This window comes from Marmota monax, unplaced genomic scaffold (genome assembly GCF_021218885.2).
Source record: "Marmota monax isolate L192 unplaced genomic scaffold, Marmota_monax_Labrador192_F-V1.1 WCK01_AAM20220418_F8-fsc00002, whole genome shotgun sequence".
Lineage (NCBI taxonomy): Eukaryota > Metazoa > Chordata > Mammalia > Rodentia > Sciuridae > Marmota > Marmota monax.
This window is the reverse complement of record NW_026693571.1, coordinates 42,092,993-43,246,425: the sequence shown is the minus strand read 5'-3', so window position 1 is coordinate 43,246,425 and position 1,153,433 is coordinate 42,092,993. Positions and strand designations below refer to the sequence as shown.

The following is a 1,153,433-nucleotide window of genomic DNA, read 5'->3' as shown; positions in this document are numbered from 1 at the left end:
CCCGATTAAGGCGTGCTTCCGAACATGCTGAATAATGTTTCTGAAGCACAGTTCTCAGTCTCACGTTGCTTTAGGTGTCCATTTCAAAAAAAGACAGATTCAGCTTGGGATAAAATTTCTTCATGAGCAGGCAGATGAATGCAGGAAACAGGAACTAGGACACACCCAATTCCAAAATATCCACACCCAAAGATCCAGCTGATAGAGAGACTGGTATTTTTATCTCTTCTTTTACAAGTCATTGTCTGATTCCTTTGCCCTAAGTTACATAACACCTGTCTTTAAAGAACCCAAACAACCAAAAAGTTCAGATAACTGGGTTTCTCCCCTGCATTTTTCCTCAGTAAAATATAGACAAAACAAGTAAAGGAATACATGTCACAGACTCAATTTTTGTTTCTGCACTGTTGTTGTTTTCCTGCTTTTAAAGTGGGTCATAAGGTCACATGCCTTGAACTAATTACCTACATCTTACACACCTGTGATGCTCAATTACAGCATGTAAGTTCCATCATGATTACATTGAGGCTGTTGGTGCCAGGAACCATCAAAGGAAGAACAAATTAATTTTAATGTTAGTGTGTTATATTTTATCTCAAAATGTCTTAAATAAGAGATCCATGTAACTCTCAACAAAGCATACTATTTTCTTAACCTGGAGATAGAAAGATAGATGATAAATAGATGATAGGTAAATAAAGAGAGGTGGGGCGACAGAAATGGGAAAGTAGTGTAGATTCAGAAATACATTAACACACACAACAGTTTAGATGCACACTTTAGAAAAAAGTTAAGGGCCCTGGTTGACCTCAGGCCAGGGTTCTCAAGAAGACTTTGTTGGATCTTGTATCAGTCACTTGTATGTAAATGAGATGCTGTGAGATACAGTATATGGAGACCCCAACTAGAAAGTACACTAAACTCTTTTTAGTCATTAAACTGACCTAGATACGGCATGGTTTTCCACTAAGGCTAGACCACACTATCTGCCATCAAGATGGATGTTATAGAACAGAACATGGGGAGTTCACAGCAGTATTACCTGGGCCCCATCAGGGAGACCCTAGATGCCCATGATGTTCGCACAGACTTGAGAAGCAGCACTTCTAATATTGATCATTTATTTAATGTCCATGTTTGGAAAATCTTAGGAAAAAAAAAAAGACTCCTAAGAGCTTATCTGATCTCATGGAAAGTCAGAGGTCAGACATGGGGTTTCTTGGGCCGCTCAGCTTTTCCCAGTTTTCTCTACCCCACATTGAGAGCTTTTTTTTTCCCCTTCCTATGCAGAGTCTCTCCAGGAAGTGGTACCTAAAGGCACCACTGAGTCACCTAGGTGTCCTGTGGTTTGACTCACTGATGCTTTAAATTTTGATTTAAAGAAACTGCCTTAAAGCACTCATGTCTTTTTCTCACCACTGACAAATGGCAAAGTTTTCACATACTGAAAGCAATGTTTTTAAGTGAGAAATATAAGAATCAATTTGTCCATCATTCCATTATTCTACTCAAACATTTAATAATTAAGGGACAGGCCAGAATACTTAAGCTAATTGCTTAAAAGGTTTTTTTTTTTTTAACTTAATTTGAAGAATTGACAAGCTGCCAACATCTAAGAAAAAATTATTTTAGGTATTTAGCTGGAAATTATCACAGTTTGAATAGATGATTTATTCAAAAAGAAATTTAAATTTCTTTATAGCAGTTTTGGTCTTATAGAACTTTATATTTTAAAATAACTTAGTATAACTTCCTCACTTGCCAGGAAACAAAACTTCTAAAAACTAGTGAAAAGAAGGGTCATGTTCAAGTTCCCACAATGAGATATATGGCAACACCAGAATTAGAAGAACACGAGTCCTCAGACTTTTGAAAGAGAGCCATCTTAATCCACAATACAGCAGTAATTCATGATAATGTGAGCCCTCTGGAATTCACACTGGATGCAGAAAACCTGGGGGCAATTTAGAAGAAATGAGAAGGGACAAAAGGGTGAAATGGCATCTTTCCTCAGGATCCCTGCAGTGGTTAAAAGAGAATATTCTGAAGACCTAGCTACCTCCCTAAATCAAGAATAACCAAGCCCTGGTGGCAACTAAGGAAGCTTGGGAAACAGGCCCCTACAACCCCATGGCTCCCACACTCAGTGCCTAAAAACTAAAAATCCAGAGCTTAACGGGTCAGGACAGAGACAAGATCAAAATGAATCACAACTCATGCCAGGCTTAAATAGTTGCAATTATTTCTTAAGTTTGTTTGAGTGTTACTGTCTTGTATCCAACTAATAATAGCAATTATATGGGCTTATGTTTGATATGCAAATGTATATTTATCTTCCCAGGGTCCTCTATTGTAAAGAAATTAAGGAATTGCAAGAAAGAAATACAGTATGCTCCATTTTACTAGTCCTAACTTCTGATTTTCCTTAGATTCTTACCTAATGTATTTTTAGTCTTGTTAGAAAATCACATCCTTCTATCGGGAGAAACTGACCATCGCTGCCTTGGGTTATGAGCTATTTCTGACATTGCCGATCTGCAGTTCTACAGAGTACTTTCATGGGGGCAGAGGGCAACTGAGTGAGTCATGGAGACTCTCGGAGGAAAGCAGAGCTCTTTGTCTGAATAAGGAAAAGTTAGGTTGCTCATTAGGTTTGGGGAATATCAGTTATTGCTCTCCTTGGAAGCGTTTCTCAGAACGAAAAGACAGCCTTTTAGGGAGGTTCAACAGGAGACCAAGTGGTAACTGAAGCGGGGCTGCACTTTGTGTGAGATGTACAAAGCTCAGGTTTCTTGATTACTAGTGGGTACTTACTAAACACAGCTCTGAAATTAGACAAGCCATACTGACACCATAATGCAGTTGTGAGCATTCAATGTCATAATACATGACTGTTGCAGCCTATTACGTGTATGGATGACCTCCTTCATAACAAATAGTTTCCTTCCCTGGTGACCCCTTCTTCCCACTTGCCTTCATTAAGGGAATCAAAGATCTGGTTATATTTTTGGAGAGAAAATTTGTACCATGAATGGGCTGCACTGGAGCCATGTGGACTTTGGAAAAATGGGGCCCAAACTGTGGCTTAGAACTTAAGCGAGGGAGCCCAAGTCTATGCAACACCAAGGCCACTCCTTGCAAATGGTCTGGTCTAGGGTTAGTCATTGGCAGTATCAGTTTCAACCCACACCTTCTAAATCTGAATCTCTGGAGGAGGAGCCCAGGAATCTGTCCCTCCAGCACCTTTCCGGGTGATTTTTCTTTTGCACACTTAAGTTGGAGAAGGACTCCTTTAGAGACAGTGTTACTAGAAAATCCACATGGGCAGGAAGACAAACTTCTGATCAGATGTTCATGGGATCAAGTCAAAGACGTTTTAAAGAAAGGTAGAAAAGGCAACAGGTAGGAGGAGCCTTTGGGGGGAAATCTTCAGGAATCGTGGAACAATTATAAATTTTACGAATGCTTTCATTCAGGTAGCAGACATGAATCCACATGCTGCTCATTAATCTTCTAACTAGAAATGAGCCACTGGGTTTGTTACAAATTGGCTGGGGAGTCTGATTCTCAAGACAAGAGGGGATCAGCAGCAAAAGCCTTAAATAAAAAGAGCCTGGGTGCTTATTTTTGGTGACAGCAAATTAAAAGGGAGATGGAAGGATAGCACGTTACTCGGCAGCCGGTCCTGGGAGGAAAAGAACCCAGGGATAGAAACAGTCCAAATCCCTAGGGCTTTAGGAAAAGGCAGGGGGAAAAAAATAAGAAAAACTAGACACGGGACTGAAATCCAGGGGTTGAGACATGACCCGTCAGGCACACACTGGCAGGAGGCCCAGCAGTGAGCCTCCTTCTTAGGAACCAAGGATCTGCCTGTTTTCACGTCCCTGCAACATACTGAATTATGTGTTAACAAGTAATTGCAGCATCCACAAAGATCAGGGGCCCAGGACACTTAGGAAATGCAATTGCACATGTAAATATTTACCTAGATACTTCCTTGGGATTGACAGACCCGTTTCATCTTATTGGCAAACTCCATGATTTTAGCGAGCTGCTGTACTTTATTAGAAATATGTAGGGAAAAACATAATTTGAAACAAATGGGAAATGTATTAGACATGTCCAGTGGTTAGAGTTTATCCCACCCATGCCTCTGAAACTGGAGGGGTTTCAGTCCAGACTTTAATCGGGAGTGCCTGGTTCTCAAGTGGCATGCCCATGTAGGAGAATTGAACATTCTCACGCTCCAGCAGGCTTCTATTCAAAGTTGGGGCTGCTTGATCTCATTCCCAGGTAGAAACCCTTTCCCGGTTATGGATCTGACATAAGCGTCAGTCAGAAGTCCATGGAGCATTCTGAGTAGACTTACCTTCCAGGTAATCTTATCCCTAGATGGATCGTGCCTCCTTTGCTTTATTTCCTTTGCCTTCACCTTGCTCTCGTAGCCAGCCCACTCTTTGGGTTTTATCATGGGCCTACCATGTGACCACCAAAGAGCAAGGCACTGCGGTTCACACACCTCCTTAAAGGGGCCAACAGTCCATTTCCTGCAGGACCAGATCCTGAGCCCCCTTCCCAGGCGACCAGAAGAACATGAGTTCTGACATGATGATAAATCAAAACCTCAATAGAAAGGTTGTCAGATAAAGCCAGGGCAATCTCCTGGAAGGCGGAAAAACATTTTAAAAAAGAAAAGATGAAAGATATTAGGAAAAAGACAAAAAAAATGGAAGACCAGTTCTAAGAATTTAATATCTAAATACCAAAGTTGGGCCTGGGAATATAGCTCAGTGGGTAGAGGGCTTGCTTCACATGCACAAGGCCCTGGGTTTGATCCCCAGCACCACAAAAATTAAATAAATAAATAACAAGCTTTATGAAAAAGAGGACAAAAGATATAAAGGAATGGAATCATCAGTTTAAAAATTCAAGAGACTTTCCTAGAACTGAAGAACAGGAGTTTGTATGTCAAGATGTGCGGGAGGAAAACTAGGGCCACACCCAGACACATCACTGAGAAATTACAAAACCCTGGTGACCAAGGGAAGAGCAAACAGTTCCAGAAAGGGGGTTGGGGAGGCATATGCAGAGGAATCAGAAAATAAAATAGCTTTGAAAGACACAAAGCATCTGAAAACTAGAAATTAATTGAGTAATGCCTTCAAAATGTGGAAGGAAATTCATTTCCAAACTAAATCTCTTTTTTTCTGTTTTTTTTGTTGTTGTTGTTGTTGTTGTTATTTCTTTTCTTTCTTTTCTTTTTTTTTTTTCTTTTGGTATCAGAGATCGAACCCAGGGGCACTTAACCAATGAGCCACATACCCAGTCCTTTTTTAAATTTTATTTTGAGATAGGGTCTTGCTAAATTACTTAAAGCCTCACTAAGTTGCTGATACTGTCTTTGAACTCACAGTCCTCCTGCCTCAGCCTCCAGAGCCGCTGGGATTACCAGTGTGCAGCTAAACTCTATTCTTTATAAATTACCCAGTCTCAGGTATTCTGTGACAGCAACAGGAAATAATCTAATATACCTACTTTTCTACTGATCTAATCAAAATCACAATGTAATCATATTAGAAGGTCAGGGAAATAGAAAGAAGGTATGTGAGTTATGTGGACACACATGCGTGTGTGTGTGTGTGAGTGTGTGTGTGTGTGTGTGTGTGTGAGAGAGAGAGAGAGAGAGAGAGAGAGAGAGAGAGAGAGAGTTGTGAAGAAAGGGGAAGAAAGAAGGTTAAAATCCTCATTTTCCAATGTGAGAAGTTAATAGAAAAGGTCTAAAACTGGAGGGGGGAAATAAAGAAATAAAAATCAAGAAATAAAAATATTCAGAAATTTGGAAGAAAATACAAGGACAATAAGTAATTGCTTCTAGACAAAGGGAAGTTGGAAGTTGCAGGCAGGAAGCAACAAGGAAATACTGATTTTGTTACTAATTTTTAAGTCTTTTTGGTTTTTACATTTATGGACATATATAATATTAATTAAAATATAGAAGAGACTGAGCCCCCACCACCACCACCAAGATAGGAATGCAATGGGAAAGTAGCTAAGATGCAGTATCTGAAGTTGGATGAGCTTAATTCACATCCTGGATTTGCCTCTAATTTTGTGACCTTGAGCATGTAACCCTCTCAAAACCTCAGATCCTTCAATTTCAAATGAGGGTAAAAATATTTAATAGAGTGTTGCCATGAGGTTTAAGTGGTAGAGAACTAGGAGGGGATCAGCAATACTAAGCACATGGTAAGCACACTTCCTTTCATTCACAAATATTTATAGTGCTTATACATATCAGGCAGAGTTACAGACACTAGGCATATATTAGTGATAGGAAGTAACCTCACCTTCATGGAACTTACCAGAATTAATAAGGAGGGACAGATAAGAAACAACAAATAGAAGGTTAAGTAAATAACACAGTACTATTAAAAGTGACAAGTGACCCATGCTATAGAATAGAAAAGAACAGGGGCATTGAATTGTTGGGAAGGAGAAGGGAGTTGATCCAGAAAGGCCTTATAGTGGGGTTGGGTTTCCCTCAGGGGTAGAGCACTTGACCAGCATGTTCAAGACCAGAGGTTTGATCCCCAGCAAGAGAAGGTGGCATTTGAGTAAAGACTTGAAGAAGATAATTGTATTTGGAAAGAGCATTTGTAGGCATGAGAACAGGCAATCCATGAGCTCTAAGGAAGGAGGGTACATGGAGTGTTTAAGAGGAGCCCAGAAGCCAACGTGGATGGGGCAAAGTGGGGGGAAAAGAGCAGGAAAAGAAGTCAAAGGGAAAACAAAGGACCAGATCATCATGAAGAGCCGTGGTGGCATGAAGGGGACCTGAATTTTACACAGAGCAATTCAAGGAATACTACAGGGTCTTCAGATGATATGATTTAACCCATAAAGAGATCACCTTAGCTACTGTGTTAGGCAGGCAAGAGAGGAAGCTGGAGACCAGAACCGCACAAGGTGCCTGCAGCGTTCCTATAAGGAGATTGATGGCTCAGATCGTCAGAGCTGGAGGTAAGGGATTGGAGGGTCCACATTTCTGAATATTATCTCTTATTATCATTTACCCAAGTTAGGAAATAAGTTCATAGCAGCATATTCTTGCTTTCCATTCTTTTACTGGGTAAAGGAAAAACTTTCATGGAAAATCTAAATTGAAATACAGTATTACTTCGTCCTTCTCTGGGTTATAAAATCTACAAGGGTTGCATATCCTCTCAATCATAAAATGTCTGCAACTGTACAGTTCTAACATTTACAGACAGTGGAAAAAGCCGGCATTTGTACACATTATATTATATCCATTGATCTTTGCACACTATCTTGTACAGTCAGTATTACTTAGGGATTGCTTTAGGTAGAGATTTATTTGTTCATTGAACATCGTAAATGAGGCATGAACCCTACTCTCAGATCATCTAACCATGCACTGAGGCAAAGCAGGTGAGCACCAAGAATTAAGCACACATAAAAAGTGATCACTGCCCCAAAACTGTTTCAGCTGCTCTAGGGAATTCAGAGGAGAGTAGCTGTTCTTCTCAGCCTAGAAAAGGGACAGGAAGTGGTGCACCACAGGCTCCATGAGAAGGTGACATCCACAGGACAGTTTGAATTTGGATATGTTAGCATAATCTTGGAGGTGGAAATGCAAAACGTCTTGGAAGCAGAACAATTCATGGATATAAGAGAAGCAATGTTTTAAGGTTAGCTGAAGCATATGGCATGAAAAGAGGAATAAACTGAGAAACAGAAGAGGTTAGTAAGAACAAAACTGAATTTGGTGTCAACATACCTTATATCCAAACAGAGATATGATAACTTGTGGTATAAAGGTGTATTAAGAATTGTAATGCAAAAAAGAGAGCTCATGTACAATGGCATAATTTGGTGTGAACATACTTTATATACAGAGTTAACAAAAAATTGTGCTGTGAATGGATAATTATGAATGTAATGCATCCCACTATTGTCATTTATGTAAGAAAGAAAGAAATAAAAAAAATACAATAAAATAAAGATCCATCAAAAAAAAAAAAGAACAAAACCTTAGAAAGTCTTCACATGGTCAGAGAGAGGACACCAGATAAAGCTGATAACAAGAAAAGAGAAGAACATTCACCATGCAGTGAGCCACAGCCTGGACCACTAGTTTGGCTATGCATTTCCCAAATATCAAATTCACTCTCCAAGATTAGAACAGAGGCAGGCACTTTCAGTTAGTGTTAAAACTCTCAGCCAAAAAATTGATTTCCCATTAAAATATTTCTTCTTAGGATTTCTTTACCTTTGTAAACTTATTTCTCTACATTGCTTTGCATTCTTTTGAAAGTCAAGAAGGAAATTATAACAATTCTTCTTTCCTCAGCTCTTGCATAGAAATACGTAGTAGCTTTCCAAGCTCCAGGAAGACAACACCATCAACTGATCTAATGACCAGGCTTGTGCTTTGTGTCTGTTTTTATTGCAAATTCCTGGGGACAGAACATGACCAAACCAAAATAAAGAAACTTTTTTCAAATGCAGCACTTGGTGACATGGGCCTTAGCCAGACTTTGCATCACAGTAAATGCGCCCTCTGTAATTTGGTTCAGTGATTTTGTTGTCCTCCACAAATCTCTTGCATGCCCTAATAAGAAAAAAATGTAGCACCCACTCAGCAGCATCTGAAGTTTTCTGTAACCCGAATTATCTGGAACCATCTCCACTTTACGATGGCATTTCTGAGTCTACCAGGACATTCTACAAAATGCAATCATGATTTCTGCCAAAGCCAACACCAGCTGACATTGACTGAGAGCATACTCTGTCCCTGGCATATGCGATCACAGGTCATCCTATAACAACTGTGAGGTAGGTGCAATCACTTGATCCACTTACAGATGAGAAAACAAAGGCCCAAAGAAGTTACATAACTCGCCACAGATTGCAGACCTAGAAAGCAAGTGACTGAAGAAACAGCATTTCTCTCTTCCTTCTTAACCCACAGGGCACAGTCCCTGCCAGCAGCTGTCAACTAATTCTTCCCTTCTCCATCAGGTGCTCTTCTGGTGCTTTGTGTCTGTTTTTATTGCAGACACAATAAAAATAATTTTTTAAGATAATTTTTTTAAAGTCTTCAGTCTCTTTTCAGGAGGGAATCTAGATTTTGTGTTCCAACTTAGTCTACTTACCAAATCATCTCATCCTCTAGTAGCTTTTAGACTCTTTCCATTTAAGTCAAAAGTCCTGACTTAACCTCGCCCTGCACCACCATTATTCAGTTATCTAATCAGAACTTTCACTATTTTATTTTGAGAGTTTTTTTTTCCCAAGTGAATTTCGTTATTTCAAATGTCAGATTAACTTGTCAGTATCTGAGCCCTTCTGGAGACTTCAAAATCACGGTTCATCAAGACCACGCTGGAACCCAACAGCCCAGTCCAGAAGAAAAATGAGAATTAAAATGTCATTGCCGGAATGAGAAAGAAAAATAAGACTGTTCTCCAGCTGCATATACATCTGTGTATTTCTTTGGACATTGACTTTGAAATGCTAAAACACTCCCACATGGGAAAAGATTCATATTTTGTTGTTTATGCATCTGACTACACTAACATATGATTGCAAATGTCTGGGGAACCTGGTGGACAAAGCCAGGCTAATTCAATCAATATGTTCAAAGGCCTTCTATAGTTTTTATAGAAATTTACAAAAGAAGGTATATCGCCCTTATGCACGAATAAATTAGAGTAATTTTAATTGAATCATTTATCTATACGAGTTTGGTTCAAATTATCCATAGTCTACTATACATGTACACAGTGTTTTTAAAACATTGCATTTAACTGTTTTTATTGAAAAAAGGAACTAAAGACCATTAAGCTCGATTTATGTTTCTCTAAATTATCTTCCAAATTCTGTCACTGTATATCCATGCTTACATTTTTGGGACACTGTATCACGATGCAATGTCTCTGTTTTTGCATTCTTTCTCTTCATTTTATTGTGCCTTTGTACCTAAAGGCCCCCCTCCTTGCCCTGCTTGTGTCATGGAATAGTTATGTGGTGTTCCTTCATGATGCATTTGTTCTTTGCCTTTTTATTTATCTATTTATTTTTGCATTCGAAGTTGTATCGTATTTTAAACTGAGCTATTTTTAATATTGTAATATAGTTTGCATTTTCTTCCTTAGAGATACTTTTCAGAGCACTAGCTTCGACCACATTTTAGCATTCTTTCAACCCTTTGTCTAACCAAAATTTAATCAACATCAAAACACATATCAAAACACATGTGCGTGCACACACACACACACACACTCACACACACACGCCCCACAAGCATTAGCCCAGGAGAAACCTAACCTAACTTTCCCCACCCCTTTTCCCCCAGGACTCCTTAGAGCCTGATCACAACCTCACTGCCATGGGTAAATTTTCAGAACTGTGATCACATGTAAACACAGAATAGTGTTCAAGAGTTTGGGGTTTGGTTGGGGGTTTTTGTTTGCTTTGGTTTTGTTTGGCTTAGTTTGGTTTTCAGTATTTTGGCTTTTTTAATGCTTTGCCCACCTACTCTCCAAAGGACTGTATCAATCTACAAAGCTGGCAGCTCTAACTGTGCCAAAAGACCACTGCTATTGTGTTGTACTGCAATCACTGAGTTATTGTCTTTAAACAGGTACAACATAGTAATCTAAATGCTATTTTTGAACTCAAACCCTCAGTTTTAAGCAAAGCCACGCATTTTGTCACAGACTGATTTCTCACTTTTCTTGTGAACATACATCCTCGTCTTCATATTGAATTGGCTCTTAGCTCTGTGCTCTAATATCTATAGCTTTTTATATTATTTTGTATTATACTTTTCTTATACATAGTACATGTCTTTTTATAACAAATATTATCTATTATTTTGTCATTCTGTTGCTTTCTTTGAAATTGTATCCTATTATTATTTTACAGAACCTTTTTAACTTTATGTATTTATAAAGTTCCTTATCTGAGACCCAGACCCAGGAATGCAGGCGGGACCCGGGAGAGCTGACATTGCCAACTGACTTCCTGTGTGGCAGTTCTCAGATCTGATCCCTGGGCAAGGCCAAAGAGACCATCTGGACAGCCCCACACAGAGCCCATGATGGAGAGTCTCAAAGAAACTTTGCCCTGAGATGAACTGAGCCAGAGAGTCAGCTGATCAGGAGGCAAAATCAGAAGTGCCAGGGTGAACCTGAGAACTCAGGGACGGATCAAACTGAAGGAAGTCTGGGTCACTAGTACTGTCACTGGTTCTTACCTCCATGGAGCTATTCTGTGATTTGTAGAAAAAAAAGACTTGGAGTAGGTCAGAAAAAGGCAGCAGACCATATTAGAACCTTCCATCCTATCTCTGACGAGAGCCTCATTTTCTTCTATAGTTGGGAATTTATTTTCCAATTAATAGTTTTTTATCTTATATGAAAAGGTAGGAAAAAGAACTTACAGAGGAATCACACAATGTAATAATGTCAAATAGAATTAGAAAATTAGACCAAGGATAAATGTAAATAGAGTGGAATGTCAAGATCAGGTAAAAGAAGAGGGAGTTGGAAGAACTGTCTGCTGTTCTTCCTGGGCTTAGCACATTTTTTTTTTATAACTCTGAAATTTCTTATTGCAACATGGTATACATTTCTCTCTAATTCAGTACATTTCTGTACGAATTGTCAATCAGTTGTCCCTGCAATATTTAGTTTTCCCTGGAATGTCCCTGCCATTCTCTGTCGTTACAGTGTTTCTTATCCGTCATTTTCCATTCTCTTCAAGTGATATTTGAATACTTCTGAAATCTCAGTGCAATTATGTTTTTGCCTTTGAATCGAATGACAAACAGTATTTTCATAGTGTCCTTTGATTTTTTTTAAGAGAGAGAGAGAGAACAGAGAGAGAGAATTTTTTTTTTAATATTTATTTTTTAGTTTTCGGCGGACACAACAGCTGAGGATCGAACCCGGGCCGCACGCATGCCAGGCGAGTGTGCTAACATTTGAGCCACATCCCCAGCCCCAAAGTGTCCTTTGATTTTTAAGGCAGTTTAGATTTACAAAAAAATCCCACTCCTCAATTTATACCCAAAGGACCAAAAATCAGCACACTACAGTGACTCAGCCACATCAATGTTTATAGCAGCTCAATTCACAATAGATAAACTGTAGAACTAACCTAGGTGCCCTTCAATGGATGAATGGATAAAGAAAATGTGGTACATATACACAATGGAATATTACACAGTCTTAAAGAAGAATGAAATTATAGCACTTACAGGTAAATGGATGGAGTTGGAGAATATCATGCTAAGTGAAATAAGCCAATCCCCCCAAAACCAAAGGCAAATGTTTTCTCTGATATGCAGATGCTGATCCATAATGAGGGTGGGAGGTACTAGGGAAGAACGGAGGAACTTTGGATTGGGCAGAGGGGAATGAAGGGAAGGGGTGTTGGGGGAGTGGGAAGGATGGTGGAATGAGACAGAAATTATTATCCTCTGTACATATATGATTGCATGAACGGTGTGACTCTGCATCATGTACAGCCAGAGAAATGAGAAGTTGTGCTCCATTCGTGTACAATGAGTTGAAATGCATTCTGCTGTCATGTAGAACTAATTAGAACAAATAAAAAAATTTTAATGGTGCAGAGTTCCCATAAAACTCATACCTTATTTCCCCATTATTAAAATATTACATTTCATTTCTTATAATTAACAAGCCAGTATTGACCCATGATCATTAATCAAAGTCTATACTGTATTCTGATTTCCTTAGTCTTTACCTAATGTCCTCTTTCTGTTCCAGCATCCAATTCAGGACTCAGAATATACTGAAATCATCATGTTTTCTCAGGTCCCTCTTGACTATGACAGTTTCTAAGACTTACTTTGCTTGACAGTTTTGGAAAGAATTGGCCAGGTAGTTTATAGAATGCCCCACCAACAGATCGAGCTGCATCCTCCCCAACTCCCAAGTTAACTTATCTGGAAATAGGGTCTTTGGGCAAGTGATAAAGGTTAAATGAGGACCCTAAATTTATAGTGCTGTTGTCCACATAACAAGAGAAAAAGACACCTGAGCGCTCTCTCCAGCAGGTGAGGACACAGTGAGAAGGCCACCTACAATCAAGGAAGACAACACTCACTGGAGCCCCTGGGTCATGGGCTTTCTGCTTCCAGAACTATGAGAAAACATATTTCTATTGTCTAAGCCACACCGTCTAGGGCACTTTGTTATGGAAGTCCAAGCTGCCTAATTTATCATTCATTGGGGGTTTGTCTGATTTCTTTTTCTATTAATTAGACTGGGGCATGGGGGAAGAATACCACAGTAATCAAAAGCCATTTTTATCACACATCAAGAGTACATATCGTCAACATGAAATATCATTGTTGATGTTGACCTTCAACATGGGTGAAGCAGTGTTTGTCGAGTTTCTCCATGGTAAAGTGATCAGCCTCTCCCTCCCCTGCTTTCCATATTACACTTTGGGGAGGAACTCACCATGCACAGCCTACACTTAAAAAAAGGGAGAATTAGACTCCCTCTCTTTGAGGGCAGAGTATCTGCATAAATTATTTGGAATTCTCCTACACAAGAGACCTGTCTCTTCTCCTTCAATCTGAAAGCATGAACTCACAGAAATCCATTTTATAATTTGGGTTACAACCCCAATACTACCTTATTTATTGTATTACTCAAATCATTCCAGATTTGTCATCAAGAGCTTTTTCATTGATTCTTTTCACATATCCCCATTGCTATAGGTTGTGCTTATTTGATTGATTTGAGCATTTCCTTACTTTCTGGAACTACAAGATGCTGTAGATTTATCTCATAGATCTCCTTCTTCAATTCTAGAATTCTCCTGATGTCTCTGGCTTTCCTAAGAACTCTTTCTCAAATTGAGTCTGGCTTAGAGCTCACTCTGCACTGTTATTTTTCTGGATCCCTGAGATGAGGCAGATGTGTGGGAAAGGAAAAGTGGTTCCATAACCTTATAATTAAATCAATCTTAGCAGGCCACTGTGTTTAAACTCAAATGTTCACTAGCTTTTTAAAAAAATCTTTTTCCTTTCTTTATGTGAGAATGGCTAAAGGAACCTTTTTCTTCTAAGTAAGTAAAAGTACATCTTTTCCCCTGGAATGCGGGCCTTGTGATGGGGGATGCTACGGGACATTTCCAGTGTTTTCTCTTCTCCTCCCCCAGCCAGAGCCACAGGGGACTTCTCTTGGCTCTTCAATGTCAGAACCAGAGAGGTCTCCTAGAGGTAACACCCATGTGGCTTCAGGACTTTCTCAGTGATCATTCAGCAATTGTTAGAGTTGTTCCAGAAGCAACCTCAGCTATGACTCCGGATTCACCTCTCTTTCAAGGTTTGGGTGTGGCACTTGCACTGTGACTTGTTTTCTAATGGGTCAAAGAAAAGCCATTGATTTTCGGTTTGTTCTGCCTTTTTGTTATTTGTTTGTTTTAAGACTGTGATGCACATCTGCAAGCCTCTTTATAGGTACAAACTGAAATGACATGAAGTTTTAACAATTGTCACTTTGTAAAATATGTTAAAATCATATGGAGCAAATCAAGCAATGCTGTCTCCTTTTAAAGCATTCTTTTGCAAATTTGCTCACAATTTTTCCACATTAACTTTAATTAGTATTAAATTATTTTTTATGTTAACCAAAAAAGTTGGTATTTTCACCCTTTTTAGTTAGTTCATTAGGAAGAGTGTTTTTCTTTATGACTTTCTTTTTTTAAATTTATTTTTTACTTTTAGGTGGACACAATACTTCTATTGTACATTTACGTGGTGCAGAGGATCGAACCCAGTGCCTCGTGCATGCTAGGCAAGCGCTCTACCACTGAGCCACGACCCCAGCCCCTTTATAACTTTCTTTATGATAGAACTTACCATCTTTCCCTAGCCTATAACCCAAAAGGGCTGTGGGGGCTTAAGAGCCAGATCCTTACTATTTTTCTTCAGAGAAAAATAAAGAGAAAGAAAGAAAGGGAGGGAAAGAGAAAGAGAGAGAGAAAGATGAAGGAAGGAAGGATACTGCTTATAATTACCACAGGGTTTTAGCTAGATGTCATCCCAAATTTTCAATTTATGACAGGAACCCCAGAATCAAAAAAGGAAATTGCTGGGAACTCAATTTAAAAGGCAAGGAAAGTCTGAGGTGAGCTGAGAGTGGGCACAAGGAGGTAGAACCGTGGGCCACCTGAGCCACCTGAGCCACCTGATCTTGAAACCATCAATTTAGACTCTCATGGTTTTGCCTCATTGTGGCTTACAGATTTCTTTGGATCAATCTCTTAGGTTCCAAGATTAATTACCACATACTGAGTATTTTCATCTTCACATAAGAAAATTAGTAATCGCTAAATAGTAATTTATGTGCCATATTTTAAAGACTTTATCATATTTCCCAAATATTTACTAAATTCATTGATTAGTTCTAAGAGCATTAGTTTCTTTCATGGATTATTCAACTTTTCTAATTTTATATGTGCATTTTGAATAAGAATGCTATTCCTAAAATATTTTCATCCATATTTTTACCCTGATTCTGTTTTCATCTCAAATAGCTACTGACAACATCTCAAGTTTGATGTTCAATCGCAGTAGTAATTAGGCATGTCCTCATTTTACTCTTGGTTGAAAGAAACAATTTTAGTTACTCTAAAGTGACTGTGATGTTTCTCCATTTTGTGTGGATACTATTAAAAATCATTTTGTATACTTTCTTAGTTTAATAAGGAAAGGATAAAAATTTTATCAAATATCTTCCTGGAATAATTGAGCTAATTTCATGGACTTTTATTTTCTTTCTTGTTAACCTAATGTATTGTACTTTTGTGACCCAGAAGCATCCCTGTTTGATTAGAGCATATTATTCAGCTATTGTATAGCTTTTTATTGTATCTTAAATATTTCTTAAGTGTCCTTTTACTTTCTTTTATAATTTGATAATATTTTCACATTTGACCTCAAAACTAGATTTCATCTTATTAAATGATTCGGGTAACATATTTTACAAAAGTGTATTTTCAAAATAACATATTTTTGGAAATTATAGAATTTTAGTTATATAAATATTCAAGAACAATTTTAAATTGCATAATAGCCTTTTCTATTTCTTCCTCTCTTAATAATCAATTTATGTTCCTTAATACTTGGGTGTATTTATATCAATCTTATCATTTATCACTTAACTTGATCACCAAACTTATTAATATAACCTGGGAATAAAAATTATTTAAAATTCATTTTGTTATCAATGATCATTTGCATACCAACATTTACTCTCTTATTAATTAGAACAAGTTTTTAAATAAATCATGGCAGGGAACTGGGGTTGTAGCTTAGTGGTAAAGCACTTGTCTAACATGTGAGGCATAAGTTGAATCTCCAGCATCCTCTCCAAAAGATAAAATAAAATAAAATAAATAATGTTAGTGGTTTACTTACTTTACTCACTATTTTGAAGAAGAAAGTTATTTTTTTATTATTTTTACATTTTATTTACCTCTGTTAGTTTTATTTCAGCATCTTTTTTAATTACTTGGAATTCTTATAGAAGATTATATTTTAAGGAGAGCTTTTGCAATTTGTACAGAAAGAAAGCCAAATTGACATCTAAAATGCTTAGTAAAACTCGACCTTTATTCCTGTTAAGAGTCAAAAAGTCCATCATATAAAAAAAATGGAATTTACCAAGGGTGGAGCTAAGATATCCCACAAACCAATAAGGAGTTATCCTACCAGATATTCTAGCATGCGCCTATTTGTCTTTCTGATTCTGGAACATACGACTCTCAACAAAGAAGGAGGAGGAGGAGGAAAAACACTTTCACCTGTTCAGGGGTATGTAAAAAATTTTACCAGGGGTGATTGTGTTGACTTTCCCATATTCATGGTTTCAAAAGGTTTTAATAAGAACCAATTACTAGATTGACGGGCAGTACTGACTCCTGTCAGTCTACAACAACCCCACTGAAGCAAGGATCCCCCTCAGATCCTTGGTTCCAGGTATGACTCACCCCACTCAAGCTCAGCCAAACCTTACTTTAAAGAAGTTCTTTTCTTCAAGGTGCTTTCAAATTCTAATGAGATCTCCAGCTGTCTATTGCAAAATACCTGTGGTCCTTCACACACTTTCATCATTGGCTTGTAAACAACTCTACTTTTATCTTTAAACAGCCTCCATGTGTTTCAAAGTTTATTTCTTTAAAAAAAAAAGTTTTGTTTGGGTACAATTCTGGAGGGGTTTGTATTTTTATTTAAAAGCCAATAAGCTTTGGCTTTGAGGAATTTCTTTTAGTACCTGAAGACATCTTTGGGTTATGTGTTTTTGTTGATTATAGAGTTGACAGATCCTGTCAAAAAAGAAGTAACAAGTTGTCAGCCTGACTAATATTTGTCCTTAAGGCCTGAGGCTAGTCCCAGAATTGTATGTGAAACTTCTTCTACCTGTGTGCTGTTAAAGATATGAACAGAGAAAAACAATCGAAACCTCACACAATGTAACATCGTGTACATAACAGCATGCTGAGCGCTTTCCATTTTTCATTGTCTTCCTCTTCATTGCCGTAAGGCAGGGGAGGCTTTATGTTGCTGTTTTTGTTTTAGAGTAAAATTCTGGGCATGAAGCCACAGCCACACAACTTGGAAAGAACAATAACAGGAAGTATTGCTTTGCAATAAATGCCTGGCTGCAAAAACAGCCAGCTCCACACAAGGCTAGAAGATCCTGAAAGACAGGAGCCAAGCCTTGTTCATCTTTGAATTCCTCTCCCTGAGGACTGACAGTGAGTGGATCTCCACCCCTGTCAACCAGAACCGGCTTCCACTAGTCCAAACAGTGCTTCTACAAATTAGAAAAAGGCAGCTCTTCCTTACGTGAACGTTTTCATTCTCAGTTATAACAGTTGCAACAAATATAAAGTCATTCATTCTTCATAAAATCACAAATCAAACTCTTGAACATTACATAATACAAAATGCAAAAGTGTCAGCAATTAAGGGCATCAGCTAGTTTGTCATAACTCACAAAACAATAATCTCAACAAGATAACATGCTTCCATGGCAAATAAATGTATCATAGGAATGGCAATACTTACAGATGCTCAATTTACAATGAGTCTACATCCTGATAAACCCATGGTAAATTGAAAATAGCACAGATTGAAAATGCATTTCATACACCTGATTTGCACAACATCCTCACTTGGCAGCACAGCATGCTGTACAGTTCTACCTTGAGATTACATGGCTGACCTGGAGCTGCAGAGAATCACCACTGCCCAGCATCACTAAAGTATCATACAGCTTATCGCTAACCCAGGGAAAGATCAAAATTTAAAATTTGAAGTGTGGTTCTACTGAATGCGTATTTCTTTCATACCACCTTCAAGTCAAAAATTGTAAGTTGCACAGTAATAAGTCAGGGATCATTTGTATGTGAACTCAATCTCATTCTATTGAAATGATCACTGGGTTATACGATTATTTCTTATGATCCTGGAGATCTTAAGTTATGTTTAATTATTTTTCAGTTCAAGAAACCATGCTCTACGGTGGGGTCGGGCTCCAAATTCCTCAATAGGACACCCATAGCACAAAAGTTAATAACTAGAATCAACAAATGGGACTTACTCAAACTAAAAAGTTTTTTCTCAGCAAAAGAAACAATAAGAGAGGTAAATAGGGAGCCTACATCCTGGGAACAAATCTTTACTCCTCACACTTCAGATAGAGCCCAAATATCCAGAGTATACAAAGAACTCAAAAAATTAGACAATAAGAGAACAAACAACCCAATCAACAAATGGGCCAAGGACCTGAACAGACACTTCTCAGAAGAGGACATACAGTCAATCAACAAGTACATGAAAAAATGCTCACCATCTCTAGCAGTCAGAGAAATGCAAATCAAAACCACCCTAAGATACCATCTCACTCGTAAGATTGGCAGCCATTAGGAAGTCAAACAACAACAAGTGCTGGCGAGGATGTGGGGAAAAGGGTACACTTGTACATTGCTGGTGGGACTGCAAATTGGTGCAGCCAATTTGGAAAGCAGTATGGAGATTTCTTGGAAAGCTGGGAATGGAGCCACCATTTGACCCAGCTATTCCCCTTCTTGGTCTATTCCCTAAAGACCTAAAAAGAGCATGCTACAGGGACACTGCTACATCGATGTTCATAGCAGCACAATTCACAATAGCAAGACTGTGGAACCAACCTAGATGCCCTTCAATAGACGAATGGATAAAAAAAATGTGGCATTTATACACAATGGAGTATTACTCTGCATTAAAAAATGACAAAATCATAGAATTTGCAGGGAAATGGATGGCATTAGAGCAGATTATGCTAAGTGAAGCTAGCCAATCCCTAAAAAACAAATGCCAAATGTCTTCTTTGATATAAGGAGAGTAACTAAGAACAGAGTAGGGACGAAGAGCAGGAGAAGAAGATTAACATTAAACAGGGATGAGAGGTGGGAGGGAAAGGGAGAGAGAAGGGAAATTGCATGGAAATGGAAGGAGACCCTCAGGGTTATACAAAAGTACATACAAGAGGAAGTGAGGGGAAAGGGAAAAATAATACAAGGGGGAGAAATGAATGACAGTAGAGGGGGTAGAGAGAGAAGAGAGGAGGGGAGAGGGGGAGGGGGGATAGTAGAGGATAGGAAAGGCAGCAGAACACAACAGACACTAGTATGGCAATATGTAAATCAATGGATGTGTAACTGATGTGATTCTGCAATCTGTATATGGGGTAAAAATGGGAGTTAATAACCCACTTGAATCAAAGTGTGAAATATGATATATCAAGAAACATGTAATGTTTTGAAAAACCAACAATAAAAAATTAAAAAAAAAAGAAACCATGCTCCATTGGAAGCCGATATTGTTAAAATTGAACATCAACAAGAGTCAGGTAAGTATTTAGAATTATATGCAGTGTATTGCCCAATTCCAGTTAGAACTTTTATGTAACTGCAATTATTCTTTTCCACCATTTTTCAAAGTATATATGTCATCTACAACAGTTGTCAGCTAATAATGACTCCCAAGCTGAGTCTTACCCTCAACCTGTTTTTGTCAACCAACAAGTTTTGAATCACTTTTACATTTTTTTTAACTTTATTTTTTTATATATATATGTGGTACTGAGGATCGAACCCAGGGACTTGAACATGCGAAGCGAGCACTCTACAGCTGAGCCATATCCCCAGCCCCAAACACTTTTACATTTTAATTGGTTAGAAAAATATTGAATTAATGCCACATAACACATGAAAATTATATGAAATTCAAATATCCATAAATAATTTTTATTAGAGTACAGACACACTCATTTGCTTATGTCCTTTCTACATCTACTTCTACACTACAGCAGAAGAATTTAGTGTTTACAATAGACACCATGCAGCCCACAAAGCTCAAAAATACTTACTCTCTGAACTCAGAGAAAACATTTGCCAACAAATAAACTAGAACTCCCAAAAGGCCATAATAATCTTTTAATATTTAAAACATTAAAAAATAATGATAGTATCATATCAAGCATTAATAGCAATAATTACATTATTATATATTATTATGTTGTTGTTATCTAGATATTATTGTATTAATAGTACACGCTACTATGCTTTATAGATCCATATCATTAATGTTGCCATATATTTGGGTAGCTTTAAGCCACTCAATTCTGAAAAGTGCATAGCATTTTTAATTTAGCTTTTAGTGATATAATCAATTTCCCAATCACATTTAACAAAGATTTTTTATTTTATATTTAGTAAATGTGTTTTAAATCCAATTCAATGTTTAGGCAAAGTCAAAATGTAGTTGATTTGTTCTTAAAATAAAATTAAAATTTACTAGTATCAGGACTGGGATTTTAGCTCAGTGGTGGCGCACTTCCCTGGCACATGTGAGGCACTGGGTTTGATCCTCAGCACCACATAAAAAAATAAATAAAGGTATTGTGATATATATATATATATATATACATATAAATATACATGTGTATATATATATGTGTGTGTGTGTATGTATGTATGTGTGTATGTATGTATGTGTGTATGAATTTCTAATTTTTCTAGAAATTCTGACTGATGAGTTGACATTAGGGGGTAGATAAATTTGCTTCCATTCCATTGGTGGCATAAGTATACTACATTCTGTTGAAAAATTCAACTCTGAAATCCTTTCCCCTTGTCTTCTGTCATTCTCCCTAGTCTTCCCTCCCAAATTTAGTTAGCTGGCCAAAGTTTTTCTTTAATTTTATTTGCTAACAATTTCCCATTTTTCTTCTGACACTGGTAATGGAAAGTTTCTCTTCAACATCTGAGAGGATATAGATCTTTTTCAAACATTTGTGACATTCTTAAATATCATACAACAAATTTGAAGTAGTTAGATTGTGTAACCTTTCCCTAGTAAAAGCAACAAAAACAGAAAAATAATGCTGTAGTAAATGTAACAACTTGTTACATGACAATCTCTCATTTTTACCTACGTAAAACATACTATTTGGATTACTAATGGAAATCCAATCATTACCTGGTAATTTGTGTCATAATGTAAGAATCTGTAGATTAACTGATAATATAACAGTACAATTCTAGTTCAGGCAATAAACTGCAGTTAAGCCAGCATACGAAAACCTGTAGGTGATTTTAAAAAAAAAAGATATTTAGCAAGATCAATAACCAGGCATTATTTGATCAACATATTTTTATTACTATTATTATTAATCTCATTCCTTTTTTGTGTGGTAAAGAGAATGATGCATATTTTTTTTCTGGGGCATTAAGACACTACTCTTCCATCTGCTGGGAATTTGTCACACTGTGTTGATTTTGGCAGAGCAAAATTCCTTATTGTCAAAAGCCAGAAAATGGTCATAACAAATATGCAGTTTGTTCTTTTTTGGAGTCAACAGTTGAAATAATTCTTTTAATTTCAATATAAAAGATGGTTTGTTTGTTCTTTTTTCTTCTAGACCTTTTATTGTTTAATATTGACAAATTTGTAATTCATACTCATCTATACAAAAGAGTTAGGATCTGAGTTTTTATTTGTCAAATTTATTTTAGCCTTCCAAAATTTATTTTAAAAGGTTGGCCTTTTTATTGTTCATTGACACAATAATTGAACATATTATAAGTAATAAAATAGAAAACACCATCAAAAGCCTATCAATCAAGAAAAGTCCAGGACCAGACAGATTCTCAGCCAAGTTCTTCAAGACTTTCAAAGAAGAATTAACACCAATATTCTTCAAAGTATTCCAAGAAATTCAAAAGGAGGGAACCCTTGCAAACTCACTCTATGAGGCTAATATCACTGTGATACCAAAACCAGACAAAGACACATCAAAGAAAGAAAACTTCAGACCAATATTGCTGATGAACATAGATGCAAAAATTCTCAATAAAATTCTGGAAAGTCACATGCAAAAAAAAAAAAAAACATATAAAAAAGATAGTGCATCATGATCAATAGGGTTCATTCCGGGGATACAAGGTTGTTTTAACATATGGAAATCAATAAACATAATTCATCACATCAAGAGACTTAAAACCAAAAATCATATGATCATCACAATAGATGAAATAAAAGCATTTGACAAAATACAGCACTCCTTCATGTTTAAGACACTTGAAAAACTAGGGATAGTATAAACATATTTCAACATTGTAAAAGCTATCTATGCCTAACACCAACATAATTCTAAGTGGAGAAAAATTAAAAGCATTCCCTCTAAAAACTGGAACAAGACAAAGATGTCCTCTTTCATTACTTCTATTCAACATTGTCCTTGAAACTCTAGCCAGAGTAATTAGACAGAAGAAAGAAATTAAAGGTATATGAGTAGGAAAAGAAGAATTCAAATTATCACCATTTGTCAATGACATGATTCTATATTTAGAAGATCCAGAAAATTCTACCAGAAAACTTCTAAAACTCATAAATGAATTCAGCAAAGTAGTAAGATATAAAATCAACACTCATAAATCAAACATGTTTCTATACATCAGTGATGGATATACTGAAAAAGAAATTAGGAAAACCAACCCATTCACAATAGCTTCAAAAAAAAAATACTTGGGAATCAATCTAACAAAAAAGGTGAAAGACCTCTATGATGAAAACTACAAAACACTAGAAAAAATGAAGAAGACCTTAGAAGATGGAAAGACCTCCCATGCTCCTGGATAGGCAGAATTAAAAACATTATACAGATTTAATGCAATTCCTATTAAAATCCTAATGATATTCTTTATAGAATTAGAAAAAAAAATCATGAAATTCACTTGGAAAAATAAGAGATCCAGAATAGCCAAAGCAATCTTCAGCAAGAAGAGTGAAGCAGGAGGCATCACAATACCAGACCTTAAACTATACTACAGAGCCGCAGTAACAAAAATGCATTGGTATTGGCACCAAGACAAACATGTAGACCAATGGTACAGAATAGATGACACAGAGAAAAAATTCACATAAATGCAGTTATCTCATACTAGACAAAGGAATCAAAAACACTGACTGGAGAAAAGAGAGCCTATTCAACAAATGATGCTGGGAAAATTGGAAAGCCAAATTAACAAAAAGAAATCAAACCCCTACCTCTAACCCTGCACAAAACTCAACTCAAAGTGGATCAAAGACTGAGACACTAGAAGAGAGACTCTCCACCTAACAGAAGAAAAAATAGGCCCAAATCTTCACCATATCGGCTTAGGATTCGATTTCCTTAACAAGACTCTTAAAGCATAAGAAATAAAATCAAGAATCAATAAACAGGATGGATTCAAACTAGAAAGATTTTTCACAGCAAAGGAAACAGTCAATAACATGAAGAGAGAGCCTACATATTGGGAGAAAATCTTTACCACATGCACTCAGGTACAGCATTAATCTCCAGGATACATAAAGAACTCAAAAAACTTCACACCAAAAAATCCTAAGTAACCCAATCAATAAATGAGCAAAGAAACCGAACAGACACTTTCCAGAAGAAGAAATATAACTGATCGACAAATATATTAAAAATGTTCAACATCTCTAGCAACTATAGAAATGTAAATCAGATTTCATCTCACCCCAGTCAGAATGGCAATTATCAAGAATACAACCAACAACAAATGTTGGTGAGAATGTGAGGAAAAAGGTACACTCATACATTGTTGGTGGGAATACAAATTGGTGCAACCTTTATGGAAAGCAGATGGAGATTCCTCAGAAAACTTGGAATGCAATCACTATTTGACCCAGCTATCCCACTCCTTGGTTCATACCCAAAGGACTTAAAATCAGCCTACTACAGTGATACAGCCACATCCATGTTTATGGCAGCTCAATTCACAATAGTTAAACTATGGAACCAACCTATGTGCCTTTCAACAGATGAATGGATAAAGAAAATGTGAGATACATATAGATAGATAGATAGATATGATGAAATATTAGTCAGCCTTAAAGAAGAATCAAATTATGGCATTTGCTGGTAAGTGGATGGAGCTGGAGAATATCATGCTAAGCAAAATAAGGCAATCCCAAAACACCAAGGCTTGAATGTTTTCCCTGATATGCACTTGTTGATTCATAATAAGGATGGGGGGGTGGACTAGAGAAGAATAGAGTTACTTTAGATTAGGTACTGAGGAGTGAAGGGAGGGGAGGGGTTATGGGAAATAGAGTAGAATGAATCAGACATTATTACCTTATGTACATACATAACTATACAGCCAGTATAATTCTATGTCATTTACAACCAGAAGAGTGAGCATTTATGCTCCATTTATGTATGATGTATCAAAGGGCATTCTACTGTCATGCATAACTAATTACAAGAAGTAAAAAAAATAATTGTACATAGTTATGGGGTACAGAATGATAATTTAATACATTATACAATGGGTTTTGATCAAATCAGGGTAATTTTCATTGCCTCATATATTTATTATTTATTTTGTTGGAAAATTTGAACTCTTCTAGTTCTTTAAAAAATGCATAATAATTTTTTTGAGAGAGAGAGATTTTTTAATATTTATTTTTCAGTTTTCGGTGGACACAACATCTTTTATTTTATTTTTATATGGTGCTGAGGATCGAACCCAGTGCCCCGCGCATGTCAGGCAAGTGCGTTACCGCTTAAGCCACATCCCCAGCCCAATACATAATCAATTATTGGGAATTATCATAACCCCTCTTCCACAAAATACTAGAACTTGTTCCTCCTCCTTTACTAAATTTCAACACTCACTGTCCTGTCTCCCTCCACCCCTTTGCGGCCTTCCCTTCCTAGCCTCTGATGGACAATACTTTACTAAAGTCAACTTTTTTAGCTTCTAAGTTTAAAGGAGAATTTGAAGAATCTGTATATCTGTGCCTAGTTGATATCACCAACATAATGTCTTCCGGGCTAAAGGAGCCAAAAGGCTTCACACGCAGGCCCAAGAGTGATCTCTGAGGAATCTAAGCTGACCCTAAGGGTATATAAAAACAAAGTCAGTTCTGACAAACTTGGTCTTAACCACCTGGAGGAGAGTATGACCAAAGCACAGTCATGCATGGATATTTAAAGGGAATGACAATGTGGCATTTTTTTTTAATGTAACTTAAGATGTACACTGTGTCAGCCCTACCAAAAATAAGTGGAGCTGGAGGCTATAAAGGAAGGGTTCTTGTGGGGGAGTGCCTAATAATAACTATCACAAACGTCTCTAGAGTCACAAGGTTGTCCTCAGTCTCTTGGAGTCTGATCTCATAGGCCTACGATCTTCCTAACTTCCTGGGTAGATAAACTCCGTCTGTTTTTCACTGATAACAATTATGAGTGACCATCTTCACAGTTTTCAGAGACTGACTGAAATACTAATTGGGTTTGTGCTAATTGTTTACCAAAAAAGTCATGCTGTACTATCTTGTTTAGTGTCATCTTAATACAATCCCTGCCCCCTGTGTGCCTTGTCCAGTCACCTGCCATCTGCCACTGTAGACCTCGGGACTGCTCTGATGCTGAACGCCCTTAACTGTCCACACCCCACCTGATAGAGAACAAAGACTTTGGATTACTTCCCCCACTACCTCACCCTTTCTCAGCAGGAAGCAGCTTGGAGATGTCATTGTCCATTTTTCCATAGAATAGAATGTAGGAATTGACAGTGGAGAAACGTCACAGTGTCCACTTTATGCTTTGAATATAGCCCTTGCTGCTCTGCCTCTGCAATTTATTTTTTATTTATTTTTTTAAAGGGTTTATTTATTTCTGCTATCAAAGAACAGAATTATGACAGTGTAATTTAACAATCCTAATTGGCTTCATTTTTAATTTTAAAGTCAGGTAACACTTCATTCCATAAAACAGAATCAGTTTTCCTATGAGCCAAGCACTCATCAAAAATGATTTAATGAGTTAACATCAGATTATTTATTTTTCTTACACAAAATAAGGACAAGGGAACTCCACTATTTCGCCAGTTGAGAATGGCTGTTCTCCCTCCAATCCAGATTTCTCTTGGAGGACCAGATGTGTCAGCTTGGTTTGATTAACTCCATGTTGCCCCCCTTGCCCCCCGTGGAATATTGTCTCTGTTGAAAAACTGGCTTCACAAAGAAGGTGGCAGCAGGAAAATTTCAGAATCCAAACCTTAAAAATAAGTCTTGGGCAGTGTGGGGTTATTTTCTGTCTCTGGGGGGGATCATCCGGTGTCCGAGGCCTGGGGACAGAGGCAAAGTCTCCAGCCACCCATCTAGGAAATGTGACTCTCAGTAGCGTCTGGTGTCCTGACCTGTGCTTGCCCAGGATGATGGTGGGTAAGGAGCAGCAGGTCACAGGGGCCCCCTGACCCTCTGGGAGACAGAGCTCTCCCTGGGCAGACCCCGGGACTGAGGGTCAGTGGCCAGGGGAGAATCAATGACTGTCCCCTCCTGTGGTCCCTGAGGTCCTGGGGCAGGGATGCAGGAGGCAGCCAGTGTCACAAGACGTCCCTGTCCCCAGCCAGGCGGGGCACCTGGCTAAGCGAGGAGAAAAAAGGTGTCCCTCCTCAGGGCCTGGCCCCTGCGCCTGGTCTCACTTCCTCCCCGGCTCCTGGAAGGGGAGGAAGTGACATCCAGGGGAAGGCCGGGAAGTGAGGCCACCGACACATTCAAGTTCAGGGTGCGACAGCTCAGTCTGCCCCCCAACAGGCCCCATACTCTGCTCCCCTTCATGGGCCACGTCCCTTCTGAGAGTCACGCCCTGCCATTTATAGGCACAAGGACCCAGAAATTCCAGAGACACGTCCATATTTAGGCCCTGGGATCCGGAAGGGCCTCAAGTGTCCATGTTTAGGCCCCCGGATTTGGAAGTTCCAAAGGTGCACGTCCATGTTTAGGTGCCCGGATCCGAAAGTTCCTCAGGCACACATCCATGTTTAGGCCGTAGCATCCGGAAGTGCCTCAGGTGTCCATGTTTAGGCCCCCAGATCCGGAAGTTCCTCAGGCGTCCATATTTAGGCCCACGAATCCAGAGGTTCCTCAGGTGCATGTCCATGTTTAGGCCCCTGGATCCGGAAGTTCCTTGGGTGCATGTCCATGTTTAAGCTCCCGGATCCAGAAGTGCCTCAGGCATCCATGTTTAGGCCGTAGCATTTGGAAGTTCCTCAGGCACACGTCCATGTTTAGGTCCCCAGATCCAGAAGTTACTCAGTTGCACGTCCATGTTTAGGCTCTAGGATCCAGAAGTTCCTTTGGTGCACATCCATGTTGAGACTCTAGGATCCCGAAGTTCCTCAGGTGTCCATGTTTAGGCCCCCGGATCCGGAAGTGCCTCAGGCATCCATGTTTAGACTGTAGCATCTGGAAGTTCCTTTGGTGCTCATCCATGTTGAGACTCTAGGATCTGGAAGTTCCTCAGGCCTTAATGTTTAGGCCCCCAGGTCCGGAAGTTCCTCAGGTGCATGCCCATGTTTAGGCTCTAGGATCAGGAAGTTCCTCAGTCCTCGATGTTTAGGCCGTAGCATCCGAAAGTTCCTCAGGTGCATGTCCATGTTTAAGCCCCAGGATCCGGAAGTTCCTCCAGTGCACATCCATGTTTAAGCCCCCAGGTCCAGAAGTTCCTCAGGCATCCATGTTTAGGCTCTAGGATCCATAAACACCTCAGGTATCCATATTTAGGCCCCGGATCCTGCAATTTATTTTTTAAATGGACATGTTTCTTTCTCTTCCTCTCTCCCTGCTCCTCCCTAATCTCTCCCCCTCCCTAATCTCAGGAGAAACAAGATTACCTTTTTTCCCCATCCTGCGAAGAGTTAGGAAGGAAGTAATTCAGACTTGGGGGTGGCACCAGAAAATCCCAGAAATGACTGTATCCCAAATTAACAAGTGAATTGCTTCTCTGGACAGAATACGTGGAATGTAGCCTTTGAGTCACCTCTTTAAAAGCCCCCAGTTACCCCCATGGGCAGAATCACAGCCTCTGTGACAAAAGTCCCCTGTGTTTCTCCTTGGCTAGCAAAGCATTAAAACTTCTTTTTCCTCTTTCTAAACAAACAAGCATAATGTCTTTCAGCTCCAGGATATCTGTAAGCAAAGACAACCCCATTTAAAATGGCACCCTTGTGCAGTACACAGCTTGAATAATGTGCCCAGCAGCTATTTATAAGAGGAAACCTGGAAATATGAGTTAGTCTCTCCAGTGCTTATCACTGGAACGGGTCAACCAATATTTTTTTAATGAGTGGCACCTGGCACCTAGGTTGAGTTTAACTTCTATTCTTTCATTTCCATCCCCATTCTCCTTCCCATTTTTTCTTTTTCATTATAAAATCTCTTTTAAATGATAAGACATAGAATTTGGAGCCTCAATCTCTCCTAATCTAACTGGAATCATGATTGAAAGATAAAAATTGTTTGGAGCAAGAAGTATTTTATGCCTCCCAACAAAATGACTATCTAAAGCCCAAAAGGAAGAGTAACTTAAAAATATGAAGATTGAGTAGATGTAATAAACCTATACCAGGACCCCTATACAAGTAGCAAGAGTGCATCTACTAGGTATCTAAGAAGTGAAGGATTGAATGTGAGACAATCACAGTTCATTAGAAGAAAGTAAAGAGATAATTAAATGTCTATACAGAATCAATGAAACACATCAAAAACTTATTAAATACAAGTAAAGCTCAGCACTGGGCATTTATCCTGGTGGGAGAGATAAGCAATATATGGATTAAATCTATGCTAGATTGCTTATCAGAGTTGTGGATGTAACAGGGCTTTACTTGTTGCTTCGATTATATCCCTTGTTGCTTTGAAACTTAATGTTTTTTTTTTTCTTTTTCCCAACCTTCTCCTCTCTGATTCTTTTCCCTGATCTTCTCCTTCCTGATCTCTCCTCCCTAATCTCATTTTCTCTGAATCACCTCCTTAAAAACTTCCTCTTCCTGCTGATGGGCAGAATCACAGCCTTTGGGGCATGAGTCCTCTGTGTTTCTCCTTTGCTAGCAAAGCAATAAATCTTCTTTTTCCTTTTTCTCAAAGCCATGTCTTCATTATTGGATTGGCATCAGGGACAAGGACCAAGCTTTCAGCAACATGGAGAGAAGCTAATGAGATATTACTACCTGTGTGAATCAGCTGATCTATGGAGGGGGCTCCACCAACCTCTGTCCTTCCTCCCAAACACTGTGTCCTTCCCCAGACAGTCTAGTCTAAAGGCAGGAGAATCCCTCAAAGTAGAAATAGTGCCTGTAAACAGGGAATATGCTACGAGAGGAAAAAAGGAGAAAGAAATAATGGATTAGGAGAGGGTGGAATTTTCATTAATTGATTGACTAAATGTGAAACTAATGCTAAAGTGAACAAGTGTCCCCAAACAATCATCCTATGGGAACTTGTACTCTATTGAAAGAGCACATTGGGAGATGACAAAGGGATGGCAGGCTGGCGCCAGGAGGGCCATGCCATGACATTTTCACTATCCTCCAGGCCAAAGCCAAGAGTTGCCCCTTTTATGTTGCCTGCTACTTATCAGCCTAATAGATTGGATTATCATTCAGTTAAATTGCCACAGTCCTCTCCCCTTCTGGGCAAGAATATGTGTTCCTACCCCACTTACATGGGGCCTGGGCGGGGCCCTTCCTTTGACCAATGGAAGGTAGGCAGATGAGACACCAAAGCTGGTTTCAGCTGAGGATTCCATAGCTAGGTTGAGATTCTGCCAGGACTTTTGAACCATGTGCTTCTCCATAAGCTTAGTGTTCTCTCAGTAGCTCCGAGTCCCAGAAGAAGAGGAGACAGTAAGTACACCTAAATCAAACCAGGGCCTGGAGCTGAGCCCAGACAACACATAACCAGAGGTGATTCACAGCCAACCCCGCCTAACCAGCAAGAAGGAAAGATTTATTACCACAAGTCACTGACATCAGTGGTTGGTTTGTTTCACAGCATTATTGCAACTAAAAGCTACTCAAAACAATCTGAAGAAATTAATGAGACTCCTCCCCAACCTCTCTCCCCCCTTGTATCTGGGATACTCATCTAAATTTTATGATGGATAATGAAAACACTTGTACTTAGTAGTAAAATACCAGAATGAATTGAAAGACAAGAAAACAAAATTTGATGCTTTGATGGAGAACATGGTAATAAATAAGCCCTAGATTTAGAGAAGCGTCATGTTCAAGAGCAAGCTCCACCAAACTATGAGGGTGGGAAGGAATCTGAGCTGCTCACTTACATCTTTAGCTTGAAGAGTCATTGGAAAGTTCAAACAGGATATTAAATGGAAAAATGCTTTGGTATTTATTCACCCAAGAAGTATTGATTGCGTCAGATGGGATACACAGATGTGAATGATACAGATGTTGTCTCTGCCCTCATGAGGCTTACGGTCTTCAGGCAGGTATTCATTGAGCGGCTTTTGTGTGCCAGGCATGGGAGTAAACCATGAGCAACTTCAGCTACTGCTCTTGCTGTGCAGGTACTTAAGAGTATAGAAGAGAAAAGGCAAATACAAAATAGACAAGCCACCCAAATGTAAAACGATGAGAAAAGGCACTGGAAAGGACAGCAGTGCCTTCTACCATTACAGGGATTTCATTTTAACAGAGAAATCACTTGAACATCATCCCATCCCAGAAGACATTAGCAAGAGATGCGATTAAGGGCACAGAGCGGATGGGAAACTTTCCAGCAGGAAAACAAATACAAAGGGAGGGAGCAGGGTCTATTTTACCAATGGGAAGGGCTTGTGTTCCCCACAAGGCACGCTTCAGAGGGGAGGCTTTCGGAGGTAATGAGGTCATGAGGGTGGGGTCTCAGGAAGGAATTAATGGCCTTATAGGAAGAGACAAGACCCCCTGCCACGTGAGAAAACCAGGACAAATTTTCTTACAAGAATTCAACTGTGCTGGCACCTTGATCTTGAACTTCCTAGAATTGTGGGAAATCCATGTCTGTTGTTCAAGCTGCCAGATACAGCCACCTGAGCTGACTGAGAAAGAAAGACAGAAATCCAACAACAGTGAACTGAAAAGGGAGGGAAGCACAGAGAAGGATGAGGCTGCGGGGTGTAGGGACCCTGACCTGTGGGCCATTGGAAGGAGTCTCCCACTACCTCAGCAGCAGAGGGACTCCACAGCAGATGGACATGGTGGTGATGGGTGGTCAAATAATAGGCCTTTGGTAAAGATTAGAAGGCTGCGTTCATTGCAAGATGTGACTAGGATATTCTGAGGCAAGAGTGAGAGAAAAGAAAGAAAAGTCTGGAGGTATTCAAATAAGAGGCAGTAATATTCTGAGCTAGGGTAGTGGTGATGGTGGAGAGTGTGAGGCATGAGATGGAAGGATTTTTATGACCGTTTGAACATGGAGAATATGAAAGACATAAACAACCAACATGACAGGATTGGTGGCTTGCAAGCCTGGGTGCAGGCTGGTGCTCAGCACCAGACAGGATTCTTCACTGTTATTTCTAAGTACTAGACTTCTTATCCATTGGGATATTGAGGTAAGAATTCCACATCTTTTTCTCTGGCCTCTTTCAAGATTTCTCTTTATTATGTGAAAATGCTTCTGCCCACTAGACACACCCATCACTGTTCTCATACACACGGAAGACTCTGGGAGACACATGGCAACAGAGCTACAATAACTATCGTCTGGTTTGGGCTCCTCTTATTCTGACTCATTTCTCTTAGGGCCACAATCTCAGATAGTTGCTCATTAAACAAGATTAACATACAGAACTGCTGTAATCTTTTGAAATGAAGGAAGTGGATCATCATATGTGTCTGAGAAAATTAACCCCAGGGCCAAAGGGAAAATTGTTTCCAGATTCTTCTGCATCACTTCTAGTTGGATTCTTTAAAATAAGTGGTTTATGTAATTCTTCTGAAAACTGTATGTAACTATCTTTACTACCTTTATATACCAAGTTTAGAAATAATAAAACTAACTACTAGAAAAGCCTTGACTAGTTTGTACTGAGAAGATTGGAAAATTCACCCTAGTGAGAAGTTAGATATACCTAAGACCCATCATTCAAAATGTGAAATATTTTTTAAAAGAGACAGAAACAGAAAGATGTTATTTTAAGATGAGAAGAAAAGACCAAAAAAAGAAAACTATCATTCCCTTCTGAAAGCCTCAAAGCTTAATCAGTTATGTTATTAATTAATTAAATTGTTTACAGAATAATAGTGACAGCCATCCTTTCTTAAGTGGTTTTTATTTACCAGGAACTATGTGAATACAATCTAGCTGAAGCTCACTGGATCCTTCTGGTAGGTTTGATCAACATTTTACAACTTCTTTGTTTATTTTTATGTGTCGAATTTACTCGGTTAAAGGATGCCCTGATGACTGGTAAAAAGTTTTTTTTTTTAATGTGTAATTTTTTAAAGTATTTCCAAATGAGATTAGTGACTGAGTAAAGAAAAATAAGAAGAACCACCTTTGCCAATGAAGGCAAGGTCAATCAATCTATTGAGGGCCCTCATAGAACACAAGGTAGAGGAAGGGCAAATTCTCTCATCTTCAACTGGGACATCTGTCTGCTCCTCACTTTGAACACTGGAATTCCTGGTTTGGGGGCTTTGGGGCTTTGGGACTTTGAACAAGCACATCTCCAGTTCTGAGTCCTTTGGATGTGGACTGGAAGTTTCCCCATCAGCTGTCCTGGTCCTCAGGCCGTCAGACTCAGAGTGAATTGTAGCAGTGGCTCTCTTGGTTTTCCAGGATGCAGAAAGCAGATCACCGGACTTCCATAATAAATCTGTGTGTGTGTGTGTGTGTGTGTGCGCACGCGCACACGCACGTGTTGGGGAGACACTGAACCAGTAGTGCCGCAGTCTGGCTGGGCACAATCAGGAGCCACTTGTCAAAAGAAACTAACTTTATTTTTAGAACCACACACGCCAAACAAAACAGCCTCTCAGGAAAAACCCTCAGAGCCTCAACAGCCACCACCGGCTTTCCACAAGCCTCTCTCTCCCACACAAGCTTCTCTCCCCCTCCCACAATCCTCCTGCTCTTGAGGCCGATTGGCTGGGTCATGTGGGCGGAGCCAAAAAAGTCCCCCAATGAGCAGCTCCGTGGTCTGAAAGGGCAGGGAAACAGCCCAATGAGCATCACCGCAGAGGAGCCAATCAGCTAGATGTTGCTGGGGCCGCTGTGAGCCAATCATCAGCAGGCAGCTGGAAGTTTGCTGGCAGCTGGAAGTTTGCTGGGGCCCCTTCGGCTGTGGCTCTCAACATCTCCCCCTCTCTGTTTAAACAACAAGCACGTGGCTTAGGGACCGTGCCTGCCTTAGGTTGTCCAATAGTACATATGGTCCTTAGGTTGGTACCATTGCAATTGGATCTTACCCGTCACTGACTACCGGTCCAGTATACAGCCACACCTGTGGAGAGGTCTTTGTACCAGCGGGGGGGGGGGTGAGGTTCTTTGCCTCACCTCTGTTGGCCCCCAAATTTTAGCTGGACGATCATGACAAGCAGAAGGGAGGAAGATACACCAAGCCAATTGACGGCTCCTTTTGGAAAAATTGTACCACCAATGACATCATCAGCAAAAATACCCCAACACTACCACAAGTCGCTGCACCAACAGATAGTTCACAATGCATACAGGTGAGCTCACAATGTGTCCAAGCAAGTTCTGCAAGCAGTTCAGTGATGGCTATTGTAGAAGCTGTAGATTGGTTTTATCTTTGACTTCACCAGCACTGGGATGAAGATAGGAATTCTGGCACATTGTGGCTCCTCCCACAATCCTCCTGCTCTTGAGGCCAATTGGCTGGGTCACGTGGGCGGAGCCAAAAAAGTCCCCCAATGAGCAGCTCCGTGGTCTGAAAGGGCAGGGAAACAGCCCAATGAGCATCACCGCAGAGGAGCCAATCAGCTAGATGTTGCTGGGGCCGCTGTGAGCCAATCATCAGCCGGCAGCTGGAAGTTTCCTGGCATACATGCATGCCGGGAAAACTCTGATTGACCAATGTCAAATGGGGGCTCCTTAGCAAGTGTGGGTAACTTACCTGAGGTCTCAGAGACTGCAAGTCCTAAGCACCTGCCACCATCCCATGCTGTCTCGCCATAAGGAGCCCACCCCAAGGTCTCACATGGAACTTGTTCTTCGTACAGCTGACTCTGTTGGGTCGTCGTTCAGAGAGCTCTGAACCCAAAACTTCATAAAGCCATCCTTCAAAAGAAGTAATGTTGGAGAAGGAAGTGTTTTTGTTTCATTAAAAAGAAACATCAAAATGTCTTTACATTTTGCACCAGAGTTAGCTGAGAAAACACATCAAAATCCTTGAAACTTAAGACTGAGATAGAATGGAGAAAAGTTGCTTTAGGCAAACTGTTGTCTCTTACAATAAATAGGTCCCGAGGAAATGAGCGAAGAATTAGATGGCCAAGTAAAAGGGTATTAGAAAAAGGCTATTTTTATTGTTTCATAGTATGACACACAACTTTTTACTAAACCTTAGAGTCCCTAGATTTTTCATGGATAGTCAGGAAGGGAAAAAAAAAAGAGGTGAGTGTTCAACCACTTTGAGAAAAACAAAATGACTTTCCATCACATTCAAGTCACAAATTGCTCTCTAAGCTTTGGAGAAGAAAAAAAAACCAATTATATAAACTATATAAAAATGAGGTGATTTTATTGTCCCATGATCCACCCAGGCTTGTGATAGTTAACTGAATACAGGACTCTGTAGACCCATCCTGCTCCTCCCCCATCCTTCTCTTAGGGAGAACCTGCTCTCTCCAGGCATGCCCACACTGGAACGCCCTGGGCTGTTGTCCATATTTCATTCGCCTCAAAAGTTTAATAGCAACTCCATCACAAGAATATGAATCACACAATGAAGTTACAGATTCTCCAACTTTCTTAAGCAAGACGTGCTAAGCTCTCTGTTACACTTGGCCCACACACACTCTGGCAGAGAGTGCCCCCAAAGATCAGTGGAGCCAAAGAACAGCCCTCCCTTTCCCTTGTGGGGATAGAGGAACTCTTAAATTACTTCTATTCTTTGCTTTTTTTATTCTCAGGTGTTGTCTACCTGAAGCATAAATAATTTTTTAATCAATTTAATGAGAAAAAATTAATTCAATTGATTTTTAACTAAGTATAAAAAAACAATTGAGTAGATTTTTTACTTTACAACTGTATATGTTGATATCATGTTGACCAATACAAAATGGACAGTATACATCCTAAATAAAATAAAACATAGCCTCTAAGACCTTATGTGATTCAGCCACACCTTTCCTTGGCCTTGTCCCCTGACACTTCTTTTTATGGTCACTCTCTCCACCTTCTTTCTATTCTTCAAGTGAAAGGAGCTCCCTGTTAGAGTTCCTGCAATTTGCGACTCCCTCTGCCTAGAATGTTCTTTGCCCACCTAGATGCAGGATTTGCTTCAACCTGTCACTCATGACTCAGCAGATCTATCACCTCCTCAGAGATGCTTTCCCAGATGGTTCTTCTAAGTAACATCCTCCCTCAGTGACAACCGAGTCCCTTGCTCACGGAAGTTGTATTTTCTTCATATCACTTTCCACTCACTGAAAGTGTTTCGTTCATTTGTTTGATTGGTTGTTTTTGGTCATATAACTGTCCCCGTTAAGGGAAGGGACCCTGTCCACTTTACTCACCAACATATCTCCAGCGAACTGAACATTAGCTTACAATGCAATTGATAAGAAATATTTGCTGTATGAATGAATGAACAAAATGAATCAACATGTGAATGAATGAAAGTCGTAGTAAAGCCACTCATGCCACATACAGCCAGGGGTTAGGACAAGTCAACAGTTTTCTATAGCAGAGGAGGAAAACTGTAGAAACAAGGCCCCATCCTTGATGTTTATCCTTTAATTTTCAGCCAAACTCTAACCAGAGAAAAGGTGACTGTGAGCAAATTCTTTTTATTGTGCCAAAGATGATATTCCTGAATATTTGCCAACAAGTAGAAATCTCTAATATAGTACCTACATATTATGAACTCTCTTGCTTCACATTTAAAGGACCTTCTCCATAAATAAGTCAAAGCTATTTGTGTAGTTCACCAGGCATAAAATTTGGATGTATGAAGTTCACATTCTTTGGTTCTACCTAATCTTGATTAATTTCTGTAAATTTCCCATTTTTATTCTCTCTCTCTCTTTCTCTCTCTTTCCCAAATATAATGACTGTGTTTGAAAATGTCTCTTTACCTACAGTGGCTGCATATTTTTTTAATCTATGAAGGCAAAAATAATTACATTTTATTAAGTACTACATATAGAAATTCCAAAAAGCATGCCACCTTATTTATAGCTGATTATCATTTTTGTTGAAAATCAGTACCACTCAAATTGTCATATACATTTACATAATACATTTCACTACTTTATGAAGAGAAAATTTAAATATTTACCATTTATCTAAAATGTCTGCTCACATACATAAAAAATAATCATCTCAAAGTTAAATTTTCCCTTTAAAGTTAGAATTCAGACATTCAGGATTTATTGACCAACATTAAAACAGTAATAAGAATACTAACGTAAATGAAAGAGAAACAATGTCAGTCTTTTTAAATATCTTCACACTTAGACAAACTTGACAAATTGTCTTGGGAAAAATTAGGCAGTGCATAGATTTAAAGTTCATTATATCACGGGCAAAGAATTAAATAGTTTGATTACCTAGAATTTCTCCTACACAGAATGGATTTGCCCAGCTTTAACATTCTTCATGTCCCCACTTATAGATAATGCCATTACCTGCCTGAAAACTAATGTCCAGATAAAATGAGATAATTTTGGTGACTCAAATTGCTCTTCCAAAACCATTATTAAATTTTGGCAGAAAAAAGCCTAACTATACTGACTGGCCTTCTCCACCTATCCTCTAATGTACATGGCTGGAGTTTTGTTGCTTTACTTTTTCTATTGAAAAAAAAAAATGATACTGTGACCCTTCCCATCACCCTTGAGGGCCTATGTGCCAATTTTTCCTCAGAGGTCAACTAGCACACAGACATTTTAATACTGGGTCAGTGATTGTCATATTAGCCTAATGACATATCAAATGCAGCTTAGTTCTGGCGGGACTGAGACTTCCACCAATGTATCCAAGCCATTACAATGGCACGTCTTCTTTTACATAAGCTACACTGCAGTTTAGTTAGATTCCCCCAAAGGCCTGTGTATTAAAGGCTTGATCCCCAGGGTGATGCTATTGGTAGATGTTGGAAACTTTAAGGTAGATCCCAGCAGGAGGTCCTTAGGTCACTGGGAAATGTGCCCTCAAAAGGGATGGCTGGTCCTGTTACCTTCCTCTCACTCTCTCTGCTTCTCAGCCATGAAGTGAGCTGTTCTGCTCATGGACTGGAACCTCTGCCAAAAGAAACCTTTCCTCTTTATAAGTTATTTTCGGGACATTTGTTATAATGACTGACAGCAACCAACACAGACTAAAACAAGATCTCAGTTGATACATATTTGTCTTCAAATTTACATAAAGGAAGACACTAAAAAGGAAACCTGAGAACTCTTGATCTGGTCTAGGCTAGGGAGAGGTGTTTGGTTTTTTTTGGTTTTGTTTTGTTGTTGTTGTTTGTTTGTTTGTTTGTTGAGTTTTGTTTTAGTTTGGTTTGATTTGGGTTTTGGTTTTTTGGTGCTGGGACTCAAACCGAGGACTTGCGTATACTAAGCACATGCTTTACCACTGATTTATGTTCCAGCCCTTCTACTGATTTATTTTTAATGGATATACAACATGGTAAAAGTTATAAATTTTAACATTATCCATTGATGAATTTTTATGTACACTTATTACCTAGTAACCATCTAAATGGAGATATAGAACATTCTCACAAATCTTCAATGTTTCCTCAGGTATCTTTCAAGTTGATTCCCTCCCCTACCCAAAATAGAAACTGCTATTTTTTTGTTTTTTAATTGAGAAATAATTGTATTAAATTATGTATGCATATATGTATGTGCATATTTATTTATTTATAGGATACATTGTAGAAAGATTAAGTTACCTCATCTACTTATTTTTTGGCAATGAAGATGTTTAAAGTTTACTATTTTAGCAATTTGAAATAAAAAATATATTATGGTTAACTATGGTCATTATGCTACACAATAAATCACTAGAATTCATTCTTAGGTCTAATGGATACTTTGCAGCCTTTGGCCAACATCTCCTCTCTCCCTAGCCTCACTCCAACTCCTGGTAACTACCATCCAGTTCTCTGCTTCTGTGAGCTCAACTTTTTAGATTCTACATGTAAATAAAACCATGCAACATTTGTCTATCTATAAGCTAGGAAGAATCTTTAAGATATTAATTCCTATCATTGACTATCCTCTAACAAAAATAATAGAAAACTTCTGTGAAAGTAAAATACATGTTCATGGGTAATTTCAATTTTGATTAACTTGACAATGATGTCTTAATGGAAATAAATTAACAGAACGTATTTCAAGTAACTAAATTTTTGCCAATATAACTTTCTCTTTATTAATGTCAGGACTCAGAATTTCCTATAGGTTTACCTTGCTAAAGAAGGAAAGAACATTTAATTTTAAAAGGGCTGCACACTGCTATGCAATAAATAATACTATAGTGTGAAGTTTTTACTTTACTGTGCATATATATGTGTAAATATGTATATGTGTACATGCATATGTATTTTTAAGGGAGAACCCAGAATCCAAATTAAAAGATAAAGATATTCAAAACTTTTCATTACTATATGAACACTTGCTCTTGGGAATTTAGCCAGTCTCTTTTAATATAGTGTTCACAGAAGAGCAACTGACAGCTGTTCCTCCTCGAAATCAGTCCAACCTCATGAGCAGCCATCAGACACACCCACAAATTTAGACCACCATTCGCAGTGGTGTGGTGTTAAATGGCACACTGTACTGAGAGGCACAGATACCAGTGTGAGTCTCTGGGGATTTAGAAAGTAACTAATAACTTATTTGTTGTTGTTCTGCCTTGAATTCAAGCCAACAGATCAATAGGACAAGAACTTCTGCACACTGGCTATATTTTCCTGTGTTAGAGACTTCTCCTAGATATAGAAGAACATGTGTGTGTTTAGCTTCTTTATATATATTCAACTCAGCCTGATGACTGGCCACCTTATGAATATATATATATATATATATATATATATATATATATATATATATACACACACACACACACACACATATATATATATATATTTATATGTCTATGTTTAATATAAAAATCTATCCCTCCTTTCAGGTAAGCACTTTGCTAAGTCTTAGGGGTTTTTACTAAACTATCAGGATGGTTAGAATGGGAAGTTGTACATCATGTGACCTCTATATTTTCACTGAAGTTAAGAATTCAGCCATTCGACTCTACTGAGTCTTTGCTATTTTGAATTATTTACACAATAATGAACAACCTATTCAGGGCCTTTTGCTTACAGGGTTTATAAAAAATAATACTAAAAGAAAAGCATTATGCTTTCTCCCAACTATGTTTTCATTGTAAGGGTGTTGCCTCATATCTTTGAGATTGCTTTTGGTTGAAAATTGTCGATTAGAATGCAGCTGTTTGCCAAAAAGAAGATGGAAATATGTAAAACTCTCCAAAGAAGGAGACTCCCTACAGTGGGTGTTCATAAGGTGCCCAGTCGTCAGGCTGAGTTGACTATCAGTAATTAGTTGGACTGAATGACTCTTAAAATCCCATTCAACTATTCGTGAAATTCTGTAACTACTTTTTTAAACCGAGTAGGCAAAATTGAAGTAGACAGCATGGAATTCCAATTATTCCAATTGAAAGAAACAAAATATTAGCAACTCATCGCACATTCTGTCCTCTTTCTTTTCCTCATTTATACTCTTACACTGGTCACTTTTCCACCCATTAACTCATTTATTTAGATAACAAAATGTTTAGCACTGTGCTAAACCACAAAGAAATCTTCAAGTGAGCAGTTTGTCTGAGGAAAGGCCCATTTCCTGGTCTTCAAAATTTAGCTCTTTATGATAACCTAGGGGGAAAGTCTACATTTAGATTTATTTACTAAAGAATTTGTGAAGTAAGGGGTTTGCTCCATGAAGGGAGTTTCACTGCCATCCTTCAGAGAACAAGCTAACTAAATGTTTTGCTTTTAGTTTTGTTTTATTTTACTTTAATATCATTAAATATGACACACGTAAGTGCAAAAGACAAACATTTGCAACTTGGCATTATTTGAATTATCTATACACCCACCATATAGGTCAAAAACTACCATTTCCAAACAGTAAAGACAAAAGAGTGATGTATTTCCTGGATGGGACTAAAAGGGACAGGGTGAGATGTCATCATGCTCATTAGAACACTGCATAATTTATAACTCATGAATTAAGTTCCAGGCAAATTCTTATCAAGTCACTATGTACTTTCTTTTTGACCTAGTACTTTCCATTCCTAAATTTTCATCTAAGATTTTTTAAAAAAAGCACATTTCTACAAAAGGAACCGTACAAGAATATTCATAACAGTTTTGTTTATAATAATCAAAATTTAGACAGAATCCAAATGTCCATCAACAAGTAAATGAACAAGCAACTTGTGTTACATTAATACAATGGAATATTACTTAGCAATAGAAGTTATGAAATACTTAAACGCAAAATTATATGAATTATTATTTTTTTATTTTAAAAATTTTATTTATTTTCATATAACAAAACTAAAAAAACTTTAAAAATTAGGTATTATATATGACAGCAAAATGTATTTTGATTCATTATTCCAGCACAACTTTACATTTCTCTGGTTGTACAAGAGGTAGCGTCATGTCATATGTGCAGTCATAGAAGTACCTGGGGTAATGATGTCCATCTCACAGAATGCCTTTTTTTAAAAAATTTATTTTTATGTGGTGCTAAGGATCAAACACAGTGCCTTACATGTGCTAGGCAAGCACTCTGCCACTAAGCCACAACCCCAGCTCTGGCCTGGGCTTATTTTTGTGGCGGGAGGTAGACAGACACGGAATGCCTGAGGGACAGGCTCAGAATTGGTGTATTGTTACTTGGCCTTATTCTGTTGCTCAGACTCTTCAGACCTCTCCCTGTTGCCAGCCTAGACTATAGGGGGGAGGGAAACAGACCCCATCTCTTGAGGAGAAGAACTTCAAAATCATATGCAGAGGGGTGTGGATATAGGAAGTATGTGCGTTTTGCTATAACGGGACATGGTGAGTCCTTTTTGTCCATACTCTGGAGATAGGTTGGGATGGTCTCCTAGCCCACATCCTCTGGCTTCAGGTTTCATTTTTCCAAAGAGGGCTTTGATGTTTTTCAGATAATTGTCATTGGCTCTGAAGGTCTCAGTGAAGGGAGAGATCTGAAGAGTCTGGGTACATGAGCCACCTGCTCTGCTCAGTCTCCCAGGTTTGCTTTTCACTTCAGTGCAGTGGTCCAAGGACTACCCTTGTAGCAAATTATAATAGGGGTCAACTAGAGTCTGGTGGTTTGGAATCATCTGCTGTTTTAGCGCCAGTTGTTTAGCTTGTGAAACTAACTCTGCTTCCAGGTGATATCAATGACGCTGGCAAAATTATATGAATTAATCTCAAAAACATTATATGCATAAAAGAAGTCACATACAAAAGAGTACACATATTGATTCTATTTGTAGATTTCATTTCTATAACTAGTAACACTATTCTTTGTTAATCAAAATCCAACCAATTGTTTGAGTGGGGAACAAGGAAACTGTCTGGTAATGGAAATTCCACATCTTGATTTGGATGGTTACATTTATTGAAATTCAATGAATGGTATATCTAATAATCTGTGCATTCTATTATATGCAAATTTTAATTCAATATATCAAAATTTTTTAAAAAGGGGGCGTCATGGAAATAAGTTTGATTTTGATTTTTAAAATAAAAATCACAGTTTCAAACCCTCCTCCTCCCAGCCCTGCTTTCTGTCTCTATGGAGTTACCCACTTGGGACATTTCATATAAATGGAATCATAAGTGATGTTTTGCATCTGACTTCTTTCATTTGCCATAATGTTTTCAACTTTGCAGCCCATATTGGTACTCAACTCCATTTTATGGCTGAATGATATTCCATTGTAGATAAACTCATTTTAAATCATTTATGTCATAATTTGCTTACCTTTTCAACCCTAATGCACACTTGAACTCATCCCACCTTTCAGCTCTTGTGAATTGCTGCTGTGAACTTTCACGTGTGAGTGTCTGAGTCCCCGTTTTCCATTTTTTTGCATATGTACCTGGGAGTGGAATTGTAGAATCAAATGGTAAGTAACTCTGTCTAATGTTTCAAAAAGCCATGAGACTGTTGTCCACAGGAACTGAGCTACTTTATATTCCAACCAGCAATTGATAAAGGCTCCAATTTCTCTACATCATTGTCACCATTGTCTCTTTTCCATTTTTGTTGTTTTTATGTGTCTTAGTGAGTGTGATGTTTCATTGTGAATTTTCCATTGTTTTTACGTAAAACTTGAATACAAAGAAATCCATCGACTAATTTCTTTAACAAACAATTTTTGCTGATATCTTGGTAAAGGATTCCTCCAATCCCATGTCACATGCTGTTTTGTAACAGAAGCAACAACAAATAACAGTCAAACTATAGCACTGATTATCTCCCTTCCCTTCCCTTCATTCCCCTTTTGTCTAATACAATGAACTTCTGTTCCCCCAATGCTTATTGTGTGTTAGCATCCACATATCAGAGAGAACATTCAATCTTTGGTTTTTTGGGATTAGCTTATTTCACTTAGCATGATAGTCTCCAGTTACATCCATTTACCAGCAAATGCTATCATTTCATTCTTCGTTATGGCTGAGTAATATTCCATTGTGTATATATACCACATTTTCTTTATCTATTTATCTGTTGAAGGGAAAGGCACCTAGTTTGTTTCCATATCTTGGCTATTGTGATTTGGGCAGCTATAAACATCAATGTGACCATATCACTGTAGTATGCTAATTTTAAAAATATTTTTTAGTTGTCAATGGACCTTCATTTAATTTGTTTATATGCAGTGCTGAGAATCGAATCCAGTGCTTCACACATGCTAGACAGGTACTCCACCACTGAGCCACAACTCCAGCCCCTAGTATGCCAATTTTAAGTCCTTTGGGTATATGCCCAGGAGTGGGATAAGTGGTGGTTCCATTCCAAGTTTTCTGAGGAATCTCCATACTGCTTTCCAGAGTGGTTATACCAATTTGCAGTCCCATCAACAATGTATGAATATGCCTTTTTCATCACCAACGCATATTGTTACTTGTATTCTTGATGATTGCCATTCTAACTGGAGTGAGATTAAATCTCAGTATAGTTTTAATTTCCATATCTCTAATTGCTAGAGATATTGAACATTTTTTCTTATATTTGTTGACTGATCGAATTTCTTCTTCTGTGAGGTGTCTGTTCGGTTCCTTTGCCAATTTATTGATTGGGTGTTTTTTTTTCTTGTTTTATTTTGTTGTGGTGTTAAGTTTTTTTCAGTTCTTTAAACATTCTGGAGATTAATGCTGTACCTGAGGTGCAGGTGGTAAAGATTTTCTCCCATCCTGTAAGCTCTTTCTTCACATTCTTGATGGTTTCCCTTGCTGTGAAGAAGCTTTTTAGTTTGATACCATCCCATTTATTAATTCTTGATTTTACTTCTTGTGCTTTAGGAGTCTTGTTGAGGAATTCAATTCGTAAGCTGACATGATGCAGAGTTGGGCCCATTTTTTCTTCTAGTAGGCACAGGGTCTCTGGTCTAAAAGCATTAAGATCTTAACTGCTTTGTCCAAGGTCTATAATACTGAAATCAGGATTTGAATCCATACTGTCTGGCTCTGGAGTCATTTTTCTTCTTTGGTTGCCAGAATATACTCCAAAGTGCCTGAAGCCTGTAGGCTTTACAGATATAAGACTGGTTAATATAGCTCAATCATAATCCAGAAGTTCAAATTTAGGCACCAGGGCTATAATTTAAAATAGGAATGTGTGATTGGACTTTTCACTCTGTTTTTTAAAGATTGTTAAGTTTTGTCTGTCCTTGAATGTGCTTCTACACTCAGAAACGTGTCACACTGTTCGCCCCAGCTGGACCCATGAGAGAAGAACTGATACCCCAGTCTCCCAAGTAACTGCTGCTCCCTTGGAGACCAGTAGGGGGCACCATTCTACCCACTGTCCTGTAAGGGTGTGGCTTTGACTCTAAGCACATGACTCCCCTGTGGTCAGGGGCAAAATCTGACTAGGATGGTAAGAAGCCATCACCTCTAGTTTTCCTCTTCATACTGCTTCATAGCTGGAAGCAGCTACGGAATTTGTTAAAAAGAACCAACCTCTCCCCCTACCTCTGGAACCTGAAACTGGGACCCTAAATCAAACTGGTTCAGTGTCGACTACTGTGAAGAACCACCCTTCCATTGCCCTCATGGCATACTTTAGGGTCTTGCATAAAAAGAATATTCCTTTTAAGTGCCTCCCTAATGCTCAAAACGCAGCCATCCACCTTCAACTGGTAAAGAAAGGCCAGGTTTTTAAAAAGAAAATTAGTTAATAACAAAAATCACAAAGTCCAGCTAAAGACGTGGGCAAGAAAACACCACAAAATAACCAAAGAATGACTCAGATGGTTATTTAATGTCCTCGAATCCCCCAGAGGGTCCAGAGAGCCCTGCAACCTCTGCCCTCTTCATGCCTCTCATTCCAGCCTGGGATGACCAGTATCCAGGCTGTGTTCCTGGTGCGTGGCCATCCTATCTGACAAAAGACATCAGGCCAGCTGTTTAGGACAACCACTATCCCAAAAAGAAGGAAACTCACATCCCATGAAGAACTACTGTGTACTATGCATTACAGACCTAAGAGGCAGCAACTGGTGGCAGGAGGTCAACTTCACCTCTTGGCTTCAGGCAAGTTACTTAAGCGCCTGACCTCACTTTGCTCATCTGTACAATATAATCACCCATATCTCATGAAGCTTGTGGTGAAGACTGTCTTACATAACACTAGCCCAGGGCTTTGCACAGAATCTAGAAAAGCCTATTTACTCAGTATTAAGCTATTAAAGACATTACTGACATTATTATTTTTCCATTATCTCATATTCAAAAAAAAGCCCAGAATGGAACGAACTCCCTAAGCCCTGTCAGACCTAAATCAGCACTTCCCAGGTTAGTCCCAACAGATGCTTCAGGGTGTAAGTCACTCATTTTACCCGGAAGTGTCCCTGATACCAGGAAGCATCAGGGTTGACACCAAGATTCAACAAATTGCTCTTAACCTTATTTCTATGGTTACCAAAAAACACATCCTGGTGGTTCTTTCCAAAAAGGTTTGTGCAAACATGATTCAATCCTGAATGTAAACTTGTGCCACTCACTGGAATAAAAAGTACCATTTTAATTGGAGCCACAGGTCAGGGGATGGGTGGCCCTAAAATAACACCCCAACTCATTCCTGTAATAACTGACCCCCTTCTGCTGCACGGCTACCGAAAGCATGAAAATGTATCTTTAACATGTCTCATCAATGATGGGTCAGTTGAAAATTTTTGCCTATTTTAAGATCAAATTGGAATTGGCCTTTTATGGTCATTCCAAAGCAGACAGATAATATCTGCAATTTTTTGCTTCTTTGCATCTATGGAATTGCTACTTCCCGAGAGCAGGTGGCCTGAAGCAAACTGTGCCAGCTGTTTCCAGAATAATCCATGTTTGTACATTTACTCCCAACAGACACTCCCAAAAATCCATCAGGAACTAAACAAAAACAGGCACATGCAAAAAAAGAAAAAAAAAAAAAACACCAGGTCTGTGACGCATACAGCTGTGCCCACAGTCATCTGGATTTTTGTCTTCCTTTTCACTCATTAAATGGACAAATTTACCCCTTGTCTTATTTGGCCTTCTGAATGTTTTCTGAAGAATCCACGTGGTTATTCTGCCAGCTTGATGGAAACTCCCTCCTCCTGTCCTGGTGACATCTTGCTCCCCAGGTCCTCTTGGCATCTTGCCGGCTTTCCTTCTCTGTCTTGTCAGGGGCTCATCTTGGCCAGCGCACCCCACTTATATTGTGGGTGTTCCCTGAGATGCCCACTTCCACACTCTTCTCTCACTCCATGGTACAGACAACCACGTGGCACATAACGTACAACCAAGGGAAACTGAAACTAACTAGTGCATCCCAGAGCATTCGGAAAGTTAAATCTGCATTTACATGCCTCAAATAAAACAACCTAAGGTAAAGCCTCCAGGACATACCCTGTTTGCAAGAAGGCAAGGAAATGGGCATGTCAGACACAGCCAGTGGGAAGGTTCATGAGTTTCCCGAAAGCAATCTAACAATGATGATAAGTCTCCAAAATGTTCATATTTTGATGCAATAATTCTATTTCTACATAAGAATTAGGAATATATAGTAATAATCATTACAAATTTTGCTCAATTAAAGATACAATTGAAGTAGCTAAAAGTGAAAAGGATTCTAAACAGTTCAATTAACTATGGTATTCATACATTTAAAAATCTTCAAGATATGTTCTTACAGGAAAAAGTTGAAAATAAATAGCATATAAAGTCCAACCTCAATTCTTAATATAGGTATTTATGTTTCAATAGACATATAGAGAGAGAAAAAATAAGAGGGGGGAATGGGGAAAAGTCACACTTGGTGTTAACAGGGTTATTTCTTAGTTAAGAAATATGGATAAATCAGGTGCTGTGGCGCATGCCTCTAATCCCAGTGGCTGCGGAGACTGAGGCAAGAGGATTGCGAGTTCAAAGCCAGCCTCAGAAAAAGTGAGGAGCTAAGCAACACAGTGAGACCCTGTCTCTAAATAAAATACAAAATAGGGCTGGGGATGTGGCTCAGTGGTTGAGTGCCCCTGAGTTCAAACCCCAGTAACCCCACCCCCAAAGAAAAGAAATATGGGCAAGTTGTATTGATTCTTTGGGGTTTTTTTAATATTTTCATATTTCATTGAGACAGCACTAATTATTTTTGTAACGAGGAGAAATAAACTTCAAGAGGAGAGAGGCCTTATTAATAAAGATGGTACAATGACATCCTCCTAGAATACTGACTCGCAACTCCTAGAAGATTCAGGCACAGGGACTATTTGAAAGAGTGCATGTTTCAGATGGAGACGAATTTGTTTAAACAGACTTTAAATCACGTTTGAAGCCACGCTGGGGACAAATACCCACGTGTCAATGACTCACTTATCATAATTGTACATAGGTCAGAGACAAACACCTGGCTGACTCCTGAATTTGTTGAGAGATAACAGCTTTCTCAAATGCTGCAAGATCTGGAGAGCCAAGGTGGAAACATTGCTTTTGGAATTCAAGTAGCATGGTTTACCTTGAATGAACCCTTGACTGATGGGCTGGCCAGAGTTATGGCAAGGGCTCCACATCCTGGAAACTTGGGGTTTTTTAATCTGTGAAATAAGGGTAAATTTGACTTCACACAACGAGGACTATAGCCGATTCTTTTCACAGATTTTATATTTGTGAATTTGCCTACTTGCTAAAATGTATTTGTAACTCCCAAATCAATACTCCCTGTACTTTTTAGGATCATTTGTAAGTATGCATGTATCAGGGAAGATTTTGAGGCCCCCACCTACATACCCCTGAGATTGAATAAGGTTTTTTAAATATTTTCAAATTTTATAAAAACAGCATGGATTGCTCTGACTCGCTTCAGCTCTCATTTTGTAAATAAGTGTTCATATGAATTGCTTAGTGCCACATGTTTTCACATTTTTGTATTCTCTGTTGGTGTTTTCTGTGTAAATGGCCCCCAGGCTGGTGCTAAAGCACTGTCTTGTGTCCCTGAATGCAAGAAGGCTGTGATGTACCTTATGGAAAGCACGTACATCAGTTAATCTCCATTTGGGCATGAGGTATAGCACTGTTGGCCATGAGTTCCACAGAAGTCAATCAATAACACCTGTTAAACAAGGTATCCTGAAAGAGAAACACACAAACAGCAAGGGTTATCTATTAATCAAATGATAAAAATATTGTGACCAGAGGCTCACAGGAAACCAATCCTGTATTTCCTGTAGGAGCAATGTTCACTATTGAATAATTTACTGTTCTTGGCAACTAAGACATAACTACATGAATAATGAGAAGTAATTATATATATATAACTTATGCATGCTTCCACAAACGTCACATTAAATGCCAACATGCATTAAATGTAATCCTGTACCTCAAATCAAGCTAAATGTGTAATAAATGCCTATTGAATAAACTGAATGTTGCCTGAAGTTGAAATAGGGTGTGTCATAATATACCTGTTTTTAACCCAATATTAAGTTGCATTTTCTGAAAAGCCCAAAGCATGATGACCATACAGGTCTCCTATGCCAGCACTACGTTTGCTTACAGTAGCTGTTATAACCCCTATTTCTTTCAGAACAAACTGCTCTTCAACAATCAAACATTCATATAATGGAAAATATCTAAAACAGCTTCAAAGTATGTTTTGGATGAAAAGTACTTATTCTCTTTAAAAAGAGTTTTCCATCTTTTAAAAAAGAAAAAGACATTTAACTTCTTTCCATAGTCCATCATCCTCCTGCAAGGGGGACACAATTACAACTGAATTCATTAGTGGAGATACATCGATTCTACAATATTCAACACCAGAATTTCTAAAAAAGAAGCCAAGAAAGAAATTGTTGAAAAACGTAGGGATACACCATAACCTCAAGTAACTATGAGAAAACACCAGACAAATTCAAATTGAGGAACATTCTACAAAATACCAATACTCTTGAAAAAGTTTCAAGGTCACACAAGACAAGGAAAGAAAAGGGAACCGTCACAGATTTGAAAAGATGAAGGAAAAATGAACCAAATGCAATGTGAAAATCTGGTTTGAATCCTAAAGCACAAAAAGAATATTGGTGTTGAACTGAAGAAACTCAAACTAGATATTTTTCATCTTGCTGATTGCGTCTTGGTTACAACCAATGTTAGCATTGCCAGATGCTGGAAGGAGACTTCAGGGGAATTCTTTGTACTATATGTACAATTCTTCCCTAAAGTCTAAAATTAAATTTTAACAAAAAAGTTTTGGAAAAGAGATCAAGAGAGAGTAGAAAGTAGTAAGAGAGAAGGCAGGACTCATTCTATAGGCAAAATATAAATATTGAAGTGGGTGAACAACAGCTACTTTGCATGGCTGGACTAATTCCTTGCAGCACACAGAGGCTCATCATTTTCTGAAAGAACTGACAGGAAATAGTTCTTTAACAGGACCATATGGGTGGCCACTCTCCCCAAAGACTTTAAATTCCTGCCTCCTGGAAGATTTCTCAGAACACCTTGAGCGCTGGCCACATTCTCTCTTCCACCAGTCAAGGTCAAATTATCTATATAAAGGAATGATCCAGAGGGTCCATTTGAAAAACTAATTTACCTGAAAACAGACTAAGGTACTATTTGTGGCCTGATAGTGTTTTCTTTGGGCATGAACTCTATGTCTGAGGAACAAGATCTTCAAATGCCCTTCTGGGAAAACAGGTCCTAAACTCCCAATATTCAGTCATTATATAGACTTAATAATTCTAATTTATTGTCATTGCAGGCTATAATTTCTCCCCAAGTTCTTCTGAAGGGACTTTGCTACTTAAAATCTTATTTTTGTATGATTACTAGAAATCACAATGGGCATGATCTGAACAGAGGACAGGGAGCTACTTATTTCCTTCCTGAAAAGCTGGAATTTGCTAACCTGAAATATTGAGAACAAATTTAAATAAATTGGGAATAAATTTCTTTTTCCATAAATTCCTTGAGCCATCCCTTCCTGAGCCCTTATGGATAACTGACTGTCCACTGTGCATCTTGATGAATTTGGAACAATTCGTATGTATCTATATCTGTCCAGGACATATGAGGACTCCTTGCTATATACTAAGGTTAGTCTATCAGATTGATGTAAGAATCCAAAGTACTAGCCTCAGAATATTACTGACTCATACTTTCTAAGCCCATAAAAATTCCAGAGCCCAAAATTTATGTTCTACTTTAAAAACATGTCCTAATCCTGAGACAGACAGAGGCCTAAATGACCCAAGAGAGATGGCAATGATGGTGATATATTACAGAGGCTAGTGCCACGGTAATAGTAAGAAAGAAATACTAACATTTACTGAGATATTATTGTGTTCCAGGCACTGCATTAAGCACTGGTGTGTATTAACTCTTATAATCCATTCTATAACCTTCTGCAGTGAATATGACCATTGTCCATCATTTCAATGATGAAGGAACTAACACTTTGTGAAGTTGTATAACTTTCTAGACATCACAGGGCTAAAAAAAATGTAAAAAAAAAAAAATTCACTGACCCAGAGCCTATACACTTAACAATACATTGCACTAGAAACTATATAATTTGATAAACTACAGGGTTCTCTGTCACCCCAATTCCCTCACCAATATGGCGGCACATCTATGAAGTGGTTTCAGGCAGAATGAAGTCCCCCAAAATCATTCTGGTTCTCTTTCACTCCCTTCCTGTCTTCCTCAGGACATTGTTTGTTCTGACCTTCAGCCCCTGCAGACTCTTGAGACCTAGCCCAGGCTGAACTGTCCCTCGTGAAGTAGTCCTCACAGTCCTAGATGCTTGGGTTCACCCAGGACCTTCTTGTTCAGCGTTCAAATGTGACTGACCTCTCCCTGGTCTTCCTAGTAAGCTCTGACATCAGCCGGCCTGACCAACAGAAATTATCTCTTTCCTACCCAGTTATCCAAAGAGGGGTCATCAGTGCTTTTGAATGACTGACATGGATGCTGGAGAGACAGGGTCTGTTCCTTTTGTTCTTGAACACCAAGCTGAAAGGATGCTTATGGCCACCTAGGGAATGTTGCCGTGGAAAGAATCTAAGAATCAAACCAAGGAATAACAAGCAGCACTGAGAAACAGAGGCAGAGACCAAGAGCTGACGAGATTGTCTGAAGCCCTGGATCCAGCTACTTCTGAAACTAGACCTGCCACTTGAAGTTCCCAGTTAAGGAAATCAAAATATTCCTTTGTCTAATTGGTTTATATGGGATTCTTGATCATTTACAGTTCTAACCAATACATTGGACATTACAATGTCCTTGATAGCCAGTATTTCCTTCTTACTTTTTAAAATCTAATTTTTGAGCTTTGTAATGTTTTGAACAACTAATAATAAAAAAATCAAAAATAAAAAATAAAAATAAAGAAGATGACAAAAAAAATTTTAAAAAATAAAATAAATAAAATCTAATTTAAATAATTTCAATGTTGAATAAGTTGGAAGAGTATAAATTAGTACTGTTCTCTTAAAAAAGTGTGTGTGTGTGTGCACGTGCATGTTTGTGCTGTATACAACCCATTGCTTTTCATATGGAAGTAGTAGGAGATATAGAAGATATATAAAAATTAAGAGTATGTTGGGTAAATTAAAATAATGACCTAAAAGGCCTAGATAGTGTTAGCCACAGACATATCTACTAATATGACAAATAAACCCCAGCTCAGTTAAATGAGATGCATATCAAAAAAACACATTTAATTTCCAAAACTCTGTGTATACGTTATTTGCAAATTTGTGTCTCCCATTTTGACCTCTCTTCTGAACCCCAGACTTCTTTATCCATCTGCCCATTGAACATCTCCTTTCTGTAAACAGGCTTCAGATATCCAAAAGAGAACTCTAGATTCCTTCAAACCCCAGAACTGTTCAGAGTTTTCTTTTTCAATAATAGTCTTTGATTTACCCAATTTCTGAGAGGCAGAACTTGAATTACTTTCTAAGTTGCTCTCTGTGTATTCTTTGTTCTTTTATCTCATTTCTAGTTGGTCAGCAAATCTTGTTGGTTCTGCTACAGAATGTATCCTGAACCCAGCTATTTCTCTTTGCTTCTGCTGCTACAACCTGATCCAGGCCCACAACACCTCTCAGCTGGGTCACTACAATGGCCTCTTAACTGGGATTCCTGCTGCGACTCACAGCCCCTTACAGCCAATTGTTCATACAATAGCCAGAAATACATCATTTTAAATATAAATCTGATCTGTCACGCCTCTGCTCAGAAGTCTCCATGGCTTCCCATCACACTCAGAATAAAGGTCAAAGTTCTTACCAGCTTGAGCTGGCCTCTCACCAACCCTGCGGCCATCTTTTGTTACTGCCTCCCTCCCTTTCTCTGCTTCAACTGCACCAACCTCTCTCTGCTTTTCCAACAGGCAGGCACTCTCTCAGGGCATGTGAGCATGTTCTCCCGAAGGTTCATGTGCTGTAATCCTGGTCCCATATATAATGATATTGAGAATTGGTGGCCCATGAAGATGTAGAGTGTGAAGGAAGGCCATCAGCTCATGGAAGCACCCGCCTTGGAAGGGGTTAGTGTAGTTCTTACAAGACTGGGTGGGTTATTCTAAGAGTGGGTTGTTACAAAGCAAGTCTAGCCCATGAACTTCTTGAGTGTGGTATCTCTAGCCTCTTGACTAATGCCAGAGATAAAGTAAGTGCATGCTAAGTCTCTGTTGATTGATGAATGAAGAAATCAACATATAAGGCAGGAAGGAAGTTAATAAATCACACATATATGTATATATGTATGGTGGGGATATATTCTAATCAAAAAGAAAACTATTTCATTCCCAAGGGGGAAAAATGGGCACACCCAATGCCCCGATTTTGCTTTTAAATATCATTTTCCAATAAAAGCAACTAGAGATTCATGGATAAATGAGAGGTTTTAGACCTGGGATCCCCAAAATTATAAGATGAGCCTGGATAATCTTGTAAGATCAGAAAGTCAGGAAATACTAAAAAAAGGGGGGGGGGATTCAAAGAGAATCAAGAAACATGTGCCAAGCTACAAGAGTTCCCAGTGACCAAGCTAGAAGAATCTGGCCAACTAAACTATTGGCATTATGTTAGATGAGAATCCAAAGTCCAAAATAAGAATGCATGATTCCATGCTGGAACAAATAAACGGGTGACTATATAAATAAATGGAGGAAAAGAGACAAATATTGTATACAGAAAAATTCCAAATAACATATAGAGATATTCTTCCTGTTGTAGGCTGAATTGTGCCCACTCAAAATACACTTGTCAAAGCTATAACACCAAGTACCTCAGAATGTGGCTGTACTTGTGGAAAGAGCATTTAAAGGGATGATTAAGTCAAAATGGGGCCATTAGGATGGACTTGACTATATCCTTATAAGGAAATTAGGACACAGAGACAGACCAGAGTGTGCATGACAAGGGGAGAGCCCTCAGAGGAACTAACCCTGCTAAATACCTTGATCTTGTAATTTCAGCCTTCAGAACTGTGAGGGAAAAAAAATGTTATTTAAGCAACCCAGTCTGTTGTATTTTGCTATGGCAGCCCTAGGAAAAAACTAGCAAATTTCTATTTTCAAAGATGGAGCTTAATCTCTGCACTTAGTCTTGTATAGGGGCTGAATTTAGTGAAACTATATTTCAAATGACAGAGTATAAAAAGTGAAAAATAATGACTTTAGGTTAGAGAAACCTGGCAAACACTACCAGAACAAAGTGACCGAGGTTACCACCACCAGTGAGAAGTCATGTTGACAACATGTGGCCTCTGACGCAATGTGACTGTAGGGACCGACCCTTCAGCCCTGTCATATTCTTCCCAGTCACCCAGAGTTCCAGGTTAAACGTGAGAAAATAGCCAATAAGCCCAAAGAAATATTCCACAAACTATCTGACCAGAATGCTTCCAAACTGTGGATGCCATGAAAAATAGGCTAAAATCACACACCACAGGAGACTAAGGAAACATGAAGACTAAATGCAATCTGGGATCCTAGATTGGATTCTGAAACAGAGAAATGACATCTGTGGGGGAAAAAAAAATAGTGACATCTGAACAGAGCCTGAGGTGCAGTGAAGAGTAACCTACCAATGGTTCTTAGCTGTGACAAATGTACTGTAGTAACATAAAATGTTGTGCAGGATATAAAGGAACTTTTCATATTAGCTTTGCAAATTTTGATACATCTAAAATTATTCCAAAATAAGAATTCACATTTTTTGAGAAATGAACAAAGACAATGACTAGGCAATTCACTAAAGAAACATTTATGGAGTTTGGGAGATGTTTGTTAAAGGTTGTTTACTTACGATTGGCCAAGAGGAGTAAGTCCAAGAGACCTAGAGGACAGCACGGTGACTATAGTTAATGAGATATATTGCATTCTTGAAAAATGCTGAAAAAGCAGATGTTAAATGATCTCACCAAAGAAATGGCAACTATGTAAAGTTATGCATTAGTTATTAGCTAAATGTAACCATTTTACAATGTATACTCCAAAATACTATGTTGTACACAATGAATGCATACAATTTTTACGTCAACATAAAAATTATCTTTTAAAAAAAAAAGATAACTGAATATGGTAAAAAATCTATAAAATTGCCTGGTATGATGGTACACACATGTAATCCCAGTAACATGGGAGGATGAGGCAAGAGGATCACCAAGTTCAAGGCCAGCCTCAGCAATTTAGCAAGGCCCTAAGCAACTTTGCAAAACCCTATCTTGAAATAAAAAATTTTAAAAAGGGCTGGTGACATGGCTCAGTGATCAAGCACCCCTGGGTTCAATCCCTGGTACCAAAAAAAAAAAATCCATACAATTACATACAAAGACATGAGCAATCAAAGAAATAGAAATTATAACAAAGATTTATCATTGTTCACCCATCAGAGTGATAATTTTCAAAAGTGATAATACCTAATGCTTTTGTAAAGGTGTGGAAAACATAATTTGACAATTACCAACAGATACAATAGATGATACAATGCCTGTACTGACAGAATAAAACATTTTTTATTCCTACCAATAGAAATCTATTGTTGATAAGAGAAGATACTAAGAATTTACTTTCATGGAGTTTCACCAGAGGCCAGACACTATTCTTAGTATTAATGTTTTACATATTTTATTTCATTTCGGTTTCAAACTCTATGAACAGACTATAAATTATTTTCATTACTATTATTCCAAATTATTCTCATTCCTCACTTATTACAAATTAGGAAAAGGAGTGCAAGGTAGGAAAGTAACTTGCTCGAGATGATGTTGCTAATAAGTGGCAAGGTTGAGATGCCAATCTAGGGAGCCTGACCTCCAAGGTCATGCTCCTAACCAAAACACCTGTCTGTTGTTCTGGGGATTGAACCAAGGGGTGCTTAACCACTGGGCAATAGGATTATGAGTGACTGGTATTTTCTGCATATTTTCCTTCAGTGTCGGAATTGCTTGCAGTGAAAGTTTACAACTATTTAAAAAATAAAAATGCAACACTACAATATTTTTTAAATAGTGAAATAAATTTTAAGGCGTTGGGAGCACAGCTCAGTGATGAGCATGTTAAGCACGATGCAAGCCCTGGGTTCCATCCCCAGAAGTATAATGAATTAAATAAGATTTAAAACTCACAGAACATGTTCATAGAACGTTAGGTCAGATTCACTCCACCAGTCTTCCCTTTTTCTTGTCCTCCTCCTTCCCCTCAATTCCCTTCCTCAACTCCACTGATCTCTCTTCTATTTTCATGAAATTCCTTCACACACTTTATTTTTTCTTATAGCTTGACTATTGTGAATTGTGCTGCTATAAATATTGACATGGCTGCATCCCTATAGTATGCTGATTTTAGCTCATTTTGGATAGATATCAAGAAGTGGGATAGGTGGGTCAAATGATGGTTCCATTCCTGTTTTTTTGAGGAATCTCCATACTACTTTCTATAGTGATTGTAATATATAAATATACTACAGTGAATCTCACCTCCATATATATTCACAAGGCACTAACTTAAAAAAAAACTATAAGTAAATAGAAGAAGGTCAGAAGAGGAAAAAGAGCAGTGGGAGGGAAGACAGGAGGGCAAGGGAAGGACTGGAGACCGACTAGAGCAAACACTATTCCATTCTTGCATATTTATGTCAAGATGAACCCTAAGAGTATATATGACTAAAGTGAGCTAATCAAAAAAAAGAAGAAAAATACTCATTTTTTTTCACATGTGCTAATAGCACCTTAGTCCAAGAGCGACTGTGGAAACTCTTGAGTCCTTACAACTGACATGCATGTAATGGCATTTTTAAAAGGCACCAATATTGTAAACGAAGGGAAGCAGGGCACAGGGGCAGGAGGAAACACTGGGGACTGAAGGGGAGCTAACTATATCCCATGCATATATGATTACGTCAAAACAAACCCCAATATTACATATAGCTATAATGCACTAAAAACATTTTGAAAAAGGCAAAAGTAAGATTCACAGAATAAATACAAAGTTTCACATGTCCAGGTAAAGATGTACAAATCAAAACAATTGATTAAAATAATTAGTGGTTATGATGGCTAGTTAATTTTCTCATCAAATGGACATCTTTTAAATGTTAATTCTTGGTGCTTGCTAGGATTCTGGAAAATACATATTTTCAGTTACTGCTACTGGTGGCATGATTGACACAACCTCTCTGGAATTGAATTTAGCAATATGCATCAAGAAAAAAATCATACCATATAAGACAGTAAGTAGCAAGGAAGTACTATTTATGTTAACAAATGGAGAAATACACCCAAAGTTTAACAGAACATGTTGAGTTACTACAACACCCTTATAATAGAAAAAGAAAGCAGCCACTAAAAATTATGTTCTCAGAAAATGTTTCATAATACGCAATTTCCATGTTCCTTTATTTCTTTTTTTATTTGTTCTAAGTAGTTACACATGAAAGTAGGATGCATTTTGACATATCATACATAAATGGAGCATAACTTCTCATTGGTCTCATTGTACATGATGCAGAGCTACACAGGTCATGCAATCATAGATGCACATAGGGTAATAATGTCCAATTCATTCTATCATTCCTGCCCCCTGCCCCCTCCCCTCTCTTTACTCCCCTCAGTCTAGTCCAAATTACCTCTATTCTTCACCCCACCTCTTATTGTGAATTAGTATCTACATATCAGAGAAAACATTCAGTCTTTGGTTCTTTGGGATTGACTTATTTTGCTTAGCATAATATTCTCAGTTCCATTTATTTACCAGAAAATGTCATAATTAATGCTTCATTAAGACTGAGATATATTCCACAGTGTATATATATACCACATTTTCTTTATCCATTCATCTGTTGAAGGGCTCCTAGGTTGGTTTCATAGTTTAGCTATTGTGAATTGAGCTGCTATAAACATTAATGCGGCTGCATCACTTAGTATGCTGATTTTAAGTCCTTTGGGTATAAACCTAAGAGTGGGATGATGGTAGTGGTAGTGGTTCCATTCCAAGTTTTCTTAGGTGTTTTTATTTTTCCCCATAATACTGGGGATTGAACCCAAAGGTGCTTAACCACTGAGACACATCCCCAGCCCATTTTTATATTTTTTATTTAGAGAGAGGGCCTCACTGAGTTGCTTAGGGCCTCACTAAGTTGCTGAGGCTGGCTTTGAACTCATGATCCTCCTGCCTCAGCCTCCAGGGCCACTGAGATTACAGGTGTGTACCACCACACCCGGATATGTTCCTTTATTTCTTGTACTATTTAAAAAGCACAATATAATATGCAAAAGAACATACAATCACATGTGATTAGGTATGTGTATTTGTAAATGTATCCCCCTCAAACCTGAAATTAAACATACAAAAATTTAAACCTTATCTCTAAGTAGTGACATTTCAGACAACTTCACTTTTCTGCCAAATAGTTTTAAGAACCTGAAACAAACCCAGGCATACACTGGGTCCCCAGTCAGAACACGGAGCTCTGGTTTCCTCAGCGTGTAGATTATCTTGGAATTGAAGTTATTAACACTAACAGTTGGGACCAAATCTCCTCCCCCAAAAATCGTAATATCACACCTTGTATGTAAATTCAGTAATCAAAATCTTATATTCCGCATACTTCTAAATTACTAGGGCCACTTCCTACGAGGAACAGAGGAGGCTTCCGGTCCTTTCTGTGAGAGCTGGACCTCCTGAGGTTAAGCATTGCTATCTCCTCTCTGCAGATAAGTGAACAAGCCAGGTTTCCAATCTATCAGACTGTGCATCCCAGGCTAAATTCAACCTGTGATCTATGAATATGAGGAATTCCATCTTCTTTCCATCTAGTCCGTGGTGAGACCATGGTGAGGAAGGTACTGTACTAGTGTTTGCATATAATTTGTACTTAAATAACACTGTGGATGAATCCATGGATCTGATTGCTCTTCTTAATTTTAATCAGAATTAAATAAATCTAGACTTTCTATGCAAAATATTATTTCTTCATTTATAATCCTACTTTGTTACCACAAAGTAACTTACAAAGACGCATGAAATATAACAAAATAATATGAATCTGAAGTCAGTCAGAAAGAAAAGTCAACCCAATGGAAGAGACCCCAAATCCTGCTGGAATGGAGACGGACACAAAATCACAGGCCGTGACATCCTTCCATGCAATAGCTGTTCTTTCTTTCATGAAGTTTTACAGGCTTTAGAGTTATTCCACTCAAGTTCTAAGTCAATATGATCTATTGCTTATTGCCTGGTTATTTCCTGAAAAGTCAGGATGGCTTTGCTTCAAGTTGCTTTACATGCACCCACCAAAAGGTCAGGAAAGTCAAGTAGTTCAGAATCAATTTTAGAAGCTAATAAATGTGTGGTTGCAAGTTGAGTCCTAGTAGACCATTTCTAGTATCAATTATATCTTGTAATTTTCACAGTCCAAATCATTATAAAATGGCATTATATATGGTAGTTACTATATATATATATATATATATATATATATATATATGCACATATATGCGTGTGTGTCAGTAAACGTTGTACTTAATACTATCAGCAAGATACTATTGATTTGCTCCGTAATAAATAGAAAATCCATGCAGACGTTTTTGTGTACTTTGCAGAACTATTTTATCAATAAACTACATCACAGAAGGCATCACACAGCACAACTGGATGCTTATTCAGGAACAGTGATTTTTAGTTTAAAGAAACCCCTCAAATTCAAACATGCTTCCCCCTCTTCCCATGAAAATGAGAATAAAAACATCAGAAGTTTTTGATCGAGCATAACATTCTGAGAAACCAAAAACATGACAGGGAAATTGTAAGACTTCTCCTTAAAGTTCAGGCCAGAACGAGTGTTGAAGAGCCCTGAGCATGTAGGGAGGACTCATGGTGAAATCACACAGGTCAGTGGGAAGAAATCCTGCTTCTCTGTGCACTAAGATTGTTTGTGTGAATGTTCTGTATCCGCAATCTCAGGCTTTAATAAGCACAACTGAGTAACTTGACAAAATGCAGATCCTGATTCAGCACATCTACAGGGACCCTGCAATTCTAAACATGCAAGAAGTTTAAAGATGATGGTGATGGTGCTGGTCCAAAGACCTCACAAGTGGTAAAAACCAGATTAGATAGATGATACATACAAATGTATAGACATATACATTTATATTATCTATATCTACATATAACTCATTACTTGACCTGGGTGAAAATCAACTGGAAGTTGATGTTTGGCATCTCAGCTGGCTTTGTGCTGTGCCATACAGTAACTTCTAGCCTTGTGTGACCATTTACATTTAAAAGTTAAAATTAAATAAAACTTAAAATTCAGTTCCTCAGTTGCATTAGCCACATTCTAAGGGCTCAGTAACCACATGTGGCCAGTGGCTACCATATTGGACAAAAGGGGAGAGCATTTCCATTATTCTCTTGAACAGTGCTGAACTGGAGAGGGGTTGGTTATCAAACAAACACTAAAGAATATAAGATTTATTTCACTTCGAAACAAATATAAAAGTGAAATCTTGAACTGTCCTCTGTAAAATTCCAGCCATCTTTCTTCAGAAGAAAAAAAAAAAAACACAAAGAAAGGTCAGGACAACATGAGCGCCATTAATAAAAGAAGCTTACATTCTTTCTTCCCAGCAAAGAGCAGCACAGCTCAACCTCAAAAGGAACGTGACATTAATGGGCCAAAGAGAAAGATGGGCAACAGAGATCCTTGAAGCTAAGCAAAACAGGCCCTCTGCTCGGCCTGCTCCACGCATAGCCCCTGCATCCCCCTCTCCTCTCACCAGTCAGACTCTTGACCTCATGGGAAACCAACACCAGCAAGAAAAAAAGTACCAGTAACGTGGAGCACACTTAATGTCCAGCTCTCTCAGGAATGCCCAAGCAACAGCAAACAGCAAAGAAAAACCAAGGAGATGTATTAATCAGGGTTCTCCAGAGAAACAGAACCCACATAATGTATGTCCTGGGAGGGGGATATTGAAGACATTGACTCACGTGATTTGGGGCTGTGAAGTCTGGATCTGCAGGATGGACCAGGGGGCTGGAGACCCTGGGAAGCATTGGTGTTATGGTCTTGATGAAGGCAGCCTGGAGGCAGAACTCCTTCATCCTCAGGGGACCTCAGTCTTCTCAGGCTTTCAACTGATTGGACAAGGCCGGCCATGTTTTAGAGGGTGGTCTGCTCGACTCACAGTCAAATGATCAAGTGTTAAGCACATCTAAAAGACACATTCACAGCAACACCTAGAAGATGTTTGACCAAACTACTGAATGCCAAGAGGTTGAGCTGAGTGAATGCAAATAGCATCACAGGGTGATAGAGGCTACTAGTTGAGCCCCTTTATTGCACTTTCTTCAAATTTCAGGAGTGACACTAGTAGAGACTGTAAAAATGGCAATGGTGGTAACAATGGCAGACTTAGCTGCAGTGGCTTCCTGTCATTGTTTGTTGACAATTGTGAAGTCCCCGTGAGTTTTCAGAATGGTTGGGCATCTGACATCAACACTGATAATTGCTTTCAAACAAGGGGTTGGTGGAGAACATGGCCTCTCTTTCCCCAAAACTGCCCCCTTCAGCCTTCCCAAGGCTGAAAACTTAAATTGCACTTTACTGATTATATGACCCCTTGAGAAATTTGGAAAATAAAAGAGATGTTTGTTAACTACTTTGAGCATCTCAAAAGCCAAGCACAGCTGGTGTAAGTGTTGGGGGAAGGTGTCATTAAAAGAGCTTTTTAGGCTTCTAAACTAAACTTGAATTTCCTGTGGCTTTGATAGATAGAAAGAGAAGAGAATTTTCTGACCTTCCAGAAGAATAATTCTTTCAAAACATGTCCTTTATAGTTTATAAGACAGATGTTTTTCCCAACTTTATTGAGGGATAACTGAGTAGAGATTGTATATATTTAAGGTTTACAATGTAATGTTTTGATACTCACGCACATTGTGAAATGATTGTCACAATCTTAACTGACATATTCATTACCTCACATAGTTACCGTGTGTGTGTGTGTGTGTGTGTGTGTATCAAGACCACCTAACATATATTCTCAAGGTACAAACTTTCAGTGATGATATAATTTGGAGAAATCTCATGTACAGCATGATCACTGTACATGATCACTGTTCTGTAATTAGTGGTACTTTATTGTATACTTGCAGTTTGCTGAAAGAGATGGTTATACTTTTGCCTAAAAATTTCCTTCTGCCTTAACTTTCCTAACTCTGCATTCATAACAGATGAACATATAGCCCAGAGTGGTACCATCTGAGCAAGAAGAATTGGGTTATTAATCCTTCCTGTCCACAATGATATTAAATGTTCAGTAGCAATGATCTTGGTTGATTTCCTTCCTTAGCTTATTTCAAAGTTTTGCCACTGCTATCTAACTTGCAAACCCGCTGCAGCTCTTCCCCGTTAGCTCAGCTGGTCCTTGGAGTATGTTTTCTAAGCTTCTTGCCTGAGACTCAGCCCTTCTTGTAATGTAAGCCACATTCTCTGTATCTGTTCTCTGTATCTGATATCTTGTTCCACAAGATATCATTAAACTCCATGATCACCAGTTATTCTTAGCTCTTGACAAAAAGATAAAAGTGGAGTTATTTAAGCCCATAAAAGTACTGGCTCATTTTCCCTCTTGATGCCGACTTCAAAAGACTCTAAAGACCAACTCCCATCATAATCCAATATCATATGAAACATAAGAATTGTATATTATTAAAATGACTTAGTTCCAGTAGTTGATATAAATTTAGAGAATGAAACTAGTAAATTCATTCAAATAGAAAAAAAAACTAGAAATAAACATCCCCCATCTACAAGTTGGCCACTATCCACATTTCCCATTCTAGACTTTCCCTGCTACCCTTGGGTACCATCTTCCAACACATCTTCTCAGGTTTGTCTTTCCCCTTGAGCTAATCCTACCCATTCTCATTTACAGTCTCATCAAAAGTCCTATCAAGGGGCTGGGGTTGTGGCTCAGTGGCAAAGCGCTTGCCTAGCATGTGTGAGGCATTGGGTTCAACCCTTACCACCACATAAAAATAAATAAAGGCATTCTGTCTGTCTACAACTATAAAAAGAATTTTTTAAGTCCTATCAGCTAGCACTCAAACCGCATATGTCCCCAAAGCATTTCTAGAGCTAATCACTTAGAATTAATCTCTCTTCCTCTGTACTTTCAGAACACATTGTCTTTATCAGAATTTGTCTTTATCACATCTCAGGGTGGGGTTACTTATATATCTTTCTCATTATTTGTGAATTCGTACTAAAATATTTACTGTGTTGTTTTTCTTTCTCTCCCACCCAGAACATATCACATGCCAAAATAAATATTAGAAATGGGATAGGATGGAAAGAAATGGAAATAGCTCCAACGAGAGGCAGCTTCACAGGTCCAAGTTAAGCTTGTGACCCAGCTCCTCTGAAGAGAGAGAGAGTCTCTACAGTGTAACACAATATCTCAAACCCATGGGACTCCCAAAGCAGGCGAGAAAATGTCCTTAGAGAAATGAAATAAAGAAATAGAAAAGGACATGAGATCCAGTCAAGTGAAACTATAACGAGAACTCAGAATTGCCTCCACTATCTTATTCCTGAAAGAAAAATCCACTCTCTCTGCTACTATAGTTGCCCTTGGTGACTACCCCCAACTACAGCTGATTAATAAAAGTAAGTCATGTTTAAGCCTCCTCCATTTACATTACCACATCCCATTCTTAGATACATTAATAGACAGAGTCAATTTTGTTTCACTTGTTTTAAAGAGGAAGAAAGTCTTAGAGATCAAATAGTTTCCTCAAAGTCACATGCCACAGTTATAATTATAATCCAGATCTTTATTGACCCATTTCAGAATTGGAGGTGCTGGCTACACTCCCCCGCCCTTAAAGGACTGAGATTTCCATCTCTTGACTACCCCAACACCTCATGGGTTAGGGAGGCAAAGGCAGCAAGACATCCCAAATGTGGAAGAAGGGAAGTGCAGGTGAGGCAAGGAATCAACGACCGGGAGAGAGGGTGAGCCCTGGGTACTGGATTCACTGTGATCTGCAAATACAGATTTCTGTAGAAGCATAGAATCTTTCCTTCTAGAGGCAGAAATGTTGCTTGTTTAAGACACACACCTCAAAGATAATCAGGAACTAAAATTAGCCAAGTCAAGAGAGGGAAAGGATTCCATGCCGCAAACAGAGATGGGCTCCTGGAACCCAGCCAGGGGTCAATGCTCCAATGAGGGTAGAGAGGGGGGATGAATTTCTCAGGAAGAAAGAAAGGGTTGGGGTCTTTGACTTCTCAAAATATGTAACCTCAAGACATTTGGCTTTGAGAAAAAGTAATGTCTCATGACTAAAATCCAGGATGTCTAGTCATAAACAGCAATCCCTGTCTGTGGACATGGCTTTCAGGCTAGTACACTTAATTCAATGTTGTGACATTTTAGGGAAATTACCACAAAAATACTATGGCTATGTGGCAATCATAGGCTGGGTAGGAATGACGTTCCAAAACATATGGCAAGGTTATTCATAAGAACATTTTGAATAAAATTACTTCAGCTGTTTTATGTCTCCTCTGGTTCCCTACAAATTTTAGGACTCGTTTTTCTATTTTGTAAACAGAATAATTATTGATGGGGATTGTGGCGAATCTGTAGATCAATTTGGGTAGTATGGACTTTTAACAATATTAATTCTTCCAACCAATGATCATGGAACATCTTTCATGTGTTTGTGGAATCTTTAATTCCTTTGATCAATGTTTTGTAGTTTTCAATATGCATGTTTTTCATCTCCTTGGTTACATTTATTCCTAAGCATTTTGTATACTATCATAAATGTAATTCTTAAAACTTTTTAGCTAGATGTTATTTATAAAAATGCCATAGATTTTTGTATGTTGATTTTATATCCAACAACTTTACTGAATTCATTCATTAGTTCTAAGAGTTGATTAGAGAGTTTCCGTGTTTTTCTACATACAGAATCATATCATCTGCAAACAGGGACAATTTTAATTCTTTCTGACTTGTATTTCTTTTTCTTGTCTGATTGCTCTTTACAGTACTTCCAGTACTATGTGGAACAGATGTGGAGACCCTGGGCATCCTTAATGGAGTGGATGAGAGTGCACACCAGCCCTCAAAGTAAAGCCTTTCAGGTTCTCCCCATTGATTATGATGCTAGCTATAGGTTTTTCATGAATGGTCTGTATATAATTATAGTACAAATAAAAACATGTATGTATGTACTTTTCCTTAAGAGCACAGGTAAAGACCTAAGATCTAAAGCAGGTTGTGAACTTTGAGTTCACCAGGCTAAACTGTGTAATTTATCTAAAGAGATAATTTGTTGAGTAGAATAAGTGATTAGTTTGCTATGATATTTACCTCCAGGCTGGTCGGAAAAGACAGATGAGGGAAATTATGTAAAGGGGCACCTTGTCCTCACTCACCCCTATCCTGCTACCCTCAGATGTTAACCATCAGAAAGTGAAGCAAAAAAGAGTTGGGCCCTTTGATTCTGAAGAAAGCCATTTGGAAGGTCAGAGGCCAAGGATAATTAAGGGAACCTAATAGAAAAACCACTATCTCCTTTCTGATAAAAGGTAGGAAATTAAAGACTTAGTTACTGATATATAAAGCATGTGCACACGTGTCTTAAGGTAAAGTTAAATGAAGTCCCAAATTAGTGCCTGACAAGTAGAACTTAGAAGTAAGTTTTTTGACTCTAAAAACAAAAACAAAAACAAAAGTGAATTGTATTTTATCTAGAGAGTAAATCCATTTTTATCTATTTCTTACTTCTACTTGCATACTTAAAGAGAAAGAATTTGATATAGTTTGCTGTTAATGTCAGGTATAAAATAATAGTGTTGAAATGGAAATTAAAACCAGAAAAGAAGAAAGAAACAAATATTCTGACCACAAAGCATAATACGGTTACTGTCACTGAGCTCCACGTTTGGCCTCAAGCTTCTTGGCAGCTAAGACCAAAGGAAAACAGTGAGTTATATAACGCCAATGGAAAAAAAAAAAAATACAGATGCTTCCAGGGAGAAAATCTTTGTTTCTGGTAGTAACTTCCAAAAAGCATTCATCACCGGATTAAACAATAATTGATAACAGTCGAGGTCCTGTGGAAGGAGTTGCTTGCATTTGGATTTCTTAATGATTGCAAATATTTTATCTTGACAAATTTACTGTTCAACCCTTATGTAAGAGAGGTTAATATGTATGCTGGTGATGCTACCATTGTGCAGTTGCAGAAAAACATAAGGAACATGGACAAAGTGTGACAGTATTACTGAAGTGTATTCATAAGCAAATATTACTTTTATTTATTTTTTTCTTCTGCAGTGCTGAGGATTGAACCCAAGACCTTAAGCATGCTAGAACTAGGCAAGTGCTCTACCATTGAGCTACATGCCCCACCCAAACATTACCATTTTAAACAAAGATAGATGCCAGTCCATGGTGGCATCCAATAGAACTGGTTTTCATTTTCAGATCCATTAATGGGTATACAGAACTGTCACCAAGTGTTCAAAAAGAACAATGGTGTCAATGGGATTTTAAGGTACTTCTCATATTTTACTATAGTTCAAAGCTTTTGGGAGGGCCAGGGGCTTGTTTCCATTTTAATGTCAGAAGTAAAGGATGGGTTTATTCTTCTTCTGTGAAATGATAGAGAAAAGTGCGCCTGCCCAGTGTGACACTGGCACATGGGAGGAGGCCATGGGAAAGGTTAGGAGAGGAAGATAGAGGCTTATGCCAAGGGCAAACAGGGATGCAGGTATCTGTGAAAGGAGGCCACCAGATGCTGAGGAAGGACTCAGGAAAAAACATGAGCAGACTTTCAGGGGAAAGGTGCATTTGAGGAAGAAATGATTGATTTTGCTAAAAATTCTGCTTAAATGTTGAACTCAAGAACAAATAGAAGGCCATGTGTGGTGGTGCATGCCTGTAATCTCAGTGACTCAAGGAGGCTGAAGCAGGAGGATCTCAAGCTAGAGGCCAGCCTCAGTAATTTTTATGTGTCTCCCTAAGATACTTAGACAGACCTGTCTCAAAATAAGAAATAAAAAGTTCTGGGGACGTGGCTCAATGATAAAGTGCCTTTGGATTCAATTCCTAATACCAAAAAAAAAAAAAAAAGGACAAATAGAAAACAACTACTTATTGAGAAACTACAGGAATTCTAGAAACCCAAGGGGTCAACTAGGGTTGAAGAAAAGATGCACAATTCTGGAATATATATATATATATATATATATATATATATATATATATATATATATATATATATAGTGAGAACAGAAGCAATGCTATCCTCTGAAGGGTTTAAGGACTTGTGACTATTGCTGCCACAGCCAAATGAACTGTATAGGAAAAGGATCCTATAGTTGATTTGGTACCAAAATAGAGAAAACCAAGAAAGACAAAAGCAGCCACTTACATAGCAAAACACAGTACTGGATGTCACTCACTTGAGTGTGAGCCCCTTTTCACCAACCCCTGGTTCTGTGACAGGGGACAAGCCACAAAACTTGCAGACTCAGATCTTCACTCATAAGATAACAGAATTACAAGGAGAATTAAATGGAATGATGTGAACAATATCTAACATGGTGCCATCCGCAAGAAAGATTATTGGCACATTTAGAAAGCACTGGAGGAAGGAGAGAGATGAGAAGAAAAGGAAGGAGAGAGGAAGGGAGAGAAGGAGGATAAGTAAAGGGTCCACACACAGAAACCACTACCTTCTTTCTGATAAAGGGTAAGAAATCAAAGACAAAGTTACAGGGTAGGTGCTCAGAGCGCATGTTCACCTGTGTGTGCTTTCATGCAAATTAAATGAAGATCTAAAGGAAGGAAGGGAGGGAGAAAAAGAGGAAAGAAGGAAGGAAGGACAGAAGGAAGAAAGAAGGGAAAGAAATGCCTTTTGGGGAGCCTGAAAAGAACCACAGAGTCTAATGAGCTAGAGGAGAGAGCCCAGGACCATTGGAAGTCTTCGACTCAAAGTGCCCCTTCAAGATTATTGAATTCAACTCCAATTTTGCAGATGGTGAAACTGCAGCTCAAGTGGTACAAGCTCAAGGTCATTCTGCAAGTTGTCAATAGGTCTTTTCTCTGGACAAAGCTTATGCTCACTTTAGAAAAGAAAATTAATGTCAAACAAGGTTGTTTGTCTGACATTAATTTATTTATGACTATAGAGGATGAGCCTTAGCTGGGCTGGCCTAAATTTCCCAAAACTTATCACCTGACTTTCTTACTTGTTTGGGGCCTAGTCATTTAAAGACTTCCTCCTACATTTAATGGATAGTGTTTCATATTCTAGTTAAATTCAAAGAATCTATTGAATACTTGATTCATTATTAGACTGCCAAGACTGGGCATGTAGTTTGGGGGAGTAAATAATTATTACCTCTTTGTTACTTTAACCACTGCCTCTAAAGACAGTTTAGCCCAGACATGTCAATTAGTACCAGAATCATTAGTTCTTAGCAGCCATGGATTCTTGATACCTTTTCCCTGATTAGAGCCAAATCCTAGCAGCTGCAATCACAGAAATCCTTTTCTATGCCCTGTAAACTGATTGATATTTTTTTAATTGTAACTGGAAAGAATTTCTCAAAGAAAAGATTTATTTTTTCCCCTTGAGGAAATTATGTGTTCCCGCCAATGAGGCATATTGTTGAATGTGTTTATTTGTAGAGTGTAAGAACATGTTTCATTTCTTTCTTTCATTATCACAAAGTCCAAAACACTAAAAATAATACTTAGAATTGGATTTTGGTTGTGTTTATTTTTTTCATCAGCATATGCAACTACATCTACTCAGGTCATCTTAGGAAAATGTCAGAGTACTCTGTTCTACTTTATAAGCTGATTTCTCAACTTTTCATTTAGTGACCACTGTCAGTCTCACTTAAATCCACAAACACTACGTAGGTGTTTTTAGGCCTTTTGAATCATCTTTAAGTGCCAGACATATAAGAAGTTTGACATCTAAATAAGGACATAATACTCAAATGGTTTAAAAGATAATTACAAGAAAAGACATCATTCTGCCTTCCTTAATGAATAGATTACTAGATGCGTAATTTAGTTAACAAGTGCTGAGCTAAGAAGGCTATAAGATCGTCAGGGAAGACGTACAGCTTCATTGTCATCATCGCCATTACCACATTATGCTTAACATGTGTAAAGAGCTTATCATGTGCTATAATTAAGTTTATAGCATTTATATAATTTAACTTTCACAACAACCTACAAGATAGGTAATATTCTCCTAATTATCAGATGAGGATATTGAAACTCAGAAAGGTTAAATTAACTTGTCCAGGGTCACACAGAAAGTAACAGATTTGAATCCAGACATCTGGCTTCAGAGTATGGACCTAAAGGAGATCCCCAAAAGGAGTAAGATTTGAGCCAGGCAGGGTGGCACATGCCAGTAATCCCAGCAATTCAGGAGGCTTAGGAAGGAGGATCGCAAGTTTGAGGCCAGCCTTAGAAATTTAGCAAGACCCTGTCTCAGAATAAAAATCAGAAAGGAATGGGGATGTAACTTAGTGGTAAAGCACACCTGGGTTCAATTATCATGGAAAAAAATAAGATTTGATTTATGTTTCCAAGGCTGGAAAAGATTCTACCAACTGGTGGGGAAGGGTATAAGCAAAAGCAAACTGGTGAGATAAACCACAGTTCGCCTGGAGTGGGGAAATAGAGATTGAAAGATTGGATGGTTTATCTTATTAGTAACCACCATGATAAAAAAAAAAAAATGTCCACTGAAACTTGTAACAAGAACTAGATAATCAAAGTGACATTTGAGAAGATTAATCTGGCAATAAGATGGATTCAAATGGCTTGGAGAACTAGTTTGCAGACTTTGGTGATAAGGCAAATTTGCAAACATAAAGCCTTGAACAAGTGATTTGGGGAAGGAAGAGGTAAATGAGAAAGAGTACAAAAATAAGCATCATATCTCAGCCATTGAGTTCTAGCCCACAGTCAATAGATCTTGATCCTGACTACACATTAGAATAAACTATGAAGCATTTAAATTTCACATGTGACAAGCGTGATCTAGGATCTCTAGGAGAAGTTCATGAGTGCATATGCTTAAAAACCCCCATGAGTCTTTCGACTGTAAAATGAGGGTTAAAAATTACTGACCCAGGACAAGATGATCTGTAGAGCTACCGCTCAAACTCTGGAAAAAGAAAATAGAATAATCAGAAGTGAAAGTCAGATTGCAGAACAGAGCAGAGTTCTTGGAAGAAATAACCCCAACAAACATGTGGAGGTGTCAGGGACACAAAATAGCAGAAATGGGTTGCCAAGACAAGACTGGCATATTAGACCCCCCAAAAATCTTGAGAAATAGAGGAGACGTTATGGTTTAGAGCAGAAATTCTGCAAGTGTGATCCCCAGACCAGTAGGTTAGCATCAGCTGAAAACAAAATTCCTGAATTGCACCTGACCTGCTGAACGCAAAACTCTTGGTGATGGGCCCAGAGATGTGGTGTTGACATGTCTCCAGCCTGGAGGTAACACATACTTAAATTTGAGAACCACTGGTCTAGAATTGCTAGCAAGCACAGGGGAGGATTAAGAGGAGGATATCTGGACCTGAAATTGTTTCCAGGATCCCATCAGAATCTTATTACTTCACCACACCCTGTACCACAAAGGAAGTTTCATCCGACACTAAAGAAATGATATTATCCAGATAGTACTTTCTGACAGCAAAACAGCAAAATTAGAAATCAACAAGAAGTCTATAAAAGAAAAAAGGAAAAAAGGAGAAGCTGGGCATGGCTGTTATGTGCCTGTAATTCACCTATACAGGAGGCCAAGGTAGGAGGATAGCAAGTTGGAGGCCGACCTCAGCAACTTAGTGATGCTCCTTCTTACATAAGTAAAATTAGAAACTTAAAAAAAAAAAAAAGTTTTAAATAATTTATGGTGCAGATAAAAATCATATTGGAAATTATATAATACTTATAACTGAATGCTGACAAAAACCTACATATCAGTTCTGCATGACATAGATAAAATAATACTTAACTAGGCATTTAATGTCATAATTAAAAACTAAGAAAATTCAGAGGTGAAATATATCATTTTCTAAATTTATTAAAATCAACTCAAGGAGAAATACTGAACTTGAATTGACTTATAAGCATCATATCAACAGTTCTGAAGGAGTGATCACAGACAGGAAACAGTATTACTTGGGAATGTGTTAAAAAATGAAAATTTTCAGGCCCCACCCATTCCTACTAAATCAGAAACTTGGAGTCGGGGACTCAGCAATCTTTTAGCAAGTCTTCCAGGAAATTCTGTTATAGTTAAAACTACAAACTTTCATGAAGTTAGTGATGCTTTGTACATTGAAAGATATTGTTCATTTCAATATAATGAAGATACTGAAATCATTGCAGTTTTATTTCTTTTAAATCTCTGGTTAATAACAGATCTTGCTTAGAATCATTATGTGTGTTTGGGTTTTCACAGGTGAAGTTAGTGATGGTTGTGGTATTGTGTATTGCCTAAACTATTTTGCCCCCACTTACTTTTGAAGAAGAGTATAAAAATCTGTGTGTCCTACAGTCTGCACTTCAGAATGGCAGCCCAGTACCTCTAACTGGCCTGTATCCAGCTTTGATTTCACGGATTTGGATCATCTGGATGATACCTCTAGAATATTGTCATGTTTGCCTTAATGACATTCTCAAATAACCCATGGCCAGAACACCTGAAAGACAAATATTTGGGGTTTATACCATTTTTGTGCCTGCTTGCTTTAAATAGAATTTACACATTTCCACTTTGCCCTAAGACTTGCTGGCAATGAGGTGCTGACGAAATGCCATCTTGACCCCTCTTGGTGGCTACCATTATCTGCCCAAAGGAATCTAACGGTCACAACATGACCAAATCAGTCGGGACCAGTTCACATTAAGTAGATTCAAGAGAGAATGAAAAAGAGAAATTGAACACAGTGAATATAGACAATTCTTTTAAGAATTTTTGTGAAGGTGACCGCAGGCATAGAGCTATAGTTGGAAGGGAAAGTGAAGTGAAGGAACACAATTGCATTATTTCCAAATAGTCAATTAAAAAAAGAAACCCTTCCATCTCTATTCTTTTTAAAAACAAAATATTCTCCCAATATATTGAAAGCATCACCCCCCAAAAAAATGTTCAAAAAAAGTGTTGTTTTAACTTAACTCACATGTTAACCAGTTATATTCTACATTTAAATGTGCACCATCTATCATCCAAAGAAATTTGATAAATTTAGGAAGCATATTTAAATTTTTTTTTAAAGAGAGAGGGAGAGAGGGAGAGAGAATTTTTTTTTAATATTTATTTTTTAGTTATCGGCGGACACAACATCTTTGTATGTGGTGCTGAGGATCGAACCCGGGCCACACGCATGCCAGGCGAGTGCGCTACCGCTTGAGCCACATCCCCAGCCCACATATTTAAATTTTAAGAATCACTTTTTAAGCATCTAGAGTTTTAGCCACTGGAAAACAGGACAGAGTCTTGGGCTTTCCAGTGAGGGTGTTATTCTGTTCCACTTTTTTTGGAATGCCATTCCCCTCAAAGCACCACAAACAAACTTTCAACACTTTTTGTTCTTTGGAGTATTCTGTTTCCATAACTTCAGGTCAAGGGAAGCTTGGGAAAGGAATTTTTTTTCTTTTTCTTTTTTTTTTTTTTTTTTTTTGTTTAATGAATCTTTTTCTTTTTCCAAAAGCTTAATCCCGATCCATTAGAATGCTTAATTTTCTTCTACAAAAAAATATACCCCACGGTTATTTTCCCTGGCAAATTAGCCAGGCACAAATAAATTCTGAGTTTTCATGGTCTGACTTCAATTTTTTTTTCTTTTACAATTCCCTGCCTGGCAGAATTCTTAAATTGAAAACTGACTCACATAGACTGCCCAGTTAAGCATTCTAATTGAAAGAACTGACTGTTCAGGTGACACTAGGTTGTCGTAAAGAACAAGGTGAAGTTCCAAACATTTAATCTAGAGAAGAGGATCACCCAGCCAGAATAAAAATTAAGTATTCTCAGATGGGGCACATTCTAAACATGTCTAGCCCACTATCCAGATGTTTTTATGAAAACATCTCCAAATTGGTTCCTTTTGGGAAGCATAATTTTGAAGCACTAATGAAAACAAACCTTTACTTTTCATCAGATCTAATAAATTGTTCCATTTTATTAAACAAAACACTTATTCTGCATTTGTCTTTTTCTCACATTTAAAGTCTCCTTTATAATAAATATTTGGATTCAAGGAATCATGTCTAAGAGAATCAGAGATTCTTGAGATTTTTAAAATATAATTTTTGAAAATCATCATTGGTAAGGGATGAGAATGTTTAATACAAACCTTTTACCTCCCTTCAGTTTCTTAAAGGACCTGAACATTCAGTTCTCTCATCTGATTGTCACAAGAATCCTCTGAGAAAGGCAATCATTGCTATTTTTCAGATAAGAAAACTGAAGTTCCAAAATGTTAAAGAACTTGCTCAAGATCACACAGCTAGTAAGTGCCAGTGGCAATATCTGAGGTATGGACTCCAAATTCCAAGCCCCATGGTCCTTTTATAACATCACTTAATGTCCCATTTAGGGATCTAAGCCGAAGACAGTAGGTTCCTCAGGCTATCCCTGTTTCTGAGGGCTTACAAATCAATCCTTTGTTAGTTTACCTAGGGATTGCATTCCAGACTGGCCTTCCAAATAGGCTACCAAAGTCCATGCTTCTGACATAATATGGAGTCTAACGATTTAGAAATGATGCAAAGAAATATCTCTAGCCAATACTGCATTCAAAGTACATATCAAACAACAAAAAACAATCTCTAATTACTAACTCATCAACAGTAGAAGAAAAAGCTTATGTAGCTTATGTTTGATAGAAAAGAGATCAAGCCCTAGTGTAATAAAGCAACAGCAATGACCGCTACTTTACCAGAGCTCAGAATGCTTTCAGGTCAAGGTGACAGATGAGACACATATGCTTGCATCTCATTCCTTCCCAAATCCCATAGGAAGATATGAAAAAGGTCTTTTTGAAGAAAAAAATCCCTAACAGCACTGGAAACAAGGAAAAGTATAATCAGTAGACAAGAAATTTTAAGGAAATAAAAAGCAGATGGGATCAGACCGATAGAAAAGCCAAACCAGAGAAAACTTCCAGACACAATTGGTGTGGGAAAGCTATCTCCCCAAAAGTCACTCTCTCTAAGGACTCCATCAGAGAGAAACTGCAGGCTCTGGAGCCACAAATAGGAGAAGCAGAAAAAACTATGAGATCATCGCGATCATAAATTAAGAAATACCTGCAGAATGGCTGAAGCGGCTGCATCTCTTCTCTGCATGACTGTGGATATCTTTTGGCTGAAGTAGTTCCTCCAGAGGACCTAACTAGGCAGAATTCCTAAAAGAGGCCACAAAAGAGAAGCACAGCAAGGTATTATTTCATTCTAGACATCTACAATGGACACACATACTCACAAAAGGGAGCAGACTGACCGCTCAAGATACCACTTGACAATTACAAGATCTAATAAAAGAATTTCCAGGGGCCCAGGAATATATTAACACAGTGGTAGAGCTTTTGCCTAGGATGCATGTGGCCCTGGGTTCCATCGCCAGCACCAAAGGGACAAAGAGTTTCCTGAAGGATTAAGATATCAGACAAGTATACCAGAATAATGGCATTACTAAAAATCAGCAATAATAATCCACCAAATGTAATAAAAGATCATATTTAATAACAATAATGAAAGCTTTTTATATACATGTATTTAAGAATGATCAAACAAGAAAGAAGAAACTGCATAAAACTCTTCTGTAAAACTGTGAATAAATACCAAAATACATTATTCCTTTGTGTCCAGACAGATTCCATTGGTTGAGATATCGATTTTTGCTAAGGTGATACTCAATGAAATTCTTAAGAAAATCCAAGGTATTTTCAGTGGAACTTGAAAAAGTGATTCTAAAATTTACTTGTAATAATAAATATGACAAAACAAGAGCCTAACAATTGATAATTGTTAATAAGAAGAAGAATGATGATGTCAATACCAAAGTGAAATATAAAGGCATGCTAATTAAAACATGAAATCCATATTTAAAATAAGATTCACTAGGGAGGATGCGTGGGAGCAGGAAAGATGGTAGGATGAAATGGACATCATTACCCTAGGTGCATGCACATATGGTACAACACTACATCATGTACAACCAGAGAAATGTAAAGTTGTGCTGCAATCGTGTATAATGAATCAAAATTCATTCTGCTGTCATATATACCTAATTAAAATAAATTAATTAATTTTAAAAAATACAGATTCACAGATACAGATATAGACAGAGACTTATATGTAGATAAACACACATACACACACACACACACACACAACTCCAGAATGTGTTCTATGACCACAAAGGTGAAGGACATACATGAACCAAGGAAATAGTGGATCTTCCTAATCCTTGCATCCCCATGGCATTGGGATCAGCTGATCTTAAGGGGCCACTAGAAGCTGGAGGTGGATGAGCTCATGCAATTCAAGAACACTTTAAGTGTCCTGTGGAATATTCATACAGACTAAATGGATGTAATCTCTGATAACATGATGTATACATTAAACACTAATAAAGCACTTATGGATTTTTGTTTTGTTTTGTTTTGTTTTTTTTAAATAATGGGACACAGTTAGCTCTTTCCTTTAGGCACCCGTGAATTTTGACCTAGTATTAATATCTGAGAAAATTCTTGCACTATGAACTTGTAGACCAGGATTTCTCATCTAGATGCTATGGAAATTTGGGGGGCACCTGATTCTTAGTTGTGGAGGATGATCCTGTGCATTGTATGATATTTAGCAATATCCCTGGCCTGACTTTTATCAGTAAATCAGATCATGTTTCTCCCTTCTTCAAAGCCTTCCAATGACTTCCCATCAATTTAACAGTAAATCCAAATTCTTTACTGTGCTATGGTTGCCTAAAGAATCTACCACACAGATCTTTAGCCTCTAATGTGAGTAGAACTGTCCTCCCACTTCAGAGTTGTGGCAAACAAAAATGTCCCTGGTCATTGTCAGATGTTCTGTCCTGTGACAAATTGCCTCCAGTTGAGAACCACAGCTGTGAACAACAGAAAAAGAAGAGCACCCAACAGTGTCCTTGGATGGCCTCTTGCCAATATTGCTAACGACCATCTCAGATGGACCCTCTATGTTGAGAAGCACTGCGAGGTCTTACTTCATTCTAGACATCTACAGTGGACACACATACTCACAAAAGGGAGCAATGTGGCCTTTTCACATTATCTCCTCGTCAAAAGATTTCCCACTCTCTGAAAGTCTAGGACTGGAGATTATTATTTTACCCTCTTTTCTCAAACCTCTATCAGATCAGCCCCAATCCTCACTTTGATCTAGTGGTTTTACTTCTTACTTCAATTTGAATCTGAAAATATTTTCCTCTTTGTTCTACCAGCATTTATGTGTCAGCGCCTCTACATTTGAGCTTTCCTCCTGTTCAATGAACCATCTCACCCTGTTCTTAGGTAAGGTCAGCTCATCCACTTATGCTCTGAAGCCCTTTTCCAGAAGGCTACTCAAAGATTAGCTCCTGCAATAGGAGCCCCTTCTTCTGCATATCCAACTTCCCTTCTACTCTGAATCATTCTCACAGAAATAGAAACATGCTAACACTACTGCCTTCTCTGCTCCCTTTATCACAATTTCCTCCAAACAACTGTCTCTGCTCTCTGTCTGTACTTGCTCACCGCCTGTTCTCCATCCATCTGCCTTTTCTCCTACTGTTCTGATAAACCCACCCTTGTCATGATCATCGAGACCTACATCTTGCCTAATCCAAAAGTCAGTCTGTTTAGAGTCCTCATCAATTTCTCCGCAGCACGTCGTGACATAGTTGATCGCTTCTTTCTTAAAACACTTTCCTCCCGTTTTCTCTGGGACACCACAACTTCCAGTTCTTCCACATCAGTTAGCTACTGTTTTGCCCTCTTTCTGTTCCTCACCTGTAAGAGTTAGTTCCCAAGGGTCTGCCCTCAGTTTTGTCTCTCTTCTCTACTACATCTCTACCCTGGAAATTTCTCCAGTGTTCATTCACTCACACATCCAGATAGCTCCATAAATACCCAGTATCTACTGGGTATTTCAAACCTAGCATACATACAACCGAGTCCCTGATTTAACCCCAGCCTCCCCGACTGCTATCTCAGCGAATGAGAAAAGATAGTATCATTCAATTGCTCAATCCCAACACTCCAACGTCATACTTAACTCTTCACTACCAGCATTCAATCCATTGGCAGACTCTTAGCTCTGTCTCCAAAATCTTCCAGAACCTTACTCCATCTCCTAATTTCTGTAGCAACTACTCTAGTCAAAAGTCTTTACCTTTCAACTTAGATTCATGTGATATCCTGCTATACCCCAAAAGTCTGTTATTCGTGGAGGAGTTGGAGTGACATTTTTGTAAGTAAATCAGACCACCTTTCTCCCTTATTCAAAACCTTCCAATGACTTCCTTCAATTGACAATACATACAAATTCTCAGCCATGCTGTGCCTGCCATGGAACACACACACACAGATCTCCAGTCACAGAGCGCATAATTGATTGAAAGTCCTTGCTTCTACACTCTGAAATTCATCACTGTTTTGCATTAGGACACCTTTCCTACCAGTTGTCCCCAGCCAGTGACTGACAATAAAGAAGACTCACTCCTGGGAAACACAAGACTCCTCTGATGGCCATCTTGGGCTCAAGGACTCGTCAATGACCTTGATGAACCCTCCTTCTACCACACAGCAGTCTAGGACACTTCCAGCCACATTTCCTCCTTCTCTTCTTTGCCCAAGGTCAATTTGCATCATAGTATCACAGTCTCAGGCCTCTCCCAACCTGCACTGGACCCTCCTCATTTTCTCCCACCCAGGTATCCACTGAATAAAACCCTTCCATGTTTAATCCCATTTTTACATTTGATTCTTGGAGAATTCAGACCCACACCCAGTCTGCATTGCTCTTTATGACCTGGTTCCTCTCTGCTTCACTTCTCTCTCCTTTATAAATAGTGCTCTGTCCGCTATAGTAACAAAAATGGTATGGTACTGGCACCAAAATAGACATGTAGACCAATGGTACAGAATAGAAGAAACAGAGACAAATCCACCTAAATACAGTTATTTCAGACAAAGGCACTAAAAACATACATTGGCGAAAAGACAGCCTCTTCAACAAATGGTGCTGGGAAAACTGGAAAATGTGCAGCAAAATGAAATTAAACTCCTATCTCTCACCATGCACAAAACTCAACTCAAAATGAATCAAGAGCGTAGGATTAGACCACAGACCCTGCATCTAATAAAAGAAAAAGTAGGCCCAAATCTTCATCATGTCATATTAGGTCCTAACTTCCTTAATAAGACTCCTTCAGAGTAAGAAATAAAATCAAGAATCAATAAATGGGATTGATTCAAAGTACAAAGCTTCTTCTTAGCAAAAGAAACAATCACTGAGGTGAAGAGAGAGCCTACAAAATGGGAGCAAATTTTTACCATACACACATCAGATAAGGCACTAATCTTTAGGATATATAAAGAACTCAAAAATCTCAACACCAAAAAAAAAAACCCAATTAACAAATGGGCTAAGTAACTGAACAGACACTTCTCAGAAGAAGATATACAATCTATCCACAAATGTATGAAAATCTCTAGCAATAGAGAAATGTAAGTCAAAACTAGTCTAAGATTTCATCTCATGCCAGTCAAAATGGCAGTTATTAAGAATATAAGCAACAGTAAGTGTTGTCGAGGATGTGGGGAAAAATGCACACTTATACATTACTGGTGGGATTGCAAATTGATGAAACCACTCTGGAAAGAAGTATGGAGATTCCTTAGAAAACTTGGAATGGAACCACCATTTGACCCAGCTATTCCACTCCTCCATCTATACCCAAAGGACTTAAAATAAGCATACTACAGTGACAAAGCCACATCAATGTTTATAGCAACTCAATTCACAATGGCTAAACTGTGGAACCAATCTAGATGCCCTTAATTTCATATATAGATAAAGAAACTGTGAGATATATATATATATAACTATTACCCAGTATTAAGAGAATAAAATTATGGCATATGCAGGTAAATGGATGGAGTTGGAGAATATCATGCTAAGTGAAATAAGCCAATCCCCCCAAAACCAAAGGCAAATGTTCTCTCTGATAAGTGGATGCTGATTCATAAAGAGGGAGGGGAATGGGAAGGATGGAGAAACTTTGAATTTGACAGAGAGGAGTGAGGGGAGGGAAGGGGGTATAGGAGTAGCAACTATGGTGGGGTGAGACAGGCATCATTATCCTAGGTACATGTATGATCGCACTAATGGTGTGACTCTACACTGTGTACCACCAGAGAAATGAAAAGTTGTGCTCCATTTGTGTACAATGAATTTAAATGCATTTTGCTGTCATGCATAAATAATGAGAACAAATTTTTTAAAAATACTTCTCTATCAGTGCTTCCTGCATTTGTCCCTTGAACATGTTGAATGGTGTTGCTGGGTTTCTTTGCACCAATTCTTCTCCTAGAATGCTCTATCCCAGATCTTTGAATAGTTTACATCCTCTTTTATTCAGACATCTGCTCAAATGTCACAACTACAAAGGAACATGTCTAGATACCTCTTTTAAATTCATCCCCTTTCCATAAAAACCTTTATTGCTCTGATTTACATTTCCAACTAAAATCATATTATGTATATATTCTGAGTTGTCAATCGTCTATCTCCCCCACTAGAATATAAGCTCCATCAGGGCAGATCTGTTGATCAGGATTGTTACCTCACTGTCTAGAACACAGTAGAAGTTCAATAAAATAAAATTAATTTTCCAAAATTTCTGATCTAGATCCTATATTCATGTGATGATAATTAATATGCACATTAATTTTATAGGCTTAAGTATACATACTTCAAATAAGTACATGTTGAAGTACTCCCATTGAATCACTACTGTGATGATACTCCATTTTAAGATTCTGGTCCTATAGCCTAACAATGATATTTATAGATTATCTATAGATTATCCATGAAGAATGAGTAGTTCTGACAGTTCATGTTTGTGAATGAAGTGTCTAGAGCTCCAGCATCTTTTAAGGATGACAAGCTTTCATCCATCTGTATAAGCAACTCCATTAGTAACTTTTAATAAATCGAAGATATTAGAAAAGATGAATATAAAGCTTTTTGGCTTGGTCCTTTATTTTAAAGCATATTACCAGTAAAAAAAAATCTGAAAGCATCTTTCTCAGGATTTTTAAATTAGACTCTATGTTAGTTGACTTTTTATCACTGTGACCAAAATATCTGACAAGAACAACTTGAGGTAGGAAAAGTTTATTTCAGACTCACAGTTTCAGTCCATGGTCAGTTGATTCCACTGCTCTGGGCCCATGGTGAAGAGAATATCATGGTAGAAAATGTGGTAGAGGAATGCTGCTCAGAAGGAAGCAAAAAGAAAGAGTGAGGAGGCAGGGGAAAGATAATGTCTAAGAACACACCCCCAGTGATCTACCTCCTTCAACCATGCCCCAGCTGCCTGCAGTGAACACGTAGTGGTCCATTCAAACTACTAATCCATCAAATGGATTAATCCACTGATGATGTTATAGCTTTCATAATCTAATAATTTTGCCTCTGAACATTGCTACATGAGCTAACACATGAGCTCTTTGGGAAACATTTTTAGAACCAAACCATAATGAGCTCCTACTGTACCAATTTTAGAATAGCTTTAAGGTAAGTGGGAGTCTCTAAGAAGATATATGACCCTCAAATTAAACATTGTCCCTTTGGGAAAAATAGAATTTCCTCATAATGACTCACTTTATGATGCAGTTTCTAAAGAAATTCCAGTAAGAAAATGAGCTTTGCCTATACCTGCCCAACTGTCTTACAGGAATATTGTGAATTTTTTAAAATGGCTAGAAATATAATTGTTAAGAACTGAATTAGCTAAATATAAACTATTCAGAAAAAAATCCAGTTCATACTCTGGAAATATTGCATTCTAAAGTAGATAGCATGGTGGCTATATGTGTCCCCCTCTTTTAGCTTTTAAATTTTGTGGGACCAGAGATTATGTCTGCTGTATTCTTTTCTATTATAGAACCCAAATAAGAGGGAAAAACTAAATATAATTAAAGCAACATTTAAGTAATCTAGAAGACAGAGAATGAATGCATATGAGTCCCTTACAGTGAGAGGTATATATGGATTCTAGTGGCCAAGTCTGGAAAGAGCCCACTAGTGAGGTGAGTCATAGTTTGTGATTAAAGAATGAGTATGCTTCTGAAAAGGAATTGGGTGGGTATCCTGCTCAGAGATAGTGGCAGGTGTGAAGGCTTGACTTGGCAGCAAGAGAGGGTGAAAGTTGTCATATACATTGTCTGACTAAATTCAAAAGGCTCCACAAAGAACCTTACTTACAACAAATAATAAATATACACCATTGGGTTTCAATTTGCAATGGTGATGGAGAAATAATACAATGAGAACTTTTTGTTTAGTGAAGTTCAGGGTAGAAGAAAGTGAATATCCTTGCAGAATTCTCAGATGGGAGGGCAGATGTTAAGCTGCTATGGTCTCAATGTTTGTGTGCCCCCCAAATTCATATGTTGACCCTCCTAATCCTCAAGGTTATAGTGGTAGAAAGTGGGGTGTGTAGGAAGAGTTGAGAGGGCAGGTCTCTTGTTAATAGGATTAGTGCCATTACAAGGAAGCTCCTTCTAACTTCTATAGTGAGAAGTCACCCTCTATGAAACAGGAAACAGGAAATAAGCCTTTCCCAGAGATTACTTATGCTGGTGCCTCGGTCATGATTTCACAGCCTCTAGATCTACAAGAAATAAATGTCTGTTGTATATAAGCCATCCAACTTATGGTATTTTGTTACAGCAGCCTGAATGGACTAAGACACAGCAAATAACACAATGCTTCTGTAATTGCCAAACTGACTCTAAATAAAGATAGAAATGGGATAGAACTTCCCTGAGAACCTTGAGTTAGTTCTTATGTGACATTAAGGATAAAAATAAATAAATTTTCCAGGAAAACACTAACACAGCCAGAACATCTCCAAGGAAGAAAGTAGGTCAGGGTGCAAAATAAAAGAGTTTAAATTTTATCAAAAACGATTTGTAAAACTTAGTATCTCCAAGGCATGATTTTATTAAAATCTCACATAGACAGAAATCACAAACTATAGCCTGAGTAAATTTTACCTGCAATGATTAACACCAACACAGTGAATGTCTGGCGTGATGTGTGATGATACATAACCACATCCTCCAGACCCACCTACATCAGCGTTTCCTCTCATTCAACCACGGAATGCTTTAGAATTGTTGATGAGACTCTAGCCTAGTAGATATGATGCACACCTGATGGAAAGCAGAAAGCAAAAGCATGAGCACTTCAAGCAAACACCAAAATTGAATACATACATTTGAGAAGAAATAAATATTTAATTCAATTGCAAATAAAGTAGGAGAATGTTCTTATATTTTAGAAATGCAGGAAATGAAATATATAGGGATATATGTCATGATATTTTTACTTTCAATTAACTTTAAAAGATTTCTATAAAAATATATACATTTATAAAAATATATGTGTATATATTATATACACATATATGTGCACACATTTACCAAGCACACAAAACAAACTGTGATCATTTTTTTTAATTATTTGAACCCAAATGATTTGCCCAAGATAGCAAATTAGCACAAAACTATAGAGTCTTAACTGTAATCATGTGTGGTAAATACATCTGCAAAATGCCATTTAAGTCATAGAGTGCAAATGTAGATGTTGTCATGGGCTAAATCATGTCCCAATAATTCATGTGTTGAAGTCCTAACCCCCACTACCTCAAAATGTGACTATATTTGGATGGGCAATCTTTTTATTTTTATTTTTTATTGTTTAGCTATTCACAATACCTTTATTTTGTTTATTTATTTTTATGTGGTGCTGAGGATCGAACTCAAGGCCTCATGTATGTTAGGCGAGCGCTCTACCGCCGAGCCACAACCCCAGCCCCTAAAATGTGACTATATTTGAAGATAGGTTTTAAAAGGTAAAATGAGGCTTTATGAGGGCCTATCCAATGTGATTGATGTCCTTATAAGAAGATGGGATCAGGACATAGACACTTGCAGAACACAGATAGGTGTACTCACAGAGAAAAGACCATGTGAGGACACAGAAAAATAGCCATCTATAAGCCACTGAGGGGCCTCAGAAGAAACCAAACTTGTTGGTACCCAGATCTTGGACTTGTAGCCTACAAACTGTGAAAAATAAGTTTCTTTTGTTTCAGCCACCCAGTATGTGGTATTTTGTTATGGCAGCTCTAGCAAACTCATACAGATGTCTTCCCAAATATATTCAAGTCAGAAGCCTGTAAGCAAAAGCTAATCTCTCCATCATCCTTCAGCAGCATCATCTCTAAGTTTTTCCACTGGGGGATAAAAAGAAGTACTTAGAGGAATATTACTCAGCATTAAAAGAGAACAAAATCATGGCATTTGCAGTAAATGGAGGGAGTTGGAGAATGTTACCCTAAGTGAAGTGAGCAATCCCAAAAAACCAAAGGCCGAATGTTTTCTTTGATATGAGGATGCTGACTCATATGGGGATGCGGGGGGAGTGGGGAGCATGGGAGGAATGGAGGAACTTTAGATAGGGCAAAGGAGAAGGAGGGAAAGGGAGGGGGCATGGGGGTAGGAACGATGGTGGAATGAAATGAACATCGTTACCCTAAGTACATGTATGTAGATAGAATGGTGTAATCTACTTTGTGTTCAGCCAGAAACTTGAAAAATTGTACTGTATATGTGTAACATGAATTGAATTGCATTCTGCTGTCATATATAACAAATTAGAATAAATAAATAATTTAATTTTAAAAAAAAAGAAAAGAAGGCCTTGGAAGAATAACTGTTATCTTGGAAGATGGCTGAGTTGTTGAATGTAATAATGAGGAGACCACTTTGAAACTCTGGTTCTGTCATCTTAGAAGACGTTTCCACAGACCTGCATAATATACGCTGCATTAAACGCTTAAATTTAATCAATAAATATATATTAAGAACTAAAAGTCTTGGCAAGATATGGTGGTGCACACCAGCATCTAGGAAGACTGAGGAAGAAGGATCACCAGTTTGGGGTCATTCTGGCCAACTTAGAAAGAACCTATCTCAAAATAAAATATAAAAAGGACTGGAGATATAGAGCAGCCCTGGATTCAATCCCCAGTGCCACCAAAAAAAAAAAAAAAAAAAAAAAGAACCTAACTACTCTTTTTTTAACTCAAAATTCAGGTAAGCCTCTGAAAGTAGAATAGTGATTACTAGATATTGAGAAGGGCGAAGAGGGAGGAAGGGTGGGAAAGGGAGGCTGGAATTGATCAGTGCATGCTATATGCATGTGTAGAAATATCATTAATATATACAATTAATATGTGTTAATTAAAAATAATTCAGATATGATAATGGAAACCATATTTGGATTTTAAAAACATTAATTAGAAATTAGAAAAGGGCTTTGCCTCAAATACTTACAACATTTTTGTATTGCTTTCTTGTTCACTATTGTTATTTCCCAACAAATTCCTTTTCCAAAAGTTACCAAGAAGCCTTGGAAAGAGTAAAACACATGCTAATTGTAGATGGTGTTAATTTTTCTTCTACAAATGACAAATATAAATTTAGCAAAAAGATTTACACTCACTGGTAAGCAATGTTGCTGCGTGTCTCTTTGCACTGTTTCTAATTATGAAGGTATTTCGAATGTGTGTAAAACAGGAGAGTTTGCCTAAAGGCTAAGTTTGACATTCTTAGAACAATGTCTCCCTCACTGGCCATCTCCGTGACCTGGTCTCACTCTTCACTACCTTTGACCTCTCTTGACCACCCGTTTATTCCTGAAACTCTCTTTGTTTCACAGACACTACCCCTTTCTGATTCTTTCCCAGATGCTTTTTTTTTGACAAGCTTCTAATTGTTACTTATCCTAACTGAAAGTTTTATACAAGCCTTACCCTGGTTTCTTTGCCTTTTCTTCTTCACATTCTGCCTCCAGATGCAATGCATCTCATTCCTAACTTCATTTACTAATTACTGTACTCTCATAGTTCCAAAATTGAAGCCCTTACCTAGATCCAGGTCTATAGCCCCACATGCCCTCCCATATCAGCCATCTCCATTTGAATGTTTCCAAACTGTTTCAAAATTCAGTTCATCGCCCCATAAAATCATTTGGCCCTCCAAACCTGGCTTTCTTTCCAACCACCCTAATGGGTTCGCCATTAATCTTTACCCAGCCACGTTTTTTAATATATTATCTATGATGTCTTTTATGCTATTACAGCAAAGTACACGTCATTGCAACAGATACGGATGATCCACAAAGCCAAAACTATGTACTAACCCGCCTTTTACAGAAAATGTTCCCTGACTCCTTGTCTAACAGATAGCTCTATCCCAACAATTTTAAGTAGTTCACATACCTCTTCCCCCTCCATTAGACTCCAGGTTTCTTGAAAATGGGGTAATGTCTTACTCTTTTTTTTATTTTAATTAGTATTCAGAGCAAACTTCTGGTATACAGTATTTATTCAATAGATAAGCTGAACTATTTCACCCTCTAAGAAATTTTAGAATCCTCTTTTGATTCTTTCTACTTTATTCCCCAGATCTAATCTTTCCCACCACTACCACCAATACCAAATTCTTAGATCATTTGCAAAAATGATTGCACTTGTTGGTTAGTCCCTTCCAGTACTGACCCTGAACTTGACATGTGACTTGCTTTGGCCAATGGGATAATGGCAAATATCATGCAAGCAGACACTTGAGAACATGGATACTGAGGTTTGCCCTCTCTGGCTGCACTGGGTTACCTCTCTTGCACTGAAACAACCCAAGCATATAAACCATAGTAACCCTGCCGGATGATGACATACACATGGCTCAGTCACTCCCTTACTCCAGCCAAAAGCCAAATAGGTGAGCAAAGCCACTACAGGCTAGTGGACTACAGACACATGAGGAAATCCACTCCATAAATGAGCCTAGCCATGACTAGCGTAAAACCTCCAAACCAGCCCAAACCACTGACCCACAAATCAGGCTTCAGAATCATCACCATCATTTTAGGCCAATTTGTTGCTGTGGTGCACGTGGCGGTTGTCACACAGCATCAGCTAGCCTCAACGCTGGTCTTCTTCATTGTGAATGTCTTTGGAATTTATGCCTTAAACCTTGCACCCAAACCTCCAAAGCAGCATCTGTCACCACTTTTATCCCACCCTCACACTCCTTGTGTGACAACATCAACTTATCTTCTGGCCTCTGGTTTCCATTCAGATGTATAAAACCCTTCTGCCAAATTAATCTTCCTAAAACTTTTCTTTCACTCTATACTGATCAATGATAAATAAGGACAGTCCACTTCTGAAAACCCACTTTATGTCCTAAAGACCTATTTTTCTATCCAAAGTATACAATTTTATCTTAAAGCCATTGTAAGATAAGCTCCACAAGAAGTGAGTCATAGATTGATGAAGAATAAAAAAGCCTGTAGTTAATGTAATCTTACACCTCCTCTTACATATGAGGAACAAGCTCATGAAGGCCAAGTAACTTGTCCAAGATCACATACCCACATAACAGTGAGAGTGAAATAGAATGCAGATTCCCAAATTTCCAGTCAACTTCTCTATCAGATGTAAAATGCTATATAAACTTAACATCTAGTTTTTGATTAAATGGATTTATGCATTGGAAGGCCATATCCTCTATGAGTCTAAAAGATGCAGCCACCAGACTGTGTTTATCTGGAGCAGGGACTATTTACAATGAGTGCTTCTCACCCTTTACCCAACAAATTTCATCCTCAGTCTCACCTCCAAATCCCATCAGCTGTCACCTTACATTTAGAGCTTGCCATTTCTAAAGAGAATCAATCATTTTTTCCTTTGAAGATACTTACTTCCACTTGTAGCTATCAAATCTAGAGACTAACCTTCACATTACCACAGTAAGAATGTACAGTGAGGGCTGGGGCTGTAGCTTAGTGGTAGAGCTCTTGCCCAGCATGCACAAAGCTTTGAGTTCAATCCTCAGCACAAAAAAGGAAGGAAGAAGGAAGGAAGGAAGGAAGGAAGGAAGGGAGAGAAGGAGGAAAGAAGGGAAGGAAGGGAGGCAGGGAGGGAAGGAGGAAGGAAGGAAGGAAAGAAGGAATAAAGGAACGAAGGAGGGAAGAGAGAGATGGGTTCATTACAGCCCTGTCTATGAAAGTTAAAACACTGCAAAGAACATTAACATCTATGGGAACTGACTAAATAAATTATGGTACATCCATACTACAAAATACTTTTTCATAGGATACCTTTGACATGAAAAAAATTACTAAGATATGCAGTTACATAGAAAAGCAAATCACATACTATTTTATATAAGGTATAGTATGAGCTATTTATGTAAAATAAACAAAAAAGTATGTGTATGTATATTTGTGTGTGTGTGTGTGTGTGTGTGTTTATAAGTTACTGGAAGAAGGATTGGGAGAATAAACACTGACTGATTAAAATGATAGCCTCTAAGAGAGGGTATAGAATATAGTAGAATGTGGTTAAAGGACTCTTTCATCCTCAACACATTCTGTATATTTTGAAGTTTTTAAGTGGCAATATCTATATATTTCTGTATTGTTTAAATGACAACATACTCATGCATTATTTATGGAATATTTTTGGTGAGACAAGAATTCACTACCAAAACCACCACAACAGTTACTCCAAAGAAAGTTCAAAGAATAAATCAAAAACCTCTTTGGGATTTTCTCAGTGAGGGATATCGATCTCCAAACTATCCCATTAATATTGGGTCCTCTCTATTGGGTGTCATATGGTACCATATGTATAACTATAGTACATGGGTCAAACCCAGCCTATCACCTGTTTTTGTAAGTATAGTGTTATTAAAATAGCAGCCCCACCACGGGCTCACATGTTGTCTATTGCTGCTTCTGAGCTTCAAGGGCAAGGGCAGGGGTTGCAACAGAAACCATATGGACCTCAAAGCCCAAACTATTTCATATCTGGCTTTTTACAAAAAAAAAAAAAAAAAAAAAAAAAAGTTTGCAATCCCTGCCCCAGAACAATGACAAGGACAAATGTAGTAGTCTCTAGGAAGCTCAGACTCATAACTGACCTCACTCTGGACCTCAATCTAATCAATTTAACTGCCACAGACATTATCCACAACAGCCAAACACATGCCAAGGAGTTGGATTTTCTTTTTTTTTTTTTCTTTATTGCCTAGAGACCATTCCCTTCACTTTAATTTTTTAAGTGTCAACGTGATTTTTTAAAATATAGAGTGTTTTAGTTGGATCCCATTTTCTTTATGTCTAGACAAAACCTCTTATCTCTTCTATTAATTGAAATGGAGCAATTAATTTTATAATAAATTCTCTCTGTCAGCCACAGATACTACGTGCTGTTTTATTTACATAGGAGAAGAATGTAGACTGTCTGTAGATGTTGAAGTAGCTTGTTGCTTAAAGATTTACTGCTCTTGTGAGAGTAAGATTTGGAAGTCTCAGAGGAGCTTTGAATTACTGTACTGTTATGGTTTGGATATGAAGCGTCCCCCAAAATATCCTGTGTTCACATAGGAGTGTTTGGAGGTGATATGATTATATTATAAAGTTGTAACCTGGTCAGTGGATTAATCCATTTGATGGATCAGTAATTTGAAAGGACTCCTGTTGGAGTGATAGTTGTAAGGTGGCTGGAAGAAGTAGGTCATAGAGGTGTGCCTTTCGAGTTTATATTTTATCCCTGGCACCTCCCTCTCTCTGCCTCCTGGATGCCTTGAGCTGAGCAACCTTCCTCCACCAGGCCCTTCCACCATGATGTTCTACCTCATCTCAGACTCAGAGCAATGATGCCAGCTGACCATGGACTGAACCTCTGAAACTATGAACCCAAAATAAGCTTTTCCTCCTTTAAGTTGTTCTTATGAGGTATTTTTGTCACAGCAATGAAAAGCTGACTGATACATAGATATTTTTATAAAATGGAAGAAAATAAAATTGGCACTCTTTTGGTTAACATAGAATAAACCAGTGGAATTAATAATGAATTTCCCAGAAGCATGATGAAAGATAGTAAATAGGCAGCAATACATACTATGAGAAAAGAGAGCTGATGATAAGTGCAGTGGAGAAGTCAATTAAATGTGACACTATGAAAAATTTACTGTGAACAGAGACACTCCAAAACAATCACTTTCCATAGTGTTTTGGTAATAGACTATTAAGGTACTTACCAAGACCTGGCCGATCTAAATTATTAGGCAACCATTGCCACCACTGGAAACTAAAGCCATTTATACTCTATCCCCTTATAAAACAAGGATGTTGGTATAGGTGATTTCTAAAGCTCATTCTAGCTCAAAAACACAATGCCTACTTCTTGAGTACTTAGTAAGTATCTTCATCCATTTGTGCTGCTATAACAAAATGAAACTTGAGATAGGATAATTTATTTAAAAAAAAATGTTTCTCACAGATCTGGATGCTGGGAAAACCAAGACCAAGGCACTTGGTATTGTGTGAGGGCTGCTCTTTGCTTCCCCCTGACAGCATCCTCCTGAGGGGGGGAACTCTGTGTCTTCACAAAGGACAGAAAGGATTAAAGGGGTACTGGCCAAACTCTTTTTTGTAAGAATACAAATCTATTCACAGGGGCCATCATGACTTATTCACTTCCCAAAAGGCCCATCTTTAACACAACCACAATGGGGATGAAGTTTCAACAAGAATTTTGGAGGCGACAAATTCAAAATATTGCACAAATTTATAGCCTCAGGCAGTTCAGTTAGCCTTGCTAAGCTTAGTTTTCTTTTTTGTAAGATGGGGATCATAACAATACTTACTCATCTACAAAGCTATTGTGAAAATCACATGAGATAACACACACAAAGCACTCAGCACTATGTTTGTATGCAGTAAATGTGATGATAATGTTTATTATTATTATTTATATTATTCATCATGTCACTCTAATTGTTAATATTTAGCAGCTCTGCAAATTAAGAAAAGGCCCTTGAACCATCAGCCAAAGAAATTTAGTCATATCAAAAAAACACTTCTATTAAGTGTTCAAAAGAAAATTCAATAAACCCACATCCATGTAAGCGATCATAAATGCTGAATTTAAAAAAAGTGAATTTGAAAAAAGATGCAAAATTGTTGTCTAAGTTGTCATAACAAAATACCTCCGACTAGGCAGTTTAAACAATAGAAATTCATTTTCTCATAGTCCTAGAGGCTGAAAATCCAAGATTAGGGTGTCAGCATGGTCAGGTTCTCCTTCTTGCTCAGATGCCCACTTTCTTACTGTAGGATGAGAGAAAACTAGTTTTCTGGTGTCTTTTCTTGTAAGAGATCTAATACCATCATGTGGAACCTGCTCTCATGATCTCATCTAGCCCTAATTATCTCCCAAAGGCCCTGCCCCCAGAAAGCCTCACACTGGGAGTTAGGAGTTTAATGTATGAGTTTTGGAAGAACACAAATATTCACTCCATAAATTTCTTCTCTGGCCCCTTTAGAATTCATGTTCTTCCCACAGCCAAATACATTTAGTACATCCCAACAGTCCCCCAAAGTCTTTATTCTAGAATCAATTCTAAAAGGTCCATAGTCACTTAAATAACCTTAGATATCTAAATCAGGTATGAATGAGGTACATTTCACCCTGAGGTAAGATCCCTCTCCAGCTGTGAACCTGTGAAACCATGCAAATTATGTGCTTTCAAAAGACCATGGTGGAGGCTGGGTTGTAGCTCAGTGGTAGAGTGTTTGCCTTGGGAACGTGAGATACCAGGTTTGATCCACATAAATAAATGAGATAAAGGTATTGTGTCCACCTACAACTAAGAATTTTTTTTTCTTTTTTTGTAGTGCTGGGGATTGAACCCAGGGCCTAATGCATCCGAGGCAAGCACTCTACCAATTGAGCTATATCCCCAGCCCCTAAGAATATATTTTTTTAAATTATTTAAGAAAAAAAAGATAATGGTGAAGTGGGCTGGGGCTGTAGCTCAGCAGTACAGCACTTGCCTGTCATGTATGAGGCACTGGGTTCGATTTTGAGCACCGCATATAAATAAATAAATAAATAAATAAATAAAATAAAGGTCCATCAACAACTAAAAATATATTTTTAAAAAAAGACAATGGTGAACAGGCATAGGAGACATTCTCATTCCAAAGCAGGGACCATGGAAGGAAGAAAGAGGTGAGGGGTCCCGAGAAAATCCAAAACCTAGCAAGGAACTTTCCCTTAAGCCAGGAGACTATCCTTTTTGGTTGGATGCTCAGCCCTCCCAGTCTGCTGGGGTGCAGTGTCACCTTGCAGCTCTGTGGGTGACCCCGCCTTTGGGGCAATGGGAGGTGTCATCAGGCCCTGCTGAAATCCAGAGGCAATCCCAACCTCTGGAACTGAGAAGTAAACAGGCTTGCCCCTGGGGCCTCTGCTGAGCAGGCAGCTCTGATGAATGATCTCTGCCTCACCTCTGGGGTCAGTCTTTTCTTTCCTTGAAGTTTGCAGCTGAATAGCTCTAGGGCCCTTCCCATTTCTCCTTTGGGAATGGGAATATCAATCCCAAATCTGTCCAACACTGCATTTCTTTATACATTTTGCCATTTTTTAAAAACTCACAGTTTTGCTTGTGGTTTGGTAATGAAAGGTAAATTATACCTCCCCCCAGAGAGAATCCCTAAAATATAAGACATCCTTCTGTATAACCGAAAATAATAATGATTTCTTAATAGCATCTAATACCTAGTCCAAATCCAAAAAGTCCCCAGTCATGAGGGGGGGGGGGGGACTGCCAACAACAAAAATAACGAACTGTGTAGGTGATTTATCCAAATCAGGACCCAGTCCAGGACAACACAATTGTCCTATTCCTGTTCTGGTGTTGTTTCCTTTAAATCTTTTTTAATCTAGAAAAACAAATCCCCTTTCTGTTTACTGACAGAAGAGAAGGACTAATTGTCCAGTTACATGTCACACCTCTGGGCTTTGCCTCTTTGCTTCTCCTGTTATTTGTTTAACTTGCCCTTCTGTTCTTTCTCTGGGCTGGAAACTGGAATGTATATAGCTGAAGGCTTGACTATATTCAAGTTAAACCTTTCTGGAAACATCTCTAGATACATGGAACATATCATCAGAAGATGCTTAATATCTGTTTACCCCATCATTGGTGATGCTAAGACTTGATTGAGTCTCTGCCCTCCAATGGAACTACCAACAATTCACAAAACATTGGGCTACATGATTCATTAAATATATTTTGATGGGACAACTTGATGCCATACAACACTGTTGCAGTGAGAAGCCACTTTAGAACCTTCAGGAGTTCATCTAAAGACTAACATTTTAGAATAGAGTTAATCCTGGAAAAACAGGGGTTTAAAGACAAACTGTGCAGCCTAGAAATATTGAAAAAAATTATGAAAAGTTACCTGAATGAGTTTTATATGTTATAAATAAATAAATACGTATAGATTATAGTGTGTTATATCATTTACTACTATACAATATACACAAACATAAAAGGTTAATATTTATAAAAACACAGACCATTTGCAGGTGTGAGAAATGCAAACAAATATAAAGATGCAGCACTAAATCATAATTGCATACAATTAACTGTAGCAATTCTGTACTACTTCAATAATTCTGAGCTACCTCCAGTTGTTGTCGTAACAACCTCGAGTGTTGCTAGTGTCTACTTAAAACGCATGAGACATGGACCATCTTCCAAGAGCAGTTTCTCTCCCCAGGAAACTTTGTGTAGTATAACAAGTGTGCTCACACATTTCTCACCACATATAATACACACATCATATAAAATATGTGCTGTTTCTATTATCGGTAAGATATTATTATGGTCCAGAGCAGGTATTCATAGATAAGTTGTGGGGAATCAGAAGTTAAATGGAGTTGGATGGGAAGAAAGTGCAGAGCATGGAACTCAGAAAGCCCAGAGCTGCCCACTGCTGCCTAGTGACCTACACACCTGCACCACGGACAGCAATACAGAGAGCAGTGGCCCAAGTGGCCTCTTGCTGGTCTGGTGGCATTGGCTGGTTGGGACAAGAAGGTCATTGCAAGGAAGGTATTGAGAACAATAAAATGGCTCAATGTAAGAAGCATACATGGTTCAACCATCCACAGGAATGACATGAAACAGCCACAAATAGAATAACCCCAGGAAGGACCTGTACAGTAGAAATAAAGGGGGAGATTGTAGAGTTTGATGTTGCTGAAGAAGAAAAGGCTATGGAGGCAACAGATGTTAGAGAACCTGGTGGAGATCCAGCCCAAGGCATTAAACGTGAAGCAGACTACAACCATTACAGACACTACCCTGGTGATCCTCAGCGCAATTACCAGCAGAGTTGCCAGAATAGCGAGAGTAAGGAAAGAAGGAGAGATGGCCAGTCCAACAACACCAGCCCTACCAGAGGCACGGGTTCCCACCTTACTCCTTCCAAAGACCCCATGGGCGCCGACCTCAGTATTAGACCCCTCCTATGCAGGGAAAAGTGATGGAGAATGTCAACAACCAGAATGCAGGACCACCACATAGACCAGGGAGATGGAATGTTTTCAGGGTTATAGCTGTTTTCCACAGGAGGGCCATCCTCACTACCAACAGCCCAGAGAGGACAGCAATGAGGAAAATCCATACTGCTTAACTCTGATTATGCTACAGATGCCAGAGAAGGGAAAGAGGAGAAGCAACTGGTGCACCATCTGAGATCTCCTTCACTCTGAGGATGAGCAGGATGGAGCCGCTTAAACATCAGCTCACCATCTCCACCATCATCCAGTCATGCAACAAGAGGAAATGAATATGAAATCCCTGCAATACTCTGGAGCAGACTTTAAAATGCTTTTTCTGCCCATTGATCAGATTCTTAGAATCCTGTGCATTGTCCAGGCACCATGTGCTTTTTATTATTGTTATCTAAAGACATTCCTTTCTGGTAATAAAAAATGTGAGGTTTTTCTAAGCTTAGTTTTTCTCAATATGCCTTTAATTTTTTTTAATTGTTTCATGTCTGCTCAAGTTGAGATTTTTAAGAACTTCATTTTTAATTTTTAATAAAATTTAGAACTTGACTTTTTCAAAGAACAGTCAACAAACCATAAGCACCTGTTAATAAAGGACTTAAATAACTTTTTTAGAAGGTCAGACCTGAATTTTCTATTGTGGGTCAGGGAGCGGGGTCAGAGTCCCTAACCCTCAAGTTGCTCAATGATTATGAGTATTTCCTCTTAAAAACAAATCACCTATAGGGAGTTTCAATTAAAAACTCACCTTCAACTCACAGGGCTTGTCTTTTCATCTTTACAGCAGTTATGTTTGCTGCCAATAGTCTTGGTCACTTCACTGGCCAGAGAGAAGGCTGCGATGGCAGTTTCAGGTCTCATGTCTCTGATGTCCATTTCTCTAGTTCTCCACCTTGCCTCTCACAACCCACTTACCAGCCTTCCTTCATGTTTGCAGTTCTTCTCTGAATCCTTCCTGTTTTCTTTCCCCCAGGGAGCTCAAAACTGCCTGCAATATTCTCAGCAAATGGCACAAGACTCAGGACTTTCATTGTATTTCAAATTGGAGGATATTTGGAGTTAGCAATTATGAAATGGATTTGCAAATTTGAATCAAGAAACTTAAATTTAGAAGAACATTTGCCCCAAGGACATGTGAAAAATTGGTTTTTAAGTGCTATCTTGAGTACTTCTTAATCTACAGCAATTATTGTTCATGAAATCAATATGACAGGATGCTGAGAGAAGTCATGGTAAATACCATTACACTAATGCTCCGCTTAATGAGCTGTTGAGCCAGAGTCAAGTGGGATCAAGAAAGTTTCCCTGAAACCAGAAAAACTGCAAATTCCAACCCACCTTCCAGGGAAAAGAAGTAACCTTTGGAAGTCAAGTTGAAAAACTTAGTCTTTGGAAATACTTAGCAGGGAATATAGAAGTTGGGCAAGCATATTAAGTCTTAGCTATGGGGAAAGGGGTTATTGGAGGTGAAGTCAACTTAGCCAAAAATTGGTTTGGGTCCACTGAAGTCATTTTCCCAAAAGTGAAGCAAAAAAGATGAGATAAATTTCCAACAACTAAGGAATATTCATGCTGTTCTCATCTAGAATAAACCAACCCCAATCTCTACAAAGGCAGGCAGGCCAATGCTAGTCAGTCACATAAACACATCTTTTCTATTTAAAAATTTTTCTTAAAAGAGGCAGTAAACTCATTTTATGAGCTTAGAAGACAGATTAACAGGTAACAAGGAGGCAAATGTTCCTGATGCTAGGAAGAATTTTTTTTATTATGGGAGTACATGAATAATATAAATTTGTCATTTGAGTCATTTTTAAGTATACAGTTTATTGGTGTTAAGGATATTCATTCCCGTTGTTGTATAGCCCTTACCGCCATCACATTCCAGAATTTTTTCATTATCCCAAACTGAAACTCTTAAACACATTAAGCGATTAAGTCCCCATTCTCCAAGCCCCTGGTAATCACTACCAACCTTTTGTCTTTACGAATTTGACAAACTAGTTCTTTCACATAAGCATAATCATAGTATTAAATAAAAATTACAGAAGGCTATTGTTTTGAATTAAGCTCTTGAACAGACCAGGCCAAAAGCAAAATGGAGTCACTGTGCTAAAATTTCAGATCACCAAGCCAAAACTTAACTGCTTATAGAAAAATGTCACTGTCATGATAATGAAGTCCTCCCTGCTTTAACTCTCTCCGACATACAAAAAATAGATAACCTGAAGTAACTTGACTCCATCTGTTATTTTCACATTGTTTTGTCTCCTGTCTTCAACTTATAAAGAAAATAACTTTGAAATGGCCAACCCACTTTTTGTTCTTTCATTTCAGCTTTCTTCAACCTTTCTCTGTCTACACAACCAAGCTCTTCCGCTCAGCCCATGAGAAGACATATTCTGTTTTGTGGAATAAAATGTTGCCTGATTCTAGAATCAAAAATAAAGCCAATTAAATAAATTGTTGTGTTTTTATCCTTTAGCAATATAATATATGTCCTTGAGTCTGGCTCATTTCACTTAGCATATGTCTTTGAATCTCCTGTTGTAATATCTATCAGAGTATTATTCTTTTTTAAGGCTGTATAATCTTTCACTGGCTGTGTGTACCACATTTTGTTTATCCATTTATTCTTCAATAGACATTTGAGGTGTTTCCACCTTTTGGTTACAGAGAATAATGCCATCATGAACATGAGTGTACAAATATCGGTTCATATCCCTGCTTTCAATTATTCTTTTAATTATTATATAACCAGAGTGATTTTATGTTTAATTTTTTGAGGACTACCATATTATCTTCCCCGGCTGCTGCATCGCCTACATTCCTGCCAGCCATAGACAAGAGTTCCAGTTTCTCAGCATCCTTGCTAATACAAGTTATTTTCTGGTTTTGTTTTGTTCAGACAATAACACTCCCAATGGATGTGAAGGAAGAATTTTTAATAACTCATCTTTTACCACCCTGGGGATCAAAGAGATAGAGGCTAGGGATGTACTCTGACAAAGACTAGCTAGACCAACAAGTTCACTTACATAGGTGTACACTGTCCAAGTGCGTCTGGTCACCGAGCAAGGAAAGGCTGAAATCCAGCATATGTCACATCCCAAGCTGGGCACGGCCTCTTCTGGGAGAAGGCAGTCACTTTTTCTTCCTGGAAAAGATTGTCAGCTTGCCAAGCCATGTGCCCAAAACGTCAACCCTTCTTTTAATATAAACTAAGGCATTTTAAAAAGCTATTTGTTATTCTGGCTGGTTAACCCACCCTCACACAGAAGCTATAGATACTCTAGATTAGTGCACAGGGTGATATGTAATCCAACAGAACTAGATGACTAGAAGAAACCCTTTCAATGGTGGTTTTCTGTGGGTCTCTTTGATGGTTTTACAAAATGATCCCTAAATTTTTCAACATTCCTTGAATTGGCAGGCAGGTTCTTTAAGACCTCACTTTGAGTCTGGGATCAATGACTGCTTGACTCATAAAATTGATCAAAAGTGCCATTCTACCAGTTTCTGGGCCCAGATCTCAAGAGATTGTCAGTTTCCACTTCCTGTCTCTTTGGACACTTGGAAACTCGTCACCACACTTGGAGAAAAACTAACCCTCAACACAGAGCAAGTGAAGTGCATCCCCCAGTCCTAGTGACATGGAGCAAAACTGATGAGTTCCAGACAAGCCCTGCCGAGAGCAGATGAGAGCAAAGTAAGTGACTGACATTGTTTTAAGCCACTGTGTTTAACGGTGGGTGACTGGTGACTTGTTCAACTGCAATAACCAGAGCAGTCTGTGAGGTGCGTCCAGAGTGCCCCAGCCTCATAGTTCCACACTCCGCGGAAACCAGCTGTCCACCGAGGGACCCCAAGTCAGGCTTCCCTGAAGAGCCCACAATGGCCTTTGCCGCTCATCTTCTCTTCCACCCTTTCCACCCCCAATCTGGGGTAAAGACACTGAGCCCCACCCTCTATAGGATCTGCATCCTCATCCTTTGGAGTGAGAATTTCACCCAGTCACTGACTCTCCTGGGCTAGAGGTATGCAGTCTTAGGGTGCTGGCTTCAAGGGACAAAATACAAGCAGTCTTTACTGGATCTAGTAACCTGCCTTCCAGTTGAGCTTCTTAACTTCCTCTGCACTAAAGAAGGAGCCCACAAGCAAAGTGGAGTTGCTCCATCCCAGATCAAAGCGCCTGCACTCACTGACCAAGGGGCCGAGTTTCTCGCCAGGCCTTTCATTATTCCGGGCTTGTCTGTTAAACCCTCCCCGGGCTCCTCCACCCACCCCCAGCTTCACTTCAGGAAGGAAATAGTTAAAAGTCTCCTGCCCTTCGGGGCCGGGAAGGGGGCGGCAGCTCCGTGCAGTTTAGTGAGGGCTGGAGGACGCTCTTGCGGTCCCGCAGTGGAGAAGGGCTGGGAGCTTTGCGAGAAGGGGAGGACAGGCTGGAGGCGTGTTCCTTCCTTCGGAGTTTTCTTTTTCCTGCGAGTCCTTGCGCGCGCTTACAGTCATCCCTCTGGTCTGTTCTGGTGATCGTGGAGAGGAGGCAGGGAGGCTTCATCCTTCCCACCGGCTCATCGCCAGAGGCTGGAGGCTCGGCGAGAACTCCCCAGAGAAGCCCTGCCCCACCGGATAAGTTTTCCGCAGCCAAGACAGCCCTGCAGCTGGGGCCGCCGGCGCGCCGCAGCCCGGGACACCGGCCACCCTCCGCGCCATCCACCCTCGCGGGCTCCGGCTTCCTCTGGCCCAGGCGCTGCGCGAACCCTGCAGCGGCGCCCGCCGAGCTCCACGGTCGGTGCTAGGCTTTCCTTCTGGGGATCGAGGCTGGGGCGGGGACGTGGAGACGGTTGGGTCGCTCAGTGGGGAGGAGCGGGGAGCGTACTGGCCTGTCCACCTGGCAGCTTGAGGCTGGCACCCACCTGCCTGAGACGCCTGGTGAAACGGGCTCCCTCCTGGGAGGGGTGCGCTGAGTGAACGTTTGGAGTTTGGAGAACTGATCTAAAGCACTTTGCCTCTCCAGAAGAGATTTGGATTCTTGGTAAAAGGAAACCAAATGGTTCTCCCTGGGTGTCCCCCTTTCCGCCAGCGTGCCGCAACTTTGCACACATGCCCTGGTCGCTTGCTCCAAAGCATACTTGTTACCTCACTTCTGGTTCTCCCCACACAGCCTGAGAGTAGCCAAGGGCACCCGTGCAAGACACTGTTGTCTTTTGAGAAAACCCCCAGTGCAGCTTTGGAAACCTGCCTGTCCCAGGTCTGAGAGTTTTGTTCTGTGTTGTCCTTTAAAGGCCACTTGTTGCCTTTCACATGCAGAAAACAAGGACTGTTTTTAGATAATCAGCCTCTGTTTACACCATCCTAATGACTTTCCCCTGATAGAGCTGGAAACATTAAAGCCAGGCAATGTGGCTAATTTCTTACCCAGAGAGCAAAACCACAGAAAATTTCTCAAAAGTTCCCAGTTAATTTTTGTCCCTACTTGTCCTTGTTCATGATTCCTCACCACCACCTCTTCTGTTTTAAGTGTCAGCAAATTGAGAAACACCTTGGCAATCCTGTCATGTAAATTGCCTGCTCTAAACTTGTGCCATTTTGGTAAGGTTGGAATTTCCAAATTACTACTTATACAGGTGAACTTTGATCCTGAGAGTCCGATAGGTTAAATGGTTAAAGTGTAATCATGAGAATTCAGTCTTTTTCCTTAATAATATCCTGTGCACTCCAGAAAACTCTTCAACCCAAAATAGGAAGAATGCTGAATCTATTGACCATGTCCTTTAGGTTTGAAACTAAGATACTTAATAGAGCTGTGACTGATGATTATGGCTGATGATTCAAAGCCCAGCTTCTCTCAGATACATGAAAGTAAGCTCCAGACCCATCCTTGGAATAGCATGCATTTGAAAGGATTCTTTCATTTGGTTTGGCATTTTTTACTGAATGACAATATGGTATCCACATGCCTTTGACAAATGTTCCTTAACTCTGCAGCTTAATGTGTGTGGAGAGTTGACAGAAATGTCATCAGAAATTATTTCTAGGGTAGTGTCATTGTTGGAAGGAAGGAAGATGGTTTTAATGATAAGAACCCCCAGCCTTGACCTTGTTAACTCGTGCCATAATCAGCTGACCAATCAAACTGGTGCGTTAATGTTCAAAGCACTAGAGGGACTTTGATGAGTGGCAAGATGCCTGTGATAGCCAGGTCAGCTCATGAAACATCTTCCTTGCTGACTCTACTGGGGAGGAGCCATTCCATTTCTGGAAAAGGCCTTTGTCTTTCATTTCTATGAAAACTATTACTGAATATTCCATTCCAATTGGAAAACTGAGAGACTAGTCACTAGGCAGCACAAGATGTTAAAGAACTTCTTTACACTACTCTCCATGATCCAAAGAGGAGGAGGGCTATAAGCTTTGTTCTTAGGATCCTGCTTTCCACTTCAGGATGGAAGTGGTGGCATTTGTAGATTACTGATATTTGGTCAGATACTCCAAACTATAAGAAGCAGGAAAAAAAATGCAAACTAATTAAACACACTACACCCTGGTAAAAAACTGGCAGGTACACAGAATATCCCTAGTTTTGAAAAAAATGGTATTTTTTATCATCTACTCAAAGTAAGTTAAGTCTATAAACAAATTGGGAGATATTATAGCCATTTGCCACTTCTTGGTTGACATAGTCACTTCACTTCTTTAAGAGTGTCTCTCAAGTAAAATGAGACATTGCTTCTACCTATCACAGTTGTAAAGCTCAAGTCCGATAATAGGTACACATATAGTTAGTACATGTATCTATTTTAGATTCCTGGGGGAAAGCAAAGTATTCAATGCTTGCAATTTAGTGTTAACCCTTCTCTACTACTTGACTCTATCTTATTTTATAGCTACGGTGACTAGGTGTCTAAACATAAGCTTTGTGATTTCTTGTGATAACTGTCGAAATTCCTAAAAGTGGCCATGAGCAATCTTGAACAATCTCTCGAAAAGGAACAAGTTTTAAAAATTACATTAGAACCTGAGTGTGTATGTCATAGATGCACACACACACCATGAGATAAACGAGGTTATGGCTTTCATTTAAAGATTAATAAAAGCCCAAAGAACAGGAAATTTACAAAATATTGAAAAGAGAGGGGCCATTTTTATTACTTTTGATTGATAATTCTGGCACCACCAACTTCCGTTGTTTTCCCAAGGATTAACAGAGAAAGCGCAACTAGCTGGGTAAAGAGGAATCAGTTGCTCTTTGCAAGGGGGCAAGAGGTCTTTTGAAATGTCTAAGCACCCCTAGTCTGTTGCTTCATCTACACACAGGAGACTTCCTTTAAACACTCTAGATACAAATGAAGCATGAGAATGAGAGACAGGATGGTCTAGTGGTTAATCTACCTTAGAAATGTTGCCTTGGCACCACTACCTATGACCAGAGGCTTGTCTTCCAAGCCTCCATTTCCCCGTCTGCCTGATGGAATGTACATCTGCTTCACAGGACCATAGTAGGGATTCAGTGACATTGCACATACGATGTATTCGGCACAGTGACTGACACATAATACACATAGGAGGTCTTAAAGAGCATAGGGACAGATATCCCTTAGAAAATCCAACAGCCTGACCAGCCTGCAAAACTCCTATTGCTCTCATTGACAAATATCGTGATGATAATTTCTAATGTATGAAATAACAAAAACCTCCTGTTAGGAGATGAAGATTTTACACATCAGTCTAGGTTTTCAAAATAAATATTCTGTCATTCTCAATTACATAATTTTTTAAATTGAAACTAAGATTGTTAAACATATTGGTGGTGGTAACCAGAGTTCTGGTTTTAAATCCAACATTTTTTAATATCTTAGAAGGCTACCACATTCTGTTCTGTGTTCATTATTTACCATGTGCAAAATGGGACACATTTTGGAATACTAGATTTTTAATTACAGAATTTGATAGTTTTATTTTATGCTACATCTATAATAGATGTATAAGGCGTTTTCACTTTCAGTTTTACACAAAATTGTGTATCTCGATTCTAGAAGGTTTTTGTAAGTCATATTTTCATTAATCTGGGTGGGGAAAAATATAACTACCACTTGAAGGGAAATAGTCATATCCTCACTCATATCATGAGTTAGTTATAAGTATAGCTTAGCTATGTGAAGAAATGAGATGCAGTTGGGGGTGGGAGAGGGAGAAATCTTGCCCTGTGAGGTTTTTGGTCTTTTCTAGTTTTGTTCTGCTCTGAGGCAACCTGACATAGATTTATCTTATCTAATTACCAAATATTCTGCATTTTAATTAAAGCAGTAAATAATCATTAATTACCATCATTTTGACAGCTGGATTTTGTCATAAGAATAATTTTTCTCCATTCTTTTTTCAGGTGAAAAAAAATAGAGTTGTAAAAGCGATACACTAAGACTATTCTTCAAATTTGCATCAAGATGGAAATGTTTTGCCTCAGAGCATCCTTTTGGCTGGCACTGGCCAGATGTGTAATCAGTGACAATCCTGAGAGATACAGCACAAATCTAAGCAATCCTGTGGATGACTTTACCACTTTCGGGGGGACAGAGGTCAACTCCCTGGTGACTACCCATCGACCCACAAATTTGGCCCTCCCCAGCAACGGTTCAATGCACAACTATTGCCCACAGCAGACTAAAATTACTTCAGCTTTCAAATACATTAACACTGTGATATCTTGTACTATTTTCATCGTGGGAATGGTGGGGAATGCAACTCTGCTCAGGATCATTTACCAGAACAAGTGTATGAGGAATGGCCCCAACGCACTGATAGCTAGCCTTGCCCTTGGAGACCTTATCTATGTGGTCATTGATCTCCCTATCAATGTGTTTAAGGTAAGAAGTAACTACAAATGTATTTGCAGGTTTGAATGTATGCTCTAATTCCACAGTAAGAGTGTCTGGCCTTTGGAATTTTGCTCTGTGTTTTTACTGAAAGTTATTTCCGCTATTTTAAAACTCGGTGACATTTTAAGATTTAATTATTTGCTAGATGTTATACTTATTTTCTAATTTAAGCATTAAATTAGAAAACAGTATCTCAGGGATGACTCTTCAAAATCATGGTGTTTCATGAACTGAATTCTCATGCTAGTGCTGGGCTAAATTATCAGTTGGACATTTTTTGAGAAGATCACTGGATTTTTATGAGATTAAGAGTCCTCAAAGTACTTAAAATAAATATATCTTCAGTTTCAATTACATTCTTTAATGCAATGCTGTTCAGAATCTAGATATCTATAGTACAGCTTGAAATGAAAAGCACCTATTTTTTTTTGGACTGGATTGATGATTGAAGCAAGAGGTCATGGTGGCTCTTCTCAGTTATCTGGGTGACTTGGAGATAAAGTGGTTCATGTGATAGCAGGCCAGGACTGACCTTGTTGAGCAGTTTTACTAACTAAAACCATTTGAAATAGGCCTCATTTTTTTTCAGTGTGCATTTATTGAGTGCCTACTGTGTTCCCACCCCTGATTTAATGATAAATAAGAAAAGTTAGTGCTTTGGTGGGAGAAGAAGATAAGTATCCACGTATGGCTGGGATCAATTTACTTTAGAGACTATTTAGCACCAAAGCAAACTAATACCAAAAGAAATTAGATTTTCCATATTTGGTATAGTAGTTGTGAGGCAAAAATTGTTATAAGGATGCAAATATACCAAAATTTAAATGAAATTGCATGATGTTTGCCACATTTGATGAAATATCTTTATTCTAGACATAGGGAAATAATTTTCCTCAGCTTTTTTTTTATTCCCCTCTTCTTTCTCTTTTTCCTTTTCCTTCTTTGGGCTATTCATAGAAACAAATTACTCTAGGTAGTAATGTTATGAAATATTCCTTTAAATGACAAGAAGTTTTGTCAACTGAATTCCAAGTAGAAGAGCAGTCTGCCGATTTCCAATAGATGCACTTAAATTCTGCTGAAATTATACTAGTCCATGAGAAAACTCAATAAAGATGAAAATAACTAAAATTTTTTATCATTATGAATAAACACCTTTCAAATTTGTACCATACACTTGCTTGCAAAATTGGAGAACGAATAGTCAAAAATAAAAAACACATACCATATTTTTCCACAGAATAGCATGAATACATGTGCTTTCTATTTGAACTTTAAACAGGATTTTGGAACTTAACTATGATGCAAACTTGAAAATGCATAATTGACTTAAAATGTTCAGCATATGTTACAGAAGTTTTATTTTTTCTTTTTAAAAGTTTTTAATTTTTCATTTATGAGATATCATGGGTACTCAACCCTGGACTTTCTCAGGACATCTCTCTTTAATGATAGATTTGAAAATGTTGACAAGACTATTAGTTGAAAATGGATGCTTCAGTCACAGTGTGGAATTTTTAAACATTGATAATTGCTACTTATGCACTAATCAATTAACCTAACTTTTTTTTTGAAAAGAATAATTAACCATCTCTGAATTAATAACTCCCTGCGACTCTTGACTCTGAAGCACACTGTGTAGATGTGACCATGTGCACATCAGTTTCTTGGCAAATCAATATCTGCAAATGCTGGGGGGAAAACCTGCTTATCTTTGGGGAGCTATTGCCAATTACCAGGCTAAAACTTATTTCTATTCCCTAGCAACATTTGAAGTCAGGTTTTCTGGAATATTTCAAATTTGATGAAAATCCAAATAAAACTTTAATGTTCATATAGCAATGGGTAAAAATTCACACATCTTTATTTGAACATAAGGTTCTTCCCTCTTGGGAATTCAATACTTAATGTAACTTATTCTAGTTCTAAATAATGTGAACAGTTTGACGATGGTATTTTTACATCACAGGAGTACACTTGTGTAATTCTTATTTTTCTAAAACTCAAGGAATATGAATCATCTAAACAACATTGATTTTAGAGAGTAAACCTTGTAGATTAAAAAAATACTCTTTAGTCATCTTGATTTTCTTCCAGAGGATAAAAGGAAAGTATTGAAGTGAGCTAAAAGAGCGCCAGTATTTAGAGATTATCTCTACATCTTTCTGTTATCCTCTTCCCTTGTTTGTGAGACCATAACATGTTGCTATTGCCCTGACTTCTGCCTAAGATGGTTAAGACACATCTTTCCAGGAAATGTGAGGTCAAGCCTCCATTTCTCTTCTGCACAGCTGCCCCCTGCCATTAAGATTCAATGCTTTGGGGTCTATCACATATCAGGCCTTTGAATTCCTCCAACCCTGTCAAGTTCACTACCTCTGTGTTACAGGAAAAGTAGCAGCTGTCCATCCTGCTTTACCATCGAAGTTAGGTACCTACGAAAATAATGCACATACTTGGAGAAAATTCTACTGACAGAATAGATGCATGAGTCTTTTTTTTATCTTTCCCACTATTAAAAGAATTAAGTTAAAAGAATAATAAAGATGAGTTTCCACAGACATATTGTTGTGTTTAACATCACATCAGTTCTGTACTCAGTACTAAAGTGTCTCCAGACAGAACGCTGCATTGAGTCATATCAGAGTCAGAGTTGGAAGTAACATGAAGATTGTGTCTCAGAGCAGGCTAGAATAGCTGAGTCAGCTTTAGTCATGTTACAAGACAAAGGACATGGGGTGATAAACTTTCTTTTCTTTTTTTTTTTAATAAAGAAAAGAGATTCATTTAGCTCACAGTTTTGGAGGTTGGAAGTCCAAGATCGGGCTGCCACATCTGTTCTGCTTCTGAAGAGCCTCCCCAACTCCCTCTGTGTATCAACATGTGGGGAAATGTGAAGGGACACATGCAGAAGGGGCCCGGCAAGTGGGGTGGCCCAACATTGTAACAATCCACTCTCTCAGGACTTCCCAAGAGCACAAATGCTTCCCACAAGAAAAACATTCATTCCTCATAAAAGCATAAGCTCTTCCATAGACCCTACCTGTTTTCTTTTTAATTTGTTGTTTTTAGATATAGAGGACAGTAGAGTGTATTCTGACATATTATACACACATGGAGTACAACTTACTCTAATTAGATCCCATTTTGTGGATGTACATGATGTGGAGTTTCACTGGTCATGTATTCATGTATGAAGATAGGAAAGTGATGTTCGATTCATTCTACTGTCTTTCCCAGTCCCATCCCCCCTCCCTTCCCTTCCTTCCCTGTTGTCTAATCCAATGAACTTCTTCTTCCATCCTCCCTGCTTGTTGGTGTGTTAGCTTTCACGTATCAGAGAGAACATTCAGCCTTTGGGATAAACTGTTCTTTATATTAACAGTGTATTCCCTTTCTCTCGCTTAGATAGAGATTGTCCTGAAACTGCTCCATAGATCAGTGGGATGGAATTTATAACTGAAAAGCAGTTCAGCAAGAACCCGATGCTGGGCTGTTTCTGATTGGTGATTAGCCCCTGCAGCCAGGGCTTGGTGGCTCTGGATGGTCTGTGGGTCACTCCACACCTGAATTTCCAGAAGTTTCTTCATTGGTTTCCATATCTTCAGAGTTACTTCCCCCAACCTCTCCTGAACTCTGCTCTACTTAGTCAATTGCCATTGCTTCCTCAGAAACGCCCAGGTCCTCTCACTGCACCCCCACTGCCCCCTATGCTGAGCAGTCAAGGCCCCCCACGCTCCAGCCAGGCTTTCCCCACTTCAACTCCCAGTGTGCATGCTCAGCTCCTGTTGGAATGCCATCACCACCCATTGGAACATTCCTTCCCTAGATAACATTCTCAGAGGTTACATGTGCTCACAGATTACAGCTGCAAGGCATGTCAGACCTTACATTGAGAAAAGAGTTAGGTCTGCCGGCTACATATGTGGCATCAAGAAGAAATAAACAGTAATGAAGACAACTCCTCTGGCCCCTGCTTGCACACACACACACACACAACCGGCTCACACACACAACCTGGTTACAAAAGAAAACATCTGAGAAAATAAGCTGTAAAGCAGAAGGAACCAAAGAAAGCAAATGATGCCAGTTGTGTTCTTAATTTTCAAACAAAGGCCTTGCAAAGTGGTAATGCTGATGAAAAAGCTATCACTATGTTGATCAAAGGGTGACTCTAATTGTTAGTTGTTCAAAAGAACAGATAATATCACTAATTGCAAAAGAAGACAACAACAGCAGGGAGAGAGGAAAGGAGCCAGCCGACTCTCAAACACCCACACCTACAGCCCAAAAGGGAGATGGCTTCCATTTGTCAGGAAATCAGATTGTCTGATATCCTAAAATCTCAAGAAATGCCAAACCGTGGCCAAGTACATTAATCTATACATGAAATGTTTGCATTTTTAGAAAGGCAAAATAAATTAAAATATTGTCTCTGTATTAGGAGGTCAGAAATAATACCCAATTAATAAAGGCAATATTGATTAGAAATACAGAATGTAGGGGCTGGGGTTGTGGCTCAGTGGTAGAGCACTTGCCTAGCACATATGAGGCACTGGGTTCGATTCTCAGCACCACATATTAAAAAAATAAAAATAAAGGTCCATCGACAACTAAAAAAAAGAAAAAGAAAAGAAAGACAGAATTCTTGTCCGTAAGGAGATGAGTCATAATTTGTAAGAGAGTAGAAGCCCTAAAAGTGAGGTTTGTGTGTGGCCAAGGCCATGCAATTTCAGGATAACAGCTCACTCCCATGTTTCTACAGAAATTCCCATAAACCACTCTACCTTGTCTCCTAAGCAAGAACAAGAATGGGAGAAAATTGGAGATAAACAGGGTTAAAAGGATGAGAATGATAGGCCTGGGAAGGATCATGAAGCTGGGGCGATGACTTATCAGAGGAACTTCTGGTATGTTGTAGACGGTGGTGTAGGTAAGCCATGTCTCCACTTAACATGGACTGCAAAGCAGATCTGTGGGACCCACGGGGGCAGCATCCAGGAACACTCTCTATGGATTACTAATTCTGTTCCATTCTAAGCAACCATCTCTTATTGAGGACAACAATAAAAAAAGAAAAAACAATTGCAATTTCTGTATGAAATTACTAGGAATGTTTTGCAATGAAAAGACTCCCAATGTGTTTCTCTGGCAGAGGATCTAAGCAATGTGGAAGCCAAGAGGCCTTCCCGCAGAGCCAGTTTTCTCAATAATGACACAGCCTTTGACATCTTATGCCACGGAAATCCATCTTTAGGGGCATCCGTATAAAGTTGTTTCTGGACACATCAAATCCCTAAGGCAATTTGTGTCTCGGAAATCAATTGCCATGTCTTAGAGACTGGATAGCTCAAACATAGACGTTTAATAATGCTTGTTGTTGTGATTTAATTTGATCAGGGCCTTTATTATAAAATTTCTAATCAGTGTTCTCTAAGAGCTTCTAAATAGCATAACGATGATGATGATGATGATGATGATGATGATGATGATCACAACACTTGGGTCAAAGGGTTTCACTTAAGAGACGAGGCAGAAGGTACTACCTGTGGTCTGCATGTACAATTTTCCAAGTTAATCAAATTGCCCACCAGATTGCACATGTCATAAGTATATTTTACTGAATCATCGAGCAATGAAAACCAGATCCTTCTCATGCACTCCAGTTGTAGGGGTAGGATCATAAAATTAGCTATAAAGCAGCATTCCCTAGATTCTAAGAGAGAAAACGTGTCCCTTGGTTGAGATCCCTGTCCCTTGCTGGTGCACTGTATTCCTGATAGACGTTTTCCCATCAGGTAATGTTGACTCTGCCTCCTCTCCAGCCCTGTCTCTCCATGCTCTTCCTCGACTTCTCTCTCCCCCAGCTAACCTGAACTGTCTGAGGATATCAGGATGAGCCTTCCATCTCAATCACTTTCCTCTGTAGCCCCTGTTTATTGCACTTGATCCTTTGGATCTCCGTTGAAGCATCTCTGTCTGGGAAGTATCCATGATCCACCCTGGGTTACTGCCTCCCCCTTAAAGCTCCCACGACACCTCTCTTAACCCTGGGATAGAAACGGACGCTGCTCTGTTGCTCTTGCCAACTGCTCTGCTTGTCTGCAAGGTCCCTGAGGCAGGCAGCCATCATTCCCGTTTATCATTGTACCTCCTGTGCCCAGCTTAAAAAATGGTTGATGACAAGGAAAAAAAGAAAGCACACTGTAGTCACCTCTCTTAGAATGCTTTTTCTTCCCATTTCAGTTCCAGACCTAAAAGCAGACTTGCTTATTAAATTTATTGAATTCCTACTTTTTTTCCCATTATAAATCAGAATGTCTTGGGGTTTATTAATCTGAGAAACTTATAAGAAACAGAGCAGCACATAGCAGCAGGATGACTTTCCCCTTCCCTTTGTCCCTGGAGAACAGGAGTTCTTTTCCTAGGGTTCAGGCCTTGTGCTTTCAACTGATTTCCTCTCTCCTTGGGGATGCAAACATAACCAGTCGAAGAGTCTCTTTCCAAGATTTCTGTGCAATAGTAATTCTTTAAGCTTAGTCCTAATTGTGGTTTCAATTGATATAGTGAAACTACAAGTGACCTGAAATATAATGAACATGCATAACACAAAAGACTTTATTTGCACTTTAGGGAATAGAAGATAGGTTGATCTCTGTGGCATTGCTAAGACCTAGCTAGGCACACTGCAAAAATCCATTCTGCTAACTAGCTTATTTAAGAATAAATGTTCATATAAAATGACAGAGTGATAAATTTATTAGCCAATTTTCTGTTTGTTATGAGGAAGTTGCTGTCTGGAAAGACTTCAGAACCCTATCCAGCTGTACCTCCCCTTCTGACTTTTCGTTTCCTGTGTCTGGGAACCTCGTTGCTTTCTCTCATGGTCATGTGAAGTAATTATTCTCATGTGAGGCTACTCGGCTACCCTCAGCATTTGGCTCACAGCACAGCTATTCCCGTTTAATGGGATGGGGGATGGAAACCCTCCGTAGCTGCAAGATTGTTCCCAGAGCACAGGAGAGAGAGATGGGTCCAGGTCCTGTTCTTATCAGTAAAGCATCCAGATGTGAACAGATTGATAGCCAGTGATTCCTCCATCAAAGAGTTCAGCTCACTAGAGGAGTTCACCATATTCCAAATTTAAAGTGGTTTTAAAATGCAGAAAAGTTCAAGGTTTGAGAAAAGAATTTTCACATGATCCACATTATGTGTGTATGTGGTGTGTGTGTGTGTGTGTGTTTGCAGGTGTATGTGTGTAGATGTGTGTGTGTGTGTGTGTGTAAATGTTATGATTCCAGCATTTTGATCAATGAAAACAGATGTTCTGGCTATTTTATTCCAAAGTATTTCTACAGTATAATCTTATGAGTTGCTTAATTATTATATAAAGTGTAAACAGTTGAAAGAGATTGTGCAAACTAAGACGAATGAAGAAATCCAATGTAGTGTCTGAAGTTGATATTGCGACTGGAGTGGTTAAAGATGGAATGTTCTAAGAAATTCCATCAAAATAAGTCTCACGTATTGCCAGAAATTCTACTACTGCTTTCTGGGTCTGCTGCATTCTCTTGGGAGTTAGAATTATTACTTTCTATAGCTTCGATTTTATTTTTAGCTAGGTCTAGCTGTTGGGAAAACTGATTTAAGCTAAACATTAATGGTTGAGGTTAAAGTTAATGGCAAAACTGAACATGTAATTCGGTGTTCATTTTTGATGGGCTTATGTTTACATTTGAACATCAAAAATAATATGAACCCACATGCTCTGAAGTGTTCACTTAAATTTGGAAGATTTGAGGCAACAAATGTTCTTAGACTCACAAACCCAAAATCAAATATGCCCTCAGAAAACCTTACTATTATTTGCACAAATATCTGTGCAAATTTAGATGTCTCTTTGACATTCTAACTTTTCAAGCTACTTACTTGGAAACTAATACCAATACTGGAAGCAAGTGAAATTATAGTTCTTATGATACTGGCCCTAAGCCTGGAATTTCTATTATTTTAAATCAAATTTATATGAGAAGGCAGTGGAGATGGCAAATAATTAGTCATCTGGTTACTCAGTCACATTAGATTTTTCCTTACATTTTCTTCATTTATTCTTACAATAAATACCTGGGAAAATAACAGATAAACACCCTCCCCCTCACAGAGCTTACATTCTACTAGAACAGAAAGATAAAAAGGAAGATAAATGAGTAACTAAATACACAGTGTGTGAGGTAAGTGCTAAGGAGAAAAGTGGAGTGGAAATGACAATAGAGAAGGGAGACATTAGCCTTTCATTGTTAAATAACATTATAGAAAGTCTCAAAACAAAGTGACAGCTAAACTTAAAAGGTGACAATTATAAATGTTAAGATAATGGAGCAAACCATGCCACCTATCTAAGGTGAGAGCATTCTAGTTAGAGAAAACAGCAAGTACAAAGGCCCTGAGGCAGGAGTGTGCCTAGAGAGTTGAAGGAACAGCAAAATGAGGCCACAGGGATGTGAGGGTAGGGCAAGAGTCGGGGCGAGGCACATCACATGGAGCCTCCTATCAGGGTCACTATATAATTTACTATCCAAACCAGGACTCTTTTTGAGACAGAAAGAGATACTGTAAATAATAACATCTGGGAAACAGGCATAAACTGAGACTATCCTGAATAAAACAGGAAAAATTATCACCCTATCTCTATGTCTAGGTATCTTTAAAATCTTGATTTTTTTTTCTCTGAATGAAATAGAAATTTGATGAGGGGAGGTTGTGTAAAAATGAGTGACATGATTTGATAAGAACATTCTAGCTATTACACAGAGAAGCATTTCCCAAACTAATAAAGGAAAAATGTGCACCTTAAAAAATGATTTGTCTAGCAATATTTAAAATGAGAATAACATTATCTGAAACTTAGTGTTTACCCTAAGCCAGGTGAACCCAAGTGATCCTGTTGCATGCATTTTTAAATGAAGAAACAGAGTGCTTAAGTCATTTTCTCAAGGTCACATAGTGTGCAGAAAGAGCATGTGGATCCAGTCTGATGGCAGAGGCTGTGCCATTAACTCAAGTTACTGTACTGTTTCTCTTCCAGAGGCCTCAAAAGACAAACTTTTCCAAATGTCTCCTAGCACAAAAATATGTTTTTGAAGACTATTTAAAGATGAAAAACCTTGCCTTTTCCCTTCTCCACTAAATCCAACAGCTGTGTGTGTGTGTGTGTGTGTGTGTGTGTGCGCGCGCGCGCTCGCGCACATGCACGCATGTGCTATGTAGGGGATCAAACCTGGGACTTCACAATGCTAGGGAAGTGCTCCACCAGAAATCTACACCCCAGCCACCTCCCACCCCCAAGTGCGTCTTTAGTTCCTTATTTAGAAAAGAAGTCACATATTCTAATGTACTATGTGTATAATGCAGAGACTTCTCTCCAAAATAGCATCTAGGCTCTGTCTTCACATTGCCTGAGAACATCTGGTAAACAGGATTGTCTTACCCTATACTTGTTGTCATTAGTGAGATCAAATGACAGAAGAGCCCAAAAATAAAATACAAATAAATAAACGGAGAAGAAAGGTTGGCTTCTCTGATGGACTGGCTGCCTGAACACATGGGCTCAGAGCAGTACTTTTTGCCAACTGATGTCTCGTTCATGTATCACTTCAGGCTGGGCAGTTTGTCTCTGGGCTTGATACAGAAAAATGAATGTCTGTGGCCAGGCCATAGTTTCAGTTGGGGTGGAAACATTAGGCTTTATTGATAAAGCTAAATGTTGCCTTTCTAGAACACCTTCTGAGGGGCTCATCAGATGCACAGGAATCTAAAAGAAAATTCAGAAGCATAATAGGCAACAGTTCAGGATGTGTCAAAACTGATCATGAAAAATAAGCCAGAAATCCTCCATTTAAAAATATCTTTTATTTTAAATTGATACATACTAATTGTACTTGTTTCTGAGGTACGGTGTGATGTTTCAATACACTCATATAATGTGTAATGATCAAATCCAGTTATCTATATCCATCACCATTTCTTTGTCTTGGAAACATTCAGAATCCTCTCTACTACTTCTTAAATATATAATTAAATGTTGTCAACAATTACCTACTGTGCCATCGAACAGTAGAAGTTATCCTTCCTATCGACGGTACCCTACATCACTTTCTCTTCTTCCTGCATCCCCCACCCCAGTCTCTAGTAACCACATCCTCCGCTCCGCTTCTAGATCAACATTTTTAGCCTCCACATATAAGAGACTGTTGGTGTTCATATTTCTGTGCCTGATTTATTTCACTTAAAATATTATCCTCCCAGGCTATCCACACTATCACAAATAACAGGCATGAAATCTTCAAGTTTTTTTCATATTTTATAAAATATGCCTTTTATAAAATAGTCCCATTAAATCTAATTAATAAAGAATTTGAATACTTATTCCTGACTTTAAAAGCATCACATAAAGAAAACAATATCAAAGGTGTTCAAATAGTCCAAATCATCACCCCTCAAAATATGAAAGTTAGGGCTGGGGTTGTAGCTCAGTGGTAGAACACTTGCCTAGCTCGTGTGAGGCACTGGGTTCAGTCCTCAGCAACACATGATAATAAATAAGTTAAATAAAGGTATTGTATCTATCGACAACTAAAAATAATTTTAAAATATGAAAAATAATGGATACATGTCTCTTTGCCAATTTTGAGGGTTGGGAATTGAACCCAGGAGCATACACCTCTGAGCTTCATCTCCAGCCAAGTACTAAATAGAACATTATGCCCCAGCCCACGTGAGTTTTTTATCAGATGAAGCAATATCTGTAACAAAAAGAATTTTTTGGTCACTGAAAACTTTTAGCTTGAGGGAAAACTTAAAGCTTAATCTCACAAAAATGTCTAGAATAGACCAGAACTTCTCATTTAAATGGTTGGCCGACCCCATTGCTCTGGACCCCAAGTGATGGCAGAGGGAAGGAGCATCTGGGAAAGAGAGAGTCGGGGATAAAATACATAACCCCAAGGCACACCCTCAGTGAACCGCCTCCTCCAGCCAGGCCACACCTGCCTGCAGTTACCACCCAGTAACCCACTTCAGTTATTAATCCATCAGATGGATCAATCTATTGATTAGGCTGTGGCTTTTATAATCTAATCAGTTCACCCCCTGCATTAACGCAGGAGGTTTCTGCGGGTGCACTTCATGTCCAAACCATACTACCCTAACTCCCAAGACACCCGCTTTACTGACTTCTAACAGCATGTTTTCTACTTTTGCATTTCATATACACGAAATCACACAATTGATATTATTTTGTCTGGCTTCTTTTAATCAACGTTCTGTTTGTGAGAGTCATCTCTATTGTCCTTGGTTGTAATTCATCCATTGACATGATTGTGTAGCATTTCAGAATATGAATGTGTCACTATCCATTCTTGTAGGAGAGCATTTAAATAATTTGAGTTTTGAACTATCTATGGATACTCTCGTATGCATCTCTTATGCACCTATATATGCATTTCTGTTTCATATAATGCTATATTCTAAATATCTACTGAGCATAATTATTTATCACAGACCATTTATAATTTGATTCATAATTTTGGAGAACTATTCCAGGTCATATTATAGAATTAGGAACTAGACAGATTTCTAGACAAAATTCTCTTCCAATTCTGAAAGTTTAAAGACCTGTGAGGCCTGTGTATGAACTTTGTCCGTTATAATTCTTCTTTTCCTTTCAAGAAAATTCAATATCTGTCTCCATGTGGATAATTACTAAATCAACTCACACATTGACTAAGCATCTAGAGAAAACACAAAGAAATCTAGGGGTAGGCATGCCTTAAAGTAACCCCGAGGATACAAACACATATTCAACAAAGTTAGCCTGAATACAAGAGGAAATTCATACTCAATTATTTTGTTGAGGTTTTTGAGACCACAAAAATGCTATTTTTAACGTGAAACAACTATAAACATTTTATTTAAAAATAGAAAAACTCTTATCTCTCCTTCTCCCAGAGTAATATACCCAGCTTAAAAAAAAATCGATCAAATCAATCTCAGAAGATACAGAAATAAAATCAGGTTTTAGCAGTTTCCATTACTGTTATAATAAATGGTTACTTATTTTATTACTTTAAGACTTACTATGAAACACAGATTAAGAAGCACTGATCAAAGATAATGTTCTAAGAGGCTTTCCAGATAATCACTCTGTTATTTTTGTGAAATGGCATGTCCTACTTTTGCTGGCTGTAAAACTAGTTGTAATCTGGTTAATACACTATATTAACTCAAGACTGGGAGAGTGAGAAAGAAGGGTTGGCGATAGAAACTTACCATCTTGTAAAATGTGAAGACAGATCTAAAAGAAACATCCCTCTTAACAAATTTGCAGAAAAAAATTTGCATCGCAGCATCCCCAAAAGGAAATTGTATCTATCAAAACCACTGGCCACCTGTCTTACAAGTCATTCAGAAATATTTGGACACTGGCTTTTCCAATATTATGACAGGAGTTTAAACTTAAGTGAGTATGGAAACTTTTCCTGATTTTTATTCTGAGGAAATACCTAAGCCACAAGGTAACATTTTCATTGGCTTTATGGAGTGATTTCATTTACCTCCAGCTACTGCATGCAGTTAGAAGGAGAAGGAAACCCAGAAGCAGCAGACCTACTCACCAGTGATTCTTCCAGGTCCCAATTTGCAATCACAGAGTGGTCACCACTTCTGCCCTCTCCTGTCTGATTCTCTGACTCGGGGGCTGGCCATCGATGGCCCAGAAGTCAAATCTGCTCCATTGCCTGTTTTTTCAAATAAGGATTTATTGGAACACAGCCATACCCATGGCTTACATATTTTCTATGGCAATTTTTGTGAGCAATTTCAACAGATGCCCTATATACCAACCAGCTGCAAATTCTGACTGACCATATACAGAAAAAAATATTGTCAACTCCTGTGACATCTCAGCAGCTTCTTGTCGAGGCCTTTCGTCCCTGCCTCTCATCTACCTCTGTTTTGTCCCATAGAGAGTCAAAGCTCAAGATCTGAACTTCAAAAGTTTGAATAAGGCCTCATAACCTTTGATATTTTTACGTGGTTCATGCTCCAACCTCAAAAATAGCTAGGCATGATTCTAAGATATCAAAATATGTTTTCTTTATTAAAATGGCTTATCACTAATCTTGAATAAATCATTTGCTCTCTCTATAATCTTCCTAATAAAAGATAAATGAAGGGCCCATCTCATGAAGTCCTACTAGGCCTGACACAAAGTAGGCCTAGTCCTAAAGTGATGACTCACATCAATTTCAACAAACAAAACCCATGATCTCTTTTTCTTCCCCATTTGTATTAGTGAACATCAGACCTTTGGCCTCAATGGAGGTATAAAAACCAGGTATCCTTGAAACCCATGGAAAAAAATCACCCATTTCCCCATCAAAATTGAACAAGTTGTGGATGCTTTAGCCAGGTGCTAAGAGGTGTCTATTACATCATCTTTCAAGTAATTAGGAGCAGCATTAAACCAGGTGGCCAGATTTTGGTGTAGCTGCTCTTGTTTCAGTTAAGAAGAAAAGGAAGAAAAAATAAAAAGGGAGAAGATTTATTTTAGGGAAATATCATACTAAAAAAAATGATTACTGTCTAAAGATCTTAAAAGATAAAGAAACTTAATGCACTTGAAATTTTTCAATTAAAAAATTGCTATACTTCATAGTTCTTTGGATGGACCAATTCCATGAAACTGTTGTAACAAAAAATAGTGAATTTTCTTCCCTCTGTGCTACAAAGGCCAGGGACTATTTCTTTCACAATGGAAGGAAGGCCATGTGACAAACAAAGGGAAAGGTGGAGGATAATACATACCCTGTGTCCTCCTTTTTTAATACTATGTGTATTAAAGGGAGGGAAAGTGGGAGCTACAGGGATGCAGGGGAGAAAGCAGAGCTGGGTGACCGAGCTCCATCCTGGGGACTCGCTGTGCCATTCAGCCAGCTCACAGAAGACAGCACCTGTGTATCTTAAGGAGGGAGCACAGATTCTCAGGCTCTGAGGAGTCGACGTCTACAGTTCCAACCATGTGAGAGGACACTGAAGAACCAGATCATTGACCTGTTGACGGTCTTATAGTGGCATTCATTCAAAATCGGCCTTGCTTGCAGGCTGGAGTTGCAGAAGCAACCTCTCAGTTGCTAGCTACATCAGAAGTCTCTTCTCCTGTGGTTTTAAATTCTTCACTTGTTTGCAGTAACCCTGATGAATGCTCATGAAGTGGTAAACATTTTGTTTCTTTGTGGAAATGGCCCAGAAGAGATACTAGAACTGAAGACGTCATAGAAAGTTATTTCCTAGCTAGAAATTTTGGATCCATGAATGAATGGAGAAGTGCCTTTGGGTTCAACGCTTGTCGTCTATCACTTTTTAGGTCCTGTGACCCTTGGTACATCTCCACATTCTGTTCAGATTTCCTATGTACCACTAAAAGGCATCCCTTTGCAGGGTCAGTTCCTAAACTAGCAATGGATACACTCTCACATTTGATGCCTTTGACATTCAACATATCAGAAAAGTCATATTTTTTTCTTTTTTGAATAGAGAATACAAACATTTACATAGAACAACAATCAAAAAAAAATTTTTTTAAAGTATAGATTGAAAAGGCTTCCTCCCCCACCAGTCCTTGACCACCCAATTTCCCAGCCCACCCTCCACAGGGAATCACCTTTATGAGATTTTTTCTGCATTTTTCCAATGTTTCTTCTTGTTAATATAAGAAAATCCAATATATATTCTTATTCTGTCCCTATTTCCTATACAATGTTCTGCATCTCACTTTTTAAATTTGTCAGTATGTTCCAGAAATGTTTGAATATCAAAATATAAAAAGCTAACTGTTTTTTATAGTTTCATAGCATCTTGATGTGGGAGAGTGTCATAACTTATATAATAAATTGTCCCAATCTTCTGTTTTTACAGACAATGCTACATTTATAAACATCATATGTCATATTTATGAGTATAGCTATATAAGAAATCCACACACACAGGATTTCTACATTAAAGGCTAAGCATATTTCTTTGATAAATATTGCCAGATTGCCCCCGCCCAAAACATTTGGTTGTATTACCGCCAGGACTGTACAAAAGTCCCTGCTTCCTCACCATCTAAACATATTTTAAGATTAGGTATTTTTCTTTCTTTTGAATTATCTTTAAGTATAAAATACCAGGGAAAGAATATTTTTCCACAATATTTTATATTTATATTTTCCCACACCAATGGAACAATGTTTGGGTCATTGAGTCAAATGCCCAATGATAGTTGAATGTGTCATTTACTTTTGCAGAAGTATACATTTTTACTCAAAATGAAGAAAATAATAATTTGAGAAAATATAATAGAAAATTAAATAGTCATTTCCTATTCTGAGACCATGACTGATGTACATTCTAAGTCAGTGAATTCTATACACTCAGTTGTTTCAGAATTCATTCACTGGAAAATTGACCAATACATGGATCATAGTCATTAGAATATTGATAATTAGAAAAATTATTTCCAAAGAATTTATGGAAACTTCTCCCTATGTATTATTATACATCACAAAATGCTCAAAATGGGATGAAATCATTTTCATCTCCAACTTGAAAAGTTCTTTTTGGTGTTATAGGTTGAAAGGAAGATGAGCCTATGCCTCAGAGCTGGAGGATTATGCTTCCTCCAAAAACTAAATTATCATGTATTGTAGCAAGTGAACGCCTTCAAGTTCATCAAGTTTTCTCTTTTTTCTTTCTTTTTTTTTCTTTTTCTTTTTTTTATATGATTCGTAATGAAAACCCCAGAAGCTAATGTCAAAACTCAGCCAGATCCTCCACCAGTCTATGAAATCAGGTAGTAGTTGAGGACTGAGATGGAAGCCCTGAATGACAACTTGTGGTGACAATGGAGGGTCACTGTCCCATGACAGCACATCCTGACATTGTTAGAAATATCTGGGATGATAGAATGGCAGGTATCATCTCGAAAATATGCATTTAGTCTAATAGCTGAAAACTACATTTTAAGAAATTGGCATGGCTGCTATTTTTCACTTTTTAGTGTGCAATTTCATTTGTGAATACCACTTGAAGTTGACATAAAAATTAAGTTTTATGGACTGTTCTTAAATTCATAAACTTAGTTTTTTGAAGAAAACAATTGCTTTCCAATAAGTAAAATAAGTCTTCTGAGATTTCTCTTTTGTTCATTTGGTCATTTTCACAGAGATGATTAGTACTCTGTAAGTTTTGAAAGAGGAGAAACACAGGTTGAAACTTTTAACTATGCTAGCTAACAAAATAAAATAATGAAAATATTAGAAAGATGCTTCCTATGATCCATGTGACCTTGGGCAAGTCATATAATATTTCCAACCCTTAGTGTTTCTCATGGTTACAAACTGAGGACTTCTGAGAAACAGGCAGTGTGAAGAATCAACTCCTGATTCTTGCTATCAAGTCAGAAAGATTTCAAACATGTTGCTCAAAGTAACAGGAATGAGTTTATTGAGGGATAGGGAAAGGGGACACTCTCAAGGGAGAGAGAGGATCCTGTCAGAGAGGAGAAGAACAGTGTGCCTCTCCTGCACTCAGGTTTTATTGGGGGTCCCAGAGAAGTTTCCAGAGAGTCCCACTCAGGCCCACCTCTTATCTTTAGACTGACAGCAGGGTGACATCAAATTTTCAAGTCCCTACTGTCATGGCAACTCTAGGATTCCTTGGCCTATGCCAACTGGTTCTAATTGGATTCTTAACCATAAATTCTTACAGATTTTATGGGTTAGCAAGAATGATCCTTATCTCTCTGAGTTTCAGGATCTGGTCCATAAAAAGGGCCCCAAAAGTCTCCCCCTTTAGGGTAACTTGGATTCCTCTTACGGATATTATTTTAGGCCTGTGTTTCTCCTGCAGATAATAGGTAGTTTGCTGAGGAATGTGACATAACCTGTCCACTTAAGCCAGGCAGGACTGCAAGTAAATTGCTTCTTGGAAAAGAAAGCATATGGATGTCAGTACAGTGAGCCCATTTTACACAATTATTCTCTTGACCTTGTATTCCCATCAAATTCGCATCTGTCTGTCCCCTAACATCATCCTTAAAATAAAAGCATATTGACCTAGGTCAACATTTCTTGTCTCAGGACCCCTCTGTACTCTCACCAATTATTAAGGACTCTAAAACTATTGTTTATGTGTGTTACATCTATTGATGTAACATCATATTACAAGTTAAAAATAAGAATTTGATAGAATATGCATGTATCAATCCACATGACAATAAAATAAAATCCATTAAATATCAGCATAAATATTTTAATAAAACCTTTTTATTTTCAAAACAAAATTCTAATAAGAAGATTAGCACACTGTCAATGACACTGCCTTGATTCACACTAGGCAGCAGCAGTTTCACTCTGTATTACTTTTGTGTTGTGTGCTTTGTTTTGTTTTATGGAGTCAGATCAGAATGATTGACAACATGTTTTTCTGTAACAGCTTAATTGAGGTGTAATCTACATACTATAAGTATACACACAGTAAGTCTGCAACTCAATGATTTACAGTAAATTTATAGTTATACACTCATCACCTACAATTCAATTTTAAAACACTTTAATTACCTAAAAGAAAGATTACTCATTTTGATTGTAGTTAATCCATATTCCAATGTTCAGTCCCCAGCAATAATGTATTTATACATTTAACTTTTCTGTACATTTCATAATAATAGAATCAACTTCTGCATGTTCTTCTGCATCTAATTTTGCTTACCATAATATTTTTAAGGTTCTTCCGTGTATCCATAGCTCACTTTTTATTGCTGCATAGTATTTCACTGTGTGAATATACTACATTTCATTTATCCTTTTACAATCCAATAAATATTTGGGTAATTTCTAGGATTTTTGTGGCTATTATGAATGATGGTACAATGAACATTTATGTACAAGTCTTATGTGAACATCTGTTTCAAGACTAGAAGTAAAACTAGGTTAAAATCTATTGTTTTTGACTAGTACAACCTAGATTTATTTTATTTCCAAATGATCAAAAATAAGACATAAAATAATATTAATTCTCAAACCTTTTTTAAGATTGAATGTTATATAACAGACCCTTGATCAGAAACTTAAAACAGCCAGTTAACTGATATTTTTCCTATGTTATATATATGGTCATTATTACATTTACAATGAAATGCATATTTCTTACTGGGAAAATACACTTCAGCTTTTTCTTTGAGAGTATTAAAATACTGATTGTACATTCAAAGCAAATAGTTCTTCGACTTCAATTGGTGGAACTCCACAATTTCTGAAATGCATAATTCTTTTGAGATAGGGAAAAAAAGACTAAAGCACTCAATGACGGAAAGAATAAAAAAGAAACTGAAGGCTGGACATGGTGGCACATGCCTATAATCTCAACAGCTCTGGAGGCTGAGGCAGGAGGATTGCAAGTTGGAGGCCAGCCTCAGCAATTTAGCAAAGCCCTAAGCAACTTAGCAAGACCCTGTCTCAAAATAAAAAATAAAGGGCTAGGGACATGGCTCGGTGGCAAAGAGCCTTTGGTTTTAATCCCTGGCACCAAAAATAATAAAAAACCAAAATTAGTCCTTAAAAATGGGGGAAAAGATAATGGTTAGGGGAGGTTAAAGATAGTTTCAGAGGAACCGGTCACAAACTGGAGTTCTGATATGCCAACAATCATACAGTTTAAGAGCTGTCAGAGTTTAGAGATGATCAGGTCCTAACCCATCATTGCTTAATTGACAAAGGAGGGAACCAAGGCTCTGAGGTTTTTGAGAGGGCTAGGACTGGAAGCCAGGTTTTCTAACTTCTCTTCCAATATGTCCCATCCTCCTGTGTTGATACTAAATGGAATTTTTGTGGGTTTTTATAGTCTCTATACCACATGTAGCATTTTTCTAGAAGACAGCCAGGCTTCTAAAACTTTAATGGGGTTCTTGTTAAAATTCACGTCATTTTTGCCTGCAATCTCATAACATCACCAGTAACTTGGACATCTTGAGTTTGTTTATTTCAACTTATGCCTCTGCTGTTACAAATCATAAAGTTTTATTCTCTGTGAGTTTATATTATTGAATATTCAAAACCACCTCCATATTCTTTACTATTCACCTGTCCACTACAGCATCAATTGATTTCTTTTTCCCCAAAACACACATGTGGTATCATTTTCTTTGTGCTGCATAAGTATCTTTAGGGGCTCTTTGTTTCCATTCACACACAGGATAATTGTGACCACATGACACACTTTACAATAAAGAACTAACTTGAATTCTTAAGAACTTATGCATTAAATCAATAAATATGCTGCATGTCCTCAAATATACATTTGGTTTTCCTTTTTCAACTTCATCAGTGAGTTTTGGAGGGTTACTTACTTAAATCTGCATGTGGGGAATCTCATTTGTTTTATTCTGCTTTGTTTTTTCCTATTGTTGTTTGTTGTTTATTGTTTGGTTTCTTTTAAATAAGCACAAATATGTCCTACCATAAAGGCTGGTGACTAAAATAAACTATATGATTTTTCCATTAAGTTTTAGGCCTTATTGTATGTCCTGATCAGAGAATTCAATTTTTTATAATTAGCTCTGCTTGCTCTTTATTGTTAAAAAAAAATGTAAGGCTTATCTCAAAACATATGTATGAAATCTTTTCCCCATTCAGGAAAAGCCCAGAATTCCTTCTTTCCAACACAAATCTTTCAGTTATGAACTAAACTTTTAAGAATTGACACATACGTTTGGCACTAATGTGTGTGATTTCATTAGTAAGGATGCCTAATTATTTTGCTTTAAAATTTAATTCTCTCCATTCAATGATCATTTGGTTTTATGCTTGCAAAATAAGTAGAAGTCATGAGTCTTCTGCTTCTAGATTTAGATCCTTACAGTGAATGGAGTTATTAAAAAGAGATATTTTGTTTGATTCCAGTCTTCAGGTTACTGAGACTCCCAGGGAGGAGAAGCCCAGGTCTTGGGTCTTGGGTGAACATTATTTCCTTTAAGAAAAAATCCTTTGTGACTCTGGAATTCTGACATTAAGAAATTTCTCTCTCTCTCTCTCTCTCTCTCTCTCTCTCTCTCTCTCTCTCTCTCTCTCTCTCCCCTTTTCCCCACCTACTTGTTATTTCAGACTCTAGAAAGCTAAGACTTCAGCAAAAACTGAAACACCAAATATTCAATAGTATAAGATGTGAGTTGCAAGAGGTAGCCACAATTCTGTTGTCCAGTATAACAGCAGAGGAGCAAGAAGCAGGTCCTTAGAATGCATCTCTTATAAGAATTAACATTTATGATTCTTCTATGGGCCAAGCCCCATCCTGAGTACTTTGTATGCATTAATTCATTTAATACTCACATCAGCCATATGGCAGAGGTACTCTCTTTATCTGCAATTTTCACTGAGAAATAATTAGCATGTCTAAATCATTCCAGGGACAAACAGCCAAGTTCCTGAGCCTGTTCTTGTCATCATTAGCCCACATCACCTTCTCCTTCTGTTAAATAATCCCAAAATATTGCTTAGAGCTTCCTCAGGAGCCTCTACTTCTGTGTATCTCTTAGGCAGTGGACCTCCTGAGAATGGGGTCTTCACCATTTGCTACAGTTTGGCTCTTACACATTCCCCAAAGGCCTGCGAGCTGCAGGCTTAGTCCCCGGTCTGTGGCATTATTGGGAGATGGTGGAACCTTTAAGGGAAGGGGCCTAGTGGGAGGAACGTAGGTAATTAGGGGCATACCCTTGAGAGGGATTGTGGTATCCTGGCCCCTCCTCTTCCTCTCCCTCTGCTTCCTGGCCACCATGATGTGAGCAACTTGCTCTCCCACAGGTGATGTGCTCCTTCTCCACAGCCCCAGAGGTAATGGGGCAAAAAGATCATGCACTGAACCTGTGAACCAAAATAAGCTTTTCCTCCTTATAATTTGATTTCCTCAAGTCTTTTGAAATAGTGGTGGAAAACTAACACATCATGTCAGAGGGAAATGGGGACCAAAAGTAGAGATTGGTAACCATAGGCCATCCATGCTTATGGCTCACATTTCTGGAACCTTTCTGTGCTAAGGCCTTTAGAGGGATTGTCTCTTCTGTTGCCCACAGTTATCCTTGGAAATAACTATCATAACTCATGGTTTTATAGAGGACACTGAGAAGCATAGAAGCACACCAAGCTCAGATGGCAGAGCTCAGATTCAATCAAATCCAAGGAACATAGCTTCAGGCCCATGCTCCTAACTGTTAGGCCAAGTCACTGGCTCTAATTAAAAGGAGGGCTTCTCCATTCCCTAAATTTTGGAGGGCACCCAGGGCCAGTCGGGAACACTTCTGGGGCTACTGCTGAGCTGTATTTGTCCTGCACTCCAAATTCTTGGCCTGTTCAAAATGCAAGAGTCTGACTATGTAGAAAGCTAAGGATAGTGTAGAAGCCACAGTTTTTATTACATTTGTATGGAACTTCTGTCTCAATCCTGAAGCAATTAAAGCATAATGGAAGAGAAAAAAAAAACATTCTCAGTCATGCAAAGTGATTCATTTTATAGTACCTGATTTGAAATTTGCAATAGCCAGAGAACATGTTCTTAGTAAATATTTGCCCTTGGCATCACAGAAACATGGTTTTGTTTACTACTGATTCAACTATGTCCCAACTTCTACATCCCAGCCCCTCGCCCAGAAAGAAGGAAAACACAGAAGCTCACTTCTTGAAGACCCATACCTGGGCAGTCATGTCCAATTCAAGTAACTCATTCATGTTGGAAGGAAAACAACATTTTATTATTAACTTTGAGGTTTTCTGCTTTTACAGACTGTATTCATATATCCCTGATGCCCATCTAGGATGGGAGGGGTGAGATGAAGGAGAAGAGGAGAACCTCAGCCTCAGCAGAGGGTGTAGAAAATTAACTCGAAGGAAAATTTTATTTGTAGTATTCCAAGATGCCATGACGAGAACAAAAATAATGCCCAAGTAATGAGATTAAGTAGCAAAGGATATTAACATCTGGAATAGATAAAGAGGGGTAAATTTGTTTATGTTAACCTTTTCTTTCATTAAGTCATACACAAATGGAACATTTATGATGATGAATTATAGCAGTTCAAAACAACTAACATTTGCATGATATATGGACAGTTTTCAGAATTTTTTCATTCGCTTGGTCCTGCTTGACAGATATGAGAACCAACCCCTCCTAGCTCATACAGAAACAGAGGCTGACAGTGGATAAGTGGCTTGTCCAAGGTCACAGAGCCACAGATACGCAGTTCACCTCGGTCTCTGGAGTTTACAACCTATCCTGGGTATAGAGAAAGAACAAGTAGTGTCAAGATGGTGAGGCCTGGGACATTAGAGTGCCTGATATTGGACTGTAACTTTATGTATGATGTCTTTAGAGACTGCTGGAGTGTGAGGGAAATGAATGCAAGCTACTATTAAAATTATTTCTTTAGTCAGGCCCAATGGCACACACCTATAATCCCAGCCACTCAGGAGGCTGAGGCAGGAGGATTGTGAGTTTAAAGCCAGCCTCAGCAACTAAGTGAGGACCATGTCTCTAAAAAAAAAAAAAAAAAAAAAAAAGGCTAAGGATGTGGCTCAGTGGTTAAATGCTTCTGGGTTCAATCCCCAGTACCAAAAGTAAATAAAATTTTGTCTTTCTTATGACCATATTGTAGACTTTTTCTGTTTGTCCTGTACTGCCTGGCTCTCAGCTGTCATTTTTGCTGATCATGGTGCCTCTGGAATAGTGATCCCCACTGCAAGGTTGTCGGACCAAAAGCATCAGCACCACCTGGGAACTTACTAGAAGCGCACATCTTCAGGCCTCATCCCAGACCCACCCAATCAGAAACTCTAGGGACGTGGCTGAGCAATCTGTGCTTGCGGGAGCCCTCCACGTGACTCTGCTGCTGCTTAGTCTTGAGAACCTCCCTGCTCAAGAGCATGACTAGAGAACTTGGCTGCATATTGGAATCACCTGGGCAGCTTTAGAAATTGCTGATGCTTGTGTTCCAAATATTTGTGACACAGATTTAATTTTAATTGGTCAAGAATGGGAAATTTCAGAAACAATGAACGTTTGGGGTTGAATGGTTAATTGTTGGGGAGCCTTCCTCTGTACTGCAAGATGTTTAGCAGTATCCCTAGCCTCTAACCCCCAGATGTCATAGTACTCCTCCTAATTGTAAGAAACAAAAGTGTATCAGGCATTTGCAAGTGTCTCTTGGGGTAAAATTACCATGGCTAATAAGCACTGGTCCAATGGTCATTTGTGAATCAGAATTATCAATTTATTTAACACCTACTGTGTGCAGGGTACTACATGACATCCTTGGAAAGACAAGTATGAAGGCTATATCTTTTATGGCAAAAATAAGCCATGACTACTCTAAGGTGCCAGAATAACCAATTTGACGAGACAGTTTGTCAGACAAGCTTTTTCTTTCATTAAATTGATAATAATGAAGTTAACTAGTTGGTTGCCATGGTCTAGACATGACCTCAAATAGTAACTTATGAATTCGTATCTTAATTGTTTTATCAATGAACTTTTTAAAATTGAAACTTTTTAATAGGTAGTAGTGCTTCCCATAAAATGACTCTAAGAAAAAGACATAATCAATGTTAAAAAGTACTATTTCCATATGTTCCCACTTGTTTTAAAAAATGCATATATTCTTATATGCATAGGAAGTTTTCTGAAAGAAAACACTTGGCAATTAACAGTGGTTACCATGGGGCAGTAAGTTTCAGGGCCTTAATAGAGAGATATACTTTCATGATATAAATTTTTATACAGCTTAATTTTTCCCACTTTAAATATTTTCCATGTTAAGTGTAGCAAATAATGGAAAGGATGCATTCCAGTAGTCTTAGAAGCTCCAAAATGCCTCTTCTAATTAAGAGAAAAATAGGTAAGCTACACTGTTTGCCTCCATGATGTCCACCCTTCTTTTATATTTGTGTTATTGTTGAAACAGAATAAACTGAAAAGAGACTTCAAATATAAGATTGCTCCAACACTGATTCTATGAAAGATATTAACAAACACATCTTACTTAAGATTGAATAGTCAAATGAGGTGTGTTAGTATTCCATTACTATAACAAAACAACTGAGATAACCAACTTAACATAAGGAAAAATTGCCAGGTGTGCTGACACATACCTGTAAGGAAGATTCACACATTCAAGGTAAGCCTGGGAAACTTCGAAAGACCCTGTCTCAAAATTTAAAAGTGAAAAGGGTTAAGGGTATAGCTCAGTGGTAGAGCACTCCTGGGTTTAATCCTCAGTAACCTACACACACACACACACACACACGGCAAGGTTTATTTTGACTCACAGTTTTGGAGGTTCTCCATGGTCATTGGCCCTGATGCTTTTGAGCCTGTAGCAAGGCAGCCCATTGTGGTGGGAATACATGGCAGAAGCAAACTGGTGACAGTGGACAAGCAAAGAGAAAGGAAAGAAGGCCCAGGGTCCCATTATTCCCTTCAAGGGCACACCCCCAGTGATCTAACTTCCTGCACTAGGCCCCCAGTCTTTGACAGGTTCCACCATCTCCCAGTACTGCCGTGGGCTGTTGGAGGAACACTGACAATCTAAACTGTAGCAGAGGGCCTTGTTGGGGAAACTGCACTTAACCAGAGAGGGACTCCCTGATGAAAAGGGCAGAGAGAGGAAAAAGTGTTGCTTATGGAGGGGCCTAATATTCTCCTGGAGGAATTGGATCAGTTACTGCCCTTGCAGAATGAAGGGGATCTAAGTTAGGTTAGTGTAGTATGATTTCACCTAAAAATTCCCTTCAGGGATTGATTTCATATGCTCTTTGTCTATAATTCCCAAGGAGAATCAACGCACTCCTGGGAAAATAAAAATAACCCTCCCACCACCACCACATCTGTTTCATCAAAGAAAGGCAATCCCACCATCTTTTTGCTGCTCTCTAGTTCCCTGATGTGTTTTAGTGACATTTCTTTATGCCTAACCCCAACCTAACTATTATTAAAAGTTAAAAGAAACATGAAAATGGAAGAAATTTAATTGAGGTTGGAAGAATATGGGAACAATCCATGTTCAGTTATGGTTTTTCCCAGCACTTGACACTTAGACCTTCACAGATTTCAGAGTCTCCCTTATTATGAAAGACACATCCTTTTTTCTCTCCCTCATTATTGGATGTGTAAATTGGGAAATTCATCCATGTGGATTTCACAATCCTCTTAGTCTCTGGGAGTGAGCCAACAGTACCATTTCAATTTTTCTAAAGAATACCCCATAACAATTCCTACACATTCTAATTACATTTCTGTGGTCTTCGGTGGAAAATTATAGTTCTGGGCCAAAATACTAAACTCTTATTCTGTTTTTAAAAATGTCATTTTTTTAAAAGTTTTCTTGACTTTATAGGAGTGATTCATCCCAGAAATTGGGATGCATTAATAGGCATTAATAACTAGTAATTAATAACATTAATTACTAGGCATTAATAACCAGCAGTCACCAGTGTTATAATTGTTTATTAACTTCATGAAAACCCTCAGAAGTTAAGGCAATGTTTCTATAAAGAGCCTGGTAGTTGTCCTTGGACAAAAGCTTATGTGGAAATTCTGAGAATATACCAATTGAGACCAGTTATAGTGAGATGAGGAAGAGACCAGAAGCAATTAACTGAAGGAGAAGTTTCTTTCAGAAAAATATTCAAAAGAAAGGGAAACCTTTTGGAAAATCAAAAAGGGGAACATCTCTGAAATTAAGGTATATGTGTTCTTAGCCATAATATCAGAATTATAGAAAGCCCTATGCTACTACGTCAAATGCTTAAGCTTGTGATTTTGTATCTGTGGGCTACTGGTTTTCCAACCTCTTTCAATGGGCTCGTGTTAATGACCACACTGACCATGAAACTAAACCTCACATAATCTTTCAGAAATGGTAGAACAGAAATTCAAGGTCAACTTTGCCAAAAAAAAGGGTTATTTGTCAAGTTAGTAGGATACTCTTTCTTACTCAATACAGTAAATTTAAATGCTGAGTCACTAAGGAAAAATCAGAAAGGAAATAAATACCATTTTTACCTTTGAAAAGTCATCCTATACACAATCAATCAACAAATACACGAAAAAAATGCTCACCATCTCTACCAATCAGAGAAATGCAAATTAAAACCACCCTAAGATACCATCTCACTCCAGTAAGATTGGCAGCCATTATGAAGTCAAACAACAACAAGTGCTGGCGAGGATGTGGGGAAAAGGGTACACTTGTACATTGCTGGTGGGACTGCAGATTGGTGCAGCCAATTTGGAAAGCAGTATGGAGATTTCTTGGAAAGCTGGGAATGGAGCCACCATTCGACCCAGCTATTCCCCTTCTCGGACTATTCCCCAAAGACCTAAAAAGAGCATACTGTAAGGATACAGCTGCATCAATGTTCATAGCAGCACAATTCACAATAGCTAGAATGTGGAACCAACCTAGATGCCCGTCAATAGATGAATGGATAAAAAAAAAATGTGGCATTTGTACACAATGGAATATTACTCAGCACTAAAAAATAAAAAATAATGGTATTTGCAGGGAAATGGATGGCATTAGAGCAGATTATGCTAAGTGAAGTTAGCCAATCCCTAAAAAACAAATTCCGAATGTCTTCTTTGATATAAGGAGGGCGACTCAAAACAGAGCAAGGAAGAAGAGCATGAGAAGAAGATCACCATTAAGCAGGGACGAAAGGTGGGAGGGAATGGGAGAGAGAAGGGGAATTGCATGGAAATGGAAGGAGACCCGAATTGTTATACAAAATTACATATAAGAGGATGTGAGGGGAAAGGGGAAAAAAAGAGAAATGAATTACAGTAGATAGGGTAGAGAGAGATGATGGGAGGGGAGGGGAGGGGAGGGGAGGGGGGATAGGAAGGGGATAGGAAAGGCAGCAGAATACAACAGACACTAGTATGGCAGTATGTATAAATGTGGATGTATAACCAATGTGATCCTGCAATCTGTACACGTGGTAAAAATGAGAATTCATACCCCACTTGAATCAAATGTATGAAATATGATATGTCAAGATCATTGTAATGTTTTGAGCAACCAATAAAAAAAAAAAGAAAAGTCATCCTACATTCAGCAGGGATGTCCCTCCTCCTTTCAGGTAACAGAAATTATTTAAGCCCATGTTCCTAGTATAATACCTAGCTAGATAAATATCAGCAAGTCACAGGGGACAGTTGGCTAGCTACTATGTTCCTGTTACCACAGCCACTAGAGAGTGGCACCCTTGCCTTGGGACCAAGATTTTAAATGGTCAACATGAAAGAGTAGATTTTCCTTTAAACAAATCACAGTGACCACACTTTCCTATAGGATAAGGAGAAATTGAATCCTAAATAGAAAGCCACTTGGATCAAATTTATGAAGCAGTCATCCCCTTAAGCACTGATGGGAAGTTAAGTTTTGGTCCTAACCAGCTGGCAAAGTCTCCACGTCCAAAGACACTTTATTTTCCCAGTATTTTTCCTAACTGGTCATTTTTGCTTTGGCTATTTGTCGGGAGATAATATCTTCCAATGTCACTGGTTGAAATTACTTGTTTTCCTCATGGCTTAATAAGGTTTCCTAAGAGACCTCTGCCTGCTTCTCAGTGAAGCTGTTACCCCAAACCCCCAAACTTTTGCCATTTCTTGAAAAATAGGCAGCATGACTCCTTCATCTGAGAGCAAAAGTTTTTCTCTTCTGTTATTACATTATATTATCTATAAGGTTATTATAGATGATTATAGGTAATTATAGATCATCTATAAGGTAATTATCTATAATACATATTTTATATAATATGTTGCACTTGAGTATATTATTTATTAAGTATGTTAATATATTTATATTTAATATATTTTAATAATTATGTGCTAACATATTATAGTCTATCTTTCCAGACCAGAAATTGTTAAGTTTTTAAAACACAAAAGAAAAAATAATGCTAGTGATACTCTATTGGAAAGTAAAATAAAGAATAAAATTTAGAAGTCGGTACATGTGATTAGAAATATAAGTGCCAGCTTTGCCACTTCTAACTCCCACATCTCTTTTCAGCTGCTGGCCGGGCGCTGGCCTTTTGACCACAATGACTTTGGTGTCTTTCTTTGCAAGCTGTTCCCCTTTTTGCAGAAGTCCTCAGTGGGAATCACCGTCCTCAATCTCTGCGCTCTCAGTGTCGACAGGTAACACGGTCTTTCCTTTTGTTCTTCAGTTGGGTTTAGAAAGGCATTTTTCTCGAAAAGAAAAGCCAAGAGAGTTGGTATCCAGAAGAGTTGTTTACTAGTTTCAAATAAATTAAAACGTTAACAACCTTTCCTCTGCTGTTTAGAATTGCTTCACACATTTGCTGGTTATTAGTCAGCTGTGGCTCAGGCAACATGTACTTGGAGCAATTTGCCAACAATATGTAGTTGACATCTTTAAGGCAACCACAACAGAAAAGAATCTATTATGGAATAAAGTTTGTGAAAAGGTGATTCCCTAGCACATGTAAATTCATTTTAAACTAATGATTTTATTACTATAAAAACAAACATACTATTCAGTTATATTTGTAAGGATTGATCGTTTGAACTAAGTGGTAAATATATAGTACTGTTATATCCTTCTTCATGCTCTTTTTGAATGCCTAAAATATCTCATAATTTAAAAAAGAAGATACCAATAGCAGTATCCTTTATCCAAATGAAAAATCCACCACGCATCTAAGTCTTTTTAGAATCCCTCACACATGGCCATAAAGAGTTCTTTAAAGATGCCTTCTGAATTCTGAGAACTTCCAGATGGTATTTACTTCACTTTCAAATTTTCACAGCAGGACTTATAAAATAATGAAGTTAGGAACTTCATAACACATTCCATAGAGCTCTTTTATACTTCAAATAATGTTATACAATGTATATAATGTCTTGTAAATAATTGGTTTATACATACAACTAGCCACATGTACAATTTAGAAGAGATTTCAATGTTTTCCAGCTCATATCCCTGACCAGCACTTTATCAGAGAACCTGAGTCCCCGGCACAATAGAAATAAAAGGCCACTCTTAAAAAACATTCAAGTGTTTACACAGATATTCTGCCATTCATCATTTATAATTAATTTTAGAATGAAAAATGCAGTTAAAGTGTAAAATTACTCATTCCATTGGTAGTTACAAACTTTGATATTCTATTCATAAATTTATGGCTATAATAGTTGAAGCAAAAATAAATAAAATGTTTAGTATTTTTAATGCATTTATTTGTTGTAATTAAAACACATCAAAAAATTCCATTGGTAGTTTTAAAATTCATTAGTACTATCCAGAAAAATAGTCCCACTGCAATAGTTAAAGATCAGAGAGAATTTCATTACCTATCAGTAAGAATTGCTGTGATTTGTGAGAAAACCCGAGATGTATATCAGGTTTTAAGGCTACTGCATTTAAAACACATATACCACAGGAGACCACAGTATAGTGACCACAGTATAGTGACCATTTCCCTAAAAGTACTGATGACCTGCATTTGATTCACTAATAAATTCTCACTTTGATGTTCCTATCCCCAGCATCCCAATATCATTTCTATTTTCACTCAAAGTACATAATTATCAAGTGTTGGTATTATAGTTGTGTGCAAAGATGCCTTCCAGAGTATTCTATTACCTAAAAATCAAAGGCTTTAAATTATATCCATTACATTGCTGGTACAAGTAAAATTTTCCTATATTTATCAAAGTGTATATTTAGAGATGTATTCTCATTACCATATCCAACTTAAATTTTTAATATAACTCTAAAAGCCATGTGGGGAAAAGGAATAAGAAAACTATCATGACATTTGGCAAAAAGAACCGTGTCTACACCTATGTTCTTCCTATATAATACCATTAAATATTATAAAGCTACAATATTTAAAACAATGTAGTATAGATGCAAATAGTACGAAAAACCAATGGGAAAGCCAGAAATAGGTGTTAGAGTACACAGGAATATAATACAGGCTCAAGTAACTTTGATTACAATGAAGACAGGATGGCTTATTTTACAAGTAGTGCTATTTAGCTATATGACCAAAAAAAAAGCATATCAAGTTTTACATGGTGCTTTCTATCAATAATAATATGTATAATAAATTTCATTTATTGAGTATTAAGTAGGAGGCCCTCCTTAAAAACTTAACAGATATTATTTGATTTAACTGTGATATGTGCTATCGTTTACAGAGAGGGAAGCTGGGGTCAAAAGAGGTTAACCAAGTCCACATGGATCGCAAGCCTTGATGCCAGTAATCAAATGCAGGCCATCTTCCTTCTCTCTCTTTTTTTATTTCTAGCATCAAGGAATGTGTGGTTTTATTATTTGTTTCACAAATGATCTCAGTTTACTTTTTGGTTACTTCTTATCCATGACCAGGGCAGCTGGTGTTCTCCACGCCTGCATTCTGCCAAGTGACCACTCAAACATGTAAAAATTCAAACCATAAAGCTGTAGAAGAAAATAAACTAATAATCTTTTGACCTCTGGAAAAGAAAAACCTCCTGAACTTAAACAAATGGTAGACATTCAGAAAAAAGTTTAAAAGAATGAATACAGCAATAAGCTGGGGAAAATATTCGTCACTCCCCCCCCACACACACACACACAGGCCCAGGCTGGCTCCTCAAACTTTTCTTCTGCTCCCTCTTTCTTCCTCAGGGAATCTCAGAGGATCTTCTTGCTAAACTTCAACCAGCCTCAGTGGAATCCCATCAGTATGAGGGAGGGGCAGGCTAGGTCACCCACACCTCCTGCTCTCCCCATGCCAGGCAGGAGGGAAAATGAGCTGTGTGTTCCATCACATCCATCCCTTGTGTACCAAATGAAATGTGAGTCATTCTTCATTAGGAAAAGGAAAATAATAGAATGCCAAAAATCTACCTCATTAAGACTTGGGGTCTGACTTTTAGATCAAGGAGTTGAACCACTTTAAAATTCCAGCCCCACAAAAATCAGTCTTAATCCAGGAGGTTTTTCCCTGGTAATAAACCCATCATTCTTTGCTCCCTACATCCATTTTTGACCCTTTTTTTTCATTTGGCATTGACTCTAAGCTTTGGGACCTGTATGTAGGCAATCTACTTGACATTTCTATTTCAAAAGCTTTCATGCTACAGAATGAATCATTCACACTTAACTCCTCAAGATAAGATACCATTTGTTTTGAGTCTTCATTTGGTTGCATGATAGTCTACTAAAAAAAGAAAATCTTTTCTTTTTTCTTAAAAGAGTCAAAAGAGGGAAATTGGAACCTGTTACCAAACAATTTGCTATTTGTGAAATTCCTGCTTTCATTGTCTGTCAAATTATGACCCAGGGAAAAAAGTTCCCATAATCTTATATGATATTTTTAAAATACAATAATTATTTCTCATCTTGAGTTGTTTGAGGGAAAATAATGAAACTATACATCAGAGTTCTATAGAATTTCTTTATTACTTCATTAATCACTCAATGATCAGAGAATGCTATAAGATCAAAGAAAAGTTTCAGTTTTCTCACTATCAGTTTTTAATCTGACTAAAATAAACAAGACAGAGAAAGTACATGATTTGAACCAGAATGGATGAGCTTTCCTTGTTCAACTATGAGCTTGTCTCAGTTTAACCTTTTTCTTAATTTCTCCTCAAATTTCTTTTTTAAATTTATCATTGATTTTACATCCTTAGTCTCTTTTGAAAATGATAAAGCAGAAATTTTAGAAAAATAATGAAGAAATTTAGGAACAAATTTTGACCCCTGCTAAGGCCATATACCTCTAAAATGAATGAACTTTTCCCCCAAATATATGAATAGCTGACCATTATTAAAAATGAAAAAACTAAAATGGATTTTTTGAATGCCATAAGTCACAAGGTTCATAGGTTGCTTTGAGTCCAAGAGGAGAGAGAAGAGGGAGCCGGAGTCAGGGAGGGGCTTCAATACTGTTCCTTGTGAAATTAACAGTCACGTTAAAGACGATGACAGAGTCAGACCATAAAAAGGCCTTAGTACAGATCCAACTTGAAGTTAAAAGATGTCTGGGGAAGGAGGCTGTAAAAAGATAAAACTCTTTTAACAACTATTCCAGAGTGAGGGGTAATTAGATACCTGGAAAAGCTGCAAAGTTCACTAATAAGGCAGCTTTGTTTTATATGCCTTCAGCTCCAAAGCTGGTGTCAGTCCTTCAGCTCATCATTTCAAATAATTCTCAAAGGATGATCCCAATTCAAGAAACACAAAGGTGATTTTCTGAAAAGCCTCATTTCTATTTAGATCTAGAGGTTTCTTATTCTCCCAGTGGTTCTGCTTTCTATTGCTGCATAACAAACGTGAAGACATGAAAGAACTGGCAGAGCCCCGAGAGAGGCACTCGGAACTGGACAAAGTCAAAGTCTGGCCAGGGTTACTTGGGATCACATTCTCTTTTGCCCATAGTTATTCCTTTTTTTAATTTTAATCCATTGCCAGGATCAGGCAAATGGTTAATTTGCTACCCCATATCTCTTTGATGACAAACTATCCCCAAACTTAGCAGTTCAAAACATTTTATCATATCTCACCATATTATGGGTCAGGAATTTGGGCAAGTCTTCTGCTCCTTGTCACTTCCACTGGGGTTGCTAGTGGATTTCAGCTGGCGCTGAGCTTGCCTCCTGGCACCTTGGCAGGGACAGCTGGAAGTCTGAAGTCGGCAGAATTCATCTCCCTCTCTAGAGTCTCAGTGCGTCTCAACACTTGGCTCCAGCAGGCTCAGGGCTCCAGTGCGAAAGCTGCCACTCCTTTCCGAGGCTAGGCCTGGAACTGGTAAGGTATCATTCTATCTGCTCAATTAAAGCAGTCGCAGGCCAGCCCTATTTTAGAATTTAACTGAAGCACACCTGTAAACCCAGGGGGCTCAGGAGGCTGATGCAGGAAGATTGAGAATTCAAAACCAGCCTTAGCGACTTATGGAGTCCCTAAGCAAATCAGCAAGACCCTCCCTATCTCTATATATATAAAAAAAAAAAATCCTGGGGATGTGGCTCAGTGGTTAAAGCACCCCTGGGTTCAATCCCTAGTACCAAAAAACAAAACAAAACAAAAACAAAAAACTTCAACTGAAGAAGTGTTAAAGCATTTTCAGCTTGTTTTTAATACAACACACCTGGTTTTTCTTTAAGATCCTTCTTGCTTATGAGATTCCTCAAAAGACAGGAATAAAACCACCATGTGACCCAGGTATACCACTCAGTGGTATTTACTCAAAAGAACTAAAATCAGCATATTACAGTGGTACAGGCACATCAATGTCTACAACGGCACAATTCACAATTTCAAATAATTGTTCAGTGGTCTCTAAGATATTCTCAAAGGATGATCCCAATTCAAGAAGCACAAAAGTGATTTTCTGAAAAACCTCCTAGCACCTTGGCAGGGACAGCTGGAAGTCTTTTTTTATGTAGCCAAGTTACAGAACCAGCCCATGTGCATATCAATAGACTAATGGGTAAAGAAATGTGGTCTATGTACACAATGGTGTTTTAACCAGTCATAAAGAAGAATGAAATTATGGCATTTGCTGATAAAAGGATGGAGCTGGAAAACATGATGCTAAATGAAATAAGCCAGACCGAAAAAGTCAAGGGTCAAATGTTTTCTCCCATATGCAGAAGTTAGACCAAAATACAGGGGGAAAGTGGGGTGGGATTCCATGAAAACAGAAGGGAGATCAGCAGAATAGAGTAAGGGGATAGAGGGGAAGGAAAAGGGATAGGAAAAGGAAGGGACGGTGAAATAAAAGTGACCAAATTATGCTATGTACATATACAAATAGACTGTAGTGAATTTCACCTTTATATATATTTATAAAGCACCAATTTAAAAATAAATAAATAAATAAATAAATAAATAAGGAGAAGGAAAACCAGTAGAGGAAAGGGAATGGGGAAAGGAGCAGGGGAGGGGAAGGGGAAGCGCTGGGCACTGAAGTGGAACAAATTATATTCCATGCATGTAGGGTTATTGTCACAATGAATCCTACTATTATGTATAACCACAATATTGTTAAAAACTCATCACATAGTTCAAGGTAAAAAATAATAATAATAATTCTTTCTGCTAGTGTTTTGGCTCTAAACTTTGTATGATGATCAAGTTTGTTAGGCACGATGGAAATGCCACTTTGGCAAAATTGAAAACAAACTAATAAAATCCAATGCAAGCAAGCATTCACTCACAGGCACTTGTTAGAAACATTTTGAAAGGTAGTTGAGCTCATTTTTCACACCCTTAATCCAGCAATTTCACTCAAAAAAAAAATTCACACAGGGAAATCACCCAGAGAAAAAATGTATATGTACACACATGTTTATAGGCATGTTATTCACAATCAAGAAATACTAGAGGGGCTGGGGTTGTGGCTCAGTGGTAGAGTGCTTGCCTAGCATGTGTGAGGCACGGTTCGATCCTCAGCACCACATACAAATAAATAAAAAATAAAGATCCATCAACAACAAAAAAGAAAAAAGAAAAAGAAATACTAGAAGTGATACAAACATATGAGAAAGATTTAAGTAAATTTTATCAATAATCTGTTCTGGGTAGACACTAATTTGAGAAGTGTTATGCCTAAAAATATGGGAGGATATTTTCCATGTAAATAAAGCTAAAAATAAAATTGTAGCTCATATTATTATAGTATATTTTCAAACTACATCTATGAGAATAGCAGTGGGCAAGGAATAAGAGGCAAATAAAAAGATTTTGTTGAAGTGGTATTTTTGAGTTTTAGTTTTATTTTATAATGTTTTAAATTTTTTTTCAATCATAATTTTTTTTAATTGTAATGACTATCTTAGACCATACCTCAAAGATTTAATAAAGAAGCATCAAATGCCTCTGGCCTTGAAAACATGTTTTTAAAAATCTATTTATTGACGTGCACAGTAACAAACATCTTTACATAAATAAAACATATAATTTATCCTTTCATTTTGGCATAGCACGTGACAGGGAACAAGGTGATGTAATGGGAAAAGACTCCCCTGGGAGCCAGCAGACCAGAGCCCTGGCACGGGCTCCCCTTGCTCACTGGGGACCAGGCAGAAGATGTGGCAACATGCCAGCCCTGCTGTTCCCCGTCCTCAGGATCCCATCTCAACACATAGGGAAGAAAGATCAGCACAAAGGTTCCCCCTTGTTTTTTAAGTTATTTTATTCAGAGTTTCTAAAAGTGTTAGCTTTTTACCTATTGCCTAATTCAGGTCTAACTTGGAAAATAAGAATATGTTTAGAATGTACAGTACTGCTGTTTTTGGACAAAAAAGCAAGAAAAGTGAATGGTAAGGAAGAAAACCATCATAACAACAAAAAGACACTCCATTCAGCTGATATTTTTCAGGCACCTATAGCTCTAGGCTTTGGGACCAAGCTATAGGATGCCTGCCCTCATGGAGTTTAGACTCTAAAGGGGACATTAGCATAGATAAAAAACAAAATCAATGGATAAACCATTTGGTTTGTCACGTAGTATTGAGTGCTATGGAGAAAAATAAATCAGGGTGAGCAGGACAGGGTAATTCTAGAAGAGGAGCTGGAGGTTTTAAGCAGGGTGTCCAGAGAAGGCATCCACAGAAAGATATAATTGAGTTGAAGACCTAAAGGAAGAGTAAAAGCAGCTCCCAAAAGGTACTCCCAAAAGATAGGAACTCACTGGGAAGGCTTTGAACAGAGTGTGCCCTCATCTAACTTAACAGACTCTTCCATTGCTGTGTCCAAGGTGAGCTGTAGCAAGTCAAAGCAGGTGTAGGGAGACTAGTTAGGAAACCATTGCAATAACCCAGGCAAAAAGACAAAAGGTGATGAGTCAAAAGATGATGAGAAGTGGGGTCCTTTGGATAGAACCTGAAGGAAGATTTTGCAAGGTTTGCAAAAGTATTTACAGAGGAGTGAAGACAAAAGCCGAGGATCTGGGCCTAAGGTGGTGAACACTGCAGAGAGGACAGGTTTGGGGGTAAGGTCTGGCTTGTATGTGTCTGAATGCCCATTAGGTTTCCTGGTGGAACTCTCAAGTTGTAGATTGGATATACAATTCTGGAGTTAGAGGTGGTTCCAGGCTAGAGTTATAAATTTGGGAATTATCAGCATATGAATTGTTTAAATAATACTAAAGCCGTGAGACTGGATGAGACCACCAAGAAACAGAGTGTAGACGGAGAAAAGGTCCAAGGACTAAGCTCTGGGAGAAATCCAATGCTAAGAATTTGGGGACAGGGCAGGCTCCAGCCAAAGAAATGAAAAAGAGTGGCCAGTACAGCCGAAGGAAAAGCAAGAGAATATGGTAGGAGCCAAGTGGAGCCAACTGAAGAAAGTATCTCATGGAGGAGTGATTCTTTCCAAAATGTCATTTTTATGGTATTTAGATCTACACTTGCACATTTTCTGTGAAAACTGAAGATGTGTGTGTGTGTGTGTATACACACACATATACATACACATATCAACTAAATTAAAGGCTGTTTGTAATCACACCTGGAAAGAAAAGTATATTTGTGTTTGTATATATTATGCCATTAGTTTCCAAATGGAAATCAGTTTGGGAAAACATAAGATTTCATATTTTCCACACCTTTCCCCATCTCCATCATCACAAATGATTGGTTCTACTTGTTCTTATGGTTGTATTCTCCTTATTTCATGAAGATATTTTTCAAGTTTAGTGTGATTACAAGTTGAAAATACGCTAATTCTCCATGATATGAGTTAATAAATAACCAGACTGACTATACATCATTTGGCAAAGTAGACACTAAATATTACTTCTATGTATATAAAAATGCTGAACTTACTTAGATTAAGCTTCAGGTCAGCTTTCTATCACTGTTACAAAATACCTGAGATAATCAACTTATAAAGAACAAAGGTTTATTTAGGCTCACAGTTTGAGAGGTTTCCATCCACTATTGATTGGCCCTTTGCTTTGGGGGCTCTTGGTGAGGCTTTGAACCATGGTGGGAGTAAGTGGCAGGGGGAAACCACTCACCTCATGGCAGCCAGGAAGCAAAGAGAAAAGGATTGGCATCCCACAATTCTCTTTAATGGCACCCCACCCCCACAGTGACCTAACATCCTCCCCCTAGGCCCCACCTCTTAAAGGTTCCACTACCTCTCAATAGCACCATAGGCTGGTGACCAATCCTTTAGCACAGGGACCTTTGTTATTCAAGCCGTAACAGTGTATACTATTCTGAGAACTCATGACATATTATAAAATGACAATGGTTTGTGAATATATTCATCATAAGAACATGTTGGCCACATTTACTTACTTAAACAACCTTCCCCAAACCATGGCTGAGAAATCTGGCTTTCTTAGTCTCTGAGGAGATAAGCTGTTTTATTTTAATCACCTAACTTAGCTTAGGGAAGGGGGGGGGGGATAGATGTAACTCAGTTGACAGCCTTACAGTACAGACATCCCGTCTCCACTCCCTTTAGTTTTTCCTAGACATGAGGCTGCCAGTTCAATAAGGCAATAAAGTAAAGTAAATACAACTACAAGGCAAAACAAACAGCAAGCATTATCTCGCTGGAAGTAACCATAAATTTTAAAGCGCAATCTTGGCTATATTGTCAAAGGATTTTCTTGGTCTGTTTGCATAGCTGTATTTTATTACATTCTGAACTAATCTGGACTTTTTCTGGAGATTTATATTGTATACCTATCTTATTTACCCTAAAATCCTTGGTACTACATTTCTCCAGCAAATTGAATTGTATCCAAATCTATAGGTTCTAATCTCTAAGCAGTTCTGATGAAGAGCTAGGCAGCACAATTCCTACCATGTGTTTTTAAAGACATACTGAGACACAAGTGATGGGGACTTCTCTGGGTGGATTTGGGTAGCACATACTGCCTTGGTTTTATTGCTTAATCTTCTAAGTTGCATGTCCTGCAAACCCACATGCACCTGACTCCAATGCCTTGGTCTGTTTTGCAGCCCCCTTCTGTCACTATCTAATGAAAACTGCAAAAAGAAAATGTTTCCTTTCCATTACAACAGCAGCAAAAATTTCAAGAATGAAGCCGCAAAAATACCATGCCACATCACACGTCTTTTCTTAATAATAAGTCTGAAAGCAGTTAGCATCAGACCATCATATCAGGTCAAGGAGCATAGAGTTTCTAAACCAGACTTTCTTTAGACTTAACATTTAAATGTGATTATTATCAGAAAACTATGAAGGTAAAAAAATAAAAAATTTCTTAGTACCAGAGAATTTTTTTGATTGAAATAATTGTTCGGTTACATTTATAGCCCATACTCTGTATGAACCTTTCTTTTCTGTTGGATTGTAAACCCAAAAGAATAGGAACAAAGATATTTTTAATTCACTTTTATGTACTCTAGCATAGAACTATAATGAGAGAGATTCAGTCATTCTTGGACATTTACTAGAAATACTGTTTACTAAGCCTGCCACCTGGTACAGTTATGATAACTGTGATCATATTTTGAGAGAAGAAGAGGAGAGAAACCACACATCTATGGTCACCATTTACTCAGGATATTTAAACCCACACCATGGATAAAGCTTCAAGTTTTCTTTCTTAATATATAAAGAGAAATAAGATATTACTAGAACAAGTACCATTGGCGGTCACTACCCTTTGCTTCATCAGTCCTTCCCTAGTTTAGAACACACAGCATGCCTATCTGTTCCTGCCACACTCAAACTCTCTGGATCTCCCTGGAACTCAGCTGTCCATCTCAGGCTCAGGCCTGGCCGGCAATTGGTTTCCCAACGGGTGGAACTGTTAATGGCCCTACTGGTTTTTCACATCAAGCCTCAGAAAAGTGCTAAAAAGACAATGGTGGGACACTGGCCAAAAGGAGGAGATTTCCAGCATTTAAGATTTATATTTAACTGAAAAAAAGTTTAAAGATCATAGTAAGTTGATTTTAGCACCCCTTCTTTCTTCCTTCCTTCTTTCATCCTCTTTTTCCCCTTTCCAGGTACAGAGCAGTTGCCTCCTGGAGTCGTGTTCAAGGAATTGGGATTCCCTTGATTACTGCCATTGAAATTGTCTCCATCTGGATCCTTTCCTTTATCCTGGCCATCCCCGAAGCCATAGGCTTTGTCATGGTGCCCTTTGAATACCGGGGTGAACAGCACAAAACCTGTATGCTCAATGCCACATCAAAGTTCATGGAGGTACTGATGGTTTTTACAATTGACTGAATTTGCTGAGTTTTAAAATTTACCAAAGCTTAAAAGGAGGTAACTGGGGACTGGGCGCTTTAAACTTCGCCCTCTTAAAACTTGTGGACATCGCCACAATGCAGGTGTGCCTTACTCTGTCAGTTCAGTCACACATCTTTCTGTCACAGGAAAAGAGATGCAAAACTAGAGTGTAGCTTCTTGAACAGAACAACTGTTTTGCTTCTCTCCCTTTCTCCCTCCTTCCCCACCACCTCATCTTGCATTGTAGTACCACCGCCAACACAATTCTATACCAAGTAACTGGGAATTCCAAAGCCCATTTACCAAGAAAGAGGGACCAGGTTACTTTTTTTTTGAAGAGTGGCTTTCTAACTCAAAGTAGGGAGTAATGCTTGCATATATTCATATTAATGTGAATTCTGTGTGATACACAAATATTATAAAACTGCAGAACTTTGTTTAATATTTTTTTTAGTTGTAGATGAACACAATATCTTTATTTTTATTTATTTATTTTTATGTGGTGCTGAGGATCAAACCCAGGGTCTCACTCATGCAAGGCAAGCATTCTACCACTGGGCTATATCCCCAATCCAAACTACAGAACTTTTTTTGTTTAATAAACTCGGTTTTTCTTCAATACACCTGGCCACAGTAATATTTCTCTGAAAACCTTAAGCACATGACTATGTAATTTAAAATGCATTTTTCCTTTGCAAAACTAGTTACATGTGGACTAAGGAGAACCAAAAGGATAACTATTTCTCTTAAATCAGCATAATTTAGTGCTTTGATGTAAGCTCCACGTAGCTCAGATTCCACATTTAATCGTTTACAGACATTTCAAGGTATGCCTTCCTAAGCTGGAAAATTCACAAAATCTGAAGTTTTTCAGTTGATCAGTTATCTTGTTTGGAAATTCTTCTTTTGATATTAAAAGTGCTCAGGAAAACTGCCAAACTGGCAATCTTAAAATTGAAGTCTTTTGTTTATCCGCCGACCCTTTTTTTAAAACTCAGGTCAGTTTTCACAATGAAAATCAAGACATAGGAGGTTATCAGAATTTGGCAGTGCGGACAAGGGATCTAGATATTCCAGACAAAAGCAAGAGAGGAAAGAGGCTCAGTATAAGAAGGTGTTAACTAATCCCTAGAGCTGGTCAAAATGAGGTGTTACTTCATAAAGACTGGAGTCTCCTTATATAAGCCATCATGCAAAGAGAAGCCACCGTGCAGGCAGGGGTGGCCTCGAGGGGTTGCGGTGAAAGGGTATGAGTTGAGCTGATGGTATCCTGGAGTTCATTTCAAGTCTTGGGTCTTGTTCTTTTTTCCTAATTTTATTTCCCCTCTTTTCCTCACTCTTTCCTCCTCAGTTTTGCTGTATCCTTGACTGATCTGAGGCCCTCTCCAATCCCTTGCTTATGACATCATTTTAAAAGAAATGGACTGTGCCATGGAGGGAGGAAGGGGAGCCAACCCTCTCAGAGCTCAGCTTCCAGACCCTTTGCAACTGCAGACCTTGGGTCATGCCCAGCCAGCCAGCAATGCGCCAGGAAGAAGGGGCTACTAACAAAGGGGTGGGGCTCAAAGGAGTGTTGCACTTCAAAACAAAAAGAGAGTCCTTCTAATTTTTTTTTTAACTTTAGGACTAAATCCTTCTCTAATGTGATATGTATGTGTATATATATATATATATATATATATATATATATATATATATATATATATATGTATGAAAATCTTCATATAAGCAGATTTGGGTAAATTAACTCCTTTGGGAATTTGTACTTGACCAGGGGTCTGGGCTTGGATGGAAAAGAAATTGTGCTTGTTTTCACTAACTTCTAACTGAAAGTTACCATTTGCTTCAATTACGAATGTGGGCAACAAACTGCAATGGTATTTCAGAGTGCCATGACTTTTTCACTGATGGAAATAGCAGACAATGTCACACTGTATCACACCTGTATACTCTTAAAATATTGTTTATGCTCAATACTGCTTCAGCATTCCGATAGTTATTAGAGTCGCCAGTAGGTATGTTATTTAATTTGTTGATAAAAAATGTATGTTGTATCAGAACTTTATTTTTAATGCGTTTATAGACATCTTGCCATATAACTGGCAATATACGATATTGTATTCGTATATATTTTACTTTAAACATATGAATGTTGTTCTCAGCTAAGCACTGTGGCACACATCTATAATTCCGGTGACTTGGTTGGTCAAAGCAGGAAGAATCCAAGTCTGAGATCAGCCTGGGCAACTTAGAAAGACCCTATCTCAAAAGTAAAATATAAAACAGGCTGGGGATATAGCTCAGTGGTAAAGTGCTTGCCTAGCATGTGTGAAGCACTGGGTTTGATTCTCAGCACTGCATATAAATAAATAATTTTTTTAAATAAACATCTATTGACAATTAAAACATATATATATATATATATATATATATATATATTTTTTTTTTTTTTAAATAGTCTGGGGATGTAGCTCAGTGGTAGAACACCCCTGGGTTCAATCCCCCCCATACCAGAGAAAGAGAGAGAATATTGTTCTACAAAGGGACTACAGTGCTCATCAGACTTCCAAAGGAGTCTGTGGCATAGAAATAGTTAAGAACCCCTGCCTGAACTTTTTGTCTTCAGGAACCATTTTTAGATTATTTTAATAGACATACTGTAAATGTAACCCACTGGGCCCCTTTCTATATTCAGAAACCATCCAGTGGTTCACAGAGCAGCATGATTATTTTTTACTGTGGGAACTGAAATATTACAGGAGGCTGCATTTATCCTTAGTAAATAAACAATCTGAAGCAACATTGTAAGGAAGGAAAAAGCGTTTCTTTCCAAGTTTGTGATGAATTTAGAATAAAAATGTGGATATCACTTTCCAACTTTCCTTTTTATGAAGTACTAAGTTTGCTCCTTTAAAAAGACATAAAGCTGAATACTCTACGGGTTCACAGATCCTTGCCCACAGGGAGCGCTTGCTAAGTAGGCCTTGGGCTAAGCTATGCTGCCTCAATAGTTTCCAGGTGGCCAGTATTAAAAGAGGGAGTGAGAGGGTGGTTATTGATGGCTCAAACCATCTGGCGTTGGGGTCACATAGCTGGCATACCAAGCAAAGCTCCACAGATAAGCCACGCAGAACCTTCCCTGCTTCCAAACAAGAGACACGCATTAAGTGCACTTTAACCACAATAATTAAAAATCAACCAGGCACTAGCAAAATTTGAGGCTTATCAATAAATAAAGATAAACATGTCTTGAACCATGTTTTATATACCTTGGAAGGGAATTCTTTTTATGGATTAGGGTTCTTTCATTGTGTCACTGAAACTTACAAAAAAGATCCCTGTCAGGATAGTTTTTTTAATACGTAGTTTCTTTGTGTGCTAGAGTCAAGACAGGATAATTTTTGGAGTTTCAAAGTTAATTGAGTTTTGAACACCACAGCCAAGCCCTTTACTACAGGTGGGATCATGAATATACAAATACATCTCCAAGGGCAGATTCTGAAGCTACAGAGGTCCTGCCCTGTTAACCTAATCACTATGTCCCTCCTTTTCTCTCCCTTCTCTTCACTACACAGTTCTACCAAGATGTGAAGGACTGGTGGCTCTTCGGGTTCTATTTCTGCATGCCCTTGGTGTGCACTGCAATCTTCTATACCCTCATGACCTGTGAGATGTTAAACAGAAGGAATGGCAGCTTGAGAATCGCCCTCAGTGAACATCTTAAACAGGTAAATCCACTGAGATCTCAGAAACCTGGGCAAGACAGTGTTGTCCTTCAAATCAGCAGACCTACACTTCGTAACAGCATTTCAGTTGATGTCACATTGACTATATGACAATGGTTCTGTAAGATTCTAGTGGTACTGAAAAATTCTGATTGCCCAGTATCTTCACTGTACCTTGTCTATGCTTAGCTATGTTTAGATGCACAAACACTGTTGTGTTACAATCGCCCGCAGCACTCAGTACAATAACATGCTGTTCAGGTGTGGCCTAGGAGCAACAGGCTGAACCATATAGCTCAGGTGTTCAGAGGGCTGTACCATCTAGGTTTGTGTAGGTACACAGTGACAAAATTTCCTAACTATTCTTTTCCTAGGGTATATCACTGTCCTTAAGTGATGCATAGCCACACAGTATATAGCAGATTTAGACTGATTTCCTAAAAATAAAAAATACTGTCTTGTAACTATTTTCTTTATAGTTCTAGAATTAGGGATTTCTCTTGTGACAGGGGAGCCTGCCTGTGAAACAGATGGCTCCAGAGGCTGGGCCCAAAGAAAAACTATTCATTTATAATGCCAAAAGAGTATTGAGCAAGCGTATATGCATGTCTATACACCAAATTGGGCTTGAAACTATGCCAGGGCAGAAAGGAGTGTGTGACTTTCTCCCCTTGCAGGATTTACAGTCTAGTTGTACAAATAAAACACAAACATGAAACAATCAGAAACAGGATGATAAAACAGAGTCAATGTAGCCTGTACACTAGCTGTGGTAATCAGCTTTTCATCACGGTGACCAAAATGTGCCACAAAAATAACTTACAGGAGGGAAAGTTTATTTGGTCTCATGGTTCCAGATGTTTAGTCTACGGTGTGCTGAGTCCATTACTCTGAACCAAGGTGAGGCAGAGCATCATGGTGGAAGGGTGTGGAGGAAGAGCCTTGTTCCACTCATGATGTGAAGAAAGCAGAGAAAGGGTAAGGAGGGGTCATGAGGCACACCCCCAGTGAGCCACCTCCTCCAGCCACACCCTACCTGCCTACACTTACCACCTGGTTAGTCCATTCCCACTAAGATGGACTGATTAGGTTACAACTTTCACAATCCAAACACTTCATTTCCAGACATTTCTGCATTAACAGGAATTTCTGGGTCCAAACCACATATCCAAACCATAACACTAGGAAATAAGAGGGGATTGACATAGAATCATAGAGAAAGTGTTCATGAATGAACAAGAGTGAGCCTGGCCTTGGAGAATAAATGGGATTTGATAGGGAAGCAGAGGACAGAGGGCATTTCAGTTAGAAAAAAACAAGAGTTCTTCTAGAACGTGAATGGGCACAATGCATTTGGAGAGTAGGAAAAAAGAAACGAATTTCATTAAAGCAACATCTAAAGTAAGACTCATGAAAGGAAATAGCATTAAATTCATAAAACAAATTCTCTAAATTTTGGAGGTCCCAAATTTCTAGAAGAAATTCAAATATGCCAATAGGGAGTTAATGTTGGTACCTCCTGAGTAGCAAATAGATAGATAACTTTGGGCTTTAGAAGACAAAACATGATTCTAATAACCTTCATCAAATTGCTTAACCACTCTAAGGTTCTATTTTCTCATAAGATGTATAAAATAATACATTATGATGATAACCTAAGACATATAAGTTGCCTAATAATAAGGCATATAAGTCGCCTAGTTCCTAGTAGGTACTCAGCACATGTTAATTTATATTAATTCAAAAAGTAAAATCAGGACTGCAGGTCAGTTTTCAGTCACAATAGACACATATGTAAGAACATCCAACCATGCCAAAACAATGTGAGTTATTGATGGAGTCTCCAAATCTCTCCCACATAATTATCATACACAAACATCTTTCCTCATCACAGCACTTTTTCAACTACTGTGATTTTCCTGAGCTTCAATTCCTCATCTATAAATTAAGCATAATGACATATAAATAAATGTTATTATGAGGATCAAAGGACTTGATGGGCATGCATGTACTTTGTAAAATCTAACGTGTCAAACAAATGGTAGCTATTACCTTTTATTGAAGTTTGGCAGTATGATCACATTAAGAAAATTTAGTATGACTTTGTCAATACTCAAGCATAATGTGCCCAAATGAATGGCTGCAGATCATTCCTAACCTATGTTTTTTCTGAGCCTGAGCATAATGTTTCAAAGCATAAATGTTTCAAATTCTGCAGATGTGAATATATTAAGCAACTATTAAGTCTCATCCCTTCGAGGGAAGCAGTTAATTAGAATGGATTTATGAAAAACAGTGTTTTTAAATGATAGTTTTTGCATTAACATCATTATTGTCTATTTCAGCTTTGAGTTGTACTTACTTCAGAAATAAATAATAATAATATGTCGTTCACAGTTACATAGCATTTTGATTCCTCCAAGCACAGATAGGTAGGATACATATTAACCTTGTTAAATTGATAGTTAAGAGATCTGCTCACCCAAACTGAGATTAGAACCCAAGATCTGGTACTCACTCAAAGCTGGAACAGGTTTTCATAGCAATAAAGCAAGGCTGGCTACAAGTCCTTCAGGTGAACTATGGGAAAGCTAGCCTGGAGTAGGAAGCCTTGCCAGTCTTTGACTAATAGTCTAAGGCTCTTCCTTGTTTCTTGCTTGGTTGTCCCAAATTTTCTCTTCATTATAAAGGTGTAATCAGTTAGCGGTTGTGTTTGGATGCTGGTAACAGAATACCCAAAATAAGAGTGAGCTGATCAAGTCAAGGTTTATCTTTCTCCCACTGCAAAAAGTGCAGATGCCAGTGGTTCAGGGGTCAAGGAGCTCAGAGGCCAGGTGCCTGCTGTTTTGCCAATCTCTCCTTCAGCCTTGGAAGACGGCGTGGCCACTCTACTTTTGTGTCTGATGTCGGGGCAGCAAGAAGGGGAAGGACACACAATGCATGCGTATGTGTGTCCCAGAGAAGGCTCCCCCTACTTTTAAGTAGCTTTTCCAGGAACCCACACATATTGTCTACTTAAGCTAATTGGTCATAATTGTGTTATGTGGCCAAGTAGTTGAGGAGGCAAGACTCCCTTGCTGCCATAACAAAATCAAGGATTTATATCACAGGAAGGAAGATAGGAGCATGGATGGTGGTTAAGGGAATATCAAACTGTCAATATTACCTTTTAATATCCTGTTTGATGGCACACTCAGGAAAGGTGACATTCCCCCAATACCTTCCCTTTCCATTTTTCTAGATGCCCCATCTTTCTGTGTACACAAAATGACCCTTTAAAAAGCCCCCCCATTTCTGGAGATTGGAATGCTTTATTTGTTGCCTCGATCATGCCCCCTGATGCCATATCCCAGCTAGTCAAATAACTATGAAAGATTAAAGAGTTCTCAGTCCTTTGGACTACAAGGACGATTTGTGACAACTGCCACAGATCTTTTCAAATGGCTCAACTGATGGTGTGTGTTTACTGACGCTTTCCCAGACTTAATGTTATAAGCTTTGTGTTGAAGCAGTATTCATTTCCCAACTCCTGTTTTCAGTCAGTTTTATTTTGACATTAATTGAAGCCAGTTACAGACAAGCTGCATTTTATGTCCCTGGTTAGACTTCTAAATGCATGCAGTATAATACTCAAGCATAATGTGCCCAAATGAATGGCTGCAGATCATTCCTAACCTATGTTTTTTCTGAGCCTGAGCAGACTCCAAAGGCATGTAAACCTGCAATAGAAATCAGTCCAGGGTCAGTATGTTCCAGTTTTTATAATTATGACTGCTGATAACACTTTGCCTTCATCCTTCTGTTTGCAATATATCTTTGGAAACTACATGCTGTTAATAAAAGAACTTAAAAAAATCAATGCTAGCTTTCTTCAAGATGAGGAAAAGAAGAAAACTTGTTGCTGTTGCTTTTTCTGCTATTTTCCTACCATATTTTGTTTCCCAAGTGTCTTTGTAGATTTTCCCATTCATTTCCATGCCATGCTCTGTCACCTTGCCTGCCATGCCATCAATGCTCGTCAGTTACCTGATATTGAGCTAATAGCTCACGTTTCCCCATGCACTCACCCCCATCCACCTAAGCACCTGCGTACACACTGATGTGCTCACCTGCTGAGTCAGCCACAGTGTTGGCTCACCTCTGTCTTGTAACCTCTGACCTGGCTCAAATGACAAAGCCACCCTCCTTCCTGGCAACTGCCCCAAAACATCCTTGGCAACATCTTGATGTTGCATTCCAAATCTTAAGAGACCAAGGTCCTGCGAGGGTCTGTTCTCTCAACTCTTCTCTGTGCTGTTCCACCCCTGAAGTCTTTTCCTTCCTTGTGTAGTTCTTTCATCTAGAATAAAGATGCAAATGTAACGTATTTTATTTTCTTACTTTCCTTTAGCGTCGAGAAGTGGCGAAAACTGTTTTCTGCTTGGTTGTAATTTTTGCTCTTTGCTGGTTCCCTCTTCATTTAAGCCGTATTTTGAAGAAAACTGTGTATGATGAGATGGACAAGAACCGATGTGAATTACTTAGGTATGATTCCATGTACCCATTCCACGTACCCATTTAGAAATTGGAGTTTCTCTGCTTTGCACATTTATAAAATTTTTACATCCTCTTTACATTCTGATTAGCCCTAAAAATTAAAACTGCAAACTGAATTATTATTTTTTTAGCTGACATAACCCATAACTGATCCCAAAATTTGTGCAAGCCATGTCTGTAATCTTGCCACACCCCTCCTGAGGCTGTGCATAAGGGTTTGAGCCAACCAAGGGGATGATCTATCTGCAAATGTCCTGCAGATCTGAAACTGCCACTTAAACTAAGCACTTTTAAAAAATTCTAATTGCCCAGAGGACATGCTTCAAGGCAAGAAAAAATGCTTATCCTAGGATAAATTCTACTTAGCAGATTTTGAAACAATATGTTCTAATTATTCTACACTATTTTCTTTTGCTCTAGCTTCTTGCTGCTCATGGATTACATCGGTATTAACTTGGCAACCATGAACTCATGTATAAACCCAATAGCTCTATATTTTGTGAGCAAGAAATTTAAAAATTGTTTCCAGGTAAGACTGTTTTGCAAGAACTTCTTAAAGACAACTGAATGAGTGTATTAAGTAACTAACAGACACAGCCAATTCCAATTTTCATACTACTTTGATCAGCTACACTCCTTTTCAGTAGGGAAGTGAAAAATCACTTTTTATTACCTAGAAAGAGGGTCAGATTGTGGGCATAACAGAAAAGCACTATCTATTCTGACAACAACATAATCAGAAGTTAAAACTAAAAGGACTAACATAATTACATGTCAGTTTAGTACCATATTTTAAAAAGAAATACTCAAACCAGGCACAGGGCACACACCTGTAATCCCAGCAACTCTGGAGGCTGAGGCAAAAGGATTGCAAGTTCAAAGCCAGCCTCAGAAAATTAGTGAGGCTCTAAGCAACGTAGCGAGACTCAAAATAAAAAATAAAAAGGGCTGGGGATGAGGCTCTGTTTTTAAGCACCCCTGGGTTCAATTCTCAGTACCAAAAAAAGAAAAAGAAAGATGAGGAGGAAGAGGAGGAGGAGAAATAAATGCTCAAATATGAACACATAGAATATACAAAATCAGTTCATTTTTTTTACTTTAGACTTTAATCAAACTCTTGACAAAATATAAGCTCTGCTATTAAGAAAGCTTTCACTAAATGCTATTTAACAGTGAATATAGTAATGACTTTTTAAAGTACAGTAAATGTTTATTGCTCTGGAAACCTGTACTACTATAACTTCATTTAAAATCAGTTTCCTTCTGTTTTTCAAACTTCCTTCTAGCTAAGCCAGAAGCTCCAAGCATGTTTTATTGATGTGTCACTTTTTCAGATTCTAAAATGATTTTAGTACAGTTCTAGTCCTGATGGGATTTTCTTATCTTTGACCAGGATTTTTAACTTTAGCTACTGTGCATATTAGGCAGAGTAGCATGAAGCTCAAGGTACAATTAATTATCTAATCTGAGTTCAGTTGGTGCCCCTACTGCTTCCTCAATTTTCCTGTCTGTAAAGTTGGATGATCACAGTATCCATCTCATAAGTAAGGTTTAATGAGTTAATATATGTAAACCTCTTGAAACAAAAATGCTCAGTATGAGATGACTATTAGAGTTGAGAGAGGAAGCACAGAAACTTCCCCTATAGAACTTGCAATCTAAAAGGAGACAGACATATTAACCAAAGAATCATACAAATGGGTGAAACTTGGTATGGAAGTTGTAGCTGCCATATTTTTTGAGGTCCCCTTGAAAATGCTTACAAGATACAAAATGCTCTGCCTAAAATGGATTAACTAACTCACAGGTCATAACTAATACATTTTATAAGCTGAAGTTTATATCACGTGCTAATTAATTTACATATTAATTAGAGGGGAAGAGAAAATTCAATTTTTTTCAGAAATTCAACACACTTTTTTAATGGATCTTCCTAAAAAGGCAGCATACCTAAGGGAAAGATTTCAATCTAGAGTCCTGAGTTATAATTCAATTTCTTCTTCTTCTTCTTATCCTCTCTGGCCTCACTGTTCTTATTCATAAAATGGGGGAAGTAACACCTACCACCTAGGGCTGTAGTGAAGATCACATGGGGTACCCGATGTTGAGGGCCACTTGGGGTGCACCTGAAGCCCATTTCTAACCTTCTCATCCATGCCTTACTCCCTGGCCTCTGCCTGGAGATGCTCCCTTTGGCCAACACTGCCTTCCCTTCCTCTTGCACCTGTGAGTAGAATTGAAACAAGTGGAAGGAGACCCTCAGGGTGATACAAAAGTACATACAAGAGGAAGTGAGGGGAAAGGGGAAAATAATACAAGGGAGAGAAACGAATGTCAGTAGAGGGGGCAGAGAGAGAAGAGGGGAGGGGAGGGGAGGGGAGGGGAGGGGGGATAGTAGAGGATAGGAAAGGCAGCAGAACACAACAGACACTAGTATGGCAATATGTAAATCAATGGATGTGTAACCGATGTGATTCTGCAATCTGTATATGGGGTAAAAATGGGAGCTCATAACCCACTTGAATCAAAGTGTGAAATATGATATATCAAGAACTATGTAATGTTTTGAACAACCAACAATAAAAAAAAATTAAAAAAAAATCCAAAAAACAAAAAAAATAAAAGAAAGAAACAAGCAGCAAGAGATCCCTTTCTCTCCCGGGGGACAGTTTAACTTCTGCCTCAAGATGACAGGCCTCATACTCAGACCACTGTCCATGCTCCCTGTCCTCCAACATGCACACACATGGACCCCACGTGTTGGTGGACCCCAAAGCCTCTGTGTTAGGCTGGTAACGGGTGGGTGGGTTCGTGTTATTCACAGTCTGTTCCTTCTCCCAGTCATGCCTCTGTTGCTGCTGTCACCAGTCCAAAAGCCTGATGACCTCAGTCCCCATGAACGGAACAAGCATCCAGTGGAAGAACCATGACCAGAACAACCACAACACAGAGAGGAGCAGCCACAAGGACAGCATTAACTAACCATCTGCAAGACATTAATCGATTCTCCTTGAAATCCTATTGGAGAAAAAAGTTCACGCAGTAACTGTGTCTCCAGGAGTCTCTTCTCTGATCCTTCTTCCTCCACTCAGGCCCTCCTCTGGATAAAAGTGCTCTCCATATGTTTTCCAAAGCAGTGGAAGGTGGATTCATTTATATCCACCAAGCCCATAAATCTCACTTCTTTAATTTATCTAATGTACGTATTCCATACATTATTTCGACACTAAAAAGTGATGGGAATTGGAGGAGAATGGAGACTATTACGTGAACCTGAAGGATATTTGCTACTTTGCATGAAATTAGGGATTTTCAAGTACATAACTAGATTTTCTATTTTTTTAAGTGATTTTTTTTCTTCCAAATAGCATGGGTTTAAGTCACCTCTTTTAAAAAATGTCATTCAGTGCCAGTATTTCTTAACTGTGTGGTAGCCTAGAAATGATTGAGCCTATTAACATACATTTTGTTAAAATAAAAAAAAAGAAAAGGAAAGAAAGAAAAGAAAAGAGCAATATTCAGGCGAGCGATTACATTAATGTTTCTCACTGTTTTATTTTTTTAAAACATGAGTTCTAAAGCTGCAACAAATACAGGCATACAAACCACAGACTGGTAACCACATATAGTAGTCTAACAGCTGCTATTCAAAGAATGTTTAAGAGCTTGTATTTTCTTTTTTAATAGTGTTTTATTACAGAAGACCTTGAACATATTTTTATGTTAATTTCAAAAATAATGCTGGGATCCAATAGTTCTGTTTTTCACAAACCCAAATGTCCTTTTAGTGTAAGTTTTTTAAAATGTTAAAATCATGTTCCAAAATTTAAATGACTCATTAAACTAAGTCTGAGACTTTCAGTGCAATGTTTAGATGTCTAAAGCATAGCTAGGAGAAAATGATTCAATATTTTTAGAAGATTTGGAAATTTTCTTTGAGGTTTTGGTAACAGTAACATACATGGGTGTGTATCTATATCTGTATCCATGTATATAGACACACATATCACCTTATATTCTCTTAATTTCTCCTAAAATGTTAGCTGGCCATAAGACTTTTTTTGGTTATTCTTTTCTCCAGTTAGGAAAAATAATTTCCAAGTGTCCAGGCAAGTGTACCATGTCAGTGAAATACAGTGACTGCTACCATGGACTTTTGATTCTTCTTTGGGTGACCAGAAGGAACCCAAATCCCCACCTCATCCCTACTCCCTAGTGGTCACCATTTCAAAGGGCCCACAATGACTTTTTCTGGGCATTTTCCCAAATGTTTACAGACTGTGAGTACAGCAAAAAAGAAAAAAAGAAAAAAAAAACTTTTACTATGTGTGTATATGTACATATATATATAAACAATTGTAAGTTTCTTTTAGTTGATTTTTGTGATTGTCTCTATAGAGTGTGTGTGCGTGTGTATGTGTATGAGTGTGAGATGTGCATGAGTGTGGTGGTACATATGGATTTAATCTAATCTAATCATCATGCCCCATGGCTGTGTCAAAGCACATACTCTAATGGAATCTAGGTGATAGTTCATCATGACAACCCTCCTTCATCAGTTGCCATATATAAGTACCTCCTGTGTTCACAAATCTTGTGACCATATTACCATTGCAAATGGAATAGGGGAGGCAGCATGAGAGGGAATGAGCCATAGGTTAAAAATATAGGGTTTTAGTTGGTTGGTTTGTCAAAGAAGTATTTGGGGTGACGTTGTTTCATGAGCTAAAGCAAAAGTCATTACACTTTAAAGTTTTAGATTGTTCTAATTCTCAACTCAATGTGGTGATGAGTTTGAAAAACATCAAACTTCATCAGATAGATTTCTGGTGACAAATTAGCTAAGCTAATTTTTGGATCATATTTTAGCACAATTATAAGTAAAATATGTCAGGTTCCAATTGCTGGAATTGCAGGGCTAAGAAATACTCCTCCATTATGTGTTAGTGGTCTAATTCCATTATCCTGCTGGTACATAATATGCAGTGATAAAAGCCTTTAATATAAATCATAGGCTTTGTTTTGTTTAGGCAATTGTCCTTTTTTTAGATGCTTTGTTTGTTATATATAAAATTCATTTTATAAATTCAGAAAGTTATAGATTTCTGAATAACTACACAGGCTTCAATGTACATTTTGTTTATTGTCTGGTAAATAACTGTGGTTTACTAGTAGAACATTTCCAATTTTTACCTTTACCACATCTTTCCAACAAGTAAACTTTGTAGAAATGAGCCAGAAGCTAGGGCCCTAAGTTGGCAGTGACCCATAAGTATAAAATAAAAGTTTACAGAAGTTTTTCAGTGTCTCTTCATTTGACATTGTTCTTCATAGAGAATGTTTGATACATAATACCTGTTGCAAGCCTCTCCTTAATAATAACCAGGCAAGCTATTTTACTTTCAAACATAACTTCCTGTTTTCTCAATCAATCTACTTTGTTATACTGAACATTCAACTCTCCTATTCATTCCTTTATTCATCTTTCCAGTGAACTTTACTGAGCATCTGCTATGCGACATGCATTCTTCTAGATCTTAGGGATATAACGGTGAACTAAACAGGCCAAGTCCCTGATCTCATGCAGCTTATATTCCAGAGGAAGGAGCTGGACAATAAAAATTACAGTCCATAAATAATGTTATGAGGAGGATACCTGGAGGAAGACACTCACATAACCAACTGCTTATTTGACATCTCTCATGAGATGGCAAATAGACCATATTTACAAATGGAGCTTTTGTTATGTTTCAACATAATATTCCTCTGTTCAGTTACATACAGCTCCATCCTTTGAATTATTCAAGACAAAAACTTCAAGTGGCACATGCTTGTAATCCCAGCCACTCAAGAGGCTGAGGCAGGAGGATTGCAAGTTCAAAACCAGCCTCAGCAACTTAGTGAGGCTCTAAGCAACTCAGTGAGACCCTGTCTCTAATGAAATATAAAAAAGGGCTGATGATGTAACTCAGTGGTTAAGCACCCCTGGGTTCAATCCCTGGTATCAAAAAAAAAAAAAGACAAAAACTTTGAGGTCATTTATCATCCCTTTCTCTCACACCTTACACCCAACATCTCAAAAAATCCTGAGATCCACATCTTCAGAATATTCCCAGGACTGTTCCACTTCTCTGTATTTCTGTCTCCTAGATCTGCACATCATCTTCTTTTGCCAGAATAAATGCAGTAGTTTCCTGTCACACCTCCTCGCTTCCAGTCTTGTCAATGGCCAATCTCCAATCTCCAGTTAGCCTTTCTGTCTCCCTCTCTCCCTCTTTCTTTCCATCTCTCCCTTTCTCCCTTCTCTTCCTCTCCCCTAAGTGATTAAGGTTAAACTACCCTAAATAGCATCCCACTGTGGCATGGCTGGACATTCTGGAAGTTTGAACCTGGGAGCTGCTGACCCCTGATTGAGGCATTTATAATCTAGATTTTAAAAAAAGAGCACGTAAATCTCCAGGTCCAGTTTTCCTTGATGCATTCCCATGGCTTGAGTAAGCAAACCAATACATTGACCTTTCTTCATTTGCTAGTTAAATTTGGTTTTCTGTTACTTTCAAGAGACACATTCTAATACCATCTCACCTAAATTATCTCAATTCATCTTTTTTATTGTTGTGTTTTTTGGAGGGAGCAGTTTTAAATTGATGGAGAAACTGATCCCAACTGCAGAGAGTTTCCATTGTCCTCCTTCCTCCCCTCTCCACTCATAATTCCCCGTTATTTTTATTTGTTTTACCTTTTTATGCAGTGCAGGATCGAACCCAGTGCCTCACGCGTGCTAGGCCAGAGCTCTGCCACTGAGCTACAGTCCCAGAACTCTCCCCCTGTTATTTACATCTTCTATTAGTGTGGTGTGTTTATTACAGTGGATGAATCAATATTGATGTGATACTATTACTGAAGTCCATAGTTTATAGTCAGCTTCACCTTTTGTGCTCTGCATTCTGTAGGTTTTGACAGTGTATAATGACAGGTGTCTGCCATTATGGTTTTGTTTGGGAGGGTTCCACTGATCCAAACATTCCCTCTCCTTTCTCTACCCCTCTTGATTGAAATGTTCACTTAACACAGACAGAGTGAATACCCACCATATTACATTTTGTTAATTGCCAGGAACGTGAAATAAGATGTACAAATAAATGCAATGAAGTGCTCACTGGTGACTCAGGAGACGTCAGCAAGGCAGATGGTAAAGGCACAGAGAAAAGAACGGCAAGAATTCTGGTGAACATCAGTGAACAAAGTGTGAGGCCTTATTATCTACAACTCCTGTTTTGTATAAATATTATATCGCTGCTAGGGGAATGGCATAATAATAAACAACATGGTATTTTGTCTACATTGTGAGGTTTATTTAAGTCAGTAAATGTTATTTTCCATTCAAAAATAAACCTACCCAGTGGCTGCGGGTGTAGCTTTATGGCCGAGCACTTGCCTAGCACATGAGATCCTAGATTCAATTCCCAGCACCATAAATAAATAAATAACCAAAACTTGCCCATAAATTTAAAATTATTAGTAGAATGAAATAAGTTGGAGATTAAATTCAGGAATAGGCAAAAAAAAAAGTGTGTAAATTTGACTAATCTATTGCTTCTATGATTTTAACAGTATTGCTAGTTAAATTAGTATAACTAGCATGATAACCACATATATATGGAGTGAATGACAGCCACTCTTCCCAAACCCCTGTAGGCCTGTGATTGAGTCTGCTGTTCCCTTTTGTTTGTGAAATAATCTAGCACAGTGCTGTCTTTATTGATTTTTACTCCATACTTCCAACAAGCAAAGTTAAATGGGAGCACAAATCTACTATATACAGTTGGTCGTTTCTAAAACTCCAGTAGGGTCTTCATGCTGAAAACTCCCAGTGGCTTTAAAAATAATCCTCCATTTGTAAACCTTCTGTCACACTTTCCTCTAAGTAGAACGAAGACAGTCCAGTGTCTATATTTGGTCACCACTGGTACTCTTTGACTTTTGTGTGTGTGTGTTTCTGAAACTGAAAGGAGTGAGGCTTCAGTTCCTGGAATCAAGAAATAATGGAGAATTGAAGATAACTGCAAAGCTGATCTCCCCAGCAAGCTTTCTGGTTTTTTCAGTTCTGATTTGGTGAAGCCAGAACTCCTAATACCTCTGGTTTCCTCAGCTTTTAGCATCAATCGTATTCAGTAGAATCTGTCAACTGCGTCTTCCTGGGAGGTAATAAATTAGGAACAGCAATGCCAACTCCAAATATAAACAGAAGAGTCATGGAATCTTCCTAGGGGAATATAGAGAATTCCACAAATTTTTCCTTTTTGCTTCTAAACCACAGTCCTCTTATCTAATTGATCTACATGGAACTGATCATTGTTTATTTGAATTTGATTCTGGGGAGGGAACTACAATGGTATATTTGGTGTTGTGTAATGACATTTGTCCCAGATGGCAGTCATAGCTTCGCCGAGTGGAGTCACATTGTCAGCCACGTCACAGGCACCTCAAGGGCACAGTCCTGACTCATTCCATTTACACACATTTTTTCCAGAATACAGCCATTTCTCCATGAACTATAACTATTTCTCTCCAAGTACGACTATTAGGATTAACTTCGGTAAAGTTCTTAGGCTTTTATAATACCCTAAAATGGCAAAACCTACTAAATGTGAGCAGGCGAAGGGAATGTGTTCTCTTTTAGGCTTTGGAGGCAGATACGTGTACCTAATGAAAAACTGATCTTCTAGGGCCATTTTTTTCTCTGTTATGAAAACTAGTGGAGGTAGGTCCATGTTGAAGTATGGAATTCCGCTGACCAACTCAGGCCTAGCAGAGTCAGCCTCTGGAGCTGGTGAGGGTAGAAGTGAGGGTCTTCCTACCCCTTCCTTTATTTACCTTTGAAGAAAGTGTCCATATATCCTGCTACTCCTTATTTCTGTTCCATTTTGACATTTTTAGCTTGGCTAATTCCTCAGTTTTTATTTTCTTTAAAAATAATCCTCCTCACATTATAAAAAGAATATATAAAATATATGTATAATATATTTAAAGCTCTTATAGAATAATAATGAATGGATGATCCATGAATGTAAGAGGGGAAAAATCCTAAATTTAGGAATATATGGTCAACCTTTTGTATGCAAAGAGGAAGGGTTCCAGGATCCTCTCAAACACCAAATCCACAGGTACTCAATCTCTTATCTAAAATGTCATAGTATGTTATCTACACACCTCCCTTTATACTTTAATCATCTCCAGATTACTTCTAATACCTAATATGATGTAGTTGCTATATAAATACATAGTCACTATGCTGTATTATTTAGGAATAATAAGAAAAAAGTCTATAGATGTTCAGCATAAATATAAATTTTTTCAAATATTTTCAATCCATGGTTAGTTGAATCTGAGGAACGTGTGGATGTAGAGAGCCTACCAGATGACAGATTGATGGATGGATAGATAGATACTCTTATGTTTAACTGACTAGTCCTTTGCTACCATAAATAAGACTATACTGTACCTCTCTGTATAAGTTCCTATGGGAACATTTGTGATTTCTCTAGGACATCTAAGGAGGAGTAGGACAGCTGTTGGATCACAGGGTTTGTACATAATTAATATTGCTAGGTACTGGGAGGCTGTCTCCAGAATAACCACCTAGTCCTGGCTTGGTCCATTATTAAAGATTTCAGTGGCACTGGGTGCTTTGCAGTCACTCCACCTTACCCTGCAACTGTCGCCCTGGAGGTACACAGAGTGACTCCTTGTACCAGCTCTCTTCACTCACCTGCAGCTGCACCTACTTGCACCTATAGATTTCAGTGCCTGCCCCTGGACACTGGAGCCCCTAGCCTGTTTGGAGGAGTGCCTGGGAATTTTGCATCCTCCTCCACTCCCACTGCAACCTGTAGTAGATGACTTGATGGGGTGGGAGTGCAGGTACCCAGCTGTTTTGCCTTGAAGGAGGGTAAGCACCAAGACCCCAGGAGATCAGGCTGTCTGGCACATCGCCTGAGATCTCACCTCGGTTTCTTCTCTTTTCCCAGCCTGCTTCTTCTACTCTCTTACTGGTTCCTTCTGGGAACTGTGCCTTAACAAACCACTCACACTCCAATCCTTGGCTCAAGGTCAGCTTCTGGAAGACACTGGCCAAGGATAGATAGCACACAACTCTGTATTTCACTACTGAACATAAATGACTAATTCCTTACACTGATCATGTTAGATTTGTTAGCTTACTAAATTGAGATTTATATTTGAAACCACTCTTTTAATTTCTTTATCTGGGACAACATAAAATGGGGTCTCTCTCCTAACTGGCAATCCAAACTTCCTCACCCTCAGCTTCAGTCCCAGCTGCTGTCCAATAATCATGTTGACCCCTCCTGAACTTCATTTCAGACTGGAATATGGTGGTTGGAGCTTTTTAGTGTATCCAAACATTCCTCAATCAGGAATCAAATGCAGTCACCCATAAGAGAACATACCCCCGCCTGAATAACTGCCAAAGGAAGGTCTGGGTCATTTATGAAGCTGGAAACCAATAAAAGAAGTAACAAGGTCAGCTGGAGGGCAAAGGGTGGGGGGGTGCAGGCAGCAAGCCCAGGCCACGCCCCTGGGGAGTTTGACAGCAGAGCACCTGGGAAGTCCATTGGCAGCCTGAGGAAAGAGCGGGGCTCAAAGGAAAGATTTTCTTCAAGAGAAAAATAACTTCATCTTTTCTAAAACAGAGAAATTGGGGCCAGTGAAAGGAAAAGACTATGTGTGCACGAAACAAAGAAAATTGATGGCTCAAGGTCCCAAAATAGGTAAGCGGAAAGGAAACAGCAGTCTTGGCAAGAGTCTTCTTTGGTCACTATCTGCAGGGCCTGTTTCTTCAAGGCAGTGATATCCTCTGAATCCCATATCTCCTGCCTATATTTTAGGTTTAAGGACAAGAACACAGCCTGTTTGTCCTACAGGTAGAAGAGTGGCATTTAAAACTAGCACTTGGCAAGGGCTTCCTGGAAAGATAATCAATCGAGAATACTTGTGTGTTCACTTCACCTTGGCCAGCTCCTGGCTGGGGGACTCAGGGGAAGACCAACCTACAGCTGCAGTCTGAAGGGATCTCCCTCACTCACAGGTTGTCTCTGGTACCAGTGGGAACATATCTGTGCATCTTCTTCTATAGAGAATATATGGTGCAGTGCTGATCAGATAATGTGTGTGTGTGTGTGTGTGTGATTTTTATGACAGAATATTCAACTTTCCTCAATGTAACAGCTGGTTATACAAAAATATCCCAGATAAATCAAAACTGTTTCAATACATATGTGCGTTTTCTTATAGAACCAACCAGGGAAAATGGTTGGCTCTAAAAGAAAACGCAAACATGTATTGAAAGTAAATTTCCAATAAGCTGAAAATACACACCATCTTCATGACTATGCTTAAAGCCTTTATTTTACAGACATCTCCCAATCTCGCAGCAGTTACACATTACAGACCCTTTCTCCATGTCGCAAATCCATCAGAGAGGGTGGCTGGGCAAGAGGAAGCCCTGATGCAGTCTGATGTACTTATCTCACCTTCCTATGTATGTCCATGGAGAATCTATAAAACAGAAGAGCATTTTCTAACTACCCTCTCCAAGTGCTAGATTTACAAATATTCTTGGGCCCAATATTAAGTAGGGAAAAAGGATCCTCAAAGTAACTATTTCTCTACATTGTAGCTCTATTTCTCATATTTTGTATCATTTGCAGATATCCAACAATTGCATTGAACATTACAAAATCCCTTGGGCTTGGCTAGGTGGCACAGACACCCACTTTTGCAATCAACGTGGCATCCCATGATCTTTTTCAACAAAGCCATAGAAGGGTCATGGGAACTTACTGGTCTATTGAACCATGAATTGGTTGAGGCAAAATGATGGCGTAACTTCTGACCAAGCTTGGGATCACTCATCACTCCACCAGGTTGTCTTCATACTCCAGGGAATATTCTGTGGTTATGCTTACGTCCTCTCATCCAGGAACTGCGCCCCATGATATGCAATTTTACAAACTCTAACATCTGTTGATTACACAGTATACAACAAACAAAATGTTGTCATTTGGATTTCAGCTCAAATGTCTCCTTCTCAGAGGGACCTTATCCGACCATACAATCTAAATTAGTCATCCTGTCTTTCTATCCTATTGCTCTGTTTTAGCTCTCTGCCTAGCACATATTGCTAAAGGATGTTCTTCTTCCTCACTCCATATTTGGTTTGTCTATTATTCATCTCTTCACTAGACAAAAGACTTGGTCTAGTTTGTTTAATATACTACCTACAGTGTTTAGAAATTCCATAAGGCTACCTTTAATTCAGACTGAATATCCCTTTTCCAAAATGCTTGGGACAATAAGTGTTTTGAATTTGAACATTTTTTCAGATTTGGGGATATTTGCCTAGACTTTACCAGTTAAGTTTCTCTAATCCAAAGATCTGAAATCCTAAATGCTTCAAAAACCAGATTAAATATTCAGCCTGTATAGGATAATCTGAGAGGATCTCTCTGGGAGGGGATTTTTTTAGTGACACCTATATAATGAAATTAAGTGACAGTATGGCATTTCAATTATTATACTGGCCTTCCTGTTAATATGATACTGTTCTTGTGAACAAAGAGCTTTATGGAAAAGTGACCAGGAAAAGTATGAACCTGGCCCAAAATTTCAAAAAACAAAATAAGAACTAGACCTATGGGTGGGTTTGAAAGAATTAGTGTGAGAAATCATTCTAAATGACTCCCAGAACATTTTTCTTTTCAGTGATCTAGATTTTTTAAAAATCCCTGAGACAGCTTCTACTATTAGGACTTAATCACCAGGGAAGAGGGGATGACAGGTACCACCTAGAACAACACAGTCCTCAGTGGAGCACATGATGAGATTGGCGACCCTGGAAAGAGTATATGCTCTTCTCCTGGGGGAAGGGGGCTCAGGAGGGGACAAGTGCACATATCACCTGGGGTCTCAGGGTTTAGTGTCCCCACTACACCCCTAACATTTAGCCAGATAAGGGGCTGAGTATGGAGACGGAATCAGGCAAAGAAGATAAACAAGACTGAGCCTCGGGTTGGCAAGTTGTGCCTCATTTAGAAAAAGGCCCTTTATCACTACAGTTTTTATCTGGGACACAGGAGCAACCCACCACACCTAGAGCCTGCCAGCCTAAACCAACATGGGTATATGAGCTGAGGGAAAAGAAGCATGAAGAGGGCTGGGGATGTGACTCAGTGGTGGAGTGTCTGCCAGGCCCTGGGTTTGATCCCCAGCACCACACACACACACACACACACACACACACACATACACACACACACACATACACACACAAACAAAATGAAGTGTTGGAAAGGATGGTATGAGCTATCTTCAAGCTTCTACAGTTTCCCATCTTTACAGAAATGATATAACCATTAATTAGGTTTTCATCATTGTGACCAAAACACCTGGCCAGAACAAGTTTAAGGAGGAAAAGCTTATTTTGGCTCATGGTTTCAGATGTCTCAGTCCATGGTCTGCTAACTCCATTGCTCTGTGCCTATGGTGAAACAGAACATCATGGCGGGCATGGTGGAGGAAAGCTGCTCACCTCATGATAGCCAGGGCACAGAGGGAAAGAAGGAAGATTCAGGAACAAAATATATAATCCCCAAGCTCTGCCCCTCAATGGCCCACCTGCTTACAGTTACTACCAAGATATCCATTCAAATTGCTAATCCATCAAATGGATTAATCCAATGATTAGGTTATGCCCTTATAATCTTTTCATTTCACATCCTGCATTAACATAGGAGCTTTCAGGGGACACCTCACATGCAAACCACAGTAGAGAAGGTCATGAAAGCTAGCCAAGCCAAGAGTCAATAAGCTTACTTTGGTTCACTGGAGAGACAGATGACATTGAGCCCATAAATTAAACAGAAGGCCAGAAGGCCAACAGAGGACAAAACGGAACATTTCAGCAGTGAATACAGAAAGGAGTAAAGTCAAATTGGGTGAGTGTATATCTCAACTGGTGATCAGTAGAAAAACAGATTACTATGATTGTATGACAAGAAACCTTTTCCCCAGACCTTTGAAGATAAGCTCCGCTTTGCTCCTGGACACCATCTTAGACATAGGGAAAAAGAGACTCTTCAGAAGAGAAACTGTTCTGATGGGGAGGTTGGGTTTTAAATTTCTTAAGTAGTGTGTGTGTGTGTGTGTGTTTGTGTGTGTGTGCGGGTAACAGTTTAAAAGTAAACTGTTAAACTAGGATAGGTTAATTTACCTTCTAATCATTCACTATAAGAAATACATTTCTACTATCATCAAGAATTTAGGTAGCTCCAGAAGAGGTAAGACCAATTATAGAAATGCAGACACCAAACTTGTCGCATTCACTTTGGATGAATTTGATGTTGGCCTTACTTTGTAACTACAGAACAAGTGTCCACTTCTGATGTTCCAATTTGAGATGCTCGAGCATGCTCAGTGCCACTTGCAAAGCTCCTCAGTAGGATTCCTTGGACTTAGTTGTCCTGGAGACAGAGGGAGGTACAAATAAGAGAGTAGATTTTCTATTTGCTATAAAGGAGAGAAAATGTAACTAGGTATTGTTCCCATATCTACACTGGCTGTATGATTTACTGTCAGGACACTTGAGGCTAACACTGAAATTCCCAGTGCACACCAGGATTGTTAAGGTATGACATGGAATTTTAGCAGTTACCCCTCTCCCTAGCCCTGGGTTCATCTTCTCACACACACACACACACACTTTTTCTTCCTTTCTCTGCATCTCCCTGTTTAGCCTATGCACTCCTTTCTTCTATCACCATTACAGGAAAGTGCTATTTTCTCTGTTTCTAACATAGCAGTTGCTAATGGCTACTAAGTAGACCTGCAACCATCCATTAAACCTGGATCCCGGAGCATCAAATTCTTTTTCTGCAAGGACAGAAAGAGCTTTCCCCAAAACCACTATTTCCACATCTCAAAAGGAAGAGAGAACTTTGCTGGAGAAGATCTCTCATTTACTACCACCTTCTCATCCCCAGTGGGACAAATGACTTCTACTAAATAAAAGAAAAAACAGTCCAAGAGGAATCTGAGGAATCCAAAGATATTGAGGTGGTTAATGGAAAAAGAGAAAAACATGGGATTCAGGGAAACGGGGTCTCCAACAGAGGAAAGAGGTCAAGCGACTTCCCTGAATAATGGCAAAGAGAAATCACTCAATGATAACCAGATCAGGCCTGGCCCAGCTTGGGACAGCAGTGGGGCAGAGAGAATGTTCCTGCCCTTTCACTTCTCTTCCCTTGTCCCTTGTCACTATTGGCTCAACCAGTGGCAGGAAGAGGTAGGGAAAGGAGTTGTTAGAGGAAAATAGGGCAAAGGAATTCTTACTAGATCATGTTAGTGATTCTCCTTTGGCCACAACTAGTTGTCCATGCCCAATGTTGAGGCAGGTGCTCCCTTGGGGGCATTAATAAGAGCCACACGAAAACTGCAGAATCTCCACACTGCAGCCTTTCCTGAGTGAGCAATACACTGGATCCATCTTTCAGTTGACATCTTGCCACTCCTACCTGGCTCTGTTCTCTGGTAGTATCTCCTTTCTGAGGAGGCCTCATTATTCTCTCAGAGATATCTCTAGATGGCATGAGCCTGGTCACCTGCATGGCATCAACTTGGCCCATGGTAACCCTTAGTTCTTCTAAATGATAGAAACCCAGTTTGCCCTCACTGTTGCCCTCAACTGTCATGGGAAACCTTTAAGCCTCCTCTTGTCTTCAAAATTACCAAGATATGAAAAAGGCATCAGACTCTGGAGTCATATATGCTCCCAAACTCCTGGAAACACAAGGAAGCTCTTCCCAAAACTATCTCACCAAACTCTACTGCAGTGCCAGAGAGCTATGATTCCACAACTCAGAGAGAGTGAGTCAGGATAATGGATGGCATTGAAGATGGCAGGGGACATTCCCATGGAAGCAGTCATCACAGTCACTTTTACTCCCACGAATACCTTTCTTTTAAGCAGACTGCTGGGGTCAATGGTAGCTCTAACAGTATGGCTGCCTTGAACCAAATCCTTAGCAGATGATGATGTCTCTAACACCTCTCTTCAGAATGTGGAGGCACTAAACCAGAAATCTCTGCCTGGAGAGTTTAGCTAAAACTCTGAACCAATAGAAAAATTATCTTTCTACAACCTGTTAGAAGAGAAATGAGTTACTGACTTTGGAAGAAGCCACAAAGACCATACTACTCAAAGAGTAAAACTGAAGCCACTGAACAAATACCAGTCAAAAAGATCCAGCTGTGTAGTTGCAGTACTAGATTTTTGACTCTGAGACCCTGGATTAAACTGGGTTGTGGAGGAATGTAAAGAGGGACCAAAAGAAAGGCTAGGAAGAGGACTGGGGTTGTAGCTCAGTGGTAGAGCACTTGCCTAACATGCACAAGGCCCTGGGTTCAATCTCTAGTACTGCAAAACAAAAAAAGAAAACTAAGGTAAAGAAAAACTGAACATACTTCAGAGAAAGTAGAGGGTAGAGGAAGACTTTTCCATCTTGATAAAAAGAACTGAGCAAAATCTGAGTCAACCAAAGCTGTCATTTGAGTTACCACTCCAGAGCATTCACTGTCCATCATCACTGAGCATCTGATTTGCAATATTGCTCATCCATCAATGGCAATTTGAATATCTGGGGGGATTACAGTAATATAATAGAAGAGCCTCATCCTCCAACCAAGATGGGACCAGGAAGTGCCGCTGTCTGGCTGGGCACAAATCACGAGCCACTGAAGCAGGAACAAACTTTATTTTTGAACTGCAAGAAAAAACCTCACACACGCTCCTGGGGAATTCTCCCGAATGCCACTCGGCTCGTCCAGGAACCCCCAGCCGGAAATATCTCTCCCGGAAATCCCTCCTCCTGCACTTCCCCAACCAATGGGAACTCTCGGGGAATCCCCGGAAATCCCCACGAGAACTCCAAAATAGTGCGAGAACTCGAAAGTGGCGGCAGAGGTGGATAGTAATGCCTCGCCTGTCAATCAATACTGTTGGCAAAATGCCAGGGGCCATACAGACTCGGCCGTGGCTCTCAGCATCTCCCCCCTTCTGTTTAATTAAACAACAAGCAATGTGGCTTAGGGACCGTGCCTGTTAGGCAGTCCAATTCAACATATGGTCCTTACCCGTCATGGGATGAACTGACCTCTAGGCGTCAGCCTCCTGTCTTAGGTTGGTACCACTGCAATTGGATCATACCCGTCACTGACTACCGGTCCAGCATACAGCCATACTTGTGGATAGGCCTTTGCACCAGTGGGGGGGTTAGGTTCTTTGCCTCACCTCTGTTGGCCCCCAAATTTTAGACCATCACTAGGAGAAGGGAGGAGGATGCAAAATGCCATGACACTAAGCCAATTGAGGGCTCCTTTGAAAAATTGTACCACCGGTGACACCATCAGCAAAAATACTCCAGCACTACCACAATTCGCTGCACCAACAGATAGTTCACAATGCATACAAGTGATACATAGTCCAGGCAAGTTCTGCAAGCAGTTCAAAGCAGAGGAATCTGTCAATATGTCCATTTCCTCCCAAAGTAAATCAACTCCTTGATTGAGCATTACTTCTTGAGTTATTATTCATTGATGCATCAGTTTATACAGTTTGTTGTGATAACTATCAAAGAAGCTGTAGTTTGGTTTTCTCTTTGTCTTCACCGGCACTGGGATGAAGATAGGAATTCTGGCAATGATGCTAAGAAAAAAATTATGTAACATTCCAACAGGCACTAAGAAAACAATTTTTTGAACAATTTACATTATCCTGAACAGAATTATTAAATATAATGAAAAGGAAAGGTGAAAGTAAACAAACAGATCTGTTAACCTCCTTATTTGTTCACATATTAAAACAATTTTCAACAGCTGTTTACCCAATCTAAATTAAACCATTAAAATCACGTGAATAAAAAAAATTCGGATCCATTTATTCATGAGCGCTCCTCATATATGATATATGGACATACGCACATACAGACATACAACACAAAACAGAAGTGTGCACACATAACATACAACACATAAGACAATAGTAAAGGCCTTGTAGCTTTACCTAGGTGAAATCTCCATTGCAATGTTTAAAAACTCCACAGTCAAAAAATAAAACTGATCAGAAAAACATTAACCTAGGTCTGTATGAGCTCAAAAATAAAATAGAACTTTATGATGTGGGAAAAGGCAAATAATAAAATAAATATTGAAAAAAGCATCCTGATTAATCATTGTTGCAGATGTAAGAATAGCCAAACTGGAGCTCTGGATATCAGCTGTTATGGATTTGAGTCAAATCACCTTTTTTTTTTTTTTTTGTCCGTAGAATTCGCTTTGGTTAGTTTCTCTGGAATCCAAATCGGCTATTGTTCTCCCTGTGGAAACACACAAACAGACCCCCGATTCCAGACAATCACTGGGTCAGGACCTTTCCATTGTCCTGTTAGAATATCCTTCCAAAGTACCTTAGGCTTATGTACATTTTTTGGACACATATGCCTTTCCGCAGCACTAAGTCCTGATGAATCCAAATTCAAAAAGTTTAGAGTAAAAAGGGTTATTTTAAGTTTATCTTTGGGAGATATATACCCTTTCCAATTCCCTCTTTTTGCTTTAATAAGTACATTTTAATAGTTTGATGAGCTCTTTCAACTATGCCTTGTCCCTGAGGATTGTATGGGATTCCTGTTATATGAGTAATGCCAAATGATGAGCAAAATTGTTTAAAAGAGGTAGAAGTATAACCAGGACCATTATCTGTTTTTAACTGTTTTGGAACGCCCACGGTGGCAAAATTTTGTAAGCAATGAGCTATAACATCTTTAGTTTTTTCTCAGGCATGAAGGGAGCCCATCAAAAATCCAGAAGAAGTATCAACTGTAACATGCAAATATTTTAATTTTCCAAATTCTGGCAAGTGTGTGACGTCCATCTGCCAAATATGGTTAGGTATCAGTCCTCTAGGATTGACTCCAAGATTAACTTGTGGTAAAAAGGTCACACAATTTTGACATTGTTTTATTATTTGTCTAGCTTGTTCCTTAGTTATTTTAAAACACTTTTGTAAAGTATTAGCATTGACATGGAACCTTTTATGAAAATGTGTAGCTTCTTCTAGTGTAGAGAAAATATGTATGTCATGTGGACTGCAGCAAGGAAGAACTCTCTAGAAATTTCTCTGCAAACCAAAAGAGTAGTGGACTTTGCTTCATTTCATATTTGAACTATGTACAGCATAAAACGTTTTATCTTCTGGTTGTATTTCTGTTATGATCTTGACAACTGGACAGATTTTGTGATGTCTGGGTGCTTTGTGTCTTTAATTACACAAGTTGTAAATATAAACAACTTTTTTCTAGAGCCTCTGTCCTATTCTATTAGAAATTGTTGTTTCTTAAGCCTTTATACAATTGTCTTCCCACAATTAGTTTTCACTGAACTTTTGCCTTTTACTGTTTTGGGATTCTGTACCTTTCCCTTAAAATTCTTTGTTTTGGGGTCCCCCCTAACTGAATATCCTTGTGTAATTTTTTTCAGATGGAAGAAAATGACTTTATTCTAAAAGTATTGGGAAATATTTTTATTTCTCATCACATACTAAATTGATCATTTGGCTAGGTGACAAATTCTCTGTAGAAAATCACTTTCCTTGCAAAGTTTGAAAGTAATGCCTGTTTCATGAGTACACAAAGCTGTTGAAGAGACATCGAATAACATTGACTTCTTATTCATTCTTTTATTCTCTCCTGACACATTTGACTTTGCTTCTTGTCTGTGGAATTTTGAAGCTTTGTGAGGATATTTTCTCTTTTTTTTTGATTCCGAGGATTGAACACAGGGGTGCTTAACCACTTAATTACATTCTCACCCCATTTTTATTTACTTTTTTTATTTTCAGACAAGTTCTCCCTATGTTGCTTAGGGCCTCATTAAGTCGCTGAGACTGGCCTCAAACTTGCTATCCTCCTGGCTCAGCCTCCTGAGTTTCTGAGATTACAGGTATGCGTGTCCATGCCCGGCTCATGGGGATATTTTCATCCGTTCATTTATTCATTCATTCTTCAACCAATTTGTGCTGAACAAGTGATATAGCACTACAAATGGCTGAGCTGTGAAAAAATATATTAAAATGGTCTCTTCTGTTTTGTTTGTCACTTTATCTTCTTGGACCTCTTGAGCCCTTCCCATCTGAAGTCTGGAGTGTTGTTGAATTCAGGGAAATGCATTAGTTATTATTTATTATGTATTTGCATTTTTATTTTACTGAAGGCAGCAAGATGTAAGAGTTAAAGGTAAAGGTCTTTCCAATTTTCCTGGGGCTGAGGGTGTGCCTCAGTGGCAGACACTTGCCTGGCCTGCATGAGGCCCTGGGTTCAATACCCAGCACTGGGGTAAAAAGAAAATTCCATCTCCTTTTCTTTCATTTCTAAATTCTGAAAGATTATCTCATTTTTTTCTTTTAGGTTATCAACTGGATCTTCTTCCCCAACAACTTTATAATTCAGCGAGTCCACACTTTTTTTGTAATTTTTTACCATTTATATATTTTTTTAAAAGTCTACATATTCCTTTTTGAACTCTGCTTTCTCCTTTTACATAGCTTCCTGGTTTTGATTGATGAATGCAGTATTTCCTTAGGTCTCTCTGAAGATAATACTTAGAATTTAGAATTTTTTAAATTCTCGTCTTGTTTCTGGATTGCTTCCTCCAGGGTCAACTATTGTCTCCCCTTCGGTCTTCTATTTCACCTAGTGTTTTCCTCCTTTGCCTACGACTGTATTCTGCTCATACTTCCACTGACCAATGAGGTGAACTGAGCCAGGTGAACTGAGATGGCTTTCCTCTCTAGCTGTGTAGGTCCATTTAATTTGAAACAGCAGAAAAATGGGTAGAATTGTGTTTACAGGCAGCTAATATGGCTCAGGAGCCAAGGACCTTTTCAAATGTCAAAATATGAAGGGTTCTTTAGTGGTTTTCCCTCTAGAAAATGTTCTTCTCCTTCTCCTCTCCTCCTTTTCCTTCTCCTCCTCTTCATGTTTTGTCTGAGGAGTCTAGATTTCTCTTAAATTCCATGCTACTTTTTTCTCAGGCATGAGTAATCTCTCCATAGGCTTCATGCAAGCCAACTGTTAGTTAAAAGCTGTTATTAATTTGGGCCTAAGGGTAAAACAACTGCTGGCTACCAGCAGCCCCAAGTTAGAGGCGAAAGAGTAGTACTAACATGACTGGATAGATGGTTTGTAGGTCTTGGTATAAAGGGAAATGCAGGATCCATTCTTCAAAAATTATTAAGAATTTTAAGAACATTAAACCAAGCAAGGAAACCTTCTTACCTCTGGGTCCTGCACAACCAGACAGGCTCATGTTCATGAAGATAGTTCTACTTCCTGGTCAGATAATTCTCCAGATTTTTTTAATGTAAGTTTTATTTTGCTTTTAATTAGCACATAACAGTTGTAGGTATTTATGGAATACAGTAATGATGAGTTGATACATATGTCCAGTGTGTGATCATCCAGTCACAGTATTTAGCATATCCATCACCTCAAACATTTATCATTTCATTGTGGTGGGGACATTCTGAATTCATCTTCTAGTTATTTTGAAGTATACACTACAACATTCTTCAATACAGTCATCCTGCCATACTATAGAACACCACAACTTATTCCTCTTAGCTAACTAGTATTTTGTACCCAGAAACCAAACTTTTTCTACTGTTTCACTCCCACTACCCTCGCCTCTGATAACCACTGTTCTATTCTGTACTTCTATAAGTTCAGCTTTTTTACATTTCACAAATGAGTGAGATCAGGCAGTATTTCTTTCTAAGCCTGGCTTATTTCATTAACATAAAGTCTTCTAGGTTCATCCATTTGCTATAAATGATAGAATTTCATTGCTTTTTTCAGGTGGAATAGTATTCCATTGTGTATGCATAACACATTTCCCTTATCCATTCATTTGTTGATAGATATTTGGGTTGATTTCGTATCTCGGCTACAGTGGATAGTACTACAATAAACATGGGACTGCAGATATTTTGTCAACAAACTGATTCATATTCCTTTGAATAAATAGCCAGTAGTGGGATTGCTGGTTCATATGGTAGTTTTTTTTTTATTTTTTAAGCAAACTCCATACTGTTTTCCATAATGGCTATACCAATTTATATTCCCACTAACAGTGTTTTAAAAATTCTCATTTCACCACATCCATGCCATAATTTGGTTTTCTGTTTTGTTTTGTTGTCTTTTTGATAGTAGTCATTCAAATTGGGGAAAGGGAATACTTTATTGTGGTTTTTATTTGCATTTGGCCATTTTTCACATACCTTTTGGTCATTTATATGTCTCTTTTTGAGAAGTACCTATTTGGGTTATTTGCCCAGTTTTTAATTGGACTAACTTTTTTGCTATGGAGGTTTTTTTTTTTGCATTCCTTATATCTTCTGGATATTAACCTTTTCAGATGCATAGTTTGCAGATAAGTTCTCCTGTTCTGTAGGTTGTCTCTTCTCTCTGTTGTGACCTTCATTCTCCCTCCAAGTTCTATACCAATAAATACTCTTAAACTCCTCACCATCATCATTTTTCTGTTTTTCTAATATTCTGCTTTTTTCCACCAATATAACATCTTCTGTTTTCTCTCATGCAGGAATTTTCCAGGTCTTCTGGTCTGCTGGTAGTATCGTTCTTCATTTTCCAGCAATTTATGATTTTTATTATTTTGTAAAGTACATTTTCCATCAATTTGAGAATTAGGGAAAAAGAGAAAAATAGATGTCCATTTGAATCAAAACCTGATTTTTTTAATAATGACAAATGTTTATGTAATCAAAAATATGTGGCTGGTATACTGGCTTTTAAACTATCCAGCCCTCAGTAATTTGCTAACCTTACAAGTAGTAGTTAAATCTTAAGTTTAGAAACACTATTAAAATAAAACGGATGGTGTACTTGTGTGCTTTCCCTTACATTTTTTCACATAATTTCCTATACGGATTTATTTTTAAAATAACTCTTTGATATCAATTAAGTTGTCAAGCTTTTAAGTTGGTAGAGTTTCTCATTATAAAAAGGAGCATTGTATTACCAGTAAAGCCAACTATTTTTAAGGTCCATTTTTCTTTATCCAAAGGATGTGGTTTCTATATAGAGAGATAAAGAAACAGTTTAAATATGAAGAGAAAAAAAGAGAACATTCTGACCTTAATTAATTTATTTTTTATTTTTTTTGCTTTTACATGCACATCTAACAAACTCCACCCTTGCAAAAAGACAAAAGGTTTTTTTGGGTTTTTTTTATCTATTAAAGCCCTTAAGTAAGACAAGATTTCCATGTGCCTCTCTAAAACCTACTGCAATTTTGAGATAATTTGTCTGGAAGTGTTCAGAGCCCTAGGACTTTCTTGTACATTAACATTTTTTTGAGAATTTTTTTTGAAGGACATCTGCATTTAACTGTTTCTGGCTATCCTCCAAGTTAAAGAGTGGTAGACTTTACTAGTGTGATGGCATGAGAAACATCATCTCATGTCAATTCTACTTTATTATTTTTAAAATAAACCACTGACATCATAAACTTTCTTCTTCCAACCTCCATAAATGAACATTAACAAAGAAAGTGAAGCATAACAATATTATATTTTTTCTAAAAATAGTATAAATTGGTACACTGTTTTCAGTGGACAGTTTTGGCAAGAGCCTTAAACACAATCCAACATTTCCAATTCTAGGAATCTACACAAAAAGGAATCTGAAAACAAAGTTATATACTAAATATGTTAGTTTTTGTCTTAAGAACAAAAAGCAATATACCCTAAAAAGTGTCTGAGCATGGATTCTCTATAAAATAGAGCTTGATATATAGATGTGGGCAGGTAACTTATTTGAAAGAAAACTCTAGGAAACAGAATAAAAAAGATGGAAGATTAAGAGAAAGAAGAAAGAGAAAGCAGAAGGAGGTCCATTTGGAGCTGGTTATGTCTGGCAACTGGGGTCTGATGCTGCTGAAGAACTGGTGTTGTGCATCTCAAAATTAAAAGACAGTGCCTCAAGATCACAGAACTTTATGTCCAAGCTCTCATCTTAACTGAGCCTTTAATAAGCCCTTCCAACACTGTACTGGATGATTGTTTCCAAGAAATGTGATATACTGTTGTAGTCATGGATTTTGTAATTATGAGCCTCTGGTCACACATCTTTTCCCATCAGAATGGGTCCCTTGGTCCAAGGCAATGTTATGGAGGATCCATGTCAGGTACAGTAAGTTGCAAGACACTAGTAATAGTAGAAACACTGTGGGTGGGGAATGTAAACCCACATTCTGCTGTGCAACAGCTTGGACTAAATACATAACTGAATCATGAGGCTGGCCTCAACTAAAGGAGAGATCACACAAAAGCCCATGGAAGCACTGAAGTGCCAGACATGTGGGTGAAAGCTTCCTGAAGCTACAAGACCAGACAAGCCACTAGGTAACTGAGTGTCTGACATTATATGCATCTCCCTGGCTTACATTCCCAACCAATCATTTTTGTTTTGAGCCACTAAGTTTTAGAATGACTTGTCAGCAGCAAAAAAAAACGGTAGCTTATCTTTTCATGGTCCTAGAATGTTTCATCTTAGAAGTCAGCCACCAGGTAAAGAGTTCACCCTGAGACTTCCATGCTATGGGGAAACCCAAGCTAGCTAGTAGAGATTTGTGGAAAAGTTCCATGATTCCCTGGCCAATAGCACTGACTCACTTAGAGTCCAACAATGCAGAAGAATCACCCATTTAATACACAGAATAGTGACAATTTTTTAAAAGAATCTTTATTATTTTAAAGTCCTTATATTTTGTTATGGTTTCTTAAACAATATATGTACCTGGAACACATAGCTATTCCATAATGAGCCTATATCACAGCACCTATAGTGGTTCACTGACATCCACCAGGTGCATCCATCTGTACCCACTTTACTGCCGAGTGCCCCCTCTGCCATGGATGCCCCCCAGCAGACACTCTCCCGAGCACAAAGATTTTTGTGCCTGCTCCCATGAGTCCATTTACTGTTTTCTTCCCCTACTTCCTTTACTTCAGTCTTTCAGTGTTGTTCCTTTCAGGTCCCTGAGCAATGAGCCAAGTCATTTGTCAATAGTCAAACTCCTCTGTCATACCAAACTAACACATTATACAGCTGAAATCTCCACCCAGGGAGAAGACTGCACCTCCTACTGTATTTTAGGATACTTTCCATACGGTGCCATGGTACAGCTGCAGTCCATTTTCAGATATCACCAACAAATTAAGACAACCCACCTATGAAACAGGCTGGATATTTTTCTCCTTTCTCAGTTGGTCATACGTAACACCTCAAGAAGACACAGGAGTAAGCTGAGGGAGAAATATGGGTGCAAGAGAAGATACGTGACATGGAGGTCAAGGCTATTTATCTTATTGTATCTCCTCTGACCAGCTCTCAAATGTACTATTTTAATTATACAGTATCATAATTTCACCCTCCAAATATGACTTGGGGGCTCTAACTCATAACAAAACCCAAAGCTATTTGATAACCCCATCATCAGGCACTCAATTTCTATTGCAATGACAGTCTAGAAGCTGATTTTCAAATAGCGAGTACTTCTCTGATGCAGAGTTGTATATGTGCTAGTTCTAGAGGTCTTTATTGTAGAGCTCTTACTGGGGCTTTCCAGAAACTTTGCATGTCATCCCCACCCAGTATCATCACTCTAATTCCAGTGGATGTTTCTGGACTTGTGGCCTGAGCAATAAGATAGCCTACTGACCGTCTGGGCCTGCTTTTAAGCTCTCTTCTTCTCTGAACTTCATGCAAAATATAGTCTTCCAACTTACCTAATAAAGGAGTCAAAGATGCACTCTCAGATAGAATATACACCACCTCCAAAATTGAAAATGGCCTTTTGGCTACTGTTCTCTTTTTTGTGGAAGGAATTTCAAATATAATAACCTTTTTATTACCTTAAAAGGGCTATCCCTCTATATACCAAATCACTAAGTCCTTAATACTTTAAAATATAGCAAGTCACTAAGTACTGTCAGCTGTAACTCCCAAGATATGGCACCCATGGATTGTGCCAGATTACTACCTACTTCCTATGCACCAGCCCAGTTAACATGATGTCATCAACATAATGAAGACTGTGATGTTTCTGTGGAATATCAAGCTCCTTTCCTACTACACTGTGATAGAAAGCAGAAGACTTGACATTCAACATGGAATATATTTTGCTATCTTTCCTATATAAATGTTCTTTGCTTTGATCCTATTTCCAGACGGGAAAAGAAATATCTGCCAGATCAACAGCCACATCAACAGCAAGTGCCAAAAGTTGGACCTGGATCTGTAATGCGAGGCTCCAGTAAGACACTACTTTGGGGACTACCATTTGGCTAAGGTCACCTTCAGCCATCTTGATGCACCTGATTTTTTCAGGGATCATAGCGGTGAATTAAGTAAGTAAATGATGGAGGCAATCCCTTCTGCACTCTTTACATATTCAAAAATAGTGTTAATTTCTGCAGTTCCACCCAGGACGTAATATTGCTGTGACTTACTGTCTTGGCTAGAAAACACGATTCCAGAGATGACAATGCTTGTAGTAGCATTAAAGGAACACAGCCTCTCCTTCAATTGATGGTCTCTAAACATTGAAAATTGACTAAGATACAAAGACTGGATAAGATTGCAGCTTTCCAATATCACAGCTGTCATCAGTTTTTTCCTGAGCATTTCTTAATTTTTCCCCCTCTGAATGGGCAAGTCAAGCAATGCTCTAGTCACTATCTCATCCACCTCAAGAAAATCATCATCTATCTGCAGGTTTCAGTGCTCTGAATGCGACTCTGGTCTGTCTGCCCAGCATGACAATCACATTCAGCATGCCTCTGATGGTTTAGCACTAACATCGGACTAGTCTGCTAATTCTTCTGCTATTCTGAATTCCATTGTCACCACTGACATTACAGAACATAGTTCCATGCAGGACAGTGCCCTATGAATCCAGCCATAGGTATGGGCCACTCAGGTCTCCTTTGAGGAAAGAAACTGCTGAGGCATGTTGCTAACTGACAGGCTCCAGCTGCCCGAAGTTTGCAATCTATCACAGAATTAATTCCAAAGCTTCTTCTAGTCAAATACTAAACATGACAGAGGTTTTAGAGCTGATCCATGACTATCATGTGACTCCTCTTTTGCTCTAGGGCTCTCCATTAGCCTAATTGAAACCTTCTTATTTATTTTTATGAATTATGATGCTACTATACCAGTCATGGAGTCCTTGTTGCACCTGACTATTGAGTAATCCAAATCCACTGGACAATCTCAGCCTAATTGTCTACTTTTTGTAAAGCCACTTCTGGGGCCCTTTTCTTAGTTCATTTCTGTTAACTGAATACCATGCACTGAGTAATTTATAAAGAATAAAATTTCACTCAGCTCAAGTTCTAAAGGCTGGAAACTTCAAGATCATGTGCCTAAACATGGTAAGTTCTTCCTTGCTGGGAGAAGACTCTGCAGGGTCCCAAGGCAGTGCAGGGCATCACATGGTAAGACAGAACATCGTAAATCAGGTCTTTCCTCCTTTCCTTCTAAAGCCATAGTCACATGGGATTAGAGCTTCATCTTTAGAGCCTCACTTAACCTTAATTACCTCCCAAAAGGGCCACCCTAAAATGCCATGGTCAGATTAAGTTCCCACCCTCTAATTTCACCAAGAATTTTGATGGGAACATTTAAACCATAGCAACCCTGTCTCAGACACAGACTTGAGAGCAAGTTCAAGTAGTACATTTGGGAAATGATCTATGAACAGAGAAATGAAACAGAAAGAGAAAAAGGAAAGAAAAAGAGTCCATAATGGGTATATATTTAGCGTATGGGCAATCAAGGCTCAATCCTACTGTGAATTTTTTGAGAAAAAATGTAATGTGTCTGAGAATTGTTCCCCCAAAGAACAGGAAGTGGAAGTATTTTTCTTCCTTTTATAAGATACAGGTTAGTCTCATAAAAATTGACTCTTCACACTTCCAGGCTACACACTCATATCTTCTTACTCCTAATACTTCCAATGAATCTAAGAAATGTCTAATAAGCACAATCTTTTACAGTCCCAATCCATCTTTTTATTTAGGACTCTTCACTACCAGAACCAGCTTAATGAAGGGGTAGAACAGAGAGTATACACCTAGCAGACAACTTCAGAAAGACATCATAAAGCCTCCAGGACTAAGCAATAGATCTATCCTCCAGCTCTGGGATGTTAGAAACAACTTCCACTCAGTGGAAATGAGACACCAAATCCAAGACCCCTCAAAGCAGAAACTGATAAGCACAGCCCAAGGCTTAAAATGAGAAGAGATTTTGATAGAGAGCAGAAGAGGGACCAGATCGGGTATTGGATTCATGGAGAGAGGGGAAGGATGTAATGAAAGAACCAAGGAACCAGAAAGGAATTTTTAAAGGCTTTTATTACTTTCTTAGGGCTGTTGTAACAAAGTACTATAAGCTGAGTAGCTTAAAACTACTGAAATTTACTTATATGCTAGAGGGCCGGAATCAAAGTACAGAGCCTTTTCTAGCTTCTCGTAGTTTCAGGCAATCCTTGGTGACCTTTGGCTCATAGAGACATCACTTCAACTTCTGCCTCTGTCTGTACATGTATTTCCCTAAGCATGTCTGTATTTCTGTGTCTAAATTTCCATATTCTTATAAAAGCATTAGGTATTGGATTAGGTACCACCCAAATTTAGCAGAGCCTCACTTAAATTGATTATATCTTCAAAGACCCTATTTCCGTTAAAGGTCACATTCTGAGGTTTGGGGATAGGGGGACACTTCAACCCAGTTACAAGCTCCAAGTTACAAGCTCAAATAGTTTTGGAAATCCCTACACACTACTTTCTGTTTATCTCAGAAAACAATTGCTAAGTGCAACTAACATTCAGCAAAATAAGTATATAGGAGTAAGAGACGAGATCAAATGAGGTGAACTTAAGAAAGACTAGAAAGGAAACTTGTTATGGCCTCCTTAAGTATTTGAATACAAAATGGAGAGGAAAGTTCTTGCAATGTCAATCTGTGGCCTCTATGGGAGAAGGTAAAGTGGGGAAAGGGAAAGGGAAGAAAGAACATAGAGTGGTAACTAGTGTTTACATGTCCCCTATTATGGATTCATGGATGAAAATCTGGAGTTTCCTGGGTCAAGTTTGTGGCAATTGGCTACATAGTGCAGGCCAGTTTACACTGAATGGTTCAGAGATCTGCTATTTCCCAAATAAGTAGATAAACAGAAGACTTTAGTCTCCAGACTCATTAATCTGATAGCTTCTGTGAGCACTCAACATGTACACAAGGCCAAATGAAAGCATTCAATATAAATACATCAATCATAATTTATATCTTTTGATCTCTCCAAAGAGAAATGTTGATATGCAGAAGAAAATAAATAAAATGACATTTAAAGAAAGAAAGTGCCCCATCCCACAACACATAGGACATTTAAAAAAGTGAGCCACTAAGCCACACGATGAGCTGATGAGCTTTAGAGTCTTTACCAAAGGGGGGACATACTTGTCAAAATGCCAAGGCCAATGAGTCAACAGATCAGTTTAAATTTTCTAGCCAGACTCCTAAGAAAGAACTTTAATTTGTTGTCTAAAATAGTTTAGTAGTTCATATTTTGGAACAAACTGAGCTCAACATGGAGCAAAGTACAAGTGGGGACTGTTCTGATATCAATGTTTCTGAGCAGTATTACATTTCATAAAATGCCTGAGTAAAGGATCTAGTGTTCATGAATAACCATACCACCAATTCCATCTCTGCGTAAGGCTGTGCTTAAACCAGAGCTCTGAATTTTCTTTGGGTCATGAACCCCTTTGGAAGTCTAGTGAATAATATCTTTCAATGCATTTTTAAGTGCATAGAATTATAAGAACATGAATTATTTTAAAAAATAGTTATTAAAATATATTTTTAAAAAAATAAATTTGTGATAAGGCAATATGCACCCTTTCTACTAACACAGAAGCTAAGCCTGCAGGTCAAATAACTTGCATAACTTCAAATAGTGATAAAGATAGGAAGTATTTAGAGAGTTCTGCCAGCAACTGTAATATGATTTGAAAATATCTGAGATTTCTATTGGTGATAAAGTCAGAGGTACTGAGGTAGGAGAGAAGAAATAAGAAACAAGGATAAATGAGACATAAAGAAAGGATGCGGAAATAAAATTTTAATCCAGAAGTTCCACATACATTTCCAGACCTATTACTCCCTAAGCCAGTCTCTCTTGCAGGCCTGCGACTCTCAGATTCCTGGGAAATCTGTAAAACTTAAACTTAACCATAAATCCATTCACTTATACCTTCTGCACTGTTAATTATCCTCCCAATAAATAGATTGAGAGATGATATTTTGAGAAACCTATAATTTAGTGGGACTTTTCAGTATTATCTATTGATCAGATAATGAAGACCACATCAGTCTAAGAACCCTGAGACTGACCAATCACCACAATCAGACTGATGTCATTCCTATATAACTTCCCCCACACACCCCTCACCTTCCTTTAAAAGAAGGGCTGGAACCCCAAAAGATGTCTCACTCTTAAGATGACCTTCTTTCTCCCTTGAAGAATGTGTACTCTTTGCTTTACCCCAAAAGGTTTCTCGCTTCTCTCTCTCTCTCTCTCTCTCTCTCTCTCTCTCTCTCTCTCTCTCTCTCTCTCCCTCTCTCTTCTCTCTCTCTCTCTCTCTCTCTCTCTCTCTCTCTCTCTCTCTCTCTCTCTCACATATAGCTACTTCCTTAAATAAACCTGTCTATTTCTTTGACTGGCACATGCTGAAATTATTTTCTGTCTTGTGAGTGAAGGACCCTGATGCTCTTGAGTCAACATCTTCCTTCTTGCTGGGAACCCCTCAGTACCTTTCTCTGGAGCTACCCCATCTTCCATGACATACCGTAAACATAATTGTGATGTGCATTCATAGGAAATATGAGTGAGGAAATGCTCATTTTAAGTTGGAGGTGAGTGAAAATAAAAATGCATTTTTAACCTCATCTTCTCACTTATATGTGGAAGCTAAAAAATGATCTCATAGAAGTAGATAGAAAAACAAGGGTTCCCAGAGCCCAGGAAGGGTGCAAGGGAAGGGGACAGGGAAAAGGATGGTTAATGGGTACAGGGTGCAGCTTGAGGAACTTCTAATGCTCCACAGCACAGTAGAATAATGATGGCTAACAACAATTATTTGAATATTTCAAAATAGATAGTAGGGGAAATTTGAATATTCTCAACACAAATGATATATGTCTGAGGTGATAGATATGTCAATTGCCCTAATCTGATCATTGAACTTTGCATACATGCATTGAAATATCACCCTGTATCACATATGAACAATTAAAATGTGACCTAAAAATAAAAAATTTAATGAAATGTTATGCCATCCTTATTCTCAGACTCCCAGATTATGGACCTCCTCCACAGGCTCTCTTTCACTTCAGAATTTCTCATTTTCTCAATGGCTACAAGGGGCATGAGGGCCCAATGAAGAAATAAACCCTCAAGACACTCCTAAAGAGCTTCACAGGCTACTGTTCAACTGACCGACTCAGAGCAGACTCCCAAGGATGTCAGGCACTATGAAGGAGTTGAATGTTTGTGTTGCACCAAAATTCACATGTTGAAACCCTAATCTCCACTGTGATGGTATAACAGGAGGTGGGGCTTTTGGGAGATGAGCAGGTCAAGAGAGTAGAGCCTTCATGAATGGGATTAGTACCCCTATAAAAGGGACCTCAGAAAGTTCTCTTGCTCTCTTTCTGCCATGGGAGGATATAAGAAGTTAGCAGCCTGCAACCAGAAGAGGGTCCTCACCAGAATATGATCATGCTGGCACCCTTAACTCAAACCTCAAACTTCCAGAACTGCTGGAAATGAATTTCTGTTGTTCATAAGCCACATGGTCAATGTCACATGGTTATAGCCCGAATGAACTAAAATAGGCAGCATAAGGTGTTGCACATGTGGTGTTTAAGTGCTGAACATGTACATTCATTAAATATTTCAATAACATCAAATATTTTTGAGGTCCCACTTTGTACTAGGCACTGAGTAAGGTACTGAGACTGGGTACCAAAGCATTCATGGATCTGCAACCTGGAACTTTCATCACAATTCTGGTGAAGAACATGAAAATGCTCAGGAACTCCTTCATATGATAAATAAGAAAGAATAGAGAAGCCAGAGAGTCCATAACCAAGAGGTCCAAATGATGCTGTGAACCCGAGATGCAGTTTGGCAAAGATAACAGGAAAAAAAAATTAACATTTATTGAAAATCTACTATGTGCCTGGCACTTAACCCTAGACACTTTACATTCATTATCTCAGGATATCTGTAGGAAAGAGGAAGAAGATGGGTCTGTGAGGGAACACATGGTTTAATTGCCATTTTGAGGCATGACTAAACTTCATTTTTAATACTCAGGCTATGTAATATTAAAGAACATAATCAAAACTCATGCAATGAAGACTTGGGCAGCCTCTTGTTCATTCACACTCAGTTTCCTTGTCTAGATATCCTGATGCTTTGGACCACACACACACACACACACACACACACACACACACACAGTTGCTGATGTTACTGTTATCATCAGAAACTTGGTATGTAATAAACTTCGGATATCATTAGAAATCCTGGACACCTAAATAATTCTATGACAGATGTCTGAAAGCCAGGAGGATGTCACAGTAATGTGGGGAACAATACATTCTGATTTTTTTTCCTAGGAATTGCTTTTTTATTTCAGGAAATTGGGTCATTCCTAATAAGGGATACAGTTTGCAAATTAAATTCCCCTTGATAATACAGTTCTCAGAAAGTTATGTAAAACAAAACCCCCCCAAAATCTATTAGAATTTATAATTTCCTAAGTGTGATAAGGAAATCTCTTTTTCAACACAGGGGTAGTTTATCAACCTTGTTCAAGGGGTCAAAATTTCTCTTCATTCTTGGACAACAGCTCTCCATACATGGACATAAGATATCTCCTCAAATGAAAACTGGTTCTTGTTTTTTCTCAAAAGGTTTTATTCTGCCAGTGTTCTTTGAAGTAGATATCCTTAAAATATAATGGTTTGCTTTGAAAATGTTTTAATAAGCTGAGGGAGGGGGTTCTGTTTTCAAAAATAGCATTTGCTTATTGGGAGGAGGGAGTGGAGAAAGGAAATACAGAAGAAAATTAAGATGCAAACAACAATAATTATTAATACACTACATAAACTTTTAGCTTTTTAAAAGTTCTCAATAAATTTAATACTTTTATTTAACTTTGACTGATTTTAGCAAGCAAGGTCCCTTTTGTGGATTTATCAACACTGATTTTAAATATTTGAGGCAAAAATACCTCTTCTGGGAAAAAGAACACGTTCCAATAATCCAATAATGCACAGATGACTTAAAAACATAGGAGGTTATGGATCTTTTAAAAAAATCCAGTTAACTTACCACCTGAAACTCAAACTGAAGGGATATTATTGAGTCAGAAAACATTAAATGTATAGGAGGATCTTGGGGTAGGAGGGGAGGTGCACATGCCCAGGCGTGTCCTGTTTCCTGGGGCCTCCAGGTACAGCCCCATCCCTCTACACCAGTAACCCACCCATATCCTCGCTGTGGACCTGGAGAAGTAGTACAAAATCTTTGCCCCATTCCTCCTTATATTTATTTTTCTTTCTCTGAGAGGCAAAATTGATATTTAAGTCTTTGAGATTTATTGGATTAAACAAAATGTGATTTCTGGGGACTACAGAACCTCAAATGTTCTCTTCAGTTCACTAATGTTGGCATTTCTTTGGACCAAGTCTAAGTCTTTCACTTCACAAATAACATAGGTAAGTTCCCCAAGTCTGAATAAAGTAATACCACAGGATAAATAAGGTTTAATCAAAGTGCAATCAGTTGAGACAGGGAAGCCATGTTGGATTCTGCATGAGGCAAGGTAACCTGGGCAAGAAGAGTCTTGGGGTAAGGAAGTTCATAAAGAGCACACAATCTTCCCCAAAATAAACTGTTTACATCCAGTGTACTGGGAACAAATAAAGGCCAAGCCAAATTATTTCTGTCATTTAGTTGCAAAAGCAAACAGTACTCCCATCTATAACCTCAAGAAACATCTGTGTCTCCGTGTGTCACTGTGCCAGCCAGCATAGGGGGCTTCCCTTGCAATTTGCTCATTTATCAAAAATCTTAAGATTCTAGGGCTAGAAGTGATTTTTTAAAATCATATAATCCAACCTCCTCAGTTTCTGAAGAGGAAAACAAATTTTTAAAAAAGGTAATAAATTATTAAAAATCAGATCTCTAATTAGGAACTACAGTGCCAATCCCTAAATGCAGCCTTGAACTTATATTGTTAATGGGTTCTCTATGCTAATATCAGCATTGAGAACTTTTCACACAAGCACTAAATGAGGTGTACATTTAATTAGCTAAAATGACAGCTGACTTACATATGTTTTTACTCAAGATGCTATTATCCAGGCTATCTTTTCTAATTTATTTTAAATGAAATATAAAATCATGAAAACTGAAAGTTGTACATCTTTAATGAGGTACTACATAATGTTTCGAGGTATGTATGCATTGTGTAATGGTTTAAATCCCCCACGGTTCTTAATGAGTTACACCATAACACTAAATAATTAATTGTGGTCATGAAATACAGAATGAATATGGTGGTTAATTTTAAGAGTCATCTTTACTGCTGGCCATTTGGAGTATCTAACAATGCTAGTGGCAAAAGTCCTACAGAGGCAGTGACAGCAGTCATACCCTGACCAGGGGTGCTTGCAGCATGACCCTGGGGTTATTCCTTGAATCCTTGTCTTTTCTTGGTCTGATTTCCATTATCGATGACTGAGCCAAAGCTGGTGAGGAAGCACCTCCTTCAGCTCCAGTTATGTACTCTTGCTGGGAAAATTGTTCAAGATTTTGGTTAAAAGAAAAAAGAGATTATGAACTGTCCTGTCCTTACCCTTCCTGATTATCTCTGCCTTTAATTGTATTTTTTAACTATTTTAAAATTCTATAATTTATAGAAAGCTGAAAATAATACAAATGACATTTGTCTACACAAATGCAAATTAGTTGTGTCAGAAAGAGTGCAACTGATTATTGCACTGTGGATAGACACCATGTGACATGTTTGCAAATTTGTTTTTAGCATTCTTTATGTTCATATATATGGATATCCCTACTCCAAATTCTCCTTCAAACCAATTTTAAATCATTGATTCTCTCAATAGTTAATAATTTAAATAAAATCTATGTCAAGTCACATTTTTTGGTGAATTAATTTCAGCATTCCTTATCTACCCATATGTGCAGGTTATACTGTGAATTCTTTCAACCAGTAACAAGTTATTGGTTCCTTCAAAATTAATGAGCTAACTAAAATCTATGATGCATAGATTTATATTTATTTCAGAGGCATGACTTTGCTTTTTCAAAATATTAGCCTTCAACAATATGAACAGGAAAAGTCACACCACAGTCATGTCTTCAGTTCACAGCCCTCCTTTGCTGACCTCTCTATATGTACTTCTTGGGACAAGAGTTGGGTTTTCTTTAAGCTCTGACCTTATCCAGTTTGTGAATTCAGATGGCTTTCCTGGGCTTCTCTCTTGTTTGAAATGAAGAGGATGGATTTGATACTCAGCTCCAACCCTTTGTGACTGATGTTCCATATGCTTATGTTCTTTTCTCCCCATGATGTCTTGTGAGTTTCTCTTTTCTTTTGCCCTATACCCCAATATAGATGGTCCCAGCTAATGATGGTTTGACTTGTAATTTCCTGACTTTATGATAATACAAAAGAAACAGGTATTAGGTAGGAACCATACCTTTCATTTTGAATTTTAAACTTTTCCTGGACAAGGCTTTCTCATGATCCTGGATAGAGGCAGCGAGCTACAAGTCCCAGCCAGCCATATGATCCCAAAGGTAAGCAGCCTACTTACTCTACAGCATACTGTGGTGTCAGCAATTTTGGGATATAGGTATTCAACAAGCTACATGATTTATTCAACCTTTTATTATGAAACAGGCTTTGTGTTAGAGAATTTTGCCCTGCTGTGGGCTGCTGAAAGTGTCCCGAGCATGTTTATGGTAGGTTAGGCTAAGCTAGATGTTCAGTAGCTTCGAATATTAGATGCATTTGTGACTTATATTTTCAACTTACCAAGGCTTTATCAGGATCTAACACCCTAATAACTAGAGAAGCATCTGTATTGATTTCTTCGCTTTCCATCACACCACGCCTGATTTTCCTTCTCACACTTTCTCAGGGTTTAGTTCTTCTAATCATCTTCTTCCTGCCCAGTTCCCAACACACACACACACACACACACACACACACACACACTCACACAAATATGAACTCTTTGTGGGAACCAAAAGACTACAACAAACTTGTAGTTATTATAGGATTACATGGAAGAAACAAGTGATTTCCACTCAGCTTTGCCCTTAATCCCTCCAAAGAAACTACCTCAAAACAAAACAAACAAGAGCTTCACTAAAAAACAAATTAGTACAACAAACAACCCACTTTGATGTCACTGTTCAGCTGAACCAGAGGTGGATAATAGCACAAGCAATGGGCTTTCTTTTCTCCCCTCCACCCTGACTGTCAGGCTTCCCCTGCTGGGTCGGGAGGATGCGCATTCTGAAGGTCACTGTAGTTTAAGTGGATGCTATGGTTTGAATGTGCCCCCTCCAAAACACACATTAAAACTCAGTCCCCATTAAGGTGCTATTAAGAGGTGGGACTTGGGGGGAGGTGACAAAGTCCTGAGGGCTCAATCCTGGTCAATGGATTAGTGCCTTACAGGGGCTGATGAGGGAAAGGAAGACAAGCTTGGGCCACTTCTTGCTTTCTGCTCTTCTAACATGTGAGGACACAGCACCCACCCTCCTTCCATGTAAGGACACAGCAAAAAGCCCTCAGCAGACACTGAGTGCCAGCACCTTGATCTTGGACTTCCCAGACCACAGAACTCTGAGAAATAAATGTCTATTGTTTATTAATTACCAAGTCTGAGTATTCTGTTACAGCAGCACAAACAAAGTAAGACAATGGATGGCTGCTCAGGCCTGTGTGGTAGGACTCAGAAGTTCCCCATTCTTTCCCTATGTTTTTCATACAACAGAGCAACAAGCTGCAAAGTCAGTTCCCCTTTGGGAATCTGCTCTTCCAAAATGTTTTTGTGTATATTTTTCTATCTGCACTGGATGACATCTTTACTATCCAAAGAGAAGATCCAATAAAAAAGGCAAATTAGATTCTCCCAAGAATTGTTTCCCACATTGCTGGCCAGTGTAATATGATTACTAAGGTTTCTTATGGCTTAAAAATGACCTTGGGTGTTTGAAGGTTAAAGAAATTGTGTCAAACAAAGAAGTCAAGAGGAACTTGCAGGCCAAGGAAATGCATGGGCAAAGCATGGGCTCCTCAGTGTTCTGAGATGAGGGAGTAAATGGTCCAAGCAGCTGTGGAGAGTGGAGGGAAGGAGAAAGGGACAGGACCAGAAGGAAAGAAGTCTGTAAAGATAAGTGAAAGCCAGACTTCAAGGGCCAAACTGCCCCTGCATTGCCAGGGAGCTCACAAAAAGAGGCTCCTGTCCAATCTGCTTCTTTGAAATTTAACAAAACATTGAGATGCGACTTCTGAAGTTTCTCCTTGGAGATACCCACTTAAACAAATAGAAGAAAAATGCCAAGAAGTCATTTGACTCTAATTGCTGAAAAGTACAATTGTGAACAATGGATGTGAGTTTGAACATTTTTAATTTGCTTTTCTCCAATAAAAAAAATATATGAGGTGAAGGATTTTTCCTTCCCCTATCTCACACCCCTCCGTATCAAGAAGTTATTGAGCAATCATTCTTAGAAGTAAATGTATGTGCATAATTGCAATAACTCCAAATCCTTTATGGTTCATTCATGACTTGGGAATTTAGGTTTGAGAGCATGATCATTTCCCATCAAAGAATTTCCAATTCGTATTCACTTTGATTTGCTTTGGTCTTATGGAAAGTGATGTGTTAGCCACCTTGTTTAATGGCTAGTATCTGGCTCTCTGCAGGTGCATTGCTCCCCATACCTGGTAAAGACCTTCCTTCAAGGATGATTGCCAGGCTGATAAACTCACACGTTTGCCCAAATCTAAGATTGCTTGCTCCAAAGGCTGAAAGGCACTGAACAAACAAGGCAGCAGAGCTGGGAATAGGGTTCAGTGTTAGCGTGTGCTGAGTATGCACAGGTCTCAGCTCCTATTCCAGCACTGCCCCACATGCACACACACAATATAAGACAGTGGATTTGCCTTCAGCCTTTCCCACCTCATGCACTTTATTCTTGTTCTGTCCCTTCCCACTGAGATACACAAAATATCTTAGTCAGCACAGGTTGCCATGACAAAATACCATAAACTAGATGCTAAGACAACAGAAATTGTATCTTACAGCTCTGGAGGTTAGAAATCCCAAGATTAAAGTGCCAGAAGAGTCAGTATCAGGTGAGGGCTCTCTGTCCTTGGGTTGCAGATGACCACCTTCTTACTATATCTTCATATGGTCTTTTCTTTGAACTCAAGTTGAAAAAACAAAGGAGAAGAAGAGGAAGGAGGAGGAGGAAGAAGAGGAGGAGGGGAAAAAGAAAATCTCTCTTCCTCTTCTTCCAAGACCACTAACCCCATCTTGAGGTCCCATGACTCCCTAGCTCTAATTAGACTTCCTGAAGTACCCATCTCCAAATATCATCTCATCTGCGATTAGGGCTTCAACATATGAATTTTGAGGAAACACAAACATTAAGTCAATAACATTCTGCCCCTGGCATCCAAAATTCATATTTATCTTGCATGCAAAATATATTCATTCCATCCTAACAGCCTCAAAAGTCTTAACTCATTCCAGCTTTAACTCTAAAGCCTGAAGTTTCAACTATATCATCTGAATCAGATATGCATGAGACTTAAGGTATGATTCATCCTAAGACAAAATTCTTCTCCAGCTGTGAGCCTATGAAACCAGCTGAATTGTATACTTCTATGGCGGGATAGACTTAGTAGATACATATCTGTTTCAAAAGGAGAAACAGGAAAAAAAGAAAGAGTCCCAAGGAAATCTAAAACCTAGCAAGATGAATGCTAAGTTATCTTAAGGCTCAAGAATAATAACTTTGGTCCAGTGCTCTGCCTTCTAGATCCACTGGGGTGGCAGTCCTATCTTCAGGACCCCTGAAGGGGTTGTGTACCCAGAGCTTTGGGTTCTACTGTGTGGACCCATTCCTGAGACATTGTTTAAGGACTTTCTGGCCTCTGAAACTAGAAACGTGGCCATGCCTTTTGAAACCAAGGAACCAACAGTCTGCCTCCTGGGTCTGTGGTAGGAGTAGGAGCCCTGAAAATCTCTGAATTACCACTGTAATCATATTTCCTTTTACTTGAAGAATAGCACCTTTAGCCAAACAGTTCTTGTAGAATCTGACAATTCCAATAGCCTTCCTTCATTTCATCCCATCAGCCCCTTCAGTGCAAACTAGCAGTGTCTCTGCGCATATAATCCCCTAAACTCTTCATCAAGTGATAATCCATCCATACAGCTGGTGTTCTGAAAAGAACATGCTTCTCCTCTTTAGCAATATGGTTAGGCTAATAATTTTTCAAACCTTAAAGTTTGGGTTCCATTGTGCCTAGCAATTCCTTATTCAATTCATCTCTTTCTTTTCCCATTTTTCTCTAAGCAGTTAGGAGAAACCAACATGCTCCTTCAACACTTTGCTTATAAATTTTTGTTCTGCTAATAGTCCAATTTTATTGCTCACAAGTTTTACCTTCTATGAACCATAAGAATATAGTTCAACCAAGTTCTGAGTCATTTTGTAACAAGGATTGCCTTCTTTCCAGTTTCCAGTACCATGTTCCTCATTTCTGTCTGAGATCTCACTAGAGTCTCTCTTTATGTCCTTATTTCTAGCATGCACCTCAAAACTCCAGCCTCTGTCCATTATTCAGCTCCAAAGCTGTTTCCACATTTTTAGGGTTTTATTTTTGAGTAACACTCCAATTCTTATTAAATGTAGATATGTAGATGACATAGATATAAATATAAGAGATTTAGTATAAGGAATTGACTCCAGAAATCATGAAGGCTAAGAATCCCAAGAGCTGCAGTTGGCAAGCTAGAACCAGGAGAGCCAACATTCCTGTACTAGTCAAAATCCAAAGTCCGGAGAATCAGAATAGACACTTAGGAGCAGAATGAAACAAAAAGCAGGAGACCTATATCCCAATTAAAGGGAATTGCACGGAAGATGGAAGGAGACCCTCATCGTTATACAGAATACATGTATGATGTTGTGAGGAGAAAAAAAAAAGTGTGTCACATTAGATTGGGTAGAAAGAAGTGAAGGGAGGGGAGGGGAGGGGAAGGGGAGATAGAAAGGACAGCAGAATAAAATAGACATTATTATTGCTGTATGTATATAGATGACTGTTTGACCAATGTGATTCTGCAACCTGTACAATCAGAAAAATGAGAAATTATACCCCGTTTGATTCAAATGTATGAATTGTCAAGATCATTGTACTGTCATGTGTAACTAATAAAAAATAAATAAATAATTTTAAAAAGACTGGCAGGGAGAAACAATGCTTTCCTACTCAATTTTTTATTCTTTTCAGGCCTTCAACAGATTGAACGAGAGTCACCCACATTAGAGAGGGCAATCTGCTTCACTCCATCTATGGACTCATGTTCATTTCATCCAGAAACACCTTCTCAGAAGCATCTACCCAAATATCTGAACATCCCAAGGTTCAGTCAAATTGATGCATAAAGTCAACCATCACTTCAGGTCCGTCTACCTTGACAGGTTTCTTCTCCTTTTCTCACATGTTCAACCCTAGCTTTGCCTATTTACTACTTTTCTAGTTTTGTCCCATAATCAGGGCTTTGCTAAGAGACCTCTTAAGTGCGCTTAAAATTATTACTAAGATATTGGCAAATGTAATATTTAGCTTCCTTATTTGCATTCCACCTGTGCTTTATCTAAGAGAGGAAAAAAATTATGTGCTAAAAAAATTTTTAAATTATAATCATTTTGAAGTGTATATTTCAGTGGAACTAAGTACCTTCACAATGTTATACAAATATCACCACCACCTAGTTTCAGAACTTTTTCATCACTCCAAAGGATATCCCGCACCCAATAAGAAGTCACTTCCTAGTTTCCCTCCCCCATCCTCTAGCAACCACTAATCTGCTTTCTTTCTCTATAGATTTGCCTGTTCTGGATATTTCAGATAAAAGGATCATGCAATAATGTGACATTTAATGTTTAAGTTCTTTCACTTAACTAAGGAAGAATTTTAGCCTCCTTAAATAGGAAAGTTAAAAAATACTAAAGTAATTTTGTGATACACAGATTTGAGAGTTGTCTTTAAAATTTCATCACTTTATATTTCATAGTTTTACCAAAATTTTGGGACCCTGTCTGTTTCACCTGCCCCAGACATTCTATTCTGTGTTATCAGCTCTTTCCATGGACATTTCAGGCAGCCTAATCACAAGCTGGCACTGGGCCAGGCTGGAAAATACCAGGACACTACATGGGGCCCATTCTCCTCCAGCAAGGAGGACTTCCTTCCCTGGAAGTGACCTGGCAGGACCTTGGGTCATAAGGTTATGCAGTCCTGAGGGACCAGAGACTGCTTAACCCCTGACACTTTATAAAAATAAAAGCAAGCATATTTCTGGCAGCATTGTACATTATGCATAGGCTTTAAAGAGAGACAGAGTTATTTAAAAATAAAGAAAAATGGACACCATATCAATTCCAAAAATCATTTCTAGATAAAAATTTTCCACCCAATGTAAATCAAAGATAACTGCACTCGTGGTTTGCATAGCACAACTTTTGCTTTAAAAAAGGTCCCACATTTGCTCAGATACTATTTGGTACAATGTGGGTACTCTGAGAGAACTCATAACTTTATGGGATGTACCACGTAGATGGCCTGTCAAGGTTACAAGTCTACTGGAGTTTTGTGGGAAAGGAACAGCTTGGCAGCCCCCCAGTCTAAAGGGTCTGAGAATGGCATGCCACAAAAGTACAGGTCTTCAAAAGCAGCTCTAAACACTGCAGCACTTGGAGGCCCAATACAAGGGACTCAGTCTGTGTCACAGATTTTATTTGCTATAGATTCCCACAGTCTTATTTGACCTAAAGAAGGTACTTAAGCAGAGGCATGTCTTTTTTTTTTCTTTACTTTTAGATTTTCATCTATTTTTCCTTCTACCAATCTCTCTTTTGTTAATAACCAAACACAAATCCATTATAAATGTTTGTAACCTTTATTTCTATCCTGTTCTAATTTATATATTTTCTAAGATCAAAATCTGGATTCATCCTCAAACAAGCTCATGTTGTTTTCCTGCTTCTATTTCAAAATATGGACCATGCAGCCTTTATAATTTTACCCCATGATGACTTGCTCAGATTTAATCGTGTGCACAGGAACTGCAGTAACTCACTAAACAACTCCATGTGAGGATAAAAGGAACACTGCAGGCTTGATCTGGGCACAGAGGCTTTTCTATTGTTCTCTTTTTCTTTTCAGAAGTTTCTGGAGTTTGTAACTAAACACAGAAGACCCTGGTTAAAAATTCACAATTCCTTTTTAAATAATAGTATGTCTTTTTATGAGGTCTTTCAGCTGGAAAGGATCATTATTTCACTCCATAAATATTTACATTAAAAAGGCATGACTAGAAGGCAATGCCACTGGGTTTGAACAGATATACCTGAATTTACCCACACAAATGAATGAGTCCCATCCAAGTAGGTAGCAGCATTCCAAGGATTTTCAAAACAGTTCTGGATCTCAGATCAGAAACTGCCTTTCTTCATACACCAAAGGAGTTGCTTTGAATGTCCTAATGGTTTAAAAATACATATATCTTTTCCTCATGAGAATAAGTTTATTTTTGGAAATGATCAAGCCATTCACAAGGCAGATGGTAATTGACTGAAGAGCACTACTTTAGCCTAAATAGGAGGAGACCACAGAGTAAGGAGACTAGCTTTTTTTAAAATATGATTCCTTAATTAATCCTAAAGGCAATTTCAAAAGAAGTTCCTAAGAGGTTTAGACTGTTGAAAGAAGTATACAAACTTCCAAAGCAACTCCTCTGAAAGAGATGACATCAATTGGAATATATGGATTTTTTTTAGAAGAAAAATAGGCTGTCCTCGCCTTGTTTGATTTTCACACTCTGTGTTATTAGAAGCTAGCTAACGGGAGTTGGCTATTTTTCAGCTTGGAACAATACCAAGTTTTATTTGACAATTCCATTTTTGGAATGAACAGAAGTACAAAACCTGAAATACCTTCATAGAGCTGTTTTAGTGACCTCTTCCAAAACAAACTTAAAATATTCATGCAGATATACAACCTAGAAATCAATGTATATTCTAGGCACAAGTGATAAATATACATATGGCATAAACATTATTTACAAATTATGATAAATAAATAATAAATTAAAATATGCATACAAATATTAACATTCTAACACTCACTACCCACCAGAATTTACAGTTTTAGTCTCAGTGACTTGTTTCCAACACTAACTTTAGTCAGCACATCTATGACTGAGCTGCAAGAATGGCATAATGGGACTGGGGTGTAGCTCATGGTAGAACCCATGCTTAACATATGCAAGGCCCTGGGTTCAATCCCCAGCACTACCAAAAGCAGAGTAAAACAAAAAGTATGGCATATACAGGAAATGTCAGATACCATAGAAATTAGTTTAAACAAGTTTTTTTTTAAATTTTTTTAAACGTTGATGAACTTTATTTTATTCATTTATTTATATGTGGTGCCTCACACATGCTAGGCAAGTGCTCTACCACTGAGCCACAACCTCAGCCTAGTTTAAACAAATTTTGTATTACACTCTTATAGAGGCATTTAATGGAGATAAACTTAGAATTCTTTTTCATGTCCTATCAATGAGAAAAGGAAAAATGACATTATCACACATTGGGCATTATTATAAGAACTGAACCTGTTGCTAATTTAATGCTTTCAACATCTCTGAGCTAAATATCTTTGTCCCCATTTACAGATAAAGAAACCAAGGCTGTCATATTTAAACAGCAGAAAACACTGGCACACCATTAGCAAGGAGGAGAAGTACATTTAGAATTAGCTGATCACTGGCAGAGAAAAAAGCCAAAGGCCACACCCACATTTGGGAAATGAATTGAACACATCTTCCCAGAGTTTTTTTGTTTGGTTGGTTGGTTTTTGGTGTTGTTTTTTGTCCTCCCCTCCCCCCCCCAAAAAAAAAAAACCCGAATGCTATCATTCCAATTGCTTTTTTCATTAATTTCAAAAATTCTTTCTCCATACTTTTCCAAAAATGAAATAAGACAATTACTTCCCAATCTGGGAAAATAAATTGTTCTACAAATTCTTATCTTGTTACTTCTACAATAAGCCTTTGGAAACCAGTTTAAGTGCTTGAACCAGTTAAGTGTCTGGGTGGGACATTTAAAAATAAAGCAAGCTAAATAAGGAACTGTTAAAGTGAATATAACACACAAAAATCATAGTCCTTAGTTAAAAGACACTGGGAAACATAATCATCTATGAGGGTAGAAGGTTAAAGATTTAAATTTAAAAAAATAAAATAAAGGGGAGGTCTTTCAAATAATACACCAGAGGAAATTGAGACTCAATGTCAGGGTATTTCATTTGACCTTAGAGACATATTTTACTGGTGACATTTTTGTTTTTAAAAGTGGTTCTGATTTGGTTTTGTTCTTTTTTTTTTTACCTTGCTAGTGACCCCAATTTACCAGCATACTTTTCAATTCCCTTGTATTCTGCCTTGTAAAGTAAAGCTTCTTCATTTAGAGGTTTATTTTCCTGTTTAGACCCTACTAACAGCTGAAAATGAAAAAAAAATTAAAATAAAACACTTAGATTAAATGATGACATTTTCCATCATCTTGATGGGTAACAATTCATTTTCAAAGTAAACATAAGCTCAATAATTCATTAATATTTCATGATACCACCTTATTTTTGTGAGTTTCATGTTCTTCTGTCATTGTTGAAAACTAACACCACCCAAATCCTATAAGGGGTTACATGACCAAAACACTTTTATCCAGAAACTTAGACTTGTAAATGCTATCAGAGGAGTTCTCAAACGTCTAAACTGCTTGAATTGATTCTGGCATATTTTTGTTTTTCCTAAGTCTGCATCTGTTTTCATACTGAAAGGATACACAGAAATTTGTATACATTGCTCGTTTTGAGTTGACAGCTTATGAATCAGAGCTCAGTACAGAATTTTCTTTCACTTCAAAGGATATACCCCAGGGTGCAGAGAGAGAGGGGATTGGGCCTTTCCAGCCAAACACTGCCCTCTGGCACTCAGACACAACTCCCCAGGGACAGAAGAGGGCAAACTCTGGCCCTAGTAGCTCTAGGTAACATTTCCCATAACCCCTGGTTCATAAATATTGACATTTGTGGAAAATAAGAGCATAAAAGGAAACAGGAGCTTCACCAAAAAAAAAAAAAAATTTGTTTTTAAGTTGAAATGTTTTTGAATTTTCTAAAGCCTAATTTATATCTAAGATACCACTCTGATTTTTTAAATCAAATATACCCTATCTCAGAATTTTAAAATAATATTATTCACCAACAACTAGAAAATATAGGAAACATTCAACAAAAATTTTTAACGTTTTTTTTTTAATTTTATTTCTATTTACTTATTTATTTATTTATTTATTTATTTTGCATCAGAAAAATACTTTCAACTAACAGAATTAGGTTAAGGCAATTTTTTTTCTAAAAAGGACTCCAGTAACATTCAGCATTCTCAGATAATTTTTTTTTTTTTTTTGGCTGAATATAAATTTTAAATCAGTGAATTTGGAATCATATATTTTCAGTAAAATATTTTTTTTCTTCCTTTTAAATATTAGTCTCCACTCTTCTTTGCTTCAAGAAAAAAAAGGAAAGGAAATAATATGGCAGCTAAGGCCTTTGAGAATTCCTCTCACAGGCCCCAGACTGTTTCCATTGTGGAACTACAGCGCAACCTGGTGGACATTGCTGTTATTATCACAGGTTATTGGGTTTGAATGGTCAGCAGTTAGAAAACCAAAATAAAGGAAAGCATCATGTTTAGGCTTTTAAAAAATAAAATACCATGAAAAACATTGGTTCTATTCTTTTAACATCATAATTACATATAGAACTTAAATCTTTTAATGCTGTATAACTTTAGGTAATACTTTAGTACCATTACTGATGAGTCATTAAATCAACTGATAAAAATTTTAATATTCCTTTATTTTCATAGCAATCCCCCAATGTTTACAAAGTATTTACGAAGAAAAAATCTAAAGCAGTGACACAAGAAAGTAAATCAAGTAGTCTTTCAGTCCTGAGAGAAGGTTACAATAAGCAAACTTAAAAGAGAATATGATGTATCTGTCATAAGGCTCTCCCCAGCCTCCAAACTCTAGCTACAAGATCTCAGTTAAATTAATTTCCTTTCTTACAAAGGAGATGTATTATTTAAATAAGTTCCTCTACACACACATTTATTGCTACTGAAAATTGAAATAGCACATTAAAATTTCCTTTTATTGCTCTTCAGATTTTTTGAAAACCAGAAAGTCTAATTCTCTGCCATAATTATTGTGCTCCAGTCTAACTAATTTTTTTTTAAGCATTCCTTCCCCGATAAGTTACTTCACTTCAAATTCTTGATGTTGGGTTTCTTCTTACCGACTTCAGGGTTCTAAAACACACAGGAACACTTGACTCTACTTGTGCTAGTTTGGGTCAGATCAAAAAATAGAACTAACACATGCTGAAGTCATTCAAATGCATTCTAACTACAACATTCCTTATAAATCACTAGCATCTAGGTAGGAAGGAAGAGGTATAAGAAGAAAAAAAGATATCACAGAACTTGTGTCAAATGTATTAAAATAATTAGTATATATTCCATCCTAGCACAAAAAAGTTTTCTCTACCTGCTACATAAAATTACCAGCAAGAAAGAACAGTGTCAGAATAAGGTTTATGCCAAAATCCACTCGGGATAATAATTATCCTCCATTCTGGCATTCTTAGCAAAATCTAATCTATGAGAGAGGCAATGACTGTAAGCCACATTTGAAGGGCTCTTTTCTTGACCCACTCTGAACTGCCTTAAGCCCAATGTCGCTTAGCTGTTCTCTTTCAGGCTGAGAAAAATCTCTTCATTAAGAAGTATCTCAGTATTACCATCATTTTTTCCTCTGAGGTAATATTCTCCTTATACCTTCCCTCCTGTAGGGCAAGCCATCTCTGATTTCCTGGGAGATCTTCGCTCTTCTGTTCTGCTGCTGGGATGGACCTTCTGGTAGAGGGGAAGAGAATTTAGAACCAGACTTGAGAGTCAAATTACTAAGCCCCCTCCTCTAACATTTCTGAGCAGATAGGGTGAGAGACTGCTGAATCTTCCAAGAATTTTCTTCAGAGGGGATTGCAAGAGACTCCAGGGTCAAGGTTGGGTTAAATTTCTGCAATAGGTCTGTTGGAGATCTGGTTACAACTCTAGGTTCCTCCTGGATCTTTGGTTCCAGCAAAATGTAATGCTGAATTCTCAAATTTAATAAATATATTTTATATTTTTTATAAAGATAATTTATATGCTTTCTTTCACAACTAGCAGCACCACTGATGCAAGACTTTATGGACAAAATGGCAATTTATAACCATTGTAATCTTTTATGAGTTTATAGTGTAGCAGCATTAATTCCATATTGTTAACCCTACAAGTCAGAGGCTTGCTAAAACTTAGTTCACCAGTAATGTCACAAACACAGAGAAGACACAAATAAAACCTTTAAGCAACCTGCAGTCTCGCATATAGACAGCAGGAAACTGCTAACGTATGGCTTAACATCCTGAGCCATCTATACTGTAAGCAACTGTCTGAGTCATAGAAACCTCTATAGGCCTGGAGAGCATCCACTGGAGACAGCCAACCCTCATGAGGCCTGTGGCCTACAAATCAGAATAACTTCTTGATCTTAGATGTATCCTTTTGTTCCCACTTCCTTAATCTTCCTTCTAAAAACCTCCCTCTAGCCCCAAAGAGCAAGATGGGTGACGGTCCATAATTATTATGCTCCAGTCAAATTCACCATTGGATGACTGTCCTCCACCTTGCCTCAACACATGTCCTCTCAACTTAATTGGTCTGTTGCACAGTGAGCAGCTGTACCTGGGTATGGTAGCAATAGTACTATATACCCAATCTCTTATCTAATCCTCTCAACCACCCTATCAAATCAAGAATCAATCAGTTACTCCAGGTAACAGATTAGGGAACTGAATATTAAGGATATTAAATTCAAAGTCACTCAGGTAGTAAATGAGAGAAGGGACTGGATACCAGTTCTCCTTGTTCCAAAGCCCTTGCTTAGAACATGGAACAGGATAGGCCCTCAATAAATATTTGTTGACTCACTGAACAAATGCACCTATTATAAGGATATTAAAAGTAAGCCTAGAACAGATCCAAAGGCTTTTTCTTTTGAAATTTTTTTTAGTTATATACAGACACAATATCTTTATTTTGTTTACTTATTTTTATGTGGTGGTGAGGCTCGAACCCAGTGCCTCACATGTGCTCTGCCACTGAGCCACAACCCCAGCCCAGAGATCCAAAGTCTTTTGACTACATCCAGTATTTTTTCCAGTAAGGTTTAGACATACTTTGAATTGTCTCTCGCAACTGCCTTCTTCCAAGCCTACTAAGTATCCACTATTTTCTAGAAACAAAGAAAGAAGAAATATCAGGCCAGAGTCACCTGAGCTTTTCCCAAGCTGTTTCATCCACAAGGTACTATAGCAGGGGACCTTCACCACTTTTGTTCCATAGATCCCCCTGGAAGTTTAGTAAAGCTTCTGGAAACATTTTCTAAATAATCTTTTAAAATATATTACAAAGGAAATCAACTATTTTTAAGTAAAATTTTTAAAAAATAAGTAAACTGTAATACAGGTGCTTGTTTATTAGTGCATTAAACAACAATATAAATACTAGGGTTGTAGCTCATTTTTAGAGTATGTGCTTCATATGTATGATGCCCTGGGTTTAATCTCCAGCACACGTGCAAGCGCATACACACACACATACTAAGAGGTCTAGCATCAGATTTAATTATTCAACTACTATACTATCAATGTAACAATAAAAATAAGTGACATTTTGAGATATCTGCAATCTCTTTAATACAACATGAGTATATCTGTGATTTCTATTGGTGACAGAGATATTAATATTAATATAAGATATAGCCTATATTCATAATTTTTTAAATGACAGATTTCAGTTTTAAATTAATTAAAACAAAGATTCATTTTCCACCCAAGCTCATGGACTGAATTTTTAAAATTAAAGCTAAATTTAAATGATAAATATTTTCAGAAACTGAATTCTTTTATACTTCTTAAATTCTGTCAAAAAATGTTTACAGCAACATATAGAAAGCATATATATCTTGACTACTATGTGAGATATTTAATATGAATGGTCTGATATGAGGTAAGTCTTCAAAAATAATCATGGATCTAGGACGCAGGAAGGTGCCAAGCCAACCTTGCCTAAGTCTTGTGATATCAGGCAATAACTAATGTCATTATTTGTTTATAGTAATAATTCAGTTTGATTTGGCAAATATCTATGGAGCAAATAACTATTCCAGACTCCATTCTGGTATTTTTCAGGAATAGGATTTTTATTTTTTTATTTTATTTTATCTTATTTTATTTGTTTGTTTGGGGGGTAGTAGAGATTGAACCCAGAAGTCCTTAACTCCTAAGTCACATCCCATGTGTTTAAAAAAAATAATTTTTTATATATATATATATATATATATATATATATATATAGTTTAAAAATATATACATTTTTAGTTCTAGGTGAACACAATTCCTTTATTTTATTTTTATGTGGTACTGAAATTCAAACCCAGTGCTTCACGCATGCTAGGAAAGCACCCTCCACTGAGCTATAACCTCAGCCCCTGTGCTTTTTATTTTTTATTTTGAGACAGGGTCTCAGTAAGTTGCTTTGGGCCTCATTAAGTTGCTGAGGCTAGTCTTAAACTTAACAATTCTCCTGTCTCAGCCTCCCAAGTCACTGGGATTACAGATGTGCCCATCATGTCTGGTTTAAGGAGTATTTTCAAAGTCACATATTATGGCAAAGGCCCTCCTTCTGCAACACACTACTTTCCTGTGCCCGTTGGGGTACACAAAGTAGTTTATGACACATTTCCTTAAGGTACTTAAAAGTGAGTTGAGAACACACAACATTTATACATTTAAAAAAGATAATTAGCAGGCTGGGGATGTAGCTTAGTTGTAGAGCACTTGCCCAGCATACACAGGACTGGGGTTCAGTCCCCAGTACCAAAATAAATAAATAAATAGTAATAGAAAAGAGATACCTGTTTAACAGGTAGCTCAGAGAAGTCCTATGGAAGTCAGAAGAGAGAGAGAGAAGGGTATCTTCCCAGTGGAGGCTGGACTTAGGCTAAGCAAAGGAAGGAGTAAGATTCGACTGTAAAACCTGAGGCAGAAAGAGCTTTCTGGGTGAGAAGGTTAGGTGAGCACAGTGCAAAAGTTGGGCTGGGCATGTGTACCGGGACTATAAACAGACAGAATAGAGGGGACCAGGCCATATGGTTAAGGTCTGTGGATGCCAGCAAGAAATTTGGAGTTAATCTGAATACTCAGGTGGAGTAAACAGAAGCTGTTAAAAGTAGAAAATTGATATGATCAAAATAAGATTTTATCAGGTTCAGCTAGCAGTGGAGGGCAGGATAGTTTGAAGCAGAGAGTGGATAGTAGACTGTCTCTGCCTATGGTAATAAAGATCTGAACAAGAATGATGAACAGGAACGGGTAGGCTATATTGCTGATAGTTGTTAAATCTGAGTCACTTAGGGTTCAGAGAGAAGAAAGAGTAAAGAAGGTTCCTTTACTACATACATCAGAGTAATAGGGAAGATGACAATATGAACAGGAAACTGGAAAGCTAGAAGATGAGGAAAATTACTCTCTTAGAGTATTATTGTTTCTCTAAAAGTTATAAAATTTCTGAATTATCTGAAATGTGGTATGTTCCCACTTGCTAGATAAACGTAATTCAAATCTGTGGGAGAGGCACTATCTCTTCTCTACTACCCCCACCCACTCCATGACCTTGTAGACCCTCAGACCAATGACTGCTAACTATAGGGGGCATCTCTTATTTCTACCTGTTCTATATCCTGTGGAAACAGCATTCACAGTCCCTGTAAAGGTCTCATTCCATGCAATACTGGTGGGGATGAACCCAGCCCATCCCGCCCATGCCGAACCCTGCCCCAGCCCAGTTACAAATACAGATCACACAGCTCAGACCAGTCCAATTAGAACACTACATGCACAGTGCAGTAAATGAGAAAGAGGAATGTGGCTAAAACCACTATCCATGTACTTATTCTTGAGAAATAAGGGGATGTATATTTTTTCTGCTATAATTGGGGTCCATAATAAAAGTAAAAAGTTAGAAATTAATGATTAAAGATCAAAGTCTATGATGAGTAGGAAGGAAAGACCTAGCTAGAAAAATAATTTTAACCCCTGGAACCAGCCATATCTGAAGTTAGCTGAACTTCTAAACTTTCCAACTATAGTACATCATAAAAAAATTCTCTATTTAAAAGGAAATAAAATTAGATTTCAATTAATTTGCTATCTAAAGAATTTTTATATTGCTAATTTTACTATATATTTATTAAAATGTGTCCTGACAGTGATACAGCCCACACAATCTGAAAAGCCACTTTACTGAAGCTCTTTCTTCCTTGGCCACCTTAAATATGTGCCTCTTCCCCTCTCTCTGCCTTCTCTGCCAGCTTGTTTGCATTTACCTTTGTGTTAGTCAGCTTTTTGTCACTATGACCAAAAACCTGACACAACGTGGAAGAGAAAAAGTTTATTTTGGCTCATAGTTTAAGTTTCAGCACTCTGGACCTGAGAGGAGGCAGAACATCATGGTGCAAGGTCATGGTGGAAGAAAGCTGCTCAATTCATGGTAGCCAGGAAAAAAAGAGGCTAAGAGGGCAAGGGACTTGGGACTAGATATAATCCCCAAGGGGATGCCCCCAGTGATCTACTTCCTCCAACCATGCCCCATCTGCACATGAGACTTTGGGGCACATTCTGGATCCAAACCATAACAATCTTGAAGAACCTTTTAAAAGCCGTATTGCCCCTGCTATCCTATGCATGGCCACTAGGAAAGGGCAATCTCAAAAAAGGTTTTCAAAAAGGAGAAAATGGCAAATAGTCAAGTCCAGATGGCAAATCATAGTCTTAGGCAGCACCTTGACTGCAGCACAGAGAATACTCAAGCAGAGAATCTAGCCATGTCATGCCAGGACTCTTGACCTGCAGAAATTGTGAGATAAACAGTTTGAGTTGTCTTAAGCTACTGAATTTCTGGTAGTGGGTTACCCAGCAATAGGAAACTGACATAAGCCAAATGCAGCAACTTGTCCTTCACCTTAAAAGGAATATCCTGACATGCTCAAAACTACTAGACCCTTAGAAAATTGTCATGGAGACATATAGGCAGATTCCAATGAAGTTGAGGACCTGGTGCCCCTAAATTTGGTTGAGTCTTCTTTGCCAAGAGAAGTGGTTCTTCCAACTGTGCTTAAGGAGCTTGGTCTCCTTTTGACTGAAGAGCTTTCCTAGAATACTCTACTATACAGAAAGGAATCCAAAGGCTTCAGGAGACGGAAATTCAATTTTCCAGCCTCAGGCACAAATATAACAGAAAACAGCTTTATAGACTATTGAGTCAGTTCCCACAGTTGCCTAAGGCCAAATTTCTGTAACAAATCTGTGGTATGTGCCTAGGTGTATGTGCAAGTATTCTTCTCTGCTTGAAACCATGAAATGATGAATTTGAGGTCATTATCACTAATTTTATGTTCAAGGTACGGCCACTTTAACCCAGGACTTGATATCCTCCTAATGTACCTTTCTCAAAGTGTTATTACATACCTGTCTAGAAAAGACAAAATCACACCTGTCTTCCTCAATTTGGCTCAAGAGGTTCAGGACATATTAGGCAATTTTAATAAAATCATATATATATATATATATATATATATATATATATATATATATTCTCTTCTCCAAAAGCATGTTTTTTTTTCAAAGTGTTGTCTTGCTGTTCTCCTTTATTTCAGCTTGTGAAAGAAACACAAATGAGCTGGAGCAGTCAGGGTTCACTCAGAGAAAGAAAGCCAGTGGAATCAGAAATAGAGATTAATTAATTATAGAAATTAGACTCTGTGAAAATATGGGAGCAGCTGAGGAAATGAAGGTCAGAATATCTGAGAAAGAGTCCCATACTAACCTTCTACCAGCGAAGGAATAAGTGGGTAAGTTAGAGATACACGGAAAGTCTGAGAAGCCAGCTATACCCAGTCACTTCAGAGGGGATGTAAAGGTAAAGCTGACAAAGAGATCTACAGGAAGATCTTCCCACTGGATGGGTACCAGCCCTATGGATCTGTAGTCAAGCATCTGGTTAGCAGGAGGAGGGAGCCAGGTCCACTTTTTCGTGAGCAGAGCTGGCAGTCAAGAAGATAAGCTAAAAACAATATGGAGGAGAGCAAGAATAAGTGGGGATCCACGGGCACCTTTGTGTCTGTCATTCAGACCATGGTGACCCACTGATACTAATGCTCTTTGCTTGCCTTCCACCTTCCAAATTTCATGCAAGTTCCTCTATGATCCAGTTCCTCTCTCAAGCATAGAACCATTCATAGAACATGATTCCCAGCATGAAATTCCCATCCAAGCTGCCAGAGCATAATTCAGCACTAGCTAAGAGGAAGAGGAATTTATGATAAGGATCCTGGGCTTACCCACAGAACGGAGGATAAGAATGAGACTGGATCTCAGGGGCAGTCAAGAAAGGAGCTTGGACACCATCAGGGCTCCCTAGGCATCTCGCGTCCTTGCTGCTGTCTACTCACTGCTCCTATACCTGTCTCCCTGGACACTGTCCTATCCCATTGTAGGAAACCTAACTGCTAACAACTCCTAAGCTTTACTTCATACAGTTTCTTCAGCTTTTTCTCCTTGTGCTCAGTCCAGGACATTTTGAGAACGGACTCACTGGCCAGGATTGTATGGCATGATAACATGGTTGTCCCTAGTGCACCTCGTGGACAGGGAAGGCAGGACAGGTTTCCAGAGGAATGTAGAAAGTGTTAAGCAAAGTGACTCATAGGTGTCCCCTTCATGGTAAAGGTCTATTTAACTGTACACAATATAATAGTCTGCATGCCAATACATCCTCATAATAGGATGTATGAGCTCATTGAATGCTTATCTCTGTGTTTTGAGGTTATTATTATTGTTGTTCCCATTTTACAGATAAGGAAATTGAGGCTCAGAGACATTAGATTTTACCTAAAGTCCTAGAGGTAGCTCTTTATACAATACCAGTAGTTTCCAGTGTGCCAAGAAGTTCCAGTAGCTCTACTTGATTGTCATTACCAAAAATTGCATCTATTTTTTAAATATATTTTAATTAACATATGGTAATTGTACATACTTATGGAGTACAGTATGACATTTCAAAACATATATACAATGTATAATGATCAAATTAGGATATTTGACATTTCCATCACTTCTGAAAGTTCCATAGCACTGTGGTATAACTATGATTGACAACAACTGATTGAATATTTCAAAATAGCTAGTAGAGGGGATCTTTAATATTCATAAAAAATGAAATGACAAATGTCTGAGGATGCAGATGTGCCAATATTTCACTTCCACAAAACTCCCATGCTATACTATACTGTCTCCTTTCTCACTTCGCAGGTAGCAGAGACACAAAATGACTACCCATTTATACATCTAGAAAAAACAAATTCCTGGCACAGTGATGATTTCCCTATTTCACACTTCCTCTGCACCCTTAATCATCTGCTACAGTAAGTATGACAAAAGCCACTTTGATTAATTTCTTATAAGAAAAACATATGTGTTCACTCAAGTATATTTAGTTTAGCATAATGAAAGCAAAAATTTATATTTGATATAATCATGTGAATTGCTATTGACATACTTTAAACTACCTTCTGCCGGAAAGAAAATACAAGGCAAAATGAAACAATAGTTTGAAAGTTTGTTGTTTTTCCTCCCAAAATTTCATTATAAATTACAACTAATATATATTCAACATGCTATTACAAAGGCACTATGCCAGGCATGATAAATAGAAGTGAATGGGTAAGACACAGTCCTAAAATCTGTTTAATAGAATACAGATAGAATATAACCATTTATGGTAGCCTATTCTAACCATTAAATGAATGACCTCAGAATAGGGTGTTATCACTGAGCCCTGGAACAGTCAGAAAAGGCATTGTAGAGGAGGCAAGGTATAAGTCCTGTACAAGTAAGGACTTTATCTAATATTTCTTTGCTCATTCATTCATTCACTTATGCATTCAACATTAAGTTGGGCATCATGCTTAATGCATAGAAGAATAAATGGGCAACAGTGGCCAACCTGGATAAGAAGTATGAGAATCATGAGAAATGACCAGAATGGTACAATTCAAATGTGTAGTGTACTCCACTCTAGCACCTCGTCACCTGTTGGGTGTCTCTTACCTGTTGGGCATTATGCTTTTTAGATTCCTAAAAGAAGTAAAAGAAATTGTTTAGAAAGATTCATAAAACTTTTAAGTAATAAAATTTATTCTTATTTTTATAAGAATAAATATTCAAGTAGTCATAGTCAAGAATGAGAACTTTATATCACACATTGTAGACTCAGAGAAATGGTACAGTGGAAATATGATGCATGCAGGGCCCTAAACTCTCACCTCCCAGCTACTGGAAAGCACAGAGCTGGACACGCAATAGTTGTGGCTCCAGGAGAAGGACATGAATCCCATGCTCCCTCACACATTCATAAGTGTTGAGAGAAACAGAGCTCACTTGACTGAATTGACTCAACCTAAGTGATACAAGAAAAAAACATCCTTCTCTCAGATACTAATTTGCATGTTAATTTCTGGTGGTAGAGGCCTTGAAATTATGTTCCTCCCTGATCAGCTACCTTATTGAGACACCACCACACTCATTCAGGGAAAAATAATGTAAGTCTACAGAAATGTAGGAGTTTAGAGTAAGGTGCGATGGGAAAGAAATTCACAGATAGGATTTGAATAGGTGGGAAAATGAGGGTTGAGCATTCTAACCAAGGGGCTCGCATAGCCATCATACTAACTAAGGTGCCTAGTACAGTGCCAATTAATTATAAACAGGAAATATTTGTTGAATGGCTTGAAAGATATTTGCATGCCTAGTACGCATCAAAATTGGTATATAAGGGACTGGGGTTGTGGCTCAGTGGTAGAGTGATTGCCTAGCATGCACAAGGCACTGGGTTCAATCCTCAGCACCATATAAATGTAAAATAAAGATATTGTATCCACCTAAAGCTAAAAAATAAATATTAAAAAATGGTACATAAAACAAGTGGTGAGGTCTTGGGAAATATTCAAAGCCGTACGAAAAAAATGACAATTTCACCAGATTTATTGGTAAGGAAATTAAAATTTTTAAAAAATTAAAATACTTAAATTTTATGTATCATTATGAGTGGAGATATATATCTATATATATCTATATATCTATATCTATATATATATATAGATATATAGATATATAGATATAGATAGATAGATAGATAGATATATCTCCACTCATAATGATACATAAAATTTAAGTATTTTAGTTTTTTGAATATAAATATTTTAATTTTTTATTGTTGGTTGTTCAAAACATTACATGTTTCTTGATATATCATATTTCACACTTTGATTCAAGTGGGTTTTGAACTCCCAATTTTACCCCATATACAGATTGCAGAATCACATCAGTTACACATCCATTGATTTACATATTGCCATACTAGTGTCTGTTGTGTTCTGCTGCCTTTCCTATCCTCTACTATCCACCCTCCCCTCCCCTCCCCTCTTCTCTCTCTACCCCCTCTACTGTCATTCATTTCTCCCCCTTGTATTATTTTTCCCTTTCCCCTCACTTCCTCTTGTATGTACTTTTGTATAACCCTGAGGGTCTCCTTCCATTTCCATGCAATTTCCCTTCTCTCTCCCTTTCCCTCCCACCTCTCATCTCTGTTTAATGTTAATCTTCATCACATGCTCTTCGTCCCTACTCTGTTCTTAGTTACTCTCCTTATATCAAAGAAGACATTTGGCATTTGTTTTTTAGGGATTGGCTAGCTTCACTTAGCATAATCTGCTCTAATGCCATCCATTTCCCTGCAAATTCTATGATTTTGTCATTTTTTAATGCAGAGTAATACTCCATTGTGTATAAATGCCACATTTTTTTTATCCATTCGTCTATTGAAGGGCATCTAGGTTGGTTCCACAGTCTTGCTATTGTGAATTGTGCTGCTATGAACATCGATGTAGCAGTGTCCCTGTAGCATGCTCTTTTTAGGTCTTTAGGGAATAGACCAAGAAGGGGAATAGCTGGGTCAAATGGTGGCTCCATTCCCAGCTTTCCAAGAAATCTCCATACTGCTTTCCAAATTGGCTGCACCAAATTGCAGTCCCACCAGCAATGTACAAGTGTACCCTTTTCCCCACATCCTCGCCAGCACTTGTTGTTATTTGACTTCTTAATGGCTGCCAATCTTACTGGAGTGAGATGGTATCTTAGGGTGGTTTTGATTTGCATTTCTCTGACTGCTAGAGATGGTGAGCATTTTTTCATGTACTTGTTGATTGACTGTATGTCCTCTTCTGAGAAGTGTCTGTTCAGGTCCTTGGCCCATTTGTTGATTGGGTTATTTGTTATCTTATTGTCTAATTTTTTGAGTTCTTTGTATACTCTGGATATTAGGGCTCTATCTGAAGTGTGAGGAGTAAAGATTTGTTCCCAGGGTGTAGGCTCCCTATTTACCTCTCTTATTGTTTCTTTTGCTGAGAAAAAAACTTTTTAGTTTGAGTAAGTCCCATTTGTTGATTCTAGTTATTAACTTTTGTGCTATGGGTGTCCTATTGAGGAATTTGGAGCCCGACCCCACCGTATGTGGATCGTAGCCAACTTTTTCTTCTATCAGACGGCGTGTCTCTGATTTGATATCAAGCTCCTTGATCCATTTTGAATTCACTTTTGTGCATGGCGAGAGAAAGGGATTCAGTTTCATTTTGTTGCATATGGATTTCCAGTTTTCCCAGCACCATTTGTTGAAGATGCTATCCTTCCTCCATTGCATGGTTTTAGCCCCTTTATCAAATATAAGATAGTTGTAGTTTTGTGGATTGGTTTCTGTGTCCTCTACTCTGTACCATTGGTCCACCCACCTGTTTTGGTACCAGTACCATGCTGTATTTGTTACTATTGCTCTGTAATATAGTTTGAAGTCTGGTATCGCTATACCGCCTGATTCACACTTCCTGCTTAGCATTGTTTTTGCTATTCTGGGTCTTTTATTTTTCCATATAAATTTCATGACTGCTTTCTCTATTTCTACAAGAAATGCCGTTGGGATTTTGATTGGCATTGCATTAAACCTATAGAGAACTTTTGGTAATATCGCCATTTTGATGATGTTAGTTCTGCCTATCCATGAACAGGGTATATTTTTCCATCTTCTAAGATCTTCTTCTATTTCTCTCTTTAGGGTTCTGTAATTTTCATTCTATAAGTCTTTCACCTCTTTTGTTAGGTTGATTCCCAAGTATTTTATTTTTTTTGAAGATATTGTGAATGGAGTGGTTGTCCTCATTTCCATTTCAGAGGATTTGTCGCTGATATACAGGAATGCCTTTGATTTATGCGTGTTGATTTTATATCCTGCCACTTTGCTGAATTCATTTATTAGCTCTAATAGTTTCTTTGTAGACCCTTTTGGGTCTGCTAGGTATAGAATCATGTCATCTGCAAATAGTGATAATTTAAGTTCTTCTTTTCCTATTTTGATGCCTTTAATTTCTTTCGTCTGTCTAATTGCTCTGGCCAGTGTTTCGAGAACTATGTTGAAGAGAAGTGGAGAGAGAGGGCATCCCTGTCTTGTTCCAGATTTTAGAGGGAATGCCTTCAATTTTTCTCCATTCAGAATGATGCTAGCCTGAGGCTTAGCATAGATTGCTTTTACAATATTGAGGTATGTTCCTGTTATCCCTAGTTTTTCTAGAGTTTTGAACATAAAGGGATGCTGTACTTTGTCGAATGCTTTTTCTGCATCTATCGAGATGATCATATGGTTCTTATTTTTAAGTCTATTGATGTGGTGAATAACATTTATTGATTTCCATATATTGAACCAGCCTTGCATCCCAGGGATGAATCCTACTTGATCATGGTGCACAATTTTTTTGATATGCTTTTGTATCCGATTCGCCAGAATTTTATAGAGGATTTTTGCATGTAGGTTCATTAGAGATATTGGTCTGTAGTTTTCTTTCTTTGAAGTGTCTTTGTCTGGCTTAGGTATCAGGGTGATGTTGGCCTCGTAGAATGAATTTGGAAGTTCTCCCTCTTTTTCTATTTCCTGAAGTGCCGCAGTCTGGCTGGGCACAATCAGGAGCCACTTGTCAAAAGTAACTAACTTTATTTTTAGAACCACACACGCCAAACAAAACAGCCTCTCAGGAAAAACCCTCAGAGCCTCAACTGCCACCACCGGCTTTCCACAAGCCTCTCTCTCCCACCCAAGCTTCTCCCCACCTCCCACAATCCTCCTGCTCTTGAGGCCGATTGGCTGGGTCACGTGGGCGGAGCCAAAAAAGTCCCCCAATGAGCAGCTCCGTGGTCTGAAAGGGCAGGGAAACAGCCCAATGAGCATCACCGCAGAGGAGCCAATCAGCTAGATGTTGCTGGGGCCGCTGTGAGCCAATCATCAGCCAGCAGCTGGAAGTTTGCTGGCAGCTGGAAGTTTGCTGGGGCCCCTTTGGCTGTGGCTCTCAACATCTCCCCCTCTCTGTTTAAACAACAAGCATGTGGCTTAGGGACCGTGCCTGTTAGGCAGTCCAATTCAACATATGGTCCTTACCCGTCATCGGATGAACTGACCTCTAGGCGTCAGCCTCCTGTCTTAGGTTGGTACCACTGCAATTGGATCATACCCGTCACTGACTACCGGTCCAGCATACAGCCATACTTGTGGATAGGCCTTTGCACCTGTGGGGGGGTGAGGTTCTTTGCCTCACCTCTGTTGGCCCCCAAATTTTAGACCATCACTAGTAGAGGAGGATGCAAAATGCCATGACATTAAGCCAATTGAGGGCTCCTTTGAAAAATTGTACCACCGGTGACACCATCAGCAAAAATACTCCAGCACTACCACAATTCGCTGTACCAACAGATAGTTCACAATGCATACAGGTGAGCTCACAATGTGTCCAGGCAAGTTTTGCAAGCAGTTCAGTGATGGCTATTGTAGAAGCTGTAGATTGGTTTTATCTTTGACTTCACCAGCACTGGGATGAAGATAGGAATTCTGGCAATAAAGGCTAAAGAAAAAATTATGTAACATTCCAGAAGGCACTAAAAGAAAACAATTTTCTTAACAATTTACATTGTCTTCACCGGCACTGGGATGAAGATAGGAATTCTGGCAATAATGGCTAAAGAAAAAATTATGTAACATTCCAGAAGGCACTAAAAGAAAACAATTTTCTTAACAATTTACATTATCTTTAAGAGAATTATTAAATATAATGAAAAGGAAAGGTGAAAGTAAACAAACAGATCTGTTAACCTTCTTTTTTGTTTACATATTAAAACAATCCTCAACAGTTGTTTACCCAATTTAAATTAAACCATATAAATCACGTGAAAAAAAATATTTGGATCCATTTTATCATGAGCGCTCATCATATATGATATATGGACATACGTACATCCAAACATATAACACAAAACACAAGTGTGCACACATAATATAATACATACAACACATAACATTATAGTAAAGGCCTTATAACTTTTTACAGGTGAAATCTCCATTGCAATGTTTAAAAACTCTATAGTCAAAAAATAGAACTGATCAGCAAAACATTAACCTAGGTCTGTATGAGCTCAAAAAACAAAATAGAACTTCATGATATGGCAAAGGGCAATAATAAAATAGATATTGAAAAAAGCATCCTGGTTCTGTTGCAGATGTAAGAATAGCCAAACTGGAGTTTTGGATATCAGTTGTTATGGATTTGAGCCAAATCATCTTCTTTTTGGTCTGTAGAAATCGCTTTAGTTAATCTTTCTGGAATCCAAATCGGCTGCTGTTCTCCCTGTGGAAACACATAAACAGACCCCCGACTCCAGACAATCACTGGGTCAGGACCTTGGTTAATCTCTCTGGAATCCAAATCGGCTGCTGTTCTCCCTGTGGAAACACACAAACAGACCCCCGACTCCAGACAATTACTGGGTCAGGACCTTTCCATTGTCCTGTTAGAATATCCTTCCAAAGTACCTTGGGCTTATGTACATTTTTTGGACACATATGCCTTTCCGCAGCACTGAGTCCTGATGAATCCAAATTTAAAAAGTTTAGAGTAAAAAGGGTTATTTTAAGTTTATCTTTGGGGAATATATACCCCTTCCCAATTCCTTCTTTTTGCTTTAATAAGTACATTTTAATAGTTTGATGAGCTCTTTCAACTATGCCTTGTCCCTGTGGATTGTATGGGATTCCTGTTATATGAGTAATGCCAAATGTTGAGCAAAATTGTTTAAAAGAGGTAGAAGTATAACCAGGGGCATTATCTGTTTTTAACTGTTTTGGAACACCCACAGTGGCAAAATTTTGTAAGCAATGAGCTATAACATCTTTAGTTTTTTCTCCGGCATGAAGGGAGCCCATCAAAAATCCAGAAGAAGTATCAACTGTAACATGCAAATATTTTAATTTTCCAAATTCTGGCAAGTGTGTGACGTCCATCTGCCAAATATGGTTAGGTATCAATCCTCTAGGATTGACTCCAAGATTAACTTGTGGTAAAAAGGTCACACAATTTTGACATTGTTTTATTATTTGTCTAGCTTGTTCCTTAGTTATTTTAAAACGCTTTTGTAAAGTATTAGCATTGACATGGAACTTTTTATGAAAATTTATAGCTTCTTCTAGTGTAGAGAAAATATGTATGTCATGTGTAGTTTTATCTGCTAAATCATTGCCCAAACTAAGGGCTCCAGGCAATCCTGTATGTGCCCTGATATGTCCTATAAAGAATGGATCTTTTCTGTCCCAGATTCGACTTTGTATAGTGGAAAGCAAAGAGACAACAGTAGAAGAAGGGGAAATCCTACCAGCATCTTCAAGAGATACTATAGCATTAACTACATACTGACTATCAGAAAATAAATTAAATACAGAATCTTTAAACATCACAAAAGCTTGTAAAACTGCATTAAGCTCTACCTTTTGAGCTGATTGTTTGGGTACTAAAAATGTAAAAGTTTGATCAGGGGTAACTACTGCTGCTGTACCATTATTTGACCCATCAGTGAATATATTTGGAGCATTCATGATAGGTGTTTTTCTTGTCATTTTTGGAAAAATTACAGGATGCAATGACCAAAAAGACAATAAAGGATTAGATGGTAAGTGGTTATCAAATGAAACATTAGATTTGCACATGATTATTGCCCAAGTATTTAACTCATTAGCTAACTCATCAATTTGATGCGTAGTATATGGAGTAATAATTTTATTGGGAGAAATTCCAAACACTCCCTTTGCTGCTTTTATTCCTTTGAGTATTAATTGTCCTACAGCCTCAGGATACCTAGTAAGAATAGTGTTAGGAGAATAAGATAAATGTATCCATAATAATGGACCTTCTTGCCAAAATACTCCTGTAGGAATATTTTTTGTTGGTAGTACAATAAATAATAAAGGCAAACTTATATCAATTCTATCCAAATGCATATTTTCCATATATTTTTCAATGATTTTTAATGCCTTTCTTGCTTCAGGCGTTAACATTCGGGGTGAATTTGGATCTGATGGACCTTTTAGGATATCAAATAAAGGTCCCAACTCTCCTGTTGGTATACCTAAATAAGGCCTTATCCAATTTATGTCTCCTAATAACTTTTGAAAGTCATTAAGTGATTTGAGTTGATCTACTCGTATTTGAATTTTTGGTGGACGGACCATGGTTGAGGATAATAGAACTCCTAGATAATTAATTGGAAAATTTAATTGTACTTTATCTATTGCTATCTCTAGATTATAATTTTTTAATAAGTTTGTAAGTGTGGCATAACATTCTAGCAATGTGTTTTTATCTTTGTGTGCTAATAATACATCATCCATATAGTGAAATATTTGTAGTTCAGGATTTTGATTTCTAAGTGGCTGGATTACTTTGTTAACATAAATTTGACACATAGTTGGGCTGTTAGCCATCCCTTGAGGGAGTACTTTCCATTCATATCTCTGATCAGGACCTTCATGATTCAGTGCAGGGATAGTAAATGCAAAACGTGGACTATCCTCAGGATGAATTGGAATTGAAAAAAAAACAATCTTTAATATCTATAACTAAAACATACCAGGTTTTTGGCAAAGCAGACAACTGAGGAATCCCTGATTGAGCAGGTCCCATAATAACCATCTCATTATTAATGGCTCTTAAATCTTGCAATAATCTCCATTTACCAGATTTCTTTTTGATGACAAAAATGGGAGTATTATGGGGAGATACAGAAGGTTGTATATGTCCTTCTGCTAATTGTTGTTTGACCAGGTCATGGGCTGCTTGTATCTTTTCTTTAGTCAGGGGCCACTGAGGAACCCATACTGGTCTTTCTGATTTCCAAGTAATTTTTATTGTCTCAGTGGCCCTTTCTGAAAATCCAACCCATGTCTGTCTGTTCCTTGATCTGTTTGTATTGGTGCTGCTATACCTTGTTCTTGTTTTTCTAATCTTCTTCCTTTCCTAAAACCTTGTCTAGTCATAATAGTGGGTGCATTTTGGTTGATGTTATTTGTTAATGTCAAACCTAATTCATCTAGGACATCTCGTCCCCACAAATTTATAGGAAGATGATCCAATACATATGGCTGTATAGTTCCTTCACATCCTTCAGGATCCTTCCAATCTAATACCATTGCACTTCTATGGGGATTAGTTGCCACTCCTAGGCCTCGAAGCGTTTGAGTGGCTTGTTGTAATGGCCAATGTTTTGGCCATTCTTGACGAGAGATGATGCCAAGGTCTGCACCTGTATCCAGTAGCCCATTAAATTCATGTCCTTGAATATTTAGTTTTAGCATGGGGCGAGAATCTAAATTTAAAGAAAGCATAGCCCAATCTACACCTGTGGAGCCTAATCCCTTGGAACCTCTTTCTACAGTACGACTGGAAAATTTATCATGTAGGCTGGATATTATTAGTAACTGTGCTATTCTATCTCCTGGTGAAATTACTGATATACCCTTTGGAGAACTGGCTATAATTTTTATTTCACCTTCATAATCGGGATCAATTACCCCAGGACTTATCATAAGTCCTTTTAGGGTAGAAGAGCTGCGTCCCAATAATAAGCCTACTGTTCCTTTGGGAAGAGGTCCTTTCACCCCTGTGGGAATGATTTGAACTCCCATCTCTGGAGTTAGTACTGCTCTGGCGGAGGCGCAGATGTCCAACCCTGCGCTCCCTCTGGTTTGTCTGATGAGGGATCTGATGGACAATGTGTCCTGGGCACTACCCTGATGGGGTTGCTGGGTTCCTCCAATGCTCCGTATATTTGTGGTTTTGGGCCCCGGAGCATTGGGCCCCCCTGTCCATTTTTTGGCAATGGAGCCCGATGCCTTTCTCCACGATATCGTGGATAAACACCTGGTCCTTGTTCGTTTTTTGATAATGGAGTACCCTCTATGGTGGTTTGAGAACGGCATTCATTAGCCCAATGTCTCCCTCTACGGCACCGTGGGCAAATACCTGGTATTCTACTCCTTTGATACCTAGTTTTGTTAAACCCTCCTCCAATGGGACAATTCCTTTTAAAATGTCCTGTTTGTTCACAATTGTAGCATGTTCTTGGCCTGGCATCTAAAGCCTGTTTTACTGCAGCTGCCACAATTTGCCCTTGTTCATTAATGTCTCTGGCATCTAAAGCCTGTTTTACTGCAGCGGCCACGACTTGCTCTTGTTCATTAATGTCTCTACATAATTTAATATATGTGTTTAAATCTTCATGTTTCCATGGTCTAATGATATCTCTGCACCAACGATTCGCTTGCTCATAAGCCAGGTGTTTTAGTAATGGCATTGCTTGTTCTGTATTCCCAAAAACTCTGGTAGCTGTTTGAATAAGCCTATCTACAAATTCAGCATAAGGTTCATTAGCTCCTTGTATTACCTTAGATAATTGACCTTGTAAACCTCCATGTCCTTGTGAAGTCTTCCATGCCTTAATTGCATCTGCAGCAATTTGTGCGTATACGCCAGGATCATATGCAATTTGTTGCTGCTGATCCTCATAAGGTCCCTTTCCTAACAACATATCTAGATTTCTCTGAGGATAACCAGCTGCTGCATTTCGCCTAGCCGTCTCCTTGCAAAATTCCTCATTGGCAACCTTCCATAACAGGTATTGTCCTCCATTTAGCACAGCTTTACACATATTAGCCCAATCTGCTGGCGTCATGTTCAAGTTGTTAATGGATTCGACCATGCTTACAGTGAAGGGTGCTTGAGGACCATAGGTTGTTACAGCCTCTTTTAGCTGCTTCACTGTTTTGAAATTTAAAACTTGGTAAAATCGCTGCCCTCCTGCCTCAAATACAGGGCATGTTAATATTTGAGATCTTGTCTCAGGATCCCAACTATCAACTGCGGGGGTTGGGGGCCTCCCAGCATATGGAGGTGGCGCTGTTGGTTGGACACTTACGCCCTCTGGTGATAGAAAGGTGTTAGTAGCAGTCTCCTGTAGAGGTGGTGCTGTTGGCCGGACACTTACACCCTCTGGTGATAGAAAGGTGTTAGTAGCAGTCTCCTGTTGTAACTTTCCCCCTGATGGCTTTTTCTGTTTTACACTTTCTTTCTCTGTCTGACTAGCTTGAGAGGCCTTCTCTTTTACTTGAATCTTTTCCTCTGTCTGACTAACTTGAGAGACCTTCTCTTTTACTTGAATCATTATGTCTTCTCCTTCCTCTACCATTGTCTGAACTGAAGGCTTTGGACTAAGCAAACAAGATACGAATGTCCACAATGGCAATGTGCCAACTGGCAGAGTCCCTGGGCTTTTCTTTTCTATTCTTTTTAAATCTTCACCATGATGGTTCCATTGTGATATATTTAACAACTCCTCCTTAAAAAGCCATGGGCTACATTTTTGTATTGTATCAACGTATGCCCTGACTGCTCTTGATTTTACTGGGATGCCTCCTTCCTCTAACAATTTACTTAACACTCTTTCAGTTTGTTTTTTACTAATTTCTGATCCCATATTTCTACTATAATACAACCCAACAAGATGACGCCAGACAAAACCGAGACAGAATGAAATAAATAGGGAACAACAAAAAGTCATTATAGCCTTTCTATCCTCCTGACATGGGCATCCGTCCTTTCTCCCTATCTGTTCCTCAGACGTAAATAGTTTTTCCTCAGATGTGAGCGGTTTTTCTTCCGTCTCACTCATCTCCAGGGACAGGCAACTTAAAACAAAAGTGAAGCAAAATAAAAGAGGAATCTTAAAATGGCTACCCATCCTCTCGCCCTGCCCTCAGGGGCGAGCAGTTTCACTTACCCTCAGTCGCTCCCCGTGCGAGCCACCAAATGCCGCAGTCTGGCTGGGCACAATCAGGAGCCACTTGTCAAAAGTAACTAACTTTATTTTTAGAACCACACAAGCCAAACAAAACAGCCTCTCAGGAAAAACCCTCAGAGCCTCAACTGCCACCACCGGCTTTCCACAAGCCTCTCTCTCCCACCCAAGCTTCTCCCCACCTCCCACAATCCTCCTGCTCTTGAGGCCGATTGGCTGGGTCACGTGGGCGGAGCGAAAAAAGTCCCCCAATGAGCAGCTCCGTGGTCTGAAAGGGCAGGGAAACAGCCCAATGAGCATCACCGCAGAGGAGCCAATCAGCTAGATGTTGCTGGGGCCGCTGTGAGCTAATCATCAGCCAGCAGCTGGAAGTTGCCAGCACTGAAGTAGCTTGAAAAGTATTGGTATTAGTTCCTCTTTAAAGGTTTTGTAAAACTCTGCTGTATACCCATCCAGTCCTGGGCTTTTCTTAGTTGGTAGTCTTTTGATGGTTTCTTCTATTTCCTCAATTGATATTGGTCTGTTTAGGTTGTCTATATCCTCCTGACTCAATCTGGGCAGATCATATGACTTAAGAAATTTATCTATGCCTTCACTATCTTCTAATTTATTGGAGTATAAGGATTCAAAATAATTTTTGATTATCTTCTGTATTTCTGAAGTGTCTGTTGTGATATTGCCTTTTTCATCCCGTATGCTAGTAATTTGAGTTCTCTCTCTTCTTCTCTTCGCTAGCATCGCTAAGGGTCTGTCGATTTTGTTTATTTTTTCAAAGAACCAACTTTTAGTTTTGTCAATTTTTCAATTGTTTCTTTTGTTTTGATTTCATTAATTTCAGCTCTGATTTTAATTATTTCTTGCCTTCTACTTCTTTTGCTGTTGTTTTGCTCTTCTTTTTCAAGGATTTTGAGATGAAGTATGAGATCATTTATTTGTTGGTTTTTTCTTTTTTTAAGGAATAAACTCCAAGCAATGAATTTTCCTCTTAGAACTGCTTTCAATGTGTCCCATAGATTCCGATATGTTGTGTCTGTGTTTTCATTTATCTCTAAGAATTTTTTAATTTCCTCCTTGATGTCTTCTATAACCCATTGATCATTCAGTAACCTATTGTTCATTCTCCAAGTGATGTATGCTTTTTCCTTCCTTCTTTTATCGTTGATTTTCAGTTTCATTCCATTATGATCAGATAAGATGCATGGTATTATCTCTACTCCTTTATATTGTCTAAGAGTTGCCCTGTGACATAATATATGATCTATTTTTGAGAAGGATCCATGTGCTGCTGAGAAAAAAGTGTAACTGCTTCATGTTGGGTGGTATATTCTATATATGTCAATTAAGTCTAGGTTATTAATTGTGTTATTGAGTTCTATAGTTTCCTTATTCAACTTTTGTTTGGAAGATCTGTCCAGTGGCGAGAGAGGTGTGTTGAAGTCTCCCATGCAATGCCAATCAAAATCCCAACGGCATTTCTTGTAGAAATAGAGAAAGCAATCATGAAATTTATATGGAAAAATAAAAGACCCAGAATAGCAAAAACAATGCTAAGCAGGAAGTGTGAATCAGGCGGTATAGCGATACCAGACTTCAAACTATACTACAGAGCAATAGTAACAAATACAGCATGGTACTGGTACCAAAACAGGCGGGTGGACCAATGGTACAGAGTAGAGGACACAGAAACCAATCCACATGGTATGGTGGTCTATTAGACTCTTGAACTTGAGAAGACTTTGTTTGATGAACATAGCTGCACCATTGTTTGGGGCATATATATTTATGATTGTTATGTCTTGTTGGTGTATGGTTCCCTTAAGCAGTATGTAGTGTCCCTCTTTATCCCTTTTGATTAACTTTGGCTTGAAATCTATTTTATTTGATATGAGTATGGACACTCCAGCTTGTTTCTGAAATCCATATGAGTGATATGATTTTTCCCAACCTTTCACCTTCAGCCTATGTATGTCTTTTCCTAACAAATGCGTCTCCTGTAAGCAGCATATTGTTGGGTCTTGTTTTGTGATCCATTCTACTAGCCTGTGTCTCTTAATTGGTGAGTTTAAGCCATTAACATTTAGGGTTATTATTGAGATATGGGTTGTTCTTCCAGCCATATTTGTTTATTTCTGTTACTAAACATGGCTTGTTTTCCTCTTTGATTATTTTCCCCCCCTTTACTGTCCTACCTCCCACTGTTGGTTTTCATTGTTATTTTCCATTTCCTCTTCCTGTAATGTTTTGCCGAGGATGTTTTGAAGAGATGGTTTTCTAGCTGCAAATTCTTTTAACTTTTGTTTATCGTGGAAGGTTTTAATTTCATCTTCCATCATGAAGCTTAATTTCACTGGATACACAATTCTTGGTTGGAACCCATTTTCTTTCAGTGTTTGAAATATGTTATTCCAGGATCTTCCAGCTTTCAGAGTCTGTGTTGAAAGATCAGCTGTTATCCTGATTGGCTTACCCCTAAATGTAATCTGCTTCCTTTCTCTTGTAGCTTTTAAAATTCTCTCCTTATTCTGTATGTTGGGCATCTTCATTATAATGTGTCTAGGTGTGGATCTCTTATGATTTTGCACATTCGGCATCCTGTAGGCTTCTAGGATTTGGGATTCTGTCTCATTCTTCAAGTCTGGGAAGTTTTCTCGTATTATTACATTGAATAGATTGCTCATTCCTTTGGTTTGGAGTTCTATACCTTCCTGTATCCCAATGACTCTTAAGTTTGGTCTCTTAATGTTATCCCATATTTCTTGGATGTTCTGCTCATGGCTTCTTAACAGTCTTGCTGAGCTGTCTATGTTCTTTTCCAGTTGAAATACTTTGTCTTCATTGTCTGATGTTCTATCTTCTAAGTGTTCTACTCTGCTGGTAGTATTCTCCATTGAGTTTTTAAGTTGGTTTATTGCTTCCTGCATTTCTAGGATTTCTGTTTGTTTGTTTTTTATAACCTCTATCTCCCTGTATAGTTGATCCTTTGCTTCCTGGATTTGTTTGTGTAATTCATTGTCGAAGTGATCTTTCATTGTCTGATTTTGCTGTCTAATGTCTTCCTTAAGACTCCAGATCATCTGAAGCATGTATATCCTGAATTCTTTATCTGACATTCCATCTGCTGCAGCTGTTACCTCTTCTAAAGTTGAGTTGACCTGCATTGCTTGTGGTCCTTTCTTTCCTTGTCTTTTCATACTGCTTGCGTTTCTTTCTGCTTGGTGAAACTGTTGTGTTTTTGAAATGTTTTTTTCCCCTATATATTTATATTGCTCTTGTATAGTTGAAAAGTCTCCCTTGCAGGGTCGGGCGGCGGTCTGCCTACCCTGCAGGTGCGGGCAGCGGCTCTGCTCTGCCCCCCCCTCCAATTGGTGTGACTTGTCTACCACACCCGCGGACCGCTGGGCCTGTTCCGGGCGCGGGCGAAGGCTCTGCTCTGCTCCTACTCCAATTGGGGTGACATGCCTACCACCCCGGCCGGCCGCTGGGCCTGTTCCACCGGTCGGTCGCAGGTCTGCCTACCTTGCGGGCATGGGCGGCGGCTCTGCTCTGCCCCTACTCCAAATGGGGTGACGTGTGTGTCACACTGGCAGGCCTCTGGGCCTGTCCCGCTGGTCAGTCGCAGGTCTGCCCACCTTTCAGGCACGGGTGGCGGCTCTGCTCTGCCCCTACTCCAATTGGGGTGTCGTGACTACCACGCCGGCAGGTCGCTGGGTCTGTTCCGGGCGTGGGAGAAGACTCTGCTCTGCTCCTACTCCAATTGGGGTGACGTGCCTACCACCCCGGCTGGCCGCTGGGCCTGACCCGCCGGTCTGTCGCAGGTCTGCTTACCTTGCAGGCGCTGGCGGCAGTTCTGCCCTGCCCCTCCTACCACGCCCGCGTACCACTGGGTCGCAGGTCTGCCCACCTTGCGGGCGCGGGTGGCAGCTCCTCTCTGCCCCCTCTCCAATTGGGGTCACGCGACCACCACGCCGGCAAGCCGCTGGGCCTGCACTGGGCGCGGGCAGCGGCCCGGCTCCTCCCTTCTGGCTCGAAGACAAAGCGAGAGAGACTCGGGTGTCTGTGACTCACCCTCCCTACCAGGAGACCAACTGTTTCTGTCGCCGCTGGTATTGATGAAGTTCTCTCCTCCGCCGCTTTCTGATGACATCAGACCTCCGCCATGTCGGTATCCTATGTGAATGGCAGCATTTCGTTCCCTTTGCCGGGTGACCAAAGCAACGGGTGAGTCCTGACCGGCCCTCACAGGCCCCGTCTCAGTCCTGTTGCCACTGCCCAGGAAGGCTCGGTTGGTATTTACCTCCACAGTTCTCAGCAGGACCTGGACGGAGAAGCCGTTTCCGTGGGCTCCTTAGCCCTGGGCCAGAGCAGTTCCGGGAGCCAGAACTCGGCCGCTCCGTGCTCGGTGTATGCTCTGATAAGAGCAGGCTCCAAGAAGCAGTTTCCGCGGGTTATTTAGCACTGAGCCTGAGTAATCTGTCTGCAAGCCGCAGGTGAATGGCAGCCTGAAATTACCTGTTCTATGGCTGAATGAGCTGCGGTCAGTCGAAAACAGGGATGGTGACGTCAGCTCTCCAAGATGGTGGCCGCTGGCCTCCTCTGTGGTCTGACCGGTGTGGAGAACTGAATTGGACCGCTTCCTTCCCCCGTCTCGAACCCAGAATTCAGCCCTGAGTACGGTGCTTGCACGGCTGGCAGAAACTGCAGCGCTGTATCCCTGCGTCGCTATCTCCTCGTTTCCCAGCGCGCGCTGCAGACTCTAGCCGCGGGGCGATTTGCTGAATAAGCAGTGTGACCCTCCGTGCGACAAATCTCTCGCGTTTGAGTCCCCGTAGCCGATCCTCGTGTGATGGAAATCCTTCCTCCAGGTTCCGGAGCACCCCACTATTGCTGGAAATTCCTAATAAGATAGCCTTTAGCCTTCCTGACTCGTCATTCTCCCACACAGTGACGCGGCACACGGGGGCAATGCACTCCCCTCGCCGCCATCTTCTCTCTCCTTTAATTTTTTAAATATATATATTATGTGTGTAAATTTCAAAATTTCAAAGAGTCCTTCAAATAAAATGTGAGCCATAAGAGAAATTTCTCCCTTGTAATATCTTCAGAAAATAAGCAAAATTACTGGAAAATACATGTTCACTCTCACTGTCATTAGGGACTTTACAGGGTGAAGCTTGGAAATATGAGTGGTGGATTTTTACTGAGAAAAAGAAATGGGGGAAAAAGTGACCAAAGTAAGAGCTAAGAGATAAGCTGTAAGATTCCCAACCTTTTCCTAAAGAAATAACTGCTCAATAAATCTTATTTGTACTTCTGTAAAAGTACAAATTATGTAAAGTGGATTATGTGCCCTGACAATAAATATGATAATCTATATTATGTAACATATCACAGATATCTGAAACAATACAAATGTTATAAATTGAGTTCATTCAATAGACTTGCACAACAAGGAAGCATCTATCATTAGAAACCAACTTTGGGGAAAAACAAAATCCTATTAATGTTAAGAATTTGTTATTGCATGCATACATGTGCATATACACACATAATCTCTTCATAAAAATCTCCAAAACTTAAAAATAGTCTGATCATGAAATTATAACCCATACTGGGGGTAAAGCTCAGTGGTAAAGCACTTGCTTAGCATGCATGAGGTCCTGGATTCAATTCGGAGAAATACACCCCCCCCACACACACACACACACACTATAATCCCCTCTTAATTTTGAGATGCTTTAAGACCCTGAGTAAAAATAATGGCATAAATAATACAATATACTATACAATAACATACAATGCAATAATAGCTCATTATTAGAAATATTAGGGATTAATAATAACTGAAAGAAAAGTGGGCCACCAAGCTTTATTTTGGTATTGAACATTGTTGCACTAAAATTTACTAGTCTTTAATTTCAAATTTTGCTCTCACTCTAGCTTGTTTCACCTCCTCGAAAAATACATGTGGCATAGTTTGGGGCTCTCTGTGGATAACCAGTGTGGTCAGCTGAGTGTTGCTATAAACTTCAGATCTGGATATTGTCACCCATTTGCTCTTTCTAAAGACATAGGAATTTATTTCAGGATACCTGTCTTATTATATTACATTTTTTTCAATGCTAATGACAGTGTAGCAGAAATTTCAAATGGAATGAATTTGAAGGGGTCAGCATCTTCCCTTCCACTGATTTTTAAAAACTGATTGTTGAGAAGAATGTTTCCAGTGCAGGATGACCAGGCTATGCACAGCTGATCTTACCACTGCCAGCCCCCTTATAACAGTGTCTATGGACACACAGTTCATTCAACTCATAGTGAGGAGAATCAAAAATGAAGATGGCTGAAATAAATTGGGTCAAATCTGCAGCAGGCCAGCTCAGTGGTCACACATAAATGAAGGTATATTCAAAAATAACAATGGATCATATTCTTGTGGGTAAAATAGGAGTGATGATGGTATGGTATCAGCCAGTTTCAGGACACTAACAAGCAAAACACAAATCATCAATATTTATACAGGTGAAAAATAAAAATAAACAATACTGTATAATATAAATGTAAGCAAATTTATGTCCCAACTACCTAATTTCCAGCTCATTCCTTCTAATAATATTAACAATAATAATAACAACAACAGAAGCATTGGTGAGTCAGAATATTTTAAGTATTATTTTTAATATTTTGGTTTCATTATGTTGCGGTTGGATTTCTTCCATTTGTCACACTGAACCCATCCTGTCTTAATCTCTGCCTTGTTCTATGCCTTGGGAGGCTAATCTGTTTGGACTCGGTTAACTGTCTCCCTTGTCTTCTGGCTTTCTATAGATTTGGCCAATAGGGGCATGAATAGGAGATCAGAAGGAGGAAAGAGAATTAGATTGACATTGTTTTCTGCTCCCCTTTGTGGCTCATTCTAGATGGCCCATGCCACAGCCTGTCTCCATGTTCTAGTGACCACTTTCTCCTTTTGTCCAGTTACTGCACTATCCCAATGGTTTCCATCCTCCTCACAACTCTGCAAATAGCCCCTCTATTAAATGCTCCTCAAATAACTAAATTTATGTTTTCAAATGGAATCTTGAATGACTCATATGGTCAGTTATCATGTTTTAGAATTATTTGGTATTAGTGTTCATCCAGAACAATTGTTTGATGGTAACAAAAGATATGTCAATCTTCTTTCCTCTGTGCATGGTTTCCTTGATAAACCTCAGGGGAATGTACCTTCACTATTATCTCTGAACCCTCCCTTCAAGGGTATGTGGCCTCACTTTTATTAAAATGGTTTGGGTTTATGAGTTGTCTCACGAGGTTTGGGGAAATAAGCTCAAGTCCACCCTCTATTAACCAATTTTTTTTTTTTTTTTTTGGTGATAGAAATCAAGTAAGTCTGGTTATTGAGTTTAATTCTTATTGGGACATAATTCCCCATTACATTTTTGCATGCTTTCCATCCAGCTTTTGTTCTGGACTACCTTTTCATGGAAATTTTTGCTGCAAAAAGCTTGGAAGATACAGTGTCCGCATCTCTGGCAGAGAGTATATATTTTCCCTCACCAAGATCTAAAAGAAAGGCAATGTCTCCCTTAAGGTCAAAGGAAGAAAGGTGTGCTTGCAGTTCATTATAAAAGACAGGAATTCTAAGCTTGGAGTTCCTTAATTGTGATACAAACTCACAGAATGCCCAGCACCCATGTGGGATTCTCCAAATCAACCCTTAGAATTTGGAAGGTAAAACAAACCAACCAACACATGCTTTTGTTCATATTGTTTGTTGTGCTGTGAGTACAAAAGGCCTTTCTTTTGGACTGGGTATACTTCATGTTTTCTGCTAGCATCTATGGACTATGGTAATCCAAACAGCTAGCTTATGTGTTAGTCAGCTGTCACTATAACAAAATATCTGAGATCAATTATAAGGAGAAAGAGTGTATTTTGGCTCACAGAATTATCATTTTCATTAAAAATTATACACATCCACTTATTTATATTTATACATAAATACATTTTTAAAGTTTATTTATTTTAATTAGGTATATATGACAGCAGAATGCATTTTGATTCATTGTACACAATTGCAGCACAACTTTTCATTTCTCTGGTTGTACACGAAGTAGCGTTGCATCATATGTGCAGTCATACATGTACCTAGGGTAATGATGTCCATCCCATTCCACCATCTTTCCTGCCCACCCCAGCCCTTTCTCTCCCCTCCCTCCCTCCCCTTTGCCCAAAGTTCTTCCATTTTTCCCATGCCCACCCCCCATCCCCGTTATGGATAAGCATCCACTTATCAGAGAGAACATTTGGCCATTGGTTTTGGGGGGATTGGCTTATTTCACTTAGCATGATATTCTCTCAACTCCATTTATCTGCAAATGCGATAATTAAAAATCATAATTTTTATTGTCCCAAAAATGGTGATAAAAAAGATCACTGGGGGAAATACATCATTAAGAGACAAGTCCTCTTATTTCACTTGATTTTGGTATGTAAATGTGATGTTTGTCATGCATGCATGGATGTTTATGCACATGGTTTTTATCAGATAATTTTATGTTTTTACTCATTGAAATTATATCATATTTTCTATTGCCTTAAATTTGCTGTCTGCTATCATATTGAATTGACACTAACAATAATTGTAATGTAGTATGTGCCCCTACAATAGAGACCTGTTTTGAAGTTCTGTGTTCTTCTCCTTGAACTTGCTTCAACCTTCCTCACTTGAGCTATCTGTCAACTTGCTTTTCATGCTCTGCTACTTGACTGTTTGATGCTTTAGGTTCAATTCCAGTTCTTAGACATCTGGAAGTCAACTGTTCACTCTCCAATGTTTAGCTTTTTGATCTGAGCAGTTTCTACAATGTGACACTGTTATCTCCTCAGTAAGATAGGAACTGATACTTTGTAGGTTTTATATGGTTGAATAAGAGCCATTCCTGACTCCTTTTCTTTCCTCTGCTTCCTCTTTTGGCATTTTTCCTCAGACAAGTCACATTAAAAGAAAATTTCCAATAGAGCTGGCTATATAGGTCTATAATCCTAGCAACACAGAAGGCCAAGACAGGAGAATTCCAAGTTTGAGGCCAACCTAACAACTTAGTAAGACCCTCAAGGGAGACAAAAAGCAGAGAGAGCTCACAATTTTAAAGGTTCCAGTCCATGAACTTGTGGACCCATTGCTTTTAGGTGTCTAGCGGGGATGCCAGACAGAATGGCAGGGAGGGCTGGGGATGTGGCTCTGTGCTAGAGTGCTTGCCTAGAATGGCAGGGAGTGCAAGGCAGAGCAAATAGCTCACCTTGAGGCCAAGAAGCAAACAAGAGCAAGATGAAGGGTCTGGGATCCCACAGTCCCTCTTGATGGCATACTCACAATGACCTAAGGATATACCACTAGGCCCCACCTCCTCCCAACAGCACCACCCTGGGAAGCAAGCCTTAAACACATGGGCCTTTGGGGGATATTCAACATTCAAACTAAGGCATCTAGTAAATAGTAAAAATCTCAGACCCTTCACAATTCTTAAGTCTGATGATCCCCACCCCAGTTCATTACCATCTGAAGTCATGCCATTTGATATCAGGCCTATTGCCTTTTGTAACTGTAAATCACTGCTCCTCTGGCTACTGGCCATTGAATATGCTACATGGCTTTTCCCATGTCTAGACCCTCTCATTTTCATTGACTAGGGGACTCATATTAACTACACTGTTCCCCAGTAACAGTTACAATTACCATTAAAGCAATCCCAAGATGGCAGCTCTTACACCAGTGTTTTTCTCTAGGCTCCTTCATGAGATGAAGTTAAAGATTAGGTGCCTGGGTAGGCTACGTGTGAAAAATCCACTCTTGCATCCTTATTTCCAAAGTCTTTACATTCCTCCTTCTACATTTTGCAAAGGCAATTTTAGCACTTTGACTTCTTTAGTATGGACCCCACTGAGTCCAGGTTTGTTTATTTAGGATCATTCAAGCTGCTCTAGAAAGCAGGGGAGAGTGTGAGAGGATCTTATACCAGCAATTAAATGACACATGACTCCACTCTTAAAACCTACTGGCCAGACCACACATAATCCCTCCTGCAAGAGGAACAGCAAAGTGCAAATCTCAAGGAACAAGAGAACTAGACATTTGTGAGCACCACACCCACAGAATTTAGGGTTGCCTCAGCGATGAAAAGTCAAAATATCACAAACTATTCATACCCCCTAATGGACAGGCCCCTGTTTACAGGATCTACCCCTTCAGTCCTCCTGAACAACCATCAGAACCAGAGTTCCTTAAATTTTCAACTTGAAGATTACAGCAGCTATGTTTCATTTATTTTATTTATTTGGTACCAGGGATTGAACTCAGGGGCACTCAAACACTGAGCCACATTCCCAGCCCTATTTTGTATTTTATTTAGAGGCAGTGTCTCAGAGTAGCTTAGCACCTCGCTTTTGCTGAGGCTGGCTTTGAACTCGCAATCCTCCTGCCTCAGCGTCCTGAGCCACTGCCATGCCCAGCTATGTTTTATATTCTTTAGAGTTTTTTTCCTTTCTTTTCTCTCTGCCAACTTCCACATACTATATGTAAAGTACGTGGAGTAGTTAATATTTCAAGTTTTAAAAGTGGGCATATGTATGAATCATTATCAACTCACTTTAAAACACAAGTCTAAGCCATTTGCATGTGGAGTTTAATGGTGCCTTCTGGATCTGTTAAGACCAAATCTTGTAACTGCTGCTTCTGTTTTATAATGGAATGTTCCCTGGATGTGCCCAGTGATGGTATGTTCAGTGATCACATAACTAGTTTGTGATGGGTGGTTTAGGTTGTCTAGTCACTTAAAGTCCCCAAATTAGGTGTTTAGTTTCTATCAGAATCTAGTAGTGAGTAAGAACAGCTTTTCAAATAAAGAATAATTATAGCATGGCCTTCCTCCAAAACTGAGTTTGCTCTGTGGCTTGGCAGTCTCCATAAAGCAGCTCTATTGCCACACACCCTCAATGCTATTGGATCTGCTATCTCATAAGACCCAAGAGGCTTGTCAGCCTGCATTCCAGCCTCAGTCTACTGCAGAACTTGTTCTTGTTCCAGGGCTCACTTAAAACTGGATTGTTATGGGTTATCTCATAAATAAGTAGGAGCAACATTCCCAAATGTGGCATATATTGTCACCAAAATCCAAGGAGGCTCATCAAACACTGCATCTTTTTCTTTGTGGTGGATGGTGCAAAGTACTGTTACTTCATTCTCTATTTAGAAGGGATTTATCAGTATGACCCAGACCAGACCCCTTGAAACTTCATAGAAATAGTAGGGCCCTGAACTTTTGCAAGATTTTTCTTCCATCCTCTGGTGTACCATTTTTCTACTTCCTGATCACCAGGTTCAATTAATTAACAATGTAACAATCAACATAAAGGGACAAAATTATTCACTGTAGGATACAATAAAGACAGACTCTTATCTCTGCTACATAAATACAAACTGTTCTGATTTTGCCTACAAATGGGAGTCTTTCTTCCTGAAAACACTGATTACAAAGTCAGGATTCCTGAGAACAGGGAGAGTTAAAAAGCTTAGTTCCAAAATAATTGCCTGGTTTTTATATCCTGACCTAGAGATGATTCTAGGGAAAAGATCAAGCAGAAAGGGAAAATATAAGACACTTGTTCTCCTGTTTTCTTCTCCTTTTCCAGATGACAAAATTGGAAAAAACAAATCATAGAATTTATACAATAGAATTTATATGGTGAAGATCCATAAATAGAAGCACTGATCACACCAGCCTAAGCCAGCTTCATTCAGAGCTATACAAGCACACAGCACTCTTTTCATAATATAGGAGGATTCTCTCTCTCTCTCTCTCTCTCTCTCTCTCTCTCTCTCACACACACACACACACACACACACAAACACTCCTTACCCATATAAAGTCATATAGGACATATGTTCATGAGTTTCCACAAGGAAATTAACAGCCTAAAACATATGAGGAAAGTAAAGGTAAATAAAATTCATGCTCCACAGACAGATTTCCTCACATTCAAAGAATAAAACTACCACAAAACCGTCCTGTGAATTTTCTTTATCTTTTGTAAGTCAAAAATTATTCTGTGGGGATCACCACAGTCTAGCATCTAATATACAAATACATGGTATATCAATTTTTATTTAAATCCTAAAAGAATCTGTCTCAGTATGAAACATTTTTTTCTTTCTCACATTTTTAGTAATACACAGAATCTTTTTCCTAACCAGAAATACTTCTTTCTTCAAATATTCTAAGTAATGTAGTTTTGAATCTGTTATTTGCCACAGTCTGGCTGGGCACAAATCAGGGCACAAATGAGCCACTGAAGCAGGAACAAACTTTATTTTTGAACTGCAGGAAAACACTTCACACAGCTCCCGGGAAATCCTCCCGAATGCCACGCAGCTTTTCCCAGCCGGAAATATCTCTCCTGGAAAATCCCTCCTCCTGCACTTCCCCAACCAATGGGAACTCTCGGGGAATCCCCGGAAATCCCCACGAGAACTCCAAAGTAGTGCGAGAACTCAAAAGTTGCGGCAGAGGCGGATAGTAATGCCTCGCCTGTCAATCAATACTGTTGGCAAAATGCCAGGGGCCATACAGACTCGGCCGTGGCTCTCAGCATCTCCCCTAATTAAACAACAAGCAATGTGGCTTAGGGACAGTGCCTGTTAGGTAGTCCAATTCAACATATGGTCCTTACCCATCATAGGATGAACTGACCTCTAGGCGTCAGCCTCCTGTCTTAGGTTGGTACCACTGCAATTGGATCATACCCGTCACTGACTACCAGTCCAGCATATAGCCATACTTGTGGATAGGCCTTTGCACCACTGGGGGGGGTGAGGTTCTTTGCCTCACCTCTGTTGGCCCCCAAATTTTAGACCATCACTAGTAGAAGGGAGGAGGATGCAAAATGCCATGACACTAAGCCAATTGAGGGCTCCTTTGAAAAATTGTACCACCGGTGACACCATCAGCAAAAATACTCCAGCACTACCACAATTCGCTACACCAACAGATAGTTCACAATGCATTCAAGTGATACATAGTCCAGGCAAGTTCTGCAAGCAGTTCAAAGCAGAGGAATCTGTCAATATGTCCATTTCCTCCCAAAGTAAATCGACTCCTTGATTGAGCATTACTTCTTGAGTTATTATTCATTGATGCATCAGTTTATACAGTTTGTTGTGATAACTATCGAAGAAGCTGTAGTTTGGTTTTATCTTTGTCTTCACCGGCACTGGGATGAAGATAGGAATTCTGGCAATGATGCTAAGAAAAAAATTATGTAACATTCCAACAGGCACTAAGAAAACAATTTTTTGAACAATTTACATTATCCTGAACAGAATTATTAAATATAATCAAAAGGAAAGGTGAAAGTAAACAAACAGATCTGTTAACCACCTTATTTGTTCACATATTAAAACAATTTTCAACAGCTGTTTAGCCAATCTAAATTAAACCATTAAAATCAAGTGAATAAAAAAAATTCGGATCCATTTATTCATGAGCGCTCCTCATATATGATATATGGACATACGCACATACAGACATACAACACAAAACAGAAGTGTGCACACATAACATGCAACACATAAGACAATAGTAAAGGCCTTGTAGCTTTACCTAGGTGAAATCTCCATTGCAATGTTTAAAAACTCCACAGTCAAAAAATAAAACTGATCAGAAAAACATTAACCTAGTAACCTAGGTCTGTATGAGCTCAAAAATAAAATAGAACTTTATGATATGGGAAAAGGCAAATAATAAAATAAATATTGAAAAAAGCATCCTGGTTAATCACTGTTGCAGATGTAAGAATAGCCAAACTGGAGCTCTGGATATCAGCTGTTATGGATTTGAGTCAAATCACCTTTTTTTTTTTTTTTTTTTTTGGTCCGTAGAATTCGCTTTGGTTAGTTTCTCTGGAATCCAAATCGGCTGTTGTTCTCCCTGTGGAAACACACAAACAGAACCCCAACTCCAGACAATCACTGGGTCAGGACCTTTCCATTGTCGTGTTAGAATATCCTTCCAAAGTACCTTAGGCTTATGTACATTTTTTGGACACATATGCCTTTCCGCAGTACTAAGCCCTGACGAATCCAAATTTAAAAAGTTTAGAGTAAAAAGGGTTATTTTAAGTTTATCTTTGGGGGATATATACCCCTTTCCAAATCCTATAATTTAAATATGCCTTTTCTAATGAAGAAATGAATAAACTTTATGGAAACATTCATTAAGCAACTTTGAAACAGCCCAATATAACCATCTTAAATTTTAATTAGGGGTTGACAAACTTTTCTAGAAAAGTCCGGATAGTAAAAAAAAATTTAAATGTTCTTTTTATCTCTTTAAAAATATAAAACCAAATAAGAAACAAGGATGCGAACAAATATTTATATACTAATGTTCATAGTAGCATTTATTAATAGTCAAAAGGTAAGAACAACCCAAAAGATAATCAATGGATGAAATGGATATACAAATTGTGGTATACACGTACAATGGAATATTATTCAATCCTAAAAAGGAAATAAAATTCTACAATATGTATGAACCTTGAAAACATTATGCTAGGTCAAACAAGCCAGACACAAAAGAACAAATATCGTATGATTCCACTTATGCAAGTTAGCTGGATAGTCAAATTCATACAGATAGAAAGTAAAATAATGGTGACCCAAGACCTGTGGGGAGTTGCTACTTAATGAATGCAGAGTTTCTACTTGGGATGATAAAAAAGTTCTGGAGGTCATAGTGGTAAGAGTTGCACAACAATGTGAATATATTTAATACTACTGAATTGTACATTTAAAAATGATTAAAACAGTAAATACTATGTTTTGGATATTTTACCATAGTTGAAAAAGAAGGTAAAAAATTATTCTTAGCTCAAGGACCATACAGAAACATACTGCAGACCAAGAATGACTGCAGGACATTTTGTCAGCCACAGCTCTGAAGTGTAAGACCCAATAAATAAATTACAGTGCTATGAAATACTAAAAAAATTTCCAAGTCATCGAAATTCATTTTTATTTTAACATGAACATGTTATATTTTTTCATATTTAATGATTATTAAATTTGCTACTTAATGAATTTATAAATGCAACTACAGTATTGACCAAAAATATCTGAGAGAAGCCTCAAGATAAGGTAGACTATATATAAAGTCATATAGACAAATAGAGATACGATGATACTTATCAAGGATCTCAGCTTTATCTGTTATAGACATGGGTAGGGCAGGGGACAGTAGAGATGAATACGACATGGCAACTTCAACGAAGTGTAAAATTTAGGCTGAAAGATATGGTAGGTAAAGTTTAATCTCAGTAGAAGCAAAAATACTCAGCTCCAAGGTTCAGATTTGAAGTTTGATATTACAACTTATACCACTTCCATTTTCTTCCCCACTCATTTGGTATAGAATAGACCAGTTTCCCTCCCATTTGAGAGGGGAAGAGGAAAAAAAGGAAACAATACAAATTGAAGCATACTGTAAGGACCCTCTTAGATCTCTCCTCTTTTTACAATCTTTATATATAAAACTCACTTAACTCATTGGTTGGTTAGCATCATCTCAGATTCCGGAGCCAAAATGTTCCTTAAAAAGAAAAATCTAAGACATTTCTTCCTAGGGTGAGTCAGCCATAGGCAGAAAATCATTATAAGGGAGAAACTTCTTTCAGATTAGGTAAATATAAACACATAGATAAAAGACTACTGGAAAAATGTGTACCAAGCAACTCCAAACTAAGTGTGCATGGATTTTTCAGGTCAGGACACAGGACAAAGCAGAAACAAGGATGGTGTGCATATCTCTGGTCCACATGACTGACTATGGCCTCAGCCAGGAGTACTCAAATGGCTGAGGAATGCCTGGTATGGCTGGGAGCTGCAATCAGCTTGTTCACTCATGACTGTCACCTGGGCTAGGTTGAGCTGACTCTCAGGGTACCTTCAAGGAGCCTCTCTGCGCGTCCTAGGCTTTCTCACAGCACTTTAGCCTCAGGCAGTGAGACTTTTTTACATGATGCTTGAAAGTTCAAAAAGTAAGTGTTCCAGTAGTCAATGTGGAGCTATATGGCCTTTTATGACCTAGCCTCAGTAGTCACATAGTCACATAAAGTGACTATGGTCACTTTAACCATATTCTGCCGGTCAAATCAGTCACCGGCCCATACAGACTTTAGAAGAGGAAACACTGACTCTCTTTTTATGAGAAGATTGTCAAAGAATTTAAAACCAGGTTTTAAAACCACTATGGACATATTAAATGAAAGAGAGATGAAGATACATGCCAAAGTGTTAATAGTGCCCAGTTCCCAGGATTGTTCAAAAGAAATTTAATTAATCTATCATTTTTATGACAGACTAATCCAAACACATCCTTCAAGGATGGCAAAATTCCATCTACCTATTTTCATGTGATACAGTAACAGATAAACAGAAACTTCAATTGTTTTACATAATTTACATGAAAGTTGATCAACAGCTTACTTTTGACCCTCATGCCATCTTCCAGTTATAATCACCTCTTTTTGTTTGTTTGTTTGTTTATTTTTAACAAACACCATTCAAGCTCAGATCTACCCTTCAGGCTTAGGCTAAATCATATCTAGAGTACAGACAATATCTATAGCAAATGAACCAAGCAGATTAGGATCACAGCAGCCTTATGGTTGCTGACAGTGGTCATTTCTTATAATTCCTCAACTTCAGGAATTCATAGGCCAAGAAAAACTTTAAAAATAAGCCACATGTTGGGCACATAAAATTACCAATGTTTTATTCTCCGAAGTAAGAACATTTGAAAAACAAGTAATATTGACTATTATTTCATTACATTAAAAAAAAGGACAGGCAATTTTGAAATAAAAAACAATCCTTAGAGTAAATAAATTTAACTAAATGAAAAATTCACTATGTTCTCATTTCTCTGGTGGACTGTAGAAGGTTCGCCACAGGTGAACCCAGCTCACAAAATGGGCAAAAACATTCATGCATCTGACATTTTGGTCTCCTCACTTCCTTGCATTTCTTTCTAATGGTTCTAGAACTTTATCTTTCTCTGAGGAGCCCATAGTCTAAAAAAGACAAATAAATGATTATATGCTATAATACTTATAAGCATTATAGGAATATTATATGCTAATAATACTATAAACATACAGAGAGAGAGGTCAATCAAGAAAGAATTCACAAAATAGATGAAAAGGTTTTGCCCATGACAAAGAATATTTCAGGTAGCAATAACACTGTGGCTGAAAGTAGAGACAATCTACATATACAGACTATCCAAGGAAGTGAAAATTAGTAGTTATATTTGGTTGTAGAATGAGGATTAATTTCCTCTTCCTTATTTTTCTATTTTCCAAATTTTAACAATACAGCATGCATTTCTATAAAGTTCAGGAAAGTTTTTTACCTATTTTTTTTTTAATTAGAAAACATCATGTTGCCCAGACAGATCCCAAACATCTGGGCTCAAGCCATTTTCCTACCTCAGTCATGCACCTCAGCCTCCCAGTAGCTGTGACCACAATCATTTCAATTCTGAAAGTTAGCTTAGAAGACCCAACAAAAGGCAAAAGGCCTACTTTTCCCTTTAAGAAAGCAGTTTGAACTTAATTAAAGAGGCCAGGTTATAAAATGGAGATGCTAAAGATTGGGAAGAGGGTGGCAGAAATCAAGTGCCTTTCTTTGGCTAAAACAGATGACACTGGGGAAAATAATCATAATATTCCCTCCTTGTCTATGTGAGAATCCAGGACTGAGTGTACTCAATATTGCAAGCCTTTCGTCCATATGGTCATTAGGCAGAAATTCCCAGCGGGGGACAAGAGCTGACAGATCAAATGCTTAAAGGTCAGAGTCAAAGGACCAAGGCTAGAATTCCAGGTCTACCACTTACTAGCTCAATGAACTTGGACAAACTGTTCAACCATTTTAAACTTTTTTCATACGTAAAATGGAAAACTGCCTACCTCTCTGTATTTTTGTGCAGAAAGGCTGATATAAAATGTACTACTTAAAAGAACTTAGCACAACACCAGAAAACAACAATTATAATAAGGGGATATTCTTATATCTAAATGAGAAGTAGACACTTGTTTGCTCTTGACTGATAAAAGCTTTAAGATCCCATTTGCCAAATCTACAGCTAAAAGCTTAGAGTGCATAATATACCTTTCTCAGCAAGAACATTGACCTCTTAAGCCTTAAATGGATGTTATTTTTTTAACAGAAGTTCTAAATACATCTGTTATTTGCGGTTGTTCTAAAATTAAGCTATTTTTAGAATGATTGTTCTGCAGGGTGCAGAAACAACTAAATGGAGCCTTCTTCAAACCCCTAGATTCTAAAATCTTATTGAAAACTAGGCAGAGGTTTCCTCGTTCTCCTCTTATTCCAGCTGGCTTTCTAATTCACTCTTAAGAGAGGCGGAGATTTTTCTGTGGAAAAAAAGCCTTCTGTCTTCCAGTTCGACCTTAAAGTAACCGTCCCTTACCCGGGCTTTCTTTTAGCGGGAGTAAGGCCGGCAGAAGAACGTAATGTTGTCCAACAATTCCTGCAGCTTTCACAATTCCTCTCAGGAACCACAGATAATCACGACCTGCCTCCCACCTCCTAGGTCTTTCTTCCTACTGACTCGTACGCAAATGATGCAGCCCCGCCCCCTGTAGGTGACCAATCAGGAAGGGTAAAGCGGCCCGGATGGGGCGGTTCCAGCTTGGCCCTGACGACGAATCACCTGCCTCAGACAGCAGGGGCGGAAGCGGAAGAGAGTCCAAAGTCCTGCTTTGGCCTTGGGTTCCGCCGGGGGAGGGGCATGTCCCGTGCAAGTGAGTGAGAAAATCCTGGGGCCCTGTCTACCAACAGAGTGGGGCGAAGAGACGCCTGCGAGCGCGGGAGGGAGGAAGCTCGATCCCCAAAGAAAAGAACGAGCAGGCAGAACCCGAGTGTGCGGGGGCCCTAGAGACCGGTCCGGTCGGCGCCGCTTTGCTCCAGGCCATGATGCAGGCGGAGCTCTGGGCGATCCCCAGGTGAGGGCAGCGGCCCCGCCCGGGCTTTCCACCGCGGCAGAACCGGGTAGATGAGGGGTGGGGAAGAAAGGATGCTGCCCGCACTGCTCCGTGGTAGCACCCTCAGCGGCCGAAGTTGCATCAGGAGCAGCAGAAAGCACAACGCCGGCCGAGGAGGCGGCTCGAGCTGTTGGTAAAATCGCCTAACAGCTCATTCTCTGTAGTATGCGAGTTAACAAAACAACCACAGAACAGGGCTCCGTATTAAGATCTCCTTTGAGCTTTTTTTCCTCGCTACGCGGATCTGGTTTATGCGAAAACATGCCTTGCACGTGTACCTGGAGGAACTGGAGACAGTGGATTCGACCTTTAGCTGTGGTCATCTACCTGGTGTCCATAGTCGTTGCGGTTCCCCTATGCGTGTGGGAATTACAGAAACTGGAGGTAAGAGGGTCCTGCACTTTCGGCCTCAATCCTTTCGTCTACCTAAGGTTGGAGAAAAGACACTTTCCCCCCTTTTCTACCTTAAACACCCAGGTTTGGTATCTGAAAACCATCCCATGTAAATGAGAGCAGTCTTTGGATATAAACCTGCCCGATTTGTTCACTGTTCTTCCAATCATGCTACAGGATATGTTAATGTAGCTTCTTAGAAGAACATCGTTTTGCAAGAATTCATCATTTCCCTGAAAGCAAGGTAATTTTATTCGTAAAGTCTGATCTGCTGTTCAGGTATTGGACTTAACCATCAAATAAACTACCTTGAAAACCATGTATCAAATTTTATTAGCTTTTCATTAGCTTCCTGAATTAAAGGATTCTGGTTGGTTTGACTTTGTGGTTTGTCTTTACTTTTGAAATTAGCTCCTAACCAAAGCAAAAGTTTTGCAAAAAGTCTCTTGTATATTTTTTGATGTCATATTCTTATTGTGACATCAATAAAGTACTACAAACTGGAAACCCCCCAGGTAAATACTTACTTAAGAAATGTGCTTTATTTTCAAATGTATAGTGAGCTTTAAATTCTGCGTTAATAAAAATCAGATAATACCTTTACTAAGAAACACTTATTTTACAGGAGCTATGACAAAGACCATGACTATTTTAAGCCCTTTTTTATTTTGGAAACTTTAAAAATAGTTAATGTATTTTATACATTTGTGTTCTGTATGTTCACTATTATATTGTGTTGACTTTCCCATACTGGATGATATAAAATTTTGCTATATTAAGTATTTCTCACTTGTTAGATGTTTAGGTTATTTGAATTTTCCAAAATGCATATATAAACATCTTAATCCAAATAGTTTTCTTACTTTGAAATATTTCCTTAGTGTATGGTATAGGAACTATTTTTAAGGTTAATGAAAGGTATAACATCTTCCCAGTTTAAGATTTCTTTAGTTGTGGGTTTTTACGTACCACTAACAGTTAAGAAAAATTCTGATCCCAGAGAATACCCTGAGCCAAGTTCTCACCATCTTACCTAGACTCTTCTGAATACACCATCCAGAATATCAGCTAAAATGTATCACCATAAATGTGTCATTTCAGTCACTTGTAGCTCCAGAGCAAAAGCCAGTATTCCTATGGCCATCAAGACCCATGGTCTGACACTACTCCCTACCTTCACCTTTCTCTCCTCATGTTCTGGGCTTCCACCACACCAGCTTTACTCAACTTGCTGGGCATGCTCCCTCATTAGATCCTTTGCATTCCTTCTTTATAGAATGCCATTTACCCAGAAGTTCTTACTCCTTTATGTCTTTCAGTTCTTTACCAAATGTCACCTGGCTACAAGGTTCTTCTCAACTTTTTTATTTCCTTCCTTGCTTTATTTTTCTTTATAAGATTTCCCATCTACTACAATATATATTAACCTTAGTTTTGTCTTCCTCCTCCTGCTCAGATGACTGACACTCAATAAATAATTGAGTCTCAGTGATGAATCAAGTTTTGTGAACTATAGGGTGAGAAATATAAAAACATGGCAACCTGCCTTCCTTGAACTTAGTGGTGAAGAGAAATGCAGCCACCAAAATAATAATAGTAGTAGTAATAATAATAATAATAAGATACTATGGAAGAAACTAAAAAAGGTCTGAGAAATAAATAGGGAGGGCAGGGTTAATGCACCACTTCAAAAGATTGATCTGTCTGCTGTGGAAAATAAAGTGAAGTGAAGCTGGAAAGCTGTTATGGTAGTTGAGAGATAGTAGGTGCCTGGGATATGATGATTTATGGCCAAAATCAGGATAGCAGAAGTGGAGGAAGAAAGCTGAATTTTAAGTATCCTTGGAAGTGAACAAACAGGACTGGTAGTACATTGGATTAGAGAGACTATAAGAGAAAGGGAAGAACCAAAGATGAGTCTGAGGGCTGGGGTTGTGGCTCAGTGGTAGAGCACTTGCCTAGCATGTGTGAGGCACTGGGTTTGATTCTCACACTGCATATAAATAAATGAATAAAATAAAGATCCATCAACATCTAAAAGAAAAAGATGAGTCTGACGTTTTGGGCCTGAGCAACTGAGTAAGTGGTGGTACCAGTTACTGAGATGGAAAAATTGAGATTTTTTATGAATATTTAGTTTAATGAGAGACATTCAAATGATCATGTAATGTTTGCAGTTGAATGTGCAAGTCTAGAGCTCAGACAGGTTTGCACTACAGATATTAATATGGGAATCTGTTTTAATCTACTTAGTCCTTCAGAAGAAAATACCAACCAGACATGGTGACACACACCTTTAATCCCAGCTACTCAGGAGGCTGAGGCAGGATCACAAGTTCAAGTACCTGTCTAAAAATAAAGAATAAAAAAGAAAAAGGACTGGGGATTAGCTCCTGAGTTTAATCCCCAGAATCATGCAAACTTTTTTTTAATATTGTTTAGTTGTCAATGGACCTTTATTTTATTTATTTATTTATATGTGGTGTTGAGAATCGAACCCAGTGCCTCACACATGCTAGGCAGGCGCTCCACCACTGAGCCACAGCCCCAGCCCTGCAAATTTTTTTTTTTTTTTAAAGGAAGAAAATACCATAGATCAAGTGGCTGAAACAATAGGAATTTATTTTCTCATAGTTCTCAAACTTTTGGAGTCCAAAATCAGCACACCAGCAGGATTGATATCTCAGTGAAGGCCCTCCACTTGAGTTGGGGATAGCTGCTTTCTTCCTCTATACTCACATGGTACAGAAAAAGCTCTCTGTTGTCTCTTCGTATTATAAGGCCACAAGCCCTGTCAGATTGGATTTCCACCCTTATCACCTCATTTAACCTCATAAAGGTCCTGTTTCCAAATAACTTGTCATTTGCATTAGGAGTTAGGGTTTTAACATACAAATTTTGGAGGGGGCACAGTTCATTCAATAGAGTTGTCAGAATGTAGATAGTATTCAAAACTATGCACTAGATTATAAAGAAGAAATGGCAAAGGACCTAGCACCATCACTGTAATCCCAGTGACTCAGAAGGCTGAGGCAGGAAAATCACAAGTTTGAGGAGCATCTGCAACTTAGCAAAGCCCTTAGCAGCTTAGTGAGGCCCTGTCTCAAAATTAAAAGGGTTGTGGTAAAGAAACTCTGGGTTCAATCCCCAGTACCAAAAAAGAAAAAGAGCTTAGCACCAATTTTAGAAGATATATGGAAAGAATAGGAACTTACAAAGGAGATAAAGCAGCAGCCATTGGGAAAGTGAATGCCAGGAGACTGCTTCAAGGAAGACAGTGAACAATGTCCAAGCTGCGGCAGTGCCCATTGCTCTTCACAAATGGGAAGCTTGTTAGTGATCTTAGTAATGGTCTCAGTGGAGTTTTGTATTGTTTTATTTTTATTTTATTTTTTGTAGTTGTGCATGGACAGCAGGCCTTTATTTTATTTTTATGTGGTGCTGAGGATCAAACCCATTGCCTCACACATACTAGGCAAGTGCTCTACCACTGAGCTACAGCCCCAGCCCTTCAGTGGAGTTTTAAGGGCCCAAACCAGAAAAGAGTTATTTGAGAAAAGAATATGAGGTGAAAAAGTGGAATCAGGAAAGGAAAATAAACTTTGTTTTTGCTTGTTTGATTTTGAGAATTTTGACTCTGAGGGGATCTGAGAAATGAATGGCACAGTACCTGGAGGAGGAGTGTGTGATTTAGAAAAGGTTTATATTTCTTTGAGGTTAGAGATGCTCACTGAACCATGTCCCCATGATTTAATGCTAGCTGTAATTTTATTCAGTTCTCTTAAAAACCCGGAAAGAAAGTATCCTCATTTTATAGCTGTAAAAACTGAAACAAATAAGTAGCTGAATTGACATTGTACTCAGGGTTTTATATATGATATCCTATCCTTTTCATCTTTTCTCACTAAATAAGTTTATGTATCTGAAATTCTTAATACTATGCCCAGAAAATAGTAGGTGCTCAATAAGCTCTAGTTGCTCTAGTTACAACTATGATTTTTTTAACATATTGGTATCATTATTGCATTGAAACAACAATTCTTTTTCTTGTGCAGTAGCAGCTTATGGAAGTAAACTCTCAAATTGAACAAACAACTAAAGCGACATTACAGGTATCTGTTTGAGCACTAGATATACTTTGACTTATGTTTAAGGACATTTTGTGTGAAAAGTACATGTCTTTAAACTCTAGAATCAAAAAGCTCACACTGTGAAAAGCCAGTGGGAGCTGAGACTCTAAAAAACAGGAGGTTCATGTAGCTCATCCCATGCCCATATTGAGGCATACACTCATTTATTGGAATGGCAGGAGAACCATCTGCACTATTTACACTATTTCCTGCACTCTTTGGCCAAGTATGTGTAATTGAAGTCAAATAAATTAGATGCATACATGATGACACATGCTCTGTAGACTTTTTTCCTTGTCCTGCTCATCCTTATGCTCCTGAGAACTACTCTTTTTCAGTTCTGTTCTATTCCTTTCAGAAGGATTAGGCCCAGAAAGCACTCGCCTCTATTTGTCTTTACTCTGTTTTGAAGCATTTGGCCAAGGGAAAATTAACTTATTCCTGGAGGCTTACTTTTAATTTTTTTTTTTTCTTCTTTCCTCAAATGACCTTAGAAAAAAATCTACTCTAGGGGCTGGGGTTGTGGTTCAGTGGCAGAGCACTTGCCTTGCACAAGTGAGGTACTGAGTTTGATCCTCAGCACCTAAACAAACAAAATAAAGATATTGTGTCCATCTGTAACTAAAAAATTAACAAATATTTTTTTAAAAATCTACTTCTCCTTATTTTGTGAGTCAAAACAGCAAAACAACAACTCATGACTGCAAAGTTAAAGGATATTGTTAATGGTATTTTCATATCAGTGTGTCTGAAATTTGAACAGATTATTTAGATAAATATAAATTTAAAATAAATGTAGTGATTATATTGATTTCTACAGATGCTAATATTGACTTATTCTATGGTAATGTTGCTTAAATATGCACACACATAAAATAGGTTAAATTATTTATGCATGACATAAAAATCAAACCAACTATAAACCAATAATTCAAATTAATGACATTAATGTGGACAAATGTTTTTCTAAACTAAATTATCACTTGCACAGTCAAAATGATACTCTGATGCAGAATTTTTAAAATTTGGCATGACTGTACTATAATGAGTCAGTTCTCTAGTCATTTGTTTTATGATTGTTTGAAAAAAGAACTTTCTTCCTTCCAGCACACTGTGAGGATGGTTGGCCTTCATTAGCCACAAGCACTTCGTTCTCCTTTAAGTCTACTTTTTGGCACTAAGACAATCACAAAAATAAACATGGACATTAAAACTATTTGGTGATATTGTTCTTAAATATTACCTTGTAATAGAGAAACTCTAGAATATGCTTGCTATTATTTTCTTAGATCATCATTAAAATGAATACTCAATTAAAAAAAATGAATATTTAATTTTACTCTATATATCTGCATTTCAAGTTTTTTACACATTTTAATTTAGAAACTCATTGTTGTAAAAATATACTTGTACTCCATATTTTTGTTTTCTACCACTTTAATCTTTGTCTCCTAAAGGGGGGAGAGAATCTCATTTAAAACAATGAAACTGAAGGTTGTGGGCTTCAATTCTATTTTAATTGTTAACTACAGAAACCCCTTAACTATCAAAAATAGCTGAATATCTTTTTCCTTAAGATTAAAATAAAACAAAAAAGGATTCACTCTCTTTGAGGCCAGATTACAAGTTAGTGTAATATTCATGCCTAGTGCTGCCCAAATAGAACAGGGGTACAAATAAGGGTGTTTTTACCAGCAGGTGGACTTTATTTCAATCCCAAGTATAATGTTAGAAATTGAACTTTTTGGAGATAATATATTGATCAAATGTTTCCCTAAAAAAGATATTAAAGTTTTAAAGAATGATAATATCCTGAATAGACAGTGTTGTATATAAGAGAAGTGATACATATTAACACAATTTTTTGGCAGTAATCAATTAAGAAGATTAATACGGATAATATATATAAAGAATTCAGCAAAATATCTGACAGCACTCAACAAATGTGCACTGCTGTTTTCATACATACGAGTTTACTAAAATGTTTAACAAGAACTTAAAGAAAGTGTTGGTAGATTTTTACCTTTGTATGTACAAAAGGAAAGAAAGAAGTAAAAAAAAAGATTTTTAGATTTGACTTGCAGAAAAATTTTTAAACTTCTGCATAACTCCAAACACAATAATAATCTGACATAAAAGGCAAATAATAAGCAGGAGGTGGGGAATGGTATGCTGTTGATAATCAATTGAAAATTTAAGAAATAAAAGTATTGTTTTGAGCGCCTTTAGTTTTCATATTAGAATCCATACTAACGTTTTCTTTTGTTCCTTAAGGTTGGAATACACACCAAGGCTTGGTTTATTGCTGGAATCTTTTTGCTGTTGACCATACCTATATCGCTGTGGGTGATACTGCAACACCTAGTGCATTATACACAACCTGAACTACAAAAACCAATAATAAGGTCAATCCTAATATATTTTGATTCTACTTGTGTTGTGTTTATTTATTTCATAATATGACATAAAATGTTTTTAATTTATGTTTTGCTTTCCAAATAGGATTCTTTGGATGGTACCCATATACAGTTTAGATAGTGTAAGTATATTTCATTTTATTTCATTAAGAACTCTTTTGATGATGTTAACTGCTTATTACAGAATGCTTCAGGAAATGAAAATACATTATTGACAAGGAAGAGTTAAATTAATAAGAAAAGTGAAAAGGTTTACTTGTTTTTAATGACAAAAAAATAAAATATGAAAATATGAATCTTTTAAATTTTTCAAAATCTATTTTCTTAATCTTTTAAAATATCAGATTAGTAGCCCTTACTCTTTTAAAGAATATGATACTTTAAATTTTAGTCATACCTCAGTTTCCACAAACCATTGGTTCTGGGAGCCCACACACACAGATTCCAAACCTGCTGATGCTCAAGTCTCTTCTATAAAATAGGTAGTGTTTTTTGTTTGTGTCAGTATTTTGTGGGGCGAGGGTCATACTGGAGATTGAACCTGGGGCACTTTACCACTGAGCAACATCCCCACCCTTTTTTTTTTTTTTTTTTTTTAATTTTGAGACAGAATCCCAAAATAATTAATTTCTTTTCTAGGTAAATATCTGATCAATATTTTGTCCACTAAATAAGGTGGTTTTAAGTTGCTGAGGCTGGCTACCAACTTTTGATCCTCCTACCTCAGACTCCCAAGTCATTGAGATTAGAGGCATGTGTCACTATGCCCAGCAATTTCAGATATTTTTGAGCCATGATTGGTTGAACCTGCAGATGCTGATTCTGCAGATATGATTCACTATTAGGCTTTTTTACTTACATCTTTTATTTGGACCAAAAAATAAATAGACTTTCCCCAGTGGTAGATAGGACTCCTGCTCTAATTTAATTAGATGGTTAAAAAAAGTCTTTAGCAGCATTTTCTGTGATCATGTTAAGAAACATTTCAGATTACATTTGAGAACTCAAGTAATTTAGTTTCTCTCCTCATGTTTATTATTTACTGCGAACACTTTTTATTTATATCTAAGTTGCCTATTACTTATAAAATGTGTTTCACAAGACTGGGGATGTAGCTCAGTTGTAGAACATGCAAAATGCCCTGCATTCAATTCCTAGCACACAAAAATAATAATTCATTTCAGATTGTCTGGTAGCCATCATAATGATAAGTTTTACAGAGTGTAATTTAAGTATGTGAAATCTGAAGTTTCAAAACTAGCTTATTGAAGCGGTAATTCATGTTTTTCTAAGCTGCAGCTGTGTTTTTAATGTCTGTGCTTTTTCATAGTGGATAGCTTTAAAATATCCCAGCATTGCAATATATGTGGATACCTGCAGAGAATGCTATGAAGCTTATGTCATTTACAACTTTATGGGATTCCTTACTAATTATTTAACTAACCGATATCCAAATCTGGTATTAATCCTTGAAGCCAAAGATCAGCAGAAACATTTTCCACCTTTATGTTGCTGTCCACCATGGCCTATGGGAGAGTAAGTATGTTCAACTTTTAATTCTTTACTGTTTTGGTTGTTTTAAGCAGTTTTTAAGTACCAGTCAGTTCTTTGGAAGGCATTGTGTTAAGAACAAGGCAAAATAAATAAATAAGATAGAGTCTGTGCCCTGAAAAGCTCAACAATGTATTGCAGGAGGAAACCTTAGAAATCATTGAATCACCCACCATTCTTTCACATTTGGGAACCAAGCTCTGCAGATCTTGTATAGGATCACACAACTAATTAAAAGACTTGGTGACAAGATAGTCCACATTGGAAAACAGTGTATGATATGAAATAGGGGAAACAAATAACAGTGTTTATTCTAGCGACATGGTAGTTCGCCTTATTCCTGTAGGATGTAAAGGAAGAATAAAGCATATATCATTTACAGTTTGCATTTTGAAAAGTAAGTTGAGATTAAGATTGCATATATTAACCAGGCATGGTGGCACACGCCTGTAATCCCAGAGGTTTGGGAGACTAAGGCAGGAGGATCTAGAGTTCATAGCCAGTCAGCAATTCAGCATGGCCCTAAGCAACTTAGCAAGTCCCTGTCTCTAAATAAAATATTTTTTTTAAAAAAAGGGTTGGGAATGTGGCTCAGTGGTTAAGCACCCCTGGGTTCAATCCCCAGTAGCACACACACAAAAAAAAGATTACATTTATTACATAAAAGAACCACCAGATATTTTTTTGCAAGCCAACATCTGAAAGCAGTGGTCTGAAAAGGTTAATTTTGCAGTACTATTAAAGATATATTGGAGAGAAAAGAGATGGGGAAATAAATTAGGTTACAATAGTTAAATTGTGATATAAGCTGAAAAAGAGGGGTGAAATTGGAAAAGAAAAGGAAAGAAGTAAGAAAATGCAACTGAAAAACCAGTATGATTTGTCACCGGTAGATGGGAAGCAAGGAGGATGTTATAAGCCAAGGTTAATGGAATGGTTTGGGTTTGGTGATCAGTATAAACATAAACACAGGGATGGCCACATTGCCTCCCATGCAGTAGAGAACCATTTGTACAACATTCTGACAAATTCTGTTTCTTCTTAATTTGGAATGAAACAGAACTACTTGGCATTTTGAAATAATTAGCTGCTAATATGTTCATTAATAAATATGTATTGAGCACCTTGGTGTGTAGATATACCACAGTGCACAAAACAGACCAGATCCCAGGAATTTAACAGTTTGATTAGGATGGTTAGAAATTAAATGAAGATACAAATATTTAGTTGCCTTTTTCAGGAAATGCAGTAAAAGAAAATTAACCAGAAACCATGAGAGACAGAAGAAAGTAAAAGGTTGGGGATCAAGGAAGAGATACTGTTGCTCAGCTATGAATGCAAGAACAAAAGGAGATTTGTTTCTAAAGAACAGGTTGAGATAGTCTCTGGACTCAGAATTATTAAGAGGAGTCTTGAAAGATATGGAGATTCTTGCTAAACTGAACTCATAGTATTCTTGCTGAAAGCAGACCAAGGGCTTTTAAATATCAAGAGTAGAGGAAGAGAAACTTGATTCAGATATCAGGGTGATCAAATGTCAAGGGTGGGGAAAAATGACTTAATGGGATTCTTTACCTGGACTGACTTAAAGCAAGCCAAGGACAGTGCCAAGGATGAGACCCTAGAATGTTCAAAGGTATTTGTCTCTACTGTATTCAGTGTAAGTTCATCAAATGAGAAGCCATTATAGGATGGTATTCAAAGAACTGTTGTGAATATTTCATTTTCAAAAATTAACTGGTTTGTAGAGACTGAATTAAAAGCAGGCAAAGGTATAAGCTGAGAGAGATAAGAGATTATAGTAATCCCATGTATTTGATGACATCATATGGCAGCTTAGCTTTGACCAGGACTCTTCTATTAATAAAATACCTAAAAACAAATAAAAATATAAAATAAAGAACCTGAGATGGAGCTCTAGTTGCCTCTTCAAACCGGCTCATAATTGACAGATGTTCAAACTCACTCCAAAGCTTTTATAAATGATACTACTAGTCAAAATTCTTATACTCCATGCCTGTACACTTCATTTGTTCCTAACAAGTCAGTTACATTTGTTCTCATTAAATCTCTTTGTGTTGACTTCATTTCTATGAGACTTTTGATTTTGACACTTGCTGGTTGAATAATATAACTAATGGTCAGCTGCTCATTCACAATATAATTCAAGTTTTATTGCCTTTGAAAGACTTTAAAATGTTTATCAGAATCATACCATCTGTGGTTGGATGTGGTTTTAGTAGTAATAAAACTTTTCATTCTGATAGATATGAATACAGTTTAGATTACTCGTCTCTCGCTAATAGATAAATGGTATTAATATATTTGATAACCAGGCAATTGTTTTTTAGTATTAAACATTCAGTATAATGTTTTAGTTTTCAGATTCAAATGCCGTGGAAAGTTTGCAGTCAGTAGATGATAACAACAGTCTGCTTTTCATACTCTGATTTCTGCAACATAAATAATGAATGCAATCAGTTTTCTCTTAATGTATGTTCAATTTTATACAGGTAGTTCATGGAGAGTGGAGAAATAGGGACTCAATATAAATTTACTTCTGTAATTCGGACAGATATTTTCACAAAATCATACTAACCCATCTAATATTCTTCCTTCTCTCTCATTTATAAAGTTGGGTTATAGCCCACTAAGTTGAATTTGACACCGTTTGAAAAATATTGCTCTAAGTTTGTACCTTGGCATGTATGTATTAGGTCTTTTAGGTTTTATTCAGCTTTGATAGTTAGTGGCAAATTATTTTCTGAAGTGTTATGACTGGGATATGAGGTGTCCCCCCAAAAGCTGATGGGTAAGACAATGCAGGAGTGTTCAGAGGTGAATGATTAGATTATGAGAGCTGTGATCTGATCAGCCGATTAATCCATTTCGTGGATTAATATTTTGAAAGGACTATTATACTGGAGGTAATCATAGGCAGGTAGGGGATAGCTAGAGGAAGTAGGTCACTGAGGGCATGCGTTCGACTTTATATTTTATCCCTGGCACATCAATCTCCCCCCTCCCCACTTTCTCTCTCCCGCTCTCTCTCTCTCTGCTTCCTAACTGCCACAAGTTGACAGCTTTCCTTCATCATGCCCTTCCACCATGATGTTCTGCCTAACCTCAGGCCCAGAGCAATGGCAATGGGGTCAGTTGACCATGGGCTGAACCTCTGAAACCATGAGCCCAAAATAAACTTCTTGTCCTCTAAGAAGTTGTCAGGTATTTTGGTCACAGCAGTAAAAATCTGACTAACACATGAAGTGTGCTTAATTACAGTCCTTCCAACATTACAGAATAGTTTTGATGAATCACATCTGTACCTGCTTTTGGAATTACCCAGACTTCATTATGTTTGCCTATCGTAAGGATGCACAGTGCTATACCACTATTGTCCTACTCTGGATTTTCTTGATTAGTAAGCTGGTTGAACATCTTTTCATAGCTTTGTTATTCACTTGTATTTCCAATTCGGAAGAATGCTTGTATTGTCATTTTTTAAATGGGTGTCCGTCTGTATTGTAGAGTAACAGTTTTGTTTTGTTTTTTAATACCTTTATTTTTTATTTTTATGTGGTACTGAGGATTGAACCCAGTGCCTCATGTGTGCTGGGCAAGAGCTTCACCAGAGCTACAACCTCAGCCCAGAGTTATAGGGGATCTTTAAACATTTTTACCATGCCTTCTTTGATGTGTTAAAAGTATCTTCAGTTTTTTATATACTTTGTCACTTTCATTGTATCTTTTGATAAATATTGAGTCTTTTTAATTTTAATGTGCTTGAATTTATCAATGTTATTTTATAGTTAGTTTTGTCAGGGTCTTATTCTAAAAATCCATCCACACATATCTCAGGATTAAAAAAGTGTTCTTTTTTAAACACTTCAATTTTTGCTGTTAAGACTTAACAGTTAAATCTATCTTAAGTTTTTTTTTTTTTTTTTTTTTTTTAATATATGTTGGGAGGTAGGAATGCTGTTTCATTTGTTCTATTGGATAACTGCCCTGGCACCATTATCTTCCTTCTTCCTCGTTCTGTCATATATCAAGTTTCATAACTACAGGTCTTTCTTTCCTCATTTGGTAGTTAACTTTTCTATCCCCCTGAGCCAGTTTCATACATTGGTGGTTATTGTCAGTAAACCTTAAAACCCAAACCCTATTGCTTTGGTTTATTCTTGCATCTTAGATATTTATTTTACAATCAGTTTGTCAAGTTCTTTGAAAGTGCCTATGTTTGGTTTTCTTTATTAAAATTAAAGTCACTTCTGGGCTGGGGATGTGGCTCAAGTGGTAACACGCTCGCCTGGCATGCGCGGAGTGCTGGGTTCGATCCTCAGCACCACATAAAAATAGAATAAAGATGTTGTGTCCACCGAAAAACTGAAAAAAAATATTTAAAAAATTCTCTCTCTCTTTAAAAAAAAATTAAAGTCACTTCTTAGTACATTGACACCTTTATCATTTTGGAGTCTTCTTATTCATGAACATAGTGTAGCTTTCCATTTATTCAGTGCTTTTATTTTTTTTATTTTTTTAGATGTTGATGAACTTTTATTTTATTCTTTTATTTATATGCAGTGCTGATAATCGAACCCAGTGCCTCACACACGCTAGGCAAGTGCTCTACCACTGAGCCACAGCCCCAGCCTTATTCAGTGCTTTTAATCTCTCAGTAAAGTCTAATTTTCTCAACAGTCTTGCACATCTCTTGTTGACTTTATAAATACATTTTATTACTATTATAAAGGACATCTTTTTAAAATGTTATTTAACTGCTATTGATATTTGCATATTGATATTATGTCCAAAAATCTTTTTAAATTTTCTTTGTAGATCTTTTTTAAGTTCTCTGGAAAACAGTCATCTGCTTGTTGGGTATCTGTCTCCTTTCAGTTCTATAAGTCATATATTCTTTTTCTTCTTACTGTCTTGATATCTCTAGACATTCTTGTCTCATTCTTGATTTTAAAGTGAATTCTTATGAAACTTCAAAATTGAATTTAGGGGCTGGGGATGTGGCTCAAGTGGTAGCGCGCTCGCCTGGCATGCGTGCGGGCCCGGGTTCGATCCTCAGCACCACATACAAACAAAGATGTTGTGTCCACCAAAAACTAAAATAAATAAATAAATATTTAAAAAAAAAAAAAAAATTGAATTTAATGTTTCTAAGGGTGTTAAATATTATCTAATTTTTTTTTTTTTTTACTTAAATTGAAAACAAGCATACTACAGTGAGTTTTTTTCTTTAGTCTGTTAATATAGTGGATTGGAATAATGGTTTTTCTGCTGTTAAAACTCCTTTGTGGGGCTGGGGCTAGGGCTCAGCGGTAGAGCTCTAGCCTTACATGTGCGAGGCCCTGGGTTGGATCCTCAGCCCCACATCAAGTAAAATATTTTTAAATTTAAATTTTTTTAAAAAATTCGTTTGCAAATTGGTTATGATGTATTGCCTTTTATACATCTTTTATACTAGATTAGGTTTGCTAATATTTTGTTTAGAAATTTTATATTTATGTTGATGAATAAGATTCTTTTGCTGACCTTGTGTTACTTTTCATATGCAGTCTATTCTGGATGAATAAAAATTATTGACTCTGTTTGTATATCATAAGAAGAGACTATACTGTGTCTACAAAAATTGGACCTGAATTTTTCTTTGTGAGAAGACAATTATAGAACTTTAGGCTGCCTGTTGTTTCTGGAATCATTTTTTAGAAAATTGTAGTTTTAGGGAATTAGGCAGAACAGAAAGTTTTAAAATATAGGAATGTCTATTAGTTTATATCTTCTTAATCGTTGGATTTGTCTCCTCTTAATTGCTTGGATTTGTCATTATGACCCTCCTTCCATTTCTAGTAGGAACTATATTCATACATTTTCTTGCTCAGTCTTGCCAGAAGTTTGCCTATGTCTTACTATTTTCAAAACTGACTTTTGGCTTTGTTCATTCTCACTGTAGTATGCTTGTTTTCAATTTCATTGATAATCTGTTTTATTTTTATTTGGTTTCTGCCATTTCCTTTCATTTATTATGTTCTTTTCCTAACATGTTAGATTGTTAGCTCATTAATTCACAGCCTTTAATACTGCAAATGACTTCAATTTTCCCCCAAATAGTATATTTACTGAATCCCATGGTTTTGTTATTTAATATATTCATTATGTTTCAGTTTAAGGTTCTCAAATTTTCATCGATATTTCTTCTTTTCTTGTTATTTTGGAGTTTTTATCTTTCCAAACATGAGCTTTTTGCTTTGGCTTACTCTTTTATTTATTTTCACTGCAGTCAGAAAATATACTATGAGACAGTCTTTGGAACTCATTAAGATTTGTTTCATGGTTTCTAGTTCATAATCAGTATTTATAAAGGTTACCCTCTGTGTTTGAACATGATGTATATGCTATTAGTAGATGCTGTGTTATACCTAGATGTTCATGAAGTCAATTTTGTTTTTCAGTGTTTCTGTCTCTGTTGATTTTTGTTTCTTTTTCTATCAGGTACCAAAAGTGATGCTTAAATTCTTTCGCTGATAATGAATTTTTCAATATCTTCTTGTACTTCTCAATTTTTACTTTATATATTTTGGTGATTTTTAAAAAAAAAAAAATCTTTATTTTTAAATAATATATATTTTTTAAATGTGGTGCTGAGAATCGAACCCAGTGCTTCACACATGCTAGGCAGGCGCTCTACCACTGAGCCACAATCCCAGCCTTTGGTGATGTTTTAGTAGGTCCATGCATGTTTGAGATTACTTTAACCCATGAATTTAACTTCTAACATTATGCCTTAACTTTTTACATTTTAAATAGTCTTTCTGGGGCTTTTTGGTTGTTTTTTGTTATTGTTGTTTTTTGTTTATTTGTTTTTTGTTTTGTCTTAAAGTCATTTTTGTCTATTACCAGGCTTCCCAACTTTCCTTTGTTTAATATTAGCTGGACATATTAGTTACATCCCTTCCATGTACTAATGATTTAGAATTCTAGTTTCTTAAAAAAAAAAAAAAAAAAAAAAAAAAAAGTTCCACAGGGGCTTTTAATTCTATTCTTCAAACATCACTTAATCAAGTTAGGGAATTTAGGCCTTTGTGATTACTTATAGGTTCATTTATTATAGGTTCATTTATATCTTGCTATCTTTTTGTTTTCCATTTTTTTTTTACTTTTATTTCTTTCCCTTTTCCATTGATTATATTTTTTAAATAAACTTTGTTTTGTAATAATTTTAGAATTACAGAAAAGTTGCAAAGACAGCGATTTCCCATATATCCTCATCTATCTTCCCCCAATATTACATAATCATGGTTCTATATCATGGTATATTAGAGTTCTTCAAGAGACAGATCTTATAGAATATATAGTGCTGTAATCCCTTGTATCTTTGAAGGATTGGTCCCAGAACCCTTACCCATACCAAAATCTGTGGTGCTCAAGTCTCTTATATAAAATGGCATAATATTTGCATATATACGGGAAGTCACTGGTTAGGTCCTGGCTTCCAAAGGCCAGGGATCCTAGAGTTCAATGTCCATGGACAAAATAAAAAGATATCCCAGCTTTAGGGGAGAGAGAAACACTGGTGCAGTACTCTTTAAGTACAGGATCTGTTCAGATTTCCCAAGTTTTTCCACTAATGTCCTTTTCTTTCCTAGTTTCCAATTCAGGAATCCAATTGACTTTAGCCTCTTTTTCAAAGTATTTTTTTCATTTACTATTTTGAGATAGTATAACAAATATCTGTATTACACCATCTGCATTTAACGAATGTTAATCTGTTATAGGTTCACAATTGTTATTTGCAGTTATAAAATATAAAAGAAAATAACCTTGAAAACCAAAACCTTTTTCATAACTCATTAAGTGGCAAAGCTCTATTTATAATCTTTGACTATTTATAATTTTAGTCTTATGATTGTACCCATCATGAAATGTTCATTTTTGTGGCAGTTGTAGCTATTTGTTTCATTCCTGGTGCTACTAGATCCCACTGGTAGTCTTTTGTTGTTATTTTTCTCATTCTGGTTTTGTTTGGTTTTCCTTCAGGGCTGATTTAGAAATTACATTTTCTATTTCTAGTCTTTCTACCACTGATTAAAAGTCTCAATTTTACCATGGCTACTTAAAATCTAACTTTAAATTAGGCATCATTTTGGGGATAACTTTTTAAAGTCCTTTGTAGTGTGCAGTGTGAACTTAACTATATCTTTAACAACTGTTTTAAAACAGGATGGATGTTTTTGTCTTTTTAGAGTATTCAAACAGTGATACTTACTCCCTGTAATAATATTTTAAACCAAACTTGTTGGAAAGAAACCAAATCCTAAGTATCCCTTAAGGATAAATAATTTTCTAAACGTGCATTCACATATGCTGATGTGCTTGCACACACATCCATAATTCGTTAGTTTTTTTCCTAGACAAAAAGGGACTGTGTTAGCTAGCTGTCACTGTCAAAATACCTGAGATAATCATTTTTTTTTTTTTTTCTTGTGCTGGGGATTGAACCCAGGCCCTTTTGCATGCAAGGCAAGTACTCTACCAACTAAGATATATCCCCAGCCCCATGAAATAATCAATTTAATAAGGAAAGGGTTTATTTTGGCTCATGGTTTCAGAGGTTTCAGTTCAGGGTTACTTGGCCATGTTCCTGTGGTCCCGGGACAGCAGCACAGTATATCATCATAGGAGCACAAGGTAGAGGAGGCCTGTTTACCTAGTGGCAACCAGAAAATAGAAAAAAGAAGAGACTGGGGTTCTAACATCTTCTTTAAGGGTACCTCACAAATGACCTAATTTCCTTCCTTCAGGCCCCGCATCCTAAAGTTTCCACCATCTCCCATGACTGCCACCAGCTGGAGACCAACCTTGAACACATGGGCCTTTGGGGGACTTCCAAATCCAAACTATAGCAGGGACCCACTTCTATTCCTTTTGTTATTTTGCATTATTCTGGAATTTGAGACTGTACAGAAAAGGGGATTTTTCAGAAGACAATGTTCTGTCTAATAATTTCAGAAATTATAATAATTCAGAGATAATTTGTTTGCTGCCATTTAGGATGACGAAATTGGAGGAATTAAATATGTTGTCATTTATCAAAGCCATTTTAATTTGTAGGCTTTGAGGATGTCCTGATAGTATTTAAATGAGTAGTTGAAATACTAAGGTCATTTTCTTTTTCAGAGTATTGCTATTTAGGTGCAAACTGGGTGTACTGCAGTACACAGTTGTCAGACCATTCACCACCATCGTTGCTTTGTAAGTACATAGATTTTACATTTACAAACATGCTTTTTTTTTTTAATCCTGTACTTTTATGTGGAAAAAACTAAATAGAAAAACAGAATATTAATTTACCCTATTTTAAAAAGAATTTGACCTTTGTTTCTTTTATTTATTTGTTCTTACGTGGTGCCAATGATCAAACTCAGTGCCTCACGTATGCTAGGCAAGCGCTTTACCACCAAGTTACAACCCCAGCCCTTTACATTTTAGTGATACAAATCTAGTCTGCTTTAAAAAAATCACAAATTAGAAAAACCATACTCTGTTAAATAATGTGACCATTTATAGGCACTCACCATAGGATTTACATCTTCTAGAGCATACTATAAACCTCTTTGAAAAACGTACTTCCTTTTCAACATTAATGTTCACACAGCTTTACAGAAACTGATGCATCAAGTTAAAGTATGCTACAGGGCTGGGGCTGGGGCTGGGGCTGGGGCTCAGTGGTAGAGCACTCGCCTAGCATGTGAGAGGCACTGGGTTCGAACCTCAGCACCACATAAAAATAATACTAAAATAAAGATACTGTGCCCACCTATAACTAAACAATATTTAAAAAATAAAAAGTTGAAGCATGCTACTTTAGGCAATTACACGAATTTGCTTCCTACGTGGTTAATTTACAGTATATTGGGATCACTATCTTCCAAAAATAAATCATATTTTTCTTTAGAACTTGAGGTAAAAATGAAGTATTATTTGCTACCTAGCGAAACTATCCCATATATATCTAAAAATCTGCAAATAATGTAAAGCAGGTATGTTTTATCTCCTAGTCCTTATATTCTACATAATCACAAAGAAAAGATGTAAAGACGGACTGGTGAAAGAAAAAGTCAATTATTTATTCTGCCTTTGAGCTAGGAATTATTTAGCCAACTAACACTAGTTTATTTAATTATTATTCTTCCTAGTTCAATGTATGAGTCTTATTTTGTATTTCCTACAATTTGGTGGAATTAATCATATAGTAACATTTCTAGAAAAACATTTTTCTTTTCATTTTTCAACCAATTCTGTGACCAAAGTCAAGTAATGATTTAGAGGATAATTCAAATAAACTGACTTCTGTATTTAAGTATTTCTATCATTGTACCTTAAAATACATGTTGATATAATTAATCATGAAGTTGTCACATTTTTACCATTTTATTAGAATCTGTGAGCTGCTTGGTATATATGATGAAGGAAACTTCAGCTTTTCAAATGCATGGACTTATTTGGTTATAATAAATAACATGTCACAATTGGTAAGTAAATACTCATTTTCTTAATTCTACTAAATTAGTCTATATATAATTAAATTTTGGCACAATTTCTTTTTGGAAAAAAGCTTAATTGCTTCCTTTTAATCATTAAAATTAATTTATACAAAAAAAAATACTTGAAATTCAATGTAAAGATATCTTTGTTAATTATTTGGAGACTTGTACCATAGCCTCTTGATCATGATTATTCATTTATCTCTGATTCTCATTGCATAGCTATGTGGGTATGTCATAAACAAAAATATGAGACTCCCTTAGTAAGTAAAACAAAGTGCACAAACACGTATACCAGGCTTATTCAGTGAGAGAAAATGTCTAATGTTATATGACAGTAGAAGGTTTAATTTAAAACGGGCAATAAAATTCTCTGACATCGTGTATTTGGAATTAAAGGAAATTAAGACTGCTAAGTTTTAAAAATGGATGATGTTCCAGAAATACTGTAAAGACATATCTGTCTTGTCCTGTGAGCTTAAAATGTGCATTTTATTTAAAATCTTTTGTTAATGCTGTCAGCAAAATAATTTAGATGCAGTGGATGCACATATGATATTCGATCTATAGAATAAAAATTAAATGTCTGTGTGTCCAGAGCTTCCTGACATGTTTTTCTTTGTAACCACTAATTGGAAATCTTTTTCTGGGAATCTATTATAAAGAAATGGTCAGAAGTATTTTGGCTTTAGTATGAAAGCCTGTTAGAGCAAATGGCTACAAACAATCCAAAGCCTGGTGTAAGAACAGATTAAATATATTATGGTCTTTCCATTGTACAAACTAGTATGCAGTAATGAAAAATAATCCTTATAAAACAGGAGAAGTTGCATAGTAAAGTGAAAAGATAATGCTAAGCAACACAGTTTTATATTTAGTTTATGACAAGTATTTAATAACCAGCCTATAGCTAGGGGTGTAGCTCAGTGATAGAGAACTTGCCTAGTATTTGCTAGACCTTGCCCTGAGTTTGATCCCCAATATTGGATATTAAAAAAATATAAATTAGATGTACAAAGAAATGGTTGGATGATAGGAGTCTGAGTAACTTTTATCCTTCCTTTACTACTTTCATGTCCTAAAATATTTAAAATCTGCATTTTTTAATTCAACAGGAAAAAGTAAAATTTTAATTAATATATTTTTTATTTGTTCTAATTAGTTATACATGACAGCAGAGTGCACTTTGACACATCATACATAAATGGAGTATAACTTCTCATTCAACTGGTTGTATATGACTTAGAGTTACACAAATATCTGATTCATTCTACTATCATTCCTACCTCCATAAAAGTAAAATGTTTAAGAAAAGTTCATTGCTACTCAAATACTATATAACTGAGTTCTAAAATAAATCTTGAACATTTATTATTTTAAAAAGTAAATTCGACTGGACAGCATACTGCCTGCAAGAAAAATTGTTTCTGATTATTTATTTTCAGATTTTGTAGTCACAATTTTATTGAAACTGCATTTATTTAATGTGTGGTGTGCTTTATTTTATAAAGTACATACTATGTTATATAAGTCATTACAAGGGGATGGGGATATAGCTTAGTGGTAGAGCTCTTGCCTAATATGTAAGGCCCTAGGTTAAATCCCCAGCATTACAAAAACAAAACAAAGAAATTACAGATTGTTTCTTTATTTTGGCTGACCAAGAAAGAACCTTTTCTTCCATTCACATTAGGCATTTGTTTATTGTTCTTTGTAACAGACACCCAGTAAGTGAATACTTAAAAACATTCTCAGAGAGACATTATAGATCTCTTGAGAAATTTCATGTAGTGTAGGTTCCTCAACATCAATTGTTCAAAGCCTGTTGTTAATCTAAAACTAGAATAAGTCTAGAAAACTTTGCCTAAAACATTACTCTTTTCTAGGTCTTTGGTTTATACTGTGAATGTTTCCTTACTATAGTTTTTCTTACTGAGGAAGCTTAAATGCTGATCTTATTTCTAGTTTGCCATGTATTGTCTCCTGCTGTTTTATAAAGTACTAAAGGAAGAACTGAGTCCTATCCAACCTGTTGGCAAATTTCTTTGTGTAAAGCTGGTGGTTTTTGTTTCTTTTTGGTAAGTGTTGCTTTCTCTTAAATGTTCTCATTTTTTAAAGGGCAATAAAACTGTCAATTAGGGAGGATTTTTAAAATAGTATTCATGCAAATAAATTAAAAAATGTCTTTATTCACCTTACAGAAGTTCATCCCTTAGCCCTTCTAGGAATTTCATAAAGAAATAATCAGATGGTGATTGTAACATGTATAAGAAGAAAATAATTTGTTTTGGCCTAAATATCTCAAATACTAAAGAAATCATTCAAAAAACTTGACATAGAATACTTAGTGATGGGAGGAAATGCTCATCAGTAAGTATTCTTTAAAGTACTAGGCAAAACTATACATGATTTGTTTAGTAAAATGGTGGGAAACAGGGTCCTAGAAACAAATACACAAAATAGAAACAATACAAAAAGGAAAAAAATCCATAAAATTCCACTGCCAAAAATAATAAGCCTTTTGATGATACGTAGTATATAAAACTCCACAGAAATAGTTTGATACTGTAAAACCTTGTGGAACTCAACAGTATGGTCATTGTTTTTTTCTTTTGTCAGTAAAGAAAAATATAATTATCGTTGTTGCTTGGGTTATTTATCTTTGCTTAGTATTCTATCATGTAGGTAAAACTTGTTAGCCTTTTATTTAGATTGTCCCTAACTTTTCTCACCATTATAAGCAGTACTGAATAACCTTGTATGTAAATCATTTTGCTGCTGAAATTACCTGGGGCATTATCTCTAGATGTCCTTGAAATGCTCAGCACGACTCCCTAATTTAAAGTCAGACCCTTTCTGAGTTTGTTTCTGGCTCTAATCCTTCATACAAGACTAGCTTCAAAATTATTGCTTTAGCCAGGCATGCTATATTACACACCTGTAATCCCAGCAACTTGGGAGGCTGGCAGGAGGATCACAGATTTGAAGTGGGGCTTAACAATTTAGCTATAGACTCTAAGCAATGTAGTAAGACCCTGTGTCAAAATAAAATATAAAAAGGCCTGGAGATGTAGCTCAGTGGTAAAGCTCTCCTGGGTTCAATCCCCAGTACCAAGAAAGAAAAAACAATTACTGTTTTTATGAATAACTTAAATAATTCATACATGTGCAAACATTTGAGTGTCTGCTTGTCCTTTATTTCATCTTAAGTGCCTATTTTACAAGGTGTTAGGCACTGTCTATGTATAGAAAGGACTTAAAATCTAATTATTCATATGTACTTTCAAAACAAAAAAAAATATGTAAACCAAGTACTAAAGTTCTGAGAATACGTAACCCAAATTCATCAGATGAAACTAATTGAAGAGTAAATCTGTAAAGGAAACAAGTATATATTTAAAATAGTTTATTGAGGAATATATTATACGTGCAGGTAAGGGGTGGTGGCCCACAGGTTGCACTGGGATTTTAACTTTTAAATGGCATATTTTTAAAACAACCGCTCGTTTTATGCTTGATATAGATTTGGCGTTTACCTTTTCCTAACATATAGGCAAGCAGTAGTTATTGCTTTGTTGGTAAAAGTTGGCGTTATTTCTGAAAAGCATACATGGGAATGGCAAACTGTAGAAGCCGTGGCCACAGGACTCCAGGTAAGTAGTGCTTCACCTCTGAACCCAATAGAACTTCACTATTTATTTGTTAAGCATTTTTATATATAATCTCACATAACACTACCACACACAGGCTATGGGGCCATGACTATTATCTTCACTCGACAAGTGAGGAAACAGGAAAACCCTGGAGAAAACAGCTGTAATTACCGATTTGTAACAGAACCAGGAATAAAACCTGGTTTTTGATCCTTCTAGTCCATTTCTTTCTGCAGTCTCCCTCTTAGTCCTTGGGTGGTGGATTGAGAATACAATGTACTTTGCCGAGAAATATTTGTCTGAGGTAGTATTTTTTGAAAAATGGACAAATGTATATAATTTGGGGGAAAAAATTTTTGATACTTAACATACTTTTCAAAAGTACTTGGAGCAAAATAGCAGTTTATAAAACTAGATTAAGTAAAAAGATGGCTAATTTTGTTGCTGCTGTTGTTATAGGACTTTATTATCTGTATTGAGATGTTCCTTGCTGCTATTGCTCATCACTACACATTCTCATATAAACCATATGTCCAAGAAGCAGAAGAGGGCTCATGCTTTGATTCCTTTCTGGCCATGTGGGATGTTTCAGATATCAGAGATGACATTTCTGAACAAGTGAGACATGTTGGTAAGTACCAGCCATATAATTCTCCTGAAGAAGTAGATTATTGTATTTTTCCTACTTAGGCCATTTACTAGTTATTTAAGAAATGGAAGAAAGAAAACCATTTAAAGCAGTAACAAGGTACAGGCCCTTCAAATTGGGGGGAGAGGAAAAAAAGGGGGTAGTGGGGAACTTTTTTTTTATGATGGTAAGTTTATAATGGTTAAAATACTTTTTGGCTAATGTGAAATCTTTTGTATTACTTTATAAAGGACGGACAGTCAGGGGACATCCTAGGAAAAAATTTTTTCCTGAGGATCAAGATCAAAATGAACACACAAGCTTGTTATCATCATCATCACAAGATGCAATTTCTGTTGCCTCTTCTATGCCACCTTCACCCATGGGTCACTACCAAGGGTTTGGACACACTGTGACTCCACAGACTACACCTACTACAGCTAAGATAAATGAGGAAATACTTAAAGATGCTACAGAAGAGAAAAAAGAGGCTTTAGATAAATCCGTGCACTCCTGAACAGTGTGCAAAAGCAAACTGCTACAACCATGTTATTCTATTACCTGGTATCCCTTGGCTCAGGATTTTGTGCTTGGGACAAGCCATAAATGATGGAAAATTTCAACATAAACACAGGGGAAAACCAGGTACAACTACTGGATTTATACATGTTGAGTTTTGTATATCACAAAATAATCAGTCTAAATTTCCTAGACTTAGACTTGATTTCTGAACATTAGAACATCACATACTCAAATGGTAGAAAATGACTACAGCTAAAATGCTCCTGATGTTACACTGCATTATCAAGAGGATGGACCTAAATGAGGAAAATTTAAAAATCAGTGCTTCCTACTACTGCTGCATGAATATAATGCTCTGGACAGAAAGCATAAATTCAGAAATATGAATTAGTGGAACTTAATCATAATCATGTGCCATATAAGCTTATCTAACAATTATTTCTCTACTTCCCAACTGAATGTCTTTCAATAAAGAGGAGTTTATCATTTATTTTCTGCAACTTTTTATGTCTCTCATTCTTTAAACCTAATGCTTTAAAAAAAATGTTTTGATTAGAGGCACAGAGCAAAAAGATGAAACAAATTTTTCCTCAGTGCTATTAAAAGTGGCAACAAATGTAAATTTGGCTGAGTGGTCTTGATTATTCATTAAACCATAGTTAAAAGACTTGTAGGTGTCATTTGGGAGAAAATTTTTACATAGGCAGTTTCTCTAATTGCTAGTCAAAACTAAAATTGAATCATGTTTAACACTATAAGAGAAAAGAGAGATGGTAGTATGTTGCAAATATCAAAGATGAGTTGTTTCTCAAAACCTTTGATTTATATACTTATACACATACATTCATATATATGTATGTTTCACAATAGTAATTCAGATACAAAGACCTCATTTTGTTCAATATTATGAATTAAACATTTCTATTGAAAGAAAGTTATATATTAAAAACCTCAAAGATTCCACAAAATAGTATTTGAACTAATAAATGAAGTAAGACACAAAAATCAGTAACATTTTTATACACAAATAATGACCTAACTGAAAAATCAAGAAAAATAATCCCATTTATGACAGCATCAAAAATAAAATACTTAGGGGCTGGGGATGTGGCTCGAGTGGTAGCGCATTGCCTGGCATGTGCAAGGCACTGGGTTCAATCCTCAGCACCACATAAAAAATAAATAAATTTAAAAAGAATGTTTAAAAAAAAAAAAACATTGAAAATAAATAAATAAATAAAATACTTAGAGGTAAATTAACGAGGGATCTAGAAAAATGTCTTACACTGATGAAACAAACTGAAGATGCAAACCAATGGAAAGATACCCTGTATAATGCCATTCCTATCAAAATCCCAATAGCCTTCTTTAAAGAAAAAAAAAAGACCCCAAAGAGCCAAAACAATTCCAAGTAAGAAAAAGTTGGAGGCATTACATTTCCTGACTTAAAATTGCTACAAGCCAAGTGCAGAGAGAGGCTCATGACTATAGTCTCAGCTGAACTCAGGATGCTAAGGCAGGAGGATCACCTGAGCCCAGGAGTTCAAGACCAGCCTAGGCAGCAACATGAAAACCAATCTGAAAATTTATATATATATATACATTACAAAGCTATAACATATATATATATATATATATATATATATATATATATATAATTTGTTACAATAAATATGTGTTTATTATAAAGCTATAATAAAACAGTATGGGACTGGCATAAAAATGGACTCACAAATGAGTGAAACAGAATACAGAGACCATAAATAATTTCTGACAAGGGCATCAAGTTGACACAATGGAAAAAGGACAGTCAATAAATTATGCTGAGAAAACTGAATTTCCACATACAAAAGGATGAAATAGGAACCTTTCCTATACCAGACACAAAAATCAAAATGTATAGGAAATCTAAATGTAAAATTAGTATAAAACTCCTGAAAGAACAAAGACGATAGCTCAATGACTTTGAATATCATACGGAATGATTAGGTGCCAAAAGCAAAAATAAGTAAATAGAACAACAGACCCTTCAATTCATATATTCCACATCTACAGATCTATATTGAACATGTATTTGCCATTATTCCCTGAACAAAATGGTGTAACAACTAACTAGTATTTTCAGTATATACACTATTTATGTGTAAGGACTAAATAATACTTCACTGTATTAGGATTATAACTAGAGATGATTTAAAATTTAAGGAAGGATATATGCAGGTAATATACAAATACTATACCATTTGACATAAGGGGACTTGAGTATTCGCATATTCCTATTTGCGGGGGTGGTCCTGGAACCTTCCCCTACTGAGGGACAACAACTGTACATTAAGCTAAAAAAATGCATAGCAAAGGAAATAAAATATGGCAACCTACAGACTGGGAAAAAATATTTGCAAAGAATACATCCAATAGGGGTTAACATCTAAAATGTCAACTCAATGGTAGAAAAACCTTATCAAAAATGGGCAAAAGGTCTGAATAGACATGTCTACAAAGACGACATGAAAATAGGCAGCATGTATGTGAGAAGGTTCTCCATATAATTAAGGAAATGCAATTTAAAACTACTGAGATACCAACACTCACCTGTTACTTATTAGGATGGCTGTTCTCAAAAGGTCAAAAGATACCATGCTGACAAGGTTATGGAGAACAGGGAGTTGTACACTGTTGGTGGGAATCAATATAGCCGTATAGCCATTACGGAAAACAGTATGGAAGTTGCTAAAGAAATTTAAAATAAAACCACTATGTGACCCAGCAATCCCTCTTCTAGGCATACACCTAAAGAAAATAAAATCACCATCATAATGATACCTGCAATTCCATGTTCATCAATCACAGCAGTATTCACAATAGCCAAGTGATGGAAACAACCTAACTGCCTGTGAACCATGAATAGATAAAGAAACTAGAAGAATTATATATGAGTTCTATTCAGCCCTTGAGAAGAATAACATCTTGCCATTTGAAAATTCAAATATACAGGGACTGGGGTTGTGGCTCAGTGGTAGAGCACTTGCCTCCCATGTGTGAGGCTCTGGGTTCAATTCTCAGCACCACATATAAATAAATAAAGGTCCACTGACAACTGAAAAAAAAATTAAAGAGAAAAAAAAGAAAATTCAAATATACAGAGATACAGAATCAAACAATGGAAGGCACAGAACAGATATATAGAATGAATAAGTCTAGTGATCTAATGTACAACATGAGGACAGCAGGTAATAAATCCCGAAGTATGAGGTCTTAGCTGCTCTTGCTACAAAAATAAAACAAAAACTAGGTAACTGAAAACAATGTATGTTAATTTACTTCACTGTAACTCTTTATTATCTGTGTCCTAAAATCTGTTGTGTATCTTAAATACAAAAAATAAAATTTAACTTAAAAAAAAAGAAGATGGGTGGTATAACAATGATAGTTTTTTTTTCTTAACAAAGAATCATCTTTGTGCCTTTCTTATAAAGAACATAGCATGTAAAAGGCATGATAATAATCTCCCAATTTCAAAGGTCTAAGAATGGGAAGAATTATATTTCTTTTGAGCATCCAAATCAAAGTGCCTTTGGGTTCAACCCCAGTACCACCCACACAAAAAGAAATCCATACAGAGTCAAGTAAAACTAAAGTACCTAAAAATTTAAAAACTAATGATTTGTTCTTTTCCTGAAAGCAAGTCTGCAATAATATTTCTAAAATAATGCTATTTTTATGATCTTTTAAATGTACTTTATTAATGTTATTTTTTAAATTACAAGGAATTAAATTTTATGTACCCATTTTATGATTACAATCCCACTAATTCAGACAAGAACTTTGCAGTTGACGCTCTAACAGTTTTCATTAGAAAACCGCTCCTCATTGTTTCACTGTGATGCTGACATTGCTTTTGTGGTGCTCAACACTAAGAACAAGTTCCTCTCCCATTTCAACCTGGATGGGAGTATCTAACACAACTGCAGCCTGTTTCCAGTGGGAGGCTTCACTTGAAGTATCCAACCGAATCTCTTCATCAAGGTACATATGGTACCAAAACGGAATAGCAGTCACTTGTCCAGATTTACAAATGTGTACCTTTGGGAATTATTAAGAAAACTTCATTAGGATAAATGAAGTAGACTTTAATTAGTAAATCCTCTTTCTCTTTAAAATACATTTCTAAAATATATTTAACCACCCAATTCAAATTAATATTAACCTGTTTTATTCACTAATACTCAAATCCATTTCTGTATATTGTTTAGAAAAGAAGCAAGATTTAAATCTTCAAAGTGGCTAAAGATATGTATATACAGTATTATCTAAGCTAATTATTTGGACCATAACAAGAGTTATCATTTTGTGTGTTGTCCTTACCTTCACTTCTCTGTTGGAGGTGTTCAAATATGGAGTCATTAAATCTAGTCTTAAGAGTTCCACTGGCTTGCTTAAAGGTATACAGGGCAATGAAGACAGGTCCAAAAATACACGGATAGGCACCTATAGAAAATGTAAAGTTTTCACTTTTACTCATTCTTTTTATGGTCTGGGCTCACCAAGTGTTTGATCTGTACTGGCTCAGTGTGACAGATGATGCTTTTTACATCTATTACCTCATTTCTTTTAGCATCCTAAGTCACAAGGACTTTCACTATTCCAGTTTTTCAGGAAAAATGAACCAAAGTTTAATCAGGTTAAATACCTGGCTAAGGCTTCAGTTACCTGTACATTTCTCACTTTCATGAACGCAAATTCAACATACTTGAGTCAAACAGATCCAAAAAATTGTAAACCTCAAGTTTGTTTACGAACTAAAGAAGCAAAATAGTACAACACTGAGTAGTAAGTTGTTTGACAAAAAAAAAAAAAAAAGTTGTTTGACAAAAATATGCCAAATTCAACCAAATAGATTTCATTTGGAAAAGTATGTTTACTCCTAAAAGGCAGTGGTTCTCAACTTTGGCAGCAAATTGAAGTCACCTGGGGACCTTTTACATAGGTTTGATTGCTCAGGCCACAATCCACACCAACACCAATCAAAAGTAGGGACCCAGGTTTCAGTTCTGAAAGTACTCTGATGTTCCAAATGTACAAAGTGAAAATCACTGCTATTATTTTAATCAATGTGAGTTGCAATGGAATCCTCCTATTAATAATTTTTAATCTCTTCCTCATTTGAAACATAAAGGAAACTCCTGCTTTCCTTTCTATAAAAGTCCTTCATGGTGAAACAGACCACAGATACATCAACCTCTCCCTGGGCATCCTTGAAACCATCCAACCTTTCTTCTCCATAAAAATTCACAGTGACCTCCCATCTCATTTACAGGATTCTTCATTATGCTTTTCATTCATGTTTCCATCCATCAATGAAAAAGCCCTAGATTTCCACATCACCTCGCATTGCCTAGACACTAACCCCTCATGGCTATACCCATACCACACAGTATGATCCACTTTTGTTTCTCAATTTAACCTACTGGCCGCTCCTGCCTGTCATCTTTGTCAATTCCTTCTAGAAATATCCAACCGAATACCAATCAAGAGCTAGAAACACAATCAAGAGCTCAGTTCTCAATCCTCTTTTTCTACCCCCACCCAAGGAGATTTCATCTGTCTATATCACCTATACACTGATTCCATATCATCTGTACTACTGACTGCCAAATTTACATCTTCAGTCTAGAGCTTTCTTTGAACTCTTATCAAACTGCTCAAAAGGCCCCTTCCAAAAATGTGGAACCATCCTCCTACTTCCCCCAGTAAATGCTACCTACCATTCCAAGTGCTTTAACCTGAAAAGACACTACAACACTCTATTACTACCACTTCAGGCTAAGCCCTACCACCCCTCCTAAATTTCTACAATAATCTGAGGCCTCTGCCAAACCTCCCAAGTATTCTACTCCTAACATCAGGTTCTGCCTCTGCTCAATGGCCCCCAGTTGTTCCCTTCCCCTTTCAGAGTAAAGGCCAAAGTCCTTACAATGGCCAAGAGGCTCTACAGGATCTGGCCTCATATTTCTCTGGGTTTTCTCTCAACTCTCTGAATATTTCAATCATGCCTCAGGCCATTTAATTTGCTGATTCTTTGACTCCAAACTGTTTGAATATCACTTACCCATGAGTCTTTCCTTAGATGTAACCTAGGTAAAATAGTATATTTCCAACATCCCCATTTATTTCCCTTAACCTGCTAGCATGTCTCACCATCTATCACACACTTTTATTTATTATCTTATCTCTTCCAATTTCAGTGCTAGCTCCATGAGTGTAGCAACTTAAGTTTCATAGCCATATTCTCAAATTCTAAAATAGTGCATGTGGTAGACATTTCCTTAAATAGTTGCTGAATGAACAGAGTTCTTTATTGTATTTTTTAACAACCTCTCATTTTGTTTCACTGATTCACTCAGTTGCCTAAGAGATAATCATATTAGAAGAGAGGCAATATTAATACCTAAGCAAATAATACATAAGCTATAGCATGTAAAACTACCAGGAAAGATTATGGAGCCTCTTCAGATGAGTGGTCATCTACTGAAGAAGTGAGACCACAGTATTATAGGCCAGCCACAGGCATACTGGTATAAAGAACACAGTGTTGTTTCTCCAGTCAGAATGGCAGCTATTAAGAAAACAAACAACAATAAGTGTTGGCAAGTAGGGGAAAAGGCACTCATACATTGCTGGTGGGACTGCAAAATGGTGCAGCCAATATGGAAAGCAATATGGAGATTCCTTGGAAAACTGGGAATGGAACCACCTTTGGACCCAGCTATCCCACTCCTTGGTCTTAATAACAAGAACTTAAAAACAGCATACTACAGGGACACAGCCACATCAATGTTTATTGCAGCACAATTCATAATAGCTGAACTGAGGAACCAACCTAGATGCCTGTCAGTAGATGAATGGATAAAGAAAAATGTGGTATTTATACATAATGTAATATTACTCAGCAATAAAAGAGAATAAAATCATGACTTTTGCAGGTAAATAGATGGAGTTGGAGAATATAATGCTAAGTGAAGTCAGCCAATCCCAAAAATCCAAATGCCAAATGTTTTCTCTGATATAAGGAGGCTGATTCATAGTGGGGTTGGGAGGGGAAGCAAGTGAAGATTAGACTAACTCTAGACAGGGCAAAGGGGAAGAAGGGAAGGGAGGGGGCAAGGGATGTAAAAAAGATGGTAGAATGAGATGGACGTCATTACCCTGAGTACATGTACAAAGACACAAATGGTGTGAATATACTTTGTATACAACCAGAGATATGAAAAGTTGTGCTATATGTGTATAATATGAATTGTAATGCATTCTCGTGTCATTCATAACAAATTAGAATAAAATTTATTTTTAAAAAACAGTGTTAGATTCAACCAATGTAGGGTCTTCCAAGGCCAGCAGAAATAATGAGAAAAATTTATGTTTCCACAAAAAGGTATATGAAAAACAGACCATGGGATATAAGCTCTTAAGAAAGGAAGGATACGAGATAGGAAATATAGTAAAAAGATGGCAGATGAACATGTATAATCCCAGAAATCCAAGAAAGTGAGGCAAGAAAATCACAAGTTCAAGGCCAGCCTCTGCTATTTAGTGAGACCCTGTCTCAAAATTTAAAAGGTTTTTTAAAAGAGCTGGAAAGGGCTGGGGCTGTAGCTCAGTAGCAGAGCGCTTGCCTAGCATGTGTGAGGCACTGGTTTGATCCTCAGCACCACATAAAAATAAACAAATAAATAAAGGTATTCTGTCCATCTACAATTACAAGAAAAATTAAAAAAAAAAAAAAAAAAAAAGAGCTGGGGATATGGCAATGGTAGAACACCCTTGGTGGTGGGACACACACACACAGCAGAATCAATATACGTAAATTCTGGTAGAATCAAAGAATTGTTTATGTCAGAATTAAGGGGAAATATGATAGAAAGAAGATGGCATTTTGGAGCATCCAAGAAATAATCTGTATCTTCTGCTAAGTGTATTCTCTTTATTAAAACCTCCAAAATACTGAGATTGAACTAACTATAAAATTTTAATTATCCAGCCTTGAATAAAGCAGTTCCTTCATTAATTTAAATTTACCAAGAGATACTGCTCTTGGACAATCTAACTGTAAACACTTAAATACTTACTATCCTTGGCCTTTAGAAACAAGTTTTAGATATCTTCTTTTAACTCTGTACTCAACATCCTACCTTCCAACATTCTGCTTTGGCCTATCACATCCCACCTATTCCCCTGTCTCTAACCAGAAACCTGTTCCAGAGATGTTCCATCCATACCCACTATTTTTAACTCACAAATCTGTGCTTTTCTGATAGTGCCTATATCAGTTTAATCCTCATTTCTAAATCTTGGTTCCTCATCTCCTGGCTTGCCTTGCTCCAACTTCCTAGACTCCTAAATTCCTGTTCCCTATGGCTGAACTTGACCCTGGACATTAGCTGCTCACACCTATCTGCTGCCAACTTGAGGTCTCAATGTAAGGTTCAAGTTTAGAATATAGATCTTCTGGAGACTTCTTTCTTGACAAGGAGTACCATTTTTTACAAGACCAAAACCTAGCACAAACTGTATTCATGGCAATATACCTTGGTTATTTTCTAACCCCTAGGTTGATTTTTACACATAATAAATCCCTGTGCTCTAAGAAACTGATTACATTCTAATGTAGCTAAACACAATGACTCAATAAAACCTCAATGAGAAATAAGGTAGATTATAGTGACATGAGTAAATCTTCTTTTCTAGATACTTACCTGAAACTGGTTAATAAAAGGTGCTATATTTAACCCAAGGGTGCGTTCTAGTCCTTGAACAGCATTCTCTTCTACCAGTGTTTGTGATTCCACCAGCAGCCCAAACATTAGCACATACTGAGGAAAGATCTTGCCTCCAGACTGTAGTAAACACCTAAAAGATAACACGTGTTTTTTAAAGTTTTTTGATTTCCTACATTTTATGAATATCAAATAACTAAGAATCATGAGTTACTAAGCCACACATTATGTATAGTCTAATGAACTTTGTGTTATTATCAGCTGGTAGTTCAGAATGGTAAAGCACTGGAAATAATTTCCCAACAAGTCAAACTTAAGGTGACCACTGACCTATGAAACAAAAATAACCAGTTGGCTGGATGATGGACACAAGTCCTCAGATGCAGGCAAGGGTCATCCATGGATATGAAAATTACAGGTTAAACATTCCTATCCTAAAATCCAAAATTTGAAACACTCGAAAATCAAAAACTTTTAGAATGCTACTTATAGGTATAAAATTCTACACCTGTGTATAAGGTGTGCATAAAACATAAATGAATTTCATGTGTAGACCTGGGCTCCATCCCTAAGCTATATGAATATTCAAAAATTCAAAAAAAAAAAAATCAAACATTTCTGGTCCTAAGCATTTCAGGTAAGAGGTACTCATAATAATACCCCCACAAATGACCTGTTCATTACAAAGAGGGAAACTGTGGACAAAATGGTGATGCACCTTAAACCAAATGATCTGAGTTAACCTTAACAATCATGGGATAAAGCAGCACTATGTGCTTCCAAGTGTGACAAAACTTCTGTGGTAATCATTCCTCTCTAAAAATGGGTAATCTGGATCTAACCATAGGAAAATATGAAGAACAGTCTATAAAATAAATGGCTTAAATTCTTCAAAACTGTTAATGTCATGAAGACTGAGGAATTTTCAGAAAAAAAGAGACTAAGGAAACAAAAACTATCAGAATAAAGAAGATTAAGGAGACATGAACACTAAACATAAAATGTGACCCTGGATTGAATTCTGAGACCAGGAATTTAAAAAGTTATGAAGAACACTGTGACAAATAGTAAACTGGAGTAAGATTTTTAAGTGAGCTGGGTACAGTGGTACATACCTGTAATCCCAGCAACTTAGAAGGCTGAGGCAATTCAAGGACTCTCTGGGCAATTTACTGAGACCCTCAGCAACTTAGTGAGGCCCTGTCTCAAAATAAAAAAGGCTGGGGATGTAGCTCAGTGGTAAAGTACCACTAAATTCAATCCCCAGTACGAGAAAAAAAAAAAAATGTAGGCTTGATAATAATATAAAGCCCATGTAAATTTTCTGATTTTGTTCACTACATACTGCATAGATGAATAACTTGTTCTTAAGACACATACTCCAAAGAAGTAGGGGTTCCCTGATATTCAGAACTTACTGTAAACGGTTCATGAAGAGAATCATAAAGCAGATGTGACAAAGCATTAATCATACCTGTGAATCCAGACTTGTGAATCTGGGTGTAAAGTAGAGGTTGTGTTCTTTGTCCATGCCACCCACCCACCGCTTTTTTTTTTTTTTTTTTGGATTGAACCTAACTAGGGCACTCACTCTTTGGTTTCAATAATTTGCTAAAATGGTTCACAGAATTGAGAAAAAACATCTTACTTACATATACTGTTTTATTACAAAGAATACAATTCAGAAACAGCCAAACAGAAGGCATACATAGGGCAAAGGTAATACTGTAGTCTAGAATTACATACAATTCACCATCACTTCTCAAACTAATTCCTTGCTTCCTCAAAATAAAAAATTAAAATTTAATATGTTAATGTAAGTAAAATTTCCTAAATTTTGTGAGCTCTTCTAGCAAATTAATCAAACCTGAAGAGGATATTTACAAATTGATAAATTTATAGCCAGTTGGTAGAATAGGTAACAACCTACTGTATGCAACTGGCACCTGAAGTTGGAGGCAGTCCTGCAGAACTGAGTACTCAACCTGGGGGATCTGATGCCATCTCCAGGTAGGTAGAAATAAATTTGAGGACACCCTGCTGGTGTACACTTAAGAACTTCTTGGTATGCGATGAGAAATCCCTGCACATCTGATGTCAGAATTATTATACTGAGTGGTTAGTGAGTAAAAGGAAAATAGGGTGTTTTTTTGTTTGTTTGTTTTTTTAATATGGAGGTATGGGAGAGGAGTATAGAGCTTTGCACACAAGCTATCCTCTAGCACCTCAATGTGTTCACCAACTTGGAAAGTCTGAACCTATCTGTTCTAAAGCAGGAGGGTGGGGGGGTTGGTTGTTTGTAATGGAAATACCATTATACAGGCATAATTAATTCACTGGTCCCTGGTGATACATTATTCAATTCCCAGCCCCACTCCCTTCTCCAGGACTGAAATTTCCAACCTTCTAATCACATGGTTCCTCTGGCAACCAGCTCCCCCCAACCCCCTCCCCGCCTCCCAAAGCTGTTTAGAGGCTCACCTAGAGATATCTCATTAGAATGAACTCAGATATGGTTGGATTAAAAATAAGGCACTCATTTTACCCTATCACCCATAAAATTCTAAGGTTTTAGAAGTTCTTCTATAGGAACTAGAGAACACCAATGTATATTTCTTATTATAACATCACAATATCCTAGGCAGTAACAAGAAATAATAGACTGAAGAAAATGTCAACAATCATTTACCAAATCCTAAAAGTGAGAAAAGTTTGAACCACAAACGAGGAACCATGCCAAAGATACAAAAAGCAGTTCATAAAAATTACTTTAAAAGATGACATTCACATTACTTTAAAACATTCTAAAATTATTTTTTAACCTCAATGTTACTATCATGAACAGGAATGTTAAGTTATGTTCAGATAAAATACCACTGGACTTGAAACTGCTTATCTTTACCAAAATGAGTATTTTGTCACACCTCTACTCCTTAATCCAACCCTTTAATTAAGTAATACTTCAGAACCATCTGTGTCTTCAACGATAAAAAATATGTTCCACTTTAAAAGTCTAACCATAAATGGTGAAAATACTGAAGTTTCAATGTTTCTTTGTACTCCAACCCTCCAAAATTTGAAATGTTAGATAAAAGCTTACCAAGCTTTCTTCTGTATTTTAATCTATATGAGTGAACAAGAGTCTAAGAATGAACATTTTAAACTAACGGCAAATATAGTCTTAAACGCATAAGCTTCTAAGTGACTCATTTCTCCTTGTCCTATTATTGTAGTCCAGTGAGAGAGATGCCGTTTATCATTCAGCCCATATCATTCTAATTTCATCCTTGATGTGTCATGAGTCCCCCTTACCCCAACACATACACAGAGGCTCAAGGCAGTAATAGCAAGGCCTGGGTGAGAGTATCTGCATGCTTCCGGCCCCATGCTCAAAATAATTGTACACATTCAGAAGTACCTATAAAGGAGACTGGGCTGCTACTTAGGCTGAAGCATTACTCAGAAGGTATTTGAGAAAGGGGATTGGGGAGAATCTTGGTTTAAACAAGGATTAAGGCTGCTACCAGCATTTAAGGCCCAGAGATGCCAAAGCTGAAGACACACCCACATGAGAACTGTCTCAACCAAAATGCCATTATTAATAACACCACTCTTCCCTCCTCATTGAGAAACACTGGGAAGGGGAGTTGCAGATAGCCTTCATGTAAGTTGTTCGTTACTAGGATAAAATATCATTCAGACAAAACAGACCCCCTAACAAATTGCTTTATCACCAAAACTGCTTTTTAAAAAATCATTTACAGGTTCCATTAAAATAAAATACCACTGCCTGAAAGCTTTTTCACTAGGACTAGGTAAAAGAAAAGAGTGCACATTTTTGGTAACTGCTACTCAACAAAGTACTGGAGTATTAGCCAAGGATAAAAAATTTTAAAAATAAGAAAAAAAAAAAAAAAGACATTCAAATAGTAAAAGTGTCCCTGATTGTAGGCTTACATGTGGAAAACACTAAAGATTCTACCCCAACCCCCTCACAAAAAACAGAATAAACTAGTTTAGCAAAATCACAGGATAGAAAAAATATACAAATCATTTATGTTTCGATAAACTATCAATGAACAGTCTGAAAACAAAATTTTAAAAAAAAATCTATTCACAATAGCATCTAAATACTTAGGAAAAATACAAAGGAAATAAAAGATTTGTACATTGAAGCCGGGCATGGTGGCACAAAACTGTAATCCCCAAAACTGAGAAGTCTGAGTCAGGAAAATCTAAAGTTCGAGGCCAGCTTTAGCAACTTCTGAGAGGCACTCAGAAGTTTAGTGGGATCCTTTCTCAAAATAAAAAGTTAAAGAGGGCTGGGGAAAGTGGTAAGTGGGTTCAATACCCAGAACCAAAAAAAAAAAGAAAAGAAAAGAAAAGATTTGTTCATTGAAAACCATAGGGCTTTGCTGAAAAAAATTAAAGGCATACAGAAATGTAGACATTTCATGTTCATAGATGCAAATACAATATTGTTAAAATGTCCCCACTACCCAAAGTAATGAGGACATTCAATGCAGGCCCTATCAAAATACCAACAATGTTTTCTGCAGAAACAGAAAAATTCACCCTTAATTCATATGCACTCTTAAATGACCCTGAATAGACAAAGCCATCTTGAAAAAGAATATCAAAGGCCTCACTTTCCCTGATTTCAAAACACATTACAATACAAAGCAACAGTAACCAAAACACAGTGGTACTGGTATAAAGACAGATATACAGACCAATGGAGTAGAAGAGAGAGCCCATAAATTAACCCAAAAATGATGGTGGGGAAACTGGAAACACAAAAAAATAAAGATGGAACTTTACCTGACAACTGTATATAAAAATTAACTTGTGCTAGAGTCCTAGCTCAGTGATGAATAGCCTGCATAACATGTAAGACCCTGGGTTTGAACCTCAGCACCACATTAAAGAATAAGTAAATAAATAAAAGTATTGTGTCCATCTACAACTAAACAAAATTTTTTTTAAATTAGCTCACAGTGGATTAAACACCTAAATAGAAGACCTAAAACTATAAAATTCCTAAAACCAAATTTTGGGGAAAAGCTTGAGGACACTGAATCTTGGAAGGCTGAGGCAGGAGGATCACAAGTTCAAGGTCAGCCTAAGCAATTCAGGGAGATCCAGTCTCAAATTAAAAAATAATAAGGGTTGGGAATGCAGTTCAATGGTACAGAGTGTCCCTGGGTTCAATCCCCAGTACCAACAAAACAAAAAAACAAAAACACTAGACTAACAATTACCCTCTAGTTAGTAGGCTTGCTTTCCACAATGGTATAAGTTTAGCAAATCTGAAATGATTTTATACATACTCAAGGCATGAGCAGGAGAGTGAGTATACTGATGACTCTTCACTGATGAGAAAGAGAATTATAAATATGAAAGGGGGACCACAATAAACACTATGGTAGTGGATTGAAAGTAAATGTATCAGGATGAACGCACAAGGTTTTTTTGGGTTTTTTTTAACAAATAAAATAGATACAGAAGTAAAAAATACTTATGTGTATGTGTACACATGTATGATTATGGACGTGTGGATGTGTGTAACATACATTTCCTAGCTTTAAACATTTCAGAGACCTTCAAGCAATGATTCATCATTAGCAATGATCATACCTGTCATCAAAATCTTGATCTCAAATATCTCCACTAAAAGGAACCAGGGTTCCTTGGAAAAAGACTGACTGTAAGGCTGAGCAAAAAAAACCACAATATTAATATAAAACATTTGATTGTACCCAAAGTTAGTATATGCTTAAGCATCTTGAGAACACATCAAAAAGATACCGAAGCCAGTTTGAAGGAACTCCAACGGGCCAAATCTGGGCTACTTTGTGCATCAAAATACATACCTCTAGATACAGCTTTAAATTAGCTGGGAAGATGTCAGACATCTAAGCCCATCAAGAGAATTCCTTGATTAGACCAAAGAAGGTATCTAACACTTGGGGACTGGAACTGTCACTCACCTCATAGGAAGAAGTCATCTAGAAAATGAACCCAGTGGTGTGTCAAAACATTTCAAAGTCTGCCACTTCATTAACTTACTTCAGACTAACAAGCTGATAAATACATGTGGATGTTTTTATTAAATCAACCTTATGTTTTGACATAAGTCATATACTTCTATGCAGTTCTAAGAAATAAAACAAGGAGATCCCATGTCCTTTTACCCAGTTTCTCCCAGTGGTAAAATCTTGCAAAATAGAGTACAATACCATAATCAAGATGTAGAAAATTAGAAAATGAAGATCCAGAACATTTCTATCACTAACAACAAATCACTCTTGTTACCCTTTTAAGGAGCCTGTAAGTATATACCCTTACACTCATTTGCCTCATATACTTTTATAAATGCACCTACCTTCTTCTTAAGCCCAAGCAATCTGTCCTCCATCTCTGTAATTTCAACACAATCATAAATTTGATTATATGTTCTCTGGGGACTATTTTCACTCAACATAATTCTTTGGGCTCTGACTTAAGTTTCTGCAAGTATAAATAGTCCTTAGTGGTATGTCACAATATGGGTGTACTATAGTAACCATAGATGCAAGCATACTAGTATTATTTCTGGTTTTCTTTTTTTTTTTTTTTTAATTTTGTATTGTGGGTTGTTCAAAACATTACAAATTTCTTGAAATATCATATTCCACACTTTGATTCAAGTGGGTTATGAACTCCCACCTTCACCCCATACACAGATTGCAGAATCACATCAGTTACACATCCATTGATTTACAAATTGCCATACTAGTGTCTGTTGTGCTCCGCTGCCTTTCCCATCCTCCACCCTCCCCCCTCCCCACCTCTCCCCTCCCCTCCCCTCCTCTCTCTCTACCTCCTCCACTGTATAACCCTGAGGGTCTCCTTCCATTACCATGCAATTTCCCTTCTCTCTCCCTTTCCCTCCCACCTCTCATCTCTGTTTAATGTTAATCTTCTTCTCCTGCTCTTCCTCCCTACTCTGTTCTTGGTTACTCTCTGTATATCAAAGAAGACATTTGGCATTTGTTTTTTAGGGATTGGCTAGCTTCACTTAGCATAATCTGCTCTAATGCCATCCATTTCCCTGTAAATTCTATGATTTTGTCATTTTTTAATGCAGAGTAATACTCCATTGTGTATAAATGCCACATTTTTTTTATCCATTCGTCTATTGAAGGGCATCTAGGTTGGTTCCACAGTCTTGCTATTGTGAACTGTGCTGCTATGAACATCGATGTAGCAGTGTCCCTGTAGCATGCTCTTTTTAGGTCTTTAGGGAATAGACCAAGAAGGGGAATAGCTGGGTCAAATGGTGGCTCCATTCCCAGCTTTCCAAGAAATCTCCATACTGCTTTCCAAATTGGCTGCACCAATCTGCAGTCCCACCAGCAATGTACAAGTGTACCCTTTTCCCCACATCCTCGCCAGCACTTGTTGTTGTTTGACTTCATAATGGCTGCCAATCTTACTGGAGTGAGATGGTATCTTAGGGTAGTTTTGATTTGCATTTCTCTGACAGCTAGAGATGTTGAGCATTTTTTCATGTACTTGTTGATTGACTGTATGTCCTCCTCTGAGAAGTGTCTGTTCAGGTCCTTGGCCCATTTGTTGATTGGGTTGTTTGTTCTCTTATTGTCTAATTTTTTGAGTTCTTTGTATACTCTGGATATTAGGGCTCTATCTGAAGTGTGAGGAGTAAAGATTTGTTCCCAGGGTGTAGGCTCCCTATTTACCTCTCTTATTGTTTCTTTTGCTGAGAAAAAACTTTTTAGTTTGAGTAAGTCCCATTTGTTGATTCTAGTTATTAACTTTTGTGCTATGGGTGTCCTATTGAGGAATTTGGAGCCCGACCCCACCGACTATAGATCGTAGCCAACTTTTTCTTCTATCAGACGGCACGTCTCTGATTTGATATCAAGCTCCTTGATCCATTTTGAATTCACTTTTGTGCATGGTGAGAGAAAGGGATTCAGTTTCATTTTGTTGCATATGGATTTCCAGTTTTCCCAGCACCATTTGTTGAAGATGCTATCCTTCCTCCATTGCATGCTTTTAGCCCCTTTATCAAATATAAGATAGTTGTAGTTTTGTGGATTGGTTTCTGTGTCCTCTATTCTGTACCATTGGTCCACCCGCCTGTTTTGGTACCAGTACCATGCTGTTTTTGTTACTATTGCTCTGTAGTATAGTTTGAAGTCTGGTATCGCTATACCGCCTGATTCACACTTCCTGCTTAGCATTGTTTTTGCTATTCTGGGTCTTTTATTTTTCCATATGAATTTCATGATTGCTTTCTCTATTTCTACAAGAAATGCCGTTGGGATTTTGATTGGCATTGCATTAAACCTATAGAGAACTTTTGGTAATATCGCCATTTTGATGATGTTAGTTCTGCCTATCCATGAACAGGGTATATTTTTCCATCTTCTAAGATCTTCTATTTCTCTCTTTAGGGTTCTGTAGTTTTCATTGTATAAGTCTTTCACCTCTTTTGTTAGGTTGATTCCCAAGTATTTTATTTTTTTTTTTGAAGATATTGTGAATGGAGTGGTTGTCCTCATTTCCATTTCAGAGGATTTGTCGCTGATATACAGGAATGCCTTTGATTTATGCGTGTTGATTTTATATCCTGCCACTTTGCTGAATTCATTTATTAGCTCTAATAGTTTCTTTGTAGAGCCTTTTGGGTCTGCTAGGTATAGAATCATATCATCTGCAAATAGTGATAATTTAAGTTCTTCTTTTCCTATTTTGATGCCTTTAATTTCTTTCGTCTGTCTAATTGCTCTGGCCAGTGTTTCGAGAACTATGTTGAACAGAAGTGGAGAGAGAGGGCATCCCTGTCTTGTTCCAGATTTTAGAGGGAATGCCTTCAGTTTTTCAACATTCAGAATGATGCTAGCCTGAGGCTTAGCATAGATTGCTTTTACAATATTGAGGTATGTTCCTGTTATCCCTAGTTTTTCTAGAGTTTTGAACATAAAGGGATGCTGTACTTTGTCGAATGCTTTTTCCGCATCTATCGAGACGATCATATGGTTCTTATTTTTAAGTCTATTGATGTGGTGAATAACATTTATTGATTTCCGTATATTGAACCAGCCTTGCATCCCAGGGATGAATCCTACTTGATCATGGTGTACAATTTTTTTGATATGTTTTTGTATCCGATTCGCCAGAATTTTATTGAGGATTTTTGCCATCTAGGTTCATTAGAGATATTGGTCTGTAGTTTTCTTTCTTTGAAGTGTCTTTGTCTGGTTTAGGTATCAGGGTGATGTTGGCCTCATAGAATGAATTTGGAAGTTCTCCCTCCTTTTCTATTTCCTGAAGTAGCTTGAAAAGTATTGGTATTAGTTCTTCTTTAAAGGTTTTGTAAAATTCTGCTGTATACCCATCCGGACCTGGGCTTTTCTTAGTTGGTAATCTTTTTATGGTTTCTTCTATTTCCTCAATTGATATTGGTCTGTTTAGGTTTTCTATATCCTCCTGACTCAATCTGGGCAGATCATATGACTTAAGAAATTTATCTATGCCTTCACTATCTTCTAATTTATTGCAGTATAAGGATTCAAAATAGTTTTTGATTATCTTCTGTATTTCTGAAGTGTCTGTTGTGATATTGCCTTTTTCATCCCGTATGCTAGTAATTTGAGTTCTCTCTCTTCTTCTCTTCGCTAGCATCGCTAAGGGTCTGTCGATTTTGTTTATTTTTTCAAAGAACCAACTTTTAGTTTTGTCAATTTTTTCAATTGTTTCTTTTGTTTCGATTTCATTAATTTCAGCTCTGATTTTAATTATTTCTTGCCTTCTACTTCTTTTGCTGTTGTTTTGCTCTTCTTTTTCAAGGATTTTGAGATGAAGTATGAGATCATTTATTTGTTGGTTTTTTCTTTTTTTAAGGAATGAACTCCAAGCAATGAATTTTCCTCTTAGAACTGCTTTCAATGTGTCCCATAGATTCCGATATGTTGTGTCTGTGTTTTCATTTATCTCTAAGAATTTTTTAATTTCCTTCTTGATGTCTTCTATAACCCATTGATCATTCAGTAACCTATTGTTCATTCTCCAAGTGATGTATGCTTTTTCCTTCCTTCTTTTATCGTTGATTTTCAGTTTCATTCCATTATGATCAGATAAGATGCATGGTATTATCTCTACTCCTTTATATTGTCTAAGAGTTGCCCTGTGACATAATATATGATCTATTTTTGAGAAGGATCCATGTGCTGCTGAGAAAAAAGTGTCACTGCTTCATGTTGGGTGGTATACTCTATATATGTCAATTAGGTCTAGGTTGTTAATAGTGTTATTGAGTTCTATAGTTTCCTTATTCAACTTTTGTTTGGAAGATCTGTCCAGTGGCGAGAGAGGTGTGTTGAAGTCTCCCATGATTATGGTGTGGTGGTCTATTAGACTCTTGAACTTGAGAAGAGTTTGTTTGACGAACATAGCTGCACCATTGTTTGGGGCATAAATATTTATGATTGTTATGTCTTGTTGGTGTATGGTTCCCTTAAGCAGTATGTAGTGTCCCTCTTTATCTCTTTTGATTAACTTTGGCTTGAAATCTATTTTATTTGATATGAGTATGGACACTCCTGCTTGTTTCCGAAGTCCATATGAGTGATATGATTTTTCCCAACCTTTCACCTTCAGCCTATGTATGTCTTTTCCTATCAAATGCGTCTCCTGTAGGCAGCATATTGTTGGGTCTTGTTTTGTGATCCATTTTACTAGCCTGTGTCTCTTAATTGGTGACATTTAGGGTTATTATTGAGATATGGGTTGTTCTTCCAGCCATATTTGTTTTATTTCTGTTACTAAACATGGTTTGTTTTCCTCTTTGATTATTTCCCCCCCTTTACTGTCCTACCTCCCACTGTTGGTTTTCATTGTTATTTTCCATTTCCTCTTCCTGTAATGCTTTGTCGAGGATGTTTTGAAGAGATGGTTTTCTAGCTGCGAATTCTTTAAACTTTTGTTTATCGTGGAAGGTTTTAATTTCATCTTCCATCCTGAAGCTTAATTTCGCTGGATACACAATTCTTGGTTGGAACCCATTTTCTTTCAGTGTTTGAAATATGTTATTCCAGGATCTTCTAGCTTTCAGAGTCTGTGTTGAAAGATCAGCTGTTATCCTGATTGGCTTACCCCTAAATGTAATCTGCTTCCTTTCTCTTGTAGCTTTTAAAATTCTCTCCTTATTCTGTATGTTGGGCATCTTCATTATAATGTGTCTAGGTGTGGATCTCTTATGATTTTGCACATTCGGCGTCCTGTAGGCTTCTAGGATTTGGGATTCTGTCTCATTCTTCAAGTCTGGGAAGTTTTCTCGTATTATTTCATTGAATAGACTGCTCATTCCTTTGGTTTGGAGCTCTGTACCTTCCTGTATCCCAATGACTCTTAAGTTTGGTCTCTTAATGTTATCCCATATTTCTTGGATGTTCTGCTCATGGTTTCTTAACAGTCTTGCTGAGCTGTCTATGTTCTTTTCCAGTTGAAATACTTTGTCTTCATTGTCTGATGTTCTATCTTCTAAGTGTTCTACTCTGCTGGTAGTATTCTCCATTGAGTTTTTAAGTTGGTTTATTGCTTCCTGCATTTCTAGGATTTCTGTTGTTGTTTTTTATAACCTCTATCTCCCTGTATAGTTGATCCTTTGCTTCCTGGATTTGTTTGCGTAATTCATTGTCGAAGTGATCTTTCATTGTCTGATTTTGCTGTTTAATGTCTTCCTTCATACTCCAGATCATCTGAAGCATGTATATCCTGAATTCTTTATCTGACATTCCATCTGCTGCAGCTGTTACCTCTTCTAAAGTTGCGTTGACCTGCATTGCTTGTGGTCCTTTCTTTCCTTGTCTTTTCATACTGCTTGCGTATCTTTCCTGCAGGCGCGGGCGGCGGCTCTGCTCTCTCCTTATTCCAATTGGGGTGTCGTGGCTACCACGCCGGCAGGTCACTGGGCCTGTTCTGGGCGCTGGCGGCGGCTCTGTTCTGCCCCTACTCCAATTGGGGTGATGAGTGTACCACGCCGGCAGGCCACCGGGCCTGATCCGCCGGTCAAGTTGCAGGTTTGCCTACTCTGCAGGCGCGGGCGGCGGCTCTACTCTGCCCCTACTCCAAATGGGGTGACGTGTCTGACGTACCGGCAGGCCACTGGGCCTGTCCCGCTGGTCGGTCGCAGATCTTCCCACCTTTCGGGCACGGGTGGAGGCTCTGCTTTGCCCCTACTCCAATTGGGGTGTCGTGACTACCCCGCCTGCAGGACGCTGGGCCTGTTCCTGGCACGGGCGGCGACTCTGCTCTGCCACTACTCCAATTAGGCTGGTGTTTGTACCACGCCGGCAGGCTCCTGGGCCTGATCCGCCAGTCTGTTGTAGGTCTGCCTACCTTGGAGGCGTGGGCGGCGGATCTGCCCTGCCCCTCCTACCACGGCTGCGGACCCCTGGGCCTGATCTGCAGGTTGATCACTGGTCTGCTCACCCTGCGGGCACGGGTGGCGTTTCCGCTCCGCCCCCATTCCAATTGGGGTCACGTGACCACCACACCGGCAGGGCCTGATCCGGGCGTGGGAGAAGGATCTGCTCTGCCCCTACTCCAGTTGGGGTGACGTGTGTACCACACTGGCAGGCCACTGGGCCTGACCCGCCAGGCTGTCACAGGTCTGTTTACCTTGCAAGCGCGAACGGCAGCTCTGCCCTGCCCCTCCTACCACGCCCATGTACCACTGGGTCGCGGGTCTGCCCACCTTGCAGGTGCAGGTGGCGGCTCCGCTCCGCCCCCTCTCCAATTGGGGTCACGCGGTCACCACGCTGGTGAGCCGCTGGGCCTGCTCCGGGCGCTGGCGGCGGCCCAGCTCCTCCCCTCTGGCTCGACGACAAATTGAGGAGACTCAGGTGACTGTGCCTCACCCCCCCTACCAGGAGACCAACTGCTTATGTCACCGCTGGTATTGATGAAGTTCTCTCCTCCGCCGCTTTCTGCTGACATCAGATCTCTGCCATGTTGGTATCCTATGCGAATGGCAGCATTTCGTTCCCCTTGCAGGGCAACCAAAGCAACGGGTGAGTCCTGACCGGCCCTCAGCAGGACCCGGACCGAGACGCAGTTTCCGTGGGCTCCTAGCCCCGGTCCAGGGAAGTTCCGGGAGCCGGAACTCGGCCGCTCCGTGCTCGGTGTAAGCTCCTATAAGTGTAAGCTCCAAGAAGCAGTCCCCGCGAGCTCAGTTCCGGGAGCCGGAATTCGGCTGCTTAGTGCTTGGTGTCTGCTCTGATAGGAGCAGGGTCCAAGAAGCAGCCTCCGCAGGCTCCGCAGCCCTGGGCCAGGGCGGTTCCGGGACGGTTCCGGGAGCCGGAAGTCGGCCGCCCCGCACTCGTTGTTCGCTCCGATAAGATCAGATTCTAAGAAGCACCCAGGCGCTGAACCCTAGCAATCTGTCTGCAAGCCGCAGGCGAATTGCAGCCTGAAATTACGTGTTCTATGGCTGAATGAGCTGCGGTCAGTCGAAAACAGGGAAGGTGACGTCAGTATACCAACATGGTGGCTGCTGGCCTCCTCTGTGGTCTGACCGGTGTGGAGAACCGAGATGGACCGCTTCCTTCCCCCGTCTTGAACCCAGAATTCAGCCCTGAGTACGGTGCTTGCGCAGCTGGCAGAAACTGCAGCGCTGTAACCCTGCGTCTCTATCCCAGCGCGCGCTGTAGACTCTAGCCGCGGGGCGATTTGCTGAATAAGCAGTGTTACCCTCCGTGCGACAAACCTCTCGCGTTTGAGTCCCCGTAGCCGATCCTCGTGCGATGGAAATCCTTCCTCCAGGTTCCGGAGCACCCCACTATTGCTGGAAATTCCTAACAAGATATCCTTTAGCCGTCCTGACTTGTCATACTCCCACACAGTGAAGCAGCACACGGGGGCAATGCACTCCCCTCGCCGCCATCTTCCCTTCTCCTCTGGTTTTCAAGTATTATAAATAAAGCTATCACAACTATTTGTGTACAAATAAATGAGAGTAATGGCTTATAACTCAATAGAATAGAATCCAGGAGCCCAAGTAAAAATAAATTAACATATTGGACAGAAGGGTTTAAAAAATCAATGGAGATTAAAATCAGCAAATAAAGGTCTGATGAGGAATTGTACATTTATATGGTCTTAAAATACTAACACCCACTAATGAAGCATTAACTACAAAAGGAAAAATTTCAAAGTTTCAGTGGAAAAACCTTAACCAAGTAATCAATGTTTACATCATTAATAACAGGAAAAATAGATTTGTGCCTTCTGATACAATGCACTGGGATCTCAAACACCATATCTATAATATCCCACCAAAAATACATAGCATCAATGTTCATAGCAGCACAATTCACAATAGCTAGACTGTGGAACCAACCCAGATGCCCTTCAATAGATAAATGGATAAAAAAAAATGTGGAATTCATACACAGTGGAATATTACTTAGCACCAAAAAATAACAAAATCATGGCATTTGCAGGGAAATGGATGGCATTAGAGCAGATTATGCTGAGTGAAGCTAGCCAATCCCTAAGGAGCAAATGCCGAATGTCTTCTTTGATATAAGGGGGGCAACTCAAAACAGAGCAGGGAGGAAGAGCATGAGAAGACTACCATTAAATAGGGATGAGACATGCATGGGAATGGGAGAGAGAAGGGGAATCGCACAGAAGATGGAAGGAGACCCTCATTGTTATGCAAAATTACATAAGATGGCGTGAGGAAGAAAAAAAAGAGAGAAAAGTGTCATAGAGTGGGTAGAGAGAGGTGATGGGAGGGGATGGGACGGGAGGGGGGAACAGGAAAGGTAGCAGAATATAATAGACACTAATATGGCTATATGTATAAACGTGGCTGTAAAACCAATGTGATACTGCAATCAAATGTATGATGTCAAGATCATTGTACTGTTTTAAGCAACTAATAAAAAAAAATACATAGTATAAATCTGATCAGGAAGAAGCAAATTTAAATGAAAGGCCATACTACAAAAACCTAGCCTAAATCCTTCAAAAATATCAATGTCACAGTACATAATCAAAGGTTAAGGAACTGCTCCGGATTAAACCATTATGTACCACTACTCTATTTAGAACACTCACGAAAACCCTATAGGAATTAGTGGGACACTTATAAAATTACTCGGTTTTCAGTTTTTTAGATATCTCTAGGAAACAAATTCATGACAATTGTAAAAGCTAGTGCTATTTTTTGTTTTCCACAAGATGGAAAACACAGTGTACACACATGTAACATAAGTAGCTGACGGGGTAGGGTTGCAGAGGTACAGCAGCATTCTGTACACTACTTAAGTCACACTGCTGTAGAGTGACACTGCTATAGTGGGATCCCTCTGTATGTAAATGAAACACCCATGGAAACCACAAAGAAATACCTATGGAATGTACCCAAAATGACAGGTAAGGGAATTAAAATATTTCACTACAAATATAAATCAAAGATAATAATCTTTGTTTATTATGAAGATAATCATATAAGGACTCCTAATCACACTGAATCAAAGCTTGCCCTGATCTCTTTATAAGGATGCAAACCCCACTGAACCATGAATGATGTTAACTCCAGTCCCTGAGGTAATTAAATCATACTAATACCATTTCTGGGGGAAAATGAGGAGGTGCCTTATTCCTATGTATGGAGTTGGAACCTAAATATATCTTCTGAGAGATATAATTTAACACTCCATAATACTCTCTATTCCTATTTTTCTGAAAGTTTTTATCAATGGATACTGAATTTTATCATAATTATTCTACATCAATCTATACATTCATAGGTCTTTATTGTTTGTCAATATTTGTGTGTCTATACAGGTCGGACTTTGGTCTATCAATCTGGGGTTTCTTTCATTGTTTTATTTTGACACTGTCTTTTCTGGTTCAACTATCTTGTAATACCAGCTTCATAAAGGATACTGTGAATTGTTCCCTATTCTTCTACTTCTTGGGAATGTTTGTAAAGAATTGGTATTAATTCTTCAAATGTGTGGTAAAATTTTCCAATGATATCATTGATATCTATACCTGAAGATCTTTTTAGAGATTTTCCTATTAGGACTTTATTTTCTTTAATGGTCACTGGACCATCTAAATGTTCATGTTCTTGTGGTAGTTCAAGCTCTTCCAGAAATTGATCTAATAAATCTATAAGGTGGATAGTTTGTACAGTTTGTACTTTGGGCTAGTGTTGGGTTTATTTTGATCACCATTTTAAACTTAGGAAGTTTAAAATTACTGAGAACTTTCTTCTTAGTTAACATAAGCATTTAATGTTATAAATCTCTAAGCACTGTTTTCATTGCACCCACAAATTTTTATATGCAGTATTTTCCCTTCTGTTCAGTTTTAGATATTTTCCTAATTTTCCTTTCAAAAGTCAAAAACATATCTTAAAGAAGACAAAAAGATGATAACCTCTTACATTTACCCACATATTTGTTATTGTGTTGCTTTCTCTTTATCACTGATGCCCAGTTTTCCTTCCAGTATCATTTTCTTTCTGTCTGAAGACCAATAATTATTTTTTAAACAAATCTGCTGGCTCTTAGCTTTTCATTATATGAAAATATATTTATTTAGCCTTCCTTCCTAAAGAATGTTTTTCTAAATATAAAATTTCAGTTTTACATGTTTTTCCTTTGGGCACTTAAAAATGTTGTATTCAAGGGGTTATGGCTCAACTGTGGAGGCCTCATCTAGCACGTGCAAGGTCCTGGGTTCAGTCCTCAGCACCACATATGAATAACTAAAGTAAAGGTATTGTATCCAACTACAACTAAAAAATAAACATTAAAAAATTTTTTTAAATTTGCTTCTTTCTGTCTCATTAAAACGTTCAATGAACTAAAAGAAGATCTAAGGAATGCATTAAGAGCTAATACAGGAGATGACAGACCACTTCAATAAAGAAATACAAATATGGAAAAGAAGCAAATCAGAATTCATGGAATCAAAACCATGAATGAATCAAATGAATCATTTAATTTCAAAACCAATGAATCAAATTTAAAATTCACTTGGAAGTATCAACAACAGATTAGAGTGTGTAGAAAATAGAACTTCAGGGCTGAGGATGTGGCTCAAGCAGTAGCGCACTCTCCTGGCATGCGCGGGGCACTGGGTTCGATCCTCAACACCACATAAAAATAAAGATATTGTGTCCACCTAAAAAAACTAAAAAATAAGTATTAAAAAAATAAAAATAAAATAGTACTTCAGCCCTTACAGATAAAACACCAGGGATTGAATACAGGGCACATGAACTGGAGTATAATAGTATTCAATAAAGGAGAAAAAAATGACGAACTCTGGGACAACATCAACAGATCAAACATGAGTGTCACCGGTATAGAAGAGATCATAGAAGATACAGTATAAAAGCATAAAGAAAACTGTCAAAGAGATATTAACAGAAAACTTTCCCCATATCAGAAATTAGATAGCTATTCAAACACAAGAATCATACAAGTCCCCAAATAGAGCAGATCAAAAAAGAAGTTCTCCCAAGACACATCATAATCAAAATGGCTAACATAGAAAATTATAAAGAATATTGAAAGCTGCAAGAGAGAAACATCAAGTCATATTTAGAGTTCACCTTTGACTTCTCGCCTCAGGCACTAAAATCAAGGAGGTCCTGAAATAAGAATATTACAAGCTCTATTAGAAAACTATTGCCAGCCAAGACTGCTAAACCCAGGAAAGATCTCTTTCAAATGGAGAAATAAAAACTTTCCATGACAACGGTAAGCTAAGAGAACCCATGTCCATTAATCCAGTACTACAAATATAAACTGCACATAGAGGAATCCAAAAACAAATCCCAAAGTGTCTAAATAAATGAATATCAATAGAAGAGCAATCAATAACAAGAAATCAAAATGGCAGGAAACCACAAATTCATAGCTATGAAAACCATGAATATAAATGGTCTCAACTCCTCAATTAAAAGACACAGACTAGCAGAATGGGTTAAAAAAAAAAAAAAGCAGGGCTGGGATTGTGGCTCAGCAGTAGAGCACTCACCTAGCATGGGCAGACCCACATAAAATAAAGGCATTATATTGTGTCCACCTACACCTAAAACATAAATATTAAAAAAAAAAAAAACAACAAGATGCAATTAGATGCTATTTGCAAGAGACTCATGTCATTAGCAAAGACACAGGCTGAAAGAAAAAGGACGGAAACAAATACACCATGCAAATGGAGTCAGAAAACTTTGTCATATCTGACAAAGCAGATTTCAAGCAAAAATTAATCATGGGACAAAAAAAGGACACTACATCCTGGCAAAGGGATCAATCCAACAAGAAGATATAATGATAGTAAGTATATTTGCCCCAAATGTCAGCACATCCAATTATATTTTTTTTAAAATGCTAAACACTATATATCTGATAAACTATATATATAAACTATAATCTGATAAACCCCAATAAAATAATACTTGTAATATTGTGATTTCAACAACCCTTATCAAGCAGACAGGTTCTCAAGGCATAAAATTAATAAAGATATGTCCAACCTAAATAATACTACAAATCAAATGGACCTAATAGACATGTGCAGAATATTTCACCCCAAACAACTGAATTTCCCTATTCTCAGCAACTTATGCAAACTTTTCCAAACAGATCATCTTCTAGGTCACAGTGTTTTAAGTCTTAGCAAACACACATACACACACACAAAAAAAAAACCTGATATAATCCATATATCCTATCACATCATAATGGAATGAATCTAAAAATCAACAGCAAGAAAAACCATAGAAACCACATAAACACATAAACATTGAAGAATACTCTTTTAAATAAAGAATGGATCAAAAAAGAAAAGAGAATTCAAGAAAAATTTTTGAAACAAATGAGGACATACAATATATCAAAATCTCTCAGATGGTATAAAGTAGTTCTAAGAAGAAAATTTAGAACATTGAGTACCTAAATAAAAAAATAGATTCCCAAATAAATAAGCTTATGTTCTAATTCAAAGCCTTAGTAAAGGAAGAACAAACTAATTCCAAAGTTAGTGGAAGATAGGAAATAAATAAGATCAGAGCCAAATTAATGAAATAAAGACTTAAAAAACAACTATTTGAAAAGCTGTACTCTAATAAACCGGAAAATCTAGAAGATATTGGCAAATTTCTAGATATATGACCTGCCTAAATCGAACCAGGAAGATACAGAAACCCTAAACAGATCAATACAGCAATGAAAAGTCTTAGGGGAAAAAAAGGCAAGCCCAGGACCAAATGGACTTTCTGCTGAGTTATCTCAGAAGTAATACCAGTCCTGCTAAGTGAAATAAGCCAGACTCAGAAAATAAAGAGCCAAATATTTTTCTGATATGTAGAAGCTAGAGCAAAATAACAGAAAGAAAGCAGTAAGGGGGAGGAGGGTTTAATATCATAAAGATATAGGTAACATCAATGGAATAGGAGGAGGAGAACAAGAGGGAGAAAGAAAAGACAGGAAAAGGGAAGAAATATGAAATGAATTTAACAAAATCACATTATACACATATATGAATATATACAGTAAATTTCACCTTTATGTACACGTAGAAAGAACAAGTCAAAACTAAATAAATGAGTGAAAGGAATATCAGTAACACAGAGGAAGAGAATAATGGGAAGTAGGAGAAGAAGCAAAGGAAGAGAGAGTTTAAAATCAAATTCCTCACATGTATGATTTTTTCAAAATGTACACAACTACTGTTTGCAACTATAATGCTCCAATTAAAAAAAATACATACATAAGTTATGTAGTAGTAAAGGAGTACTATGTCTCTAACCTACTCTCAAAAAAGAAAAGTAGAATAAAGAATCAAAGAAAATTATAAAATAAATAAAAGAAATGTAAATAATCTGTAAATATGTGTAAAAAGTACTCTGTACTACTCTTGCAATTTTCCTGTAAGTTTAAATTAAATCAAAACTAAAAATAAATCATTTGGGAAATATAAGACTTTCCAAGGTGACTATATCAAAAATAAGTTAAACTTCACTATGTAAGAAATTCAGAGTTGAACTATCTTCAAAGACATTTAACCCAGTATTCTCATCTAACAAAGAAATTATACAACTTAGTAAATTCAGGAACAAATCTGATACTGGATATGAACTCTTTTAGATCTTGTTTCAGGTCCATCTGTTTAAAATTACACACACAATTATATGTGTATATACTTAAGCCTCCATAGCTCCATAATTTATTTAAGATCAGAGCCAGTATAATAATATATACATACAAGATTGTTTAAAAAGAAAATCACAATGGTTGTTTTTATTGGTTCACACACACAAGCAATAAATGTGAGTAACAAAAGAAACTGCATATAAAATCTGACTATAATTAACTATGTAAGCAAAATACTTTTTTCCCAGGTTTGTCAAGTATCTTCCTTGAATAGATAATTTAACTTTACACTATTTCAATCTTGGGTCTGCATTCCCACCGTTCTTTCTTTTAATACAAAACAACCCTCTCCCTATAATGTAAAATTTTAATCTGTAAAAATGTATTTTTCATAAGTTTGGGATTCCAACTGTTATATATTGCCTTCTTTGCAGATCTCAGCATCATAACTAAAGGACTTTGAAACATAGCCAAATTTACTTTCTATATTAAATAATAAGGCCAAGTTTACATTGAGGAACATAAGTTAAAGGAGAAATACCTTTAGCTTTAGAGAGAGAACTATATTATAAAATAAAGACATTAAGACTCAGGAGTACTGGTACTCATTCTCAAGAATGAGTTCTCCCAATATATCATCAAACATAAACACGTTTCTTACATCATAAAAGATAAATTTGTTTTTTTAATCTTTTTCACCCTGAACATCTTACCTATTTTAATAGATTTTGACCTAAGTCCTTATATTAACATAGGCTATCCTAACACAAAGTAGACTTTCTTCTTCACTCCTACAGTACAGAGATTTCTTCAGGGAAAAAAAAAATCAGTAATAATATGCACACAGAGGTAAACATGAAATCACAAATACAATGCTTGACAAACACACAATGGCCTTTCATTTTTATGGTTGTGCCCTTAAAGAACTAAAAGAATTTATTGTTTGAGACTGAAAAAACTAAAAATTTCTATTTTGTCGTTTACCTCGATATTGCAGCTTTTTCCATTATTTCTTGCTGAATGAGCCCAGATGGCTCGATGACATCCAGTATGATTATGCTCCACAACTTGTCTGATTTGGGCCTTTGCAACACAGCAGATTCATCCTCCACATGTCTCAGCCAAAACTCAAGTGTTCCTTTAGGAAAGTGATTGGCTTCAGATATGAGGTCCAGAGCAATACGATGCTGGTCTTTTTCCACAGAACTGTAAGGCTTAACCTGCCCAAGTGTGCCAGCAATTATAGGCAGAATAGAGAAGCCTTCAGACACATCTAACACATATAAAGGTTCGGAGGTGCTCTGCACAGTGTTTTGCCTTCCAGTTCCTGAGCTCATTTCATTATCCTCACAGTGAGGATCCATCACCTGACACAGTTTTTCTGGAGTCAATGAAGAGAATACCTTCTTCATTGCCATTTTAAAGCCTTCATGATATGGGATGTTATTAAGCAAAGCAATTTCTGTGGATTCCAATACACATATTTGCTCTCCAGCATCTGGCTTGCTGGTCTGAAGGTTAGCCAGGGCACTACAGAGTTCAGCCTCCTTTCCCGAAGATAGTAAGTCTGTATCCTTAGTAAAACTTTTTGTAACTTCCATTTCTTGTTCCAAACTCAAAACACTGATACTTTGGATTCTTAGGTAACAGTCTTGACAAGATACTTCCATTGTCACATGATCTCCAGGCTTCATCCAGTAGTCTTCATTAATAAGAGAGAAATAGTATAACTGATTAATATGGAATGCTTGTTAGCCTGAAGATCACATAAACATCTCCAATCCCCCCATTTAATCCCCAATTCTTTTAATAACTACAGAAAGGATTAATCTATTAATTTACTATTTTAAAAAACTAGGAAAATCTCACCAGCTTTACTAGGGAAAAACTAAAATTTGGAAATTCGATTAATTTGTACCATAACAGAAAGACTTAAGAGCTCTATTACTGGACTGTAACACTATCAGTATTATAGGTTTGTTTTGTTTTGTTTACTGCTATCAATAGGTACCACCATAGGGAAGATGGGTCAGGGAGGTGGGGCAGACGGCTACAGGGAATTCTCAATCATCTTTGGTAATAAAGCTAACAAAACTAAAGAGAGACAAAATTAAGGAATCAGATGAGATTGGGCGCGTTCAGGGTGGTATGGCCATAGAAAAAATTCAGGAATCAAAATCAAATTTCACTTTAACTTAACATGACATTCTTTTCTCTAAGAAAAATTTTCAAAAAACAAGTCAGCATTCATCAGAATCCTGTTTGAAATATTTCTAATCAGTTAATTTTTAGATATTCTTGCATGCTTAGGAATTTCAAAGTGTAAGAAAGAACTATGTTCTACAAGTACTCTTTTCTATGAGTTTCACATGTGGTAAAACTTTACAATGAAAATGAATAATCATAATACCTTCTCATCAGCTCTAGAACCAGTTAAAAGTACAAGTTGTTATTCTTACATTTAAACATTTTAAATGACTCTTCTCCAAAAATACTTTTTAAAAAATGACAATTTGAGCTGGGTTTGTGACTCAGCAGTAGAGCCTAGCATGTTTGAGGCCCTGGGTTCAATCCTAAGCATCACATAAAAATAAATAAATAAATAAAAGTTATAAAAAACAATTGATAAAAAATATTTTTTTAAAATGACATATAAGTTAACTCTGAGAGAAAATAAATATACAGATATAAAATATATGTTTGTGTGTGTGTGTGTATAATTTATTGAGTGCCAATCACTGTGGTAGACATTTCATACCCTTTATCTCTAATAATTCCTACAATAATACTGCTAAAACGTAGACAGTGCCATCTCATTTATATATATATATATATATATATATATATATATATATATCAATCACAACAAAAATGGAGAAATGACTAGCAAGGCCAGTCTACAGGGAGTCAGTAAGTAGCAGATTTGAGATATGAATCCAAATCTACCAATTAAAAACATCACACTAGCCACACACTATACAGATCCATAACTTAATGACCTTGTCAAATTAGATCCTTAGGAGACTAAAACAAAATGTACTGCCTTTCTACTTAAAAAGGGTAGAGCTTTTCTATATAATTCAACTGCTGTAAACTCACTGAAACTCATCAAATTGCTGTAAAAAAAAATTTCCACACAAAAATTATCTTTAATACAGAACTTCCTTAGTAAATTCATTCATCCATGAACTCCCTGAAGTGCCAGCTTTTGTTTATATTAGTATGTGCATATTTATGACTGAGTCTCCACAGATGTTATCAGATACATCAAGGGGTTAAAACTCCTACACTAAAAGCATTTTCCAATACTTTCCATTAAAAACACAAACAACAGCAAAAACAGCATTTCTTTCACTTACTGATAACTAAAAAACCAGTGATAAATATTTTTGAGTGGTATGTAACAGAGTTGGTTTTAATCTCTCTTCTTTAACTACTTATATTAATTATGTATATCTACTTTTGAAAAAAAAAACTTCTCAAAGATTTAACCAACTTCCCTTGACTGAAAACTTCATATCCAAAGTTTTATGAGTTTTGTTTTTTCCCTTTTTAGTAATGATTTGAATACTCAGAGCATTCAAGCAAATCTTTTTTTAAAAAACAAAACAAAAACTAGACAAGACCTACCTGGAAGGTCCTGCACAGGGTAAACAGCCTGTTCCCAACATGTTTCCTCACTAGGACTTGTGGATAAACTGTGTACATCATCGAGCTGAAGCACAAACCAAACCACAACAGCATCTAATGTGCCTTCTTTAACAACAGGAATAGTAATTGAGTCAGGTTTTTTAGTTGCAAGACTTTTTAATTCCTTAGGGAAAAAAATGTAAAATGAATGAGAGGATTTCATACACTGAACATCCCTGAAATAGCCTTCCCAGCACTCTGAAGCAACCAGTAACGTGGATATCTAAAACCACCTCAAGACTACTGGATCAGGAGTTTTGATCTGTTATATTAGAGTATCACTCAGCTACTCAAAGAATAGGCAGATAGACATCACCACTGCAAGAAATTTCGTGATATATTGGATGACAAAGCAAGTAGCAAAGTCACAAGAATTATTTTGTTTAAAAAGGCATGATGGTGGCCTAGGGTTGTGGCTCAGCCACAGAGCACTGGACTGACACGTGCGAGGGCCTGGGTTCGATCCTCAGCACCACATAAAAATAAATAACTAAAGGTACTGTGTCCAACTACAACTAAAAAAATAAATATTTTTTTTAAAAAAAGGTGTATAAACAGAAAATTCTAGTCTGAAAGATGCACTCCAAACTCCTGACCTGAGGAAGAGGGGCCAAGATTTAAAAAGGGAAGAAAAATACCAGAGCTTTTTCATTTTCAATTCTGTATGGCTTGAAAGTATTGTTAAACAGGCAGGTGATGCTTTCAAAATTAAAACCTTAATAATGTATATGGCAAAGAAAAATTAAAATAATAAAAGGATAGCTTTGAGGTAATCAGCAACTACAATGGTGTTATTCCCTATTGGAATGTTGCTCAGATTATATACTTATACTTTCAGTCTTCCTAACAATTATACTTAGGAAGAAGACTGCTCTGCCTCAGGAAGCAAAACCAAAATATTAAAATTAGTTGGAGAATACCTCAATAATAACCAAGCAACAGTTATTAGAGGATAAAGCTTCTATTAAATTTTTTAAATCTTAGGCTAAAATGACCTTCACAAAATCTTCGGTCCCCAGGTGGCTTCATCTAAAACATCTGTATACTTGAACATTTAACCTTAATTAAAGAGCTTCATGGAGCTGGGGTTGTAGCTCAGGGTAGAGCACTTGCCTGGCATGTGTGAGGCCCTGGGGTTTGATCCTCAGCACCACATATAAATAAATAAATAAAATAAAAAATCTATTTACAACTAAAAAAAAAAGACCTCATAAAAGCGTTCTATGTGGCCTTTCTCAATTTCTACCACATACACAAATACAAACTAGGGTGATCAATTTGCCCTGCTTTTCTTAAGACCACCCTAGTTTTAAAACTGAACATCCTCTGTCTCAGGAACTCCTCAGTCCTGGGCAATGGAATGGCTAGTCACCATAATGCAAATTTAATCTTGAAATTTGGATTAGTGTTCATTTCAAGGAATACTATTAGTTTAAAAAGGCATCATGACACAGAGAGAAAAAAAAAAAAAAAGAAAAACTTGGTCTAGAAGTCTTGCCCTTGCATTTCCATGCTGAATATTCTGGAAGAAACTGTTTAATATGATAAATAGTTTCCTCATCTGGAAATGGGGTTGTAGCTCAGTGGTGAAGTGCCTGCCTTGCACATGTGAGGCACTGGGTTTGATCTTCAGCACCAGAGAAAAATAAATAAAATAAATAAAGGTATTGTGTCCATCTACAATTAAAAACAAGTTTCCTCATCTGTATAGCACAAGGATAATTCTAATTCTTCTGAAACATGGTGTTAGGGCTCTCTAAGACAAATGTGAAAGCATTTGGCAAACTATACATCCCAATAAATCTTAGGAAATTTTTATTTGTGCTTGAAGTGAGTGAATAATTTCAGGAGGGAATTCTAATTACTCTCTTATCAATTCTTTATATATCAGAAGCAAAATCTTATGCAAACTCATAAAAATAAGATTGTCCTATCCATTAAACAATGCATGAAATTTAATGCTTAAAAATCATAATTGATTTTTTTTGTTTTTTTTACCTGAAGATTGTTAAAATCTACTTTCATAATTTCAAAACACTCTGTCAAAGCCAAATATCCTCCAGGAACTCGACTCATCTTTTCAGTTGTATAAGGTTCAACTGTTTCTTCATTATCTATATAAGAATAAGCTGGACTCTGAAATTTCACATTTTTTGGCAAATGGATACCAACAATATCCTTAAGGCCTACTCTGTTGAGAGACAAAATAAGGGAAGTAGGTGAGAAAGATTTTTTTTTTACATCAAGTAATATCATCTAATATTGAGTCATAAAAAATACATATAAAAAATGAAATAAGATATCATGGGCATAGGTTTCTTAAATTATGTACATAATCACTAGCTATAAAAGACAACAAATGACAAATAGATATAAAGTAAAGAACTTCTGCTCAGAAAAGGACATCCTAATAAGTAAAAATAAAAATCACTGAATGAAAATATTTGTAATACACATATTCAATCAAATTTTAGATGCTGGGAGCCATTAACCAAGTAGGTATGACAATTTCCTTGCCAGCGTACCCCATGTTGCAGTGACATTGAATGTAGGTGACCTTGCTCAAGGACCAAGGCGGATTAGGGCGTTCCCGGTTTAGGTTCCAGGTTTAAGGTTTAAGATTATTCCTGCTGGGAATAGGGCGTATCCTGCTGCCTGAGTTCCCCTTGAGTTCTCACGGGATTCAGACAGTATTCTTTGGGAGATAGAAGCCCAGTGGAGGTGGATTTGGGCAGAGAACGTGGATTTCCCCAGAAAGTGATTGTAGACGGCTGGTGTGAGTTCGGGAATAAAGAGTTGCTGTTTGAATCTACAAGCTGTGTGGTGGCTCGTGATTGTGTGCCCAGCCAGACTGCGGCATTTAGACACTTCACAGAAGAACACATCTAATCAGGTGGCATACACTTGTAATTCCACCCAAAGAAGCCGGAGGCTGAGACAGAAGGATGGCAAGATCAAAGCAAATTAGCAAGGCACTAAGCAACTTACTAAGACTGTCTCAAAATAAAAAATAAAAAGAGCAGGATATGTAGCTCAATGACAAAGTCCCCTAGGTTAAATCCCCAGTACCAGGGGAAAAAAAAAAGAACAAATCCAGTAAGTACATTAACAGTTGCTTGGCTTCAATAATCCCCAGGGTAATGAAGTAAAAACCATAATGTATAGTACACAACCCCTAGAAGGGGAAAAATAAAAGTCAAGTTTTATTTGTTCATGTGTTGATGAGGATACAGTCCCATACTACTTGTAGGAATATAAATTAGTAAGTCCACTTTGGAAGATGGTTTTGCAGTACCCACTCAAGTGAAACATATCTATTAGAGAATCACCCTTAACGTGGTATTTGGCTTTTCCACTTCTGGGACTATAGCCAAAGAAATTCATACATTAAAAGAACATTCAGGAATGTTTGTAGCAATAATATTTTACCAAGAGTCCACTGATACAATTTAAATGTCCATAAATAGTGAAACAGACAAATAAATATATTGTAATATATTCATACAATGGAATTTTATGTTCAACAAACTGAGCCTAACAACATGGATATGTTAGACAAAAGAAACAAGGCATACACACACACAATCACACTATATAGTTTAATCTGTGTAAAATTCAAAAGAAGCAACACTAATGTGTAGTACTGGAGGTCAGGATAATGGCTACTTTTGAGGGAGCAGAGAATGGCAAAGGAAAGGGATTCTTCCTGGAGACTTTCCAGGATGGTAGTAATGTTCTGGTCCCTGATCTGAATACTGGTTACACAGGTATATATCAATTTCATGAAAATTCACAATTGTATAGGTTATGCATTTAGTATAAAGATGTCTGTGTCAATAAATTTACATTGAAAATAACATTCCATGACCATTTTGGCAACACCATTTTGTAAAAAGAAAACACTCCAACCTCATCTCACCTCACCTCACAAGCTTTTTTTTTTTTTTTTTTGGTGGGAATGCTAGGGATTGAACCAGGGGCTTGTACATTCAAGGAAAGCACTCTTCCAACTGAACTATATCCCCAGCCCCCAGAAGCATTTATGTTTTAGTCTATTTGCCTTCATAAAGTTATAGAAGTTTAGTTCCCTTCTAGAAATTTTTTTATTATACTCTCAAAAAAAGGAGTCATCAAATAAAATTAAGAATTTTAATAACTTAAGTCACAAGTTATAAAAACAAAAAAGATGTGACAAATAAGTTCCTTTTAGTTTATTACAAAATACATGAATATAGACTTACTGCTACAACTTCATATAGAAAGAGAATGTCAACCTTCACAGTACTCCTATCCTTATTTCTTCACTGGTGTTTGATGCATATCTTTCCATACCTTCTTCTTTACATTTGAGTGTAATATGTACATATATTGCTCAAATATATATAAAGATACATTACACATATTTTACTTTGCTCTTAACTTTTTAATTTTGTAAATTATTTTAAATCTATAGACAAGTTTCCCGGACAATATAAAGAACTCTCATACCCTTTAACCAGAATTTCTCATACCATGTTTTTTGATATTTTGCCACATTTGCTTTATCACACTCTTTATTTTCTTCTAAATTATCTGAAAGCAGGTTGCATTCACCATGCCTATTCATCCCTCAACAGATACACTTTCAGTGTATATTTATTACAAGTAAAGATATTCTCTTAATCACCATAGTTACCAAATCAGTATTTTCCAATCTATAATCCACATTCAATATCTCTCAACTATCTCTTTAATCTCCTTTAATGTGGAGATTTAATGTTCCTTATCTTTGCTTTTTCTCTCTCATGACAATGAAATTTTTTAAGAAGGTAGTACATTTTTTGGCTCCATCTTGACTTTGTCTATGGTTTCCGCATAATTAGGTGCATACTTCTGGGAGGCAATACTATCTATATAAAGGGGGTTTCCTCACCAAGAATCTTAGCTTGGTCACTTGGTTAAAATGCTGTATGGTTTCTTCACTACACATTTACAATTTTCCTTCTGTAATAAGTACATTTGAAAGATACTCTAAAACCACTGAATACCCTGCTTCTCATTAAATTCCTTCCCTTGACTTAAGAGTCAATTCTTGATTCTTGCTTCTATCATCTGTGCATGAGGATTGCATAATAGTCATTCTGCATCATTTTTTTCTGTATTATTAGTCAGCATTCCACTGTAAGGAAAAGGTATCTTTTACCCCCATATATTTATTTATAATCTGCATATTATAAGCAGAGATTCATGAACTCTCATTCAATAGCTTCAATCTTAAATAACAGCTCTTACTTATTTTGGTACTTAAACTGTCCCAGATTTGACCAGTGGTTAACCCTTCAAACATGCTCTTGTGTTCCTTTAAAATTCCCAGGATGATCATGATGATGATGATGATGATGATGATGATGCTTTTAGCATTTTCTTGCTTTTTGACACAAGATGTTTTAGAATCATCTTGAATCTAACATGCCCTAATCCTAGAATCAGCCATTTCTCCAAGGAGATATAAGGTCCTGAATCTTGCTCCTAGGATTATGCCTTATCAGATTCATATATGGAATACCATAAACTTGTTCCCTTGCTGTTCATGTACCTTGGCTAATTCTTTTGGACACTTGTATAATATTATAATAGGTGACTGTTCTAATCTATTAAATATTTTCTTGTTGATAAACATTCAGATAGGTTTTTGTTTTTGTTTTTGTTTTTTTCAGTTATAGTAATACAGTGAATACCCCTGTACATTAATCATCATACACATAAATGAGTGTTTGTCAGGAGAGATTCCAAAATGCAGAAATGCAGTGCCAAGGACTTATAAACATCTCTAATTTTTTGTTAGAAAATACCAAATTGAGCTACTAAAATGTTGCGCCCAAAGTGTGTAAATTTTCCCCACATCTTCAAAAAAGCAGTTAAAAATATTATCCCATCCAATTTCCATTCTGACAATTATATTCCTTCTTTGTTTTAAGTTACAAAATTTTTACCTCAGTCTGTCACCTGTCTTTAAAAGTACTGTATATTTTACAGACTGATTTTTTTTCTTTTTAATGTAGTCCAATCTGTCAATATTTTATGGCTTCTGGATACTACCCTGTTTTGCAAGATCTTACTGAATTAGAAGTAAGGATCTGTTTTCCCCAAATGAAGCTAATACCACATTTACTGATCAGTTTGCTCTTTCCCTACTAATTTGAAATACTATACCTGAAATCTACAAAGGCCTGTGCATCACAGGCCTTTGAAATTTTTTACTATCACTCATGCACTTTCCTCTGCATCAATACATTATTGATTTTATTCCTAGGTTTTTATAACCAAAAGGTGAGTTTCAGCTTTCTCTGTTATTTTTAAATATTTGTTTGCTCAGGTAAGCAACAGATTCAGCTGATTAGGTTCCCTGAGGTAATTTTATAATTATGATTTACAAACATTTCTACCAGGTAAAACAATTGCACTCAAATATATCTTTTTCAGCATCTTTCTTCACCAACCTCAACCCACACTGCTCAATTTCAAAAACACAAATTCTGGACCTGACTCACACAGAGCTACTCAATCAAAATGGACGGCATTTTCAACATTACAAAAGCTCCTCTATGTTTGTTTGCACTCACTCACTCATTTGCTATATAAGTAAATCAACAATGAAATTACCCTTTTTCAAAATAGTAGACATCAGCTATGTAATTTCTATTTTGCTCAGGCCAATGATTTTAGTGGTTTTCCTATAAAATATAAGAAGGAACTATTGAAGGCATGTTATAGCAAGAAATCTCAAGGAGACACAGCCTCGCTTTTCTGGTGGGCAGGGCAGCCACAAATGTTCAGAGTTGAAAAGTGTACATCCCTGTAACTCAGAAATCTCTTACAAAGGAATCTATTCCAAGAAAATAATAGACAAGACTGCAAAGATGCTTATCCTGGGTCTTAAAAGGAGAAAAGCAGAAGGCCAGGCATGGTGGCTTATGCCAGTAAATCCAGCAACTCCACGGCAGAGGCCAAGGAACCACAAGATAGAGGCCAGAACTGACAACTTAGTGAGGCCCTTGCAACTTAGTGACACCTGTCTCAAAATTACAAAAACTGGTAGGTATGTAGCTTAGTAAAGAACCCTTGGGTTCAATCCCCAGCACCAAAAACAAAGAGGCAGAAAAGAGGAAGCAACCTAAAAATGTTAAACTCATAACATTAAGAAATTGATTTTTAAAAAATCACAAACCAACTCTATTAACATGAAGAGGCTCACAAATAAAGAGCAAATATACTGGTATTTTGGAACAAAATTAAGTTTACACACATTTATTTACAAATAGTTGACATTCAACCTGTACACTATCATTCAGCCAGTTTGCTAATTAAGCACTGTATGGTTGGTATCTTGTGCCCACCAATCCTTAAACATTCTTGTTATCATCCAGTAATGAGAGACAAAAAGATTAAGGAACAATATGCAATAAAAATGAATTGTAGTTATTTACTGGTGAGGGATTTAGGATGATTTTAATTTTCTTCTTTTATTCATTAATATTTCCTAAATTATTATTAAGTTATTGGGGGGAAAGAACTTCTTAGATCCTAAAATTTCATCCCTCCCAAACACTAATCACAACATTAATGAAGTTATCAAGAAAAATAAGCCAACAACTACAATTCATTCCCACACTAGTAGTTTTAATTCCAACTTCATCTGAAATCATTCTGAAAATATTCTGTACATAAATCTATTACACAACTAAAGGACACTATGTTGTACCAATAATTTTCCATTTTAAAAAAGAAGCTGGCTTTATGGGGCTGGGGCTGGGGCTGGGGCTGAGTGGTAGAACACTTGCATAGAATGTGTAAGGCACTGGGTTCAATTCTCAGCACCACACAAAAATAAAATAACGGTCCATCAACCACTAAAACATATATTTAAACAAGAAAAGGAGCTGGCTTTAATTGTAGAAGTTTATTTTAAAACAAAATTATTAAATAGGCAAAAATAAATTAAGCCTAAACGTATGAATTTCAAGGTCAAAAAACTTCAGATCCAAAGAGAAGGAGAGAAAACTCAAATTACTAACATAAGTGATGAAAAAGGAAATATCACAACAGATGCTACAGAAAACAGAATATAATAGAAATTATTTTGAAAACTTGTACTCCTATAAAATAGAAAATATCAAAGGCAATGACAAATTTCTAGAGTCATATGATTTGCCCAAATTCAATCAGGACTATCTACACAATTTAAACATATCTATTTCCAGTGACGAAACAGAAGATGCCATCAAAAGCCTACGAACCAAGAAAAGCCCAGGACCAGATGGATACACAGCCAAGTTCTACAAGACCTTTAAAAAAGAACTAATAGGGGATGGGATTGTGGCTCAGCAGTGGAGCACTCGCCTAGCACAGGCGGGACCCAGGTTCGATCCTCAGCACCACATAAAAATAAAGGCATTGTGTTGTGTCCATCAACACCTAAAAAATAAATATTAAAAAACAGAAGTTTAAAAAAAATTAAAAAATAAGAAAAAGAAGAAGAACTAATATCAATACTTTTCAATTTATTTCAGGAAATAGAAAAAGAGGAAGCACTTCCAAACTCATTCTATGAGGCCAATGTCATCCTGATTCCAAAACCAAGCAAAGGTAGGTACATCAAAGAAAGAAAATTTCAGACCAATTTTTCTAATAAACATAGATGCAAAAATTCTCAATAAAATTCTGGCAAATCAAATACAAAAATATATCAAAAAGATAGTGCACCACAATTAAGTGGGGTTCATCTCAGGAATGCAAGTTTGGTTCGACAAACGGAAATCAATAGATGTAATTCATCACATTAAAAGACTTAAAGATAAGAACCATATGATGATCTCAATAGATGCAGAAAAAGCATTTGACAAAATATAGCACCCCTTCATGTTCAAAACACTAGAAAAATTAGGGATAACAAGAACATAACTCAACATTGTAAAAGCTATCTATACTAAGCCCCAGGCCAAAATCATTGTAAACAGAGAAAAATTGAAGGCATTCCTCTGAAAACTGCAATAAGACAGGGATGCCTTCTTTCACCACTTCTATTTAACATAGCTCTTGAAACACACTGGCCAGAGCAATTAGACAGATGAAAGAAATTAAAGGAATACACGTAGGAAAGGAAGAACTCAAATTGGCACTATTTGCTGATGAAATGATTCTATACCTAGAAGATCCAAAAACCTTCTAGAACTAGTAAATGAATTCAGCAAAGTAGTAGGATATAAAATCAACACCAATAAATCAAAGGCATTTCTGTAATCAGTGACAAATCCTCAGAAAGGGAAACGAGGAAAACTACCCCATTTACAATAGCCTGAAAAAAAAAAATACAATACTTGGGAATCAACCTAATGAAAGAAGTGCAAGATCTCTACAACGAAACTACAGAACACTAAAGAAAAAAATGAAAGAAGACCTTAGAAGATGGAAAGATCTACCTTGTTCTTAGATAGGCAGAATTAATATTGTCAAAATAACCATACTACCAAAAGCACTATACAGATTTAATGTAATTGCAATCAAAATCCCAATGACATTCCTCATAGAAATAGAAAAAGCAGTCATGAAATTCATCTGGAAAAATAAGAGACCCAGAACAACCAAAGCAATCCTTAGCAAGAAAAGCAAAGCAGGTGGCATTACTAAACCAGACCTTAAAACTATACTACAGAGCAACAGTAACAAAAACAGCATGGTATTGGCACCAAAATAGACTAGTAGACCAATAGAACAGAATAGAGGACACAGAGACTAACCCACCATAATTAGTTATATTATATTAGACAAAAGCACCAAAAACATACATTGGAAAAAAGATAGCCTCTTCAACAAAAAGTGCTGGGAGAATTAGAAATCCATATGCAACAAAATGAAATTAAATCCCTATTTCTCACCATGCACAAAACTCAACTCAAAATGGATCAAGGACCTAGGAATTAAACCAGAGACCCTGCGTCTAATAGAAGAAAAAGTAGGCCCCAATCTCCATTATATCGGATTAGGCCCCTACTTCCTTGTTAAGACTCCTATAGGGCTGGGGATGTGGCTCAAGCGGTAGCGCGCTCGCCTGCTCGCCTGGCATGCGTGTGGCCCGGGTTCGATCCTCAGCACCACATACAAACAGAGATGTTGTGTCCGCCGAAAACTAAAAAAATAAATATTAAAAAAATATTCTCAAAAAAAAAAAAAAAAAGACTCCTATAGCGCAAGAATTAAAATCAAGAATAAATGGGATGGATTCAAACTAAAAAGCTTCTTCTCAGCAAAAGAAACAATCAGTGAGGTGAATAGAGAGCTTACAGAATGGGAGCAAATTTTTTCCACTTGTATATCAGATAGAACACTAATCTCTAGGGTATATAAAGAACTCAAAAATAACATCAAAAAAATAAATAACCCAATCAATAAATGGGCCAAGGAACCAATCAGGCACTTCTCAGAAGATGATACACAATCAATCAACAAATATATGAAAAAATGTTCAACATCTCTAGCTATTAGAGAAATGCACATCCAAACTACTCTAAAATTTCATCTTATTCCAGTCAGAATGGCAGCTATTAAGAATACAAACAGGGCTGGAGTTTGACTCAGAGGTAGAGCACTCCCCTACCATATGTGAAGCCCTGAGATCGATCCTCAGCACCACATATAAATAAAATAAAGATTAAAATAAAAAAAAAAGAATACAAACAACAATAAATGTTGGCAAGAATGTGGGGGGAGAGGCACACTTATACATTGCTGGTGGGACTGCAAAATGGTGCACCCAATATGGAAAGCAGTATGGAGATTCTTGGAAAACTGGGAATGGAATCACCTTTGGACTCAGCTATCCCACACCTTGGTCTAAAAAACAAGGACTTCAAAACAGCATGCAACAGGGACACAGCCACATCAATGGCAACCTAGATGCCCTTCAGTAGATGAATGGATAAAGAAAATGTGGTATTTATACACAATCTAATATTACTCAGCATTAAAAGAGAATAAAATCATGACTTTTGCAGGTAAATAGATGGAGTTGGAGAATATAATGCTAAGTGAAGTCAGCCAATCCCAAAAAACCAAATGCCAAATGTTTTCTCTGATATAAGGAGACTGATTCATAGTGGGGTTGGGAGGGGAAGCATGTGAAGATTAGAGGAACTCTAGATAGGGCAAAGGGGAGGAAGGGGAAGAAAGGGGGCAAGAGGTGTAAAAAGATGGTAGAATGAGATGGACATCATTTCCCTAAGTACACGTATGAAGACATGAATGATGTGAATATACTCTGTATACAACCAGAGATATGAAAAAATGTGTTCTATATGTGTAATGTGAATTGTAATGCATTCTGCTGTCATATACAAATAAGAATTTTAAAAAACCTTCAGATCCCCACCCAAATAAATATGCACTAAGTAACATTTGAACTACAGTATTCTGCTTAAAATTATTATTTTTTAGTATTTAGTATTAAGTTACTTACCTATGATGTCTTCTTATCTCTGCACATTCTACTGCCATCCCATATATGACAGCACTTGCTGGTATAACTTTCCCATACTTATCACAATTACCATTTTCACCTTTGGTCTGAAAATACAGTAATAAAAATGACTATTACATGTATGCAATATACATGAATGAGAAACAATGAAAATTAAAAAGAAAGGGTTCAAAATCCAACACCACAAAAAAAGAAAAAGAAAAAATTTAAAATTTAAAATAAACACTTCAAGAAATTTTTCAAAAAAAAATTTACTATGTATGTATGTACATTTTCTTAATATAATTACAGAGAAGGGAGGGAGGGAAAGAACTAAGTCTAAATAACATAGGACTTTGGGGTACAACTTTAACTTAAAAATCAAAATTATCATTATCTGCTTGAAAAATAAATTGCTCTTCTTTTCAGCCTTTAGCTATTTTAAAACCAAATTAATTTCTGTAAATAGCAAAGTTTTATTCCATGTTAATATCCTTTCTTTCATAATAAATGTTATATATCTATGATTTGTGACCTACCACAGAGGATTTCAATACAAAATGTAAGAGTTAGTGCTGCCCAGTCAGCAGCCTGAGTTCAACAATCACCTTAAAACTCTACCAACCCAGCATCACTATACGCCCTTCTGGTGAGCTGCCAAAATTCCCAGCAGTGAGGGAAGAAGGACTGAAAGTACCTCCTTTTCACAACCATATTTAAGCATTCTATAGGAAGTTCCTCCACAAGGTAACACCAATTCCTATGAATTTCTTCCTGGAGTATTTTTTAACCTTTATAATGCTCATCTGGGCACAAAAATATATATTGTGTTATGTGGCTATTCAAAGGTTTTGGCATGGATTTCTTTCCAATTACACATTATGTACCTTGACAGTAGGAAATAAACTTCATATTGCTTTGCAAATGCTCTAGGGGCTCAATAAATCTCTGCTGAAATAATGAATAATGAATTCTTAATGAAATTCAAATTTGTTTTCATGTTGCTTACCTTTGGCTGCAAAAGTAAATGCTCCCAAGCATGAATCAAACTCTCTACAATTCCTTCTCCAAATAAACCTGCATCGACAGTTTCGGTTACAACTAGGGACACTCTATAGAACGATTTTTTAAAGATACATGTAAGTAAAATAGCATGCTATTTATATAAAAATGTTCAAGCTGAGAGAAGAGAAAAATGAAGAGTATATTATATAAGCAATCCACATGTAAATCTTTCTAATATATTTTATTTTAGTATCTAGCCTAAATTGTTGAGTAACTTGACTCTAATGTTCTTCAGGTCCCTTTATGCTCCACTGGCTCCTTCCCATTAGTATGAGGGCAAGAGGGCTGACAACACCTGGCACTGCTGCCTCCTCAAGCTGTTCTTTGATTGCCTAAATCCTCAAGAGCTGTTTATGCCCACCACCTTTCCTAGTCCCCTTCCCAATATCAAACAACTGGAGTGCTAACTCTAACACTGTATAAAAGTATTCTCTATTAACAATGACTCCTTCCTTATCAAAACAAATCATCTTTCTTAGTTATAATTTTTCTTGAGCTACAAATATTATTTAATGCCATTAAGAGCCTTTCCTTTCAAAAAGCCAACCTCTATCTTCTGTGATACTGCACAGCCCAACTTTGCCTCTTGCAAGTTTGACTGTGCCTCTCATTACTCAACATTTCTTTTGTCTTCACAAAATCCTCTTCCATGATTTCTGTCCATTCTTGGAAAATTCTACTCAAAAGATACTTCTAAATAATTCCTCCCTTCTCTGAACACCTTTAGCTCTTATCTCCAGTACCATGCATTTTTGTAGTCTGAAAATAAATGAACAGCTCTTATCTTCCTATCTGCAGGAATGCCTGTGGTATCCCCAACAGTGCTTAAACCCAATATTATACATATATACAGAAACATTCAGTATTTAGAGTTGCATACACTTAGAATATTTAAGGTATCTCAAAACATCTATCCAACATCTCAAAATCTAGCAGTCTGCTTAAGGTCAAAATGAATTAAGAAAAGAGTATAGAACTTCTTATTTCCTGATAAAAGGTCAGTACACTTTTCTACACCTTTATCTGTTAAAAAAAAAAAATACAAATTGAATTAAAGTTAAGTTTGATTCATACTATGGAATTAACTATATCCCCCCAAAATTCTTATGTTGAAGATCTAACCCCTAATATACCTGTATTTGAAAATAGAACCTTTAGGAATTAATTAAGACTAAATGAGATAAACAGGTACCCTAATCCAATAGGTCTGGCTTCATTATCAAAGAAGGAACACTGGAGATCATTCCCTCATTCACATACGAATAGCCATGTGAAGATGTTGTTAGAAGGTAACTATTTGCAAGCCAGGAAGAGAATCTCACCTGAGAAAAGATCTGTGGTTTAAGCAACCCAGTCAGTGGTATTTTGTTATGCAGACTAAGATAATTCAGGACAGTGTCTTTTTTCCCTATAAAATGGATGCATACCTGTCTTAATAACCTAATAGACTTCTTTCATGAAAAACAAATATAAAACCATTGAAAAGTACACAAGTACTATGCAAACATCATTATATATGGAAGAAGACTGAAAAATAAATCAAAACTATCTTTAAAATAACAGTGTTAGACAAGATGATTCTTAAATATCTTCTAATTCTAAAATTTCATCACCCTCATAATACAGTTCATACTAATATATACTAAAAAGCCAAAACTTATAGGATTATTTTCAAAGCATTTAAAGGGCACAGGCCAAACTACATTGACAACTGATACTTCCAAAGCTCTCACTATAAACAAAGATAGTAACAGAAAATGTGATAAGTCCATTGACTCTAATCTGTTCAGGTTTTAAGTACAATTTTCAAATAGTTATGGATTATACAGTATTATTATCCATTTTTACAAATTAGAACGCTGAAATTAACAAAAGTAAAGGTCGTTTATATATTTTATTCCTTCCACAAATTTTTCTCAAGACTTTATCATATCTTTACAAAGACAGAATTTTTATCAGGTCTAGAAGCTAGAAAGGTATCTTAATTTTTTTAAAAAGCAGTGAATTATAGGGGCTGGAGTTGTGGCTCAGTGGTAGAGTGCTCGTCTAGCATGTGTAAGACCTGGGTTCGACCCTCAGTACCACATAAAAATAAATAAATAAAATATAGGTATTGTGTCCAACTACAACTAAAATAAATAAATAAACATTTTTAAAAAGCAGTATATAAATACTAAAATCAGTTTATAAAACAGTACCTTTCAGGAATGTGTTTTGGAATTTCTAAGTCAAGTGACTTCATATGTAGAAGTTTTATTCCTGCTTCCATCTTGTTTGCAGCCACTACATCACAGGCAAGTTCATACATGGTTTTAGATAATTCACAGGCATACACAGACTGTGCTCCAGCCTTTTTAGCAAACATGCTATTAAAAAAAAAAAAAAAAAGCATTCCATCATATACACACACACACAAAAATCCACTGTATTTTTTCAAATTTCAATGGAATGCTTTAAACGTAGGCTTTTTCTTTTCTTTTTTAACACAACTATTACTCATTCTACACTTTAAAAATGAACATTCTTGTCTAGACATAAATCATGACATCTATTCTATTAAGAAGCACAACTGACATGAAAAACACAAACAGGCTTCATAAATTCCAATAGACTATTAATACAAAAAATACAATTTCAATAATAATCCCAGGGCTGGGGTTGTGGCTCAAGCAGTAGAGTACTCGCCTAGCAACTATGAGGCACTGGGTTCGATCCTCAGCACCACATAAAAATAAAATAAAGATATACAAAAAATAATAATAATAATAATCCCAAACTTCATAGTTTCTCCAGCCTTTGATAAAGTAAAAGCTATAAAGAAAAATACAGTAATAATGATTGTATGAATAACCCTAGCAAGATTAAGAGAAGTGACTGCTATTTTAAAATTCCAATGTCAAATTTTCTATATCTGGCAAATATTTGATGTGCATTAATATATATATATATATATATATAATTTAAACAACTATAACAAACCTCAGAATTCCAGTTCCCGCTCCAATGTCCAAAACACTTTTGAACCCTGAGCATACCGCCTTTTGGATTGCTGCATTATAAATCATATTTCTTTTGGTGTCATTAAGCATGATAAAGTGCCATCGTTCCACCAGCCAGTTTGCGACACGATAAAAATTCTCCTTTGCATCACTGAAATCAGGGTTTAGCTTCACTGCTTTATGAAAATATCCAGCTGCTTCATCTCTAAAGCCCATTCTAGAGTAAAACAGTGAAAAAGACAAAATACATTCAACTCTGTGCTAGCAATTACTGCCTTTGTTCATGCCACTCACCTGGCCCATACCAACACTCCAAATCCTGAAGATAGGAAACTAATTCCTCTGGCAAGCTTTCTGTGGAACTGCAATTCTCAAGACTTCTTTCTTTTCTAAATATCTACTGTCTATATGTATCCCAGAACCTTAATAAGTACTTGAGTATGAATAAATATTGAACTAAGTTACAGAAGCAACTGTTACAGGCATCCTCCACTTAATCCACCTGCTGAAATACCAGTTTGTTCTAAAACCATTCCCTTTGTAAAACATACTAATGCCCAGGACTAGTGGGTCCTCTTTAGTGTGCCTGCGGACCTTTTCTCCCAGTACCTGAGTCAAATGGTCATTAAGAGTCAGCTGTATTTGCTGCCAGACCAGTTTATGGCAGTTGTACTGTTAAAGTCAATGTTTAATCTGCCAAAACTGTGTAGATCTACAATAATTTTCTGTTACATTGAGTTTATTCTGCAACACTGTCTTGTAATGTTATGAACACTGTGTGTGTATAATCTAGAAATATAATGGAATTCAAGAATAATTCCCCTTATCTAAACTTTTTTTAATATTTTTTAGTTGTAGATGAACACAATACCTTATTTTATTTATTTTTATGTAATGCTGAGGATCGAACCCAGTGCCTCACTCATGCTAAGCAAGCACTTTACCACTGAGCCAAAACCCCAGCCCCTTATCTAAACTTAAGAAAAAAGAAAACTCTAAATTAAAATTTTGTAGGCTTTTACTAATTTGAGGAATTATTGGAAGATATTTTTAAATAAATTTCATTTAAATGGAAGGTTGCTAATTTGTAGAAAAGGTGCCTCATCAGGTTAGTTGTTAATATGAAAACAAAACAAGCCTCAGGTGACAATCTGCCTTATTTTCCTAATTATATTTTTTTTCTGATTCTAATCATATTAGAAATTATCAAATATTTGTCTCTTAAAGGAGTAGTCATTGATTCCCCAGACCATGTTAATTAACACTGCTATATCACTGGGACTAACAACATTTGATAAGAGTATTTTTTATACAAAACTCTTAAATGAATAAAAATTAATACAACCCAAAAAGGAAAGAAAAATACTAGAAAACAATTACTAGAATATGTTAAAATGATATTTCTTTAGAAAATAAAGCATTAATGGTGTTTCCTAAATAAGAGTCCTATTATTTTCCTAAATAAGAATTCTATTAATTTACACAAAGCAGTGAGCCCAGTTATTAAGGCAAATGAAAGAATAGATTTTGATTTCTTCCAGCTTTCCTAATAATAAAGTTCCCATGAAGAGTACACAAGAATTCCAATGTGGAAAAAAAAAAAAGTGTGTTCTATAGAAAGAAATCATATTTCACTTATAAAAACACTTATGTACACTCACATTAATACATAATATAAAGTCAATCTTCACTCACTTTTTCATCAACATTTTAAGCAACCTCAACAGAAAGGCATTCTATTCGGCAGCTAAAATGGATACGACTTGAATGGATATTACTTGTTTTCAACAAGTAATTGTTAACAAAAAATTCTATACATCAAAGCTGGGTGCAGTGACACATGCTCGTAATCCCAGCAGTTTCTCAGGAAGCTGAGGCAGGAGGACCACAAGTTCAAAGACAGCCTGGCCAACTTAGCGGGATCCTGTCTCAAAATGAAATATAAAAGTTATTTATAAAACATATGTCTCTATACTGAAATAAAAATGTATGTATAACAATGAGCTATTTAAACAATTAACTCTGAGAACTGCACAAATTATATATGTACCTTTCCCCAGAGCCCTGACCTTGTACTATTACTGTTCACTGAGTCAAATTAGAGGCTCACAGGCATTGAGACAAGTGTATCAAATTGATTACTGACAGTTAATAGAATCAAGATGTACTTAAGAGAAATTGTTGTCCCTTAAGAGCTCTGTAGTCCTTTATGAATGACACCAAATTTTAGGTGGATATGACTTGAATGGAGGAAGAGGCAATTAACAGGGAAATGCGTAAAAAGAACTAAAAGGAAAATGTAATATGAGACTCATTAATTCATAAATTGTTACAAATTTATACAATAGCCATTTCCCAACTTGGCAGAACCATGATCTCACCATATTACTTTGAAATTTTCTAATTCAGAAGCAGAAGCGATGTTAACCTTTCATTGTATTTCTATATTTTCTCAAATCTTTTTATTCATGTGTGCTGGAATGCAAAAAGAGTTAACATGGCAAGTGGAACTAATAACCCTTTGAAAGGTCTGCTTATGAGGTTGGCTTTTGGCTGGTTTCTGGGATTCTGGGACATTTCCCCTGCCCTAACTAATAAGAGCAGCTCACAGTTTGTACAAATAGTGTGATTCATGCTGAATATCTGCTTTTCTTCTGGGAGTCTAGAACTTTGGTATATGTTACACAGAAGGTAGATACCCAAATGTCCTAAACACCCACAAAAACATTGGATATAGAGTTTCTAATGAGCTTCCCTGATTGGCAACATTCCACTTGTGTTCTTTACAAGGTGAAGGAAGTATACCCAAGGTGACTTCACTGAGAGAGTACCTTGGGAGAGTTGCACCTGGTTTCCTTCAGACTGCCCCAAGAACCTTTCCCCTTTGCTAATTTTGCTTTATGTCCTTTCACGATAACAAATCACAGCCATGACAACTATATACTGAGTCCTGTGAGCCATCCTAACAAATCAGCAAACTTGGGAATGGTCTGAAAGACTCCTAAGATAGCCAGTTATTGACTTATTACTAAATTCTCCCCTTTTGCTGCGGTGCATAAAAATGTATCTCGCTCTTTAATATTTTTCCAACCATCATTTAAAAAATGCTGGGGACACTACAGGAGGAAAGGGTTTTGCTTCCAGGTCCTAGAGTCCTAGAATCACAGGGCTTCTCCAGCATCAGGCTCCTGAGGGAGGCAACAGTACTCAGTGATTGGTTGCATCCCCCAAGAATCCCCCTCCTGGGTGCTTTTGTAACAGAATGTCTCCAATTTGATACTTTTCCATGAGACTCTCTAGCACCCCAACCAGCAAAATTCTAGCAAGTTCCAGAGAACCAAATGACAAGTTATCTGGCACCCTGTGAATCACAGCTATGCCCTCTCAGCCCATTAGGTGGACTCTTCCTTGAATACTCTATCCTAGCCATAGGTGCAGGGATGATTATATAGTATTAAAACTGATATTCCATTTTATATCTGCTATTCTCATACTCTTTTAAGTTCTCTTGTTATTAGCTAATCCCTCATTACTTCAATCCCCTATAATGGTTAATTCTTTACATTAAGCTTCCCCTATTCAAATTACTGTATAATTGATCTCTGATTCAGACAGATACAGAATAATTCTTAACTAGAAATACAGAAATCATTACAAACCTGAAGAGATGTTCCCCCATACTATTGCAAATTACTTCATCATCAGGAAAGAGTTCCAAGGCCTGCTCATAGCAACCAAGTAAGTCTTGTGTTCGACTGAGTGCATCAAGCTCTTCAGCCCATTTCAAGAGTGTATACTGAAAAGTTTCCTTTAGAAACAAAGAAAAAAAGGTAGTCAATAGAGATGAAAGAATACAGAATACTGAAGATTCCAGAGACTGGAACTTACTATTAAACAATCATTTTAAGTCATTTAACTGTAGTAAGTACTGCTTACAAACACATACACAAATGAGGGAATTTTACCACCTACATGGCAATTATATACAGAACTAGACAATTTGGCCACTCTGTATATTCCTTCCATTCTTAGCTGCCATATCACTCTACTATTTCTCTTCTTCCTCCTTTTTTGTGGGCACTTGAGTTTGACTTTGTCCTTAGCCCTCTTGTCTTATCCATCCCCAATGCATTAATTATCACCTATGTGTTAATGGTGCTACACTTCATCTCCAATTAAAACTCTCTCATCTAGTCATCAGACTCATAAATATAGCTTCCTGCTAATCATCTCAACCAGACAGGCACTTAATTCCCATACTTCTCAAATTTAGTTTAATTCAAATATTCCACAACAATCAGTGTGCAAAGAACTGGGGCCAAACCACAATGAAAACAACATAAATCTTGTCCCTATGCTGAGGCCCTACAGAGAAAATTCACAAATAATTTTGAAAATTTTCAAAATGTTCTAAACTGGATCCACCACATTCTTCAGAGGATCTTCAGAGGATTTAAGGTTTAGGTACCAATCAGCATCAACCCACAAAGTCACCACCTTTTAATGTTATTTCAACTCCACATGTGATGTTTCATATTCAGCCAATCCTCACTCGATATCTTTAAATCTGTCCCCTCTTCTAAAATACCACTGTTACAACCTAATTTGTTTCTTGTAATCACCTGTGAGACTACAGCAATCGCCTCCTCACTGTCACCCTAGCTCCATTCTCATCTCCCTCAAACCAATTTCCACATGGTAACACTGTGAAAAGATGCTGGATGTGGTGGCAGACACCTGTAACTCCAACAACTCAGCAGGAAGATCACAAATTCAAGGCCAGCCTCAGCAACTTAGGATGGCCCTGAGCAACTTAATAAAACCAATAAACAAATAAAAAGGGCTGGGGATAGTTTGGTGGTAAAGTACCCCTGGGTTCAATCCCCAACACACACACAAAAAAAGGCAACTCTGCAAAGAGAGTACACTTCTGACATTCCATGATATTTTAAGTCAAAAACTTCACATACTTTATACAGAAGAGCTGATATTTGAAGTTGAACATGAATGGAAATTACTACACAGACAATGATAAGAAAGGAGACTCAGTTGTGAGGGAAACACAGAAATTATATGAAATGATCAGAGGCTCTACAGATAAGTAGCCTGGTGCAGCCAGAGTGTGGGTATGGGAAACGGAGAGAGTGGCAGGAAATGAAATTTCTGCAAATGAAACTTTTGCTAAGAAATATGAACTTGATAGCCAGGTGTGGTGGTGCATGCCTGTAATATCAGTACTTTGGGAAGCTGAGACAGGAAAACCACAAGTTCAAAGCCAGCCTCAGCAACTTAGCAACACACTAAGCAACTTAGTGAGTCCCTGTTTCAAAATAAAATATAAAAAAGAGTTGGGTGGTTAAGTCCCCCTGGGCTTAATCCCTAGAAATTATATATATATAAATTTTTTAAGAAATTTTATACAGGGCTGGGATTGTGGCTCAATGGTAGAGCACTTGCCTAGCATGCGTGAGGCACTGGGTTCGATCCTCAGCACCACATAAAAATAAAATAAAGGTTTCGTGTCCACCTACAAATAAAAAATAAATGTTTAAAAAAAATTTTATACACACACACACACACAAACACAAACTTCGTTCTGAAGGAAACAGAACCAGTTACTGAACCTCAATGAATGCCAGGTATTGCAATACAAATTTCATATATACTTTCTTTTTTTTTTTTTTTTTTTTGGTACCAGAGATTGAATTCATGGGCACTCAACCACTGAGGCACACCTCCAGTTTTGTATTTTATTTAGAGGTCTCACTGTGTTGCGTAGCACCTTACTTTTGCTGAGGCTGGTGGCTAGCTTTTAATTTACGATCCTCCTGCCTCAGCCTCCTAAACTACTGGGATTATAGACATGTGCCACAGCACTGGTCCATATATACTTTAAAGACAGATATTGTCCCTGTGTACAGAAGAAACTAAAAAATAAAGAACTGAGGAAAGAACACTTGGGTTGATTTATTACCCTAAAGACTCCTACACAAAGGGGCAAACTATCAACTTCTTCTGAAGAAGCCAGTTGCTCCTGAAATTTACACTAAGATAATTTGTGTCAACTATGAAAGTCTAGATGCTACTGACATCTAGTGGGCAGAGAACAAGGAACCTGCTAAAATATTCTACCAATGCACTGGATAGCCCCTCAAAGAAGTTTTTCCATTCAAAATATCAACAAGGTTGAGGATGAGAAACCCTAGGTTAAATTAAATTAAGCCAACTAGCTTGCAACTGAACACTGACTATGAAATTTAAGTTGAATCATTTTTCAAAATGTGGATTCTAAAACCATTTGGGAGAAAACAACAGTATTTCAACAGAGTAACTGTTGCAAATAATAATTGAAACTAAAAGATGCATCATCAAACAATGATTACTTCAGGTTAACTGTACACTTTATTCGACTACAGAGACCCACAGTATTCCTTCTAAACAAAAATGCAAAGGCTCCACGACAGGGGCATGAGGGAGCACATCACCTAAGGCCTCATTTGGGATCCGAAGGCTGTGGGAACTTCAAGTGAAATGAACGTTTTGAAACAGAGAAGTGACATAGTTTTTGACTTTTGTACCAAAAAGCTGGCCGTGTTGAGACAGACTACAGGAAGGAACCCAGTAGAGAGTCCACTGCAACAATCTGCAGGTGGATTCTTGAACCAGGGTATAAAGGACAAAACAGTAAAAGCCGATAGGATTCTGGACATAATTTTGAAGGTGGAGCCGACAGGATTTTCTGCTGGCAGATCATGAATGTGAATAAAATTAAGGCTGCAAGGATGAACAATAAATACTAATAGCAACTACCAGGTACCCAGGACCCTTTACCTGCCTGCCGTTTTTTGTTTTTAACTTTTTTTACAAGAACGGAGAAGAGACCTCACCTTCACGTCGTCTTTCAGCTCCGGCGCCAGGCTGAGCACCAGGAGGTAGTGGGCATAAGCAGTGCCGAAGTCCTGGGCACCAAGACAATGTTCAGCGCTCTGCAAGGACCGCGCCACCAACTCGTCCCGGCCGGCAGCCCCGGAGCCATTCCCGGGGCCCCGGCGAGGCCTGGACCTCGAGTTCGGCATGACGGAGTCACCGCTTGTACGACCGCAGAGAAGATGACTTTGCAAAGAGAATCAGAAAACTCTCTCGACTCCACACTTTCACGTGACTACAGCCGGACAACAACTACAAAAAAGTTACTCCAGCACAGCAGGTGAACGCGCCCACCCCAGTCCAGGCGGAAGCTCCGCCCTCTAACGGCCGGGCCGGAAGCGCATGCGACGCGCACCGGGCAACAGCAGACGCAGACCGGCGGCGCGCGCAATGAGGACGCCAGCGCGCACGACGTGGGTACGTCATCGTCTGCCCCGCCCTCAAAGGGAAAAGCGCGGCGTGGCCTGTGCGTGTGTGCTTGCGTAGATATTTGCAGTTTTCCGCACGCTAGGCTTTTTCTTCCCCCGACCCTGCCGTAACCAAAGTTGTCTGTTGCCTCCTTTTTTTTCTTGCCTCCAGGAGTGGGTGGAAAGACCTGAGAGACACAGTCTGGCCTTTGTGAAGATGCTTAATAATCCGTATTGATTAGTGATGCCCCAAATCTCACAGTCGCCAAGACTGGGAAGAACCCGGAGATAAAAGCGCCTTGCGTGTGGCAGAGAAAGTACCTTCACAGACATTGTTTTAAATCACTATCACAAAACCCTGAGAGGCGGCCTTTTGGATTACCCTCGTCTTAGAGAAGGAAAAGGTGACGCAAACTAAGTGGCATAGGTATGGCTCAAATCCAAGTTTTCTGACCACCTGTTATATTAATAGAAAGAGTTTACTTTGAGTGTGGCCGCTAAGGGATGAATTCTAAGCTTAAAGAGGGGAGGCATAGGATTTACAACTGAAATAAGTCATTTTTGTCCCCGCTTCCAAATATGTTCATGGTGAATATCTTAACAAGAAACGAAAAACAGAGCATTTTGCATATCAAACAAACTTTGGGGGTTCCTTCAATTCTCAAAAATCTATCCTTTGAATGCCTTGTATCCTGTCTTTCGATCTGCTTTTCTAACCCACTCTTCCTTCTGAGCGCCGGCCCATGTGAATCCTAATCAGTTCTTCAGAATCCAGTTCAGGACACTGTGACCTACTCCCTATATACAAAGATCCTTCAAGGCAGAAACTAGTCCTAACTGCTTCTGTAAACTTCTCACCCAGCAAAGTATGACATAAAGTAAGGACTTTGAAGTTTCTTAAATGTAATGGAAAGTACAAAAGCCGCCCCCCCCCCCACAACCATCCCCACGACCATTTTACATGTAAACGTTCCCAGCTACTCAAGTTATTTCTTTTCCATTCTTAATTACTGCTTTCTGCACTAAACAATTTAGGACTTAACCCTATGGTATTTCCCTAACAAGACTGAAACACCTAAGGCTAAGGCCTTTTTATACCAAGTAGGATTCAATAGAACATGAAAAGGTAACCAGACATAACTTTTTAAAGGGTATTCTCATCCAAGCTTGGTCCTTTCAAGTTCATCCAGTAACACAAATTCTTTAAGACTTATTATGTGCAGAAAGGCCTAATAAAGCTACTTTTCTTTCTTCAGTCATAAGATTGTTAGGACCACCAAATGATATAAATATATAAAAGTAGCTTAGGGGTGCTGGGGATATGGTGCTTTTGCCTAGCAAACATGAGGCCCTGGGTTCAATCCCCAGCACTACCAAAAAAAAAAAAAAAAAAGTTTACATATATATATAGAAAGAGAGATAGATAGATGATACAAAGGTACAATTAATGTTTTTCATGTTAATATTATCTAGAATCATTTTTAATTATCTGGATTGTTAAAATATGTTACTGACACCTGTAGGTAAGCATCTGAACAGACGTGTATGCAATCCATGACTTTTTAAAAGTCAAATGTAATTGACTGAAACTGCTTTCTAGAAAGCAAAGGAAGACTTTCCAAGTCTTCTTTCCAGAGATGGGGGGGAGGAGTAGTCACTTATACTTTATCATTCTACTCACCATGAGTCCCTACTTCAACTGAATTACTTTAATTTACAAATTTTCTTGTACTCAAGGACAACTCCTTCCAGGAGGGCATGGTTTCTTTGTTTAGTTTAGTTTGGGGGTCTGTTTGGTTAATTGAGATAACCCAAGTACCTAAAATACTTAGACAACTTGAAGCTTAAAGGGAAACAAATTTTTACTAAGTCAATGTAGGTTAAGAGATGAAGGAGGGACTTGGAAGGAAGTGGAGTGAGGGCAGATCAGAAATGAAAGAAGCCAACTTCAGTTGTTTCATTGTTTGTACAATCACTTACAGTAGCAACCTGTAGGCAGTGATTACTGCCAAAGAGGTATGAGAAAGCTTCCTGCCCCTTATGAAATACTTCACATAATTTTGTGAGCTGCCAATTCTCACAAAGATTATTTTTAAATATTATTTTTAGTTGTAAATGAACACAATATCTTTTTGTTTATTTTTATGTGGTGCTGAGGATCGAACCCAGTGCTTCACACATGTGAGGCAAGCATTCTACCACTGAGCTACAGCCCCAGTCCAAGAAAAGATATTATTAAGCTAAATAGAGAAAGCACAGGTATTTGCATTTCTTTGTAAAATAGTGCTTAAAGACACTCTCTACATAGAGTAGGCCCTTTGTAAAAATGGAACTGACAAAACGCAGAACATTGGGTCACCTTAACAAACTGGGATAGAAAATATATTTGACTGCTCTTTTTTTTCATATTACTATAGTCCTAATTTAGACTGAGAATTATTTGATTGTTCCATCTTTATTTCAAATTAATTGTGTTTATTGTCATTGCCTTTTAGTCTTTTTAGAAGAGCCCTCTATTCCATAACAAAGAACTCAAAAATATGATGCAAAACAAATATACAGTGTACCTTCTATTTGATCCTTAAAGAGTTCTTTAAAAATATCAAAGGCATCACTTCTTTGTTCACAATAGCTTTTTCTCCACCCCCACACCAGTAAGCAAACTCTCTATTTGCCTGAACATTTATATATGCATTTTTACCCTTTCTTAGGATTCTAAGAAAAACCTCACTGTAGAAAACCTCTGCTGACTTGGGGGCTTGTTTAATTGTGACCTTCTTTCGCCTTATTCTGGACGGTTTGTCAACAAACCATGCATGCCAAACAAGGAAGGCAAACCAGCTGAAGGTTTCTCAGTCAATGTTCCAATGTGCAAAAGTTGAAGGTTAGTGGAGTTTTTTAAAAAGCTCATAGAAAATTTATTGAGAAAGAATCAGCTTTCTTAGACACAAAATATTCTGTATGAATATAGACTCATGTCTTTTTTTTTAATTTTTTTGTAGTTGTAGATGGAAAGAATGCCTTTATTTTATTTGTTTATTTTTATGTGGTGCTGAGGATTGAACCCAGTGCCTCAAGCATGCTAGGCAAGTGCTCTGCTGCTGAGCTACAGCCCCAACCTGAGAGTAGTCATATCATTTTGTGTGATCTGGTTTGTTTTATTTTTATTTTGTAGCTTTGTTCTCAACTCTTCATTTTAGGATATTTAAAGAGATTTTAAACAGTATCAGTGTCATCATCCCTAGAGATGCTGCAGTGAGGTCTGGGCATGAGTATTTTCAGAAACTCTTCCTGGGTAATTTTAATGTCCATGCTGGGGTTGAGGAGCATGCAAGCGGGTTTGGATTAGAGCTTGTTAGGATAGTGGAGAATATGTAGGGATGTGATATATGACATAGATCAATGTAGGGGGTAGAAGTATAGTTTGTTTATGGCTTAAAAAGAATTGTGAAGATTCTTTCTCCTGAATTCTTTTGAATTGAAGCAATTGCTATGTGATGAGAAATAGAATGTTCACCATGTCAAATTACTTGTTGCAGAGAAAATTTTATAATTAGAACAACAAACCCTGACCAACGGAGCACTGAAAGTGCACTGATGCTTCCCGGCGTGGTGGTGCAGGCCTGTGATCCCAGCAGCTCAGGAAGCTGAAACAGGAGGATCGCAAGTTCAAAGCCAGCCTCAACAATTTAGTGAGGCTCTAAGCAACTCAGTGAGATCCTGTTTATAAATAAAATACAAAAAAGGGCTGGGGATGTGGCTCAGTGATGGAGTGCCCCTGGGTTCATTCCCCGGGACCAAAAAAAAAAAAGCATACTGTTGCATTTTTAGTGCTAAGTATTCCTAGCTTATTAAATATGTTTAATTGAACTACAATTAGGATTTTTGGGGCTTTATAATAGCCCTTTTCTAATTGCTCTATGGCGTCACCTAAAGAGCTTAATTCAAGAGAATTTTAACAAAGAAAGTATTTACAGAGGTAAGAAAGGTAAGGAAGGATTTATCAAAGTTTGTGAGGTACCCAAAAAAAACAGTACATGTCTGTTGGCCTTATTAGGGATTAAATGAATTATTACACATACATGCCTAGAACAAACTAAGCTAATAATTAAAAGCTATTAGCATTCTTAGTCCCATAGAAGCAAAAAGAGGGCATCTGACTGTTGGTATAGTTAGTAGTAAAGAACTTCCCTAGCTTGCACAAGGCCTAGTTTGATCCCCAACAGAGCAAGAAAAGATGGGGGGAGCTATATTACCAGAACACAGAAAGAAAAACAACCATGGAAGAAGGGCCACCTGAAGTATGGCCAGTACCATGTAGAATTCACTGATCTTTTCCTCCTTCCGCTCTATAATCTCTTTTTTATTCCTTCATTATCAGAACCCAAGCTGAAGTCAGTCAATAAGGAACTTGTCTGAAATAGTCTATAAAAGTCAACCTCCCTTGAGGGCACAAAGTAAGGCAAAGAAGAATAGGCAGCCAGAGCTCCAAACCTCAGTGTTTGTGTCCTGACAAAGGAAAATTTAGAGTTAGACACAAAAACACACAAGGGGGGGGGGGTTTATTGTAAGTGAAAGTAAAGTAAGGCTTAAGAACACTGGAGAGAGAAGGAGGTGGGGGATGCTTCTTCCATCAGTGAATGGCAAAGAATGTCTATATAGATATAGATAGATAGATATCTTCCAAATTTATTACTGTTTCTTGATTTCCAGGAGAACTGGGATCTACCTTCTGCAGTCTTCACCAATTAGATGTTTAACTCCTCCTTTATCTCAGGTGGGAGAGTTTCGACCCTGGTAGGGCTTTCTGGAACTGTCATGGCACCATCTCATTCAGGGGGTTTTATCTACAAGTCAATCATATATTAATACAGGTCAATGCCAGGGTCAATGACCAGGCACACTATCTTAAAGCACCTGCACTATTAAGGAAATTTCCCTTCTGAAATACATTGAGAAACCTGTGACCATAAATTCTAACTTTACAATGCCCCAGTAGACCTTGTCAGAAGTTAGTCCCATTGATCTTTCCTTCTTGACATATTTCATAATTAGCTCCCTTTGTTTCCACCTATTTGTTCTCAGGGTTAGACGCCTGTTGTTTTTCTGCAAGTTACTTGTTTATTCATTAGCCTTAAAAACAATTTAAAAAAAAAAAAAAAAAAAACATGACCCTTCTCTGTTATTAGTTTGCATTCCACTGTTCATTCCTAACCTAATACTTCTTAGAACAATCTTATCCAAAGCCAGTCATAAGGGAACTTGTCAGAGATAATCTGTAGAGGTCCACTTCCCTTCAGGACATAGTGCAGGGCAAAGAAGAATAGAAAATGCTTATATGGGGCAAATAAAAACAACCCACATAACTACCAAGTTTTACCTTTCTTACTTATTAAATCTTTTAAATATGCCCATTCCTATCAATCCTTATTACCGTTGCTTTTATTCAGATTCTGTTCATCTTTCATCTGTTATAGTGACCTTTTCATAATCAATCTTTAGTCTTTTACCCTTTAAATACATTTTCCATGCTGCAGATACAATGGCCTAAAATGCAAGTCTTACATTCAGTGGCTCTCCACCACCTGTAACTGTGTATTATAACCTTTTTATTCTTAGTTATTTGTGTGGAGAATTTCCTAAATCCAAATTAAAGATTAATTAAATATACAATTGTTGCTTTTTAGAAAAGGGGAAGGAAGAGTCATGTTGAATGTCTAGGTTACCAGAAGTCGTTTAGACTAGAATGTATTATTTTAGTAAATAAAGTTCATATGAGGTTCCTTAATGACCAAAACATACAAGAATTCTTAGGTATAGTGTCCTTCCTCAATGAAATAAAATAGTTGAGCCAAATAATTGACCCTCAGAAGGAAAGGAACTGATGAGGATGAGGACACAGCCTCAACTTTTGTAGCAGTCTTGGAGGAATGGATACCATCAGGCTGCACGTTTTCTCATCTAATAGCAGAGATAAGACACACTGATTTTTTTTTTTTAACAGAGAGGGAAAATATGAAGCACAGTGAAAAGGCCTCTTTTTTTAAAAAAGAGAATTTTTTAATATTTATTTTTTAGTTTTTGGTGGACACAACATCCTTATTTTATTTTTATGTGGTGCTGAGGATCGAACCCAGCGCCCCACACATGCCAGGCGAGCGCACTACCGCTTGAGCCACATCCCCAGCCCCAACACTGATGTTTTTTTAACACATTGATTTTTTAATAGTCTGTGTCCTAGTCACAGCCTAGGATTACTGGGATTGATTGGCCTTTTGCAAATTTTGCATTAAAGGAATCTCCCGAAATCTATTTTAGAAGATACTGTAGCTCATCAATTAGAAGATCAATTACTGAGGCTGGGGATGTAGCTCAGTGGTAGAGCACTTGCTTAACATACATGAGGCCCTGGGTTTAATCTCCTGCACCAAAAGAAGAAGAAAGAGGAGAAGGAGAGAATCAAATACTGTATCAAGACTGTCTGAATTTGAATCCTAGCCCTGCTGTTTACTATGTAAGGCCAAGAGACAGGAATTTTGAAAAGCGAAGTTATTTGACCTCTATAGCTAAATTTCCTCATCCATAAAATGAGAATCACACAGTACATCTCTTGGCCTTATTAGGGATTAAATGAGTTACTATACATCTGTACTTAAACACACTAGGCTTTCAATGAGTGTTAGTTGTTTTCTTTTTCAGTTTTTGTATTGGTTCATTATAATTATACATAATAGTGTAATTCTTTGTTACATTTTTGTATATGCATTAAAACGAGTTGCTGTCGTTGTTGTAATTGTCATTCCTATATCATGGTTCTCAAAGGAGCTAGACTTCCACCAAAGAGAAGCCAATATCAGCTGCCAGTCACAAAATTTATAGACAATGCTTGGCTCTTGAGACCCACAACTGGTTGAAAAGAACACAAGTACTTCCTTGTTACTGAATTAAGAATGAGTGCTTAATTTGGTTTTCTCCACAGATGACTTAAGGAAAGGGAATAGATACAGTGGTTTTCAGGGTAAAATGGACCTTAAAGGATTGATCTTGGACTGTGTGACAAGCCCTTGTGACCTGCAGAAGACTAAGTTTTGTGCACAGTGCAGATTGGATATGAACCACACATATAAAGGCCTGCAAAAATACTAACTCATCTTGTGATTTGTCTTTTGAGCAGGATACACTTAATTGTTCAGTCCTCATTCTTTTTGTTTTGTTTTGTCTTTGATACTGGGGCTTGATCCCAGGAACACTTTACCTAGTCTTTTTTTTATTTTTTGAGAGGGGTCTTGCTAAGTTGCTGAGTCTGGCCTTGAACTTGCCCCCTGCCTCAGGCTCCCAAACTGCTGGGATTTGAGGTGTACCACCATGCCAGTTATTCCTCATGCTATCAAAGGCAAAGATAACCTTTTCATTTGCATGACTTTCATAAGCATCAAACACCTTTAGGTGAGGAGATTGTTATTCTGGTGGTGTGATGCAGGTCAACTGAGCTGCTTCAGTTGAAATAGGTGTCAGAAACCATAATGCTCATTGACTTCTCTCTTCCCCCACCCTCTGAAGGATCACTATTTATTAGGCCCAGTCTGAAATTGCTGTTCTAGAATATTAAGTCTAAGTTACTTAATTAAATTCAGGCTACATGGTTTGGTTCATGCCTTAAAAACATTTTCTAATTCACTGCTTCCATCCACACCTATACTAAGGCAGAGCTCTCGTTTGCTCTACTCATTCTGTCACATCCTTAACTCAGTTCAACACTCTCTACCCACAGAAAAGCTTCTCTGAATTCCTAATGTAGGCAAAGCATTTCTTGTCCAGTTTGTCATAGTCCTCTGGGCATAGCTGCTATTATATTTTGGATATGAAATGTTCCCTGAAAGCTCATGGCTAGGGGCTGAAGTTGTGGCTTAGCAGTTGAGTCCTCGCCTAGCATACGAGAGGTGCTGGGTTTGACCCTCAGCACCATATAAAAATAAATAAATAAAGATATTGTGTCTAACTACAAATATATATATAAAGCTCATGGCTAGATTATGAGAGCTATATCCTAATTAATAGATTAATCCATTTCATGGATAAATAATTTGAAAGGACTACCACACTGTGTGATAACTATGGATAGGTAGAGTAGGCTGGAGAAAGTAGATCACTGGGGATATGCTTTTGGGGTTTATATCCTGTTCCCAGCACCTCATCCTCTTTCTTCTTCATGAGCTGAACAGCTTTTCTTTGCCATGTCTTTCCACCATAACGTTCTGCCTCATCTCAGGCCCAGAGCAATGGGGAAGGCTGACTATGGACTGAATCTCCGAAACCATAAGCCCCAATTAAACTTTTTTTTTTTTCAAAGTTGTTTCTGTTAGGTATTTTCTCACAGTGAAGAAAAGCTAACACAAATGCCATCCTAATGTTTGGCTATTACATTGAAATGATCCATTTTTTCTGTCTTCCTAAAAAGCAAGTTTATCTTGTTCATCTTTTATCAAAGTAGCAACTAGAATGAAGTTATTATGTATCCAATGACAAACTGAGATGAAAGAGGCTGAAAGAGCAAAATTTGAAATATACAAAAAAAAAAAAAACAGTATTTACAATTACTTGATAGGAGTAACAGGGACATAAGGAAAAGGGAGAAATTGAAGGTAGTGCCAAAACTTCTGGCATGAGCAGCCAGATGTGTTAATAGAATACCAAGTACAGGAGTCGGACGGAGTAGGAGGGATGATTTGATGATAGAGGTGTTTGGTTAAGTAACTGAGATGTCAGTAGACTTTAAGTGAAGACTTCCAGTGGGAAGGTGACAATATATGTACAGCTTGTGGGCAAGATTGGATCTAAAAACAGATATTGGGAGGTTTTAATTATGTTGGTAAGTTGAAGATGTAGGAAAGAGTACAGAGGGAGGAAGCACACAAACCAAAATGCAAAATGAGGAAAGAGCCACAAAGCCTCCTCTTTAACTGGTAGTGGAGGAAGGTAAGATACTAGGTAAGATGGCTCTGTTTGTAGAAATAAGAAGTTCTAAGAAATGGTTTACAAATGAGTTGCCAATAAAGACCAGGGTCTCTGATATATCCAGTCAGAACAACACCATATAAAATAAGTAAATATAAAAAATGTGAATGAATTGTGTTTTTCTCAATAAATTGTGATTCACATTTATAGTCAGAATTATTTTGTGACTCAATGAAAGTGGGAGTTGCAAAGTTAGAATTTTTTGGTGTTTCTCCAGGGCAGTCAGTTCTCTGGTACTAATATATGGTGCTATTATATAAGCACTATATTTGCTAGTATATACTTTTTAATTATATACCATAAAATGTAACAATATAGTATAAGACATTAGAAATCATATATTGACTGCATTTGATATACTAAAAAACTGGAAGTTTTTTTGGTTCCATATATTTAAGGAAGCCTATGCCCAATCATTAGCTGACGACCAAGGTAAGGTACAAGGACTTCAGGGACCACCTCACAATGAAGAACAGATGATAGAATTAGTTCAAAAAAGTCACTAAACAAATGATATGTACAATAGCAGCAATAACACATCTTGGGGAAGAGGAAGAAGCTGGTTTCCAGAGTTAACACAATATAATATTCTAAATGACCAGTTTTCAACCAAAAAAAAGGTAAGGCATTTTTATAGCCCATAAACAGAAAAAAGAAATTAATAGAAACTGTGCCTGAGAAATTAAAGACATTGGGCTTTCTACAAAAAGACTTTAAATCAGCTCTTTTAAATATGATCAATGAGCTAAAGGAAACAATGTCTAAAGAACCAAAGGTAGATATAAGAACAATGTCTTACCATTGAGAATACTAAAGGGATTAAAATATGAAAAATAACCAAATTTACATTTTGGAATTGAAAAGTATAATAAATGAAAATTTTTCTGGACTCAATTAAATTGAGCAGACAAAAGAATAAATTAGAAAATTCAAAGATAGGTTAATTAAGATTACTCAGTCTGAGAAAGTGAAAGAATAAAGAAACTAACCAACATAAACAGGGCCTCAGAGATCTGAGGGACCCTCAAGCATATCAATACCAATAATGGAAATTCCAGAAGAGGAAAATAAATATTGGAATATATAATGCCTGAAAACTTTCTAAATATGATTTTTTAACAGTACTGTGGATTGAAGGATTGAACCCAGAAGCACTCTACCATTAAGCTACATTCCCAATCATTTTTATATTTCACTTTGAGAAAGGGTCTCCCTAAGTTGCTGAGGCTGGCCTTCAACTTGCTACTCTCCTGCCTCAGCTCCCAAGTCATTAGAACTACCAGTGTGTGCATCTGCGCCCCACTCAAATTAGATTTTTAAAAGAATTAATTAGCACATCCAAGTTCAACAAACTCCAAATAATATTATTCAAAGAGACCAACAGGCAGTGGTAGAGTGCTTACCCAACATGTGTGAGGCACTGGATTCAATCCTCAGTACCACATAAAAATAAATAAATAACATAAATCTATTGTGTCCATCTACAACTAAAAATATTTTTTTAAAGAAACCAAAGAGTCTGACACCAACACACATCATCATCAAACTATGCAAAACTAAAGAAAAAGAAAGATTCTGGAAAGCAGCAAGGGAATAGAAAATCATCAGTTACAAAGAATACTTAAAAAGATTAACAAATGATTGCTCACTAGAGACCACAGAAGCCTGAGGGTAGGGGATAACATATAAAATGCTGAAAGAACAACACTGTTAACAAAGAATCCTCAGAACCACAAAAAATAAATAACTTCATGAATAAATAAATTTTGAAAATTCTATATCTGGCAAAGTATTTGTTAAAATGGAAACATTCATTCACAGAAAAGCAAAAACTAATAAGAGTTTGTCTCTGGAAGATTTGGCCTACAACATTTGCTAAAGGGAATTCTTCATGCTAGACAATAAATGAACTCCACATGAAGAAACAAAAAACCCTCATAAGTACAAAAACAAATGTAAATATAAGAGCCAATATTATTATACTTTTGGTTTATGAGTCTTTTTCTTTACCTGATTTAAAAGCCAATTTAGGGGGCTGATTCAAGACAGTAGATTAAAGGAAATCTGTATTCCTAGTTGCTCCATGGCTCAGGATTCAAGCAACAGGAGTACAACTTCTCTGAAAGGTGGGTGAAAGAAGAATTTGACTAAAACTCAATACTGGATAGTCAGAGTGTCTTAGAGACTTAGAAATTTGAGTACATTAAACAAAGAAGAAAGTATTTTGGAGCTGAGCTGGTTGTGGCAGTGGCAGTGGTAGTAGTCCTGGTTCACCACAAAGGGGAGAGACACTATGGACAGATTTGTTACAGAAAAACCTGAAAACAGAAAAGTAGACTGAACTTAGCTGATTCAGAGGCTGCACTGTGCACTGGTGCTTGAAAAATACTCTGTTTTTCAACTGACTTTGGAGAGCTGAGGCATGCCATCTCGAGGTAGTCACACTGCAGCTACTGCTGCAGAAGCCAGGAAATCAAAGCAAACACTGCCATGCTGTCCTGGCAAGAGGCTACCATATAGCCTTGGGTGTACCTAGCAGAATGTGAGCAAAACAGGCATAGAGAACATTGTACCCAGGGGAATTTAGATCAGAAAAGTGAATCTAGCTGCTCACATGACTAAAGCAGGTCAGGAATCTGAACAGGTGAGTTTAAATACACTCAGAGGCTAAGCCTGGTAAGGTGGTACTTATGGGCGGCAGAGTATGTGGAGGATTGGCTCACCTGCTCCATGAGGAGAATTCTTGGGAGACTCCTGAAATCCAGAACCCTCACAACCACAGACAGAGATTGGAAATTTCCAGGTGCTAGGGGTATATTGATCAAATTGCTACAAAACAGACACCACCCAATAAAGCCTTGAAGCCTGATTAGACCTAAGCCCAACCCACTGGAATTCCATTCACAAAACTTTATAGTGACCCCACCATGGGAGTGTATCAACCCAATCTGTATGAACAAAATTCTGACTGACAGTACTTCCCACTCCATTCTACCTCATATTGGTGGGAAGGGAAGCTAAGAGCTATTTCAACCAGCATTAGTCTTAGACCACTCCAGCTGGCAGCTCAGAGCACAATGCAGAAAGTGGAAGGGGTTAACAACCCCTGGACCTTGCTCCCATTTTCAGTACTTACCTCAAGAATAAAGGGAAAGAAAGGATCATCAGGCATAGAACATGACCATCCAATCTCATTGACTATTCTGACCACCTCAATGGAAACAAATCCTTCACTTTTCAATAAGAATTGTGTGTGTGTGTGTGTCTCTGTGTGTGTGTGTGTGTGTTTGCTGTGCTGATTGGTTCATGGACATATATACATATAAATGTTTCTCCTCATTTTTTAGCATTTTTTAATGTCGTTATTTTTCTTTGCCATGTCTTTTGATGGTTGGGGTTTTGGTTTTGTTTTGAACTGTTTTCATTTGTTTCTCTTTCTTTTTTCCTCCTGCTAACAGCCAAATTATATTGTTGTCTTTCTCCCCTTTACTTTGTTTTTCCTGTTTTTTCTTCTCCTTCCTTATAACCATCAACTGCTGCTCTCTTCTGCATTCTCTCTGTTGACATTTTATAATTGTAAACTCTTTTGTACTTTACTCTCACATTTTCTTTCTTTCTGTTTTTGGTGGGTCATGTACTGAGGATTGAATTTAGGGTCACTTGACCACTGAGCCAAATCCCCAACCCTATTTTGTATTTTTTTATTTAGAGATAGGGTCTCACTGAGTTGCTTATTAGCACCTTGCTTTTGCTGAGGCTGAATATGAATTCATAATCTTCCTGTGTCAGCCTCCTGAGCCGCTGGGATTATAGGCATATACCATCACACATGGCTTTTTTCTCTTAATTAACTATATATTTTTTATCATCATTTAGAACTAACTGGTTTATATAACTCCTGCCCCCACTATTAATGCTTTTGCAATTAATACTGCTGTGGGTGACATAGTTGACACCTGATGTTTGCTTTAATTCCAGATCTAGTTTATGTTTTTGCTGTCAGTAATTGCTGATCCATTTCTGTTTGTGTGGCAATTAACATCGTAGATGTCATAGTAAGGAACAGGTATTTATTTTAATGGGGGTATATGGTTTTAATCAGTTGTTGCTATTGTTTCCCCCTATTATTAGGGACTATTTGGAAAATTTATATTCCAATAAGTTGGAAAATCTAGAAGAAATGGATACATTTTTAGACTATTGTCTGTTAAAACTGAATCAAGAGGACATGGAAGATCTAAAAGACTCATAACTCATAATGAGATAAAACTGATAATAAAAAGCTTTCCAGTAGGGCTGGGGTTGTGGCTCAGTGTTAGAACACTTGCCTAGCATATGTGAGGCACTGGGTTCAATTCTCAGCACCAAATATAAATAAACAAATAAAATAAAGATCCTGACAACTAAAAAATACCATTTAAAAAAAAGCCTTCCAATAAAAAAAAAAAAAAACAGGACCAGATGGATTCTCAGCTGAATTCTACCAAACCATGAAGTAGAAAGGGATGGAACCCTTACAAATTCATTCTATGAAGACAGTATTACACTCATACCAAAACCAGATAAGAACACAACAAGAAAAGAAAACTACAGACCGATACCCCTGATGAAGTTAGATGCAAAAATACTTAATAAAATATTAGTAAATCATGTCCAACAACATATTAAGATGATTGTACACCAGGACCAAGTTTGTTTTATTCTAGAGATGGCAGGATGGTTTAACATATGCAAATCAATAAATGTAATTCATTACATAAATAGAATTAAGGACAAAAATCACATAGTCGTTTCAGTAGATTCAGAGAAGACCTTCCATTCACAATAAAAACGCTAAATAGATTAAGGATAGAAGGAACCTACCTGAACATCATAAGGCTATATATGAAAAACCCAAAGCTAACCTTATAGTAAATGAGGAAAAACTGAAAGCATTTTCTTTAAAAGCTAGGAAAAGACAAGGATGTCCACTCTCATAACTCCTTCTTAATGTAGTGCTAGAAATTTTAGCCATAGCAATATGGCAAGAGAAGGAAGTAAAAGGGGTTAAAAATAGGAAACAATAAAGTCAAACTGTCACTATTTGTAGATGATAGAGTCCTATACATAGATTTAAGAAATTCTACCAAAAGACTTCTGGGATTATAGGCATGCACCACCACACCCAGCAAGCCAAGCAATTCTAAGCAAAAAAGTAATGCTGGAACTGGGTGCAGTGGCACACGCCTGTAATCCAAATGACTCTGCAGGCTGAGGCAGGACAATTGAGAGTTCAAAGCCAACCTCAGCAAAGGTGAGGTTGCGCTAAGCAACTCAGTGATACCCTATCTCTAAGAAAAATACAAAATAAGGCTGGAGATCTGGCTCAGTGGTTGAGTGCCCCTGAGTTCAATCCCTGATACCAAAAAAGAACTACCAAAAAAACAAAAGTAATGCTGAGACATCACAATACTTGACTTTAAATTATACTACTAAGATATAGTAACAAAAATGCATGGTACTGGCATAAAAACAGACACATAAGCCAACGGTACAGAATAAATACACAGAGACAAATCCACACATCTACAGCCTTCTGGTCCTTGATAAAGGTACTAAAAACATATGTTGAAGAAAAGACAAGCTTTTTAACAACTGATGCTTGGAAAACTGGTTATTCATATGTGGAATAATGAAACTAGTCCCGTATTTCTTCTCCTGCACAAAAACCAACTCAAAGTAAATCAAAGACCTATAAATCAAATAAGTTTCTCAATAGGACTCATAAATCTCAGGAAATAATTCCAAGAGTTAATAAATGGAATGGCATCAAATTAGAAAGCTTCTGCACATTAATGGAAACAATTAGGAATGTGTAGGGAGAACTTCCAGAATGGGAGAAAATATACTAGCTACCCTTCTGGCAGAGTATTAATAACTAGAATATATAAAGGACTCAAGATCCTTACACCAAAATATCAAATGACCCAATAAATAAATAGGCAAATGAATTAAACAGACACTATTCAAAATAAGAAATAAAAATGGCCAACAAATATATGAAAAAATGTTCATTAGCAATTAAGTAAATGTAAATCAAAACTACATTGAGATTTCATCTCACACCAGTCAGAATGGTGGTCACCAAGAATAGAAATATAATAAATGCTGGAGAGGGTGTGGAGAAAAAGGAACATTTTTACCCTGTTGGAGGGATTATAAATTAGCACAACCACTATGAAAATCATTATGTTGGTTCCTCAAAAGACTAGGCCTGGAACCACTGTATGACCTGCTATGCCACCCCTTGGTATTTATCTTAAGGTATTGCTGAGAGCCAAGGCCGAGTCTGTATGGCCCCTGGCATTTTGCCAACAGTATTGATTGACAGGCGAGGCATTACTATCCGCCTCTGCCCCAACTTTTGAGTTCTTGCACTATTTTGGAGTTCTCGTGGGTTTTCCGGGGATTCCCCGAGAGTTCCCATTGGTTGGGGAAGTGCAGGAGGAGGGATTTCCGGGAGAGATATTTCCTGCTGGGGGTTCCTGGACAAGCCTCGTGGCGTTCGGGAGGATTCCCCGGGAGCTGTGTGAAGTGTTTTCCTGCAGTTTAAAAATAAAGTTTGTTCCTGCTTCAGTGGCTCGTGATTTGTGCCCAGCCAGACTGCGGCATGGTATTAAAGTCATCAAACTACAGTGATACATGCATACCCATGCTTATAGCAGCACAATTCCCAATATCCAAACTATGGAACCAGCCTAGGTGTCCATCAATGGATGAATGGATAGAGAAAATGTGGTATATATTTACAAGAGAGTTTTACTCAGCCATAAAGAAAAACAAAATGTCATTTTCAGGAAAATGAATGGAACTAGAGACCATTATGTTAAGCAAAATAAGTCTCTAACTTAGAAGGTCAAGGGTCATATCTTTTCTCTCATGTGGAGGCTAGAGAGGAAAAAGGAAAAGAGAGTTGGGGGCAGATCTCACAAAAAGTAAAGAGAGGTCAGTAGAGGAAAGGCACCAAGGGCTGGGAGGTGGGATGGGAACCGGGAAATGCTGGGGAATGATATTGGCCAAATTATGTTGTCATATTGTGCATGTATGAATATGAAACAACAAATTCCATCATTATGTACAACTATAATGCACTGATAAAAAAATGTGAAAAAAATAAGACAATTAAGGGCTGATGATGTAGCTTAGTAGTAAAATCATTGCCTTCCATGTGCCAGGTCCTAGAGTCAATCTCCAGACTCTCAAAATACATAGTAAATAAATACATAAATGACAACTGAATATAGCACTAATTCTAAATCTAAGTTGATGGACACACAATATATAAAGATGTATGTTGAGAGCTGCCTTGGATGCAAATGCCCTAAAGACCTGAAACACCAGGTTGTGACCAATTATTGGCTTCAGTATGGCATGGCAGTGCCAGGTAGCAGTAACTTGGTGTTACCCCGCTCAGGTAATGAGGCGTGTCTCCAGGTACAGGCATCACCCATCGGGGTTGATTTACACTCACCTATTCCTTTATAATCCTACCCCTTGCCTTATTTGAATGGCTTCTTCCCAATAAAAGGGTTCAGTATGCTCCTTGCTCTCTTTCTTGCCTGCCTTGCCCCCCTTGTGGGAGTGCAGCTGAGGAGCCGTCATTGAAACCAAAGAAAACGTACTTCCTGTGTCTGTCTTATTTATTATCCAAATTCACTTGGAGTGACCCTGACTAGTTTAGTTGTGAGAAGCGACAGATGTAATTTGTGGCAATTGCAACACAAAGTTGGGGAAAGGAATGGCAATATATGACCAAACTTTCCAAATCTAAGTTCTTTCATGATAAAAGCATACAAAAAAAAAAAACCTAGAATAGAAAAGAACCTTCTCAATAAGATAAAGAGCATGCCTGTGACTTACTGGGAGGCATGAAAAAAATCAGAGATAACAACATATTTAATGATGAAAGATTGGAAGCTTTCCTACTAAGATGAAGAACAAAGACAAGGATGTCCACTCTCACTAGTTCTAGTCAACATTAAGCTGAATGTAGTTAAAATATTGCCTCATACCATATGCAAAAATTAATTAAAAATGGGTCAGGAAACTAAATACAATAACTAAAACATTAAAGCTTGCAGAAGGAAACACAGGAGTCAACCATCATGACCTTGGATTTGGCAATTTTTAACATAGACTTTATTTTTTAAAGTAGTTTCAGGTTCACAGAAAAATTGAGCAGAAGACACAGAGAATTCCCATATGCCTCCTGACTTCCTGGCATATACAACCTGCCCCCATATCAACATTCCACATCAGAATGGCACATCTGTTACAACCAATGAACCTACATGGACTCATCATTGTTTTGTAAATAAGTTTTTTTTTTTTTTTTAATTCGGGTGTGATGAGGTCAATTGATCAAGAAATGAGAGGCATATCATTCCAGGAAGGGTCACACAATGAAGCACCACAGACCATGTGTTATTTACCTGCTAAAGTATACAGTTTCTTTTGGGAACAATAAAAAATGTCTGGAAAAGATCATAGTGATGCTTGCACTACACAGTGAATATACTAAACCTAATTAAAGTATGCTTTAAATGGTGATTTTACAAAGTGTTATAAAGGAGGAAATTTTATATATCTCAATTTTAGAAAGTGTTATAAAGGAGGAAAATGATCTGAAAGAAGTTATAATTAACATATGATAAACTTGAGAAAATTTAACACTTTATTCAATTCAGTTATTCATTTTGTCTTCCTCTAAAAATTGTACTAGATATTCATTTAAATGGAAGATCAAGTGGATAGATATTCACAAAGATGGTAGAACTTGAGTTGGGTCTAGAAGGATGGCTAGTATTTGGATTAGGCCAACATGAGGAGAAAACAGTTTATTCCAGAAGGGACCAACACAAGCAGAAGCAAACAGGTGAGAATGGGTTCTGAAAAGAGTAGAGGACCCTGCCTCCACAGTAAGCTATTTAATTAAGCAGTAGCAACTAGAATTGAGAGTCTAAATTGGACCACATCATAGCAAACTGGAGAATAATGAAGGGCAGACTCTCTTGACTCTGAAGACAATAACAGGATATTATATGTATATATGTACATATGTATGCATTGTATTTTATTCTTGCAGTGTTGAGGATGGAACCAAGGGCCTCGTATGTGCTGGGCAAACTCCTACTACTAAGCTATCCTCTTCAGTCCCCATTTGTTTTTTGTTTCTTTGAAGAAAAAGAATCCACATTATGGAAAGCTGTAAGACTAGTTTGACATCAGTTGCAAGATAAATTGTAGAAGAATGTAACCACAAGGTAACTCAAAGTTCAAGTAAGAAAACAGCCCTGAAGTAGAAGTAAGTGAGATCTAACAGGGCTTTCATTTTCAAAGATAGAAAGAAAGGGGGCTGGGGTTGTGGCTAGGCGCGCTCACCTAGTGTGTGTGAGGCACTGGGTTCGATTCTCAGCACCACATAAAAGTAAAGACATTGTGTCCACCTAAAACTAAAAAATAAATATTTTTTAAAAAGATAGAAAGAAAGGTGATAAAGTAAAGAACTAAATGAAAACAAAACATTAGGTAGTTAGGAAAATTGAGAGGAAAAAATAGAGTCTGTGGAAAGATGACAACTTTCAGAGAAGTGAAAATACTGAGATAATCATAGGAAATCAAATCTCAGTTAAATATTAGGACCAAAGATGTAGAATTGGCAGTCTTTAGTACAGAGTTGATAAGTGAAGAAATTAATGACTTTTTCCCTCAAAATGTATTAATAATTCTGTCAAATAATTTTTAATAACCTGTATATATTCTTCAATGTCCTAAATAAGGAAAGAAGGAACATATATGGGACTTAGGGAAACTTGTGAATTGCCCTGTGCTTCATTTTCCATTTTGGTAAAAGTAGGGTTGATAAAAGCACCTGCCTTATAGGATGGTTGGGAGGATTTCATGAGCTACTACATGTAGACACTTGGAACAGTGTCTGATGTATTCAGAGCTCAGTATCTATTGCTTATAATTATCACTTGCAGTAATATAAAGCATCCATGACGCTTCCTGGTGTACTGGAATAAACACAGTGTCAGAAGAGTTGATTTCAAGTCCCTGTTCTACAATTTTTAGCTCTGACCATTTGATGAATAATAGCAAGAAAAAGAGTGCTTGGTTTGAATCCCACATCTACCACTTATTAGCAACCAGACCTTAGACAGAATTTTGAAGCTTAGTTTCTTCATCAGAAAAGTGTATATAATAAATCCGATTGTGAGACTAGAAGTACTATATATAAAGCACCTGGCACGTATTAAGTGACTATTTTTTATAGTGTTTTTGTTTCCTATTGGGTTCCTTAGTTGGATACTTTAGTAATTTATGACAGATTATTCTAGAGTGGTTTTTATCTCAGGAAATGATATGGAAACCACTCAATGGGGAATTGGGCCTGTAATCGCAGCTACCAAGGAGACTGAAGCAGAAATATCTCAAGTTCAAGGATAGTCTCAGCAACTTAGATAGAACTTCAGCAACTTTGTAAAACTCTGTCTCAAAATAAAATTAAAAAGGCTGGGAATGTAGCTGGGGAATGTAGGTTAAAAAAAAAAACCTGGGTTCAATACCCAGTACCAAAATTTTAAAAAAAATAGAATTGGGAATTGGGATACAGCTTCAGAGGATACCTTATCATACTCACTGCTAAAGAAGAAAAGAGACAGAAAAGACAGAGGAATAAATTATGTTTAATTATAATTTCAGAAGTTTCTTTCTTAGTCCAAGATATTCAGAATCAAACCATATGTTTGATGACATTGGTAGAAGAGAGGAATAGAAATTCCAGATGGTTCTTTGTAGCAAATGGAAATGCAATTTGGAGAGTTGATAGCAAATATTTATCTTTCTCTGTAGTATGTAATAAATTATATATATGAGGACTGGAGTTGTAGTACTGCGGTAGAGCATGCTTGCCTAGCATGTGTGAGGCACTGGGATTGGTCCTTAGTGCCACATTAAAACAAAAAACAAAATAAGCTTATAAAAATAGAATGATTTATAAAAAAAATTTAAATACATATGATATTTAAAATTTTTACTAGGTATTCATATGTGTAGTCAAATTATCTTCAAATGTAAGTATGGGTACTCAGATACTAATTAACTAAAACACTGAAGTAATATAAACATGAAAATTTAAATGTCCCTCTAATAAAGATAACCAAAAAGACAAGTTAAAGCCGTTTGATAACACATTATGTCCATTGTCCTCCTAAAAATAATAAATATTATCAAGTACAAAAGGTAATGTATTCTATAACTTCTTTAATAAAAGAGGCTAAATCCAAGGAGAGCAAATTATATGTATTTGGACTAGTTTGAAAATATTAAAAGCTAACAGCTTTAATACTGTCAACAGAAAATGTCCTCAAGAGCCATGTTAAGTATTGCTATTTCATAAATTACAGTATTATTATTCGCTATTATATTTTTATAAGTTCCTCTTTAAGTTAATTTATTTGTACAAGCCACAAAATATCTCACTGATTACTACTAGTTTTTTTAATTAAATTACAATTATTTTTCCTGGGAATGGTGGTTCCTGTCTGTAATCCCAAGGACTCAAGAAGCTAAAGAAGGAGAATCACAAGTTTGAGGTCAGCTTAGGAAATTTAGTAAGACCCCGTCTCAAAAATTGAAAAGTAATGGGGATTTTGGCTTCTGGCAAAGTGTCCTCAGATACAATCCTCATTATTACAAAAAGAAAATTACATTTATTTTTAACTCATACATAAAAAATATAAAAATTTTACATATTAATGGATTATCATGTGGTTTTTTGATAAATGTATATATTGTTTAATGTTCAAATCAGATTAAAAATATCTTTTCAAACATGTATTATTTCATTATGGTAAAAACATTAAAATCCTCTCTTAGATTTTTGAAAATCTATGTTAATAGTGACTTTTATCAGAGGTATGATATTTATGGTCCTATAAAGTTTATTCTAGACCAGTGGTTCTAAAATTACTTGGTCTCCACATTCCTTTACACTCTTAAAAATTATTGAAGACATCAAGGAACTTTTGTTTATATGGTCCATAGCTATCTGTCTTTATCTTATTAGACATAAAAATGATTTATTTATTAATTTATTGAAAATAACAATGATAAATTTGTGATATATAACCATATGTAACATGTTTTTCTGAAAAACAATTACATTTTCAAAAAAAATACTGAGGATACTGGTATTTCTTTACATTTTCAAATCTCTTTGATATCTAAATTGATAAAATATAAACAAATCATCATATCTGCTTCTCCTTCTAACTTTTGCAATGTTTTTTTAGTTGGCCTGACATAGATATGTAGTGTTGTAAAAGGAATATTTTAATAGCATTTATGATAGTTAAGGATATTTTTCTTTAATATGATACTCAACAAGTAATAGTTTCTTAAAAATTAATTGCAATATACAATCTGAAAATATATCAATGAACTTCTTATACTCTTACACTAAAATGTAGTGGTCTGTCTCACACTTCTAATGGATTTTTAATCCATACATGATTTTGTAACATCACATATTTATTGGTCATTTAGAAAATATTACTTTACTAAGTTGTGCAGATTTTTTACATATTGGCATGTTTTATTCATTACATAATATCAAATATATATATATATATATTTACTAATATTACCACAAAAATCTTTAAAAAGTCCCTATGGCTGGGCATGGTGCCACACACTTGCACTTCCAGCTACTAGGGAGGCTGAGGCAAGAGGATTGCAAGCTCAAGGCCAGCCTCAGCAACTTAGCAAGACCTGTGTCAAAATAAAATTTTCTTTAAAAGGGCTGGGGATTTTGCTCAAAAGCTTAAATTTATCATTAACAAGTTATTGTTATTTACATTTTCAAATCTCTTTAATATCTACTGTCAAGTTATTTTCCTAGAATTCACAGATTTATTTGGTTCATTTTCAGAAAAATATCTGCAAAATTCCAAGTCTAAATAACCATAATCTGTTCTCTACTTGCCCTTTCACATAAAGATAGAATAAGGTGTCCTGAGAAAGCAGCAGCTTAGCACTTGATCCAGACCATCACATGCACAGTTTTCCTCAAATTCGATGTGGTTCTTACGTAAGCAGCAGAAGTGCTTTGTGTGTATTTCATGTTATGTCACATAGAATATTAAAAAGTTGTGTTATCAACGTGTGAAATTTAATATACAGTGAGTAATCTTTAGCACTGAATGCATCTTGAATGACACAGGGTCATGGTGAAGAATACAGTCCTCAGTTGTCACCCCACCCTTGATTCATGCTAAGGCACCAGCAGTTTCACTCACCATTGTTTTTGTACCATCACTACAAATGGGAATACATTGGAAAAGTCAAATTATGACTTAAAATTATTACAAAAATGCTTCTGATCTCAGACTTCCTGAGATATTTTTTATGTAACTTCAGAGATCCAGGGTCCACATTCTGATAACCTAGAATATAAGCTGATACCTCTATGAAAGCAGTGAACCTCTTTTTTTTCACTGTTACATCTTCAACACCATTGTATGTATAACAGAGCCTGGAACACTGTGGATAATCAGTAAATATTTCTAAAATATATTTAAAAAGCAAGGACAGATGGGAAATTAATCCTTTGTAAAATATAGAATAGTAACCTAAAATGTGTGTTTTTTACTGTATCTAGCTCAATAATTAACCAACATACCACAAAATGATATGAAAATCTAGTTTCATGATGTCATTTCCTTTTCTGAAGACTCTACTGACTTCTATGAGCAAAGACATTAAAATACCTATGTCAAGGAAAAGATGTGAAATTTGCAAAATCAAAGAACAAGTCGAGCATGGTGGCACATGCCTGTCATTCCAGCTTCTGAGGAGTCTGAGGCAGGAGAATCACAAGTTTGAGGTAAGTTTGGGCAATTTAGCAAGATCTTTTCTCAAATTACAAAATAAAAAGGGTTATAGATCTAGCTCAGTGGCACCCCTGGGTTCAATTCCCAGTGCCCTCCCCTAAAAAAAATTGAAGAAAAAATGATATAATGATGTATAATACATATATATAATATATAACATATATTGATATATATAATATATCTTGATGTATACATAATATATATATTGCTTAGAAGGAAGGACAGATTTAAATGCCTTTATAAATCATTTAACACTACTTCTTCTCCCTTCCTTCTCTTTCCCCTTTCTCCTTCTCCCCCTCCTCCTTTTTCTTGCAGTGCTAGAGATTGAACCCAGAACCTCATGCATGCTAGGCAATTGCCACATCTCTAGGCCAATTCAATCATTTTTACAAATGAGAAAACTAAGCAGCTTGGGGAGCTAAATGGCTGAAAATCTTGGAGTTAGTGACAAGACCAAAATATAGGATCCATCACATTTTCTCTTACACATAGCAATGATAGGAATGATGGTGGGAACCAAGAGAATGATTTTTGTGTAACTCCCTATAGATGACTGACCAAGCAAGTCCTTAAGTTACTCCATGGAATCAGGACAGAAGAACCTGAACTTGAAGGCTAGAACATCTAATATTCTCCCGTTAGGGCACCTCGCTCCTCTCCCAAACTTACCCCAGCAGGCAGATGCAGACATGGCAGGGAGATTCAGGGCTAGTCCCATGGAATTATGGAGAAAAAACGAGTCAGGGCCTTAAGAGGGAAGCAAGTAAGGCCTGAAAACAAAGAGGGTCCTGGGGCTGTACCATAGAGTAACATGGACAAGGCCAGAGTCTGGAAAAGCCCCACAGGAGAGTGTTTTTGATACTTTTCACCAGAAGCTGTCAGCATTTTCTATGGAGTTGTTATGCACATTTCAGGGTATTTACCTACCCCTCTACCCACCAAATGCCACAAATTCCTGTCACATTCACTGACAAAGATGTCCTGCACATTTCCAAATGCCCACCAGGGGGCCTGTGTCACTCTGATTATCATTTATGACACACACATTTGCTAAATGTAGTAGGACACAATTCAGGGATCATAACTGATGTTTCTCTTCTCAGATCTTTTGTTCCCCTCCCAACCACCAGGCCTCCCTCATCATCCATTAATTCTATAGCATTCATTGCATCAGGATGAGGGTAATATCCAAGAACAAGAAAGAAAACAGCTACATTTCTGAATGGAATTTTAAAATCTAAGATGAAGCCATAGGCTTTTTGTAATGAGGGTAAGGGTTTTTGAGCAAGGAAACACATTTTTAAATTTTTTTAAAGAAATACATGATAGTACCGGCCGGGGATGTGGCTCAAGCGGTAACGCGCTTGCCTGGCATGCGCAAGGCGCTGGGTTGGATCCTCAGCACCACATAAAAATAAAATAAAGATGTTGTGTCCACCAAAAACTGAAAAATAAATATTAAAAAATTCTCTCTCTCTCTCTCTCTATCTTAAAAAGAAGAAATACATGATAGTAGAGTGTATTTTGACATACATACATGGAAAATAACTTATTCTAATTAGGATCCCATTCTTGTGGTTGTACATGACGTGAAGGGAAACACATTTTTTTTAAGCTCAAAATGAGCAAGAGCTTGGAAGACTCAGGGCAGAAAGATTACACCATAAACCTAAGGTATGCAGTTAGAAGGAATGCAGTTAGGAGGTATGTAGTTAGGAGGTATGCAATTAGAAGGTATGCAGTTAGAAGGTATGCAGTTATCTACCAAAAGGGAATGAAATGCTGGAAGGAGGAAAAGCATCTGAAAGCATGTGACTAGAATTTAGGTCTCCAGTAAAGGGGTGGCACCCTCCCACCTGGGCTCTCCTGAGTCATCATAGAGGACTGGCTATTCCCTGGGGTGCAGGAAGAACTTAGAGCACAGCCTTCACCTTGCTGCCAGCAGGAGGCAAGTGATTCCCCACCCTCCAGGATACTCAGCACCCATCAGTTTCCCGAACCCCCAAAACAATACAAAAGGGTCCAAAAGCAGGATGGCCAAATGGAAGGAGCTTGTGGTCTGGGAGGGGCTAGCAGACATGAGTGGCAGGGAAAGGGGAGGATTGCCAAAGACTAGAAGGAACTGGGCAAACCTTGGGCGGAGTTCCGCAAAGTCAGTACAACACATAAATGATAAGGGGAAAAAAGAAGAAGGAGCAGGAAGAAGAAGAGGGGACAGAGAGGAAGGAGGGAGGGGAAAGACAGGAAGGAAAGGAAGCAGGGGCAAAAATCCAAGATGTGCTGAGCATAAATCTGCCAATTGCAAGGTTCATGCAGGAGGTCAAGTTTTAGTTCTCAAATAGAAAGGAGCCTTGGCAACTAAGTGCCGTGCATAAGGCCCAGAGAATTAATCCTCAATGCTGAGGTAAATATTTATCCCTTGCTAGAGTTTGGAAGGTGAATGTCCCCCAAAGGTCTGTTATTGAAGGTTGAGCCCCAGGGTGGCATTATTGGGAGGTACTCTGGAAAACAAATGAAAAGGAAAAGGAAAGGGAGCCTCATGGGAGGTCGTCAGGTCATTGGGGATGTTCCCCCGATGGGGACTATGGACCTTGCCCCTTCCTCTTTTTTTTTTTTCATACATATACTTTTTTAGTTGTTGATGGACCTTTATTTTATTTATTTATATGTGTTGCTGAGAATGGAACCCAGTGCCTCCCACATGCTAGTGCTCTACCATTGAGCTACAATCCCAGCCCCCCTCTTACTCTTGCTTCTTGGACATGAGGTGAAGAGCTTGCTCTGCCACATGCTTCCAACCACTGTAATCTGATACCATCACCAGAGAGCTAAAAGCAATGAGTCTGCCTGATCATGGACTGGAACCTCTAAATCTATAAGCCAAAATAAACCTTTTCTCCCTATAAGTTATTTATTTACTCAGGTATTTTGTTATAGTGATTAAAAGCTTACATATTTCACCTTTAGTTAAATATTTTAAATTTGCAGGAAATACCTAGTAGCCATATATCAGATATTTACCTTGTTTGAGCTAATTCCTTATGTAGTTTTGATGATTATAAATTGACAAACAAGTGCCCTTTTTACTTCTCTGTGATTGTAAATGCCACTAACTACCACCTAACTGTACAGGGTTGAAGACTGCCATAATCAACAGATGAGATATTTTAAGTTGTAATCTATCCATTTTTAAATCAGTGAAATATTTCCTATTTTGTGCTAAGTATAGCTTTAAAATTAACTGTCATGAGAAAAATATTAAAAGTTTAGACCTTAGTATTCTTAAAATCTCCTCCAAAGCGCCACAATTCCTAAACTGAGAAACATAGTGTAAATTCAGAGAGAGACATACCACCTTAGATCTGACTAAATAAACAGGAAGAATTTATTTAGGAATTAAATTATTTAGGAACTAAATAAATAGGTTTTTCTCTTTACCCATATTCATAGAGGTTATTTTTGTTTTTGTTTTAATCTAGATATTGTTAACATTCAAATTTTAAACTGGGTGAACATACACTATGCACATGTCTTTGGAGATAATCCAAATGGGCATTCCTTTTATTTTACTCACTCCAAGTAAGACTGGAGTTTATCCATGTTTGACATTGTGAGCAGCTCATTTTTAATGTTAGTAATTTCTTATTTTCTCCCTCTCCAAAACAATAGAATTTTACCTTGTTCTCAACAACAGCAAAATAGTCTGGAAAAACAAGAACAACAAGTACATTATATTACTCAGTTTAGGAATACTTTGCATAAAATAGCAAATATTTCATTGATTTAAAAAATGGGCTGGGCTGGGGTTATGGATCAGTGGTAGAACGCTTGCCTAGTACGTGTGAGGCCCTGGGTTTGATCCTCAGTACCACATAAAAATAAATAAAATAAAGGTATTGTGTCCAACTACAACTAAAAAATAAATATTTAAAAAATAAAAAAATGGCTGATTACAGCGTGAAGAATCTCATCTGTTGATAATGGCAGTCTTCAGTCCAGATAGTTGGGGGGTGACTTCAGTGGTACAATCACAGGAGGGTCTGTTTTCAGTAAATTCTGTTTCATGTTACCAAAGAGCAAAGTGCCTATGTTCTAACATAACTCATCTAGTTTTGCAATCAAAGTCCTGTGAAATTTCATGTTCTTATTATTAAATATATGGGTTATTCAACTTCCTTGCCTCATGTCAAAACCAAGTGATAAAACAAAGGAATGTGCTGAAGTCATCCCATGTAATTGTGTACCTGAACCTTTTATGGTTGAATTTTATGACTTTATTCATGAAAAAAAAAATGTCCACAAGCTAGACTTTCAGGTCATTTCTGATAGACTGGGGTTGGTGCCATTGTTTATTTGCTTGTTTAGTTTACTTTTCAGTGAGAATGAATTGGTATTTCAGAGGGTATATATGCTTTAGTTATATAACGAACAGAGAAAACTTCTTAGACTTCTTGAAAATTTTCTTTTTTTTTTTCTTTTTCTATTTTCTTCTTTTCTTTTTGGGACAGAATCTTGCTTTGTTGTCCAGGCTATCCTTGAACTCCTGGTCTCAAGTGAACTTCCTGCCTCGACCTCCCTACTACGTGGGACTTTAAGTATACACTATCATGACCAGCTATTTCTTAGACTTCTTAATCATACAAATATGTTCTCTGGATAACGTCTAAAGAGAGTTGAAAGAATTGTGAATTTGAAATTTCTTTCTTCTTTTGATCATCTCTTTTGTTAACTAACAAGAAACACAAAATATAACTTTCAAGTTCAAATTTAAAGTCCAAGAAAAATGTGCGTTAAAAAGATGGCTCTGAGGAGCACAAGCAACTTGTATCTTGCACTTGCAGCTACTCTTTCAAACAAGTCAGAACTGATAAGAAACTATTGAGAAACTCTTATCAGTCCTTGCAAAAATAGCTCAACTCATTCTAATCTGGCAAAGACTTAAAGGGTCTAAATTCCTAAAAGCATTATGGGCATTTTTTTTTTCCTATTTGATAAGTATGCTGCATAAGGTTGATTTTTGTTACAATAAATTCAGAGTTAAAATGACATTTTATTCATATGAAACACTGAGTGCATTTGCAGCCAGCAAAAAAGATGGTTGCTAAAAACTGACACTGCAGAATGTTGCAGGAAGTGTTGGTTAGAATTGGCACATTTGCTCTGAGTTGGTGAATTCCAGGCAGGTTTACTAATGGGAAGTAGGGCTCTTCCCTGACTGTTTGGCTCTGAATCATGGCCACCTCTGATTCCTAAATGACAACTGCTGTTAATGTTCTGGTGCATGTCCTAACAGTCTTTTCCTCTCTTCATATACATTTTTTAATTATAAAATAAATTATAAAGTTATATAAGATTATAATTATTAATTATAAAGTTGATTTTGTAATGTACTCAATATTTTATAAATCTTTTTTTCCACTAACAATGTATGATTAATTTTTTTGAAAACCATGTTCAATGTTGTAAGATTACCTATCATCTAACTATAACATAGTTTCTTAGTTTTCAATTTCTGGACACTTAGGGTATTTCCAATTTTTGCCTATTACAAATATTGCTGTGATTAACATCCTTGAACTTAAAATTTGTGGAAGGGAACATTCTGATTATTTCCTATAGGTAAATTCTTAGATGTAGCATTACTTGGGCTGCGCATGGTGGCACATGAATGTAATCCTAGTGACCCAGATATATCTTCAGCAGGAGTATTGCAAGTTTAAGGCCAGACTCAGCAACTCAGCAAGACCCTGTCTTAAAATAAAAAGTAAAAAGGAATGGGGATATAGCTCAGTGCCCCTGGGTTTAATTCCCAACCCCCCCCCCCAAAAAAAAATAATGTCACTGGCTTAGAAGGCAAATATTGTTAAGTGATGACCTGAAATATTACTATCCTCAGACAGTAAATGGAAACAACTTGTATGTTTTCAACAATCTTTTTGAAAAATTAACATATATATGCTTGAAAGATTACCTGTCATCAAACTATAACATAATTTCTTAGTTTTCTATTATGGAAACTTAGGTTATATAACTTTTTTAAAAAAGAAATTGTGGGGTTGGGGTTGTGGCTCAGTGGTAGAGTGCTTGCCTAGCATGTGTGAGGCACTGAGTTCGATCCTCAGCACCACATAAAAATAAACAAAGTAAAAGTCCATTGACAACTAAAAAATATTTTTTAAAAAGAAGTTGTGTTATGTATGGGGGAAATTATTATTGAAAAATTTTAATCAGAGGGATAACATGATCTGATTATTATTTTAGAAGGTCACTCAGGCTCTTTGGCTGCAAATGGACTGTGGGGAGCAAAGGCAGAAGCAGTCTATTTCAACAGTCCAGGAGAGAGAGAACAGTGGCTTGCAGCAGGGGGCAGCAGTGAAGGGGGGAATGTGCAGTGACGACCAGATTCTGGATCTCTTTTTGTAGAAGATGGATTGGATATGGGGTAAAGAGAAAGAAAGGAGTGAAGATTAACTCTAAGTTTGTTTGTTTGTTTTTATATTTTCTTTTTGTTATAGATGGACACAATGCCTTTATTTTATTTTTATGTGGTGCTGAGAATCTAACCCAGATTAACCCTCACACGTAAGAGACAAGCGCTCTACCACTGAACCCCAACTCCAGCCCCAACTCCAAGTGTTTTAGACCTCACCAGTTGGAAAGATGATATTGACATCAAATAACCAGGGAAAGACCAAAGGTGGGACAGGTGTGGAGAGTACAGGAACTCAGTTTAAAGAGAGTGAGTTTGAGGTGTCCAGTGTCCATGTGGAGCTGTTCAGGACTGCCTAATATATAAGTCTAGAGTGCTGGAGTAAGCAGACAGGTGTTTGAAATATAAATTTGGGCATCATTAGTATATAGATGGCATATAAAGCCAAGAGCCTGGGTGAAGTTACAAAGGGAGTTGGTACAGACAGAAGAGAACTAAAGTCGAGGGAGGAGGAGTTTCTGATATGAAGAACACTTACTATGCATCAGGCATTGTGTTTGTGTTTTGTATTGATTATGGGTTTACCCATTTAACCTCCAAAGCATCTCAACAAAGAGTTCAATTATTATCCATATTTTACAGTGGAGGAATCAAAGGCACAGAAAGATGGTCTGTAAATAGAGTATCTATTTTATGAGCTCACTTGATAAAAACAAGTCTTATCTCCCTTATTGAATAATGCAATCTTACTCCGAAGTAATCCAAAATGTTTTTCTGGGGTGGGGAATGGGGGTACAAGTTTTATCCCGCATGCCTCAAAAATCTTCAAAGTACTGGGGAACGTTCCAGTTATATTTTAAAGAATCAGCATGACTAATCTGTTCAAAGATATTTTTCTTTCTAGCTGACAGTACGTTGTAGGGAAGAATGTTGAGAAGAGTGAAAAAAAAGTGTTATGTTAAAATGAGAGACATTTTTTGGTGTTCGTTGTATCTTTTTTTTTTTTTTTTTTCTTTTTGCCTATAGTGCTGGGGATTGAACCTGGGCCTGGGGCATGCTAAGTGAGTGCTCTGCAATGAAGCTATGCTCCAAAGCCCTTGTGTTCAGTAGTTCTTAAAGGCATTGTCTTCATTTGCTTTTACATGTCTTTCTCAAGAACTATTCATTCTTTAAATATATTTAGGGGTGGGAGAGGCAATTCAATGAAGGGGAATTGTTACAGTCCTCCTACCCCATTCTGTAACATATTTAGAAATTCTCAATGGGATAGTTTCCAAGGCTATACCTTACCCTAATAGACATGTGCATCAGGCAGGGAAAGAAAAAAAAAAACTATAATAGGTTAATTATTTCAGGAGGCTTCCAGAAAAAAAAAATATTTCTAATTGTCTCATTGGTAGCATGGAGATTTTTATATCACTGAACAAATTTCAAGATGAGTGAATTTGCACTTTGATCTTCAACTTTCTCCTCTTCCTTGGGAAAAGGGCTAATACAAAAGGGGAGATGGGAAAGGAGAATTTGTTAAAAAAAAAAAAAAAGTTCAGGCAGATCAATTTTTGGAGAAAAGAGAAATGGATATTGAGGATTTAGAAATAAAATTGTGCTTGTCAGCAGTGTTCCTTAGAAAGTTTTCTCCTACCTTTGGGGATTCCTTTTACTCGGGTTAAGTACTATTGTCTTAAATAGTAATTGAATAATGCAATAATAATTAAATAATCCCACTGGGGAAGGAAGAACAGAGAGGTACCCAAATAAGCCAGAATTGACTGAAGAGGTATTTTTCTATAGGACACAACATAGAAACAATGGACAGATGTGTACATTTACTTAAATACTACAGAGCATCATGACCCTTGAATAACAATACCAAAAAAGAGAATTTCAGGATTAATTCAAACGTGTGAAAACCAGTAAAATAACAACAACAACAAAAAGGATCCTTTAAAGGTTATATTCATAGGAAGAACAAAAACAAAAAGACTATTTGGGGAAAGATGACCTAATGCTAAAACAATATTAGAGAATGCACAATGCAAAATTAACCTTCTTTCCATTCTTCTTTCAATAACTAAGTTCAAATGGGAAGAGCAAAAGAGGACTGGTCAAGAGGAAACCTAAATCCAAGCAGGATAAGGAATAAGAGATTTTTTAAAAATTTATTTTGTAATTGTACTTGGACACAATACCTTTATTTAATTTATTTATTTATATGTGGTTTTGAGGATCGAACCCAGGGCCTCCCACATGCTAGGCAAGTGCTTTACCGCTGAGCCACAACCCCAGCCCCAGGAATAGGAGATTTTTAACAATTTTTGTTAGTTTAATGAGTTTGGTTATAGGACCAGACTAATTATATGACAAGACATTTAGAGAACTGGGGTTATAATCATGCAACTAATGTTAACAATCTTAGAAAGTAATTTTATGAACAGAAAGTCAGCATAGATTCATGGAGAATCAATGCTGTCAACCTGTTACATAAGTGTAAGTTATAAAACTTACCAAACTCAACACCTAGGAGCTCAGTACTTAAGACCCTGGTTTCATATTTTTTTCACTTAACCTTATATTGGAGCATTTCTCCTATGTCATTAAATATTCTCCCACACTGTAATCTTATGTGCCTACATAGTGCTCAATTACATGACTGCATTCTAAATTACTTAACCAATCCACTGTGGTCAATTTTAGTCTGTTTAAAATTCTTGACTGAGAGGCGTTTTTGCTGGTATTTCCAGTACTTGGAAGACTGAGGTGGGAGGAGTCTTTGAGTCCAGGAGTTTGCAGTCTCAGCAGCATAGTGACACTCCTGTCTAAATAAATCAATGAGTAAAAATAAATAAATAAAATTATGCTGGGATTATGATCATTTTACATAAAATTTTGCAAATTAAAACAAACCTTATGTCAAACTGTTGTAAGAGGAATACATGTAACAAAGGGCACAACATTTCAAAAATCTTTTACATATCATGAAAATTGTCTCCAGAAAGAAGTATCTACTTTCTCACGAAGAACACATGGGTTAGCCAGGCATGGTGGTGCCCATCTGTAATCCCAGTGGCTCCGGAAGCTGAGACAGGAGGATTGCAAGTTCAAAGCCAGCCTAAGCAACTTAAAGAGGCCCTAAGCAACTCAGTATGACCCTATCTCTGAATAAAATACAAAAAAGGTCTGGGGATGTGGCTCAGTGGTTGAGTGCCCCTGGGTTCATTCCCCAGTACAAAAAAAAAAAAAAAATAGGCATATATATATGCTTATTTTTTTCTAATTCTTATCAATACTGGGATACTTTGGCAGAAATGTTTTAATTTTTTGAGTTATTTTTATTATAGTAAAGTATATGTAACATGCCATCTATCTGTTTAACCATATTGGAGTATACAAGTCTCAGTGATATTCAGTATATTCATAATGTTAGACAACTATTACCATATCCATTTCCAGAACATTTTCATTATCCCAAATAAGAACTCTATACCCATCATTGTACTGTCATGTGTAACTAATTAAAATAAATTAAAAAAAACTCTTTACCCATTAAGGAAAGAAAAAGTATAATAATAATAATAATAATAATAATAATAATAATAATAATAATAGTGCCATTCTTTTGCTGTTTTTCAGCCCCACCAGTACTATTCATTGCTTTTCCTAAGATCTTGGAATTCTTCTGTATTAGTGGGAATGTGATAGACTATTCTGTGGTAACAAACAATTCTAAAACCCCATGGCTTTTGCAATAGACATTTATTTCTCATTAAAGTTACATATTTGTGCTAGTGAGTTAGTGTCTGTGCTTACACTTTCAGAGGTCCAGATCAATTGACGGCCCAATCATTTCACAGCTTCCCCATTTGAAACATAAGGAGTTCATAGTTCTCAAAGCAGGGACAAAAAGTGCTATAGAGCTTTGCACCAGAAATAAAGTGCTTCAGCCTGGAAGTCACACATGTCACTTCTGCTTATAGCCAGAAGAACTTAGAATTGATAACAGCAGAGGACAAAAAGTATATTTCTACTGTGACATACAGCACAGAAAACTGGATGTTGGGGTGTCCACTGGAAGTTTCTACAGTTTTATTCATATCTGTGTCGATACAAAACTGGCTTCATTTCTCTTTACATTTCTTTCTATTAGTGGAGTCCATGCATTAATATTTCAGTTTTTGTAATGCAACAAGACATCTTGGACTAAGGGAAAAAAGTTTTAATTTAGAGCAGTCATTTGATCTAAGGTGAAAAGCCATACTTCATGGAGAAATATGTAAACATCCTCCTATAGCTAAAAGTGTTAAATTGACATCTTTGGGACTAGCTTTCTTTTCAATTCTATATTTTGAAGTAATACTTATGCCTTTCCAGCAATAACATTGGTACCCTCTGGTTTTCATATGGTTAGTCATGTCACTGTGGTCCTAAGAAGGATGATACATGTTGAAAAACTCTCTTAAAGTTTATCAGTACTTTTCGTTAAACATGCACTCTGTATTTTAGCTCCGTTTTGCCATTTTTTTTCCAAAAGAAAAAGTAGTACTAAATGGTAAGATATTTAAATAATTATATGTTGGTGTAATACTATAAAGGACAGACAACTGTAGTTCAGACTACTCTCTAGATGCTCTATAGCAACTGTGTTCAGCCTCTATTTTCTGGTACCTCTTACACTCACCTATACTTTTCTGTGCTTCTCAACACTGCTGACTGCTGACCTGGCAATTTCATTCATGTTGCAGGTTATTGCATGGCCACTGCGAACCTGGTTGAAACACCAAATAACCAGAGAAGTAGCAATATTAACTGTTTCTCCTATAGCCACTTATTATTGGAAGGAGTTCCTGTCTCTTCCTAATCAAGTTCTAGAGACCTTCATTTTGCCAGCAAGTACCCTTTCTCCTGTTCTTGAACATATGTGTTGGTTGCCTATGATTCCAGAAACTAGGAAGGCTGAAGCAGGAAGATACAGAATTCTAGGCCAACCTGAGCAACTTGTGAGACCATGTCTCACAATAAAAAATAAAAAGTCTTGGGGGCCTGGGGCTGTAGCTCAGTGTCAGAGAGCTTGCCTAGCATGTGTGAGGCACAGAGTTTGATCCTTAGCACCATGTAAAAATAAACAAATAAAATAAAGGCATTCTGTCCATTTACAACTACAATTTTTTTAAAGGGGGTCTGGGGGATGTGAGTCACCACTAGAGTGCTTGCCTTCTGTGCATTGAAGACCTGGGTTCAATCCCCAGAAACACACACACACACACACACACAAACACACACAATAAGAGGGAGGAAGGGAGGGAGGAAGGGAGGGAGGGAGGGAGGAAGGAAGGAAGGAAGGAAGGAAAAAGTTGTTTACATTGCTTTTGGAAAGACTGAGAAAGTAGAAGTGGATTATCATTAGTTATCTTTCACTTTATCCACATTTGAAAGTAAAAACTCTGTTTACTGCACATGTGTGTTAGTCAGCTTTTTGTTGCTGTGACTAAAATACTTGACATGAAATTTTAGAGGAGGAAAACTTGTTTTGGCTCATAGTTTCAGAGGATTCAGTCCAAGGCAGAAACATGGCAGAAGGACATGGAAGAGCTCAGCTCACAGTCATACCAAGAAACAGAATGGGGACGGGGGTAAGGCTACGGAGAAGATAAACCTTTTCATGGTAAGCCCCCAGTGACCTTCTTCCTCTAACTAGGTAGGTCCTACTTCCAGGTAGACCATTCAGCTGTGATCCATCAAATGTATTAATCTTGAAGAGGTCAGAACCCTCAGGATCCAATTTTTGGCTAAGAGCCCACCAGTGACCCTTGCTGTGCTGGGGATTGTTATGGTTGAGATATTAGGTGTCCCCCAAAAGCTCATGTGTGAGACAATGCAAGAAGGTTTAGAGGTGAAATAATTGGGTTATAAAATCCCTAACCCATGTTGAGAGTCACAGCCGAAGGGGCCCCAGCAAACTTCCAGCTACCAGCAACTTCCAGCTGCCAGCTGATGATTGACTCACAGAGCCCCAGCAAACTTCTAGCTGCCAACTGATTGGCTCCTCTGCGGTGATGCTCATTGGGCTGTTTCCCTGCCCTTTCAGACCACGGAGCTGCTCATTGGGGGACTTATTTTGGCTCCGCCCATGCGACTCAGCCAATCGGCCTCAAGAGCAGGAGGGGTGGGGGAGGTTGAGAGGCTTGTGGGAAGCCGGTGGTGGCAGTTGGGCTCTGAGGGGATTCCTGAAGAGCTGTGTGATGCAGTGTGTGTGTTCTAAAAATAAAGTTCGTTTCTTTTGAAAAGTGGCTCCTGAATTGTGCCCAGCCAGACTGCAGCAGGTGAAATAATTGGGTTATAAAAGCCTTAACCCAATAGTGCATTAATACTCTGGTAGGGTATTAACTGGATGGTAACCATAGGCAGGTAGGGTGTGGATAGAGGAGGTGGGTCATTGGGATCATTGCCTTTGGGGTATATATTTGTGAATTGAGTTTAGACTCTTTGCTGCTTGGCGGCCTTGTCCTGACCTGCTTTCCTCCACTGTACACTTCGACCATCATGAGCCTCAGGGCTCCTCACTTGAGCCCTGAGGAATGGAGTTGGCTATCTATGGACTGAGACCTCTGAAACTGTGAGCCTCAAAATGAACTTTTCCTCCTAAAATTGTTCTTTTCAGGTCTTTTGGTCACATCAGCAATTAAAACAGGGACCATGCTTTCAATACATGAGCTGTTGGGGGACATTCTCGATCCAAACCATAATAATATGTGTCTTAAATACTACTAGAGGAGACCATGGCAGGAGTTGGGAATTCAGAGCAGAGGTCCAGAAAACCCCTCAGGTTATTTTTTTTTTAATTTTTATGTGTAATTTCTATAGTAAAATCCCCATTTAAAAATGAAAAAATTCATGGGAAAAGATGCCAGAATAATAGGAAGAAGTAGGCAAATCCAGGCAAAAGAAGACTTAAGGTCATACTATTTAGAGCTTAGTGATCAAAGATGATAATTTAATGGCATGTTTCTGCAGAGTATGCCAGGTTCCCCTTTCAGAATATAAATGGTAGTGTAGCTGTTTCTTGCCGTATATCAGCTAGGTGATCAATTCCAAATACCTCATGATTTTCCTGAAGGTCCTAGGTAGCTAATCTTTGGATGCAATGAAAAACCATGGATTCTGGCAACTTAAGCAAAAAGGCATTTTATTTGAAATATGTGGATTATCAAAGGAAACCTGAAGAACCAGCCTGGAAGAAGCAGCTGGACAGCCTGCCAGGCAGCAGTTCTCTTTCAACACTCTTGGCTGGAGCAGATGAACTTTGTTTCTTCTGTCAGTGCTTCACTGTGTTCAGAAGTCAAAGCCCTAAGAAGGAGTACCTGATTGGCTGAAGTTAGGTCATATGCCAGCCCTTGGAGTGACAGGCCTAAGAAGAAGGCCTATAGAGGAGTCTCTAGATCCTTTAAGTGTCCCTAGTATGGGGCAGGAATAGGAATCTTACCCAAAGGACATGATATGCGGAAAAATGATTACCCAGATGGAAATCAGGGTGCTGATGGGGAGTGGAAATGAAGGCTAAACATATACAAAGTAGTAGTGCCCACCACTTATAGCAAAAATGACCATTTTAATGACATCCAAGCTGGTGAACCCGAGTCTGTTGTGTCGATAGTGCTGATTTACTATTAGATTGAGCTAACCTGTGGCTCAATTATTAGACAGTGGTTGCTTCTCCTCTTCCTCTTCTTCCTTCCCCTGAGCATATACATTGAAAACATTTTTATCAGGACAAATTGCCAGGTCTGAAATTATGGGTCAAAGGATAATGTCATGTATTTTTATTTTTTATTGTACTCAGAGAATACACTTCTAGTCATGGAGGCTGGCTTTCCAGTGGCTGAGTATTTGTCTGGGTCATTTGGGGTACTGGGAAAAGCATGCACTTCTGAGCTCTTCCCTTTCTTTTGACTAGTATCTTTTAAAATCTCAATTGATATCTGGATAAAACAAGCTGCAAGATTATTGCTTAGGTCAGTTGATGCACATGTCATAGGAAAGAGGGCAGCATTTGCTTGAGGGCTCTGTGGGCAGTGGGGAATGCCTGCTGATGTACAGAGCTCATAACCACATATTATATGATCTACCCTGGTCTCCATCCCAAGTTTCTTTAAATGCTTGGGGCAGGGAAGCAGTGATTGTACTAATAACAGGGGACTCTACTTGTGTGTGCCCTGACCCACATCTCCTTGGGCCAGGTTCTTCTACCTCCAAATTTGAAAAGAGGAGTTCCATATTTCTTCAGAGGATATGAATTCAAATGTGGGAGACTTGGAAAAATGTCCTCCCCCCATTCCACATCCATTTCCCCACCTCTCCACCACAGTGTCACCAGTGACACCCACTTCTCAGCCAGGCTGCAAGACTGGCTGGAAGCAGCAGCAGGTGTGCTTTGTTTTATAATTATCCATGTGACAGTTTACCACACCTGGCTAGAGTGTACTAGGTTTTAAACACCTTCAGATTAGGGACTTTTTGTAGCACTTATCATAGTGTCTTGCCCGCCTCAGGTAGTCGATCAATATTTGCTGTCTGAATATCCCTTGGTAAGTGCAGTGGTCCTAGAACTTCCCTGGGGACCCAAACTCTTCCAAATGATGATGTCTAGGAGTGTTAGAAAAGGTGATCTCTCCCTGGAAACAACTAGGGAAGCGTGAATCCCATGCTTGGTGTTCTCATGGAAAAAGGCAAGCCAGGTGCTGAGCAGATGGGATGGGCTATCACTCCTTCTCCAGCCTCATCTCAGTCCCTGACGCTCCAGACACATGGCCTTTTCCAGCTTCTTACTGTGGTCCTTTCACAAAGCCTATTTTGGAAATGCTTCTTCCTTTCCACCTCATATCCACTCTACCTCTGCCCAGGAACTCCTCACCACACAGGTTAGCTCAATCCTCACTAACAGAATAGTTCAAAGTCCCCTCTAATAATGCTATGTTCAGCTTCCTAGCACATTTATATTGTCAAATGATTGTCTCCATGGTAGGATGTTACTCCATGGAGGCAGGAACCATGCTTGTTTCTTTCACTGTGGTCATCCCAGTTCTAGCATAGTACCTGGCATGTAATAGGTAGTCAGTAGTAGAGGCAGGAGTAACAGTTTCTGGGTACCACACTGGTGCAACCACTGCAATCCAAGGAAGTTGCAAGGATTCTGGGTTGAGTCAAAGCAGCACTTACCCAACAAAATGCTCTCAGCATATGAACTCTCATTAGGTGTTCTGTGAAGAATAAAGCTCTTTAAAAATAGAGTTGTAATGAATATATCAAACACATTTGGGCAGTTATTATTTTTTCTGTGATAATTTGTCTTTAAAAAAGGCACATTAGCAACTGCTGTCCTCATTATGTGGGGGGAGGGGAGAGAGATTGAGGGGGGGAGGTGAAGGATTCTTACTCTTCCTTCATTATATTTTTCTTTATGATGATAAAATACACATAGCATTAAATTTACCAATTTGACCAATGGTAGGCATAAAGTTCAGTTAGTGTATCCACATTGTTGTGCAAGCATCTACACAGTTTACTTGGCCTTGCTCATGCTATGGAAGTGCTCCACCACTGTGCTATATCCCCAGCTCTTTTTATTTTTATTTTGGGACAGCATCTCCCTAAATTGCCTGGGCTGGCCTCAAATTTGTTATCCTCTTGCCTCAGCCTCCAAAGTACCCGAGTAACAGGCCTGAGTTACTTTTTTAAATTATTATATTCATTACTAGTTCACAAACTCATTGTGTAGCTTCCTCCTATCTTGTTGGATTAACCCCTCAGCTCAGATGGTGACCTCTGAGTGACCTGGGTTATTTGGCATTCTCCACTTATTGACCATAGTAATTTGTTGAACCAAAGGCCCCCCAGGTCTAAGTGAGTTAGGGCATGGAAGTCTCCTAACCCAGTTTGATTCCAGATTAAAATAGCTGGCATAGGGCAGAATGGAGTTAAAATGAAGGGTGGGGTGGGCCAAGCTCGGGATCTCACAGGGATGAAGCTGGAGTACTGATAACTGCTTCAGAAGCCTGGCCTGCCTCTCTGTAGAGGTGTTCATTGATGTGGTCCAATAGTTTCTTGATGAAGCTATGTTGGCAGTTTTGCTTCTTTCTTAGTTTTGTTTTGTTTTCTTTAATACTTGTGAGAGAGAACAGCCTCACAGTCTGGAAGACACTCAAAGATGGATCTTTTATTTCTTCCCATTTTATCATTTATGTTTTGCCAGGGCTATAATTAATTAATTTACTTCACTCATAAAGGTCCCAGTCTGCTCCAGGGATTGCTAGATTCCTGCTTAAAATCTGTCCCTTTTTCTTTGGGGGGAAATTCAGATTTTATTTAGGGTGGCTGATATGTACCTGATAAAAGACCACATTTTCCATCTTTCTTTGCAACAAGGTGTGGCCCTGTGGCTACATTCTGGGTTAAAGAGATAAAAAGCAAAAATGTGTAAGATGCTTGGGAAAGCTGAGAAAACAAACTGACGCGACTGGCCCAGGACCCTTTTTCCCTTTCTCTTTCCCAGGAGGAGCTCCAGGAATGATCTTATACTGTGAGGTGACATTAAGCACGAAGCCCTAGGCCCTGCGGTGCATCATGTTACACTCTAGACTTCTGAACTTCTTTTGAGAAAAAGGGAGAGAGTGAGAATGATCAAGAGAGGGTGGGGGGAGGAAGAGAGGGAGAGAATGAGAGTAGAAGTAAAGACCTTATAGCATAAGCCACTGTCATTTTGGATTTTCTGTTATGTGTGACGCTAACTCTGACTCACTGAAACATACCAAATATTCAGTGGAACTCCTATTTGATTTTACAGGTAGCAACTTGGGTGACTCATCTGGGAAGGATACTACTGCATATAGTGGAACCCTCACAAAGAGAAGCTTTCCTCTGAGTTAACCCCCATTACATCTAAACTGAAACTTGATCATCTGCATGTATTCACACCTTAACCAAATCCAGGCCCCAACCAAAGCATAAAAATGCCAGTTTGGATGTCAGTGCCTGTTCTGAATACTTGAATGTCTCCCAGACATCTCTAATTTCACAAATCTGACTCTGAAACTGCCCATCTCAGTTACCATAACTCCTTCCACATCAGCTTCTTAGCCGATGTTTTCCTTTCAGCAAATGACATATCTAATCTACCCTTCCTACCATTCCAGGAACGTAGGGACAATCACTTTCTTCCTAATGTGCAATATCCAAGTGATTGTCAAGGCCCAGAAACTGCCTCTAAAACATATTTCTGTCTATTTGTGTCTCCGACATCACTATAGAGGGTTATGCTATACTATTTCTTGCCTAGACAATTCTAATACTTTTCTGAGTGAATTCCCATTCTCCACAAAGCTGCTAGAGAGAAAACATAAACTCGATTCATTACCTTCATGCTTAAAACTCTGTAAAGGCTTCCAACAGCATGAGGACACCGTTCAAAGTCCTAAATATGTCCCATGAGGCTCTGCAAGATTTGGCCCCTATCTGTCCTCCTGTACCCAGCAATGTCATGAACCAGCTTCTTTACTCACTGTGCTTCAGCCACTTGACCTTCTCTTTTAGTTCTAGAATGCACCATCCTAGGGGTTTGCACAGGCTAGTTTCTTGTCTGGATTACTTGGCTCCCACTACCTATTTAATGGTTAACTCCTTCTGATTCTCCTGGTCATTGATTAAATGACACTTTTTTCCATGTGGCCTTCCTTGACCCCATCCCCAAACTATATCAGATCCTACAATTATAACCTCTCAAGGACTTCGCTTTAATGGTATGGCATTTTAAGTTAATTCTTTCCTTCCTTCCTTCCTTCCTTCCTTCCTTCCTTCCTTCCTTCCTTCCTTCCTTTTTTTCCATGATAGGGATTGAACACAGGCCCACAAGCATCCCAGGCACGTGTTCTACTACTGAGCTACACCCCCAGTCCTGGCAATTAAATTTTAAATTTAAACCCAATTTTAATTTTAAATTGGATAAGTCTGTGTGATTTTTTTTTTCAATTAGTCTCCATCCAGAGACCAAAAGCACAGTGAAGACGCACTCTTTGGTGTGTGCTGCATCCCTAGTACTTAGTAGGGGAGCTCACACATATAGATAGATGATTAACACATATCTGTGGGAGAAACAGGTTTTTCTTCTTCTCCTTCATCTTCTTGTCCTGGTCCTTCTCCGTCTTCTGGGGGTCAGATCCAAGGGTACTTTACACTGAGCTACATCCCTAACCCTTTTAATTTTTATTTTGAGACAGGGTCTGACCAAGTTTCTCCTAGGCTGCTTCTGAACTTTCTATCCTCCTGCCTCAGGCTCCTAACTTGCTGGAATTTCAGGGGTGTGCCCTGTGCCTCCCAGCGGAACAAGTTTCTTATAAACCTAAGACCCCAGTACCATCTGACTTGTGACTACTTTCCTTGAATTCTGTCTTAAAACATTTTAGTGCTATGCTTCAAGGGCTTCTCTGCCCCCAAATCTTTCCTGTAAGGATGGGATATGATTGTCTCCTCCTCCTCCCCCTTGTCCTTCTCTTCAGTCCATCCTCTGTACTTTCCTCTTGATTATCATCAAGGCACTTTACAAACTCAGTTTCATCAAAACTTTTCAATCAGTTCACAGCTGTGAGGCCATCATCTCCATTTCATGGACTGTAAGTCTGAAGTTTTTTTCCCCCCCAATTGTTTGTTTATTTTGCAGTGCTAGGTATTGAACCCAGGGCCTTGCACATACTAGGCAAGTGCTCTATCACTGAACTACATCCCACCCCCCCAAAAATATACCTTTGCCACAGTCACACAACTATTTAGCAGTGAAATGAGACCTGGCATTCCCAAATAGCTATTTTACAGTGTTTTCTCTTTACCAAGTCAAAGTTCTCATTCATTCTATATTTACTGATCATCTATATCAGGCAATGTGTAAGGTATATAGTTGAATAAAACAAAACTCCATAGGCCCCCCCTCACCCTCAATGCTTATAGTAGATTGCTTATTACTGAATTAAGATTCATACGTACACATGCTATGTGTTTGTAGGGAAAGTGACAAGTAATGCTTTTCTTGTTGTATGGTGAAACTTGTTTTACTTCAAATCTCTAAAGAACTGGCCACATTAAATAAATTAGAGTTTTTATGGCTGAAAGTGGAAAAATGACAAGAAAGGAGAGGCAGTTGTCTGGAGTAGCTGATCTTTTAAAAATTTAAAACAAAAACTTTTTATTGAGATATATTTCACATAGTCCCCAAAATCAACTGGTTTAAAGTGTAAGATTTGAGGCTGGGGCTATAACTCAGTGGTTCGATCCTCAGCACCATATAAAATAAATAAATAAAGATATTCTGTCCAACTACAATTAAAAAAAATATTTAAAAATAAAGTGTACAATTCAATGGTTCTCAGTATGTTCATACAGCTGTGCAACCATTACCAAACTCTAAAATATTTCGATCACCCCTAAAAAGAAACCCCTTGCTTCTTTCTATCCCCAGCCTCCCGGCAATTAATTGTGTCCCTAGAGTACCCAGTTTTGGACTTTTCATATAAATGGCTAATCTGGAACTTAGCGGTTTGTGGCGGCTTCTTCTTAGCTCAGTGTGTTCACAGAAATTGTATTTTAGCATCATCGATATTGTAATCCTTTTGTTTGTGGATTCATTTTCTATTGAATGGATACACACATTTTGTTTATCTATTCAACAGTTCATGGATATTTGTGTTGCGTCTACTTCTTGGCTACTAAGAATAATGGTCCTATGAACATTGACATATGAATGCTGTGTGTGGATGCCTGCTTTCATTTCTCTTGGTATATACCTAAGAGTGCAATTGCTAGTCTTTCACTACTGTGTTTAACATTTTGATGATGTCAGCAATCCTGCTTTGGGAGGGAAGGTTTAGGTTTTTGTCCAGAGAACTGAGTCTGGCTCTTCTGGGAAGCCCTGACTGTGTGTTTACCTGCTTCTGTTCTTGAGTATCTTTCCTTTCCTAAGCCTCTTTAATTCTCTTCTCTTTAGACTTTAAACACCTCCCTCCACCCCCTGCTGATTTTAGTAGGAACTGAAGCTTTCAAAGCCTAAAAGTTATTTGTAAAACATTTGGGACTCTCTGGAGGAGGGACACAGCAACAAAGTTTACCTGTGGGTTGGGGCACTTGACGATGTTATTTTGTAACAAAAGAATTTATTGAGTAGGAGTCCTATTGAACTTGATCCCGAGGGGTTACACTCCTACGCTTACTGTTTAGTTTCTTAATTACCCAGCTCAGAATCCGAATGTTTTGGAGAATCACTTTGAAGTTTCTTGGTAATATTACCATCATTATAATGTAAACCTATATACCAAACATGTGTTGTGAGTTTGTGAAAAATGTATGCAGAGTGCCTGGTGTGTGTGCCTGGCACGTAATACTTCTTTAATAAATAGTTAGTGGCTATTATGAAAGTCACTAATTAACCATTAGTGTTTTCTTCCAGGTATAATTATCTAAACTATCTTAACTTTCGGGGGGCACAGCTGAGTTCAATTTTAAACACCTGGAACAGGATTTTCGGGGGTGCATTGACATGAATTCACACACACCCCGCCCCCCGTGAAAAGCACACAGATCCTGGCATTTGTTTTCTAGAGGTTATTTTTAAAATAATGAAGATTGTCTCTCTATAGCCAAGTAAATTTAATCTGCTGAACACAACAAACAACTTTTCTGCGGTCTAGCCACATGCTTGCTTCCCCTAAGCCACCTAAGCCATTTAGTAAGGGTACGCAGAAAAGCATCCTAGGAGCTGCAGGACTACGGAGAAAACTCTCTGGTGGAGCTATAACAAGCTTCTTACTATAAGTGGGTGAACGTGGTTAAAGAAAATGAGAGCCCCACGTGCAAGCCCGCGCGCGGCCGAGGGTCGTTCTCTGGATAAATGATTTAAGGCAGTCAATCATTTCCTCCAGCCGGCTCGCCTCGGAGTCACGTCCGGCTGCGCGGATTAAGCACTGCTGTTAAGACGCCCGCTCCTTCCACGTCCGGTCAGGTTCCCTACTTCGGGGAGCCGACTGTGAGTCACCCCGAACTCTGGAGCCCAAGAAAAGGGGAGGGGCAGGCTCCCGGGGGTGGAGGAGAACCGCGGGGCCGAAATTCTAGACCCGGGACGCCTCGGAAGGAAGAGGAGGGGCAACTACGCGTGGGGAAGAGAAGGAAGAGGAGTCTGGGGAAGGGAAGGAAGGAGAAAGGAGGGAGAAGAGAGGCGGAGGGAGGAAAAGGGGGCGCGGGCGAGCGCGGGGCGGGCCTGGGGCGGGGCGGCGGGCGCTGAGGCTCGCGGGGCTGCCGGGATTGGGGCGCCGCAGTTTTCGCTCGGCTAGCCGGCGGCTCCTCGGTGCCGCCAGGCTCAGTTCCTCGGGACATGTCCGCACGGTGCTCCCTGCGCGCCCGGCACTGCTAGATCCTCTCGAATTTCTTACCCGCGCGGCCCCGCACCTGGCCGCCGCCTCGGAGCCGGGCTAGCGCGCGGCGAGCGAGAGGGAGGCTGTGCGCCCCGGGCGCGGACCTTTGCAGTCATGGGGCTGCAGCCCTTGGAATTCAGCGACTGCTACCTCGACAGCCCGTGGTTCCGGGAGAGGATCCGTGCCCACGAAGCAGAACTTGAGAGGACCAACAAGTTCATCAAAGAGCTGATCAAGGACGGGAAGAACCTCATCGCTGCCACCAAGAGTAAGCGGGGACCCGGGCGAGGACGGGCTGCGGCGTGGCGAGGCCGGAGGGAGCTTCTCCTGGTCGGAGAAGGACGGTCCTGTGCCCCGGGCTAGCGGACGGAGGAATTGGAGATTCGTTCAGGCCATTCTTCCCCAGGCAGCCGGCGGCAAGTCCCCATTCCCGCTCCTGACCCTTGGCGGAGGCGGGGGCCAGAAGCCCTGCGTAGGAGCGCGTTGCCCGCGGGCCCCGCCTGGCCCCAAGTTGATCACCCTTTAGCGCTGCGCTCCCTTTGGGACCGACCCCAGGCTCTCAGCGCCGTGGGTCAGGTTTATTGCACTCTAAAGCTGGTCTGTCTCCTACGAGACGGACAAGTCAGTTACTTAGTGACCTCTTCAAAAACTTTTTTGAGGGGATTCTTTGAAACCTCGTGGGTGTTGAATTCGTTAGAAGTCCCCTAAGCAGTACCTTTTGTGTCATTTTTTATCTTCCCCAACGGTCTCCTCCCAGCTCCCTCATTGTGGCAAACCAGAAAGTCCACCTGGCTTTGTGCTGCTTTCTGCACATTCCTTCCTTCTCTCTGCTTGTGCTGAGGAGGGTTCAAAGATTGGGGCTGGGAAGTGAAGGACAGCCTGCCCCCTGACCCGGGTGGGTGGGGAGTGCCGCCCGTAAAGAGAATTCCACCCTTTCAAGACTTGAAGCCTTCCTCCTCTGATCTGCTCCCTTGGGGAAAAACTCAGAAGAAGATAGAAAACTGTAGTTTGTGTAACTGATAAAATTCTTGGAGAGAGTTGGGCTGAAATTTTTGCGGAAACGGTTGCTGATGCGACTAAAAAAGGGGAAGAGTTAGGAGCAGAGCAGTCTGATTACTCCTGGGGCCCACAGCCCCTTCTGAGGATGGCTTGAGTGCACCTTTTCTTTTCTTTTTTTTTAAAGAGCGCGGGGGGGGGGGTGAGAGGGGGTGGAGTGGGAAAGCCATACAGCAGATAGGGACCTGGGCAGTATCCAGCCTCCAAGGTCTGTGTTAGGGCCTATCACTTAACTAGTTTCTCAGTTCAGTAATTCTTAATCTTGGGAATTTGTCCATTGTACACTTGTTTGTGACACCACTTCTGGGAAAAGTAACGTGCTATCCCTCGCCACCACCATTTGCACCAAAGAAAATTGGCTGGGGCTGTGGTTCAACGGTAGAGCGCTTGCCGGGTACGTGTGAGACCCTGGGTTAGATCCTCAGCGTCACTTAAAAATAAACAAAGATATTGTGTCCACGTATAACTAAAAGTATTTTTTAAAAAATTAAAACGTTCTGTCTTCTATACCCAACACAGCCTAGCCCAGTTAATATTCATTTTAATGAATGAGTTGAGGGAAGAATTTAATGAGCCATCCCTGTAATTTCGGAAGCAAGTCATTCAACTTCTGTGACATTTTTGGTGTTGCAAAATTGGGATTGGGAATCACTTTGGGACAGGCAATGAGTGGGCTCATTTGGTGGATGCTCTCCAGTTCTTGGCATCCATATGTGTGATGGGTGGGAAGTGGGATGGGCTTTAAATATAGAGGGGTGGGCATAGAAAGGAGGAGGTGAGAAAAAGGAAGAGCAGGGAGGGTTATGGAGCAAACTCCAGTGTTAATCAGTGTCACTAGCTGGGGGTTGGTGAGGAGGTACCTTTTACTGGCTATAGCAGCTCCCTCTGGAGTTGGAGATGTGGAGAGAGGCAGATGGCAAAGCCAGTTTGGCCACTGGTAAAAAGCTATTTCTGTGACTGCATGTTAGCTATCCTGCCAGCAGGAAGCATGCCTCCTGTTCCAGCAGCAGCTAGTGCATCTGGGGGGCCAGCTGTTACCCTTCTCCCCAGAATGTAGGTTTCTTGAATTTGTGAATTAGTATCTTTGATTCTTTTGCCATAGCAGCATGCTTGGTAATCATGTTTAAGAAATGTAATGGAAAGTATCTTTTTTTTTTCTCGTTCTCTTCATTAATTTAAATTCTTTCCCGTGACAGACAAGACAAAACCTAGCTTTAGCTAGTTGGATAGGACTCAACTTTCCTGCCCACTTGCTCCATATAGCTTTACTTCTAGTTTCAATCAGATTTCTAGTTCCCAACAGACTTAAGAGCATTGGATTTAAGTCAGGAGACCTGAATTTAATTCTTCACTGTTGAGGCCTTGGTATGTGGCAGTTGGGTAGGTCACATAATCACATAATTATGTTCAGTTTCATTTGGATCTCTTTCTTGGAGGTATTGGTGAGGTTCTACAGCATTTCAAAATGGTTTGTTTTGAAATTTTAGTCTAGGTCAGTTGTTAACCAGTTGAGGGCATTTGCATGTGCGCATGCGCGTGCTTGTACACACACACACACACACACACACACACACACGCGCGCGCGCGCGCGCGCGCACACGCACATGCGCGCACACGCACACAAACTGGGGATTGAACTCTGGGCAGATACTCTACTATGGAGTAATATCCCCATTTGAGGATATTAGTTCCTAAAACATTGGATTCCAGAATCCTGGAATCCTGTGTGCGCTCAATGCTATTTAGATATCTAAATTACATTTAACAAATCACAGGTGTCAAGTATTTGCTGACTGCTAAATAACTGAATTAGGCAGTAAGCCTTCAGGTCCTTCAGGTCTTCAGCTTCTTTAAATATTTATGGAAGATTTCAAAGACATTCAAATTACATAAATCCAACTAGCATTGAGCGCACACAGGAGACAATTAAAAGCAAACCACTAGCTGGGTGTGTGGTGCACCCCTGGAATCTAAGGGGCTCAGGAGTATAAGACAAAAGGATAAGACAAGTTCAGAGCCAGCCTCAGCAACTTAGGAAGACCTTATCTCAAAATAAAATAAAAAGGGCTGGAGATGCAGATGAGCGGTTAGGCCCCTCTGGGCTCAATTCCTGGTTTAAAACAAAACAAAACCAAATCACTAAAACACATTCTGAAAATGCACAAAAAGGCCATTTTTTGAAAAAAGTGTAAAATGTGTGAAAATATAAACAATCTGACCTAATTGATTACTATCCTTTATACAGATCTTCTGCCTCATGTCCTTCCAGGATTCTGGAATAGAATGGAAAGGTCAGTTTCAGATTATGGAGGGCCATTAAAGCAAGGTTGGGAATGTGGACTTTATCCCTAGGAGAGCTGTTGAAGGTTTTTTAGCAGAATCCTGACATAATGGGAAAGGGATGGTTTAGAGTCAGTATTGGACATTGCCGGTGGGATGAGTTCCCACCTGGCATCCGGGTGGGAGGAGCTTCAGAGAGGGGAGCCATTGACTGACTTGTAGAGTTGGAGAGCATTCACTCAATTCAATGGACCCTTTGTTCAAATGGCTTTTTAGTTCTTGCTTTTGTCACTCCTTCCCTAAAACGGCCAGTGTCCTCTTTCAGTGCAACTTAAACTTCTGTTAAGCCTTTCGTGTGACATCTATATAGTTTCAGGTGCTTACGATTTTATACAAACATGTTTGCCAGAAACAGTAATATATGCTTTTCTCATAAGTTTTACTTTAGGCATTCTAGAGAAAATATACTGAAGAAAATTGTTTTTAACAAATAGTCCTGTTAGTAAGTCCTCACATGGTTATATAGAATTGTTCTTTAATAAACTTAGGTTGCCTAGTTTTGTGTGTATGAAGCTGGAGGGACCCTCATTAAGTGAACTCACTCCTACAAATGTGGAAAAGAATGTAAAGGATCTTGTTAGCAGCAGAATTAGCACTAGAATTTGGGTGTTCCTAGACTTGGTTTTGATATATTTTTAAAGATCTTTGTATGTTAATGACTTTTGCTTTGTTTCCCTGAAGAAAACACGCAAAACCCACAACATGTGCTATCTTTATGTTTATTGTTTTGGAGAAATGTTCTTTTCAGGAAACTTCTTGATTGCCCTTACATTTGACATACTGAAAATTGAAAGACTGAGAAGAATTTTCTTTATAAACTTGAGCCTGACCCATCCCCCCTCCCCATTTTAAAAATGGAACTGATGCAGAGTGTCTTGAGTACTGAATAAGATGATTTGGAAGTGTATCAAACACAGTTGTGGGGCTGGGATTGTGGCTCAGTGGTAGAGCATGCATTAGGCACTGGGTTCATTCCCCAGCACCACATAAAAAAAGGAACAAATAAAATAAAGGTATTGTGTCCACCTACAACTAAAAAAAGTTTTAAAAAAATTGTGAAGTGTTGTATAGATGCTCTTGCAGGTCCAGATGGCATTCTTTTCCTTCTATTAACCTGGATTTTTTCAAGTGTCTACACCCTTTTCCAAGTCATTTGGGGAGAGGAAAGAAGGGGTAATTCTAGACATGATAGGAAGTCTGCTGGAAACTTCAGCAAAAGGTTTCCTTTTCTCAGATGAGACTCAAATGAAGATGGTTCTCCGCTCTTACTAGACTGTCAGGTTGTGATTTCTGGAACTGCTACCTACCATCTTTGGCTCTTGAGTAGAGCCATCCTGAGGATAAGTGGATTAGCTAATTTTATCTGCGTTTTTGATGCATTGTTGGAGGCTTGGATTGTTTTATGTCTCCAGTCCACATCTGGATGGTTGTTATAACAAAAGCTAGTTTGAGTTGGTTTTCTGCTGCTTAAGATCCTAATTATGATGGAGTTGTATGTATAATTGTAAATTTTTGTGCTGAAGGCACCAATAGGAAATTAGCTGTAGAAAATCAGATATTTTGAAAGCAAATACTTGCAAATAAAATTTTTCCCTAAATGCGAAAGAATACTCTTGTATTCTTTGCCCCAAAGAAATCACTGTGAGGGCTGAGGTTGTGGCTCAGAGGTAGAGTGCTCGCCTAACATGCGTGAGGCAACTGGGTTCTATCCTTAGCACCACATAAAGCAAAATAAGCATTGTGTCCACCTATAACTAAAAAATAAATATGAAATCACTGTGAACCCTCTGTGGTTGGGGCATTACCTGAGATGAATCTTCAATTCACTAGGGGAGTCTTCTCATCTCGGGCATTACTTGATGAGTTTTCAACTCACTGCAGCAGACTGGCTGTGAATATAATTGTCATCAGGCTTGAGCTAGTGAGGGGACAAGAGAGCCTTTAAAGCTGAAGAGACTTACTCACTGTAGGTGGTCCTTGACTCTGGTTAGGATGGCTCCTATTTACAGCCTTGCCTCCAACACCAGCCTGGCTATGTTTATATAGAATGTTTCATTGGTCAGTGTCCATAGTGTCTTTCTGACACATTGGCTTTCTCTGTCCTCCTGTCTCCTGAGGTTCCTTTGGTCACCTTCTTTTTTGGCATCATAGATGTCTAGAGGAGGAATAAGAGAGGAGGGGAGTTTTCTATTTAGCTTTAAAAGAGCTGATGAGAGAATATAGTATAAAAGATTAAGAACTAAGCTTGTTGGACCTTGTCCTAACTCGGCTGTCTACAAGCTGTGGAACCTGGCCTTTCTGTATCTGGGCTTGTCTGTAAATTGAAGATTATAACAGTATTGTTTTGGGTTACTAGTTGGTCTAAATGAGTTGAGATGTATAAAACATGTCAAAAGTTAGCAATTGTGACATATCATCTAAATTTCAACTATGTTATAATATCAAGGTCCTTTTCTTACCTGAAAATGGCTGCTTTGGCCCCTAGACCAGATATCTAACCTTTTTGTACTTACACCTTTTAATGGTGTATCTGTTTCAAGTTATCATTACCAGTGACACAGAAGAAAGACTTCCAAATTTTTAATGTAGTTCAGGATATGGAGGATTTTGAAAATAAGTTGCAAATTAAATGTTGGTAGTACCTTGGAAAATATTTTCTAGAACTCATTCCTGATTCACAGGACTTTAAGGTGAAGTGGAAGGTGTCACTTAGACTGCTGTGAATGTAGTGAGCCAGCTGAGATTCAGGCAGTGGGGGAGCGGCTCCTCATTCAGGGAACTGATAAGAGTTGAGGGAGTGCTGCTGCTGCTGCTCTGTACATGGTACTGAGATAATGGTAACAACAATGACGGGAGCCTTCAGACACTTAGATGTCCTCAAAAAGTATCACTGACTCTGAGTCCAGCATTTCACATGCTGGAAATCCTACAACTTTGAATGGTGCTTGTATCTGCTATGGTGAATTCAAAATGAGAATAAGAAGACAATCGGACACCTCTGTAAGAGGGATTTTCCTAAAAGCTGTTAGGTAATCCTGTTGTGTACAAAGGAATCCTCAATGTCCCCTGGACAAATTCCCAGAGAAGCTGTTTTGAGTTGACTCCAATAGCTGTTTATCACCTGCCACATGCAGCTATTTCTCTTCTGTGTGTATATATAGAGTATTGAAAGAGGCAATGATTATGAAATACCATAGTGTGCTAGATGACCATAAATCGTGCTTTGAGTGCAGCGTGGCAGTGTACAGATAAACAGTTTACATTTGCCACAGTTGATAAAAAATTGTGGTGCCTTTTGTCACTTCTATAAAGTTCAATTTTAGACATATAAATTAAGACCTTGTCATGAGATTCAGTGTCAAGTGTTTCTTTTGGCTTTTTACGTTTTGTTTAAAGACTTGTCAAGGGGTTGGGGTTGTGGCTCAGTGGTAGAGCTCTTGTCAGGCATGTGTGAGGCATGGGTTCGATCCTCAGCACCACGTAAAAATAAACGACATAAAGATATTGTGTTCGTCACAACTTGTCATGTTCGCTTCATTTCAGGATTTGTAGGAAAGTGTTTAGAAATTTGTAGATTATAATTCTGAGTAAGAGTATCTTGATGTTTTACTAGGTTCCTTTGAGAATTACATTTCAGAGTCAAATAGGCAATCACAAACTACATTTGAAAAGTTTTTCTCACTTAAAGTATATAATTTAAATAATTTTAATAGTAGCTGACTTTTAAGTATTTACCACTTGCTTTACTTTGTGCTAAATTCAGAATAGCCATTTTCTGCTAAGAATTAGCTGGGCATGGTGATGCACACCTCTGATCCCAGTGACTTGAGCAGCTGAGGCAGGAGGATCTTGGGTCCAAGGCCAGACTGGGCAAATTGGCAAGACCGTGTCTCAAAAATAACAATAACAACAGCAAAAGGATTGGAGGTACAGCTCAGTAGTAAAGCATCTCTGGGTTCAATCCCTAGTATGGCAGAGGTGAGATGGGGCAGAAATTAATGAATTGTTGTGTTTACCACATTATGTGAAAAAACTCCATTTCTTAATCTATAGAAACTGATTTTAAAGAGATTAATATCTTGCTGGAATCAGTTTGTCACGGGTGGAACTGAAATGTGAAGCCAGGTTTGTCTGAGTCCAAAAACCTTAACCACAATAATAAGCTGTAAAAGGGTGTAACTCTGGTTTTCTAGGCATGTTAGAGTGATTAAATTTTAGTTATTTGGATCTGACATTTGATTCGGTTAGGAGAATATTCTTATTGGCTTAGTATAGTAACCATGATTTAAAATTTTAAGTCCCCTTGGGATCATTATTAAAAATTGATTTCTAATTTATGTTATAAGCATAGACATTTCAGAGATCATGTTGATTGAGGATCCATTTCAAGACACAGGACTTCACTCACTAAAATATGTTCTCTCCCATCTTAATCTCTCTCCCTTCCTCCTTTCCTCTCCATTTCTCATCCTTGCCCTTTATTTGCAGTGCTGGGGGATTAAACCTGTGGCGTGGGTGCTGTACCACTGAGCTACATCCCCAGACCTTATTTTTTTTTATTTTGAGACTGTCTTCTAAGTTGTAGGCTGAACTTGAACTTGGCATCCTCCCACCTCAGCCTCTTGAACAGCTGGGATTACCAGTGTGCACCTCTGTAAATTTTTTTTTTTTAATATCTGTTTTATTTATTTATTTTTAAGTGGTGCTGAATCTAGTGCCTCATGCATACAAGGCAAATGCTCAACCACTAAGCTATAGCCCTACTCCCCTAGTAGAGTAAATCTTAACTTTTTTAGCATTAGGCTTTCTTTTTCTTTAAAAAGTTTGAAATACTTTAGAAATATAAAAAGATATGAAGAATCTCATGGCAAACATCCATGTATTTGCTCTCTAGTTTAAGAAATAAAAGCTTGTATACTTTCCCTGTCTTCTTTCCCCAAAAGCAGAAACTCTCAAATCGTTTATTTCTAGGGCATTTTAATATAACTATCTATATTCCTTAATAATACATAATGTGTTTTGTATGTTTTTAGATTTTATATGATGATTTCAGGATAAACTGCTTTTTTCTTAATATTTGAGATTCTTCTGTAATGAAATTACCTTTATTTCATTTAATTCAATCTTTTTGCTCAGGTGACATGTGAAGACTTCAATTGTTGTTTTTACCCCTCCCCGGCTTTTCCCTTTCATAGGTTTTAAATTCAGGGCCTCTTGCATCCTAGGCAAGCACTTAGCCACTCTGCTACACTTTGGGCCGATGCTTTAATTTTGATGTTGAAACAATTAGTATAGAGACTATTCTTTATGAAAGCCTTTATTTAAGTTAATTTTATAGTCTTTAAAATGCCAACTTTGAAAATAATCTGTAATTAATGCACAAATCTTTTAGACATTTAAAACATTTTTGTTGAGATGCTGGGGATTGGACACAGGGATTCCCACATACAGGACAGATGCTTTACCCCTGAACTATACTCCCAGCCCTAGATTTTCTTTTTTGATAGTTTGTTATCAATTCAGTGTGGATAATCAGAGTAAGCCAGTGTATACCTCAGCACTGTAAAAGATAACTTGTCTGGGTCAAAAACAATCCTTCAAAATCTTTTTGCTTCATTGGAGTTAGTCTTCCAATGATAGAATGCAAAGAGAAATATACATTTGTTAGTATATTAATATTCATATAGATAAACAGTGTGCATGATGGTTCCTGGTAACTGCTGATCCAGTCAGGTCAGATGAATATGAATTTTAGGCAGGATTGGTTGGCATCTTGAGGTAAGCCTCAAAGCAAACAGGAATCATCCCCATGTAGGAATGTAATTCATACACTTGCCAAGGGGATGCTTTTGTATTGAGAAACCTTTGACATCCTCTTTAAACAAACACATACTGCAAAACTCTGACTCTTGACATTCTGAGGGCAGGCATCTCTTTGAGGCCTGAGGTGAGCAGGTATCACGCCCTGTGTTAGTGACCATGGTCAGGCCGGATTCCCTGGTCCAACTAGAATTTCTTCCATGGCCTGAGGAAGATGTTAATCCGGTGCCACTTACTATTTCATTGAGTGTAATTTCTCCCTGCCTGTTGACTTGTTCACCCACAGGCATCTTCTGCCTTTGGGTGCTAAGGCCTTAGTCCCTTACAGCAAGTCAGGGTGGGGTGTGTGGCTGGAGGAACTCCATTTGGCCAGAGCATTATGACCTCGGTTTGAATATAGGCTGTTTAATGGTTTCTAAACAATTTGGTGTTTGCCACTCCCGGCCCCCATAGGTCCTCATCATTTATTAACTGTGTGAACTTGGGCAAGTTACTGAAGTCTTCAGTGCCTAAATTTTTCTTTATAGTAAAATGGACACAGAACTTTCTTGCTGGGTGATCTTTTTTTGTTTTCTTTTGAGTCAGGGTTTCCTTGTGTTGTCCAGGCAGACCTCCAACTCCTGGACTCTAGCAGTCCTCCTGCCTCGGCCACCTGAGAGGCTGGGACTACAGGTGCTCGCCACTGTGCTGGACTGGGTGATAGTATTTAACTCTCACACTGGGTGTTAACAATCTTAGACCTCTGCCTAGGGGCATGTAGTTACTAGTTTTTGTGGTACTGGGTATTGAATCTAGGGATGCTCTATACCTGAGCTACATCCTTGTCATCCCTGAACTTGCCTTGAACTTGCAGTTCTCCTGCATTAGTCTCCCAAGTAGCTGGCATTACAGGCATGTGCCACCGTGCCTAGCTTATTTGTTTTCAAAGGGCTCTGTCCTGACTTTCTTTAGTTGAACTTGAACACAGTTGTACTTTATCAATAGGACAACAGAAATAATCTGTGAATGTTTTTTCTTTCAAGCTAACAATATTTTGAAGCACAGAGCTCTATAGGCCTGATTTATTAAATAGGAGAAACCACCTATAGTTGTGTTGAAATCCAGCATATTACTGAAGACCTTCACTTGAGACTTGGTGGTGGTGGGGTGGGGTAAAGCAGCTGGAATGTTGCTGACATGTCAATAAAGAATCTAGCAGACAGTACTTCTGTCATTCTGACAGTTTTGCTTTTGTGAAATGTAAGTCAAAAGCAGCATAAGAAAGATATTAAAGATCAGGTTTTTTAATGTTTAGTTTATTTAATGTGTGACCTTGGGCAAATTGGTTACCTCCATCTTTATTTTTTTCTTTAAAACATGGCTAGTAGTCAAATGTTTAAAATGTTTCTAGGATTAAAGTACTTTTAAAGCACTTAGAAAATTGTACTGGAAGTACAGTGAAGTCTGTGTTTGGTAGGTGTAGAAAAGAGGAAAAAACTGTTCATAATCATCATTGAAGTAACATTATTTATTATAATGGGGGAGAGGTGTGGTGCCATGTCACCAGACTCCAGCTATTGTGAGCTAGTCACTAGAGGCTTAACAGTGAAGAGATTGCATACATCTATGCAGAAGGTAGGGCTCTAGTGAGCGAGACATGTAAAAAGCAATTTTATTTATGTCTACTAATTGTGGAATTCTGTGACTGTAGTTAATAGTATTTTTGGGGTTCACAGAAGACTTCAAGAAAGCACGTGCCGAGCATCTCCAATCCAAAAGCTGAAATTCTCCAAAACCTGGAATACTGAATGATGACCTGACACCATATGTGGGAAAGTTCCATACTAGGGGGAAAATGGCACATTTCATGCACAAAATTATTTAACATTATGGAAAATCACCTTCAGACTATGTAAGATGTAAATGAAGCCTAAATGAATTTTATGCTTAGACTTGGGTCCCATCTTCAAGACACCCAATTATGCCTATGCAGATATTCCAAAATATGGGGGAAAAAAATCCCCCACATTTCTGGTCCTAGCATTTTTAAATGATATTCAACCCGAAGTAATCTGTGGTGCCAAAAGGAGGGTTAGGAGCTTCCTGTGCTGAGGGTGGGGAAGAGCTCAGGGGGAAGTACATCCAAGAGGTCTGGAAGCTGGTCACAACCTATCCCGTGGCTGGGAATAGGGAGCTGCAGTGTGTGGGGACCTTTGCTGGGGTGGGAACAGTGAGGCTGCAGAGGAGGCCCCAAGGTCAAGGGCCGTGTACAGTGGGCTAAAGACTTCATTCTGTGGACAGTAGAATGTGATGGAGAAGTTTTGAGCAGGGGATTGGCATGATCAGAATTGCCTTTTAGAGAGGTTTCTCAGGCAGTGTGGCTGTGAGCATGAGGTGGAGGAAAGCAGGACTGGAGGTTGGGAAGTCACTTGGGCTAGAGACTTGGATGGCAGGGCAGCAGGCAGGTTTAGAGGCCCCAGGCTATGGGGGCAAGTGGTTGTGGGGCCTGAGGTGGGGCCTCAATTTCTGGCTGTGGCAGGTGATTGCTGTTCACTGGGTAGTCCAGCCAGAGGAACGGGTTTTGTGGGGGAGAGGACGAGTTTTGGTTTTGGATGATGAGGCTGAGGTACCTTCTGAGCTATCCAGTGGACATATTCAGTAATTGGGTTCTTTGGATGTGTATTAAGGGCAGGGAGTAGATAAGGATTCTGGAGACTAGAGCTTAGAGATGGGAAATGACCAGGCAAATGAATACTGAACCTGAGCAAAGAGGGGGTGTGAATGTAGAGTGGGATGGCAAGATGGGTCAGGGCAAATCCTGAAGACCACCAGCCTATCAGGGGTGGAGCAAACGGACTTGGGATAGGAGGGAACGAGTTAATATGAACAAAGGGACTTGAGGTTTAGTGTTATAACAGGATGATGCTAGTGGCATCTAGTGGGTAGAGGTCAGTGATTGTTTTGGGGTGCTGCTCTGTGTTGGAGTCCAGCAATCACCCAGCCCTAAATGTCTGTAGCTCCAAGGTAGAGAAACAGTGTCTTGGCGCTTAGACTGTATTGGTCAGCTTTCTGTTGCTGTGACAGATACTTTAGAAAAATAAAGAAGGAACGGTTTCTTTTGGTTCATGGTTTTAGTCCATGGTTGCTTGTCCCTGTTGCTTGGGACTTGTGGCAGCATGGTACATCATGGTGGGAACACAAGGTTGAGGACACCTGTTCATGTCATGGTGACTAGGAGACAGAGGGAGGGGCTTGGGCTTAGTATCCCCTTCAAGGCCTGCCCCCCAATGATCTAACTTCCTTTCAGGTGTCACCATCTCCCAGTAGGGCCACCATATCGAAAGCAAGCTTTCAGGACACTTTGGGGGACACCCCAGATCCAAACTAGACTGTAGAGTCTCAGCCTGAATACTTTTGAGAGTAATACGCCAGGACAACAAGAATAAACAGGGATTGTTGCCGTTCCAGGTCACTTGCCCAGAATGGACCATCACTGAGATGTGGGTGGTGTACTTGGCCAGCCTGAGTTGTGCCTCCCACTGGGGTGAAGAAGCAGGCAGCCAGGGATTGTGTGCTTGGAGAGAGCCAGGGCGCGCCACAGAGATGTGTAGAGACTGGGGTTGGGCAGGGAAGCCGATTGTCAGTTCAGTTTCAGTGATGCAGAGTCGGGAAAGCTGTTGGGCTCTCCTGTACAATATAGGAACTGTGATTATTGTACTTAAATGTTGTGTAAAAGGTTAGGGCCGTGGCTCTGTGTGGAGCACTTGTCCAGCATGCGCATGGCCCTGGTTCCATCCCCAGCAACACACACAGGTTTTTTAATTTTAATTTTTAAAGGGTAGAGATCGTAAGAATTCATATTAAATGCTCTTACCACAAAAGGAAAACAGGACAGAAAACACAAAGTGAGTGGGAGGAAACTTTCAGAGGTGATGGCGCTGATAGCGATGGTGGTTTGATGGTCTCGCAGGTGTTTATCTCTAGACATATCAAGTTGTAGACATTAAGCACAAAAAGCTGCGTGTATGGGATATAAACACTGATGTCCAATGCAAAAGAACTTTCACTTTTCAAAGTCACTTTTTTACACCTGTTTCGATCTGGGCCTAGACACTGCATGTGGCAAATGAGTGAGGACTTTGTGAAGATAACAAGTCAAAATAAATATGCTTTCTATTTCCCCCGTTGGCTGGCTTATTAATTTTGATCAGAATAAAGGGGTTGGGAAAGAGGAGAGATGATAGAAACGACCCCGGGGATGGGGGCAAGGAGCAGGGGTCCAATGTCAAGATTGTCGATACAGTGAAGTGTGCCTTACAGTATTTCACCAATGAAACATGGATCACAGTGGAGAAAGATTAAAATAGTTAATGTTTACAGCATTTTTAACTTACTGTGAAAGAAAATATTTTAAACGTGTGTGTGGCTCTCCCATCCCCCCCACCGGGCTTAATTTAAGTTTCTGACACTGGTAGCTTTCCTGTTTATTTTCGAAAAGACAAAATATAGTTAAGAAAAACTTCAATCTTTGTGAATGTAATCCAGCAGAGGGGATTGAGTAACTGCATTCTTTTCCCTTTGAAACAATGAAGACCTTCTTTGGGGGAAATTAGAGCAGATTTTTTCTTAATCTTTACATATTCTGGTTTTCTTAATCTTTTGTGCCAGGGATTGGATCTAGGACTTTGCACATGCCAGACACACACTATTGTTGAGCTTCACTCTTACCTTGAGTTTTAAATTTGAGATCAATTGATCAATCCTACAAGCATCTCGCAAAGATATCTTTTAAATAGCTTTATTTTCTCTTGAACTTGTATGATGGTTTCTGATAATTTTCTTCTTCCCATTTTATTGTGTGTTAGATAGTATCTAAAGAAAGAATTTGAAAGCAGGTAGGTTATCCACTTGCAGTTTTCTGTTCATTGATAATCTAGGAGAATAGAGATTGTTAAGTAGTTATGTAGTCTGGAATCTTTTGGAACTGACTGCTGTCTTAATTGATACATCTAAAAGCTTTGTATGGCTATGCAAATTAGCCTGTTGATGAGCAGTGCTACATCCAGAAACAGGATGTATCACTTAACCACAGTTAACAGTTTTTTTGTTTGCTATAACATGGTTGAGTGCCTTCTGGCAGGGTCTACCTGAGTAGGGTTGTACTGATAATCGCATAACAAAATATTTTAGAGTGCTTCTTTGTCCAGAAAACAAGTTGTAAAGATATTTTAATTTTGTGACTTTGAAGTTTAATTCCAAAAGTGCTCAAGCCAAAAGTGGTGTTTTGAGTCTACACATCTGCTTATTGTATACACTGAGGGCAGAATGGAAAGGAGTGGAGAGGACCTTGATACCCCAGTGGAAGCTGGCCCATCAGAGAGCAGTTGACCTTTGGGAGGTGTTGGAGACCACCTTAGAACAAAAGGGTTGATTCTCTTCTGGATTGTTGTCAGTTTAATGAATGTATACTGAAATTCAGGTTATATTAGGAAGAAAAGGTAGAATAGAATGGAATTAATACATATTCATCTTTATGGATGTACATAGATGTAACTAAATTGTATTTATATAAAAGGGATCAGTGATGAAAATTACTTTAAGGAAATGGTCATCTTTCCACTTTTTTTGTTGTATTTGCATATATATCCATTTTGAAATGTTGGAATTATTTAAATGAAGGTATTTTTAAAACATCCCCAATTTAAAAGTCAGTGGAATACTGTTCAATTAGAAATGTTAGGTTTCAATTAATTTGTACCTAAAGGTTCAACTATATTAAATATTATGTGAGATTCTGAGTTGTACTAAAAATAATTTCCAAGTTACTGGAATTAATATTAATGGTAGTTGTAGTAGCAAATAATATCTCCACCCCACCCGCAACACTGTTTCAGGGCCTGTGTTAAGTGTTTCATGTGATCTAGTATTTATTTCTCACAATTCTGTGTGATAGTTACTCTATAATACCATTTTACAATTTAGGAATCTGGGTTTGGAAAGGTTGTGAAACTTAAGACAGAAAACAAAAACAATATTTTCTTCAACTATAAGTTAAAATGGTATAAACATTAACTATTTTAATCTTTTTCCACTATGATCCATGTTTCATTGGTGAAATACTGTAAGGCACACTTCACTGTTCACCTGGAAGGCTGAGACCCCTGCCATTTTCATGCTCTCTGAAGTTCTTAGTTTTCTAGGATAGCATGCATTATGGCCATTGATCCTGTGTGGTGTTTTTTTTTTTTTTTTTTTTTAAAAGGTCCTGGGGATTGAACCCTTGGGTCAGTCCTCTTCCACTGAGCTACATCCCCTGCCCATTTAAAAATTTTATTTTGAGTCAGGGTCTCACCAAGTTGCTAAGTTGCTGAGGCTGGCCTTGAACTTGTGATCCTCCTCCTGTCTCCCAAATAGCTGGATTATTAACTGGCATGTACCTCCACGCCAGGATGCTACAGTGTTTCATAAAACTAATTTGAGTTATTACCTGTGGGAAGTCATGGGGTTATAATGTCTATAAAGATTATTACAGGGAATTTAAAAAATTTCCACAAAGTGATAAGTTTCCACTATTAAGAGTCACAGGAAAGGAAGTCACTTTTAGATGATCTGAGTTAGTACAATGCACAAAATAGACTGCCTTTGTTTGCTTTTTAACCAAATCCAAATTTAAAAGGAAAGTTATTTATATCTAAGGGGCATGAAGGTGGATCTGTACCTATTGCCAATATTATCATCATGTGCTTACGTGGCTTGTCACTGATGGCCAAAGGCTTATAAGATTTCTTAAAGTTTTTCTCGACTATTTTTTTCCCCCCAGATCTTTGTTTTTTAATTTGGTGCCAAGGGTCAAAACTTGTGCCCTCACACATACTAGGCAAGTCCTCTGCCACTGAGCTAAACCCAAGCCCCTCAACTACTTTTTAAAAAAATATATTTTTCAATTGTAGGTGGATGCAATATCCTTATTTTTGTGTGGTGCTGAGGATCGAATCCAGTGCCTCATGTGTGCCAGGTGAGCACTCTATCACTGAGCCACAACCCCAGCTCCAAGATTTTTCTTCTTAAAGGAAAATGCTCTGCTCTTGTTTTTGCAGAATGGCTGCTTTCCTATAGATATTGATTTGGACCCTCGATTAAATTTGCTTCTTACTTCATATCCCCAAATTGGATATCTTGTTTTCCTTGAAAACAACAGCTTTTCTGTTTAATGTATTTGTATTCTCTTAGGTGATAATATTCTGAATGTATTTATTTTGAAATACATTTTCACCTAGCTCACTTATGAGGAACCTGCTACTGGGTTCAGAATTTTATTCAGAATCATATGGTGAAGTCACTTTAAAAGTATTTTGTAGTTTACTTAATAAATACTGATTTTAGAAATCTCAGTTTGCACATGGAAAGCTGGAATTGAAGTCCTGGTCACCTGACTCCTACTCTAGAACTGACCTTCCCTGTATATATGGGAGACAACATACCACCATTGGCCACTTAAACATCTGCCATGTCCCTTCTGTTGGTTCGTGAAGCTCATTTGTAGTGTTGTGTTTACATTGAAGTCAATTTTCTTGATGTTTGTTTGCAATATTAGTGAGTGAGTAAATAAGGAAATGTCTTCAAGGATTATTTTTCCTTTTGAAACTGTTTTCATAATACTCAGATTCATGTACATTGAAAATTTACATTAATGTGAGGAAAATATTGACAATTACCTAGTAGTAGACATGAGAGTCTTTCCCCTTGATGCTTAATTTGAAGTTAAAGCCAAGTGTTATTTCATAATTGGGGGAATCCATTCTTCTGCTACAAGTTCTAAGAAAGACCCAGCATTCCTAAGACGTTGACTTCCCTCACCTTGTTCACCTGCCAGTGAACTTGACCCCTTGAGGTCATTGTTAGTTTTTGGTCTCCCACTGTGTTTAATAGTGCCTGACTCATGGGTATTTGATAAATACTTGCTGAGTAAGAATGTGGCTCCTGAAATGTTAGTAGTAAGTCCCTAAATTCTGGAGACATTAGGTCCAGTCAAGAATCGGATAAGGAATGAGAATCCAGGGCTTTTAATTCCTGTCCTGTTTCTAGGAGTTACTTGTGTAACTGTTGCTGTCCCAGTCCTCTGGTAAGGACTTTATATCTGAAACTAACAATCATGAAGTGTGGGTGGTGAAAAGTGCTTGAGTCAGGAGAAGGTTTTTTTGGCATCAGTTGATGAATCTTCAGAACATGAAGACAGACTTGGGAGGTACTGGGTCAATTGGGATAGTGTTCAGATACTTTTCAGGACCCCACTTTGGAATGGAAAGAAAAGCTCAGTGGAGCTTGACTAATAATTTTCTCTTTTGGTTAAATTTCTATTATTTCTCAGTGATTTATATTTAATATGCTGAAATATGTATACAGATTTTTCTTTAGTCTGTCACCATCTAGAGATAGTGTGGGTGAGTTTTCATTGTTATATATGAATACAAGTAGGTATTATATTTTTTTCACAAAGTGACAAAAGTAACTAAAAGTAATGATTTTGCTACACAGTTAAGTTGTGCATTCTTTTTTGTTAGATTTATAATAGAACAAAGTCCCTGAAGAAATATAAAAATCCTTTCAAAATGTCAGCTTTAAAAAATTCCCAAACAATGATATAATGAAAGCAAACTTATTAGTTAGGCAAAAACCAAAGCTGTAACATTGGAAGTACTTGTTATTTTAAGAACAAAATAACATTTTGTTCTTAAGACATGTCATTTTGTTCTTATTAAAATTTTTTACTTATTAAGTTTATTTTTACTTTTTCTTACATAACCAGTTCTGCGATAAACTTGGTCTGGACATTCATGGCATTGCTTCCCATTTAATTTCTCCTTGCACATTGCAAGGCATTTCATTCTGTCTCGCTGTTTATAAACAGGAAGGGACCCTGGCCAAAGAAATATCAGTACCATGTTATCAAGAAGAAAGAGGGCTCTTTTTGAAAACACTGACATCATTGGCCTTTTCTTTGGCAAACGGCTGAAAGTATTTGAGACTTGCTTTACTTTTGCTTTTCTGAACAGAGTAAATAGATGGCTACCCTCTTGTCCTTATAGTGACTCTCTAGTTCTGTTTTAGGACCTGACCCAATCACTAAAGAAGGCAGAGGTGCGTGGGCAGGTGTGCAAGACACCCAGAGCCAGCCTAGGCGTTTTGTCTCTGGTTGGTATTGTGTTGTTTTTCCCACTGTGTGTTGAGGCAGAACATCAGTAACAACCGGCTGCATTATAGCAAAGAGCCACTTGCTAGACTTGGATCCAGGGGTGATTTTTGTGTCTCATAAGTCAGCAGTAGGTGGTTGGTGGCTAATTGTCAAGGTTCAGGATTTCAAACATTCGTTGGCTTTTTTCTCATGGCTGGAAGATGGCCTAATCATAACACCTGCTTTTAGGAGGGCAAAATAAGGAAGAAGGGAGGAAAAGTCTGTCTCAGAGGCTTTCCTGGGAATCCATGTCTTCTTGTCCGTGGTTTTTACATGACTTCCCCTAGCCACAAGTGGTTCAGGGAAGAGAGATCTGTGGTCTGGCCTTTGTTGTAGAGGAAAGCCCCCCTGGGAGGGGGAATTTGAATGGCCATGGAAGGAGCCAATTTCTAGACCTTCCAAACATGGTTAAAAATTCTAGAGGAGGGTGTCTTGGTGTTTCTCTATTTAATATCAGTTCATAGACCGGTTAAGCTCTACTGGTGACAGCTGTGTTGCTCTTGGTCTTGGAGAGGTGCAACAGATTGGAATTTCTACTCTAGTTATGGGAATGTAGAACACGTGGAGATTCTGTGTAGTCAAGGGCTACGTTTTCTGAGTGCAAGAGGGACTCCATGACTACTTCAGGAAATGAAGACTCACCTGGAAGAGAGGGCTGTGGTCTGGCTTGGAAGTGTCATTGCAGACAGAAATGGAGAAAGAGAAATGAGTGATATCAGAGGGAAGCTTAGTAGGACAGAGTGGTGGCTTCAAATTTGCTGAAAGATCTGAAGCAAAGACGATGACATTTTTGGCTTGGCAGCTGAGACAATTGGAGGTCAGAACCAGAAAGTGGCTGGGAACACGGGCCTGTCTAGTTTTGAGCTGAAGGCCTTGTGACCCAGCTGGTCTTTCTGATCTCTCTTGAGGTGTCCATCATCTTGACCTGCTTTCTGTCTGTCATGACACCAGGACCTTCTGATTCTTCACAGCTTCTGCTGCCCTATACAGCAGTGTTCTTGGGGGCTCTCTGAGGGTTATCTTGATGTCAGTGTTCTTGGGGCTCTCTGAGGGTTATCTTGACGTCACCTTCTGCTACTATGTGTCTGAATGTCTTGTTGCTCTTCAGTGAGATTTCTAAGAGAATTTCCTTGGCCCAGCCAATTGCCATTGTCCTTGTTTAGGAAGAGGTTGTCAGGCCTGGCTCATGCTGGTTGCTTGGCCAGCCTATCCGTTGGTTGCCCTCGGATCTGTGGCCTGTCCTGTCCAGTCAACTGTGACCTGTGATATAGAACAGGTTTGCCTAAGACTGCATCTCGGGACTGGGGAGTCGAGGAGTGGTCTGATTGAGGGGGAGGCATAGGGTGGATATGAGCCTATATATATGCCCTAGCTCACTTTGTGTGCCCTGTTGGTTCTGTGGATGTCTATGGAAAGGAACCATTTTCTGCCTCATTTCATATACAGAATCTGGTGCACTTAAGTATGAACAAACCTTTAAGTACTTAAAAAAAATTTTTTTAATTGTAGATGGACATGATACCTTTTATTTTTATGTGGTGCTGAGGATCAAACCCAGTGCCTTACACATGCAAGGCAAGCGCTCTACCATTGAGCTACAGCCCCAGCCCAGTACTTTTCTTTTTTTTTTTTTTTTTTTTACATCTATATTGAGATATCACTCTCTATACATCCAATTGATGTGTGTGATTTGATGGCTTTTTATATGTCCATAGATATATGCAGCTATCACCATGGTCAACAGAAGGACATTTTTATTGCCTGGAAGAGAAACTCTCCATTCCTTTGGCTAATAGTTTTTGATGCTGATAGCACAGATTTGCTGTTCTGCATTTTGGGGCTTTGCTCAGGGAGACCTTTCTGACCATATTGTTTAAATTTGCACCTTTTCCCATTCTCTCTCGCCTGCTTATTAGACACCTCAGTATTAGCCCAGTGAGATATGGTACATTTAAAAAATTTTTTTCAATGTGAATTCTGTTTATTCATTTATTTATATGGGGTGCTGAGAATTGAACCCAGTGCCTCACACATGTGAGGCAGATGTTCTATCACTAAGCCATGATCCCAGCCCCATCATATGGTGTATTTTTATGCTTCTATTTTAATTTCTTTTTCTTAGAATATGAGCTCTGTGGAGGCAGGGATTTTTGTTTGACAGTGTCTGGCACATGGTAGGCATGAAGGAGTTTGCTGAATGAATGGATAATCAATTTGTTAGGCTTTCAGCCTGCTGGAGTAATGCACAGAATTCTACATTATTTCGTTCAAGAGATACTATGTTCATTTTATTCACCTTAGAAACTGATGCTACAAGGTGAAATAACTTGACCAAAGTTGGTAACTGACAGTACATTCAAGAATCACAGTACAGCTCACTGCTGTCCATTACAAATACAATATAAGCCATGTATATACTTTAAACATTCCTAACAATCTAGTTAAAAACTAAAAGGAGTTGGGTGCAACCACGCATACCTATAATCCCAGTGACTCAGAAGGTTGAGATGGGAGGATTGCAAGTTCAAGGACAGCCTCAGCAGCTTAGTGAGGCCCTGTCTCAAAATAAATAAAAGGGGCTGAGGATGTAGTTTAGTGGTAAAGTGCCTATGAGTTTAATCCCAACTACAAAAGCAAAACAAAAAACCTTAAAGGTGAACTTAATTTCTCTCATATTTTCCTTAATCCAGTATATTCCAAAATATTACATCATGTAATCATATAAAAGATATTTTGCATTAATTTTTTTCCCAAATGGAATCTCTGGATTTTATTTATTTATTTATTGGTACTGGGGATTGAACTCAGGTAGGTGCCCTTTAAAAAAAAAAAATTACTTGGGGGGGCTGGGGTTGTGGCTTAGTGGTAGAGTGCTTGCCTTGCGTGCGTGAGGCATTGGGTTCCATTCTCAGCATCACACAAAAATAAAGGTACTATGTCCCATCTACAACTAAAAAAAAAAAAAAAAAAAAAAAAAAAACTATAAAGAAATTATTTAGAGACTGGGTCTTGCTGAATTGCTGAGGCTGGCCTTAAACTTGCAATCCTCCTTCCTTAGCCTCCTGAGCTGCTGGGGTCACAAGCATGCACCACCGTTCCCCGCTTCCACTTTGTATTTCGTGCTTCCAACAGTTCTCCTTTCAGACCGGCCGTATTTCAAGTGCTCTCTAGCCACTGTGGTAGTGGCTACTCTGATGGACAGCCCAGGTTTAGCTGACTTTAAATCTCATGATCTTGGATCTGTACCTTGCTGCTTCCCTGTGTTTGAGATGTCACCCTTCCAGTTTGGGAGCACAATGAGCAATATCTGCTCCTGGCATTTGTAGAGGCTGATCATTTACAAAGGGCTTTAGCTCACTTGCTTTTCAGTTACTGGAGGAGGTATGTCAGATTACATAGTCCAGTTAGCAGAGAGATTTTTAGAATGATGACGTCAAGATCTTAGGGAGCTTGAGTAACTTGCCCAAATTGGCAGGGTTCCTACTCTACAGATCAGGATTCAGATCCAGCTTATGGGAGTCCCTGGCCCTTTGTGTTCTTCTGGACAGAGCAGCAAATTCAGGAGCAGCAGGATGGGGAAGGGGCAGTTCTCTTTCTTCCAAGGCTTGGGACAGTCTTGCAACATAAAGGGTTTGTTTCTGTCCCAGGTCTATACGTGGCCTTCTTGGGAGGTCACTCTGTTAGAGACACCTGAGGTTCTTTTTTGTTGATTTTAGCCTGGGCTCATTTTGACCCCTCTCATTTTCCCCTCTTGTTTTGAACACTGTCTCTAATTCCTTATTTTTCCTTTCAGACGGAGTTCCTTACAAATCCTTATTCTCTCCAAAGTCTCCCTTGGAAGTTCCCCATTTCTTTCATGATAAATAGCTTTTAAAAAAATTGACTTGCTGATTTGATTGTCTGAGGGCCAGTTAATTAGGAATTAATTAGGTGGTAGGACATAATGAGGGAAAGAGAAGATTTTTCTCAGTTGTGGCTGGTTTCTCTGTCACAGTGGAAGTGGCTGCGCTGGTCTGGAAGTGGTGGGGAAGGCCTGCTGCCCTGTGGGTGGCAGCTGGGGCTTTCAGTGGCTGGGGGCTGGGAGATCCTGGCTGCTGGCCTGCCAGGCCTTGGAAGCCATGTGTATTGGAACAAAAAGGCTGGGTTGAAGAGAACCCTCCAGTGACAGCTAGAAGAGAGCATAGGTAACATTTCTGAGAGGCTGTTCTGTGAGCGTTAATCTGTTGATCAGATTTTGGAGTTCAATTTGTTTAAAATGGCTAAATGTGGGCTGGGATTGTGGCTCAGGGGCGGAGTGCTTGCCTCACACATGGGAGGCACTGAGTTTGATCCTCAGCACCGCATTAAAAAAAAATATTAAAAAAAAGGCTAAATGTTCTTGAGGGGTTTCCCCTTTTAGTAGTAATTTCCTCACTGACCACAAGTGTTTATCTCTGGGTGTTTGGTGTTTGTATTTGGCCCCTTTGGTACTTTTTGGGTGGGTGTGACAGCAACGTTCAATTTAGACCACATTCTTATTTTAGTGGGTTCTTCTTGGATTCAAAACTTGATTTTTGAATTTATTCTTTTCTCCTCTCCATAGGGGAAGCAGCAGTCTTTCGTGATTGGAAGGAATGCTTTTGGGAAGTTAGCAATTGGGTTTGATCTTTTAAGTTTATCCTTATAAGTGTTATTATCTGGGATCCTAAGACAACTGTAGGATTTGGGAGATATGTCCATTCAGAATTTGTGGGCCACTTTATCTTTCATAATGCTGGACTCTTGCGGGTTATGCTAGGCCAGGTATGGTGGCACTTGCCTGTAATCCCAGCGACTTGGGAGTGAGTCTAAGGCAGTAGGATTGCAAATTCGAGGCCAGCCGCAGAAACTTAGCAAGATCCTATCTCAAAAAATAAAAAAAGGGGCTGGTGATGTGGCTTAGTGGCTAAGTGCCCCTGGATTCAATCCATGATATCTCCCTCCACCCCCCAAAAGAAGAGTTGTGTTGATTGGTGCAAAGTCTCAAGGTGATTTTTTTTTTTTTTTTTTTTTAAAAGAAGGCTTTACTAGAACAGAGGAAGAAAAGTTAAATGGTGGAATTACTGCACTAGCCCCTTGCTTGGGCCTCACTAGTGGTTGAGCTGCAGGAGCAGTGTGTTTTCTTGTTCATTCTTTGGACTGTTTCTCATGCACATGCCCAGATTAGGAACTGTCAGCTCCTCCACCATTATAAGTTCATTCCTTTTGAAATCTAAATATGCTACCAATTTATGTTCTCTTTTATCCACTCATATTTTTTATTGGTGCATTATAGTTGTGCAGAATGGTGACATTTGTTACACATTTGTATTAGTATTTTCTTGTAGCTGGTTACACTCTTTAGCATTGGTGGTTATTATGAGAACCAGTTGGGACAAATGTAGAATGGTAGCCTGGTAGGGATGTGGGACAGGGAAAATGAGCTGATAGGGTAGATAACAACAACAAATTATTTTTATGGATTTGAGTAGGCAGTGGGGTGGATTGTTACTCGTCAGAGGACAGGCATCTTCTACTCATTGATTCTATCCCATTTACCAGAAGTTATGATGGAAAACAGATTTTTACAATGAAGATAGAATGAATTTTGATAGGAGGCAAATACATGCAAAGTAAAGTCAGAATGAGTTAACTAATGATATGACAATAGAAGACCCATAATAAAAATGTATACGATTTATTTCAAAGTAGATACTATGGAACAGTGGTTCTTGAAACACTGCGTTTGAATCACTTTGGAAACCTAAATTACTGATGCCTTAAAAAAAAAAAAGTAGCTAATTTTATTGTACTTGCTTTGGGATAAAGGCTGGGCACTGATACTTTTGAGAGATCTTCCAGTGATTCATGTGTTATCGTAGATAGGCTTGAGAGTAATTGGTGTGGACCATGAATGAAGCCCTAATGTAGGCCGTGGTTCTTGAACTTCAACCCCAGCCATACAGGTTATTTTTTTATAGCATGCTTGTTCCCTGGGAGCAGGTTAAAATATTTTGGGATATGGAATCCTTTGATTATATAATAAAATTAGGAGCTGCTTTTCTGCAAAAATGTACAGATACTTGTCCTACAATTTTAGGGTTTTTGGATACTGTCAATTCATAACTCCTGTAGGTGTTCGGACTCCTGGTAAATCTTTAGAATGGACTGCATTGGACTGATGTCACATTGCATTTTTAGGTGAGTGGAGAAATACAGGAGTCTGACATTTTCAGATATTTTCAGCCACATCCACATCCCTATTTCGTATTTTATTTAGAGACCGGGTCTCACTGACTTGCTTAGCACCTCGCTTTTGCTGAGGTTGGCTTTGAGTTCACAATCCTCCTGTCTCAGCCTCCCAAGTCACTGTAATTAGACATGCACTGCTACCATGTCCGGCACATTTTCAATTCTTTAATAATCATAATTCATCATGATGTAGGAGTAATATGATGTTTATTTAGCAAATGTTTTTGAATGACATTTGCATAATTCGCACTGTAAGTACTATGAAGTAGACTTTAGAACAGTGATGTGGGTGTATCTCAATGTGCCACACCCATTTTCATTCCTGACAGAATATAGGGTGCTGGGTGAGTCCCTAGTGTAAGGTCCTTTGAAGTAAAACAAGATAGGATTTGATTCAGTGATTCTTTGTGATTTCTGGGAAATGCTAGTGTTAATAAGAAATTCTATGAAAACAGTGTTGGAGGTCAGAGTCCTGTAATTCAAAACATTCTCTGACCTGTCTTAGACACTATGCAGTGTCCACACTAAAGCAAGTCCAGCAGTAGAGAAATCTGTTCAGCTTTGTTTAAACCTACCAATTCCTACGTTTATTTTAACTAGGCCCTCTTTCCTAAAACTCTCAAAGGACAAACATTGCGTACAAGAAGTTAATATTTACTAAAGATGGCTGGGTGAAATATAAGTGAAGTCTTAGCATGTGTGGCTACAGAACTGACATTTTTTCTTTTTAAACCCACACAGAAAAAAATATGAAGCCACTCTGGGTCAGAACTTAGTCCCCTGCAAATGTAGTGTCAGGCTTTTGAAAAATATCTTGAGGACTGAAATCTAATAAAATGGCTTTAAAAAAATAGCTGTATTTGCTCCTATTAAATAAATTGAAAATAGCAAGAGATTGTCAAGAATCATATTAAAAATAAGATACTTTGGAACTTTCTTGTAACCTATGACTTTTGCTCAACTGGAGTCCTTTCTCCAGGAAAAAAAAAAAAAAATGGCCAGTTGAAAATAATCATGATGGGGATGAAGGACCAGGAGATGAAATTTTAAAATATTCAAGGGAATGCTCTTCCTAGGAGTGATAATCCAGAGCATTCTGTGGTTTTCACCTAAGATCATGTGTAGGAGTTTCTGTTCTCAATGTAGTGGTGTTGAGGTGATCGACCTTTAAGAGGTAGAACCTTGTGGGAGGTGCTTAGGTCATTGAGATGACTGTCCTTGGAGGGGACTGTGGAAACCCCCGCCCTTGGTCATATGATCCGTTTTGCTTATGCTTGTGGTATGATGCTGTTTGCTGTAAGGGCAACACCACTGGTTCACTCTCTGGTAAAAGCCTATCTTGGACTTTTAGCCTCTAAAACCTTGAACTGAATAAGTCTCTTTTAAAAAATATATAAAGTAACATGTCTCAAGTGTTTCATTACAGTAATGAAAAATGGTCTAATGCAGAACACTATGTAGGAAGGCAGCAAAGATACAAGATTATAAGATTTGTGAGACATATTACTATGAATATACTAGGGAATATTCCCTCTTAAGACTTATACCACACTAATGGTATAGGTCTTAAGGCATGAGAAATACATTTATTGACTATTTGAATGACTTTCAAACATTTGATTTTACATCATATCAAACATTTGTTTAAGTACTTATAAATGGGGTAAAATAAGCTATGCAGTGTGATGTCATCATTGTTCTTAGAAACTAGATGATATCTTAGGGTAGCACTAGTATGTTTCTGGCGTGAAGCATTTGCTCATCATTATATAGTGGTTCTGGAACCCACTATAGGAAAAAGAAATTACTCAGAAAATCTTCTTGAGGAAAAAGAAGAAAATGAAAATATCTACTGCAGCTCCTAACTGCACGCTCAAGGTTCTTCAGTTTCCCTGTTCTGATGGTTGTAATCATATACACATATTAAATAAAGCACATATCAAGGACTTTCTTCCAAATATGTGCCGCAGTGCTTTTCTTTTCTAAATAGTTCCATGTTAGCTGCTGCTGTTTCTCTGGATTTTCCATGTTAACAGGTTCTTTCTGCAGTGATGATTAATACTTCTAACAATTACCCTGAGGATCCACAAAATCTTCTTGAATCATCAAAGGCCAAATTATATTGAGCATAGCTTTCATGCCATGTATTTATTGTCTTTTAATTGTTTGAAAATTGGACATCTGGGGTTGTAGATCGTTGATAAAATGCTTGCCTAGAATGTGTGAGGCCCTGGGTTTGATTCTCATTACCACATTTAAATAAAGCCCATCAACAGCTAAAAAAATTATCTTAAAAAAATTGGACATATGTTTGTATTTTTTTTTTTTTGTTGTTGTTAAAATGCCTCATTCTCTGATTTCAGATAAAAAAGTGCAGGAAGCTATCACAGAACTCATTTTTCCTCTTATGCACACTGGGAACCCAGTGGCTGGAATTAAGAACTCTGTTGGGGGGAATGGGGACATAGCTCAGTTGGTAGAGTGCTTGCCACGCATTCACAAGGTCATGGGTTCAATTCCCACCATCCCAAAAGAAAGAAAAAAACCTGTTGGGGAGAAGAGAGCTTCATGTGACTGCCCCCTGTCTCTAACCTTGGAATAAGGAGTATATTTTGGGCTCAGGGTGATGGATATGGAGTAGTGAGAAACCATTTTCATGCATGTTCCAGCTAACAATATAAGGACCTGAGAGAGGCACAGGAAAACAGTGTATTCTGGAGTTGTCATCTTTTTACTGTTCTTGAGGCGAGGTCTTGTTCTGTTGCCCAGGCTGGCCTTGATCCTCCTGGGTAGCTGGGACTGCCTGTGTACCCCACCATGCTGCCTTTGGAGCAGTTGTCTTTGAACATACAGAAGTGTGGCGTGTGTTTTCTAGCCACTCCTCTCCTTCCTTGCTCCGAGGCCTTAGCCGCATACCACCTGGTCTATAGCTTGAATGATCCAATGGGGGAATCCACCTCTGTTCTGAGCACACTTCCCGACCTGTAGAGTTGCTGGTACAGTAGTATTTGTCTGTCACAGTATCTAGGAATTAGAGCCCTTATTACATTGCTTTGTGGCTATATCTCTGCATTTAACTTAAAGTCAGGTGGTATAATTAAAAAAAAAAAATGTAGCCAGCATGTATTGAGCATATATACTTTGTGTAAAGTTGAGTGTTTAATTTGGAAAGTGTAGTTTGTATTTTGATCTGCATTCAAATTTCAACACTGCCACACAGTAGCTCTGACTTTGATCACTGTTACTTGGTTTCTTTGAGCTTCAATGTCTTTTTCTGCAGAGTAGTCAAATTAGACTGGGGTGATTTAAACAGCAGTGTTGTTTTCTCACAATTTTGGAGGCTGAAAATCAAGGCACAGCAGGGTTAGCTTCTTTTGAAGCCTCTCCTTTGATTGTAGATAGTAGTCTTCATTGGTTTCTGGGTCAGGTTTCCATTACTGTCTTGTAATACCTGAGGTAATCAACATATGAAGAAAGGTTTATTTTGACTCACAATTTCGAATGTCTAAGTCTTCTATTGATTAGCTTTGTTTTGAGCCTGAGGAGGCACAGTGCATCTTGGTGTGTGGTGGAGGAAACTGCTCACTTCATGGCAACCAGGAAGCAAAGAGGATTAAGAAGGGACCCTTGTCCTGTAATCCTTTCAAGGGCATGTCCTCAGTCATCTAAAGCTTCAAACTAGGCCCTACCTGTTAAAGGTTCCACCACCTTCCAATCGCACCAAGACTTCAGTACATGAACACTTGGGAGACATTATCATCCAAACTCCAACAGTGTGTTATGGTTGGAATATGTTCCCCCAAATTCATGTGTCAGAAGTTTAATCTGGAATACAAGATTACCGAGGGGGAAAGCTTTAAGAGGTGATTGGGTCATGAGTGCAGAGCCCTCGGGAATGGATTAATAGAGGAGCAGGTTCCTGGGGAAAGGCTGAATTTGGTTGGTGTCTCTCTGCCCCTGACCACCATGTAGGTTCCTTGACTTTGGACTTTCTAGACTCCAGAATGGTAAAAACAAAGGCCTATTCTTTATCAATTACAGTCAGGAACTCTATTAGAGCAGCACAAAAGGCTTTAGACCAAGTCCAACCTCTGCACTTGTGTCTGGGTGCTTGTCTCTTCTGTTAAGGACACCAGTCTTATGGATTAGGGCCCACTGTAAAGAACTCATTTAATCTTAATTACCAATTTAAAACCCTGGTGTACACATAGTCATATTTTGGAATTAGGAATTCGTGAATTTCTAAGGTTCACAACTCAGCTGCCCATAATAGCAATGAAAATAATGCATGCTTAAGTATTATTGTAATGTTGAGGAGTTAATGAAATATATACAAAGTCCTGGCAGGTGAACTTGGTGCACATTTACTGTTAACGAGATTCCAACCGGCTCTAGCAAGGAGAAGGTCTTCTTTATATTCCATTCAGGTATAAACAAGCAGATGAATTTGTGTTTTGATATCGCAGGTGCCTCTTAATGATTTTCATCTTTACCTGCATTCATCCACCCCAATGAGTAATTTGCTTGAAGGGTAATTCAAGGAGGACCATCTTGGAAATTTCTCTCTGCTTCTGCTCTCAGCCCACCAGGACATGCCATCTCTGCTTGGAGACTAAGCTGGGCTCTTGTTTTCCTTCCAGTTGGCAGGAATGTAGGAGACTTCTCGAAGGAACATCAGTGGACTTTGGCTCCCTCTCTCCTTGGGTTCTTTGTTTTTGCTGTGGATGCTTTGCAAATTTTGTGGTTTATTTCTTTTCTCATTTTGTGGTATAAGGGATTGAATCTCGTGATTGTACATGGTAGGTGAGCACTTTGCCACTGATCTATGCCCTCAGTCCTTTTGGTTTGTGGTTTTAGACCTACTCTGCTTTTCTCCTCTTACAAAGCAATTTTTATTTCTTTTTGGTGGTGCTGGGGATTGAACCCAGCGTCTTATGCTTACTAAGCTCATGTCCTACAACTGAGCAACAGCCCCATTTTGTGTGTGTGTGTGTGTGTGTGTGTATTTTTAAACTATAGTTCTATACACACAGCAAGGTAGAAATAAAGTGAGAAAGCAATGTGAAAGAAAAATGAGCAGAGGCTTTATTGATGGGCTGTTTTAGCTCAGACTTGTATCACGTGGCCTGCAAGGGAGCTGTAGTTTGTCCCAGCGCATGTGTCTCAAATGTTTGACATGGCATTTGCAATCGTTTATCAGCCAGTGAATTCCAAATAAAAATGAGTTTAAATTCCTAGGGTTTAAATGGTCACAAAACCATTTAACTTGCTCCCTGGTAGGGGAAGATGTGTATTTTATAAATATTATCATAAAATGTTGCAGCCATTTTTGTTATTAACAAAGAGCAGTGTCCATAGCATTCCCTGGAGTTGAGTATGCTTACTAAATGTAGTTTTTCCAACTGGAGCTTGGTTTCCTGCAGGCTATTCTTGGTGTGGTAGCTGAGTGCAGCTGTTCATATCTCTCAATATTTCAGTTTGAGTCATTGGGTGGACGGAACTGATTAGGATTCCAAAAGCAGTACATGTAGGTAGCTAGGAGCAACTCTGCAGAATTTACCAGGAAAGATTTTGACAGAAGTCCTGCATTCTGGAGTTTTGTTTCGTTTTGACCATTTATGTACAAAGTATCAGGGTAAATGCCTTTGCAGTTTGCTTTAATTTTCTGCTAGCTGAAGGGACCCTTTTCTTTATAGAAAGAAGCTGCTAAAACATGCTGTAAGACACGGTAAAGGTCCTATATTTTTATCTCATGAAAGCTAGAACAAAATAAAAAAAAGGTTGAGGTAGGGGATCCCATGCAAATAGAAGGGAGATCAGAGTAACAGGAAGGCATAGAGCTGGGAGAAAGGACAAGAAAAGGGAGGGAATTGACAATGATGCTATGTGCATATAAAGGTAATAGTCACCTGTATGTTTATATCTGTAAAGCACCAATTAAAAACAAACAATAAATAGAAAGAAGACATAGAGCAAAGGAAAGAGTAGGGAGGGATGAGGAGCAGGAAAGCCCACTGGGGACTGAAAGGGAGCAAATGATATATCATGCATGTACGATCATGTCAAGATGAACTCCTGGTATTGTGTATAACTATCATGCTCCAAGAAAAGCATTAAAATGGCTGTCAAGATAGAGTTCTTTGAAAAATGTTTTAAGTAACAGCTAGGGATATAGTTCAGTTAGAGTGTGCTTTGCCTATGTGAGGTCCTGGGTTCTATCCCCTGCAACAACAAAAAAAGTTTCCTTCCGAAAGTATGCTTATTCATAGTGAGTATAACTTTGCTTTTGTGAACATTCATAGATGTCACATTATCATTTCTCTTACACTACAGAGCTTCACAGTAACTCTACCTAGTTCATCCCGAGTTTAAATTTTGCTCCATCCCATGCACCACTTGGGAGAAGTTATATTTATTTCCTGGGAACAGTTTTCAGGCGAGCTAATGTAAACATTCCTTGGAATGTCACCCCTGTAGTAAAGAGGAGCAGTGGAAGGCTTGGGGTGTTAGGATTCCAGCTGCCCAGGAATAGCCTGGGAAGCAGTGTTGTTTTAAAGTTTGTATTAGCAGTCAACTGAGATCTGTGGGCTTCAATATTGCATTCTGAGTTATGAAGTAACAAACAGACAAGATATTTTCTAGTATGTGGTTTCCAGGGTTTCTGTGATGTTACAGTAAGGATTGAAAAACAGTGATCTGTTTTTCATGGACAGAGTTTAAAACTGTCTGTTAAACAGTTTGTTCTCTGAGTCATAAAAGCCTTGAAGTGCAATGGTGGGGCACCCCATAGGGGAGAGGGGAGTTCTTGGTTCCCTACCTTGGGTCTTCAGATCGTGACTTGACGCTCTGGATTGCTCTAAAATGGGCACTTTTTAAAGTTCCTGGAGCCCTTTTATGGGACTATTTCTTTTCTCCATCACTTCGTTCTTGGTCAGTCACGGAGCATAGCCTGAAATGTTTTGTGTAGAGGCTTGAGAATCCAACTGGGTGGTTCATGCCTGGTTCTGATACTCCACCTCTGTGATCATGGGCAAGTTATCTGCCTTTCTGAGTTTCTTCAGCCTTAAAATGGAGCTAAAATTGTGTTGCAAGAACGAGATGAACTATTATATGTAAGGTACTAAGGATGGATCTTGGCATGTAGTTAACTTTGTAGGATTTTAATTATGTCTTTAGGACAAGTGTTATGTGAGGGTGATTTGGGATCCAAGTTTTCTTTCTCTGTCTCTAATTTTCTTTAATGCATACATGTTTCTTTATTTTTTGGTACCAGGAATTGAGTCCCCCCCCTGGAGGGGCGGGGGGGGGGGCTTAACCACTGAGCCACATCCCCAGCCCTTTTTATATTTTATGTCAGTGCCTTGCTCAGTTGCTGAGGCTAGCTTTTAATTCAAGATCCTCCTACCTTAGCCTCTTGAGCCTCTGGGATTACAGGTGTGTGTGGCACCGTGCATGGCACATTTGTGTAATTTTACCCTTCAAGGCTCAGCCTCTTTCACTCCCGTGATTTCATTTATTTTGTGGGATGGTGGCCACCCAGGGGAGTCACAAAGCTTGTTGAAGATTGTGCATCCTTCAAATAAGTGCTTTCATCCAGCCACTTGAGTGTGTTTTGGTTTTTTCCTTGCATGAGGAGGCAGATCAGATGGGCATTTTGTCATTTATAGCACCCCTGGGGGACTCCATGTCAGCCTGCTGGTCCTCTGCCACTTTCTTCCTCCATGGTCTCTAACTGCCTTCAGCAGCCTCATCCCTGGAGGCCCAGTCTAAAGCTTGCACTACCACTCCTAGAGGTTCCAGCCCCAAAAAACCAAGTGAAGGAGATGCCCCCTCTGCATGGGGAGAGGATGCTGGAAGATAGCAGTACCTGTTGTCTTACCGCCTGGCCTGTTGTGATCATTGACAGTTGTGTCCTTCCTGAGAGCTGCAAGAGCCTGGACTGACTTGTTCCCGTGTGTGTTGAATCGGTGTGTTGTGACAGTCTAGTAGGAGAAGGGAGAGTATTGTCAGTACCCCGGGCCTATGTCTCCTTTTTGGTTTACCCACATGGCTCAGTAGGAGGATGGAACCATCACAGACACTGTGGTCACGCCAGCCAGGATTTGAATTCTAGCTCTGTCACTCACTATATTATAACAGGTAAGTAAAACACTAAGCCTTTATTTCCTGCTCTGAAGCATTGTGCTTCTAGTTCCTTCCACACAGGGATGTAATGTAATGGCATGTAAAGTGCAGCACACCTGGATGTCACCTCCAGTGACAGTGGTGGTGTTTAACACTGATAGTGCTTCCTGTGTGTGGATATTGTCCTGCGATGTAGCACACATTATTGGAGCCACACCACAACGGCATCCCTTTTGTATAACATGAAAAGGTAGAACATAATGACACTGGGTCCGAAACCAGATTTGAATCCAGGGACTCAAAATTGGCTTCTGTGGTTTTCTAGATGTGGAAGGTTTCAATAATTTTATTAAAAGTCAAACAATTGACTTTTGATCATGTCAAGTATAGTTTCTCCTAATCTTGTATGCTTTCTGTATAACAGTTTGCTTTTTGTTGGTGGACCTACCAGTGGACAGCAGATGCCACCCGTGCATGAGAAAATTGTCCTTTTGCAAATGTGATAAATGGATGTTCTGGTTAAGTCTGAGGCCTGTTCCTCTTCCCAAACAATCCCTATGGTGCTCCCACAGACAGTCTAGGAATCATTGTAGGACTTTTGGTAGATGGAAGAGAATCTCCAGATCCTCACTTCTTTGCATGTTTGTTTAACCCAGACTGACTGGGAGCTGTGCTATTGCGGTTAGGATTTGATAGGAAGCAGTCACCCCTTGTCATGCTGGAGGCATTGGGAATTCAGGGCATGGGGACTTGGATTGCATTGGACCTTAGACTTATCCTTACCTTTGTAAGGGTAAGATGCACAATGGGGTCCTTATCCTCAAGGAGGGCAATGGTGTGGTGAAAGTTTTGGGGTGAGTTCTCCATGGTGGGAAAGTGCGTCCTTTCTTCCTGCGGGCTGGAGTTACGCTGAGGCTCTGGAGGTATGGGTTTGGCTATATTCATCACAGACCAGTCCAGAAAACCTGACTAGGCTTGACCTGGTAGTGGAAAGTACTTGTGATGCTCTGATAGCTGTCATTGTCAGCTTGCTTCTTTCAGACTAAGTATATGACAGGAATGTTAAGATCCTTTAAGCCAGGTATGCCAGATTTGAGTTTCAGCTATACATCTGCGTGACCTTTTACATAGGAAATTTGATTTCCTTGTTTTGCTGGTCAGGGTGTGTGGCTGGGTGGAATTGCCTGGTGAGGGGATGTTTTTCCAAGTTGGCCTCATGTTGAACCTAAGGCTTGGAAATGCAACCTCATCCCACAGGCAGATCTCTAAGTGTGAATCACACTGACTGGACTTCAAGGGTGATTCATGTGTGTCTGTTCCCAGGGGCATCTGTCATGTACCTCTGGCAGTGCCAGTCTGCTTCCCTAAATAGTAACAAGAATTGGAAGGAGTTGGAGGAGGGTACTATGCCTCAAATTACTTTGAGTAACATGCGTGAGGTCAGACATCATGGTCCCTATTATTTTTTGTTTTTAAATAACCTAAGTTTCTGAACTCAAGGCTGTTTCCTTTAGGAGTTATCTTTTTATTTTTTAATATTTTTTTAGTTCTAGTTAAACACAATATCTTTATGTTTTATGTGGTGCTGACGATCGAACCCAGGGCCTCTCTCATTCGAGGCGAGCACTCTACCGCTGAGCCACAACCCCAGCCCCCTTGGGAGAATTTGGAATCTTAGAACTAAAAAAGGACTCTGCAGGCCTGGTTGCAGCCAGTGAGGGGTTACTGTTTATCATAATCAAAACTAGATGATGTGGGGGTCACAACACGTCCAACTTGCTGCCTTGAGTTGCTTACAGCTTGGATGGAAGTATAGAAAGCCTATGTAGGTTTGGAACGGGGAGGATTCTGTTAGAAATGTCTGTTATGAATCCATGTTTTTCAAACATTTCTATCCTTTGACCCTGACTCGGACATTTTCAGTTCTGTTTTTTTTTTGGGTGAGTTTGAGAGGGAGAATGGGAGAAAAACAGGGCTGAGTGTTGCCTCCCTAAATGACAACTCTTACTGTTTCTGTCAGGAAACGGTTTTCTGGTCCTTTACACCACCTGGGATAGGGTAGTTGGGATTTTGGAAAGAAGACAGGAGTAAGGTTCATGATCTGGTCTAGAGTAGACTGAGATCTTCTATGACATGGGCTGCGCTCCGAGAAGTGTTGGAGACAGACCTGCCTGCCAAGTGCACATGTCATTAAAATGCTGGTCAAAAGTTATGCTCTTTTGTTTTGGGGTCTTTGGTGCTCTTTTTCTCTCAGGTTGAGTTAAAACCTAGAACAGGAATGAGAAGTCTGTAGTAGGTATGCAGTTGGTGTCTCTCTCTTCCTCCCCAACAAATGGCTCAGATGGGCCATTACTCATTGGTGGGTTCAGCCTCAGAATCTTTGTTAACACATGGTTCCTGGATGTCACTACTTTTTGCTCCAGCGAGGCACGTTTCATGAAATCCATTAGTCATCCCTGCCCTAGAGGTTGGTAGGGTTGTCTGTCATCTTGCTGTCATTTTAGGGATTGTTGAGTGAGTGGTACAGGGAACAAGTTCCGATGGAGTTCAAAAGATGACAACATTTAGAGTGACCAGTGAAGATTTTATAGTGGAAGGAGGACTTGGTCTGTGCTTTGAAGGGCAGGCAGGACTTACTAGATGGCAGGGAGGAAGTTACCCTGTGAACTAAGGGCACCAAGGATGGTACAAAGAGGAAGAGAAGGTCAAACCGTGAATTTTTAGGTTTCAGTGGGGACATTTGGTCTCACCTTTAGTGTGTCAGTCATCTGCTGGGCCCTGGAATTGCCTTTCTAGCAAGTTCCCAGGCTGTGGATGCTGCTGTTGTGAGAGCGCACTGAAGAACTTCTGCTGAATTACTCCTTAGTTCTTTCCCTCGGCATGAAAGCCAAGGCCGGAGGAGTCCTGCTGGAGCAGGGGAGAGGAGTCCGCCTGAGTCCCAGGCCACCACACATGTGTGTGCTGTACTCTGTCCTTGTCACAGCAGCAGCCCTTGAGAGGCCTTAAACCTGCTAAAGGAGCTGGCACCCTGTTATGGTAGGGAAAGCCGGGATGCGTTTTGAATAGGAGAAATGATGGGCATCCTTTCTGTGAGTTTCATGGGGGTGGGGTGGGGTGAGAAGTGGCCAGAGGAGCTGTGGGCTAGGGCTCTGCTGCTGGTGATCTCAGGAGAGCTTCCTGGAGGAAGAATCAGAGGGCTGCTTTGTTCAGAGAGGAAGGGGAGAAAGAGGAAGCATGCAGAGGTGACCCAATGTTTCCTTCAGCTTGGGAGCCTGGAGAATGATGGTCACACAGCATAAAGGGGAAACCAGGGTAGAAGCTGATTGGGGGAAAATTTATTTTTTTTTAAACTGAGTTCACATTGTCTATTTTTTTTAATTAAAGAAAATTTTCCTTTTTATTTTTTGTACTAGGGATTGAACCCCCCATTTAAAATCTTTATTAAGACATGATCTCACTAAGTTGCTTAGGGCCTCATAAAATTGCTGAGGCTGGCCTTCAACTTGGGAACCTCCTGAGTTGCAGGGATAATGGGTGTGCATCATTGTGCTTGGCCATATTGTCTTTTATGTATGTATTTTGGGTACAAGGGAATGAATTAAGGGGTACTTTACCACTAAGATATATCCCTAGTCTCTTAAAAAAAAAAAATTGAAACAGGGTCTTGCTAAGTTGTTTAGGGTCTCCCTAAGTTGCTGAAGCTGGCCTTGAATTTGCCAACCTCCTGCCTCAGTCTCCCAAGTCTCTTCTGGAATTACAGGTGTGTGCCACTGTGCTTGGCTCATATTGTGTTCTGAACTGAGATAAAATGTTTTATTTCAAAGAGATTATTGTCTGTCCTGATTTTTTTTTTTTTTAAAGGACCTATGTAATTTTCCATGACACTTGTTTGTCTTTAATGTCTAAGCTTTTCATGATCCTAAAAAACGTAATCTCTCCTCTCCCAAATTAATTTCTTCTTATGCGGAGGTTTAAGTGGGAGAATATTGTTTTAAAAAGCCACTTAGTTTTTCTTTCCAATTTTCTCTAGGCTCTTGCCTCCTTATTGTCTCACTCATACTTAACACGAAAAAAATATGGTCTTGCTTATCTGTGCTTTTGCACTGTATCCCTGATTTTGAGGCTGCAGTATCTCTTTTTTTGCCAGTTATTTCTAATCATCCAATTCTTATGAACACTAACATATGTTTGTACTTCAGTTTCTTTGGCATTTTCAAAATAATATGTGCTCATTACAGAAAATTTGCAATATAGTTATGAAATAAAAGATGAATTGGGCTGGGGGTGTAGCTCATGGTAGAACATGTGCTTAGTAGGGCCCTTGGTTTGATCCTCAGGACCAAAACCCCCAAACCAACCAAAACCAAAAAAACAGCTGTGAACTAGCTACAAGTGATGACTTTAACATTTGCTTTAATTTCCCTTGTCTTTCTTAGGGCTTCCTCTGTGTTTGGAAGTGGAGTAGGTCTTCTGTGGGTCAGAGCAGCAGCTCAGTGTGCCATTGGGTGGAGTTGAGTGACAAATTCTTTCCTACCCAAGTATCTGGCTGTACCTCCTATTTTGCATGGGCCAGATCATTGGAAGTGACAAGGTCTGGGACTGAAAGAAATGTAGACAATAATTGAAGGAGGAGTCTGGCAAGCAGGGCCTAAGGCCAAAGAGGGCATGTCTGGTGACATGTGGTGCTCATCTCCATCTCTTTTAGGTCCATCCTTCCAAGGCCTTATAGCCTTGGGAAGGAAGAGGGTAGGAAAAAATCCAGACTCAATTAACTGTATCATTGCTGGGACCAGGAAGCTCTGCCTGGGATTCCCCCTCCTCTCTATGGAGAGGGACTTGAGAAGAGGAAGTCACTTGCTTGTCCCTGAGGGAGGAAGTACTCCAGGTCGAGTGAGGTCAAGCCTTACCTTGTGGGTGGCTCCTGCACAGCACCTGCTGCTGGTCAAACAGCTCGGGGAAGGTGAGAACTTGAGGCCCAGTGGGACAGGCAGATGCTGGGGAGCTTTGCCAGAGCTGTGTGCTCTGTGAACACATCCAGTGGTGGCGGCTGGGCTGGGTTGAGGAGGAGGAAGGGCTAGCTTGCCCTGGAGAGGTCTGGGCGAAGAATGGCATGAATTCTATGTGGGTTCAGCACTTTGTGCTCCTATTTTGCGAACTCCAGAGAGCGATGGAAAAGAAAAAGGAGAGGCTTAGTTCTTGGATTTCATGGTCAGAGCCATCATCCTTCAGATCCAGGGAATAACAGTTAGTGACCTTACTTAGGACCTGACAACTACCCAGGGATAGGCATGGTAACCATTTTTAAAAGTTTATTTATTTTTATTGTTGATGCTGTGGATTGATTCCAGGGCCTTGTGTATGCTAAGTACCTGCTCTATCACCAAGTGACACACCCAACCCTTTAACTATTTAGTGTCAATTTTTATTTATTTGCTTTTGAAATATTTCACTGAGTTGCTCAGACTGGACTCAAACTCCACCTTCCTGCCTCGGCCTCCTGAGTAGCTGGAATTAGGCATGCTCAGGGCCAGCTTAGAGTTTCATGTTTGGTAGAACTGGGACACTCTTCAAATTTACAGCAAAATGGGACCTGACCAGACAGGGCATAGGATCACCCTGTGTATCGGGGAGAAGTACACACATTAGAAAAAATTGGGGAGCTGCTCTTATATCTCAAGTATTTCCTTCCCAGTGTACTTATCTGTGTTCATACTGACCTTTTTGCTTTGTTCTTTTCTTAAACCACATAATAGACCTTATTATTTCGGGACCATTGTTGCCATACTGGGTATTTTACTAACAATATTGTTAATAGCTCATTGTGTCTCATCTCCTGAGTGTACTGCAGTTTTTTTTTTATTAATTGGCATTAAATTACCAACCTAGATTTTTTTTCCAGATACTCGCTACCATAAACCATAGTAGAATAAACAAATCATTGTGTGTGCCTTGGTATTTCCATTGAAGTCAAGTTCTTGGAAATTGAATAACTGGGTCAGATTTGTATAGTCCTTGATACATATATGCCAGGTTTCTAGGCATTGGTTTTAAATTTGAATTTTTAAATATAAAAACTGATACTTGAGCTGTGTTGTATATGAAGCACTATGAAATAAATGTTTTTTAAAAAATCACTGGATTATTTTTAACCCCTTAGAGTTCTTATGACCTTGAACTACAAAGGGGTGATACAGTGAAGCAGTAACTTGAATGTAGACTACTTTTATTTGAAGCGTTTACGACAGTGTCTTCCAGTGACTGTCCCATAGTGATTGGATTAGACTGAATTTGATGGGGGGTAGGTTATGTGGGGTGTGGGCATAGAGATACTTGACTCGGAAAATCCTTACTGTTTTTTTTTACTGATAGTTTGCACAATCTGGTCAAAAGATCAAGCGTTGGGCATATTACCTGTGTGTAGTTGTCATGAGAAACCCGATTCTTTGTTTTTGACAGTTGGGCAGTATCATAGGGTACTGCTGGCATTTTTCACATGGTATGTGTGTTTTATCATCCAGGTAAAAGTAGCACTTTTTCAGGAGTCGGTTCTTCCGGTGTCAGCTTTGTAGCAGACTAGTCAGCTAGTTAGAAGTACTACTTTGTGGCCATGATTGTCAGCAAAAAGAGTCTTCCTGAGCTCAGCAAGAAGGAGAGCTGAGAAATCTGCTTTGCGAGAACTGTGTGCAGATCACTGGGTCAGATGACTGGAAGGTGCTTTGTAAAGCCGTGTGTGCTAATTGGCTCAGTCATTGCTAATATCTAATTGCAACGTGCCAGCCCTCTGTCTGAGGTGTCCAATACTGACTTTGTTAGGACTTGTTCAGGGGGAGTCAGACCAGTTTGCAAACAAGGAGGAAGAAACTTCTGGAATATTCGTGGGTAGAGACTTCTGGTTGGCTTGAGAGCATTCCTGAATTATTCACAGCTCAGCTAGTCTTTAAAGACTCAAAAGACCCTGGGAGGATTTTCTTATATGCTGTAGTTGATTCCAAAATGAAACGTATGAATGATTCTTTTCTAACAGTCTGGAAAACAGAGTACACCCAGATAACAAGATCTAAGGTAAAGGGAAAGAGAAACAGTAAAATTGACTTGTTCAGCTCTGTTAGAACCTGTAGGGCTCAGATTTGATTGAAGCATCTCTGAATCTAAAACTCGCAAAGCTGAAGTTTTGCTTTTAGGCTTCCCAGTTTTTCAGTAATGGTTTGTGGTGTTTCAGGTGTCTTGCTGGGATCCATTTTGCCTTTTTTTTTTTTTTTTTTTGTCCTTTGGTCCCAGATCAAACACTTATTGATAGTTTTTATTTTTTCCACTTCCTTTTTTTTTTTTTTTTTTTTTTTTTTGGTACCAGGGATTGAACTCGGAGGCTTTTGACCACTGAGCCACATCCCCAGCCCCATTTTGTATTTTGTTCAGAGACGGGGTCTCACTGAGTTGCTCAGCACCTGCTTTTGCTGAGGTTGGCTTTGAACTCGCCATCCTCCTGCCTCAGCCTCCTGAGCTGCTGGGATTATAGGCATCCACCATTGTGCCTGGTGATAGTTGCTATTGGAAAGTGATTTGAATTTACTATGCCTATGTGGAAGCTGCGTTATGCCCTTCAGGTGAGTAGGTGTGACTTTTAGAACAGGAATACTTCGAAGTTAGTGATTATGGTTCAAATATCTTGAGCTTGGTGGACATCCCCTGAAATGGGTGTAGGTATGTGATGATATCCAGGGATGTAAGTGGCATGTACTTTGTACCTTCAAACAGAACTCATCCTGGCAACCTTCTCAGGTCCCAAGGATTGTCATATCTGAAGCCTTTTCTCTTAAAATGAAAATACTAATAATGTTTTTGAAGAAATTTACTACTAGGAGTATATGAATTTGATTTTTCCCTCTATCACTTTTAGCTGTGACTTTGGACATTGTGGATTTTCAACAATTATTTCATGTAAGGCATGACAATGCCAGGAGATTTTAATACTCTAAAAAGTTTAAATATAACTGAAGGTTTGCCTCACTGTTGAGTGACACTTTCTTAATCCTTTGCATGTGCAATCCATTCCATATTTCCATAACTTAACACTGAATATATTAAGTCTGGCTAGTAGTGAAAATCTGTATGAGCTCCTTTTACTGGACTAACTTCTGATTTTTGGAAAATTGAGTTTGGTGTGTTTGGGCTGATTAACCAGCATTTTTCTAAGGTGGATCACTTAAAAGTGGGTTTCCTGGTTTTTCATGTGTAAGGTTTTTGTGTAAAAGTAAGGCAGAGGGAGACCCTGTGCTAAGAACTGTGGAAATTCTAAATGGATTGGGAAGTTGGTTGTCCAGGGGACCAGGGCTTATCAGCAGGCAGCTGGAGAGCCTGCAGGTCTTGCTCACACAGCTGCACTGTGTCAAATAGCTGATTTGCACTGTGAAAATAGACCAAGTAATTTTGTTCTTTTTATTTTTTTAATTTTCTGGTACTGGGGTTGGAACTCGGGGTGCTCTACTACTGAGCTACATTTCCAATCTTTTTGCTTTTTAATTTTGAGACAGAGTCTCGCTAAATTGCTGAGGTTGGCCTCAAGCTTGTTATCCTCCTGCCTTGGCCTCCCTAATAGCTGGGATTATAGGTGTGTGACACGGCACCCAGCTTCAAGTGATATTTTTAGTTTGTCAATCTGGGAATACCATGATTCAAGTTATGTGACTGTGCTGTGAGGATGGGGAAGCTCAAAATCGACCTGTAGTGTGACTCATGGAAAGCAGTTTAGTTCTGGCCAAGGCGAGTGGGAGTGTCTTCAAATTGGCAGGAGGGATTTCCTTCTTCCTCTTCGCCTCATCCCAAATACTTCCCATCTGTAGGAGCATAATGGGGGGGGGGGAGGCACTTACAATCTTATTTCACAGTTTAGTAGGAAAAATGTTGCAGCATTTGAAGTTGTAGTACCAGGTGCTTGGGAGGCCAAGACAGGTGCTTGGCTTGGACCCAGGGGTTTGAGGCCAGCCTGGGCAACATAGTGAGACCCTGTGTCCAAAGAAAAAGGAAAGGTTTGTTTTGGGCTGGGAGTAGAAGTAGCAGAGTGCTTGCTTAGTTTGCGCAAGGCCCTGGTTTTCACCCCAGCATTGCAACAAAGTAAACAAAAAAGTTGTCATGTTTCATAGGCTAACTCGGGTTAAAATGGTCACTTTAAACCATGTGTGGAGATTATGCGGGTCATGTCCACTGGGTGGCAAGAATTAGTTTTTGTGTTTGAATGTATTCAGTATTACTTTCTTTTTATATTATTTATTTATTTTAATATACCAAGAATTGAACCCAGTGCCTCACACATTCTAGGTAAGTACTCTACCACTGAGCCCCAGCCCCAGCCCTTCAATCTCTTGAACAAGTAAGACCTGTTAAAGTTATTTGGGGGTGTGGGTGAAGGAAAGGTGGGTACAAAAACATATCTAGTCTCCATCTTTTTGCCTCTTGCTTCTTCTCAGTTTAACCCCTCATAGTCTGTTTCCTGCTGTCCTTACTCTTGGCAATGAGTGTACTCACAAGAGTCATCCCCCCAACCTTGAGGTAGTGTGCTATGTGTACCCTCTTATTTTCACTTCTTGGCAGCATTTGATGTATTGGGGCTGCTCCTTTGTTCACGAATCACTTTATTCTGGGTACTGCAATGCAGAGCTCTTTATGCTGGAGGTTAATCTCGAGTTCACCAGTCTTGTCTCCCCAACACATAGCCAGGGTGGAAGCTGACAGTCGGGGTCGTAACCCATAAGGCTCCGGAGGCCTTAGAAGGGAGGTTTCAGCTGGAGGATCAAATGTGCTGCCTTGCTAGAAAGACTGGGGGAGTTTTTTTCTGCCATTCAGCGGCATCTGAGGTACCTTGGCACAGTATTTGAATGAGTAAAGGCGGGGTGTATACAAGCAGATGGAACTAGGAAAGAGTATTTTTCAGTATTGGAAACGGGCTGGGCAAAACTTGAGCAGAGGGAGGAGTGGAGCTTGGGAAGGTAAACATGGGTCATGGTCTGGGTGGAAGGGAGGAGCCCAACAAGTGTGTGTGCTTGCCAACTCCGGCAGGCTGTGAACATCAGCTGAGGACTTTGGGGTTATGCTTGCTAGGCAGCGGGTGGACAGGACCTGGGACGTTCTGAGTGCAGAGACTGTTGCAATTGGAAGGTTAATCTGGCAGAAGTTAGTTGGGATTAGAATGAGGAAAAACCTCATTTTGGTCTCCCCTCAAGCACTTTGTCCTTGGACAGGGGTCAAGTCCTAGCCTACTTCTTTCAAGCTTCTGTGGCCCAACCGTCATGACCAAGTCCCTGTTGTCCTTTCTACGTCACCTGAGCCACCTGGTCCCCGTGACCAGTGACCATTGAGTTCCTGTTCGCTTGTGTGCGCAGTCTTGGAGCAATGAGCACCTTAACTCTGCTGTTCTGATAATAGGAGCTTTTATACCGTCATCTTGGGAGGAGCAGGGAGCGTGGCGGGCAGTGCTGCACTGAGTCGGAGTTCACGTCAGCCCAGAGCTACAAGGGCCAGAGGGTCTGTGGAAAGTGAAGGAGGAGGCTGCCTTTGAGGGGATTAGGAACAGGGGGCTTAGGCAAAATCGGGGCCAAGAGTTTAAAACCCAAATAGTTCCCTGGTTGAAAAAAACTTTATGAGAATTTGGAAAAAGTCCACACCTCCTTTCCCAAACCCAGAAACCAACCCTTCCCCCACGTCTGCCTCCCATCCCATACTAACACCATTACAGCTCTTTTTGTTTAATTTTGTTTAGAGCAGGTCAAGGTCAAGTGTCTGAGGTCAAGGGAAAGCGTGAAGGAACATCCTGAAAGCACTTCTGTCTGCTCAGAGGTTGAGGAGACCAATGGCAAGGACCACGGTGTGGGGATGGCCATGCTGGGCTGGGAAGGGCAGATGCATCTGCCTCACTTCTGCTGCCCACTTGGACCCTTTATCCATGTTTGGGAATGTTCTGTGTGGACAGTTTGACCAGTGGCTACTCCACACTCTGCATTGTTTCAGGAAGCAATGTCCATGCTTGATTCCTCTTGCTGGTAAAAATGGGAAAACATATCGATATTTCTTATGAGCTATAATTATCAGTAGTTTGCTAGTTTCTGTGACACCAGGAAAGCAAGACACTTTTGTATGCTTGAAGGGGGGGAAATGTTTCATTGTTCATTCTGTATAACCATAAAGCGACAACTGGAAAGGCCATCAAATAGAGTAAAACAGGTCTTGGTTAGCACATCAGTTAAGATTAAAGAATAACAGACATGTTGCTGATGAACCCATCTAGCTTTTCGATGGTTCTTCTCAGCTAATGACATTTTCACCGAACTGAGGATGCCAGTGAGAAGTTCAGGGTGGTGACCAATTTTTGGAGGGTGACCTTCCCTCTCAGCAGTTCCAACCTTTTGGGAGTGAATTCTGAATGAAGATGATTTTTTTTCCGCTAAGCATTATCTGTTCTCAGTCTTATAAGAACTCAATATAGCTATATTCTTTCTTCAGTGTGGTATAACAATGATTTTATTCTAATATACTGTCAATGTATATTTTTATCTAAGAGGGCCAAAGTGCCATTTGGTTGTATGGTCTCCGTGTGTGTGTGTGTGTGTGTGTTCCCTAGTTTTGGGAATTGAACCAGGGCCAGGTACGTGTATGCAGTCACAGTACCCATCCCCAGCCCCTCTTAATTTTTTATTTTGAGATAGGAAGTCAGTAAATTCCTTAGGCTGTCCTTGAGCTTGCAGTCCTCCTCCCTCTGCCTCTTGAGGACCTGAGATTACTGGCATGCACCACTGTGCCCGGCTTTGTTCTCCACATGTTTTAAGTGAGAGGTTTAGAATTTCCTAATTAACTCAGTATCTTTATTTTGAAACTGAAGAGGCCTTGGATACCTGGACCAGGCTTACGTTTTTCAGGTTAGTAGAGTAACTGGTCTGCACAGGGCCACGCGGCTAAGCGCTGTCAGAACTTGGACCTTTTGTACTTTCATTTCCCACTTGGGACTTTGCCAAATACATGAGAGGTTTGATCTGTAGGAAAGGTGATGGAAGCTTTTTTAAAATTGGAGCTTTCCTGTTGGTCCAGGAGGCAGGGTCCAGATGATACTCTGGAGTCTCAGCTCTTGCTGTCAGGGATAGACGACTGCTCCCGGGAGGAGCTTTCTGTTAGCGATTACGAAAGGTCTGTTTCTAATGAGCAAAAAGATTTTTTTTCCCCCCTTTTTTAATCCTAGTGTCAGCTCTGGCTGCTATAACAAAATGCCACAGACTGGGCAGCTTAAGAACACATTTATTTCTCACCATTCTGGAAACTGATGCTGGAAAGTTCAAGATCAAGGTGCCGATTGGAAGGCAGGACCCATTCTTGGCTTGCACTGCATCCTCACTTATAAGGACACTAATTCCATCTTGGGGGCTCCACCCTCTTAACCTCATCTAAACCTAATTACCTCCCGCAGCCCCACCTCCAAGTACCATCCATTATAAAATGGACTGTCGGGAGAAAGGATCTTCAATTGAAGATCTAATATACCAGTTGTAATCATTCATACTCACAAATATTCATAGGTGAGATCAAACATTTGAAAATATTTAGAGATGACAGGGTTAGAAACTGAACTTTTTCCTGCTGGCTTGCTCAATTGATTAAGCAGATATTTATTTGAGCACACCTTATGAGTCTCAGGCCATTTGGTAGCTAACATTAATAAAATCATATACTAATAATTAATTTTTTTCCAGTCTTTCAAATTTTATCCAGTGGCATTCAGTTTTTCTTTTGAAAATGTTATAAACATAGTATCAAGAGAACAATATAATGAAGCACTCACACCTGACTTTATCACATCTGAATATCTAAAGGAAATATATAATAATCTTTTTTTCTTTTTTTTTTTTTTTTTGGTAACAGATATTGAACCCAAGGGCACTTAACCACTGAGCCACATTCCCAGCCCTTTTTGTATTTATTTGGAGACAGTCTCACCTAGTTGCTTTGGACTTTGCTAAATTGCTGAGGCTGGCTTTGAACTCATGATCCTTCTGCCTCAGCCTCCTGAGTCATTGGGATTAAATATATCCTTTAATTTGAGAAATAAAACAGTGGTAATTGAGGATCTCTGTATGACCACCTCCTTCCCTTTCTAGAAGTAACCACTGTTTTGGATTTGAGGTATATCATTGCTCTGCGTGTTTTTGCACTTAGATTAATACTGCTCATAAAATATATCATTTAAAAACTCTATGAAAGAGGTAGAGCACTTTTCTAGCATTTATGAGGCCCTAGACCCAATCCCTAGTACTGCAAAAACAAAACAACCGTGAATCATTATGAAAATAATAGCAAACTATATTTTTCTGTTTCTTGAACAAAAGCCACATCATTTTGGAGATTTTTTTTTCATTTTGATACATAGCTATGTTTTTTTTTTTTCTGATGCATTCCATTGTATATTATTCTATAATATAGTCTTAAGTTCTGTATATTTTTCCCGCCTTGGTACTGGGGATTGAACCCAGGGATGCTTTGCCACTGAGCTACACTCCTAAACCCTTTTAGTTTTATTTTGAGACAGAATCTAAGTTGCTCAGAGCCTTGCTAAATTGTTGAGACTGGCCTTAAACATATGATCTTCTTGCCTCAGCCTCCTAAATTACTGGGATTACACCCAGGAGCCACCATGTCCGATTGCACTTATATTTGATTCTGGCTTTCATGTGTTATCTTTCATATTTATTGGCTAAATAATCTTCCTCACAGGTTTCTAATTGAAGGTTATAGTGGGCCTAGTCTCTTAGTTGTATCTGCTTTGTTTTATTCATGGTGGGATTTTTCTTTGTGTGGTTTTTAGTTTCAGATTATTAGATAATTGAGCTTTATGAAACTGTGGGAGTCCTGAAGATACCTGGGTTGAAGGTGTGTTAAAAAGGAAGTCATTTCAGTTTACATTATACTCAGCAAAAATTGGCAAACTCTAATATTCTTTTATTTCATTTATTTTTAAAAAATATTTATTTTTTAGTTGTAGTTGGACACAGTATCTTTATTCTCTTATTTGTTTTCATGTGGCACTGAGGATCAAACCCAGGGCCTTACACAAGCTAGGTGAGCACTCTACCGCTAAGCTACAACCCCAGTCCCCCTCTAACATTCTTTTAAATGCATAGCTATGATTATAAACTACGGAAGATCCTTTGACAGTGAAGAATAGACATAATTACAGAGCAATATTTTAGGAGTTGAATGAATTTATATTGGGATGAGAAACAGGATATCTGGAGTCTTGGGACCCATATCTATAGGAAGAATGAGGCTTCAAGCAAAGACTTGAACCTCGAATGTTTTCCCGTAGCTGATTAGCCAGTAGTTCAAAGTGGTTTGCCCACCTCAGCCTGGGCTTTGAGTAGGGGATGAAAGTACTCTCATCCTTTCCCCAAATTAGAAAGCCTGGTCTTCCCTAACCTCTTAAGTAAGGCTCATATGTTCACTACTCAAAGTGTCCAGAAATTGCCAAGTTAAGGAATCGGCATAAAAACAACCCAGAGCCAATGACAGCCTTCTCCTGAGGTGCATCTGTTGTTCCTGCGCCTTTCCCTCAGCAGTATGCTCCTCGGAATGTGGGAATCTGGTCCCAAGCATCTGTATGTTTCTGAAATGAGTGAATGAACAAGAAGACATGGACAGCTAAAAAATATTTAGTTGTAAATGGACAGTCTTTTTTTAGTATTTATTTTTATGCAGTGTTGAAGATTGAACCTAGTGCCTCACAAGTAGGAGGCAAGTGCTCTACCACTGAGCTACAACCCTAGCCCAACATTTAAAAAAAAAAATATATATATATATATATTTTTAGTTGCCAATGGACCTTTTTTTGCTTATTTATATGCGGTGCTGAGAATCTAACCCAGTTCCTCACACATGCTAGGCAAGCACTCTACCACTGAGCTACAGCCCACGTGGACATTTTTAATAGAACATAAAATTCTCCCACAAAATAAGTTTTCAGCACCTTAAACAATAAAGCTGAGAAGTGAAATTATGGTGCCCAAGTAAAATGTTATGCAATTTTCAAATAATTCATTTGAGAATGTTCTGCAGATCAGAATTGGCATACATTTATTGAGCATCCTGCTGTTCTTCATTGGGAAAGATACAAAGACTGTCATGTGCCTTTAGGGACCTGTAAGTTTAGGGGGAGGTGAGTCAGGTTTGAATACAATTGGGCAAAGTGCAAAATAAGGGCTGTCATAAATTGGCACAGTGGTTTTGGGGTTGCAAAATTGTGAGTGATTCATTTCACCTGAGAAATTTGTTGATTCTGTGAACATTTAATAGAGCTTCTTATGTGGTCAGCCTAGGGCGGACTGTCCCGGCCTAACAATGTGCACTTGCCCATTTATGAGGCAGAATACATTTTATGGACAGTTAATCTCTGTAACATGATTTTATTTTTTATTTATTTTTTTTATTGTTGGTTGTTCAAAACATTACAAATTTCTTGATATATCATCTTTCACACTTTGCTTCAAGTGGGTTATGAACTCCCATTTTTAGCCCATATACAGATTGCAGAATCACATCAATTACACATCCATTGATTTACATATTGCCATACTAGTGACTGTCATGTTCTGCTACCTTTCCTATCCTCTACTATCCCCCCTCCCCTCCCCACCCCTCTTCTCTCTCTACCCCCTCTACTGACCTTCATTTCTCCCCCTTGTATTATTTTTCCCTTTCCCCTCATTTCCTCTTGTATGTTCTTTTGTATAACCCTGAGGGTCTCCTTCCATTTCCATGCAATTTCCCTTTTCTCTCCCTTTCCCTCCCACCTCTCATCTCTGTTTAATGTTAATCATCTTCTCCTGCTCTTCGTCCCTACTCTGTTCTTAGTTACTCTCCTTATATCAAAGAAGACATTTGGCATTTGTTTTTTAGGGATTGGCTAGCTTCACTTAGCATAATCTGCTCTAGTGCCATCCATTTCCCTGCAAATTCTATGATTTTGTCATTTTTTAATGCAGAGTAATACTCCATTGTGTATAAATGCCACATTTTTTTAATCCATTCGTCTATTGAAGGGCATCTGGGTTGGTTCCACAGTCTTGCTATTGTGAATTGTGCTGCTATGAACATCGATGTAGCAGTGTCCCTGTAGCATGCTCTTTTTAGGTCTTTAGGGAATAGACCAAGAAGGGGAATAGCTGGGTCAAATGGTGGCTCCATTCCCAGCTTTCCAAGAAATCTCCATACTGCTTTCCAAATTGGCTGCACCAATTTGCAGTCCCACCAGCAATGTACAAGTGTACCCTTTTCCCCACATCCTCGCCAGCACTTGTTGTTGTTTGACTTCATAATGGCTGCCAATCTTACTGGAGTGAGATGGTACCTTAGGGTGGTTTTGATTTGCATTTCTCTGACTGCTAGAGATGGTGAGCATTTTTTCATGTACTTGTTGATTGACTGTATGTCCTCCTCTGAGAAGTGTCTGTTCAGGTCCTTGGCCCATTTGTTGATTGGGTTGTTTGTTTTCTTATTGTCTAATTTTTTGAGTTCTTTGTATACTCTGGATATTAGGGCTCTATCTGAAGTGTGAGGAGTAAAGATTTGTTCCCAGGATGTAGGCTCTCTATTTACCTCTCTTATTGTTTCTTTTGCTGAGAAAAAACTTTTTAGTTTGAGTAAGTCCCATTTGTTGATTCTAGTTATTAACTTTTGTGCTATGGGTGTCCTATTGAGGAATTTGGAGCCCGACCCCACAGTATGTAGAACGTAGCCAACTTTTTCTTCTATCAGATGGCGTGTCTCTGATTTGATATCAAGCTCCTTGATCCATTTTGAATTAACTTTTGTGCATGGCGAGAGAAAGGGATTCAGTTTCATTTTGTTGCATATGGATTTCCAGTTTTCCCAGCACCATTTGTTGAAGATGCTATCCTTCCTCCATTGCATGCTTTTAGCCCCTTTATCAAATATAAGGTAGTTGCAGTTTTGTGGATTGGTTTCTGTGTCCTCTATTCTGTACCATTGGTCCACCCGCCTCTTTTGGTACCAGTACCATGCTGTTTTTGTTACTATTGCTCTGTAGTATAGTTTGAAGTCTGGTATCGCTATACCGCCTGATTCACACTTCCTGCTTAGCATTGTTTTTGCTATTCTGGGTCTTTTATTTTTCCATATGAATTTCATGATTGCTTTCTCTATTTCTACAAGAAATGCCGTTGGGATTTTGATTGGTATTGCATTAAACCTATAGAGAACTTTTGGTAATATCGCCATTTTGATGATGTTAGTTCTGCCTATCCATGAACAGGGTATATTTTTCTGTCTTCTAAGATCTTCTATTTCTCTCTTTAGGGTTTTGTAGTTTTCATTGTATAAGTCTTTCACCTCTTTTGTGTAACATGATTTTAATTCTTATAATATCCCCATGAGGAGGATCCAATAATTACCCAATTTTAAAAACTTCTATTGAAATTTAGCACATACATAGAGCAGTGCACTTCAAAGCATATACCTGTATGGATTTCCATGACTAGCATGTACTTGGATAACTGGCATCTGGACCAAAACCAATGACAAGGCACTACAGAAGTCTCTCATGTCTCCTTTCAGTTCTTCCAATGCCCAGGAGTTACCACAGTCCTGACTCCTAGCAGCAAGGGTGTTTTTGCTTTTTGCTTGCTTTTGTGTTTTCTTGAAATGGAATTATATGCATTCTTTTGTCATGTTCTATGTTATTGCATGTAGTTGTGTATTATTCATTCCCATTGTTGTCTAGTGGTCAATTATCCCTATTTTAAAGATGAGGAAACTGAGGTTGAGATGTCAGAGTAGCCCACAGTCTTGTAATGAACATATCACAATGTAGTAATGAACGTATCCCAATGCCACTGTTTCTTTGGAAACATGATTTCTAATGTTTTTGTGTTGAGTATAGCACAATTTAAACAGTCCCCTTCTGATGGATAGCTGGGTTGTTTCCAATACATCACTTATACGTTCCCATAAAGGGGGCTGTCACTTGGTATCTAAAGCATGTTTTCATGTTTCCAGCCATTGGTGCCATTGACTATAATCAGTTCTATTTAAGTACAACAGCTAGTAAAATGTTAATTTCTCCTATGGTTTTCTTTGTAAGGTAGTAAGGTAGTAGCTATTAATCAAGGCTAGCATCTCTATTTTTTTTATGTCATTTACTTGCCTTTTGAAAGTGCCTTGTAAAAAGTGTGCTGTATTCTTGCTTTTTTTTCCTTTTATCTGACCTGGGTTCTCATTTACCTACTCTGCTGTTTTACTAGAAACCTTCCTATAAGAAACTCTCAGTTCTGCTGTAGTCCACAGTGACATTCCTTTGCCCCAGAGTAGCTCCGCTTTTGACCTTCTCAGTCCTGTGGGGGATTCTCCATGAGTTTTTCAGGGGAGATCAGCCTCAATGAAGCAGTCTCTAGTACAGCAATTCACAGCAGGAACTGGGCAATGTGAATTCCTTGTAGGTAGGAGCTGTGCATTATTCACCATGGTGCCTGGCACATAGTAGGTGCCCAGCAAATGTGAGGGTGCTGAGGACCTGCTGGAGCTTCAGATTTGTGTTTTTCTGATTGGCTTTTATAATGTTAGCATTATGCCTTATGGGAACATGATTTTCTTATTCTCTTTGAATAGAATGCTCAGAGTTGTTTATACTTTTACTTATTTTGGTAGTAGAGGAAGAATGATCTAGGAATATGATAGAAAATAAACTTATAGTGATTTTGAAAATGAGGGCTTATTTTTTTCTATTGAACACTTGAATGAGCTTCAAGTATTAGAAACATAGATATAATAATTTCTATCTTTGAGGGCTGGGGTTGTGGCTCAGTGGCAGAGCACTTGCCTAGCACATGTGAGGCATTGAGTTCTATCCTCAGCACCACATAAAAATAAAGGTATCTACAACTAAATTTACTAAAATAAAAATTTCTAATTTATTGGAAAAGCCAAATACAGATGGACATGTAATATGTTAGGGTAAGATATCTAGATAACTGTGGTTTTGTTTTTCTTCTTCTAGCACAGCAGAAGAGAACACTTGATGCTGGTGGGCAGGGCAGCTGTCAAAGTTTCCTCTTGCAAGAACTTCTTGCAGCACTCCTGGATCTTAGAGGAACTGCGTGAATTTCTACTGTCTTGTACTCAAATGCTGTTCCACCCCTTTTTTCTACCAAAGGAGTACTGCCTGTAGTTACAACATTGTTTCTGATTGAAAGCCTTCTTTTTTTATTTTCCTTCATTTACATTAGCTGCTCCTTCACAGGATCTAGCCTCCAGCTCTGAAATGTCTTCAGAATGTAGTTTCCTATCTCTTCCCTTCTTTCCTTACACTGCTCTCTCCTAAGTTTGAAAGAATAGTGATGGAAGTTGTCTTTGTGTGTTAAGCTTGTGTCCTGGTGGCTGGCACTTTGAACTCTGCAACTTTTGATCCAAAATGAACTCGGTGGTCTCTATCTGATCTTCCTCCTCCTTGTCCCCTTTTCTTTTGATTCTATTCTGTGTTCACAAAGTGATTAAAACTTGTGCGTATTAATCCTCACTTTACAATTCTTCCATGACATTTTATTGTCCTAAAGATTCAAATGCAGCTTCTTGGCCTGGGTCTTTGCCACTCACGACCTCAGGCTGCCTTAAGTGTTCCTCCTCCTCCCTCTGCCCTCATTAGACTGTGAGCCAGAACACCTCTGGAATTCTTTGGTATTCTCATGCTCTGATGTGTTCTCTATAATATAGTTTCTGATTTGCCACTTAAGTGTTATCTTTTTTAAAAAATACTTTTAGTTGCAGTTTGACATAATACTTTCATTAATTATATGCAGTGCTGAGGATTGAACCCAGTGCCTCTCACATGCTAGGCAGGTGCTCTACCACTGAGCCACAACCCAGTCCCCTGTGTTATCTTTTGAGGTCCAACTTTTGCTGTCCTCAGCCCTGTGAAACTTCCTCTACCTTTTGTAGAAAGACTGTCCACTGTGTTCCCTTGGAGGCTGTGTACACAATCCTCCTTTGTAGCCCTCCATCTTTCTTCTCTGTTCTGTTTTTTTGAGATCGGGTCTGTGTTGCCCAGGCTGATCTTGAACTCTAGGGCTCAAGCCATCCCCCTGCTTCAGCCTCCCTAGTAGCTGGGATGCAGGTATATGCCACCACACCAGGCTCCAACATCTTCTGCTGTTCACATCCAGTCCTCGTTTCCTCTGCATTTCTCGAATCTGAGAGCCAGGAGTTGTGACTCATTCTTTGTCCCCTGGTTGGGTGCTTTATAAATGCCAGAGGAATTGTTCCTCCTTGTACTCTCCCATAAACATACTTTCTGCTTTCATATCTCTGTTTTGCTTGTATGGTTTTTCAAGAGGGTCACACCCTTCCATAGCTCTATTTAAATGTAGTGCAGTATTCAAAAGCCTGTTGGAGTCATACCCTGTCTTTGAAATTTTTTGATTATGGCAGCCTAAAAGATTAGTACCTACCTCTAGAGTGTCTTTGTTTGTTATTCCTTGGCTGTGGTACTTATTTCAGACATGCTATTATTCTATTTTTGTTTCATAGATGTCATCTCTCCTTAGGGTATGAACTCTAAGTTTAGAGGTCATTTTGTAGACAATTTTGAATCTTCTGTATGGAAAAATTGAATTGCCTGTTTTAATAGTCATTTGTAGGGTCTGTTAGTGAAAGATTCTTTTAGTTTTCCTTTCTCGGAGAGTCTCTTTGCTCTTAGATAGTTTTGTTGGGTATAGAATTTACAGTTGACAGTTCTTTTTGCACTTGAAAAATGTGCTACTTCTTTTAGTCTCCATGGTTTCACATGGTAAATGAATTATCATTCAACTTGGTGCTTTCCTGCAGAGAAGGTGCTATTTTTCTCTAGACTTTTTCTTTTCAGAAGTTTAGTAATAAGTATATCGCATGTTTCCATTGATCCAGACTTTGAAAAGGGTTTGTATTTTCTGATTTAGAAGTTTGCTTCTTAAATCTGTATATTTTTCACCAGATTTAAAAAGTTTTCATCTGATTTCTTTGAATTATCTTTTAGACTGCATCTTTGCCCTCTTTTGCTGAGATTGTTTTGCTGATGCACATGTTGCATCTTCAGCCGAAGATTTCCAATGCCCTGCTTATTTCCTCAGCCTATTTTCCCACTGTTAAGATTGAATGAGTTCTGTTCTTTTTTTTTTTTTTACCAGATTTCTGTTTTGACATCTCCACCCTAATATTAAACCCAGTAGTGGCATTATTTCTGAGAGTATGTTTTAGTTGTCTAATTTCTGTGAAGTCTTTATTTTTACAATACCCAACAGTGGAATTGCATTACAATTCTTATTACACATATAGAGCACAGTTTTTCGTTTCTCTGTATATAAAGGCTGTTCACACCAATTTATGCCATTATACATGTACTTTTTAAAAAATTACAATTCTTAATATACATACCACAACTTTTTATCTCTGTATATAAGGTATGTTAGCACCAAATTCAAGTCTTCACATGTATTTTGTTTAATGATGACCATCTAATTTCTGTGAAGTCTTTAAAAACATAACCTTTATTTCTTCAGTGAGATTTTCTATTTCTCCATTGTTGCAGCATAACTTAATGAAGCACTTTTATGCCATCTGCTTTACAATATTGATTGGATAATTCAAACAGCTGAAATATTGCTGGGTTAACTTGAGTTGATGGACTTTTAGCATGTAGCCTATTTTGTTATTATATGCTGGGTCCCCATTCAAATAGATTTTTTCAGTGTGTAGTCACCTAGTCTTATCACACAGGTCCTGGCTTACATTTGTGGGCTCTGGTATTAATGACAGTTCAGTTTTCAGAGTGCTTATGTTAATACTTGAGTCTGCTTGGTTGATCAGGTGTCTTTGGGGCTGATATTTCTTTGTTCCCTGCTGATACTGGCTGTGTGCACAGATTTCCCTAGACTAGGCTACAGAATTTCATCCAGTAGGGGAAGAGACTTAGACTTCCCCAAATGTGGCAGGATACCTCTGCCTGGGGAGGCCAGGGGTAACGGTTGTTCCTGAGCCAGTGCTTGTCAAAGTGGAATCTCCCAAGTCGTACCCTATGTTTCCCCCTGTGGCTGTGGGAAAGGGGAGGGAAACCTAGGCTCATGGGGCCAAAGAGGCTTCCTGGGTTAGGCCACTTGTGACCGAGTCCTCTTGTTGGGTCTGAGTACTCTATTGCGTATTACTTGACTCCCCTTGTTTATTGCTGGGGCTTTGGACAGATTCCCCATTTTGGATATGCAGGACTTGGTTGATCCTGTCAGAATTCTAGGTTGACCCAATGTGGGAATGAGCCTACAACTTAGGTTGCTATTTGCTGTAAGGAGGGGGTTGGGCAATGGCAGCATTGGGTGGTTCCCCACTTTGGTTAGAGGAGATACAAGACACCCTTTCGCAAAGCTGTTACTGTAGTCCTGGGGACACAAATTGGTTTGCTTTCTTAGCACCTTTCAGAATTCCCCCTTTGGGTTTCTCTTAGTGTGGGGGAAGGGCAGGGAGAAATAAGTAGCTATCTTAGTCATTCTTACATGTGGAATTTTAAAAGCAATTTAAAATGTCAGAAAAGTAAATGCTAAAATTTACTATCAGCAAATTGTACCATTTTAGCTGTAGGTAAGGAAACTTGAGAATCAGTTTAATGCCTGATTCTATTGCTGTTTAATTGCAGAATTCAGATTAGAGCTGGGCACTGGGTAAGGAATCCAGTATTTGTTACCTTGTAATAAAAAGAAAGAACTAATGCTGTAGTGCTTTGAACTTTATTAACACACCAAAGAATTTATGCTTAAAGAGAAAATGTTTCTGTCCAAATAAGAAACCAATTTTAGATTGAGATTGAATGACATGCTATAACATACCTTTTGTTTTTGCTATAAAATATTTAAATGACCTTTAAAATATTTCTTCTTGCAAAAGAAAGCCCTATCACTGGTTATCATCACCATTCCTATTCTACTTCAAAGAAAGTAAACACTATAATTAGGATTGGTGGCACCACCCATACAAATGAATCTCATAACTTGGCATTAAGTGGGGCTTCTCATCAGGTATTTTTTGTGTCCTGCAATATCCTGCTCACCCGGTCCTTCTCAAAGTGTTTCTCCATAAAACTTACTTATTCCATTGTCACACAGATGGAGAAATGGAGAAATCCAGAAGCTAACTGGACAGTTTTTCATACTGTTTTCTTTCTTTTTTTGGGGGGGGGGCATGTACTAGAGATTACACCTAGGGGGGCTCTCCCACTGATAGAGAAGAAAGGGTCTTGCTAAATTGCCTAGGCTGGTCTGTCTTAGCCTCCCAAGTAGCTGGGATCACAGGTGTTATACCACCACAACTGGCTGTACTATTTTTTTTTCTTTTAGTTCTTCAGTTTTGCAGAAAATTGGGTCAGAGATGAAGTCATCCTAAAACCCTTTGAAGATCTGTGATGGGAGGCGTTTGTCCTTTCCCCAGGCATAGCAAGAACCAGACTCGGGCTCTGGTGACTTTTTTTTTTTAAATCCAGGGATTTGGGTGGTGGTGACTGAGAGGGTCTGAGGAGTAGGGCCTGTGGAGTGAGAGGTGGTTCTGCTCCTGTCTCCCCTTGTGCACCTTTATTTTTGAGTTTTAAAAATTCCTGTTCTCTACTTATATATTCTTAATGAAAGATACAATCTCCAACTTATGCAAAAATGGAAATTAAACATACTGGGGTTTGGAAAATTCCTATTGCTCAGGATAAAGCTCCAGTATAGAGTGTCCGTTTGCTAAATTCACTTGTTTAGAATTTAAAGTTTCCAAAAAGCCTGATAGTGTGAGGGTGAATTAGGCAGGCCTGTCCTCTCTAATCTATAATGTAGTTGAGCTCTGATATGAGGGGCAAGATGTTCACATTAGTGCTAACAATTCACCAAGGGATTATTGGCTTGGAGTTGGAGAATGTTGCTTTGGATAGGGCCCCTTTGGGCACACTGCTGACCTCCCACTCTGAGCAGGCGTCTCTTTGGTACCCAAAGTGGTATTTATATTATAATGGCTTGCCGCAAGGCAGTCCTCATATTACATTTGGCAGTCACCTTTATAGTAAAGCTCATCTGCCTCCCTTTAACTTCTCCATGGGTTTTGGGTGGGTGTCTAGGGTGAATTTAATAATTGTTCTAATTAACGTCCCTCAAAATTCAGAAACGGATGGTTAGGATTCCACTTCCCAAAGTTGCTTCCGAAAGGATGTGGTGTTTGGATTTCTTGTCATCCTGACTACTTCTTCCTTTTTTTAAAAAAAATATTTGTTTAGACATTGATGGACCTTTATTTTATTCGTTTATTTATATGTGGTGCTGAGAATCGAACCCAGTGCCTCACACATGCTTGGCAAGTGCTTTACTACTGAGCCCCAGCCCCATCATCCTGACTTCTTTTTCCTGGATGTTCTGTTTTACGCTATCCCTTCACAGTTGATCCTCCACACTAAACATAGTACCTTAAAGCATTTTTCATTATGCAGGGGATAGTATTTATTCAAAAGATAAAAGCCAGCAAAACCAAAAAGATAATAAAAACAAGCTTGAGATAATAAGCGTTCTGTGCTCTATGCCATCATGCTAGAGAGGAGGACCATTTCTGAACTTGAATCTTTATCCCCTTCTGTGTCTGGTCCCTCATTTGTGCAATGGGAACACGAGCAGCCATGTGGAGCTGCTAGAAGCCATGCTGAGGTCATGCAAGTCAGAGATCTGAACTCCATGCCTGCTGCAGCCTGGAAAGTGAATCTATAGCCAGCTGACTCTAAGGATTTGTGATATAGTTTTCTACTCTGGATACATTTTTCCTCTGACTTTACTAATGTTCCTACTTAGGCATCAGTAGGAACTTATGTTCATTTGTGTCATAACTTAATTCTTCACATAACTATTAATTGCTATTTATCATCTTTAATGAATATTTATGGTTTTCAGAATATGGTGGGTATCATTCTACATGTGGGTAAATGATCAGTTCGTTCTCATAACAACATCTATGAGATAAATGCTTAATTTTCTTTTAAGTTACAGACAGGAATTCTGAGCTGTAGGAAAGCTAAGGAACCTACTCAAGGCCACAAGCTATAGATGGCAAAACTGGGATTTGGCTGGTCTAACTCGTGAGAAGGAGATTTTAAGTCACTGTACCCTGTTGGCACTTCTGTCTTATCACTAAGCATGCTTCCTTTTATAGCTGGCTCCAGGCACCTACTCTCTGTCTTGGGGGCCCCTTTTTTGCACAGTGGAGGTATGAAAATGAGTGTAAAAGTTGGGTATCTGTTGTTATCCTCTCACTTTTCTTGGCCGAGACTGTTAATTTAGGAGATACTGGACATGCAGGAGCAATGGGGGATAAAGAAAAGACATAGGGAGAGAAAGCTTGGGCCATGTGGGTAACTAAGCCCTGATGAGGCTTGATTGACTCTAGAGCTAGCTCAGCAAGTTTATTATATAGTTTTCATAAAAAGGTTATTTTTATAGTTTCAGCAAAGCAGGGAATCTGAAGGATGCAGGACTATTAGGGTCATCTTGTTTTGCTCAGAATTCATTATCCCTGGAAGAAGGTGCTGAACTCGAGGCCTTGACTGATAGAGCCTTGGGTCTTTGCACATAGCCACCCCTGGCTGTGTTATCATAGTAACTGGGGCATCTTGATCTGCACTTTTGCATGGGCAGCTCCCAGTGCAAATGCAGCCATGTGAGTCAGGCCATGGTTTAGATCATCACTCTCCATAGGTATCTGTAAATTCCACTAATTAGACCCTCTTCATTTTTTAAAAAAGCTAATTCTTAGAGAAAAATCTAAGAATAATCTAGAAGTTAAAATTAATGAATTTCACTCCTCTAATACTGCTTATAGGGAACATAATGAGCCTGGGAAACTTTATGCTGATACAACATAACAGCTAGAGCTGTTTCAAACCCAGTGTTGTCTACTCTCCAACTCTGTACCCTGGGGATAAAAAGCACCTTAAGGTTGCACATATACATATGAGTCCTTTCATATAACAGAACTTAGGTATTTTAAAAATTATATTGAGGTTTCTATCCTCTGAGCCCTTATATTTGCCTCCCAGGAACTACAAAGTACGCATGCTGAATGATTGCCAGATGCCACATTTTACATGTAATTGGGAAGACACAAGGTAGCTTTGCTTTGTCAGTCTGTGTGAAAAGAAAAGGAAAGCTGGTATTTCCATTTGGAAACATTCAACATTGCCTCAGATTCAGTGTCCTTTGAGCAGGAGCCTGGAAGTTACTAAAGATTCAGAAAAAGTTCATGAAGGTCTGCCTCCTTTCTTTAGTTGTATATCTGTCTAGGGAAATGGGGAATTGATGATAAAATTCCATCTAGCATAGCAGCGATACAAACTTATAACTGGAAAATATAATTCAAAGGCATATGACCTTCCTTCCTTTTGTGGTTCTAGGGGACCAAATCTAGGGCCTTGGTCATGTTAGGGAGGTGCCGTAATACTGAGCTATATCCCCAGTCCAGCATTTGGATCTTTGGTCAATTGTATACAAAATTATTTCTTACAGTACGTCCTTGTGTGACTTTTTCAGTTATGCACCAATTATAACAAAAGCTAGTCGAAGTTAGGAGCTGTACATTGCATGTACCATGTTGTGGTGACGTGTCTGCTGTATATACATCTAATAATCATGGAGTCCCAGTTATTAAGCAGGCCGAGGTGAGCCCACTGAGAGCTTGGATGCTGGGGTTTTCTCATTGAGTTGTCTTTGAGTTTGGGGAAAGTGGCGGAAGAGCACTGCAAGCATATATGTTCTTTCCCTAGGAAGGAAAGAACATGGCATATATATGCCTTTTATTTATTTTTTTTTTCCCCTTAGGAAGAGAAAGGAGATTGGGGAAGCCCGAGCTGGGTGAACCTAGGAGGTAATAATTCTGTATAGTTGAGCAGGGACCAGATCATTACAGGTTCTTTTAGATTCTGGCAGGGAGAATGGACTTTGTCCTACATACAACAGAATAATATTGAAGGTTTTAAGCAAATGGAGTAAGAAAATGCAATTTAAGTTTTAAGTTAACTTTTGCTGCTATGTGGAATTGGATTGGAGCAGGGAGAGTGGAGGCGGAGTGAGCAGTTAGATGATGGTAAGTTGGATGATGTACTTACAGCCAAGATGAGAAGTGAACAGACCCAGAGGGTATTTTGTATGTCGAGTAGATAGAGGAAGTTAAGGGAATGGGAAGAATCAAACATGATTTGTCAGAGAACTATTTCTTGCCAAATCTGACTTTAAAAAAAATTGTTTTCTTTTTTCTTTTGTATTTCGAGTGTTCTCAGCATTGTGCCTTCTCATGATTCTGAACTCTTTTTGTGCCTCTTTTTTTTTCTGCCTCCTCCTTTCTGCATCTGTGAGTTTCTTTTATGGTTCTCTATTTTCAGCTCTAGGTATTCTGTACTTTATCCTTCTAAAAATCATTCTTTATTTTACTTTGGTTTCATTTTTACAGATAATTGACAGTCTCTGGCCCTGACCTTTTATCTGCACTACTTATGAACTTTTTGTTTAACCTGCTATTCTTTGAAATATCTAAAGTGCCATTATATTTTTCCCTTACCTTCAACTGGCTTTCTCTTGACTTCCCTTTTTCTTTTTAACGGGTCGGCCTTCACTGTCCCCCAGACAGGATAACTTAGTAATCTTTGATTCATTATTTTCCTTTCCTATGAATTGTTATGCAAAATTCAGTGTCATTCCCAAGTTGTCCATGAAGAAACTCCAGCTTGGAAGGGTTGTTGCCTATGCAGGGTCACACAGCTATCTGCTGGTGACACTGGCATGTGAGCCAGAGGCTGACTTTAGAAGACACCAGTCATTGTGCTGTGGTCTTGGCTGAGCTTCTTTGAGATAGTCTTTCCAAAAGATACCTAACATTCTTTGTTTTTAAAATGTCAAAGTTTCAAAGGTTGGGATTAATACAGTTAATCATGTTGTAAAATTATCATGAGTGTTTATCTTTAAGTACTGTATGCATACATTTTTTTTTTAATAGATGTAACAGAAACTTGTCAATCTGCCTTGACTTTTAGGATATGAAACTTGGTAACCATGAACTAAAAGGTATAATATTCTAACTTCTGCATCAGAAATTGGGCTGAATATGTCTTAGATTTATGTACAATTTCTAAGTTTTTAAAGAATTTTATGTTAATTTTTTTATTTTTACATCTCTGTACAAAATCTGGCAAGTGGTAGGGAAGAGCCACTGATTTGTGGGAGATTGAGGCTCAGCCAGAGAATGTGCAGGGCCTGAGGTAGCGATGCAGCTCTGAGTCTAGTTATGCAAAACTTAAATCCAAGTACAGCATTTTGCCATCATGCCTCAGGGCTCTCCGCGGTATTTGCAGGATGGTGTGAGGGTGGCATCCCAGACAGAAAGCTCCTGGTGACCCTTGATCTTTGAGGGCAGATCCCAGAGTATAGGGTTCTCAAGAGATGTAGGGCAGCTTCCTGAGTCCATGTTGACAGGCTCCATCCCTTCATTAGTGGAACAAGGGTTAAAGCATCTCCTCTGTGTCTGGTTTTGTTCTAGACCTTGTGATTTTAGCAGTAAGCCAAATTGATAGATTCCTGACCTTCTGAGTGTACTGCCAGCAGCAACTTCAGCCACCCTGGGGGCACTCCATCCTAGACTTTTTCAAGTCTAATGCCTTTCTCTGTTTTCTGCTTCTTGCCTCCATCCTCCATCCCCCCCATCCCCCCTTTTTACTTTTTTTGGTTCCCTGGGCTGAGGCAGAACATCGCGATGGTTTAGACTGGGAGCTCATCCCAGGTTCTATCCTTGGCTCCACCATTTAACATGGCATGCCTTCTCTCTGCCACCTTGTGCTTATCTGGAAAATATCGAGTGTAAAAATGACTCTCTAGTTGGGTATGGTGAAGGTTAAATCAACTAATACACTGTTCTTGGAACAGTGATCAGCCCTTTAGGGGTGATAAATAAATACTAGGTGGTTACTGCACACACGAAAACCATTTGGAAGCACTGCCTTTGAAGTGATCTTCTGGTTCATGATGTGTTAGTTTCTTCACATTGAGCATAGTTCCTCTTGGTAAACTGGCTCTACTCGGGGCCTGCCTGTGGCAGGGTTTTAGATGGACATGATTCTTCTCAGGGCTTGCTTTTTTGGGGGTGATGGTGGTGGTATGGTATAATGAGTTAATGTAGTAAAGTCATCAGAAATAATTTTGGTTTTAAAGGGTGTTTTTCCAGCTCCCTGACCTTTCATGCCTGAGTGGCCACTGGTGGCAGCTGCCAGTCCCTTCGCAGCTCCTGTCAGGAACCTGTATTGCTCACAGCCCCTGTCGAGGAGGAAGGACTCTTGAGGCCTGTGGGACTTCCCTCCCTCATCTCCTGAGGAGGCTGGCTGGATTGGGTGAGACCCCAGGCGGCTCCTTTTGTGGCTTTTGGTGGGAAAGAAACCAGGCTAATTGGATTCTCTGGAGAAATTTAACTCATGGGGGAAAACAATGGAGAAGCTGTGGAAAGAATGCCACATGGTATCCTAGGAGGTAGTGACATGGCTACAGACCCTGAGTCAGCATCTGTTCCAACAGCGGGGATTCATATGGAGTAGAAGAGATGTGACAATGGTAGGGGACAAAGGGACAGAAGTAAACACTCAGAAGCCAAGTTGTGTTAGGGTGGAGGCCCAGAGAGAAGAATCCAGGATGTAGCTGTATAGCAAGTTCTTTATCACTGCAAGTTTTTCACCTTTTTATGGGCTTTCCAATTGTGTTTCCATTATTTGAGTCTTCAGTCCTTGCATTCATAAGGTTCTAATTTACATCAGCCTTAAGGTGTGTCTAGTCTTTCTTGTTGGGTCACATAATATGTATACTCCAGATTCCCATCCAATGGGTTCCTCTCCTGTTGTTCCTAATGCCTTCAGTGCCTCCTCTGATGTTCACAGTGATCAAAATTGTACCTGTTTTTTTTTTTTTTTTTTTTTTTTTTAAGGACTGTTCAAGACTGCCCCCCCCGCCCCCCCCCCACATTCCATGCAGTGTTTCTCAATGTTTCTTGAGTTTGTCTTCTGAGGAAACCCTGTGGAATTTGTAATTTGGACCTCTCGGTCCACATGCAGTGTGATGGCAATTTCCCTCTGATCTATGTCATGAGCTACTTTAGGACAGAAGCTCTGTTCTACTTGAATTTATGACTCTTTGGGCTAAGCAAGTAGAACTTTAAATTCTGGTAATCCTACCTCAACTTGGACCCCAGAAGGATTTTTTTTTTTTTGGCCCTTTGTTAAGGGAAGTCTGTCCCTCCCTCCCCCTTCAAGGTTTTCTTTACATTTTTAAAGAGTTGGATAGATATGGAGGAGTTGTACTCTTGGCCTTGTTTGGCAGCTGTGGTTTCTCATTTGTGCCACTGGTGATACTCCAGTGGCAGAATGGTGACAAAGCTCACGTTTTATTAGGTCAAATGAACACCTGATCTCCAAATCCCTGCTAATATTTACTTTGGGCTTTACAAATATACTATGGTTAAAAAGATAACATTACTCCTTTCTGTGGACTTTTCTGTTTCCCCTTTATTAGGACGTTTTGGAAACCAATTGCCAAGTTACTATATTTAGTTCTAAAATGTCTGAGTAATATAGTTTTGTCATTGAGCTTAACAACCCCAATCTTTAAAAACAATACTTGCACTTATATTTCTTTAAAAACCGTACGCTAATTCCTACATTTCTACTAACAGAATCATGGTGTTAGTTTGCTATGGTTGTTGAAAGAAAGTACCATCAGGGGCTGGGGTTGTGGTTCAGCGGTAGAGTGCTCACTTAGCACATGCGAGGCCCTGGGTTCGATCCTCAGCACCCCATAAAAATAAATATTAAAAAAAAATCAAAAAAAAAAATAAAAAATATCATCAACCATGGGACATAAGCACCAGAAATTTATTTTTATTGCTTCCCAATTCTGTAAGTCCAAAACCAAGGTATCAGTGGGGTTGTCCCCTCCCACCCCACCACCCCCAGGGCCGTGAGGAAAGGAACTGTTCCAGGCCCCTCTCCTTGGCTTGTAAAACAGGCCATCTTTCTCCTGTATCTCTTCCCACTGTCTTCCCTCTGAGTGTGTCTCTTGTCCATGTTTACCCTTTGCATAAAGACACCAGTCTTATTGGATTAGTACTACCCTTATGACCTCACTTTAACTGAGGATCTCTGTGAAGCCCTTGTGTCCATAGTGTAGTGGGGTTTAGGACCTCAACATATGAGTTTTGGGGAGAATTCAATTTAACTTCTAGTACAGGAGAACAGGAACATCCAACTCATTCTCACAGCATGTATGCCCCAGGCTTTCTTGGGTCAGCTGCCCATCCTTATTCCACCCCTAATGAATTTAGTGCATGGTCAGATGTGCCACTACCTGTCAGCTGTAAGATGTGGTGGCTCTGGGTCAAGGAGTTTGCTTGAGCTGCAGAAGTGGGAGGTGACATGTTTGTGACATTCTGGTTGTTTTCCATTTATAAATAATGCTTACATGTTTGGTCCAAAGCTGCTTACCTGCTATGGAACCAGTATTTGAACCTGGGTTTGTGAGGGTACAGAGCCTTTTTCCTTTGAGTAAACTACACCATCTCTTAATTTACGTTGCCTTTGATTCCTCTTCTGTAAAGAGGGCCACTGGACTAAATTGTTTCTGAGATCAAGTTATCTGCCAAAATCCTTTAATTTAAGCCAGAACCTGAAATCTGAGTGGATCCACAGGCCTGGAAGATACCTTAAACATGTGAGGCCAATGGGTAAAGAAACTAGGAGTAATCAGGCCATTGGTAACCAGGGAGTCTGAGATATTCAAATTAAGACCCTAAGTAAAAGAGTGGCCAAATAAGGGAATAGGACCACCAGTTTTTGGGCACCCATATTTAGGCACAGTCCTGGAAAGGCCAGGCCATTCTAATTTTCAGCATGTTATCTTGCCATTATAATGTGTGTGGGTCCAGCCATTCTTATTTTTTTTCCTTAAGATGCCATTTTATGCATTGTTAACATTTTTTATACCTTTATTTCATTTTATATGGTGCTGAGGATTGAGCCCAGTGCCTCACATGTGCTAGGCAAGCGCTCTGCCACTGAGCTACAGCCCCAGCCCCAGCCCCCATCCTTGTTTACTATGAAGTGGAATTAGAGAAGTTGGGGGTTGAGAGTAACTTGGCCTGAGGATTCTTTTTCATATCTAATCACTTCTCCTTATCGTCAGACACACATGGACATGCACATGCATGAATACATGTCCTATGCTGCCTTTATTGGATGTGCTATTCAACAGCTGGGCTGTGTATTTCTCACAGAGGTGTGTGCATCGGATTTTCATTGCTATGAACAAAATAACTGACATAAACAATTTGAAGTAGAGAAGAATTGACTTCATGGTTTCAGTCCATGGTCGGCAGGTTGCATTGATCTGGGCCTGAGGTGGGGCTGAACATCATGGCAGAGGGCCTGGCAGAAGAAGGCTGCTTAGCTCATGGATACTAAAGAAATGGGGTGGGGATTGGTGGAACCCCAAATCCTTAAGGATAAATGCAGCCCTGATGACATCTTGGACGTAACCCCATGATGCCCATTTTAGCCTTCAGACCTCTGTGCACTATAATAATAATAAATTTGTTGTTCTAAGCCACTGTATTTGTGGTAATTTATTATAGCAGCTGTTGGGAACAAATGCCTAAGTGTTAACTATTTGTTTATTTTTTTTCTGTTCTTACTGTACATGTTGTCTGAGAAAAAGGAATCTGTGGCTAGGTGATTGCCAGCATCATCTTCTGATGTAGTGGCCTTTGTGCATGTTCTGTCTCCCTCTCTGCAGTACCTTGGCTCATTCGATTCTGATTCTGCAAGATGTATGCAGTACTGTAGAAGTGTGTAGTGTGGTTTAGGGAAGGCTGGATGACATTATCCAGTGAGGACTTGCCTGTTGGACTCCACCCCTTTCTGAAGGGTTCTTAATGATTGGTAATTTTGGTAATCGGTATCCGATTGTCTGTTATATGCCATATTGGGTTTTAAGCCCTGCACTCCAGCTTTATGGAATTACTTTGGGGTATGTTCACCTTTGTGGGCTTGGATTGTTCTTTTACTTCATAAATTTGTCACTTCAAGTCATTCTAGTGACTTTAGATGTTACATGTGTTGAACACACTACACAGAAAACCAGGTGGGCTGGATTTAGAGTTAGGGCCAGGAATACTTTACCTTAAGGGCACCAGGAGTTTCAGGACAATTGGCCTGAGAGCTATTAATAGAATGCCTGTGATTTGGCCTTTGGGCCTATATTAGCCCAGTGCTCACTAGCCTTGTGCCCACAAGGTGTTTGTATGATTTTTTTAAAACCTACAAAATGAGTTAATTTCTCTTTAGACTGATCCAGAGAATCTACAATGTTATCCTTGCATATAGTGCTACTGCTGTTTTCATAAAACATGAAATTATGAAGCTAATCCACAACCCTAGAGGAATTTTGTTTAATGTCCAAGTTACTTGGATTAACATCAGCATTATTTCTTTGGCAAGAATCTGGCATGAGAGAGATTAAATTCTTAGCATCTCTACCCTGTTCCTCTTTAAATAAAACATTGACGAATTTCGGGACATGTTTGGATGTGCAGAGTGGAGGGCAGTTTCCTTGGCAGACCTTTGCATTATTGATAATCCAGTTGTTTCGGTCTTCACATGAAAAGGAATGTGAACTCCTAGGTACAGTTTCTCTATTTAAAAAAGGCTTTGGGATCCAATGGTTTGTAAACAATTCTGTACTTTAAGAGTAGTGCAAACAGTGTATTCATTCACTGTTTCCATTTCAAGTCCACCATTATAGAACATGCCACATTTTTCCAGGTGTCCTCATTGGTGCTTTTTTTGTTGGTCAGAAGTTGTAGAAGATAGTTAACAACCATAGGATCAAGGACTTGTAACTTCAGATGTTATAACACACCCAAATAACATACCCAGAGTGCTCCTGGAAGCTCACTCAAGATGGAGCAGCCTAAGCGGGCTTTCCAGCCACTCTGGCCAAGCACCTACATTTGTTTCATATTTCATACTTAACTAAAAGCTATTAATATATAGATGACTCTCCTATTAGAAATCATTTCTCATTTACAGAATCGAGGGCAAGCAGTGACACTTTGAACCGGGATCTGGAGGCTCTCCGAAGCTGAATTCAAACTAGTTGGTACAAAGGATCGTTAGAAATCATTATGAACAGCTGTGTGCCAACAAATTTGATAACGTAGAAGAAATGAACAAATTCCTGGACACTAAACCCTACCAAGATTAAATCATATAGAAATAGAAAGCCTGAAGAGACCCAGTAGGTAGATTCTTGGGTACATAGACCTTGTCAAGGATGAATCATCAAGAAACGGAAAACTGTAGAAACCAATACCAAGTTTGATTGTGTCAGTAATAAAAGTCTCCCATCAAAGGAAAGCCCAGGACCAAACAGGTTCTGAGTTCTATCAAATATTTAAATGAGAATGAATTCTATTTTTTAGTTACAGAATACATTTGAAGGAATATTTTTTTTTTTTTTTTTTTAGTATGACCAGCAATACACTGATACAAAAACCAGACAAGGACACAACTACAGGCCAATATCCTTGATGAGCATAGATGCAAAACTTTGGACAAAATGCTACAAAAAGAAACCAGTAGCATGTTAAACTGATTATTTACCATGATCAAGTGGAATTTATCTCATGGATGTGAAATTAAGAAATGTGATACACCACATTAACAGACTGAAGAACACAAACTATATGATCATCTCAATAGATACAGAAAAAGCATTTAATAAAATTTATTCTTGACAAAAATACTAGAGATTATGTATAGAAGGAACATAACACAGTGAAGACCAACATTATACTCAACTGGAAAAAGCTGAAAGCTTTTCTTGCTAGGATCTACAAGATAGACCTACTTTCAAAATTCTTATTCAGTGTACTACTAGAATTCGTAGCCAGAGTAATTGGGCAAGAAGAAAGATACAAATTGGAAAAGAGGAAGTAAAATTGTCACTGTTTTCACATGACATGATTTTATATATAGAAAACCCTGTAGACTCTGCCAAAAAAGCCTACTAGAACCAATAAAACAAATTCAGCAAAGTTACAGGACGCAAGAGGAACAAAAAATTGTAGCATTGCTATACATGAAAAGCAAATTATATGAAAAAGTAATCCCATTTATAATAGCTACAAAAAATGTATGTAGGTATAAATTTCACCAAAAAATTGAAAGATCCCTGGAAAATTTATAAAGCATCAGTGAAAGAAAGAAAGGATAAAAATTGGAAAGACATTTCATATTCATAGATTACATGAATCAATATTAAGATGTCCATAGTACCCAAAAGGACCCTTGAGATTCAGTATAATCCCTAAGATGACATTCTTCACAGAACTAGAAAAAAAAATCTTAAAATTCATATGGAACCACAAAAATCCCAAGCAGTCAAAGCAATATTGACTAAAAAGAACAAGGTGGGAGGCATTGTACTGACACAAAATATACTATAAAGCTATAATAATCAGACTAACACAGCATTGGCATAAAACAGACAAGAAGACCAATGAAATGGAATAGAGCACCTAAAGTAAACACACCCATTTACAACTTTTTTTTTTTTTTGCTAAGAACATGGATCAGAGAAAGGATAATCATTTTCCCAGCACCGTTTATTGAAAAGACATCTAACACACAAAAGAATGAAACTAGACCCTTATATCTAACAGCTACAAAAATCAACTCCAAATGGGTTAAAGACTTAAATATAAGGCTGTAGGTATTCTGACCAGGGAATCATTCCTCTGGTGAGCAAACTCCTGGGGGTAACTGGCATTCTGTTTCCCACACTTGGAGTGCTCAGCAGGTTCTCCTTGAAGCTAAGATAACTGATACAGGTGCAGTATCTAGTTGCTATGGTAATGTCCTTCTAGAAGAGGATTTGTGTCTTATCAGCCTGGACTTTGATCTCAGATATTCAGCACCTAGGATTAAAGTAATACTGTTAATGTAGTCATGGCACTAATGACCTAGCGTAACTCTTTGATATAAATAAACGTGGCTGCTTGGAGGGGCAGCTATTCTTTTCTTGCCTCTGCATCTTGTGTCTGTTTCCTTTATTTTCCTTACAACAGACCTGAACCTACTGGAAGAAAACATTTAGAGAAACTCATTTCCCTTTGGAATGGGTTGTGCAGGTTGCAATTAGGAGTAAGAAGGTGGCCATAGTGACCATAATGTACTATATATTTCAAACAGCTACACTGGAGAATTTTAAATGTTTCCACTCTAAATAAATGGTAACTGTTTGAGGAGTTTCAGGGATAGACAGTCTCAATGCTGTCCGTTACTGCTTCAGGGAAGTGATATTTGAGAGTGGAATGAGGATGACCTTGAGGACGTGTTGCCTGAGATAATTCCTAGTAAGTGAAGATGCAAGTGGCATGTAGAGAGCCTCAGGGCATGGGGTAGCACTGTTTTGGAAAGGCTGGTCTGAGGGGGAGCATTTCCTGACCTGAGCCTCAGAGTTGAGGGAGCAGCAAGGTGAAGCATCCCTACCTGGAATGGGTTGAGACACGTCAGCCAAGAGCTGGCCAGTGTGGCTGGATCTTGGAAAGTGCTTGCATGCTGCCTGGATTACAGTGGAAACTGAGTTATTTTAGAAGGGCCTAATGAGCTATGCGTTAGGCTTGTTATGTCTTTAAAATTTAATTTTGGGGTTGGGATGTAGCTTAGTGGTAAAGCACATATTTAGCATGCACAAGGCCCTGGGTTCAATCCCTAGCATTCCCTCAGCCCCGACCCCTGGTAGTTATGGTGTTTAAAAAAAAAAAAAAAAAACTATATGAAACCAACATACAGTTTGAAGAATAATGCAGCTATCCTTAGCGGTCTATGGGGTTTTGCGATATTAATACCTTTGTAGCTCTGACCGCATTGTTGTCCTTTGTACCCAGAGGTAAGCATTGCATGGCTTTCGAGACTGTCCTAAGATTTTGTGACCCATGTAAACAACCTATCAAGTACTCTAGCTTGTTTTGAACTTTATATAAGAGAACTGTACTATGTCGACGCTATTGTCTTACCGTTTCCCCCCTCCAAATTGTTTCATCTGTGGTGATACGTGAGTTTATTTATTTTACAGCATATGACTATACATACTATAATTCATTTGTGCTGCTGGCAGATATTTTGTTTCTCCTGGTATCTGGAGATTACAGTGATTGGGTCTGCTGTGGATCTCTTAGTGTACTGTGTTAACAAGTACCCATGGCATGAGGTTTTTTTTTTTTTTTTTTTTAAATGAACTTACCTAGGAGGAAATCATCCAATCTCCTAGAAAATGCAGCACACCTTAAAATGTGAGGAGTTACACTAATTCTTACTCTGAGGTGTAGGAGCATTGGTTCCTCCACATGGTCACACCAGCACTTGGAATTGCCAGAATTAACTCTTGCTGATTGGATGAGTGTATTGAGGTGTCTTGAGGTGTTAATGTTCACTTTAGTGGTTGCTGGTGACTGGAGTACCTTTTCCTGCATCTCTGCGCTACCTGATTCTTTCAGATCCTTTTAGGAAGGGCCTATTCAAGTTCTGCTTAATGCTTTTTTAAAAAAAAATATTATTTATTTTTATGTGGTGCTGAGGATTGAACCCAGGGCCTCACACCTGCAAGTCAAGCGCTCTACCACTGAAGCTACAGCCCCAGCTTAATGTTTTTTTAATTGAACCCAAATTTGACTAGTTTTTCTACGCTAGCTTTCTATTTTCTTTGTAAGTAATCGCCTCTTACCTAGTGGCTTAGAACAGCAGCCATGTACGTATGTCAACGTGGGCTGCAGCCTGGTTAGCTCTTACCTCTGGACAGCCTTCACGCATGTGCAGGGAGACTGCTTTTGCAGTTTGCAGCCAACTGCTGGGCGAGCAAGGGGTGACCAAGCCACACAACTTTTATCAGCCAGCAGGCAGGCAGGCCTGGGCATGTTCACATGGAGGACAGTTTTAAGTCGAGCAGAGGTGGGTCAAGTTTCTTGAGGGGAAGGCTCAGAATTGGCTCAGTGCCACTTTCCCCATATTCTGTTGGTCATGGGACCACCCCAGATTCAAGGGCTGGGAAACACTAGTTATCCTGGGGAGGAGCTGCAAAGTCACATGGTGCAGATGTGCCTGCCAGGCTTGCAGTCCCCCTGGTTGTCCTTTTCTTCCATCCTCCAAGGACAAGAAATTATAATCCTGTGCCATCTTCTAATGGTTTCACAGTTTTGCCTTTCCCATTTAGGTCCTTCAGTGGTTTTTTAATTTTAAAGAGAAAACAAATGTGGAACCAGCAAAACAAATGTCAATTTCATATCAATTTTCTTGATATGAAATTTAACGTAATGTCCTCATTGTGCTGAGACAGGAGCTGGGGGAAACACGGGAGTCATTGAGCAGATTCTTATAAAGTGCTTTAGATCAGAAGAATGCTAATGTATTGGTCAGGGCGTGGGCTTTGGACAGATGGCTCTTGAATAAAATCAGTCCTTGACTATTGTGGTAGCTGTGTAACCTTGTGCAGATCACTTAACATCTCTTAGCTTTAAGTGTTTCATTTGAAAAGTGGAGATAATCCATTTTCTATCTCTTGAGAATGTTGAATGAAGATACACTCTGCAAACAACCTGGCATTGGGAATGGCCATTGAAATAAATGTTCACCTATTTTATTATTTTTATAGTGCTGAGGATCAAACTCGGGGCACTGTTCATGCCAGGCAGTGCTCTACTTCTGAGCTATATCCTCAGCTCAGTAATTGTCTCACTGGGCAAGTCACTAAACCTTAGTGAGCTTAGGGGTGTGTGTGTGTGTGTGTGGGGGGGGGGGTATCAGAGGTGGAATGGAGGCCTTTACCTGATAAGCAAGTGCTTTGCCACTGAGTGACACCCCCAGCTGTTAAGAATAGTTTTCCACTGTTAATGAAAAGAATTGACATCTGTAATTGTTTTACATAAATTTTTCTCCTACTTTGTCTTGTCCTCCAGTTACCCCCTCCCCCAATGCTGTGTTGTTGGTGTTTTTTTTTTTTTTTTTTTTTTTCTTTTTTTTAAATGTTCTGAGTCTTCTGGGTTTTTCTGGCCTTAAGGGTCATTTGGCAGTTGGTTCAGAGCACCTGGGTGGCTGACCCTGGATTGTGAGACCCTCAGATTCCATGCTGTGTCTGGCAGCCATATTTCCTTGAGGGCCCAGGTACTATCATGTGTGTCTGCCCTAAGTGGATCCTGAGCTTAAATGGAGTGAGTTCTGACCTGAGCCATCAAGGACAGTGCTTTAGGGGAATGGTGTGAAATAATCAGACCTGGGAAGGTGAAGGTGAGGGGGGAGTAAACGATTCTCAGTGACTTGTTCTGTGCCAGCGCATGGGCGAATCAACAGAGGTGTCCAGAGAGAATTCTGGGCTGAGGGCGGTGGGAGTAGGATTGGCCTTCGCGGACTGGGTGGAGAGGCGCTCTGCAACTCTGCCCATCTTCTAAGCCTTGACTTAAAATCAGCCCCCAAGTAATCATTGTCTCTTCCTTTTCTAGATCTTTCAGCTGCCCAGCGAAAGTTTGCTCATTCACTCAGAGACTTCAAGTTCGAGTTCATTGGTGATGCTGAGACTGATGATGAGCGCTGCATAGGTATGAGCACAGACCTTTGGTTTGCTTCCCTCTGCTGTGGCCACCAGATACTCACTCCTTTCTCTTTGCAGATGCCTCCTTACGTGAATTTTCAAATTTTTTGAAGAATCTGGAAGAACAGAGAGAAATTATGGTAAGTGGAGAGAGATTTAAATTAACAAGTCAGATTTCAAAGGGCGGAGGGAAGTCTGGGCTTAGAAACTGGATCTGGTAGAAGTTCTGATGCAGTTTAGGGCAGGGGGTGGTAGTAGGGCATTTAATGGGAAGAACTATGGATGAGGTTTCGGGAGCCCCCCTTTTAGTGCCGCTCTGACGCTGACTGTTGTTGGCTCCGGGACAGGTGTCTGGACCTTTTGACCAAAGCCCCGTATCTTCATCTGTGAAACGTAGGCTTGGGTGCTTCTTAGCTCTGGTAGTAGCTGAACACTTTATTTAATCTCATTTCATAGAAGCACATGTAGAGCCTTCACATTTTACAAACCTAAAAGCAGAAAAGCTTCTGTAGGGACAGAGGAACAGTGGGGTGATGTGAGAGCCTGACTCATAGCTCTGCGGGTTGGTAGGCCATGTGGGGAAGGACAGAACTCAAGTTTGGAAGTCCCTGCAGTCCCACTTGGTATGGAAGCTGTGATCATAGCACTAACAAGAATGTCCCCCTCTATCAGGTGCCCCCAAGTGCCTGGTGCTCTGTGACTAGCTTCAGTAGATGATCTTATTTAACATGTGCTTGGCAATGAAGTTGGAGGATATTGAATAATATTTGCCTGCCTGTCTTAAAAGGTTGCATTTTCTTCCTGTTGACATTTGTTAAGTCAATCAAGATTTACTGGAATATGACACACTGTCTGTTCATCGTGGTTTTTTCAGGCTTTTAAAACAAAAGCAAAACCAAAAACAAACTCTTTTTACTAGGTTCTTGAGAAGGAGCGCTACCTAGAATTGGAATTGTTGAAGTGTAAGTGTGTGATGGTTTCAGATGCAGTAGTAATACTGATGTTGACCATGAAAGTTAAGATAGTTAACCTTGACTGTTTCTCTAATTATTAAGTCATTTAATTTTCACATCAACTTTCTAAGGTAGATAAAGTACCTTAAGTTATTGTGCCTCTGCTTCTTCATTTATAAATTAACAATCACATGGCAAAATGAGAGAGAGAGCTGGGACATGAAAAAAAAATCAGAAATTTGACCTCCCCCACCCCCAACTTGCAGCCAGCTTCAGAGAGCTGTGTGTGTGTGTGTGTGTGTGTGTGTGTGTGCGCGCGCGCGCGCGCGCATGTGTGTGTGTAGGGGATCCCAGGGACTTGCTCATTAAGATGTTTTAATTTCTCAGGAGGTGGCTGGTAGGGATTTCTTTTGGGTAGAATAATAGTAGAGGCAGAAGTAAAAGAGGAGGGTAATTTTTATTTTGGGGGGCAGGGGTATGGGTGGCACACGTAGGATTGAACCCAGAACCTTATAGGTGTTAAACAAGTGCTTTATCACTGAGCTACTTCCTATCCCTTCTTAAATTTTATTTTAACACAGGATCTTGCCAAGCTGCCCATGCTGTGTTGAACATGTGATCCTCCTGCCTCAACCTCCAGAATAGCTGGAATTACAGCTGCTTACCCCAGTGCTAGGCTAAGAGGATACTGATTTTGATTTAAAAAGTGACAAATGTGCTCTGAAAGTCCTAATATAATTTGCACTGTTCCCTAAGCTCTGAGATAATTGGTGAATGTTGGAAATTTCATAGAGGAGATATGAAAATATTGTGGTCCCATTAGGCACATATTGACAGCTATTGTTGTTACTCTGTAGTCACTGGATTTTCAATTATTTAAGGAAGACTAAATATGATAGTGGAGAAAATGGCATTATGACATCTTTCTATTGCATGAAATGGTGCACATGGGTGATGAGGATTCTTTGTTAATAGTGTCAGCTTTTTTTCCCCTCAGCACTCTTGGATATTTGCTTCTTTTCAGGGACCCCGAGCATCCAGCAAATATTTTTTTTTAGAGAATTTTTTAATATTTATTTTTTAGTTTTCGGCGGACACAACATCTTTCTTTGTGGTGCTGAGGATCGAACCCGGGCCACACGCATGCCAGGCGAGCGCGCTACTGCTTGAGCCACATCCCCAGCCCCCAGCAAATATTTATTGAGCTCCTTCTGCGTTCCAGTTACTGTTTAGAATCTGAGGACACAGAGGCAAACAGGTCAGAGTCCTTGCCTTCATGGACATTACCTTCTAGGGAGAGGAGGTGATAATGAATAAATATAATAAGGTCCTGGGCAGTTATAAACAAAACAGAAACATTCTGGGGCAGACATTAGTGCTACAAAATGAAATAAAGCAAGGTGAGAATCAGAAGTAGATCAAGTGTAAGGGTGTCATGGCACATGCCTGTAATCCCAGCCTGCTCAGGAGGTTGAGGCAGGAGGATTGTGAGTTCAAAGACAACCCCAGCAATTTAGCAAGCCCCTAAGCAACTTGTTGAGACCTCAAAATAAAAAATTAAAAGGGCTGAGGGTGTGGCTCAGTGGTTAAGTGCCTCTGGGTTTAAACCTTGGTACCCTCCCCCCCCCAAAAAAAAAAAAAATCTCCCAAAAGACCCACTAGTTAACTCCTGAATGGTAAAGTGCCAAAGGCCTTTTTAGAGGACAGTACAAGGCATCCACCTGGTCTCTGCAGAAGAAGAGTTCTGGGCAGAGTGGGCTGGATTTAGCTCTATGCAAATACCATATGACCACTGCCTATTTTGATAGTTGATTTGTCTTATGTTCCTTGGAATGAATTGATAAGGTCAGTGTCACATGGTCTTAGACTATGATATAGATGGCATGGTTCTTGGAGCTGTTAGATGACTACTTGATTTAACCTTCTCTGTGATGGTGGTTAGTAGGGTCTGTTTTAGGTAGGACTAGGACAATAAGGTTGGGTTCGTGGTGCAGGGTACAAGTGAGAATAGGATGGTGTCTACCGATGGCCGTGGACCCGAGAGGAATGGCACAGTGTGTTGCAACCTATTTCTGGGAACAGAGACATCCGCTGGGTAGTAGGAGCTCAGTGGAGAGCAGCTACTGCCAAGGAGAGGATTAACAGAACACTCGTAATGCTCTCTTCCTTTTTAGTTTGAAAATTGCAAGCTTTTATGTAAATAGAGGGGAAAATACATTGAAACTACATATACTCAGCAACCTGCTTCTCAGCCAATCCTATTTCTCCAGAATTCCTCATTGCTTCCTCCATTGTTTTGACAGAAAGTCCAGGTTCCTTTCATCCACAAATAGCTCAGCAGATTTCTCCCAAAGGTGACAAGTGTTAAACAACAGCATTCTTATCACCAGCAAACAATAATTCTTAATTTCACTAGTAACTGAATCATGTTCACATTTTCTTCACATTCATTGAAAATCTGTCCCCCCCCCCCCCCCCCCCCCCCCCCGCCCCGCAACTAACAGTTGGTCTAGACCCAAATGAATTACATTTGATATTTAACTTTCTAAGTCACTTTAAATCTGTAGGTTCTTATTTTTCCCCTTGACAAGAAAAAAAAAAAAAAACTTTTAGTACTTTCCTAAATGATTTAAAATAATTAATAACAGCTGAAGTGACATTTAACCCATATGATGTTGTTGGTGTCTCCATATAGTCAGCAATCACTTTGTTTTGATAGTCATGAGAATTGTGTGGAATCATTAAGGCTGTATTTGCTTCTTCAAATACCTTTGAACACTCATGCATTCCGAGACACCAGCCTTCAACCTCAACATACACTATCTAAAGCAATTTCTAGCATCGTCCTAGGGAGTAATGGGAAAAAGTTAGTGAAAATGGACTAAGGGTAATCACAAAGGTATTGAGTGTGGCCGCCACAGAGAGGGCAGCAGCTAAGCCTGCGACTGCGAGGAAGATGGGAAGGTGTATCACTGGAGCTGGGAGTTTGTGGGGTGGAAACACAGGGGAGCGCCTTTGGACTGTTCTGCAAGCTTGTGTCTCCTGAACACGGCGACAAGGAAGGACTTGAAATAGCTAAAATGGATGTCAGTGCATTCTGAGAAATTTCTAAAAACTTGTTTTACTTAAAATGTGTGCAAATCCAGAATGTTAAAAGCCACAGATGAAAAAAAGAATACAAAATGACAGTGGTCAGATGGAAGTAGAAGCAGTCTAAGGTGGCTTCCAAGAAATGAAACAGAATTCTAATGATGGCTGGTTCTCTAAAAATAATTGGCTCAGTACTTCCTGAACTCCTAATTAAATAATGGTGGAGCATAATTGGGTATTTATCAATTAAGGCTGAGTCATTAAAATTTAAAAAAATCCAATATGCTTTAGAAGGCAAAGATTGATGCCAAATAACTTAGTTTTCTATATTGTAAATAAATGTTAAGTAAGACTTTATATTTTAAGGGGATAAAGTCATCTGTCTGGAAGCTCAACAATCTGGAACAAGTTCCTGTTTATTTTTATTTTTGCTTTAAAATATATTTTAAATGTTGAGATAAGGATGAACAAATAGATTTTCAACATGTTCATAACTTTTAAAAATGAGAATTGGGTACATTGGTGATTCGTTACGTTACCATCCTAGTTTTTGAGCTCTTAAAACATTTCTTTGACAACAAATTAAATATCATGTGTACATGTATTTTTTCATATAGAGTTCACCCAGAAAACTGAAGTCTTTTTTTCTTAATTGTAGCCTTTTTTTTTATTAGAGTATTCTGATTATATGTAATATTTGAGTTCATTTTGACAAAGTCATACATTTGAGGAATTTGATTTTAATCCCCACCCTCCTCCCTTTTCCTCCCCTCATCCCTGCTGTACTTATCTTCCTTTCACTTCTTGTTGGTTTTGAGCCAAAAACTATATATATTCACGTGCCTCATGGGTATACCCAAGCAGGCTGTATTTAGTTCCAGTATCACCATGTGCCAAGCACAGGCTGTAAAGATAAAGACCTGTTTCCTTCCCTTGAGTAGTTGGCTTCCCCTGGGGCAGATGGCAATTTTTGTAGTAATGAAGGTATTGGAAATTCGGGGCAGGCCTCCTGGAGAGGCGAATCCTGAGGGTGAATCGGAGCTAGCCAGGTAAGCAAAGATGAATGGTAGTGCAGATTTCCTCCTTGAGGGGAAAACTGGTCGGACTGAAAGCATCTATTTGAATCCCTGCACCCCCGCCCCCCATGTCCAGTTCTGTGGTATTAAAATGGATTTGGGGACTGTGGTCTAAAGCACGTGCATAGCTTGCTTCAGACCCTGAGTTTAATCCCTAGGGTGCACATGAAACAATAACACAAGAAAAAACCAAGAAAACAAAGCCAACCAAAAAATGAATTATTGGAGAGATAAGTTCAAAGAGCACCAGTCTAAGAAAAGAAGTCACTGTTTCCGTCCACACCCAGAAGTCCAGTTTTCATGAATGGGTATGCCTAGCTCTTTAAAATGTCAATATTGCCTTCAAAACAGTTCTCTAAAGAGAGTAGTCTTTACTGATGCTGCTGCCAGCTTTGACTGTGGAAGTAACTCTGGAGCCAGCAGGGTCCAGCTGGTGGCCAGAATTAACTGTGCGCTCTCCTGCGCATGTTCTCTGAGGAAGTGCTGTGTGCTCTTCTGCTGCCAGCTCCTGGCAAGGGTCTCTGGCGTGGCAGGACGTGTTGTACTTACCTGAGGTGGGCAGCTGTCCAGGAGTCTGACACTTAAAGTAGTGTAGCAGTATTTATATGCTCTCCAGAAAGCCCTTCAGATTGCATGGCACTCTTTATGTGTGTCCTTTTAACAGATCGTTGCGATTTTTCTCACTATTCTGCAAATCATGGCTCAGTTTCTAAGGATTCTGGTGGAAAGCGCAGCTCTGGTGTGAGTGCCAGAGGTGAGGGAAGCTGCAGAGAAGAGTGTGCCTGGAGAGGGAAGGCCAGGCATGCCAGATGGGGCCCAAAGACACCTTGACCACCTGCTGTGTTCCTTCCCCACTTGGAAGACAGTCCATTGAGACCTTCTTTACTCCATCTTGTTTTTCTCCAACTCATACTTCACCCTTGTGAAAACACCAGGCAGAGAACACCTGCTGGCTAACATGTCCTGAGAAGGTCCTGAGCTGCTGAGGGTTGAGGCTTTCCCTGTGGTGAAGATGGTCACGGGAAAGGCCCATACTTGCCTTCCCAGCCCCAGTTCATTCCTTTCTCGTCATTCATTCACTGTCTTCAATCTCTTCCATAACATTTTTTTTTTTCCTTTAACAATGATTTTTTGCTGTGTTCCAAATTGCCCCCTTCCCTATTTAAAGAGCATGTTATAGCCAGGAGCAGTGGCATACACCTGTAATACCAGCAACTCAAGAGGCTGAGGTAGGAGGATTGCGAGTTTGAAGCCAGCTTCAGCCACTTAGTGAGACCCTGTCTCAAAAAATAAGGGTTGGGAAAGTAGCATTCCTGCATTGTGCCCCTGGGTTCAATCCCAGCACTGTAGAAACAAAAAAACCCTAGTGTTTTTATAATATTACTAAAATAGATTTAACCCACTTTAAACAATACTATTTTGACTTTTGGCAAAAATTTCATGATACTCTTTCTTTAGTATGCTCTAGACAGTTGTTCTCCATGCTTGACTCCTGATCCAACAGCATCAAAGGGGAACGTGCCAGAATTGCTTATTCTCTGGCCCTGCCCCAAGCCTACTGAATCAAATTCTGGGGTGGGTTCGGCCAGCTGGTGCTTTAATAGGCCCTCCAGGTGATTCTGAGGCTTCTAAAAATCAAGGCCCCTGGCCTCGGTTGCCCTGAAATCTTGGTTGGCAATCCTTGCCTCAGAGCTCGATCTGTCTGGAAGTTGAATGTACTAGAGATTGCTTTCTGATGATCTCATGTCTCCTAGGAGGTTAAAGTAATCTTTCAAAGCTTTTACCTGGCATTTCCAAAGGATTTGAGACTTAATAGAGCAGGTTTCTGCTGTTGGGCATTTCCATATTGCTTAATTTGTGTTTAATATTGCTTGGAGTTCCATTATGGTCATAAGTATTTATGACGCTAGATGCCATTGGAAAGATGTTTTTAGTTTGACCTTACAGTAATTATAATGATAATAAACAGCTATATCAAACTTGTTTTAATCACTTCTACAGATAAAGTTACACATTTTTACGTGGGTTTCTGTTGGCAGGCATATTCAGAATGGGAAAATCCATCTTATGCCTGTTCATGAAAAATATTTGCTTTATTATATTTGCTTTAAAAGTTATCCATGACCTAGCTTTAGGAAGACTTTTCTCCTTGGAACTGACCTTTATCATTTGACAATGTTGCTTTTTTTTAATGTCCTATTTTCTCATAAACCCATTATAATTCATTCAGATGCTGTTGTAAAACCTGCTTGTCGGGGATATACCTGTTGAGCGTTTAATATTACCTAGAATCCTACAGCAATGACAGACTTACTCAAATAAAAATTCTGGAATGAGTGAGGATTGTCTTGGGCAGGAGGCCTGGACTCCTTCCTGGAGCTCTCTCTGGGCAAGGCCTTGCCCTGTGACTCAGTGTCCTCTTTGGTGACTCATCATCATCTGTGGCCTCCCAGCCTGTCATGGCCAGATTCTACTTCCCCATTGAAACCTATGTTTCCTGTATTTGATTTCCTTGGGGCCTCTTCTTTGCTTCTTAGGAATCAGCTGCCTCTGGACTCATCTTCCTTCCCCACCCAAACACAAACATACCTCAAAGGACACCAGATTGGAACCAGCCCATTCATTTAATTGTCTCATTCAGAAGAGTGATTCTGTCAATGGAAATTAGTTTAGCTGCATGTGTTTCATGGGGAAAATATTCTGGGTGGGCCAGGACACCTAGGAACATTCTTTAGATTCTGTCATAAAAGTACTCAGTGGTAAGGCCTCTGAAAACAGTTGAGAGAGAACTTAGGGAAACTTATATTTAACCACATTATTAAATAAAAATGAAGAAATTGGAGCTCACTGAGGTGGAGTGACATGCTGTGGCTAAGTTGGGGACAGAGATTAAAAATAGACTTCCTTTTATCTTCTGGTATCCTAAAGACATTATACCTTGTTTTCAGGTCTCTAAGATTTAATACTATTCCTACACTTTGTGTGTGCCTGTGCTGGGGATTGACCCAGGGCCTTGTGTGTGCTAATAAGCCCATGCTTTACTACTGAGGTACACCCGTAACCCTTTCCTGTGTAGTTGCTGTCCACAAAGCAACTTTATGAAGAACCAGGAATTTGGGTGGTACCTCTCCTGGCCTGTTTGGACAACTGGCTTCTCAGTCTTCTAGTTCGCACACCTTTTAAAAACCACGTAAAGAAGAAATAGGAGTCTGGCAGTGGTTGAAAACCTTCTACTGAGACATTCTGATTAGGTCAAGGGAAGTAGAAGCATCGGTGACTTAAGGCTATTATGGAAGAAAATCTTGGATGCCACAGTGAAGGCCCTCTTAAGGAAATAATGCGTCTCCAATGTTTTCTGAGGCACAGAAAAAAAATGGGGAAAAACAGATTTTGGTGACCAAGATGAAAAGTGAACCAGAATTGGATTGTGAAGAAGTTCTAGTAGTATCTTAACATATGTAGTTAGCTTATTTTTTATGTATGTTTATGGTTAAGATACTCCAAACTCTCAAAGAACTTATTCGGTAATGATAGAAGTGCAAAGTGTTAAGAAGCTACAGTATAAAGACTTCATTAGCACTTTTCTTGGTAGTATACAACATAATGGAATGTTTTCTGCTTTATGGTGGAATGCTATAATCAATGAAAGATAGCATTAAATTCATGGTGGGGTTAGAGGTCCAAGGGAATGCCCGTGGCCATGATAGTGTGAAAAATTCTGATGCAGGGAGACTGACCATTGACTGTCAGGCCCAGCTGCTCCGATCTCGCATCATTGCATTTGTGTGAGTGCCATGACTCCCACCTTCTGACCACAGCCAGTGACTGAGTGTGACAGGAACACTCAAGGAGGTTCTTCAGGGAGACAGTCTTCTGACAGGTGGCCCTACCACACTTTTCCTAGAACCACTCTGGGTGAACACACCTCCCAGCCTGCCTGCTTTCCTTGTCTTCCCCTTTTCCTGGGGTCAGACCTCCTTTGCTATCTGGTGGCTCTCTTCTAGCCTCACCACCCCTGATTTTCTCTCATAAATGTTTCCCCTAAAACATTTCTTACATTTGTAAGTTTTTCTTGGTGTCTGCTTAGAGGACCCCAACTGACATAAAAATGGACAGTTTTAAGTCAGAAATAATGTGTCGGGTCACTTAACATAATGTTCATTGGTGACTGTTACCAGCAGGAAATGTTCCGTCATTTATATAGACTCGCTGTTCTTTATTTTTTTGTACCAGGATTGATCCCAGGGGTGCTTTACCACTGAGCCACAGCCACAGCCCTTTTTGTATTTTTCTTTGAGACAGGATCTCACTGAGACTGAGTTGCTTAGGACCTTGCTAAGTTGCTGAGGCTGGCTTTTTTTTTTTTTTTTCCTGAGTCTGGCTTTGGACTTGGCAATCCTCCTGCCTCAGTCTCCCTAGTCGCTGGGATTACAGATGTGTGCCACCGTGCCCAGCAGACTCACTGCTCTGTGTCACCTAAGTATATGGGAGAATCTGTCTTGATTCATTAGACAAATAGTTTTAAATACCGCCTGAAGGCTGTGTAGTGCTGTAGGGATGCAGTGATGAATTAGGCTCTCGTCCAAGATGGTGGCTACTGTTGGTAGCCTGATGGAGCTTTTTGGCTCCACTCACCTCCTTTCTTTTGTCCACTCCAGTAGCTTATGTATTTCAGAAGGACTGAAGACCCAGTCTTTTGTCATTGGTCAAAGATGCTCTTAATATTTTTCTCAAGAGTTTATTGCCTTGTTATGCTTGAGGTTCCATTTCTAGCTATGACACTATAATACTATTCATTTAAGAAATATTCTTTTTTTCCCCATAGACATTTATTTTGTTACACATGACAGTACAACGATCTTGACATTTCATACATTTGAATCAAATGGGGTATAATTTCTCATCTTTCTGATTGTATAGGTTGCAGAATCACATTGGTCATATAGTCATGTATATACATCAATAATAATGTCTATTTTATCTTTATTTAAAAGTAAAAAAAACTAAATCTCAAAATCTGTCTCATGATACTTTTAAAGTGTTCTGACAGACTTTTCTTCACTTTTATGGTTTTATAACTTCACTCTCATAATGTTCTGGCCAACCTTTTAAAAAAATAGAAGCAAGGTCCCTATTGTCCTTAGAGCACAAGCAAAGAAGATTGAGGTTAAGTATCTACGCATCCTTATTAGGCTAACTCATTCCTAAAATACTTAGTAGCTTTTGTTGTGTTATGACTCTCATTTTTTCCTAAGCATAATTAAAAAAAAAAAAAACAACTTTAGGGTAGAGGTTATTTCATTTAAAAAATCTAAATAAAATTTTCTTAATTATTTTAAAATTGATACTAACTTTCATTTTGGGGGGAATGGGGGAGGAGTAGGTGTAAACAAGTCCTAAGATACTCTTTTGTAGAAGAGATGTAAAGAGCACTATAAGCTTTGGTGATATATAGACTTAATTTTTTTTTTTTTGGTCAGAACTTTTGCTCCCATCCTTTTGTTTTAGGATTCAGGATTGAAAGTTTATTTAAAAACCTATTACTGGGGACATTTTATCCTTGGATTATCTCAGTGAAAGCAGAAGTGTGGTAAATGAACTAGTAAATTTGAAACATGTTATGCAAATATGAGCCCTGCACTGTTAAGTGAAGCTGCTGTGGGTGGAAAGACCAGGCATTCAAGGAACAGTTTTGTATTAATTGACTCCTAATTTTCAAGTTCAAACTCGGTAGAGTTAATTTATAGCACCTTCGCCCCAGTTAGTGCTTTGTATATGGGTTCATTAAAATTCTCACTAGTTCTTATTTTGAACCATTACTATAAAATTTAATGTGCTTTTTACATTATTTTCTCGTATGGAGGTGGATTATATTATCTTGAGCTGTGCTTAAAATAAAATGCCATACAAGGATTCATTTAGACGTTAAAATGGCTTCAGGTTTGACATCCTTGAATTTTCTTTCCTGATTTAATGTGGGTAGGGAGAAAGTATCAATCCTGTATGGTTGAGAATAATCAATAACACATGGAGATTATTTAAAAGATAGAACTGGTTAGGGCTAATCCCAAGTGAGAAAACAGTGGATTCCTAGTTTTCACTGTGGTATGGCTGTTAACAAAATTGTGACACTTCTTCATTTTTTATCAATGTCAGAATCTTTGACTCTATTATTCCATCTGTTTTAAAAGAGTGAGAGGACTTCATTGGCCATTTTAATCTTAGTAGGACTTGAGCATAGATTGATGGGGGAAGATACAGTTCAGGGTAGCCACTGGCTATTTGGAGAAGGGTAACAAAATATGAGCATCCATGGAGAGTAATGTAAGTACTAACGAGTGGTTCAGTTGGGAAAATTTTATTTTGGAAACTTAACAAAAATAGTGCTGAAAGCATTTTGACAGTGTCATTCGTACAGTTTTAAAGTTTAAAAAATATTAAGCCTATGTTGGTCTGGTTTCTCGGTGACAAGTGCTAGCTGTTCTGCATTGAAAGGGGATTTATCAAAGACTGCAGGATTTTAAAAGGTTTGGGAACCAGGAATGACATTCAAAGTTGCATCATGGAGCTTTGGTGATATAGACTTAATTTTTTTTTTTTTTTTTGACTTGGAGAAGACACTGCAGGAGAGTGTAGATACTGTTTGCACTGTGCCTGGGGCTCTTGGAAGACTTGCTGCCTCTGGAAACTGGAGTAGTGGCTACCATCTTACAGGAATTTTTTTTTTTTTAAATATTTATTTTTATGTGATGCTGAGGATCAAACTCAGTGCCTCACACATGCTAAGCAAGCACTCTGCCACTGAGCTATAGCCCCAGCCTCAGCTCACTGACTTTATTTTTTTTTTTTGAAGCACTAGCTAGTAGTCTTAGGTGTGAATATATGATCAATTTAGATGACATTATCTTTTTACAAGATGTTTGGGAAAGTCTGTGGTTGTCATTTTCAGCTTTTATGATGGGAGATGAGCTCTATCTCATTAGTAGAATTCTTCATACTTGGGAAGGGTTTGTTTTCAGTGCAGCTTAATATGAAATGACAGGTATCTACTACCAATATACTTGATGTAAGATAGAACCATTTTCCCATAGGAAACAAAATATTTTTTTAATAGTTTGGATATGCACATTTTTAGGTATGCATTTATACATCTTACTAGATGATCAGGTGTCTGCTTTTTAAAATTTGGTACCGGGGATTGAACTCGGGGGCACTTGAACACTGAGCCACAACCCCAGCCCTATTTTGTATTTTATTTAGTGACAGGGTCTCACCGAGTTATTTATTGCCTCACTTTTTGCTGAGGCTGGCTTTGAACTCACAATCCTCCTGCCTCAGCCTCCTGAACTGCTGGGATTATAGGCATGCACTACCGTGTCCGGCAGGTGTCTGCTTTTTATTCTTCACTTGATAAAATGTGTCCATATTTTTAAATTAATATACAAGTTCTGCTTGTACTGTAGAAATATTTCACCCTCTTAAGTTTTCTGAACTCTAGACACCTTTGACGTTATTTTGTTCATCCCAGACACTGTCTGAGTTTTTCAGTACAGCTTTCCAGAGCAGATGGCCACATCTGTCTGAGATTTTTGAGATACAGCACCTTTTAAAATCTTTCTATTGCTTTTGCAGGGAATGTTATCTCAAGCCACAAATACCTATTTGCAGCACAGTTGAACATTTTCTTTTTAAAAACATCCCTGAGATGTGTTTTCATGGTTGTCTTAATGTATCCACTATCCTTGCCCCTTTTAAAGGGGTCTGTATTCCCTAAACACTGAACTTAAAAATTTTAGGTCATCTCCAGAATAACTAAATCTCTTAAATATTTTAGCTTCCTCTTGTTTTTGTAACTCTAAATATCTGAAACTAGATGTGTTTGGGGCCATTTCGGGCTAGGATTCCTCTTTTTTTTTTTTTTTTTTTTTTTGGAGATCAAACTAATGGGAAGTATCTTCCTTGAAGATTCTGGAAGAATCTACATATAAAACAAATCCCTTTTTCCCCCCTGAGGGATCATTTTGGGAGAAAAAAAAATTATGTTCAGATACATGTGACAGTTCCTTGGTGCCTGTTCTCAAGCTCTGTTTCAAGGAAAAATAAAGACCATCTTTGCCGAGTGGTTCCTTCCCTGCTATTCTTGACCTCGGAATTGGAAAGCCGAGTTTTCCCTTTAGCATAATGAAATGGGAAGAGTCTGGAAGGTCATGGGAGAAAATAGTGGAAATTCTTCTTTGCACTCAGATTATGCATTCCTCTGGGGGGTCAGAAACACTTGGAATCCAGGCTTAAAAAAAATGAGGTCCGTGGGGAACAGCCGTTAAGTCCTTCTGTTGTACTCGCTCTGTGTTTGTTAGTACTGAGTAATTAGAAAGGCACGATTGAGTATTTATACCGATGTATTTATTGTTCTGCCTAGGCTGACACTTTAAAAAAAAATTGCGATAAAGATGTCACGGGCTGTAGTTATGTTTTATTGTCTTGTTACTGAGCATGGGTTTGGGGCTTGAAGCCCTTTTCTCTTTAGGATTGACAACATCAGAATGTTACCTCTGATCTCTGCTGGGGCCTCGGCAGCACTTGCCCCCACAGTGGAGTCCGTCCTCTGCTGGTCAGCTCTTGCTGGCAACAAATTCCTTAGCTCTGGCCTGATCTGTAGGGTCACTTAAGATGACCATTCATTCCCTTCTTACCCAGTTAAGGTTCTTACATGGCCAATGCAAAGGGATTTCAGTCCTGGGCAGTCGCTGGAAATGTTTTCATCCCCCACAACATTGACGATCCTTTTGTTCTTTTATTCTAAATCATGAAGTTCTGATGGAGTCTTGAGTCTGCCATCGCAGCCTTTTAAGGCAACACGGCAATAGTCTCTGTGCTTCTGCTCCTCCAGGCTTACTTGGAATCCCAGGATGTGAGATGGGCAGGGCGTCGGAGGTCTCCTAGGCCATCCTTCTGCCAGGCTGGGAATCTGTGACAGAGTATACCTGGACATTAGTCCTCAAGCCTCTGCATGTTCATGTGGAAGGTGCTGGAGGGCACTACCTCCTCATGCAGCCTGGCCCGTTACAGTTCTTATTGAGTCCTTCCTGAGAATGAAACCAGATCTGCTGCTCTGTAGCTTCTGCCCGTTACACCTGTTTTTGCCCACTTGGAGCAAAGCAAATTGATTTTTTTTTCTTCTATTACTCGGTATCCATTTAGATATTTTAAAGACAGTTTCCTGTTGCTTCTAAATGTTCTCTTCCTCCCAACACCCATTCAAAACCTGATTTACTTACTTCCTCTGCCTGAACCTCTTCAGCATTCTGGTCATGTTCCTGCTTGACTCCCATTAGAAATGCCTTTCTGACTCAGGTACCATGGTGCATACCTGTAATCCCAATGGCTCAGGAGGCTGAGGCAGGAGGATCGAGAATTCAAAGCCAGCCTCAGCAACTTAGGCCCTAAGCAACTCAGTGAGATTCTGTCTCTAAATAAATACAAAAAGGCAGGGGGCAGGGGATGTGGCTCAGTGGTTAACTGCCCCTGGGTTCAATCCCTCATACCAAAAAAAGAAACAAGTCTGAGAACATGGTTACCATACTATGGAGATGGGTTCTGATCTGAAGGGTTTCTTTTTGGATTTGAGCAATATGTGTAAGTGGTGCGCATGATCATTATCTTCTGGGGCAGCTGGTGGTTTCCTTTGGCTCTTGCTGAACTTGAGTTAAATAAAAACTTGAGGGGCTTTAAGCCCACTATTCACATAAAATGTTAAGACATACACTTGAGTAGTTGCCCTTCAGCGCTGGCCTGTTCCGTGGCACCATTCTGGAGGCCTTCTTTTCAGTGGGAGAGATCCTTGAATGGATTCTCACTCAACATTCCACTCCCCCCACCCCAAATTCCTAGTAGGCTGCCAATAGAGCAAATGTCTGTTGAACATAAAAGATAATATTTATTGTCACAGGAACTCAAGGTGATTTCAGGCAGTGTTTTGCAGCCCATGGCCCACAAATCCTCCTTGCCTCCATTTTGGACATAGTTTCATTGGAACAAGCTGCATCCCTTCACTTACATACTGTCGATGGCTACTTTTGTGCTACAGTGGCGAGGCCTCATGGCTTCAAAGCCTAAATTATTCATTACCTGGCCTTTTATAGAAAAAGTTGGCTGTCCCTTGCTCTAGGGAGAGAGCAACTGACACATTAACTTGTTTTATGTTCACGGAGCTCCCTTTGGTTTCCAAGTATGATTATCCAAAACCCTTTTCAAGGCTCATTAGCAACAAAGGAATTTTGTGACTTCTTAGTCTAAGAATTTTATAGGAAAAAATATGGCTGTATAACCTTAAGTGTGGTTGTAAAGTCACTTTTTTCTATATTGCCTCTTTTATCTGACTGACTCCTTACAAGTTAGCATTTGAAAGCTTTCTCATTATTACTCGAACTGTCTCTGTGAAATTTGATAAACTGTCATCACTATAAATTGCTTTTAGCTTAGTAGGGGTAGTTCTAGATTTGGTATTCATTGGTCTCTGGGGAAGTACAGTGTTTTGACGTTAGAAAATACCAGTAACACTTAATAACAAATATTATCCAGTATTTCTGTGAAATTATAAAAGGCCCTGAGAAATTCCATGGATTCTCCTGTTTTGAGAAAAAGAAGAAAACAATCCTTGTTGCCCAACAGTGTCTTGCTAAAATGTTCAGTGGCTGCCTTATTATTTTGTTCTTAAGTAGAAATTTTTAGGCTCCATTCCAAAGTTACCAAGTCAGATTTTTCTGAAGAAGAAAAATAATGAATTTTTCTTTCTTTGTTTTTGTTTTGTGCTGGGGATTCTACCCAGAGGTGTTTTACCACTGAGCTACATCCTAAGCCTTTTTTATTTTTTGTTTTGACACAAGGTCTAAGTTGCTTAGGACCTTACTAAGTTGCTGAGGCTGGCCTCAAACTTGTCTCAGCCTCCTGAGTCACTGGAATTTTGGGTGTACACCACCACACCTAGCATCATAAGGGATTTTAGAAGAATTTTTAATTAAAATTCTCTTTTAATTAGAAAGTTGGATGTACTGTTATCTGTCACACTAGTGCCATCCTTGTTTTGGAAATTTGCTTATTGACCTGCAAACGGTCAGACACAAATCTTTTGTGTTCTTTTCCAGTGCTAGCATTAACTCTTTTTTTCTTAAAGATAGAGTGAGAGAGGGAGGGAGAGAGAAAGAGAATTTTTAATATTTATTTTCAGTTTTCGGCGGACACAACATCTTTGTTGGTATGTGGTGCTGAGGATCGAACCCGGGCTGCACGCGTGCCAGGCAAGCGTGCTACCGCTTGAGCCACATCCCCAGCCCCTAGCATTAACTCTTGGAGGCTGGGTGAATATTGCATCCAATTAATTCTCCAAATGAAGGACAAACCTTGGTATCTAAAATTGTTCTTGAGTAATCTTTGTGGCCTGGTCCTTTTCTGCAAAGAAAAGTGTTTGTTCCACAGTATAGCATTTTGGGTTCTCATTCTAAAGGATTTCATGTATTCATAGTATGGATGCCTACCCCTAGCATTTTTGGAGCATTTCAAAAATATTTTTAGTTGTAATTGGACACACTATCTTTATTTTATTTATTATGTGGTACTGAGGATCGAACCCAGGGCCTCGCATGTACTAGGTGAGCACTCTATCACTGAGCCACAACCCCTGCCCTTCTTCACTGCTTTATTAACATGGAACCACCTGTAATTCCACACTCGAATTGCTCTTCTGCCCTTCTCTGCATGTATGCATGGAGAAACTTTTTTTTTTTTTTTAACCACATTCTGATTTGGATCTCAAGTGTCCTTCAAGGCTCATAAGTTCAAGCCTTGATCTCCAGCCTGCGGTGCTCTTGGGAGGTGGTGGAACCTTTAGGAGCTGGGGGCTAGTAGAGGAGTTTAGGTCATTGGGGTATGCTCTGAAAGGAGATATGGGACCCTGGCTCCTATCTTTCTCTTGCTTCCTGACTGCTTTGAGGTGAACAGTTTCTCCACCACATGCTGCCTGCCACGATAACAGGCTAAGCGGGTGTGGACTGAAGCCTCTGATACCACGAGCCAAAGTAAATCCTCCCTCCTCTTAAATTGCTTGTCTCAGGTGTTTTGTCACCTACCCTTTTGCCTTCTCCAAACTGTCAGACTTGGTCCTGTGTAGGCCCTATCAGCATGTCTTCTCTTACCCAGGGGCGGCCTCCTGTTCTCCTAGATCTGTGAGATTCACCAGGACTTCACATACCAACCCATGTGGCGCTTATGGAAATCCTCTCACCCAGGGTGAACCCAGCCACCCGACTTCTGCCTTCACTGCTAGAAAAAATCCTGGAACAAGGCAGAGGGACACTCCTGCTCACCCCTCACAGGGCCTTCAGCCCTGCCGAGGAATGTTCCTGTTTCTTTGTTTATAGTGATTTTTTTCTTTCATTCTACTTGCCCTCCAAGTTTGTTCACATGATCAAACTCTCTGGAAGTGACCTTCAGCCTTGTACTTTCTGGAAAAAATAAACATGTGGTAGCAACTCCCTCAGCTTTTCCTCATGAAGTCTACAAGCCCATTGGGATTGGCACCTGTTAGAAGGGAGGGAAATACTTTATTCCTGTGACTGGGCAACTCTGCATGAAGTTTGGCATTACCTGCCTTCCCACGGTAGAGTTACCTCAACTTCCTTTTCAGCAGTCGTCATCTGTTCTGTCATTCGTGGTCATCGTTCTGAAAGAGAACTGTTCCACCAAATGCTCTTGCCTTTTAGTCATGAATCCCTGCAGCTGTGCCCGTTCCTCACCTTTTTGTGGAGGTCTCATTCCTCCTTTGATTTCTGTGCAGCTCCCACAGCTTTCTTCATCCTGTGCCCTGGTAGCTTCTTCTCGGTCTCCATAGTCGTTTTCCTAATCTTCCTTTCCTGACGTAAGTGCTTGGTCTGGGACCTTTCCTTTCCTTCTCTCACATCTTGCCTATCTACTTCCATGATTTAAAATGTCATGCACCTGTTGGTGACTACTAGATTTCTGCCTCTGATCTGGACTTGTCTCTTCCAGGCTGTGGGCCATGCCTCTGACACTATGTTGATCATCTTTTGGATGATTCTTGGCATCTCACATTTAATGTGAGCTCTTAGTACATTCTCCCAAGCTGCTTTTCCTCATAATATTTCTGCTTCTAGTAGTATTTGTTAGTTTTCTGTTGCTGTGACAGAATACCCGAGATAAACTACTCAAATGGAGGAAATGGTTGGGTATGGTAGCATGTGCTTCTAGTGCCAGCTACGTGGGTGTCTGAGGCAGAAGGGGAACAAGCTTGAAGCCAGTCTCAGCAATTTAGTGAGGTCCTTTCTTAATATAAAAAATAGAAAGGGCTGGAGATGCAGCTCAGTGGTAGTCTCCTGAGTTAATCCCCAGTACTGAGGGGGTGGGAGGATAAGAGGAGGAGGAAAGGTTTATTTTAGTTAAGTGTCAAAGGTTTTAGTCCATGATTGGCTCCCTTGCTTTTGGGTCTTCAGTGGCGTAGAACATCATGGTGGGAGCATGTGTCAGACTTACTTCATGTGGCCAGGAACAGAAAACAAGAGGAGGGGATGGGGTTGCAGGATCCTCTTCAAGGATGTGTCTTCAGTGCCCTAACTTTCTCCTCCTAGTCCCCACCTCTGAAAGGTTCCTTCACCTTCTGGGAGTGCCATGGGTTGGCAGCCAAGCCTTTTACATTGGGGGTTAGTGTAAATCTAAATTATAACAGTATTATGTTATCAGTTGCTCATATGTAAACCTGAGTGATTATGGAGATCTCTGCCTTTTCCACATCCAGTTCATTACTCATTACTTGGATTCTACTTGCAAATATCTCTCAAATCTTCTTTATTTCTATTGTCCCTACATTTGAGCCATTGTAATCTCTTTCCTGTATCATTCTGGAGGCCTCCTAAAGAGAATTTTCCTTCTGGTTTTCTGCACCTTTAATCCTTTTTTTTTTTTTTTAAAAGAACAGTTTGAGTAATCTTTAAAAGATCGAATTATCATTGTGTCAGTTCTATGCTTAAACACCTCCTTTCGGAGACTTTCCATCTAACTCAGAACTTTAGCCCTTGCAGGGCGCCGTGGTGCATGCCAGTAATTCCAGCCGCTTGGAATTGAGGCAGGATAAAATACAAAATAGGGCTGGGGATGTGGCTCAGTATTGGAGTGCCCCCGAGTTCAATCCCTGGTATTCCCCCAAAACAAAACTTGAAAGGCTGGGAATGTGGCTCAGTGGTTAAGCATGCCTGCGTTCAATCCCCCCCCCCCCCCCCCCCCCCGGAAAAAAAAATGCCTTTTACCTAGAGCCCAGCATGTTCTGTCTGGCTGCCCACTGTGGCCGGCTCTCTGCTTTTTCTTCATTGTTCCTTACTCTGCGGCATACTGGCATTTGACATTTGCTGAAATTCCTGAACAACTTCTCACCTTAATCCTTTGCCTCTGCTGCTTTTGGGCTGGAGACAGTTTCCCTTGTTCTTTGAACCATTAATTCCTTCTCATCTTTCAGCTCTTAACTTAAATGTCACACTTTGATGAAGCTCACACTGAGCACCTTTCTCCTATGTCACCTCTAATGAAGTCTTCACAGTACCCTGTTCTTTCCCACCAGGAGGCATTAGTAGAATTTGCAGTTATATTATCTACTCAAGTGTTCATGTGTCCATTAGGTCTCCTCTACTAAAAGTTCAAGAGGGGAGGCATCAGTATTCTTGTAGCATGATCACCTGGCACTAGATGGCTCAGCAGATATCCGTTTCCTGAAATAGTTTAATTTTCTTTTTTTTTGGTACCAGGAATTGAACTCGGGGACACTCAACCACTGAGCCACATCCCCAGCCCTATTTTGTATTTTATTTAGAGTCGGGGTCTCACTGAGTTGCTTAGCGCCTCACTTTTGCAGAGGCTGCCTTTGAACTTGAGATCCTCTTGCCTCAGTTTTCTGGCGCCACTGGGATTACAGACGTGTGCCAATGCACCCGGCATCCTATCTCTTTTGAGTGGAACCCAGAAGCCATCCTGGGGCAGAAAGCTCAGACTATGGGCCTCTTAACTCTGGTTGTTCTGAGTGTTCCCTATCTTACAGTGTTACTGGTCTCCTTGGGGAAAAAACACGTATATCATGCATGAGACACTGCAGAGGAACCTTTGGTTAAATTAAAAATCCTCCCTAAGGGCTGGAGATGTAAAGCTCAGTGATAGAGCTTGCTTGGCATGCATGAGGCCCTGGGTTCTATCCCTAATTCTGTGCTTTCTTTTTTTTTTTTTAAATTGTTTTCCTATTCTAAGTCACTTATTTTTATTTTTCTGTATTTTTTTTTAAGAGAACTTTTTAATATTTTTATTTTTTAGTTTTCGGCGGACACAACATCTTTGTTTGTATGTGGTGCTGAGGATCGAACCCGGGCCGCACGCATGCCAGGCAAGCGCGCTACCGCTTGAGCCACATCCCCAGCCCAATGTTTTTCTGTATTTTTGAAAAATATTTATTTTTTTAGTTGGGCACAATACCTTTATTTTATTTATTTTTATGTGGTACTGAGGATCGAACTCGGGGCCTTGCTTGTGCTAGGCGAGTGCTCTACCGCTGAGCTACAACCCCAGCCAGTTTTTCTGTATTTTTAATCTTGGGTTTTTGGGGGGCTCTTGAGAAAAGAGGGATGACATATTCTTGTGTAGTATTTTAAAGATGATTCCTTCCCAACCACATTCTGGATATTCCTGGTTCCCTGGAAATAAAGGCTGATGGAGCCACTGCTCAGCCTATTTTTTTCCTCTTTAGATGAATATTCCCTTTGGTTTGTATTTTCAGTGTTTTGTGGCATAGAACAAAAAGCCCACGTCACCCAATATAAGGAATGAATGTGGTTGTGGCCGGAGTTGGCGGGTGGCCCCTGTCCTGTGGGCCTTCCCTGATGTACATTTGCCAACGCACCCAAATGTTTTCCTTGACTTTCCTGAGCCTCCAGCAATTCCACTGTGCTAATATGCCTTAAATCCTTACAAGGAATTCTTCAGTAATGAAGGAATTCTTCAGACTGGTTTTATTTTAAAGAGTAGCCACAATTCTATTCCTTTCCTTAATGTAGTCTGATTACCAATGAAGGAATGTAATTGAATTTTAAATTTCTGAGGAGGAGGAAGAAAAAAATACCTCGAACAGAAGTGTTCTGTTAATGGATGTGATAGACCCTTTGTGTAAAGATGGTCCTCTGGCCACTTCATGGAGGAGCGTGGGGCTGCGTTGCATGTGGCCCTGGCCAGCTGCCCTGGTTCTTCCCCCCTGACAATATTTATGAGTTCTAGCGGTTTAGTAAGATGGGAAGTGATTTAATTCTTGGATTGGCAGGGTGAGATAAAGCAGTTAGATGTGTTGCTCATTTTATTTCTGGGTGGAGTGGAGGAGGGAAATGCAATACTAACGTTTTCCTTTTTAGAAACCTAATGCTATGCTCTTTTGTTATCCTTCTTGTTCTCTAGGCATTAAGCGTAACTGAAACCCTGATTAAACCCTTGGAAAAATTCAGAAAAGAGCAACTTGGAGCTGTAAAGGTTTGTGTTTAACTTGAGTACACTTGTAAACAGAAAATGTAGATGGCTCTGCTACTTCATTGTATACTTTGTTCACATTTGGCAGCTTCCTGGGAGATGCTGGAGCCAACCATCTGTTGTTTCATGTTTCAAGTATGCTTTTTCCCCTTTGGGGAGATGAAATTGAAAACAAAACAAAAACACCTGGATAGGGTAATAAAACCTCTAGTAATCCTCTTTGGCTACACCTTCGCATATGGAGTTTTAAAAATATCTTTAACCAAACAACACATTACTCTGAATAGAGGGATCTTATCACTATAGGGAGTGTGGTTATTTCCATGTACACCTCTATTTTTAGGGAGGTTGTAGCTTTGTAATTGGGCTTAAGGGTATAGAGATACTGCTACACCATGGTGCCATTGAAGCTAGGAAGAATTTTTTTTTATTAAATTATTTTATAACATGACATTGTTGTTGTTGTTATAATTTAACATACTTTCCTGCAATTGAATAAATTTGTTGAGCTTCGGTTACATACCAGGTTGTTGTTGTAGGGCATGTTGGGTAGTGGTGTACTGGGGATTCATACATGAGTGAACTGTAGTCTCTCTGCTCAAGGATCTGGGATTTAGCCAGGATTTCTGGGAATAATACAGTGACTTGCCACAGGGAGCCTGGGATATATTTAGCAACTTCTAAAGTTTGTGATCTGAGCTTTTCGGCTATCCCAGAGAAATAATTTTCACCAGTCTTTCCTGAACATTTTGTATGTACTTGAGGAGAAAAAAAAGTGACATTAGTGTATTGTGGACCATTTTTGGCTTGGCCTGAAGAGAGAAAAACAACATCAGTTTTAGGTAGGGAAGGTGGTTTTTATATTTAATTTTTTTCCCACATGCCTGGAGATGTGAGTTCTTTTTTTGTTTTTTCCTCCTCTATCTTCCTAAAAGAAACTGTTAAAATCCCTTGGTACAAATAAACAGATGCCTCAGTAGCTGTAACTACACAGATGGGCCCGAAGCATTCCAGCTTTTTAGTTGCTATTTACAGAATCCATTTTCCTTTAAGTGATAAACTATTTTATAGTTTTTAATGGAGGACTATAAATCAATACTGTGTACGTAGGGGATAGTGTGTGTGGGCACCTCCAGATCTTTATGATGTTTGCTGAACTGTATGCATCTGGGTTGTGCCCCTGGCTTTGCAGCAGGATATTGGGGGCCTCATTTCATCTCTCTGGAAATAATTGGCTTTATCTGTAAATGGAAGGACCTAGGGATCTGCTTTGTAATTTCATGACTTTTTTTTTCCCCCAATAGTGTCTAAGCTATTTTGGACTTGAACATATCAGTTATTTTTAACTGGTTGATTGTTACTGTATGTATGCAATGTTCATTTTTTGTGGATTAGGCAAAAATCTTATCTTGCAAATGAAAAATGAGTGTAATATTACCAATGAATATATGTATTATATATACATACATATGTAATATATATGTTTAGCTATCTACCCCTCTGGGTTTTATATATTTCTGGCCTTCTATTGACCTTCAATAGAATCTTCTGTTGATTCTTTGCCCCACCCTGCACTTTCCCAGCTTCTGATGATATGCTTGTCTAGCAAAACAACTTGCAAAATAATTTTCCCTTTTTAAAGAAGTATTATTTTAGTAGTTTAGTCTATGCCTTGAGCTGTGTAGTTACCACATTCTCAAAGTCTCTTTTCTTTCCCCTGGATTCAGGTTTATGATGAATTTATTCTACATTCTTGTTCAGGATAGTATGTGTGTTGACTGCAAGGAGCCAGTCCTTTTGGGTCCTAGGGAGAAGCCTTTTTTTGGGGGGGAGGGGAATACCAGAGATTGAAACCAGAGGCACTCAATCAACCACCAAGCCACATCCCCAGCCCTTTTTATGTTTTGAGATAGGATCTCCTTGCTAAATTTCTGAGGCTGGCTTTGAACTTACGATCCTCTTGCCTCAGCCTCCCAAGCCACTGGGATTACAGGGGTGCGCCACCATACCCGACAAGAAGCCCTTTTTAACTTGCAGTTTTTCATATATCATAAAAACATTAGAGAGGTGGATTAGGCTCTACATCGATATATAAATACCTTGTCTGTTCAATAGATGGTTAAATCTTTAAAAGACTGCTAACTTTCTTCATTTTCTCCTAGCCTCTGCCCTGCCTTACTGTAGTAGATATCTAATTAGTAGCCTAGCCTAAGGTTGTTCTTTGACCTCTAGAGTTACCAGGATGAGGCTTGAAGTTTGGATGGATGTTTGATTTTCTGCATCCATTTCCTAATCAATTCTATTCTATTCTGATAAGCACTCACTTTTATTTCTTTATCAATCTTTAAAGAGTTTTTTTAAAATGGCAGTTTTCATGTGGAGATTTAAAAAAAAAAAAAAAAAAAAAAGTCCCTTAACTTGACCACATCCGAATTTTTAGATGTCAGTGTGAACATTTTTATCTCTTTCCTCCTCCTCCTTTTTTCTGTCTGGTAACGTCATACCCTTTGCCTTTCTATCGAAGCTCTTTTGGTTCCATGGACTCGTACTTTCTCCAGTTTCCAGAAGCCCAATTACATGTTTAACTGTGGTTCAAACATAGTCCAAGATGTTGGAGGTTTTTGTAAATGGGATTTGCCAAAAGCCCCAATGAGGATTCTCCACCTTTGTGTCTGTGTAGATACGCCCACCTTGAGTCATGTCTGTCTAGTTTCGGCTCCTCCCTCTGTTTTGTAGGCTCTGCTGCATTTTCTTAAGTTCTTGCTAGATTCTCACCCCTGGGCAGAAGTCCCTGTGCCATCACAGGACAGAAGCCTTTCTATCTGCTTCATGTCAGGTGGCTGCTGGGAGTTTGCATTACCTCCTCTTCAGGCTCTTTCCTTCCCTGGAGGAGGGCGCACTTATGTACCAGTATTCCATGGTGCTTTGGTAGCCATTGCTCATAAGATGCTGATTTTATCCACAGGAAACTGGTATAGATACCAAACAACAAAAGAACCAAACATTGAATAAAACCTCTGAGAAATACCAGGGCACAACTTCAGAGTTACAGTGGGAAGCAAAAGAGACGAGACCCCCTGGCCCAAAGACAAGGAGCTTTATTACCCTTAGCACAGTAAGCCACCTGAGATTCTTGTTGACATCCATTACTCTTGACCCTCGAGTCCCAGGTGCTAATACAGAGTGGCCCTGGTAGATACTACACAAACAGGGGTTTCATCACAGTTGAAGATCCCCAGGGGACTGCAGGCAAACTTGCCAAACTTTGTCATAACTGAAGGCATTATCTTATTATACTCTGAAGTAACCCCCCCCCCTTTTTGTTCCAGAGGGAGATTTTAACTCTATCTTCTAAGGTTGTAGAATATGCAGGCGTCACTATTCCTCACCCATGGTAAATCCCTCCAACCTTAACAGACACTTTGCATTTGACTTTGGAGGGCTCTGCCCTCTGCGGGGAGGTAGTAGTGTATCCTACTTGGAAGAACTGTCTACAAAGTCACTATACAGGTTCATATCTCAGTTATGATGCTTACTAGCTGTGTGTTTTGAGAAATTAATGTAACCTCTCTATGCCTCAGTTTGCTTCTCTACAAAATGGAAATATAACACCTCAAGGTTATTATAAAAACTACATGAGATTAAAACATGGAAATAAATATTAAGTCTTCAGTAAACATTAGTTGATTAGCAAAAAAAGTGAGTGAATTAAAAACTAGCGTATCAGGGCTGGGGTTGAGGCTCAGTGGTAGAGTGCTTGCCTAGCAAGTGTGAGGTACTGGGTTCCATCCTCAGCACCATGTAAATAAATTAATAAAAAACTAGCATATCCATCCAGATAATACAAATGTGGATTTAGAGAAGCAGCAACAGCATGCAAATACCAAGCATACCCAACTAAACTGTATTGACAATAGTCTGTGAAAAAGTTCTTGGAAAGGGGCAAATATAATTGTATCTAAAAGTTTAAATAGGACTGGAAAAAAATGTTTTCATGTAGTTTGATTTACCACCTCAATCCTTTACCAGACTCTCGCCCAAATTTCTCTTGTATTTTTCCCAAGACTTAAGTCTAGTGAAATAAATGTCTAATAATTGATTTACCAATGTTCTATAAATGACTACAAAATATGGGTAAATAACAAACCTACCTGAATAATTTGTCATATAAAGTTGTTTGATAAAGCAAAAATGCTGATGTAATTGCATTTCTTTTATTTTAGTAATGAAACATACTGTTATCTATTGTTGGCACAGTGTGAGAGGCCCTCAGACAAAACATTGAATTAAAAATACTGACTGGCCTTCAAGTAGGTAGTAGCTATATGGGAATCTGTGAAATTAAAAAAAAAAAAATGGGAGGGGAATAAAATGTGCCCTGGAAAGTGGCATTGGAGGGCTGAGCGGAGGCCCTCTGAAATGCACCCTCCACTCAGGGTTGAATACACCAAAAAGGCCTGCAGGAAGTTGCTATTTTCCTGGTTTGAATCCTCTTTTCCATGCCTTAGCGAGCTGTGTGATTTGGGGCTGATTTGGGGCAAATTGCTTAAGACTGCCAAACCTTAGTTTCATGATATGTAAAATGAGACCAATGACATCGATCTCAGAAGGTTATTTTGATAATGCAATGAATTTGGTAATATACTTCCCATGTCTAGTATAGGTCTGATGTACATCACTGCAATTGTTCTGCTACTTTATAACTTGCTCTTTATCAACATGCCAAACAGATTAGATTTTTGTCTACTCTCTGCATTCTGAGTTCTTCATTTAAATAAAAAGGGAGAAGGAATTGGAATCTAAAAAAGCACTTGGGTTCTTCTCCAGACTAGTCCAACAATAAACATTATTTAACATTTCTAGCTGCAATATAAGCCATTTTATCTCCTCATTCTTAAAAATGAAGAAAACTCAAAAATCATCTAGTTCCTCCTCTCAAAACAAAACCAAAAAATTCCAGTACCATATTCAATTAATGGGCAATTCATGGTTCTGTTCAGACTTTCATGAATGATTTGTATTCTTGATCCATTTTTCCACGGAGGTAGTACCATGTGCTTTTTACTAACCGTTGGATGCTTTGTGTTAAGAATGTTTATTTGTTTGCAGGCATTTTTGGTTGCAGTTTCCCCCCACTTTGTTGTTTGGTAGGTTTGAAACCACTAGCTACGTCCTGCTTCGTCACATGTTGAAGGTTGACATTAGGGAAGTGCAGGAGGCAAGCATATAAAGCAGGGTTTATTTACAAAAGGATAACATAGGCTTCTCCTGGGAGGAAGAAGGGGGCCATAGCTGGTATCCTGGCATCCCAAGAGGTGAGCACATTCTACCTTTTTTGTATGTCTTAGGCTTCCTTTGTTCTCCTGCTTTCTTGCCCTTATCTCTCTTTCCTGCTTATATGACTAGGCCCTCTTGGTGGAATGCCCAAAAGGTGGGAAACAGGTGGGCTGGAGGGGCCAAGGTGGAGTGATCCTGGCAGGAAGAGGGTATAATTAACAACTCCCTATAGGGAGGGACAATCCCTAGTTACTTTTGCAACACATTGGGGCAGGGGTGGGTTTTCTTGATAAGAGTAGAGGAAGGGCTCTGAAGGCATTAGCGTTTTAATTCCTCTTTCACTTCCTAGCCAAATTTTCCTCCTTGACCTGACCTATCTACCTATACTGACTGCCTGTGTCAATTTTGGCTTCAGTTTGATGATGATGATTTTGTGATATCTAGAAGTTCTTTTTCTTGGATGGGGGGGCGGTACTAGGTATTGAACTCGGGGACACTCAACCACTGAGCCACATCCCCAGCCATATTTTGTATTTCATTTAGAGACAGGGTCTCACTGAGTTGCTTAGTGCCTCCCTGTTGCTGAGGCTGGCTTTTAATCTGATTCTCCTGCCTCAGCCTTCCAAGCCACTGGGATTACAGGCATGTGCCACCGTACCCGGCTGTGATATCTACAAGTTCTTACAGCTTCTTTTATTTCTTTTTTGCCCAGAGGGTCCTGGTATTACTTGCTGATCTAATGAAAACTTTTGTCTGTATTATGGCTTCATTTTTTACTTGTGACTCTCTCTAAATCCATCTGGAATTAATTTTGATATGAGGTGGGGTTCTCTATTTCCCAGTAGCTAAGCAATTATTTGAGCACCGTTCATTAATAATCTTTATTTTAAACCCAGTGATTGCTGATGGCATCTTTATATATTTTATTTCCAATGGTGTTTGAAAGATCTGATTATTTGAATTGTGCTTCTTGGGTTCATAAACTCCCTTTGCCATTCATACATAATAGGTCTTATTCTATCAGTTACTCTGGTAGTATTTCTTTTTTTTTTTAACACATGCAATATTACAACTGATTATTCACTAATTTCCTATGAGTCATATTTAGTCTGTAAACAAAACCTTACTCATTAAATTTTTGCAAAATTTTGTTGCCACCCTTATAAACCATTATCTTTTTCAGCTTTGTTTCTAGAAAATTTGGAGGTGGCCTGTGTGGTGGGCTTGTATTCCCACGTGGTGGCTGTTCTGGGAGCCTTCCCTCTGGAGCAGATCTTGGCTTCCATTGCCCTACTTTTTCCTAGTGTTTCTTTTCTAGCCGATTTCATGCCTTATATGATTGCCTGGCCCAGACTCACTTGAGTTTGTAATGTCTGTTTTATAAGAAATATTTTCACATTGTGATTAATTTTATCCTATTTGGAACTTCTTGAATTAGGCTTATCAACTATTTCTTTTTAAGAATTAATATATATATTTATATCTATTATAATTCAGTATTGAAAATACTCCATTCTTTATTGAATGCTGCAAACTACAGCTTCCTTTAAATTTATGATTGTAGCACAAGAAATCAGACAATCATAATGAAAGTAATTCTTTGTAATCATATTCAGAACACATGAAGGAAGAAATAATTCTCAACCTCTTGAGATTTTAGAGCAAAACACAGCAGCATTTGTATAAGACTGTAGTACGTATGAACTCATGTATTTCTATTATAATTGGTGGGGGTAATGTTTCTTGGCCAAATTCTTTATTTAGGAAGCTTGTTATCACTATTTTCTTTTCATTCCCAACTTTACCCAGGACTTAATTTACATGACCAGCTATTGCTGCATGTGCTGGGTGTTTTGTCTGCTAATTCCAATTTTACCTCCTTCCTTTGTCCCTTGCTGTGATGCAGATTGAGTCAGATAAGAGAGTGAAAATGTTTTCTGTATTCCTGGTAAATACGAATGTGTAAAGGATTTGAATCTTTCTTACTATGATGGATGTTTTGTAGTGCTCTTGTGATTAAAAAAGCAGAAGTGTGACTCTCATTTCTGTTTTCTTAAAACCCAAGAAGCTGATGCTTGGAGAATGCTGTGATCCTAGTGCAAGGTCACAGCAAAAAGTGGCCAGATCTCCGCACCGAGACTTGATCTACTCTTCACACTCTAACCTTTTAAGCTAGTGGAGATTTTGAGGTAGCACGCATTTGTAAGAGTTTATTTCCTGTTGATGAAGAGCATAATGACAAGCAGAAAAGAGACTGACTGTAATATATTGATACTTGAGACGTGAAATAAAAAGTTGTAAATTAAAAAAAAACAACAACTAGGGCATAAAGAAGAATGCAGGTCTGTGTTTCAACAAGTGTGACTCATACGAGAGGTTACACCTGCCTATTTCTTGGGTTCTTATCTCACATAGATGGACCATGGATCACCAGGAATGAGTCAGTAGAAAATACTCCCTGATCTATTGAGAAGAAAACTTAGGTTCTGTGATGTCAGATGAGTGGTTGTTTTTTTTTTTTTTTGTTTTGGGTGCAAGTTGATAATTGGACTTGGATTAGAAATGGGAAGAAACTCCCATTCCTGAGACTCTTTTCCATTAATTTAGGGTCTTTAGAAGACTTGGTGAGGATATATTGTGGGAGGTTTGAAAAACAACTTTGTGGTCCTATGTAGTGGGGGGAGATAAATGCAAAGAAGTAGAATTCACAGTATTTATGAGGGAAATCTCATACCAGATATAGACAGACTAGTTCACTGTTTACTTAAGAAAAGAGAAGTTGGAAAACGGACAGGAATGTATCTTCCCAGGAGAGTTTGAAGTTGATGAACACGTTTATTTTTTTGGGGGAAGCATGGAAACTCTGGTTGAACCCGGAGGCATTCTGTCACTAGCCTATACTCCCAGTCCTTTTTATTTTGTATTTTGAGACAGGGTCTTGCTAAATTGCTGAGGGTCTCATTAAGTTGCTGAGGCTGGCCTTGAACTTGTGATCCTTCTGCCTCAGCCCACTGAGCTACTGGGATTATAGGCCTGTGCTTTAGTGCCCAACTTGATAGACACATTTTGATATCATGAGGATGTAATATGTACTCATTGATGCTCAAAAGTGTTTATTAAACACCTCCCAAGTTGGCCAGCAGCTTAAGAGGGGGCATGGTTTGTCTTTTCTGCACTTAAAATTTTGCTTGTTTTCTCAAAGCTTCTATAGCAAAAGAAAAGCAAATACAGGTTCCTGAGAAATGTTTATAATATTAACCAAATTAGCTCAGCACTAGTATGTCAATATTATTTTAGGCTCTTTTGATCTATTGATATATATTCTAGGCAGTGTTAAGAAATCACTGGTAAGGTATGGGAATATGAAAAACATTTCTGACCAGAGGATCTTATTGTTATATCAGCCATTGAGGAAAGAAGATCTTTCCTTGGATGTTTTTTTCCCAACAGTGATCATTGTGATTTTTTAAAAAAATTCTAGAGCCAAACTATTTCATTTGAAATGAATTCCTTTTCTAAGCCAAAATTGAGACCAAGTTTTTTTTTTTTTTTTTTTTTAAAGACTATATGTTCTTCTTCTTATGTATTCTTGTGTTTTCTTTTTGTGAGGGACGAGTGACCGCATTAATTTTTAATAGTGGTAAATGAAGAGTTGAAAAATAGCATAGGCTTCAAAGAAATCAAGTGCATCTCTGATCCTCATGCTGACTTGATTTATAAGCTGTGGCTTGGGTGCTGCAGATGTTTTTTGAATTGCTCCATGTTCCCTGGGACTTTGTTTTATTTTCATATTTTGAGCATCCTAGTGGATTCATGATGTGTATGAATTTTTTTCTGTTTAATCATAATTGTCTTTTTTTTTCTGATTTGTAGGAAGAAAAAAAGAAGTTCGACAAAGAAACAGAAAAGAATTATAGCCTAATTGATAAACATTTGAATCTGTCAGCCAAAAAGAAAGACTCACATTTACAAGAGGTATTCTTTTTTTTTTTCCTGTTACTTTACAGAATTAAAAAAGTGCATATACTTTTAGATGAGCTTTACTTTTGAAAACTTCATCTGGAATTAAGTATTGGGGGGGAAAAACGGGTTTTGCAACAAATTAAGAAGAAATGGTACTTGTGAAACAAGACACAAAATGATGAATATATCTTATCATGATTGAGTAACCGTGGATTCATAGTAGTAAAAATTTTGGGTTCTGTTTTTTCATAGGAGCAATAATTTTAACCAGCCTTACTGTATAACAGATATATTATGTGCAGGGATGGATCTATTAATTGGCTTTCAAGATTTCTTGAATAAATGGATTGAATTTAATAGGCTCATATATAATTTTGCTTTTATATGAAGGTAGTATTAATCTTATTTAATGCCAGAGATTCAGAAGGTTCAGCTTGGTTGAAAGAAATCCTTTTTACTTGTGTTAATATACCTTTTTTTTGGGGGGGGGGGAAGTAGCTTTATGCAAGGAGAAAGGAATTCACATCTCTTTTTTTCTCTCATTGTTTCTAAATTCCCTGCTGTTTTTTTTTTTTCCCTCACTCAAGGCTTGAATAGAAACATGTGTTGTTCATAATGCAGAATGTACACTTTTTTTAGGAAAATGTTTGCAGTTTTATATCCCCACTTGTTTCACATAGTACAACTTCTCCTTTTCTTGTTGGGTTTACACATGTAAGGAATCTGGGTAGAATGTGCCATTGTAACATGTACCTAGTGAAGTTTTATCCAAATAACACTAACAGCATTGATTCTAGGGTGTATTTGAATTTCAGATAGTTGGTTGCAAACAATATGTATGTGGGCACACATGTGGTTGATTGGATATTATCCCCAAGTGACATTTTCTTTTCTCTAATACCTTTGACATTTGGATGGCGCAGAACAGTTTATGAAACAGAAAGGAGCTTTTATACCACTTAATCCTCCCTACAATACCTAAGGTATGGCTCCATTCTCTACTTGTTCCACTTTGTAGAAAACCACACAGAGTTACACATGCTCCCATCTCTAGCCCTCAGTCGATTTTGCAATGACAGCTGTTGCATTTATAGACATGCTGTTAACAGTTTTAACCTTTATTCTTCATTATCTCTATTTCCAAGTATCTGGAAGAGAATTTTTATGCCCCAGGTAAATTTCCATCTCCACTTTCTAATTAGGTATCCAGTTCCAAATGTTGCCCATGAAGAATCATGGGAATCATTCTGGACCCTTTGTCTCACTGCCTACATCCAGTTTGTCAGTTTGTGCCATCTTTAGCGCCAGAACATACAGTGTGGCCACTTCTCAGGACCCCCTCCTATGCAAACCCTCCTGACAGCTACCTGTAGTGGCCCCAGGCCATTCCCTGGGGCCAAGCAAATTCCTTGCTCAGGAACTTTACATTTGGTCTTCCTTTTGCCTTATGATTTTAATTTTTTTGCTGGAAATTGAATCCAGGGCTTCATGCATTCTACCCTCAGAAGGGGCACACTGAACTCCACCCTGGACCCCTGCCCAGGATATTTTCAAACCAGATCCATGCGCTTCAATTCTTCAACTACTCTTCCAAATGCTGTATTCACAGGTTACCTTATTAGGAAATCTGTTCCTGCCTATCCTACTCAGAATGTTTCCCTTACTCTGCCTTTTCCCCTCCATATTCTTTTTCTTTTTTCCTTTTTGGTGCTCGGGATTGAACAGAGGGGAGCTTAACCATCGAGCCTCATCTTCAGTCCTTTGTAATTTTTAAATTTTAAGACAGGGTCTTGCTAAGTTTAGGGCTTCACTAAATTGCTGAGGCTGGCTTTGAACTCGTGATCTTCCTGCCTCAGCCTCCTGAGCTGCTGGGATTACAGGCGCACACCCCTCCATATTCTTAGAGCTGTTTTACCTACTATGTGCTTGTCACATGGCTTCTTCCAAGGAGTGTAAGTTCCTTGATGTCAACAAAATAGTTTTATGCAGCACAAAACCTCTGTGCCTAGAAAAGTATCTGTCAGGGAATAGGGATTTCTATGTATTTATGGCAAGAAAAGTGTGAAGATGTGTGTCCGCTGAGCTAGGGCTTTGGCGATTTTCATCAATCCCAATTTCATCAATCACTAAGTTCCAGATCAGATATTTGAAGAGACTCTGAAGGTGAAGAATTTTACTTTCATGTCAGTTACGTGTACTTTCCTATCTTGTTCTGATTTTTACTAACTTACAGACTCCCACTTGAAACATCCTTTTCTTGAAAGTCTGGAGGTTTTTTAAAGGGAACAAAGTTCGGTTTGAATTTTCATTACTTTTGCCTGCAGCCAAGGTGTTGCTGATCCTCAGTGACTCCAGGTGCTTAAGAGATTAACTGCTGAGAATTGTATTGAACAAAGGCATAGAAACGTGGCTAATTTACTGTCTCCTCTTGTTTCAAATGAGAGTAACAACAAAAAATTGTAGTATACAGAAAGCTGGCTATTTTGGTAATTCTCTTGGATCTGTTTCTTTGGCTTGTGTTTACCTTCTTAGGCAACAGAGCTTCTACCTCCATCAATATCCCTAAATTCTAATTTCTACACTGTAACAAGTGTTAGTTACTTGACAAAATATTTCTTTTGATTTTGAAATTTCTCTTTACCTATCAACAAAATAACATTTCAACATAAATATCACTAGAGAAGTAGCTCCTTTGAATAACTTCATATGTGACTGATCTATCTTATACATTCTGATAGTAGAAATGTCCACAATTCAGATAATCAAATAGAAATTGTGTATTAATTAACAACTAGTGACTTTTGCTAAGTGTAGTATATTACTCACTTTTGTGTTGCTATAAAAATTGCTTGAGCTGGCTTCTTTATTTGCTTATAGTTCTGGAAGTTCAAGAGCATGGTGTGGACATCTGCTTGGCTCTTCACGGGGCCTCAAGTTCGATGGCATCACAGAGTGGGGGGGTGTGTGGAAGACAGATTCAGGGGAGATGCCAGGCTCCCTTATAACCTAATCTCCCAGGAAATAATTCAGTCCCAGGAGACCTGCATTAATTCCCTCCAAGCATAGTACTTCTGTGACCTGATTTCCATTAACTGGGCCTCACCTCTTAAAGACTTTATCACTTCAGTATGGACACCCTAGATGTCACCTTCCAGCAAATCTTTGGGGGACACATTCAAATCATATCCAAATCATGTAGTAAGTAGACTTGGTCAGGGTAAAGGAAATCATTCTGTGCCCCTAGTAGGACTTGGACATCTCTGGCAGTATTGTAAGTCATGGGCTATCTGTGATCCCAGGGATTCTGGCGATATAATTGTGAAGCACATGGCACAACAGTTTTGGATATTCAGAATATTAAACAGGTGATAATAAAAGTTGACCAGAAATGTGAGGGTAATTACAGTAGCAACTACAGCTACAAGAGAATCAGCTCAGACAGGACCAGTCATTTTGGCTCTGGTGTAATAATGAAGCAACCACCCTTATCTCCCCATGTCTTCATTTTGTTAAAGACTCAAGAATTAGTGTTTGCTGGGAGTTGTAGCTATTTATTGCTGATGGCTCACCAATCAAAATCTGATGATCAGGGGCATACAAATAGGACTTTGAGATAGAAACTCTTTTTTAGTTTAGTAACACTTATTGCATTGAAACACTATTTTAATAAAGCATTTGATGAAAAATTTAAGTATTCGACAAATACTTTTATTTTCAAAAGCTTATCCAACTGTCATTGCAAAATATAACAAAATTCATGATTTTCACCATTTTCAAGTGTGCAGTTCAGTGGCATTACATTCCTTCATGTTACATAATTACCACCTCTATCGCCACAGCTTTTTTTTTTTAATCTTCCACAGATGAAACTCGGTACCCATTAAACACAGCCTGCTCCTCCTGCCTTGACAACAAATCGTCTTTATTATTTATTTTTGTGGTACTGGGAATTGAACTCGGGGCTGCTCTATTGCTGAGCTATATCCCCTAGCCCTTCTTATTTTGAGTCATGGTCTCTAAATCACCCAAGCTGGCCTTCAGCTGGCTATCCTCCTGCCTTAGCCTCTGGAGCTGCTGGGATTACAGGCGTGCACCACTATGCTTGGCAAACCATTCTATTTTGTCTTTGTGAATTGCACTTTTTTGGGTATCTCATATATTTGAAATCCTACAGTATTTGTTTTTTTATGTGTGAATTATTTTGCTTGCATAATATCTTTGAGGCTTATCCATGTTGTATCATGTGTCAGAATTTCAGGCTGTTCAATATCTATTCATTCATCTGTCATGGACAGCTTCTATCTTTTGTTTAGTGTAAAGAATGCTGCTATGAATGGTGTACACGTGTCTGAGTTCCTGCTTTCAGTTCTTTTAGGTGTATACCTTAAAGTGGAATTGCTGCATCCCATGGTAATTCTATTTTTAATTTTTTGAGGTGCTTTTGGGATGTTTTCTACAGTGGCTACTTCGTTTTTTATTCCTACCAGTGATGAACAAGAGTTTGTTACTCCATATCTTCCCTACCTCACTTCTTTTCTCCATTTTATAGTAGCTGTCCTGATGGATGTGAGGAGGTCTCTCATTATACTTTCCTGATGATTATTTGAGCCTTTTTTCCTATGCTTGTTAGCCATTTTTTATCTTTTCTGGAGAAATGTCCAGATCAATACTTTTGAAAATCAAGTTAGCAACTTAGGAGAGATACTGCACAGTGCCTTGTTGAGAGTGGTTTATGGGATGAGAATTCCTTTCCTGTTGGTCTCTGTGGAACTGTACTCTTCTCCCAGTTCAGTTAGGCGAGATAAGCTGGCACTGTATATTTTGGAATAGTCTCCTGAACAGCTGGTGTTCCCTGGACTCACAGGGTGATCCGACATGGTGAGGGCTTAGGAGCATGAGCACCCCTAGATGGGCTTCCGACCCTGACCTGCCTTCCAGAGCCAGTTTCTCAGATGTGTCATGGCTGCCAATTCCTCACCTGCTGCTCTCAATCACCTAGTACTGAAGTGACTGGAATTTCCTCAGCCTCCTCTCTCAGGCCAACCTCATTCTTGGAAGATTTGTTCATGGAAATAATGTTGATGTGATTTTTTGAGTTGGCGGCAGTTATGGTTGGGAACGAGTGATTGAAGAAAGCCTAACTGTTGGGCCTCCAGTCCTTGGGGGTCAGCTAGCTATAGCCTACAGGGCGGGGGTGGGGGGACTTTTTCTGAAGAGTCTGAGGGTTACTATTTTAGACTCTTGAGGACCTTGAGGTCTCTGCTGTAGCTGCTCAATGCTATGGTTGTGGCAGGAGAGTAGCTTCAGACTTCACGTTAAACAAACAGTGCTGACTGTTCAGATACAACTTTATTTACAAAAACAGGCAGCATGCCATATCTGGCCTGTGGACTGACGTTTGCCAACTTCTGGTATAGAGTTTCCTTCTCTCTCCAGTTTGACTAACCTCAATTATTTTAACACAGGCAGATCTCCAAGTGGAGCAAAACCGGCAGCACTTTTATGAACTGTCTCTTGAATATGTGTGTAAGCTTCAGGAAATCCAAGAAAGAAAGAAGTTTGAGTTTGTGGAGCCTGTGAGTATTAGAGCAAGTTGTTTGCTATTTTGGTGATACATTTTGGTAATATAATAGTCATATTTTCTCTTAGATCTAACATGGTTCCTAGAGGCTATAGTGTGTAAACATGAAGGCAGACATTATACATGGAAGGATGGACACAGTCACAAAGTCAGGGAATCGCCTCTAAATCAGTGGTCCTCAGCCTCTTTTGTACAGTAACACACATTGAATATTTCTGTTGGCACATGATCTCAAGAAGTATAGTCACGGGCAATTTTGACCATTTTCCTTAGAGCTTCACTCTTTAAAAAAAAAAAAAATCCTTCTGCAAGAATTAATATCAAAATGTGTGTGAAAGTGGCTTTTTGTAGGATCGTCTTTACTCAAGATCATTTTTAAAGTAACTTTACCCATTCAAACTCTGTCTATTTAACAATTGAATGGTTATTTTTTTCATCATGATTTCTAACATGGTTAAAAATTTCTCACCATGGTTAAAGCAACCTGTGTTGAGAACCTGAAGGTGGAACATTTGAAATTTTGTGAGTGAAACTAGCATTTCTTTTTGTGGGGAGTATCAGAGATTGAACTTGGGGGCAATCGACCACTGAGCCACATCCCTGGCCCTATTTTGTATTTTATTTAAAGACTGCCTCACTGAGTTGCTTAGGGCCTCACTGTTGCTGAGGCTGGGGCTTTGAACTCACAATCCTCCTGCCTCAGCCTCTGGAGCTGCTGGGTTTACAGGTGTGAGCCATTGCACCCAGGGAGTGAATCTAGCATTTTGTTTCAAGAAACACTTGATTTTTGTTATCACAAAAATGTTTTTCTAATAGCTTTAGTTATTTTTATGTTCAAATACATGTATATAAATGTATGTTTCTTAATTACAATGTCAAGAATATTTCATACTGAGAGTTTTAGCAAAAACAAACTGAGAAACATTGGAAGTCATTCTCTATATTTATTTTAATCGTAATGGTCTTTTTGTATTACACAACTTTGAGTTCCAGTTCAATACTATTACAGTTTACCCAATACATTCATGGTTTTGAGAAACAAAAGAACTATTAAGTACTGATTGATTAAAAACTTGTTGGAATAATAAAAATAACCTAAATTAAACAACTAGAGAAAAATTAAACCTCATTAAAGCTTTCCTTTTATATGAAATAATAATGGCCTACATTTATTGGGCACTTACAGTGCTCACTCTTAGTTCAAGTCATTGTTCTAAGTACTGTATTGTGTTCACTTCATTCCATGCAGTAACTCCAAGATATTTTTGTTATCCCACTTAACAAATAAGGAAATTGAAGCAGAGAAAGTTTCCATAATTTGCCCATGGTCATTATAACAAGGGATTGCTTAGGGATTGACTGTGGATGGCCATTTGATGTTAAAGCCCCAAATTTCTGTTCTAATCTAGCTGTTTGGAAGAAAATTAATCTCAAAATTTCTTTAACTCTCCCCCCCAAATCTCCTCTTCTCCCTTTCGATGCATTTAGACGTGGGGCAGAAGCAGCTGCCCTCTAATTAAGAGGGGCAGGTTAGGAGTTGGTAGAAAACGTTAGGGCTTAATTACTGCCCTGCTTCTGCCCTGGGCAAGTCACTGAACATCCCTGTCAACAAAACTGGGGTTGCAGTGCCTGGGATGGATGCCAGTAGAGACTGGAGCTCTGCTCTCTGATTCCATGATTTTACTCTTACAGATGAGTTGAACTACAGAGTTTAGGTTTCAATTACAAGTGAATATTGGGATTCTCTTGACGGATGAGGATAAGTGGATGACTTAGAATTTTATGAGGCTTGCTATAAAAAATAGTCTTGTGGCACTGAGATTTAAGAAAATGTTTCTTCTTTATAGAAATAAAGACCAATTAATAACGTGTACTTTGATGTCTTTGACTTCTCCTGACTTCCTTACAATAACATCAGTGGGGTGCAGTGAGAGGAGAGGGAAGCACTTGACAGTGTATGTGATTCTTCAGTGTATGTGAGGGATTTTCCCCCCTGCTAATGTCCCCTTTTCTCCTTTGTCTTAGATGCTGTCATTTTTTCAGGGAATGTTTACTTTCTATCATCAGGGCCATGAACTTGCCAAAGACTTCAATCACTACAAAATGGAACTACAGATCAACATTCAGAATGTAAGGAAACAAAACTTTCTGGTGTAAGAAAGTGTATTTTTTTTTTCATGTGTTTCCTATGGGAAAAGTCTTATTAAACTAAGATCAGGCTGCTGGGTGGGTACTGAGAAAGTGGGGGTCTGATGCCACCTAGTGGTCAGCTTTTCAAGTAACTAACTGCTCTTCAGTTAATTGAGCCTCAGGAAATTCTGCCACCTGGTGGTTCTTCCTGAACTTTCTGGAACAGTTTTAAAAATGAGTTTTGTTATGTTAACTGAGTCACTGTGCATGAAACTGCTAACAGACCCTGCCACTTTAGTTAAAGGCTTTAAAATGATAATGAATTGAATTTCTCCTCTGTTAACCAAACTTCATGACTTTATTCTTAGACAGGTTTAGGTTTCCAGTGGAAGTTCTTCCCTGCATTTTAGGCATGTTCACTAGTGTGCAGTTGTACACAATTGCTATCAGTCTGCATTGTTTTTCTTTGGAAATCAGATGCTTTTTGGCAGATCTTGAATAAGGCGATTTTAGAGAATGTATTTACTAAACAGTACAGTGTATGTGATTTTAAGTGGCAGAAGTTTTTTTTCTCTCAACATTTTAGTTGATCCTCGATGTGTCCTCATGGAAAAGCTAGTCAGGGTATGTTTAACAAATATTGAAGCCTTGTTAGAGATTTAGTGTTATACAGCTTTGGGCCAAAATCATAGCATACACTGAAAGATATAAAATAGATACAGTCAGTTTTGAGGCATTAACTGCTTGTGCTTTTATTTATTGCACGAGTAGAATTGAGAATAAAACCTCCCCCCATTTTTTTATACAATTCTCCATATTTGGCAATATAGATGATAAAATCTTATTTTTATAATTGATAATGTCAGTTTTGTTACTGAGCGGCACCAATACCAGCCCAGGGAATGGGGTAGGTTATAATCTTTGCTGCTCCAGAAATATTCGGAGTCCATTTGGTAGGACGATAGGTTTTATTTAAAGCCAGCTTTGAAGGAAGATCTGTTTCAAAGGTTTCTTCTTGGAAATCTCTGCAGGTGAAATAAGCTTTTTAAACAAGAGACAACAGAGAGAACTCGCAATGTATAGATTTAGTTAGCCTGTGTTAGGCCTGTGGAGGAAGCTGTCTCCCTTTGTAGCTTTCTTAGGGCCTGTGGGGGGCCTTAGGGGGGCCACTGCAGAGTAGCAGGGGAAGCTCCTCAGCTTCTGGTCTCTGCAGGAGCAACTTGCTCTTTATTTCAGTGGAGGACCCCCAAATTAAGTTTGTTTTTAGTTTCCATTCATAGATTGTTTGGCGACTTAGCTGGGTCAAAATTATTAGAATCCTTGTAGATATTTTTCTGTTGCCGTGTTCCCAAGATCAGTGAAAAGAGTTATAAAATATGGATATTACTATAATGTAACAATTTAAAAATATAATTCCAAATCTATATAGATTAGTTATACTCACCTCAAAATCATTCTGTAACATGTTTACTCTAAAGAATAGTAAACTGCAGAACACAGTTTTATAAAGATGTTAGTTTAAAAGATTAGATTATTACCATTATTTTTAAAGTCAGAATATAAATGCATCTTGTTTTTACATTTTTAAATTTATTCTCTTTAGATATACATGACAGAGTGTACTTTGACATACTATACATACATGGAGTACAACTTCCCATTAGAAGATTAGATTATGATTCTGATATCATACCCCCTCCCTGCTCCACCTTCCACCAACTGGGGATGTAACTTGTTGAAATTGGCTTTTCTATCTGGGCCTCATCTGTCAAGTTCAGGGATGACCTGGAGAACTTTCAGACAGGACCGTATATAGAATTTGTGGGGCACATGTAAAGTGAAAAAAATTGAGCTCCTTATTAAAAAAGGATGAAGAAGTTTCAAGACAGAGACAGCAAAACATTAAGCCTGGCATGAGACTTTCTGAGCACAGCCCTGTGTGGCTGTACAACCTACCTCCCTGGGAAGCCAGCTCTGCTCCAAGCCCTGAGGTGACATGTTAGGGACATATCAGCCTCCAGGGGCCTTCAGTGAAGCTATCTTGCTTATGCATGAAAGTATGTTCGTAATGTATCTATAGGGAATAGGGGATCTAGTTACTTTACATGCACCAGAATAATTTGAGAGAGATTAAATATGTCTATGGGATTGAACCATACTCAGTCATGAGAACGTATAAGCAAAACTTGAAGTCCTGCTATCGTTTGAAAATGATATTACTATCAGAAAATGACCTGGTTAATATCCTTAGTATATAAGACCTTACACCTTTGGCAATTACGTTCATTTTCTGTAGAGAAATGGGCAGACAACAATTTACTGAAAAATAAAGTACAAAAACTAAAACAAAAAAACCTTTTAAAAAAAGTTTAAATGTATGAATTGTCATCAGTGAACTTCCTAAATCTTTACTGTTTTCTAAATACTCCTCTCTCGGTTTTATTCTGGATGTTTCTGAGGTGACTCGTGTAGTTCTCTCATGTAGAAGCTATTCTTTCTCTTGAACTTGCCTTCAGTATTGGGAATGCCTGATCTAGGCGTCTTTCTCCTTCCCTCCCTCTCTGTCTTGCTGGGGTTGAACCCAGGTCCTGTGCATGCTAAGCACTGGCTCTACCAGTGAGCTACACCCAGTCCTAGGAGGTAGGCTTTAATTTTTTTTTTTTTTTTTTTTCTATTTAAGAGACAGAGTTTTGCCAAATCTCCCAGGCTGACTAGGAACTCCTGGGCTCAAGTGATTCTCCTGCCTCAGCCTCCTGAGTGGCTGGGGCAGTATGCACACACCACCACTGCCCCTGGCTTTTCAGTTTTGCTCTTAGCTAATTCTCTTCCCTTCAGAAATCCTTCATCTTTGAAACATGTCATTCATTCTGTGCTATCTGTTCCACCTCAATGGTGCTATCATTTACTTATTTCTTGGCTCTTCATCTTTTTCCTTGATGATATCAGCTTTTAGTATAATAAAGAGAAAATGCTGGTTATATAAAACTACATGTTACTGGAAGAAAATCCTAGTGTGTGTGTGGGGGGGTGTGTGTTTAATGTGACAATGAAATATCCTGAAATTTTAAAACTAAATATTACAATTAACTCTGTTTTAACTTGGGTACTTTTAGTCAGTGTTTTGTTATTCTAGTAAATTAAGTAGCAAAACCTACTGTATGATCAGAAAAAAGCTGAACTTTATTTTTTTAAAAGAACAATGTATTTTTCCCCTTATCTGGTTACACCTTTTTCTATTCAAAGATGGTTACACTTTTTTGAGGGACTCTGTCTTCATCCATTTTCTGTAATCTTGAGTAATAAATGGAAAGCAAGAAAGTAGCAAGATGGCTTTTAGAAAATAGATTTCAGAAGAATGGAAATTGCAACCAAATTAAAGGATATTTTATAAAAGTAACTGAACTTTTGTGATTCTTATTCCCAGAAGACTATGGGGTAAGGAAGACTAGAATTCTTTGTAAGGAATAACAGAAATTTTAGGATTCATTGAAAATCTCTAAAAGTCTAACAGATACTAATAATGGCTAAGTAGTGTCTAACAGTATGAGAAAATATTTTCCTTTGTTAGAAAATCAATATTGATTCCCCCCAGTGGCTTAATTATAATAAAACAATAGTAAAATAGTACTGCCTAAATTAATTTTGTTACTGTGTGCTGATGGATTGCCCTAAGTGACTTAATTTGAACTATGCACGTGTAGTCTTCATAAAAGCACATGTTGTAGATTTTTATTTCCTTCTAATTTGAAGGATAAAGAAAAGGAGCCAAAGGAAAAATCCCTTCTCAAACTATCCTGCCCACTGGACAGGGCAAGCACTGGACTTGAGCACACTGTGCTGGGTCCACAGTTTCAGGCTCTGCATGGTGGAAGAAGATGGGTCGGACCTGGTGTATCCGGGATCAGTAAAAACGGGATTTGAGAAACATTCTGATACAACTTTCTGGTTCCGCTGGAGCTTAACAGCCTATGTGTAACACAGGAGTCCCATTTATCAGAAGAACTCAGATTTGGGCACTGCTAGTACACTCACTCCCGTTTCTCACTGATCCTAATCAGAGCCTGTCTGGTTTTCTGTGTAAGGTGTCTTAAGGTCTTTAGACCCGATGGGCTGTTTGCCCAGGATTTGCCACTCCACTGCTGTCTCCTGTCTCCTCCCTGTGCATAAAGCACTTGCAGGGATGATGTAGAACTTGAGAGTGTGTGTGTTTGGGAAGGTTACTTGAGTAGGGCTTTGTAGGGCTGCTCCTGGTGTGGAACAGGGTTTCATGAAATCCTCTTGATGTTTTGAATCACACTCTGCCATCTTTTGCCCCATGAATGAAGTCATGGGGCCAGGAAGGGAAGGCTTCAATGAAAAATGGCGATCTGTACATGGAACCGTTGCCTGTACCCTAAAGTCTTATTTCTGTGTACAACTTGGTGTGCACAGCTCTTCCTTCTCCTTTTCCATTTCTCCTAAGCGTGGTGCCTCATTTGACCCATCAGTTTTCCAGGTGTGGTCAAATGTGTCTTGATTCCACCTTGGCCCCCAGATGCAACCCCCTTATGGCCAGATGGGCGCTATCATAAAAGGCTTAATTTATAAGGCTTCTTTCAAGGCTGGTTAGTTTTAAAATGTTTGCTGAAACATGGAAGGAAAGGACGTTGGCAGTGGTGTGGTTGTGACATTGGATGGAGCTAGGCTGCAACCTGCCTCTCCGGTCATTCGGGTTAAAGCACCATAAAGTGTGTCTGGTAGTGTGAAGTACTCAAATGTGAACTGTTGTGACATTCATAGCCTAATATTAGAAGGCATCTTCATAAGTACCTAGAATTAGAAATCGGGAATTGTTAAGTTCTAGCTATTCTATTGATTTTGTCCAAACCAAAAAAAAAAAAAAAATGTGATTTTTCACACCAATTTATAATTTACCTAAATAAACATGGTCTATTAAGTAAATAGCTAAAATGAACATTTTTTTTTTTTTTGTGAGACACAGGCCCTGAGGAATTAGGGCAGGGAGGTGGAGGCCTGGCATGGTGGCATTTGCAGCAGGGAATTGTGGCAGAGGATGTAGATGTAGTATGTAGAAGGTAGCCAGAGTGTTTGGGAGCTTGCTTTCCTTCTGCTGATAGGTTAATTGAACAAACTGAGCAGATAGATTGAGAGACCTGGCTGTCAGTATCCTCAGTGTTTGAGAAGAAATTTATAAATACGGAAAGGGATGGACCAGAAAAAATCTTGAATCATTAGAGTAGAATTAGATTTATTGGGAGGAAGTCATGGGTTTGGCACACATAGATGTGGAAGTACTGATCTGTGTTTGTGTAAGTGTATATATGTGTAGGGGTATCGCCCAGGTCTGTCTCCTGGGAAGATTTATCAACGTTAGCCCCATAGCTGTGGGCACGCTGTGTCCAGATCTTGTTTTCTGAATACTGCCTCTCACTGAAACGAACAAGACTTCTGGAGAAATGACTGATTCTAGGAGAAGGAAAACATAAACTTCTGATATGTCAGAAGATGGTAGCCAGATTGAAGGAGTTTCTGCTGGACAAATTTAGGTCAATTTGAGCATTGACATGAGTGGGTCAGAGAACGAGAATGAATGTGTGTGGATTTGTGTATATGCATATTTAATATACACACATGTGATTTTCACCCCAATTTATAATTTGCCTAATTGTGCATACGAATATTTAATATACACATGAGAAGAAATGAAGGTTGGAAGGAATCTCAGCAAAACAAGGAGGGAGGAAAGTAGAACCAGAGCGATCAGAATAAAGGTGGGACAGGAGTCCCTGGAGATGAGCGATGGGAAGGAGAGGGAGTGGATGCAACACATGAGTACTTTGATGAAGTACCCAAAAAGATTTATTTTTTGAGGCTTGCTTTGTGTTTACAATCAATCTCTGAAGTTAGGTTTTTTTTTTTTTAATCTATTAATCAGACTCCCCACCCCTCTAGGAAAAAAGGTACGATTCTACCATTTTTCCACTCTGAAGACCTTTGGTGACCCTTTTCATTGCAGGGAGGAGAGAGAAGAAATTTCAATAATAATTTTCTATCTCGGCTCCTCCACAGTTTCACATCAGCAGTTTTTCAGTATTAATACAATTATTTTCGAGTCTGGATGAAAGAAATGTCCAGAAACCCGGTGGTGCTGACGCATCACAATTTCCTTGGTAATTTTGTCACTTCACCTTCCATATTCGTTCTCCACATAGTTGCCTGACAGACATTGGCATGCTGAGTCTCTTGGGTTTCGGAAATGTGATTTGTCCCTTCAGATATCAGAGACGTTATTTGTAGGTGAGATTCCCCCCACTTCAGTGAAGAAACGTCATTTTCAAGTGCAATTACCACAACCTGGAAAAATTTACTCTTGTGTTTATAAACTTGCAAAAAGGAATTAAGATGTCCAGCTTCCTAGTGCTCAGATTGCTAGGATAATTGTAACAATCTGAGTCATGTTGGTTGTTGCAAAAATCTTACTTCCCAAGTAGAAATACTAGGATCTATTGTTTTTTAAAATCTAAGATTTAATAATAACATGAGAACTAAAAGCAGGAGATTTTATGTTGGACAGTGAAATTATTTATGGTGTTAGAAAGTTTCAAAGTGCATATTCTTTGGTTATTGTGGCTTGTGCTTCTCTGTTGGCTGTTTGACCACCGTTCTCCCCCCCCCCCCCCCTTTGAACGAAGAATTGGGATATTTTGACAAATACAAAAAAGGAATTCTACAAATTTGATTATGGTTATTCAGAGACTTTAAAATTCATGCAGAAAAACCTCATGAGAAATTTAAATTTATCTTTTGTCCATTTCAGACACGGAACCGGTTTGAAGGAACAAGGTCCGAAGTGGAAGAACTTATGAACAAAATTAGACAAAATCCCAAGGACCACAAACGAGCAAGTCAGTTTACAGAAGAAGGCTACCTGTATGTACAGGAAAAAAGTAAGAGGCCCTCAGACCCTGACTGACTGGTTGGGGTTGATTAAAAATCCAATTGCAGTTGGTCCTCTGTGGATTTCCAACTGCAAATTGGATGTACTTGAAAAACACAAAAACAGACCCTTGCATTTGTACTGAACATGTACATAGTTTTTTATATCATTCTTTCCTGAACTACACAGTATAACAACCATTTATTTAGCATTTGTGTTGTAAGAGTATCATAAGTATTCTAGGGAGGACTTACTGTATATGGGAGGATATGCATAGGTTCTATGCAGATAACATGCCATTTGATATAAGGGACTGACTTGAGCATCCCAGGGTTTTGGTATTGATTGGGGGGACATTGGAGATTCTGGAACCAAGACCCCACAGACTCTATTTAAAACTATTATAATTACTGTGGCATTTGGGGAAATTATTTCTTTCTTTGCCCCCGCTCCTGTCCTGAGAGGCATATTTTGTTTGGGAAAAATACTTCATACATACATACATACATACATACATACCCTCCCCTTCCCCTCAACGTTGCCTCTCCCCATGTTAAGGTCCAGATGAGTATCTTTCTCTTCTTTCTTCAAACCATTTCTACCCACACCATCTCAGATACTTTATTCTTACTAAAGTTATGAAGACTGCAAATGGTTATTATAAAAAATATTCCCATGTGGCACCCACATTTATTTTACAGGGTTTTTAAAGTCTTGGTGCTTTTTCTAGTTCATTTTGTGTTGCTCTAACAAAACACAAGAGGCTGGATAGTTTATAAAGGTTTATTTGATTTAAGATTCTGGTGGCTGAAAAGTTGCATCATAAGATGGTAAAAAACAGAAAGGCAAATGGCCACATGCAGAAGATTGCCAAGAGCCCAGACTGACCTCACTTTATAACCTACTTCTGTGAGAACTAACCTGGTCCTACATCAATCCCTCTCATGGACGGAGCCTTATGACCTAATCATCCTTAGAGGCCTATCATCTCATTATGGTTGCTTTGGGGACCAAGTTTCCTGCACAGAAATCTTTGGGGGACAAACCATATCCAAACCATAGCAATTGCTGTTTTTGTGAATATGCAGCACCTTTGGTGGTGATGTTTGGAAAATTAAATAAGTCAAATCTCTTTCAAGCTTTAAAAATTTAGTGTCTCTTTAAACAGTTAAGCTCTTCAAGTTCGATTCTTCTGTGATGGAACCCTGTTGCTAGTTAGTAGAAAGGATGAGAATATGAAATGTGTCTACATTGACTGTTTTCCTCCCTTCTCATCCTTACCTGTACTTACAGGGATTTGATTTTCATTTGTTAAGTGTGCCTGATTCACAGGACTTTGAAACTGACCAGTTTGGTAGTGGATAGTACTTGGGCAACAGGTTATATGCCCTCTATGCTTGGAATTGAAGTTAATGGTCTAGGTCATCAGGAGATTGTGATGCTTTTTCCATTTGCCCTTGTTTAATCTGAAATGCCACAGTCTTCACTTCTCATCTCAATTCCAGTTTTTAAAATTGAATTTGAAATAACTAAATTAAAATCCAGGATAGAGTCACGAGAATGTTAGAATTCTTATATGTACGATATGCCCGAGTGAAAATCACAGGGAACTTGAGACATGCATAACTTACTAAACTTACTTTGAGAGAAATTGAGCTCAAATTAGACGGGAAGAAAACCAACAAAAACTATAGTGGCTAAATTCTAATTTACTGTAGCCCAGGCACTGTGTTTAACTCTGTATATGCTGTGTTCATTTAATTCATAAAACAATGCTATGAGGCGTTATTACCCTCTTTATCAATGAGTAATGGAGGCAGAGGTCACAGTGTTCCCCAGATCACAGGGCTAGTAAGTGCTGGATTGAGAGTCTGAGACGGATGTCCAAGTTGCCACTCAGGTGGGCGAGAGCCTCATTGGCCACCATGCTCAGAGCCTGCTGAGTAGGATCTGGTGGGGGTAAGGAGGGCATGGTGGCTTAATTAGAGGGAAGACCTTGAGATTGGGTGCAGAGACTCTGATCTGAGATTTGGCCTTGTTGTTTCTTAGGCATTTGCTTGAAGCTTAAGTGTCTGTATATTAAAGAGACAAGAATATAATCATTTCTTCTTTGAGATTTTTTTAAAAAAATTAACTCTCCAAGCAATATCTCCAAAAACACAAACACTGGTTATTTATGACACAAACCCCAGTAGTTCTCAAATTGAGATCTTTGGACCAATAACCATCTGACATGAAATTATTTTTATTGTCTGGTAAACCCTTTCAACTGCCTCATCCCACCAAGATACCATAATTAGGTTTCTCTAGAGTTGAATGTATTCCTTTTATTTTTTAATATATTTTTCTTAGTTGTGTGTGGACACAATATCTTTATTTTATGGGGTGTTGAGGATCGAACCCAGTGCCTCACTCCTACTAGGCGAGAGCTGTCACTGAACCATGACCCCAGCCTGGACGCATTCCTTTTAAATGAGCCTTCTTTTTTTTTAAGCCTCCTCAGTTTTTTTTTTTTTTAATTTTCAAGTATAGGTTTATTTGTGTAGGAAATTATGGTGTTTGAATGTTTTTTTTCTTTTTTTAGAGTCCTTACTTGGTAAATTGTCAACTTCTGTTGGTCCTAAGCTTTGATTTATGATAACTGGATTTTTTGTTGTTGCTGCTGCTGGGAATTTAACCCAGAGCCTTGTGCATACTAAGCACATACTCTACCCCGGGCTGCACCCTCCAGCCCTGATAACTAGACTTTTATTGGCATGTGCTGTTTCAGATACTGGGTACTCCTGACAAAGACACAGTGAGGAGGAGCTCTAATGGTGGGAATACTGACTTAAAAGAGTTAAGGGGATTTTGAAAATGTTCTGGTGCATGTATGGTCTGCTTACCCCTGTCACATCTTAATTTTTTTTTGTTTAAGAAAGCTAGCAGCAGGTTTATTGTAAAAGCAATAGAGATAGACTTCTCCAAAGAGAAGGAGCACTAGAGCTGGGAATCCCTTAAATTCCTTACTCTTCATTTCTATATTTCACTCCACACCCGCCCTCCTCAAAGCTGGGGATCAGTTCCAGGTCCTCAAACATACTAAGGAAGCTCTGTACCTCCGAACTCCACCCCAGCCATGCATATTTCACTTCCAATGCCTCGATTGTCCCATTATCCAAGGCAGCAGTTGCCAGGGTGCTTGCTGTTAGTGGGTTTAGAGCACTAGATGGATTTCTAGACTGGGTGTTTTTTCCTCAGCACTGTAATTCTACAATTCTGTCATTTTGAGGAGCAAGAATCCAAACCTAAACCATTCCAGACATCACATGGAACTCTTGTGAGCTCCTAATACCTACAACACTCAAAATAGAGCTTCAAATGAAGAGATTTTTCAGTTGTGAGATAACTGTTTTTTTCTACCACACTGTTTAAAAAGTATGTTTTTAAATCACTTGTGTTTTTGCAGAAAATGACTTATAATCTTGTCTCCAAGGACCTCTTTGGGCCCTTTTATTTTCCCTAGTTTTCTCCTTTTATTAGAAACCAGTGTTGTTGATGATTCGTTTTATTGAACTGTACTGGATGCTATTTATTGTGATCTTCTTAGTAATGGGCTTAGAGTTATACATATCTGCTTATTTATGAAGAAAAAAAATGAAGTTATGTTTTTGTTGAAGGGCCTGCTCCATTTGGTTCCAGTTGGGTCAAACACTACTGCATGTATCGGAAAGCAGCCAAGAAGTTCAACATGATCCCATTCGAGCACAGATCTGGGGGGAAGCTTGTAAGTATTTGGATTTACTTTGTTCTATGTGAAAGAGATTCTTTGTAGGGGAGGGTGTCACTTTAATGGTTTTTATTCACTACAGGTAAATGAATTTTATTTTGTTTTTAGGATTAAAATCTGTTTTCTATTGTTTCCAAATAGGCCCCAAAAGAGAACAGTTATGTTTTTGGAATTGCATTCATGGGTCTTTGCACTCAGAATTAACAAACAAATAAACAAACCCAGTTGATTCCTTTTATGTCACTGGTTTTATAAAGTAAACACAGTAAGCTTCTGTGACTGAATGGTCCCCTAGTGTTTTCACAGCAGGTCTGATTTGCACACTTATGGTATGTTCAGAGCCTGAACCACTGTAGAGGTTTCTATAAGGAATTTTACTCATTTTCTATAAGGGGTTACGACTGAGTGTTGGCTTTGACTGAGTTTTCTGTTGAAGTGAATTCATACAGAGTTCTCATTTAGGTATTTCTCATTCAGCTAACTACTCCTCCCAAAGAAGTAAACAGTAAAGAAAAGCACAACAGTAAGAACAGAGTAAGCAGACCTCAGGCATTGCTATGCGGGAAAGGTGATTTCTGTGTTTTAAACAGAAGGTACAGCTTAAAACATTAACCTGTGCTCTGGAAACAAAGCTCTTCTCCCTCATAGTGAACATGATTGGCTGCACATTTTAAGCAATTCACTGCTTACTGGGTAGATGGGTGTGGTTAGGTGAACACAGAATGAACCCAAGCTGACTTCTGTTTAAATATACTTTGCTTCTGCCTGAAAAAAGTGTAAGACAGGTTGTAATAAAAACATGACATAGTAATGAATTAGACACGGCAGTGCTGGGTCCTGCAGTGGAGAGGACACAAGGATGTCACTCTGGGAAGCAGATGGGGTGATGACTGAGCATTGGCTTTGACTGAGTTTTATGTTGAAGTGAATTCAAGTCTTAAGGCACTTGTGCTTTGTGGCATATTTCTGTTTTACCCTCATAATAAGAATAATAAGTATATTTTAGAATTTGATGTTTTAAATATTGTATGTTTGAATGTTTTAAAAAAATTCTAGATCCTCATTCTATAAAGTGTTCTAGAAGTGTGTACTCAGGCTTCTATGGTTTTTCTTTACTTAGTACCTGCATTGCTTTTGTCTCCCATTTTTCATCTTTTATCTCATGTTCTTAGAAGAGGTGGTTGTCATGGGTTGTATGTGAGGTGTCCCCCAAAGCTCATGTGTGAGACAATGCAAGAAGGTTCAGAGGAGAAATGATTGGTGGGTTATAAGATTCTTAACCCAATCAGTGAATTAATGCCCTGATACGGGTTAACTGAGTGGTAACTGAAGTGATAGGGGGTGGCTGGAGGGGGTGGGACTGTTTGGAGTATACATTTTGCATCTAGAAAGTAGAAATGCTCTCTTTCTGCTTCCTGATCACCATGCCAACAGCTTCCCTCTGCCACACACTCCACCGTGATGTTCAGGCTCATCTTGAGCCTCAAGAAATAGAACCAGCCTTTTATGGACTAAGACCTCTGAATTCATGAGCCCTCAAATAAACTCTTCTTCCTCTACAGTTGTGCTGATCAGGTCCTTGAGTCACAGTAGCAAAAAAGCTGAATTAAACAGTGATTAGTGAAATATATAGTGCATTATAGTAAAGAAAGAAAAAAATAAGGAAAGATGAGCTCAGTGACTGCCTTAGGAAACAACTGCGTAGACTGAGTGGTTCAGCTTTCCATGGTCATTATATTTGATGTAAGGCCCTTGATGTACTTTTGGGTTGCTCCATGTGCGGTTGCAATATTTATAAGTCAAAAAGGATCACTGTTACAGTCAGATTTTTCACTGCTGTGACCAAAAGACCTGACAAGAACAATTAGAGGAGTAAAAGTGTCTTTGGGGCCCATGGTTTCAGAAGTCTCAGTCCATGGAAGGATAGCTCCATTCTCTGGGGCCTGCGGTGAAGCAGGACATGACGGTGGAAGAGTGTGGTGGATTTCAGCAACTCCGGATATTGGAGCTGGAAGCAGAGCGCGCACTCCTCTCAATAAAGACAAAGTATATATGCCAAGGCATGCCTCCAATGACCCACCTTGTCCAGCCATCCCTGCCTGCCTATCATCACCGCCCAGTTAATCCCTAACAGGATCAATGCGCTCATTAGGTTAAGGCGCTGGTAACCCAGTCATTTCACCTATGAACTTTCTTGTATTGTCTCTCACATGAGCTTTTGGAGGACACCTCACATCTAAACCATGGCAGTCACACATTGACTCTGACATACGGTATAACATGATACGAAGTAAAACAAAGTTGCACATTTTAGAAAAGAGGACATTCGGAGAATAGCATCCTAGCATCTGGAAATTGCTGTTAATTTACCTTTTAAAATTGGCATCGGTCCAGTCTGGTTAAATGTTACTGTAGTCAGCAAGAGCTAGAAAACCTTAAGAACAGGACAATGACAAAAATGATTAACAGTTTAGATTCTAAATTGTGTTTGTTAGTTTGAAAGAGATCAGGGTAAAGAGAAGGAACTTAAAACTTGAACCTTGGCTCCCCCAGGATTGGCGGCTTGGAGTGCAAATGCTTGCTCTGTAGTTTTGAGAATGTAATGCTTATTTGCAGGGCGATGGAGAGGTGTTCTTTTTGAAAGACTGCACCAAAAGGCATACGGACTCCACTGACAGAAGGTTTTGTTTTGACATAGAAGCTGCTGACCGGTAAGTTTGGGGAATGAGTGGATATGATGAAAAAATTTAAAAATATGATTAAAAAACAGAGGTTAATTGCAACTGATTTTCATGTCCTGAAGAGTGCTCTCTTGTTACATTTTCCGGGCTGTGTATTCATAGTAAGTCCATTAGTCTCGGTCACTATGTTCAGCTGTGGAGTGACTTGGATGAAGTTTCAACTTATCCTAACTTCTCTTGTCACTTAATTATGTCATAGCATTTCACTGTTGATCCAAGTCTAATTCATAGCAGAGAATGAGAGAGAGGAGAGTGTGGCGGAGAGAGCTCGTGATGCAGAACCAGATTCATTTTGGGTTGTGTGGGTTTGTGTCTATATTGTGTGATGGAGGATCTCATGCAAACCCTGCCTACTATTCACAGACTGGTTGCTTTTTTCTTATTGTATGAATTTCAGTTATGGTTATAACTGTCAGAAGGAAGTAAAACAAGAAAATAGTGCGCCTGTCAATATCACTACTTTTCTGGCATTGATTTCTGTGTCTGCCTAAATGGCCAAGGAAAATCATGGTCTTCAGAGAACATTTCTGTTTAACTCTCTGACTAGACAGGGATTCCTTGTCAGCCCTAGTTTTGGCAGGAGTGGTTTTTAGATAAGGTTATTTCTTGTTTGTATAATGAAAATTTATAAAATGAGATTAATTAAAAAGCCTCAACAGTCAAAACCCAAAGAAGAATTAAAAACAAACAAACAAACAAAAAAGTCTAGTACAGGGAAGGGAGATCTGTGCTTTACTTTCTGGTAAATGAATCGAATGCCAGGCACATAAAAATGTGACCTTAAGCACCATGATATATTTGTCACAACCACAAAAAGGACAAGTAGGCAAATAAGCCTTTTGCCAAGACTGTGAAAGAAAAAGAATGTCGTAGAAAAGAGGTTAAGTTTTAAGTCAATAGGAACTTGTTAATAACTTCAATGAGCCAGGTATGGTGGTGTACACCTGTAATCCCAGTGACTTGGGAGGCTGAGGCAGGAGGATTGCACATTTGAGGCTAGCCTCTGCAACTTAATGAAACACTATCTCAAAACATTAAAAAACGCAAAGGGCTGGGGATGTGGCTATATGGTTAAGTGCCCCTGGATTCAATCCCCAGTACCCAACAAAAAACAAAAACCTCAGAGGGAGATTCACTCCATATTATACCTGGAGCACATACCTATAGCTGACTTTTAGGTGCCAGTGCTATGAATCTTGTGTCTTACTTAATCTTCAGCATATATCTATCAGGTGGCTATTATTGTTTCCATTTTTTTTGGTGAGAAACTGAGGCAGAATGGTCAAGCTTGTCTCCAAAGGTTGTGTAGCTATTGAGTGGGAGAGCTGAGTTGTTTTTTAACCATTTTTTTTTAAATCTATTTGTGCCTCCTATTATTTTGGGGCAGAGTATTGGGGATTGAGCTCAGGGGTACACACTCCAGCCCTATTTTGTATTTTATTTAGAGACAGGATCTCACTGAGTTGCTTAGTGCCTTGCTTTTGCTGAGGTTGACTTTCAACTCACAATCCTCCTGCCTCAGCCTCCCAAGATGCTGGGATTACAGGCATGTGACACTATGCCTGGCAAGAGCTGAGTTTTGAGCCTCTGTACTGCCTCAGAGGCTGAGCTCTTAGCCACTATGACATGGACCTCAGCAGATCAGTGATTAGGATGCTTCTGAATCCTTGGCCAAGGTGAGCCGGCAGCATGCTGCAGGAGGTGAACCTGGTTTGTTTTGAAAGTGGATACTCCTAGTTCTTCATACATTGTCTCAATGTGACTTGGGTTATTTTTGCCCAGCCCTGTATCTTCTGGGAGACCAGGATTATGCCAGATGCTTTGTAGCAACCCCAATCCTCATTTTGATTGTACCTCGGGAAGGTTGGGGTTACTTTGTGGTTATTTTCAAAAACAAAGGATAATACCTGCAAGAAGATTCTTAGAACTAGAGAGGAAGGAATTTACAGGCCATCTGTTCTAGCAGTTTTTAAACTGCTATATAGGGAGATTGTCTTTTCAAAAGAAATTTTACAATATAAATATTGTAAAATACTCAACAAAAAAGTAAATATATTAAACTATATATTTAAAAGCTGTGACTATATTAAACAAAAAGGTTCCCTTATGGAGGGAGAGGACCTGGGCCCCACCCTCTGGGTTTTCTTTGTCTTGTGGATTTGTAATTTATTTCTACTGAGACCCAGACCACCTTTCTGGGAACTCCTGGCCAGGGGACCTAGTCCAGTCTGTGTTTGAAGAGAGGCATGCCGAAGATCTGGTGTCTCAGTTGATCACTCGGGGGTTATTTGGAGTCAAGGAACTGAGACTCGGTTCAGGCCGAGGGAGTAGTTATATGTGGAGTCCTGAAACAGAGGAGGATGGGACCTGCGTGAGGTCCCCAGAGGCACCCAGCCTCACTGGAGCAGAGCCACGGAGAGTGGGAGAGAAGGTGAGGCTTGACAAGGGGCAAGGACCTGAGGTTGAGGTTTTCCAGCTTAATCGGAGAAGTTTTAAGCAGACAGCGAGTGGCATGTTTGTATCTCTCCAAGCTCACTCTGGCAGAGCAGAGAAAGGTTTGGAGATGCCAAGAATGGAGGACACTGGGTAAGTGGGTAAGATGAGAGGGTCATGGTTGGTGTGGCAATGGGAACAGAAGCTGCAGGGTCGATGCAAGGTTTAGAGATGAACTGGGTGCAGGAGTGGAGAGGAAGGGTCCTGCCTTGAGCAACTTGATGGGATCACTTACTGACATGGAATAAAGCTTGGATTGAGGACAAGGAAGATAATGAACTCAGATTTGGTGATGTTGAGTGAGCTTGCTGTGGGTCACTGAAAAGAAACCCGGTAGGGAACTGAGTGCAGTTCTTACTGCTACCCTAGTGTATGACCTAGCCTTCACCTTCAACCTCCTGAAACTCACCTATTTTTTGACTTCCAGAACAGTGATATTGGGGTTCTCTTTACATTTCTTGGTCTTCTGCTTCAATTATTGCTTCTTAAACATTATTTTTCTATGGTTGTCTTTTCTTTCCCTAGTTTACCTATCTTATCTATTCATCCATCCATCCATCCATTGATTCATCCATTCTCATGGTTTTACCTCCTCAAATCTCTCTATTATCTGTAACTTTTTTTTTCCCTGTGTTTTGAACTGCTTGTGGAATCTCTAGTTCCTTATACGGTCATCTCCAATTCTTCCCTTCTAAAAATTCTTGATAATTTCAGTATCATTTTAGAGGATCCTCTAGTACTTCTTCATGATGCCCAGACTCCTCTCCTTCAGTGACCTCAGCCACTCTTCCCATAACCAGTCCTTTGTCCTTAGATCTTGTTACTAGAGTGACTACATTCTCTTGCCAGTCTTGATCACAAGCCTTTCTTTTTCTGACACCACCTTCCATCCTTCCCTGATTTCTTTTTTTTTAGTAAGTACCCTTAAATTCCCCAGTAAAGGCCTCGAGTGAACTGATCTTGCCATGACTTAGCCCTCATGTCTCCAGACTCCTAACTAGTTTAATTCTTACAGCCAGTCCCCAGTTGCTCCCTTTTCGGGGCCCTCGACTCCCCTGCCCTTTCCTCCTATGCTATACTTGTTGCACAACCCCAACTTGAGTAGGTTCAGTTCCGTCTGTTCTCCTTCTAAAGACACGTTCTACCGTGTTCACTGGGTCCCTTTCGATTCATGCCCACTGGCCTCAGAGAGGCCCTCAGTGCTACCCCATGCATGTTTTCTTAGTTCCTTCATTCTCCTAGTGAACGAATGTTTCGCTTTTCTTTCTCTGAACCTCTGGCACTGCCTTCCTCTCCTGAAGACCGTGTCCTATTTCATTATGAAGAGAGAAGTGCTAAGGCGCCCTTTGCTGCTGTGTAACCCACCTCCACCATCAGAGCAGACATCCTGCCTACTGTCCCCTACTGTGTGAACTGCCCGTGCTCCTGAGGCCAGGCTTCTGTTCTGTTCTTCCCACTCCCTCTTCCTGTTTGCCCACAGTATTTCTCAAGCACCTCTTGTTAACATTGGTTTGGCCTCCCATAAGGTACAAAATGCTGTTATTTCATCCATCTTTTTTTTTTTTTTAATTATTTTTTTAGTTTTAGTTGGTCACAAAACCTTTATTTTATTTTTATGTGGTGCTGAGGATCAAACCCAGGGCCTTGCATGTGTGAGGCAAGCCCTCTACTGCTGAGCCACAACCCCCGCCCTATTTCATCCATCTTTAAAAAAGCAAAACCTACTACCACCATCATTAATGGGACCCATTTCTTTTCTTCTGTATGGAGCAGGAAGTATTAAAAAACCAATCATATCTGCAGCTCAACTTTTCTCCTGTTATCTTTTGAGCTCTCTCAAGTCAAGCCTCCACCTCTCCTGAGGTCAACCGTGGGCTCCATGTTGTTGTGTCCAACAGTGAATTCTCTCTCCACGCTCATGCTCTTTCCTGACAGCAATCTGGCATGGCCCATTGCGTTCTCCTCCAGGATACATCATGTTACTTAGTTCAAGGATATTGCACTGTTTTTTCTCCCACTTAATGTCTTTTGCATTTTTTGTATTACTTCACCAGGTCCTCATTTCCTAGACCTCTTGATGTTGGAGTTCTCTAGGGCTCCGTCCTTGGGACTCTTCTCTCCTTACGTTTCCTTATGATCTTGCCTCTCGTATTTTTTAAAGGCTATTTCAAGTTTATTTAATTTTGTAGATTTGCATGCAATTGATGAATCCTGGGTACCCTTTACCCAGCTTCCCCCAATGGTAACCTCTTGAAAAACTAGAGTACAACATCATATTTAGGGTATCAATATTCTTACAGTGAAGACACAGAACATTTTCATTTACCCCAAGGGTCCCTCAAGTTGTTATTATATTTTTGTGGGTTTATTTTTTTAACTTTTTATTTTTTACTTTTTAAAAAAAATATTGTTTTAGTTTTTGGGTCACTGTGACCAAAATACCAGAGTGGAGAAATTTGGAGGAAGGACAGTTTATCTTGGCTTCCTGTTTCAGAGTTTCAGTCCCCACTTGGCTAACTTCATAGCTCTGGGTCCAAAACGAGGCAGAAAAACATCATGGTGGAAGGGCATGTCGGAGGAAAACAGTCCAGGATGTGGCCACTAGGAAGCAGAGAGAACTCCACTCACCAAGGCAAAATATAACTCCCAAAGGCAAACCCCAATGACCTACTTCCTTTAGACATACCCTTCATTTACTGCCCAGTTAATCCATACCCAATGGACCAATCCACTGAATAGGTTATATGTCTCATAATCTAATCATTTAACATCTGAAAATGTTTTCCTTGCCTCACACATTAGCTTTTGAAGGATGCCTCATTCCTAAACCTTAACAATGAATGCATATTAGTTATACAAATCAATGGTGTTGACCGTGGCATTTCTGTGCATGCATATAACATGTTTTGATTATATCCTTTATCCTATCACCCACTCTGATTTATCCCTCTCTTGCCCATCTTCCTGGTCCTCTTCCACTTTCCTACTAGACCCTTCACTACTTTCAGGTCTTTTTTAATTTTTTAAATTTTAGATCCTACCTGTGAAAGAAAATATTTGATACTATCTTTCTGTGCCTTAGCCTCATTCACAACAGTGATAACTCCAAAATTCATTATCTATTCTCTGAACTCCAGGTTCTTATATCTAGCTGCCTACTCAGTCTTACCCCTGGGATGTTTAATAGGCATTTCAAACAGTAAATGAATTGGGGGACTTTGGTTTTTGTAAATTTTCCAAGGGGTTTCATTTTATTTTTTTTTTGTGGTGCTGGAGAAGGAACCAGAGCCTCATGCATATTAGGCAAGTGCTCTACCACTGAGCTAAACCCCTAGTCCCCAGAATTTTGGGGGGTATACAAATTTAGTATTACATATGTGTATCATCAAAATATGTGTATGTATATACATATATGTATATACGTATACATATACATATTGGCTAACTTCATAGCTCTGGGTCCAAAGCAAAATACATGTTTCATTATAAATCTATTTTAATTCAGTATATATGACAGCAGCATGCATTTTTGACTCATTGTACACAGTTGCAGCACAACTTTTCATTTTTCTGATTGTACGTGATGTAGCATCGCACCATATGTGTACATGTACCTAGGGTAATAATGTCCATCACATTCCACCACCTCTCCTGCCCCCATACCCCTTCTCCTCTTCTCCCTTCCCTTTGACCAATCAAAGTCCCCCACCCTCATATTATGGATCAGTATCCACTTATCAGTACATCCGGCCTTTGGTTTTTTGGGATTGGCTTACTTCACTTAGCATGTTATTCTCCAACTCCATCCATTTACCTGCAGATGCAATAATTTTATTCTCAGTGTTAAGTAATATTCCATTGTGTATGCATTCCACAGTTTCTTTATCCGTTCATCTGTTGAAGGGCACCTAGGTTGCTTCCACAGTTTAGCTATTATGAATTGAGCTGCTATAAACATTGATGTGGCTGTGTCTCTGTAGTATGCTGTTTTTAAGTCCTTTGGGTATAGACCGAGGAGTGGGATTAAATGGTGGTTCCATTCCAAGTTTTCTAAGAAATCTCCATAGTGATCGCACCAATTTGCAGTCCTATCAGCAATATATGAAAATACATGCTTTTTGCCGGGCACAGCGATGCATGCCTGTAATCTCAGCGGCTTGGGAGGCTGAGGCAGGAGGACTGCAAGTTCAAAGCTAGCATCAGCAAAAGCAAGGTGCTATGCAACTAACTGAGACCCTGTCTCTAAATAAAATACAAAATAGGGCTGGGATATGGCTCAGTGGATGAGTGCCCCTAAGTTCAATTCCCTGGTACCAAAAACAAAACAAAACAAAAACAAGCTTTTTTGTCTAGTCTTTTCTAAAGCTCTAACTTGGAAAATTATTTGTAATGTTCATAGTACATCATATAAGAGTCTTAAGAATTAAGCTTTTAAAATAGTTGCAGGTTATTGTTCTTAATTTTCATTTCTAAACAGGAGCATATCTATTTGTGTTAGCTCTTACCAGTGGATAGTATTTGCCAGGGGAAGAGGTTCCCTTTTTTGGTGGGCAGTGGCCACCCCCGCCCTCCCCCCATCATCTGTGTTGCTCACTTGTGGAACAAAAACTAGTGGGATTGGGATGAGGGGGTGAATGTACATTGAGGTCTTGAATTCTGGAGCTTGAAGACATTAATTAGAAGTGTAAATGAGATAGTCTCTTACTTGTTTTCCTGGTTTCTGGCCATGTAGACTACTAGGAATTATAAGCAAGTTATTCTTTGTGTATTAGATATGAATTCCATGGGAATAGAAAGCCTATCTCATGTTGCATTGCTGGGTACTATAGTACCAAATATAGTGCTTTATATATGGTGGGCATTCACCAAATTTGTACTGGATTAAATGTAATTGAAGTGTTGCTTAGAAGTCATAGAACTGGGATTAGATTCAATCAAGCAACTGTCAGTCAGCTGCACTTTTTTCTATCGAATGATACAGTGAATTCTAGTGTTTGCATTCTGCCTAAAGAAAAAGAAATTCAACCCATTTGGGGGGGGGGTGTGGATATTGTAAATGGGTTTATATGGAGTTCCTATTGGGATCCTATTGTGTAGCAATTTCAAAGTTGCTGACATAGATTTAGTATAAATAGTGTCCTCTTGCCAAGTGTTATTTTTTACTTTTTATTATAAGAAGAATAGTCAGGTAGCATTGTGATGGTAGGTGATACAAGCAAGCTGCAGAGTGGAGCCTGGACTCGATCTGATCTGTATAGATGTTAATCAAGAGCATTCACTTAATTGTGGCATTGTTCAGATCAGGTTTGGCTGTGCATAACAGAAAAAGTCAATATTGTTTAATTAATGTCAGAATTTATTTTTTCATTTGTGTGGGAAGCTGGAGTTGGCCAGGTCAGGGTTGATGTAAGCTTTTTAGTGTCAGATCTTGGTTTCCTGTTGCACGTGGTTCACCTTTCCCGGGTACCTCAGGTTCAAGATGCCTGCTCCCATTTATCGTGGAGTGTCATTTTTTTGCTGTAGGGACACTTTCCAGAGACTGCAGACATGACTTTTGTTCATACCACTGGCTTGAATAGAGTTTTACCTAGTTACATGGGAGGCTTTTAATTCTTAGGTTAGAGAATCTGCCTTATTTCTAGCATCTATGTGCTGTTGTAATCCTTATGACTGAGACCAAAGGGGATCATGACTCGTAGGGAGCAGGGTGGAGACTAATTGGCCATGATTGCTTTTTATCAATTCCTAGATGGATATGTGCTTCACACTTTCTCCTCGGTTCACTAAAAGGTAACTGAATATTTGCTTAGCTAAAAGGTAGCATTTAAGAACACATGCTAAGGACACAGTAAAAAAAAATGTAGATCACAAATTTACAGAATGGGAGAAAGTACTTGAAAATCCTGTTTGATAAGGGACTTATTTCCAAATATATAAAGAACTCAACTGAATAATAAAGACACATTACAATTTTAAATGGGCAAAAGATGTGAAGTGGACCTCTCTCCAAAGAAAATATACAGTGGCAGATAAGCACTTTGAAGATGTTTAATATCAAAAAAGTAAAAAGCCAGCTGGTAACAAGTGTTGGCAAGGATCTGGAAAAATTATAACCCCCATACACTGAAGGCGGAAATTTAAAATGGCATACCTGCTTTGGAAAACAGGTTGGCAGTTCTTCAAAAAGTTAAATGTAACTTCATCATTTCACTCAGAAATTCCACCACTAGATAGCTATATGAGAGAATTGACAATGTGTGTCTATGCAAAAATATGTACATGTGACCCTGGGGGTGTAGCTCAGTGTTCGAGTGCTTGACTATCATGTGTGGCCCTGGGTTCAATCCCCAGTGCTATGAACAAAACAAAAACAACAGCACACCAAAACACATGTACATAAATGGTCATAGATGCATTATTCTTAACAACCAAAAGGTGGAAACAACCCAAATGTCTGTATGCTAATTAATGGATAACTATGAAATATGCATATGATGAAAATGACTTAGCAATTAAAAAGAAGTAGTATGTGCTATAACTTGATCATCCCTGAGAACATAAACATATTGATTCCATTTATATGAAATGTTTAGAACAGGCATATCTATTATAATAGACAGTAAATTGATGGCTTCTTGCATTGGGGGTTTGGAGAGGGATGGGGAGCAATGGCTAATGAATATGGGCGTCTTCTTGGGGTGAAACAAGTATTCTGTAATTGATTTTGGTGATGATTACACAAGTCTGTTAATATATGAAAAGCTGTTGAATCATACACTTTAAGTGAGTCAGTTTTGTGGTATGAATTATAACTTACTAAGTTTTTTTACAAAAACGAACACTGCTACAAATAAATTCTTGTGATCACTAAAATAAGGGTCTTAAGTGACTATAAATATTCACCACTTAATGCCAGCCACATTTCAAATACCATGGGCAGTAAAGTGATCATGTCCCTCATTTTAGGTTGGGGAAATATTTTGTAGTATCTTGTATACATGGTATCTTTGTGTATAGAAACATAGTCGTTCTGGCATGGGGAACTGTAGTCTGTAAAGAGAGATACCTTCCCTGGAGGGTGATATTTCACACCCCAACAGTGTTATGTAATGTGCCCTTAGCTTCTTTGGCATGCTTGCCACATGCCACATTGAGCTGTGACCCCCACACATTTTCTTGATAAATAATTAACATTCTGTGAAGTTCTCCCACACATCACATTTAGGTTCTGCTTAAAGAAAATGCTTCCCATTTGCTCTCATTAATCTGACATTTTAAATATTACATGTGGTATGATTTTTGCCTAGTTCTAGGGTGTCTCTCTTGAAAGGGTGGCAAGATGCTTGCTTTGGTAATTTACCCATTTAGAGTTTCATGACGAGGGGGGGAGGGGGAGATACTCCTGTATCTGAAGTACTAGGTGTTATAGAGTGCTTTTGTGCCAATCATGTGCTTGGCATCTGTGTGATGCTGTCCTGTTTCTCGCAGTAAAATAGTAAGTTGAGAGCCTAGTGCTTCAGAAGCCCATGCAGTCAGACTGAATAATCATACAAGTGTTTATGTAACACATACACTATAAAATACATATTTTTTCTAGTTAATCTCATTGAGGCAACTAAACAATTGATTGTGTTTGGCCCTGAGCATGCAAGAATAAAGCAGTAATTAAAAGGTGTGACCTTAGGGGAGCTGCAGAGTAGGAGGGTTGATAAGCAAGTTGGTTCAGAAGTCCAAGGTGCCATGGGAGCAGAGAAACATTAGGGAGTCGGGTGGCAAAGTGCTAGAGAGAGAAAGTGATTTTTAAATTCTCTTTTCAAGAACGAAATCATGTCATATTCAGGAAAATGGATGGAACTGGGAACATTATTTATGTTAAGCAAAATAAGCCAGCCTCAGAAAGCAAGGGTCATATGTTGTCTCTTATTTATGGTATCTAGTGGCGGGGGGAAGGTAGGGGAACCTCATGAACATAGAAATGGGACCAGTAGAGTAGAGAAAGGGTACTGGATGGGCAAAAGAGGAGATCCTGGTGAAACTGACCAAATTATGTCAAGTGCATAATGTATGGATATGTCAGAACGAATTCTATTTTCTGTATTTGTAGTAGCACCATGAAAAGAAGGATAAAAAGAGGAGGGAAGAAAAAATCAACTTTCTTCATTTTGTTTTTTTGTGCAGTGCTAGGAATTAGACCCTGGGCCTCAGGCATGATCTGTACCACTTGCTGTATCCCAGGTCCCTAAACTGATTCCTGAAGATTAGGTAACAGATTAGGAACTCGGAGGAGGGCAGGCCCAGGATGTAAGAATAACAGAAAATCTTGGGAAAACCAGTTGAGAGAATTTTTTGAATCAAAAGTTCTCAACTGTGGGTGACTTTCTCACAGTAGGGATGGGGGTGGACATTTGGCAGTATCTAGAGACATTTAACTCTGATAATTGTGTAGGGTTTGGAGGAGGGTAGGCAGCTACTCCTGACACCCAGTGGCCAGAGGCACCATGCTATTAAGTAGCCTACAATGCACTGGACAGCCCTCCACGACAAAGTGCCCTCTGGTCCAGCATCGAGTAGTGCCACTGCTGAGGAGTCCTACTTTGAAGCATTGGATGAGACAAAGATTACCCAAAATGTTTGTGGAATTGAATTTACGAATGTTTCATGTAGATTTATGTATGAGGTATTATTTCAATTTAAAAAGTGTACCAGTAGCTTGACTTGGGTATGGTGTAGACAGTGAAGTAAAGCAAATGTGAAGGGCTCTTGGTAGCTCTATCCTCTCAGAAATGGTGAGTCATATGCGAGGGCTTGGGTTCTATCCTGTACTGCCAAATAAGTAAATAGATAAATAAAATAAAATTCTCAGATTCCAGCTTTGAGAGAATAGGTAAGGGAATTATTTTTAAAGACTTAAAATTGGTAAAACATGGGGTAGGTAGAGTTAGAATCATTTCCTGTATATAGGCTTTTGTGTTTTTCATAGTGTTGTCTTGAAAGCCTCATTTTGAATTGGTTCTGATTTAAATGGAAATCTGAATTGACATTGATATGAATTTATTTTTCAAAAGTGTGCTGAAGACCGACCACTTCATTGTGGATTATTTGTATTTTTGTGAATAAAACTGGAATAAATCATTTAGTGCAAGTGTTTTGTGGACACGCATTCTCATGTGTCTTGGGTAAATACCTGAAGTAGGATTTGCTGGGTTGATAGTATATGTATATTTGACATTTTAGGAAATCAATTTTCCAAAGTAGTTGTACTTTGCCTTCAAATACCACTGTTTGATTATGTTAATATTTTTTTCATTTAAGCCAATCATAACTAATGATGTTGAACACTTTTGCATGTGCAATTGGACATTTATGGTTTCTTTTGTGAAGTAGCTAGTCAAATCTTGTACCATTTTAAAAAAATTGTGTTGATTGTCTTTTTGCTAATCCTAGGAATTCTTTAAGTATTTTGTATATAAATCCTTCATCAGGTATATTAAATTGCAAATATTTGATCTATGGGTTGCCTATTTTCTTTTTAAATTACCTGTTTCTTAACAATGTCTTTTGATGAGAAAGAAGTCTTAATTTTGATGGAATTTATTAATTCAAAACAATTTGCTAGAATTTTTTTGCTCTAAAAAATGTATACTCCAAGGTTCTGAAGAATATTTCCCATGTTGTCTAACAAAAGAACTAATGACTTACGAAGACTTTTTTGAGGGGGTTGTTCTGTATGAGGATTAAGATTTGTTTGTTTTCCTGTATAGATATCCAGTATTTCCAGTCCCACTTATTGATAGACTTTAATTGTCAAAAATAATTTGGCTATATAAGTGTATGTTTATTTCTAAAAATGTAGTTTTCTTTGCCTATCTTTTTTGCCAATTCCACACTATCATGATTATTGTGGCTTTTGGTATGAGTTCTCTGTTGTTTTTAAAATTGTTATTGTAGATCTTTCATGTATGTTCCCATGTAAAATTTAGAATTATTTCATTCCTGTGAAAAAAAAAAAAAAACAACACAGAAAACAGAAACCAAAAAGCCCTAAACTGACAATTCAGTATTGTAAGTATAAAGCTATAGGGTTCATGAGCACGGTGTTCCATTGGGTCAGAGCTTTAGTTTTTCTCAGAACTGTCTTAGAATTTTCAGCATAGATGTTATGGGCCTTGTTTGTAAATTTTCCTGTTTTTTTTTTTGTTTGTTTGTTTCCATATATCAATTTTAAAAGACGCTTGTTGAACATTTCATTTTCCAGCTGATCACTGTTCACATATAGAATGTAGTTGGCTTAATGTTGCTAAGTTCACTTATTAACTCTAGCAGTTTCTTTAGGATTTTAAAACATGCACAGTGATATCATATGTGAATAGACAGCTTTATTTCTTTCTTACACTGCCTAATTCCTCTCATAAAATATTGAGTAGAAGTGTTGATATGACATTTTGCCTTATTCTTGATCTTGGGGGAGAAGCACTCATTATTGCACTGTTGAACATGACATTAGTTTAAAATGGTTTGTAGATGCCTTTTTAATATCATGGAAATTTGTTTATTCCGAATTTAAATTGTGAATAGGTTTGAATTTTAATGGAATATTTTTCAATGGCTGTAGAAATGATCATCTATTTTTCTTTAATTTGTCAATGTAGTGAAGTACATCAGTGTGTTTTTTTTTTTTTTTTTTCTTAAAGCATTAAATTTTCTAAGTTAAGCTAACTTCCCCCTTCTGAAATAAATGCTACTTGGTCATGATGTACTAACATTTTATATATTGTTTCAATTTATTTTGTGATATTAGATATTTAGTTAAGGAATTTTATATTTATTTTCATGAGAGAGATTGGGATAGGTTTTTGTGGAATTCGTGATTGAACCCAGGGATGCTCTACCACTGAGCTACATTCCCAGACATTTGTTTTTTTTTTTTTTTTTTCTTTTTCGTTGGTGCATTATAATTATACATAACTGTGGTCTTTGTTATAATGTATTCATATGTGCACACAAATGGTATAATCTGATCATTTTCATTTCCCAGTACCTCCCCTTCCCCTTCCTGTCCTCGTCTTAATCCCGTTCTTCTATTCTACTGGTCTCCCTTCTATGTTTTTTAATTTGTTCTAATTAGTTATACCTGGCACTGGAATGCATTTTGACACATTGTACACAAATGAAGCACAACTTCTCATTCCTCTGTATGTGGTGCAGAGTCACACCGGAAGTGTAATCATACACATAGATAGGGTAATAATGTCCGTCTTATTTTACTGTCCTTCCTGTCCCCACAGCCCCTCCCCTCCTCCCCCCTCTCCCCTCTCCCCTCCCCCTCTCCCCTTATTCCCCTCCCCTTATTCCCCTCCCCTCACTCCCCTCCCCTCCCCTCCACATAATCTAAGGTTTCTTCATTCTTCCCTATGGGCCCCACCCCAGGATGAATCAGCATAAGCTTATCAGAGACAACATTTGACCTTTGGCTTTTTGGGATTAGTTTATTTCACTTAGCCTGATATTCTCTAGTTCCACCCGTTTGCCTGCAGATGCAGGCAAAACATTGTAACATGTTGGTTTGGTGTTTTCCTTTCATTCTTCTTTAAGGCTGAATAATATTCCATTGTGTATATGTACCACATTTTCTTTATCTATTCATCTGTTGAAGGGCATCTAGGTTGGTTCCATAGTTTAGCTATTGTGAATTGAACTGCTATGAACATTGATGTGGCTACATCACTGTAGTATGCTGATTTTAAGTCTTTTGGGTATAGACCAAAGAGTGGGATAGCTGGGTCAGATGATGGTTTCATTCCAAGTTTTCTGAGGTATCTCCATACTTCTTTCCAGAGTGGATGTACCAACTTGCAGTGCCACAGCAATATATGTCTGCACCTCTCCCCCCACATCCTCATCAATACTTATTAATGCTTTTTTTTTTTTTTTTAGAAAAAGGAAAAAGATTTATTGCTTTGCTAGCAAAGGAGAAACATAGGGGACTCCTGTACCAAATGCTTGTATTCTTGATAATTGCCATTCTTGCTGGAGTGAGATGCCGTACACTTTAAAATTTTTATTAAAATTTCTGTTCTCTTTGTCTCCATTAGCATCCTCTTTGTCTTTCTTACAGCTCTAAGACGAAAGCAGCTATGAGTGTGTGTGTGTGTGTGTGTTTACACGTTCTCTACAAGATGTGGCTTCTAGCTTCCTGGATTTTGGTTCACTAGGGCTTTTTTTTGTTGTTTTTGCATTTTCAACTCCTTATATTTTAAAGAATACTGATTTTTTTATAGATTTCTCCATCTTGTTGTTACGATGAGAGCAATTTTCTACATTCTGAACAGAAACAGAAGTTCTCCAATGATTAATTGTTTGATTCACTCTGATTGGAACATGTAATACTGCTTCTGACTGTCTTACGGCCTACTTGCCCAATTTGAAACATCTTTTTGGTGGACAGAAAAAAAAAAGTTATAAAGACTTTCAATCTGAGTAAAATTGGGCAGATATCTTCATCACCTCTGGAAAATGATTCCTGGATTCCAGCACCACCTCCCCTCCCAAGCCCTTATGAGAAACTGATTTTCCTTTCCACTACCACATTCTTTAACCTTTCAAAGTCTTCTGTTTGGCTTCACAATAACCTTTAGTACAGGACTTGTAACATGTTGGTTTGGTGTTTTCCTTTTCAGCATACCTCTTAGAAAAACATCGGAGTTTTCCTGATTGTTACTGTCATAAGTTTTGGTAGCTACATTTTAGTTTTTTTCTCTTGTAACATCTTCTCTATTTATGATAATGTCTCATCATACTTGTGGATGGTTCTCTCTACTTGTATCTGTGTTTTTTTCTGTATTTTAAACTCAGTGACCTATTAAGTGAAAAACAAGGGAAACATACCGTGCATGTGTGTTGACAGAATCGTAAAAATGCAGTTGGAACAAATAATGGATATGGGGTAAAATGTAGAATCTTGACAATAGCTGCTGAGACTACTTCTCATACCAGGGCCTAAGATAGTGCCTGGTACATATACTATATGTTGTTGTTGTTACTATTTGATGAATGACTGAAAAGAGGTTGAGATGCTGATTTAAGAACCAGGAAATGGGGGCTGGGGCTGTAGCTCAGTGGTAGAGTACTCGTCTCTCATGTGAGAGACACTGGGTTTGATCCTCAGCCCCACATAAAAATAAAGATACCGTAGGTTCATCTACAACTACATATATATTTATATATATCTCCCACAAGAAAATGAGCCAGGTGTGATGGCACATGCCTGTAATCTCAGCTGCTTGGGAGGCTGAGGCAGGAAGATTATGGGTTCAAAGCCAGCCTCAGCAACTTAGGAAGACCCTCTCTCTAAATAAAGTATGAAAGAGGGTGGGGTGCTGGGGAGGTAGCTCAGTGGTTAAGCACCCTAGGTTCAATCCCCAATACCAAATAAAACAAAACCCAAACAAATGAAACAAAAGAAAACGTTTATCATATCTGTTCCTTTCTGCAGATTTCAATCCCAACCTTAAACTCCGCAGATAACAAACTTGCTTGGCAGTTTTGTTTTTACTTGGTTCATTTTTTTTCCTTCCTGAGACTTATGCTATTAGACCGCTGCGTCTGTATTCACCAGGATTCAGTTTTGACTTGCTGTGCATGGTGACTTAGTCAGAGCTGGTTTCTGGTGCATGGTAGTAGTTTGTTTGAAATGAGGTGTCAGATGAATCAGACAAGGCTATGTGCTTGGCCTAGCCAGTGCAACACAGAGCAGCAGGACTGGCTCTAGTAACCCTAAGTTAGACTTTTCCAATTCTAATCTAACTCTGGTGCAGTCACTGATTTTGTCATCCTGGTTTACCCATGAAATCGAGATGTAATGGCTTTTTCTTATTTATATGCAATAATCCAACACGTGTTGTAAAATTTTCTGTTCCTTTTTTATCCTTATATTTGCCTTATTGTCTTATCCATTAAATTTTATTAATAAAACATGTCTTGTTTTAAGAGCTACAGCATCTTTATAGTACAGTTTAACAGAGATGCTGTTTCAGTTTGAGCATCTTTGATCTGAAATACTCCAGCCTCTTGTTGGTGTTCATAGTTTCAAAATTTCTGTTTTTGTTTTTTTTTTGTGGTTCTGGGGATGGAACCCAGGGTCTCCTGCATGTTAAGTGTGTGCTCTACCCCCAGCCCTTTTTCTAATTTCAGATTTTCAGATTAAGGATGTTGACCTGGTAAAGTCCATGAAAATATTCTGAATATTCCAAAAAGACTGCAGTTTTAGAAACAGTCATGGTTCCAACCTGTAAAACTTCAGTTTCGAGAGGATTCAATGCTTCCTAATGTCTCATTTTGCTTCATGATATCCTAGCAATTGATGATTTAAAAAAAGAAACTTGAGAAATTTGAAATGACTAAGCCATGTTTGAATGCATGACGTGTTACTTTTCCCACGCTAATGTTTTAGAGATAGGGTTCAGTAAACAGGATGGAATGTGAGCAGTGTTGTGGTCGGATGGAAACCTTATGTAATACTAGTAGCTGACCCCTTTAATGCAAGCCATGTGTCGCAAGTGCTGGTGTTCTGAAGAATGTGTAGCATGATAAATTAGTTCTCAGAAATGGAAGTGTTATGATACTGTTTGTCAAAATGTAAGCAAATAGGATTTTCTTCCCTTGTGAACGATCTATTTCTATGTTTGCTGCTGTAGTTCATGAAGCACTCGGCAGCTCAAGTTTGAGTCACTGGGCTTGGAGGCAAGGCTTATAGTGATATTCACCTTTGAATGCCACTTTGGATTTATGTAGACAGAGAATGGCTTTTTGGCCTGAAACTTAACAATCCCCACCCATTGTGCTATCTATAATTCTAGTTCATAACTCTTTAAACTCTGACATTCAAAACTTCTTTCTTATGTTCCGAGTTACTAGAACCAGTCACTTTTCCATCTGCCCAACATCTCTGTTTGCTGCTCTGTGTGTAACTGGGTTAAGAATATCAAACTGCCTATCTGGAGCTGATACATCCCCTCACATATAGGAAAGTTTTAGGAGAACACAGGTTTGAGAGTACAAGGAATTTCTTTAGGCCCATTGTCTGATACTGAGAGTATAAAATTTTTAAGTCCTTACTTGCTACTGTTTTTGTCTTTCAGTGAACACCTTTACTACTTTACCAGTTGATGCTATGTTGTAGTTGATCTAGCATTTATACTTTATTGATTGATTTGGTACTATGATTGAACCCAGAGGCTCTTAACCATTGAACCACATCCCCAGTCCTTTTTATATTTTTATTTTGAGACAGAGTCTCACTAAGGCTGGGTGGTCTTGCTAAGTTGCTGAGGTTGGCCTCAAATTTGTGATCCTCCTGCCTAGCCTTCCGAGTCACTGAGATTACAGTCCAATGCCACCACGCGTGACACTATGCTTTATTGGAGTGACATCTTTCTTATTGATGCCTACAGGATGTAGAATCATTTCTGGAGTATTTTTCAAGCTCATCTTTTTTTTTATTTCTGTTATTTTATTTCTTTTTAGTTTTCTAATATATCTATGCAGTTACTCTTGACTATGTTCCATGTATTCTCTACCCAGTAGCCAGAGTGTTTGTGCGCAGTTTTAATGTGGTCATGCTTCCCTACTAAAAACCTTTAATGGCCCTTAGGACAAACCAAATCCTTAGCTATAGCCAAGGAGGCTCTGTGTGACCGGACCTAGTAGCCTCTTGACCTTTCCATTCTTCATCTGTTTTATAGTTCTAGTGAGGAGGCTAACTGTAGAGATTTCCTGTTTACCCCCTGCTCCCATGCTACATAGCCTCCCCTATAATCAGCACCCCCTCCACATCAGTCATTCGTTTCAGTTGATGAGCCTGCTTTGATATATCATGATCACATGAAATCCATGAGTGGTCACTCTTAGGGTTGTACATTCTATGGGTTTGAAAAAATGTGTGATGATATGTATCTATTGCTGTAATGTCATATGGAGTATTTTCTCTGTTCTGAAAATCCTCTGTGCTCTGTTCTCCTCTCCCACCCAGCCTCTGGCAACCACTGACCTTTTTACTATCTACGTTTCTGTGTTTTCCAGAATTTTTGTACTGTTGGACTCATACAGCCATTTCAGACTGCCTTCTTTCACATGAGGTCACTTCATGGCTTTTCATGGTGTGATAGTGAATTTCTTTTTAGCATCGATTAATGTTCTATTGTCTGGATCTACTATAGTTTATTGACCGACTGAAGGACATCTTGGTTGCTTCCAAGGTTTAGCAATTATATATAAAACTGAGAAGCATCCTTGTGCAGGTTTTTGTGGGAACATAGTTCTCAATGACTTTGGTAAATACTCTACCAAAGAATGTGATTTCTGGGTCCTATGGTAGGAGTAGGTTTATTGTCAAAAGAAACTAACAGACTCTTTCAAGGCATAAGTATCATTTTTCATTCCTACCAGCCACAAATAAAAGTTCCTGTTGTTCTGCATTTTCATCAGCATTTAATGTTTTCACTTTTAAAAATTTTGGACTTTCTAATTGGTATGTAGTGGTTATCTTATTTTAATTTTCATTTCCTTGATGACATGATGATGGGAAGCATTTTTCTTATGCTTATTTATCACTGTATATACACATGTATATACTGTATCACCCAATAACTCCATTTCTGGGAATATATTTAAAAGAATTTAGAGAAGCGACTTGAAAAGATATTTGAATTCCAGTTTGGCTAGCCATGGCAGGGTGGGGAGTGGGGCACACACCTGTTATTCCAGCAGCTCAGGAGATTGAAGCCGGAAATTTTAAGTTCAGAGCCAGCCTCAGCAACTTAGCAAGACCCTGTCTCTAAGTAAAAATAGAAAAAAGGGCTGGGGATGTGGTTCAGTAGTTAGATACCCCTGGTTTCAATCTCCAGTACCAAAAACAAACAAACAGAAACTGCACCCATTTTTCACAGTAGCATTATTCACAATAACCAAAATGTAGAAGTAGCCAAAGTGTTCATGGATATGACACTGGAGAAATAAAATGTGGCATATACACACAATGGAATATTAGCCTTAAAAAGGGGCAAAAATTCTGATGCATGTTCCAATGCGATGAGTCTTAAAGATGCTAAGTGACAGAAACCAGTTATGAAAAGATACACTTTATGATTCTACTTATGTGTGGTACCTAGAATAGTCTAAATCATGAAGATTGAAAGTAGAATGGTGGCCTCTAGGTGCCAAGAAGATGGGGAATGAGACTTGGTGTTTAGTGGCTATACAGAGCTTGAGTTCTACAGGATGGAACATTCTGGAGATGGATGGTGGCCACTGTTGCACAACAGTGTGAATGTATTGATGCTACTTGTCTGTATGTGTAAAAAGGGTTAAGACAGAAAATTTTATATGCAAAAATAAAATTTTTTAAATTTTCAAGAGAAATTGATAAATGCAAGATGAAAAACATTTCTGGAGTTGGATGGTTTCACAGTAATGTGAATGTGTTTAGTGCTTCTGACATTTTTTTTTAATATAAATACACTAGAAATTTAAACTTCACAGTAAACTCTTAGGAAATTAGGAAGAGGTGTTTTTTTTTTTTTTTGGCGGGGGGGGGGGGAGGGTGGTAGGGGTATTGAACCCAGGGGCACTTAATCACTGAGCCACATTTCCAGCCCTGTTTTGAATTTTATTTAGAGTCAGGGTCTTACTGAGTTGCTTAGGGCTTTTTTAAGTTGCTGAGGCTGGCTTTGAACTTGCAGTCCTCCTGCCTCAGTCTTCCCAGTCACTGAAATTATAGACATGCGCCATTGTGCCCAGCTTTTTTTTTTTTTAATTTATTTTAAAATTCTTTTTAGATATACCTGATAGTAGAGTGTATTTTGACATATTGTACATAGAGTACAACTTATTCTAATCAGAACCCATTTTTGTGGTTTTGCATGATAGGGAATTATATTGGTTGTGTACTCATATATGAACATAGGAGAGTTATGTTGATTCATTCTACTGTCTTTAGGAAGTTTTGTCTTGGGCCCTTGGATAAACTGATTGTTCTTGGTGTCTTTCAGGCCTGGTGTTTCCTTGACCATGCAAGCATTTTCAGAAGAGGAAAGGAAGCAGTGGTTGGAAGCTCTTGGTGGAAAAGAAGCTGTAAGAATAAACAATGGTTTAGCTTCATTTCAAAACCTGTAGTTTGACTGGTGTTCATTATTATGTTATTTTTGTTTTACAGTGTTTGTGGCAAGTTCCTTGCTGACACTGGTATTTGAATTCACTTTGGGAACATTCAGCCCTTTAGTAGTCTGGCATTTCGTGGCAGCAGCGAGCACAAGTCATTCAGTTTTATTTGACTTTTCTTGACTTTGCCACTCTGATTGGCTTTGAGAAGTCATCAAAATGCTCCATTTCTTCTTTTTGGATCAGATAGTCTTCTGAGTGATGAGCATGATGCACGGTTGCAATGCATTTTGTTATCCACTGAAATAATATGAGGCAACATTAACTGCTGTCATTATCTTGCTTGATTTAATAATTTATGCTTTATTCTATTGATTTATTCAGCGTTATGTAGCCTTATTCATGATGCTTTGAGGAATAAAGGTAGTGATACAGATCTACAGTCACCCAGGTTCAGTCTGTTGCCATTTTCGTTCAAGCACTACTGCTATTTTGGCAGATTGCTGGCCTTTTGGAGTTGAGAATTTGGCAGATCATGTATTGCATTGGGAAATTGGTGAGGACAGTTGTTCTGTGGAAACACCATAGAACAATTCCAATAAGCTCTGCAGAAAGCATTATGGCTCTGTGTAAACTGCCAAAGTAGGTACCAGGTGAATGTATTGGAAAGCTTTTGCTATTTCCAAAGGGTTTAGGAAAAAAGGAAAGCACATGATCTGAAAAGTGGAAGTGGGTCTATACAGTACAAAGAGATTTCAGCATAAGGCTTATAAAATGGGTTGAAGATAGTGTTATTTCATGCTAACAGAGAGTCTAGGCAATAGGGGAAACAATGAACATGGCAATCTTGATATGGATGTTAACTACTCACCATGTTGATGATTACTGAGATCCAAAGCAGGTCATGCTAATCATCTTTAGTCAAGGCAGTACACTGGAGAGAGGCTGTATGTCCCCAGATTCAAGAAGTGCTTTGGAAAAGTGAGCTTGAATGGCAGAAAGATTGTGTGGCTAAGTTGGTGAGAAGTCAGTCTTTCAAATGTAGTAAAACCTTGAACTTAGATACTGTGTTGGGTAGTTAACAAAGGCAAATCTGCAGAAAGACAACATTCATCTCTGTATTTGTATGGGTAACACATAAGGTACTATATGCTTATTTTGCAGCTGCAATACGCCTCGCAAATAATGGGCCAGCAGCATTCTTGGAGGCTGCTCCAAATTACCATCTTGCTATTTTGGATGTAATTTAAGTAAACACCAGATTTTAGAAATAGTGAAAAAATGAACTTCAACTTATTGGTTAGGATGCAGAAGATTTTTTGTCCACTTGTCACTCTAAGGCTGAGAATTACAAATTTACATACAACTTCAGTAAGTTCATTAAGAACAGTATCCCCTTTCTTACTTTTGCTCTTTTGGCACACCTGTGTGAGAGATGTTCCTTTCTGTTGTTTATCGTTGCATCTGAGCACATAATAATAACTTCAATAATAATGCTTGATAATTAACTGATAAAGCACCTCAATTTTTCTACATTCTCACAAGGAATACCAGATATGTGGTGTTCTCCCTATATGAACCAATTCTCTGACACCAGCTGGGTGTCTTAGAAATGAATTCAATTTTGACACTACCAACCCGGAGTTACTGGTAGATCCCACAAATTAAGGGCTCAGTCTCACACATCTTTCTTGACTTGAAATAACAGGTATGAGTCTGGGCCACTTGGACTTCTGACCAACTGATTGTAAATCGAGAATTCCTATGACCCCCTTCCTTGGGTTCAGTAATTGACTGGAGTGGCTAAACGATATTCAGGGTAAAACATCATATTTACTGGTGTATTATAAAAGATGCAACCCCAGAACAGCCTGGTGGAAGGGGTGGGGTATGGTGGATCTACAGAGCTTCCTTGACTCTGTGGAAACACCACCCTCCCAACACCTTAATGTGTTCATTAAACTGGAAGTTTACCAGATCTTTTTTTCAGAGTATTTACATTATCTCCACCTCATCCCCACCAATGAATGGGGACCAAAAGTCCCAGCTCTTTAATCACTTGGGATGTCCTGTCCAGTCCCATCCTGAGGCTATATCCAGGTGCCATCTCCTATGTCACCTTATTTGTATAAACTCGGGTCCCATCAGAAAAGACTCCTTCTGAGAAACAAGACACTCCTTTTAAGAAATCCCAAGGGTTCAGGATCTTTGTGCCACAAAGCGTGGATGAAGACCAAATCCATTTCATGTCATATCTCATTAGCCAATATCAAATTTATGAGTATGTATTTTTCCCATGGTCCTAAGCATGCCAGCTTGAGTCACGTTTACTGATTTGTTAAAAGTATTGTTTTCCCTTTCTCTTTTACTAGCTCTTCCACAGTTTTAATAGAGCCATCCTCCCGAGACCCGAAGGAAGTAAGTGCTAATTTATAAAAGTGACTGTTCTTTTCCCTTTTTCTCACATGAGTCGGTGTTCATTAGTGATGCCATTACTGTTGCTGGGGTGGAGGGTGGCTCTCTTTCTGGACCCTTTTTTAGCTCATCCTCTGTCTAGCCTATACCTTCTGTCTTATCCACTGAGGCCGCCTCAAAGTGTTATGCTGGAGCCCTCTTTCATCTTTTTTCATCTGTGAGCTTTTCTGAGTTTTTCTCTACGGTTCTCTTGGGCATTTATTCTTACAGTCATAAACAATTGCATAAGCATTTTAGGTGTGCATCCTCTAATCTCTCTGAATTGCAAGATCATGTGATTAGGAGCTGTTTCTGAGGTCCAATTTTCCAATCCTCTTCACCTTACCCTCTATCAATGTAAAAACAGTAATGATTTTTAGTCTCCAAGGAGTAATGATATTTATTTGGGAACAGCAGCATACCACAATGAGAATGTGCATACCACAGTAACTTGTGGCTGATTTTGAGGAAGTGGAGGCAAGGAGAAATTTTTAAATGCCAAAACAGGAAGGATTAGATCAGATATTTTGAAGCAATAGTCCTTGATCACGAGGAGTGTGGTCCTTGTGGCACCAGCCTGAGGTTGAACAGACAGGTACGCTTGTAGAAGTACTTTTTGAATTAAGTTGCCGTGGCCTCTCTGCAAGCCTGTGGTTCTGGCACAGTTTTCTGTGACAGTTGCTGTCAGGCAGTCATGACTAAGAATTCTTAACTTTTTTTGGTTAGAGTGGACAAATGATTCAATTTTGATTTTGGCAATTTTGCATTTCTCTCACACTTTAATATCATTTATCCTTACAGCCTCTGAGTGTGGGCTACAAAAATAGTCTACCATTATACCTCAGAAAATAGCAGCAACAAATGGACACTCAACACACTTACATACTTTAGGACAGGGGTCTTCATGTGCATGGTATGTGTTAGAGGAAAATGAAGTACTGCCTAACTCTGTTAAATATTGAGATAAGACAAGAATATCAGATGTCCTGGGCTTTTTATGAGTTTACTTTTGATATATTTGGAGACATTAAGGTTACACTGATCAGACGTCTACAGTTTGGAGATTCTTATTCAAAATAATCGCAATCAGCTGTGCCAATGCTTGAAGAAGATACCTGCTCTGGCCTGGCACAGGGCTTTGATAGGGGACCCTAGGAAGCAGCACACCCACTGAAGCCCTTCATAACCCTCTCCCCACATCCCTTCCTTTCTCTGCTTTCCTTCCCCTTTTCCCTTCTTATTCTCCCCTTTCCTCTTTTTCTTTTCTTGCGTATCCTTTTTAAACTTATTTATTATAGAGAAGCTGAAACACATCTTGTTTTTTTGGTGGTGGGAGAGAAATATTTGCGTTTTTGTGAAACTTTGTGAATAGAAGGTTCCTGAACAGTAAACCATTGCTCAATTTTCATCATTAACATTCTCCCCAAGCTTAGCCCCATGGGTTTCATGTTAAGTTTATATCCATAGATGGTTCTTGAATTCCTGCTGAGAGCGGGGGATTAGTGTTACACTTTCCTGGGTTCTAAATGCAGCGGCTCAGGGTGCCACTTTTCTTGATTTCATTTTTGAAACAAGAATTGGCTTTCATTAAGCTATACAAATATACCAGCTTAATCGTGGCAAGCATCTATATTAGAAAAGATATAAAATTGTATTTTCAAAATAATCTGTTCTGCCACATGAACCATCTGTTTTTAGTCCATTATGAAAATAATAAAATATTATTTTAAAGGCTTGGAGAGTGGTATAAAATATCAAATTTTTAATTCAAGCTCATTTTCCAAGTAGTATTTTTAAAAAGCTTCTCTTAAAATTTTGCCTCCTGTGTTTACAAAAAAAAAAAAAGTAGTTTGCATCCCTCAAGTCTCAAATAATTTAAGATACCTTATTTGTATAGGTTTTTTCAACTAAGCTACTGTTAGAATTTTTGGCAAAATTCATCTTTTCTACATAGCTTTCCTCATTTTGTTTTCAACTGTTTAAAAGAAGTTACGTTATATTATGAGCTTTTTTAAAAAAATAAATTGGTGATAGATGTCCTATTGTTCCAGCAAGTGATCTTCAAAATAGTTAAGATTTTCATTTATATATATACACGGGAAATAAATGGCCTTTAGGTTTTTTAAAACAATGGAATGAAAACTGAATTAAATATTTTTCTATTTTTATAAGGAACAGAAATATGATAAATACTTGTGCCCTCAATATTTAAAAAAAATGTTTCTAATTTGTTATATATGCCAGCAGAATGCATTACAATTCATATTACACATATAGAGCACAATTTTTCATATCTCTGGTTGTATGCAGAGTATATTCACATCATTTGTGTCTTCATACATGTACTTAGGATGGACTGAGATGGACATCACTACCCTCATTTCTACCCCCATACCCCCTTCCTTTCCCTCCCACCCCTTTGCCCTATATAGAGTTTGTCTTATTCTTCCCAAGCTCTCCCTCCCAACCCTACTATGAATCAGCCTCCTTATATCAGAGAAAACATCTGGCATTTGGTTTTGGAGGATTTTCTAACTTCTCTTAGCATTATATTTTCCAACTCCATCCATTTACCTTCAAATGCTATGATTTTATTCTCTTTTATTGCTGAATAATATTCCATTGTGTGTATATACCACATTTTCTTTATCCATTCATCTACTGTTGCTATAAACATCGATGTGGCTGTGTCCCTGTAGTATGCTGTTTTTAAGTCTTTGTGTATAGGCAGAGGAGAGGGATAGCTGGGTCAAATGGTGGTTCCATTCTCAGTTTTCCAAGGAGTCTCCATACTCTTTCCATATTGGCTGCACCATTTTGCAGTCCCACTAGCAATGTATGAATGTGCCCTTTCCCCCACATCCTTGCCAACACTTACTGTTGTTTGTATTCTTAATAGCTTGTGCCTTCAATATTTTATCACTTTCTTTCAGGTGCACAGTTGGATAAGATGGGTTTCACAATTCTCAGAAAGTGCATCAGTGCTGTTGAAACAAGAGGTAATGTGAATCATTTTACTCACGAAAGGCTGTAGGTATGTAATAATCTAAAAGTCCATTTAAAATATGCATTGCATGGTTGAGCGTTATTGCATGAAATGTCTTCATACAGAATGCTCATGCCAGATATCAATTATTTATATGACATACTTAATTCATTCTTACATGTTGTTTATTCCAGTCCTGTTTTGGATGACTTAGTGGGATGAAGCAGTGTCTTTACATTTTTCTGTCAAAACAAGGTCTTTGTTATGAGGCCAGACTGCTACCTGTAAAATTAGAGTGTCAGATAATAAATGAAGATGAGCTGTTTTATGTTTTGGAAGTTTGCCCATAAATGATAACAACTCAAGGCACAGAAAGCGCCTTACCCATACACTTACAGTGGTGATTCAGACTGATGGATCAGATTTTCATTTATTTCAAACTGTTCTAAAGTTGAACTGACAAATTTGGTCATTTTCCTAGTGCTTTAAAAATTACTATAATTTTAATATTTCTCAGCATTCGTGTTTCTTTCCTGAGGTCCTTAAGTTAGATCCTTAATTGTATCATTTGCATGCTTATTAATTTTGATAAATTCTTTTCCAAAGGGTATATTTTATAGATACTTGCTTCTGCCTGAACAAATAAAGATCTATCTAGAAGGCTTTCTGATTGGGAGATGTGGATTTGTGGAGTGTTATGTACAGTGAATGGAACAAATATATAAGAATCTACGTGTAAATGTGTCATGAATATGCTCTTGTTTTTAACAGAAGAGTGGGCTTACACATTTTACATGAGATTTTCCCATTTAAAAATTTAAAAAAAAAAAGTTTTTCTTCCCAAATCTTTTGTTTGCAAAGGTCTTCCTATACTGAAAACTTTTGCTTTCAGTGGAGTGATAAAAATAGACTAAAAGAATCCACAGTCTTATATTATTTAAAAAGTTGAGGAACATCATAGAATCTCTCAGCCTTTTATCATAAATTTTGAAATTTCTTCAGGAAATGTTGCTTAGTGATTTTCTCCAAATCGGCTCTCCTGGTTTTTATTTATTCTTTTTATGCTATGGGTATTATTGTCTTGCTTTTGTCTATAAGGATGAGGCTAGTTTGTGTTCCTGTAACAAGAAACCTCCCAGTCACCATGGCTTTAAACCACAAGACTTATTTTTCACTCATCGAGCATTAGTTGAGGGCTTTGCTCATCACTCAGATTGCTGGGCTTATGGAGCAGCCATCTAAGTTCAAGGATCCTGCTTATTGCCAGAGAGAGGTAGTTCTGGAGGATTTTGCACCAGCAAGTGGATACTGTGGCCTGGAAGTGAGTTACAGTTGCTTACAACTAAAGGGTCAAAGAGTCTGGGTAGCACAACCCTACCATCAGCCTGGAAAACAGATTGAGAACTGAGGTATACTTCAATTGTTTCTAAATCTCTGTTCTGTCTACTATTACTGGATTAAGGATTATATGGAACCAACCTTTAATATGTATCCCATTAATAAACATTAATGTCTGCCATGTACTTCTTGTGTCTACATAACTAATGATTAGAAGCATTTAATGAGATATGTTTGACAAATTTTTTCTAATCATTGCTTTTAGTTATTAAAAATTACTATCATTGGCTGAAAACTTGCATTTCATATGGTTAGGTTGAAGCAATTAATCTTTTACTTAATGTGCTTTGGAAAAAATGACATTTGATATTTGTGTTGTTCTTACTTGTGGTATTACTGAAACAGTTGCAAAGCATCAGCAAATGTCTAAAATTTACTACAGCCCTTAGTCCCCTAAGAAAGGAACATTTTCAGTATTGTTACATACTAACATATCCTCCAACGTATATAACATATATATATGGTATATAATTAATATAGCATACACATACACACATACATATCTTGTCCTGTTTGGGTCTGTGTAGCAGTTATTCTAATTTGAGATGGCAACAAATTTCATTGTTACATATCAGAATCAATGAATAGCTCATACTTCATTTATATAGAGATGTTTGCTATGAAGTTATGGCATGCGGGAGTCACTTCCATTGAACTTTCATCCATTTACCTAATATTTGTTAATAAAATGTCCTGTCCCCACCAGAAGGGAACTGTGCCATAGGTATACCGAGTTGAAGGACTTCCAAAAACAGTTAGTTCCAAACTTTGCCGCACATTTGTCACTTGGTACTGTTAAAAATGCTGGTGTCAGTCTCTCATCTCTAATCAGACTTAATTGCTAATGGATGTGAATTGGGAAGTGAATTTTTACAAAGCTCCCCAGGTAATTTCTTCCTTTGAAAAGCAAAGGTAATTCTAATATATAGTAGCAAAGTTTGGGAACCACTGTCCTGATGGAAATGTGGCTTGTGTACTGGGGAAATAGAACATACAATTATCATCCTGTTGAGAGTGTCCAATTACATGGAAAGCTTTTCTCTTGACTTCTTTTAAAAAATAACCCAACCTAAACTCAAGACAAAATAGAAACATTCTGAAGAGAATAGCACAGTGTTCTTTTCTTTCCCTCAGATGACCTATCACAGTTTAGTCCTAGTTCTAATCTGACTTCAGTCAGTTAACCAGTATTTATTGAGCAATCAGTCTTGCTCAGTGCCTTTGGGATACATATTAAAGGTTGGTTGCATATAATCCTTGATCCAGTAATAGTAGACAGAATAGAGATTTAGAAACAATTGAAGTATACCAAGTGATAAGATAAAACTTACAAGTTTGCAGGATAAAGAGAATCTTAATTGCACATTAATGGGTTGAAAAAGACTTTGTTATTTGAGCAATGTGTTTAGGAATGGGCTTCCTTAGATTTAAAGGTCAGGCACATATTTTGGCATGTAGAGACTCCCCCCGCCCCACCCGCTGCAAGGATGTGGGTGCAGAGTGTGCTCCTAAAACAAGCCAAGCCAAATCTGATAAGAAAGGAAGCATAAAAGACCAGTAAAAGCAGGTATTTGTATTTAATTGTGGTAAGGGTGCTGGGAAACTAGGATTGGTAGCCATATGTGGGATGCCTAGAATACTGCTAAGGGCGGAGTGCTCCATGAGTGAGCCAGATGACAGATTTAGCAGTAGTGTAGATAGCAGACAGTATCTGAGTGGTTTTGCTGAAGTTCTGCTAGTCATATCTAGCAATTGGTTGGACATGGAAGATTGAGGTCTGTAGGGAATTTTATATTCAAATTTTTGGGAAACGGGTTATCAAGAAAATAGAGTACATGGCAATTTTATGGTACATATCAAGATCACCATGGGATGCTTTTTAAAAATGAACATTTCTGGGCTCAATTCGGATTTGTTGAATGAAAATTGATAGTACTGGTTTCCAAAGGGATCCAGTAAGAATAGATAAGTCAAATGGACAGCAAAATTTTCTAATTTTCTGCTTTTGGGGAGTAGAAGTAGCTATGGGAAATTTCCCAGGAGAGAAGGTTTATTAAGGCCCTACCTAATGGATCCATGTAGTTTTGGGAATTATGGGAGAGTGCATATGGATGTAGAGTAGAACCTCTATCCTCAATGAAGGTTAAAAGAATAACTTGGCTAAAAGACTGTTTCAGTGTGTTGAAAGCCAAGAGCAATACAAATGTCAAATACTTTGTAGATAAATCCCAGGCAAATTTAGAGGGGTTCATGGCAGCTCTGGTTCATGTCGGCTGCATCACCTCCAATCTATCCTCCTATCTCTGCATGGTACTGGGGATATGCTGCCCTCTGGTGGTTTGTCCCTTTGTGGGAAAATTCTCCATTAAACTAACAGTTTGTACATGGTTTCTTCCATTGTCGTGGGTTTGCTGAACATGAATGTTAACAGGCACCCACCGCGGTCTGTGGCTCTCTGTTGAGGAGATTACTGCTCTGCCCTTGTCTCTGGAGAATGATGACAGATGTGGCATTCTTCTCTGCTCCTCCTGGAACTTTGATACATCTTGACTCATGGCTTCTTGGAGGACCCACTCTTGAACTTGAGTTCTGTGGACAAGAGGAATTGTCCTGGTTCACAAGTATGTGGAGTATTAGAAGGAAGGATCTTAGGAAGAGAAAATAGAGGTGTTTCAAAGAATGTGATGTGTCTGGATCTAAGCAGTCATGTAAGTTATGTAAGACAGAAAGAGAGGGAAGGAGTGTGGGAAGAAGGGAGGCACTCCAATCATTCTGATGCAGGGTCTATCTCATTTTTGGGTGATAAAATGTCAGGTTTTGATCATGATGCAGTGCACATGCCTATAATCCCAGTGACTTGGGAGGTTAAGGCAGGAGGATTGCAAGTTCAAGAACAGTCTTAGCAAAGTAGGGAGATGATCAGCAATTAGCGAGACCCCCATTTCAAAACAGATCTGGGAAGGTAGCCTAGTGGTAGAGCAACCCCATACTTCACCCCTATAAAAATTAAAAAAAAAAAAAAAAAATCTCAGGTTTAAGCTCTGAAGTGGTGAAATAAGATGCATTTTGAAGGATTCTTAACCTTTCAGACCCTTAGTTTCTAAAAAAGAAAGTAATTAGTATATTTATTCACACTCTTTGCCCTCCACTCCGATTGGTGAAAATGGAAAGAGATGGTTTTTGTACATGGTGGATGGGCTTTGTGTCTTCATTTCCCCACCCATCCTTCCTTTGTGTTCTTTTGTCTCAAAATGTGCAAATTCTTTCCTCATCTAGCAGTTGTATTGCCTGATATTATTATATTTCCTTCATTTATTTTGGTTTGGGGACTTTATTGTTTGCTTAGAATGGAGAAAATGCCTTGTTTACCCTTGCACGCCTCTACTCCTTTGTAGACATAGTGCTTCACACACATAGTAAGCAACTCAGTAACTTCTTGCTTTTTCTTAAAGTGTTCAGAGAGTTGACTAGAAAGCTATATTGGCAATTTGACCAATTTATAATTTATAAAATTACTGGGAAAACTTATTCCTCTCTGTGTGGCTGGAATTAGTAGTTTTACATAACACCTTTAGGATTTGCTTTCAAACCTTCATGAATTTATGAACTCATGAATTTGTCAGCATCTTTCTGAATTATGGCTAATATATTATATGTAGGTATAGCACATTACTTATGAAAGGGACTTGTGGTTTCAGAACTTGCAGTAAAATTGTATAATTTCCTCAAATTCCCTTCCTAAAATGGAGCCATGCCTAGTATACTGTCCCTTTCTGGACGTGCATGGCACCTAATTTTCAGGTGTATGCGCTGTAAAAATAAGCAAAAATAAAGTAAGATTCTTTTGCTTAAAAACATCTTTTTAGTTGCTATTTTTTAAAGAGTCATTATGACTTAAAACTAAATTTGTATGCCACTTTTGTTTATAAAGTTTCTCTTTAAAAATGTTCCATATGTGCGTAATTTGAATATTCACTTCAATTTTCTAGAATATGGCATTAAAATGTCGGTCTAGGCAAGCTGTCAGTTATCAAATTCAGCATTGTTAACAAGCTGTGAATTCATGGGATAGAAGTAGGAAGCCACATATAAGATGTGACAGTCCTTATTTGTCACATGTAAAAGCGAATTTCTCTTCCTTTGAAAAGCAAAGTTTTGGATTTTGGAAAAATCTTAATGAAGTTGGCTTAAGGAGCTTCCAGAGCACTTTGGAGTGGTGTGGGGTCTCGAGATAGGTCCTGGCAGTAGAAGATAATGTGGATTTCAGTATTAATCTTTGGGGCATGTGGGACAGAAGACCCCCAAAGTGAAGTTGCAACATATTTTTCCATGATTGCACGTTGATCTTGAATTGCCAAGGGCAAATTCCATGCAAAATGAAGAAAATAGAGAACAGCTGTCCTCAGAAAATTTCCAGCAAGCAAACTAGAGTTTCTCACTCACTGTCTCTTTTTTTAATCAGAATGGGTGTGAGGTGAGTGTGGGTGGAAACACAGGACAGTCTTATGTGGGAGGAAACTGAAAAGTCTTGTGGTGTCTGCAGAAATGCAAATACAAAATTGAAATACTAAGTCTAGGCAAATCGGGACTGAATATTCATTTTCTCAATTAGTAATCTTACTCACTTTAGGAAAACTCTGAAAAGCTATTAGCTTCCTAATTAATAGCTGAGTTGAATTAATAGGGGCACATACTCCCTATGAGATGGTATGCCCAGCTTGGTCCCCCACCTCCAGGTGACTCAGGGTTTGCTTTATGACTTTCAACTTTCGTCTTGTCCTTGTTCCATTTCCAATTTGGCTTTTTTGTTACCTATGGTTTTATACATTTTTTTTCCATCTTTAACACATCCCCAGAACAGGAGTGCAGAAAATTAGTAGAACTTTATACAGTCATGACATAGATCATCTTGTTTCTGGGCATATTTGGGGTTTGAGGTCAGGCGGGGTCAAGAAAATGACAATGGTGTATTGTCAGAGTGCTGGAGGTGTTGTTAGGGAACATGGGAAAGCTTTCTTATTGCAGACTAGGATGGACTAGGTTTTGCATGTCTAAGTTCTGATAATGGCCATGATATTTTATTGTAATACTCTGCACTTTGAGTGTACTGTTGAAGAGTGTGATCTCAAAAGTTGATTGTGGGGATAGGGTTGTGGCTCAGTGGTAGAGTGCTTGCCTTGCACTTATGAAGCACTGGGTTCAATCCTTAGCACCATATAAAAATAAATAAAAATGAAGGTGTCCAACTACAACTAAAAAAAAAAAAAGTTGATCTTGATTGCAATCTGAGTTTCCTCACTTACTGACCCTGAAGTTCTGGAAAGTTACTTTCTTCTACTCCGTGTGTCTCCATTTTATTATCTACAAAATAGGCTGATGACAGTGTCTCCTTCACAGGGCTATCAAGGGAATGAAAAGGGGCTGCTTGGGACTTGGTACATATTGAGTCCTCAGTACTGAGTTGCTTGTTTGGAGTGAAATCTAATTATTGAAGCCAGTCATAATTAGTCCTATTATTGATTGAAGGTTCTGGGAGGACTAAGGAACTTTTAATGTTTTTCCTTAATAGCAATTTACATAGGGAAATAAATCATCTGAGTTCATTTTCTCTAGCAATTTTAGGTGGCTTCTGTAACCAGAGCAAAATGAACTGTTTTGGCCTTTAACCTCCTAATCCTCAGTGTCTTGTGGCTGTTTGAGCACTAAAATATCGAGAGAGTAAAGAAAGGGAAGGGATTCAGGAAGAAGGCCATGGCTCTCCCATTACCTCCAGCTTTTTTGCAGAAGTAAAACAAAACAAAGCAAAACAGCAACAACAAAACCAGAAAAGGAAAAGGAGATTGTTCCCTTTGCCTGGAATTGATTTGGTACCTGAAGCTGTAGCTGATCTGAGGCAGAGAGGCAGATGGCAGCAGTGAGACATCATTAGACCTTTGTTGATGTTCTCATCTCTTTAGTGAAAAGATGAGTCTTTTTTTTTTTAAAAAACTTTTTCCTTGAGTTCAAGACTCTTCTAATTTAGTAAGATTTTGCCACTAAAAGTGGAGCTACATCAGTGCATTTATTATTTAGCTCTTCCTTACCCATTCCCAGCTAGATGTGTGTTAGATGGATCTATGGCAACATTTTTTGTGTGTTTCCTGTAGGAACGGTGGTGGAGATATGATTCCTATCCTTAAAAATTAGCTTCATTCTGTGAATGCTCTGATTTTGTGCAACTTTCTTGTCTGAGATTTTGTGCTACTTTCTTGTTAATAAGTTATTCTGCACAGTATTGTGGAGACTGGTAGAAGACACAAGACTCTCAGATCCAGAGACAAAAGACACGATATCATGCTGAGTAGTCAAGAGTGTACTGCATTTTGTGGCGGTTCCCTGAGCCTCAGTTCCCAAGGCCATTGCAAAGAGTGTTGGATGTTACCTGCAGATGATAGGCAGTTACAGGAAAGTATAATCTTTTATAATAGCCAGGAGTCCTTCTGCTCTGGAGGGAAATACTATTTTCCAAGGATGTCAGTAAACCTGTTTTTTGCTCCAGAGGGAGATATTGGAATAGGAGGTGTTCACACCATACTGGAGGTATTGGTGGAAGTGAGTGGGTGTTATATCTGAGGATCTATGAGCAGTTGAATTCAGAGTGTGGCAGATCCCTGGTGCTATGCTGTATTGTTTGCCTTGGTTTTGCAGACTGGGGTGAACTATTGACAAATCTGAGCAGCAGTGAGTTGAGATTTCTTGACTGGGAGTAGAGTTGGTAAGAATGGGATGGATGGAGGAGGAAGAAAGGCAGGATGATGTCAAGATTTTGGAAATAATTTAGATAAGAGATAATGGAGGTTTATACTAGTGTACAGACAGTATGGAGGTTCATCAAAAAATTAAAAATGGAACTGCCATATGATCCAGCCATCTGATACAGGGTGTGTATCCAATGGGAATTAGTATGTTGAAGAGGCTTTTGCACTCCAGTGTTGATGGCAGCACTATTCACAATAGCCAAGAAATGGAAACAACCCAAGTGTCCAGCTGATGAGTAGATAAAGAAAATGTTGTATGTATACACAGAGGGAATACTATTTAACTATGAAAACGAATGAAAAATTGTCCCTTGTGGCAACAGGAAAGGAACTGTGGATCATAGGATTAAGTGAAATAAGCCAAGCACATAAGACATGTACAGCATGATCTCACTAATGTAGAATCTAAAAACATTGATCTTACAGAAATTGAGAGTAGAATGGTGGTTACCAGAGAAGGAAGGATGGGCAAAGGTTGGTCACTGGGTACTAAGTTATGATTAGATAGGAGTAAGAAGTTCTGATGTGCTGTTGGAGAATTGGGTCACTATAGGCAAAAGTAATGTGCTGTGTGTTTCAGAAATCTAGGAGAAAAGATTTTAAATGTTCTCACCATAAAAAAATGATAAATGTTTGAGGAGACAGGTATGTTTAATCTGATTTAAACATTATACAATGTGTATTGTATTGGAATATCACATGGTACCATGTACTTATGTACAATTTCTTAAAAAAATTTGTATGTATCAGCTAAAAATAAATTTAAAACAGAGTACTGGCATTGGGAAGAAGGGATGGCTAGGAAGAGAGAGATGGCAGAACAGAGCTGATGACCTGTTGGTCTCAATAAGGAAAAGGGAAGCCTGAAAACTGGCTCCCCAGCCAACAAAGATGGCACCTTCAGCCAACGGGGAGAATATAAGAAGAGCAGCCGGGTGGGGAGGAATAGAGATTGCCTTTAGATACTCTGAATTCAAGGTACCTGTGATAAATCTATAGGAAATATTTAGGAAAGAGGAGAGATGGTGGCCACTGTTGGCATAGTGATGATGTCTAAGTATCAGAAAAGCCATTCAGGTGGATGGTGAGGCAAGAAGATAAGGAGGCAAAGGACAGAACCTTTGTGAATCCTTGCATTCAGGGGACGAGAGAAAGGAGAATAATGGAGGCACCAGACAGTCAAAGTGGTAGCAGCAGAGACCGGAGAGTGGGGTGTGAAGACATCCATGTGAGGGAGGACTCCAAGGAGGAAGATGTCAGTATGTCAGATACTCCAGAAAGCTCAGGTAGGAGGGGGACTGAGAAGCAACCTTTTCCTACTTGAAGTCAAGAAGTGGTTGGGAAGTCCAGAAGTGAAGTAGTAGCTGGGTTGTACTTGGTTTTTTATGGGATATTCTTCTCACAAGAGCTCTGAAAGATGGCTGATGTTATCCTTGCTTACATCAACCAGTGAAGCTAAAGGACGTGAATCGACTATGTTCAAATCCCAGAGCTAGAACTTTGCAGATTCCAACTGAAACTCTAGACTGAGAGTTAGGCCTATGCATCTCAAGCATAATGACCACGAGGAGGTAGAGATTCCTATATCCTCTCTTCTGAAGAAGTTGAGATGAAGAAAAGAATAAAAGGGGGGCAGGTTTTTAAAGAGAGGTAGTTGGAAACTGTAGACAATAAAAAAGGGAAGTAGAGAAGATGGAAGTGCCATTCCCTGGATTTGCCCATCTAGATTTAGATTAAGCCGTCCTAGAGTTCCACCTCAGTTCTTTCCAGACCAGTTCCCCCAAGGCCTCTTAAGATGCACCAGCAACCCAGAAAGGATTTTTCCCTTGACAGGGAAACTCTGCAGTACCTTGGGAGGTCCATTGGGAGCAGAAACGATGTCAGGAATCTGCACCTCTCAGTCTTTAAAACCTTAATATACAACATTTTATGTTTTCAGAGTGTTTGGAATACTGTCTTTCAATCTCCAGAAAACTCAGGCAGTTGACAAAGTATGCATGATTCATTGGGCTTGTTGTCATAAGTGGCGTCTGAGGCTTGGAACAAATTGGAGTAAACTGAGACAGGTCACTTAACTGGACCTGGCACAGCTGGGACCGGGATCCTGATCTCCTAAGTTAGAAACACCTTGTGGTAGTAGAAATAGGGGGAGAAGAATTAGTCAGCAATGAACCTAGTGGTGATGGGGATGCTGGGTTCCCGTTCTCTGTGAGATAGTCCTTTGGCCAAGGCTCACTCTGTGAACAAACACTGCAGGGGACATGGAGTGAGTCACAGCTGGTACCTCTGTGAGGCCCTGGGACAGGTGGACATGAGACCTCTGGAAGAATTTGGGTCCCCACGTGTTAACTGATGCAAGAGGAAGCTCCTTGTGATTCTGCAGCTTTCTTTAAGTCCTTGGTTAGGTATTGGCCAATGGCTTGTATGGTTGTGTAGGAGAAGCAACATTCTAAGAGCTGTCTGGCCTGGAACTAAAATGGTTTCTCTTGTGTTGGCTATAGACTGGAAGCAAGGTCAGTCACAGGTAGCCTACAGTTCATTTTGACCCTAAAATGAAGGTAGCCACTAATAAACCAGCCACCTGTTGTATTTGAACCTTGGATGAGAGATGAAGAGACTTAGCTAAGCCTAGATGTGTATTTAGAGTCCTGAAATTAACAGTACTTCCAAAAGCACTGGCTCGGACCTGGAACTGGATAGCTGCCTAGTACTTCTTCCATCTGTCTCACCTAGTTGGGACGGGTGCTGGAGCAGATGTGATGGACAGACGCAGGAGGGCCCCTCCTGTGCCAAGCTGTCTTTCCTATCTTGAGACTCTGGTTTGTTTGGATGGGGAAGGACCATGCAAATGAAACCCTGATTTTCCCTGAAAGTGCTTGCTGTCCAGGAGGCTGTCCGTCATGATACAGAAACGGTTTGCACAAGAAGTGTACCTGAAGCTAGCATGCTGGGAAAGTACGACTCCATAGGAAGGGGCAAGGAAGATGAGACACTGGTTGATTATCTGTGATATTTCTCTATCTGCTATCCAAATGGTTATCATCCATGGGAAGAAATGCAAATGTTATTGGTGAACAGGAATTTTGTATTTTCCATGAGTCATTCTTATTAAGTAAATGTTGACTCTCTTCTTGGCATATGCTTGGTTTTCTGAAAGTGGAGTGTGGACAACATGCCTTCCTTGTGGGGGTTTTAGATGTATTATGCCTAGCTATTTTGAGATGAGGTTTAAATGTTATGCTGTAGTTAGTTTTTAGTGAGTGCTTGAATTAATAAGGAATTAGTTGGATCTGAGGTTTGTTCCCATGCTTTATAAACATAGGTTCCTTTAATTTTCACAATGACCCCATCCCACTTTTTTTTTTTTTTTTTTTTTTTGACGGTACTGGGGTTGAACCCAGGGCCTCACACATGCTAGGCAAGTGCTGTACCACTCAGCCATACACAGCCCCCCTTCCATCTTAACCTGTTTTTCAGATGAAGAAGGTCAGGCATAGAGGGAGCAACTTGCCAAATCACACCTAGAGGATGGTAGCGTTGGAAATTTCCAGAATGTCAGTAATCTTAACTTGTGAACAAATTTGTATATCCAGGATATGCTTTTTTAAAAATTAAAAAAAATTTTTTTGTTTGGACCAAGGTCCAGAAAGGTGAAAAGGTTATTGAGTGCTCTTTTGATCTTTTCATCTTTATATAGCTACAGTTAATCTTCTTAGGAATTGATCTTACCTTCTCTTTGCAGTATTTAATGCATTGTAAGTGTTAAAAAAAATAATCAATTCTTCTTGAGTTTTAGAGTTCAGTAGATACAGTATCTTACATTCATGGCAGTGAATATGCCCCATTGATGGAACAGAGTGAAAGATTCTTGCTTCTGTGTTTATTTAAAATTAATATGAATACACATCTTCGACAGAAACCTAAAGTGTTACAGATTGCTGACTATCTTAAGGGTATGTATGGATCTGTTTATTTCTGTGTAACCCAGGACAGGAGATAGCCTGGAAAGTGTTCACTACACTTACACAGACACTTAAACAGTGTTATTGAAGATTGGTTGTAAATATAGACGGGAACACATTGCCTTTTTTCTGTAACTCACCCCTGACCTGAAACGACACCCATGAGTTTCTCCATTGCTTTTCCTTGAGTCACCTTCGTGATTTTCTTACAAGTTTTTCTAATCATTTCCTATGTTACACGTCTTTTCCTTTTATTGTCAAGTGTCTTTCAACATTGGTTAATGTTTATAATTATGTAAAATATGTAAATATTTAAAATTAGGACATTTTAAAATAATGATTAGAATTTACATATGCATAAAATTGCACATTTTCTCATTACATAACCCATCAGGGAATTTGTCTTTGCAGTGCTGGAGAGTCGTGTAAACCTACATTTGTATTCTACATTCACATGCTTACATATTTGCACATATGCCTCATTAAAAATGAAATGTTGCAGACTTTTGATGTAAATCCTGTGAATGTGAACATGAACATTAATGACCTTTTACCCTGTTGTCACCACACACAAGTGCAAATAAACGATTCAGTCACTCTGCAAATATTAAGTACCTCATTCCATGCCAGGCGCTCTGCGGGTTGCTAGATGTGAGCTGAATGAATGTTTATAGACCCATGGAATTTGATCATTTATTTCTGTAGAATCATGCAGCTGCAAAATCTTTTAAAATAATTTTGTGCCTGTTACCATCAAAAGTGTTTACATTCCACGTTGAGCCCTTCTCTTTAATCTAGTTTTATCTACACACACAGGAACACATGGGAGACCTTTCCTGTCTTATCTTTCCATATTCCATTTACTTCTTAATCATCAGCATATTAATTCATTATTTATTTCAATCATTAATATAGTCCATTTATTTGCTAAATACATAGAACGTGCTGAGCACTGTGTGAGGTAATAGAGAATACAGAATTATCAAAGTGTCTCCTGAAACCAAAAAGAAGGGGGGAACAAAAAGATTTCCTGCCCTAGTTGGTATCAAGTTGATCCCTTAATTTTAATTCCTAGGTCTTCACTTAATTCTGGTTGTCTGAAATATAGTTAGTACTTGATAATTCTGGGGAAATTCAATATTATGGACTACCTCACCTGCTAACTTCATTCCTTTCTGTTTTCCCCTTTTGCTTTGCATTCTTTGCCCTGCTCACCTGTGTGTGTGTGTGTGTTTTGTGTGTGTGCGCGCGCACACGCATGCACATGCAGACACACTTTGTAATCACCTTTACCTCTCTGCTTCCTTTATTTTAGAAGCTGTTTTCTTCTTATTTACCACATTTACTTGTATCCTGCTGTGGTTTAAGTGTGTCCCCAAAGTTCCGGTGTAGAAAACTTAACCCATAATGCAGCCGGATTGAGAGGTGATTAGGTACGGAGGGCTCTGCCCTCATGAGTAAATTAACACTGTCCTCTGGGGAATGGGGTTATGATTATAGGAGTGGGCTCCTGATTAAAGAATGTCCCCCCCCCCTTTTCCTTGCTGACTTATCCTCCTTCCTCCCCGCATGTGATGATAGCAAGAAGACTCTCACCAGATGTGACCTCTTGATCTTTCCAGACTCTAGAACCATAAGCTAAAGAAATTTTTTTTTGTCATCAGTTACCCAGTCCAAGACTTTCTGTTATAGCAGCAGAACATAGACTAAGACACAGCCTGTCCAGTCTTACCTCCACTTCTGTTATTTGAGTTTATTGATCCTTTTAAATCATATTCTCCTTTTTGTACCTTAACTCTTATTGTCCCAGAGCATCTTCCTTTCTCTCTTGCTTCTCCAGATCACTTGAAAGGCCTGTGGGTGCCAAATATATTCTGGCTCTGGTGATATCTTCTGGGTTCTGAGAGGGAAACAACTGGGCAGGTATTGTGATGAAACTTGATTCATTCCCACTTTTTGATATCTCCTCACAGAAGATGTGGGTCACACTCTGTGGTAGCAGAGTGGCAGATTAGAAGAGACTGGTGATAGGAAGTAAGACATGCTGGATTTTACCTTATCGACTTTACCTGGGGACATCTGTCATTAGATGATCTTTGTATTGGAATTTGTATATTACTACCCATTGAAACCAGTCTCATCTATTAAAAGAAAAATCTTTGGGCTTATAAACACTTTTGGGCCAAATTACAAATTTTTTTTGCTAAAACCCAGAAAATATTTTATTGATGATATCTATTGGTAAGCCTTTATACACTCAAAAAGTTACAATAATTTGGATATTTAGCTTTCTTAGTTTAGAATACATTTTGGTCCAATCTGTATCTATAGTTCTAAGTTAATTTCAAGTTACATCAACATAGCACTACCTACCTATTTTGTGCCCAACTACTTAATGCAAGGTGCCATTTACCAAAATAAATAAATACACACACACACACACACACACAGTTGACCTAATATTTCTCAAGGTAATAATATCTGCATATTGGGAGAGAAGATAGAATAGAGTTCTGCAGTTGTTTGTTTTAAAATTCTAATGCTGGATGTGTTTCAGAATGTAATTTTTTTCTTTAAGTAAAAAGGTAATACAGGTCTATATAGCATGTGCATCTCTAGATAAGTTTGTGGAAATTACTGTTTTTATAATGTTATTGTATTTTTTATACCTTTATTTTTATATGCAGTGCCGAGGACTGAATATCATGTATGCTAGACAAGTGCTCTACCACTGAGCTACAACCCCAGCCCTGGAAATTATTTTTTTACATGGTTGAATATGAGCATTCACTCTAAGTGGGAAAAATGAAGACTTAACATGATGTGTTCAAGGTCAAGCGTTGAGAATTCTGGTTTTTGGAGTTGTGACTAAGAGATTATGGGCTTGTTTTAGAACGTGACCAAGTGTTGAAATAAAAGGAATTGATTATGATTATGTTTAGGGAAAGGGACTATTAGTTTGGGCTAGAGTCAGAAAAGGTAGGATTTGGTCTGGTTTTGAAGGTTTGGATGGAAATTTATTTTACTCATTGCTGAATCTTGAGTAGCTTCTTGCACCTGGCACATATTTGATGAATAAATAGGTGACAGGTGAGTCATCTTGGGTAGACAAGGGGCAGACCGTTCCTGGCAGGGGAGAGACCTCAGCCTGAATATATTCATGAAGGATAGTGTGAACTTGGTTTTCTGTGGGGGACAGCAGCCTGCTGTGCGATAGACGTAGGTAGATGAGTGGGGCCCCTTATGGATACTTATGTACTTGTCATGGCTGGGAAAGGGGCTTCATTTGCTGGCTTACTCTTAAATGGGGATGGTGAGGACCTTAGATAATAAAGTGATATGAATGCTAGGAATACAGAGGGGAAAAGACGGTGGTGGTTGGAATGTTGGTGTTCCTGTGCAAAAAACTCAAGACTGTGTTAAAGAGGCAGAAATTAGTCTGCAGTTAGAAGATTGAGTGGACATTGACCTGTCGAATTTGGAACGTGACAAGTTAAACTTGAAAATTCGAATACTTGCTGACTAGAAAGAGTGATCCCTTTGAGCAAGAGGGAAATTGGGGAAGAAGCTGGAAGGGAGGTGATTAGGCCCACTAGTATGAACTGGCATGTTGGTCTATATTCTCTTAACACAGTTGACATTTTTATATGAACACGTATGTGTTTGTAGATTAAAGTTCTTCTCGCTTTGTTAGTCCAGGGCCTTTCAAAGGAGTGTTACGAGAAAGAATCCCACAAGACTTGAGTATTTCATGTGCCATTTCTGAACTGCTTTTGTATGAGATTTATTTAAATTTCATTAAGAAAAGGAAAAACTGTGTTGAGGAACTTTCATTCCCCTTCGCACCTTTCATTATGCATTAGCAATTAACTCTACTCTTCTCAGGGTGATGAATTTGAACTTGATCAATTATCTGATAGTAATTACCAGCAGAGTGATGATTATTGCTGAAGTAACATTCTTATTTCATCTTTCCATATATTTCAGGCACTTTTCACAGAGGTGCATATTTGTTTGCAGAATATGACTTGCTCTTTTTACTTCTGGCACTGGGGTCAAGCTGTTGTTGTAGGTTTATTTAATAGAGTAGTGCTGAACAAAATCCTTTGGCATTTTAAACACTCTGGACAGGTCCCCTGGCTTCTAGGAGAAGGAAGGAATGAGTAGCTCAGTCTTTCTCCTTGGAGCAGGCTCAGAATTCTCTGATTTTTGTTTCTTGGCATTTTCCTCTTCTCTTTTGCAACTTGAGGCAGGGCCATGCTGCCCCATCTCCTGTTTTGGTTAGTGGCTGTTCTGCATTAGGAAGGAGCCTCTTTGCTGTTGGGACTCTTGCATTCTGAGTCAACTGGAGTAGACTGGGGGCTAGCCTTGGCCCTCCTGGTTCTCTGAGCTTTAATGACAGAATGGAGAGAGAGCATGTATCAGTAGGGTAAGGCTGCTGTAACAAAGTCATATACTGGGTGACTTAAAAACTAGAGATTTACTTTTTCATAATTTTGGTGGGGCTAGAGGTGTATTATAAAGCTATCGCCAGGGTCAGTTTCTTCTGAGGCCTCTGTCCTTGGCTTGCAGGCCACCAGCTTTTACTGTGTCCAAATGTTCTCTCCTTTCAAGGACACCAGTCATATTGGACTAGGGCCCACCCAGATGACCTCATTTTAAATGAATTACTGCTTTTAAAGACCTCTTCTCTGTATACAGTCACATTGTAAGATACTGGGAGTTAGGACTTCAACATGTAAATTTGTGAAAGTCACAAATTTGGCCCATAATCAAAGGCAAAATAGAACATTTGAGAAGTTTAAAAATGAGTAAAGACAAATAAAAGGCAAAATGGAGGAAAAGAAAGAAAATACTGATTTGTGGCAAGAAAAAAAGAAAGTGTATGTGGATGTGTGTGTCAGAGTGCATTATAATGTACAGAACATGTTTCTAGCATCTCTTTTTCCCTCCCGGCATACTAGGGCTTAGGGTGTTGCCCTTGATCTCCTATGTGGCCTTGGGTCTCAGAGGTTTCCTAATTTGCTCATGCTTATCTAAACTAGACTTGAATCCAATGCTTTAGACTCTGTCTAATATTCTTTTCATCAGTGCAGGAGGTAAGAAGAAAATAGACCCCTTTGTGCAGATCTCATGGCCTTTTGTTGTTGGGTTATTTTGTTTTGAAAACTTTGGGGATTAGAGATGTTATTTCCTTGTCAGCCAGTTGTGTTCTTGTTGGCTTTAACATTTATAGTGGAGAAAATAGACACATAGTCCTGAAGCTGTAACTCTTTGGAAGTATAGATAAGAAGTCCTATTTGGGGGGAGTCATTGCTTTATTATAAATTTTTTCAAGTCCATTGAACTAGAGAATTCGGTGCAATGACCGCCCATACTCTTATCACCCAGATTCAGCAGTATGTACAGGCTGCCTAGTTGCTTCAACCATCTCGTCTTCCTCTTCCAGCAAATCTAAGAAAGATGGATTCCACCCCTCTCAGTGTGTAGCATTAAAATGGAAATTTCCTTGTATCACCTGAACGCCTCTGAGTTTCCTGATTGTTTCTCAAGTGTCATTTACAATTGGTTTGTGCAGATGGGAATCCAAAAAGGAACATTTATTCATCACGTGAAATTGTGTTTGATGTAACTTTTCTTGCCTTTATTTATCTATTGTGCTCCAGGACCCCTGGTTTTCAGGTTTCCGCAGAAGAGTTTGCAATGATTTGGTTTATTTTGCAGTAGAGTTTGTGGTGATACACACTTGGGCAGGGCATGTAACAACTCTTTCTTTAAAAATACTGCTTTAGTCTTCACTGGTATCCAACAATCATCCAAACAATAATTTCTTTTTATGTCCTAATCACCATATTATATTTAAAAGACTAACACTTTCTAAGAGAAATGTGAACAAGTGAACCCAAGAAACATAAGGTTTAATGTATCTTTACAAGTTGCATTGGAATACATTTCAGTGTATCCATGTTGCTCGACTTTTCATTAACATTGACTCATTACATTTTTGTCCACATGGAAAATTGGTTTAGGTTATTTTCCAACCATAGCACACAAATACAAAGCTGGTTTAAAAAAAAAAAAGTTGGTATAAACACTTGATTTTTGTTGAACATTATTTTTACAGTCAACAGGAATGTTGCTAATGTGAGTTAGCAAAGATTCTGACTGCAATTGTTTGGTGACAGCTTTTTAAATCTGATATTGTTGTATTTTGCTAACCTTTCGTTTCTTCCAATAGGTATAAATGACCAAGGATTGTACAGAGTTGTGGGGGTGAGTTCAAAGGTCCAGAGACTTCTGAGTATGTTGATGGGTATGCCTCTTTTCTAATCATTTTTCCATGCATTATTTGTTTATGTTCATTGACTTCACAACTTAATATTTCATAGTAACATAAAGCATACTTGGGAATCCATTTTTTCTTCTGCTTAGATGAGTGGTCTCCTGAGCAGAGATGGTTGATTCAGAAGTAGATGAGTATTTGGATCAGCTTAGATTATCTACTTTGCCTCTACTTATTAAGAAGAGGATGCAACTCATGGACGAATATCTTTTTTTTAAAACATTTATTTATGTATCTTTAGTTTTAGGTGGACATATTATTTTGTTTTTATGTGATGCTGAGGATCGAACCCAGTGCCTCATGCATGCTAGGCGAGAGCGCTACCACTGAGCCACAACCCCAGCCCCATGGACGAATATCTTTCACTGCTTGCTCTACTCAGTGAAGCAGCAGTCAGGCTTCTATGATTTGCATGATTTCCAAATTGCCTGTCCATATCTTGACAGTACATTTGGTTGGACAAGACCACTGGGACTCGCTCATTTCTATGGAGCTTCCCAAACTGTCATTTGACAGCGAGGGTCTGACTCTCGGGGATTCATTGGTATTCACAGTGGCTTGTTTGTAGTTCGCACCAGGCTCTTCTCCAGAACCACGCATGCTCCATCTGTGCTGATAACACAGTGTTCTTTGGCATCGCAGACTAGAGGAAGCCAGAAAGTGAATTCATTTCATTACCCCAGACATTATGTGAATGACAAAGCGCTTTTGCATTACACACTGCTGTCAGTTCCGTGCCACCTGTAAGGCACTCCACTTCTCCCCACCTCAGAGCAGGCTGCCTCTTGAGAAGCGATAACTCATCTGGCTGCAGGCCCTTGGATATCAAACCAATCTGTCATTCTGACCTTGCTACATATTAATTTATTTGCTGTCTCACTTTAATTAATCAATATTAACAATGCCCCCAGGTAGTCTGTGAATGCATTTAAACCTGTCTGCATCTTAAAGTGTTGTAGTAAAGACTCGTTTTTAGAAAGCATAAACTAAGATGAACAAAATCAACTGACACATTATGGATAGCACTACTTGTTTGGCTGTATTTGAATTAAGGATTTCATAAGCAACAACCTTTTTTTAGCTATTAACCACAGGAAAAATTGCCCGTCATCAGCTGGAGAGCCTTGTTAGGATACATTCGCTTTCATGAGCTGTTTTCATTTTCTGCCCCTCTGGTTTGACTTGGGTGTGCAATTCTGGCAGACAGATTTTTCCTTTTTACCATTAGCAGGCTCCAAATTAAATAGACCCCGGTTGCCAGTGGTTCAGTAGCAGCTGGAAGAGTTTAATGGCACTGCAGCATCTGCTTTTACTTAATTTTAAAATTAGAAACACTTCTCCCATTTCCAACATGGTATTTTAATGATTAGACCTAGAAGGCTCTTGGTATCAGAATGGGAGATGTGGGCCGAAAGGCACATTTTGGTGCTAAACTGGCCATAAAGATCCTGGCATTATTTTTATCCTATTGTTCACGTTCCCGGAAAGCTTGAACAAGGGTGTTTCTGTGGTCACCATGAAGTGTTAAGCTCTCTCAAAATTTGTTCTTAATCTCATAAAATCCTATACACTCAACATAGCTGAACCCAGGTGATGGTCTCCTCTGCTCGTGGGAAATGTTCCAAGACAGTCCTTAACTTCAAGGTGTTTTTCACTGTCTATCTAAAACCTCAAAAATTCATGACCTGGAAAACTGTCCATACTTTCCATGAGCATCAGAGTAGAGAAGTCCAGAACACGGGCAGGTTATAACCTCCTTTGAATTGCTGGCAAGAGAAGTGCTGCTGTGTTCTCAGTAATAGTCTGTAAAAAGAGGAAATTAGAGAATTGGCATGAGAGAAAGATACTGACTTGTTATCTCCTCATTTAATAATTCATTTGAGGACTGAATAATATATATTTTTGTTATCTATAAAGTATCCTTAGTATGAATTTTAGATTGTCGGTCAAAAATTTTGGGTTTGCATTAGCACCATTTTCTTGTTTGTTACCAATACTATTTTTGCTCTCGGCAAAATAGGTTTATTCACTATTTCCTACTGAATTGAGGATTTCCTTAAGATGTGTCCTTCCCATCCTGATTAAATATTCAAATTGAAACAATTTGCTACTGCTGCCAAAAACAAAATTTGAGTTTTGGTAGTCATGTATGCGTTCCCATACATGTTCTTTCTCTCCAGCTTTTCCCACTTCTCTATTGTTTTAAGGTTGTATGTCCTAAAGAGAAGAAAAATTGAGTGGGCCTGCCAAAGTTTTAAGTTTGCTTTTTACAGCAAGTCATTATCTTTAATTATTATTCCTGAGAGCAATATTTTATTTAAAATTTGGATAGTTTCAAAGAGCATTTTGTTGGTAATGCAGTTTTTTCTTTGAAATATAATCTAAAATCTAAGTGTCTGAGAAAAAGTTCCAAGCTATTTCATTTTTTGAGAGCTGCTTTTACTTGATTCATTTTAGGCCTTGAGAGCTATTTACTTTAGATTTTTTATTATTGCTATTTTTATATAAAATGTTTTGCGTTTTCTGTTTAAAGTATTCTTTAAATACTCACATGTAGAAGTTTGTGGTGATTCCTAAATAAAGAATCTATGCTTAATCTCTTGCACGTTCTCCTTATCTCTCTCTCCTTTCTGTGGAGTGTTTTTCTTCCCCCTTTAAGATTAAAATACAGAAAAATGTTTCTCTCCATTATCTTCTACCTATTCCATCCCTTCCTCTCCCTCCCTCATCCCTTCCTCTCCTTCCTCCCTCTTCCCCCCTCATCCCTCCCTCTTCCCCCCTCATCTCTTCCTCTCCCTCCCACTTCCCTTCCTCTCCCTCCCTCATCTCTTCCTCTCCCTCCCTCATCCCTTCCTCGTTCATCCCCTTCTCTTCTCCCCTCTCCCCCCCCCCACCCCCCGTCTCCTCTTCTCACCCTCTTCATCCCCTTTCTTCATTCAACATGAAGAGTGATGGCGGTTGATCGTAGAAAGCTCTGTAAATGGAGAAATCATTTATGCTCTTCCAGGCCAGGTGAAGGAGAAGGTAACTGTCATCCTTCCCTGGTATTGAGACTTTGTCTTCCATCCTGGAATAGAAAGCAACATTCTGCTGACTTTCCAGCAACCTCTGAGCCTTTCCCTAGACCAAGCTTCTTAAATTTCCAAAAGGAAATGCCCACCTGAAGGACGGACTTCCTTTTGTTTACAGGCCATTTTCTTTTGCTGTCTCCGAGTCAGGGCGCATAATCTGGTGAAAGTTTGTTTAGATACAGAGTAGTTGAGGAAAGTAGAGAGAAATAACACATGGGGCGTGTTTGGGGTGAGTTATGTTTTTTTAGTCAAGAAGATGAGAATTTAAAAGCTGAATCACAGTAGTTATAGATTAGGACTGAAGTGTGTCAGCTGTCCTATATTCCTCCTCCTCCCCCACTTTGGAAGGAAAGCAGAGCCGAGGAAGGGGAAACTGTGAGAAATGAGGTAGTGTGACGTATGAGATCTCGTGGATCCAGTAACTATTTCTAAATGTAATTTGCAAAAAAAAAAAAAAAAAGCCTGGATGGTTTACATATTTTTAGACATAGAAACATAGAAAACAAGAAATAAAAATAATTTGGAAGAGTGTTGATTTAAAAATATTACCTCATTTACTTTGTCTGCAGGACAACTTTGTCACATAGTTTGGGAGGAAAAGTGAACTAATGTAGCTGAAAAACATTTCAGTTTATTACAATAAAGTGTATTTTCAGAACTCATCCCATCATCATGCTTCTTCAAGTACTTTGAAATTGGACCCAAGCCATTGTTAAGTGCAGTATTAGATTTACATAAAATGGTGCTTTGCAGTTTTGTTGGGCTGTACATTTCCAATTTCAAAGAAATAGCCAGTGGTTATGCAAGTAGGAAACATTCACCCCAATAAAAAGTCTACCGTTTGCGCTCATTATTTTGGAGTTTTAACTATTTGTGAGATGTTATTTTTTGGTTCTAAAGGAAGCAAAATTTTCCCCTTATTTAAGGTAGAATATGTATTTTGAATGAACACTCCAAACATATTCTTATATTTGAATCCTAAATAAGGTTATAACAAATTTTACCTATTCCCAGTGCACCCACTGATTGTAAAGGACTGCTAGGGATGATTGAGTTATTTGAAAACAGTGAAAAATTTAATAGAGATTAATAACATAGACACTGTGTAGTCATTAGCTTCTGATGTGACAGCTGCTTTTTATCCCATGAATTTAGAAGGGTGGCTTATTTTTCCATGGAGAGAATATGATTCTCAAAATATAGAATGATAATTTGGTAGAAAGTTGGAAATAAAAAATTTCCTTTAGAACCCTCTTGGATTTTAAAATGGTGATTTGCTGGTAGCAAGTTGATTGAAAATGTTATCTGACTTGTATGTTAAAATGAGATTTAAATAATTGATTTAATGAGAGACAGAATATTCAGTTACAGAAGTAATTGGTTGGCAAAGCCTTTAGAACAGAATTATTTAGTCCTTGTTATAAAGGATTGCATCTTTAATCAGGGTTCTTAATTTGATTTCTTGAATGTATCTGTGGCTTGTCTGACAAGCTCGGTAACAAATGAGTTCTGAATTGTAGGAACTGATCAAAATGTAATCAGTGTCAATTGCCATTGTTGTAGTTTATTGCATAGGGCTGTCAGTCGCTGTAATCAAGAAATGTTGAAGTGCTTTAAAAAGTCTCCAGACCTTTGAGTAATTGACTTCGTATGTATGATGTTATGGCTGTGAAATAACCATCACTTCCTGTTTCACTTTATTTTCAAAAAGTTTGAGTCCAACATTGAGTTGTCATCCATTCTTTGTCATGTCTGAGCTTAAGAGTTTTTAGGCAACATGCGTGACTTTGCATGCTGGTCACATTTTGACAGCCTGTTCTATTTTTGTGCTTTAAGAAAGAAAATACTAACAAGATGTTTTCTTCTCTATGTAGACGAATAAAACAAATACAATGTAAGGAAGGAAGGAAAAAAAATAACCCTGAAGCAACCAGTGGGTGTTTTTTTTGTTTTGTTTTGTTTTAATCTTGCTTGGGACGTCATTCTGGAGTAAGGGAGAAAGGGTCTCTTCCATGAATCTTTTATTTATTTTCCTTCACATGATAGGAATGTAGAAAGCCAGGCAAGTTTCTGTTGATGACTTGCTACCATTCTTATCCATTCCTTCCTTTGGGTGGGTGCCACCACTGAACCCCTTAGGCTTTTTAGCCACTTTGCTGTGATGGTAATCTGCTACATGTAATAATTTATGAAAATTGGCCTATGTTCCTGCCTTGTTTGACGTGCTCACTAGTTCTATGAGAGCATTTACATGGGCTCCATGGTGCAAGCGAAGACCTGAAGCCCAGATGAGTTGGGACTCCCTTGTTCTAAGTCGCTCTCTGGCATAGGTTGATGCAGGTACTGAAGATGGCTAGGGATACCCGTACTGCCCTGCTGTGCACTACCAGCCACATGGAGTGTGCTGGTGCATGGGGTACAAATAGCAAAGATGCCACCAACTGAGAGAATTTGCTTTTCTAACTGTGTTGTCGTTTTACTTCAACCAGGATCAACTTTTCCTACTCTTTTTTTTTTTTTTTGGTACCACACACTTTTGCCTTAGAACTTAGTAGCTATTTAAAAGGGCACTGAGAAGCAACACATCAGTAACACTTTTAGAACAAAGAAAACTAGTTTCATTTGGAGTGGATGTTAGAGAGTTACAGAATCATCCTATCAATTTTTCCAGGATAAGTGTGTCATTGTAATGTCAGTGTGGAAGAGGACCCCTAAATGAGTCTCCCTTCTTAGATAGCTTTTGTTTTAAAAATCAAATTTATTTTTTGACAGATAAACACAAATTCGACATATTAATAGGATAGTGTATTTTGATACATGCGCACATTGTGCATTGTTTAAATCGGGTAAAACATCAATGACTTTTTAAGTCTGCATGTCGTCATATTTCTGTTTTGGTTGATCCTGTGTTAATCTTTAGAACGATAATGTAATGAATACAAATCTTGAAACATGGGCTCAAGCTTATTCTTTCCCCCAACTTGTTGCCATTCTAAGGGTTTGTTGTTAGTAAGAGGTGCCACCTCTTCGTCTTGTAATAACATCTGAGAGCAGTTGTGCCACCTGCGGTGACTTAAGCCACTCATTGAACTGGAAAAGCCACATGCTTTAAGCCATGGCTGCTTTAACATGAAGGAGGTGCTGATGATGCTGTTAGCTGTACATGAACAATACCAGTTAGAGATGTTGAAACGCCGTACCATGTCTTCATTCTTCCATACTTTGGCCTCAAACTTACCCCTTTGTTTTGATCTCTACTACAGATTTTCTGAAGTGCTATATAAGTCTAGTAATAGAACATGACTGATAGTCATGACTCATAGTCCAGCATGTAATGTTGTTTTGGTAGGGAAACCACAGGATTAATTATTTGTTAAATAAATGGAATCAGCATTTTAAAAATGGAAGCTCTGTGAGTTTGTCAGGACGGCCTCTGCATGTTCCAGGTTTTAATGAACTTTTCTTTCTTGCTTGTTCACTAGATGTAAAAACATGCAGTGAGCTGGACCTGGAGAATTCCATAGACTGGGAAGTGAAGACAATAACAAGTGCCCTGAAACAGTATCTGAGGTAAGGTCCTCTCAGGAATAGGAGGAAAGAGTGAACAAGGAGTACTATAACATAAAGCAGGTGCCTACTCTGCACAGAGATACCAATAGTTATTAAAAAGGAAAGCATTGAGCTAATAGTGTTCCAGAAGGTAAGATAGACAGTAGGTGGACATCAGTTGTCCAGTCAGCTATAACAGAATAGCCTTTGGTCTTAAAATAGATATCTATTGTTGATGTGAGTTTTAGGAATAAACACTATGAAACAATGAGGATTCAGTAAGGAAGACTACTTATTGAATTCACTGACTCTCTTAATTGTTTTAAGCTAATATTTAAAATTCTGAAAATTCAAATATTTCAACAGAATTTTCTAACAGTTAACTACAAAGCTGTTTGAAAACTTTACTTGGGATTTTAATGTAAATTTAGAATTTTCATTTATTATAGGAAATATGGAATGGGACTGGAGTTAAGAGTTCAGCGTTTTAATGAGTAGCAAACTTTTTCTAAAAAGGAAGGAATTCAGGCATAAAAGTTTGGTTTGATGAAGAATAAAAATAGGAAGTACAAAATTGAAGAATGGGAAAAACATCACAACTGTTAATTCCTGTGTTATGGTTCTGTTAGGGACTTGGATTTTTATACGCACACAACTCCCTCCTCCTGACCCGCCCCACCAAAAGGGCAGAGCTTTCCCAGGGTCAGCTGTTATGAACCATGTATAAGGTGCTTTTTTAAAAAAATATTTTTTTTGTTGTAGATGGACACAATACTTTTATTTATTTTTATATGGTGCTGAGGATTGAACCCAGTGCCTCACATGTGCTAGGCAAGTGCTCTACCACTGAGCCACAACCCCAGCCCTATAAGGTGCTTTTTTAATGTACAAATTACTTGGGTTCCAACCAGCACATTAGAATCTACTTAAGTTACACATTGTGCATTTAACAAATTATGAAAAACTTCAAATATGAAAGGCCAGAGAGATCAGTGTAATGAATCCTCATGGCCCTATTACAGTTCTTCAGCTTAGTATCTCATTCTTCTCGATGATTCATTTATCTCCCTGCCTGCTACTTTTGGGGGATGATACTTTATAGATTTTCCAAAAACTATATTGCCGTATCTGTAAATACTTGAGTATATATTTTAAAAAAGACCGACTTCACAATCAGAAGCTAATTATGATATCCAACAAAATTAATATCATCCGGTATGCAGTCCTTATTCAGTTTTCACTAAAGTGAGAAAAGTCTCTCCCTCAACCAAAAAAAATTTTAAAAAGTCTTTTTATATTTGGTTTAAATCCCACAGGTTTTAAACAGTGTTGACATTCTATGTGCTTGATAAGTTTTAAGTCTCTCTTAATCTGCACAGTTCTTTCCCTCTTGACCACTGGCATTTATTTGTTGAAGAAACTGGCTCGGTTTTTAAAGTATAATTTTCTGCATTTCAGATGTGGCATGAGGTCATTTAACATGATTCTCTAGCCACTGTATTTTCTGCAAATAGTTAAATCTATAGTCTTTGTTGGGTTTAGATTGGGTTTTTATTTATATATTTCAAGAGTATCAGAGTACAGCTGTATTCTTCCTGTTGGATCGTATCAGGCAGCCTGTGTTGTCTGGTTGTTCTTCTCTTTACATCATTAACATTTTTCAGTGGGCTCAGGTGTGCATTACCTGTTTTCAGATACTTCTTTTGAAGATGTTTTTAGCCACCCTTAACATTTTTTTCTTCAATGAGTCAATAAAGGGGCAAAAGGAAGGCTGAATCCATGTACTGATCATCTAGATTGCCACTGGTAGTGACTGTGGTTTAGAGGAGGATTAAAATGAATCTCATCAGTCCTTCTCTAGGATTAGCATGTAAGCTCTCTGCAGACTGGCGTCTTATATGTCCCATGCATTGCAATATTTCTAACTGGAGGTATGCCTGTCATTGAGTATTTAGAGAAATGGTGCTGAACCGAGGGTGATTTTTCCCCCCTGGTGATGTTTGGAAATATCTGCAGACATTTTTGGTTTCGTGACCGCTGGAGAGGGTGCTGCTGTAATCTAATGAATGGAGGGCTGGGCTGGGCTGCTAAATACCCCATAGTGCACAGGGCAGCTGAGCCTTCCCTGCAGAATTACTTGATCCAAAGTAATGGAGTTGAGAAAGCCCATATTAGGTGGTTGAAAGAAAGAGTGGATGAGGATATAAAAATATTACAAATTGCATATGTTGACTAGCAGAGGATTCTACCACTCTAACAGATGGTAAGGGAATGGATCAAGATGACTGAGTTATTGGTGGAAAACTATGGGTAAAACTTAATTTTTTCTTAGTAAATTGTGTGCTTTTTGCCTCTGATATACATTGTTCTTTTCCTTTGTGGAAAATTAGCCTCAAAACCAGAGGATCTTATTCTTTATGTGCCTTATTTTTTTTTTTTTTTTTGGAGCTGGGAATTGAACCCAGAACTTTGTGCATGCTAGGTAAGTGCTCTACCACTAAGCCACATCCCTAGTCCCTCTTTTGGATCTTGATGTTCTCTAAAGTTAGTTCCTAATTGCCCTTGGTCTTATGTTGCTTTTTCTGCATTTTTTCTCTAATTATGTTGCTCCATCATATTGCATTCCACTTTGAAGCAAACATTGCCTACGGAACGAAATTATGAGATGCTATTATTATATAATTTCACTCCTAACAATATACACATTCTGCCTGAATGTGATGAAGTGATTATCATAAGATGGCAGATGCCTTGGGAGATTCGAAAGTTGGGTTGCTGTTCTTTTCCCCTATGTTATTTTTAGCAACTGAAAATGCAGTAATTAGGATTTAATTGACACTTTTTCTGGTGATGGACCAAATGGAAGAAAACTGAGTTGTTACCTAATTCCACGTTGGCTACATGGTTATGTCCAAAGCAAATGTATTTCCCTCATCATGATAGAGAAGTGTAATGCAATGGTCAAGGGCATGAGGTCTGGAGCCACGCAGTCACTAGGTTGGAATCTCAGCTCTGTCTTTCACAGTAAGAGCTGAAATACAGCTTTTTCTCACCAAGAAACAAGAACAACAAAAAGACCAAAGTCTTGCCTTGTCTTAAATTCTTTTCCTGGCAAATAACTGAGCCATTACTGGATGGGAGGCTGGAAGTGGAGGAAGAAATTGGCCAACCCCCAAAGCACCAAACTACGATAGGAAGCAAAGCCCTCAGGGTCTTGGAGAAAGAAAGATGGCAGTGGCCTTACACATGGCATCTTCCTCCTTTTCCTGACTTGAGGCAACAATTTTACTCCCATTCTTTGGAGAACTGAATTCGAGCCCTCAGAATGATTTCTTATCTATGCAGACCATAATTTTGAGTTCCTGCAACATGTTCATCACAACCATTTCCCATTGTGGGGTGACAAATGATCTGTTTTGTTATGTTTCTAGTAAAATGATTTTACCTGGAGGAAACTTAACTTTTAAGTCTGGAAATTGGAATGGGATTTTTGGGGAAGGAAATGCCAGCTTAGGTAAATATTATGATTTGTATCTCCCGGCAGATCCCAATGGGTGGTAAAGAGAGGTGGCTTGAAAACATGTTGGGTGGGAGGCTGAGAGATGCAGTGACTCAGTGTAATAAATTCTGTATGGGGAGCTTGTCATTTTTATTACTGCTTCCCTAACATTAACGGTATTTATTTTTTATGCCGCATTGCCTAGCTATAGACATATGGCAATGATATAAGTAGCTTATAGAGGATGCTTAGGCACAAATTCATTTTATTGGAGAAGAAATGCTCTCTGGTTTTTCTCGGTGTTTTTATTCTTCCCTCTTTTCAATTATGCACCCTCTGTTTTCCTTCCCTGCTGGATAACCATTTTCCTCCTTTGCTCTTTCTGCTTGTCCTTAAAGAAACAAAACCCCCAAAGGTTGACTTCTAGTTAGTGTTTCTTTCTCCGGATTTAGGCTGTGATGTGTTTGATTTCTTTTTCCTTTGTTAAATGGGAGTGTAGGGGAAGAAGAGGAAGGAGAGCAGAAATAAGGGAAGTTTTAATTTGTTTATGGTTGTCATTTTGTATACGTATGTGTACTGAAGATAGTATCCTAAGCTGTGGGTAAGGAACATACTTGTAACAGTTTTTTTACATTCATTTTTTTTTTACCTTTATTATAGTGCAATTGACATATAATCAGCTAAACAGCTTTATTGTGTAATTGAAATATAATGAGCTCTCCATATTTATAATATATGTTTTGATAAGACTGTATTTATACGCCTGTGAAACCATCACCATAATCAAGATAAACAGTCTTTGGAAATGCCTCCTTTCTTTGCACCCCTCCCTTCTCAGGCCTGACCTTTAGGTAACTGTTTTTCTGCTTTATTTCATTATATGTTAAGTTGGAGTTCTTATAATTATGTATAAATAAGCTATATAGCATATGTTTTAGGGAAAAAATCTAGATTTTTTCACTTAGAAGAAGTAGAGATTCACCTATGTTGTAGTATATTCTAGTAGTTTATGCCTTTTTCTGCTAACTACTGATCTATTGGATGGATATACCACAATTTTTCTTTCTTTTTAATCCTTTGATCTGTTGATAGATATTTGAGTTGTTTGTAGCTTTTGACTATTGTACCTAGAGCTGCTAAACATTTATGGGTAAATCTTCAGAGGGACATGCACTTTTTTTGGGGGGGTACTAAGGATTGAAAGCAGGGGTGCTCCACCACTGAGCCACATCATCAGCCCTTTTTATTTTTATTATTTAAAGACAAGGTCTCACTAAGTTGCTTAGGGCCTTGCTGAATTGCTGAGGCTGTCTTTGAACTCGTGATCCTCCTGCCTCAGCCTCCTGAGTTACTGGGATGACAAGTGTGATCCACTATGCCCGTCTGCACTTTGATTTCTTATGGATAAATCCCGGAGTGGACTATCTAGATCATGCTTAACTTTTTGGGAAATTGACAAACTTTTGTTCAAATTTGATTCATTTATACTCCCACCTACAGGAGTGTACAGGAGTCCTGCTTCTTCTATATCCTTGTCAAATGTTGCTATGGTCATTTTTGTTGTTGTTGTTGTTTATTTTTTTAAGTTTTAGTTGATTTAATAGGTATGTGATAGCTCATTGTGCTTTTAATGTGAACTTCCCCAGTGACTATTAATGTTAAACATTTTTGGTTACGTAGGTTGTCTTTTCATTTTTTTTTAACAGTGTCATTCAATGAGAAGTTATTAACTTTGATGAAGTCCAGTTTGTCAATTTGTTTCTTTTTTTGGACTATGCTGTTGGTGATATCAAGAAATCTTGGCTTAACATAAAATCATAAAGGCTATCTTTTATATTTTCTTAAAGAAATGTTATTGTTTTTGGGTTTTCCACTGAGATTTATGATTATTTTAAGTTTTGTGAAAGATATGAGGAATGGAGTCAAATTCACTTTTGCATATGGATGTTCAGTGTTTGCATTATCATTTGTGGGAAAGACAGTTCTTTTTCCCCCACTGTGTTGTCTACTGTGATGATCATACAGGCTTTTTCCACTCTTTTTTTAGTTTGCTGGTATGGTGAATTGCATTGATTTTTCAAAGTGGTAGGTCAGTGAGAAAGCCAGCTGGGTTGTGATCTGTTATCCTTTTATGTAGCTTGTTGAATTTAATTTACTAACATTTAAAGTTGCCTCTGTGTGTGTTAGTGGTATTTTTCTGTCATTTTCTTGAAATGTTTTCAGTTTTGATATTTTCCCTCACAGAATGAGTAAGTATTCTATTTTCTGGAAGGAAATACATACACACACACATACATACGTACTGATACTTTCTGAAAAAAATATAAATAAAACTGAAATTATTTCTTCCATAATTGTTTGATAGAATTCACCAACAAAGTCATCTGGGTCTGAGTTTTCTTACAGACTAGATTTTTAACTACAAATTTAATTTTTCTGATAGATCTAGGATTAACAAGTATAGGATTACTAAGGTTATCTTTTATCTTAAGTAAGCTTTGGTAGTTTCCAGCTTTTCAGACATTTGTCTATTTTGTGTAAATTGCTGCATGTATGGACATGAAACCATTTGTAATATTACCTGTTTTCTCTTAATATTGTTACAACCTTTGGTGATTCTGCAGTAACCATTCTTTTTTTTCCTTTAAAAATGACTAAGCCATTTTTTTTCAAGCTGTTGATTGTTAAAGTAACCCTTTCACACAGAAAAAGGATGTGGAATGTCAAGAATCTAAGCCCATTAGGTTTGCAGTTTCTCAATCTGAAAATGCATGCAAAACAGCATATTTGTAAATGCAGACCTATGACAGCATATGTAAATGGGATATTTTATTAAATTCAAAGCTCCTTTAAAATAGTAACCAGTAGTCTGATATGTCATATAATGTGATAAAACTGCGGGTTTATGGTCATCCCCCTTGTATCCCAAATGTCCACTGAATTCTTTTTTTATTCTAATTTGTTATATATGACAGCAGAATGCATTACAATTCATATTACACATATAGAGCACAATTTTTCATACCTCTGGTTGTATACAAAGTATATTCATACCACTCATGTCTTTATACATGTACTTAGGGTAATGATGCCCATCTCATTCCACTCTCATTTCTACCCCTATGCCTCCTCCCTTCCCCTCCCACCCCTTTGCCCTATCTAGAGTTCGTCTAATCCTCCCTTGCTCCCCCTTCCAACCCCACTATGAATCACCCTCCTTATATCAGAGAAAACATTCATCATTTGTTTTTTTGGGGATTGGCTAACTTCACTTAGCATTATATTCCCTAACTCCATTCATTTACCTGCAGATGCCATGATTTTATTCTCTTTTATTGCTGAGTAATATTCCATTGTGTATATAGATCACATTTTCTTCATCCATTCATCTGCTGAAGGGCATCTATGTTGGTTCCACAGTTTAGCTATTGTGAATTGTGCTGCTATAAACATTGACGTGGCTGTGTCCCTGTAGTATGCTGTTTATGTTTAAGTCTTTGGGCATAGACTGAGGAGTGGGATAGCTTTCCATTCCCAGTTTTCCAAGGAATCTCCATACTGCTTTCCATATTGGCTGTGCCATTTTGCAGTCCCGCTAGCAATGTATGAGTGTGTCTTTTCCCCCACATCCTTGCCAACACTTATTGGTTTGTATTCTTAATAGCTGCCATTTTGACTGGCGTGAGATGAAATCTTAGAGTAGTTTTAATTTGCATTTCTCAAATTGCTAGAGATGTTGAACATTTTTTCATATATTTTGATTGATTGTATATCCTCTTCTGAGAAGTGTCTGTTTGGTTCCTTGGCCCATTTATTAGTAGGGTTATTTGTTTTTTTGGTGTTTAGATTTTTTGAGCTCTTTCTTTATATACCCTGGAGATGAGTAATTTAGCTGATGTGCAAGTGGTAAAAATTTACTCCCAACCTGTAGGCTCTCTCTGTTCACCTCACTGATTGTTTCTTTTGCTGAGAAGAAGCTTTTTAGTTTGAATCCCTCCCATTTATTAATTCTTGATCTTAATTCTTGCACTATAGGAGTCTTATTAAGGAAGTAGGGGCCTAATCTGATATGATGGACATTGGGGCCTACTTTTTCTTCTGTTAGATGCAGGGTGTCTGGTTTAATTCCTAGGTCTTTGATCCACTGAGAGTTGAGTTTTGTGCATGGTGAGAGATAGGAATTTCATTTCGTTTTTTTGCATATGAATTTCCAATTTTCCCAGCATCATTTGTTGAAGAGGCTAACCATTCTCCTTTTTGACATTGGCTATTCATATTTTCTCTATTTCCTAGTCACTTGGGTTAGATTTACCAATTTTATTGATCATCTTAAGTAACTGGTTTTGGATTAACATCTCTATTTTTGGTTTTCACTGATTTTCTTTTTGGTCAATATTATTTTTATTCTTCTTACTTCGGTTTTAATTCATTTTTTCCTCCCTTGCTTTCAGGTAGAAGGTAAAGTCATTGGTGGTTTAAGGTCGTCTTTTCTAATGTAGATGTTTAACAGTATACATGTGCTCCAAAGTACAGCTTAATCGGCATCCCTAAGATTCTGATAGACTGTATTTTAATTTAGTTCAAAATACTTTCAAATCTCCCTTTCTTTGGTGTTTTTCAGCTCTTCTTGTTACTGATTTTATAAATTCAGTTTTTATTTCCATGAAAGAACTTGCTCTGCCTGAATTGAACACTTTAAACTTATTGATTCATGGACCAGAATTTGGTCTATCTTGGCGAATGAATAATCCATGTGCATTGGGTGTGTGTGTCCCTCTTTTGGGCGCAGTGTCATTTAGGTGAAGGGCATGCTGATGCGTCAGGTTGGTGATGGCTGTGTATGCTGACTGATTTTCTGTCTGCTTGTTCTAGCACTTATTGAGACAGAGGTTGTGGTTGTGGAGTCATCTGTATTGCAGTTCTGTCAGTTTTTGCATGATGTATGTTGAAGCTGTTTGATCCATGAACATTTAGTTTTGTTGGAGCATCTTGATGAGTTGACCTTTTTATCAATATGAAATGACCTTTATCCCTGGCAGTATTCTTGGCTTTTGCATATGTTTAAATTTTTGTGTGTGCATCTGTGCATCTTTGATTTTCTTTTAAAATATTTGAATAGGAATTTCTGGGTTATAGGATTTCAATCTTTCTGAGGTTCTTAATGTCTTGCCAGGTTGCCCTGCAGAAAAACGATGCAGATTGATACTTGTTGAAGTATTCCTTGACTTTTCATAAAGTTGACATTATAAAATTTAAGACATTAGCAGGTCGAATGAACTGTAGCATTCTGTTGATCCTGGGATCTAATATACTACCATTTAATTTTTTTTTTTTAAATTAAAATGTGTATATTTTTAAAGTTGCCATCAGTTTAATTTTATAGGCATAAACTACAAAGTCACTAACCTTATTTCATGATTCTCTTTCATTATTACATAGGCATAGTGAATTTTCAAAAATCCTGACTTTTTAAAAATGGAGATACTTGAGAGAGAAGAGGATTTGGTTTATTTGATCTTTTCTATGTAATTTTAAAAATTAATTTTTTTTGTGTGTGTGGTGCTGGGGTTTGAACCCAGGGACTCATGAATGCTAGGCAAGTGCTCTACCACAGAGCTGCATCCGAGTGCTTTTCTATGTATTTGTGTGTGTATGTGGTATCATTGGCTACTATCTTAAAGATGATTTTTCAAATTATATGCTTACATTTGGTTAGAAAGTGTTTAACTTTAAATATGTCAGTGTGTGAAAAGAAGTCAAATCTAAAACCACATGTTCCTAAAGATACTTTCCAAGGTTAGAGATGAAGTGCTATGTGCTTAGGCCTTTTAGCGATTTGCGGTCGCTTAAGCTTTGATAGCATAGTTCAAATAGGAGTTAATAAAGTGCTTCATTTGATTTATATATCTTTTTGATATGTAAAGGTATTCCCTAAGGAAGTTTTGTATGATAGCTAAGAAATGCGCAACAGATTTAACACTTTTTTTATAAAAAATAAACTGGCAGGTGACTTGTTCGGATTTGTTTGGTAATTATGAACTCTTTTTCATACAGGAGTCTTCCCGAACCTCTCATGACCTATGAGTTACATGGAGATTTCATTGTTCCAGCCAGTAAGTAATTTGTAGGGTACAGAGACATAGTTTTGTGGTTGATAGTTTCTACAGACTAAAAATTGAACTTGATTAAATTGAAGCTAATCATGAAAAATTAATGTTATTGAGTCCTATGCTAAAAAATCATTTTAAATAATGATTGTCCCTCCCCCCTTTGGCAAGAAAGTAAAAAAGAGGACTATGATCTTATTCATTCATTCATTCATGGACATTGATTATTGCTCATTGTGTGTTAGTCACTGGTAGATACTGGCAGAGTCTGGGTATATAGAGCCATGACAGAATTCTTAACCCCAGGAGTCACTTCTGTAGCAAGATCTGGGGCCTCTCCCTCTCTCATTCTACCGTGAATTATACAATAATGGCATGAAATTCTGTGGAAACATAAAAGTGTTTAACCTGTGGGAGGTCAGAGAGATTAGTGGGTGGGAGATGGCATCACTTAGATATTCAGATGGAAATTACAGACAGAAAGAATATTATGAAAAAATGCCAGAAGCCCAAGCAGTGTTTGGTAGTGAATTGTATGTGATAAAATGTTAAATGAGAAAGGTCTGTAGTTGGTGGAATTTTAATTTGTGATCAAATTTATTTTGTGAGTCAGACACCCGGGGCTCTCTGGTTTTCTGTTATCACACAGCCCACTTTTTATATTTGGCACTGTTTCATTATCCTCCTCTTCTGAAGTGTGCTGGTGGTAGGTATTTAATAGTTAAGGAAATGAAGATGGAGGCATGTGAAGTGACTTTGCCAGATTATAGGAAACTATTTAAAATTCAAACCCCCAGTTCCACTGGCAAAACTTTGCAGTATTGGTTTTCACAGGTGCACTGACAGTAGCTGAAATTGTATTTTCATTTCCTTTTATTTTTTTTTCCCCTTGGATGTTGTCCATAGTTTAATCTGTTGAAAAACTTAGAGCAATCCCTTTGGGTCCATGTTACCACTGCCCGAACATGGCTTTAAATGTTATCTTCTTGTGAGGTCTCGGCTCCAGCCAGTGCAAAGGTTCTTAGTACGTTGCAGAAAGAAGCAATGTGTAGGCTCCATTAGACTACACATGTGCATTAGGCTTTTGGAAAAGGCAAAAATGTGGTTCGATTCAGCTTTGTTTTCACATGGAAGGAGATCTCCCCGCCCCAAAATTTGTGCGATCAAGGAAGTGGGGGAAATTTTCTTGGCAAAAACTCAAGCAAATGCTTAGTTATTTTGATTTCTTCCCTGTGGCATTTTTGGCAAACTAGGAAAAGAGAAATTAAACTTAGTTGGAGGACAATCATTTCATGTTGTTCGCCTTAGAGACTGGAAAAGGCACAAGAGTGCCAGCTTTCATCTCAAATCCTTTGAGATTTGGGGAAAGATAAAGTGATTACAGAATAAAGGTCTAAATTGCCACAAGTGAGTGTCAGGAGTATTATCATGCCCATAGCCTGACGCAGCATGTTGGAAATTCTGATGTCAGATTTTGCCAGTTGAGACAGTTCCTACCTCTGAGGAACTTTTTTTAACAAGGTATCGAGGACCATGGTGGTAGAAGATGATGAAGGCATATTTGAACTATGTGGTGCGAAGAATTGTGTGGATGCAAAAGGCCTCATCATCTGCTGGATGTCCATCTGCTTGGTTTCCCATTTGTGGCAAGGCTGTAAGAGCCTTCATGATGATTTGAATCACGGGACTGTCGCAAAGGCATACTGGAGCTACTGTGGTTATTGGCATGGATTTGCACCTAAGTGCAGTCGTGGTTGGAACAGGACCTGTAGTAACTTTATTTAGTGAGAAAAAGCACATGTACTAAATGGGTTTCTTTTAGGGTTCAATGTTTCCAGGGCACTGCTTTATTTTCATCTCCGAGAACCCTCCTCTGTATTCAGTGTCTCTTAGGAGTGAAGGAGCAGATCTCTAATCTTTTGCATGTGTACTTCCAAGTATTGAATAAAACAGTTACAGAAATCAGATGGCCAAAATTAGTCTCCCCCTTTTGAATATTGTTGGATAATTGGAATTGTGGTTATGCTATCATTTTCCATTAAGGATGGCATAGCTTACCTTGTTTTGCTAAAATGTCTGTTAACTGAGCTGATTGCTAAAATTACCGACATTACCAGTCTTTGTTACCGCCTCTCACACCAGCATGGAAACTAATTTTTGATTCTTTTCAGTCATGTGCGCTGGTTTCCATCTGTTCTGTGGTATTGAGATCTCTCTTCTCCCTGCCTGCTGTGAGTTCTGAAGGTTTCTCCTGGGTCCCTTCCTTTTCTCACATCTCTTTCTTATGGTTTTCTGTTGAGAACCTCTGAGTTAAATCTACAAGGTCATCATAGAAAACTGTGATCTGTGTCGTCATCACAAAAGGCCAAGTATTTTGTATCTTGTTCTAAGAAAAGTCAACCCATGATTCAATATTAAATGCATTGGAAGTCAACTTTTTTTTCCTTTAAGAAGATTCAAAGATTTGAACTAGTAGCTGAGTTCATTAAGATTGCTTAAAGGAAGTAGAGACATCCATCCATCTTGCGAGATACTGTCCTGAGCTTTTGGTATAGAAATTCACAAGACAAAAGTGCAGAAAATCAAATTGTGTCCACCCTTGGAAGGCAGCAGGCATCTGCCTGTATGTCTTACTGCATGATGCTTATTACCTTTGAGAATGTTGTAACTCTTGGTCTGAGGGCACAGAGTCCTTCACACGTCATTTTGATAACCATGGATGGACCCATGCTTCTGGGTTGGACCCAACATTTGATTAGCACAAGAATGACAGCTGAAGCCTGGGTACCTGATGTTGGATTATAGAAATAATTTCTCAATTGTCTCTCAAACCAGAATGTTTGTGTTGCTGTGTTCAGTACGTTTTCTTCCTGTAGTCAAGTTAGGTGGGAAGCATAATCATAATCACCAAGTTCTTAGGGCCATTTCTGACAAGAAACATGACTATTGTAGGATCCAGTACATAGGCTTTTGCTCAGCCAGAATTTCTATCCTTGCTCCCCATGCAGGTTTACCAGTAAGACAGGGTCATGTGGGCTCTAGGTAGGGAAGGATTCGGAAGCCTGGAAATTAAAGTAATTGACTTTTGGGGGTGTTGACATCCCTCAATCTGGTGTATTTATGTCACAGTAGAAGGGGAACCCATAGAAGAATTAGAGCACTGGATGTCTGTTGTCTAAAGCCCCTAGTCCCTTGGAAAGTGCTGGGGGTGGTTTTGCTAATGCTTTTCTTAAATTATAGTATTATTGATGTATTGTGTTTAAATATTAAAATAACATTTATCTACCTGTGTGTCTTTGATAAGCTCCGGTAAGTTGATTGTTCTTTTTGGTCTCATTGCCACAGCACCATAAGCAAATAGACACTAAAATGTGATGGATGCTGATGTGTAGTTTCACAATTAAAATGCCTTTTTTCTATTATAGTAAACTCCTAATTCCCTGGCATATTTCAAGAATCTGGTGTGTGATTAACCAGGTATACCAAATTTTTTTTAAAAAAGAAGTTATGCCTTTTATTCTTTGTCAACTAGTACCAATTGAATATATATGTAGTATAAGCAACTGATGACAACTAATATTAGAAGAAGAAGAAAATTTTTTGGAAACCTTAAAGTTATTCTATAGTCATATAGAAATGTATGTTAATACAAAGCTCTGATTAATACCAAAATAAAACAATATAGAGAAAAAATAGTTTTATTTTAAAAGCTTTATTGATTTTTTTTTTAAAAGAAAAAAGGGGAAAAAGCAAACTTGGGAAAAAAATTCAAGTGTGATTGCAGAAGAGATGGGATGGGCTGGCTAGTGGGAGAGGGACTCAAGGAAGAAAGTGGAAGTTTTGACTGTTTTTCAGAAGGAATTCTATTTTTAGAAATGAAGAACCTTATCCCTAGAGGGTGGAAAACTATTTCTCTAGCTTGTGTTTGAGTAAGTAATGCTAACATATTAAAACTAGATTTTCACTGGGAAAAAATGATTTTAATGTCAAGAAACAGTCTTTTTTTTTTTAAATCTTCTGAGTTAAAAGTAGCTTTTCAGTATACAAACTTTTCAAAAATTTTTAAGTTTTGAAATACAAAATTCTTATCCTTGTTGGTTTTCCTTTTTGCCCTTGGAATTCTTGGCTGTTTTGTGGAGTTTATGCTTGGATTTTATTTTTTGAAGATCAAAACTGTGAATTGAAATTGTTGTGTTTTTGTTTTTTTCCAACACTGATGAGGTTTTAACTTGGTTTCTTGGTTTTAACTCCAGGTTTAGAACTGGGTTGTAATTTATCACGTAACTCTTGAGACAGTTGTGCTTTTGTTTTCAGTGATAATTTTAGTCTCTGTAAAAGCTTTTTTTTGTTTGTTTGTTAGGTAGTACGACTTGATGATTCCTGTTCTGCCTCATCACAACCATGCTTTTTAGCTTTAGCCTTTTTGTTCCTTTGCTTTTAGAGACGACTTTCTCAGTGTCTTCTTGTAAATCTCATTCTTCACTCTCCAGCAGTGTTACTGGGAGTGTAAACTGGACAGAGTTAACTTTACCAACATTGGAAGCAATGTGCATTTCATAAGATTGACGGTGTGGCGCTCAGTTTAATGACATGGAAAGTTGTCCATGCTCTGTTAAATGAAATAGGCTGTTCAAACATTTCATTCCAAGTAAAGGGAGGAAAACTCTGAAAGGATTAGACCTAAAACCCACCAGCTCATTTTACAATGAGATCTATTATGGGGAACTTGAGTTCAAGTGAACTTGACTTGTTGAAACATAAAATCAGTGTGCACAAAGAAACACACCGCTAATGAATTTTCACCAAGGGAAGGTGCCCCTGTGAACAGCTTACAGGTCAAGAAATCAAACATTATCAGGACCTCAGAAGCCCTTCTCATACCCATGTGGTCACTGTCCACCTTATGAGGTGTGGCTGTCCTTTGACTACAGACACCTTGGGTTGCTGCATTAGCACTTTGCGTATCTGGAATCTGATAGAAACACATTCTGATACGTCTGACTTTTTGGACTCATCTCGTGGGCTTCATCCACATTGTGAGAAGCAGATATTCCATTCCCTGGTATGGACATAGCACAAAATATCGATCAGTTCTACTTTTAATGGACATCTGGGTCATTTCCACTTTGGGGCTATCACAAAGAGTGTGGCTACAAATATTCTAGCGTGTGCCTTTTATTGAATACTTGTGTGCGTGTCTCCGGTTGTGTATCTATGAGTGGAATTCTTAGATCTTAGGGTGTATGTTTGTTCAGCTTTAGCAGATCTGCCAACCATGTCTCCAGAGTGGTTGTAAATTATTCCCCTCTACAGCTGGGGTGTGTTGCTCAGTGTAGGAGAGCTGGCTTAGCCTGTGCAAGCCCTGGGTTCCAGCCCCAGCACCAGGGGCCAAAGCCACAGCTAGTGAGTATATGAAAGTTTGGGTCCCCCCAGGTCCCACTTGGTACTCAAAGCTCTTCTGGTGGGTGAGTGTCAGTCTCTTGTTGTGGATTTAATTTCTGTGTGTCTCATAGAGGTTGAGTCTATTTTCATATGTAATCATAACATAAATCTTTGAAAATCCCTGCGCTGGTCCTTTGCTTGTTTTTATTTTGAGATTCACCCCCCCCCCTTCTGGTTGATTTGTATAAGTTTTTTTTATAGTCTGATCTTGCATTATTTCTTGTATATTGGAGTTTCAGTGATTTTTAGTTGTCTCTATTTTCTGTTGTCTAAAACTTTACAGAGAATATATTTAATTTTTATCAGAAAAATTAAAAACACAAAGGTATCAGGGTTTGAAAAACAAAAAAAGTAACAATAAACAGAGTCCCTAATTCTTTTCTATCTCTTCTTTGCCACTCCTGAAAACTCTAGCGTATTCTTCAGTAACGAGCCTTGTCTTGATTTGTTTGATAATTTCCCAAGCAGCTACATAATAAAGTTAATTGGGTACAGTGTTAATCAGAGCCACAGGTAATTCTCAAGTTCAAGGGGTAAAGGGAATATGTTGGTTTCCCAGGGCTGCTGTCGCAGAAGTACCACAAGCTAAGTGGCTTAAACAGCAATTTATTCTGTTGCAATACTGGGAACTAAAAATCTGAATTAAGATTTGTTCCTTTCGGAGTTGGAGGGGAGGATCCTTCCTGCACCCTCAGTGTGCCTCTGCTTGAAGAGGCCCACACTGATCACTGCCTCTGCTGTTAGTGATGTCCCCCCCCCCAACTTCCCCACTTGTCCATCTTCCCTCTTTGTTTTCTTTCTTTTCTTTTAATATTTTTAGTTGTCAATGGACCTTTTTAAAATTATTTATATGTGGTGCTGAGAATTGGACCCAGTGCCTCACACATGCTAGGCAAGCATGCTACCACTGAGGCACATCCCCACCCCGCCTCTTTGTTTTTGTATAAGGACACTGGTCTTATGGAGTTAAGGGACCCTGCCCTGCCCCATTATGATGTCATCTTAACTGATATCTCTAAGGACTATTTTCGGATAAGACCACTATTTAAGTGTGGCTTATAACTGTGATATTTTGGAATCTGGGCATCGTGACCCTGGGAGATAGCCAGAGCTAGCTCATTCCTAGAGATGGTAACCCCGGCACTCTTTTTGCATGGGACCCTCCACCTCCCATCCCTCCTTCAGTGAGCTCTCTCTGTGCAAGCCAGTACTCTGTTGTCTAAAATTTTACAGAGAAGATATTTAATTTTTATCATCAGAAAAATTAAAAACACAAAGGTATCAGGGTTTGAAAAAAAAAATGTAACAATAAACACCCCCCATCACCCCAGGGCCAGGTACCAGACAAGCAGGAATAGCTCCTTTGCCCCAGAGCCCACTGAAGTCATCTCAACTAGCTGACTCTGAGCCTGCTTACACCGCCTGGCTGAGTTCCTTCCTGCAGGAACCTCCATCACGGCTTTTTCCTGCTCCTCCCCTCGCCCTGCACCTCCTCACGCACCCTGGTGCTTCCCTGGGTGGGCATGTGTGTGGCTCGCCATGCCACGCGTCTCTAGGGCATTGTGAGCCCACACTTTTACCTTGTGTACGCATACAGGTGTTTCCATGGCTGTGTAAACACCCGGTTAAAATAAGTCCCAAGTTCAGTTTCAGAGACGCTCGCTTTGAAGTGTTAAGGGTCAGAGCTCCAGCATCTTTGGGGGTGGGGGACGCAGTTCAACCCATAATGGGGAACCTCTTCATTGCTGGTATTCGACTTGCACCCCAGGACTGGAAGTGTGACCTGCCTGCGGGAGAGGCTCCCTGTTCTTCTACTTAAACCCAGAAAAGGCACTGGTTGCAGCTGCAGGGAAATCGCCTTATGGGCCCGGGGCATGTGTCTGAGGAGGGCATCGGCAGATTAAGGATAGCGGGAAATAGATCTTTTTCCTCTTCAAGGTGGCAAAATAGAGTGAAAATCTGTTTTTAGGCTGTGAACAGATGAGCTGTTAGAATTATTGGTTTGGGGAATATATTTGATTCCAAGTACTCCATTAACTGTTCTTTTCTTTCTTTGTAAAGAAAGTGGCAGCCCGGAATCTCGCGTTAACGCTATCCATTTCTTGGTGCACAAACTACCGGAGAAAAATAAAGAGATGTTGGATATTTTGGTGAAGCATTTAACAAAGTAAGTCTCTTTGCTCTTCTTGTAGTTTTCTCTGCTCGGCTGTGGGTGTGCGGCTGTAGGTGCTCGGCCCTGTGCTTGGATTTGGCCCGGGTGGAGCCGGGGCTGTATACACAATACCAGGGACCACACCTGGAAAGGGCAGGCCGGGCGCTGGACTCCCTCTGTGTGTTTTGGACTAGCATGGTGAAATCCAATGCCTTCGTGGAGTTGTATAATTATTTGCTTAGCAGCATTGCCAGCAACTCTCGGTTTGATTTGAAGTGAAAGAGGAGAATGCTATATATTGCCCATATACAGATTCTGGAAATGGGATTATAAATCCGTTAGCAATGTTAGCTTGGTTTCACGCCTCCCGAGCTGAGTTTGAACATGTCCTTAAGTTTGTTTAATCCAGTAATGGGGAGTCATTTCATAGGGTCCATTCTTTCTTCCACACTCTTTAAATAGCTAGCAAAATCCAGTAAATCAGTGGAGGATTAGCCCTTTTTTCCCCAAATATAAATGACTCTCAGATCACTATAACTGTAAAATTTTACAGAGGAAGGCGAGGAACACTGTTTCAGAATTTTTATTTTACATAAATAAAACTGAAGGCCAGAGGATATTATGGCTCACTTGAGGTCTTGATGTATAGCCACTCATTTATTTGGTTAATGTATATTTATTGAATGGCTTTTTCAGGTGCCAATAAATACACAGTTGAGCAAGATAGATGAAGTCCCTACCTTCACAAAATTTTCTAAGGGGGATAGACAAACATAACAATAAAAATAAAAAATTATTTCAGATATCAGTGGCAATAAACATACAATTCAGGGAAGAGAGAACACATGTTGATTGTGAGACTATACAGAGGGTTATTGTAGAAGAATTCATTCATTTGAGAATGAAGTCCTTGATTTGAGGCCTGAATAAAGTAGCAGGACTGCTGAGGACAGTTGTCCATATTGTTCACTGCACTATGATGCCAGGCTGCCAGAGTGAGCAGGGATGTCTGCTCCCGCTCCGCCTGCTCATGAAGCTGATTTTTACCAAGGTGCCGTGCAGTCCAGTAGTCCCTAGAAACAAGGAGGTACCAATGTAGGGAAAGGTGGGTGTCCTACATTTTTGGAGGAAATGAGCTTAGCATATACACAGAATTACTTAGAAAGCCATTGTGACTAGAGGAGAGCCAGAGAAAAGCAGAAGAGCAGGCAGGAGCCTCAGCCTGTAGGGTGTGGTCAGATCCTGGATCCCATTGTTCAGAGCTGGTCCTGAGGGTGATTGGAGCCCTTGTTCTAAGGAAGACAGAGTGACAGAATGCTGTGTGTTCTACAGTTATTGCTGTGTAATGAAGCACAGATCTTTTTCCCCCTTTCTTCAATATTAGTGTTTCAAATCACTCCAAGCAGAATCTAATGACCGTGGCAAATTTAGGCGTGGTGTTTGGACCAACTCTGATGAGGCCGCAGGAAGAGACTGTTGCTGCCATCATGGACTTGAAGTTTCAGAATATTGTGGTGGAAATCTTAATCGAAAATCATGAAAAGGTAAAATTGTTCAAGAGAATTCCTGTTTGGAGCTTTTTACCATGTCACGTACAGCTGGCCCCTTCGAGTTCCCCTCTCTGTCTCTGTCTTCTTTAATTTTGTTAATACTACAAAATTCTCACTGAGTGTCCATCTTCTGATGGAATTCCATAAATCTGGGCTTGTCTTCTCTCACCTTCCTGGTTTAGTGGAGAAACATGCAATCCAGATGGAGATGAATATCTGCAACGTGTTTGTGAGCTGTTGAGGGTCTTTTGTTGCTTTCATGCCTGTTCTTGAATTTCTCACTGAAATTTTGTGTCATAGCACTCCTAAACTCTTGATCAAGTTAGGGCCTTTGAGGCTTCGAAAAAGACCAAAAGTTGAAAGGAGGAGAGACAGCAGGAGGATTGTGTTAGCCTCTGCCACTGTGAGAAATATTGGGGACGATCGAATTATAAGGAGGAAAGTTTTACTTTGGCTCACAGTTTCAGGGGTTTTGGTCCATGGTTGCCTGGCCATGTGGCTGTTGGATGGTTGCAGCACAGACCTCATGTTGGGAGGCTGTGGGGGGGGCGGGGAGCTGCTCACCTGATGGTAGCCAGGAAAACAGAAAGACGGTCTGGGGAATCTATTGTCCCCTGTCAAGACATGCCCCTACCCTGCTTCTTCCCACCATGCTCTGCCTCTTGAAGGTTCTGCACCTCCCAGTAGCACCACTCTGAGGCCAAACCTTTAACACTTGGGTGTTTGAGCGACATTCAAGATCTAAACTATGACATGGATCATGAGCATCCCTGAGAGCTAGTGTGGAGGAGCAGGCTCCCCTGACACCCACTGGCCATGGCTAGCATCTGTTTGCATCCTAAAAGTCACCTTGCCTTGCAAAAAACCTTCCTGGTTGGACCAGATGTTGTGAATCTCAAGTGAAGGGAGAGGAGTCAGGGAAGGGTGGACCCTGACTTAGGCGCAGGCAGTACATCTGCAGGGGCGGGAAGGGGATTGGGCATGCATTCCTGTGGTTCTGGGATGGGGCTGAACTTGGTTTGGATTAGGAGATTCATGTCAGGGTGAGCAGAAACTTCTGGAATACACTCTTCCTCCCACTATATCCCTGTGTGATTTAAAAAAAAAAATTGTGACATAATATTTGTACATTTTATGGGGTGCATTATGGTAATTCAGTGTATGTATGCAACACACAATAATCAAATCGGGGTAATTAGCATTTCCTTCTCTTCAAGCATTAGTTTTTATGTGTTGGGAATTTCAAACTCTATAGCCATTTTGAAATATATCATAGGAGGTTTTAATCTGCAGTCGGCTTGTTGTACTCGAGAAGAACCAGAGGTAACTCCTCTTTTCTCCTTCAGTTTTGGGGCCCTATTTCCCCCACCTGCCTTTCTCTTTTTCCCTTCCCACCCTGCTTCCGGTGACCACTAATCCATTCTGTCTTCTGCAGGATTGACCTGTTGGGTTCCACAACTGAGTGAGCACATGTGGTGTTTGTCTTTCTCTGTGTGACTTATTCCATTTCACATAATGACTTCCAGTTCCACCGTGTTGCTGCAAATGACAGAATTTCATTCTTTTTATGATTGAATAGTATTCCTTTGTGCACGTGTGCACACACATGTATGTATGTATATATACCACATTTTCTTTTTGTGTTAATCCATTGAAGAGCATCTGGGTTGATTCCATATTTTAGCTCTTGTGAATAGTGTGACATTTGAAATGCTTAAAGTACTATTTGTTACTGTTGCCCTGTGATCCCTTTCCCAGATTACTGTTATTTTGTCCTCAATTACATATTACCTGTGGCTACTCTGATGACATATCAGCAGGATTGAATAGTTACAACAGAGACTGGATAGCCCACCAGGTAAAAAGATGTACTATCAGGCCCTTTACAGAACACGCTTGCTGGTACCTTCTCTAGACCCATAATTTTCAACCCTGGAGTAGCACTGGAATCACCTGGAGGACACTTTCCAATAGTTGTATCAGCCATGCGTGTTGTGCTGTTGGATTTTCACCTTCCTTACAAGTATGGGAAGCAGAGCAAGGGGAATGGCTGCCCTGGGGAGGAAGCGTCTTCTCTCTCTGATAAGAACGTAGGAGAGAGTGTTGTCAGTCTGGAACATGGGGGAAGGTTCCACTCATGGTCCTTAGGCTTTTGTTCACAGTAGTTAAAGCAAGACCCGAGTGTGACATCTGTGACATCTGCTGGTGTTATTTTGACCCATGGGAGCTTGGTTTGGACTCAGAATCTGAAGGAGCGGCTTGCTGTCCTGACTCTGCCTGGCCTTTGTCAGGGTCAGTAAGTGTGGGCAAGACAGTCTGTGGAGGGACATGTGGAGGAGGGGCTACCTGATGCTCCCCCTGGTGCTTTGCTCAAAGGGACTGCCATTTGCCTGCCTCTAAGTAAAGCCTCCACCTCATAAGAAAAATGAAGAGGCTAACTGTGGATTAAAAGTCGTGTGTTTTTTCTATGGCCAAAGGCATGCATGTAGTTTTCAAAATACATTTATTCTTTAGGGCAGCACTTCTTAATCTTCATGGGATGACAGACCTCTGAGAAGCTAATGAAAGTTACTAGCCCTCTTTCCAGATAAAAGCACATCACATTCCCCCATTCTGTCAGTTGCATTAGTAATTTCAAGGGGGTTCACCTGCATTGTTGAGTTGGTTGGCTCTCGGTTGAGACTGGGTTGAAAATGAATACTCTTACCTGAGCTGTCTCGCTTGTCATTTCTGTATAGGCAGTACATAATTTTTTTTTTAATTTTTTATTGTGGGTTGTTCAAAACATTACAAATTTCTTGACATATCATATTCCACACTTTGATTCAAGTGGGTTATGAACTCCCACCTTCACCCCATACACAGATTGCAGAATCACATCAGTTACACATCCATTGATTTACATATTGCCATACTAGTGTCTGTTGTGCTCCGCTGCCTTTCCCATCCTCCACCCTCCCCCCTCCCCACCTCTCCCCTCCCCTCCCCTCTTCTGTCTCTACCCCCTCCACTCTATAACCCTGAGGGTCTCCTTCCATTACCATGCAATTTCCCTTCTCTCTCCCTTTCCCTCCCACCTCTCATCCCTGTTAAATGTTAATCTTCTTCTCCTGCTCTTCGTCCCTAATCTGATCTTAGTTACTCTCCTTATATCAAAGAAGACATTTGGCATTTGTTTTTTAGAGATTGGCTAGCTTCACTTAGCATAATCTGCTCTAATGCCATCCATTTCCCTGCAAATTCTATGATTTTGTCATTTTTTAATGCAGAGTAATACTCCATTGTGTATAAATGCCACATTTTTTTTATCCATTCGTCTATTGAAGGGCATCTAGGTTGGTTCCACAGTCTTGCTATTGTGAACTGTGCTGCTATGAACATCGATGTAGCAGTGTCCCTGTAGCATGCTCTTTTTAGGTCTTTAGGGAATAGACCAAGAAGGGGAATAGCTGGGTCAAATGGTGGCTCCATTCCCAGCTTTCCAAGAAATCTCCATACTGCTTTCCAAATTGGCTGCACCAATCTGCAGTCCCACCAGCAATGTACAAGTGTACCCTTTTCCCCACATCCTCGCCAGCACTTGTTGTTGTTTGACTTCCTAATGGCTGCCAATCTTACTGGAGTGAGATGGTATCTTAGGGTGGTTTTGATTTGCATTTCTCTGACAGCTAGAGATGTTGAGCATTTTTTCATGTACTTGTTGATTGACTGTATGTCCTCCTCTGAGAAGTGTCTGTTCAGGTCCTTGGCCCATTTGTTGATTGGGTTGTTTGTTCTCTTATTGTCTAATTTTTTGAGTTCTTTGTATACTCTGGATATTAGGGCTCTATCTGAAGTGTGAGGAGTAAAGATTTGTTCCCAGGGTGTAGGCTCCCTATTTACCTCTCTTATTGTTTCTTTTGCTGAGAAAAAACTTTTTAGTTTGAGTAAGTCCCATTTGTTGATTCTAGTTATTAACTTTTGTGCTATGGGTGTCCTATTGAGGAATTTGGAGCCCGACCCCACCGACTGTAGATCGTAGCCAACTTTTTCTTCTATCAGACGGCGCGTCTCTGATTTGATATCAAGCTCCTTGATCCATTTTGAATTCACTTTTGTGCATGGCGAGAGAAAGGGATTCAGTTTCATTTTGTTGCAAATGGATTTCCAGTTTTCCCAGCACCATTTGTTGAAGATGCTATCCTTCCTCCATTGCATGCTTTTAGCCCCTTTATCAAATATAAGATAGTTGTAGTTTTGTGGATTGGTTTCTGTGTCCTCTATTCTGTACCATTGGTCCACCCGCCTCTTTTGGTACCAGTACCATGCTGTTTTTGTTACTATTGCTCTGTAGTATAGTTTGAAGTCTGGTATCGCTATACCGCCTGATTCACACTTCCTGCTTAGCATTGTTTTTGCTATTCTGGGTCTTTTATTTTTCCATATGAATTTCATGATAGCTTTCTCTATTTCTACAAGAAATGCCGTTGGGATTTTGATTGGCATTGCATTAAACCTATAGAGAACTTTTGGTAATATCGCCATTTTGATGATGTTAGTTCTGCCTATCCATGAACAGGGTATATTTTTCCATCTTCTAAGATCTTCTATTTCTCTCTTTAGGGTTCTGTAGTTTTCATTGTATAAGTCTTTCACCTCTTTTGTTAGGTTGATTCCCAAGTATTTTATTTTTTTTTGAAGATATTTTGAATGGAGTGGTTGTCCTCATTTCCATTTCAGAGGATTTGTCGCTGATATACAGGAATGCCTTTGATTTATGCGTGTTGATTTTATATCCTGCCACTTTGCTGAATTCATTTATTAGCTCTAATAGTTTCTTTGTAGAGCCTTTTGGGTCTGCTAGGTATAGAATCATATCATCTGCAAATAGTGATAATTTAAGTTCTTCTTTTCCTATTTTGATGCCTTTAATTTCTTTCGTCTAATTGCTCTGGCCAGTGTTTCGAGAACTATGTTGAACAGAAGTGGAGAGAGAGGGCATCCCTGTCTTGTTCCAGATTTTAGAGGGAATGCCTTCAGTTTTTCTCCATTCAGAATGATGCTAGCCTGAGGCTTAGCATAGATTGCTTTTACAATATTGAGGTATGTTCCTGTTATCCCTAGTTTTTCTAGAGTTTTGAACATAAAGGGATGCTGTACTTTGTCGAATGCTTTTTCCGCATCTATCGAGATGATCATATGGTTCTTATTTTTAAGTCTATTGATGTGGTGAATAACATTTATTGATTTCCGTATATTGAACCAGCCTTGCATCCCAGGGATGAATCCTACTTGATCATGGTGCACAATTTTTTTGATATGTTTTTGTATCCGATTCGCCAGAATTTTGTTGAGGATTTTTGCATCTAGGTTCATTAGAGATATTGGTCTGTAGTTTTCTTTCTTTGAAGTGTCTTTGTCTGGTTTAGGTATCAGGGTGATGTTGGCCTCATAGAATGAATTTGGAAGTTCTCCCTCCTTTTCTATTTCCTGAAGTAGCTTGAAAAGTATTGGTATTAGTTCTTCTTTAAAGGTTTTGTAAAATTCTGCTGTATACCCATCCGGTCCTGGGCTTTTCTTAGTTGGTAGTCTTTTTATGGTTTCTTCTATTTCCTCAATTGATATTGGTCTGTTTAGGTTTTCTATATCCTCCTGACTCAATCTGGGCAGATCATATGACTTAAGAAATTTATCTATGCCTTCACTATCTTCTAATTTATTGGAGTATAAGGATTCAAAATAGTTTTTGATTATCTTCTGTATTTCTGAAGTGTCTGTTGTGATATTGCCTTTTTCATCCCGTATGCTAGTAATTTGAGTTCTCTCTCTTCTTTTCGCTAGCATGGCTAAGGGTCTGTCGATTTTGTTTATTTTTTCAAAGAACCAACTTTTAGTTTTGTCAATTTTTTCAATTGTTTCTTTTGTTTCGATTTCATTAATTTCAGCTCTGATTTTAATTATTTCTTGCCTTCTACTACTTTTGCTGTTGTTTTGCTCTTCTTTTTCAAGGATTTTGAGATGAAGTATGAGATCATTTATTTGTTGGTTTTTTCTTTTTTTAAGCAATGAACTCCAAGCACTGAATTTTCCTCTTAGAACTGCTTTCAATATGTCCCATAGATTCTGATATGTTGTGTCTGTGTTTTCATTTATCTCTAAGAATTTTTTAATTTCCTCCTTGATGTCTTCTATAACCCATTGATCATTCAGTAACCTATTGTTCATTCTCCAAGTGATGTATGCTTTTTCCTTCCTTCTTTTATAGTTGATTTTCAGTTTCATTCCATTATGATCAGATAAGATGCATGGTATTATCTCTACTCCTTTATATTGTCTAAGAGTTGCCCTGTGACATAGTATATGATCTATTTTTGAGAAGGATCCATGTGCTGCTGAGAAAAAAGTTTAACTGCTTGATGTTGGGTGGTATACTCTATATATGTCAATTAGTTCTAGGTTATTAATAGTGTTATTGAGTTCTATAGTTTCCTTATTCAACTTTTGTTTGGAAGATCTGTCCAGTGGCGAGAGAGGTGTGTTGAAGTCTCCCATGATTATGGTATGGTGGTCTATTAGACTCTTGAACTTGAGAAGAGTTTGTTTGATGAACATAGCTGCACCATTGTTTGGGGCATAAATATTTATGATTGTTATGTCTTGTTGGTGTATGGTTCCCTTAAGCAGTATGTAGTGTCCCTCTTTATCCCTTTTGATTAACTTTGGCTTGAAATCTATTTTATTTGATATGAGTATGGACACTCCTGCTTGTTTCCGAAGTCCATATGAGTGATATGATTTTTCCCAACCTTTCACCTTCAGCCTATGTATGTCTTTTCCTATCAAATGCGTCTCCTGTAGGCAGCATATTGTTGGGTCTTGTTTTGTGATCCATTCTACTAGCCTGTGTCTCTTAATTGGTGAGTTTAAGCCATTAACATTTAGGGTTATTATTGAGATATGGGTTGTTCTTCCAGCCATATTTGTTTATTTCTGTTACTAAACATGTTTTGTTTTCCTCTTTGATTATTTTCCCCGCCTTTACTGTCCTACCTCCCACTGTTGGTTTTCATTGTTATTTTCCATTTCCTCTTCCTGTAATGTTTTGCCGAGGATGTTTTGAAGAGATGGTTTTCTAGCTGCAAATTCTTTTAACTTTTGTTTATCGTGGAAGGTTTTAATTTCATCTTCCATCCTGAAGCTTAATTTCGCTGGAAACACAATTCTTGGTTGGAACCCATTTTCTTTCAGCGTTTGAAATATGTTATTCCAGGATCTTCTAGCTTTCAGAGTCTGTGTTGAAAGATCAGCTGTTATCCTGATTGGCTTACCCCTAAATGTAATCTGCTTCCTTTCTCTTGTAGCTTTTAAAATTCTCTCCTTATTCTGTATGTTGGGCATCTTCATTATAATGTGTCTAGGTGTGGGTCTCTTATGATTTTGCACATTCGGCGTCCTGTAGGCTTCTAGGATTTGGGATTCTGTCTCATTCTTCAAGTCTGGGAAGTTTTCTCGTATTATTTCATTGAATAGATTGCTCATTCCTTTGGTTTGGAGCTCTGTACCTTCCTGTATCCCAATGACTCTTAAGTTTGGTCTCTTAATGTTATCCCATATTTCTTGGATATTCTGCTCATGGTTTCTTAACAGTCTTGCTGAGCTGTCTATGTTCTTTTCCAGTTGAAATACTTTGTCTTCATTGTCTGACGTTCTATCTTCTAAGTGTTCTACTCTGCTGGTAGTATTCTCCATTGAGTTTTTAAGTTGGTTTATTGCTTCCTGCATTTCTAGGATTTCTGTTTGTTTTTTATAACCTCTATCTCCCTGTATAGTTGATCCTTTGCTTCCTGGATTTGTTTGCGTAATTCATTGTCGAAGTGATCTTTCATTGTCTGATTTTGCTGTTTAATGTCTTCCTTGATACTCCAGATCATCTGAAGCATGTATATCCTGAATTCTTTATCTGACATTCCATCTGCTGCAGCTGTTACCTCTTCTAAAGTTGCGTTGACCTGCATTGCTTGTGGTCCTTTCTTTCCTTGTCTTTTCATACTGCTTGCGTATCTTTCCTGCAGGCGCGGGCGGCTGCTCTGCTCTCTCCTTATTCCAATTGGGGTGTCGTGGCTACCATGTCGGCAGGTCACTGGGCCTGTTCTGGGCGCTGGCGGCGGCTCTGTTCTGCCCCTACTCCAATTGGGGTGACGAGTGTACCACGCTGGCAGGCCACAGGGCCTGATCCTCCGGTCTGTTGCAGGTTTGCCTACCCTGCAGGCTCGGTCGGCGGCTCTACTCTGCCCCTACTCCAAATGGGGTGACGTGTCTGTCATACCGGCAGGCCACTGGGCCTGTCCCTCTGGTCGGTCGCAGATCTTCCCACCTTTCGGGCACGGGTGGAGGCTCTGCTCTGCCCCTACTCCAATTGGGGTGTCGTGACTACCCCGCCTGCAGGACGCTGGGCCTGTTCCTGGCACGGGCGGCGACTCTGCTCTGCCCCTAGTCCAATTAGGGTGGTGTGTGTACCACGCCGGCAGGCTCCTGGGCCTGATCCGCCGGTCTGTCGCAGGTCTGCCTATCTTGGAGGCGCGGGCGGCGGATCTGCCCTGCCCCTCCTACCACGCCTGCGGACCCCTGGGCCTGATCTGCAGGTTGGTCACAGGTCTGCTCACCCTGCGGTCACGGGTGGCGGTTCCGCTCCGCCCCCACTCCAATTGGGGTCACATGGCCATCACACCGGCAGGGCCTGATCCGGGCGTGGGAGAAGGATCTGCTCTGCCCCTACTCCAGTTGGGGTGACGTGTGTACCACACTGGCAGGCCACTGGGCCTGACCTGCCAGGCTGTCACAGGTCTGTTTACCTTGCAAGCACGGGCGGCGGCTCTGCCTTGCCCCTCCTACCACGCCCATGTACCACTGGGTCGCGGGTCTGCCCACCTTGTGGGTGTGGGTGGCGGCTCTGCTCGCCCCCTCTCCAATTGGGGTCACGCGGTCACCACGCTGGTGAGCCGCTGGGCCTGCTCCGGGCGCTGGCGGCGGCCTGGCTCCTCCCCTCTGGCTCGACGACAAATTGAGGAGACTCGGGTGACTGTGCCTCACCCCCCCTACCAGGAGACCAACTGTTTCTGTCGCCGCTGGTATTGATGAAGATCTCTCCTCCGCCGCTTTCTGCTGACATCAGATCTCTGCCATGTTGGTATCCTATGCGAATGGCAGCATTTCGTTCCTCTTGCCGGGCAACCGAAGCAACGGGTGAGTCCTGACCGGCCCTCAGCAGGACCCGGACCGATACGCAGTTTCCGCGGGCTCCTAGCCCCGGTCCAGGGAAGTTCCGGGAGCCGGAACTCGGCCGCTCCGTGCTCGGTGTAAGCTCCTATAAGTGTAAGCTCCAAGAAGCAGTCCCCGTGGGCTCAGTTCCGGGAGCCGGAATTCGGCCGCTTAGTGCTTGGTGTTTGCTCTGATAGGAGCAGGGTCCAAGAAGCAGGCTCCGCAGCCCTGGGCCAGGGCGGTTCCGGGAGCCAGAACTCGGCCGCCCCGCGCTTGGTGTTCGCTCCGATAAGATCAGGTTCTAAGAAGCACCCAGGCACTGAACCCTAGCAATCTGTCTGCAAGCCGCAGGCGAATGGCAGCCTGAAATTACCTGTTCTATGGCTGAATGAGCTGCGGTCAGTCGAAAACAGGGATGGTGACGTCAGCTGTCCAACATGGTGGCTGCTGGCCTCCTCTGTGGTCTGACCGGTGTGGAGAACCGAGATGGACCGCTTCCTTCCCCCGTCTCGAACCCAGAATTCAGCCCTGAGTACGGTGCTTGCGCAGCTGGCAGAAACTGCAGCGCTGTATCCCTGCGTCGCTATCTCCTCGTTTCCCAGCGCGCGCTGCAGACTCTAGCCGCGGGGCGATTTGCTGAATAAGCAGTGTGACCCTCCGTGCGACAAACCTCTCGCATTTGAGTCCCCGTAGCCGATCCTTGTGCGATGGAAATCCTTCCTCCAGGTTCCGGAGCACCCCACTATTGCTGGAAATTCCTAACAAGATATCCTTTAGCCGTCCTGACTTGTCATACTCCCACACAGTGAAGCAGCACACGGGGGCAATGCACTCCCCTCGCCGCCATCTTTTCGCCAGTACATAATTTTTAAAAACAGAGTCTTTTAGGAACTTCTGAATTTTTTTTTTCTCTCATTTTGTTCAGCACCATTCCAGTAACTTTTTTTATAGGGAATTATTCTGAAGAAACTTGTTCAATCATTTGTGTATTGAGAGGATTTTAAAAAATTGAGGTTGTATTGTATGCCAAATAAGTAACAGGTGCCAGCGTGGAGAGATGAAGTCACAGCCCCTGTTGGGAAGCCTGTCAGAGCTGGGGTGATGACTGTGTTTTGGGATTGGTATCCCATAACTCTAGCCAAATAAACTATATAACTTGCAGTTCAAAGCCAGCCTCAGCAACGGAAAGGCACTAAGCTACTCAGTGAGACCCTGTCTCTAAATAAAATACAAAATAGGGCTCGGGGCGTGGCTCAGTGGTTGAGTGCCCCTGAGATCAATTCCCAGTACCGACAACAAGAACAACAAAAACTATAGAACTTGCTTTCTTAGTTGTATTCTGTTTCTCCCTGCTGCATTGTTGAGGGCGGAGGAGATCTTTTTGTATACTTAACAATAGCACCTTGTGTGTGTCGGGGGCTCAGTGAATATTTATTGCATGAGCTAATAATGCATTCAGTACATTTTGAGAGAGTTGGAGGATTGGGAGAGACAGGCAAATGCAGATGTAGTTCCTTTGAGCAAAGCATCATGGGAGCATCTCTTGGGTCTTTGTTGCTTTTGCTGGAGCATTTCCAGCTTGTGTGAACATTGCTTTCCACTGAAAAGTTAAGCTGGAAACCCAGTTTGGTGAGTCTCTTTACCAGTATATTCAAAGCAGCTTGGTTTTTAAATGTGTGTAGGTAGTTTTTTTTTTTTTTTATTTTTGGTAGCCGGTGGTGGGGAATTGATGCCTCCATTTATGGTCCTGTCACACTGTCATTAAACCTCATTAGTGTGCACTGCACCGTCCAGACAGCTCATGGGGAGATGGCTATGGTTCATTTTTCAAAAAAGAAATAGACTACAAGCTTTGATACCATGTTCAGTTTCAACTATCATTTGGTTAAATCCTAATTAAGGGAACTTTGATGGATCGTAGCTGTGAAGTCTTGCTCTTAGGAAAGAGGGACGCCATGTCATGCTATAGCTTCCTGTTATCTTCCCTTATCTGAAGCTGAGGGAAAAACGCATGATTTTTCTGCTGGGAGGTAAGCGGTACAGACCCCTAATTAATCTGCTTTGGAGATCACCATTTCTCTCTCTTTGCCATTTTTTTTTTTTTAAGCAAATCTTACATGAACTTCCGGGTAGAACCAGTCAGCCAGTAGCATAGTCATAGCAGATGGAAGTGTCCCAGCTCTGAGATGGAACTTTCTAGAACTGAGTAGAGGGCTTTGTTTTCTTTCTGTTTTTTGAGACTGGACCGATGCTGTGACCACACCACCACCAACCTCAGCACCGGCTTCCAGTTGAGAAGGGAGGCAGTGAGGATTGGGTTTCTGGTTCTCCATGGTATGCGTGGATTGAGGCCTGGAAACAGCAGTGGCTGGCGGTGGAGGGCGGAGTGGAGTGAATTCTAAGAACTGAACTCTGCCATCACCTCTCCTTTTCTCTCCCATTTTCCCTCGTACAGTTCCATTCCTAGCTCTGTTCTTGCTCAGCTGGACTTTATATTAGAGTCCAGGCTCTGCTCTGAGGAGGAACATTTCTGCTGACAAGAGGAGTTGTTCTTATAAACTCTGTGGACGTGTGTGTGTACATGAGCCACAGGTTTCCCCAACACCTGACACACAGATACCTGCCCAGGATCTTATTTTTGACTCCAAAGCAGTGAGGAGGGATAGAGCTCCTCTGAGTAAATGTTTGGAAGCAAGGGGGGTAAACAGAGTGGGGATAGGCAAGTCTAAAAGAATAGTCTTGTGAGGAAGGAAGAGATAATAATGGAAGAGGAGCAGAAACCCAAGGGATACTGGACAGGAGAAAGGATGAGAGAGCTGTTTTCTTTTCCTCCATTATTTATTCGCCCTCCCTGGGAATGTGAAAAACATCCATTCTAGGAGAGTCCCAAAAGCAAAGAGGAAACTTCATATAATTAAAGCAGGAGAGCTCTAGCTGAATTTGAGAGTTAGTCAGACCCCTAGTTAATCTACTTTGGAGATCACCATTTCTCTCTTAGTCTCTTTGCCATTTTTTTTTTTTTTTTTTTTTTTTTTTTTTTTTTTATAAAATCCATATGTACTTGATAGGAAACTTACACCATATGTTTTGGCTTCATGGACATGCGATACATTAAGATGTTGTTTTAAAAGAAGTGTTTATGAGCCAAAAAAAAATCAAGGTCTTTCTAACCTTGCAAACCAGAAAATTGTGTTTCCCAGGTGGAAAGGGTACTGTAAACTTTCCGAGGCTCCTCAATTTGGTGTTGTGCCTTGAAGTTGGTGAGTTTTGCACAAGTTTTGCAAAATGAACTTGTTATGCATTAATTCAGAGCCTTTCTTCCTGCATGCCTGCTGTGAGTCAGATGTGATGTGAGATTTGGGAGAAATGATACCATGAGTCCTAGTAAGGGAAAGAAGAAATGTCCAAAAGGAGCTACACTGTGGTGGAAACTCGGTGTTCTTAGAGAGATGGGATTTTAGGGGGGAGAGTTTATGTCCAACTAAGGGGAATCTGGAAAGTTTCCCTGAGTAGGTGGTTTGAATAGGTTTAGAGTGGAGTTTGAACAGGTGGAGATGTGTTAAGAGGACATTTCAGGTACGGGAGATCATGTAGTCAGAAGCCCAGCGAGGAGGCGTATGTTCTGGGAACACAGCTCTTGTTGGAACTTGGGCGATGGCACAGTATGAGGTTGGAAAGAGATTCGGGGCGGTGGAGGAGGTTGAGAATGCCACTTAGGACTTTTGCTTTTCATTTCACAGGTACTAGGACCATTCACGGTTTTCAAGTAAACTGCTTCAGGTAGCTTAATCTGAGAACAGGGTTTGCAATAGCAAGAAGTAGAATGAAACACCAGAAGAAAAGTCAGTCAGGGCCTGCCCTGGTCAGGAGGATAGGGGTATCCAGGGATTGATTTGTGAGTGTTCTCTGAGGAAAGTATTGTAAGAATTCAGGACTAAGGACTGATATTGGTCAAATGGTATTGTTAAGTTGTGTGCCTGTAGGAATGTGCAGCAATGATCCCAGCAATATGTAGACTTGTAACATACCAAATTAAAAAAAAAAAAAAAAAATTCCTGGAAGAATATTGGTGCACCTTTAATAAAAGGAAGAAAAAGAAGTTTTGTGGTAGGAATAAATTTTAAATTGTAACAATAAATTTCAATTATCTGTATGTCCAGTAACATAAGCCCAATAGACAGTGGGAGATGTGGGATGCAAATTTATTAAGAGAATTTTAGGGATAAAAGATGTAATATATAGGATGTAGCCCAAGACATGAGGTTGGCCTGAGAAAGCACGTACTGGATTCTTATGACACTACATGCTTTTGGATTACTATAGAGTGTTCATCTTGTACAACCATACAGGGGCTGGATGTTTTTGTTGACGTACAAATAAACTTAAAATGCATATTAAAGACATAAAACCCCCCTTGAATCAATATGTGACAGCATCCCTATATAAGTGCAAAATGCTTACGTTGTTCCTTTGTACAGGTGAGAGATAAGTTCACCTGTGAGCACACAGCTAGAAAGTGGCAATATTTGGGTTGGAACTGAAATGGCCTAACTTAGAGTTTGCTCTTTAACACTAGGATAAGAACAATATTCTTGAAAACCAGGAAGTTGTATTAGTGCTGAAAGAAGAGCTGGAAGACCCCATCAGTGTCAGGGTTGCTAGGGGTGTTGTCAAGGACGCTTGTCTCTGCCCACCAGAGGGGAGGGTGAGGACCAGCTGGAGGTGTGAGCTCCTCTGGAGTGGAATATCTGTTGAGAGCAAGAGTGATGTCAGCTCCTATAGCTATAGTGCTGAAGAATGGCTGGCAGTACAAGATTCTCATGACAGAGACAGAAGAATGCCCCAGAACCCCCACCCCACCCCAAGAATACTGTGGGAGGAGAAGTCAGAACTGATGTGGACGGGAAGGACCGGGCAGGACCCCTGGTGCCTGCACCTGAGTTGTGTGCAGCTCACTCGGCACTCTCATGGTCTAGAGAAGCTTTTAAAAACTCTTTGTGGTGCTGAGAAGTGAATCTAGGGCCTTGTGCATGTTGGGCAAGTGCTGTGCCTCTGAGCTTCACCTCCAGCTAACCCTGTAGTGAACTGGCTACCTTCACTCACTTGCATAATCCTTTGTGCTGCATAAATGTATATTCGTGAGTACTCTGTGCACCCCAATATTGCACCAAAGACAGTTTTGTAAGAAATGATTTTTAAAGTAATACCAACACATTAAAACTAAAAAGCTTCACATGATGGTTGCACCCACTTTTTGGCAGACCAATTTACCATAAAATCTATATCAATTATGTGGTGAAATACAGCAGCTCACATCTGGGGAGGGGGACCTCTTTAAAGGAACTTAGTTAAAAGGTAACAAACCCTCTCAGGAGTCATAGGGTCTATATAATTGTGTGTGTGCTCACATGCACACACACACACACATATATGTACATATACACACATATAAAAATATGTGGGTTCATTCTCATATTTTATACTTTAATGTTACATATTAGATTTATAATGGGACTCTTCCTCTTCTTTCTCCTCGATCCTACTCCCCAAGGGCCTTTGAAGATTCTGAAGAGCTTTTGAGAACTATCAAAATATATCAGGGTGGTTTTCTTTTAATGTTATTTTATGTTAATATAAAAAATGGGCAACTCATATAAAGTAAGGTATATAATGTTACTCTCAACCAAATCACTTTATACGCTAATGCAATTTTAATCTACATTGTGTTGATCCCATTGGGAGTTTCAGTTGGCTTTTCAGCATGACTTGCAAAGCAGCATACTTTGGATCAGCCTTAGCCTTCTGTGGCATTTCTATTTACCCTGATTTTTTCTGTGATTTTCTGATGGTCAGGAGGTCATGATATTTGTTCAGTACTATCCATTGAGTACTACAGTTTCTCTGGACCACAGGGTGCCAAGAGACAATTACATTTTATTCACATGAAACTTTCTCTTGATGAGGATTCTTCTAATTTTGTCAAAATAAGCATTTTGGCTTTTGACATGGGGATCCTCCCAGGGTCACATTTTTCGTGGCTTGAAGATGGAGGGTCATTTGAGATGATCATGCTTTGTGGAGAAGGCTGATGTCTGTGTCCTTTCCAGAGGTTTTTTCAGAATAGTTTGAATGACCCCTGTTGCCAGTATGTATTACAAAGTCCTCCATTAGTCTATGTCCTCCAATCACAGAATAGCAGAAGAGAAAGGTGACAAGGGGGGAAGCACAGTTTCCATATCTATGGAGCCAAGTGACTACCAGGGGAAAGAAACTGCATCTGTACTGAACATGTGCAGCCTTTCTTATTATTCCCTGAACAATATAGAATAACAGCTATTTGTGTAGCATTTACTTTGTATTAGGTATTATAAGTAATCTAGAGAGGATATAAGTCTGCAGGAGGATGTGCATAAACTCTGTGAAAATACTATGACATTTTATATATAAGGGGCTTCAACATCTGTGAATTTTGGTACCTGTAGGGTTCTTGGAACCAATCTTCCACAACTGGGGGATGATTGTGTTTCTCATCAGGTATCTAAGGTGATCTCCAAAATATTAAGTTAGGCATATTAGACTATATTGAATTATTCTTGTTAACTTTGCAACCAACTTTCTGATTTGTGTCTGCCTATCTTTGGCAAAACTTAGAAGGTTGCAAACAAAGGAGGACGCATCCCTGTTCTCAGTGCAGTGTGGAATGGAATCCCCTTTTAGTCTCAACTTGGGGTCCCAGCAGCAGCCACATTTGGAATGTTTTTGACAGAGGACAGCCCATGGCTCCCTTCCTGTTGCCACAAAAGCAGCATACATCCTAGAACTCTCCAGGTGACTCTGTCATCCTTGAATGCAAAGAGGCTGAGTGAGTAGTATTCAAACTGTTTTCGATCGAGTCCAGGGGATCTTCCCGTCATAGAGTGTGCTTGTCATTTAATGGGAAAAAGAAATCTTTAAAAGAAAAAACAAACCTCAATGCTGAAATGCTTCTTGATTTAGCTTTGCTGGCCCCGAGTTGCTAGGCAGCAAGTTTTCATATGAGAGAAAAATACGTGTCTTAACGACAATCATAAAACTCCCAAGTATCAACTGTTCAGAGTTAAAATCTTACAGCAATATTTGACAGATTTTCAGAGCTCCCCCTGCCTCAAGTTTTCATGAATGTTGGCCTCTTGGCATCAAAACATGACCTCTGTATTTTTTTTTTTTTTCTTAACATGGCCTTGCATTTTTGGGAGTGTTTTAAAAAATGCTTTGAAAACACGAAACTTTCTAACTTCCTTTCTTCCTCCTTTAAGGAGAGAAGGGAAAATAATGAGGACGTTGTCTTGCCCGTTCTGTTTCTGTGAGCCAGGGCATAGGAAGCCTCTGCTTTGAACTGTTATGCAGCTCTGGAGATGGTAGACGTGATTTTTTCCATGGGGCCAGAGTGGTTTGATAGAAGAACATTGGGGAGATGAGAGTCATTCTGTAGCATCTGAGTGTCCAGTGAAGAAAATGCACTGGGGTGGTCTCCAGAAAATGGGAGCACTGCATTCTTGATTGAACAAATTTATTGTTTGTTGTCATACTGAGCATACTCGGTAGAAGGGAATGGAACTTGCCAAGAGGTGAGTTTCTGATTCAGAAGCAAGAATGGCACGATACTTTCAATTCCATGGGAATGTGTTCTTGGTAGAGATGAGTCAAGGAGTTGGGGGTGAGGCTGGCTGAACCCTGAGGTTCTTCCCATCTGAAATTCTCTGCCAAAGTGTCTGGAGATGCAGGGTTACAGAGATGGGTCATCAGAGCCTTATCAGGTGCTTACAACTTGACCTTCAAACAGCATTTGCAGAAGTGAAAGTGGTCACAAAGCTGGGCGTGGTGGTGCACGCCTGTAATCTCAGCAGCTTGGGAGGCTGAGACAGGAGGATCTCAAGTTCAAAACCAGCCGAGTTCAATCCCTGCCTCCTCCCCACAATGGTCACAAAGATTATGATCCTAACCTTCATTTCATTTTAAGTTGTTTTTATTTCAGCACCATGAAGAGTACTTGCAAGGGAAAATTAGAACCAGAGTGTGAGGGGTGGGCATGGTGGTGTGTGTGTGCAGGACAGGAGAGAGAGCCCCTCGGCTGGCTCTCCTCTAGAAGGGAGGTCACGTGGGTGTTTATTGGCTTGGTTTCTTGCATGGCCCTACTGATCATTGTTTTTTTCTTTGTGAAGTCTTTCAGAGCCATCTCTTATCTCTCACCAGATAAAACTGGAAATAATGACAATAACCAACATTGATAGATGATCATGTGCCAGGTCTAGGGTCAACTCCTTATGTGGCATTTCACTGAAGGGTTCTGCAGGCAGGATGGCATAATGTATCATGGTGGGCTCTGAAGGAAAATTCCTAGGATTGGAATCTTGGCTCTACCAGGTTGTATGACTTGTGTGATCTATTTATTCTCATTTCCACTTTCCTTTTCTATAAAAGAATAACTAAAGTCCCACCTGATAGGGTGGTTGCAGGGACGAGTTGGGCAAGTTACACACTTCACTGATGCTTTGCACATGACGGAAATTGATTGACTTACTTCAGATCATAGAATTAGAAAGTGACCCAGCTGGGATTTGAAGCTCTTTCCAGTTCTGTTTCTTAACCCCTGCACTGCTGCTGTCTGATAAATGTGTGAATAATCACATTTTATATTAAACAATTGTAGTAACTTGTTTGCATTTTGAGAAAATTAAGGGTTGAAACTGATTTTCATCCCTGTGGATATGATAGAAAAGGAAGGCGTCTCTCATGTGGCTTTTAGTTTGCTGTCTCAAATGCAACAGGAACCACACAACATAGATGCTACTACCTCCTCTGGGGCATTGGGCAGTGTCAGGCCTGTTGGCTTCACCTCTCTTAAAACTTTTGCTAAGCTCTGGTTACCATCCTCCTCATCTTTACCACCATCACTATGACTCATATACAGTAGCAGTATGGCTGACGGTTACAAATGCTCACACTCTGTTATGTACATGGTGTCATTTGATATCCTGCTTGACAACTCTGTGGGGTAGATATTATTGTCCTCATTTTGCAAATGAGGAAACTGGGGCTTAGCGTGAGAATTTGCCTGGTGTTACCCTTGGTAAGTGGCATTGCTGGGATTCAAACCCAGAACTGTGTGGCTTTGGAGGTGGTGTTCCTAAGCCTCCTTCCATCTTAAATGGCTTTAGGAAGAAGGCCTTTAGTCTTTGTTGCCACTAATAGGCTGGACTACTGTAAGCTAATCCTCAGAAATAGCAGATATGGAATAGTTGTGGATTGTACCAAAGCACTGAAAATAGAAAATTTTGATGTTGCAAAAAATTTTTTCATAACTTTAAAATTATACCAAACACTATAAATGGGAAATATAAACACAAAATATCACTTCAGTAATATGTAAAGAACTGATTTTTCCCCCTCGGAACCATAAGCACATCTTGAATAAGTTCCATGCTTTTAGCAAAGATTTTGGAATTAAAGATGAAAGTTTATATTACTATGTTGATTGAGTAAAATGCTTGGGACCAGAAGTATTTGGGATTTCAGGGTTTTTAAAATTAATTTTGGCATATTTGCATAGACTCCATCAGTTGAACATCTCAAATCTCCATATCCAAAATGCTTCAAGTTGTGAAACTTTCTGAGTGTTGTGTTCATGCATTTAAGAGCATTTGGAGTTGAGATTTCAGATTAGGGATGCTGCACTCGGTCTGTAGGATGTGTACTGTTGAGAGTCTACAGTAATAATGTTGCCATTTGCACCAGACTAGAATACTTGTAAAGTGCTCTCCCCACTAAAGATTTCCTGCTCCTTCTAGATAGGCAGAGCTGGGAGAGGGATATTTTTGTAGACTCTGAACTCGGTTGCTTCCCATTTTTATGTGTCTGGATTCCTCCTCAATCTGCAGTTCTTCATAATAGTGTGGTACAAATATTTACGTTGGCAACAGCCCAGCCCCTCTGAGATCTGCTCACTGCAGAGAAGGGCTTCTCTGTCCTGTTTGGATGAATTGCTCTCATCTTCACTAGATCTGTAGGTGGCACCAGGGTTAACAGTATCAGTCGAACTAGAAATCGGGCTGAGTCAGATTCTCTCTCCTACAAGTTTGGAATCAGGATGTGGAGAAACTGAGCTAGCTATTGTGAGATTGTCCATGTCCTGGGGAGGGGGTGGTGAAAAACCTTTGTCCATGGGTCAGGTGCAACAGAACAGGAAGACAGTGGCCAGAGAAGATCTTGCAGCCCCAAAGATGGGAATGCACAGGCAGGAAATGGAGAACTGCTACCTTGACTCTTGATGACCTTTCGTTACTGATCAAAGCAGCCTTGAGTTCCAGAGATTTCTACTTCCTGCTGATACCTTTTAGTGAATCCTTTTACTTATATTATCTTGATAAGATTTTTATCACAAGCAGCTCATACTTTACACAATGTGAGAAGATAACAGAGCATGAAGCACCTGCATCCTCAGGTCCACAGATTATTCAGTGACTTTGATTTAACTCAGTTTTGTTTATATTTTTCCTACTTCAGGTATCTCCTTCATGACCTTGAGGCAACTTGTAGACCTGATCCTTAGGAAAACAGATCAGGAGTGTGTATCGGATCAACATAATTTGAGGTAGAAATTGGTCCTTTAAAGGCACTCGAGCAAGACCTGTTGCTCTGATCCCATATTTTTATGACTTGAACTTCTTTAATGCGCTTCAGTTTTTAATGTTCTCAGTCCACAGTTTAAGCTAGAAGTAGCTGTTCTGTTGACTTCTGTATAATTTCTTTTACTAGGGAATTGTTTTTCAAGACTTCAGTGTGTGTTCTGATGCATCCTCCATTCTTCCACATCTCCTTGCTGGCTGGTCCTTGGGTCTGCCATTCATTTGGAGAGTTAGCATTTGAAAGGCCATCCCTACACCAGACAGCCTCTCTATCAGTTTTGAAGCTTTATTACATCAGTAGCCACTTTAAAAATTTAATGAAATCCTTGGGTTTTGTTCCCAGAAAGTTGTCTATTTAGTCTCAAAAGGAATGTATATACAGTTTCAGGAATTCTGGGGACATCCAGGTTAAGAACCTAGACCCACAGGAAACCAAGAGTTTTGGTATAGTCCAGGAGAAGTTGGGACTAGGAGCATATTGTCAGACTCATCCTTTGTTGATTTTGCTGCTGATTTATTTCCTATGCTTCTGCCCAGGAAACTAGGAGAGGAAGAGAGAAGGACACCATTTATCTCTCATTTATGCTTTATTCCCTGAGAAGGCTGTGTGGCTTTTGTCCCCTCCCCTATTTTTCCCCCTCCTGCCCCAGGCCAGCTACCAGGGAAACCTTTCAAAATCCCTCACTTTGACCATGGAAGATATGAGTCCGTGCTGAAATAAACAATTTAATAAGAATTTAAGCAATAGCAGCTTAAATAATGAGAGGACCACTTCCCATCATTTTGAGATACGGTAGTGTGCAGCTTTCTGTGGGAAACGAGAAGCGGGAGAGAAGCCTGAAGAGGGTGCCTCTGTCTAGATCAGCTCTGCACTGTGCAAAGCTCATCTTCTCGTTTGAATTCTTCTGAACTTCCCCCAGATCAAAAGCATTCTGAATCACAGCCACATTTAGTCAGAGGTACCTGATTGCTGGCCATATGTTAGTATCTCTATTTCTGCATTATTAGAATGACAGACACTAATGTCCTGCCTCATTAAATGTTTTGGTAAATAAACGTTAGCCAGACAGTGGCTAGCCTAAGGGTTGACCGCGTCAGCCCCGGCACACTGGGGGTTAGCAGTTTTAGTTGTGCTACACTTCCATTCACCCTCTAGTTCCCACCGTCGCTGAAAGAGTGGGGGGAAATGGCTACTTGGTGAAGGAAGCCTGTACAGAGTGACCCCCAATAATTCTAGACCCATCTCTGAATGTGTCAGGGGGTCCTTAAGACTGTACCCGTGTTCAGAGACTTGCTGGGATGATGCAGTAAACTTAGCTTACAGTTGTCCTCACAGATAGATTTAATACACAGGGTACCCAGCTAGATTGTACAAGAAGACACTGGGGGAGCCTGGTAGAATCCACGTGTAGCTTCCTTATGCTGTTCCTCCCTGCAGAGGGGTCACAGAGAGCATATTCTTCCCCCAGCAGTGAAAGTACAAAGTGCAGCAAGCTTGTGGTGGGTGCTTCTGTATACAGATTTTGCTAGAGACTCCCTTCCTTGTATTTTTGTGTGGAAGTAGTCACGTGGGCATCTTTTGCCTAGTGTGTCCAATAATTTAAGACTCCCAGAAGGCTAGCAGGTATAACACCTGCACTTTTTTCTTTGTTTTTGGTACCAACAGACTTGACCATTTAGGGAATGTTTTATAACAGTTTAAGGCAGAGTTTACCATCCAGTTTCCCAGATGCCAACTAAGGGTCAGCCTAAGGACAACAGGGTCAGGCCTGCTGTGTTCACTCCTCTCTGCACACTGGGTGTCTTTTAATTGCCACAGCAAGGAACTTGTGGGGCAGCAGTGTGGACGGGATCCTGATTCTTTCGCAAGTATATTCTTCACTGGGATTCACAGCCTTTCCTTTTTTGCTTTGGAATTATCTGTTCCTTCAATAGATGAAGTGCATGTTATCAGTTCCCAATACAAAGACATGAGAAATGTTTAAGGAGAAGAAATACTAATTACCCAGCTTTGATCATTACCCTTTGTACATATGTATTCAGTTATCACACTGTATTCCATATGTATATATTAGATATTAATAATAATCTACATTAAAAAGTACATGATTGACTTCAGAGGAGCCTGGGAATCTAGAAGAATGTGGTCAGTGCAGGGTAAGTCAATTACATGCCACACAGTCTTATGTCACTGGGTTAACTTGGCACAGGATGAAAGTCCTTCAGAAGTACCCTTGTTTTAAGTTTCCAGTTGGTTGATTTCTTTTTGAGAGTGACCTTGGAGGGCAGGAATCACTTTTGTTAGCTTTATTTCTTTTTTTAACCCTAAACTCCATTGAGTGCTATCTTTTTAGGACCCACATTTTCTCCAGAGGGTGCCTCCATGTCTGCTCTGCCCCATCTCCTCTGCCTCTCAACGTAGCTCTCCTCCTTGGTAGTGTTTGTGACACACTGACACGCCCCCCCCCATTTGCTCCCTCCTCCATTTGTTTCAGATAGTTTTCTAAAAATTTCTTTTTGTAAAAACATTTTTTAAAATGATCTGCCTTCTGCCAGTATTCAGCAGGTGAACTTGGCATCCTGTGTGAGTGCCATCTTCCTCTCACAAGCTCTTTTTGGGGTTTATTCTTTTACAGATCTTTTTGTGCAATAATCTATTTATTTTTACAATTTTAACTAGTCATACTAAAAGTTTTCTCTAATGCATACTGGTTTGGGGGAAGAATTTACCTTACAATTTTTGAGCCTGAGACAGCAGTCAATTCTATTGATCATTTTGCATTGAGACCTCTAGTTGAGAACACCCAGTAATAAGTACTTCTTGTTACTGTAGAGATACAGTCATCTTGAATTCCAGAGCAGAGTTGTACCAAGTCACTTAAAACTTTCTTAACATCTTCACATAGCCTGGAATTTGCTTCAGAGCAATCATAGGGTAGAAGTATAGATGAACTGATACTGGTCATAGATTAGTAATTGATGTAGATGTTACCACTTGTGTGTTAATCAGCTTTTCATGATTGTCACCAAAATACCTGACAAAAACAACTTAGAGGAGGAAAAGTTTATTTTGGCTAACGATTTCAGAGGTTTTGTCCATGGTTGGCTGATTCCATTGCTCTGGGCCTGAGATGAGGTAGAACATCATGGTGGAAGAGTGTGTTAGAGGGAAGCTGCTCAACTCATGGTCACCAGGAAGCAGAGTGGGCAGGTGGGGGACACCAGGGTAGATGCACTCAGTGACCTGCTTCCTCCAGCCACTCCTCACCTACCTATAGTTACTGCCCAGTAATCCTACCAAACTAGGACGGAGTGATTAGGTTCCCGCTTGCACAAAGCTAATCATTTTACCTCTGAATATTCCTGCATTAGCCCAGGAACTTTTGGGGGGCATCTCCCATCCAATCCATTACACAGTGTCTTCACAGGAATTCATTATATCCTTTTTACTGGTAGATGTATCTGAAATTATTCATGGTAATAGTTAAATGATCTGATGTTTATGGTTGGTATCCTTTCTTTTGTGCAGTTATTAAAAGGGATTTTAGGCAGTTGAGCCACTCAGCAAACCTTAAGCTTTTTAAAAATATTTTTAGTTGTAGATGGACACATATCTTTATTTTTGCTTTAGTTTTTTTTTTTTTTTTTTTTTTTTTTTAAAACGTGGTGCTGGGGATTGAACCCAGTGCCTTACTCGTGCTGGGCAAGCTCTCTACCACTGAGCCCCAACCCTCAAACTTTTATATGCCTTTTACTATATGGGTAGAAAAGAATGAAAACAAAAAGCATATCTTTTTGGAGTCCAGTGTTCAGTGAAAGGTCTAACCAATGGTGGTGGCCCAGGGACATGGCCCCAAGATTGTGCATTAGAATTTGAACCTATAAGACACTTGCTGTCTTCTTTATCTAGAGCCAGGTTAAGATCCTGTACACTTTGAAGGCTTTTTGTACTAGGCATTCCTTTGTGAGTCAACTCTGTTTTTTCCTTTGAAAATACTTAGCTGTTCTGTCCACAGTGGTGAAAGAGGGCTGCGAGGGGTGGAATGGATACAATTATAAAATGCAAGAATCCCCTCCCTAAGCATTCTAGGGTATTTAGGGAAGAAGTTGTGCACAGCTGTGAAGACTGATAGAGCAGCTGGTGTTCCATACCTGGCAAGTTCTAGTTCATACAAACCATGAATCAACACAGTCGACTCTGCAGGGGTAGGTAGTATTGGTTTTTCTGCAGTTCATAGGTGAATCAAGAAGCAAAGCTCAGAGAGTTGAATGAAATTAACTCATCCAAGGTCTCACAGCTTGCTTTATTCATTTATAGCCTGGCTTGTTCCAAAAGGGATTTTAGGCAGTTGAGCCACACAGTTAGAAAGTTCTTTGTGGTCTTTCTACTGTCCCAAGAAAAACATGACTGTATTTTTTTCTCTTTAAGCTTAAGTGATGCATAGTGTTTCAGTCAATATTACTGGATGGATGGCTCCAAGTTTAAATTGCACAAAAGTGCTTATGTATGCCTCCGTAGGAATATGTGGGAGTCAGAAAGGAAATCCCTGTGTTTGATTTCATAAAGTCATGAGCTTTATATAGTCGCTTGAGCCACGCATGCCAGTACCTTTCGGTGTGCACAAAAATGTCTTATTAATCACTGTGCAGCTGGAGTGTTGCTCGTTGTCATTATTGCTATTCTTATTTACTGAAAGCGTATGCAGGCTGCAGATTGCAGACTGCGCCAGACCAAATCTCCAAAGTGATTGAATTAATAGGGTATGAGGAAGATTTATAATCCTTTGTGAATGAGTGATTCTGTATGTGTTCATACAAAGAAACAGTGCACATCAGAAACTCATACAAAATCTGGATTGTAATCTCGAGCATATTATTCTCAGTCTACACCTTCTGTTCTAATTTGTGGCTGAATCGGCTCTGCTTTGTTTATATATTGAAAATAGAATTTATATATAGACTGTTCTGTTTTTAGGCAATTGTCTTTTCCTACCTTAGCAATAAGTAAAAGTTGAAATTTTCTCCTAAGGGAGAAAAATCCATCACTGAATTTCTCTGGAATGTCATTTCTATTTAGGTGGAAGTGGGGCAAATGACCACTAAGAGGATTAGTCATCATTTTCAAAATGTAATGAAGGAATTAGGTCATACGTGCTTAATGTGCTAATAAGTACAAGTCAGCCGGACTTTTGATGGATTGATGTGGAAAGGTCCTCAAGTGAGAATTTTCTTATGTGTAATCATTTTATTTTGTGGTTCCTCCTAGACTTGAGTTTCTAGGACCCAGACACAGCCACAGTCTTATTTTTTTTTTTTTTTTTGAAGTCTGCTGTGTATTTCTCCGAATTCCATGTACCTTAAAGAAAACTCTTTTGTATTATTATTCAGACAAATTAAAACTGTTGTCAGTTGTTTCTGCTTCTCCCTGTTTCCTATTCTTGGCAGCCGTGCCTCTCCTTACTTGAGGTCAGTGTTTCTTGACTAGTTATGCTTTGCACTTCTTTGAGAATTTGATGAAAAGTAAAAGTCTGCTTTCTGAAAATATACTAGCGCATGTTCACCATTTACATATGTTTGAAGGGCACATAGTAACTCCAAAAGCTGGGAATCCTTGTCGTAGATGTAATAAACTAGGGCGATAGTAATATGATTTAATAAAAATGTGTAATCCATTTACACAGTTGGATGGGGGATATAGTGAAGGTTTTCAAGTTACAAGTTTTCACGTTATTTTTATCTATGTATTTACAAGTGTTATTGTCATTATCTAAAACAATTTTCACAAATACATGTTTTAATGTGATGAAGACAAGTTCTCAAAATTTTATAATCAAAAATAGGTTAAAAAAAAAACACTCTAGGATCAAATGGAAGAAAAGCTGCTGATCAGAGAATGAAGTTGACAAAGGTTTGCATGGCCCATCTCCGATTTACTCCCAACTTGGCCTTTTACAGAAGGGACATGGGACAGATGCATGTGTGAGCTCCTCAAAAATCATTCCTTTGGAGAGAGGGGAAGGAGATGGTCCGGGCAGCTTTGGATAAAGACTCATAATCTATACAAAATAGTCACCTCTGATCATCCTCCTTTTCCATCATAGAAAGAACAGAGCCAGTGTGACATGCTTGGGGACACTTTATCATAAATATCTCAGAGTTGATGATCTCCAGCAATAAACAGAAAAGCAGTTAAAGAGAAAACATGAAAAGCAAAGCTAAATCAAAAAAGAGGAAGGGCAGAGAAGTGAACCAGTGTAAAGGTGGGGGTTTCATTTCCCGTCTGGGTAATTTCCGATGTGAGTTTTCAGAAATGATCATCTTATCTTGTACCTCAAGAATGATAGGAAGAGGTTGGTAAGTTATCCAAGACTGAGACTCCCTGGTGAAGGGTCAGGGAAAGGACCTCTGCTGGAATTGCGTGTAGCCCAGCCAGAGAGTGTGAACACACACAGGCCTGTTTGCAAAACCGTTGAGATCTAGGCAGTGAATGGGCTGCAAGGAGACCTGGGTGAATCCCTTGTCCTGCACCTATCTGTGTGGGCTGAACTGTGTCCAGGCTGATCCACACATTGAGACCCTAATCCCAATGTGCATTAGAAGATTGGGTTTTAAGGAGGTAATTAAAGTTCAATGAGGTCATAAGGGTGGGTCCTTAATCCACTAGGGATGATGCTTTATATGAAGAAAAAGAGAGAACAGGGTCCAATACGCACAGAGAAAAGGTCACATGAGTCAGAAGGCCATCATCTGCAAATCAGAAGCCTTAGGAGAAGCCAACCTTGCCACCACTTTGATCTTGGATCTCCAGCCTGCAGATCTCCAGCAGAACTGTGAGAACAGAGACCTGTCATTTAAGCCCCCATTCTGCAGTATTCTGTTATAGAGGCCCTAGCTGGACCATTCTCTGAGGCTGCAGGACACTGGGCAGGCGAGATTGTAGTGCACAGAACAAAAGAGACCTCTGAAACATGGGAAGAGATTCAAGGAGATGTCACTCACTGTGGAGTGGTGCGAACAGCAACTGTTGACGGAGCTGCCCGTTTATAACATGAGTATAATTGAAACTAACCAACCAAAAATACCATTGTGCAGTTCGTGTGAATCTATAGCAGCAGGAGGGGAAATGTAAACTGTGGATCAAGACTCTATTTTGGAAGGAATACTGCTCCAAAGAAGAAAAGATATGAACTTACTAAAATTTCTCTGTAGAAGAACTAAATATTAAATGGGAATTCAAAAATAAAGTGATTAAACAGGATTTTTTTTTTCAAGGCACTTGTTGATCTAGAGAAACAGACTGATGCCCAAAACAACATTTCAAACACATGAACAAATTAAAAATGGAAATGAATGCAGTCAAAAGTTAAAAATCAAGTTACTGTCATTGATGGAACAGTCACATTCAGGGAAAGAGATACAGATGAAGAAAAACAGTAGTTGTGTTGTGGAGGTAACAGAACCAAATGTGTACAACAGAAAAAAAATGAAAAAAGTATGTTTTTTTTCTTCTTTTTTTTTTTTTCCTGAATCAGAGGGACATCTTAATTTTTTCAGGGTCCACTGAATGTCAGAAAACTTGGATTTTGCATTCTGAGTCATTCAGAACTGTCTACTACAGAAGGCTTAATGTTGTTCAGCTATTGGATTTTAAGCAAAAAAAAAAAAAAAATCTTCTGGGATACATCAGGCTGCCACATATTTCTCTGTAGGGATTTAGAAGACAGTGGAGCTATGTCTATAGGTCTTGAGTATTTTGGGCCACAAAGAAAAATCCCTAATATCAAAAAGCAAAAATATCACTTGTTCTGACTCAGAATCTAGCAATTAACAACATTAGTAAAAGCAAAAATATCCCCACTCACCTGGAAATCTAAACCTTTAATGATACCTGGGATAAAAATAGAAAGTTTAAAAACTGTAGAACATTAAGAAAAACTATTGTGAAACAAGTATATCAAAACTTAAAGGACTGGGCAAAACTGATGTTCTGAGAGAAATTTACAACCCTAAGTATCTGCGTCACTAAGCCAGAGTGAATGAAGTGAGCACCCATCTATCCACTCCCCCAATTCGAAGAAAATGACAAATATAAAAGCAGAAATTAGTTAGAAAAGAGGAGAAACTATTTACATAAACAAAAACAGATAAGGCTGGGGCGAGGCTAATCAAGACCATGAAGGATGGAAGGGAAGGCTCACATGGAGACGCAGAGGGGACAGAACTTTGAAAATCTGAATGAAGCCAGTGAAATAAGAAAGACGCCAAGAGCAATCATCCATCCCACAAAGGCACCAGGCTCACATATTTTCGCAGGTGAATTCCTTTAAATGTGAACGAAGCAGTTAATTCTTAGTGTTTAAACTGGTCCACAGTCCAGTGAAGGGCAACTTCACATTCCTTTAATAATGTCAGCAGGGCACTGAGGCCAAAGCCTGTGAAAGACAGGTCATAGATCACTTTTGTTTATGAATGTTATGCAGAGATATTTAATAATCGGCAAATAGCACCTTAACAGTACAGATTCAATTTAAGTTGGGTACTTTCCAACTCAATTTTAGGATATATATTAATATTATATATTATGTAAAAGGTAGAAAGCCTTTCAGCAGATCCCTAAAAGTATTCAATAAAATTTACATTGATCCCTAAAATAATACTTTCATGAGGCAGAAATTGGGTGGGGCTACTTCCTAAAGATATTTTAAAATATGTATCTAACCCTCAATTTTGTATTATGTTTAACTGTAGAACCCTTAAAATATTGGAAACACGACTCACTGTTGTCCTGGAAGTACTACACATTAAAAAAAAATGAAAATATATGTAAAAATGGAAGGTAAAAAGATATATACATAGACAGCCTTAGAGAACAGATTGAAGTATTATTACATGAAAATGATTCATTAGGATAGAAGATTAAAAGTAATTACCAAAATTGATAGCTTCCTTATATGCAAGAGGAAAATACACTGGGAAGGTGGATTCTATTAAAAATGTCTCCAAAAAGATGAATTATCCAAGTGTGAGCCTAAAGCGACAGATGCAGAACACCTGTATGAAGACATTGGTGAAGTTCCACTGAGGGATACATGAGAGGTGGAAACAAGTGCTTTTATTATGGCTGAGGGGAGTGGATTGAGCATCCTTTCTAAGACAGTTTGGCAGCGTCCAGCAAAGTTTGATGTTCTTATGCTTGGATACCACATGCTCTGGCTCATTTGTGGAATTTAAAAACCTGGTATTAGACTAGGAGAATTGGATAGCTATAGAGGGGTGGGAGGCGACTGGTCATGTGAACAAAATTACCATCAGACCAGAGATGTAAGTTCTGTCATTCTTTTGCACAGTTGGGTGCCTCATGTATCATAATAAATTCCAAATAACGAGAGGATTTTGAATGTTCTCACCACACAGGATGGTACAAGTGTGAGGGGATAGATGTGCTCAGTATCTTTGTTTGGCCATTACATGGTGTGTGCATGTGTTGGAACATCACACTGTACCCCATAAATAACACACAATTATGTGTCACTTAAAAGCTAAAGAAAACTTTAAAATAAAATGTACTTGGGCTTTGAAGACAGTCTCCCTGCTCCACAGTACGGATAATTTCATGTTTTTGCGGAAATGTGGAGTATCTTCATTGCCACATTGTCTCTTAATGCAAAAGTCAGAAACAAATAACCTTCAGTGGGGTGTGGATAACAGTTAAATAAATTGTGACCCTGAGAAGAACACTCTGTAGTTCATTAAAAAGATAAGAATTTCTTCTGCTATCCCTTCATCATTTAAAAGTACATTATTTAATCTCCAGGTGTTAGAGTGGTTTCTGTTTTTTTTTAATCTTGTTATTGATTTTTAAATTTCATTCCATTATGATCTGAAAGGATGCAAGGAATTGTCTCTACTGTTTTGGATTTTCTAAGATTTTCTTTGTGGTCTATTTCAGGAAATGTTCTGTGTCCGTCTGTGAAAAAAGTGAATTCAGTCATTGATGAATGAAATACTCTATAGATGTGTTAGTTCCATTTGATTAATAATATTTTTTTTAATTCAGAAGAATGTGAGTTTGTGTCTGGATGATCTATCTAGTGGTGTCAGGGGTGGGTTGAAATGTACAGCATTGTATTATGCTCTATTTGATTCTTTATGTTGAGAAGGGTTTGTTTTTAACATAGGTAGATGCTCCATTGTTTGGGGCAGAAATATTTACAATTATAATTTCTTTTTGTTGAGCCATTTCCTTAACCAGTATGAAGTGTCTTCCTTTGTCTCTTCTGATATAGTATACCAAAACCTTTGGGACAATATGAAGGCAGTTCTCAGAGGAAAGTTTATAGCACTGAGTTCACACGTTAAAAAACAGAAAGACCAAATAAGTAGTCTAACATTACACCTCAAGTTCCCAGAGAAAAAGAACAAATTAACACCAAACTCAGCAGAAGACAAGAAATTATCAAAATTAGTGCCAAAATCAATTGAGAATTAAAAAAAAAAACCCACAAAGAATTAATGAAACAGTTTTTTGGAAAGAATAAACAAGATTGACAAACGCTTAGCCAAACTAACTAAAAGAAAGAGAAATCTCAAAAGAAAATTAAAAATGGAAAAGGAAATATCACCACAGACAACTCAGAAATCCAGAGAATCATCAGAAACTATTTTAAAAATAGTTTCTACACACTAATAAATGAAAAAGTCTAGATGATACTAATTCCTAGAGATATTTGACTTGCCCAAATTGAACCACAAGATAGAGAAAACTCAAAGATCAAATGAGGAAATTGAAGAAACTATCAAAAGCCTTACACACACACACACACACACACACACACACAAAGCCCAGCACCAGTTTGAGCCAAGTTCTTCTACCAGACCTTCACAAAGAGCTAAAATCTATCCTCCTCACATTATTCCATGAAATAGTTTGGAAGGGCTCCCTCCTTTCCTTTCTATGAAACTAGTATCACCCTGATACTAAGACCAGACAGAAACACATCAAGGAAGGAAAACTCAAGGCCAACATCCTTGATGAATATAGATGCAAAAATTCTTAATAAAATATTGGCAAATTGCATACAAAAACACATTAAAAAGGTAATGCATCACAGGGCTGGGCTTGTGGCTCAGATGTAGAGCACTCGCCTAGCATGTGTGAGATACTGGGTTCAATCCTCAGTACCACATAAAAATAAAATAAAGGTATTGTGTCCACCTATAAAAAGTAAATATAAAAAAATACATCACGATCAAGTGGGCTTTATTCAGGGATGCAAGTTTGGTTCAACATACAGAAATCAATAAATGTAATCCACTACAAAAATAGACTTAAAGAATCATGTGATTATCTCAATAGTTGGAGAAAAAGTATTTGACTAAGTATAGCACCCATTTATCTTTAAAACACTAGAGACAGAGAAACTAAAGATAGGAGGAACTTAACATTGTAAAAGCTACGTATGACAGACTCAAAGCCAGTATCACACTGAACAGAGAAAAGGTATTTCCTCTAAAAATGGGAACAAGATGAGGATCCCCATTCTTACCACTCTTATTCAACATGGTCCTTGAAAATATAACCAGAGCAATCAGGCCAACAGAAAGAAATGAAAGGAATACAAATAGGACAAGAAGAGCTCAAATTACCTCTGTTAGCAAGGGAGGGGAGAAGATTAGAAGTTCATAGGATTAGATGAAAGGGAATGGAGGGGAGATAGGAATAGAAAAGAGTGGAATGAATCGGACATAACTTTCCTATGTTCATTCATGAATGCACCACCAGTGAAACTCCACATGTGCAATCCCAAGAATGGGATCTTAATTAGAATAAGTTATTATACATTCATGGAGTATATGTCAAAATATACTCTATTATTACAAATATCTAAAAAGACCAAGTAACATCCCTGTTTGCTGATAACATGATCCTATATTTAGAAGAACCCAAAAAACTTTACCAGGAGATTTCTAGAGCTCATAAACAAATTTAGTAAAGTAGCATGATATAAGATCCACATACATACATTAATCACTTTCCTATACCCCAATAATGAATCTGCTGAAAAAGAAATTAGGAAAACTATCCCATTCATAATAACCTCAAAAGATATCTAGGATTCAGATTAATTAACAAAAGATGTTAATGACTTCTCTAATAAAAACTATAGGAAAATAAAGAAATTGAAGATCTTAGAAGATGGAAAAATCTCCCATGTTCTTGGATAGGCAAAATTAATATTGTCAATGTTCATACTGCCAAAAGCATTATACAGATTCAGTGCAATCCCCATTAAAATACCAATGACATTCTTCATGGAACTAGAAGAAGCAGTACTAAAATTAATTCGGATAAATACAAGACCTAGAATGGCCAAAGTAATCCTGAGCAAAAAGAATGATGCCAGAGGCATCCTAATACCCGACTTCAACTTATACTACAGGCGTGGTACTAGCATAAAAACAGACATGAAGACCACACAAATAGTTATTTGCTACTAGACGAATGTGCCAAAAACAATGTTGGAGAGAAGACAGTCTTTTTAACAAATGATGCCAAGAAAACTGGATATCCACAGTAGAAGAATGAAGCTGGACCCCCATTACCCTGAGCAAAAGTCAACTGGAGCTGGATTAAAGACTAGGAATTAGACCAGAAACTCTGCAGCTACTAGAAGAAAATGTAGGTCCAGCACTCCATCATATTGGCACAGGAACCAACTGCCTTAATAAGACCTCTCATGTGCAAGAAGTAAAACTAAAAATAGGTGGGACACCATCAAACTCAAAAGCTTCTCCAGAGCAAAGGTGATAAGAGCATAGGAACGGGAGATCTCCGCCACCTGGTCCTCAGAGCATTAATATCCAGGATATATGAAGAACTCAGAAGTGGGCAGTTAATAAATGGGCAAAAGAAGTCAATAGACACAATGGCCAACAAGTACATGAAATTATTTCCAGCATCTCTAGCAATTGGGGAAATGGCAAATCAAAACCATACTGAGATTTCATCTCATTCCAGTCAGAATGGCTCTTATCAAGAGAACAAATAATAATAGGTGTTGACAAGGATATGAGGAAAAAGGTACACTCATACATTGTTGGTGGGATTGCAAATTAGTGCAGCCACTCTGGAAGGCTGTATGGAGAGTCTTCAAAAAAAATAAGTAATGGAACCACCACATAACCCAGTTATCCCACTCCTGGGTATATATCTGAAAGATCTAAAAACGGCATACTATAGGGTTGTAGCCACATAAATGTTTATAGCAGCATAATTAACAATAACCAACTTGGAGCTCTTAAACAGATGAGTAGATAAAGGAAATGTGGTATATGTACACAGTGGAGTATTAACTCAGCCATGAAAAAATAAAATTATGTCATATTCTGGTAAAAGGATGGAACTGGAAACTATAATGCGAAGTGAGATAAGAGACTCAAGGTCAAAGGTCAAATGTTTTATCCAATATGTGGAAGCTAGTTTAATATTGGGGGGAGAAAGAAATGGAGAGGGGATTCCATCAAAATAAAAGGTAGAGAAAGGGGATTGGAAGGGGGAGTGGAGGGACAAGATAAGGGGAGAACAATGGAATTAATCTGAACTAACTATCCAACTAATCTCAGCATTAGATGTATCCACAAGACACTAATTTAAAAAATGGAAAGATGGGTAGAGTAAAGCAAAAGGAACAGGGAAGGTAGGAGGTAAGGTTAAGTACTGGGGATTTGACTGGAGCAAATTATACTCTATGCATTTATAATTATTTCAAAATAAATCCTAAAGTTATATATAATTATTATAAACCAATAAAATAATTTTAAAAAATGAGATACTTATAAATATAGCAAATATGCTTAAGGTGACCCCCAGTGATCCAGGCCATTGTCTAGGGATGGGGACCTGTTACTTGATTCTAATCAGCACAGCATGGCAAGTGAGATTGTGTTTTGTTCTGTAAGATTTGATCTTATCAGACTGGAGAGAAGTTTTCCCACTGGCCTGGAGACAGCACCATGCTGTGAACGGCCAAGGGGAGGGGCAGAGGACTGCAGGAGCCTCCAACCCATAGTCCCACAGCACAAAGAAGTGCCTTCTGCTGACAACCTGAGTGAGCCTGGGCAAGCAGATTGGTCCCCAGAGCAACCTCCAGAAGGCAGCCTGGTAGATGCAGTATGAGCTGAGGTCTCCATGAGCAGGGCCCCCAACTGAGCTGTGCCTGGACTCCTGGCCTTTGGAAATGGGAGGCGATTGATAGCTGCTTTAGATACACCTTGAAACCCACAATACCATCTCGATAAGTGCGTCATTTTTAGCCACTGAGTTTGTGGTGATTTGTTATGCAGCAATAGAAAACTAACACAGTGAAGTTGAACAGTCTCCAAGGTACTGGCATCAGGTCTCACTCTGAATTAAACTAAAAAAAAAATCTCTGACCACTTACTGTTCCAACTTTCCATTCATGCCCTCGCTTATTACACTCCAGTCACACTGGCCTCTTAGGTATTCCTGAAACATGCCAGACTTATTTCTGCCCCAGGGTCTTTATTTTTCATTTTTTTCCTAGTGTTTAAACTCAACATATCCCCTAGTAGGCATTCAGTTAATATTTGAATGGGCAGTGAAGAATTCATGGGTGCAGCTGTATCTGTATTATGACCCTTTGAGTATTAAAATACCTACGTAGAATCATACACACATGTTGGCATATGCACAGACAATTTTTGAAAAATTTTCTTAAAAGCAGTTAAACCATTGACAGTGGTTTGCTGGTAGAAAGAGTGTTCTTGGTGTTTGTGGGGAGAGCCTTCAGTAAATGGACTTTGTGACACTTTGGGTGTATTCAAAAAAATCACCATTAGCAGGCTTATCAGGTTGACCTATTTGTAGTTCTTTTCGTTGGCTATAAAGACAGGAAACCACTAAATATTTAAGCTTATGTCACAGAATAAACCAATATTCTAGTTCTGTATTTTAGTCAGTTTGATTAGTCAGTTGACTAGAACTGGAAATTGCTGAAGAGACCAGGTTTCAGTTGCAGGAACTGGTGACAGTCCGTTCCCTGAATCTGAGCTCCTTCCATTCTTCTGTGTCCTTTCTCTCAGATGAACAATGTCCTTGTGTGGCTGTCTTGTCTTTAGGTGACAAAAACTTGAAGCAACGATGAGAGAAGTATTGTGTATGTGGTCTGTTTATGTTTAGAACGTTATGTTTATTGAGAAGCATTTATATCTTGAAGTTATTTTCAAAATGGTTACTTTGCTGATATCCAAACTATTTTCTTGAGTGTGTGTGTGTGTGTGTGTGTGTTTATATATACAAAATTTATATATATTGCATATAATTAATATAAACTTAAGTGAAAAAATGGAATACATGTGTCTCACTGTGGTAGATTTAGGATGGCCATGGATTCTCTGGCGTTCCTCACGTAGAGCTGCAGGGGTCTATATCTCCTTCCGTTGACATGGGCGGACCCTGAAACTGTTCTGACCACTGAACTGTGGCAGATCTTAGCTATTGCCCAAAGAGACTGGAAGCTTCTGCTCCATTCCTTTTGAAACATTGTTTGTGTGGAAAACTAGCTGCCATGTCAGATGTCCAGCTCCCCCGAGGCTGCCCAGCCCTGAGGAAGCCTGTGTAGAGGGAAGAGGGGGAGAGAGGCCTAGTCAGCGCGCCCCCTCCATTCTAACTTTTCCATCCATTGCATCAGACACAGAAAACACTTTGGACATAAGAAAGACCATGTTGGTCATCCCAAACCTCAGAGAGCCCAGGAAACCAACTCGCCTGTCACTGTGTCCTAACCATCTCTAAGGCCGACCCTTCCTGCTATGCCATGTCCAAATTCATAAGCCAGAAAATTATGAGCATAATTGGCAGTTTGACACTACTGAGTATTCAAGAGATCTGTCGTGCAGCAATTGAAAGAAGATACATCTCAGTATTTCAAAAAGCATTTTGGTTTTGTGAATCATTTCCCTATTTACTTCAGAGGAGTGTTCTTCTGGGGGGACACAAGAATAGTTTTAAAGGTTATGTATTTAGAGAACAGCCTCGTTATCTGCATCTTTTTATACAATAAAAATTCTGGACCTGAAAGCACAGCCCAGGATCTGACAGGTCATTAATTATCCCTTTATATTGTTCTCACCATAGAGGCAGCAGTTTTAGAGCTTCAGCCACTGGGCTAAGATTTCTACCTTCCCTCTCATTCTTCTGCAGTTTTTCCCAGTGCACATGCTTCTTAGCAGAGCTTTCTGGCCTATACTCAGTAGAATTGTTATACCTGAGTAGCTTTTCTTGGTTCATGTATTTTCGCATAATAGGATGTAGGAAAATAAGATTAAAATGAGTGTAGGTGCTCTGGGACTAAGTGGACTTCAAGCCTAATCATTGTATTCTTGGACAAAACTTTCCACGTGTGTGGAAAATGTCAGAGGTTAGTGTTCAGGAGGCTGATAAAGTTACCTTTATTTATGTATTTTAAATTTTGTTGATTTTTTTTTCATTTTTTTATTATATGTGACAGCAGAATGCGTTACAATTCATATTACACATATAGAGCACAATTTTTCATATCTCTGGTTGTACACAAAGTAGAGTCACACCATTCGTGTCTTCATACATGTACTTAGGGTAATGGTGTCCATCTCATTCCACCATCTTTCCTACCCCCGTGCCCCCTTTCTCCTGTTTTCCCCTTTGCCCTATCTGGACTTCATCTAATCCTCCCATTCCATTCCCCCTCCCCTCTTCATTATGAATCAGCAGCCTTAAATCAGAGAAAATATTCGGTGTTTTGTTTTTGGGGATTGGCTAACTTCACCTGGCATTATACTCTTCAATTCCATCCATTTACCTGCAAATGTCATGCTTTTATTCTCTTTTAATGCTGAGTAATATGCCACTGTGGATGTGCACCACATTTTCTTTATCCATTTATCTACTGAAGGGCATCTAGGTTGATTCTACAGCTTAGCTATTGTGAATTGTGCTGCACTAAATATTGATGTGGTTGTGTCCCTGTAGTATGCTGTTTTTTAAGTCCTTTGGGTATAGACCAAAAAGTAGGATAGCTGGGTCAAATGGTGGTTCCATTTCCCAGTTTTCCAAGGATTCTCCATACTGCTTTCCATATTGGCTGCACCAATTTGCAATCCCACCAGCAATGTATGAGTGTGCCTCACGCCCCCCATATCCTTGCCAACACTTATTGTTGTTTGTATTCTTAATAGCTGCCATTCTGACTGGAGTGAGATGAAATCTTAGTTTTGATTTGCATTTCTCTAATTGTTAGAGATGTTGAATATTTTTTCATACATTTGTGGATTGTTTGTATATCCTCTTCTGAGAAGTGTCTGTTCAGTTCCTTGGCCCATTTATTAATTGGGTTACTTTGGTGTTTAGCTTTTTGAGTTCTTTAAATACCCTAGAGATTAGTGCTCTGATGTGTGTGTGGTAAAAATTTGCTCCCAAGCTGTAGACTCTCTATTCACCTCACTGATTGTTTCTTTTGCTGAGAAGAAGCCTTTTAGTTTGAATCCATCCCATTTATTGATTCTTGATTTTAATTCTTGTGGTACAGGAGTCTTATTAAGGAAGTAGGGCCTAATCCAATATGGAGATTGTGACCTACTTTTTCTTCTATCAGATTAGGGTCTCTGGTTTAATTCCTAGGTCCTTGATCCACTTTGAGTTGAGTTTTGTGCATGATGAGAGATAGGGGTTTAATTTCATTTTGTTGTATATGAATTTCCAGTTTTCCCAGCATCATTTGTTGAAGAGGCTATCTTTTCTCCAATGTATGTTTTGATGCCTTTTTCTAATTGTAATTGTGTGGGTTAGTCTCTGTGTCCTCTATTCTGTATCATTGGTTTACAAGTCAATTTTTGTGCCAATACCATGCTGTTTTTGTTATTATTGCTCTGTAGGATAGTTTAAGGTCTGGTATAGATGCCACCTACTTCACTTTTCTTGCTAAGGATTGCTTTAGCTATTCTGGGTCTCTTATTTTTCCAGATGAATTTCATGATTGCTTTTTCTATTTCAATGAGGAATGTCATTGGGATTTTGATTGGAATTGCATGAAATCTGTATAGTGCTTTTGGTAGTATAGTCATTTTAACAATATTATTCTGCCTATCCAAGAAGAAGGTAGATATTTCCATCTTCTAAGGTCTTCTTTAATTTCTTTCTTTAGTGTTCTGTAGTTTTCGCTATAGAGGTTTTTCACCTCTTTCGTTAGGTTGATTCCCAAAGTTTTTTTGTTTGTTTGTTTTGTTTTGTTTTTGAGGCTATTGTAAATAGGGTAGTTTTCCTCGTTTCCCTTTCAGAGGATTTGTCACTGATTTATAGAAATGCTTTTAATTTATGGGTGTTGATTTTGTATCCTGCTACTTTGATGAATTCACTTACTAGTTCTAGAAGTTTTCTGGTGGAATTTTTTGGGTCTTCTAGGTATGGAATCATATTGTTGGCAAATGGTGCTAATTTGAGTTCTTCTTTATCTATCCATATCCCTTTGATTTCTTTCATCTAATTGCTCTGACCAGTGTTTCAAGAACTATGTTAAATAGAAATGGTGAAAGAGGGCATCCATGTCTTGTTCCAGTTTTTAGAGGGAATGATTTCAATTTTTCTCCATTTAGAATGATGTTGGCTTGGGGCTTAGCATAGATAGCTTTATCAATGTTGAGATATCTTCCTGTTATCCCTAGTTTTTCTAGTATTTTGAACATGAAGGGATGCTGTACTTTGTTGAATGCTTTTTCTGCATCTATTGAGATGATTATATGGTTCTTATTTTTAAGTTTATTGATGTGATGAATTATATTTATTGATTTGCATATGTTGAACCAACCTTGCATCCTTGGGATGAACCCCACTTGATCGTGGTGTACTATCTTTTTGATATGTTCGATTTGCCAGAATTTTATTGAGAATTTTTGTATCATTAGAGATTGGTCTGAAGTTTTCTTTTTTTTGATGTGTCTTTGCCTGGTTTTGGAATCGGAGTGATATTGGTCTCATAGAATGAGTTTGGAAGTGCTCCCTATTTTTCTATTTCCTGAAATAAATTGAAGAGTATTGATATTAGTTCTTCTTTAAAGGTCTTTTGTATCCACCCAGTCCTGGGCTTTTCTTGGTTGGTAGGCTTCTGATGGCATCTTCTATTTCATCTCTTGAAATTGATCTGTTTAAATCGTGCATATTATCTTATTCAATTTGGGTAAATCATATGTCTTTAGAAATTTGTTGATGCCTTTGATGTTTTCTACTTTATTGGTGTACAAGTTTTCAAAATAATTTCTAATTATCTTTTGTATTTCTGTAGCATCTGTTGTGATATTTCCTTTTTCATCATGTATGTTAGTTATTTTTCTCTCTCCTTCTCTTCGTTAGCATGGCTAAAGGTTTGTCAATTTTATTTATTTTTTTCAAAGAACCATTTTTTTTCTTTTGTTTCAATATCATTGATTTCAACTCTGATTTTAATTATTTCCTGTTTTCCACTGCTTTTGGTGTTGATTTGTTCTTTTTCTAGGGCTTTGAGATGTAATGTTAAGTCATTTATTTGTTGTCCTTTTTCTTCTTTTAAAGAATGAACTGCATGTAATGAACTTTCGCTTTAGTACTGCCTCCAGGTGTTGGAATAGCTTTTACTTTTTATTTTATCATTGATTTCTAATTTCATTCCATTATGATCTCATAGAATGCAGGGTAGTATCTCTACTTTGTTGTATTTGTTTAGAGTTGTTTTGTGGCATAATATATGATCTATTGTAGAGAAGGATCCATGTGCTGCTGAGAAGACGGTGAATTTGCTCATTGAAGGATATATCTATATATGTCAGTTAAGTCTAGCTTATATTGAGTTATATGGTTTCTTTGTTCAGTGTTTGTTTGGAAGATCTATCCAGTGGTGAAAGAGGTGTGTTAACGTCACCCAGAATTATTGTGTTGTGGTCTATTTGACTCTTCAATTTGAGAAGAGATTGTTGATGATGATTGATGAATGTAGACACTCCATTGTTTGGGGCATATATATTTATTATTGTTATGTCTTGTTGATAAATTGTTCCCTTAAGCAGTATAAAATATCCTTCTTTATCCCTTTTGATTAACTTTGGATTGAAGTCTACTTTAGTTGATATGAGGATGGAAACCCCTGCTTGCTTTCATAGTCCATGTGAGTGGTATGATTTTTCCCAACCTTTCACCTTCAGTCTGTGGATGTCTTTTCCTGTGAGATGAGTCTTTTGGAGGCAGCATATTCTTGGGTCTTTTCTTTCTTTTTTTTTTTTTTTTTTAAATCCAATCTGCCAGTCTATGTCTTTTGATTGGTGAGTTTAGGCCATTAACATTCAGGGTTATTATTGAAACATGATTTGTATTGCCAGCTATTTTTGTTTATTTTGGCATTTAACTTGACTTGGTTTCTCCTTTGATTAGTTTTTCCTTTAGTGTAATACCTCCTTTTGTTGATTTTCTTTGTTTTTCAAATCCTCTTCATGGAATATTTTGCTGAGGATGTTCTGTAGTGCAGGCTCTCTATAAATTCTCTTAACTTTTATTTATCATAGAAGATTTTTATTTTGTCATCAAATTCAAATCTTAATTTTGCTGGATATGAGACTCTTGGTTGGCATTCATTTTCTTTTAGAGCTTGGTATATGCTGTTCCAGGATCTCCTAGCTTTGAAAATCTGGGTTGAAAAATCTGCCGAGATACAAATTGATCTCCCCCTATATGTGATCTGATTCCTCTCTCTTGCATCCTTTAAGATTCTCTCCTTATTCTTTATGCTAGGCTTTTGCATTATAACATGCCTTGGTGTAGATCTGTTGTAATTTGTACATTTGGTGTCCTATAAGCTTCTTGTATTTGATTTTCCAAATCATTCTTCATGCTTGGGAATTTTTCTGATATTATCTCATTGAAGAGAGTGTACATTCCTTTGGTTTGAAACTCTGTGCCTTTCTCTGTCCCAATAACTCTTAGATTTGGTCTTTTGATGCTCATGGTTCCTTACCATCTTCACTGTGCGGTCAACTTTTTTTTTTTCCAGATTATATACTTTGTCTTCATTATTGGGTGTTCTGTCTTTCAAGTGATCTAGTCTGCTAGTGATACTTTCTATTGAGTTTTGTATTTGGTTTATTGTTTTTTTTTTTCTCAGAATCTCCATCTCTTTCTTGAAGTAATCTTTTGCTACCTGTGTTTGCTCCCTTATCTCTTTGTTATTGTGATCAATGGATGCCTGCATTTGCTCCCTTATCTTTTTATTGGTGTCATCAATCCTTGACTGTAGTTGCTCTCTTATCTCTTTGTTTGAGTGATCAATTTTTTCCTATATTTGCTCATTTAGGTCATTCTTTAATTCACAGATCATTTTAATTATGAACATTCTGAACTCCTTCTCTGACATTGCATCAACTTTGCTGTCCATGGGTTCCATTATTGTAGTATCCTGGTTTGTTTAGGGTACTCTTCTCCCTTGTTTATTCATTGTCTATGTGATTTCCTTTTTTGCAGTGTGGATCTGAGGTATTACAGTTTCTACCCTATAATCTTATAGTTTCTGTGCAGATTATCTGTACCTCACCTTGGTGTTGGGCTTTCAGACCCTTCCTGTGTCCCAGGATGGATGCTACTGCAACTATAGGAGGTGGCAGCAATAGCAGGATATAACTTGAGATAGCAGTGGAGGTGCCCCAAGGTGGATCCAATATCTTTCAGTGATGGGGCTGAAAGGGCGGGGCTTACACTGGCTTTGGGATGCCTGCTCCAAGATGCAGCTGCTTCTAATCCCTGTCTTTTGTCTCAAGGTAGAAGCTACTGCATGGGGAAGGCTATGGGAATGACTACAGTGTCTCAAGATGGAAGTGAGTTATGCCTGGGCTCCCGGGTGGTGGTGGTGTTGGGCTAACCAAACCTTACCCTTGGCCCTGGCTCCCACACAGGTCAGCATGCAGGTCTGGGTCGAGCCTGAGCTCTGGTGGGTACCTGCTGGTGGTGGGATGGACCCGGGCCTACCCTGGGTGCTGGTACCTGAGCAGGTTATCGAGGCGGGTCTGGCCAGCCTGAGCTCTGGCGGGAGGCAGTCCTATGCCAAACAACTGCTATCTGCTGGTGATGGGATGGACCTAGGCCTACCTTTGGCCCATGCTCCTGTGCAGGTCAGCAAGGCAGGTCTCGGCCAAGCTTACTGCGGTGGGTGTCTGCCCACCTTTATTTTATAATGAATATGCATAATGAAATGGTCACAGTTTGCAAAACCTTTTCGTGTACTTGTTAGCATCTGACAGGATCTTTTTTTGGAAAGAGAAAATTAGAAAAGAAAAAAAAAGACAAGATGTAATTAATTCCTTCCTAAAACAATCAGGGTCACCCCTGCAGCATGTTGACACTGTCATCTGTGGATATAATCAGAAGAGGAGCTCAGGTTACAGTGATACATAGGGTATTTATCAAAGGTCAGGGGAGGGTTACCCTCCATTGCTGAAAAGGGTGACTGATCGACTTGATGGGATTGTTCCCTAGTGAGAAGAGTGAGTCAGTTGGTTCAAATAGCTTGGTGAGATTATCTTTTGGGGACAGGAATGTATTTTCTGGCTCTCAGATTCCGTGGGTCAGTGTTTTCAAGTGTTGCACACACATATGAACCTCTTTAAAAGCTCCCAGCCTTAGTTGTAAAACTTTGGTGATCCCAAAGCTACTCTCTTCCAAACTAACTTGCCCAAGGGCTGTGTCATTTCAACAATTCAGAAGTTATTTTTGGTTTGTTGTTTTTCAACCCTTCTCGTGTGTTCAGTGGACATATAACTTATATTCTCAGTCCATTATCCCTGGCTTTAACCTCTGGGCCCGAATAAAAGGTTATGCCTCTTCTATGTGATGCCATTTTTATAAATTAGAAATTATCATCAGTACTGTGGCTTGCTGGATTTCTTTCTAGTTCCTTGAGGTTTATAACTTAGTTTTGAACTTCCCACCTTCCTGGGCACACTTTTTGAAGCCACTTCTGTTTCTCAGCGTCCCCCTCGTTGCAGAATTGCGTGTAACCCTGACTGTGGTCCAGTGGAGAAGGAGCAGCAATGGTTAGCCTCTTCCTCAAAGGTCTGCTTCATTTCTGTCTAAAACCATATCAAGCTGCCAATCACGACTTACAGGGGCCTGGTTCCGGGCTTCCTGTCCCGGCTTCCTGTCCATGTTGACTTTCTCCTTTCTACCCCTGAGGCACACATCTCCCATACTGTTCTTGTTTAGCTGCTTGTTAAAAAACATTTTCCCCCATTGGATCTTTTGCTGGTCTGTTGAAAGCTTTTTGGACACATTTCTTAGGAAATTTTTCAGTGTGTCCCCTGTTTCATGTCATCTGAATGAAAACCAGGCCAATGCTAATAAATACTGAACTGGAGCCCTGAGGCAAACTTCTAGAAACATTTCTCAAGGTTTAGGGTGGTGGATCTCAACCACGAGCAGTTTGGCCCCTAAGAGGACCAAACATGATGTGGAGACGTGTTTTGGTTGTTAGGACTGGTTCTGGGGTTGCTGTTGGTATCTGGAGGCCAGGGACAGTGCTGAACACCTCACAATGCACTTACTCTACAACGGAATATTTTTAGGCCTAAATGTCGGTAGTGCTGAGATTGTGAAGCCTTCATCTGGGTGTTTCTCTACTGAAGAGGGTCCTTTGGGGATGATATCTTTAATCTTGATAATCAGCTAATACTATCAGCATCTAAGTTCAGGATCCAACAGGTGTGAACTGGATATTCCCTGAGATCCTTGCAGGAGTCTGTGAGGTCAATGCTATTTTTATGATAACTGCATTTTTTGCTCTACAGTTGTAGAGTGGCATTTTCTTGACGTGGTGTGGCATGTTGAATGCAGAAGCAGATAGGAGAGTGCAGCTGTCTTCCAGTAGGTCAAACAGGAAAGAGATCCACAAAGTATAAAACAATGCCATTCTTCCCACTAAATTATTCTTGTTTTAGAAATTAGTTATCTTTCATAAAAAATATTGTTAATGTTTTTAACATTGGGAGGGGAAGCATGGGATGATTAGGCAGGCTCTTAGGTAGGGGAGAGGGGGTAAGGAGGTTAAAAAAAAAAGATGGTAGAATGAGGTGTGGACATCACTATCCTAAGTACGTGTATGAAGAAGACACGAATGGTGTGAATATACTTTGTATACAAGCAGAGATATGAAAAATTGTGCTCTATATATGTAATATGAATTGTAATGCATTCTGCTGCTTTACATAACAAATTAGGATAAAAAAATCAAATACCTGTGGATATAGTTTTCTAGTCTTATGTGTCACTCATCTTCATGTCTGTCTTTTCAATAATAGCACATTATTTTGAAAGACAGTAAGATATGAGCCCTGGAATATGAAAAAATAAAATAAAATGATAGCTTTATTTATTTATTTATTTTATTTTTGTTGGAGGGGGGGTTTCCAGGGATTGAACTCAGGGGCAATCAACCACTGAGCCAGATCCCCAACCCTAATTTGTATTTTATTAGAGACAGGGTCTCACTGAGTTAGTTGCTTAGCGCCTTGCTAAATTGTTGACGCTGGCTTTGAACTTGCAATCTTCCTGCCTCAGCCTCCTGAGCTGCTGGGATTATAGGCATGTGCCACTGCACTTGGCTAATGATAGCTTTATTTTTAATTAATGAATATATTTTCAAAAATTTGTTTTCAGTTTCAGAGTTAAAGTTACTAAATGTAATTCACATACAAAAATTCTTTGGGGTCCTCAGCAAGTTTTAACAATGTAAAGAGGTCCTGAGATGAAAAATGTTAAGATGATCTGATCCTTGCTGTGTTTCTTCATTTTTATTTATAAGAATATCATGAATGACACTTTTAAAGGCCTTGTTGGAATCTCCAGTCACAGAATTTTGATTTGTTTCCCTACCTGGAAACCCTGTACCAAAAGAAGTTAACTTGCATGTTCCTGGTGAACCTGTGCTGGTTTGGGGTTGTCCTTTCTAGGTGGTCACCATTCCTTTCATAATAAATTTTCAAGTCTGCTCTTGTAAACCCTAAGTTCTGGTATGTGAAATGGGGGCATACTATTTCTTAGAATGAATATGTGCTTAATTTTCCAAATTTAATTTTTTTCTTTTGGTGGTTCTGGAGCTTGAACCCAGGGTCTTGCACATGCTAGGTAGGCAAGCACTCTACCCCTAAGCTGTAATATCAAAAATTTTTGATATTACATTTCCTATAGTTAACTAATTCAAAACTTCATGGATCTTTGTGGTTTGGTCTTAGTTATACAACACAGTTTTTATGAATGTTTGCCATTCTCCTTTTATTCTGCCATGGAAGTAGAGGGAGCATGAAGTCCTAATAAGGCGTGTGAGGAGGAGTATGGCAATTGAAGGTGGCACCTGGGTTAAGAGCATGATGTCTGAGGTGCCACAACCCATCTGGTTTGGTGTAACTCTCAGCAAACTGAGGCCTTAGAGAAGTTAAGTTATTCTCCCAAGGCCACAGTGTATTTTAATAGCAACGAACATTCTGTTTAACTTTATGACCTTGGAACCCTTTACTAGTAATATATATGATCGTGTACTGGTTATTTAATCTCTTTACCCGTCTGTTTCCTCATTGAAGTAAAATTTTCTACCTTGTGTGGTTGTTCAGATAACTTGCATACCTTTTCTTTTTCAAGTTTTTCTTAGGAAAATTTTCAGGCTAACAGAAAACTTCAGTAAACATTTGTATTCCCTACATAAAACAATCCTTATTGCTCTTGCTGTTGAGATACTTGAGACTAAGTTCCCTTGCATCATGACCCTTCATGCCTAAATACTTGAGCATGTGTCTCCTAAAATCAAGGAGACATTCTGGAAATTTGATGTGGATGCAATATTGTTATCAAGCATGACTCCAGATGTGGCTCGTAATCCAACACATTGACATTTAATTAACTGGGAAGTTTTTTAGAAGTAAAGAAGATTATTGGGCCCTGCTACAGATGTGTTAAATGTGAATATGCATTCTTTAATCGATGAATTAATTATAATCTTCATTGTGGCATATTTGAATCTGCACTTAGCATAATTTGGTCTTATTAATAATCCCATACTTCCCCTTTCCCACCTTTCCTCCCACAATCCCTGTCCCCTGCTGTTCTGTACATTCATTTGTTGAAAGACACCTAGGCTGATTCCATAACTTGTCTATGTGAATTGTGCTGTTATGAACGCATGGTTGCACGTATCATTATAGTATGCTGGATTTAGTTTTTTAGGGTTGGAATAAAGGAGTGGTGTGGCTGGGTCATATGTTTCCATGCCTAGTCTTTCAAGGAACTTTCATGTGGGTCTCCATAGTGGTTGTACTAACTTACAATCCCACCCTCAATGTGTAAGTATTTATTTTTCTCCATATCCTCACCAGCATTTATTATTATTTGTATTCTTGATGCCTGCCATTCTAGATGGAGTGAAATGAAATCTCTGTGTTGTTTTGATTTGCATTTCCTTAATTGGTAAAGATGTTGGATATTTTTTTCATATATTTGTTCTCCCTTTATACTTCTTCTTTTGAGAAATGACTGTATAGTTCATTTGCCCCTTTATTAATTGGACTTATTCTTTTGGTGCTAAGCATTTTTAGTTCTTTATAATTTGGGTATTATTCCTCTGTTGAAAGAGTAGCTACCAAAGATTTTCTCCCACTCCATAGGCTTTTTATTCACACTCTTAATTGTTTCTTTTTGTGGGCAGAAGCTTTTTAATTTGATGCCATTTATTAATTCTGATTTTATTTCCTGAGCTCAGAATCTGCTTTTTAGTAAGTCCTCTAGGTGGTTGGTAGGTGCATAAATGTCTGAGTAACACTGCTTCAGTGTGGGAGTCCATGTTCATATTTCACCTGTCCTCCAATGATATCCTTATAGAAAAATCTCCCCAGTCTGGAGTCTAACTTAGGATGATACATTGGGCTTAATAATTGTAATGTCTCTGTAGTCTCCTTCACTTTCAAGTAGTGTCTGAGTCTTTGTCTTTCGTGACATTGGCACTTTGGAAGTGGAAAGGGAAATTGTTTTATAAAGTGATCTTTCATTTGGGTATTCATGATTAGATTGACTATGTATTTTAGGGAGGTATATAAATGACGTTGATTCTTTGGGCATCATAAAGGAGGCACTTGATACTGGCTTGTTTAATTATGGGTGAAGGTACTTTGGTGAAGGTGGTTTTCTGCTTACTTATCATAGTGTAGCTAAGAACTCCAAATTTACTATTGTAAAAGAACCAGTTTCGTTATTATGATTGTACAGACAGATTCAGACAGTGCAAGTGAGGGGAGCTTGTCTCTGTGATGTCTGGGGCCCAAGCTGAGAAGTCTTGAATGACTATGGACTGGAGTCATCTGAAGACTTCTGTACTCACATCTGGTGCTAGGCTGACTCAGAGACTAGGTTCCCCTGGGATGGTTAAGCATGGATTTACACGTCATCTTCATGTAGTGTGGGCTTCCTCACAAAAATGGCTGCTGTGGGACTCCAAGTGAGTCCCAGAAAACAAAGGGGAGGCAACAGGCTTATGACCAGAAGTCCTATATTTCACTTTCTTATATGATGATATTGAAGCAGTCATGAGTCTGCTTAGATTCAGGCGTGTGTGTGGGGAAGCTTTGATGCCACCCCAGATTTAAAAAAAAAAAAAAAGTGTCAAAGAATTTGTGGTCATGTTTCAAAACTGCCACAGATGGTGCTAGATTTCTTGATTGTAAATATACCTATTTTCTCTTTGTAATTAATAGTGATCCATTAGCAGATTTCCCTTGAAAATTCTACTCCTCAGCAAACTGTCACTTGAGTTTGAACATTGACTCTTGCCTCTTCTACAATTATTAGCTGGGATTTAAATTATGTGAACATCTTAATATGATTATCTACTGATAATGATAACAGTGTTGGCTTCTTGAACTGCTTCCCAAGACAGAGGTAAGCATGTGTGACCCATTGATGTGAGTGCCAGACGCTGGATTATTAGGATGTTAACAACAGTTCAGATGAAGAACTTTTGTTCTCCTCTGTGGTTTTGTGGCTGTTTTATTCCGACTGTTCTCTTTCCTTCCAGCTAAAGGAATATACCTTAACAATGCTCCAGTTCACCCCTCATCGTGTTTGAAATCTTTGTGTCAAAGCTGGTCCTAGACATGGGTGAGGTAAGGTCAGTTGAGCAAAATATTCCCTTTTGCTCTTCCAACACAGCTACTATGGTAGAAGCAGCAGCGAGCTCCAAAGTGATGAACAGGCCAAGAATCTAAGCGGTAGCTGTCATTTCTTTTGAGGTTCAGGAACTAGGTAAAGTTTATACTTTGCATCATATTTGAGACTTTTTAAAATGAGTCGTGCATTTACATGAAAGGGGAGGCTGGTATCTGGTTCCTGGATGTGTGAGTTTCCCATACAGGTAGGTTGGCAGGAGCAATGATTGGAATGGTGAGCTGTTTGGAATATTTTTAAAATATATTCATGAATATTTTTAAAACCCCTAAGTGGATGATAAAGTCTAGCTGAGTCCTAAAATATTTAGAATTCAAATCTTGCCCCAAAGCGTAGTCTTTATAGATGTATATAGCAGAATCACATCTCAGGTATAATTAAGGATTGGTCACTGGTAACTCTAGGAGCCTGAGTTCCTTATATAGTTATATAGAATTGATTAGCCATGTTATTCTTTCAGACAAAATATCACAAAGGAAAAAAAGACCCTGAGGAATAGCCAACAAAATTTTAAAATATTTCTGTGTGGGATAGTGGGCGGTTTTTAATCTTAAGAGTTCTTTTGCATTTTTGAACATTTCTACAAGGCATGTAATGTATATTAGTTATCACCTTTGTGATATAAATAGGATTTTATTTTAAAAAAGAAAAGTCTAATTATTCCCATAAATTGTAGAAGTGGAGATTAATTTAAAAGACCTATGATATTCCATTCCACTCCCACACAAGTGCAGCCTCCTGTAAAGTACCACTGTTGACCACGTTCAGAATGTGGTCTTGCTTTAAGGCATTTTATTGGTGGCATAAATGAGTGTTGCATTATATCTTAAATATGTGGGCCATAGCAGCGGGCATTATGTACTTAGAGAAGGTTTCTGACAAATACCTATATGTGCCCTCAGCAGATGTTTTCTTCACTGTGATTAAAATTCAGACATTTCCTTTTGGAGAATTAATAGTTCCATGGCTTAGTTTTTCTTTCTAGGGAACTAATTATTCCACCCTGGACCTAAATGACCAAAATGTCGTGACTGCATACCTAAAGGAAAATATGGGTCATTTTGACAGTTGTGTGAGGTGATGGGTCAGTCAGTTCTCAATGTGTTTCCTTCTATTCAGTTGAAAGTTTCTCAAGTGACACTTGAAGACAATTCTTTTTATCAGAGCTCACACGAGACTGGAGATTGGGTTTTTTTTTTTCTCCTTGGGGTCCCCCAGGTCTTTGGGGCTGCAAATGGTAGGCTACCTGGGTTCCATCATCTGTGCTGCTGTCAGGACCCAGTGGCTTCCAAGAGAGCTTTAAGGCCTAGAAAGAGAATGAAAAAGAAGAATGAACCTCAAGAGAGGTTGTGACCAGAACTGAAGGAGGAAGGACAACCATCAGCGTGCCTGATGGTTGATGTAGAGCATATTTTGTTAATGTTATCCTAGACCTTCACTGCTGAAATGTGAAGTTCTAGTTTGCAAGTGAGCAAAGGATGCACTGAGGAAGCACTCTAGCTAGGCATTCACTTTTTGCTCAGGGAAGGATATTTGTAGACACTTTTGGGTTATGAAAGCCAAAGATACAGCTGTGTTTAGGAAAGTGGCTTCTTCTGACTTTGGAAAGTGTCTGCTGCGCTTCCCAAATGTTTGCAGATGCAAATGGCTAAAATTGCACCTGGAGTGTTCTTAAAAGATTTGCAAATCAGAAAAGAACATTTTGTAATTGGGAATGTATGTTCTTACCATGTGTATAAGAGTGATGTGGCTTTGGCTTAATCTGGAGAGGTTTTCTTGTATAGATTGGGAGAAAAATTTTAGCTTGTGAAAATTGCTGTTTGGTTTTCAGCATATTATCCACTATTTATTACAATTCCCTTCTCTGGTCTTTATTAAACACTGTCAGGGCACCCTAGCTAATGTCACTGAAAATGCCTATGTTTTGAGTAGGTAGTTCTGGAGTTTGTACCATTTTAAGAAGTCTGATTGATAAAAGTTGTTTACAAACCTCTAAGGTAAAAACTAAAGTCAGTGTCACTATTGTGTGAATGCTACAGAAATAAGTTTCCCCTGGAACTTGGGCATGGGTTTGAAAATGTCTGTTAAACCTAAAAAATTGGAAAGGAAAACAAGAACTCTACCAACTTTTTACATTCCCAAAAGTGTGCGCTGCTCTTTGTTCTTTTTATTTTTTTAAGTTGTAAATTTCAAACCTGAAGTTATTTTTCCAAATCATGGGTCTGTGAGATGAATGACTATAGGAATAAGAATGTCCCTTGTTCTTCCTTCTCTAACTTCCTGGCCAATCTCCTATGACAGTGGAAAGGGCCCCTACTGACAGGAATCCAAACAGGATTCTTAACATACTCCACTTTCTGTCCCAGGGACCTAAAGTACATATAAAAGCTCTTTGAGGAATTTGTACCAGTTGAGCAAGGTCTCCTCAGAAGACGAAGCACATTCTCCCTTGGCATCCATGGGGGATTGGTTCCAGGATCCCCCAAGGTACCAAAATCCATGTATGTTCAAGTCCCTTTTATAAAATGGTGTCATATTTACATATAATGTGCACACATTCTCCTGTATAGTTTTAACAATCTCTCTTTTACTTATGAGACCTATTACAGTATAAACGATATATAAATAGTTATATTGTTTAAGGAATAACGTTTAAGGAATAACGTAAAAAATGTACATGTTTAGTACAGTGGCAATTTTTTTTCCCTGAATGTTTTCCCTCTACAGTGGATTGGATCCATGGATATGGTACCCATGGGTTCAGAGGGTCAGCTGTACATGCGTGAAGCATGCTTTTTTGGAGAGAAAGGGTCTGAGCCAGTAAGACGAGAAGTGGTTGACATTGAAGCCCTGGTCTGGTAGGACCCGAGTCAGGCACTGTCTAGAGGTATGAGTATGAGCAAATCTTTAGCCTCAGCTTGCTTAACTGTGAAATAAAGGGATTGGCCGAAGTGATATCCATGATACTTTCCAGCTATGAAATTTTGAGTTGTAATGAAACAGAACCAACACAAATCTTTCCAGCCTCAAGCCTTAACCCAACTGGTATTTCGCTGTCAGTCTCTATTATCAATTTTAGTGACATGTTCCAGAATAGACCCATATTTAGTCAAGGGGTAGTGCTGACTCAAGGACAGACAGTTAGAAACAGATTTTCAGTGGTCTCTGTAATGTTGACGTAGTATCCAAACTCTGAAGTGAGGTCGTCAATACAAGTTCAGGTTACCTTGGAGCCAACTTAGTTGCACAACCCCAAAGTGATGCATATTTGTCTAAACACACTGTAGACTCTGAAACTAAAAGTAATATTCAACCATTTTGTAATTATGCCTTTTAGAAATAAGATTGAATGTTTGATTTTCCATCATTCTTTCTTTTGTTAAAAGTTTGCTTTAGTGAGTTTAAATTGATTTCCAGCTATCTTCTGGATCCACCCCTGTCTGCTTATGGTGGTCAAAGTTCTGTGAGATAGGACATCACCAATGAGGACATAAGATGAATGGGGCTTAATATGACTGGGTGGTATTATAGACAGTGTACCCCAGTGACAGAGACATGTGCAGTGGAGTCAGGAAATCTGGTTGAAATCTTTGGAAGTCAGGGACTTGGTATGGAGGGGGGGCATATTGCAAGTATCCAAAAATTGCACTTACCATTTTTAGAGATGCCAGAAGTACACAAACATCTTGACAATCTTCTTATCACAGCAAAGACCAGTGAACTCTTTTGTAGAAATATTTTTGCAAAAAACAATGTCCTTATCTGCCCTTAATTTCCCTGATCCATACTAGTAATTCAGTTGAATCAAATTATGCAGGTTTGAGTTGGGTACCAGTGCAGAATTTTTGGAGACCATCCTTATTTCCTGTTTTCTGCAAAGTGTTTCTGGCAAAAGTGATGTAGTCGTATCCACATGGGGCCCCTGGTGACAGGGCATGAAGGGTTTGCAAAGGGATGTGTACATATGGCTGAGTCCCATGGGCATGTGCATCCATTGTGTTGCATCTGAGGATTCTGAGACTGTGAGCAGCGGTGCCAGACTTCTGTTTGTGCTGGCACTCTTCGGAGACCTGAAGAAGCAGGCGCTTCCTTACCTGACACACCTACACATGGAGTTCTGTTTTTTGTCATTAGGTTGTTTGGCTTGAGTTTTTTCCTTCTGTTGTGAATAGGTAGATGTGTGAAGATTTTACCCTGAAAAGAAAAAAGTTTAGCATAGACTTGATGTCTTTCTTGTTGGTATTGCTTAAGATGTTTTCATCTGCCCTCAAATAAAGGGAATGGGAGAGGCAGGATGCTAGGAAAGTCGGGGGAGAGGAAAGCAGCTCAGAGGTCTGAGTGATAAGAGGAATTTGCATCTGGGCAGTCTAGAACTGGGAACTCTATTGACTTTAGGGATGGCATACGTCTAGACAGTGTAGAACAAAGCAAGCTAAAGGTTGACTTCTAGAATCTGATTGCCAGAAAATGGGCGCACATTTTAAAGTTAATAGTTTTAATGTTTCCTCCTTGTTCTAGAGGTAAAAAGAGTGTCCTGTAAAATCATTGCTGGAGAAAACTCCTAGGAGAATATGGAGCTTTACAGCTTAGAAAAACCCAAACAGACTTTAGAATTGACGACAGAATGCTGGAAGACGAGGTGAACCTGAAAGTTTGTGTGTTCCTAGAGCATCTGGAAAAGCCTGGTGCAGCCTGGTGGGCTTGTGACCATATTCCCCAGTGTCACTTTTTCTGAACAGATGTGAAACAGTACCGGCTGGTGATTTTTTTTCCCTCCTAACAATTAAATTTTGTTTGTGTCATAAACTATAATTTTTTTATAGTTTGGCATCAAGGGCTTGGGAATCAGTTGAGAGCCTTGGGCTGATTGGTTAAGTTTTGAACTTTTCTTATGTGGAGTGCGGGGAATGGAACTTAACCTCAGAGTGTGTTGAGAGGGTTCCAAGTGCTTTTAAGTAAGTCTGCACTCAATAGGTATTTATTAAATGTTAAATGTATTAAGTGCAAAAAAAATATAAACTTAAAAATTTAGAGACGAAACACCCCTTTTGTCCTAGCTGACTTAGGGATCATGAAATATGCCCTATTTGTTACTTTTCTTTAGCTCACTGCTTCATGTTCTTTTCCAGAACACTTTAGAATAATTTGGCTCAGATCATTGAATTTGGAGAATATTCAAGATCTTAAAAAAATAAGTAGTGAGCAGAATAATGAGGATCCAAATTTTTTTTTATTATTTTCTGTAAGTGATGATATCACTAATATAAATAGGTACCATGTATTCTGGTTGCTGTTTGTCAAGTGCTACACTGAATATTTTGTAAGCATTACCTTATTTAATCCCTATCATAGCTCAAGATGTAGGTGTGGTGTCCTCCTCATACACATGAGAACTTATATACTGTGTTAAGAATTATGAGTAAGCTGATGACACTTCAAAGCCAGGACAGCACTGTCTCCAGGGAGCAACTGTGACTTAGTTACCTGTACTAATCTGCGGAACAGTGTAGCTCTCTGTGATGCTGATGGCATACGGACCATATTGAGGTGGTGGTTGGTGGTTAGAATCTTTGAACTATGGTATGCCTAACCAGAACGTGGGATGATCCAACAAATTGATTATGCTCAGTGACAGTTTTTTTGAAATCATTTTTCTGGTATTCTGATTTTGACTTTCATCAAGACAGCTGTGAAATGACTGTTCAAATCAGTGTTTCTTTGCCTTGGCTACAAAAAGAATGACCTGGGAGCTTTAAAATGTAAACCAAAGAAAACAGAACACAACAACCCAAAGTCTAGTCCCCATTCCCAGATATCCTGGTGTAAACTAAACAGCTCCTGGAGTCTTCTGGAGACCAGCCGAGTTTGGATCCAGTCCTGGGTTCTGGACTGAGGAACGAGGAAGGACTCGGATCAGTCTCCTGGGAATGTTAGTCACAGTCCTGCACAGCCTGGCTCTGCAGACTGGAGCTACCTCCACACCTCAGTCCCTGCACCTTTTCCCCAGATACTAACATCCCAAAGTGCAGGAGGAGGAAGAGGTCAGCATGTGCCATCTCAGCATGATCTTCCAGAAAGTCCTGCTAATTTTTCTAGGGCTTATTGATGCTTTGGATGTCCTGAATCTGTGTATTATTTGGTTTCCTATTCTGATTATCTCCCAGAGGCATCTGACATGTTTGTAAAAGCCAACCATAGATAAGTCCTGGAGTTTGGTCACAGGTGCCATTTTCTTTCAGGGGAATTATGTAGCCATCTCTCTCCTTCACTGTTCACACTTTCTTCTCATTGAATTGCCCTCACTTTCCCACCACTCAACTTTCTTTAACTCGAACAATGGCAGATGGCTGCAAATCCAACCATGGACAGTTGTGTAGGCAGCAGAGGATGTTTAAGGCAGATAAGTCTTTTGCTGTTTGCCAGAGTGCCCTATTAGAACATGGCTGCCGTGGAAATATGGTGTTAGCAGGTTATCAGTTGGAGCAATAAATTAGATTTTCACTAGCAAATATTTGTCCACAGTAATTTATAGCATTTTTTTTTATTCCATTTACACATGAGGGGGCAGTGTGGTACTATAAAGCAAATGCTCTGTTAAAATTGCTTATTTTTATTGGTACATAATAGTTTTTAGGTGAGAACTTTCAGATTGTGCAATTAAAACTCCATCATCATTAGTTTTTAAACATCCTGCCCCTGTGTAAGTGATACCTTCATTCTTATCACAGGTCATGTGCCTGTTTTCATTAAATGAATAAGTGATTATTTCCTTACAACACTGGGCTATTTGTGAGGTGCCTTTTATCATGAGTTTTATGTTTATGTTTTGTTATAAGCTGGCTGAATGGCTTTCTGCCATTCCACCTGAGGAATGTAAGCTGTTCTCAGATGCAGTGTCTATTGGGTGAATGTTTCTGATATATTTTATTTCTTTCTGAAGGCTGAAGGGTGTCCAGTGTTGTTGGAAGCCAAGCAAGGTCTATCATAAATCATCTCAGTATGATAGACTTTCCTTTATGGCACTTATTACTTTGCTCCAAAGGGAAAGAAATTGCTAAGTAAAGAAGCAGCACATTTTAATTAATGTTATTGTTGCTGATCTATGAACCACACTGTACATAAATCAAGGTGCTAATGTTCTAGGTTTCATCCATGGAAGGGGAAATTATTAAGAGAAGTTGGAGGGGATTAAATGAATTAATAAAATCTACAAAACATTTTATGAAAAATGTAAATAGGAATCCAGAAAGGTAATTTCATAAGCACAGGCTATTTTTAAACGTGTAAAAAATATTTGCAGTCGGATGTTTCTGTTTGTGTAGTTTGAAAAAAATCGAGACCAGCATTTTGGCATAAATATAACCCTCTGAAAATTTAATGGGATATTTGTTTTTAGTGTTGTAAACTGGCTACTTCCTTTAGGAATGGAGAGCTATGCTGTTGTCTATTCCTGGTAAAAATAATTTGCTTTGCTTAGTGTTAGGGGAAAATTTGGAAATATTTGGAAAATTTGGAAATATGGTTTGCTGTTTGTATTTAATGAGAATTTTTCTTTTGAAACCTTCTATTAAAAAAAGTAAAAGGTTTCTGACCTATTCCCCAAATTTTGAAGGAATGGATTTTGGCTTTGCTCTATCGTGACTGAATTCCAAATCAAATGTTGTTGGATGCTGGTTTGCTGTAGCAATACACAGGTTTCTGTTCATGGACAACAACCGATGTCTTTTATGCTTTGATGGCAGATTTTTCGGACCTCGCCTGACACCACATTTCCTGAGCCCATCTGCCTGTCAGCTTCACCCCCAAACGCTCCACCAAGGCAGTCCAAGAGGCAAGGCCAGAGGACCAAGAGACCCATGGCTGTTTATAATCTATGCCTCGAGCTGGAAGATGGTAAGACGTTCATTATATTTTTCTGCTTGCCGGCACGTTGAGAGTATAGCATATCGGATGTCCTCAGGGCAGGCCACAGCTTTCTGTCCTCTGTGTTTTCATTTATTTTTCCCTTAAGATTATAATTTTTGAGATTAACAGGGAGGGCGAAGCTGTTTTGTCAGGGAGGAAAATGCAAGTTTCAGTTCTGTGTTTCTTTGTCATGCACGGTTCTTTCTTTTTTTTTATTTTTAAAAGACAGCTTAAATTTCTTTTTTGGGAGACCTGTGTGACCTCCTGTGAGGTTACATAACCCTGAGACAAATGGGAGGGGAACTAAAATTAAAGCAGATCTTTTATGTGAGGAGCTGGTAAGCGTCTAATGTTAAATGCGTCTAGATTAAAGGCACAGGCCACCACGGCACTGGGGTTTCATGGCTCTTGTACCTTACTTACCCCAATTGCCTGGCTGTCTCTTAAGGCAGAATTCTTAATTGTCATATGGCAGGTGGCAGATCGACCCAAGTGGACTAGGCTGCAATGGGACTTTGCAAGCAGTGATTCTCAGGACCCATCCAAGCTTCCCTATCCCAGCTAATCCTTACTATGTCGCCACATTGTCTCAGTAATGCTAGATCACTCCGTTTTTAAAGAGAGCCTGGAAATACGAATTTTCCATGTTCCATGCCAAACAAGACTGAGCCATGTAGCGGCCACCAGTTGGTGCTTTGTAATCATGTGATTCTCTCTGTGGAGAACAAGAAAATCCTGGTCCCAAAGCCTGAGTTTTTACCTGTTGGCCTGAAACTGACTCTCATCAAGGGACTTTTCCCACTTCGAGGCCATTTCCTGAATCTGAAACTAGCCACTCCCCCACACATTTAAAAACTATCTTTGATTTATTCGCCTTTTGAACTACTGAGGTCATATTGGTTTGGATGTATGGGATGATTTTCAAAGGGAAGAAGGGGATGATGAGAATGTGAATCATAAGCAGCTACAAATTCAAATAGCCAAAGAGTTAATATCCAAATATCCATGCAAGGAAGTGACTCAGAAATATCTGTAGGGAGACCCAGAATGTCCCCTATAGTAGCACCGGGGGACTGAGACCTTCTGCTGTTCTTTTAAATGGCTTACAGCCTGTGCGTATGAAACAAATATTAGTTTTACACCCAGATAGTTATTTTTCTGAGGAAGGGATATGAATCATTAAAATCAACTTTTAATTTCAGAACTTCCCTTCAGACATTAGTTTTTGCTTCTGATCTCAGCTTTTTTTTCTTTTTCTTTTTCTTTTTTTTTGGTCTTTTTCTCACTTTTCACTCTTCTTCAACAGAGTTGCTAATAAGGAGTAAAACTGACTGGTTTGAATTGCACCTTCTTTTGCATCTCACCTGTTCTCTGGTAGAAGTGTTAATAAATAGTGAAATAAGCAAATGTCAGAGGGTGGGAGGGGAAAAAGAAATCCAGAAGAAATGGAATCAGACCCAAGTTGACTCATCGACCCCTGAGCAAGCCAGGATTGACTATTTCATAAAGGAGATGAAAGGAGGTACCCAAAGACATTTATCTTAAAATCACGTCTACATGTTTGGGGTATTCTAAGGAATGAGATCATAATATTTAATCATATTTAGGGAGGTACTAGTATTTTGGTTGCTGGCTTTTTAAATAATTATTGATGGCCAAAATAAATCTGTATTCAGTGCACATTTTCTGGAAAAATCAAGATGGTATATAGTCATAGCTTTTATGTTTTTAGGTGATAATTTTATTTCCTTCTTTGGTGTTAGAGATCCAGCCAGGGCCTTGTGCATTAAGCAAATGCTGTACCACTGAGCTACACTCCCAGACCTGCTGTAACAATCATTTCCCCCCCATATTTTAATTTTTTAAAAATTCATTTTAGTTATACATAATATTAGGGTTCATTTTGACGTAATTAAACAAGCATGGAATATAATTTCCTCTAATTCAGTCTGCAGTACTTCTTTCTCTTCCTCCCTCCCCTTATTCCTTTTCCTGTATTTAGTTTTTTTTTTAATTTATAGTTTTTCTATTTAAATTTTGTTTTTAATCAGTGCCTTGTGGATATACATGAAGGTGAGATTGACTGTGGTATATCCATATATGTACATACAAAAAGCTCAGTCAGATTCATTCCACAATTCTACCTTTTTCCCATCCCTCCTCCCACCTCCTTCCTCTCTCAATCCCCTTCCTGGATCCCACTGATCTCTCTTCTGTTTTCATGGAACTACCCCCACCCCACCCCACCCCTCTTTTACTTTTCCCTCTGTTTTGGCTCAGCTTCCATATTGGATGTAACAATCTTTAAAAAGTATTTGTTTTAAAGGGAAAAAATGATCACCATATACTGAATTCCTTTACTCTTTTTTATTTTTATGTTGTAGATGGACACAGTATCTTTATTTTTATTTATTTATTTTTATGTGGTGCTGAAGATTGAACCCAGTGCCTCACACTTTTGGGGCAAGTGCTCTACCACTGAGCTACAACCCCAGCCCCTTTAATCTGTTTTTATGTTAATTATTTGATGATGTTTGATCATGTGTTTTGTATTTTATGAAAAATCTTATAACTTTATATTAATCCTTGATTTCAGTCTTGATTTTTTTTTTTTAAGTTGTCAGAATCAGGAAAATCTATGAGTTTGGTCATGGAGTGATTTTATTTTATCTTGGAAGTCATAAGATAATTTAAAGCAGCTAAAAACAATTATCACTCCACCTTGAGGTTAAGCTTTTGTGAAATTCAAGTTGTGTAAAAAGAGGTATTTCAGAGAGAAAATAAGTAAGGGTCTGTGTTTTTCCACTGTTTTGCCTACTCTAAAAATACTGGGAGATCAACGGAGAAAGATGGAGAATATACTTTCTGAAAAGAAGCATAAAGGGAAAAGATACTGAAACATGATTCATGTTATTAATTGTCATTTAGCATATTGAAAACTCTGCCTCCTTAAAAAAAGAGATATATTCTTGTTACTGAGACTGAATTTTTTTTAGTAGCCCTAATCTAATTTTTAACACTAGTTAAACATTTCAAAAATGTAATCTTTGTTGGTATGTTTTCTTTTGATAATAGTAAAGTCTCTTCCCATGTAGACCTAGTTTGGGTGAAAGTATGCACATGGCCAATTTTGGCAATTTTTCTACTTGATGCAAGTTTGATAGGCATTTTAAATGCAGCTATATCCTCGTCCCCCATATGACTCAGTACAACCCATGACAAATGGATTTTGCTTAAAAGTTTGGCAGATTATCTGCCAGGTTTCGAGGAACTAAATTGCATGACTGGAGATTATCCTCATCCCTGTGATTTGGTTACACACGTGACAGTCAAGTGAAGTGGTTTGTGGTATGTTATTTCTTCTACCTTGAGTATGAAACTAGTGATGTACCAAACAGCCAGTCTTGGAAAACATGCAGAATTAGTTTAACAGTCAAGCAGATCAAAAAGTTATTCGTGAAGAGTCAGCAAGCCTGTTAACATGAGCTGCAGGAAACAGGCCTGGAACCTGAGAATGTGTGTTGTCCTGGAACAGATAAAACCTTTGCTGTGAGACATGATTTTGATTCTGCTTCATTGAGTCCCACCCCAAGTTGATAGATGACCAGTTTAACTGGAGAAACTTAGCATGATAAGGACTTTAACTGGTCTGGGTATGTTAATCCATACTGTGCATGCTCACTATTTATGTTGTGTATGATTAAATAATTTAAACTTCTTAAAAAATAACTTAAAATTCTAGTTATTTAAGATCTTTATTGATGATTAACATGAACCACAATAGATATAGCATCTAGCTAGCTTCTTTAATGAATGCAGCTATTAAATCTATACTGAGATTCTCTTATTAATATGTGGACTCCATATTGTTCTGTTCATGGAGCATTTAATAACCTCATGAACGTCAAAGCTGAGTAGATTTGTCTAAGTCAGGTGTGAAATAGACAAATATATAGTAGGTTACTCAGTGATAAGAAGATGACTCAAAATCAAGGTTTGCTTTTCATTCTTGGTTTACCCTTCTGCATTTTTATTTCCTTAGCCTACCCCAAATTTGCATCTTTACTACCTCTTATGAAAAGAGACTATTGTGTTTGTTGTAATTTCCTCAAATACAAGGGAAGTCCATTAGGTCATATGAGAAGAAAGTGATCTTTGCTATTTTTCTTTCGTGGCAGAAAAAAATTTTAAGCTATGGTTTGGGGAGGGGTGGAGAAGATGATTACCATCTGAATTTTTGATTAAGTTCTCTTTCTTCCTTTATACTAGGTCTAATTTTAAACCAAACTAGGCATTTATAGGACTAGTTTTTATATGTATCTTCTTGTATATAATTAGGCATTCTGTGCCTATCTTCTTTTGTACATGATATAACAGTTTACTTATTTAGGCAACTTTAAAAACTCTGATTTCACATGGGCTGAAAACAAAATTATCTTGCAAGCCAATTGGCATGATTTAATATTATTCTAGTGTTGGTCTCTCTTGGGTACCGTTGGGTTGGCACTTTTAACATTTGGATCAGGAATGTGCTAACTGTGGCACATTTTGTTGAACATGTGTTATTGTAGTCCTACAGCGTGGCAGATACCATGAGGAGGGTACAGAGACATAAGCAAAAAGGAAAATGCTCACTAGGATTGAGAGAGAGATGGATGAACGACCAAGTGTGATCCTTGCCTTCTGTTCTAAGTAGGATTATATCCTGATCTGGATCAGTCTCCAAAATCAGAGCAGGAGCCAGGCACAGTGGCCCACACCTGTAGTCCCAGCGCCTCAGGAGGCTCAGCTCAGGCAGGAGAATCGCAAGTTCTAGGCCAGCCTTAGCAACTTAGCAAGGCCCTGCTTCCAAAAAAAAAAAAGGGGGGGGGCTGGGGTTATGGCTCAGTGGTTAAGCACCTCTGGGTTCACTCCCCAGTACGTGAATAAATAAATAGGTCAGGGGATGTAGCACAGGGGTAAAGCGTCCCTGGGTTCAATCCCCAGTACAAAAGCAGGGGGCAGGAGGTGAGCAGAAAAAAAAATAGAGTAGGACAAAAAGTCGCATATAGATGTCCTTTTAGCCTCAATAATATTGATTTGGTACTTTGAGTAATCACTGAACATTGAAGTATCACATGTCAAGAGTAATGCTGATGATATAAATTTACTACCTTAGGTTGGCTGAAAGAATCTGGTTTAATTCTGACTCATGAACAAGAGAATAGAAAGCATGCTACTGTAAGGCCTTATGAATTGGAGTTTTTCTGCCTCTATTATTTGTTAGTGGTTTTTAGGGTACTGGAAACTAAAATGGAATATCTACTAAGGAACTTTTGTAAGATCCCCATCGTGCCACACCACGTCTCCTTTAAGAAGTTCATTTAAAAAAATTTTTTTTTTATCCTGTTTGTCACTAGACAGTAGAATATGAAGCAGTTTGGCAGCAGGTGCCTGGTCCAGGCTGCGGAAGAGAGGAGACCTCTGAGGAGGGAGCTCAGAGCTGTGGTACATATAGGGTCAGGTTTAAAGTTTCTTTGAACTGAGTCATTTGGATGTGTCTGGGAAAGGGCTCCAGGTGGAGGGGGGTGGCTAACCCAAAAGAAGACCTGAGACAGTAGAGAGCAAGAGCAAGGTGAGGGTGAGAGGAGGTAGCCTGACAAGAAGGGCCAGGGCTGACACCTTCCTTAGTGACAGGTGACAGGGAGTGAATGGGCGGGGAGAGCCTGGGCTGATGAATGTGTATTCTTATTCCTCTCAGGCACATTGGTCGTGCTCTTTAAATATAGTCTGTTAATGCAGTCAGGTAATGACAGTATCTGCTACTGAGGATGGTTGAGAAGGTGATGGTGGATAACATGTTTAGCACCATAGTAAGCACTCAGATATTGCTCTTCAATATTACTCTCAGAGCCAGAGTGCCTTATAGCAAGGAGCAGGAGCCTTGCTATAAGCACCTAGTGTTTGTCAGCAGGGGAGAAGAATTACCACTGTTTTTTCAAAATATTTTTTTAGTTGTTGATGGACTTTATTTTCTTTATTTTTATGTGGTGCTGAGGTTCGAACCCAGTGCCTCATGCATACTAGATGAGCACTCTACCACTAAGTCACAACCCCAGCCCCAAATTACCACTTTTTGATGATGATATTTAAGAAGACTTAAACTGACTTAACCTGCCTGTAGGAATCAGGAAGGCTACAGTAAAAGGCTGGTCAAGTTAATTTAGGCTTAGGTGGGTGTGAGTAGAATTAGTACTAGGAAGGTAAAAGAAAATGGATGGCTGGGAGAGATGCTAAGCCAATTGTTGGGACTTCTTAACTGACTAGATGGGGAAATGAAGGCAGAATCAGAATGGATGTCATCAGCTAATGTTTAGCTCATATGGGACTTTCTCCTTGTGTTTAGGCCTTCATTTTGGCCATGAGTTTTTGTTTTTCTTCAAGTTGCAAACCATCTTTCCATTGAAAAGAAGAAAGTGTGTATTTTGTTAGTATATTCAATACATGTTCTTATTGGATTTCTTACTGGAAAAGAGGTTTAGTGAAAACAGTATAAAAAGTATTGGTTTAAAGAACGTAAATGGAAAGTCGGTAGAAAGAGAAATATTGAATAAATATTTTAATGTTATTAAAATGTCGTCTTAGAGAAAGGATAGCCTCATAACTATAAACAAGGAAGAGCTGCTTATTTTCACAGCTCCGTCCACATTCATCCATAGGCTCATTGTAAAGCAGAGGCCACCTCTACCCTGGGAGACTCTTACTTCTATCAAGTCAGGGAAGGACAGCTAACATCCGGAGCAGCTATATGCTCTCTAACTTCAGTTCCCAAGGAAATACCTTTAGAAAGTCCCTCCTTGAACACAGGCTCACCTGTCCTCACCCACATGTTAGCAGGACACACAAGCAGGGGGAGAAGTGTGAGGAAGACCTCATAGTGCCTTGGATTTGCTGTGCTACCCTGCAGCTATCAACGCTTCTTCATAGACATATCTGATCAGCTTGACACAGAATTGTCATCACCCCATCTTTTTCTTAAGCTCGGAAATCTTTCTTCTCCCCGTTCTTTTTTTTGCATGACATTTCATGGGTGGGCTGTGGATAATAGCTTCCTGAGTGTGAAGGCCTCTTGACATCTCTGGGGAGCATGTTCGGATTCCTTGACATGGAATTATTGTGTTATGAAGTTAAATTCAAGACCACACTTGAATCCGTGACAGTATATGTAGACAGATTATTTCTTAACTCACTTTTACAATGACGAGATCAATGGGTTAGAAAAGGCAGCCAGAAATTCAGGGCTGTAATTGAGTTGTGGCGTGTCTATAAATCATGTACCGCGCCTCCCTACACGGGCGTCTCCCAGAGCCTCCCCTGGAGCTCAGCCCCCCGATGCTAGTGACAAAGCAAAGGCAACTTCTTTTGCGACTTCCTGTATAATCTTAACTATGCTGCTGTGTGGGATGAACATTTCCCCCTCTCTCAGGAGGAGAAAAACTTATTTAACGCCTTAAAAAAATACATAGCTGCGTCTGTGGTGAAAATAAGTTCATGGCAGGTAACTAGAATTTATAGAAGAGAGAAAAATTCTTTAAAGCCTGTCTCCCTGTGGAGTGGGTTTTTTTTTCCCCCACTTCTAATAGCTTTTATTTTAATTTCGACTTCTGAATTCAAGCAGCTGTCACTCTCTTTATAGCCCTCTTTGAAACTCTTGCAGCGTAGGAGGTAGCTGGGCTGTCTAAGAAACATCTTTTCAAACCAACCAAAGTATTGTTTATCCTGAATGAAGAAGAATTTTTTAAGGCTGTCAAGAGTGACTGATTTGAAGGATTTTCTTGGTAGCCAGGAAGATGAGCAGAAATCTTGAAGGGGAAGGTATTATTTCAGTGTGGCCAATTCTGAGTGAAAAACTTTTATGGACCATGATAAAAATGACCATGATGTCAGAGTGTTGTCTACAGTTAATACAACAAAGCAAACCCATGGCTGATTCCTGGTGGCTTCGTGCATCCTTACCAGCTATGGGGAAAAAGCAGTCGTGCAAGATGAAGTCAGCCACAGAGGCTGCTCCTCCTGTGTTGATCACGAATCGTCTCTGGTTGGCTTTCAATAGCTTCAGCAGCATCTTTGAAGCCAGGCTCCTTGTGAAGGCTCGTTCTGCTTTCTGTGGTACTCTGTGTGCCTGCTTGCAGCATAATTTTCAAGTCTGAAATGTATTTATGGCCATGATTTTATTTGTCTCTTCGGGTCTCAATAGAAACTGATTGAGTCTCCATTTGTTATCTTGGTTCCCTTAATGCAATAGCACAATATAAAATTCAGAAAGTTAGAACAGTGTACGGTTGTATATTACTCTATTAAACACCAAATATTGTTTCTTAGCAATGTTTATGAAGCTCAGGTAATCCTCAGAAAACTCCTATAGGTTATGTTGTTATCCCTGTTGAATAGTTGAGGAAACCAAGGCACAGAGAGGTCAGTGACTTCTCCATATCTCATAGCTGGTCAGTGGCAAAACCAAGATGGAACCTAGGTCATCTGGGTTCTTAACCTGCCTGCCAGTGTGCTAAATGCTAGTCGGGTGATCAAGGGTCTTTTCTTCCGTGAAGTTAGCAAATATTCTTAGTTGTCTCTGGAAACTTTTGAGAGAAATTCTATGCATCTTTTGAAATAAACAACTACAGGTTGAACCATGTAGTTTCACTTTTTTATTCTCATGTTGATTTATTTTAAAAAGGGGGCGGGGCTTGAGTTGTAGCTCAGGGGTAAAGCACTTGCCTTGCATGCATGAGGCACTTGTTTCAATCTTCAGCACCACATAAAAATAAAGAGATATGATAAAGAGATTGTGTCCATCTACAACTAAAAAAAAGAAAGAAATGACTAGCTTTGCTGTAAGGAATTCAGAACTGAGGTCTTGATGCAGGAGAGAGAGAAGGAATTGCGGGCAGTGGGCATGGTTTTTAAGGTGGGGCCAATGCACTGTTACAGAGGTGGGCCCACCAGGAGAAAAGCAGGTGCTTGTTTCTATGGAGAGGTGGGAGGAAATGAGCATTTAAATTCAGTGATATTCAGTATTGCACAAGTATTTTTACTGTGATTTATGCCACACCTACCTAAGTAAACAACATCTGGTCTTGGGCTAGTTGTAGTGAGGATGGCTCAGGTAGCTGGTTGTTAATACATTTTGAGAATTGAACATAGTCAGAAATTTGAGGCCTGAATTTTTCTGTTAACTCACCCGCACACTTTTTTGGTCTGTTTTTTTTTTTTTGTGTGTGTGTGTGTGTGGAGGGGGATACTGTTTATTCAACCCAGGGGTGCTCTGCCACTGAGCTGTATCCCTAAACTTTATTTTAAGACAGGTCTCACTAAGTGGCTTGAAATCTCACTAAGTTGCTGAGGCTGGCCTTAAACTGGGTGATTCATCTGCCTCAGCTGCCCGAGTAGGGATCACAGGCACGTGCCACCATTCCAGCACCTCTCTTTTCTTTACACAATTGTTTTTAAGTAGATAAAACTTTCCCAGATTTGACAAATCAAGAAGTCTAGAAAGACATAAAATGGAAAGATTCCATACCATCTTATGGGCTCAGTTCTTGCATCTGCAAACCAGATCTAAAACCGCTGAAAATAATAGGTTAAGCCATAGAAAATCACCATCTTTTAGGTCCAAAATTATCTAATGTCAATAATATCAAGTTTTTTTTCTTTACAGTTGTTAGGTCAAAAATAGTGAAGCATTGAGAATTTCATGCGGTTCAGCCTATGGTTTCTGAAATCTGTTGAGTTGAGATCCAAACAGGATTTTAAAACTACCATCATTACTAAGGCTGTACCAAGTGAAACTGCTGTCTGTATAAATCAGAAATGATTGAGTTATCAGCAGTTACACACGGTTCAACTTGTACTTTCATATGTATCCTCCTGGAATTCTTGGTATGTGTGTGTATATGTGAAAGAAAATATAGCTCTAAGTCCTTATTTATCATCTTCCATACCCAAGAGCTAGATCTCTACTTTAAAAAAAAATCATCTGATATATTTTTTGTTGCTTTTCCTGTTGTTATAGAGCTTTCCTCTTCTTTTTTTTCTGAGCTGTATAGTATTTTGTGCATTCTGTTATACATATGTACTTATAAGAGGTCCTTGAGTTCAATAGCCTAGCCAAACAGTTTCCTAACTAACCAAACATTCACTTTTAGTCTCCCAATAGTGATAAAAATGTTCCCATAGAAGTAATATACATAAATGCTTTTGAATGAAAACAGAAAGGTACAGAATTGTCAAAATAATCTTTAAAGAAAACACTATGTAAATCCATGTATAAGCATAAAGCTCTGGATAAATGATCAGTTATAACAATAGCTTTCCTTAGAGGATAATAATCTGCTGATTTACAAATATATGTCTGTATTTCCTATTTTCTATAGTGATTACTGTTGCACATATACACACATGTAAATATGGACTGACAACATACATACATTCATGTGCATGTAAATTACAAGTTTCATTTTAGCTCTGTGCTTCATGCTTGGGGAGTTGGATATGAGTTTAAGATTTTGAGGTAGAAGGAATAAAAAGCAGAGCCATAGAAAGAAAGGGTATGGTGTCTTTCTAGATGAGTTGACCTGGAGAGAGAGTGTGGGCACCACATTGAGAATGACCAGCCCTTAGTGCTTAGTGTTTTCCTGTTAGACTTAATGTACCTGTCACCTTTTACCCAGGCTTCTTTCTCAGAGTAGCATTGTCCTAACATTCCAGGATCCCTATTATAGGAAATACTTAGGCAGCAAAGAGTTTTATTGAATGGTAGACTTATTTGTGGTTGAGTTTGGATTTAAACAAACCTGGATTGAAATCCCTGGTCTCCTCTTGATGACTTTTATGATCTCAGCAAATCCTCATGTAAGCCTCAGGAGTTTGGGCAATAAAACTTTGACATGTGTTTTGCCAAGAACAACTGAGTTCATGGATGCAAACCCCCAGATATGTAGTAAATACTCAAGAATTTGAGCTTTTACGTTTTCTCAAGGGCCTGACATCAAGTAGGAGAGCTTCAGTTATACTTTCAGATTGGTATTCTTTCAAAGAAAATGTAATTTGATCTTCTGGGTTGTTGTCCTGCATAACACCATGTTTAATGTTTCCTAGCATCTCAGTCTGACAGTTGATGATAATTTAACTTTCTTTAGATGAGAAGAACAGCTAGGAGCACAGGATAGGTAAATAGCTAGGACTCCAGCCACCCTCATTGTTGAATTTGTCCGGAGTTTGTTCTGAGCATAGCACTCCCAATTTCCTGAGCTGTCAAAGTGGCAAGTGTCCACAGAAGTTTATGGAAGATGGGTTGATTGAGGATCAGCTTCCTAAGGATAATAGTATGTTGTTAGATTGTTTTGCTTGTTGATGTAGGCGGAGATCTCAGTCTCTAAATAATGCCCCAGGACTGTGATTATGATATAAAACTGCTCTCTGCTTTACCAAGTAAGGCAGTTTGCCTTGACTTCTGTTGACATTGCAACTGAACTGGTATTTCTTGCTTTGTAATTGAATTGTTCCTGCTTTTCATCAACCTCTGCAAGAAGTGGAGGTGGCTCCTTGAATTGTAACCCAATGCCCATCAGCTGGTGGTGTGACTTTATAATGGGGTCTGCGTCTCTTGTCATGTGATTGATGATAACACAGCCAGTTCCCTCATGAGCTTTTCCTAGCATACACTTTGGACATGTCTTAGTTGTCCAGTGGCTTTTTTTCCTTTTAAATATTTATTTTTTAGTTGTAGTTGAACACAATACCTTAATTTATTTACTTATTTTTATGTGGTGCTGAGGATCGAACCCAGGACCTCGCACGTGCTAGGCAAGCTCTCTACCACTGAGCCACAACCCAGCCCTGTCCAGTGGCTTTTTTAAGGCAGGCTTTATGCTTCACTGTTTTAAATCTTTGGGCAGTACAAAATGCAATTTACTTTATTAGCTTACGGCAGTTTCATTGCATCATTTCCGAACTTCATATGATGTTTTAATTTAGAGCTCAGAAGTTGCCTTTTCTCTTGGTCAGTGTTTTGGGGAGGGTCCAGATCCATGCGTAGTTTTGGTTTGGTGCTTTTGGCATTGGGGGGTGGGAGAAGCTGTTGCCCAGAGAGTCACATTTCCTTTTCCTACACACAATTTCAGATAAAGAAATCCTATCAGAAAAATGAGATATTATATCCCATCTGATTCAAATGTATGATATGTCAAGGTCATTGTACTGTCATGTGTAACTAATTAAAAAACAAATAAAAAAAATCCTATGACCCACGTGAATTATTCTCATCCATCTAGTGACTGCCTCTAGTCTGTATGTTATTTAACTTCACTGCGGTTCCCATTTTGGCTTGTCTTACATCATGAGAGCAAAATGAAGAGAGGAGAATGGGGACATTTGTCCCCTACTGAGAGTGGGAACTGGGGTAAATGGGACTTTGGGAACCTCCCTTCCACTTGTCAGCTATAACCTGCGTTACAGAGTACCTCCTCCTGCTGAGAGACTGGCGGCTTCCTTCCTTAATGGGCGGTTGGCAGGGTTAATTTCTTCATCCCCTTCCCTTTTTCCATAATGTAAGAGGTAAGGAGGGTTTTCTAAACTGTTTTCAGTCATCATTTACCACCTGCTACTCCATGGACAGTAAAGCAGAACTTATTTGAATGGATTGGATTCAGGGTTGGATTCACTTTCTAAAGAAAGATACCCAACATCTTTCTAATTTAGAAGTTCAGTCTTTAAGTCAAACTTAGATCTGCCCCCCCCCCCCGCCCTTAAACTCTCTTTATTTAAAAACTTGTTTACTTAGGAAACTGCATGTTTATGTGTGAATAGGTACATTTTGAGGAAAATTTAATGTATGAGATAATGTATGAGATAACATGAGATAATTCTCCAGCCCAGATTTTGAGGAGGATGAGAATAACTAGTCTGGCCTGAAAAATCTGGAAAAAAAATCTCTGAATTTTATTTTTCATCTGACTTTGGACTCTTTTTTTTTTTTTTTGGATAGATCTTACCTGTTTGATGTCACTATTGATAGTGCTTCATAAAGAGAGTTTTCTTACTTGGTTCCCAGATCATTTTAGTTTAAGTCGACTAGCACATGGAAGATGGAAGAGGACTACTAGGTTTTCTTTGGCTGGCGAGGTGCTAATTGGCTTTTGGATCTGACATGGCCCTTCTCAGTCATGCTGCTCACACACTGCTCTGCTGGGCACCTGTCATTCCATTTGTAGACTGCAACTTCAAAGGTCATAGGACTCCATGGCCTTCTGGTCCAGCCAAGCATGGTTGAAATGTGAAGAAACAAGCCTGACTTGTTTTCAACAGCCATGGACTGGGCTACTTAAAGGAAGTCAATCTTAGATGGCCCAGCGAGGACAGAGAGATTGTTCTTCTATGCTGTGTGGGTGTGGCCTTTGCTTGTGTCCTTCATTCTCCCAGTAACTGTGGGTATCTGGCTGCCTTGGTTTCTGCAAGTCAATAATTAGGGTGGTCCTAGGGCTCCAGACCAGATGCAAAAAGAAAACATTGAGCGACACTGCAGTCTTGCCTTTGGAGCAATAGCAAGTCATGGGAAGCTGTTCTGGAGGTCATGTTGCTTATCAGAATTGGATATCTTGTATGTTTCACTGTTCACACTTACACACAGCCATTTGAATATCCAAAGATGTCATGATGTGCTTCTCAGACTTGGGTAGGAAGAACAAGGCCGTGGACAAATAGAACAACCTTGGATGTCCTTGTTAAAAAACAGAATACCATGCTAGATGTGTCACTGTTTTGGTCCAGTGTGACAGTTCTAAGATGTCTCCTTCCCAGTTTGAAGGTTATGTTTTAAGCAGGCTTATATAAGTTAGCAAAAGAAATCTAACTCTCCTCTGCCTTCTGCAGATTTCATATGCCCCTCCCAGTTTCAGCTTCTCCCGGGGACTTCATTGCCTGAGCTATTGACCATTGACCACCAAGTCTTTGGCCCAGTCGTGTTTGTCATTGAGGTTTAATCACATTTTAGCAAGCAGCACAACTTGGCGCACAGTATATCTAGCTTTCATTCTCACCTTCTGAGCCCTCTCCAGAGGTGGAACTCAAGCCTAGATTTTCAAGTCCTCAGGTGCAGCATCAATACAACAAACGTGCCATCTGGGCAGGGCTGAGACATTCTAAGCAAGGGATTATAGGTGATTACTGAGTGGCCCCATGAGAAAGATAAGAAATGCAGGATGACAGGCAGGTGAATCTAGGCACAAGGGAACAGGGGCAGAGGTGGGTGTTAACCAGAGCTGCTTTGCTCATCCCCTGCCGGGGAAGGTCTACCCAATTATGGTTGAAGCCACTGTCAAAGATAAAATAGATGTTTCTTTGAGATTCACTTCTCTATATTGAGTTTTTATATGTCAGATCATGTTTTTTCTTCAATTTCTACAGTGATCTTGGAGATATTCTTCTAAAAGTTTTATGTGCTACTAAATAATAAAAGAAATAGTTAAGAATATTAGCTTTTCATTTTATGGAGTAGCTTGTGTGTATTAATTACAGTGTACAAGTAATCCCTGTTGAGTGAGTATACTAAAATATAGAGACACCATATTTCAGTGAATTCTCATTTCATTGAGAGTTCAAATTGACTGAATTTAATTTGAATATTTAAACAGTCATGATGACTGTTCTTTGACTATCAATATTTAGGAAGAATGTCTATTTAAATACGGCATACAAATGTTCTGAAACTTTCTTGTTTTAAAACTGTAAAGTTCTCTTTGGCATTTTTTCCCCCGTCATACAAATCTTAAGAAATGTTTTTATTTGAAGATTTCTTAATTTTTATTATGATTTCCTTTCTAACCATAGTTAGGTTCTCAATGTAAGAAATTGTAAAATAGGGCTGGGGTTGTGGCTTAATGGTAGAGTGCTTGCCTGGCACGTGTGAGGCACTGGGTTCAATCCTCAACACCACATTAAAAAAAAATAAGTAAAGGTAAAACAAAGAACTTTATAGAAAAAAAAAGAAATTGTAAAATATATTTTTTATTAGCTATTGATTATTCTGCAAGTCTGGCCTGAGAAGAGAATTGACATAGCATTCTTTTCAAATTTGAGACTGTCTAGCCTTCCTTCAAAAATATTCCATGCATTGTTGAAAAGTGTGTACATGATTATTGGGAGTTGTGTGTGTGTGTGTGTGTGTGTACAAAATGGATCAGCTTTGTGTTGTTGGTTACAGACAATGTTGTTTCTTGATATTAGTTTCTGAGAGCAATGTGTTAAAACATCCAACTGCAGTGGTTGATTTTTCTATTTTTCCTTGCAGGTCTGTAATTTACTCCTTGAGGCTATATCATTAGCTGCTTCTTGCTTGATCATCTTATTCCTTAACCTGCATAAATGACCCTCATGTCGTTTATTAGGGTTATAAACTTTGCTTTTGGTTGAGATTCCATAATATATTCATTTTCTATTGTTCAACCTTTCTTTGTCTTTTCACTTCAATCATGTTCCTTATTGTCAGCATATTATTGTATTGAAGAAATACATTTTGGGGGTGGTCTGGGGTTATGGTCCAGTGGTGGAGTGCTTGCCTACCATGTATGAGGCACTGGGTTTGATTCTCAGCACCACATATAAATAAAGGTCCATTGATAACTAATTAAAAATTTAAAAAAAGAAATACAATCTTTAAATGGTGAGTTTAACCCATTTTTATATATTGTAATTATCATTATGTTGGGATTTCTGGCATTTTGTATTTTTCATTTAATGCGTTTTGATTTGTTTCTCCTCCTTTCCTTTTTATAAAAGCAAATGATGTTCTGCTGTTTCCCAGTGATGTATATTCTGTTTTTTTTTTTTTCCCTAAAGTGGTTGTCCTTGTTTTGAGTCTTGCAGTCTCATTTCTCTGTTGAGTTTTAGAACTTTGTTGTATGTCTCCCTCTACCTCTAAATAGACACTCTGTTGAGTGGACTCCCAGTTCCCTCTGACCTGCCTTCATCCCCAAGCTGGTATTTTTGTAGAATTTTGGTTCTGAATTATTTTGGTTATTTTCTTTCCTTTTTTTCTTGTCCTTTATTTTCTTTTTAAAGACCACAATAGGCATTATCAAGTTAGTTGAATATCCTGTGTTGCTTCTTTTATTTAAATCTAGAGGAATTTCTTTAAGAGTGTTACCAATATAGTTCTTTGGATGTCAGACCTTTGGGGATTTTTATGTCTGATAATATTTTTATTATGCCTTCACATTTGAATGGCAGTTTGACAGTTTGAATATACAGTTCTCTGCTCAAAATTTTTTTTAATACTTTAAAAATTACTTCAATTTTGTTCTGCACTTAGTGTTGCTGTTCAGTAGTCTGATGTCAGTCTGGTTCTTTTTCTTTCCTTTTTTATGATCTGCTCTTTATATCTGTATGCATTTTGGTTTTTTCCTTTGTATTTGACATTCTTAAATTTCACAATAACGTCTTATGTGCAGAATTTTCTTTATTCTCCTTTTTGGCACTCTTGAGTCCTTTAGGTTGAGTTCTTTCGAAATTGCTTTGGTGAACTAGGTCATGATTTTTAAAATATTTCTTCCTCTCAGTTTGTTTGTTCAGGGAGAAACAAGTTTCATTCTCTATATTGCACATCTCTAAATATCCAAGTTTTCTTATTTGTTGAGTTTGTTGGCTATCTTGGTTTCCTTTGTTCTTAGAAGTTTGGGTTTGTGCATCCTTGGTGAAGGAGGGCTATGTGTGCATGGTTTGGCTCTTCCTCCTCCCTCCTGTTTTTCCTTTCCCCTCTCCAGCTGTTGCTTCCACAGTTTACCAGGTGCTTGATTCGGAACCAGGTTGTCTTATTGCCTGTCACGTAACTCTCGTCCCATGGTTTGGAGGCGAAGAATTGCCAAATCCTATTTCCCAGGCAAAGGGGAAACCTGCTCACAGATTTTTGGCCTCCATTTAGTGTGGAGAGCTTCTCCCGGCCTGCATTTCCTTAGCAAGAGCCAGATTCTAACCTTCCTGCCCCAGGCCTGTTGTATCTCAGGAACTGAGAACCCCACAAGATTTCAATGTCTGGCTGGTTTTGATGGGGCTTAGAACCATTAGCCTTTGATGTGTGTATGCTTCCGCTGAATATTTCTCTGAGTATTTCTTTTTGCTTCTACTGCAGAGATATAGAACAAATTTTTAAGGCACTTGTATCTTTGTATTTTTTAAATAATATTTTTAGAAATATATATTTTTAGTTATAGATGGACACAATATTTTTTTTGTGGTTTTGATGATCAAACCCAGTACCTCACATGTGCTAGGCAAGTGCTCAACCACTGAACTACAACCCAACCCCTAAGATGCCGTTTTATCCTCTGGGGTTGCTGGGCGTGTATGGGAGGAGGAGGAGTGGGCATCTACTTTCATTGCTGTGTTAGCTGGAAAGTACTTGATGGGGCTTTCTCATAACACTGTTACTGTGTTGTTATAACTGCAGCTATTTTGTTCTCAGAAAGTCTTTCTTTGATCCTGATGATTAACTGTTTGATAATTAGAAGCATCTGAGATTATTCTGGCTTGATAAGGAACCTGCAGTGTTAGCCTATGAGCTTTGTGTAAATGATATCCAGCAGATTCATGAGATCTCCTCTTCGTGCATTTTTTTCCCTTTCCTCTTTTCTGCTGCTTTCTTTCTTTCTTCTGCTAATGCATGAGCCAGGTGTTTAAGGATGAGGAACATAGACTAGCCTGCTGCTATGGAGACGGTCCATTCCCGCAATTGTGGAGGAATGGGGGACACCTGTGGATTCATACCATGCCCACATCTCGGGTTCAGTGGAGGAAGAGCAAAGGGGACGGCTTCTTTTAAACTATTAGATCATATATTTGAGAAGACAAAGAAGAAATGAATGAAATGGAAGGGAAATATAAAGTTCTGTTCCTTCTAGCAATGCAAAAGCAAGTCTGAAGTGAAATAACTAGAAGAGTAGAATAGTTTGTCATTAGAATTTTTTTCATTTCTCATATGTATTTTAAAAATATTGTTTTTTTAGCTATAATACAGTAGAATATATTTTGTCATTTTATTCACACATGAAGTATAAGTTATTCTAATAGGATCCCCTTCTTGAGGTTGTATATGATGTGGAGTTTCACTGGTGGTATATTCATATGTCAACATAGGAAAGTTATGTCTAATTCATTCTACTGTCTTTTCTGTTTCCATCTCCCCTCTCTTCCCTTCATTCTCTTTTGTCTAATCCACTGAACTTTTATTCCCCCACCCCCCTTTGTGTTAACATCCACATATCAGAGAGAGCATTCCACCTTTGGTTTTCTGGGATTGACTTATTTCACTTAGCATGATAGTCTCCAGATCCATCCATTTACTGGCAAGAGAGAAGAAGAAAAGTTTAAAGAGCTTATCAAAATATTAAAATTAAGAACATAAGCATCCTTTAATGATAGAAGTTTTCATTCACTCCTTTTGATCTAATTTTCTGCCAGTCTCTGAAAATTGTTTAGTCTATCATGGAAAGAAAGCACTTGGTCATGGGCTTAGGCCCATAAACAAATCAGGGGACAGGGGTGCAGCTCAGTGGTAGGGTGCTTGTCCAGCATCTGGGAGGCCCTGGGTTCCATCCCCAGCACCTCAGGGAGAAAAGGAAGTTTGAATGAACAGGGAAATCAAGTAGCTGATATGAAAGTGAAGTCATTTTTTCTTCACCTCCCTTGTGCTTTTTTATGAGATTTTCATGAGCACCTGAGAGTCATCTTAAGTTTCTCTCACCTTTCACCTGTATTCATTGAGCTTTAATGACTCAAATGCCTGAATATCTCTTGAATCCATTCTCTGGATCATATCGCTCCCTGCTTAATTCCTCCAGTATCTCTTCACCTGCAGAACAAATTCATGTGCTTTGCTGTTATATACTAAAGCTCTTTCCCCACTTTCATACACTCTCAATACATTGACTCTCTGCCTCAGACCCTGTCCCCCTGCCAAACTCAACTGTTTGTGGCTCTGAAATCTGCCATGGTCTCTCCTGTTTCTCTTCTTTCAACCTTGAATTTTTCTCTGCTGAGGCTCAGTCTTGAAAGTCTGGCAGTGATTTCTCCCTGTTTCTGTTGCTTGACTCCCACATGTCTTCCACCCCTCCCACTGTCAGATTTGGAACTCCTTTTTCTGAGTCTCAAAGCTCCTTAAGATAATCACATGACAGCAAACACCAGCTTTTGGCCTGTTTCTTTCTACCTGTCCTCTGTGCTCTATTCTGTGAGCACTTTTAGGGTAGAAACTGAGGGTTTACCTTTCCATCTCGGCATCTCTAGTGTGTTTGGAACAAAAGCAGAAGCTCAGGAAACGCTGGTTGAGTGACTAAAGAGGGTGAGAAATGCTTGTGGCTTGGAAGAGGGAGGATGAGGCCTGGAAGCTGCATGCAGATTCTGTGAGAATATTTTGAGGTTCTTCAGTTTTCTTCCCTTCTCAGTTCCTAGAGGCAGTGGCTTTCCATATTCATGATATTTCTTGTGGCAGAGTCCACAGTATTTCCTGAAGTCTCCTGATGTGCCTGGCACTGCAGAGTATTCTTAAGGGATTACCAGAACAGACATGGCTTCCTCAAAACATGTATGACGGAAATGGGGACTAAATGGAGTCGCAACACTGTTATGCCAGAGTGAAATGCAAAATTGATGGCAGCTTAAGTTGTGCCAGAGAAGAAAAGAGACAAGCAAGGTGGTTTGGCAGGTGGTTTGTGGAGAAGGTGAGATCGAAGCTAGATGTCAAGAGGAAGTCATTTTTTCCTTCATTGTGATGGTAGCTCATTTTCAAATGAGTTTTGTTTCTTCTAGTTTGTTCATAATGGAAGTCCTTTGGTACCATTTTTGTTCAAATGCTGCAACTATGTTTATACTCACAGGTGATGTCTGCAGATGCCCAGTAAAGGGTAACACCTGAGGGGAGCAGTTCTGTGGCCACCCAAAAGAAGTGATAGGTGGGGGCTATGGTTGTGGCTCAGTGGTAGAGCGCTTGCCTAGCACATGTGAGGCACTGGGTTTGGTTCTCAGCACCACATATAAATAAATAAAGGTTCATGAACACTAAATTAAAAAAAAAATAAGAAAATAAAGGTGTTGTGTCCATCTACAATAATAAAAATATTTTTAAAAAAAATGATAGGTGGAAAATTATCTGATTTTAATTCTCAATTAGGAGTTAGTTTCATAGGATTTAAAATGCATTCCTGAGACAGTGGAACACAGAAGCTTTTAAAAAAGCTTTTTTTTTTTTTTTTTTTTTGTTACACTAATTAGAAAGTGGTAATCTGATTCTTGGTCACTAAATCTTCAGAAAAGGCTATAAGTTTTTAAAGTTTGTGTATATCATGCTTCTCCCCAGAATTCAGCGTCTCCAGTAGATAAGCTCATTCGTGAACAGTGAAGGAAGGAGTTTTTGTGCACTTGGGAAGTGAGGTATGCTTCCTTTGATCAGTGTGCGTAAAGCTGTTCCCTTCTACCTGTTATTTTCACTTGGAGGTTCCGCTTGCCACTGTTTGGCAGGAAGAGAGAATACTCTTTAATAGAATGTGATTCAGTATGTTGAATGACGATTTGTGCTGTGTCAGTCTGCTTGGGAAATGGATTAGAGGCGATGGGAATCAGCTTGGCATCTTTTTAAAGTAACGTTAGACCCTTGGTCTCCAGTTCCCTGAACTTGTTTCTTGTTGAGAGCTTTCTCCTGGTAGGAATGAGTCAAGGAATAAACTGATCCAGACTCTCCGTGGCTGCTTTTGCCACATCATGCCCTGCCTTACAGTCAGGGAATGCTGCCCAGAGGAACTGGGGGCCAGGAAGCAGCCTCTGGAAGCCGGGCAAACATGTGTGTCCCACTTATTCTTGCAGGGATCCTGCTCTGCTTCAGGACCCATGATATTTTGCTGCTTCTAGGCAAGCTCTGAGTTGGCAGCTGTCCTGCAGGCCCCATATTGAGGGCTGCATTAGAGACCCTCTTGTTTTGTAGGGCGCAGTTGGTCATGATGTCTGAGGGATGCTGGGAAGACCAGGAGGGCTGGAGCTCTAGTCCTTGCTGCCTGGGGCTCATTTGCAGAAAAGAACTGGCTGGAGTTGAGCTCTCCAAGCACAGGGAAGAGGCAGTCTTTGTTCTGAAGTGAACTCTATCTCCCAAAGAAAATAAATCAAAAGGAATTATAGCAGTGGTCTATCAGTGGTTTTTGGTTCATTTACCTCAGAATTGGCCTTTCTTTTGGGGTTGAGTTTCTCCGATTACTAAACCTGTTTGTGGTAAAGGGCTGTGGAAAAAGTTACTTTGCACAAAGAGCAGTCAAACAGTATTCTAGATTGTATGTTTGTGAACAGAGACAGAGCAAGACTTTAGGGGGGCTTGGACCTGGGGAAAGATATGCCCACAGAGATCATTCATTCATCTCTTGTACCACTTTATCCCCCACCCTTCCTTAACATGCTTGCAACAGAAAGAGCTCAAGAACTCCCTGTAAGAATCTTCTGCATAAGGTCATCCATGTTTATCCTCCTGACTACCTACCCACCCCCACCAGCAGACATCACCACTGTCTCTCAACTCCTGCTTCCCTGCATCCAAACTTCTAGGTTTCTGTTTCTAGGATTCTCTCTTCACTTCAGTTGTAAACTGGATCAGAGGTCATTAAGATTCATTATCTACACTTAGTTTTCAAGACTAGCCATCTTGGGACTAGCTTTAGAGCCTGGAATTTCTCTTGTGCTTCATTTTTAGGAGAACTAAAATCCATCTAAGCAAGTTCTTTACTGTTCCTAGCATTCATGTATACTTAGTATCAAGGACCCTGGACTGAGAAGCTCTGAAGTCTTGGCTAGAGCCTCTTGCTGGCTGAGTTAGGAACCTCATGTATCATGTGCTTCCACAGCAGTTTGTTGACCAACTGTTAGCCTCCACTGTAGAGGTTATGGGTCATAAGTTAGCGTCCTGGAAACTGCTACCTCTGTAAGTCACCCTGGAGGAGTTAAATTTAATAGGGGCTATGGTTTGGACTGAAGAGCCAAGCTCTACTGGGTGCAATGCTGGTACATTTCATGGTAGCTGATCTTTTGAGGGAACCAGATGTTATTGGGCTCCCCAGCTTTCTGTCTCTTGCATTGTAACCAGGGCCGTAGGTCTACACATGATACTAAATGTCGTTCCTCTGTCGTTCCTTATGCTTTCTGTGAAAGCATAAGCCACACAACTCATTTAGGAAGTGCCTTTTAGTATTGCTTTACTGATTCTTGATATGCCATCTTCCCTGATGCTCACAGGGAAATGGGAGTTTCCCTGTGCCTGAGGTTTTAATACATTGGGTATTACAGATTGTAGTCCAAGATACTAGCTCAGAAGGTGAGGTCCTTTTAGAGTTGTTTAATTTATTATGTGCTAAGTAGTGACTGAGACTGGCTTAAAGAACCAACAGGTGACTAGCCAATGAGAGGTCAGACTGGCTGGCTGCCCGGGCTGCCCTGATGATGTCACCTAACCTGGGCTCCTTATAGGTTAGGAAGTCACTGGGTGGTTGTTATTGCTTTCGTCTTCTGTTTGATCTCATTTTGATTATTGTATTTTCTTCGTCTCTTACTGGTCATTCTTTCTGTCTCAACACCTGAGGTAAATCTGCTTTTACAGAGAGAAGATTTTTTATGGTTCACAGTTTTAGAGGTAGAAGTCCATGACTCATTGGCCCCTTTGCTTTTGGCCTGTGGTGAGGCAGGTCATGAGGACAGGGAGCATGTGGCAGAGAAAAGCTGTTGGCTGGGAAGGAATGAGAGGAAGAGGTGGGGGCCGGGGTCTCACTGTCTCCTCCAAGGGCATACCCCCAAAACCAGAAGACCTCCCACAAAATCCTACCTTCTAAAAGTTCTGCTGCCTCCCACTGGGACCACAGGCTGGGGTGAAGCCTTTAACTCACAGGACTTTAAGGGACACTTCAGATCTAAACAACAGTAACCTGTGGTTTATTTTAAGCATTTTTGGTTAAACACATGCACATGCGTGCGCATACCCTCCCACACACCTTCAAAGACAGGACACCCAAATACTCTCAGGCTGAATTGTAAATGTAATTTGGAATATAATTTGATTGACTAATCAAGTAATGCCATGTAATTATTAGTGGAGTTATTTTTTCTTCTGAGGTTGTTTGAAACTTGTTCTTTTCCCCCTAGGTGACAATCCCAATCTTCCTAAGGAGGACACCCCCACCGGCAGTCAGGACTCACTGTCCTCCCCATCGCCCACGAGTGCAACTGTTCATGGGCCTCCTGGACCAGAGAGAAACCACCTTCTGTCAGATGGAGGGAGCTGTGGGGAGTGGACATCCACCACGTAAGTTGCTGTGCTTGGGTTTGGTGCTGAGTGGAGGAACACCGTGACCATCTTCTTTACATGGCCAGTGGGCACCCAGGACACTAGATCCAAGGACCCTTTCTCTCTACAGTGGTGCTCCTGAGGGAGAAGGGCCATAAATTAAAACCTTTTCTGCATATTTTCTCCATGTTCCCTGTCTAGAAGGGGTAATGGGTGCTACCTCACATCTGATGTAGGGTCAGTTTGTGGCAGTTTGGGGACATACAAAGGAAATTTGTTACTGTCATTCTTGGGATGTTTTCTCCCTAGTTATGCAAACTTTGAGAGAGATGAGAATATGTGCATGGTGACGGACAGTCTTTCACAATTGTCTATAGAATATTTCAGGCATATGATTTTTTGACAGCTTCATGTTAGCATTCTGGTCAGTTTTATTCCTTAGCTTCTTGCATAATGGAGACTTGATGAATGACATCTGACTGTCTCTTCTCTTTGATTTAGTGCCAGACATGTGCAGATCAGCTTAGGCATATTAGTACAAATCATACTAATACAAAATACCTTGGACTTGCTTGATTACATGAGGTTTTCTCTTGCTGTGTTGACTCAGGCAACAGAGTGAGTACAAATTCAGGGTGGGCGGGATCTCTAAAGGGCATGCAGTTTTAAACAAATGCTTGGAGAAGACAAAAACAACTTCACTAACAATTACAAGACATTACTTGATTAGTCAATCAAGTCACAACCAAAAATATATTTATAATTCACCCAGAGAGCATTAAAAATTTTTTAAACCAAAGTTGCTTAAAATAAATTGTAGATAATGATGTCATCTGACCCCAGTTGGGCATTCTTGGGACTTTAAATGGATTGGAAATTGTTCCTCACATTACTTGGCTTTTTATAGTTATAGCTGGATTCACATGAAATCATTATGAACTTATTAAGTATTAAGAGAGACCAGGAGAAATCTGGCATATTGAAATTTTGGGGTGACCTGAAGACTCTGAAAAGCTTACCTAAAATCTCAGTGAAACGCCAAGTATGGAAACAAATTCTCCAGAGGTGCATGATGTCCCTCCTCACCCCAAGATAGTCGTATATGTTTATTTACATGCCAAAGATTGTTTATGGTGGATTTAAATATGTGTTTCTCAAATTTTGCTTGTCACCTTTACTACTCTTTATCCACTATAAAAAGTCACTTTGGTGGCTCAGTGGTAGAGCGCTTGCCTAGCATGTGTGAGGCACTGGGTTTGATTCTCAGCACCATATATAAATAAACGAATAAAATAAAGGTCCATTAACAACTAAAAATACATATAAAATATTTTTTTTTTTAAAAAAAAGTCTCTTTCACTTTAATACTACTAGTAACCATAACATCAGTTGCACAGGAACTCAGAAACTCTAGCCCTGGCTGAACTGGAGGTGGAATTTAGCCTGTGTGTGTTTTAGTGAGAACCAGATCCCTAATTATTTCTTTCAGTAAGTGTATATCTCAGTCAGAGGAGAACAGTTTAGTCAGTTATTTTTCTTCCATAGTGGCTCTGCAGAAAAGTGACATTATGAGCCATGGGATGGCGTTGAATTCACAACACATCCGGGCCTGAAACAAGAAGAGCCTGATATTTTTGGTCATAAATCAAATGAGGAGTGAAATCCCCAGCTTCCTATTCATACACATTTGAAAATGTCATGAAAAGCACTCTAGTTTCGGGAGGCCAAAAGGGGTGGGGGCGGGAAGTAGTGGAAGCGGGTCCGGGAGGGAGGTTTTGTTATAATGTAGAATTGCTCCTATTTCAAGAACTTGACTTTCCTCATGCAGTGGATGAAATGCATTTCTGTTTCTCTTAAGCATTAGATTGCTGCTGGAATGTGTTTTAAAGGATTTACTTGGGAGAGTATCAGCCCAGATTTATCTCAAATTTGAACACATCTCAGAATCACCTGTAGGGCTTATTAAAATCTGTATCCATGCGCTGGTAGAGCATGTGTTTAGTGTGCATGAGGCCCTGGGTCTGCTTTTAAGAACACAAAAAAATAAAAATAACTCTCTGGGCTCTATCTCAGAGCTGATGATTCAGTAGGTCTGAGAAGTGGTCTTAAAGCCTGTATTTCTAGCAACTTCCCATGTTAAGGTTATGATGGGTGAGCCCTGGCCTGGGGTCTGTTGTCTCTCCCTCCCTGTGTGGTTCATGTATTAATTATGGACATCTTTTCTGATGACTGTAATTAGGATAAGTGATTTCTTTTCCCTGTTTTTTCTCATGTTTTTATTTTTAATATATATTTGTGGGATATGGCGTGACATTTCAATACATTTATATAATGTACAACAATCAGGTCAGAGTAGTGAGTACTCCGTCATCTCAAACATTTATCATTTCTTTTTGGGGGAATATTCCAGATCATCTGTATTAGCTATTTTGAAACATAAAACCAGTTGTTGACCAGTTACCCCCCTGTGCCATAGTGCATTAGAAGTTATTCTTCTGGCCCACCTGTAACCCAGCACCCATTAAATACCTCTCTCCAACCCTCTCACCTCCCCCCAGTTTATTTTCTTTTTTTGGTACCGGGGATTAAACCCAGGGGTACTTACCACTGAGCCACATCCCCAGCCCATATATATATATATATTTTTTACACAGGGTTTCACTGAGTTGCTTTTTGCCTCACTAACTTGCTGAGGCTGGCTTTGAACTTGAAATCCTCATGCCTTGGCCTCCCAAGCCACTGGAATAACAGGCGTGCACCACAATGCCAAATTCATCCAGTCTCTAATCCTTCTTCTCCTCTACTTCTTTGAGATCAGTGGTTTTATCTTCCACATGAGAACATACATTTTTTAAAACACTTATTATTTGACGTTAAGAAAATACTGCCTTTGAGCATTAGATAATATTTGCCTTTTAGTAGTATTTGACATTTATGTGGTATGCATGTATGTATCTTTACATTTAATTTTTCCCTTACCCCAAGCTTGGTCATAGAATTCCCAGTGGTATGAATTTGATTTTTGGAACTTATATGCTTTGAACTTTCGTTTGTGATATTGACATAGTTATTGGTAACTGATTTCTTATGTGCTTATAAAAATGCTTCCCTTTTGGAAAGCACATGTCTTTCTGAATATCATTGCATGTCTCTTAGGCCACTATGTTTGGTTTTTAGCTCATCTTCTTTCTTCCCTTAGAAAGATTAATTTTTTTTTTCCCCCAGGAATTCTGCAGACTTTGTCTTACTGTTTTCTCTTTACAGCATTTTTCTTTGTTTCCTTAGCATTTGTAAATCTAGTTCTCATTGTGTGTGGTTCTCTTCTTTTGCTCACTTTTCATCTTGGTGTACCAGATATACAGTTTTGGCTATAGTGGGTTCTTAGTAAATGCTGATTGTTCTAAAGTTGCTATGGAGTCATTAAAACTTTGTCCAGGGCTTTGAAAAGGAGACTACCTGTGCCACTTGATTTTCAACTAGCGTGGTTGATTGAATGTTCCAAAACCAACACTTGCCTTATCTTAGGTCCTAAGGAATGGAGTCCACGTACATGTGGATCACAGAGGACCCCTGTCTCCCTGTTATATAGAAATACCACAGCCTCCACCACTGGAAAGCACATTTGCAGAGGAAAACCTACAGAAGCTGTGATCTGATAGAAGTAGTGTGTAAATACAGCTATGGCCTCTGGCAGGTGGAAAACAATAGGCAGAATTGGATTTCTTGGGTTTCTGCTGATGTTTATGACTTGTGGGTATTATTCATTGCAGTCAATCAATCTAGAGCTATTACTTACCTGTACACTCAGTAAGGTGATGGGTGACTTCATTGCCAGTGAAGAATTGCTAGCTCAGTTTCCTTGGAGGACATTACATCATAGGTCAAGATATTTCAAATGTTCCAAAGGATCCCCCACCTCCCAATAAAGTAGTTTTCTCTAAACAGGTTTTCCTCGATTGTAATTGATGGAGCCAGGTCTTTGACAAGTAATCCTTTTAGGTTCCCTGCCACAAAAGAAAATCTCTTTTAAGAAATACAGGGCATTGCTCTCTGCTTCCTCTGCAGATTTCAAATGAAAAGGCATACTTCCCTTCCTGCCATGTTCAAAATGGTAGCATGCTAGAACAGCTCTTTCTAGCTGGGGAGGTGGTACCCTGAGGTGCATCTTACTCTGGGTCTAGCAGGTCAGGAGGGAGTGCTTTTCTTTCTATCCACTGAGATGCTTGGCTTTGTTTATCCTGGTTATTAGGGTATTCCAAGAGCATCTATTTTGAGCTATTGCCCCCAGCCAGTGTGTGCTCCAGAGACCATGTCTACCCAGAGTTTAGTTAGGTGGTTATTTATTTGCTGCTGGACTTTATGCATGCTAAGCACATTGTTTACCACTGAGCTGTGCCTCCAACCCTGTGTTATTTGAAAGTGCCCGATAGTTTACTCTTCTTCCCATAGAGCGCCTCGTGCATGTTATCTTTATCTACATACCTTGGGTGCCCTCACTGGTTACCATTTTTACTCTTGTCAATGAAATCACTTGCTTCTTTAAATTGGGGATGTTTAAGCAAAGTTTTGAGGTTTCCCAGAGGCACCTGCTTGGCATTTCAAATTACTTGGTTATTGCTCCAAGACTTCTTCTTAGCATGGTGATGCCAAAGTAACCCTTAAATATGATTTGTGGCTTAGAATGCGACAATAAATCATAAATGATCTGTCTGAAATTCAGAAAGGTAATCATTTTAAACAGTTTTTGAACAGATTTCTGAGGATTTTGGCAACGTTTTTAGAAATTATGGGTCAGTGGTCATGTAGTCTTCACTTTCTTCCTTCCTCTTCACCCTTCATTTCTCTCTCCCTTCCCCTTCCAAGAGCCCTTCTCAGCTGTGTGTGCTTTTGTTCCCATGTTCTGCTGTTTGGCGTTGGGGCTCCAAAGCAGGGCCCCCTCTCTCGGAGGCACTGCACCGCTGAGCCGCACTTTCCCAGCCCCATCTGTGCAATCTGTGATTTCAGGGCTCCTGGTCTCTGTTGAACCAGGGCAATCAGTTCACTCTAGAAATTAGCATCTTAATATTTTGACCATAATCCCGTGATAATTATTTCACAAAGGAAAAAAGGAGGGCTGGGTTGTGGCTCAGTGGTAGAGTGCTTGCCTAGCATGAATGAGGCACTGGGTTCAGTCCTGAGGACCCCTAAATAAATAAAAGTATTGTGTCCACCTACAGCTAAGAATACATATTTAAAGAAAAAAAGGAATTTATTTCTTTGCATGTCAGTTTTTTTTGCTCACAACTAAAACAAACACATATTGCTTTTGTAATGGAGGGAAGCTATGTAAATTTAGAAAGAGATCAGGGGAGGGTCACACTTAAACCAAAGGAATGAACGGCCCATCATGGAATTTCAGCATCTTAACTGGCTCTTGGGGAGATCGTTACCTAATAAGGCTAGCAAATTTTCTCTGTTTACTCCTAAGTTGGCCCTGGTTACAAAATGTCGTGGGTTCCGTGGATTGAGGTCTATAGCAGGACCATAGGTAAGGATGTGCTGTCTGCTACTGGGTACTGTAAAGAAGGTATTAGGACCAGCAACTGCTTCCATAATGAAGACAGCAACAGCCCCTGGGTGGACTCAGAGAGACTGGAGTTCAAGGTGAAGTCTAAGGAGGAACAGGGAACAAGTGGTCAGGGGTTGCATATCACCTTGCTGTGAGCCCATAGCAGCCTTTTAAATTCTTTTCAGACATTTTTTCCTTTCTGTGCCTCTTGTGGGACTGAGGATGAGAGGTAGAATCTTTGCATTAGCAGAGGTTGGTGGTTTGAGACTAGAGACAGGTTGATTAGTTAACCTCTTACATTTCTTAGGATCAAAGACCATGGAGCATTAGGTACTGTGGGCCACTGGACTTTGTGTTAGCTGTGCTCTCATGAACCTGTGGGGAAGAAATGTCTTCATTTTTAAAGATAAGGAAACCAGGGCACAAAGGACACAGGGGGATTCGCCCAGGCTACTCAGGGTGTAGGTGGAATTTGACCCCTGCCCTTTCTGCCCCAGTGACTTTATGGTTTTCTTAAAATTGTTTACCATAGAGCCTGAAATTGTCTAGATGGATTTGGGTGGTTGTTCAAATTGTAGGTGTTCTCCCAACCCTAACCTCTTTGATTCTGAAACCTAGTATGACTAGTGTGACTTTCAGCTGGTTGTTGCCCTTGTTTTGAAGGGGGACTGACCCTGTGTCTGTGGTTTATAATTATCTGTGGGGAGTAAGCACTTGAAGCTGGTTTTTCATCAGCTAATGCCTTGACTGGGAATTGGGGAGGAGGGTTATCTTGCCTCTTGGCAGAGCGGAGACACTTGGAAATTTGGTATTTGCAATAGAGCTGTGTCCATGGTCTTTTAATGAGGAATACAATGTTCATTATCTCCCTTTGGCTTCAGTAAAATTCTTTTTTTTATTATTATTGTTCAAAACATTACAAAGCTCTTGACATATCATATTTCATACATTTGATTCAAGTGGGTTATGAACTCCCATTTTTACCCTGTATACAGATTGCAGAATCACATCGGTTACACATCCATGTTTTTACATACTGCCATACTAGTGTCTGTTGTATTCTGCTGCCTTTCCTCAGTAAAGTTCTTGATGCTAATCACAGGGGCTTGTGTACTTAGCCATTTTGGGAGTACAACTTCTGGTCCTGCACTTTTCTTTGAATTCTTCTCTCCAGCTTTGTGTAGAAACCTCTGCGTTCCAACTGCCCAGCCCTTACCTCCTGTGGTACACAAGCGTTGTGGCTGGCTAGGGTGATTTTGGTATTTGTATTGCTCGTTTGGCACTTCAGTATAGCCTAAAACATGTCTTCCTTTGCCAGGTTGTAACTACAGATTCTGGAATTTGGAGGTTTTATTTTTAAGCTAGAATAGTAATTATCTATATAATTTTCTATTATGTTGCATGGTGAAAAATCGACCTTCTACAATAAAGGCACAGGTTTGAATTTAATAGTAGCTTACCTATTGTTAAATACTTCAAAAAGAATTAGCTTTGCTTTAGTTTTGTAGTTTTGTTTTTGTTTTTCTTCCAGTAAAGTTTTTATTTTTTTAAACTTGATGCCATTTTTGAAATATATTTCCTGTTCAAGAATCATTTGGCTATGTCTCTATCTAAATAAAGCAGGGACCTCATGAGCTTTCTGTATAAGTTGGGAGGCATTTGAGACAGGTAAAGTGTTGATTTCGAGTCAAACAGGCCAGGCTTTGCATCCTCCTCCTGCTTCTTAAATCCTTGGAGGTCTTATGTAGGTTATTTAAGCAAACCAAGACTTAGCAAGATTATCCATAAAGGGAATAATATTACCCACCCCCTCATTGTTGTGAGGTTTCAACATACTGCATGTAATAAAACCCAATCCCTGCTCCCCTGCACGCTTACCTGTTGGGATTTTCCTTTCCCCGAGAGCCTCATTTGATCTTCTTAGTTTATCTTGACCTCAACTTCCTGGTGCATCAGCTGCATGATCACAGTAGCTCAGGGACATTGCCTCTGAAGTCTGGGAAAAGCCCTACTCATTGACGTTGTTAGCTGTGATTGGAGGGCTCAGCATGGCCTCCTCTCCTAGTCTCTCTGTGAGTCCCTGAGAAAGGACCCTTGGGTGCCACATGTCCAAGGCACAGGGATCCCCCTGGGATCCAGCCAAGTCTGTGAATCATTTTGAGCGGGATGGGTGACTGCCCTGTCCCAATAGGTAACCCACCCATCAGCTCATTAAGTAACCACAGGAGTTCTCTGACCTGAGCAGTTTGGGGCTCCTTCTGTAGCCCCATTTGTATCTTCAGCCCTCACATTAGCTGCTGCTCTTTCCCACATGAGATTCATGTAGGTAGAAACACTCCAATTAGTGACCCTGCAGGACTGCAGTCTTCAGATCTTTAAAGCCCCATAATTTTTATGAAAGGAAGCTATAGTTCCTTTTCTGTTTAGCTTCAAGTTCAACCCTCTTACCTGATTCCACAACAGTCCACCTGGAAGGAAGGAAAACAGGATTCAAGGAGTACTGGCTGAGGGGGAGATGGGTCAGAGATGAAATTCTAAGACAGTTGTCTTCTGGAAAAACTGGAAACGCTCACCCTGGGAGTGATCTTTGTAAGACGTCAGATGATGAGATGGAGGAAAGCCACCTGGGAGCCTCAGCATGCCACAGGTGGAGGACTCATCTGTAGCCATGCCCTGCACAAGTCACTAGGGATTTCTTCCACACTCCTCCTCCCCTGCCTGACCACCTACCTCCTGTTTTTTTGTTTTGTTTTTGTTTGTGGCTTTGGTTTTTCCTCAAGGGTTAACAAATAATTACTTTTATAAGCTGGCTGGCTGGATTGGCCAGCTCCCTCCTGCCTGAGAAGAGACGGGGAGCAAAGAATGTTTTTGTCCCAGTAAAGCACTGGGTATTTGTGTGGGCTGTCAGTACACACCAGGGGGCCCTTCCACTGAGCCCCTGAGGACCCAGGAGGGTTTTGGGGAGTGAGCCATATTTTCTTCACCTCTTCCACCTCCACCAAACAGATTCTCATCCAGTCCTTTTAATTCATGGGTCAGTGCTGTGGCCCACGACCACCTGTCTTTATAAATAAAGTTTTATTGGAGCACAACCACACTCAAGACATTTGTGTTTTGTCTGTGGCTGTTGTTACCCTACCAAGATGACAGACGTGGGTAGTTGTGAGAGCGGTCCCAGGGCCAGCAAAGCCTGAAGTGCTTCCTGTATGGCCCTTTATAAAAGACGTCAGCTCACTCTGATCTAAAACCCACAGTCTGTTTGGAAAAGCCCACATAGCTTAAAACCTGGTTTCAAGAGTAGCAGTGAACCACCACCTGTTACTCAATGGATGCTGCAGGTGAATTTTCTTCCCCCTGATACTGGGGATTGAACTCGGGTGCTCTACCACTGAGCTACAACCCCCACCCTTTCTATTATTTTTATTTTAATACAAGGTCTCATGAAGGTGCCAAGGCTGCCCTCAAACTTGCAACCCTCCTGCCTCAGCCTACTGAGTAGCTAGGATTACAGGCATGTGCCATTGTACCTGGCTACATGTGTTTTTTTGTTTTTTTGTTTTTTTTTTTAATGGAACATTCACACATATTTTCTTGGCATCAAACCAACCTTATGGGTTTTGGATGCTTTCAGGTGTGTGATCATAATTTGAAAAGATCTTTAGTTTTTCAGTGATGAAAAAGTTTATTTGGGTTTTTTCTTATCTATTGTTTAAGAAAATTTTGGGGGGGGATAGTTTTAGATTTAAAGTTATGAAGATAGTACAAATTCCCATGGACCCTCCATCTATCTTTCCCTCCTGTAAATATCTTAGGATCATTGTACTTTTTATTTAAAAAAAAAAGTGTTGGTACAGTACTGATAGTGACACTACAGATTTCATATAGATTTCACCAGTTTTTCCTCTAATACTCCTTTTCTGTTCTGGAATTCAAACCAGGGAACCACATTGAATTTAATAACCTTTTTTTCTTTCCTTTTTAAAAGGGTGAGAGCCACTTTGTTTCTTTGTAAATTCTCCTTTTTGACCTAAGTTAATGACTATCTTTGGGTAAGAAAATGGTTCCTTAGTGATGATGAACGCTAGAACCAGAGGTGGGTCTGACTCAGAAATTCAGCCAGCAATGAGGACTTCATTTATTGGCTGCTGACTGTACTCCTATCACGGTCATGTGCTTTATACCTGGTATCTTAACTTAAATCTCACAGTGGCCCGGGTGATGGATAATGACCTTTTCTATTTTATCTGAGGAGAGTTTAAGTTACTTGGCAAAACTTCAGTTTCAGTTGCAGATGACCTGGGCACGGGCTGGTTGCACCCACTGTGTAGCAGCCTCTGGGGGGCGCTCATTCTTTCTTTTTAGCACAGCCTCTAGAAAGAAAGTTGCATCCTTTCTTTTATTTAACCCCCCCACCCCCCACCCCCACCCCCCAAAAGAAAAGGCTTAGGGAGATGGTGATGATGAGATGCAAATGGGCACATAGCCCGCAAGTGGCAAGACCAGCTTTGGAACCCGAGTCTCTCCATAGAGCGATGAAGTGTCCTGTGCTCCTCATTCATATGGTTCCTGTCCCTCTGTAGGCCTCCCTGCCTTTAGCCCTGGCTCTGCCTCCTGAGTGTCTGCACTCATATCTCTTCCTGTTCTCCTCATGTTCTGTTCCAGCCACTGAGGACTTGAGTGCTGTTTGTCACAATAAGGTTTGTTGTTGATGTGACCTGGATCAAATCATTCCCATTTCTGAGATTCATTCATCTCATGTGTCATGATATGATGGAGTCCCTGGTGAATCAGTGCACGTGTGTTGTGTCCTGTACAGTGCCGACAGCGTGCAGTGGTGGCCCATGCAAACCTGGATGGGGGAGGTGAGGATGATATTGGCAAGGATCACATCAGCCTCTGGCAGACTCGGCCACCTCCAGAAAGCCAGGTGATGGGAGGATGCTCCCTCCTCTGGTTCCCTGAGGGCCCCGTCCAGGTTTCCCTGTGGCGTTCATCACACCGTGTTGTGGTTATTAATTGTTCTTTCCCCACTTACTTGGCTGGGTGTTCCTGGAGAGCAGCTACTGTCATAGTCCCTGGGTGTCCCCAGCCCAAACCCTGAGTGATGATGGAATGAGCACATGTCAAACTCTCCCAGTGGACAGTGAGGGCCTTCTTGTCTGACCCTGTGGATTATGGTGACTGCCACAGGCATTTGCTTCTCTGCGTCTCTGCCCCCACTCGATGTGCTCATTTGGAACCGAACACTGTGCTTGCTGCGGAATCCTCCTTCTCTGGCGCTTAAGGAATAACTATGGCATTTATTTGAACAGAGATTTCTCTATAATATACAGATCTACAATATTTCCTTCTGTCTTTATTAACATTTTCAAACACTTTTGCCCAGGACAGCTGTTCTAGACTTATGCTGTACATTTCCCAGACTGCCATGAAAGATCATTTTACTAATGTGTTCGCTCCTGCTCGGAGACCTTGCAAATGAGGTTTTAAAAATCTTTCATTCCAGTGCGAACTTCTGCTTTGATTCTGATAGCATATAGCTCTAGTCTGATATCGTGGTATTTGGAAAATTTAGTCATTTCAGATAAGCAGTCGTTTCTTGATACTGTTTTCTTGGCTCTCCCCCTTGGAATTTTAAATTGTACTCGGTGCTCTGAGATCCTGGGATGAGGATGTGTGTCACCAGCACTGCCCAAGGCCTGACCCATCTTTGCTGTGCAGGACATGTTTGTTAGGAACAGGAGCTCTCTGGGGACTAGTGCACCTGGTGACCGAGTTGGAACAGTGAAGGTCCTTGCCCTCTCCCGCCTTTCTGAAATGTCTGTGCTTTTCTGACGCCAGAAAGGTTTTAGTATGCATGGAGCATAGAGTCTGTTATTGGAGGAGCTTGGATCATAGTTTGAATCAGCAGCAGCCTGGACTGCTGATTTGTACATTTTATACAAATAAACTCTGTAAAGTGCACATGTAGACAGCCACTGTCCTAATGCCATGTTTGTTTTTCCTCAGCACCAAAAATCCTATAGGGTCTTTCCCTGAAATGTGACCGTGCTTTCCCAAGCTTGAGTATTGCTGCTTTTTCTAGCCAAATTCCCTCTTTATTAGGCAAATGCATCTTGTGTCCCCTGCCCGTCCCTTCCCAAGTCCTCCACTGCCCCAGCCCTCCTGCTTTTGGAAAAGCCACGCAGATATCACTATGCGTGTTTTCAGCAATGTGTTTCTAAGTTAGCAACTTTGAAATCTTTGTATTTTCCTAGTGAAATGCTTCCTTTTCCTGTTAAGACGGAAATAGTCCCCTTAAAGGCAGGTGGCAATATGGGCATTTAAATGGAGTCGTACCACTGCAGGAGACTCTTTCAGTATAAATTGGAAGAATGGCAAGCGGATTTTAGTAGTTCTCTTTAATCCATTTCTGTTTTGGTAACTGTGGTTTCTGAGCTTTTTAGGAAGAGTTGACTTCTTTCTCCATCTTTGTAAACCACAACTTGGCTTTGGAGAGACTTGTGGCACTTAGGTACTTTTTGTGATCGGTCGGTAGCTCATCGTTAAATAGAATTGGTGGTTTGTGCCCATGCCAGTCTTGTCATTAGAAATCCTTAAAGGGGCAGTGGAAAGAAGGAAATGCATAGAAGTTTTTAAACATTTATATTTGAAAAGTGGTGGAGAACACTTCAACTATTTTCACCATGTGGAGGACACTCTAACTATTTTCACCACGTTCTAGTCTATACTAGATTTATAAATTGTTCTCGTTTTTGATTTTTCACACAAGGATTTGGTCAGCCGGGTTCTCCTCTGAATCAGAGAATACTCAAAATGATCAATTTTTTTTTTTTTCCGGTTCTCTCAAGAATGGATACTATCAAGAACAGTAGAGGCTGAAATGTTACTCTGTTTGCATGCTAACTTGGTAGGGTTTCATGGATGTTGGCAGAAGATACAAGGTTCCCAGCCAGAGCCAAGGACTCTCTTGATCAGAGATGTTAACAGTACTCAACACACTTCTTTAAGTGCTCTTGTCTCAGTTCCCAGTTCCCTTTCCCACAGGGGGTTGCAACCTGGGTCCTAATGCATTCCTGTGGAATATTCTAGTCAGGAACCCAGCCCTTGGAAAACCCAAATCTTTTCTGAGAGGTAAAACATTCTTTTTTCATATACACACACACACACACACACACACACACACACACACACACAATCTCTGTCTTCCAAGGCTGTTTGCCCCACAGATATCCTGAAAAATAGAATCTGGGTGGTTGCACTTCCTGCTCAGTACCCGTGCAAAAACTAAGAGGCCCTGGAGAACTGTCTCCCTCCAGTGTGTGGGTAGAGCCATTGTAACTGGGTGGGAGGGTGGCTGATTCATTACAGACACGAATGCCTTAGGGCTCTGTTCTTTCCGGGAACCCAGGTTGGAAACAACTGCCTGCTGTCCCCCAGTGCCTGGTGTTCCTTCAGATTGTCGTAAATCAAAGAAGGGAAAGATCAGATCAGAAACCTCTTTTAAGACTAATATCATTCTGTACTACTCTTTGAGAAAATAGATATGATGTTTTACAGTATTCACTATGAAAAATGTTTTGATCCCTTATTATAAAAAGTATTACCCAGAGGAGGAGGAGATGGCTATATGACAAAGCTCATATCCACACATTTCTGCTTTTGGAAAAGTTAGAGTGTGCCTTTGGGGGACACCCCTGGGCCAGGCCGCCCCCGCCCTCTGCTGTCAGAGACTCCAGGTATGAGTTGAGTTTTTGTTTTCTCATTTCTCACTCTTCCCCACTCTTTCTGTGAAACGAGTCTTGTCTGCTGAAGCAGTTTTGTTTCCCAGCCCTTGGTTGGCTGCGTGGTCTCCTCTTTCACAGGGCTTCCACTTCTCCCTGAGGCTTTGGCCTCACCTCCATAGATAGCCTTGTATCCTGCTGCCTCATATGAATACTACAGCTCCCAAAATTTGTGCCCATGTGGGATTCTGAATTCCAGAGAAACATCTGGCTGAGGCTTCTGAGATAGTATGGGAAAACTCACAAGGGCAAATTTAGGCTGAAGTGAGAAGTCTGAAAGGTTGTCTTGATGAACTGGTCATTTCTGCATGACAGAGCACATGTCACAGAAGATAAAACAGGTGAATTTTGTTGATTCTGAGTTCCTAATTTGGGACAAAATGGAGAAAACCAAGCTAAGGGATAGGTCTTTTACTTTCTGCAACTGTTCTTTCTACAATTCTTTACAAAGATTAAGGGGAGTGCCCCCCCAAATAAAACAAAAAAGGGGAAAAAACAGATTTTCTTTATCAAGTAAGATATGAGAATTAAGTAGATGATAGCTATACAATTTATGATCTTTATTTTGGAAGAGCCTTATAAATATAGGCACATTGTTTATCTCCACCCTTTAGCTGTCCTCCCTCCAAGCAGATGGATGGCGATCATTTAATCACTTGACTATTTATGACAAGGCAGAGCTGCTGGGGGTGTGGTACAACATCTCATCTTTCACCACCACCACCCTCCAAGCACCTGGAATAATTGCTGGGAGATTAAATGGTGATTGTTTGGCTAACTGTGGCCTTAAATTCCCTGTCAGAGCATCACTCATCCCTCTCTGTTCTTTCCCTTCCTGATTAGTAAGACAACATTAAAGGTTTATTTTCCACCGAAGAATGGAGTGACTTTTGTAGCTGGTGATTCATATCATTTGAAGATTTATAGTTTCTTGGCTTGGGATAAAATGGGTTTTACGACTCCCAAATGAATGACCAGGTAGAGGAATTGTAAATAAGTTCTTCAAAGAATAATGTGTTTTGAATGCCCCCCATCCCCCCCCCCGCCACCCCCCACCACAGGATAGGAAACCTGTGTGTTAAATATCCACCAAGTCAGTAGTGCAGTACTTCATGCACCTGATTTATAAAATGCAGTTTGGGCTTTAGAACTTTTCACTTGGTTGCACAGATGTCGGGTGAAGGCTGCCTGTGCCTGGTGCTCATCCTGGCTCTGTGAGGGATACAAAAAGAGTCGTGGACCTGATTTCCACACAAAGGCAGGAGAAGCATCTGGGAAGGTTGAGATGGATTGTTCTCTGATGGCATGAAGGCAGTGAGAGGGTCATTCTCCTGGAGAGGAAGGTGCAGCGTGGGACTACGGTACAGTAAAAATGGATAGAATATGGGGTCAGTTATAAAAGAAGCAGTCAAAACTGTGCCCAGGAATATGGGGAAGGACAAGGAAGCTGCTTCAAGAAGTTGCTTTGAGCTGAAGAGGCTATGTTTGTGGTAAAGAGCATCTAGGGTTGGCGAATGGTGAACACCTGTGTGTTGCAAGTGACTGAATGAGGGGCTGGGGGCAGCTTTCCTACTATGTACAAGGTCATGGGTTCAATTCCCAGCACTGCCCAAAAAAAAAAAAAAGTAATAAATAACAGATGGAAATAGGCAGCTTTTGAAGCTATGCTTTCAAGTCTCTCTGTGTTACCATAGTCCCAAAGCTACAGGTCTAAGGTACTTGAGAAATATGTGTTCGTTGTTTAAACTCTCTCTAGGAGTCTTTAGCTTTTTGAAATTTGGAACTGTTAAGGGATGTACAGTTCCAAGTCTTCAAAGATCTACTTTTCACTGGAAGAGAAGGAACATCTGGAACATCTGTGCCTCTAAGTCCAGATCACTAGAGCAATTTGACTTTGGTTTTCTAAGTAGTGAACTGATATGGTGCTGGATTAGAGAAGATTGGGTTGACCACAGACCTAGAGAAGCACAATAACCATATCCCTAGTTTGGGGTTGTGGCTCGTTTTGGGGTGGTTGGTATCATTTGGACTGTAGTCTCAGAAGGGTGCAGAGTGGACTCTGTTCCCCACCAGTCTGGAGCTGGCACCCTGGCCATCCAGGACTGGGCTGTTGTGCATTTGATGTTCCATGTCTTCCGTCCAGTAATCATCTCCTTCAAACTTCTGTCCTTAGTCCGAGCCAGACCCGGCCATCTATGGTCCAGTGGCTTAACCCACAGTCTCCAACCACACCAAGCTCCAACCCGGCTATCACACCTCCTTCACCCAGAATGTCAACTTTCCCCCTCTCTCCTGCTGCTACCATAGTGGACAAGCCGCCGGAAAGGTATGTGGAGTATGATATAAAATACGATGGTGGCACACAGATGGTGCTTGATGGACTTGTGTGCTCCAATTATAAAGCAGCTTGTCCAGGTCCCTCCACCCCAGCATCCTGAACTTTAAGAACAATGCTTATGACTCTATATCAGGCTGTGCCTCAGTTCAATACCAAGTACAGTCCTCTCAGTATCCTCTGGGGAGTCCTGGTTCCAGGATGCTCTGAACATACCAAACTGAACCAGTGGCTCAAGTTCCTTATATGCAATGATGTAGTCTTGGCATATAAACTACACATGTCCTCCTGTATACTCATGCCATAGCTAATACAGTAAAAATGTTATGTAAATAGTTGTTAACCCATAGTGACAAGAAAATTGTGTATACGTATTCAGTACAGATGCAGTTTGTTTAAGTAAGATATTTGATCCATGGTTGGTTGAAAATGCAGTTGGGAACTCTTGGATACACAGGGCCAGTGGTACGTTCTTCAGAGGAATTTGCCTTCTATGCAACCTGCTCGAACCTACTGACTTTTTGGTGCTGGTTGTGCATTTATGAAATCATTTATTTAGGAAGAACTTCTTGTACATGAATATAAAACACATTATTTGTTTTAAAGGAGAGCAAACTGGACTCTAGAAAAATTAATTTACATGCCGTTTAGTAGAGCTGGCCTTCAGCATACCTGCCTGCCTGGGTATCTTGGCATTAGTGGCTTTCCCTGCTCCAGGGAGGTGGGGCATTTTCTTCTGCATGAGTTTGGAACTGGCTGTCTGGTGTCCATACTTTTCCATAAGGGTACAGAGGATATTCAGATGAGGGGTGAAAAATTAGCCTGGTGTGCCTTTCTGGAGAAAGGGGTCGAAATAAAGATGACCCAAGTTTGAAGGACAAGCTCCTTCCAGTGTAGTACACACACACACACACACACACACGGGGTCAGTGGCTCACTGTGACCCCACTTTGTGTGTATGTGTGTGTGTGCACACGCACGTGCATTCCATTTCCCTCTGCTGCTGGCCTCTGGCTCCACGTGCTGGTGCGTTTTCTAATGCACAGCTGAAGTGCTCAGGAACCACCATGCTCTGTGGTCTCGGCAATGCTCAGCAATAGGAAACAGCATCCCACCAGGCAGGGGGAGAGTTAGGTGAGGTGCTTCAGTGACAGCTTCCCAGAGAGCATCCGCAGGAAAGGTTTGCATTGGAAACCTGTCGTTTACTTGAAAATCAAGTGCGGTGGCTTTGCCTCATGTTCAGAGCCCCGAACCCTTCTTTTTCAGAAGGAGCCACCCCACTGGTGACATATAAGTAAGATTTAGGAAACGGGGTCTGGGAACTGGGAGGCCCCTCTCCCCATGGGTTTTCCACATTTTCATTGAGTCTTTTTCTATCCCTTCTGCAGCGTTCTCAGTCGGAAGGCCCGTGCAGTGTACCCTTGCGAAGCAGAACACAGCTCCGAACTGTCTTTTGAAATAGGAGCAATTTTTGAGGATGGTAAGTATTAGCATGTTCCTGGTAAGATGTGTTCTGTCACCCCAGGATATCTCTACATGGAGTCCACACTTGTGTACATTCTGTGTACATTGTGGTGATCTTTTGATGATCTGGACAGGAGAGAGCTGACCCCTTTGGCTCCCAGGCCCTGAGCACCCTGTGCCTGGTCTTGGATCCCATTTCTGCTCTCGTCTTGATTATTCTACAGTCCCTTTACCTTGTGGGGATCTTCCTTGAGGTCCTTGGACCTTGTGGAAAGAAGCTAGTGCCACCTGGAGTTAATACTTCTGATTTGCTGCCTTTGTTTTCTGGGTCTCCCTAACCAAGCCTCCCAAATGCTTCAGGTTTACCAAATCTGTGCTCTCAGAAAGGAGTCTCATGTGCAGAGCATTTTGATTTATAATCCCCTCACCATCTCGCACTTCACGTTTTTGCCAACTTGAACACTATGTGAATCTCTAGATATGGGTATTGGCTTTGCATGTTGGAACAAGGGTGTAGCTTTTTGAGGGTTTAATATTTTCACACAAGCATTTTGCAGCTATACTTGGTTTAATATTTTAGAAATTTCTCTTATGGTTCAGTGTATTTTTGCCCTGGCTCCTGATTTCTACCCTCTCTAGTCCCGCTCATTATGAAATTCATTGGTTGCTGTGGAAACAGTGATGTTGTGTGTGGGTGGAGCTCCCCAGAAGAATTCAGGGGAAGCTGGGTGAACCTTGGATGTTTGGAATGGAAGGGCTGATTAGCCAGCATGTTTGGAGTCTCTGCAATATATCCACGCAGTGCCTATGGTGGTGTGTCGTCAGTAATGCAGCATTTTCTGGCAATTATTTTTTTAGAAAGGATGTTGCCTCATTTAGAATAGATTTCTATATGTGTTTGTACGTGCTCCTGAGAGCCAGAGACTCTGATAGCATCAGAACACCAACACCCCCTGTACAACAGGGTTATAATTTATGGAAAAATTTTATTCTTGGGTTAGAAGCAAGATCATTTCTCATCACCCTACCATGCATGCATAAAGTTTTGCCAGGAGAGTGTGGCCACACAGATGCCCTGTTCTAGGCCTGTCACACATTGGCATAGTAGATGGCAGATGGGAAAGCTGAGATGATAGTATTGAAATTCACCCATTCAAGAAATGGTGAAGTATTTTTGCTTTATGTGTTTGGATCCAGTTAGGGTTCTCTGAAATCCCTTGTACAGTACTGTTTGTGATATAGTTTCCTTGGTTGAATGTGTGTCTTACAACGATGCCTTAGGCTGCAAGTAAAAATAATCGATGCAACTGACTAATCAGTCATACAAATGTATTAGCTTTTAGGATCATAAGTCTGGAAGCAGAGTGCTTCAGGGTTGATTAATTCATATTCTGGAAGAAGTCATCAAAGACCAAAGTATTTCCAACTCTCCATTAAAATGTTGTTAACTTGTGGATGTGGGCCTTGGACTGGTTTTCCTGGTAGAAGCAAGGTGGCTGCCGCAGTTCTAGGCATTGTGGCCCTCTCAATTCTAGCTGACGAGAGTGTTTCATTCTTACGTTCTTTTGTTTTTTTTTTTAAAGAATGAGAAAACTTTTCCCAGAATTTTCTTCCTACTTTACCTTCCCTCACATCTCAGTAGTCAGAACTGTGTCAAATGCTCACTTTAAACGTATCACCAGGATTGACTTAGACCAGTGAGAATCTCCCTGGGCATAAGACATACCCTCTGGGGCCAAAGCCATGTAAATGAGGGTCTCATGACTAAACCAGATTTAGGTCTGCTAGCACACAGGGAAGTGGAAAGGCTGACAGATTAGGAGATTTGGATTCTCTAGCTCTAAAGGTCCTCAGTGACTTGCAAAACTTCCTAAAAGAAGAGTCTATGTGTCTATGCAAACATAAATGCACACATACCTACCAGATTCTCAGCATGTCTTTTTAAAATACTTTAATTTTGTTTATTTATTTCGATGTGGTGCTGAGGATCGAACTCAGAGCCTCACACATGTGAGGCAGGCGCTCTACCACTGAGCTACAACCCCAGGCCCCTCAGCATGTTTTTAAAGGAAAAAGTACATTATAAACTGCAGCTGTTTTGTCTAAGATCAGCCCTCAGCTTTTGCTCGTTCTCTGTGACCCTGGACAGTTTCCTTAAGTGTTCTGTGCATCAAATTCTTCATCTGGTCTCCACAGATGTCTTCCTGATGGCTGTTATATCAGGAGAGCATTTGGGTTCCCAGAAGGTGGGGCTTTGGGTGATACAGATGTTTGAGGGACATGCTGCTGACCAGGATGCCCCACTGAGCACACAGTGAAGTGCCCTGGATATGGCCACGTTCTCAGCCAAGTCAGGTCTCCCTCAGATTTGGTGCCTGGAGTGGTGGTGTCCAGCTCTGGCTAGATTTGCCTGAGGCACCCAGGGTGTGTCAGTGGTTCCTCAATCCCTCCCCCAAGGTTCTCTACTCCAAAAATGCCTTGTTGATGCCTTCTCCACGCCCAAATATGTGAGCGTCTCGTTTTTTTCCATAAGCAGTGCATCTTGCGGGTTCCTCTTTGATTCTTTTATAGTGGTGCAGAGAATCTTAATGGGAGGTATTCATAGTGGCACAATGAAACTTGCTGTTCCCTGGGGATGGTTCTTAAAGGGCACAGGAAGTTGTGTGTTTATACCTTCCTATTCTGTGCGCAGTTGACCTCGCAGCCAGCTAAAAACATGTGCTTGCTCAGAACACATCTGGTGGAGTCCTTCCTCCAGTGGCTGCGGGGTCTTCCCTTCTGACCAGCACAGCAAGACTGAGGGGTGCATCTTATGACCACAACTTCTGTGGAGATGCCAGTGCTCAAAGTGGCCACTGTTCACATCTTGGACCACTGGAATGTCTCCAGGAACAGTCCCTTTCTTCAGACCAACAACACTTAAGTGTTCCCAAAATATCCAAGACCTTTTTCCTTTGTCACTTACCCAGTAGGAACCGCCAGTATTCAGAGGATACATGCTCCTGCAGTGCATTCCCTTTTGTACTCCTTCAGGCAACAAAGAAATCCAGCTTATGACATTTAGTGGCCTTTGGTGAAAACAAAACCCAGGTCAGAGTGACCCCTGGGCTGCAGTGCCTGTACTTATATGGTTTGGAATATTTACAACAGTGAGAAATCCTAAACCAGAGTGTGGAAAGGGATCTTTTAGTAATTATGTAGCTCTATAACCATGCCTTGCTCTTCCGCTTGGGCCAGTTCTAAGTTCAAATTCTTTGCTGAAGATTTGTATCTGCACTTCCATAACCCACCAGGAGGGCTCTGTTTGTAAGGTCTCAGGGCAGCTGATGTTCCTCTGACTGCCCCAGGGGCCTTTCCTTTTTCTCTGGACCTGGGGAACCCCCAAAGTTTATTTTGCTGGTGGCCCTGCAACCATCAGACTCTCTAATCTGATGGGAAGTGGTTGCTTCCCCAGGGCTTCCCAGCAGGACCAGAGTCCTAGCTGGGCACAGGATCACCAGGAGCTGGTCCACGCTCAGCAGCAAGCTGGTTTCCTGTGGATCCCAGGCTTTGCTGGCTTTCACATGTAGACAAGATGTCTTCATTGCTTGGGGAGCAGCAGGTGTAGGCTAGAGTAATCATTAAAATCTGCTGGTGATTACACTTTAAAGGTCTCAAATAGAATAATCCTTAAGAAGCTGTTTGGCATTATCTTGGAAAGTGGATCATGTATAGACCCCACGACCCAGCAATTTTATTTCTAGATATCTTCCTAACAGGGAGAATCTTGAAAGATCTTAAGTACCAGATGATAATACCATATTCCATCACATAAACATTACAGATTTTATACTAATTGTCTTTTTAAATTTTTTATAATTAGTCATACGTGACAGTAGAATGCACTTTGACACATACAGAAATGGAGCATAACTTCTTATTCTGATTGTATATGATGGAGAATCACAACGGTCAGGTAGTTATATGTGCACCTAGGGTAGTAATGTTCAATTTATGCTAATTGTTTCTTTTTTTAAAAAAAAAAAGTGAGGTGAAGCTTTTATTGAAAAAATTGTGCTGATATTACTTAATCATTTATTACTAAACTGGTTTTCTTACAAGATTAGGAATGCTTGTGAATATATGTTAATGTGATCATTCAGTAAAATATGGTGTAAAATGTGATTCTGGTTAAACAAATAAATAAGCAAAATAAATAGTATATTATTTGGAATAGGGCATGTGATAGAACTATTTTAACTGTGGGCTTAGCTACCACAAGCCTCCCTGTGGGCATGGTGCAGTTTCTAATTTGGTGTTTATCACACTATGATGAAAATTCAATGATTTAAACATTTGTCACATGTATAGGTTATTATGCTAAATGAGAGAACCCAAGTTTTTTCTAATGAGCTATCATTTACCTGAACACGGAGGGATTAATGTGGAGGCTCTGAGAGAATGGGTTAATTATCCAGGGTCCTGCAACCATTCAGGAGTCAGAAATACCTAGAATGATGTTTGACCGACTATCTGGATGCTGCTGCCTAGCCAAGTTGACAAAATCAACCACTGCATTGCTGCTGGCAGAAGCTGTTTGGTAAACTAAGTATAGAGAAGAGCCTGGGGTGGGTATTTGGGGTTCAGTGCTTCCAGAGAGGGAGGGAGACGTTCTCAGTCTTCGCCTGCAGCCTCTAAGCCGCCTTGTGTCAGGTGTTCAGCCTTTTCCATCCCATTCCACCCCACCTATGATCTGGGCTTGGCCACGTTTAGGCTCTTGGGTATTACAGGATGTCCCCTTGGTCCCCTCCCTAGGTGACATTTGTTTTGCTACTGGTTTTTACCTTCTAGGGAGGTGAAGGCTGGGAAGAAGTGAATGAGGGTGTGCACTGGTCTCTGGTCTGTCCTGGGGCGGAGTTCCCAGTTGCCCCTGGTTTCCATTCAAGCACCTCTTTCCCCACGTTGTGGGAATCGCCTTTCCCTTCCGTTCAGCTTGTCCTTTATTAGAGCCTAGTTTCTGTGCGTGCGTGTGTGTGACATGCGCACTCAGGAGGAGAAACACGCACCCGCAGGTTGGTTTGTATCAACTCCTGGGGGTTAGCCATTCCCCAGTGGTACTCGCCATCACGTGCTGGTCTGCAGTTTCTTCCAGGCCTCTCACTGAAGCTCTGAGCCCCTTTCCACTCTGGGGCCACGTGGTCACATCTCTGACAACACTTCTGCATAGGATCCAAGTCCTTTTCCTTGATGGTGACTGCACCCTGGTGGCTTGGCCAGCTTGAGCATTTGGTGAGAAGCCTTTGAGAAACAGTGTTAGGGTGAAGGTCATCCAGGTCAAGAGGAAGGTTCCACATCACCTTGAGAGCACATCTCTGTCATGTGTTGATTCTTTTTTTTTATATATATACAAACGATTATGTGTCTGACACTGTGCTAGGTGCTGTGCTTGTGAATTCTCATGCTGTGTTATGTATACATTGTATGCTCTTGTGTTGTGGCCTGAAGTAGGAGGGGTTCACGGCTCTTTCATGCACACTGAATGTGGAGGGTAGATGGCTGGGGTCTCTGATCTGGTCTGGAGCCCTGGCGATGTCCCAGCAGGAGGGAATGCTGAAGTGGACTCCCGAGGTACTGTCCAGGCTTGGGCAGGGGGAGAAGAGCATTCAGGAGGTCTATATGTATCATACAGGCCTTGAAGCCATAGGTATGGTGACTGTAAGGAAAAAACAAGGCCAGTTTAATGCAGACAGCTGGAATCACACGTCTCTTCCAAGGGAGGGGGACTGAATGGCTACTTCACTGCAAAGGACCCTAGAATTTTATCAGGTCTTCCAAACTGGAAGTTGCTATATATTAGTGAACAGTGAATTCATTTTGCTGAATTGCAATCAGCATTCCAATAAATAATAAGGAAGGAGGAGGTTGTCTGCAGCAAGGGTTGGTATTATCCAGGAGATGTGTGTTGTGCTTGTGTGTGTGGCACTTGGTTTTTGATATAAAATGGTTCTCGTGTTGGGATCAGAAGCTCATTTCAGATCTGGCTCCTGAGTTGGTCTTTGGGGTGAGCCAGTCCCCTCTGTAGGCCCATGATGCCTCTTCTGCTCCTGGCCATGGTTGGGGGCCACAGCTGGGGGCTAGAAATGTCTCAGTATTTGATTTCCAAACTCTGCTGATGAGGGCCTTGACCCTGTGCCCTTTGCTGTCCAGCCTGTGGTCATTCCCTTATGTGTCCATCATGGGTATTTATGGACACTTGCAGTGTGTCACGCACTGTGCCCAGATGTGTAAGGCCCAGGCCTGCTCTCTGGACCTCCCCATCCAGCACAGAAGTTAGACCAGTGCCTGGACAATGCGTGTAAGGCATGTCAATGCTGAGAAGGTTGGAGGTGGACTCCACCGTGGAGGAGCCACCCAGGTCTCTAAAGAGAGGATCACCTGGTGGAGAAGTGGGGGAAGGGCATTCCAGGAAGAAGAAACTGTGTGTGCAAAGACCTGGAGTCTGAGTTGGGATTTCTCTGGACAATCGGTCGACATGCATGATGGGCTGGTGGAATGTGAGGGGCTGCTAGAGAAGGGGGGCGAGACCCTGTGCACCAGATCAATAAGAAGCCTGGCTTTAACATTAAGCAGGGGAATGCTGTGCTGCACCCTGTAAGGTAGGAAGTTCCCCGAGAAGCTTTCACATGGTGGTTGGAAGGGGCTGGGGGACCACTTAGACCTATTATCCTAAGGTAGGTGGGTTAGGTTGTGGTGGCCAATCCAGGATGGCAGAGCCCATCTGGAACCCTTGTGGAGATTTGTGACTAGATATTCTGGAAGGGGACCCCCATTCTCCATGGACCCCTCCCTGGTCGAGTCTGTGAGACCCAGCAAACACAGCACGTTGGTAAGTGCTTTCTCTTCCTTTTTAGTACAAGCTTCAAGGGAACCTGGCTGGCTGGAAGGGACTCTGGATGGCAAGAGGGGGCTGATTCCACAGAATTACGTCAAGCTGCTGTAGCTCCTGGCCCTGGAGGGCCCCACTGCCCCGCACCTGAGCACCTGGCACCTGAGCACCTGCTGGGAGCGACACCCACATCCTCACTGGGAATTGCAGATCACCGTCGGCACTCCAGGGCCAGGGAAGGTTCCAGAACTCACTGCACGGGACTGTGTAGATTTGTGGATCAGAAGAAATCAGGATGAACAGGACAATTCATTTGGCCAGCATCCTGACTGGGATTTTTAATTATCCAGCCCACTGAACGAGAGGGAGGGCTGCTGTCTGCCCCCGGCCGCCCCCTCTAGGAACACGCCACCAGACCCGGGAAGGATCTCTCCTCCTGCACTCCTGCTGCTGAGATCTTAAAGGGAACTCTCCTTCCTCACTGTGCTGGGTCTGTGGGGCGTGTGCTGGGCCCTGGTGGCCACGGTGGGGAGGGGGCTGCTGCGGTGCAAGAGAATTGTCTCGACCTAGACAGGAGCAGGGAGACGCCCTCTCGGAGCCAGCTCCTTCCTGGACCACCACGCTGGGCCTCTGCGCTCACCCCACCTCCACCGGGCACATGGGCGTATTTATAACCGGCTTTTCCTGGTGCTCCTCACCTGTGTGCTGTTTGTACAATGTCACCTTTTGGCCCCAACTTCTCTCTGTAAATGAAATAAAATGTAATTTACTATTTGACTGGTCTGGCCTAATGTGGGGAAGAGATCATGCAGTTCATTCCCTCTGTAATGATTCATGATGTTGGACGAAAAAATTGCCTCCCTCTGATGCCAGCGCAAACTGACTTGTAGAATCAAGTCAGTCAGTTTGATGGGATCCCTGACTGTTCGTAGCAGGGCACATTCCTAGGGGCCATGGGTGGTGAAGGGGTCTGCTCTGATGTGTGAAATCTGAGGGGCCCCCTCCAGCATCTGCACAGGACTTTTCCCCAGAGGCTGGCAGGAGGAGGGGAAGTTGGTCCATCAGCTGCATCCATGCTGGGTAAGTCTCTCCCACGCCGCCCGACCTGCTCCCCGTCCTCCGGGCCTCAGCATTGTTCTCTCCATCAGGATTAAGCTGGGCTTCAAGGAAGACCAGACCATTTCCGGAGTAGCCTTGACCCTGACCTGGCGATGCTGCCTCATTCCCCCTCAGCTTCCAGTTCTGGGCACAGGCTCAGCCTCGGCTCTCAGGGAGCATGGAGCTCAGTTTTCATGGTCTCAGGATTCTGAAGCCAGTCCTGGGCCAGAGGCTGCTGGTGGTTGGGGGGTGGGGGTAGGGGCAACTTGTCTCTTCCTCATGGGAGATTCTGGGCCTGTTAAGATTTCTGAAGAATTTATCAAAAGAAGGATGTATCTGTTGCCTCTTCCTCAGATAAAGTGACTCGAGAGCTTGCTGTTTCCCTGGTTAACAGCTTCAAAGTCGCTTCACTTGGACCATGTAAAGGGCATCGAGTTTGGAGTTGCTGTAGATTGGAGATTCTCCGAAGGTCTGTGTCAGAGGTTTGGTCCCCAGCCTGTGGGTTCTATTGGAACGCGGTAGAACCTGTGGTGGGTGGCTAGGGGGAGGTTTTAGGTCATTGACGGAGTGTGCTTGAGGGGGATTGTGGGACCCCAGTCTCTTCTATTTTGTATCCTGGCCATGAGGTGAAGAGCTTGCTCTGCCCCACATCCCTGCCATATGTGCTGCCTTACTACACGCCCAAAGCAACGGGGTCAGTTGGTCATGGATTGAAACCTCTAAAACTGTGAGCCTAAGTAAGTCCTTTCTTCTTATAATTGATTATCTCTGGTATTTTGTTACAGTAACAGCAAGTCAACTAAGATAGAAATCATATGTACATGGGGAAAAATGTGCTTGTTGAAAAGCACCTATGTTGTCAGTAAAAGTAAGGACAATTTCAATGCACTGGAATTTAAAATACAAAATCACAGGCCTTCTGGAAAGTATTGAGACTGCTGAAGATCCCAGGACCTTCCTCCAGCAGCCGCCCTGAGGCCTGTGCCTGGACCAGCTGTGCCTGGAGGTGAGGTGGAGAACCTTAGGGCTGCTGTTTCCTGCCCCTGCTGTGGCTTAGGGGTATAGAAGGGAAACTAGACTCCCATGAGGAGGTTCCTGGTGTGTACTGCTTTGCCAAAGCCGCTGTAGGAGGGGCACACCCGCAGGCAGGTGCAGTGAGCTCGGCTCTGGGAGGGACTCCTGGCATCATCCCTGGTCGGTGCAGCCCTTGGGGGATGCACATGGTGCTGCAGAGGACTTGATATATTTGCTTCTTCTGGAAGGATTTCCATTGTTCACAGCCGGGTACACCTCTGAAGTACTTTACCACCACTGGGTAAGGAAGCCACCAGCTACCACTGACTTTGGACTTCCTGTGACCTTTGGAGGTGAAATGCCCAAACAGAAGTAGTGTGTCCAGTATGTAGTACGAGCTTGGCTGAGGGGGACCTCTGGTCCCTTTTTCATGACTGTATGACTGTGACTTGCATCCTTTTGTGAGGACCCTCTGTTGCAGAGGATGCCAGTGTGACAGGACTTCAGGGCAGTGTGGCTGTGAAGGTCCCCACAGCCCTAGGAGCTGCAGACTTGTCCTGTGCTGATTGGGGAGAACAAAGTAGTGCCAGAAAGGAACCAAGGGTGTTTCCCTGTGAGAATGTGACCCATGAGCACAGTGTGGCCGCGCTTGCCAAGGCCACTGGGCAGAGAGCTTTCCCCTGGGCATGACCCAAAATATACTTAGTAAAGGACTGGGGTGTTTACTTACACTGGTGGATCATCTTCATTTCTCCAGAAGAGGAGTGGAGTGTGTTTTGCTAGATGGGTGTGGCTGATTCCCTGAACCTCTGCAGGAAGGGGGGCCCCCGCCTGTTGTGAGAGCCCCACCCTGCTCAGGGCTCTGGCCCTCGGTCCTATGCCCTCAGCGCCAGCAGCACCAGTTGTCACTGCTTGGACCAGCCTGTGTGCAGAGGGGCAAGAGGGTAGTTTGGGCAAAAGAAAGAAAACAAAAGATTTTGTTTCCTGTTTGCAGGGGGCTGCAGGGCCTGCCACTGCTGCAATCACCCAGAAGGCCTTCCTGGGGGGTCCCTGCACGTGAAGGGGGTGCCAGGTGAAAACAGTCAAAGAGCCTGTGGGAGCTGCAGCCCCCCTCGTTCCTTTGTAGCAGCAGCAGAGTTTTCAGAGTCAGTAGGGATGGCCATGCGGGGGGTGGGGTGGGGGGGTGGGGGGAGCGGTCTTGCAGTCATGGATTTTCACTCCTCCTCTCTTTACAGTGACTGAGAGCCAGAAGGTCACCCTTTTTATAGATGAGAAAATGGAGTGAAGTGCTTGCTTGGGGTCAGTAAGCTAATTAAACGCCCATCCTGCTGCACCATATCGTCTTGGGACGGTAGAGGACAATGACCATTATGCAGTGTGCCCACCCTGTTCATATGTTGAAGCCCCAGCCCCCCTACATTTGAATGTGACTTCATTTGGAAATAGGACATCCAGAGGTCAGCAGTGAAACAGAGCACAGCCGGGTTGGGCCTGAATCTGGTATGACTGGCATTTTTATAACAAGGAGAAATTTGGACACTAGGACAGACAGACATAGAAGAAAGATAAGGTGAAGAAAGAGAACAGATGGCCATCTGTGTGTCAGAGAGGAGAACCTGGAATAGTTCCTTTCTTTAGAGACTCGGAAGGAAGCAACCTTGCTGACACCTTAATCTCGGACTTCTGGCCTCCAGAGCTGCGAAAAGGTGCATTTCTGTAGCTTAAGCCCCAGTTTGTAGCACTTTGGTCCAACAGCCCCAGGAAGCTAACACAGGGGTACGGTACACGACTTGAGTTAAAACAGTCTACTGTGACATCCTGTTTCCACTCTTGGGTACCTGGTGGCCTTGGCCAAGCTACTCAGCCTCTTTATGCTTCAGTTTCCTTCTGTGAAATGGAGAGTGTCCCACCAATGTCTTGGGGTGCTGTGACAATTAGAGAACAAGATGTGCTTGAAGAGTGCATGGCAGGAAGGATGGCAGAGGTTGGGCCGGAAGGGCCCTGTGATGGTGGGTTAGTCACACAGAACACATCCTTTCTCATATCTTAGCCACTGCTATAGTTTGGACCTGGGATGTTTCCTAAAGGCCCATAGGCTAAAGGCTGGGTTCCAGTCTGACATGCTACTGGTATTTGGTAGTGGAATATTCAAGAGGTAGAGCCTAATGAAAGGAGGTTAGGTTATTGGGATCCTGGCCAATTTTGCATGTCTCTGTTTCCTGGCCACTGAGGTGAGCAGTTTTGCTCCAACGTGATGTTCTGCCTTGCAATGGGGCCAACTGACTGTGGACTGAAACCATGAGCCAAAACAACCTTTCATCTTCAACTGTTGATGTCTCGGGTATTTTGTCATAGCAATGGAGAGTTAACACAGATACCTCTGCTTCCTTCTAGTGTTGCTTCTCCAGTGACTCTTGTTCTTTGCCCCACATTGTTGAACTTCTCTCTCCTTCCTAAGGGTACTCTGTCTCTATAATCTTGGGCTTGTCCTTTTCCCCATTCATTTCAGCATTGGGCATTTCCTCATCGTTTTTTTTCCAAGTCTCTCAAAGTCAGTCTGGCTATTCCTTCTTTGACCAGATGGTTTCAGTGGTATCTCAGGTCTTCTTCAGTCACCCAGCTTCCTTCTCTCTCTCCTCTCTGAAGACGTTATTCCAGGAGAGTGTCCTCAGCTTTCCTGCTCCTTGCCCTGCAAATGTCTTGTCAGGTGTCATCACTTTCTCCTCCACTGGCCTGGGCAATGATTTATTGCTACCCCATTTGGGCAGCCCAGCACATTCTCCCAATGCTTTAATGTCTGGTTAAAAGTATCTTAGTCTACTGGTTAGAGGAACACGTGGGGGAAAACTTTCTGTTAGAAGTTCCCCCTGATTATTTGATGATTCCTCAAAAAGAGACCTGAGCTTTGAACTCGGGGCAGTGAATAGACACAGGATGCATCTAGACAGCGTGGTGCCTTGGGTGGGTATCTGGATTTCTTCTGTGGAGAGTTAGCAACAGTGGAATGAGAGAAGCATGATCTGCCCCAGCTGGGTCAGGCTGGCCTGGGGCATGGAAGATCTCCAGATCTAAACCAGGGGACACTTGGAAACCAGTCTTAGCAACACATGTCCCGCAAAAAATAGCTGAGTGACTGCTAGTGGTAGGTTGATTTAACGATCCCAATCTTTCATCCTTCCCTGGATCCTGGGGCTCTCCATGCTGACTATGGGCTTTACCTTGTAACTTGCTCTTTTGACCAGAGGATCAAGAGTAAAGTTGATGCAGTCAGAACCTTCAAAAAGCCACCATCTGTCTTAGAACCCTGCCGGAGGATGAGAGGCTACACGGAGCAAAACCATCAGAGGCCAGACAGCAGCAGGCTGACCATAAATATATGGACAAGCCCAACACAGCTGAGCCCGGCAGAGATCTGAAAACCCGCCCCTCCCCCAGGCGGACTCAGAGACTCGAGAGAAATAAGTGGTGGGTGATTTAGGCAACTATCTAGTGGAGTGGTTTGTTAAGCAGCAGTAGCTAACTGCCTGCTGCTCTGCCCCGAACTTCTTTGCTTCATGGTGGTGAATGCCCTGTGCTGAATGTTGAGTTCAGCTCTTCATCTTCTCTCACCCAACACTGTTTGAGAAGCCAGTTTTATTTCCAAGAGAAGTGCTGCACTCCCAATTGTGAATGGCTTAAAATTAAAGTGCCAGAGACTTGTAATCAAGTCATTTCAATATGTATACATGTGTACAGTTTATCAAAAAGTATGTCAGCACAGACTTTTATTATAAAGGGACAGTGTTTTCTATTTGGGGGGGGGGGGCGTTCAACATACAGAAGCAAACCCATCATATATGAATACCTATGGTTTTTCTGCTCTGACCTACAGTAGTTGGCCGCCTCTGGGGCAGAGGCAGTTCTTAGCTAATGATTCCTAAACGTGGAGCTAAATTCTTTGGGCCTGAAAATGCTTTTAGAAATGCCTAGTATGAAATAAAGGCACCCTTGATCCAAGAATAAGGCAAGGTAATTCAGAAAGCCCATCCACCCTAACCAAGGGTGTACATGGGGAGGGGGTCACTCAACAGGCTCACAGCCAACATGGCTTTAGTTCAAGTTCGGGCGGGAATCCTTGGGAAAGGCACTGCTCTGAGTAGATCCAATTTCTTAAGATTTCAAATATAAAATTGCCTTCACTTATAGATGTTTTATAAACAGTGTTTTTGTGCCTCTCTTCCTATGCTGTGGTCAGTGGCTATACTGTATGAACCAGAATTATGTCCACTGCATTAAAGCAGAGTTGAATTTGTTTATCAAGTGGTGTTCTCTCTCTGAAAGCAAGTTATTTCGACAATTTCCAGTGAAAGGACACATTAAAAATGTACTTGAGTTTATCTTGTGGTAAATAGCTGTTTTCCATTTAAAATGAGCTGGTAATCAGTACTGCTCTTTTGGTGATCTTTTTTAAGGAGTGGAATCAAGGTCGAGGAGCCCATAAGGAGTGTGGGAAGTATGGTGGCTGGGGGAAGCAGATCTCTCTTCAGCCCAGGGTACCGGGTTAGAATGAGACCACTCCAAGACAGACGGGGCATCCACTCCCGTGAGTCTCATAATCTGCATCTTGAACAGGTTATTCTGTGGTTGTGAAGATAAATGAGATAATGCAATATAGAGTGTTTGCACAGCTCCAAGGTAGCAGATATTAAACAGTTACAGGGTATTTTAGCTGAACCACATATTGGCAGTAAGAAGATATCCAGTCTCAGAAGAGAATTTACGTATGGGCCAACATAGGGCTCTTTCTAATGTTGGACAAAACCCCTGTTATTCCATCTTGGCTCTAGGCGGAAGTGCATCTAATCAAGATCTGGAAAGGCCCGGCGTCCAGGTGTCCCTACAGACATTCAAATGAACCGTTTCCAAAACAACAGGTGATTAAAGTAAAGGATTTATTGTAATCTGCTTACAGTCCTTTGCAAAGACAGACATATGTTTTTGCATAAAGATATAAATTGCTTCATTTTAAACTAATTTAGTGTTTTTTTATAATTATATGAAGAAGTTTTGGTGAATTATGAATTGTACCAAATCAAGATTTTTAAGAGCAATATGGTACAAAAATAAGAGCAGACAGACAATTTGGACTGGGACAGGCATTCAACAGTGAATTTAGAATATGGCTTTGCTGTTTCATCAAGCAAAGTTACCCAGAGACACACAAAGAGCCAGTAACTTTGTTAATACAAAAAGCTGATGCAGACCGTCTTCATCCCAAACCTGGTTAAGCTCAAATTCTTGAAGTCTGAACTTGAAGCTGCTTTTGTAAGCCATTTCTTTTCCTGGATCGCCCAGTCTGCATGCTATGTTTTTATCACCTTCAGAGTGTGGCTTTCATATTGCTGTGCATGTAAGTTGGCTTTATTTAAAGATCTGCCTATAAATTAAATTCTTGAAATTGCAAATTATGTAAGAAAAACTCCTCCCTCTGAGTGCAGCTTTCACAGGTTTCCCCTTGCATAAGGCAGGTGTCTTTGGAAAGACACAAGGTAATGTTGCCTGCATGGTGAACCCTGGAGAAGTGTTGATCCGACGCTGCCTTCTCTTGGCCTTGGACTTGAGCTACAGCTTTTAGGTTTTGGAAAATAACGATTTCACCGAGTACCTGATGATGCTCATCACCACTTTTAAAAGATTAATTTGGCCTCTATTCAAAGTATTTAGTGCAATCATATCATTTCCCCAAAGATCTACGTTTGCGATCTGGGGCAAGAGAAAAGCCATAAATTGCATCAGTGCCAAACAGATTAATGAATTAAAAATTTTAGTGCCACTGTCTTGCTTATATGATCTGTAGTGTTTTTCTCCAAAACTGTTTGTTTATGTATAAAATTTATTTTTAAAACCTACCTTTAAAAAAAATCTAAAAACCCTCTAATGATCTCCCCGTCTCCACGCCATTCTGAAATGACCCTTGCCAAGACACCTCGTCCCAGTACATTCTGCCACGATCTACGTGTTCCCATGACCAGTTGCAGGAGTGCAGAACCCTTTCCAGGATCAGAGGTGACTATCTGATCTTTGACAGACGTAGAGTGCATGACTTTTTTTTTTCTCCCTAAAGGAGAAAATTGGATTTTCTGAAATGGGAGGATTGTGCTCTCTGAGCCAAGTTTCCAGTCTCCCCCTCCGAGAGCTGATTCTGCTGCTTGTGGAAAAGGGGGAAAGAGGCAGCTTTTGCAAAGATGAAGCACTCCCAGGACCTTCTGTCCCATGGGTGCTGTCAAATGACACCTGCAAGGAGCTGCAGACACCGCGGTGTGTTGTCCCCCGATGGAAGGAGGATGAAGCAGAAACCGGAAAAACGTGCTCAAGTCTCTCCAACACCACAAGCGGGAGACCAAGAACAGAACAAAAAGTACAGAAAAAGTAGAAAGGCTTAGAGACAACCCAAGAGGTTTAAGTGAGGTTATTTACAACAGAGACTGTAAAATGGTAAATGAGATATGAAGCTAAAAAGGCACAGCTTTCCCTTTCTTAAATACACTGTAAACGGTTCATTATGCATGCATAACATTTCACTTTACAAAAAAAATTTTTACCTTGTTTAGACAAAGATAGTACTTAAATAGTCTCCAGCAAAATAGAATTCTTTCAAAAATACTTTCCCATTCATCCTATTCACCATTAAAGTTTTTTTTTTGTTGTTTTTTTTCTATGTGTGTCATTTACAAAAGTTCCTTACACCTTATTTTCAGGTCCTTCACAATTTATACATACAGTAATGTACAGCACAGCAAAAGACTGCAAAAAATTATCTGTAAAGCCAACACAATAGATACTAGAAATCGAAACCAAGGCATTTGTTTTAACATCTTATCCATCCTAATTAAATAATAAATGGACACTAAGAGTGTGTATCCGGTGATGGAGAAGAACGCGCCCAGAGCAGGCCTGTTCCACGCCATGTGTTTTGTTATTACACAACAGGAATCTGTATATGTTTTTTCTTTTTGTGTGTTTTTTTTAAATAACAAAAAGAATATTAATGCCCCATATTGACTATACGTTTTATGTGCAAACCAAGGGTAAGCTTTAAAAAGTTCGTTAGTCCTTGAACCCTTTTAAAACAAGCGAACGATACCAGAAACTACATGGCATAGTTAAAACTTCCATCTGTTAAAATATCAAAATCAGAGTTATTGACTAGATATGGCTTTTCATCCAGAGGAACAGGAACGTGTTTCTAAGCATCGGGGAGCGGAGAGGGAAGAATCCTTTAGCCTGCTCAGGTCTGGCCAAACCCAGGTCCAATGGCTTTCCCGGCTCCAACCCCTGGACATGAGTTTAAGCTTGAGAAACTGCCTAACGAGTGAATCAACCATCACATGTTAAAAATATGATCTCGTGGGTCCTTCGCAGGTATGGAATAACATGGGGAAACTTAAGGCAAAGTTCTTCTGGTAAGACGTCTTCGTCACTTCCTGTGAAAGTAAAGGGGCTTGGCGTTGCCGGACTCCACCTTTGGCAGCTGGTCGCTGATGATCTCCACCAGCATGGCGGGGAACTCCACTTTCAAGGCCTGGGACTCGCGGAAGGTGTAGAAGCAAAACTCCAGCAGGTCGCTCACCAGCTGCAACAGACAAGGAGCGTGAGGGAGCATCTCATCCCACCTCCCCTGGACCTCCTGTGAGTGACCGCCCCCGTGAACAGAGAGAGAGCAGCCAGCTGGGAAACCAGGCCACAGCTCAGCCAAGTCGTGTGATCGGAGGTGCTCCTGTCACCTGTGGTGTAGTGTGCCTTTCATGTGGAATGAGCTCAGATCAGGTATGTGATGGTCGTGCACTGACTATCAGAGGCAGTGGTGCCTGGGTCACTGAACAACTCTCATCAGAGCCTCATTTCTGAGTCTCTGGATGCTTAGGGCCCATAAATGGCAAGAGGGTGAGAAGCAGGACAATGCTTCATTGGGGTGGTGTCCCCAGCGCCAGGCGGCCCACGGAGAAGCCAGTACTTCCCCCAGCTTCAGCGCTGAGGCTCCTCAGCCACTCTGTAAGTTCAGGCTGATTTCCAGAGGTTGAAAGCATCCCACTGGGGCCTGTCCCTCCACCTCATTTTCTCTGCTCTGATTCAAGAACTGGTTTAACCTTTCCTGGACCCGAGCCACTCCCAAGTCTGTAAGTTAAAAGCCATAGATAAGATTAGCGAACCCCCAGAGGCTCTTGTGTTAAGGCTTGCTCCCCCCATGGTGGTGCTATTGGGAAATAGTTGGGGGTCTGCTTTTGAAGGAGAAAGTGGGACCAGACCCACCCTATCCCTAGCCCCCCTTCCATGATGTGCTGCCTCACCACAGCCCTAAAGCCAAGGGACCTGCTGATTGATCATGGACTGAAACCTCCAAAACAACCCTTTTTCTTTACAATTATCTTCATGTATTTGTCACAGTAATGGGAAGCTAAAACGCACCATTGTGAGACAAATGGCTTTTGGTTCGTTCCTGCTGTATCACAGCAGATGATATTTACATCGCCTGCATAAAATGACTCCAGTCTTGAAGCAGATTCTGGTGAAACTGCATCTATATTTCCCCTCAACTTTTAACTACCAAGGTTGAATAAGACAGTCAAGACCTTAAACACAAGTCAAGAAAAATCTCATCCAGGGAAAAAAAAAATGGTCCGTCTGTTTGTGGCTGTGTTCTTCCTGCAAAGTCGTTTCCCTTAGATTCAGTGAGTGTCCTGCCCCCATGGAATGTGGCTCGGAAACAGCAGAGCCACTGTCCTCTGGACACACCACCATGTTCACACCACATTCATGCCTCAGTTTCCTTGTCTGTAAGGTGGGGATACTGACAGTACTTAAGCCTCAGAATTGTTCAGAGGACTGAAGGGCCCAGATGAATGGCTCTGAACCTCCCCCAGCATGGAGCAAAACCTCTCCACCCTTAACCATCAAATGACATTTCTCTGGGACACAGTTTGCAAAGCCTGCTCTGGGTCGTCTTCACAGGACTTGGTCCTCAGGTCTCCCTTCAGTAGAATGGGGAAGTGTTTCTTATATTTTGTATGTGGAAGGCCAGTGGCTATCGAAGCTAAACTTCCCTGGGTATGGCTCTCCCACTGTGGTGCCTCCACTGTCAGATATCCTGCTATGGGGTGTGATATTCCGTCAGCCAGCCGCAGAATCCTGCAAACTTACTGCAGCATTTAGGATCAAGTTCACCGAGTCCCTCCATGGCTGTAAAGGACTCCCCCCGCCCCCATTGGCAAGGTGGCTGGTGTGTGTACCACCACAACAAAGCAAGACAAGTAACCAGAAATCAGCATTATAACCCTTGTTTGGGAAAGCATCTCGCAGCCATCATATGAATTTGGACTGGTCTGGGGTGAGAGAGCCCCACAGACCTTCCACTGCGCTGGCTCAGAGGGCGCTGATTTGAGAACCTGGCCCAGCAGCATGACTGTGACCCCAGCCTGCCAGGTGCCCTGCACTGCAGGGGGCAGTGTTGTGACACACAGGCTGCTGCCCTCAAGAACCAGAAGACTGGACGCCTGGCACAGTATGCCCAGGCACCTGTGGGCTCAGGCCAGAGCCGGGACTAAAGGTAGGTGCTCCTGTGGGTCCTGCTGTCCTTCCTGCTGTGCTCAGGTGCTGGTTACTGACCGAGCAAGGAGTCACCCCAGGGTTCCTGCTGTTGCCCTGCTGACAAAGGAGAACTGGGGTGCCCTCGAGCTATTCCTCGACTCTAGCTATCACCCTGCCCTTCCACAATTGGGAAGAGGATGACTTTGCCCAGCCCTGGCCAAGGTTCTGCTCCAGGGGAAGCTCTACAGCCAAAAATGTCAGAGGGGGAGAGGTTGTGGCTGTAGTATCCTGGCTGGGCGCCGTCGCAGAGGCCGTGTGTTACTGCACACTGCTGTCAGGTCTGGGTGAGAGTGAAACAGTGTCCTGTGGATTCCCGCCACTGCTGCTCCCTGGGCCTCACCCCTGACTGGTGAAGACAAGTCTCCAGGACCCTGCACACAGCTAGGGCCACCAGAGGCCCCCGATAGCAGCAACAGTACCTGAGGAGACCCCCATCACTGCCATTGTACAGGTAGCCGCATAGCACCCGACAGCCACTGCTGACTATACCACACCTGCTTGAAGTGCTAGCGTCCCCACTGTTGTGTCACCCACAGAGACAGTGGGTATCCAAAGGTCCCAGGAATGTACTGTATCATTAATCACAACCCCCAAAACCGAGTGACTATATTATGGTGCGCAGCTGGAATCAAAGCCAACATTCCGTAACAAACTGACACCCAAGGACATGGTTTCAGGAGGATGCCAAAGTGACAGAGCTATGTAGTCCGCTGGATGTGCAAACAACACAAGAAATATGAAGGGGGAAAAAAAAAGGAGTAATGACACTTTCAAAAGAACATAACACCCCTAACAACAGATTCCAAAGAAATACAGAGGAAATACCTAACAGTGGATTTAAAAGAGTGATTATTAAAAAGCTCAGTGAAATCCAAGAGAATAAGATAAATTAGCAGCATATGAATAAGAAATTCAGTAAAGATATTGAAAAGGAACCAAACACAATATCCATTCATGTTCAAAACACTAGAAAAACTAGGGATAGTAGGAACATACCTCAATATTGTAAAAACAAAATAGGGATGCCCTCTTTGACTATTTATTCAACATAGTCCTTGAAACTCTAACCAGAGCAAACAAACAAAAGAAATTAAACTACCTCTATTTGCTGATGACATGATTCTATATTTAGAAGACCCCCCCCAAAAAAAAATACCAGAAAACTTCTACAACTCAAACAAATTCAGCAAAGTAGCAGGATGTACAATTAATATCCATAAATCAACTGTGTTCCTATACCCCAATGATGAATCAGCTATAAGAGAAATTAGGAATAACCATCCCATTCATAATTGCCTCAAAAAAATACCTGGGAATCAATCTAACAAAAGAAGTGAAAGACCTCTACAATGAAAACTATAGAACACTAAAGAAAGAAATTGAAAAAGACCTTAGAACATGGAAAGATCTCCCTTGTTCTTGGGATAGGCAAAATTAATACAGTCAAAATGGCCATACTGCCAAAAGCACATATAGATTTAATGCAATTCCTATTAAAATTTTAATGACATTCATCATAGAAATAGAAAAAGCAATCATGAAATTTATTTGGAAAAATAAGAGGCCCAGAAGAGCCAAAGCAATACTTAGTGAGGCATCACAATACCAGGCCTTCAATTTTACTATGGAGCCATAGTAACAAAAAAAAGCATGATAATTAGCAACAAAACAGAAGACACAGAGACAAATACAGTTCTCTCATACTTGACAAAGGTGCCAGAAGCACACATTGGAGAAAAGATAGTCTCTTCAAAAAAAATGGTGCTGGAAAAACTGGAAATCCAGATGTAGCAGAATGAAATTGAACACCTTTCTCTCACCCTGCACAAAACAACATGAAGCAGATCAAAGACCTAGGTGTTACACCAGAGACCTGCACATACTAGAAGATGATGTAGGCCCAATACGCCATCATGTTGGTTTAGGAACCGACTTCCTCAATAAGACTCCTAAAGCACAAGAAGAAAAATCAAGAACAAATGGGACGATAGCTAGGATCAGTGGCGCATGCCTGTAATCCCAGTAGCTCAGGAGGCTGAGGCAGGAAGATCGCTGGTTCAAAGCCAGCCTCAGCAATACTGAGGTGCTAAGCAACTCAGTGAGACCCTGTCTCTAAATAAAATACAAAAGAGGGATGTGGCTCAGTGGTCAAGTGCTCCTGAACTCAATCCCTGGTACCCCTCCACCCCCAAAACTAGAATGGTATCAAACTAAACACGTCAAAGAAACAATTAGAAACAATTCTTTAGGGAAAAAATTCCCTAAAGAATGGGGAAAAAAAAATCTTTGCCACCTACACCTCATAGAGCTTTAATCTCCAGGATATATAAAGAACTCAAAAATCACACAACCCCAACCAATAAATGGGCAAAGGAACTGAACAAACACTTCATAGAAATGTTGAACATTTCTAGCAATTAGAGAAATGCAAATTAAAATTACACTGAGATTTCATCTCACTTCAGTCACAATGGCAACAATCAAGAGTACAAGTAACAATGTTAACTGAGGATGTGGGGGAAAAGGAGTACACTCAGACATTGCTGGTGGGATTACAAATTGGTACAACCTTAATGGAAAGCAGTATGGAGATTCCTCAGAAAACTTGGAATGGAACCACCATTTAACCCAGTTATTCCACTACTCTGTCTATACCAGAAGGGATTAAAATCAGCATACTACAGCAATGCAGCACATCAATGTTTATAGCAGCTCAATTCATAATAGCTAAAACTATGGAACCAACTTAGGTGCCCTTCAACAGATCAATAGATAAAGATAACGTGGTATATACACAATGAACTATTCTCAGCCATAACAAAATAGTGACTTTATGACATCTGCCAGTAAATGGATGGAGATGGATCTCAAGTGAAGTAAGTCAATCCCCCAAAACAAAAGGGGGGAAGGGCAGAAGTTCTGTGGATTAGACAAAGGGGATTAAAGGGCAGGGAGGTGATAGGAATAGGAAAGAGAGGAAAGTTAAATCAGATTCACTCCACTACTTACACATGTAAATATGCCACAGTGAATCTCCATGTCATGTACAACCACAAGACTGGGATCCTAATTTAGAATAAGACAACCTCCATGTGTGCTACTGTCATGCATAATTAAAAAGAAAAAATTCATCAAACAACAAAAATAAAGGAATCAATCAAAATCTTGGAAATAAAAAAGAGTTGAAAGCGTCAACAATAGACTATTAAGTGAAAAGGAAGAATATCTGAACTTGAAGTCAGGTCTTTTGATGTATCCTATTCAGGGAAAAAAATTCAAGACTCCTGGGATACCATCAAACAAATATGTGCCTAATGTCTGAGCATACAATTTTATAAACATTAGTAGACCCCAGTATATTAGTGGGAGATTTCAGCATGGCATTCTTATCATACAGACCACCACTGCCCCCATCAACAAAAACCAACACAATCAGAGTTAAACTATATTGTAGATTAAATTAATAAGTATTTACAGAACATCCTAATAGCTACAGAATCATATTCTTTTCATCAGTGCATGGAACTTTCTGTAGAATGCACCAGAAAGGAGACCACAAAACTAGTCTTAACAAATTTTAAAAAACTGAAATCACATTTTTTATTATGGAAAAACTGTAGACTAACAAATTAGAAAACCTAGAAAAAAATGAACCAACTTCTAGACAAATATGACTTATCAAAATTGAACCATGAAGACATAAAAATAGAACAATATCAAATAAGGAGATTGAATTAGTAGTACAGCAAAGAAGAGCTCAGGACCACATGGCTTCACTGCTGAATCTGACCAAACTTTTAAAGAACTAATGCCAGTTATTCTCAACCTATTCCATAGAATTGAAACTTGCAAACTCATTCTCTGAGGTCAGCAGTATCCCGATACCAAAACTAGACAAGGATACAACCAAAATTGTACACCCAAACCCTGATGAGCACAGATGCAAAACTTCTCAACCCAGTACTAGCAAATCAAATTGAACAGCACACGAGAAAGATCATTCACCACAATGTATTTGGTTTCATCACAGGGATGCAAGGATGGTTCAACATGTGGAAATCAACAAATATAACACAACAGTAGAATAGGATCTCAACAGATGCGGAAAATGCATTTGATAAAATTTAGCACTGCTTCATAAAAACCCTCCAACAATCTAGGTACCTCAACACGATAAAGACTATGTGACAAACCCACAGCCAACAACATATTGAATGGGGAAAGGCTGGCAGAATTTCCTCTAAGATCAGGGACAAGAAGAGCATGGCCAGTCTTACCACTCTTTATAGTGTAGAGGGAAAGAGGAAGTCAAATTGTCACTGCTTGCAGATGGTGTGGTTCCTTATATAGAAAATCCTAAAACCCTACCAAAGACTATTAGAACTGATAAATGGGATACAAAAATCAACATACAAAAATGAGTAGCTTTTCTATACACAGACAACAATTTTGCTAAGAGATTATGAAAACATTCCCATTCATAGTAATTACAACACAAAACAAAAAAACACCTAGGGATACATTTAACCAAAGAAGTGGAAGAGCTGTGTAATGAAAATTACAAAACATTGAGGAAAGAATCTGAAGAAGACATATACAAAAGTAGAATAACCAAATAATTGTTAAAAGGCTCATATTACCCAAAGCAATCTACATTAAATCACCAGTGGCATTCTGAGCAAAACTAGAAAAAAAAATCCTGAAATTCATATATAAGCACAAAATAGTCCAAATGGCCAATGCACTCTTAAGCAAAGAGAACTGAGCTGGAGGCCTCATGATAATCTGATTTCAAGATATACTAAAGAGTGATAGAACCCCAAGCGCCATGCTATAGGCATGAAAACAGACGCACAGAGATCCCACATGTAACTAATCTAAACAAAGGCATCAAAAATACACTTTGGAGAAAGGACAGTCTCTTCAATGCACAGTCCTGGGAAAACTATCTACATGTAGAAGACTGAAACTTGTTCCCTCTCACCCTGTACAAGTCAATGGGTCATGAATATAAGACCTAAAACTCCTAATATACTAGAAGAAAACAGAGGCACTTCACAACATGGGACGAGGCAATGATTTTCTGGATAGGACTGCCAAGAGCACAGGAAACAAGAAGCCGCTTTGTGCTCAGCAGAGAAAATCAATAGAGTGAAGAGACAAACTACTGAATGGTAAAAAAAAAAAATATTTTCCAACTATTCACTTGGGGGTTAATATCTAGAATACATAGAAATTTTTAAAAAATGTAACCACAGAAAAACAAGTAGTCCTGTTTAAAAATGGGCAAATGATCTGAATAGATATTACTGAAAAGGAAAAATGAAAATGGCCAAAAAATATATGAAAAAATGCTCAGTCATTAGCGACCAGGGAAATACAAATAAAAACTACAAAAAAAAAAAAAGCCATCTTACATCAGTTAGAATGGTTATTATAACCCCCCCCCCCCAAAAAAAAAACCCAAAAACAAAATGCTAACAAGGATGTGGAGAAAAGGGAACTCATACATTGTTGCTGGGAATGTGAATTACTATAGATATTCTGGAAAACAGAATGCAGGGGCCTCAAACCTAGAAATAGATTTGCCTTTATGATCCTTCTATCCCACCGCTAGGAATATGTCCAAATGGATAGAAATGAGAATGTCAGAGACATCTATACTCACACATTTATTGCAGCACTGTTCACAATAGCCAAGATGTGGAATCAACCTAGGTGTCCACTGACAGATGAATGGATAAGGAAAATGATGTACATATCCACAATGAAATATTATCCAACCATTAAAATAATGAATTTCTGTCATTTGCAGCAATATGGATGGAACTAGAAGACATGCTAGGTGAAATAAGTCAGGCACAGACAAATACTGCATTTACCACTTACATGCAGAGGCTAAAAATTTAATCTCAAAGAAGTAGAGAATAGAATAGTGGTTACCAGAGTCTGTGGAAGATATGGGATGGAGGGATAGATAGAGGACAGTTCATGGGTACAGGGGTGAAGTGTGCTAATGTTCTATAGTATAGGATAACTACAGTGGAGAACAGTTAATTGAAAATTTCCAAATAGCTAGTGAAAGGCTTTTGAATGTTCCCAACACAACTTGGATATATGTCTGAGATGATAAATATGCCAATTACCTTGATCTGATCGTTACATACTGTATACGTTTATTGAAACATCACTCTGTGCTCCATAAATATGTATATTACAATGTGTCTATTAAAAATAAAAATTTTATTTAAAAATTTAATGCAAAGTTATCAATACTATTGCTAGGGAACATCAACCACCACAAGAATGACTCTGCCTTGTGGCCTAGACTTTCACATTTCTTAAATTGGGCCTTGTTGATATCCATAAATCAAGACCTCCTGTCCTCAGGTCATAGGGACTTTGGGGAGGGCCAAGGTCTTAATCCACAACTCCTCCTCATCCATCGTCACTACTGAGGACCTGCTCTGTGCCTGGCGCCGGGGAACCTTGGGGAGTGCAGCACAGGCCTGGTCTCAGGGCACCTCATTAGTTATAGAGTGGAAATAATCCACACAGAAAGCCAGATGTTGCCAGTGCTGAGAAGAGAGGTCACTCGGTGCAGGAGTGGTGGGAAGGCCTGTCACTGACCCGGTGGCATCCAAGCAAGAAGCCTGGCTGGACCAGGGCCATGCGAGGGCTCATATTTGCACACGGGTGACAGCAATTGCTGATTCACCATGTGATGGGAGGCAGGGTAAGTCAGTTCTTGAACTCAAGGCAGGATGTGGCAGGGGCAGAACTAATGGGGACAGATCCTCAGCCTTTCCAGTGCCTCTGTCTCCACCTGTAACACCAGCCTAAGTGTGTCCTCAGTGCTGCGCATCGCCTGGAGACGTGGAGAAAACAGAGCTGCCCGGAGAGGTAAGGGCTTGGCTGTTTTCCCGACAGGTTGCCTGGGGACAGGTGTCCCAGACGCTGCTCACTCACATGCATATTAACCCTGGCTGTCCTCTCCCTTGTTCCACAGACGCAGGAGGCAGCTCATTCCCAGTCATGAGCTGATACTCAGGGCCTCTGTTGATGCCTTGGTCAGCTGCAGAATGACAGGGCCATGTTGGGGTATGTGGGCCCTGCATCAAAGCCAGCATGGGGGTTCTCCCTGGCAGCCATGGGCTGAGCATTTGACTCTGCAAGCATATAATGTGAGTGTGGGTGTGGGTGGTGTCACCACCACTCGCTCAGGAACAGGCTAACCCTAATTGCTGGGGCACCCAGGTGTCCACAGGCTGTCGTTCAGTGGACCGCAGCAGCCTGGCTCACCCTGCCCTGGGTCAAGGCTGAAAACCTCCGCAAGGAGGACTTAACCTCTGACCCCACCAAGCTCGGTCTTGACTCAGAGGTATCTGTGGGAATGGAAGCCAGGGGCCCCCACCGCTGGGTGAGGAGAGCATGAGTCAATCTAGTCCAGGCTGCAGGTTCGGCCACCAAGTGCTCACGGAGCCCCAGAGCCTCCCAGGGCCCTACTCCAACCCTGGCCTGCCACAGCCAGTGGGTCAGGGGTCCTCAAGGGCAAGACCCAGATACCTGGCCCACGGCAGATGGTCAGGGTGAGGTGGCACTGCAGGACTGCCATTCCCACTGGAAAAAGCCAGACGCTTGAAGTGAGGGAGCTGTAGCGGTCAGACTTCAAGAAGGTGGGGTCGAGGCCATGAGAGATCACATATCAAAGGAGAGGGTCAACACAGACACTGGCCAGTCAGAGTGGACACTGGCTCGGAAGCTCTATGCTGTGTTCCCGTAGAGTAGCTAGTGGTCACCTTAAATGTTTGCGTGGTGTCTCCTGAGTGCCAGCCTTGCACAAGCACACATGCACTCACTGAGGAACACGGCAATGTGCCCTTGCCACAGCCTCTGGGGGTGGGGCCCAAGGATGCAGGCCAGCACAAGGCACATGTCCTCATCCCTTCTCCCCTCGGTGCAGGATTGGCTACTGTCCTAGGACAGTCAGCAGGGATGGGGCAGCCTGAAGTCGCAGCCTGGATGCGATGCTGGGCAGCCCAGGAGCTGGTTTGTCACTACAGGAGCACAGTGTCTAGTTGGACCCCAGCCACCGTCCCCACTGTGAAGCTGAAACTGCCAGAGTCCAGTTCACCAGGACAGTTCAGGCTTGGGGAAAGCTGACCCTCACAAAGGCACCATTAAAAGTAAATCACCCAGGCCAGGTGTGATGGCTCACACCTGTAACCCCAGCAGCTCGGGAGCCTGAGGCAGGAGGATTGTGAGTTCAAAGCCAGCCTCAGCAACAGCGAGGTGCTAAGCAACTCAGTGAGACCCTGGCTCTAAATAAAATACAAAATAGGGCTGGGCCTGCAGCTCAGTGGTTGAGTGCCCCTGAGTTCAATCCCCGGTACCCCCCCCCCACCCAAGTAAACCACTCAGGATGGTCAGTGGTCATTCTCCAGATTATCTAGCGAGTTCCTTGGACACTTGGCATGGAATTATTTTTTTTTAATATCACTCTTCAAATGATGGGAGCCATAGCTGCGTCTGCATGTTTCCCATGTGATGCCCAACATCACATCCAGGCTGTGACTTCAGGGCCCGTTCCTGTGGCTGGTCCTTTCCTGCTAGTCACTTCTTCTCCCCCAGAGCCCTTCCTCCCCTAGGAACTCCCGGATGACACCTTTTGTCTTTCTGGTTTCTTTGACAATTAGCAACAGAGCCTGGGGACACTGCCTTCTCCTGCTGTCCACTTTTCTTATGGTTTTGTTTTTTCATATCTATGGGGCAGCTGCGTAAGTGGTCTGCAAGCCTCTGGGAGGTGGGGGCTACTGCTCTGTTCTTCACCAAGGAGAAGGGCATGGGTCAGCCACTGCTGTGCGGGCCTGGCTAGGGCTAATGGGATTCCACATTGTTAGAGTTCTTGATCCTGGGTTTCTCTGACTTACTCCAAAGCCCTAGGGCTGGGGAATAAATTATTTTAACAGGTACTTTTTTAGGGCAGCATGTTGCTAGTTTTAGTCAATGTAAAAAAAAAAAAAAACCCAAATATTATTCTTTTTCTTTCTTGAAGTACTAGGGACAGAACCGAGAGCTGCTCCACCACTGAGTTACATCCCATCGTTTATATGTTTGATGTTGGGATAGGATTTTGCTAAGTTGCTGAGGGTCTTGGTAAATTTTAGAGGCTGGCCTCAAACTTGTAAACCTCCTGCCTAAGCCTCTTGAGTCACTGGGATTAGAGAGAGGGCTGCCTCGATTGGCTTAAAACCTGAGTCATTTAAATAAGCATCTTCATTTGGGTGGCACTAAATAAATAATGCAAAGCTCCTACCTGAGGCTAACCTCTGTCCATCTTTCTCTGGGATTCTGATTTCCTGAACTTGTTTATGCTGGGTTTTAAGACAGCTTTGCATGCATGCCATGCCAAGGGGCTAGGAGTCCCCGAGGCTGCTCAGTGTGACCAGAGGCACAAAGAAGGGTAGACAGTGGGATCACAGTGAGGAGGTAAAAGCTCTACCCCATTTGTCTTCAGCACAATGCCTTCATTGCAGAACAAGTGGCCTGGCGGGTCTGCGGCCTCAATATTGACCCCTGCCCATGTTGCCTAAGTACCAGGCTAGATGGAGCGGCAAGAACCCCAATTATAATCAACAACAAGTGCCCCGCATCGTTAGAAATCAACAACTTGTGCTCCTTGTTCGGTACAAAACACATCAGTTGGGATCACAGGAGTTTAGCAGAGGCCCAGCACGACTCTTGCAGGTCAAGGGGCCGCAGCTGTCAGGGTGCAGAGGAGTCCAGCAAAGCCACTGGAGGGCGGTGGTACTTGGCCTGCTCCACAGCGAGGCCCCTGGCCCCCCTCTGCCTTTCCCTTACTCTGTCCACTGAGTCGTCGCCTGTGGCAGGCCAGGAGCCACTCTTCCCTCCTTGCTCCCACCACAAGTGACAGCTTCCCAGAATGCCCTGTGGGAGGGTCTCTTTCCTGCCACACATGGAGCCTGTGCTGCTCTTCGGTCACACAATGGCTTCAGTGGTGACGGAGCCCAGTGGTAGCAACCTCTCTGAACTAGGCCCCAGGGGATTTCAAGAGCATCCTCATTTCTGCTGACTCCAGAATGGCCACTAATTCAGACTGAACTTTGCCTGAAATGAGCACGGGGGGGGGGGGGGGGGGGACCTTTGAAGTTTTAAAGCAACTACAACCACAAAGGGGCCCAAGACTTCCATAGCCCTTTCTCCAAGTAAAATATAAAAATGGCCAGTGAGAAAAGATGTTTGACATCACTAGGCATTAGAGAAATGCAAACGATCACCCAAAGCACAATTAGCACTTTGCACCTGGTAGGATGGATACTATTAAATAAAAAAGGAAAATAACTTTTTGTAGGGATATAGAGAAACTAGAGCCTCTGTGCATTCTGGGAATTTGGGTGCAGTTCTATGGAAGACAGTGTGAGAATGTCTCAAAAAATTAGAATTATCATATAAGTCAGCATTCTACTGCCAGGTCTATGTCCAAAAGAATTGAAAGATTTGAAAAGATGTTTCATACAGATGTTTGTGTGCCTGCACCCACAACAGTGTTAAGCACACTAGCCCAAACTTGCAAACAACCAAATGCCAATTGAAAGTAAATGAAAAAAAAAAAAAAAAAAAACCAAAGGAATATTATTCAGCCTTAAAAATAAATGAAATCTGATACATTTTACAATATGGATGAGCCTTAAAAACACTAAGTGAAATGAGTCAGATATAAAAGGACAAATATTGTATGATTCCATTTCTAAGAGACATGCACAGTAATCAATTAATAAAGACAGAAAATAGAAGAGCATTTGCCAGGACAGAATAAAGGGGGAGTGGAGAGTTTATGGGGTACAGACTTTCCAAGTAATCAGTAGGTGTGATGATTGTGCAATAGTGTCAATGTACGTAATGCCACTGAATTGTATACTTAGAAATGATTAAGATGGGGCTGGGGCCGTGGCTCAGTGCTTGCCTAGCATATGTGAGGCACTGGGTTCGATTCTCAGCACCACATGTATATAAAATAAAGTTACACTGACAACTAAAAAACATATTTTAAAAATAACTAAGACAGTAAATTGCAAGCTATACGTGTTCTACCATACTAAAAATCTACTTAAAAAAAAAAAGCATGGGGCTATGGCTGTGGCTGTGGCTGAGCGGTAGAGCGCTGGCCTAGCATGTGTAAGGCGCTAGGTTCGATCTTCAGCACCACTTAAAAATAAATAAATAAATAAAGATATTGTGTTCAACTACAAAAAAAAAAAAAAAATGCCAGCCTCCTCCCCGTGCAGGTGAGCAGGGAAGACTCCTGCATAGGTACAGTAGGCAGGTGTGTGTGTGGCCGGGTGGCACTGATCTTCTCTGGTAGTTACATCTCAGCAGAATGGGACACAGCAACAATCGCTCCTCCCTTGCCAGCTTTATAGCATTTGATTTGTTTCTACACTCAATTAACCTGTAACAAAGTTTTATACCTCCAGTTACTTGTGTATTTCCTTCCAGAAACCCATGCCCCGTGGTGCCACTAGGCCGAGGATTCCTGATGGGTTCCTCTTATAGGCTGAGACTAGGAGAGTCCTGTTTGGACTGAGAGGCACCAACATCCATTTCCTGGTCAAAGTTTGTCGGTGAACATGCTCAGTGTGCTAACTGCTGGGCATGAGAAGCATCTGGGACCTGGGGGGGAGAACTCTGGGGGCTCTGATGTTTCATTCACAGCAAAGCTGCCCTGGAAAGGGAGTTGCTTGTTGATTCCGTATTTGGAGAGAGCTTTCCTTTGCCAAGGGCCAGCACACAGTGGACAGAGGGCACCTGTATTCAAGTCTGTCCCTGTAGCAACAGACAGGCCAGGGTCAGCCATCTGATGACATGAGTTCTACTCACTCATTCCAGGTAAGAGGACCCTTGTGAGGGTGGCCAAAGCCAGAGCCCCAGGCCAGGATGCAAGCACCTCTAACCCAGGGTCCAGGCTGGAACAGGCCAGGAAGTCTGGTCAGACCAGTGCCTGCCCAGGAATGAGCTGGCTGCTGGGATGGGAAGTAGGTGCTGCCCAGTGGCTCATGAAAAACCAAGGGGCATTTCACACACTCCACCCTGGTCCCTATCCATTAGCACCTGCCTATTATCTAAGTTATGTTTCAATTTGTTCTTCATCACCACTTGTATAATAAATACAACAGCAATCACTGACCTCTGGTCAGTGAGGAACATTCACATCCTCAAAAATATGTTGTTTGAACACTGTGCTAAGCAAGATGGGCTCATTTGCCTTCTAATTTTTTTGTGTGTGTGTGCTTAAATTTATTTAATTTCCACCCTGTTTAAGTTTCCTTGCTCTATAAGCCTCGTTCTAGACCGCAGCTCCGCCTTCTTGTGAATAAGGTCTATTGTACATGTGAGAAACACAAAGAAAAATGACACAATGGAAAAGAAGAAAATAGAGCTTAAAGATAAAGGGGTAATTAGAACATTGCTGAACAAAGGAGACCTAATGAAGGGTTATGTTTGAAATGCATTGGCATGTTACTGTATATAGAAGTATGAACTTTTCCTAATTTTGTTTTTAATATTTCCTAGATCTTTCCTGCAAATGTACACTACACCAACAAACTAAAAGTCTAAACCAACTCATGTTTATATGCTACAATTTTAATATTAGGTTAAGTCTGGGATTAAGTAGTCAAATCCTTATTTCATACTGAAAAAAAAAAAAAAAAAGGAGCAGGGAACATGAAGCAATAAGGAGCAGGCTCCGTGGGCCAGGGTCATCCTTAAGTAGGGACGCCTGAGACCAAGGTGGCCTATTTTATTTCTTTGACTCCGTGATACCAATCAGAGGTTGGTTACCTATGCCAGGCAGGCCAAATCTGGCCTAATGTTTTTGCATTTTTGTACTTGTAAAAGTTTTGGGGGAAAAAAGAACAATACTCTGTGACATGTTGAAGTTTGGCCACACTTCATTTACATTACTACTTTTATGTTCCAATGGGATAGCCAGATAGCAGTAAGAAAAAGCATGTGGCCCAGAAAACCTAAAATATTCACTATCTGGCCCATTACAGAGAAAGTCTGCTGACCCCTGGACTGGAAGTCACCTTGGAGATTTCATAAGAGATTTAAGAGAACAGGTTTTATTTATTTGAAAACCTGTAAGTCAAGTTTAAGATGCCTCCTGTTTTCAGAAACACTAAAATGTTGGGGGTGGGTCTCTGAATTAAGGAATATGGTAGTCGCTGGACATAGCATTCCAATTATTCTGTATGCTTCTAGTCTTTAGGAAATGTTTTTTAAAAATTCCCCCCAAGGGCACTGAGCAAGACAAGAAGACATTATCCAGATTAAAGGTTCCAGAGTCTACAATTTGAATAGAGAGGCTCCCTCCCGTGTTTCATTTGGTTGTCCTTCAGGATAGTCCTTACGTGTAGTCACTGTTGAGTCTCAATATTCTCCGAAGTTATGTCCCATAAAGTCACTTCTAACACTGAGTTAGTGAATACTACTCAGAGGAAGATGAGGCTAGATTCCCTCAAATGTCTATTCAGAGTATTTTCATCATATAATCAACACATGGTCACGTTCTTGCCTGCCTCTCTTTAAAGACACCTCACTAAACGTGCACTACTGACTGAAAGGCTGGACTCCTGGCCTACTGCACTGTCACTCCTGCCCGAACAAAGCTGCTCTCATGTACATCTTCTTCATAAGCCATGTCATAGCTTTCTTATGCTCAGGAACTCCAGACAGGGAATGGAAGCTAAATTAACAAGAAAAATCCCCAACAAAACCCCCAGCTGCACAATAGTATGACAGAAAATAGAAAAGGACTATCTCAAAAAGGACTCTTATTTATAGCAAGAGAGCTGAAACAAGGTGGTGGAGGCGCCTTGCCAACCTGGGCCAGGAGCAGGTGCATGGAGCGGGGGGACATGTCCTGCTGCTCTATACAGGTCTGTGAGTAACTGGAAAAGGGCCCTTAGCACTGATTTTAGGGTCACAAGTTTTATCCTGTGGGAGAATTGGTAAACATGGACTGTGAGAATCATGAGGACTGATGTGTATAATTTAACCACACACTTTCTAGCCCCTATAACCTCGACTTTGACAAACTTCACTTGCCAGCTGGCATCTTCCTGTCCTTTTAAATCTGAGCCATTTAAAGTCAACTCGTGTAGTCCGAGATGGCAGTGATAATCACATCCTCTTGACCTTGTGCCTTTCATAGCCCTGTGCCTTCCTCCCTGGGCACACCGGTACACTGCTCACACAGTGCGAGTTGCTCTTCACCTGCCAACTAGCCTCTGATTAACATGATCTTTGGAGATTTCATATCATGCTCAGGGCAGGCTGTGTAATTTGTGAGCCTGGTACAGAATGAAAACATGGGGCCCCCTTGTTCAACGCGTATTGAGAATTTCAAGATGGCAACAGCCAAACAGTGGGGCCTCTCTGTGTTGGGGAACCCCCTGGGGCAGCACAGGGCCCTATAACGCTAGCCCTGAGGATGCCCACTTTATGGAGAGAGCCAGAGTGACAGCTGACCTTCTGGGGAAACAGAGCTAGTCAGGTTCAGGGCTGGTCCTGCCACTCACAGGTGGCATCCCCCTCAGTGCTGCCCCCTCCTGAACCCCTGCCTTCTGCAGCTGCCTCCTGTATGAACTTGGGAAAACACACTTTACCACTCCATCTTAATTCTTTTCTCTATAAATGGGTAAAAAAAACCCACAAAAAACCTAAGTAAATATTACCATTATTCTCTTCTTATAGAGAGAGGAATTAAGACAGGGGATGATTAAATTTAAATAGTAATATTTACTCATCCTCACCTCTTGGAGACATTAGAAGGATTTAATGACAAGACTTAAGAAAGAAGGCACTAAGTAAAGCCCAGGTATTACACAGTGATTATTATGCTGTGAGGAGGAGGATTTAGGCTGCATAAGAAGGGGGGATTTATTGACACAGGTGTTAAAGAATGAGACAGTTTCCCAAAATCTACCCTAGGTATATTTGAGATTAGCAAGAGATTCCTGGGTGTCAGGTTTGATTTAGATGTGATCCTCTAGAAGCACGGCCCTCTGTGGTTTTTTTCTACCTGAAATTTTGTTTTTTCCAGAAAGATCGCCCTGTGACAGCACAAATCTCATACAGTCCTCTGGGAATGGGATGCATGATTCCCCCCCGGAACAAGGGTTCTGGTTTCCCCCCAGCCTTCCTACAGATAGTTACTCTCTTTTTGTAACACATTCCTGTGACAGTGGCACATGTCCTGTAGGGATGCAGCCTATGTGATGTCAATCAATAATGAAGCAAAAGGAGCAGTTAACTTCCAGAAAAAAAATATTTTACCCCCTCTCTTTAAATATATTGCATCAAAAACAACTTTGAATTTTGCAAGTTAAGGATTAAAAGAAGCAAGTCACTGAACGTTATCATTATAAGTGTGTAAGAGAAGAAAGAGTCAAAAAATAAGGAATGCAAGAAAATAGTTGAAAATTGTATATCTGATGATGGATAAAGAGCTCCAACAAGTCAAAAGTAAAACAAACAAAAACCGATTAAAAAGTGAGTCACAGCCAGGTGCAGTGGCCCATGCCTGTAGTCCCAGAGGCTTGGGACACTGATGCAGGAGGATTGAAAGTTCAAAGACAGCCTCAGCAATTTAGTGAGGCCCCATCCCATAATAAGAATTTTTTTAAAATCTGGGAATATGGCTCAGTGATTAAGTGACCCTGGGTTCAATCCCCAGTACCAGAAAAGAAAAGTGGGCCACAGATGTGAATGTGATACACATTTCTCTGAAGATATACAAATAGTCAGTAAACACACAAAAGATGGTCAATATCACTAATCATTAGGGAAATTCAAATTGAAAACTATGCGATTTCACCTTACCATAGATGGTTACCATCAAAACCAAACTAAGTAAAAAACAGAAAACAATGAATATCTGCGAGGGTGTCAAGAATTGGAGTCCACACCCATGGCAGCAACAAGAAACAGTGCAGGTACTGTGGTAAACAGTTTGGTCATTCCTCAAAAAATTAAGCATCCAACTATCATATGATCTAGCAATCCCATTTCTGAGAATATACCCACAAGAACTGAAAGCAATGTCTCAAGGATGAATTTTATACCCCGTGTTCATGCAGCATTATTCACAAGAGCCAAGAAGAAGCCACTCCAGTGCCCCTAGCCAGATGAGTGCATGGACAGAACGTGGCATACACGTGCAGAGGAGTAGTGTTCCGTTTTTAAAAAGAAGGGAATTGTTACACATGCTGCAACGTGGGTGAACCTGGAGGGTATGATACTAAATGAAATAAGCCAGACATACAAAAATGATTCCATTTATATGAGGTACCTAGAGCAGCAGAGGTGGAAGATAGAAGAGTGGGTGCCAGAGGTGGGGTGGGTGGGTACAGAATAGTTTGTGTTTAATGGACATAGTGCTTTAGTTTTGCATGATGAAGAATTTTTGAGATTGGTTACTCAAGATGGATATTAAAAAAATACAATAATAAAGAAGGATAGATGTCCTGTATTGAAGGATTGCATCCCCTGGTTTCTCTAAAATCTAGTACAACTGCATCTTGGAATGCTGCTTGACTGTGGACCTTGGCAAGCAATATCATTCAAAAAATTAGCCCCTGAAAATATTTATATGTTTTAAATTAACCTTTAACCAGAGAGCAAGGAAAGGACCCATATTTCATGTTAAGTCAGTTATAGAAAACCATTACCAAGCAGGAAAGACCAAAAGAGATGAAGTCTATGACTGTAAGTGGAAATCACTTACATGCTCACAGATACACACAGATAAACCCACAGTACACGACAGAGCTTCCACTAGTTCAATTTTACTCACATGGGGCCTATGGATATATGGTGTGAGGGTAATCTGCAGGTAAGTTCTGCTAAGCTGTTGTAATGTTTTTTGCTTACTTCAACATATAAACTCAAAAATCTTTCCATGTTCTCTCAACATGTTCAAAATGCTCATTTACCTACGTCCCATCATATATCAGAAAGACTCATTGTTCTTTTTCTATTAATGCAGTTCTACTAAGAAGCTTTGTAGGATAATGATTTTAACATTCTTTTTAAAGTAACTACTGTCCTATTTGTTTTGTGGCTTCTGATACAGGTACCGGAAACCTCATGAGCTTGAACACAACTCATCCCAATCTGCTGTTCTTCACGGCCCTCAACCCTCTCCTCGTTGCTCTGGCTACTGAACAGCTTTTCAGACTGTGATAATGGAACTTCCTGCAGCCCCGCCCCTCTAGGCCCTCTCTGGTGCAATGTGGACACTCTTTCTGGTTTGTCTCCAAGGTCCCTCTTTGTGCCTCCTCACTTTAGCCACAGCTCTTGGACTCTTTGTAGGCACCTCTTGTTTGGGGGCCTTCTAACTGTATTCTCTGTGGGTTCCACTACAGACCATCTTCTTGCTCTGCACTAGTGCCCAGGTAGTCCTGCCCACCCCCAGGTTTCAGAGACACCCTTGTGGTGCCACCCTCAGCAGGTTGTCGTCCCCATCTTCATGCGCAGAGCTCCGTGTTCACCCATTTTCCCTGAGGTGTCCTAAAGGCATCTCAAATCCATCTATCCAAAACAAGCTCATCACCTCCCCTCACAAATTCATTCACCCCGTGTTCCCTCCCGAGTGCAGGTTCCACCCTGCCCAGGAGGACTGGTCAGCTGTTCATCACTGTGACAAACACCTGGGAAAACAACCCAGAGGAGGAAAGATTGGTCTGGGCTCATGGTCGTAGGGTTTCGGTGAATGCTCGGCTGGCTTTGTTGCCTTGGGCCTGAGCTGAGGCAGAATGTCATGGTGGGAAGGTGTGACAGAGTGAAGCTGCTCAGCTCATGGCAGCCAGAAAGCAGAGAGGGAGGGGGGGAGAGGGAGGGAGGGAAGGAGAGAGGGGGAGGGAGGGAGGGAAGGAGAGAGGGGGAGGGAGGGAGGGAGGGAGGGAGGGAGAGAAAAGGAGCTGGGCACAAGATACAGCCCACAAAGGCGTGGTCCCAAGGACCTATCCCTTCAACTAGGCCCCACCTCCTATAGCTTCTACCACCTCCCAAAAGTCCATTCAGCTATGAATCCATTAATGGATTGATCCACGGATGATATCAGGGCCCTCATGATCCGGTCACCTCCCAGAAGTCCCACCACTGAATGTTGCCGCGCTGGGACCCAGCCTTCGACACAGGAGTCTTTGGGGACACTTCATATCCAAACCGTAACATTAGATGTCTTCTTCTGAATCCTGGGGTGCCATCCTGAACCTTCTCCCTCTTCTCTCTACCTCCACATTTTATTCATCTAGGAATCATTCATTCCACCACCTGAATCTCTCTCTGTCCGCCCACCTTGCTCAGCCTACCCTCTCTGACCTGCTTACCAGCTTCCAAATGGGTTATTTTGTTTCTTCTTGTCCTCTGCTGACAGATTCTTTAGCACAGCAGGGTCTGGCACAACCCTATGTGTGTCCAATAGGGTGGCCACTAGCTACGTGTGGCTTCTGAGCATTTGAAATGTGGTTAGTGAGACTGGGTGACTCCATTTAAAGTTTCACTTATTTTTAATTAATTTGAAAGTAAACAGTGGCGATCACATTGGAGAGGATAGCTCTAGATTCTCCATAGATCTGCTTAAAGTCCCTCAGTAGCTTCCCTGACTTGGTTCCTGACCCTTTCTTCCTTTTTCTCCTCTTCATCTCCATTTCTACCATGAGGCTCTGAGATACAATGAAATTCTCCATTTCTCAAAATCACTGTGCGTCCCTCTCCCTTAGGACGTAAACTCCCTTGGTCTGGAGTAGCTTCCCTCTGTCTGGCAAACTCTGACTTGACCTTTGGGTCTAAGCCAGCTGTCATTTCCCCACTAAGTGCCTTGTACCTTCTCTACCCAGCTACTCCCCTTTCCAGATAGTCCACTGTGATCCTGATAGCCCAGGTCAGCACCTTTCACACCAGGCTTTAATAAATTCCAGCTTCCTGTCTATACTGCCCATCAGGCTACATGCTCGGTGAGGCACAGACCAAACCTCTTTTGTCATTGCATCCTGACCACCAGTACAGTGCTGGCATGACTGTTGCTACTGTACATGACTCTTCCTTGTCAGTGACTCAGGGTCCCAGAGGCATCGGCCTCACTCTGAGAAGCAGAGCCCTGTGGCAGCCCTTCCCTTAGAGACTGTTCAGAACAGGTCAGTGAGAAAGGAGCATGAACCAACTGGTACTAAAAAAAAAAAAAATATCTTATGTAGTTTCCTAGGTATTAGAAGACTTCACAGTTAAGGAAGAACAGTCATCCAGCTGTTCTGTTGTCTACCACAAAATGAACCAACTGCAAACCCTAGGGGAACTTAGGCCCACCAAGTCCACTGACTGACGGTTCCCATAGCTCATTAACTTGTGAGGAACACGTCATCTCTCTCTGGGGGGTGACACCTTCCAGTTAGGCCTCCAGATCCAGCTCCCAGCATACAACATACATTAGTCCTTGGGTTGCCCAGAAGGTTCTCACTGCACCAAGGGGCATCCACTCCATATTTATCTATCACACTGCAACAACAGAAAGTTCTGACCTATGGTTTCCCATTTCCCCCAATTTTTAATTTTAAATATATCTGAGGCATTTTTAAAAAGAGCTATACAAACATAAATGTGTTTTAAATGAAAATAATCATTTGTTGGCACAACTGTCCCAGGGCAATGCATGTTGAATTATACCATCCCCTTAAAATCAGAAATTTAGATGTGAACATGACAGCTCTTACTTTGCTAGGGAAACCAAAAAAGAGATAGTATACATTGCTAATAATTATTCCACTGGTTTCACCAAATACACAAAGAGTTAGAGCTTGCCTGTCAATGATGCATTGAATTAGAAATCTTTACCTGCAGAGATTTCAAGAAGAGTGGTTGCTTGGAGAAGTTTGTGTCCTCCCCTCTCCCCTGGTGCCCTGGGAGATGATAAGGCTGTGCTCACTTAGCTGACTCTGGAATAAACAACTCTTCCTTTATTTAGAATCTTTCTTAGTCATGGTCTCGTCAAGGAGAAGGCGGTAGAATGCTGCTAATGATTGTATTAAATAGTTGCTTAGCTCAGTGAGAGAGAATGTGGCATTGAATCTCGATCTGTCTCACACACAGGCATGACTGTGTGGTCCTGACAGCATGGGCACTTTGTCACAAACACAGAATCAATCTCATTTCATTGTCACCTGAGGAACAGGAAGAGAGGGTGAACGTCTGCTCAGTGCCTGCTGCATGCCAGATGTCTCAGATATTTCATTCACTTCTCAAAAATGACCTATCAGATGGGCATTATTCCCATTTTACAGCTGAAGAAACTGTAGTCTCAAAAAAACAGAGGTCATGTGCCCATGTTTACTGAGAGAAATGGTGACACAGCGCTGCAGGCCGCTGTCTGTCTGTTGTGGTCACACTTCTGAGGTGGGTTCCTATTTTGGCCTCAGAAGGTTTTCCCGAAGAGAAACTGATGAGCAGGACTAAGACAAACCCAACGTGGATATGAGTGGCTGCCCAAATAAATGGTGGAACGAGCCAAACTTGTGGTTCACATTCCTTGGAATGGGGTAAGAAATGCTTAAAATAGGTTTGTGTGTTTCTCTCAAAATCACCTATGGTGGAATCATGGAGGAAATCGCCAGTACCCGCAGCCTGGATGCAAAAGCACCTGCTAATTAAATGAGCAACGAGAATCTTAAAATATAATGTGCTAATAGTCTCACTGCTCGCAGCGGGATCTCTTTTGTTGGTTATCATGTCACTGACACTTAACACCCTTTCCACCTAAAGAAGGAAGTCTCCCCAGCAGGCACCAGTGGGGTTGACTGCATCCCTAGACTTCTGATTTCTGCTCCTCACACCACCTGCCATGGAGGAGGGAAGCCCTGGCTCCCAGGGCCTGGCTAAAGAAGCACCACCCAGCTGTCCAGGTCCCCCATGGAGCCACAGACAGAGTGATGCGGTCTGAAAATACTCAGCGTTCCCTCCTGTCGTGCGGGGAACAGCACTGAGTGACACACCGCTGCCTGCCCAGCCAAAGGTTCATGATCATATGTACACACAAAAGCCTTCAACCCAAAGCCAGCTCGGCTTCAGCTGAGGAGGGCCTAAGAGTTTGTTTGGGGAACTGCTAAACACTAGGACATTTTAATGCAAAGCCTTCAAGATGCAATGCTGCAGCTCACAAAAAGGATGCGTGCCAGATGATGCTGGGGTGGAGAGTCTGGGGGCCTTGGGGCAGTGCACTGTTTCCAATGTTTCCTAGATGCTGGTTTCCTGATCCTTGAGACGAAGCCTACAAATGAGCCGCCACTGCACCCCCCATCACTAGGCGGTCTTGGGAGCACTACACCTGAGAGTCTAGGAGGTTCCAGCTGCCACCAGCACCCGGGAACCCGGAGAACCCATTCTCCCAGTTCTGTGTCTTCTCCTACAAATGAGTTCTCTGACACCCCAGGAAGTCTTCCAAGCCCCTGCCCAGCACAGCTGGCTGCCACACCCTCAATGCAAGGCTTGGTCGACCTAGAATGAATGCCCAAGAGCTTGCCGCTCGTGGTGTGCTATTGAGCTCTTAGTGTGCTGCCCTGTGGCTTCTGGCCGCTGTCTGGCTGCCCTGCCTTAGGTCTCCCCCGCCCACTTGGCCTCACAGTTCAGACACACATATGTTTGTCAACGGGATGGACATCCTTCTCTACCTGACAAGTGAGGTCCCTAAGGACAGGATTCCATTCACAGCTGCACCTTCAGAACAGGGTCAGGGCTCATCAACAGAGGAATGAATGCACAAGAGCCCATGTGCTCTCAGGGGCCCAACCACCCAGGTGACCAATCTGGGCACCTGAAACCTTCTGCTTTGCCCTATGCTCCAGCTGCCTCTCTGGAAATCCAAACTAAAGGGGGCGGGGGAGGGGGAAACAGCGTCATCTGCTTATTTTGTATTCTCTGTAGCACTGTCTATATTGCTAGGCATAAGGCACTTTTTTGCCAAGTGTATATCCCAAAATAAAACTGCATTCATATGCCGTTTAATAGAAAAAGGACAATGTTTGCCTCAAGAGATGTTATTAATATCATCTTTAGTAGTTACTCTTCTATACACTGACCGTAACAGATCTTGATCTCTAAGAATGAACAGAAGTTAGTAATAAATTCATTAGACATGTACTTCTTACACCTGTAGGAAATTAACTGCCACTCCTAGTAATAGCTAAAAGTGACTATTATCAATTCTGTCTAGTAGATAAGGAGTCTGTATGTTTTGCACCTGACACCCAAACACTGACAAAGCAAAAATACATCCACTCCCAGGAGTGTTGAACACAGCTGCTTTCCTAGGGGAAAGACTGATGTTCCCAGGGCTCATGAATCATTAAAGCTGTTGGCCGATTGAAACACTGAACTGTCAAACTGTTCTTTCAGAGAATGTTCCTTTCACCCACCTTGGCACTGTTCTGCCAACACACATGTGCACCATGTGGAAGAAATCTGCGGGGGCCTGACAGCTGTACACCTGTGTCCTGGGCGCCAGCATACCATGAGCTCTTTTTTTTTTCTGTCTTTTTTGTTGTTGTTGTTATTTGTTTGCTTTTTTTGGTTATTTGTTTGTTTTTCCCCAGCCCTTTTTAGTTTTTATTTTAGGACAGGATCTCACTAAGTTTCTTAGGGCCTCGCTAAGTTGCTGAGGCTGGCTTTGAACTCGCGACCCTCCTGCCTCAGCCTCCTGAGCTGAAGGAACTGCAGGTGTGCACCATCATGCCCACGGCACACACGCTCTTTAAGCAGAACTGTGATCTGCATTCGGATGGCTCTTATTTATGTAACCCTTAGAAACGAATGCTCTCTTTCCCATTAGGTGGCCAGAACTAGGCTCTAAGATCACGGTCAGTGAGTGGTGTGGCCCTTGGCTTCTTTGAAGAAGATGGCACAAACGTTGATTCACTAATTGACTCTAATGAGAAAGCTGCAGGCAGTCTCAAGACTGAGTAAGTGTGAACACTAGAAAGGCCCCTCTGGGCTTACCATGCATTTTTCAGTGTTCTCTCTGGAATAGAAATAGAGAGTATGCAAGAGGCTTCTGTTAGGCTACATTTAAGATCAAATATTTTTTTACTAGTTTAAAATAAAAGTGAAGAATTCAAATAATTTCAAAATGTCTGATCTCCTCCCAATCAAAGTGGAATGCTCAGGTAAAACAGAGAGAAACATGACAGCATGGTTTCTAAGACACTGGGTATCAGTGACAAAGATGCTAGAGGAACACATGGGAGGAAAGCTCTGCGACAATGGCTTACATCAGGACTCATGAGATACAGCATTGAAAACACAACCCATAAATGTAAGCAATGATCAAATTCACTTTGTTGCTACAGTTGGGTCTCCAACTGCCAAAGGCCCCTGTGGTAAGGGCTTGGTCCCCAGCCTGTGGCACAAACAGGAGGTAGTGGAAATTCTGAGAGACGGGGAGGTCTTCAGGTCAATTCAGGTCATTTTTTTTTTAATAAGCCAAAGAGTGGAACAGACACTTCACCAAAGAAGACATAAAGATGGTAAATGAGAATATGAAAAGTCAGAAATGCAAAGTAAAAGCCACAAGGAGACAGCCCCGCACTCTGCTGGAGTGGTCACAACTAAAGGACTCGCCACACTAAGTGTAAGCCAGGGTGTGAGCTGTCTTTGGAAAACACCCCAGCCTTTTCTTTAAAAATGGATATGTACCCACAATACTAACCAGGCATTCCACTGTTTGATGTTCCCCTAAGAAAAGGGAGAGTCTGTGTCTGGGCAAAGACTTGTACATAAATGTTCATCACAGATTTATCTGTGAGGGCCTCAAGCTAGAAACAACTAAGATGTCCATCCACAGGTGACTGAACAAGTGAACTGAGGCTGGGGCTGTGGCTCAGTGGTGGAGCGCTTGCCCAGCATGTGTGAGGCACTGGGTTCTATCCGCCATAGCACATTAAAAAAAACAAATGAATGAAATAAAGGTATATGTCCATGTAGTTAAAAAAAGGATTGTAGGATACACACACCACAGGATAACACTTAGCAAAAACACCACCAACAAAAATCCCAAACCAGAAACTCCCCTGGACTACTGAGGTTTACAGTTGCATGGATGAATTATGCCCAGCGAAAGACGAGCAGGAAAAGATAAAAGGCCCTTCCACGGTACCATTTATATGAAACACTAGGAAACGTAAACTAATCTATGTTAGAAAGCAATGTAGGAAGGAATTGGGAGCAGGAGGCATGAGGAGGGCCTAAACCAAGGAAGGAGAAAACTTTTGGGGTGATGGATATGCTCACTATCTGGATAGTGGTGACCATTTCATGGTTCTACACATATGTCCAATCTTACCAAGTGGTGTGCTCTAAATTTGTTCAGGTTCTTGTATATCAACTATACTTCTATTTTTATAAACCAAAAAGATACTAATTTGCCATGGGAAATTTTACAGTAAATCAACATTTCTGACACAGCCATTTGACAACTCTTCACTGGGTTCCTAACTTGCATCAAGCATTGTGCTGGTGCTAAAAACCAAGTAGCAGAAGAGGTTTCACATGGACCACCGTGGGTGGCCTCTCACTGCAGACACTGTGCCATCCTGCTCAAGGCACACTGATTCAGAAAGGTGTGGAAGAAACAAGTTTTAACTTCTGTTGCAGGCCTCATACTTGCAAATCGCTTTACCATCGTATGTTGTGAGGATGGTTATATGTTAATGTGGATATTGCACGTGTGCCAGCCAAATAAGAGAATGCATAAAGAAAGACCCACAGAGCCCCATTTGAATCTCTCCTAAGAAACATCTTGAAAAATCACAACGAAAGACAATGCATCGGCTGTGATGTGTAGCTCTGTTCAACACCGAATGCGTGAGAAGACGTGGCCACGGTGCCCTGTGCCTTGGGTGTGAGTCATGGAGAACATCGTTGGCCGCGCTCCCCAAAGCCTCACCTACCATCATCTCTGATTTCCAAGATTTTCTGTACTAAACTACACTCTGTAAAGCCCTTTTTAGTAGTAAAAGTACTGATCACTGAATTCACCCTGGAGACAACTCGCCCTATGAGAAATTCAGAGCAGGCAAACGTACATGATATGCGAGAGTCTCAGGGTAAAACACCTGGAAGTGACATTCCTTTCCAATGAACTCTATACCTTTAGCATCACAGAGAGGTGACATTCTACTGACACAAACTCACTTCTAAAGAACAAACCATTATTTCTATAGAAGCACTAGAAGAGTTTTGGTCACCAAGTTTTCCTTCATAGAAAATATTTGAAAACATTTCTTTTCAAATCATATAGGCCGAATATGGACAATAATTTTTCTAAAAGAAAGTATGGAAATTTTACAAATATGCAGAACTATTTTAGCATGACTGCATACCAACGTTCTTTAAGCCAGAGTTAGAAAAGCTGCTTGTAAAGTGAAACAAAAGCATATTTTTCAACGCCACACAAAGCAAGTTATCCAAACCAATATTCTATAGAAAGTGCTAACACACACCCCAACTACATCTTTAATTGATTAAATCCGAAACGACCTCATCATCTATTTTCTGTATTTATATACAAGGAAGAATAATGAATATAGGATTCAAAATTTGGCAAAGATTGAGAGGATCCACACTGGCCCCGTACCATTAATAATGTTTTTGGAAGATTGGGTTATTAGATTAACAGTTATAGAAGAAGATGGACACTATTTATGCAACGTAAGGCAAACATTTTTGTTAACCAAACATTTCCTAAATTGCAAGCAAAAAATGTGAAACTCAATCTGACACCTGTAGCAGATCTGAGGACCTTCCCTGGTCCAGGGCACAGAGCCATATCCTTTGTTATAAATGGGGCTTCTTCCAAAGATTATGCAAAGAAAAATTTCCTTAACCAGATTTTAACTCTTGCTGCCTCTCTCTGAACACTTTACCCTCATTCATCTGAAAGCCCTGAACACTCAGCTGTCTAGATTTGTACCGCGCACGCGTGTGTGTGTATGTGTGTGTCCTTCACTGAAGAGAAACTGAGGGCTGTACTTACGTCATGCATGGAGTCTAGAAGTTTGGTCAGTTGGTAGAACCTCTGCCAGCTCTGCCCAGAGTTGTTGGGACACTTAGTTACCATCTTCCTCAGTTCTTTGATGTAATTTGCCCTCATTTCTTCAAATGCAGCCTGGCTTTTGAGGCCATCCTTTGGAACTGTGTTAAGGAATACAGACATATAAATTGCCAGGATGAAAACAGCTTTAGCATCTTAGCTGATAAATGGCCTTGAATATTTTAAGCTCACATACTGATTACAAGGTTGGATACAAAATCCCAATTATTTGAAATTAATGAATAAATATGGTAGTTACCTACCAGTAAACACTTCCACATATACCTACACAAAAGAAGAAAAATTTTTATGTACCAGGTATGCATTATTACTTTGCTCACTTAATTCTGACACCGACATTAGGATATAACCATTATGTTATTTTCATTCTGTGGATGAGAAAACTGGACCAGCAGTATAATAAATAAATGGTGGAGTAGGATACTGTAGACTGAGGTCTGTCTGTTTTCATTGCCTGTTTCTTAACCGTAACACTACGTGGCTGGTCATCAAGTGCTCTATGAATGTTAACTTGCCAATGCCTCAGAGGCAGGAAAACATATTTTTATTTTTCACAACTGGAAGAACCAACGCCCACATAATCTGGCTGGCATTAGAAAGCAACATCTTTATATTCAAGTTCAAATATCAGATATTCTCAGAAACTGGCCTTCTACCAAGGGAAGGATGCTGCATACCACAGACACTTTCTGCATTCTTTGCTCCAGGACCACCTGACCATGGAGGCTCTGTCATGTGACCTTGCACTGGGTCTGTGTCCTGGTTTGTGATGCAACACCAATAAGGGCTCTACACTCAAGACAAGATTTGAAACTTTTAGAGACTAACACCATGATCACTTTTGTCTTTGGTGAGGTAGAAAATTAAGGATTATGATTTCTTCTTTCCTTTTACATAGCGGCTAGGTTTTATATTGAAACAAAATGAAGTTCACTTAGAAGGATTATATGGGGGCCAGGAATGGGGCTCAGTGGTAGTACCTGGTTCTCGCAAGGCCCTGGGTTCAGTTTCCAGCACTCTCTTCCCCCTTTCCCAAAACAAGACTTAGGGATACAGGACTTCACGCATGTCAAGTGCCCCATGTCCTGCTCTTTCCAGGGCCCAGATCAAGGTACTTTATGGAGAAAGGGTATAAGGGAAGAGGAGGAGATGTCAGGCAGAGTTTTAGTTAAAGGTGTCTCCTCTGACAACCTGCTTACATGTTTGCTTTTCACGATGGCCAACCCGACGGTCATGTTTATGCTTTAACTCTGAAAAATAAGATCACCTAGAGGATTTTTAGGAGATGAAGACCTAAGGAAAATTCATCTTGTGATATTAATATCCTGAGTTTTGGAACTGCTTTTACTTTCATTTCCTAATTACATATTTGCTAATTTTTCATAACTGGAATAAATAATTTCCTCTGGTCATCAGCACTTTAGAATGGCAAAGGACAGTTTCTGAATATTGCATGGGACCCTGGAAGCCAGGCATACTGTTTCCAAATAAACCCTGCTCTCCTAAATAAAGATATGAATTATCTTGCAAATTAACTTCTGCTATTATGTTAATAATCTCCTTGAGTTTCATTGTTGAGGCTTTTGATTTGAAATTTATTTATATCTATTTTTGTAGGGGGAGAAAATCACCCCCTAATAGCAATGATACAAATTCCTGAGGCTGCTGAAGTAATAGCTGTGGTTTTAAAAATCAGACTTTCACATAAAGAGTTAATGCCATCCGTTATGTAACACATAGGTTTTCCTTTCTTGAAATTAAAATCTTGTTTTACAAGTATAATAAAACAACCATGAAGCAGTAGGGTAACAACCAGGAAGTTAATGGTAAAGCTATAGATCCACTTCTGCCAAAATTTTAACTAAAAACTTTCTAAAAGTAATGGAAACTTTGCAAATAACAGCCTTTGCTGCCCATGCAGATTAACATCTTTAAGTTATAAAATCATATAAAGCAAGCCTTTAATTTTTTAATATGGATCTTTATATGGATGAAACCCTATACATTAAAAATTATCTACCATTAAAATAAATAAATTTCCCTACTCTGTTTTAGCATTCTTTGATAGTCAGCTAAGATTAAATATATTTCTGATAGCTGTGTTATCAGAAAGTCTCAAAATTATATCTCTTCAAATATTATCACTTACATCTCACTGCTGTAACTGAAATATATTGTACCAATTTCCCAGCCAGATTTTTTAGAAGTTGAAACAAACCAACAAATAAAGGGAACTTAAGCAAAACCTCATATTTTGGAGGTCTGCCCAGAGTTTCTGAATTTGCTTATTAAATGCAGCGGGGCTGCTGGAAAATCTCCAGAACCTACAGCCTGGAGAAGAGCAAAGACAACTGAGGGACAAGTTGGTCGGCTTTCCTTTGCAAGCATAAAGAGTTTGAGATTCTTTTGATGTCATTTCTAAAAAGTAATAATAATAGAAAACCCTTCCTTGATATGCTGGACTTGAGGTGTACAATTTAACATTCCTCAGTTAGAATGATGTTGGTGCCTTCTGTCACAGACTGGCAAAATGAGCTTACTAAAGCCAGCAGTTCTGTGTGATTCATGAACTTCTTATGTCTCCTGCCTTTTCATTTTGCTTTTACTGCATCTAAAACAAAGCCAGACTTGAAAATACTGAGTTACTTGGGAGCTCTGAAATTAATTCAGGTAGCCTCAAAATGATATCAGAATCTATTAGAGGCTACAAAACTAAATGGACGTAAAAGGATAAGAAACCAATTAAGACTGAGTAGTCAAATTTTACAAAGAATTAGTAGCACGGGCATTTTCAGAAAATACTACTTCACTTACATTCTATCATACACATATGTGTGTATGTATATATGTGTGTGTTTGTATAGGTATGTATGTATGTATCTATACATACATACAAATATATATATTTTCCCCCTTATCAGGAATGACTAATAAAGAGAGCTTGGAAATTGGAGTGAAATCACTTTCACTGAATTTAAAGATTATTTTTCCCAAGTGTGCTCCAGAAAGGATCAATTAGGAATGGGAGAAATCCTAATGGAGACGGCATGGTGACAGAAAGCCTGATTCTGCTCCGTTGACCCTGCAGACAGGGGGTTGCACAGGCCAAGGCTGCAGGAGACGGGGCTGGGTGCAATTAATGAGGAATGGTGGGGCCTGCGGCTAACTGGAGAAAACATGCCCTGCCCAGGGCCATCACATTCAACGAAAACAAAACAAAAGGCCAAAAGCAACCCCAAAAACCTGTGTTGGCCAAACAAAACACAGCTGTGAACTGCTGGCTCCCTCCCTGCCACGGCCATGGGTTTGCCCCTCTGCGGTGGCACTCTGATTCCTTCTGATCCATGCTCTTCCCTGCACCTCAGCCATCAATCAATCAATCAGCCTGAGCTCCTGGCTCCTGGGAGGGTAGGGACAACACCACCAGATATGACGCCCCAAACCCAGGGTCTGACTTCTAATCCACACAGGACACTCAGCTGCCTCTAGTTTGCCAGTTTTAGAATGGGGCTGTCATGGGAGAAGAGGTATCCCTGCAAGAGGGTCCCAAGGAGTTCCTAGGAAGAGAGGGGAAGCTCAACTCAGGAGAAGCTGGGGTCCATGACATATGTGATGGGAAAATATCACACCTGTCAGTAAAGGCACAGAGCTTTATTTATGAAAGAAAGAAAGACACATTCAAGGGAGAATGTGGGCCATCTTGAGAGAGAGAGATGTGTTTTTGGGGTCCTTTTGAAAAGAAACTTGGTGAGGGGTGGGCATGGGAAGATGCCATCAGTCTGATGATCGTGAAATGTTTATGGTGATCAGGCTGATGTGGTCTCCATGATCTGATCAGTAGATGAGTTCGAAGGTCCCCTAAATGATAGGTTTCTCAAAACGTCATCGTCTCTCTTGGCTTTATCTCTTTATTGGTGGGCTGACGGACAGTGAACAGGTGGAATTACAGATTACCCAAGAAATGTTGGAGTGAGGGGCCTGGGAGAGAGACTGGCTGGGAAAGTCTATAGAACTTCTGAATTAAATTTGTATTTCCTTGTCCTTCCTTTGTGTCTCCTTTCTACATTTCCGCCCCTGTCTATCTTACTTCAGGGCTGTCAATGTCCCAGAGCTACTGCAAGCACTGCATTGAGACCACGTGGAGACACCCTGGACAGAGTCAGGTGCTGGACGCAGAGAGGCCTGCTCGTTACCCAGTTGCCCCTGCACCCCTCACCACGCCCTGGCCTGGCTCCCGCTCCCACAGACCTCGTCTTTCTCTGCTAGAAATAACGCACCCTCTGACCCATTCCATCAGGCTGCCTGGGCCTATTTCTTCCAGAGGACTCTGCAGAAGACTGTCCCTCTCCAAGTCCCTGGCGCCCCGGCTGTGAACTGCATGAACTGGACGGTCTCTTCTCTTCACACTCGATGCCCTCTCCTCTGAAGGCCATGACACTCACAGCGGCGCCCTTGCTGACACCCAGGACATTTCTGTTACCTCAGAGGCAACAGCACTTGGCTCAGAGCGGTCCTCTCCATACTGTCCCCTGGGCCTCGCCCTGGTCTCATGTGAACTTCCTCAAATTCTTTCCCTTCTGTTTGTAAAGCCCTTGTGTCATTGTCTGAGGAATAAGTGCCCCATGTCCTCGCCAAGGCTAATCCTGTCCCCCCGTCTGCCCTGCCACCTCATGCTATCGACTTTCTCTTCTCCTACTTGGTTCCAGAAGCCTAAAAAAGCTTCCTGTCAATCTGCAAGTCGCTGGCCACCTGGCACCTGTCTGAGGCCTGATGGTCAACTCCCATAGCCTCTCGAGACGTTCTCAGTTTTCTCTGTGCAAGCCACACAGTTAGTCATACCCCTTCTGGGAATGCTCGGCTGGCTCCTGGCGTCCAGTTCTGTATCGTCCCAGTAGCCGACCTCTGTGACAGTCTGTCTCTGTCCCTTCAGACACTGCCATAACTTCTACCAAAGCTTAATAGGCTCTTTCCTTTTCTTTATGCCATGGCCAGCCCCATGAAACTTTTGAGTTTCAACTATGATTTTTTATGAGCATGATTTATATTTCAAATTTGTCTTCTAAGTTCCAGTCCCCAATTTTCCCCATCTTCCGGCCATCTCTATCAGGATACAGAATTGACATCAATAAACTAACCCATCAAAAAACAGAACTTGTTTTACATTCTACAAAATCTTCTCCAAGTCCTAACATGTATTTCTATGAGTGGCTTTACTGTCACAGTGGTCATTTTGCTGTGACTAAACTTGTGTGTCACTTCTGCACTTGATCTTAGCCAAAAGGCCGAGAAGCGATGTGTGTGTCACTTCTGACCGACACCACTTTCACTCCCCCTTTTCATCAGCCGCCAAGGCCAACTCTGCCCTGTTTCCTGAATGCACTTGTTCTTGTCCATCATACGACCAATCAAGGCAGGCCTAGGTGGCCACAGCCTCCCATCAGGTCCCTGATCTTCCAGTCAGGCTAAGTTCTCTGCCTGTCTTTGCCTCCCCTTCCCCTTTAATCCATTCTATCACTAGCTACATCTTCATGAAGCCATGAAGCTTTGATCCTGCTGCCCTGCTGCTCAGGAGCCTTCGGTATTGCATTACTTTTGCCTGATGCAATCTGGATTTCCTCAACAGGCACCGGATGATCTGGTCCAATCCCCTTCCCAACCTTATTCCTAGTACCCCCCACCCCAACATAATCTGATGTAACTTGAAAAATTAAACGAATGCATATGTATGTAAAAGAAAAATTTAAAAATTAAGAGGCAAGGAAACCTTCCTCCCCTGAAACTAGTACCATTGCTCATATAGTACCTGTCCCATGTCCACACTCCCACTGTCTGATAACAATATCATGTGGTTCATACCCAATCTATAAACCTTACAAAGTCCTCCAAGATCCATAACTTTCACCAAAGTTTAATAGGCTCTTTCCTTTTCTTAGTGCCCTGTCTCCCTGAAACCCAGAGCTTCCCTGCCCCTTTTCTCTACCACAGGACATCACCATTTGCCACAGTGTGTTAGAGTTATCTTTAGATGCGTCTTACAGGTAAGCTTCCTGAGGGTAGAGACAGACAGTTGTGTCATTCATTCCTGTGTTTCCCAAATTGCCCAATCCTACCACACACACAATGGACACTTAATAAATATTTAGTGGCCGAGTGAATGAAATAGTGGTATGTTCTTTCATGTGTACACAGGTTCATACCCAACAGTAACTTAGTTCATCCAAGGCCAAAGCCCTCCACACATCTCTTCAACATCATCATCAGTATTGGTACCAACTATATGAATACTATAGGTGGACTACTCGGCTACAGGGAAGATGATCTGACAATGTAGAAAAAGTGCCAGGGTGGACATCGCTATACCTGTGCTTAGTAGCAGCAAAACTTTCATTATGGTGTATTCTTCAAAGGTAAGCTGCAGGCGCACGAACTGAAGGCTGATCTGGTGCATCCCCTGGCACAGTTCATACATGGCAGACTGATGCATCTTCTCTCTGCAAAGAAAAAGCAGCAAATGTCTGAGGACACAAGGTGCATTAGGAGACCCAGACTGGTGGCTGCAGCAGCTTACTAAGAGACCCGAGTCAGAAATTTCCTTTTGGCTTCAGCATGGCGCTGATGTGTACTTTAAAGACACATAGATGCCTTTCAGAGGAACTGGGCAATGGCGTCTAGACTGATGCTGCTGTTCCACTTCCTAGCACCTGGTGAGGATGTGAAAAGCATGGAAGACAACAGGATCCAGAGTGTTCCAGGACTTTACTTTATGTTCAGAATAACACTAACTGATGATGGTTTGTGTTATAGTGAGATAGATCATCCAGAAAGCAGAGAAACTGCTGTGATGGGGAGCGAGGACCTTAGACTCGTGTTCCTTTTTGGCCCCAGGCACAAAGCACTCACCGTGAGTCCACAGCACTTGTGTACAGAACCGGGCTAGAGACTACGAACCGAGGATGGGGACGATTTCCTTACTGGGGTCATGGAATATGTTCATTAACTATTTGTAGTAGCATGTTTGACAATAGAAATCAAACAGAATATAAAAAGGTGAGAGCCCCAGGAAGACTCACTGTGATAGAGAAAGTGCTACGTGGAGTTTGGCACCATGTAGACAAACGCTGTCCCACATGCAGTCCACCGGTCCCCTCCCCCCACCATCTGAATGTTTTCATAAAACACCCATCACATGACCACAGAAGCCACCCTTCTCTTTCCTTGAGAAGTAAGTAGAACATTACTTTGTCTTTTAGATGTTTTCCTTCAGAGTAAAACCTATTGGAAGGCCCTGGGCTAATTACTGGTTCACAAGGAAAAGATTGTGAAAATGAAGAGGAGACTCTTGGGAACCATGGAAGGGGACTTGGCAGGTCAAAGAAATGGAAAAAGTCAAGGCCAGGGCAGCTGGTGCTTGAGCAGGATGCCCGAGAGCTGTCTGCAGGGAAGCAGCACTGCGGTAGCTCTTTCAGCTTGCGTCCTGGGCTCCCCTAGAGTGGCAGGAATCTCTTGCAACTCAACACTGAATGCCACTTAGAAGAAACCCATAATAGAGCACAACACATTTCGCTTTGGATCATTATCATATTTCTTTCCTCTCAAGCCAGAAGAAACTGTGTTCCCCCCCCCCCCAATATCAGGGGTTAAGCTCAGGGGCACTAGGCCACTGAGCCACATCCCCAGCCCTATTTTGTATTTTATTTAGAGACAGGGTCTCACTGAGTTGCTTAGTGCCTCGCTGTTGCTGAGGCTGGCTTTGAACTTACGATGCTCCTATCTCAGTCTCCCAAGCCGCTGGGATTATAGGCACATGCCACCACGCCTGGTTTAGAAACTGTTTTTAAATTAAGAATATATCCCCACTCCCACACACCTACAGAAGCCCACAGATCTACCACCCCGAATTAACCATGTGAACAAATGCTAATATTGTTCCCATATTTGCTTCAGAGTTTTAAAAATTCAACATGGCCGAGTTGAGCTCAGCCCACTTGGTCTTCCTCCCTGATCTTGCCCATCCTTTTCTCATTCAAGAAGGGAACCAACCAGTTGGGGGAAATTATCTTCTCTTCTCAGATATGCACATTTCACTACACATGCATGTGTCCATAAAAGCAGCTTAGAATACAGTGTTTTATGGAAATGTGACGTTAGACACACACATCCTTCTGTGACTTATTTTTATTGAATGTGTAATTTTGAGGTGTATCTATTTGATCCAGGTAACCCTTAATTCATTTTAGTTGCCTTAAGCTTTGTCTGAATGTATCACAGCTTACATATTCATTCCACTATAGAGGGACACTCGAGCTCCTTCCTCCTTGTGGCTGTTACAAGTAATATCCAAGGAATATCCTCATGTGCGTACATAGGACAGAGCCAGAAAACGAAGGTGGGTTGTGTTCTGTGCACATCTGCTGCTCCCCTTCCCACTAGGAAGGCCCTGGGGGGGGGGGTCCTTTATTCCCCTTCTCACAATGCTTGCCATCATCCAATGCGTCTGATGGGCGAAGGGGTTGAAAGGGTGACCCATGGTTGCTTTGATTTCATTTCCATTGTCACTAGTAGGTTCAACATTTTTTTCCCTAATGTTTACTGACCATTTAGGTTTCTTCTTTGGTGATGTTTCTTCATATCTGTACTCATTTAATTTTAAGTTTTATTCCCCCTTCTATCTAGGTAACACCATCTTTGTTTTTTATTTTTTAATTTTTTTTTAAGAGTCTCCCTAAGTAGCCCAGGCTGGTCCAGAATCTCTGGGCTCAATCCACACTCCTGCCCCAACCTCCCAAAGAGCCGGGACCTCAGGTGTGGGCTACCATGCCTAGCTCCTGGTTTTAGTCTTTTTTTCCTTAAAAATTTTGTCTGGGGGCTGTGGTTGTGGGTGGCTCAGCCGTAGTGTACTAGCCTGGTGTGAGTGAAGCACTGGCTTCGATTCTCAGAACCATATGTAAATAAATAAAATAAAGGTCTATCAACTACTAAAAAAATATTAATTTTTTTGTCTGATCTTAATGTCTTCCTCCCTCTCTCCATTCTTTCTCTAAAACTTGTCTAATATCTCCTGCATCATTTTTTAATCCCTTAGTTTTAAACTTCCCATGTGTGTCTTCTAAATAGTAAAAAGCTGAATTTAAAAAAAAAATCTGAGTCTTTTGCTTTTTTAAAAAATATTTTTAGTTTTAGAGTCTCTCACTTTTAATAGCCCAGTTTAATCTGTTTTCGTTGATCATGATTATTGTTATGACGTTTCCTGCCATTTTAACATTCTCCCCATTCCTCTTCGCTTCTCTTTTTGTACTTTTATTGGGATTGATCCAGCTTTTGAACCCACCCTCCTTACCCCTATACTAGATTTGGAAGGTATATATTCTAATTTCACACCCCAAAATGATTATTCCTAAAGTGAGAATTTGCTTAAAATCTAAAGTTAAGAATCTAAAGCTAGTCATTAGCTTTCCCATCAGAAACCACTGAGAATGCTTCATTCCTGCTCAACTGCTTCCCTTCTTCCACAGGCTCTTCTCCAAGCACTTACAGTTCAACTGGTTTTCAAACCACCACTGAAATTGGCTTGTCCCTCTTCCACCTGGACATGCCCTGTTTACTGACACTTATCAAAGTGTTTCTTTCTTTTTAATCTTTTCACATACATATATTTTGTTTATATATGCATTGTAATTCTTAGTACATGTATAGAGCTCAATTTTTCATATCTCTGGTTGTATACATAGTATACTCACACCAATTCACGTCCTCTTCCATGTACTTTGGATAATAATGATCATCACATTCCACCATCATTAATTACCCCATGCCCTCTCCCTTCCCCTCCCTCTCCTCTGCCCTACATAGTGCGTCTATTTCTCCCATGCTCCTGCTCCCTATCCCACTATGAATCAGCCTCCTTATATCAAAGAAAACATTTGGCATTTGTTTTTTGGGGGATTGGCTAACTTCACTTAGCATTATCTTCTCTAACTCCATCCATTTACCTGCAAATGCCATGATTTATTCTCTTTTATTGCTGAGTAATATTCCATTGTGTACATATACCACATTTTTTTCTATCCATTCATCGATTGAAGGGCATTTAGGCTGGTTCTACAATTTTTGACCTGTGTCACTTCTTATGCCTTATTCCTTACTTCTGGGTTCGATTTCTGACTTATTAAGGAATACATTTTAGTAATTCTTTTAGCAGTAGTTAGTTGCTGAAGGAAGTTCAAGTTTTTAAGTCTTAATTTATCTGAAGATGTCTTTATTTCACCTTGATTCTTACAAGACAGTTTTAAAAGCTCAGCAGGTAATCTTCCTCAAGTACTTTGAGGAGAATATTCTGCTACACCTGGGCCTTAACTGTGGTTTTGGAAGTTTCCAGTTAATCCATCTCCCATAGGTCACCTGAATTTTCTCCTTGGTAGCCCCACCCCCTTTATTTATCTGATGCCTACAGTTTTGTAATGATGTACTTAGAGGCAGACTAATTTTTTATTAGATTTTTTTTCTTTTCTGTTCTGAAATATCCTCGCCATTGCTTCTTCAGATGTCACCCTTATCCCATTCTTGTCACCCTTCCTTTCTGACATCTCTTAGCTACCGTTGTGCTGGACCTTCTCGCTCTGTCTGCCACATGGACCTCTCTTTCATCTTTCCTATCTACTTAGATCTCTGTTCTGCTTTCTAGGTGATTTTCCAATCAAACTTTTTTCTTTAGGTCTAATCCACAGTTTTATGTCTATGATATTTTAATGAATGGAAATATTGTTCATGTCAAAGAACTTAGTAATGCTCTATTTAGTTCTTTCTCGAGTTTTTTTTTTCTTTTTCTTTTTTGTTATTTTCCACAGGAGTCTTCTTTCTTATGGTTATTATATGTCCTCCACATCTCTAGATATTTTAAACATATTTTATTTTATAGTGCCTTTCAGATTTTTTTAATTCATGTTTTGGGAATGCAAATATGCATGTCTAAGGTGCATTCTTTGGGCATATATTGTCTCCTGGGTAAACCCCATGGGTAATGGGGCTTGTGGAGGAGACGAGCATTTCACTTGTTCTGGCCCAGTCTTGATGCTAATTTATCAGCTGAAAGGCTTTTGTAAGACTCCTGTAGTTTAAATTTAGACGTCACACTTGATGTGGTACAGGCTTGTTTCTTATTTCTTTCAGCTTCCTGCCATGTCCCTGGGCTGGCTGATGGGTTGAGTTTTACTGTCCTTGTTAGTAGACACTGAAATCTCTGCAGAGCCCCGAGTTCATGCAAGAGGCCCAGTTTGAGGTCCAAAATTTGCAGAACGTAAGCCCTTGCTCTGATTTCCTGTTTGTGTTATAATGCCCGACAGGAAAGCACATATCTGCATACTACAGTGTGCAGGCCAACTACAGCCTCAGTTCTATGTTAAACCATGCTGGCTATGAATTCCCTGTTCTTGCACTTTTTTTTTTTCCAAAGCTGGTCATGTACCTAAGACTTTTATTCTCAAAGCAAAACTTCTATGTGTTTTGAGACGGGGAAAAAAATGGCTCAGTTTAGTTCCATCATTCTGACTGCTAATGACAAGCTTCCTAAAGGCAGGATCTATGTCCAACTATGTTAAATGTCCAAAAGTATAGGACAGACAAGCCCTAAGTGTCAATTTTTGCTCTAAAAGTATTTCATGAATGAATGCGAAAGAGGAAAAAGCACAGATAAGAAGACAATGAACTGAAAAAATGAAAATTTGCATATGATGGCAAAAATTAAGCAAGATAATACTGGTGTTTACAGAGGATAAGATTACCAACTGGCCCGGAAATTAGATACAGCATTTGTGAAGTTCCCCAAAAGTTTCTGAGAGAGAGAAACAGACTTTTCAATGGAGATAATGCAGAATTAGGATGCCCCTGGGGCATAGCACATCATGCATCTGACACTGCACTCATATGCATTTGATTTCTTAACCTGCCTCAGGTCAGAGGCAGAAAAGGTATCCTTGGCTTTACCACAGCAGGGCCTACTGATATACTGACCATCAGCTCTCCACACACTGGCTTGCTGGCCCTGTGATGGTGTAACTCCCAAGATTTTATCCTATGTAAAATGGGAATACTACTACTAATTCTAATCTTGCAGGGATATAGGAACCCACTACTGGAAGTTCTTACAAAGTATTGCATGAATGCTACCATTTTCTTTTAAGAAAAAGCATACTGGAGAGAATTAAAATCATCTTGAGGGACCAATGAGAAATGAGCCAAGAAAGCATCAAATTCTTAAAATGACTTTCATGAAAATAATATTTTATTATTATTATTTCTATATATAGGAAGATGAAGCAAGGCAAAAGCCAGAGATAAGGCAAATGTTGAGAGGTGGAAGTGCCTTGCCTAATGCCGAACAGGAGAACTAAACACCTCCTTATTCAAGTGTGTGCTACCGAAGTGTGTGCACAAAACATTCAACCAGATTAAAGGTAAGAGATAGACTCAGATTCTACCTGAAAACAGATTAGACCGTTCAAGTGTGAAAAAACACCTAAAGAAAGCACTTTGTGCTACTTTACTAAGAACAGCATCTCTTTTAACTCTTTGTTGACTTATAGCCCGAATCCAAGTCACCTCCCAATCTTTGAAGCTGTCATTTATGTCTTGCCTACATACACAGGAGCTGTATTTCCCCTTGCTGATTCTCACAACGACTATGAGGAGGGGTCCTCATGTTCATGATGGGGAATTTTACACCTGAGGAAGCCAGTATCCAAATCCCAGGTATTTTACTTCAAGACCTCTCCATGCTGCTGGCCCAAGTAATAGTTTTCTGCCTTTTTTTTTTGGTACTAGGGATTGAGCCACACCCCAAGCCCTATTTTGTATTTTGTTTAGAGACAGTATCTTACTGAGTTGCTTAGTGCGTTGCTTTTGCTGAGGCCGAATTTGAACTTGTGATCCTCCTGCTTCAGCCTCCTGAGCCGCTAGGATTGTAGGCATGCACCACAGTGTCTGGCCAGCTTTCTGATCTTTGCTCCAGTCATCCAACTATAAAGAGATGTTCAGTCCCACAAAGGTTTTGCTATTATATTCACTCATTTGTTTATCCTGAACTCTCTATTATATGGTTAGAGCTCATGTTTTCAAATTCCATTGCTGTTCCCAATTGCATGAAATTAAGCTCTTTAAACGAGGAGTACTGAGTATGTAATACAGTTTGAAATTTCAAGAATATAGGCCATTTTGAAAACACATTTTACATCACATCATTTTTGCACAATTAGATTAAATGTACAGAAATGTACATTCAAAGAAGCTGAAGCAAGGATGATCTTTTCGGCCTGGTACTTGTATTAATGTTGCAATATTACTTTGCAGAAATACTCTGCTGTGTGCTTTTATTCATTTCATAATTTTACCTCATTTGGAACAGAATACTGTGAAAATATACTTGGCTACTTTGGAAATGAGAAACAAATTCATACAAGGCTTCTGAAAAACAAAAGTAAATGCATGACCAAAGTTAACCTTGAACAGTGGACTTAATAAATAAAGGTGGCAAGAGAGTGTTAAGGTGGCCTTCAAAGCTGAGTAACAGACAGTTCCTCCTCTTTCCTGCTGGACCATAGGTGCTAATATTCTTGCATGTATCATCTATTTCTAAACATCTTCCCATCTGTGGGAACAGAATAAACTCTAATTTGTAAATAAATACAAACACCAGAGTGGGCACATGGACCCAGCTCCAATTTTAAGGAGCTTAGGTTAAAATCGATGAAAAACAACAGCTTTAACATATTTTTAAAGAAATATTTCAACAGTTTGGTAAACTTGAAATTTTCTCAAACTAGGAAACCAAATACATTTGTAGCTACAACTTCATCTGGTCCTATCTCAGAACGTCCACTTCACTAAATAAAATCATATGGTCATTTGGAAATAGTTTTAAACTATTAAATTAAAATAACTTCTCCAAATTTGATTCCTCTTGGACTAAAAGTATATACTCAGAGTTAACAAAAACATTTTCCCCCCTTGCTTCTGAGAGGCTCAGAAGTTAGACAATGTTAGAAATAGAGCTTGTTCACATAAGAATAGCAGGAATTGGAAAAAGGCCCTTTACATTCAGAGTGGGCAGAACATTCCTGATTAAATGATTTGTATCCTAGTTGCCTGCTTTTAACTTGGTATCTAAACCATCTGAATACCTTTTGTATTTACACAACTCATGCGAGATAGCCTTCATTAGATGTCAACAGCGTTGCCCTATTTTACATTATGAGAGCAATCACTGAACTTACTGACCAACAGAACACTCCTGTTTTGGAATTCAGGTGCTGGCTTACATTACTAAAATAAAAACCAATCAAAAAGCTTAGTCATTCTGCTATCTGGAGGTCCATCTGCAAACAGCTGATGGGGAAATCATTGCCTCATAAATGCAACCCCAGAATCATGTTCATGTTCTACTCCGATACAAGTAGGTAGAGAACTGATAAGCCCAGACTACAAAACATTGCCAGCTATGGAACTTAAGAGCTCTGTGTTAGTCTGAACTGGGGAGGCAAGAGGTGGGAATGGGGAATTGTTGATTATTACGCACAGAACTGCAGTTTTACTATATTTTTTCTTTTTCTATTTAAAAAATGTTTTTAAATTTGTTCTAATCAGTTATATATGATAGTAGAATGTATTTGACCACATTGTACACAAATGGAGCACAACTTCTACTTCCTCTGGCTGAACATGGTAAATCACACTGGTAGTGTAATCATACATTTATGTAATAATGTCCATCACCAAAAGAGAATTAGTGCATGTGCCAATTGCACATGGCATCTAGCCCTTTACTGTCCTTCCCGTCTCCAAACCCTCCGGTTTGAATAAGTTCTGGAAATGGGCTGCAAGACCGTGTGATCATACTTGATACTACTGAACTGTGTTCTTCAAAAGGGTTATGAAGGTCAATTTTATTATATACTTTATCACTACTAAAAAACTTTTGAAAATTAAAAAAAAAAAAATCTCTGCAGCCCATGATCTTACTTGCTACACTTTGATAGAGACCAGGAAGCTCAAATTTGGGTTTAATTACGTAACTTAGGGTTCAGGCACTTCATTCTTCTTTCTCTTATAATATTTGAAATATGCCTTCTCTCCTAATTTTTATAACTTCCCTTTTGTCCTTTTGTGTCTTGACAGATGTTTAGTCTTATTGTATCTGTGCTTTTATTTCTAAGCTGCACTCAATGCTGTTTGAAAGCAGGAAGGGGAGAAATTCTTTAAAAAAACCATGATTTCAAAAGGTCACTGAGAAAGAGTTCCTCAAAGACCCTTCTGTTGCAGGGCTGGTGTCCTCCAAGGGACAAGAAAACAGAATTACCTTCACTACTCCTTTCTCTTTCCCCAAATTCACATTTAATAAACATGATCCTTTAACACTGGCTGATTTTATAAATGCCAAAGCACAAGAGGTTCCCATCTCTTCCACCCATGGAGTCTACAGAAAGTCCACTGGTGTTTTGTTCTGAAGATCCTTTAGCAATTCAGCACTAAACTGTCACTCATCAACTGAACGGCTTTTGGTGCAAAAGACATCACTTCATCAGGAGGAAACTACAAAAAGAAGACTTTGAAACTAGCCCTTGGATTAAACATTAAGCAACTCTCATCACTGTGTTCTATGTCCTTTTTTTAATGGTACTGGGGATTGAAGTTGGGGTGTTCTTCCACTTAATACATCCTAAGTCCTTTTTATTTTTTGAGATAGGATCTAAGTTGCTGAGGCTGGCCTTGAACTTGTGATCCTCCTGATTCAGTCTCCCAATTTGCTGGGATTACAGGTGTGCACTATGATGCCTGGTGCTGTGTCCCTCTTTCTGTGAACATTTTTATGAGGCACATAGGCCCATAATTACCTGAGTGGTAAACAGATATCTAGTAGGAACAGGAAATTGGTTAATTCAATGGATTTCACAGACTTTAAGCTGTTATTTTTTTCCTTTGCAGATATAAATGAAATGAAGCAATGCTTAATGAGGGTTGAGCTTCCTCAAGTCTCTGGACCCTTGGAGAGGAGGCCTGTCAATAGCATGTTTGCTAACATGCTATTTATTTCAATAAATCGCCTCTAGGAATGTGTGCGTTACATTTTCATAATGTAAGCAGCCATCCTGTCAGTCTTACAAGAGAGTTAATAACCTGAGATCAGAGCATATCTGAAAGACCAGACCTTCCATCTGATACGGCACACCACATCATTATGTCTGAATAAATCTAACATCTTGTTACATGGTCAGAGGAACAGATGGTCCCTGTCTCAGGCTTGTTATTTTCCTAAAAAAAACAGCATGCAGAAACAGGGTTTTTTCCCCCCTTTCAAACCTTAATTAGAATAAAAATGACCTCAATTTGGGCATTCAAATCATTCCAGTTTACTGTTTTCAAATTTTTTTTTTTTTAATGTTCTTACTAGACTTTTCTTTAACAGATTAAAAAAATAAAAGACAGAGCTATCAGAGGGCCATCTTGGGTTGTGGTTGTGATGCTGGCTTATTTTTATAGTATTTATATCATGAATTTACAGCCAGGGTAGAGCTCGGCCAGCAGGTCCAGCAATCCCCTGGGAATACGCTTTGTGGATTGTGCTCTTGGACTAATGTCTCTGACAGACTAGTGTCCCCAAGTCTCCATGGCATTCAATTCTTCTCTATTAACTTCACGTGGTCTGATTCTAGTAAGAGTTCAATGTTTTGTCTGTCGCCTCAACTGATGCTCCAAAAGGAAGACATCCTCATAGAACTGCCCTCGGATGCCAGCATCACAATTTACACCAACTTCAATGGATCTCGCGTAGATGAAAATAACCTGGGACAATCTGAAGAGGGAGTGTGGTTACGCAGAAGCCACAATTTACTACTAACCATCCTAGAAGTCCAGGGGAAAAAAAAATTTATCATAAATATTATGTAGAGTATTTTCTAAAACATTTCTTTGTAATACAGAATTTTAAATACCCAGTAGAGTCAGCAATGTCTTTTGGGGTACAGGATATGTGTTTTTGGTAGAAAAAAAGAAAGCAGGTAGCCACAGAACCTTGTGAAAATTCAGATTTTAGAGAAAGTTAAATGGGGGTTATCTGTGAGAAATAGCATTGCAAAAATATTTCTAATTGACTAGAGATTAATTAGTAGTCTTTGAATTATGAATTTTCCCAGGCTAGTAATAATACAATACATTTGAAAAGGTGACTTCTAAGCAACTTTTCAGGACACAATTTATTTTATCACGTGAGGCATCTGTCCCTGAAATATGGGACCAGAGAATCCACACTATAGTAAGGTAAGGAACACAGCAAACTGCAGAAGATTCCAAAGGAGTTCACTCTCTATTATCCGTAACGGCAGGGGGGCCTTTGGTATAGGCAAATACATAAATACTATTGACTCTCTATTCCTCTTGGATTCTAAGTGGGAATTAACTGGACAGTTTAAGATTTATTAAACCAATTATAATTTTTTTATTCTAGGGTTTGGTAAGGAAGTTTAGACATGTCCTTGACAGAGAAGCTGGCTCTTGTTCCCGACTAGACTACAGTGATTTACTTACTCCAAGAAATTGTTTGGAAAGCAGGTCAAACCTCACTGAAAACTATATTCTAGGATTTGAACTGAGGCCATTTGGTCCTGGAGTCTGAGCTCTTAACTGCTATATTAAAGTTAAAATCCCAAGCAGCATGCTTGGAACCTATGGGTACTTAATAAATACCAACCATATTAATTCTTATTACTGAAATGGCTATGAGAATTGGCCCTCCATCTCTGTGGGTTACACACTCACAGACTCAACCAACCACGGATCAGAAATTTTCAGAAAACAAAAATTACATCTGAAGTGACTTTTTTTCTTGTCATTATTCCCGAAACAATACAGTAAAACAGCTACTTACATGACATTTACATTGCTTTAGGTACTATATGTAATCTAGGGATGATTTAAGGTACAAGGTAGGACACACAGACATACGTGTAGATTCTGCAGCATTTTATACAAAAGACTTAAAAACATCTGCAGATTTCGGTGTCCGTGGGGGTCCCAGAACCAATCCCCTCTGGATAACAAGAGATGACTGCACACACAGAAAGGAGCCAAAAGAACAATACACTCCAGTGAGAGATTTCTTTTTCATTATTAAGTCTCTTATTTTTAGACTGCAGTCTTCAACACTAAATGTCTGGGAATGTCATGATTTGCAGACCTCAGAAGGGTAAAGAGAAGACAATTTTCAGTGAGCCATTACTGCTTCATATATTTGGGCATAAACTTAAAACACCATCTAAATTCAAGAAATGACCATAGTTTCTTTACTTGTAAAAAGAGGCCCTAAAAAAGGTTGGATTCCTACTTGATGGTAACTATTGAATTTTAAGAATGCAAACAAAGTTAACTGCTGATTTAGAAACACTGCTAGACTGATGTTTAGGCAAAGGGTGACGGCAAATCACTCTTTCCCACTGCAAAATTAAAATCTGTCAGAAATTTGTGGAGTCAAGTTCTTTCTGGAGGAGACATCACATTATTCCAGAACCCAAACCTGGCATAGGATAAGGAAGGATATTTACTCTGATAAGGCCTGGGTGTGCAGTTGTATCTCCAAGGTGTTGGCAAAGAGTGGCTCACACTTGCAGAGGTGACGTGAGTGTAGGGTTGTGCTGGGGTGGGGTATGGAAGGGAGAAAGCAAATGTGCCCACTCCACAGGATCACAGACTTCTTCCACCCTGAAAGACTTCTTTTGCAAAGGAAAACAAAGTTCCAGTATATAAAGTCATTAATCAAACTGGACTTTAAAAAAACATTTTGGGGTATCAAAATCTGGATGAAAGGGAGTTTCCTTGGTTTGAATCATTCTAAAAGCTTGTCTCTCTGAATAAGGGGGAAAAAAGATGATGTTCAATGCAATTAATTTGAGATTAGCCACGCGTCCTTTCTTATTACTGATTCCAAACATCTGTCACAAAGCAGATTTTGTTCAGGACATGATGAACAACTGCATCATTCATTATTGGGTGAAGCAAGTCTAACACCATCAGGCCACGGCCCCCATTTCCATCAAACGTGCACATGGAATGGCAAGAACACAATGCTTATTCAACATATAGCCTGAATATTTGTTTTCTTTATTTACTTGTATAAATCACCAGTCAAGACAGTTGAGAAATACAGAGCTGACGTGTTCTGATCCTAGCCTTGACTATGAAATTCTGTGACCCTCCGCTCATCAGCACTCAGTGGCCTTGTAGTTTCCTTTGAATAACAGACAGATGATTTGTTGGGTTTCTGTGTTCAATGCCTAGGAGCATTGAGTGTTATGGTCAAGATCTTAGAAGCATTAATTCCCTGTGATTCTTGAGCTGGCAGAACCCCCTTCCCCAGCAAAGCACCTGCTCTCTAGGCAACCTCACAAGAGAGGAGAGGGATGGGGAGAGAGAAGGTGTCCTCTGTAAATTCACATATTGAAACCGAATTGCCAATGTGATAGTATTAACAGGTGGGGCTTCTAGGAGGTGACTGAGTCATGGGATTAGGCTTGAGGGGACAAGTTTGGCCTTTCCATGTCTGTGAGGACAGTGTTCTTCCTCCTGGAGGATGCGGCCACAGGCTACATCTTGGAAGCAGAGAGCAGCCCTCACCTGCTGGCACCCTGATGTTGGATTTTTCAGTCAAAATAATACAGTTGCATTGTTGACGAATTCCTCAGTCCTGGGGATTTTGCTATAAAAGAACACATGCACTAAGACAATCAATCAGGGAGAGAAAATAGAGTAATGTCATTCTATCAAGTAATTTGTGGAACATAAATTTCAATGATTTTTAAGACCACGACCAAGACCAAGAATAGTGGAGTTTGACGAAAAAGTTTTCCAGTTGGGGTGAGAGAGCAGAAAAGTTCACGTTGGAATTAAAAAAAAAAAAATCATATTGGAATCCTCTTCCCTCTGGAAAATTCTATAAAGCACACTAAATTTAAAAGTTAAGACAACGGGATCTAGCATTCTGATTTATAAACGTAAGATGTGGCAGTATCATCCTAATCTATGACAGTAACAGGGAATGGCCGCAGAGCAATAGAGGGAGAAAGAGAACGGGGAAAGATAAGAAGGGGAAGAGGTAGAAAGGTCAGTAGTGGAGGAAGGGAGGGAAGGAGGGGGCAGGGAGGACAGAACAGGGAAGAAAGGAAAGCAGGAGAAGAGCCCTCTGGGTTCTGGAAGGCAGAGCCACAGCTTCCCAGGGCTGTGGTTTGACAGGCTCCACTCTGGATTTCACACTCATCTCGTTGCCTGCCTGGGCAGGCTTCTCACGCCTTTCAGGCTAGACAGTGCTGCTGGGCAGTTCTCCTTCACCAAGGAAGTCCAGAACAACCGCTTTGTCTCTCCATCTTGTTATTCTGCTAGCCATACATCCATGTCTTATTTGTCCAATAATTCACCACCCCGCACTTCGAGATTCTCGCAGATGGAAAGGGCATCATTCACTTTGGATTCCTTAGGACAGCCACCACGGTATTTTGCATACTGTAGATATTCTCCACATTTACTATCGACAGGGAAAATGCTAGTCACTGCTCATATTTTTTTTTTAGTTAAGTGATAATCATAAAGAGATTTAATCTCATATTAGAGGAAATGATTAGAATGATCAATTTATAAAGCAATTCACCCTTTTTAAACCTCATGTTGGTAAAGAAAATCTCTATAATCATGAACCACAGGGGGTTGGAAGGGACCTTTGATATTCTTCCATCTCCATTATTTTACAGATAAAGGGAGTTTCTATGATATAACAAAAACATAATAGGCTTTGAGAGTAATCCTGGGAGAGCCCCATCTCAGTGACCACGTGATCCTGGGTAAGTTACTGGAGCTCTCTTGGATGAAGGCAGCCGCATGATTTATAAAATAGTGATAATAACATCTGCCTTGAAATATGATTGTAAATGTGATGAGCCACACAAAAGTGTCAAGCACAATCAATGTCACATAGTAGGGACTATGTTCTATTTGGTGTTGAATCTCTGGTGCTTGAAATGTGGATTATTGGATCTTTTCTGAATGAGAAAACAGAGACCCAGACCTTGAGTGAGGGTTCCCCAAAGGGGAAGCAGAATTAGAGTCTGGGTTGGGTTTTAAAAATCATCTGTTCAACAGTTCTCAGAGTGTGTTCTGAGGACTCCAGGCTACCCCCAAACCCTTCCCTCTTTATCTGTGGGAGGTTGAATTTTCTTCATTTGTTTTGCCCAAAACAACTCCTCAAAACAGACTGAATGTAAGAAGCAAATAAGAGTCTACAACTGTCTTAATTTAAGCCAGATTAAAGAGATTTTTCTAAAAGGCAAAACAATGTCACTCTTCTAATATTTTGGTTTTGAAAAAAAATTGGTTTTTCCTAAAAACATTTATGTGATTTAATGTTACTTATAAAATAGGCAATGGGTTTGTTATTATTTTAAAATGAATTATAAATCAACTTATCTTTCAAAATGTTTGTTTTAATTCCTAATATGAGTAAATATCAATAGACATAATGTACAAACACACAAACTGTTTGGAATTGTCAAGGATTTTAAGAGTACCAAGGGAATAATATGTTTGCAAACTGATGTGGCCCAATATCCTCATTTTGTAGAAGGGAAATGAAGGCTTAGCAATAAACTCAGTCACGTGACATCACCAAGCACATTCATAACAAAGGCAAGGATTAGGCTTCATTCAGGTTTTCTATAACCGAGCTCTTAAATACTGTTGTGATATCAGAAAAGAAATAAAACAGATTTGGAGACATAATTTCAACTTTGAACCAAAGTTCCAGTCTTTCCAAGAACACTTCATTTCCCATGGTATGGTCTATATACTGGCAGGTTCTCACCTATTTTAAAGGATAACTTTAATGAGAGACGATATGATCAGTCAGTAAGAGTTCCAAATATATGTAGTATCTGAAACCGTTAGGAGGCTCCAAAAGTCTACTACTGATTAACTGCCTACGAAAAACCTAATCCCACAATCAATGTAGAAGCCTCCATGGTGCTAAAAAATCCTAAGCTTTGGACTGAGAGACCCTTGGGTTCAAAACTCTGAACCTTGTCCTCCTCATGCTTCAAAGAGGAGGAGGAAGAAATCCCCACTTCACAGAGCTGGGAGGATTAAATAAAACAGTGCACTGGAGAGGGCGTTTAGCCCAGCTCTTCTCTCGAGTGTCCTGCACGGGTTGGGTCCTCCAAATCCTTGTCAATCACTTGATTTTTACTTCTGCCCTGCTGTTTCCATGGGAATTGGAGCGTGAGCTCACATCTGTAGTAAAAAGGAAGCGAGGAGTCTATAAACCACTAGTTCCACTGATTCTATGGACGAGGCATCTACCTCGAGGTAGAGGGGCACAGAGGTAGAAGTTGGGGGGCAGGGCTGCTGCTGTGCGTACTGCACCCACCTGGGCAATGCTAATGACCCAAGTGTCCACGTGTGCTTCACAAAGGGGCACTTGGGTCATTAGGTTCATTCCTGAACCTTTCTCTGTGTTTGCTTTTTCCCTTTCATTATTCATTTGTTTCTTTAGGAAGAGACCAAGTGCAGGACCTCAGGAAAACTAAACAGCCTCTCCAGAGCCCTCCTGCCAATAAGCCTGCTGCAGTAGCCTGGGGTTCATGGGTAAACGCTGGGGGTAATGTAAAAGCAACATCATCTCCCATGTGGGATGCGATGAAAAGGGCTGATGGTGTGAATCAGTTTTGGTTCTGGAAGTGTCTAATGATGCAAGTTTAGGAAACAGCCACGTTCCAGCCTCATTCCCTCTTGCAGTCCAGGTGGGTCCATCCCAGCCACCGTCTTTATGCCCTGTGACAGATGTCAAGCCTGGAGCCTTCCTTAGTTTTGACTGACACATTTCTTGTCACTTGCCCCAATCTTGCAACAGAATCACTGCAGAAAAACCAATCTTGATCAGATTTTCAATAAAGAAATTTACTCTAGTGATTTTTTTTTTTACATTGGAGAATTCCTTTGCCTGAAGAGACCAAAGACCTTGAGCCCATTAGCTGAAGTAAAAAGCAATATGCTAATATATTAGATGTCCATACCCTGTACAAATCACATACGACCTTAGCCTGTTTTTGACTTTTATTCAAAATGAAAAATAGCTCCCTCTAGTTAGCCAGAGTTCAGCCTGGCTGTATTTAGTGCGTCCTTACTAATCGGTGGGATCTCAACATAGTTGTAGAGAGTATAGATGTTTCATTCCATTTGCAGTCTCACACTTGTTTTGCCTTGATTTCATGCAATACTGGCAATTACCCAGCTTCATTAACTCCTGACAAATTTTCTCAAGTACACTACAAGAAACATCACAGGAGAAATATTAAGAGATACCAGTATTCTGGAAGGAAAACTTGAAAATAAATCCTTTTCTTTAAGTCCATGTGTTAAGCCCCAGAAGCATGATAAGGAAAATCCATCTCAGGAATCTAGCTTCTGACTTTTCTGCTGGAGGAAGTACTCATTAACAAACCAAAAATAGTTGCTGAGGTACAACTATACAAAAAAGTGTCCCGTGAGACTCTAGACATAATTTTTAAAAATATGCTTTATGTACTTTAGAATTTATACTGTATCTAGAGTGATAAACATATATAGAATACAAAAACCATCAAAAGATGGATAAAAAAAAAACACTGTGCCTGGGGGTATATCTCACTGGTAAAGCATTTACCCAGCACGTTCAAGCCTGGGTTTAATCTCCAGCACCCACAGAAAAGAAAAAAAGCCACTTTTGATATCATGCTTCAACAGTAAGGAAAGTCATCGGACAGGAAGTGTCCTTTGGATGAGAAGGTAATTTGGCAGGAGCAGAGCTTATACAGAAAGTCAGCAGGAAGTGGTATAAAAAGAACATTTTAAAATTACTGAGTTCACTGTGCACTAAAGCCAGATGGTATTCTAGGTGCTGGGGATTCCAAGGTAGGCCAGAGGGCCACGGTGCTGCCCCCCAGTGCAGGCACTAGGAAGAGAACTCACTTGGGATAAAAGGGGAGGGCCTGGGAAAACAGGTCTACCCTGGATCGGTGGTCAGGCGCAGTCTGTCTGAATAAGGGATGTTGAGTTGACACAGAGGTGGGAAAGAGCCCTCCTCCTGCACCAGAGAGCAGCAAGGACCTGGTCAAAGCTCCCAAAGGAGGACACTGTGGCTGCCAAGTGCCCCAGTAATCCCTCAGCAGGAATGCCAACCCATCTCTCCCGTATAAACCCCACTTTTGGGGGGTCCCGGGATGTCCCTGCACTACTATCTCCGGCAACATTGCAGGCAGGTCTCTCTACGTTGCTGCCTCCTTTTCCTAGCCCTCCTACCCACCTACCCCCTGCCCACTACAGCATGGACCCCAGCAAGGAGGGGACTTCCTTTCTCTCACTGTCATACTCCCAGGGCCCAGGACTTGCTTGGTATGTTGACATTGCTCAATCAATATACACTGAATGAAGGGACTGAATCAGCCACTGAGCCCCTTCTCCCGACGACGGTGGGCCCAGTGAGGCAGGGCTTGGGGCTGGTAAAGACAGGCCAAGAAGTGATTTGGGGCGCTGACCCACGGTGCTAGTCTTAAAGTCACTCCCTTCAGCGTTTCCAGGCTCTCAGGGGAGGCCAATTAGCACACTCATTTTAGGAACTTTCCTTAATGTGAGCAGTAACACAGAGGTAGCATTGCAGCCAAGTTATCCATTTCTTTAAAATTCCTCCTCTGTTCCTTCCTCTGCTGAAATGCCCAGAAGTGACTTTTTATACTGACTAATTCTTATCATTAAGATAAAGGGAAAGCAATACTAGGGGAAGGAGAGAAGGAAATGCCTCACTTAGGGGACAGCCCCTGACTCTCTTCTGTCTCTACATATGCTGGGATGATTATTTCTTGTTTGCAGATTATAAAACCTCCCCAGACTGTCTGTACTTCCCCCTAGACTTCCGTCAGCCTCCTCCATCAGGTGGTGAAATGGTCTCTGAACCCGACCTTTGTGCAAAAGAAACATGGTTCCATTCTATGGGGCTTCTGCACTCTGCAGACAAAGGCGGGTCTTTTTCTGCTTAGAACATTATTTTTCTTTATTCAGGAGTCTCAACAGTCCCCAAGGTCAGGTAAGAGCAAAGAGGGCCCAGGGTGGAGAGCAGAGGCTGGAAGATGGTGGGCTACCTGCAGGGAGTGACCACGCCACCACTTCCAACCAACCAAATGATCAGACCATCCACTGTGGACTCTGGACCCCCAGCTGCTGGTATTGGCTGGGTTTTCCTAGGGCCCAATAAAAAGATAAGGCACAGAAAAGAATTTTTTTTTTAAATTTAAAGTTTATACCCTTATTCTTATTAAGAAGTTAAAAGACAAGCAATGGAAATGTCAAAGTGGGAGGCTTTTTAGTAACGGGAAGGAAAGAGGGGTGTGTGTGTGCGCGCGTGCGTGCGTGCAAAAAAGCAAAAAGAGGAGTGGGGAGATGAGGAGAGGAGACAAGAGGCAGGGGAAGGGAAAAGGGTCAGATACTGCAAACTACAGAAACGTGACTAAACAGTTCCCAGCCAAGCGGAAGTCTTTTTACTTAATCTTTATTTGGAAGAAGGAGAAAGGCAGTGGGCTGGGGGTGGGGCACAGAAAAGGAGCCTTGGAAGGGGAAGCTGACCCAGGCACCTCCCTCTCCCCTGCTCCTCTCCTTGGAACTCCTGCTGCTCTTCCCCACTGGCCTGGCCCTGCCAGAGCAAAGGTCCAACCACAGAAGCACATCCAGCCTTTGGGGGGCATCAGCCACCTCATCAAAGGACGGGAGGTGGGCTTGCTACTTTATAACCAGGCTACCCTGGGCTCTGGGAAGACTCGTGACCCCAGCCTAAATGATGGGGGTGGGAACTGGGGGCATGTTGGAGCAGACAGCTGGCCTCTTAGCCCGGCCTTCTGGAACTTCAGAACACTGGGTGTGAGGGACCTCAGGGGCACTGAGCTGTGGGCAGAGAGGCCCAGGAGAGCCCGGAGGACATGGATCCTACCAGCACACTGGGTCCAGCAACCGGGAGGGCATGAAAGAATGGACGGCTGGGCTGTCTAGGGTTCTAATGGTGCTGCTGGAACACCAACAGGGCTAAAGGCCAGGACTGCTGGGCCGACTCCACCTCTCTCCCTAATTAGCCGAGGGGAACACCTTCCCCCTGGAGATGACCAGAACTCACACAAGAGGCTGGGGAAGGGGTACCAGGGCGTCACTGGCCTCTGGCTCCTACCAACAATCTTGGGACACAAGGTTCAGACTCTGAAGACAGTGGAAGATCACCCAAACACATTTTTAGTGGGGCCACGACTTGAGATGGCATACCCATGCCTTTAATAGACTTTTAATTTTTTAAAAAAAGTTGGCCAAGGCTTAAAAGAGTCTAACAGTGAAACTTCCTTGGCTCCAGGAAAAAAAATTTTTTTTGAAAAACTTTCATTACAGGCTTAAGTGGGAGTTTTAATATTTGTACTGAGTTGATAGAAAATTTGAATAATTGCAGTCATCTGTAGCAATATATGATAAGTTGTTTCAAGGTAAAATTGAATGATTAATCATTTAATACATATTTGAAAAGTTTTGAGTTCATAATAAGAAAAGTTCTATGTTCAAGTATTAACTCATATTTTCACCAACTGTTTAATTTAAAAAGTTGGAAGAAATGTTTCCTTTATTATTCCCTATTTCCTGCCTTTCCTCCGGCTCCAGTATTGCTAATACACAGCTGAAGGATAAGATCATCTGGAATTTTCAGATTCTTTTCTAAGCTGAGGCCAACGCAGATCATCCACAAGGAAGTTCTGTGCCTCTGTTTTAAAGATAGCAATGCTCATGGAAACATTACATCCCACACCACCTTTCTTCATCATGAACTTCATCCTCACAGTTAGAAATGCAAGCTAGAAAGTCCCTTTTCATATTGACTTGGTTCATCCGTTCAATAATTTCCGTATTCAATGGAAACATTTATGGAGGACCGACCATGCTTTGGGCATAATATGAGGTGCTAGGAATTTAAAAGCAACCAAGAGAGAGTCTACGACTTTCCCAAGAAAGTACCAGTGAAACCTTCAACTTGAAAGCATTTTCCTTAAGCTTCATTTGTTAAAAAAAAAATAATAATTCTTACAATTATGTACTTTGGACCTCCTCCACTCAGCCATGTGTACACAATTAAAAACTGGCAGATGATACCAAAAGATAAGGTAAATGAAAGGAAAAATAGAGAAGTTGGACTTCATTAAAATTGAGAACTTTTGTGCACCAAAAGACACTTTCAAGAAAGTGAAAAGACAAGTCACAGAGGAGAGAAGCTACTCATAAACCCTACATCTGGTAAGGATTTAATTCTAGAATATATAAAGAGCTCCTGCAAACCAACAACAGAAAGACAAGCAACACAACTGAAAATGGGCAAGGGCCTTGACGGGACGCCTCTTACAGAAAATACAGAAAGACGCCCAACCTCACTGGTCATCAGAGAAATGCACATCAAAACCCAAACGAGAGACTGCTTCATACCTACTTAATGATTATTAAAAAGAAGGGCTGGGAGGACGTGAAGAAATTGGAACTCTGTACTTTTGCTACTGGAATGTAAAATGCCATGGAAAACAGTTTGGCGGATCCTCAGTTAGGCACAGAATACCCATGGTGCAGCGATTCTAGTCCTAGGTGTGTATCCAAAAGAACCCAAAGGAGGAATGGATATTCGGAGGGCTACTTGTACACCCATGTTTGCAGCATTCACAATACCCAAAGGTAAATACGACCTTTGTGTCTACCAGCAGATGAATGGAGAAACAAAATCTGGTCAGTTGCCTCCATTTTTGCTAGTATGTTCTATAAAGTCAAAGCAAAGGCTGAATCAGTAAATAATGAATCACTCCTCCCAGGGAGGAGGAGGGATTAGGGTCCACTGAGCCTCTGACCACAACATGTTTGTCGACTCATCAGTTCATAACCTTGTCGGATGTCTGCGTCTGTTCAAAGACATCTTAATATGTGCTGTCGACTCGTTAACACTGAACTCCCGGCCAGCAGTGGCACAACTCACGCCAGAATGAAGCTCCTCTAACACACATAATTCCTCCGTAAGGCACGATTTACAGCCCTCTTGAGCTCCAGAACAGCACTTCAGCACCGTGCTCAGCGTCATTTTAAACAGGGAAATCAGCCAGACATGTTGTCTTACACATCTTATCCCAACTCCTAGGGAGGCTGAGGCAGGAGGATGGTAAATTCAAGGTCAACATTTGCAACCTAGTGAGATGCTGTCTTAAAATAAGAAAAAGAAAGGGGATGAAGCTCTGGGTACAGCACCCCACATTGAAAAGAAAAAAAAAATCAAAGAAAACCCGGGAAATCACCAAGAAAAGCACAAAAGTCCAAAGTCATGGCACTAAATAGAAGGCAAAGGAGGCAGGGAGGTGGAAGGGAGGAGGTGTATACAGTGAGAGCTCAAATAAGAATGCAGAGCCTGCCTTGTCTGAGCTCTGCTGGAAGGTGACTCAAACTCTTAGCCCCTCTGCACGTATCTGTGAATGGTGGCTAAAACACAGCGTGAGTATTGACTTTTTTTTTGGTGGAGGTACTGGGGCTTGAATTCAGGGGCACTCGACCACTGAGCCATCCCCAGCCCTATTTTGTATTTTATTGAGAGACAGGGTCTCACTGAGTTGCTTAGCACCTCACCGTTGCGAGACTGGCTTTGAACTCGAGATCCTCCTGCCTCAGCCTCCAGAGCCACTGGGATGTTAGGCATGCACCATCACTCCCAGCATGAACATTGACTTTGAAGTTGCAAATAAAGGTAGCCCACAGGCAAATCACATGAATAAAAAACATGAACCATGAGGGGATCCACTCTAAATACAGAGAATGGGATATCATTCAGCCATAAAAAGGAAAGACATCTGGATACATGCTGCAGCATAAGGATGGCCACTGAAAACATCATGCCAAGCGACATAACCCAGACAGAAGAGGACGAACGTCATCTGCATTCCCTCATATGAGACACTGGCCATACAGGCAGATTCACTGGCCAGAGGGTGCCAGGGGTTGAGGGGAGGGGGAATGGAGAGTTACTAGGGAATGGGTTCAGAGTTGCAGTCTGGGATGGGGTAAAGGTCCTGAGCTGGATAGTGGAGGCAGCTGTTCAGTGAAGACTGTGACTCATGCCCCTGCACTGCATACTTCAAGTGGCAGATTTTATGTTACATTTTATGGGGGGAAAAATCGGTGGATATCCCGAAGAAGATTAAAAGGATCATGTTGATCTCCTGTGAAAACAAAATCAAATGCAGATGCACTGACATATCTATAGGAGAGAGACTTCCTCATGTGCACTTCCTTTGAAAGCAAGAGACTTCTTTAATAGGTTTTTCTCCTTTGATTTATAAAACCTCCTTAAAATGGGGCTGTTTAAAAATATCAGCTGATTACTGAGGAAAACAAGTATATTAAATGTGTGTGTGTCATTTGTTCGGCTTTATTTCATGCTTTGGGTGAAAATTTAAGCAGAACTATGAATCTTCCGGCTCTTTGCCAGGAAGGGCCAATTCAAGAGCCTAAAATTTCTAATTTTTCTTTGAAATAAAATAGGGGTGAAGTGGTGGTCTTAGGTCATTATTGAGGTACACTGGCACTAAGTGTCCCCTTTCTATGACCAACGTCTTTCTTCTCTGCTCCCTTCCTTCCTGAAAGCCCTGTTTTCCTGTCTCTAGAGAGAGCCATCTGTTAGAATATGGCTGTGGTTGCAACCCCAACTCCGACGTTCCCTTTTAAATACTTCTTGACCCAACAGTGACAAAGAAGCGTGGCTGAATATAAACATAAATGAAATGTGCTAATGTGGAATGCAAACAGTATGAAAATGTAAACTTAAAAAATAGGAAGGAATCCATAGCCAAAGAAAAAAGTCTATTAAAATTCTTTCAATCTTTTAAAATACATCATAAAATGAAAAATGTTTCGCTGCAGAATAACAGTTTGGCTTCTTTTATGGTCGAAAAGAAGGGTAATTACGATGGTCAGGAAAACACATCCAGTAGCTGTATACGGTTAACAAAAGATCCATTACATGATGCGCGAGGAAACTGGCACTCCACACGTTCACGTTTCCTAGAAATTAGACAGTCTTCCCAACTGGAGGAGATACCAAAAGAGACTGTTTTCTATTAATTGTGGCTTTGTACCAGTGGGGTTTTCAGAGCCAATTGGATCATTTTTCTTTTGGGACAATTCCCACATACTATTATATGGGATTTGCATATACTGATTTATACGTAATCTGAAGTATGTACTCTGTAATGCTGTAAAAAGTGATTTTTAGGTTCTTAAAAATCATCTATTTTTAATGCTTTAAAAGTGCCCATTTCAGGAGATTCTTTCACACATGTACATCTGTTTAGAAATTATGGGGGAAAAAAGCATAATAACTCTGCAGTTTGTTTTATGAAGGCTAATTAATAGGTACTTACTCATTAAAGACTAGGTCTGGCGCAAAATAGAGAAATTGGCTGTTCGTATGTTTGTACGATCTCCAGCTCAAGGCAAATGATGATAGACACATCCAAGAATACTGGATTAGGGTAATTTGGTCCTCAAGAGGCAAGTTTTTAAATCCTGAAGAACAGAACAATTAATCACAGAAATACACTTAGCATTTAAGTACATTCCAGGAAGAAGCTCCTTAAGTCAGCCTCTAACAGCTACCTTTACTCTAATAGACTTGAATCAATTCAACAGGCATTTAACGGAGCACCCACCATAGGCCTGGCCCTGTTCTATGCTCTGCTATAATTTCACCCTAAATGCTCAATAAGGGCAAACTGCCGGGGCCAACTAAAACTGAAGAGTTGGGTGAGGTTCAGTGTAGATGACAGTGGAAACTCTTCAGACCAAAGGATACTGTATAACCTATAAATTTTGCTTCATCCCACCCACAGTTAATGACACCAAACTAAAGGGTGATTTAATAACTGTTGACACCTGCAAATCTGCAATAATGGCAAAGGATTTTAGTTTTCACAACTCTGTAGCACTTCACACACAGGAGTCCTTGATTCCCATAGTCTGGGGTAAGACTGGATGCAGACAATGCTCAGAGGAGGAGCAGCTGTCCTCAGCACCCGGTCCCTTAGGAGCCTTTTGTTCACTGGTGCCCTTTCTGTGCCCTGCAACTTGTTGTTCATTGTAGAGTTTCACCCAGGCAAGCTCCACTTGAAAGTACCGGTCATCAGAGCCTTCCCCAACGTCAGGTGTTCTGGCTGCTAATCAACCACAGGTAATCTAAGAAACTACTCTGGATTCATGAACCAGGATAATGCAATGACAATTCCAAGTCATGCTTCAGTACATTACAAGGGGCCTTATTAATAAGACCCTACAGCACAGAAAATGACCAAGAAGTAGAAATTTCACACACAATGTTAAGGGTGCTGGGCGTAAGGTGGTAGTTTTGGACCACAGGGCTGCTCAGGGTGTCTTACGATTGACTTACTAGGCCCTGGCTTACCTGGCCTATGTTTAGATAAGCCCTGGTTATGAGCTGGTAATACAGGGGTTCATTGTGACTTCACCAAAACAATGTCTTTTCACCTTAGTAATACTTTTTTGGATGAAATTTCCCATTTTAATTGTCAACATCAGATATGTAGCTGTTCTATTAACAAAAGAATTCAGAATCCTTCTTTCAAAAAAGAAATGAGCTCCTTAACTAGATTTTTCCTCCACACTCCATCTACTGGCTATCCATGCCAAAACCTGGAATCAGGATGTAAGGGATGCTAACTCCAAGGGCACTTTCAGCCAGTGGACCGGCAGAGGGAGACTGGCTCAGGATGTGGACTGCGCGGGGGAGACGCAATCCTACCTGGAAGTACCTTTGCCCACTTCACGACTTGAATCATCTGTTTGCCGGCCAGGCGGTTGAGCGTGGAGAGCAGGTTCTCCGCTGTGTCTGGCTTTGAGCTGTCGTATCCCGCATACACAATTTCGGGCTCGATGTTTTCCAGGACCATGGCAGGGGAAGGTGTGAGCGCTCGGGAAATGGTGGAGAGCTGGGGAACCAGTGCCGTGTTGACTGAGGGCTCTTTTGCAGGAGCGATGTAGGTTGTCCCCTCCTCGGGGCTCTGGGGGGGTGGGGGCGGTGGCTGCTGCTGCTGCGGAGGCTGATCCTCATGAATTCCTTTTAACTTTCCCAACTTCTTTGACTTTCGGGCTGCAAAAGAAAAATCATAAACGATACGGGCAAATTACAACTGCCCAAGGCAAATTACAATGAACATTGACTTGATGTCAGTCAAAGCTTACTGGCATACTGTCTTTCCTTCTGAAGAGTTCTTGCTACACTAATAGGAACACAGCCTTTTAAATATGTTCCTAACAGAAAATGTACAAAGCCCAGCTATCCAGCTATGATCACTTTGGACATTAGGATAATGAATGCCTGCCTTCTTCTTTTTTTTTTTTTTTGTAGTTCCTGTCATTTTATTTATTTTCTTCTTGTTGTTTTGAATAGTCTATGTTTATTTATTAAAAATTAAAAAGGGGAAGAAAGAGAGAAAGGAAAAAGAAGAGACAAAAAATCCCCAAATCCAAAACAACAAAAATAGTATTAATAGAAAATAAAACTTTCCTCCCTGTGGAGGTGCTCAAATGAATGATGGATGATAGAGGATACTCGTAACCTATGTTGACCAATTTTCTCTCCAAGTCTTCTTAGGCTGTGCACACCAGTCCCAGGCAAAGCTGGGTGTTGTTTACCCCCACCCTTTCCTTTGTGGTACTTTTCTGGTGAATAGTGGGAGTGGAGCTAGTTGGAATTTCTCTCATTTGCTTTGCTTGCTGGAATCAGCTAGTGTGGAAAACTCAGCTCACCTGTGAAAATTCTCTCCAGAGTTTTGAACTTTGCAATTAAAAGGGGTATATGTAAACTTCAGTGACAGAGCTCATCAGCAAGCTTGTGTACTTGTGGAACTCCCCAGAGATTCTCTTTGGGACTTTTTGGGCTGCATGCTCTGAGCTTGGGGTTAATGCTGGCTCTGTAGCATATGTCCAGCAGCCACCGTGGGCAGAGTGACAGTGAAATCACCAAAGAACTGCTCTGGCATGAGGTGGGACCCATACTGTTCGATACCCACAATTCTAGTACTCTTAGACTTGTCTTTTGCATGAAGTCACACGTGACTCATGACTCTTCACTTCTCTAGGCTCTGGACAGCTGGATTCCTGAACCACTTAATTTAAGAGAAAGGGCCTTGCTTTCCTCTCCCTTTGTGTTGTAACCCCGCTTCCCTCTGCATAGAATCCTCAGTGGGTCTATGTCAATCTCTCCCAGAGGGACAAATGGACTCTCAAGCCACTTCCGGCTGAGCCAGTGCTATTTCTTTTTTTTTTTTTTTTTTTTAATTTTTTATTGTGGGTTGTTCAAAACATTACAAATTTCTTGACATATCATATTCCACACTTTGATTCAAGTGGGTTATGAACTCCCACCTTCACCCCATACACAGATTGCAGAATCACATCAGTTACACATCCATTGATTTACAGATTGCCATACTAGTGTCTGTTGTGCTCCGCTGCCTTTCGAGGAGGATGGGAAAGGCAGCGAATGCCTGCCTTCTTTCATTCATTCTAGAGATCTGCCCCGCTTGCCTCCTAGAGCAAGATGCTGCATACTCTGCATAGGAACCCAGCTAATCACTGCAGCATGATCAGACCTCATCCTGGTCCTCAACAGGTGTTCATCCCAGTGAGGGAGGAGCCAACGTGTGTGTCACAAAATCATATTGCAATGAGGATAGAAATGGGTCCCATGAGAAAAATAAATACAGCTAAAATTTAATGAATGCTTAGCAACACCAGGCACTGTTCTAAACGTCCTATAAATTATCCAATTTAACAATTTTTATGATTACTATTACGTTACTCATTTTAGTAAGCAAAATGAGACCAGAGAAATTAAGAAACTGGTCCATGATCACACAGCTTGTGGATATGAAGCAGAGTTCAGAGGAAGGATAAATCCCTTCATATGCTAATGTGTTAAAAGAGTTGGAGAGGTGGGCTGAGGCTTGCCTAGCATGCGTGAGGCACTGTGCTTAGCATCACATATAAATAAATAAATAAATGGAATACAATTATTAAAAAAAAAGAATTGGAGTGGTAGATGGATAGATCATTGGGAAGATGAGTGAATGGATACATAAAAAGAAAAGAAAGCTCAAAAGAGCTCAAAAGTTCTGAGTTGAGTTTAGGGTTGTGGTAATAACTTACTTTGCAACTGCAATGTTTTTGATTTATTTAAAAATTCTTCAAGAACCAGACGCTTCTACTTAATACAAACAGATAGTACAAACTTATAGGATCCAAATCAAACCAGAACAGGGCTAGGCTACACCAATTAACTTGATTTTATTTTTTTTAAATAACCCTTCATGGGCTGGGGGTGTAGCTCAGTGGTATAGCACATGCCTAGCATGTGTGAGGCCCTGAGTTCGATTTCAGTACTGCAGTCAATCAATCAATCAATCGATAAAACCTTAAAAAATGACCATTTGTGTTTACAATTACAGGCATTAATATTCATCACCCTCGTCACAGAAAAACCGGCAATGCAGATGGAAGACAAGCCATCACCCCACAGCAGATATATTTGCTACACAGTCATTAGATATCTGAATTCTAAGGCATTTAAAATTAACAAAGCAATTTTAAAGTTTCACTCATTAGTTCGTCCACTGTATCTGTCAATAAAAGACTTGACAGACAAATCTGGTTTTTAGAACTGTTTCAATGAAAAACAGATGTATCCCATTCATATATGCTAATAGGAAGCTGCAGGGAAAGTGTGGGCCAGCAGCCCTGAACAAAACAGTAAGCGCAACCAGGATGCCTCTGATGAATCAAAGGCTGAACGTAAACAACAACAAAATCAGCAAAGTGCCTCCAAAACCAAAAATAGAGAAGAAAAGAATCAAGTACCAACATCTTCCAAAATGCCAGTCAACTGAGATTCTATGAGAGTTCAAAAAAATTCTCAAGAGCATTGGTTGGTCATTGGGGCAATTAGATACTGTTCCTAGGTCACATGAACTTCTCTAAGACTTGGTTCATTTGTCTGGAAAATGGCTGGCTGTGACAAATAACAATGTGTTAGACATAACCAATGATATAGAAATACTATTTCACTGTCACTTTTCATTCTTGCTCACAATCTTGTAAATATTAAAAATATTCTAATTCATCAAAATGTTCTTATCCTTTATATAAGACGTGGTAAGATTTGATGATAGTCATAATTTGATTGACTAGAAACAGCCATGGGTGATATTTTCAAATTTATTAAAAGTGATATTTGCTTGCAAATTAATTATAAAATTCCTATTTGTTTTAGGCCTTAGGTCTATAATGCTGTGTTTATTCTCATGGCTGACTTAAGGTCAATGCTATGAAATTCCATGAAGAATACTTAATATTTTCTCTAGCACTTATACAGGCATAACCTATCTGCGGCATGACTTATTGAGCAGATTGTCAATATCACATTGAGCATTTTGGTTTTACTCAACTTTATGCAGTAATTTTGTGAATATCTGTGGGATACCTGGAATCAAGTAATAATCTACATTTACTTAAACAGTTCAAGGTAATCGATGCTTTTAGTGTGCAGCTTCTATAGCCAAGCATATTTACCCAGTGACTTTTCTAAAAGCCCAGGGAGTACAGTTTATATAATTAATTATATTAGTCAAAGTAACCTTTTTAGAAATGTGTGAAAATTTTGTACTATTTTTCTAATACATGCAGTCTCATTATATTTAAACTTTTGAAAGTTGGAAATTAGGTCTACATACTCCTAATAACATCATATTAGGAGTATGTAGACCTAATATGTGATGCTCCCTGTGATGCTTATGGGTACTAAACAAATGGTTATTGAATAAGTTTGTTTCATTTCCAAATGTTAATCAATTCAACAAAATATTACATATATGAAGAATTAATTTACTTCCCTGTGGGACATGCAGGCCAACTTCTGAAATTGTAAGATAAAACCTCCGAGTTGTTATTCCTTTTCAAAGTTTCTACTAATGATCCATTTGTGGAGTTATACTCTTAAAATATCATCTCTAAAATACAAGCTAAAATGTAGTGAACACTTAAGTTCTGAGCACAGTTTCATGTGCTGCTTATATGTTTTGAGCATTCTGATGCTTACCATGGCCCTAAGACCACGCACTATTATTTATTTCCATTTTTTTCAAGTGAAACACACAGAAATGAGTTAATCTTCTATGGCTGCAGAGCTGGTTAATACCAGTGCAAGGATTTGGATCCAGTCTTGGCTCAGAGCAGACACTTGTAACTTCTATACTCTGTAGTTTTTCTTCTAATCCTTTCCTCTAATTTGTATTATTTTTATACTTTTAAGATTAGCATAAGCTTCAAATCCAAGTATATAATTAAGATGTTTGCTAATTACATTTTTAGCTGAAGATACTTAATGAACATTGTTTCTATTATCCAAAGCATCAGTGAACATAATTTTAGGTCTTATCACTGTTTAGCACCTTACTACATTAAAGTGGAATTAATGGCCATTGGGCTTGGGGACCTCATGATCCTAGGAGGCCAGAGCTATGCTCTTTCTCAATTGACAGCACCAGCAGTCCTACAAATGTGTGTGTGTGTGTGTGTGTGTGTGTGTGTATTTGTGCATAGGGTACACAAATGTGACTATAAATGTCTCCCAATTTCACTTCAACTCACTGTCCCACCTGGATGTCACCATAACTAGTGTGTGCTTAGTGACTGCCCTCAGGTGCCAAGTCATTAATGCCTAATGGTAGTGTCTTGGCAGCCAGGTTTCCCTGGCACTGCCAAGAGACAGATCTCCATAGATTCCTCATGGATTTCCTGCCCCAGGAACTGGCAGTGATGAGGCCCGGCTTCCTATATCTACTAACACGTGCAACAGCAAGCAGGGTGCCTCTCGGTGGGGTTGTAGAATAATTGAGAAAAATTTCCAGTGGCATCTCAAGATTCACTAAGGCCTGGAAACATGCTTGGCAAGATTTCTTGCTCGGTTAGCACTACCTCCAGAGGCTGATGTGACCCTCAAGTCAAAGCACCCATGGGACAGAAAGATGGCTGCCCACAGCAGCCCCAAGAAGATGATGAGATCCACAGAGTTTTTCTAACGCTTCCGTCACTTACAGACTCATTTGTCTAAGAAATGATCAGAAGGATAACCACCCCCAATGCCTCCACTAGTAGAATACAAGGTGGATATCTAGAAGAATAAAGATTTTTTTTCCCCCAATCACACCATTTCACTAGGAAAAAATAAAGTGAGAATTCTGACATTTTACAAATGCTTTCTTCCATCTCTTGAAATTTAAGGTCCTGGCAATAAACATCAGAAAATTATGTTACAACATGTATTTTTCTGTTCACGGGCCACATGTAATTACAGCCCACAGGACACTGACAGCACCTCCTCCATGCACTTTAGCAGGTGATTTTTCTTGCCACCTCATACCTGGGGCCTAGATTTCATCGAAATGACCCTGACCATGTTTCTGCATGACTTCACTTTGTCTTCCCACTGCCAAAGGAGACACAGGGGGCAACTAAAGATTTTGATGTCATTTTTCTACAGGTTTAATTGGTCGCACAGAAAAACCACCCTAATTTGTACTAATAAGAAAAGGAGCATCTAAATGGTCCTCAAGGCAGTCACTCTAATAGAATGTGGTGAGGGTCCAGGGGCAAGATGCACTCATGAATAAATAAATAGCTACTCAATTGAGTAGAGCAAAGTGGCATTTCAATTGTTGATAAATACTCCTAGAGTGGTTAATAAAGTTGAAAATGGAGTGTTTCTAAAAGTATTTCCAAGTATTTTCAGCTTAACAAATTAACATGCATTGTTAATTTTGTTAGCTTTGAAAGCCTACAAAGATAAACACAAACCCAACCTTTGGCCACTTTAAAAGACTTTCCAAATGAATGGATCTCCTCCATATTATTAAGTTTTAATGTGTAAATCTATCCATATGCATCTTTATCTATATCCATAATAAATACAATTTTGTTGCTGTTGTTGTAGAATATGTTTACCAATTACTTAGCAAAAAAACCTAATATCCATAGTGTAGGGAGTTTCCTGCTTTGCCAGCAATGCAATGTTGACTAACAAAAATCTGAGCCCTGACAAGATTAAAATCTCAGAGAAGCTGAATCAATACAGTAATTAAATTTATAAAGCTGCTGATGATAATTTTTAGGTGAGGATCCTGACAATATATTTGGAGAGAAATGGCAGGGAGAAATTATCTCATCTCTTCTTGGGGCTCACACTTTCCTACCCTCTCTGTGGTAATTCTCACCATGCCCAGATTTGCTCTGGGCATAAGTTGGAAGTGAACCAGGCCACCTTCCTGTATGGGGATCCACCCACAGTCAAGAGCCACTGACCCACCCCAAAGGGCCTCCCTCAGCCAGAAACCAGAACTGAGCAGAGGCTTGTGGGAATACACGGGAGTGGGAACAGGGTTCTCTGATAAAAAGGACCCCTTCCCTGTGACAGAAATCCACCTTCCCTACTGGACACAGGGGGACAGAAAGGGGCAAAGCCAGGGCTTTCCAGTGGGTACCTCAGGTAAAACAGATGATGAACATGATTATTTGCATGGCATTTGTATTTTCTGTAATCGTATTCTTTTCCCCCCTTTCATTCCTTTTTTTCTTTTAAAGGAGTCAGATTCAGGGGAAGGTGTACACAGGAGGACAGATGTGGCCCTTGGCCCAGGGTTTTAAAGATGTGACAGCTTGTCTTCAAGGCATGGCCAGGCTGGGGACTGGGTGAAGTCAAACAAGAGCCTCACAGGAAGAGGAAACTATCAGGGAAGTAGTCTCTTAGTGATCAGCTCAGGGCACCGGAGAATGCTTCCAGAACTTTCTTCGGCTGAAACAGTGGCTGGTTTTGGATTAGGACAAGACCGAGCACCACTGGGATAACTGGCAGGGCCGAGCCTACCCTGTAGCCCTAAAGCTCTCTGTGGCACCTCTTAGGAAGGACATAAGGCACCAGGGTCTGGTGGACAATCAATTATTCTGAGTGAAGATTCCTACTTGGTCCCTGCCATTGCTGTTCTGAGGTATCAGAGGGAGCAACAAAGCAATAAATGCTTCCCCTTGCAAGTCCCTGGATAAAACAGGAAAGCAACAAGGAGGAAAAAAATCTGGAGCTGACAGACTCCACAGTAGAGGTTGAAAGACATGAGAAACCCAATAGCAGTTTTGAAAACCTGAAGTGACATTTGCTGAATCATGTTGAGTAGCTACAATGCATTTTCTGTGTCCACTGAGGCCAAGATAAGACACAGAGGGTTTAAAAGGCAGAAGAAAGGGTTTAGATCAGACCTCAGCAAAATTCCCTTCAAGCATTCTGGAATGTGTTATGGAGAGAGCCTGGAATGTATTACTTGCAAGAACACGTAACACTCTATAAACTCTGAGTCTTAGGCAGTCAGGCACCTGTTCCCAAGTACAGTTCTGCCTCAGGTGGGAAGGTGAATGAGCTCTGGAGACCCGGGGTCACCACCATGGAAGCAAGTAAGACCCACCAAGGTACAATCCAGCCCTACATTCATCTGAAAGGAAAGTCTGATGCCTATGTGTCTGAAAAACAGGAATAAATCCTTTTCACTTACAAGTCAGGTAAGAGACAAGTTAGAAATATTTCTCCAAGAGATGCACAGAGAGCAAATACTGTGATCTCAGAATACACTCTTGAAGGAATATCCAGCATTGTGGAAACAAACAAACAAACAAACAAAACCCACCTAAAGTTCTCTATGCTCCCTCTTTCACACCACCCCTTTTAGAAAGAGGTTTCACTACTGTAATTAATGCACAGGAGTGTTTGCTCAGTCCCATATCTAAAGTACACTTTAGGGTTTCTTCAAATTCTAAGAGTGTACAATTTGCCTAGTGGGGGAAAGAGTAAAGAGCTATCATTAATTGAGGATCCACATGCCAGCACTAAGAAAGCATCTTTTAAAATACATCCCATTCAATCTTCATATGCACCATATGAGGTAGTGACCTGCAGAGTGACAAGCACAGTGCGTGGCTATGGTAGTTAGGGTGAGAAGCCCTTTCACACCAGTACCACACCTCTGAGCAGGAGTTCAAAGGAGGCCAGGAGGGGATCTAGAGGCACAATAACTTTTCCCAGTTATCTGCAAGATTAACTCTAGGTCACCTCTGTTGACAGAAGCTTGTCTTTCAAAGAAGTGGCATATACCACCCTGAACCAGTATGGCGGCTTTCTTGTCTAATTCCCTGGGCAGTGCAGTCAACCTCTGCAGACATGGCTGTTACTGCTCTGGGGACAACCTAGGCTTTTTGTTTTTGCTCTTGGTTAGGACAATTGCTCTTAATTCTAACCGGAGGAAGAATCTAAAAGATAAAAGTCAAACCAACCTGTTTTATGAGATCTAGAATCAACTGGAGGAAGAACTTTATCTCTTCTTGAAAACAAAGTTTACAAGTTCCATTGCAACTGATAATTGATATTTTTGGATATAAATATCTTTTAAATCAATTGGCATTCTTTAGAAAATACATATTATCTTCTTTGTAAATTACTCTCTAGGAATAACTGTTGGATTGATAAATATGTGTATGCTAAGCCTCTAAGTTTTATAACATACTTAAAATAAAATTTAAAAAACTGGCTCTGTGATAGACATGGCCACCCAGCCAAGAGCCCCTCCCTCAGTTAAAAAGTGAATTATTTTACAGCTGCAAGGGCTGCCCTGTTGGCATGTGTCTAAGCAGAGGATTTACTACATGGAGCATGATCTCATTGGGTATGCAAGGAAGACAGCCTCATTAGAAATGGTTTATGAACCATTTTAACAAGGTCACGGAGGTGAATGAGGTACAGGTACAAGGCAGAAGGCAGTGACCTGGAAATAGACCGTGGCACCCTGCTCAATTGACTGCACCCTCCCAAGTTCTAGCATAATCCTCACTAGGCTCAGGCTGAGCAGGACAAGTCAGATGCAAGAACCTATCCTGAGTAGAAAACCCAGAGAACGGGCTGGGTGCAGACCTCCTCAAACTGGAAGTCAACTGGAGAGGGATTCACCTTAAGCAAATATCACACAGAAATATAAGAGTTGGGGGCTGAGGGCGCACAGCTCAGTGGTGGAGTGTGGGCTTGGTGAGACCTGGGTTAAATCCATAGCACTACAAAAAAAAAAAAAAAAAAAAAAGAGTTTACTAAACAGATGTCTGAGGAGGATATTAGGCTAGATAATGGTATTTTTCTTTACAAAATATTCAAAAGAAGATGCCTTAAATAGGTGCTCAAAGAATATTCAAAATATAACACACAGACTTCCTTAGATGTGGCTTTTCCAGTCTGTTTGGATGATCCTGCTTTCCCTCTCAGCATCTGTTGCTACTTTACTGCAATGGCTTCCACATCTTGGTCCCTTTGGTACCCAGGCCCCTTGAAACTTGGACTTGCCCCGAAAGCTATGAGGTGACTAAAGATGTTGCCTGAATTCAATTTCTGAATTTTTTTTAAAGGATCAGCATCATTTATATATGTAAGAAATAAAAACTATTTATGAGCGGTGAAAAAATATACAGTTGAGGACACTAGTCTAGTTTCATCTCCAATACTAATTTTCTTGAAAAATATTTCTACTTGTTTTCTTCAAAAATGTTTCTCCTCATAAAAAATATTCCTTAGTTCAATATTCTTTCTGTAAAATGATTACTCAAAGCTATATCATTGTAATTTTAATTATTTTTCTAAGGATTATTCCTTAACAGCATAAAAATCACCTTAATTTAAAATAGATCAAAAAAATCTTTAATATTATTTATATGAAGAATAAACTGGGCAAGTTTTACTCAAGACTACCAATGTGGAGACTATAACTGAATAATCAAAAAATCATCAAAATTGTTTGCTAAGAAAAGGAGCCACGAAGTCAGGTAATCAAACAGAAAATAACAGTCCTATGCATGGATAGAGAAGTCATGTGTTTTACAACTGGTTCAACACAGAAGATAGTTCCTATTTCTGAGTTCTATCACTCTAATATTAATGACATTTTTTGAATGCAAGACAGGCCAAACAGAATTTTTAAAGTCTTCCAGTTACAGGCTAATACCAACATAAAACAGGATGAGTATAAGTGCAAATTAATGAGTTCACAGGATGCCACTCAAGTTGGGGGACAGATTAAACAGACCCCGGAAAGAGAAAAACCAATGTTAATGTTTACAGCTTTTATGCGCTTTAAATAAATATTATTCCACATTTTATTCCACTGACATTATCAGAGTGAGTCTAAATTAAGAATTAATAGTAGCCAATGATGCATGTACTTGAAAAAATAGTTATTTTTCTAGGCCGGGTTCTCTTCAGGATACGGGCTGAACTGGTCTGGAAACTCCCAGATCAAGCAGAGCCAAACCCAAATGGCCTTTTTTGAATAAGTGACCCTCTTGCAGTTGTTCCTCAGGTTTCCATTGCCCCCAGGCTGGTCTTGCAGCATCCTGAGGCGCTCTGATGATGTCTTGTGCTGGCAGGTTTTGGGGATCCATGCCAGGGAGGGGGAGATGCAGGCCTGCCCTGCCCAGCTCTGTTTACAAGGCTCACTTCTATTTTTTCATTTGGTATTCTGCCACAGTGTAAATTCCAGAGCTTTGATGACTCCCTCCAAACCTAATTCAGCACAGCAGGGTGAACAAAAGCTTCTTTAAAAGAATATGCTTTCCGATTGGGTTTCCAAAGTATTCTTCACATTTACATCATTTAGCAACACCAAAAAAAAAGAAGGAAAGAAAAATTCATTAGAGAAAAAAACAGTTCCTAATAAACAAGAAGGGAACTCATTGAAAACAAACTTTGAGGAGAATGTAACAGTAAATGGCGTACTATTTTTGGCGATTCCTTATATTGTGCGCTTTTTCTTTCACATGAGAATAAACCATGAACTTAGATGGAAACCAGCCAGTCCTTCTCCATCAAAGCTGAGGAGGTGCACTACCCTGAGGAAGACTTCTGGGAGGTGTATGTAAGTACTTCAGGAAGGATAAGTGGGCCTTTTGGGCAAGTGGTTTTTTTTGGAGGGGTGCAATTCACTTTTAAATCATTGCTGGTAATTCTTAAAGTAACACCATGTTTACAATAAAAAAGTTAAAAACAGTTTTTGTTTCTCCTCTCCTACTGTTTGCCACATCCTTCAAGTATTCTTGTGTTCCAAAGATGGTTTCCCTGTATCTGAAGCAGGACTTCTGGACCTGATGAGTTTAACACTCCTATATGGAGCTCAGAGGAACGAGTGGGATCTTGGGTGGGCAGGTTCCACTGGTGGCTTTGTTGGTGTGAGAGCAAGCCCCTCCAGGTACGACAGGTGGCTCTGGACTGTAACTGAAAGTCAGTTTTTCACTGCTGATTTGGATTAAAGTCAATTTTATGCTACAATTTTCAAATCAATAATGCTGTTTTGAGTCACATATCATGAAGAACACAATTTTTAATCCCCAGCATAATTTTTAATCCCCTTACAGTAAGAAGAAAAATGACAAAAGCCTCTAACTTTCTCTTTAGAGAACATATTATTATTATTATTATTATTATTATTATTATTATTTGGATCCACAATTAAGGTTAGAAAGTCTCTTTTAGATTTAGATAATCTTCCTTCACAGATTTGGCCTTGAAAAACAAGTCATGAGACCACGCCCAACACAATGACACTCTAGATTCATTTATTTGATTTCTGGATTATTATGCTTAGAACTTGCCTAAGTATTTGATTGCATGGCCCACAGTGTGCATTAAAGAAGTGCTTACTGAACAAAGCAAAGGACAGAGCAAATGAACTGAATGGATATTTTGCTTATCCTCTAGAACCAGTTAACTTTCTCAATGTGATGACTACAGCCACAATTCTCTGTGGAGGCTTTTAAGAGACAGACAGAGAGGCTGTTGGGTTTCACTCCAAACACCAGGATATGGTCTACCTAAAAACCAATTCTGGTTGAGGTGCAACCCAGCCTTGCTGATAACAAAAAGGGGCCAATTAACTGTTGCCCAAGAAGAAATGTGCTGGGTGCAGAAGCAGAGAGGGCTGGCAACCCATGCCCACGGGGCCTGCTGCTGGCTTCTCTTGCTGGGCAGCACCCAAGCAGACAGTTTTGTCACTTCTGACTCTAGGAGAGTCTGAAGGAGATGGAAAAAGGGAGAAGCCAAACAAAAAACAAAAGAAAAAATGCCCCACAAAAGAGAGGTTTTTACTTTTTAGCTTCATGGAAACACACTCCAGAGACGGAATACAGAAAAGGCAGCCCGTCTTCCTAATCAGAGGGCCCAGTAAGCATCAGGGAGACACAGCAGCCTCTCTGTGGGTGGACGCATGGGGTGTCCTTGCCCTTGACCCTTTCTATACGTGTGGAAGGGCTGGAGAAATGCAAAGAAAAGCTATAATCATTTCCTACCCTGAAAGACCATCGATGATTTGAGGTTCCAGGACCCAATTTGTGGGCACCTGAACAGAATTACAGCTTTCTAAGACCAGAAGGGACCTCACAAAACAGCCAGTTTAATCTCATTTTAACTCAAAGGGAATAAGGCGCCAGGAAGATAAATGGCTGGCCCGAGATTGCAGCTGGTAGAGGGGGTGTATACAACGGGTCACATCCTTTCAAGTCCAGCGGCCTGATAGCAGGGTCAGCCACACAATCTGATTTAGGTGAGAGGGGTTTGAAGGAACTATGAAAACATGTTTGCTCATGAGACATTTACCCTTTATATTTCTTTATGGTAGGTTGGAAGGCATTGATGAAAATTATGAGAGGGAGGCTAAAGACCTCTCCCAAGCCCACAGATAACCACTGTACTATCTGCTCAATTTGGTATAAACATAAAACCAAACAGAATTCTAGACTGTAAAAAAAAAAAATTGCTTCCCCAGAATTACCATAAGAAGTTGTTACAGGTGGAGATGACAAAGCTCCTCATAATTCTTGGTGGTTATTAGACCACCCATGTTTGAATGATTGTCAGCTGTCTTGAAAGGACACCTGTGTTTTGGTAATGATATACCAGAGGACAAGGCTTGGCAAATCACCTGCTAATTGGCATGTATTGTCCCAACTGTAAATATCAAGATGATCTTGAATAACTGCTGCAGACCTATCAAAGTTCCGAGAGTTGAAATCAATACATGAATGACAAATGGAACGTAAGCCATGAGTTGAACCCCTTGAGGGCAACTAAGACTACCTTGGCATAAACATGCAGTTTTCCTAAGTACAAAGCAGCGTTTGGATAATGGATCTAATGTACTCCCAACTAGCCTTGCCATATTATCTTCATGTTATAGGGCATAAGCTGATCTCTATGGGAGTCAATGTTTTGTTACATTTAAATTACACAGGTTTGGTCAAGAAATCATTTATCTGAATTATTCTCTATATAAACAGTTGTTATATAGTTCACATTTCCCAATTTTCAGCTTAAAAAACAAACAAAATCTTAACATTGTATTTTCTGGGAGCCACTATCAACCAGCTTTTTGGAGGGAAAATATACTGACACATTAAAAAAAAAAGATGGAAGAAATAAATTAAAAATTTTGAGAAGAAACTCTAAGATATACTATCCAGCTATCTGGACAATTTATAAGAACCAAAAGTTATTATAAATAATTTTAGGTCTTTGTTCACAACTACATAATTTCTTTATTTACCAAAGCATAAATATTAAGAGCTATGCATATATATATATATATATATATATACACACACACACACACACACACATATATACACATATATATATTTATACATGTATACACATATATATACACTTACATATATTTATACATATATACACATGTATATCTATACATATATACACATGTATATCTATATAGATCTATATGTATCTACATATATACACATATATGTGTGTGTGTATTTGATATATATATATTTTTTGGTACCAGGGATTGAACCCACAGGCATTTAACAACTGAGTCACTTCCCCAATCCCTTTTTTGTTTTTATTCTGAGTCAGGGTCTTGATAAGTTGCTTATAGCCTCGCTAAGTTGCTGAGGCTGGCCTCAAACTTGTGGTTTTCCTGTCTCAGCCTCCCAAGTTTCTGGTATGCACACCACACCTGGCTAGCTATGTGTATTTTAAAGGCTTAATAAAAGTAACAGCATATAATGAGCAGTTCAAATGATAAAGCCTTCAATAAAATGAAGACGCTAAGACCACAGAAGGTTATCATACTGTTTATCCAATGGTGGTCCCTGGTCTTCAGAGTCTCCCCCAGGGGCTTACCCGAGAGGCAGAATTTAGGCTGGCCCAAGGTCCACAATCAGAATACAAGTGGAGGCTGGAGTCTTCCTTTTAACCAATTCCCCACATGATTTTTCCTGCTCTTTAAAATTGAGAACTACTAACCTTAAAGATTCTGAATGAGATCAGAAACAGAGGGAGAAACAGAGGGAGGGGCGGAGGCAGAGAGGAAGGAGAATTAAAACAGGGTTCTATACCAGAGTTTCTCATTTTATCTCTATTGACAAGTTGGGCTGAGTGGTTCTCTGTTGAATGGACTGTCCTGTGCATTGCAGAATGATGAGCGATATCCTTGTTCCACTAGATGCCAGGAGCAGCCCCCTAGGCTCTATCTGTGACAACCAAAATGCTTCCAGACTGCAGAATGTCCCTCCTAGAGGTGACACCACCCCTGGCTGCAAACCACCAGTCTACACTAAGGAAGTTGTTAAAAACCAGAAGAGTGAGCTAGAAAGATAACAAAAACAATCAGATGCGAATTGAGAAAAGGAGCGTGCTAATTCATTATGCTCCTGTAGTTTCCTTAATAGCAGGTGTCATAAACTGGAAAGCAAGCTATGAATAATAAAAAATTCATTTTCATCTTCAAACTCTTTGACATATTTCATACAAAAATTTGCATCTCTGACATTTCTCAAAAAAAAAAAAAAAAAAAGATTCATAAAATCTGACAAATACCTCTCTGCTTCCCCCATGGCAAACTGGAGCTGAGAAGTGGCCCCTCCTACCGACGGAGCCTTGATTCCCACAGCCCCCAGCCCATGCCTATAGTTAGGTGAATTCTATACCAAATTCCTAAAATAGGTAATTAGTGTTGTAAGATACTGGACTCTACTTACTCATACAGTAAAACTTATATTTAGCTTCCCGGATGTTCCAGGCTTATTACCAGTGCCACTCTTAAATAACAGACATAATTTGCAAGTAGCACAGATATAACACCAATAGACTCACGGAGCCCCCAGAGAGATTTTCAAAGTCTTAGAGCAATCACATCATTGGGCTTGTAATTCTCAAGGTGAGGACAAGTGCCCTGGCCCCACCCAAGGGTGTATGTGTTGACTGACAAGAGCATATCCTGTATGCTACCACACTCATAAAAAAATGAGAAATGACTGAATGATCTCAACATCCCTGCTCACATCAAAATCCAAGCTGAGCTCTACACAACAGGCCTCCTTACTAGCCATCCCTTAAAAAGAGCACTTGTTCCTGTGATGGAATCCAGCCTCCCTGCCATGCAAGCTTCCTCCCAGCTGTGGGGCTGGCCTGGTCCCCAGAGTCAACTTCCTGCTGACCCACCTGGAGGTAACAGGGTCCATGCCCCTAGGTTTACAGCCAACTTCTCATCTTGGAAAGTGGCATCCCTTTCCCTGTCCCACAGCCCTGCACCTGGCCAACTTCAATGTACAATTAAACAATGACTACAAGGTAAAGGAATGCCCAGGTAACACCTGTACAGAGTTCATTCCATCCCCAGTGCGGTTTCACATTCTTCAGTTATCTAGACACACAGGTGTCCCCCACCCAGCCCCCCAGGATAAATGCCAGAGAGGTCCTCCATCACAATGTCCCATTTTTCAGCTGGTGGACTCCTCTGCTTCCCAGAGGTGGAGCTGGAAGACTGCGATTGCGTTCTTGATCTTGAATACAGTGTTGCTGATTTTGGTTCTATTCACCTGGTGCCCAGATATGGGCTGAGCATCTGTCAGTCTTGAAGTTCCTGGAAGACAGGTTTTCCTCTCACCTCAAATTAGTATATTTCCCTGACTTTGACCTTGGATGACAACTGTTCTGGAGACCAGGGATTCTGTGATTTGGTTAATAATCCTGGGGTTTACTCCACTAAGCCTCTCAACTTGATCTTTTTTTTTTTATTTTAGTTATCGGCGGACACAACATCTTTGTTTGTATGTGGTGCTGAGGATCGAACCCGGGCCGCACACATGCCAGGCGAGCGCGCTACTGCTTGAGCCACATCCCCAGCCCCTCAACTTGATCTTGACCTTAACCTCATCACCTTGGCCTCATTCACTCCTTTGGCTTTCTTTGAGTGTCCACAACCCCTTTTCCTTGCTATTTTACACTCTTTTATTCTAGGTCAATTCATCCTAACTTCCTTTCACCTTGAACTAAATGCTTCATCCCAAACTATCAGGCCGAGGCTAGAATTCCCACCTTCACAGCATCCACAGCTGTCCTAATGTCTCATTCCTCCAGGCCGGTGACAGAAACTATGCTTCAATAACTACGTCAGGAAATTCAAACATCACTTTAAAATTCTTCACCAGGAATGGTAAATAGAGATGCTAAGCCTTTTCTGCAACATAGAATTATTGAAGAAGTTGCCAGATTACACTATAGAAGTCAATGGTGGGTCAAGACCTACACTTCCCTGGTGCAGGGACAGAAAAAGTAATATCAGACCAGAACTTTTTAAAAACATCATTTTTAAAATCTTTGTTATGGAACTAGTTTTAAAATAAGGCCCATTTTTTTCTTTAATAACTGCATAAACAAACTTAGGTTTTTTATTTTTTATTTTTAAAGAAAACTCAGCTCTGTAGTACATTGGCAAGGTTTAACCCCACATTGTCTCATTCATTTATTCAGTGGTATTTATTAAGTGCTGACTGTACTAAGGGCTCTGGACGTAAAGACAAAAGAACAATCCTGTTCCGGAGAAGTTGAGAGTATTTGGTGAGAAATATTTAAAAACAAATAATTTTAACAGTTTGATAAGCTGGCTATGATAGAAACTTCAGAAGGACAGGGGAGGTACTGACTCCATCAAAGGAAGGCATAAGAAGCCTTGTAGGACAAGTGTGGATTAACTCTACTTATATGCAATACTTTAAAACTCTCTGAGAGGGATAGAAGGCCCTCCCCATTGTGAAGACTGACCTCTGACTCCATGAGATTTTTGAGTGGTCCGAGTGAACCAGACCTGGGAGGAAGGTGTAGGCTGTTTAAGAACTGCGTGGGCACAGGCACAACTGGGAGGTTGTGAGCAAGAATTCAGGGTGACTTGGTGGAGAGCGGAGCTGGTGTTGGAGAGGAAGACCAGGGAGGGGAATGAGGTAGGCAAGGATGCAGTGGATCAGGATCAGGAACATATCCAAGTGATCCCAGTGTGGCAGTATGTGCCTCTGAGAGACGAGTCATTACATACTGTGTCAGGCAGAATAATGGTCCCCCACATCACAAAGATGTTCACCTCCTAATCTCTGGAAGCTGAGAATATGTCACCTTGATGGCAAAGAGACTCTGAAGATTTCATTAAGGATTTTATGATCGGGAAATGATCCTGGATTGTCTAGGCCTGTCCAATATAATCACGAAAGTCTTTATAAGTGAAATGGGGAGGTGGGCCTGGGGGAGGAGGAGACGTGACCATGGCAGCACAGGGAGCAGTGTGCATTTAATCTGTCCAGGGGCTGAAGAAAATAGTCAAGCCCCTAGAACCTGAAATAGGCAAGCAGACAAATTATCTTCTAGAGCCTCCTCAAAGAAACCCAGCTTGCTGACACACTGATTTTAGCCCAGCAATATCCACTTGGGACTTCTAACCTGTAGAGCTATGGGATACTACATCTGTGTTCTTTTAAACCAATAAACAAGTGATCATTTGTTGTAGCAGCTGAAGGAAACTAATACACACAGTAATCCTGTTGGCTCCCTATTGGCCTTCCTATGTGTCTGGTGTAAATGAAAGGCCCCCATTGAGGCTGACAAGGATGAACTTGTCACTCAAATCAGACTGAGCAGAACCTGCCCCAGCACTGAAGCTGGGAGAAGGTAATGCCTGTGGGGAGGGCCTGGGGAGCAGGTGGCAGGACTAGTCACTCAGGACGATTCCTGGGAGTGGCTCAGAACCTTGTAAAGAGGACAGGGAAGAGACTGAAAAGGGTGTGTGTTTGTAGGTTGAAACAAACCAGCAATGTGCTCACTGCTTTATGTTCAGTCATAGGATTCCTCTTAATTTGAATTTCAAATAACTCAAGGGGAGGCTTCAGATTTTCTTTATTTTTAATTTTTTTTTTCCTGTATGGTACTGGGGATTGAATCCAGGGACACTTAACCACTAAGCCACATCCCCAGGACTTTTTTGTATTTTATTTAGAGACAGGGTCTTGATAAGTTCCTTAGCGTTGCTAAGTTGCTAAGGCTGATTTTAAACTTGAGATCCTCCTGCCTCAGCCTCCTCAGCCACTGGAATTACAGGTGTGTGCCACCTCGTCTGGCCAGATTTTGTTTATTAAAGAAAAAAAAAATACATCAAATAATTTTGAGAAAAACTGACCCCATAGGAAATGAAAATCTGCTAGGGAATAAGACAGTGGAGTTACAGAGTAAATGAATCAAAAAGTCACCACCTCATTGAAGATTTCCCCTTTGTTTCCGATCTGTTTTTCAACTCCAGAGTATTTTAATCAAATGTTTCAGCTAGATAAGGATTTTTCTTTACCCATAAATCAATGGGGAAACCAAGAGTAGTGTCACCAGTAACATTATCTGGAAAAGTTTAATGATGTGACCTGAATCTTCTAGAGTGAGGATGGAGAAGAGGGTCCAGCTTCATGGTGCCCAGTTCCCCTTTCTAGACAGTGCATCTGTGAGCATCAGCAGGCACCGGCAGGCCTTTGGATGGGATCTGTGCACAAAGCATGCGTGAGATGAAGCTACCCAGGTACTGAGGGGTACAGCCACATGAAGCCACCCTGAGATCCTGCCCCCCTATTTCAACAGGCACAAGTCAAGTTGCTGATTCTGTTTCTAAAGCAACAACTGCAGAGCTCTCGGCCACTGTCAGTACTATAGGTGCTCTTTAAGTACGTTTTTGCTGAAGTTCCTCTGCGTATCTGACCCATGATAACTCTTCATTCCTATAGATGAGCTCAGTGGAAACCAGGCCAGCGACTACCTTCTCATAGCTATGCTGAAATCCTCACTAGGACTGCCGGGCCCCTGGGAGGCATGTGCTCCTGGATACTTGCCAAAGGAATGGGTGGATTCATCAGGATACATTGTTAAATATTATGATCCCTTCCTAAAAAGTCTGACTGGTCTTGATGAAAAAAACAATTATGTGAGAACAGAATAAATGCTTATTTGTATCACTATTTCAAAGTGTTTCATATCATGATGCTCTCAAAATAAACACTGTACAAAACACTGAAGGAGGAACATAGGCCAACTGCATTTTGGAGTTTCTTATTTCAATGACCTAAATCAGTAATTGCCTTTATACTGTTGTTGACAGATCTTCTTTTCAAAATAATGAAGCAGCACATTCTAATGAAATCATTTCTATTAGCTCGGCTAGTTCAGCTTTTAAGAAACTCTATGAAACAGTAAATCATTATTTTTTAATTAGCATCTAAAGTGCTCAGCAAACATCCTATTATTTGATCTTTAGTCCCCCATGTATTACAGAAAACTTTTACTCTCCTTTATTAATCATTGTAATATTATAATTTTTATTATTATCTACATATATTAATTGTACAAATTAATGGGATTCGGTGTGGTATTTCCATAAATGCAAACAGCATGCACAACACTGTCACATCCAATCACTTTTTCCCAATCTCTCGCTACCACTTTTCTACTTGCAGGCTGACCTTTACAATAAGTCGCTCTTATCTCTCTGTGTCTAGTTTATTGCACTTATCATGATGCCCTCCAGGTTTCATTCATTTTGCTGAAAATGCCTGGATTTCATTCTTCTTTATGACTGAATAATACTCCACTATGTATACTAACCACATTTTCTTTACCCACTCATCTGCTGATGGGCACTTAGGCTGATTCCCTATCTCCACTATTGTGACCACTGTTGCAATAAACATGGGCATGCAGGTATCTCTTTGCTACACTAATTTCACTTTTAAAAGTATATACCCCGAAGTGGGTTTGCTGAATCATATGCTAGATCTTTTTTTTTTAATTTAATTATTTAGCTAATTAATTATTTTGGTGTTGGTGATCAAACCCAGAGCCTCGTGCAAGCCAGCTGTGCATTTTACCACTGATTTACACCATGCCAGGTAGATCTGGTTTTAGTTCTTTGAGGAACCTCCATACTGTTCTAACTACAGCTGAACTAATTTACATTCCCACCAACAGCATATGAGTTCCCTTTTCTATGAATGTTTACAGGATATGCTTGTGTGTGTGTGTGTGTTTGCGCATGTGTGCTGTGCTGGGAGACCGAATCCAGGGCCTTGCACATGATGGACAAGTGCTCTATCGCTGAGTTACCATCTCAGCCCTATTTTTTGTTTTTGATGACAGGTATTCTATCTGGAGTGAGATGGTATCTCCTTGTAGTTTTGGTTTGCATTTCACTGATGGCTAATGATGCCATTAGTATTTCCTCTTTTGAGAAGGTCAACTCAGATCATTCGCTCATCTTTTTAAGTGCCTTTTACTTGTTTGTTTGTTTTTTTTGTGTGTGTGTGTAACTGCGGATCGAACCCAGGGCTTTGTGCATGTGAGGCAAGCACACTACCAGCTGAGCTATATGCTATATCCCCAGGCCTTACTTGGTTTTTGTTGTTAAGCTTTTTGGATTCTTTATATACCTCTGATGGGAGAAGAGTTGGCAAATATTTCCTCCTGCTCTCCAGGTTGTGTCTTCACACTTCGGATTGTTTCCTTTGCTGTGCAGAAGCTTTTCTGTTTGATGTCATCCCGTCTGTCATTTTTTGCTTTTGTTGAATGTGTTTTTGGGGTTCTATCCAGAGAATCACTGCTTGTACCCATGTCTTGAAGTATTTCCCTTGTTTTTCTTCTGGGAGTTTCAGGTCTTACTTTAAAGTCCTGGATCCATTCAGAGTTAATTTTTGGATACCCTGAGAAACAGGTGGAGTTTCAACCTTCTGCACATGAATATGTAGTTTTGCTCAGCACCATTTATCAAGGAGACTTTCCTTGCTCCAAGGTTTGTTTCTGGTGTCTTTGCTGAGAATCAGTTGGCTGCGTGTGGGTGGGTTCATGTCTGTCCCATGGTCTGTGTGTCTGTTTTCAGGACAACACCATGCTGTTTCCTTACTGTGGCTCTGAGGTACGTCTGCAAGTCAGGGACTGTGACACCTCCCACTTGGCTCCTTTTGCTCAGGATTGCTTTTGCTCTTCAGGGACTTCTGTGTTTGTAAATTTTAGGATTATTTTTTTCTAGTTCAGTGAAGAAAGTCACCGGCCTTTTGACAGGGACTGCATCAGTCTGTAGTTCACCTTGGGTAATATGGACATTTTCATCCAGGTAATTCTTTCAGTCTATGAACTGGGGAGTGTCTTTCCACCTTTTTGTGTCTTCTTCAATTTCTTTCATCAGTGTTTTGTAATTTTCATTGTAGAGAACTTTCATCTCCTCAGTGAAGTTTATTCCTAGAGTTTTTGCCTCTCTCTGTGTGTGTGTGTGTGTGTGGTGTGTGTACGTGTGCGCACATGCATGCGGTAGCTAATGTAAATGGAACTTTCTTGATGTCTTTCTCAGCAAATTTGTTACTGAGTTTGCACTGGATACAGAAAAAAAGCTACTGGTGTTTGTTGATTTCGTATCCCTGCTTACTATTGTGTTTTACAATTTGACAAATCAATAAAAATATTTTTAAATTGTTAAAATTGGGTTAACCTTTAAAGGCATGTCATTGGTCCAGAAAAACCATCACCCTAAACTAATGATATTAAATATTAAATAAACTCACTACTTCAGAGTGACACAGAGGACACGATTATTGGAATGGTTTTCTGTACCTTCTGGAGGTGAGACAAGAGGGCTGCCCAGTAACATAAACTGCTTTCCCTCCCCTCCACAGTCACATGTCTCATTGTGAAGAAGGGGAAAGACTGCTCGCAGCAGATCATTAGGCACGAGATTTTCAAATGAAAAGAAGATTAAGTTATATTCCTTCGTGGACATAACTGTGAATTTATAATAAATAAATTCAATGGTGACAACTTTGAGGAATCAGTCTGATCCATGACACACGCACCTCCTTCAGAGAGCAGGCAGGCATTCCACCTAGAGTGACTGGTGGCCGCTTTCTAAGATGGCTGTGTATAGCAAACCCAGGATGATTCGTTTTCAGTGGCTGGTTCTCTTTTCTTTAGGTAAAGACAAATGATCCATAAGAGAATGTCCACTTTACACATTAATTGATTTCTTTTAAAAAGTTTAAGATTTTAATTAATTAATTAATTTAGTGTGTGTGTGTGTGTGTGTGTGTGTGTGTTGGCTCCTGTATTTTCAAAGGGACCATATTGAAAAGTTTTCAATTTCAAAATAAGGCTTTTATTTTGTTCTGAGACACATGGAAAGCTACTATTTGTCAATCTGCTATTAAACACCAATAGTTGTTTTCATTTTAAATGGATGGATCGATTAAAAGGAGTAATAAAAAAAATGAGGGTGTCAGAAAACCTGCTACGATTTACATTTATGTGGAATTTCCACTATTAACATTTGACTGCAGTTTGTTTTGTCTATTACCCTCTGACTGCTACACTCCTAGTTCCTTTCTAAGAACTGGATCACAGGTTTCTTTAAGGTCATCATGCTGCCACCAGCCCACTTGAGGACAGGCCAAGGAGGCAAAGCAGCCATTTCTATGGATACTGTGGAGGATTCAATCCAATCAGAAGATCGGTCCCCACAGTGACCAACTGATTAAGTTGGACCCTCTCTTGGCAATCTGGCATGTAGGATCTTAGGTGACAATCTGGCCGAGACGGGCAGAGAGAAGCATTTTGCAGAAATGCACAGTGAAAGCCATGTGTCAGCAGAAGCCACAGGGTAGGTGGAGAGAGGTGGGTGGGGGGTGAAACAATAGAAAGAAGTGGGTTAAAATAAAAAAAAGATAAATTAAAAAGAAAAGCTCTAGAAATTAAAAGCCTCTTACATCCTGAATGACATCCCAGTACTTCATGAGGACTAACTATCCAATTCTTAGTATTCTCAGAATAGAACTCCAACATCTGAGGTAGCAGGATAGGGGGTGACAATAATATGAGGTGCCCTGAACAATAGCACAGCAAAAACACCCCCCACCACTATGGAAATAGTTAGAAAACAGGTGTAGGTCCCTGAGGCTATCAGTTAGTGGGTGGGAAGGGCGCTGGGGGACGGGACCACAGAGAACTGTGCATATGAGGATGCCACTCATATGCACAAAGAGGACAGCTGTGGTTGTACGTCTCTTGGGACCACCAGGGACAGATAACAAGGTTTCCTAGACAAGATTCCCTGGGTTCTTATAGCAGATTGGCATGACAACCACCAAGAAAGACTGCAAGTGAGAAAGTTAAAGGAATAATGGAAGTCCTAACAGAGGGCATCTATATGCCCAAGCAGAGACTTCTAACATCGGTGGGTTTCGTATTTTAAAAGACTCACAGAAAAGCAGCCTACTTGGATTATCTCTCCAAGGCGTGCGTGCATACAAATGTGCATATTTCTGGAGAGGGATGACTTCTCTATTCAATGCCTGTATTGCTGCTGTTCTAAGATGTCACCACTCAAGATGATAGTGGTGATGACTATGATGATGATGATGATGATGATGATGATGATGATGATGATGATAAAGTAATAGAGCTCTGAAGAAAATAAATAAGACTATATACAGCGTTTGCAAATTATCATCACGGAAGTTAAAATTTGAAAGAAAAAAAAGTCTTAAAATTGAAGAGATATAGAAAATCTTTTACATTTTGAGGACAATCCCAAACTTTCCTCTAGCAACTTCTGCAGGGTAAAAATATCAGTTAATTCATCAGTTATATTACTACGACAGCTTATATGGCTTCACTTATACCTAAGGATTACCAAGACTTACTTTCCACAATGATTTATAAAAATGTGTTATTTCCTCCTTGAGTTTACTGTTCAGAAGTCCCATTGAAATTTTTATCGTCTAAAAGCAAGAGGAATGAAAAGAAATTTAAAAAAAATACCTGAGGAATGGCATCTCTTTACAAGACTCAGCATCCTCGGGCTTTCTAAAATTCTGCAACAACTGAATATCCTGCCTCAGGAGACCCTTAAAGATAGAAACTGTGTTTTCCTTATTGAATTTCAAATATTAAAGCTACTCTCTCACTGGCATGGATCATGTGATTTCTCTCATCAGACTGACACTGTGTGACTTTTGTAGGTGACCAAGTCAACCAGTTACAGCAAGATGCTGCCAGGGAAAGCCAATTTTTCTCAAATGAAAAGCTCTCTCCTCTCCCTCCTGCTCTCTCTCTCTCTGGGTTTAGTGGTCAGTCATAATTCTGTCATTCTTTTGTCTCTGGGTCTTTTGTTTACCAGCTCACTTCTCCATTTTAGTTTTTAAAGGATTTCACAATAGGCAATTCACCAGTCTCTTCTTCCCCACCCTCCTTCCCATTCAGGAAGAAATCCCTCGGCAATCAAGAATTCTGTTGAATTCTTTCCCTCTTGTGTTCAGAAGTACCACGAGTTGGTTTTTGATTCCTTTCTTCTTGGTTCAAAACTGTGAACTCCATTTAAGTTTTATTATAAAACATGTTGATATTACTAATAGACTAGGAAAGAAAGGAGAAAAGCACATTCGTAATCCTACCACACTAACAGATCCTTTTGGTATTCCATTTCCTCCTACCTAGTCTCTTGACTTATGCAAATCCTTTTCACAAATAGTTGTAAGCACAGAATAAGTAACGCAGATAATTCTGCATAATAATTTCTCGTTATTATTTTTTGGGAAAGTGTTCCATGTGGTTATAAATTTCACAGCCCCAATTTTATTGGCCGATTAATATTGCATTATGCAGATGAATTTTAATTTAAATATTTTCTGGCTTTGGTTCCACCTTTTCAGTGATGCATACACGTAGTATCTTTCTCTGAACTTTCCCGGCCTTAGCATCATGTTTCCCTTCCTTTTTCATCTAGGTGCTTTCTTTCCATCCCTCCAAAGGCAACCACGATGCTGGTGGTTCTATCGCTTCCTGTGTCTGAGATCCCTCTCCTCGCATGACATGTACCATTCCCATCACAGGGAAAGGTAGACTGGATATGGCCACCTGGAACAGGTCCTGCTAAATTGAGTAAAAGTGATTTCTGAGACTAAGGAAAGCTGCAGGTTATGTGTTGGAAGTAATCTGGAACCAGAATTAGGAGCTGGTTTTAGAGATACACTGCGGCTTTGAAGTCTATTTTTAAGATTTATTTATTTTTAAAAATTTTATGTTTAGCTCTCCAAGGTTGGTTTTCTCTCAAGTCTACAGTTTTAAAGCTACAGGAAACAAGATTTTAATATTTTAGAGTCTTCATTAAAGGAATGTGCGAGTAGGCTTCTCAGCATATTGACTGGAAGATACAATAACCTGGGGAGTAGTTAAGAAAAGAGGAATGAAGATGGAGTTGGGACCCTTCTGTTGCGTTTTTCAGGTCTCTAGTGATATCATCATGGATTCCAAGTTCCTCATCTGTGAAATGGGAGGGATGGAAGAGAAAGGCCTCTAAGGTCCCCTCCTGCTCTGTGGCCAGAGTGCAATCAAAGCTACAAACACCATGAAGGGCCCATTCTTGGTCCAAGGGCCAGTGAGCTTTGGTACTGGGCTCCATCCATCTTCGGAGAAACTAAAAGATAGGTACAGATCACTCTTTTCAGAATCCTGGCCTGTAAAAGTGAAGTGATTAATTCCTTTGGGGCAGGCTATAGAAAGCAGCAAATTTTCCTGTAGATAGCATCGTGACTCTCTCAAATCTACTCACAGGGGCTAAGAGCTAGAATGGCAGGCTCAGCTTGGGGCCAAAAGAGCTGTTATTTTCCTTTCAATTTCTCTGTTGACATTCCCACATCTTCTGCTGTACTTCCCTTTGCATGCAGCCTAAAGCCCAGCAGGATTTTAAAGAAAAAGAAAAGTACTTGCAGGCAGGAGGGAGGGAGTGGGTCTGGAGGGAAGGGGGAGAGGCACATTTCACAGCCTTAATTTTTGAGAAATACAACTCTACACATTTGCCTGCCTGCCTTCGTTTCTTCCTCCCTTCCATTTTCTGAGGCAGAGGAGAATTTGGGGACATGGTTAGAATCGCCTGCAAATCAACAGAAGGGACAGGGGAAAAAAATGACTCCAAAGTGTTTTGGATTTCGTTCCCATGGTCATGACCCCTCACTGGAGAAGGATCTTCCAGGTAGTGGTATGCTGGGTTGCCATCAGTCTCATCTCCCAAGAGTGAAGAAGATGTTGGTTGAAAAAACTGGACAAGCCCTGCTTTGCTGGGAAACCGGGTGAGATCAGAACACATCTAAAAAGGTTTTAAATCTAATTCACATTTTTAACTTTGGAAATCACTTTACATTAAAGGTTAAGCATCACATTATCTTTTTTTAAAAAAAAATATAATAAAATTACTTGTGTTTCTTTTCCTGAAATTGAAAACTTAAACTTAAAATTTATTTCAAGCTTTCAAAGAAATTATAAAAGAAAAAGAAATTACAGCATGTTGCCACAACTGCACAATTAAAGTTAATTATTGAATCCCTGAACCACAAGTGCTTAAGCTCTAACTTGAACCTAAGGAAAATATAACTTTTGCAAATATCAGTTTCCACTCTGCCCAATACTGACTCACTACTTTCAATGACCTCAAGATTCAAAGTGAACTCTCTCTAGTAAAATCTTTTGCCGAAAACCACAAAACCCACCCTGTGTATATAGGAGCCAACAACAAATTACATGAGTTTTCTATCACGGACTGTGCCAAACCTCACCCACAGGTAATTGTAGACACAAGGAAAGCACCTGCGTGCCCCAGCTCCATCCCCAGATGGTGGTGCCTTAAACAGAGATCTGAGTGGAACTGCTACCCCCTGGCTGTGTGCTCTAGGGGCCAGATCTTTAGCCTCTCTGTGCCTCCATTATCTCACTTGTAAAATGGACATATTAACAGTGACGGCATGAGGCTTAAATGGGAGGACACATATAAAAGGCTTAACAAAGTGCTGTTGGGGCTCAGAAAATATACCCCAAAGTGCAGCAGCTTAACATGCTGAGTACTTTGACCTGACAAGCCAGGTGTCTGTGACCTTCTCTTACCTGCCTGTTTCTCATTCCTCCTTCTCCCCCAAAGTGCAGGAAGGGGCTTTTCTGGAAATTCCCCCATCTACCTGAAGACCAGATCCACCAAAGGAGAGCAAATGCCTTCTACCTCTTTGTGGCATTTCATAAACCGAGGAAAAGTCAACTCACATCACAGAAGAGACTGACAGTCACAACCCACCCAGAATCCAGATAAACTTCGCCCTCGGCCACTGTCTGTCCTTCAGACCTTTCATCTCCCCTAGAATCATTCCACTTCCTATGGAATTACCTCCACCTCCCTCTTCCCTTTCCCTGTGAACATGGTAGAGCTTCATCCTTTGTGGGACTCCCGTGCATCTGCATGTTGATGAACTTCTCTGCTTTTTTCTACTGTTCTGTCTGTGGTCATTTTGTTTTATAGACTCAAATGACCAGGGGATTGAAAGTTCCCTTCACCCCTTCAGTGCTTAGAACATAGCAAGCCCTAAAAAATAGCAGCCATTTGTTCACTGATGCAACAAATAGCTACTGAATGCCAACGGGTCAGGCACTGTTGCAGTCACTGGGGACAGCAATGAAAAAAAGACACAAAATTTTTCCATTGATGGAATTTATATCCCAGCAGAAAAATAATATCTAACACTTAAATAGTACTTGTCATTCATTACGGCTTAACCAATGGGTTGCAATGCCTCCTCAGGACATTTGGCAATTTTAAAGATGTTTTTAGTTGTCACTACTAGCAGAGAATGGATTGCCACTGGCATCAAGTAGACAGACATCAGGGACACTAATGGGACAGATTGGCCACCATGCAGAGGGGAGTTGAAAAGGCTGAGAAACCCTGTTCTAAAGGTTAATGACTCAAATAAACAACCCCATGAGGGAAGAGTTATAAATAGAGTTCTTTTCTTACTATTTACAGTAGGTAACTAAAAGTTACAAAGTATAAAATACTATGCATACATTAATATTGACGGTAATAAATAGTATACAGATTCTCTAAAACGTATCTTCCTAGTATGTACTTAAAAAAAAAAAAATCAGGCCAAGCACTGTGGCGCACACCTGTAATCTCAACAGCTCAGGAGCCTGAGGCAGGAAGATCTCAAGTTCAAAGCCAGTCTCAGCAACTTTAGCAAAGCCCTGAGCAACTTAGCAAGACCCTGTCCAAATAAAAATTAATTAATTAATTAAAAAATTGGGCTAGGGATGTGACTCAGTGGTTAAGTGCCCCTGGATTCAGTCTATACACACCTTTCCCCCCTGCCTGACCCCCCACCAAAAAAAAAAAAAAAAATCAGGGGATGGATTTCATGAAATAGATTGGGTCCACTTTACAACCAATGGCAGTACCCTTGTACCATCCAGATTTTCAGGTGTTGCTAATCTTTCTTGATCCTCACACCCATGCTATGGAAGGTGATCTTTTGCATCACATCTGTGATGATTCTGATATCAGAACTAGAGAACTCTGTGGTACACCTGAAACACCAGACCAAGAGCCTGCCAGATTCAGGAACAAGTTTCATGATCTTCCTGTCTGTGCCGTCTCTGGCAAGTCACTTAACTTCTCCGTGCACCAGAGGCTTACCTTCACCAAAACGGGGGCTGCTGGGGTAAAATGAGACAGTGTGTGAGAGCAGATGGAAGCTGCAAAGAATACCTGCCTCAGCCTAAACACGCAGCATTCAAAATATACCACCAGCACCTTCACTGCCACCATAGCTGCTATGGTTTGGGTAAGTGTCCCCAAAGGTCCATGCCCTAAAGGCTTGGTCCCAGCCCTTGGCACTACTGGGAATTGGTGGGACCTTTAAGAGAAGGGCCTAATGGAAGGTTTCAGTCACAGAGGCTGTGCTCTTGAGGGGATATTGGGACCCCAACCCCTTCCTATGCCTCTCTGGTGTCTTGACCATGAGATGAAGAGTTTCTCCAAATGAAACCACCATAATGTACTGCCTTGAAACAGGCCCAAAACCAACTGTCAACTAATCGTGAACTGAAATGTTTAAAACTGTGAGCCTGACATTTAGTAGATAAACCTTTCCTCTTTATAAGTTGATTATCTCAGGTATTTGCAACAGTGATGGAAAGATGACTATAAAACCATCTCCAGGTAATATGCACTGAATGATCACTTTCTTTTCATGGTACATTTATTCATTTACTCCTTTCCACAGACCAAGAGGTAGGTATGCTGATCCATGCAGGTTGATGATCAGGGAACCAAGGCACTGGCAAGGCGTAGCCTGCCTGAGGTTACAGGTAAGTGAATGGCAGAACGAGGGTCCACATCTACACAGTCTGGTTCCAGAACATGCCCTCTTAATCATTGTGGATCTTTCTCTGAGATGGAAGGACACTTGAGACATGCTCTCACACCAGCTGCCTTCCCTGGCCAAGGTCACTTCCTCTTGACCTCACAGAGTTGCCCTGCTCCATGGGCAGTCACATTCAATCCCTACCCATAGCCATCCACCCAGCTGATTCACTTCTCAAAGCAAAGAAGAATAAAGTCTCACTTTATTCATTTTTTGAGTTACTTTATTTCTTTCCAAGTTAATATGTGTATGCAACACAGGAATCCAACACAACATTTGGAGACACAGAAGGATATACAGTGATAATCAGTTCTCCTTCCCATCTTTGCCTTCCAGCTACCCAAGTCCTTTCCATGGAGACAAGTGGAAATTATTAGTTACCAGACAAGTACCATTACTAGTTTCTTGCATAGGATTCTAGAAATGTTCTATACAATATGTTTTTTCTAAAACAGACGTGTGGCTTGTAGCATATGAAATGACTATTTTGCAACCTGATTTTTAATTGCTAAACAATAGTTTGGCTTAGTCCATATAAGTATATATAGATTTCCCTTTATTTTTATTAATGTTAGGAGTATTATGAAATTTACTTAATCAGTCCTGCATAGATGAATATTTAATGTACTTCTTATCATCAACAATGCTACAATGTATATTTTACACACATAATGTTTCTTACATTGCAAGAATATACTTGGATGAATTCCCAAAAGCGGAACTGTTGAGTCAAAGGGTATGTGCCTTTTAACATTTTATTGAAATAGCTAAATTGCTCTCCATTGGGATTATACCAATTTATACTCCTACCTAAAATGCATGAGATCACCACTGGGCTTGACTTTATTTCTATATTCTCATAAAATAATGTCATAAAAGTGTTTTTCCTTTGCCAGTTGGTAAAAACAAAAAAACTCTCATGACATTTTAAATTTCTCTTAGTATGATTAGATTTAGGATCTTTTCATGTGTTTCAAGGACCAGATGTACATCTTTCATCTGTGAATGTTCTGTTCATAACATTTACCTATTTTTCTAATGAGTTGGGTTTTTATGGAACCATAGGAATTCTATATTAACTCTTTTTTTAAAAATAATTTTTTAGTTGTAGATGGACACAATATCTTTATTTTATTTATTTTTATGTGATGCTGAGATCACACCCAGTGCTTTAAGCACTCTACTACTGAGCCACAACCCCAGCCCCAGGAGACATTAAATCTTTGCCTATAAGTTGTAAGTATTTTTCTCCAGTTTCTTATTGTTTATCACTGCAGCAATATTAGATTTGTAAATAGTACCGTTTTTCAGGTTTTTGCTTTTCTATCTTCTAGTTTTATTTTATACTTGCAAAGGTTTTTTATATTTAGCATTAAAAATACATTTTTAATACTTCTATGGTTGTTTTTTCAAAGTTTATCTTAAAGTGCAAGAATTTATTTTTGTGTATAATAAGAGTTTGGATTAAACATTCTCATTTCAGATGATTACATAGTTGTCACAATACTTTTTATTGATTAATCTATTCTTGCCTCACTGATTTTAAATGCTGGCTTTCTTACATACAAAAATTCCCATATTATCTGGATCTATTTCTTTCTGTTAATCTTAAACATATATCAAAGACCATTTTAATTACTATAGCTGTGTAATATATTTCCCTGTCTGGTAAGGCTATTCCCTGCATTGTTTATCTTTTCCAGAATTTTCCTGGTTGTTCTTTAGAAATTTAAAATCCTCAATTGGTGTTTTGCTTAGGAAATTAATTATTAAATTAGTTCAGGGCAAACATATCTTTACAATGTTGATTCTTCCTATCTATGAACATTGTACTCTTTTGCTTTTGGTTTTAGTCTTTTACCCTCTCCCCCTGATTTGGTGAGCTTCTATAACATTTTAAAGTTTTTCCTTCTTATAGGTCACCCTTGGAGTTAGGAATGTGTTACTATCTGTTTAATGTTATCATGTATAGGTCTTATTTCTAAATAGACATGGCAATAAAAACTATTGGCTGTGGTGTTTTACTAAAGAAGTTATTCCTTTTTATGTTTTTGTGTTTGTTAAACACCTACTTCTTGAAATAATTTCATGCTCAAAAAATTCGACAGGATTATGCTTCACAATGTGTCTCCTTTTAATTCGGTCCTAAAATGTCTTGGCATGAAAATAGAACTTATTAGATTTTTAGAAAACCTTTGCTCCATGTTAGCTCCATCTTCAACTTTGGGAGTACCCAGATCCTAGTGGTGTTATATTACATGTTAACAACTTTCATAAAACTAAAATCACAAGACTTACCTCCTAGGTTCATCCCAGCTTGAAGACATTTCTGAAGCCTGCAGGCAGGACAGTTCTTTCGTCGAATCTTGTCAATGATGCAGTCATTCCTTCCAGCACATAAATAGTTGTGTTGCCCTGATTTAATAATAGAAAGCAATGGTTAGAATAAAAACTATGACTAGTATAAAATACTGATGTGTGGCATCAGAATGTGAAATTTCCCTTTTCCTACCTTGAAATCTCTTCATGAAAACAGTAGAAGGCAAATATGATTTATGGATAACATGGTCAGCTTAATGCCACCGAGATTTTGGTACACACGTGATGATACTACATGTACTTCCAGGAAGGCTTTGTGCAAGAGCAGCCTTCCCCCACTGGCTGAATTTTACTGATGGAGTCAGGCAATGTGCAATTTCCCTCAGACATCACACCCACACTGATCCCAAAGCCCTGGCCCTACCACAGCTCTTTAAGCTAAGATGCTTGACCACCACTGACACACTCGATCTCACTGGGAAGACTTTTAAATTACACCATGGAAATATTTAACTCTTTCATTCTGTAAACCAGCTGGAAACGGAATGTGAATCAGATATAGGTGCAGCATAGGCTTGAAGGGTGGCATCTACTGGCAAAATATGAAACTGTAACTAGCTCTATGATTCATTAATTTTTTCAAAATATTTACTTTATTGGAAGTCCTGGAGATTCAACAATGAACAAGATAGACAAAGGCCTCTGCTGTGGTTAACTTCCATCAACTTGGGGGAGACAGACAATAGACAAATTAATAAGAGAAAATGTCTACAAAAGGGTAGACAGTAGCCAGGTGTGGCGGTGCACTCCTGTAATCCCAGCAGCTCGGGAGGTTGAGGCAGGAGTATCTCAAGTTCAAAGTCAGCCTCAGCAACTTAGCGAGGCCCTAAGCAACTCAGTGAGATCCTGTTTCTTATAAAACATGAAAAAAGGGCTGGGCATATGACTCAGTGGTTAAGTGCCCCTGGGTTCAATCCCTGGTACCAAAAAAAAAAAATAGTTGTAATTATACATAACATTAGGATTCATTTACATATAATTATAAAGGCATGGAATATAATTTTCTCTGATTCAGTCCCTAATACTTCCCCTCTCCCTCCCTCCCCCTGTTCCTTTCCTTTTATTGATCTTTCTGCTATTCACTTATAGTTTTTTTAAAAATTATTGCCTTGTGGATATACACAATGGTGTGACATTCACTGTGGTGTACTCGTGTATGCACATAGGAAAAGGAGAGTTAGGTCAGATTCACTCCACTGTTCTTCACTCATCCTGTCCCTCCCACCTCAATCCCCTTTCTCTGCTTCACTGATCTTCCTTCCATTTTGGTGGAATTCCTCCCGTCCCTCCCCCACCTCTTTTCTTTTTTCCTTCCATATTTTGGACTAGCTTTTGCATATCAGAGAAAATATCTGACCTTTGACTTTCTGGCTCTGGTTTATTTCACTTATCATTATAGTCTCCAGTTCCCTCCACTTATCAGCCACTGCCACAATTTCATAGTTCTTTATGGCTGAGTAATACTCCATTGTGTGTGTGTGTGTGTGTGTGTGTGTGTGTGTGCTGACAGACCAGAGGAAAACTGTCGTGAAGGAGGCAGTGAGATTTTGGGGCTGAACAATTAGAAAAATGAAACTTCCATATATTCAAATGGGGAAAACGAGGGGGGGGGGGTTGTGGTTAATGGGAAAAGACCCCAGGTGGGACGGGACCAGTCTGGGATGCCTGCTGGGCATCCACGTGGAGGCCTCAGCTGCGAGGAGCACAGGTCTGGAGTTAGGAAGAGATCTGGGCTGGAAACGCAGTAGCCTATGGTCATTCTCAAGTCTTGAGAAGGGGTGAGACTGGACAGTGAGTGAAGTGCAGAGGACACAGCAAAGAAGTCTGAGGACCGAGTCACAGGTCACCGAAAATGGGCAGACCAGAGACAGAATCTCACTGATTACTGTAACAGCCAACAAGGTAGAGCCTTCTCTTCATCCCGGTACCCACGGTTGAGAATTTCTAGTTCCAGTAAATATCCACTAAAAATAATGTGTACTGCTCAATGTAATTAAGATGAATTTCATCTAGAGCACATGACATTAGTGTGAATCTTTGTAATGATAATAACCATAAAACAACAGTAATAGGATGGAAAATCTATCAAAGTGAAGAAACTAAACCCCACCATTACAATAACCTAATGTATTTTTAAAAAACGGACGATTCTTAATGAATCTAAGTAGGTGTAGATAATTTCACAAAGGCAATCCATATCCATATGAAGACAGTAACCGATTAACATAATATTTCATGATACATGATATCTTACAGCAGAGGCTCATACTTTTAAAATAAAGATCTGAAGTCCTACTAGAGTGTTATCTTACTTATTAGGCTGTAGAACGAATCTATAACACAGATGGGCCCTCTGTGATTCCGGCTATCATTCACAAGAAGAAACCCACACTGAAATTGATAGTGACTTCCCCAAATGATAGAGCTAAAGCAGAATTCAAAGTCTGATAATATTGCTCTACCTTAATGCCAGCGAGTTTTCTAAAGAATAGATTGCAATATAATTGACTAGCAGTCTAATAGGAGGCTGAGAGTGCTCTTTGGGGAAAATAACCAAAGGAACATTCTCTGGGCCAAGCACATGGAATTTCCACCGGCACCCAGCATTTCACATGCTTTTTGCATAGTATAAGACTGAATGCCAAGCCCCAGACTTCATCCATAGCTCACAATGAACTGAATAAACTTTGCAGGCCAAAGAAACAGCTAAATGTAATTTTAATTTATTTCAATTCACCAAGTATCTAAGGGGAGCCTCTTGTGTGTGGAAGGCCACAAAACAACCGCATAGTGGGTTGGTCTGATGCAAGGAAAGAGCCTTCCTAATGCTGTGAACTGGCAATAAATAGAAGTCCTTCACAGTGTAGATGTGCAAGAATGTGTGAGGAATAGAAACACTGGAAGAACGTACACTCTAGAAGGTTCTTCTCCAGGTATTCAAAAGCAGAGACTTCTAGAAACTGGGCTTGTTCTGTAAGCATTGTTTTTATGAATACCCCTTAAAACTCCATGTTACTGTAACAACTGCAGGTCAACCTCCTTCCAAATATTTCATCTTCATACAGCATAGGATTGAAAGAAAACCATCGCAGATATGTCAAAATAAACTTCAGACAATTCTGTCATTTATATTTTTAGTTGTATAAATATTAATTATTTAAGTAGTATTGACACAAAGGTATAGTGTTGTGTCCTGCTCCTTAATGCACATTAAAATAACAACAGGTAACAAAAGTAAGACGGCATCTAGACGAATTTCTATCACGTCCTCTTTAAACACTGCACTCTCCTGGTGTTACGACGGCTAATCCAGAGTAAGTTCCATCTAAGGCTCTGTGGGGTAAACGGTTTTCTACTAAAATACTAACTGGGACAGACAACCAGAATGCCGGGCACTAGACAGTGGTGGCCTTGAGTGACAAGTGAAGGAACTGAGATTTCCATCAGCAGGCATTGGGGTGTCACTGGGGATTCCAGAGCCGTGTTTTAGAAATATTAAGCTTAAGGTTATGTAGCAGGCAGGCAGGATGGAAGGCAGGGATATTACGAAACGTCCACACCACAGTTCTCAGAGATGGGCTCCATGCAAGCTAGGGGCGGTTTGTCCGAGTATGCAGACTCGGGAACAATCTCGGCTTAAATAGAAATCTAGGGGGTCAGGCAGAAAAGATTTATTTCACATTGAAGTTACGTCCAGTGTGAGCGGAATTCTAGAAATGTCAGATAAACCTCCCACAGATAGTCATAAACTGTCTAGCAAAGGAGTGGGGTGAAAGGCTTGAGGGCTTCCGGGAGGGACCAAGAGCAGACAGAAGCTGGAGGAAAACCAAATCCTGAAAAGATAATCACTCTGGACAGGGTGCCTGCTGGAACAGCAGCTCCCTGAGTGTCTGGTTCTTCCTGCAGTCAGTGTCCAGTGGCAGGAAGCCAAGCAAAAGGCCTCGTCTAACTGGCCTAAGAAGGTAGAGAACAGACTTTGGGACTGGCACAACAGAGAGAAATGGGGGAAATAAAATGTATACATTAACTGCCCTGAAACTGCTGGAAGACTTCAGAAATGATCACAAGACCCCAAAGGGTTCAGGGGGAAAATAACAACTTAAGGTTAAGAAAGATAAGCAGATACTTAAGGGGTTGTGCCCCACGGATGGGCAGTTTAAATACCAGTAGATTAAGAAGATTCAATAAAAACTTCAGGTTTTCCATTGAAATTCTAGAAGGTTCATGCCCTTGGAGGAAATGCTGTATCCCATGAGTAAGGCAAAACAGACTTATTAAAACAAACAAACAAAAAAACAAACATAAAGCTCGGGATTTAACTGAATTCAGGATTTAATTGACTACTAGATCAAAACTCAATATCCCTCAGAGAAATATAATTCAGAGTCTCTAGAATGTCCAAACTTCAATAATTCTCAGAAATATACAAAAACAGTGGGGTGTAGAGGCACAAGCTTGTGATCCTAGAGGCTTAGGAGGCTGAGGCAGGACGATCACAAGTTCAAGTTCCAAGGCCTACGTAACTTAGTGAGACTCTTGTCTAAAAATGAAAAAAAGTGGGGAGGCTTGAATGTGGCTCTGTAGTTAAGTGCCCCTGGGTTCAACTGCTGGTACCAAAAATAAATAAATAAATAAAAATTTTAAAAATGCACACACACACACACAAACACATAAACATACACACAAACAGAAAAATGTGAACCCAGGTCAATAGTAAAATTAATCAAAGAACATTAATAGAAACAGATTCCCATGTAACCTAGATTGAAATTATCAGATAAGGATTTTAAAATTAGTGTTAAAATATATAAAAAAACGATGACTAAAGGGGGTAAAGAAATGAGTTAGTGATTTGTGAACTGTAGAAAATAATATCAACATACATAGATAAATGGAAAAGCACAGTATCTAGAATAAAATGTGCATTGGTTAGAATTAACATACCAAACACTTAACATGAACGGATCAATGAAGTTAAATAAATGGAAATGGAAATCAGCCAAACTGAAACACAAAGAGGAAAAATGTGAAAAATAAATGACTGAGGCATCAGTGGTCTTTGGGACAACATTAGCAATTTAATATATGTGCCATTAGAATTCCAGGAGGAGAAAAGAGAGAGAATAGGTCAGCATTACTACTTTAATTTTTAAAATTGTCAAAAGACAAATATAAATAAATTACAGAGGTAAAAAATAGCTAAATTTCTTAAATATAAGTATAAAGAGACAGTCTTAAAAACAGCCTGAGGTAGAAGGAGAATAACCTTGTACAAAGAGAAACAAAAGTAACAGTAATAAGCAATGTTTTATCAAAACAATGAGGCCAGAAGGAACAAATGCAAATATCTTTATATACTGACAACCCAGAATTCTACAACTACTCAAGATATTTCTCAAAATGAAAGTAAAGTTTTTATTTTACCTTCTTATTTATTTTACCTTTCTTATTTATCAATTTTTTGATAAATCAGAGTTAAGACAATTTGTTACTAGCAGACTACGTTACAAGAAATGACAGAAGTTCTTCATGCTTAAGTAAAATGATACTGAATAGAAATTCTGATTAACAGAAAAGAAAAGTGAGAATTTAAGATGGTAACTATATGGGAAGATTTTTAGAAATCTTCTTTTTTAAATTCCTTAAGAAGTCAAATAACTGTTCCATATAAAGACAACAAATACTCATTACGGGGCATATTTCATATATATAATGAAATTCTACTGCTGCAAGTTTGTTACATTAAATCTGAAATGGTATGAACTAACTGAGGGTAGAACATGAAAAGTGAACAGTATATTCTGTGATCTCTAGAGCAATTTTTCAACCTATGCTTCTGGAACCAGTTGTATCAGAATCTCCTAAGAACTTATGAGAAATGTAAATTCACAGTCCCCCCTCCAAACCTATTAACTCAGAACATTCTGTTTTATATAACCATAAATCTAATGCATATTAATGTTTGGAAAACACGGCCATGAAGCAACCCCTAGAAAGATGGTAACAGAAAATGTAGCTCAAGAGAAAACAGATGTATAAAATGAAATACTGAAAAATACCCAACCCCAAGAAGACATAAAAGAAAAACTAGATGAACAAATAACAGAAAGAACAAAATGGAAACAAATAGCCAAGTAAAAGATAAAAGCCCAAGTATAGCAATAATTCCATTAAATATAAATGGTCTAAACCCTTAAAAGTCAAAGATGGTAGATTAGATTTAAAAAGCAAGACCCAAGGATACGTTAAGATACATTATAAGTAAAAAAGCACAGATGGGTTACAAGTTAAAGGATGAAAATATACACACAATGCAAACATGAGAGCTGATGTGATTATATTAAAAAATTAGAGAAGGAAGACTTTAAAAATAATGCCCAAAAAAAGAATGTCATTTTATACTGATCAGATTGAGATATAACAATCCCAAACATGTAGGCATCCAAAGACACCAGGCGAAAAATTGACAGAAATGACAGCAGAAAGATAAACCCAAAATCAAAACTGGAAAATTTAAAACTTCTCTCTCAGCAATCAAAGAATAATAGCAATATTAAAAAAAAATCAGAAAAGAAACAGTAGATCTGAACAATATTATCAAACAATTGGACCTTATCAGCATTTAGGTCACATAATTGCATAATATACATTTTTTTCCAAGTGCATATGAATCTCTGAGACAGAACGTACCTTGAACTGTGAAGCAATCTCAAATTTTAAAAGGACTGAAACACATAATATTTTTTGATCACAAGGGAATTCAGTTAGAAATCTGAATTTAGGTAACAAATGGTACCTAAATGAGCCTCTCATATTGGAAAATTAAGGAATAGGTCTCTAAATAATCCATGGGTCAAAGAAAAAAATCACAACAGAAATGACTATTTCAAATGAAATGACGATGACAATTCAACACATTAAATCTGTGAGATACAGTTCAAATAGTACTTAGAGAATAATTTTTAACCTTACATGTTTATATTAGAAAAGAAAATTCAAAATTAATGATCTAAGATTCTACATTGAGGAGTAGGGTGAGTGAAGGAGAGAAAGAAAATAAACCCAAAGTAAGCAATTCATGAAATAATAAAGAGTAAAAACAAATGATAAAGTAAAAGACAAGCAATGGATGAAAATCAGAATAGTTGGTTCTTTGTAAAGACGAACAAATCAGGCAACTGCAGACAAGCTGGGAATTCTGCTCCATAGCTTCTCATTCCAGGCCCCAGGATGATAGAGCAGCCACCATAGTGAACACTGTCAGCGTCCTGGTGAGTGTCTGTTGAATATGACTTAGGAAATCTAAGAGTCCAGCCAAGAACAGTTCAATCATCACTGAGATCCAGTGCAATGATCCCACCCAACCACAAGGGGGCCAGGAATGGGAATCTTACCTCAGGAAGGAGCAACAAAGACCAGCAAATACTTGGGGAACCTCACTGAATCCAGAGTGATGTGGAATGAGGAGCATGAAATTCAGTCTCCTATTAAGAGTTCCCCTCAAAAGCAGAAGCCTCTTACATTACTGTTGGAGTATTCTGACATATTAATTTTAACAGATGAAGTTGAGGGCTATTTGCATTATTAGCTGACATTTTTGAAACATGAAGAAGCTACCAGTCTCTAAAATGCTTCTGGAAAAAAAACAACCAGCACCACCAACAGTGGAATATTTAACGATAACTATAATCCAGGGACCACCTCCCCACACTTAAAAACCTACAATCGGTTATATACATACTGATACACTAATACACATACACACTCAAGAATCTCTATAAAAATTGGAAAACGAATTAAAAGCTTACAGGGGAAATGCAAATGGCCCACAATTTTCAAATAGATTGTAATTATTTCTCCTCATACTAATACAAAGAAAGTTTTAGCTCACTGGTAGCAGGCACTGTATTAGATACTCCAAAGGAAAAAAATATATATATACCTTTCTACAATATTTAGAGAAAAAAAATAGCCTGGAATAAATTGGATGTGATTTGACCTTTCCAAAATATTCCCATAATAAACTTTCCTATACAGTCTGCTGAGAACCTATCCAAGGCACTGTGGTATTCCAAGAAGATAAGCACTACTGAGGATTACTCTATAAAGTAGAGATGGCACAAACAGCATACTGCCCGGGACACAATTGATCCTGAATGACTGCTCAGAGAATGAATGAATGCATGAGTCCTGCACCAATCAATTAAGATACACTACAACATGCATAATTTACATATATATACAGTAGGTCATGAGCCGCACGAACTCCCACTAATGCATGTTCACCAGAGGCCACCGGCTTCTAAGTAACTGGCTTACTAAAGATCCGCATGTTCAAATCACGTTGCCCCATCTCCAGCATTCTAACCTCTGGAATCCCTCTTCACACATATCACATTAATAAAAAGAGCTCTGAGGATCTGCAAGGAAGTAGGCGACGGTTCTATGAAAAGCAGGAACAGCTTAACCCTTCTCAAGCTGAGATTCTGCGCCTTTTTGGTGTCTTGGGTCCTAAATCCTTCCCCCACTACAGTCCACATCGTTCCCTACTGAAGCTGGTGAGGTGCTGACACTGTAGCTGTTACTGTCATCCGGATTTAAAAGCATCTTGTTTTAAGAATGCAAAGGTCTTCTATGGTTCGGGGAACTTGAACCACTCATCCACCTGTGTGCATAGCTTCTTGTATTTCCATCTGAGGCTGTGGCAGGGTTTTGGAAAGAAGTCATTCTAGAAAACAGGAAGCTCCTAGAGCCCGAATAAATACAAATGGAGTACCAAGACACTTAGGTCAATAGTACATGGGCAATACCAAGTCACAGACTTATAGGAAACCCAAGCACTTGTAGGTACTTAAGGAAAACGCCCTAGAGACTCAAAGACCAAAACAGTGTTCAGTGCAAAACTAAAAGATAAATCTAAGATAACTGATTTTTTTTGTTCTACTGCTGTAAACTCTGATACTGCTCTTAATTACAGAACAATTATTAAGTGTTTGAAAGTGAACTACGTTATTTTAAAAAGTTCCGGAAGGCAACAAAACTCATCTTTAAATTGTTTTTGATTACTCTGAAATCAAGAACCAACTTTCCGTGCAACATGAGCAGGCCCCAAATGAAAAAATGCAGATGGGGTGACATGTGGGCCTTCAAGCACAGATAACACAGGGACACAGAAGTGGAAATCAGAGGCAGGGGCAGAAGGCAGTGGGAAGGGGGCCTCAGCTTTGTAACCAGAACCACGTGGGCTCTGATCCCCAGCTCTGTCCCTGGGAGCTCTCGCTCTCAGCCAGGGTGCTAATGTTTCTGAGTCTTGGTTTCCCAGCCTATAAAACTCATGTCTACTTTGTCAGATGTCACATGGAATCAAATGAATTCAAACATAAAACAAGAATCACAAAGCCTGGCTTGATTTAAGAACTCAAAAATACAAAATGGTGGTAGTGACGTCCTCACCCATCTTCTATTAAAATAAATCGGGTAAGAAAATTCAAAGAAAAAATATGGTCAACTCTTAATTGAATGTAAGTGAGCCAGAACTTCCTGTAGGAGCAGAACATGGCACTGAGTGAGGAAGACCTCGAGACCAAAAAGGCCCATTGAGACAAGGCAAATACTATTCACTTTGGATCTCATCTTTAAGACTTAACTTTCTCTGAAAGCTGGCAACGAAGTGAGAGTGTTGAGAAAGATCCCTCGAGTAAACACGGGACAAAAATTTGACACTCTCCAATCTGTCTGTGGCTCAGCTAAGAAATCGAGACTAAGGTCCAAGACTAGAAGTGTGGTATAAGATTCTGAAAAGTGATACGTTCCTCGTATTGTTGATCTTGAGATCCCATTTTCCAGTATTATTAAAATTAAACCTGAAAAGTTAGAAGGCAAACATGTTCAGGAGACTAATTTCTTTGAGGGAATCCCAGCACATGAGAAGGTACAGTAACAGATATTCACAGACAAGCAGGTTGAGGACCAAGGTTGTGGAGAAGAAGAAAAAGAGGTTCTGGGATTTAAAGTATGTTTCCAGACAATGATTTTACTCCATTCAACAAAGTTATTAATTTTTTTTTTTTTTTTTTGCAGTTTTGGGGATTGTACACAGCAGGACTTGATGCAATGCTAGGTTGGTGCTCAACCACTGAGCTATACCCCCAGTCCACACAAAGATTTTTAAGCAGGGCATAGGAGGCAAATGTAATCCATTACCTCCAAGACCTTATATTCTAAGGGGTAGGGTGAGATTGGAGAAATTGAGACAATTAAAATAAACCATGTGGTACTGATGTGGTATGACTTTAAAGAGGGAAGTGATTCATCTGAGTTGGGGGTGAGGAAGCCTTTACACAGAAAGGAAACATCTGAGGTAGGCCTTAAAGAGTGTTTTAAATTTGAATAACAGAGAGGACAGGTGTAGAGCATCCATCCCAAAGGACTGGCCCAGGGAGAGGTGGAACCCCAGTTAAATATGCAGGAGTACCTAGGAGTGAGCAGTTACCTACACGATGTGGTACCTGGAGGGTGTGCAGAGGCTTCTAAAGCTTCACATATGAAGCCCTTTCCTCGGTGTTCTGATCCGGAGTGTCCCCCAAAGGCCCGTGTAATAAAGGCTTGGTCCCCAGTCTGTGGTGCTATTAAGTGGAACCTTTAAGAGGTGGGGCATAGGGGGAGGTCCTTGAAGGGGATACTGGGACACTGGAACCTCCCTCTCTTTCTCTTTGCTTCCTGGACATCACCCTGAACAGAACTTTGACGTGGGCTCCCACCATGATGCACTGTACTTCCACAGGCCCAAAGCAACAGGGTCAAGTGGCCATGAACTGAAACCTCTGTAACCATGAGACAAAATAAACGTTTCCCTCTTTAATTTGATTTATCTCAAGCATTTTGTCACAGGAATGGAAAGCTGACTAATACACTCCTAAGGGTTTCAGACCTTTATGTTCACCTATTCATTAAATGTCTTGAACTGAATATCTTGAAACTCTCCAGTTCCCTATGTTCACAATCCAAATTCAATAACCTTACCCCCTTTCAGCCCCCCTATATTCCCAATTTTAAATCTGCAGTCAGTTATTTGGGAAACCTCAGGACCACCTTTGATTTATACCCCCAATCCTCCAATCCTCTATGTTCATTTGGTCACAACATCCCAATGATTCTCTCTCCTGAGTTTTTCTTGAATCCTATTATGTCATCCAGCACTTTCTCTCTTCATTTCAGGTTCTTTTAGGTAAAAATCTGAACTGTGGAGGGTGAAGCCTTGCTTTATTTGCACGACTTCAGACTAGTTACTTACCCTGCTGTGCCTCAGTTTCCTGATGTTGTTATATGGGAATTATAAATGTACCCTTATGAATTATCGAAAGGACTAATTACACAAAGCAATTGAAAGAGCTGGTGGCATACAGTAAGGATTCAATATTACCATCATGCATTCCTGTATATTACCATATTATCATTATTATTACAATGTAAACACTCTATGGGCCTTTACTATGTTATTCCTTCTAAGTCTTAAACTTTTTTTAAAATTAACTCTTACATAGTCTTCATTAAAAGACAAACAAACAAAAACCAAAACAAACAAAAAAAAGCTCCTCTGGTTGAAATGAACTCAAGGAATGTTCCTGGTGCTGGCTTTTGTGGGTACCTGGCTGTGGCTCAGGAGGCACTCTACTGGAGACCTGGCCTCCACAGAGGTTTATCCATCAATCTTACAGTCTAAGCAGAGATCTTCTGAACCACAAATCTGACTGTGTCATCTTTCTGTTTAAAGGCCTTCTGGGACCTTAGCATCATGTTCAACATTGCAATGAGCCACTGATGCATGTGGTGGGGAGAAAGTTAGGGCATGGCTCAAAGACATGCTTACCCAAACTTATGACCATTTCAGAAGAAGTAACTGCAGTTTGGATCAGAGGCATATGATCCAATACTTTTGGATTACTTGTATTGGTGCTTTTAGTTTGGTGTTTTGTTGTTACTATTACTACATTTGTGGCCTTAGTTGAAGAAACTCAGATCCCTGGTCCTTGGTGTATCTGTATCTCTACTGACATGTGCAGACATAGGTTGGTCCTGACTGAATACAAACACCTCTCTCAACTCCATCAATGCTCCTCTCCCTGCATCTGGAAAAACTCTCTCCTCTTCATAAGCATGGCTGACAATCAGTGTAGTGTGCTTCTATCAAGGAAGTCACTGAAGTCCTCGGGAAAATTAAATATGAAAAGCATCAGGTTCTGGGGGCTTTAAAACCTTGGTGAACACCTACAAACACTCTCAAGAATCTTAAGGAAGAGTTCACAGAGGAGGTATTTGAACTCGATCTTATGAACAGCCATTTAACCAGGCCAGGGATTAAAGGGATTACAGACTGAACTGAATGCTCCAAATTCTATGATTTTGTTTGTTTATTTATTTACTTTTAAACACATTGCCCTTTACACATGGGAGCCTAGTTGCAGACAGTAAGGATACACTGAACCCCATCACCGGTCCCTGCTGTTGGCCTGATTCTTGCTGAGCTCCCCAAGGAAACAGTGCTGGGATCTCACACTGAGTCCAAAGATGGGAAAATTTGTGCCCTAGTCTTGATGTTTCCTTCCAGGGAAGGAAGCTTTAAGGTGCCACACCTCAGGCCTCTCTCTCCCCTCTCTGCTTGCTTTGCTTACCCCAGCACTGTCTTCTCCTTGGGGGAGAACTCCCTCAGGGAGCAGGGAGATGCTCAACCTCTGGGGAACCCTCAGCCTCAGCTGGCCCAACCTGATCCAGCTGTGCCAGGGCCTATGCTTGGGACTCAGGCTGCAGGTCTTTTTCGCTCTTACCACCAAGTCCCAGCCTTTGACTTATTTACCCAAAAAAGGCTGATATTTTATCTTCCTCCAGCCACTCCTTTGTTTTTTCAATCTGTTCAGAATCCGGGTGGAGAAATACAGCACTAGTTAATAGGTCCCTTAAGGATTAGGAGACAGAACAATACCAGAGTCTCTAAGATGCAGATCTCAACAGCAGAGGCACATACAACAGAGAGTTCCTGAGCAGGAATCCTGCAGCAAGGGTCCTAAGGTTCCTCCTCAGCCCACTTCATACTTATCTTGATTCTTAATTCCCCAGATGTCCACATTAAAAGGCAGGGACCCCAAAGAAAATGGCCACTGGAAATCCAAATGGTGGGGTACCAACCTGGCAACTGAGACATATTTTAAAGTCCATTTGTTGCTGCTTGGTTTTCCTTTCAAAAATCAGTCTTATCCGAAATTCCGCCACTGGATTTTCTTTTTGTACAACATTATTTTATGCTAACCTTGCTAAATGAAATAGAATTTTCTTTTTCACACCTTGAAGCTATAAGAAAATTTAATTAAAAGGGACAGTAATTTATAAAATAGTTTAATATTTATGACTAGATGAATGATATATTGCTTACTAATTTGTTATGTGCCCAAAGTCAGCAAGTCTGAGGGTTTGGTTGATGGTGCTGTTCATTAAAACATGAGAACTAAGTGCTGTAGCAAGATAACCAAACTTGTTCAGAATAGCTCTTCACTTAAATACTGCTAGATACTCTGCGATAACCAGACCTCACATGCAATGTAAATTTCCTTTTTAAGTCATTTTCAACATCTTAAAGGCAATTTCACCAACTCCAAAATCCCTCTTAAGATTAACTTTTTGATTAAATCTCATTTTCATGTTTAAAGGTCCATTTGTCGGCCAGCTGGAGGATTTTCTTTCTTTTTTCTTTTCTTTCATTCTTTCTTTCTTTTTTCTTTTCTTTTTTTTAAAGCAGTTGACAACTGCCCAGCAACAGCAGCCTGTGTTTGCAGTCACTATTTTGGGCTACATCACATGTCACTTACATAACCTTGTTTAACTGCTCTTGAACTGGTTCAAACAACCTGGGAAACAGATCAGGGCAGTCTGGCAAATTCCCGCATTGCAGATTCTGATGGGCGAGTTCCCATCCCCCACCCCTATCTTATAGTGTTGCACAGTGAGTACCAGGGTGTCCAAGGAGAACTGGTTATTCATTGTTAGAGCCAACTAAAACATTTGATAATTAACTTCCTCTGCTCAGTTAAAACCAGTCCGGTCTGCCCACAATAAACCAATGAACAATGATCTCCTGCTGCTGAGGTTTATGAGTGAGCCTGGATTAACATGCTTTCAAATGCCAGCAGGCGAAAAGAATCAACTGGAGTATAGCTTGCCTTTGCCACCTTCAAACACCCATCTTTTCAAGTGATGTTTTTAGGATACTAAGATTTTAATTTAGAAATCAGATTGGACTTATTTATCCCCCCCCCCCACGGTGTTTCAGAAGTTTTTTCCAGGAGAGGTAAGCACGAAATTCCTAGATAAACATTTTTTTTCTTGGAGTGAAACGTATTTGTTGGTCATTACTAAAAAAATTATGTATCTATACATATCTATACATTATATATCCATACCCACACGTACATGTGTATATCTGCTCATAGTCAGTCATGACTTAAATTTTAAGCATATTTTAGTAAAAGATAATCAAAGGAAATACATATAAAAATCCCAGTGCTATAAGATTCGAACACGGAGAAACATTTCTTATGATATGCAATAAGACAAGTAAATTAGCAGCATGGAACAAGAAACCTTTTTTTCGGGGGAGTGTGACTTACGTGTTACACACGTTTAGTACTAGGAATTTAACATAGCTGTACTTCACTATGCAAAAACATCTGTTATCTAGATAAACTAATAAGTTATTCAGGGCAGTGGGCAGGGAACCAACATTTGTTGAATTCCTATTATGTGACAGGTGCTTTACCAATCATACAACTGAATCCTTATTTGAAAAATCCTAAGAGAGGAACCTGATGAAATTGGCAAAATGGGAATAGAATGACCAATTAAGACCCACTCAGAGGCTAAATCACGTGACTAGCTTAGCTGGGATTCATGCTCAGACCTCTATCCCAGCAGCTAATCTATTGGTCCACATCAGTCCATACATCTTAGAAATGTCGTTTAGACACTTAAACCTAGAGGGAATAAATGGTGCAGAAGCAATCTGTGAAAGATGTGTTTAGGCTACCTTACAAAGATCGCCTGCTCTGACGAGGGAAAAGCAAGTCATGAATTGAGGTGTCCCTCTGATTCCAAAGTCATCATACATAGGATGCCAAACTTGCATCCTGCTGCATACCTCCCTTTTTCACCTCATCAGAAAGTACCTCTAAACTCTGGATTTCAAAGCAGACATGTGCACAGTACTGCAGGAGTGGAAAAATCCTGTGTGCTGGGTTCCGAGGAATCAAATTTCATTCATTTTGCCCAACCAGCAAATCCCGCAAGATCTCAAAAGTAGAAATGAGGGCAGGATAGAGAGAAGGGACTCCTGCTCAGCCTCTCTGGACTCAAGCTACTTGTTACATTTTGAAGGTATTAACAGAGTTTGGTGGGTCCTTATTTGCCCTCTAACACACAGCCTGGTTTCTGAATACCAGTATAGCTCCAGACTTAAATGAACCCTAGATCAGAGCTGATATTGGTAACAAGGGACAACTATCATAAACTTCTACCAACAAACTAAATTTTTGCTAGGAAAGAAATTATGAAACCAGTTGATAGGAGATTGTTTGCACATACATACTGAATTAGGCTAGTGTGGGGTATGTAATATAATGTATGCCCATGGTATGAAACTCAAGAGGCACTGTGGGCCACGTGGTCAAAAAGCTTCCTCTCCCTTAACTACCTAGTTCCCTTCTTGCAAGGCAACCACTGCTATCAATTTCTCTGTATCCTTGCAAAGGCTTTTCTAGGGTACATTTTTCAGCCACAGTAAATATGTTCTGTTTGTGGAATGAGCATTATTAATTCAAAACGTTGGCTTGTCCTTTTATTAATTCAGCAGATAATTATTGGGTGGCTATTACATGCCAGTGACTGTGATCAGCACTGGGCGGAGAGGTGAACAGGATGAGATCCCTGTCCTTGAGGGACTCCTGCTCTAGCGTGAGAAAAGAGGCTCCTCAACAAATTAAACCCTGGGGCAAGAAAGAACAGCACTGGTATGTGCGCCCCAAGAACACGGAAGAGGAAGGGACTCTCTTTGCCACAGAAGTCAGAAAAGGCTACAGAGAAGAAAGAACATCAGGTTTGTGTTTTAAAGAATGTTTGTTGGGTGGAAAGGGTGTTGGGGGAGTTTTCTCAACAAAGAAACAACCTATTTAACAAATGAGCGTCATCAGGAGACATCCTATGTTCTGGGATGGGTGAGTTTGGTGTGACTGGAACACAGAGGGTGCAGGTGAGGAGGGAGCAGCCACTGAGACTGAGGACTTGCTGTGCTCTGCTGCATGGTCTGTTGAGGTCAGTCCAGGTCTAATTTGTGTTGCAGGAAGTTCACTCTGGCAGCTTGATGGCAGATTTCATGGAACAATGGCAAAGGGACTGGTGAAGTTCAGAAGCCAAACCATTCTTTCCAAAGAAGGTAGTTAGCAGGTAATTTCCAACTAATCATCGTCCTCTTTGTTATTCTTTAGCCCCCAACCTTGTCTTCCCATGTCTTAAATGCCTTGACATCCATTCATTATCCAAGCAAGAAAGGCTGGACCCATCCTAAACCACTTATTTCTGGTTTTCCATGGAAATGGCCCACGCTTCTCTAATTTTATAGCTCCAAGTTGTTGACCTGGGCCTCATTGGTCTCTTCACTGTCTCAAACGAGCAGATAATGTGGACGCTGGAGAAAAGAACGGCAGCCTCAGAGCTATCTCCTAATTGGCTTTCACATCCAACAATTTTCCCTTTTTATCTGATGATTCTCAATAGAACTGAATCATAATTTCAGTTTGTGTAAACCAAAGTTCCTGTGCTTATGAGGGGGGGGGGAATGATACAAAAGGCAAACCAGCATATGCTAGAACTTTGAATAAAGTTACTTTACCACTTGAAGTTGATGATTAGAAACTGATAAGGTAATGGAAAACTAACATACATTCTTCACAAACTACCTGAGATCATTAACCTACAAGGAGGAAAGGTTTATTTTGGGTCGGTTTCAGGGGCGCTGCTCCATGGTTGCCTGCCTCTGTTGCTTGGGGCTTGTGGCGGCACAGTACCTGGTAGGGAGCACATGGGAGAGCCACTGTCACCTCATGGCAGCCAGGAAGCAAAGAGAGAGACACAAAGGGCCAAGGTTCCACTGTCTCCTTCAAGAGCAGGCCCCTTCTGACCTAATTTCCTCTCTCACAGGTGCCACCTCTTAAAATCCCACCGCCTCCCCATAGCACCACAGGCTAGGGATTGAGCCTTCAACATACGGGGCTTTCAGGGACAGTCCAGGTCCAAACTATGGGAGACAGGGTGGAAGGAAGAAGAATGCGGGAAACTGGGCACGCTTGTCTCTGCGCTGAGAAACACGGCAGGTAGTCTGCTGAGAATCAGAAAGGAAGCGGTGGGTGAGGAACCAGATCATGTGCGTGGGGTTGCCATAGAAATATGATAGACCACAGGAGATGGAGGTAGAGAGGACGCATCCATGTTGAGTGGGAACTCTCCTCTAGGCCATGAGGCTGGGGAGTGACATTCTTACTGCAGTTAATATTTATGATAGCCCTTTCAAAAGGCAATGTCATCCTTTGTCCTAACCAAAGAAATAAGTAGCTTTCTGTGTTGCTTCACCTGGCCCGTGGTGATGGTAGGATTTGAACCCAGTCTGACAAAAGACCAGGCTCACAAAAGGCACCTGGCAAGTCACAATGAAATCTTAACACGGCAGGAAACACCTAGTGCTTGCTTTCTAAAAAGACTGTGCACATCTACATTTTAACCGTCCACATTTGATCATTTGACTATATTGCTTAAAATAAAAAAAAATTCCATCTACGAAATAACTTATTTCTTATTTATAGCTGAAACTCAGGACAAGAAAGGCTTCTGATGCAGTTTGTAATTGGCTCACTGTGGGTGACATTCAGACTGTCACCACTGGTTAGGTAGCAGAGTAAACCATTAGCCTTAGGTTTTCTCATCTAGAGATTCACAAAACTTATCTCATGGGTTGGGGAGCTTATAAAGATTAGATGCAACCATATATATCTCATGGGTTTGTGGGGGATTATAAAGATTAAATACAACCATATATTTAAAATGCAGAACTCCACTTCTGGAATGCACCAGGTGCTCAACAAACCACTTCCCCTTCCCTTGGGTCATGGCCTGGGAGATGGGCAAGCACCTTAGTGCACAAGCAGAACACTGTTTCTGGAGCACTGTTTGGACCTTGGCTTCCCCTCTGACTGACTGCCAGCGCTGGGGCTGGTCCACCTCACCAAGCTTTAGTATCTCCATCTGCAAAATAGGCACAGGAATGGCAACTTTCCTGTACAGGTGTATTTAGCCCTGTCCTGGCCAATCCCAACTGTGGACATGAGGATCTACTCCCTCCATGCCAGACATGGGATCTCAGCATCAAGTTCTTTTTTCCAGTAATTAGGCTTGTATGTTAGGCTGTTTCTGTTACCAAGGCTCATGCCTCTTCCTCCCACACCCATCCCCTGCCTTGTTGTCTGCAGAGCACACCAACTCTTGCTGGAAACATTCTTAATACTCTGACTCCCCCCAAACCTCAGCCCCACACCTGGGGTTCTGACATCTGTCTTTCTTAAAAGCCCACCTGCCTCTGGAGACTTCTAAATGTGGTCCTCCTCCTGCACTCAAAAGACTCTATGTCCTGCAGAGCCCAGGGGTTTGGGGGTCCTACCTCCTGGGCTATATTTTCTCATAACAACTGTGTCCACACCCATTTACTGTACCACTTCATGACTGAGTCTGATTCACATCTCAGGCTTTTCCAATTTGTACTACCATTAAAGCATTTCCACAGAAATAGTTCCTTTCCTTAAATTATTATCACCAGTTATCTTAAATGAAAGAAAATTCAAGAGATCAATAATAGCTAGTTTATTTGCAATTATATTTTTTCCTTATGTCAGTTTGTCATGAAGGACATGGAAAAGTTACTTTCTTTGACCATTAATAAAGTATAAAGATCCACAACTGATTGCCTTACTATCATTGCAATGGGTTGTAAAGAGGAAGACACCTTCATTTCAGTGGCCCACATAAACAGAAGTTTATCACTGAGGTTTAGTTCACTAGGAGACGATAAATCATCCTGGGATGGTTGCTTCTAGCCCTTATCTTCTAGCCTGTGCACTCCTCTGTTCTTCCAGGTCTCCAATCGACAGGTCCTATCTAGACTTAGGTCTTTGGTTGGTCTTGCCTAGGGTTAGAAATTTCTAGAATGTTTCAGCCCCAATTATCCCTTTCCTCCATCCATGATGCTGGCCTGAAGAGTTTGCTTAGTATTTCTCCCAACTCTATCTGCCCTTGTTAGAGAGCAATGCTGTCTGGCCATGCAGGAGTCTCTCAGGACCAAGGGTCCCTGTTGAGCCCTAGGGTATGTGTCAAGGAGGTCCTTCCATTCTGCACTCTCCTCTCCTGGAAGAGGGTCTGTTTGGTGAGAGTCTACAGATCAAATACTTTCTGCTAATGGAGAATGAGGCGGGCAGAGAAAGGCCTGCCTTGGTGTTGACACTTCATTAACTCTGGATTTCCAATACCCTCTCCAGTTGGAACTAGATGCAACCTAGTGGATTTTGACAAGGTAATTAATTTTGCCACTTGTCAGTCAGTGTTCCTTGTGCCTACTTCTAAGGGGAGAAAAAAAGTTGTGGTTTGAGGTAAGGTTGGGCTTCTTTCCCCCATCTCAAGTTTCCTTCCTGGGTACCTCTCTTATACTCCTGGTTTGACCTTACTAGCCCCTTGCCCCCTTATCCCTGCAACTTACAATAATTATTTAAGCTTCTCAAACCATGAATATAACTCCAACAAGCCAACTGTCCACCTGGATCTTCATTTGCTACATCATCTTGGAGGGTCCAGGCCAACCACTCATGTAAACTGTGACTGGAAATCGCCATGCCCCTTTGACTCATTCCCGATTGTCCTAAAATTAGTTATAAGTACAATACCATGCCACAGAATGGTGAATGAAGAAATTCTGAGATGTAACAATTATAATACAATTAGAATGTGTTTTTGAAGTCTTTCCTATCCCCAAGTATCAATACATTATTGTTCCTAGTACTTTAGGCATTTTCACATATTTCTCTATAATCTGTAGATTATTAACTGGCTGGATCATCTGTAAAATGTAGAGATGAGATTAGATTATCTCTGTGGTCCCTTCCCTCTATGCCTTTGCTTCTGTGGTCCTGAGAAGAGGAAACGGTGAAGAAAAGTAATCCTTAGGATGACAAGGCCATCACCAGGTGATACAGTCCTGTCCTGTGGTCTGTGTAAATATACCCTGTACCTGGTCAAGCCCAACCAAGAGCAAACTGCTAATGGCCAGGGAGAGGAAGCTGTAATCACTGTCCTTATGCCATGTCAGAGTCTTTGAATTACATCTTGATTAAAGGAATTCAAAAGCAGTCACTGTGGCCTTTGATGAGAAAGGCAGTCAAAGATAAGGGGAATTGCCTTTTAAAAAAACAGTTCCAGGGAAATATCCTGGAGATAAAAACAGAGAAACATAAGATTGTGTATATTCACACACATCTTTTAAATAGCTCCAACACTGTTGAGAGCTAAACAGTAATCACACTAGAATCTTAAAAAAGATGTAGAATTGTTCATTATGTATTCCAAGTTAAGATGAAAAATGCAGAAATGAGAGGTTCACTCTACTCTTTCCCTCTGCTCAATCCAGTCCTATCAGTTTTTTTTTTTAAGGAGGTTACTTATGTATGAATTTTTATGTTACAATTATGAACGTGAAAAAAAAAGTATTGGGAAAAAGTCTATTAGTAATATTTTTAAGTAAAAAAAATTAAAGGAGATCATTATACTTGATCAGCTGTGCCTTCTCTGGAAGAATATTAAAGAAGTACTTGGTTAACACCTCAGATCAAGTTACATGAAATAATGTGCCTTATGAAGCAGGATAGAGATAAACAAAATACAGCTTGTCGGCCAAAAATAGCCTAGTTTTTCCCGGCTCTGCATTCCATCTGTCAAAACAAGGTAGATGGCATTCATCAGATACCAGCACTGGTATATAGTTGGACTGATCCAATCATTTTCTGATGGACTTAGTTTTATCATCCACAATAATAATCAACCATCAGTTAATGGAATTTGCATGAATATGTACATAAAGGAGCCTCTGGCCATTCTTCCTTCCCTTCTGGAAACTGAGGTCAGAAACGTTCACATCCTCTCTACTCAACTCTAAGAGCTTGACTTAACTCTTCTTAAAATCTTCCCTGATCTTCCTCCTCTCTTGGGAAACATCCCCACCCTTCATAAAAACTTCAGGGACCCAGCTAACAATGGCTGAACACTATTACGAGTTGGGCACAGCATTACCTTAATTAAGCTTTGCCAGATACCATAAGCTATTAAATCATTCTCATTGCCTGGTGGTGTTACTGTACACACACGTTCTTATTGGCAATTAGAGCTTTCTTTCCTAGTGAAGGTTCAATGTTTATGTGTCATTTCTTATCTATATCAGAATATCTTCAAAGTAGGAATCACATCTTATGCATCAACAGAGCCCCCTTGTGCCTGGGATATGGCTCAGTCAGTTTCATTCTTACTCTAAAAAGTCAGGGCGGCCCTCGCCCCAAAAGCACAGTCCTCTTGTGTAGCAACTGGCTAGTGTCTAGGGCAGAAATGCCTGTCCCTTCTCAGCAGAGATGTCAACCCTGTGCTGTGATCCTGGGCTTTCCTGAACCTCTTGAAGGCCAGTCTGGCAGAGTACCATATGTTCCTGTTTAAAACCTTGTCCCCCTCCCAAGTTGTCAGTCATTGTGTCACCGTATGTCAAGGGAGGGGAGAAATAAGAAAATATCTAAAAGTGTTGAGAGGTTCACGTGAATGGAAAGAAAATTAAAATACATTTTGATTCACAGTCTGCAGAAAGAAGAAAACAGATTCTCATTTAATCAAAGTAACTTCATGATAATATTAGTGATAAGAACAAAAGTATATTCTAGCTGCATGGTATTGGCTTCTGTCCCTTTGAAGTACCTACTGTGTGGCACACTTCATATTTACTGAGCATATAAAGGTTGGTAGAAAAAAAATTTTTGTTTGTAAGGAGTTCACAGAACTACATGTAACTACCCATGACAAAATGTGTTCAGTGCATTTTAAGGTCTAGAAAGTGTTAAGAGGCCACAGAGAAAGAAGAAATGGGAAAGGATTAAGTGGAGATCAGTGAGGTTTAAGAGGAGGTTATCTTTCATCTGGACCTTAAAGGAGAAATGCAATTTCTGCAAGGTGAGAAGGTAGAGGAAGGACAACCGTGCTCCCCCTTTGATAAGACCAGAGCCACTGTGGCTGGTGATGGCTGCCACCATACAATTCCACAGCACACACAGCCTCCCTCCTAGGGCTCTGAACAAATCATACACACAGGTACACAGCAAAATTCAACCAACTCATGAAATTTTAAAATAATTTTAACAATAACAGCAACAACAAACAGTTGGATGCCATGATGCATGCCTATAATTCTACCTAAGGGGGTGGGCGAGGAAGGAGGATCACAAATAGGAGGCTAGTCAGGCAATTTAGTGATCTACCTCAAAATAAATACATAAAAAGGGCTGTAGCTCAGTGGTAGAATGCCCCTGAGTTCAATCCCTAGTACTGCACATAAATAGAGAATTAATTAAAATATGAAAAATATCTATATCAAGGCAATCCAATTGCCCAATACCAGGAAAAGTAGAAATCATTATAGAGATGATACTAAAGCCTAAGGAATGTCAAACAAATGGTGAGAAACCGATGCCTAGTAATGATGGATTTCTTATGTACATTTGGAGTAACATGATAACTTAGTCAAGAATGGGCTTTCTGCTTTAATATTTATAGTATTCTGAACTGAATATATTTATTCCCTATGAAACTAAAGCTTAGCTTTATTATGCGGCAGTTCCAAAGGATAAGGTCTTTCACATGTACTCAACCTTTGAGTCAATGCAATCTAATAGTTTAAGAAGACACTACGTTTGAGACAGCCATTCTGCCTAAAAATACTGTAAATTATTTAAATTGAATTTTGATGAAAGTTAAAATAAAATTTTCTTCAATAGGGCATGCAAGGTTCTAAGAAATTTTGCAAATTAGATCTTTGTAATCTGATTCTGTTTCATCCAGTGAAGCCACATCATGAATATACCATGCTACTGCAGCCACTGTGGCTGTCTGCGGAACCCTTTCCAACGTGCACCGCCTCCTTGTTCTTGAATTCTAAAAAGGCAAAGGGAAATGGTCCAAATGTCTCCCCTTGAAGTTTGAACTACTGAAGTTTTCAGTCCACCATACTATCTAAGTGGTTGCTATTCTGCTTCGTTTTCAAGAAGTTAAAAAAAAAATACAGAAAAGTAAAGTACTATAACTACCCCATACTCACTCCCCACAATTTTGTTTTTCATTTTTATTTTCTGTGATGCTGGGGAATTAAGCCCAGGGCCTTGAGCATGCTAGGCAAGCCCGCTGCCACCGAGCTACACCCCTAGCTCCGTGTGTTTTTTTCAATCCTATAAACAAAATCAGAAGATTTCCAGATCACAATGACTGCATTTGGCTCAGTGACAATATAGCCTTCTGACAGACAAGTGAAAATCATCCATTACTAAGAAACCTGTTAGAAAAGACAGGCCTCTAGTTGTCAGCTATCTGAGCAGCGTGTGGGAAATGTGGGACCCACCCAGTTGCAGACAGGCTGGGGCCACGAACGAAGGACAGATGTGAAGAGGGGAGGACCCTGCACACCCAGGCTCAAGGCCAGAGCAGCTGCTACAGTTGCCACTCAGGACTTGCCGGTCCCTGGCACGCTGAACACAGGCTCCTGTTGCCGGATCTTCCACTGCTTCAGGAGGCTGGATGTCCAGATTTTATGTGAAGTCTGGTTTTTAAATATTGTCGACTAATTTAAAAATTATAAAAAGAAAACTGTGCTAGCCAAACAAAGCACCTGAGCCAGCTGGATTTCAACCCGGAGAAATCAGATTCATGACCTTGATAAGGATAAGAGTACCCGAATATGGGGCAGATGGGGGTTGGGGGCGAGGAGCACATTAGCCATGAAGTCCTACAGGGCAGAAATCTGGCCTTCTATTTACTTATGTATGTGAATTCTTAGTTTTATGCCTAACAACTCAAAACAACCCCAGAAACTGGCATTCAGAGAGACAAAAGCATGCACAGGGAACAGGAGGCATCTAGAACACAGGCATGTCCTTGACTGCTATGTCCTTGGGAGTCACTGTCCTGTGCCTCTGGTGTTTCATAGAATATTGGGTAAAACATTCAAATCGACCTCAGTTCTCTGGAAAATCCACGGAGCTGCATGTTGTTAAATGCCCATGAGGCGTTTACCCACAAACCACTGAAAGGCGGTAGTGACTGTGCGGGGCAGGTTCACAGAGGTGACCCGGACCTTCCCTATGAGGAAGCAAATGATGTGGGCAAGCATCATGGAGAAGGAGGAGGGGATATATTGACCTGCATCATGGCAATGCTACACGTGACCAAGGATCGACATTTGTAGCGTCAGGACTGAAGCAGCCATTGAACCTGTGCTTCCTTTAATACAAACTGGAAAACAACACTGGGCATCAAAAATGCGGGAACACCCAGGCCAAAGGCTTCCTCATTCTTTGGTCCTCTTGAGAAGGACACGATTAAACACAGGATCTAGAGCCATAGTTGAGAAGTTTCTAGAAAGGGGTCACTTTTCAGGACATGGAGATTCTGTACAACTACTCAACCATGCCACTGTGACGTGAAAGCAAAGACAGATGACAATAAATGAGCATGGCTCTAGTCCTACAAAGCTTTAGATAGGGACACCGACATGTGAATTTGGGGTATATTTAATGTATCACAAAGTACTACTTTCCTTTTGATTTTTCCCCCCAATCACTTAGTTCTGAGACCATGTGTAAATTGGCAGTAGGCTAGACTGGCCCCTGAGCTACAGTAATGGCCAAAACCAAGGAAAGAGCCTTTCCTGATCAATAACCATAAATCAAGGCTATGTTAAGCACTCCACCGATCATTCTGTTTAACCCTGGCACGACTCTGAATATTCTTATTTCTATTTACCTATGAGAACGCCAAGGCCTGCCTGGAGTGGTCAAGTAACTTGCGTAAGTGGATGTAGACGGTATGGAAAGGAACCAGGACTCAACCCATGCAGACCGGTTTTAGGTGCCACGCTACATTCTGACAGCCACGTAAGCACACAGTAGCTCTCGATCCTGGTTGGGTATCAGGATCTTACTGGAGACTTTTCAAAATACCTGGGGCCCCCAAATTCACAAAATCACAACTGCTGAACATGGGGAACCCAGGCACCTTTATGTTAAAAAGAAAAGTTTTTCACAATTGTTTCCAACCTGGGCACAGGACCAGCCACATCTTCCTGAATTTCTCCCAAGGAAGAGGCCATTTGTGCAACAGATTATTGGAATTCACTTAAATGATGCAACTCTCCCTGTTTAAGTCTCCTAAAAAAGGATCCACCCTGGTGCTATGATTTTTTTTTTCTTTTCTTTTTTTTTTTTTAAATTTTTTATTGTGGGTTGTTCAAAACATTACAAATTTCTTGACATATCATATTCCACACTTTGATTCAAGTGGGTTATGAACTCCCACCTTCACCCCATACACAGACTGCAGAATCACATCAGTTACACATCCATTGATTTACAAATTGCCATACTAGTGTCTGTTGTGCTCCGCTGCCTTTCCCATCCTCCACCCTCCCCCCTCCCTGGTGCTATGATTTTTACCCTATCAATGGAGTTTCTGCCTCCTTCCATCTTTTCATTCCAATCTCCTCCTGCGGATCTGCTTGCCGCTGGCTCTGTTGACACTAGTGGATCTTTCCCTCCTTTTTTCCCACTGCTGTGTTTCTGATATCAATGGTTCTAGGACCCATGACCTTGGACAGTCTAATGCTTTCTACTCTCGGACTTGATTTGAATGCTTGCTGCAAATCAAGTCCTCAAGAAGCCTAGAGCTATAAACAGAAAAGGAAGGCACAGAGAAGAAGTGTATATCTAAACGGCAGACAGAACCTATGTGTAATGCACTGCAGCCCCTGTAATGAACATCTGTAGCCACTAGCAAGAATTTTTAGCTTGGTACGTTTGAACATAAGGACAATGGCTACCTCTCAAAGCCAAGCAAATCTATTACAGCTACATGTCTTCATTTGCAAGGCGGTTTACTCAATCAGATAAATGGTTGTGTTGCCTTGTTTTAATTTTCTAAGGGGTACCGTGTAATTCCGATAGAGTGATAGAAAAGAAAAAGAGACCAATACTGGATCTTAACTTCTTAAAACACCAGGAGTCCAGTCCTTCAGTTTAAGAAGAAAAACAAGTGAAAACATCACAGATATATTTTTGGTGCCTCAATGAGAAAAAGATGGAAATGAGATTTTAGTGACAAGAACACATCATTATATTATCAAGGGGAAAAATGGCAAAAACCAGAACAATCCTCATTTCAGACTGTGGTCCAAAGAGAATCCTTAAGTCAACAAGTGAACAGCTGAAGAGTTCATCAGAAATGATCACAACCCTGGAGAATCAGAAGGGCTACTGTTCTAGGAGACCTAAATGGCTATAGGACATAACCACAAATTCTGTTATCGGCAATGGGAATTCAATATTTGCACGGTGGCTTTTATTCTTTTGTTTTCATTTGGTTAACATTTTGGTGTATTTCCTCTGTCTTATTTTTCAAGTATATTTTGTTTGTTTTTTTGCAGTGCTGGGGATGGAACCCTGGGCCTCATGCATATGCCAGGCAAGCACTGTACCTTCTGAGTCATATCCCCAGTCCATCAATTACGCATTTTCTAAAAATACAAAGGTTATGATTTTCTCTACTCATTTTAAACATACAATTTAATGATTATAGTCAGTTTATAAAGTTGTGAAATATCACAATTCAGCTTTTAAATATTTTCATTATTTCAAAAATATTCTGTATGCCCATTTATATCAATTCCCATTCCCATCCCCTCAGTCAACCACTAATCTGCTTTCAATCGCTTTAGATTGTTGTTGTTTTTTTTTTTTTTCCTGGAAATTTCATATAAATGGAACTGTTTTTGTACATCTGTTTTAATTTTTTAATGCAAGAAAATATCAATAGCTGTAATTTACATAAACACCAAAGCTCTTCAGTATTTTTTTAAGAGTGTGAAGGAATCGTACAACTGAAAGGCTTAGAAACCACAGAGGCAGAAGAAACACATGTTAAGGAAATACTGGAGAGACCCTGTGATTACCGAGGCCACAGGAAGCAGCTCCATATGGCAGATTCAGGATACCTAGAACCAAAGGAAAACTTCCTCCTAGAATCCAACTAGAGGTGTCAGGAATAGGAAAATGGCGCACAGCTGTGGGGAGAGGCTGGGCGAGCCTGGGCAGAGAAACCGTGTTGATGTAGGAGAACTGCAGGAGCAGACCCCTTTTTATCCCAGGTTTTCAGATTTTTTTTTTTTTTACTTCAAATTCAACAGTTTTGAAGGCTCTGAGGCCCTTGTTATCACATACTGAGGAGTAAAGTAAAGAAGCCAGCAACTAAGAAAGTATGTACAAAGAATATCTGAAGGCTAAACCAAATTTCTGGTGGGATTATGTTGAAAATACGTTAAACTCTGCTTCCTGTGGGTTTGAAACGAACAGCTTCTGGGATGTTCCTGGTGCAACCTGGGCCTACTCCTCTGTCTCCTGAATGCTGCTGTCAGCAGGTAAAGACTGAAGGGTTTGAGAGGTAAACTGTATGCCTTTGTTTATATGGACCTACAAAAATGACTGCTGACCACACCAGCTCAACCTCCAATGAGATCTCCAGAGCTGTGGCACCACCATGTCACAAGAAGCACACACGCTACTCACAGGATAAAATCCTTCCTTGTCCCCAAACTGATTCTAAGACAAGGACGGTCTAGTTAATTACTGGTCATAATAGGTCATGAAATACCATAAATGAAAAAGGAAACTGTTGATACAAAGTCAAAGAGGAAATGACAGAGCAAATGAGATAAGCTTGTTCCAGATGAACCATAAAAGTTTATATCTTTTTAATTTAATGGCACTAGAAATGAATAAAACCTTTAATAATTGTGATTTAATTAGAAGGTAAGACACATGTATTACACCAAGAAGTAATTTTTAGAAGAAAGGCTATGGTCCTCGTATTCTAATGTGGAATAATTATAGCAACCTGACTTATGGCTGTGTGGGGGGTGTGTGTGTGTGTGTGTGTGTGTATTAAACTAGTGAATAGAATGTGAAAAGCACTATGTCTGAAAAACAGTAAATAGTAAGTGTGTATTATAATAATAATAATAATTATTATTATTATCATTACTATTACTACTACTATTGATACAGAAGGAAAAAAAGCCACTGATAAGAATGGCTTTGGCTGATTTATTGTATAGAACACCATCATTTTATTGCCTTGATTATGAGACCTTATTAGAGTTAGAATGCATTTCATGAATAGGCATAAAGCACCATATAAAATAAAAATTTTCTATTATTTTCAACTATTGGGAATAGGGAGAGTATGGACAATTAAAATCCCTCGAAGATTACTTACTTAGGAGATGGTATGAGCCAGGCGTGGTGGCATACACCTATAATCTCAGCAGCTCAGGAGGCTGAGGCAGGAAGATTTCGAGTTCAAAGCCAGCCTCAGCAAAAGTGAGGCGCTAAGCAATTTAGTGAGACCCTGTCTCTAAATAAAATACAAAATAGGGCTGGGGATGTAGCTCATTGATTAAGTGCCCCTGAGTTTAATCCCTGGTAATCTCAACCTCAAAAAAAAAGAAAAGAAAGAGAGAAAAAAAAAATAAAAAGAAGGTGATGGTGTGATATATACTCCAAATTCTATTGATTTCATAAATGAGCTCAATGTCTCCATTAGCCTAGAGTGACTATCTGAACTTAATTCATTTTGGTTATACACAGCTACTAAAAAGAAGATGGAAAAAATTCTTATTTTCTTCAATAGCAACTCTGCTCTCTTTTAAAAGTGGTAATAATTCCTGAAATTGCCAAAAGATGATAGTTAAAGAAGTAATGTACCTAGAAATGTATACACTGATTTATTAACAACTGAGTGATTGGAAACTCCCAGGATACTTTGTGTTTTTCATTATAAATGATAAGCATTTAGGAAATTAACAAAACATAAAAATGACACAATTTAAAATGCAGATTATACCTTCTGTTTTATTGAGATTCCTATTTAATTCACAAGACTTATAGGTTGCCACTTGAAATGTTTACAGGGAAGGAGCAGAGCAGGTAGAAATTTGCTATTTATTTCACTGCAATTCAATTCAACAACTGTTTATTGATCATGTACTATGTGCCTAGCAGCTTCTTAGATGCTACAGGATTACAAAAACATCTCAGATAACATTTTATGCCCTTGGGACCTGAAGGAATAGATTGAATACGACCTGCATGCATAAATGTATGGGAGAGGGTATAAGAGAAAGCTACCAGGAAAAGATGCTATGGGCAATCAAATAATGAAACAATGTGAACTATTTTTTTTTTCCTTTTTGGAACACTTTATGGCGAATATAAAACAGGGATAGAAATTCAATAGTTGGAGAAAAAGTATTCTAGTCTGAGCCCTGCTTTTCTACCTTACCACTGACTCTGCCCTACCTTGATACTCCCTCCCTTCAGCACAGACACTATGCATCCAGATTCTCTTTCTCTCCCTCTAGTCTTTAGTGCATCTCTTTTTTGTGCCCACACAACTCCTTACTCTTATTACCCAAGATGCAGCCTAAGACCCACAGGCGTGGCGTGCCTGGCTGCATCAGGCACTACCATGAACTGCTACCCGCCCCCCCCCCCCCCACACACACACAGTGGTGTTTGCAGAGAAGTTCAAAGACTATGAAGGCTGAGCATGTGGACTGGGGATCCTACAAACCTCGATATGCCCCACTGTGCCTGGCAGGCTGTCAGTGAGTATCTGGTAGCTGATTAAGTTGGAAGCCTATTTAAGGGCAGACAAAATCAGACTTTATGGAACTCTGAAAAGCTCTTATTAAAGGAAGGCACAAATAATTCCTTACTGGTGAAACACTGAAGGATAGACAGGGAGGACTCTGCCAGCCATCCATACCTGAAGGGAAATTGGAAATGAAGAGGAGGCAGAGCAAAAATTTATTTTAACAGAGGCTAATTTATGTCATTCATCCTTATTTAGTTTTCCTGAACAAATCCGCTGACACCAAATACTCTTCTTAATCTTTTTTTTTTTTTTTGGTTGGTACACAATGGCTATACATAATAGTGGGATTTACTGTTACATATTCATAGATGCTCGTAACATAATGTGGTCAGTTTCATTCCCTAGTACCCTTTCATTGCCTTCAACCTCCCACTGGCTCTCTCCCTGTACTGTACTCTTCTCCCTTGGATTTCCATAAGACCCTACCCATTTCTTTCCCCTTTTCTTTCTTTCTTTCTTTTTCTGTCTAGCTTGACTTTGAGTCTGGCTTATTTCACTTAACATAATACAGAGCAGATACTCTGAAGGAAGAGTTAATCGGACTCGGAGACTTTCACCTAAAGAACAAAGGCGAGAGAGGAATCACAAGTGACTTGAAGGTCATAAACCTTAGTGCCTGAATTATGGTGTTACCGTTAATGGTAATGTGGAAGCTGGAAAGAGCTGCCGAGTGTGCGGGCAGGCTCGGAAGTGGCATTTTCTTCTTATTATATCTTAGGCTTCGGCAACAGATAGGCACAGGAAGAGACACTAGGCACACGAGCACACAGAACCTAAGAATGAAGCCAGAGAGGGAGACCGTGATTCGGGAGATGGTCACAAAGGTGTGCTGACTGTCGGAGACTAACTGGAAAAAGGGAGAAGATCAGAGTCAGGAGCCTAACATTAGGGGGGAAGGATATGGATCAGAGAAAGAATGTACAGGAAAAAAAGAAAAGTGCACGGGTATAGACACATGGAGGTTCCTAACCTTGAGAGGAAGCGGCTGTTCTACATTAAATTAAATGAACTAGATAGACACGCATTTTATAATTAACAGGAAAATGGAATTTTAAAGATTTTTCAAAAGAATATCTATATACATAGACACACATATTAGTCAAAATAAAATGTAGTGTGCTATTTAATGACATTCAGAGCACATAATTTTGTCTATATTGTCTCCTCAGCCCTAACACAAAGCAGAGCTCCAAGCAAGCACTGAATAAATGCTTGTCATATAAATGCGACGGAGAAAGAGTCACATGAGAAAGAGTGAGGGGCATGGGGAGGAAGGAGACTCTCCCTCAGCTCTTTGGTGAATCCAATATTTAATGTGCCAGGCCTAGATCATTTTAAATTTTTTCACTTTTTATGGACTTCGACAGAGGAAAAACATTCGGGCATTAAGACAGAATGACCATGAAAATCCCCGCTCTGACATTTCTTTGAAAACTGTCTGGCAGTAACTTGAATGTCCTCATTTTAAAAAATGATAATGAAACAATGTCCAACTTCCAGGACAGCTACGTGGAGCAAGAGAGATGTGATAGGGTCTGACCAAAAAAAAAAAAAAAAAAAAAAAAGGGAAATTCGTGAATATTAATCTTTATTTCAGGAAAGTTCCATTCAGATAAAACTCCTAGGGACGCCAGCATCTCATCTCCACTGTATTCAAGTACTTGCTCTTTCTGCCAAAGCAAGGCAATATTGAGGACCAAGAAAAACTCACCACTAGGAACTGAGGATTGAGGAATTACAGCATGGACAAGGAGGTCATGAGTCAAACTGGAGCCTTCGATCTCTGGGTGGAGCCATGGAGACATTGCTGAGGAGCCCCCCACTGTTTTCCTCTTTCTATTCCAGGCCTCCTGTCCTATCTGGAGCCCAGACCCTCTAGGCCTCAGCCAAGCAGAAAGAATACTCTAGAGTGTTCTCAGATCTACATGGTTCTGGGTGGATGGCAGCAAGCATCTTGAGGTTGGGCAATCCGACAGGGACTCTATGCTGAGTGACAGATAAAACAATAGTCTGTAAAATGCCGTGTGAGTCTACAGAAAAGCCGATCCACCTACACGTCGGGAGGTAGGAGTCAGTGTTTGCCAATAGAACTTGTTATGAAACAACATAAAACACGCCTCAAAAGACAGAAAAATGTCAATTCCCTCATCTCCAGAATTTTGTTTATAAAAGTATATACATAACAATGTTATGAATTCTGTAGGAGTTTAATTTCTCTGCTGAAACTGACACAAATACTCATTTAGAAAATATGCATTCCCCTCGTCTCCTAATGAATTACATACAATTTGCGAATATTAAAACTTGACTAATTTTGAAATGATTAGAGCTCTTTTGAAAAGAAAATTTCAATATCATTTGTATACTGGTAACAAATTTACTCAGTTCCAGAAAAATGTCACTAAAACAACACAGGAAAAATTTTATGAGCAAAAGTACTCTCCCCAAAACAAGAAGGAAAAAAATGAAAGAAAGAAAATGAAATGAACTGCAAGGTCCTTAACAGCAGATACCCTAAAAGATTATAATCCTATACATTTACTTAAACTGAACTCAAACACCTGGCATTCAGCTGTATTACTAATTGGGTAATTTTTCCTCTTTTGACAAGTACCTTCTACTAAATATCCTAGTTTAATACAGAAATTATCTTAAGAGCAGATATTTTTAAATCTCTATAACCCGTAATATAAAATAGTAATAATATGTAGAAAATAACACATAGTAACATTTCTTTAGATATTCTATACCAGAATAGCTTTGCATATATGAACATTAACACTTAAAAATGTTAGTAAGAGCTTATTCAATACCAGTCATTCTGCTCTATTCTGGGCCTTTGATTTAACTAAAATAAACCTTACTGTGTAATTCCATTTGGATAAATATCTATGTCCCCTGAGTGAGGAAGAATACAAAAAGTCTCCGTCACCTGAGTATACTCCCCAGGACAACCACTACTCTTTTTTTTTTTTTTTTTTTGTACCAGGAATTGAACCCAGGGACACTTAACCATTGAGTCACACCCCCAGCTCCTTTTTAATTTTTCTATTTTGAGACAGGGTCTCATTTGGTTGCTTAGGGGCTCACTAAATTGCTGAGCTTGGCTTTGAACTTGTGATTCTCCTGCCTCAGCCTCTTGGGTTGCTGGGATTACAGGCATGCACCACCATGCCCAGTGACAAATGCTATTCTAGTCTCAATTACCATAGTCTGGGTCTGGCCTTTTCTTGAACTTTCTATAAATGGAACTGTGCAGATACACTTTTCTATGTCTGACTTTCTTCACTCAACATAAAGTTCTTAAAATTTATCCATGTTGTTGTATCTATCTTCATTTTTTTCATTCATTACTGAGGAGTACTGCATTGCAGGTACTCTATGACTTACAATAACATATGTCCCAGCAAACCCACCATACACTGAAAATATCACCAGTTGAAACTACATTGACATACCTAACCTACCAAATCTCCTGGCTTAGCCTAGCCAAACTCACACGTGCTCAGGTCACTTATGCCAGCCTCAGCTGGGCAAAACCATCTAACATCAAGTATTTTATAATCAAGCGCTGAATATCTTGTGTCATTTGTTAAATGGCAACACAGCACGCTGAACAGTACTAGTTGCTTCCCTGTGACTGAGTGGATAACTAGGAGCTGTGGCTCACCACTGCCGCCCAGCATCCTAAGAGAGGGAGGCATCGGTGCCCATGCCACCCAGCCCAGGAAAAGAGCAATACACAAAATTCAAAGTAGCACTTTTGCTGGATGCACATTGTGTTTGCACCACCATAAAGTTAAAAACAAAACAGTAAGTCAGGAACTGTCTGTATATTAGTTTACAGATGACCTGTACTGTAAATAAAGGTTGCTATGAACATTCACAGCTTAGATTTGTGTGAACATGTGTTTTCATCTTTGATAAATACCTGGGAGTAGAATTCCTGGGTCACGGGGCATGTACTAGGTATACTCCTAGGTAGGCCTAGGAGTGTGTGTGGGTATGAACTTCAGGGGAAGATGACAAACTGTCTGCCAAGTGGCTGTGTCGTCTTACATTCCCACCAGGAAAGCATGAGAGTTCTGACTAATAACCCCTATCTTTGCTGATATTTGATGCTGTCTACCTTTATCATTAATTTTGTGGGTGTTAAGCAGTATCTTATTGAGGTTTTCATTTGTAGCTTGTATCTCTCCCACTACTGATGATGACACCATGTTTGCATGGGCATATCAACAAGTATCTTCAGTTAAGTGTTTCTTTCTTTTGCTAATATTTTTAACTTTAAATTTTGAAATAATTTCAGACTAACAAAAAAGTTTTTAAAAGTATATCAAGATTAAATGAAACTTTTTAAATTTACCAAAAAAAGTCTATGAAGAGTTCCTGTATATCCTTCACTCTGCTTCTCCAAATGTTAATATCTTATATGACCACAATATAATTACCCAGTTATGATCAAATACTATTAAATTCCATAGGCCTTAGTGATGAAATTGTCAGACGTATACTGTAAATTATTTTCTTTAGTCTGTGACTTTCCTTTGTGTTTTCTTAATGACTTCTTGATGAAAAAGAGTTTAAAAGTTTTAGAAAGCCCAATTATTCACGCATCCAAATTTTGAAAAGACAGTAAAGTAGAAAGTAATTTTAAAAAATTAAGAACTACTAATATTCAAATATCTACTTTTCAAAGTGTCTTGAATATGTAAAGCAAGAGAAGACCATTCAGGTAACCTTATACTCCTGCCTATACAATCGCAGTGTTCAAAGAATCAGAAAGTATATTTTTGCTGCAGTCAGACTGTTGGCGGGAGACAAAGACCAGGGCATCATCCAAATCTGCATGATGCCAATGAAAGAGCTGTGAGGCATAAAGGAGGTTAACAATGATGGTAAAGAGCCGAGGATCAAGAGAGACATCTTGCCTAGGCTCCATGAAGGTTACTGACAAAGAAACAAGGTATAGGCAGAGAAGCCATCTTGTAGTTTTCTGATGAAAATCAATCAAAGCAAGTGAGATCACAGACCACCACATGTGGTCAGTTCTAAGACCGGAAATTCCCAGATGCAGATTCTAAAGAAACAAATTGTATCTGGGCTGTGGTTTTCCTGGCAGAAAGGCTGAAACATGGTTAGGCTATTGCCATTCTCAGTCCACAGATACGTGCTATCACAGGCCACGCATGCTCCTACGACATCCAGATCACCCAGTTCTAATACCTGCTACAGCAAAGCCCAAAGACACCAACATGAAATCACCAGGGTGATCTTCAGTCAAAGATGCCAACTCAGAAAGTTGGAAGAAAATATACTTTTGCATACGCTGCTTTGTAACTAAAGAGACATTGTCGTGGACATTATTGTAGCTGACCTGCCAACTGTTTCTGCCTTCCTTCCTTCCCCAGAGAACTCACATTTATCTCCTTCCACCCCATCCTGTTCAGCTTATGTACTTTAGGGAAATGCTTCATTCTCTAGGGCAATAAATCCATTTGTCAATTACTGTTCATAAGTGGCCATGTAAGTCTAAGGTTTGCTAGGAACTCTGGGAAAACAAACCTCTATTATTATTATTATTATTATTTATTTTTTTAGTGACAGAATTGTTTCTCTCTTCCAGTATATAATAAGAAAGCACATGGGTCTAATCCTGGAAGCCAGCCTCAGGATAAAACAGCCCTTTAGAGGGGAGAACAGAGATGAAAAGAACTTGAATCTTCACATGGCTTTTCTTCTGTATTAGACAACCTAGACCCTTGTCTCTCTCTGGATTTGCTATGATGTGAGCCAGTCATATTTTGTATCACTGAAGTCAGTTTGTGTTGTATTTTTTTAAAATTAATTAACTGTACATCCAAAGCATCCTAAATTATAGAATATCCTGCTTAATTCAATGTCCCTGCCTTGGCTCTAAATGAATTCTTCCTGGGCTTACGCTTGCATACTCAGTTATAATCATGCAGTGAGATGAAATGAGAGCAAGCTCAAGTTCCACATGAAAAATGGGAGAATATAATTATACTTTTAAGCCTTAGTTCTCAATCCAACAGACCATGTGGTTTCCTAGTATTGCATTACAGTTTAGCATCAGCTAAAGAATGAAAAAGAAATGCTCAGCGAATTTTCAAAATTTAACTATTGATCATGAAAATAAGCTCTTGTAACATGAACTCAAAATGAAGTCTCAGATGTGCATGATGGTCACAAGGGCCCAAGAGCAGACAAGGCTGATATTTTATTCTTAGTACCATTGAAAGAGTGTTTTAGTCCTTTTTACTAAGGTAATTTTCACCCAGTGGTGAGTATTCCAATTCTACAAAAAATTAATCATCTCAAATAGTATTCTGTTAGAAGTGCAGTGCTCTAAATTGATGAGTGGAAGAACCATTTTCTAAGAGAGACATAATTGTCAAATGCAAATAAGGACCCAGATTCTAGGTCCAATAAAAAACAAACCTAATAATGATTTTGCACGAGTAATTAAAACTTGCTAAATTTAGGTCTTTTGTCCTGGAAAACAAATTTTCCACAACTACTGACAAATTCTGGTGTGTTTGTTGTAAGGAAAAAATAACATCCTTATTTTGAAATACATCCTTAATTTGAAATAAATGGCCCATATTCCTGAATAGTGATGGGGTTGACTGTCACTCACAAGCAATCTCCCTAAAACAATTTCCATGTGCAAGTTTGGTTTCTGTCCTATACAGTCAAGAGTTCCAGCATGAAGCTTTCTGCCTACTGAATATGTTATACCAATATATCCAGTTTTTTCTATGCTAGACATTAGGAAGATGACACGTGATCAGGGGCTTTTAAAACTTAAACAAGGAAGATCTGCTAAATATGAATATTTTCCCAGGGTATATGCACTAAACCATATCTGATATTTTATGCTATTATATTATGAAAATATTTATAAGAGCTTTGGTATGGCTGATAAATCACATTTATAATCACCCACTAACTTCTTAGTTATATGCCATTTAGACGCTAAGATTTGTGAAGTTTGCCTGGTTCCTGATATGAATAGTCATATAAAGCCATTAACAAGATGATATTAAGGGAATTTTCAATGATTTCAAGGATTATTCTTTAGTGATAACTGTATTTTTAAAGTGACAATTATACTTTTCTAACAATCCTCTCTCTTAAAGGTACATACTGAAGATTTATGGATATCTGGGACACGTTTTCAAATAATCCAATGGAGCAACAAAGAAAATATGCTGGTAACTGGAGATGCTGAAAGACGGCAACATGAGAGTTCATCATACTGTTTTAAAAATTTTCCACAATAAAATTAAAATACATTTTGTTAAATATAAGAATTAACAGAATGGCTCAGTGGAATTTTAGAAAGTCCTAATAACATAATACAACTGCTCTGAAATCTGATATTTTTTTTAACTCATAACTACTTTATTGCAGTATAATTTGCATCTATATAATGTATCCACTATCTGTGTACAGTTCATAGACTAAATTTTTAGTAGATTTATACAGTCTTACAACCATTAATTACAAAAATGATTTAATTTTAAACTTAGAGGATGTTTTTGCTTTTGTTGGGGTGGCAATATTTTAAATTTTTGGTGTTGTGAAACAAACATTTAAACAATGGTCAGCATGACAGTTTTGCCAGGCCTAAAAACCATGCCTATTTTTCCTCTCCTGGAAGAGCAGAAATCCTAAAACACCAGTCAGCAACCAGATTTTGTGACTAAGCTGCCCCCCCCCTGTCCATCTTTACTGACATTTTCCTTCCATGCCAAGCTATGAGGAGTACTATACAGCTTTTCTCTTTTCCATATAACTTCTCAGCTAGCAGATGGCCACCAGCATCTGCAGTGGGCAAATGGGAGGGAGTTGTGAATCAACCCCTCTGTGTTTCTAGGGCTAAACTAGGGCAGCCCCAAGGAGGACCCCGATCCCTACCCCAGGTCCCCTAGGGTCTAGCAGAATTATAATGTATCCTTCCCATTTCTAAAGGAATAGAAAAAAAATGAATACAGTAAAATAGGCCTGAAAAAAATTACCTGTAGGTAAAGGGATTATGTTGTAGCCTCAACAGATGTTCTAAGGAAGCTTTGCAGAGTTGGCATAAAGTGAGCGTCCACTTTGCAATGACTTCTGGTATTTGTGCCCACAGACATTGTTCTGTTACTTCAGCGTCTGCGCAAGGAGTCGGCATTTGTACATTCATTTTCAAGTTTCTAAATTTGAACTTTCTTTCTCAACGGTTCATTTTTCTAATGAAATCTTATAGCTTTTCCATATGAGTGAAGAGATAACATCAGAATACTTCATCTGGACACACACCATTTCAATACAACTCAGCAGTTGATCTCCCTTTATTTAAAAAAAAAAAAAGGCTCAGGAAATGATGGTTTGAAGATTTAGGAATACCATAATATATATGACTTTAAAATCAGGAGTGATGCTTGTATTTCACTGTTTTGAGCATTGAGGAAACTAAAAGTGTACAGAGATGGACACTTGTGGTCATGTTTGATAATTTGTCATACAGAAACTACAGAAGCTATTTTTTTGAGTGTGACAGGAGGTGCTATTAAAAAACAAAATGCACCAAAGAGCTGGAGATGTAGCTCGGTGGTAGTGTGCTTGCCCAGCATGTGTTAGGTTCTGAGTTTGATACCCAGCATGGCAAAAAACAAACCAACAAACAAACCTGACCACAACTGTACCAGCACATCAGGTGTAAACTAAAACTACCCCAGGCAAAGTTCAACACAAGTGCCTGTAGTTACAAGCAAGTCAATGCAAAACCATTTATAATTAATGGGATGTTGCTATAAATTTCAACTCTTCAGTAACCAGAAATAATTCCTCAATAGTTACTCTCAAATTCCTACTTTCAGAAAGCTTTAGCCACCAGTAAAAGAAAAGCTGAAAGTAATCTCCTTTACAATCCCACCCCTGGAGCTGTGATCATTTTTTTTACCTGTGTCCATTAGTATCCTCATCTTTACCTTCATAGTAAGTATCCTTCAACTACAGACTTTAGCGAGAAATACTGAATATGGTAAAACAGGCACTAATATATCAAATGAGAATTATGACCGTAATTATGACGATAATGGCCACCAATCACAAATTTGGGGGAGAAAATTCCACTCTGAGGATGATATATTTCCAATGAGAAAATTTAAGAATCACTGTCCCAATTCATCATCACTGTAAAACATCAACAAAATAGAGCATACACTTCTGAATAAGAAAAAAGTAGACCTGGGGGTACCTCTCAACCTATTTATACCACTTAGATCCTCTTAACAGTTGAAATAATGTTTCAATTTCCTTTAAGGTCTCTTCCTGCTAAAAATGTCATAATTAAAATTCTCAGCAGCACTTAGGTCCATGAACTTTAAAATCCAAATCAAACCAAAAAAATTAAAAACAGCTGGAATTTATAAACCAGAAGGATTTTCTACTCTGGGAAAGAGATTATAATGAAGTATGGCACAATTTTATGAACTTATTAGTCCAACTAAGTGGATTTACGTTCTGCAGCACTTCAATACTTTTATAAGTTGGAGCCCTGCCCAAAAATGAAATGGGAATTTTTTAGTTGCTTTTTATACAGAAGCCAAAATGATTTACATTTAAGAATTAAATTGCAGATTAAAGCATGTCATGAAGCTGAAATGGTTTGTGATAGGTGAGCAGTAATACAGTGAATTTATTTCTCAAGAAACAAGCAATAGACATGCTCAAATTATTTCTGAATGAACTTCCAAAATGACTAGCAACATTCATTTAAATACTCCAATATTAAGATGGAACCAGCTTAAATACTGGTTCTGACAATTTATTCTATTATGTAAAATATCATGAGGAGAAATTTAGAAACATTCAGAGGATTCCAAATGAGAAACTACAGTATAACTTTTCTACTAGCATTCAGAGCAAAATGCGTTCCCTTTTTCTTAACTCATCACATCTATTATTATTTTATATTTCTATTTAAATTTAGAAACTATTAGTAAAAGTATCCATTTTCAGGCACCCTCACTAAAGAAGCCCTCAGGAGAATCTTCTATGCAACCCCAGATGGAAATGACACTCATATACAACTTTGCTATTTGTTTCCCAAAGCCCAAATCGTGTTTCCCCTTATCTAAATTCTACCATTGGTTGGGTCCAGTAAGCAAAAAAATGACTTTAGTTTCTTAATGTCATCCCTAAGAATGTGAGAAATTCGAAATCGCTCTGACTACCCAATACCAGCAACAACAATAAAAAAATTCTTTTTTTTTTTTCCGACAAAGGAGAGGTCAGAGAAATCAACACAGAAAGGGAACTGAAGCAAGCTAGCAGAAATGTGAGAATGATTTAAAAATAGTGATGATATAAATTGCATCAAAAGACTATCATTTAATGTTGAGTTACAGTGCACTACAGGGACTCAATTCAGAAGATAAGAAGCTTCCATTTTCTCCCATTGTTAAATTTTTAAGTATTATCTTCTCTAAGATCTGATACAAGATAGACATTTAACAAGTGTCCACCATCTACACATGGCTTTGAGGAGATCTGATATCTTGATTTACAGCTCGTTCATTCATTTTTGCCTGGAGTGCACTAGGTGCTGTGTTATTCGCAGAATAAAAGACTCAACAAGACAGAATCCCTGCTTTGGGCAGTCCAGTACCAAGAAATACCTAGGCAATTTTAATAGAATGTCTTAAGTCTGCACAGGGACAACTTCAGGTTCCTGGTATTACACGCTTCCCAGAGGCGGCCACCTCCACACCCACTACTGAATGTCAGGATGGATTAGCTGGAGTGAAGGAGGATCAGAGTGTAATGAAATAGAAGGGACGCTGGGTGCCAACGCCAAAGGGTGGGGCAGGCAGCCAAATGGCCAGATGAGAGGACTGGCGCTTTCTTAAGCCAAGTATAGCTGAAGGAGAGGGTCTGCATGAGAGGCAGAGCTAGAGAGTTAGGTAGTTTCCAAAGGTCAAATATGATGGTGAAGAAAGAAGTCAAGGATCCCTGAAAGGCAAAGTCACGTGGGCATGAGGCTGCTGGGGGGCTCCGGGTTCTCCTGGCGCCTGCACCCTACTGCTACCCTCACTGCAAGGGGTTCCAAGGCACCGTGTCCACAACGCTATTAAGTGGAATGGGTCTTTCAGTTCAGCCTGGGGTCTCAGAATAGCAAGCTGAGTTTGGTCCATGCGGCTTATAACATGGGCATCTACAGGCTTCACGCAAGGCACGTCGCCCACAGCTCAGCACTGGGTCTGCCTGGCACCAGAAGGCCATCAGAATGCATAGATGCTGTCCTCACCTGGGGCTGGGGGTGACTCCCACTGCAGGGCAATTCCAGCTTCATCTGGGAGAAGCATACAGTGACCAAGGCTGGGCTGGGGTGTGCAGGGGTGGCAGGGGTGACAGACTGATAGCCTGAAGCTTACAGCTCCCTGTTTTACAGGACACAGCCATTCCTGCTATGGTATCTGTGGCTCTGCTTTCCAACACTTTTTTCCATCCACTCCTATTATTTTGGTCTAAATGTCTGGGAACAAAGGAACGTATCTGCCATCTTTGCTGAAGCAAGACAGGGAGCAGCAGGTCTTGAGGCTTAGCCACCTCACCTATGAAATGGAGGACAGGCAACGCTGCTAAGTGCTGCGCCCAGCAGGGCGGGCCCTTGTACACTGTTCTCATTTACTATTAGGATGAAGTGATCTACTTCTCTGGAACTATAAAGGGTGAATGAGTATCATTCCAGCTTTAGTCAGAAAATAAATCGTCCAATGGTCTTTGAGGTCCTGTGAGATCTGATGCCATGTACCTACCTGCACTAATCTAATGCCACCCACATTTTAGCACCCTCTCTCCAGCCACTGGCGCGATGGCGATTCATCTGTCCTACTGCCTCTTTCTGGCCTGGGCCCTTTAACTGTGCTCACAGCACTTCTGAACTTTTTTTTCTCTCATTCTCCAAATCTCAAGTAATTTTACCAGTGAGGTCTTTTCAGACCATACTGTGTAGCATTTCCATTCCCTGCACCCCAGTCACATTTCTTCCGCTGACCCACACCTCCAGTGTAGACAGTTTTTTATCAACAGCGAGGGCAAATCATGTCTTGAGGAGTTATTCATCACAAAAATAGTTCTGTTTGGCACATTATGCTACATGAAATAAGCAGTCACAGAAAGACAAACACTCTGATTCTGCTTACTTGAAGTATCTAGAGGATGCAAATTCAGAGAAGCAAAGAGAATGGTGGTTGCCAGGGGCTGGTGGGGAGAGAGATGAGAAGATAAGTGTTAGATTAGCACCGAGCTTCAGTTCTGCAAGATGCAAAAAGTTTTGGAGATGAACAGTGGTGATGGTTGCACAAGAACATGAATGCACTTAGAGCCACTGAGCTTAAAAATGATTGATGGTAAAATTAAGTTACACATACCTTATCACTGTTAAAATTGAAAAAAGGGTAACAATGATATGTGCTTATCCAACTAGCATATAGAATAAAATATACAACTGCCCCAGCAGGTAGCTGGTGGGGAGGAAATAAGGTGCTCAAAATATACTTCTCATGGAAATGTGATTTTCCACCTTTGTAAATTAAGCTTGCAATATTTGTTAATATCAGAGTCCTCAGCTGAGTCAGAAATTTTAGTCTAGAAATTCATCAAATGTTATGAAATATAAGAATACATAATGCACATGCAAACATATATAAACACACATATATGTATATGTATGTGTATATATGTGTAATACACACATATGTATTATGTATACACATATATAATACTAATATAACTATATACACTAATAATTATATATAATTCTAATATATAATATTAACATATACTAACTATAATACTAAGAAATAATATATATAATACTAACATATATAATACTAATACATGTTATATATTATGTACTAATACATAATACTAATATGATATGCATGTACCATATATATCTAGTGAAAAGCACTGCTATCCACTCAACTGTGAGCTGCACAAGGGAAGGGTCGACAGCATGTATTTCATGTCATTTCTACGGGCTCTGACTTTCCAAGACGAGGAAAGCAAATACCACAACATGAACTATCACATCATCTCTGCTGTGACTAAAAGATAGGCATTTCTCTTTCTTTTTTCCTAAAAGTTTTACAAAAATTCTTTCCTACATAAGCAGGGGAGAAGACTGTTTATTAAATAAAACTGTTGCAACCACTGCAGGATTCCAGTCCGTTCAACTGTCCTGTAGGATGAGAAGTTTACAAGCTTGTTACAAAGTGAAGAGAAATGGTTCCACAGACCAGAGGGTGGAGGGAGTGATGAGAGGTGGAGGGAGTGACGAGAGGTGGAGGGAGTGAGTGGCTATCACATGAACCTTCAACTATTTAATTTTCTAAAACATTCTGTCAGGTCTAAAATTTTACGCATACTCAATAAGCGTAACCTAAAGACATAAAATAAATACTATTATAACAATTCTAATAAAAGTAGAAACACTAATTGGTTGTGAGAAGTTCACCCTTTCAGATGGCAGGTTTTCTACAGATGTCTAGATTTTGTTTTCCATTTTAGTAAAATAGCTGGCTATAAAGGTATTCTTTAAGTTAGGGAAAGACAGTCCCATGACAAAGAGGATCTCCTAAGCACCAATAACATGCTAATTATTATTACAAAAAGTAACTAAAAGCAAAGTTAATTTTACTTTATTTAACCACCTCAATGATGAGTTTTTTAAAAGGAATCCCAGTGTCCACTTAGTATACCGAGTTCCATTTGAGGTCACACTTTCCTTCCTGGATTTCAAAGGGCTCCTCTGCACTTCCAAATCCACTAATACCACTTGAAGTCTCATTTATGTAATTTTCATTTTTAACATATATGGATGTTCACATAACAGACTTTCTTTAAATGAGATACACTTGAACAGCTCAGAACAACGCTCATGACTATCTCCCTGCTACCTGCTGTCAAAGAAAATATGCAATGACACATTTGTAGATTGAAAATATGAAGTTGCTCCAATGTATTCCAACAGTCGACAGCACTTTGGAACCATGGAAAGCAAATCATCTGTTGATTTCAACATCAGTCCAAATACAACGCTGGTACCACTTTATTGAAGAAAAGTGCTGTATGATTACAGTGATAATTTTTCTGCCTCTGAAAAGTTTCCTGTGGTTAGATCATTTTCAAGTGCACTCTGTACAAAGTTACCATGACAGGTTGATTTGAGGGACAGACCATCATTTACAAAAGAGAATAAGTTTATATCATAGTAAATTCTGGCTAATATGTACCAAGAGAGTCAGTCCGGTATGGGTGGAGCTGGCAGTTACCTCCTGACAAAACTCACTTTGACAGATGGTGTCTACAGTCCTAAGCTGGGACATTTATGGACTTTCTTGGTATAAAGAGTCAGTGGCACAAAAGCCATGAGCAAACAGTACCCTCTTGATTATAGTTCGCATATTGGCTTCTAAAAGAGTCAGCTACAGGTTTGGGGATGAGAGGGATATGCATCCCAGGTACTTGCAGGAAAAACCACCTGAAGTTAAAAAAAAAAAAAAAAGTGTTTGGACAATGTCAATCAATGGCCATGTAAGCTCTGTAATCATGGGGTGCTGTCTCCCTTCACTTTGTTCCAACATGCTATAAAGTTTTGGCTACTTTTTCAGGTTACGGAAATGCTTGAAGTCAGATGCAGGTCTGAGTCTAAGTTTTGGCATTTACTAGCTGTACGATCCTGCCTAAGTCGCTTAACTGCAGAGTTTCCTGGTAGGACACAAATATAAGTTATCATGACTGTACCTAAAGAAATGAAAGTGAGACACCCTATGTTCCTCCCAGGAGCCAGCCCAGAGGGCCTACTGGCTGCCCATGGGATCTGCGTCCTGAGAACTGGTCATGAAGGGAAAGGAACAGCCAAATGATTTCATGAGTATTGCATTTCCTTATTTTTCTTCTAAAAGTTTTTCATTTCTTTTTCTCCGCCCCCCCCCCCCCCCAAACTGCCATCTCAGGCCTGTGTGGGCAGGATTTTGGTAAAATTTTGTTTCAAGTGAGAATTTAAATTGCTCCTTTTAGAGAAATTACAGTTTAAGACTTTTGAACTGTGCCCACACCTAATATCATGCAGTGAATCTCATCTACAAAATAGTATTATAGCTTTTAATGTCATCCATCACCCTATTTGATAATAAAACAGAGCAATTTGCAGGATTGGGAAAGCTGCTTGCCCTAGGTCTACATCAAATTTTAGGTTTTTTTTTTTCCCCCTCAACAGGGATCAAAGCTGCCCCTATTGGTTTCAAATACACATTTTATATTTAGTGTGAGGGGGGTGGGGTGGGGTGTTATTGGAATCTGACATGCAAAATTATTGTTCCCCTGACATTTTATATACTATTCCATCTAATAACCACTTAGGGAGCTTTGCATATTATGTAGTATATGTCCAGTTTGACAAGTAATAAGAGCACTGTGAATAGCTATCATTTATTTAATGTCTATAATGTGCCAGGTTCTTGGCATACATCATCTCCAATCACGAAACACCATGATAAGCCAGGTATTACCTGAGCTTAATTTTACAGCTAGGAATTGGGGAGAGGCTGGATATCCTGGCCGACAGTATGTCACACAGTGAAATAAAGTAAGCAAGAGAATTTGGAATCAGAAAGACCTGCATGTAATTCCTAGCTCTGGTCTTCTCTATATGCCTACGTACACACTGTTTGTTTGTTTATTTATTTTCCTCATCAGAAATTGGGATACTACTTAACTCCTATAGAAATGGTAAAGAAATAAAACCACATAATCTCCAATGTTAGCACTTGGTTTACAGTAGCATTTAATAAAAGTTAAATCTGATGGATATTATAAATAGTGACATTAGAATTTGAACATGGTCTCCTAAGATTATGATTCTCCCTACATAACAGGGTATGTCTAAACTGAATGAGGAAAATGGGATGCTAACATCTAGTTTCACTTATTAAAATCAAGAAAAAGCATATCTCAAATAACACCTTTAAACATTCAGCTGTATTAGACCAAATCTGGAAACAATGCCTTCTATGAATGTTCCAAGAGAAAACTGAATTACCACCTACTTTACATACAATGTAATTATTTTATTACATGATATTAAAAGAACCCTTAAGTAGAGAACAGAATATTTGTCCTATGATTTACCTGTGTAATATAAACTAAATCATTTCCTGGAACTAATTTCCCCTTGACTTCTTAAGTAGCTCCTTCAGTGTGAATGAGTAGGTTCATGTGGTATGTTCTAGAAACCTAAGTATAGGAAAATGGTCAAGGTCTCCTGGTCAAATGTTATGAAAGAAAATGGAAGGCACTTTCCTTGGGCCTATATGAGGCTATTTCTATTTTAAAAATAAGATTGGCACCAAAATAGACACGTAGATCACTGGTAGAGAATAGAAGACACAGAGACAAAGCCACATAAATACAGTTATCTCATACTAGACAAAGGAGCCAAAAACATGCATTGTTGAGAGCCACAGCCGAAGGGGCCCGAGCAAACTTCCAGCTGCTGGCTGATGATTGGCTCACAGCGGCCCCAGCAACATCTAGCTGATTGGCTCCTCTGCGGTGATGCTCATTGGGCTGTTTCCCTGCCCTTTCAGACCACGGAGCTGCTCATTGGGGGACTTTTTTGGCTCCGCCCACGTGACCCAGCCAATCGGCCTCAAGAGCAGGAGGATTGTGGGAGGTGGAAAGAAGCTTGAGTGGGAGAGGGAGGCTTGTGGGAAGCCGGTGGTGGCAGTTGAGGCTCTGAGGATTTTTCCTGAGAGGCTGTTTTGTTTGGCGTGTGTGGTTCTAAAAATAAAGTTAGTTTCTTTTGACAAGTGGCTCCTGATTGTGCCCAGCCAGACTGCGGCAATGTATTTGAGAAAAGACAGCCTCTTCAAACAAATGGTGCTGGGAGAACTGGAAATCCATATGCAGCAAAATGAAACTAAACCCCTATCTGTCACCATGCACTAAACTCAACTCAAAGCGGATCAAGGACCTAGGAATTAGACCAGAGACCCTGAGCCTAACAGAGGAAAAAGGAGGCCCAAGTCTTCATCCCACTGGATTAGGCACCGAGTTCCTTAACAAGTCTCCTAAAGCACAAGAAATAAAATAAAGAATCAATAAATGGGATGGAATCAAACTAAAAAGCTTCTTCTCAGAAAACAAAACAATCAATGAGATGAAGAGAAAGCCTATGTTTTGGGAGCAACTTTTTGCTGCACATGTCAGAGCACTAATCTCCAGGACATATAAAGAACTCAAAAAACTTAACACCAAAAACAAACAACCCAATCAATAAATGGGCTAAGGAGCTGAACAGACACTTCTCAGAAGATATACATTGGATCATCAAATATATAAAAGACTGTTCAACATCTCTAGTAATTAGAGAAAAGCAAATCAAAAGTAAGATTGCATCTCACGCCAGTCAGAAAGGCAGTTATCAAGAATACAAACAACAGTAAGTGTTGGTAAGGATGTGGGGGAAGGATATGGGGCGCACTCATACACTGCTGGTGGGACTGCAAATTGGTGTAACCACTCTGGAAAGCAGTTTGGAGATTCCTTAAAAAACTTGGAATGGAACCACCATTTGACCCAGCTATCCCAATTTACCTTTAAGTAGAGCACAGAATATTTATCCTATGATTTACCTGTGTAATATAAACTAAATAGTACACTATAAGTCCTTTACCCAAAGGACTTAAAAATAGCATACTACAGGGACACAGCCACACCAATGTTTACAGCAGCACAATTCACAATAACTAAACTGTGGAACCAACCTAGATGCCCCTCAGTAGATGAATGGATAAAGAAACTGTGGTATATATACACAATGGAATATTACTCAGCATTAGAAGAGAATAAAATTTTGGCACTTGCAGGTAAATGGATGGAGCTGGAGAATATCATGTTAAATGAAGTAAGTCAATCCCCAAACTCCAAAGGCCAAATGTTCTCTCTGATAAGTGGATGCTGATCCATAATGGGGGAGGGGGCATGGGAAAAATGGAGGAAATTTGATTGGGCAAAGGAGATGCTGGGGAAGGGAGGGGTATGGGTATAGATGGTGACATGAGACGGACATCATTACCCTAGGTATATGTAGGACTGCACACATAGTGCAATGTTAAGTCATGTACAGAGAAATGAAAAGTTGTGCTGCAATTATGTACAATGAATCAAAACGCATTCTGTTGTCATATATACCTAATTAAAATAAATAAATTAATTAAAATTAAAAAAAACTAAAAAAACCCAAGACTGGTCTACAACAGGAGGGGATGTGTCCCTTTTTAACTACACCTCTCTGTTTAGTGACTTTGTGCTCTAATATTCAAATCACCTAAATGTGTGTTTGAAGAATGTCACAAGGCAATTTTTAAAGGAAAACCTATTTACAAGTTGAAAATGAAGAAAAGTTTACCAAAGCTTCACCTTCAATATATTTCAGTAACTGAAAAATATTTAAGACAGAGTTAAGGATCTAAAAAATAAGTTTAGCGAAGGTACCATACTGACAAATATCTGATATCATTATCCTCTTGTGGTCCAGTTAGCAACTGGGGGTCTTCAATGAAATCCTAATCAGATATATTAAATATTTAATTTAAATTTAATATTTCAAAATTTAAAGGGAAATTTCTCAATTACCTAAAACCATTTATAATGGTATTTCTATAAATGGTACCATTTATAATGGTACATGAAGTGTTTCTTCATGTATGCTCCTTGAAGAACAATCTTTTTATTAATACCTATTAACTTTTTTATTATTACTAGTCCTTGAGGTGTAATTTCAGGTCCTACTGGATAGTTATATAAAAAAGCACAATTAGTACTTAGATTTATGGTAAAGACAAAACAGAAAGCCCACTGTTTTTCTACATAAATGAAGAAACATACTTTTATGAGATTTCTCACTACAGGAAATATAATTTACTAACTTTTTTCACATAATTTTTAAAATGCAAGAATGTCCTGGTTTGTTTTACAGAGAATGTATTTTTTAAGAAGGGGGAAGGGGAGAAAGAGAGATTGAAAATGTATTAATGGCTCAACGGGTTAATTTTTCCTACTAAAATAATTTCATTCTTTTTTTTCCTCACATTTTTTCCTGGTGTATTATTACTATAAATTACAACTCATTCTGTTAAAGAAAATAGGTACCAATACCTGAATATTTCAATTTTCTGCCTGGCGAACTGAGTTCCATCCTGAGAAATTTTGCAAAAAAAAAAAGGAAATCCTTCCTGGTTTCATTTGGTTTTTTTGAACGATTTATACTGCTTCATTGAAAAGAGACAAAGTTAATTCATAGAGCTCAGTGTGATTATTCTGTTTTATAGGTAATTCTCAAAATACAGTACAGAAAATATGCACACTGCTCAAAATAAAGTCAAATATGGTACCTGAGACCCACATGTCTTTTTGTTAATAGGAATGAAGTACAGCACACACCCAATGACTGGTACACAGTGAGCACTCAGCAGATGTGACTAAGGGGAGAGGAGGTGTCTGGTGTGTGTGCCTGGCTCTGTGCTGTGGGCAGTCAGACGGGCTTCCCTTTCCATTTCCAATGGCTGCTCTATCTCAAACTGGCTGCAGCCCTGTTGGTACCTGCCTCTTCATATGTCTTCCCAGCCACTGCTCCTGGCTTGATTCTCAATGCTCTGAACCTGGCTTTTTATGTTTCAGTGAGATTTGACCTTAGTCGCTATTACAGCTCTGATGGCTGAGACGCTGGTTAAATTAGGAAAAGGTCATCTATTTTGATTATTTCTGAGATGCAACATAAACATGCTGAATTTTAAGTATCACCAATTACAGCAACTGAAGTTCTTCAAATAAATCCTAATTAGATGTGTCAGAAGTACATTTAATTTAAAAAAGTAAAAGGGAAGGTTGGTTGAAGGATTTTTTTTTGCAGGGGGGATCTAATATCATTTACCAAGGGCATTTCTAAAAAAAATTTAAAGTATTCTCTTTTAACAAGGGTGATTTTTATTTAAGATTTCTATGTAATGGCTATTAATAGTCTTTTCATTCCTCTTTGTTTTTTAATATGATTTTAGTTCATCCTGGGTATTAAAAAAAATAAATAAAACAAAAACAATTAGTACTTATGTAATCCTAGCAAAATCAAATCGTACAGCCTGGTTACTGGGAAAATTCTATGGTACAAGCCAGATTAAAAAAGCAATCAACCTAGACTAATTCTGCACTAGTTTTCCAATTAAGTTGTTCAACAGGAGGGGAGTGTAGGAGAATACAAAGTGTTTTAGAAATCTTGGGACAGTGAAGTAAAGATTAAAAAAAAGGAAGACAGAGTTATGATCTTTCCAATTGTTCAAGATCTACAAAGAGCATGGAAACTGGCTCTATTTTTCTACCATTTTTTTAACCTTTTTCCTCTTTCAAATACATATCATGGACCAAAAGTAGTTTAAATATCCTACATTTTATTGAGAACCACGGTATGCTGACTCAATTCTGAAAAAGGGGAAATGTTTTTAAGTGGAAGGTCTATACGGCAATCCTTTGTTGTTTCCTAAGGGGTTTAAACAGACCTGTTCTAATTTTTATCTTCCTAACTCTGACATGGGCAGGGCAGACACTTTGAAGGTTTTCTGTTGTTTAGAGAAGAGGAAATAGAGGAGGCAGTGCCATTCTTCCATAAAAGTGACACTGGAATCTACATTGACACCTTTATTTTACGGCTTCCTTCTAGAGAAATTCACATTAAGGATTCAAATTGTTGGGTAATATACAAGTGGCCTGTCACTAAAAATACCACTGAAAGGCTTCTATGATGGAGCATGAATCTCCAAACTCTAGTCCTGGTTCTTCATTCTGAATTGAAGAAAATAATATATACAAAGGGATCCAAAGGAAGGAGGAAGTATTTGTTCCCCCCCCTTTCCCCCAAATTCTACAATTTTCATTCCAGTGAAATACATAAAAATAATTTATTGGGAGTACACTTTATCTATAGTGGGGTACAGAACCATGGATTTATATCAAACTGCCTAAAAAGTCACACCATCAATTCCTCAGCTACTTTACTGTAAGTGACATTTCAATTTTTGTTCCTAGGTGATGTCCTCTAGCTTTGTATTCGTCCATCTTTTGCATTATTTCCAGTTTTTACCGTTAGAAGAGTAAGTAAAACATTTTTTATAAAGATGTATTGCAATGTCAAATGAGAGTAATTTCATGGCGCTAGAAGCTCAAAACCACAACAGACATCTTAGAAGCAGACCACTACGGGCCTCCTACCTGAATGAAGGAAATATCTTCCTCCTTCTTTCTCAGGGATGGTTCTTTGTGATGTGGGATGTAAGAGTTTGCCGTTAATGAACAACACAGCACATACAGGAAGCTGATGCTCTTGTCAATATAGAGAGCCCACAAATTCCAAGAACTTCCATTTATTAAAGAGCTTCAAATAAGGTCACCTTGAGGGAAAAATGGAAACAATCTACATCGCTCTGCTACAAACTGTGTCAATCTGTTCCTTGGTGTTAATCAGTTCTTCTTTCCACATGCTTTTGTCTATGGTGTTGCAAAGATGCGAGTGTGAGAGAGAGAATGAAGGTAAACGCATACCAAATATTTTTATGATACTGTAGGTGGTTCTGAGATCTTGCCGAAATACACAGCTTTCTGCCTCCTCTTTGGCCCCAGAAAGCAATCCCTGAGCCTTTGAGTGAGGTGGGACAAAGCGGGTGTGTGTTTTACATGTTTCTGCGTGTCTCTAGAGTGATCCTTACCAGGCCTCTCTCCTCTGTCTAAGGTGTCAGGATGTGGAGTCGCTAAGGAGTGACATTAAAACAACGAACCTTACTGCACTAGGTACACTCTTTAAGAGCAAAATATTATGTGAAAAATTGGGGAGCCTGTAAAAACTGCCATCTTTTCTTATTTCCTAGAGAACTTTTCTGCCTTCTCAATCACGAGTAGCTTCATATTGTGGCTCCCTTTGGTGGCGCAAGTTGTTAAAATCATGACTTAGTACCTCTAATATCAGGAATAACAACAGTACACAAACCCCGCAGTCATCACCATCCTAAGCAGGCCTGTCCCATCAGTTGCTGAGGGCCCAACACCTCTGCCAGATTTTAATTTCCTCACTTCCCATACACTGCACCAAGTAGCCATGGCAGCCGCTGATGTTGGCTGATCTACTGCCACATTGCCATTTCTTTTTTTTTAAACTCTCAAGAAAAAATATTCAGGGAAAGAATAAACTTTTTCAAATATGCTTCTCTCTGATTTCCTATTCACCTGAGCAGTGTCATTCCTTGTGAGAACTGGTCCCCCCCACAGCCTCGATGATACTCAACTCCACTCCTCTGCCCTGGACTTAAGTGTTTCTCTCCCAAATCTCTGTCAATGATTGCCAGTGACCTCCTGGGCTGATCCACCATGCAGTCCTGCCAATTCTTCCCTCATGACCTCTCTAATTGGTTTCCCACTCCACTGGACCACTCTGTTGGCAGTCATGCCCTCTTTACTCTCCTTCATTCACAATGTCATCCCAGTTGTCCCCTCTTCTAGGCAGTACACTGTAAGGGACCTCACAGGGTACCCAGGGACGAAACTGCAAAGCCACTGGGTTGATGGTTCTACTGGGAAGAACTCTACAAAAAGACTTTCTGAATTTAAGAGAAGAGCTGAGATTTCTCATTCCAGAATTAGGGGCTGGATCCCAGGGTCTTTGCTCCATCTCCTCTTCCCTCTCCTGGGTGTAGACCTACTCTACCAGGCCAGGTTTCTGTGCGTCTGGCTCTGCGCAAATGGATGTCTCTGGTGTCCCATCTCCAGGTTTCCACTCTGCCACTGTCTCCTCTCAAAATCGACATAAACATCTACCCGTCCGTCCAGGGCTCTGTTCTTGATCACAGTCAATTTAGCAATTTTAATTTTGGTGTCCAATAATTCCCAAGAATATCAAATCATGTAAGTTACATGATCCTAATTTCATCACGAGAGCAAGTTCTGAGAGCAGCTTTGTGTCCTCGCCTCCTGGGGATGTTTCTGAGCCATGAGGCATGAAGCAGATATCAAAGAGCTGAAGCGTTGGTAGCACTCAGCTTCATACAAGGAAGACCATTCTCCCCGTGGTTCTCCGGGCCTGATAAGGCTGCATGTAATTTTTATCACACACAGGAAATGAAACACAGGAAGATAAAAGTTTTAAATACAGCTTTAGATTAATATCAAGATGTTAAAGAGATACTTCAGGATGGTAATGGTGATTTTTAAAAAATATGAAGTTCATTCCTTAAGAAAAAATAGAGACTACCCAATTTCTTTCCCATTAGGGCAACAGAAATTCAAATTAGAGTTTCAACTTGGAATGGATAGGAGTTAATTATTTAGAGTATAGCAAGATAACTATTAAATTATAATGTGCTCTTCCTAAGTATTCTAAAGCCAGAGCCATTCCTCTACTTTTCGATGGGTAAAAATAGTTGGGATCTGATGGAACTCTTGAGAGACAGGATGGCCTATGTGTTAAGTACACAGAGTGGGAGAGTATGGGCTGTCCAGGTTCAAGTCCCAGCTCTGCCACTTTCTTCCAAGTACGCGACCTCAGACAAGTTACTTACCTCTTAGGTGCCTCAGTGAACTGATCTCTGACAGGAGGACATTCGACGGTCCTGCCTACATCCCAGGGTGATTATAAGGATTAAAATGAGAATACAAAGTTCTTGGCATAATGAGCATAAAGTAAGTGCTTAATAAATATTTACTGTTTTTAAGAGCTGAAGGATCAGACCTTATTTAAAAATCAGTGTTTTCCCTGTCATAACAATTGCTTGGAGAGTTCAAAGGTATTGCCCTTCCAAATTCACAAAACATTGATTTAAGAAGGCTGTTGTGGAGGCTGGGGATGTAGCTCAGTGACAGAGCACTTGCCTAGCATGAGCAAGGCCCTGTGTTAGAATCCTAGCATGCCCCCCTCAAATAAGCAAACCCCCCAAAAAACAAAAGGACTGCTTGTTATGGTTTGGATATGAGGTGTCCCCCACATCTCCTGAAATATTTAGGGGCCAAATGATTGGATTATGAGAGCTGTAATCTAATCAGTCCATCCTACTGTGAATGACTGGGTGGTGACTGAAGGCAGTTGGGGTGTGGCTAGAGAAGGTGTGTCACTGGGGTGTGCATCTTTCCTGTAGCCCCCACCCCACCCCTGCCTCCTGACTGCCATAAGCTGAGCAGCTTTCCTGTGCTGGGCCTTCCACTGTGCCTCACCATGGCCCAGGTCAATGGTGTCTCCCATCTATGGGCTGAGACCTCTGAAACAATGAGCCTCAAATCAGTGTGTCCTCCTGTAATTGTTCTTGGTAGGTATCTGGGTCACAGCAACAAAAAGTTAACTAGAACAAGCTGTGATAGGAAATATATGAGAAAACATGAAGTACTTGGCATAGTGTCTGGCAGTTACCAAGTGCTCAATAAATAGTAGCTATTAGAGGAGCAGCTGGTTGACAGAATAAAGCCATTTTTTTTTTTTTCAGTACGGCTCCTTGAATATAAACTAAAATATTCTTTTAGCTGCTGTTATGGTTTGGATGGGAATTTCCCCCACAAGCTCATGTGTGAAAGCCTAGTCCCCCATGTGGCAAGGTTCAGAGGTGGGGATTATAGGCAATGTTTGGATCATGAGGACTCTGACCTCATCAAATGGATTAATCCACCGGTGGCAGGATGGCCTCCAGAGGTGGGACTTGAGAACCAGGTCCGTGGGGGCAGGCTCTGGAGGGGCTCGTCTTCTCTCCAGCCCCTTTTCTCATTCTCTGCTTCCTGGCTACGATGAGCTGAGCATCTTTCTTTGCCATACCCTCTGGCCGTGATGTTTTTGCCTTGGGCCTACCTACCATGGACAAGATCATATCCCTTGAATATCCTTTGCTCCTATCCCTTGAAATAGGAGCAAAAATGAACCTTTCTTCCTTCTCTTCTCAGGTATTCTAGTCAGGGTCGAAAGGCTGACGGACGTGACTGCCATGGGAGAGTTACTTTTTAATCTCAGGTTATGATTCAAATAGAAAAGAGCGGGTACCTTAAAACCAAAGATACTCAAGAAAATGTTCTTATAAATGAGCAGTTCCCTTAACTAGCTCTTAAAGGACCAAGGGCCAGATGACTCACGCCTTTGGATTGGCTGCTAGAAAACTGAGCCAAATACACGGCCAGCCTCTACCAAGGCCTTGGGACATTCATTCTCAGCATAATTTCCATGCCTGGCTCCATTTTTCTCTTCTTTGCTCTTATCTTCTCTCCTTCCCACTTCACTTTGTTTTAAATTTCACATTAACTCATGGCAATCTGTGAGTGGCTGGCATTTTCTTTCTGTTTCCCCCCCGCCACCCCCGGCCCACGGGTTAAGTTGCACTGTAAACAGACACATAAACATAGGGAATAACTTCAAAAATTAATTCCTGTGCCACTGCTATTTTTCAGATTTGCCATATGAAGTGCACCTTGATATAAAAAGGTGAGCTACAAGAAGCTCTCTGTGGATAATGCTAACTTACTTTTGGCTCACACGTTCCTATGTCAAGTCGTTTTCTAACACATCACTTCCACCTATTTTCTCCTTCAGTGAACAAATAAACGGCCATGGAGACAGTAACAGGGGTGAATCCCATATATTTGTCAGTTATCAAACCACGGACAAGGGTTTTGCTAGCACTGCCAATGTGTTGGGCATTGCTTCTGCACTGGTTACCGAATCACATTCCCTCCATGTTTTGGGGGGAGTCTCTGGATTGGCTACGTTTCCATAGAAATCAAAGGATACTGATGAATAAAGAAACAAAACTGGAATTGAAAATTGCACAGATTCAATAATGTCTAAAATTCCCTAAATCCTGGAGTAATCAGACACGGAGTAACTAAGTTTCTTTTGTATACAACCTGGAGAAGGAAGGGGGAGAGACAAATTCTCCACACATACGCCACGTGTACAGTCACTGTCCTAGATTTATGTTCTCTAAGGTTCTAACCTCAGCTCACTCTGTCTCTCTAAAAGCCTATTTCTTGGGCAATTGCATCTACTTTCATGGATGATGACTCCAAAATACTCACTTTCTATCTTGCCTTGCTCCTCAAGCTGCAGTATCACACAACCAACTTCCTGTTAAACACAACTGAAGGCATCTCAAACTCACTCTAAACCTAACTTCACCCCTTATCTGCTTTATCCTATTGATACTTTTTGTGTTGTACAGCACCTATCAGCTTTTCCAATGTTATAAAAACAACTGATGTATTATGTATTACCTCTTAACCACTCCCCACTAAACTGTAAGTTGCATCAAGACGGAGATCATCGTCTATTTTGTTCACTTGATCCTTGTCCAAGATATCCTTAGATGTGCCTACTATGATGTGTGGTACACAGCGGAAAATGGAGAAATGTTTGCTGAATGAAAGGACCTTTCCTAGGCAGAATTAATATTGTCAAAATGTCCCTACTACCAAAAGTGCTAGGTATACTCAACACAATCCCCTTAAAAATTCCAATGACATTCTACATAGAACTAGAAAAGGCAGTTCTGAAATTTAGTTGGAAAAATAAGAGACCCAGAATAGCCAAAGGAATCCTTAATGAGAAAAGTGAAGCAGGAGGTATCTCAATGCTGGACCTCAAATTATACTACAGAGCCACAGTAACAAAAACAGCATGGTATCAATACCAAAACAGGCATGGAGATCAAGGGAACAGGACTGAAGGTACTGAGAAAAATCCACATGAATATAGTTATCTGATACTAGACAAAGATGCCAAAAACATAAGTTGGAGAAAGGACAGTCTTTTTAACAAATGGTGATGAGAAAACTAGCTAGTCATATGTAGAAGAATGAAGCTGGACCCCTGTATCTCAGCCTGAGAAAAAGTCAACTCAAAGTAGATTACAGACCTAGGAATTAGATCAGAAACTACACACCTACTAGGAGAAAACACAGGCCCAGCTCTCTAATACATCAGCACAGGAAGCAACTTTCTCAAAAAAGACTCCCAAAGCCAAAGAAATAAAATAAATCAATAAGTGGGATGGCATCAAATAAAGCTTTTTCAGAGCAAAGGAAACAAGAACTTGAAGAGAGAACTTATGGAATGGGAGAAAGACTTTGCCACCTGCTCCTCAGGGCACTAATATCTAGAATATACAAAAAACTCAAAAAAACCTCACAAATAACCCAATCAATAAATGGGCAGACCCTCCTCAAAAGAAGAAATATGAATTCTCAACAAATATATGAAAGAGATGTTCAACATCTCTTACAATAAGGGAAATACAATTCAAAACTACACTGAGATTTCATCTCATTCAAATCAGAATGACAATGATCAAGAATTCAAATAATAAATGTTGGTGAAGATGTGGGGATAAAGGTACTTTGTTGGTGGGACTGCAAATTAATGCAATCGCTCTGGAAAGCAGTAAGGAGACTCCTCAAAACTCTAGGAATGGAACCACTATATGACCCAGCTATCCCACTCCTTGGTATTCATCCAAAAGATTTAAAATCAGTATACTACAGTGTCACAGCCACATTGATGTTTATAGCAGCCCAATTCACAGCAGCCAAGGTATGGAAACAAACCAGGGGCCCTTTAACAGATGAATAGATAAAAGGAAATGTGATACATACAGAGAGAGAGAGAGAGAGAGAGAGAGAGAGAGAGAGAGAGAGAGAGAGAGAGAGAGAATATTATTCAGCCATAAAGAAGAATGACCTTTTGACATCTGGTAAAGGAATGGAACTGGAGACTATCATGCTAAACGAAATAAGCCTGTCTCAGGAAGTCCAAAGTCAAATGTTTTCTCTGATGTGAGGAAGCTAATCGAAAATTGCGGGGATGGGAGAGAAAGAGAGAAAGAAGGGGGCAGGAAATTTCATCAAAATAGAGGGAAGATCTGGAGTGCAGATGAAGGGGAAGGGCTGGGGACTTAAAGTGGAGCAGGTTGTGTTCTTCAATGAGTTTGTGATTATGTCAGGGTATATCCTGGCGTTGTAAATAAATAAAAAGAATAATTTTAAAAAGTTTTCAATTAAAAAAACAAAACCAAAAAACAACCTTTCCTCCCATGCCCCCAAAGCTGCCCCACTCCACATCCCTAATCTCGGCAATGGTGTCAGGAGCCAGGTCTGGGGAATAATCCTAGAGTTTTGTTTTTTCCCTCCAATGTAGAGGTGCCAGAGTTCAGAGAAGTCTTCCCCGTTCCCATTCTCAATCCTTAACACCTTGGCCCAGGTCTGTCCTAGCTCATCTCTTGCCTCAGTGATGACAACAGCTACCAGAACTGTTTCCATTTAAATAATCGTACTTCACCACAGCCAGATCTTCAAAGCAAAACCGAGCTTACCCCTCTGCTGGGTGAAAACTCTGAGAGGTTCTGTTTTGCCCAAGGATGAATTCAGGCTCCTCCTTGGAGTCTAGGACCTGGTCCCAAACTGTGTATGTATTTACTTTCACTTTTTATTGCTCACACCTCAAATTTTACACAGTGCAAACAAGAAATTGTTTCTGATGTCCTGTGCAGACCACCTGTCCTTATCTCCTCTCAGCACTGCCAGTCTTAATCTTTCTAGATTCAGGGTGGGGGGGTCAATTCTTTGAGAAGCCTTCCCTGACCTTCCAGGGTGGCCTAAATGTCATAGCTCTGTGTGTTTCCATAGCAACCAACTGAATGGCTAGCAAACATTTTCCATTAACACATGCTTACATAAGGAAGAAAAGAGTGTTCCTAAAAATCATAGATACAACATATGGGGCAGGTGTTTATTTAATTTCTTACAGAAAATAATTAGAAAGAATTGGGTTACTGATTCCTAATTTTGGGTAAAGGAAAAAAAAAATCAAAATAAAACCTTCAACTCAATCGGTAGAAAGTAAGAAAACTGTAAGCCAGACCCCAGTTTCCTGCCCCTAAAGTAGCAGGTTCCACAATGTACTTGGATGCCCATTAGCTTCTTTTACATGGTTCCTGGGAACATGAGGGTTTGCATCTTACATTATTAACTGAAGACATCTGACAATTAATGTCACATTATTTCCTTGCTTTATCATGGGCTTAATTTTATACTGTCAGTTCTAAGGGGATAGATATATGAGTTATATTATATCTTGATTAAGCTAGTGTCCACTCAATTGGAGTTTCTCTATGTTGTGACACAACTGTTCATTGTGCCACCCAACACACACCTCCTGCTTGCGTACACTTTTGCTTCTCCTCCCTCTTGCTCATGAGCACGCTTACACGTGGTGCTGGTAGAGATAACTTGGTTTTAAGACATGGTGAGACACACTTTACTCTGGGCCTGTTCAGTTCACTCAATTAATTTTAAAGAAGCAAAAACAATTAACTATTCATCAGCCATAACATTTCCTTAAAAATATTTTTTCTACAGAATAGTCATCAATAAATTTAAAGTTTCTTGACCTGTAAGCTGTGAACGACATGTGAAAGGAATAAGCTATCTGTTCACAGGTCTGGTTGTCTTAATATATTGCATATTTAAAAAGCCCTAAGATTAACCTGCAATTATATCTTTAAAGCAATTTCATTTCAAGAAATAGACTTACGAGTCTTCTCCTGCAAGGGAAAGGTCTGAGTGCAGAAACAGGCATCAAATGATTTGGCTGACCTTACCAAGATGGCGACTCTTCAGCTTTACAGGTCTGCTTACGAAAGTATAAATCCAGTTGATTTTTACATAATAATGAACTCTCTTCCTCTTTTACAGCCTTAAAGCTATTCAATGATTTGTGATACCTTATATGTTTTCCAGACATATACTGTATATCTGAGAAGGAAATTAGGTTGTAAAATTGCATGCTGAATCTAGGCAGTTCTGTTCATTGAGGGATCACCATGAAAATACACAGATAAGATGAAATAACAACATTTTACAGTTAGAAAGAGACCTAGTTAAAAACTCTGAGTAGAATTAGAAATTACAGATTAGAAGTCAAAAGGCTTACATGACTTCTTGGAAAGTTCCATTGGTAATATATAAATTTGGAGTAAGTCATTTAACCTTGATTGCTCATATGCCATAAAGGTACATTCATGTATACATTCAGATATTTATTTGGTGGAGAGCTTAATATCTATAATTTTCCTAGGTTGTAAAGAGTAGACCCTGATTTACCCTAAAGATTTTTATTACAAGAGCTAAAAGTCTAGTTGGTAGCTCTCAGTATTATCTCAACTGTGCGACTCCCAAAGGTGGGAATGCTCCCAGTCAGCAAGGAGGCCCATTATGGGAGGAAATCTTGACAGTCCAGTCAAGATTGGAAAAGCCAGTCCAGGAAATTTCCATAAACCCTCAATCACCCCTCTTATGCCATTGAGAACTGCTAATCTAGAAGGATCTTTCCATCTCAAAGGACAGCTCTAGAGACAAAATATCATATTTAAGGAAAAAAAAATGATGATCTAATAAAGAAAATTGTATGGCTGAAAAACTAGGACCTAGTGGTGCATCTATCATTCACCCTGTCTCTCTGTACAGACATTAGCAGAGAACTGCTAGAGAGTAATAATGATCTAATATTTTGATTCCACTTTGCAATTTATAAAATCTGTACTTACACTATATTTTCATAGCAATGTTAAGACAGGGAAATATTACTTTTCCCATTTATAGAAAAAAAAAATGAGACCCAGATTAAGCTTGCCTTAATCTCACATCTAGTGAGTGCTGTAATACATTTAAACCAGGTCTTTTGACTCTAAAGCCAGTCCAGTTTCCAACATGAGGGGGAAATAAAGTTTTAAAATATATTTAAAAACTTACTCATTTTCTTTTTCAAGTCAGAAGGGTCCTAAAAATCTTTGAATGATTCAAAGTTAAAAAACATAAAATTATAAACTTCCATTCACAAAGTATTCTAATATGGTTATTAGCTGATATTACTAGTAAATAAGGTACTCTGGAGGAAAGTTCTAAGTGTCTTTATATTAAATGTGTAAGAAGAAATAAAGCACACACGTACACCTCAGTAAACAGAACAAAAAGAACATAACTTACACTTTAAAAATAATTAATAGTCACCACTATGCAATGACAGCATGCTTTAGTGTGACTTCCTCAGGAGCATAAAGCCTCAAGCCAGTAACTCAGAGACTAGGCTGTTGCTTTTGTCCTCCTGTCTGCTCTGTAGTGATCATCTCCACATCGTTCCTTAGTGCTCTTAGTTCCTTTTAGCTTTAAGCCCGAGTTCCCTCATCTCAGCAACCGCTACCCACTTCTGTTGGGAATGCCCTATTATAATCTAAGAAGGCAGGGAAATCAGAAAGCCAAATATTCAAATACTCCAACATGCATACACATGTAAGTCATGTTATACACACAGTCACACAGGTGCACACATACTGAGGGTACCAAACGACGATGTTTAAATTGCTTCCTTGATCATGACCCAGCAGACATGAGTAGATTAACACAGCATGGAAGTTTCATGGACCCGAGAATGAGATGGTAAAACACACTGTGAGACCTAGAATTCTCAGGCTCTAAGATCGTGTCTATGATTGGAGTCACAAGACTCAGCATGGGTCCACATTTGGCCGTATGATTCAGAATTGATTACTTGGCTGGGCTTGAGTCTACATGTCTTCATCTGGAAAATGGGAATAAAAATCACCCTGATGTAGTTTTGTAAAATGAGTGCTTTAAGCCACATAATGTATTATTAAAAGTCTCAAAATGCTAATTCCAAAAGCTAAGATACACACAGAACCTTTTTGCTCCCCTATTTATATGTTCTTTCTCACACACATGGGATAGAACAGTAACAAACACAAAATATATCAATATAAAAACAAAGCAGACTTTTACTCACATGATGTTTGTATTTTAAATCTGTATGTAGCCTTGTTTCACGTAGACGAATGCTGAAGCTCAAATTCCCAAATAAATAGGGAATGAACTATATTAACAAAAATCTTTAAAAATCCCCCAGAGATTGAACAGCTTTCCAAAGAAGGAAAATGATGCCTTTACCTATGGGCTTTTCCACATTTAATTCTGAGTTACAAAAGCAATTCCTGTTTCACGTACTTAAAGAAAAAAACACTAAAAAAAAAAACCCAAAAAAAAACAAACAAAAAAAACTAAGCAAAAATGTCTAGAAAACCTTTTGCTTTGGCAGAGAAGGGCAGATTCCACCAAGAGTCACAGTGTGGGCTCTGACATGAGGCTGATTCACAGGTGGGAGCAGCTGGCCCACGTGGAGGCTCCCACTGCCCACTCCAGAATGTCCTGCCCCACAGTGCTGAATTTATTTATTTTTATTAGTTGATTTTAGTTATACATAATATTGGGGTTCATTATGGCATAATCATACAAACCCAGAAAAAAATTTGCTTTAATTCATTCCCTATTTTTACATATCACTTAATTTGTTCACTAATGAGTGACCCTAGGAAGGGGAGCTCTTGTACCAGAAGGTACAAGATGGGATTAGGAAGGTGCCAGAAATACATTTCATCTATTTATCTTCTACTGAGTCAATCATGTAATTAAGGCAAGAGAGAAAGAGGGACCTGCCTTAGAAAACAGATTGACTTCAGTACTTTTAGAAACTGACTTTTCCTGGTGTTGGAAAACCAGCCTTCTGATAACAGAACTCATTGTTTTCCTAGGGGAAACACCCTTCCCCTCTGGTCTAGATGGTTCAGGGCGTCTGACTCCAGCCAGACCTAGCCCATCCCCTCACTGTGTCCCCCACCACAGGGATTAGACATGTGGGCCAAGTTCAACCTGAGGTGGTTTCATTGGGAACTTATAAAGAAACTGCTAGAAGCAGAAAACCTCTTACTTATGGAGACCTGGTAGCTGTCTCGGCATCATGAGTGAACCTCACGAGAGGACAGAGCCTGAACAAAGAGAAGCATTGGAGAGAAGGGGACTGAGTTCTAATGACCTGGCTGAAGACTACAGCCTTGCCGAAGCCAAGCCTGCACTAGGCCTTTCCAGTACCTGAGCCAACGAATTTCCACTGGCACTTAAGCCAGTTTATGTTGAATTTGTTGCCACCTGTAACCAAGAGCCCATATCTGGGAAAGAATTATTAGAGTCGTAACTACAAATTCAATGCTGTGTATCAGGGCTATCAAATAATCAGCAGTGTAAACAATGAAAAAAAGTAATATCAATTGAATAATGAAAAATCAATCCCAAGAAGAAAGAGAGAATTACTTGGTTGGCTTTTGTATCCCAGAATCAAGGACAATACCTTGTGGTCTCTGGAAAAAACAAAGGTGAAACACTCAGGTTGCTTTTGATTGAGTCTCTGAAAACTTTATTTTTCAGAAAAATTCCTTGAGAAATAAACCTTATAGGGTCTTCATGTAGAGCTCTTAAGTGAACTTAAGTATCAATGACAGTTAATACTTCCACTGCTACATATTCATAGCTTTCGACATCAATAAAGCCTTGTAGCCTAAGTGATATTAATTAATTACTCATAAGTGAGGGTAGGGGAAGGCAAAAACATCTATCCCTACTTAAGAAGTACAATTATTTGGAATAGAAGCAAAGGCCAGACTGAACATACTGGGTAAACCTCAAATCAACTTTTTCACTTAATCTACTCGTTTGGAAATCTTCAGTGGGAATAATGGTAGGACTCAGACGGGGGCCAGGAGTCTGAATAGTTGGTCTGTAAAAATCACAAACTGGATCCCAATATTGAATGTTTTCAGTGGCCAGAAACACACATATTTATAAGGAAAACTTGGAAAAGGCAGAGATGCTGTATTCTATGTGTGTCTAGTAAAAATGCTATTCTGGATCATGCAAATTAAGTTTACAGTGACACAGAATTATTTTTCTAAGTCTCACTGAAAAACAAACTCTGACAAACAACAAAAACAACACAGCCTTTTTGTCTGGTAGATCTCTGCTTGCAATTTTGAATCGGGCCCATTAAATATTGCTCAGTGGAAAATCTCCAGGTAGTTTTTAGATAAGACATTATTACTATTCATTATGGGTTAGATTACATCAAAAATATTTTTTGAAGAATTTCCCAAGCACACTGTAATATTAACTGTGCGGGTCAACGACACACGAGAAAGAATGCGAAAAAGGAACACCCACATGAACATTTACCTTCCACTGCTCTTTTGAAGAAGACTTTGCAGCTGCCACAGGTCACTACCCCATAGTGACATCCTGAAGCCTCATCCCCACACACCAAACATATTTTGGAAGGTCTTGAGGATCCAGTAGAAACACTTCGTAAAGTAGAGCTGGGGAAAGAAATCAAGATTTAATAACTAAACTATAATGGCACATTTCATATGCTGCTCAGCTTAGCTTCAAATGTGTCAATAATCCAAGCTCCAACCATGGATTCAGGATGCTGGGGCCACATGCTATGTGACTCAGCAGAATGAAGGCAAAGTCCATCAGAGGGAGACATCAAAAATGGCGCCTGGTAAAGCCTTATCCTAGCAACACTCAGATGTGAACACTTTCCTGCCCTCTCCTATTATTGAGAATATATACAGTCTCCACCCCTCTCACTCATACACAAAGAAACCACGCTTCCTGGCACTCCAAGGTCAGTGAGAAGACTCCTGCACCAAATCATCATGATAGTATTTGTAGTCCTTCTGTTTGGACACCAAAGAGTTATTACAATACTTTTCAACACTATTCACTGAAGATTCTCATTATTGATCTTTATTATACCTGATTTTTAAAAACCCACCCCCTTCCAAAACAATCCGTTAATTGTTTTCCTTTGCCACAACTGCCATCAATCTCACCCTCCAAGCTCCTGGATATGTTCCATTTACCTCATTTCATTTACTAATTTGAAGGGACACAATCATTACAAAACCAAAAACCCATACATCCCAGGTATCGTTCAATGGAAGAAAGTAAAGGGCGCGGGGGAATAGCTTTTTAGGGACAAAAGTAACCCTATAAGCAACCATCTGCTTGAATCCTCTTTAAGGGGGTCTTCTCAAAATGTTTGACACATTACTGTGTTAGTTAATGGTACACTCCAAACAAAACGTTTTTTACTGTAATAAGAAATCAAAGTTCGGTGACACTTTGGATGTGCACTGAGCAGGCAAAGTTCGTATTTATGGTTCACATGCATTTATTAAATAGTTCACATGCATTTATTGAATATTTACCAATAGGACCAGTGCAACATACAGAGAAAATAAATACTTTAAAAAATCCAGTCTATGCCACCAAGGTGGTGGGGGCACAAACTCCCATGGTAAGTGCTGGGCTGCACGGTCATTTGGTGGCACGGTGTCACTTCAGCTCTCCATATTGGGAAGGGTGGGAATATGGAAGTCAGAAAACACTTGCCCAAATGTGACAGCTGAGCTGAGCCTTCAAGTCTGCCTAGGTGGTCGCCAGACAGAGAAAGAAGGCAGAGGAAGCAGCAGAGGCAATGGATCGGCAAAAAATACGAGCTGAACATGTTCAGAAAACTTTGGTCACCTGGCTGTCAGTGCTTCTATCTCTGTGGATGACAGCAGGCACATGGAAAAAAGAAAACCACCAAGGGGCCCACTGGCTATGTAATGGCACTGACTTCTGCTCCCCAAATTAGCTAAAACACAGTAAAATCATGTTAATGTAAACATTTAAAAACAATTTTAAATGTTCGAACTACCCTCTCCCCAGAAATAGCTGAAGGAACAAACTACGCAGCCGCTCAGAGCACTGTACCATGACGGCCTTTCTAGCAAATGACTTCTTAAATCAAGGACCAAAACAATGTTCTCCAAAGTTGTTTCTACTTCTGAGAAAAGTGCACTTTATTATTTTTATTAGTGTCCTTTGACTTTTTTATGGCATTCAAAACATTCCATTTCAGCACCAGTAACTTCTTCAACATATTAGCCGGTTAAATTCAATCCACGCTCCGGCTGTCATAGTGCACTTCACAGAGCAGCGCCGAGACTTCGTAAATGTTTAGAATGTAACATAAAATCATCATTAAAATGTAATTGCTTTCTCACAATGGCAAGCATATGTGGGATTTTTATTTAACATTTTTGTGGGCTTTGGTCTTGGTCCCAATACTTATTCGCCTCTTAGTGTCAATCTCTGGAACGTTTCTCTTCTGCTATCCAAACTTAACTTTCTTGGTGACTTCATCTAGTCTCTTGGTTTTAATATGTTGGGGACTTCCAAATGTTTATCTCCAGCTCAGAATCCTGCCCAGAACTTCAGACCTGTTCATCCAATAGCCCACCTGGCCTCTGCCCTTGGGGGTCTGATATATACCCCAAACTCAACATGTCCAAAACTTTGCTGATCTTCTCCCTGCCTCCAAACCTGCCCCTCTAACAGACCTCATCATCTCTGTTAGTGGCAACTATCGTGGGTGGAATTGTGTCCCCTCCAAATTTATAGGTCAAAGTCAGCCCCTAGTGCCTCAGAATGTGACCTTATTGCATCAGAATGTGACCTAGTTACTTGCAAATAGGGTTGCTGAAGGTGTAATTAGTTGAGATGAGGTCATGCCTGAGTAGGATGAACCCTACTAAAGAAAGCAATTGGGACACAGATCCCAACACAATGCCAAGTTTAGATGAAGGCAGAGATCTGGAGATGCATCCAGAAGCCAAGTAAGGCCAAAAGTTGCTGGCAAACCAGCAGAAGGGAGGAGAGAGGTACGGAACAGATTCTCTGTCACAGCCCTCAGAAGCAACCAATGCTGCCAACACCTTCCTCTTGGACTTACCACTTCCAAAACTACAAGACAATAAATTCACTGTAGTTTGAACCATCCAGCTTGTAACCCTTTGTTACAGCAGCCCCAGGAAGCTAATACCACCCTTCTTTCTTTCTAGTTAGTCAGGGTAAAAACATCTAGACTCCTCCCTGAATCCCCCCCTTCTCTCACACAACACACCCGTCTGCTAAATTCTGTTCACCTCACTTCAGAGTGAGTGCACTCGGCTCTGCTCACTTCCACAACCTCCTCTGGTACCACGCTGGTCCAAGCTGCCCACGCCTCTGACCTGGGACTCTGCAAGGCTGCCTAGCTGGTCTTCCTGTTTCTCTTTGCTCCCTCACCCGCCATTGCAGACAGAAGGATCCCTTTATTCCTTTGCTCTCATCCATTCAAGGGTTTTCCTCATACTTGCAGACCACAGGGGCACAGTCAGGCCTCTGCACCTTCCCTCGCCTCTCTCTGGCCTTCTCCACTAGAGGGACACTGAGCTCCTTGTTGGTCCTTGAACACACCAGGTAGGATCCCATGTCAGGGTCCTTGCACATCTGACCCTCTTCATCAGACATCCACAGGGCCCCCACCCTCACCTCCTTCAGACCTTCATTCAAATGTTTCTCAGGCCTTTGCTGACTACCTGTTCAGAAATGCCTCTCCTCTATTGCCCATGATATCTATTTGCTAAAGTTTGTTTATTATTTGTCTTATCTGCACAAGAAAGCAAATTCAGCATGGGCTAGAATCTCCATGCATCATGCACTTATCCGTTCCCCATGCATGAAACAGCACTGGGTACTGGGCAGGCGTCTGCTGTGGTTTGGATCTTAAGTCCCCCAAAGCCCAGGTGTTAAAGGCTTGGTCCCCAGTCTGTGGCATTTTGGGAGGTGGTGGGACCTTTAAGAGGTGGGGTCTCATAGGAAGAAGTTAGGTCACTGCAGGTATGTCCATTAAGGGAATATTGGGGCCCTGGCCCCTCTTCACTTTGCTCACTTTGTTTGCCAACTGCCATGAGGAAAACAGGCTTCCTCCACCATGCAGCCTGCCATGATGTCCTGCTCCACCACTTGACCCTGCTGGTCACTTGGATAGAGAATTCTGAAACTGTGAGCCAAAACTAACCATTTCTTCCTTTTATGTTGATTATCTCAGGTATTTTGCCATAGTATCAGAAAGCTGACTAACAGTGCACTCAATCAATACTTGAGTTAGTGATCAGATAACTGGCATCCTCACCACAGTCTCTGCAAGACCCACCATGCCATGAATTCCAATGTCTACTGCAGTCCTGCAGTCCTCATGCAAAGAAATGCAATTTGTTTGTAACCAGTTGGAGAGTTACAAATACGTGGCTGAACTAAATTGAAGGAAGTTTATAAAAAAACAGATGAATTATGAAATACAAAGGAAACTACATAAATTACAAAACCAAATCAAATATTAATTCTGTTTCCCTTATATTCACTAATAGCTTTCAATGACAAGATGGCAACTTCACCTATATGTGCATTGTTTTTAATTGTCGATGCATCTTTTTATTTTATTTATTTATTTTTATGCAGTGCTGAGGATCGAACCCAGTGCCTCACACATGCCAGGCAAGTGCTCTAGCACTGAGCCACACAACCTCAGCCCTGGATGTGCCTTTTGGTTTGTCTCTCCAACGATATTACGAGATCCTTTCTTATCCTATCTCCAACATCTCTGATTTTTCAGGCTCTTCCTCATCTTGTCCATCACTAAATTCACAGTTCTACTTTGGCCATCATTTTTCCCATTTCGACATTATCCCCTAATGAGCTCACGCACCATCTCAGATTCAAATGGCTTGCTTGGTGAAAGATGTTCCAAATCGCCATAACCATTCCACTCTTTCCCTCTCCCTACAATCTCATGTTTTCTCCTCTATGTTCTATAAGCTTCTTAAATATACTATATTCAAAACCATATTTATCTTCTTTTTTCCCAGATCTTGATATTCCGAAAGGTATTGCCATCTATTAATTACCCAATCTCAAACCCTATATAATTGCCCCCTCCTTATCCATGAAGGATATGTTCCAGGATGCCCAATGGATGTCTGAAACCATGTATCATGTACTGAACCCTCATATTCTCTATGTACAATGTTCTCTTCCATACACCCTACAATCATGCCACACAACTGTCCTTTCAAATATTTTTCCCTGGTGTCTCCTTTGCATCACTACTTTAGAACTCTGGGTTTGTTATTAAGTAAAATAGGGGGGTTTGAACATATCACGGTGATTCTGTGATAACCAGTCTGATAAGTGAGCTGACTAAGTGATTAATAGATGGGTATCATATACCTTGTGGACACACTGTACTAAGGAATGATTCAATTCCTGGGCATGGTGGAACAAGATTGCCTGAGAGGCCATTATACTACATTTCAGATTTCCCGAGATGCCATCATACTGCATTTTAAAACTTATGAATTGTTTATTTTGGGGAAGTTTTTCATTCGATATTTTCACACCACAGTCTGAAACTATGGAATGCAAAGCCACAGAGGAGTGGGGATTGCTATCCTCCTCCACAACTACTCAGCATAACCAGCTACCAAGTCCTGCTCATTGCAGCTTTGCAAACTCCCATCCCTTCTCTGCACTCCACTGTTGGTAATATGGGTCCTGGCCTTTGTTACACCCTAAGGGTGTTTCCCTGTCTCTAACCTCCTGTGTCTCCAATTCTTTCTGACCAAGGAATTGATGCTGCAGAGTTCTGACTCTATTGTGCCCATGCTCAGAGGCCTTCAACTGCCCTGACTCAATGCCAGGGTGAAGGAAAGCCTCAGCAGGAGGTCTAAGTTTCTCCTACTCTGATGGACCTTCTCCTGCAGGGTCTCTCCGTAATGCCTAGCCTTATGCTCAGCACATGCCAATATCCTTTCTAAGAGATCTCGGTCAAATACCATTTACACAACTGAGCATTTCCCCTATTCCTGCAAGCAGAAGTGCTACCCATCCTTAAAAGCCTGATGTCCCCACAGCAGGCCACTCCCCCTCCTCCCAAGTCTTCAGCTCTCCTTGAGCAGACCTCACTCTTGCCCTTGCATTAGTGACTTGGGCACTTACCCTAATCCCTTGAAGGCCAAATACTTATCATAAGGATCTCTGTGCTACCACTGTCACTAGCCCTGGGTTGGTACTATTTATTGAATGAATGAAATCACACTCATAATCTCATTACAGTAGAACATAAATTTACCAATGGCAATTTTACAGAAGGTATATTGATGAGGCCAAGGTTATAGGGTCAATTCCCACATGGTTCATCTAGCTTTGCACAGAGGAGGGAAAACCAGAGACACAGACTATTCTCAAAAGCCCTGCCAGCTGCCTCACAAACACATACCTTCCTAACACAAGAGACAGGCCACAAAGTGTGGATAGGTTTTGGAAACTCTATTCTATACTGATACCTCATCATCTACCTCTGAAACTGAAAGATGGCCCATGGTTGGAGGTTATATGCACCCAGTTGTGACAAATGCATCTATACATTTTATAGGAGAGAGGAAAACAGGGAGGGAGGGAGGTATAGAGGGGCAGATCTCACTTCTTAGACACAGTTCAAAACACAGAGGGTATCTAGAGCTTTGAATGTCAAAATTCACCTTTAGAGTGCAATCTGCTTACTAAGATTCATATAGGATGTGAGGCTCACACCATAGGGCCAGACATGCAGGGGTCAAAGATGGGGAAGAGTCTCAGGAAAGAGGCCTGGGTTCTTGTTTCAGGTCAGCGATTATTGGTAAGACCTTAACAAAATCATCTCCCTTCTTTGAGTCAAAATTCTCACTGTAAAATAAAGAGGTTGAATTGATGATCTCCTAAGATCCTTTGCAAAGGATCCTTTTAAGATGCAAAAGGTACAAAAGACAAATGGGATGGTTTCTTATGATTAAGTTTAATCTAAATTGAGTTTAAAGCTCAAATTAAAGATAATAAAACAGGAGCTGGGGTTGTGGCTCAGTGGTAGAGCACTTGCCTAGCATGTATGAGGCACTGGGTTCGATTTTCAGCACTGCATATAAATGAATAAAGAAAATAAAGATCCATCAACAACTAAAAAATATTTTTTGAAAAAGATAATAAAACAGAAGATATAGTCAGGAACCACTGTTTGATCTGGACCAAGCATAAAAATGTAAAAATATTATTCTCTTTAGATTGGCTACTTATATAGCATTTAGAATCTTTTCTTGCATCTTATAGGATCACAGTTATGCCAATGTTGACTACAATTTCTGTATAGAAGTATACATTAAATGTTATTCTACCGCCTAAAAATATTTTAATATTGATGAGCTGGAAAAACTACTCAAACTGGTCATTTTTGGTCTTGGTAATCAAAGAAACATTGTTCACAGAAAGAAGTTTATCATTAGCAGACAAAGGTAGTTCTTACTATTGCATACAAATGTTAAAATATTATAAAGCAGAACTGAGTGAACATTATCTTTCTATTTATGAAGAGAGTGTCTCTTAGGAAAGCACAAGTAAGCTGCCACCATTTTTGGTGCCAAATATAATAGTTCTAATCACCCAGTAAAGAGATTGAAAAGATTAATCAAAGGTTCATACTGACTTGGGTGAAGTCTGGGAGGCTGGCAGGAGCCATCCATCAAAAACACAAGGCTGTTCCCCTGAAAGGGTTGGGTACTCAGCACTAAGAAACTATGCAGGGGGAACAAAAATTTACTGATCAATAAATAACAAGAAACTGGCTGAGAATCTGTAATGCATTATGTCATCCTAGCAATCACGAAACATAAAACTATCTTTCCCATTTTGCTATAAGTACAGGAGGAAGCAGCAGTGACCCATCTGCTGTCAATGATCACAAATCCCTCATGTCCACTGCCTCATTTTGTTCTTTTTTTTTTTTTTTTTTGGTTGGAGATGGGTACCAGGGAACTCAGGGACATTTGGCCACTGAGCCATTTCCCTACTGCTATTTAGTATTTTATTTAGCGACAGGGTCTCACTGAGTGGCAAACAAAAGTGCCTCACCATTGCTGAGGCTGGATTTGAACCCAAGATCCTCCTGCCTCAGCCTCCCAAGCCACTGGGATTATAGGTGTGCGCCACCGCACCTGGCCATCTCATTTCTTAAAATTACTCATTATAAATCCGACAAATCTATCTTCTGAACTATTATGTAATCAGATATAAGCTCTACCAGGGATGCCCACTCCCTGCTGACATTCTTTATTTTTCCATGTGTCAGAAATCCATGCAATCATTCAGCTATCGAGAGCAGAGCGAGAATCTGGAGAACTCTGTGAAGAACATATCAGTAACCATCCTTGCTTGCGGGGGTGTGTTCATAAGTCATGAATTGACTATTTATGTAAGGTCTGCCTGGGCCCCATGGTTCTAGGCTCTTAGGTAAATGAGAAAGAGAAAGTCTGTATCCTCATGGAAGATGAGTATTCTGTGGGAGGAGAGAAGGAAACAATTTCACACAGCCACGAGTGTGAGGAAGAAACTGACAGGGACCGAGAAAAGATGGGGGGTTGAAGAACAGGATCCCTTAGGGAGGTGGGGGAGACTGAAATGACCCAGCAGCCAGCTACGTGCAGACAGCAAACCAAAGGGAAGGGCTAACGCACAGGCGCTGGGACGGGAATGAACAGGACACTTCCCAGAGAGAGAAGCAAGGGCAACGTGATGGCAACGCAGTCAGACCAGGAGGAAGGGAGATGAGAAGCAACAGGACATGAGGTCCAAGAACAAGGCAGGGCTGCAGGGTCTGAAGGCCTTGGAGCAAAAGTAGCACCTACCTCTAGGGACCATCAGGAATGATGTGGACCCGGAGTGTGCCGAGGGAAGGGCAGTGAGAACCACTTATCCTTTAAAAATCTTACTCTGGCTGTTGCAGGGAGAATGGGATTTATGAGTGAGTGACCTTGGGAATGGAGAGACATGTTAAAGAGACTTCTGCAGTTACCCAAGCAGGAGAGGATGTGGCTGGGATTGATAAAGACAGTGAGAAGAAGCTGCTGCAGGGATTTTTTTTTTCTTTTTAAAGCAGGTAATAGTAGCAGGGATTAAAGAAAAAGTGGATGGTGGTACTGCTGATAGGTGCAGCTGGAAATGACCAGACTGGGAACTGGGGGTTTGTTTTGCATCTGATAACTGTTGAACCTACACATAGGATGGTATGTTACTACTTGTAAGTAATGTAACGGCGATCATGTTAAATGACAGTCTACCTGCAGGGAAAAGGGGAGCAATTTCTAAGAGGTTCACTTGACCATTTGTGCCACAGTTCCCTCATCTGTCTTACATCATGGTTGATGCAGATCAATTTACACAATATGTTTAAGAACGCTTAGAACAGTGCCTGACATGTATTTGGTGTTATTGAAATTCTAGCTATTAATCAGTATTACTGTGATAGAGTTTCAGGTCATTTTAACCTTTCTAAATATTTTTTCTGTACTCCTTTTAATTTGTATAAGCATTGTACAACATTAGTAAGCAGCAGCACAGGTTTTATGAAATATATTTTTATTTTTATTTTTGGGGGGTACTGGGGATTGAATTCAGGGGCACTCGACCACTGAGCCACATCACCAGCCCTATATTTATTTAGAGCCAGGGTCTTACTGAGTTGCTTAGTGCTGTGCTTTTGCCGAGGCTGGCTTTGAGCTCGCAATCCTCCTGCCTCAGCCTCCTGAGCCCCTGGGATTACAGGTGTGCACTACCATGCCCCGCAGAAATATATTTTTAAAGAGTACTACTACAATAGTTGAATTGTTTATTCACTGCACAGGCAGTGTTTGGGTCCATATAGATTTGAGTATTTCTTCTAGGAATCCTGGCCCCACCAGGCACAGTTGCACATGCCTGTAATCCTTGTGGCTCTAGAGGCTGAGGCAGGAGGATTGCAACTTCAAAGCTAGCCTCAGCAACAGCAAGGCACTAATAAGCAACTCAGATCCTGTTTCTAAATAATATACAAAAAAGGGCTGGGGATGTGGCACAGTGATTGAGTGTCCCCGAGTTCAATCCTCGGTATCTGCCACCACAACACCACCCCCCCCCAAAAAAAAACACAGCAAATCCCAGCCCCCTCTGGTATCTGCAGTGGGCTAGACTAAGAATAACCAAATTTGATCAGTAGAATAAATCATTACTGAAATTCAAATGCATACACCTTTATGTAAAGTAATAGACATAAAATCTAAGAAACGTAAGATTTTGGAGAACAATCAATTTTTAAAAATATATTTCACAAACATAATCCACCTTTAATAACTGGTACTGAAATCCTTGATTTTGCCCACACATAAAACATGCTTAAAAAAAAAAAAAGAAAGGAAGCCTCTTTGTTTCCTTTTGTTTTGAAAACCCTATATTTTGAGTCACAATATTTAACCTGAAGAAGCTCATTCTAATTTTCCTATTATTTGGGGGGAATATTTGGGAGTGGTTTTATGGTGCATTTTCTTTTGAGATGTTCTTTGGTGACAAATGAGTCATTAATGTTTGGGGGGATAATTCATTGCTAAACAGGTTCATCTTTCTAAGCCACAGTTCATAATGCACTAAAGAGGAATTAGAGAATGAATGCACAGCTTATGAACTGACCTGTGAATTCAGTCACATAAGAATATTAACACCTTGGAAGACAAAGATTCAAGTATTGTGATGGTTCAGTCAACTTTGATTTTTATTTTTTAAAATTTTTTGGAGAGGGTAGCGAGGTAAAAATGGAACTTTGCCAAGGAAAAATAATAAGTCCAGAGAGTCGCAAAACACACCGGGGTCCAGAACTCCATGAACTCTGCTCCAAGAGCAGCATGGGAAATGGCCCAAATCACAGAGGGTCTCTGACACCAGAGTAGGCAGTTCGGATTCTGAGAAGCATCTGGCAGGAGACCCAGAACATGGTACAGAAAACGAAGAGAAACGCGTGCAACAATCTACCATGTTAAAGGACACAAATTGACTGCTCCCAATTTTTGGTATGTAGAATGTAGACAATGAAAACAAAAAGGTCTCCTGAACTAGATAAATATCTCAGGACCACTGGATCAGGCAAGCATGCAGAACACATTCAGTAAAGAGAATGGTTGGAACGGAACATAAAGGTTATCCCCAGAGAGATGGCAAGAGCCTCAGGATTTCTTCTTGGAACAATGGATGAGCCTACCCATGAAAAAGCTGAAGAAGAAGGAGAATCTTTGCTGGAAACCCACAGAAAACCAACACTTATGAGTAGGTAGGGAAGGAAATTTGAGGAACAAACATGCATACATAAGCCCTGTTGATGGGAAAAGCATTCCACATCTGTTTATGAAAGAGTTTCCATGTTCGGGGGTGTTATCTTTGACATAAAACCACACTGAGAACAATTTTTCACTTGAGCATACACAGAGTTTCTACAATATTCTAACACCAAGTCATTTCCAAAAAACACATGTTGAGCATGTATATGCCAATCATTGGTTGCTAATACAACAACCAAATACATTTACTAAAAAGTTGCTACCACATTTTAATCATTGACATGTGTGACTGCAGATACACACACACACACACACACACACATTGTATGTTTTTCAGAATCCCTGGAAGAAATCATGAATTCGTCACTTCATCTACAGGTTAGTATTTTATAAACTATGCTTTAAGGAGATTACAACTGAATCCCTTCCTGAGCGTTTTTCAATGACTTTGCTTTTGAAAACATTTGTGTGTGTGTCTGTGTATATGTAAAACATAACTCTTTCCCCAGCCTACGAATTATCTTTATGCTGAGATGCAGTCTTAGACAATCATACAGATGGAATGAGTCACTGAAGTGTGATGGGGTTTGGACCTCCCTATGGATGTTGAACCTCAGTTATTAAGATACTGATTTCCACGTTTTTTATTTGCCACATTCTTAAAATGTTGATGTTAAACATGATTCATTGTGGTTGTTTTGAACAAGAGAATAAGGCTTCTTTCTATAAGTTTAATTAATGAATCAAAACTTCAAATAGCTTTCTCCCTGAGTGGCTCTTCCTGCATTCTAAATAATCATTTCCATCGCCACTGCAATCTACCAGCTCAGTGCTGCTGGTACCACTGCTGTGCATGACCTGAACAGAGAGATCTCAGAGATTTTCACCCCCTCCTCTACTTCCCTTATACGGAGTTTTTATGAGATAGGATAAAGGAATTTATCATTTTTCTTCTTTCTCTCTCTCTCTTTCTGGAATTTAGGTGTGAAAGGTTTAGACAAGATCACTCCAACATCTATGAGATAATTAATGACATGCCTAATACTTCTTCCAATAGGATACCATGTTCTATGTACTTCACATCTGAGTCTGAGCAGAACTGCCACTCCTTAAAATAGAACTGTACTATGACATTGGAAGTCCTATGGAATGCCTGTATTCACTGGATCATTCCTTCAAATTCCAGTTTCTGAGTAATCATAATAGGTAGCACTTAAGAGACAGAAAATTGGAAAACAATTTCTCAGGCAGGAAACATTTTTAAAAGGCTAATTCTATAATTGAGAAATAACAGAACTGCTCTCAGGTTCGTTTAATGTTCCGAAGTGATCTTTCAGGAAAAGTATAAGGAATCTATCAAAAACAAAAATCTTTCCCTCTCACTGATCAGCTTATAACAGGTTTTTTTTTAAAAAAAGTCATTTTCAAATCACTGTCATGAATTCTCCAGGCCCGAGGGTGCTGTTTGTCTTGTTTTTGAGGGGAGCCTACACTGACACCAACGGCTGCCCCCATTCTGCTGAAAAGCAGGATGACTTCACCCTGGCTCCTTCTGGCAGGTGTCCCTGGAAGAATGGCTTGGTGAGTGCTACACAGTGCAGCTTAGGGGACACACTGGCTCCCTGGGAATCTCTGAAAACACACACACACAACATGAAACATACAGACGTCAAACATGAAGGCAACTTTTGCGGCCTTTGGGGATTTTTCTTTACGAATCCCCCCAAAAGAAAACGGCACAGGTTTTAAGTAAGAGCAACCACATGGGACTGGGTGGCAGATTTAGATGACTGAGTCTGCAAAGAAATTCAGAGGCGCCTTTCCAACACTGTCCCCACCACCTTCGGGACCCGTGAGATGGGTGCTGTGCCAGGCCAAAAGCACTTTCCTATGTTACCTTAAGTTTCCTACAGAACTGTCCTTGAAAATTCTTCCTCCTCAAGCACAAGTTGTAAAATTATATGAAATGGCCATTTTCCTACTGTGTTCAACCTGCAAGATCAGAAAGATCTTATGGTTCCATTTAACACACTTCTGATCTCTGGTTTTTAAAATCTAGGTCTGCCAGGACAGCATTTCCAATTCAACGAAAGGATTATCTACTGTTGCGTAGCCAACAGGTATGGGGGTCCAGGGCTTCCAGGATCACATGCTGAATGAAGTATTGCTTCTCCCACTCCCACAAACCCGAGTTTCTTTCGGAATCACATTCTCCATCCATTTTGGTTCTTATTTATAAAATTTGTATGGCGTTATTATTTTTACATGTGTCCGGTTTTTTTTTTTTCTGATTAATTTCACTGTTTTCAAGTGAAAAATGTTAGTTTTTAAAAAATGATTTTAATAAACCAAACTGGTCATTTCCTGACTTGGCATGAAGAGAACAATAAAGGAATTCCAAGTACTTTCTTTGGGTCTTTGTTTTTCTTAGCGTTTGAAGTTTGATTTTTGTTCTTCCAAAAACATTTGAAGCCTAAGGTTTTAGAAGGACCGTCTTTGCCTGCTAGGATTTTGTGCACACATGCACCCAACCTATAACCACTGAGTGGGTGCTGCTCCGTGGGGACCAACAGGCGGCTGCATAAACCATCCTGTTTATGGCCTTAGCTATCTCTTCCCTAGACACCTTACACTCTATCCTACTTTTAGGGAAAATAAAGGGGAAAAAAATATTGCAAATTACTCTGCCTCTTCTCAACCCCTCCATGCACATTATCCATCCTTCATACATATTTTGGCATCAGAGATCTGGGTATATTTGGTTATTAGTAGCGCAAATATTAAATACATTTAATCATTTAATTTGAATTAAAAGATACATTCCAGTAATTGGCATGTACGGAAGAAGAACTAATCAGGGCCTACGTCTTTTCTACCTACTTCGCTGAAACCTCTTACCTTATCCAGTTGCTATCCTAGCATTGAGAAATAGGGACAATTACCTCAAACATCCCCTTAAGCCTATAATTGTGTGTCAACAATAAACAGGTGCTGAAACAATGGTCTCCTCCCTGTTTTCATTTAAAAAAGATAATTTCTAAGCACTGAGCATATGCTAGGCTTTGTTCTAGGTGTATGATACAAACCAGTTAGCAAAACACACTAAAATTCTGATATTTAGAACTCTTTATCTAGTACCAGGGAATAGCAGGGAAGTAAGAAATGGAGAAAAATCCCTTCTGGAAAATAAAGAAATTAACATATGTTGAGTATCCTTTATCTTAAATGCTTGGGACCAGCAAAGTTTTAAATTTTGGGTTTGTTTCAGATTTGGGGCTATCTGCACATATGTAATACAGTATCTTGAAGATAAAACTCAAGTCTAAACATGAAATTAATTTATGTTTCATACATACCTTATGTATACAGCTTGATGGCAATGTTACACAAATAATAAATTAAATAATTTTGTGCATGAAACAAAGTTTCATGGTATAGAATTTTCCATACCATGGACATCATGGTGGCACTCAATGTTTCAGATTTTGGAGCATATCTGATTTAGAATTTTTTTTATTAAGTATGCTCAATCTGTATAGACATTAACTTCTATAACAATTTTATATTACTTTCCTCAGTCTTACAAAATTTATCAAGCCTGCTTAAAATAGCCTTTCCTCAAAGCAAGAAATATCAAAATAAAAGTTCTAAATTCAGTTCTGAAAGTTATAAATTCAATGTAATTTTTATTTCTTGTGAGATAAGAATCATGGAGAATAAAGAACATGCTCACAAGAACACCGAGTCAGGATTTGAATACCTATATACATTTATTGTTTAGGCGTGTGTGTGTGTGTGTGTGTGTGTGTGTGTGTAAATACCCTTGGAGTTAATTTAAGTAAATAGTCTTGATTTTAGTGAGATTCAGTAGTCCTTCAAATAAAAGACATTCATATGTTGCTGACATTTTTAATACTCAATTTAATTATTTTTCAAGGTTAAGAAAATTCATACTTAAAAAAGACAATTGTTCACTTACACCAAAATAACTTTTATCTTTTCCCCTAACATTCTTAAAAGCAATTACAAGTGGTTTTGTCACAAGTTTTTAAAATTAAAGTTAGGCCTTTGTCTTTGGAACTGATCTAAGAAAAGATGAAAAAGGTTTTTGAAAACAAGGCAAATGGCAGAGAAATCAAAGCCAACATGACATTGTTTAGTGGTCAGAAGTAAGCAGTTCCACCGGGGTTTGTGGAAAAAGGAAAAGATTTCTGTGTACCCATAAATAGTGATGAAAGATAGTAAAGAAGGCAGGCCACTTCTTTGGCTTTAATGGCAACAAGGCGAGAAGCAGTGGAGCCTTAGCTCTATCTTGCTTCAAAATGTCTTGCTGCCCTGTGCTGCTGCCCAGGGAGATCAGGACAGTCATCTGATGCCATGTGGACATCCCATCACCAAAGAAATAAGTCAATCTGGACTTTCTCCTTCCATTTTATGAAATGGAAGTATACCTCAAAAAGATTTATGAAACTTTCCATGCTTAATTTCAATGCCATAAAATTAGGACTGCTAGATGTTCTGGCTTCATTTCAAGGACACCTCTAGTAAAATTGTGTCATCAACACCTGTTTGCAATGACAATTTTGAAAGCTAGAGCAATATTCTATTCCTAGTGTTTGAAACAATGCATGTAGTGTGTTTACTCTTTGGTAAAGAGAGATAGTAGAAAATGTTTTGAATTACAGAGAATACAAATGTGTCCATACAGGAATATACCTAGGGAAAAAAATGTACCATATTTTAAAGTATATGGTCACCAATTTACTTTTTTTTATACAGTAAAATAACATTCAGATCAGATGGCATCTGGCCTTTTTTTCTTACTTTAGTAAAGTTTACTCAAATTGATGATATAATTTTCAAAGAGCCACAGAAGGAGAGGGAGTCAGCCCAGGGGAACTGGGCTATGTTCCCAGCACCATAAGACACAGGGACAGGCAACAACTTTGAAGAGCCAACACTTGAGAAGGAGCACAGGGCCAGGACACCAACGTGGGCAGGAAGCAGACCAAAAGAATGATAGGTGGAGATGGCTCACCAGGTGAAGGTGAGGTCACCCCCTGGAGCCAGCCAGCAGGGAGATACCCAAGGTCATGATCAAGGAAAGGTTTGTAGCATAAAAGGCCTTCTGGGCAGTGGGCAAGGGTCAAGCTCAGAGCAGAGATGAGGCAGCTGGTATGGGCTGGGATGAAGCTGGGGGCAGGTACAGATGACAGTGTCAAGGGCAGATAAACTTTGAGGCCCACTAAAGTTGGCTTCACACTGAGAGTCCTGGAGTTCAGGCCTTGTCACACCCAAAGAAAAGACAAACTCAACAGGAAAAGAAAAGTGAATCATGGAGAAAGAAATGGGGAGAAAAATAAATCTTTTAGAAAAACTGGTAGTCAGAAGTAGCATCACCTTTCTGAATACAGGTACATGTTTTATGTGTACTGCTTCTAAGAACAGATACAAATGGCAAATAATTTACTGGCATTTTAGAAAGGTGGATGTATACAAGTTTAGTCAAAAAATGTACTTTAAAATGGCATGTATTTCCAAGGAAGAAACAGGAAAATAATGGCAGACAAATTTGAGATAGGGGCAAATAATTCTGAAGTATACATCTAAGTCCACTGTGTATCTTCTAGGCAAACAAGACTATTAATTAATTGTAGCTATACTAAATGGAAAGAAATTTGCTTATTATAGGTTATAAGTCCTGTGTAACCCTTACAGTACACTTGTAGGCTGATAAATTTTTCTAACAAGTATTTAAGTAAGAAATTAAAGTTAGGAAAAAGGATTTGTTATGGTTGAAAAAAATCTCCACCATACTCTTGTAGTGTAAGAAAATAATCTGATGAGATCTAAAATTAAGCTAAAAGAATTTTGTTTGCTTTTATTTCCAAAATATAAATTACAGAAGCTAAGTTTTAGAATTCAATTCACAATGAAGTAGATAATGGCAGCTTTATATTAAAAATATATGAAAATATAAAATATTTATAATAACTTTTCTATTTTCATATATGAAAACACAACCAGTGAAATTCCACATCATGTACAACCACAAGAATGAGATCCAAATTAGGATAAGTTATAGTCCATGTATGTTTAATACATCAAAATATACTATACTGTCATGTATATCTAAAAAGAACAAATAAAAAATGAAAATAAATAAATAAATATAATCATCACATATTATTAATACAACTATCAAGAGAAAAAATTCCAGAGTTTCCAAGAGTCAAAAGACATCAAGTAATTCTAAATAAACTCCTAATGCAGGTTATAATCCCTCAAATATGGAATAATATTTCAACACAGGCTTATTTAAATTAGCACATTTCGCATGACTAATAGAAAATGTTGCTGTAATAAAGATGGGATGATCTGGCTCAAGAAATTACATATTTGAGTATTATTCGTAAGCCCCATTTTCTTAAAACTAGTATTAAAATAATTCCAAAATATACAGAGTATAGTGAAGCCAATGTAGAGATTTTTTTAACCTCACTTACAATCTTACATGACTTGTGTCTATTCATGATAGTCTTAATATGACAGACCCCAGAAAGCTTCCTAGAATGGGTAAGGGGAAGCATGTGGGGGGGGCACTATGGAAGTGAGGTGTGTTTTGTCAGTAATTTCCTAATAAATAATGGAATGCTGCAAATAAATTAGTAACTGCAGGTTCTGATGAATTGGGACATACCTGGTTTTATTTTTATTTTTTACTGTTGTTTAAATATGTACAACTCCAACAATGTAGATTTTAGGATTTGCATTTTATAGAACTTGTAAGTCGACCCAGAACACCCTAATGTTCCATAATTTCCCATTTGTTCAACAGAAAAGTGGGGTTAACACTTCTCAGAGGTATAAGGGAAGACAACAGTGTTACTATTTTTCCCTTATACTATGAAATCATTCACTGTTAATTTATAATCTTAAACTATAATACCAAATACCATGATAAATTTCTTTTGGGGACAATTTCAAAAATATGCATAACTACCTTTTACTCTACTTAAAAATATCTGATTACATTTGTTTGCATAGTATTGTGGGCAAAAAAAAAATGAAAACAATTTACTATGTGTTTGATGGCTTAATAGCATCTTTAGGAGGAAACTTTTAACCCACAAAAGGAATAATATTCATAAATAATATCTTCTGTATTAATGTGAAGAAGTAAAATATTTTAGGGAACCATATAATAGCAACTTGAAGAAGAATATCAACTTATTTTTTTTGTAAATGCTACCAAAAAAATCCCTACAGACTAGAATATTCTCCTAATCAATACCTTAAATTTCAAATTTAAAAAAAGTTCAAGTTGTTGCTTGATGACAAAGACCCAGAGAAGACATTTTAAAATATATATTTTTAGTTGTAGATGGACACAATAGCTTTATTTTATTCATTTATTTTTATGTGGTGCTGAGGATCAAACCCAGTGCCTCCCACATGCTAGGCGAGTGCTCTACTGCTAAGCCACAATCTCAGTCCCAGAGAAGACATTTAAGACCTAAAACAATATGAATTATCATTGAATAAAAAATAATGCATCCTCGAGTGCTCATGATCATGAGTCATCCTCCTAGGCATATAAAGTATTATGTAATTTTAAATAGTATATTAAACTACCAAATATCCAACAAAGTAGCCTACATCAAATTTATGTGTTTTTAATTTGCACTGTAAAGTTTAGATGAATAGCAGGAAATAAAATTTTACAAATGGTGCCCAAATTTAAAATAATTCACACCTCAGGAAGGCTGCTCCTATTCCCTTCCTGAACCCTAGCACTTATGCTAGAAACCGTGCTTGCTTTAAGGTCATGCTGTACCGGTCATCAGAACTGGTCAAGAGCAAACCCTGAAAGTCAAAATCTAGCAAGAGAGGAGATGACTCTTCCCCTGCAAAAGGACCTGGTGAAGGAAATGCCCACAACTTCAGACACAGGATGAACTATGCTCGAGGAAGCCAATGCGTATTCTCCAAGAAGAATATATATTCCTAGCATTCCAAGATGGACCTGTATGCTATTGATAGCATTATGCCACTAGGAAAATATTTTTAAAGCATCATTTCATAGGACTTACAGAATCAAGTTTTGAAATATAACCTCTTCCATTCAGTTTTGCTAAACATGTATAAAACGTTCACAGGACCCTGGTCTGATTCCAAATGATAAATATAAGTGTATGATCTTAAACATAGCACTATATGTTTTAAAGATTTATATAATGCCTGTTTTTTCTCATCTACCACATGCTAAACCTTACCCCTCAAGAAAGTTCCATTTCTGTTACAACTGTATTAGGAAATGCTCCTCTAAAAAATTTTGGTGAGAAACACACTAATCTTTTGATTTAAACACACACACACACACACACACACACACACACACCTTATGCAGACTACTATCATTCTATATTAAGAGACAAAGATAATAAACCATGTTCAAGTGGGTTTCATTCCAGGGATGCAAAGTTGGTTCACCATGCACACAAATCAATAAATGTAATTCACCACTTCAACAGAATTAAGGACAAAAAAAAAAAAAAATCACATGATCAACTTCAATAGTGGCAGAAAAGGCTTTTGATAAATCCAACACCCATTCATGTTAGAAACTATGGAGAAACTAGCAATTGAAGGAACTTATCTCAACATCATAAAGTCCATTTATGACAAACCCGAAGCCAACATAATATTAAATGGAGACAAACTAAAAGCATTTCTTCTATAATCAGGAACAAGACAAGACTGACCACTCTCACCACTCCTTTTCAATATAGTCCTAAAAACATTACTCAAAACAATCAGGCAAGAGAAGGAAAACAAAGGTATACAAACAGGAAGAGAAGTCAAACTATCCTTGTTTGCTGACAATGATTCTATATCTAGAAGACCCCCCAAAAAAACTCCACCAGAAGACTTTGAGTGCTTATAAATGAGTTTAACAAAGTAGCAGGACACAAGATCAACACCCATAAATCAATAGCTTTTCTATGCTCCAACAGTGATTCAGTCAAGGGAAGGAAAAAAAAATCAAGAAAACCATCCTATTCACAATAACCTCAAAAAAATCAAATATTTGGGAATTAATCTAACCAAGGAGGTATAAGAGTGCTACAGTGAAAATTATAGAACATTGAAGAAAAAAACTGAAGAAGACCTTAGAAGACGGATAGACCTCCCATGTTCTTGGAAGGTAGAATCAATATTGTCAAAATGGCCATACTACGAAAGACAATATACAGATTCAATGCAATCGCCATCACAACACCAACAACATTCTTCACAGAACTAGAAAAAATAATTCTTAAATTCATTTGGAAGAATAAGAGACCCAGAATAGTCAGAGCAATGCTAAGCAAGGAAAGCAAAGCAGGAGGCATCACAATATCTGATCTGAAATGATACTACAGAGCGGTAGTAACAAAAACAGCATGGTATTGGCATGATGAGAAAGGAACACGTGTACACTGTTGGTGGGACTACCATATGACCCAGCTATCCCCTTCCTTAAAATTTTCCCCAAAAGAACTAAAATCAGCATACTACAGTGATACAGCCACTTCAATGTTTATACCAGCACAGTTCACAGCAGTCAAATTATGGAATGAATCCATCCATAGACGAATGGATTAAGAAGTTGAGATATATATGTGTGTACACACACACACACACACACACACAATAGAGTTGTACTCAATCTTAAAAACAAGAATGAAATTATGGCATTTACTGGCAAATGGATGCAAATGGAGACTGTCAGGCTAAGTGAAATTAGCCAAACTGGGAAACCAAATGTTTTCTTTCATATGCAGAAGCTGGAGTAAAATAAAGGAATGGGGGGGGGAAGGCTAGGATAATAAAGAACTAATCAAATATAAATTGAGAGGAGCAAAAGGAAGGAGAATACAAGAGGGGAGGGAGAAAGGGAGGGGAAAGAGAGGATAATGAACTGAAGTCCATTTGAATGCATGTATGTTGGGAGGAACCCAACTACTATGTATAACTGTACAGCTCTAATCTTAAAAAGAGACAGGAATGCATTCTTTTTTAAGTGGTTCATCCCCTTTTTATTTTTATTTTTTAATGTTCTGGTATTGAAATAAATCTTGAATTCTGAACTCAAATACCGTTCAAAGAAAAACTAAAAATTAAGACTGGTTCCTTGGCTTATAAAATAACAGGTTGGTGGGAAATTTTCAGAAATTGTTATTCCAAGGCAAAATAAGAAGTCATTAAATTAGACCGAATCTTGGGAAGAGCGGGATATGAAATGAGCACAATCTTTAATTTCTTTCTTTCCTGCTGCTGGAAGAGCTGTAACTATCAAGAATTATGTTCTTTCTGCCAGGCTTATAGGAAGAGGAAAGACCTTGTAAAAAATTAAAAACTAGCAACTGAAAAATTCCAAATGAACAGAGCCAGGCCCTAGGTCTTCCAGTTAGTTCACAGGATCAACTAGAATCAGAGTCTTTACAAAAAAGTAATGCATATGTTGACAAATATGTATATAAAACAAAATACACCTAGTATCTCTGATGCAAGATGCAGATATAAGAATTCAATGAGACATAATCAAGCACTGCATGCATAGTAATTTGGGCTGGATTCAATCTGACAAAAATATCTTTTTACCCTAAAATAACCTGATTACCCCAGGAAAATGTAAACTTCATAACAGTAGATAAACTTATCCTTTTACAGAATTCCACATAGGAGAATAAATCTAGCTTTCAACAATGGTTCAGAGATTTTTTAAGGCAGAACATATTCTCATATTTTTTTTTCTGACCTCTTCTTTTTGCTAACTACCATCAGTGTTAATGTAATCCTGTTTCCCTGGAGAAGTAAGAATGTCTTGCTCTGCAGTTTTTCAGTTTATAAATATAGTTACCTGCTCACCTAGAGAAATTAACCTGGAAAGAAAGTTATGAGCAATACCCAAAAGAATGTCATTTATGGCAAAGAATAATCCAGGGTTCTCAGAAATAACAAGAATGGCACAGGGTTTTCATCTTGCTTAGCACATCAAGCAACAGAACCGATTCTGTTTTAGGACTCGTGGACATACACCATATATGCCCACCCCGCCCCTGACAAGGTATTCTGTTAAACTCATACAAAGAGAAGGAGACTAATATATGTGTACTAATTCCCCTTTTATGCCAATTGTTGATTGTTAAAATTTGTTTGAGAGGAGGGGTGGGGGGTAGTTGGGGAAAACAATGAACAGAAGGAGAAACTGAGACTCATGCTATTTCTCTGCTCTGGGACAGGGGGCAGGCACCTTCTGGAGCACTGGATCTGCTCAGCCTCTGTCCCTCCATTTATTTTTTTCTTGTGCCCAGGTCTCGAACTTCAAGATCTCAAGGATTTGACCTCCCCTTTGCTTTCTCTTACATCCCTTTGTTCCAGTTATAACAGAGGGCCTAGCCAATTATCCCTGGGGGCGGGGTGGGAGTGGGTCATGAAAGATGAAACTATTTTTTTATTCCCCCCCTCAAAACTAGCACTTGTAGTAACATACAAGTGCAGAGATAACCATGAAACTGTAGCTGACTGTAACTGAAAGGAAGGTTTCAATTCACTTAAACATCCAGAACACTCTAGTCTATGTAACTACTATAATAATGTGTCCTGTATGAATAATGAAATGAGCACTTTATGTGGTCACATACTTTCAGTCATTAACAAATATTTTCATTTACATTTTCTCCATGAATTAAGAAAATTAAATTGCAAAACATTCAAATTTTCATTGGGTATTTAAATTTTTTAAAAATCAGTGTTTTCTGAGATATGTACTCTGTGCTTTCTCAATTTAAGGGCCAATGTTCGCCCTGGGGTTCGACTACTTCTTTTTGTATTATGAGATCTGGCTCAATATTCACATTCTCTGAATTTTTGTTTTCTATATTCTCTAGACTTTTCAATTCAGTCTATCAGTCAGTCAACAAGTATCTGTACTATTTAGGGCATGATCCTAAATATTATGGGAAATGAAAAGATGACTCCTATCATTTCAAGGAATATGGAAATGAACATATATGAAGATAATCGTATCTAATATTTGTGAGTGCTATCAAATATACAGAAACTATGTCCTGAAGATAAAATACGAAAAGATAAATTTATTTTAGAGGCACTGATACTTTAGGCAGACCTTGAAGTATGGGTCAGATTTTAACACCTAAATGTTTTTAATAATGTTTCTGAATTTTTTAGGTTGCTTGTTCACTACATGATAGACTTAAACAACAATTAAAAATAAAACCATTTTATGGAAGAGGAAAATTCTAAGAAAATTTGTCCAAGATAAATACACAGGCAAAGCCAAACACACCTTACAGTGTGTGAGTACATGCAATCGGGATAAAAGTAGAAAAGTCAAACGCGTTATTCCTTCGACAAACATTCATTGAGCAAGTTGTGTCAGCAGAATACAGAGAGGACAGTGACAAAGTCCCCGCTGAGAAGAAGCACGGAAACAAAGAGGAAAGTCCCAAATTAAACACAGGGTATGTGTGGGTGGGCAGAGTGGGGGTGACAGCCATCCAGAGGGACAGAAATACCACGATATTGCCTAGGACTCATTTTACAAGAGAAATCTAGAGAATGACAAGAAGGGTGATAGGGAAAGGAAAGGAAAACCCAGGAGCAGATAGATACAAAGGGTATTGAGGAAGTGATCAGAGAAGGTCACAAGTACAACACGAGGTTAACAGCAAGAGCAGGGACGATGGCACTGAGGAGAGAGAGCCAGGGTTGGATCCAGGAAGACGAGACTGGAGGGCTGGGCTAGGAAAACAAGGAACAGAGCAGCAATGAAGTGAGGGAGGAGGCGAGAAGGAAAAGGACACGCGGAAAACCACGGGGACCTGATTTTCAATAGCCTGTCAAGCAGGGAACTTCAGGAAAAGTCAACGGTAATTCTAATGGACCTCGCTTACGAGGAAGGTCCGGTAAGCCCGTTTCATCCACTACGTGGAACTGAAAGGACAAGACACACATAAGCATCGTGCAAATTACAACTTCGACAAGCTACCATACTGTGAGACCGATGCGGCCTCTCAAAGGAACAGATTTCAGATAAATGAGATGAGGTCATAATCCGTAGGATGTACCGTGTTGCCCTCTGCCAAGGGCTATGTCCACAGAGAAGCCCCCGATACCCCAATAGCTCTCAGTGGCGTTCCTATTGGGACTGCTGCCGACAAGTGCTTCAAGAATCCTGAAAGACCGTCAAATTGAAAAGGTGTTAACCACCTCAGGTTCACATGACGGATGCTTTTCAGTTGAATTTTGCACTTATGAGTCATACACTCGGCACCTTATCTATTATTATTATTATTTTGTAATTCAGTTGGCAGAAGGCTCTTCTAATTTTTCTCTCCACTTTCAGAATATAGAAGGGAAAGTGCTAAAACTCATGCAATCTAATAAAATCCAGCATATGATAATTCAATCCAATTCTTGGTTAATTCATAAGCATAGCTTAGACAATAAATAACTTAGTTCATTAATTTATATTTGATTCCATTGGCTTCTGGCAAATCATTATTCAATGTTTAATAGTTATGACAGAAATATAAAAGGACATGAACTCCTTCATATCAAAAAGGAGACAACCGAGGCTGGGGGTGATTTCCCAGCCCCTCTCCACTGGTGTGAGTGATGCCTACACTACCATTCCCATCCCAATTACATTCACTTCAGGAAATACTTTCCTGGCCTCTCACCTCAAACCTTGTCCCACATGAGAAATAAGACTGTAAAAAAAGACCAACAGTGCAGCAGCGCAGGACGGGGCCCTAGTGAAGCAGTGGGGAGGACACTATAGCTATACCTCCCTGGGATTTGTTGCTCTTGGTTACTTTCCATATATAATGTATATGGAAATATATAAATATTAAATGTATTATATATGGAAAGGCTCTCGGGGATATATCCCCCAATCTACTCTTTGGGTCTGCAGTAAAAAGATGTGACATGTTATTACTACATGAAACACAGTTTGCTGAGAGGAATACATGAATGAATGAACCAGAGAAGGAAATATGCCTAGGTGTTCATTTATAGCTCAGGCAGAGTCAAGTCTAAGTCCACTTTCAATAACACCAACAATCTTCACTCTTACCTAGAGGAACGTTGGATTTCTTCCTTCCTTCCTTCCTTAAAACAAATCACTAAGTGAATAACATACATTCCGGTTGTTTATCACAAGGATTCCTGGTAGTCCACCTCACTGTCAAGAATCTCATGGTTATTAATAGCCCTCTTACCAGCAAGGAAGGGGGAAAGACTGATAGCTTTCTTTCTTGTGAGCCACACTTTATTTCAGACTGACAAGTAGAGCTCCAGCGAAAGTTTCTGCCATCAGATGGCACGGTGGCCCAAGGCACTGTAACTTCAGGCCATACCGTCAAACCTTCTGACCTTCAAGGGGGAGAGGAAGGGCATTAGCATGTGCTGACCTTAAAAGCATGGCAGTGCTGGGGTTTTCACATGTATCGTTTTATTTAATCCTTGAGCAAGTCTTCTCAGTAAAGATCACAGTCCCCATTTGGTAGATGAGGAAGTCAAGAGAAAAAGTAAAATACTTTGCCTTCCGGTTACAGAGCAGGGACTGGCAGGGGTGGGCTCAGACTCAGGTTTGGAGGACTCAGAAGGCAGTTCTCTCCATCTCCCTGGACTCCAGCAGCACAGGGTTCACTTCTGGAGGCTGCATCTGTTACTGTGAGTGCAGCAGCTTTGAGAGTGCTATTCTGGAACTGCCATGGATTACATCATACTGAATGAGTGAACCAAGGGTCTCAGAAGAGACCAGGGTCCAGAATGTTTTCGGACACATGGAAGAAGTTATTTTCTCTTTGTTGTGAGCTTTATTGCAGACATGGATAACCCTAAGAAAAATGCTCAAGGCTTTCTAATCAGTAACTTGCATTGTGGAAAAGGAAGAAAAACTGGCTCTTGCCCAAACCACAAAGCTGGAGTTGCTTAGGTTCTAGTGGCAGCAAAACACCTGGTTTACAGATAGGGCCAGGGAGCGTACTGCAGCTTCTGAAATTAAAAAGCCCCCTCCTTAGGCACACACTGCAGCCGCTTTGGGGCCCTTGATGTAGCGATATGACAAAACAACTTAGTCACACTCAAATCTGTGTTACTTCAAAACATTTGATGCTTTCTTGTATAATTTCTGTCAACGTTCTATTTAATACTTGTGGTATGCTATAAAATACCCGATTCTTTCATAGAATGAATTCTAAAGGAAAAGTACATGTTATTTTTACCCAAATAATGCTTTTACAATATGTTTTTAAAAGACAATTAAGTAAAATTTTATGGATCACATGTTTTGTAATTAATGTATGACTAGGAGTCAGGAAGCAATGTATTAAATAGAAATAACTGGAAAATGTTTGCTTTATCTACAGTGACACTGCAGGATAAGCCTGGGTATGTGGCACAAATAAGTCTGCTATTTAAATTTCTCCAGTAGCTCAAACTCTCATATAAGATTACAAGGAAAACGAATAGAGTTTCCTTGGTTCATACTAAACTGCGAAAATATTGCAAGATTATAAAGCCGGTTGATAACAGTATCACAGCATCTCCAAACTGTCTGGGTTACTGGCTTTTAAGTCCGTATCTGCTGTCTTCTGTACTACTTTTATTTAGCTGTTCATGAATATCTAGGTCAATAAAAATCAGGTTGTACAGACGTAAGGACAAATAATCTGATCATATGAATCAACTGTTTAGATTCTACAGCCATAAAAATTACTTGTGATTCACTTCTACAAATAACTGCATGAATCTTCATAATGACCATATGGTCCCTGGGAGGGGGAAAAAAAAAGGAAAATTCAGCCAAATCTGTTATTTCATTAAGTAAAATGGCCAGAACAGTCATTCTTAGCTCATCTCATGGAATCCAGTGAAGGAAATAGGGTACCTCTTTCCTGAATAAATCCAGGAGACGACCACAGATCAGATCAACCAGGATAAGGAAGTCAGTCATGTGACTGGCAAGTACAGACACTTTCTAGACAGTCATATGTAGCCAGTTTTAGATGTGAGATGGAATATGGGGTTAAAGAAATCTGAATCCAGTCAAAATCGAAATCAAATCCATTAGAATGAATTCAACCTCCTATTTTCCAGACATCAACATAAATACACCAATTAAAATCAATAATAGCAGAAAGCTCCTAGCATAGTTCTGCCCGCGATGACTTCTCAATCACGGACAAAAGGAGGCACAACTGTCTTCTGAATGGGAGAGCCGCTACAGTCAAGCGCTCCAGACGTTCCTACTGCACCACATTCTTATTCTGCATCTGTATTTCCTGTTCGCTAGTGGCAGAATACTAATTTCAACTATTTTCAGCAAAAGCCCCAGATAATGTAGCACTTTCATGTTATTTAAACAAAAACTAGAGAAAAGGGGCGAGGAAGGGATCACCCATGAGGCTGCTCAACCCAGCTTTCCATTATTTAACACAGAATTATCAGCCCGGCATGGTAACCATTTTTCTCCCCTCCTTCTTCTAATGTTTTTGAATTCCGATCAGGGCTGTTACTACTGTTTCTAACTTTGTACCCTCTTTTGCAAGCTTTCACAAGCCCCTCATTAAAGCCCTGGGAAGCCTTCCTATCTGATGCTCTGCCAGGCACTGTCCTTGTGGACACAATGCATGCAGGTTATTAGCTTGATGCGCATCATTCAGCAGGCTGTCTTACAATTTCACTGATCATCATCTAGTAAGAGGGAATTGCTGCCTTGCCCATGGCTTTTAGATTTATGTAATTAACCAAAATTAGCTAGATGTTTAAAACACAATGCCAGCCCACTCATTTATTTTTGGAAGAACACTTTCGTGAACACAATGAGTGGGCTGATTTGGAATTGCCAACTTGAACTGTCAAAGTTTCCTATAAAATTACTATACTTAAAAAATTCAAATTCTATTAAGGCGAATAGCATGAAAAGAAAACTATGTGATAAAATAATCAGGTACCATATTATTTGCATTTTAGTTTACTATTAGATTTAACCAAGTCTTAGTATGAACTATTTCACACAGGTGTATATTGTAAATATTATCTATCTACAGTAACTCTGAGAAAAGTGTGTACTGGTGTGTAGTTACATACCTCTACAAAAACATCACATGAACAAAATAACACACAGAAACTGTATCATTCAGAAGTTCTTAACCTAAGACAAAAAAATTAGAAGGTGCCAATTACATGCTAAACATTATAGTACACAGATAACACCTTAAGGAGGAGCTTCAAGTTTTTTTTTTTCCTAAAAAATATTTTTGCTTGCATTTTATCAAATTTACCTTTATAAAAATCGATGGAAACATATTAACTATATTTTTCATACAGGGCCTGAAGAACAGAACATCAACATTATTTCCATATAATCATTTCCATAAAAAACAGTCTGTCAATAGAACAGAGAAAAGCTGAAATTAAAACCCGGCTCTCATTACTCCTGGTTATTGCAAGTTCCATTAACACCGCTGTACAAGTATTATGAATTTTAATGTTTGCCAAATCTTGTTTTGAATAATTTAAGAGAAATTCAAACTACTCCATAGCTTAGTTTCTTTCTATATAAGAGGACAATAATACCCACCCTCATAAGGATCTAGTAATACATAAATATCTTCTAATTAGTTATGCGAATAGCACAAAGCAGCTGGTATAAAACAGGTGCTCACAACTCATTCATTTTTAATCAAACAGTCAATATTAATTCAGCATGCCTAAGTGCCGAGCATTGTTCTGGGCACCTGGGAGGACAAATCAGACTGTCCATGCTCACTCGGAGCTGTTATTCTGGTGCAACGGTCAGGAAAAGTTTGTCTCATGGCAGAAATGCCAACAAGTGGGCCCTCGGTCAACCTGTCCTCGCCCCAGTATTGAGCACATGGTTACTGGGCCCCAGCCAATTCTCTGGAGCACATGAAAGGTTTTAAGATTTGAATCCTGTCCAGCGGCTTTACTTCTTCTCTCAGATACCCTGTCTGCTCCTTTCTTTCTGAATCTACCCTGTCTTCCTGTCTCTACCCAGTTGATACAAAACAGGTGCTTCAAATTGTGCCAAACACAGGAGTTTCATCCAGGAAGGTGGCTGGGAGTAGGGACAGGGGTGGTTTGGAAAAATAGTCAATTAGCCTCACCTGAGTCAGAGCAGCTGTCTCTACTTTATCTGTTTCATGTCTTTTACATAATACATTGGGCCTCCAGTGCAAGATTCTGGTGTGAATAAATAACTTCAGCTCTGAAGGAATGTTTGGAGTAGAAAAGTGTGCCAATTTAAAATAGATCCCTGGCTGGGGTATGGCTCAGTGGCAGAGCATGTGCTTAGCATGTACAAGGCCCTGGGTTCAATCCCCAGCACCCAAAACAAACAAAAACAAATAAAAGACAGTCCATTCTTTAACAGGTCGGGTATAGGGGAAAAAAAAAAGGAGGGTCAGGTAGGAGGAAATTAAAGAGACACGAGGCAGGAGGACCCCAAGTTTGCGGACAGTCTGGGCAACTCAGGGAGACTGTGTGTCTGTGTGTCTGTGTGTGTGTGTGTGTGTGTGAGAGACAGACAGACAGACAGACAGACACATGGAGGGAACATGCTGGGGGTGCCAGTCAGTGATAAAGCACCCTTAGATTTAATTCCTAGTACCATATTTTAAAAAGGGGGCAGGGACTGATTCTTAACTGAATCCTGGTTTGAGCAAGTCTGTCTCAAAAAGGCATGCTTGGGACAACCAAAGGAAATTTAAATATGAAACAGGTATGAAATTGCTGATTTTATCAGGTATCACTTTCAGTCTGTCATATGGCAAAACAGACATTTTAAAAAATGTATACTGTAGTTTTTGGAAGTAAAAAAGCCATGGCCATGATGTCTCCAGTATTTCCAGGCCTCTCCAAATCCAAGATGATATAAATGTGACAAATAGTAAATAATTACTAAACCCTCTCTCGCTGTTCTGTACATTTGATGTTTTTTTCATAATAAATGGTCTTTTAAAATACAGCATGCTACTTAAAAATTACATAATCCAATTACAACATTTAAAAAAATATATTAAAATGACTCACTGAAAACCATAAAGAAAATGAATGTTGTCTTAGTGCATTCAAGCTGCCATAACAAAACATCTTAACGGGGTAACTCACAAACAACAGACATTGATCGCCTCCCTTGAGTGATAGAAGTGAGTCTCTAAGGCCATCGTAACAAACAGAACGGCAAAAATGATACTGGATGATACGAACGAATGCGACTTCCTGACTCCATCTCTTCTCCCCTTTCCTTTCTTTTCTGGCTTGCTTGCTCTGATGAAGTGAGAGGCCATGTCTCATGCACACTGCCCTGAGGAGTGGTTCAAGTGGCAAAGACCAGCAGTATCTAGGAACTGAGGCCCAAAGCTCAACAACCTGTAAAGACATGAATCCTGCCACAAAAATGTGAGCCCACCTGGAAGCAAATCCACTGCAGGGGACTGCAGCCTGTGAGACCCGGTGTTAATCTGCTAAGGTTGCCAAAACCAAATCCCAGAGACCACAAGCAACTCAAACTTCTTTCTCACATTGTTGGAGGCTGGAACTCCAAGATCAAGATTTTGGTAGGTTTAGTTTCTTTTGAGGCCTCCTTCCCTCTCTTGCAGATGACCATCTCATTTTTGTGCCTTTACATGATCTTTTTTGGACCCATAGGGTACACACATGTCTATCTAAGTTTCCTCTCACAGGAACATTGCCATAGGATTAGGGCTCCAAATGCTTTATTTTAACTTAATTTCTTCTTTGAGGACCTTATCTCCACAAAGAGCTACAATCTGAGGTACAGTGAATTAGAACTTCAATATATGGATTTGGGGGAGGGAGGTGGGACACACAATTCAGCTCTCAACAGACACTAAAGCAAAGGCCCTAACTAAGAGTTGCTTTTGGTTTCCTGACCTACAGAAAATTGGAGAAAATAAACCTTAAAATAAACCTTGTCAAAACATTATGATTTGGGTTAATTTATTATGTGGCAACATGTAACTAATATATCAGGCAAAATAATTTTCACCATTCTCATTTGGCCCAGTGAAAAAACTACTTTATAAAAACTTTTCACATGAATTTAAACATTACCTAAATTTTCATACCATATCTTTCTGGTTTTGGAGATATTTCTTATACATGAAACGGCCAATGTCTTTGAATGCAAATTATTACTCACCAACATATCTTATAAACACCTATTCCAGATCTGAAATACTTCTCTACCAGATTCCAGTTTACCATTACTTCTGGTACTATTCTTACATCACTGAAATATTATTTTGAAGGTTTTGAGATTTGAGTTCGAAGAGAGTATGGTCATTGTCTATATTCTATAGATGCAAAATACTTTCATTTTAACATTTATAATCACCCATCTGAATAAGCAATCCATTGATTTTTTTCATCTCTATATTATCTGTTTCCCCATTCACCTTTGTATACAATCCTGCCCTCAGCACTTGACCACTTACAAATCATATCAATAAATTAACATTTTTATTAAAAGATGATACATGTATCAGTTTTCTGGACTAACATCTAATTTTTATTCCAATTATTCCTTAAAATGAATGATTCACATCACTCAAAAGTCAATAAACATGCTCTCTCTTTCCATTTCCTTACCACTGCCTCCTTGTTAATTATCAACCTGTAACTAAATTATGACATTAAAGTTATTTTTTTCTAGAAATTCCAAGAAACTCTCCCACTTAAGCCTTTATGTCCAGGATTTATAGTTTGTTACAGAAGGGAAAAAAATTATGGACAATACCTCAAATTCACCTCTTTGATACACTATTTTCCAAACATGACTCTGTGCCTATTTTTTAAGATATGAAATTGATCTCAGAGGACTGCTTTGTACACTATTTTTCAAATGTACTGTTTTGGTTGATCCTACTTCTGTAATTGTCATCGTATGGGATGTTAGTCCCTCAAGTCCAGTCTGTGTCTGCAAGCACCACCATTTGTTCAGTTCTCAGCACTATTTACTTTCCATCTTTTATTCTCACTGTACTATGAATAATCTCCAGCTACTTAAATCCCTTAACATTTTTAAGACATTGTCTTCCTATGGAGCAAATGCTACCAAAGCATCATAATTTCTACTTTCATTTACTCAAAGTAATATAATTCTTTTCTTTCCTTTTGAGTTGTCTTTTAATAATCTTTAATATACTTTTATATTTTTATTTTTTCCAATTTTTTCTCTTTTGACTTTTATTATACTTTATTACCACTATCTCTGGATATAATTTATAGCATGCAGAAGATTAACCACTTTATACACACAGAATCACCCTGTCATACTGATATTCTCTGTAAGAAATTGTCATTCTGGTTCTAGATTTATCTCTCAGGTTTTCTTAGCTGAAATGCCGTCTGGCATGTATTAACGCCTACTAAATATGTATTGCTTTATATAACTATATATTAAAAAGAAAAATGTAAAATGTCATGTAATTATTGCTAAAATCCTTATTACGATAAACACCACACATCACAGAAAGGGATCTAAATGACAGAATTCTAATATTCTATACAACATTTTGCTGCAATGATTTATACAGTCAGAATGGGATGATCTAGCTATAAAAATGTGCTAGTTCCCCCATCCCTGTGTGACCAAGGTTACAGTCCATAGCAATCCCTTCCCAGGGTGTGAGTTTTCTCTAAGATTGTGGCTTGAGGGAGAATGAGGGATGAGGATACAGGAAATTTTAATAAAGTCTTTAAAGAAATTCAAATATCTGAGTTCTTAACTTTCTCTCTACTACAGCTGTCAAAGGTCTCTGGACTACTCAGGGCTATTATCAGGAACTGGGCAACCGAACTAGACATAATTCTGATATGATAGGTTAAAGTCTGCAGAAAAATTGAATTTGATGGATAAGCTCTTAGAATGCACCTATTTTGTATATTCTGTTAAACAAGGCAAAGCACACTCACTGCCTTCAAGGTACCAGGGCTACAACAGGCAAAGGGAACTGCAGAGGTGATATCAAGTAAGAGCTGGAAAGAACTCCAAAACGCATATTGATTTAGAGCTTCTGATAGAATGTGTGATATGAAACCAAGTTAACAATTAACTTCATGGTTAGAAGACCTTGAAAGATCTCAAAATAACTACATCTGAATTCACAGCAAGCATTCTTCTGAGTTTTTAAATTTAAACTTAGAATTATAATGAGGGAAGTTTTATTCTTCTTTCCAACAACCACAAGGCCATGGACATCCATATATAATACAGACATCAGACAACCATCAGAATGTTGTCCACAGGGAAAAACAAATTAGATATAAACAGTTCTCCAAAAAAGCCAGCCCAGTTACAATCATTCATTCGGAACGTGAAACTCCTCACTTGGGGGTGAGAAAGGAGATGATTCTGTTATAGTAGTTTTCAGACCGGACTGAGCATCAGAATCCACTGGATAAAAGGGTATCTCATCTACTGGATCATTCTTCTAGAGATAGCTGTTCAGGACACCCAGGCAGTGATTGCTGTCCCCCAGACAAGGCCTATGGGTGCCAAAATTGGTTCAGCATGACCAGAGAGTTATTCCTTTCTCTAATCCATCACTGACTGGAGATGCCTTAACAACAACAGGTGCAGCTAAAATACTGTCATTTTAGATTACATCCTACAATCCCCCAGGTCTTGCTCTTCACTATGAGACATTTGCCTTCTTGTGACAGCTTTCTGTATTTAGGGTCTGCTCTAAATGTTGACTATGTTCTAAACACAGGAGAAGGGGACAAGCCAAGGGCTTGACCCAGACTTGCTCACGGCTTCTAATGGACTAAGAGATCAGTTTGCTGATCTACATGTTAGATGTCATCACTCTGGATCTTCCAGAGATAATGGTTACAAAAGCCCTGCCAGAAATGAAAGTTGCCAACCACCAGTGACCTCCTCACACATGATACTGGATTGCTGGGAGCCCCTGACCTGCTCTCCTTTTTATGGGAATAGGTACCCCTTGCCTTCGAAGTCCTAAAGGTTGTCTTTGGTTTTCAAAGACCCTTCTTTCAACACACCCAGACCCTCGATGAGGGAGTCGGCCCTACTGAGTGTCCTTTTGCGTATCTGTTCACTGTTTCAAAAACCAATCCTATAAATTACCAGTGGATACAAGCACCAACTCTGCAAACAAAGCTAGGTTCAAATCACGGTGTCTCACCTAGCCCCTTGTGATCTTGGGTTAAACATCTACTGCCTCCGAGCCACAGATTCCTCGTCTGTAAAATGGAACTACTTCTTGCTTCACTGTCATCTTGAGCATCAGCTGAGACAAGTGCTTGGCACAGTACAAGGAGCATGGTCAGCAGTCTATTCCAATTCCCAAATACGTGTCACAAATTTGGACAAGTACTATATGGAAGTCCCATCCTTAATTTTAAATAAAGCTCAGGTAATTCCTTCTATATTACCAATCAGTTTTACATTTACATTTTGCATTGTTATATGTTTTTCCTGTATATGGACAAGCTGTGTGTTGCTATTTTTGACGGTATAGTATATCAACAGGGAATATTTTAACCACATCAGTATCTACTTGCTCAGAAAACAATTCTTTATCCTATTTTCTATTATAATTCAGCAAGTACCTCAAACATGAACAATCTAAATCCCAACCTAATAGTAGAGTGCCTGTACCATTCCAGCTCAAAAATTCCTTTTATAGCTCCTCCAAGATAGAGGAGCTTCTCCTCTCCCACACCCTCACCACTGTGTTACTGCACATCTGTCCAACACATGTGGACTCTCCTCTATTAGAACCTAAACTCAACCAGGTGAGAACTAGTCCCTACTGACCATTCACCTTTCCTTCATAAGCTCAGTAGAGGCTACTGCACAAAACCACTGCAATAGATGCATCCTGAAAGGATTTTCACTGATAGGATGATAGGATCCTACCTTTGCACGGCAGCCCCTCACTTCCATAGTACTGGGAGCGCTCACAGGCTGCAGCGCGATAGGCTCTAAAAAATTTGTTATTTTTTATTATAGAATCAACCCATTTTATCCAGAAATATAGGAAGCACAGAACAATTTTTACTCAAGTTAATACTTTGTTTGAAGCAAAGACATCCCTAAAATAAGTTGAGGCAAAAATAAAATTAAATTAAAAAGAAATCTGAGTCGCTGTTGTAGCCTGGATCTTAAATGTTCCTCAAAGGCCATACACTAAAGGCTTGGGCACCAGCCTGTGGCATTACTTGGAGATGCTAGAGTCTTTAGGGGGTGAGGCACGGTGGGAGGAAGTTAGGTCACTGGGAGAGTGACAGTGAGATGGATATTGGGACCCTATCCCTGTCTTTTTTGTTTGTTTGTTTCCAGGACACCATGAGGTGAACAAGTACCCTTCTGCCACATCCTCTACCATGATGTTCTTCTGCCTTGCGACAGTCTCCAACAACCGGGTCAAGCAACCACAGACTAAAACTTTCAGTCAAAATAGAACTTTCCTTCTTTAAGTTGATTTATTTCCAGTATTTTGTCATAGAAATGTCTAATATAGTCCCAATACAGGACCAGGGAGATCAGTCTAGGATGAACTTAGGTGGGTCACAAAAGGTCTTATTGGATTTTTATTCTCCTTAAACCAATGAACAAAACATGTATTTATTTAGCAACACCTTTATTTTTAAAAATTATTTTGAAGGATGAAAGGATTATTGTTTTTTTACTGTCAACTTACTTACCTGCATTCCATCATCATTTAAGATGGTACCATATTTCTGGGGATTGACACCCCTCCCCCCAAATAGCAATATTCACAGTTATTCCTTAAAAATCTATAAAAAATTCTAAATTGGAAAAGGCAGAAACAAGTAATATCTTATTTTATCCCATTATATTCAGCAATAAAAGAGAACACTGTCTAATTAGAATCTTGTATTTGTTTTCTTCCTTCATTTTGTGACATTATACTTTTCATAATCACATAATCATTGAAACCAAATGACTTCATTCTTAAGAAAAGTGGATTGTTTTTAATGATTCACTGTCTTTATGATTTCAATCTGCTCTGTAACGATCTGACCAATTAAAAGAACACATGTGCCCGAAACATAAGCGAAACATATGAGAAAACTTTCTATTGCCACAAACAAGAGGGGGGCCGAATCAGGTGGCCATTTCATTCTATGAATGGCAACAACTGACTAATAGAATAAATGTTTGAAATAATAGCCACCCATACAAACAATCTAAGCCTCAGACCAAGCATACACAAAACATAACTTCCAAGTACTGAAAATTCTATGTTTAAAATTCTAAATATTGAATATTTAAGTAACATTAAAGAGTGATTATTGTTAGGCTTGAGATCTAGAACATAAATAAGAAAGGTATTTGCTTTGTTTTATAATACAACAGAAGAATTAAAAGTACCTGGATATATTTATTTAGACAAACATTATCCGATTAAATACCTACTAGTCCTAATTACAAAACAAAATTTAAAAATCACCTGCTCAGTTCTACTGGCTGCATTTCAGTTGTTCAAAAGCTACATGCTGCTAGTAGCGACCATGTTGAATAACTCAGAATAAACATGTTCATCAACACAGAAAGTTCTATTGGACAGTACTGTGAGATAATAACAATAAAAATTGTTTACAAATGAATCAATGGTTAAATAACTTAGCTAATGAACAAACAAACCTATTAAAATATAAATTTCCAAATTAAATATGGGGAAGGCTCAAAATCGCTCAGACGTTCAACATTATTTTTTATCCTCAATCATCATGGTCATTAATCATTAAAATAGCTTCACTTAGAAAATGTGCAAGTTGGGAAAAAGCCCATGTGTTCTAACTTTAAGAAATACCAAAACACACAGGATTAACAGAATAATTCATAGAGTAATGATAGAGCTCTTTAAAAATACACCGAGATGTTAAAAGTCATTCTACATACCTACCAGAATGGCTAAAAATGTACAACACAAAATGTGGGGGGGAATATGGAGAGGGGGTGGTCAGTATAAAATGCTAAGCCTCAGTACTTCCTTGTAAGACTAAACATAAATGAGTCCCATGGCCCAACAACTACCTGGTAGATACTTTTTGGGAAAGGAAGCCATGTGCACAGGAAGACCTGGAGTAGAACATTCAGTGGAGCAGCCTATCAAGAAAGGATGAGCTGTGGCCTAGGCAATGGATTCTTACGCAGCAGGAAAAAGGAATTATGCACAACATGAATAAACCCCAAACATATCCTTTCAGCTGGGAGCACACACTCTATGATCCCATTATGTGAAGTTACAGAACTCACAAAACGAACCTATGGTAAAAACAAATCAAAACAGCCCAGGACTCTGTTGGCCTGTGGAAGAGGGCTGGGGAGAGGGATGAATGGGGTGATGGCAAGGTACTGGTACCTTGGTTCCCATTTTTAGAACTTATAGGTTTGGGTTTTTAGCCAAAAATGAGGAAATGGCATAAAACAGGAATGAATTAACTGAGAGTTAAGTTTCCTTTTTTTACCAGCAAAGGCATGGGTAATATAAAAATCAATAATGGAAAATTGCAGTGAAATATGACAAAATGATCAAATGATCTATGTGGTTTTCTTAGAACAGACAGCAGAATCATCATCAAAGAGTGCTTTCTGCAGGCAACTACTCCCTGTTAGTGTCTCTTCCTCCTCCACTAGTAATCAGCATCAGGATGGTCAGAGTTCAACAAGGCACAAAAAGTCTAGTTATCCTGTTGCAGAGTAATTACAAATGCTATTGCAAATATGTCTTATTATAAGGCTATCATATTGAAAGTTTACCCTTAATGTATAAACAATCTACATGGAGCGTTCTACGTAATTTACCATCTCTTGCAGTTCTTGCATGGCCAACGAAAATGATAAACTAAAAATATCCTTATGTGCAAAATAATGGGGGAAAACCCCTGCAATGCATTTTTGGCACAAACAAAATAACAACAACAAAAAAATTTGGCTACATATCCTTTGAAAAGGGAAGAATGAAATCATTCATTTTCTATCTAATTATTTCAGATACTTTACTACTTCTTAGCTTTTGTTTTAGGCCACACTTCTTTTGGATCCAAGAAGAAACTTAAAAACAACAAACTTCCTCCTCCTCTCTTCTCAGTATAAAATACAGTCCTCTTTTCAAGAAGGAAGCAGCCACAGTCAAAAGAGCCTCTTAGAGGCTGAGTGGGTGCTTTTCGCTGCAGAGTCCTGCCAGAAGGGACCCGGAAGTCCCACCTCCTGGGCTCCTACTTTCTAGGGCTGAACACACAGGTAGGGCAGAAGCACAGCACCAAGCTGACAGACCACTGGCTCAGTTCTAAGGCATCCCACTATTTATCATAACTTGAGAAACTTCTCTGAAAGATCCCTCACATTCAGGAAAGGGTGTATTTTGGGGTGGTCTTCAGTTGTCCCCATGTTCCTTTCTTGCCAGGTGCAGTGTACACCTACAACTACTTGGAAGGCTGAGACCGGAAGACTGCTTGAGCCCAGGTCTTTGAGGTCAGCCTGGGCAATGTACTGAGATCCCATTTCTGGTTGGGCAAAACAACACATTATGCATGCACGGAAACAGGTCAGACCCAAAGACGAGGTGGGACTCGCAGGCATCAACTCGGTGTGGGGATATGAAATCGAAAAGATGTTACTGAGATAGAAACAGGTGAACATCCTCTCAGGAACAAGGATGTTTTATAAAACCTCATGGAAGTTATAGATTCAATATGTGTCCTGGCTGCTCCAGCTGCTTTTATTGTATAGGCCAAATAAGCAGCTGCTCTCGGAGTTCTTAGAAAAGAGGCTTGGAGGAGCAAGAGTACCATGGAAAGGATTCTGAGGACTTTGAGAAGAACAAAAGTTGATTCTATTTTAAAATGAAATAGTGAATGACAGCCATCTGGCCAACTCTGTGCACCCTGCCTCTGCCCTGTATTTGTCTGCACCGCCCTTTATAGCTCAAGACTTGCCTTTGCAAGCTGAATTATTTCTCTGATGCATGTCAGTCACTGTTATATGCTCTCTTACCTACGTGTTCAAAAAGCAGTGGAGGCTGAGTGTGGCCGTGCACACCTGTAATCCCAGTGGTTGAGGAGGCTGAGGCAAGAAGACCATGAGTTCAAAGCCAGCCTCGGCAATTTAGCAAGGCCCTAAACAACTAAGTGAGAATCTGTCTCTAAATAAAATACAAAAAAAAGGGGGGGGGCTATAATATAAAAGGGCTATAATATAAACCGGACAGTTATTTTCTGCCTTAGTAAATCATAAATGTTTGTTTCCTTAGTACAATAATTCTAAAATATGACAAATCACAAACAGGTCAGGGTTGAAGCTTCCTTTGGGAACACGAGAGGATTTTTTTTCAACAATGTTTTTCATTTTCTCAGTTGCAGACTAGGAAAGATAATATTAAATGTTTAAATTAGGGAAACACATATTAATGAGGAAAGTTTCTATTTTCCAGTAAGTTCTAACAGATGGTTTCCAAATGCATCCTATAGAATTAAATGCATAATTTCACCCTATAAATACTCGACAAAACTTTAAAAATAGATCATAGCACATACACCTTATGGGGCAAATGAAATGATGAAAGAAATTTCATAGTAGATAAATTCTTCATTAAGAGATTAGAGTTGTTTATGACTGTATTTCCTTTAATAGGTTAATAGACCAAATGACAGCTTCATAAATAACACTTGGGTCTATTTTCTTAATTTACACCTTAATATTTTAACATAGTATAATAGGAATACTATCATGAATTTATTAGTGACAGCTTAGTGATTTTAAATTAATCTTTTTCTATTTCTATCTCAAGATACTAAGTTATATTTAAGCACTAGGAGAGTTAACAATTATACTACATCACATTAGGAAAAATGCAGAAAGATAAAATTTGGCAAAGAGAAATGACAATTATCTTTGAAGGAATTTTTCCAAGTTAACATTGTTTTCTGTTGAATTCTCTCTCGAATCAGTTATTTCTGACAACTTCAGACTAAACTTACTACAATAGTTAAAACGTGTTGCATACTATAAGGTAAAAATGAGACGGTGAGCTCAGGAGCTGATCAGTCGTTCTATATTGTGTTTGTATTATACTTTATAATTTTCAACAAAATTAATTCACAGTCTCACATGAGGACTGAATGAGGTTTCAGTGAGAAACAATTTTAGATGAAGACTTGGAGAATGTGAGACATACAAGCAGGACCCAAAGCAACGACTAAACACCTTTTAGATGTAAATCACAAGAAGCTGTACTTAATGTGCATCCGCCTGCAGGTCTGGCACACAGGCGAACAAGACAGGGTCTCATATTTATCTGTCTATCCTACAAAATACCAGAGACAGTGCCAGCACTACTTTGCAGGGGTCGGGGAGGGGGGCGGGCAATGCAGTTGGGAAACACTAGAAAAAGCTTCTTCCCCGCAGCCAAGAGCAAAGTCAAAAAAGGAGATAATAAATGGGCCTTCTAAGGTCAGAGGGTCCTAGCTGGGCAACTTAGATCAGTGAAGGAAACAGTTTTAAATAAGTCTGTGCATTGGAGAAGAACCAGTGCAAATCTGAGCTCTGCCTCATAGAGGATGGGGTGTCTGCAGATCCTCTCCAAGAAAATCAATTAGGATTGAGACACCGAGGACCCAGAGAGGGTAGCACTGCCAAGGTGCAAGGTCACAGAGGAGAGCGTGAAGGCAATTTGTCCAACTCTGGAGACAGTGAGAAATTTATATAGAATGGGTTCTTTAGCAGAACCCAAAGACACACAGTCCCATATCCAGGTGTTTCTGAGGCTTGAGGCTGGTGCCTGTTGATGTATGGAAACAAGAGCCCAGTCTGTTTTTCCAGAATGCCGCAAATACAAACACATTAGCAATACTCATATTAAATCTGTGCATTTATATACTGAGGTGAAATTTCTAAAGAATAATAAACCCAAACATGTCGATGCTAGAAATGTGGTAGGAAAGATTGTTGAAGGTAGGCATCCCCCAAACATCCTCAGCAGTCTGCTTTCTACCTGAAGTCCACCAGCATATAAAGTTAATATGTCCACTCCAAACAACCACAGGATGAGCCACAAAGTATCCATACTTGCCATCAGAAAAGGGGACAGTCAGCACCATACATAACTGCGTTGTGTTGGGAAAGCAATACCTAAAATAGAGAGTAGACGTGATATTGCTTCATGAAGCTCTGTGCTTCACATTACTGAACATTCACTGACCGAGTTCATTCTGTAGTTATAACCAAAACACAGCTTCCTCCTCAAGGGATCCATGACCTTGTAAGAAGAGGTACAGATACACTCGTTGATAAGATGTAATGTTTCTATGAACAGGAATAGACTTTGGAAAGCATCCTCGCTTTACAGACCTCGGCATAGGAACAGAAATAGAAATTATCCAAGTCTACATAGCTAAAAGTTGCTATGTGGTATGTGAACCTGAATCTTTTGCTTCCTTATTTATCTCTTAACACAGTAACCATAAAAATTCCTTGAATGTATTAAATGAACAATCAGATGATAATACCTGCTACAGTTTGCAAGTGGTCTGTCTCCCCTGATTTTGCATATCAGCAGCAATATTAAGAGGTGGTAAAACTTTTGAGAGGTTGAGTCTACTGCAAGGTCTTTGGTGATGCTCCCTCAGAAGGGATTAAGTAGTTCTCCCATGACGCTGGTTAGTTCTTGAGAAAGGATTGTCATCATGAGCAAATGCCCTCCTAGATTGCCCTCTGTCTTCCTGTCTTGCCATATGATCTCTCCTCCCCCTGCCATGATGCCATCCACTGTGGGCCCTCACCCAAGGCTGAACCCTCACACACACATATACACTTTGGATTAATTATCATTATGTAAAAATTCCCCAAAATTTAAGAATTGGCTTCCATAAGCCAATACATGCTATTTCCAGTGCACAACTATGGGCAAACAAAATTAAAAAGTAAAAGATACATTAAATGGTAATGAGTGTTACCAAAAACTAAATCAGAAATAGGAAATAAGCATTGTGTGTGTGTTTGCATATATGTATACACACACACACACATATATATATACACGCACGTATATACACACATATACATGCATGCACACGCACGCACACATACATGCACACACGCGCACATGTTCCCACACACGCATGCATATATGAACACACATGCATGCATGCACATGCATTGTATATATGCACGTGCATACAGCATGCACGTGCATATATACATGCACACCTCAATATGCATGCACATGCACACATATGCACACATACATGTACACATGTATATGCAAACATACACACATACATATATGTATATACATGTATATGTGCACCTATGTGTGCATATGTGCACACATGTATCCACACATATATGCATGCATATATACACACACACCCCATTGCTTATTTCCTATTACTGATTTATTTTTTGGTAACACTCATTAGTATTTAACATATCTTTTATTTTCAAATTTTGTCTGTCCCGTAGTTGTGCCCTGGAAATAGCATGTGGAAGCCAATTCTTAAATTGTAGGAAGTTTTACATACTCGTCATTAAACCAAAGTTATCATTAAAAAACTGTAGGCTACAAACTTACAGTTAATTATATTGGAAATGTAATAAATGCTCAAAGCTCATTATTTCCAAATTATTTTATTTTGTTCTTTACATTGTTTATATTTACTTTATCAGCATGGGGGAAATATTATATCATCTCAAGTTTGCATTCAGTTACCCCACCTTAGTAGTTTGAAATTAATTGTTGTAGGAATATTTACACCATGGAAATCACCAAACACTAAAAATCAGGGCTTTTCTTCCCTACCCAGAGCCAGCTGCTAAAGTTACCACTACCAGCACGGACTGTTTATATTCCAGTATCTAGTCCAGTGCCTGGCATAAAATTTATAGATGTTAAAATATTAAAAGAATGAAAGAATGAATTTCTCTGAAAAAAACACTTGCAGACGTTATGAGAAGAAACTGCAAACGTATAATGGATTCTTATTTGAAAAAATTATGTACATTTTATACAACACTCCCCACATTAAATAACACCACATCAATTCAAATAAATGTCTCATAATATGATGATTCAACTTAGCTAGAACTGGCATTTATCCAAACAAATAATCAGACTAAGTTGATACATTCTTGCTTCAGAGTTCTGTTTAGTTTTACATGTCAGTGAATTTATAAAAAGCCTTTTCCTTTGAAAAGTGTATGTCTTTAGTTAAAGCTCAGTAGCATAATTAAATATTATTGGAGGAAAAAAACCACTTTTTTATTTTGAGAATAATTCACCTTTGTACTGCTGCTGTGAGCATAGACAATAAGTGCATCATTAACCCACAACAAATAAAATCAACACTTTTCAAAGGCAAGAGGTAAATGGTCTTTTTAATTACTTGTTTAGATGACCCAGGAAGTTTTTATTACCAACTGCAGGAAATAAGCCATACATACCAAAATGAGATAAAGCACAATGGATAATTTACTGGAGAAAATAAACATTTCGGTATTTACAGCGTCCTTGGGCTAAAATCCAAAAATATTTACCTTGCGAATATTAAGCAGATTTATTTCAGTCTTCTAAAACATACACACGTAAAATATGACCCCTGTGAGCGTGTGTGCATGTATGTGTGCGTAGGTGTGCATGCATGTGTGCGCGTGTGTGTGTGCACGCATGTATATGTGTGTATATACGTGTGTGTGTATATATATGTGTGTATACATATATGCAAACACACACACAATGCTTATTTCCTATTTCTGATTTAGTTTTTGGTAACACTCATTACCATTTAATGTATCTTTTACTTTTTAATTTTGTTTGCCCATAGTTGTGCACTGGAAATAGCATATATTGGCTTATGGAAGCCAATTCTTAAATTTTGGGGAATTTTTACATAATGATAATTAATCCAAAGTGTATATGTGTGTGTGAGGGTTCAGCCTTGGGTGAGGGCCCACAGTCCAATACACTCAGTGCAAATTCTGACATAGAAAACTATTTCAAACCACCCAAAGGTTCTACTTGTGAGAAATTTACCTTGTAGAGGACAGTGACACATTTGGGCATGATCCCTCAGATCGTGTACTGATGGAAAAAAAAAATCCTGATTAATATTATTTAAACTAAAGCAACTAACAAAACACTGTAAATTTGGCAATAAAAATGATAAATTTAGCAAAATGTTAAAATCTGAGGGCAAACCCACCAGCTAGATATTATTGGCCCTATTTTTAAAAAGAAAAAAAATAGAACTTGAGTGACACCCAAGACTATGCAGGTAAGAAGGGAAAATGGGTCCCAGGTTTTGACTCTGATTTGTCTATTCTTTCCACTACACTATGACAAGCATCCAAGTATTCTTTAAATACTGTATTTTAAACTTTCTTTAGAATCTGCTTTGACCTTACCTACTACAGCCTGGCTCTGCTCCTGCCTTCGTGGATTTAGCCTTACATAGATGGCAAATGCAACCCCAGGGGAAGCAATTCTCCTAACTTGAGGGTGAAAACTAAGAACCCCTCAATCCTATGGTGAGCCCCCCCTCCCCCCGGCTAGCACAAACTTGAGAGCTTCATGAGGATGGAACACACACAGGTGATCTTAGCCATCTTTCCTAGGAGGAAAGCCGGTGAAGGAGGGGTCCCCTTTGCAGGAACTGCAAGTGTCCCTGGTTCTATTTGAAAGAGGTGTGTTTTATGATGAGAGCAAACTTCAAAAGTAATAGGATCCTGTAGTCTGAGGTGGAAATGAAAGAGAAGAGCGAGTGTGACATGAGAGAGATGAAGTGTCCACCTTTCCACACTTCAGCAGAAATCAACGGCTTCTGAGGCAAGGATACTATTTTCAGCACAGCATTAAACCTGGCCATTTTTCAGTTCTGTGAAAAGCATGATCATTCTTTCAGATTCATAACCATGCTTAAAATATGAGAACCCTTTGCATTTAAGAGCTTTGTTCAGTATAAGTCAGAAGAAAGGTTTTATGCACTTACTGTGCACATCGTTTTATAGGTGTTTTACCAATAAATGGTCTACGTGGAATAAAATTTTGTTTTACACTTATACTTTATAATTCACACAGTAATGAAAACTGAGTACCTAGAGCCTGCATTTAATACAGCATTTTAATCAAATACCATGAAACTACATGTATATTTAATTTCAATCATGATAACTAATATTAACAATAATAAATCACAAAGTTTGGTAATTTGTTAGAAAGTATAACTCCATTTGGAAGTACATAATGTCTATATTGACCCTGAAGTGAGTCAATATATCTGACTTCCTAATAATTCAGAAGATATTAAAATTAGAATTAAAATCCAAAGCCTTCCATTTCATGTATCACAATAACTGCAAACCTTATGCATATTTCTGATACCAAAATAAATTACCATAATAGTCTCATAATTAAGAAAAATACTTTCAATAATTACACGTATCTTTAACATGGTAAACACTTGGAGAGTTTCATTCTATAAAATGAAACGATGTAAATATCACTATCATATAAAATCCTAATGCGGGAAACTCATTCTGCAAACATTACACAAGAAGTAACAATTGTGTGCTTTTAATGTACATTCTTGATTATCTGTAATCCAGGCAAATAGAAGTTTTAAATAACCAGTGTTTTGACAGTATCAAAGTTGCTATGAGAATTTATTTTTAAAAAACAGCTTTTGCAGTATGTCATGGACCAGAATAGTTTGGGCCAGCTATCCATCTCCTCCTACATGGAGGGCTCACTATTCAGTCGGTTGGATTTGCCAGTTATTCACCAAGTCCAACAGGGTCTTCCCAGGGCTGACTGTACCCAGCCCTTGGTTACTCAGACATTCATTCCATGGCAAACCACAACACTCTTGGTGGTTTGAAGCTGTCACTGTACCCCTGCCCACCTGCCATGCAAAATGATCTGTGGTGTCAACTCCAAGCTACCACATTAAGTCTTAGTATCCAACTACCAGCTTCTAAATAAAACTTGAGGAAGAAAATTCTTCTGGAAAAATGAGTCTCCCATAAGTCTCTAGCTGACCAATAAGAAATTTCTTCAAACAATGACCTCAGAGAGCAAGACCCTATTCCACCTTCTGAATAGTTTTTTGATGTATCTTATAAGGATATTTTGCATTTATATAATTCTAAATATTAGATTTTTTTTTTAGATTTTTTTGATTAACTAAAACACTTTGTTGGACAAATAGTCTAAAGAAACTGAAATATTTGTGAACAACAGAATAAATTGTTGTGTTGCTTAATGGGAATTACATTAAGGACTTCAGTATTTCTAAGGACTTCAGTATTCTGTTAGAAAAATAGCTTACAAGAAAGCCTCTAACCAAAGAATTCCAGAGCCTACCTTAAGGAGCCTTATGATTCAATTACTACAAGAAACCTTACAGTTGCATAGTGTATATCAAGTATACTTCCATCTACATTCTATGACAAAAACGCCTGAAGTGTAAAAATAATGGGAAAATGCAGTTTCTATAATGCTAACAGTAATGTCAACTGCACGTATTTATGGAATCAGTTTTGTGATACATACTTTTAAAAATTCTTACTCTTTGCCTTGCAATCCTCCATTTTGGAGTTCATCTTAAAGAGAAGAATTCAGACAGATATTGATAAATTAATATTATAGAAATTATATGAGAAAAAAGTCTACTTGAAGGTCAAATAGAGAAAACTAAAACACATTTACAAAACATGATAGAGGCTATAAGTCTTGTAAAACACTAAAACTATTTTTCTTATTGAAAATATGATATGCTCAATGAAAAAAGCAGAATACAGTTCTGATACAAAATTTGATCTCACTTATATTTAATATAAATGTGCCAGCTCAAACACATGCACACACACACACAATTGGAAAGAATTATTTGGAATATTAATGATGGTAATGATGGTCACCTGTAGTGTGACTGAAAAATTGTGACTTGCTTATGCTTTATATGCATATATATTTATTATGTATAATAAAAATAGATTTATTCTTTATACATTACTCAAGGGATAAGTTAAATACAATCCATATAAAAGTAGTTTTCACTTACTGTACACATATTTCTATAAGGCACTGATTAAATACAAGTGTCATTTATTATAGACTTTGGGAAAATAGTCTGATTTACGCATTTCTATGAAAGGAAAGGAACAGAGAAATTGACATAAGATATTATGTGATACTTTTAGAACTTTGAGAACTAAGAATCAGCAGGTATTTCTGAAATTCACTTTTCAGTCTTTTTAGGAATTTTTTTATAATTAGCCCAGGATATGCTTATAGTTATATAGATTTTTTTATCTGTTTATGGATGTGGTTCTAATTTGATACTATATATTTATACTTTATTATGTTAGAGTAAAAACACAAATTTTGGATTCTGACATTCCATTTAAAAATCAAATGCCCTTTGTTAAAATTTTTAAAAAGAAAATCACAGTCCAATTGATAGTAAAGAATTTATTGACCTATAATACAGGAAATTCAAACCATTTTAGGAAAAGCCTCATAAAAGAAAGTTGAATGAAACAAAACACTGTTTTTACACTTTGCAGTTATAAAAACTAAGACAATGCCCCCATTTCTCATCACTTGTGTTGGGGATTAAGTTTTTAACACATTCTTTTTGGGAGACACATTCTAACCATAGCATTCTGTCCCTGCACCCCCCAATCCCAAATTAAAGTCCTTCTCAAATAAAAAATACATATATTGCATTCCAATAATCCCAATCATAGCTCATTCCACCACAATCTTGAATGTCCACTGTCCAAAATGTCTTTTAACTAATGTCATCTGATTAGCTTTCTTCATGACCACAGCATCTCAACTAAATTCATACCTAAACCAGTTCACTTTGTTCCTATTTTGAACAACTCATGAAAAGGTTACAAGCTATAAGAGAAAATACAACTGGTGTGGTTATAATGAAGATGTATAGAGGGAACCCGAGTATTTAAAGCAATAAACACTGAAACACGCCAAAAAAATTATCTCAAAGAGAAAGGTATTTAGTTTTAATTTTCCTTGAAGAATGCATCATAAATCATTTCAGCATTATTTTAAATATATGTATAAATGAAGATGTATTATAGTAAAAAATGAAAAAAACTGATAGGTCTGTAAGAAAAGTTTCTTAAAAAAGAACGAAATTATACCTAACTTCATTTTTTAAAAATTCTTCAATCTCAAAGTTTCTTCCAAATATTACATAATCTAAAAATGCCTGCACATGTTTCCATTCCACATACTTCTCACCATTGATCTCTACAGGGTTCTACTAGGAACAAATCTAAATCCCAGTGTGAATGACAGCCAGCTGGCATAGACCATCATCTGCCACGCTCACGTTATCTTCTGTATGCTCCATTACTAACCAGAGAAAAAGAGCATTTTCTGAGATTAGCCATCTTTAATTGAATAAAAGAATAACCTACTTGCTTATATTCCACATGTAATTGGGATCATGATGTAGTTGTGTGTGTGTGTGTGTGTGTGTGTGTGTGTGTTGCAGGGGTCAGGGGTACAGTAATGAATTCAGATTTGCAGCAAGCACACAAAGATCTCTCAGCTCTGATACCAAATAGCTTTGTAACCTCAAGCAAGACATTCTGGTATCCTCACCCAATCAGTGATGTCCTTCCTGGGTCTCCCACTGTCATTCACCAGAAGTACAAGGGGCGGGAGAATACAGTAGACAGAGTAACTACGAAGGTGGAGCTGCTGTGTGAGAGGGAGCTTTAACTTCTCCTCTGTAGCTCCAGTACTTTGCCCTGTGGTTTGCCCCAACCCATGGGAAAGCGTAGATCAGTGAGGAGATGGTGGGTGTGGGGCAAACATGAGATCACACCACCCAGCAAGCAGGAGCTCTGCAGGAACCCTGTGGATTCTCTGACAGCAGAGGGGGTGCTTCACACGGGACTGTCATGCATCATGTGCATGACTTCATTAAAGGGAAAATCAAAACAAAGCTAAGCAATATATATCTACTCACTAGGGAGAAAATAAACTTTTTATTACTGTTGTTAAGTATAAAAATGGTAAAGGTTTTCCCCAATGACTTAACAAAACTACACACATATATATGTAATCAACATTAATTATATTATTATATATTAAATTATATATAATTTAATAATTAATTATATTAATACCTATATAATCATATTATAATTATTACACAGGTATTAATAAGTCAATATTATATTACCATCAATATTAGTCATTATATTAATACCTGATATTAAATAGGTATTATCAATACTAATATTACTTAGGTATTAATAAAATACCTATTACTAAATTAATAAAATACCTATTAATGATTATGATTACCTTTAATATGTTCAGAGGAAAATCCTTACACTAGAAGTTGTCTAAGATCTTGTTTTATTTTATATTCTTATTTTTCTCATTAAGTTATACCATTGTTACCAACTTTGTGGACAAATATAAGTTTGATCTTCAAAAATATACTTAATCTCTAACTTACAATTCAATTTCAATATGAACTTCAACGAGAAAGATCATTGGATCCAGAATGGAATAAACACTACAGAGGTTTCATTTTTTAAAGTGTAGACTTTTCAAAGCATCTTTATGTGACGCTTCAAGATGCCCCCTGAATTCAAGATGCCCCTGAATTCCAAGATGAGAGTTCTCTAGAGAAAAGGAGTTTGCACGTGGCTAGAGACAGTCCAGGCAAGTGCTTTATTATTATCTATCATTTTTACTGTTTTAGAATGCAAGTTACCAATCTTTCAAAGACCTGCACCACTCAAGGTTTTTTGTTTTTGTTTTGTTTTGTTTTCTTTTTAGATCTTGACACCAACTGTTTAAGCAATAAACAGATTTAAACTACATAGTAAGGACAGGAACAGATTAAGTCAACCTTGTGATACTGCAGCTCCCCTGCTAAGGGGATCTACTAAGCTTGTCTCAGTGTTGAGGAATTCCACTCTCTAATGCTTACAATTAATATAAATGTTTTGACTTTTTCTTTAAAAAATGCTTTGTAAATGAATCGAAAAGCATAATGGGAAGAAAAGCTCATACTATGAATACCACTAAAATACACTTAAGAAATAGAGCTTAAATGGATCTAAACTAACACTTTAAATACTTCTTCACATGTACACCATCTAAGTTCAACACTGAAAAAGAATTATTTTTGATAATTTTGTCCTAGATTTTTTTAGTTCTACACATGTAGAAGTTATATAATGGTTAGAAATTGAAATTAAAAGATGAAAAAGATGAGATGGGGTTTTGAACATTCATCTTCAACAATCAGTTGAATAGGACTATAAAGAAAAACATCTTATTTACTCAATTCTAAGTCGTGATTAATGGTATGATAAAGCATTTATTTATCTAGAAAAAGAAACCTATGTCATGTGCTGTTACAGACTTCCAATTTTGGAAATTTCTACAAATGAAAGGGAGAAAAAGTAATTTTAAAATTAAGGCTATGGAGGTGACTTAGTTGAGACATGGGGAGGTTGAAATATGAGTTCAACCTTGTGCAGCCCCAACCTGAAAATAAAACCTGCCCTGATGGTGGATACACCTCCATACTCTTCATATTCATCACAAGGGTCCCTTAGAGAACTATGGGATCCTGGGACAATTATTATGGCAACAATGTGTCCACAGCTTGCAGCACCTGGGAAGGCACTATGGTGAGTGTTCTGGACACCTCCTTCTTCCCCACAGTCCACAGCAAGCTGATGAGATCAGGGTGCTGGGGCCCTCAAAGTCCCTTCTGCAGTAGCCTCCAGAGGAGTCCACCAAAGGTGGTGGGAGGAATGAGGGTAGCTGAGGCTCAGACCAGGGCTGACAGGTGTGCTGCCTCACAGAGCTCAGATTCAAATGGTGGTCCTCGCTGACACTGGGCATCTTAGCATAAAAAAAACTGGGATGAGACCGGCCTCTCTATCCTGTCTCCTTGGCATCTGTCCTCTCACGCACACACATTCTCACCTGCACACACAGCCACACGGCTCAGCCAGACAGCAGCATGTGAACACGCATATTTAAGGCAAAGTGTTTTCCTGTCCCTAGTTTCCAAAATCTCTTCTTGTGGGGGGATTTTGGTCTTTGCAGTTGTCCGTTCTTGCCTTCATATCATGCCCCAGCTTGTCCATTTCCAGAGGCAACAGTGGGGCCCAGCAACACAGGATATTTATTTCAACACTGGCTTCGTGCCAGGGCTCTGCCACTTGGAGCCAAGGCTGCATTTGCTGTAGAAATGACTGGACTGCGGAGGAAAGGGGTGAAGCAGCTGCAGGAGAGATGGATCCTCTGCTTCCCTCTTTTCCTCTAGCAACAAAACCCACCTGGGGCTGAGGCACGGGGGGCTTCAGAGGGGAGGTTCCCTTCCCATTGTAGGAAGGGAGAAGAAGGTGGAGAAGAGGAACCAGCAGGGGAGAGAAGGTGTGCCTGAGGGAAGGAGGAGCATTTCTAAGGCACAAGACAGACCTGCGTCCCCCCTGAACACTTTACAACCTCTTTCCTGCAAAGTGGACATGTCCGATGTTCTGAGGGGAGAAGGGATATGAAGCCAAAGCCCTGACTTTGAAGCAGGTCCCAGCATCTTTCTTTGCCTTCTTCCAAAGAAACAGAATTGGTGACCAACTATGGATAGATAAGGAATGAGGAGACTCAAAATAAAATCTAATAAACAAACAAATAAATGAATAAAGACTTTTCCTTGTCACCGAGTTACTTGCCCTCTATGGTCAAGCATTAGCCAGTGGGCCAACCCAGATTCTTAAATTGGTATCCTTTAGCCTGGGTAGTGAGAAGCACATGAATGCAGATCTTCAGTTCTCAATTAACAAAGGGAAGAACCAACAACAGGTTGATCCCCAGCCATAGAGCCAATAAATGGTCAGGTACAGGCTCTAACCCCAGATTTTCTGATTTCAAATGCATTCTCAATTATAGTCACATATCACATTGTGACACCTCAGTCAATGGACCAAATGTATTAAAGTGATTCCAAAAGAAGAAAGACATGTCAAGTGGCATCACATCCATCTCAGGTTGTGTAAGTGTGTTCTATAATGTTCACACAATGGAATCACCTCACAATGTGTTACTCAGAGTGTACTGAACCCTTAATCAATACATGAATATTTCCAAACCTTCCTAAAGCATGCAGGTTCACCCAGTCTCTACACTTGTGCTAGAATTTAATTTTTTCATTTGTTCTTTTTAGATGTACGTGACAACAGAGTATATTTTGACATATTATACATACATGAAGTTTATCTTTCCATTCATGTGGTTGTACATGTGGCATTTTATTGGTCACATATTCATGTATGAATATAGGAAATGTTATGTCCAATTCATCCTACTGTCTTTCCTAATTCCATTTCCCATCCTTCCCTTCATTCCCTTGGTCTAATCCAATGAACCTTTCACACACACACACACACACACACACACACACACACTTATTGAATGTTAGCATCTGCATATCTGAGAAAACATTCAGCCTCTTTTTGTTTTTCTTGGGGGGGGGGGACTGGCTCTTTCACTTAGCATGATAGTCTCCAGTTCCATCCATTTACCTGCAAATGCCATAAATTTCATTCTTCTTTATGGTTAAGTAATATTCTATTGTGTGTATATACTGCATTTTCATTATCCATTCATCTATTGAAGGGTCTAGGTTGGTTTCATAGCTTTGCTCTTATGAATTGAGCTTCTATAAATACTGATGTGTCTGCATCACTGTAGGATGCTGACTTTTAAGTCCTCTGGGCATAAGCTGAGGAGTGGGATAAGTGGGTCAAATGGTGGTTCCAGTCCAAGTTTTCTGAGGAATACTTCTGCTAGATTTCTGGATGACAAAATTTGTTTTTATTTTCTCCCTTTGTATTAACTACATCTGTAGAAATCTAAAACAACTAAGTTTATGAAAGATTAGAAAATAATCTTCAGATTATTTTGACTTCATCAGAAGTCAAAACTGCAAGCAACTTCAGAGGCTTAGTAACTGGTCACCTAAATGAGAAAGAAGTGGGCCTGGGTGGGAGAATCCAGGGGTGTGGGGCCTTGGGGAACTGAGGAGCTCTAGCCCTCTTTCCTCAGCATCCAAGGGCATGCAGTCTGCACAGTCTTTCTGCTTTAGGAACACATAAGTATATATATTTATCCTTCTCTCTCTCTCTTTTCTGTTACACCTCCCCATTGATGTAATGTGATTCAATCTTACCACTTTACTACAGAAAATGAAAATATACATGAACACTCACATATGCATGTCTCTTTATCTATACACGTGTGTTGTAAATCAGGACTTTTATCTTTTCAATTCACTTAAGCCCCTATTTGTAATTTTATTTTATTTTGTTTTGTTTATATTTTAGTTGTTGATGGAACTTTATTTATTTATTTATATGTGGTGCTGAGGATCAAACCCGCAAGTGCTCTGCCACTGAGCCACAACCCCAGCCCTACTACTCATAACTCTGTACACATGAAATGGAACATCTTCATTCTGAAATGGTGCATCTTCATTTTCCAGTCATTCAAAGAACAATTGGGTTTTCTGTCATTTACACTGCTTACAGAGAAGACACTTTTTGGTTCTTCTTCTAAAACTTTACAACATTTTGCTCCCTCTACCAGTTTTTTTTTTTTCCATTACAAGAGAGTTCTCTACATTCTTTTAAGGGGGAGAGGGAGGGGAGGGGGAGGGGGAGGGGGAATGTTATTCCTAAAGAATAACTGCATACATTTTGGGGGCCTTCTACATTTAGGGAAATCTGTGTGGAAAACTGAGGCTGAGAAAGTTATAAGCGAGTTGCCCACGGTGATGGAAGCTAGAAATTAAATTCTGACCAGTTCTGAAGGCACAATCTGTCCAATTAAAAATAGGGAGTGGGGGCTGGGGCTATGGCTCAGTGCTTGCCTAGCAGATGCAAGGCCCTGGGTTCGATCCTCAGCACCACATAAAAATAAATAAATAAAATAAAGGTATTGTGTCCAACCACAACTGAAAAATAAATATTCTTTAAAAAAAACCTTTTTAAAAAGTGAGTGATTCTCTCATGAATTTTAATGTTTCTTAGAAATTTTTTACTTAACACATTAGTTTAGATTGAAACTCTTGTCACAGATGCTTTACAGCTCTTCCCTCTGATCACTTGCCACCTTTACTATGATCACTTCTTGCCTATTTCTAACTAACCAGGGAGGCTGTGTTCCCTACAATGTAAATGCAACTGCAATATCAATTTGAGAGTAAGTTTAAAAATGGAGGATTGAGTTGCAAATTTGTGAGTTTCTAAGGTTAATCTCCTATCATCTAGAAAATATTTTGGTGTTCCTGTGAGTGAAAAAAAAATCAATACGCCTCTTAGCACCTTTACATGCTTTTTGTCTTCATAAAACTCAGCAAATATTAGCTAATTAACCTAATGAAAGTCTCACAATACATGTAAGGTCAGATTCATTCTCAATAAGCATTTATAAACTAGACAAGATGTGGTCTCATAATTTATATGAGGCTTATGGCTCACATGCTTTATGAATTATAGCCTTAGATGTACAATTGGCCCTTGTAAAGTCCTAATGAAGTCCCAAGCTCAATTTATAACCTAGTGTTTCAGAAAGGTCCCACCAGGCTACAAAAATTGCCCTCTAATTTTGTGCCATTCTCCAAAATGGGGTCCTTTGTGTAACCAGCAGGGACCATCCAACTTAGATATAAAAGTATCTTTTTTATATTTGTTAATGTCCAATAAAGGAAAAAATGTATTAACAAAGTTTGAAGAATCAATCACCCTTTTTTTTTTAACCACTTTAACATTTAGGTCTTTTATATCCTCACATGAAATACCCACTATTACTTGTATTTGACTTTATATTCCAAAGTTAGCTAATTAAAAAATGAGACACAGATATTCTCTCAAATTAGCCAATAGGATTAGATACAGTCCTAATCTTAACCTTTAGCATTTATATGGTTTCTAGACAATAATAATAATAATAATTCTACTGTTAGCAACAAGTTAGATGTAGAAATCTTCTGACAAGAAAAAAGGAGCAGATGGCATAAAAACAAATTTAAAATGAATGTGAAAATAAATTGTCCCAAACATGAAAAGGACCAGCAGAACAAGGGTTTAGGAAAACCCTCACAGGACTACGCCCATTCACATGTGGGCCAGGATAAAGAGGTGGCAGTGCCTTTCAAAGGTAAATGCCACCTTTAAGGACCAAGGTAATTCTCCCCATCCCCAAACAGACATGGTAATTATAATACTTATGCATCAGAGATATTTCCAGGAATGAAAGTTACATAAATGACAGCCATAAGACTTCAAAGTACCAGCAAGTTTTTCTTCCATTCTTAGGCAAAAGTTCTAGAAATCCCAGGAAAAACTGTCCTTTCCATAAATACATATGCATAGATTTTTATTTCAGAAATGGAAAGAGGATAAGTAGCTTCCCAGTAAGAGTGGAGCTAGCCACACTGCGGCAGAGGATACTGGTTTAATATGTATTGTGACGTCCAGTCTGAGGTGAACTCAGGGTGGGGGAAGATGAAACACTCCCTCTTACAGCGACATCTGACCTTGTCACATACAAGAGAGCATTTTTAATTGCTGAATAATCAGAGCGACTGTCAACTCCCACCTTGGGACTTATTCATTCTTCCTCATAACTCCACCTCAGGAGATTGGAGAGATTACATATTCTTGACTTTTCAAAAATCCACAAAGTTTGATGGTTTATAAGTCTTTCAGAAGAAAATTTAGAACTGCTTTACATATAGACTTCAGGTTGAGAGCAATTTATTACATCTGTCACTGAAACAAGCAATCATAAAGACAAAGTTCATTGCTTTGGTATAAAAGCAACGTAAAAACATTAGGAAAAGGTACGACCTTGAAAACAGTACAAATGCAATCTATCTACGCAAAAATATAAAAAGAAATAAATGTTAAGATGATGAAGATCCTAAAAAAATCACTGAATTGTACACTTTAATTGTATGATAGGGAACGGTATCCAAATAAAACTCAGAAAAGGAAAGAGATATATTCAATAAAATCAATGCAAGTAGATAATTGTGAAAAAAAAACTGCAAATAAGGAATCTCACTTTTGTGCTAAAGATTATAATATTTAGGGGCTGAGGATGTGGCTCAAGTGGTAGCGTGCTCGCCTAGCATGCGTGAGGCACTGGGTTCAATTCTCAGCACCACATAAAAATAAAGATATTGTGTCCATCTAAAACTAAAAAATAAATATAAAAAAAGATTGTAATATTTATAAGGATCACTACCACTGATAAATAGATTCAATCCTTCAGGAGGGCACAATTTTAAAATATTTTAAACCATTATAACTTTTGAGGGAGAATTCCATTGGGAATGCCTTTGTATTTTAAAATTTGGGGGGTATCCATATGAATACACATACCCTCCCACGTATCGAGTTTAGAAGAATAGAGAGAACATTTGTTACAAATACTTTTCTCCAAGAGGTTGGATGGTTGGTTTTTTGGTTGGTGACAAATCACCAGGTATCAAAATGGCTATCAACGGTCCTTAGAATGCTCATGTCTACAGTTTTGTCAAAGCATTACACATCTGAGCAAGACTAGGGTGATGTCGGCATCTGAAATCAGAGCTTTGCTGCTCACTGGGACACTGGAGTCCTGAAGACATGATTGAGATGGGATGTTAGTGACAGCCACAGGATACAGGTGGTATTGTCCTTAGAGGATAGCCATTTTTTTCAATTTTAGAGAAAGTTTTCATTTTTTTCCAAAGGAGTATGTGCACTGAGCATAACTAAAATTAATAGAAAGTTACTTTTCCATGTTTTAAGTTGGTGTAGTTCTTGTTAAATCAATCAAAATGAATCCAGTATCACTGATTTCCTCATAATGGACCAGGAAAGGTTGATTTTTTTTTCCATTCTCAGTAAAAGAACTTATTTTTAAACTGGGTACACTGCTGCCTACCAAAGCATCACATTTCCCAGTCTTCTTTGCAGCTAGATATGACCATGTGACTAAGTTCCAACCAATGAGATATAAAGAGAACTGTTGTGAAACTTCCAGAAGGTCTCCTTAAAACCTCCCATTTGGCTGGACAATGAAAAGTTGGAAGGAACATGAGCTTCAAATGATTCCGCAGAACCACATGGCAGCCCCAGGTAGCTATTTTCTATGTTCTCTTTTACATGAGAGAGATTTTAAACACTATTTTTTTCTTGATGTATACCTAAACCTAATCCAAGCTGATATTCAACCAGGGAAAGCATATTCATGTCAGAGTTGTATCAGAGTAAACCAGATACATTTTTGCTGTAAGAGTCTGTTCCCAGGACCCTACCCACAGGACCAGCCCTTGTGCTCAGGAACCAAAGAGCTGGAATGAGTCATTCCCAGGCTGGTCCTAGCTGAAACAAGCTTGGTAAAACTGGATAAAAATCATGCTTTCTTTTGACTTTAATACATTTAAAATTATTTTGCTTTTTAAAGTATTTTCAACTGAGAATATGGCTTGTTAACCAGAAAACAGAAATTGTGAAGTTCAAACAACAGAAAATATGCAAAGCTAAAAGATGGATTTGTAACAACCAGAAGCTGTGAAATATCATAATTGGTACGAATGCAAAAATCACACAGACCTTCAGGAAAATTTTGAAGAACACTAGAAACTTTTTTATTGATAAAATGAGAGATGCTCTGATGCTTGAAATGGTGTACTCATATTCAAGGTCTCATAATTGAAGTGACTTAAGCTAGACTGTCCCACCAGTGCTAATGGCTGGAAGATTGAGATCAAGATACCGCAGAGTTGGCTCCTACTGAGGCTGAGAGGGCAGATCTGTCCCATGTCCCCCTTGGAGCTTCTGCTGGTGGGCCAGCCATCTGTGGTGTTCCTGCTGCATCCCTTGATCTTTCCTTGAGTACCTGTCATCTCCCTGTGTGGGCATCTCTCAGTTTCCCTTTTTATAAGGGCATCCGTTATACTGGACTTGGGGCCACTCTACTTCAGTAGCACCTTAGCATCTGCAGTGAGCCCCATTTCTAAATAAAGTCACATTCTGAGGTGCAAGGGGTTAAGGCACAACACATGAATGGGATGTGAGATGCTCAACCTGTGACAACTGATAACAGACCAAGTGATTCTGATTCAATGTGGCTGGATGAAAGCAAGTGGATTCTAACAACTGCAGCATTTAATGCACGTTTAAGAGACATGCCAACTTACAAAGTATTTGACCACAAATAACTGAAATGATGTTTAAATGATTAAAAGCTTTCAGTGGCAATGACTAGAGAAAAATGTGTGGACATGTGCACAGAAGGGGCTACGTCCCAAACAGGCAAAGCCCACGGGAGCAGCCATCCACAGAAGTGCCACTACTCAATGTGAGCATCAGAGCAGCTGCTTCGTCCTCTCAGGGGAGCACTGTCTCCTCTCAAGTAGCTTGGAGTACGCAGCAAGGGTGGTGGGAAAAGAGGGAAGATTTTTAAAAGGAGGCATCAGAATTGCTTGAATACTCATTGTTTAAAAAAAAAAAAACTTGAAAAGGGGAATAACTTTGAAAGCCTTCTTTACCCCCAGCACAGCTGTACTCCATAGAATATTCTAGTCCCTTTTTCAAATTCTGTATTAGAAAATATTTTGGATGAGTCTAAAATGTCATTAAATGATTTAATAACCTGCAATGCTACTTTTGAGAATGTACCCCAAGGAAACTGCAAATAAAGACAAAGGTTTCTGTGGGAAAGTGTTCACTGAGATATTATTCGTAAACAGTAGAAATGTAGTGGCCATCTGTGGTCTGAGGGAGGGGAATGGCTGGCCTGCTCCAGTATGCTCAAGGCAATATTCTACAACATGTGGGGTTATTGATGTGTGTGTGTGTGTGTGCATGTGCGTGTGTATGTCCAGCTCTTCTTCAGGTGATGCTGTCCCAGAGACCCAGAGGGAAATGTCACTTACAGACAGCCTGACTTGCTGACACTTCTGGAAGCCTGTGCTCCTGAAGGAGAATAGACCAAGGGCTCCTGAGGGTGGGAGGGGAAGAAAAGCTTGCATTTGAGAGCTGCAGGATGATGGCTGCATTAAAGACATCCATCCAAGCCAAGTACAGGGCAGGCCTGTGAACACCTGTGGCATGCCCAGAGGAACTACCACATGATAGGTCCACACAAGCAGAGCCTTCACTGTGGAGGTCCTGATGGGATTATCATGCACAGTGGGGGACTAAAAGATACACAGCCATCCCACTCTGAAGGACCACGGTGGCTTGGATAATGGCATACTAGTGTTGAGTATGAAGACCCGTCACTGATAGACATCCCGGGTGCCCTCTGTCCACTTCCACACACACTCTGGGATCTCTGCAAGGCCCTGGGAGGAGGAACCTACAGTGGAGAAATGCAATGCCCTTCTCCCTAACCTCACAGAGCAGGGCCTCTTAGATTTAGAAGAAAAAGGTACAAATATCTCATATACTCTAGTATGTCAATTAAGAATTATGTTATTATCTAATCATTACAATGGTATGAAAATATAATTATGTAAGAAGTTTTAAAATATAACATCATAGGGAAAATACCCATGGCAGAAATACAAAAATGTATGCAAGTAGGATGATATATTTATTGTTGTTTAAAGCACACAGGAAAAAAGTCCTTGAGCAAATAGCATCAGAATGCCAATAGCTGCTGCTTCTCCTTTTTCCATAGCCTGGGAAGAGGGAACATTGGTTCTTTCTTTTCTCTACACTATGGTTATATTATTTTTTAAATGGAAAAACAATTCCAATGGACATGTTACCTTCTACTAATTTTTTGATGACTTTCCTGGAATTTATCTGATAACAGAAATTATAGCTTAGTGACTAGTTACCAGATTTTAAGCACGTGCACAAAGTAGAAACATATTAAGAAAAGATTTTTCTATTATGGTCTTATTTAAGTTAAGTTCACTAGCAGAAAATCCTAAGTATAATTTGTCTATTTTGTTAAAGGCTTTAATTTAGTCTGAAAAGCTTTGGTTTCAGTATTGGTTAAACATTTAGGTTCAGTATTTTTTCTTTTAGCAACTGAAAGGAAAATCCATGTTTAAAATGCTCCTTTGGACAAGCAGATATATATATTTCCATAATTAAGCTAACATTTCATCAAAAAAAAAATATAGTATTCTTGCTAACACTTACAATGCACTGATCCTAGTACATAAAATGAGAACTTGCTTTCTGTTTTTTTTTTGTTTTTTTTTTTTGGCGGTGGAGGGCTAGGGGGTGGTGGTTCTCCTTGTAATTTTGGAAAAGTGGCATTCCATGGTGGTTAAGTGCTTTGCAAAGACAGAAAACCTAACTTTGCATCTTGGATTTCTTTTCAGCTTTGACATTCAATATAAGGTTTCTAAAATTTACATGCCTCCTTTCCCTCCATCAGTAGCACTGGGATTATATGAAACTGACTCACTAAGGGACTATGAGGATTACTATGGATTTACTATCTAAAGTACACAGGCACAGAGTGAGTAAAATACATGGCACTTATATTACTGTTATTACCAGGAACAGGATTTGTTCTCCAAATGGAAGGCTTCCCTTCATTATGGGGAACGGCAAAACTCTATTGTAGCCTACACAAGCCACGTTCTTCAGATATTGTCCCTGTAGTTGAATAACTACCTTAGAATAAAATATAGTTTACTGTGAACTTATTCCTCTTTGTGGGACTACAGTATTTAATATACAACTAATGAAAGAAAGATTAAATGACAAATTCAGCTTCCCCAGTGCTCTGTAAATTAAAGCATCTAGTGAAGAGTCAAACTCAAATGTTTACAAGGAGTAAGTAGCTAAGACTCAAGAGCAGAGTGCCAGGGAAAGGACAGGGAAAGCCAGCTGTCCAAAAGAACAGACCTGGTCTCCTCGGGAAGCAGCACCAGGGTACAGTGGCAATGTGGTGGCCTGGAGAGAGGAGCACACTGAAAGAGGCATCTCTGCAGACAAGCAGGAATTGAAATCCAGTAATGCTAGACGTCCATCTCCCCAAAGAACCAGAAATAAGTCTATTTTAAGTGTCAGGAACTAATTAAATTAAAAACAAAAACATAGGAGCCAAAGAAAACATCCAGAGCCAACTGTGACACGGGTGCCAGTTTGTAAGCTATGACATAAATGTTCCCAGTCACCTAAAACCTTCAGTAACATTCCTTTTAGAGTGTATGAAATTGTTTTAAAAAAAAGTTTTTAATTAAAAAACATACATGTATGTTCACATATGTTTTACCATAGCCACTTGTTTTTCAAGTTAGGAAGGAGTACTTGGAAACTAAAATCGTAACTCATGTTTGTAACTGAGATATTCTCAAACCCTGGCTATCTGCAACATGGTTGAAGCCAACAGACAAGCAAGACAGCATCTGCGTGGAAAACGCTGTGGTCACACAGTCACGCACTGGATTGACAGGGCCGCCTCTGCTGCCCCTTCTAACTTGCCTTACTCTGCTTTTACACATTTTGCAATCAGCCTGGGGGAAGAGTGGGTCTGAAGACAGTCCCTGTGACAACAGACTTAGTGCTACAAGAGAAGATAAAAGGAAGGCTGAGTGACAGGTACAAGAAGTCAGATGTCAGAGCCTGAGATCTTTGGTGAAGGGTCATGACCCACAGAGTTCAGCATGTTGAGAGGTACTTAAGGGCTCTGGTGGCTTTCCTATCCAGCTCAATAGTGAAAAAAATACCATAAGAAACACAATACACACCAAAGAATCACGGCTGTAGGTGCCCGGGAGAAAGGTGCATGAGAGGTCGTTCTTCATCCAACAAATGTTTATATGTCTTTGCTTCATCCAACAAATGTTTATAGGGAACCTATTATGTGCAAGGGCCTAGGCCATTGCAAATACTTGGTAAGAAGGACTTCCAGAGCTGCTTTCTTGTAGGTGAGACTACATCTCTGAAGTGCCTTAGGACACTGAAATCAGCCGGTGCTTTTCTCCTAAGGGGTTAAACACTCCAGCCAATCAGAAAATGGAACATAAACACCTAAAAGAGGTCTTATAAGTAGGGATAGGAAGGGTTTGTTCAGAATTGCAACTTCAGAAAACAAAGACACAGATGCTTTTGGTTAAGGATTTTAAGTCTGAATGAACTGATCAAAACCATTTTACTCCAATAATCAGTCACTCAGTTTGCCCAGCAATTATGATCGGAATATTTCTGTGGATAGACTAGATTTTAATACTGATTCTGCCATCCCTGATGGCACATTCAGATAACAGGAGCAGGAGCTATTCCATTCCTGGACGCATCCAGAAAGTGAGAAGCAGCAGTTGACCTTCAGCTCCGTGCACAGAAAGGACTGCAGCAGCACCCACGCTCAGCGTCCAGCCAGAGGACTTGTAGTGAGTTGCCATGAACGAATGGAACCGGTGCTGCTGCTGCAGTGTGGCTCAGTGGTGGAGCTTTGCCCAGCATGCGCGAGGCCCTGGGTTTGATCCCTAGTACTGTACGAAGAAAATAATGATGCTATACATTTTATCTGCTATGAGATCATATTTACTCGTTTGTGTAAGATAGCTCATTTCCAATAAACCTTTCCATACATAACTTTGTAAATGACTTATTTTCTAGGCCTTTATTTACTACACAGCTATTTCCAAGACTAGACACAATGAACTATTAAAAATTTCAAGTTAAACATTTCATTATGTAACTTTTTAAGTACCTTATTTCTATGAATTCACTTACTTAATATCATATAAATTCTGTTGCATCTTAAAACTCTTATTTTTTTTTTAACTCCAAAGATTGAAATTCCAAACAGATAAAATATTAAGGTGAGGAAAACCCGAGTTTCCTTTGTCATTTTGAAACAACTCCAAGTTCACCTCAAAGAAGCCCAAGAGCGAAGATCACAGGATATACCAAATAAAACTTCTCCTTAAGAGTTGGCGCTGTGACCAACAGGAGGAGCCATCAAGAGTTCTTCCAATGAGAGATCCAGACAATTCATAGGAACCCAAGAAACCAGATGAGAAAGTGAGTGGGCGCGGGGGCAATGAGGAAATGCCTATCAACGCATATCATATCGTTTCTTTAGTGTCACAGCTCCTTAAAAGCATTGTCTAGCAGGAGAATGACCATTCTTGAAAGCAGAGTAGAAACTTCTCTCTTAGGGCTCTTCGAGTATTGTGATAGGGATCAAGGGGCCCAGAGTAAAACAACTCTGAGAATACACCTGTATTTTGTATCTGATGCAGCCCAGGTTTGCTGATCCATAATAAGCCCCTTAGGAGCTAAGCTGAGCTTTCAGAGTAATCCCTCCCCACATATCTGAACCTGCTGTGGGGATTTTTTTAAACTGCTATTAGCAGTGACTAAAACTTCTAATCCCCTGCTATGCCTTTATTATTAACACATACAATTATCATGCTGTACATTAAAGCACTGTGGAAAAAAAAACTTGACCTTATTTCTAAATATCACCAACTTTTTACAATAACAGTAGAATTTTCTCGGAAATACTATTTCGTCATTTTGTCTGCCTTATTGCTGTAAATTCCCTCAGCTATAAGGTTAATTGGCATCTCTTACAAGGTGTGAGAAACTTCAAAGTTCCTGGAATGGATCTATTCCTAATGCAACTACTTCAGATATAAAGTAATCTTTCTTCAGTTCATTACAGACGAGGGCAGATTTTCAGCTCATTCCTTGAAAGAAAAATAAAACCCATTCTGGAGGTAAATATGGTAGCTGGATACAGAATGGGATTCACCTGACTTGTAATTATCATATCAAATATCTTGGCATCTTAGTTCCCTGAGTTTAGCAAAGATAACTTAGTCTGAAAACTACAAAGGTACATGCTCGTTACTGTGGCTGCTGCAGGCAAAAAGAGACGGCCCTGCTGTCCTAGGTACTTTCTTTCCCCCACCACCTCCCTCCAACCCCCTTAGTCCTTGTTATTCTAATCCTTGTCCTCCCTCAGAGTTTGTGCCATTGAAAGAGTACTGTAAAAATATGGCATATATACACAGTGGAATATTACTCGCCAATAAAAGAGAATAAAATCATGTCATTTGCAGGTAAATGGAGGGCATTGGAGAAGATAATGCTAAGTGAATTTAACCAATCCCAAAGAAACAAATGCCAAATACTTTCTCTGATATAAGGTGACTGATTCATAGTGGGATAGGGAGGGGGAGCGCTGGAGGAACAGACGAACTCTAGATAGGGCAGAGGGGTGGGAGGTAAAAGGAGGGGGCAGGGGATTAGCAGGGAAGGTGGAATGTGATGGACAACATTATCCAAAGTACATGTATGAAGACACGAATTGGTGTCAATATACTTTATACACAATCAAGAGATATGAAAAACTGTGCTGTATATATATAATAAGAATTATAATGCATTCCACTGTCATTTATTTTTTAAAGATCAATTAAAAATCAGAAAAGAAAAAGAGAAAGAGAACTGTGAAAAAGAAAAGGCTTGACCTTTTTTTCCACCTAAGCTCAGCTCTCTGCTGGTCACTGGTTAAAGTATCAAGGGAGCAGGGAATGGGGGTTTCTCCATTTTCTCACTTTCCTGGGCTTGAAGAGGATGCTGGTCACTCTGCTCCCCAGGACCCCCACCTTCACTGGTGTGCTTTTGGTCCCCAGGATTTTATTAGGTCTGTTGTTTTTTAAAATCCTCAACGTCTGTGGTGGGATTGGTCAGTATGAAGCCTGGATTTCTTGTTGCACTGAAGATAATTTCAAACTAACCTTTTAGAAACCAGAACTAAATGTTCCTATAAATGAGAAATAAAATCCCCCAGCAAATCACTTAAAAGATATATGAGAAACATTAAAGTCAGATTAAGGAGCCAAAGCTACTCGGTGACATACACACACTAAAAACAAAAAAAACACCCACACACAAAATGTGAAGGAAAAAGAAAATGTAGCAAGTACTATTTCTTTTGATTTCTAGATATTTAGAATAGGGGGGTTAAATTATGACTGTTCCAAAGAAAGGTAGGTGGCAGAAGGGCACCTGGTTCAGCTAAAAAAAAAAAAAAAAAAAAAAAAAAAAAAAAAAATCTGAATTTAGTTGCATTACTGCTTGCTGAGTCTCAAGGATTATAAGTGGTACTAAAATTGTTGACAATTCCTGATACAAATGATTTGCAAAATGCCAACTAAGGCATCAGCTATATCTAGGGAAAGGACAAGGGACCCATGTTTTATTCAAAGAATAGTTCTAGACTCCTTATTTTTATTTATTTATTTTTTTTAAGGATTGATTTTACTCCAACCAGGAAAATCTTGAAGGAATATAATGGGGGTTGGGGGTTCAGGTGTTCATGCTTAGCAAGCATAGTCCCTGGTTCTCTCCCTAGCAATGCAAGAAAAAAAAAAAAAGAAAATTAACAAATTGGCTATTTGCAGATTCATACGTTCAGAAATATTAATAGCTAGAGTTTTTTAACTTCCTGAAAGTATTCAAATCATCCTTTATATTTAACTTAGTTAAAACATTATTAGCATTGCACCTAATATAGTAAAATCCTGGAATTATAAGTAACAACAACACTACTAACTCAAGAAATTTAAACAACAGAGAGTCAGGATGGCAGGAAGAATGTATCCAGACACCAGGATTGTGGCTCAAACTCCACTGGGAGCTACATAAACTTGGCAAGTCGCACGAGCTCTGTAATATATAAAGTGGAGATACCACCATTGTCCTCAGAGCTAAATGAGATAACACACCTAAATCACCTAGAGCAAGGCTTGGCACCTCATCAGCACTCAGTACATGTTAGCTGCTATTAGGAGTTGCTGGAGCACTGCCCGTGGCCAGCTGGGATTGGTGGCCACATCTGCCCACCTCCAAAGCCTGTGATTTTCCCACTGCTTCTCTGTTAAGAGCGTGAAGCCAATATTACTATTGCTGCTCAACATGCTTAACATTATTAAGAGGTTTTACAAGTTCTAAAATCCAGATGATTAAATATGAATTCTCTCGAGAAAGAACTAGAAGAGCACACATGATCAACGCTGGCTTCTCTGAAGGATTTGAATCTGACGCTCAGAAGGTAAAGAAGAGTGATTAACCCATGGAACTACCCTGTTCCTTTTAACATTATTCCAAGGCCATATAGGATTAGCAATTCTGCCTGTTTACTTTCCACTGACTAGCAAAGGATTAAAGACAAACAAATTGAAGGTGGTTTTCAGAGGCACAAAATTAAAGGCTGAGAAAGCTTGGTATTTTCAAAGTATGCTCCAATGAAGGATTCCTTTTTTCATGTTAATTGTTCTTTCCCTAACTTTTAAACATCCAATAAAATAATCTCTATTTACTTTGCTTTGTTCTTTGCTTTCAAATACTGTAAATGACTACATTCCAGATAGAACAGTTATCCTCAAATGCCTTCCAATGAGACCTGCCAGATTCTGTGGTTCAGAAATAATTTAAAAGTAGAAATGTGTAAGAAATGAGACCTAATGGAGAACACTGGGTGTTTTATAGTTAGATCACTTTTCTTTTTTCAGGGAGAAATGGACAATATATACACATAATATGCATATGCTTTTGAACATATACATACAGATCCCTGTAAGTAAGAAAATAAAAATGAATTGGCACATGTTTATTGCTCTATTTGTATTCTAGTCAATAATTTGAAAGAGCAAAGCATACAGACATACACATATATGTAACTGGTTTTTAATAGAAAATAAAATTCATGATGCAACTGAAACAACAAATTGCCAAATTCAACAATGACAAATTAAAACAGTAGTAGGAATAATATAACCTTTATCTCATGGGATTTGGGGGTGGGAGGAGGCGTAATGCTTTAAAGTATAGAAATTACTTCTTCACATAAAACATAATTTCTATATACAATGAATGGATTTTAAATAATGATTTGTTCAAAAGAAGAAACACCCATTAGTGAGCTTTCTATCACTAGTTACTCAAGCAGAGGCTGGGATGTTCCAAGGGTAATTCACATACTAAGTAAAGGTTAACTTAACCTGGGAACCTCAACACTATGTTCTTCCTGGATTTGTTCATTCTTTCTTGCTTCCACTTGTACATAAAACACTGACTGATGGCCAGGTACTTTACACACGTGGCAAAGGACAGACCCAGGTTCTGTCCTCCTAGATTTATGAACTTGGTGGGAACTATGGGTAGGGTTGTGTGTGAAGAGAAAGACCCAGATCAAGGGCACTGAGAGACTTTCTACCAAACCCATCTGAGGGAAAAAATGAATTTAGCTATACAAGAGAAGAGGGTTGAATGTTCTAGTCCAGGAAAGTGTGAATGTTAGGTAAAGGAATTCCAGGATGGCTGAAATTTAGAGAGAAGAGTGATACCTAGGAAAGGAAGTCAGAGAAATGACCTTAATGGACACAATAAGGCAAGGATGGAGTTTCTCCTAAGGGCAACTACTGAAAGATGGGCACTATTGTGGGGGGACTAGTAGAATCCTGTGGGAATACAGGCAACTAGTATCATGCCAAGAATGAAGGCAGAGAAACCACGCAAGAGGTGATCATAGCCCAGCTAGGAAATGATGTTGACATGGCCCAAGGAACGGGCAAATGATGGCGGACAGTGAACAAAGATCCAAAGACATCTGGCTGTTACAGTGTGTAGTAGAGGGAAAGATCAGTGTCACAGAAAACGCACAGGATGCTGGAGTCGAAAACTTAGGGGATGGCCGTATTTTTGTGGAATGTGACACTGAAGGCAGAGCAGGCTGGAAAAGGGAAGAGAAGATGATAGACTTAGTTTTGGACAGGCAGAGTGTGAGATGCCTCACAGGCAAGTGGATACTGACTCTAGAGCCCTGGGAAAGTTATAGGCTAAAGACACAGGTTGGGTTTTTGTGAGTTCACACATTTCCAGGATCCAATATGGTAGCCGTTAGCCACACATGTGTATGCAGCAAACTGAGATATGGTTGTGAAAACTGAGATGAGTTTTATACAAAAAATGCTAGATTTCAAAGATGATATGGAAAAGGAATGTAGGATCAATCATTTTTATATTAATAATAAATGGTAATATTTTTGATAGATCAGGTTAAACACAGTATATAACAAAAATACATTTGCTTTTGTAACATGGCTACCAGAAAATTTAAGATTATAGCTAAGGTTCACATTGTATTTTTACAGGCTAGGGTGATATAGACTAATAGAAGCATGAAGAATAAAGAGCAGTAATGAGAGTCTGGTCTCTGGCGGAGCTGAAGGGTTCAGCACACATCTGCAGTGGGTGTGAAGAAGATGAGCTAAAACATAGGATCAGCTGACCAAGCCAGATGATGCAGCCCAACGGAAGACAAGAGAAACACAGGCTCCAAGAGCCAGGAAAGGCACAGTGGGGCCAGAGTCTGTTGGACGATCAAGTTAAGAAAAGGACTGCAAAGCATGTTTAAGCTAGACCACAGGTACGAGAATGAATGACTTACCAAATAGTAACGCCATCATTATACTACTGCAATTTAATTTTCCTGCATTTTACATGCATCATACTACAAATTTCCAAGTTGTTATTGCACTGCCTTCCCTTTTAAATCCAGTTCTTCCACCTTCTCCTAATGCACACTTCTGACCACCACCCCTGGAATGCTTCTCCAGAATCATTGGAGATCCCCGAGAGGTGGTGACTGAAGACAAGCCAAAGAGGAGGAAGAGAAAATGTTGTTTTCAGATGACATGTCTTTTCATCCCTACTTCACATACTGCCTCGACTGGGTCCTGTTCACTTGCCATTATACAATTGTTGATTCAGATAATCTCTAAAATTCTTCAAATTTTTAAACTTATACGTATCATTGTTAATTTTCCTACAATTCTCCATTCAATAAAATCAGTGTTTTTCCAAGATGTGGTGGCTGCCATAACGCACCCACTATGAGCCAAACATCTGCACATTGTTTTCCTAACTTTGCTGAAGTATTTACTCAACAAATGCTTCCTGAGAACCTACTGTGTGCCCCCATTGGAATACAGTGGTGAATGAACTGAAGTTCCACCCTCAAAGATCTTAAAATCTATGGCACAGAACAAATACCATGGTTTCATAGTGACACGGCCCCAGCAGCAGTGGTCTATAGGGCTCACCAGTGCCAATCCCTGTATCATTAAGTCCTTTACACTGATTACTCCATTTGATGTGTACAACGTACTGATGAGTTAGATCATGCATTAAGCCTTTTTACAGACTGGTTAAAAAAAAAAAAGGAAAAAGGAAAAAGGAATGTCTCTCAAGAGGCCACAAAGTTTCCAAGTGCCTGATCAGCATTCTAAATTCCTTCCACACCTGACTTCTCTCCTTTACATTATTTCCCATTCTTGGTTTTTCTAATGAGAAGAATGAAAGACTCTGGATTGGCATCTCTCTCCTCTTCCCTCTGGCACATTTCAGAGAGAATGGGGCCTGCACAGCCCATCTCAGTACCCACTCTGATTTATCCACTGATTTATCCACCATGAACCTAGTGTTACATATTCTGTTCTTCCCAGAACAGCAACTACCATGGAGGGAATTAACAATGACTTATGTCTGACCCACCTGCACACCCCCACGGAGGCAGGGATTCTATCTGGTTTTGTATTTCCAGCCCTAGAAAAAATTTTCTGAGGCACGGGAGGTGCTCAGAAAATGAGTTAAATATATGACTGTAAACCTTCCAAAGTCAGGAAATTTATACACGTACAGGCCCAAACTTCTATTTTTACTATTCAAATACAAATCTCTTTATTCTTCTCTAAATAGCATCTTGTGTAGCATGGAACAAATGTAATTAGACCTTCCCAGGGTCAGCATTATGAACTCTAAGTTTTGTGCTGGGTTGTAAATGTAAGATGCCATCAGGAGCTAATGAGGTTTGGCTTATAGGGTCCTTTGTCTGGATAACGGATAGCTCCATAATTGCTGTGCTCATGTTTGTGCTTACTTGTAAAGGTTTTAATGCCCCTTCCTGCCACTTTCAATATGTATGTTCTCATTCCCTAATTTGCCACATCTAATATACAATAATCCAAGGAATCCAATATTTGATTATTGGCCTTATCAAAAGGGCATGGGTTTGCAGACATTGTTCCATCTATTTTAACTACTTGAAAGTCTTCCCTCCTTTCTTCTGATTTTTCAACCATTTACAAGCCTTAAGGTTAACTTAAATGTTACTCTATTTTTGCCGCAAATATTCATACTAAGCACAGGGAAAATAACCCCAGAAAGACAGCAGAATAGCTAAACATGTACTAAATTAATTCACCCATTTGTTCATAGAAGTGGCAACAACTTCAAAAGTCCTGGAGGGGATCTGTCTTCGCTGTTAACCCACAACCTGACATGAATAAAACAGCAGTTTCAGATGGAGTCATCTCATAGTGTTGAAAACTCCACTACATACTATGTCAAATAATCCAATATTAAAAGCATCTATCTCACAAGGGTCCCTCTTGGTCAATGATCTTTTTGTTTGGCTGTCTCTATCTTTTCTGGATTTCGTTCTCTCTCTCCTGTATGAGAACCTGCGTCTGGGATCATGCGCCTATCCAAGGGCAGCTCGGGATTCTACCATGTAGTCAAGGTTAGCTAGAAAACTGTTTGAAGGATAGAAGTTGTCCTCAGAGAAGGAAGGACATACGAGGGATGTCAATCATCTTTGGGGGGCTATATCAGGGTTGCTGTGAAGATTCCTCATCTGACAGCCAAGGAAACTTTTTAAAGGAGCAACATCTCCCTCTATAAAGGCTCTGTGGTTGCTTTTGGAAAAACAAAAATATTCATAATGACCACTTTTTTCAATGTTTATTACACATTGATTTTTTTTTGTTCTTGGTGATGTTAATATATGATAAGCAATATCCCAGTTAATTTCACGACTTCCATTTCCCATTAGGCAATTTTTCATTATTTGCTAAATTTCTTTGAGTCCCTAGAAAAGTGTAAAAGAAAAGTTTATGGTCTGTATTGTTAGCATCAAATAAGACTACAGTATACTGCTCCCAAGGTAATGTTATGAAGCTGAGGGAAAATGTTTAGAGGAGGAAGACATATAAATATAAAATTAAGGAAATATGCAAACAAGGGTCCTATTATCCAAATGGCAAAATAAACCAAGCAGCCCCAAATTTCAATAGTTGTACACTTGAAACATGCGTCTTATTCTAAATAACACCACAAAATATTTACTTATTGCTTAGAATGTGAAATAGTATCATACTAGAAGCTTTATATGATCTCACTTATCTTCACTCACTCTGCAGTCAGGGAATCAAACATTATCTCCATTTTATAGCAGAGAATATTGAGGTTGAAAAGATTGCCAGCCAAGCTATGAAATCACAAAGTATAGAAAAAGGTCTGCCTGACACCATAACTAGTTTCCTTGTATACTGACCCTTTTGAAATTATCTGTATATTTGAGCTTCTATTGTTGAAAATAGTAATTTCTAAGAAACTTCAGGTGTTAAAATTGGAACTAATGAATAAGATTTTTAATTAGTATGTATTTGGATAGAAGAGCATCTACATACTCTAATTTTTCAAATAACTGGTACTAATACACTGATGGCAAAAGCTCAAAGATCTAAAGACATCTCCAAAAGGTTGTTGTGGATTTAATTTCTTAACTCAATTTCCAAATTATACTCTGGTTCAGATCATTTTATTTTCTCAGACTACTGCTTTGGTCTCCTAACCAGTCCCCTAGAATTCTTTTTTATTTAAAAAAAAAAACAATTTCACTAAGTAAACTACCAAAAACACACAGGTAAATGTGCTCCTTTTCTACTTTTAGAAACCTCCAATTGCACCTTCAGAATGTACTCCAGCTTCAACCGTGTGGGAGAGACATCCTGAGAGGCAGGCACCTGTCACAGGTGAGCTCAAGGGCAAGAAACTAGTTTTATTAGTTCAATAAATGTTTATTAAGATGAATTAAATCAATAGCCTTAAAGTTGGCACAAAATATCCTAGTCTTCTATTGTTTTGCTTTGTGTTTTATTCATTTCCCCCCCCTTGGGAAAAAGAAATGAATGCCAAAGTATCTAATGTGCTATAGGTGATATTTGATAAAATGACTGATTCCAAATAAAATCAGTCTTTTGTATTTATGTTTTTGTTTCTCAGTTAATTCTTAAAAGGTATTGCACATGCAATCCAATCTTCTGTCCTAATATCAATCTTGCACTCCAGGTTGAGTTGTCTTTTCCTATATCCAACTTCTGCCTCCTCTTCTCCGGGAAGGTACATCTTTATCTTTTACTGAGGATGACCTACCAGCTACTTCTAGCAGCATAGTCCTCTACCTGGGACCCTGACCCCTCTGCTTATCATCACCCTTAGCAAGGCTGTGAGCCACCTGAGAGCAGGGCAAAGGTGGCCTCTTGTTCCCTTTGTACCCCCAACACCTTCCCAGGATAACTGGCAGGTGATTGGCAAATGCTGACTGAGCAAATGAGTGAAAAGAGCAAAGTGACCAACAGTGACAGACTCTCAGTCTAGGTTTCCTCAGTTATAAAAAGGTGAGAAAAACCTACCTAAAAAGTGACATTAGATATTGATAGTACAACCTCACAAGACTGAACATTTAGTCTCCATTCTGTTCTCCAGTCTTGGCTAATCAAGCACCATAAGATATGTTTCCTCAGTATGCTAAACTCAAGATACTTAGAGTGAATGAATGGCCAGGTGTGGTGGTGCACACCCTTAATTCCAGTGGCTCAGGAGGCTGAGGCAGGAGGATCTCAAGTTCAAAGCCAGCCTCAGCAACTTAGCAAGGCCCTAAGCAATTCAGTGAGACTGTCTCTCCAAATAAAATATAAAAAGTGCTTGAGGATGTGGCTCAGTGGTTAATGGTTAAGTACAAGGGAAGGGGAAGGAAGGGAGGGAGGGAGGGAGGAAGGAAGGGAGGGAGGGAGGGAGGAAGGAAGGAAGGAAGGGAGGGAGGGAGGGAGGGGAGGGGGGGAGGGAGGAAGGAAGGACTGAATGAAAGTTAGTTAAAAAACAAGGAATTTTAAAAGTCTTTAAAACAACAATTTCAGAAGTCTTTAATTTAAAATAACCAATGGAAAGACAGGTTTCCTTATTTGCTAGAGGGAGTAGGGCTGATTGAAGAACCAGGCATCCTTTAACCAGGAATCCTTTCCTAAACAATGAGGATGTATTTTCCCAACATTCGTCCTGCAAGAGCACAGTCTTACCGGCTTTCCAGCTGTGAAACATTTGCAAATATTTTTTCCGCATTTCTCCCTCAGTTTTTGGAAGTCATCTTGAGAAAAATGATTTGTAGGGTGAAATTTAGGGGTGTTGTTTTATTTTACACTCATTTTTTTTAAAGGTCAGAATATTTGTTTCCTTTTTTCTGTATGAGTTAAAATAATAAATCTTTACATGGAACAAGGCAATCTATACCCCTTGTCCGTTTAGCCAGGTTGGTGCTTGGCATCTCGGAGATTCTGTTTGCCAGGGGATGGGAAGGACATGGTGAGTCACTGTGGGCTGATGCTCAGAGAGAACAGCAGGGCCCCACCCCAAGGTCACACTGTATTTTCTCCAACTGGCAGTAGCTCGCTGTTGAAGAATGATGAGAAACTGTATAAGTGTATATACAGTTTCACTTATCGCTATTTATTTTATTCCAAAAAAAATCTATCATGTTCAAGATTAAACAGCAACAAGTTTTCTCCACAAAGATACCCATCAGAGACAGAACTACAGATTTTTCATAAAATCATATTTTAATACATGTTTTAGAAATGCTGAACAACTATGTTCATCTGACTTTTTTTTAAGTATGGAGATGTAAATAATCTCAACACTAAACTCACCAAGAAAATCCCCAAAAATAGATTCTTGTATAATGTAATTACAAAATGTAAAGTAGCTAACACATTTTCTAAAATAACATAAAATATAAAGTCAAACAATGAATGAATAAAAATTAATAAGAACATTCAGAGGTGACAAAACAGATCTTAATATTTTAATAAATTCTTCTAATAATGTTTGTATAGATTACAGGTAACAAAAAGGTATACTGCTACTTTGGGGCAATGTATCCAATCTTAAAAAAGTAGAAGAATCTTGTGTTTTCTGCCTAAATGAGTAGACATAATCTCCAAGCAACCTAAAGTTATGATTAAACAAATATATATATTAATGAAACACTATTATACTTCCATTAATGCAAATTCATTTTAATTTTTAATTTTAGAAATCCAATAGTCAATGCATCAAACTAAGATAATCATATATATATATGTTTCATATATGTATGTATACATGTACTTTCTAAAATATGTAATAATGGAAAATGTTCAAAAAATATAATAACTACAAATTGTTACAGAAAGACCGTACAAAATTAATCCATTTTTTCTTTAAAAAATACCTATAGACATACATAGAAAAGTGAAAAGAAAATTTGGAATTTCAAGTTTTCTACAACAACTCTGCTTACTTTCATGAAGTTGAAAACTACTTTTGAGACACATGGGTACTGTTCCCATAATTATATCCCTGTATGAAAAGACCACCATTGCTACTTAAAAGAATAAACTCCCTGTAAATGAGTCAGAGAATTTAATATCATTCTTCTTACTGACCTCACATGTTTATCAAGATTTTATTGTTTTATAGGACAGTGTTTCACCCTAGGCCAACCCATGTACTGTAAATAAGGAAGCACATCCTAGTGATGTTTCCTTGCATATCAATGGATTTTACTTTAATAGCATATTTCATTTAGGATAATGAATAAATCTTTCACCATCCCTTAAAAAATAGTATGTTCAAAGCTTGAAAAATTACTATGCAAATCACAAATATATTTGAAACTTACAAAAACTTGTACATAGTCACTCATCCAATAAGGAGATATAATGGGGGGGAGAGAAATACATTTTCTAAAGGATGATATTACAAAATGAAGTACGTTAATTCTGTAGGACACACAGATTTTCAAGGCATATGTTTTTCAGACCTGTTCTAAAAAACAAGTCAGGCATGGTGGCATATGCCTGTAATCCTAGCGGATGAGGCAGGAGGATCATAAGTTCAAAGCCAGCCTCAGCAATTTAGCAAGGCCTCAAGCAACTTAGTAAGACCCTGTCTCAAAAAAAGAGGGGGTGGGTAGGAATGTGGCTAAGTAGCTAAGTACTTCTGGGTTCAATCCCCAGTACTAAAACCAAAAATAAAAAACAAGATCCTGACACAAGAAAATAATAGCTAATAATTACAATAAAAACAGACTGTATCCAAAGCCACTGATGCATATAAATCTCCAAAAACAACAAATTTCATGTAAATGATTTTTATGAACAATATCATGAAACTTCCAGTTGTAAATGATCAAAACTCTTCTATATATATATATATATATATATATATATATTTATTTATTTATTTATTTATTTTCATTCTAGAGGTATAAGATTAAACATCTTGCAACTAGGAGAGACATGAAATGAGAACAAAAACATTACCTTCTGATTTAGCAATGGAAATTATTAAGTAATTTGATGATTTTATGCCAAGTTTATTTTATTCTTTTAAAAATAAATACTTCTACCACATAACTAGGATCACGGAATTATTTCAATGGGGACAGGGCACAACATAATAGCTTTAAGTGGAATTGAGCAAAATTAAATTACCACTTGCTTCTATAACATTCCAGAGTTTAAAAGGAGCTGTTCTGTTTGATGGAAAGTGGTCTCTAGTAAGGATTCTCCTCCTTGTTCTCGTCCCTTCCCCATCCACGGGCAGGCTATCTCTACAAGGATTCTCAAGGTGAAGGCTACCAGCTTCTGGAGAGAAATCCATGTGCCAGTGAGTAGACTCCAGGCTACTTATGGCACAATCTTGGTTTACTTTAGAGAATGTTTCAAAGAAAGAGCATCAACACACATGTACGCCCTGCATTTATCCTAAAATGTGTCTTTACTGATCACATTTTTGGATCTTTGCATATTCTCTTTTCCCCCAGAAGACCCTAGCCTGCTCCCAGTCTGATCCTTTTCCAGATCCATGACTGTTTCATTTTAATCCAAGTGTAAGATCAAGAAGAAAGATGTCCTGCACTTCCTAAACCGGGGTACCTCTGTTCTCAGGGGCACCTAAGGACGATGCCCAAATGCCTGCCACACTGCACAGCCTGTGTCCCAGACGCCTCCCAACCCTAGGGAGGGAGAGGGCAGAGTTCCTGGTCAGACGTCTCCTCATTAGCACATCATCATTGGCAAAGGACAAATGTCCTCCAAACTGGTCTCCCTCCACGGGGAAGGTCCACCCTGATCACTGGCAGATACTGGCAGGTTATCCAGGAGCAAAGCTCAAAAACAATGTCGAGAATAACACTTCTAATAGAGAGGTTTCTTTTTCAAAATCTAAAAAGGAAAAGTAAAGTTTATGTTTTGGAGATCACAATCCGGGCTTGGGACCTGACCTCCGATGAATCATTTAACCTTTCTGAGCCTGTTATTTCCTTGTTTTTAAAATGGGAACAGGGCTAGGACCCACCACCTTGGGCTAGTGAGCATTAAATGAGCCGTGCGCATCAAGTTCTCTGCCGTTTGCTGAGCACCACTATCAATCAAGATCTAGAATGTGAAACTCACACAGTTTTCACAGGTGAACTTCAGACACATAAAATAAAACTCATTAGGCAGGTTGAGAGCATGAAGAGAGACAAATCAGAGACCATTTTCTGCATTACACATCTGAAACAAAGGAAACCATCATCTCTGTACTAATCGAGTATGAACTCCATATATTTGCCAAAATTTCACGTTAAGGTAATGTAAAGTTATACTTGAACTACTGATGAGAAGTAAAATCTGTTGTAAATGTACAAAATGATTTTGCTAATTCTATTAGGCCATGTGCATGCCTCTCTCTACATAATAGGCATATTATATAATTTGGTACAAAAACAGCAGCTTCTCATTTGAAGCTAGACATTTGTGAAACAGACATCCAGAGGGAGGGAAAAGGAATATATTTCAGTAGTTTCATTCATAAAGGTGTATACCTGTGCTGTAGCTCATTAAGCAATGTGTAAATACATTGGGAACTTAGTTAATAATAAAACTATCCAGTACAAATTTAAACTTGCCAAAGAGACCCATGGAGAACCATGACATATTTAATGGTCAGGGAAATAGTTTCTTCAAGTTGCCTTATGTATATGGGCACATATCCCAAGGACAGTCTGATTTATAAAAACACTGTCCCCATAGTTTATGTGTCGGTATGTAAAAATAGTCTTGTCACCAGAATAAAAACTTCAATTTCTGATAACTCTCTAATGCAAAAAAAAAAAAAAAAACCCTTGGATATCAGCATGTCCAGAGAAAATAACTCAGGCTATGGGTTAAGGAGTCTTTCTCAAATAGGCGTATATTCTCAAGGAACAAAAGCACACAATAAACAAGGCTGGGGGGGGGGTGGACTTTTTGTTTGTGATCCAGAAGGTGCATTAGTACAGGTTCCTCAGATGAACAATTATTCCAGGGGAAAAAACTGAAACACTTAAATGACAATTTAATGCAGTTTTAACACTCTGAGTCAAAATATTATGCATTCAAAAATACTCTAAAAATCTATAACCCTATGGTAGATAATGCAGTGTGTGTGTGTGCGCGCACTGTGTGTGTGTGTGTGTGTGTGTGTGTGTTTTCCAAGGCTGATCTGGCACATGTGGAAGTAAATCCTTAGCAAACACTTTTGAATCAAAAAACACTTATTTTAAAATGAGCTTACATAAATGATTGTTAAACCTTCATTTGCAAACTTTAAAATTTGGCTCCACTCATTTCTGCATTGAAAATGTCAGTATAATGCAAGACAAGCCCATTTAGTCTATTGAAAAACCACCCATGCTTTTTAATGTCACAATCATCCTCCTCCTCTGTACAGGATCAAATTCCTTTACATAACAGTATTTCCCAACATACATTTAGTATCCTATTAAATGACTAGACTCTATGTATCTTTTCATCTGGCAGATACAACATCCAAGTCTCCTCTAAGTCATAGGTAAGTAACTAATATTAAGTAACACATATTTCCTCCAAATACAGAATATTTTTGTGATAGCAAAAAAGAACCTAGGAAAAAAACAAAAGACAGTTTTTTTATGTTAAATATATTAACATTTATTTATTATTCCTGCTAAATGATAGCATCTTTATTATGTTGCTTTTTCCCTGTTCATCAATCCCCATTATAACTTTTCCCTTTTGATTATTATTTGTAAGGTAAATGCTAAAAAGGCATAAGCTACTTCAGCTCCTGGCATGTTAAAATGAAAAAAGACAAAAGCTACACAGAGGAGAGTACAAAATGAGATAAATATGTTGAGAACAGACATTTTACTTCTCAACTTATAGAGTACAGTCCTAAAAGAAAACAAAAAAAACAAATATCTTTTTTTTTTTTTTTTGAGAGAGAATTTTTTTTAATATTTATTTTTTAGTTTCGGCAGACACATCTTTCTTTGTATGTGGTGCTGAGGATCGAACCCAGGCCACACGCATGCCAGGCGAGCACACTACCACTTGAGCCACCTCCCCAGCCCCCAAAAAACAAACAAAAAAAATCTTTAAATTATAAAAATGCAGTGAAAGTGTCCTCTTTCAAAGGACCATATTTATTCAACTATGTGTTCCCTATACAAGACAAACCCCTTATTAAAATGTCATGCCTCGGTTCTTTGTTTGCTAAATTTAAATTATGTGAAACTGTTTAATCACTGAGGTTCTCTAAAAGCAATAGGTCCTAGAATCACAAGAAAAAAGAAAATAATGCTTCCATCTGCAAGACACTTATCACCGTGCTTATGACTAATCAACAAGAGTACCTGACTAGTAAGTTAATATTTAATTTGCAGTTTCCTTAAAGCACCACACTAGCTTGCTAATAGTTCTTCCATAAGCCAACTTTGGTCTTGCAGAAAGAAAGTATATTGTATAAAAATAGACTATAAAGCACAATTCACACACACAAAAATGAGAAAGACTGAAAACAGTATTTCTAAAGTGCTACATGTATATGTCACTTGCTATGTCACAGGAGATAGGCATTTTTCAAACATCACTCCCTTGGACCATTTTATTACTACAAGAGAGCTGGAAAAAAGAAGAACTCATGCTAGACTGCACTGATAAATGAATTGCTTCTGTAATCTATAATTTCGTTCAAACTACTTTATGCAGAAGTTGCATAAGGAATTTTGCAATTTTGTTTTCTGGACCATTCAACTTGGATATCCTCTATAAAGATCATATGCTAGTTTTCTTAGAGCAACGACACACAACATTTAATCTAATGTGTTTAGTTTTGTCCACTTTGCTGAGGTATTTTAAGAAAGAAGTAATTTGGTTACTTCAAAACTGGAATAAAACTTTTATTATGCATCGGACCACATATCTCTTACATGTTCTTCACAGAAGTTAAGATTTATCACCTATAGGTGATAAATATCCACTTGGGTGACACACAGGATCAGTACACCTCCAAAAGGACTTTAGTGACCTTTGGTTTTCCCATTCAAAACTGGCAGATATATCTAGTAAAACCACAGGCCAAACAACACACACCAATAAATTTTCTATGTGCCCAAATAAATTAGGCATCACTCTATCTTCTATTGCTGTTCATGGATCACAGTGAAAGGGTTGTTTTTGAATTAGAAGATATGGAAGTACTGGTGGAAATCTAAAAGTTGTCTACAACTTTTTCTTTATTTTTGGTGTCCTGTACCCTTTTGAGAAACAGATGAAAAGATGTGTACCATCGCCTTCCATTCACACATCCATCCAGAATGTCACATATGATCTTAAGAAGCTCACAGAAACCCTCAGGTTAAGAACACATAAACTTTACAACTGGCAGTGTTGTGCATAGGGGAGTTTTGTGAGACACACACAATGAATCAGACCACCCTGTGTTAACGACAGAAACTGGAGGCAGGTGAGCATTCCCTATGAGAAAATGAGGCAGGCAGGTGTGAAAGTGAACTGGGGCACAGAGGTATAGGAGGTTCCTGGTGTTCTCTTTGTTCACTTAAAACCGGGAAGAAACCACAGCAGAATAAAGTGAATGGAATTTCTTAGTAATAGTGGCTGGGAAGAAAGTGGATTTTCTCAGGCAGTCTGTTCAAGTGCAAAGACATACAAATGATACCCAGAGCCAATTAGTAACGTGTTGTCAATGCAAAGGCATTTTTCATCTCCCCCACCTTGCACTTCAATCTTATTTTGTTCATTTAGCATCAATCATTATAAAAAAAGAACTTTGGAAAAATAAAATTAATTATCTAATTGACACTATTAATTTACTTAAACATACATACACACACTTAAGAATATTGTATATATACTCTTTATCCTATATAACAGTCTGTTCTTTCTTCTTTAAAAAAAAAAAAAACAAAAATAACTTTCAACTGAAACTGGATCACAGTGATGTGGTCCGAGGTTCATGCACTGTAACTGCAGACAGTATGCTTGTTAATTTCCTACTCTGTTGTGTGCATTAAAGGCTCTTACTGTAAAGCTAAGGTACTCACAGGGAAAGCAAACAACTCGGTCAATAGCATCATAGAGACTGTATTAGAATTAGAATTATACATTATTCAGTAATAAACCCATTTCCCTGCTAAAGAATCTTTTTAAAAATTTTGTGTGTCAGACTTATAAAACAAAGGTTAATTGCCGGGCATGGTGGCACACACCTGTAATCCCAGTGGCTCAGGAGGCGGAGGCAGGATCACTAGTTCAAAGTCAGCCTCAGTAAAAACGGAGGTGGTTAAGAAACTCAGTGAGACCCTGTCTCTAAATAAAATACAAAATGGGGCTGAGGATGTGGCTCAGGGGTCAATCATTCCTATCTGGATTTAGGGTATATCTTGAGTTATAAACTAAATCATGCCTCGAAATCTTTGTTTAAAACAATTTCTTAAATTCTGGAACTTGCCATTTAACAGGGTTTATAAAAGAATTAAAAAAAAAAAACTCTTGAGTGGCTATGTGCTAGGTATTTTAATAGGAGCTATCATGAAAATTTTCTCCTTCAATAATTATATAATTAATATCATCTATAACATATTAAATAGAGACAGACAAGAAATAGCAATGGTGAATTTTATTTTAGACCCCTGAAGTCTAGGGCTTGAAATCAATGGAATATATAACTCTGGCCCCAGATGTCACCCTCATAGACAAGTGTCCTCAGAAAGCCATAAGAGCCCCCTGCAGCCTGAACACCCTGAATTATAATGATCTCTATGTCTTTCTCCCTCACTAGACTACAAGCTCTTCCAAGACAGAATCACATACCATCAAGTTCTAGTTAATGAGACAGCTCACGTATGTGACAGTGGCCCCACAGGTCTGCATCACCTAGGGATGTCGCAGCCATCTTAGCTTGTGTAAATATGCTCTGTGATGCACTGTGACGAAACCACCTAATGACGCAGTTCTCAGGGCGCACCCTTGTGGTTAAGCGATGCACATCATTTCCTTGCAGTTTCAATGGATTAGTGGCTAGTGCATACAAAAAAACCCCTCATTTTCTTCATGAAATAATCAAATTACTTATATATTCTGAGGGGTACTATCTTCAATCTCACATCATCATGAGAGTGGGGGAACCTACATTCACATAACTTTCAGTATAGTATATTGTCACGCAGTCATGTTTAATAGTTTAGGATGGGGATCTGCTCTGAGAGATGTGTCACTAGGTGATTTCCACATCACATGAGCCTCAGAGTCCACTGACACAGACTAAGATGACTACCACAACGTCATGAGGAAATGGAGTCTCATGGGACCATCGTTGTATATGCGACTGGTCTTGTTGACCAAATGTTGTTGTTTGGTGCATTAACTGTATTAATCATGGTGTATTCCAACACCTAATAATAAATCTGATGAACAAAAATAATGACGTGTTTATTTACAAATGACCTTCCAGCAGAATTTGGAGATTTTTAAAAATTCAAAGATAACATAAATTAAGAAAAAAAAAACTTTAAAAGAATATAAAGGTATCTAAATTGATGAGCCACCTCAGTTACCCAGGATCAACTTAGATAGGAGAATCCTCAATAACCGAATTGAAGTGTTAAACCTTTAATCTTTGAAAAAAACAGTCTCTTTCTGTGATATTCTTTTCTTTTTTAAGTGTCATATAATTCCACGGTCTGTCAATGACCCAGTAATCATGTGAACATCATTACTGTACAGGACTCTGGGGGTAGCTATAACTATAGATGGCATAAGCCAGAGAATGTGAACCCAGACTGACCTCTGAACAGCAGTGGCTCCACAAGCTGATGCCCTTAGAGGCCTCTTGATTGTCCTTTTCCATTTTTCTCAGACACAATGTAATGAATGGAAAATCATGAGCTCTGATTTTAATCTCAGCTGTCACACCTTATCATCTGAATCTTGGACAAGTTAAACCTCTCTGGCCCACCATCTCCTCAATTGGTAACCTGGATTTCACACCACCTATTTCAGGACTATGGTAGAGGGCACACTTATCACCTTTAGGGCCTTCCTTCTCCTATTCTCACAAGGTGTACCTTACCTTTGATGGTTAGTGAAGTACAGGTACCTATATTTTGTGAACCAAAAATTGAAGGATAAAAATAGACAATTAGCTTAAAAATCAAAATACGGATTCCCTAGAAATCTCAGGACAGGTGGCACATCCCAAGAGTGAGTATAGGAAGGGCCAGAGGAGGTTCTAGGGAATGAAATTGACCAAATTATGTGTTGTACAAATATGAATATGTAACAACGAATCCAACTAATGATGTATAATTATGATTCACTGGTAAAAATTAAAAAAAAAAAGACTGCAGGCTATCTGTACTAATTTCCTTTTGTAGAAATTCTGAGGCTTTACCTCCACATGGTTCTTTCATGATTTCACTCATTTACAGAATTGTATATATTCATTCTTGTTTTCATCTGCATAAATTTCAAGAGTAGCAGGCATCATGCACTGGAGACCACGGCAGTCAGGAAAACGGGCACAGGTCCTACTGCAGTGGATCAGACCATCTAGGATGGAAGGTCAAAGTGCCATTTAACAAAATTTACCCAAACAAATAATCATTAATAAGTCGGGATTAAATAAATAATAATCATAAATTGTGAGGAAGTATCAGATCTCAGGAGCTCGAGCAGGCAGAGGGAGGGAGGGAAGATGGGCAAGAGTCTCTGAGGAGTGAAGGAAGAGCATCCGGGGCCCTGCTCCAAAGTCACCACAGCACTTCTGTTCATGATATCTTTCTAATTCTCCCTGACACCTTTCTGTCTGTCTGTCTGTCTGTCTCTTTCTCTCTCTCTCCACATTCCAACTGTGATACATGGTTGAAAGGGGGCCACATCTTAAATCAGAACCCCTATCACTGAGTCTCACCTGTAAAAGTGACCACGCTGCTTCACCTTCCCATGCTCAATGCATCAAACAGGGAAGACACTGCCTTAACCAACGGCCCCAGAGCACCTGTCAACAAGGACAATCCTGAAATGACACCAAGGCTCCTGGTAACCACAAGCGGCCCTCTGAAAGTGCAAACTTATTTTCCCTATGACATTTTTCTTTGTCTTTTTCTGCTGTTAGTGGTCTCTTCGCTGCCACTATGTGCTCTCTGAAAAGAAGAGACATTTATCCCAAGTCAAAGTCCTGCTTTGCAGAGTCAGGAATCTGATCCCTCACCACACACCTTCCTTCCTATGTCAGCCCCTCCGTTCACTTAACAGACTCAAAATATGAATAGGTATCAAAGTCACTGGCATTAGGTGAGACAATTTTAAAATGAAAATATGGCACTACTCATAATAACTAAAGTCTAGGCTTTTCACAGACCCCTACATAAGTCTCACCTATATTTCAAATGGGATAACAATACTCTTCTGCCCAAACTGCATCCAGTCTCAAACACCAGTGAAAAAATGAAAGAAAGGGTCAGATGTGGTGGGAAAGAAAATTCTGAACAAGATCTCTCACATTTCAAAATTGAGTTTACTGTCATTATATTTTAATTCAATCACATGGCCTTATAATTCATCTTGAATTTGAATCTAAGTTTTGTTAACTGCTGAGAAATGTGACCATTTAGCAAATCGCCTATCGATTTCAGTTTAATGTCCTTCCAATGACACCATATGGATGAGCTACATGAGACTGTCATTAAAACTAAACTTTTGAAAAACACCAAATACAATGCTCAGTGTGTTCTTCCTGTCCGCTTTCTTATTAAAAATATTCAATCAATGGAAGCGTTTCACCACATTACTATACTAGGTTTGTTGAAAATGAAAAACATGCGCTTTTCTCCCTCACTCTGTATGACTGACACGCGGCTTTGGGAAGCACTGAAGCCCATCAGTTTGAATTAGAGGATTGGCAAATACAGAAATCAATTTACAAGAAATATTTAGGGAAAAGTAATCCTCTTTTGCTTCCATGAATGGTAATGTTTCTGGAGCTATATTGGAATTGGCATGTTCCGCAGCAGTTCACTGTAAAGAGTAATGATACTGAGCCACACTCCGAAACTGGAGAGCGAAAGCAGAATTTATATTAGGTGCCTCATTTGTAGTCTTCATGATCCTTAATAGTATGTGCCGAGTCCTTACAAAGGCCAAAAAAAAAAAAAATATTCCATTTAATAACATCTTCTGTATGTAGCTACTAAAAATTTTCAATTCCCTCATTTTATCTTTATAATCATTTCATAAATTGATGGGTGTCATCATCATTTGTCACGCTGTGCCATATGGTCTAACTGCCCAAGTTCTTAGAGGGAGGTTCTGGCAGAACCAGCTCTGGAATATCCATGTGCTCTACTCCTGAACCCAGGATTTTTTAACCTTTTTATTTGTGCCATGTATTTTTTGACAGCCTATTGGAGTCCATGGTCCCATTTTCAGACTGTTTTTAAAAATACATCATAACTAGAAATTATAGAGAAGCTGCTAACATGGATGGTTATCTAATCATTTTTAAATGTGACACAGGAACATACTGTTTTCTGAGTGTATTAAATAACAACTGTAATTAATAAATGTCATAGTTTTAAAGTAGTGATAAACTTTTATATTTTGTGATCTCTACAACTCCTTTAATGTGATAGGAAAATGTCTGTGATTTCCTTCAATGGAACAGTTACAGGTTCTCTCTGCACTACTATGGTTTACTGCCCACATTCATAATCGGGGGAAATGATAAATTTCAGTAAGATGCTGGTGACAATAAAAGTGTAATTGTTTTCCCCATCTAAGTTCTTGAACTCCTGGAAATTCTAGGCACTGACCGCACTGGGAGCCCTGCCAACTCTCCCAACAAAGTCCACCAATTATAAGGCAGCCACAGGAAGTTTTAAGTATTTCCAACATATGACAAGAGTTGTCCTTAATATCAATAATAAATTTTAAAAATCAAACCAAAAAGAAAAAAGAAAAAGAAACCACAGAAATAACTGTTTAAATAAATTCAAAGCTTTTATTCCCCAATCTCCAATCTTAAAATAAAAAATATTCCCAGTCTTTATTTAAAATGACTAAAAAGGTTAGAGGAAAATGGAATTTAAAAAACTTAATCCATTAAAAATATATATCATTGGATAAATTTACTTTGGTTTCCAAATCCAAGATGATGACAACATACAGGTGCACCACTCAGCATCAAACCATGAAGAAGGACGTGCCTGCTGGTGGCTTTCCCCAGATTCCCCCACTCCATGCCCGTCCCTGAACGAATTCCATGAGCCCTTTGCTCCCCAGCTTCAGTATGATCCTACTCAACTCCACAGAGCACAACACGATGCTCTGGGAGGGAGACCTCAACACAACCTCAAGTCATTCCTCGACACACAGAGCGGTTTCTGAACCCAAATTACAGGGACGTGGTTCTGTTCACGGCTAGGCAGGAACTTTTCAAGGCAAGCACCTGTGCTTGCAAGTCGAGAAGCTGCCGCCTCTTCACATGACTAATACCCCTTCCAGCTGTTTTCTGTTTCTGATGAGGCCCTCCAGAGAAAACCACAAGGAATCGCTCTGAACCATCCAACATCTCTGAGTCACTCTTCTGCGTAAACTTGATTCATTTTAATCTCCTTGTAATGCTAAATCCTGGGCTCCAGAGGTATTCCTGGGGCGTCCCTGGACAATGCCATGTATGAAGAGGCATGATCTCCAGCTGCGCAGGCTTAGCAATATGCCTGTGTCTACATGTCATGGCAAGACTTTCCAATTGGCATATGCATGAGTGCTCCTGGTGAAATCCCTTTCCCTCCTAGGTCCCAGCACACACTGCTTTGGGAAAGAGGCTCAGTGCTCTCCTTGCCTGCTGCAAGTAACATTTCCTGGTTGTGCTCATTGGCTTTGCACTCACGAAGGGAGGAACCCACTGTGTTTGGTTATAGGTGGATAAATATTGGAACACTTGTGATGATACACAGACAAAATGTGTGACAGCCAAAGGCTCCCGGAACACCCATGGGGGACCTTAATGCACATGTGGGTGAGTTCTTTGTCTTTATCACCAAGCAGGCTTTGCCACAACTGGTACACGCACACGCCTCATCTACACACTGGGCACTGAAGGGAAGCTGAGGAATTCACTGCCAATTATGTGATGGAGATGACTGGGAATTTCTGAGGCAATTTCTGCTCCTTAATTCCTCATATACTTTTCTTTGGGGAATATTGAAATGTTCCAGAAGATCTACCAGAAGGAAAAAAAGTCACTGGCTCTAGAATTTATCTACAAATTTCAAAATAACTAACTCAATGAACTCAAAATTGCGAGTTTTGTATAAAACTAAGGTCTTTATTCTTTCTCATCAGTTCACAAGCCTCAAGAAGTAAAGACCGAAAAATTCTGCTTTACTTCCTCTTTCTCTTAAATCCAGAATAAAAAGTCTCCGCACAACCATAAGATAAATAAATTTTCTAGAACATCATTTCATCCAACAGTGACATGACCTTCTATTAGTTATATCTGGATTTTGTTAGTAAAACAATACCTAAATTATACTGGCAATGTGACCTCAACAACACCCATCTATAAAAATGAACTACTTCACTCTGATAATTTACATAGTTACTTTTTCCCCCCAATGGGGTATGCAAATACTTCGAATATTTTAATAAGTTAAAAAAATCTTCTATAAAATCAATGATGCATGTTATACTCCATGAACCCAAAATGATGTTTTGTCATTTCTTCGGTTAGTCATTTAAACAAGTGCTCATGTCACCTGAAAAATGCAAAAATATTCCTGTACCTTTACATTGCAGTCAGTGTCAAAAAACAGTAATAATAAAATGAATCTGTCATAGACTGTGTCTTGATGCATTTCCAAAGCTGCATAAAAATTAAGAGGCGGTTACAATTACCATAATTGAGTTGATATACTTTTACTATATTATAATTGTTCTATTGGTCTCTGTCATGTCGCACAGATCCAATGTTAAAGGAACACTGCCACCAAGTCTGTGAAGATTATAAAATATTTAAAACCTTTCAAGTTATTCTCAAACTTAAAAATAAGTATTAAAATTCAGCTTGGGTTTAATATGAAACATGTTAACGTACCAAAAGAATCCTAGCTAAGCAATCATGTATAAACAGATAGTAGCCTGCAATTTGAGACACACTGCTGAATTGAGTGATGAGACCATCAGCTTGGGTTCTCAGTTCATTAGCTTAACCACAATCCCAACCTAATATCCATAAAGTCACAAAGGCAAATGTAATATACCTCCTAAGTGTAGAGAACTACACAAATCTTTCATTATTCACATCATGAAGGATTTATGTTCAGCCTTACTTTAGTGACAATGAAGAGAGAGCTAGAGCAGAATTTCAGGGAAAATTTAACTTCTGAAACTTCTTTGAAAACCTGTGTGTCTTAGGTTCCTTGTAAACACCTTAAAAAAGAAAATGTCTCCCTTTCCCAAAAAAAAAAAAAAAAAAAAAAAGAAAAAGAAATTCTAAAAGTCACCTGCATCCTTGTCTTCCTCCACTACCTACCCACATGCCTGGACATGTACCATCTACAACTCTCACCACTGCCCATCAGTTGCCAAATCTCCTGGATTCTACTCAGGCATCTCTCAGAGCCACTGCTTCTCTGGAGGTCCATTTCTGGGGAGGTGAGCCCCCTTCCCCTCCCCTCTGCTCCACGCTTTCAGACACCACAGCCCCACACAGCCGGCTTCCCTGACTGAACCTCTCACTGGTCTCTGACCTCTGAGCCTTTGAATACCTTCAGCCTCAGCTGACAGCTGCTTACAGTGGTAGGACACCTCCCAATAACACTGAGCTCTCAGGGTGGGAGATGCTTCAGTAGTAAGAAAGTGTGTGCACCTGAATTAACAGCTCTTCTAAGAAGAGAGCCAAGGGAACCAAACAGGAAGCTGTGGGTATGCTGTCCAGCTCTCCATCTCTGCTGTTGTTAACACAGCATCCTTGTTATCATCATTAGCAATAACAACAGTTGTGTGTGTGTGTGTATAATTTTTTAATTGGTTCTTTTCAGTTATATATGACAGCAGAATCCATTTTGAAATAATTATACAAGCATGGTATATATCTTATTCTAGTTAGAATCCCGTTCTTATGGACATACATGATGGTGGGATCCATGCGCTCTGTGGTTCTTATATATGTACATGGGAAATTATGTCAGATTCATTCCACTGTCTTGTCTTTGCTTATCCCCGCTGTCCCTTCCTTCCATTCCCCATTGTGTAATCTACTGCATTTCTATTCTTCCCCTTACTATCCCCTTTATTGTGGGTTAGCTTCTACCTATCAGAGGAAACATTCGACCTGTGATTTTTTGGGGAATTGCTGACTTCACTTTGCATGATAGTCTCCAGATCCATTAATTTGCTGGCCAATGTAATATAGGCATTCTTCTTTATGGCTGAGTAATCTTCCATTGTGTATATATACCACAATCTCTTTATCCATTTCTATAACAGTATGTTTTTATTATCAACAAAAATAACATAGTACTTTCACAAAGGTGATCATTTTTGTAATCATTCCCTGACCTTGGCTACACTGAGTACAATAGAAGTCCTATATAGTTTATCAGTGCAGAAATGGCTTACTGAATTCTAAATGTAGGTGAGAGCAATAGGAAGATACATGAAGATTGGCTTGGCATGTGAACTGGCACTGGAAAGCAGAGTGAGTACAAGAGAAGACAGGATGAATAAGAGGCAGAAATGAATGAGACCCACATAGACGTGAACTCGACTCATAAATCTCCTGCCGGCTTTGTCGAGTTTGAGTTTCTGAAAGACAGCCATGTGGAGATGTGACTTCCTTACCCCCTCATGGGGTACCTTCCCTGGCCCCACTGACGTCCCTTCCTGACTTCCGCGGCACATGTTAGATTCAGCTCCTTCAGAACTCCCCATCCTCTACCTGCTCATTGCCATTAACTACTTTCTGCAAAAACAGAGTCTGCACTTTAGAATTCTTAGAAAGAAGTGGGGCTGGTCACATCTGGCAATCACCTGTCAGCAGAGAAAAAAAAAATATTTCCCTTAATACAGTTTATGCAAAAATAACCCAGAATGGACTGTAAGGGCAAGGATCTAAATCGTGATTCCACCTGGCACTGCATTCGTGATTTTATGTAGATTTAGAATGTTTGCTATAAATGGATAAAGTGAAGAGTGACTTAGAAAATCTGTTCTTAAAGTAGCCAGAACACGAATTATAAAGAAATTAGAATACAATTTCACACTGATGTATATAGGTCACCTTCCAATCTGTTTCATTTGCACTCCCTCGCCCCCACGTTTTGTGACATTTGCCTGTAAAAAAAATGATTGTGGCCCAAATTGTAGCATCATCAGAAATATAGACTTTACCTTTTTTCTGGGCGGGGGGTGTACCAAAGATTGAACCCAGGGGCCCTTAACCACTGAGATAGGACCCCAGTTCTTTCTGAGACAGTCTCACCAAGTTGCTTAGGGCCTCCCAAAGTTACTGAGGCTGGACTGGAACTTTCAACCCTCCTTCCTCAGCACTCTGAGTCACTGGGGTTACAGGCATGCACCTCCATGCCAGGCTAGACTTCACTTTGAAGCATGAAAAATTAGAGCCAGACTTCAAATACTGACAAAAGTTACCTGATAAGAGATCTGGAAACTGGCATTTAAACACGTCTTCAACCCTGCAAGTCTCCTTTCTCTCACCATGTCTCTTAAATCCTTCTCTGTTTCTCTTCACTTTAAAGCATCATCTCCTATTTCTCTATAGCAAATGGATTATGCCCACTTGGTATCACTAAATAAATCTGTATTTAGAGACACTTATCTGTCCCCTTGGCAGGATCTTAATGACAGCAAGACAAAACAAGCATAGCAGCTTTGCAGAAGAAAAGAGCAGAGATGACCACAGAACAGCAACAGGACAGGCCAGCAAGCTCGCTGGCAGCCATGCTGCCTGTCACTGTTTCCCCACAGACCACAGAGAATCAGGGGCGCCTCTATTTTAGAAGCAGTGACTTTCTAAACCAGTAACAACACACTTTCTTACACCCCGAGATGCTGCAGCCGGCCCATCCACGGGCACACCCATGCTTTGATGTGTTTTTCTCCTGGTGGTGATGGATGGGAAGATTTGTCCCACAGGGATAGATGGCCAGTGACAGGTGCAAGACAACTGGCCAGAGTCAGCCGTGCAATCTGACCACAGAACAAAGCAGAGCCCTTGCTCCTCGGGGGAAGAAGCCGGTACTCGGGCCCCAAGAGGCCTGTGACTGACCAGGTCAAACAGGCCAAGAAAGGCATAGAAACCAACCAAGAATTCAGAAAGCAGCCTCTCTGTCCACTGAATACTGATTTTCCTATGGATCGGCATTTGAACAACCTCACTGCAAACCAACTACAGTAATCCTTTTCTTTCTTTTTTTTTAATTTTAAAAAAATGACAGCGGAATGCATTACAATTCTTATTACCCATATATACCACAAATTTTCATATCTCTGTTTGTACATAAAGTATGTTGACACCCAATTTGTGTCTTCATACATGTACTTTGGATAATGATGTCCATCACATTCCACCATCCTTGCTAATCCCGTGCCCCCTCCCTTCCCCTCCCACCCCTCTTCCCTCTTCCCCCCCATAATTCAATGGTTAAAAAATATATATACTTTAAAGCAATGAAAAGGTTGCTATTCATTTTTTTTTTTTTTGCTAAAGTTTTTCCTGTGAATGTAATCATGACAATGGTATGGTTAAAAGAAACACATAATTAGCTTTCCACATAACTATTTTTTCAAATACTATGTGTGTGTGTGTTGTGTGTGTGTGTGTGTGTGTGTGAGAGAGAGAGAGAGAGAGAGAGAGAGAGAGAGAACGAGAATGTCTACGTGTGAAACAAACAGATGAGAATGTCTACGTGTGAAACAAACAGATGTGCATTGTTTGGGGTAAAGTTATTACATGGAATGCTCTCAAAATCAAGGGGTTCTAGCAGGAGTTTGCCCAACTATGAAGTATAGAAATCAAGACAAATGAATACCAAGAGAGCTCAAATTTAGATTATCAGGAAAAAAACAGAGGATGTTCCCATACTCTGGTTAACTTTAAGACAAAGAAGAATCAATCTTGCCAGTAAGCATTTACTTAGGGAATTATGAATATAGAGTTCCTTTCATTACTTTAAATTTTCAGTAATATTAGATAAAAATTTTTCTAGCCCTAACTGCAGAGAGGACTAGATAAATGCCCGAGGTCCCTTTGGTTTGGTAAGTTTATAACACCACCATTCTGTAAATATACAAATTGAGGAGGCTCCCAGAAATACTATTTAGCCTCAGAGTTTTAAAAGCATATCCTGTCTTATAAAAGAGAAAAATGTAATACTGTACATAAGTGGTCCATTTAAAAATCATGCCAAATTCATCAGAGGAAACACACACACACACACACACACACACACACACCTGGAGGACAAGATATTTCCTATCTTTTATGTCTGGAATGTCTCCCAAAGGCCTATATGTTAAAGGCTTGGTCTCCAGTGTGGCACTATTGGGAGCTGTTGAAAACTTTAAGAGGTGGGACCTAGTAGGTCGTTTTAAGTCACTAGGGATGTGCCCTAGAAAGAGACTATGAAACTCTGCTTCTTACTTTTTTTTGGTCCCCAGTCCTAACATGAACTTTCTCTGCCATGTGCTCCCAACATGATATACTATTTTGCTACAGGCCCAAAAGCAACAGAGCCAACCAATCATGGTCTGAAATCTTCTAAACTGCTAACCCAAACAAACTTTTCTTCTTTTATTTAAGTTGATTACCCAGGCATTTTGTTACAGTAACTGAAAGGTAACACAATATTCAAAAGCATGAATTCCGAAGCTATCAAATAAATTTAAATGGCATGTTTTCCTATAAACTGTTAAAATGAAAACATCATTGTTATGGTTTAGATATGAGGTGTCCCCCAAAAGCTCACATGTGAGATAATGCAAGAAGTTTCAAAGAAAAATGAATCGAGAATCTTAACCCAATCAGTGAATTAATCCCTGATGGTATTAACTGAATGGTTAACTGGAGGCAGGTGGGTGTGGATAGAGGGAGTGGGTAATTGGGGGTGTGGCTATGGGGTACATATTTTGTATCTGGAGCTGGAGTCTCTCTCTCTGCTTCCTGATGTGAGCTACTTCCCTCTGCCACACTCTCCTACTGTAATGTTTAGCCTCACCTCAAGCCCCGAGGAATGAAGCCAGCCTTCCATGGACTAAGACCTCTAAAACCATGAGCCCTCCATTTACCTGCAAATGCCAAGATTTTATCATCTTTTATTGCTGAGTAAAACTGGAGAAGATAATGCTAAGTGAAGTTAGCCAATCCCCAAAAAACAAATGCTGAATGTTTTCTCTGATATAAGGAGGCTGATTCATAGTGGGGTAGGGAGGGGGAGCATGGGAGGAATAGACAAACTCTAGATAGGGCAGAGGGGTGGGAGGGAAGGGAGGGGGCAGAGGGTTAGCAAGGATGGTGGAATGTGATGGGCATCGTTACCCAAAGTACATCTATGAAGACATGAGTTGGTGTCAACATACTTTATAGACAACCAGAGATATGAAAAATTGTGCTCTATATGTGTAATAAGAATTGTAATGCATTCTGCTGAATTTATTTTTTTTAAAAATCAACTAAAAGAAAGAAAAAAAAATAAATAAAACCATGAACCCTCAAATAGACTTTTCCTCCCCTACAGTTGTGCTGGTCAGATCTTTAGTCAAAGCAGCGAAAAAGCTGAGTAAAAAATCATCTAACTTAATCCATATTAACTTGAAACATATGTATGATGATAGAGACTTTACTGTTGGAGAAACTAAAAATTAGATACAATAAAGGAGACATTGTTTAAGGTTATAAATTAATGCATAACAGCAAAAAATTAAAAGGAGGGAAAGAAACACAACTATTCACCATTTTCCATGAAAATGATTGTATTAGCTTTCTATTGCTGACTACTGGAGGAAAACCAACTTAGAGGAGAAAAGATTTAGTTTGCTTCCTGGTTTCAGAGGCTTCCCTCAAGGTTGGCTGGCTCATTACCATGGGCCTGCGGTGAGGTACAGCACCTTGGTGAGGAGGGCGTGGAGAACAAAGCTGCTCATCTCAGGGTGGCCGAGAAGAGAGAATGAGCAGGGGGCTAGGGACTAGATAAAGTCTCCAAGGGCACACGCCAAGATCCACCTCCTACAGTTTCTATCACCTTCCAATATTGCATTCTGCCATGACTTTGTCAGTGGACTGATCCATTGATGAGGTCAGAGTTCCCATAATCCAATCACGTCCCAAAAGGCCCACCTCTGACTATTTCTGCTTGGTAGGCTGAGCCTTCAACTTAAGAACCCTGGGGGGATATTACAGATGAAAAGCACAAGAACGATCATCCCTATGCCCTGGATTTTTTTTTCATTGATTTATTCCGCAAACATCGATAGCTACCTTATACCAACTACGGTTGTCCACCTTGATATAAAAGAAATAATGATTAATATTGTTCATACATCAAAAGCCCATGGTCACAATTTTAGCAGAATATACCTAAAAGCAGAAGTAAAATATACCAGCATAACATTTTAGCAAACATGCTCTTTCAACCATCATGTGTCTGAACTGAGATCTATTCTCTGATCAGATACAATGTTGAATATCATCTTGTCTTTTCTTACTAAAAAAAAAAAAGAAAAAGTTCCATCCATAAATGAACCAGATAAGAAAGATGTTTTAGTTTCTGAAACGTCCTCACGACTTAATGACAATGGCAGAAATGGTGTTCTGAACTCTGATCTCCTGTTTTAAAAATATTTTATACCGCCTCTTATTTACATGCCTTGTTCAGCCTTTCTTCAAACAAAAGCCCTTGTACTGACTACTATTATCAGAGATTCTGTTCAAATCCTTGAATGTGACGTGACCCACAATTTCAGCATTTCCTTAAAATGAACAGATGACGCCAAACACTAAAAAAGCTTTCAAAATGTATAAATAATACTAAAAATATGACGAGTCATTTCAAAACATGACTTGAGTCACGAGAAATATTTCTTACTGGTAGTCAGAAATACAATGTGCCTGTAAACAAACTAATTCATAGCAACTTATTTTAAATAACACATTATGAAATGCTCTCAAAAAATGGCTTCTTACCAAATATAAACATCTGAAAGGAAAATGCTGATTACTTCTTTATTCTTCAAAGTCATTAACAAACTCAGACATTCACTGGATCAATTCCAAAGAAAAGTTATTAAGTTATGGTATGAGTTTAAGGGGCTAATTAAGTATGCCAATCTTCTACTCATTTATGTCTATTCTTTCATTAGTTCAGTCCTTGAAAGAACTTTTTCATCTTTACTTAAAAAAAATCAGTGGTCCCACACTCTAGAGGAATTTACTTACTCCTTGAAATTGAAAGACTGTTTTTTTTTCATTAATATATAATTATATAGATGCTTGTCTTAAGATCTGGAAAAGTATCCCAAGGAAGTAGACATCTTTGATTAGACATTAGCATCAACCGGCAACTTTATGCAAGTAGAACCAATATCTAATGGGATTAAACATTATTCCTTATGGTGTGAAGCAATGTTATACTTTGATCTCCTTGAATAAAATTCTATTTGTCTTTCTTTCCAAGGGAAGCCAAGTTCCATCAGCATATTAAACCATTCAGGGATGGTGGCACCTTCCTTCTGCTTGGAAGCCTCTCTTGGCTCTCTCTGGCTCCTTCTGACACTGGTAAAATCCTACCCATTTTACAAGCCCAGCTCAAATCTACCTTCTTGAGTCAGTCTTGCACAATCTCACCAGGTGCAATTCCTTTGTTACACGTGCATTATACTCTCATTCCCTTGATTTACAGCTAACTGTGGCCCAGCATGCCTTAAATTCTTGTTGTCCAGACAAGGAGACTGTTCTTCTGAGCATGGCTCCTTACATACTCAACAAACGTTTGCCAACTCAAACTGAAAGATGACATTTAGAAAAAGCTGAAGTTACGTGTAGTCACACAATCTAAATTTAATACTTACAGCACACCTATGATACAGAAATTCTCTTCATTTTACATAATTCAGAATTAAAGCATTTGCACTAGTTATTCTAGGATCAAAATTTGGGAGGAAAAGAACAAGGATTCAAATGGAAGATCCAGGCACCAACCTTAACAGCTCAAAGCTCTCCAGCTGCCTCTCATACATGAAATGATATTCCCCACCCAGGTTTTATCTACACCACATCATCTTAAAAATGACCAAATAATCCAATCTGTAAGCCACTGGCATGTAATCTGTAAGTACATTCTATGAATGACATCAAATGATGACAGCCTTTCCTAAATGGAAAAAGAATTCTATACAATCTGTGGGAACAAAAGATACAGGTTGAACTTCCCGAACTGAAAAATCCAAAATCAGAAATGCTCCAAAATTTCAGATTTTGTAGTGTTTTGGGGTTTTAGATTAGCAATATTTCACTGGTGATGTTTGTTCAAATATTCCAGAATCTAGAATCTCAGAAACACTTCTGGTCCCAAGGATTTTTGGTTAGAAATACTCAACCTGCACAAGAACAACCTGTTCCTTTAAGTTATGCAACACTACAAAATTCTACACCCACATTTTTTGTTTATGACACATAATAATTGTACATATTCCTGGAATACAAGGGGATACTGCAGTCTTATTTAACCTAAATTTTTATAAAGCAAAACCAAAGTATAAATAGCCAATGCATTTTACCCAAATTTTAAAATTATTTTTCAATAAACAATGAAAATCCCCCTCAAATTGAAAATATATTAGGCTATAAAGCAAGTGGTGGAGAAGTTTGGGATAAGAAGGCGTCTTATTTTCTGTTAATTATCTATGCTTTCTTAAATCTCCCCACATATCCTAAAAGACTGACATTAAATCTGATGATAAAAATAGGACTTTCCACTTTTAATTGTATCTGCAAAGTAAGACAAATATCCTTTATTTACACCCTAGTGACATTTCCTTTTAGTAAGAAAACAAATTAATGAGTGAAATGAAAAAGTAAATATGTTGACATGTGTCTATCGAGTATAAAATAATTTTAATGTCAGTGAAGCAGGAAAAGACAATACACATAATCTTAGCTTGATTTTTTAAAAAAACCAATTACAATATACATTTAATTCCTACTTAGGCCTAGGAATCTGTTTCTCTACAAAATTAATCAAATGGCAAATCTTTTAAATTGTGACAACAGTTTCAAGGCAAAATAATCATAGAATTTAATCTTGAATATCAAGAAAGTAGCTGTGGCTTTCTGGCATCTCTATTTTAATAACACAGCAAGTAATCCTTTTAAAAGTACCAATTTCCAAGCTTTTTCTTAAATTAAAAAAAAAAATTATTCAAAAGAGACACACCCTGTAGTTGAAAGGCAGAACCCCACGCCCTTCCCTCTGCCCCTTTTTAAATTCAGTTGCAGCCACACACATTCAGATACAAGGGAGGCAACTCGGTAAATGTCAAAAATAAAGCAGGCACATTAAAAATGGGATCTAAAAGCAAAAGGACAAACCAGAAGTAGAAGCATGATAGTATCTCTGAAATAAGCAGGAAAATGCCTGAAAAAAAAAATCTGCTTTTAAAGCAGCATGGAATTAGCAAGTATTGTGTTTCTACTTAAGTCCTCTTCATTTGTCAGGAGAAGAATTAAGACTTTCAGATCTGAAGAGGAATGGAGTTTTTATGCTTATTTCATGGAAAGGGACCCAAGGTTAGGAGTATGGGCCCCAAAGAAAGGACACTTTGGGCATTTGCCCCTAGGCCACAATAACTGTTTTTTTCCTCTCCTAGGACAGAAGAAACTCTTTAGTGTAGAAGGAAAAAGTAAATAAAGGGAAGAACTGTAATTCTTGAGCCTGTGCCAGTTTACAGTATTTAAAAAAAAGAATCTGCGCCACAGCTTGGCAGGCGGCCATATTTACAGTAAGCTATCTAGTGTTTTGCCCAACAGGAAGAACAAAGGGCTCAGTGTAGTGCTGCTGGTTTTGTGTGTTTCAAATATTGTACAAGGAAGGAATGTGGCCCCATGCAATGGACCCTTTCCCTCTTACAGCAATCTCTCCTCAATGGCTCTCAAAATATGGGCAAAGGAGTCTGTGAAAGGGCCAGAGAGCTTATTGCTCTGAGTTGAAGCTTGCACTTTAAATAACCATTTATTTCATTTATAAAAAAATGCAACCTGACTATTGGTTTGGTTTTAACTTTTGGAACTTCAGAAGCTTTGATAGCAACCTAGGTAATTCTGCCTTCCGGGAAATGCTAAACCTGGTGAGGTTTGAAACGTACCCTTCCATTACATTATTAGGAATTTTAACAAATACCTAGACTGAATAACATCAGGAAAATTAAGTTAGAGATTCAACTGCTACTTTAATGCAGTACATTCCTCATTTATTTTTCCAGAACTAAATAAAAAGGCAATGTTATAGTTTTATGACCAACATATTAAAATCAACAAGATTTTTCCCCTCAAAAGTATAATTCTTTTGAAACTATGCACAAATAAAAATTAATATTAAGTATACCGACACTGCTTCTACTTCTTTATATGTGTATATTCAGGATTACATATTTATTTGGGTTGATTTTTTTTTAAATTTAAACTACAAATAGAAAAGACAACAGCATGTTCCAGGTTTAACCTTCCATGTTCTCATTGACTTTTCATTCTAGTGGGGCAGGAAGACAAAAGAAGGGTAATTAAGAGATAGACCATTAGATAATAATCACTGCCAAGGAGAAAAAAAATGAATGAATGAGAGGCTGCATCTTGGAGCAGGAAGAGGAGAATAACATTTTGGATAGGGAATTCAGGGAAGGTCTTTTTGGAAGGTGAATTCTGGGTTCACACCTGCAAGCTGGAAGGGAACTGACTAGCCTGGGACAGGGGACAAGGCAAAGAGAACATTAGCTGTTCCAACCAGCAAATGATGGGGTTTCCTAGGGAATAAGCAAGTATGCTCAAGGGCTGTGCGGTTCTTCCCAAAGGCGAGTGTCAGCAAAGAGCAAAGGGTTTTATTTAAACCCAGATGTGCTCTGCACAAACAGGAACCAGATCTTGATAGAAGGGGCACCAGCAGCTGATAAAACTGTCAGAGAAAAAAGGTAAGCAAAGGGCAGGCAAAGGAGGGAAAGCGGAGGTTTGGGGGGGGTGCCTGCAGCCTAGTAATCATGTTTATCATCACCAGGTAGAGAGCTTATGAGAAGGCATCTCAGAAGAGATTGCGGAGCTAAGGAAAGGAAGTCACTAATGATGCCAGACACTTCCACAGCACAGTGGTTTATTGACTTTTTGTTCTGTTTCATTGATGTGTTTTGTTTCTCACTTTTGGGTGGCAAATGGAATACAGGCAGTGGGACCTGAGAAAGGAATGGGAGAGTGGGTCCAATGAGGACCACCACTCTAGCACCTCACAGAAGTCAGCGCCGTTTCAAGAGGTTACAGGGACCTGGGTGACAGCCCTGCCAGAGGGACATCCTCAAACTTTCCACTCTGTATAATGCCAGATCCTTCACACGGGCTGCAGAGGTGGTTACAGGAAATGTGAATGTGAACCATGAAGGTTCAATTTCCCTACAATCTGTTTGCCATGGGGCTTTTAAGAAAAAAGATTCGAAAGATAGCAATAAGAAAATAACTCCAGTCAGAATGGCAATTATCAAAAATATAAGCAATAAGAAGTATTGGCAAGGATGTGGGGTAAAAGGTACACTCGTATCATACATTGCTGGTGGGACTGCAAATTGGTGGAACAACTATGGAAAGCAGTGTGTATATTCCTCGGAAAACTTGGAATGGAACCACCATTTGACCCAGCTATTCTACTCCTCGGTTTATACCCCAAAACTTAAAATCAGCAGACTACAGTGATACAGCCACATCAGTGTTTATAGCAGCTCAATTCACGAATAGCTAAACTATAGAACTAACCTAGATGCCTTTCCACAGATGAATGGATAAACAAACTGTAGTATATGTACATAATAGAATATTACTCAGCCTTAAAGTAGAATGAAATTATGGCATTTTCTAGTAAATGGATGGAACTAAAGAATATCATGCTAAGCAAAATAAGACAATCACCAAAAACTAAATGCAGAATATTTTCTCTGATAAGTGAATGGTGATCCATGGGGGACTGGGGGGGATAAAGAAACTTCGGATTGTGCAGAGGGGAGTGAGGGCTGGGGTGGTGGGGATGGGAAAGATAGTAGAATGAAACAGACATTATTACCCTATATACATGTATGATTATACTACCCGATGACTCAGCACCATGTACAGCCAGAGGAATGAGAAGTTATGCTCAATTTGTGCACAATGTGTCAAAATGCATTCTATTGACAATGTATAACTAATTAGAACAAAAAAGAAAGAAAACTTGCAAAAATCTCAAAAACAGAAAAGATGAGCAAACAAAACAAGTTACAATAGAGTACACAATATGACCTATGAATACTAAAGCTAGAAGATTACATATTTACTTGGGTACTAGATTACATATTTACTTCAGTACTTACTAGAGATTAAGTATCTAATTGAAAAAGCATTGAGAATTAAATATTTTTCTCATTTAACTGGTACCTAAACTTACCTCTCTTCAGGAAATCTAGATATCTTAGAGTATGCATAATGTTATTATAAGATAATTGTTCTTTAATGATTCCATTTAGGGATATAAATGAAATATTTATTTCTATACCAGCAATCTTCAGATTGAGATGGTTAGGAATTCATCAGTGAATCCAGGAAGAGAGGAAAGGATTCAAACCCCTGTGTGCAGGCAGGCAGAGCGCAACTGCACTGCGTAAGGGCAATGTGACCAGCAAGCCCAGCCTCCCTCCCGAGAGTCTCACCTTGATGAGCCAGAGGCCTGAGGTACCCCCACCAAGAGTCCGGAAGATCTGCTAAGCTGAATTTTCAAAGAAGTTTAAAAATCATCATTTTGTTAACAATTAAACTTCTATTCAGAAACAAGAATTGGCAAAAGATAACAGCCCTATTTTGAAAGAAAAGGAAAAATTGTACGATATTCTCCCATGTTATCTACTAAATAAGCAACTTCCATTTTCTAATGATGTCAGAGGTAAAGACAATGATGAGATACCAAGGGTTTAAGTCATGATTAGAAAATGTCTTTTCAAGCCTCAAGGAGAAACAGCAGCAAGATGACAGTAGGTCTGGCCACTGTCCTTGCTCCTCCTCACACAGGCTGGCTTGAGCCAAGCCCACGCTCCACCTCATCACTCACTGACCAATCCTCTATTATCACCTAATCTGGAAAACTAAAATTATGATTTGAAAAAGTTCATGAAAAAGAGATTCACCTAATTCTTATATTATTCATAAAGGCATAAAGGAAAAAGTTAGGCATCTTCTTAAAATTTAGTAATTTAGTGTAAATATGGTGGCAATGGTACTATGTGTATACACAGACCTTTTTATTGAGAGATACTTTAGATATCATGCAATGCATGCTTTTAGAGCATTCATATCAGAGGTTTGTGGCATATTCATAAAGTCGGGTAGGGCAGGCATTTTATATGAAGTGGTGGGAAACTTCCTGATAAATGAAATCAGACCATCTGTGGCTTTCTGTGTGTGGCTTCTTGCACTTGGCACCCTGTTTTCAAGGCTGAGGCTGCTGTTGCAGTATGTATCAGTTCTTTTGTTTTTATGGTCCAGTAATACTCTATGGTGTGGATACACCACCTCTTGTGTATCCACTTACCAACTGATAGACTTGGGGTTGTTGCCATTTTTTAGTCTATTATGTATAAAATTGCTGTGAACATTCATATACAAGCTTTTGTGTGAACATATATTTTTAGTTCTCTTGGAATCGCTGAGTCATGCAGTAAGGTTATGTTTAACAGTTACAGTTCAAGGAACTGACTGTCAGCCTGTTATCCAAAGCAGTTGCCCATTTTACATTCCCACCAGCAATGCCCGAGAGGTCCGACTGCACCACATCCACACCACAATTATTAGTGTTCGATCACAGGTATCATTGCAGGCACAAAGTGGTACCTCACCGTGCTCTTGATGTGCGTTTCCCTAGTGACTAATGATGCTGTGCATCTTCTCAGAGCACGAACTTTTAGAATAATAGCTTTTCATGCAGTTTGGTTCACCTTATAAGTGGCATGATAATAACTTTTTAAAAATCTTGTATAACTTTTCTTACATATTTATACCTCACGAAAGTTTTACATGCAGTCAATGAGTACTTATTGGAATTAAGAAAACTATCAGAGGATAATCAAAAATAAATTTTTAAAAATTACATACAGATATAAAGTTGTATACATGAACACACTAAACATTTGTGTAAGTATACTATATGCATACCTGTTTTGCCAAAAATAATCAGTTGAAGAAAAATTAGGATAAGAATTAAAAATTGAAAAAAGCAGTTCAACATCTTATAACAAATTGCAAATGGAGGTAAAAGTGAGCTGGCCCAGTTATTCAAGTGCCATTTATTAATTTTTTTTTTTTTTAGAAAAATTACTGATTCTAAAAAATAGTCACTACGTTTCATTATTTGGTAAAGTTCATGACTTTTAACCAACTCCTCTGACGTTTCTATTTTCTAAACTAAAATAAAACATTAACTAAATTATATTCAGGAACACTTCATTATTAATTGAAGCATTAGAATGTACACTTTCCCATATGACCAACGTGTACACTGCAGTCACAACACAGAAGGCCTTTGGATAATGAAAAATAGTGAAAAGAGTAGCATTTAAAATACGAAAACGCAACCAAAATGTTCCTGTTTTTTAAAAAACAAAAGAATAAATCAAAAATCTAGGGCTGAGGTGGGGGCTCAGTGGTAGAGTGCCTGCCTACAATGGCGAGGCACTGGGTTCGACTCTCAGCAATTTATATAAATAAATAAAATAAAGGTCCACTGACAACTAAAAAATTTTAAAAAGAAAATCTAAAGTACTGTTTGGGGCAACAGTTAACACATTCAGTCCACCACACTAATTTGTTCAGGGTATGCTCCATTTTACCGTTTAGTAAGTGAAACCATAACTTTTCCACTGAAAATACCAAACCCATTTAGTGAGCTCTATTAACATCTGCATGAGCTTTTTAGATACTATGTTGCAAAGACTAACCCTCCAAAACACATTGTGTACTTCAAGCCTCTATACACTGGTACATACAAGGCCCTGTCTAGAACTTTCTTTTCTTCAGTCTACCCTCACTACCACCGTCTAATTTCAATTCAATACAGTTTTTTACATAAACCTGTTCCTGACCATTCCATCCACTGAACCCCATATATCAGTACAGGCAATTAAATTCACAGGTTGCTAAAAGCAGCTTGATTATGAAGACTCAAGGATGACACCCAAGTTTCTCATTTGGTTGTACAGAAGGCTACACCCCTGGCACAGAAGCCTTCAGGAAGGCACCAGTCAAGTCACAGAGCACAATCTCCAAATTAGGAGGCACAAAAGTAGTTGCAGTCCATTCTAGGATCTCTAAATGAGTTAGTTATTATTTATTCATTCATACATCATTCAACATTTATTATGTCTCCTAAGTGCCAGGCCCTGAACTAGGTGCTAAGGATAAAAATAAGGAGATGGTCCAAGCACTTAATAAATATCTAATATTAATCAAGCACTTACTGTGGAACAGCTGTTCCACATTCACATTATCACTTTTAATCTTCACAGTAAGACCCCACTGCACTCCTTGCATAAAGAATCCACTCTCAGAAGTTAAGTGGCTTGTCCAAGCTCACAAAATGAACCCCTAGGCAAGCCTAAATCAAAACGTCAGTCTGTCCAACTCTAAAGTCATCCATCCACAGTGCCTCAAATAGCACAATCAGTGAGGAGTGCATGAAAGCTATACACTACATATTACATAGACACAATAATTATATACATGTAGCACCAAAGTGAATGTCTAATTTCCATGACATCACAAATGTGTATTTCCAATTCATAACATTTTCTACAAATGCTATATAAAAACCAGTAATCAAATTAAGAATGAGTTTTTACAACACAACCCATTTGTAAATTACCAACTTCCTATTGTCTATTCCATGTAAAAGTCACCAAGTAATATTCAAAGGAGGAAATAATCAGGATCTTGGAAATAAAATGGGATTATACATAAATAAAATAGGTATACTGCCTCACCAACATCCTTAAGAAATATAAATGGCTGAAGTCTAATTTTAATCTGAGAAAAATATTTTCAAATCCAATTTGCAACCACAAATAAATATAATTTATCTAAAGTATAATGAAAATGACTGATACACAATAAGTAAAAACACTCAGAATAATCTCAAATTTAACCTGACAAAAGATAAATTGTTAACAACTTCATATTTTAATGTCTGATAAAATGTAAGGTAGCATGAAACATCACACCACATGTTTCACTGACTGTACAAAAAATGCCTAGAGTAGGAATTAAAGCAGCAATTTTGAATAATTTTCCAGCATTCTCTTTCTGAGCTAAGAAAACCAATCATGCTTTGGGGATTACGGAGGAGATAAACCTCTTGTATTAAGAGCTATTTTGCCTTCATGTAAATCAAGGCAACTTGACTTAGTATTTTTTCCTTACGTTCCAGTCTGTAGCATCCTAGAAATCCAGCAGATATTTGCTTCTTTTGGAATAAGTTCACCCTGTTGCCCTTGGTTAACAATTATGGGTTTTCTCTATTTTGAGTGTATCTGAAATCGAACATGACACCTTTGCTGCAATTTTATGAAGTTTCATAAATGTTAAACAACAGCTGTTTGACTAGGGATTTACCATGCCACAGTATAAACTAACATTACCAGTGCAAAGGGTCTAAGTTTACAACTTTAACACTATAACCCAAGGACACAGCATGACTTCATAGGGTCTATAAATAAACACCTTTTAAAACTGAATGACAGCAATAAGGAACTACGCATTTAGGAAAATAATCCAGTAGAGGGGAGGGCTGATGGTTCTTAAGAACCAAGATTCACTGGCAATTTCTCATATGGAAAGACAATACATTTTATGTAAACTCTACCTGGCATCAATTTTTCTACATAGTCAAAACAGAATTATCATTTATGATAAATAATTCATATTTTCTATTAGCAAAAATATTTAAAATGTACAAATAATATCTTAATTTTTTGAAGATGCATATGAGAATACTTGGTAGCAATTTTATTTCTTATTCTTATATATGCCTCACATACAATATTAATATTCATATTTATTTCAAAGCACAATGGATTTTCTTTGCAAGGAAGAAAACATCATGAGAATTGTATTGTTTTTTCTTGATGTCGCTGAGAGAAATAAAGACATACCATATGGCATAATCAACAAAATAAGATTTTTTTTCAAATTGTATACATAAAACCCACTATCATTATGTATTTCAACACCACCTGGTCTTGAACTTAATACTCAAGTCAAGATTCAGTACACATTCTAAGCAAACAAGAAACTATATTTGCTAAATTGAGTTCCCCGATTGAATACAACAGGTTTTTCTTGTTCTTTTGGTGAAAACTAGATTTTTTTTTCCCTCTGCCTGCTTTTTTAGGCTTCTGTAACCACAATGTTCTATTACCTGTCCTTCACAAGATGCAATATAAGTGGAGAAATGTGAATTAATAAAACATTTCCCTGCTTCTCTTCAACATCAACTGCAAATGTACCAGTATGCATGTATCAGGTAACCATTCTGCAATGACAGCTTCTGTCGTAACTCCAAAAGCAGAGTAAACAGTAATAAACGCTCTATAACTAGGCACTCGGTGCAAAATCTGGACAACTATACTCACAGAAGGATCCTCTTCCACAATGCCACTTTCCTGAAAGGAGAAAGAAGGTCCCAGATCCTCCCATGTCCATTTTATCCAAATGGCCCATCATTCCTCTGGGGTCCGTGGGCCACAAAGAGCATCAGTCACTTAAACGCGAGCATGATGCAGGCTCAGAAACTGGCATCGCAACCACAGAGATGAGATATTCCTGCAGGACAACCACCATGAGACTGCCAGAGACAGGATTTGAGAGAGAGAAGCCACCACCCCAATGAAAGAACAAATTCCCAGGAAAACAGACTCATGGCACTGCCATTACAGAACAGGAAGAAACTCTATGCCTCATGTACCTTGTGCTAAAATGCAGTGATCTCATTCTTACCATAACAAATTATCTGGCAGAAAAGACCTTCAAGGTCAACCCTGGCAACAATTAAAAAATAATGAAAAGCACTCATCCCTAAGGCAGAATTAGAATGCTTCAGTTTGAAGCAATGTGCTGTATATTTTATTAGCTATAACTTGTTTAATTATTCATTGCAACTCTTCTTATATTCCATACAGAAACCTCAGGTTGCTCAGATTTCTATCTGAAATCTTTTTTTTTTCCCTTTTCTTATTCAAGGGCAAATGCCTTAAAAGACCAAATTTTCTACCCACCATTTTCTACTGAACACAAAGATTTTCTTAGAGTAATATGTTAAAACCAGAAAGAAAGAGATTTGGAGAGGGAAGAGGGAAGCAGGAGAGAGACAGACACATTATTTCGTCATCCTCAATCAAGATGAGACATGCCACAGGAGTCCTTCTGCACCTGGCTGGCACCCCTCCCGCCACTTGCAGTACAAACACCCTGCACTGTCCAGGACTCTCTCCACCTCAAAGGCTCACTTAGGATCTGAGAGACTTCACCATGGCTGAGTCGCTCTCTGGTGCATGTTTCCACTAAGACAAGAGTCACTGCCTATTGCCGATACAGGGGTGGGCAGAGTGTTCTCTATGGGAGACTCACACAGCGGGGTGGGCTGGGGCAGCTCTGTAGTGGAAGCCAATGTGCACAGAGCAATGCTAGAGGTGTTCATAAGCCTCCATTCACTCTACTTCTCTCTGCTGCCCAGTCTCCTTTCGTTCCAATCAACTTCAAGGTTTCCCTCCTGCCTCCCCACAGCTCAGCACATCAGTCCAAAAAAAAGAAAATCTGAGTTGGACACCAAAATTAACAGAGCTACACCTTTGTGTGGCCACAGGTGACATTCCTGAAAAAGAGTCTGCCTTAGCTCTCCACACAAACAGCTAAGGCAAATAAGTAACCTGACGGTGATTTTTCATAAAAATGACCACGAATGCTATGCTTAGCCAACTTCGCATGTGGCGCTATTGGAAGAGAGCTGGACTTGGAGTCAAACCGTGTCAATCATTTGGCAAGAAACTCAGATAATCAAAAAGCCTCTACTTGGGGGGATCACAGCGATTAGTTCAACTCCCTCATTTTGGAGATTAAGGGAGGACCCAAAAATAGAGAAGAGATTGGTTGAGCACAAGAAACTCAGACACCAGCAGATCCAGCGCCAGGGCCAGTGGTGGAATTTCTATGATGCTACAAATTACTGCAATTCACGAACTCCCTGTGGTCAAGTTAAAAAGAAAGGACTGTAGAATGTTAACTTCCTTTAAACCCTATTGTTCCTAATAGTACAGTTTTGTTTTGCTCCTAAATCAGCCATAAAATATGTAGTTCTCCCATATATGCCCTTTTCACGGGCCGCCTGTCAACCTCCTCACCATGGCAACCTCTGGCACACAAGCACTGAGTGGTGGTGGATCCTTCTGCCTACCTCGTCTAGACTGCCTTTTTCCCTGTTTTATGCACAGCCGCAGTTCCCTGCTAAGAAACTGCATATCCCAACCTCTGTTGCAAGGATGGATTGGGGGAGGGGAGCTAAATTCTGGTTAATGAGATATAAACAGAAGTTACCAGTTGGAACTTTCAAAACAGTGCTTCCAGTAGACTTTACTTTTCTTTTTTATAGAGTGATTAAAGCAGATTTGAATGGCTTGTATCTTCTGCTCTTCACTGAAAGGACTTGAGCCTTCTTCAAGAATCCTGGTGGTGAGGCAATAAGCATGAGAATGGATAGTAGCTGAACAACCAAAAGGCTGTACAGAAACTTAGAAATATCTCAGACCCAATGATGCTTATAAGGCGACCTGCTTGTCCTGGGCTGCTTTCAACTGGGCTAGAGAAAAAAGAGCCCTATTTGAGGAAGCCACATGGACTTGAGGTTTTCTGTTATACACACTTGAAACTGTTCCTCAGTGACAGAACAGGTGCCCATGGGTATTGTCACAAACAAAAGAAGAGAAAATCACAATTATAAACTTCAAATTTTTTATGACAGCTTTTTAAGACCAACTGCTGATTAAATATTTATCTGAAGTTACATGATATATTGCTGGAAATGGGCTGGGAAATGACCCTTGGTGATGATAACGACATGTCCCACTATAAAAATAGTCATATCAATGTGCAGAGCACTAAAAATGGTTGTGTGCTGAGAAAAAGATGAAGTGAATTTTGTCAGTAACCATCCCCTAAGAGTGATAGCAACACTCCCCATAGGAACTGGGCATGTTATTTTCTCAGAAGGATGTGTTTTTATTCCAAACAGCTGATTCTGAAATTTAGAGCAAGCAGTACTTTACTGATGGCACAGCTATGCAAACTGAGACCCATTTACTATCAAACATTTTGTGGCCAGAAACACAGTCAGAATATGACCACCTCACTGAAGACCTGGCCATCAACAATGCACCTCCCAGACGTCATTTTCTATGTCCAGCGTCATTCCCGAGGCTGCCCAGAATTCTGATTTTTTTTTCTCTGCTTGACACATTCCCTTTTATTCTTGTCTTATTTGGAAATTCTAATGAGTTAAAATAATAAAAAAAAAATGCCTTTGGAAAACGACTCATATGCTACGGTAGTTTTCCTTACTTTTTCTGAGTATTAGGCCAAGAAACAAAATTCACCATGTTAAGAAAATAAAGTATTGAAAGAATGGATTGGCTTTTGATAGCCACTCTCTTGAATTTTAAATTGCACAAATTTCCCTCTTCAGAAACTATACTTACATCGTATCACTACATTATATAAAGTATCAACCATCACCACCAATTCCAACATATAAAACCAGACAGAAAATGAAAAAAATGCTCAGATAGAAGTCAGGGAGAACAGTCAGTCATTTGTTGGGATCTAAAGCAACTCATTTCTTAAAAGTGGTTATCATTTATCCACTGTGTTACCCAAATGCTCATAAAGGGGTAATAACATTTGAGAAGAACCAGAAGGGGATGGCCCACAACTACAAGTACTCAGTCACAGGACTTGCAGAAGTCCCAGAAGAGAAAGCACAGTCCCCCTGCCTCTTTAGCAGATCAGCCAACCTCACCTCCTGGAACTAGGGGACATATCTCTACAGTGAGCAGGCTGGGAAGGGACATAGCACTCAGGCACACCCCCAGCATGCCGGCTTTTTAGCCAGGCAGGAAGCTTTGCAACTTGTGCAAATAGACACGTGTGTGGACAGGTCTATTTTTTAAGGCATATGTTATGCCTCAGTTGACACAATGTTCAATTTAGAGGACCATCTTCTATCTCAGGTTTCCACTTTCATCTAACCAAAGCAATTCATATGGCTCTTCCTAAAAGGAAAAGAGAGCAAACTCCTAGTCCTTCTGGTTTCTGAAGTAATCCAACTTGCAACTAACAGCAGCGAGGAGCCAGGCCAGACTGCGGGGGAGGAAAAAAAGCAGAGCTCCAGGTTGAAATAAAGGGGCAGAGGGCTCCCCGCAGAGAGAACTTGGTTACCTGTGTGTGAACAGAAAGATGGCAGGTGCCTTGCCCTGATTCTACAGGGCGCAGATAGAAGCTGTTTATCAGCTACAAGTTTCCAATGTAAACACACTATTTTTAGGATAGGAATTTGGTAATTTATCCATCTCTATTCTTTTTTAATCTACTTTAAAGATACACTGAATTCTGTAGTTTTAGAAGTCTTCTGACCTTTGCTCCTGCCTTTCCCCGTTTATATCCTAGGATTACTTTTGCCAAGTGACAATGGGGCTTTTATCTTTTTATAATTATAGAAAAAAGTTCTTAGAGATCCCAGTTCAATTTTTAATAACAGAATGCACACGAGAGAATTAAAACTGAAATGGTACCCCCAAAGTACTTTATTTACACTAACAGAAACACATCTTGCATATTCTATCCTTCAGAGGTGATTAAACTGAGATCATCAAGTCTTACGTGTACATTACTTCGTGCAAATTTACGCAAGGCGTTCTTCTGGTGACTAGAACAGGGCATTAAGTACAAAAACACTAAAGTAACAAGAGTAATTGAATGAATTACTGAAATTTAATGAGATGAATATGAAATTTAATCTAAAGAACATCAGATTATTGACAAAACGTCAGCTATAACACTCTGCCTCCATTTTTAAAATCATTACCTTTTATATACACAAATTTAAGAACATCACTATAACACAGGAGTTAATATTTTTGTGGGTATACAGGAATTCACTAGAAGGAAAAAACATGGGCTGGAAAGGAGACATCAGAAAAGCAGTGACCCCTTAAGTATATATTCCTTTCAAAAATCTGCAGTGATATGCGAGATGTTGACAGTGACACCTCAGAGGTAAAAATAAGGCACAGATGTTTGTTTTATGCTTTTCTAGCATTTTTCATACAGAAAATAAAGAAATATTGGGGTGGAATTATAACATTCTCAGGCAAAACCATGCCCAAGTAGGATTTAAGGTTAGGCAAAAAGCATGCAGGCAGGTGAGGATTCACAAGGGCCAATGAGTAAGTAGAGCTAGGATCACCTGAAAGGAGGACAAGGGAGGACTACCCAGGGAGTCAGGACACTACCCACACTGTGTGGATGGAAAACACAACAAGGTCCTATTCAAACAGCTGCTGTTTACTGGGTGATGTGTGACCCCAGAATTCAGTACTCTATATATCAGCTTACTATGAACTGAACAGGCCTAACATGGTTGATTGGTTGCATAAGACAAACTCTTCATCTTAAATACAGAGAAAACCACTAAATGTTATGAACAATCCTGAACTAAGATTTGCACACACACACACACACACACACACACACACAAGAAAACATTATAAAATACATGCTTACCAATAAGAGTAAAAAATTATGCTGCTCATAATATGATTTTTAAGAGCAAAGTCAGGAATCTATTTTATCTGGTACACCACAGTAATTTGCTATAAAGCTTTATGAAACAGCTAAAGTAATGTTACAGCCAGAAACCAATTGTTGCTAAAATGCATTCAGTTAAAATGGAAAATATAGGGAAATAAAACACTGTAATTGTCTCTCAACCCACATTGTATATTATGTTGCTAAATTATATACTATTACATTTTCTACATTTTAATATGCTTTCCCATAGAGGAATTGATAACATAAGGAAATGATTCTCCTCTTTTATTTCTGAAGACCTAAATAATATCCCACACGTATTTATAAACCACACAGGGTCTCAGCCTCTTATTAGATCCCAAGGATTATAAAATCTATTTCAGAAAACGATGACATGTAACAATGCATGAAATAACTAACACAAATAGTTTTCTATTCTATTTCTTATTTGATTCACAACTGAGAGGTATATAAAGGAAGCAATTCTAATGTGTAAGAGAAAAAAATCAAGGTTTTCTTAATTTTAGAAAAATCTTTTAATAGCATATTGTATAATTTCTACAAGTATTGTGTTTCACCGTAATATTTTGTTTAACCTTGTCCATCCATTGAAGAACAGTCAATGCAAGTCAAGCAAGAGAATTCTGCTTGCCAGAGATGAGAAAAGTCTATGGCCCTGATCCAAATTTAGCAGGATGTTGACAAAGCACATATTAAAAAGTAATATCAAAGTACTTAAATAAAGGTCAAATGTCACTGGAGACCTTGAGAGACTTTTTTTTTTTGTACCAGGGATTGAACTCAGAGGCACTGGACCACTGAGCCACATCCCCAGCCCTATTTTGGATTTTATTTAGAGACAGGGTCTCACTGAGTTGCTTGGTGCCTCGCTTTTGCTAAGGCTGGCTTTGAACTCAAGATACTCCTGCCTCAGCCTCCCAAGCAGCTGGGATTACAGGCACCAACACACCCAGCAACCTTGAGAATTTTTATATAAATTTTATATGATATTTTTATATGATAATTAATAGTAAAAAATTATTTGGGAAAAGAATTTGCATTTGTCAAATTGATAATTAACTTCCTAACTACAAAACTGGTTACTAACATCTGGGGCACCATGGATTAAAAAGGAGCACTAGACCAGAAATGTGGGGGTAATTATTCCAAAGGTATGGAAAGAATCTGCTCAGCCAAGTGTATTAAATGTACTTCCAAAATACACTGAAGATCTGACAGGACAAATGAGATACATTTCCCAAATACTGTTAGAAACTGGATTCAGATGACGTATGCCTTGAGGAGAAATTTCACTGAAACCATTTCATGACTCTTTTCAGGTTATATGATCAACCCAGATTCTCTAAGAAAACCTTACACTATGAACCAGGAAAGATGATAACATGCCTACTCCACCCCCATGCACACCTTTTTAAGGTTTAGACTTCACTGAATTCACTACAGGGAACTAATGTGTTTCTGAAATGTTTGCTATAAGCAAGACTTAAATCACACTTTTCCCACTGAATTCGGGAGCAGCTAATGAGAATTCTCTCTTAGGGAATTTGCAAAGCTGCATTCAGTCAGCTTTCCATCACGGTAACAAATACTGGAGATAATCAACTGATGAAGAGAAAAGGTCCATCTGGGCAACTGCTTTGGAGGATCCAGCCATAGCCAGCTGGCCCCGGGGCAAGGCAGCACATCATGGCTGGAGCAAGTGGCAGAGAGCATTGCTCACCTCAAGGCTGGGAAATGGAGAAACGGAGAAAGAGGTAGAGACTAGGATCCTGCAACCTCTTCCAGGGCATGTCCCCAATGGCCTAAACACATCTCACTAAGCCCCACCTCTGGACAGTTCTACCAACTCCCAACAACCCCACCTTGGCCAAACCCATATCACAGGACTTCAAGGGACGCGTACCCGACCATAACAGGTGTGCCATAACTTTTCTCTGTGCAACATTCTCACAATGTACTTGTGGGCACAGTGGCCCATGCTTGGGGTGGGCATGTTCTCCTGGTGTCCCCAGGATCAAGCCCAGAAAGTTCTTACTGCTCTAGGAACATACAGGACACAGAGAGAGGTGACTAGGCTACCCAACTTAAGGTGGCAGATCAGGGAAAACAAAGACTGGCCTTCAAACATGGTTCTGTAGAACAGATCTCCAATAGGAGCTGACCGTATCTAAAATATGTAACTGTGATCACTGTAAAGTATTTTACCAAAACAAAATACTGAAACTGCACTGCACTGGGTTACTAAATAACTAAAGACCACCTAGGGGAAGGACCCACCCGGTAAGTACTCAGCACCAAGCTCCTCACCCTGCACACGAGTGAGGCCATCTTAAACCCTCCAACCTCAGTGAAGCCATGGTCCAGCTAAGACCAGAAAACTGACCAGTCCAGGCCAACCAAAGCTGCAGAATTCTCAGCAAATATAGGTGTTACCTGAGCCATTGAGCTTGGAGAGGTTTATTAAGAAGAAATAGAAAAAAAAATACAGAAATTGGTAACAGAAGGTATAACCCTGCCATAATTAAAACTCAAAACCCCTGGTATAAATTTGGTGGTTGGTGGACAGAAGCAGGAAAACTGATAAAGGGATAATTAAGGACTGGAGCAACAGTGGCTTGTTGAAATAATTGACCTTTTTTTTTTTTTTTTTTTTTTGCCTGGGATGACCTGAAAGGCAGAAAATATATGTAAAGAACTCAGAAATCTAGCTAATAAGATTTCTAGGTAAAGCCAGGTGCACTGGCCCATGCCTGTAATCCCAGCATCTCCATAGGCTAAGGTAGGAGGATGGTAAGTTCAAAGCCAGCCTCAGCAATTCAGCAAGGCCCTAAGCAAGAATACAAAAAAGGGCTGGGGGTACAGCTCAAAGGTTAAGTACCCCTGGGTTAAATCCCCTGTATCAAAAACAAAACAAAACAAGATTCCTAGGTAGAATGATGAAAATAAAATTTGGTTTCTGTCTATGATAAAGGATGTGGAGGAGTGAACTTAGAAATTATTCAGGTTGCAAGCAAAATGTAGGGGCAAAAATAGAGCCCAAGATCTGGTGGTTTAGAAATAAGCCTGTCTTTCATGGCTACATCAATGTTTATAGAAGCTCAATTCACAATAGCTAAGCTATGGAGCCAAGCTAGGTGCCCTTCAACAGATGAATGGATTAAAAAATGAGGTATATAAACACAATTAAATACAACTAAGCCATAAAGAGAAACAAAATTATGGCATTTTCTGGTAAATGGATGGAACTGGAGACTATCATGCTAAGTGAAATAAGCCAATCCCAAAAGACCAAAAACCAAATGTTCTCTCTGAAATGCAGATGCTAACTCACAATAGGGGTGGGGGGTGGAGGTTCACCAGATCAGACAAGGGAAATGGGGGGATGGAAATGGGAAAAAATAAATTGGAGATAACTTTCCTGTTTATAAATGAATGCACAACCAGCGTAACTCCACATCATGTGCAACTATAAGAATGGGAAGTTATACTCCATGTATGTATGATATATAAAATTATATTTTGCTGTCATGTATAATTAAAAATAAAAGTTAAAATAAAAAAAGAAAAAGAAATAAGCCTGTCTTTTTCTTCATCCTCAAAGTTTTGGAAGTAATAGGTAACCAATCAATGTGTGTTTAGGGGTAAGGATAATTCTGGGTAACCCAGGGGCGAGTGTGTGTGTGTGTAAAGAGACACAATGTTTTTCTAATGGTTGTTTAAACTAGATATTAAACTAGTTGTTTAAACTAGATATTAAAATAAATATGAACTTACCACGTATAATTCCTAAATTTTAAGAGAAAACAGAAGACTTCAAAAAAATTTTATTCTCAAGTCTGGTGGTTTGAGCTCTACTCCTGAATCATCTGGGATAGGCATTTATTCTCTACCACTATTAGGGTGCCATAAAGCTGATCCCAATCTTCATGGATCTGTTTTTCAAAAGAAAAGGCAAATGCAGCAAATGGCAGAAAAATGAAGTGAAATTAGATCCCTGGGACACAAGAGATGATACGGAATGGATATGGGAAACACGCTCATGCACGGATCACTGGACTCTATCAGAGCATGTTTGTGCTCACTGCACATAATACTGAACCACACTCAGTTAAACATTCCAAACTCATGACAGAGGAAGAAGGTATTTAGGTTGAGCAACATGCACAAGGCAAAAGTAAAATCCCCGAATGGAAAGCAGCAGCAGCAGCCTGATGTTTGTTCATTATGATGGCGACATTCACTAAATATATCGGTTGATCCTAAGGGCATCCTGTGGTAGCATAATAGCTTCATCCATTCCAGTAAACTGATTGATCATGTGTCATGGTAGGTGCGCCAGGAATTAAAGATGTTAATCCTTCCTTTAGCACACTTACAAGCAGAGAGAGGTGGTAGTGATACTTGGACAAGCCATTCTACTAAGAAAATAACTAAGTTCCCAGAGAGCTTAAAATAGACCATAGTCACTCATTCATCAAGGGAACGTTTTAGTCGGTATCATCTATTAAAAAAAAAAAAAAAAAAGAGTACGGGCAATTTGTTTTAGACAGATTTCTTTCTATTCCAAATGTCCCAAACAAATCAGCCTTGAATTTTAAGCAACTTCTCAATCCCAATGCCAAAGTTGTACTGAACATATCATATGCAATATTTCACGATACATCACATAAATATAAAGCAGCACATAAAATAAATTACATATATAAATGGAGACTAAAAATTCATGTGTTAGTACTTACAAGTAATAAAACTTGAAACGGTTATGTTTTCCCTGGAGCAAAGTTTCTGCATTTTACCCATTAAAAGTTCAAGGCAATTTGAGAAAAATTTATACCCAACCATTCTGTGTACATCTAAATTACCCTCAACATTGTATAACCGAGCTTAACCGAGCACTGCTCACTAGCAAAGACTTAAAAGTAATTGAAATCTAACTTGAATTTTTTTAATTGAAAAAAAAAATTTATCTTCCTTCCATAGTCAACTACAGGAGTTGAGGAAAACAATTTCATTAAACCATGAAAAACATGCACAACTTTTACAGCATGATTTGATATTTTTCAGCCAAAATGATAATATAGAGACAAAAAAGTACGAGTCCCTGGAAACAAGTTCCCATAAAACTACCTCCTTAGAAAATACAGTACGCACTAAAAGATATTTTAAATTCATACAGAAATCACACAACAGCCTATTTTAATGTATTCCATAAAGTAAAATTTATTCTTAATTAGCTGAAAACTTAATATACTCTAATAAACGTTGAATAATTCTAAAGCAATTTTGAATCTTTTCATTAACTTTCTAAACTTTACAAGGTAAGTACATGACAAAAGGAACATGATCCCCTCCAATCCCTCCTTCTGTATCTGAAGGACAAAGTTGACATTTTCCTTGTTTCTTCCCTTTGAAAACAAACAATCAACAAACCCTTCTTTTTGAGAGAGGCAAGACTTTAAATACTAAGCATAAAGGAACTTTTACCAATGTTCTCTGGAAATTCCAATATCAAAATCTGCCACATGAACCCGATTGAGATTTACAAGTTTGGACAGCTTCCTTGGCATTATGCCACATGGATATATATCAATCATGTCACAAAACAGGTACTTTCACTCATCACCCCTCCTCAGGTCCACTGCGGCCAGTGAGCATTAGCCCTCAGACCGCCCCTCTGTGTGTGACCTCTGTCTGAACATCTCCTAGGGGCGGGTTGGCCTCCCTCTGGACATCAATCTCAGTGTCCCACAGACCTCCGTGAGCCTCATTCCTCCATCACAGTCCTATTTCAGGCAGCCTTGCATAAGAATAGTAGGAAAGCTTTGGAGCCAAAGAGTCCTGAGTTCTAAATCTGGCTCCACTTTCTAAGACTCTTCTGTGGCCCTGGGCCAGCCAGATAACCTGTAGGCAGTAAATAGAATGCTCAGGGCCTCCTATCTCAGCCAGGGATCTTACCAAAATGCATTACCACTCCTCTAACAGCAAAGGAAAAGAATATCTTTCCTTCTCAATGTCATTTTTCATTTTACTTTACAGCATTGTCATACTTCACTGGGAATTCTCATACAAAACCTTTTTCTCCTTTCTAGTCCCCTAAGCACTGTAAGTTTCTTACAAATATGAGTGCAACCTTCTTCTCTAGATTGAGAGTAAATGGGTCATGATAGGGACAGCTGGAACTTGCAAAAAATGGACATAATCACCTATACTTTTCTCTGGTTTTCACTAAATCTAATATATCTGGGGTTCTGCATCAGTTTCCTGGGGCTGACTTAACTAAATTAGCACAAAGTTAGTGGCTTAATGCAAAAGACATTTTTTTCCTCCCACAGTTCTGGAGGCCAGAAGTTCAATAAGGTATCAGCAAGAACTGTACTCCCTCCAAGGCCCTGGGGGAGGATCCCTCCTTGACTCTTCCAGGACCTGCTGGCTCCTGGCTTCCCTGGACTTGGAGCAGATAGCTGTGACCTCTGCCTCTGTCACATGGCTTCCCCTGGGGTCTCTCAGATTTCCCTCTCCTTTCTTTTACAAGGACACAAGCCACTGGAATCAGCCCACCCCAAATCCAGGATGATCTCATCCTAAATCTCTTAATTTCATGGGTAAAGACCCTACTTGGGGGGCTGGGGTTGTAGCTCAGTTGGTAGAGCATTTGCCTTGCATATGTGAGGGACCTGGTTCTGATCCTCAGCACCACATAAAACAAATAAAATAAAGGTATGGGGGGTGGGGAGACCCTATTTTCAAATATGCTCAGTTACAGAATCCAGGGATCAGGACTTGGTCATCTTTCTAGGAAATCTTATAGGTGTTGACCACAAAAGCTGAACAATTAATTCTGTAAAAATATAAGTTCAAACTAGAATGTTTTTACTTTAGATTAACTTTTGCAAATCAAATAAGTGTTGAGAACTGAGAGAAGGACATTCTTTCCATCACTGTACCTTTAACAAGTAGGTATATAAAAATACCACTTCTGTAAAACCACTGAGGTATCATTTCATTTGTAGTGTTTACTTGTATGTGATGATCCCAAATGCATACAATATCACCCTAATTCACATTATAATAAGCCAAGACAATATTTTAAGGTATAAGTACTTCAAATTCATACATGAGAAAAAGAAACTTAAAAAGTTAAATAATTTGCCCAAGGCCACACAATTAACAAGGAAAGATGCTGGGGAGAGTTCAAATTCATGATTCATCCATTTAAAAATGTTTGCTGAATGCTTTGCACAAGAGGGACATAAATCTATAAATATACCGCGCCTCGTGGAGCTTATATCCTAGTGGGAATATAAAGAGTTAAGACATTTACAACTACTGGTCATGATATGCCAAGAAAGAAATACACAGGGCAGTGGAACAGGGAGGAAAAAGAGGAGAGGGAGAGAGAAGCAGTGGGGATGGGGAGGGGGGAGGGGTTGGGGGAAGAGAGAGAGAAACTCAGACAGGGAGCATGCCCTGGGAAGGGGTACCTGTTGAGTCATAGCCTGAGAAAGAGGTAATGCAACCATAAGAAACAAGAACATTCTAGAAAATGTTCTAGACAGTAAGCACATAGTTAGGATGGCATCAATAAGGAAAGACTCTGCATGAACCATTTCCTGGTTATTCCTCCAGGGTCATTTCTTGCCACTCTGCCCAATTGGGATTCCATTATATGCTCCACCCATCAGTTCAACCCACATATAGTCTCTTGGAACTCAGGTCCCTCTTGCCTGTGTAACTGTCTCAATATGCCTGCTTGTACTCAGAGTACATGCAAGATTATCTTTATATTATATATTAAACATTTCCCATATATGGGGAAATATAAGTTCAAACTAGAATGTTCTCAAGGCAAATATCCAAAACCCAATAAGATATAATATAAAGATAATCTTGCATCTAACTCTTTACTTGTATGAGCTTCATGTCATACATCTCAACACCGTAATCCACTGAACACTATGTCATGGTTTACCATATTAACACTTATTTACTCTTTAATACAACATTGTTTTCTAAAAATTATGTTAGTTTTATGTAATATAATAACACATTTTATGATTATATACAATATATTGTATATTATATATAATTAGAAACAACAAACCTCTGCATTATGGCAAGCTTTTAATTCTTGGAAGCGCTACCCAAGTCAAATTTTCAAGACGAAATTCTGAAATGAATTTAATGTGAGTTTTGAAAATCATAATCAAGGTTAACATGATATTTCAAAATTGTTTGTTTACATGTCTTTCAGAAACACTATTCCCATCTCTGACCAACAGTTTCAAAATAGATGTGTACACAAACTCACCAATCACAGGTCATCATATCAGATATATTAATATTTTTCAAACATTCCTCTATACATTTTATCCTGACTACTAATCCTGCTTGGTTTACTTTATTCAAATCAACAGACAATCAACCCAGGTGTGAGAGCCAGCACAGAGCAGGTAGGAACTAAACGTGGTACAGCTCAGTGTAGCAAAAAAATATAAACCATAAACTCTTCTATTCTCATGTCTTTCAAAAACATCCATTAGAGATTTAACAGTGATGGAGGATGTAGCTACTTTCAATTTATCTGAATGATTTGTATTTCAAGCCATATTACTTAAAAAGTTCTATGAAAAAGATAATTATACTGGCATTTGTCAGGAATTGACCCTTTAAAGTGTCAAGAAATTATTTGTATCCTAATAGTCTGGGATTTGACTAAAAGACCAGGTCTACTTTTTTCACATTCTCAAGGCAAATATCCAAAACCCAATTGCCTTCAAGAGCTGGGCTATCTTGTACGTAGGCAAAGTGTGGAGTCGAGTCAGAAATGCAATTCAACCATTTTCTAGACAGTCTTCAGCTTTTGGTAACATATGCTACGACCTGCAGCCTGGGAAGTAGACATTTGTTCCATGTGAAACTTAACCAATAAAAATTAAGGCTTGGGCTGGGGCGGTGGCTCAGTGGCAGAGTGCTGGCCTAGCACACACAAGGTATTGGGTTCAAACCTCAGAACCATATAAAAATGAAATAAAGATATTGTGTCTACCTATAATTAAAATATAAATATTAAAAAAAACTAAGGTTAATCTTAATTTTTGGTTTTCTGAGACTATTCCTAATCCATGAGAGAATAAAGGAGATTCAATCTTATATTTATTTATAATATAATTTTAATACATATTACCATCATTATTTATTTTCATTTTAAAGACAGTTTGGGTATAGAGATACAAGATAACACTACTTCTGCAACTGTAGAGAATAATTTCTGGTTCCTTTACTCTGTTATTTGAATAGTCTGTAAATATTTTGTAACATTTTTTATGACTAGAACATACATAATTGTATTTTATATAGTTAATGTGAGTCTCTAAAATCATATTTTATTGTTTACTAAGTATTATTTATTGAGTTTTTTAGCATATTCTCTGTTGTTATAACAAAATACCTGAAGCTGGGTACCTTCAATGAAAAGAGGTTTATTTAGCTCACATTTGAGAGACTGAAATTCTAAGCTTGGGTGGGCCCATCTAGTCTCTGATGAGGGACCCCTCAGGTGCATCACAATGTGAAGAAGAAATGGGTAGGGAACCAGTATGAAAGAAGTTACGTGATGATACAGGATGCCAGAGAAATTCTGGGGCCAGGCTTATTCTTTCTATAACACCTTGTTTTAATGAGAACTAATTCATTCCTGGAGACCAGCACTGTCCCTTCTGAGGGCAGTGCCCCCATGACCTAGTTACTTATGCCATGGGCCCCCCCTTTTGAACGTTCCACTGCTTCTCAACATCACCACTCTGAGGACCAAGCTTCCAACATGTGACTTTGGGGGCACACTCCTACTATATATATCCAAACCACAGCACGGAACTACTAACAACATCGAACACCAGAGGGCTTACTATGTGCCAGATGCTGGCCAGATGTTTTATATATAGCTTTAATTCTCACAATAACCTTACAAAGTAGGCACTCTAACTGAAATGGTGGCCATTTGCTGGTGGGACTAACAGCATACCCACTAGGTGAGCCAACAAAGTAGAAAGATATATATTTTTCCTTCATTGCATCTACTGAACTCACTCCCACATTGAGCTCACTATGTGATGGCAAAGTATATAGCAAACCTGTTGGAATATCCATTCTCCCATCTTCCTAACAGAAGTTCAACTCTGTTCAGCCACCACTATGCTAAAAAACTACACTTCCCAGCTTCCCTTGGTGCCAGCCGTGGTCACGTGACATAGTTTAGGCCAAAGGATGCCAGCAGAAGCCTACTAATACTTTCTGGTAAGTTCTATTTCTTCTCCATACTTCTTCCTCAGTTCTAACTCTTAGGACTAGGAAGACCACAAAGACACAGCCCTGATAATACTGAGTTTCTAAACTAATGCCAGCAACTAAATGGTACTGGACAATGGCAAACACTCCAAAGAAATAAATTCAGCTGAATAAATGTACTGCATGATCCTAAGTATGGAATTACCCAGACTGTAGGTTCCAAAACAAGGCATGAGTGTTAGCCTCTGTTCCAGTTTTAATCTTAGACCAGTGCAGTGGTCGGTTAAATGTACATGATGAGCCTTATGGATAGTTGACAGCCCTAACAAAAACCTCTGGACTTTCAATTCTTTTTTTTTTTTAACAATTTTTTAAAATTTGCTCTACTTAGTTATACATGACAGCAGAATACATTTCAATTCATTCTACACAAATAGAGCACAACATTTCAATTCTCTGGTTCTACACGATGTAGAGTCGCACCATTCGTTCAATCATGTATGTCTAGGGTAATGATGTCTGTCTCATTCCACCATTGGACTTTCAATTCTTAACAATGAACTTCTATACTCAAATGAGTTTGCGGGATTGTTCTGAAATAGAACAATCTATTGGATTGGAGGTGGGGGAAGGAGGAGGAACTAATCAAGGTGAAATGATAACACGTACACCCAATAATTAAGAAAGGAAATATCTGTGACATTATCTACAGTACAGCAGAGAACACATGAATGCGAAGTATCGTGCCAGAATATTTCTTGTTATGTTCAAGTCAATAAACTGGTATTTATGAAGCTTCAGGTTTGTTCTAAGACACAAATTCATACAAAGAATCTGGATGTGGTACCTCAGAGAGGGATAGAGAGACCCTACTATAGAGACCCTATAGATAGTTACGGGCTCCTCTCCAGTAAGAATTTCTGTCTAACAACATGTTTTCAACATGCCTATTAGGCACAAAAGCACAGTATAAGTCCTAAAGGTCAGCCAGCTATATTTTCATGTCATTGTCTCTACTATGCAGCAGATGATAAGTATTCAATAACTATTTACTATATGGGGGAAGAAATGCCACAGATTTGTTTCTTTAAACATTTTAAGAGTGAAATCTATGCATACAATGAAAAACAAAACAAGTTTAAAAGACATTCTTGACATGGAAATAAGCCCAAAATGTATTATTAATTTAAAAATGACAAGTTACAAACAATGGGTAAATACACAGAAAAATCTTCAAAAGGATATACACTATATAGTAGCTCCCTTGGTTTTGAAGGTGTCTTTTTCACTTTGTTTTGTTTTAGTATTTTTTTTTTCTTTCAGGGGTGGGGATTATGGAGAAAAAAAGGCAACTTTTAACTCAACATAAAATTCTATATTATTTCACATATAGTACATTACAAAATTCATATATGTGTGCATATGTACATACATGATGTAAACATCAATGTGTCTATCAACATACATATTTTAAATACACTCTGTAGTAATGAACTTACAATTATTTTTTAATTACCTGATAAAAGAATACCACTTAAAAAGTTTAGTTAAAAAAAAACTGAAATCAGAAAAAGTCTGTGGTATAAAATCCTTACATTTCCTCTCTCATTCCTGCAAAGCTTCAATTGCATGTTTCAATAAATCACTATTTGAGATTCAAATCACATATTGGAAGCTAAAAAGAGAAAAGAAAGTTTTTTCTCTATTCCACCAACCCTAATTTTTTATACTTTGTTATGATCTACTTTCCATTTACTAAGTAATAATATGTTTATTACAGACTAAATCCCTGCTGGCTTCAAAAGAAAATCTTCCATTAAAAAGTAGTCAAGTGTTGAAAGGCAGGTGATCAAGCCCATAGAAAAATAGAAGTTTAAGGGGATGCTCTATTTTCTAATGACAGGGAGAAAACTATCTACTTCCAGCAGATTTCAAAGCCTGCCCTCTCTACATAATATTACTTCAACTTTATTTCTGAGTATTCTTTACCAATTACTCTCATGCTTCAGAGATACATTTTTAAACAGAGCCACATACTGATTGAAAATGAGGCCATAAAATTATAAAGACAAAGTTTTTGCTGTACTCGATGTGATCACAGTAATTTGCAAATTTCAATGTTCTAAATAATGTGGAGAGGAAAATAAGCATACATGTAAAAGTTCAAGACTTAAAAATTATGAGCAGTTTTTGATACTTACTCTGATAATTATTTTGTTTGATGATAACTGAAAACATCAGCTTGTAAAAATTAGTATTTCAAAACAAATTATCCACTGATGATTATATTCGATAATGTTTTTCTTTAGAACAGCATTAACTTAAAAGAGAGGTTCTTCTGTATTAGCTTTAGTTATGACATATGGACTTAAGTTGATGAAGGAGGAAAAAAATACATTTATTAATTGAGGCTAATTTAATAGGCAAAATTTTTGTTACTGGCCTAAGACCATTCCACGACTCCAGGAGACTTCATTATTGTGCCATTTTGCGGGGCACACAAAAAGGGGATGAGCATCTATGCAAAAAAATACAAACAGAACATTTCAGGTCTCTTGCCCATAAATCTAATGCTGGTATAATGCTCTGTTAATTTCAAACCCTCATTTTCTAACACTTACAATCTAGCATCTCATCTAGAAATTCAAATTCATACTAATATACATGAATCTTGATGAATTTTTTTAGAATGAAAATGATAAAATGATTTTAAGACATAATATCAAAGCATAAGAAAACAATAAAAAAGGAAGAAATGCACTTAAGGGCATACTTTCAGCAATGATGAAAATCTATGTAATGTTTTTCATTTACATTCACAATTTATTTGTAATATTTGCTTCTGGAAATGTTACCTGAAGGAAAAAAATATAATCAAATTTAACTGACTTAAAATAACCAGAAATAAAAGTATATATTTAGCTGACTCTTCTAAGTTTATGAACTTAAACTCGTGAAGGTAATTTGTTGGTTTCAAACTCATGAACTGGATTTTTTTTGCAAATTATATCAGTGTATAAACTCACTGAACTGTTAAGTTGCAAATATTTTATATTCTTGAAGATGAATTTCTAATAAGATAGCAGTGCTTTTTAAAATTGTCTTCTGTTTATATAACACCTCAAACTCCAAAATAGATTTATTTTGCTTAAAGGAAATCCAGTAGATGGAAATAAAAGATCATATCAATTTGATGACATGACAATTTGACATGCCTCTTTACAGAAAGATATACTCTCCTTCTGAGACTTACAAAGAGTATTAGAAACACCATCATTCTTCTCTCTCCAACTCTCCTGGGTGAGCATATCTTACAGAACTTTCACCAATTCTATGTATGTGCAGAGTATATGCACACACACATGTGCACAAACACACATGCCTTACATATGGCCCAGTAGACTAGGAAAAGGAGAGTATAGTTAGTGGTCAGAGTATACCTGTCCACTTCCAGGGCCACTTCACCTCGTTACATCACGCCGCTAGGAAAGGCACTAAAACTTCACTTTCCCTGGGGGATGAGTTTCCCTTCTGGAAGTTACCAAGTTCACAAAAATTCCACTGCAACAAAATACTGACTAGCTCTTGACCTAGTTCTACCTGACTTTTACCTCTACTAAGGAGCTGGCCTACTGGCAGCCAAGTGTGAATGCTTTGTACTAATAAAAATTTGAGAGACCCTTAGAATTTCAAAGTACTTTACAAAGGCAAGGTCTCTAGGGGGAGTAGGGGAAGTCCCTGCTTTGAACACTAAGGGCAGGCGGTGTGGCACCTGTGTGTCAGACAGGCTTTGTGCCCCTCAGAGCAGCTACTGCTGGCTTGTCCCTACTCTCCAACATGGAGACTTCTCATGTCTTGAATGCTAACTCTGCAAGAAGGGAAGAGTGAATCAGCCACAGCACCGTCCTGATGGGGCATGCGCCCTACTAGGGAGGAAGGGTTCAACAATTAATCCAAAATACCAAAATGGCATTAACAATTTAATAGGATACAAGCTTTGATAAGAATTATGGAGAGTAGTAAGAATAAAGAGAAGGGAAATTGTGAAGTTACAGAATTTAGAATGTCTTCTTGAAGGAGACATGTTTGGGCAGAACCCAGGAGTTACAAGGCCAACATGGAGGACACAGACATGGGGCTTGGAGGATGGAAAGAGAATTGCCCAGGTGCATGTATTGCTGGAAAACCTAGAAGAAATTCAGCACGGGGAGATGGCTAAGTCGTGAGAAGGTAAGAGGTCAGACAGAGCTCATTAGGACCAGACCGGGGCCATATTAAAGAGTTGGCAGTTTTTATTCTAAGGGCATGGGAAGCTATCAACAGGTTTAACTAAGGATCCTGACTGACAAGATCCTAATTTTTTTTACATTGGGATTTTTCAAATATTCAATTCTAGTAAGATTAAAACAATTCTTTATTATACAAAACATAAGGAAACCCTCCCCCATGTCTTTACCATCACAATGTGTAGTCTAGAAAACATGAAATAGGCATAGATGTCAGTTTTCCAATCAGACAGCTAACAGATTCAGATTCAGGGAGATATGAAATCAACTTGTAAGTTTATTAGGCTACATGTTTTAGTCTAAGAATACATCATAAAAATTAAAAGTATGTCCAAATTAAACAATATCAATTATTTCCATCAAATTAATATGTACCTAAGTGGCAGCTGTTATGCTAAAGGCTGTGTGGGTGTTATTCATTGAATCTTGACAACTACCCAATAAATTAAGTAGGTTGTTATGAATGGAGAAACTGAGGCACAGAGTGATAAATAACATTCCCCAGGTCACAATACTAACAGCTGTCAAGAGCTAGAATTCAAACGCAAGTGGTACAATTTCAAGTCCAGTTACTGCACAGGACTCAGAGCCAGAGGTCTGTTCAGAAGATGGCATTCATAACATAGGAGAAATATGGTCCAGTAACAGCAACAAAAAGCCCTGTTACATACAAAGTTCACTTGATTATATTTCGTTCAACTAAATCAGAGTTCTGTGGCCATAAGCGGCTTACTAGGTCATAAAAATGTATCCCTTTTCACATAGTTTCCCACATTAAAATGATTTTATCATGCCTCCTAAACATATAATTAGTTTTGATTGAATGGTTTACTTTTGCGAGATTTTATTGATCCGTTCATTAAACAACTTATTCTTCAAATAAAACAGTATTAAAGTCTGCATAAATTACCACTGACAGACAGGATTTTACTAGACTTCCAAGTATGCCAAATAGCTTTCCTCATAGTTCTAGAATATGATTTGCAAGCATATGCACATAATGAATCTAAATGAATGTAAATCACTCAAATCTATCAGAGGTCCCACTTCATTAGGAATACATCCTCCTAAAAGAAATTAGTTCACCATTCCATTTTTATATCAGTTAGAAACTCCTAACTATTTTAGTCTTACTGTAGTACTATGACATGTCACATGTTTCTAGAAAAGATCAATATCCTTGTCTCATTATTTACTACTGGAATGGTGTCCCATCTTGAATTTTAACCTGAATGCTGGAGTGCTCTCTTCTAACAATGTGTAATAGCAAGTTAATGTAAAGAGAGCCCCAATGACCTGCTAACAGGTCCTCAGTAAAACCTTTCTGGGAGTGAAAAGGCAGCAATTTTTAGATTAAATTTACAAGGTGCACCAAAAAAAGAGAGCATGGCTGGCATCCCCATAGGAGCCCTCTGCACTTACCTCCTCCGGTCCCTGTGCCAAGGCTTGAGGCAACCCACATGTGCCCAAATTAATATCCCTGGCTAAAAAGTGAAAAGGTTATCAGCTATCATATCTGAACTTGCAGGGACTCAACACCTCAAAGTAAATATGCTTCAAGTTTTAAATCATTCACAGAAAGTAGAGGAAGGGGGCACAAATGTGGCCGAACCACAGTGAATTTGAATAAGTGATCAAAATTATTAATTCTATTAATAACTGCCAGTAGCCAATTATCAGCTAGTTAATAAACAATACAAATGCATAATAATATAAGAATATAAACTAGTATTTATTTCCATCTTTTTTTTTTTGGTACCAGGGGGCGCTTAACCACTGAGTCACGTCTCTTGTCCTTTTTATGTTTTGAGACAAGGTTTCCTGAATTGCCAGGTTGGCTCTGACTCCCCTGATCCTCCTGCCTCAGCCTCCCGAGCAGAGCAGCTGGGATTACAGGCATGTGCCACCGGTGCCCAGCTCCATCCTCTATTTTAATGTACCTATAAAGGTAGTTCTGAAACTCAAGAAACCTTATTTGTTGGGTTTTCAGTAGTTTTATCTTGCCTCTCCCACTGAGTTTTATAGTCCTGGAAGGCAGAGGTCATGCTATATATCTTTATATCAAACTCTGATTTAAACTCACTGAAAGAATCAAGTCATCCATAAAATCTTTACAATTCAAAGATTATTTTCTTCTATTTTAAAAAAAAAGATGCCAGACAGCATTTTTTAAAATAAATAACAGGCGATCTTTGTTATCCATAGGCAACTGCTTTAACTATTTAATTATAAAAACAACAGATATTAGAACATAAAAAAATATTTAAAGTATTAAGAAAAATGAAGTCTTCCATAATATCATAATATCAAAATATCATTACTGCATTTCATCTATAAATCTATTTCATTTAATTCACCTATGCAAACAACTAAGAATGTTATTTTTGTATATGTGGGTGTGGAAAGTGTGTAGGTAGTGCTGTGTGTATTGTTTTACAGCCAACTTTTCTATTCCATATTGTAAGAAGCAGCATTTTCTCTCATCTTGAAATTGATTAGAAAAATAACTAAAAATATCTGTAGAGTTCAAAAGAATAGCAATGTACCAAGTTTTGTTGAATAATTTCGCTATCAGTTGTTTACACTGTCTTTCTAATACTGTAATGAATTTTTGTAAATGTTTGTCCACATTTCTCATTTTTTCCTTAGGATAGTTTCCTAGAAGTGGGGATACTAGGTCAAAGGGTAAAAAAACAAGGCTGTGAACATATTGCCAAACTGCTTTCCAGAAAGGATATCTCAGTTTACACTGTCATTAGAAGTGTATGTGCAGCTCTTTTTTAAAAAGACATAACCTGTTTCTAAAATTTTGTCAATGCAGAAAGCAAGCAATAGATTTCATTGTCTTATTTTTTATATTAAATTAGATAAAACATTTTATCATGTTTATCAGCCATTTGTATTCTCTGTGCAAAAATTAAATGGAGCCCTTAACTATCAAGAACCTTATTTCAATGGCCCATGAGTTGCCATCTGAAAGACAGGCACACAGGCCCAAGTCTTCGTCCACTAGATTTAGGCCTTAATGGTCTTACCACAACTTTTTCTTTGTGAAACTTTTAAACCTAGCCGTTATCATTTCTGATGGAGCTTTTCATAGGTTACAATAAATTCTTAAATGTACTTTTATTTTCCAAAGAATTAGTCACCTAAAGAATTGTCCCAATTATTAAAAAGTCCATTTCTACATTAGAATTTTGAAAACTGATTATAGAATGCTAAAAATTTTTAATTGGTTATTAAAATTCATATATATATATAGAAATTTCATGTGAAATAGTTTTTTTTCTTGGTGTTCCTTTTAACTACCATATCTTAAATAAGCTCATGGTACAATGTCCCAAGAAAGGTAATTTGTTGACTTCAGCCTAAATTATTTTGAATCTGTAGTTTTCCTTAGGACTTCAAGTAAAATATACTTTACTTCTCTTTATTAAAAATTCCACTATACTACCAGAGTTTGAGAATTTCCCCCATCATATGAGAGATATTATGAATGTAAATAATGTCTATAAAGTTCTTTAAGCTACTTTATTTTTTTAAACTACACAAATTCCAATAACTACCAACAAACATGATTTTTTTTTATAAAAACCATTAAGTACATATCACATAAAGACATCAGGCATACATACCTATGGACTACTTCATTTTCTAACATAAAATCCTTTAAAGATCAATGTGTATTTTTTAATTTTTGAATTGTCAAATTCGAAAACCATGCCAAAAGTTTTAGAAAACACTGATCTGTCAGATGCGAATGTCCTGCCATTATGAAACACAAGTTGTAATAAAACACTCTCTAAACCTGACTTTTCTCACACTAGCTGGCTGCATCTACCCTACACCACCCCAATCAGGTCACCTGTGTTTCCAATAATGAAATAGTGCTAAGTCATTTGAGCAAGTTTTGAGTATAAATGTATTCTTACAGTGAGTCAATGGGCAGAAAAGGCTCTAAGAAACCACACCATCTTCTAAAAAATAACAAAACCAGATTCTCTCAAATCTTCAGTCCACAGCATATTCTCTTTTAATTGAGCAATAACCATAGTTTATAGGCTTCAAATTTATAGAGACTTAATTTAGGAATAGGTTAACACTACATCCTAGTTTAATTGCAGAAGCTTAAATCAAAGTTTAAGATACAGAAATAAAGTTAAAATACAAGCTAGTGTCTTGTGACCTACCTACCCAGCTGGGGCCTTTTACTATAACTCAAAGCACCGGGTATCTCAAAGAATTTATTTCTCTTACCCGTGTGTGAGTTAACTTGGACATCACAGCCTGGGCAGTGAGGTCAGGGGAAGATCGCTCCAAGCAATGAGTACTTGTACTTGGCCATCCAGATTTCTTTCTTACCTAAAATAATTGCAGTTGTACTGCTATAATTCATGTGCCCCTAGAGCACAATAGTGTCACACACCATTTGGCCCGGAGAAGTGACAAAGGTGTGCTTTATAGCTCACCGCCAGAATTCACCGATACTCAGAACACATAAAGCCACCAGAGACATAAACCAAGCCAACTCACATGAGGAAGCCTCAGATAATATTCAGGACGCCAACTCTCAACTCAGTGTCACCCTACACAGCTTAGGAGACCTAAATCCGTTTTTTGCCAAGTCTCATCCACATATTTTCAGTGGTGGCAAGAAGAGCTCAATGCCTCTCTTCTTTGGCTGATCGCACTGAGCTGCCTCTGTTTTCCATGGCCCAAAGAATCAAAAAAAAAACTATTTGGTTCTAGATTCCAAAATATTTGTGTCTGGGGGCCCAGCAATTAGTAGCAAATCCTCCTAACGAGAACCACTTTTTGATGTGGCTGTTATTTGGGGAAATTTTTGAACATAGAAAAGGAGAAGCAAGAACACGACATATAACAAAATACCCTTATACTTTCTACCTGGATTTAGAAGCTGTTAGTGTTTTATAAAACCCAAATCCATTTCAGATCTTCTTCAAATATAAAATTAAAATAAGACAGACAAGCTGATGTCTCCTTTGTCCCTCCTGCTGCTTCTTCCCCAGGGCCATCACTAATTAAATTCTGCTTGATATCTTTGTTTCAGAGTTGCCTGCTTCCATTATATGCAAAGATATAAATAAAGGGACATATTTCAAGTGTTTTTAAGATTTTTATATAAATGGCAGCACGTGGTATATACCGCTCTACAAACTGTTCTTTCCTTCTCTCCTTCCTTGCTATCAACTCAACATGATGCTACTGGGATCCAGCCTCAAGCCTTCTGGACAATGTGGTCCTCCTCACCGCTCTATCACAAGACTCTTATGCAGACCATCACGTGCATACACATCCAGGAAGAGTTCTCAGATTAACTAATGAGCATGTGAACTTTAGTCTTCAGGGATGCCTAGAAAAACTATTCCCCTTTACTTTTGTTGCAGGTACATACTAAGAGGAAGGGACCCAGGACTCTTCTTCCTCTTGCTCTGCCTTTTTGAAAAATGTGGATGTGTAACCGATGTGATTCTGCAATCTGTATACGGGGTAAAAATGGGAGTTCATAACCCACTTGAATCTAAAGTATGAAATATGATATGTCAAGAGCTTTGTAATGTTTTGAACAACCAATAAAAAAAGAAAAAAGAAAATCAGGCTGGGACTACTGGGTTCGGTTCTCAGCACCACATAAAAATAAATAAATGTATTATGAAAAAAATTCTTTAAAAAAAAAAAAAAGAAGAAAACCCATTCACACCAAAGCCCAATGTCACAACACTACAAAACTCGCTGCTGCGCATTTTAATTAGGAAGACCATATCAAGAAGAAAAGAGGTCTCAGAGTCGGTCAACACTGGGCTGAAATCCCAGTCATGGTGTTTACTAGCTGTGTGATCTTGGACAAGCTGCTCAGCCTCTCAAAAGCATCAGTTTCTCTTTAGGATATAGGTGTGACAGCTCTGCTTTGCTAGAGTCACCAAAGACAACTATTGCGTGGAAAGGGTATTCCAAGAGGGACTGGAGCGAGGCAAACACTCAAGGGCAGGCTGATCTGGTTGCTGCTGTGTCCGCATCCCCTATAGACACCAATGGGCCATCTTTCTTTCTCCATGCAGGGAGCAGTGGGTAGAGAGGTGTCTTTCAAGGTCAAGGGGGTAATGAATCCCTTCTCTGCCATATTTCCTTGGGACTGACTTATTCCTAAAGGTGTAGTTCAAACTGGTTAAATTTCAGAAGACTGAATTGTGTTAGGATATATAAGAAAAAAAAGATTAAGCTACAATTGTTAACTAGTTTTTTAATTAGGTGTTTCACAGTTTGAGGACTCAGATTTAGCTCTTCAGTGAGAAAAGCAGGCAGTGTCTAACGGTAATTCCAACTGAAAAGACAGGGCAGCAAAACACATGGGGAAAGATGCCCCAAAATGTTCTATCCTTGTTTAGTAACAAAAAATATGGGTTCATCTGAGCACTGTATAATGGCAATATCAATGGTGTCCGGAAAAACTCAACCTCCAGAACCTTCTAGAATTACTAAACTTCTTTCCCTTCTATTTTCTAAACTTCTTTCCCTTCTATTTTCTAAACTTCTTTCCCTTCTATTTTCTATTGTCTTTCAATCTGTCACTAAACCCACCTTCTCTGACCCAGACCACATCACTATGACTATATGTATCTTACTTAGGGATCATCCCCAAAGAACTACCAAGCGTCCCCATCACACTTCAGGGACAAAATGTGTTGAGAGTAAAGAGCCCAGATGCATCCCGTTTGCGCTTCCCCGGCCTGTGTGGGCTTCCATTTATTTGCCAAAGAAAGAGATAATAATCTACACTGAATAACTGTGATCATCAAAACTAGAAGTTCCCTCTATTTCAGCTTCTCACACCAGCAAAATATCTTCACAAATATTTGAACCTGAAAACCGAACAAGAAATAAACACAACCTCAACTTCTGTATTCTAGCTAGTGTTTATTTAACGCTTCTAACGCTGGGTAGCAGCTCGCTCTCAGTAAGACACAGTGTGTGACTGTTTTCTGTTCTCCAACCCTTAAATATCACAGGAAATTATACCCATTGCTGCAGAGATTATTTTAGAGAATGGTGGTAGTAATGCATCATTTCCTAAAGAAACCACATTTCTGAGAAATAAGTTATTTTATCAACTCTTCCATGACAAGCTTTGAGACTTACAGAAAGACAGGAATACCACTGGAAGCATATTAAAAAATAGCTTTATGAACTTGGTAGGGGCAGATTTCTTGGACAAGGCACATAAAGCACAAACGAAGAAAATAGTGAAATTTTTCTTATCTGTATGAAAAAGAGGATGTAAGATTCAAGAACAGGCCATCATCTGGGAGATCCTGTTTTAGCTCACACAGCCAAAGGTGAACAGCACAGATTACAGGCTGAGCATTCCTAATCCGAAAATTCAAAACCCCAAGACACTCCAAAACCCAGAACTTTTTTTGAGTGCCGACACGACACCAGGAAAGGAAAATTCCACACTGTGAAATTTAATTTCATCCATAAAATTATTTAAAATATTGTATAAAATTACTTCCAGACTATGCTATGAAGTGTATTTGAAACATTAGTAAATTTGGTGTTTAGACTTGGGTCCCAGCCTCAAAATATCTCATTAAGCATATGCAAATATTCCAAATTCTGGCAAAATCAGAAATCTGAACCACTTCTGCTCCTAAGCATTTCAGATAAGGGAGACTCAACCTGTAATAATCTACAGATCAACAGACAGAACACAAGAAATGCGGATAAACAGGTATGAATAGCAATTTTCAGAAGAGGAAACCCTGTCTGATAGGCCTATGACAATACACCCAAACTTACTAATAACAAGGAGATTCATATCTGAACTACAAATGATATATTACTTCCTTCCCATGATGCACCATGTCAGCAAGGCTGTGAGAAATCATACATGCTCCTGAGAATGTAAACTGGTACACACATACTGGGGACATTACACAAAATCTTCTAAATTCCAGATATGAACATTCCTTCATTACCCTCAAATTCTACTTCTAATTACATATCCCAGAGGACTCTTTGCTCATGTGTACAAGACAACACTTACAAAATTGGTCTTCATAGCACTATATTTATTAGCAATAAAACTGCAAACAACCTACATGTCCATTAACAGGGAGGTAGATAAGCAATACAATACCATCAAGCCATTAAATTGGGATGAACTAGATCTAAATGGATCATTGCGTACAGAGCTCAAAAATTGTTAAGGTGTTTTTGCAAGGCTAATATTCCATTTCTATAAAATTGTTAAATATACATGTATATCTATGTCTATAGGATAAAAATGTGGACAAAGAATACACACGACTTTCTTGACGTGGACTGCCTCAGTTAAGACAGACAGGAACTGAAAGGGAAAAGATCCCAAGAGACAGAAACGTCATCTGTAATATTCTGTCTATGATTTTGAAAAAGAGCTGAACTAAATGAAAATATTTCATTAACTCTGGATGGCAAAATATGGCCATTATTATTTGCACTGATAATTGTAAAATATTTAGACAAATAAGGCATCCTATAAAAGCTTTTAACCCCTGCCTGTACGACTTGGTATACCTGTAGTTTGATTGACTGCAGCATCCAGGTAGATCACTGTAATCTATCTTCATCTTTATTTTAAACAATTCTGAATTTCATGCTACTTTCAGAAATATACTAAAAAATTGTTAACAACTGGCCAAACTTAAATTCATTAAGATCTTCTAGAAAATAATTTGTCCATATACTGAGACTAAACATGAGACCTTGTGAAAGGAAATTTACGTATAAATTATTTTCCATATGAAAACTTTAGTTTTTACTATTAGAAATGCTACTTAGCCCCTAACAGCTGGACAATTTATAAATCTAGGTAAGTTACTATTTCCCTTGTCATCAGAGCCTCAGTGAATAGAATATTCAGCCAGCAGAATAACTGCAAACCATGAAGTTATTAACAACATTGGGGTTATTAACAAAATTGGTTTAAAAACAAGTACTTCATCATATGCATAAAAGCATATCATTAAAATACTGTGCAACTGATTAGCCCATGGGGAAAAAAAAATCTTAGTTTCACAGAATTCCCAATGATTCACTTAATACCAATTAATAAATAAAACCCTTCCCATTTACTCAATTAACTTTTCTTCATATTATTAAGCTAACAGATGAGCATGTGAGAGAATGCAACTTAAAAAAAAAAATAAAAAAAGGAAAGCACATTGTCCATCTAATGTAAGTCCCTGAAAGAACTATTCTTATGGGATCACTGGAATTGAAGAGGTTAAATGTCAGGGCTGATAAAATGGAGAAGCAGGAAGGAGGAAAGATCATGAGGTGGAGGAGGAATAAATGTGAGGACATGGGGTTTGGGGTTTTTTTTAGTTGTTGTTGTTGTTAATGCATTTTTTTTTATCCTTCCTAATACCTTAAAGTTACTTTACTGGCTTAGGAAATAAACTGTACTATTAAAAAACCTGCTTAATCATCAGGTTTGCTTATTCAGATAATTATAAACAAAACAATTTAATCTACTCTTGAGCAGATTTAATAGTTGCTTCAATAACTGGTGCAACAACCTTAAGGAACCCAGAAACAGGGAAAAAAACCTACAAGAAACAGAGCTGTGTTGTAAGGCGGGCATGCCCAGGTCTTTGGGGTGGTCTGGAGAGCCAGAAAAACATGTCCATCAAGTCAAGTTCATAACTGGACACAGCTTTCCTCAGCCCAGGATCCCTGACTCCTCTGTGATAATGGCCGTGCCTAAGGGAAAGGCTTATCATGCCCACCAATGAAATCATACTGATCCTCTTTTAACAATTTTTTTTTTTTTTGCTGTAGAAATAATGCATACTCATTACAGAAAACTTGATAAATGTAAGAAAAAACATTAACGAAACAGCAATCCTATTCCTCAGAGGTAAACAGATATTTCCTTCTTAAGAATGGAAATGTACACACTTTCCACTAAGGATGAAACATGCACATGCATAAATGTGCACAAATCTAAATACAGAGTTGTACATCATAGATTAAATAGAAAAAAACAGATTTTAATGAATACCCATAATTTTTTTCATAGAAATGGCTGCATTTATATGATAATAAAAATAAAATTCACTAAGATTTGGCTAATCTCCAATTCATTGGGGGGGGGAAGTTACTTAAATTTTAATAAGCCATGAATGAATACCATCATACATGAATCCTCGTCCACATGTAAAATAAACCCTAATAATACAGTTCTAGAAACTGGACCTTTCAAGGTACATAAAGAATGGTAATTATAATAAGTAAACATATCTATATAGGGTATAGATAAACACTTTTCTAAACACTTTATAGTCATTAACTCAATGAACTCATCACAATTCTGTTTGTTACAGTGTATCATTCCTTTTTACAGACGAGAAAAATTTAGGCACAGGAAGGTTAAATAACTTGCCCAAGGTCACACAGCTTATAAGCACTGAAGATGAGATTCAAACAAGCCAGCTACCAAATTGTGTCTCTGTACTCCCCACTGATGTCCAAGAATAATGATTTTAATACGCCTTACCCACCATTTGCTCTTTCTGAAAACCGGAAGGATTAAAAAGGGTATCTAATTGTCAATTTCATTATTTCTATTTCTCTATTTACTAGCTTGACTAAACAGTTTAGAATTTCATAAGCATTTACTTTTCCATCAACTGTCCTTTGCTTGCTCTTCCCCCTCTGCTGCAAGTCTTCTTACCGATTTGTATCAGTTCTTAGTACAAATATATTAACCTCTTCACCATTTCCCACCCTCTGCCTTAACTGTGTCTGGCATGTAGGCACTCCGGACCTTTCTATAATCAGTACATTTGGAGTGAGTCTGGGCTCTCTCCCACTGCTCCGCTCTTGCAAATATTTCCCCAGGCAGCAGCCAGGTATGTGTTCAACCCAGAGTCTCTCTCCACAGAGGTTCTCTTTAAACCATCTGGAAATGATCCGGGGTATGAAGCTGGCATCCCATGCTAAGCATAGTGGAACTGTAAAGACTTGATACTATAGAGATGGTTTTACATAACGTGTTTTTATCTTGGTGTCGCTTTTAGACGGGACGCCAACATATGCTGACTTATTACAACAAAATTACTCAATTTCAGAAAAAGTCACAATCTAAGATACTTCTATTCTGGTTACAGCCACATCGAGAACAACTCCAACGAGAAAATTATTCTTACCTTTAAAAACCCACAGGGAAAAACCTCTCAAGGGCCTTCCCAACAGGAATTCCAGCCCAGGGACGTACAATCATTACCAGGTCGGCAGGTTTTTCATACCTGATCCAAAACCCTGTTTCTTTTCACTTTTTCTGTTGTCCAAAGAAGAAAGCAGCTATGTATTTTGCTATCATCTGCTCACCAGTTCTTATGCTGGGACAGTGTTACACCTTCAGTGATTTTGAGGAGGAGAGAGAGGAAAGCTGATTTTTATTGACTTCTCAGACTTTCCTCTAAGCCAAAGGTCCTTACAGAGTTCCATGCAAAAAGACATGAGCAGTTGTGAGCTGTGTGCCACAGAATTTGTTAACAGTAAGACTGATGTTGGGGCTGGGTCGTGGCTCAGTGGTAGAGTGCTTGCCTAGCATGTGCGAGGCACTGGGTTCAATTCTCAGCACTAAAGAAAATTAAGGTCCATCAACATTTAAAAAGAATTTTTTTAAAAAAACACTGATGTGTATGGATGATTGAGTTTTAATACAGGGACACGGAACAGGCTGATGCTCCCTCCTTAGGACGAAGCCACTCTCATTTGCGTTCTGAAGCTTTTCCCCAGCAGGAGGAGAGGTGGATGTTAAAACCACCGCGGGACGTTAGGGTGCTGCCTGCCTGATCTATGCAACAGCTCATAACAAGCAATTCTTACTGAGTCATGTTTTTATGCCGAGTATTGATTTTTGCGAATATCACAAAAACAGAAAGCTTATGGTTTTCTCTGCTCTCCTGCCTACACAGGCATGCCCACACCACACTGCAAAAGCAGACCTGCTGCCTGCCGAGTAAGCGCCATCCGTGAATACTAACCTTCCTCTGTGTTGCTCTGAAAACGAGTTGAGAAATCACTCATCTAAGCCATCTTCATCAAAATCTCTATTTTTGGAATTCAAAGAATAGATTCTCAGTTACCTCATGAGGGCACAAGGGACTGGGAGGATTCCCCCCTCTCCAAAATCCTGTTAGTTTTGTGGTTAAATTTATTACAACTACATTGCTAATGCTTTTCACCATGAATCTTTTAGGTCAGATTCTCATATGAGTAATTATTCACCCCCTGTAGCTTGTTTTTTGTTGTTGTTGTTGTTTTGTTTTTTTCCTGAGGGTACCTGATTGAACCCAGGGGAGCTTTACCAATGAATCACATCCCCAACCCTCCCTCCCCCTTTTTTTGAGGCAGGGACTCACTAAGTTGCCTAGGGCCTCGCTAAGTAGCAGAGGTTGGCTTTGAACTGGCGATCCTCCTGCCTCCGCCTCCAGAGCTGCTGGCTCCACTATGCTTCTTATCTGTTCTCATTCCTGTATTTCAATTCCAATTGGAATTAATGACAATCACCAATAAGTAGTATGACTCTCATTGAGCATTCTCCAGCTCTTTCCACCAATTACCTCAGAAAAACTTCCCATATCCACAGTAGGTAAGGACTGCTGCCGTCACTAGTTTGCAGACATGGAAACTGGTTTTTAGGTCAAGTGATATGCCCAAGGTCATGCGGCAAGCAGGTCAAGTATGACGGCAACAGCAGCCTTCCCACCTCCCTCCAGTTCCCTTCTTACACATTTCCACCGTGCCAGGACCCTTCCTCCTGATCACACATGTGCTCCCTAGAGAGCCCACCCCATTACCTGCCAACATCTACAAGCTTCTGGGAACACGTCTTTCTCAAACAGTCTGTTCATATGGATCTCTTGGCCTTCCCCAATTGACGAGATTCTTTTGCCCAGAGAGTCACCCTACATCAATATTTACCACGTATACGACGATGGGAACAAATGTGTAACCTGGCACTACTGCTAGACAAACAACTCAAAGTGCATTCTCAGCTATAAACGCTCTATTGGTAGCTGATCACTATGGTCCTCTTCCTGCTGTGAAGTTACATTTTAACAACAACCGGGAAGAGATCCTAGCCTGGAGTCCATGGAGTAATGAGGTATTTGGTAGAGGAAGAAGCCCATGCATCTTCTGAAGCCATATGCAAAATTAGAGATTTAAGTACATGTACTGTGCTGGTGGGGCAGCTATCGGCTCATTCGGTTAATAATGCACCCCTACTCAGAAAAGATCATTTGTAGCAAGAATGACACAGGTGCTCCATGAACAGGTCAAAGAGAACATGAGGCAAAATACAACTAGGCGTTCCCGGGCACAGGACAATGAGCTCTAGATGGCTGGCGTGTTCCCAGGGCCAATTCAGTGAGCCTTATAGAGTTACATTAATGCCAACATTTTCTATGTATCAGGAGAATGAGGATAAATCTACAGTGTACTATTCCTGGAACACATTCTGGTCGGTACCAAATTTTATCATTAAAGTATCTGTACATGTATCCCATGAAACATTATCAAATGATCTCTCCCTCTTAAGAAAGGTCACATTGGCCCTTTCTAATCACTTTTTTTGTTGTTGTTCTCCATAAGATTGCAATATTACTAAATATTTCACTTCAATCATAGGAAAGTGTTCTTCATGGTAATGCACAGAGAACCAAGCCATGTGGTTAACTTTTCTATTTAAATAAGCTGTTAGGGTTTCTGTTTAAATAAGTTGTTACGGACTGTGTCCTCCAAGGGTTCACATATTGGAATTTAATGACCCTTTGAGCTTTTATGGGGGGCAGGCTGCAGTGCGACTAGGGTGTATAGAGGCGGAGACTTCAGAGGTAACTAGGCCTAGATAAGGTCATCAGGGTGGAGCACCAGGATTGAAACCTGGTGGCTTTATGAGAGGAGGTAGAAAAATCAGGAGAGACATGTACACAAGTGCACCCCATCTCTTGCCAGGTGTTGTTGGACTTCCTTAGGACTCTGCCAGCAAGAAGGTCACCACCAGGTGTGGCAATCTGACCTTGCACCTCCAGAAGCATGGGCCAAAATAAACCTCTTTTAATTTTGTCTGTGGTATTAGCAACAGGAAAGAGATGAACAGGCAGGAACGATGAACAGCTGGCTGTAGGTTCAGATTGTAAATTACAAACGCAGAGGGCACTGTGTGTTTCCCCAGACTCTTTGGGCAATCATCAGACTGTGCTCTCACTCCACAGGGCTGGGTGAGGCCAAGCACCCACTACCCACATGCATGTATGTGCACACAGGTACATGCACAGACACACCATATCTGCTCAAAGGCAGACACACGAGCGAGTCCAATGAATTTGACTCTATCAGGAGAGAGTGTTCCTTTTACCAGGACCAGAAATGAATGAAAATGTAAGCAAAGACTACTATTGGCCATAGTCCCTGATACTAAAGCTGAATGAAAAGGGAAAAGCTCCAACAGGTAGATGAAGAAATCTACAAGAACCCCTTCTGAAACTGGGATCCAGCCAAGCCTGAGGTTTACCCCTTGAACTCCTCCCATCCTGTGAGCCAACAGGCAGTTCTGCTTAAGCTAGTAAGAGATGGCTCCCGTGCTGTTTGCAAACCAAGAGTCCTGACTAATCACATTAATTTTGCTTATGACCTTATCATTTTACTAATGAAATTGATATTTCATTTCCAAGTGTTCCTGCCCCATGTTCTCAAGATGTTCTTTGCTACCTCCTGAATAGTAACTACCATGACCTACTGTGTTGTGGAATACTGAATGTATCTAGGGTGGGTGTTCCTAAAGGATGAGGAAACTCATTCTTTGCTGGAACCACCCACCCAGGACTAAGCTTGAACAGAACCGAGTGTTTAACAAGCATTTGAACGAAATCAATATTGAAGAGAGCGCATGTATAACATGTGTAACAGTGCACTTAGAGATTAAGTCCAAGCTTAGTCTCTGTGTAGATAGGCTCACACACTGACTTGCAGGACTCCTTGGTGTCTTTAACTGTGCAAACATCACCCCAATTTTTAAAATCAAGTGCTATTTTCATTATTATAAAAATTCATAAAAATTACCATTTTAGAGGCTAGGGCTGTAGCTCAGTGGCAGAGTGCTTGCCTAACACATGTGAGGCACTGAGTTCAATCCTTAGCACCACACACACAAAAAAAATAAAATAAAGGCATGATGTCCATCTACAACTACAAACTTTTTTTAATTACCATTTTAACTCTTCTTAGATAGCAGTAAGTACATTCATGTTGCTATATGACCATCAGCCCTATCCATCTCCAGAGTTCTATTTGAAGTAAGTGCCTTTAAATGTCCTTTATTGTTCTCTATCATAGATTTTGAAAATTTAGTAAATGCAATTGGTATTTCAGCCAGGTTTGGTGGCACACACCTGTAATCCCAGCAGCTTAGGAGGCTGAGGCAGGAGGACTACAAATTCGAATCTAGCCTCTGCCATTTATTGAGGCCCTAATTAGCTCAGCAAAACCCTGTCTCCAAACAAAAAGTAAAAAGGTCTGGGGATATGGCTCAGTGGGTTAAGCGCTCCTGGGTTCAATACCAAAAAAAAAAAAAAATGGTAGTTCATATAGTTACATGTAGCTATGCATTCCTCTTTTTAAAAATCCAAGTTTTCTGTATTAAAATAGTCTTGTCTTCTCTTGGGCAAAGCCCAGGAAGGGGCAACCCCCCACCTTTAAAGTCAAGCAACTGAAATATTAAAAGCATCACAACATGCTGTCTAAGAATAGAATGACAAGAAAACTTTTATCATTCTTCATTAATTCGCAGTCTTGAAATAACTCTGGGTTGGCATGCTCAGGATCAGTTTTATCTCTGGAAGATTGATTGTGTAGTGACTCTGACAGTCATGGAAATCTAGTCATTTTTCCCTATTAATTTTTTTAAACTTGTTTAAAAAAAAACTTTCCCTAAAAACCCTCAGAAAACTAGAATTTGCTTATTCCTGCTCGAATAAATTTGGCAAGAATTAAATTTTTAAGAAAGCATATTGCAGTGTTACGAAATCATAGACGCTAGGCTGTGTTCATAGAGTTCTCTTATTTATTTCTACTCTCAGGAATTTGCAACAATCCCATCCTTCAAAAACTCTTATAAATATCATTTTGCTATTGAAATGAACATTAGCTCAAAAGCGGGGGTGGGGGGCAGGGAGGGTACCCATGGGTCTAAACACTTCAGAAGTCATATAATGTAGGAGCTATCAGCTTTAGGTTTTCACAATAAAGGAAAGGTTGCGGTGTTTGTAACTCCCCCATTCCCTCCCCTGGCATCTGTCAATTTCTTCACTTACCTGAGAAACAGTATTTAGGAGGGGGGCGGGGAAAAGCTCCTTCACCTGAATACCAAAATGCAAGATCTGTGTGTCAACAAAATTATTTTTACCATATATGGAAAACCCAAAATATTTCCTTGAGTCTCAAAAGAAAAAAAAAATTCATGTACACTTATCTCTACCAGGTATGAAAAGGATAGAAACTGAGGAGAAAAATATTCTGTGTCACATGAGCATAAATTCTTCAGTTTCCTCTCTAGATAGAAACTTCCATTCAGACCTAGTGAGGATCCAGAATACCTGACCCCGTTCCATCTCCACTCTCCCAGATGCTTTCCCTGGCATCTTTCCTTAAAAGTATCAGAAAAGATTTTTTTTTTAAGTGAATACAAACTCCACCACCTGACAGAGGAAAATAACCACATCTTCACTTTTGAACAGAGCACTGTGAATTGGTCCAAACCCAGATCTGTGAGGACACAGCAGACTTCCAGACAGGCCAAGACTTTGTTCCTTGGTATCCTGGTGTGCATATCAGGATTCCATATGTCACTATTCCTGATTCATTTACATCAACTTCCATGAGTTTGTTTTCCAGCTTGGCCAAACCAGTAGCCATGTCTTCCTGTTCCCATTTCCTGGGGGTATTATTATTTTTCTGTAGTCTAATAAAAAGTCTTAAAAAATATGGTATTAAATGATCAGATTTTCCCTTCTTCTGAACAACAAATGCACTGAGCTCACTCTACATTGGTGTCATAATTCTGCCTGAAGTTTGTCCCTGTCTCTGGCACACTCTGCGTTTGTCTTTGCTGCATTCCTTGGCCGTCTGCTCTTTGTGGTGCTGTGAACACAGATGGCGAGGTGGTACAGTGGGAAAGGAGTAGGTTTTCAGTCAGATAACCTGGCCCTCAGTGAGTCCTTCCTCCACACTGTCTCCACTATCCATCCTGGACCACCGTGCGACCACGGGGGCCCTTACTCTACCTGAATGACCAATACTAACAGCCTCTCCGCTCTTTCCCTCTGTGACTATCTCCCATCCCCCTGACCAGGTAAACCTTTTATGCCATTCTTAGGTTTTCAACAGTGCCACATACTGCCATGTCTGAAGTGCCCAACACTTAATTTCAGCATGCAGATTCCAATAATCTAACTTTCCCCAGCTACCACGGAACCCTTCCAACCAGGCCTCCTGTGACCCAATTACATCTTGCCATGTACTGTCATGGACCCCTGAATCCACTCCCCACCAAATTCCACCAGTCCTTAGATGTCAGCTGAATTCCCCACGGCTTCCTGCACTATCCCAGCCCACAGAGAACGCCTCCTTCTCTCACCTCCAGTGAGCAGGTCGTACCTACCACACACTGAGGAGCGCTGGACAAGCTCACAGGAGTCCCCTTCCTCAACTGGAGGAGGACACATGGAGCCTGAGGTCTGTCCAACGCACCGTGGCTACTGAAGAATGTGAAAACTGTTTTTCCCTGTCAATACAGAATTTTCAATAGCTCTTTTTCTCTTAGTTCTGATATTTCTATCTAAAAGTTTACATTAAAATATACCAATAAGCCAGGCGCAGTGGAACACTCCTGCAATCCCAGCAACTCGGGAGGCTGAGACAGGTGGATCAAAAGTTCAAAGCCAGCCTCCCTCGGGAACTTTATGAGGCACTTAGCAACCCAAGAGATCTTGTCTCTAAATAAAATATAAAAAAGGGCTGGGGGTGTGGCTCAGTGGTTAAGCACCCCTGGGTTCAATCACTGCTACCAAAAAGAAAAAAAAAACAATAAAAGAACTTGAAAAGGAGAAAGCAACCTAATAAAAAGATCTAAAAGAGCAAACTTAAGAAGGCATAGGATGGCAAACAAGCCTGTGAAAAAGATGTTTGGTGTCATTTGGGCATCAGAGAAATGCCAGCTGAACCCAAAATGAAATTTACTATATAACTACAATAATATCTGATTTAAAAAGACTGATTCTACCAAGTGTTGGAGAGGATATAGCAGACTGGAACTCTTACATATGCCCAGCAGAAATGTAAAATATTACAATTACTTTGGAAAACAATTTGATAGTTTCTAAAAATTAAAACCTACACCTACCAAATGATCCAGCCAATTCAACTTCCTGTATCTTCTACAGAAAAAATTAAAGCATATGTTCATGCAGAGCAAACCTGTACAGTATATTTGTGATTGCCAAAACTGAAACAACCTAAATGTCCATCAACTATATAGGTAAACTGAAGAACACGAGGTGGCAGAGGCACAAATGGAATGCTACTCAGTGATAAAAAGAAAGTTAACTAACCTCTGATACAGCAATGTGGATGGATCTCAAGTGCATTATGCAAAATGAAAGAGGCTAAAATCAAAAAAAGCTACATGAAATATTATTCCACTTATATAACAACCTAGAAAATGTAAAACAATAGAGATGATAGGACACACATAATAGTCACTAAGGTTTAGAGTGAGGGGAGGGCTGGATAAGAGGTAGCCACACAGGGGACATTGGCAAGTGAGGAAACCGCTCTGCATCTTGGTTGGGTGGTGCCAACATGCCCACACATTTGGCAAAGCATGCAGAACCACATAACAAAGTGTGAATTTTACTGCTCATGAATTAAAATCAAATAACCTCAAAATGAAGACTTAGAGGTTACTAATTAGCTTAGAGTACACCATCACCAATTTACTTTATCATGTTGAGATGCAAAAAAGCAAGAACAGCATTTCTGATTATTTTATGAAAATCCCAAAACTGTGCTGTTGGAGGTCACAGCAATTTTTGCTAAGCTCAGCAGAACCTGCTGTTATTTAATGATAGTTTTAGTAACATTACAAAATCACCAATATTCATCTGCTCTTGCTAAACACAAACCCAGCCCGAGTCCCTCTGCCATCACACTCATGCCTTCATTCATGGGTGCATATGAGCATCCACAACACACCAGACAAGCGTTCCGATCCAGCAAATGTTCTAGAGAATCAGCACCACATATAAATAAATAAATAAATAAATAAATAAATAAATAAATAAATGGTATTGTGTCCATCTACAACTGAAATAAGAAAAAACCCAAAAACCAGAAGGTGGTGTGTTAGAATGCAAGGAGAGGGTCAGCACATCATCTAAAATGGTCAGGGAAGGCCTTGAGAATGGGTGACAGCTGAGCCAATCCTGCAAGAAGGAAAGGAGCAGAAACAAAAATCTGGAGGAAGAGATTCCTCAGCAGAGGGACCAGTCAATACAGGGGCCCACAGAAACCGGGGGCCTTGGTTCCTCTGAGCCACAGGAAGGTCAGTGAGGAGAATGAGCAAGGAGGAAACATACTAAATACGGTCGTCAGGGGCCTGATAATTTAGTGCCTTACAGACCCTAAATTACTTTATGCTGCTCACAATGAGGATCCACCAGAGAGCTTTGTATCAGCCACATAATCTGATTTATGTTTTTAAAAGATCTGACTACTTTTTCTCAGGACATTCAGCTTTCTTCTCTACCTGTTCTTAATTCACCTTAGTTGTGTGGCCTTAGGTTAATCACAAATAGGATCTCCAGGTCAGTTTCCACATTTGGAGAGGGTGACCCCAGCTGCCAGAAATTGTCCAAATCCACAGGTTCAACCGAGGAGCTGCACATCTGAGTGAGGCTAACTGCAGCTCCTTCCTGTTCTTACCTTCCCAGGACACGGTCCCCATCAATTATCTCTCCTTCCCCCATTTACCATCTCAATGTCCGCCCAAGTCCATTGCCCTCTATATGTTTTACCTGGCGAACAAAATCCTGACTCTGATCCTGCCGTGTCTATGTGCCAGCATTTCTTCCCTCCACCTCTTTTCTCTTTATGACCAAAACAAGAGTTCAGAGTCTATCCCTGCACCCCCACGCCTCAAGTTTTTCCTTTCCAGTGCTCACTTGCCCCTTGGCCAATCACACTCTGATGGCCATTTCCATGGCTCTACCGAATTCCTCCTTGAAAATCACCAGACACCCCGGTCTATTAGGTCTTATTCCTGGTCATCCCAACCCTATCATCAGGTTTTGGACCACAACATCCTACTGGAAGGATAACGTATCTGAAAGAAAAAGTGGAAAGATTCTACCCTGTTGTTACTACTTCATATGATACTGGGAAAAGCGTGTAATTTCTCTGGGCTTTAGTTTCAGGATCAGTGCCCATAGTCGGTTGGATCTGTAGATATCCTTAGAGCCCTTCTAATTTGGAAATCCTAAGATTACATGATGCTTCACTGAGGCATCCATGACTCAGTGCCATCTTGGTTCTCTAAACAATTCTCCATCTCCTTTATTGGGATGTGTGGCTCATCTTCTTAATGGGGTTCCATTCCTCCAAATTCCTAGTTAAGTGCATCCACATCAATCCCCTGAATTGCCACTACTAAGAAGAGGCATCCCACACCTCCGGACCAACACTGCCTCCCATACAGAGAATGGTTCCAATCAGAAGTAGTTCTGGTACTTAAAACTCATGCAACCAAGATACCATCACTTCCTCTGCAAACGTCTTCTTGACTTCTTCATTTCTCCTAACTGCTCACCATTATCCATGACATGCCGTTTATGCTGATTTTCCACATACTTTCTCCTTCCCCTTCCTTAACAACTTGGTCCTAAAGTCATTACATAAGATGAAGGAGTGATCCTTAGTGGGCAGTAGAGAGTGGGCAGCTCTGTTGGCCTACAATGAAGTATCAAGCCCAAAAGTGGCTCTGACGTCCAATGAGGAGAGACAGGCAGGTGTTCTTGTGGTCTCATGCAGGGTATCTTAACCCAAGCAGGGCAAGGACAGTCTGGCATGGGGAGAGGAAAAAATAGGTGGGGTGAGTTGGACATCTGATCCGTGTGGTTCCATGAACCAGAACGTGGCCTAGGACTGCAACCAGAGGAGAGCATTGCAGAGGAGAGACACTCCTTGAAGAAATGCTGGATTCCAGAACTAGGTCAGGAAAAGTGCAAGATGAGCCTAAAGCAGGAAAACAAGGAAGTGCCCAAAGAACAATGAAATCAAGGCAAAAGGACACAGAAACCAGCTTGAATGTGCTCCCCCTGCCTTAATCAGGAACAGCCTGAACATGGAAAATGAGGCCAAACAGCTTACAGCCCAGTGCACAGAACAAGAAACAATGATGCCACGCAGATAGAAATAAGTAAAAGAACAAAGTTTGAGAAGAATGGGATGTTTGTACAGTTTCAAAGTTCTCCTCCACAAAGTGTCTTCTGACTGGGAAAGGAAAGAGAGTTACTTTACCCTGGAGAACTGTGACACACAGCACCTCAACAGAGCAGAGCAAGTCTGAGTGGACAGAAATGGCACAAATGGAAATCACATGTACCTGGGAGGACGCAATAAAAATGAATCATTGCACCTGTGATGGACCTCAGGCGCACCACAGAACCAAACCATGGGGTAGCACACCATAAATCCAATGGAGGGACCTTCTACAAAATAACTGGCTTTTAAATCTTCAAGAAAAGTATAGGGTAGGAGAGCACAACTAGACCCAATCTCCTTCCCGTCACAAAAATCAAGTCAAAATGGACCAAAGACATAAGACCTGGGTCACTTCCATATGACCCAGCAATTCCACTCCTGGGTATATATCCAAAGGAAATAGACATAATAAAACAAATAAAAGACAACATAAAGAGAAATGCTTCATTCAAGACATTGGAATGGGAAAGGATTTTTTTTCCCCAAAAGCACAGGAAACAAAAGAAAATAAATAAAAGGGATTACATTAAACTAAAAAGCTTATGTACAGCAAAGGAAACAATCCTCAGAGTGGAGAGACAACCTACCATGAGAGAAAATACTGCAAACTACACATCTAACAAGGGGTTAATATCCAGAACACAGAAGAAACTCCAAAAGCTCAACAGGAAAAAAAAAAAAAAAAACTTAATTAAAAAAGCAGGCAATCGATCTGAATAGACACTTGTTAAAACAAGAAATACAAATGACCAAGAAGTATATGAAAGAATTTTCAACATCACCAATCATCAGAGAAGTGCAAATCAAAACCACAATGAGGTTATCGCCTCCAGTAAGAGTGGCTATTATCGAAAAGAGGAACATTAACAAGTACTGGTGAGGATATGGAGAAGAGGGAACTCTTGCATACCACTGGTGGGAACGTAAATTAGTACACCCATTACAGAAAATAGTACAGAGCTTTCTCAATATATTAAAAACAGAACTTCCATATGACCCAGCAATTCCACTCCTGGGTATATATCCAAAGGAAATGAAATCAGAATGCCTGAGAAACAACTGCACCCCATGTTCACTACAGCACTGTTCACAAAAGCCAAGAAATGGGGACAGCCTAAGTGTCTCTAAACTGTCAAACGAAGAAAGAAAATGTACACAATGGAATCAGACATGAGGGAATACTATTCAGCTACAAGAAGCATGAAATTCTTTCATTTAAGACAACCTGGAGGGAATCAGAGATCACTGTGTTAAGTGAAATAAACCAAGCATAGAAAGACAAGTATCACATGATCTCACATGTGCAATCTTTAAAAAAAAAAAAAAATCTCATAGAAGCTGAGAGTGGAGATAACCAGAGGCTAGGTATAGCGATAGGCACTACACTGCAGATTCTCTGAGCAAGAAGTTCTAGTGTGTTATTGCATAGTCAGATGACTATAGATGACTACATATCTCAAAAGCTAACTGAAAGGATTTGGAATGTTTTTTGCTATAAATAAGTGATTCATGTTAGAGGAGACAAATATGTTTGAACTTATTAATTAATGTATATGTGTATCATAATATTACATGGCATGTCATTAATATGCAGAATTTGGGGGGAAAAAAGTAGCCACAAAATCTAGAAAACACTGAGAAACTGTCCCAGAGTGAAACAGACTAAAGAGACAGGAAAACTAGGCACAACACACAGTTTGGAACTGGATTCTCACTCTGTAAAAAACATTAGGATACCTGGCAAAACCACAATGAGATGTAAAGGATAGACACCAGTAACTGAAAGTCAATTCCTTGGTTTTGATGGTGTTTTGTGGTTACATAAGGGTGACCTTATTTCAGGAGTTCTTTGTGATGGACTTCCAATTGCTTTGTGTGAGAACATGTGGTCATTTCATAAAATTTTTATACAAAAATATAACTTCTACAAAAGTCTGTTCTGTAATTTCTCAAATCTGTCCCATTCTTTCCATTACCCCTGACATCCTTGTTCCCAAGAGCCTAGTTCCCACCCTCCTGCACAGTTTGGGATCATTTCTTAGCAAGGCTGTGCGTGCTTCAAACTAACAAACAATGTCCAGATAAGGGCTCCAGTGCCCTGCAGCTCACACAACCTGTCATCCCCAACAATCAACTAAGTATGAATATCTTAGTGTAACTTTCAAGTTCAACTCCTTTCTAGTTCCAAACCTTCCTCTCCCCAACCGCCCTCTCACAGCCAGCCACATAACTGGACCACAATCCACGCTTTCTGCACATCTCCAGGATTTTGCTCACCTAGCTCCCTCCACCAGGGAGTGCCCACTCCCTTGCACATTTTTCCAAGATGAAGTATCAACACCAACTCTGACCACACCTCCCTCCATTTTCCAACACTTGCCCATCTAATCTCTCCTTGTCAGTACACCCAAAGTTCACTTCAAATGGAAGGAGACCCTCATCATTATACAAAATTACATATAAGAGGAAATGAGGGGAAAGGGGGAAAGAAAACAGGGGAGAGAAATGAATTACAGTAGATGGGGTAGAGAGAGAAGATGGGAGGGGAGGGGAGGGGAGGGGGGGATAGTAGAGGATAGGAAAGGCAGCAGAATACAACATACACTAGTATGGCTGTATGTAAAAACGTGGATGTATAACCGATGTGATTCTGCAATCTGTATATGGGGTAAAAATGGGCGTTCATAACCCACTTGAATCAAATGTATGAAATATGATATGTCAAGAGCTATGTAATGTTTTGAACAACCAATAAAAAAAAAAAAGTTCACTTCACCCCTTACAAACCACATTTCATTCTGTCCGAAACTGCATTTTTTTGTCTGTTTATCTCAAAGACCCCTAATACATATGGTGAAGTTAACATACCATTGACAAATAAAAATTAAGTCATGGGCTGGGGTTGTGGCTCAACGGTAGAGCGCTCGCCTAGCAGCACATGTGAGGCCCTGGGTTCGATCCTCAGCACCACATAAAAATAAATAAAATAAACATATTGTGTCCAACTACAACTAAAACATAAATATTAAAAAAAATTAAGTAATAGCTAAAGTTATGAATCTAGATGACCAGTCATTATCTCACATTCTCTCCCTAGGGAGCTTTTTAAGTATTCAAGTTACTTTTTCTTCCTTAAGCTAAAGTTTTCTATTTCTAGTATAAAATATAAACAATGTTTACCTCCTTTCAACAGAGAAATCTGATGTTACCTGTAACACTCAAAATCATACATTCCAAGGTTTCTAGAGCAAATTATATTTTAACGTCACCATTACTTGACTACATAAAGAACAAAATAAGCTGCTTAAAACTGAAAACAAAGCCTATACCTTACAAGTTTAAAACCAGAAACCCTAAAGCTTAATACGAAGACAGTTATCCATTTAACATGCTTTTTTCTCAGCTTTCACTAATAAATTGTGGAATGCCATCCAGAGATATCCAAGTTAACAGCTATATTTAACTGTTATCAAGAAGCCAATATTTTTCTCTTTGAATTTAGCAAATGAAAGAAAAATGATAATTTACTTAAAAGCAGCCTGAAATTTTATCAGCAAATGAGTAGGATAAAACTAAAGCAGCAGTCAACAGCCAGGAAAAAAAGTAGTTTGGGGGTGAGGGAAATGGCATTGAACACTGAGTGTTGCTGTGAAATTACAGTGATCCACATAGCATCTGCTATCACTGTGACACTTAGGACAGAAAAGGTCGACACACCCACAATTTCAATATTGCAAAAGACGTCAAATCTATAAATGATAAATCTCCAGGTCCTGGTTTCGACATGTCCCTCATACAAAAACTGCCTCCGGGGAGGAAAATGTGAACTTATCCTAAATGAAACTATGGTTTTTATCTCAACTCTTCTCACTTATTATTAATGAAGTAAACAGCTCTAAATAAACTAAGATTTTTTTTAAAGATAAAAAGTGGGCATACTAGGGGGGATAGGAAGGGCAGCAGAATAGAATAGACATTATGATTGATGTATGTACCTTCCATGTATGTATTATATGTCAAAATATATTCTGCTGTTATGCATGACTAAAAAAAAGTGGGCATACTAACATTTAAATCTAAGATATTTGTGATATTACAAGAGAAACTTATACAAAAACCATAAACATAATGACTTGTCTATTATAAAACTCTAACGTTCTTCTATTTCAATAAAATTATCACCATTCTTCCCAGAAAAACCATCAGTGAATGAAAGTAAGTGAATTATCAGGAGAAGCAAGTCTCACTTAAAGACCGTTTCAAATACTATCCTGGAGAAATTTTAGGCACATTAGCAATTTCCAAAATCAAAATATTCTGAGACAAACAATAAGAAAGTTATGCGTCCTCCTTCCCAAATGATCTAAGTAATGCTGTAATGGTTTTATTTATCATCGTAAGCACCAATAGTCAAACAAATATGCACACTCCCACAAAACCAACTATTCTTCCACAGTTTGCATTACATAGAGAGATGTATATCTCCATGGTTTATTCAGAAAGTTTACTAAAAGGGCAAAGTTTGCCACAAACTCCTTGAGTTCTGAAACTTTTGGTTTATCATAAAAAGTGAACTTTTTAAAAAAAAAGTCAGGGACAACTGAAAAAAAAAACTATTTCATTTACTAAACTGCATGTTGTTTAATAAAAACTATGAAAAAAATTCAGCACAAATTGAGATAAAAACCTAGTTCTCTTGAAGCCTATCAGATGATGCCCTTTGAAATAGTGAACTTTATATTCAGAAGTCTAAGTCAATGTTAGCACTGTAATGATGCTATCAAAGTGACTATGGTTATCACCATAAACAGCCAGCATTATGTCAACAGAAATAGCCCGTTTCCATGAAGGATTGTGTAAATAAAGAGAATGAGAATTCATAGTAAGTGTCAGGTTTTATAAAAGGAAAGGTCTGATATTTTTCTTAAAAAAAGAGAAGAACTATTCAGTATATCAAGGAAAACAACAAGTCAACTCTTCCTCACTTTTCCTTTAAAATGGCACATGGCAATAACATCTTTCTATCCAGAGTACCCTGAAAACAACTGAGTGAAGCTTATGAGTCTCACTTGAAACCAGATTGGCCAATATGTTAAGAGATACTCTATTTTGATTCTTCAAAGGAAACTCCATGGCCAACCCGTACTTTTATCAAGTTCAACTTAGTTTAAAATGAAGAAACTGAGGCTGTGGGAGAAGCTGTGACTCACATGGGAGGTCATGGAGTCACAGTTTCATTTGTGCCTGAGCTGACAAAGGAACTCCCATCTACATGATAGAACCCAGGCCAGTGTCCACCCTCCAGGCTTTACATTCAGTTTTGTCATAATTTACAATTTGGCACTCACTGGGAATTATTAATAGACAGATGACTTTCGTCAATGCTCTCACAGAATGCCCCAAGACTGAAATAAAGACAACACACCCTTCACAACCATTACTCATTACTGTCAGCCTGAAAAATTAATCTAGGTGACAGTCATTTCTTACTTGGAAGAGGACACTCCTTCCTCAGAAGAATATCCAGTAAGACTAATACAAATATCGTAATCACCTCTTTCTCCATTAACCTCCAAAAGGCCTGTGGCATTGAACAGACAAGCAGCTGTCAACTTCTGGGGCACAAAAGCCTTTCTTCAGTACTGAGGATCCCAAAGAGTCTGCTGCCAGTTACAGCTACTGATACTTACCCACATTAGAAATTAAAACTAACTTCTAATTAGTTCCAATTAAATGAGAAATTAAAACTGGTATGTTAACACATTTAAAAATAAGTCATGCAACATAAACAGATGTTTATGAAAAACTGCACTATTTCCCCAAATGACAAACTTTAGTGACAAAGTCCTCCTTTTGTGTTTTATACTTTTTTGCAAGCCACTTAAGACAACATAGCTGAATCTTAATCTATTTCTGCATTCACTGTATGGTGATATGCTCTGCTTCAAGTACATGGAGAAAATCTGGCCTCATGCATGTATGTTGCTGAAAAGCAAAGACATATTTTAAAGGTCTTTTCCAATCACTGTAGATGGGAGTCTTTGATACTACAGTGAAAACTGATGGTGAGTTAAAGGTTAGTTGCAATGTGGAATCTGAAAATCAACATATGTTATTACAAATCCACTGGTTTATTTCCATTTGGAGTGGGTTTTTACCAGTGCCTGATTCCTGACCTCATGAACTTCCTTGAAAAGATTTCTGGAAGCCACCAAAACACACCTTGAGATCTATTAAAAAACAGTCTAGAGTTCAACCTAAAGTCAGAGAATACCATTAAACCTAGATACATTTACACCCTACCTTGAGCCTTTATGACCTTTAACACTAATGTATTTAACTTTACCTGAAATTGAGTGGCATCATCATAAATTAAGAAAGAGGCAAAAGGTTAGACTTTGATTTAAAAGATATATAATAAAAGCTTGAATGAGGTTAAATTGATGATTCTATCATGGGGACTGAAATCTAGAAAAAGATCTATATATCCTCTGATCCTCTGATCATTTCTTTTATTCTGGAAATGATCAAAACAAATATGTTTGGAGATTATCTACCTGGAAGGGTTGCAAAGAATTTATAAGAGATTTCAAATAACATGTAAAGTTTGGTCATTAAAGATTTTGAAAAACTCATCTTAACTGGCATAAAACCCATTATGTACGCAAGCAGCACAAAGCCCTTCAACCATATTAGCAAATTCAAAGAATTCTGGAATATCTAGAGGAGACAGACCACACTTCTGGTCACTGATTGTTATCGACCTGTCTACAGCTATGGTTTGCTGAATCATTGGAAGGGGGTTCATGAGTCAAGTTTGAAAACAAGAATTAGAATAGGAGAAAATGAATAAACAAAGGTAAGAAGTAATGATTTTAGCTACTGCATTTCTCTGCTAATACTTATTAAAGAAAAACTTTTCAGCAAATCCATAGTCTTTGAAACTAAAAAAGCATAAGCAGAACTGCATTAATAAATGTGTGGTACCTAACCATTAAAGAAAAATACCAGAGCTAATTTACAAAATATTTTCTTTTAACCAGAACTTGAATACTTTAAATATTTCTTAAAAGATTTTGTGAAATTTCCCTTTTCTTCATTTTATGAAAATGAAACTATTTAAAATAACAGCTGAAATGTATATAGTGCATACTAACATAACAGATGTCAAAGAACTTCCTATAAATTAACTCCTTTAAATTGTCTTACTCACTGTAAGATAGGTCTGTTTAATCCCAAATAAGAAAACTAAATCACAGAGAAGTAAAGAGATATACACAAGGACACAAACAATTGAGTGGCAGAACTGGAATTTCAACCAGGGCAATGATGCCTTTAGCCACCAGGATATCCTACCCCACACTAACTCAATGAAACCATCACTTAAACAAAAATACCCACACTGTGTGCAAAAATATCCTCCTCTGAAGATAAAACAAAATGTAAGCAGCAAAATACATGCTGAATTTGATTCCGATATCAGCCACATTATCTTAGGTCTCGTGCTAAAGTTTGGAATATAAGAGACAGAATTAGACCATGATTAAAGAGCTCATGCTTTGGAGAACTATAAGAATGTACCCTTTATGGAATGCTTGCATCTATAAAAATGAGAGGAGCAAGGTTTGAGTCAATGAGGAGAAAAGAATGCACAAACGAAAGATTTAGGTTTGAGAGAAAGAAATCCAGTAAAGGAGAAAGATGGAAGAATACAGGTTAAATTCTATCTTATTAATGGAATGGACATACTTTTCACAAAATAGATTTTTAAAGAAAAATATTCACATAGTCCATGCTGCCAAAGGAATGAAATATATCTAGAAAACCAATTCTTTATATATTCCACAAAGGGATCATTTATGACAACCATGTAATAAAAACAGTACTGAAGCAAAGTCCAATGTGAGTATTCATTGCATAACTCAGAACCACCCTTTACAGTCATCTAAAACTTCTTCCTTGTTTTTTCTAAATATATACAACATGCTATCTGCAACAAAGAGAGCCAAGAGATATTTTACAGTAAATAAAGTATGTCTCCTTACAGCTCCGAAGAGTTATAAATATATCAATTCAAAACTACGGTGACATATTTCACTTCCAAGAAAGCAAGATTGTCCACCTAGTAATTTTAGATGTGCTGAATCTTTAAAAAAAACCTCAACAGTTAAGGAAATGATTTATTTGCATTGAAAACGACAACTTTCATATAATGAACCTACCTAGAAAAGGGTGGGAAGGAGGGAAGTTTGTGCCTAACAAATTGGGGTTTTCATTTTTCACAACCAAGAAAATGATACAAAAATTTTTTAGAAAGACTAAGACCATAAAGAAAATAATTTGATGCAGTTTCAGTGAACCAGAAAACAGCTAAAGGGAAAAATATATATCTAGCATTTGTCTACTAAAGTAAATATAGTAACTGGTGTGGAAAATGAACATTTTCAAAAAATCTAAAACAGACAATGGCGGGACACCTATACATGCTCCTACAAAGTCAACAGGGATATTTTCTAGAAAATTTTAAGAATGTTTGGTACCTCTACATCAAAAACATTATACCGTTATATCAACAAGCAAAGGGGAGGACTAGAAAACCATTGTAAAAACAAAAATAAAACAGTAATAAATTCAAATGTAATAAAGCTAAAGCTAACCTTCAACATTTGATAGAGACATGATTAAAAAAAAAATAGAGAGGGGGGGAAAAAAAACTTACCTTGACACGTTTTCTGGAATGTATTCTAGGACCGGATATCCATCACTTCTTCTAGATGACAGATCACCGTGTGATTTCCATGACTCCACTAAAGTACTGACAGGAGGAAAGGAACTCAGGTGTTGGAAAGATTGGTCTCTAGCAGATCGTGATAAAGATATTGTACCTTGAGCACCAATCCTGTAGTGAAAGGACTGTCCACTGGAATTCACGCCAACAATGGCAGACGAAGGGATGCTGGCCTCTGGGTAATAACTCCCATCATCTGGTTCTTGTTTAATCCCCATTGGGAATCCACTGCCTTCACAGTTACCATCAAAGCCGGGCACAGGTGGTCCTAAAATTCCTGACAGGGAGTAATAGTCTTTATCATCCATAAAGGAAAAATATGAGCCATCCATAAATGGAAATGGGTTTACTGTTGGGTTTCCTTTGAAAGAGGTGCCTGAACATGAGTGCTTGGTTGATTCTTGCTTTATTGGTACTGAGAACGGAGACTCAGAATTGATTTTGCTATTTCCTCCTAGACAGGAGCTGCTAAAAGCTCCATCTGGTTCTGGCTTTATGTACTGGACAATGTTGAGCTGGCCAGTCACACCATTTGAGATGGCATTCTCGACTTCCTCGGTCTTAGGAAAAGGGACCTCGTGAGCACCTTTCTCGTGTGTGTCTGGACTGGGAACCACATCCCGGGTTGCACCGGCTCCAGCAGAGGTGCCAGAAGCAGGGTAACTGAAGGCATTGTTTATAGGGCTGCAGATGGATCCCACAGTACTGGCTGTAGGGCTCGAAAGCGTGGATCTGTTATTCGTGTTGGAAGGGCTGGAAACAGAGCACCTTGAGTTATTGAGATTTGCAGGGCTGGACACCGAGGAGCGCAGAGTGGCATTATTAGGACTGGAGACTGGAGATTTTACGCTGCAGTGACTGGGAGGGCTGGAAATTGGGGATTTCATGCTACTCAACGGACTTGAGAGAGGAGAGCCCACGTTGCTAGCATGTGCGGGGCTGTGCGACCGGGAGCTTCGGTTTTCAACATTAGGGGAGCACGTCAGAGGAGTTCCTTGGGTGATGGGGCTGTGCACTGAGAAACTGCCAAAGCTGGTTGTGGTGGAGGACACGGAGTTGATTCCAGCAGGGCTGCAAACTGAAGATGTCATGTTCAGAGGGCTGCAAACAGAGGGGCTCTTGTCATGACACATGATAGGGCTTTTAACAATGGCACGCATGACCCCACCGTTCATGGAGCTCCCGGAGTCAGACATAAATGATCTCAAGGGCCTGCTCACACTAGTTAGAGTGGAAGGACGATGGCCATTCTCTTTGTAAAACTTCACCAGCTGTTCCACATTTTGGTAAATCTTTGCTGGGCTCACGCTTCCTTGTTGGTTCTGCTGATCAAAGGCGTAGTCAGCATCTCGTACAGAATCCATGTACAAACCCATGGACTCAGCTACTGTGGCTGAAAGCTCCTTCGATTCCAGCTCGGTTTTAATGTCAGATGTTAAAGTCCCAGACCGATTACTGTCTTGCTGAAGGCAGGGGAGTAGTTCGTGTTTTTCTTTGCTGTTTCCTTGAGTACTGCTGTTTGGAATAGCACCGGAAACACAGCTTACGTTGACAATCTCCATGTAGTTACTCTCATCGGTCCTCTCTGTGGGTCCCAGGGAAGAACGCTCCACAGCCTGAGAAACTTGACTCCACCGTCTTTCCATATCTAGACCTTCAGGGAGACTGTGGTAGCCTTTGGTCTCCATAGCTAACAAATAAATTTATATTAAAATGTCAGAATTAGTTATGATGTTATTATGCTAACAATCATTCTAAAATTGCATTACGTACGCTACACATGCTCGGTCTACTTATTATAAGCAATAGTTCTCATTATATTAAAACTTACCTTCTTGGGTGCTGACATAACAGAATATTGACTAACTTCTCCAGAAGCCAAAATAAGAAACTGATCATATAAAACTACTTTGCATCTAAATTTAATATTTGCTCTAATATAGCCTTTAGATTTTGTGATGAATATTTAACTTACTTGAATATTAAATAACATTAAAATAACCCTGGAAAGTGATGAGGCAGTCAAAAGACAAACAGAATTTATCAAGGTGGGGTGATCTGCCTGAACTCAGAGACGGTGAACAAAGTTGGGCTTGCAACTCAATCTTCTGACTCCAATGCTATTGGGAATCTTTTGATCATATGGAAGTTGCCTGCCATATCTAATACATGGCCTTGTTAAAAACAACATGGAAATGCAAATAAATGCACTCAACAAAGGAAATAGAGTAAAGGTGGCAATAAACATACAAAAATGAAGGACGTCTAGCAGTATGGGGTGGATTTTTTTAAAACATAAGATTACTGAAATATTTTATCCTGAATTCTATTATTTTAGCCAGTCTTTTCTGTAAACAAATAAAATTTAACAAGTATATTTATCATAGTTAATAATCATAGGAAATTATCATAGGAGAATAATTTAATTTTTTTAATTTTAAGACTTTCTTAAGATAATTAGTGATAAGGATGATTTGGTGTCAATTCTGAAAAGTAAAGGCTTATATACCTCAATTGAGTTTGTCCACAGATCAGAGAGGCTGTATGACAGCTCAGGAATGCCAGGGTTCTTCACTATATTTCAGTACTGGCCAGGACTCTGGCATGAACCTTTGCCTAGTGGTCTCTCTGCTAAAAAGACTCCCTAAGGTCAGATGCTTTTATTCTCCACAGTGAATGGAGGGAGATCTAAAGGGATCCTAAAAATTTTAAGCCATTCATTCACTCAACAGCATTTACCAAGTGCTTGTTATATCCTGTGCTGAAATGGTACTGATACTACTGAAATGGTAGTGATAAATGAACAGGCATAGTCTGGGTGCCCAAGGAGACCAAGGATTGTTGTAGATATCATCATATCATTAGTTCTACTAGATATCAGTTCCTGGGTAGATAATGGGCTGTGTTTATAAAATTCTTGTGTACTATATAATTCAATGTGATATTATAAAAGTCTTTTACATTTACTAACTCTTTTATCCTTACAAACAACCCTATACGATGGGTGAAAAATACTATCTAAATAATACAAGTGGGAAAACTGAGGCACTGGCCACACAGCTAAGTGGCAAAGCTGGTTTCTCAGCCTTGGCACATTTTGGACCAGATGATTCTTGTGGCGGTCTGTCCTATGAATTATGACATCTTTAGCAGTATCCCTGATCCCTACCCACTAGATGCCATGAACGTGAACCCTTCCCATTCCTGACAACCAAAAATTTCTCCAGACAATACCAAATATCCCTAGGGGACAAAAATCACCCCTGGTTGAAATCACCACTCTAAAGAGACATTTTACAGAAAATTAACTCTTGTGCCATAAATTTTTTTCTGGATGCGTTTTTCAAGTCCTTTTAAGTCTAAATCATCTCCGGCCGAAGGATACTGCCATTTCTGCAGTTTTGTATATGAGCTTCCTTTAGGCTCCACCTCTTTTACCTTCCATCCTCCCTACTAAAAAAAATAGAGACCAGGAAGTTCTTCTACAGAACTCATATTAGATTCCATTGAAAAATGACCCTACCAAATAAGTTAACATTAGCTATCACAAGGCTCTATAATGAAATTGAATGCCCAAATTGTCCCGAGCATTATAATTACCTCTGACTTTTCTGTATTCACTACTAGATGTTAAGTTCTGAGATGACAAACTATCAATTTCAATACTATGTCCCCGATGAATATTAAAGCACAAATAAAAAATGTTAAACTATGATACGATAATCAATACTTAATTTGAGAACATTAAAATCTACCGACTACGTAGCATGCGTTCACTTAAAGAACATTATTCTATGAATTCCTAATCAAAAATCAATTACAAACAGTGAGAAAATAAATCAAATTACAAAAGTTGAGATATTATCAGGTAATTTCAGCTAAAAAAACTGGTATAGATAAAAACCAACTAAAAGTTGAACATAAAAAAATAGTGTATGGGAACCCAAATGGGTAATACTGGACTTTTCTACTCACTGGAAAAACTATTTAGCTATAGCCACAAGTTGAAAATATTAAATATGATGTGCTTCCCCTGTATCTAAAAATATTCTGTTTTCCCCACACCAAAGGTGAATGAAGGTACAGATGTTTTAGGTTCAAATTCATTGCATGCCTATTTGTGTCTAAAACGGAACACTTTGTGTGTATCTCACTCCCTTCACACCCCAATTCACACTGCCTTCCTAGTACACTGCATCACCATCTACCCAAAGGCCTAGAAGTTATCCTTACCAAAGGGCCTCCACTGGCACACTCTACTACCAGGGCCACAGCCTTATTCTCTCTCTGGGGCCTACCCTGAGTCTGAAGGAGGATCCCACCCAGATGATGTTCCAAAAAATTCATTCTCCCAACTGTCTTTTGGGAAGATTGGTCACTCATTGCTCTCTTGAGGTATCATACAGTAAAATGTGCATTTCTAGAACCTTGGGGACATTCTACAATGCAGAAGTCACTTTACTTTTTAATCTAGCATTCCCTAAATAATTTGGCTACTGACACCCTTTCTTCACAAAACACCTACTAATACTCTGAAGGGCGCTTTTCATCACTCTGCTCTAAAGCATGAGCCATATGCCAGCTCTATAAGGCTATTATGAAGATTCAAAGAGAATCTCTATGAGACCCTGAGCCAAGGACTATCTTAAAGCAGACTCTATAAGGAAGCAGCTTATCAGCTAACATCAGACAGCTGATCACAACTTTCCAAGTCCTGTTTCACTAGCCCTGAACTCTCTGAACAATATCATAAAGCAGCCTATACTTCACTATGTTATTGACAGGACTATCATTTAAGAATTTGCCAAAGGCTTTGCTGAAATCTAAATTAGATTTGTTTAAGGTATTCTCATCTGCCAACCTCACATACCTCTCAACAAAGGAAATAGAGTAAAGGTTGACAATAAACACACAATAACAGAGGATATCAAGCATCTGGGTGGCTTCCACTGCAGTTGAGGTCATTTTTTAAAAAATTATTGAAATATTTCATGCTGAATTTTTCCTATTATTTTAATTAGTCTTGTCTATAAAAAATGGATCATGTTAGAAATTCATTTCCTATGTTGTCCTGGAAACCTAAGTTGTCTTTTTAGAATTAGAGGGGCTGGGGTTATGGCTCAGTGGTAGAGGACTTGCCTAGCATGTGTGAAGCACTGGGTTCGATCCTCAGCACCACATAAAAATAAATGAATAAAACAAAGGTATTGGGGCTGGAGAGGTAGATCAGTTGGTAGAGTGTCTCCTATGCACAAGGCCCTGGGTTCAATACCCAGCACCCCCCACCCAAAAAAAAGGTATTGTATTCATCTACTGCTAAAAGAAAATTAAAAAAAAAAGAATTAGCATAATGACCATGGCTTGGGCATAATTTCAGTCAACCTGAACATACTAGTGAATACTGAAAAAACTAGCTGATGACTATGATCCTTACAAAACTTAATATCCAGAAAGTAAAGAGAAAGTTTTTGATACTAAAGCATAAAATGAAGCAGAGAGGGATATATATACACACATTCATATACATACATAAACACACAACACATATAAATTTGCATAAAAATCAGTCTTGCATGCCTTATAATGCATATTATGTGGGCAAAAATCCTCATACACCTTCAATTTTGATGTAAGTGGCCTCCCCCAGGACAAAAGAACATTTACATTGTAAGGAAAAGCCTGATGGAGGTTCTATTTTAAGGCATATAAAAGCTCTTAAACACTATTTTTATACAAGAAAACCTGACTTCAAATTTTCATGTTTTATAGTCCATGTGAAATTACCCTTTTCCATAAGGAAGTAGGTTCCCCCCCCCCAGGAATATAATTAAAGATCCTTAGGAATTTGTATTTTATCTCAAAACAGTTTCACTTTTCTTATCCCCCCACATAGTCCCATTTTAACAGCATCATTTTCTGTAGTTATTTCACTATCAGATACCACTTAATGACTAAGTCTTCAGAAATTCATAATCACCATTAAGTTACATAGCTGTATAAGTTTAGTATATATTAACCATCTTTTGTCATTCACTCTTAGAGAACTATTACTTTCCCCTCTTTTAAAGATAAGGTAAATGAAAGACATCTGCCCAAGGTCACCTAAGAGAGCTGGAGAACCAGTCAGAATTAGGCACAACTGATTTCTATTCACTCACCTAATTCGTTGGGCCACCTGATCTTTCCAAAATCCCCAAACAAAACTATGCCTCCTTTTAAGTAAAAAGCTCCACTTTTAGATTTTAGATTTTATTTTCAAAACTTCAAGCCTTTCTGCGATAATGCCATGTCAAACATGAAATTAAAACTTCACAGATGGAGAATACTGTTATTGTTCCTATGTAAATATCTTCAATAACAGCACCTAGAGAAATGGCATTACAAAATGTTAGGAAGCAATTTGTTGCCTTTAAAAGTCGGACGTTCCAAAAACTCCTCTGCTAGCAAAAGTTTTCCTAACTCCTATGCACTAATAAATAATTAAAACTGATGGTGCCATAATCATTACGATTTAAACTTGATCTTTCAAAAATCAATAGAAAAGCCACGCACCTAAAATTCAGCGCGTCAAGGATGCCACCAAAAGAAGATTCATACCTTCTCCCCTGCCCTTAGAATTCCAAAGGATCACAGAGTCTGGGGGAATATTAGGGAACGGGAAATGCACGAATTTCCAGAGCCCCTTTCATACGGGATCTATATCTCCTTCAATTGCCCTTTTTCCGCTACACCTCGGCCGAGATTTGGAAGCTTCCGCAATTGATAGAGGAAAGAAATATTATTTCAACGTCCTTTAAAATTTGTACAAGGAAAACGATCTGAAATTCATCTTTGGGGAAACAGAAGGGTGGTAGACCTCCCACAGCCAAAGGCGGTTAAAAGCTGCTCGTTAGAGGGCATTTATCCAAAGTGGCCAAACTTTCCCAAAATAGTCCTCTGGCGGCCAAAGGGGGGAAAAAGTGGAAAACCAAAACAAAACAACAAGCACACAGCACCATACTGACTGTGCCTCCGGATTACGCAGCCACTTCTCCCTGCGAAGTGCACGCACCCGCGCCGCGGCCGCACGCCTAGCAAGGCAAGAGGCGGCCCGCTGCGCACCCCTACACACCTGCCTCGGCCAGGGTCCGTCTCTCGCCGTCTACCTGTTGCAGCGCTTGCCACCGCCACGACACCCTTGCTGCGGAGCCCCCCTAAATCCAACCACATCCAGGCCAGCGAGTGCCGCCCTCCCTGCAGCGGGAGAGCTCGAGGCAGTAATGCTCTTGCACCCAGGTGACTGCACGGGTTTCCTCTGAGCAGCCTGAAGTTGGCTTGCGTCTCCGGGCCCAATGACACCCCGGGCGGAGAAGCTGAGAGGAGGGGGCAGGGCCAAAGCGGGCAAAAGGGGGAGAGAGGGCGGGCATAAGCCCGGAGGGGGAGTTGGCCAACTGGAGAGCCGGTCCTTTTAAAAACGGGTCACATGTCCAGATAAAGTTCAGGTTGCTATCCCGCCCCCCTGAGCCCTTCCCATTGGACCGAAGGGAAGCAAGGCTCCACGCTGCACGGGTCAGGCAGGCTTCTCATTGGACAATCTTAGCTGCCAGTCACGGGGCGGGCGACATGACTGATACAAAGTTGCTGCGACACAGCCTGGACTCGGCAGCTTCCTTAAAGCCGCAGCGGCGGCGGGCGCTTGGGGGTCCGGACGGGGATTATGACACCAGAGACCTACCCCGGCTCTGCCCTCCGATCCCCCTCGCTTGACCGCCCCAAACCTGCTCTTGACTAATCAGCTCTCCTCCTGGCCGACCCCAGGATACCTGGAGAGATGTGAAAAGTGTAGTGACGCGGAAGAAGTCGGGTTTTTCCGAGAGCAATCAAAGTGTTATCCCCTCCGGCTCTCCACCTGCAGCGCCAGGTGAGCGGCAGCCGTGACCCCAGGGCCGCCCACAGCGTCTGCGCATAGGAGAAGACTCCGCGTGGGCTTCACTAGACCCCGAGGTTCCTCTCCCCGCCCCCTTCCTCGGTCTCCTGAGTTACCTCTCGGCAGAGCAGCCGCAGTCTCCACTGCCAGCGAGCAAGAGGATCACGTTCCCACTCGATTTGAATTTCCTTGTTTTAACCGTGCAGGAAAGCGGGTGATTGCAGTGCAGCCAAAGCCCTTTAAACACAGCTTTCCTCCCACCCTACCCCACCCCCACCCCAAAAAAAGTGCCAGGGTCAAGAGCTGCCGCTCTCCTTCCTTATAATTTTGTTGCTGTACTTAATACTTTAGTATTGGATTTTTCCACTAGTTCAATATGAAATAGGGCTTACTATGAGTATATTCACTTTATATTGGGTGGAAGGGGTGCACATAAATCGGGACAAACATGCAGGAGGGAGGAAAGGAACCAAACTGTTTTCTAAGGATCAAGAGTCTGCACCAAGAATTTTCGGTTTCCCTCCAACCACCCCCACCTGGATTCTCCTCCCGCCCACCCAAACGCTGCCGTTACTAAGCAGAAGGATGGGCTCCTTAACTTCAATTTCTAAGGACTTTTAGGTTCCTCGTAAGAGGCTCCGTTTTAGGCTCCCGGTTGGCCCAGAGTCAGCATCAGTGACGTACACACCTAAATCTGGTCCCCCGGCCCTTGGCGACCCGCAGGCCGGCGGCGGCAGCTGTGCAGCTCCCGCCTCACCCTTGCTCCGCGCTGGCCAAAGCAGTGAGGGAAGGAGGGCACCCTGTGCCCAAAGGCCCCTCCTCTTCTTACAGTTCGTTAAGCTTCGGGATTCCGGACCCGAACCCGGGGAGACTCGAACTCTCAGCCGCGCCAGTCGGGAACTCCGGGAGACAGCAGCGGCACTGGCAAGCTGGTCCGGACCCCCGACTCCAGTATTTCCCCCCGCGCTCCTGCAACCAGGAGTCCCCGCCGAGCGTTCCAACTTTCCCGCGGGGCCCGCCGTCACGCGCGCTCTCCCCGCCCGGCGGGCAGTCGGGCATCGATCGTGTCCTGGCCGCGCGAGCGGCGGGCAGGAGCAAAGGGAGTCCCAGACCTAGGGCCAGGGCGTGCGAAGCAGCGGTGGCGGCTCAGCCAGCGTTGCCGAATTATTCATTATTAAAGGAAAGGACATGTCTCTTTTACTAAGTTTTCACCTCCTTTGGGGAGGGCTGATCTTGCCCTGGATCTCAGCTTCTTGCAAAATCTAGGTTAGAACCGTGCAGGGGCAGCCGCGGCTCACGCTCGCCGGCCGCCCAGCACCCTTGCCCCGAGGCGGCCCAGCAGGCATCTCGCCTCCAACCCGCAGCCCACCTCCGTGCGCCAACCCGCGCCCTCTGCCCTCTGCGCGGACGCTGCCTTCCCAGGGGCCGCTCCCGCACTCTTCGGGCCCCTTTCTGCCGCCGTCAGCGCAAAGTGACTGTCGCTGCACTCACCTTTTCTAGGACATGGTGGGGAGGCTGGGGCGGAGGGAGAGGGGCAGCGAGACTCCCGCCGCCGCCACTGCTGCCGCCTCTAGCAAGTCCAATATTAGCTGGCCGGCTGTGAGGATGGAGAGGATGGTAATCCCGGCAGTCACCCTACTGACGGTGGGTAGAGCAATGGAGCGATAGTGTGGTTACCCTGCAGGAGGTGGCGAGTCAGCGGCGCCAAATCGCGTTAGAGGGGGCCGCGGGCACACGCTCGCCCCCAGCAGCGGCGGCCGGGCCTCTGGCGGTCCCCTCTCCCGGGGCTGCTTGTCCGCCGGCGTTGACGGTGTTGGCCCTGGGAGTCAGCCAGTCCGGCGGGATGATCCCGCGCACGCTGCCCAGCAGCGCGGCTTTCCGCGCCCCCTCCCAGGGCCTGGGGTGGCCGGTGACAGCTCGGCGGCCGAGCGTGAGCGAGTGTGTGTATGTGAGTGTGTGTGTGTGTGTGTGTGTGTGTGTGTGAGAGAGAGAGAGAGAGAGAGAGAAAAACGGGGGGTGGGGGGGGAGGCGGCCGCAGGGGGAGCCCGCGGCGCCACAGCCCACTCCCTGGGTCACACCCTCGCTAGCAGGAGGAGGTAGCCCGGTGTCGGACCACCAGCTGGTGGGAAACAGGGCTGAGGGCACCAGTGGCCGCCCTCCCAACCCCAGCCACTGACAGCAAGGAGGCCGAGGGAAAAGGGAACCCAAATGCACGTACCCCTTCCTCCCCTTTCTGCGGCCCCCCAAAGTCCGGCCCTAACCTCTAGCAGGGTCTCAGGTGCAGTTCCCACCCAAGGTGGTAATCAAGGGCCGAGGACCACGAGCCGGGGGCGGGAAGGAAAAGTTTCTTTTCCTGCTCCCCCGCTGCCCACCCCAAGAGGCTGCTCCTCTCCCCGCCTCTCCCGGGCTCGCCGTGCCTCTGCCCCACCCCCACCGTGGGGGGGGCGCCGAGGAACGACCGGGTGTCTGCGCGCGGGGGCGTGTAGGAGAGTAGAGAGGAGCGGCGGCCGCCGCCGGTCCCCTGGCTCTGACGGCGAAACAGACGCCGGTGGCGGCAGCCGGGCTGAGCGAGCCCAGGAAGGGGCCGAGCGCCAGGACCCCTCCCTCGCCGCGTTCCGCGCGCCCCCGCGTCGCCCCGCGCGCCCCCGCGCCCTCGCGCTCGCCCCGGCAGACACCTACGCAGATGCGAAAGTGAAAGGGGGGCGGTGGAGCCTGGCGGGGTGGCGGCGGACGGCGCGCGGGCACGCGGCGGGGGGCGGAGGATGGACCCCGGAGCTGTGATCCCGGAATTCTCCCGCGCCCGCCGCCCTGCGGGTCTGTCTACAGCGTCCTCACTCTTGAGTCTCTGCAAAGTCCCACATCCCCAATCGCAGACACACTAATCCCCCTCAACAGGAGCGATGTGTGCGTGTGTGTGTGTGTGTGTGTACGCGCGTCTTCACGGGCACTCGCGGGTGTGCGAGATAGCATTTCTGCCCGATTTGTCTACCGCGCCGTTGCCCATACCTTCGGGTGGGAGATTGCAGGGCGCGGGGAAGACTAGTGAGTGTCGTTTAAAACTAGGTTCACCTGCTTGTCCTGTATCTGGAAGTGACCTCACACACGCCCCTTTTCTAGCTTAAACACTCCTTTTCCTACAGTTTTATGCAGTCTCCATTGGCCCCTCTTCTCTAGGTTCTTTAGCGTTTTGTTCCTAAATAGCTGTGAAACTTGCTAATCCCTTCCCAAATAGTACCACGTTAAAAGCGGAGCTGCCCTGACAAAACAGTCTTTCGCCTCATCCAACCACAGTCCCACTCTCCCAGTATGGAGTTTCCCATTCCTTCTGTCACCCACATAATGTTACACTATTTGGTTCTTATATGGCTCGAGGTGGCATTTTGGCTTTCAGCAAAACAACCTTTTACCTAATTCTTATTTGTAAGAAAGGCTTCCACATTAATATTTGTGAAGATATACCTAGGTGAAATGGAGAAAATATTTAAATAATATGTATTTCAAAATTAACATGATATATGTTAAGTGATCTTTTAAAAGAATCATTTAAAAGTGTACTCTTATCTGTGAGCTGAGTTTGGAAATGCATCAAAAATAAGATGGATTGACATTGATGGATTGATAACAGAAGGATGGAAAGATATGTAATAACGCATGTATGTAGTACAGTATTAATGGAAGAATCTAGGTACGGGGTATACAGGTGGTCATTTCAACTTTTTTGTTAACTTGAAATTTTTTATAATAAAAATATTAGATGAACCTGTCATTCATGGTAACCTATAAATTGTATATTCCAATTTACAAAATTGATCAATAAGGCCTTGACAATTCCTTCCCCCTTTACAAAATAATTTACCATAAAAATTCTTTACCTAGGAATACCATCTACTATTTTAATCAATAATCTCAAATACAGTTGTCTCAGTTACTGACAACTTGACCAAACTATGGTACAAAATGGGGTTTTTAGAACAGCAAAATTTTAGAAACTTAGAAGATATATTGCTTTGTTTTTCCTTGGTCATCACACACATTTTTAAAATTTTCCCTGCCTTAAAAATAGTTTGGTCTTAATAGGCTAAGATTGATTAATTGTGTGGGGGAGAACCCCATATGCCATGTATGTCAGCTTCTCTTATTCTATGGGAGAGATATGAAGGGATCTTGCAATTATTAATGGGTGAAAGTTTATTTTTTTAAATATCTGAGTATTTAGATGTAAACATATGCCAATATATTTGAATGATTAAGTTTCCCTCGGGTATATCACATTCCTCTGTATTTTCTCTGTTGACCCTCTGAGCACAGCTTGAGAGGAAGATCCCAGGTAATTTCTTTTAAAGAGAAAGTGTTGCTGGTTTTGCTTAGAATCATCCCACAAGTAATGCCTCTGAGAGACCCCAACAAAGAAGAGAACTCTGGGTGTGTAGGTTGTTAGGAATACTATTCATTCCGATGCCCATTAATGAAGAGTCCCATCAACTTAAAAAGTGAGTTCCTAGCAAAGTCATTACTTGCATGTTTTTAAACCTCTCTTAACAGTGTTTGTTCTTTTAACCTTTTAGATAAGCATATTTGTTCTTTGCAAAAGGATAGAAATTTCTTTTGAAAAAAAATTAGAAATTAAGAAAGAACAAGCACAGAAAAGGACCTTAACTCCATCTCCCATGTAGCTGCCAAATAGCTTCCAGCTTAGAGAAGCATCAGACATCTCCTTTGACAATTGTTCACCCTCCTTTTCACAGTCACTGAACCTGGGGACACCTCCCTCCCCCATCCCATTAGTGTCAAACTCCCTGAGGTTTGCCACAGCAAAGTGCACGACTCAGCGTTTGCAATTTACATGTGTGACATCACATCCTCTATTATGTAACTTCAGATACAAAGCCTAATATCTAAGTTTGTGTTGGAAAAAATCCTCCCTAAATCTTTGTTTTCAGCTTTAGCAGAACCACCCCTTAATTCCCAGTTCCTCAACCCATTTCTTCAACAGCTGACATTGGGGGAGGGGAGAGACACAGATTTTAAATTGTAAAAATCATAAACCAAAAAAAAATTGTTAAACATATTCTGAAACGTATTATGTACCTCTTCTTCATATCTTTGCTGACAAGAAAGTAAAGACCATTAGGTATCACATAACTGTATTAAATAATTTTTAAAAGTTAAAGGCTAAAGCATTTAGTCATAGTTAACTTCATTAATAAGCCTAACCATACTGACATTTTCTTTTTCTTTTTAAAAAGCTTAGATTTTTTTCAGTCTCTTACCAGCTGTTGGAAAGAGTTGAGAAAGACAGGGAGAGTCAGAGAAAGAAGGGGTGGGGGGTTGTCAGAGAAGATGAATAGGAGAATAATGTAAGATAGAACTTCTTCTTTGTTTATTGCAAAACACACATGTTACAGTTTATAAACACTGCAAGCAAATAAGAAATTGTGGACCAGAAGATAAATACAAAACATCAGGGTTGTTTTTTTTTTTATATATCCAAAATGGCCCAAACTCAATTTTCTAGACTATTAGGAATATTTTTATTAACTTCCATTATTTATTAATTTCTGTATTTGTTTGCCTATTTATGCATCTGTCTACCTTACTTCCATTTATAGTCAGTTTAAATAGAAAATACACAAACTTAATACATTTCTGTGGCCAGATTTTGAGATGACAGAGCACCAAACAGCATATGCATCACAATTAGTATGCCATATTATTAGAAGCAAATCAGATTTCAGTGTGCCTACACTGATGTTCTAAATTTAGAAATAATGTACAGTAGTTGAAAAGGGGGGAGGATCTTACAGCAGTATATTTTAACAAAAATAAAGACATTTTCAATTTCCCCTCCTTTTTCATGTATTCTTGGTTTAGTGGAGGAAATTCATCACCTTTAAATAACCATTCTAATCTTAAATAACTGCATGATTGTGTGTTCATTAGAATTATACACCACGGCTGTTTCTCTGGTATTATGTGCAGTAACAACCACACACACACACAAACACACACACACACAAAAGTGAAACAATCCATTGGGTCAAGTGTGGGAAACAAGCGTAAGTTTTTGTTGAACTTGATGAAAAACTCATTTAGAATTTCTCATTAGGACTTCACAGGAGCAGTTAGTTTTTCAGTAGTTGCTGCTATATTTTTAGCAGCATTTTAACAGCTGTCAGTAACAACTAAGACAACATTTTGATCAACACTATTTTTTATTCCAGCAAAGATGATTGCAAAAAAAACCCCAAATGCTTCAGGATTTAAATGTTTAGCCATAAAAAAAAGAAAAAAATATTTTGATACAAAATGTTACTAATGCATTAGAGACAGGTAATAACCAGGTAAAATGAAGCCCAATGGATTTTTAAATTTTAATTTTCTGATGCCTTTGTACACATAATAAAGATGATTTTATTCTTAAAAGATGTGGTCAGTATCAGACACAGAAAAGAATAAAAGGGTGCACCGTGTTCCTTGTCATATATTTGCAAATAGGTCAAGAATAGTCATGTGGGCAGCCAAAGTGAACAAAATCTTTCCCCTAACATTAGAGTTTATAAAGGGAGGTTATCACATGTCAGATATATGACACTGGAAGCAGCAGACAGAAAAATGTAAGAAGCTTCATGACAGATGTCTCATTATTCCTAAAGATAGAGGTAAATTTGCTATGGGTAATGTGTTACAAAGCAAACTAAAACTAAATCTCTGCAAGTGTCAAATTTCTCTTTCACCTGTAGTCTACCCAAATTGAGTGATTTTTTTTTTTGTTCCAAGACAAGTAGAGGTAATGGTATATTATTAAAGAAGCTTACTGCGTCATCTTATTCAGAGGTCATCTGCTCATTTCGAGGACCTAATCCAAGTTTTGAGTCTGTCCCAAAGAAAGCAGCTGAGTATTTCCAAATTCATCTAGCTGGCACATAGAGAATTTATGCATTCTTATCAAATGATATTTTTATTATATTGCATTTGTGTTTGCTAATCCTTTGGGGGTTGCCAGCCCATTAGCTCTTTCAATATGGAGCATTTTTAATTGCATGGTAGAACTTTCTTTTTCATAAGCATGCAGTTTTAGTAAGAATTAAAGTTAGATATCCTTTCCATTTTTCCAACACAAACCTCCTGCCAGGTGCAAATCTCTAGGTGTTGATAGTTTTCAGACAGTATTATATGACTTTATTAATGTGAACATCTCTGATATTAAGTATCTATATTTTAAAATGAAATATGTCTGAACATTTTCTATGTGAAAAGCATATACACACACACATGCTATGTTAATTATTGATATTAAATCACAATCTATTTTGAAGTACTTAGTGCTAATTATAGCTGGATCTTACTATTTTTTAAAAAACAAGTACATGTATTTCCTTTTAACCTGATTGATTATTAAACAAAACAAAACAAAACAAAACAAAAAAATGCTGCTTAATATCAAGTTCAGATTATTACTCTCCCTCTGTCCTGACCGTGTCATAAAGATGGGCTCATGGCTTTTGAGGTAGGCTTTAATTGATGCTTCTTTTTCAGTTGTCATCCAATCAAAAGGGAATATTAGGTCAATTAAATGTGATAAGCTGTTGACAAAACCCTAGTGGCTATACCTAGTATTTTAAAAAATTTATTAACATTTTTATTGTGGTAAAATACATGCAGCATAAAATTATTTACAATCTGAATCTTTTTAAAGTGTGCTGAAGTTGAACTTTCCTGATTTTTAACCAATTATTTAGAAGAGGATTTCTTTATTTTTCTCATGGGCCCAGACTTCCTGTTTAGACCATGATTTTAGCCCCTCATTAAGAAATGATATTGGCATTGTAGGATTCTACTTCTATAAGAAGTTGAATAATGAAATTCAATCAAAATAGAATTCCTATATTTTTAGAAACAGATCTGACGACTAATCAAGTGAATTTAATAGAAATTAAATATACTGCTACATTCCCAGTATTACTTAGAAATCCATTTTGACCTGGAGTGAGCAAAATACAAAGGGGAGTATGAAAAGACTAGATGTGATTTCTTAGCAGACTTTGGAGCTTTTGTCCTCAAAAGACTGTGGAACCCATTCAGAAAGAAAAACAAACATCATTGACAGTCTTTGAAAGGAGTCTTACATGAAGAAATTAAGTTTCTCTAACCTAGTGGATGGTGACATCACACACATACACAAAAAAAACTAATCATAAGAGGTCAATGAGTTTATTTTTATCTTTTGCATTTTTAAAAATCATTTAGGATTTTTGACTGAATCTTTTAAAATATTGTTATATTTATATTTAATTATAAATACTGTTAAGCATAAAATATTTTGTACATTACAAAAATGTTTTACAAAATATTTCAAGCATACAAAAAAAAAAAGAATCCCACAGGCTCTAGGGTAGTCACCACCCTCATGTTACCAGGTGTGAACATTTTGTCATATTTGCTATAGAAGCATATTTGCATGGGAGGGAAACATTCCTATGTCATGGCAGAGGTTACTGTTGGAGGGGAAGGGAGCCAGAAACTATAGAGGGTAGAGCTTATTTATGGAGTTTGATCAGTTTTAGAAGTTCTGGATATTACCATCACTCTCTGCTCAGACATTTGAATAAAGTGAATCAGTTCTAAGACAATTGTCCCTTGTTATCCAGGTGGGGCACTGGTTCCGGGAACCCCTCTGATACCAAATTCTTGACTGCTCAAGTCCCTTAGATAAAATGACGTAGTATTTACATATAATCTACACACAGCCTCTTACTTACTTTAAATAACTTCTAAAATACTTACAATATCTAATACAACATAAATGCTTTATAAATAATGCTATACTGTATCATTTAAGGAATAATAACAAGGAAAAAAAAAGCCTGCACATGTTCAATACAGATGGAAGATTTTGGCCCCAAATACTTTCGAGCTACAGTTAATAGAATCTGTAGATGCAGAACCCATGGGTACAGATACACAGCTCCGTATCTAAAACTTGGGATGGGCTCCAGGCATGCAGCTTCAAAAACAAAACTATGACTAGAGCTGGTAGGTAATCCAGTTGATGGTTTCAGTTTAGGAAAAGGATTTAAAAATCACCTGTACTCTGTGAGATTCTCAGGAATGAAGATAACTACAGAGCAATGAGAACTGCCCACTAGGGGAGTACAGATTGTTGGGACAGAACCATTCAAATTCAGTTCCTTCCAATGGTACTTCTTATTGGGTCATTTTCTAAACTTATTTCTTCTTAGCCTAATTAATTTAAATCCTCTTTTGTTCAAAAGCAGAGATGATATCATTCATTATATGCTAGTTTTAAGTCATTACAAGAACTATTGTGATTGGTCAGCATAAGTTGTAAGAATTGCTAACTATTTTGATTCTGATCCTAGAAAAAAAGTGTTCAGTCCAAATCGGACAGAGTTTTTTTTTTTTTTTTTAACCACTCACTTTATTTGGCAATATGTTGACTTTTAACAAAATTTTCAAGTGTTTCATATATACCAGTGGATTAGTCAGATATTAAATTTGTCAGATTTCTGTTGCTGTGACAAATGCCTGAGAAAATAAAAGGAGGAAAGGTTTATTTAGGCTCATGGTTTCAGAGGTTTCAGTCCATGATTGCTTGGCCCCATTGCTTTGGATTTGTGGCAAAGCAAAACATCATGGTGGCGAGTGCATAATAGAACAAAGTTACTTGCCTTGTGGTGGTAAGGAAGCAAACACAGAGAGGAAGGGCTGGGATCCCAATTCTGCCTTCAAGGACATAGCCCAGTGACCTCAATTCCTTAAAGTAGGCCTTACCTCCTAAAGGTTGTACCACCTCCCAGTAGGGCTAGAGATTGGTGATCTAGCCTTTATCACATTGCCTTTGGTGGATATTTCAGATCTATAATAGGTATAGATGTCTTTCCCAGATAAAGAGAAGCCCCACCCCCGATACATAGGAAAGGAATTTAATTCTATTTCACACATAGGTGAGAAAAATGAGTGGTCCAGGATGGCTACATGGTCGTGTTGTGTGAGATCTTCAAGAACCCAGGCTCCTGCCGTTCTGCCATTCATAGAACAGTGTCCTCATGGGCTCAGGGACCAGAACCATGGGATGAGTTCCCAATAACAAACAAAAACCTTAACCAGGAAATTTGCACACATCACATTATCCAGAGCAAACTTTTAGTAAATTTGAATGGCTGTTAGCCCTGATAAAACTGGAATTCTACTACTGAAAGGAAGAAGAGAATTAATACAGGACAATTAGTGGTCTTTGGCCAGCTCCACTGAGCAGATAGGTTTGAACTATGAAACAAAGTTCTAGGTTACAGTTAAGAAGAGGTATAAGGAATGATCGGTGAAAGGCAGGTGGTGTTCAGGGACTAGAATGCAGAAGCCAGGATCTGAATTTACATTCTCTACATCAAGGAGACCATCTTTTGTAATAAATATAGATAGTGGAATCAGATAGCTAAATATTCTACTGAGAATGAGCTAATCTTTCACTAGTCACATGGTAAATTTGCAGAATGGGTTAGATTCAATTAATGATTTTTTTTAAGTGAGAAGAAATATACCAGATACAAACCAATCTCAAAAAATAATCATTGAAGTATAAAAAGAATTTCAGCTATGCCAGATAAATCAGCATTCTCATTACTTGAAATGCAAGTAATACTATTTCATAGAAATCCAAGAAGTACAGATCTTAATCTTTGCCTGTCATGGAGAGCTAGTGTATCAACAACCTCTGCATGTATGTTTGAACCCGGGAGAATGTGCAGGAAATCACAAGTCACCCTTACATGCCTGTCACTTTTTCTAAAACACAAGGTCAGGGTGTATGGACTGCTGGTCAGTTGGTCACAGGAGAATAACTGGACTTCTTGCTTCCAGCCACTGTGCATCCTGATTGGCTAATACCCATACCTGATTGGTCAATGCTGCTACACAGGTCATTAAACATTATCAATGCTACCTTTACTTTGAGGCTATTCTGAATGTTTTTGAGAGAGAGTTTCAAATGGCAAACAGACCAAAGAAAAAGGATTTGTAAGAAAAGCTAGTAGTTGCTTCTCTAGTCTGCAAACACTCTGCCTATGAGAGAAAGCACCTATGGGAGAAAGCACCACATCCAGGTTCATATGTCTTTGAGATAAGTGTGGAGAGTATGCAGAAGGTATACATTCTACTACTTTTGGTTCACATGTTCTCCAGGACTTAGCTTTCCTGGAATTCCAAAAAAGAATTCCAGATGTCCCATATATTCCAGATGCAGATATACCTACTTGACTTACTGATTGCTAAACATTGAGATAGAGTACAAAGGAAGTTATGAACTTCCTATTCTGAAGGAAATTAGAAGCTGGATTTCTTCTGACTTGGGGAGACAAAGGCAGGCTCTGTAAGTGGGGTAATAGAGGAAGGTATCTATCAATTTAGTTCATTCTATTAAATAATTTATTTACATAGAGGAGATGTAATCTGGGGTGGGGGAAACAAAGTCCCCATATAACCTGTTAAATCAGTAAGTGTGAAGTATATTGGAACTTTGACATCTGGCAATTCACATTTATTTTTGGAAAGCTGCCTCTGTGCCATATACCAGGAACCATATGAGAGAGGAAATCCAGAACATTTGACTTTTTGAGAGGAAGTAGGGTGTAAAGATTAAAAGTATGGAATCTAGAGCTAGACTTAGCCCAGTTTTGAGTCCCAGCCCAGCCACACTGAGTATCTGAGTGACTGCGGATAAATTATTAAACCCTCTGCCTCAGTTTCATCATCTGTAAAATGAAGCAATATGACTCACGTCATAGGGTTGTTATGGAGATTAACAATCTATATAATAACTGGCTTCTAATAAGCAATAAATGTTAGCTATGATATTTTCATACCCTTAAACATAAACTATCTGTGCCTGCCTATACTCTTACCCATATTCCTTCCTGCTCTCCATGTGCTTGGTATCTGACCTGGTTGATAATTTCTCCTCTTTCTATATTTTTCCACAATGGGCTATTTGATTTTTAGGGTGTCTATCTGGATTCCACCCACAAACATTTTGACATATTCTATTCTGATGTCTCAAGCCACCCGTTGCAAAATGTGTTTCCCTTGTAGCACAGTGTTCCACTTGACGTCAAACTTAAGATTATATCTATAGGAACCTTTGCTATTTGAACAAGTAAATTCTTTCACATGGTGTGGAACAGAAAATGCCATGAGCTTACCATATTTGATCTCAGTTTCCTCTCTATGGGCATAAAGAGTGGCTACATATCTCAGTCCTCCTTGCATTTATGTTCTAATTAGATGAGATCCTGGTGCATCAGTGGAAGTGATACACTCCACTTCCAGGACTGGTCACAAAACCCCCTAAGGGATTATCCAAACTCTCTTTTCCTTTGTTGCATATATTTGGGAGTCCTAGAGTTTAGGATGGTAGCATCACAATAGGGAAGGAGATTGGATTCCTGAGTCACTTCTAGAAGAAAGCTACCAAGGATAGGGCTTGAATTGCATTGGACCATGATAGAGTTAAGAAATCTTTACTGCGTGCAACTCATGAGGTTTGGGGATTTATGTAACTGCACTGCCCTGATTAATTTGGATAGCATAGAATAGGAATATATGTAGTCAATAATATAAAGGATGAGGAAACAAGATTATAAAACTCATTGTGGAGTTTTAAGTAGCTGAGCAGCATACTGTACAGAAAAAAGATTTGGACTGTAGAATCCCACAGCACCAGATTCAAATTCTATCCTAAATGTTTATAAGCTCTGACTTTAATATGGCATGTTGCTAATTTCCAAATAAAACTTTATTTTTAATAGTGTCATAGAGTATGCCAACTAAAACCTATTAGGCAAGACTCTTCCATTCCTATGTCCTATCTAACATCCCAATACTTCTAATTCAGTGTTAAATTTCTATATTCTTAACTGCTTTTCAAAAATTTGACTTTATAAAAGCATTGGACTAAACTGTGACAACAAAAGGTAGCAATTTAGCCCAGAGAAAGTATTCATCTCCTTAATATGTGCCCAAGTGAAAAAAAAAATTGTAAAATTTTATGTGTTGGAAGTGGTACTGAGTAGAGAACAATTTCCTCTTTATTTAGTGCATTATTCAGAAAGTTCCCAAGTTAGAAAACCTATGCTATGCACCATAGCACAATTTTGAAAATATCGTATTTAATTAAAATGGGAATTTCTGAAATGATTGCTATAGCATTTATCTTTCGAAATCTCACATAAAACTTTTGACCCATGCAATATTTATGAGTTAATTTTCCTTTTCCCATCTCATCTTAGCAATCAGAAGGACAGTCTCAATTTCAAATTATTGAAGATGGGCCACTGGCAGAATGTGCACCAGCAATGTTAGAGATACCCAGCAACCACTCTCTGCTTACATGCACGCAGAGCACTTGCACATACAATATAAACACAGACTTCAAAGGCACACCTGCAAGAGCTGCCATTGTCACTTGCTGTTTAATATTTAAACAAATCGTTTAGAATTTATGGCATATACTTGCTGACTTTTTAAACGAGAAAAAAAAAAAAGAAAAAGCTAGTCTATTACTTGCCGATAGCAATCAAATAGGATTAACTGCAAAAATTCTACAGTAGGCACATAAGGAAAGAAATTTAACGAGTCAACAGGTATTATTACATAGTAAGTTTCCCATCCCCGATCCTCTATCAGTCAGTAGTATGTTTGAAAAGGCCATATTGCAACCTACTAAGCTCTCTGTGACACAGCTTCCCTTTAAAAAATTAGTAAATGTTTCCTTTCAATGATCAAATAGATATTTCTGAAAATTGAGAGACAAGCAATGTGCTCAATGGGTCCTCTTTGCTTTTCTTCACCCACTACTTCATTTTGCCTTTCTTTTCATAACCCTAACCTGTAATACCCTCAAGATTCTATTCCAAGACTTCTTCCTCTCCCCCACCCTCTAACCACTGTCATATGGAATTGCATTTTTACATAGAGTTTGGCTCTAAAATTATTGAGCAATGCGAAAAATCATATGAAGTCAGAAGTACATTAGAAAAATATCCCTTTATTCACCCTTAACATACAATATGCATGGCCATTTTTATGCATCATGTTTAAGGCTGTGAAACCCTCCAACTCAGCCAGTTTTTTTCTCCAGCATTGGAACAGATTGCTGTTTTCCCAGTTAAACACCTGATGAAGTAGTTGGCTTGCATTTAGGGGCCATGTTGTACAAAAAAAAAAAATGTATCTTAAAACACTTGAATCACACTCAGCATGGTGAGATGCTCATACTATGAGAGCAATTCAGGAACTGAGACCAACTGAAGGAACATTGGATTCACATCTCGCTTTTCACGCTCCTCTGGGGCATATGCTCTAGTGGAACGTGGGACAGAATCACCCACATTATTTACATTCTTCTCTTTCTTTCTCTTCCTGGCAGAGTAAGTATAATTGAGTATGGATGAGAACTTTATTCTGCATGTGTTGAGGAAATATGCTATTTAAAACTACAACTTTCCCTAAGAAGGGCACCTCTTGTTAAAGGAAATGTAGGGGTCGTAGTTACTCTTGTTTGCCACAAGTTGAGAACATACAAAGATGGAGACACATGAAGCTCTGGTTTCTCTATATCATGGCTTCTCAATTTTTGCTCTCTCTACATTTTGATTCAATTTGTTGTGGGAGTTGTCCTGTGTATGTATTGTAGGGAGTCTAACTTCATCTCTGGATTCAACTCCCTAGATACTGGTAGTAATCATCCCCAAGGGGATGAAAACCAAAAATGTCCCCAGACATTGCCAAATGACCTCCCACCCTGCCAGCCTTTATTGAGAAACACTACTCTTTATAATAAAGTATGATGATTTGGGGGGAAATTAAGGGGGACCATGCTTAATGGAAAAAGTAAAAAGGAAATATAGAGAGGGGATTGTAGCAAGGCTGGGCACCATTTCAGATAAAATAGTCTCTGAAAAATCCTTAGTCATGGGATTATGGAATTCTTGAAAAACCATTATATCTAAAATCCAACTTAAGCTGTTTTCTGTTATGGAAGCGCCTTTCTATTCCCTAAGCCTTCATAGCTCTACCATAAACACCAATACCATGTATGAACAACTGACCTGTGGCCATCAAGAAAGGAAATGAGTTGCCTATTTGGGCAGACACCATGTTCAACAGGGGCCCTGGAGGACAGTCTGCTTAATTCAGAGGAAATGCCATCTTGGAACCAGCAGCAATCAGGAAAATCTTTAGATTTCCACAGTGAGTAGACTGTGGGTTTGAACAATTCTTATCTGGATCTTTGAGGGCTGGAGGCATCTCAGTGGCACGATTAGTGGCTGTCCAAGGTTTTGTGACTTGGAGGTTCTAGAGATCACATAGAGTCACCACCAACCTGAGCAAGGGTGAGTGTTAGAGGAGACAAAGACATCTCTCATGGGGTTAGGATTGGGAATAGAAACGAACACTCCTCAATGTGAAGATGGTGCCTGCTACGTGGTGTATATCTGCCGCAGAATCCTGCTAATTCCCCCTTTCCCTCAACCTTTAAATATTGCAGTTTCTTCTACTTCTCCATCTCTGCTGCTCCTCCTTCATCCTGTCACAATATCCTATAAATTTTCCTATAATCATTGAGAGGTATTTTTTAAGGCCACCTCAATTCCTGGGCACAGATTGGAAAGAGTTCCATTCCTCTTGGCCCGCTTCACGTTTAGTCCCAGATTCACAATGTCAGATGTCAACCATTTCCTGAACACATTCTACTCTTTGTTGCTTCTGTTATTGTGTCAACCTGCTTCTCCTTTCAGAAAGTATTTCATTGTCATGCCTTTCTGTCTAAAGTTAACCTATTCTCCTCCACTTTCAAATATCAGTTCAATAATACTATTTCTCATAGTAAAACTTTGAACTCAGAGGGTCTTATCTCTACGTTTTTAATAGCGTTTACCATTTTCTCCCTGTTTTAGCAGATGTTTACATACATAATATCTTTACTCCTAGACTCAGAGTATCTTGAAAATGGGAATCATGTCTTAAAATAAATGACTCATAATAGCTAGTAAGTAGTTGATATTAATTTTTCCTAAAAAGAATTTAAGTCGCCACTTAAAAGGACACACAAAAAAATGGTTAATGACTTAATTTTTTTAAAAGCCAGAAATGTGGGGACTGGGGTTGTGGCTCAGTGGTAGAGTGCTCACCTCACATGTATGTAGCCCTGGGTCCAATCCTCAGCACCATGTAAAAATAAATAAGTAAAATGAAGGTATTTTGTCCAACTACAACAACAAAAAATATTTTTAAAAAAGTCAGAAAAGGAAGAAAATATAATAGATAAATAGAAACTGAAGAATAGGTTATCAACCAATGCTTGCTGAAAAATGAAATGCATTTTCCTCACAAGAGAATTACTAGTGGGGTGGGGTATAGTGGTGCACACCTGTAATCCCAGCTGCTTGGGAGGCTGAGGCAGGAGGATTGAAGGTTTGAGGCCCACCTCAGCAACTTAGCAAGACCCTGTCTCACATTAAAAATAAAAAAGGCTGGGAATTTTGCTTGGTGGTAGAGCACCCAGAGGTTCAATCACCAGTACCACCAAAAAAAAAAAAAAAGAAAAAAGAAAAAGAAAGAAAGAAATACAGACAGACTAATGGGTCTGATCTTAGACATTGACTCTGATTGCTTTTTTCACAATTCTTCCCCAGTGGTCCTGTCTATGCCTCACTGCTCCACCCTCCTTCTTAATTCCATGTTTTCTTCCTTACCCAAATATGGCCACGATTTATTATGTGGTCCATTAGGAGCTGCCATCTTCTTTCATGACCTTACCTTCCTTACCACAGTGACAATTCTAGACATGGGCACCTGATTCAAGCCAAGCCATAGCATGTCTTAGATTTTTGGAATTGAAACAAGAGGTAAGAGCTTTTCTCCATGGATCATGAGCCAGGAATCTGCTAAATCACCCCAGCTCCTCTGTGGACAAAGCAGATTTTTCAGGAGAAGAAACTGAAGCCAACCTACACAAAGAAGCAGAGATCAGAAAAAGAGAGAGCATTCTGATGGTATTTGGCCTCTGGTTCTTGTTTCTGAGACCCCATGCCCCCTACCCCCCCCCCAAAGCTGCCCCTGTTCCCCGCTTTGGGTTCTTATTGGATTAAGTTCAAACTCTTGAGTCTGACAGTCTGGCATTTCCAGCACCCAGTCAGCCTTATCTTGCTTTCTAAATTCTCAGTTGCTTTCTCCCAGTTGCCAGATTCATTTTTTTCCTCTGTGGTTTTATTAAAGTTATTTCCTTACCTTGAATGACCTTTTGCTTTCACTCCCTGTAATACTAATTCCAGCCTCTCTTCAGGGTCTAGTTTAAAATCTCTCTTCCATTAAAATCCTTCTTGATTGATATTTTCTTTCTCTCAACTATTATATACTTATATCCCCAGCTTTTACCACACTGCCTGAAATATATTCTTCCTGCCTTGGTTTGTTCCTCTTGTACGTTTTCCATGTGAAAGAATTCTTTTTTTTTGTTTGTTCCCCTACAAACTTAACTGCCATTAAGAAACTGAAGCTCTCCTTTTATTTAATAACACCTTAATGTGGGTATGATGGTTTGGGGCAAGGAGTCGGGGAGAAGTGAAGGGATCCATACACAAAATAAAGCAGACTATGAAACTCTCACAAGCAACTCAGAAATTAGAAGGGAGTTTTGGAGGAAGGAGGAGAGGAAAGGAGTGAGAAAGGGGAAGGTTGCGATCATTCTCCATGTTCCCAATTCCACAGGAAATTAAAACAAACTCATAAAATGTTTAGAGGCCATGCATATTTTATGGGAACTGATGAAGAGATTGAGTTTTGGGTGGAGATTGTCAAGGGGAAAGACTGAGGCATCACAGAGGAGTGCAGGTGCCATACACAGAGCTACCTTGAAAGACCGGAGATTTGCAGAAAGCACGAGAAGGATTCTGAGATTTAACCAGGTCTGCATTTGGGAGTTCAAGTCAAGGAGCAGGAGGTCTCAGTGAACATTGGGGTCACAGTGTGTATTGGTTTAGTCTTAAACACATTAGATTTGCCTTTCCATACTGGTTGTATGTTCCGTGAAACACGACCACATTGTCTATGTCTGGGTGCTTTCAAACTGTGTTGGGCAAGGTGCATGTTCCTATCCCTTGTGTCTTCACTTCTCAGTATCTTTATTTCACTACCTTCCTGGTCGGTGTAGGGTAGTAACTCTTCCGTTTTTGCTTTAATCAGGCCAGTTCCCAGCTTTGTGGAAGAAGGATAAAGAGCAGAGGGGAAGAAGAGAGCACTATAATGGTTCTCTGCAGCCATTTAAATTCTTCTGGTGATCCGACTCCTGCATCAGAGGGCTTCATTTGATTTCTCCAACCTCATTTCCTTCTACCCAACATGACTGTCTTCCAGGAACGGCGAGTCCCTCTCTGTCTATGTGAGTAGACAGAGTCTCATCTCAGCGTCTACTTTGATACTGTTGTTCTCACCCCAAACACACTACTCTTCTCTACCTACGAATCTGGCTTGTGTCCTTAAACTCCAGATTCCCTCCAGGAAAGTATTCTGACTCTTAATTCATCATCAATTATTTTTTGCTCAGAACTTTAGTTGCATTTATAGTTTGTACTATGCCACGTGACATTGATTATTATTCTCTCGTTGATTTCATGATGGGTAATCATCTCAGAAACAGCTTGAGACCAAAGTAGTGATTGGTAGTTTTCATATAGTGGGTGTTCAGTACTTATTTTTTAATAAGTTCCTTCCTTAACTGGATTCACAAAGGTCAGGGGCTTTATTTTGTTTCCTACTCTTCCCCAAATGACAGAACATTGCCAGGAAAATAATGGGGACTAAATGAATATTTATTGAATGAATGAATAAATATCAGTGTGACAACCTTCATTACTCCTAATAGTGAAGGACAATCTTTTGTTTTTCCTTTGTTTTTAACTGCATAATGTTTAATACCTTTTCATAACTCTCTTGAATCTAATAACTGAACCTCCTTTGTTCAATTTTTCAGCCTTTCTGTTCAGTTCAAATGCTACTGTTTTGCTCTTTCAGTGTGGGATCAGTCATTCTTAAAGCACTGCACTTATTTCAAATCACATTTGTGCCAAATTTAATCTATTTATACCAAAAGAGAAAACAGGGGAGCAATACATATGCATAGCCTGCTCCTTTACTTCCATGCTCCCTTGGGTATATCATGACACTGCAAAGTGAGACGTGGGCATGGGTATGGTCAAAAAGAATCTCTCTAGAGATGTGCCATTTTCATAAGTGGAAATGTTCAATATCATAAAGATATCAACTATCTTCAAGTTAATCTGTAAAAATGGGATGATTTTCCAATCAAAATTCCAAGAGAGTATTTTATTTGGTGGAAGCTCACAGGTTGACTCTAATATTTATTGGAACCAAAGATTGAGAATAGCCAAAGTAATTTTAAAGAAGAATAAAAGAAAGAGACTTGGTTTTCCAGATGTCAAGAATTATTATAGAACCATATTAATTAATTTAGAGTGATGGTAGTGCAGGAATAGATGAATAGACTAACAGTGTCTGATATAAATGTATATATCTATGAATGTGACATTATAAATTAGGGGAGATATCAGGTTGGAAAAAAAATGGTGCTGCATCAATTGACTGCCATATGATAAAAAAAGTATATCCACTATGTCATATACAAAAATGAAGTAAATTCCAGGTGGACTAGCAGCTCAAATGTAAAAAGCAAAAACTGTAATTCCTTGAAGAAAAATACAGAACATTTTCAAAGCTTGAAGTAGGGGATTTTTTCTAAACAACACAGAAAATGCATAAGCCATAAGGGAAAAAGATGGATGGATTTGCATTAAAATTTAAAACTCTTTTATAAAAAGAAATCATAAAGAAAATTAAAAGATAATTCAAAGACTGGGAGAAGATATTTCAAATATCTCAGATATATGTATCTTACAAAGAATGCTATCTGAAGCATACAGTTTAAACCCAGTAAGAAAATGATCAAGAATTCAATAGGAAAAGTGGGCAAAGATATGAATAGGCAATTTTCAGGAAAAGAAAATGTGTAAAAATAAATGGTCATTTATGCTTGACTCTACAACTATTCACGGAATTATAACATATAATAAATTTGAACATGCAATACTCTATTTTATTGAATATATATATATTTGTGTATATATATATATATATATAGATTTACTGCATATATATATATGTGTGTGCGTGTATATATATGTATGTATATATATATATATATGTATCTCTCCTGCATAATAAACAAGTAATATATAGAAAGAGTCTCAACAAAATTATAATTGTAAAAAAATGAGAGAAATCCAAATTCTCATTAGCAGGAGAATAGATAAGTAACTAAGTAACTTGTGGCATTTCCCCAAAATTGGCTAACATAAACTAATTAGAGCTATGTGAATTAATATAAATAAATCTCAAACATCATCTGAAGGAAAAAAGCAAACTGTATATATATATGACAATACTTTTATATTATTCAAAGACATATGCCATATAGTATAGCAGACTGGGGTACCTCAAAGCAGGTTCTGAGACAAAGATTACCTAGTTGGAGGTTCCATAGTGATTGGTTTTGGGGACCTGTCCTGGAAGGGAAGTAAAGGTAAGTGGAATGGGGGGGAGAGACTTTGGAGCATGGCACAGTCTTAACAAAAGCCTCAGTCAGTCCCTCTGAAAGCCTCTAACACTGGAATTGCCCATTGGAATTGTCCTGAGTTGGGCTGAGAGTCCTGGTCTTTCTACCCTGCAATGATGAGTGAAGGATAGTGGGAAGGTGCCTGACCTTGGGGAGGCAGCTCTCCTCAGCCCTCATGTATCCATGAGGAATATTCAGGCCAATATTCTGCTGTTCTTCTCCTGGAAATATGATAGCATTATACTTTCTGACATCTTTTAAATTAGATATGGACACCTACTTTTCTTTGGCCAATGAAATCTGAGCACAAGTAGCATAGGTCACTTCTAGGCCAAAGTTTTTAATAACCCAAACTCCCATGGTGATCTGTGACATTCGAGATGATGGGTGGCAGCTCTTCCTGCTGCATCTTTGAATGAAAATAATGTGGACCAGTGTACTCAGACATCCTGTGATCACCATGTAGCATGAACAAAAAGGGAATATTTTCAGTTGCAAATTACTAATATGTTGGAGTTATTTGTCACTGCAGGATAATATAGGTATTCTGATGGATACCATCTTTTAATTCCAAACATCACTTTTACCATCTTTCATCTCCTATATGTTGCCCAATGTATGGACTTAATATTCCTTCCTGTCTTGGTCAAGATCAGGATTTCACATAGATTGTTCTACAGAACACTAGTCATGTGAGTCATTCTCTGAAATCATGGTTTTTATGGTCAGCTAGGTAGGAAACCACATACATTATCACTCTCTTGGGGATTTATAATTGCTCATTAGCATATTAAATTTCCTAGGAAGACTTTCCATAAAAAAACTCCTGTTTTAATTAATGTTAATCTTCCATTTCACAAACTTGCTGCACTATGGAACCCTAAAAATAACATTCATTAACATCTGACAAAGGAACACCTTTTTGGAAACTATGCCCTGAGCCATTTTCCTCTTTCCATTGCAATTATACACATCCAGCAGGTCTACTTGGGAGTGAAGAGAATGGAACTGGGGCTTATTTACAATGGGGTTTAAGAACTAAGAGCCTTTCTATAAGCACGCAATTTCAATAGAATTGACTTGAAAAAAATATACTCTGTTGGCTTTAAAAACAATCAATACCCATGCAAAATAAAAAGAATAGCAAACACTATGTGTATTGGATGTGGGGTCCTAAGGCTGGCAATATGTTTGCAAAGCAATTGTAAATGAAATGTAAACCAATTAAAGTTAGTTCATAATCACTGCTAAATGGGTGGTTGAGGTTGTCTACCATCACACAGTGGGTTTAGGCTTAAGCTGTGTGACTACATTTCGTGTATCGGCTCCCAGAATCAAGGTTTCACTGAGTCTCCAAATACTTTTTGATATTATTTTGAAATTCTTACTTGAAGTGTTATAGATAAGAACTTAAATCTTAAGTACAAATAATTAGGGTGATTAGTGTCTCTGTATATTTCCATCATGGCATCAGAAAACAAGGAAATTTGCCAGTTTTCCAATCAAGCAAACTAAAAAGAAAAAAAAGAAAGAAAACCTCAAGCCTGCTTGCCTGCCTTATCATTGTAGCAAATTATAGCTCAGCTTGCTGGCTGAGAAATGCCCCACTCACAATGAGGAGGCAGGGCAGACAGTTGCCTGTCTTTATAATTTTTTTTCCTTACAGAATTTAGATAAGAGTTAAGGAATTAGTTGCTTTGAATGAAACTTCATATTTTAATAAATCAGAAAGTGGTTGGCAACCAGAGATGGAAGGAGCAGAATGTTGCATAATCTCTAACGTCGTCTTCTTTTTCTGTGTTCTGAATGGAGAGATAACTATTTTAGTTGACGGGAAGAAAAGACAAACACTTTAAGGGAAACACAAACTATGGAGGTGTGCCTTTGCCCACACACAGGAGTTAGAGTTAGGAATACGATTCATAGCGTAATGTATTAGAGACTCAGAATCCAGATATTTTGGGAGTAGATGGCTCAGCAAAAACACAAATTACTTTTAGACCCAATCTATTATTTATTATTTCAACTTATAAAAAATGCACCCCATGCATCTTTGGGATGAAGAGTTCAAAGTCATTGTGATTGTTTAGTTGGCTTATCTCTTGCATATAGAAATCTGCATATTTTATGTAGACTTAAAGTTGTGTTTTTTAAGAGACTGTCATGTAATAAAAATAAGAAGTTATTATTACAGAATACCATTCATAGTGCCATCATTAATGTATTAATTATTTTTAAATTACATATCAAAGGATGATATCCTGACAATAAGAAATTTTAATTAAATGATGAGGAATGGATGCAGAGATTTGGAGTGGGGCATTATTTTATCAGTACACTTAATCACACTTATTGCCCTGAAATCAGTATAAAAAACTCTCCAGAGGCCTGGTGTAGTGGTGCACACCTCTAATCCCAGCAGCTTGGGAGGCTGAGGCAGGAAGATAGAGAGTTCAAAGCTGGCTTCAGAAAATTAGTGAGACCCTAAGCAACTCAGTGAGACCCTGTCTCTAACTAAAATACAAAAAAAAAAAAAAAAAAAGGCTGGGGATGTGGCTCAGTGGTAGAGTGCTCCTGGGTTTAATCCCCAGTACCCTTCCCACCCCACCCCCCAAATAACCTCTCCAGAGTTCAAAATGCAAACCCTGTTATTTGTAAATTGAAGTAATTACTTTCTTTGTTGGAATATCTGTTTACATTAATTACCATTTCTAAGACCTTCTTCTTCCTCTGTTCATTATTTCTAAAATCCCTTCCCTGTGTAGACCCAATTGTCTAGTCTGAAAAAAAAGAAAGTGGTTTATGCTAACCTCAAAGGTTTTCTATATCATTTTATTTTGAGATAGCAAGTTAGAATGTTCTCATTTTGATTGAGATGCTTCATCCCACAATAATTTGTAATGATGAAAAATAGTTTCTTTTATCAAAAAACTAATTTTAAGTGCTATATTTAATTGAAAAATACTTCTTTGAAATAAATTTCTTTTCACTTAAGATATACTGTATATAAGCAGATACAGAAAATTAAACTGTCTTTGTAAAGCTGAATTGTTAGGTATCTACATATATAAATATTCAAATCATGAGTCCAGGTTTTGTTTTATGCTTGATTTTTTTAGTTGCTTCTTTCTTATGTGATATATCTATTTATAGCATAAAAATTATTTTCAAGTAAAGTTAATCAATATCTATCCATGTAATAAATACAGTTTATTGCTGTCTTTGTTAAAGGTGAAAGAGTTTAATACATTCATAAATTCACAAATCAGCAGCCAGTTTGGCAAACTTATTATATTAAATTAAATGGCATTTAATTATTAAGACAACTAGATAAATGAGTGAGATTCTAATTAAAGCCCTAGTGAATAGCTACTCTCCATTCCTGTATAATTCAGTGTCCATCAAAAAGTCCAACAAATACCACTGTATCTCCTTATATCTGAACATTTAGGAAAGAAATCTGTTGAATTCAGCATCATTTGAGCTAAATCTGAATGTTAAAACAAAAACAAAATAAGCATATAAAACAACCAAAGAAACAAAAGAACTCCATAGAGTGAGATTTCAAAAAATGAGAAGCATATAAGACAAGCTACTTAGAAAAGTACGTTTCACATTTTTGTGTGTGTGTGCGAAAAGTGATAGCAATGCACTCTTCAAATGGTAGGTAAATAGACATTTGTGGTGTTGCATTACCAGTTCAACACTGCTGTCAGGAACAAATAGGATGAATAAAACTGTGTGGTATAGAAATGGCTTCTTAAAAATTGATTTCAAGTTTTATCTTGCTCACCATAGGAATGAGAATGAAAATAATTTTAAAACTCAATATGAACAAATCACTTATCATGGGGCACTTAATGAAACGCTGGTTTTGAACACTATTTAGGATAAATTATAGACTGAAGAACCAGGGATCCCATTACCTGTTACAAGGAAGTGTTTTAGGGTGTATTTTATTTCTTTCAACCTCTGTTTGATAAAAGTGCACAGACCTCCTTCCAGGAAGGTGAATAAGTTGCTTTGAGATTGTCCCCTTAGAGGTTTCCAGAGCTAGCTTTGCATCAAATCCAGCACTGCTGATAATTTCTCCACATTGCCTTCAGGAAAGTGTAAGGAAACCCACAGCCTACTGTGAAATGCCCACCTGTCCAGAGTTTAAGACACAGGAATCGGAAGGACTGGGTACATTTTTTTCTAAGATTTCAATTCCGTGTTCTTTTTTGTGAAATAGAATTTAATAGGAGTGAAGAATTTACTTAATTTGCTCTCTCTGATTAATTAGATAATACTGGGGTGGAAGGGTCATTTGCATTTACTGAATTCATTATTGAAGCCATCACTGACTAGACAAATATAATAGCTATACTTCACATCTTCCTGTATTGGTGCTCTTAGCCATGTGATCTTACAGATCTGCTCATGGAGAGGTGGACAGGGCCTAGCTACTTACCCCTTTAATTGGAGCTCATTTTGAGATTCATTTACACCAATAGAATGTGTCCCAAGTGATGTGTGCTACCCAGCCTGGGACTTTAGAAACTCTGCAGGCTTTTCTCTCTGGGACCCCTTCCTCAGTCACCTAAGTAAGCCCTGGCTATATAGCTCTAGGATAAGACCACAATGACCAGAGCCAGATTAGCCTAGTTATTCTAACTGAGGCCTCTTACATGTGTGTGAGCCCAGCCAGGATCAAGGGAACTGATTTGCATCTGACCACAGATGCACTAAGAGGCCCAGCTGAGATGTGAAAAAATGTCCAGCTGAACTTAGAGGACATTGCAATGAGCTAAATTAGTAACTAACGGATACAAATATGTAGTAATTTGATAATATGCCATTATCCTCAATTAGCTCTTTGACACCTGATATGTAAGTCAAGAAATTCAGGACTTGAAGACATAAACTCATTACACCATACCTCTTTATGGACTATCATTTTTTTTTTTTTTTTGAGAGAGAGAGAGAGAGAGAGAGAGAATTTTTTAATATTTATTTTTTAGTTTTCAGCATACACAACATCTTTGTTTGTATGTGGTGCTGAGGATCGAACCCGGGCTGCACGCATGCCAGGAGAGCGAGCTACGGCTTGAGCTACATCCCCAGCCCCAAGGACTATCATTTTTAAACTACATGTTGAACACTTTGCAAGATGGTATATAAATCAAATTGATAGACACTACATTTCATAACTCTTCAGAATTATTTATAGTATAAAAAACACTCACATTTCTGTGTAGAACTATATAAAAATGGGTTTATGATTGATTGTCATGTTTCATATAGTAGACAATTAAAAGTTGAAAACCAAAAACAGATGAACTTCACCAGTTCTACATACTCACTAAAGCCAAACAATTAAGCAGGTGTTTACACAATTGGCCATGTATGTATCCATGATGCTATAAATAGTCATCAATTCTTTCTGATATCTAGGCATTTCAGATCAGTCAAGGATCACTCCATCAAGACAGAGAAATGACCAATAAGGATTAATGAGATTTAATCAGTAATAAAAAACTCTCGTTAAAGAAAAACCCAGTACCTGATGGCTTCACTGCTGAATTCTGGCAAACATTTAAAGAACTAATACCAATCCTTTTCAAACTCTTCAGAAAAATCGGAGAGGAAGGAATACTTTCAAACTTATTTTATGAAGTTAGCATCACTCCAAAACCAAAGTCTAACACCAAAGGGTGAGGTTATTCCTGGGTTGCAAAGATGATTCAACATCCACAAATCAATAAACATGATGTACTACATTTGCAGAATGTACATAACACATATGATCATCTGGAGAAATGCAGAAAATCATATGATAAATTCAATGCCCTTTTATGATAAAGACTCTCAACAAGTTATATGTAGAAGGAATGTACCTGTACTCAAGAAAGGCCATATAAGATAAGTCCAAGCTATCATACTCAAAGGTGAGAAGCTGAAAGCTTTTCTAAGATCATCAACGAGGGAAGGATACTCAATCACCACTTCCACTTGAAATAGTATTGGAAATCCTATACTTAAGCAAATCATTAGGAAAGAGAAAGAAATTAAAGCATTAAATCTGAATGGAAGAAGTTCAAATGTAATCTGTTTATAGACTACATAATCATATATATAAAAACTCCACCCAAAAGCTGTTAGAACTAATATACAAATTTAGTAAAGTTGCCAGATACAAAATTGACATAGAAAAAATCAATAACTTTTTTATATACTGATAACAAACTATTCAAAAAAATCAAGAAAATAATCTTATTCATAATAGTTACAAAAAAATACTTAGAAATAAATTTGACTATGGGGGTAAAACATAAGCATGCTGCAAACTATAAAACACTGATGAATTGGAGAACCACAATTAAATAGAAAGATAAATTGTGTTCATGGATTGGAAGAATCAATTTTATTAACATACTCATTCCATCCAAAGCAATAAACAGATTCAATGCAATCTCAATCAAATCCTAATGAAATTTTTCACAGAAATAGAAAAAGCAATTCTTACATCTGTAGGGAACCATAAAAGTCCCTGAAGAGCCAAAGCAATCTTGAACAAAAGGAACGAAGCTGGAGGCATCACACTACCTGATTTCAAAACATATTACAAAACTACAGTAAAACAGCAAGGAACTGGCATAGAACAGACACGTATCAAATGGAACAGAAACAAATCCATGCACTTGTCAAACAATTTTGGCAATTACCCAACGAGGAAAAGACAACCTATTCAATAAATGGTGTTGGGGAGACTGGTTATCCATATATAGAATGAAATTAAACTCTTATCTCACACCATATGAAAAATCAACTCACTATGTACTAAAGACTCTAATGTAAGAAATGAAACTGTAAACCTTCTAGAAGAAAACACAGGAGGAAATATTCATGACATTGTTCTTGGAAAATATTTTTTGAGGGGTATGATCCCAAAAGCATGGTCATCAAAATCAAAATAAAAACAAAACAAAACAAAAATCCCAAAAATGGCATTACAGCAAAATACGAAGCTTCTGCACAGCAAGGGTATCAACAGAGAAAAGCTGCAGAGGGATAGAAAGTATCTGAATATTTGGTTTACAAATATTCAAAAGGGTTAAAATTCAAAATATATATGGAATTAAAACAACTCAATATCATTAAAACAAATAACCCAATTAAAAAAAATAAGCAAAAGACCAGAGCAGATATTTCTCAAAAGAAGACATATAAGTGGAGTGCCAATACCTGGAAAAATACTCAACATCACTAATCATTAGGTAAATGCAAATTAAATCCATTTTACACCTATAAAATGGTTATTATCAAAAAGTCAACTCAGAATATCATGCTAAGTGAAATAAGCCAATCCCCAAAAAACAAAAGGCCAAATGTTTTCTCTGATAAGTGGATGCTGATCCATATGGGGAGGGGGGAGGTTGGGAAGAATGGAGGAACTTTGGATTGTTGTTTTATTGTAAAGGGGAGTGAGGGGTGGTGTGGGGCGGTGGGGATGGGAAGGGCAGTAGGATGAAACAGACATTCTTCCCCTATACACATGTATGATGTGTAAAAGAAGTTATGCTTCATTTGTGTACAGTGTGTCAACATGCATTCCAGGGCCAGGTATAACTAATCAGAACAAAAAAATGAAACAAAAAGTCAACTTAGCAAGACCCTGTCTCTAAATAAAATACAAAATAGGGCTGGGGATGTAGCTCAGTGGTGGAGTGCCCATGAGTTCAATCCCTGGTACCTAAGAAAAAGAAAAAAACATCAAAGGTAATAGGTATTGGCAAGGGCATAGAGAAAAGAAAATTTTCTGCACTGTTGGTAGAAATAGATATTGGTATAGCCTCAAAGGTTAGAAATAGAATTACTGTATGATCCAGAAACTCTACTTCTGAGTATATATCCAAAGGAAATATAGTCAGTATTTCAAAGAGATATCTTCATGTCCATGTTTAATGCAACATTAGGTTAGTCACAAAATCCAAGATATGGAATCCACCTAAATGTCTATCAACAGAGTGATGAATTAAGTAAATGTGGTATACATATACTCAATAGAATATCATTCAGCCTCTAAAACAAAGGAAGTCCTGTCATTTTTGACAGCATTCATGAACCTGGGGAACATTATGCTAAGTGAAATAAGCCAGGCACAGAGAGACAAATACCATGTGATCTCACATATGAAATCTAGAAAAGGTGAACTCAAAGAAGCAGAATAGAAAGTCATTGTGAAGGGCTGGCTGTCAGAGGAAAGATTTGGAAAGTGTTGGTCAAAGGATTAAAAATTTCAGCAAAATGAGAGGAATAATTCACAAGCTCTATTGTACAATATGCCGACTATAATCAATAACAATGTATGGTATATTTGAAAATTGCTAAAAAAAAAAAAGAAAACTGCTAAAAGAGTAGATTTTAAATGATCTCACCACACACAAAAGTGATATGTATATGAGGTAACAAATATGTTAATTCGCTCCATTTAGCCATTCCATAACATACACATATGTCAAAACATCATGTTGAATATCATAAGTAAATAATTTGTTAATTCAAGCTAAAGAAAAACAAAAGTAGAGATGTGATGTACCCCACCCCAAATCTTTCTCATTATTATAATTTTATTTAGGCCATCCTATATAAATACCCAAATTCATCATGAGCCACCAAGCAGCTAAATTACTGAAACTAAGAGATGGAAGGAACTTTGGAAGTGACATATGGAAAACAGTATGGCAGGGATGTGGTAGTGAAAAAGCCGTAGTATATATGGAACTTTGTTCTATCTCTAGCTTTGCCTTTTTGGTCAGTAAAATGAGAGTTTGGGATAAGTGACTTCTTTGTGTTAGAGGGCAATTCTAAAAATTAATTCCTCCCTGCATTCTAAAGGATGGTTAGAAGTGCTGAATTACAGAGGAAAATAGGGTTTCTCAGAGTCTAAGTGAGGAAAAGAGAGAGGGAGAAGGAGAAGAGAGAGAGAAAGAGAGAGAGAGAGCGCGCACGCACAAGAAGGTGTTATAACAAAAGAAGTGTAGTGGGAAGAATTAGAGGATTTTTCTTTGGTAGGCTGCAAAGTGAGAAGTGAAAGTGCCCCCAAACTCCCAGTCATATGCAGGTTCCATAAAAGTCCTTCCATGTCTCAAAATCTCTGGCTGTGAAAGCTGCCCCTACTTCACAACATTTATCGTAAATAATAACTTGCTTTATTCTAAACTCTCAAACTCAGAATTTTTTTTAATGAGTCATTTGGAACCTGACTGATACATATCAGTGCTATATATAAAGAAAAGATTTGTCAAAAAAAAAAGGGGCACAATTAAAGTCATAAAAACAACACTCAAAACACTTGGAAGAACAGTTTTCAAACACCCTGGATACTTTAGCATCATAATTTAATCAATCATCCTTCATAAAATACATTTCAAGTCTTGACCAGTCATCTAAAGGAATGTGTCTATATGTTTTCTCTAAATATTGCAGAAAGATAATTCAAAGACACTTCCTTTTTAATGTGTGAATTATAACAAGAGTTAGGGAAATTGACTAATAATATGGCAGGCTGATTAGATGAATTAGTAAATTAACCCAAGCTGTTACTGTACATATGTAAGTCCTCTGAGATGGGAATTTTTAATTGATTTCCTCAAGGGTGTTTGTTAAAATGGAAGACGGCTGCTTGACTGTTCATGTAAATTAAAAAGAAAAAAAAAACCCAGTCACTTAACCTCTACAATAGTGAACACTAAAGCTCTGGTTTAGACTCAAAGTTGGTTAGTTTCACTTGCTCTCCTCTCATCCACTTCCAATCCCATCCCTCATAATAGGGGATCCTCTTCCAGCTTACTTTTCTTCACCTTTTGTCTGCGTCCTTGGCTAGTTGTTTGCATATCACTCTAATTTTTATGTCTTCATTTCCCCTATAAAGCACTGAGCACATCAAGGTTTAATGTATCGTCCTGTAGCACAAGGGCATGCAACTTGAACTGCCTGAGCTGGGTTCTTCAGCCATTGCAAGGTGACATCCTCTTCTAAAATGAACAAAATTGCTTGAATACCTAATTGCCAATCCCCAGTAACCCTTTAGGCTTCCTCTTAGTGGAAACAATTGGCGACCTCTTGTGTTTATTCTGAATCAATCTACCATCTGGCCAGAATTTGGTAAGTAGGAGGTCTGCCAAAAATCCTGGACTTTTTTTTTTTTTTTTTTTTTGGTCTTAATCCTCTGACTTCTTGGTTCTGCATTTACTTGATGTTTGACTTCTTGCTCCCTCTCTGAGTGCCAGCCAGAACTCACCCCATCTGGTGACAGATTTGCATTCTCTGGCAAATCTTTGGAACATGCCCACAGTGTCTGATGTAGTTCCAGGCTCTGTAACCCTACTCTGTGGCTGGTTAGCATATTTGGTTTCTCAGATGGGTCTGATCTGACCTCCTCTGTGTAGGTAGGGGTCTTAAAGTCCCCCCTCTCTTGGTTCTCATAATACTTTCCTCTCCTGATGCTTTTTTATACAGTTCTAACTACTCTCTTAAATATCTTGTCGAAATCTCCTCTTTCTCCTCTTTTCACTCTATACCCTTTTCTTGGCAGATCTTATCCACTCCATTGGCTTAAACATCAACTCTATGTTGCCAACTCCCAAATTTATAACTCCAATTTTGAGTTTTTTTTCCTCATTTCTACATACGTAATGCAAACTGCCCACTGGATAGCTTCTCTAGTTTGGACCTCACATTCAACATATTTAAAATCAAATTTATTATCTTTTACTTTTAACTTGTATCTTTACTTGTGTTCCTATCCCCATTAATGTTACCTATAATTTCTTACACCTAATAGCTACTAGAACATTTTTATGGTCTCTGAGTGTTCTCTTTTAAAAAATATATTTTTAGTCATAGATGAACACAATACCCCTATTTTATTTATTTATTTTTATGAGGTGCCAAGGATCAAACCCAGTACCGCACACATGCCAGGCAAGCGCTCTACCACTGAGCTACAACCCCAGCCCCTCTAAATGTTTTCTTTAAAAAATTTATTTTATTTTATTTTTTTAAATATATCTTTTTATAATTTATAATAGTCCTTTTTTTTTCTTTTTTTTAATTGGTTGTTCAAAACATTACAAAGCTCATGATATATCATCTTTCATACATTTTCTTATATCTGTTTTTGCATCAGATTTTTTCTGATACAGCCTAGATCAACTTGCACTGTCTCTTGCCTAATTTTCTCAATGGTCTAGTTTCTGATCTCCTCTCATATTTGCTTTCCCTTTCAAGTTATTATCTGCATGATACCAGAGTTCACCTTCTAATGGATAGTATTGTTTATGTCACTCTCCAGCTATGGAAACTTTCCTGGACTTTACTGCCTAGAGGGTAAAGTCTAAAGTCTTTAGCTTGGGACATGATGAATAATTTCGCTGCATCTCAATTTTGTCTTAAGACTCAAAACTTTGCCTACGTTTTCTATGTACACCAGTTACATTTGACATCTTGTTCTGGAACTTCATCTAAACATGACACATCTGAAGCTCTGTATATGCTTCCTCTTCTGTTTAAAGCAACTTCACTTTCTTTTCTTCTAATTTAAACCTTAATTCAGTGTCTGTCTCTGATACCACAACTTCTGAAAAATCTTTCCTCAGTGTTTTAGCTGGATTCCCATAGTGCTTCTCTCTCTCCTCCAGATGTGACTTAAGGACCCAGGCTCTTTTTGTCTTGTGGCTCTGCCATATCCTGGACCTCAGAGCATGTCTTTAGATCTTCTGTATTTGGTTAGAAGGTGAAGGAGGTAAAAAGCAGATCACATAGGATAGGGCTTTCTGTCACATATCACTGCTGCTGGCCACCCACTGGTGAGAATTCAGTCACACAGCTGCAGCTAGTGGCAATGGAGGCTGAAAACAATATTCTAGCTGTGCCCATGAGAAAAAGGGAAATGGTTGGGGAATGACTAGTGAAAGTCTCCCACATCCACTCAGGGGGAATGGTTAGTCTCTTATAAAGGGAATGAATGACTCACTACAGAATGGGCACTAGCTGGCATAGTTGTGTATCCAGGCTCCAGCCTTTCAGATTCTTTATTGACTTCCAACAATGTAATTTCAGAAAAATGGACTTATACCTGTAGACATGGTCAGGAAATTGACTGTACTGCTTAACAAAATATTTTCATTACTAATGGTTCATATTTATAACCCTTACTGACCTTATATATGTTCAGAAATCAACCACTATACAAAGAATGCTAATAAGCATCATTTAATGTATATTCCTCACAATGATTTCTCAAAGCATTCAACATTTCTTCATCATATGGTCAGACCTTAAGGCCTTTAATTTCAAAATCCATCCAGTTAATGGTTTGTTGGGAAAATGCAGATTCTGTGAAAAATTCAACCCTAGGGTGTGTAGTAGAAAGAGCATTTGGGGCGCCAGGCCTGACTGCCCTATTTTCTGGCTGGGCATAACTGACAAGACATTTTCAATGAAAAATATTCACCTTTAAAATGACAGGCTTTCAATGAATGATCTGTTAGTCTTCTTATAATTTTAGCATTCACTTCTAGAATCTGTTTGAAAGTGTTGGTTAAAAGGGGATAAGATTTGCTTAATAGGCTAATAGCACTCAATGGACAGTGTACTATTTCTGAGTGCATTAAATTAAATTGTGTTTAGTATCAGATGTATGTTAGTCATCCTTTAAAGTCAAAGGAAAGGCCTATACAAACTTATGTGAGATCTTCTTTATGGCTGTACTTATAATCAGACTGAAGCAGAACAATTATGGGCCCATTTGTAAAGGCTGTTGCCCTCTCCAGTGCCCACGTGATATCACATACCTGTCATGTTGCTAAATGGTCCACCACTGAGAGTAGCCAATGGGTTTTGCTATCTTAATAGCATCATCTCTCAAGATGCTATTATTATAGCAGAAATAACCATTTGCTCATTGGCAAAGAGTACATGGGAGTGGTTTGCAAAGAGCATGTTCAGGGGCTATGGAAATCAGAGTGACACCCAAGGAAATCCATATCGGTTCTCAATGTGGTGTAGATTGATAGATTTCTCAGCCTGTGCCATAATTATAGATATTTTCCTACTGTCCCATCCAGTATCAGTAAACGTGATTTGCTTGAATTTTTTCCTGTTTTGCTTCAGGTAACACGAAATGGTAAAAGAGGGTCCCAGATCTTGCATTGCTCCAGAAATTAATTCCAGTGAAGTCAATAATGTACATCAAATTAGCACAATTTCTTTGTGATGGTCCTGAAAATACAGGGGAACTTGGAATGAACACCTGTGATCCAGACCCTAATATGCGATTCATTAAATGTGCCACATTGGTCAAATCCCTTAAACTTGTTGTTCCTGGATTGTTATTTATCAAATATTATTTATCAAATTTATGAAATATTTATTGAGTACCTACTGTATGTTAAGTACTCTTTGAATTGGGGAAATAGTAGCAAACAAAATCCCACCTGTGTGGATCTTACATTCAAGTAGAGAAAGCAAAGAAAAAGTATACTTTTTTTCAGTTGACAATACTTTGGAGAACATGAAAGCTGAGGGGGTTAAGGGTGTGGTCCTATTTTACTGGTAGTTAAGGAAGGATTCTGATCCCATGACACAGAAGTCAAAGTTTGAAAGAAGTAAGAGAAAGCTGAGATAGCAGAGGAAAGTATGTTGCAGGAAAATGGAAGGGCCCATGTGAGAAACCTAGAGAAACTATGATTATTTCATTTTTTCCTACATTGTAGGGTTGCTATGAGGATCGAATGAAGTAATATAGGATGATTTATTGTTAGATATTGAATTCATTTTTGCTGCTTTTGTAGTTACTGTTTTTATAGCTCACCGTTGCAAAGTGAACTATTTCATGTGTCATTAAAAGAGAGAAATTCTCTGACAGAGAACTTGACTTGGAGGAACCATAATCTTGAGGTTCCCTGGTGAAAACCCACTTTATTTGCACCTTCGATGAATTTTTACATTGCTGGAAGTTGTCTGGATAAAGAGGGAGTGTGCAAGAGAAAAACAACACTGGGCACACACTGAGGTGACACATCAGACTAGTGCATCATCTCTGAGATTTGAGAATTGAGAATTCAGTGCCTCTCGTGACATTAGACAGCTTTTTCTCTACTATGGCAATAGTTCTCTTTACACTGGTTTTCCCCCTCCCTCTCTCCTCACTTTCTCTTCCCTTCCCTTCCCTTCCCCTCCCTCCCTCTCTTTCTTTTTTTTTTGTCTTTTGCATGCAAATTTTGTGATGGCTTATAAGAATTCAAAAAATTTTATAATAAATAGTGGTTGAAAAAGAGGAACTTTAACATTCACAAGAACACAACTAAGCACTTTTTTTTTAAATGCTATTGAACTCAGGGCACTTAACCACTGAGCCACATCCCTGCCCCCCCACCCCATCCCAGGCCTTTTAAAATTTAGAGGCAGGGTCTCACTGAATTGCTGAAGGCCTTGATAAATTGCTGAGGCTGACTTTGAACTCACAACCCTCCTGCCTCACCCTCTGGAGCTGCTGGGATTACAGGCGTGCACCACCGCACCCAGCGCCCAGCCTAACACGCATTCCTTAAAGTGAAATTCAAACACTAGTATATAGCTTTGTTGACAACTCAAGCTGTAGTCAGATTTTATACTTTTCTCAGATAAATGGATGGGGAGAACATGGCACTTTGCATCTGTTCCCTTAATATTGGGGAACAGTTAGTTGTCCTAAGTACAGAAACACTTACTTTGATTTGTTTCTGTTCATACATGGAACAAATAAATATTTAAAATCCTTTGTGAAGTGAGGCAGGGTCTATACAAACACGTAAAAAACAACAAACTTTGGAAATGGAAAAACAGAATTGAAAGACTGTTCATGAAGGTTCACAAAGACAGCACTATCACACAGGAGTTAAATAACTTTAAATAACTTTTTTTAGCACTAATGAAATACTTATTCCTGGAGGCAAGTTCCAGAATATTCAGTCATGTCCATTTGTATGTGTAGCCTTTATGTAGTTCAGGTATCATTAAAAGTTATAAAATATTTCCCAGCCTAGAAATACCAAGAGATACCAAATCTCTTTTGCAATGATCTCTGGAACGGTAAGTTCTAATTCTTTCATATATTCATTTATTTAGTATTTTAACTTAAAAATTTGCTATGCTTTGTGAGCATCTGCTATATAACTTTGGGGTCATGGTTTTCTAGTGCCTGGGAAAAGAATCAGGCCTGAACACACAGAACACCGAGGCTTTAATTGTTTTAGTTGGCAAAAAGAAAAGGATTTCTGTCTAAATTCTCCCAGGTCTCTTTTCTCAAGTTTACGCCAAGTGCTACATCCCCCTTCCCCTGCCACCCCATCTTCCTCATCATTCTCAGGAGACTCATAATTGTTGAACTCTAGAATGCTTAACGTACACCTAGGGTGCTTGCTCCCATTGTGGAGATCTAATTCAGTATGTCTGGGTGATGCCCAGAATCTGTATTTTAAATACAGATGCTTCTGAGGCAGGTGGTCTGTGGATCACACTGTGAGGAACACTTTTTAGACAGATGTACTCAAAGGTAAAAAAGTCTTTGGAGAATCTGAATGTTGTAATGAGGACAAATGGTTAACAGGTGGTTCTGCTTGAGCAGAAGCCTGAAATTCTGTGATATTGGTGGGGACAGAGAAAGGATTTTAATGAAGAGTTTTAAAAACATTTCAATAAAGAATTTTGAGTTGATTTAGTTAGAAGGAGCTACAGTGGGTATCAGGAAAAAAAGGACATTATTTGATTAAGTTAGAAGCTCTTTGAAGACAAGGGCCTTCCCAGGTAGATATGGGGCCCAGAGGAAGGGTAATTGCTAAAGATTGTTCTGGTTACTATAGCTGTACAACAAACTACCCCAAAACTTTGTTGTTTAAAACAATACCGATTTTGGGCTGGGGATGTGGCTCAAGCGGTAGCGCACTCGCCTGGCATGCATGCGGCCTGGGTTCGATCCTCAGCACCACATACAAACAAAGATGTTGTGTCCGCCGAAAACTAAAAAATAAATATTAAAATTCTCTCTCTCTCTCTCTCTCTTAAAAAAAAATACCAATTTTATTGTGCCATGGATTAGGAACTTGCATATGGAAGCTAGCTAGACTCTACTCTAAAATGTCTGGGACCTCAATTGGGGAGAGTCAAAAGCTGGGAGTGACTCACTGTATAGGGTCTGCAATCATTAGCAGGGTACCTCTCTCATATGCCTGACATCTAAGCTGCACTGAATTTGAAGACAAGGGTTGCCAACTGGAGTACCCATGTAGCTTTGGCTTCCCTAAAATATGGTGGCCTTGGGGTATTTCCTCTTTTAACATGGTGGCTCAGAGCTCTGAACATGAGTGTACCAGTGAGCAGCATGGAAATTTCATCACTGGCACACTTACAGCCCAGCTCAGAAGACATACAGTGTCAGGTCAGCTGTGCTCTATGGTTGAAAGAGTCAAAAGCTCATCCAGATTCAAGGAGTGGATAATTAAATTCCACTTCCTGGTGAGATAGTGTCATAGTCAAATAGAGGAAGAGCCTGTGGTATGAGGAAAATTGTGCCATTTTTGAAAAATAACATTTTTCATAGAGATTATGAAAGGAGTCTAAGAGCTGGGTGACTGCAAAAATGGGGATGAAGTGGACAAGTCAATTGTGGTAAGTTTCTTCAAACCATACCATAGAGCAGTGAAATGAGTGAACCACCACTACACACATCAATATGGATGAAGCTTCAAAATGCTATGTGTTATGAGAGTTGAATTCACAGTGTACTTACGGCATGTTGTCATCTTTATAAATTTCAAAATAAGCAACACATTTTTATTGTTTAGGGATACTTGTATGTGTGCTATTACTTAAAAATAAAAAAGCAAACCAATGAGAAAGAAAACCATGGTATAGTGGTTACCTTTGGGGGTTATGGGTGGCTAGTTGAAGGAACAGAGCAGAACACACATGGAATTCTAGGCTCCAACAGCGCTCACTAGTAAGCTGGGCCTGAGTCCTGAGTGTTCCACATCACTATTCATTTACTGCTATCTTGTACATGTTGACCTAGAGATTATTTCACTTATTTGTTCAACAAATCTGTATCAAAAGTCTAGGTAGTGCCTGACATGTGTTAGGCAGGGAACACTGAAAAATCAATAAGATGGTCATTGATCCTTCTCCCCCACCACACACACATTTTTTTTTATTGGTGCATGACAGTTGTCCCTAATGATGGAATTTGCTTTTAAATATTCATACATGCACACAATATAACAATGTAATTTGGCCAATATCACTCCCTAGCACTTCCACCCTCCTTCCCTGCCTTTCCCACCCTGGTCCCTTTCATCTGCTGACCTCCCTTTGATATTTAGAAAGTCTACCCCCAATTTTCTTTTCCTTTTTACCTTCTAGCTTCTGCATATGAGAGAAAATTTGACCCCTGATCTTCTGAGTTTGGCTTATTTGGCTTACCATGATGGTCTCCCGTCATTGATCCTTCTTTGCAGAAGCGGTTGTGGTAAAGAAATGCACAGTGGAGGAGACAGACAAGGCATGATACCCAGTGAGATAAAACCCCTCAGAGCAGGACAAGGCCCAGATTTGGAAGTTAGGAGGATCTCTGTGAGGAAAACACCTTAACAGAGACCCAGAAGATAAATAGAGAAGTGCATGCACAAAGAAGGGTTTGAAGATGAGAGGGGCCTACCCTGTTTGTGGTATTGAATGAACGTAAAAGGTGAGGTGGAAGGTAACCAAAGATAAGTCTGGACTGTTAAAGAGGGTATGAATCATTAAAGGAGTTGCAAACTCATTGCATTTGTGGGGACTCTTAGTTGCAACGGCCCATCTCAACCAACTCAAGGGAGAAAGTGCTTTTTATGATTTGTGGCACCATCTACAGAGTTCAAGGATGGGGTGGGGTGGGCAGAGGCATCTGAACTGTCATACCATCCGCATGCTCTTGTCAGGATTCAAACTTGAGCATCTGTCTTCTTTCACTCTTCAGACACCTCTGCTTCTAAGAGTTACATAACCACTGTTATGTTCCCTCAGTCCCAAGTTTTAAAATCCAGGGAAAGAGAAAACAGCTCTGAGTGGAGGAATAATGCAGCTTCCATGGAAGCCATATAGATGGGTGGGAGCAACTAGTTGAGAAGGGACAATTTAATGTCCATATCTCTATGTTAAGGACGGGTACTTTTTCCTATAAGTGATGAAGTCTTAATAAGATGGTAATGGAGTCCGATTTGCTTATTAGAGAGACGACTTTGTCCAGAGTTTGGGGAATGGCTTGGGGTAAAGGGAAGAAGCCATAGGTCATAGAGAAGAAGCTAAATTGGAACCTTACTGCAGGTAAGAAAGAAAGTGCTGGTGATAGTAGTAGGATATTGAGGGCACGGGTTATTCATTTTTGTTTTATCCACTAGAATTTAGTGCTGTAAATCTGTTACTAGAACCATTGTTCCGAAAGACTGATACCCAAAGAGGAGTGAAAAGTGCATTTGTGGTCAACAAAGTTGTCTTTCTCTGGGAGATTAATAATGCAAATTAGCATATCAAAGAATCTGAGAAATTTTGTTAAGAAAACAAGTCCAATTTTCTTTGACCCTGAATTTCCCACATATACTTGGTAGGGAAGATCTTTCAGATAATACTTCTGAACAGCCCCCCCCCCCCCAAATTATGGCTTTTCAGTTTAAAAATACCACACTGTATTAGAGAACTTCATGTTATCACAATGAAACACCTGAGGCAATTAGCTTTACAAAGAGAAAAGTTCCATTTAGTTCAGTTTTGGAGGTTCAAGTCCAAAGAGTGTAGCACAAGCTTGGCAAGAGACCTGTTGACTATATCACCTCATGGTACAGAAGACAATGGCAGGGAGCCATTTACCCAAGTAAAATGCTCATAATTTGAACTGGAGGAGGAGAGAGAGAAAGAGGGGGAGAGGGAGAGAGATGAGCCAGGGATCCATAATCCCTCTGGGGGTACCTTCCACCAATGGACTCAGTATACCTCATAAGGCCCCACCTTCTAAAAGTCCACAGTATGTCCTGCTAGTGCTACTTGAAGGACTAAGCCCTGCACATATGGACGTCTGGAGGACACTGCCCATATTCAAACTCTAGCATACACAGAGACCTGGAGGGAAAAGACAAGAGTGTCGGGACTACTTTACTTTTTCCAACCATGATTCAATAGCATCCCAGGGAGGATGCTGTCTTTAGCTTGAACTCCGTCTCCAGCTCTAGCATTATACTGGATGTTGCTATCGCACTCCATCACGTCAACAGACATATCTGAAAAATGTTTTGTTCCTCCACTTCCCATGTTGGGCCTCTTCCTTCTTCACAATTCCTATATAACAACTCTGATTTCCTAAGATATTTTAAAACCTCTTGTGTCTGTCCGTTTTGTTTTATTCTCAATGTCGTGATGGGAGGGAGTAGATCCATGTTTGGGGGCCTCCTTTAAGAAAAAAAAATTAAATGTAAATACAACATCAGGTATAGAAATTAATTTTAATTTAGACTGGGGAAAAGGAATTCTAGCTAACAAACACCACAACGAAAAAATCCATAAAAGTACCACGACATTTTCATTAACTCACTATCCAATATAACTTCAACTCAATTTTTCCTGACATTTTTGACTATATCATTGTTGATTATCTCTTTAAACTTGTATAATATTTTTCTGTAATGAGAATAGAAAGACAACTCAACTTTTCTCTAACTCAGTGCATTGACATTTAAAAAATATTAATAGTTTAGAAAAGTTTCTTTCAATGTTACATTTCATTATTGGTAATGTCATGTAAATTGTTCTTAAATCTGTAAAAAAAAATCTCTTTTTACAAATAAGCTCCTTTAGACAATGGGACAAAAGGTTTGTGTTCTATAAATGTAGGAATTCTGATAAATTTTATTTCTTACAATTCTAACATAAAAAGAAACAAAGTGTGTATGTATATTATTACAATGCAGCTATGCAGTTTATTGTATCTGATGCATTGTGAAATGTATTTTTGTCAGAAGTGAATATCTATTTTGATAACTATCAAGAATATCTATTTTGGCTGCATTCATTTCAGCCTTTGTCTTCTATTGCCTCCCACCTTTGGGGCCCAGGGGCCTTGGGCATGTTATGTTGCAATACAACTTGTGGGTTTGCATTTACATGTGAGCTGGCACAGGGGCAAAGGAGTAGTTCTAAAACCATTTCTGCATATATAAAGATAGCAATAGCTTAACCATCCAGGAAAGTGACTGGAAACCACATAAGCATACCTCACTAACTACAAATTAGATCTTTCTCCAACTCAAATTCCCCTTCGTTTGGTTCACAAAGTGCTCACTGCCATTACAGAGCACAAGAAAATGATACAGAAGGAAAGTAGAGATGGGAAGATACCGAGCTCTTAACCCATTGATATCTTCTTCTTCTTCTTCTTCTTCTTCTTTTTTTTTTTTTTGCAAATTTGACGAAACCACATGACTATATTAGGGTTTGGGGGGAGTCTTTATGAGACTTTGAAAGAATCCATTAAACTTTCATTAGCTCATGGTAAATTTTTGGGCACCACTCTGGATTTAGCCTTTAATTCCATGTGCTCAGACTATTACATTAGCCTCCTAATGAATTTCTCTTTATCAATCTATCCTCTCAACCAAGGATGCATAATTGCTGTAATAATTTCCCCAAATATTGCTTTTGCTATGACTGTCTCTGTTGAAGGCCATTGAAAATCCATAGAATTAAGTTTGCATCCCTTAGTCTGATACTCAAAGTCTCTATACTCTGGCTATAATTTTTGTTTACTATTTTTTATCCTGGGTTCTATTTAGTTACAGGCATCTCCCCCAGGGTTAACATGTATTTTAAATCCTTATAATAGCCTTGCATATTTTACACATTGGGGAATGGGGGCTCAGAGATAACAGCTGGACATGGGAAGCAGATGTGTCTAACTTGATACTCTGGCTCTTTCTACTGCAGTATGTGCCTGTGGCTCAGTCTTTGAATTCGGAGAAGGTTAAACCTGCCATCTTCTCCGTACAACTTTTCAAATGACTTCCTCAACTATGGGCTCTTCCCTACTCTGAACTTCTACAATATTTGGTATCTGTATTAATCAGTGGGCGTATATCCCACACTGCGTTGCTTTTTAAACTTATTTCACTTTTGTGTCTCCTACCTGTAACTTGGTTGTGGCCCTTTAGAGGAAGAGGGAATGCTGATGCCTCTGGGTAGCCCTGGGAACACCTGGCATAGTTCTCCACACCATTTGATAGATAATTCTAGAATGAATTATATTCATTCAGCAATCCTAAAAGATTAAAATTAAAAGAGGCAAGTGGCCAGCCTCAGACCCAGAACATCAAGATCAATAGAAGGGAACAGCCTGCCTCTTTGCTTCTTGCTATTTCTCTACCCCATTATTAGATTATCAGGGCAAGGAGAGTTGCCACTGGGGTTTGGTTTTAAATTCTTCTCAGAAGTGCAGCTGCTGATTGACAAGACCTTGGAGAATACAAAAACAGCATGAGCACCAGTTGGCACTAGCTGACACAGTGATGTTATTCCCCAAAGTGCTACTCTCAGGGGTGACTGACACACCCATCAGCCTTCACAATCATGACAGGAGAGGACAAAAGAGCCTGATTCCCTGGGGGTTCAGAACACTTTAGCTGGAGAAATAGCTGGAAATTTCCAGATCACCCTGACACTTGTCCAGTGTTCTTTAGTAAAGTGATAAGTCTACCTTTCTATCATATTTATTGTTGGTCTCTGGGGTTTTTTTTTTTTTCCTGTAAGGAATCTTAAATACAATTTTGAAGTTTTGCTTCTTATTTTCAGCTTTTTTCATGGAAGAATAACTGAGACACATACAAACAGAGAGAGGATAATATAATGAGCCCTCATAAAGGTGAAGCTTTTACAATTAACATACCATGGTCACTCTTGGTTCATTTCCCACAGCATCCCTTCCCTAAATGAGTCCTGGATGATCTTGAAGCAAATCCCCCCAAATTATGTTATTTCACCCTTTACTTCTTTTAAAAAATGTGACAGTAGTCTTTTACAAAAGATTAATGTGGGGGAAATTTTGTGATAACCGTTTTAACATGACAATTTTTAAAAAATGATGACATTTGATTTATATTTTATTTAATTTTACAAAAAAGCAGTTATGCAAAGTATCTGTTTAATAGAAAAATCCTGAATGTAGAAATCCTGATAGTACCAGAGAAGACAGAAGGTAATCTCATCCATCTTGTTCAAAGCAGTAAGTAAAATATACAGCTAGTATGAATGTTGATCAGCTTTCTTAGCTAGAAAACATTTTCAACTCTGCTTACCTAATTTATATTCTGACAATTCAGTTGTGTGGGTTTTTAAAATTTTATTTATTTATTTATTTTTATTTTGGTGGTGCTGGGGACCAAACCCAGGGCCTTGTGCATGGTAGACAAGTGCTCACCATTGAGCTACACCATCAGCTTAAGACAAACCAATTTACTAATACATGTTTGCATGTTTGCTTGACTCTAGAATGGTCACTGAATTTTTGAGATTCCCTAGAGTAGTTTTGCCCAACTTTGGATAAAATTAGGACCACTGAGTCACAAATGAGGAAGATCATGCTAGTGACAAAAGTCACATTTTTTTCCCACCAATTCTCTCTTGATGTCAGTCTTCCTCCTGTCAGGAAAGAGCTTGGGGTTCATTTTGACACTTCTAAGGAGCCTGGAATGTGGGGCAGATGAGAAAAGTACAACACAGACATCTTGAAAGACATTTAAAGAGCTTGTAATGAACCTCACCCAATTTCTTCATCCTTTTAGTTCATGACGTCTCTCGTTGTTTCTTAGGAGGGATTCATGCTCTCCTCCTGGTTGCTATGACGAGACAAATGTGAAACTTTTCATTTTCACAGATTGTGTAGACCTCAGCTGTCATCTGTACGAGTAAGTCAGCCTACAAGACAGCTCAGTGCAGGCCTCTTATTATTTTTATTTTTTGTAAAAGCAACAAAAAGGAAAACTAATATTAGAAGAGGGCAACATTTTTTTAAATTTCATTTTATGTTTTGGTGTTGGGGATTGAACTCATGGCTTTTGGCCTGCTATGTAAGCACTCTGCCACTGGGTTCCATCACTGAGAGAGCAGCATTTCTAAAGCCCACTGAGGGGAGATTTTCTGCAGTTGTTAATGCAGGGGAAATAAAAGTGTAGAAGTCTGTAGGGGCTGGGGATGTGGCTCAGATCACTTACCCAGCATGCAGGAGGCCCAGTGTTCCACCTCCACCACCAAATAACAACAACAACAAAATAGGAAGGCTAGAGGAAGGTGTTGACCCTATATTTTCTTCCAAGAGTTGCATAGTTTCTTGTCTAATTTCCAAGTCTTTGATCCCTATTGAGTTGACTTTTATGCAGAATAAGGATTTTAGTCTCGTTCTTCTACATATGGATAACCATTTTTTTCCAGCACCTTTTTTTTTTTTTTAAAGGCTGTCTTTTCTCCAGTGTATGCTTTTAGTACCTTGGTCAAGGATAAGATAACTGTATCTGTGTGGGTTTGTGAGACCTTTCATTGTTAAACCATACATCCATGTTATCAAAATTTTCAAACCAATGAATAAAGCTTAAGGAGTTTCTATTATTGAGATTACTGCTATTCTTTTTGTTTGTTGCTTGGGATTGACCCAGAAGCATTCAGCCTTTGAGTTATATCCCCAGCCCTTTTCTAACTTTATTTTCAGACACGGTCTCACGGAATTGCTGAGGGGGCCTTAGACACGTGCTCCTTCTGCTTCATCTTCCCAAATCAATGGAAATTTTTGATACCAAAAATTTTGTCCTTGTCTCAGAACAAATAATAGCAATGATTAACAGTGTCTAGTTTTCCTAAATATATCAACTTGGTAACATATCAATTGATTTATAATTTTTGATCTATTAGTAGTTTAAAAAAGGAAACATCCATTCTATATTCCAGGTAAACATGGGATTCTACCAGATGTCTGTGAGAATTAGATAAAAATATGTCGTGCTTTGCGTGACTGAGGGCATGGGAAAAAGTTCCCTTCACTGATCTGCAGCCTCAGTTCTCTGACACCCACCACAGGTCGGGAGTGAAGGACTTGGGTGACCACCCACAGGAGTGCCTGGCCAGCGCTCCCCAAAAGCCCAGTGTGACTGTGCAGGCTCAGTTTTAGCCATGCTCCCCATGGGCTGTGTGACTTAATCGCGACGTCGAAATGTCTGAAAGCATTTGTTTCTCACGGACAAAATGTGATCTTGTGCTAGGTGGTTGGATTCATTGTGTTTAATCCTAACAAAAACTCAGGCTAAGTCTAACCTGCCTTCTGCTCAGAAGGAAAAAGCCTAACCACAGGGACTTCCCTAATCAAACAACTAGAGAAGAGCTAGACTAGACCTGTGTATGGGTCAATGTCATGGATCAACTTAACTAGTATCTAATGTCATGGACCATTTTAGCCAGTTCTTATGGACTTGGATCACTGCCAATGTCATGGGTGAATTTAACCAGTACTTAACATGGTTTCCTTAAGGTGGTCACATCAGACCTTGTCCTTCTCATTAGGAGGAAGTGCTGGGCACTCAGGACAGAGGAGACAGGCTTGGAAAAGAAGGGAGGCATGGGACAGCATGACACATGCAGGGAAAAATTGAAATGAGCCTCAGAGTTCACCTTAGCTCCAGAACATCTCTCTTTCTCTCTGCAAAAAAGAAAACAAACAAAAACCCCCCAAATACCCAATGGATGAAAGGGCTTTTATATTAATTAATTAATTTAATTTTGATTGACACATAATATTTGTAAAATGCATGAGGTACATTTTGATGTTTTGATTCATGTTTACATTTGATAGTGTTCAACTCAGGGTAATTTTTCTTTTTCTTCTGGTACAGGGGATTGAATGCAGGGGCAGTCTACTATTGAGCTACATTTCTAGTCCTTTGCATTTTTATTTTGAGACAGGGTCTCACTAATTTGCCAATGCCGGCCTCAAACTTGTGATCCTCCTGCCTCAGTCTCCTGAGGAGCTGAGTAGCTGTGATTATAGGTGTGCACCACAGTTTGTGACAACGAAGGGTCATTAGTATGCCCCTTGCCTTAAACTTTTGTCATTATTTTATGGTGAGTGTACTCAAATTCATCTCTTCTATTTTGAGGTATGTGATGCATTGTTGTTAATTCTATTCATGCTGTGCCAAAGAACACCAGAACTTGCTCCTCTAACAAATAATATGATTGTACTCATTTTACTCATTGATTGCCCTCTCCCCTTCTGCTCCTCCCCCCTTGTCTCTAATTTCTCCTATTATTCTGCTTTCAATTTATGGGAGATCAACTTTTTAGATCCCACTATGAATGAGATAATGAAGTGCTTTTCTGTTTGTGCTTGGCTTATTTCATTTACAATAATGTCCATTTACATTGTTTGCAGATGGTTTGCAGATTTTCTATACACCAATGGCAGGATTTCATGCTTTTATATGGCTGAATAGTATTCCGTGTGTGTGTGTGGGGGGGTGGGGTGGGTGTATTTTATATATATATATATATATATATATATATATATATATATATATATCCCATTTTCTTTATCTATTTGTAATTTGTGGACATTGAGGTAGATTCCATATCCTGGCTTTTGTATTGCTGCAATAAACATGGAAGTGCAGATGTCTCTTTGACAGACTGATGTTATTTTTCCCAGGGGTATACACACAATTGGGATTGCTGGATCAGATGATTGTTACATTTTTAGCATCTTAAGGAACTTCTACACTATTCTCTCTAAAGGCTGTACTAAACTACATTTCTACCAATAGTGCACATGTATTCTTCTTTCTCCACATTCTGGTCAGTATTTCTTGTTTCTTATCTTTTTGATAATAGCTACTCTCATGGGAGTGAGATGGTATCTCATTTTGGTTTTGATTTGAAGTTCCCTACTGATTAATGACATTGAACATTATTCCATATGCTGGCTGGCCATTTGCATTTTTCAGATACTTAGCCCACTTTTAAATTGGCTTATTGGTTTTCTGCTATGTGGTTGAGTTTCTTGTATCTTCTGGATTTTAACCCCATGCCAGATACATAGTTTGCAATTTTCCCCTTCCATTGGCTAGGTTTTCCCTTTACTTTTGTTGTCGTTTCCTTTCCTACACAGAAGCTTTGAAGTTTGATGAAGTCCCAGTTGTCAAATTTTGTTACCTGTGCATATTGGATCATATCCAAAAACAAACAAACAAACAAACCAAAAACATTGCCTAGACCAAGGATCTGAAGTATTTCTCCTGTATTTTCTTCTAGTATTTCCATAGCTTTGGGCCTTACATTTAAATCTTTAATCTGTTTTGTCTTGATATTTGTAACTGGTGAGAGATGAGCATCTTGTTTCACCTTCTGCATGTGGCTATCTAACTTCCCCAGCACTATTTATTGAAGAGACTGTCCTTTCCCCATTGCGTATTCTCGGCTGTAATATGTGTCTCTCTTCTGTCCCACTTTTCTGCGTGTCCATTTTTATACTCATGCCCTGCCTTTTATCACAGCTTTGTAGTATATTTTGAGGTCTGGTGATATGATGCCTCCAGGTTGTTCTCTTTGTCCAGGATCATTTGGCTGCTTGTATTCTTTTGTGGTTCAATACGAATTTAAAAATTATTTTTCTCTGATTCTGTGAAGAATTGCACTGACATTTTTGATAGGGCTTACATTGAATCTCTGGATTGTTTTGGATAATGTGGGCATTTTAACAATACTAATTTTTTCAACTCACAAACATGTATCCTTTTTTTTCATCAAGTTTTGGTGGTTTTTTTTTATCTGTTTTGTGGTATTTATATTATTTTACTTTACCACTTTGGTTAAATTTATTCCTAGGTATTTTATTTTTGTAGGCATTATAAATGGGATTATTCTCTTGATTTTTTTATTAGTATATAGAAATAATAGCAGTTTTTGTGTGTTGATCTTATATCCTGAAACTTCATCGTTTTTTAAAATATTGGTTCCAGTGGTTTTTTAGTGGAGTCTTAAGATTTTCTATATACCAGGTCATATCATCTGCAAACAAGGACTGTTTGCCTTGCCCTTTTCCAGTTGGATGAGCTTTATTTATTTCTCTTGTCTGATTACTATGGCCCGGACTTCTGGTACCATGTTAAATAAAAGTGATGAATGTCAGCATCCTTGTCTCCTTCCAGATCTTGGAGGGAAAACTTTCAAATTTTCCATCTTCAGTATGTATCAGCTATGGATTTGTAACATACAGCCTTTATTGTGTTAAGGTATAATATTTATATTCCTAGTATGTTGAACATTTTTATTATAAAGGGGTGCTGAATTTTATCAAATGATTTTTCTGTCTATTGAAATGATAATATGGTTTCTGTGCTTGATTTTATTAATGTGATATAACACACTTATTGAAATGTGTACATTGAACCAATCTTGCAACTGGGGGGTGAATTCCAATTGATCAAAGTGAATGACTTTTTAAAAAATATCTTTATTTTATTTATTTATTTTTATGAGGTGCCGAGGATCAAACTCAGTGCCTCGCACATGCTAGGTGAGCACTCTACCGCTGAGCTCCAGCCCCAGCCCCAGCCCCATGAATGACCTTTTTAATGTGCTGTTGAATTTGATTTACCAATATTTTTTTTCAGGATTTTGCATCTGTGTTTATCCGGAATATTGGCCTGTAGTTCTTTTTATTGTTGAGTCCTTAGGAAAAAGAGAATTTTCAAGGAAATAAAATCAGAGATGAAAATAGAGGATATTTTAATTGATAGCAAAGAAATACAAAGGATCATAAGAAATTATTATGAACAATTATATGCCAATGAATTAGGAAAGCTAGAAGAAGTGAATTAACTTACAGGGCTTAGGGAGCTATGTCATAGCTCAGTGGTAGAGCACTTCCTCAAATAGGTAGAGCCCTGTGTTCCATCCCCAGCATCGTAAAATAAATAAATAAATAAAATAAAATTACTGGGCATATATGATTATCAAATACAGGGAAATAGGGGGGGGGGGGGAGTTTAAGATGGCTAAATGCAGCTGCCGTGCTTACCTCCTCTACAGAGGACCAGAGGAAAAGGTGTATAACTGCATCTTGCAGTGAGTAACTATGAAAAGCACTGGAAATCAGCCAGAGAAAGACTGGAATCTTCTAAGATTCAGACACTTGAGACAATAGCATAATATCCCAACATCTGCTACCCTGGCTCCCCAGTGGTAGTAGGGCAAGTCTCTCCTTTGGAGGAATAAGGGTGAAAGAGAGAGTCCCAGCAAACTATCAGCAATCCTAGCTGATAAACTTTCCAGTGGAAAGTCTCAAAATCCTCATGGGCTTGTAACCCACTTAACAGGTAACTTGAAATCTGCTGGGCATGATGGTTATCCCAGTGGCTCAGGAGGCTGAGGCTGGAGGATCGCAGGTTCTAGGCCAGCCTCAGCAACTTAGCAAGACCCTAAACAACTTAGTGAGACCCTGTCTCAAAATAAAAAATAAAAAGGGCTGGGGATGTGGTTCAATGGTTAAATGCCTCTGGGTTCAAGCCTTCCACATAAAAAAAAAGAAAGAAAAAAAGAAAAGTAACCTGAAATCTTCATAGTAGCCTACTTTGGAAAAGGACCTCATCATCTCCAGCCAACCCTCAGTGTGCTATAGGGAGGAACCATCTTGACAATTGAGCTATTATCTGAGTTTGGACTGCTGTAGGGATCAGAAACTACTGCATATTCCTATCTCTGAAACTACAGACATTTCATTTCACTGGTTTAAAAGGGAGTAGCTTCTTTTGTAATCCAACTTGGCCAACAAGGCAACTGTTACTTAAGCCTGCTAGGTGTTCTGCACTGCAGGGGATGGGTGTTGCGACATAGACCAAAGTGGAGGATTCTACCTTAAGAATCAGGAGATTGGGAAGCTTGCCCTCTTGAACCAAGGACATGTGCAGATTTGCATCAGGGCCAGAATTGGAGGCAATTGTCCATGTGGTTCCCACCACCCCTTCTTCCTGTGGCATGCATGGGGCCTGCTATTGGCAGGTGTGGAAAGAACACTGTAGTTCTGATGCTGACCTGTCTGTGGGAGTGTCAGAGGGAGCCTCCAACAACATCTCAGCACCGGTGTCTCTCTACCCCTGGATGAAAGGCAAAAGAGTCCTGGAGAGGAACTTTGCCCAGCTCTGGCGCTGTTCCACTCCCAGTCACTCCCAGGCCAGCACCTTTAGCTGAAGGAATTTATAGAAGAAAAGTCCTGTCTATTGACCCACTCATTGGCACACAAGGGTAGGGGAGCCAAGGTCCTGCTCCTGAGCGGGCACACCCTCAGTAGTAGTTGAGAGAAAAGTCACAATTCGTATGGATACCATACCTGCCTGTCTCCCACTGCCAACCAACCCAGTAGAATGTCTGACCAGTCATTGCTGTTAGGTGAATGCCTCAGAAGGGCTTCTGTAGTTCCTGCCACCACTCTCCCTCTGAAGCATTGGGTCAGTACCTCTGTTTCATCAGAGAAAAAGTGTTTCAAGCCCTGAACCACCACTGGCGCATCCTGTGCCAGAGACTTACATGTAATAGAGCCAACATCAAAAGTATCCGAGGAAACCCCCATTGACCAATAAGGACCACTAGTTCCATCGTATGAGTATCCATATAGAGTATACCCCACACATTTCCCTAATCTTGTGAAAACATGGATGTATCTATGTACAGGAGTCATATGGAATGCCAAGTAGACGTGACTAGAAAAGATGTTTACTGCAACATATTATAGTCAAACTGTTAAGAGTAAAAGACAAAACAAGAATTTAAAAATATGCAAAAGAAACTTGCCAAGGTTTGTTTAGGAGCAGTACCTGTTGACTAATAACAGAAAACCTATAGGCCAAAAGGGATGGAAATGAGGTACTACAAGTCCTGAAATGAAATAATTGCCAAATAAGCATTCTAATGGGGAGGGAGAAATTCCATGAAAATAGAAAAGAGATCAATAAAGTAGAGGAAGGGGATTGACGGGGAGGAGAAAAAGAAAGAAAGTGTGGAATAAACCTACTATTCTCTGTAGTATATGATTATACTACAGTGAATTTCACCTTTAGGTATATCTATAATGCACGAATTTAAAAAAATATATATATAAATATAAATAGAAGAAAGGCCAATAGATAGAGGAAAGGGAACAGGGGAAAAGAAGAGGAGAAGAGAAGGGGAAGTTCTGGGGACCTAATTGGAGCAAATTATATTTCATGCTTGTCTAATTATGTAAAAATAAACCCCAATAGTATGTATAAATACAGAACACTAATAAAAAAATTTATAAAGAATACTATACCAGCAAAGATATCCTCCAGAAATGAAGCAGAAATAAAATATTTTCTTTTTTTTTTTTTTTTTTGGGGGTCCTCCAAGTTCTTTCTTTTTTTTTTTTTTTAATTTTTTATTGTGGGTTGTTCAAAACATTACAAATTTCTTGACATATCATATTCCACACTTTGATTCTAGTGGGTTATGAACTCCCACCTTCACCCCATACACAGATTGCAGATTCACATCAGTTACACATCCATTGATTTACAAATTGCCATACTAGTGTCTGTTGTGCTCCGCTGCCTTTCCCATCATCCACCCTCCCCCCTCCCCACCTCTCCCCTCCCCTCCCCTCCTCTCTCTCTACCCCCTCCACTGTATAACCCTGAGGGTCTCCTTCCATTACCGTGCAATTTACCTTCTCTCTCCCTTTCCCTCCCACCTCTCATCCCTGTTAAATGTTAATCTTCTTCTCCTGTTCTTCGTCCCTACTCTGTTCTTACTTACTTTCCTTATATCAAAGAAGACATTTGGCATTTGTTTTTTAGGGATTGGCTAGCTTCACTTAGCATAATCTGCTCTAATGCCATCCATTTCCCTGTAAATTCTATGATTTTGTCATTTTTTAATGCAGAGTAATACTCCATTGTGTATAAATGCCACATTTTTTTTATCCATTCGTCTATTGAAGGGCATCTAGGTTGGTTCCACAGTCTTGCTATTGTGAACTGTGCTGCTATGAACATCGATGTAGCAGTGTCCCTGTAGCATGCTCTTTTTAGGTCTTTAGGGAATAGACCAAGAAGGGGAATAGCTGGGTCAAATGGTGGCTCCATTCCCAGCTTTCCAAGAACTCTCCATACTGCTTTCCAAATTGGCTGCACCAATCTGCAGTCCCACCAGCAATGTACAAGTGTACCCTTTTCCCCACATCCTCGCCAGCACTTGTTGTTGTTTGACTTCCTAATGGCTGCCAATCTTACTGGAGTGAGATGGTATCTTAGGGTGGTTTTGATTTGCATTTCTCTGACAGCTAGAGATGTTGAGCATTTTTTCATGTACTTGTTGATTGACTGTATGTCCTCCTCTGTGAAGTGTCTGTTCAGGTCCTTGGCCCATTTGTTGATTGGGTTGTTTGTTCTCTTATTGTCTAATTTTTTGAGTTCTTTGTATACTCTGGATATTAGGGCTCTATCTGAAGTGTGAGGAGTAAAGATTTGTTCCCAGGATGTAGGCTCCCTATTTACCTCTCTTATTGTTTCTTTTGCTGAGAAAAAACTTCTTAGTTTGAGTAAGTCCCATTTGTTGATTCTAGTTATTAACTTTTGTGCTATGGGTGTCCTATTGAGGAATTTGGAGCCCGACCCCACCGACTGTAGATCGTAGCCAACTTTTTCTTCTATCAGACGGCGCGTCTCTGATTTGATATCAAGTTCCTTGATCCATTTTGAATTCACTTTTGTGCATGGCGAGAGAAAGGGATTCAGTTTCATTTTGTTGCATATGGATTTCCAGTTTTCCCAGCACCATTTGTTGAAGATGCTATCCTTCCTCCATTGCATGCTTTTAGCCCCTTTATCAAATATAAGATAGTTGTAGTTTTGTGGATTGGTTTCTGTGTCCTCTATTCTGTACCATTGGTCCACACGCCTGTTTTGGTACCAGTACCATGCTGTTTTTGTTACTATTGCTCTGTAGTATAGTTTGAAGTCTGGTATCGCTATACCGCCTGATTCACACTTCTTGCTTAGCATTGTTTTTGCTATTCTGGGTCTTTTATTTTTCCATATGAATTTCATGATTGCTTTCTCTATTTCTACAAGAAATGCCATTGGGATTTTGATTGGCATTGCATTAAACCTATAGAGAACTTTTGGTAATATCGCCATTTTGATGATGTTAGTTCTGCCTATCCATGAACAGGGTATATTTTTCCATCTTCTAAGATCTTCTTCTATTTCTCTCTTTAGGGTTCTGTAGTTTTCATTGTATAAGTCTTTCACCTCTTTTGTTAGGTTGATTCCCAAGTATTTTATTTTTTTTGAAGATATTTTGAATGGAGTGGTTGTCCTCATTTCCATTTCAGAGGATTTGTCGCTGATATACAGGAATGCCTTTGATTTATGCGTGTTGATTTTAAATCCTGCCACTTTGCTGAATTCATTTATTAGCTCTAATAGTTTCTTTGTAGAGCCTTTTGGGTCTGCTAGATATAGAATCATATCATCTGCAAATAGTGATAATTTAATTTCTTCTTTTCCTATTTTTATGCCTTTAATTTCTTTCGTCTGTCTAATTGCTCTGGCCAGTGTTTCGAGAACTATGTTGAAGAGAAGTGGAGAGAGAGGGCATCCCTGTCTTGTTCCAGATTTTAGAGGGAATGCCTTCAGTTTTTCTCCATTCAGAATAATGCTAGCCTGAGGCTTAGCATAGATTGCTTTTACAATATTGAGGTATGTTCCTGTTATCCCTAGTTTTTCTAGAGTTTTGAACATAAAGGGATGCTGTACTTTGTCAAATGCTTTTTCCGCATCTATCGAGATGATCATATGGTTCTTATTTTTAAGTCTATTGATGTGGTGAATAACATTTATTGATTTCCGTATATTGAACCAGCCTTGCATCCCAGGGATGAATCCTACTTGATCATGGTGTACAATTTTTTTGATATGTTTTTGTATCCGATTCGCCAGAATTTTATTGAGGATTTTTGCATCTAGGTTCATTAGAGATATTGGTCTGTAGTTTTCTTTCTTTGAAGTGTCTTTGTCTGGTTTAGGTATCAGGGTGATGTTGGCCTCATAGAATGAATTTGGAAGTTCTCCCTCCTTTTCTATTTCCTGAAGTAGCTTGAAAAGTATTGGTATTAGTTCTTCTTTAAAGGTTTTGTAAAATTCTGCTGTATACCCATCGGGACCTGGGCTTTTCTTAGTTGGTAGTCTTTTGATGGTTTCTTCTATCTCCTCAATTGATATTGGTCTGTTTAGGTTTTCTATATCCTCCTGACTCAATCTGGGCAGATCATATGACTTAAGAAATTTATCTATGCCTTCACTATCTTCTAATTTATTGGAGTATCAGGATTCAAAATAGTTTTTGATTATCTTCTGTATTTCTGAAGTGTCTGTTGTGATATTGCCTTTTTCATCCCGTATGCTAGTAATTTGAGTTCTCTCTCTTCTTCTCTTCACTAGCATCGCTAAGGGTCTGTCGATTTTGTTTATTTTTTCAAAGAACCAACTTTTAGTTTTGTCAATTTTTTCAATTGTTTCTTTTGTTTCGATTTCATTAATTTCAGCTCTGATTTTAATTATTTCTTGCCTTCTACTTCTTTTGCTGTTGTTTTGCTCTTCTTTTTCAAGGATTTTGAGATGAAGTATGAGATCATTTATTTGTTGGTTTTTTCTTTTTTTAAGGAATGAACTCCAAGCAATGAATTTTCCTCTTAGAACTGCTTTCAATGTGTCCCATAGATTCCGATATGTTGTGTCTGTGTTTTCATTTATCTCTAAGAATTTTTTAATTTCCTCCTTGATGTCTTCTATAACCCATTGATCATTCAGTAACCTATTGTTCATTCTCCAATTGATGTATGCTTTTTCCTTCCTTCTTTTATCGTTGATTTTCAGTTTCATTCCATTATGATCAGATAAGATGCATGGTAATATCTCTACTCCTTTATATTGTCTAAGAGTTGCCCTGTGACATAATATATGATCTATTTTTGAGAAGGATCCATGTGCTGCTGAGAAAAAAGTGTAACTGCTTGATGTTGGGTGGTATACTCTATATATGTCAATTAGGTCTAGGTTATTAATAGTGTTATTGAGTTCTATAGTTTCCTTATTCAACTTTTGTTTGGAAGATCTGTCCAGTGGCGAGAGAGGTGTGTTGAAGTCTCCCATGATTATGGTGTGGTGGTCTATTAGACTCTTGAACTTGAGAAGAGTTTGTTTGACGAACATAGCTGCACCATTGTTTGGGGCATAAATATTTATGATTGTTATGTCTTGTTGGTGTATGGTTCCCTTAAGCAGTATGTAGTGTCCCTCTTTATCTCTTTTGATTAACTTTGGCTTGAAATCTATTTTATTTGATATGAGTATGGACACGCCTGCTTGTTTCCGAAGTCCATATGAGTGATATGATTTTTCCCAACCTTTCACCTTCAGCCTATGTATGTCTTTTCCTATCAAATGCGTCTCCTGTAGGCAGCATATTGTTGGGTCTTGTTTTGTGATCCATTCTACTAGCCTGTGTCTCTTAATTGGTGAGTTTAAGCCATTAACATTTAGGGTTATTATTGAGATATGGGTTGTTCTTCCAGCCATATTTGTTTATTTCTGTTACTAAACATTGTTTGTTTTCCTCTTTGATTGTTTCCCCCCCCCCTTTACTGTCCTACCTCCCACTGTTGGTTTTCATTGTTATTTTCCATTTCCTCTTCCTGTAATACTTTGGCTAGGATGTTTTGAAGAGATGGTTTTCTAGCTGCGAATTCTTTAAACTTTTGTTTATCGTGGAAGGTTTTAATTTCATTCTCCATCCTGAAGCTTAATTTCGCTGGATACACAATTCTTGGTTGGAACCCATTATCTTTCAGTGTTTGAAATATGTTATTCCAGGATCTTCTAGCTTTCAGAGTCTGTGTTGAAAGATCAGCTGTTATCCTGATTGGCTTGCCCCTAAATGTAATCTGCTTCCTTTCTCTTGTAGCTTTTAAAATTCTCTCCTTATTCTGTATGTTGGGCATCTTCATTATAATGTGTCTAGGTGTGGATCTCTTATGATTTTGCACATTCGGCGTCCTGTAGGCTTCTAGGATTTGGGATTCTGTCTCATTCTTCAAGTCTGGGAAGTTTTCTTGTATTATTTCATGGAATAGACTGCTCATTCCTTTGGTTTGGAGCTCTGTACCTTCCTGTATCCCAATGACTCTTAAGTTTGGTCTCTTAATGTTATCCCATATTTCTTGGATGTTCTGCTCATGGTTTCTTAACAGTCTTGCTGAGCTGTCTATGTTCTTTTCCAGTTGAAATACTTTGTCTTCATTGTCTGATGTTCTATCTTCTAAGTGTTCTACTCTGTTGGTAGTATTCTCCATTGAGTTTTTAAGTTGGTTTATTGCTTCCTGCATTTCTAGGATTTCTGATTGCTTGTTTTTTATAACCTCTATCTCCCTGTATAGTTGATCCTTTGCTTCCTGGATTTGTTTGCGTAATTCGTTGTCGAAGTGATCTTTCATTGTCTGATTTTGCTGTTTAATGTCTTCCTTGATACTCCAGATCATCTGAAGCATGTATATCCTGAATTCTTTATCTGACATTCCATCTGCTGCAGCTGTTACCTCTTCTAAAGTTGCGTTGACCTGCATTGCTTGTGGTCCTTTCTTTCCTTGTCTTTTCATACTGCTTGCGTATCTTTCCTGCAGGTGCGGGCAGCGGCTCTGCTCTCTCCTTATTCCAATTGGGGTGTCGTGGCTACCACGCCGGCAGGTCACTGGGCCTGTTCTGGGAGCTGGTGGCGGCTCTGTTCTGCCCCTACTCCAATTGGGGTGACGTGTCTGTCGTACCAGCAGGCCACTGGGCCTGTCCTGCTGGTCGGTCGCAGATCTGCCCACCTTTCGGGCACGAGTGGAGGCTCTGCTTTGCCCCTACTCCAATTGGGGTGTCGTGACTACCCCGCCTGCAGGATGCTGGGTCTGTTCCTGGCAAGGGAGGCGACTCTGCTCTGTCACTACTCCAATTAGGGTGGTGTTTGTACCCCGCCGGCAGGCTCCTGGGCCTGATCCGCCGGTCTGTTGTAGGTCTGCCTACCTTGAAGGCGCGGGCGGCGGATCTGCCCTGCCCCTCCTACCACGCCTGCGGACCCCTGGGCCTGATCTGCAGGTTGATCACTGGTCTGCTCACCCTGCGGGCACGGGTGGCGGTTCCGCTCCACCCCCACTCCAATTGGGGTCACGTGACCACCACACCGGCAGGGCCTGATCCGGGCGTGGGATAAGGATCTGCTCTGCCCCTACTCGAGTTGGGGTGACGTGTGTACCACACTGGCAGGCCACTGGGCCTGACCCGCCAGGCTGTCACAGGTCTGTTTACCTTGCAAGCGCGAAGGGCGGCTCTGCCCTGCCCCTCCTACCACGCCCATGTACTACTGGGTCGTGGGTCTGCCCACCTGGCGGGTGTGGGTGGCGGCTCCGCTCCGCCCCCTCTCCAGTTGGGGTCACGCGGTCACCACGCTGGCGAGCCGCTGGGCCTGCTCCGGGGGCTGGCGGCGGCCCGGCTCCTTCCCTCTGGCTCAAGGACAAATTGAGGAGACTCGGGTGACTGAGCCTCACCCCCCTTACCAGGAGACCAACTGCTTATGTCACCGCTGGTATTGATGAAGATCTCTCCTCCACCGCTTTCTGCTGACATCAGATCTCTGCCATGTTGGTATCCTATGCGAATGGCAGCATTTCGTTCCCCTTGCCAGGCAACCCAAGCAATGGGTGAGTCCTGACCTGCCCTCAGCAGGACCCGGACCGAGACACAGTTTCCGCGGGCTCCTAGCCCCGGTCCAGGGAAGTTCCGGGAGCCGGAACTCGGCCGCTCCGTGCTCGGTGTAAGCTCCTATAAGTGTAGGCTCCAAGAAGCAGCCCCCGCGGGCTCAGTTCCGGGAGCCGGAATTCGGCCGCTTAGTGTTTGGTGTATGCTCTGATAGGAGCAGGGTCCAAGAAGCAGCCTCCGCGGGCTCCGCAGCCCTGAGCCAGGGCGGTTCCGGGACGGTTCCGGGAGCCGGAACTCGGCCGCTCTGTGCTCGGTGTAAGCTCCTATAAGTGTAAGCTCCAAGAAGCAGTCCCCGCGGGCTCAGTTCCGGGAGCTGGAATTCGGCTTCTTGGTGTTTCGTGTTTGCTCTGATATTAGCAGGGTCCAAGAAGCAGCCTCCGCGGGCTCCGCAGCCCGGAGCCAGGGCGGTTCCGGGACGGTTCCGGGAGCCGGAACTCGGCCGCCCCGCGCTCGGTGTTCGCTCCGATAAGATCAGATTCTAAGAAGCACCCAGGCGCTGAACCCTAGCAATCTGTCTGCAAGCCGCAGGCGAATTGCAGCCTGAAATTACCTGTTCTATGGCTGAATGAGCTGCGGTCAGTCAAAAACAGGTGTGGTGACGTCAGTTTACCAACATGGTGGCTGCTGGCCTCCTCTGTGGTCTGACCGGTGTGGAGAACCGAGATGGACCGCTTCCTTCCCCGTCTCGAACCCAGAATTCAGCCCTGAGTGCGGTGCTTGCGCGTCTGGCAGAAACTGCAGCGCTGTAACCCTGCGTCTCTATCCCAGCGCGCCTTGCAGACTCTAGCCGCGGGGCGATTTGCTGAATAAGCAGTGTTACCCTCCGTGCGACAAACCTCTCGCGTTTGAGTCCCCGTAGCCGATCCTCATGCGATGGAAATCCTTCCTCCAGGTTCCGGCGCACCCCACTATTGCTGGAAATTCCTAACAAGATATCCTTTAGCCGTCCTGACTTGTCATACTCCCACACAGTGAAGCAGCACACGGGGGTAATGCACTCCCCTCGCCGCCATCTTCCCTCTCCCTCAAATAAAATATTTTCAAGCTAAGCAAAAACCAAGGGGATATGTAATCACCAGACCAGCCTTAAAAGGAATCCCACATCCAGAAGTGAAAGAAAGATAAGTGCCATCGTGAAAACCTGTGGAAGTATAAATGCCACTAGAAGAATGGGCATACAAAAGAGAAATAGAAAAGAATGAAACATTATTAATATTAAATCACAAAATGAACAAGAGAAAAAGAAAATAATAAAGAATATTTGAAACAATTAGGGAAAAAATCAGCAAAATGCCCTCACCTACCAACCATTAACCTTGAATGTAAACAGACTACATTCTCCAATTAAAAGATACAGTCTTGTTGGTTGGATGAAAAAAAAAAAAAGAAAGAAAAAGAGAAGATACTCCAACAACAGTCTGAGTACAATAAACTTACTTGACTATTAATGATACACATGCTCAAACAGACTGAAAGGTAAAGGGTGAAAAATTATACTAGAAGTAAGTGGAAACCTAAAGCAAGCAGGAGTAGCTATTCTTATATCTAAACTTTAACACAAGAACTTTAAGAAGACACAGGAAGGTCACTATATTGTTATGGGCCAGGCTAGATGGGCAATGACCAAATAGACTCCATTTTACCTGCAGACTCCATGTCATGTAAAAAATGCTTCTCCCATGGGAAAGCCCCACCTCTGTACCCATCAATAGTTGCTTACATAGCATGTTTGGCAATACAAAATGGCAATCTTATACAATGTAAAATTGTTTTCTCTTTGGTTCCTATTTTTCTTGGACCATGTATCCTGTTAGAGATTGATTGTCTAGATGTTAGTAACTATTCTTTAACTTGTACTCAACTAGGGATGTTTTGACCCACTCCCCCTTCTGCTTATGATTTTAGATCTCATGATATTTGTTTATGAAAGTAGTGAATCATAGCAACTGCCACTTATGATTAATATGGTTTTGAACTATAAAAAGTGTACTCAAAGCCTGGGATGGAGTTGAAGGGTGTAGACTTGCAGCCTAACCCTTGGCTTGCCAGTTGAAGGATCCCGAATGCCAACTGGTGAATAAAGGTTCCGTCTTCTGCTCTAAGACTGACTGAGTGATTTATTGCAATCTCGAAATAACAATATGTTTACCAAGGGATTAATTCAACAAGAAGCTATAATGATTACGTGTCTATTTGTATCTAATATTGGAGCACCCAGTTTCACAAAGCAAACACTGTTAGACTAACAGGGAGAGATAGGTTCCAATTCAGTAACAATGGGGGATTTCAAATACAGTTCATCCAAGAAATAATAAACAAATAAACTTCAGAGGTGAACAATACTATAGATCAAGTGGATTTAACAAATATTTACAGAATATTTCATCCAAAAGTTGCAGGATATGCATTCTTTTCATCAGTGTATGGGACATCCTCTTGTATACACTATATATTAGGCCACAATCCAAAGTTTAACAAATTCAAAAAATCAAGATCTTATCCTCTATTTTTTAATCACAATGGAATAAAATTAGAATTTGATAAGAAAAGAAATGTTATTATTATTTCTAAAATTAGGTTAGTATTTTAATATCTCAGATCAAAATTTCTAAGTACCCAGAAACTGAGAGTGACATCAATAACTTAGATGGTCCTTCAAATAAATCAATTTAAGGGTAGAATTTGGAAACAAGTAGACTATGAGATTGAAAATAATATTGTTTTACAAAAATGTCTCTGGAACAACATCTTAAATTAGTAGAATATGCTTGCTTATATTATGCATTTGTCCAGTCAATATCAATTGAGGCCCACTGTGTGTTAGGCAGTCTTTAAATATGTTTTGTGATAATTTAAAGATTTTGTGGTATAGACTGTGATCTGAAGATAAAATGCTAAGGGATGTAGCAGTTACCACAATTAAGAAAAGAAACTTTGGAGGGAATGGGGTTGTGGCTCAGTGGCAGAGCACTTGCCTAGCATGCTTGAGGCACTGGGTTTGATCCCCAGCATCACATAAAAATAAACAAATAAAATAAAGGTATTTTGTCCATCTACAACTAAAAAAAATAAAAAAGAAACTTTGGAAATTAAAAAATACACAGAAAATGAACAACATACTTTTGAATGAACAATGAGTTGATCCTTAAGGAAGTCAAGTCAAAGAAAATTAAAAAGTTTCAAAACAAATGAAAAAAGAAATACAACATACCAAAACCTCAAAAGCAGTGTTAAGAAGGAATTTTATAGCAATGTATGTTTTCACAAAAAGCATATACTATATTTAAAAATATTTGTTAATTTATATTCAGAAAGATTTAAACCATCTAACAATGCATCTCAAGGGTTGAGGGAACCAAAACCAAGCCAAACCCACAAATAGTTGAAGGAAATAAATAATAAAAATCAGAGAATAAATAAAATAAATAGAGACTAGGTCAGGGACAGTGGCATATGCCTATAATCCCAATGATTTAGGAGGCTGAGGCAGTAAGATTGAAGATTTGAGGTCAGCCTCAGCAACTTAGAAAGACCTTCAGCAGCTTAGCAAGACCCTGTCTTAAAATAAAAAACAAAAAATGCTAGGGATGTAGCTCAGTGGTAAAATAGCCCTGGATTCAATCTCTAGTACAATGTTTTAGTCACCTTTTTCACTGCTGTGACTAAAAGATCTGACCAGAACGATCACAGAGGAGGAAACATTTATTTAGAGGCTTACAGTTTCAGAGGATTTAGAAGGCTGGCTCCATTCCTCTGGGCTCGAGGTGAGGCAGAACATCATGGTTGAATAGTGAGGTAGAGCGAAGCAGCTTATATGGTGATCAGCAAGCAGAGAGAGAGACTCCTCTTGCTAGGTACAAAATATATAACCCAAAGCCATGCTCCAGTGCCCACCTCTTCCAGCCCCATTACTAGCTTTCAGTTACCATTCAGTTAATCCCTATCAGGATACATTCACTCAATCATTTCTTCTCTGAACCTTCTTGCATTGTCTCACACATGAGCTTTTGGGGGACACCTCACATACCATAACATACAACAAACAAACAAACAAAAGGTCAATGAAACAAAGAGTTGGACCTTTGAAAAGGTAAATAAAATTAACAAACCATATCTAGACTAATCAAGAAAAAAAGAGTGAAGACCCAAATAAATAAAATTAGAGAGGAAAAGGGAGACATTATATTGATACCACAGAAATGCAAAGATTTGCAAAATAATTGCAGATTATTCTGAAAAATTATACTCTAACAAATTAGAAAATCTAAAAGAAATGGAACAATTTCTGGACATATATAACCTGATAAAACTAAACCAAGTAGATATAAAAAAACATGAATAGCAAACAATGAAATTGAATCAATAAGTCTCCTACCAAAGAAAAGCTCAGGACCATATGACTTCACTGCAGAATTTTACTAATCTTTTACAGAAGTAATGCCAATTATTTCAGACTATTTCATAGAATTGAGAAGGAAGGAACCCTTCTAAACTCATCCTATGAGGCCTGCATTGCCCTGTAACTGAAACTTGATGAGGACACAACAAAAAATGAAACTATAAACCAATATCCCTGATAAACACAGAGGCAAAAATTCTCAAAAAAAATACTAGCAAATCAAATTCAAAGCATATCAAAAAGTTCAAATGCCATGATTGTTTTCCCCCATCAATGCAAGGGATGTTTCAACATATGCAAATTTATAAACAAAATACATCACATTGATACAATGAAGGAAGCAAAAATTATATGATTCTGCCAATGAGTGTAGAAAAATATTTAATAATGTTCAACTCCCTAAAGTATAAAAGTCCTGAACAAGTTAGATATAGAAGGATTATACTCAGACATTAAAGAAGCTATATATAGCAAATCCACAGCCATCATAGTGAACAGGGGAAAATTGAAAACATTTCCTCTAAGATCATGAACAAGATATAGGTGTCCACCCTCAGCACTGGTAGTCCTTATAGTACTAGAAGTTTCAGCAGAGCAGTTAGGCAAGAGATAAAAATGAAAGGCTTAAAAATAGGAGATGAGGAAGTCAAATTATCTCCATTCAGGTATTATATGATTCTGTACATACAGAACCTAATGACTCCACCAAAGGACTATTAGAACTGAATTTAATAAAGTACAGGATACCAAATCAACATGTAAAAATCAGTAGATTTTCTTTATACTAACAACACATTTGCTGATAAAGAAATCATGAAAGCAATTCCATTCACAAAAGATATCTCCCCCCTGCCAAAAAAAAAAAAAAAAAAAAAGAAAGAAAAAGAATACACATACACAGAGAGAAACGCTAGGAATAAATGTGCCTAAGGAAACTGAAGACCTCTACAATGAAAATTACAAAACACTGGTGAAAGAAATTGAAGAAGATAGGAAGTGATGGAAATATCCCCCATTTTCATGGATTGGAAAAAATATTGTAAAAATGTCCATATTACCCAAAGCAACCCACAGGTTCAATGCAATCATCATCAGAAAACCATTGACTATCTTCACAGAACTAGAAAAAAAAAGTTCTGAAATTCATAGAGAAATACAAAGACCCTGAATAGCCAATGCAATCTTAAGCAGAAAGAAAAAGCTGGAGGCATCCAATACCTGATTTCAAGACACTACAGAGCCATAGTAACTAAAACAGCATGATATTGGCCTAAAAACAGATAGATCATGGATCAGAATGAGGTCTCAGAAGTAAACCCATGCATGACAGCCAACTGTTGCTCAACAAAGTTGGCCAAAACAACTTTGTTGGACAAATGGTGCTGGAGAAAACTGGATATCCACACAAAGAAGACTGACTGCACACAAATCAATTCATGGTGGATCAAATGCAAGTTCCTACGTGTAAGCCCTGAAACTACAGAACCACCAGAAATAAATGTAGGGGAAACATTTCAAGACATTGGTGCAGGCAATAGTTTTGCAAGATAGGGCCCTAAATGCACAGGAAACAAAAGCAAAAATTGACAAATGGGATTGCATCATATAAAAATGCTCTGCACTAAAGAAACAACCACCAGAGTGAAGAGACTGCCCACAGAATGGGAGAAAATATTTGCCAACCATTCATCAAACAGAAGGTTAATATCCAGAATATCTAAAGAACTCAAAAAACTTCAAAAAAAAAAAAACAATTCATCTAATTAAAAATGGGGAAATGATCTGAATAGACACTTGTTGAAAGAATAAATAGAAATGGCCAATAAACAGATGAAAAATAATATCATTAGCCACCAGGAAAATATAATTCAAAATTATGATGAAATACCACTTCGCCCCAGTTAGAATGGATAATGCTAAAAAAATAAACAAAAAAATAACACATATTGGAGAGGCTGTTATACACTGTTGATAGGAATGTAAAGCAGTACAGTTACCATGGAAAACATGATGGAGATTCCTCAATAAACTAAAAATAGATCTACCATATGACCCAGCAATCCCACCTCTGCATATATACAAAGGAAATGAAATTAGCAACCAAATAAAAACCTGTATTCCCATGCATATTTCAGTACTATACATAATAGCTGATATATAGAATCAGACTAGGTCCCCATCAATAGAAGGCTAGATAATAAAAATGTCGTGTGTGTACACAACTACACATACACACACACAATGGAAAATTATTCAATCATAAAGAATGAGATCTTCATTCTTCATTCATTTTCTTACAGAAAAATGGATAGAACTGGAGGACATTGGATTAAGTGAAATAACCCAGACCCCTGCTATTTCTCATGTCAAAGCTATAGGAAATTGACCTACTGTAAGTAGAATGTTGATTACCAGGGATTAGGAAGGGTGTGTAGAACCTTAGGATATGAAGAATTGGATTTTAGCAATGGATATTGTTTATATGTATGGAAATTTCACATTGCATTATATTAATACATACAATAAATATGTGTTATTAAAAAGAAAAGAAAACATGAATAGGCCAAGAATGAACAGTGATATTAACCAGTAATAAAAATTCTTCCATCAAAGAAAAGCCTCAGATCTGATGGCTTCAGTGCAGAAATCTATCAAACATTTACAAAAGTCATACCAATTCTTTTCAAATTCTTCAAAAAATTGGAGAGGAGGGAATCCTTCAAAGCTCATTCTTTGAGCTAGCATCACCCTGCTAAGGTTTGTTGTATTGAAATATTTGTCATTTGAATTATTATTATCTTTGTAAGAGCCCTCATTAGGAATTCTAGTTTTAGGACTGGTTGGGGAAATAGCTTTTCTGAACTGTTCTGGAAAATGCCAGTTAAGGTTGTTTTTTTTTTTGTGTGTGTGTAAATTTGGTGGTCTTATTTTAAAGCTAATTATATTTTACATTTAAAAAATCAGGGGATGCTGGGGAGTGTAGCTCAGTGTTAAAGCAGTTGCTTAGAATGCTCAAGATCCTGAGCTGGGTCCTGAGCATTGGGGAAAAAAGTCAATATTGATTCCTAAAAATAAACTGAATTAGAGTTATCTTTTATATTTGTACACAACTAATTTATTTCCATTCTATAATCTGCACAGGCTGTAAGGGAGAGTAAACTTTGGTCTCCAATCAACCTTCTTCCTTTTTAAGACAGCTTACAAAATTAGATGATAGCTTGACTTAAGAAGAAAGGAAATATTGATGATCTATGAATTACTGGTTTCCTTTTCTAAATGCAATAGAGATAGTAGCATCCAGCTATAACCTCTTTAGTCATACTGGGACAGCAAAAATAATGATGTGCATCTAAGGAAGAATATGTTCTAGGGATCATAGTTGAAACCAATAGTTTTATTATTCTCTGTTGGAGAAAAGTCCACCTTCCAATGTGAACAAATGCGAACCTGAATTTTTAGATGAAGTCATACTGTCAGGCAATGACAGATTGGCAAAAGGCTGAAGACGGAAGCATCGGAGACTTGTTTCTTATGCATGCAGTGTGAGCCTCTCTACCTGTCCTACACAGAAGCTAAGGGGTGCAGACACAGTACAGTATAGAGCTTCTTTAGGACACATGTCCCTTTAAGGAGATGTAGGTTCATTTAATTTCACTGGAAGGGTTTTGCCCGGAGGATGCTGTGTTTGTGTATCATTGCCCCTTATCATCCTTCTCGTTCCTGGAAGACGACTTGGAAAGAAGGGTGTTATAGAGACCAAAGCAGCCTGTACTTCCACAGTCCTGCTTCAAGGGCAGTTTGTAGCTATAAAATGTAGAAATTGATCTCAAAACCAAAGGGAGTGCCAGATTTTTAGTTTTTCCAGGCTACTTAATATTTCACAGATGTGCAGACTTGATAACCTTTTGAATATCAACTAGGTCAGTGATGTGTCTTGTGGTAACTACCTTGCATGTTTCTACAGTGTAATGGACTTTAAAATTTTCTGAATCAAGAGACAGAAAAGCTCAGTGTCTTTTAGGTAGAATTTATAGTATACCCCAAAATTTAAAATTCATTTTGGGCAGCCATAGAAGGTCAAACTGGCACATAGGTCCTGGTTTACCTAATAAAGACTGAACATGTAGCAAGACGATGAACTGAAATAAACTTTCACATGGATACAGATACCAAGAATGCTCCAAAATTGCTGTTGAGTTTTCTTGGCTCAATCAGTCTGTCTGCTTCTAGAATTTATTTGCTGTTCCAATTGTACAAGCTGCAAGATGTATAAATTATGCTATTTTTTTTTCTGCTGGGGAAACCAAGTCATTTCTAGATTTAGAACATAGCTGAATGATATAGATTTTATCGTTAGAAGATACAAAGCACATTTTTTTTCCCTTTGCATTTAACCATGTGGTTCATTTATTATAGTTTCCCAAACACTTTGGGTCATGACACCCTGAAAATTGTCTTACTTGCATTGCCAGCTGGAGTTAACAGAAGGGTAGTCACATGACAGGCTCTGAAGCCCCAGCTGCCCTCATCTCTTCCCCATTATCCTGAGGGCTAGAAGCATTGACGTTTAGGTTTCTTATGATCTATTCACAGGCACCTAGGTTGATTTATATCAAGCCACTTTAATCAATCATCTGAGCTGATTACTGACCTAAGTATTCATTGCCTTTAGTTAATTGACACATCTTAGAGCTAAGATAAACTATTGGGTGACCATTCAATTCACAGATGAGACAATGAAAGGGGAAACGGTAGCATGATAAATCAGGGATAGAAATTTGGGAAAAGAACTGGTTCCAAATCTTGGGGCTACTGTTAATTAAACATGTCTGTAACTTTGGCCTGCTTCTAAGTAAGTCATTCAGAGTGTCCATGTGCTCCCCGCAAAACAAGGATGATTATAGTTACCTTGCTATAATACTTTAAGATGAAAAATAATGTGCATGAATTATATATGTAGACTAGTACATGGCACATAATTAATTGCTAATTTGTTAACTCTTTCTGTTTATAGGGCAACATGTAGGACCTAAAAACAATCTACATGTAATTCTCAGTTCAGTGCATTATTCATCTATTGGGGTCTTTTTGATAATTGAAAATATTTGGACCCCTTAGTTCTAATTACTTCAATCCACTAATGTACCTCAATTTTGGAGTAGTTATCAACTCCCTTGCAACTCTATCATCACAAGTAAGAAAGGAGATGCTTCTGGAATGCCGCTGACAGCAACTGATAGATCTAGAACCCTTATAGTTTTAGGGCACTTTCGCAGCATTGGACCACAATATAGAGGAATTTCAGGAACCAGTGTTTTCATCACCACCTAATGTAAATGAAGGAACTTCTAATTGTCAGGAAGAGACCTTTGCCTGTGTGTGACATGACGTAGAACTCTGCTGTCACTGATCCCTTTTTTTTTTTTATGTTTTTTTCAGAGCTCTGGATGTCTCACTGCTGGGTGCTCCAGCTGATGGTAGGTGAATATGCTGCTGGTTTGGACACCGGAGCCACACAGATTGGCTCAGGATGTGAGTGACCAGGGAAGCCGGAGTGAGGCATGAAATGATGGTGGAGAAGGTAGTGAAGAGGTGTGGTGGGATCAGACTCAGGAAGACACCACAGTGCTAGGAGCAGAGAAGGCTTTTCCAGATGTTTGCAACCCACTCGGGATAATTTTAATTTGCTAAAAAAGAACAGTGTGATCCGAGGCCTCTACAGAGTGGCAGGATGCCACCTCACAGTATCACACCTTGCCTCAGGCACAGGCTGAGTTTTTCTTGTGTTTTGATAAGGTGAGGCAGTAGTGTATCAGTATTGTTTAGCTCTTAATTAAAGTCTAAAATGTTGAAGGGATACATTAAAAAAAAAACGATCCAGTTCATCCAATGTTCAGGACAATCTAAATTAAAATATGCTACAATCATTTGGAGAATAGATTTACCATGTGGTTTCCAAGTTTCTTTATCTTGTTTTGAAAACAGAGGAGCTAAAAAAAGAAAAACAGGCTACGATTAATATTAACAAGAGATTCTGTTAGCTTTGTGAGGCCTAAGAAAGCTATGTTGGATTGTGCTATAATTGATGTGCATGAAGACAGAGGATTGACCCGATGAAACCTTCCCTCAAATCTTGCAGCAGGATTTGATATAGACCTCACTGTTCTGAAGAGCACTACTTTTTGATCCTTCAACAAATAACTTATTGTTTGTAGGCTGTTTTTTTTCCCATTTATGAGAGCCTGCCTTAATCATTGGCTTAGCATTTTCTATTAAACTTACTTTGGTAGAATGATATAGATAATAAATGGTAAAAAAATAATAATCCTAATCTGTGGCTGGGGTCTTGGCTAAGCAGTAGAGCTCTCTCCTCACACATACAAGACCCTGGGTTCTATCCTCTGCACCACATAAAAATAAATAAGTGAAATAAAGGTATTGTGTCCAACTACAACTAAAAAATATTAAAAAAAATTAAAAAAATGATCTTAATCTATTGGACATACAATATATAGCAAATATTCTCTTGGACTTTGTGTATATATGTCTACACAGGTGCACACACTTTGTCCAGTCTACTACAGTCAAAGTGAGGGTTATGTCTCATCTTATATATGAGGGATCTGAGGCTCAGTTCACTGTGGTTGGCCTAGATTAGAACTCAGCGCTGGCTGCACCTGGTCCGGGAGTCTTCTTTCACCACAGGTATTCTGAAGGAGTATAGAGATGTCATTCAGATAAAGTAAGTTTAAGTACATGGCACAATTCACTCATTGATTCCATAAATATTTGCTGAGATTTCATTATGTTCCGGGTCTTGTTGTAAAAGCTGAATCTATGTTGATGAACAAAACTCAAAAAGACCTTTGCCGTCTTTGGTGTCTTACTATCTAGTGGGGGAGTTTGGTAGTTAACTATTGTAGGAATGAGAAAAATAGATGTCTGTTACTGTTATGTGCTAAGTCCCCGGATGCTTTTTTTAAGAAAAAGAAAAAATAAGAAGAGAACGCAGACATTTTCATTCTTGTATTTGGTCTCTCGGGGTTGCAGAGATATTTCTTATGGAGATGTTCTTTCAACTTGCTACAGTTTGCATAGTCAGTGTCTCCCAAAGGTCCATGTGTTAAAGGCTTGGTCTCCAGGGTGGTGCTGCTGGGAGGTGGTGACATCTTTAGGAAGTGGGGGCTGATGAGAGGTCCTCAGGTCATTGGGAGTATATCCTTAAGGGGATTATAGGATTGTGGCTTCTTTTTCTTCTCTTTGCTCCCCCAAATATTCAGTGCCAATGTCATCTGAAATCCCTACCACAAGCCCAAAACTATGGGGTCACTTGATTATGGACTGGAATTTCTCAAGCCTTGAGCTAAGTAAATCTTTTCTTTTATAAGTTAATTATCTCAGGTATTTTTTTACAGTAACACTACATTGACTGATATACTACATTTTCTGGAAACAATGAAGTAAGGTTATTCCTCCTTAGGTAGACTAATTTAATGAAGATCCCTTATGATGATTCCCAATAGGTTGATTCCTAATGCCCTTCCATGAGAGTTAGGATTTCTGATTACATAAAGGAACTAATTAGAGTGAAAAATAATTAAGAATATTTACATCTTTGCAATGAAGATGTGTAAAATATTGATAGCATGAGAGGCACAGGTATGCTATTTCCAGGAATTGACTTTTTATGATTAATATTTCTAACATAGTTATTAGTCAATAGAGATTTACACATTATCTCTGAGTGTTTATTTACTTTGGGAAATGTGAACTGATTAAGGGTAATATTTATGAATCTAATTAACAATTAAAATGTGTGGTCCCTCCCCAATATATGCTCTTTTTTTCATTTAAAATGTGATTCAACAGACTTCACTATTTATTATCCTTGCTACCAACTAATGACATTTGTGGTATTTAATCTATTCTTGATCTCATCTCCTTGTCAACCACTCTGCTTTACTCATGTTAAATTCAGTCATATCTTGAACCCAGTATTCATAATTTCTTCTCATTCATTATTAACCCAAACCTGGCTTTGATGCTCCTGTTCTTATTATAAATGAATCTAAATGAATCTCAAAGTGAAAGATAATAGTATTTGATTTCCATTCTTTCAAGAGGGTAAAAAATTTTTCAGGCAAGTAGGGAACATCACTGTGCAATTTTCAGTGTCTTTTAAACTGGGCTTGGTTTAACTAGACTTGTCCAAATGTGCCTGAAAGTGTGTCAAAAGGAAGCAATCAAGATAAAGGTACTACTTGGCTTCATTAGTTGCCTGTTGTTCTGGACTCTCAGATCCTTTTCTCAAATGAAATGACTGTCAAGGATTCAAGTGCTTCCCCTTCTTGATAAAGGTTGACTCTGTGTTGACATAATTGTGCAAAAGTGCCCTATTGAAGAACCAAGTAAAACAAAATGGAAGCCCCAGTTGATGTTGCACTGATAAACACGATTCAAAATTTTGTAAGATTTAGCAACTTTTAAAAATTATTGCTAAAGGATTTGGAAATTCAAATCACCAATCTTGCTCCATTTCACTTGATGTGTTCATGGTTTATATGTTAACTGTCTGGGAAATCATCAGCTGTGGTATTATCAGATTTCCCATAGTACACTCAGCTCTTACTGACATTTTGTTCCTCTTTTACTCTAGTTTACTTACAGCCTGAGGTCTGCAGGTCTGGAGGGAAATCTCACATTCAGACTTTCCTGAAGTGAAAGGTCATTTAAATAAAACATTGAATAGCCCAAGTTCCTGACTGGTAGGTTGCTCTGCTGCTTTCTCCAAGTACAAGAGACTTCAGATGGCAGAGAGCACTGCCATTGCCTTACAATGGATGACTCATGCTTGGTGTGTTTCCTGGAGAGGGAATTACTTCCTCCTGAGTTTCTTCCCACAAAGGCAGGGCTGAGGGGGTCCTCATTCAGCTCCTCCCTGATTTCAGAGGAAATGTTATATTCCTGTTTCCTCCCAGAGTCAGGACAGGGTTGGAGTTAGGGAGGTTACGCAGAAAAGGCCTCTCCTTTCCAGAAATGTGTGTATAAATACTGACCAAACAAATAAATAATCATATACATATACATCTTAGATTATATAATTAGATATACAATATATACATATATATCTTATATATATCTAGATTTCTACATAAATCTTATCTAGATTCCTGTATATAGAAACTGACATAAGAAATATATCTAGAGACATCTGCCTATCCATCTGTATATCTATCTATTGATATTTCTATTGAAATTTTTAAAAAGTGGGTATTCCAATTTTTACTATAGAGGAAAGAACACAGAACTCAGGTTAGATAACCTGAACACTGATCTTTTTGTTTTGTTTTGTTTTGTTTTGGTATGGGGGATTGAACCTAGGTGTGCTTAACCACTGAGTCACATCCCCATCCCCTTTTATTTTTGGTTTTTGAGACAGGGTCTTACTAACTTGTTTAGTGCCTCACTAAGTTGTTAAGGCTGGCCTTGAACTTATGATCCTCCTGCCTCAGCCCCATGAGTCCCTGGATTACAGGTGTGCGCCACTGTGCCAGTAGTCGTGGGTTCTTGAACAACACAGGAAACATCTCTAAACCCAGAATAGTTTACTAATTGCTACAATAATGATAATAATTCCTGTCCTGCTTACTAGGCTATGGTGATCATGGAATAAATATATAAAGATGTTTTAAAACCTGCAGCAAGTATTGTTATTAAATATGATGCCTTCTTTTACTTGCCTGCAATGGTCACCAACATAGCTGATATCTTTCACAGGATCTCTTCTCGAAAATCATATTGAAAGCCAAAGGAAAATGTGGTTTGAGACACAGGAATATTTGTTTTATCTATAACATTTATGGTGGTAAGGACAAAAATTACATTTGGGTGTATAACGATACACAGAAAAAATGTTTATAAGTGGAGTTAAAAAAAATTGTTAGCCGTATGCCCTACTTTCACGGTGGAAAGTGTGTTGCAGGAGATCCCTGTTCACTGGTGCAGGGCAGCTGGGCCTGATCTTCATTGCCCTACTAACTGCCTTCATATCTGCTATCAGTAATCACTTCTCCTCCCTTGGTGTGAGCCTTAGAAAGCCTCAGCATGTTTACCATAGCAAACTGTAGTTTGGCTCTACTACCAAAACATTGGCCATTTGAAATGACCCAGCTGAAATCCAATACTGAGGCAGAGTCACTTATCAGAACTGATTTGGGCTTATCTCTTAGACATCAAGATCAATGCCCATGTTCGTAAAGCTCCTAAGGCGACATCTCCTGAAATAATCAGCACACTAAGGGTACTCAGCTTTGTTCTGGAGTCATTCACCTCAACTTGCTTTCTTCCCCAAAGAGCCTAGGTGTCTTTGCTGTACAGCTGTGGGGTATACTCTTACACCTGATGTTTCCCAGGTACACCAAAATGCCACCCACAAAGGCTAGAAATGCATGCTTCCTCAGGGTCCAGTTCAGTCTCTGTGCCCCTTTGTTTCTCCATGACAGCTTGTGGGTGCTATGTTTCCATACTGGGGTGAGTTTGCTGAAATTCTGCCCAACCTCTGGAAGTCATGTTTCCTCAACCACGATTCCTGGGTCACAAACTGCATGTGTGTTTCGGGTTGGAGCAGAGTAGGATTATTGGTATTTTTATAGTCCTGAACCACCTTCTCCAAATTTCAATTACATATTAATATAACTTAGACACTGTGTGTCCTAGCTTGTGGAATTCTTTCTTCTAAATATTCTGATGTCTTTTTTTTGTTGTTGTTTTTCCAAGGAGGTAATTGAAATGTTTCTGCCATAAGTAAGTAGGTAGAGACCACTGGAATAAATTTGTGACATTCTCCTGCCAACATATGGCATATTAAAAGTCCAATCGAGATTGAATGAAGTCATTTTAAAATTAGCAGAACAGCAGCAAGTAATAAAATTATGGAGGTGTTTTTGGCACATATTCTGGTATTCATTTATTCACAAGTCTACCTTTCACTCGCTGAAAAGACAAATAGTGATTCTACCTGTGATCTATTAATCATGTTTGTTTTTCCTAGAACCACACACACATTCAGGTCCAATTATACTTGCTTAAGTCTTACACCATTGGCATAAATAATTTATATTTTCAAAAATTTCCAGGTCAGAATTTTTTATAACATTTTAAAAATGAATCTCTATTTCATTGCTGAATAAAATGCAGTGGAAATTTTCAGAAAGGTTACATTTCACCCTAATGCTCATAAGTAGCATTTCTGGAATGCTGCTAAATATCTGAGTATTTCTTACAAACATACTTAACAGGTATACATTTAGAGGAATTTAGCTTAATGGTAGTTTTAAACATTAATAGGAAAAATATTCATGGCTATGAAAAACAATCTACCTTTATCTAATACTGCATTCTTGGTATTTTGCTTGTCTGTCTTTCTAGAAGTGCAATATTTTTTAATAAACTTAGTAACAGATAATTGTCTTTCAAACATCATAAAAATCAGGATATGGTAAATCTCTTTCATTCTTTGTGCATTTCTCTTTCAAAAGCCGGCAAGTGAATATGAATGGCTTTTGTGATAAGGAAACATATTTAACCATTTTATAAATTTTATAATATTTATAATACAATACAATTTATAAAATATTTTATATTTTATTTATTTTATGAATTTCAAGCAATCTAAATATCCAACACAAGAGTTGTTAATTAACAATTATATCTTCATACAATGAATTAATATCTAGTTAATAAAACTTATATTATGAAACACTTTTGTGATGGAGAAAATGCAAATTATACATTACATTAATAAAAGCTTGTTGCAAAATAGGAAAAAAAATTGGAAGGAAAACTATATATGTACAGATGAATAGAGAGCAATGCACAATGAAATATTCACTGGTTTTCTCTGAATGGTAAGGATATGGATAATTTTATTCTCTTTAGAACTTTCCTACACTTTGCAAATTTCTCTGATAATTATTATCTGTCTCTCTATATGTGTTAAATAAAATTGCAAGTGGTGCTTATATAGGTCTCTTAGAATTCTATATTTTTAGCAGGCAAGACAAGGAGCATTTGGGTGTTCCTAGCAGAGGGATTGGAACAAACAAATTCACACAGGAGCAAAACACGTCACTTTGATGAGTGGCAACTAAATTTATAGCATTGCAGACAGAGTAAGGGATGGATCAGATGAGAGCTCATCAAGTATCCTCAGGAATTTAGAATGCATACAAGATGAATGGTTTACCCGTGAGAGTCCCAATTTAGTCCTATTATAAGTAGTATAATTATTAATAGCACCAAATTATCAAAATTACCTAGGTTCAGATGATAAATTATGTGGTCATCTTCTTTAATCACTGGGAAACCATGGGCAGGTTCCTAGCAGGAACTTAACCAACCAGACTGACATTGTAGAAGATTTTTGGCGGCATTGTGAACAATGGAGGGGACAGGGATATGGTCAGGAGGATCAGTTAGGGTACTGTTGGCAAAGTTTATGGAAGCCAGGGCAATAGCAAGAGGGGTAGAGACAGGAGACGAAACTTGTATGGGCAAATTTAGACACTCCCATAAGAGCAGTTTAAGACATTTTTAAGGAATTGGTGAGTTATTTTGATACCATCCATGGAAGGCTCTAGAGCAGCACTGTCCAACAGAACTTCCTGTATAGGATGTCCTACAGAACATTGATGAAAATGTTCTATTTGTGATGCCCAATATGGTGACCAGTAAGTAGCCTCATGTGGCAATAAGAACTTAAAATTGAGTTTTCAATTATGTCCAAATTGTGTTAACTTGAGTTTTAAATCTGAGTAGCCACATGTTACGGTGGCTTTGTATAGGCCAGTGCGGCACTGTGTAGCATGTGAGAGATGGGGGCTGGTCATCTGGTTCTGTGAGGGATCACTTAGGTGCTGGTTTCCTGGAGTGCTGGCCAGCAGAACTTGTGCCTAAAGAAGAGAGGAGAGTCCCCTATATAAGCGATTGTCAGAGGAAGAGAATCTTACAAAAGCAGATGAAAGACTAGTCAAAGGACTGGGGGACCCAGGAGACAAGAGTTGGTTTAGTAATTAAACAGACTGAGACTGTCAAGAAGGGAGTGATTAACAGTGATTAAAGAGTTTATTCTGTAAGTACTTCATCAAGTAAGATGAAGACATTTGGGGAAGATTGAAATGAGATTATAGGAGAAGGAAGATACTTGGGTGGGATTCAGTGCTGAGAGTATGTGTTGTAAATAAAGAGGCAAAGTTAGATTCTGCTCCCCACTACGGTGCCCAAATCCTTAAGGAACTGGCACAGCCGACTTCTTGATGTAGCTACTTTTACAAAAATCAATGCTTATGCCAGTCAGGAAGGAAACCTATTTCACAAATCCAAGGAATTGCTTTTTCTCCCCTCCTCCTCTGATGATATCAGACAGCAACCTGGGGGTCTGTCTTCCAGTTCAGTGGGGTGATTGCGGCAAGAGTTCAAAGATAAAAAAAGATGGAACCCAAGAAAGGAAGACAGAAGCTAAACATCCTCTGCCCTTCTCGTTCCCAAACAAGAAGAATAATTGCTGAAGCCAAACTCACAGATAAAAGTTGAGGAAACTTAGGGCAGAAGGTTGCAAATGCTGTATTCATCTGCAAACTTTGCTTCTGGGAGAGTGAACATAAATGGCGGCAAACACTTGGGTGGGTATTCCATCCCCTGGACTTGGGTTCTAATGTCAATTAACCACATGTCCTCAGCATGCACGCCGTTTAACTCCTCTGCCACAGCTGCTTGGAACACTAGACGAGTGTTCAAGTTTATGTTTTCCAACTTTAAATTCTGTTGGTGTCAAGGCCTAGTTAAAATTATATTTAATAGGCTAATTGAAATCTGGATGCATGAAACCCATGCAAAATTTTGGTAACCTGCCTCATGAAATTTCACTCGCTGTTTCAATGGGTGCATTTTAAATGCAGGAAGCCTATGTTAAAATAGTACAGAGATAAACCAAGTTATGAAAAAAATGTAAAATACACAAGTAGTTATTTTTGAATTACAAAGAAAAAAATAAGACCCACAAATAATGAAGTTATGCCTATAAGCTGAGAACCTGTGTGACAAGCTTCAGCTCCAAGAAATGGTAAAGGATCTGAATGGTGTCTGGAGGGACGGGTGGTGTGGTGGGTAAGCAGGCAGTAATTCCAGTCTTTGGTTTCAAAATGGCTATTCAGGGAAGGAAAGAAAGAAAAGAAAGGAAGAGAGGAAGGAAGGAGATAAGAAAGGGAGAGTATTAGGGTTCTCTCCAGAGAATCAAAACCAGTGAGAGATAGACACACACACACACACACACACACACAGGAGGATTTGTTACAGAAAGTGACATGTGATTATGGAAGCCAGAAGTCCCATGATGTGCTCTTAGCAAACTGGAGAAGCAGGGTCATTGGGGGGTTAATTTTCAGTCTGAGTCTGAAGGTCTGAGAACCAGGGGAACCAACAGTGTTCAGCCTGTTACCTAAATGCCATGAAAGTAGGAGTTCTGATATTTGGGAGCAGGAAAGACAGATGCCCTGCTCCAGAAGAAATAACGAATTTGCACTTTCTCTATCTTGCCGTTCTGTGTGGACCCTGGAAAGATAGGAGAATGACCTCCCACAGGGTGAAGGTGGTTTTTCGGTCAGTCTACTGATTTAAATGCTAAACTTTTCCAGAAATCCTCACACAGAAATATCTGGACGAAAGGAAAGAAGGAAGGAGAAGGAAAGGAAGGAAGACAGAAGGAAAGAAGAGAGAAATTTAAAAAAAAAAAGTAGGAAAGAAGTAATGGAAGAAAGAAGAAAAAAGAATTTTTTTATGGCAAAAAAAGTTTAATGTTGTGGAACATGACTAGAGTTTTAGTGTTTAATCTTCCAATAACAGTGTGACCTTGGGCAATTAATTACACATCTCTGGGCCTCCCTTTCTTCATCAGTAAAATGTGGGGTTTGGACTAAAACCTTTGAAAAGTCCCTTCCAGCTCGCCAGTGCCACAGCATTGATGATGTAACTCATGGGGCCCAAGGCTGTTGGTTTGTGTTGTTAAGAAAACAGGGAAAAGTCCCGTATGTATTATTTCATTTTAATGCATATATTCAGTTGTAGGAAACTGTTTTCAGCAAGACTGAGGGGAGTAGAGAAAAGGTCCTACTATGTTTTCTACTATTTCAGCGAAGATGGGGAAAGGTCACCTGGAATCACCACATGTGCCCAGGAAAAGGGTCCTGAGGACTCCCCGTGTCTATTCCTTCTGCCACCTCATCCCCAACAGCCTCAATCCTGGGAAGAAGGGTTGCCCATTTCTGACGTAGAAGAGAAAGCATTCAGGTGGCTCCATCAGTCTTCTGAAGCAATGAAGTTCCTCTGTAATAACCTGAGGAAAACCTTTGTGGTAGAGATAGCTCGCTCTGTTTTCCATGTGCCAAGCTCTTTATACCAAAACAAAAGAGGACTTTGTTTTGAAGATACTGCACATTTTTATTTATTTATTTATTTATTTATTTTTTATGACATAGGACATTTCCTGGAAAGTAAGGAATCTTCTTTGGAAATTTTTTCTTTTTGAAGCAGGATGGGGCAATAATTTCACTGCCCAAAGTGCTTTAGACTTACCCAAGTGCTACCTGAGATTAATTAGGATGGTCCTACATCTTTAACATGATCAGAAATACCTGAAGCTTGCGTTGTCCTTAAAGACAGAGTGAGGGTACCAGGACTTCACTCCACTTGGCTTCCCAAGGTACACATTACTTCTTGGTTTCATGTAAATACAGCTAAAATATTGGAACTGTTGTCTTTTTTTCTTTCCTAATAGAGATTGGTGAAACACTTTAAGTGATACAAGGGGCCAGAAGTAAAGCAGTATTTTAATATAAAATTTGGTGGAACTTTAAATATCAGCCTTACAATGGAGGAGATTGTGGTTTAGATGTAAAATTGGATGTCCTAGATCTTTAGGTGTTAGACCTGGCTCACCAGTAACTGCTTAAATTGTTTATCTTTTTTCATTTCTTGGTTGGTGAGGCTGCAGTATAAAATATTCTCTTTTTACACAAATATTTCAAAATCACTTAACTACTTGGTACCAAAGCTATTCAACCATGGCTTTTTTTGACATGAGTGGACAAATCCATCACCCACATTTCCAGCCACTCATTGCCTTTCTAGAATCTACTGTTTTCCTAGAACTACTCTCTTAAATGTTCCCCTAAAGTGCAAAGCTTTAGTTAGTTCTTATTTTCTAAGTATTCAAATTGTATTGAATATAAATTGTATTGTATGCAGTGTTCAAATTGTACTTGACTGGCCAACTTTCTCCTCTAAAGTTTCCCAGTTTTGACATGCTTGACACCATTTCCATTGTCCTTCCCCCTTTCCTAATTTACTTTAATTATTTTACTTATGTTTTTGCAGTGCTGGGGATTGAATCCAGGGCCTTGTATATGCTGGCAAGCCCTCAACCACTCAGCTACAACTCCTATACTCCTATTTTCTTTGCTGCATGTTTCTTTAAACTCGACACTTTCTTATCTCTACTTTTTTTTCTGGAGTGTAAGCTCTTTCTGTTAACTTCATCTATTATTTCTAGTCTCTCTCACTCTGATTTGATATTTTATATGAAAATATTTATGATTCCAAGACTCAGGCTAAGAAGAATATTAGAGTTTCACTCTTAAGTTTCTAGTTGCTTTTCCTGTGTTAATAACTTGTATAATTAGTACTAAGTTAGGTGGAAGTTGTGTTTCCAATGAGTCAAGTTCATTGAAAAGGGATTAGTAGCTTCTAGCTATGGAAGTAGACATCCCCTTTGGAATTGCTTTCTTAGGTTATACAAATAGAAGACTGATATCTAATCTCAGGTGGTTCTGAATGATAGTGTATTAGTTAGATTTTCATCACTATAATGAAATACCTGAGGCAGCTAGCTTTATAAAAGGAGAAGGTTTATTTAGCTGTGAAGGTTTAAGGATATGGTGCTTGCATCAGTGTCGTTTTAGTGAGGACCTCCTTGTGAATGAGGAAAGGCAGAATCCAATGGTAGGCACTTGTGTTGAATAGGGCAGTCACATCTCAAGTGAGGAAGCAGAGAGGAAGGAAGGGACCAGGCTTGCTCCTTTTATAATAACTCTCTCTTAAGAACTCAGTGGTTGCAAAAGAACTACCAGGAGATTGAATGCAAGCTACCTTATGCTCTCAATGACCCTAAGGATCCCCCTACTGGGTTCCAACTCCCAGAAGTTCCACCACCTCCTAATGATGCCACATTGTGACCAAGTCTGATCAGAATGGATGCTTGAGGGACAGGAGCCATATTCACACTACAGCAGATAGCAAGATTATCTAGCACAGAGATGTCAAGTGTTCATTTTAGAAGAGGAGAAGATTCTCTCCTAACTATATGAATGCTAACAGATAAGATTTTATAACAATAAATTTGAAAATTCAGATATAATAAGTAAGTATCTTTAAAACCATGACTTATAAAAAGTGATGCAAGAAAACAAAGTCTGTATAGTTTTATTTAAGAAACAGAGCCCCTCAGTTAAAACACCCTTGGGAAAAAAATCCAGGCTTCATGAATACTCCAGATGCTTAAGAAAGAAATATTACTAACAATCAGTTATAAAAACGGCTCAATACAATCTCACTCTTGAATATGAGGGCCAAAATCCTAAGCTTAATACAACTTTGAGATAATTTATTTTTATGTATATATGAATGTGCTACAATGAAACCATTCTGTATAAATAATCTGCACCAATAAAAAAGTTAATACCAAAAGAAAAACTGTAAAAAAAGAAAAATAACATGGAGAATATTTTTAAAACTAAGATATTCTTACCCAGGTGAAGATTTCTTAAATAGGACATTAAAAACTGTCATGACAAAAGATCAATAATTAAAATTAAAATTAAGACATTTATTCACTAAAAGATATCCTTGAGAAAGTAAAAAATTGTTATGGACTATAACATAAAAAATGATATAGGAAACATTTATGTTTCCATGACTCAACCTAAGAATACACACACACACACACACACAGACACACACACATTCTGGCGGATACTCTATGACCTATTCATTTTCCACTAGGCCTCATCTCTTAAAGCTTCTGCCATCTTGACCATCTTAAAGCTTCTGCCATCTTGACACTCCATACTGAGGACCAAGCTGCCAGCATGTGAATTTTTGGTGGGATAAACTATACCTAACACGTAGCACTACTCAGCCCCTACAAGTTGTCATTTTCACATTAGCTCTTGTCTTGGTAACTCATATTGTTGCACTCAGCCATAGGGCTTTAAGCCTGGATCCGACCATGTGAATTTGGTTCCTTTTCCCAAAGGGCTCACCTTGGAGCAAAGCACCCAGGCTAGTCAGGACACTCTTGTCTGTGAGTTCCTTGAGTGCTAATTAGTGGTGCCATTCCATAAGCCATTGGTTTTGGCTTTTAAAATGATATTTGTGATTTTTCTGAAACAATGAAATTCCATTTTGTTCTTGGCCATTTCATATTTTTAATTAATTATTGGTCTCTTTTCTTCATTAAAAATTTAAGGATCCTTGGGGGAAGGAATGATAATCTTTTTCTTTTCATAGGCACTAGCGGATTGCTATGAACATGAGAAGTACACAGTATACACTTCCTTTTGATTGTTCCATGGTTTTAGCCTTAAGCAATAGAAAGCACACTCAAACAATTTTTAACAAATATTTGCACATACAATCTGCTGTCCAGACCATGCCACAAAGCAATTTACACAGCCCAGTTCTTAGCTCTCCAGGAGTTCATTTGTTATGCACTAATGAGTCTTAGAGTTTTCTTCTTTTTCCCATCCAACGTTTTCTTGGATTATACAGAGGGTAATGGCTGGGAATTACATGGTATTTGTGAAATCCAAGGGGAAATGAAACTTGGGTAATAAAATATTTTAACCTTTTTGAATCTGACTTTAGGAAATTTAACTAATAAGTCCTTATTTGGGAGAAATTATACTGAATAAGAAACATGAAATTGGGTAGGTAGGATCTGTCAAAGAACTTTTTTAGTAAGGATGTACCAATAGCTCTTTGGGGGATTCCTAAAATATAGTCTAGGGAATAACCAACTGACCAAGAAACCTCTAAGATGCTTGAGCCCATAGAGCACAGAAAGTAGGAAATGAATGGACATCCTGTGTCTAGGTTGACCATTTACCTTTTCTGTGTCTTGCCTCCAGCTGATGTGGGTGTGCTGATGAATACTGGTATTTGAAAAAAAATATGTGCGGAGAGGATGAGGCAGTGTATCAACCCACAGAGAAGCCTCCGGAAATCCATGCCATGATCCCGTAACTGTGCTGTCAGAACATGGGGTGGAGGGTATTCAGGAAAAATGTGAATAAACCAAATGAAAATCTAGGCAGAGTAAAAACAGGACCACAGGCCTGTTAGAAGACTAGGAAGAACAAAATCCTATCCCAGCTTGCAGAAAGAAAGCGAGGTAACCAGGTAATTATTTTGATTTCAGAGCTGTGATGATTTTTGTTCTATGGGGCAATATGGATGTCCGGGAGACCTGGAAAACAGGAGTAGAAATGGAATCAGCCAGAAGTCCAGCATAAAATGAGGTTTTTCAGAATTCTGCCCTGAATATCAGCATTTATTAAGTACTTATTTGATGCAGACAGTGGCCTAAGTGATGTGGAAGCAGAGACGCAATCTGTGCTCTGAAGTGGAAAGAGAAATGTGCGTCACTGCCACTGAAGCTCCATTGTGGCGGTGACTGCTGATTGCTGTATTCCAACACCTAGAATGGTGCCTGCTGCTTCAATAAGTATACAGGAAGTGAATGAATAAATGATTTTTTAAGAAGCTAATACCCCCTCATGAGTGATATTTAAACACACAGGACAGGCATCAAGAAGCTAAATTAGCTGGTGTGTGCATACTCCTACCGAAGCATGAGGCTTTGAGACTGGGCAGGTGTGAAGAATGTGTGACAGTAGAATATTCACAGAGATGCTGTTTGCTGAGCTGAAAGAGGGCAGGCGAAAACAGAGTGAGCAGAAGAACTATAAAGATCCCACAAAGGAAAACTTGCTATGATTCAGTGTAATTGTGGATTTCCAAGTGATAATAGGCAGAACAGTTTAACTTGCATGGGTTAGAAGAAGTATAGCTGTCTGTGAATAATGGTAACGGATGGAGCATGAGCTTAAATGGTGCGGTCACAAATAGCTACGGGCTCTGCAAATAGGGCTACAGCTGCCAACCATAGAATAGTCTTTCTGTGTGTACAATGTGGAAAGAACAGTTGGCCAGGCAAAGGTTTTCTCAGCCACACCTGTTCACCCAGATAACAATCGCCACCAGTATTATCTCTAAATATAAATAGGTTTTTTAAATATAGCTTCATCTATAACTATACACACAATTTTTAAGTTAGGTGGAAATGAGATTGACTGATTTTATTCTTTCGGGTGATTATAAATTGGGGTAGAAACTGGGAAGTCACACTTGCATAGATGGATGTCCTAGTTGAGATGATCCTGAGTCCTTAGCGCAGTTTCATTTATGAGTACTCTACCAGGAGAACCTTGTTGTGGAATGACTCATTAATTATATCAAGTCAGTTATATCATGGGTCAAATCACATCCCCTGAAGTATAACCACCACATATAGGAAAACCTGAAACGATTCCATTGGCCTATTAATCATTCACTTACTCAGATGCTCATTCATTCCCCCATTCGACAAATATCAGTGCCTCCTAAACCAGAGGGATTATGGGCAATGCAAAGATGAATAATTCATAACCTTTGTCTACAATCATCCTAAGAAAACTGAATTTATCTTTGAGGTTGTATTCCAAAAGAAACCCATTGGATTTTTGTGCCAATTGTAATATCTCTTATGAGAGATTTTCATCCTAGGTTTTTTTTTTTTTTTTTGAGAAAATTCTGGAGTATCCTTCTCTAAATCATTTTTAGAACATCTTTTGAATTTTAAACAAATATAAAATAAAAGTTCAGTAAAAAGTATTGGTGTGCTATTTGGATTTAAAAAACCCTGTTATGTGCCTTCATTATAATTTTGAAGTTTAAAAATGTGTAGCTACAGGGTGAAAACTTGTTAGAACTGCTTTTCTCTCAACTCACATTTAATCCGGGCTATTAACTATGATTAAAATTCAAGATACTTAATCGTCATGATTTTAGGTATGTGTATATACTCTAACACATGCTTACATGAAGTATTTATTTTCTGGTTAAAGTCACAGAGGACATAAAGTTTGCCCGTTTTGAGGTTTTCTTCAAATATCAGAAATTATAATTTGGAAACGATTTCAAACAAATCAAAGGACTTCTTATTCAGCTCTAGGAGGTGGTAATGCTAGCTATTCCTTGCTGTGTACCAAATCATCCCACAACTTTGTGACAAACAGTAAATGTTTAATGTGATCCCAATTTTGAGGGTCTTCTGTTCTGAGTCAGTTTTATCCATCTCTACAGTCAGTCAGCTGGCAGCTCCAGTGAGGTGGGAGGGTCTGGTGATTGTCTGTCAGATGGGAAGTTTGGTTCAGGCTCGTGCCTTTCAGCTGGATGGCTTGATTTTGTCTCACATGGTCTCTGGTTCTCCAATGGGCTAACCTGGGCTTCTGCAAATGGTGATGGGATGTTTCCTGGAAGCAAGAGAAGGCAAGCCCCAGAGGACAAGCCCTGTTCAGGCAGCCTGCCTCAGGGTGGCTGATGGGCTCTTTGAACAAACCAAGTTATAAACAAACAAACAAACATCCTCCCGCCCGCCCCCATTCCAAGGGGCAGAGGAGGCTATGCTTTCCCACCCGCCCCCTCCCTCCCTAGGGGGAGGAGGCTATGCCTTCATCCATATCTACCTGTGTTATGTTGATTCTCAATGTATATTTCCAGCTTCCATCTATCTTCTGAGTGAGAGACCTATTTAATTAATTCATTTCTTGATTGTCCAGAGAAAGGTATCCCCATAGACATTCCTAACCCAACCTGTGCAAATCTGAATTCACTGCCTTTTAGTCAAGCCTATTTTCCTTGCTATCATCTTTAATTTAGTGAGAGATTATGCCCACATTCATTCCATGTCTAAACTAAACACTATTGAATCAGCTTGGGTTCTTTCTTTTCTGTCATCATTGCTTGTTCTCAAGGCTATGGTTTTTGCTTCCCTAATATTTCTGGATTTCCACTCTTCTTTTCCTACCACATCTGCCTCAGTCAAACTCCTTAGTTGTTTCAAGATTTTCCCAAACCCCGTCTCTCTATCCAGGAGAGTTTTTCTAAAACATGAGTCTCATCATGTCATTCCAGAGTTTCCATCAGTATATCCCCAAACATGAAGGATACTACCCACATCTTTATCTTGGCTACACATCTCTCCAAGAGCTGACCCTTGTCCTCTAGCCAGAGGAAACTACTTTCTTGACATATCCTCCCTCTTTGTCCAAATTGATACCCTGTCCTTATTACCTTCCTGGTCCTCCTCCCTCTCCATCTGGTAGACTCTTGCTTATTCTTAACATATTTCTTTTTTAGTTTCAGGTGGACACAATATCTTTATTTTACTTTTATGTGGTGCTGAGGATCGAACCCAATGCCCCATGCATGCCAGGAGAGCGCATTACTACTTGAGCCACATCCCCAGCCCTGACTCTTGCTTATTCTTAAGGAATTAACTCAAGGGGCATCTTGGGAATTATTCGTAAGTTAACACTAGACTTGGGTGTGTAGTCAACAGGACTATCAGGAATCACACTTCACAGTTTTTCCTTGGTGATCTATATAGTTCATCTCTGTCATTGATTTGTGCGATGTTAGGAGTTAACTCGGCCCCTGATCACAGTAAGCTCTCAGTACTTGAACAATTACCAAGATTGAATGAATTGATTAAATGAATGAGTGAGTGGATGATGGATGGGAAAGGAATGTAATTGCAATGTGGCTGGACACAGGTCTTGGCTGCATCTCCATCCAATTCACACATGTTGGAACTGTTTATCACTGAGAAGCATTTTAGGTAAGCTTTAGTGCTGGAAGGAATTCACTTGGAGTTTAAGTCAAGAGTTGGCTCAGGTTAAGAGTGGAATCAGGCTGAGAATGGGAAAGCTCTGGTTCTGAAAAGTTAGGGATCATTTATCAATTATTTCATAATTGAAAAAAAAAGGTTGGTTAGAAGTTTGCCTCAATACAATTTGGAGAGGCTTCATTTTCTTTATCATTTGTTGCTAATTGATAATCTCTGGATTTGCTCTAAAGTCTAACGATATTTTAATATCTGATGCATTTGAGTATTTTTTCAGGAAAAACAGTTTTAATATTTGCCCAAGTGAGGCAAATTAGGAATCTAAATTTAATGTAACTAATTCTGTTTTTAAATCCCAATATAAATCATTTTAGAATATCTGCTACTTTAGATTATTCAGACTAATGCTTCTAGTATCTCACCATAAACAATGGGATTATAGAGGATTAGTAAACTGAACTTGATTCTCTGTATTGATAAGCGATTGGGTGGTACCAATTGATTTTCCTATTCAGGAGGATTCTGTTCTGAAGGAGATATTATTCTTTTATAGGTGGAGGTCTTTATGTTTGCAACTTTATAATACATCAAACATGGCGTTGAGATATTTCTGTCATTGGTATATCTATATATATGAGTATAAAAGTGGTCTCGTAAAACTTTAAGAATACCTACTCAGTGAACAGATAGTGATATCCTATTGTCTTCTTTTTTCCAGCCACAGTGGGCTCCCAGTCAGCTTTTCTATTCTTTCCTGCAGCCAATTTGTCACCGTTTACCTTGAACTTCTGCTTGCTCCATGTTCCTCTTTATGCTCAGACAATTATTTTTTCTTCAACTTCTCAAGAAAGTAAGGTGATTATACCACTCACAACTCTTTGCCATGGAATTGACAGTCTTGTCGGAAATCACACCCCTTCCTGTCTTCCTTCCTCATCTTGTAAAGTAAGAGGAGGCCAACCTCCCTGAGGGCTGCCTTTCTGTGGACCATCTCTGACTTTCTACAGACCTCCCCATCATCATTTAGACACATTAAACTCTTCCATTAAGAAAACTGTGTTAAGAATGAAAATACATCAATAGCAGGAAAACCCAATGAACCTGATTAAAAAATGGAGAAAAGGCCTGAATAGATACTGCTCAAAAGAAGACATACAATACACATGGCCAGTAGTTATATGAAAAAGATGCTCAACATTACTCTTCATTGGGAAAATGTAAATCAAAACTATAGTGACATACCACACCTCATACCTGTCAGAATGAGTGTTATCAAAAAGAAAAAAAATTGGTACGGTGGGGGGGGAAAGAGAACTCTTGAACACTGTTGATGGAAATGCAAATTAGCATGGCATTATGGAAAATAGTATGGATGCTTCTCAAAATATTAAAAATAGAAGTACCATATGATCCAGTAATCCCACTTCTGGGTATATATCCAAAGAAAATGAAACTGATATCTTGGAGCGATATCTGTATTCCCTTCTTCAAGGCAGCATTATTCACAATAATCAAGATAAGGATCTACCTGAGCATCCGTCAACAGATGAATGGGTGAAGAAAATGTGGTACACACACACACACACACACACACAATGGGTTACTATTCAGCCTTAAAGAGAAGGAAATCCTGTGAGTTTTGATAGCATAGGAAAACATGGCTGAATGAAGTATGCCAGGCCCAGAAAGACACATACCACATGATCTCACTTATAACTGATCTAAAACAGTTGAACTCACAGAAGCAAAGAGTAGAGTGATGGCTGCCAGCATCTGGGAATGGGGTACAAAGGGTACAAGGTATCAGTTATACAGGATGAATAAGTTATGGAGATCTAGTGCACAGAATGGTGACTGTAGTTAATGATACTGTTTTATGTTCTTGAAATTTGCTAAGACACTGGATCTGAACTGTTCTCATAATTAAAAAAAAACGACATGAGGTGATATGTTGATTAGATGGTGGCAATCATTTCACAAAGTATATGCATATCAAAATATCATGTTGTATACCTTAAATATATGCAATTTTTTCTGTCTATAAAACAAAAAAGACAAAAGTGAAAAAAAAAACTCTTTTAAGTTCACATTACAGTCCAGCCTCTGTCCTTTGTTCTGGAGCCAAATTTCTCAAATGGGTTTTGCATATTCACTGTTTCCACTCCTTGGCCCCTGACCCATTTCCTATTTAGTCTGCATTCTGATCCATCTCTCCACTTAAACTTGTCAAATTTATAATTATCTTTGTCTCTAAATTGAGAACCCATGTTAAATTTTTATTTAATTGTCTTCTTGAACTCAACAGTGCTAACCATTCTGTCAGCAGATTAAGACTATCCAACAGGTTGACCAGACAACAGCTTGATTTTCTTATTAAATCAAGGAAAAGCTCTCCATGACTATATTCAGACAATAGGATATTATTCATCCTTAGAATGTAAGGAGACATCAAGCATGAAAGGGCATGAAAGATCCTCAAAGTTTTAGCATATTACTATGTGAAAGAAACAACCTGAAAAAGCGTCATAGTATATGACTCCAGTTATAGGATCACTCCAGAAAAAGCAGAACTTTGGAAACAGTAAGAAGATCAGTGGTTGCCAGAGTTTTGTGGAGGCAGAAAAGAGTAGAAGGAGCATGGAGGATTTGGGGGAAGTGAATATACTCTATAAAATACTCTAATAATGGATGCATGACATTTGTCCAAACCCACAGAATGTACAATACCAAGCAGGAAACCTAATGTGCCCTGGTGGATTTTGGTGCTTATGATGTGTCAATGTAGTAGGTTCATGAATTGTAGCAAACATGCTCCTCTGGTGTGGGATGTTGATAGTACGGGAGGTTGTGCATGCAGGGAATCTGTGGAAACTGCATTTCTGTTCAATTTTGCTGCAAATCTACAAATGCTCTGAAATGCGATGTCTATTAAAAAACAAAGTTCAAACTTCATTTTCTGGCTTATCTATTCTTCTTTAAAAATACTTCTTCATTCTTTGCTTGCTATATTGTGTGTGTGTGTGTGTGTGTGTATGAAACTTCGTTGTTCCTTTGAACTTGCCATGTTCTTGATTGTCCCTGAGACTTTGTCCATCTCACCCCTCTCCTGGGATCCTTGGACTTTTCCTTGTCCATCACTATCTTCTCATTCTCCATCATTTTTCACACTCCTTTGCTATTATGGTTTCACTTGTCTGTCTTTTCCAGACTCTAGCTGGGAGTCCACCTTCCCTCCTGTAGAGTCCCCAGTACCGGACACAATGCTGAACCCAGAAAGCAATGAACCACTGAAGGGGTGATTTAGGGCTTGTACCAGTTCCTCCCATTTCCATCTAGAACTGCCCTGGACTTGTTTTAACTGCTCTAAACTCTTTGTGAGTAAGCACCATGTATCTCTAATAAATAATCACAGGCCTAGGATATTTGAGTTGTTTTCATTGCTTTTTTACAATATAAACATTCTAAAATTGATTTTTATCAATTTTATAAGTGTTGCCTATGGTCTTCTCTTGGAGAAAAAAAAAGGAGAGAAAATACTCTTTTTTTGTTGTTTGTTTTTTGGGTAGGAGTGGAGCTGGGTCTCATTGTGTTGCCCAGGCTGGTACCATCCTGGGCCCAAGCAATCCTCTTCCCTCAAAATTGAATAGCTGGAACTGCAGGCATGTGCTACTACAACCAGCTTCTCCTTGTTTTAATAGGTGTAGGATTTTATTTTGCATTTGACATTTGTATTGAGTGCTGTGATAAGCAGTTGAAGGTTTGATCTGGCTGTACCATTGTGAGATGCCTCAGCAACTTTACATGTGAAAATAGATGGTACAGTAGGAGTGACAATGTGATAGGCCTTGTGAAGACACAGCATATGATGGGATTGAGCATCTGGAATTAATTATACTGTTTGGGACAGATGTGTGAAATTGTGGTGGAAAGCTGGAGTTTTGATGTTATATATTTATGTAATATATTCTGATCTGGTCTACAATGACCATATTTGTCCAGAGTGACAAATCAAAAATACAAAATCAACACATAGTTAGGCAATAAGAATATTTGAGTCTTCATAGATACTGAAATGTCATGTAGAAAACAAATTGTCTGTTAGAGAAGATGAGCACACAGAAGTCAGTACAAATCATGGTGCTGTCCAAGGACATTACTCTGTGGTAAGCCATGAGGCTGTGCTTATATTAACCCCCAATAATGGACTACTTGTGATGTTTAGTATAAATGTACTGCACCTCTATTTTCAAGGCATAAATTTTTCTTCCATTTTTTTTAAAGTAATTTCTCCAAAATAACTTGGGTAGAATGAATGGTGTAGATACTGCTTAAAGGGAACACAGTACTTCAGGCAATTTGCATAAATATTTTGAGCGCAGGAGAGTGGTTTTCAAATTTGTTTTTTATTTTTTTGATGACCTAGGGAACATGTAATTATTTCAGAGATTGTGAGTTAATTTTGAAATAAGACGAATTTATATTCACTTTAATATTAAAATGTATATGTCTTAATGGTCATTTAAAAATACCAAACCATGGAGCAACCACCTCTAAAGAATATCAACTCTCACTGAAGCTGTAATGTTACCTTCATCTACTGGAGGAGATTTGAATATTGTGCTTTGAGTAGCCTGAAGCAAACTCTCTTTCACATATGTACCTTGTTCATGTGTCTTTTAAAAAGACCTAAACATCTAAGAAGCAAAGTAGATCACTCTGAGACATTAAATTGTGTACTTACTGTTTGACTTTTTGTCAGGAATGACTGAATATTCATGGTTTGGAATTCCTTATGTTATATTTTAGTGAATCTAAGATTGCATCGATTATGTTACCATGAAGAAAGGAAAAGAGGCTAACTAATTGCAGTGTACTGTAGGAGGCATCCTGATTTCAGAGACATGAAAGTAAGGAAAATGTGCATTTTAGCATAAATGAAAAGTACTGGCAGGATTGGAAGTATCCAAATGTACTCAGAAGGCCACTGCACACTAAAATACGTAAGTCAGCGGTCAATTTCATTTAGTCAGATATTAAAGCACCTAGTACATGCTTAGATCTGAACTAAATCCTGGTTCGGCAATTGATTTGAAACTATTTGATGACCTAGCAGTTTCTATTTGTTAATCACCTTCTGTATGCACCACATATACCAAGCAAAGTAGGTCACTGTCCTTAAAACGTGGGTTGAAAAAGTTCTCAGGAAAAGTCATTAGCCTCGGTATTCTTCTATCAATGGCAGAAAATCTCCTGTGTTTTTTTCTTTGGACTTGGGTCCTTTGAAAGTGTGGATATTTCTGGAAGGATTCTTTGGGTATTTTAATCATTAACTCTGCAATTTAGATTTGTTGATTACATTTCCTAATGCAACAACAACTGAGCGCTCTGCTTTTCCCTTCCCTTTTTTCCTAAAAAAGCACAGTTACCACAGAGGAGGATCAGAGAGCTTATGTAACCTGCCCAGAACTGCCCAGTACATAACTGGTTGAACTGGGTTTTTAACTCTGTGACCTTTACTGGGTCAGAGAGCCTATCAGGCATACATAAAATCCATAGAAATGAAGTCTCCAATTTAGTGAAGCTTTTGGAAGATAAGAGGATAAGAAGACAAGGTGAGGGTCCAGCGTATTGCCTGAAGGGATATAACATAAGTGGGGGTCTTATGGAGGGTGGTGGTAGTCTGGGCAGAGAGAGAAGGTTTCTGAAAGGGGAAGTTTAAAAAGATGACAGAAATAAATTTGTTGGTTCACAATTTCCCCCTGGGCTTGTATCATTCTGATTCTTAGAACCCAGTTCGTCTGACTTTCCTGTTGGTTAGGTTAGTAAAATATTGAGTTGAAACTCAATATTTTACTGTGCTTCTTCAGAGAGGCTTCAGGATTCAGGAACCTGGAAGAATTTCTGTCTTGAGTGAATGTAAGGTAACAGTCAAGCTTCAGTGAAAATTGATATTCTTTAGAAGTAGTTGTTCCATGGTTTGGTATTTTTAAATGACCATTAAGACATATACATTTTAATATTAAAGTGAATATAAATTCATCTTATTTCAAAATTAACTCACACTCTCTGAAATAATTTCATATTCCCTAGGTCATCAAAAAAAGAAAAAACAAATTTGAAAACCACTCTCCTGTGCTCAAAATATTTATGCAAATTGCCTGAAGTACTGTGGTCTCTTTAAGTAATATCTACACCATTCATCCTACCCAAGTTATTTTGGAGAAATTATTTAGAAAAAAAGGAAGAAAAGTTTGTGCATTGAAAATAGAGGTATAGTACATTTATACTAAATTCCACAAGTAGTCCATTATTGGGGGTTAATATAAGCACAGCCCATATCTTACCATAGAGTAATGTCCTTGGACAGCACCATGACTGGTACTGACTTCCGTGTGCTCATCTTCTCTAACAGACAATTTGTTTTCTACATGACATTTTAGTATCTATGAAGACCCAAATATTCTTATTGCTTAATTCTGTGTTGGTTTTGTATTTTTGATTTGTCACTCTGGACAAATATGGTCATTGCAGACCAGATCAGAAAATATTACATAAAAAACAATATATAACATCAAAACTCCAGCTTTCCATCACAATTTCACACATCTATCCCAAACAGTATAATTAATTTCAGATGCTCAATCCCATCATATGCTGTGTCTTCACAAGGCCTATCACATTGTCACTCCTACTGTACCATCTATTTTCACATATAAAGTTGCTGAGGCATCTCACAATGGTACAAACCTTCAACTGCTTATCACAGCACTCAATACAAGACATAAAGCTGAAATTGTTGCATTATTGAGCCCAATACTCAACTCCATTTTTTTTCTGACTAGTATTTAGGAGTGTGGGGGGCCCTTTATTTACTTTTTCTATGAATAGAATGGAATGACAGTTGAGAAGAGCCCCTGAACACTAGTGTCCAAGCATTTAAACACACCTATTTCCACACCACATCTACTCTTACAGCTTAATCTGTGAGGTTCATAAAGCTCATGGAAAGACAAGAGATACAAGTATCCTTTTTTTTTTCTTAACATAGATAATGTTCATTGTCTCTCTGCCCCTTAATGACACTGCAAAGCAAGCCATAACTTTTGAGATGAACACGCGGATGACATGTACTGTTATTATGCAGTAGATCCTTGACATGCATAAATGACACCACTGCAAATCTTCAAGTTTAATTGCCAGATTAATCCAACCAGAGATCCTTGTTGGAAGCTGTATGTGGAAAATAACAGAGCTGCTGAAATTTATTGATTCGTTATTCAAATATTTATAGGGTTCCTACTGTATATCACTCACTGGATATTCACATTACTAGGGCATGGATAGACACAGTGCACTGGCCAGACAAGTCTTCTGCTCTGAGGGATACATGAAAACAATAAAATTCCTGTGGTCACTGGGCATGGTGTTGCATGCCTGTAATCCCAGCAGCTCAGGAGGCTGTGGCAAGAGGATCACAAGTTCAAAGCCAGCCTCAGCAATTTAGTGAAGGCCTGACTTAAAAAAAGGGGGCTGGACCTGTGGATGTGGGATGTGGCTCAGTAGTTAATTTCTTAGAAACCTTCTTACCTGGCATTCACTAATTCTATCAACCCCTTAGCTCCCTGGTTGAGACAGCTGTTCTTCCTCTGAGGGCCTTCTTTGACTCTGCAGTTCAATATAGACATCTTTGGAGAATGAAATGGACATAAATTTTCTATGTTCATATATGAATACATGACTAGTGAAACTCAACATCATGTTCTAATTAGATCTAATTAGAATAAGTTATACTCCATGTATGTGTAATATATCAAAATACACTCTACTGTCATATATATCTAAAAAGAACAACTAAAAAATTTTTAAAAATTGCATTATTTATTTATTTGGCACCAGGAATTGAACCCAGGAGTGCTTTACCACTGAGCCACATCCCTAGCCCTTTTTATCCTCTTCATTCTAAGACGGGGTCTTGCTAAGTTTCTGAGGGGCTCATTAAACTGAAAGGGCTGTTTTCAAACTTGCAATCCTCCTGCCTCAGCCTCCTGGGTTGTTGGGATTTCAGGTGAGCACCACACCCATACAGGTTTAGCATTATTTATTTTTTAACTCTTAAGCTACATTGTTTTCTTCGGATATTTCCTCTTACAAACTCAGGGACAGTCAGAATGGTGACTTTTTTTTGTTATCTTTGTGCACTTGGCTCCTTGCACTGTGGATGGAAAAGAAGCATTTATTTATTTTCTTAGTGAATTAATGATTTAACGAATGTCTTATTTTCACATACCAGTCACAGAGTATAGTTCAAATTCACATTTCCTCATAATACAGACGATTATATAGTTGTTCTGGAAGAGTAAGCCAACCGTGTGAGATCCCAGGGTACTACATCTACTGCATTGAGTTATGGGTTAATATTTCAGTGGTAGAGTGGCTGGCAGGATTTTAAAACAGTTTTACCTGATTCATGTGCACGTGTGTGTGTGTGTGTGTGTGTTTGAAGATGTCTGCTTTGATTTGCTATGTACTGGGGTGTGAAACTCGAAAGCACAGTGTATTTATGTCTCAGCACCCACAAATATACAGTGTAATCATGTCAAGGAATGGAGGGTCATAAAAAGCAGAAATATGAGATGATAATAGGAACTGTGATAGCATCGCACAATTATATATTCTTATGTGCTAAATGATGTGATGAGTATTTCATATATATGTTTACTTACTTAAATATACCCATATTCTATGAAGAAACAGGTCCAGGGAGGTTAAATAATCTGACCACATAGTCAATGGTGGAAGAAGCTGTGAACTCCAAAACTTGGCTTTAGAGTTCAAGTTTATATCCTCTTCTTGAATATAAAATCTGAACAAAATGAAACAAATTTAATAAAAAGAATAAAACAGCTAAAGGAGTACCTCTTGAGTTGGTCCCAGGCACTATCTTGATGCATTAAAAACTACCACTAATGCCTATTTTGTGTGTGTGAGTGAAGAAAATTAATTGCATATTAGACAGATGGACAAGGTCAGTCGAGGAGGGAAAGTGCTAAAGTATGCAACCTCCATGAAAAGAAGAGCAAGCTTGGTGTGCATTTATATGCTAGAAATACTTGCAAAAATATGTCACCAAGTATCAGGCAGGTGACGAGCATCCTAAAGTCCACATGATGGAGACCAACATGGGAAACGAAGAGCAGGCACTGAAAGGAGAGACGACAGGTGAACAAAACCTTTTCTCTTTTCCAAGAAGTCTTGTGCAATGAAATAGAAGAGATGAGTCACAGTGCTGTAATTAGATAGGTAGAATGCTGTCAATCACAGATTATTGGTAGAATAAAAAGCTTCGGTGACTTCACCAATTAAAATCAAATAATGTTTGATATTAGTAACTTTTGATGAGTACCTGGTTGATGAGCACTCTCTGGCACCTGAGTAGATTTACGAAGAACCTAGTTATATATATTGAAGATTTTTTTTTTCATAGTCTAGGGCTACATCAGTCTGTGGGGAAGAGGGAAGATTTGAAAATGCATGGTGAAGAATCCATGATGCATTAAAGCTTCAACATAAGCAATTTGTTTTTTAGGGTGAGGATGAAGTACTTTATTGAGAAACTCTAAAGTATAATACAAACATTTTTTTCTGCTATAATTTGTATCTAAAATATGACTTAATGGAAAAACAGAGCTGAGGAAGGTCATTTGAACTTATACAACTTTATAACCAGTGCACAACAGAAAATAAAAGTCAATTATTAATCTTAATTCAGATATGAATGCGATCCTCTTAGAAAAACAAGGCTACACTAAATTTCCGATTCCACCTGTGGGGAAACAGAGAATCTACATGGGAGTGAGTGTAAGAGAGGGTTAAAGCTTCAGAGTTAGGAAGAAAGGGAAGAGCAGTCAATAGTAGGCAGAAGAACAGATCTAAGCTTTCTACAGATGTACCAAAGGGGGAAAACCTGCAACTAAGCACCTTATAGTCTGCTTGGGGGACTGAGCCGTGAGCTGTGTTATTGTCATGTTCAACTGCTTCTGTTTGATGCATGAAATGCTAAAGGGGCTGGGAAAATGTATGAACCAAGGTGACTTATATGTGAGCTGCCACACTGTAGGGTCTCATTTTTTTTAGTTGTAGATGGACACAATACCTTTATTTATTTATTTTTATGTGGTGCTAAGGATTGAACCCAGTGCCCCACACATGCAAGACAAGCATGCTACTACTGAACCACAATGCCAGCCCAAGACTCATATTTTTAAAAAAATATTTTTAGTTATAGATGGGCACAATAACTTTATTTTATTTATTTATTTTTATGTGTTGCAGAGGACCGAACCCAATGCCTCACACGTGCTTGGCAGGTGCTTTACCACAGAGCTACAACCCTAGTCCCTATGGACCCATATTAATCATATTTGTTTTTATTTCCTTTTCTGTCCATCAGTCTTCCTGTCAATCAATCCATAAAAGAAAGACTGAGGATGTTCTTGGTTTTGCCTCTCAGTGCCCAGAAAACTGAATCCCTCTTCTCACATACCACTTTTAAAAATTCCCATTTGGGTTTTTTACCAGTTGAAGTTGTTCCTCATATCTGTGACTCCTTACCTCAATTTTTCACTTTAGATGGCAGAGATAGCAACATATTTTTTGGATTTCAAAATATTAAAAATTGGCCAGGCACTGTAGTATGCACCCGTAATTCCTGTTACTCAGAAGGCTGAGGCAGGATTGCCAGCTTGAGGGCAACCTGAGTAACTTAGCAAGACCCTGTATCAATCAGCAAAAAGAGCTGGGGATGTAGCTCAGTGGTAGAACACTTTACTTAGCATGCAGAAGGCCCTGGGTTCAATCCCCAGTACCCCCCTCCACACACAAAAAAATACTTAAAAATCAATATTCTCAATTCAAAAATTTGAAAATACCCAAATATTCCAGATCACAGAAATTAGTCTCTAAGATTAAAAAAAAATCTTTAAAAAAATCTATCAAACCTAAAAAATGTGTTTATTCTATGAAATGAAACACAAGCCGTTTTCTGTTTTGTATTGAGCTAAAATGCTGTTAGAGCTTGTTCATTTCTATTTTTATACCGAATGCCAGGTTATAGGAATTTTTATTGCATGCTGCTTTGCATTGGTAAAAAATCATTTTGAGTGAAGAATTACTTCTCTCAATATAGGTTAATTATTTCTGAGGAGTTGGCAGATAAAAAAAGATGACAGGAATATTATTGCTTGTGTTTAGCTTTTAGCATATTTAACATGGGTAGCTGAGATGATGAGAATGAAAAGAATGCTCTTTTTTGTTTAATGAATTAATGGAATGGGCATGCAGAAGCCGCACGACAAAAGTTCAACCGAAGCTGCTTAGATCTTCTTCCATAAATCAGCAGAGTTGATTCAGTAATTTCATAGCCAATAAGATAATAATGACTTCTTGTGCCTCTCTTTTATCTTCTGCATTCAAGTTACATGCATATGCTCATTTGATATACAACTTCACTTTTAAGTTTTTTTATATGAAAGATGCAACATAATTTTATTCTAAACATGCACTTGACAATATGGATTCAAATTTAGTTCATTGATGTGCAACCTTGCGTATGATATCTGAAACTAGAAATTGTCAAATGGTATATCAAAAAGGTAAATTAGCATTTGCTCAGTGCAACCTGACATGACAGATGGGTAGGAGGAGGGCTGTTATCCCTGAGAAGAGACTAAATATACTGTAATTTGGATGTATACACAAACTGGATAAAGATTTTCATAAAAGAACTTTCAATGCAAAATCTATTCTCAAACATAATCATTAAGCCCACGATAACTCATTTCATTCTATGCCTTTATGAATTGCTTTGCAAAGCATCCATGCATGAAGATTATTTTATAGAGTTTGTGTTTATTGAGAATATATTAATTTCAAGAATGATGCTAGGATATTAGTATAGTACTAATAGTAACAATAATAAGAATGGTTATACTAATAATAGCTGATTGTGACTGATCTCTCAGCATGGGTGAGGCACCCTTCAAGTATTTTACATGTATTTGGACCCCTTCTCACTCATGCTTTCACGTCACAAGAGTCATCTATCTATGACTGACAAGTGTGTGATGTGGGCAAAAATGTTTGTGCTTGATGATCAGAATAGGATTAGCACCTGAAAGGCCACATGGTACAGGTTGAACAGAGAGGACCTGAAATAGGCAAGAGATAGAGACACACAGCATGGGGAGGGGAGGACATTCTTTAGCTTGAAGTTGGGAAGAAGCTCTGTAGGCAACACTTAAAAGCAGAAAACCACATTCTGGGTGGAGGAATAGAGTCTGCATTTGGAAGGAAGTCATGGGAGAGAAGGTGAGCAGAATGTTAGAATAAGGCCCTTGAGAGAAAAGCTGTGGAGTTTGGATATAGTACTATGTAAGTCAAGGAGATCCACTGAAGATTTTGGAGTTATTTAAAAGTAATAATTTTGGCTGGGTGCAGTTGTGCATGCCTATAATCCCAGCAACTTGGGAGTCTGAGGTAGGAGAATCTCAAGTTTGAGGCTAGCCTGGGCAACTCAGCAAGCACAGGGAGGAAAAGTAGAGCTATAGAGACTAACCAGGAGACTTTGCATTTGTCTGGAAATTTAAACAAAGTGGTGATGGTAGGAAGAGAAAGACGATTTCTTCATTCCCTATAAAGATTTGGTTACTCCATTCACCATTGGAGGAGGAATCAAAGATGACTCTGATTTTCTTTGTCCAGAGAATCGCAGGATAGGACCTTTTTATGGGAGGCTGAAGGTGAGTTAGGACCCAGAGATGTTGTGTGGAGATGGAAGTAGAATGTTCCTTTTAGAACATGATAGGAAATGTAGGGGAGGGGCTAGGTTTTAGGAGTCACCATCCTTCAGCTGAAGGTTAAAATGCAGACAGAAGTGAACAGATTCTCTTTTTAAGAGGGAAGGCTAAGGAGAAAACCTGAGTAATAGAGGAGGCACAGGAAGAACCAAAGTGGAAGGGTCAGGAAGGGAAACAAAGATAATGAAGACCCCAGGGCTGCAGGCGGGAGAGAGGTTCAAGAAGGCATGTGGCCAAAACTGTAGAGAAAAGGGGCTGAGTAAAGGTGGCTGAATTATAACTACAAAGACTCTTGACATCTGAGATTACAGTTTTAGTGGATCATGGGGATTAATAACATTTTTTTAGCTTTATTTGTCTAATTTTATTTAAAAAATTGTTCTAATTGACATAAAAATTTTATATATTTATTGTGTACAACATGTTTTGAAGCATGTATACATTGTGGAATGGCTAATTTGAGCTAATTAACATGCATTTACTGCACATGCTTATCATGTTTGTGAGAAGATTTAAAATCTACAGCTAAGAATTTTTCAAGAATAGAATCCATTGTTATGAACTATGGTCACCTTGTTGTACAATAGATACCTGGAGTTTTTTCTTCCCGTCTGGCTGAAATTCTGTGTCCTTTGATCAACATAAAAATTGAAGGAGGTCAGGAAGGAGTCTGAAGACTGGGAGAAGGACTCCTTCTGGCTAAAGCTACTGTCTTCAAGTGAGTCTTGTCTACACCAGGTCAAGGTGAGCAAGTATCCATCTACACTGGCTCTATGTGTGTCCCTGTCTACACTGGCTCAAGGCAACCAATTCTTATCTACACTGAGCAGGAGAGGGAGGCACAGTGGACCAGTCCTTGTAGCTAGTGGCTTCTGGGCTCCTACCCTCACCCTGAGGTGTCTCTCTCTCTCTCTCAATCTTTGGAGAATCAATTTTATTATGAAATTTGTAAGAAAGATAAATTTATTAAGAACCATCACTCCTATTCCAGAAGCATCTGGAAAATGGCAGGGAAGAACAGGGAAGAAGAAACTGTTCCAGGAAAACTAGTTGCTGATGTCTCTCCCAGGTGAGGGTTGAGGGTCTCCACGTGGCTCCAGATGCCCTCCTGATGGCAATCAGTGGGGAGAGTCCCAATGCGGTCCACACCTGGCTGATGCCCATGCCACAAGTTAGGATCTGTGGAGTTCAGGGTCCTCTGACTGCCCATGGACTGAGTGTGTCTCAGCTATCTACTTTCATTGGAGCCACTTGGTTTCTGAGGCGACCTGCCTCAACCCTCAACCCTCTCCCTCCTCCTGCATGCCTCTGACCTTCAGGATGTGGGTCATAGCTGTCCCCTACCTACATGATCCATTACCAGGTAGATATTTTCAATAATTTCAATAATTTGAAATAGCTCAATCTCATTGGGTGTCCCATAGTCTCCATTATTTCTAGTTTGGGTGTAATTATATGCAATTTAGGGCAAGCAAAATTCTGTTCTGCTTTTGGCAGGATCTTCACAGTGACTTCTGTACTGGTGAGAGATGGCTGGCTAGTTTGACCTGGGCAAAGCCATCCTGTCTATTGACCCTCAGGACCCTATAATGGGTTTTGAGGGTCTCTTCATGGAGAAGCTGGCTGGGAAGCCCTACTTCACTGTCATAACTCCAATATTCTGACAATTCTTATTACCAGCCTAAGTAGCTACACCAACTTAGGAAGCAATAAAACAAAATACAATAATAATATAATAATAAAAATAATAAATAATAAAACAAAAAAGGAAAAGAAAATAACAGAAACAAAATTAAAGACCAATCAATAAGTAAATAAATAAATCAAAAGAAGGAAACCCCAAATCAAAATCAGAATCAAAAGACAAAAATCACCAAACTACCAAATGATCTAGCTCACGATCTGTGAGTCTTGGTCACCACCCAAGCTCTCTGTTCTTATCAAGCAGAGCTTGGACCTTGTATAGCTGGTGTTTGAAATTCCCTCACTATGGCTCCTTGTGGGGTCCAAGCAAGAAATGGCCCAGTTGTTGTTGGGCAAAACCCATAGAGGTGGTCTTAATTTTGGCCTCAGAACCTTAGTATTCTCTAGGGAAAAAATAATTTATGGCTTCAGGCTTTCAATGATGACATGGGCAGTAGATAAAGCAGTAGACCATGGAGCAACTTGGGGACTCTTTATGGTCCCAAAAGAGAGAAGAGAAATAGTATCAGAGGCCTAGGCTTATTCAATAACCTGCTCAAACTGTTCTTCCAAGAGGATCCAGAGAGCGTCTGGAGGCTGATGTGGAATTACATATTCCGTTTTTAAGGAAAACTTCCTGTTCAAGAAGTCTTAGCTTTTAAACTCTCACAACATTTTAAAAGGAAATATGTCTTGATTATTACTCTTGGGGTACTGATAAACTTTAAAGCATAAAACTATTTTTATATACTAATAATTATACTCAAAGGGATTATAATAGTATGATTCCTAGTGTTTCCTAGGAAAATTCTACTCTGTCAGTCCCAACAAAATAACAAAACAGAAAGCAATAAAAAAGAGTGTTCTCAGGAGATGCAGGTTTAATTTCTGTGATAATTGGTGATGAGACTCTAAGCCTGTTCAATACAGTTATAGAAAGCAGCCAAGTGTGGTTATTTAAATGAATTAAAATGAAAGGAAGTTAAAAGTTCATTTCCTCAGTTGAACTGGCCGTATGTCTAGTGTTCAGCAGCCATCACCGATATAGAACCTTTCCATCACCTCACAAAGTTCTATTAGGCAGCACAGGTATAAGCTATAAAACCATCAGAAGCACAGTTTGGTATCATAACCAGATGTGGAGTGCCATATATAGATAATAATCTCATTTTAAAGGATACAACAATATTTCAAGACTGCCTTTGTGTTTGTTAAATCTTGTTACAATGGGGCTTATTTGCTACACAGTCTAGGGTTAATTTTTCTTTGATAGTATAAGTAGTTTTTGCAAATAGTTGTGAGCTATTTTCCAAACAATTATGAATGGGTGTCAGGGCAAAAGGAAACAGCAAAAGGAGATATTTGGAGGACTTCGAAGCATTAATCTCTTGGGATGAGGCAGCCCTTACAGCCTTTCCTACCTGCATGTTCCCTAAGCTCCCTCTGAGCACTGAAGGTGATTCTCTGCCTGGGAGTCCATATTGCTCACCCAGCACATCTTACAACGTGGCTCTGGGGTGTGATGGTATTGTGAACCTGGATGTAGGAGGCATGCAACAGAAGGAGTAGTGACTGGAGATGTAAGAATTGGAGTGTTGGCCATTTTAAAGCAAAGATTTTTCTGTTGGGTAGCAAAGATGGGGAGGAGCCCAGAGTGGAACATGGTTGTAACCCAGAGCCATAGGCAGCAAAATGGAATCAGTATTTGTAAGTTTTGAGCCCTATAGCTGCATGAGATTGCACGGTAAGTTACTCTGCAGAGTAAGTACAGTGGGTACTTAGCACATGACCAATTGCAATGTCAAAAATATTTAAATGAGGCGATGCCTGGTTAGGGGTTTAAGGAATGGGCATTTCATGATCATTGCATCAAATTTTAAAATACAACTTTTTGGTAATTGCTATTGTCTCCGTTTCGGTTCTCTTGAAGCCAGAACCTGAAATGAGAAAAAATCAGGATAGTTTTTTGAGGGATGATCTCAGGAAGCCAAAGCGGAGTAGGGAGTGTGATACTGGGGAAGAGGAGGGATATGAGGTGCATTCTCACAGTTGCTGCCGTGATCAATGGGCCTCTATTTGGTTAGAACCTCCATGGATCTTTGGCTGAAGCACAGGAAGCTGGTTGCTAGCCACCATTTGTTGAGAACCATCTCCATATTTTACCTCCCCAACATTTCAGCTGCACTTTCAGCTGGTGTTCTGAGGACCTGGGACAGAACGCAGAAAATGAGGCACATGCTTGAGATGGCAGGCTGTCATAGCATCCTGAGTCGGAGTCACACAAATCTGGTACATCCCATCTGTGATTGAAATCAGAGGTGAGCCAAGGGGATGTGACACAGGGTACTGGAGGCATCTGCTACAGTTGCAGTTTACTGAGGACACTCATTATGTGTCAGACCTTAAGCTGAGATAAAGCACATGCTTTTTCTCATTTAGCTGCACAGCTACCCAGGAAGTAGGTGTCACACATCCACATTTCATAGAGAACATGGAAGCTCTGAGATGTTAAACAACTTGCTCAAGAACCCAAATACATCAAATGCCAAGGATCTTAAGTGGCCAACATAGGATTCTCACCTTAGCCTGGGCTACCCACATCCCTAGCTCAAAGCCACTTTGCTCTTTCTTTCTCAATGGCTCTAATCTTTGTCTTTTGTCTTCTTTCTTTTTATAACATTGCCCCTAACATTTTATTTATTTATTTTTCCCATTTACTTTTTGGAATGTAGTATTCTACTGGTTTTGGCAAACATACAGAGCCACATAATTACTGCCACCACTGTTCTAATCTATAGGACAGTTCTAGTAGGCCCCGAACACCGCAAGATCCTTTGCAGTAAACCCCTTTCCCCGTTCCCCACCTCTCACCAATACTAGATTTGTTTTGTTTCTCTATTGTTTTGCATTTGCAAGAATTCCATATAGATGAAATCATACCATATATAGCCATTCAAGTCCGGCTTCATTTTGTCACAGAATGTATTTGAGAATCACTTAAGGTGTTATGTGCGTCAATAGTTTGTTCCTTTCCTTTACTGAGTGATTTTTCATCATGTGGCTGCTCTATACGTTGGCTATGCCCTAGTTGAGGGACACTTGGGTTGTTTCCAACTCTTGGCTATTACAAGGAAAGCTGCTGTAAGCATTTGCACAAAGGTTTTATCTAAATATAAGTTGTCATGTTACCTGGATAAATGCCTGGGAGTCAGATTACTGATGTGGTATGAGTGTAGGTTTACCTTTCTAAGAAATTGCCCAATGTTTGTGAAATCCACTATTTTGCATCCTCACCATTAATGTCGAAGAGTTCAATTGCTGCATAGTCTTACCAGCACTTTTTTTAAAAAAAAATTTAGTCATTCTAATAGGCTGTTAGTGGTAACTCAATGAAGCTTAAATGTGTTTCCCTAATGGTAAATTATTTTGAACATCTCTTTGTGTACTTGCTTGCAAGTGTATATCATCCATGGTGAAGTGTCTGCCCATTTGTTTCCCCTGATTGTTTCATTTCGTATTAATAAGTTTTTGAGAGAGATTTTAATACTATGTATAGATTTCATAAAATCCTACATGTGTACTGCAAATATTTTCTCCTAACATGTGGCTAGTATTTTCATTCTCTTAATAGTGTATTTTGAAAGCAGTTCTTAATTTTTATAAAATCTATCTATCTATCTATCTATCTATTTATTTATTGGTAGGTCGGTCTATCTGTCTATCTTTAGTACCAGAGATTGAACCCAAGGACACTTAACTAATGAGTCATATCCTCAGTCATTTTTTATATTTTATGTTGAAACAGAGTCTGAGTTGCTTAGGGCCTTGCTAAGTTGCTGAGGCTGGCTTTGAACTTGCAATCCTCCTGCCTCAGTCTCCCAAACTGCTGGGATTATAGGTGTCCGCCACTGTGCCTGGCATTTATTTGTTTATTTTTGCAGTACTGGGGATTAAACCCAGGGCACTTTACCACTGAACTACATCCTCAGCCCCTTTAGAAAAATATTTGTGTGTATTTTGTTGAGACAGAGAATCTCAAAGTTGCCCAGGCTGGCCCTGAACCTGCAGTCCTCCTGTCTCAGCCTCCTAGTTACAGGGACCACAAGTCTCTGCCACTACCACTATACCCAGCCACAGTAGTGTTTTTTTTTTTTTTTTTTTTTTTTTATGGTTTGTGATTTTGGTGCCATTCCCAAGAAATCTTTGGCTAATTCAAGGTCACAAAAATTTTCTCTTAAAAGTTTTATAGGAGGCATATGATTCATTTTGAGTTATTTTTGTGTGGAGTACAAAGTAAAGATCAAAGTAAAGATTCTCCGGGTTCGATCCTCAGCACCACATACAAACAAAGATGTTGTGTCTGCCGAAAACTAAAAAATAAATATTAAAAAAAGATTCTCTTTTTATTATCATATGGATAGGTAAATTGTTGCAGCACTATCTTTTGAAAAGTCTATACTTTTGCCATTGAATTGTCTTCACACTTTTATTGAAAATCAGTTGATCACATATATATGGGTCTGTTTATGGACTCCATTCTGTTTTGTTGATCTATATGTCTCCTGTTTCTCCAATACCACACTGTCTTGGCTATTGCAGCTTTGTAGAAAAATCTGGAAATCAGGTAGTCCTCCAACTTTGTTCTTGTTTTTTCAAAATTATTTTTTCCTATTTTAATGCTTTTTGCCTTTTCATATGTGTTTGAGTCTGCTTGATGATTCCAAAATACAATGCTGGTGCATTTAGATTGGAATTTTGTTGAAACCATATACCATTTTGGGGAAAACTGATAAATTAACATTATTCCTTTTATTTTATCACTATCTAGTGTCAGAGAGACTAAACAAAAGCAACATAATGGCAGCAAGATGTGTTTATTGAAATGTGACCGCTAAATAGTTTGTAAATTGTGATTACTGCTATTTCTCACATTTTCAGATAATATAAATATTAACAGAACAATGCTACTTTGTGCAGTTGGTTAGGAGAAGGGAATCATGTGTGTTGATCTGTTATAGCCCCTCTAACTTCACTAGTTTCCCCTCCTGTGTGACTGAAATATGTATGTCTGCCAAGTATAATTTACATTTCATTTATGGGTCTTCAGGGAATCAGAGTGAGTCGTTAAACAATCATCACTTCTTAAAATATGTTTTAAAAATGAACCCTGCTCCTAAACCCCCACATTGGGGCCTTTATAGGAAACAAGTCTAGTTTATTATTATTTTTATTTTTAAGGATGTAGAATAGGCAAACATAGAGCAGATTTAATATAGGTCTCTGACATTGAGAATTTCAGTATTTCTTGCATCTGCATGTATTTTAATGCCAAGTCTAGCTAATTGCTGAAAATTTTCTGAGTGTCTATGCATAGTTCTTCATTGATAACTGAAAAAAGCAAAAAAAAAAAAATCTTTCTGATGCAGAGGAGGTGGCTTTCTTCATTAGGAACTTAGAAGTTTTCTATCTTTACCTGTGGTCTTTGGTCCTCTTTCTGTTGTTCATGTCCCAAATTCAACTTTCAGAACTCTGCTACTTGCCAGCTCAGATTTTAACCTTCCACGGCCTATTGCTGGCTTCTTGGCAGAATGTCAAACCTGTCCAGGCAGGACGTCAGACCAGTCCAGATTAAACTAGCTTGATCTAAGAAACAAGCCAGCAAGATCCTCATTAATTTTAATTAACCGTTCCAAACAGAGTTGCACAACAAGGTCATTTTCCCTAAATGAATTATTAGAGATAATATAAGGAATAAACTTCTCCAGGCAGTATTTTTAAGCCCTGGGAGTTGGCAACAACTGTCCCAGAGAATATCTGTCTCTCCGAGTTAGTCCACTCACCTAAGGTTGAGGGAAATAGTCCCTGAAACCATTGAAGTCATTGCATACACCTGTTGTTTCCAAAAGATTTCAATTACAAAGTTCAAAGCATTTCAGAGAATGATAAGGAGTGATGTTTCCTCACGTGGAAATAAATGAACAGAAAAATCAAAATAGATTTGGAAATCATTTTTCCGAGAACATTCAAGGACTTCCCGGTAACTCTAAATGATGGCCTTTCGAGAAGTTCACTTGTTCATTCAGTTTTATAGACTCTTTTGTTTATTAAAAGGAACTGGCCACATTTGTTATAGATTAGGGCCTTCAGTATTTTCACTTTGTCATTCATATTCTTCTGTATAATATCTCCATTTTCCCCAAAAGTAAACAATAACATTGCTATAAAAAGACTTCAATGTGTGATAAAATGTACAGAGCATACTAGTTTTCTAAGCATTTAATTTCTCCCTTTTATTGAATTATTATCCAAAACATCCAAATAATATTATTGGTTAAAAAAAATTAAAAAATTTAACTTGGACACATAATTATAAATATCCTAGACTGACAATTGTTCAAATGTCTCTATCAGCTGTCAGATTATTTACAGATCCTAATCACACATCTTAATAAATATGCACGAACATTATTGGCTTCTTTGGCAGGCTGATATGGCCGTGAAGATATAAAGGCTCTTAGCTTAAAAGTTTATCTAAGAAACTCAGTTAGATTTGGAATTACTGTACCAATTCTTGTGAAAAGTCCAAACACTGCCAAAAGCAGCGGAAGCCGCTGACCTAGCAGCCTGAGTCTGAAAGAGACTCACTGCACTAAAAGCTGTAGGGGTTGAGCTAAACATATGGTATCGGATTACGATTAATCTGGAGAACAGACCATCAGCAAATTGAGAAAAGAATCTCTTGTTGCAGTGATTTATCAAGCTTTTGAGTTTTCATCCTCTCTCTTCCTTTCTGATTTGTTTTCTGCTGTTTGCCTAATTGTCATGGAATGATAATGGCTTCCATGATGAATGGATTTCTAATGCAAATGCTTAAATACATGTTCCGGGCAGTACACTGTCAAATTTCAAACCCACACTGATTTCTATATCTATAGTTGCATGTAATATTTTATATTTGCCTATGTAAAGTTAATATATATTCTACATTGAATCTATCATATTTATTAATATATCTGGTGTAGAGTGTGTACATGTGTATTTGTGTGTGTGTGTGTGTGTGTGTGAGAGAGAGAGAGAGAGAGAGAGAGAGAGAGAGAGAGAGAATATTAGAAGAAAATAAGATGAAAACTGAATTGACGAAATAAAAAGTAAAGTAAATTGATTCACCCAGAATTTAGAATTGAAGAGGAGAAAAATACGAAAGACATGGATGACCTATCAAGAGATCAAGCTATTTCAAACATTACTGATATACATAGAAAACAGAAAGGATGAATCCAAAGTGATGGTTGAAGCGAAAAAGAAAACACCTTTTAGGAAATGGATGATCTCAGCCTCAAAGCAAGAATGTACATTGAGTAACACAGTAGCTTCATGAAAACTGAACTACATCAGGATGTGTTCTTCCAGCATTCCTAAAAATCTATCATCACACAAACATCAAGAAACATACAAAGAGCCTCCCAAAATTGAACACAGGTTCTCCAAGTTTCTGATGAAGGATATTGATTGTTTTAATTTCTTCACTATTAAATGCTACAATGCAAAGGAAGCAGTTAAGAGTCAAGGTCATGGAGAGGCTAGAGTTAGACTGCCTAATTTCAAACCTTAGCTCCACTAAATATCGGTTATTTAAGCATGGTCAAACTCCTTCTCACCTTTGTGTTTCATTCTCATTAAAAGTTTAATGCAGATAATAAATGCACCTTCCTATAGTTATCCTTAAGATTAAATAAATGAATATATTTAATGTACCTAGATGAGTACCTAAAGCACAATAAGCAAAACGTGAGTAATTTTCCCTCTGCTTGCTCTTTTTCTTCTCTTTGTTTTCTTACTCCTCTTTCTTATGCTTTTTTCCTCCTCTTCCTCTGCTTCTTCTTACCATTTTTATTTTTACTACAGAACTTTAAAAGAATTCTATATCCAGCTAAGGTATCAACAGGTGAAGGCAACAGAAGGGTAGGTAGGCTTTGATAGGTATGGACTCCAAATGTGCTGTCTAGGTAACTTAAATAAAAAAATGTGGAAACTTGAGTTTCAACAACAGAAGTTGTTCAAAAACCAGAATTATTGACATGGAAATAGTGGCTGCAAAAGGCCACTAACCTGAATTATTAGTACCGCATGGATTATACAATTTGATTTCTTTTTATTTTATTGTATCAAATATTAAGGAAGGAAAAACAAAGGGTTCATATCTCAAACTAAATTAAAACCCAGCAATTAACGAGTTTGAAAGCAAAGGCACAAACATTTTATTTTTCATCAAGGGCAGTTAACAAATTACTAATTTGCCTTTAGCTCATCTGGTTTGTTTAGAAGAGTTTGAAGATCATCTTTGGAAAACTTTAGCTACTTGAGGAATAAATGCAGAATTTTTTCTTTCCAACTAAAGTTAATAAATCAAAAAACCTAAAAACCTCCCAGAACCCCAAAACAAAACAGTCAAACAAATGAACAAACAAAAAACAAGCCTCCATCAAAAAAAAAAAAAAAGAGAGAAGCCAGTGAGCAAATATTTAAAAAAAGAAAAAGAAAGAAAATGCATATAGAAACATGACCAAATATTAGCTGGATCAAAAAAGGTATATGAGTTAAATACTCCAATGAATGGACATTTGTAATTTCTCCACCTAAAATAAAAATATTTGGAAACATTGGCAAATAAATGCAAGGCAAACAAAAAGTCAAGAGAATAATTTTAGTATTAGATAAAGCAGAATTTAAGGCACAACATTAAATGCTCCGAAGTGGGTCATTTTAATCAAAAGATGGTAAAATCAGCAGTAAAGATAAAAATACTTTGAATCCCTCTTACACAGAATAATATAGTATCACTGTTAGAGAAGGTGAAAGTGTTTGAAATTCAGACAGTTTAGAAAAATTTAATGTGAGAGACTTTAACTACTATGACAGACCGATTAGACGTGATATTAAGAATATGATTACTTACTTTCAACATCACTAGAAATAAAAAAAATAAAATGAGATACCTTTTTCTGTCAAGTAAACAAGATTTTTGAAAACATAATAACCAATATTAACAAGTATGTGTTGGGATAGGCCCTCTCATGGCTGTTAGATGTGGAAAAAGATACAATTTATGATAAAATTGGTTTGGTCAGATTTTTTTTTTTTTTTAGACTTCCCATTCTTTTTTTTTTTTTTTTTTTTTTTTAATTTTTTATTGTGGGTTGTTCAAAACATTACAAATTTCTTGACATATCATATTCCACACTTTGATTCTAGTGGGTTATGAACTCCCACCTTCACCCCATACACAGATTGCAGATTCACATCAGTTACACATCCATTGATTTACAAATTGCCATACTAGTGTCTGTTGTGCTCCGCTGCCTTTCCCATCCTCCACCCTCCCCCCTCCCCACCTCTCCCCTCCCCTCCTCTCTCTCTACCCCCTCCACTGTATAACCCTGAGGGTCTCCTTCCATTACCGTGCAATTTACCTTCTCTCTCCCTTTCCCTCCCACCTCTCATCCCTGTTAAATGTTAATCTTCTTCTCCTGTTCTTCGTCCCTACTCTGTTCTTACTTACTTTCCTTATATCAAAGAAGACATTTGGCATTTGTTTTTTAGGGATTGGCTAGCTTCACTTAGCATAATCTGCTCTAATGCCATCCATTTCCCTGTAAATTCTATGATTTTGTCATTTTTTAATGCAGAGTAATACTCCATTGTGTATAAATGCCACATTTTTTTTATCCATTCGTCTATTGAAGGGCATCTAGGTTGGTTCCACAGTCTTGCTATTGTGAACTGTGCTGCTATGAACATCGATGTAGCAGTGTCCCTGTAGCATGCTCTTTTTAGGTCTTTAGGGAATAGACCAAGAAGGGGAATAGCTGGGTCAAATGGTGGCTCCATTCCCAGCTTTCCAAGAACTCTCCATACTGCTTTCCAAATTGGCTGCACCAATCTGCAGTTCCACCAGCAATGTACAAGTGTACCCTTTTCCCCACATCCTCGCCAGCACTTGTTGTTGTTTGACTTCCTAATGGCTGCCAATCTTACTGGAGTGAGATGGTATCTTAGGGTGGTTTTGATTTGCATTTCTCTGACAGCTAGAGATGTTGAACATTTTTTCATGTACTTGTTGATTGACTGTATGTCCTCCTCTGTGAAGTGTCTGTTCAGGTCCTTGGCCCATTTGTTGATTGGGTTGTTTGTTCTCTTATTGTCTAATTTTTTGAGTTCTTTGTATACTCTGGATATTAGGGCTCTATCTGAAGTGTGAGGAGTAAAGATTTGTTCCCAGGATGTAGGCTCCCTATTTACCTCTCTTATTGTTTCTTTTGCTGAGAAAAAACTTCTTAGTTTGAGTAAGTCCCATTTGTTGATTCTAGTTATTAACTTTTGTGCTATGGGTGTCCTATTGAGGAATTTGGAGCCCGACCCCACCGACTGTAGATCGTAGCCAACTTTTTCTTCTATCAGACGGCGCGTCTCTGATTTGATATCAAGTTCCTTGATCCATTTTGAATTCACTTTTGTGCATGGCGAGAGAAAGGGATTCAGTTTCATTTTGTTGCATATGGATTTCCAGTTTTCCCAGCACCATTTGTTGAAGATGCTATCCTTCCTCCATTGCATGCTTTTAGCCCCTTTATCAAATATAAGATAGTTGTAGTTTTGTGGATTGGTTTCTGTGTCCTCTATTCTGTACCATTGGTCCACACGCCTGTTTTGGTACCAGTACCATGCTGTTTTTGTTACTATTGCTCTGTAGTATAGTTTGAAGTCTGGTATCGCTATACCGCCTGATTCACACTTCTTGCTTAGCATTGTTTTTGCTATTCTGGGTCTTTTATTTTTCCATATGAATTTCATGATTGCTTTCTCTATTTCTACAAGAAATGCCATTGGGATTTTGATTGGCATTGCATTAAACCTATAGAGAACTTTTGGTAATATCGCCATTTTGATGATGTTAGTTCTGCCTATCCATGAACCGGGTATATTTTTCCATCTTCTAAGATCTTCTTCTATTTCTCTCTTTAGGGTTCTGTAGTTTTCATTGTATAAGTCTTTCACCTCTTTTGTTAGGTTGATTCCCAAGTATTTTATTTTTTTTGAAGATATTTTGAATGGAGTGGTTGTCCTCATTTCCATTTCAGAGGATTTGTCGCTGATATACAGGAATGCCTTTGATTTATGCGTGTTGATTTTAAATCCTGCCACTTTGCTGAATTCATTTATTAGCTCTAATAGTTTCTTTGTAGAGCCTTTTGGGTCTGCTAGATATAGAATCATATCATCTGCAAATAGTGATAATTTAATTTCTTCTTTTCCTATTTTTATGCCTTTAATTTCTTTCGTCTGTCTAATTGCTCTGGCCAGTGTTTCGAGAACTATGTTGAAGAGAAGTGGAGAGAGAGGGCATCCCTGTCTTGTTCCAGATTTTAGAGGGAATGCCTTCAGTTTTTCTCCATTCAGAATAATGCTAGCCTGAGGCTTAGCATAGATTGCTTTTACAATATTGAGGTATGTTCCTGTTATCCCTAGTTTTTCTAGAGTTTTGAACATAAAGGGATGCTGTACTTTGTCAAATGCTTTTTCCGCATCTATCGAGATGATCATATGGTTCTTATTTTTAAGTCTATTGATGTGGTGAATAACATTTATTGATTTCCGTATATTGAACCAGCCTTGCATCCCAGGGATGAATCCTACTTGATCATGGTGTACAATTTTTTTGATATGTTTTTGTATCCGATTCGCCAGAATTTTATTGAGGATTTTTGCATCTAGGTTCATTAGAGATATTGGTCTGTAGTTTTCTTTCTTTGAAGTGTCTTTGTCTGGTTTAGGTATCAGGGTGATGTTGGCCTCATAGAATGAATTTGGAAGTTCTCCCTCCTTTTCTATTTCCTGAAGTAGCTTGAAAAGTATTGGTATTAGTTCTTCTTTAAAGGTTTTGTAAAATTCTGCTGTATACCCATCGGGACCTGGGCTTTTCTTAGTTGGTAGTCTTTTGATGGTTTCTTCTATCTCCTCAATTGATATTGGTCTGTTTAGGTTTTCTATATCCTCCTGACTCAATCTGGGCAGATCATATGACTTAAGAAATTTATCTATGCCTTCACTATCTTCTAATTTATTGGAGTATAAGGATTCAAAATAGTTTTTGATTATCTTCTGTATTTCTGAAGTGTCTGTTGTGATATTGCCTTTTTCATCCCGTATGCTAGTAATTTGAGTTCTCTCTCTTCTTCTCTTCACTAGCATCGCTAAGGGTCTGTCGATTTTGTTTATTTTTTCAAAGAACCAACTTTTAGTTTTGTCAATTTTTTCAATTGTTTCTTTTGTTTCGATTTCATTAATTTCAGCTCTGATTTTAATTATTTCTTGCCTTCTACTTCTTTTGCTGTTGTTTTGCTCTTCTTTTTCAAGGATTTTGAGATGAAGTATGAGATCATTTATTTGTTGGTTTTTTCTTTTTTTAAGGAATGAACTCCAAGCAATGAATTTTCCTCTTAGAACTGCTTTCAATGTGTCCCATAGATTCCGATATGTTGTGTCTGTGTTTTCATTTATCTCTAAGAATTTTTTAATTTCCTCCTTGATGTCTTCTATAACCCATTGATCATTCAGTAACCTATTGTTCATTCTCCAATTGATGTATGCTTTTTCCTTCCTTCTTTTATCGTTGATTTTCAGTTTCATTCCATTATGATCAGATAAGATGCATGGTAATATCTCTACTCCTTTATATTGTCTAAGAGTTGCCCTGTGACATAATATATGATCTATTTTTGAGAAGGATCCATGTGCTGCTGAGAAAAAAGTGTAACTGCTTGATGTTGGGTGGTATACTCTATATATGTCAATTAGGTCTAGGTTATTAATAGTGTTATTGAGTTCTATAGTTTCCTTATTCAACTTTTGTTTGGAAGATCTGTCCAGTGGCGAGAGAGGTGTGTTGAAGTCTCCCATGATTATGGTGTGGTGGTCTATTAGACTCTTGAACTTGAGAAGAGTTTGTTTGACGAACATAGCTGCACCATTGTTTGGGGCATAAATATTTATGATTGTTATGTCTTGTTGGTGTATGGTTCCCTTAAGCAGTATGTAGTGTCCCTCTTTATCTCTTTTGATTAACTTTGGCTTGAAATCTATTTTATTTGATATGAGTATGGACACGCCTGCTTGTTTCCGAAGTCCATATGAGTGATATGATTTTTCCCAACCTTTCACCTTCAGCCTATGTATGTCTTTTCCTATCAAATGCGTCTCCTGTAGGCAGCATATTGTTGGGTCTTGTTTTGTGATCCATTCTACTAGCCTGTGTCTCTTAATTGGTGAGTTTAAGCCATTAACATTTAGGGTTATTATTGAGATATGGGTTGTTCTTCCAGCCATATTTGTTTATTTCTGTTACTAAACATTGTTTGTTTTCCTCTTTGATTGTTTCCCCCCCCCCTTTACTGTCCTACCTCCCACTGTTGGTTTTCATTGTTATTTTCCATTTCCTCTTCCTGTAATACTTTGGCTAGGATGTTTTGAAGAGATGGTTTTCTAGCTGCGAATTCTTTAAACTTTTGTTTATCGTGGAAGGTTTTAATTTCATTCTCCATCCTGAAGCTTAATTTCGCTGGATACACAATTCTTGGTTGGAACCCATTATCTTTCAGTGTTTGAAATATGTTATTCCAGGATCTTCTAGCTTTCAGAGTCTGTGTTGAAAGATCAGCTGTTATCCTGATTGGCTTGCCCCTAAATGTAATCTGCTTCCTTTCTCTTGTAGCTTTTAAAATTCTCTCCTTATTCTGTATGTTGGGCATCTTCATTATAATGTGTCTAGGTGTGGATCTCTTATGATTTTGCACATTCGGCGTCCTGTAGGCTTCTAGGATTTGGGATTCTGTCTCATTCTTCAAGTCTGGGAAGTTTTCTTGTATTATTTCATGGAATAGACTGCTCATTCCTTTGGTTTGGAGCTCTGTACCTTCCTGTATCCCAATGACTCTTAAGTTTGGTCTCTTAATGTTATCCCATATTTCTTGGATGTTCTGCTCATGGTTTCTTAACAGTCTTGCTGAGCTGTCTATGTTCTTTTCCAGTTGAAATACTTTGTCTTCATTGTCTGATGTTCTATCTTCTAAGTGTTCTACTCTGTTGGTAGTATTCTCCATTGAGTTTTTAAGTTGGTTTATTGCTTCCTGCATTTCTAGGATTTCTGATTGCTTGTTTTTTATAACCTCTATCTCCCTGTATAGTTGATCCTTTGCTTCCTGGATTTGTTTGCGTAATTCGTTGTCGAAGTGATCTTTCATTGTCTGATTTTGCTGTTTAATGTCTTCCTTGATACTCCAGATCATCTGAAGCATGTATATCCTGAATTCTTTATCTGACATTCCATCTGCTGCAGCTGTTACCTCTTCTAAAGTTGCGTTGACCTGCATTGCTTGTGGTCCTTTCTTTCCTTGTCTTTTCATACTGCTTGCGTATCTTTCCCGCAGGTGCGGGCGGCGGCTCTGCTCTCTCCTTATTCCAATTGGGGTGTCGTGGCTACCACGCCGGCAGGTCACTGGGCCTGTTCTGGGAGCTGGTGGCGGCTCTGTTCTGCCCCTATTCCAATTGGGGTGACGTGTCTGTCATACCAGCAGGCCACTGGGCCTGTCCTGCTGGTCGGTCGCAGATCTGCCCACCTTTCGGGCACGAGTGGAGGCTCTGCTTTGCCCCTACTCCAATTGGGGTGTCGTGACTACCCCGCCTGCAGGATGCTGGGTCTGTTCCTGGCAAGGGAGGCGACTCTGCTCTGTCACTACTCCAATTAGGGTGGTATTTGTACCCCACCGGCAGGCTCCTGGGCCTGATCCGCAGGTCTGTTGTAGGTCTGCCTACCTTGAAGGCGCGGGCGGCGGATCTGCCCTGCCCCTCCTACCACGCCTGCGGACCCCTGGGCCTGATCTGCAGGTTGATCACTGGTCTGCTCACCCTGCGGGCACGGGTGGCGGTTCCGCTCCACCCCCACTCCAATTGGGGTCACATGACCACCACACTGGCAGGGCCTGATCCGGGCGTGGGATAAGGATCTGCTCTGCCCCTACTCGAGTTGGGGTGACGTGTGTACCACACTGGCAGGCCACTGGGCCTGACCCGCCAGGCTGTCACAGGTCTGTTTACCTTGCAAGCGCGAAGGGCGGCTCTGCCCTGCCCCTCCTACCACGCCCATGTACTACTGGGTCGTGGGTCTGCCCACCTGGCGGGTTTGGGTGGCGGCTCCGCTCCGCCCCCTCTCCAATTGGGGTCACGCGGTCACCACGCTGGCGAGCCGCTGGGCCTGCTCCGGGGGCTGGCGGCGGCCCGGCTCCTTCCCTCTGGCTCGAGGACAAATTGAGGAGACTCGGGTGACTGAGCCTCACCCCCCTTACCAGGAGACCAACTGCTTATGTCACCGCTGGTATTGATGAAGATCTCTCCTCCACCGCTTTCTGCTGACATCAGATCTCTGCCATGTTGGTATCCTATGCGAATGGCAGCATTTCGTTCCCCTTGCCAGGCAACCCAAGCAATGGGTGAGTCCTGACCTGCCCTCAGCAGGACCCGGACCGAGACACAGTTTCCGCGGGCTCCCAGCCCCGGTCCAGGGAAGTTCCGGGAGCCGGAACTCGGCCGCTCCGTGCTCGGTGTAAGCTCCTATAAGTGTAGGCTCCAAGAAGCAGCCCCCGCGGGCTCAGTTCCGGGAGCCGGAATTCGGCCGCTTAGTGTTTGGTGTATGCTCTGATAGTAGCAGGGTCCAAGAAGCAGCCTCCGCGGGCTCCGCAGCCCTGAGCCAGGGCGGTTCCGGGACGGTTCCGGGAGCCGGAACTCGGCCGCTCTGTGCTCGGTGTAAGCTCCTACAAGTGTAAGCTCCAAGAAGCAGTCCCCGCGGGCTCAGTTCCGGGAGCCGGAACTCGGCCTCTTGGTGTTTCGTGTTTGCTCTGATATTAGCAGGGTCCAAGAAACTGGTCAGATTTTTAAGAGCCTTAGTATTAGCTTTAGTATTTTCACCTCTTGCAGAGAGATTGGGGGAAAAAAAAGGATTTATGCTCACCAGTTGCAGAATTATTTGAATTTTTAAAAAGTAAATAAAATATTCATTAGCAGAATAATGGTTAGATAAATTATTTTGTCACATATTAAAATGGCATATTTGAAAATATATAATTTTTTGAAGAATACTTAAAAAGACACAAAAAAGAAAAATAATATTTATTTTTGCAAAATAAAAATGATTAAACATGATTCAATAAATAGCACCGTCCAATTTGTGGTAAAAATGAAATTCATACTTATGTCAAAATGGATTTCATTTTCATATATAACTAAATAGATGAATAAAAACAAATGTGATTAATATAACAGTGTTTATGTCTGGGTGGTCTCACAAATTTTCATGATTTTTTTGTATATTTTCTAATTCTTTTTATTAGTGATGTATTATTCATAAAGGAAAAAAATATTTAGAAAAGAGCTGGGAGGGAACTTCAAACAAATGTTTAGAATAGGATGCTATAAAAAGTATGTGCTTTTGTCTTTTGCTACGAAAGAATTAATGTCTATAAATGAAGACATTATTGTATTTTCCTCCTCCCTCCCAAACTGAGTATGACTGAAAATTTGAAACACCAGTCAAATAATTTCAAGTTCCTGTATCACTTTGAGAAATATTAGTATTTTTATAGAACTTTATACATTAGAAATTATTTTCACAATCTTACCTTATTTAACTTTCACAAAAATGCTCTGAAAAAGATTATGTCCAGTCTCCTTTTTTTGTTTTTTGGTACTGGGAATTGAACCTATGGGCCCTAACCACTAAGCCACATTCCCAGACCTATTTTGTATTTTATTTAGAGACAGGGTCTCACTGAGTTGCTTAGTGTCTTGTTTTTGCTGAGGCTGGCTTTAAAATGTCTGTCCTCCTGCCTTAGCCTCCCAAGCTACTGTGATTACAGGCGTGCACACCATGCCCAGTTCCCAGCCCTTTTTAATATTTTATTTTGAGATGGGATCTCACTGAGTTGCGTAGGGCCTCTCTAAGTTGCTGAGGCTGACTTTGAACTTGGGATCCTCCTGCCTCAGACTTCCTGAGGTGCTGTGATTACGGGCATGAGCCAACTCCAATCTACATATGAAGAAATTGAGACTCAGAAAGGCAATAGTTTCTTGCCTAAGCATGCTCAGGAAAAAATCTCTCTTAAAAAAAAAATCCCCAGCACTTTCCAGACTCTATCTGCACTATTTATGCATAATAATAGTTGTACAATATCATTATGCATAAATTTTTCTAAAAGTACAACCTGATGCTCTTCTCCCTTTGAGTTTTTATTAGGATCCTATTGTCACGTGCTATTGCTTTCTGTCAACCCAACCTAAGATATGGGGAAACATTTTACTCCTAGCAGTAATACACACATTATTGTTACCAAGAAAAATTCATTATCATTTTGTTTTTATTGGGCTACCTATTTTAAGACCCATATAATCTTACAAATTAGTACCTATTACCTCAATTTCTATCCACATGTCACAAGTCACACTGAATGGTCTCTACCTTTGTGACTGAGTCTAACTTTACATTTATTAGCAACTTTGATCTATTATAAAACTCATCTGGTCATTAATGGAAGAACCACTGGGTATTGAGACTGAGTATATTCAGCACTTTGTCTGGGCTAGAAGTCAATCAGAATGCAATCATTCATTAAGACTCCTGCAAGCAATAGCCACTGTGCTGTGCCAACATTCATCAAGCTAAGGGCCAGGAAATGTGAGTGCCAGGGGCAGATCTCACAGAGACAGCACAAAAGTCAGCTCATCTCAATTACAACTCGGCAGCGGCCTTCTTCCTCTCAACTATAGTCAGGGAAGGGAATCAGAGGCAGTTTAGGGGTTTTTCATTTGGCTTCCTTTCAACAAGAATACCCTATAGGAAACAAACTAGGGTACTTGTTTTCCTGCTCTTTATTTCCACTAGAATGTTTGGAATATAGTGTTTATGTTGTGCTAGTTCAAGAAATCAAAGCAGCAAGAAATAAGAACGGTGAATATTTGGTGTCACATTCTTAGCTAAGCATCTCTAGGCAAGTCCTTTAATTTTTCTGTTTTAATATCCTTATCTCTAAACTATCCCATTGGGATTTTGTAAAAATATATAAAATCAAGTAAATCAAGTGCATCAATCAGCTTTCTGTCACTTTAAGGAAATACTTGAGATAAACAAACTTAAAGGAAGAAAGGTTTATTTTGGCTCCTGATTTTGGAGGTTTTAGATAATGGTCAGTTGATCCTCCTGCCTTTGGGCTTGTGGCAAGGTAGGGTGTCACAGCAGGAGAACATGGTGTAGCAAAGCTGCTCACCTGTAAAGTCCAGGAACAAAAAGAGAGGAGGGGAATAGGTGTCCTCCTGGTACACACTGCAAGGCATACCCCCAATGATTCAACCTCCTTCTGCTAGTCTCTCTTCTCCTAATATTTCCACTATTTTCCAACAGAGCCAGAAGCTAGCGACCAAGCCTTTTACACATGGGCCTTTGTGGGACACAAAGCTTGAATATGTACACACACACAGATATAATATTTATATAATATTCTATAACATACATTTATATATTAATAAAAATATATGTTATGTTATATATTTGAACATATTTATATATGTAAAAAATATATATGTGTGTATATATACATATATGTATATATCTCACCGAGATTAGAATATTCCCTTTTATGTGGAATTGGGTGTGAATAGCTTTGTGTTTCAAGTACTGATTATAGTAATCAGTCCAAATGTGTTTTTTTCCGAGTAACCTCCAAGAACCATACATCGGAGTACATTTTTCTTCCAGAGGGTCTATATAATCATTTTCTAGAAAGTATACAGTGTTTTTATAGGAAGAAAATAGCTTCACCTTATAAAAAAATAGTTCTACTTTGGTAGCAGCCCTAGAATAAGTCCTTAGAGAATCTTCAAGTCCAAAAGGTCTCATTAGGAGATAAGACTGATGTATGCTTCTCATATAGGTCTAAAAAGATGTCTGAAGCTCACCTGTCAGCATGGAGACATCCAGAATCATTTCCAGAAACAAAGGATGCATTTACAAGTCCGAGGTGCTTTGACAGGAGGAGAACCGCCTGCGCAGCCGGGTCCTCCCTCATCCTCCTCCCGTGCGCGCTGGGAAATTGAATTACAACTCGACTGCTTATTAAAATTTCCCCAGAATTAAATGTGACTATGCTATCGTTTCTAATAAGTTACAACTGTGTAAGTACAACTCTGTGAATGCTGTGCGATCAAGGTGTTGGTCTGCCTCGAGTCTGTCTCTTCTCCCTGCGGTTGACCATGTATTCGTAGGTGTCAGGCGACCCTGGACAGCCATGGAGCAGTCGCGCTGCTGTGACAATTCTGCTTGAGCGCCTGTCCTTTCTGCCACTGTGTGTGAGGAAAGCCCACAGCCCAATTCCTGATCAGAGTTTCCTCTTTCACCGCAAGCCTATGGCATGCCGGCCTGCGACTCTGGTATGCATGACTCCATGAAGGAGGAATTGGAGTCTTGCAGGACGGGCTGGGCTCGGTGTGACTGGACAGCACAGGGCCATGGTGTTACTGAGCAACAGGGCTTGTTTTCCTGCTGCGGAGATTCCCGCTTTGCTCTCATGGACGCAGGTTACATAGTTGATCTGTGTGGTGTGTCCTAATTCTGTTGGAGGTAGGCTGCAGCCAGCAACCCAGGCCTGCCTGGCAAGATGGGACTTGGGTTATAGAACACCTGTCTCATCTCTTATAAGGTTAAGGGCTAATACAAATTTTCCATTTTTAAGGATGAGTTTTACTAATGCTATTGTTGCCCTCTTGCTGTCTGCCAGCTGTTCAAAAATCTCTAACCACTGGCCCCTGTCCCACTATTCTGCTGCTGTACCAAGTTCTCATCTCCGACGCATCTGTGTAAAAGTAGCTGAGAGAGGGTTAAAGGGATGCCCTAGGTACCTAGTCAGCGAGGATGCCGTCTGCTGGGAGCACATTTCAAACCAGGCTGACAGAGGAAGTTGCCTGCTGGTCAATGTGGATGTGGCAACATTCTTTAGGACACTGGTCATCTCAGCCAAAAATACACGAAACTAGAACTATTTTCATATACTATCCTGTGGGGAATTGGAGCTACTTTGACATATGGGATCCGGGGAAGCTGGGGTTAGAGAAAAAAAAAATTAGATCTTTATAGTATCTCAGAAAAACAACATCATAAAAATAATACTGCGTTCCACATACTTTCTGCTTTGAAAGTACCCGGAATGTTCTCAGCCCTCAGATTTCTGTATGTGCATAGCAATACTAGCAAGGGTTACCTTGAACTTATTTTACTCTCACAACTTCTACGCTTCCCTAACCTTCATTTAAGTGTGATACATTTTAATATGGTGGGAGTAATAAAATTTCTTTTGCCTCTGCATTCCAAGTTAGGAAGATAACAAATTTAAAATTAGTCAGGACTATCGGATTCCTGTTAAAGAAGTAATATAAAGCAAAATTTCCCAGTGTCCCAGGTAAATGTTGAGTATGTTAAACTATGGTGTGCTGGAAAACATTTAACCACTGGCTTTCGAGGTAGGTGGAGTCCTGATTTGTAGTGATTGCAGATTTCCATGGTGCACTATTACACCATGGTTGATTTTAAGCTACCAACCCGGTGTGGCTGAATGCAGAGCTGGGAAGAAACATGCACAGTTGGATCTCGCAAGCTGTGCAAACTGGCTCCAACACCCCATAGCTACTAGATGTTACTAGGAATTTTGTGAAGAAAGCATTCATAGTTTAAAAAAAGTTGGGTGGAAAAAAAAAAGCTGAGTGAAGTTAAACATGTGGGAATTCTTATAACCTTTAAAATACTAATTTGCATTTTGAAAATCTAAAATGTTCTTTATTCATTTACTTGACTTCTGAACATTTCAGCTGGAATACCTATTAACATCTTGTGGGACACTAGTGTTCCAGGAAACACAATTTAGAAAATGCTTATCTCAAAGCATTCTTCATTTTTTAAACTTTGTGATTGTTTTAAGTTATAGGAGTGAGAGTCAACCAAAAGTATTATTGGCAATACAAAGAAATTTAAAGAAGTTAAATTCTCCCTTTTGATCCCAACTTTCTTAGTTAATAAGTGCTAAAGTTTTGATATATGTCATTTCACATTTTTATCATATAAACAAGTATATATGTCACTTGTTTTCAAAGCTGAGATTTAAAAGTTATCTTCATCGAATGGCAATAGCCACAAACCCCAGTTTAAAAATAGAAATAAAAATATAAATTATCAGAGTTCATAGAAATCTTCATTCCTGTGTGTATATGACAGTTTTGAGCATAGATTTCTCTGACAGAAAATTTAAATATTTCCATGTCATTATTGTATTCTGTTTTTCTTGATGGAAAGGGAAATACAACCAATTTTTGATTATTTTACTCTTTGCAGTAGGGCTATCTAACAACAATATTATTTTGTATCATACAAAGAAAAAGTAGTAGCTTCTGTGGATATCATTCTTTATGTGAAGAATCAGATTCAGCTTTGAGTTAAGATGAGTTGACCATGAGTTGGGAGGTAAGTTATTTTATTGTGGGCTCTGGGATAGAATTTCAATTTCTGGAAAAAGTAGCAGAAAAATATACTTTAAAATAAATGTAATCCTATTAACAAGTACTTTACTAAATAAGAAAGCATTTTACTCCTGCCAATTTTTAGAAGATAGGGATTTTAAGTTCTTTATACATAAACTCCATTTAATTAATTGATTAATTAGTTAAGATGCTGGGAATTGAACCCAGGGCTTCATGCATGCTAGGAAAGTACTCTACCCTGGAGTAAACACCAAGCCCCCTCCCTCCCTCCCTCTCTCTCTCTCTCTCTCTCTCACACACACACACACCCAGTAACTTATTTTTTCATAAGGATTATTTATTTAGAAAGCTTCTGTTCTATTAACTTTTAAATCATAATATAGTTTGGTTCCTTTCTTGAAGCTTAGCTATGCTCTCCTCAGGATTCAGGTGTCAAAACACATATGTAAGGCTCATGGGGCATTCTTTATTTTTTAAATTAATTAATTAATTAATTAATTTCTTTATTCTAATTTGTTATGTGTGACAGCAGAATACATTATATTTCATATTACACATATAGAGCACAGTTTTTCATATCTCTGGTTGTATACAAAGTATATTCACACCATTTGTGTCTTCATACGTGTACTTAGAGTAATGATGTCCATCTCATTCCACTATCTTTTCTACCCCTAGCCCCCTCCCTTCCCCTCCCACCCCTTTGCCCTATCTAAAGTTCTTCTAATCCTCCTATGCTCCCCCTCCCTACCCCACTGTGAATCAGCCTCCTTATATCAGAGAAAACATTTGGTTGTTTTTTGGGGATTGGCTAACTTCACTTAGCATTATATTCTCCAATTCCATCCATTTACCTGCAAGTGCCATGATTTTATGCTCTTTTATTGCTGAGTAATATTCCATTGTGTATGTCTACCACATTTTCTTTATCTATTCATCTACTGGAGGGCATCTAGATTAGGTTTGTTCCAGTTTAGCTATTGTGAGTTGTGCTGCTATAAACATCGATGTGGCTGTGTCCCTGTAGTATGCTCATTTTAAGTCTTTTGGGCATAGACCAAGGAGAGAGATAGCTGAGTCAAATGGTGGTTTCATTCCCAATTTTTCAAGGAATCTCCATTCTGCTTTCCATATTGGTTGCACCAATTTGCAGTCCCACCAACAATGTATGAGTGTACCCTTTTCCCCACATCCTCACCAACACTTATTGTTGTTTGTATTCATAATAGCTGCCACTCTGACTGGAGTGAGATGATATCTTAGTTTTGATTTGCATTTCTCTAATTGCTAGTGATGATGAACACTTTTCAATATATTTGTTGATTGATTGTATATCGTCTTCTGAGAAGTGTCTGTTCAGTTCTTTGGCACATTTATTGATTGGGTTATTTGTTTATTTGGTGTTTAGCTTTTTGAGTTCTTTTATATACCTTAGAGATTAGTGCTCTATCTGATGTGTAAGTGGTAAAAATTTGCACCCAAGGTATAGGTTCTCTATTCACTTTTGCTGAGAAGCAGCTTTTTCATTTGAATTCATTCCATTTATTGATTCTTGATTTTAATTCTTGTGCTATAGGAGTCTTATTAAGGAAGTTATGGCCTAATCCGACATGATGGAGATTTGGGCCCACTTTTTCTTCTATTAGATGCAGGGACTCTGTGTATCTCTCACCATACACAAAACTCAACTCAAAGTGGATCAGGTCCTTGATCCACTTTGAGTTGAGTTTTGTGTATGGTAAGAGATAGGGGTTTAATTTCATTTTGTTGCATATGGATTTCCAGTTTTCCCAGCATAATTTGTTGAAGAGGCTATGTTTTATCCAATGTATGTTTTTTTTTTTTTTTTTTTTTTTAATTTTTTATTGTTGGCTGTTCAAAACATTACATAGTTCTTGATATATCATATTTCACAATTTGATTCAAGTGGGTTATGAGCTCCCATTTTTACCCCATATACAGATTGCAGAATCACATCAGTTACACATCCATTGATTTAAATATTGCCATACTAGTATCTGTATATTCTGCTGCCTTTCCTATCCTCTACTATCCCCCCTCCCCTCCCCTCCCCTCCCCTCCCCTCCCCTCCCCTCTTCTCTCTCTGCTCCCTCTACTGACATTCGTTTGTCCCCCTTATATTATTTTTCCCCTTCTCCTCACTTCCTCTTGTATGTACTTTTGTATAACTCTGAGGGTCTCCTTCCATTTCCATGCATTTTCCCTTCTCTCTCCCTTTCCCTCCCACCTCTCATCCCTGTTTAATGTTAATCTTCTTCTCATGCTCTTCGACTCTACTCTGTTCTTAGTTACTCTCCTTATATCAAAGAAGACATTTGGCATTTGTTTTTTAGGGATTGGCTAGCTTCGCTTAGCATAATCTGCTCTAATGCCATCCATTTCCCTGTAAATTCTATGATTTTGTCATTTTTTAATGCAGAGTAATACTCCATTGTGTATAAATGCCACATTTTTTTTATCCATTCATCCATTGAAGGGCATCTAGGTTGGTTCCACAGTCTAGCTATTGTGAATTGTGCTGCTATGAACATAGATGTAGCAGTGTCCCTGTAGCATGCTCTTTTTAGGTCTTTAGGGAATAGACCGAGAAGGGGAATAGCTGGGTCAAATGGTGGCTCCATTCCCAGCTTTCCAAGAAATCTCCATACTGCTTTCCAAATTGGCTGCACCAATTTGCAGTCCCACCAGCAATGTACAAGTGTACCCTTTTCCCCACATCCTCGCCAGCACTTGTTGTTGTTTGACTTCATAATGGCTGCCAATCTAACTGGAGTGAGATGGTATCTTAGGGTGGTTTTGATTTGCATTTCTCTGACTGCTAGAGATGGTGAGCATTTTTTCATGTACTTGTTGATTGATTGTATGTCCTCCTCTGAGAAGTGTCTGTTCAGGTCCTTGGCCCATTTGTTGATTGGGTTGTTTGTTCTCTTATTGTCTAATTTTTTGAGTTCTTTGTATACTCTGGATATTAGGGCTCTATCTGAAGTGTGAGGAGTAAAGATTTGTTCCCAGGATGTAGGCTCTCTATTTACCTCTCTTATTGTTTCTTTTGCTGAGAAAAAACTTTTTAGTTTGAGTAAGTCCCATTTGTTGATTCTAGTTATTAACTTTTGTGCTATGGGTGTCCTATTGAGGAATTTGGAGCCCGACCCCACAGTATGTAGATCGTAGCCAACTTTTTCTTCTATCAGACGGCGTGTCTCTGATTTGATATCAAGCTCCTTGATCCATTTTGAATTCACTTTTGTGCATGGCGAGAGAAAGGGATTCAGTTTCATTTTGTTGCATATGGATTTCCAGTTTTCCCAGCACCATTTGTTGAAGATGCTATCCTTCCTCCATTGCATGCTTTTAGCCCCTTTATCAAATATAAGGTAGTTGTAGTTTTGTGGATTGGTTTCTGTGTCCTCTATTCTGTACCATTGGTCCACCCGCCTGTTTTGGTACCAGTACCATGCTGTTTTTGTTACTATTGCTCTGTAGTATAGTTTGAAGTCTGGTATCGCTATACCGCCTGATTCACCCTTCCTGCTTAGCATTGTTTTTGCTATTCTGGGTCTTTTGTTTTTCCATATGAATTTCATGATTGCTTTCTCTATTTCTACAAGAAATGCCGTTGGGATTTTGATTGGCATTGCATTAAACCTGTAGAGAACTTTTGGTAATATCGCCATTTTGATGATGTTAGTTCTGCCTATCCATGAACAGGGTATATTTTTCCATCTTCTAAGATCTTCTTCTATTTCTCTCTTTAGGGTTCTGTAGTTTTCATTGTATAAGTCTTTCACCTCTTTTGTTAGGTTGATTCCCAAGTATTTTATTTTTTTTGAAGATATTGTGAATGGAGTGGTTGTCCTCATTTCCATTTCAGAGGATTTGTCACTGATATACAGGAATGCCTTTGATTTATGCGTGTTGATTTTATATCCTGCCACTTTGCTGAATTCATTTATTAGCTCTAATAGTTTCTTTGTAGACCCTTTTGGGTCTGCTAGGTATAGAATCATGTCATCTGCAAATAGTGATAATTTAAGTTCTTCTTTTCCTATTTTGATGCCTTTAATTTCTTTCGTCTGTCTAATTGCTCTGGCCAGTGTTTCGAGAACTATGTTGAACAGAAGTGGAGAGAGAGGGCATCCCTGTCTTGTTCCAGATTTTAGAGGGAATGCCTTCAATTTTTCTCCATTCAGAATGATGCTAGCCTGAGGCTTAGCATAGATTGCTTTTACAATATTGAGGTATGTTCCTGTTATCCCTAGTTTTTCTAGAGTTTTGAACATAAAGGGATGCTGTACTTTGTCAAATGCTTTTTCCGCATCTATCGAGATGATCATATGATTCTTATTTTTAAGTCTATTGATGTGGTGAATAACATTTATTGATTTCCGTATATTGAACCAGCCTTGCATCCCAGGGATGAATCCTACTTGATCATGGTGCACAATTTTTTTGATAAGTTTTTGTATCCGAGTGGCCAGAATTTTATTGAGGATTTTTGCATCTAGGTTCATTAGAGATATTGGTCTGTAGTTTTCTTTCTTTGAAGTGTCTTTGTCTGGTTTAGGTATCAGGGTGATGTTGGCCTCGTAGAATGAATTTGGAAGTTCTCCCTCTTTTTCTATTTCCCGAAGTAGCTTGAAAAGTATTGGTATTAGTTCCTCTTTAAAGGTTTTGTAAAACTCTGCTGTATACCCATCTGGTCCTGGGCTTTTCTTAGTTGGTAGTCTTTTGATGGTTTCTTCTATTTCCTCAATTGATATTGGTCTGTTTAGGTTGTCTATATCCTCCTGACTCAATCTGGGCAGATCATATGACTTAAGAAATTTATCTATGCCTTCACTATCTTCTAATTTATTGGAGTATAAGGATTCAAAATAATTTTTGATTATCTTCTGTATTTCTGAAGTGTCTGTTGTGATATTGCCTCTTTCATCCCGTATGTTAGTAATTTGAGTTCTCTCTCTTCTTCTCTTCGCTAGCATGGCTAAGGGTCTGTCGATTTTGTTTATTTTTTCAAAGAACCAACTTTTAGTTTTGTCAATTTTTTCAATTGTTTCTTTTGTTTCGATTTCATTAATTTCAGCTCTGATTTTAATTATTTCTTGCCTTCTGCTTCTTTTGCTGTTGTTTTGCTCTTCTTTTTCTAGGATTTTGAGATGAAGTATGAGATCATTTATTTGTTGGTTTTTTCTTTTTTTAAGGAATGAACTCCAAGCAATGAATTTTCCTCTTAGAACTGCTTTCAATGTGTCCCATAGATTCCGATATGTTGTGTCTGTGTTTTCATTAATCTCTAAGAATTTTTTAATTTCTTCCTTGATGTCTTCTATAACCCATTGATCATTCAGTAACCTATTGTTCATTCTCCAAGTGATGTATTCTTTTCCCTTCCTTCTTTTATCGTTGATTTTCAGTTCCATTCCATTATGATCAGATAGGATGCATGGTATTATCTCTACTCCTTTATATTGTCTAAGAGTTTCCCTGTGACATAATATATGATCTATTTTTGAGAAGGATCCATGTGCTGCTGAGAAAAAAGTGTAACTGCTTGATGTTGGGTGGTATACTCTATATATGTCAATTAAGTCTAGGTTATTAATTGTGTTATTGAGTTCTATAGTTTCCTTATTCAACTTTTGTTTGGAAGATCTGTCCAGTGGTGATAGAGGTGTGTTGAAGTCTCCCATGATTATTGTATGGTGGTCTATTAGACTCTTGAACTTGAGAAGAGTTTGTTTGATGAACATAGCTGCACCATTGTTTGGGGCATATATATTTATGATTGTTATGTCTTGTTGGTGTATGGTTCCCTTGAGCAGTATGTAGTATCCCTCTTTATCCCTTTTGATTAACTTTGGCTTGAAATCTATTTTATTTGATATGAGTATGGATACTCCTGCTTGTTTCCGAAGTCCATATGAGTGATATGATTTTTCCCAACCTTTCACCTTCAGCCTATGTATGTCTTTTCCTATCAAATGCGTCTCCTGTAGGCAGCATATTGTTGGGTCTTGTTTTGTGACCCATTCTACTAGCCTGTGTCTCTTGATTGGTGAGTTTAAGCCATTAACATTTAGGGTTATTATTGAGATATGGGTTGTTCTTCCAGCCATATTTGTTTATTTATGTTACTAAACATGGTTTGTTTTCCTCTTTGATTATTTTCCCCCCTTTAGTGTCCTACCTCCCACTGTTGGTTTTCATTGTTATTTTCCATTTCCTCTTCCTGTAATGTTTTGCCAAGGATGGTTTGAAGAGATGGTTTTCTAGCTGCAAATTCTTTTAACTTTTGTTTATCGTGGAAGGTTTTAATTTCATCTTCCATCCTGAAGCTTAATTTCGCTGGAAACACAATTCTTGGTTGGAACCCATTTTCTTTCAGTGTTTGAAATATGTTATTCCAGGATCTTCTAGCTTTCAGAGTCTGTGTTGAAAGATCAGCTGTTATCCTGATTGGCTTACCCCTAAATGTGATCTGCTTCCTTTCTCTTGTAGCTTTTAAAATTCTCTCCTTATTCTGTATGTTGGGCATCTTCATTATAATGTGTCTAGGTGTGGGTCTCTTATGATTTTGCACATTCGGCGTCCTGTAGGCTTCTAGGATTTGGGGTTCTGTCTCATTCTTCAAGTCTGGGAAGTTTTCTCGTATTATTTCATTGAATAGATTGCTCAATCCTTTGGTTTGAAACTCTGTCCCTTCCTGTATCCCAATGACTCTTAAATTTGGTCTCTTGATGTTATCCCATATTTCTTGGATGTTCTGCTCATGGTTTCTTAACAGTCTTGCTGAGCTGTCTATGTTCTTTTCAAGTTGAAATACTTTATCTTCATTGTCTGATGTTCTGTCTTCTAAGTGTTCTACTCTGCTGGTAGTATTCTCAATTGAGTTTTTAAGTTGGCTTATTGCTTCCTGCATTTCTAGGATTTCTGTTTGTTTGTTTTTTATAACCTCTATTTCCCTGTGTAGTTGATCTTTTGCTTCTTGGATTTGTTTATGTAATTCATTGTTGAAGTGATCTTTCATTGTCTGATTTTGCTGTCTGATGTCTTCCTTGAGACTCCAGATCATCTGAAGCATGTATATCCTGAATTCTTTATCTGACATTCCATCTGCTGCAGCTATTACCTCTTCTAATGTTGAGTTGACCTGCATTGCTTGTGGTCCTTTCTTTCCTTGTCTCTTCATACTGTTTGCGTTCCTTTCTACTTAGTGAAACTGTTGTGTTATTGAATTTTCCCCCTATATATTTATATTGGTCTTGTATAGTTGCAAAGTCTCCCTGGCAGGCGCGGGCGGCGGCTCTGTCCCTCTGCGGGCCGCTAGGCTTGTTCTGTGGGTGGTCACAGTTCTGTCTACTTTGCAGGTGCAGGCAGCGGCACTGCCCCTCTGCAGGCCTCTGGGGCTGTACTGCCAGTGGGTCGCAGGTCCGCCTACCTTGCAGGTGCGGGGGGGGGGGGCGGCTCTACCCTTCCTCAGGCCACTGGGCCTGTTCTGTCTCTCGGTTGCAGGTCTGGCCTGTTCTGATGGTGGTCACAGTTCCACCTACCTGGCAGGCGCGAGGGGTGGGGGGCGGCTCTGCCCCCCAGCAGGCCCCTGGGCCTGCTCTGTGCGTGGTCACAGTTCCCTCTACCTTGCCGGTGCAGGGGGAGGAGGCGGCTCTGCCTCCCAGCAGGCCGCTGCTCCTCTTCTGCCAGTGGGTCGCAGGCCCGCCTACCTTGCAGGAGTGATTGGAAGCTCTCTCCTGCCGCGGGCCACTCAGCCTTTTCTGTCGGTGGTCACAGTTCCACCTACCTGGCAGGCGCGGGGGGTGGGGGGTGGCTCTGCCCCTCAGCAGGCCGCTGGGCCTGCTCTGTGCGTGGTCACAGTTCCCTCTACCTTGCCGGTGCAGGGGGAGGGGGCGGCTCTTCCTCTCAGCAGGCCGCTGCTCCTCTCTGCCAGTGGGTCGCAGGCCCGCCTACCTTGCAGGAGTGATTGGAAGCTCTGTCCCGCCGCGGGCCACTGGGCCTTTTCTGTCGGTGGTCACCTGGCAGGGGCGGGGGGTGGTGGGTGGCTCTGCCCCTCAGCAGGCCGCTGGGCCTGCTCTGTGCGTGGTCACAGTTCCTTCTACCTTGCAGGTGCAGGGGGAGGGGGCGGCTCTGCCTCTCAGCAGGTCGCTGCTCCTCTTCTGCAGGTGGGTCGCAGGCCCGCCTACCTTGCAGGAGTGATTGGAAGCTCTGTCCCGCCGCGGGCCACTGGGCCTTTTCTGTCGGTGGTCACCTGGTAGGGGCGAGGGGTGGGGTGTGGCTCTGCCCCTCAGCAGGCCGCTGGGCCTGCTCTGTCCATGGTCACAGTTCCCCTACCTGGCAGGCGCGAGGGGTGGGGGGCGGCTCTGCCCCTCAGCAGGCCGCTGGGCCTGCTCTGTGCGTGGTCACAGTTCCCTCTACCTTGCCGGTGCAGGGGGAGGGGGCGGCTCTGCCTCTCAGCAGGTCGCTGCTCCTCTTCTGCAGGTGGGTTGCAGGCCCGCCTACCTTGCAGGAGTGATTGGAAGCTCTGCCCCGCCGTGGGCCACTGGGCCTTTTCTGTCCGTGGTCACAGTTCCCCTACCTGGCAGGCGCGGGGGGTGGGGGGCGGCTCTGCCCCTCAGCAGGCCGCTGGGCCTGCTCTGTGCGTGGTCACAGTTCCCTCTACCTTGCTGGTGCAGGGGGAGGGGGCGGCTCTGCCTCTCAGCAGGTCGCTGCTCCTCCTCTGCTGGTGGGTCGCAGGTCCGCCTACCTTGCAGGAGTGATTGGAAGCTCTGTCTCTCCAAGGGCCGCTGGGCCTTTTCTGTCCGTGGTCACAGTTCCCCTACCTGGCAGGCGCGGGGGGTGGGGGGCGGCTCTGCCCCTCAGCAGGTCTCTGGGCCTGCTCTGTGCGTGGTCACAGTTCCCTCTACTTTGCCGGCGCTCCAATGTATGTTTTGGTGCCTTTTTTCTAGTATAAGATAACTGTAATTATGTGGGTTAGTCTCTGTGTCCTCTATTCTGTACCATTGATCTACAAGTCTATGTTGTTGCCAATATCGTGCTTTTTTGTTTGTTTGTTTCTATTGCTCTGCAGTGTAGTTTAAGATCTGGTTTAGTGATGCCACCTGCTTCACTTTTCATGCTAAGGATTGCTTTAGCAATTCTGGGACTCTTATTTTTTCAGATGAATTTCATGACTACTTTTTTAGTTCTATGAGGAATGTCATTGAGATTTTGATTGGAATTGCATTAAATCTGTATAGTGCTTTTGAGAGTATGGTCATTTTGACAATATTAATTCTGTCTATCCAAGAGCAAGGTAGATCTTTCCATCTAAGTTCTTCTTTGATTTCTTTCTTTAGTGTTCTGTAGTTTTTGTTGCAGAGGTCTTTCACTTCTTTTGTTAGGTTGATTCCCAAATATTTTATATTTTATCTATCTATCTATCTATCTATTTTGAGGCTATTGTAAATGGGGTAGTTTTCCTCGTTTCCCTTTCTGAGGATTTGTCACTGTTATACAGAAATGCCTTTGATTTATGGGTGTTGATTTTATATCCTGCTACTTTGCTCAATTCATTTACTGGTTCTAAAAGTTTTCTGTTGGATTTTTTTGGGCTTTCTAGGTATAGAATCATATCATCAGAAAATAGTGATAATTTGAGTTCTCCTTTTCCTATTCATATCCCTTTAATTTCTTTCGTCTGTCTCATTGCTCTGGCCAGTGTTTTAAGAACTATGTTAAATAGAAGTGGTTAAGAGGGCATCCCTGTCTTGTTCCTGTTTTTAGAGGGAATGCTTTCAATTCTTCTCCATTTAGAATGATGTTGGCCTGGAGCTTAGCATAGACAGCTTTTGTGATGTTGAGATATGCTCCTGTATCCCTAGTTTCTTTAGTGTTTTGAACATGTAAAGGTGCTGTATTTTCTCAAATGCTTTTTCTGCATCTATTGAGATGATAATATGATTCTTATCTTTAAGTCTATTGATGTGATGAATTACATTTATTGATTTGCATATGTTGAACCAACCTTGTATCCCTGGGATGAATCCCACTTGATCATGGTACACCATCTTTTTGATAGGTTTTTCTATTTGATGTGCCAGATTTTTATTGATAATTTTTGCATCCATGTTTATTAGAGATATTGGTCTGAAGTTTTCTTTCTTTGATATGTCTTTGTCTGGTTTTGGAATCAGGGTTATATTGGCCTCATAGAATGAGTTTGGAAGTGCTCCCTTTTTTCTATTTCCTAAAATAAAATTGAAGAGTATTGGTATTAGTTCTTTAAAGGCCTTGTAGAATTTGGCTGTGTATCCATCCAGTCCTGGACCTTTCTTGGTTGGTAGGCTTCTGATGGTGTCTTCTATTTCATTGCTTGAAATTGATCTGTTAATTTGTATATATCATCCTGATTCAATTTGGGCAAATCATATAACTCTAGAAATTTGTCGATTCCTTAGATATTTTCTATTTTATTGGAGTACAAGTTTTGAAAATAATTTCTAATTATATTCTTTATTTCTGCAGTGTCTGTTGTGATATTACCTTTTTCATCATGTATGTTAGTAATTTGAGTTTTCTCTCTCCTTCTCTTCATTAGCATGGCTAAGGGTTTGTCAATTTTATTTGTTATTTCAAAGAACCAACTTTTTGTTTTGTCAATTTTTTTCAATTGTTTCTTTTCTTTTGATTTCATTGATTTCAGCTCTGATTTTAATTATTTCCTGTGTTCTACTGCTTTTGGTGTTGATTTGCCTTCTTTTTCTAGGGCTTGGAGATGTAATGTTAGGTCGTTTATTTGCAGACTTTTTTTTCTTTTAAGGAATGGACTCCATGCACTGGACTTTTCTTTTAGTACTGCCTTCATAGTGTCGATGTGTTCTATCTGTGTTCTCATTTACCTCTAAGAATCTTTTAATCTCCTCCTTGATGTCTTTTGCAACCCATTGTTTATTCAGTAGCATATTATTTAGTCTTCAGGTGTTGGAGTAGTTTTCATTTTTTATTTTGTCATTGATTTCTAATTTCATTCCATTATGATCTGATAAAATGCAGGGTAATATCTCTCCTTTCTTGTATTTGATAAGAGTTGCTTTGTGGCATAATACATGGTCTATGTTAGAGAAGGATCCATGTGAAGCTGAGAAGAAAGTGTATTTGCTCATTGACAGATGAAATATTCTATATATGTCAGTTAAGTCTAAGTTATTGATTGTATTATTGAGTTCTATAGTTTGTTACTCAGCTTTCGTTTGGAAGATCTATCCAGTGGTGGAAGAGGTGCGTTAAAGTCACCCAAGATTATTGTGTTGTGGTCAATGTGACTCTTGAGCTTGAGAAGCATTTGTTGATGAACATAGATGCTCCATTGTTTGGGGCATATATATCTATAATTGTTATGTCTTGTTGGCGTTGGTTCCCTTGAGCAGTATGAATGTCCTTCTTTATCCTTTTTGATTAACCTTAGCTTGAAATCTACTTTATTTAATATGAGGATGGAAACCCCTGCTTGCTTCTGCAGTCCATGTGAGTCATATGATTTTTCCTAACCTTTTACCATCAGTCTCGGATGTCTTTTCCTGTGAGATGAGTCTCCGGAAGGGAGCATATTGTTGGGTCTATTTTTTTGATCAAATCTGCTAGTCTGTGTCTTTTGATTGGTGAATTTAGGCCATTAATATTTAGGGTTATTATTGAGACATGATTTGTATTCCCAGCCCATTTTTGTTACTTAAGTTGACTTGGTTTCTCCTTTGATTAGTTTTTCCTTTAGTGTAATACCTCCCCCTACTGATTTTCATTGTTGTTTTTCATTTCCTCTTCATGGAATATTTGCCAAGGATGTTCTGAAGTGCAGGTTTTCTTGCTGTAAATTCTTTTAACTTTTGTTTATCATGGAAGGTTTCTATTTCATCATCATATCTAAGGCTTAATTTTGCTGCTTACAAGATTCTTGGTTGGCATTCATTTTCTTTCAGGGCTTGATATATGTTGTTCCAAGATCTTCTAGCTTTCAAGGTCTGGTTTGAAAAATCTGCACATAACCTAATTTGTTTCCCCCTATATGTAATCTGATTTCTTTCTCTCATGGCTTTTAATATTCTCTCCTTATTCTGTATGTTAGGCATTTTCATTATAATGTGCCTTAGTGTTGATCTGTTGTTGTGATTTTGTACATTTGGAATCCTGTTAAGTCCCTTGAATTTGGTTTTCCAATTCATTCTTCATGCTTGGAAAATTTTCTTATATTATTTCATTGAATAGACTGTTCATTTATTTGGTTTGGAACTCTATTCCCTCCTCTATCTCAATAACTCTTAAATTTGGTCTTTTTATGCTATACCATATTCTTCAATGTCCTGTTCATGTTTCTTACCATATATGATATATTTAATACGTAACATATAATATACTTATTATATAACATGTAATAAATATTACATAATATATAAGAACTACATATTACATATATATTATGTATATAAAACATAGTTTCTCCATTGTCTTTTTATTTAAAGAGCATCTTTTAATCACCTCTTGCATTGTTTTGGGTTTTTTATGACTCAAGTTGAAGTCTATAGACACCATGGAGGAAGCTTTCCTATTTTTATTTTCTCATTTTTCAAGTTTAAGTTGAAAAATTCTGGCCATTTAACTTCCAGAGTTTCCATAATCTGGATTTTGTCGATTCATATTCCTGGTACAATTTAATAGTCATTTTCCCTCCAAATTGGCAACTGGATCCAAAAACTTGACTAGACTCATATCCAATAACCTTGGCAAAAGCACAGGTGATTTTTCATTTCTTCAGCAGGAGGCTTCCAATCTGGGTTTTGCTGTTTTAAAATGAGTCTTATTAAAGTATAATTTATGCACAACAAAATCCACCCATTTAAATGTGGCATTGTGTGAATTTTGATAAATACATTCAGTGACGAAGTTGTCACAATGATGTAGAGCTTTTCCATTATCCCAAAAAGTTCTCACGGGCTTCTTTGCATTCAGATTCTTCTGTGTATCTACCGCCTCATGAAAATCACCAATTTCCTTTTTATCATTAGTCTTGCCTTTTCTAGAATTTCCAATAAATGATATCCTGTAGTGTATCTTTTTAAAAAAAAAAACATTTATTTTTTAGGTGTAGATGGACACAACACAATGCCTTTTTTGTATGTGGTGCTGAGGATGGAACCCAGGTCCCGCCCATGCTAGGCGAGCCCTCTACTGCTGAGCCACAATCCCAGCCCCTGTAGTGTGTCTTTTGTGTCTAGATTTTGTCCCATTGTACAATGCTTTTGAGACTCACCTCTGCTTTTGGAGAATGAGTAGTTTGTTCCTTTTATTATTATTAAGTAGTATTTATTGTATGGATTTAACACAATTTGTTAATTCCTTGATGCATATTTGGGTTGTTTCCAGGTTTTTGCCATTCTGAATAAGGCTATGCTGGATATGTCTGGCTTTCAGGTGAATTTATGAAAATAGGAACCTAGTTTATCTAACTGTTCTACTTCTCCTACTATGGATTCCTCATCAGACACTTCCAGCTTTCATTCACTCAGTAGTTTTTTAAGTAGCTATTTCTTTTTCTTTCTCTCTCTCCCCTCACTGTTTCTGAGAGACAAGGTGTTACTATGTTCACTAGGCTGGTCTTCAATTCCTGGATTCAAGTGATCCTCCTGTCTCAGCCTCCCAAGTGCTGATTATAGGTATGTGCCATGTGCCTGACTAGCTATTTGTTATTTTTATTCAGAGTTTACATTGGTTTTCTGGTCTGTTGAGATGTTTGTCACAGCCTAAAGTACTTGGCTTCAGATTAAGGATATTCTAAGTTTTAATTTTTAAATTATTTTTATTTAATTTTACATTATTTCAGAAGAGGAAAGCTCCCATATTTCCTATGTAATTGCCCAGAGGTATAGTTATTGGAAAGGCAAGATAATGTCTCATTATTTATATTTACCTAATTTTCAATATAATCAATTGGTTTCTAGACATCCTCAGAAGGTGACCAAATAGTTTTTTAAAAGTTGTAATTCTGACCAATAATTGACAGCCTTCCTATGTTACTTTATTTTCCATTGCTACAACAAAATACATGACTCTTAAAGTGTATGAAGAAAAGAGGTTTATGTAGCTCATGGTTTTGGAGTGAAAGTCCAAGACTGGTGGTCCTGTGTGTTCCGACTCTGGTGGATGACAAAATGGCAGGGACACTTAAAAGGGGAGAACACATAGTGAGGAAGTCAGAGACTGGTAGGGCTGGGAGCAGGGACAAGTCTTGCTCTTTTGTATTGACTCGATGTCACAGGAGCTAACTTGTGTACCATGAGAACTACATCGGTTCCTTCGTAGGCAGCACCTTTAATGACCCCAGAACTTCTCACTAAGCCCTGTTTCTTTATGGACCCACCACCTCTTAACATCACCATGCTGAACAAACTCCCAACATGTGAACTCTTCAGGAACATACTTAGACCAAATCTAAATCTAGCACTACCCCATCAGAAAGCACCAGGACTAGATGGGTTCCCTGGTAAATTCTTCCCAATATTTGGTGAATAAATTATACTATATATTTGCCAAAATTCTTCCAGAAGATAAAAGCAGAAGGAATATTTCCTAAGTCATTCCATGAGCCATACTTAGCCTGATATCAAGATGATACAAAAATATTACAAGAAAACTTCAGACCAATATCTCTCATGAACATAGATGCAAAAAATTCTCAATGTAATATTAGCAAACTGGATACAACTATGTGTACAAAGAATAACATGCTGTGACTAAACAGAATTTATCTCAGGTATACAAAGCTGGTTCAGATTTTTTAAAAAAATCAATTAATATAACCCATCACACCAACAAGTTAAAGGTGAAAAGGCATATGATCATATATCAGTAGTTGTAAAAAGGCATTTGACAAAAATCTAAAACCCAGTCATGATAAAAACTCTCAGCAAACAAGAAATAGAGTGGAACTTCCACAATTTGATAAGAGCATCTACAAAATATATAGTTAACATACTTCGTGACATGAAAATACCAGATCAGGAGTAGGGCAAGGATGAACCTTGTCACCACGGCTTTCCAACATCATACTTTAAGTACTAGCTAATGTAGTAAGACATTACTACATTATTGAACTATGAAGTTCAAAATTTCCATCTTTGGGTTTTGAACTGTTCTTCAAGTTGGTTCCTGAGTTTGTTTATGTCCCTAACCATTTTTAATAGGTTCTATGCCATCTACTATATCAAGGTATCACATATTTGTTTTTTTCATTTCTTTTCCCAGACCAGAATCCACTGTGTCTCCGGGAATCACCTTCCCTTACCCTAATTTTTGCTGGGAAATAGTATTTCAAGATCACAGCTGGGACTGTATGAATTCTTGTTACTATTGGGTTGATCATTGTTTTTATGCTTTTTCAGTATAGAGTTAGTACGTATATATACTTTTAAAAATATCTTATGTGTTCTTAATGATATTTCTAATTCAGATTCATAACTACAGAGGTTTGGCTTAGCTAGTCTGTTAGGCTGATATATCCCTTCTTAACAGTCCAAAAATCCTGCCCTGTCATAGGATTGTTATAATTAAAATATCCCATAATTGTTTATTTTTCTCCACTTTATACATGTAACTGTTTTATAATGATACTGATATTGCAACCATTAATTATAATTACTGAAAACATTTTAAAATGCTTTATATGCTATCATGCTCCCTTCTTCTATAGTTATAGTACATCTACATGTGAGAGTCTACAATCTGCTTTAATCCTTATCTAGAATTCGTTTTATATGTATTTATGTATTTACTTTTACCACTTGTCCTTAAGTAAATGTCTCTTTGGTCATTTTGGTTGTTTTAAGCTACTTTTATATACATATATATTCATGGACTCTTGTGAACAATGTTTCCTGAATTCTTGCATGTTGATAACTGCTAATGTTCTTTATTCTTAAAGATCTGTTCTACTGAGTAAAAAATACTTGATTCACACTTTCTTTCCTTGAGTATATTAAATATATTGTTTTATTTTCTTCTGATATAAAAGACTGTTGATAATGTACTTTCATACTGCTTTATAATCCATGTGTTATCTTCCTTAAACAATAAATTTTTAAATAGCTATCAATTTTATAAGACTGTCTTGGTGATGATTATTCTGAATCTCTATTCTCAAGTAAACATATTTTTTCAATAGATAGTTCCAAAAGTTTTTAAAAATTATTTTGGGGGAAAGTTTTCATAAAATTTTAGTTTATTTATACTATATCATTTTTTGCACTCTTATTATCCATATATTAGAATTTCTTTCCTTGTCTTTAATTATGTCACTCAAATAATTTGATTATATTCATTTTTTTGTATTTAGTTAAGTAAATTTTCTACCTTTTCATTAATTCTCTTTTATGTGTTGAATTTTTTTTCCTCCTGTGTTTCTTCTGTTAGCCTTGATTTCTAAAATTATTTTATTTCTAATTTCTATTTTTTGAGTTCTGTCACCTCAGTTTTAGATTTTTATAATTTTTAATTACATTATATTTAAACTTTTGCATATTTTCTTAATGACTTTTAGCTTATTTGAAATAGTACTTTACACCTTTCATCTGTATTTTGTATATATCTTTCTGGTATGTTTTTATTGTCTATAGAAGCCCCATTCTTGTTCTTATTCTTTCCCTGTAGCAATTGGTATGGGATTTGATCTCTATACATTTGTATTGCTGATTTGAGTGTTATTTTTGTTTTAAATTAATATAAGGAGCTTGGTTTTTATAGCTTCCTGTCTTAACAAATTTCCCTTTTCTTTTTCTGTTGCATATTTTTTTTTTCTTTTCCTTCCTCCCTCCTTTCCTTCCTTCCTTCCTTGTGCTTAAAAAAACATGGCATATGGCCTTCTATGATTCCAGGCTTTTATTCATTTTGCCTGGTTTTGGGGTGGTCCTCTCTTTCCTTTGTCCCTTTTACACCAACTCTGCTCAGTTTTCTTATAGATCTTGCAAATATTTTCTCCCAGTCTGTCTTAGACTTTTGAAATGAAATTTTATTTTTTATGCAAATATGGTGATAATTTTCTCTATGGCTTCTGAGCTCCAAAATGTCTTCTTAATCATTCTCCATTCCCCAAAGTTACATGGATATTCTTTTATATACTCTATCAATTAACTTTTTGAGACAGTTATTAAATTAATGTGTTACTTATTTGTATGGTATCAAATAGGGTAGTATTTTTTTTCTGGATAATCCATTGAATAAAATTCATTTTACCCAATATACTATCAAACCATACTTACATGTAAAATTCTTATATATTTAGATTGGTTTCTAAAGTCTATATTCTTCTATTTGAGTATTCCTGTGACAACATATCCCATAATATTTGTAGTAACTTGACGGTAATTCATTAGATGTAAGATAAGCATTCATTTACTAATTTATTTTTAATTTCAGTGACTATCACATTTTTTGAGATTGTCTTTGTTTCTAAATTTTTTGGGGGGAGGGAACTAGGGATTAAACTTAGGGGCACTCAACCACTGAGCAATATTGCCAGGCCTATTTTGTATTTTATTTAGAGACAGGGTCTCACTGAATTGCTTTGCACCTTGCTTTTGCTGAGGTTAGCTCTGAACTCACGATCTTCCTGCCTCAGCCTCCTGAGATGTTGGGATAACAAGTGTGCTGTCACCACACCCAGGTGGTGTTTAAATTTTGTGTCTAAATTTTATAACATATTTTTAACCTTACAAAAATATTACAATTTAGTTGGAAATGCATTATATTTGTATTTTAGTTTGAGGAAGACTGACATTTGTATGACACTGTCTCCACTTCCAGGAATATTCTACCACTCCAAAGTTATTCAAATCTCAATTTGGTAATTTTATGTATGTATAAACAAATAGATGTTTTCTCTTCTTTCCATGAAATATTTATAAGTGTTGTTCATACTCTTAGCCACAATTAAAAATTTACCTTCAAAAAAGTAGAGGTTTTGCAGAGTATGTTCTCTGAGTACAATGAAATAAAAATAGAAAACAATAATAAGAGTAACTAGGATAATTTTCATATACTATTGATGAAGGTTTAAATTGGCTTAACATCTTTAATAACTCTTTGACAGATTAAAACTGAGCACTGAATATACACATAGATACTTAATAACCCAAAGCTATGGTTTGGATAAGTGTTCCCCAAAGGCCCATGTGTTAAAGTATTGATTACCATTCCCTGGAGCTATTGGGAGGTGGTGGAATCCTTAAGAGGTAAGAGTAACAGGAGGAAGTTAGGTCAGGTGGGATCTCCAGTCATTTCCCTTTTCTCTTTGCCTCTTGGCTGCCTTAAGGTGAGCAATCTCCTTTGTCATTCACTCCAACCTGGATGTGGTGACTCACCACAGGCCCAAAAGCAATAGAGGCAACTGACCATGGACTGAATCCTCTAAAACTATGAGGTAAAAATAAACCTTTCTTCCTTATAATTTGCTTATGTCAGGTGCTTTTTTGCAGTAACAGAAAGCTGACTAACACAACCAATGATCTCACAACTAGGAATAAACCTTGTGTACAGATATGTACCAAAACATGAGTGTTCATAGTAGTACTATTAGTAGTAGTTCAAAATGGGAAGCGACCCAAATACCCTTGATAGTCAAGTGAATAAATAAATTTTAGCATATTCAAATAAGAGAATACTATACTGAAATGACAAAGAACAAACTATTATTGTGTGGAAAAACATAGATCATTCCCATAAAGCTAATATCAAATAAAAGAAATCAGATAAGAAAGAGTATAAACTGTACAATATTGTTTATCAAAAATAGACAAAATTAATCTGAAAGTTAGGATGTTGGTAATGGAGGAACAGTGATTGGGAGGAAGTCAAAAGACTTCTGCAGGATTGATGATGTTCTCTTTTTTGATAACCTTGTGAAAATATAGCAAACTGAATATTTGTGATTCATGTACTTCCTTATATGCATGTAGCAATCTAGTAATAAAGTCACCTAAAAATGTGTCTGGGATATGTTGTTAAATGTACTTATTTCTTAAACAAGAAAGCAAGCTGAAATAGACTCCTGAACCCCACCATCCAAGGAACACATATACCAATTTCAGTAGACAAACATTTTTTTCCCTAGATGAAACGTAAGGTTTTTGTTGTTACTTGTTTTTTTTTTTTTAACCTCATTTTTTGTATAATGAAAAAAAATTGTCAAATGGCTCTGGAAGAATACCAACATTGAGAAAAGGTGAACATTAATGCAGAGGAGGAAGTATCTGTTCTGCCTGCTTCTTTAAAAGTTCTCAGGAGACCCAATGTCATAGGAGAGTTTGCAGTCGTCTCCTGTTGTTTGAAGTTTTATACCTTAGAGCTTGTTCAGACTCATATCACAACTTACTTCTGCAAGGCTTCTGACGGTGCTTCTTCTCCGTTTGGGGCTCTTCACATTTCTGGTACCTGGTCCTTCTCTTCTGGACCATGACTGTACCCTTGTACTCATGCTGCTCAAGGCTGTCCACAGTAAACAGGTGACTGCCTTCGGTATTCCACACTTTCCATCTCCTGCCCTAATCTAGTGCCTCTAGATTGTTCTCAGCCATGAAAGAAGGTTCTGAACCAAGGAAGCTATCTTTTGTTTTGTTTTAATCTTTAAATTTCATTTTAAAATACAGATTTGGAGAAAATCCTCCATGAGAGTATAAAGAACACTTGCAGGCTTTATTCCAGTTCTCCAAATTTACATTTTGCCACATTTCCTTAGCCTTTCCTTTTGGTCTCTATCTTTTGTCATTCTGCACTATTATTTGTGGTGGTTTTTGATCCATAATGCCACTTTGAACGCTAAGAATAAATACAGAGTCATTGTGCCTAACAGAAATACTGGGTTAGGGGGCTGGGGCTGGGGCTCAGTGGTAGAGCACTCATCTAGCACATGCAAGGCCCTGGGTTCGATCCTCAACACCACATAAAAATAAATAATGTAAACATATTATGTCCAACTAAACTAAAAAAAATAAATATTAAAAAAAAAAGAAATACTGAGTTAGGTTTCTAGTCTCTGGTTACGACCTTTCCCTCAATTGATCCATACATAATTTTGTTTATTGTGTTTCTCAGTTCAAAGACACTTATTCAAAATAGGTTTCTTTTTGGTTTAAATTTTATTTTTGGTACTGGGGATTTAACCCAGGGGCACTCAACTACTGAGCCACATCCCTAGCCCTTTTTATTTTATTATTTTATTTTATATTTTATTATATTTTATATTTTATTACTGTATATTTTATTTAGACACAGGGTTTCACTGAGTGGCTTAGTGCCTTACTAAGTTGCTGAAGCTATCTTTGAACTTAGATCCTCCTGCCTCAGCCTCCCGAGCCACTGGGACCACCTGTGTGTACCACCACACTGGGCTAAAATGGATTCTTGATGCATTAACTTGAATCTCATGGCCAATAGCACTGTAGCTCATGCCTGGACAAAGACTCTCTAATACATTTATTTTCTCCATAAGTCACATTACAGCCCTGTACTTAGTAACACAGGGCAGCACATCAGCACTTTTATTTATTTATTTTTTTAATATTTATTCATTTATTTTAGTTTTCGACGGGCACAACATCTTTGTTTGTATGTGGTGCTGAGGATCGAACCCGGGCCACATGCATGCCAGGCGAGGGCGCTATCACTTGAGCCACATCCCCAGCCCCACATCAGCACTTTTAAATAGTAAAATTATCAATAAAAAGCACAAAAATGTGAAAATGTGGCACCAAATAACATGACAAGGACATTATTTGCATCAAGAGAACTGAAACAGAGGGGTGGCTTGTACAACCTCAGTGGGGATTGTGCTTATTTGGAACATTTTCAGCAATCTGTGCATGTCTACAGATGACTGCAGAAGTTCCACAAGAATTGATTTTGTTACAAATTAAGTTTAGTGAGAAAATGAATTTGCAAATATGGACTCTCTGAATATATACATGCATGTATTTATAAGATGTTCTTCAACTTAATGATGGACTTACGTCCTAGTATATCTATAATAAGTAGAAAATATCCTCAATCAAAAATACATTTAATATACTTAACCTATCAAACATCCTACCTTAGTCTAGCCTACCTTAAATATGGTCAGAATGCATACATTAGACTGTAGTTGGACAAAATCACCTAACATAAAGCCTATTTCACAATGAAGTGTTGAATATCTCATCTAATTTATGGAATACCTGTATCCAAAATCTGTCAGCATCATTGTGCACTGCCAAGTTCGGTTGTCTCCCTTGGTGGTGGCCTGATGGGCTGGGATATGACCACATATTGATAGATTGAAGAAAGATCAAAATTAGAAATTTGAAGTGCATTTTTTTTTTACTGCATGAGTTTAGTTTTTGCATCATCATTATAAAAAAGTTTGAAGTCGACCCTTTGTAAGTTGGGCTTTCTGTGAATATGCATACACACTCAGGTACATACATATATAGGTGTAAGCACCCACACACATGTGTTCTTGGAGCCACTGGAGAGTAACTTGTGCATATGAAATGCTTTAGTTCTAAATATTTTAATGTGCGTTTGTTAAAAACAAATACATTATCTTACATAAGCACATTACAACCACAACCAAGAAATTAACCTTGATACCATTATTGCAGCTACAGCTTTTATTTACATTTCACCAACTATTTCACTAATGGTTATTAAATTTCAGGATGCAATTCAGAATTTTCATGTCTCTTCAGTCTCTGCAACAACAGTTCATAGTCTTCATTAACCTTTCACTGATACTGCTTTTTGCTTGTATCAGGGATGGAAGCAATGAGGAGAAAATTATAAAACTATAAATGAAGGGGATGAGAGAATATTATTTACTAAATATTGTTGGAGTCTCATGATGAAGCAACATAGAGGGAAAATATCAGTGGGAAGCAAGAAATAACTTACTTCATATTTTGCAGCCTCATTTCATTTTTTTTGGAATGAATTTCATGTGATTCGTACATAATGGGACATTGAGGGTAGGACAAGTTAAATATTTTCTTTTTTTATTTAAATTTTGGTAGTGGGGATTGGACCCAGGGGTGCTTTACCAATGAACAATGTCCCCATCCTTTTTTATTTTGAGACAGGAGCTTGCTAAGTTGCTGAGGCCCGCTTCAAATTTGCCATCCTCCTGCCTCAGCCTCCCAAGTTGCTGGGATGACTGCACCATGGTGCCCAGCTATGATAAGTACTTGTGAAGGTCACAAAGCTGGTTCTGGTGGGATTAATCAAACCAACTTAATAAAGCACTAAAAGCAATGATATTCTACATATATATCCTAATATCACTAAGAAGCTACACAATAAAACATCAAGAAATCTCACGAAGTATATAATGGCTATACTAACCTTATTTTTTAATGCTGTATCTTCAAACACACACCACACACATGATATAAGGAAAACAGAATAGGATTTAACAAAATAATTATAATTTCAAAGAGAAACTAAAATTAAAGTCTTTCCATCCGAAGAAGGCCTACAGATTATTGTCTTATCGTTTTTTTACCATCAGTACCTCCCATGAGTGTGTATTTATTTAATTTAGTTAATTATTTTCTATTTTGAGACAGCTCTCACTATGTTTCCCAGGCTGAATCAAACATGTGATCTTCATGCCTCAGCCTCTTGAGTAGCAAGGATTACCAGTACTGACCACTGAGTCTGGCTGAATTTTATTGTTAATCTTGACTTTGAAGATATAAAAAGTAGGATTTATGAAGTTAATAGTCTCCCTTAGGGTAGGAGATACATAGGTTTGATCAGACTGTGTTTGTTTTTTAGCTATGCATGAAAAGGCATGTATCCTAAGAGTGAAATTTGAATTTAGACACTGTAATTCCAACCAGGAAAATTTGTCTTCTTAACTAAGAACTTATTCTTGTCCCAGTGACGTAGTGAGAACTCTGTGGGAAAATGACTTTCACAGCTGAAGCTGACAATATGTGAAGGCAGCGTGATGCGGATGGGATGTTTGGTGTTACTAGAACTTCTGCAGGAGAGCCACATGGGAATTGCTTCCTTGATTCTTCCACCCTCATTTGGAATTAGACAATCAGAAACAGAACTGGAGGGAATTTGAGAAATCATCTTATCTAGCACTTGAATTTGGGGGGTTTATTTTCCCCTATGAAAACTGTCTTGCCAAGTGCGGTGGTGCATGCCTTCAGCCTTGCGGGGCTGAAGCAGGAGGATCCCAAGTCTGAGGCCAGCCTCAGCAACTCGGTGAGGCTCTGTCTTAAAATAAAAATACAAAAAGGTTGGGGGTGCAGCTTAGTGGTAGAGTGCCCCTGGGTTCAATCAGCAGGGCCCAAAGCAAACAAATAAATAAACAAAAAGAGAACTTTTTCCTAAAAACTAACATTCAGCCAACTCTTATGACCTACTAGATTTTGTGCTAGATGTATTTCATTACTTTATTTTCAGAACAATCTTCCGATTCATGTATAAACTATTCACAGTTTACATATGATGACCCTGGGACTCAATGACTTGCTCTCGGTCACAACTAGCAAGTGAATAGTTGAAGTCTGAAGTCAAAGATAATAAAAAAGTGTGTGCTTATTTTACTCCGAGAAATGGAATGGAAAATACTTATTAAATTACTCTGACTTCCCAGGGATGATGTTTCTATTCTTTCTTTGGGACACTTTTTTTTTTTTTTGCTACACTAATAGCTATTAATAAATACGACAAATCTAAGAAAAATTGTGAAGTAGGTAGAATCTACTCTTGGTTTCTTCTTAGCCATCATCTCAGATAACCTGTACATAACTTGCCAATAGTGGTTGGCCTATGAGGATGCATTTTCATTATGCACCACTCTAATTTTCTCAAATCCAAAGGTGTCACCTAGATAAGAAGATAAACTATCCTTATAAATGTGAAAATGGGAAATAACTAGATAAACACATTGTGGGAAACATAAACATATTTTTTTCTATGCTAGTGTTAGTATTAGTAACCAATTCACTAAGGAGAAATTTTTCAGACCAGTCCGTAGGATGTTGTAGGGCCACATCTGCTTGTGGGCTGGAGAGGAGAATACTTGCAAAAGTGCATTATGAATGCTCAAATGTTCCCTGGTGTCTGTTTCACTACTCCTGACAGGTTAATAAAAATTGCTGCTGAAAATGAAAATGGTGCATTCGGGGATGTACAGGAAGCCTGAGTTCTATAGAACCGAACAAGCAGGTTATTGTGATGAAATTAGGCACAGAGAAGTTTAAGAATATTTTGCTAAAAGGTTTTCATTATCTTTCAGCACTGAGATTTGAAAAGATTGTAAAATGCAGCAGCAGAAATATCAAAGTCTGAATAAAGTAGTCATGATAGCTTCAATTGCATGTCGAAATCAACTAGCAATCTCTAAACCTACAGCATTTCATTGTGCAGAAGATCCTCAAAGAGCTGAAGAGTTTATAATGCCCTCATGTTAAGAAATGAAAACATACAAACATTTTTGTTCTGATCAAAACGTTTCAATTTATTGTATGTCAAAGGAAGGAAAATTCACATCTGAGCTCCATGTGCTTAACATCTGCAAAATGAAAGGAAAAAAGAAAACATCTGAACAATTTATTACAAAGCTCTAGATACAATTCATGTCTAGAAAAATGGACTCTGAGGAATGGAATGGAAAATCCTTATTAAATGTATTTTGTGGTTCAGTCCAGCTAATGCAAACTAATACATATATCTGCATCACTTACATTTAGAATCTGAGGAAATAATCCTATTGTGTTCTAAGACCTAGAAGATAATCCCTTCACTTTTTTTTTTTTTTGTAGTCAGATGATCCTGTACCATGACTCTATTGATTACCTGGTTTCCTTAAACCCTCCATTAAGACTGGAGGGATGAGATAGGAGTTATTTTGTGTCACTTAAGAAAGTCGGGGTATTTCTTGTTCCCTAAAGGCCTTTATCCTGGCAAATGACTTCAGGTGTCTTTGGAGCAAGAAAGAATATTTAATATATATTTCTATAGAGGCACTTCAGGATCATTCTCCAAGGGGATCTAATCAACAATGTTGATAGATGTAGATTTGGGAGCTGGATGAAAGTGACAATTTTCTGCTCACCCTTCCTTCCTTCTTTCCCTCCCTCCCTCCCTCCTTCCTTCCTCCCCCACTTCCTCTCTCCTTCCTTCCTTCCTCATTCCCTCCTTTCATCCTTCATTCTTTTCTTCTTTCATCAACAACACCTTAGTCTGCTGTTCTTATATCTTTATAGACATCATGTTCTATTGGCCATCACTGGCGACCCCTGTGTCAAGCACACTAACTCCCCGGGTCTGGTTGCATGATGTCAATTACATCCCCCTTGACTCTGATAGTTAAGCGTTTCCAACATGATTTTGCCATTAGATATGTGGTATCCTTCTAAAGCTCATGTGTGAGAAAATGTTAGAAAGTTTAGAGGTAAAATGATTGGGTTATGAGAGACCTAACCTAGTCAGTGCATTAATCCACGGATAGGGATTAACTGGGTGATAAGTGTAGTCAGGCAGGGTTGGTTGGAGGAGGTAGGTCACTGGAAGTGTGTCTTTGGGGCTTATAGTTTGTCCTTGGGGAGTGGAGCTCTTTCTACTTTCCTGTTGCTAATGTCCTGAGCTGCTTTCTTCCTCCACAACCTTCCGCCATGATGTTCTGCCTCACGTTGGGCCCAAAGCAATAGAATTGGCCATCTATGGACAAGGCCTCTGAAACCATGAGCCAAAATAAACTTTTCCTTCTACAATTATTCTTGTCAGGTCTTTTGGTCATAGTTACAAAGAAGCCGAATAAAACATGGAACATAGTTCCATGGTAGAGGACAGTCATCAGTGAGCTTCAAAACTCCCCTTACAACAAAACATTGATCTCTAAGGTTGCCTCCTGCATGAATAAACAGACAAAAGAACCCTGAAATAGAGCCATATTGGGGGATTTGGTATAAAACAGTGGCAACATTACTGGTTAGCGGAGAATTAATGAGGAAAATATTTAATAAAAAGAACTGTAAAAATTGGTTTGCTTTAGGGAAAATAATAATTATTTCCCTAGGTTATATTTCTATCTCACATCATACAAAAACAAATTCCAGATGGAAAGATCTTAAATGTGAAGAACAAAATTAAAACCATTTTGTAAGAAAACATAGGACAATTACATCATGATTTCAGACAAAGAAAAGCCTTTTGAAACAGGAAAAAAAAGAATAAAAGGCACCAACTTTAGGGAAAGAGTGACAAACTTGACAATTCTGACTTTAAAAACTATAATCTAAAAGTCAAGTTAAAGATTTGGAAGAAGGTATTACCATTATTTTATAAGAAGTTCCATTCCAGACTATTCAAAGGATATTTATCAGTAGGTAAGAAAAAAATCTAGTATGATATGAAAAAATACAAGTAATCATCTTACAGAAGTTGTTACCCAAAAGGCAAATAATAATGAATATCTATTATTATGAAAATAGAAGGGTGAGCGGTCGAGTAGAAGTAGTGGACAAAGGGTGAGGGAAGAGGGTAAACCAAAGGGAAGGTCTGGAAATAAAATTGACCAGATTATGCCATGAGCATGTCTGAATATATAACCATGCATTCCAATTTTATGTATAACTCTAATGCGTGAATTTAAAATAAATAAACAAGTAGAAGGGAGACCAATAGAATAGAGAAAAAGGATTGGGGAGCGGGCAAGGGAGGGAAGACAGTAGTACTGGGGATGGAAATGGAGAAAACTATGTCATATGCATTTACAAATTTGTCAAAGTGAACCCCACTGTTATGTGTAACTATCATGCACTAAAAATAATAATAATAAAATAGAGTCAAAATGAAATAATACTTTATACTTACCAGACTTTCATAATTTTGACTATCTTATGCAGCCAAGGTTTAGGGTGAGAAGTAATGCCTGTTTTATACACTGCTATTGGTGAAATTACTGGTAATATCTGCTGAGGGTGTTCGTATTTTTTGATGCAGCCATTCCCCTTGTGAATTGGATTCACAAAAAAAATGTTGTCTTGTTTAGCTTGTCATGGTATTTAAAATTCTACACATATACAAATAAATTTATATTAAGTCCCTGTTTATAAAGGTTGTGGTTGAAATGCAAATATCTTTCAATGAGGAATCAATGATTAACCTAGAACATGGGTTACTTTTATGAACTTAGCTTTTCTCTCTTTGACAAGGATATTAAGTGGGAGATACATAGGAAGCACAAAAGGAAATGTCTTAAAAGTTAAAATTTATGTTGCATAATGGCAAAAGAAATACTATCTTTCCTTCCTTATCCAAGTTTGATTTAGCTGTATCTTCTCAATTACAACTCTACTGAGTCCTACAGGTTTCTAGTTCATAAGGCCTTTGGTTTTGTTGGAGCACTGGCAGAGAACGCTAGTGTGGGATTTTTTTCTCCAGTGAGCTCATTGAGCACTTGAGGATCTGTATGGGAGCACTGGGGTAAGGATTGTGATTGTAAAATCTACCAGCGTTATGCTGTGAGGGTTATGGGATGAAGGTAACATTTATTGCCTGTATATCATGAATATGGCTGGTCTCCTTGGTCTCCAGAGGAGAAGTGTTGAGTCATCCCAGCCCTGAGCTTGGGTGAGTATGACATAAAGGAGGCTTCTTGTAGGTTTCTCAGCAGAGGTCTGAAGGCCACCTCAAGGGATGCTGCTTCACTTGCCTCCTTTTTGGGAAATGCTTTCTCTTAGTGGAATCCAACAGCTATGAGCCTCAGAGAGCAGTCATAAACAAAACCAAATCCCAAAGCACACAAAATCACCACCTCTACCACCACCATCTTATTGGGCCTGAAAGCCTGTGGAAAATTCTGTAAAAAAAATCGACTGCATGCCTAGTGTACTATTGAAATAAACAGACGAGAATGTGAACAGAAAATAGTCATCATACCGGAAGAAATTAGAATTGAGCTGCATACCCCCAAAGATATCTAAACATAGAACATAAGCCCCAAACATTAAATTTCCAACTAAATAAGTCAGTAAATAGAACGTTTGCAGCCAGGAATAATTTAGTAATTTTGACAGTGGACAACGGAAAGTGGAGGACAATGATCCCAGGAGAGAGAAGGCAAACAAGTGAGATGAGCCATGTGATCATATTGGTTCGTTGCTTGCAGATATTCCAGAGCACAGTGCAGGATGGAACTTCCAAGCATCACTCAGTCATTTCGCTGTATAGAGAAAACAGAAATCACAATGTGAAGTAATCAAGGCTGCTAAAAATTTTGCCAGAATACCAGGGAAGAGAGATCTATACAGAAAAGAGCTCCAGACATTCACAAGGAGTCTCTGTGAAACTGCTGCATTACTACAATGAGACTCCGTGGTAATTTTGGGAGCTGATATAGATTGGGAAGATATTTGAGTTCTGACTATCTAGACCAGAGTGCCCTTGCTGAAAACTCAGAGCACTTGGTGGAAGTTTCAGAGTAGTCATGTCTTAATATTCATACAACCCAGCTCCAATACACAGACTGCTCTAAATCCATCCTAAGAAAGTTTAAAAACAATCTTATGGCTGTATGTATATAGGTGACTGTAAGACCAATGTGATTCTGCAACCTGTACAATCAGAAAAATGAGAAATTATACCCCATTTGATTCAAATGTATGAAATGTCAAGATCACTGTACTGTCATGTGTAACTAAAAAAAAAAATCTTTCAAAGGATCACATGTGTCAGTGATGTAGTAATTTAAGTATATGTCAGAACAAAGCCCACCACTCTTTAAAGGAAGAAAATACAATTCAGTCTTTGGCTATGTAAACTTCATAATAGTTAGTACCAAATAAAGTTATTGATTATGAGAAGGTAAAATATGCACTTATAACAAGCAGAAAAATCAATACAAATAACTTGAAAATGAGGATGGACATATCAATTGCAGACATTAAAACATCTATAAAATTTAAAGGAAACCATGAATATACAGAGAAGAGAATTAGAAGGCATAAAAATGACAAGTAGTACTTTGAGAAGTAAAATATACAATATCTGAAATGAAAAACTGACTTCAAGGAATTAATAGCAGAGTAAACTCTATAGAAGAAAAGTTCAGGGACCTGGAATGTATGGCAATAGAAATAATTCAGACAGAGAGGTGACGGAAAAGGGATTGGGAAACAATGAAAAAAATGGACAAATCATAAAGAAAAGAATGACATCAACTCTAGGAATCCACAATCAACAAAATTGAAAAACTAGCCAAACAGATCAAGTAAAAGAGGCAGAAGATACAACAACTAATATTTGGAATGCAAGAGGAGAAACCATCAAAGATTCTGTAGACATTAAAAGGATAATGTGGGATTATTATAATAAAATTTAGGCTAATTTTAGTCAACAAAATGGAAAATCTGAGCATCTTTATGTCTCTTTAACAACTGAATTCACTTAATAATTTATTTAATTACCACTCCACTTCCCCAATTTACAAATAGGTGGTTTCACTGATTAATTTGATGAAACACTTCAGGAAGAAAAAATAACAATGCCAAAAAAACTCTTTCATAAATTAGAGAATATGGAATAATTTCCAATTTGTTTTAAGAGGACCTTATCATCCTGATACCAAAAGTAGAAATGATATTATAAAGAGAGAAAAGTATAGACAAATGTCCGTCTTGAAAATAGATGCAAAAATTCTTAAAAATATTCTTAAGAAACGCAGCCAGTAGTATAGAAAATGGATAATATGTCATTATTAAATGTTTATTCTCAGAAAGGTAAAGTGCATCTAACATTTGAAAATCAATGTGTTTTCTAATATTAGAAGAGTATAAAAGGAAAGGTCATATGATAATATCAACAGATAAAAAAATTGACAAAAGTTTGACACCCATTCATGAAAAGAAAAAAAAGGAGAAGATAACTTGCTCAACTGGATAAAGAGCCTCTATGAATGATGGTCATTGGTCAGATACAAATTAATGGTTTGGAAGACTAATTGTATGAAATAATTTAAAAATACGAAGAATTGAAAATTATGAGAAAGGACAAAAGAATTGTAACATAACCTGAAAAGACTTAATTGAAAACAGGCATTTCAGAGTGTTATGGAACATATATAAACACACAATAATTAAATAAATAATACAATTTTTTCCTATTTTGGAGAAAATTTTTAATGTGGTACTAATGCCATTGTAAGGAAAAAATACACACATGTAGTCATATTTTTTTATAAACTTCCTGAAACCTAATTTTAAAGATGTGGTATTATTTTAATAAACTTTTTTTTTCCTGCTGTGACCAAAAGACCTGATGAGAACAATTAGAGGAAAAAAATGTTTATTTTGTGGCTTACAGTTTCAGAGGTCTCAGTCCATAGATGACCAACTCCATTGTTCTGGGCTGAAGGTGAGGCAGAATATCATGGAAGAAAGGTGTGGAAGAGGAAAGCAGCTCAGGAAATGGCACCAGAAAGCAGAAAGAGAGAGAGAGAGCTCCTTCATGGACAAAACACAAACCCCAAAGGCACACCTACAGTGACCCACCTCCTCCGGTCACTCCTTACCTGCCTACAATTATTACCCAGTTAATCCCTATCAGAGGAGTAACGCATGGATGGGATTAAGGCTCTCACAACCCAATTTTTTTACCTCTAAACCTTCGTGCATTCTCACACATGAACTTTTGGAGGAAACTTCAGATCTAAATCATAATGGTTATGGTTTGAATATGTATACCATTCCCCAAAGGTCCATGTATAAGAGGGTTTGTCCCTTCAGTGGCAAGTATTGCAAACTGCTCTGGGTCTTTAAAAGGTAGACTAGAGAGTCATCCTTCGGTCTTGGTGTGTGCCCCTAGAAGGGCCTTTGGGACCTCAACCTGTCATATTTCTCTCTCTGCTTCTGGTTCATAATGTGAGTGGTCTTTCCAACCATGCACCCCTGTCATTATCATCTGGTTCTCTTAGGAGAGGAAAAAAATCAATGGGAGTACCTGATTTTGGACTGGAACCTCCAAAACCATGAACTAAATAAATCACTTCTCTTTATAAGTTAACTGCCTTAGGTACTTCATTACAGTAATGCAAGGCTAACTAATAAAATGTTACAAATTCTCAAACAAAATCATACGTTTTCTACAAGAGAAAATAAATTGGAATATTGTTAGTCATCTATCTGTAACACTAGAAGGCAGAAAAGAGAGTGGAATAAAAATCTATGGATTAAAAAAAGTTGTAACACCAAAGTCCTGTATCCAACTTAGGTATCATTCACCTGTTAGAGAAGAGAAAAATATTTGAAGATGACCAAACAATTAAAAAGTTTTCCACATAAATACTGTATATGAGGACTCTAAGGACATAAGAAAATCTTTAAAAAGACTCAAATATGGAATAATGATGACGAAAGGAAATAGTAGTGAGCATTGAATCCTGTTATATAAATATATATAATGTTCTGGTTTGGCTCTTAAATATTTCCCCAAAGATCATATATTGAAAGTTTTGTCCCCAGTGCAACAATTTTCAGAGATGGGGTCATTGGGAGGTGATCGTATCATGAGGGCTCTAACCTTATAAATGGATTATTTCGTATAACTTAATGGACTACTGGGAGGTGGTGGCAATGTCAGGAGTTAGGACCTATTTGGAAGAAGTAAGACTTCAGGGGCATGTCCTGGAATGTATATCTTGTCCCTGTTCCTTTCCTCTTTCCACCCCCTGCTTGCTTCCTGGCCACCAGGAGGTGAACATGTTTACTGTACCATGTGCTTTCCTCCATGATGTTCTTCTTTGCCACAGGCCCAGAAACAATAGAGCCAAGTGACCATGGGCTGAAATCTCCGAAACTGTGAGCCAAAATAACTTCCCCTCCTCCTATTTTCTCAGGCATTTTGTTATAATGAAAGAAAGCTGACAAATACCTATGTATATCTAAATAGATAATGATTCATTAGTTGGCATTCTGAAAGGAAATTTAAATAATAATATAATTTATTTTAAAATCATATTTAAATAAATTTAAAATATTTAAATTATATTTAAATTATATATTAGACATTAAACTAAAATATTTAAATTATATTTAAATAAATTTATTTAAATAAATTTAAATAAAAATATGCAAATTCTTTGAAAACTGGGAAATTGAGGAGGGAGTCTCAGCTTAACAGCACAAGAAGTGGTAGAGGAGGAATTAATTTAATAAGAAACAGTATCTTACTTTCTCATAATATTAGAGAATATAAATCTGATAATGAGGACAAGGAAAAGAAAGTTCATTATTAATAGGATACCAGAGTATGAAAATATTTGAGATTAGCAAGGGGGAAATGAAAAGAAAAGAAAGCAGATAAAAATGAAAAATAATAAAACAAAATAAGTGTAAAATTATTTAAAAATATAATAATATTATATTGGGTATAAATTGAGTTCAATTATTACATGCTATTTTCAAGAAACATTATAAACAAAGTAACCCAGAAAGTTGGAGAATTAAATTTAAAATATTATAATTTTATGGAAAAATAAATAGTATTTTTCAGGAACCATACAAATAATGAGAGTACTGATACAGAATTGGCTTCATGAGATGACAAGAACATACTATAAAGTCATTTTAATCAAAGCAATATACACTGGTATATGAATAGATAGGTACATAAGAAGAATGGAATCCAGATATGTTAAGTTATATGTGAATATTTAATATATAACAAAAATGTTAGTTGAAACTGGTGGGAAAATGATGATTCAGACACTGTACTCATCAGTCAAGGGAAAAAATGCTATTTGAGGAGACCCTCATCATTATACAAAATACATGTATGAAGATGTGAATCTGGTGTCAACATACCTTATATACAATCAGAGATATGATAAATTGTGGTATAAAGGTGTATAAAGAATTATAATGTGGGCTGGGGATGGCTCAAGTGGTAACGTGCTCGCCTGGCATGTGTGGGTGCTGGGTTTGATCCTCAGCACCACATAAAAAATAAAAGATGTTGTGTCCACCAAAAAATGAAAAATAAATATTAAAAAATTCTCTCTCTCTCTTTAAAAAAAGAATTATAATGCAATAATAATAATAAGAGAGCTCATGTATAATGGCATAATTTGGAGTGAACATACTTTATATACATTATTACAAAAAATGGTATTGTGAATGGATAATTATAATTGTAATGCATTCCACTATTGTCATGTATGTGAGAAATAAAAAAAAGTTAAAAAAATAAAATAAAAATTAAAAAAAGAAAAGCAAAAAATAGAGATATAGAAAAGAATAAGAAGGTAGAAATTTTATCAGTAAAATGGAGATGATAAAAAGAATGAAGTGAAGAACATTCAAGAACTGAAAAATGTGATATCTAAAATTAAGGAGTCATTTTATTGGGTTAATCACAGGTTGGAAACAGAAAACTCAGAGAATGGTCAAAATGAAATATGAAAAAATAGATGAAAAGAAACAGAACAGAGAATAAGAAACATGTGGGATTTATTCAAATGGTCTAATATTCATGTAAATATTGTCATAGAAAAAAAGAAAGAGAGAAAGAGAGAAATATAAGAATGATTCAGAACCAATATTTGGGACTGAACAATGAAGACTTTTTCAGACTTGATGAAAGACATCAACTCACAGATTAGAGGAGCTAAATCAACCTTAAGCAGAATAAATACAAAAGAAATCAAAATAAGGGTATGGAATCAAGAACCAAGAAATAAATAACAAAGCATATTATATTTGTTTACACTGCTAAACTCCAAAGATAATGGGATAAAATAGTCTTTCAATCAGCTAGAGAGGGAAAATTTGCTTGTGCGTGTTGCTAGGATTACACTTAGGTAGGGTCTTGTGCACATTAGGTCTGCCACTGAGTTATACCCCCAACCCTGAAAATTTTCTTAGAAGAAAACATAACTTATATCTGGGTTTTGAAGAGAAACTGTACAAGGCACAAAGCAATAAAATGTCATTCTTTTAAAGTGGTAAAAGAAAAAAATTCTGTCCACTGAGAATTCTACATTTAATAAAAATAACCTTCTTAAATTAAGAAAAATGAAAACATTATCTTACACAGAACTGAGATTTTTTTTTTCACAAAGCAGATTTTAAAATAGTAAATGGAATCATTCATGTCAAATAAAAGTAATCCCAAGGGAAGCAAAGAAGCATATGGCCGAATGAAGAGATTTAGAAAGGTAAAGGTAAAAAAGAAAATGAAATATATTTAAAAAATCTTAAAATAAAAAATTTGTATCCTGTGAGGTTTATAGAATATCTAGAAATAAAATATATCACAACCAAAGAACAAAAGATGGGAGAGGATAAATTGTCAGATTTCTTCAACATTCTTGTATTATTTGGGAAAAGCTGATGTATTCAGTTTAACTCTAAGGTATCCAGTGGAAAAAAATACAAAAATGTTATAACTAAAGTGCTAGTAAAGAAGATAATACAATATTTAAAAAGAAATCAATTATTTAAAATAAGGCAGGAAAGGAAAAGTAAAGGAAAGAACAAATGGGGAAAATAAAAACAAACAGCAAAATAATAGATTTATTAAACTAAACCAAAAGTTGCATGAAATATAAGTGGTCTACAAATATAATTAAACAACAAAGGCTATTGGACTACATTTAAGAGAAATAACACTTTATTTATAAGACACAAACTTTAAATATTAGAATGCAGTGCAGTGAAAATTTAAAGAACCAAGAAATAAATAACATGAATTGCTGTTTGTAAAATATGGAAAGCATAATATTAAATTTCATACTAAAGAGAAGGTATAATATTAAAATTGTATGCAGAAATAGCACTTTCTAATTAAAAAAAAACCTGATAGAATATGAAGAAGAAATTCACCAACCTACAATGAGACTGGAGATAGAACAAGCAGAAAACACTTGTGGTGATATATAAAATTAGACAACATGATTCAAGTCTACTTAATTGATACAAAAAGAATACATGTACTTTTCAAGTAGCTCTGCAAAATTGAACCAGAGACCACATTTTGAACCATGAAAACATCTTAAAAAATGTCAATACTTGAAAGCATATAGAGTATATTCTCCTACCAGGTTGGAAGTAAGCAAGATATCAATATACCTAAAAAAACCCTCGAGGTATTTGGAAATCTCAAATTTCAAAACATTAACTCATTGAGTCAAATAGAAAAGCCTAATTGGATTTTTAAAATATTTTAAATAGCCTAATCATGAAAATATATTTCTAAACAGAAAACACAGGTATAGTAGTGTTTGAAGGGGAAATTTTAGCTTTAAAAGCATACATTAGAAAATAAGAAAGTTTGAGAATCTATTCAAAGCTTTTATCTTGAGATGATAGAAAGAACTGTAAATTAAAAACAAAGGAAGAAGAAGGAAGAATATATAAATATAAAGACAAACGTAAAGTAGAAAGTAAGTCTGCAGTTAAGAACATTGGCAAAGTCAAAAGCTATTTTTTTTTAATTGTTCTAATTAGTTATACATGACAGCAGAAAGCATTTTGACACATTGTACACAAACGGAGCACATCTTCTCAATCCTCTGGCTATACACGATTCAGAGTCACAGAGGTCGTGCGTGCAATCATACATGTATATAGGGTAATAATGTCTCTCTCTTTCCACCAACCTTCCCACTCCCACACCCCCTTACCTCCCCTCACTCTTCTCTGCCCAATCCAAAATTCCTCTATTCTTCCATAGCCACCCTCCGTGCCCCGCACTATAAATCAGAATCCACTTATCAGAAAAAACATTCAGCCTTTGAATTTTTGGGATTGGTTATTTTGCTCAGCATGATATTTTCCAGCTCCATCCATTTACCTGCAAATACCATAATTTCATTCTTATTTAAGGCTGACTAATAACATCCCATTGTGTATGTAGACCACGTTTTCTTTATCCATTCATCCGTTGAAAGGCATCTAGGTTTGTTCTATAATTTGGCTATTGTGAATTGAGTTGTGAAATATTGATGTGGCTGTGTCACTGTAATATGCTGATTTTAAGTCCTGTGGATATAAACTGAGGAGTGGGATAGTTGAGTTAAATGGTGGTGCCATTCCAAATTTTGTGAGGAATCTCCATATTGCTTTGCAGAGTTGTTGTACCAATTTGCAGTCCCTTCAGCAATGTATGAGTGTATCTTTTCCCCACATCCTCACAAATACTTATTGTTACTTGTGTTCTTGATAATTACCATTCTGATTGGAGTGAGATTAAATGTTAGAGCAGTTTTGATTTGCATTTCTCTAATTACTAGAGATGTGGAACATTTTTTCATATATTTGTTGGTCGATTGTGTATCTTCTTCTGTGAAGTATCTGTTCAGTTCCTTAGCCCATTTATTGATTGGGTTATTTGTTTTTCTGGTGTTAATGTTTTTAAGTTCTATATATGTCCTGGAGATAATGCTCTATCTGAGGTGTGTTTGTCAACTTGATTATGCCCTGGGGTGACCTGAGATGATTACACATCTTTCTGGGTGTGTCTGTAATATGTGTGTATGGGATTAATATTTGAGTTGGTAGCCTGAGTAAAGCAGATTTCCTTGTCCAGTGTAGGTGGGCCTCACACAATGGAAAGCCGGAACAAAAATGTTATCTAAAGGAGCATTCTTTTTTTTTCTTTTCATAATTATCTTTCAACTTGACATCAGCTTTCTGCCTTAGAATTCAAATATGAAACAAAACTTACACCACTATCTTTACTGTTTCTCAGGCCTTCAGACTCCAACAGGAACTATACCATAAATTCTCCTGGGTCCTCAGCTTGCCAAATGCAGATCCTAGTACTTCTCCTCATTCATAATTGTGTGATCCAATTCCTCATAATAATTCTTTATATATATATATCTTATAAAAGTTCTGTTTCTTTGGAAAATCCTAATACAAGTGCCATCTTTAAACATCTTAATGAAACTTTATCAATACCAAGAAAGACTGATCAAAAAATAAGAGAAAGAAAAAAATTACCATTCGGATAAAACATTTCTATTACCACCATATATCCTAAAATAATTAAAAATACATTTTATACCTAAGACAAAATGAAAAAAGAAAATCTTGAAAAGCACACTTACCAAAACTGATGGGGGAAATAATTATTAATAAAAAAATCTGAATATATTTTTACCTGTTAAAGAAATTGAATCCTCAAACATTTCCCATAGAGAAAACTCCAGAAGGAGATGGCCGCACTGATAATTTCTCCCAAACTTCTAAGAAGAAAATAAAACAATATTACACAAATTATTTCTGAGATCAGAGAAAAGGGGAATACCTCTTGTTTTATAAAATCAACTTAATCTTAACATCAAAGTCTGAAAAGAATATAAAAGAAGGAAAACTTCCCCCTGGTGCCTGCACTATTCGGTGTGTGGCACCTGTGCTCCTGCCTATTCTGATGGCAGGAACTCCAGGTATTCCACCACTGCTGGGGCTGACAGTGGTTGTGTTAGTTAACTTTTTATCATTGTAAAAATAAGATACCTCAGATAAACAAAGTAAAGGAGGAAATATTTATCTTGGCTCATGGTCTAAGAGGTTTTAGTCCATGAGCTCTGGCTCCATTGTTTCTGACCTGTAGTGAGGCAGTACCTCATGGCAGAAAGGCATGTCAGAGAGCAAAGCTGCTCACCTCATAACCTGGGAGGGGAGATAACATGCAAGGGGCACTGGAGAAACTGAGGATGTTGGGGACAAGATATACCCTTCCAGGATATGCCCTCTTGGCCTACTTCCTCCAACCACACCCTACCTCCTATAGTTTCCACCACCTCCCAATAATGTCATCAAATTGTGAATCCTTCCATGGATTAATCCATTGGATTAACTGATTAATTAATCACGATCCATCATTTCTAAAAATTCCACCTCTGAATGTTGCTGCACTGGGGTCCAAAAATTCAGTACCTGAGCTTGTGGGGGATTTTTGATATTCAAATCACAGCAGTGATAGAGGCCCCTGCCAGCAACAGAGCTCACTTAAGCAGTGTCTGAGCAAATATCCAACTGATGCTACTTATCCCATTTTCAGAGCAGCCATACCATAGTCACACTTCACTGTTGTGTTCACCATACCTGCTGGAACTGTAAGAGAGTCCCCATTCCTGTGTCACCCCTAGAGACAGTGGGTCTCTCTGACTCCACCAAAATGCACACTGTGTCCCTGGTCATTAATGACAGCTTTAAAACTACATTACGGTGCCCAGCTGGAGCCAGAGTGAATACTGCATGCCAAACAAATACCCAAGACCCAGCTTAAAGGGAAAACTTTCTACAAAGTAAGTGGTCAAGATAACCGTCTCACCCAATGCACACATACCAATGAAAGATCACAAGAAAAAATAACACCTCCAAACGAACACAATGATTCTCTAGCCACAAATCCTAAAGGAAATGGTATTGATAAAATGCCTGGTAAAGAGTTTAAAAGAATAATTTTTAATGAAGCTTAATGTGATTCAAGAGAATGCACCCAGTTGAATAGAATTAGGAAGACAATGCACAATATGAATTAAAAGTCCAGCAAGGAAATCTTGGAAATGAAATAAAGAGCATAATAAGTCAAATAAGAAATAACACTGAACCCCCCCCCCCAAAAAAAAAGACTAGATCAACTGGAAGAAGGAATATCTGAACTTGAGACAGGTCTTTTGAAATATTCCAAACAAAAATTTAAAAAATCAAAGAAGATAAGAAAAAGAAAATAAAAGAAAGAATGAATAAAGAACAACTTTGAGACTTTTTGATTTGGAAGTATTTAAAGGAGAAATTAAAACAAAAGTCATTTAAAAAATTCAATGACATTATAGTTGCAAATCTCCATAATCTTGGGAAAGATATGGACACCCCAGTATTAGAGGCCCTGTGGACTCCAGACAGGCATTGCCAGAAAATATCCTAACCCCAACATCTTATAGACAGACTATCAAAATTAGAAAACAAAGAAAGAATCCTAAAAACTCTAAGAATAATCATATTTAAGGTAATCCCCTTAGACAAACAGTGAATTTCTGAGAAGAAACCTTAGAGGAGTGGAGGAAAAAATGACATATTCCAAGTTCTGAAAGAAAATTGCCATCAACTGACAATACTATATCCAGCAAATCTGCCCCTCAAAAAGGAGAAATAATTTTCAAGACAGGAAAACATTGAGGAATTCATTACCATTAAATGAACTTTACAAAAAATTCTTAAGGAAATTCTTCATCCAGAAGCAAAGAAAAGATAAGTGCCATCATGACAACACATCAAAATTCAAAATTCCCTGGCAAAGTAGATATATAAAGAGAAATAGAAAAGAATTTAAACTTTTTGATACAATAAGCCATCTCTAATGTTTACTGTCCAGTTATGTTAGGGCAGTGGGATGGGTTGTCAAAGAGACCAAGGAGGACACCTGGAGATGGGACATGAGATATAAAGTTTATGAAGAAATACTTGTCAGGGAGGTCTAAATGTGAAAGGCTGCAGAGGTACACCTTTGCTCTTTGTAGTGACTCCAGTGTCTTGTCAGAAAGTAGCACCTCCTATTCCTCATGAGGCTTTGCCCTGGTCTGGTGGTTGGATGAGCACATACCTCTCCATAGATAGTACTGTCATCTGCACTGTATGAGAAGCATTCCAAAGAGCAGGTGTCCTACTGTGCATGCAAGAAATCAGTTTTCTACAGATAATACTAACTTGTCATAATTCTCAGCATACATGAGGGAAAACCACTGCTCTTCAAGATAATATTTATCTGAGCCTTCTGTCCACACTTATTCTCACTGTCCTCTTAACTTGAGTAGGTTTTATGAGCAAAAAGGGACAATCAGGGACAGGATTTTTTTTGTCCCCCTTCTTTACAAATGACACACTACCAAACCACAAAGAAGAACAAGAAAGGAAGAATAGAAAAAAATAATGTTAAACAAAATAGAAGAAGTTGAACAAAATGACAAAATCATCTTGAATGTGAATGAACTAAATCCCCAATTTAAAAAGATTCAGACTAACTGAATGGATACAAAGACAAAAACTCAATGATATGCTGCGGGCATATTACTAGTAAAGACAAACTCAGGCTAAAAGTGGAAAGGTGGAAAAACTATACCAGGCAAATGGAAAATGAAAGTAACTAGGGTAGTTATTGTTTTAAGACAAAATATTCCTAAAGCCAAAACTGTAAAAAGAGATAAAGAAGGTCACAGTATAATGATGAAGTGATCAGTACTACAAGAAGATGTAACAATGAACTTAACAGACATTTACAGAACATTTATCTTACAATTACAGAATGTATAATTTTATGTAATATTTTCTTTATCTCATGGAACATTCTATAGAATGGACCACTTGTTAGGACACAAAACAAGTCCCAACACATTCCAAATAATTAAAATCATACTGTTATCTTCTCTGACCACAGTGAAATAAAACTAGAAATTAACAACTAAAGAAGCTTTGGAAACTACACACATTCATGAAGATTTAATGCCATGTTACTGGATGAACATTGGGTGACTGAAGAAATCCAAAAGGAAATTAAAACATTTCTTGAAAGAAATGTAATGTAGTAGGAGAGCCTGGAGGTATAGCTCAGTGGTGGAGTGCTTGCCTAGCATGCACAGGACCCTGCACTAAAAAAGAAAAAAAAAAGAAAGAAATGTAAAAAGAAATACCACATACCAAACTTATAGGATACAATAAGAACAGTACTAGGAAATTTATAACAATAAATGCCTATATAAAAAAATAAATAGAAAGATTTCATAAATAAATTCTTTATTTAACTCCACCTTAAGATGATTTGAACTTTTATAACTATCAACTCTCATTGCAACTATATCATATCTCCCTTTAAATGCACTTGATTCCAGTAATTCTAGTAAATTGAGGCTTTCTTTGAAAGCCATGAACTCTCACCAAATCTTCTATCACGTAGGAGGAGGTGACTGAACTTTCCCCCTTACTTTACTTTACTTTTTTATTTGAAAAGTTCTCCATACAGTGGTAATCATCTTGATTTGGCATTCGAAAATGTTTTAATCAAGTGCTAGCCATTTCATATTTGGGGATGAAAGCTCTCTTTCATGTAGAAATCTTCATGTATATACAAGATATATATTTATATCTTTAGGATAATATTATTTCAAAACATTTTATTAACAGAGTAAACTTTTTAGGTATATTCTGGTTTAACTGTGGTTTTGAGATGTTAATAGAATTTTTTTCACATGATGTATTCAATAGACACTTCTTTCCTAACTAATCTCTGAATGCATTTTACAATTCACAAGTAAGATAAGATTCAGTGAACAAAATTTCCTTTTGATGGTTACTAAAGGTAAACTCATGAATGTAAAACTTGATCTGATGTTTGGTACTTGAAATCAATATATACTTATTAAAGCTTGAAAACATTTAATATTTGAATTATAAGATTCATCACAAACCATGTCTTTTCCCACTTTTGTTACCCAGGTTCAATCAAAGGGAGTGGAAGTTCATAGTGATTTTCCTTAGTAGATGGTTTTGGACTTAACTTTAATGTATTCTCAATGTATTTTTAGTATTCCTGATAATTAAAAAATACATATGTTTCAGAGAAAAAAAAATAGTTTTTAAATGAAAAACTTAATGATACAACTTGAACAGCTAGAAAAGCAAGAGAAAACCAAACCAAAAATTAATAAAATTAAAGAAAAAGATCACAGCAGAAGTAAAAAAAAAAAGAGAGAGAGACTAAAAATTAAATCGATCAGTGAAAAAATAGTTGGTTTTTTGAAAAGATCAACGATATTACAATCCATTAGCTAAATTACCTAGGAAGAAAGAGGAGACCCTAATCAATAAAATTAGAGGTGAAAAGGAGGTATTCAACTGATACCACAGAATTACAAAGAATCACTAGAAACTATCAAGAATAACGTAGAAGAAATGGTTAAATTTTTGGACATATATAAACTACTGAAATTGAGACCTGAAGATATAGAAATAACAAGTAATAAGATTGAAATAATAGTAAAAATTCTCTCAACAAAGAAAATGCCAGGACAGAATGGCTGTATGACCAATTTCTATCTTATTTTTAAAATAAAAACTAATGCCAATTCTCTCAAAGTACTCCAAAAATTTGAAAGGTAGAGAACCATTCCAAACTCATTCTATGTCTGTTCTATGACTCGGCACTTTAAAAATAGGTATATCCACAAAAGCAATGACTGTACATATCTACCAAAAGACATATAAAATCATAATTTTAGTTTTGCTTATAGTAGGTGCAAATAAAATAATGAAAATTACAATAAATTATAGAATGTTCTTATATGCAAGCAATAAAAAAATTGTATTAGTTCCCTCTATACAGGAGAAATTGACTCAGCCTGTACCACTGAAGGAAGAAAAGTAGACAATAAAGATATTACTATGTAAAATATACGATTGAAGTAAGAAAACAATCCAAGTTAATTTGAGGTGATAGAAGACAGAGTAGTGGATCCCTCTTTGAGTGTGGTCGGGAGGCAATGTGTCTTGTTTGCAAAGGGGCACTAAGGAGCATTTGGGGATGTTTTGGTTATTCTAAATTTTGATTTTGGAAATGTATCCTTATGCAAAAATCCATCCAATTTGTATGCAAAAATTTATGATATATGTGTGTGTATTATATGTGTGTATATAAAAAGGAAAAAAGGAAATTTACAGAAAAGGCAATTCTAGTAAATGACCAATAAACAAAGGAAAATATGTTCCAATTTGCATTTAAATAGGTACATGTTAAGAATGAAATCACTGTATATATATGAAACTGCCAAAAAATTTAAAAAAAACAAGCAACATACTGTAGGAATATGAATTATTAGAACAGCTTGTAATGCAACATATCAAGATCTTTTAAAGGTAAGAACACATACAGTTTTGACCAAAGATATCACATCTGAGAATTAAATAAAAAGCTCTGATACTTAATGATATATACCTAAAAGTTGTTGATAGCAGCATTAGTTATAAAGGCTAAAATCAACAAAAATGTTAATGCACAAATAGAGTTGTGGATATAAAAACTTTGATGCATCTTCATCATGCCATAGTAAATAACCATGAGGATGAATTAGAGTTATATAGATTAGTTGGAGCAATTTGAGTGAAAAATGGAAGGATATAGAGATATGGAGATTTTAAAATTTTATTTTGATGAAAGAATAAAACATTCTAAATACATGAGTTTGTATAAGTGTGTGTGTGTGTGTATGTGTGTGTGTATGTGTGTGTGTATAATTATACATGTCTCTTTGTGTGTATAAGAATATGGAGGAAAATAAGAAACAACATACTAGAGTTTTAAATAT

At 38.9% G+C, this 1,153,433-nt stretch overlaps 5 protein-coding genes, 3 long non-coding RNA genes and 1 other non-coding gene across 20 annotated transcripts; 5 read left to right on the top strand and 4 right to left on the bottom strand.

The window, feature by feature from the left end:
* Positions 1-21,498: 21,498 nt before the first annotated feature.
* On the bottom strand, positions 21,499-99,350 carry LOC124102550 (uncharacterized). Of its 6 annotated transcripts, none has more exons than XR_006854895.2 (8): positions 96,789-99,349; positions 82,304-82,462; positions 80,433-80,516; positions 74,307-74,404; positions 48,425-48,533; positions 42,694-42,811; positions 34,557-34,720; positions 21,499-21,699 (listed from the first exon to the last, which is right to left on the bottom strand). It is a non-coding gene; the product is annotated as an uncharacterized LOC124102550 (long non-coding RNA). The 6 variants fall into 6 exon arrangements; XR_009228176.1 differs by lacking the exon at positions 21,499-21,699 and adding an exon at positions 33,372-34,370 and having other exon boundaries at positions 48,443-48,533; XR_006854896.2 differs by lacking the exon at positions 21,499-21,699 and adding an exon at positions 33,372-34,370 and having other exon boundaries at positions 96,789-99,348.
* Positions 97,794-155,519, top strand: Ednra (endothelin receptor type A). The gene is made up of 8 exons (XM_046458952.2): positions 97,794-98,538; positions 102,134-102,614; positions 130,786-130,913; positions 141,732-141,930; positions 145,536-145,688; positions 150,076-150,209; positions 150,642-150,750; positions 153,063-155,519. The coding sequence occupies exons 2-8, from the start codon at positions 102,195-102,197 to the stop codon at positions 153,201-153,203; spliced, it is 1,284 nt and encodes a 427-aa protein (XP_046314908.1). The 5' UTR covers positions 97,794-98,538; positions 102,134-102,194; the 3' UTR covers positions 153,204-155,519.
* A 74,189-nt stretch (positions 155,520-229,708) lies between these two features.
* LOC131424713 (uncharacterized) lies at positions 229,709-236,048 on the bottom strand. The gene is made up of 2 exons (XR_009228174.1): positions 235,911-236,048; positions 229,709-234,486 (listed from the first exon to the last, which is right to left on the bottom strand). It is a non-coding gene; the product is annotated as an uncharacterized LOC131424713 (long non-coding RNA).
* Positions 236,049-236,196: 148 nt separating this feature from the next.
* Positions 236,197-260,824, top strand: Tmem184c (transmembrane protein 184C). Of its 2 annotated transcripts, XM_046458810.2 has the most exons (11): positions 236,729-236,868; positions 240,933-240,989; positions 243,282-243,412; positions 243,510-243,546; positions 244,755-244,960; positions 254,165-254,239; positions 255,426-255,519; positions 257,497-257,609; positions 259,085-259,184; positions 259,644-259,815; positions 260,064-260,824. In XM_046458810.2, the coding sequence occupies exons 2-11, from the start codon at positions 240,942-240,944 to the stop codon at positions 260,327-260,329; spliced, it is 1,242 nt and encodes a 413-aa protein (XP_046314766.1). In that variant the 5' UTR covers positions 236,729-236,868; positions 240,933-240,941; the 3' UTR covers positions 260,330-260,824. The 2 variants fall into 2 exon arrangements, with proteins under 2 accessions (XP_046314765.1, XP_046314766.1); XM_046458809.2 differs by lacking the exon at positions 240,933-240,989 and having other exon boundaries at positions 236,197-236,868.
* A 1,165-nt stretch (positions 260,825-261,989) lies between these two features.
* On the bottom strand, positions 261,990-315,818 carry Prmt9 (protein arginine methyltransferase 9). Of its 3 annotated transcripts, none has more exons than XM_046458808.2 (12): positions 315,439-315,818; positions 312,211-312,359; positions 308,532-308,768; positions 307,751-307,918; positions 305,497-305,599; positions 304,488-304,594; positions 294,995-295,187; positions 292,937-293,120; positions 290,291-291,008; positions 269,088-269,241; positions 264,700-264,822; positions 261,990-264,417 (listed from the first exon to the last, which is right to left on the bottom strand). In XM_046458808.2, the coding sequence occupies exons 1-12, from the start codon at positions 315,625-315,627 to the stop codon at positions 264,202-264,204; spliced, it is 2,541 nt and encodes an 846-aa protein (XP_046314764.1). In that variant the 5' UTR covers positions 315,628-315,818; the 3' UTR covers positions 261,990-264,201. The 3 variants fall into 3 exon arrangements, with proteins under 3 accessions (XP_046314764.1, XP_058439922.1, XP_058439923.1); XM_058583939.1 differs by lacking the exon at positions 315,439-315,818 and adding an exon at positions 310,247-310,475 and having other exon boundaries at positions 312,211-312,340; XM_058583940.1 differs by lacking the exons at positions 305,497-305,599; positions 308,532-308,768; positions 312,211-312,359; positions 315,439-315,818 and having other exon boundaries at positions 307,751-307,890.
* Positions 315,819-360,579: 44,761 nt separating this feature from the next.
* Arhgap10 (Rho GTPase activating protein 10) lies at positions 360,580-659,458 on the top strand. 3 transcript variants are annotated; one of them, XM_046459111.2, is made up of 23 exons: positions 360,580-360,975; positions 433,153-433,248; positions 433,320-433,381; positions 454,852-454,923; positions 464,071-464,172; positions 469,626-469,736; positions 471,767-471,871; positions 478,689-478,818; positions 482,468-482,574; positions 485,194-485,288; positions 505,856-505,937; positions 508,337-508,382; positions 511,352-511,417; positions 529,800-529,874; positions 536,458-536,545; positions 546,078-546,136; positions 553,634-553,739; positions 555,109-555,268; positions 611,185-611,335; positions 634,544-634,703; positions 650,191-650,343; positions 651,741-651,832; positions 658,707-659,458. In XM_046459111.2, the coding sequence occupies exons 1-23, from the start codon at positions 360,822-360,824 to the stop codon at positions 658,793-658,795; spliced, it is 2,361 nt and encodes a 786-aa protein (XP_046315067.1). In that variant the 5' UTR covers positions 360,580-360,821; the 3' UTR covers positions 658,796-659,458. The 3 variants fall into 3 exon arrangements, with proteins under 3 accessions (XP_046315067.1, XP_058439920.1, XP_058439921.1); XM_058583937.1 differs by lacking the exon at positions 360,580-360,975 and adding an exon at positions 376,853-376,917; XM_058583938.1 differs by lacking the exon at positions 360,580-360,975 and adding an exon at positions 422,782-422,950.
* A 6,249-nt stretch (positions 659,459-665,707) lies between these two features.
* Nr3c2 (nuclear receptor subfamily 3 group C member 2) lies at positions 665,708-988,228 on the bottom strand. 2 transcript variants are annotated; one of them, XM_058583936.1, is made up of 9 exons: positions 987,967-988,228; positions 980,787-982,545; positions 825,153-825,304; positions 760,734-760,850; positions 728,512-728,859; positions 727,118-727,262; positions 702,960-703,090; positions 696,522-696,679; positions 665,708-668,405 (listed from the first exon to the last, which is right to left on the bottom strand). In XM_058583936.1, the coding sequence occupies exons 2-9, from the start codon at positions 982,541-982,543 to the stop codon at positions 668,250-668,252; spliced, it is 2,964 nt and encodes a 987-aa protein (XP_058439919.1). In that variant the 5' UTR covers positions 982,544-982,545; positions 987,967-988,228; the 3' UTR covers positions 665,708-668,249. The 2 variants fall into 2 exon arrangements, with proteins under 2 accessions (XP_058439919.1, XP_046314875.1); XM_046458919.2 differs by having other exon boundaries at positions 825,165-825,304; positions 987,967-988,226.
* LOC124102530 (uncharacterized) lies at positions 776,607-798,459 on the top strand. The gene is made up of 3 exons (XR_006854889.2): positions 776,607-776,952; positions 777,196-777,299; positions 798,116-798,459. It is a non-coding gene; the product is annotated as an uncharacterized LOC124102530 (long non-coding RNA).
* Positions 854,393-854,464, top strand: Trnaa-agc (transfer RNA alanine (anticodon AGC)). Its single transcript has one exon. It is a non-coding gene; the product is annotated as a tRNA-Ala (tRNA).
* Positions 988,229-1,153,433: the final 165,205 nt, after the last annotated feature.

Excerpts from the sequence above, each read along its gene's own strand:
- Nr3c2 (XM_058583936.1), bottom strand. The coding sequence starts at position 982,543 with ATGGAGACCAAAGGCTACCACAGTCTCCCTGAAGGTCTAGATATGGAA. Across the intron at positions 696,680-702,959 it reads TTTGCTGCTACTAAGCACAG|TTCCAAAGGATGGCCTCAAA; the intron begins GTATAGCGATGT and ends TCCTTAACACAG. Across the intron at positions 668,406-696,521 it reads TTCTAGACTCCATGCATGAC|CTGGTGAGCGACCTGCTGGA; the intron begins GTAAGTACAGCC and ends TGTCTGTTGCAG.
- Tmem184c (XM_046458809.2), top strand. The coding sequence starts at position 236,650 with ATGCGAGTTAACAAAACAACCACAGAACAGGGCTCCGTATTAAGATCT. Across the intron at positions 236,869-243,281 it reads GGGAATTACAGAAACTGGAG|GTTGGAATACACACCAAGGC; the intron begins GTAAGAGGGTCC and ends TTGTTCCTTAAG. Across the intron at positions 259,185-259,643 it reads CCGTGGCCACAGGACTCCAG|GACTTTATTATCTGTATTGA; the intron begins GTAAGTAGTGCT and ends CTGTTGTTATAG.
- Prmt9 (XM_046458808.2), bottom strand. The coding sequence starts at position 315,627 with ATGCCGAACTCGAGGTCCAGGCCTCGCCGGGGCCCCGGGAATGGCTCC. Across the intron at positions 312,360-315,438 it reads AGCTGAAAGACGACGTGAAG|GAAACTTTTCAGTATACACT; the intron begins GTGAGGTCTCTT and ends TTGTTTCTAAAG. Across the intron at positions 305,600-307,750 it reads CCAAAACACATTCCTGAAAG|AGTGTCCCTAGTTGTAACCG; the intron begins GTACTGTTTTAT and ends ATCGTTCTATAG.
- Ednra (XM_046458952.2), top strand. The coding sequence starts at position 102,195 with ATGGAAATGTTTTGCCTCAGAGCATCCTTTTGGCTGGCACTGGCCAGA. Across the intron at positions 141,931-145,535 it reads CCACATCAAAGTTCATGGAG|TTCTACCAAGATGTGAAGGA; the intron begins GTACTGATGGTT and ends TTCACTACACAG. Across the intron at positions 145,689-150,075 it reads TCAGTGAACATCTTAAACAG|CGTCGAGAAGTGGCGAAAAC; the intron begins GTAAATCCACTG and ends ACTTTCCTTTAG.
- Arhgap10 (XM_046459111.2), top strand. The coding sequence starts at position 360,822 with ATGGGGCTGCAGCCCTTGGAATTCAGCGACTGCTACCTCGACAGCCCG. Across the intron at positions 454,924-464,070 it reads AGCAACTTGGAGCTGTAAAG|GAAGAAAAAAAGAAGTTCGA; the intron begins GTTTGTGTTTAA and ends TCTGATTTGTAG. Across the intron at positions 471,872-478,688 it reads TACAGATCAACATTCAGAAT|ACACGGAACCGGTTTGAAGG; the intron begins GTAAGGAAACAA and ends TGTCCATTTCAG.